Source organism: Mustela erminea, chromosome 6, assembly GCF_009829155.1.
Source record: "Mustela erminea isolate mMusErm1 chromosome 6, mMusErm1.Pri, whole genome shotgun sequence".
NCBI classification, from domain to species: Eukaryota; Metazoa; Chordata; class Mammalia; order Carnivora; family Mustelidae; genus Mustela; species Mustela erminea.
The window spans coordinates 13188903-14330699 of record NC_045619.1 but is presented as its reverse complement, the minus strand read 5'-3'; the positions used below and the strand labels follow the sequence as shown (position 1 = coordinate 14330699).

Genomic DNA, 1141797 nt, shown 5'->3' with positions numbered 1-1141797 from the left:
TCTTAAAACTGAAAAATGCTGTAAAATTTTATTCATTGGTATGTGGCCTTATCAATGGTGACACAAGCCTGAGGACACTTTCCTCATTGAATCATTCAGTGTCAGTCATTACAGATTCCCCTCATTCAGTCCACAAATATTGGGCAAGGACCTCTTCAGTAAAAAAAGACAGATTCCCTGTCCATGTGGAGTTGATTAGATGAGGCTAGAAACAAACAAGCAAACAGCAAAATGAATAAAAAGGTAGAGATCGCGTCATACGCTATGAAGGAAACAAGGGGCAGTGCTGGTGTGTGGTCTTGTAATGGACAGGGTGCTGTCACTGGGGGAGGCATGCTCCCTTTGTGGGATGGCCCAGGAAGGCTTCTCTGAGGCGGTATACTGGAGCGGAGACCCGAGCTCTGAAGGGAATAAGGGTACAGACCCCCGTACTGTATGAAGGAGAGACATACAGGCATTCGGCATCTGAACAGCAGGGTCTGGTGGGGAGCTGGAGTTCTGGGGAAACCTTGGCTGGAAATGTGAATTTCTAAATCATCATGTGGTCCAAAAATGCAATGGAATATTACTCAGCCATCAGAAAGGATGAATACCCAACTTTTGTATCACCGTGGACGGGGGCTGGAGGAGATTATGCTGAGGGAAATAAGTCAAGCAGAGAAAGTAAATTATCACATGGTTTCACTTACTTAAGGAATAAGTAAATACTTACTTAGTATTTATATTTATTTAGTATTTATATACTTATTTAGTATCTGTATACTTATATAAGTATAGTACTTATATAAGTAAATAAGTAAAGACTTAAGGAGCACAAGGAATAACATAGAGGACATTAGGAGAAGGAAAGGAGAAGCGAAGGGAAGGGAATCGGAGTGGGAGGTGAACCATGAGAGACTGTGGACTCTGGGAAACAAACTGGGGGATGTGGAGGGGCGGAGGGTGGGGGTGGGGGAGCCCGGTGGTGGGTGTTAAGGGCGGTACATATTGCATGGAGCACTGGGTGTGGTGCGTAAGCAACGAATCTTGGAACACTGCATCAAAAATTAATGATGTACTGTATGGTGACTAACGTAACACAATAAAAAGATTCTATTAAAAAGAAAAATAAATAAATCACCATGCTGGCGGCGAAATGAAAGCCCAGAAGTTGGCAGGTGCACATGGGGCGGTGTCTCATGGTGGAAGGGCTACCGAGGGCTGCGGGATGATTTTAGGTGCTTGACGGAGAAACACCCGATTGTCGTTGTTTTAGTGCTTTTGGTGTACGAGGGAAAAGAATACACAACGAGACATGGAAGCAGAGGAATGACATCACAGATCACGTGGACAAAATTGATAAGTACCCCAAAGATTTCTGTCCTTTCCTCAGAATCCTCCCTGGGTGGCAGTACCAGTTTCGCACCCTGCCCCCCACCTCTCCTGCCCAGAGCAGCGGCTTGGCCCTAACTTCCTCCCCTGCTGGCCCACCCTCCCCTACCGCCATCAGTAGGATCCCCATCCTCTCAGCCCCCTTGGCCTCTCCCATCCATTAACCAGATGCATAGGATCTGCTAGACTTCCAGAGAAGCTGATCGTTAAAACAGCAGTATTTTTCCTGAAGCAGTTACTAATTTTCCCTTTTGTCCTGGAAAACCTGAAAGTCTTGGTGGAAACCTGAATCACTGTTGTCTATCCTGGGGTGTCTGGCATGGGATTTGAGGGGAGTTCTCAGGAAAGGTGGCCTGGAGAAAGTGAACTCGACTCTGTCCTGCAGTGCTGGACCTGTCCTGCCCGCCCCACCTGGGACGCTGGGCAGTTTGCTCCGTTTGTGGGTCTCTGCCATCCAGAGTCACTGAGAGAATGAAGCTGAATGAGCTAACACATAGTTTTTCATACAGTATTAATAAGATGCACCATTATGTTTCTCTATTTTTATCTTAAACATTCAGAGTTTCCGTGGCGTTTATTTTTTACATTTACCCTCTATTTGGAAATTAATAAGTTTTCTCTTAACATAGCTTCCCCCTTCAAACAAATGTACATACAGCTTTTAAAAAATTATCGTTATTTTTTTAGAGAGGGAGAGAGAGAAGTGAGAGAGGGGGCAGAGGGAGGGGGGTAGAGAATCTTAAGCAGCCTCTGTGCTGAGCGTGGAACCTGACGCAGGGCTCAATCTCATGACCCTGAGATCACGACCTGAGCCGAAATCAAGAGTCAGACACAACCAACTGAGCCACCCAGGCGCCCCTAAACCAATGTACATACAATTTAAGAAGTGGACTGGTTTATGGGGAAAAGTAAATAACGGTGCAGCTCTGGTGGGACATGGAATAATTCTAGGGAAAAAAAGGCCCAAATAGTTTGAGTTTAGGAGACAAAGGTGGAAGAGGAGAGGGCAGCTACTCTGTTTTTATTTCATTTAGGAAGGGCCTGAGATTTCAGCTCCTTAGCATCCTTTTTGCTCAACAAGTGGTTTTAAGACAAATTTGCAGAATGCTTCATCACATCACAAGCCAGTAGTACTATGTCCAGGGTCACTATTTATTTTAGTTTTTCAGATTTAACTGAGAGAATGTGCTGGGAATTCCTGCTTATCCAGCCTACCCACGGTGGCAATTTAGAAGGCAAGATTAATTATTTTACTTACTAATGTCTGACAGCATGTTAGTCTCTACAGATCAAGGGACACCTTTAATTAAAACTCCAAAGAAACATCATAATTAACTAGGTAGAATAATTGCTCACTAAAGAAAAATTTCAAGATCCAGTGTTAAGGAACTGAGCACCCTACTTCTTGGTTTCTAGAATGTCTGAGCTCTTCCCATATAGAACAAAAGCTATCTGAATACCAGAGTTTTTTTTGCACTTGGAAGACAAATTATATTATTCTTTGCAGGAGAATAAGAGGGGACAGGGATCATCTGTACGTTGGTGGGGGGGAACAACAATATTTTGTGTTGGTGAAAACTGGTTAAATGGACACCCCGAAGAGGGAATAAGAGGTAGGGAAAAAGAAGAGTTAACATTTTTGTTATATTCTGGGCACCAGCCATATATTATCTTATTAATTCCCCACCAAGACAGTATGAGGTACTAATATTATCTCAATTTTATAGGTAAGAAAACAAAGGGGGTTTGGTATATGCCGAAGCTTAGGTGTCACAGCTAAAGTTGTAGAGCCAGGACTCAGGACCCAGATGTCCCAGTTCCCAGAGTCTGTGCCCTTAACCTCTATGCCATCCTGCCTCTTCAGGAAGGTCGCTAATGGGCAACGCACAACCCAGGGGATGCGGAAGTTGAGGAGAGAGAAAGATGCTATTGACAGGCACAGATAGATGTGTTTTTTTTGAAGCTGCAAGCTTAGTCCACCAGAGGAAGCTGTCTGGAATTTGTGTGGCTCTTGAGAGAGATCAGTGGTTCACTCTGGACGGGCTGAGGAGACATCTGGCAGAACTGCCCTGTCCCCTGGCAGCATCTCCCCGTCTCTCCCCAGTTCTGTCCCAGGCCACCCTCTCCTGATGCCTGTGGTGACTGACCTAGACCGTGGATCTCCTGCTAGTCACTCTCTGCAACAGTTTACAGCATGGATTTCCTCCTGGTTTTGAAAAATAAACAAACCCACTTACTTACCTCACTTATTATCAGTTGTCTAAAAGGGAGTTACATTTTCTTATTTGCAGTTCAAACCAAATTTAAATTCATGTTAAATCTGAAATGAACATACATATGTCTTTTATAAGACATGAGAGATACTGTGGAACCAAGCAAACAAGATAATGTGATACAATTCTGAAATGTCTGAGAACCACCAGGGTGAGCCCAGTTCAGACAAGAATTTCTCTACCTCAACGCTCTGACACTTTGGGCAGCGTAATTCTTTGATGTGGGGGCTGTCCTATGCCTTGTAGGACACTTAGCAGCACCTCTTGCCTCTACTGTGATGTTAGCAGCACCACTTTCTCCTACTCTCGTTGTGACAAAAATGTCTCCAGACTAGGACTAATGTCCTTGGACAGGCCTTGGTTGAGAAGCAAGAAAATAAAATATATTCAAGTATTCTATCTACCTTGCTGTAGAAGCTGGCACGCCTCTGGAGGGTCAGATTCTACTATCCTAAAATATTTTTCTTACTTATTCAATACATATTTGAATACACTCTCTTGGTGACAGATTCAAACAACACTGAAGTTTACATATTGAGCCGTGAAAATCCCTGATGCTCCTTCCACCCCTTATCCCTGTCTTCTGCACGCCTGCTTCTAGTTTGCTTTCCATGAATATTTTTCTTTCTTTCAATAGATTTCAGACATCTTCATTTGGACCCTGGATAGGGTTTTAATCATTTAAACAACTTCTGAAGATTCTTTTCCTAATTTGCACGGCTTGAATTTCCTTTCACAACACTTTTTTAAGGTCCATTTCGATTTCTTACCAATCATAGCAGATACCTCAAAGTACTTTATAAGTGTTAAGAAAACCAAAACAACCACAGCAAGACCACATGGTATAGACCAGTGGTTCCCAAAGTGTGGTTTCATAGTGGCATTACCTGGAAATCATTAGAAATGCAAATTCTCAAGCCCTTCTCAAGACCTGCTAAATTAGAAAACTGTGTACATTAAAGCTCGAGATTCAGGAAAATGGATTGGATTTAAGTAAATACTCAAATGAACGCCAACCTGGCTTTCTTTGGTAGAGACAGAATGAAAATCTTAATTCCAAACGGATATAAGAAAAACTTAGAGATAACAATGGATATCTTTTTTTTTTGTAAAGATTTTATTTATTTATTTGACAGAGAGAGATCACAAGTAGGCAGAGAGGCAGGCAGAGAGAGAGAGAGGAGGAAGCAGGCTCCCTGCTGAGCAGAGAGCCCGACGCGGGACTCGATCCCAGGACCCTGAGATCATGACCTGAGCCGAAGGCAGCGGCTTAACCCACTGAGCCACCCAGGTGCCCCAACAATGGATATCTTTATACCACTTTAAATTTTGATTAATTAGTCCTAATAAGGAGGCGGGGACTGAATGTTGTGAAGATGGATTAAGACCTGTCTTTTCCCCTTGAAAAACTCATAACCTAAGACTGGAGAAAGCCTGATATGCAAATAATTGTACTATGATATGATGGATACCATTGAAAAGCATGTTCCAAGTGCTCTTGGAACAAAAGGCGGGAGCAACATACTTCCCTTGAAAGAAGGAAAAGGAAAGTATTCCAGGCAGAAGGATCAGCATGTGCAAAAGCACAAGAGCACACAAACTTACTTGGTGGGAGAGGATGTAAAGCAGGGGGAGAGGCATTCTGGAGGAGGGGCAGTCTGCGTAGTCTATAGGGGTCATTGGGAAAACTGAAGAAAGTGATTTCCAGCTGGACTAGTAAGGGTTTTTATCATGCACAGAAATCTGATTTATATTCAGAAAACTATAGGAAACTCAACAATAAGGAAAAAAAGAGTTAAAAAGCGGGCAAGAGATTTGAAGACATCTCACGGAGAAGATCTATAGATGGCAAATAAACATACAGAAAGATGCTCGACATCATTATTAAGAGTTGCAAATTAAAGCAATGAGATACATCTATTAGAAGGACTAGAATCAAAACCAACCTGAGTGATATACCTATACCTATATCTATATCTATCTATCTATCTATCTATCAGTGGTGAGGATGTAGAGAAACAGAAACTCTTGTTCATTGCTAAAGAGAATGCAAAACGGTACAGCCATATTGGAAAACAGTTCGGCAGATTCCTACAAAATTAATCCTGGTCTTGCCATACAATCCAGCAATGGTGTTTCTGGGTGCTTATCCAGTTGATTTGAAAAATTAGGTCCATGTAAAAACCTGCTCCAACTCAAATGTTTATAGTAGTTCTATTCATAATTGCCCCTTCAATGGAAGCATCCAAGATGTCCTTCAATAGGTAAATGGATAAACTGTAGTACTTGCATACAATGGGATGTTACTCAGCATTACAAAGAAATGAACCAGGAGCCGCAAGAAGGCATGGATTAATCTCAACTGCATATTGCTAAGAAGTTAGTCACGAAGCCAGAAAATGTTACACAATGATTCCAGACATATGACATTCTGGAAGAGGCAAAACTAAAGAGATGGTAAAGAGATTGGTAATTGCCTGAGACTCGGGGCAGGTGGTGGTGGAGAAGGTTGAAGGGCAGGGGACTTTTTAGGTAGTGAAATGAGACATTATGCGTTTGTCAAAACTGATAGAACTTTATAGGTCAGAATAAATCTTAACATACGTAGTTTTAAAAAAAATCACATAGGAGATTGAGGGGATCCAAGACAGAATGCAGAATGTGAGAAAAGAATCTAAATGCTTTACAAGTGTATGAAACAACCTTGGTGAAGGGGATTGGAGAACAAGGTGCTGACCTGTGTCGCTCTGCGAGCGAGTGGAAGCTGTGCTATGGAGGCCAGCAGGAGCTATTGTTGAAGCACTGTACTCCAGCTGACAATATTGTTTTTGACAATGGTATGGGTTAAGAATCCTGAAACCACGACACATAGCTGCTGGAAATGAATGACTAAGTAAATGGATGGTGGATGGGGAGCTAGATTTGTCACATTTGGATTGGGAAGTTACAGATAAGCAAGGGAGGAGAACAGAATGATGATGTGGTAATGGATTAGAGCTGGAAACATCAGAATGAACTCATGCTCAGCTTAATATAGAAACAGATGGTTATGTATGGAAATAGTGTGTACATACATGTATCTCCCTGCTCTGTCAGCTTAGAATGCTTAGAATTAATAACACCTCAATAGCAATGAGCACCTCTAGCACCCAGATCGTGGCTCTCCTGTAAAAAGCACTAGGGTACCTAGGAAAAATGGTTGATTCTAGGGTTGGGGCAGGGTATATACAAAATGATCCTAGAGCATCTTACAGTGCCAGAAAATAAGAAAGTGCTAAAGAACAGAACGAATGAACAAAAGTCCACAATAATGTAAAATGGATACAGTAGCCAGTGGAAAGATTTCCCAGTGGTCAAAGCTGGAACAATGTGAGCAACAAAATAAATGAAGCAGTATTGATTATAAGCAGAAGTATAAAATAAATATAAGTCCACGCTGATATAAGGGATTGAGTAGACAAATCTCCTGTACAGAAGATATTCAAATAATTTATATAGATACTCCACCCTTAAAATCTAAAACTCTAAGTGTGGGCTGCACATAGTGACTTTCTTCCAAAGGCTACAACATGAAAAGGAGAAAGAAGGAGTACTCTTACTGTGGAGAAACCAAGTGATTAGGATTATCAACAGCAGTGAGAAGTCATACTGACAGTTTACACTGTTGATGTGCTGAGCATGGCACCTTGACTTCAGTGATCTTCTTCCCAGGAGCATGTTACCTTGGTCTAATCATGAGAAAGCATCAGACAAATCCCAGTTGAGGGACGTTCTACAAAATCCTTGACCAGTAATCATTAAAACTGTCAAGGTCATTAAAAAAGGGAAAGTCTAAGAAACTGTCGTAGCCCAGAAGAGCCTCGGGAGACATGATGACTAAATGTAATGTGGTGTCCTGGATGGGATCTTGGAACAGGAAAAGGACATAAAGAAAAAACTGAGGGAATCTGAATAAAGTATGGACTTGGGTTAATACAAATATATCAACATTAATTCATTCATTTTGATAAATGTTCTACACTCACCTAAGATGTTACTTGATAGGGTTACTTGGGTGTGTGGTATATTCTTTAAATTATTCCATAAATCTAAAACCATTTTAAAATAAAATATTTAAAAAAAAAAAGTCTACAGGGAGGGTGTGTATTCCCATAGAAGAGTGATATCGTCCCTTTTCATATTCTATAGAATGGTCCATTAAAAAAATAAATTTAACTTTCAGAATTCTTTGAGAGTTGCAGTAACTGTTACTTGCAGACATTAAAGTGACATCCTTCAAGAAATTAAAAAAAAATTTCAAGGAGAGAAATAGTTGAGAGAAGAGGTATATAACCTTTTCATGTATCTTTGAAGTTTAGGAGGATTATCCTCCAGAGTACCTTAAATCTTGGTGGTGCCTTGTGGATGTCTGGTTCTCTTCCAGGAACCTTCTAAACCCCTGTGTTTGGATGACTTCTTCCATGCCGATGGTTATATCTAATGGGGCAAAGGATTGAGACAAGAATCCCAGTTAGATAGGTTTTCTAATCTATTAGAAATCTATTGCTTTAACAAATTATCACAAATTTAGTGGTTTAGAACAAAAACACAAGAAAGGTATTATCTCACTTAATCTTTACAACACAGCTGTCTGATACATTGTTACTCTTTTCATTTTTTTATAGTTTGCATTTTTTTTAAAGATTTTATTTATTTATTTGACAGAGAGAAATCACAAGTAGATGGAGAGGCAGGCAGAGAGAGAGAGAGAGAGAGAGAGAGAGAGAGAGAAGCAGGCTCCCTGCTGAGCAGAGAGCCCGATGCGGGACTCGATCCCAGGACCCTGAGATCATGACCTGAGCCGAAGGCAGCGGCTTAACCCACTGAGCCACCCAGGCGCCCTCTTTTCATTTTTTTTTAAAAGTATTTTTTTAAAAGATTTTATTCATTTCTTAGATATCACAAGTAGGCAGAGAGGCAGGCAGTAGGGGTTGGGAAGCAGACTCCCCTCTGAGCAGAGAGCCCAATGTGGGGCTTGATCCAAGGACCCTGGAATCATGACCCAAGCCAAAGGCAGAGGCTTTAACCCACTGAGCCACCCAGGCACCCCACTCTGCATTTTTATAGGTAGTCACTTATCCAGGTGTACGTCGTACAGAGAGTTAGACTGTGGTAGGTGGTCTCTAAAGATGGCCATCATTATTAGCCTTGCACTGATATACCAAGAGTGGTATCTCAGAGAGAAATAAATGTATCTTGTCTTGGTCACTATTATTTCATATTTCTTAAGGCAGCTGAAGCTACATTCTAACTAATAAGACCTCCAAATAGAGCCATTTTCCAATTTCTGTTATTTCTACTTGTGACGTCATCTCTGCCCACCCATCATTTCCACTTTTACTGCCATTCCACGAATTCCTTTCTTCTCTCAGTTACCAAAAAGAGCCGCCAAACTAAGCTGGTCCCTAATCCAGTGCTTTTCAAGGCAATTTCACCCTCTAGGGAGTATGTGGCAAAGTTTGAGGACATTCTTGCTTTTTACAACTGGGGGAGAGGTTTCTCGTAGCATTTGGTAGATTTAGATGCTGCCAAATATCCTGCAAGGCCTAGCATAGTCCTCCACAACCAAGACTCAAGAAGCACCACCTGTCAACAGTGCCAAGGCTGAGGAACCCTGATCTAACATATCCGCTACACTCAACAGGTGATAGATTCAAAGTTCAGATCTGACCTATGTCCCTTGTGGTGTACACCTGTCAGACTCGTGGTTTCCTATCATCTTTTGAATGACCTTTCCACATCTGGGGACATTAGCCTTCCCAAGGAAGGAGTTCAGACCCCACAATCTCAGTCTCCTTTGCTGCCAGCACTCAGGCATGGAACTCCCGTCTCCCTCAATCAGATGCCTTCCTATGAGCTTTTGATTTAGAAGTGAGCAAGGTGAAGAAAAAGGCTCTTTCGGAAGCTCGGCGTCTTGTTGGTGGGGGAGACTGCAAAGCAGTGCAGCCTTTGAAGGTGGTAGCCATTCCACAGTGGCTCCTGTCAGGGTGACAGCAGTTTCCTCCAGGGCGGGGTGGGGCGGCAGCAGCAACCCCAGTCAGGCCGGATAGTGTCCTCATCAGGCCAGTTCTTCAGCGTGGTTCTGAGTTTCATTCCTTGAATTAGCCTGGAACCACTTCTTTAGTCCTTCCCAGAATTCCCTGAGCTATCCAGTATCCTTTTTAACATATTCCAATTCTTCTTAGTCAGCCAGAGTTAGTCTCTATTGCTCAGCACTAAGAAACCTGATAAAGAATTCCCTGCTTGGGAATAGAGTTGGTTAATAGAGTTCTCTGCTCAGCAGGGAGCCTGTCCCCCACCCACACCCCCCTCTCTGCCTACTTGTGATCACTGTCAAATAAATTAAAAAAGAAAAAAAAAGAATTCCCTGCTTAAAACTCTCCCTTGCCTTCCCATGCATTCTAGAATATAGTCTCGAATCCTTTGCCCAGCTCAAGTCTCTTCTTTATCTCAGATGTACCTACTCTGTCCTTCCCTCTGGCCATACTGAGCCACTCTGGTCCTGCCACCCTTCCTCAATCCCAGATTGCTTGCCACTAAAGAATCCTATTGGCACAACCACCCTTCTCTGTGTACACCAGTCCCCAGGACTGCTCTTACCTCTGTCATAAACAAACAAAAAAACTCACTATGCTCTACTACAAGAGTTGATTCACTCAACTGTGAAATCACTCATTCTTTGTGTCCCCAGCACCTGGAATAATACCTAGCACACAGCAGGTGTTTAATACGCGTTTATTTACACAACGAAGATCAGAAAGTGGACCAGTACTGCCATCTACTGGGAGGAAACTCCATTGGGCTTTTTCATAATGATTTGGACAGTGGCTCTCAAACAAGCATGATATTTGACGATGCCCTCTCTCTCATCTAAGTGATAATCGTTATCATCATTGTCAGACTCTCCATCGTAGCCGGCCTCCCGGGTGGCTCCCACCGCTCCCTGTCTATTGGAATTCCTACCTCTGTGTTGATCCTTCCACACTGAAGTGTTGTCTGCAATGGCAGTAGTGATGGTATGTGACTTCTGAGGCTTGATCACAAAAGACACTGTGGCTTCTGCTTTGCTCTCTTGGGGACCACGTGTTGTGAGAGAAGCCAGATGCAAAGTCATGGGGACACTCAAGTCACCCTGTAGGGAGGTCCGTGCTGTGAGAAACAGGCCTCCCGCCAACACTCAGGTGAGTGAGCTATCCAGCAAGCAGGCTGTCCGGCCTGCTGCAGCCTTGGCCTACATCTTGACTGGAATCTCAGGAGAGACCAAGACAGAACCACCCAGCAACGCCATGCCCCAATCCCTGACGCCCGGAACCTGGGGGATACTTCACCTTTGTTGTTCCAAGCTGCCAAATTTTGGGGTAATTGCTATGTAACAGATTACTACTATACTCAGCGACACAGATCAGGGACTACAAGCTGTTTCATACTTTGCTGTAACAAGAGGAAACTAGGGGAGCCTGGGTTCAACTAAGGCTTCCAGAGCAGATGCCTACGGCTGGAGCTGAGCGCCGCGGAGAAAATGAATAAAGAACCAGGCACTGGGGCTTGCGGAAGAGTCCCGTATTCTGCAGCCCCTCTCTCGGCGTTAACTTTCTCCGAGCACGCCTGGAAGGACTCGGCACAGCCGCCGCAGAAGAACCCCCACGGCCGCCAGAGCCGCAACACCCCGCAGCCGGCGGCAGTCTCGGCACCTGCGCACTGTGCGCCTCTTACTCCCAGGCGGAGCCGTTGCGCGCCGAGTCATCGATCACAAGCTGCCCAGCGGCCTGGCCGGGCAGCTGCCCGCCCGAGGGGTGGGCTCTAGGGGGCGCCCTCAAGAGAGGGGCGGGGCGCTCATGTTCCAAAGACCGGCCGGAAGGGGCCGTGGTAGGTCCTTGTCGCCGCTCGGAAGTCCTCAATAACCCCCGCGGCTCCCGTAGTCGCCGCTCGGGGCCCGTCGTCCCGCGGTCGTCGCCGTCGCCGCCTCCGGGTCCGGGCCCCCGGGCCCTCCCGCTGCCACCATGAAGCTGCGGGTGCGGCTACAGAAGCGGACGTGGCCGCTCGAGATGCCAGACGCGGAGCCGACGCTGGGCCAGCTGCGCGCGCACCTGAGCCAGGCCCTGCTCCCCACTTGGGGCTTCAGGTAGGCGGCCGCGGCGGCCGCGCGTCGCGGGCCCGGGAGCAGTGCGCGGGAGCGCGCGCCCGCCGCGGGCGGTCACGTGAGGTCGGGCCCCCGCGGGGCGTCGCGGGGCGGGCGTGCCGGGGACTGCGACGGGCGCAGGTCGGGCGCGGCGCGGGCGCTGGGGCTGCAGCTCCCGGCCCGGGTCGCGGAGGACATGGCCCGGCGTCCGGGGGACCCCCTTCCCTTGCAGGGTGAGCCATCGCTTCCGTTTCCGCCTCGGAGGAAACCGGGGACGGGGCGGGACGCAGGGGTTCGGCTGAGGGCAGACCTTTCCAGGCTCTGTGGGATTCAGGTTCACCATCACCAGCTATCGCAGTGTCCCAGGGAAAAAGTCAGGAAAGTTCTAGAAGTTAGAAACCGGCCCTCCATCCGAGGCCACCTGTGAGCGGGCCGCTGCTGGGGCCGCCGGAATGTGGAGGCTGCGCTGAGTGTGCGGGGTCCCGGCCCGCGGGGAGCACATTGACTTCCCCGCCGCAGAGTTTTACACAGTACGGGGTGTCGGCGTGGGTCAGATCCTTTTATTTTCCTGGCGAGCTGGAAAACTAAGATAAACGTTGGCCACGGGATGACCCTGGTGGGCTTACAGTTTGGGGGCAGTGAGGTTGACAAGCGACGGACCAGATTCCGCTATTAATTTATGGGACTGCAAACGAGACTGCTTTGTTTCCAGAGAGTATTTTCTGGGGACAGTAATCTGGGGGTAGAGGGACAGGACAGAGGGCGGACCTCTTCACATACTGAGGTAGCGAATTTGGAATTTGAGGGTACTAAGAACAGAAAAAGGCGGTCTCTGGGGCTTTTTGGGTGAATTCGTCAAAAGAAAATCTGTTAATTAAGTGGACCGTTTTTATGAGACTTTTATATACTTCGACTTTATTTTAGGGAATAGAGTATTATGAACTTCTCACTTTTCGTTTTTCAGGTAAAGGCACGATATTAAAAGTAAGCCTGTTTGTTTCCAAATTAAAAATGAGATACTGACATAACTGTTAAGCGCTGTATTAAGTGACATTAAGTGCCTCTTGTTATTTTTGATGTTAAACCTAAGTATTTTGTATGCTGATGCCATTACCCCACCATAAATCTTCAAAAGCAACTTTTTAAAAAAGATTTTTTTCGTATATCTGTATTTATATTTTATTGATATTATTTTTTAAATTAGAGGCAGTCTTGAAAGGACTTTACAAGAGCCCAGGTCAGTTTCTAATTTGAGTTTTTTTTTTTTTTTAAGATTTTATTTATTTATTTGACAGACCTAGATCACAAGTAGGCAGAGGGACAGGGGTAGGGGAAGTAGACTCCCCACTGAGCAGAGAGCCCCATCCCATGACCCTGAGATCATGACCTGAGTTGAAGGCAGAGGCTTTAACCCACTGAGCCACCCAGGTGCCCCTGAGTTTGTTTTTATAGTTGAGCTGGTTAACTGGAAGAAATGTAAGCTTCAGCTTCTGATAGTAAATTCATTCTTCTGAAAGTACCTGCACTTGATAAAAATGGGCCTTTTTAAAATTTAAAATGTTATTTTTAAAGTATCTTCGCTGAGAAGTGCATCTGGGATTGACATAAAATATTTTTAAAAGGCCTGGTATTTCTAAAATGGCATTTTCTTCTTTTTTTTAATTTAAAGAATTTATTTATGTATTTGACAGACAGAGATCACAAGTAGGCAGAAAGGCGGTGGCGGTGGCGCGGGTCGGGGGGCGGGGAGCAGGCTCCCCGCTGAGCAGAGAGCCCAATGCTATGGGGGGGGTCAATCCTGGGACCCTGAATCATGACCTGAGCTGAAGTCAGAGACTTAACCCACTGAGCCACCCAGGTGCATTTTCTGATAAATTAAATTTTTTTTTTTTAGTTTCAGAAAACCAGTTTTAATGCCTCTGCAGAAAAGGTGTATGTTACTTTATTTTTAAATTTTTATTTATTTATTTAAAGATTGTATTTATTTATTTGACAGAGAGAGATAGCAAGAGAGGGAATACAAGCAGGGGGAGTGGGAGTAAGCAGGCTTCCCACCAAGCAGGGAGCCCAATGTAGGACTCCATCCCAGGACCCTGGGATCATGACCTGAGCTGAAGGCAGACGCCTAATGACTGAGCCACCCAGGTGACCTTGTATGTTACTTTAGAAGTAGTTTTTCCCTTTTTCTAAATGGGGACAGTAGGCCAACACTTTCATTCGTCATATAATCCTTTAGCTTTTCTACAGATAGATGTTTGAATGAATATTTTGTTAGGTACTGTTAAAAAAACAAACCTTTTGCTATGACAGATGATCCATAAACACATAGTACATTTGAGGTATTTTTCTCTTTATCTGTTGGGATGGTGTTTTTTGGTGCATCTGGCAGATTTTCAATGTTTTTCAAAGGGTTTGAAAACCCTTGATAACAGAAGCATAGCAACTTATTTCCTAATAAGCAAAACTTTGGCAGTTTCTCCAACAAAGACACTGTAATTGGTAAGAAAAAATGTCTTAACATGTGAAAGAAAACAAATGAATTACTTTGAGCATTTTTGAAAATGCAGCATTGCAAGAATCCTGTTTATTCATGATTTTCAGTAGACTTCATCCTTGGTTGACCTCTCAAAAAGTTAATGTTAAGTCAGCATTGTTGAGTGTAAACGCCTTATAAAATGTGCACTGGTTTGTTAGTTACTCTTCACCACTATGTGATGAAATGATGGTTATTCTCTCAGATCAGAGGAGCTATGATATGGAAGGGAGAGTTCGTTGCTTCCGGCTGATTTGAGCTCTAACCTTGTTTAGCGGTAGGTTTTTGGATTTGTGCTATTTTCATTATAAAAGGCATTATCCATGGGGTACCTGGGTGGCTCAGTGGGTTAAGCCTCTGCCTTCAGCTCAGGTCATGATCTCAGGGTCCTGGATTGAGCCCCGCATTGGGCTCTCTGCTTAGTGGGGAGCCTGCTCCCCCCCCCCCCCCGCCCCGCCTGCCTCTCTGCCTACTTGTGATCTCTGTCAGTCAAATAAATAAATAAAATCTTAAAAAAAAAAAAGACCTCATACGTAACTGGTCATCAGTAAGAAAGGTGATCATGTATTTAACAGTGGTAGGGGAGAATTTATACTCGGTCCTCTACATACTCATCTTCTTGTGATTGTGAATATTCATCTAGGACATGGGTCTAGTATTTGGGACAGACATAAGCTGACTGTTCTGTTGAGACAATGACTGGGGAGCCCTGATTTCACTTTCATCACCTTCCCAACTCATGTTTGTTGGTTGCATTTATTCCACAAATACTTTTGTTTGCCAAGTGCTGGAGAGAAATAGTTTTGAAATAGACAAGATGACTGACCTTATGAAACTTAAATTGTAGTGGGGGTGGAGAAGAGATGATAAATATGGAATTTTCAAATAGTGATGTAGTAATAAAAATAAAACATGGCAGTGGAATAGAGTGATGGAGGCTAGGCAGAAGGCATCTCGGAAGAGGTGGCACGGGAATTGAGACCCAGATGATGAGAGTCAGTCCCCGGAAGATCTGGAAGAGCAAATGCAGAGGCCCAGAGGCGGCAGTGAGGTTGATCTGTTTTGAGGAAGGGATAGAAAGCTTGCATTGAGGGAGAACAGCGATTGAGGGGATGAGGTAGATGAGGTGGGAGAAGGGGGGAGGGTTCAAATGGTGGGTGTCGGAGGCCACGTTAGAGGTTCTGTTCCGAGTTCGAATAGAAGCCATTGGAGGATTTTCAGCAGAGCAATGATATGACGTAGTTTGTATTTTAAAAAGACTATATTTCATTGACTGAATTTTAAGTTAAGATCTTATCAATCTTCAGATGCATACTGTTTTATGTAACACTAGAGGAAAAGTTGCCGGCAATTACCCTTTGATGTGTCGTCAATTTTAAGAAGCATCCCTGTTTCAGAGATACCGGAATTACAAAAGATGTGAAGTGTGTGCCTTAGAATTGGTGGGAACATGGGTTAATGATAGAGAATTACTATATCCTGCTCCCTGGGCTGGAATTGTAGCCATTAGAAATCTGTAACCTAGGCATCTGGTGATAAGAACAAGTAATTCGGATAGTTTTTACAGAACTTTGGCTTCCTTTTTATTTTTGTTTTGATTTCATCACTCATTCTTCCAGGATCATACCGTGTACCTTATATATGTTCTAAGTGTATTATTGAGGGTAATGGTAGCAGGTCATGGTAGGTAGCTCTTACTGTCCTTATCCATCTTTCTTGGCAGTTCCGATACCCGGTTTGCAATCACATTGAACAACAAGGATGCCCTCACTGGAGATGAAGAGACCTTGGCTTCATATGGGATTGTTTCTGGGGACTTGATATGTTTGATTCTTGAAGATGCCATTCCAGCACCTAACTTACCTTCATCCACAGATTCAGAGCATTCCTCACTGCAGAATAATGACCAACCCTCTTTGGCCGCCAGCTCCAATCAGTCCAGCACACAGGATGAACAGCCCAGTGCTTCAGTCCAAGGACAGGCAGCCCAGACTGGCGTCTGGAGTGATGACAGTACGGTAGGTAGTAATACCAAGATGAGAAATGGGGTAGTTGAGAAAGCACACTGAACACCTCAGTTGAATTCTGTGTCCATTAGAATAATTATGATTAGTAGACCGTAGATAACATTCTTGTAGAAAATCTTAAACTGCTGAATGCCTGGACCAGTATTTGACTGGGATTCTGAAGAACCCAGATTTTACATATTTGTTTTGTTCAGACATTTACTCCTCCAGCCAAATTGTCCCTTGGCTCCTGTTGTTGCCTCCAGGCTTGCGGTTCCGAGCGGAGCTTCTCTAGTCTGCTCCGCTCACTAAGGCTGTACAGAGTCTTACTTCCAGAGAACTTGCAGGACGCTTACACCTGGATTCTGAGTGTATCTCACACTCTGTGCTGACATGAATTTGCAAATAGGAATGTTGTCTTCTTCCCAAACCAGCTGCCCTTTCTGTTGGTGGCATTGCTGTCTTCTTGAGCTTGAGACCCTGCAGTGATCTTTTGACTCCTTCGACAAGCCCTGTCCGTTCCTCTCTCCATTCCAGGCTTCTGGTGTCTGTCCTACAGTCTGCTTTCTGGGTTCATCTTTTTCCTGCACGTTTTTGATTATGTTGTTCCCTTGCTCTCTAGTAACTCTGTGTCATTAACACACCTGTGCTTACAATTTTTGAGCTGAAAAAGACCCAACTGTCTCTAGTTTAATTCTTGTCATATTACAGAGAGGGAAAATATTGTCTCTCTTCCTATACCTAGTTTTTAAGGCTTTTTAGGGCTGCTTTCTGTTCTTCCCGCCAGTAAGCTATCATCTCCAGTCAGACCAGACTCCTTATCATGTCTCCTATACCAGCTGGCACATTCACACGTTCCCGTGTGCGCGCGTGCACACACCGTACCTGCTTCATGCCTTTGCTCTTGCTGTTTGCCGAGCCTGGAATGCACCACCTTCCCTCCCTCTCCCGGCTGTGCCCGTCTTCCAAGGCCCCGCCAGCCACAGTCCGTGATCGTCTTTAATTTCTTAGTATTGATTATCTTTACTGCCTTGTAAACACCTCATTATTTATTATCCTGTCTTTTGATTTCTTGTATGGCACAAATGATCACATACATCACTTAATTTTTTAATACTACATAGATGCCATCATGTTCACAGTTTTTTGTGTGTATACATGTTACTTCAGCTTAGTTCCCCCCCCCCACCCCCAGGGCTTAAACATTTGTGAGTGTTAAGTATGCATTGTGCTTGTCATATATAGACAGATATTAAGAAATGCTTTTTAAAAGATGGGTAATGGGACGCCTGGGTGGCTCAGTTGGTTAAGCAGCTGCCTTCGGCTCAGGTCATGATCCCAGCGTCCTGGGATCGAGTCCCACATCGGGCTCCTTGCTCGGCAGGGAGCCTGCTTCTCCCTCTGCCTCTGCCTTCCACTCTGTCTGCCTGTGCTCGCTCTCGCTCGCTCTCTCTCTGACAAATAAATAAATAAAATCTTTAAAAAAATAAAAAAAATAAAAAAAATAAAAGATGGGTAAAATATGAAAATCATCTATGTCGAGGTTTTTTTGTTTGTTAGTTTTTGAGAGAGTGCACTTGAGCAGAGGGATGGGGAGAAGGGCAGAGGGAGAGAGAATCTTGAGCAGGCGCCACACCTAGTGAGGAGGTTGACTTGGGGCTTGATCTCACGACCCTGAGATCATGGCCTGAGCCAAGATCAAGAGTCGGATGCTTACCAGACTCAGGCGCCCCAGAGATTTTTTAATAATAGTATTGAAAGAGATTAAGCAGTTTAAAAAAGGCTTTGTAAAGCTCAAAGTATTTTTATGATTTTTTTAGAAATTATCTCTCTGTTTATGTTTCATGGAGGTTATTTAGGGAGTAATTAATAGATTATTTAGTCACATATTTAAATTACGTTTTTGAATCTTCTTTGTTGATAAACTCAGATTCTGGTAGAAGGGTCCATTCCTTTTACTTGTGTACTTGTAAAATACCCAGCAAGAACGTTTCATAGTGTATCTGACACTTACTTTACTAGTTTCCTTTTGGAAAATTTTGACAAATTAGTATTGCTTCAGGTTAATTTCCGTTCTAAAAGCACGTTGTTTCGTATTCTAAGACTTGTACAGGGTGACTGTAGAGTCTTAGGTGGAAGGTGAGCTTGAAATCAATCTCCTGTACGTATGCTGTAAGTGCTTGCAGCAGCGTGCTCTCACTCACTGTAGAAGTCTTAGTAAGGGAAACAGCTGGGTACAACAGGAAGCAATGGGAAGATTTTACTCTTGTAATTAAGTGTGAATTAATTTTCTTATTTCATATAGTTGGGAATTCTAGTGCCTGTTGAATCTTTGATGGAAAATGGGGATAACTGGGTATCGACCCTAATGTTAGCCCTAAGCTGAGTTTTAATTACTTGTTCCTATAATTTGTAAATGACATGACAAGTGATCATGACAAATGGAGAGGTGGTGCTGAACGTTTTTTCCCATTTCTGCAATGCATGAAGAGTGTGATAAGAATTCACAGTCATATCAGAATGACGCAGAATGTCAGTGGTTCTCATGGAGTGGGAGGAAGGTTGCATAAGCTCACCGGGGATTCTGCTATCTTTCTCCACGGCGTTATAAGTTTAGGGGAACTTCTAATATTGTATTATTTACTGTTAGTAAGTAGTAAATAGCTAAAGTTGGATAGATCAGTAAGAAGTGAAGAGCTTACTTCATATTTTAGGTGTTAAATGGTTTTAATAAGTAGTTCTATTCAGAAATGTGATGGCGCCTCCTTTTTAGGTAGTGCAAATTGTCACTGGCCTCTAGGTTTTAACAAATGAATTTGGATCTTTCCCAGAAGTTAGTAAGGGCTAGGTCCTCAGGGATTTTGGAAGAACAGCCTCTTGCTCCCTTATATATTTCTACCCTTTCATCTGTCCTACATAATTTTTAATTTCCTCTGTCCCTTCTTTCATGGAAATTCGAACTTAAAGAGAAGAACCATGTGTTTTGCATCAAGAGTTGAGCACATGTGTAGGAAACAAACCTGATCAAAATTAATATAGGTCACATAGTCTTCCTGAAGCAGCATATTGTGTCTGAAAGCCTGAACTGCGAGTCTGGAGATTTTGGTTCAGTTCAGGTTTTTATTAGCTGTTAACCTTAATTATGTTATTTAATCTGAATCACAATGAAAGCATGTATAAAAGGGCAACATCATCTGACTTGCCTGTTTTATAGAATTTTTGTATGGTGCGAATGAGAAGACCCTGAGAACAAAGCAATCAGTAGGAGATTGTAAGATACAGTCCTTAACACTGGCTCAGCAAGCGTTTGTCGAGCACCTACTAAGCGCCAGGCATGGTCCTGGGATTACAAAAGTAGCTGACGTGGAGTCTGTTCCTCTCTGAGCTGCGGTCCCGGTGGGATGTAGATGCGTAATCAGGAGGGTGCAGTGCAGTGCCATTGGGTGCAGTAGTCAAGGCCTCTGCCGGGCAGGGGGGCAGTCACTGCTGCCTGTTTGGCACAGGGGAGGAGCGCCGGTGTGGGGAGGGAGGGCCTGGCAGGGAGTGGGCTTGACAGAGTCCGGGACCGATGAAGTGATGAAGGGCCTTGTATGCTAAGGAGGTTTAGCAGTTTGGACTTCATTTTCTAGGCCTGTGTTTCTCAGCATTTTGTCTACGAATCACTTCTTTCCTGCGATTGTGAGTAGGTGTTACAGAGCGTTGGGGAAGAAGGGTGGTATTTCTTGGCCAAGTGTCATACACGTTATTACTGGAATTGTCAGCGCTCTGTAATGCCACAGCGGATTGTGTGAACGTGGAGGGTGAGGGTCGGGGGCTGGAGCTTCCAGTAGCATTTTCCAAACTTCATTGATCGTGGAACTCATTTTCTGAGGACATCTAGGGTTACGTTCCAAGGCACAATTTAGGGAAATGCTGCTGCCTGCATCGGGGGATCGCTGGGAAGTTTTAAGCTTGGACACGGGCCACTCTTGGATTGTTAATCATCAGAAGCTCTGGCAGCCGTGGGTGAAATGTCTTAGTAGAGAGTGGAGTCGCGGATACTTGGATACAACGGATACAGCCGTTGTCGGAGCCGGGCGGTAAATGGGTCTGAAGTAGCATTGGGGAGCGGTAGGGGCAGAGTTCGGGGTTAGTCGGGAGGTAGACTCGGTGGAACTTGGGAGCCCGGGCACGGGCAGTCGAGGACAGTGGAGCGAGAAGGCCGGGGCGGTGTCCGGGTTTGGGGCGCACTGACCGGAACTCGCGGGGGCGAGCGGCTCAGGCTGGGGGAGGAGGTGGCCGCTCGTTTATTTAGGAGAGCTCGCTTAAAACGTGTCCCGTTTCTGAAACGAAAGTGCTGTGGCTTTGAGCACAGATCTGAGTTCGCTTTAGGGTACAAAGTAAACTGCAGAAATAAAAGCCTGCTTAATGAATTCATGCTTTTTGTTTTCTTTTTCAGTCGGGGCCCGGTCAGACTTTCGAAGCTGGGTCGGTTCAAGATGTTGTGGACATGGAAGAGGGCACAGGTGTCTTTCCCTCGGAACCCATGCTCTGCAGCGAGTCGGTGGAAGGGCAGGTGCCACATTCGCTAGAGATCCTGCATCAGTCAGCGGACTGTTCTAATGCCAACGATGCCTTGATAGTATCGGTGCATCTGCTCATGTTGGAGTCAGGTTACATACCTCAGGTAAGACGACAGGCAGAAATCAAACCTGTTAGGGCTTCAGTTTCCCATTGGGAGTGGGGCGTATTGATAAACATCACTAGGGTATTGTGGTTTTCTAGATTTCTGTATTAAAGACAGAAGATTATGTCTGGTGATATGTAATAAACTATGGCCAAGAATGTGGGATGGGTATGTCTAGATGGTTGACTCGCTGGGTTTTTATGTTAATGGCTCTGAATTGCCAGTAATCTAGTAAGATTCAGTTAGGAAGAGGGACACGGCTTGCTTGATTGCTTCCTTCATTCTCCGTTTGGTAAGCATGTGCCCGTGACAGTGCAGTGCTTTGTCCCCACTGTCAGGTTGCTCCTAGTCCAGGGAAGAGAGACAGTTTATAGTCCATCCTACTGTATTGGTGACATCCTAGGAGAGATGTCTACGTATGTGGGATGCCAGGGAGTCACAGAGGAGAACAGTTAGAGCTTCTCCAGCCTCGGTGTGCCTAAGAATACTTAGGGATCTTACTAATGCAGATTTTGATTTATTTACTTTGTTTTTAAATTTTATTTGAGAGAGATAGAGAGCATGAGCAGAGAGAGGGAGGAGCAGGCTCTCCACTGAGCCAGGAGCCCGATGTGAGGCTCGATCCCAGGACCTGGGGATCATGACCTAAGCTGAAGGCAGATGCTTAACCGACTGAGCCCCCCAAGCGCCCCTGCAGATTTGGAATTAATAAGTCTAGGGTGAAGCCAGAGACCCTGCATCCATGTTATGAGTGACAGAGATGTAGAGCAGTCCAGTGACTGTTGTGCCATGTCATTGTGTAGCATGCCATGCCTGGGGCCAGGAGTTAGGATGTAAAGATCCTGGGATAAGTGCTTGTCTGCAAGGAGTCCATAACTTGGGGAGAGAAACAAAAAGAAAATTATGATGTATTATGATAGAAGTGTGTAACGATAGAAATATGAATAGAAGGTTGGGATAGAAGAGAATGACAAATGATTTTTATTTTTTTTAAATAAAAGGCCTCACAAACAAAATGGTAATTGAGCTATGGGTCTCGAATGATATGGCTTTACTGGGCAAAAAAGTGAGTCTTTGACGAGAGAAACCAAACCCTGTCTCTGATGTTATTATATCTACTCGAACAAACGTTTTGATGGAGGATAATATATTGTAACTTTTTCTGTCAAAATTTTATTAATGATGATAGTCATGATTTGGCAAATTTTATTAAGGGGTCTGTATGGAGTGTGTATTTCCAGACAAGTTAGGAGCCTCTTGGATTTTTGGTCTTTTTTTTTTTTTTTTAATATTTTATTTTTTATTTGTTTGACAGAGATCACAAGTAGGCAGAGAAGCAGGCAGAGAGAGGAAGGGAAGCAGGTTCCCTGCTGAGCAGAGAGCCTGATGCGGGGCTCGATCCCAGGACCCTGGGATCATGACCTGAGCCGAAGGCAGAGGCCTTAACCCACTGAGCCACTTAGGTGCCCCGGATTTTTAATCTTTTGAGAGTAACGCTTTTCTTCCTTACTCGTTTCTCTTTGCTTTCACTCCCCAGGGGACCGAGGCTAAAGCCCTGGCCATGCCGGAGCAGTGGAAGTCGGGCGGCGTGTATAAGCTGTGGTACACACATCCTTTGTGCGAGGGCGGCTCCGCTGCTCTCACGGGTGTGCCTCTGGGAGCCCTGCTTGTCATAAACGGTAACTGGCTGACCCCCTCACCGCTGTCACTTCACCAGAGCTGACCTGTTCTTCTCCAGATGTCTAGCTGCTTTGGTGATTGGCGCTCACGGTCTAGTCGAGGCTTTCCCAGCTCCGCGTAGTCCCTAGGCCGCTGATCACACAAGTCGGCAAGGTGCTGGACGACGTGGGTCGCCGTTGTGGCGGCTGGCTTCCGGGCCAGGGCAGGCGCCGGCCGGCTGTCCTCACCTCGTGGTGTTCTTGCTCCGGGGGTGTTGTGATCATCGGAATGAGAGGATCTCTTATGTAAGAGCTCTTTGTGCTGCGGGGGACTTTTTTATGTTTATTTTCTTGACCGAGGTCAGGAAGTGAGCGATGGGAAGAGGTGAGATTGAGCGGGGGTCGCTTTTTATCCCGTTTGGTGTCTCTGAAGAGTAATGCGTAGACATGCGGCTGAGCTCGGCCTGTGTGTGTGTGTGTGTGTGTGTGTGTTTGCTCCCCGACCGGAGCCACAGGAACGTCACTGAGTAGTTGCTTTTTCTGCTTCTCTTTCCTGTGGGCAGTTTCCCAAGGATGGCAGTCCGTTCCATTTTTGTATTTCATTTGAACTCAGGTGCCACCCACAAGTCCATACGTCTACAGTGGTCTGTGGAATCGTCCCATAGTCTCACGTTCCGGAGAGCCAGTGGAGTGACTAGAATCTTTCTTTTCTGCTCTCTTGATTGTTGAGATTTATTCCTTTAGCTAGAAAAGATAGTTTGATGGGATTGGGGTGACGGCATTTTTGATTCTTCAGGACAGCCTGCCTTTTGTGTAGCAAAGACAGTTGCCTCGATGCGCCTTTGCCCCGAGGTCTCAGCGGCCGCTGTTCTGCAGAGACTGGGGGGAGGCCTAGTGGGGCCCGAGGGAGCACTCAGACCTCCAGCCGCACCACGTTCGCCTGTTGCGTTTATTGAGGTCCCTTGTAGGACTTTGTTTGAAAAATTGATTTTGAAAACCACCGTCCTACCCTGTCTTGATCTTGGAAATGAAAGATCATCTGTGGTCCCCTGTGATGTGATTTCTGCTACTTCCCTTTAATCACTGGATTCTTTGAAATGCTCCTTTCAAGGCTCAGATTTCAACAGCTTTAATGGCTCCGGTGGCATTCCACGTTTGTCAGGATGTGGCTGTCTGATGCGGGACTAGCCGTGCCTCCTCGGCGTTCCTCCCAAGAGCCCAAGAGACGTCCAGCTGAGCGTTCTTGCACACGTAGGGGCGACCCTTTCTGCCTCTCCCAGGGGCTCTGCTCCATCACGTCGTGACTTGCAAGGCTGAAGCTACCCGGTCGTGACCGCGAGGTGGTTTCTTACAAAAGCACTTTAACAACACGCATAATGGCTTCTGTTCACTGGTTTTGGGCTACGTAGCATACAGAGAATGGCTGCGAGGTCTCGCGATGGTTTCTTCGTTTCTCTTATATTGTTGTTTTACTGTTCTTGGCACATCGGCTGCTCACAGACTTGCGTGGCAACTGGCCATTCCAGGCTTCATTCTCTGAAAAGGAGCAGTGTGTCCTTAAGTCGTTCCTTCACCGAGGACCTCCTGCTCAGGGCACATGTGCCTAAGCACAGCCCGGGCTCTTTCATGGAATGAGATAAAGTGCGCCTTTGTATACACGGCTAAAACTGAACCCTCTGGTGATGTCAAGAATAGTGGTTCTTTGCATCTAGAAAGAGATGATGTTGTGAAAACTAACAGGGTTCTTTTAATAAACAAGGGAAGACTCCTTGCCAACGGTTAAATAAAAAAATAATTGGAATTTTTAGTGACTTTATTAGAAATAACGATTTTATTATGTTTAACAGTCTCCTGTTAACCTTGTTGCATATCTTTCAATTACTAATAAGCCTTCAATTACTAATAACCTTTCAATTACTAATAATCCACTAATACGTAGTGGATTTTTTTTTAAAGATTTTATTTATTTATTTGACAGAGTGAGAGAACACAAGCAGGTAGAGCAGCAGAGGGAGAGGGAGAAGCAGGCTCCCCACTGAGCAGGGAGCCTCATGTGGGGCCCGATCCCAGGACCCTGGGACCACGACCTGAGCCAAAGGCAGTCATTTAACCAACCGAGTCACACAGGCGCCCCTACCTAGTGGATTTTATATAAAGGGTGCATACTTCAGTTTTTAAGGGTGTTGCAGAATAATTAATTTGCTGTGGTGGCAGGTTTACACTTTGCTGTGAGGGAAGGAAATAAGCGTAGAGCGGTTTGTTTTCTTTTGTGTCCTTTGTATGCTGGGGCAGGGAGATGCTAGCCCGTGCTAAGACATGAAGGCCATTGGTGAACTGACGAGTTATTTGTCTCTTTTGCTTATTTACAGCCACACTAAAGATCAACAGTGAGCTCAGAAGTGTGAAAAGGTTGCAGCTGCTGCCGGGATCATTTATTCGCGAAGCTGAACCAGGTAGGAAAAGTATGATCGAACTTTGGGGATGAAGCTTTGACAGGGTCACTTTAGAAGAACTGAAAGGTAGTGTCTGAGAGACTGAAAATTCCTGAATGAGATTAAAGCAAATTTAAGACCTGTTGCAGAGTATCTGTTTCTTTCCTGCCTTTCTTAGGGTCTTGCAGTGCTGGATTTTATGTGTGCCGCCATCACGGAATGACCCTAGTATGTAGTTCATCCCGTGCTCTACCGACGCATCCTACTTTCTGAACTAATCTTTGGATTTTTCGAGCATCATATTTAACCAGTATGGAGAGGATCTGTGTTTTGTGGAAACCGTACAGTGCACCTTCCTTGTTGAAGATTGCTGGAGGAAAAACTATTCAGAATCATTAGCTTTAGCCAACCTAGACTGGGTGGCCGTTGGATCAGATTGGAGCTTCCCCAGAAGTTTACATTCTAGGCATGGTTTTGCTTGTATTTTGTAAAATTATAAGTAGATGCAGAGACAAATTTTCCCTTTTATTTTTTCAATTCAATCCAAAGTATGAGAAGCAGGAGGCAGTTGAAGGAGAGGAGATGGCTGGAGAAGGGAGCTCACCTCTCTCAGGGCTGGCTTTGTGCTGAATGGGCGCCTCGACACACGTCATTCCATTCTTTCCTCGTAGGAAACTCAGGAGGGTTTTACAGTCCTCCTGTGGCTTGGAGTGGTGCCGTGGGGTAGTGGCATTGACAGCAGGGTCTTTGAGGGAAGGCTCCCTAGATCTAGGTCTTTGCTTGAAGGCCTAGATACTTACTCTTGTTAGTTCCCTGGAGACTCTATCCCTGAGGTCCATGAACTCCCACAGACCAAAACTGATGAGAGAAGGTGATGTCAGGAAGCTTATTTATAATGGTCTCTGAACACTTATCGTCACGCCAGACCAGTGTTGTTACTGCTTTTTCTCATCTTAATTTTATTTTTTTTCAGTGTTCATAGATTCATTGTTTATGCACCACACCCAGTGCTCCCTGCAATACGTGCGCTCTTTAGTACCCACCACCAGGCTCATCCATCCCGCCACCCCCTTCCCCTCCAGAACCCTCATTATGTTTCTCAGAGTCCACAGTCTCGTGGTTCATCTCTGCCTCTGATTTCCCCCAATTCACTTTTCCTCTCCTTTTCCTAATGTCTTCCATGTTATTCCTTATGCTCCAAAAGTAAGTGAAACCATATGATAATTGACTGTCTTTGCTTGACTTATTTCACTCAGCATAATCTCCTCCAGTCCCGTCCATGTTGCTACAAAAGTTGGGTATTCATCCTTTCTGATGGCTGAGTAATACTCCATAGTGTATATGGACCACATCTTCCTTAGCCATTCGTCCATTGAAGGGCATCTTGGCTTTTCCCACAGTTTGGCGACTGTGGCCATTGCTGCTAAGAACATTGTGGGTACAGATGGCCCTTCTTTTCACTACATCATTTGGGGTAAATATAGTGAAATTGCAGGGTCATAGGGAAGCTCTATTTTTAATTTCTTAAGGAATCTCCACACTGTTTTCCAAAGAGGCTGTACCAACTTGCATTCCCACCAACAGTGTAAGAGGGTTCCCCTTTCTCCACATCCTCTCCAACACTTGTTGTTTACTGTCTTGTTAATTTTGGCCGTTCTGACTGGTGTAAGATGGTATCTCAGTGCGGTTTTGATTTGAATTTCCCTGACGACTAACGATGATGGACATTTTTTCATGTTAGACCAGAGACCAGTGTTTTCTTAGTCCTCTTTGCATTATCAATCCCCTGAGGAGCCTTTGTACAGAATTTGTCCCCCGCTCATTCTCTTCCCATGGAATTTTAATACCATAGATACAGGTATTTTCATTTGTGTATTCTGACTCTTTGGACAGTCACAAAGCAATGGTATAGCTAGGGTTTTGTTTTGTTTGCCAAGAACCAGTTTTGGTCCTGTTGTGGACACTGCGCCTGGTAGTGGACACTGCACAGGTAGATGAACTAGACTGATAAATCTGTAAAGACGGTCTTACCACTGGGACCAGAAAAACTTGAAATTCCTTGGCCACAACACTTTAGTCATCTTGACACTAGGGAGGACCTGCTGTGGGGAGCAGAAATACTCTCTACTCCACAGTAGTAGAGGTACCATTTTACAGATTAGGAGATAGGTCTAGAGAAGGTTAAATTACTTTTAAGATCACAGAGCTAATAAATGGTGGAATTTAGGACTGGAATAGATTTGATTCCTGAGCCTATTTGTTTTTGAGAGATTTTACTTATTTGAGAGAAAGAGAGAGAGCACAAGAGGGGACAGTCAGAGGGAGAAGCAGACTCGTTGCTGAGCAGGGAGCCCTACATGGGACTTGGGACCTTGGGATCATGACCTGAGCTGACGGCAGACGTTTAACCGACTGAGCTACCCAGGTGCCCTTCCTAAGCCTATTTTTAAAAGACAACTTCTATAGGAATATAGCTCAGATTCATATTCCTCATCTGTTTTCTGTTAAAGAGGAAGTAGGGGGTGCCTGGATGGCTCAGTTGTTAGGGGTCTGCCTTCGGCATAGGCCATGATCGCAGGGTCCTGGGATCGAGGCCCACATCGGCCTCTTTGCTCCGCTGGAAGCTTCTCCCTCTCTCACTTCCCCTACTTGTGTTCCCACTCTGGCTGTCTCTCTCTGCCAAATAAATAAATAAAATCTTTATTTAAAAAAAGAGGAAGTAAAAGGGGAGGAAGAAAATTAATACTGTTCTATTATGCTAAGTTTATGGACTATATTAACTAAATATTTTTAATATAGTACTTTTATGTTGGGTAGGGTTATTTAACACTGCCCATCTGACAAGTCATTTTGATTACTTTTTACTGTGACTTATAGTACAGTACCTAATCTATACTTATGAATAAGTTCCTGATTACTTTTATAGTAGGTAACTGAAGGAAAAAGCTTGTTTAAAAAAGTCAGTTTTCACATTTCAAAAAAGGCCGTGAACCAAACTGATTTTTAAAATATCTTGACATTTAAGTTCAAGTCCATGGTAGTTCCTGCAACGAAGATAGCAAACAAATGACGAAGAGCGTTCTATTTCTTATAGATAGCCAAGTGTGCCTAGTTCCAGGATGGGGGGAGCACACGTGTACTGACGATCTGTAATGCGCCTGGCCCCGTGCACGGACCTTTACATTTTAACCACTCTTAGGTGCACGGGTGGTGTCACCTTTAAGTAGGTGAGCAAACAGGTGTTGGATCAGGGGGGTCGGAGCCCGGTAGAGCTACACCGGAACTGCGGTGGGAGCGAGCGTGGGTGGCATCTGGCCGGGCTTCCCATGCTACAGTGTATCTATAGGTGAATCATCCAGGGATCTTAGGAAAATGCAGGCTCCAGTGTGAAAATGTGGGTCTGTGGTAGGGCCCAAGATTCAGTTGTGCTCCTGAACAGTGTCCAGGTGATGGCCGTCCTGGTGGTCCGGACCCACACTGCGGAGTGGCAGTGGAGTGACCTAAATGCGTTGGAGCCAGACTTAGGTGTGGCTAAGACTTACTGTGAGGCCTTGGGTGTCTTTCAGTATCTGTCCTGTTTTTAACATGGGGGTCAGGGTATTTGTCTCCTACTTCGGGGGAACTACTGATGTGAAAGAGCTTGAAGAATGCTTGACACGGTTCCCAGCAGCTGGTCGTCAGGAGACGGGGACAGCGCTCCTCCTGCTGGGACCTGAGGAGCGGTCCCCCGCTGGGCCCTCCCGGTGCCTGGACAGTGGGGCAGGCGCTCAGGAAATCATGTTGCGTTTACAATTCTCAGCCCACAGTTGGTCCTACTATAATTGTAACCTGTGAGCTTGTACGTTGCCTGCAGCTCTGTTCGAAATGGTGAGATTTGTAGCGTTACATCTGAGAGTTAGTTTCCAGAGCGCCAAACAATACATTTCTTCATCTGCTAGAGACTGTGCTTCGTGTCTCTCCAGGCAGGAATTACTTGTGAAAATATACCACTTTGATCTGGCAGAAGTAGAGGATAGCATTTCAGGTTTTGCCATTTCAGGTTGTGCCATTTGATTTTGTGTTTCAATTTTTCATTAAAAAATATATTTTAGGGGCAAGTGTAGCCAAGATATACAAAGATCTTCAGAAGCTCTCTCGTCTCTTCAAAGACCAGCTGGTGTATCCTCTTCTGGCTTTTACCCGACAAGGTGAGAGATGATAAATGATCCCAGGTCAGACGGCTAGAAAGAACAGTAGTTTACATGCTAAGCCTGTGACTCTGATATAAGACTTTGCCTCTTTTCTCCTCTTAGTGAAGTTCTGTTCTTCAACTAAGCATTAATGTTAATTCCTTAACGTTATATACTTCCTTTTTGTATTTCCTCAGCATTTTGTGTATCTCTGTTGTAGCCCATCTTCCATTGTATCATAATTGTTGACATGAGTTCTTTCTGCCTGAGGTTTATATATCTTGAAAGTAGGGAATAGGCCCTGGGTCTGGTCCATAATAGGTTTTCAATAAATAATAATGGAGAGTCTGTAAATTGGGTTTTAAGTTTTTTTAAACATGATTTATTGGGGTTCTATGCTAGGTATTGTGGATATTTCACATGCATTCTTTATTTTTTTCAAGATTTTATTTACTTATTTGACAGAAGGAGAGAGATCACAAGTAGGCAGAGAGGTAGGCAGAGAGGGGGAAGCAGGCTCCCTGTTGAGCAGAGAGGCTGATGCCGGGCTCGATCCTAGGACCTTGAGATCATGACCTGAGCTGAAGGCAGTGGCTTAACCCACTGAGCCACCCAGGGACCCCCACATGCGTTCCTTTTTAATGCTAACAAGTTTGAAAGAGATTTTAGTCTCATTGTATAGGTGATGAAACTATTTTTGTGAGGTTTTGTAATTCATTCAGAGTTCTCATATTAGCAAGCTCTTACTTATGTTGTAGTAAAAAAACACTTTAAAATCTCAGTGACTCAAAGCAAACAGTGTACTGTTCTCACTCACTTATGTGTTGTGTAGGGGTTAGCTGTGGCTGAAGGAGTAGTCCTTCTCTAGGACATGCTCTTGTAGCAGAGGGAAAAGAAGGCCAGTGGCCCAGCCGCGTGTTGGTTCTTTAAGCTTTTGCTTGGAGGTGATGTGCCACTTCCACTCATATTTCACTGCACAAAACCAATCAAAATGGCCAAGCCTGATGGCAGTGCAGTGGGGAAGTGCAATTAGAGGCTAGAAAATGAGAATCCTGATCTACTGTAGTCCTTTAGCTGGAATGTATACAGATTTGTATACTCAGATGTATACAAATACGTATGTAGCTTTCATTAACTCTGTATATTGAGATATTTTAGGTCTCCAGTTGCATGGGCCCAGGCTGCTGTTGCCATAGTTTTCTTCTTTAGATGGTGATAATAGAAGAGAAAACTATGAATTTTAAAACCTTTTATTGGATTTCGATTATCTTTGCTAGTGGAGAACAATATCACATCTATTTCAAGGTGCTAATACTAAACCATTTTCATTTGACTTTGGAAGATGATGTTCTTTTCCCTTCTTGACTTGCCTCTGAAATTGATCTTACTTCCTTTTTTGCCTAGCCTGCTAGACTGCAGATAATATTGCTGCCTAACACTTGAGTGTTTGTTCTGACCACTCTGTGTGTATCCAGACATTGAATTCTCCTCAGGGAGGTGAGCAGTACTAGTCCCCCATCTTACAGATTAGGAAGTTGAATTATAGTTTAAGTAATTTGTCCCAAGGCACACAGCTGATAAGTGGCAGCATTAGGAACCAGTTACAAAAGCCAACATCCGTCTTTCGTAGTTGAGTAGAGAAGTCTTTGTTGCATTGACTATTGCTCGGAACAAGGGAGGCCATTGGCTAACATTTAGAAGTTGTCAAAGTTACTCATTTGGTCTGTATTAAAAAGTATTCATCTTTTCAGTAAATGGCTGAGGGAATAATGGACTTAGTAGTAGCCATCTGGTTGACCTGGGGTTAAAAGTTTATTGGAGGTGTTACATACTTGGGTTGTGGAGATAACCCTCTAATTTGTCACTTAGAAACAAGTTGGTAACTGTTAAATACGTGGGGAAAGCTTGATGTTCTTTACTTAGTGATACTTCTTCTTTTTTCTTTGCAGCACTGAACCTACCAGACGTGTTTGGGTTGGTAGTCCTTCCTCTGGAGCTGAAGCTGCGGATCTTCCGACTTCTAGATGTTCGTTCTGTTCTTTCTTTGTCTGCAGTTTGTCGTGACCTCCTTATTGCTTCAAATGACCAGCTGCTATGGAGATGTTTGTATCTGCGGGATTTTAGAGGTGATTGTTACGATAACATGTGAATCTCTTTCTTACTAAGGTCTTAATTATTTAGCTCACCAAGTTTTTAGTTGTAGGCTCTTTTTTTTTTGAGCGTTGCAAATAATCATAATTATAGCCTTATATATAAGCCTTATATATATATAGCCATATATGTATATACATATATATATATATATATATATATATATATATATATATATATATATATATATCCTTATCGGAAGGAGATTCTAAGCCTCATATACTTTTGCCTATATCCTGAAAACTCTTCCCAGTCTTATTTGTGTTCTCCATAACACAAGTAGACTAGTAGATGTAGAATATTTCAGGAATTTTGAAAATTTTGGAAATTAGAAAAATTTCAAGTTTATTCTTTCTTTTTAGAACATCCTCCATTTGTGACTTAGTCTGGTACATTTCCAAGCTCCCATGGCTGTGACCTTGTGCACAAGTTAAGAGAGCCCTGCTTGCTTCTGTGTGGCCTTATTCCATATAGTCTGATTTATGGTGACCTGGTGATCACTGTAGCAGTGATGATGGTGGAACTCGGGGGTGGGGAGAGGTTACCCCAAATGTAAAAGCCCTTTGCCTGGTGTATCAAGATTTCCAGGTACTAGCCTGGAATCCTGATAATGGAATTTCTTTTCTGTGTGTCAGTGTTTTGTTTTTTTTTTGTTTTTTTTTTTTAAACTGATGTGACCCTGAGGTGGATCATGAAATCAATGCAATAAAAAAAAAAAAAAACCATATAAAAACAACCATTATAAAATAGTTGTAAACTTCTTTTTCAGTATATGTATATATAGGTGTATACTGCATTGTGATGTAAAAAATATTTGTGGTTCCCATCAAGAGAGTGTGAGTGATGGTGCTATGTATAACATACTCTCTTGGCAACTGTAAAAATCTAGTGGGTAGAACCCCTTCCTTTTTCGTACTGAGAATATTATGTAGAGTCATTTGGATTGATAAAAAACTTTTTTTTTTTTTTCTTTAAAACTTCAAAATCTAAGACGTGAACGACCTGGATTTTCTTCGTCCTCCTCCTTGATTGCTGAGGCCCTACATTATTCCTGCCTCTGAATCTAGAGTTCAGAATATCATTTTGTGCCAGGAGACAGCAAGTATTACCGCAAATTTTAAAAAAATTAGTTATAGTCAAAAAGAAAAGATAAAATGACCAAAGTATATAGAAGAACCAACTGAAAAACAGGCTGTGATAAAAAGGGGCAAAAAGCCCTTTTACATACATCCTCAAATTCAGATATAAAATACAGTCAGTCTTGATCTCATTTCCAGATTGTAGTCCATAAGCTGAGGGTTCAGATTTCATAATAAATTTCTCTATGGGCATAATGCGAGTTGTCCTGGTCATACTATTACGAGTTGGGAGAAGAAAACCCAGATATGGAAGAAAACTTGAAGTCAGCTTTCCCTCCAGTAATGATGGGCTGCGATGCACACCCGGAGTTCGTCACCCAGACAGTGTCACAGAGACTCGGGTTAGAAGAAGCGGCCACACCCAGATGAGGCCGGGGTGGGGGGCGGGGGGGCGCAGCAAGGGACAACAGGGGCCTCCGTGGGCCTCCATGTTCCTCAGGGCGTCCATGCACGGACTTCCCAGGAGCAGCGACAGTTGCCTTCAGCCAGCGAGAGTGGTTTGAGTCCGGTGCAAGGACGGGCCCTACGGTGTGTGGTAAACAAATGATTTGTGTTCCTTTTTGTGCTTTGTGTGTAAGCTTCAGTTTCCTTAGGACAAAAGCAGAAGTGCTGTTTAGTGCTGGATGAATGAAGCATTTTAAATCCTTATTTCTATTTTATTTTATTCTTTTTCGTAGATGGGACTGTTAGAGCTCGAGACACAGATTGGAAAGAAGTAGGTATTACTATGGAGGCTAATGTTAATATAAGCACAGAAATAACTAGTGAGTTAATACGTTAAAGGCATATTATCACTTTTGTTGTGTGATGAAATCTGTTTTCAGTACGTTTGTTGCTAATTTTCAGTAATTGAAAGCATTCTTTATTACCTTAGACTCAGTCTTTTTCTTAATTACATAGGAAAAGAAACATTACCTCAATGATTGTTTTTCACCTTTACTTAATATAAAATATTCTCTCTTCCTCTGTTGCAAAAAATGTTGAGTTTCTGTGCTGGAGTGGTCCAGCTGTTCAGCTCATTAGACATGTGTGCTGGGACAAGAGTACGTGTTGTTTGACATGCAGACGCCTACTGTACAAGACGGGGGCAGGGCTTCCGAGAAATGGGGAGGCGGCTAGAGAGGGGTCCTCAGCTGTGTCCGCTCACAGCCCCGCCTCTGAAGCTGGCGAACCTTTTGTTGCGCTCCATTAGCAACGTGGTTTAGGTGAAAAAGTGTATTTCAGTGCTGTCCTCCCGCCCCCCAGGACCTTAACTTTATATTTGGGGGTATGATATTCTCAGCGGATATTTAAATTTTCCACTTTCAAGAAAACCTGACCTAAAATTATATATGAGTCCGAGCGCTCTGCACTGCCATCTGGAAGTGCGTGTCCCTCAGTGATCCTGCCTTGGGAGTGAGTGTTTCTCCAGGGAGACACAGTTGCTCAGTTGCGGTGCGGTTAGAGGATACTTTGTTCGGCCTTGTCTTCACAGCTACTGCCTTATTCGCGCAGACGGAAACTGGTCGAAGTTCTCTGTGCGCACCGGTTCCTTTTTCTGCCCCAGAGTGTGGGCAAAGGAAAAGTATAGAGAGAGCAGTGGAAGCAAACTGGGACTTTGGAGAAGCCTCCAGATCACTTACCGCGTGTCGTTCTTGTGTTTCTGCAGCTCTACAGGAAGAGGTACAGACAAAGGAGAGAAGCTCAGAGAGGTCGCCGCGTGGTGTTCCCACCGCCGTCGCCTCACCCCATGCCGCTCGGCCCCAGCCCCTGGCACCCCAGGCCTTTCCCTCCCAGCTCTCTCCTCCCTCCAGGAATTATTGGTGGAGAATACGACGAGAGAGTAACACTTCCCTTTGTTGGGGACCCCATCAGTTCACTCATCCCGGGGCCCGGGCAGACACCAGGCCAGGTCCCTCCATTCAGACCCCGTTTTGATCCCATTGGCCCGCTTCCAGGACCGAGCCCCACCTTGCCAGGGCGAGGTGGCCCGAGTGACAGATTTCCCCTAAGGCCCAGCAGGGGTTGGCCACCCGACAGCCGGCCACCATTCATGTGATTGATTGTAATCTTACTTCTGGAGCTTGTTTGGTTTTTTGTTTTGAAAACTGCAGATGCCATCTTGTCAGGGTGCTGATCCCCAGCGTTTCCTGACTGTGACGCTGAGGAACGCGCTCCCCGTGGCCTTTCCGTAGGTACTTAAAGCTCCAGGGGCGGTGGGGCCCACAGGGTCCTGTAGGACCGGGTTGGCCTTGGAAATAGTTGGCTCCTGACCTCCCCCCTCTGAGTTCTCTTCTTGAGTGAAGGTTGTTCCCTGATACGTGTTCTGCACCAGATTAAAAAAAAATTAAGTATAAATCACACGGCAGTCTTAATTTTTATTACAGAAAGAGAATAAATACTCAGAACAGCTTCACAACATTACTTGGAGGTTTCAGAGTGATTAGAGAACCCATTCAGTGCCATCAGATTGTGGCGGGCGATTTTGTAAAAATTCTTTTTCAGGGGCACCTCTTCAAACAGAATCATTCGCAGAAGCCTGATTTATAAAATGAATAAAAGCCAAGCTAGCTCGGTTGAACTGGACTTGGGGTGGGTGCTTTGGACACCCGCCTGCTCCGTCCACCTCCTCTCTCTGCAGCGCTTTCTCAGCTTCTCTGGTGGGACTTCTGGGCTCTGCAGCAGCATTGCTTGACAACTGTTGGGTTATAGGGACTCTTTGTTTCTGGCTTCTCCTGGAGTGGAGTTACGATTTTTTTTCCTTGTGTTTGGAACACTTGGTGCCTGATTTGTAATCTGAACAGGTGACAGCTTTTAACATCCGTTTCACTGCTTTGAGTGCTGGTCAAATACTTGTTTTCAAAGACAGCGTCTTATTCTTGGAAGAACATTTTGCTTTTAAGATTTAAAATGCACAAAATTCAGGATTTATTCATCTTACAAGAAAAAGGCCAAACACACATGTCTTATCGTACAACTATACAAACATGCTATAGTGACAAATGAAAACCTGAATCGCAACACAGAAATAAAACCCCATTAGTATTTGCAGACAATATTTAGGAATATTGTCAATGTCTTCCTGCTTTTTAAAAAATCTGTTTTGCATATAAGGAAATGGCTTGGAATGTTCTATGCCGCAAGAATATTTTGAGTCCTACATACATGTGAAAATATTTTTTTTTGCTACACATATAGTCTTTTATTCCCATCACAGTGAAGAAAATTCAGTCAATAGGATTTTCTGGAGGCCATGCCGCCTGTAGTAGCTTAATGTACCTAGGCAAAGGATTGGGGCTTTAACATTTCTTTCTGTGGTATTTTGTGACGGCTGAGCTATAGGACAGCTTTTCAAAAAAACAAGGGTCCACTAGATGCAGTGTGGCTCTAATTGGGTCTGGGCTGAAGAATTACCTGAAGCTTTGGTGGGTCCAAGTACACCCTCCTCTAGCTCTACACTTCTCCGTGGGCGTCTGTGGTGGTAGGCTGCAGTGTGTGTGTGTGCGCGCGTGCGCGCATGCACGCGCGTGTGTAGTGGGAGAACAGTGATGACCAGAAGCACCAAATACTATAAAACAATAAGTTTGCAAAATGCAGTCGTATTTGAAGGGCCCTCGAGAGGTCCACGAATGGTGCTGGTGTCCCGTGGCTGCAGGGGCTCCTCCCTTCGACACACTTCCGGCTTCCGGGCCAGCGTGACACATGTCTTGGGGGAGCATATTGGCGGTGTGCCCTATGCCTGGATTTGCAGTCCTCGAACAGCAGTTTGTTCTAAATCCTTAAACCAGCCTCAAAGCTTTTCCTCTTGAATAGCTAAATTTATAGTTTAGAAGCTTGTAAACTACATTCTTTTCATTCGGCTGAAACTGTAGAGCCCTGTGTATTGCTGGTGGGTCATGAGGGTCAGATCACAGTCTGGCGGCGGCATGTGCGCTGTGTGACCTGACATCACTTCGATCCTACTGGGCTGGAGGCGGGAAAGCATCGAGCGCCACGGGAAGCGTTGCGGTAAGACGGATCTTCGGTGGCTTGGAGCCTTAACGACTTTCTGTGGCCCCGTATTTTCCTCCTACAGTTAATTTTACTAACAGGAGCGCTCTCTCTCTCTCTCTTTCTCTCTCTCTCCTGCTTCTCTCTCTCTCTTTTAAACTTAGTTTTATTCTTTTTTAAGTATCAATTTGAGAGAGAGAGCACAGGCAGGGGGAGGGACAGAGGGGAGGGAGAAGCAGGCTGTCCGCTGAGCAGGGAGCCCAACATGGGACTCGATCCCAGGACTCCAGGATCATGACCTGAGCCAAAGGCAGACACTTAACTGACTGAGCCACCCAGGAGCGCCCCCTCCCCTTCTCTTTATAAATGGAAGATTCGGTTTGGCATGGCTGGACAGCAAATCATGGGAGGTATCCTCTCCCTCCGATGGAAGGTTTTGTGATTCCCTCTGTAAAAATGGTTAATTTTGTCCTCTCACTCTTGGCACTCCAGGTTCTGAGATCACTGCTTAGCCTCAGATCTCAGTAATTCTTACTTTGACGGAGCCCGACCCTCCACCCTTTGCTCCCTGGGCTCGGGGCAGGCGCCAGGCCTTCCCGTTCTCCTTCCCCAGGTGGTGGCTGCCAAGCGCTAACTTGCTTCTGCCCGAGATGCAGCGGAAGACCGCAGGTAGCAGATGCCGACACGGTGAGAGTTTGGAAATGGGAACCACAAGTGGGAAGACCGAGTAATCGGAACACAAACCATGGAAGGCAAGGGGGGAATTTAAAGGATTCACACACGTGCATTGTACAAGGAACATTGCATTTTTGATTGGTTTTCCCTTAAAGGAATGCTGCCCTGATTTCAGAAATCACGTCCTGGCCATTCTCCTCTTCCTCTCGGCTGGCCGGTCGAGAGAGCTCTCAGCCCAGCATCTAAGAGTCCTGATCTCATCCATTTTGTCTATTTTGTCATCTATTTTGTGTGGACACACAAGGGAGCCTCTGCGCCCTTTGTGCATTCTGTTTGGTTAATGGACCGATCTGACTTGCTTGTTGCCCAAACTTCCAATTCATCTCCAACCAAACCCCAAATGCTTTCTCTTAGAGTCCAATTTAGACTGAACCTCGGAATTTTATCACTGACTGCATGGGAGTCGGGGACAGCTTCTGACTTGTCAGTAGGGTTAGTAACCAGCTGGTGTGCTCTCCAGCATGAAGAAAGCGCATGATACAAGGAAAGTGCACTTAGGCTCTGAGCTAGTCCTCCAGCTGATTCCACGACTGCTGCCTCCGCCTGCCTGACTTAACCGGCTTCAGCTCTGACTCTGACCCGTGTCCTCTCACCCGTGCTAAACACGTAAAGCAGAATGAGCCCCTGACCTGTCCCATGACGCCGAGTGAAGCATGAGCTGTCTGCTCCCTGGTGCTGGGAGGGGCGGGCTCCAAAGGGACCCAGTATGCCTGTGAAAGGTGGGGGGCGGCTGTCTGCGAGGCTTTGCTGGACTCTGGTGTGATGCGTGGTCTGCACGGGGCCTCAGTCTTGGTCTCTGCTGTATGAGCCATCGTATTGTCCTGGTCCACTCGCCACGGCCTCTTCTGACTGTGCCGATGCACAGTCGGCTGCCTGCCGGCTCCTGGCCCTAGTACCCCTGTGGCCGCCCCTGCCCCCCTGGCCACGTGCCCCATAGGGGCGGCCTCCTGGCCTCCTGATTCTGCCCCCATTCCTTTTCAGACTCTGATTCTTTTCCTGGGCAAGTGACTTCCTCGCATGGAGGCTCTTCTGAAGACAGCCATTTTCTCCAATCTTCACACTTTGTGTACATTTTACTAGTACCTAAAACATGTCCTGGATACCTGTGCGCCAAGCAGTGTGCCGCGTGCTTGACTCCCGTAGCTGCTCCTCAGGCTGCCTTCGCCAGCTTGATTTCCCCAGGGCTCCTTCCACCGCAGACTCCAAGGGAATGTCAGGAGGCGGCCCCCCGGGCCTTGCTACGGTGTTTGCGGCCGTGAGAGTGAGGGCCCGTCCTCCCTGCCTCCTCCGCAGGCATGACCGTTCGGAGGGAGAGCAGTGATGGTGAGGAGAACCCCGGGGGGTAATGGAAGAGAGACGGTGTGTATACTCAGTGTCCCTGGAAAGCCAACTTTACACCTAAGCCACAGAACCATCTCACCAAGGCCACAGGAGGAAGACCACGGTATTCTCTCGTGCTGGTGACAGTGTCCCCTGAGGCTACCTCCTTCAAACCCTTTTGTGCGTCACTTTAGCACAAACCAAAGGGCTCTTCCTCAAGTTTCAGCCTCACTAAGTCAACCTGGAGGGACAATGCTAGGCTTCCCTTGGGTCGAAAGCAAAACCACATACAACCTTTCAGAACCTCCACAGAGTGACGCCCTTCCTCACTTCCTTTTGTCCTTTCCCATTCCAAAATGTCACAGCTATGAAAGGTGAAATTTTGGAAGGGGCACGTGCCAGCCTATGTGAGCAAACAGCCCGTTTTGGGGCTCCGCGCTCTTGCCAAGACCACACTTGGTCTCAATGCTCAAATTTTCCAGTGGAAGATTGCTTCCGATGTGCTGGCTGTGGTGTTATTGTCACGGATCATGTGTGCACGGTTCTAGAAATTGGGATGCCTGGCCGGATGAGAAAAGTGTGCGATACTGTAGCTGGAGTATCTGGGAGCTCGAGCTTGAAAGTGGAGATGTTTTTAGGGAGGGGACAGATTATAGGGAAATGGGAACATTTCAGCCAGGCAATCCTGTTCATGGAACCACGGGTTCTGCTCACCAAGGGCTGAGGGCTGGGTCCCTGGGTGTACAGCATTGGGTTGTCCAATCTGGCTGTCCAATCTGGATCCCTGGGTGTACAGCATCCCTACCAGTGCTGCTCTCACCGCGTGGCCTTCCCACGCCGCTCAGCAGGGGCTGCTGGGCTGACCTCAGTATGCGCTTCCATGTGCACGTGAACTACGCGGGGAGACTGACCAGCACAGGGTCTGGGCCTTACGACCAGAAATCCGGACTCCTTTGGTCTGAAATGAAGCTAGCTGCGCCCACACTTCAAGAAACTTTGTCGGGCCTATGACCCCTCTGTTGTGTGTTTTGGGTTGCATTTGATTAATTACTAAGTGAGAATCAAGTGAGGTTGACTTTTTCAGATCTGAATCTCCCGTGCATGTGAGTGATGATTGCCTCGGGTGGTTTCTGTGTTCCTGATCTTCCAATCACGTGGGCTTGGTGGTGGTGGTACACCCTGTCCTGCAAGCTTCCTCTCCTCTAGAATGTAGCTCCAGGCCAAGGACAAGTTCAGTGTCACCTCCCTCTCTCTTTCTGTCAACAGGGAGGGGAAGACGTGTCTCAAGTCGCAAGGTAGGCTGTAAGGGGAGAGCGGTGGCTATGTTCTAACGTCCTGGGCTCTTTTCAAGCCCAGGAGGCTGGTTCTGGCACCTGCAATGTTTATAGCACCGGGTACGTGGGAACTGGGGGCAGCCCTGCACCCCGTCTGATCACGGGAGGCAGTCTGATGTAGGGACAGAGCTTTGGGAAAGGAGTCGGGACCTCTGCCAGCTCTGCAGGGAACTGGTATTGTCAGATAAGTTTGGGTTAAGCAAGGTGAAAGCTCATTTCTTTACTGCAGGAGGCCGGAGGGCCTTTGACATGTAATGGGTACTACCAACTTCAAAGCAAGAAATAGAAACAGTGTTTCCTAAACATATTTGAGCATGGGACTCTTTTATAACTGAGTAACCTACCGTGCCTTGCTGACAACAGTCCCTGACATGCCAGCCTCGAAGTTGCTGTCACAGCCCTTTCTCAGCCTGAGCCATTGATCCGCGGACTCTCTCTGGCTCGTCCTCTATCTTGGAGGAGGGGACAGCGTTCCTGGAGGGAATTCAGAGTTACTCGTGGTGTAACACAGAATGGCTGGAGGAGCCCCAAGCTGACTCCCACCTTGGGAAGTGGAAGGCATTTTCCTCCTCTTGGAACTAGAGATGATTCATCGAAGAACCTGTGGTCTGCTCTTGGCTGTCCAATCTGGGCGTGAGCAGCTCTTCAAGACTTCCCCTCCATTTCCGTTGTGTTCCGGAAGGCCCCACTTGTCACACAGGATCTGATTCCTTTCCACGGTTCTCTAGATCCCACCGGTGGCCACGTGGGATGGGGTTCAGCCTGGCTGGTCTGAGGGGTGATCTTGAGCCTGGATGGAGTTAGCATGGGTAGGTAGGTACCCCGGCTGGGCTTTTCTCCTTCTGTTTGCAAAGCACTGTCAGAGGATTATTGCCTCCAATGTCACTGAGGTCCCAGTGCCTGCACCTGATGGAAGGCAGGCCAGGCCTAGAGGGGGCCTTTGCCGGAAGGCAAGCAAAACACTAACAAGAAATGTGAAAACTAGCCACACACAGACATTTCACTTGGTTATCTAAGGCAGGGGAGCAAGCATGTGGGCGGGCAGGGTGATGTGATGCCTTTAGGGCCTGATCTGAGGAACCTGGAGGCTCTCAAAGGCCCACCACTGAGTTGGCTGACGCTGGAATGTCATGGTAAAGGGGTGGGGGGGGACACGTATACATACTCGGTTCCTGGGTCAAAGGCATTTAGAGAGTATATTCTCAGGCCCTCCATTCTGTTCCCATCGGGAACCAAGGCTGAGAAGGAAGGTGAGACAGGAGAAGGGCGAGCGGAACGGAGCACTCCCCTGTCCCAGCCCCGGCTGGCTTAGTCCGAGAACAGGCTGGCAAAGGACTTCCTCAGGTTGCGGATGGTTTCGGCCTTGGCCTCGTCTTCACTTGGGGTCCCGCGCTGGGAAGCATCAGATGTGCTGAGGCTGTTCGTCAGGGACTGGGATTTGCTGAAACAGAAAGGTGAGGGGGGATTGGGGGGCGACCAGGCCTGGGACACCAGTCGCTGCGGCTTGCCTGGAAGCCGGCTGGGTGAACCCAGTCATCACAAGGATGCGATGACCAGAAACGAGGCATCCCAATGCTTACATGATGCTAAATGCATGACACACAGCCTTTCACCTGTACAGTGGTGATTGGTGCAGAAATCGGGGCTCACACCAGGTAACCGGGGAGCGCCCAAGGCTGATGTTCTGCCCTCTAAGCCAGGCTGCTCAGAGGGCAGGTGTTCCCAGCCGGCACCTCCGTGCACAGACCCGTGTGGCCAACTGTGAATTTTCTGGATCGGCATCAGGCTGTGGTGGCTCCTCCTGTCCTTCCTCACACTAGTTGGGGAATCAGGAGCCCGTGTCCTGGACCCCGCTCTGCCATCTGCCCCCTCAGCCTCGCCAAGTGACCTGCAGCTCAGGGCCTCCTTCGATGAAAAGGATATGGATGTAAGGAGAGCCAGTCGAGCTCACCCCAGGCAGCTTCTCTCCCACTCGGGCCTTCAATTCCCACCGTTGCCCTGAAGCCTCTACTACTGATTTCCGCCCGCCTCGGGATTCTCAGGGTGCCCCTGTTTGAGCCTTGGTGCCAGCCTAAGTCTTGCTGATGGGGCCGTGGAGATGGATGTAACTGGGGCCTTGCTCTCAGGAGGCCCACCCTCTGGTGGGGGTGACACACAGAAGAGCTGCTGTAAAAAGGCCAAAGTGCAAGGAAGTTCCGCACAGTCTTGTCATCACCATAAAACCCCAATCCTCTCCTAAATGGGGACCATCCTGTACCCCTTGCTTATCCCGCAAGGGCCTTGTCCAGAACTAGGTGCAGACTGGGGATCTGGAAAATACTTGCCGACTTGAACTGGAACAAATAAGCAGTTAATCAGGAGTTTCAGTGTTTTTAGCTGGATTGCTATAGGGTTGGTACTTACTATCCCCAATTCCAAAGCCCCCGCCTGTCCTGGGATGGGCTGAGTAGAGAAAGGCTGTCTTAGATACATCTATTAATTGCCAGATGCATTCTAAGCACTAACTGTGTATAAACCCATTTTAATCTTCGTAATAACCCTGTGGGGTAAGTACTATTGTCTCCATCGTGCGTGTGAGGAAGTAGAAGCACAGAGGGGTTGAGCCATGTTTCTGAGGTCACACAGCTTTCGCAGGGGGAGAGCTGGCATTCGAAACTAGGTGGTCTGATTCTGGAGTCTGAGCTTTCAACCACGGGCCATAATTCCCAAGGTACCTCTTGCTAATACCTATCAAGTTCAGAATGCCTTTCTCCTTGGATCCAGCAACAGCCTCGCTGGCATCTTCTGTACGGCTGATCCTGCATATGTGAGAAGCAGTGCATATGCAAGGTTAGTCCCTGTAGCCTCCGCAAGAGCAAACCAAATTTCTGTTTGCGGTGGAAGGGTTAGACTGTAATTCAGCTCTACAGAGGAATACGTACGACACAGCTGTGAAAAGGAAGCATTTTCAGTGAACTGATGGATGAACTTTAGGGTTTATTGTTAAACGTGAAAAGCAAGGAGGCTGGGGTGGATAGGAAGCACTACCATTTGGAAAAAGTGGGGCTGGGAACCAACATGTATTTTTGTGTGTGTGTGAGGAAACACGGGAGGGGCGCCCAGGGAGCTAACAAGAGCGGTCACCTCTGGGGAGCAGGGGGCAGAAGGTTCTGGATGGGAATGAGGTGGGAGGAAGATGTTTCATTGTGTACCTTTGCTATTGTTGATATCTTTTAGATCTCTGGGCCACGTGAATGGATGACTCATCAAACACATTACGGTTAGCCCGATCCGTGGACTGGCCCTGTGCTCAATCCTGGCTCCTCCGCTCACCAACAGTGGGAACTCTCGCAAGTTATTAATCTCCTCCTCATACATAAAATGTGGATAATAACAGTTACTAACTACTAAGCTGTGAGAATTGACGAATAACCCCAATTAGGTGAAGTACTTGGCATGTGGTAAGTAAGCAAGGGCTGCTGGGAGTGAGGCTATGCTTATCGACATCAGTGCTTGGCACTGAAGGAAGGGAGGGGCTTTCCCAAGAAAAACACATCTGGGACCTCTCTGACCTCAAACTGAGGGAGAGGCTTGAGAGGAAAGGGGACACGTATGTGTGTCATGATGTGTTGTTTACAAACATGGCATGACAGTTCCCCCCATGCCTGGGGTCTAGCCTTTCCCAGCGTGGCTTGGCAGGCCATCCTACCAAGGGTCTCTTTGGCCATGTGAGTTGCTTTGACCGAAAGCATGTAGTGGGATGAAATGACCTTGTGTGCATTCAAAGCTGGGCCTCAAGAGGCCTTGAAGCTTCTACTTGTGCTCTGTGGGGATGGAATTCTACCATGTGAGGAGGGGGGACCCAGTCTTCTGGAGGTTGTGGCCCATGAAAGAGAGAGAGGCCCAGCTGACAGCAGATGTGTGTGTAAAGCCCTCTTGGACCATACAGCCCCAGTGAAGATGCCAGATAACCACAGCCATATGAATGATCCCAGGAGAGTAGGGTTGCTAGATTTAGTAAATAAAAACACAGGATACCCAGTTAAATCTGAATTTCAGATGAAGAACATACTTTTTAAAGTATAAGTATAGCCCATTCAATTTTGAGAATATACTTATACTCAAAATTATTCATCACTTGTCTGAAATGCAACTCTAACTGGGCATCCTGTATTTTATCTGGCAACTCTGTAGGAGAGACGAGGAGAAGAACCTCCCAGCTGAGTCAAACTCAGCATAGACCGCTGAACCAAAAAACTACGAATACAGAAAGTGGCTGTTTTCTTAAGCTACTCTTTCAGGGAGGTTTGTTATGCAGCAAGAGATAACTGTGTGTGTGTGTGTGTGTGTGTGTGTGTGTATCTGGAGGACGGCAGTGGGAGCTATGTTGTACTCTGACCTCCTGAGCCCCGCCGGCCATCCAAGTTCCATCTTCTAGGCTTCGGACCATTTAAAATCTGGGTGAGGCCCTCTGCCTTCGAGTCCCGGTCCTGAGTCAGCCCAGCTCTGCCCCCAGCCCAGCTCCACCCTACCCAATCCCAGAGCACTTACTTGAGATGAGGATGAGGTGGTGCTGGCTTCTTGGACTCTTCACCCTGTTGGGAGACGCTTCGGCCTTGAACGGGGGGCCGGGCCTGGGAGGTGAGGGGGGCGCCTGGCTTGGAGGCCTGGTTTGGAGACGTGCCACTGGATGCCCGGGACAGCTGCGGAGAGCCTGGTGATCTCTGCTGCGGAGATCCGGACTGTGGGCTCAGGGGCTGCTGGCCTTGCGGGGAGAGCCGCTGCTGGGACGGGCTTCCGGATCGCACGGGCGCCTGGGTCGGAGTTTGGCGAGGGCCCCCTACAGGGGGAAAGATGATGATGGTCAAGTTTTTAAGATAAACCTTGTTGCTTCAAGGAGGTCCATTATAGTTTTTTATAACAGTGAAAAGCTGAAAACAATATAAATGCCCAATTGCACAACTGATCGACATTAAGATACAGCTATATAATGGAATATGCTGTGGCCATTATATATTATGGCAGAATCATAGTAAATGACAGAACATTGTTGATAATATGTGCTGAATATATATCGCGGAACAAAAAGGCAGCTTACAAAATAGCAGGTACAGACTTATTCCATTTTTAGCGCACATGTATGGATATAGCTCCATAAAACATATGAGACTGGAAAGTTGTCCCCTGGAACCAGCGTGTCTCTAATTTTAATGTGCACAGGAATCACTGGGGGATCTTGTCAAAATGAAGATTCTGATACAGTAGGTACGGGAGGGAGAGTGTTGTGGACTGAACTGTGCCTCACCCCCCCACCATTCATACTTTGAAGTCCTCACCCTCAAGGTGAGTGTATTTGGAGATAGGGCTTTAAAAGAACAAATTATTGTTAAATGATGTCATAAGGGTGGGGCCCTAATCCAATAGGACTGGCATCCTTAGAAGAGAGAGACACACACACACACAGGTGGAGGGCCACACGTGGAAAGGCCATGTGAAGGCACAGTAAGAAGGTGCTGTGCACAAGCCATGGAGAGAACTTTCAGCCCCGTTGGCACCTTGACCTTGGACTTCAGCCTCCAGAATGGAGAGAGGATAAATGTCTTTTGTTGAAGCCACTCCGTCTATGGCATTTTGTTACGGAGGCCCACGCAGACCGCTACCGGCGGGCTCTGGGGTTCTGCGTCTCCGACAAGCTCCCAGGTGATCCTTCTGCTCTCCACGCTTTGAGTAAGAGGCATGGCTCAATGATTATGAAAGCGGTGGGGTTAATTCTCTTCCTATTGCTCACTGATGTTTTCCACACTGAAGATGTATTGTTTTTGAGACAATGGATTATCCCTTACTTTCCAATAGCTCTTTAAGCTTTTTTAAGAACTTTCAAAGACATGTATATCATTTGATCTAGGGAGGGGCTGGTAGGGAAGACGCCATCCTTCTCAAGGAGAAATGCACACTGAGCGTGCCCAGGGTCTCCCAGCTAGTAGGGGTAGCCGCAGGAAGCTCATGGGGTCTTGGCTTCTCCCTCTCGCTGCACAGAGCCTTCACGGACAAGCAAAGGGGCACCGTAAGCTTGGGGACATTTTAGCCACCCAGAAATGACTTCAAGTGGAACTCCAAGGCCCCAGGCATGCAAGGTGCTCTCTCCTCACTCTGGAAGCCTGAGAGTATCGGGGATCCTGACTGTGAATTGCATCTTGCCCAAGCAGACGATACCCTGCTCCTGGGAGAGGGGGCAGCACCATGGTTGTCCTCGTCTGGCTTTGTTGAGATAACTTCAGACAGGGGAAGAGACTGGGAGTTCAAAGGGATTGGTTCCTGTCTCTGGGGCCCTTTCATAATGCGACTTCCGCTCATCTGCCTTCCCCAGGTCTTACTGAACACAGTATACCCCGAACCTAGGGCTGGGCAGCCGGGCAGCAGGCATGGTCCCCATTTTTCAAAGAGGCTGAGCCCCAGATATACTGTGACTTGCTCAAGCTGTCACTTGTATTCAGAGAGCCAAGATTCAAGCTTAGCTCTCTTTGACCCCAAAGCCCTGTTTCCTTTTTTTCCTTAAAAACAACAATAACAAAAAACCCCCAAACCCCACAATATGCTATGCAGGGCTGCCCTCAGTCCTCACATCTTTGTGCAAATGAAGAAAAGGTGCTATCCTCCAGGGGTGGACGCTCTGAGCCAGGTGCAGGAGGAGCTGCCCCCCTCCCCACTCCCCACCCCCCACCCCCTCAACTCAGGCCATGTCATCCCAGCCGGCACCTTTGCAGATGGCACGCCCTGCATGTCTGGTGGCTGCTGCACCACACTCGTGGCACCAGGAGCCTGGGGGCTTAACTCCATTGTGGCTTTAACTTGCTATGGGGCCATGAGTAAGTCCCTTTTCTCTGGATTTCTGGGCCCTCGTCTATAAAATGAGGCCCTCAGAGCAGCCACTCCACAGCCCCCACCCCTGCCCCACCCCCGCCTACGGTCGTTCTTGGGAGCCCGGGCAGCACCTCCGCCACTGGACTGAACGGCAGCAAAGAAGAAGCAACTGGCGGCACATGGCCTTGATTTGCTGTGCACCCACCTTCGTCACTATCTGTCCCAGGGGCTCGGAGGGCCCAGAAATCTCAAACCCAAACAGCTCAATAAATGAAGCAGGCAAGTATCCAAAAACCTCAGGGCAGCCCGAGCAGACTGCTACTTTAAATTTTTAAAAACATTTTCCCCTTGAGATACAAACCTAGGTCGGAAGAGGCAAGCTAAAGGAGATAAGATTGACACTACAGACGTGGCCGTGAAGGTGACAATAGGGAGGAGCAGGGGCCCGAGGCAAACGGGGAGTCCTGCTGTCCCAGGGAGCCCGTGGGATCCACGGTGGGGACACTGGCTGAGGAGGAACCCAGGCCCCTGGCTTCCAGAGCTTCTGCTCTATCCAGAGAACCTGAAATCCAGAGATTTGTGCCAGAGTTCCTGATTTCTAAATGCTGGCTTACTCTCGTGTGTTTTAAACCTACTTCTGGTCAAAGGAAACCTCTGTTTTCTACTTTTATCTCAAGTTGTCCCGTCCTCACCCCCATCCCAAGGCCAATAATATCTTGGAAAAACCTGAATCCTCATTCATTCATTTATTTATTAACTATTTGTCGAATCCCACTTAGACACCTGGGCTTCCTCAAGAGACACTCATTTCTTTCAGCATCTTGGCAAAGCAAACAATTTAGTATTTTTAATTTCAGCACATACAAAAACCCGTTAACTTATATATAGAAAGTATTTGCCCAAGCTCAGGACTGGTGCTAAAAAATTATGAGGTTCTTTAAAAGAAAACTTCACTTTTTACGATGAGTTCAAACAAACAAGTTAATAATGTGATCCTGTTATTTTGGGAACTCAGTGAACGCATTGTTTTTTAATTAGCCTTGTTATTTTTAATCTGAATGTTAATTCAATGAGCATTTGCTTTAATTATCTTAATTGGTTTTCAATTGATTGTTTTTCAACTCACTAAAAGTGTGTTTAGCCCCATGTCCCTTAAAATAATATCTCTTTATCAAGCATGTCTGTACTCTGGGCGGGAGAGGAAACCAGAATACAGTAGCCCTCTGTTTTAAAAGTGCTCTGTTCAAATGTGTTTTAAAAAGTAAGTCCTGGGGCAGAGAGGGGAAGAAGAGGGCAGGGCGGAGGCACAGCCAGGAGCCTGGCAGGGGGATGAATAAATTATTTTTGAACATTTATAACGATGGAATTACCGCTAGGCAGGAGGGTAGTGGGGCTACTTTCCTTCTAAGGGTGGTTAACAGTAATGATCATTAAGAACAACACGGATAGTTTAATTGTTAATAAGACACACATTGTTGATAGTAAGTGTTTAACGGTGAGAGTTAGATAGCTAGTTATTCCTAGTAAACTAACCTAACACCTGCTGGGCCCTACCCCCCGCCCCCCCCCCCCCCCGACACCTTGCTAGCTGCTTCGGCTACACTGCCCATGGACAACTTGCCATAACCCCCCAGGGCAGCGGTTATACCGCTGGGGAGACGAAGGCTCAGAGAAACGACGTGACTTTCCTAAGGCTTAAGGGTACTGAGATGCGGAGGAGGATTCAAAACCACATCTATCTGCCTCAAGAAGAATCCCCACATCCAAGTGCATGGTGATAGAAGTTATGCAATTTCCCTTTTCTTAATTACTTTCTGCTTTTCTGAGAAGAGACACAGACACAGGAAACATGGACGGGGCACTTTATCTGAGACCTGTGGGAGGCGAAGCTATTTAATGTCCAAGGCTGATTTTTTTCCAAGAAGCAATGAGTATGTTACTTTAATCAAAGCGACTGGAAAGGCCACAATGTGAGAGTAAAGCTTTTTCTTTCTGATAGGTTCTAAGCTGGCCCTGGAGCAGTGAGTGTGCCTGGAAGGTTCTGTCTGTGAGGGAGGCGGCGGGGCATGGGTGTCCCCCCAGGCCTGTGCAGGGGAACACCCAGGCGGTGACATTCTGTGAGAAAGTTATTTATTGCCTCAGCTCCATCCTGTCATCACTACCGGATCGTTCTCTACTAAGTGGTGGCATTTACACAGTAATGCTGGCAGAGTTTTTGAGGAAGAATTTCCATCAACAAAGTCATATATAATGTTCCGTGTTTCTTTCTCTCCCACTCTGGCTGCTTGGCTCGTAAATCTACAATCAGGCACCACCAGTGGGTAAGAAACGGACACTTCCTCAAAGATCTGAAAAGCCAGATGTATAAACCTGCATTTTCTCACTGTGCTTCTTTGGGCAGAGCCTCCACGTCCACCTCTGGGATAAAGAGGATACTGATGTTTTCACTGGGGAGTGCTTGGGAGACAAAGGAGAAAAAAAAAGGTGGGGGGGGGATAGATGAGAAAGTCCCTCACTGGGGGCCTAGCACAGCCGAGGTACTCAGCAAATTCCCCTGTCTCCCCGTCCTTCCTGTCTGAGTTGAAGGGGGTGACAGACATCACAGGCTCGTTCGTCCCGCACGCAGAGGGAGTGCCCATATTCTGTGGACACAGTATTAAGATGGATTTTTCCAGAGTGCCTTCTGGAGACCATCATACATGGACCCCTGAGGGCGTTTCAACATCCTTGTATAATCTCCCTTGGTGACTTGTTGTGGCTCTTACCTTGTGTAGGTGGCCGTGGCTGGGGCTGTCCAAGTAGAGGTCCCATGTGGGCTGGCCCAGGGGATTTTGCTGGTTTGGACTGCGGAGCCTAGAGCAGGAGAAGAAAGAAGCCTGCTGCGATTGCCACAGCCCTCTGCTTCCTGGGTGGGAGGGCAGGGCTTACAAAGATCCTGTTATCACTGAGGTAAAACTTCCGTAAGGCACACGATTCTTAAGAGTGCACCATCATGACCCTTTACGTGTGCATACATCTGTGTGGCCACCACCGGGATCCGGACAGAACATTCCAGTGGAGAAGGCTGCCCCCCACACCTTCCCAGCCAGCAACCTCCTCAAGTATAACCACCATTCCGACAGCTATCATCATAGATCTGTTTTTGTGGGGGGCAAGGGGGTAGCAGGTTTTGAGACTTGCTTTTCCAGAAAGCGGAGAGCTAGCAGATTCTTTGGAGAACGATCTGGTATTCTTCGGTGAGGACCGTGGAAGGGAGCTGTGTGGGAGCTTTTGAGGTTGGGGGATGGAGAGACAGAAGACACAGTAATCTCTATTGACTGTTGTCTTGGGAACACACAAAGGGCATGTGTGTACACAGACCCACGCGTGCATGCACACAACAACACACACCCACACGCACCCGCCGCTCCCTGCTCAGGCCCCGGATGGAAGGCACAGAAGGGACAACAGACTTCTTACATTAATAATCTCTGCCTGCAGGTGCCGTCAAGGCAAGGTTTCTCTACCTGTGACGGTGGAAGGAGGAAGGTCTCAGAGCCTCTGAAACTCCCCTGCGGGTGCTGGGGTGCGAGCTCGCATGCCCAGCCTCCATCCACACCCCACTCCTTTCTCTCCAGGCTGGTTCCATTCTAGAACTATCTCCTTTGGATCCAGGGACTCCCCAGTCCCAGACAGCCCAGCATTTCTCACAGGTACAAAGTCTCCTATGCTCCTGAGAACCTTACCCAAGGCCTCAGGGGCGAGGGCACTGTGCCACCTGGCATCAGGAGCTGGCTCATTTTGGAGATGACGAGGTCAGCCATCAGCTGTCTGTCCTCTTCCACGTGCTCCCCAATCAAGGGCATTGAGCTATCCATCACCTGTGGGAGAGAAAGGAGGCCTGAGGGAACCCTATGCCAGAGTAGCCGGGCAGCCCGGAGGGCAGTGCGTGTCCCTGGAGGGCTGGCTCAGGGCTCGGGACAGAAGCGACCGCTAGATGGTGATGTTCTCCCGGCAAACACCTCACCCAGCGCCTCCAGCCGGGAATGGTTCCCACGGAGACACCCAGATCCCCGCAGTTCCGTGGAATCAGCTCTCGGGATTTAGTTCAATTCAGCCTACATTTGTTGGGCTACAGAAATGTGACCAAGGGCCAGGAAGCCTTTGCTGACCTTTTCTGCTCTTTTCTTTGGGGGAGTCAGTCTCTGCCCCCTCCTTTCCCACCTTGGCTCCTGCCCAGGCTGCGGGCCCACCTCCTAAACTTTGGCCCAAGGTCAAGGCTTTCCACAAAGCTGGAAGCAGTGAAGGTGGGGGCTCACTTATGACCAAAAATGACCTGGGCCAGAGCTGACACTGTGTTCGGAGAGAAGAGGGATGAGGAAAGGCCTGCTCTCAGGGGCTCTGGCAGACCATGTGCCTGGAGAGAAACACATTCCACAGGAAATGGCCTGCTTCTTGAGGAGACGAAGTGCTTATGTTGGAAGGGGTCCTGACATATTACATTTGCTCATCCGCTCTTTTTGCAGATGGGGAAACTGAGGCCTAGGGATGGGAAGCGACTTGGCCAAAGTCACACAAGGCCAACCACGGGTGCTCTTCCCAGGCACGGGCATCTGTGGACGGTCTGGAAGGGCAGTGAGGCCCAGGCAGGCATTCTCTCCCCTCCTCCACTGTGGGAATCCGGGCCTGTTCACCCACCCCACGGCCATCAAATGCACAGCCTTGTTTCCCCTTTTCCCAAGCTCTGAACTCACCAGGTTCTCTCCTCCCACCAGGTCTTTATCTATGCCCATTCTCTCTGGTCGCTCTTCACTGAATTCCTTTTCATCCTTCCTGGAACATGCAGCTAAGCCCTTCTTCTCTATCTGGGCGACTTCTAACCAGCTGCTCACCTATACTCCTCTTTGGAGAGCTAACACACGGTGCTGACATCTCCTGCTTACCTGGGTCTCTCCAACAGGACTGTGAGTCCCTGAGGGCAGGGACCGGCCCTGGGTCAGGACTAACAGACAGGTCCTCAATAGTTCCTACGACCGGAGAGATGGAAGGTCCCTGCGCTAAGTCCTGCTCATAGTGATCAGGATACCAGTGCGTGCTGTGTTTTATTGAGCACTCATTACGTGCCAGGCACTGTTCGAAGACTGAGTGTGGATGATCTCGGACCAATCTCAGAATAGCTCCTGGAGGCAGGTACTGTTACCATCTTCATCATCATGATGAGGAAACTGAGCGTCAAACAAGTAGTAAGTTCCAGGACACATGACTAGCAAGCCAGGGTCCTTCTGTTTCTCCCTGAGCACTGCAACAGCCCTCTGTGGTGAAAATCATGAAAGGGAACCTGGAATCCAAGCCAGTGTTCTGCTCTAGACTTGCTGTGTGATCTTGAGCAGGTCATTTCCCCTGGGGGCCCATGTTTCCTCAAGTAAACTGGGGGGTTTGGGGGGCATTTAGGGGCCTGTGTGTCTAAAGCAGCCATGTGGTCGGGAGGCTGAGAAGCCAGTTCAAGGATGTGAATGTGGATTCTAGCACAGTCCTCGAACTGTCCTCAGTTGAGCTCCTTGAGGGTTGGGCCTGAGTCCTGAGTCCTCTCAGTGCCCAGCACACGGAGATCCTCTTGGTCTGTGTGGGCTGAACTGAGTTATAACTGTGGAATCTGTCTGGATGGACACAGGCCTGTCCTTCCTCCCCCTGACCCTACCCATCTTTTTCTGTTCTGGTTTCTGTTTCCTACACTTCCTGCAGTAGAAAACAGCCACCACAACAAACCTGAGGTCAGAGCATTTTGGAATCCCCATGGTGGACAAAGCCAAAGGAAGTGGATACTCTGGTCTCCCCAAGGAAACATTTTTCCAGTGAGCAACATCGTTCCCTGGACAGGCCATGGAGGACAAGGTCAAGGGTGTTTCCCCTGAGAATTCTACTGTGAGGATTTTCACAAAACATGTCATACAATTTTTATGTTCTCACCACAGAGGTGGCTGAAGAAAACAATATTTTTGGATCTCTTCTGTCTTTTTTACCTGACTGGGAAAAAATACCTTTTATCTTCCTGGTAGCAAGCTCCCCATCTCTTTACATCTTAACCCCACTGTAAACCCAAAAGCAAGGGGAACAACTCTGCAATGTTTCTGAGAGAAAAAACAATTTGAAAAGTCATCTTTTTTTCCCCCTGGAACATTTTGAGAAGTTGTTTACTTGTTTTTTAAAGTCCAAACCCACTAATTTTGCTTAAAAAAAAAAAATGTAAGAGGTCTTTCATCCCTGACCCTCTGAATGTCTGGAGGCAGGGCGTCTGGGCCCACGAGTACAGTCTTTTGTTTCCTCAGAACAAATGTTGAGAAAACTCAAATAGGCAGGAGCTCTCAGGGCAGAGAGAATGCTAAACTCATGGGCGGGAGGGGAAGGGGAGTCAAGGAGCCCTTCCTCCATGACTGTTGTCCCCTCTCTGGATGGAAGCTCTAGATGGAGGCATCCCTGCCGCCATAGCCACTGCTGGATTCCCATCAGCCGGCTGGGAGCCTGGTGCCCTGTGCAGGGGCTCAGTAGCGAAGGACGGATAACTCCGTGTGTGCCACAGCTGAGCTCGAGTCTGCTGGTCCCTGTGAGGAGATGCCGACGCAGGAGGGCCGCGAGGGGTCTCAGGAGATGGAACGCCTCAGGCAGAGCGCCCTTGGTCCAACCCGGTCCAAAACCCCCAGGGCTTGCTCAGGAGGGCCAGAACTCGTGCTTCCAGGAGGCAGCCTGGCTTTGGCTCAGAAGCAAGCATGCGTGCCAGTAGTGCTCCTGGCCCCTCCGATACCACCTCCGAGAAGGGGTTCCTGAGGGGGGTGGTGGTTTCAGCTATGGTGGCTGCCAGAGGCAAAGTGGTTCCCAGACTCGAGAGGAGAGCTGTTTTCCAGAGCAGGACAGAACCTGCAAATACAGGACAGCTCATCCTGGGAGTTTTCTGGCCTCTCTGGGGAGGGCAGGGGGACCGTGTCCATCCAAGGGTGGCCCTTGCCCGGGGAGGGTGCCGATCCCTTCCTGGTGTGGCTGGCAGAAAGCATCAGGGCTCCTGCCCATGGAATCACCTGGCTCTGCCGTGCTGTGGGTCCCAGGGAGCCGTGCAGGCACGCGGGCCTGCAGGACGGGCTGGCTCCTGTGGTCGCCCAGCCATGTGCTTGCCATTAGCCGCCCACAAACCGGGGCGGGGCCTGGGGGAGGCCGCAGGACTCTCCCTCACGTGTCCTGGCCTTGTGTCAGCACCACCCATCCCCTGCGGTTTGAGAAGGCCATGGAAGGGGACCCCTGCAAGGGGTCATGGGGGTGTGGCCTCGGAGATGTGCAGCTGGGGAGAGAGGGGAGAACTCTGAGGCCAGAGGGGCATTTTCAGGGAAAAGCAGTGTGTGTGTGTGTGTGTGTGTGTGTGTGTGTGTGTGTGCTGGGGGGGGGGGTAGAGCAGGGGAGAGAGGTCGGGGTGCAGAGGAGGACGGTGGGGCGGGGAAGGATGGTGGGGGGGCAGTCCTGGAGGAGAGAGGGGGATGGTGGGATTAGGAAAAGCACAGAGGGGCGCTGTGAGGGGAGGGGAGACTGTAGGACCAGGAAAGGACATGGGGAGTCCTAGAGGAGACAGGGGGACTGTGGGATGGGCTGGGGGAAGCACAGACAGGAAGTCAGCAGGGGAAGGAGAGTGTGGGATTAGAGGCACACGGGTAGGTGACCCTCCTGGAGGACGCAGGCGGCAGTGGGCCCGGGCGTGGCATGGGCCGCAGGAGCGGTGTGGAGAGAGTCTCTCTTCCCCTTCATCCTCGCTTCCTTTCACACCCCAGCAGTGCTCTGTCCCGCGTGCTCAGTGCCCTCCATGACTTGTTCGTCATCCTCCTTCCTCACCAGCCTGCACGCGCCATGCCTGTCTGGGTCACAGCTCTGTCCCCAGAGCCACACCCATGCCTAGCCCTGGGGAGCCCCTAAGCACCAGTGTGCCGAGGGGACAGAGGACGGAATTTCTGCGTGGGTAGGGAAACGTGCCCTCTTTACACACTTGGACGCAGGAAATTTCAGAGGCCCAATGGCCCACAGTCTTGCTGCCTCGTGGCCTGTTGCGCACCCCCTTCCCTTAGGCCCAGGGGTCATCAAACGTCGTGTCTGGAGCTCAGAGGCTTGAGATGCGGCGGAGAGTGGGGATGGGGAGATGTGTGAGGCCGGTGGGTGAGAAGCCTCTGCGAGTCAGCCGCATGTGCCCAGACCCCCAGGGCTAAGGACAGAGCCGACCACGCTGGACACCGCACGTGGATTCTGTCCCTCCGGCATGCCTGTCCTCACCTCAATGATGTAATCTCTGCCATCCTTGCTGTGGACGGCCTTGACGGCGCAGATGTCCAGGCCGCCAAACATTTCTGAGCAGCTGTCCACCCACAGCCTGTACCTGCAGGACGGATAGACAGACAGTGAACATCGGCGGCGGGGGGGGGGGGGGAGCAGGAAGGGGGAGCAGAGGGAGAGAGACAGGTAGAGACAGAGAGAGAGACACACGGACGCATGGATAAACAGGCCACAGGACAGAGAGAGACGGGCGCAGGCGTTCAGAGACGGACAGGTAAAATAACAAGAGACAGAGATGCAGCAAGAAAGACAGAAGGGAAACGGAGAGGCAGCGGGAGGGACAGAAGGGCGTACAAACAAAGCAGAGACGCAGATGGATAGAGAGAGAGAGACAGAGAAAGGAGAGGGACTAGAAAGGGAGCCAGGAAGCAAGAGAGAAAGAGGAAAGATGAGGGGGAGAAGGAATGAGAGGTGGCAGAGGTCTCAAGACCCAGCCCCTGTCCCCTCCGGACCCGGCTGGCTCGGTAGTAGTGGGGAGCTTGTCCCCACCCGGAGACATCTTGGACACCCGGCCACTCCCTCGATCTTTTTCCCTTGGGAAAGCTGCTTGAAGGGCTCAGAAATCCCTCCCAGGCCGCCCTCCGAGCCCCAGCGACCGTGCTCCATGAGAGCCGGCAGGGGACAAAGGGTGCATTCTGCCCTGAGCCTGGGGCGGGCAGGCAGGGGAGCCTGGCAGGCTGCTCTCCCGGCCGGGGCCTGGCCCTCTGGACCCAGTGCTTTTGTTCCCTTTCCAGCCACTCGAGGGCTGCAAGGTCAGTTTGTTTTGCAGGGAAAGATCTCAGTGCTGGACTCTGACCCTGCAACAAGGGGACGGTTGTATCTGGAGAAGTCTTCCCGGGCCTACACTTGGCTTCCCTTGTGGTGGCTGGATTTGGAAGTCACAGGGGACTTTGTGTCAATATTCTTGCTTTTCTCCTCGCTCTCCAGGGTCACATGGGGCACGCCTGCTCTGAGATCTATTTGTGTCTCTGAGCCATACAGCCTGGAATGAGGAGAGATCATGGCCGGAGGGTTCTTAGAACCAACTCTCTCATCCTTATGGCCAAGTCCGATTGAGGGCCAGAGAGGCAGAGAGGCAGAGCAGCTTGGCCAGGTCACACAGCAGGATGGTCATAGAGCCAGGATTACACAGATCTCCGGGCTCTTTGCTCAGTTCTTTCATTCAGCTGTAGCAAAGAGCACGTGAGATTACAGAAAGAAAAGGAAGGATGAAAACCCACACCTTTTCACCTCCTGATAGGTACCAGGCAGGCTGTCTGTGCGGGCTGACCATTCTCTAACCCCCACCACAACTCTGTCAGGAAGGTTGAACCCATCTTTCTGAGGGGACACTGAGGCTCAGAGAGCTTAGTCAGTCACATGCTGGCTTCCAAACCTAGATTCTGTCTGATTCCACAATCCAAGCAAGACACCCTTCCTCCCAGTCGGGACACAATGCAGCCTGTTCTCTCTCAGCAGGGCAGACCAGTGACCTGGAGGCTTGCTAGTCATTTCCTCAATAATTTTGGGTAAGCGTCTTCTTCTTGAAGCCTCAGTTTCCTTATCTGAGAAATGAGAAGGCCTAGGTATTATTTTCATTGTGCATCAGCATCACCAGGAGAGTCAAGCAAATACACGCAGAGTAAACATTTAGCTCTGGGGGCCCTGCCCTATGTTAGAACACTCTCTCCATGCTTTTAAAGCTTCTCATTGGATTCCTTTGGCAGCCACCATTGAGGATGACCTTTGGTCCTCAGAACTCTAAGAGCCCCGGGGCTCTCTGACCAGGGTCCCCATATTTGGCTGTAGTGGCTGACAGGTGAGGCACCTTCAGTTTAAGGAGACTTGTGCCCTGAGACACCTTCCTAAATCAGGTTTCTTCTCCATGAAAGATGGAAGTCTGGACCAAGACCCAGAGAAAACTGGTTTCTAAGAGGCTGTTTTCCAACGATGAATTCCTAGAATACCTACCAGTTGCACCCCATGGGGCACAGACCCCCCCTTCCCTGGGCCAAGGAAGGGGCTTTATGGGTGGTGCAGTGTGGAAGAGACTGGAGACCATGGGTCCACGCTCCCCTCCAGCTGGGTGGGACCAGCACCGACCAAGCCACATTGCTGGTTTTGCTGAGGAGTCAGGCTACTCGGCAAACAGGCCAGGTGGAGAGAGGAGCCAGAGCCTGTTGATGGGCCCCCAGAGATTTCCCCCATGGAGGTGGGATTGGGGAGCTCTGACCCAGCCTTTGGTAGTACTGCCCATGATCTACAGAAGGGAAAGTGAGTCCTAGGCCCAAGTGGACCCGGGCTTGATGTAGGCTCTTGCAGGCCCACATGGCCGGGAACTGGGCAGAGCTGGGGATATGGTGGTCTGTTGGGGCCATTTGTGAGCATCTCATCAGGCATCTCAGAAGGCTGGGCTCACATTCTGGAAAGGCCATGGGGAAAAAGACCATGATGTCCTGTGGATGCTTAGTGGGAGAAGGAAGTGACTGCCGCCAACCAGATGATTTGGGCCATGAGCACACCCCGCCCCGAGGCCAGAGGGCATAGGTGGGCCCCCAGAGTGAGGGCCTCAGCTGCCCCTGGGGGCTGATGGGAAGGAAAGGCAGCCCCTCCCTGCGATGACTGCTACTGGGTGAGCTCCTGAACCTTCTTCTCCCGATCAGGCACTCTGGCTGATCACCTCCAATTAACAGCTGCAGCAGTGCACAGAGATTAGTTAACTTGCTCCAGGTAACCCGGCCTGGAAGGGACAGGACCACTCGCTTTCACTCGCCTTCAGCTTCTTTGAGCCCGTGAGCCATGAGTTCCAGGAAGGGAGACAACGTGTCTGTCTTGTTTGCCACCGTTTCCCTGGTGCTTCCCTCAACACCTGGCTCCCAGCTCATGCTCCACAAATGACGGACAAGGAAATGAAGGAAAGCCTCCCAGCTCCTCCTCATTCTTTACAAGGCGACTGCGGCACCGCTTCCTTCAGGAAGACTTCCTTGACCTCATCCCTCCCTAGTCTGCGTTGGGTATCCCTTTCCTGCGTGCCCTCTGCAAGCACCCACAGCCCACTCTCACCCCCACATACCACACTCCATCTGCTATGTTGGCCGAGGAGCCCGGAGTAGACCTCTGTAGTTTTAGTCTGCACAATATTGATGTCACGTGGTGTCAAAGCACCCCCCCCCACCCCCCGCCCCGGTCATGGCCGGCCCAGTGACTGGTCCCACAGCAGTCTCCAGGGGTGGAGACGTGATGTGGGACCGGGCAGCTGTGCAGGTGCCACTTCCGGGCCATAGTGATTGGCTCAGGGATGGTCATGTGACCCAGGGCAGGCCAATCCATAAAGAAGGCTCACTTCCAGGCTTTGGTTGAGGTGGCTGGGAAAGAGTTTTGTCCTGCTGGGCTTGACAGCGTCAGGATGGAAACCTGAGCTACTGTGAGCCACCAGATGAACACAGTGGCGGGAATGAAGCCGACGCAGAAGAAAGCTGAACTCGAGTGTGCGGATGAGCCCTAAGCTCTTACCTAGAGCTGTACCTCTGGCATTTTCATTGCTACAAGCCAACCAACCCCCCTCTTGTCTCTGACCAATGAGATTTGTGTTCTGACACCTGCAGTGGACACAGAATCTCTGAAGGGAAGGGCTGGATCTTTTCATCTTGACCCCTTTGGTACATGGCACAACATGGCATGCAGTAGGCACTCAACGAATGTTCACTCAACAGATCTTTCTGCCCCCAAAGCCCACACTCTATCCATTCTCATTGCATGCCTGCACACAGAGGTCATGGGGCCCGCAGGAAAGAACGTGTGTGCGCTGCTGGCCCCGGAAGCAGGTGACTGGCCCTCTTTCAGGTAAGGAGAGTTCCCAGCAGTGCTTAAAGACAGAAAGACCTAAGGGACCTTCAGACAAAGTGCACATATTACATTCATGATTCAGTGGAAATAACCTCTTCCTCCTGACACTGAGCTGAAAAAAGAAATCTGAGAGAGGAATGGACATTCCAGGGCCCTGGTGCCCTAATAAGGATGGTTTTTGTGTACCTGTCAGAGCACAGAGGGGACTGGGGAGAACTCCCTGCTCTGTCTGCAGTAGCTGTGCAGGGCTGGAAAAGACCCCAGGACCTGGAGTTAAGACATCAAGGATCTACTCTCAGCTCTGTCATTGCTCAGTTCTGTGACCCCAGGCAAGTCACTTTCCCTCTCTGAATTTGCTTCTGCCACCTGTAAGGTGGGATTATAATACCATCTACACTGTAGGGGGTGGTGCAATAAATGGCTGCCGTGTCTAGGAAAGTGCTCTGTGGGTAGTGAGGCCCTGGTCAAAGAGTGAGGTGGCATTCCTTATGGGTCTCTTGTATCCCTCCCCCACCTCCTGCTGGGGCTGCTGCTGTGCCCTATTACACCTCCTCTGTCTCTTACCTCTCTGTCATGGCCACCTGCTCCAGCATGGCAGAGCCTGTGTTGGCCTTCCAGTTTCCAGAGATGGAGGTTCTCCTGTATCAGAAAAATTAACACCAAGGGCATTAGGACCTCTGTCACTGCTCTGCTTTTCTTCTTTGCTTTGGCTGTTAGGAGGCTCCAATTCAAATATCTGGCTCACATTCTGGCATGTGTTGGTAGGAACACATCTTGCCCCCAGCTTTATTTGCCTGTTTTTATTTTCCTTTAGGCTGATTGTCATATTGACTTGTTGGATCTTATATATCTTTTTCTAGGCCACCTTTGAAGTCCAAAGATTATTACTTTTTCATTTAAATTCAATTAGCCAACATTAGTTTCAGATGTAGAATTCAATGATTCATCAGTTGCATATAATACCCAGTTCTCATCACATCATGTGCCCTCCTTAATGCTTGTCAAGCAGTTACCCATACCCCCATCCACCTCCCTTCCAGCAGCCCTCAGTTTGTTTCCTAGAGCTAGGAGTCTCTCATGGTTTGTTTCCCCTCTCTGATTTCTTTCCATTCTATTTTCCCTCCCTTTCCCTGTGGTCCTCTGTGCTGTTTCTTACATTCCACATATGAGTGAAACCATATGATAATTGTCTTTCTCTGATTGACTTATTTTGCTCAGCATAATACCCTCCAGTCCCATCCATGTCGATGTAAATGGTAGGTATTCATCCTTTCTGATGGCTGAGTAGTATTCCATTGTGTACATATACCACATCTTCCTTATGCATTCATCTGTCAATGGACATCCCGGCTCCTTCCATAATTTGGCTATTATGGACATTGCTGCTATAAACATTCAGGTGCACGTGCTTCTAAAGATTAAATTTAAAAATGTCTGTGCCATCAGATGAAATCCTCCAAACCTTGGCCTCTTATTTTTGAAAAGGAAACCTAGGGCAGTAGAGCCATTAGTGATTCTGGAATTTCTTGAGGACTCCAAAATGTAGGAAAAATGATCCATGGAGAGAAGAGATCACTTTTTCATGGTGAAAGGAAGGAAGGCCTTCTGGCCTCAACACCCCTTCTGGTCCTATGTCTTTTCTGCTCCAGCAACACCAACCTCCTTTGCGGTGCTCCAATGCCAGGGCTTTTTCCTAGGTCAAGACTTCCCTTTGCCCGATCCAGTCTTTGTCTCCATCTTTGCCTGCCCATCCTTCGCATTTCATATGAGATGTGACTTCCCAACAGCCCATTCCCCCAACAAGAGTAGATGCCTCTAAACCAATGTTTCGTCTCGCTAATCTCACTTGGAATGACCGCTTTAGTGTCCAGTCTTCTCCAAGGGCAGGCAACGTGTCTGACTCATCCCTTGTCCCCCCAGTGTCCAGAGGGACCTGGCATGTAGAAGGTACCCAGTAAATAACTCCTGGGTAAGGGACTGTGTATACTGGGGAAAATCAAGACAAATGATCTCCGGTGGTATATTTGGACTCAGCTAAGACTGAATGAGTATAAGCAGAGTGGTGCAGGTAAAGCTTTTTGTTTCATGGCCAAGGGAAGGCATGTGCTTGAGATTAAAGGGTAAAGTGGGAGGAGGAATTGCCACACAAATATATCCTTCTAAAACAGAAAAGAAGGTATATCTGAAGACAAAAGATGCTGAGAATTGCTGATGGCCAGCAAGGGCTAGAATTGTCAAGGGGTGCAGTGACATTGATAAGAGCTATGTCCTTTCAGTTCAGCCCAACTCAATTCAATTCAATTCAGCAAACACTCACTGGGCCACTTTGTGTCCTGGGTACTAGGTTTGTCTTGGTAACCCATCCTAAGGCTGCTCACTACCTGGAATTGTGGACTGGAGTAGAGGCACAGTAAGGTTAGCAGCATACCCGAGTAGTGAAGATCTTGGGAAAAGCAAAGGAGAAACCAGAGTCAATCAACATGACCCCCAGAAAGTAACCACTGAATGTGCCTGGAAGGGTGGTAACATTGATATAGTGGGATCTGCGTGGCGCCAAGAGAAGGGAAGAACTGACTTGAGTCAGACAGATGCAAGGTTGAATCTTGGCTCCAACATTTTCTGGCTGTATAACTATGGACACCATCTGTGAGTCCTTATTTTTTCCATTGGTAAAATGGGAATGATCTCCATCCTTATATATAATGTGGACTAAAAGAAATAGTCCTACAAATGTCTTAGTCCAATTATTTATCAGTCAGTGGAGACAAGAAAAGAAGGCATCGCAATGCCAGAAGCAGCAGGAACACAAGCCAGATTGCTCTCCTGCCAAGAAAACAGTAATAGCGAGAGTTGCTATTCGATGGGTGTGTTCTCTCTCTGAGACATGGGTCTAAGGGTTCCATGAACACTGGCACATTCAGTCTCATAGAAACTAATGAGACAGATATTACCATTATTACCATTTCTACTGAGTGGCAGAAACCACCAATTTGTATCTGAGAAACTCCATGCTCTTAACCATGACTCTTTATGGCAGAGCCCATCACAGGCTGGGGAAAAAGACTCACTTGGCTGAAATGTGATGCAGCTGCTAGAATGTAGGACAGTATGTAGACTGTGCCAGAAGAGTCGACCTATATTGCAAATGCATGATGTCGACCTCCTTGCTGAAGAGGGTGGGCGTGGGTGCTAAGGTGTGTACCCAAGTAATCTTGGAAGAGAGTGGAGGGGAGCTGTACCTGAGCACCGCCCTGGAGTGGGTAAAGCTCTTTTCCACGGGGCTCCACATTCATGGTTCTGTACTTGGACTGGGACTGAACTGAAGTAAATGGATGGCGGCTGGTAGGAGCCAGGATTTTCCCTGTTAGAGTGGGAAGTTATAGATAAGCAATCTGGGAAGGCCGAAATGAATCATGTGGTACTAGAGGAAAGTCGGAGACATCAATATGAACCCTCTTTAGCTCTAGATAGAGCTGGAAATATATAGAAATAATTACAGATATGTGTGCATGCATGGGTTAAGGTACATCTATGAATTTCCGAGCTCCATCCGCTGAGGCCTGAGTCACAATGACCTCCCAGTAGCAACAGCACAGAGGCCTGAGTGCAGGGCAGGAAGTGGGCCAGAAAGGAGTTTGAATGGGCAGAGAGGATGCTCTACACTGAGGTCTGACATGAACCTTCCCTCCCTCGGACAGGGGCCAACCCAGGGTCCAGGAAAAGCCATAACTAATGACAAGCTGGAGCTGCCAGGGCACAAAGGCTTAGCATAAAGAATGCAGCAATGAGCTAATCTTCAAGAAGAGAAACTGGGACAAGGTGTCGTCAATGTCAAGTGGAAACGTGAACAATGAGGAGAGGAGGGAAATGATATCATGACGGATGGTGGAGATCTCAGGAATGCACTGGACTGCTGCATTGGAATGTTCCCCAACCCAGAGGGGGCAGGGAAGAGCCGACCTTATCATCCCGAGGGCATCTGAGATCAGTGACAGGTCTGGCTTTGTTCATGGGTGGCAGCGAGTAACTGGCAAGACAGGGCAGAAGTCTTACTTGAGAACTGGCTCTGTCCCTTTCCTGGGAATCTTTCCTTAGAGGTAAGTCTAAAGAATCTGCCTTTCAACTTCAAGGAAAGGGTCTGCCTCTTCTCCGGCTCCCCAGGCAATGGCAGAGTGGAGTAGCTGCAGTGAAGATTGTGGGACCCACTAAGCCTAAAAGGGCCATGTGGCCCTTTATGGAAAAAGTCTGCTGAGGCCCAATCTAGGCAATCCAGGTAGTGCAGAAGCAACCTGAGATAATGCACAAATAGATGTGTCTGGCTGTGGTCAATACAACTTTATTTACAGAAACAGGTAGGAGCTGGATTTTAGCTGGTGGGTAGTGGTTTGCTGACCCCGACCTAGAGCGAAAGCTCCAGAATGCAAAAGCCTGCAGAGATTTCCAAAGGTCCCCAGCCTGCCCTGGCAGACCTCGGATGGGGAGCTGTGCACACGGCCAGGGCTCCAGGAACGCTTGGCAACTAGGCACTGATTAGCTCTCTGAGGTCTTGTCATTTCAAGGAGAACCAACAATAACATTCCAAAATGAGACACAGAGAGGACTTAAAGCAGATAAGACCTCCCACCTTTTCAAGAAGTCTCATTCTCATGACCGCAGCAACTTGAGCATGAGTCATCCTCTGCCAGAACCACCTCTGGGCTGAATGTGTGTTGAATTTCTGGCATTCATTCCCCTTCCCTTTGTCACAGCACCTCAACTCCCACTGGGGACTGACCCCGCCCAGATTGTGTATCATCTTGGTGGGACTCTCCATACTGGTCTTCTGCCCTTCTCTAATCGGTAAGCCCGTGATCCAAGTTGGATTAATCAGCACTGTTTCCACGGAATCACAACCTTGAGTTAAGCACTGAAAATGACTCAGGCAGATGCACTTTCCAATGGGGGTGCCATGAAAATTGTCTGTTGCTCAGGCCACGCAGATTCCTGCAGCTGCCTTGAATTGTAATACTTCTGAAATTGACAGTTGAGTGGTTTTGTTTGTTTTTAGGGTTTCTGATCATTCGTGGCTTTCTAATAAATTCCCTTTCCAAACTCCATCAAAGTAGTCAGGTGTGGTTTCTGTTGCTTACAGCCAGAGAAATCTGATGTCCTCTCCTGATTGGTCTTACTAGTCCCAGGGAAACTTCTCTGCAGCCCATGGCCCCAGAGCCAGCTTTTTATAAATGCAGGTCAGATCATACCACTTCTCTGCTCAGAAGAAAATGGAACAGAACCTAAAACCCTCAGCAAGGCATTCAAGGCCCTCCTTGACTTGTCCCCAAGTTTCTCTTTCAGTCTGCTCTCTTATGATATACATCTCATAGATACTTGAAGTCCCCCTCAAACATGCCAAGTAGCTTTCTTCTTCTGGGAGAAGCAGCTCTCTTTGTGTAGACAGATTTCTACCCCATGATAAGGTTGAGAAAGCATCAGGACTTAGCCATACTGACCAGAAAAGAAGGGCAGTAAGTGGACATAAAGGGAGAATAATGAGGTGCTGAAGGGTCTCTATCCTGCGGTGGAGGAGATAGGGCTGGACCAGCATCTGTAATCTCTGTTCCTCCTATGTCCTCCTCCCTCCCTCCCAGCAACCCAGCCCCTGCCCAAAGACTCACATGTAAGCTTTGTAGTTGGATCCGATTTTCTGGATGCGGATGTCATACTTGGAGTCAATGAAGGCCTCAGTGGTGGCGTAGGTTTTGGCCATAGCCACCATGCTGGTGATGTCCTGGTAGTCATGCTGGTTTTCTACTTTGATCTGTTTGGGAGGATCATGGGGTGAGTGCCAGCCTGCCAGCATTCATGGAGCACCTACCCAATGCCAGGACCCAGTGTTTTGTGTGTTTAGTGACTTTGAGAAAGTCACCTGCCTAGCAGGAGAGACATACATAAGAAACAAGTTATTCCACTACATACCGGTAGATGAGGAAGGGAACATTCCACTGGAGTTGTCAAAAGAATCTTTACAGAACAGGTGAGCTCTGAACTGGGGTTGAAAGAATACGTATAATTTTCAGCCAGGGCGTTTCTATGGAGGGTAGAGGGGACCGGCAAAGCAGAGGGCAGAGGAGCCACACAGGGATGGGGAATACACAAGTGGTTCAGACTGGCCGATGGGGCTGGAGGATGATGGATGGCTGAGGTGGGTTGTCAGGGAACATACCTTGGGGGACCTCAATTGCTTTAGTAAGGGACTAGAATTTCAGCCTGCGGGCTCTGGAAAACCACTGGAGGAAGTGGAGGAGTTTAAACAAGAAAGGAGCCTAATTTGTGTTTTAGAAAAATCCCTCATCACTGAGGGTTATACGCAACTAATGAATCATTGAACACTACATCGAAAACTAATGATGTACTATATGTTGGCTAGCTGAATTAAAAAAAAAAATCCTACAAGTATTTGCATGGTGGGCTGTAAGGTAGGTTGAATGTGACACGGGCCTGGGGACAGTTGGAAAAAAAGGAGTATATATAAATGTGTGTGTAGTGTGTACGTGTTGGGTATGTGGATGTAGGTTATATGTATGTGCAGTTTGTGGGGGGACATGTGTGTGATAGGGAGTCCATGTGTGTGGCATAGGTGTATTATATGTTATATATGTGGTGTGTTGTATGTGGTGCTTGTGTGTGCAAGCAGTGTGTGTGTGCATGTGCACCTATGCATATGTGATGGGCAAGGCTGGTTGTATTCAACCCAAGGCCTGGGGGAGAAACTCACACTGTTTACTGGGTTGAGGCCAAGAACATGAAGTGGCGCTTTGGGGTCAAGGAGAGGTCCCAGGAGAAGTTCCAAGGCCAAATAAATGCAGGGGATGAGGCCAAAGTTCTGTGACCATGACCTCAAGACAGAAAAGTTGACTGCCAGCTGCTGTGGCCCACTGGGAGTTCTGCCCCCTCCCCTTTACCCTCACCTGGATAGCAGAGGAGTCTGATGCTGGACCAGAGGTGGGCAGAGCCCAGATCCCCTGTGTGTGTGTGTGGGGGGGGGGTTGGCCGGTGCCGAGGAGCTTGTGTGGGAGGCTGTCTGGTCCTTAAAGTCCCTCCTCATCCTCTCCTGTCTCTCTTAGAGCCTCACCAGTGCCCTGACCACTCCATCCCCGCAGGAAGTTGCACACACCCAACCTCACAACTTCCAAAGAAGCTTCACAGCTCTCTCATGGGACGCAAAATAGGATTGTGAGGTGGGCAGTGTGGGCATTATTATGGTCATTTAACTGATGCAGAAACATATTTCTTGCCTCGTCCAAGGCCATAGGGCAGCTAAGCACAGAGCTGGGAAGGAAGCTCAGGACTCCAAGAGCACAGCTGTTCTCCAAACCATCTTCAGGGTATCTTACAAGTGCACGCCTGCTGTTCCACCCTAACACATGGGAAACAATGATGGGGAGTGAGGCTTAGCACACCTTATCTCTTCTTGGCTCTCTCAGAGTCCCAGCCTCTCAGCGATGATGCCGAGTCCTACTTTGCGGAACAAATAAAAGCGACCAAGCAAGAGTTCCCTATTTGCCATCCCTTTCTAAGCTCACCAGCTTTCCCGCTCCTTCTTCTAGATGGCGGTGTGCCTCCTCCCACTCATGGCTGAACCTGCCCTTTGTTCTAGGTCTTCTAAGACTGACTGCTCACTGCCCCCTCCTCCTTCAGGAATAGGACCCTTAAGTTTTATCTGGGCATCTAGTCTCTCAGCTAAAGATGGATTTTTCCAGTCTCCCTCCTAGATAGACGTAGCCAAGTCTTGGAATCTGGTCAGTGAACACGAGAGTGGATGCGCTATGAGCAACCTCAGGGTGGTGCCTTTACCGCAAAGGGAATCTTCCCAGTCAGTCTCTTTTCCCTCTTCCTTGGCTGGGATCTCAGACCACAGGATGGAAGCCACATGCTGAGGATGGCTGAATAATAAGGTCAATGGAACCTGGATTCCCAACACCATGGAGTCCCCAATCTACCCTTGACTGTGCATGTTCAGACTCTTACATGAGAAAGAAATGGACTTTAATCTTGTTTAAGTCACTGTTATTTGGTTCTCGTTAAACCATTCAAACTATATTTCAGCCTTGTATTTTTTGTCTTTTGCTCTCTGTTGATCCTTTATATTTTGGGTCAATATGATTATGGGTCCTCCATTCTCCTCAAATTGTTCCTGCTTTTCAGTACCCCAGGTACTCCATGCTCTCTCTATCTCCTCATTTCCCACTCATCCCCAAACCCACCATCTTCAAATGTCGCTCCCCACTACTCCACTGAAACTGATTTGGCAAATGTCACCTGTCACCTCCTCACTGGCAAATATGATAGCGTTCCTTTGCTCGGCATTCTGTTTGGCATTCCATGACAACTGAAATTGCTGAGCTTTTTGAAACTTGGTTTCTACACTATCACTCTCGTCTGGTTCTCTTTTTTCCTGCCAACTTCTTCACTTTATCACCTGCCCTTCCTCCAACTTTCCCTCTAATGATCAGAGCATTCCATCTTCAGCCAACATTTGGGGTCTTGTGGAGAGAGAGAGTCACCACAATGAAAGAAAGGGTGGTCGTGTGGGGGAAGCTTGCAAGGACAGCTTGTCTAATTCAGTTTTGTCCCTGGGTGGCTCTGGAAAGGACCAGAACTTCTTCCTAGACAGCATAGCATACATGGCCAGATGTCTTGGACACTTTGAGCTGCCCACAACGTCCATTCTCTTCTATGGTCATGAAGCACCCTGATCTGGGGGCACACGACCTCCCACAGAGTAAATGTCACACTTCCCTATCTCCCAGGCCCCTGTGTGTGACCATGTGATCATGTTTTCGGCTTCTGCGAGCAGAAATGGAGTCCGAACTTCCAGGCTTACTATTAAAGGGAAGGGGAGGGTTTTTGCTCTTCCTGCTAGTTGGAGTTGACATTGTGGCTGAGGAGCAACACGCCAGGTATGCATGATCAACAAGATGGAAGGAGGCTGGGCCCTTAAAACCAAGGAAGTTCCATGTGAGCCCTGGACTGCTTTCACCCAGACCATTGTGTGTGAGAGAAAGTCCGGGCTTATTTAAGCCACCTTAGGTCTTTTGTTACACAGCTGAACTTTGTCCCAATTATTATAGGAGCCCTAAGTTATTTGTTGAATGCATCACGCATGCATTCATCTCTTCACAGGAAAGACAAAAGAGAGCAAAGAGAGACAGTGTAAACACAGGGGTTTAATGAAATAATTAGTTAACTAATTAGTGGTCAGCCCAGCCTCTCCTTGTGCACCTTTTCTGGGTGGTTTGGGACTGCGGTGCTCACCTTGCCCTCTCCTCTAGTGAGGATATAATCCTGGTTTCTTGTATACGGACTCTTCTAAAACCCCAGGACAAGCCCTGGCTTATGTCCCTGGCAATTTTAAGTTCTTTTCCTTCCAGAGGGCCTTCAAACTGTGCATCTCTGGGCCCCGTAAAGCGTAGCTCCGCTGATGTCTTCCTCCCATTAGATGGTCAGCTTCTCAAGCACAGACAGTGAGTCTCCCCCACAAGTCATAACACAGGTGTCTGTCACAGATGCATCCAATGTGTTTGCTGGATTGAATTTAAGAAGACTGGATAAAGATACACTCATAACATGGGAGGGGGCAGGGAAGTGGGAGGAAGAATATGGGAGTTTGGGGAAAGGCAAAGAAAATATGTGTCCCCAAAACTGGTCTTTTCACAAGGTGAATTTTTCTGTAACTGCTTGGACTGGATTCTATGCTCTTGGAGGTTTCTTTCCATTGTGAGAACCCGATCAAATAAGAAACTGTGGGGAAGTGGGCAGGGGGCCTGGGGCAGGGTGTAGTGGGTCCTGGAGGGGACTCTGGCATGGTCCTCAGGCAAAAGGATAGGCCGGGGTCAGGGGGCACTGAGGCCGGGCAGCCACAGGGAAGTAGCTGCTGGCCTGGAGAGGGAGTCTTGGCACTCTGCTTTATTTACTAGCTGGAAAACCCTCCAAATGTTCACAGAGACAAGCTGAAAACAGGAAGCCTTAAATGAACTGTGATTTAAGATTACCCATTTGCTGCTCTGGGGACCTGCAGTGGGGTCACCACAGACTCCCTGACTCTGAATTCTCCCTCCCATGTCTCTGCCTCCCTCTCCTCTCCCTTCCCTGTCTCTTCTTTCCCTCTTTCTCTGCCATGCTTGTCTTCTCTCCCTGTACCCTACACTGTTCTATCTGCTCTTGTGTGCTTGTGTGCATGGGTGTGGTTCGTCCTGAGGGGGAGCCGGGGGGGGGGGCATGGAGACAGAGAGGGCAGAAAGGGAGAGAAGCAGGAGAGAGGGGTCAGGGTACAGTTCTGAATCTCCTTGATGGGATTCACCTCAGAGGTCTCCTATCCCAGCCTGTGATGGGGGAGTCCTCTTCTTCTTTGGTAGATTGTCTGCATTTGCTTAAACACCACTGAGAACAGGGGGCTCACTACTAGGCAAGAAAGTTAATTTCCCCTTGGGGAGCTTCTGTTGTACATTACACCCAGAATGAATGAATGGTCCCAGTTATTGATCATAAAAGGGAATTCTCAGCCCTCAGCCTTGTGTCTACTCTTCACACCCTTGAGGAGAGACAGCCAGGTATGCCTAAGTCATTCTCTTCTTTAACCTACCCTAACACGAGCAGGTTCCAGACCCTCTACTACCTTGAAATGCTCTCATTTGACAATCTCCTAAACTATGTGGTCCGGAATCACACCCAACTACAGATGTGGTTTCACCAGCTGAGACTGGAGAAGACTGTCACCTCCCTCTACATGCAATACATCTGGCAGATGTACATCAGTCAGACTCCTGCCCCCGAGCCTTTGCACTTGCCATTTGTTGCCTGCGTGGCCTGCACCTTCCCTTCATTCAGGTCTCTGCTCAGAGCAGTCTTCCCTGACCCGTAGCTGTGCCACAACACCTCCCACCCAGCACTCCTTATCCACTGTACCCCGCTTAATTTTTCTTCACAGCACTCCCCCCATCCCACTTCACACCATTATCTATTTATTTGTTTGTCATCTCTCTTCCTTACCATTCTATTAGAATGGAGGCTCTGCAAGACCGCTGTGGGATTTCAAGCACTGAAAATAGCATTCAAGGAGCAACAAGCAACCGACAGATTTGGCTAATGATTGAATAAATATAGCTAAGTGTTGCCAGGTATGTACTGAGTGTCCATTATATTCAGGTAATTACTGACTGTTTTTCCAGAGACTATGCTGGAGCCTGGGGATGCAATAGGGAAAAAGAGATTTATGATTTTAATCCAAATGGAGCTTTGAGCCGCTTCATTACTTGCCCCTATTAACTTGGCTTAATACAATGGTAGTTTTTCTAAGATCCATATAGAGCTCGCTTGAAGCTAATATCTTCAGGTCATTTGGAAACATAAGATCCTGATAATTCACGTCTCTTCTGTGCGTGGACCTGAGTGTGTCCAGTCCCAGAGCAGGACTTTACATTTCCCCCTGTAAATATTAAAACTCTCATGTTTTCATCTGTCCCTTCACCTTCCAATATTGACTCTGTCATCTAACCCGTTAACTACCCCACTCAGCTCTATGTCAATCATGATATTGGTGCCCCCGTGCTATATCTAATTCTAGCTGTTTGACCTGATTTAAGGCACTTCTCTAAGTTCTAGTTTTCTTATCTGTTACATGAGATAACAACTGCCTTGTAGGGTTATTATGATCTTTAAAGAAGATTTTATGTATATACATATGTATGTATGTATTTTAGAGGGAGAGAGAGCATGCGCACAAGTGAGTGAGGGGGAGGGGCAGAGGGGGAGGAAGAGAGAGAATCTCAATCAGACTGCCTGCTGAGCATGGAGCCCGACCGCGGGGCTCAGTCTCACCACCCGGATCATGACCTGAGCCAAAATCAAGAGTTGGATGCTTAACTGACTGAGCCACAGGCACCCCAGATTATTATGATTTTTGAATGAAATTATAGTGAATGTCAAAGTATCTACTTAGCATGGTGTTTGGCACCCAGTAGGTACTCAGTAAAAGCTGGTTCTCTTAAATAAGCGTTGTGATTCTTTGTTGACACTGAACCAGCAATAAACACTTCTTACACAGTTATTTACACAATTATTTATCCTGTAGCTACAATATCTATCTCCTGTATAATCACCCAAATTGATGAAGAGTTCTTTTTAGATCAACTGCAGCTCATTAATGCAGAAGGAGTAAGAGAACAAGGACATCATCCTTCTGCAACTACCTCCTTAATGCAATAATGGGTCTAGGCAACAGTGATCCATGTAAGACCTCTGGGAAAGGCTGATGGAGAACTTCCAAATGTGCGGACCAGGCAGACAGTACCTGAATTCACAGGTCTGTCTTTTTTTTTTTTTTTTTTTTTAAGATTTTGTTTATTTGAAAGAGAGCATGAGAGAAGAGAAGGTCAGGGCGAGAAGCAGATTCCCCATGGAGCTGGGAACCTGATGCGGGACTCGATCCTGGGACTCTGGGATCATGACCTGAGCTGAAGGCAGTTGCTTAACCAACTGAGCCACCCAGGCGCCCATCACAGGTCAGTCTTAAATCCCAAAAGACAGGAAGACATGACTATGTCTACAGAGGTGCAAGGAAAACATCCACTACCAACTGGAAAGTATTGCCAAAACCCAGAACCTGAGTCACAGCAAGTCTCTATATTCAACCACCAGTTTATACGATGTATAGGCAGTAAGAGAACACCATTCATCTGTAATCAGCTATATTCAGACTGTAGATAATTCTACAGGGCAATGACCTTTTCCCCCTTCTAACAAATAAGTGACCAACCAACCACAGGAAAAGGAACTGTTGTAGATCAAAAGAGACTCACATTATACCAACCATGTTAGGTGTGAAGGCCTTGTTTGGATACAATGAGAATGAACCAATTAACAGGAAACTATGGAACACTGAATATGTATTAGATGATATTAAAGACTTACTATTAATTTTTTTGTATCCTACTGGTATTTGTCTGTGTTAAAGGAAAGAAAAGGAGACCTTATGTATTGTAAATACATACTGAAATATTTATAGGTGAAATTATGTGATATCTGAGATTTGCTTTAAAATAATCTGGTGATCCATAGAGACAGAAAGGAGATGAGGGGTTGCCAGGAGCTGAGGTGAACGGAGAATGGGGGATGACTTCTGCTGGGTGTGGGATGATAAACATATCTTGGAATTATGTAATGGTGTTGGCTTCACCTTGCGAATATGCTTCAAAGTTACTGAACTGTACACTTTAGAAGGATCAATTTTATAAAATGAGAATAATATTTTAACTTAAAAAAATGAAAAAGTATCCAATGGCTTTTGAGAGGAAGTGTGGAGGAGTATGTAGAACAAAACTGACCATCAGGGAATAATGGTTGAAGTTGGGTGATTGGTAGTTGGTGATACACTTTACTGTTCTTTTCTTCTCTTGTGTATATTTGAAAATTTCCATAATAAAGTGTTAAAAAAAAAGGCAGGGCTAAAAAAGAAAGACAAATAAGAGTGAGAATGTAAAACTGTTCTTCAAATTAGGGGTGTGACCCCATTTGGTTGTGTTCATTGCAGGAGTCAGTAACATAATTCAGTCTCCCTAAGAGGAAATGCAACCAGGTGCCTAAGAGAATTACAGTCATCCATCCATTCATTCATTCTTTTTTTTTTTTAAGAGAGAGAGAGAGAAAGAGAGAGAGAGAGATTACACGGGCATGATGAAGAAGAGGGGCAGAGGGAGGGGAAGAGAGAGAGAATCTTGAGTAAACTCCCTGATGAGCATGGAGCCTGATGCAGGGCTCAATCTCACAACACTGAAATCATGACTAGAGCTAAAATCAAGAGTCAGACACTTAACCAACTGAGACACTCAGGTGCTCCACAACCATTCTTGGAGTTAAAATCCATGTGACATCTCCTGGGCTCCTCTTATAGAGGACACTGATGTGTAACAAATGCCAACAAATGCCAATGATGGTTTGATGTTACTTATAATACCACTTAGTGTAAGCTCATGTGCTTGTGTCATCTCTTTTTTTCTTTTTAAGATTTTATTTATTCATTTGACAGAGAGAGAGCACAAGCAGGAGGAGCAGCAGGCAGAGGGAGAGGGAGAAGCAGACTCCCCACTGAGCAGGGAGCCTGACAGGGGACTTGATCCCAGGACCCTGGCATCACGACCTGAACCAAAGGCAGACGCTTAACTGACTGAGCTACCCAGGCTCCCCTCGTGTCATCTCATTAAGATTAAGCAGGTGATTTTGCAGATGACCAATAAATGCAATCCAGTGATCACTTTGATGTATTTGTTATAGTTTACTTTTTATTTGAGCAATGAATGTATATACACACAGCAAAAAAAAAGGTCAAAAATACAAAAATAAAATCTGGGAAAAAAATAAGTGTGTTTTTTACTTTAAACCCCAAGTCCCCTGGTGAAAAGATTTCTTTGTACTCTTCTGGAAATAGTCTATGACTATATTGTAAGAAGATGGAAAATGAATCTTTTCTTGTCTGTGATGGTTAATTCTATGTATCAAGTTGGCTGGACCATGGTGCTCAGGTGTTTGGTCAAGTAGTGTTCTGGATGTTTCTGTGAGAGGTTTTGGTTAAGATTTACATTTAAATCACTGGACTTTTGAGTTAAGCAGATTGCCCTCCATAATCTGAGTGGGCCTCACTTAATCAGTGGAAGGACTGAATAGATCAAAATTCAGTGTCTTCAGCCTACCAGCCTACTTTGCAGATTTTGGACTCACCTGACCCCCAATTAATGAATAATAAATCTCTTTATCTCATTTTATACACTTCCTATCGCTCCTGTTTCTTTGGACAACTGTGACAAGTGCACTGTTTTGGTGACAGCTGATGCAAGAAGACAAAGGTATCACCTTCCAAAATAAGTTGTGATAGAGACTACTGTGGCCAAGAACAGTTAGACTCACCCACACTGATATAAATAACAAGGTTGGCTGGCTGGAGATTCGAGATTCTGAGGGGATGATTTCTTTGGAAAAAGCTGTACCAGTCACTAGTCCTCTTGCTACATCTGGTAAGAGCATCAGTGGGACAAGACTGATGGGTGTTTGAGCAGCAAGGGAGAGCTGGTGTGCTGGGGCTGATGCGTTCCCAGGATACTAAGCTCAGCACCCCAGACTTTGGTCTCTCCAGGCTAAGAATGTGAGTTCTTCCTATAAATTGCAGTGGTCTATGTAGGAGAGACACCAGCCTTGAGCCATTTAAAATCCCGGAGAGAGGGAGTCATGGCTGAAGGGCTACCCACCTGGTCCAAGCCACCACCATACCTCTTTCTTTGGATCACTGCAACCATCTTCTTTTAAAATTTCTCATGCCCAAGCCAAACCTCAGACTGATTTTCTTAGCATCTCTGGGGGTGTGGGCCAAGGCATCAGTATCTTTAGAAGCTCCCCCAGGCAGCTGTGTACAACCCAGGTCACAAAGCAGGACCTTGTGTGATCTGGGTTCTTCTTACTTCTTTTTCGCAGTAAGCCAAATGTGTCCCTCCCTCACTGCCTCTAGACTTATTTCCTCTGCTTGGAACAATTTTCCTGAATGCCTTCCCATGCCCCACTTCTTCAAGTCTCAGCCCAGATGACCCCTTAGTAGAGGCTTTTCCAACTACCTGATATAAAGTAGCTAACTTGGGGCGCCTGGGTGGCTCAGTGGGTTAAAGCCTCTGCCTTTGGCTCAGGTCATGATCCCAGGGTCCTGGGATCGAGCCCCCCATCAGGCTCTCTGCTTAGCAGGGAGCCTGCTTCCTCCTCTCTCTCTCTCTCTGCCTGCCTCTCTGCCTACTTGTGATCTCTGTCTGTCAAATAAATAAATAAAATCTTTAAGGAAAAAAAAAAAAAAAGTAGCTAACTTTCCTTGACCACTCTGGGAAGTCTCTACTGAATTGCCTTAGTTTATTATTATTACTTCTTTTCCCACCATCTTTGACCATCTGAAATTACTTATTGGCTAATGTACTTACTGTCTCCTCCACAAAAATGTAAGCCATCAAGACTAGGGGCCTTCTGCATCTTGCTGGAGAGACAACATAATAGTGTTACAGAATGTAAGCTCAAATCCCAGCTTTGTCACCTATGAGCTGTGTGACCTTGGGGGAAGTTAACTTAGCCTCTCTGTGTCTCACTTTCCCTATCAAAAAAATGTTGGGTTCTTGGTAATGTGAAGTAGCCACTCCACATCAGATGCGGATAACTTGCTGGATTACTATTGCACATCACTGGTTTGTTGTCGAGTATTAAATAAGATACTACGTGTAAAGAGTCAGGAAGGAGGCTTGGCTCATCACAAGCATTCAGTAAATGTTAACTGTTATGATTATTGTTATCATAACAATAATAGATCCTGAACACCCTGAATTTTGCTTTGCACACAGGAGGGACTCAATAAATATTCGTTGGAAGAGTGAACAAAGGACCCAGTTGTGGTAACAGCTGAGTGCAGAGAGTCTAGGCAGGAGGGAAAAAGCAGGTGCAATGGCCCTGAGGCTCAGGGTACCTACAGAAAAGAGACTCACGAAAACAGACAATTGAGCTTAACACCTTTTCATGGAAGCTGAGGGCCAATACGTTTTCATGCTTGAATAGGGGCAACCCGATCTCCTTATACAAATGCACACAGAGAATGGGGCCAAGATCCTTCCCAGAAAATGGCCTGGAATCCACCCGATACAGAGATCCATGAGTGATGGAAGTCCACTGCCCTATTTCAATAGCCTAGGAAACATTTCAGGCGAGTGTGACCAGCGGCTCACCCTGGCCGCATCTATCTCCGTCAAGTTCCCACAGAAAGCCCAGTGTGGAGCACACTCCCTCCTGGCGCGATGGCCCAGACAAACTTGTTTTTTCCAAACAAAGATAACGAATTGCATGAGGCAATTTACTGAACCAGGTTATTTACGAATAAGCTAAAATAAGGACAGCTACCAACAATAATAACTGTAGCTTCAGAGCACTTGCTCTGTGGTCTTTCTGGCAGGGATCAGCTTGAAGGGCCAGCTGGAGGGTCAGGCCACTCCTCGCCTGAGACATTAAGCCGTTACCCCAGCCCACAAATGGAGGCTTGTTTCTCTGTTTTTATAACAGGAAGGCACGTATCCAGCTCATTCCAGAGTCGTATTCATTCATTAAGAAACTAGTTAGATGGGGTGAAGAGCGATGGGCTACATCTCTATTTTCTCTCCCAGTAATTTTTTTACCAGTCTTTCAGCTCCAAGACTCTCAAGGCAGGACTAAGTCTAGGTTCTGTGGGTATGTCGTTAATGTCAAGCCGTGCTTACAGCGTAGCTCGGCATTCATTCCGGAGGTCGGTATCAAAATTCTGTAAGAGGTAAGTGGGAGTTGCTCTAACTGAGTGGAGAAGTTCCCAGACTTTCTTGGGGTCATGGCTTCCATCTTGGGAATTATTTCACAGCATTTCTAGGCCAAAAGAAATATCGAGCAGTTTCATCTACAGAGCACTTAGAGCGAAACAGCTTACCAAGTACTTATGTCCTAACAACTTGGTAACTGGAAAAAAAAAAATACGCATCATGTTTTTATTTCCTTTCAAATAAATACAATTACTTACTAATGTGATATTTGTGCAGAATCAGATTGGACACCATCACCCTCATTTCCTGTTCCACACTGATTTTCATGGGGTACTTGCTTAATTTTTAGCTCACCAGCACCAAAACCCCAGCTTTGCAAAGATGTGACGTCATTGAAAGGAACATGTCGTAATGTGATGTTGAAACTGTGAACTACCTCGTTTAGCATTTGCATGGTGTCTAACAGACGCCTAGAATTGCCGTTCCCTTGAAAATTCAAAATATACCATGCCGCTCCCAGGGCAGCCCAACGCAGGGGTTGGGAACCGAGGGCCTAATGTTATTACTTCTGGCATTCTCCCCGGCAGAAAAGAACACACGTCCCTCGTGCAATCACCCTGGCATAAAGCCTGCCTGCTCTCATGGAAAACCGAGGTCTGAGAAAGCCACGGGAGCGGAGATCTCCAATGAACCAATCTACACTTCAAACCAGGCCACGCTTTAGGAAAATTAAAAGGATATTACACTTTTTTTTTTTAAAGGTTTTATTTACTTACTTGACAGAGATCACAAGTAGGCAGAGAGGCAGAGGGGGAAGCAGGCTCCCTGATGAGCAGAGAGCCCAGTGCGGGGCTTCATCCCAGGATGCTGGGATCATGACCTGAGCCAAATGCAGAGCCTTAACCCACTGAGCCACCCAGGCACCCTGGATATTATACTTTTAAAGATAGGGTAGTGGTTCGAAAGGACCATGTTATTAGTGCAAAGGTGGTTTAGAGTTAGCTTGGTATTTTAGACTCCTTAGGAGCCCCTGGGTGGGTCAGTTGGTTAAGCGTCTGCCTTCAGCTTGGGTCGTGATCCCAGAGTCCTGGGATCAAGTCCTGCTTCAGGCTCCTTGTTCAGGAGGGAGTCTGCTTCTCCCTCTCCTTCTGCCTGCTGCTCCCGCCTCTTGTACTCTTTCTCTGACATATATATATATATATATATATATTTTTTTTTAAGGAGAATCCTTAAACATACCTGAAATAAAATAAAATATCATCCAAGGGCTGCATTAAACAGATGGTTAAGGCCCAGTTGCCATCATGGAGGAGCTCATAGCCCATGGAATAGACAGATTTGGGGATAGACTGTTCAAGAGGGGCTGCCCTCTGCAGGCAGCAGAGGGACCCTGAGGCCTGTGGGGTAAGTGGGGCAGAGAAGGGTTCCCAGATAAGGGGATAGGGTCCACCCAACTCCCATTGTAATGATCTTGGGGGAAAGGATGAGTTTAAAAATTCAAAGTTCTACCTTCTTTCTGAAATGGCGCAATGACAATTCACAGATTGTTACCGACCCTCACTGATCTCAATATTTTCACACATTTTTTTTCAAGAGTTCTGATCTGTTTTTTAATGAGCACAAACTCTGCCAGGAACGGTACTACACAGGTTATATGTATCTCATTTAAGCAGGGAAAACAACCCTACAGGCTTCTGGCCATGGCATAGCCACGTTGGCCCTGTCTCTGTAAACAACTAGAAGACCAGAAAGGCTTTATAAGGCAAGTGTCCGAGGCAGTGGGAGCAGGCCCTGCAGGGCCGCGAGCCATCAGGGAAGGGAAATTCAGAAGGTGTGCCCCGTGTTCACCTGGACCCTCTCCGGGCCCCGTCTGTCACTCTGTGCTGGCCTGTGACCTCCGACAGGGTCTCCTGCACTTTGTAAACGTTTCCTGCCTTGGGGCTTTTGCATAAGCTCTTCTCTGTCCCTGGACGGTTCTTCCCTCCTCTGGCTCCCATGGCTGGCTCACTGCCATTCTTCTCGTGCTTGTCTTAATGGCACTGCCTCAGTTTCTCTAATAGTTCCACCATGTGGTTTTCTTTCTTTCCTTTTTATAATTGGGTATTATCTGCTCATTTATATACTATCTGCCTCTCCTATTAGCTCGTGACTTCTATACTGAGTGCCTAACACAGCACCTGGAAGGCAGTAGGTGCTCAGTAAGGAGCTCTTGAATGAAAGAAGGAAGGGGATGCCTTCCCCTCGTGGCTCAGCCAGTTAAGCAGTTAAGAGTCTGACTCTTGATTTTGGCTCAGGTCGTGATGTCAGGGTCCTGGGATCAAGCCCTGCATGGGGCTCCACACTCAGTCCAGAGTTTGCTTGTCCCTCTCCCTCTGCCCCTCCCCACCCACCCATGAGAACCCTCTCTTTTTCTCTCTCTCAAATAAATAAATAAAAATAAAATCTTAAAAAAAAAAAGAAGGAAGGAAGGACACATCGGATTGTCCCCTCCCCTTCCTGGGGGGCAGTGGGGGAATGGGGAGTTAAGAGGAAAATGGAGAGCTAGAGGAGTCCCCCTCTTCTTTTACAAAAGTTACTGAAACATGTTTCTGAAGACTTTGGGACTTGAGGACAACACAAGTCCACTGTGTATCTTCCCAGTAACCTTGAGAGGGAGATGCTGTCCCCCTCTTTTCACAGATGAGGTTCAGAGAAGTGAACACTTTGACCACGATCCCCCAGCCAGTCAGGGGAGGGATGGAGAGTCACATCCAGGCCTGGTGAGTTCAGAGCGCTGTGATCTGTTGATGACACTGCCCTGCCCTGTTTGATGGCAAAGGATCCAAGTGACTTTTCTCTTTTCCTACTTTTTCCTTTCCCTCCTTATCCTCAACTGGCTCTTTTTCAAGCTCTACTGACAGATGGACTTGGGCTGGCCAACTGCAATTGCTGAGAGCACAATGGGGCAGGTGCCCAGGCTCTTCCTGGAAGGACCCAGGGAGGCAAGCTCTACCAGCCAAACTCCGCAGCCAAGGTATCCCCCAGCTGGAATCACGGTCCTGATGATTCAACCCAAAGGCCCCTTGGCCAAGGCAGCCCATGCCAGGGGACCCCGATGTGGCTGAGGCTCAGGACTGAGTCACAGGGCAGACTGCCAGCACCTGAATCACCCATTCCACCTCTGGCTGGAAAGAAGCGGCTGGGGGGCTGGGGTGGGGCACTGGGCTGGGACTGTGTGTCTCACCCTATGAATACATAATAACAATGATTGTAGTAACAATGATGGGCAATGACAGCTCCCTTTAATGAGCGCTTTTTATGTGCCAGGTGCTATTCTAACAGCCATAGATTAATTCACTTAGTCTTCATGACAATCCTATGCAGTAAGTACAGTTGTTTTCCCATTTCACACATGATAAAACTGTAGCCCAGCAAAGTTGTGTAATTGGCTGCAGGGCCCAGGGCTGGCACATGCAACAGCCGAGATCTACTCAAGGTCTGTCTGATTCCAGAGCCCAGCCATTCATTTGACAAGTGTTTATGGAGCCCTTACCATAAGCCAGGCGCTGTTGCGGGCACCAGGGATACAATGGTGGGGTTGGGTGAGAAATTAATAGACAAATCCATGACATCTTAGGTGGAGACAAGTGTTACGGGGAAAATAAACTACGCTAAGGTGGGTAGGGCTTACGGGAGGTTAGGGTGGGGATGTTATTTCATACACAGCTTTTTTGAGTCCTCTCTAATAAGGTGGCATTGAGCAGAGACCAGAAAGAGGTGAAGGAACGAGACCCACCCAGGCTTTCCCTGGATGCAGAAGAGCAAATGCCGAGACTGTGTGTACTTGACGAGTCCGAGGGAAGCAGGTGTGCTTGTGGCCAAGTGAGCTGAGGCCAGAGTCGTGGGTGGAGGTCAGGGCATTGGGGCAGGGACGCAAGTCACATAGGTGTCAAAGCTAACAGGAAGACTTCTGTTTTCACATTGAATGACATGGGGAGCCAGGGAGGTTTCTAGGGTAGGGAAATGACTTGATGGGACTTATGGTTTAAAAGAATCACTTTGCTATGAGAAAACCAAAGCAAGGGCTAAAAAGGCAAGAGACCTGTTGAAAAGCTGGTTTAATAATATAGGTGAGTGATGACAGTGGCTTGAACTAGGATGGTAGATTCTAGAATGAGTATGAAGGCAGAGTGGAAAGGATTTGCTGATGGGTAGGATGCCAGAAAAATGCAGGACTGAAGAATGGCTTCAAGGGTTTTGGTTGGAGCAGCTGGAAACATGGATCCTCCCGCTCCCCCTTTGCTCCCTTCTCAAATGGGAAAGGCTGTGGAAAACCCAAGTGCCCAGTTGTGTCCACTGTTAGACGTCCTGGTGGCCGTTTCTACAAACAATTCTGGAATTCAGAAGGGAAGACCTGCCTGGGGATTTAATATCAAGGGTCACAGATGTGCATGTAGTATGGGAAGCCATGGAAGGGAGGGAAACAGCCTATGGAGGGGGACCCAGAGGTTAGAGGTCAGGGACATCAGAGGGAACTAGCAGAGGGGACTGAGGGAGGCATGGCCAGGGGGTAGGAGGAGAACCAGGGGAGCCTGAGTGTTCTCTGCAACGGCATCCTGTTTGGAAAGCCAAACAGAACTCGTAACTCCTCTCCAGAAGGACGCATCTGGGTTGTTACCGAGGGGCCACCTGATGGCTTATCAGCTCTGTCCTTATCCTTAAGGTGACTCTGGGCCTTTCTTTCCCTTCCATTCTCTCCCCCTCTCTCCTCCTACCTTGCTTCTCACCTGACTTCACCAAACACAGACTTACACCTTCTCTCTTGCCCGCTTGTGCCTCCTCCATGCCAGGTTCCATGTCTGGCATGGGCATGAACCTAGCCGAAGAAAGGGACAGACCAAAACAACAAACTGAAATCAAATAGGATAAGAATCCTAAGAAAGCGTTCCGGAAACTCAGAATTTCTTGTGCTTCTGTGGTTTACAAAATACATTCATGTTCAATTCTCTCCTGTGGCTCCTGAGGGGAAGCCCAGGGTGTTCAGGGCAAGGGTATCAGGGAGGGTCTGCCATGACCACCCGGGACTCCATCTTGGGTTCCCAGGAGGGATAGAGGCAAGGCCAAGACAGGTGCGCCGAGATGGTTGCTGCCTTCTGCAGTGGAGGCTGTGCTGTGCCGCCTGGACCCCCTCGCCCCCAGCAGAACAGAAATACTCATTCTCTCAGCTGTCTGGTATGGCTGCAGCTGATGACTCATGGTTGAGAGTGGCTCTCCAGGAACTGCCCTCAGCTAAGGGGGCAAGGCCTTGCCCCAGTTTATATCACATTCCTAGGGCAGCCCACGTGCAATGACCAATTAGTGCAGGAGTTCAAAAGGCCCAGCTTTCTTGCCATGATGTATGACCATTCGGAAGGGCCTTCTCAGCTCTAGGGTTCCCCGTGGGATCAACTGAGGTCCCTCTTGTAACCACTTTGGAGTTCACCTCACCCTCCCCCCCCCAACATCCTTTCCTCACTTCTCAAGTGGGTGTTCCCAGGTGCAGAACGTTCCCAGAGCAGACCCCCAAAACATGCTGGATCAAATCTCCACTTCAGATTCTACTCGCCATCCATTTCCCTATTTCCTCCATCCTGATAGAACTCTAATTTTCGTTAGGTTTCTCCCCCCTCCACCCAGCCACGGGCTTCAGCAGAACTGACCCAACTCCCAACACAAAATGTAGCTACTGATTACCTTAAGTCCCTCAGAACACAGCACTCCTCTGTCTGGGGCCCTGGGGCCGGACGTGGGAGTAAATGCTCCCAATCAGATGCCAGAGAACATCTTACTCTGCGATGGATGTGAGCAGGGAAGCTTGAAACACGTAACCCAGAGCGCCATAGGCAGCCGGCCCAGCACAGGGGGAATGTCTTGGAATGAAGCTGAGCCCGAGGCCAGGCTCAGAAGGGCTCAGAGACAGAAGGAGCCTAGGACCTTGAGGACTTTGCCGAGATGCTAATCCCCAGGTCTTCAGAGTGTTTCAGCCAGATCGAGGTGGAACTTTCTGTTACTCACAGCCAAAATAATCCTGATACAGGGTGGCTGGCTACAGGCCCCCCAGACCTGTTTTGCTGGCCCGTGGGTGTGTCGGCTGGAAGGTATTCTTCCCGAGGCTCTTGTCTGAGGCAGAAGTTTTTACTCTGAAGGGTGCTGGGGTCCCTGAGTCTTTTTCTTCAGAGCAGAACAACTTTAGGTTGGGGGAAAGCTATTGGGGGAAAATTCTGATTTCCAAACTTATTCTTATTCTTATTTCCAAATGGACAAGCGTAGTAAGTAGCCCAGCCCATTCTCCTTTCCTTTCTCTTTGAGAGCTGTCTTTCCTACAAACCGCATGTGATCTGCACTGCTTCCCAGAGTATGTGTTTTTTAAATTTTTTAAGTTTCTTTTCAGCGTAACAATATTCATTGTTTTTGCACCATACCCAGTGCTCCATGCAATCCGTGCCCTCTCTAATACCCACCACCTGGTTCCCCCAACCTCCCACCCCCCGCCCCTGTTGAGATCAGGAACACGACAAGGATGCCTACTCTCACCACTCTTGTTCAACATAGTATTAGAAGTCCTAGCAACAGCAATCAGACAACAAAGAGAAATAAAAGGTATCCAAATTGGCAATGAAGAAGTCAAACTCTCTCTCTTGGCAGATGGCATGATTCTTTATATGGAAAACCCAAAAGACTCCACCCCCAAACTACTAGAACTCATACAGCAATTCAGCAACGTGGCAGGATACAAAGTCAATGTACAGAAATCAGTGGCTTTCTTATACACTAACAATGAAAATACAGAAAGGGAAATTAGAGAATCGATTCCATTTATTATAGCACCAAGAAACATAAGATACCTGGGAATAAACCTAACCAAAGAGGTAAAGGAACTGTACTCAAGGGACTACAGAACACTCATGAAAGAAATTGAAGAAGAAGACACAAAAAGATGGAAGACCATTCCATGCTCTTGGATCAGAAGAATAAACATTGTTAAAATGTCTATACTGCCCAGAGTATGTGTTTTTCAGGTCAGGTCCCGATGTGGGGAAGACTGAGGCAGCCCCACACTGTCTGTATTTAATGGGTAAGTCTCATTCTGGGGTTCAGTAATGAGAAACCCATTTGCCTGCACACCTAAGCCATATTCTTTGGTATCTTTATTTGTACTAAGGTGTTATATTTTATTTTTCCAGTTTCCTACTTTTTATGCCAACAACTCACAGAGAGCCTGCAACATGGCTGACTGGTTTTAGGAGCAAATCAAGCATGAGTCAGGTCAATGAACTTTAAGGTTTCATCGGTCTGAGACCCGAAGATTCTATTACCCGACAAAGGGAAGTGCGCCAGTTCTGCCAAAGAGACGACTTTCTTTTTTTTTTTTTTTGGTTCCCTAACACTTAGTTCTGAAAGGCATTTATTCAATAGTTTCTCATAAGCGAACTTGTGCAATGAATAACCAATAGCACCATTACCAATGGTTTTATAAAAGTTGCTGGAACCTCCCCTGGCCTGACTGGAACCTGCTGCCCTTTCTCACTTTCCTTGCTGGCCTGGCTTTGTGGGCGGAGGAGAGGCGAGCAGGGCCCTCTCTCTCACAGAGCTCTTCAAGGTCTGATTTTTTTCTTGTCCAATGTGATCCTTAGTAAATCTTCCTTTTGGGGCCAAGGACTTGACCTTCAGACAAGGCCCCATCTCAGCTGGCTTGGAGGGGTATTACTCACCGTGAAATGATCGTCCCTCTGAGTGACAGGCTCTGACAGAGAGCCCATCCCCCCTCCCTCCCCCAGCGTCTCCAGCCAGCACCCTCTCTGTCTGGGCTTCCACAGGGAGTGCCCCAACCCTGGCCTTGACCGGTTCTGCCTCCCTGTCAGCACTTCTCAGCTAAGCCGTTCCACCCTACTCTCTGTTCTGCCCTACCGGAGAAGAGAGGAAGCCTCTGTGCCTCCCAGGAGGGATCAGATTCCAGATTGTTTGTAATGAAAACACACCAAGCCAAGCAAACAAAGATGCTCCCTTGGCTGTGCTTATTCTCCTGTCTCACTGTGGACATTTCATTGGTTCTGGCCAGGTCTGCAGGTGAGTGCCCAGGGACCTTCCTGCCTGTTGTTGGGGTACATCAGCCTGGGCTTTTGTGGCAAGGACACAGGACCAAAGAAAAAAAGAGAAAAAGAACACTGAGCGCCACAAGGCTCAGACTCCACTTTTGGATGGGAAGAGAACTCCTGGGTGACCTTGGGCAAGTAACTTTCCTTCTCTGAACTCCTGGCTTCAAAAATTAACCATGCTAGTTTAGGTTATAAAAGCAAATCATCCTGGCCACCACCACTATATCTTATGAAAGAAAATAAAAGTAAATTGAGGGCAGCATTACTCACCATAGCCAAGATACGGAAGCAACCTAGTCTCAGTCCTCGGATGAATAGATAGAGATGTTTTATGCGTGTGTCTGCACACACACACAGCTCAAAGAAAGAAGGACATCCTGCCCTCTGTGACAACATGGTTGGACCTTGAGGGCATTATGCTAAGTGAGATAAGTCAGAGAAAGACAAATATAAGATGATCTCACTTATACATATGATTTTAAAAAGCTGAACTCATTTGAGGAAATAGAGTATAGAATGTGATTACCAGGGTCTGGGGATGGTGTGGGGGAACTGGAGAGATGTTGCTCAAAGATGTACATATGCAACTAGAAGATGAATAATTTCTGGAGATTTAATGCGCGGCAGAGTGATTATAGTCAACAATACTATATTAGGTACTTCAAAGTTGGGAAGAGTAGATCTTAAATGTTCTCACCACAAAAGAGAAATGATAATTATGTGATGTGCTGGAGGTTTTAGCTATCCTGCGATGGCAATTACTTTGCAATACATAAATGTATCAAATCAACATGTTATATGCCTTAACCTTACACAATGTTATATATCAGTTATAATCTAAAAAAAAAAAAAATACACTGAAGTGAAGAGAGTGTGGTCTCTGAAGCCAGATCACCCCGCTTTGAACTCTGGCTCCCCAGATACTTGGGCAGGTTATTCCATGTCTTTGGCTTCTAGTTCCCTGAACTATAAGATGATCATTAATGCCCAACTCAGAGGTGCTCTAGGTAAGAGGAGTAAGTTAGCTGTGTTTAGTCCTCAGGCAGGGCTGGCACAGAGCATGCGTTCAAGAAATTCATGATTATCACCATTATTCCCAAGACTCTCATGGTCTATAAAGGAAGTCAGGCAAAGCACTGAAAGTACATTAGAGGGCTGTAAATGAGGCAACAGAATATTTTTTTAAAGATTTATTTCAGAGAAAGAGAGATTGCTTGGGAGTGTGAGCGGGCGTTGCTTGGGTGGGTGGGGAGGGGCAGAGGGAGAAGGAGAGAGAATCTTAAGCAGACCCCATGCTGAGCTCAGTGCCCGATGCAGGGCTGGATGTCACGAATCTAAAATTACGACCTTAGCCGACACCAAGAGTCAGATAAACAACTGTGCCACCCAGGTGTCCCATGGGACAGCAGAATTCTGTATGAGCCCAGCATGGGCACAAAGTCTGAGGGGGATGTCACATTCACTGAGGGGTTGGGGAGAATTTCAGGAAACTCTTGAATTTGAGCTGGGTGTGGTGTGGGTCCGACACAGGTGTGGGACACTCATTGATGATAAAAGAAGGAGGGAAAGGCAGAGAGGCCCGGAACGGCCTGAAATGTTTGGGATTTGGAGAGGGGCTGGTTGGGGCCAGACCCTTGGGTGTGTGTGTGGCGGGGACAGTCTGTGCTGAGAGAGGACCTGGAGGATCTAGTAGACCCTGGTGGATCTTGCAGGCTTTACCTGGGGACAACATGGAGCCACAGTTGGGTTTCAAGCAAGGAGTGATGTGGCCAGTTCTAGGATTTAGGACAGGCTCTTTGGCAGCCGTGGTGGAAAATGAATGGGAGGGACCAGCCAGGAGGCTGGAGATGACTTAGACAGTGACTGTTGCAGATGAGACCAGGAGAGAGGCAGCAGGAAGAGAGAGGAGGGGGAGGGGTAGGAGATGCATATGGCGGAAGTGAGGGGCTATGAGGTTGCTGAACCATAGTATTGACTGCAGAATGCTGACCACCCAGCACCCAAGGCTGGGCATCCTTCACACTGGGATTCCAGCCGTGTTGCAGATGGGGAACCTGAGGCCCAGGGAGGGTTGAGTCATTGCAAGCCTACATGGCTAGTGAGCAAAAGAGGACGCAAGTCCAGCATTCAGGTATTAGAGCTCTCAGCTGTAAATACTGCAAAGGCCTGCCTCTCTGTGAGAAGAAATAACTTCTATCAAGTGCCTTCCATATGTAGGCATTGTTCTAAGGAACTAGCCCAAGGTGATTTAACTAGTAAATGGCAGAATGATTCAAACTCAGTGTGGAACTCTTGGACTGCACTCCTTACCACTATGCTGAATGGCTCCGGGTGGCCACTACCAGGTGGGACCACGGGAGTGGACGTGACTATCCAAGGCATCGCTGTCCCCAGAACCACATGAGTAATTCTAGATTTTTCTAGTAGTCCCATTCAAAGGGGGAAAAAAAGATGATGAAATTAATTATAAGAAAATATTTTATTTAACATAATGTATAAAATTTTTAAGAAAGATTTTATTTATTTATTTGACAGACAGAGATCACAAGTAGACAGAGAGGGAGGCAGAGAGAGAGGAAGGGAAGCAGACTCCCCGCTGAGCAGAGAGCTTGACGTGGGGCTCGATCCCAGGACCCCGAGATCACGACCCGAGCCGAAGGCAGAGGCTTTAACCCTCTGAGCCACCCAGGTGCCCCAATGTATAAATTTTTAAAGATAATTTCCAAGTGTCATTTTCATAAAAAATTAGGAATGAGATATATTGTGCTCTCATTTTCTGTAACTAAGTCTTTGGAATTAGATATGTGTGATGGGAATGGTTCTCCCCACACTCTCAGTTGGTTCTTAACACAGAAGAGAAAGAGAAAGTGTTACAGGTTATGACTCAGTGTGATTGACCTCAAATTGGGATGTACTGAAGTTGAACATTTCACATGTGGCGTTGACGTGGCCCACTCTGCTCTGGACAGTGGATACTGATCCTAAAGTCATGGAGGCAGGGATTACCATCTCCAGATCCTCCAGATGGGACTGAAGAGCTACAGAGAGGGCAGGTGAGCAGACTGAGGTCACACAGCCAACAAGTGAGAAGACTGTCTGGGCCCAGAGCCTACTGCTTTTACTTCTCCATGTTTCCAAATTGATGAAGCCCCAGGAAGAACAAGTTTGTTGAACCCCTTGCTGACATGGGTTCCCTGTTCCCTCCTTCCTCCTTTGCCAACCCTGGTCTGGGCCAGAGCCATGACCATTTAATACACAGATGGAGCTGGAGGGGGTAAGCTCATGAATGAGGGTGATCTCCAGTTGCAGAGGGTAAATGAAGTCCTCTGCATGATCCATGCTCCTCATTGAGGGCAAAGCTGTGGGGGTCTTACTGGGGCTCCCAGGGCAGAAGCGTCGTCAGACTTTGCTTCTAGCTGCTCTGATGCCCTTCTACCACAGGGTCCTAGATGATGCCAACCTGCTCTCTCTGAGCTTCTGCTCTGGTTTCTTCCCTTCCTGGAATGGTCTCCTTGCTCCTCTACCTGATACCTACTCACCCATCAAAGCCCTAAAATCCACCACCTCCTCCAGGAAGCCTTTCTGGTCCACTCCAATTCACAGGGGTTTCTCCTTCCTCCTCTGAACTCCCACAGGGCTCTATGCCACTTGGGGTGTTTAATAGCCTTTATTTCTGAGCATGTGCTCATTCACTTAGTCCACAAATACATTGTGCTGGGTACTGGAATACAGTCATACATAAGACAGATGCGAGGGACTATTTTAGTTGGGGAGGTAAAGAATAAGTAAGTGGATAAAGAGGTGGTTTGATAGATTGATAAAGAGGTAACAAACAGATAGGAAGCAGCTAGTGTGCAAGTGCTTTGGAAGACACAAGCCAGAAAGTGATACAAGTTGTACATATGACTGTGCATTAGGCTGAATATTTAGCGACCTCCTAAAGGTGATCAGTCAGGCCAGGTTTGCAGAAATTCATTTAATAGGATCTAGGCTCTACTACACCACACATTTTTCCTTTTCTTACAGAAGTCACAACATTAGAAAAATCAGATGAAATTCTGCAGGCAGCATTGTGAAAGCCTAAATGGGGTCAGCCTGATCTAGGTTCAAATCCTGGCTTAAGCACTTATAAATGCCATGACCTGGAACGAGTTCTTAAATCTTTCTGGGGCTCATTTTCCTCATATGTAAATGGAGGTGATAATATCTATACCTACCCTCACAAGATTGGGAGGATTAGAAATTATATTGCTGTCTGTCTATTCTATTAACCTATAATCTATCCATTTCTCTAATTGTTATTATGACATGCATAGGATACTAAAAAAATGCAAAATGACCCACACGTGGAAGGTATTGCTTCAAGCCTGGGTCTGGGTATCAGGTTTTACCATTTACTAGCTGTGTGACCTTGGGCAATTTCTTATATTCCCTAAACTCTCATTTGCTCTTCTGTGAGCAAATGGAGTTTATAATAATATGGAGTTTATAATAATACACGCCTCTCAGAGTTACTACAAAAATTTTGTGAAATCAGCAATGTACACAATTTCAGCAGTGCCTGGCACAAAGCAATGGGTATAGGCTGCCTGGCATTAACTCTAAGTGCTGTTCTGGGTAACAATGTATCTGGAGATTTCATAAAATCTGAGACACACAAATAGAATTCAAGCTATTTCCTTTACTTTTCTGGACCTGGTGGCTCCTGTTTTCTGAGTGTGGAGGTCTCTCTGACAAACTTCTAGAAAGAGGCTTTACCAGGGGCTGTGCCAAAGGCCTGTTAGGTATAGTGATGCCACAGGCAATCTTGATCACATGCAGATTCTGCGTTCAACTGCCCACAGTAATTAATTCTCCCCCTCCACATACTGCCCTTTGAGGGAGGGTTTGAAACCTGCTGACTGTCCTGAAGGGCTTGGGCGTGTCTCTCTACAACCAGACAGTGGAGGAGGATGCTGAGTGGGGAAGTCCTGCCTGGGAACCGTTAGACTCCTTGTCTGTCTGGCTCCCTTGTGAAAGACTGAGATATGAAAGGTCATCGTAAACATTTTTCAAAAACAAGAAAGAGATTTCTTTTGTGTGGGTTGGGATGTGCCTCCCAAAGGATATCATTCAATTCACCAAATTTAAAGGGTATCGGAGGATTGTGCTGAGGTTTGGCAAAACTTGAGTGTTTTTCTTCTAATTTAACAACTTTATTTAATTTGGGGGTTGGATCTGTGCAGGCTTGTCTCCTATGCAGATGGGCCTTGCATTGGGAAAGGGGGTGTAACAGGGCGAAGGGGAGAATCTTCAGAAGGTGGGAAGGGGGTCAGGGTGCTGAGAACTCTGTCCTGAATGTGCCACCTTCAGTGACTCTACCCTCCGAACGAACAACGCAGAGCCTCAGAGTATGGAGGGATTGGAGGAGGCATCTGGTCAACTCTTTATTTTTTTAAGTCTTAAATTTTTTTTTTAAGGATTGTATTTATTTATATTAGAGAGAGAGAGAGAGAGAGAGAACATGAGTAGCAAGAGGGGCAGAGGTAGAGGCACCTGGGTGGCTCAGTGGGTTAAAGCCTCTGCCTTCGGCTCAGGTCATGACCCCAGGGTCCTGGGATGGAGCCCTGGGATAGAGCCCCAAATCGAATGGGGCTCTTTGCTCAGCAGGGAGCCTGCTTCCTTCTTTCTCTCTCTGCCTGCCTCTCTGCCTACTTGTGATCTCTGTCTGTCCAAAAAAAAAAAAAAAAAGAGAGAGAGAGAGAGAGAGAGAGAGGGGTAGAGGGAAAAGATGGAGCAGACTTTCCACTGAGCAGGTAGCCTGACACAGGACTTTGAGATCCTGACCTGAGCTGAAGGCAGACACTTACCTGACTGAACCACCCAGGCGCTCCCGGTCAACTCTTTGATTTTACAGATGAATAGTGGGCACCTAGGGAGGAACATGTGACTTGCCCGTAAATTGCTCATAAATCGAAGACCAAGACTGGCTCCAAGTCTGTTCAGGGCCAGGAGTGCTGACTTCTCTCTACTAGTCATGTCACAGGTCCGTGTGTGTGATGCTGGTGGTCCTCAGGATGACTTAGAGGGTACACAGATGAACACTGAATTATAACAGCTATTTATTTCAATGTGTATTAGGAAAAATGATCTGGCCCATAAAACTCGAAACTGTGATAGTCATATAAAATGTCATTTAAAAATACATTTATTTGAGTAAAGAGAGAGAGAGTATGTGTGTGGAGAGATTGTTTTTAAAATGTTGGATAAAGAACAGAACTGGTTACCTGTAGGTTTGTTATAAATCATGACCACAGTCCCCTATCTTTAGGGCTTGGTGCTGCAGGAGAAGACCGGGAGGTCCTTTCAGTTCTCTTAGAATTTGTTATTCGTAGTCTGTGCAGGAGCAAACCTCTGCTCCTGCCCCTACCTGTATATTACCTTCTCCACCACCTCATCCTACCGTTATATTTTCCTCTCTCTTAACCTTTGTCTTCTTTCTTCTGAAACCCAGAATAACCAGTGAGCGGTGAGAACGGCCAGCTCTAGGCTACTCAGTGAGCTTTCCCCGTCCCAGGAGCTAGGATTCCTACAAGGCCCTGGAGGCTGGGGGGCAGAGCCTTTGGGCCTTCTTCTCATCCTGTCTCCAGGAATTTCAAGTTCACCCCACCTATTCATTTTATTTCCAGAGCTGCCTAACCTGTGAAACAACTCAGCCTAAAATATTATGAGGTTCCAGTAGATAAATATGGAACCAGTATATGTAATGTACCACAACAATGGTACATTAATAGGCCTTTAGATATCCCAAAGTCATCATAAAAAATAAAACCAAAAGACTATAAAGCCACAATGACATATCATTACCACCCAGAATCCACAGTTTATATTAGAGCTCACTAATTGGTTGGTTCACGCTATGGGTTTTGACAAATGAATAATCATATGTATCCATCATTATAGAATCATAAAGAAAACTTCACTACCTTAAAAATGTTCTGTGCTCTGCCTATTCATCCCTTCCTCACCCTAGTCCCTGATGCCACAATCTTTTTACTGTCTCTGTTGTTCTGCCTTTTACAGAATGTCAGCTAGTTGGAATCATATAATATGTAGTCTTACCAGACTGACTTCTTTCACTTAGTAATATGCACTGACGCTTCTTCCATGTCTTTTCATAGCTTGATAGCTCATTTCTTTTTAGCACTGAATAAAATTCACCAATTGTAACAAATGTACCACTCGGTGGGGGACGTTGATAGTGGGGGAAACTATGCATGTGTGGGGGAAGAAGGTATATAGGAAATCTGTAACTTCTGCTCTTTTTTGCTGTCAATTTAAAACTGTTCTAAAAAATAAAGTCTATTAAAAAAAAAGACTATGAAGGGTGACCCTATTTATATACCAGTTCTGTGCTGGGATTGGAAGAAAATAAACGAAATCCCTCCTCTCCTAGTGTTTCTAAGAGCAGTGGTCATAGGGGAATACAAGACAATAATTCAGGGTATATTGAGTGTTCCCACACATAGAGGCAGGGACTTTGATTTTTCTCTACTGAGAGAGCACTGAAAATGGCCAGAACACTGCTTGGCACATGGAAGGGGCTCAATTAATTACTGATTGATTACTGAATCAATTAATGAAAATAGCAGGCCCCGAGATTGGGGCTCCAATCATGGTTTCTGCCTTCAAGGTCTAGCCTAGAACACTGACAAGATCTAGCCTAGAACATGGACTGTAAGAGAGCAAGATGGTGCAATGAGAGAGAGCGGTGTCAGGTTCAGAGCTAGCTCAAAGGAGGGCAGAAGGATAGAAGTCATCATGCTTGAATAAGACAGAGAATGCTTCAAAGAGAAGTTGCTTTAGCCAAGTATAGAGGGATGAGTCCCAAGGGGGCGATATCTCAATGTATGATTTCAAATGTACTAGGTGCAAGTGAGTTTGGGAGGACTTGGCTTAAGGAGGTGTCACCCTGCCTCTTCTTGGGGACACACTCGGATCATTTCTGACAATAAACTAGGACTTAACTACTCCAACTCCCTTTGCTCTCTACCTTACTCTAGCCGCCCTTCCCTGGCTCCAGCCCAAGGCCTCAGGGTCTTGTGTGTCACTGTAGGTGTCTACTTTGGTGTCTATTTTGGGATGATGGCATTCAAGGGGGCTCTACCTGGAAACCCCAACTATGTGTGAGCGTTGGGAGCAGTGGTGTCCTGGAGCTGACTCCTACTGGTTATTTTCTAACGTCCATGGAAGGATCTGGAGTGTTGCAATAAACGTTGGATTACTGTTTTGTTAAAATAAAATATTTAACAGCTTGGTTTTAAAGCATGCAAAAAGCACATTCGAATGTTTAATATGCATTTACTTGGGCTGCCTGGGCAAGTGTGTTTTGTGGAGCCCTCCAAGTAAGACTTCTTCCGTGTCTTGGCTTATTTGGAAAGCCACCTGAGATTGCAGAGCCAGCTGGTAAAATACTGGTGATTTTTTTCAAAACTGTGCTCTGCAAGGACACAAAACATAGAGGTAATTTGGGCGCGAGGCTGATACAGACCAAGTTCATCGGAAGACCTTCAGTGTTTTCCTAATAGATGTGGTGATAAAAGTTTTAAATTAAAAGTTACAGAATAAAATTATAGCTAATGCAATACTACTCTCGTGTCTGTCATAATTTCAAGCTCCATGTAGGATTTCACTGGAAGAGGAGGGTTCTGATGTCTCCCAGTCAACTCATGTTACGGAAGAGAAAATTGAAGGTCCCTAGAGGGACGAGGTTGGTTCGAGTGGTGTAGCTTCTGGAAAGGAAAAAGAAGAGAGGAAAGCCTGGAAGGGAGGAAAGGGATTTTCCAAGTTAGGACTCTTGGGCCTCCATCCAGCATCTTTGCAGTAGGACAAAGGAATGTGTCCAAATCTCATTATTTCAGTGGGAAACCACATCACCATCATGGTGGGTGCCAGAAACATTTGAAGTAAACCCATGCCTGCGCCTATAAAAGCCAACATGCTTTGGCCCTGCTGACCTCTCTGACCTCATCTCCTGTCACCTGACACCTGACTCTTTCAGTTCCTAGAACTTGCAGAACACAGGGCTGCCTCGGGGTCTTTGTACTTGTTATTCCCTCTGTCAGCAAAGCCCTTTCTGCAGATCGTCACATAGCTGGCTCCTTCTCATCTTGTCTGTTCTGTTGTCACCTCCTCATAGAGGCCTCTTTTGATCATCTGATCTAAAACAGCTCTTCCACTCCCCGGTCATACTCAATTACATCATCCTGGCTTGGTTCATGCATTTATCATGGTCTCAAATTATCTTGTATTTGCCTATGCCCCCTACAAAAATATAAAGCTCTGAAAGAGTTGGTACTTGTCTCTTAGTTTCACTACCATATCCTTGGCTCCTTGCACATAGTAGGTATTTGGAAGCTATTTTCTGAATGGATAAATGAACGAATGGATGGTCACTGGGGACTCTTTTGACCTTAAGGGAGTGGTTTTCAAATTGGACACCATGGAGAAGCTTTGAGGGGCCCATTTTTGGGAGATGGGCCCATGTAAGGAGACCAGTTGGGTGGGGCTCTAGATCTTTTCCCTTCATCTTACTGGCTGCAGGGATATGATTTATATATTGAGTGTTTTCATCATCCATTGGAAAGAAGGCTCGGGGACCAAAGAACAAGGACAGGTCACTAGGGAGGAAGCCCTGGATGGAAGTTTGGGCTCTAGGCCTTCAACTTGATACTGGGGGGGGGGGGGGGGTTGTGAATGAGACACGGGGACAATATGGAGGGGTGATAGCTGGAAGAGCAGGGCATGGCGGACATATCATCTGGGGGTCCCAGGCATGAGGATAGGGTCTTGGGGAGAGGGGTGACCTGATTCTAAGTTATCCTTCCAGCTGTCTCAGATCTTTGCCCCTGAGTCACAAACTAGTGATAGGCTTTTTGCTGAGGCCACAGCATTTTCCAGCCACAACTATAAACATAATGTTTGCCCTTGCCCTTACCAAGAAAGCAACAGCCTTGCTCTCCGTGGCCTCATTAAACGGGATTCTATTTTCAAAGCACATTTTGAGAACATTCTTATTTGCTGTTCCAGGTTCTCAGAGAGACAGCCCAAGAGACTCCGCTGATAAAATGACTCTGGGCACGACAGAGATGGGGAGATGCTGAAATGAATAGCAGCTTTGTTTATTTGGCATTGGAACAGGCGAGAGGAGCTATATTAAAAAAGTAAATAAAGTTCCCCTTCTCTCCACAGAAAAAAACCCTTCTCTGGCCGCCCGGCCAGCCACACGATTTCCCTCACAGAGCAGAACAAATGTGAGTAGATGGAGTTTAACTTCGGGAGAAATGTAAAAAAAAAAATAATTATGGGGTGGGCGTGGGATACAGCTTGAGAATGAGTAAGATTAAGAAGCAACTCAGATGCCTAATTAAAGAGCCAAAAATAAAAAGCAGTAGCAGACTGGGTATGGCTCTGGCGATATATATACACATTTATATATACACAGGGCTCCGAAATACTACTGGCTTCCCTTCTCAGCAGACTTGACCTGCATTTCCTTCCCGTGTTGGAGAGAAGATAATAAGGACTGGCTAGAGTGACGTTTTCCAAGCATGCCCCATGCGCCCAGCTCAGTGCAAAGTGGCATGTGTCCCCAAGCACAGATACCATCCTTTTCCCACTGGCCTAGCTTCTCTGAGCTTCAGTGTTCCCTCCTGCGAAATGAAGATCATCACACTGCCCGCCTCTGAGCGCTTTTGTGACAATTGCGCAGGACGAGCACAAAACCAGGGCCTGGCACCTCGCGGGGCCTGGGTGAATGGATCGTGATTATTCTTACGGTTGTTTGTTTCCATGGTTAACTCACATTCAAAATGTTGAAAACTGAGCTTATTATCTTTCTCATTAGGCCTGTCCTTGCTGATTTCACAAGGAATCATCATGTTCTCAATTTTTTTCTGCCCCAGCACCCAGTTGCTCACTGAGTTCTTCTAATTCTGCTTTTCCCATATCCCTTGATGACATCCTTATCTCATGGCTCACTGCCTTGGTTCCACCTGGTTCAAACCCTAATTTCTTCTCTGCACTCCTATGGTTTCTTCCTAACAGGTTCCAGGGGGCGCTAATTTCCCCCTCTTGGCCCCCAACTCCTCTCCGTTCTCACACTACTGCCTTATGAATCCTGCCTTACGAACATGCCCATTCTTTGCTTCCAGGCCACCGGTGGCTCTCTCTCTCTCTTAGCTAGAAGATTAAGAGCAAATTGTAAAATGCAACGTAAAGTTGGCCTTGTCCCCTCCCCAGCCTCACCTACCCTTCCAGGGCTCACTCTGGTCCAGAGCTCTGGGATACTTGCTTTGCATTAACATCACCTGGGACCAAACAATGCCAGTGCCTGGGCCCTCTGACAGCCAATCATGACAGAATCTCTGGGGGTGGACCCCAGGCAGGGGTATAATTTCAGAGCTTTTTGGGTGATTCTAAGGTGCTGCTAAGCCTGACAACCACTGTCCCCACAACACCCGATACTCTCTTGGGCCTTTACCCCGTGTGTGTGTGTGTGTGTGTGTGTGTGTGTGTGTGTGTGTGTGTGTCTCCTGATGCCTGGAAAGCTTTTCTCAGCCGTATCCACCTGCAATATTTGTCCCTATTGTTTGAGATGTAGCTAAAGCTCCTACTTCCAGGAAGTCTCCCTGGTTTCCCATGAAGATGCTCCCACTCCCCCTGACATTGCCCTCTATCATGATTTAATTAATTTTCCCCCTCTGCCTTCATTCAGTTTTATCCGGATTCCCTTCTTAGTACTTGGCTGGTATTTCTGCTGTAAGGTTTGCTTCATTTGGCTTGGATTGCAGTCAGCTGTCTACATGATCTTCTATCACCTCTCTCCAGCATTCTGGCCTTATTTCCTGCCACTTGTCACCTCAAGCACTCACTGTAGCCCCGCAGGCCCTCTGCCCATTCCTGGACCACAAAGAGGCCCTGCCTCAGGGCCTTAGTATATGCTCTTCCCTCACAGTCATGTTCTTCCTCCATATGTACATAAGCTCATTCATTCCTTCCTCCACATGTCAACTCACAGAAAGCCTTCCTTACTCATATTTCCACCATGCTGTGTCTCTCATCCTGTTTCTTTTGTCCTCAGAGTCCTTCTCATCACTGACATATCACTGTTGTTTTTTGTTTATTCTTTTTTCGTCTGCCTCCCACCATTGGATGTAAGCTCCATGAGGACAGGGACTCTGTGGTGTTCATTACTGTATCTCCAGTGTCCAGAATAGTCCTTGGCAGTAGAAAGCACTCCATAAATATTTCTCAAATAAATGAATGAGTAAACATGCTGTGCTTTCCAGTGGACCAGGACTTTTTTTAAACCATGGGTTTGAAATGGGTCATGAAATAAATTTAATTGATCACAACCAAGATTTTATAAATGACAGACTGGAACAATACATATCAGAATGACTTGCACAAAGAAAAGGCAAGTTTTATTCTTTGAAACTTATAACAATATATAATTATATGGGAATCAGCTGGCAAGACAAAAATCTAGTACTTACAGTGGTTTATTATACGAATTTTTGGAAAAGTTTTGTACTAGACCAGGAGTCGGCAAACATTTTCTGTGAAAAGTACAATGATAAATATTTCAGGCTTTGCAGACCATAAAAACTATTCAACTCTGATGTTGTTTTGTGAAAGCAGCCAGAGACAGTAACACACACAAATGGACAGGGCTATGTTACAATAAAACTTTATTAACAAGACCAGGTCAGGGGTTGGATTTGGCTTGTGGGTGGTAGTTTGCTAAGCCTTGCTGCGGACTGTAGTCTAGTGTGAGCCCATGTGTTTTGTGTATAAATTCCCTGCATTCAGAAACCACGTCCTTTTCCACCTCGGGATCTTTTAAAAAATTTATTTATTTATTTTAAAAATTTTATTTACTTTATTTTTTTTAAATAAAATTTTAATTCCGGTGTAGTTAACATACAGGGTTATTTTAATTTCACCTCTGGATCTTAACCAAGAGTCCTCTATTCCAGAGTCTAGCCCACTCTTTGCACATAACAAATGTTCATAAATATTTGCCAAAATATTCAATAAACATTTACTGAGTCACCAACTCGGAACAGCTGGGCTCCAAATCTACTAGCATTTGTTGAATGACTACAAGAGCCCTTGGCCTTAAATTTTCAAAAGCCTCTGCCCCTCCTCCAATCCTTCCAAAGGCTGAGACCCAGAGCCCAAAGGGTGTCCTCTCCCCAGCTGGCTTGGGTCATGTGTCGCCAGGGGTCAGAAGGAGTGATGGGAAGTGATGGAAACGGGGAGTCTTTGATGGACTGCTTAGGAACTGCCCAATTATCGTGCTTATCAGTTCACTGGTTCCTTTCCTTTGCTCTTCCCCGTAATAAATCAAAGCTCCTTCTGTTGTTCTTGAGTTCCCAGGTCACTGATTCTTTTGCCTGCATGTTTATAGAGTTACAGTGTGACCATGAGATTGAATGGAAGGGAAGGGAGGACCCTGACAAATGTCAGCTCTGCAAGGCAACACCTCAGCTCCCCAAGCCCTCATGCATTGTGTAAGGTGAAGGAAGGGGCTTGCCAGGGCCTGGCGTGCTGTCCAGGGCCTGGCCTCAACCAGGAAGAGAGGGGGAGTCAGTGGGTCCAGCTCCCACACCCAGCAAGTTTATAACCCAGCAGAGGAGGTTGATTTGGTTCAGATTTGAAGATGCCCCAGAACAGGGGTCTGCAAATTACAGCCTGAGGGCTGTTGCCAGTTTTTGTGTAGCCCATGAGTTAAGAATAGTTTTTAAATGGTTGGGAGAAAAAAAAAAATCAAACGATGAGTGATATTCCATGAAAATGATATGAAATTGAAATTTCAGTGTCCATAAATTAAGTTGTATTGGAACAGGGCCATACTCATTCATGTACATATTGTCTAGGGTTGCTTTCATCCTACAAAGCAGAATGGAGTAGATACCATAGACCATATGGCCTGAAAGCCTAAAATATTTACCATCTGGCTCTGTACGGAAAAAGCTTGCAGAACCCTGACTAGCATGACTAGTTGACATGGACTAGCAGCACGGATATCACCTGGGAGTTTGTTAGCCTCGCATGTGGGCCCTCCCCCCACCCGGCCAAGGCCTAGTGAATCAGAATCTTCATTTTAGTAAGGTCTGCAAGTGATCTGTAAAAAGCTGAAAATGTAGGAGGCACTTTGGTTCTAGAGGGACTGAATCAATATCTTTTACGTATCTACAAATTTTTAAAAGTGGTTTATCTCAATTAGTCAGGATGAAAACCCCACACTCACTAGGGAGATCTACTGGGGCCATTGGACAGGTAAGAAAACAAAGACTCCGAGTTAAGCGTTCAACCAAAGTAACATACATGAGTGGCTGAAGTGGGATTAGAACTTCTGGTCTATTGCATACCCCATCGCCTTAACCATGAAACTTCATAGCCCTCCGGAAAGAGAGGGCACGCCCACACTCATGGTCTGAAGTTGGAGGCCCCCAATTGGTGTCCCAAGGGTGTTCAGTGGCCAACAGATATGTTTTATTTGGCCTACATGGTGTTTTGAATATTTAAAAATTGGTTGCCAATATTTTAAAAATCAGGGGAGTTCATAAGAGACCCAGAGAATTGGCTTCATATGAAAGAATCAGATGATCAAGCTGTGTAGTGTCTCGGGGCTTTGTCCCGTTGGGGCTGAGTTGCGGTTGCCTGTGCAGGTTGGCCTGGCCTCTCTGGGTCCCTACAGTCTCCACCTGGCCTCCGACTCGTTCTGGAGACTACCCGGATGCAGTGGGCATCTGAGTTGGCACCCTCTGGCTGTGCAGACCAGCTGGGGATCACTGAGCATCTTCTTGCAACGCTGAACCTGACACAGCAGGTCTGGGGACAGACCCAAGGGCCGCTGAGGCTGCCAGTCCTTCCGCAGAGCCTGCTTTGAGAAGCAAGGCTGTCAAGGAGCTCAGCCCTGTGTGATTTCCGGGCTATACACACTTGGTTCATCCCCTGGAGCATCTCAATAGGTGCTCTTGCTTCTGTTCCTCTATCCCTCGGGGTGGCTGGGGGCCCTTTTCAGTAGCTTCCAGCAGCCTCCTCCATCGACCCCGCTGAATCCTCTAAATACAGCCATTTGCTATGAGTGTCATGACATGAGAAGGCCTGAACAGCACTCACTGCCCCACCACACGGCCTCCTCAGCACCTTCTGGCCTCGATCCTCGAGGATGGGGCATTGGTGTGGAGGTTTCTGGGAACCGGAGGCCAGGAGTGGAGGCAAGAGAACGAGCGTCTCATTTCTCCGGAGGCTTAGTAGAGACTGCTGAGAACCATGTTTAAGACATCCGCTCACCATGCCCCAAACACACACACACACACACACACACACACACACACACACACACACACACACACACGAGCAACATGCACACGCTCCAAAATGTAGCAAGCTCCCTGCTTACCTCCTTCCCCGGCTTTCCCTCACAAACAACCCTGCTGCTGCCCCCCCATAAGCAGTGGAGCCCACTGACCCTAAATGGACCGACTTCCAAGAAGGCAGAGATGTGGCTTGTTTCCCTTCCAGGAAGATCGGAGGGAGGCTGCCCGGGGCCTGAGCCTCAGTGAGCTTCAGTGAGCTTCAGTGAGGCAGGCAGCCTCTGCTTGCTTCCAGACATTTCTTCTTTTGCCTGCCAACAGTAAGAAAGGGCTGCACCTGCACATTTTGGCTGAGGATGGCCTCCATGGACATGCAGGCTGTGCTCCCCATGGACCAGTCTGGAGGCCATGGGTGCCAGCACCGGTAGAAAGAGCATGCAGCCTTCCCGGCATGCTGTGTGCAACCTTGGGCAAATCATTGTGCCTCCTTGATCTCTGTTTGCCTCATCTGAGAAATGGACACCATGGTAGCACTATCCACCTTAAAGGACGGCCAGAGTTTGACTAGGCCTCTGTTGTGGATGGGACTGTCTAAGGCTGGGAGAAAAGCAAGGAGGCAGTACTCAGATTGTGGTAAACTACTTGCGGCATTTCCCACCTCAACAGGTGACACGCGCACCTTCCTTTCTCTGAGGGACTTCAAAGGGGATGATGGCCCAGGCCTTTGTTAGATACAATACCAAGATGGGCCAATAGACATCACCAGGGAAACAGAGAAGAGAGAGAGAAAAAAGGAAATCTTACTGTTTTTCAATGTCCATCCGTTCAAAAATATTCTGCTTTTCATGGAAGAATTGTGTGGTGAGTGCACAAAAGCAGGTAATTGATTCTTTCCAGATCAGTCTGTTCCTGGGCTTCTGTCCCTTTTGACAAAATGGGTCTTGTGGGGCGTGGGGGTGCACACGGTCCTTGAAACCCTGTGCCAGGAGGAAGAGTTTTCTTTTTCTCCTTCTCATTGTCTTGCATCAGTGTCCTCGGTCTTGGCTTCCGGCCCAGGGTGAGATCAGTCCACCAGCCAAGAGCAGTTCATATGAAAAGGTCAGTGCTGGTCTCCAAGGTACTGACATGTTTTTTTGGGTGGGCCCTGTGAAATTCTTTACAAATCAACTCTCCGATGAAGTTGGCGGGTCGCCTTATCAAGGGAAGAGATGATTCCACCAGCGCGTTCCCAAGTGTCCCACACAGCCTGAAGCAAAGGGCGGAAGGACCTGCTGACCTTGATTCGAATCCTACTTCCAGCACTTACCCATGACCTTGGGCAAAGAATCTCTTGGAACCTCTGCAAAGCTGGGATCAGAGATGTTGAAGGCATGTGTATCCTGGCTCAGGTGCTTAGAATTGCTAATACCCTCTCTCTCTTCCTTATTCATCCTCCTGACTCCTCTGCTTTGAGTGACCTCAGAGTAGTCGAGTAATTTGCTCAAGGTTATAACGCTGGCAAACGGAAGTCAAGATGAGAATGCAAGGAGGTCTAAGTTCAAAGCCCATATTCTCCCTCACTTACCTCCCCATCTCACATTTACTTTTAACACTTTTACTCACTATTCTTCTGAGCGATCAGGTGAGGAAAATCATGACACATAGCACTTATGTGTTTAAATGACTTGCTCAGGTGGATATTGCTGGCTTCCGAGGTGCGGGGCGGACAAGGAGAATCCAGGTCTCCCGAACCCAGGCCAACCAAGAGCAATGCACGGGTGTGGGAATCGGCAGAGGAAGTGCCGCCATTAGAGGTCTAAGCCTGAAGCCATCCTAAGAAAAATGAGTCGACGGTCCAGGTGACTTTACCTTAAATATGACATCAGGGTAGATAGATCATAAAATGACTGTTTTAGTTTGCTTCTGTTTATGCTTAGAATTTTGGCATTTTGGCATCCAAAGGAAGAAAGAGACCTTTAGGACTCTACAGAACATGTAGTGTGTATGTGTGCATGTGTGTGTGATGTACACACATATGTACAAATAACACACACACACACACACATACACGTACACACAGGTGCACAGAGTTGAACCTTGTTATCTGCAGTAGTTATGTTCTATAACACTGCAGCCAATACCGATTTAGTGAATACCGAACTATTGCTCCTAAGGGAAATACAGGGATTCTGGAAGCCTCTGGTCACAGACATTTCCATCAACTGATCAATACATAACCTTGTTCTATGTGTGATTCCGTTTCAAGCCATCTTATTGAATATATATTGTTGATTGATTAACATCGAACTAGTAGCCAACAGCACTATTACTCATGCCTGAACAAAGCTTATCTCACACTTTTTTTTTTTCCTATAAGAAACATCACAGCCTTCTTGCACTTAGGATTTCTTGCACTAACAGCACTTCAGCTTCACACTTTTATGTGGGGCGGCATTTTAAACAATAAAATCAACACGAGAAATGCAAGAATGTGTAGTGTGGCTCTACATACAAGCCACACGGGAGAAAAGGACACTTGTTTATAGTACGAGAGCTGAAACAGGCGGAACATTGCCTTGCTGGACCTCAGCCAGGAACGTGCCCATTATTGGCTGCTTTGCGTATGTCTCAGAATGAGCATGAAAGTGCTGTGAGTCAATGTGGGGATTACAAAAAACAAATAAATTTTAGTGAATAGTTGAATTTGTATGGAATCCATGAATAATGAGAATGGGTGGTTTATATTGTGCTTGTAGAACAGACAACCTCAGGCAAGAGGTTCTGAAAAGGAGAGCACAGTGCTCAAAATTTTCACTAACATGTAAAGGACAGATAGATCCTCCACTAAGGGTCCATTTTGCTCAAGAGAAGCAGAGAATACATGAGGCCAGTGGTCATCCCAAGGGAGTGGTGGGTAGGTGAGAGAGGACGTGGGGGGAGGGAGAAGTTAAGAGGGAGGGTGGTGGGGTGGGTGAGGGTCCCTCCCTGTCCTACTTCATGGTCTGGCAGGGACCTTGAAAGCTGCTCCCCTGGGACACCTTGCTGGCTCACACCCCTCCCCTGCTCTCACCCAACTTGGCTTCTGCTGAACTCTCTGGCGGTCTCCCAGGTGCTGGGGAACCTTCTGGTTTCTTCATGGCTCCCCTGGGTTCCATTTGTCCATTTGCTCATTCCTCATCCTCCCTCCTCCACTGCTGTGTTCTTGGGCCATGACTCCCACTTAAAGAGCGGATGATGCTGGGAAAAGCTCGCTGAATGAGTCAGTCCAAGAGATGATACTTGAGTCCAGGTTGCTCAGAGCTCATGACAGAAGCAGCCCTGACCCAGTGGGGTGTGCAAGATGCCTGGGCTGCTGGAAACATGGAGTTGAGGAGCATGCCACCTTGATGCTCCAGCGCAGATGCAGGGACACCTGAACCCTGTCACTCACTACTCCAGGCTTAGAAGGACAGCAGCCCCTGTGCATGCAGGGGAAAAGTTAGGATTTCCAGATCTGGGCTTATCAGCCTGTGACCACGTCAGTGTCCTTCACCTCTGTGAGCTCAGGCACTGGAACTAGACTGTCTGGGGTCGGACACCAACTCCACCACCTACTCCCTCTGCCTCAGTTTCCTCATCTGTAAAGGGGGGGTTACCAACTCTACCTACCTCATGGGGTAGTTATAAAGATTGCACTCAATGAATGAATGTATTTCAAGCACTTAGAATAGTGCCCACACAGAGTAAACTCTATTTAAAAAAAAACTTTATTATTATTTTGTTAAAATATTTATTTATTTATTTACAGAAACAGAGAGAGAGAGAGAGAAAGAGAGACAGCGAGAGAGGGAACACAGCAGGGGGAGTGGAAGAGGGAGAAGCAGGCTTCGTGCTGAGCAGGGAGCCTCATACGGGGCTCGATCCCAGGACCCTAAGATCATGACCTGACCGAAGCAGGCGCTCAACTGGCTGAGCCATCAGACACCCCCAGAGTAAACTCTATTAAGCATTAGGTTTTATTATTATTGTAGTTATTATGTTTTGTTATTATTACTGCTCTTATCTCTAAAGTATGGGTTGGAGTCAGATAATCTCAAAGGTCTTTTCTTTCCCTTTCTGCTCTGTTATTGGGGATGCTCTCTCAATGTGTGGCCTCGGGCAAAACCTTCTCCTCTCTGGGGCCTCACGTTCTTATCTTCTAGATGAGGTGCCAGGACTCAAGCCCTGATAGTCTGTGAATCTATGAAATAAGGCTAAGGCACCTCCCAGGGTGGAGTTAACTTGTTATTTTGGCCTCTCCTGGGGATGTTGCCCAGACAAGCAGTTAAGTAATCAGAATAACAGTTTATATTTGTAGTGGGTTTTTAAAGTTCCCATTCAGTGAATGTTTACCAGGCACTCTCCCAAGGCTCGAGTGATTTATTCTCTCTTCATTACAACCCCAGAAGGGCGATATTGTCCCCATTTGGAGATGAGGAAATTGAGGCACAGAGATATTAAATAACATCCCCAAGGACACATGGCCAGGAAATGGTCAACCTGGACCCCAACCCCAAAACCTTTAATCCAGACACCATAAACGTTAACGACCCCCCACCCCAACTGGCAACTGGCCTTGAACTTGACTTCTAATCCTCTGATAGTAACATGATATTGTGCCATTCCTTTTAATGGACTGCTCATACTATTGAAAATAACCACAGACTCTCATCATTGAAAGATACATAGAAGTCACCAGGGTTTCTTAACCTTTGGAAGGGTTACAGACCCCTATGAGAAGCTGAAAGAAGCTATGGACCCTTTCCCACCCAGAAAGTTCATATCATACCTGCACATAAACACACACACACACCTCCCAAAAACATATACAGAGATTTGTCCCAATTTCAGGGGTTTCAAACATCTCAGGCTAAGAGCTCATGCAATGCTTAAATGGTCCTGAAACTTTCCAGTAAGTATGCATCTTTGCTCCAAATCTGCGTTGATGAGAACTTCTTCCCTAAATGACCATCTATTCCATTAATGTTCCCCTCCAACTGTTAGAAATTTGCTCCATTGACATATTGACATTTGTTCATTTCCTCCTAACTTTGGTCCCAGCTCTGCCTGCTGGATTTATTTCAAGTCCCACCACATCTGCCCATGACGATTCTCTACGTTTCTGCAGAGGCTGCCGACACCATCCCTAGCAGATGCCTCTTTCCATCTTTGCTCATTTAACCTTCCCTGGGACACACTGATTTGTCAATGGCTGTCTCAAACACCCAGAATGGATGTAGAACCCAGAACCCAAAACAATCTCCTGGCCACAGACTGACCAGGGCAGCACAGGAGTGTCACTGTATTCTGGACATCAGATCTCCATGAATATATCCTAAGAGCAGATTCCATTTTTTAAGCCTTATTTTACTTTGAACTATAACACATATAGAGAGGATTGCATAGTCCAAAAAGAACAGTCCAACGAGGTATCTATCACAAAGTAAACATCCACATCCAGAACTAGAACTGCTCACTCCTGCCTCCTCCCCACAATCACTCCTTCGTCCTCTACAAAGGCAACTTCTACTCTTTTTGGTAATAACATTTTTGTTTTCCTTAAACATTGTATCATCTAAATGCCTATCCCATTTCAAGCTATGGTTTTGTTTCCCTGGTTTTTGAGTTTCATATAAATGGAATCATTAAAATAGGGATTCTTTTGTATGTGACTTATTTCACTCAATGAAATACATGTATGGAAGGTGTGAACATTGTTACTTATAACTGTAGTTCCTTCATTCTCATTGCTGGAAGTTTCCCACTTGTCTGAATATACTGTACTTTATTTATTCTATTTTTAATGGATATGTGGGTAGTGCCTGGGTTCTGGCGATTATGAATGACCTGCTATAAAAACACTGGTGAGCACACATGCATTTAGGCTAGCTAGCCCTAACAGAACTTTTGTGCAACCTTTCTGCGGATAATATCAACCCATCTTCCAAAGCAGTTTTATCGTTGTGTGTTTTAGCAGTTTTAGTAGCTGTGTGTGTGAGTTCCAGTTCTTCCATGTCCTTGCCAACGCTTAGCGTTATTCATCTTTTTAATTTTAGCTCTTTTGGTGGTTACAAAGTGGCATCTTGTTGTGGTTTTAATTTGCATTTCCCTAATGACTAATGTGGGTGAGCCCATTTTCATCTATTTATTGTGTATTTATGGATGAGAGGTTTTGGCAACTCCTTACTCACCTGACTCATCCTGAAGTTACAGCCAAATGGAATATAGTCTTTGACAGATGATGCTGTTTAGTCATATCTCCTTTATTGACTTCAAGTTTGGATTTTAGGTCCCCAGAGCATGTCTGAGCATTCTTCAAGTAATCTCTACATGCGTTGTGGAGCTCAAACTCATGACCCCGAGATCAAGTGTTGTGTGCTCCATCGTCTGAGCCAGCTGAGTGCCCCTGAACATTCTTAATACTCATGACTGCTAGTATTTATTGAGAGCCCACCATGTTCCAGGCACTGGATGCTTGACATGCATCATGTTTCCTAATCCTCACAACCGGCTTATGAGGTTGCTACTGTGATTATCTGCTTGTACATATGAAGAAACCAAAGGCGGGGGAGGCTACATAACTTAACTTGTTAGATTCAAATCAACACTCTGAGCCACTATAACACGCTGGCTCCCAAAGATGGAAACATTTGACTACATTAAAAAAAAAAAAACCTTTAAAAATGCTTAAAAACTAAATAATAAAATGGACATTTAACTGTCAAATGGAGAAAAAGAGTTGCAAAGTAAGACAAGTGCTTAATATGGAAAGAGTTCTTACAAACTAATAAGAGGACACAATAAAAAAATGGACAAAGGTTCCTGTGGTCAGCTAAGTCTGGGGAATTCAGCACATCTTTCACATTCTTTTCCCCCAACAGTGTATCTAAGCAAATTCATGACTCTTAAGTTCCACACTAAAAACTTACTTTAGAAAGGGGAATCCTCTTACACTGTTGGTGGGAATGCAAGTTGGTACAGCTACTCTGGAAAACAGTATGGAGGTTCCTAAAAAGTTGAAAATAGAGCTATCCTATGACCCAGGAACTGCACTACAAGGTATTTAATCCAAAGATATAAATGTAGTGATTTGAAGGGGCACTTGTCTCCTAATGTTTGTAGCAGCAATGTCCACAATAGCCAAACTATGGAAAGAGCCCAAATGTCCATTGACAGATGAATGGATAAAGAAGATGTGGTATATATATACAATGGAATACAGGAAAAAAAAAATCTTGCCATTTCAAAGCATGGATGGAACTAGAGGGTATTATGCTAAGTGAAATAAGTCAATCAGAGAAAGACAATTACCATATGATCTTATTCCTTTGTGGAATTTAAAAAACAAAACAGAAGATCATAGGAGAAGGGAGGGGAAAATAAAACAAGATGAAATCAGAGAGAGAGACAAACTATAGGAGACTCTAAATCATAGGAAACAAACTGAGGGTTGCTGTGGGGGGGGGATGGGGTAACAGGGGGATGGGGATTAAGGAGGGCATGTGATATAATGAGCACTTGGTGTTATATAAGACTGATGAATCACTGATCTCGATCTCAGAAACTAATAATACCCTAAATATTAATTACATGAATGTAAATAAAAAATAAAAAAGATATTAAAAAGAATAAAATAAAAACTTACACAGCATTTTCCAAACCTATTTGAACAACATAGGCTTTAGCATCTGAATAATTACAATGCTTTAAACAGACTTTGAAGCCTGTTGAACTCTATAATAACCACTGCTTCCTCTGGTTTCTGGACTGGTAAGAGTTTCAACAAAGGAAATGAAATTAGTTTTGTCCCTGGTTTCTCAACCTAGACACTATTGACATTTTGGGCTGTGTAATTCTTTGTTGTGGGATTGGCTCAGGCACTGTGGGCTGTTCCCAGCAGCATCCCTGGTCTCCACTCAGTAGATACCAGATGCCAGTAGGACCAACCCCACCCCCAGTTGTGATAACCAAAATTGCCCCGTGGAGGCAGAATTCTCCTCCCTCCATGAGAACCATTGCTCTAGCCTGACTGATTTCTAAGCAACCCATGATCCTTCACATGATCACCTCTTACCTAAGTGCCCCCAAACTACATAGCGTCTCACTATATTTTGATTTCTGTGTCTTGTGACAGCCTCTATTCTTTGTTAAGAGAGTATCAGCCCATCTCTTTGGCTCTTTGGATCTTTCTTGTTTGCTAGAACTCCTTCTACCTCAAGGCACAGCAAACCATGCACAGTTCCCCAGACATGGAACTTCTTTCCACTCTCCTATCCCCTAGGTGGAATTAAGCTCTTTTCTTCAATCCCCATACTCACTGCACACCCTCCTATTAGACCTGTGACACACATTATACCTATTTATGTGCCTGTCTCCTCAATTCCTTGACAGCAGAAACTGGGTCCTATTTATCTTCTGGTTCTCAGCACCACGTAGGCACTATTCAATATATACAAACACAGGAACAAAATATAATTGATGATGGCAGCGGGGACCTAGGTAGATTTCTACCAACACTGAGTCCATTGGCAACCTCTTTACCAGTTTCCTCCTAGGAATGTTTTCTTTGCTGGTCTCCAGGAAGACCATCTTCCCTCTTGAGAGAAGTAGAAGTACCATGGAAGGTACCAATTTTGTTTTTCTCCCTCTCAGACATGAATATGACATCACCTGCTCAGTTGGCATGCCCAGGCCATTCCTGATAGTTTTCTCATCGCATACTGAAGGAGAAGAGCCTTTTTCCCTTGATGTCAGTATTTCTGCAAACCTCAGTTTATTCTAGCCAGTGACACTTTTTATCTTTGGATATGTGTCCTCCTTTCCATGGAGGAGTCCCTGTTGGGCCAGAGTTTCTCAGAGCACCCCCTCCTCTGAGCATTGCTTCAGTCTCTCTAAGTATCTCCTGTCTGGGATCATTTGAAGCTTGAGATACAGAATTTAATTCTTGGGAACACTTTACCAGAGTTGTCCAAGATGGTGGCAGGGGGCGGAAAGGAAAGGATGGGTTTGAGCAACGTTAACAAAGGCAAGTGAAAAGACCTGACAACCTATTAGACATAGAGTGGGGAGCCGACTTCCAGATTTTTGCTTTGAGACAATGGAGGGACTGGAGGTTCCTGCTGCAGAGACAGCCACAGGAGGAGGCAGAGGAGGAGGAAGGCAAGGAGGGGGAGAAGGCTCTCTGGGACTGTTAGAGTCTGAGGTTTCCATGGAAGACCAGCGGGACATGTAGAGGAGGGAACTGGATTTAAGAGCTGAGGCTCTGGATGAGAAATCCAACCTGGGGACTATTGGCACGCAGGTGACCTTAGGAGCTGAGAGTGCAGATAAGTGCACGTTAAAGATGGTGCAGCAAGAAAACAACACGAAGGAGACTGAAGAACTGGTGGAGACAGGAAAGCCAGGAGAGGAGCATGAGTTAAAGGCCACTGGAGAAGGAGTTTTGGGCGGAAGGGAAGACCAGCAGCTTTAAGAGATACAGGAAGGTCAGCCCCCATGAGGACAGTAAAGTGCCTGCTGATTCAGCAGCAGAGGGTCACTGAGGACTAAGGCAAGGGCAGTGTCAGAGCCCAGGGGCAGAGGTGCAGGAGGGCTTGTGGGGAGGGGCCGCAGGGACACAGACACAGCAATATGTCTAAAGAGGGAGTCCCTCATCCATCCGTTCACCCAACAAGCCGAGGGGCTACTGGCCCCCAGGGATATGGCAGTAAGCAAATAGGCAAGACCCCTGCCCTCACGGTGTGCCCTTTCAGGAAGATGAAGTATTTTAGAGGGAGGATTTCTTTTAAAGACGGTTTTTAGAATCATCACCCTTTGACAGAGAAGGCCAAGAGAGGTCAGATGGCAACTTGTTCAAGTTCACATGAATGTCAGAGCTGTGGGTCGTGCCCTGACCCGTCTAGCCCTTTGCTGCCTGAAGGGGATGAAGTTTAGGTGGGAACAGATGACACAGAAGGTATTAGAGGGTGGGAAGAATAAAGGTGCCAGGTGCAGGCTTATTTATCAGGGGGCTGGGCCTACTCAGATCAAGGTTTCTATTTATTTGAGCCAGAGGTTTGAGAGGAGGCCTGTGGTGCCCCCCACGTTTCCCCACACTCCCACCCCTCTTATTTAGGAGTAAATCTCCCTTTCCTGTGGACATCCTGGTTCACACGGTTCGACTGGCTGTACTCATCTTCACATGCGCTGGTTAGGGGATGGGCCCAGGAACCCGAGCAAGGCTGACCAGCCTTCCACTGTGGGGTTAATATAGAGATGCTGAAAAGAGCCATGGTCTTTCTTCCTCTGTGACAGTGAGCTTGGGGACCAGGGTAGGTCCCCAAGCCATCTTGACTATCTGAAGAAAACACCAGGCAGAGATAAACAAGGTCAAGAAATACAGGAAAATCTTTAAAAAAAAAAAAAAAAAAAAAAAAAAAAAAAAAAAAAAAGAAATACAGGAGACCGAGCTCTGATAGCATTGCTTGGCCTCCTGAAGCCAGCTCTGCGCAGACCTATCAAGAACTCTCCTAGACTTCTTGGTGGCTGGAACCAATGGATTCTCTTTCGCTTCCTGATTTGAGTTGCGTTTCCACACTTGAGGCTGAAAGGACCTGACCAATTATGACAAATATGTCAGCTGTGACTGTGTAACATATATGATTTACTCTTGCAGAAGCTAACTGACTCCAGGGCCTTCCTCCGCAGAGCCTTATGTGTTCACCTTCTAGGTCCTGGCCCCGCAGGTGTGGCGGGAACGTGAGTAAGACTGGAGTTTAGAGAGCCACCATGGAAATGAGGATGGGAACAAAAGAATCAGCATCTAGAAAATGATTTACATTCGTTGCTCTGAATCCACAATCATAGGAAACAATTAGCTAGCAACTCCAGGCAGGGTTCAGTGGGTACAGACTGAGCTAGAGAGACACTCATGGTACAGGAGCTTGGCGGGGGGTTGGCAAGGGGTGGGGAGGACAGGGTGTATCCTGCATCCTGGGCTCCTCCAACACTGTTCTGGGCCGTGGAGCCAAGGTGGGGCTGGCGGGGGACAGAGGGAGAGGGGAACAAGCAGGCTGGGGAGGCTGCATGGGTATGAATGTGGGTCTAAAAGCTGCTTCTCATACCTTTCCCATTCCGGCATGGGCGTGTCCCAGCTTGACCACCACAGGGAAGTGGGGCGCTGTGAGCTGTAAGAGACAAGAGGAAATCACTCATTAGCATCCCAGAGTATTGCCACGGAGAGACACTGGGCTCCGCCTGTTCTGTAGAAGATTCAGTCATCTGCTATTACCCGGAATCCCCACAAGAACGCTTTGACAGATGGTCATCCTGCTGCAGCTCCAATGCGCGAAATGCCAGCGATCTGGGCTTCCAAAAGCCCTGAGCACTTAAAAGCAGCCTGCCTGGGGCACCCACCGAGAGACGGCAGGGAGGAACAAAGCGACTGGTTTCGGATCCTGGCTTCACCACTTGTGCAACCTTAGGCGAGTTTTACATGATCTGTGGCTCAATTTGCTCACCTGTAACATGGGGACACTGAGTGTCCATCCCACAGGGTTGCTGCGAGGATCAAATAAATTATTACATGTGAAGCCTTTACGTTTTAAGTACCCAATGAACCACAGCTTCGTGGCTCCCACCATGGTTCTGCCTTACATTATCCCTCAAAAACCTTCATGTATCTTGAAACACACTCCCTCCCCCAAGCCCTCTCCAGGCCACCCTATGAGGTTTCTTAATAGTGGTCATGCCACCATGGGCGCAGGCATGTATTGGCTGCACCCTTTTGGGCACTGTTCTGGGCAATCGCCGTGTATGATCTCCCTTCGAGAGCCATGCTACTTGTCTCGCTGTTCCCTGTAGTGTCCTTAGCTCCAGGAACATCGCCTGGCCCAGAGAAGGTGCTTGGTAATGAAGTCTGTGCTTCATTCAAACCAGTCCTCTCAGCAAGACCTAGGAGGCATGCATGCTTCTCTTTAGAGGAGGAGAGGGGCTCAAAAGATTAGGTGCTTACTCAGGACCATGGTCACTTAGCTGGGAAGTGAGGGCACCAGGTTCAAACTTAGGCTATGCATTTCCTCCCTTAACTGTTCATATGTTGTTTGAGATGAGTTTGCTTGGTGTCTACAAGTCTACTTGGAGATGCTTGAGGGTAAAAGTTTTCCCTTCTAATTATTTAGTAGTAACTTCAGTCCCCTTACTTGGATCTACCTGACCATGGGTAATCATGTTCCACTCTCTGGGCCATCTGTCCTTGATCCTGGGTTGTCCCTGACAGTGCTGTCTGTACTGACTCTCTGGCTGCCTTGAGAGGAAGAAACTGGCTCTTCTCTCTTGGTGCCCAGAGTCTAGTCTGACATGGAGGTGCTGCTGTAGGTGCTTTGAAGGGTCTGCTGTGGGTCACAGAGTCATTCAATGGGCCTCATCTCATTGTAACCATGCAATGGCTCCATGAGGTAAGCAGGGAAGGTTTTTAATCACCATTTCACAAAAAGGAACTCTGAGACTCAAGGTAGGTGCTGGGAAGGGGTGGAACTGGGGCTTAAAGGTGGGCCTGTCAGACTCTAAGCCTGATGTGAAAGGTTTTCACTAAGATCTAGCTCAGGGCTTCCTGTAGTAGATGTTGAATAAAAAAATTTTCCCCTTTTTGATGCTGATTTTTAAAAAAAGATTTATTTATCTGAGAGAAACAGAGAGAGAGAGAGAGAGAGAGCGAGAGAGCATGAGCACACAAGTGGGGGAGAGTAACAGAGGGAGAGACTCTTCAAACAGAGGCTCTGCTGAGTGCAGAGACTGACATGGGGCTCGATCCCATGACCCATGAGCTCATGACCAGAGCTGAAACCCAGAGTCAGATGCTCAAATGACTGAGCCACCCAGGCAACCCCAGGCTATAATTTATCATGTCTTCGTGCTTAGAGAGAACAAATGCATCTTTTAAAAAAGGCCAATATTTGATTTTGATTTCAAAAGCAGTATGTACTCACTATGTAAAAAGTTTGGAAAATGTAATAAAGTATTATGTTGTTATTATACAGAAGACAATAAAGATCATCCTCAGACTTTCAACAGAAGTATTATCTGTTGGGTTTTTTTTTTTTTGACATTTTATTTTACCTTTTTGGTAAATTTTATTTTTTCAGTGTTCTAAGATTTATTGCTTATGCAACACACCCAGTGCTCCATGCAATACGTGCCTTCCTTAATACTCACCACCAGACTTAACCTATTCCCCCTACTCCCCTCCCTTCCAAAATGGTCTTCTTTTTTTAAAATCCACATTTTTTTTCTTCCCATTTGTTCTACCTTGGGAGTATACTGAATATCCACTTCTGCTTCCTGCTCTTTCCACTTACTGTTCTGTGCTAAGCATATTCCTGGTAGTGATTACTTGTCCATTTAATAGTTATTACAAAATATTTCACATATGAAAAAGACTTAAAGAGCATTATCAGGGTCATCACCCCACTTAAGAAATAAGCCACTGCCCACATAGATGAGGTCCCTGATAGACTTTCTTACTGCACTCCCTTCTCTCCCACCCAGAGGTAATCATCATGATATGATTTTATTTATGATATGTTTATTATTGCCTCACACTTATTCATATTTTAAGTATTATTAACATATTTTAACTATATGATTCTCAAACAATATACAGTACACATGTTTAAACTTTATGTAGTGGTATCAAAACAAACTATTTTTGATGATCTTTTTAAGCACATTATGTTTGTGAGATTCATGCATGCTCCTCTATACGGCTCCTCTATGTGGATTAGATTTTTACAGCTACGTAGTATTTTAGTATATGAACACATTACCATTTGTCTACTTCCTGCTAATACACATTTAGGTGATTTCTATTTTTCCAATAAATGATACTAGTGCATCCCCCCTGCATGTGCAGGGGAGTTTCTCCAGGGCACATGCACAGGAGCGGAATTGCTAGGGCTAAGCAACGCTCTTCTCAGTTTTGCCAGGTATTGCCAAATTTGCTCTCCAAAGTAGTTATACTGACTTACGCTCTCATAGGCAGGGAAAGAGCCCCCAGCACCTGAGGTTTAAAGAATTAAATTTTACCAACCCAAGGGATGTGAAGTGGAATGAATGGGTGCACTTTCACCAAGTGGCTTTCGTTCCCCAGAAGAGTTGTCATACCCAGCCATTCACTAACAGACTCCGGACACCTCCAGCCGTCCAAGAACTGCCCAGGTCACTTATGGGGCTTTATCTCTATCTCATTTCAAGCTGGAGCATGTGGGATGGGGGAATGGGTGTGCTCTGTCTTCCCCTCCACTTCTTCTGGCCTCATTATCTTCCCACATGCTGATGGGTACTGGAAAGAATGTGGGTGTTGGAGTTAAACTTATTCTCTAATCTGGGACTAGATATCTAACCTTTTTAAAACTTAGTTATTGGATCTGCAAAATGGGAATGATATTGCCTAGCTTACTTGATGCTTGTGGGAAGAAGAAATGAAATAAGGAATGTCATACTGCTTAGCACCCAGGGGAGGTTCAAACTCAAAGTGTAAAGTAGGACTGAGGGGAGGAAGTTGCTGACACTAGTTCATGGTAGTAAGGACAGAGGTGAAGAAAGGCTGGATGAAGGAGGAAGGAGAGCAGAGGTTGCTGCTTGGCAGTATGTGATAGTATGGCAGGGGGTGAAATGAAGTCCAACAAGGGAAATCTAAAGGAACTTAGCAATCATCTTGCCTAGCCCCCATGTTTCCATGTGGTGGGAAGTAGAATTTCTAGGAATGCTCCCCAAGGTGTCCCACTCTAATCTCTGGAGGCCGCAAATGTGATTAGATTGTTATACAAAGCCATATAAGGATTGTTTTATGTTAAATGGCCCATGTGACCCTAAAATATGGAGATATCTGGGAGGATCTAATCAAATCACATGAGACCCTAGGAGTGGAGTACCGTCTCAGGCTGGTTTCAAAAGGGGGAAGCAGAGAGTCAAAGCAGGAGAGGGATTCAGCACACTATTCCTGCTTTGAGATGGGGGTACTTGAGAAGGAATGGGGGTAGCCTCCCGGAACCAAAGGTGGACCCTGTCTGATAGCCAGCAAGGAAATGGGGGCCCTAGGTGTACCTCATTGCAAAGAACTGAATTCTGTACTGACAGGAATGAGCTTGGAAGGGGATCTTGAGCTCCTGAGGAAACGCAATGTGCTGGCACTTTGATTTCAGCTTATGAGACCCTAAGCAGAGCACCTTGACATGCCAGCTTGGACTTCTAATCTACAGATTTGTGGGATAATAAAGAGATGTTCTTTTTGACAGCTTAGTTTGTTAGAGCAGCAATAGGAAACTAATACATGTGTGTGTCCTCCTAGAAACTGAAGCCCAAAGAGTAAAAGTGATTGTTTTCATGCCCCACAATAGCAGAACGAGAAGTCAAGCCCATAAGTTTTAGGACACCTGGTTGACTCAGTCAGTTAAGTGTTTGACTCTTGATTTCAGTCCAGGTCATGGTCTCAGGGTTATGAGATTGGGCCCTGCACTGGGTTCTGTACTTGGCGAGTTTTCTGCTTGAGATTCTCTCTTCCTTTCCTCAGCCCCTACCATCTCTAAAATAAATAAATAAATAAATAAATAAATAAAATCTTAAAATAAAAAAGAAGTCAAGGCCATGAGTTTTGACTCTCAATCAAGCACTCTGTCTACCAAGGCACACTTCCCTGGGGACCACACGTGTATCTAGGGCACAATAAATTCTTCTAATTATAATGATTCATACAATAATATTGAATCAAATGAATTCACTGATTGGAGTGAGAAGTACGTGGCTGACACTGTGTTTTATGCTATGCAGGACACAGGAGATAGAGCCAAAATTTCTTGTTTTAGAGAGGTAGACTTCATGCCCAGTGTGGTCTAGAGCAGGGCAACTCACAATTCTAAGATCAAGACTTGAGCTGATAGCAAAGGTTGGACACATCACCTGACACATGGACTGAGACACATAGGCACCCTGGGAATAGCATTCTTTTTAGAACTGGATGGGGAGGCTCTAGGTGTTGGAGAGAAGAAAGAGGCAATTTGGGGCCAGGTTGCTGGGGGCTTTCAAAGCTGAAGGCAAGAGTCTAGATCTCTTGGATAGGCAGTGGGGAAATAGTTCAGATCTGGAAAAGGAGAGTGACCTGCTTGCTGTAGGAGAGATAGATTGTATTTGTAGACACTAACAAGCCATAGACCAATTTGGAATTGATTACAACTAAACCAAGTACCACTGGTTGGGCCGGGGCTGGCCTGGGGATGGTGGAGAAAGAGGTGATACTCCCGAGTTTTTCTTTTTTCTCTTTTTTTAAAGTGATGCTTTAAAAAATTGAAATAATAGTGTTCAAATGAGCATAGAAATCCAAGATGAGGAATCTCCACAACCTCATCATCTAATCAAGTCAGTGTTTGTATTGGTCCATATTACTTTATAATCCTCATTTATATATCCAGTTAAAAAATGGAATGTTCTGCAATAATCTTAGAGGTAGAATTTGACATCTATCTTCTCACTTAACATTATACCCTAAGTTTTTCCCTCCTATTTTGCCATGGTATTTTTAATTTTTCTTAGATTCCCTCCCCCATTCCATTGGGCTGGGGATCTCACCTGCCTGGCATGTCTAGTGCATACTCCTGCCCATTGCTTTTTATCCTTAAACTTTGCAAATATATATATGGTTGAGGTTGTTCTTTGTTTTTTATAAAATGGTTCTTCTCACTGAATATCAGGCCATGTACACTTCTTCTCCCACCTCAGTAGGTATATCCCTAACCCAATAGTTTTAAAGTTTCACAATATTCCACAGGACACGGGTGCTGTAATTCTTTGGTCGTTTCCCTATTAATAGACATTTGTGTAACATTCTGTCTGTCTGTCTCTCTTTCTCTCTGCTACTACAAACAAGACTACCAAATATCTTTGTACAGGTATCCTTACAAACAAGTGTCCTAATTGCAAGGACCTATTTAGCCAGAGGCTTCCATCAAGGTTAAAACAATAACTTTGTTTAACCCTTAAACTGTCCCTGCTCCCCTTCCCCCAGGGGCCTTACTTAAAAACAAGTCCCAGAAACCAGCCCCAGGTAACAAAGCTCAAATACAAGGGTGGGTCAGGCCAGGTGGAGACATCCGATCAGTGGGGGGATGCATACTGTCTTCCTAATCACCAAGGAGTATGGGCCCTGCCCTCTGGGCACCTTTTGGGCGCCAATCCTAACCAAGGTGTGATAGGCTAGTTCAAATGTCTACTAGGGTAAATTGTAATTCAATTGGTCACCTAGCATCACTGTGGGGTTTCCTCTGTGTGTTACAGTTTCATTGGCCACCTGTGCGTGGCCAGGCCCAACCGCATGGCCTTTGCCCTTAAAAGCTAGTCTGTGAAACAGAAAAGGATCTCCCTCTCTGTAAGAGGTGCCGCCCTGGCCGGTCAGTTTAATTCTTGATGCTTGGCGTGAAATAAAGCTTTGCTTGACCTTCGCTTTATATCAGTCTTGCTCCTTTAATCACGGACCCATTTTGGGGGGCATAACGCTAATTCCTAGAAGGCAGGCCAAGAACTTTTCAAGGGGAAAAGTGCCAGAATTTGAAGACATTCTGGTAGGTTTCTCAAGGGGTTTCTAAGGGCTCAGGAAATGAAAGTGGGTGCAGCCCACCATACAATCTCCCAGGCTAATGACAATGGCATTTCTGGAGTGTCTTATAATAGCCAGGAATGGTACTGGGCACTCTACATATGATAGCACCTTCCTTTCCCCATGAGACAGGTAAGAGATCAGAGACAAGCCATTTTCCCAAGGTCAGGCAGGTGAGGAATGGTGGAGCTTCTCTCCCCTTTCAAGCTCTTTCCCTTCCCTAGCTGTTCAGCTGTGTTCCAAGGGCCAGTCCCATTTCCACTCATTTGCAACAGGCCAGCCCCTCCCCTAACACAGGTCACGGAGGACAAAAAACATCTTGTCGGCTATTTTCTCTCTTCTCTTCCCAACAATAGCTTTATTTAGTCCCCTTGGGGATGGGAGGCCGCACCAGCCTCTGGCAGGCTCCTCGTCCATGCTCACATGCCCCGGGGGCCCCAGAGTTCAACACTGCCCAATGGCGTGAGAGGCCTGACATCCTGTTAGAAGAGGCAGATCAATTTTTGAAACCAGAGATCCCCACCCTGATAAGGGCTCTATTCAGCAGTCTCCCAAGAAGCCAAAATAAGTAGGGGTGGCCCAGCCATCATGCTGGCTGTTCTCTTGGTGGTGGTGGGGGGGGGGGTGGAGTCAGAGCAGCGGGAGCCCAGATTAGTACTATAGCACTCTCTTTAAGCCATGGAATTAGAAAGCTGGGCTCTGAGGGGCCTTCTGCAGCTTCCCCCAGAAGGAGGCAGTTCTCTCTGCATTCATGAGTCTCTGGAGATTTAAACACTTTCAGTGTCCAGTCCTGGCTAAGTATGGAGAAAACAAGGCCAGAAAGAGTCTGGAGGAGGAAAAAAGTCAAGGACTAAAGAAGCTTGGGAAGATTTCAGTGAGGAGCTAGGTGTCCATTTCATGCCTATGAGCCTCCACCTGATCTAGTTCTTGCTTCTTCTGTTTTGTTTTCTGTGTTTCCCTCCTACCCACCCCAACCTCTGCCTACTAGTTATGTATTAACCCACAGGACTTTCAGTTCTTTACTCAATGGGCCACACTCCCTCTAGCCACAGGGCCTTTGCACATGTTGATCTCTTTCTCTGAAAGACTCTGCCTAATGATCAATAATATAATATTAATTCAAATCAATTCAGTGGACACTAGTTGAGTGAGAACCATGTGGCTGGCAAGTACTGTGCAGGGCACGTATTAGATTGAGACAAGGCCAATCCCTTCTCATATTTGGTGTCTCAGTTGAAATGCTCTTTCTCCAGAGAGTTTTCCCCTGGCCACTGGTCTAAAGTGGGTGTTTCTTATTGTCTTCTCTATTACATTCTGAACTTGCCCTCCATAGTGCTAGGTACCAAGTGCAATTATATGTTCATTTCCTTTGTGTCCATCTCTCCACTCCCCTATAGGAGTTCGCACAAAAGAAGGGGCTTAGTTTGTTTGTTTGTTTAATATTAGTTTCAGAGGTAGAATTTTATGACTCATCAATTACATATAACACTCTGTGCTCAACACAAAACATGCCCTCTTTAATGCCCGTCACCCTGTTACCCCATCCCCCACTCACCTCCCCTTCAACAACTCTCAGTTTGTTTCCTAGAGTTAAGAGTCTCTTTTGGTTTATTTACCACTGTATCTCCAGGCTCCACATGAGGACTGGATATAGTAGACGCTGTGTATGGTAGCATATTGTTGGATAGGTGTTAGAGAAAGCCTCCCCTGGCAGGGAAAGGTATCATGTGCTAACAAGCAGAATCAGAAAGGATTTGGGGACAAGCTGTTGATAAGGCTGGTTTGCGCAGATGCTTGCTGGGGAAGCAGTGTGAACTAGGGTAGGAATATGGGGAGTGGCAAGCTTGGGGGTTGCTTGCATCAGAGGTAGGAGTTCGGGATGCAGTCTGTGGGCACTGGGCAGCCATTGAGGGTTTGTGTGCAGAGGATAGACATATACAAACCAGGTTTAGGAAGACCCTTCTGAAGGCTGCGGTAACAGCAGCTCCCCTTTCTGGAACACTTACAGTGTGGCTGGCATGGTGCTAAGCCCTTTAACTATATCACCTCACCTAAGTCTCTTGATACTTCTATGAGATAGCTCCTATTTTTACCCGTGTTTTACAAACAAGGAAATGAAGGCCAACAGAAGTGAAGTTTCTTGCCTCAGTAAGAAAGTGGGAGAGCTAGGATTTGGCCAGAGCTCAGTGCCCTGCTTCCTACACGGTACTACTTCTAGATAATCATTCATTGCACCATCAGGTGCTTCCCCTGTGCCCAGAAACAGGGTCCACTCATTTGATTTGCTTGGGCAGGTGGGTGGAGACCAGCAGACTCATTAGGACAAGGCCAGCTACTCTAATAATCATGCAGTTCAGGGAATGGTAGGAGTAGCACGAGCTTTGGAGCCGGAGGGACCCCCAAGTTTCACATCTAGTTCCAATACCTATGGTTATGAACCCTTGGGCAAATCATTGACTGCTCTGTGACTCAGTTTCCTCATCTGCCAAACAGGAAGATCCTTGAAGAATCAATGTTATCATAGATGTGAGTCACTAAATTATCACTGCCAGTGAAGAGGCTAACACTGAGGTAGGAGATGTATAAACTGGCATGTAGTAGGGCAGCAATCCACACTAGTTCCCATTCTATTCCCTTCACAGCTGGGATCCTGGGGACTCGGGTAGGGGGAACGTTAAATGCGGATAGACAGGACGCATTCAATTCTCAGACACAGGAAGGGGAGAAGAGAGGAGAAGGAAGCCTGATGTCCGTGTTGTGAGCAGGGAGCCTGATGAAGCCTTTGACAGAAATGGGGCAGCCCAGAAGCAGGGTTTGTTTTGGGCATTTAAAAAAGACTCATTCAGAAGAGAGAACAGAAATATCCCGGCAGCTGCTTGATAAACCTTAGCCTCGTTATGCAGTATCTGACAGAATCTCCTTGGAACGCAAGCTGCACACAAAGACACTCCTGTCTGGAGGGAGGAGAATGGATACAATGACCTTTGATAGCCCTTTCCAATTCTCTACTGCTGTGACAAATCCATAAATTCCCACCTAGATGACTGAAACAAGTTGAGACAACAGCTTATAGGGCTCTGTGTGACCAGGTCCCTGCCTTCTTTCCTACCCCCATCTCACCCATGTTCCCCCAGTAGCCTCTCTATCCCAGACTCACTGGATTTCTTTCTGGCCCTGATACTCGCTTTGCTCCCTCCAGCTGCAGGGCCTTTGCACATGCTGTTTTCATTGTCCTGGAACACTGTCCCAGCTCCTCCCAGCCATGCTTCAGATCTCAGCTCTAAGGCTGCTTCTTCAAAAAGCTGGCTCTCAGCTCCCTGCTTAGGTCATGGCCGGCTCACCTCTGTCTCTCTCCTAGCACTTCTGCCGTTTTTAATTTGTCTTTGTGATTGCTGGATAAATGTCTAACTCCCTCACTGGACTGTAAGCCTATAAAAAGCTGTGGATCTGTGTCTGTTGTTGCTTATCATTGAACCCTTGGGGCCTCTCCTGAATTATAAACCTGCCTCCTACACCCAGCCCTGAGGTAGTCTCACAGGCACCTCCAACTCAACATTTCCAAGAAACCTTATGAACCCCTCCAAAATGCTCTCTCTTCCTCCAATATCCTAACCTCAGTCACTGGGCCCTCCATCCACCCAGGTGCCCAAGATAGAGACCCTGACTGCCTTCTTCATTCTCGAAACTGCCCTAGACCCAAGGAGGGGCCCAGGAAATGTTTGCTGAGTGAGTTCCGTGGTTTCACCCCCCCACCAGCTTAACGCTCTCTGCCCTTGGAATCCCACCTCTGAACCCTCTGCATCGCCTCCTCCTACATTTAGTGTGTCTTGGAAAAATACTGGTGGCATATTTAGAAAAATTAAACCAAACCTGCCCTACAAAAATACAAACATTCCTTTCTCTTACATTTCCTGTTTCCCTGAGAAACGGAATAGTCAAAAATAAACAAAGCGATAGGATGGCAATATTTGTCCGCAGATATGCTTTGCTGGTTCTCACCGTGAGGTTTATGGCACAGAACAGGCTTGGGCCGCCAGCCTGTCTCCCATGAGGATTCTCCTGAGTGCTGCTCACGGTTCAGACAACATCTCCCGTGAAACTGTGGATCTGGGACCATCTGAATTGACTCGAAGCGTCTAAGACTACTCTGAATCCCGTGGAGACTCTCCGCCATGGCATTTCCAACTGCCGGGGGTTTCCATGTCACTTTCTTCTGCTCACAGGCTGCTCAGTTCCATTTCCCGGTGGGAAAAACCCCTGTGACAAGTCCGATGAGCCCTGACATCGTTCCTCTTCTTAGCGACTTCAGAAGATAGTTCCAGAATAATCACACCACAGGAGTGTCTGCATTTCTTTGTTTCAGTTTATATCCACACTGTGATGTCTTAAGGTTAAAGATACATCTAAAGCTTTGCTTAAAGGTACACCTGTTGGGGTTGTATAGAACAAGCACTGCTTACTTGGGGCTAGGAGCGAAGGGAGATACCATTTTCTCTGGGTTGGGGAAGCTGATTCGTGGAACGCCACAGCATGAGAAAGAAGAGCAATGCAGGCTTTGAAGTCTGTTGCTGTCCCTTCCTACAGGTGCACTCCAGGGACAAGTCTCCTAGCCTCTCAAGTCTTGGTTGCTTTTTCTGTAAATGGGCAGAGGCACACCAGCAATTCAAGGGATTGTGAAGATTTGCGTTTGTATGTCAAATACATGCTCTGGAGAGCTGGATCCCAAGCTGAAATTCTTCGGGGATAATTTGAACCAGCGGATTCACATCCTAGGGCAAAACCCCCTGATTACCACCGGATGTAGTTACGAACATTTCTTTCAAAGTGTTCATCTCTGTACTATTTAATGTAAAAATTGCTTTGAAATGACTTAAAAATTATCATTAAGTTGATTAATGGATTGATCAGATATTCCTTACATAAAAAATGACTCTATGCATTATTTTCTAGTACAGAAATATACTTAGCCTCTGATGATGGCATACTGTCTGGTTTTTATCCTGTAAATCTTGCATAGCATTTCATTTAATACAGAGAGCTCTGACCCATTACAGCTGCAATGATAGTACCCAACTTTAAAAAATATTTTATTTATTTATTTCGGAAAGGGAGAGAGCTCAAGTGCACAAGTTGGTGGCAGTGGGGGGTGGGGGCAGTGGGAGAGGGAGAAGCAGACCCCCTGCTGAGCAGGGAGCCTGCCATGGGGCTCAATCCCAGGAAGCTGAGTTCATGACCTGACCGAAGACAGATGCTTAGCCCATTGAACCACTCAGGCTTCCCGACTTTTTTTTTTTTTTTTTTTAAAGGTTTTATTTATTTATTTGACAGACAGAGATCACAAGTAGGCAGAGAGGCAGGCAGAGAGGGAGGAGGAAGCAGGCTCCCTGCTGAGCAGAGAGCCCGATGCGGGGCTTGATCCCAGGACCCTGGGATCATGACCTGAGCCGAAGGCAGAGGCTTAACCCACTGAGCCACCCAGGTGCCCCTTCCCGACTTTTTTTTAATAACAGCTTTATTGAGGTATAATTTCTATACCATAAAATTCACCTTTTTTTAAAGATTTTTTTTTTTTTAATTTGACAGAGAGAGAGATCACAAGTAGGCAGAGAGGCAGGCAGAGAGAGAGGAAGGGAAGCAGGCCCCCTGCTGAGCAGAGAGCCCGATGTGGGACTCGATCCCAGGACACTGAGATCGTGACCTGAGCCGAAGGCAGTGGCTTAACCCACTGAGCCACCCAGGCGCCCTAAAAGTCACCTTTTTATAGTAGAAATTCAGTGTAGGATAGTCATGGAGCTGTGCAAATATTATCACTATCATCTGATTCCAGAACATTCTCATCACTCAGGAAGAAATCCCATGTCCATTAGCAGTCACTCCCCAGTCACCCCTCCCTCTAGCCCCTGGCAACCAATGCTCTACTTTCTGTCTCTATGAATTTGCATATCCTGGAAATGTCGTATAAATGGAATCATTTAGCCCATGACCTTTTGCAACTGACTTCTTTCACTGAGCATAATGTTTTCCAGGTTCGTGCATGCTGTAGCAGGTGTCAGGACTTCATTCCTTTTTATTGCCAAATAATATTCCACTGTGTGGATGGTGCCTGATTTTTAAATACACCTTGGAATGGTCTGGTTGTGTATTTCCAGTGACTGCAAACCATGAAGGCAAATGAATGTCTTAGCAAGTTTCAGTGAACAAGGATAATACTTTGGATCAGAAAGAATTATATTAGCCAGCTGGGCATCTCACGAATGTATACTATTTGGGAGGGAAGCGGATTTTTTTTTACTGGTAAACCAACACTGGCTGGCAGGTATCTGCATCCTGCCTTGTCTGCTCTACTCCCCATTGTTTCTTCAGCCCTTGCAAACAGAGAGCCTGAGCCAGATCATTGGGCCAATTACTGAAGCAAGCAAGACCTCAGCTTCTAACACATTCTTACTGACTTTGTCATCCCATAAACAAGCTGATAAAGGGAAGGGCTAAGAAAGATGTTTAGGAGCCAAAGAAGGAAGTTTCAAGAAATGCTGGTATGGGGTATCCATGAGTAGAATAAGAGAAAGAAAGTTACCCCTGGTTTTCCCTTTTCCTTACAAACCCGTTATCCCTTCCCTTCTGAAAATGACCTAAGTCATCCAAACACTTATGGGTACCTTTGAAACCATTCAGAGAGGAAGCTTTGAGGGGTGGATTTTATAATCCTACCACCAAAGCTAAAATTGTGATTGGCCTTATATGTTTATTTTCATGTTTATTGTTGAGCTCCATGAGGGCAAGGCCAGTATTCATTTTGTTCATTGTTTGCCCAACACACAGCAGGTGTCCAGTATATGTTGATAGAACTCAGCAAATGAATGTAGGAACAGAGTGCTGAGAGCTGTATAAATATAAATATTCTCATTACTGCCACCACTATCATTATCAGTACTGACCAACTGCGCTACTTTTAGAGATGCTCTCTCCCTGGCATCGAACTTCCCGTCGTTCCAGGAGCTCAGTATACTTTTGGTATCTCTATCTTTATTTGGGCCCCACCAGGGCACCACCCTTCCTTTGGCCTCTCCTTCCCGCTTCCTTCCATCTATGGAGGAGAATACAAAGCATAGTGAGCACTTGGGTGCAGCTGTCTGGGCTGAGCACGGGGCTCTACCATTGCCGAGCTGTGTGTCCTTGGGCAAGTTATTTCACTTTTCTGTGCAAAGCACTTAGCTGTGCATGTCAGGGAGGGCTAGAACCATGCTAGCTGTCGGTATTATTGTTAACCTCCTGCTGTTCTCCAACTGCTTCTGTGTCTCCCCATCTCACTGCTCCAGGCTTTCCAAGGTGACACCTGCCAAGAGCAACCTGGTCTTCCAAGTTAAAGGCTGGCAAGGGTTTAAGGGGTGACCCATGTGGCCAAAGGTCTGCATTCGATGGATGTGTGTTGGCAATGGGGAAGGCTGTCCCGAGGTGATGAATCTGAGCCTGAAGACAGAAGTGGATGAGCGTCTTTCTGGCTCTTTCCTGGCCTAGAATCAAGAGCTCTGTTTGGACACCATGGAGGGATCTGATAGCCCTCGAAGGTCACCCCTGCCTACTCTTCCTCATGGCACTATACACTGGTGTTTCCTGCCCGATCTGATAGTAAGATAAGCATTGTCCTACCCGAGGCGGTCAGACGTGGGTTGGGACCAATCCGCACAACAGAACGTCTTCCCTATACGAGGATATAGGTCAGAGAGACAGAGATCCTGTGCAGGGTCATGTCTCCAACTAGCACCCTCCAGCCCCCACTTTGCTCTGCCTCCGTGGTTATTTATTTCTTTTAAAGATTGTATTTATTTATTTATTCATTCATCCATCCACCCATCCATCCATTCATTTATTTATTTAAGAGAGCATAAGCAGGGGGAGCAGCAGGCAGGGGGAGAGGGAGAAGCAGGCTCCCTATTGGGCTCTATTCCAGGACCCCGGGATCATGACCTGAGCTGAAGGCAGACACTTAACTGACTGAGCCACAGGCACCCTGCCTCTCTGGTTATGCGAAAGATGTAAGAGAGGGAAAGCATTGCCTTTGCTTCATCAATAAGGAAACTGAGATGCAGGGAGAAGGTACTTGCCCAATGCTCCAGAATGAAGCTTCAAAACCAAGCCTTAAACTCTGGGGTGAGGCCCTCTTGCCAATTCAGAAGTATTTCTGCCCCAGCCCCTGTCTTCTCCACTTTAAAAAAAAAAAAAAAAAGTTTTCTATGGAACACACGCTGTGCCTGTCCCATGGGAGCAGCGCCTTGCCTCCAAGGAGGCTTTTATTCTGCAAGTTTCAGACAAACGTTGAAAAAAAAAAAATACTGTTCCCTGAGGAAGAATGGTGGGAAGCTTTAAAACTGTGCCCGTTTTTTATTGGGGCTTGCCCGAGACAGACGCTCTGCTCAGTGCTGTTCCGCATTTTCCGCTGGAGCCAAACAAAAACCCTGGACACGTGCAAATGGACAGGGAAGAGTGGTGGGGGGAGAAGGCCGACAACAGTCACAGCCACAGTGGTCAAGGCCACGGTGCCATCCCAGTTCTGCCTGTTCTAGTGGAAGTGAGAACAGCCACCAGGTGGAAACGCTGCTCTCCGTTTGGGAGTGTGCTGTACGGGAGTGCTCACTTGGATAAAGGAAGGAACTTGGTCTCAAAATCTTGCGGTGAGGCTGTTTTAAAGCCAGATAATGTCACCGCAGCGTTCAGAGAAGATAGCAGGCAGATTCTTCACCTCCACTTGCCTGCAGGAGCAGAGATGTGGGGAGAGGAGGGTCGGTTTGAGGATTGTTCTCAGCTTCCCTTCCACACCTCTGCAACCGGATCAGGCGCCCCCGGGGAGAAGGGTGGGTGCCCAAGCAGGATGGGGACAGCATCTCCACAACAGTCGGGGGAGGGCAATGGGGCTGAGTCTCCGTAAGTTCTCCACTGAAGGTGTGCAAGTGGATGCAGCCGAAGGAAAAGCCGTGAGACCCACCCAGGGTCACGACTGGCCTGGAAGATGGCCATTCCCAGTTCCTGAAGTTTCCAGGGAATGCTGGATGACTCGGGTTCTGGGCGAGTGGCAGAAGAGGGGAGCGCTCCTTTGTACGCAGCTGGGAGGTGCAGGGAGAACAACACTGTCCAGGTCTATGGAGGAGACCCTGAGGGACAGGGGCATGGTTCCCAGGACTGGCTCTCCTGCATGGAGAGAGAGAAAGTGAGGGCTGAGCAGGAGCCCAGGGCAGTGTTGCAGAGAGCTACTATGAAGCCCCTCACCGCAGGGAATGGGCAGGGAAATTTCCACCATCTCTCCCAGAGGGTAAAACTATCAGGACCCGAGCAGACACTGGGACCTTGTGCCGAAGACTAAGACATGTCTCTGGATGTAGGACTTCCTTCCTTTAAGGAAGGAGTCATGCTGGCCACCGATGATAGAGGCCAAAAATTATTCGGTGTCTACACGAGGCAGATTCCACAACAGCTGAATGGGCCCCTCTTACTTTATCCTCCTGAGCATTCCATCCTAACTCTGCTGTTATCATCCTTAATTCGCAAGTGAAAAATTGCAGACTGAATTAAATAAACATCTTGCCCACGTTGGCGGAGGCCAGAGTCCATGATTTGGGAACACTGCCTCTCATAGAGAGGACCCTACCCTTAGGGGCTCACAGGTTATTTTAAGATCTATAAACGAATGATTTCAACTCAATAATGTAAGCATTCAAGAAAATTATGAAGAAAATGCTATAGAAGCAAAGAAGAGTGAGTATCATCTGTGAGGGAGAGGGATTGCTGGAAGAAGTCTTATGGACAAGGAGACACTTGCACCGGGCTTTGCTGGTTAAATAAGAGTTTGCCAAGTGGAGAAAAAGGCTTTTCAGGCAGAGAGTGTCCCCAAAGAAAAAGCATAAGGGTGTGAAAATTCTTGAAGGACTTAGGAAACATCAGGGCAACTGCAGGAGTAGAAGGTCAGTGGAGGGTGATCTTGGGACAGCAGGGCTGGCCAGGGTTTCATATTTAAGAAGACCCTCAAATTTGGGCTGGGCTCATTAATGTTTTTTTCCAAATGAGGATATACACACAGTCGTGTGTGTGTGTGTGTGTGTGTGTGTTAACAACAATGGTTTGTTAGATGTACAAATTAAAACTGTACCACAACTGTGGTTATCCTGTTCTGGAATTTCAAAAAAATAAACCTGGTGTCTCAAAAAACTGAAGGGCTGTCTTTGTCTTTCAGAAACACACCCTGAAGTATATTCAGATAAAAGGATTGGGTTTGCTTTAAAATAATCCAGTGTGGGCTGGGGGTGTAGAGGTGACAAGATTGGGCATGCGCTGCTGTGATGGGGACATGGATGGTCATCATCTTTCTCTACTTTCTTTGAAAATTTCCATAATAAAACAACATGTTTTAGAGAGGCCTCCCTTATTCTGAGTGGCTTTGAGGGGCCCTAGGATGTCCCTCATTGTGAGAGAGGATGAATGAAGAGGAAGGGGGATCATGGGCTGAAAAGTAGATTGGAGCCAAATTGTGAAAAGCCATGTACACTATTCTGAGAGGTTTGGACCGAATCCCACAAATGACAGGGAGTCCAGGGAGAAATCTGTAGTAGGAGACTGACACCGTTAGATTCACATTTGGGAAAGCTCACATCTGGAAGATGGAAGGGGTGTGGGTGTGCTTGGGGAGAAGGGATGGGGGCAGGTGGAGGACCCAAGCTAAGTCAGTGGCCACGGGGACAGAAGGGAGGGATGGATGTCAACAAGATCTCCTTCATCTTTGTTTTCCCAGCATCAGGCTCAATTACAGCTCCTTGTCACGACAAGTAATTCCTTATTGTGATAGGTCAATAAGAATTACTTACTGCCTCTCCGGCTAGACGAGGTATGGCCAGACCATGCCCATCTTCCTCCCTCCCTATCCCTGGAGCCGGCCCAATTCCTGGTAATAGCCGATGGTTGAGTGAATGGGTGAATGTACAGCACAGGGCCGTCTCTGATCATGAAATCTTTGAGGAAGGAATGACTCAGTCCTGCACAACACCTGATCCATCACATAGCCCTTTCATAAATGTCTGCGGGTTGGTCTAAACTGATGTGAAATTGCAGGACACCAGTGCCGGAGGTGGGTGAGGGGGGGTTGGTTCTCCCCTTCGGAAAAAGCAATTTCCTCTTAGCACAAGAGCTTCCAAAAAGGCAGTGGTTTCTGAGCTGAAAGGGGATGGGAAAAAACAGGCCAGGCACAGGGTTTGTCCATTAATATGCCAGCCCTTGAAACTTATGTCTCCATCTCTCTCTTGGTTCCTTGATGAGATGCTTCCTCCATTTCAGATGGATGATGTTTTTCCCCCTTCTAAAAAAAGCTTCTTGATGCTTTTAGATTAGGCAAATGAGCAAGGGCAATGTTCATTTTTTCCTCCTTTCATTTTGAAAATGCGTGGCGTGCCAACAGGCCGTTGGACGGAATGTTCAGAGGCCACATAATAGAACAACAGAGGCTGCCAAGCTCCTAAATCACTAACCAGACAGGACAATCCCAGCTCTTGGGACTTAAAGACCCCTGGGCCAGCACTATGAGTCCCCAACAAGTGAAAAGATGGCCCACAGCCTGAGGTCGCAGCCGGGAAGAACACCCCTATGTCGAGGAACCGGAAATTCAAAGTGGTCCACGGCTTCTTGAGCTCACCTCCCTGACAGCTGCTTACTGATGGAGGAAAGCGGGTCCTTGTCTGCAAAATTTCAGGGAGTTGGTCCAAAGCCAATACTTCCTTTCTGAACGGTAGTTTACTCATTGGTAAAATGGGTCGAAGTGAAGGAATGCAAAAGAATAAAGAGGATCTAAACGCAGGTGTCTACCTACCATCTCCTCTCTCCAGGATCTGTTGAGCTCTGATACCCAAAGTGGGGTTCTTGGACCAGCGGTATCAGGGCTCTTGTCAGAAATGCAAAACCCCAGCCCAACCCCAGACCTACTGGTCAGATGCTACCTTTGGCAAGATGCTCAGGGGATTTGTGTACAATGTTAAGTTTTGAGAAACATTGGTTTCTCTGACCATGTGATCTTGGCTAAGTTACCTTACCTCTTAAATTTATTCATTTATAAAATAAAATATATTACTTTAAATGGCTTCTAGATCTGAAGTCCTATAAGGTACAGGGACTGCTAATGAAAACCAGCCTTTGATCCCAAAATGTACACAGGAGTTTCATCCTTGTTTAAAATGTCGGGTTTTTTAAAGTGGCCAGATCATCAGGGAACATGTGTGGAGGTGAGGCTGCTGGGCTGGGTTGTGTTAGGGTGGTGTGGAGCTGCAAGTATGACTGTGCCTCCTAGACAGCCCCATTTGAAAATATTGTGTCACATGATCGGCTCTTAAATCCCAAATTTTGGTTTCGAAAACACAGGCTCCAGTAACATTAGACACAGTCCCAACTCATGGTAGATTGCTTGCACCGATGTTCCCAGTTATTGGCTTCCCTATATCCACGTCTTTGCAATGTGACTTTACAGGTCCTTTCCAACAAAAGATGGAGTCTATTTCCCCCCACCCTTTGAATGTGGGATGGCCTTGTGACTTTCTTTGGCCAAGATAGTGCAACGAAAGTGATGCTGGGAGTGCCTAGGTGGCTTAGTCGGTTAAGCGTCTGTCTTGAGCTCAGGTCAAGATCCTGGAGTCCCAGGATCGAGTCCTGCATCAGTCTCCCTCTCTCGGTAGGGAGTCTGCTTCTCCCTCTAAACCTTCCCTTTCTCGTGCTTCTTCTCTCTCAAATAAATAAAAAAATCTAAAAAAAAAAAGTGATGCTGGGTTCTGAGCCTGGTGCGCTCGGGGCTAGCATGAGAGCAGCAGGAGAGTTCCCGAGAGTTAAAGGGCAGGGGCTGCCCCTTTAGAACAGTGAGGCAGCACAGCACTGTCTTGAGGGCGAGGTAAGGCTGGGTCCTGGCTACCTTTGCCTCCTTCTGCCTCCTTCTTAGGGCGGGAATGAACCAGGAACCCAGGTGAAAACGCCTTTCTCCAATTTTAACACTTGCTAGGCATCTTAAAAGGGGATCAGTTGGGCACCTGGGTGGCTCAGTGGGTTAAGCCGCTGCCTTCGGCTCAGGTCATGATCTCAGGGTCCTGGGATCGAGTCCCGCATCGGGCTCTCTGCTCAGCAGGGAGCCTGCTTCCCTCTCTCACTCTCTGCCTGCCTCTCTGCCTACTTGTGATCTCTCTCTGTCAAATAAATAAATAAAATCTTTAAAAAAAAAAAGGGGGATCAGTGACGTTGCTAAAAGACTGGAGCTCTATCAGAAAAAATTCTCAGCCCAAGGGCTAGCAGGGCAGCTGGGTTTTGCGATTGCTGCTTGCTCACAGCTGTGTGGGTGGTGGTCTGCACCAGGGTGCCTGGCTGGTGAGGGGAGGCAGAATGGGCACTCATTTACTGAGCCACGTGTGCATCTGGCACTGGAGACTGCTTTTTCAGCTTGAAGGAAAGCAGCCTTTTCCAAGTCACCCCCCTCAGAGGGGTTGTCTCTTTCCTAATTCACTCAAGGTCTCCACATATGTTAGTCTCTCCTCCAGAGAGAAGGATAAAGGAGCTATGGGTGTAGCCAAGTGAGGCCAGTTCTGGGTTGAACACTGCCTGCAGGACTTTCACTTTTATTTCTCATTTATACTGCCCTGTAACTCTACCAGATAGGAACTACTGTGGCCATTTTGCAGATGGGAACACTGAGGCTCAGAAAGATGAAGAAGCACACCTAAGTTTACCCAGCTAACAGAAAGGGGGGCAGGCATCTTTACTCAGATCTGTGTGAGCATCCTGATGCCCAGGTGACACCAGCCAGGTTTGAGAGTGGTGACAGGTAGGGCTGCACCCGGACTCAGATTCAACTTTACCTGCCTGACCTTGACACCTCATTGCCTTCCCTGCAGAAAGGATGGAGTGAGCTCTGGAAGTACAAGCTAAGAAGGGGTGTTCTGGATCTCCACAAAGGCCCTGTTTACTTATCATCTCACAGCTGGGCTGGATTAGTCCAGCTTCGGAAACAGCTTTCAAAAATCAGCGGGCTGGAAAAGTCCAATTTGTCCTGGAGAATGCACTGAGGCCCCACCCATGTTCGTCAGTGTCCCCTGCCCTGTGTCCCCATGCCTGACCTCTCTATTTTTGTGGTACCTTTCCACCTCTTTCTCTGGACCTCGATCAAAAAAAGTCTCAGCTCTTTTTTCCCCTCCTCTGTTTCCACCTTTGTCAAAATCTTGAAAGACCAAATAGGAAGGAGAAGCAGAGGAGAGGAAATTCCTTTTAGGGCTGAGCTGCCTGGAGCTCCTTTCACTTCCTGCCTCATTTCCGTGAGGCCTACCTTTATTGAGTTGAGGTGTGAATCTTGAGAAGCTGGGGGCTGTGTTTGGGGCCATTAGTGAAGCCCAAGTTCCTTCACCCATGAGGGGCAGCTCAGAGGGGGGCTTGAGGTGACCTGGGAGAAGGGCAGCTGGAATGTATTTTCTCACAGCCACACTTGGGTTAACATTCCAGAAAGTCAGGGCCAAGAAGGACTTACAACTCAGCAAGTCCAAAAGGCTCTGACCCTGGGCTCCTTCACCAGCTGCAAGGGGCTGCGGACTTCTGGAAACTAGGTGCAAAAATGTTCCTCTCTACGTTTAAGGAATTGTATTTCTCAAGGAGAGGCTCAGTGGGCTTCTTGTGTTTCTAAAAGGGGGTGGTGACACTGCCCTCTAAAAGTTAAGTACACAGAACACTTCTACTTTATATGTACTTTTTGTAGAAGGGGAAACTGAGGCCCAGAAGGGTGAAGTATCATGCTCAAGGTCATTGAAGTGACTGAGCTCAGATTACATACAGCCCAGCAGAAGTATGATTTAGAATGGGTGGTGGGGGAGACTTGCTCTTCTCAAACATATTTGCCAGAAGTGGAGCCTTATCAGTGCTGTTTAAACTTCGAAAGGTTGACCAGATAGCTCTAAGGGTAAGCATAAAGACTTTAGCAGAAGTGCAAAGACAAGATCTATGATCCAGGGGAAGAAAGGAGTCAGAGGTTGTCAAAGGATAGATCCTTGAAGATATGTAACGCACACCTGTACCAATCAATGGCAACACCTCTCCTCCCCCCACCTGCCTGCTCAAGCCCAGGTGGTGAACCTGGATACACTTCCCACCCCACCCCGATGCCTAGAATCCAGGAACACTTTTCCCAATTCATTGATCTTTCCTTTTGCCATTCATTCAGCCAATACTGATTGGTTTCTTAACTCCATACAAAATGCCAGGATACAGTAGTGAACAAGGTCTCTGGCCTTCATGGAACTTGTTCAAATTGAGAAAACTGGTGACATCTTTATAATAATAAGAGGGGACTCCGGCCCAGGGTGGGGTGGCATAACTCTGTCGTGCCAAGAGGCTCCTCCTTGAGCTTTGAGGTGCCCCCTCCTTCCCCTAGAGAGGGTTCTGACGGGAAGAGATGACACTAATGGTCATTTGTTTAAGATTCGACATCCTCCATCTCAGTAGGGTCCCCGAGGTTTTCCTGACTCCAAGGACACTGCGGATTCCCAGCTCATAATAAATGATGCACATGAGCATGCCAACCCTTTCTTTCTATGAGGCAATCCTTGGAGGCCTTTGCCAAGATAAACTGTTTGGCCTTCTGCCTTGAAAGTTGATCCTCTTCCGAGTCTGATTATTGCTTTTCTGAAACACAGGGACAATGACATCATTGCTCCCTCCCTGGCTTGGGGATTTGATGGTCAGCATGAAGTCAGGGTTTGGAATGGTGCCTGCTCTTTGCCAATGCCCAGGGAGGCCTGGGGTGGGGGCCCTGGAGTGAAGCAAGCTTGTGAGGGAGGAGTGGGCTCCGTGAGGTCCCCAGAGGCTGGGAGGAGGGTTCACTTTCCAATCTGTTGTTGGCATCTGGGTCGGCCTTGCTGTACACAGGAAGGGCAGCATTCTGACAAGGGCTGAGTACCTATCAGTTCATATGCACCTGCCTGGCTATACCAGTTGTTAAAATATTGGAATACTTTCATTTCCATTGGAAATCATTTGCTGGGGTGCCATCCTGTCATTCTAGCTGCCTTGGCTTCTCCCCTGGGCCAACTCCTCACAATTCCTCCCAACAAGCCCCTCTAGGCCCTGTCCAGCAGCCTTCTGATGGTTGATGCCTACTCCATACTTCTGATAAAGTGTGGCTACTACTCTTTGCAAAGGGATGTAAGGACTGTGGCTGGCCCGTTGGTGGCCAGATGCCTGCAGGAAGCTGTGATGGTGTGAGGTTGGGGCAAGGCCTGGGCACTGCTGGTAGGAATTCCCTCTTGCCACAGCGTGGGGTCCAGTCCTCATGTGATCAAGGGTTAACACTTCCTTGGCCAGGGGCTGGAAGGCACCACAAAGGTGCTCTAGTCTAGTCTACTCAATGTGCAGAGGAGAACATGCAGCTCAGAAAGGGGAAGTCATTTGTTCAAGTCATAGCAAGGTAGTGACTGATCCAAGCCTTCTGTCTGTCCTTTCGGTTATGATACCCAAGGTAACATCTCCTATACCCAAAAGGGCCTGAACTTGGGAAGAAAGATCACAGGTACTAAGGTGGTCTACATATTCCCCCTAGAACACAACTTTCCCCCAAACAGAAAGAAAGGTGGCACCATGTAATGAGAAAACTTGGGGCCAGAGGAGAGCAAACCCGCATGCTCTGAGGAGCTGGACAGTGACTGATCCCCTGGGAGGGGGTAGCATCATCATGGCACCCAAGGGAAGCAAAGATCTTGGCTTCAAGGAGCATGAAGACATTCCAGACATTCTTCTACCCCTCATCAGCTCCCTTTCTGCACCCATGATTGGTTTAGCAGAACAGGAGACATTTTCTCTAGTTTGAGTGGGTGTCAGACTGCCTCAGCGGGGAGTCAGTCACAATCACATTACTCAGTAAACTTGGCACGGACCTTAGTAGTGGTCTTGATTTGGCAGTACATGGGCTGAATGTGGCCTGCAGATCTCTTTCTTTGGGCCTACCCGGTGTTATTGATTTTTTTTTCATTAAATAACTTGCCAACACTTATAAAGTGGATTTTATATGAAAACTTGGATATAAGGCTTTTCTTAAATAATCTTTGGGGATCTAGCCACTGACGTGCCAATGTTTCTGGAGGCATGGCCAGCTTCTTTTGGTTGGGACATGTAATTCTATTTGCCACCACCCACTCCCATCTCTCCAGCTGGCTCCAGGCAATTGTTGGCCCAGAGGTGCTCAAGGTTGCCACCCTTGGCCCACCACTACTGGCCCACAGTCTTCCTGACACATGACACTCCCTTTCTTTTTGTTTTGGGAAAAGTTGTGATCTGGATGGAATACATAGGCCACTTCAGCATTCATGAACTTTCTCCCTAGTTTCAGGCCCTTTTGGGTATGGGAGGTGTTGAAGGTCTCAGTCCCATCACAGGGACAGTAATGAGTCGAATACTGGGCTGTGATTTCTGAGGTCCCTCTTTTCCTCTTTGCCCACTTCCTTCCCCAGCAATGCCATTCTTTCCACCCGGGATACCCAGATCTTGACATTCCGTGACTAGTGCCACACCTAGACCACTGGACTGTGCAGACACTTGCAGGACACCTGCGATAGGCCCTGCATGGTGATTTAAGCGCAAGAAAGACACCTTTCCCAACCATCAGTTTCAAGGATCTCAGTCATGTTTAGGGTAATAGACAAAGACACAGATGACCAAAGGAAAGGCCAACTATGCTGCATCATAGAAAAGGTTTCAAAAAGGATGACTCCCATCTCCCGGGGAAGGGACAGGAGGGATCAAGAAAGGCCTGATGAAAAACAAGGTGTTTGAGATGGCCCTTGAAGTTTGACTAGGATCTCCAAAGATAGGAATTGGTTGGGGTGGGGAAGAAAGAGTGTTCCAGGCAGTTAGAGGGAATGGTTTGTGAAGAAGCCGGGGCAGGGAGGAGGGCGTGCATGTAGCAGAGTGTGGCGGGGCACAGGGGCAGGGGGGAGATGATGTGGGGCCCAAGATGGGAAAGTTGGGTGGAGCCAGGCCTGGGAGGGCTTTGACTGCCCTGGCAGGAGATGGGATGAGATGAAGCCTGGGAACCCCATGAAAGTGTAGACAAGGGAGAGGAGAGATTTATACTTCCGAGTGAAGGACTGACAGCTTGTTTTTCAGAGGGAAGGAGGGGAGGGAGGAATGTCGATGAACATCTGCAGAGGTGGGAGGGAAGGGGACACTTGACCTGCTCTAATCAGGGAACGGTGAAGGGAGAAGCAGCACAGGAGCGCAGAGTCACCAAGCTGCCATTCTAAGAATCACAGACTTTCCCAGCTGGAAGAGGCTTTGGAGGAGTCCAGCTCAACTTCCTCATGTTACATTGGAGGACCCCGAGGGGCCCCCGGGGAAGGGGCAGCAGGGGAAATAAATCCTGGGAGGGCAAAGCTGAGTAGTCTTACTTTCACAGTGCCTGACACATAGTAGGTATTTAGTAAATGTGTGTTCCAATGACTAAAACGTTGATTTCTGCATGGAACTGACATGGTAAAGCTGGAAATTTAGTTCCCTGGATACCTGGTTAGTAATAATTTCCATGTGTGTCCCCTGCCACCACTCCCAGGAGCCCTCCTCTTTGAAGGAAGACCCCAGGGATACCTGTACCCCGCGTGGGCTGTCAGGTCTCTGGTGGGACCCAGTAATGGCTCAGGAGCTGGGGTGCTGTGAGCTATGGGCCCCTCCCTCTTGCCCACGCTCCTCCCAAAGGCTTATGTAAGTGGGTGGTGGTGGCCCAGCAGGCTGGTGGCTTCCTGCGGCAGTGGCAGGGCTGGGCATCCAAGCTGGCACCGCGTGAGCTCACCGCAGCATTCTGAACATTTGGGAACACAGGAAGGGCTGCGCTTTTTAAGCTCCCTTTGTTTTCAAGTGGGGTCTGGAGCCCACGGGGAGGAGAAAAACAAAACCAGGAAAACAGATGGCTTGCTCTGCGGAGACAGCATGTATACTCGCTGTGGCTTCTGTAAGTACTCATGCACCCTTGGCCCTGTACACACACGTGCATCTGCACATCCACACACACACACACACATCCGTCAGGCACACAGAGACACAGACATCTCAGAAGCCGAGACTTCTGTGGAGACAGCACCCAAACCTCACAACAGAGGGACAGTCCCACATGCAGATGGCAGATGAAAACATACACACATCTATCTAGAAACATGGAGGTCCCCATGCCCCGAGACACACACCAGATACACATCATCATACTAAGACATCCAGACACATGGACACACAGAAACAGTCTTGGAAACTCTGGGATGTTCTCACAGAAAGATTCACACACTGAACACACACACGTACTCATCTCTTCTTACCACCAGGGTCCCCCTGTACAAACACAGAGGAGTATTTTCCCAAAAAGTCAGGAAGCCCACTGGTCCCTTGGGAACCTCTGTATCTTTAAAGAAGACCCACAGCTCCTGCCTCAGCACACTCGTTGCCCCCTCAGCCTTGGGACTCAGCCTTCTGGAGAGAGTGGACAGGCAAGATCAAGTTTTAAAAGGCTCCATGATGCAGGGAGCAAGTCCTTTTGCCTTTCCCCCTTTCCCTGTGGTGTTTATGTTTCTAGAATGTTCCATGTAGTGTCCTCATATAATTTAAAGTTTAAATTCTTCTTTCACAAAGTAAATTCTTTATGAATAAAGAGAAGTGAGGGGAGCTGGGCTGGGAGAGATGACTCATGGGAAGGCATCTGGGGTTGGTTGGAGCAGCAGGGTCACCTGGCCTGCCCTGGGGGACTTAGGCACTTTTCTCATTGTGCTGATCAAGTGTAGCCCAAAAGGGGCTGGAGAAAAGAAGGTTGAAGAGAAGGCCTGGGGGTGGGCTCCACAATTCCTCTGATAACAAAATGAGAGAAGAAAATGAAAAGTCACTGGAATTTCTGTCTACCACTGGGGAGACACCTAATTCTCCCTTCTACAACCTGTGTTGTCCCTGGAATGCTTGCTTTGAGTTCCCCTATTGAAATGGAAAAGTGAGGGCCTTTCTCTGGAGGCAGAGTCTCCTCTCTCCCTGAGAAGAGGTCCAGGGGAACAGTGAGGCCCTCTGGAGGGAATGGGACAGCAGATGGCTCCCCACACCTGGGGACTCTGGCATCACTGCCCATTAGAAAGGGAATCTGGAGCTTGCCAGGAAATTGGGAGGGAAAAGGGGTTTGGAGCCTGAGAGATGGAAGCTCAAGTCCCCAGGTGCGAGCCTTTCCATTTTGCCCCCCAAATTGTTGGTAAAATTCAGTATCCTCAGAAATTGCTCTGGGTTCCAGTGAGAGCCCGGGCTCAGTGACAGCAGAATGGCACCCCTGGTCTTCCAGGAATTGGTGTAAATCTCCTAGGAAGTGGTGAGGATGAAGGTTCAAGAAAATGAGATTGAGAGCTCAGAGAGGTAAGGAGAGAGGCCCCGCTGACCTCTGGGCAGCATGTATAGAAGCATCTTCAAACCCTAAAGCACCAGGCAACACATTAACTTAGACAAGAACTATCCTCGAAAGGTTTGGGTTGAGTGGGTGATGATTACAAACATAACTAGGAAAGAGGCTGAAAAGGCAGACTCCCTGGGTTGGATCCTGGGGACGGCCAGCTCTGGCTTTTTTTTTTTTTTTTTTATTTGTCAGAGGGAGAGAGAGCGAACACAGGCAGACAGAATGGCAGGCAGAGGCAGAGGGAGAAGCAGACTCCCCGCCGAGCAAGGAGCCCGATGAGGGACTTGATCCCAGGACGCCGGGACCATGACCCGAGCCGAAGGCAGCCGCTTAACCAACTGAGCCACCCAGGTGTCCCCAGCTCCGGCTTTCTTGAGCAAGAAGTATGGGGTGAGTCGGGGGGGATACTGGCCAGTGGGAGTTCGCTTCCTCCCTGAGCAGCTAACCACCCCCCTCCAGCCTGGCCCCAAACAGCACCCCCTTCTCTCACGATCTTTTCTATTCATCCACAGATTTATTTTAACACTTTCTAAATGTTTCTCAGTCTATTTCGCTAGAGTCACTCTCTGGGAATTTCTGTTGCATTCTTCCTTTTTGACCAGCTCTTCAATCTAAGTATCTCTTGGCAGTTTCTTCTTCAAAGCTCCTCAAACCTCCGGGAAGAGGAGGCTGGCTGGTCCAGGGAACCATAGGGGATGTCCCCAACTCAGGAATCAAAATGAGTATGTAGTGTAATTGTTTTAAAAATAAAATTCAGTACAAGTTAATGCCTGATGAACAAAATATTGATAATTTAAATAAAGGCAGAATCCAGCCCTGTATTTGTGTACTCCTCCCTCACTCGCCTCCCCCTAATCCCGGCCCTTTGTGGATTTGAGTCTTGGCTTTGCCTCTTACTAGCTGAGCATACTTTTTTTTTTTTTTTTCCTTTCAAAGTTGATGACAAACCATGAGAGACTTTTAACTCTAGGAAACAAACGAGGGTTACTAGAGGGGAGGCGGGACGGGGGAATGGGTGGCTGGGTGACGGACATTAAAGAGGGCACACGATGGAATGAGCACTGGGTGTTATATGCAACTGATAAATCACTAAATTCTACCTCTGAAACTAAGAATTCTCTATGTTAATTAATTGAATTAAATTAAAATAAAATTTAAAGTTACTGTATAGTTTACATATAGTAAAATGAATATATCTAAAGAGTACAGCTCCATAAATATTTACATATGTGCACAGCTCTATGACCACCACTTGATCACAATATGGGGGCATTCCCATCACTCCAGAAAGTTCCCTCTTAGAACAAACACCCCTTCTTGCTTCAAACCCTTCAAAAGGTTTTTACTGCTGCCGGGTAAAGATCAGATCCCTCTGTACTGGCTCCTTCCTGGGCTGCAGGTGTGTCCCCTCCCTTTCCGTCTGAATCCAGATACAGGTGTGTTTCACCTAAACACTCCAGTCTGTCTAGCATACCACACTGCTGAGACTCTCAAGGCCAAACTTGACCCTGAATTCACTGATCCCAGCCCTAACTCTAACCCTAGCTGGAGAGGCATTTTAAGGCCTTCAAAGGCCAGATGGTGTCTGAGGTGTCATTGTGGCCACCTGTTTTGAAATCCTCAGCTTTCTGGGCCCTGAAGTCACCTGAGCACATCTCCTGCACAGCTCTGTCTGCTTCAGGCTTAAGATGGGGGGATGTCCCTTAAGTTTCCCCAGGGTAAAGAGAATTAAAATCTACCTAGAGTCAAATAATTCACAGATTCTTAGAGCAGGGAGGACCATTGGCAACCACCTGACACAACTCCAGGCTTTCAGAGATGGGCAATCTTAGAGGTGCTGTGTCTTTCTTAAGGTTCAGGAGTAATTACACTTTTTACTGAACAGCTACTATGTGCCGGGCATCAAAGTGCTTTATATTCATTATCTCATTTGATCTTCCCACCACCCTATGAGGTGGGCACTGTTAAGATTTTTGTTTTATGTATGAAGATGCTGAGGCCCAGAAAGGGTAAGTGACTTGCCTAAGGTCACACAGCAACAAAAGATGATGTAATGTTTGAACCCAGAGCAATCAGACTCCCAGCACCTCCACTCTAAAGTCTGCTTTGCCCAAGTCAGAGACCTTTTTGTGACACCAAAGGCAGGGAAATGAATAGTCCAAAAAATGAGGAATTTGTTTTTGGCTTTTATTTTTACTTCTTACAAAAACAAGTCACATAGCAAAGGCCCAGGATCATATCCCCCTTTCAGCTTGTTCACCGGGTACCAGAGAGATGTTACAGATTGGCAGATGGGGGCTGCTCTGGGCAGATAAGGGTATGACAGCATCACTGGATGGGGGGTGTGGGTTCATTGCACAATGCAGGAGCATTGGGGTATGGGAGTGGGAGTGCTCCCATATCATGAGGCACATCGTGAAGCCTGGATATTCCAGCACTGGCTTCTAGCACGTGGTAGGAGTAAGGAGTGGTGATCTCTTAGGACACTGGAGGCAGCAGATTGGTGTTAAGAGGAGACTGGAAATCACAACCTGGACATGAGGTTCTACCCCTCCTCTCCCCCCAGCCCTGAGTAGTGAGGGTGCCAGGATGCCTGGGGATCTGGAATGTCTGCTGACATTTTGCAGCCATGTGACCTCAGGCAAACGACTTCCTCTTTCAGTCTTAGGGTCTCATCCGTAAATGTGACTATATTTGTGAGCGTGCAGTATTTGGTAAGTCCTAAATTAGTAGGAAATAAACACTGTGACCTTGGGCAAGATACCTTCCCTTCGAGGCCTTAGCTTTTTTATCTGAGATCAGGGAAGGGTCACATGATCTCCAAAGTTCCTTCCTGCCCTAGGATTTTATGACTGTGAACGTGTAGTCCTCTGCTCAGGGGCTTGGGGGCAGGAAGCTCAGTGCTGGGGCAGAAGCCTTCTCAAGCCCTTCCCCTTCAACAGCTGTCTGGCAAAACCTCTCCTTAGCCTTCTTCCTATTTATTTCTGAGTTTGGCTCAAGGGTTGATTATATTACTGATAGAGAAATAAACGAAAAGGCCAAGGCAATCACTGCTTCACTGTGTTTCCTTGATCTTATTTTCTATTTATGGAATGCAGAAGAGTAAGGGACTGCCTTGGATGTCTTTGGCACTGGCTTCCATTAGTTCATGGGATTGTTATGGATGATAATATTAAGCCCGTCACCTGGCCCGCACTTGACAGTTTATACAGTGGTCAAGAGTGTTGGCTGTGAAGCTACAACCCTCTGGTTCTATTCCAGCTCCTTCACGTACAAGTGTATGACTTCAGGCAAATTACATCCTTCCGCTCCATACCTCTGTTGCTTTGTCTGTGAAATGGAGCAAAAACAGTGCATAGGCCTGCTGAGGCTTAAGGGATGTGATGTTGTGAAGCATTTAGCATCAGGCCCATGGTAATCTGTAACATATTGTCTATTATTTGTACAAAGCCCTTCATATTCATTTTCTCTCTTTTTTTAAAAAAAAGATTTTATTTTTAAGTATCTCTACAACCAATGTGGGGCTTGAACTTACAACCCTGAGATCAAGAGTCACACAGTCTACCGACTGAGCCTGCCAGGCACCCCTTCATATTCGTTTTCTGATTCGACACACCTATTGGCTTCATCAAGCTGGTATGATTTAATTACCCTTGTTTCTGGCTCAGACGGTTAGTAAGTGGCAAGAGCCTATCCCTTCTATCCCACAGTTTCTGAAACAAGGCCAGGCCATTTTCACTGTTACCCAAGGCCCTGACCTCTCTGTGGAAAAATAAGGCAATACTAGAGGAAGTGTCCTTCAAAGCAAGTTTGGTCCCAAGTGCTTAGGCACTAAGAAAAGAGGAGGGATCCTGGTGGCTGGGTAAGGCCTTTGGTGCGATCCTGAGGACAGCAGGTTTGGAGACCTGTGGCGGAAGGACAGGAAAAGAGAGCGTAGGAGGGAAATGACATTGGTCAATGTCAGTTCAAGAATGATTGAGTCTATTTAGAGGACGGTCCAGGCGCTGCCCCCTGGGGCAGAGCATTCTGGGAGGAGAGTTGTAGGAGATAAAAATGGAAGTAATACTTGCTAATTTATTGAATGCTTATAATGCGCTGTTCCTGAGCACTCCATAGGTAATTACTTACAAAATTCTCACAATCACCGTATCAAGTAGGGACCAACATTATCCCTGTCTCACAGATCAGGGAATCACCGCACAGAGAGCTTAGGTAACTTGCCTGAGGTCACAAAACTGATAAATGGCAGGGCCCAGATTCAAATCTGGATGGACAGGCTAGCACGAGAACCTATGTTCTTAATTGCTATGCTACACAGCTGAACTCAACAGGAGCGTGGTTAACCAAATAAATTCATGATTCTCAGCATTTCCTTCTACACTATATGGAACTGCGTAAAAATACTGGCTCCTTTGTTCACAGAGGAGATGCAGACAGTCATCATGGACCAGGGCGTAGAGGCATCCCTGACAAGGAATTTTAGCTAGGCTCTGGAATACAGATCTGACCACTTCACTCCCTTGTTAAATTCACTCTCTTGTTAAATTCGCTTCACTTCTTTGTTAAATTCAGGCAGCCTCCAACAATTCAAGTGCTGGTGATTTCTTTACCTCAAAGGCTTTCATGGCTCTTCCTGTTGTTGGTTGCCTGTTCTCCTTTTACCCTTTCCTCATTGAACTTCTACGCATCATTCAGGACTGCCCCCAGGCATTGCTTCCTCCCTAGAAAGCCCTTTGTGATTTCCCCTTGTTGGGTTCCATGGCTCCTCTGGGTTGCCCTTGAACCCTCTGCCCATTTTTACTCTCCACATTGGGCAGAAATGATGTGGAGAGGGAGTACTCAAATGTCCTCAACTCTGTCCTCCTTATATATCATCCCTCGATCCATCCATCCATCCATCACCTGTCCACCTATCTATTTTCTATCTTCCATCTTCTTTATCTTTATCCTCAGAATCTTGTACTGTATTTGGCATATGTTTGGGGGCTCCACAGATGTTGGCTGAATCAAATGAATCAGAATTCCCAGTGACTCTGATAAGAGGGAAATATTTATTCATAACTGATACTGCATTGCCCCACTGGCTCATTTTCTCAACTCAAATCAGAACATATCTGTAGAGAGTGAGACCAAATATTTGAAATAAGGACATCCGGGAAATTGGAACACTCTTCTTCATGGTGAAGGACCCTTATGTTTTCAAGTTTCATTTCAGGCCTCACCTCTTCTAGGAAGCCTTCCTTCTTATCCCCAGGCCAACATTAGCTGCCTCCTCTGCCCATACTCCCAGGTATGAACTACTGATATCACAAGTTTATCACTTACATTGTTTCTTGGTCCCCTGCTACACTATAAGCCCCCTGGGAACATTTTTTGGGTGGGATGTTCCCAGAATCTACTACAGACTCTGGCATAAGACAGCTGTTTAGAAATGTTTGGTGAATTAATTAAATGGAATTAATGAAATGGTAATCAAGGAGATTAAAACCTCCTTGAAGGATGACTTAGAATTCCTAGACCACTGGTTTTCAAACTATGTTCCTCAGAGCACTAGGTGTTCTATCAAGGGACTGTGGGGGGGCCTCTGTTGGTATAGGGAAGGGGTTGAGCAGGTAGGACTCCAGATCCTAGCCACTCAGTTGTCCATAAATATACTCAATACTTGCCTGAGCACATGGGTCTACCCTTGACTGAGAAAACAGAGTCAGAAGAGGTATTATAAATAAGCACAGGGTTTCCAGTCTGGAACCCCTGGTTTGCCCTGTAGCTTACAGCTGGGTGCACCTGGGTGTCGGCTCCTCTGTCTCTTTACAGCAATATGGGGGCAATGACACCAGTCTCTCAGATCGGCTGTGAGGATTCAGTGTGGTTTCATGGCATCATCACATAAGAGAAAAGCGGAAATAAATCATGCACACATGTTAGTGAGTGGTGGTTAAAATATGGGCCATCAGGTGGGGCGAGTGTTTTTCTGCCTTGGGATCTGAGTGGTGGGGCTCATGTGTTTACTGGTTCTGAAGCTCTTGGGCCCTTTGGGATTCCTGGGGAACATGTGAAACTATGCACTCCAGACCTCTTCCCAGGGTCTGATACAGAGGTTCTGGAGGCCCAAGAATGTGCATTTTAAACAAGCGTGCTTAACCCAACAATTCCCCTCCTAGGTATCTGAAGAAAGAAGAATAAGAAATAAGAAATAAAAATATATATCCATACAAAAAAGCATATTAAGTGTTCGTAGCTCCATTATTCATATTAGCCCAAAGATGGACAGCGCCTAAATGTCCATTAATTGACTAATGGACAAACATAATGTTGTATGTCCACACAATATTAATTTCACCCTGAAAAGGAATGACATTCTGACACCTGCTACAACACGGATGAACCTTGAGAAGATTATAAGTGGGAAAAAAAAAAGGCCAAACATACAGAAAAGGAATTGTCCAGAATTGGCAAATCTAGGAGACAGCAGACTAGCAGTTGCTTAGGGCTGGGCGGTAGGGGAGAGGAGGGAGTGTGCAGTGACCCTTTCATGGCTACAAGGTCTCTTTTCATGGGGAGGAAACCCTTCTAAGGTGAAGGTGGTGATGGTTGCACAGATCTGTAAATATCCTGCACACTTTAAACAGGTGAAGTGTATGATATGCGGATGATATCTCAGTAATGTTAGAAGAAGAGCCAAACAAATGGCCTCTGAGGGAGATGAGGGGTACCCCACCGTTTGAGGAACCCTTTTCTGGTTTCTCAAATTAAGCACTGCTGGATTCACAGGGGTGCAGACTGATCCCCCTTGGCCTCCAAAGGTGGGAGCCCCCACTTCCAGTACATTTCCTCTGGAAAGCGTCTCACTGTGTTTCTAGTTAAGCATGCCCTCCCTCTTGCAGAAGGGGGCTGTGAGGCACCTGGAACGTGGTCAGTGTCCCATCCTGAGCTTTTCTGATCAATGCCCAATGAAAACAATTTGCAGATGCATCTCAATGTATGACGTTATTTGTGCTTAACCATTTAAAATTTATACTTGTATTACTATGCAGATTCATTATGAGCATGATCAAATATGCATGCACTTTACATTTTATAAGATGAGCTTAAAAAAAAGAAACAGGGAAATCTTTGAGGGGTGATATTTGGGTAGAAATCTGCATGAAACTCATGCTCACACTTTCTTTGTGGCACCTAATCTCTCTCCAGAACTCAGAAGCCCAGTGTGTCTTTGAAATCAACAGTCAAGGTATGTAAGAATATTTAGGAGGGGAATCAGAGATATGTGGAGGCAGAGCAGGCTCTTAGAGGGAGGACAACTGGAGAAGAGAGGAGGGACTGCGGGGGAAGCTCTAGATGAAGAAATCAGAAGGACCCACGTTCAAATCCCAGTGTTTTAAAGCTACAATAGTTTTCAACTGGGTGCAGCTGACCTTGAGTTTAGCCTTCTCATTTGTAAAATGGGGATAATAGTACTGACCTTATAGGATTGTTCAGAGCATTGACTGAGAGAATGTGATTAAGGAAAGAGGTAAGACAGATGGTGGAAGGAAAGAAAAGGAGGGAGGTGGGAGGAAGAGTTCAGTTCCACAAACATTTACTGAGCACCTACTGTAGGCAAGAACCTACTCTCTGCCCAAACTGGATATGGAAGGGAATTTGACTGAATTGCTACCCTTCAGGGAGCCCACAGTTTATTGGGGAGACAAGAGGCATAAAGAGAGAGTCATGTGAGGCCATATATACAGGGCCCGATGCTGACAGAGGAGGGAGAAGGAGGGGAGAGAGGCACCTTCTCCACTCCTAGAAGCTATAACTAAGAAAAAGATCCTCCTTCTGGGTGCCAGGTGGCAGCTGTCCTGCCAGGTGAGTGTCAGGTGCTCTGGGGGTGCATCTGCAGCAGGCCCTGGCTCCATTTAACGCTCCCAAATGAATCCTTTCCAGCCCAAACAAGCAGGGAACTGGCTAGGCCCACAAACAGACACACAGACACATGCACAGGAAGCAGAGTGAACTGCTGGGCAGATTATTTTTGTTTTCCCCTTACCGCCACCACGGAGCAATCAATGACATTCCTTTCTCGCCTAAACAAACACGTTTGTGTCCTGCAGCCTGCTAGGAAGTGAAGAAATCCCCTTAGGAGTAGCCTCTCTCCACCTCTGGCCTCCTCCCTCCTTCCATTCTTGGGGAGGCTGTGAGGGGGTTTGAAGTCTTTAGGACTTCTCTTTCTTGCTGTTCTCCAAAAGCTGAGGCAGTAGGGGAGAACCTGGTTCGAGTCTCTGGAATCACGGAGCCTCTACTGGACCTCTGAGCCTCACAACTCAGACTCTGGCTTAATTCTTCTTTTTTTTCTTTAAGATTTTTATTTATTTGAGAAATAGAGAGCATGAGTAGGGGAAGGGGTAGAGGGAGAAGCAGACTCTCCACTGAGCTTGCAGGGTCGATCCCAGGACCCCGAGATCATGACCTGAGCTGAAGGCAGATCCTTAATTTACTGAGCCACCCAGGTGTCTCCCCAGCTTGACTCTTGAGAATGATTTCCAATGTCAGGGTGTGAAACCATTAAAGGGTAGGAGGATGGCAAGGTAGGGTGGGGAAGAAGAGGTCTTCAGTTCTAAGAAAATACAGATGGAGCAGAACTGGGAGAGGCCTCAGAGGTAAAAAGGGGTGTTTTAACAGACTTTCCTTCCTCTGCAACATTTTTCTTAGAAATTAAAAAGTCATGTACAAGGGACTCAATATCCTTCCTTAAGCCGAAGAATAGTTAGAAGAGAGCAAAGAAGGGTGCCTGGGTGGCTCAGTCAATTCAGCGTCTGACTTCAACTCAGGTCATGATCTCAGGGTCCTGGGAGGAAGCTTGGGTTTGGGCTTCCTGCTCAGCAGAGGGTCTACTTCTCCCTCTGCCCCTCCCCCACTCATGCGTTCGCTCATACGCACACACGCGCACTCTCTCTCCCTCTCTCTCTAATAAATAAATAAAATCTTTTTAAAAAAGAAAGAGCAAAGGATGTAGGAACAGCAGAAAAATACCTCCTTGTATCTTAAATTTGGCTGCTGTATTTGTTCTAAAAGTAGCATGTGCTTTCATGTTTGTTTAATGTTTGTGAGGCTGGATAATGTTTCTGAAAAATTAACTGGTGATTTTTTTTTTTTTGCTCTGGTTTGTCTTTTGCCCTTGAGATCCTTTCTGATTTGAGACATTTGGCTGTTCTGTGGTCACTGCCTCAGGAAAGGGATGTGACAGTAAAAAACCAAGAAAAAAGGAAATACCTCCCAGCTTTTGAGTTTCAAAGCCTAAGTCCTTAGGAAAACCCAAACCCTTCATGGCATAGCAGGCTATAGATTTGGGAGAGCAAAGTCTCTCATCTCTAAGAGGAGAAAAAGAATTCCCTTGTCTGGGAGAAAGGGGAGATGAGGAGGTAAAACCATAAACGTGGATACTTTTGTGGGGGGGGGAATAGGGAGTTCTATCCTCCTTCCACAACGTGGGTAATGGGGGGCAGGAGGCAAATCCCAAGGAGGTTTTGTGGGATTCAGGTGCAGAGGGGACTTATATACTCTTTTCTAGGAGAACTACATCACTGGGGAGGCAGCAGGGCTCTAGAGAAAAAATGGTAGGTGGATGGAGCCTCCAGCAGAACTTTCTGTGCCTAATGAGAGGTCTAAGAAGAGCAGAAAGATTCCTGTGCATCCCAGAGGGACAAAGAAGCAGCAGAGGGACCAGAAAGGAACCAAAGGAATGGAAATTGATTGGATTCAACCTGGGGAGACCATCCACTCAGGACCATAGGTGACAGACATCCCAGTGATACGAGTTGGACCAATGACACTGACACTGACTGTTCCCTCCCAATACCTTGGAACTAAATAGAGCTCCCAAACTTGGGCACAACTCTAGGAGAAAGCGAGGGAACCCCAAATTGACTGGATGTTGTCCATGTCAGTGCTTGAAATAGAAAATCAGTTGAACCATAGAAAAATCCAGTTCCATTTCTTACATCTGACTCATTTGGGATGGTGGTGGGCTGAGATTCCTACTCACATGCTTGCTTGATGTTGGCAGTTGTCATAAAGGTTTATGTCTGAGTGTTAAACAATTCTTGAGTACTTCTCTGCACTAGATGTTTTTGATAGATGATACATGATAGATATATAAAGACAGAGCAGAATGTATTATAAGAGGTGCTCCAGGAGGATATCAAAGCAGTGTTACAGATGCAGGGATACCCTCTCAAGGTGTCCTCAGGCTCTGCAAACTCTGGGTGAGGTTTTCCCAGGTTGGAGTGAAGGGTGGAGGCACTTGATGGGGATGCCTTTGTGGGAAGTCTGAAAAACAAAGATATGGTGGGAAAGACAGAGATGGATGTTGCAGGAATACAGGGACAGCACGTATGTGTCCCTTTCCTTTGTGGTTCGATTTCAGAGGAGACAGGCTAATGGTGTGTATTTCAGGTGGGGCAGGTGGTGTGAGTGGAGACATGCTGGGCTTCTGGTGGGGGGATTTTTGGTGAGCAGTTCTGCACAGACAGTAAGAAGCCATCAGGGTAAAAGACAAGGCTAATTCCCCAGAAGCCCCTGCCTGGTGTGGCTGGACAACCAAGTGTACCTCTCTGGGACTTGAATCAGCCCGGGTGTGTATATCCCTGGGACTGCTACAGCTCGCAGCTGGTCTGGTTATTTGTTTTACCTGTCTGGATTTTCTCTCTTCCCCTTATTCTCTATGTCATGAGGAAACTGGCCTTTGCCTGTGGAAGACACCATCAAGAATGTCCCTTCTCTAGGTCTATGGAGACCAAACCCAAGGTCAGCAGGAGTGGGATCAAAGGATCTCTAAGAAAGTCTCTTGGGGTCTTTTGCTGAGGGCTCTTCCTCTTAGGTGGTAGTCCTAGGAGGCTGGGCTGGAGTTCCTGGTGGTCCCTGCAAGGATATTGGTGATGCTTAGATGTAGTGCCTAATAGACTGGAGTACATCATTAGAAGGTTACTCTCTTCCAAAGTGACTGTCCAGCCTTTGGATTCCATCAAGGAGAGTCTTGGCTTGGTGTACTTTATCCCCACACCTGCCAACTTTCAACTTGCTCTTGGAGCTCACAGATGACAAGGGTCTCTAGCATGAATTTCATAATGTTTCTTTGTTTTTGTAAACCTTTTTGTGGTTCCCTTCTTTTGTTTATGGAAGGAGACATTGGTTTTCCATTTATGGGCATCATAGAGTTTCTTTTAAAATACGTTTAAGGGACACCTGGGTGGCTCAGTGGGTTAAGTCTCTGCCTTCGGCTCAGGTTGTGATCTCAGGGTCCTGGAATTGAGTCCCACACTGGGCATTCTGCTCGGCGGGGAGCCTGCTTCCCCCCTCTCTGCCTGCTTGTGATCTCTCTCTCTCTGTCAAACAAACAACCAAATAAATAAATAAATAAATAAAATCTTTAAAAAATACTTTTAAGTTAAAATGGACCAAATTTAAAGAATAGTTAATGATTCTATGAATTAAAATTATGGATAGTTCATGAATATGGTTAAAATTGTAGTTCGTGACTGATGATTGAAGTCTGGGACACTCAGTTTTGTCTCCAGTCAGAACTTTGCCCTCAAGGGCATAATGGGAAGCACACAGCATTGGTGCAATACATATGCACTTGAGACTTGACTTTGAGGCTATGACCTTCGGAAGGTTGATTAACTTCTCAAAGCTTTGGTTTCTTTAGCTATAAAATGAGAATGGGGCAACTGGGTGATGGGCACTAAGGAGCACACTTGATGGAATGAACATTGGGTGTTAAATGTAACTGATGAATCACTAAGGTCTACCTCTGAAACTAGTAATACACTATGTGTTAATTAATTGATTTTAAACAAATAAGAAAAGAAAAGAACAAAAGATGAAAAGATACTACTTCATGGGGTTGTTGTACGGATTAAATGACATAATGCACATAGAGTAGAAACTGAATACAGAGATTGCTGCACAGTAAATACCAAGGTGAACAATTACAGTTCTTGTTGTTAGAAAAGTACCCTTGGAATACTGAGGTATTACTGGTTGCTTATTTGATGAGCTTGGGAATTTTATATTCTTTCTTCACAGTGCGTGTTTTTTTAAAATCTTTTTTTTTTTTTAATTTAAGTGTAGTTGACATACAATGTTATATTAGTTTCGGGTGTGCAACCAGATGATTCAACAATTCTGTATGTTACACAAGAGCTACCACAATAAGTTTAGTCACCACATAGCATTACTACAGTCTTATTGACTGTCCTGCCCATGCTGCACTTTTTAGCTCCATGACTTACTTACTTTATAACTACATGTCTGTACCGCTTAGTCCCCTTCACCTATTTCACATTCTCACAGTGAGTTTGAATGAGGACTGAAGTGAAACCAAGAGACCTTGGGTGTGGGGGAAGAGTTGGAAGTAAGGAAACAAGTATGTCCTGACCGTATACTGTCAGTGCGTGCCTCATTGTTACTAATTCTTCCCCCTCTCTGTATCCCACTTCTTGCCAGGTGCCTTGGAGTTTCCTCCAAGGAGGAATATACATCCCTGCTCTTAATTGCGGATATCACCATGTGACTTGCTTTGACCAACAGAATACTAGCAGGCAGGAGGCAAACAGTGGGGTAGCATGTGCTTGGACAAGGCCCTCCTGAGGATTTCCTGGCCAGCTGGCTAGTCCATGCAGAGCCAAGCCCTGCAAGGCCCAGTCTGCATCAGCTAATTCCCTCACAATGGCTGTTTTTCCAGCCACTGAGCTTTGGGGTGCCCTTTAATGCACGATAATTGTGTTGATAGTTGTTGATGACCCCTACTATGCACCTGCTCAGGTGCTTTTACTTAGCTTTTGAATTTGGTCCTCAAACATCCCTGTTTACTAAGACTTGGAGAAACCTAAGGAAATGGACGTGGAGAAAGCTCTTCCAGTCCATGGTCATGCAGGGGAAAGAACAGAGCTTGGAGGTGACCAAGAGTCCCAGAACATGATCTTTCCACTACATCATGGAAGAATGGGGTGGTAGGAGGCAGAACACCATATGACTGGTTTCACAGCTGGGCCTAATGCTGGTCCTGTCTATAGTCATCCCTGAGACCACATTGGCCAACATCATAAATCTAGGACTATGACATCACAGGATGACTCAGACAGGAGGGGGCAGGACAGGGAAGCCCTGGCAAAGGGCTGGGTGGTTATAAAACCTCAGTCTAAATAGGGACAGGGTGGTAACATTAGTAGACAGGGCTGGGTCACAGAGTCGGATGGTTTGGGTCAAATGATGACTGAAATTTATTTTGGAAAATATTTTCCCAAGTGTCTCACTGAGCCTTGTGGGAATGAGAAATTGATGGGGGAAAACCAAGAGGGAAAGCTGACAACGTTGAGAAAGCATGACCAGCAGGGGTTCATTTCATAAAATTCAGGGCATCAGATGTTCTTGCTCATCCTTTAGAACACTTCCTCCATTCTCCTGCCATGAGATCTGTCCCTGTCATAAGCAGACTCAATCCCAAATCCCTCTTTTAATCCTTCAGTGATAAGTAACAGCCAACATTTACTGAGTGAGTACTAAGTGCCAGACACTGTTCTTAGCACTTTACACCTTTGTTTACCCTTCCAATCTCTGCCACAACCCTAATAGGAATAGGGAATATTCCTATTAACCAATTTTACAAATTTTTACAAAAAAAAAAAAAAAGAAAAAGGAATAGGCACAGGGCAGTGAAGTGAAAAACCCAAGCTCATACAGCTATTAAGAGACTGAGATTTGAACACTAGAGAGTATGGTCTGAATTACTCTGCTGATGTTTACTGCACAGTGTTGTAATGATCCCATTCTATTATTAAATGAAATAATGCCCATTAGGCACTTAGCTCATTGCCTAACATTAGGTAGAGTGCCCCAAATATTATTATTAATACCAAGTCCTACTATATTGGTATGAATCTATTTATTAACTTCTAACAGCTGCTTCCACAATTCTCTTTAGGGAGGGAAGATTTTGTGGGGAAAATAGTTTGGTGAGTGGTTGGGATGGAAGGCAAACTTCCTTAAGGGTCTGGCATAAGCTAGAGCCAAGGCCTCATGGGTGTCAGGGAATGCCCTGCACAGGAAAATGAGATTTTGGAGATTTGGTGAACTGGGAGAGTATTGAGGATAAAGATGAGAGGGCAAGGAAGACTCTGTGTCATGAGATGAGACCCCTTCCTTGGACCTGATTATGGTCAACAGTGCATTTACTAAATACACCATTCCTAGTGGGAGAGGTTGTTGTTTGTGGTGGGAATGGGAGAAGCAGCTGTACTTGATGTTATGGTTGATATGCTGTGGGATGATGGCCTGGGGGATAATGGTGCCCTAAAGACTGTGTGTACTGGAGAGAATGAGCCCACCAGGGACAAGCAAAAATCCAAGGGAGGCCAAGGAATTTCCCTTAGATGCTGAAGGATCAGGAGATCTCCATCTGACATCTGGTTAAGGTTGTTATTACCAATGCCATTATTAACATTCCTTTCTCTACAGAATGCATGCTTCTGGAAGGCACTGCTCATTCATCTTGGCTTCCCAGGGCCAGCTCAGTGTTTGGAACTGAGCAGGCCTTTGACACATGGTTCTTGAGTGAATGAATGAAAAGACTTTGAACTAAGTTCAACAATGCCTTTTCAGATGTATGCCAACTCAGCCATTCTGTGTGTATGCGTGTGTGTGCATGTGTGTGTGTGTTTAAGTAGGATCTATGCCTAATGTAGGGCTTGAACTCAGGACCCCAAGATCAAGAGCCACATACTCTACTGGCTGGGCCAGCCATGTGCCCCATCAACTCAGCCATTCTTAACATCTGTTCACAAAGAGGTGCTCTGAATATCATAGTTTGTTCCTATCTGAAATCACGGACCTGCTTGCCATGTATCTGATCTGCTCCATGATTTCCTAATTGCTACTGATGCCACACCCAACTGTATCTCTGGATTCATTCCTTGGACTTGAATTTGAGTATGGTGTTTTATAGGCCTTGTGGCTGCCATTTCCTCCTCCTACTGTGGGTTGACATTAGAACAGTGGTTCTCACCTAGAGCCAAGTTTCCCCTTAAGCAGACATTTAGTAATATCCAGATATATTTTTAGTGGTCACAACTAGAGAGATTGATATTGGCATTTAATGGGTAGAGGCCAGGGATGTTTCTAAACATTCTACAATGTTCCCTGTCTTGGTCAGCTGGAGCTGCTATAACAAAATAACATAGACTGGGTGGTTTAAGTGACAGACAATTATTTCTCACAGTTATGCAGTCTGGAAGTCCAAGATCAAGGTGTTGGTAGATTCAGTTCCTGGTGAGAGCCTTCTTCCCTGGTTTGTAGATAGCTACCTTCTTTCTGTGTACTCATGTGGTCTTTTCCAGGCGTGTGAATGTGAACAGAAAGAGAAATCCCTCTTTCCTCTTATAAAGGGCACTAATCCCATCTCAAAGGTCCTAGCCCCCTCACCTAACTAAACCTAATTCTCTCATAAAGCCAAATGCCATGTCCAAATACCATCACATTGGAGGTCAGGGTTTCAACATAAGAATTTTGTGGAGACACAAATGTTGAGTCCATAACATGCCCACAACCAGGAGTTACTTAGTCTATAATATTAATGGTGCTGAGGTTGAGAGACCCTGCATTAGAGTATTACGGTTAAGAGTCTACACCTATTGGAATGTAGAAGAACTGGTTTGGGTCCAACCTCTGCCAGTTACTTGAAGACAGAGATGAAAATGGTATCTACCTTGAGGGTCAAGAGGATCAAATTGGGTCTGACCAAGAGCTAGCTTCTGCTCTTTTCTTCCTGAAGTTCCCACCCCAACACACACATTTAAAGTAGCAATGACAGCCAGATTTCTCCATGGCCCAGGGACAGACCTCAAGTGGGTCGAGGTGGGTTCAGGTGCCTCCCAGTCCATGTGTTACTAATTCAGAGGCCAAGCCTGGAGAAGCTAGTTCTTTGTCCCAGAAACCATGACGTGCTTCTGTCCTTCTGTGCATCCAGGTCTGGGGAGTGAGCACCTTTGCTGGAAGTAAATAATTGTTTATCTTTCATTGTCTTATACCTAGGGAGTTAGTTTTGGGGCATAACGTAATTGTGAATGTTAACAGATACATGCAACTAGGCAAATGAGATTTATATAAAAATCTGGTTTTACTAGAGGAAACCCTTTTTTGGGTGGGGGTGGGGGGGACAGATAGCTCTTTCTAAGAGCAGTAGCTCAGTCTCAGAATTTATGCTATAAGGATGCACTGCACACTGACAGACTGTCAGAGCAGGAAGTGATGTCAGAGACCATCCCGTCAAACCCTCTCACTTTATATTTGAGGAACTGAGACCCAAAAGAGGACAGAAATTTCCTCAGGATCACATTCTAGTTACAAAGAAGTCACAACAGAGGGCTCCTCACACCCTGTCCAGGCAGATGCTACCCCACCATGCTACCTCTTGCTAAAGGGAGCCCATCTCCGATTAGATGTCAAGGAAGAAATGATTTCCTCTTAAGTTTGAAGCTCAAGCTTCATGTTAAACAAGAATTTGATTTTCAGAGTCATCTCCTGCAATGGGGCTTTATTTGAATTTCTCTTTTCTTCTCTTGGACTGGAGGCAGCATTGAGGCAATTCCCTCTGTGGGTGCCTCGCTCCATACGTAAACACATGTCTACCATATATACACAGGCGCACACATTTGTCATTCCTTCCCAGAATGACTTAATGATTTCCATGTAACCAATATGTTGCAGCTGTTGGCTTCCTTCAGGCTGAAGCACTCAGAAAATCATCAGTTATCAAGTTGCCTTCCCGCCACTGCTTTTTCCCAGCCCCGTACATTTTCTCCCTCTTTCCTTTGAAAAACAAGGCAAGACAAAAAAAAAAAAAAAAAAAAGGAAGAAAAAGAAGGTAAGAAAACAAGTTGAAACAAAAATACTGGGACCCTACTTCGAACCAAATCCTGGCCCGGGGTCTGCAGGTACTGGGCTGACACTATGTTTTAGTGGGAGGTCTCCCAGTAGGAGACAATTTTAGTTCGCTCCTCCATGGCAGACAACTTCCAATCAGGAGATGCAGAGGGGGGGAAAGGCTGGGGGTCAGGAGGAGAGAAGCGTGTTTCGGAGAAGACAGTGTATTGAGTGGATCTGGTCAGGAAGCCTAGGTGCATATTCTTACTCTGCCATTTGCCAGCTTTGTGACCTTGAGAAAATTGCTCAACGTCCCTGAGGCTCAATTTCTTTAATCTGCAAATACCACCTGAAGATTAGAGTGAATGTTCAGGAAATGCATCCATCTCCACCTGCCAGCTTCTTTTCCCACCCTTGCTCTCTGGCCCATGGAATGTAAGAGAGAGGTATTTTCTGTGAACAAGTAACACTGACCTTTATTACCTGCCTGGCTTCACCCATGACTTCTTCCAAAAACTGTTTACCTGGACAGAGGCAGCTCCTGGGATCCATGTGTGGGACTACAGTGCCCAGATGTCTCCTGTTGGCCCCATGCCTTAGAGAAGAGACTGGTCACAGCCAATAGGTAAGTCCCTTAGGAGCAGTCTGGACTGGCCAGACTGCTTAAAGCTTATTGTCTGTTTCATATCCTTCATGTACCTTACCATTCTACTCCCCTTCATCCTGACTTTTTTTGTCTGAACTCTACTCCCAGCCTCAACTCCATCCTGCTCATTCTGCTACCTTTTCACCTTCTCAGAGCCTGGTTCCAGTCTTACCTGATTTTAAAAATGAATCTGTCCTTGGTGACCTCCTCAAACGACCCCTGATCAAGTCCCTTGACTCCATATTCAATGCCTCCTGTGGTCTGGCCCCAGCCTTATCTTCCCCTGGTCCCTTTCATGTTCCCCCTTCATATGCCATCCGAACAGGACAACTTGCCTCATGACTTCCTGTCTTTTCTTTTTTTTTTTTTAGATTTTATTTATTTATTTGACGGAGAGAGAGAGATCACAAGTAGGCAGAGAGGCAGGAAGAGCGCGAGGGGGAAGCAGGCTCCTTGCTGGGCAGAGAGCTGGATGTGGGGCTCGATCCCAGGACCCTAAGATCATGACCTGAGCCGAAGGCAGAGGCTTAACCTACTGAGCCACCCAGGTGCCCCATGACTTCCTGTCTTTGAGCCTTTGCCTTGCTGTGTCACTCTTGGAATGGTCTCTCTCTCTCTCCCGGCCGAAGGTCAATATCCAGCTTAAAGCCTGCACTCCCAAGATGCCACGCCTGGCCCTCTCCTACCTGTTCAGCTTTTTGCTTCTCTGTGCTGGGGTTGGGGTCCATGCCTTGGAATGTCTCAGCACCCGTCCCTTATCTCTTGGCGTTGACCACTTTCTACTTCATATTGTAGTTAGTTGTATATAAGTTGTTCTTTAAGCAGAACCATAAGGGCAAATGCCCGTGGGAGGAAGACATGATATAGGGAAGTCCAGAGAGAAGGGAAAATAAAGTCAGCCTTCTCCACCCCAAGGGTCTATGGGAGGAGGACAGGGAGAGAGAGAAAAGCAGAGGGAGGGGCTGGTGAGAAGCGGGGTGCCTGCAACTCCTGAGTTAAAATGCCATTTCTGAGGACCTCTCTGGTTTGAGGAGAAAGCTGATGAGGAAGGTGAGAGGGAGAGGGGACTTCTGCCTGATTCTCGTTTGGACTTCTGGGAAGAGACCTCCTCACAGGCATCCTCCCTGCCCCCGCCTCCCTGTGCTCTATCGGCCTCAGCCCAGAGAGCCTGATTCTGCACTCTGGAGACGCCTTCTGTTTTCCTGTGACAGTTATTTTATAACAAGCGCTCATAGATTACATGTTTTACATTAACCCATTCTATTCTGATGATGACCCTATGAGGTAGATACTATAATTCCCACTCAATGAGGAAGCTGGGGCACAGAGGGGTAATAACGCTCAGGTCATGTAGCTAGGAAGTGACTGAATCAGGAATCAAAGCTAAGTAGCACGTTGCACTAGGTTAACCATCTCTCCATATTATCTCATTTAATCCTTCCCAGAGTGATGCCCTGAGGTGTAGATACTGACAGTATAGAGGCACAGAGATGTTTACTAACATGTCCAAGACCATACCCCCGGGAAGTGGAGGAAAAGAGATTCCAACTCAGGCAGAATCTGGAGCCCACTCATAACCTTGTATCTGTTGACCTCCAGGCCACTGACCGAACTATTGAAATTGCCGGCTTATAGCTAGCTGATTCCCCCTTGAGAGGCTGGGCTACATGAGGGCAGGGACCATGCATAATTGCTTGCCATTGTATCCCTACATCTGGCTTGCTATCCAGCACGCGAGTGCCCCATCTGTAGAGTATTTGTATTTTAAACCATTAAGAGGCAGCACAGTGAACTCCTTAGAGCCCAAACTCCAAAGCCAGCTTCTCCGGGCTCACATCCCAGCTCAGCCACTTCTAGCGGTGTAATCTTAGGCCAGTTTCTTCACTCTCTGTACCTGTGTCTTTATTACGAAAATGATGATAATAATAGCACTAGCTTTATCAGGTTGTTGTACTGAGTCAGCGCACAGAAAGCATCTAGGTGAAATTCTCATGTGTAATGCATTCTTCCTAAGTTTTTGCTAGCATTCTTGGTGCCACCCAGTTGCCCAGTGTCTGTTTTAGGGAACAGGGAGACATCATCATATAACTCAAATGATAGATCGGTAGCTCTCGCCAGCAAGTTTGGAGCTAAAGTTGGGTCTAAAGAAAAGGGAAGAAATACAGCGGTTTTGGGTGTTTGTGATGACAGTTGACAAAGATGATATCTGACCCAACACTGCCTTCAGAATGCTTATCCCTGGGCTCTGGACGTCCCTTCGCCATATATTGCATGCATCTCTCTTACTGTGCCATGTGCTATAGGAAGGCATGGTTTAGGGAAATGATGCAGGTTTTAAATTTTATCTCTGCCAGTGAGTAGTGGTGTCACTTCAGGTAAATTCCCTAATCTCAGCTGTGTCTGCAGTGAAGTGGGGATTATGTAAAAAAAACCTACCCCAAGGGGTGCAAATTCAGGGGAGTGACCTAAGTATCTGACATGGCGCTGGCATTGAGCAGACCCTCAACACACATTTGCCACCCCTTCCTTCCTTCCAGCCCATTGTTTGCCTCTTCTTCATTGCTGAAATCTCCCACAATGCCTTGCAGAGAGTAAGTGCTTCACACAACTCTTGATGAGTGCATGAAGGAAGGGTTGTTAAAGGCCCTGAGATGGCTTTGAAGATGTTAAAACAAGCTATGGGGGAGGAGGGAGGAACAAGGGAGAATGAGTGGGGGGCCACGAGGGGACCTTTCCGTTTTATGGTAAACACAGTGAAATTTACTTTTAGAAGTTAAGGCAGAGCCTTACTGGGGAGATGAGGGCAGCCAAGGTGGCTCCCAGAGTCTGGGGGGGTGGGTGGGGAGGATCTGGAAGAAGGAGGTGGATGAGAAGCTGTCTTCCTGTGCTAACAGCCAGTCCCAGCCTTCCCTGGATGGGTAGGCCAGGAGCTGCCAGTGCCTGGGAAGCAAGCGTGGGTGACCTGGGCTGCAGATGGAGCTAGTGTGTATGAGAGGGAGAGGACAATGCTGAAGGCTGGGTCTTGGGTCACTATAGCAAGGGACAGGCTGATCCAGCCCTGGTAGGTCAGAAGCAGGGCGGCTGACATTCTTTCTCAAATTATAAAAATACACATCTCTCATGCTTGTCAAGGGCTTTGTAATTTGCACAGTCTGTAGGATGACAATGGAGTTACCCATCTGATCCATGAGGCATCATGATCCATAGATGCCATTACCTCATGTGACTGATTGGGAGTTTCAGGGTGTCAGTGGGATTTCTGATGAACCTGCAGTAGGTTGTATACAAAGATGAGGGTGCAATTAATTTCCTATGTGGTTAAAAAGGGCACATTAAGCTAGTTCTTGAAGGATGAGCTATTGTCCATCAGAAGGAGAAGGCAGGGCAGGACTTTTCTGGCATAGGGAATAGAATTTGCAAAGGGATGGGAGCATGAGGAAGCATGGTAGACTTAGTGATAGTAATAGTAACTATCCCTAACATATTTTGACAACATACATGTGCTAGGCACTGTTTAGAAGCTTCACATTCGGTTAAATCAATTCTCACAATGGCGCGGTCTAGTAGATGCACTTGGATCTCCATTTCACCGATGAGGAAATGGAGGCATGGAGAGGTAAGTGATTTCCTTAAGGTCCCAGTGGTAACAAGTGGTGAGTTCCTAGGCCTGGAACCTACTCAAGACAGGCAAGCAGGGTGATCAAGGTGTGAAGGGATAGGTGATAAGGGATGAAACATATGGTTAAAGAGGTGTAGTGGGCCAGATGAAAAAGGAAGCCAAAGGTATTTGGATTCTATCCTGTTGGCAATGGGGGGCCATGGATAGTCTAAGCAGGTGATTGTTAGAAAAATCAGTGTGGCACAGGGCAGAGGGTGAACTGGAGAGAATGAGGTCATTATGGATGTACTGGGGGGACAGCCAGACCCTTTGTTTTTGTATGTGGGCCAGGCTTCTCCTTCATCTGGATATCCAATGCCCACTCTGAAGCTCAAGTCCATACACCAACAAGACATGGGCTATATCATGAGCTCTCCTGGGAGACAAGGGTCCCATGTGGACCCTATGATATAGCTGTGGCACTTTCTGCATCACATTCTCTGTGTCCAGTGACTGCATTTCAGCTATTTCTATATTTCTTGGATTGCCAGACATCCTTTACCTCTATATTCAGCACACTAGCTAGATTCCTTATTTCCCCAGGAGTACAGGCCAGTATTAGAGTCCTTATGAAGACACTTCAGAAATTCTCACTGGAAAGCTCTTCCACCAAGAATAACTATAGACAAGAATAACTATAGACAAGTGTCTGCTCTAGACAGATATGCTGCTTTGCTTTGTTCTTCACGTAAGCATGGGCTGACCTGGCCAGGCACCCATAGTGGCAAGTCAGGTGACAAGTGATACCCACTAGTCCCACTAGTCCCAGCTCTGAAACTAGCTCTGTGACCTTGGGCAAATCATTGTACCTTTCTGTGTTGTAACCAAGAAAGAGGAGGTTCTACTAGACAATAAAGGCAATGTCTCTATTCTCCTCCAGCAAACAACATTTGTTGTTTCTAGAACTTTACTTTCAAGTGTCTGATTTCACTGATTCATGTAACATGTTTTTGTAACTCCAGGCACTGTGCTAGGTGCTAGGAACACAGTGGTACAAGGCAGAGAGAGCCCTTGCTATTATTCTGGCTCATTGTTTACAGTGACTGATTCCATCTAACAACCATGAGCTGAGCACTTATTACTTTCCCGATCTTTTGGAAGAAGTTGTGGCAGACACAGAGAAGATGAAGACATGGTGCATGCTCTAAAGAAGCTTTTTGTCCAAAGCTACCACCGTAAGGGGAGACCAGCCAGCTACATGTGGACAGAGCCAACTTCTTAAAAGGTATTGTTTTTACCCTTCACCTGTAAGTACAATCAGATAAGTAGCCATGCCAGACCGTTTCTTTTGGGCATTCCTTCCAGGTCAACCCATCTCTGATAAGGTCCCCAGGAGCATAGAGTTGTAAAATGAACATGGCTCAGCGTGCCCACAAGATGGCGGCATTCTAGTATTTTCCCAAACAGCCAAGGTCATTGGGAAACCGTGCCCTCTGTTGGTGTGGAGGAGACCCTTCATCTCCTACAAGGGCTGAGAGGAGGTCTCATCACCAGTGTTCAGTGAACATACTGATCTTCTGGAAAAACCTGGGGGAATGGGGAGCAATGGTGGCCAGACAAAGGAAAAAGGTACTAAATGTCACTTACTCAATCAAACAAATCTTTCTGGATGCCTTCCTTGAGCTTCCCCATCCCTAAGTTTGTGTTTGATGATCTCCTCTGTGCTCCTCCACCAGAGAGCACCTACCATATTGAAATTCCATTGTTCATTTATTAGTCTTCCTCTTCGATCCAGCTAGGACCATGTTCATTTCCTCTCAGAATCCCTGATGTCTATGCAAAATCTAGCTCGAATGAGCACAAAGCTCTTTGTTGAATGAATGAAGTTTATCCTAAGAAAGAACTTAAAATAGACTCTCGCTTGAATATCATCACCCAGATTAAGGGCATCTTGGGCCATTAATATCCTTGTCCTCAAAAATGGAAGTTGGAAAGATGGGAGATCAAGAGATGCACTCCAAAACACACTAATGTGAGTTGTTGGAGGAATGGCCAGGATCACCTTTACATCTACCTCTGCTCAAAAGAGATCAGCTTGTCCACCTAGCCAGAGAATCAAGGTCAAGAAGATGGAAAACTTGGTGAGTCTGGTGCCCACTGGAGAAAACTGCGGCCTTTAATCTGGGTTTTTACTTCACTCCCATCTCTAACCAGGGAGGGAGGCATGAGTTTTAGCACTGACATAGGGTCCATTAGCTGGAACAAGCGAGTTCAACCTGCTCCTTTGCCACCTTCCATTGAGGCCCCCTGTCCTGGTGTCTGGCACCTCCACCTCTGCTGCTGGAGCTCCAGTAAAGAGGAAAGCAGTCAGAGGCACTCTGAAGGGCCCAACCTCCTTGCATTCCAGCCCTGGCCAAAACCAGCTTGGGGAACAAGTGGAGAGCCCCTCTTGGAGGAAGTGATTCAGAAACCGCGATGGCCTGGCGGCCCGCCGTGACTCACAGCACATCAATGGGGGAATTGTCTGTGGAGGCTGAGAATACCAAAGCTCTTTTCTTTCCTTCCTTTCTCTTTTTTTTCCTTTTCTTTTTTGCCCTCCCTTGGCGGCACTGCGGAACACCAGGGCTGCCCAGAAACATGTGTTTCTCATCATTGGCTCCAACAGCCGCCTTGGAGGACCGGGGAGCAAACAAGACCGAGAGGGAACAAGCCCCATGGGGCAGCTGTAGCAGTTAAAGGGGGCCCTTCTCTTTCCCTGTGCCTGAGTCCTATTTCACCTTCCTCATCAACACTGACATCCCCAAAGAGCATCTGGAATGGAGGAGAAAAGAATTTTGGATCCGGGAGAAAACTTAGGAGTATGTCTCTTCCAGTACCTTTGTCTACAGATGAGGAAGCTGATGCCCCAAGAAGGGAAGTAAGTTGCTTGCCAAATACCCTTATAGCCAAGTTACAGCTGACGTCTTGATGCAGTGACTGCATTTTCCTGTACCTCAATTCAGGAAATGTGGTTGACAAAGGATGAATTTTTTTTTTCATGAATAGCAAAAACTGAGAAGTTGCACTAAGTCTCATTATAAATCTATCAATTGTCCTTTTCCCCTTATCTACCAGTCTCCGGAAACTGGTCTGCACAAGGTCACTTGTGAGGTCATTTGCAAAACCTACAGGCCGTTTTGCAGTCTTCATCTGACTGGCTATCTCGGTAGCATGTGGGTTTTCATGCTCACTTTTGCCTCCCTACCTCTCTAATTTCTCCTTCTCGGCATCCTTTGCTCTCCACCTGGCTCGCAAATGTCCAAGCTGCAGAGAGTTCTGTCCTAAGCCCACATCCATGTTCATGGTTTCAGTGCCTAAAAATTAGCTGATGACTCCCCGATCTTCACTACAGTTGTTCATCTTTTCTGGGCTACAAACATGTATGTATAGCTGCCTTCTCAGCATCTTCTCTGGATGCCCCAAACTGAACTCACCCTTTTCCTCCAAACCTCTCTGATTGCTTTGACTCAATTGCCAAACAATGATGGGAAGAGGATGCCTAATATTTCAAAGCATGTGCTTTGGAATCTCATAGACCTGGGCTCGACTCCCAGATATGCCACTTAACTAGCTATGGGGCCTTGACTAAGTTACTTAACCTTTCAGTTTCACCATCTGTAAAATGGGGATAATAGAAATACCTCCTTCATAAGATTGTCGTTAAGAGGAAATGGGCTGGGCTCCCTGGGTGGCTCAGTGGATTAAGCCTCTGCCTTCTGTTCAGGTCATGATCCCAGGGTCCTGGGATCGAGCCCCAATCGGGCTCTCTGCTCAGTGGGGAGCCTGCTTCCTCCCTCCCCTCTCTGCCTGCCTCTCTGTCTACTTATGATCTCTCTCTCTCTCTCTGTGTCAAATAAATAAATAAAATCTTAAAAAAAAAGAGGAAATGGGTTAATTCAATAACAACAACACAATACCTGGCACATAGTAAATGCTCAATACATGTGAGCTATTATTTTTATTATGCATCTCAGTACCTTCCCCATTTGAGCCACACTGAATTCTTACCGTTACTTAAATACAAAAGGCTGTTTTATTACTTCAGGCCATTCTCCTCATTTAGGATGCTATTCATACTTTTCTCTGAGGTAAACTCCTACTCACCCATCAGACTGAGTCCAACTGTCACTGCCCTTATAAGAAACGAGCAGCTCATTCTTTTGTTCTTATAGAGCACTTTGGTCCACTGCCATAGCATTTATTTTACAGAGTTCTAAGTCCTAAGAAAGCTCATTCTCAGGCCTCATCTCACACTGCCTCTCCCATCACACTCAGCTCAACAGTATACAAGTACCCAAGAGAGCCACACTGTTGCATATCTTGGGGCCTTCCTATCGGCTGCTTGCTCTGCTTGGAAAGCCCTTCCATTCAGGAGACATTCTCCTCTAGAGATACTTCTTCCGAGCAACTGTCCTGGAAGCCTGAGGTTGGGTTAGCTGCCCTTTCTTTGTGTCTCCATAGGGCCTACTCACAGTTGTGTTACAGTGAGTAACACAACTCACTGGACTCCATTTTCAGTGCTGAATTATTTGCCTTCTCCATTGGACTTTACTGTGTCTTCCTCATGACAAATACTCATTGAACATGTGATATGTCCCAGGAGCTGTGCTTGGTCCCACACAGCATGAATGGATGAATGCATTTTCTATTTCAATGTCTATTCTCCCTTCAAACTGTGAGCTTCTGAAGATGGTGAATGGACAAAATGAGAGGAGATGGGAACTGTCAAGGAAAAAACCCACTCACGGCCATGGGCTAGGTATTAGAGAATGACTTGTTCTTACAATAATACTCATCCCACAAACATCTGATACATACCTAGTATGCATCATGACCTGTACTAGAACTGATCCAAATGCCTTACAGTCTGAAGGCAGAAGACAGCCAAGGCAATGCAAGCTTTATGGGCAGTGTGATCTGTTCCATAATGGTGTTTGCAGAGGGAGACTTACAGTAGGGTGAGCATCCTGGATATGTGTCCTGGGCAGGTGCACAGAGCCCCATGCTCAGAAGGGCTCCATGCTTGGTTTAAGTCTCTACTGTGTCCACTCCGAAGTTCTTAATAATCTCACCTTTGAGTTTGTGTAGAGTAGGTGGTGACAATGGAGCAAATATAGGAGCAAAGGGGCCTATGTGCAAGCACATGTCCACTGCTGTTCCTTGCCATCTGCTTCACAGACAGCCTCCTGATGCCACATGAGAACAGAATCCCAGTGGACCTGTGATACATGGGAGTTCAGTGAGACTCAAAGTGAGTGCAAGCTATGTGTGTGATATCTACAGCTGAATAAGTAGGGAGTGCTGACAGCCCTGAGAGGCCATGCTTGCTGTGTGAACTGGCACTTGCTTCCAATGCAGAAAGAAGACAATTGGTGTTCTAAGAAAAACAACCAAGAAATCCTCCCATAGTCTTTCCTACTGGCCCGCAACTTCTGCTGAAAATGATAACACAGAAGGAAAGGAAAAGATAAGGAAATCCAGAGTTCCTTTTTCTAGTCCTTCCTTACTCATCAGTCAGCCAAAAGTAGAGACTGCTCATAGAATGCATGCATATTGAGAAGTGGAATAAAACAGTGGAGTTAGGGACGCCTGGGTGGCTCAGTTGGTTAAGCAGCTGCCTTCGGCTCAGGTCATGATCCCAGCGTCCTGGGATCGAGTCCCACATCGGGCTCCTTGCTTGACAGGGAGCCTGCTTCTCCCTCTGCCTCTGCCTGCCACTCTGTCTGCCTGTACTCACTCTTGCTCCTCTCTCTCTGACAAATAAATAAATAAAATCTTAAAAAAAAAAAAAACAGTGGAGTTAGCTTTTTGTTGCATTTCCACTATTCATCCACGTATACACATACGTGTGTGTAAGCTATGAAATATGAATTGTGTCATTTCATTGATTCTACATATGAGCTAAATGCTCTTGTATTTACATATAAAGTTGGCATTGCACAATCTAAAAACAAGTGGTTAATATTCATGTTAATAATTTAAAAATTAACATCTGTAGTTAGAATGATACTGAATAGCAGATTTTAAAAAACCTAGGACAAGTTAGGGAGGCCATGGAAGAAAGGAAAATTTTTATGTTTTAGTACCTTCAATGGTATAGTTTTCCTGCATTTTGAACAAGTGACCCTGCAAATTATGTGGCCAGCCTGGACTAAGAGAGAGGAAAGTGTCTTTGAATTATAGCTTTGAGTAGTGCATATGAGGAGCACCTCAGTGGTCCCCTGGTCAGGCCTCCTCTGCTCATTACCCGCCATACTGCATTTGAAGAAGCTGAGAGGTAGAGGTGGTCTCAAGGTCACCCAAGATGCAAATGGTAAGCCAGGACTAGAACTCAGGTCACTTGACCCCATTCTTAAATCTAGTGTCCTGCACATGATATGTGCTTTTCCTTCTGTCAGGAATCCTACCTTAGGACTTAGAAATAAGATATTCCTATGGAAGTGAAACCATCTACGCAGTACATGGGGGCTGATATGCAAAGTACTATTGGTTTCTATCCATGGCCAGGAAGGCTTGACCAACACTTGGTTAAAAGTAATACATTGTGTTCCAGGGAAAATCAAGTGGACAGTGTTTTTGTCCTCATCTTTCTTGACTTAGCAGCAATAGTCAACCCAACACTTGATTTGCTTGGCCTCCCACATTCTACCTCCCTTAGGCTCTACTTTCCTGACTTTGTAACATTAAAGTGTCTTGGGGTCAGTTCTCTGACCTCTTCTCTTTTTCTGTCCATGCTCATTCCTTAAGTGATCTCATCTAGTCTAATGGGTCTTAAAACAACCTACATGCTAATGACTCATCTATTTATATTTCTAGCCCTGACCTCTCCCTGAATTCCTTCTAACATATCTGATGGCCTATTGGACATCTCTACTTCAGTGTTTAATAGGAATCACACATTTGAGATCCAAAATTCTGCCCTGAAAGTGCTCCCCACCTTAGTTAATGGCAGCTTAATCACACTCGTTGCTCAGGTCAAAACCTTGTGGTTGTCCTGATTCCTTATCTTTCACATTTCATGTCTAACCTAAAAGGTCTCCCTTCAAAATATACCCAGAATCTGACCATTTTCTACTACCCCACTGCCTTGCTTTGGTCCAAGCCACCATCATCACTCACCTGGATTATTCCCACAACTTCTGGACTGCTCTCCCCATTTTTGGCCCTCATTTCTCTTTTAGCTGGAATGATCTCTGTTTAAACCATGTGTCAGACCATGTCACCCCTCTGCTCAAAGCCTCCCAATCATTTCTCAGTTAACTCTGAAAAGCAGCCCAACCCTTATAATGGCTGCAGAGCCTGCCAGCATCCAGTCCTGAGGCCTCTAAGACCTTAGCCCTCAGTTGCCTCCCCCCGCCTCCCCATTTGCTGGCTCTGCTCCAGTCATGTGCCCTCCTTGCTCTTTACCAGCATCTCTCCCACCTTTGGGCCCTTCTCCTTCTGTTCCCTCTGTGGAATGCTCCTTCTCCAGAAATCTGCAAAGCTCATTCCCTCACTCCCTACAGGTCATTACTAAATGTCACCTTCTCGTGAGGGCTTTCCTGATCACCTATGGAAGACTGTAACCTGCTCCTTCCCCAGGCACATTATCTGTTCCTTTTTTTCTCTGATCTTAATTTCCTATCATACTTATCACCATTTATTATATCATGTAGCTGGCTTTGTGTTCTGTTGATTGTCTGTTTTCTCCCATTAGAATGTAATTGCTTGGGTGCCTGGGTGGCTCAGTTGGTTAAGGGTCTGCCTTTAGCTCACGTTATGATCCCTAGGTCCTGGGGTGGAGCCCTGCATTGGGTTCCCTGCTCAGTGGGGTGTCTTCTTGTCCCTCTCCTTCTGCTCTGCCCCACATTGTGCTCTCTCTTAAAAAAAAAAAAAAAAAAGAATGTATCTGCTTATCTATATATTTTTGTGCATTTTACTCAAGTGTCTGAGCCTGTCATGAGAGCTAAGGTATAGACCACCTACAGCCAATGATTTGCCCAGATATAATGGACTCCTCAGCCATGCTCCATGAGCCTCTTTGACTTCATATTCCAGCTTCTGCCTGAAATGTGCTTTGCCATGGGTTGAAAAGTCAGGCCATCTTTCAAGGCTTGGTTTAACAGTCATATCCTCTTAGAAGCTTCCCGTGACCTTCACCTTCCTTCACCTTGATTGACCTACTCTCTTCCAGAAAACTAAATAAAATAAAATAAAATAAAATAAAAACAAGTTAGAGCCTTTATATGACTGCTCATGGGGAAGAAAATGAATACACACTGGAATACAAATATAAATATATAGAATATTTATCATATATATATATAGAATATGTATATTCTATATATATAGAAGGCACTGGTCATTTAGCAAATTAAAATGTGCACACACTTTGACCCAACAATGAACTTTAAGGAACTTACTCTACAAAAATCCTGAGCCAGTATACAAAGATATGTGTGCCAAGACTTTGTACACTTTGTAGCACTGCCAGCAGGGGCTGGTTTAGTAAACTTTAGTTCTATAGAATACTCCATGCTGATGGAAAATATGTCAAGATATTTGTTAGGTGAAAACTGCCAAATAGTATGCAAGATGTTATCTCATTTATATTAAAGAAAGAATGATGGAAGAAAGAAGAGAAGGGAGGGTGCATGACAGAAGAAAGGAAAGAAGGGAGGGCCTAAGGAGGGAAGGAAGGAAGGAAGAAAGGAAAGAAGAAAGGAAGGAAGGAAGGAAAGGCAAAATGAAGAAATGAAGTAGTTGTATATTGTATGAATTTGGTTCTAAAGTATGAGAATAAGACCAAGATGATGCATGTGGTAAAAATTATTCTGAAAAATCCTAATATAACCTATAAGAGGCAATATATCACAGACCTGTACCCTTGGGGCTAATAATACATTATATGTTAATTTAAAAAAGAGACAATATAAAATTCCATCACCTCTCAATGTTTTCCTCCAACATTGGAACAGATTTTTTTTTTTGTCTTTCCATTGACCACCAGATAAAATAATTATTAGACTGTATTTAGGGCCTATGCTGTGTGATAACTACCCGCTTCGTTGTAAAATGCTAAATGTCCCTTAATTGTTATCAGTTCCCATGGGAGCAGAAGGGGATGCATCTCTCTTCTTGGGCCTCCTCTCAAGTGTCTGTTCTTTGAGGAGAAAGTAGGAACTTCCTGCACTATTTAAATTGCTTATCTGTCTCTATTCATTTTTCTTTCCTCTGAGCATATTTAATATGTTTGGTGTGACTCTACTATATGTATGTGCCATTTACTTTTTACTTTTATTCCTTTTTAGTGTTTGAATTCTATATGAGCACATATTATTTTAATAATGAGTAATGAGATAAAAGTTTGAAAATCAACTCAAAGATGCAGAAAATAAAGTATATGTCAAGATTCTAAATTAGATTTTTTAAAAAAGTAATCAGTTGTGTACTGTGGGAAAAAAGGGATGCCGTGGAAGTGGAATTGTTAATTGTTATTGTCTTTTCAATGAAAATGACAATTGGTTTTGTCTCTTCTCCCTCCCTCCTTCCTTTTTTCCCTTCTGTGGCTTTTGGTGTTGCTGGAAGCTGCTGGTATTTCAAGGAGGCAGCAAGACCCTTGCAGAACTGATATAAAGGGACTCCCTGGGCATGGAATTAAGACCTTCCCAACACAATGCACGGTTCACAAAAACGCTCTAGGTGATCTATTTAGGAGGAGGGCAAGGATGAGGAAAAGGTAATAGGGTGTTTGTTTCCCATGACCCCTCTGTCTTCCAGGATCTTGCTCTCTGCTCCATAGAAGGCCTCAGTGCTCAGATGCTGCTGCCAATTGCCCCCACTGAATCCAGAGTGGGTCCAAGCTTGTGGTGCCTATGTCTCTAGGAGCCACATAACTGCAAGGACTCACTCTTGTGTTTCCCACACTCTTAGCACAGTCCTGACATCTGGGAGGCACTTGATGAAAAAGCTGGCACTTTAAAAAAAAATTTTTTTTAAAATTTACTTATTTAACAGAGAGAGAGTGAGAGCGCACAAGCAGGGGGATTGGCCGGCAGAGGGAGAGGGAGAAGCAGGCTCCCTGCTCAGCAGGGAGCCTGCTGAGCAGGGAGCCTGATATGGGGCTCCATTCCAGGACTGTGGGACCATGACCTGAGCCAAGGGCAGACGCTTAACTGACTGAGCCACCCAGGTGCCCCTAGCTGATATTTACTTAGCTCTTACTATTACATGCCTGACTTAGGTTAACTGTTATAATTTCTCAAAAGTCCTATGAGGCAGGTACAGAAATCTGTATTTTTCAGATAAGGATACCAAGTCATTGAAAGGTTAAATAATTTCCTCAGGCTTGTAGATCTGGGACTTGAAACCAAGCAGTTAGACTCTAGGGCTAGTCCTTTTAACTACCATCCTACCTCCAAAAGCTATGTGTTGAATAAATAAACATGATGAGTGGATCAGATCTGCCCTTATAAAGGTCCTGTCAGAAGATATTTCTCTAATAAAATGTGGGGTTGGAGTAGCATGTGTAGGAACTGAGTCATTCACACTTTCTAGCTTGTCATCTCTTGTGAGCCAGCAGGCTGGCTAGGGTTAGGGCCAAAATTCTTTGGGAAAGAGACAAAGTGAACCATAGGTTCTGTTCCAGAATTCTCTAACAGACCCATTTAGCCCCAACCTCCAAATGAGGTTCATTCACTCCAAACCACTAGTTTGGGGTCATAAACATTAAATGCAAAGAAGACAGTGGGGAAAGGAGAACAGGTTCTGAGAAAACCAGCCTTTCCACTTGCAACAGTTCGAGTAATCAACTAGAAAAATGGCAGAACTATTAAAAGTAAAAATGATAACAATATGGTGGATACATTGTTTTCTAATATCCAGTCTCCTCTTCTTCTATTGTTAAATACTATTAATTTATAGCTATATATATTGCTTCCCAGACTCAAGGATGTATTTCCCAGGCTCCTTTCAAATCAGATGTGGTCAGATGACTATATTCTGGCAAGTGAGATTTAAGTGGAAGTGTCATATGACAGCTTCTGAGAAACTTCCTTAAGGGGAGATGACACAAATATTTTTTCCCTCTTCAGCTTTTTCTCCTTCCTGCTGGCTGAAATGCAGATGTGATGGCAGTGACAGAAGCAGCCATCTTGGGCCATAATACATCAATATCAACAATTCACAGATAAAGAAACTAAGAAGGGAGTGAAGGCAATAAGCCAGAAGGAAATGAGTCCTCGGGTTTTCATGGAGCAAAGCAATCAAGATGTGGATTACCTACTTTTGGACTTGAATGCACAAGAAAATTAAGCCTTCGTCATATTTTAAGGCATAATGTTTTGGCTCTCTGTTACTCCTACCAATTAATAGACATCATCATGCTTTCTTTGAAAAAGTCTAAATTGGTAGTCAGAAGACTTGTTTTATTTCTACTTTCGCCTATTTTATTATGTGATTCTAAATTCTCCTGTTCCTAACCTAGACGTTAGAACTAAATACAGCTCTTCTACATGTGTTGTCTGTTTTTATAGTAAAATACATTTAATTAAAAGGAGAACAGAGATTTGTGAAGTGAATGCCAAAAAGGTTGAAGGGATATGGTTACACTGTTGTCTTTGGCTTTGGGTTACCAGGGGGAGAGACCTCACCTTAATCAATTAATTTAAGTGCAAAGGAGAGTGTTCTGGTTCACAAAATCCAAGGGAAGTTAAAACACTCAAGTTACAGAATGCCCAGAAATGAAACTGGGTCTTAGAAAAGCTGGAAATTGTGTTTCTCCATGTCTCTTAACCCTACTTCTCTATATTTCAGATTCCTTTTTTTTTTTTTTAAGAGTTTATTTATTCATTTGACAGAAAGAAGGCAGGCACAAGCAGGGGAAGCAGCATGCAGAGGGAAAAGGAGAAGTAGGCTCCCCGCTGAGCAGGAAGCCCAACACTGGGCTTGATCCCAGGACTCTGGGATCATGACCTAAGACAAAGGCAGATGACCAATCATCTGAGCCACTAGGAGCCTTTGTATCTAATATTCAATCTATTGCTGTAGACTGACACTTAACACAAGTTTCACAGCATAGAGCAGAAAGTGATGACTCTCTTTCTCTATTCTGTTGTCAGGACTCTCAGGGAAGAACCCTGACTGGCCCATCTTGGTTCAGCTGCTTTCCCTGGAGACCAATCAGTCTTGCCAGAAAGCATGCTGTGCAAGAGAACTGCTCCTGCAGAATGTGTGTGTGTGTGTGTTTGTGTGTACTTCATACAATGTGGAGACTGAATTTTATACAACTGAGTATGTGTTAATTCCATAATGAATGATGAGCTAAATATTTGGAGCAATGAGATATGTAGGGAGTGGGGAGTAGGAGGGCATAAGTGAGTGGGCACACTTTCTAAAAAGATGAACCTGGAAAGCATACCCCCTATATGAACACTATAGATGTTCAAGAATAATGAGAGTAATTCTGGTGGTAATGGAGCAAAGCATGATAGACCAGGTGGAAGCCAGGAGACCTGGTTTCTAGCCCTGAAAACTTAAAACTATTTAGCACATCCCTTTCTTTAGTATGTCACAGTTTCCACATTTGCAGAGTGATGAGGTTAAATTAGCCTGAATTTGCTCCATTGTTTTTGAAAGGGTTGTTTTTTGTTTTTTTTTTTTTTAAATTTACAGAGGTTCTTGGGGTGTTGGTGATGATGCTGGAGATCCTCACTAGGTCTTCTTTCCACGCCCTACAAAAACAAACATCCTCTTTCCCATATACACATTGACACATTCACTCACACATACTTACTCTCACACACCTTGCACCCCCACTCCCACACATACATTCAAACACATATGGTGGACCATGAATCATCAGTTTGCTGGACTGGATGATCTTGTGTGTTCCTTACAAGTTCTAAATGTCCATGAGTCTTTACAAATTGGGAACTGCCTGAGGCTTTGAGCCTAAAATTCTAGAGAGCAGCAGTTTATACAGAGAAAAGTAATGATGATGAAGGTCCAAACAAATGTCTAGGATTTTCTACTCTCCTTTGCCTTTATTCTCCCATTTGCCATAGCCTGTGTCTTCTAGTGGCTGAAGGCAAAGTGCAATCTGTAGACCCTTGAGGAGCTGCACTTATGAAAAAAGGTCTTCATAAACCCTATTATACACAGTATCTTGCCCATCTATGAAGATCTCTACCTCTATCTTTAAATATATGTAGATTAGGGATAAAATTAAGATGTATGGCATTTTTTAGTTTGAGGCTATTTTCTAAATGAACAGTTACCAAAGTAGAGAAACTCTGGTGTGTGGGGTTTGAGAGAAATTTTGGTTGTCTTGGAGAAGGCAGGGAAGAGCCTTTCTCAGAGTTATGTTTTGGGTCAGGAGTCTTCTCCCCTTAAAAGCAGGTACGTTTCCAGTTTGTTGCTTAGGGCAGGGATGGTCCCATCATCCTCACAGGGCCTTCTGATGCCTTCACAGGACATGATTTCCCTCTGCCTGGTAAGAAGACAGATCCTGGCAAGCACAAAGCCATGCTGTCTCGAGCTGGCACCTTCCTGCGTGGGAACTCAAAGCCACTTTCAAGAGCCCTTTTCTTTCTGCAGCTTGTGAGCCAGGGAGGCGGCCAGCTGGGTGGTTCCCACATTGAGAAACTGGGTGGGGCCTGGGGAACCCTTTGGCCTTGGTTGAAGAGCCAGACCAAGGCCCCTCCCTGGGAATTCTATATAATGCAGAAATGGCCAGAGAAAGAGAGCTTTGTGGAGAGGGTCCCCTCCCATCAGGTCAAGACTGGTTGGCCCCTAATACTACTGTGGGCATAGAAAAGTGGCTGGCTGTTTTATCACTTGGCTAGGCTGGGTCCCAGCCCCTTTTGTGGGCCTGTATGGTGTGCAAGTAGGAGGTGGAAAATGGACCTCCATGGAAAGTCTGATGTGGATCTCCTATTGGGTGACATAAAAAAACAAAAACAAAAACAAAAACAAAAAAACCACTCCTTTTTCCTCCAGGGAAGTCGAGGAGGTTTAGCAAAACAAACAAAATCTCAAGATTGAGGGTAGGTGGGATGTTCTTTGGCAAAGTGGGAGTCATGTTTCTGAAAGGGGGTGCTCTATGGAGTGCTGTGTGCTGATAAAGGAGAGAGAAGAGAGGAGAGATCTCTATACATAGGACACTGTGTTAGAAAAGGAGAGGGATGAGCCAGGTGGTTTTTCCTTCATCATTGTCCTCTCCTCCTGAAAGGGACCAAGTAGCATGAGTCAAGGACTGCTCACCCAATATGGCCAAACAGGACCCTTACCACCATGGGTTTTGATGCAAAGCAATGGGTGATTTGTCATTGCACATGGATGAAATGACTGAATCTGAATGCCACGTTCCAGACACAATGTAGGAAAGAAAGATTTCCCCTGAATTAAGGAGTTCCCCATCTAGTAGGGAAAGAAGATGAGTCAACAGGCAAATATGATATAGCACCATGATAGAGGGGCACAAGGTGCTGTGCAGATCCTGGCAGGTGAACCTCTTCAGGATTTGGGGAGCCAGGGAAGCTTTCTGGAGGAAGCAATGTTTAAGCTGAGAGTTCAAGGATGAGGTGGGATTAGTCAAATGAACAAGGGGTGAGGGTGTTCTAGAAAGAAGGAATTGCACATGCAAAATCTTGGTGGTGAGAGAAAGAAGTTGAGCTGCAGGAGTTCAATATGGTTGAATATTTTACTCTGAGTAAGTCGAGGAGAGATGATATGATGCTAGAGAAATGAGCTTGGGCCTAATCAGACAAGATGGTGCCAACGAGTTTGGACAGCATTCTGGGTTATGGAGGAGTCCCTGATGAATACTGAGCTGAGGTGGCATGATCAGTGGTGAGCTTTGGAAGGATTGCTGTCGCTACCTATGGACATTGGGTTTGAAAAGGATAAGACCAAAGGCTGGAAGGTTATTGCTGAAACCCAGGAAAGAGATGGTGAGGACATGTGGGCCAATCTCGGTCTGGCATCTGGTCCTGATCATTTTATCACTGCCCTCTCTCTTGGTTGATGCTAGGTAATGTGACAGCTCCATCAGAACTTACAGAAGCTGTCAGGAACCATATCATCACATCCTTACCATCTCTTTTCTGGGTTTCAGCAATGGCCTTTAGTCTTATCCCTTTTGAATGCAATGTCCATAGGCAGCCACAGCAAGCCTGCCACAGCTCATGTCTGACCATGCCACTTGAGCGCAGGACACATTCCAGGCTTAAATAAACTGTCAGTGGCATGGGATTTGGATGCTGGGAGAGGGGAGAGGCTGGCTCCAGGGATGATGGGGAAGGAGAAAGGGGAGGCAAAAAGGATACCAGCTTTCTGGTTCAGTAGTGATTGAGCTCTCCAAGCTGTGAAAAGTAACCTAGAGCTCTGATGAAGTCAGCTCTGCAGCCCATCTGTCCCTGAGGAATGGTTCTGCAGCTGGGTTTGGGGTGGGGAGGATGTTCCTGTAAAGAGAGTGGTCCTAAGAGAAAGACTAGACTGTGGTTTGCATATTTATCGACTGTCTTCCCCATCAGAATGTTCTCACTACGACTGCAGACTTTGTTTGTATTGCTCTCTGTTCTGTTCCAGTTGATAGAATAATGCCTGGCACACAGGAGACTCAAAAAAAAATATTTGTTCAATGGAAAAATGATGGAGACTACAGATACAGGGTCAGGGACTTTGCCATTCCAATGAGTGGAATGAAATTACTGGACCCCTTTGAGACGTCACAGCAATGTCATAAAATGATTCTGGTTTTATCATTCTCTTTTATCCAAGGGTGGCTAGGATGGTGGAAATGAGCTGCATGAAGAGAAGGATGGTGGCATTTGTATGAGTATATGAGTATATGCAGTATGTAACCTAGGTAATCAATAAGTAAATACACAAACAGTGATAGCTCAGTAAGAGTTTCACTCTCATCAGCAGCAGCAACACCATCCCCAGCTTGGACAGAGACCTCCCTGGGCGCCAGGAACCCAACTCATAGGTGCTTCATATATATTATCTCAACTGTCACAAAAGCTTTAAGGAGTAGATCCTACTATGAACACAGGTCTCTCTGACTCCTAAGGCTACCTTTCCTCTATTCTGACCTCCCATTTCAGGTAAGAAATTTAAAAAATATGGTTGCACCAAAGACTGTGGGCAGAGGAAAACAAACAAACAAACAAGCAAACAAAACCCTGCAATGTCCCAAGAGAACTCCAGGTTTGCTGGAGTCCAAATGGGCTGGAGAAATCTGCTTAGGGCCTGGCCTAGCTGGGTACTTAGTGGAAAAGAGTATCTTGCTGGTTGGTTTCTTTATCAAGAAATTATATGCAGGCCTGGTCATAGAGTTTCCAGACCTGACAAAACACCAAGAAACCTTCGCCTAGCACAACGTTTAGTTTTTCTCTGAAAGCACCCTATCGCTGAGTGCCCCACTGGGGAGAGCCAGGAACAGGTGCCTACGATGTTCTCTCCAGGGATCACAGGGTGGCCACTTGGAATTGTCCAGCAGCTGAGGCTGGGGTGATTCTTGGGCCAGATGATGGCTGGTGTCTGGTATGCTGGGTAGACACTGGATATGTTATAAACATTGTGCTTCATGCAATTCTGCACCCTCGCCCTGGCTCCAGAACATCAAATTTCTTCTCTTGCACCCAAGGACACCCTCTGCAGAGATGAGTCACAGCTTTGAGGGAAGGAGGTTGCTATGGAATCCAAGATCAAAGTGCCATATTTATGAGTATTAAGCTAAAAGATGGCTAAGTTAAGTGAAGTCTGACATATTCACTTGCCTGCTTGTATTCTTTTTATTCTTACTGCAGACTTGATGAAAACCTCTCTGTGATGGGGTTCTCATCAAGTGATGAGGGCAGAAGCAAGACCACAGTCAAGGATCAAGTGAGGGGTGGCAGAAATTTCCTCTGCCCTAGAAGTCCCATGAAGGACCAGAAACTGAATCAGTGCCCAGGTAACCTGATCTTGCTGTACTGTGAGGACCCAGGTGGATTGTCCAGCAGAAGGAAATATTTGTCCCCAAGCAGATCTTCAGCTTTAATCCAAAGTGCCATTATGTGATCAATCCTTATTAGTGATCCAGGACATTCTTATGCCCCCAGACTAGATTCTGAGGAAAATATGGAATGAAATAGGGAAAGAAAAAGGGAAAGAGCCTCACCTGGATCAATACCTGCAGGTGTCTTAGATGACACCAGAAAAATTTACACTGAGGATCCCTTCCCAGATCTTGCTCCAGTTGCATCTTGATGGTATCAAAAGCAATACTGATTGCCTCTCATCAAGGCTTCCACCTTCATAGCACAGTGTGTTGGCTTAGAGAGAAGTTTTGGAGAATGTCCACAATGCTTGTCGATCAAGATATGTAACGGGGATTGGAAACCAGTCATCTCCACCTGGAGACTTAGTGATTTGGTACTTAGAGAATGGGTAGAGGCAACAGGTCCCAGACAGCTTGGCACCTGCAAGATTTATCTGGGCATTTGTCTGGGAAATGTCAGCTTGTTTTAGGGAGTTTCCCTATCTGCAAAGCCTGAAGGTGTGTGGAAAGGGCCCAGTGCCAACTCAGTCTCAATCTGTCCTTCTTCAAGGACAATCATAGCATCCATTTTTTGACACCACCCATATGCCAGGCTGAGTGTTACATGATCTCATTTTATCCTTCCATCAACTATACACAGTAAAGGATTATTTTTCCCCTTTATACAGACAAGAAAACAAGCTCAGAGGCTAAGTGACACAGTTAGTAAATGATAGAACCATGGTGATTCAAACTTCAGCCAGTCTGATTTCAAAAGCCCAAATTCCTTGCAATTTAATTCAATAAGATATTTATCAGACACATATCTTGTAGTAGGCATTGTACTAGTCTCAGGGGATTCAGAGATAAATAGCACTGTCCCAGTGCTCAAGTAGCTTCCTGTCAAATACACTTACTAGAAATTTCGACACACTCCTGAAAATGCTATGGCAGAGTGGTAAGCATTTAGGACTAGAGGATACAGGAGCAGGGGTTCACTCTTTCTGGGTCATCAATGATGCTTTTTTCAGAGGCAGAGATCTTTTAAGTGACTTTTGAACAATGGGTAGAAGTGTGCCAGGAGAATAAGAAACTTCCAAATGTACTGGTATGTAAGATATATGTTCTAGGATGTACCCTTGTTCACAGAAGATTTGGGAGGCTTCTTGGTAGCAGAATGGTTGAATAAACTGTGGTCCAAACACACCAAAGAATATTTTGAAACCATTAGAAGGAGGGGTTCACAGTTGTATCAAAATGACATAAGATCCTGGTAGGTATTGAGGAGGGCACGTATTGCATGGAGCACTGAGGGTGGTACATAAACTATGAATCTTAGAACACTGAAAAAATAAAATAAAATTTTTTAAAATGACATAAAATCTGTTGAGTGAAGAGAAAGTTGCAGAAGTGTTTTGCATGTGTATGCATCTATGAACACGCACATATCCATACACATAACTTGCAGAAGACACAGTATGGTCAAGGTCAAGGAGATGTAAACCATGGTTAGGGGAATGACTAAGAGCTCAATTCCGCTCTAGTGTCATAAAGAAGGCGAGTCCTCAGAGGAAAGCAGGAGGTTCCCAGGAGTTGAAAAGCAGGTGTGGTTGGAGTGAGGATTTACTTTGGCAATTGGACAGGCATCTTCGGACATCGGCCTGAGCTGAGGAGACTCAAGGCTGTGTTCCAACAGGAATTTGCACCTAGAATGGAAGGTAGGGTAGTGTTGAAGTAGGGGAAATGTCTGGGTGTCCAGGCCTTTGTGGCTCATCCAGTCTAGCACAGACTCACTGGGGACGTTCAGAGTTCCTTCCCCTATCTAGACATTTCCTGTCTATTCCCAAATCTCTCAAAGTGTGGGGTGTCAGGTCCCATATGATACCCATGCCATGCCCAGAAGAGATCCTTTAACAATTATCCCAGGCAAGACAGTGAGCTCTAAGACATCTCTGTCCCTACTGCTTCACTGAAAGAGCTATTCTAAGATCATCAATGTCTCCCAAATACCTTCTCTTTCTTCTTCCTTCTTCCCTCTAAAGCATTTTTGACTCAGGGGCCATGTCCTCCTCCATGAAAATGCTTTGAACTCTTGACTTGCATGATAGAATACTCTCCTGGATTTTCTTCTCCCACACTGGCCTTGATCTTTGCTGGTTTGTCTTTCTTTATCTGGAATCTTAATGCTGGCAGCTTTAGATGTGATCACAAGTCCTCTACACTCTCAACAGGCAATCCTATCTTCCTACCTAGTCTTTTGTGAGATAGGCCAAAGAATGTTTTCTTTTTATTCGTGTCTCCAGGAGGAGGAAAATTTTTGGAATATTCAGAGCTTCTTGCCCCACTCCTACCAAAATTCTACTTGGAGAGCTTGGGAGAGGAATTAAGCCTCCACAGTAGTCTTCTTGAAGCTTATTCTCTCTGAAATTATCTCATTCATTTGTCCACATGTTTCTCTTCTGTCTCCTCTGTTAGAATATAAGCTCCATGAGGGAAGGGCCCTCATCTGTTTCATTCACCACCATATCCTTAGTACCTCAATGCTTACACATAAGAGAGGTTCAGTAAATATTCTGTAATTGAATGAATGAAAACATGACTCTTGAGCTCTATATTTGAAGGGAGGTGTTACGATAACTTACTTCTAAACCACAGCTTCCTGTGGTTCCTTGGACAAATCTCTCATCCTAGTCAAGTCCTCATATATTTCTCTTGCTTTTCTGTGGCTCCAACTCAAATGCAACCTTGTTCATACAGTCTTCTTTAATACTTCACAGCAAAATTGTTCACTCCCTCCCCATGTTCCTGTAGCAATTTGCCTCTGCCGGAATTCTTGCACTTATTTTTAATTCTATGTGATAGTAGAATGTGTTGTTTTCTTATTTGTCTTCCCCACCAGATTGTAAACTTCATGAGGACAGAGGACATGTTTTACTTTTTTCTTTTTCCTCCCAGCGTCCAGCTCATTGTGTGTTTCAATTCAATACATCTTGTTGAATGGGATGGAATCTGGCTGATGGCACTCTTACAGCAATGGTTGGATAGACTGGTCAATTCATTTACCTGTTTTGCCCAATAAAGCCTCGTTAGGTCACGGTTGGCTCCTCTGTTTCAGAAGGCTGTCCTTTCTACTCAACTTGCTAGATGGCTTTCACCCTTTTGGATTCAGATTTCCCTACTTATTCAGATTTGTGCATTTCAATGTCCAAACTACAAATCCAACTCCATTCATTGCTCTCTTTTGACTCATGGTATAGTTCAAAACCAACTGAAAAATTGAAGGGTTTCCATACTTAATTTTCCTCTCTTCAGATTCCTTCCATATATCCAGGCTATCACTAACATGCATAATGAACACTAGGTGTTATATGCAACTGATGAATTATTGAAGTCTACATCTGAAACTAATGTACACTATATTTTAACTAATTGAGTTTAAATAAAATAAATGAAAAAAAATCCCAGTTGCAGACACATAAGCTGCATAAAATAACTCCTTCCATTTCTAGAAGAAAGTTGTGAACCTCAGCAAATATGGTTCCAGCCCTTCTCCACACATCTTGCTTCACTCACTAAATTCTACTCACCCGGTAGGGCTCAGCACAACGCAGTCTTTTCCATCTTTCACTTACCGTTTTTGTCATAATAATCTTAACAGTAATTAAGAATCTACTATGTGCCTGGCCTTGTCCTAAAGGCTTTCAACTGTACAACCTCTGATCTTCCCAGTAGCCATGGGATTTAAATATCATCCCATTTTTCGTATGAGAAAATCAAGACTCACAGAATCTAAGGTGCTCGACCGTGGTTATCCAACTAGTAGGTGGCCAGGGCAAGACTGAAGTTCATCTCTGCCTGACTGGGTAGACTACCCTTTTCCTACCACAGCTGCTACTCAGTTCACCTTTCTCAGTGGCACATTGCTTTATTCAACAAATATTTATTGAACACCTCCTATGTGCCAGGAACTGTTCTAAGGGGTCAAGACAGGTGAATGTAGCAAAAGCCCCTACCTTCATGGAAGTTATATTCTACTGGAGGGAGTTACACAAAAATGATAAACAGAATAAAAAAATATGAAGTACTAGAAAGTAGTAAGTAGTATGGAAAAAACAGCGGGTGAGGGGGATAGAGAGTCCTGAGATCATGTGGTAGTAAATACAACACAGTTGTTGAGAAGTCACATTGAGACAGTGATGTTTAAGCAAATATTTGAAAGAAGTAAGAGAATTAGTCATGTGAAATTGGGGAAAGAGTCTGGGGAAATCAGTCTGGGGTAAGAGCATCCCATAGACAGTTGATACGAAGGTTCTGGAGTGGGAGCCTGTCAGATGGATCAAAGAATAGCAAGAAGGCCAATGTAGCTTGGTGGAGTAGGAAGGAGAAGGTGTAAGAGACAATGTCAGAGGGGTTACAGATGTGTGGAATGGTGGTTCTCAATCAGGGATGATACTGAGCCTGGGGGGTCTGTGAACATTTGGAAACATTTTTGATTGTCATATGTTTGGAAACATTTTTGATTGTCATAATTTTGGAGGGATAGAACTACTGGCATCTAGTGAATAAAGGCCAACATACTGCTAAATACCCTACAATGCATGAGAAAGCTCCCCTCTCCCCTAAAAAAAGAATTATACTGCGCCAAATACCAATAGTGTTGAGACTGAGAAACTCTGGTGCAGAGACTTATAGGACTTCCAGGGTTTTGCTCTGAGTCAGATGAGGCATCTTTCGAGGAACTTGAACAGAGGAGTGACATCTGCTTTATACTTTGAAAGGAGGTGCTGTATTGAGAATAAATAGAATGTGGGGAAGAGGCAAGGGAGGAAGCAGGGAGATCAACCTGGAGGTGACCACCATACCCCAGGCATGAGATATACGGTGACTCATCCCCCTCTAGGGTGGCAGGTCTTGGAAGCCAGGTAAGAAGGGAAGTAACATTACTGAGCACCTAGAGGGTGCCAGGCTTTCATGTTTATTATCTCTTTAGACTGTGTCTGATCTTTATTAACCCCAACACTTAGACTGGAGTTAAGTAGCTTGACATCCCTGAATACAAACAAGGGTTTCAGTAGAAAAGAAAAGAAAATAATGTTTTTATTTTACACTTGCTGACCATTCAGAAGACATGTTCTGGATGATGCTATTTCTCTATCAATAGAGTAGAAGCCTGTTTGCAAGTCAGGCACATGCCCTTCCAGATGCACAGGAGGAAACCTGTTGGAGACGGCCAGGTAGAACTCTCCTGTTGTCCTCTTATGTTATCATTCAGCAAACATGCCCTTGGGAGGTGTCTTGATGAGGCTATTACACATTCTGCTAAGAATAGACACTTGCACCAGGGACCTGAAGGAGTTGGTGCCATTTTTCCTAGCAGAGCCAAGCTCTTGAAAAATGTCTATATTAGGGTCTTTCCTCCAGATACTGGAAGGTCATGCATACAAGACCAGACAAGCAGATATAAGGGGGCAGGCTATTACGGGAGAGCAAGAAGCTGAGTCAATAAAATTCCAGAATGGTGACTCATACAAAGTGGTGATGAAAAGTGAACTTGTCTCAGTCATGCCAATGGAATAATTCATGGTCACACCAATAATACTATGGTCCTGCTCTGCCTCTATTGGAGAGAGAACTAGTGCAGTGGGTGTTGCTGATTCACCTTTTCTTCATCTTTATCACCTTCCACATCCTAGGGTTGGTGATCATGCTGACCAAGCCCCTACTTCTTGGAATGTTCTCCTTTCAAGCCTTCTATGGCCCTACTTTTATCCCTTCAGCCATTACTGAAGTCATTTCTTATGCTTAGAATTACTATATTCCATTCCTAGTGCTGCTATAATAGATTGGGTGGCTTAAAAGAGCAAAAACTTATGGTCTCATAGTTCTGGAGCCTAGAATTCTGAAATCAAGGTATTGTCAGGGTCATGTTCCCTCTGAAAGCTGTAGGGGAATCCTTTCCTCCTCCTCCTAGCTTCTGGTGGTTTGTCAGCAATCTTGGGTGTTCTTAGCTTGCAGCTACATTACTCCAAGCTCTTTGCCTTTGTCATCAGATGGTGACATTTCTCTGTGTTCACATGGGCATCTTATAATAACACCAGTCGTATTGGATTAGGGGTCCACCCCACTCCAGTATGACCTCATCTTAATTAATTACATCTGCAATGACCCTATTTCTAAATAAAGTCACATTCTGAGGTACTGGGGGTTAGAACTTCAACATATCTTTTTGGGAGGACACAATTAAATTCATAACAATGTCCTTCTCCATAGTGGCTTTTGGGTAGCTATTATTCGTTTTTAAGGAGAACAACCCCTTTCCCACCCCATATGATCCTAATGGAGCATCAAGCATGAAGGTAGATTTCCTGACAGCAGTGGGTTAATTAGAATGTTGCATGTACCTGGGCATAATAAGTGAACCAGTGGTGGACACATGACTCAAGAAAAGACCATCAGAGTCCTTCTATGAAATTTTGAAATATGGTGTCAAAATAGTATCTCCGCCATCTTTTTTTTTTTTTTTTTTTGAACACATTTAGGCCTGGCAGAGGACTCCTTGTTTTCCCTGATGCAGGGATAAGTAGAGCAGAGAGAAGAGAAAGTGACAGGATCCTTGTGACATCATTTCTAGCTGGATCCAGCTGTACCTGAAGCCATTACTCCTGGGCCTCTGAGATACAAGGACCAATGGAGGTGAATATTCTGTTAGTTTCTATTGAAAGAGTTTATTGGGCACCAGGTGGCTCAGTTGGTTAGGGCTCGGGTCATGATTTCAGGGTCCTGGGAACGAGCCCCGCATCAGGCTCCCTGCCCAGCAGGGAGTCTGCTTCTCCCACTCTCTGCTCATGCTTTCTCCCTCTCTGCTCATGCTCTTTCTCCCTATCTTTCTTAAATAAATAAATAAATAGATAGATAGATAAATAAATAAACTCTTAAAAAAGAGTTTATTAATGTTGCTGCCTTCCATCATCATCAAGCATTTTTCAAAAAGAAGCACATCATCTTTAAATATAGCCATTAAGACTCACTCTTCATAGCATATTGCACTTTACAAACAACTTTCCTACACTTTGATTCACTAAATAATGATCCCTGCACTCTGTGAGTCCTCAAGCAGACTATGTATTTGAGTGAGTGCGATGGGACTTTTGGGCACTGGATGAGAGGCAGAGCCCATTCTCTCCGAAGTGGTAGCTACCAGTCAACTCTGGCTCACTGTCACCACATGGGGATCTGATTCAGACCCAGTGTTGTGGAGCTTTATCTTTTCTTTCTTTCTTTCTTCTTCTTTTTTTTTTTTTTTCTTTTCAAGAAAAGCCAGAAATCTGGATTGTGGTGGGTGTTTAACAATGATTAAACTCTTTGTGGGCCCCCCAAAAAACACTCCTGTGACCTGAATCTAGCCCCTAAGCTACTCACTTGGAACGCCTGCTGTAAAACCACGAAATGTTAGCGCTGGAAAAGACAGATACAGGTAATCTAGTCCAATTGCTACATCTGACTTTGATATTGTGAACTGACTTACTCAGAATCACCTAAGTAAATACCGGCAGAGGCAGAACTAGAGCAAAGGGATTCTGATTCTCAGACCACGCTGTTACCAAACTGGGATTTTTCCCCCATCATCCCTGGCCTCCTCCAGCTTTCCCCAACTCAGGAACTGGTGCTCGTATCCCATCAGGTACCCAGGCCAGAAGGCTGGGTGTTATCCTTGGCACAGGTCAAGCATGAAGACCTATTAAGTCTACCTTAGGAATATATCTTGTATCCATCCTATTTCTCTTCCTTTCTGTTGCCACCACCAGTCCCAGCCCCCTTTGTCTCTTGACTGGCCCACTGTAATAGCTTCCTAACTACTCTCTAATCTCATCGCTCCCCTGCCTTCCAGGTTTTATAAGACCTTGCAAGGTCTCTCCTCTCTGATCTCATCCTGTATATCTCTCCTCCAGCCCTTCAGCGCTCTAACCCACTATTTTCCTCTTCTCTGAGACCTTCTGCCCATGCCATTCCCCATGCCTGGAATTCTCTCTCCATGTTAGCTGGTGTTAATCCTAACTAACCTTCTAGGTCTCTAACAGTGCCAGCCCATCCTAAGTAATATATAAGTAACAGCTATTGTGATTTTCATTATTATCATCTCAGGCAAATGGCATCTTTCAAGGATTCCTTGAATCAGTCAGTCCATCCTGTGATTCACCTTCACAGCACTCAGAACAATCATAGTTCCATAACTGCTTTTGCTCCTTTCTTATCGACCCACTCCATGAGGCTTTAGGGCACCCCCAGGATAAAAATAATGTGTCTTGTTCACCTCTTTATATCCCAGTGACTGTCAGAGGGCATGATATAGCACTCAATAAATATTTACTCACTGAAACCGAGTAAATACTTGCATATATTTGTACACCTCTAGCCATCAGAACATCTGGTGGAGCCTTCAATACTTCAGTACAAAACTTCCATGTTGGCCATTTTACAGATGAAGAAACTGAGGATCAGTGGAGCCAGTAAGTAACTCTGTGGTCTGTGGCACATGTGAACATAAAACCCCGATCCTTAATTTCTCAGCCTAGTATCTTGTCCTTGTCCTATGCCTCAGGGTCTGATGGGTCTGATGGCTAGATGGATATTTGATTTCAGCTGTGTCCTGATTCAGAATTGGTATATATGTGTGTGTGTGTGTGTGTGTGTGTGTGTGTGTGTGTGTATAGTTTTCAGTGGCAGGAAGTCTTGTTCTGGGGAAATGTTACTTGGTTAGCATTTGGGGAAAGAGAAATATTTTTCTCTTTGTTAGCTAGCTCTGGGCAGCCTAAAAACTCTTGATCCCCACTGTCTGCTGCTTTGAATGTAATGACCTGCTTTCAATCCTGTTTAATTATGGGATTTCTGATAGGAATTTGGAAAACAACTTCTAAATCCTGAAGCTTGGATGGTAGCCCATGTTCTATCTACAAGTCTCAGTACCCAGTTTTTCAGAGAATTTTTATACCTGGCCCTCAGGCAGAGGCCTATCCCTCATTGCCCCCATTCCTCCCCAGCTCACCACTGGGGGACTGTATAACCATGCTTGCTTCCCAATTTACTCACTGGATGGAAACCTCCCTTTGCTTTCATGCTGGGCTTTGCCTCTATATTTTCAGTCCTGTATGTATCCTGAGGCAGTCCTCAGCAGACAAAGCACCTGGGCTCATGTCCCACTAAAGGAAGCCTCAGATAATGGTCTGGGAGTGAGCAAAGCCAGCTTCCAGTCTTTGTTTTTCCTTGTGTTAGAGCTGGACCTTGGGCAAGCCTCAATTCCCTTAACTGTAAAGTGACAATAATAATATCTCATTTAGGGTTAGTGGTAGAAAAACCTGGCAAATAATGGGCATTAAAAAATGGTTTTCTTTCCTTCTCTAGCTTTTGGTAGGGCTAAGGTTGGTGGAGCTGGAAACAGAAGATCAGAGATGTGGGTTAGGGAAGGGAGGGTATCTGCTAAGATTGGGCGGCTGAAAGGTCTAGTCTGGGGAAGTGACAAAGGCACCCTTGTTGGGTGTTAGGATGAGGGACAGCAAGGGGTAGAAAGTGAAAGACCTCTGGGTCACCTGGTTCAAATCCCCGCTCTGCCAGCTGGTCTGAGTCTCAGTTGATGCATCTATAAAATAGGTACAATGATTTCCAGGTCAAGGGGCATCATGAGGACTGGAGCAAATTTACAGTTAATATACAGGAAGCCATTCACCCTGCCCAGTGACTCTTGCTCTGGTGTCTTCTCCCACCTAAGGGCCTGGGGGCCACCTGGTTCTGAGCTTGTTTCAGGGTATCTTGCTGGCAAGGCACAAATAGGAATTGGGATCCATACCTGCATTCTCTGTTTCCTAAATGACAAACATAGCAGCTACCTTTTATTGAGTTCCAACTGTTCTTAGCTCTTTTTTGTAGTGGAGAACTTGAACTTGAACTTGGAGGCCGTCACTTGCCCAAGGTCACTGAGCAGGTTGATGAGGGAGCTGACTGTCTGGCTTTCCCCCATAGCAACCTCCTGTCTGACCCCCTTCTCACTGCTCTGGGCTTCCTGGATTCCTGGGGCTCAGATGGGTTCAGGCCAGCTGTTATGCCCTTGTTTGGATTCCAGCCACTCACAAAGGGAGCAGCAGTTTCACCATGTTCCTGCACTCGCAAGCCCCTTCCTGTTCCCAGTGTCCTAGATTCACTCTCTGCACTGTCCCCAGCATGTCAAACAGGAATTGAGAGGGGAGGATCCGTTACCTGTCCCACATCCCTTCATCAGGTGGGAGCTTTGGCAAGCAGAAGAGGATCAGGTGCTCCCAGGAAGGCAGGGAGTGAAAAGGTTCTAACTTTAAGACAGAGGACATTTCCTCTGTCCATGTGGGTGGATTCATGTGGCTGCTCCCTCCAAAGGAGAAAGAGAAGCTCCTGTGTACAACATTACAGAGATAGAAGGCTGGACTAGCAGCAAAGGGGAGGTGGCAGAATGGGGAAGATATGTGCTCAGATTGCAGGAAAAGGTAAAATGGTGATGGAGTGCGAGCTTGGGGTTGATGCACTACTGGGATAAGCCCCTCCTTAATATTTGGTTTCACATGGACATGGCTGTGTCCTTTTCTGTCTCCTCCAGAACTTCTCCTCTTCTTCCTGAAGTCTCACTGAGTCTGACCTAGGGTTGGGGGGTGGTCCTTGCTGGGGGCTTCAGTCCCCAAGTCCATATTCTGGACTCTGTGGAGCATGCACATGGCTTGATTTGAAATCAGGAAAAAAAATACATCACCTCTTCTTGCCTTCCCTTCAGAAACTGCTGTGTCCCCCTATGTGCTCCTGGGGGTGGCAGGGTGGTACAGCTAGGGGTGCAGGGAAGCCTTGGGAACCTACCTCTGCATGCTGGCCCTCCTGCCCGAGCTCAATGGATGGCCAGCCTCCACCTCTCCACAGCAGTGGCCTCTTCTTTCTAAGGCTTTCCTTTGAGACCTTTCAGGGCTTGTTAATTAGCATGCATTCAGGCCCAGGAAGAAGCATACCCCAGCTCTGACCCACATGTGCTATGCTCCTACCACCCCAGGAAAATTACTCATTTGTGAAAAATATGCATATTTTTCTGTCTCTGCAGCCTCTGCCTTGTCTGCTTGATCTGTACTCAAAAAATGATGGTCATTCTTTAAGGCTCAGCTCACAGGTCCTCTATTTTCTGAAGCCTTTTCCAGCAGGTATAATTAGTTCCTCCTCCTGTCACCTCCCAAAGCCCTTTGTATCTTCTGCCATGATGACATTTCTTATACTGCATTCTACTTACTTGATTTTAAGTTACATTTTAAAACACAGACCTAACACATTTTTTTCTGTATAAAGCCAAGAATAAAATCCTCCCCTACTCCTACCACACATCCTTCAAGCACAGTACCCCAAAGCTAATCCCTATTAGCAATTTCTTTGGGGGGTTTCCAGAAATTTCTATTAAGCAAGCATATATGTGAATGTGGTTATGTATTGTCAGTTATTTGATCCAAAATGGGTCATATAAAGTTATTGCTCTGCAACTTGCCCTTTTCCCTTATTGGACATCTTCATTTTTGCAGAAAAACTGTTTACATTAATGCTCTATTGGATATATTTGACCTAAAATCCATCATCTGATTTTTTAAAATAAAATGTTTACTGTGTTTTCTATTGTTTTGCTATGTAATCTCCTCCTTTTTCTTCTTCCCTCCCTTCTTTGTTCTTCTACCTCTTCTCTTTCTTCTGACTCTCTCTTTTATTTGTGAGGTTTCTTTTTTTACCCCTTCCTTTCTTCTAATGGCTTGGAAGGTTTATAGTCTGTTTTTAATCCTTGAAGTTATCACCCTTATAACTTTAAACAGTATCCATAAACATCTGGGTTTATTAATTTTATTCCATATTCAATCCACAGACCCTCCACAACCAAAGACACACAAATTGGGGCATATATACATTCCTACATCCTTCCTCCGATGTTGCTGTTGGTTAAGCCTTTGTATACTGCTGTGATTGGAACACTTACATTCTGTGTTGCGACCATAATCTCCACAGCTGTTCAGCCTTCGTTCTATATTTAAATGAGTATAATGTTCACCACCAATTAATGCATTTCATTGCCTCTCCATTCTTAAGCTGGTAATTTTGATATATTGGGGGGGCTAGGTTTTATTATCAAGTCCCCCATTGCCTTGAACTTGAATGCTATGTGCCATTTTCTAAGTCTGCTGGTGAATGTCCTTCAGCTACTTTTTTTCCTTTTTTAAAATTTAAATTCAGTTTAATTAACATATAGTGTACTATTAGTTTCAGAGGTAGAGTTCAGTGATTCATCAGTTGCATAAAACACATATTCATTCACCCATGCTCATCACATCACATGCCCTCCTTAATGCCGGTCACCAAGTTACCCTAACATCCCTCTACCCTCCACCCCTCCAGTAACCCTCAGTTTGTTCCCTATATTTAAGAGTCTCTTATGGTTTGCTTCCCTTTCTGTTTTTGTCTTATTTTTCCTTCCCTTCTCCTATGTTCAGCTGTTTTGTTTCTTAAATTCCACATATGAATGAAGTCATATATTTGTTTTTCTCTGATTGACTTATTTTGCTTAGCATAATATATCATCTCGTTCCATCCATATTGGTGCAAATGGCAAGATTCCATTCTTTCTGCTGGCTGAGTAATATTCCAAGGTATGACTATATGCCACATCTTCTTTATTCATTCAGCTACTTTTATACATGAAGGACAACTGACTGGCTACTAAATTTGAGAACATATTCATTACCTTCAGAATTTTGTGCCCATTACTACCATGTCTTTTGGCACTAAAGGGTAAAGTCACAGGCCAGCCTGATTATTCTTCTACAATATCTTTGAAAATGTTTGTGGCCCATTGTTCTATTCTTTTCTTCAGAAATACCCAGTATGCATGTTTGAATATCTGTTGTATTTCATAAGAATTGCTTTCTATTTTATTTCATTGTCTTCATTATTTTCCCATTTCTTCCATTTTTAATCCCTATTTATATTATTGGCTCTTCTCTCAACTAAATGAATTCCACATCTTACTGATGCTATTTTTTTCCCTACATAGAGTTTTGTTATTTAAATTTTTTTCACATTAGATCCTGTCTGCTTATTTGTAGTTTTACTTTGGAAATGTTTTATTCCAGTCTGTTATTTTCTTAGGGATATAATGTAGTGGAATGAGGGGATGAGCTGCGTTTGATAGCAGATTACCTTCGAGATTCTTGTCTCAGACTCTGTTACCAAGTATGCTCTGCCCTCGGAGTGCATCTATCTGGGTTTTCAAGCATCCGTCCATGGATGAGGTCAGTATGGATCACAAGAAAGATGCAAAGCTGAAGGGTCCTCTGGTCATTTAATGTTTATATATCTCTTCTGGTGATTAGCTGCAAGTCTCTTGTTTCCCTCTCTCTCTCTTCTACTTCATCCCTAAGATATTTAAGAAATGGGAATCAGGGATGAAGGAATAATAGTACCTACATAGTGCCTCCTGTTGCCGTCTTCCTTGCCAACCAACCTCACTCTTCCATGGCCCACCCACACCTCTGCTCCTTTGTTCTCCAGCAAATGATCATTTATTTGGCTTTTAGGGTTCCTCTTTCTTACTTTCAAGGAAATCTGGCTACATATGTGACTCCTTTCATTGTCTTCCTTTGATGAAGTCCAAGCTTTGCTGAATGTGGCAGATACTGGTTTTAGCCTGTTTTATTTAGAATAATATTAGCTTCCCTAGCAACAATTTTACCACCAATTTTTAATGATTAAGCATGATATAAGTTCACTTCTCATTTACACAGAGTCTGATGCAGATGTTTCTGGTCAATGGGCAGCCTGCCACATGGTGATTCAGGGGTCTGCACTTCTATTTTGTGGGGTCTTAGAGGCCCCTCTATCCAGCAAGAGGAAGGGGAGAGAGAGGGAGAAGAGAAGGAATCTTAACCATCCCTTATCCCCCCGGCCCAGAAATGACATAGATCACTTTTATTCACACTCCAACTATGAGAACTAGTCACATGGCTCAATGAAACACAATGGAAAGCCTGGGAAATGTGGTCTTGCTTGGGCGGCTGTTCCCTACCCACTCCTCGCTATTATGGAAAGACAAGAATGAACTCTGGCAAGCAGTTAACCATCTCAGCCCCATAGTGATTTCCTAATTGAAGATGGAATTTTCTTTACTACTTTAATTCTTCATTCTTTGTGTTTCAGAAAAGGGAGTACAGTAAACATCTCATAACCTATTTACACATCTGTCTCTCCTATACTAATCTGTGGTCTCCTCTAAATGAGAGCCATGACTTAACCTTTTGATATTTTCCAGCTCCCAGCACGATGGCTGACATGGAATAGATGCTCAATAAATTCTTCGTGGAAGAAAGAATGAATTCCTGTCTGGGTAAAAAATGCTTTCCCCACCTTCCTCATTCTCAACTTAATCTTCAATCCCCTCTTTGTTTTCAGGGCTGCCCCATTTTCTCTTCTCCACTTTCTCTTCCTTTCATGGTTTGGCTCAAGACTTGTCTCTTCTGTCTCCTTGCACTGATTCAACCCTCCCCTGGGTGAGGTCTGGTTAGAGCTTGGTCTGTGGCTCAGCAGGCTTCTTGCTGCCAAGGCAACATTTACCAATGTGTCTCCTTGCAGCTTGGCTGTAAGATTTGACACTGGAGAAAGAAAATCTCTCTGTCTGGGGAAACAGAACTCACTGGAGAGGATGTCAGGTGTGCTACCACTCCAGCTGGTGCTAAAAGTCACGGACATTAAGTGGGACTGGGGTGTGGATCAAACACATGTGAGGGAGGAAAAGACTGACAAAGGAAATGACTCTTCCCTGCTTTAAATGCCTTGACCAGGCACTATATTCAAATCTACTTCTTATAGCTGGTTCCTTTTTCAAAGTGGATAGTTCCCAGAAAGGGGCATCAATAGAAAAATAGTAGACTAGACAGCTAAGAGCTTGTCGTTAGAATCCAATACACCTATGTTTAAGTCCTGCCCTGCCATTTACTGACTGTATGAACTTGGACAAATTATTTAAGCAATTTGAGATTCAGTTTCTTCATCAATAACATTGATAAAATAATATCTATCCTGCAGGGTTGTTACGAAGATGAATTAAGTTCAATCTTAGACATGAAAGAGATATTCAATATGTATTGAATAAATAAACACCAAATATATATAAAGTTCTTAACATTGTACCTGGCACATTATAAACAATGATAGGCTAGATTTGCTTGGTTTACTACAATAACAAAACCCCTAACACCTCATATCTGAAAAAAAAAAAAAAAAACCTCAAGACTTATTTCTTGCTTATGCTACATGTCCACAGAAGGTCAGGTGGAGATTCTGCCCCAAGTAATCCTCAGTGGAACAGCCACCGTGTAAAATTTTTGTCACTCACTATTCTTTAACAGGCAAAGAATATTTCTCATTCCTTTATTCTGAGTTTGGTCATCTAGCTTACTTTAGTCAATGGGATGTTAAGGACCTCAAAGGAAGTAGAAACTTGAACAAGCACTTGTATATTTCTGCTTGAGCTCTTATAACTCTGCAGTCAACACAAGAACATGCCTGAATTAGCTGACGAAGCAAGAGAGATATGTGTAGTGGAGCCAAGATATCCCAGTTACTCAGTCAAGGCTACCCTAAATCAGCCCATACCTAGCTGACCCAAGACATCTGAGCAAGACCAGACAAGATCAAAAAGGCCTTTTAGCCAAACCCATCTGATGCCAGATGGATAAGCAATAACCAATTGCTCTTGTATACTGAGGTTTAGGAGTTTTTTTTTTTACACACCATTATTGTAGTAATGGATAACTGTTACACACTGTCTTGGGCTCAAACTCTCCAGTGCATAGGGCATTCCTCAGGAAAAAAAAATAATATGGTAGATTTTATTGAGGACTTCAAGGGAAAGTCTAAAGGGAGTTTAACATCACACAACATGATGAGTTGGCTTTTCTCTTGTTTCTTTGGCTGGAATGCTAACCAAAGTTTCTCCTTTACTCTAAATTCACACAGGACACTATTCTGCCAGCTTATATCTATTCTTTTTCCCATCTGATCATCCCCTCTGTAAAATCTCATTCTTTCTTCCATAGAACAATTAGGACTTGTCCCAGATATTCAGGACCCAAGTACTTGGCAAGGTACTATTTGTGGGAACTACCCTCCTTAGAAGCTAGTGGTTTATAAATAATAATAATCTCTATTTTTCTTCATGACTCAAGGGAAGTCCTTTGAGGACAGTGATGGTGCATTATTAGTTCTGTTATCCTTAGTAAAGTTAAGGTAAGCTTAGTAAAGTTTAACAAAGTTCCTGGATCATTTTAGGCAGTTAGTAAATGGGTTTGGAAATATTCAATGTTATTTGAGTAATTTTAGAGCATCCATACCCTCAGTACTTCTCTTTAATGGGTAACTGAGAGCTAACTATTAAGAGTAAGCATTATTTATCCTCTGTGTACATGAGAAAGATATGAGAAATAGACTTATGTAAATACTCAGTGACATGAGATGGGAGAATGTGGATAATATGCTCCAAGATGGCAAGGTGACATTGTATCCATTTTATCCGTACATGGTCATGAGGCCCCAACAGGTCATTAAAGGTCCAAGGTCAGAAAGCCAAGAAGAGGTCAACTGAAGAAAATCATCTGGACCTCTTACTTTCTCCACTGAACCAGACATTGAGCCTTGGCACTGGACACTCTGAAACTTGGCCTGCCTTCACACAAAGCTTGGCCCAGGGTCTCCAATGGCTCCACTTAGCTTGGCGGGGCACACTGACAGAGTTGGCTCAGAAAGGCTCCAGCACAACACCCAAACTCAGCAGTGGCCCCACCACAGAACACTTGTTTTGGAGGCTTTACCTGACAGAGAGCAGTGCATGGACAACCCCCGGCATGTGCACTGAAGTTGGTTCTGACAACCCAGGGCTGCACATGGGTTGGTGGCTTCTCCTGAGCTAAGACCCACTGGGCTCAGTTCAGGAGAGAAGCTACTGCCAATGGGCAGGGAGATTTAGCATTCCACCCCTGCTCTTTTAATCCCCTGTGTGCAGGAATGTTCCACTGCAGAGACAGCAGAACTAGCAGAGACAGGAGGTGGTGCCAAAAGGGAGGGAGTGATGGAGAAACAGATTTGTGGGGTTTAGGGGAGGGGAAGGGTAGTGGGTTAGGTTCTATCATGGACTGATTGTGTGACCTTGGATAGACAAGTCACATCCCCTCTTGGGACCCCATTTCTTCATTTTCCAAAGATGAGTATAGACATATATTCATATACATATATATGCATATGAATGATTCATCTCAGGATCAAGTTCTAAAATTATTTTTTTTTAATTTAATTTATTTATTTATTTATTTATTTATTTATTTATTTATTTGACAGAGAGAGAGATCACAGTAGACAGAGAGGCAGGCAGAGAGAGAGAGAGAGGGAAATAGGCTCCCTGCCGAGCAGGGAGCCCGATGCGGGACTCGATCCCAGGACCCTGAGATCATGACCTGAGCCGAAGGCAGCGGCTTAACCCACTGAGCCACCCAGGTGCCCCAAGTTCTAAAATTCTAAGAGCTGTTTTGGTTGTGTAGTCTAAGGTGAGAATTTTGTTTTTAACATACAAGACCTCTCCAGATTTTTATATATGCACATTTGCAGGAAATAGTATCTCTTATTCAGATATCAGAGGGAGAGCCCACCCCTCAATTCAATTCTAGAATTTTAAGCACCTTGAAGCAAGGCCTATGACTCACACTGCCAAGCACATAGAATTCTTATAATGTCAGAAATAGAGGGGCACTTAGAGGTCATCCAGTCCAATCTTCCCAGTTTTAGATGAGGACACTGACCAGAGATAGGAAGTTATTTTCTCAACGTCATACAACAAGTCTCAGACCCACAATTCAGAATCTATCATTCCCAAATAAAACTGTTTTTTAATATTTAAAATTTTCTGCAATTCCAAGGCTAAAATCCAAGACTTTCAGATCTTTTAAAACAGGTTTGCTCTTTCCTCCTTTGAACAATTTTCAGGGTTAACTCAGATTGACCAAGGAGACTCTGAGAGTCTTAGGCTTATGTGAAATCTGTGTAATCCAAAGGCATAAGTGTCCCTTGGGGCTTCTGAAGATTTCCCCCAAGCAGCCCAAGTCTTGGAAAGAAGCCACCCTGGAAGGAATGTTGCCTCCTGCATAGTTGGTCCCAACTCCAGCCCCAGGATAGGACATAAGACCCAAGTTGACATGACACAAGCCCTATTATGAACAAGAGGGTCACGACCCTCTCCTGATGACTAACATGCTAATTTGAAAAGTCTGCCTGCAACTAGAAAAACAAACAAGAACAATGAAGCTTAAGGCAACCTTTTAGACAACCAGGAGGCAATGCAAATCTCAAAGCATGCAAGGAGTCCCTGACCATCATTGTCCCTTTCACAAACACCAGCTAAGGCCTGCTATGTGCAACAAATGTGCCAGGTACTTTGGGGAGATACAAAAGAGAAAACAAACCAAGCCTGATGCCCCAAACCTCAGAACTTGAGGAGATTAGACAAACACTTATACGGCTAACGCTTCCAGGCACTAAGTGAAAAACATCTCATCCATCCTCTGTAGCTTTAAATACTATAGAATTATTAAGCAACTCCAGCTTAGATCCTTCTTTTGAGTTCCAGACCAGAATCCTACACAGCATCACTGCTTGAATGTCTCACACACAACATAACTTTTCAAACAGAACTCATGGTCTTTCACCTCAAATTTTCATTGTTCTATTTGATACATAACACTATAACTTACTCAGTTGCTTATTCCAGAAATGAGAGTCATCCTTGATAATTACTTGTCCCTCATCAACCCCTCACATTTAATCAATCACTGAGTCCTATACATTCAAAACATTTTAAATATGACTCCACTTGTCCCATCTTAACTGCTGCTTCCCTGAATGTTAGTTAACAGAATCTCTTGTCTCAACAGACTCAGAATTGGCCGTTTGCAACCCACTATCACTTCCATTCACCACAGAGCAGTGAGACTAATTTTTTTCAAATATAAATTTGATTTGGTCACAAACCTGCTTAAAACGTCTCAGTGGAGACTTGTGATTCCACCTCTGAAAGGTTTAACTGTTATAGAAATTGCCTTAGCACCATAAACAAATAGAAAACTGGACAAAACATATAAAACAATGGTTTTCAGACATTGGACAATAGGCAGGATTGTGATAGGTAGGTAGTGACAATAGGTAGGACTGTGATCCCTGAGAAAAAAGCAGCAAATAGGGTGAGCCCTATCATTCTCCGAGTTTTTTGGAGCCAGTTCCCAAGCTGCAGCACAGGGAGGGGAACTGAAACAGAACCTGACTGAGTTAAGGAGACAGAGACTGAAGTTAGAGGATGCTGAGGCTAGAACTTATGGGCAGAACACTTGAAGAAGAAGGCACTGTACACACACACACACACACACACACACACACACACACAGAAAGAGAGAGAATCCCCACATCTTCAAAGGAATTCCTTGAGTCTTTGATTGAATACTGACCTGAGCACACATGAGAGGAAGCTACCAGATACTGGGGGGAAAAACACTGGAGAGCAGCAGGCCAAACAATTCCTAGAGCTCACAAAAGTATGGGAATAATTTATATTCTGGACAGCCCAAAGCAGAGAAAACTTGTAATTCAGAGGCAATGAATAGAGGCCTTAAAGGTATAATACCTTAATAACGGAGACTAAATTAGTCCCAAAATAAATGCTGATATGTCATAAGAAACTCCCTGAAAGATAAAACTGATCTTAAGTTATTTAATTGTTCACTAGCACAAAATCCAATGCTCTTGAAATACATACAACAAAATCCAGCACCCAATAACAAAAAAATCACAAAATCTGTTATCCAATAAAAAATGATCAGTTAACCAAAGAAGCAGGAATATATAAGTGGTACCCAGGAGAAAAACCAATCAATACTATCAGATCTAGAAATGATAGAGATGTTTGAATTAGTAGACACGGAATGCTAAAATGTTATTATAAATCATATATATATATGTGTATATATATAAAATAAGTCATATATATAAAAGTCATATATCATATATCTCCAAAGATACAAAGAAAAATATGAATGTGATGAAGAAATAGATGGACTATGTAAATAGGATGTACTTGGAACTTACAGCATGAAAAACACAGTATCTTAAATGAAAAAATACATTAAATAGGATTAAGAGCAGATTATAACTGCAGAAGAAAAGATTGGTGAACTTGAAGATGTAGCAACAGAATCTATGTAGTTTAAAGCACAGAAAGAAAAGAAGACAGCAGTGCCCCAGTAAGCCATGAGACAGTATCATGCAGTCCAATATATGTGTAACTGGAATCCCTGAAGAGATGAGTACAAGAAAATATTTAAAAATTAGTAGTGAGGGAAATTGGAAGGGGAGGTAAATCATGAGAGACTATGGGCTCTGAAAAACAATCTGAGGGTTTTGAAGGGGCGGTCGGGGGGAGGTTGGGGGAACCAGGTAGTGGGTATTAGGGAGGGCATGAATTGCATGGAGCACTGGGTGTGGTACAAAAACAATGAATACTGTTACGCTGAAAAGAAATAAAAAATTAAAAAAAAATTAGTAGACAAACTTTCCAAATTTGACAGAAATTTTAAGCACAAGAAGCTCAATGAACTTCAAATAGAAAAAACAAACAAACCATAAAGGCAACCAACCGTACTGAGGAACTTAAAATTAAATTGCAGAAAACCAGGGAAAAAGAGGAAATTTAAGAAGCAGAGAAGAAAACCAATGCTGTACTATACCTTGGCTAATTAGATTTAAAGTTAAAAAGAGAGAGAGAGAGAAGCAGAGAAGAAAGAGACCTTCAGTACAGAGGGACAAAAAAGCAGAATAACAGCAGAAGCCCTGCGGGCTGGAAGTAGTGTGGGACAATTCAGCACCCAAGATGCGTAATGAACTCATGGGATAATTAATGAGGATTCTCAGTTCCAGAGTCCCTCAAATGATGCAAGTTCAGGATCCATGAGCGGATACAGATATGTCTTTCCACCTCCTCAGGAACTGGGGGCACTTGCCACACAACTGGTCAGGGACTCGTGGTAGTGTAAATCAGGAAAAACCCAGGACCTATGAAGAAAACCTGAGTCATCGCTTTTGCCTCTAGACCTCAACTCAGAACCACTGTGATTCCGAGAAGCATGGGACTCTACATTCCTTTTTCCAAATACTTCTTGCTTAGACACTCAGAATCTTCTCTCTTCCTAGTCAACCATGCTGTGAGGCGTTCCCTTTGCTCAAGGCCACTGGGATCAAAAAGAGATGTAGGGTGTTAGTCTCACACTGACCAGGGTTCACTTTTGGGCTTTCTTATTTGTCCGTTTGCCTCCAGGTAAGTAAACCTTATCTTCCAGAAACTTGGTATAATTTCCTGTGAACTGGGGAGAACAGACCTGCCTTGGAGGCTTCTGTGATGCCCAAACAAGATAAATGGGAGGGCCCCACAGGAAATAAGAGCATTTTCCCTTTCTCTTCTCTTTAGCAAGTAGCTCCAAGTGCTATCGTTGTGTTGCTATCTCCCTATTAATAATCTTGGGGGACAGTGCTTTAAGTCCTGGGCTCCACACTGGGCTGGTGGGGAAGAAGCCTGGAGGCACTGTGTCTAATTTTCATAAATGCCCCTGGGCCAGTCTCATTATCTATAAAATGGGCACAACTGCACCTACCTCAAAGGGCCATGTGAGCTTTAGGAGGGGTTATGCCTGTGAAAACACTGTACATTGACAGTGCTCTGCAAGACAGGTGAGAAACTAACATTTAGAACCATTAAATGATCTTTTCAGGATCTCCCCATCTGTTGTATGATACCTTATGACTCATATCTGAAAAAAAGGATTGTTATTATATATGAATGAGAGCCAATTACATATAGTTGCTGCTAATGTCTCATAATACAAGAGAAATATCTGCCATTCATGGAGCGTGTCATCTGTGGCAGGCAGTGGCGTGCCCAGCTCTGGAGTGACTGATACCATCAACAGATGCAGAGTATTTGTCACTGACATTGTTGAGAAATGTTGATGGGTGGGGATCATAAGAAGCAGACCCAGATTTTAGCTGGCTTTATAATGGCTTGTAAGTTATCTAGAGGCAGTGCGGCCCATTTTGGCCTGCACTCCAGGTGGACCATTCCCACTGTTCTTAGAGCTCTACTGGTAGTAGGCTGTGTGGCAGTGATGCCAGAAAGATGATTTCATTTAATATTCATGCCAACCCTGGGAGAGAGGTATGCTTCTCCTTTGCTTATTTACAACTATGAAAACTGAGGTGCAGCAAAAGACCCTTTCCCAAGGTCACCCACTTACTAATTCCAGGCAACACAACTTTAAAACTATCCCAGCTGACGCTTTGATGGTCTCAGGGAAGCACAAAGGAGTGGTGTCCTACCAAGGCTCTTTGCAGACCTTGTGCAGAGGCTGGGTGAGTGTGCTGCTGAGCCTATCTCATAGAAGCAGCTTGTGTGAGGCAGGAATTGACCTTCGCCATGCTTGTCTCCCTCTGCTTCTAAGAGTCCTCCCTCCACAGAGCCAGGGTGCCCACACTTTAAAAAGCATTAAAAAGGAGCAGGGTGCAGGTTTCATTGTGAGGAGCTCTGGTCAACACTTGTGCCCTCCTCAAGGAAGCCATGCCCTTGCCTGAGCAGCTCTGGCTAAAGGGTGACCTCATGCTGCAGGAATTTCACCGCGGGTTGTATAGCCCAGATGGAGCTGCTTTGGGTGACCATGCGTGGGTCCGTCCTGGAAGAGGGAAGCCCCCAGGCTCTGCTGGGCAGTAGGGGCCAGCTCCTGCCTTGTGGGAGCAAGCAGAGGGTAAGAGATGTGGTGACGCCAAGGTCAGGGGGCAGCATGGCTCTGGTCACACTGTGGTCAGGGCAAATAGGCCTCCTGGAAATGTCCCAGCTGTGGCTTTGTTCTATGCTCTTGGGAAATGGCTGCTTGCAGGCCCTTCCAGACCGAGAGACACGGCAATTTTCTAGATAATTCAGGCTTCCAAACCTCTCTCTCTCTCTGCCTTTATTCCAATTATTCAAGGTTCTTGTGGGAATTCTGAGGAACGACTTGCACTGCATAAACTGTGAACCAAGAATAGGAACCAACCACTTGACTGGTCGAATCCTTAACCAAACCCCAATATTAATTTCCTATAAACGCAATTCAGATGGAATCAACTTTGTTTTTGTTTTTAGACAAAAACCAAACCCAACTGGATCAGTTGGAACCTGAATCAACCCACTATGTGTTCTAAAATTAATGGACCAAAACAAAATTGGAAAATGAAAACATCTTTGAGTGAAAACACCATTTCATCAGCCTTGTTGGACTAGGATATTTTATGTTTTTAAAAAATGGGAAAAAATCCAAATACAGAAATAATAATTATGCATCGAAAAACATTCAGAGAAAGTGAAACAGTATAAAGATGAGTATCATCTGCAATTTCACCACTGGGATTTTGCATAACTTTTTTCAATGTGCTTTTTGCCCTTTTTTACATAAATGTGATTATTTATGGAATAATAAATATTCGATCATCTCCCTTTTGTTAAGAATATCTCATAGAAAAATTCCACATCAACATTTAGAAAGCCACATCATTATTTTTAATGGTAGCAAAGTATTCATTAGCTATATCCTGGTTTATTTCCCTGATTCTCTCTTGGTAGTTAACTTAGGCTACTTCCATTATTTTACTTTTACAAATAATGATTCAATGAATGGCTTTGCTCATAAATCTTTGCATTCTGGGCTGAGAAATCACTGAAGGGTTTCTAAGTCAAAGAATATACATATTTTTTACTTTTCACATATATCCAGATTTTCCCCCAGGAAGGTCATAACAATTTTCACTCCCACCATCAGTGGGTAAAAAATGCTGGTTTCCTCATATCCTGCCTACCACTGACATGCTGAAGATGTCTGTTACTCTATCTGTCCTTCCAGGACTCTAGAGGGAATGGTTTCACCCACACCATAGGGTGACTAACTGTCCCAGTTTGTTCAGAATTGAGGAGGGTCTTGAGACATAATTCAGTTTTAAAACCTGGAAAGTCCCAAGCAAACTGAGATGAGTAGGTCACTGTACCCTGGCCAGCTGTGTAGCCAGGACTTTTACGAGAGCCCGAAATGCTCCAGTGCTGAGTTTAGCTATAGGTGATTGGACCGGGAATGGATATCTGGGCCCAGGGTGTCTAATCACATTGCATGAAGGAATCATCTGAAGTCAATCAGACTTCTTTTAGGAATTTGCTTTGGGAACAGGGAAGGAATGTATCAATGAGCAGTGGGAAATAGGTCTGAAAGTTCATTAACGAAAGAGTGGACGACAGAGATCAGTTAGTGAAGTATTGGCTGAAGTAACAAGGGAGGGAAAATTAGGAATAAGGAACTGGTCATAAGAAGCTGAGAGAGGAGCAGAGAAACAAGATTCTTCAATGTTCTTGCACTTCCAAGGACTTTCTTGTTCGTTCATCTCTAGATTCCTGTGCAAGTATTCTCAAAAATAATAGCTTATGCCCTCTTAGAAACTCCCCTGAAGGAATATCAGTTCTTTGCAAGTGAAGAGACTTGTTCAATACTCCTGGTTATTACCCATCATTTTCATCTTCAATCAACCTGATTGGCCAAAGAGGACTTCTCATTTAATCTCATTAAAAGTTGCATATCTTGCATAAGACCAAGTTTGAACATCTTCTTGGAAATTCATGCTTCCAGGATTTAGTCTGTGGACCAGGCACAAGTGAAGAATAAGGTACAGGGCAAGAATTGCTAGATCCTCTGATGGGGTATCCCATGTCAGCTCTTCATTTTGGCAAACTGCCTCTCCTTTCCAGCATAGAATCTGGCCTGGTAACTTGCCTGTGGTCATGTAGACTCCCACCCTACCTCCTGGTCCTTCTGGCTTTTTTTTTTTTCAGCATAACAGTATTCATTGTTTTTGCACCACACCCAGTGCTCCATGCAATCCGTGCCCTCTCTAATACCCACCACCAGGTTCCCCCAACCTCCCACCCCCGCCCCTTCAAACCCCTCAGATTGTTTTTCAGAGTCCATAGTCTCTCATGGTTCACCTCCCCTTCTAATTTCTCCCAACTCCCTTCTCCTCTCTAACTCCCCTTGTCCTCCATGCTATTTGTTATGCTCCACAAATAAGTGAAACCATATGATAATTGACTCTCTCTGCTTGACTTATTTCACTCAGCATAATCTCTTCCAGTCCCGTCCATGTTGATACAAAAGTTGGGTATTCATCCTTTCTGATGGAGAGACATAATACTCCATGGTGTATATGGACCACATCTTCCTTATCCATTCGTCCATGGAAGGGCATCTTGGTTCTTTCCACAGTTTGGCAACTGTGGCCATCCTTCTGGCTTTTTAACCCCAGTCAGATAATCTCACCCACTGTAGCCCTTTCTTTTCTTTCTGCCCTGACTGGCTCACTTGATGTGACTTTCTCCTCCCCGTACACTCTTCATAGAATTACTATTTTATTTTCCACATAGAACATACCACAATTTCATATGACATGATTGATTTTTATTGTTTTTCTCCCCCAACAAGATGTAAGCTCCTTGGAACTTGTCTACTAAGTTTTGCTCACTGTAGTCTCACTGTCAAGGACAATACCTTCCATGTGAGCAGGTACTGAGTGACTGAGTTAATTCATGATGGGAAGAAAAGTCACTGCTGCAAAGGTGGGTTGGTCTTATCAGGGTCAGCCTGAAGGGGGCAGGTATGAGCTCCTTAGCTAATAAGACTGTGATTTGAGGTTCTGATGTATTTCCTAGGACATCTGGTGTGGTTCGTCAGTTCAAAACCCTTCAGGGTCTTCCCACTGCACTTGGAATACCCTTAGCTAATAAAGTTAGCTCTTCTTTGGTGGAAAAGTAATCAGCCCTCAGTTATCCAAAATAAGTTTGGGTTTCAGTTCAAAGGCAGTGAGTTGTGAAGACCCTTTATGCTAAGGGAAGGGAATCACCTAGGGACCAAGCAGCTCAGGCACTGGTCTAACATTCTGCAACTGACTGCTGTGTGACTCTGGACAGGCCACTTTCCCTTTGTAGGCCTCAGTTTCCTCATCCTTAAAGTGAACGTGGGCCTCAGTCTCTTCATCCTTAAAGTAAATCTGGCTGGTCTGACTGGAACAGGGGTTTGGAGAGGATCAGGGAGATAAGCTACTCCAAGCAGGGCCTTTCCATATCATTTTCAGTGGTTTTCAATCCTGGCTTCAGGTTAGAATTGCCCCAGGGAGAGGACTGAGCTCAGGTACCAGCATTTTTAATTAAGTACCCTGGAGATTCTGAAATCTATGATTTTCTGCAGTGTCAACCCATGGCAGATGACAAGTAGGAAGAAGACAAGATGTGTGGGCCAGCTGAAATTTTCTAACTTTTCTACTATTTTCTAGAAGTAACCTTTCTACCTTTCTATTATTTTCTAGAAGTGTTATTGGCAATTCTGGATGACTAGATTCTAAGTATAAAGCTCATGACCTGTGCACTAGTCATTTAACAAACCTTTCTACAATTACTTAAATCTTATTGCAAATATTCCCCCATTAGACATTGTAATCCCTGATTGAGACGGGCTTTGTGCTGCCACTTCCTGACCATGTGAAGTTGGGAAAATTCTTTGATCTTTTGTTTCCTCATTTGCAAAATGTGGGCAGTATTTATAGCTTTTCCAGTGTTGTAAGAATTAAATGTACACAAAGCACCAACATCTTGCTGAGCACACAGCAGAGGCTCAATTAATATAAGTTCCTCTGAATCATGTCCCTTGGCATTAGGGTTAAGTATCTTCGCACAGGACAAGTAACCCCATAAAATGTTCTGTAGAACATTGCTTCCCCATGATACTTCCCACCAGAGGACAAAGGAATGCTATGTTCAATTACATTAGGAAAACCTGCATGCCATACTCTCTTCTTGAAGTGGTATTTAGTGATGTGCTAGTAAGACAGCTCTCTGAAAGAAAAACAAAACCCCAGATTTGTAATGTTTGCTGATTTCTGTGGTGTAAATACTCCCACCACGGTCAATTTAAGTTACCAATGTTGCATCATTAAATTTATTGAGAGGAGATGTGCAGAATTGGCTTCCTTGAGCTGGAAGGTGCTGGCTCCAACACACTACTAAAATAATTGTTAGCATGTTATAGTCTCTGATATGTCCTATAATAAAGCCTGTTTAACCTTACTTAGCTCAGCATTTTCCAAATATATTAGACTATGGAACCCTCTTCTCTCATAATACCTCTTGATATCCCAGGGAACCGGTGTTACTGGGAACACACTTTGGGAACTACTGGTGTGTGTATGTTCAAAAAATTCATCAATATGCCATCATTTAAAAAAGTATAAGTGAGGTCTACCTAATTAGGGGTAGTGTACAAGGAGAGGAGTGCAGAGAAGAAAAGCCACAGCTCCCATCTTTATAGAGGAGACATACATAAAGTAATTGGTGAACAACAGCTGAGCCAGAGCTGAGGAATACATTGAGGCTTTGATGCTCAGTGTGAAGAATGGGCTCTCGGGAGGGTGGAGAATAGGGAGGGCCCTCTGCTGGAGGTAGCCTTCAGCTAAGGCTGACAGCAAGGGGGGCTTGCGGCAGGAGGGAACAGGGGTTTGGAGAGGATCAGGGAGAGAGGCTACTCCAAGCAGGCAGAGCTTGAATGGAGGCCTGGACAATGTAATGAGCATGTGGTTGGTCACCCTGCCCCCATCTCATCTAATTTCCTTCAGGGTCTTAACTGGAGCACCCATGGTCTAAGAAAGAACTTTGGTCTTTCTTAGATGATCTCAACCCTTTGCAGCCCTTCCTTGTCTGCCTCCTTGGGCATGTTTCTGTGTGTCTATCTCTTTGATATGTCTGTGTGTATGTGTGTCTAAATGTCTGCAATTCAGAGGGCTCCCTAGGTAACAAGTTTCTCGGTGGAACCCCTAGAGGTCTTGAGAGTTTAGTTCTCTTTGGTGTGAGAATGTGTCGGAGCCCAACCAGGAACCAAACTCCATACTGAAGGAGAAGGCTCTTCCTCCTTCCCAGGGGCAAAGATACTATGTTCACCTTGGAGCACCATGTGGAGCTGAAGTTAGTCCCATCAAGTAATAATAACAGTTGTTATTTTATTTTAAAAAATGTGGTAACATATACATATATAAAATTTACCATTTTACTCATTTTTAAGTGTACAGTTCAGCGGCCTTAAGTTCATTCACCTTGTTGTGTAACCATCACCGTTGTCCAACTTTGGGGCTTTTTCATTTCCCCAAGCTGAAATTCTGTCCCTATTAACTACTTGCTCTCCCTTTGCCTCTCCTGATATTACTTATTGACAACTCCATAGCACCTACGTACTAAGAAGTTTACATAAATCAATTCATTTAATCCTAATATAATCTTACAAAGTAACCATCTCCACTTTAAATAATGAATGAAAAGATGAAGAAATGGTTTAGCAATTTGCCCCAAGGTCATAGAGCTAGGAACAGCAAAGCCAGTATGTGAAGTCAGTAAGATCCAACCCCTGAGCCCATGATGTGCTACCTCCTATTTATCTCAGGCCTAAGGCTGCACTCATTCCAGACTCATTAAGAAAAAAGACCCCTGTAAGGGTCTTTCAGTCTTCTGAGTGCATGAGGGCTAGAACCCTTCAGCCTTTGGGGATCAGCTCTTGACACCATCCCTCCCTCCCATATCAGATGATCAAGCCCCCAGCAGAGTGGATCTGGGCTATTCCGACCACCCCAAGAAGTGAGGGCTGTGCATACGGCTGGGAAGGATTCTGCCTCTGTGAGAATTGTCAGCTAGAAATGTCTGGGACAGAGTGGGACTAGGTCTGGCAGTCACAGCCTCTGAGGTGGCTCTTATTCTGGGGGTGGTGGTGGTGGTGGGTTAAGGGTGATGTCAGACTTGGAAGAGCTGAGGGCCAGGGCCAAGGAAGTGATTGGCAAGACAAGCTCTTGGCAGAGATGGCTCACTCTGCTCTTGAAAACAGCCACCTCTGAGCCGCCTGCAATATACAAGAATAGTCAAAATGGAGAGTGCGGACAGAGATGAAGGATTCTTGGCTGTGGAGACAGATTTTTGGAATCTGAGTGACAAGGCCTGTCAAACACCTTCCACTGGGGATCTGACTTGAAATTGAAGCCTTGGTCTCAGTTCCTGTGTGGAGGCCTGTATGGCTTTACCCCTTTGGTGGCCTCATTTTAAACCTTCCTGTTTGTGCATGCAAACGTGTGTGTATCATTGTGGGTTCAAAATGTCTAATAATGAGGCTCTCTGTAGCTATTTCAGACCCAATCACGTCAAGCCCAGACAGAGATCTAAGACGACTAGCTTGTGTTGTTTCCTGTCAAATTCCTTGGCCTTCTTGGAAATAGACTCATAAGGTTAGTTTACACAGCCAGGATGTCTTTCCCAGCTGGAGCAGGGTGGAGGGGAAAGTGACTGATGCTATACTACTCCCAGTCTGGCTGGTAGGCAGTGAGTGTGGAGGGGTCTTGAGCTGGAGAGTCCACACCCTTGTCACCCACATTCTTCTGCATCCCCTTCTGAAAGCCTCCTTGCTATCCTACTCTCTCCATCAGAATCTCCCCAGATTCTGCCCCACCAAACACATCAATCATGTCCACCATGACCTTTGGAAGAACACTGCTCTGGCCTCAAAGTTCTGCCAAGGAAAAGACTTTAGGATGTTTCTTTGAGCAAGAGGTGATCACTGACAGACACGTGACCCAAAGGCAGCCAAACATTCTAGGAGACAAGACAAAAAAGATTGAAAAAACAAAAGGGAGGCAATATAAGCAGAGCCATAGGAAATCCACATATTGGTGTTACAGCCACAGACTGGGAAATAACTGAGTCATACATTAAGAAAATAGAGGAAAAGGGGGCGCCTGGATGGGTCAGTCGGTTAAACATCTGACTCTTGATCTCAGCTCAGGTCTTGATCTCAGGGTCATGACTTCATGCCCTGTGTTGGGCTCCATGCGGGTTGTGGAGACTACTTAAAAAAAAAAAAAAAAAAAAAAAAAAAAGAAAGAAAGAAAACAGAAGAAAAGGTGAGAATTTTTTTTACTGAGAAATAAAACTGACAAAAAAGCATCTGGAAATTCTAGAACTGAAAGACGAAATAACACATTTTAAGAACTCAAAAGATAGGTTTAGCATCAGTTTAGACACAGCTGAAGAAAAGATTAGTGATGATGAAGACAGGTAACTAAAATCAATGTGTTACTGGGTCCCACACTCTTACTTAGAGAATCTCCTATAGTTCTTCACTAGGTACCTGCCGGCTCCCAGAGTTTCTTTAATTGACTCTAGTCTCATTTCTCCCCTGTGTTCATCCTGTTCTTTACCTACATAGGAATGTATACTCTGTGTTCCCAAACATGCTGTGTATATTTTTGCTATTTCTCCTTCTCCTTCTTCTTCTTCTGGCATATTTATGCTTCTATTACTATTCTTAGTCCAGGAAGTAACTCCCTACATTTCTGTCTGGTGAATTCATACTTATCTTTCAAGGATGAGCTCAGGTGTTATCTTCTCTGTGAAACCTTCCTCAGGCTTCTCCTGGGTCTTCCCTCATCCCTTCTTTGAGATACGGGGGACATTCCTCCAAAACAGTTCTTAGTACCATGTGTTACAATTATTTAATATTTCTATTTCTCCTTCTAGCATAGAATTCCACCAGAGGCAAGGCACATGTGTTATTCAACTTTTTAAAAAAATATTTTATTTATTTATTTGAGAGAGAGAGAGAACAAGAGAGAGAGCGCATGACAGGGGAGAGCTCAGAGGGAGAAGCAGACTCCCCACCAAGCAGGCAGTCTGATGTGGGGCTTGAATCTGGGACTCCAGGGTCAACACCTGAGCTGAAGGCAGTTACTTAACCAACTGAGCCATCTAAGTGTCCTGTGTTATTCAGCTTTTTGATCTTAGTTCCTAGCATAATGCCTGGTATATAGTTGTTTTAAATATTTTAATGGATAATACAAGAACTAAATTATTTCAGGACACAAATAAGTATCTTACTAATTTTTAATAAACTAATGCCAGCAAAACTGTGACTTAATGTTTAATACTTTTATTTGTCCATTTGTTCATTTTATCTATCCCCCCCTTACAGAATATAACCTCCATGAGAACAGAGATTTTTCTTTTTTCTCATTCACTGTGTGTCTCAAATGCCCAGCATAAAGTACTCAGGAAACATTTGTTGAATGAGTGAAATACTCTTTCTAATACCCTGAAGATTAAGGCAGGCACAAGGGACGAGCTAGCAGTCTGGACTGGGAACTTTGTGCCCACCGAAGACTGGACACAGGTTGGGGTCCCAGAGGCAGGCAGTCACCTAGAGGTGAGGGAAGAAGGCTACAAGAGAGAAGCTTTGAAGAAGAGGTGAGTGCATTAGCATATATTTTGGGGTCCAACCTTCTCTCTTTAAGTCATGTTTTTAGCTATTTGGGGAAAACAGTAGTATCTGCCTCAATGTTGCCTCAATGTCTGCCTCAAAGACTAAGATTCTGAGCATACAGCATGGGATACTGCACTCTACTATTGTTAGTTTTATTGTATTGTTTGGCCATGTGTCCAGCCTGGATTTGTCTTCTGATTTGGCCACAGAGATTTCCCAGTTCCTTCTAAGGTCTTTGAATAAACAAGTTTCCATCCTTATCCTTAAGCACCTACTTAGTATAGTAGCTTATGTGTCTCTTCTCCTTTAATCCTCACCCCACGCCCATGAAGTTGATATTATTGGTGTTGGTTACAGATAATAAGACAGGTTCAGAGACACCAAGTGACTTGTCCTAACACTGCTAGCAAAACAAGAGAAAGAACTAGAATTTGAGAGTAGCCCCCCCTTTTTTTAATCATCCAAGACTTACTGTCCCATCCTGCATTGCCCAAAGTCATACACCCAACAGAACGAAGGCTAGAACCCAGGTCTTTGGCCCTCAAACTGTTATTTTCACTGCATGATGGATAACAATTTGGGGATTCTCAGTGATCACCACCAATGTGGTCACTGGACAGCTGAGAAGACTAAGGCCCAGAGTCTATTAATCAGGTCTTGTGGCCTTGAAACTGCAAGTGGCCTTCCCACTGGGGTACCCTGTAGCTGGCACCTTGGCAGCCCCCAGAACAAGGAAGCTATTGTTTTTGTTAGGTGTTGCCCAACTTGGCTTCCAGACCAAAATAACTGAATGAATGAATGAATGAATGACCCAAAAAACCTCAGAATGGTTGGAAGACCCATAGTTCAGAAGCCCTCCTTCTGAAGGTCCCTCTTAACCATTTACATGTGGACTCTGCTCCTGCACCGATCCCCATCTCTCAACAACCTATTTCCTCTGTTGCTGAGACAGTTGAATGTCCCTAGAGAGAGTGAGAGCAAAAGGCCTTATGGTGCAAACGTTCAAATCCAGGTTCTTGGGGGCTTTCCTTTGCCTCCTGGTTTCTTAGGGCTGTGGCCAGAGCCAGAAAATCTGGTTCTCATTAGCTGTACTTTTGCTGTGAAATGAAGTGCTCTTTGAACCTGTGGGAGCAGGAAAGCCATTTACACCCCTGAGAGGACAGGGACGCCCGCTTTGCCAGCACATTCCTTTGGTTCTTTTTATCTCCTGGGTGGAGCTCTGGGAAGGCAGCTGCTGTTGCTGCCATCTTCCCAGTGCAGCCATGAGGGAAGGTGGTCTGCAGGGTGAGTAAGAAAGGATGGAGGGGATCATACTCCTCTCTCAAATGGTGTAGGAGAAACAAACTCTCAGTGGAGGTACCTGCCCTCTTTCTCTGTCCCCGTTCTCTTCTTGATACTTCCTTTGTCCTGGGTGGCTTCAATAGAACCCCAGAAATCATTCACCTGTCCATCCACACAATCATCCATCCATCCATCCATCCACCTACCACCCACCATCCAAGCATCCCAGTGGGAATTTGAGAGTCCAGAATTGGAACCAAGAGAGTCCTTTCAAAAGTCCTGTCTCCTTCTCCTTCATTTTACTGATGGAGAGACTGAAGAGAGTTAACTTGTTCCAGGTCACATGGCAAGTTCTTGGATTCATTCAACAAATATTTATTGGTCTTTTTCATGTGCCATATCCCCACTCCCATTCCCACTGGAGGTAAACTGTGGATACAACGGCAAAAAAAAAAAAAAAAAAAGCACATGTCTTAGCCTTCCTGATTATTCTAGCAATGGGGGCAGATGGTAAATGATTGAACAAACACACACAATAATGTCAGATGATGGTAAATGCTCTAACAAAATCAACAGAGGTATCTCTTTGAAAGGAATGGTTGGGGAGTAGGAAACACATTTAAACAAGGTAGTTGGGGAAGTTTCTCTGAGAAGGTAGAATTGGAATTGAAATCTAGTGATAGCAAAGGGCTAGCCACAGAAATATGTGAGGGCACAGCATTAAAGGCAGAGGAATTGCTGATGCAAATGTCCTGAGATGGGAATAAGTTCGGCTGATTTGAGAAACAGAAAGAAGGACAGTGCAGCAGGAGCAAATGAACAAGAAGAGGAAGAGTGGTATAAGATGAAGCCAGACAGTTAAGTACTTCCCAAAGGGCCTAGAAATCATGTAAGAAGTTTAATTTCTAGCTATGTAAGCCATGGGGGAGTTCTAAGCATAGGGCTGACAGGAACTGTGTCGTGTTTTGAGAAAGATTCCTCTCTGGCTGTGTCAAGAAAGAGACAGGGGGCAAGGTGCACATGGGGAGGCTTGTTGGAGGCTACTGGGGTAGACCAAGTACAAGATGGAGAGAGACCACCATCTTTCCCCTGGCTCATGGTGATGGCAGCACGATGGACAGGAGAGGACAGAGTCAGGAAACATTGGGGAAGAGAGTTGAAGAGTAAAAATAAGTTGCCGATGGACTGGGTATGGGCTATAAAAGAGGAAGAAGGCTGGAAGGTGTTAGTCTGAGCAGTCTGTGAGGATGGTTGTAGCACTTATCGAGATGGAGATCAGGAAGAGCAAGTTTCAAGAAGGAAATCAAGAGTTCTATTTGGGTAGATTAAATTGGAGATACCTCTTAGACAGAAGGCAGATGGGTAGACATCTGGAGTCAGTGGCCAAGGCTGGTCATACAGACACCCACACACAGATGCCTGCACGGGTGGGGGAAGATGCTTGACCCTCAAAGGGCTGTAGACTCTGACTCAGGGCTGCTAAGAAGGCACTGCCCCTCTCCCACATCCAGGCCACGGAGGGGGCTTTGGAACTGCCAGGAAGTCAAATGGGCCTTCCTCCTGGAATCCCTCCCAAGTGAAAGCATCCCTACATGAGGGCGGGGGTGGAGGGAGGGGTTGGTAGAAACTTCTTTGGTTATAATAACAACAGTAAAAGTCTCGGCTGGGAGACGGCTTATCTTGTTCTTGAGCTTTTTTTTTTTTTTTTTTTTTTAAAGATTTTATTTATTTGACAGAGAGATCACAAGTAGGCAGAGCAGTAGGCAGAGAGAGGGGGAAGCAGACTCCCTGCTGAACAGAGAGCCCGATGAGGGGCTCCATCCCAGGACCCTGATATCATGACCTGAGCCGAAGGCAGAGGCTTAACCCACTGAGCCACTGAGTCGCCCCTGTTTTTGAGCTTTTTGATGAATAAACATCACTTCAAATTCCTCACAGACTTGGGAGATTAGCCTGGGGCTAATGTCCCCATTTTATTGATGAGGAAATTGAAGCTCCAAAGAATTCAGTGACACCTCCAAGGACACCTAGATTTGAGTGCTAGGTCCAGGGCTTGAACTTAAGCCCTCTGAGACTGATATGACTGGATTCTTCCCTGCTATCTACCTCCAGAAAGGTCTTATTTTGAGAGATCTAGCAGAGTGGACTTTGGGCTAAACTGCCAGGGTTCAAATCCTGACTTGTCAACCCTACTTCTGTTTCCTATGTGTAAAATGAGGACAGTAAGAGTGCCAACTTAGGAGGGTTATTATGAGTGTGAAGAGAAACTGTATTTATAAAGTGCTTAGAACAACACAGAAAATTCTATAGAAGTATTGGCTACTACTGTTAAAATTACCTTAATCTATACTAGACAGTCTCATTGATATACCTGGGAGTGCCTAGAACCTAGAGGGAGGACCCAAGCCCCTCATGTAACAGATAGGAGAACTGAGGACAAGAGAAGGGAAGAGAGCAGCCACCTAAGCAAATTGGGCCCATGAGCCTGGCTAGTGGAAAAACTCTCTTTTCTCTCTGAAAGTCACCACCCACCAGGCTCTTTTCTTTTTCTCCAGGAGACAGACTTCCAAGCTTTCTATACCCTTAATTCATGTGGAATTTCTGCTCTGGGCTTGGCTCCCAGGAGGAGCCCCTCCGCCCCTTTATGAAAATAGAGTAGAGTCATTCGGCAAAACCTCAGCCTAATGCTTTTAAGGAACTGGCAGGTTGAAGTAGGAAACTGTTCTAAGTAGAAACCACAGAAACAGCACATGCTTGTGGCTGCTGGCTGTTGCCTGCATCCTTGCCCAAGGCCCACGGGATGGGGGAGCTATTGGCCATACCACGTGAAGGGGCCTCAGGGGCCTAGCCCTGGTGCTGCTGGCCATATGTGGCCATGTGACAGCAAATGTCACGTCTTGTGGGCATGATATTTTCAGGTCAAATCAAAGTGAGGTGGTCAGATAGGCTACCAATGTTAGAAACACGGAAGGCTAATTTTAGAGCAAACTCTTTTCTGTGCAAGACCCTCATGTTGTATCTATTGAAACAGAGGCCCAGAGAGGGGGAGCAATTTTCCTAAGTCACCCAGCAAGGCAAGGTGAAACAGGAAAAGAGCCTATATCTTCTAGTACCTAATTCACTGTTCTTGAGCAATACTCATTCACATCTTCTGAGAAGAGTGAATGGGCCAACATTTGCCAAACACCCATTATGTGTATAGATCAGAACCCAGGTCCAGGGGCTTCATTCCACCGCAACAAATTTTTTTTTTTTGTTGCTTTTGTGTATGATGCCAGTAGAAAAATGCCTTGGTTTCCCAGGAGTGGGGACACATTGCACAGACCTGTCCCTATTCTTTTGCCTGCCACTTTGACTGTCTGGCTTGTGCTGGGATGCCAACTGAGGCCAAAAACAGAAACTATTTCTTATGAAACTCACCATAAAATTTAGGTTCCAATTCTACATCTAAAATCATGCTTACTTAGTGTGGTAGACGGAACAATGCCCCCACCTCCCCACCAAGATGTCCACATACGAATCCCTAGAACCTGTGAATACATTCTTATGTTCCCAAATTGACTTTGCAGGTTGATCAAGTTTAAAGATTTTGAGATGGAGGGATAACTATGGATTATTGGCCCAATGCAATAAGGATCCTCATAATAGGGAGTAGGGGGATCAGAGTCAGAAGCAGACAGAAAGATGTCAGAAGCAGAGAGGTTGGAGTAATGTGATGAAGGGGTGATAAACCAAGGAATCCAGGCAGCCTCTAGTAGCTGGAAAAGATAAGGAAAGGGATCTTCCCTTAAAGTCTTCAGGGAGAAACCAGCCCTGCAGACTTATTTTAGAATTCTGGCTTCCCAAACTGCAGGACAATAAACTTTGTTGGCTTGAGCCACTAAATTGGTGGTAATTTGTTACAGCAGCCACAAGAAACTCATACGCATAGTCAACATTTGCCCTGCTCTGCTTTAATCTGACCTTGGCCATCTTAGCCCTGTGCTTTGTTATGTGTGGTTTGGGTCTAATTTTAGCATAACCTCCCCAAAACAAGTGCTCCTGGGCATGACATAAAAGGCACTGCTTGAATTACAATTCAAAATCACAAAGAGTTACCATCACAAACTAGTCAGAATGGCTAAAATCAACAAGCCAGGAAATAACAAATGTTGGTGAGGATGTGGAGAATGGGGAACCCTCTTATACTATTGGTGGGAATACAAGCTGGTTCAGCCACTCTGGAAAGCAGAATGGAGATTCCTCAAGAAGTTAAAAATGGAGCTACCCTATGACCCACTAGAGGCACAATTAGTTATTTACCCCAAAGATACAAATGTACTGATCTAAAGGGGCACCTGCACCCCAATGTTTATAGCAGCAATGCCCACAACAGCCAAACTATGGGAAGAGCCCAGATGTCCATCAAAAGATGAATGAATAAAAAAGATGTGGTATATACACCTAATAGAACATTACTTAGCCACCATTTACATCAATGTGGATGGAACTGAAGGGTATTATGCTAAGTGAAATAAGTCAATCAGAGAAAGACAATTATCATACGGTTTCACTCATATGTGAAATATAAGAAATAGCACAAGAAGATCATAGGGGAAAGGAGGGAACACTGAATGGGAAGATATCAGAGAGAGAGACAAACTATGAGAGACTCTTAACTCTAGGAAACAAACTGAGGGTTGCTGGAGGGGAGGTTGGTGGGGGGATGGGGTAACTGAATGATACATATTAAGGAGGGCATATGATATGATGTGTTATATGAAACTGATGAATTGCTGAACTATACATCTGGAACTACTGATGTGCTATATGTTGGCTAATTGAATTTAAATAAAAAGGAAGAAGAAGAAAAAAGGACCAGCTTGGCTGGCTCCTCCCTGACACTCACCTCCTTTTCACCTCTCTCTTATCCCAGGAGATGATCTTGGGGATAACAGGAATACATAGGGATGCAATGTGAGCTTTTTTCTCCACCTTTCCTATGAGATACTCAATAAACTCCGGATTTCTCACTAACAACCCCATGATTCTTTGGGGATATTCAGAGAAGGTCTGAATTCTGTATCCATGTTGACCTTAGTAGCATGTGGCATTTGCTGTCATGGGACCATTTATGGCAGCCATGATAGCAGAATGTGTGACACAGGACTTGGAGGAAAGGTAGGCGACAACTGGGTTAGCAATACACAAGGCATTGTGGTTTGACTATTGTTAATACAGCTCACGTTTCCCTCCCCCACCTTATATGACTCTGTCAGTCTGTGTTTTCATATATGGGAGCTTGTGTTTTGCAAGTTGGAGGGTGCTGGGAAGATGCCTTGTTTAGGAAAACAGAAGATCAAAAGGCATCTTGTCTGGTCTCTGTCTTGCAGTCTTAAAGGAGAGGGGGGCATTAGAGGCAAAATCCAATGGAACCATTTTTTTTTTTTTAAGTTGTTATACTTTTTTCTTTTTTTTTAAAATTTATTTATTTTCAGAAAAACAGTATTCATTATTTTTTCACCATACCCAGTGCTCCATGCAATCCGTGCCCTCTATAATACCCACCACCTGGTACCCCAACCTCCCACTCCCCCACCAATGGAACCATTTAAGGGCAATTCTGTGACTCTGGTCACAGCAGAACTAGCCTCTAAAGTAGCTGTGGCTTCCATTCATACCATCCCACAATCTCTTCTTAATAAAGCACCAAGAAAACTCTTCTAAAAATACAAATCAGGTGGGCTTTCTTCCCTGCTTACTACCTTCCATGCTTCCATTAAACTTGGAAAGAAATCCAAGGTCCTTGTCATGGCCTGTCCTTGCCTACCTCTCCAACTTCATTTCCTACCAACTCTTATCTGACCCTGTGCTCAGGCCACACAAGTGCTCTCTGTAACCTGAGTTCACCAGCTCCTTCATACCTTGGGGCACTGGCTCCTGCTCCTCCCTTTCCCTAGAAAATTCTCTCCTCCAGATCTTGACATCTTGAGTACTTCACATAGTTTGGGTCTCAGCTCAAACATCACTTTCTCAGTGGCATCGTTCTTGAATGTATAGCTCAGTCTGGGTTCCCTACAACCAGACACTAAAAGAGACTTGGTATAGGTGGCTTATTTGTGAAGTGATCTCAGAAAGCACAAGTGAGGGAGTTGGGACAGTGCAACAGAGATGGGTGTGTTAGGATGTGTTACTCAGTTGGTTACATCTGCAGGAAACCTAGGATCAGTCCCACAGGGGACCTCCAAGATATCATACAGAACATGTCTCAGAATTGCCCCGCCAAGAGATGGAGAAGTTGGAGTATTCATCCACTGGCTATTGCCCTCCTTGGTTAAAGGATGGCCTGGGGGGTAGTCAATCTCCGTGTTTGGCTGGAACACAACACTGTGGCACCAGAAAATGCTGTCAGAAGGAGAAATGGAGAGAGGCAAGTAGGATGATGTCTGTGCACCTGGGAACTGACCACTGCAGTTGCCAGTCAAGTCAAAGGTGGGCTAAAGAGATGTGGGGTGGGGCGTCAATGGTGTCTTCTATACCATCCTATCCAGTGCTTCTCTACCCTGGCAATCTTATTCTCATTATATTTTCTTATTTCTAAAATTTCTTATTTATTAAGCTACCCATTTCTTAATTGTTTATTCTTCATATCCCCCAACTTGAATATCAGCTACACAAGAGCAGGGACGTATCAGTCTTATTCACTATTCTCTCTCCAGGCTTGAGAACAGTGCCTGGCACAAAATAGGCCATCAATAAATATTAGCTGAATAATGAATGAATGAATGAATGAACAAACGAATGAGTAAATGAATGTGCTTCTTCCTGACCTGGGTACAACAACATGGCCCCTATTTAGTTGGAAGCTGGTTCGAGACGACCATGTGGATGATGGACATAAACAAGTGGAAGGCAGGGATAGTGAGAGAGAAAAAGGTGACTGATACCTTTGGCTATTTTATGGGTAGACGTGAGGCATCTTTGGGGGACCATCTTTGGGGGACCTTCTAGAATAATTGGGGACTACACTGATGGGAACTTCCAGGTGTCTGTGAACTTCCAAGCCAGCAGTCATCATACTAATAACATTACCAAAGTTTGTATAAACACTTCCTCTTTCAATAAATTAAAGTAGGTTCAAGGTTACCCCTATAATGACATCATTCTCACTGACTTGCAATCCAATTTACTTTCTTGAGTGGGAGAGAAGAGACTGAATTTACAGTATGCACTTGCTCACCAGGCATGCAAAGCATGATCCATTTTATCTGTGTGACAGAGTGGCAGTGTGCTGAATGCAATTGGAATTCCTTCCCTTCCATTCACTTGGTGGCCTTGCCAAACTACACCACTTATCTGAGCCTCAGTTTCTTCTTTCTTCATCTGCTTGTGGAGAGTGAGAACAACTACGCAGTAAGGCTGTTGTGAAGATTTAATCAGTAGTGCTTAACAGCATGATCCTAAACGTAGGCAGCAGTCCCTAGATAATGATGCTTTCCAAACTACTACTAAAGATGATGATGTTGATGGTGATGGCAAAGGCTTCTATTGTTCAGGAAGGGAATGTGCTCAGGATCTCTACTATACCCTGTGCTTTTGGAACCACAACACATCAGCACCATAAGAGAACTCGGATGTTACTTAAATGTCCTTAGACAGTGACATTAAGACAAAGAATAGTCATTGTCATAGTGGCTGACATTTGCTGAGGGTGTATACCTCAAAAATGTTCCATCCCATTGGCCCAACTGAACCTACTATAAAGTGGCTGGAACAGGTTGTCTTAGTCTGGTTCTGTTGAATTAATTCCCATTACTCTGATGCTTCTAAGACACTCACTAAACAGCCATCTGAAAATGTTGTGGCTTTCCACGTGTTTTGGCTTTCAGAAAATGGCCTAGATATGAAGATTCCAGGATTTGCTTATTTCAGCAGACTTCATCATTGTGAATTAATAGGTTGGCATTCTGATTGCAGTTAGATTTTTACATATCTTTGTGGAAGACGAACTGATTACGTACTCAAGGGTATTCTGATCTACGTGTTAACTATATGGTTCTCATTTCACTTTTATACAATAATGTTGTGAGTTCAGTTAACATATATCCACCCCCGAATAGTGTTTTTGCTCAGGATTTGCTGATAAATTTGGGTTCTGGTGCCTCCTAACCCACAGAAATCGATGTAATAAATGGGTGTCATCTTAAACTGATAAATGAGTGGTAATTTGTTATTCAGTCTAGAAGACTAATATAGACATCAAAGGCCTTCTCATCTTGCCTGTACCTACCCACCAGGCACATCTCTTGCCGTGGACCCTTTTACCATATTTCAGTTTCTTCAATGAACTTATCTCTGGTTGTACATGCAGTGTCTCTGACTAGAGTACCTCTCTCTCCTCTTCACCCGAAACAATCTCCCTCATCCTATTTGTCACCATAAACATCACTTTCGATGATGGTCTCTTCTGATCCCCTGTACAAGGTATGTCACCTGATGTGTGGTCCCTGAACCCTCTGCTATTCTCTTCATAGCATTCATCACAGTTATAATTACTTGTAAACCAGGTCTCTTCCTTGTTGGCCTTTGAGCTCTGTAATGGCAGGAATTACATGTGCTTTATCCACCTTGCGATCCTGAGTGCCTGCTGAGGCACATAGTAGGTGATCAATAAATATCTCTTCAGTAAAAGAATGAATGCAGCTCCATGAAGGGAAAGCGTCTTGGAATAAGTCAGGAACACAGACTTCCTGTCTGAACTCTGCTGCCCCTAGTGGTGCAATTTGAGGTCTCTGGCCATTAATGCTACAGATGCCATTTTGGGGTTGGGATTCACATCTCTGTACCCACCTGTATTGGGACATCTTGAAAAAGTCATTTTTTCTTTCTGGAGGCTTCAGCTCCACAATCTATAAATCTAGGATTAAGCTGCCAGCCACAGTTTCTGGGGAAGTTGATAGAGGACAAGTGAGGTAATGCCCAGGAAGTTCTCAGCAAGATACAGCTTCATAAAAGCCTAGGGTGAGCTTTTAGATTCAGGACACAACCCAGGCTCTTGGCTTGGCCAGCAATGATGTAAAGACCAGTGGTGAGGTAACTGCCAAGGCTGGGAGGCGTCACCAGTGAATGCCATCGCACTCTGCTCCCTAGCCCTTCAGCTGAGCATCTGTCTTTATGTCTAAAGTAGGTACAGGATCAAGGCCAGGCTTGACTAGACGATGGAGGCTTGTGAGCTAAATTCCCCACACTCAATGATAAAACTCTTTACAAGACTTCCAGATGTTTCTAAATATATTCCTGAGATACAAGTAACCAGAAGCAGCAGTAAGATGAAGAAGCCATATGGTGTGATAGTTAGGACTGGAGGCTCTGAAGGCAGACCACCTATGTTTGAAAACCAGCTCCACCATTCAACGGGTTAATTAACAAACTTTCTGGGGTGCCTGGGTGGTTCAGTGGGTTAACCCTCTGCCTTCGGCTCAGATCATGATCTCAGGGTCCTGGGATCAAGGCCCGCATCGGGCTCTCTGCTTAGTGGGGAGCCTGCTTCCCACCTCCCTGCCCTCTGCCTGCTTGTGACCTACTTGTGACTGCTCTCTCTCTGTAAAATAAATAAGTGAAATCTTAAAAAAAAAAATTAACAAACTTTCTGGGCCTCAGTTTTTCCTGCGTAAAATGGGAACCAATTATGATGCCCTTATGCAATGTTCTGAGGAGATTGCTATAAAAAATCCACATGAAGAGCTTAACACAGTGCTGGCACAGAGAAAGTGCTTAATACACGGTACCTACTATTATTATTGCTGTTGTTTTGCTTTAATCAAATCCCTATAGAGCTGCAAGTCCTTTCACTTGCTTACTTTTCCAATGACAAGCTTCTGTTCGGGAAGTACTTCTAAGCATAGATCTTATTCTCTCATTGGAAAATAGGGCAGGGACCCAATCCAAAACCAGCTTATGTCTCTTGTTCAAAGCTTCATCCCCAGCACCTACGACAGTGCCTGGCACACTACAGGCTTCCAACAACCACTTTTTGAACCAATGTGTCTAGTGAGATCTATATAGGAACTCTCAGGCAGAGGTTGTTACTGGTACCATTTTGCCAATAAGGAAACAGAGTGATCTGTACCCAACCACCAACATTGTGAAGTCAGATTCCAACCTTCCTGATTCCAAACTTGACCCTCTTTCCACTACCTTCTACTTTCTAGTGACTCCTCACATTCACTTAGCTCAGCATGATGATACAGGTAGCTGAGTAGAGTGGTAAGAACATGGGCTCTGGGGCCAAAGGCTGGTTTGAATCCCAGCTCTACTTCCCAGTTCTGTGACCACAGAGGAGTTACTCAATCTCTCTGTACCTCATCTTTTTTTTTTGTACCTCATCATCTTATCAGTAAAGTGGGGGTTAACAGTGCCTACATATCCCGTGGGGGTAGATCTCATTGCCCAATTTACAGATTACAATTACACAGGTAGGCTTACTCACCCATATTTATGATAAAGAAGCACCTATCTTTATGATAAAGATCCTAGGTTTCTTGAAGGTGGGGACCATGTGCATTTATCTCACCAAACCCTGCCTAGAGCCTATAAATGGGAACTATATTTATTGAGCACCTGCTAGGTGTCAGGTAAAGCTCTAGGGACTTTACATATGCTGTTTCATTGAATCTGGACATCACCTCTATGAAGCCATTCCGTAAGTCTTATGTTACACATTGATAAAACCAAAACAAAATGAACAAAATCCTGAGGTTCTGAGGTTAAGAAAATTGTCCAAGTCTTCATGGCTGGTAAGTGATTCAGACTCAGGGCAGTTAAACTTCAGAGGCTATACCTTCCTCTTACATCACAATGCTTTTAAATGGAATCAATCCCTTTACGTGGTCACAGAAAATAGGGGGTAAGATCAGTGGAAGGAAGTGATCCCCAGATTTCCAGCTCTTTGGAAGGCCAAATCAAAGGCCACTGAAGGGAGCTTGATTGATGGTGGCCACAGCAGCCAGCGCATCAAGAGAACTTTATCTCGCCTGACCAGGATATGTCAAGGGGTGGGGCGGAAAGAGGGCAGCCATATTACACAATTATGATGACGCACAGACCTTTCTTGGGCCTAAAAGACTTCCCAAGTCCCGAGGGGAATAGCATGAATACCTCATTGTACCCATGGAGGAGGAACTAACAAAGACTTCTTATCTTCCAACTTTTTATGCCAGGATCAGAATTATCTCTGACATTCTGGGCTGTCATGAGTTCTCCTTTGGCTGTCTGGGTCTAGGAGAGCTGTTCCTTGTAGATGGCTCTTGGTTGCTATCCAATGTTTAACATGGCCAGTGCCTACTGGAGCTCCAACTTTGCCATATCTGTGGTCTGCTTGAAGGCAACCAGCTTTATATTCTTCATCTCTGTGTCCCGTTGTCTGGCACAAGGTTTGGTGTAGATTTCAAACTCACAGATTGTTGGACCAAAGCCCAAGAATTTGGCCAAATACAAAGGCACAAAGCCCATGGCATGTTCTTGAAGTCTTCAACCTGGGGACCTCATATTGGCATAGCCAGGTTGCTGGACAACAAGAGCTGCAGGTTAGTTTTAAGAGAGTGACTAATGGCTTTCCTGAGGATACTTTGGATATGGAGGAACACTATAGGATCACAAGGCCAAGCCTAGTCAAAACCTGGTTGAAAGAACAGAGATGTACAGTGTGAAACCCAAGAACTGAAAATTAGTCTAAAAGGCCAGAAGCCAGGATTGAGCTAAGTAGAGCCAGCACTCTAGAGGAGATATCATCTGAGTGAGAAAAGGTCTAAAAATAAATGTAAATTGTCTAGGGCTATTGCTGCCATGGTCTGTGGGTGTATATAGAGTAGATGAATCTAATGCCTTAAAGGGCCTGAGCCAGGCACATATGTAATCTCTTGTCTCATGTCTGAATGTCAACAGCTTGGAGGCATCTTTTCACATAGGAGCAATCTGAAAAATCCCTGAGCCTTGTTTAGGCCAGTGAATGGTATATAGTGGATATATGTATATAAGATATATTTTGGGGAGTGTTCTTAGTCTATGGATCAACACTCTCCCGTCCCACCATCTTAACTGCCCATTTTTATCTCCAGTGGTAGGGAATGGGTGGGGAGAGAAGATAGATACCTGTTGCTTTGTATAGTATATTCCCAGCTATCCCAGCCTTCATATATATGACCAGGGGCAGGCACTGACCCAAGCCTAACAAAATCAAAACCTAAGGCTCTTGGAATTGGTGGAAAGAGATAGAAGGAGATTGCCGGCAATTATTCTGTGAGGCTGGCCTTGCAAGGGCAGCCATTCTTCAAGGATCTGAAGAGCGGATGAATCCTATCTTCAATGTAGGAAAAGGATAAGGCAGATGCACAGAGCATGGCTGAAACTAGAGGTGATAGTATTTCCTGGTTCCAGACCATTTCTGGACTTATTGATGCCTTTGGGTGCCATGAGATATTCCCTATAGGTCTCAGGTTAAATCTCTGTTTGAGCATGCTTCCTAACATTGGTTTCTGCTATTTCTTATCCTAGGGTCCCACCTAATACTCCATGCAACCTCTCCATGGCCTTAACTCTCAAAGTTGACTCTCAGGGTAAATATGGTCTTTAGTATCCATCCCACTTTCTTTCTAATGTGTCTGCCTGTTATGAAAGAATCAGGAAAAGCTAAAACTACATCCCTAGACCTCTTTAGAGCTAGGGCTTAAATGTGGTTTGGGTCTTCCTGATTATATGCATCTGTACAAGATTTGGGAGGCAGAAGAGGGGAAAGGCCACATTCCTGCAGTCTTTGCTCTGTCATTGGTTTCTTCTGTGGAATTGTACACAGAGAAGTCTGATTCTGGTAACTCATTTTATGTATGTTGAGGGGCAGGACACCAAGGCATCTGCTTTCTGCAGACTTTGCTATCAGATGAACTGGGTTCAAATCCCAAATGTGCCCCTTACAGCTGTGAGACCTTGAGCAAGCTACTTAACTTCTCTGTGCCTTGACCCAAAACCCAACTCAATTTCCTAATCAGCAAAATGAGGATAATGATTGTATCTATGTCACATAACTGTTATATAAGTTAGGTGAGATGAAGAACATAAAGTTCTTTAGGAAATGCCTGGCACATAGTAAATCCTCAATTAATGCTAGCTGTTATTACTATTATTACAATTAGCAGTTCAAGCCCATAATGTCACAGAGGGAAGGAAAAGAATTTGTGTGGTACAGGCTCAAATATTCCTATCCCCTTTCCAGCTTCCTTCTATATCTAGCCCTGGAATTGGTGGCTCTGGAAGTTCTGATTAGCTAAAGGGAGCTCTGTCTTATTCTTGGCAGTTGCTAATGATCAGAAAAAGAAGATCAGACCCTGAAGTGTCACCATCAGCTGACTCCCTTGCCGCCTCCCACATTGTCTCGTGAATCATAGTCAGTAGACTGTAGCAGCCAGAAGGGTCACTGGGTCCCCCAGCCCAGTGGTGAGTTGGGCACTGCCAACATTTTCATCCCCATTATGAGCTAATAACTGGGGCTCCCACTCAAGTCTAGGGCCTTATACCCCTCCAGCCTGCATCCTTATCATGGTTTGCTGAAATAGCAGAGTCGCAGCTGGCTGGCTTGAGGGCAAAAAATAGGACCAGAATGTGCAGAGAGGGGGCAGATACCTAGATGAAGGGAAGACAGCAAAAGGACTCCTGGTCTGCCAGTCCTATTTGGTGGGTGGAGCAGGGGCCATACCTGTCAGGCTCTCTTAGAAGTGGACTTAGAACTTAGAACTTAGAGGTTAGAATTTTTTTTTGTTATTTTAATTTTTAAATCTACTCTGCCAAAGTGTAATTTACATTCAATAAAAGCATTGGTTTTAAGTAATCAGGTCCCCGAGTGTTGACACATGGATACCCCCATGTAACTACTCTCACAGTCAAGATATAGAACATTTCCATTACTCTTGGGGCACCTGGGTAGCTCAGTTGGTTGTGCATCTAACTTGATTTAGGCTCAGGTCATGATCTCAGGGTTGTGAGATTAAGCCATATGTCAGACTCCATGCTGGAGCCTGCTTAAGTTCCTCTCTCTGCCCCTCCCTCCCTCTCTCTAATAAAATAAATAAACAAATAAATAAAATAGAACATTTACATTACCCTCAAATTCCATTGTGCCCCTTTCACAATGCAGCCCCCTATTAGTCAGGGTTCTCCAGAGAAACAGAACCAATAGGATATATACAGATAGACATAAGAAAAGGTTCATTGTAGGAACTGGATCATGCAGTTATGGAGGCAAGAACTCTTATAAACTTCCATCTGCAAGCTGGATGCGTAGGATAGTCAGGGGTGTTATTTACCCCAAGTCCAAAGGCCTGAGAGCATGGGGAGCTGATGGTTTGGGAGTCTCAATCTGAGTCTGGAAGTCCCAGAACCAAGAGTGGTAAAGAAGGAGGGCAGGAGAAGATGGATGTCCCAGCTCAAGAAAGAGAACAAATTCATCCTTTCTCTGTCTTTTTGTGCTATCTTCTCTACTCAGTCTACTGATTCAAATGTTAATCTCTTCTAGAAAGATCCTCCCAGACACACACCCTGAAAGAGTGTTTTACCAGCTATCTGGGCATCCCTTGGCCCATCTGAGTTGACATGTAACATTAGACACAGACCCCATACTCCAGGCCTTAAGCACTTAGCTGGTTTCTCTGCCACTATGGATTAGTTTTGTCTTTTCTAGAGTTTCATAAAAATAGAATTAGTTTGTACTTTTGCATCTTCTTTTGCTCAGCATAGCTTTTGAAACTCATTTATACCGTTGCTTCCTACCTAGTTCACTCTCTTTTGTTACTGAGTAGTATTCTGTAGTATAGAATACCTACTCCTTCATTTTAATAATATTTCTCAACAATATTGGACATATGTGAAACATAGTCCTAATGATTTGTACAAATTTCCTCCCCAAGTCACCACAACAATATTATAAGGTAAGTATTTGTATTATGCTCTTTTCATGGGCAGGAAATCTGATGCTCAAGAGAGATAACATAATTGTCCCCAAATACACGGTGTGTACAAGTTAGAACAAATATCTGAACAAGGTCTGATTCTAGAATCTGTGTCCTAAGAATCATGCTCTACTATCTCCCATTTTACAGACAGAGAAAGAGGCAGGATGGAAGCAGTTTGATTAGGATAACACTGCACGTCAGAAGCAGAATATTTAATATTTGAGGAATCCAAGGACCTAGATTTCTAGCATATCATGTAGCCTCCTTTGAAGGAGGCTCAAAAACCCAGGTGGCCCCTTTCTTACTGGCTTGAAACCTGTACATTCTTCCGTGCCAAACTCAAACATGTAAGGATTACCAGATGAGGACCAGGCAACGTACTAGGCCCTGGTCACATCATTAAGCAAGCAGGAACATATCTCTGAAAATAAGTCAATGGATCAAAAAAAAAAAAAACCAGCTATAGAAGCATAGAAAGAGAATTGCAAACAGTGTGGGGTTTTTTGTGTACACTAAGTCTGATAGGTGAGGGGGATTCAATGATGTCATAGAACCAAAAGCCAGAGTTCCAGACCCAACTAATATGTTTATAGAACAGCCATAATAGGTCAGCCTATACAGTATATAGGTCCTATATACTGTCCTATCCATCATCCAAAACAACCTCATGAATTAGGTACTCTTAGTATTTTCCATTCTGCTAAAGAGGAAACTAAAGATTAGTGGGGCTAAGTAATATGACTGAGTAAAGTCCTCTGAATCTTTGCTATGGATGGCCTCATTGTTCCCAAATTCTTTTTGAAATGAGGTGAGAAAGCAAACCTATTCCCACCCACCTAAATAATATGGCAGAGATGGTATTAATTATCAAATTATCAAATATCCCATCCTTCCCTAAAATCAGGCTTGGGCGTTTTCACCAGTTCTGGCCAATGGACTATGTGCAAAGGGATTAGGGTATCACTTCCCGGTGGAGGCAGTTAAGAGCTGATGTACCTCCTCCATCTTACCCTTCTTTCCTGTTGTGGTGACTGTGGAGGCCACCTCTTCCAGATGGTGTAGCTACCAGATGGGGTGAACTGCTTGACCCACATCAGATATCACATGAGGAAGAAATTAGTCTTTATTGTGGTAAACCACTGAGATGTCAAGGGTTTGCCTGTTGTAGCATTTGAACACTAATTATCCTGACTAATACAGTAATGATAACCACAACTACTGACATTTATTTAATGTTTACTCTGTTCCAGGCACTGTGCGCTAAGCACTCTACATCTGACAATTCCTCAAATTTCTTACCTTTCTAGCTTACCTACAGACGTAAGAGATATATGGGCTACAGTGAGCTCTGGATTTGTTAAGGACATACAAGAAATAAGACTTTCCCTTGGAAGCAGAATTCTCAGGCCTAAGCTAAATTCCTTTACCAAAGATAATACAAACATTTGAAAGAGCCTGGAAAAAAATGCCTGCTCTCATGAGTGTGGACATTATGTCACTAAGAAGAATCCACACTTCCTTCATCCAGGAGCAAGAAACATAGGGCTCAAATGGGAAACAGAAATTGAAAGGTCTTTAAATGTACTGGATGGGGAAGAAAAGCGCCCCATAGGAGACTTCCTCTCCCCTTCCCATTGGTAAATTCAGTGTGTCAAGATGAAGCTCTTGCTGCATGATGATGAATATGATGAAAGTTCTTTCTGAAATCTGATTCCCTATAAAAATGAATCCCATTAGGTTATTCTGAATAGCTTGCTCTCAATTGCCCTCAGGATTAATCATGACATCCAGAACCCCCAATTTAAGATTATAGGTAGGGTTAGGCTTTGGAAGAGGAGACATGTAAGCTAGTATTAGTAGTAAATGAATAAGAGTTTGTCAGCCAGTGAAGCAAAGACAGAGCGTTCCATGAAGAAGAGCAGGTAAGGCATGGGGTAGTGGGGGGGGGGGTGCTTGGCATATTTAGAGACTGTCGGAGAGCTCAGTGTGGCTGGAATATGAGGTACGATAGAGTAAGGATGGAGTCTTGGGGGGCAACTGCACTGTGGGGGAGGCTGAAACTGGGCCAGTGTAGCCTGTAACCTTGAAGGGAGTGGGTTTAATTCTGGGGTCAGTGAGGAGCCTTGTCACTTGCAGATAGAAGCCCAACCTTCCAAACTTTCTCAGGTAGTAATGGTGATAGTTTCATTCCCATCTGCTCATTCTTTTTCCTTATTCTTTCATTACTTCTGAATTTTGTCAGGAAAGAAGTGTGTTACTTTTTGTATCCCTTTAGAGACCCCAACAATAGGTACTACTTCCAACTCTCTATCACAGACGAAGAAACCAAGGCTCAGAGCATTGAAGTCCCTTGAATCTGGTTATAGCCAGGACTCCTAGGCACCTAGTACACACAGGTGTGGCTGAACTGGCTGTTAAATTATTCAGATGTTTCTATAGTGGTTGTTAGTTAGCTACCACTCTGACCACCTCCTCTCCACTCCCATCTCATGGTCCAAACACTAAAGGGAAACACCAGGCACAGTAGAGCTTGCTAACTTTTCTATAAAGCTATAGTTGACTAGTGAATTCCTGGGCCATGGCAGTTGTTAAAATATTTTGAGCATCATCCCTGGTTACATGGCTGGTGGATGTCAAAGTTAGAGATTGAACCCATGTCCAGCTGGTTCTAATGCCTGCAAGTTTTCACACTATGAGCCACTTCATACACAGAGCATGTGGGGACAATCCTACGCCCTGTTGCACATGCCAGGCCACCATAGGGCCTAGGGTTCAGCTCTGGAAGGCATACATTGGGAGAGAAATGAAAGACCTGGAATTTGTCCAGGAGAGAGTGAAAGGGCTGAAGTGGGACATGAAACCACACCATATAAAGAAAGGCTAGCAGAACTGGGGAGATCAGCTGAGGGGAGAGAAAATTTCCAGGGACCTGGAGGACTGTCTTCATATATTTGAAGGGCAGCTGGTTCAAAGAAGGATGGGATTTGCAGCAATGGCTGGAATTACCAGCCAATCCAGTCCTTATGTGTTCACTGGGTAAACAGTTTCCAGGTACCTATTCTTTGCTGGTGTTAAATTAGGTTGGAGGGAAGGTACAATGGGGAAAATAATTAAGAGGTTGCAACTAGTAGGGGAGTCAGATATGTAAACAGAGGTGGTGGAGAAATTGGGAGAATGGAGTCCTGAAACCCTGACGCCCTTTGCGGAGCTGGCAAGGGTCTTGGAAGAGATGGGTTTTGATCAGAGTCAGAGAATGTATAAGAAGTTGTCAGTCAGAGGGAATAGCACACGCAGAGTAATGGGACTGGAAAACAGTGCAACATTTACAAATGATACCTGGATTTTGACTGCAATCTAAGGCTTGTGGGAGAGGGGTGCAACTGGAGAAAATATGAAGGGGTCTTAGGAATTTGGACACAGTCGCAATGGCAACGAGGGAAAAGCAGGATGTGACAAATTCTTGTCATTGAAAGCACTCGAGAACTGATGGTTGGGGGGCTTTGAAGGGAGGTTAGCAAACAGAACCCAGTAACCAAAGTGGTCAGATGAGATGACCTTGATAATCCACAGCAACCTTCGGCTTTTCTGAGAAGATAACAGTCTTGTGGAGAGGCAGCAAAGGATGGAAGGAGAAGGTTTGGGACCCACTCGGGTGGGTGCTGTAAATAAAGGTTCCATTTAGGCTTCAGCTAATTTATTTCCAGGTGGTTAAGAACAAAGGAGATTCTGGCTCTCTATTCTGGGCATCAAGGATAGGTTTCAAATATCTTTCACCAAAACACGGGGGAGGAGGGGTGTGGGGAAGAGATGACAATGATGGGCTGGAACACACATGAGAACAGTTCTTAGCATCTTATATTGGTCAACTCATTCAGCCTCCACACTGAAATTTTACCTACTTTACACATGAGGAAACTGAGGCAGGGGGAGGTTATGCAACTTGCAGAAAGTATCAGAGCTTGGATTCAAACCCAAGGACTCTAACTCTAGAGCTCAGTTCTTAACCATCATACCAGTAGAGCTGTGACCTTCCCTTGTGGGACAGACTTCTATTTTTTATTATTAAAGAGAATTCTCAGCATTAGTACAGACCTTTATTTGCCAACAGATAAATTAGGAGGAGACATTATTCACTTTATGGGTGGATTTCTCCCAGGATCCCTTTATGGAACATCTTCCCCAAGGTCTGCTATTGACTAGATTATAGCAGTGTCCCTATCCAGCGGGCTCCAGAATCTTCCTTGATAAGTAAGATAAAGCAAATATGAAGTTAGTTTTTTAACCTATATAATTATATTGCTAGTTTAAAACTTCCCATCTTACCAGACAGAAATTAAATCTCCAGGTGATTGCCATACATCCCACAATGGTTCCCAGGCCTCTGCTTGGGCTCTCATAGGGTCTTAAAGAAGTTTCCAGAAAAGCCATGCACAGAAGGGCAGAAGACCTGACTCAAGTCAAACTGCCTGGCTAGCTCAGCATTGAAGGCAAAGGAAGGTCAGAAGGACTGAGAAGGGATGTGATAATCGTCACCATGGAAGCTGTTGTTTGAATGCTACTCCTGAGCCAAGCAGAGACGTGTTCTATGAGGGCACAGAGACTCATAGAAGAAAGGCAAGCCAACCATGGTCACCCAGTAAGGAAGCAGGTGAGCTGCGACTAGAGTATAACTCTATCTGAGTCCAAAGGCCATTGCACCTCCTTGGGCTGGTTTTCTCATCTGCAAAATGAGCAGTCTACATTATTGACAACTCTCCTGGAATGCACGGTGTTCTTAAAGATATTCCATCTACTCATGACATTAATTGGAACACTAATCACAAAAACAGCTAACAGTGAAAAGTTACAAGTTCCCTGGAAGTGCATTTAATCCTCACAAGGACTCTGTGAAGTATGATAACTTCCATTTATAGAGGAGGAATCAGAGACATTAAATAACTTAACCCAAAGTAACATAGCTATTTGCCTATTAAATAATAATGAATAACTGCAAGTCAATAGAATGCTCTAGGTTAATCAAAGACCTCTACAATTATCCATCAGTGGATCAACATGAGATAATCAGTATTTTTAATAATGCTAGCTATTTCCATAACCCCCTGCATGAGTATAACAGAATGACTCCCATGTGGCTTTGGGAAACAGGAAATTACTGATGGATTCCTATGGTACTGGTCGAGGGTGTGGTGAGGCTGGGGCCCATGCTGGAAGTAACAGTGGTCTAATGCTTAATACTCCATCTCTGATTCTGAATAATCTCATCAGCAGGACAGGACTTAATGAATAAATCTTTTGCTGGCCTCTGTAGATAATCCTGAGCTATCCTGGTACCCCAAGTCAGGCAGTAATATGGATCCCCTTCTAACACAGAGCAGTGTACACAGGGAAGAAAGGTTGAAGGCAGAATAGAGGAAGGGAGAATTAGGGGAAGAAAAGGACAGAGGAGAGAGGCTGATGTCTGAGTCAGCTATTGATGCTGGCTGGGCCAACATGTTTGGGAAGATGTAAATCTCATGGGTTCCATGAATTTTGCCAAAGGGCTTATATGTTTTAAAATGGGAACTGCAGAGATAAACCACTTTCTCACCTCAGGCAAAGAGAGGGCTGTCAGCATCTCTGGGTCTCGGGTGACATGAGTCTTCTGCTACCCCTCATCACGGCTTCCAAGGAGCACAGGGGAACTTGAAGGCTCACCTGGGCTGTCAACATTTTCCACCCCTTCCCTGTTCCTTCCCTCTAGGAGACTGAGCAACCTGATGCACCCTGTGTTGGGGGGACAGTGAGTTGGTCTTCCAGGGGTCCAAACCTTCCTTTTGGGGCCTTTTCTCCTGGGTGGCATCCAGAGGGAGCAGGTTTCATGAAAAACCCAGCTCTGAGGTCAGACATACCCAGTTTGGAGTCCTTACTCACTAACTGGGACTTTGAATTGTGTGATCTTGAGCAAGTGAACTTCTCAGAGAGAATAGGATATACTTTGCCAGTTTGGTAAAAGGGATTACTATTGAGGTCGCCCATTTGTGTCCTCCCAGGCCCTCCTTGCACTCACTCTCTCTCCTCTGTGCAAAGCTGCTGTCAGAGAGTGGCTTGTACATTACCTACCCTCAGAAGTTAGGGGACAACAAAGCCCAGATACTACCTCCTCTCATTTTAATAGGGAACAAGCAACTCTGTGAAAAGTTAAAGAAAACTACATTATGACCCAGCAATTGCATTACTGAGTATTTACCCCAAAGATACAGATGTAGTGAAAGGAAGGGACACATGCATCCCAGTGTCCATAGCAGCAATAAACAGCAATAATTAGGCAAACTGTGAAAGTAACAGAGACATCCTTTAACAGATGAATGGATAAAGAAGACATGGTTCATATATACAGTGGAATATTACTCAGTCACCAGAAAGGATGAATACCTACTATTTGCATTGACATGGATGGAACTGGAGGGGATTATGCTAAGTGAAATAAGTCAGGCAGAGAAAGATAATTATCATATGGTTTCACTCATATGTGGAACATAAGGAATAACATGGAGGACCCCAGGGGAAGGGAGGGAAAACTGAATGGGAAGAAATCAGAAAGGGAGACAAACCATGACTGACTCTTGACTCTGGGAAACAATCTGAGGTTTTCAGAGGGGAGGGAGTTAGGTGGATGGGTTAGCCTGGTGATGAATATTAAGGAGGGCACGTGTTGTAATGTGTAATGGGTGTTATACGCAAATAAAGAATCATGGAACACTACATCAAAAAACTAATGAGGTACTGCATGGTGACAAACATAACATGATTTAAAAAAAAAAAAAAAAGAAGTTAAGTATATCTCCTTCGCTCCTCAGGATCTCATCATTCCCTTCTAAATGTGGAAATGGGTACCAGACCTAGCTGCCTCCTGAAATTGTTCTGAGTTTGAGAGTATAAGCATTCCCAGCAGCCCCCACCAGAATTTAGCAGCCCCTAAACAGAAATGGCCTGTGGTGGGCTGGCTACTGCCCAGGCTGCAGTGAGGAGGTCTGGGGGAGGACGAACGGTCGTATAGGTCAATAGAGAGCTGGAGAGAGCAGAGAGCAGGAGTGCAGTGGGACTTGGGCTTGTCCAGGAAAACTTCCTGGAAGGTGGAGGAAGGAACCAGTGTGCACCGAGTACCCAGCACCTGCCACACTCTGCACTAGCTATTTTATTTTATTTTTTAAAAGATTTTATTTATTTATTTGAGAGAGAGAAACAGAGAAAGATTGAGAGAACGAGTGGGAAGAGAAGCCGAGGGAGAAGCAGACACCATGTGGAGCAGGGAGCCTGACACGGGACTGGATCCCAGGACCCTGGGATCATGACCTGAGATGAAGGCAGACGCTTAACTGACTGCGTCACCCAGGTGCCCTGCACTAGGTATTTTAGAGAAGTGACTGCTATAGTCACTCTAGGAGGGAAGAGGGACAAGGGAGGATCCAGGATTAGAACTGGCTGGCAGGGATGAGAGGCACCTTGTATTCTATTCTTCTTCCTCTAAACTCTGAGCTCCCAGTGGCCAGATGGACTGCAGGGAGTTTGCTTTTTACTAATATTGACTTCCATTCCCCTTGCTTAGGCCAGCTGTGAAGACACTGCCTTTTCCTGCAAAACGCTGCCCATTTGTAGAGGTGGGACTCCACCCTTCCTCAAACCAGAAGTTGGGGGAGGGGACCGGAAGGGGGCTGTTGAGGACTGATGCCTCCTGTTTGTCTCTTCTCCGGAGCTCTTCTTTCCTTTCTTGTCAGGAGAATGTGCAGCCTTGGGCAGGGGCTTTGTCAGATTTTTTGGCAGCTTCCCCTCCCACTGGCCCAGGAGCTAAAGGCTGGGAACCCAGAGGGGTCTGCAAAAGGCAGCCACTTTGCAGCCCTGGGCTAGTCAGAGTAAAGCTATGTGGTGTGTCGGAGTACCTGGAAAGCTTTCCTGTGGAGGGGAAGGTACAGGGAGGAGATGAAAGAGAGACAGAGAGAGACAGACATACTCACATACATCAGAGAAGGAGAGACAGAGATAGAGCAGAGAGAGATGGGGAAAAAAAGACAGAAAGAGAGACACACAGCGAGAAAGAGATAGAGAAGGGATGGATAGAGGATAGAGAAAAAAAAAGAGTAGAGGATGAGACAGAGAGGGATAGACAAAGGTCAGAGAGATGGAAAAAGACACAGAAGGGAAGGAGGAGAAAAAAGAGAGAGAGAGGGAAGTATTAGAGAGAGAGAGACTGAGACACACACACACACACACACACACACACACACACACAGAGGGACAGTGAGCTATGGAGAAGGGGACAAGAACAATAGGCAGGACCAAAAGGCAGAAAGAACAGAACCCATCCAGAAACCACACTCAGCCACATGCCAACCAGTGATTTATGCCTCCTAGAAGGTAATGTTATAAAAGAATAAAAAAGGAGAAAAGAGGAGAGTGCAAGGAAATAGTTACAAACTTCTTAGTAATAAAATAGACCTAGCAATTTGAAGTCAAATAATGTGATTGATTAAGGGTTCCCTGACTTCTCAAGTCAATTTCCCAGTCCCACAATCACATCTTAGGGATTTTTGTCCAGCCTCATTTTCCTTATCTGTAAAAAATGTTCAATGATAGTGGCTACAGCTGGAGGACTCAGGCATATGATAGGCTATATAAGCTATAAAGTGCTGAGCAAGGATAATGGGCAGAAGAAAAAAGAGCTCTAAGAATCCCCCTCTGGATTTATTTTTAAGACCAGTTAGTATCCTTTTCCAGGGAGCTGGTCTGATTGCAAATGGAAGCTCAAGAAGAGATACTGATGGTCACATAAAAGCTGCCCAATGTGTCCTAAAACCTGAGAAAGCTGGGTGGGTGACCTGAGAAAGCCACATCAGCTCTCTGCACCTCTTTTATAATGACAGCTGAACGAAATATTTTAAAGCCTCCTTTAGCGTACAGTGTTGACGCATCTGTGACCACCAAGGTGAGGAGGTGCTAGTGTGGTGAAGGTTTCACTCATGACTGAGTGGGGGTCTGGCTCCTGTCACTTGCCTCCCTCCTCCAGGAAGCCTTCTCTGGTTTTCCCACATCATGTACAGTGCCTTCCTCTGGGCTCCTGGTCACAGAGTTACCCTATTCTATTGTCTTAGTCTGTGGTGTGACTATTTCCCCACCAGACTATGAGCTTCTGAAGGCACAGGCCATCCTGCTCAGTCCCTGGATCCTCAGTGCCCAGAGCCTGGCACAGAGCAGACACTCAATGGATGTTTGTGGATATGAATGAGACTCAAATGCCAGCCCACATTCCTTCCCATTAGGCCAGACATTTTCAAGGAGGAAGGGCTGGGGCCGGGCTTAGCTGCCGGAGGCTTTGGAAGCAACCTTTGGACAATTTGTGCTGTGCTCTGAATCCTTTCTGGGAGCCAACCGAAATTCCAGGGCAGCTGAGAGCCAAAAAGGGTGGGAGGTAGACTTGCTGGCTGGGGAAAGCCTGGGTGGGGTGGGGGACAAAGAAGAAAAACCATCTTAACACAGTAACTAACATTTCTCCAGCATTTTACACTTCACATAATATTTCCACATCCACTATTTTGTTTAAACCTCATGGGAATCCTATGGCTAAGGAGTGCAGGTTCTAATATCACCAATTCTCTTTTCCAGCTGAGTAGAAAAGGCTGAGAGGGGAGGTGGCCACAGAGTCAGATCTAAAGTTGGATCTTTGGACTCTGGATCCAGTGTAAGATCAACATAAAGGTGGGAGATGATATCTGAGAGAGCTCTCGATTATTTTCCTGTTCACTTGGCTTAATGAATTGTTCAGTTTTTCTTAACCCCTGAGTACTAAGAAGTGCTTGTAAGTGGAACTATTACTGATTAAACATAGCTAAAGTGCTTTGTTGGAAGCATGTTATCAACATTATCTCATTTAATCTGATCTGTAACCCTATGAGATAGGTTCTACTATTAACCTCATTCTACAGATGAGGAAAGTGTTGCTAAGAAGGAATGAGGAAACAAATGAAGATCATACAGCCAGTGAGTAGCCTAAATTTGAACCCAAGAACTCAGATTCTAGAGCTTGAGCTCTTAATCACCTACTATACTGCTAAGATTTAATCCTTAGCACCTAAGCAGGAATCAGCAGTAAGTAGCCCCAAGAGCCCGGGAGCCACTATTAGAGGAGAGGCATGTTACTGGCCCTGTTTCCCCAGACATGGAGACTGACCTGCTCTGGATTTGCCTGGTTATTGATTCCTGTGATTCCTCCTGGGGCCCTGGGAAGGGTAAGGGGTACAGTGACATCAGTTTGCAAAGCTGGAAAAGCACAAAGATAACAGGTGCAAGGAAGAAGCAACAGCCTGTGCCCATCACCAGGAGTCAACTAGCCTGGCCACTGCCTTGCATCATGGGCATTGTGGTGCAGTGGAAAGAGCTTAATGTTGAAGTCAAAGCCAGGTTCCAATCCAGCTCTTAAACTTAGCAGCTGGATGAACTTGGGCAAAATGGGTAAATTTACTGACCTCTACTTTCCCATTTGTAAAAAGGGATAATATGGGCCTCATAATACGGAGATTAAATAGATCAAACCTTATTTGACAAATAAGGTGACAAAGGAGAAAGAGCATGGGGCTTGGGGTTAGACAGCTCTGATTTCAAATGCCAGTGATAAGATGTGTAACCTTGGGCAGATGACATCATCTCTGAGCTTCAGTCTTCTCATTGAAAAAACAAGGCTGACAGTAACTACCTTCAGATGGTCTGTTGTGAAAAGAGGAACTAATGGGTTCCTCTTTTGGAGTGAATTAATGTTCATTCACTCATTGATTCATACATTCAACATTTAGGAATGCTGTCAATACTATAGCCCCTGGGCTTATTCCTGGGAATACCAAAATGAGTCCCGGGGCTCACTAACTTTCTGGGGGAGACTGACTGCCATTTAGATACAATCATGATACTACTTGGAAGGTGTTTAAACTGTCTAAAGGTATTTAGACTGTTTGAACTGTGTGCAAAGTACTGTTTACAGGTGAGGAACAGAACATCTGTGGGCAAGAAGATCCATGCTGTATCCTCTACCAGCACAGAGGTGACCCCTAGATGGCATGGGACCACCTCAAATGGAACATTAGCAGCCTCTGCTCTTTGGCTCTGATGCTCCCCAGGAACATTTCTAGCCCCTGTCTCCCTTGGCCCTCCTGAGCCATCCCATGGCATTGTTCTGGCTTAGAGGACGATCAGAATTCTATTATGGTGATACTCTTGGGTTCCCTTTCCTGGACTTCCTTGCACTATGATTTATTGAAACTTCTGGGAAATTTTGCCCTCTTCCTCTAATTCCCTCTCCAAAAAGCTGTTCCTGTTTATCTCTCTTGGATTATGTCACTTTAGCTTTATCTAAAGATCCCTGCTTTGCAATACTAGGCCTAACCCCCAAATTAGCCTCTCTGTCAAGCTTTAATTTGGTAGGGTTTGAAACTTGTTTGGAGACAGGAGCAAAGTGACTGGTCTCAGGTCAAACTTGGGATGTCAAGCTTTTCTGGAGAGTAACTAGTCATGGCCAAATAAGCATCTGTTTCAAACAGATTAGACTTCACTAAGCGCAGTGAAAATCAATACACACAAGTGAGTTCAAGGCAATGAATAAGGATCAGAGGAGCTGGGAATGGAGTCAGTAGGCTGAATGGTATTTTTCACAAACTCATTAAACACCTACTATGTGCTGGCTTTATTCTAGGTGCTGGGGATACAGTGATGAAGAAGGTAGATGAGGTAGGAGAGAACAATAAACACATAAATATGTCATTATATAGTGTATCAGTGGGGATAAAAACTACAGAGAAAACTAAAGCAGAGAAAGGTGATAGAAAATGCCATGGGTTGGGATGATAGCAAGTTAAAATAGTGTGGCCAGGGAAGGTCTTGAGAAAGTGACATTTGAATCAAAATCTGAACTAGGTGAGGGACAGAGACACATGCATATCTGGGAGAAGATCATTCCAGGTAAGGGAGAACAGGGCCATGGCCCTGAAATTAGCACATTTCTTGTGTTTAAACTAGAGCTGGTGTCTGGACTCCTATTGCTCTAAAACCTGTTCACATAGTGGGGACGAGGTCAGAGAAATAACAGAGTGATGCAGAAATAACAGGAGGCGTAGGTGGTAGAGCCTGGCTCTATGTGAGATGGGAGCCTCTGGGGGTTTGGAGCAGTGTATGGATGAACCCGCATTTGTCAGGGCCATTTAGCTCTGCTGAGAATATACTAAAAGTCAGCTAGGGCAGAAGCAGAAAAACCCGTTAGAAGGGGACCACAATAGCCAGGTGAGAGATGGTAGGATTCTGGATTCTGGATAGATTTTGACAGGAAGGATTACAGATTTTCTGATGGATTCTGTTATGAGGGAGAAGGGGTAGTGAGAGAAGGAGCACTCGAAGACTCTAAGGTTTCAGGTCAAAGACAGAGTTACCTAAGTTAAGTGGGGGAATGTTGAGGGGCAGCAGATTTGGGGAAGAAGATCAGGAGTTCAGTTTTGGTCATGTGAACTTGAATGCCTTGTGGATGTCCTGAGGAGACATCGAATGCATAGCCGTGTTGGATACATGAGTTTGGAGTTCCAGCTTTTAGAACCATTATACTAGGTGAGGTTGACAAAGGAGTAAAGGTGTGGGTACAGGTAGAGGAGAAAGGAAGATAGCACTGAGTCCTGACCCCAGACCCCAAATAGTGTGAAGGAATGAGTAGAGGAGACCAAGAAGGAAGAGCCAGGGAGGCAAGGGGTAAACATGCTGAGTGTCCAAAAAATGCAACCGATGAAGGACTGTTATCGTGATTATGAAGAACTCTGAAAACTCAACACTTAGCATACAAACAACTTAATCAAAAAATGGACCAAGACCTTAACAGACACTTTATGAAAAAAGATAGGCAGCAAGTAAACATATGGAAAGATGTTCCACATTAAATGTCATCAAGGAAATGCACTTAGAACAACAATGAAATACCACTACACACTTACTAGAATGGTGGAAATCTGAACACTGACACCGCCAAATGCTGATGAGGATGTGGAGCAGCAGGAACACTCATTCATGGCTGGTGGGAATGCAGAAAGGTATGGCCACTTTGGAAGACACTTTGGTGGTTTCTTACAAAAGTAAACATAGTCTCACCATGTGATCCAGTATTCATGTTCCATGGTATTTACCCAAAGGAGTTGAAAACTTAGGCCTACCCCCAAACCTGCACACATAGCAGCTTTATTTATACTGGCTGTTAACTTAAGTGCTAGGCCTGACCCTCAGCCACGCTGGGGCTGCTGTGTCTAAGTCACTGACTCAGTTTAGAACATTCCTTCCCCTTTCCTCACCAAGAAGTGGTCCTCTTCACTTCCAGAATGTTGCTCATTTATGAGCCCTCCTCCATGGTGCCACTTCTGACTGGTCTCCTGTATCTTTGGATCCAGTCTCCCCCTAGTTTCCTCAGGACAAGGGTGTAGGCCTGAACTTCCTAAGCACAGTTCCTTAGGATTCTTTGTGTGGCTACCATTTTCTTTCTTTACTGCCTCTAACTCTACCTCAGAAAATGATAAAAACCACTACTAATACTGCTGTTGCTACCACCATTACTACTACTATGACTGCTACCACCACTACTGCTGCTGCTACTATCACCACCACCATCATTACTACTATTACTTCTACTACCACCACCATCACTGCTACTACTATTACTACTACCATTACTGCTGCTGCTACTTATATTTCTACTATTACTACTACTGCTATTATTACTACCTGTCTTTTGGCTGAGTGCTTGCCATATGCCCCTCTGCTATCCCTTTCCAGGTCTCCTCTCAATCCTCACAGCAACCTTCAGAAGGGCCTTATTATTCCTTTTTTTTTTTTTAAGAGATTTTATTAATTTTTTTGACAGAGACACAGCAAGAGAGGGAACACAAGCAGGGGAAGTGGAAGAGAGAGAGCAGGCTTCCGGTGGAGCAGGGAGTCCAGTGTGGGGCTTGATCCTAGGACTCTGAAATCATGACCTGAGTCAAAGGCAGATGCTTAACAACTGAGCCACCCAGGTACCCCAAAAGGGCCCTGTTATTCCTATCTTACTGACAACCAAGCAATCTGTACCTCTGCCCAATAAATTATATTCCATCCAGAGTCCTGCTTCCTTTGTCAGTCTCTTCTGCATCTAGGACAGGCTCTGAGACAGACATGGGCATGGCTGAAATGCTGGGGGTGGTGGAGGCCATGTTTTGCTGTAGGGAGTGCACGATACTGGCTTTCTTGACAAAGGAGTAGAGTGGGGAGCAGACAAATGAAGGGAGGTGAGTCAAAGGCCCAGGAGTCATCAAAGGAGAAGGTGAGAACTCTGGGGAGTCATGGCCTCCCCTAGAACCAGGGCCATTTAAGCCATGAGAAGGGTGAGGTGTTAGCCCTGAACAACATGGATTTCCTTATGGTGGTAAGCCTAGTCCCAGAACCTCCAGCTGAGGCCAGAAGGAGCTTCTGGGACCCTGACTAAGACATGCTACAGAGGGCAGCACTGAGCCCTCCCCTCTTCACAGCAAAGGTTAAAGATAATGGGTCCTGTGGGTCTGTGACATTCAAGTCAGGCAGGCACGTGCTTCTTCTGAGTCCCAGGAATAACCCCAGGGGTCGGTATTTGATCACATCCAGAAATTCCCAATTCCTGACTCAGCCTGTCTCTAGAGGAGCGTCTGGAAGACCCTGACGCCCTGTGACAGTGACTCATGGAAAGCTTCCTGGGGGAAGGGTCATGGAGAGAATTGGCTCCACCTCAGGAAGGGGCTTAGGCACAGTCAGACTCCCCAGCCCAGGGTTATACCTGGTGACCTTGGGGCCACCAAACACTTCATTGCCGCTACTGCTTACTGAAAAAGTCTGAATCATTGGCATCCAAGGTCCTCACCACCTTACCATTCTCACCTATAACCTTATGCTCTGTGACCCCAATTTCAAGGACATATGTATTCTTGAGTATCTACTTTTTGTTGAACACTTCATAGGTGTTGTGTTCTTTATCCATTCAGCAAACACAGACCGAGGGATCACCTGGGCCAGGCATTGGTCTAGGTCTTGGGCAAACGAGAGAGACAGGGCATCTGTCCTCATAGAGCTTTACGCTCTGATGAGGGATCACCCCCATTTTATAGATGAGAAACTGAGATTCAGAGAGGTGATGGGCTACAGAGCAGTGACTCAAACACAGATACGTCTAGCTCCAACACAGTTCTTTCCATCCCTATACTTTCCTGCAATCACTTGAAGCCCCCAGACTGTGGTGCCTCCAGGCCTTTTCAGGATCTGCTCCCTCTGCTTGGAATGGCCTCCTCACCTCTTCTCTAACCAACTGATCCGCTATTATTCCTGTAGGATCTTCTCAGCCTCATCTCCTCTAGGAAGCCTTTTCCATCCTCATGCCCTTCTTTTACTGTTGGGTCTCCTTTGGAAGGTGGGTTCCTGTGCTCGCTTCAGCAGCACATATACTAAAATTGGAAGGTGGGTTCCTGTGGGCAGCAGTGTGTTCTTTCAGCTCTGAGTCTCCAATGTCCAATGTGATATAGGGTCAGAGACCCAGGACCTCTTGGTTCAACCTCCCCTTTCTCCTAAGATGCTTCCCCAGGGCATGGCATATTTACCATACCACTCCCCTGGAAGAAATTACTGATCCCCGTTGAGATAAAGTGGCTTCTGGAAGAGCAGGCTTGAATCTTTCATCCTTCCATGGGAAAAAGTCTTCCAGAGCTGACTTGGGAAAGGAGGAGCTCCCATCTGAAGGTCTTACTGCCAAGGATGCCCTAAGGGGAGCACTGTGGGAAAGGGGCTGTTCATGGCAGGTGCCTATATTTCATCCCCCTGCCTACACCTTAGTTGTCCTCCCAGTCCTGGACTAGTGAACACTCCCAAAGCCATTGGGCCATCTTCTGCTGCCACAGACCTCCTGCCATCTGAAGACTCTAGCCCTCTCTTAGTGCTTCCACATGGATCCCACTTCCCTTACTTGAATCTACATTATGAATTCCAGCAAGTTCTCAAAGATTCTCTGAGCATACCACAGTTTTATTCCTTGATGCTTTTGCACCCTGAGCACTGGCTGAAAAGGAGGTGAGAATCTCCATTTCCCATCAGTCAAGACTTTGTCCAGAATCTTCAGGCTGAGAAATTACTTTCCTCTGCTTTTCCCAGTGGGTGGGGTCTTGGGCCAAGGCCAGAGGGACTCCAGAAATTCTCCCTGTCTTAGTCATTTTTCTTCCCACTGACCCCTACAGCTGGACAGAGAGGGAAGTGGAAACTCCCTAGTGTGGGGGGACTTCTAACCTTTGCTTCCCATGAGAGGACAAGGTGGAGACTCAGTACAAATCCACTTCCTTCCTTCCCCAGCCCTGTCCTGGGATAGAAGGGACAGGAGAGCAGGGCAGGGGGCAGAGGTTGGGAAATGATCTGGGAGTTTGAGGAAGGTATGGAGGTTGGAGGTAGGGAACTGACATGTCACATTTACAGAGAACTACTGAGTTCCAACACCCTTTGCATACTTTATTTGTTACACCCCAAAATGCCATCACAACCCCCAAAAGTTAAGACCATTCTTTCTTCTTTATTTTTTTAAAAGATTTTATTTATTTATTTGACAGAGAGAGACCCAGAGAGAGAGGGAACACAAGCAGGAGGAGTGGGAAAAGGAGAAGCAGGCTACCCACTAAGCAGGGAGACCAATTCAGGGCTCGATGCAGGGCTCGATCCCAAGACCTTAGGATCATGACCTGAGCTGAAGGCAGATGCTTAACGACTGAGCCATCCAGGTGCCCCAGGTAAAGCCATTCTAATTCCCATTTTACTGAGGCTAAAACTAAAAGTAAGAGAAATAAAATGCCATATGTCATTTCAGCATTTCCCAAAGGTGGCATAGCCAGGTTAAACCAGAAAGATGCTCTTATCACTTTCCTATTGCCCTGCCTCCAGACCCACTGCACTGACCTACTGTTCCAGAAGCATAAGAAATCTTGAGAGCCCTCAACGACTGATCCTGGAGCCATGGAATATTACACCACAAGGATCACCTCATTCTGGTTCAAGATGCTCCCTCTACCATGTAGGAACAAAGGGAGGTTTTGCCAGCTTTCAGGAACTAGTAGAATCAAGATTCAAATACATGTCTTTTGACACCGATCTCTGCCCTTTCCATTCAATTATTTAATTTAATGACAAACAGCTTTCGTGGCCAAGTAATCATGCCCAAATCTATTCCAAGTCCTGGAAGCATAGCTTCCACTGTCTTCAGTGGAGTGATGGAAGAATGAGGAAGAGCTCATCGCCCCATGTGACCCCTCCTTTACTGCAGCGCCCCACCCCCACTTTCTTACACCCAGGCTCTTTTCTTTCACAAATTTTGTGTGATGCCCTTAAACCATGTTGAAATGAAATTCCTGGTTAACCTATAAGCACAATTTAAAAAAATTAATAGGGTGCCCTAAATGTAGTATAAAAGAGAGATCAAATAGAAATAGTTTCTAATAAAAACTAGATAAAAATAATTTGTAATAAAATAGAGTGTTTCCACTTATAAGCACATGCCCGTGACTACACTAGAAGATATAATGAAACAGTCCGATGTCTGCATTTATGCATAAAAAGTCATGAACTTAACATCTACAAATGTGGACTGATTTGGATTTTTTTATTAGCAACTCAAAGGCCTGGAGTAGGGCTGGCACTGGTGATAAGATTTGTTGAAACAACTCTTGTTAAAGTTCCAAAAACACAATGGGGAACCTGCCCTGAATTTACATGGTGGTTGCATTTGGTGGGGAGTGGATATATATTAAAATTGGTCCCTGCTTGAATGCTCTGTGTGCAAAATAATGTGGAGTTAGGTCCTAGGTTTGCATATTATAAATGGGTTTCCTCTGTGTGGTGTCTGGTGGGATGGTCAACTGCCCTGTGGGCTGCAGGATTGTCCCATGCACATCCCTGCCCCTTCCACTAAGTGCCCATTGCTTGTGACAACAGCCAAAGTCTTTCCACCAGTTTCCAAACTGCACCTGAGGGACAGTACTGCCCCGATAGAGAACTAGTGATCACATTTTTAAAGTTTTACTCAAAGATTATATACCAAGCTCTTAATATCTCTCTAAGTTATTCAAGCCCTGGATTTAGTGGCATCTGGATGGAAAAGGCAACAAGCAAGATAATGGTGGAAAGATCCAGAATCTAGAAAGATCCAGGTTACACTGTTTTCCGCTGTATTTCCAGGTCTACTGGCACATACTAGGTGCTTAACAAATATCTGTGCAACGAAATTATCAGCTGTGTGGCTTTGAGAAAATTACTTAACTTTCTGGAGTCTCAATTCCCTCACAGTGAAATGATGGTCATACTACAGGGCTGTGATTACAGATGATTAAGTGACCAGATACGGGAAAGCCTGGAGATGTGTAGAAGGAGCTCAACAACAATGAGTTGACAATGAAAATCAAGATCCTGCTATGATCTAGCTGGGATGAATTCTGGATCATGGAAAAGCTAACAGAAGCGTGTTTTCAAAACAGCCTCTGACTAGACTACTTGACCTTTCAGGAAGGTGGTTCCTTTCAACCTTGAGACTCAGCAATTCTGAGGCCCTTGTCTAGACAGAGGTGGAGATGAGGAGCCATGTTCCCACCCACACTTGCCCACCATGGGCCAGTGCCTAGCACATCCCTGAGCCCTCCAAACATTCCAGGAAAGTGAACTCCCTCCATGCCACTCCACCCTGTCATTCAGGTGAAGGACAGAAGCAAATATTGATTGAGCACATCCTACATACCAGGAGCTTTATTTTTCCCTAATCCAAGCTGTTAAATCTCCTCAAGATGGGAGGAGATGGGAAGCAATATCCCATACATGAGGGAACAGGACTCAGAGACTGCCAGTGATTTGCTTTAGGTCTCAGAGTGAGCTTGGGGCAGTGTCTCCTAGGGCTGGCCTTCCTTCTGCCACAATGGGGCAGCTTGTCAGAGTCACCTGCAGAGCACCACAGCCCACGCCCCACTACCCAGCTCCTAGGATTCACCGAACACAGACGGAGTGGAGGTCCTTTGCTTCCACCACTGGTTCAGAAAAGCAGGGTTAAGTGTATACAGGCTGGGAAAGAAGATGGAGAACAGGTTGGAAGGTGTTGAACACCAGTAATACTGGGGATGGACTGGGACTGAGGCAATGGAAGGATTTCAAGCAGGATAAGAGATGCTCAGTAAGGTGCTTTAAGAAGATTCTACCCATAGTGGACTAGGAGACTTCAAAACTGGTCAGGCGGCTGCGGGGATTCTTCTTGAAAGTTTCCCTCAATCTCTCATTTCCCTGCCCCTTCTTTCTAGCAGGGGAGCTCCCAGAGCTCAGGGAGGCCCAGGCAGCTCTCCCATCCAGAGTACGGCAGTTCTGGCAGCTTCTGGTGTTGGGATCCACTGACTCTCTGTCTTCTATTTCTTCTTTGATTTTGCACAAAGGTGCTATGGGTCCGAGGGTTAGATGCTGCTGCTTTTCTGGCCCCAGTCTCCAAGTCAGCAAGATGATAGGGTTGGACTAAGAGCTCTCCTTTTATCTTTATGGGAGTGGGAGGAGCCTAGAAAAGTAATAGGACATGAGCGAGAGATAAGGGGTGGACGGTGGAAGCCTTGTGCACAAGTCACCAGAAAAGGTGGTGACCCCCAAAGGAAGAATAGCACATTCACAGGTTATCAGGTCCCAGAGGCAGGTCATTCCCGGTTCTTCTCCTACCTTGTTGGGGAGGAGGCACACTAGCAAGGTCGGGCCACCCAGAGGCCCTGGGACATAGCCAGCTTGCCCTTGAGGGTTGGCATCCCAGTTTTGAACAGGCTGAGAGGGACTGGGCAAGATCTTCTCTGGTGGGGATGCCTCTGAATCCCTAGGATGAAGTATAGTCCCAGAGAGGCCAGATTCCTTTGATGATAACAGATGCTTTTTTTTTTTTAAATTTTTTTTGTTTTTTTGAGAAGCAACAGAATTCCTTTTGAGCAAGATTTCCTTCCTTCATTATTTATTTACTTTTTGTCCAGTGATTCAGCGAAACAACCTCAAAACCAGTCTCCAATGAGAGGCAGGAAGAACCAAACCCTCAAACATCAGTGATCCTGTGAGGTTTGGAACCTTGTGGAACTTTCCTTAAAATAACTGCATCAGGAGATTGTCCAGTTGGGGGTAGAAGAAGAGGAAGACCTGAAAGCAGAGTCTTGGGGCTCCTGAAGGATTCAGGTAACTGGAGGGAGGACTCTCCACAGTGAGGACTTGGATGCGGGTCTTAGCATTTGTTCCCCCAACCTCGCAGATTCCAGAGGGTGCCATCTTCCTGAAGAAGGCACGGGTCGGGGTCTGAACTCCATTGTGCAAGACAAGTGACTTGCATGACAGGTACTATGGTTATAGCAGTGGAATATGAATTGGAACCTTCTTGCCGCATGTCCATATGTTCTTCACCCATGCTATAATATATCCCAATTCTTGATGCAATGTTTTGGTTCCTTTAATTCAGTGGGAAAAACAAAAAAGTCTTTAATGCATCTAAATTGGAATCAGGCCAACAAGATTAAAAGGTTGTGGCGGAAATAGTGCCAGACTGGAAATTCAGGAGACGTGGGTCCTATTTCAGCTTTGGTTTATTAAGCCATGGGACCTTGTGTAGGTTGCTTCCCGAAGGACACAGAGATGTCCAGGGTCAGAGGAACCTGGTATTTGTAAGCAGGAAGTCAGGACAGATCTGAGAATAGAGCTGCTGATGGGCAGAGCGAGGTGGGGTGGAAGTCCTTGCCCAAGAGTCACGCAGACTTGGGGGTACGTCCTAGTTTTCCACTATGGGCTGCATGATCTAGAGCAAGTGTCTATGTCTCTGAGCCTCAGCTTTCCTATCTTTAAAATGGACAAAAATAGTAAGCCATCTCGAAGGGCTGCTGTGATAAACGAAAGTGAGAGGATGCATGAGGAAGTGCTTAGTAAATGTGAAAGCATGGCACAAATAAGAGATGTCATTATTCTAAATATTAGGGGAATGAATATTAGTCCTCAGAGGGCCTGGGGCTAAGTAATAGCAGCTACTATAACAACTATCATTATTTTTTTTTTTTTTAAAGATTTTATTTATTTATTTGACAGAGAAATCACAAGTAGGCAGAGAGGCAGGCAGAGAGAGAGAGAGAGAGGAGGAAGCAGGCTCCCTGCTGAGCAGAGAGCCCGATGCGGGACTCGATCCCAGGACCCTGAGATCATGACCTGAGCCGAAGGCAGCGGCTCAACCACTGAGCCACCCAGGCGCCCAACAACTATCATTATTGAGTGTTTACTATTTGTCACACTGAGTCAAATGTATAAACTAAGTGTATAAACTCATTTAATCTTTATTTATGTATAACTTATACATAGGAAGTTAACAGAGAGCTCTAATCTTAAGAGTACTGCTTGATGAATCTTTACATTTGAATATATCACAGAACTCACTGAATCTTCATCAAGAACCCTACACTGCTTATTCCCCTTTTACAGATGTGGAAACCGAGGCATGGCCGGGTTGCAAACCCAGTCTGTCTGCATACTGTTAGTCATGTGCTACTGCCTCAGGGATCTAGTTCCTCAAGAGGATAGCTGGAGTCACCAGTGGCTGGGAGACTGAGAGGTCCCCAAGAGGCTACTGGAAGATTCTGTCCCAGGTGGAACCTGTTACTTGCCCAGGTGAGGAAAGCCCAGGGTCTGAAACAGAGGGGAAGGAAGCAAATGCACCTGAAAGTGGGAAAAAGAACAAGGCATAGGAAAGGAGGTTCAAGCAGTAGGAGCAGAATCTGAAGGAAGGAGACAGTCACTGCTGAGGGTCTGATTATTGATGCCTCTAAAATTTGGTGTATAAGAGCCGGTTCTTGATCAGCTTTCCTGGTGCATTGACAGAGACAAAGATCAAGTTCGGAAATGGAATCTGTCCTTAAGCACTCACAGCTCCCCAGGTGGGACCCACAGCAGATGATGCTCATTTCCCAGGGGGTTAGCACTACTTCCCAGAGCTTCCATTACACCCTCAGTTAAGAGCCAGGCCAAGGCAGTGCTGAGAAAGCAAGTCTGGGAGAGAAGTACCTCATCGCCCCACCGTTGCTGGAGACAGAGGAATGGGCAACCTGCTCTCAAATGATAGGAAATGAACAGAACCACAGCTGAAGGCAGCTTGGTGCCTGAAAGAACTTTGAGCTGGAGTGCAGGAGGACCTGGTTCAAGCCCTGGTCCCAGTTCTGGCTTCACATGACCTTGTACTCACTCCTGACCTTGAGGAAGTCATGTCTTATCTCTGGGCCCTGGTTTACCCCACTGTGGAATTAGAGGCATGACAAAGATAACATCTGTTTCTTCTGTTTCTTTCACTTAAAAACTCAATGAAATGTTTACATCACGATTGGAGAGTCCAGTGAGACTGAAGGTGGCCACCCCGGAAGGCCCAGGTTCACCTGCTGCGTAAACACTGAATGGAGATCGGTCATGGTAGAGCAATGGCAGGTGTCCATCTGTCTGTCCAAGTCTGTGTTCCTGTTCCTTGGTCCTCTCTCTTAAAGGCTTTACGAAGGTCCTGTGCTCAGGACCAGGGCGATAAACATCATCTCCTTATTTGGGAGGCAGGAAGTTGCTCCCCACCCCCACCCTCTTTTGTTCTTCCAGAACTCCCACTCCACGCCCCCTCTCTTCAGTTTCCTGCTTCCTGAGGGTCTTCGAGCTGGTGGGGGACCTGGATTACAATTGCTACTCACTGATTTGAGATCCAGCAAGAGAGTGCGGCTTGTGTGAGCCAGCGGGCGGGAATGAATATGTCGGGTAAAGGGGAAAGGCGGGGGCCAGGGTCACGTAGAACAAGCCAGTCCCAAGAACCTAAAATTAGCTCTGGGAACTGGAATGTTAGGGCTCCAGGGAACCACAGCTGTGAAAAGAAAGCACGAGACAAGGAAGGAAAATGCACCCCGCCCACACCCACCACAAATGACTCGCTCACTCTCTCTGCCCCGGGGTCTCCACAGCTTTTAACCCACCCCCATAATATCTCTGGCTGAGCTCACCAGGCTGGTCAGTGGGAATCCCTCCTCTACGAGCACGCTTTCATTATCGCTGGAGACTGCGGGACAGTGTGGTCTAGGATTCCTGATAGGAAAAGGTTTAATTGGAAACAGGAAAGAAGAAGACAAGTTCGGGTCTGGGGTAGTGACCACAATGAGAAAATGACAGGCCCACTAAAGTGAGAGGGTGACAGTGCAAAAGGGACACAAGGCAAGGGGGGGATGTCACACGCTGGAAGGCCCCCTGGGAGAGCTGGGCACATGGGAGACAGAGAGCAGGCATGCTGAGCAGGGGAAGCAGAGTGGAAAAGGACTTGAGGAAGGGGAGCTGGGGGGAAGCTGGGGGCTGTGCACCCCTTTGCACACATACAATGATTGGCTGTGTTGTGTTTTTGTTTTGTTTTGTTTTGTTTTTTTAAAGACCACACATTACTGAGTGTGAAAGTCTGTGTTTTCAAGTGTCTAGAGCTCATGCATCAAACACAGGCCATGGAGAAGAATGTCAGGGAGAGGCGAGAGGCCAAACCTGAGATGGAACCTGTAGAGAGCCATCCTTTACAAGCTGGGCTTGAAATTCAGGTCCTGGAAACCGATGGAGGGGAAGTAGGGGGTGAAGGGGATAAAGGGATGGATGCAAGCACTAGGTTTCTTCCTCCAACTCCTTGTCCGAGTGGGAGAGCTTGGTATTCAAGGATTTTTGCTAAAAATCAGCTAAGGTTCATCTTTGTGGAATAGCAACTGGGTATCTAGAGCTATGCAGTTCTGCCCACCCTGGGGAGGTTGGAGGCTAGGGCTGTGGGTGGGCGATAGAACCTTTGTGAAAACCACTTTGGAAAGGGATAGGATGGAAGTGATATCTTTTGAGCACCTTTTGCTCTTTTCATGCCAAAGGCTCTATGACTGCTCTCCTTCTCACAGTTACCTAGAATGGAAACTCCAGGAAGGTGAAATATGGATTTTTTTTTTCTTTTTACCAAGGAATTCCAGCCTTGGGAACAACTCCTGGCACATAGTGGACCCTCAGCAATAACCTGCTGAATGGATGTGATATTCCAAAAACTCTGCAAAGTCCTTATTATCCTCTTCTTTTATGGATAAGGAAGCTGATGCTCCAAGAAGTGGAATCACTCTCAAGCTCCCACAGTGAATGAGAGCCAAGATTTTAATCTTTGCTGCTCATAAGGTCATGCAGAGTATGTCATATAGCCAGCCTCATCCTTATGCAATGCTGTTTTATAAAGTTATCTGGTTTTGTCCTGGGTTCCCTTCTCAGCCTCCCTGGGGCTCTCCACACTTTTGTCCTGCCACTGAGAATCAAATGTCTTGATCTTTTTCCCCAAGTGCCCAGTCCATGTCTTTCAGATATGCTTTAATTAATCCTTCCTCAAACAATGATCAGTCCTTTGTACCCTTCATTCAGAGGTCACTCTAGCTATGTGTCTATGAGTAATAATAGATACCAGCTGAATGATGCATCAACTGGGTTATGCTCCTAGATTACAGAATTAAATACACTTATACTAAGATATAAGCTTTATGAATGCAATTCTTTTTAAAGATTTTTTATTTTTAAGTAACCTCTGCACCAAACACCGGGCTTGAACTCACAACCTCAAGATCAAGAGTTGCATGCTCTTCTGACTGAGCCAGCCAGGTTCCCCTATGCATGTAATTCTGAGAGATCCTTGGGTATTTGTAGAAAATGGTTTCCTGAACTTCTCTCCCCTCCCCCACCCTTTCTTCCCTCTCTCCTTCTTCTGACCATTCCAGTATTTCTCCCTCCTTCCTAAAGCCAAGCTACTGAAAGGCTTGGATTTATAATATGAAGGGATCCTATTCTCAAATTATCAGCAATGACTTAGTCCCTTCCATGTCTCAGGACTCATGTGTTAGTACACCTTCTCCCTCTGCCTGCTCAAACTCCTTTTCCTCTACCTACAAACATGCCTGAGCTTTGCTTTCATAAATAAAGTCAAGTATTCTTTTGATCCCTTAAGTAATCGTCTCTTATCATTTTATCTCCACACTTCTTCAACAAGTAGTCTCCCTATTGCTTTTACAATGCCCTGCAACCCAGTTTCTGCTCCCACTACTTTCCAAGGATCATTCCCTTGAATTGCTGGTGACTTTTAAAACATACACATACACACACACTTGTATGCTTTGTCTTCCCTCATTTTGAGATCTTTGTTCTGATTGAATTTTTTCACTTCACTGGAGTACATTCCCTCTGAAAGAGTCATTCCCTCTGAAAGAGTATATGGATGGTATACTTTGAGTATACCATAATTTGCATATTAAAGTCCCTCTAATACGAATGGCATTGTGGCTGGGTAAGGGAATCCTATATAACATACATTTCTCTCAGTCTGAGAAAATTGTTCTACTGTCCCTTGAGATTCTAGCTTTGCAGATAAATGTTGCCAGTCTCCTTTTCCTTTTGTAAGTAGCTTCCTCTGAAACTTTTCAGGTTTTTCTTTTTACTCTGGAGCTCAGAATTATCATCTGATTTTATCTTTGTATTTATTTTATCGTTAATATTTCTAGGACTCAGAGAACCCCTTTGATCAGATGACTCAAGTCTTTCTTTAGTTCAGGAACATTTTCTTCTATTTTACCTTTAAAGTATCTCTTCTCTTCCAGTAACTCCTTTTGCTCTTCCCAAAGCTCCTATTATTTGTACATAGCTCTCTTGGGTCTTTTCTTTCATTCCCCTTGTATTTTGCTCATGATTCCTTTTCTTTGCATTTCTACTAAGTGCTCTGATATAGTCTACTACCAACTTTCTTCTGAGCGAAGCTGGGAGCCTTTCTCCTCCCCCCACATCCCTCTGCCACCCTAGCCTCTCTGAATGATTTTCCCTCCTTTTCATTGAACCGTCTCATTTCTAGGCTTCAGGAAAAAATGCTTCATTTAATTTTTAAGTTCCCTTCTCTATCTTTTTTGATGAATCCTTTCTTCTATCCATCCTCTAAAATGGAAGTGTTTCCAAAGTTTATGCTCTTCTCTTTATACTTCCTTTCTTGGACATCACACTTACTTTCTCTGTTGCAACGACTCTCTCTTTTCTGATGACTCTGCCTTTACCCCAGACCTCCTGAGTTCCAGATCATACATATAATCTACTGCCTCCTGGCCATCCAATCCAAAGGCACTCAACCATGTGTTCAAAACTAATCTTTCTTTCCTACTACACATATCATTCTGTTTCATCTTATTTTGCCCTCAGCTGCAAAAGTAATCAAAATATACCACATCTAAATATGTCTGGGAAGGGACATTACCGTTAGCTTGAGGACTCAGGACTGCTCTATCATCCTAGTGCACTCCCCAGCACACTCACTCTCCTGTTCTGTTAGGCAACTATTTAACATTATATTCTTTCTTCTCACATTTTCAGTATACCCTCCCCCTCTAGATTCTCAGTGATGAAGACCTTGCTTCACTTGAGAAGCAACAAGAAGAAAGCTGCCAAAGCTCTCACTACATCTACTCTTCCATCATCTGTCACAATACACTGTGTCTTCCCTCACGTTCCTCTGGATGAATTCTGCTCCTACCGATGGGGACCCTTCACTTGTGCTCCAGATATCACTCTTTCAATAATTTTAGGACATTGCTCTACAAGTTTATCCTCTCTCTCTCATATCAACTTTTCTTTTATGGTTGGAACATTCCCATTGTCATTCAAACATGCTATTGTAATATCTCCCTAAAAGTAAAGCTCTTCTCTTGACCCTATATTCTCCTCCAATTACCATATAATTTTTCTATTCACCCTCACAGCAAAAAGTCTATACTTCTGCTTCCTCTTTTCCATTAATGCTGAATATAATGACCAAATTTCAATTCTCATTTTACTTTACCAAGCACTTGGATTTGACATAGCTGATCACTCCACCTCTCTGAAACACTTTCCTCACTAGGCTTCTGAGACCCTGCCTTGATTCTTACCCAGTGCTTGATCTCAGTCATCTTTGCTGATTCCTTCTCATTTTCTTAACCTCTAACTTTTAAAAAAGATTTACTTTATTTTTTAAAAAAAAATTTATTTATTTTGAGAGAGAGAGAGCACAAGCGGGGGGGTGGGGACAGAGGAGAAGTGGACTCCCCACTGGGCAGGGAGCCCAAGGCAGGGCTCCATCCCAGGACTCTGGAATTATGACCTGAGCCAAAGGCAGATGTTTAACTGAGTCACACAGGTGTACCTTAATTTATTTATTTGAGTGTGCATGTGTGCACGTGTGTGCATGTATTGGAGGAGGGGCAGAAAGAGAGTATCTTTAAGCCGACTCCCCACTGAGAGGAGTCTGATGTAAGGCTAGATCTCATGACCCGTGAGATCATAACCTGAGCTGAAACCGAGACAACATTCAACCGACTGAGCCGCCAGGAGCCCCCGACCTCTAAATTTTGAAGCACTGTTGTCTATACTTTTTTCTATTGACACTGTCTCCCATAGTGATCTCAGTCAGTCTTATGACTTCAAATATCATCTCCGTACTGATGATTCCCAAATTTATATCCCCAGATAATCTTCTTCCTCTACTCTAGATTCAATTTCTCCTTCAACATCTCCACTTGATGCCTAATAGGCACTGCTAATGAAATATGTCAGCAGCCAGCCCCTCTGCCCGTTGCCATGCAGACTTCCTCATCTCAGTGAATGGCAGCTCCTTTTATTCTATCAGCCCCAAAGCCTTGGTGTCACCTTTAGCTTTTATTTTTCTCTTATATCCCACATCTAATCCATATGCAAATTCTGTAAGCCACATGTTTAAAATAAAATCAGAATTGACTACATTCTACCATGTCTGTTACAACCTCCCTGGACCAAGTGTCACTACCATTTTTCTCCTGCATTACTGCGATCACCTCCATCTTCTCTCTCTGTTTCTGCCCTTGCCCCCCCCATTTTTCTCATCGCAAGCAGTGATGCTTTCTTCCTTCTTCCCTCACCCCGCCTTTCTCCCTTTCCTTTCCCAGAGGTTAAATACACATTAATAGGGCTGAATACCAATTAGATACTGGAATTGGATGGAATTGGAAAGAATATCAATTGGACTCTTTACATTTTTTGCTCAAATTCCTGTGCAAATACACAGCATTCAAATAAGTATTTACAAATAGGCTTGAAAGAATGAAAATCTGTATTTCATAATCTTTTCAGAATATTCTCATTTCTGGCTTCCCACTTCCCCTCAAACTGGCATTCTCCAACAAAAGGGATTTGGATTATGTCCTTTTCATCCAGTGAGGGAAAATGGAAAGGGAAAACATAAACCTAGCTCACCTCACATAAAAAAGCAAGGCCAAACCAACCCACTCCTGCCCTATCATCCTGTGCCACCAGGTGGAGAAGGTTGATGTTCTTATGCGATGACGGCCTTGTCCAGGGATTGACGTTCCAGAGTGCCCTGAAATATAAAGATGCCCTTCTACCTAAGACTCACATTCAGAGCTAGCCCCCAGCCCTCTAACACTCGTGAACACCAGATGCTCCAGGCCTGCCTTCTGAGGTTGGGCCTGCCATGGCTGACTCATACTCTATCTGGACCCATCCTTACAGTATCAGAAAAGACTCACACTGGTGAGAAACAACCCCAGATGCCCTCACAGTAATGTGGCTCTCCATCTTTCCCAATAGGTTACTTGCTAGCATTCCTATTCAATAAGCTGGCATTTGCTTACAAGAGATGAACACCATGACCAATCTTGTTTGTTTGGCAAGAGGGAGTGTGGGGGAAGGGATGGGGGCCTAGGGCCCATGTGGAGTCAGACAGGCCAGAAGAAGAGAACACCTGCTCAACAAGGAGAAGGCTGCCTTGTGACCATCAAAGTTGTGAACTAAGGCAATTGAAAGAAAAATATTTTGTTTGTAGGCTATTTATTTTAAAGTAATTTAGAAGCACCCTGGAGCTTTCAAATGTTAATGTGAATGCCATTCTTCTGTTTAAAGCCCTGTAAAGCCCTGCAATGACTTCCCAGCTCACTCTGATCAAAAGAGAAATTCTTTACGATGAGCTATGAGGTTCTACACCATCTGCCCTTCCCCACCCCTATCCTATCTCTGATCCTACCTCCTGCCCCTCCCTCTTACTCCCTTTGCTCACTTGTTGCTACTTGAACACACCAAGGACATCATCTCAGGGCCTTTCCACCTGATATTCCCTTAGTCTAAAAACTCTTCTAGATACTCACATGGCTCTCTCTTTCTGCCTTTATTCATGTGTCAGCCTCATCAGAGAGACCTTCCCTCACCCACCTATATAATATAACAACCAGCTTATTCTTAACACTCCATATTCCCCAATTAATACGTGTGTGGCCCAGATCAAGGTTCTTAAGTGTTCTGTATCTCTGTTTTCTCCTCTACAAGGTGGCTATAAGAAGTGCACCCATAAGAATGCAGTGAGGATTAAATGAGTTAATCCATGTAAGGTATATAGAATAGTGCCTGGCACATAGTGAGTGCTCAATTAAATGAAGGCTATTATTATTATTAATGTTATTGTTATTTTGTGCAACTAGTTCTGGCCTCCTGAGGCTGTTCCCCACATAGATGTTAAAATTCCGAAAACTGAGTACCAGGAAGAAAAAGTTCACCCACACAAAGATGGAGAAGACACCAGAAGCAGCCTTTTAACTCCCGAGTCAGGCAAACCCCTGGCACATCCTTCATAATGCCTGTTATACAGTGACTCTTCCCTGGACAGCAGAAACAACAATACTAAGTGTGAAATGGGCTCCAGAACCAAGTCTGCCACCCACAGATGTTACACCAGTTACCTGACCTTTCTGAACTTCAGTTTCCCTTCTGTGAACTGAAGATAACATCTGTCTAACCCTCCTCACAGGGGAGGGTCACATGACATACTGATCCCCAGAACTCTGATGCCCCTACTTGGTGTACTTGATTAGCCATTTCAAATACTCCACGAAAAGATGAACGATATCCTTTGTTCATTTTCAAGCCTATGGAGTGTGCAAAAGGATGCAGAGTCCACATGGAGCAGAACCCATGGGCTTGTGTGGGGTTTATTCATTTCCCAAGGCAAATAGTCATTGATCACTATGTTTGTGCTTGTCTTACCAACCAAGGAGGACACCTGGAAATGAACATATCTCTGTTTCCACGATCAAACTTTGAAAGGGGAGACAGAGTACAATTTTTAGCAAGCTGCTGCTTGGGGCAGTGTGTCTTGGAAAGAGTGGCTGTTTGCTAGGAAGGATGGAATAGGATGCCTGGACAGCAGTTTCAGCCCAGAGAGGATGGGGCAAAATTCTCCTAGGGCATCTGGAAAGGCCATTGAGCCTGCAAAATAAGGTAAAGAAAGGGTCCTACACTAAAAAACAGAATTTGTCCACTGAGAACCTCTCTCATTCTTTCTATCCCTGAAGACAATGCAGGGCATAAAAGTAGGATCAGAGGGTCAAAAAATGTTGCAAATGTTGGTGTTGTTTTATTATTATCTTTTTGCAAGAGGCAGGGGGAGGGGTAAAGAAGACATAGGCTGTCCTACGAAGTGTATAACAAAATGGAGAACCCTGGAGTGGGCCAGATGCCGATGAAGAATGAGACACGGGGCCTCCAGAAGGCACATCAGAGGGTGGGAGCTAACCAGTCTGGGAGTGGCTTCCTTATCCTTCTAGAACAGGGTCAGCCTACTTTGAAAAGGGCCATGTGATAGGCTGAAAAATGGTCTTCTAAAGATACCTACTTCCTAGTCCCTAAAATTTGTGTTTTCTTATTGAGAAAAACGGTTTTTGTAGATGTGATTAAGTTAAGGATCCCAAGACAGAGAGATTATCCTAGATTATCTGGGTGGGCCCTAAATGCCATTACACATATCTTTATTAGAGGAAGGCAGAGGGAGAATTAACACTCACATGCAAGCATGTGTATGTATGGTTGCTCCCCCACACCACCCCGAAGGCCATATGAAGATGGAAACAGGTTGGGGAGATGCAGCCCCAAGCCAAGAAATGCTGGCAACAACCAGGAACTGGAAGAGACAAAAAAGGAATTCTCCCCTGGAGTCTCCAGAGGGGGCTCAGCCTTGAAGACACCTTGGTTCTAGCCCACTGATACTGATTTTGGACTTCTGGCTCTTGGAAATGTGAGAAGACTAATTTTTGTGAGAGGACTAATTTCTGTGTTTGAAGACACCAGTCTGTGATATTTTGTTATGGCAGCTCTAGGAAATGAACATACTCATTACCTTAATAAATCCTCAAAGTAACCATGGGGTAATAAAATCTGATCATTTACTATGTGCCGGATGGTTTTCATTCATATTCACAACAGCTCAAGGAGGCAGATATTGTTATATTTCCATTTTACAGATGAGAAAACTGCAGCCCAGAGAAGACATCTAACTCTCCTAAGGTAACACAGCTTGCGCCTGGTTGAGCTGGCCTTTGAACACAGGGGTCTAGTTCCAAGTTCCATGTCCTGGGCCACTTTGTGGTGAGCTCCATGCCCACAGTGGTGCTCCTTCTACTGAGCCACATGGCCATGAGTCTTTGGTTCCCACCTTTCCTCTGTATTACCCTAAGTGGCCTCCTCTGGGATCCTGTGAGGATCAGATGGGACAGAGGACATGGAAAGTGGCTGTAAAGGGCAGTCGAGGTGGAGGCATAAGAACTCAAAGGGGAGCCCTGGCAGTAGAAGTCATCCCATGACCCCCCAGCACATGCACAGGAAAGTTTCTAGACCCATAAATGGCCATGGGTGACCTCACAGATGTTACCACCCAGAGCCACTCAAGATGCCGACCACGTAGGTGATCACTGGACATCAGGATATCAGCTCTTCAAGCCTGAGTCTGGCCTTGCCCCGGCTCATCAGCACCTCCTCCCACCTGCCTTCTCTGTACTTTTCAAATTCAGACCAAACCTTCCCAGAATCGTAGAGTTTCTTTTGCTGTAATGACTCCTTTAGTCCACAGAGAAGTAGATATTAAGTGATGGACCTGAGGCCACACAGCTAGTATGTTCTGTCCAAAGTGCCTGTGGATTTCGGTATTCTAGCTCCTCCTAGGCAGCTGGGAATTCCATCCAGTGGAGAGAATCCCAGAGGGAAAAGCAGGCATTGGGGCACATTAGCTTTCGTTTCATGGCCTGGAGCCAGCCCAACCCTCCTTTTCTGATTATCATTACACAGAAATACTGTTGCTCCCAACGCTCTGGGAAGACCCCAACCTCCATGAATTTGTTGGCGCCCAAGATGCCCACCATTCAGTCACCCAGGCATCCAACATCCTCTAGATTTGTTGAGTTCCTTTGTGCCAGGGACTGTGCTAATGCTTGAGATAAAAAGAATAAAAGAGTCTCTCTCCCAAAAAAACTGGCAAATTAATGGGAAAAGAGACAAGAAAATAAATAATTGCAGCATTCTGAAACTCATGTATTAGCAATTCATACTCATTTTTGCCATTTTCTTGTAACAGTTTACTATTAATATTTATTTAGTATTTTCTTTGCATTGACTTTTCTTTTCTTGTAAGTGCCAGCTTTGGGTTTATCTCAGCAATAACATCCATGAATTTGTGGATTTAATTTGCTAGTTAAATTTTTTATACTACATAATGTACGGAAAAATTAACGTAGATAAAAAAGTTCATGGGGACACTGCCCGCAACCTGTGGGAACTACTAAATTACTGCAAAGGGTGCTATCTGCTCCAGTACAGCACATATCTAGTCTGCAGGCTGCCAGATCAAGAGGAAAATGCTTTTCTCCTATCAAGTTCTGACTGGTCAAGACACATTAGGGTTAATGGTTTGATAAACAGCATCTCAAGGCAGGAAGTTTTATGGCAGGAAGCAGATAATTCTTTGCTTTCAGCCTAGGATCTTAGAAGCATTAACTTCTCAATGTTCATGCCATCTGAGGGAAAGACAGGCCATTCTTGTCTCCAATTTTCTAGAGACTACAAGCAAAGGGGATCTGTGATGTAAGACCACATATTTCAAACTTCTGCTTCCAACAGACCCAATGACAAATGACATTCCTGCAGGAGACATTCTCATGGGTTTACACTGGGTGGAATGTAATCCCCAGGGCTTCCATTTAACTGTAGCCCCACCCAAGAAAGCATGTCAAAAAAATGTAAGAGGATGACACCACTATAAAGATAATCTTGAGCACGCATGTATCTTAAAAAGGAAGTAAAAAACAAAGTCTAGGACTGCAACTCTGAATAACAAAATTTTACTTGTAACACTCCCTTGCAAACAAATGGAATATACCAGTGTATTGGGGTGCTAATTTCCTTCATTAATTTACTCCACAAATGTTTGCTGGGCACCTATTATGTGCCAAGCCTGTGTTAAACAGTGGGATTACAGTGATGGCCCAAGATAGACATCTCTATCTCCATGTGGCTAGTGAAGGAAGTCGATGTTAATCAAATAATCAAGCAGATAAATGGACAATGTGATGTGTACTACACAAAGAACTGCTATACAATGCTGGCTTGTAACCGTGGATTCTGATCTGGTCCTCGAGGTCCCAGGAGGGAGGCTGCCCTAAGAGAATGACAATGGCAGAGAACTAAGGATGTGAGGCAAGGAATCACTAGTTGCTCCTCATTAAGTTTCTTCCACCAGCTGGATGCTGCCCTAGTTAGTCTTTGCATTGACTCTCCAAAGTGGGCATTATTATTCCCATTTAGCAAGAGAGGGAACCTGGACACAGAGAAGGGCAATGACTTACCCAAGGACACATAGCTGGGGGTGGCAGAGCTAGGAATCAAACCGAGGTCTGTGAGACACTCACACTGTGCTTCCCTCCCACCCCCATCCCAGGCCCCTAAGACATACTGCCTCTCCAGGAAATACATTAAATAGGAAAAACTATACCAGCTGTATTGCCAGCGATAATTTTGCAGATTACAGCTATGATGTCATCTATATCAACCCCTTCAATCCTCAGTCCTGGCCATGATACAAGTTGGCAGGTAGTGGTAGCTCCATTTTGCAAGCAGAGTACCAGGGCAGAGGAGGGAAGCAAGGCAGAGGAAGCTGGAACCAAGAGCTCCCTCTTAAGGTTAAGGCTGTGCAAACCTCTGCCTTCTCTTAACAGCTTGGTCAAGTCCAGCCCCAGAGTGGGGTGCCCTGACCAAACTCCTGAAGGTTTCTGCCTTGAATTCTGTTTTCCTTTGCCTACCTGCCTGGGTTCAGATTAAGCAGCTGCCGGCTCACTGGTATGGGACACTGCAACTGGTTTGTGCTTTGCTGAGCTGGGCTGAAATTGCAGGGACTGCAGCCGGCCCCGGGGGGATGAGGAAGCAAGAGAGCTGGGAGTGTCAGGAGTGTGTCCTGGGGAGTAAAAGCCACAGATGACCAGGCTATGGCTGTACAAGAGGGACCCGTGCCTGACCAGGCCACTAAAGGGTCTCCGAGCAGTGCACCACCAGCCACTCCGGTTTCTGTTTCCCATCTCTGCATGCCTTGCATTTTGCACCTAAATGTTAGGTAAGAATCACTGGCTAAGTCTCATCAGAAATCACCGGAAATTTCTGTCCCCATCTCCACCCTTGGAAACCTCACCACAAAGAGTTTTGTAATCCACCAAATACCCTGCAAATGGGAGGAATTACAACTTGACCTCAAATATTTACTGTTTTCATTACTGGCTAAGAGGCTGGGCACTACAATTACACTTCCTGTTCAGAATCCTGGATCTCCAATTTACCGGCATCATGACCTTGGACAAGCTATTGAGCTTCCCGTGCCTCAGTTTCTTTATCCTTCAAATGGAAGTAATAATATTAACCACACCATAGGGGCATTATTATGAGGATTAAATGTTATAATGTGTGTTAAGCACTTTATAGTATTTGGTCTAATAAACACTTGATGAGAACTAATTATTAGTTATTGCTTCTATTTCTTTTCTTCCCCCCTCCCTACCTCCTTTCATAAACTGTCTTTTATTTGTATAAGGCACTGGAACTACCAAGATGTGTAAGACCCAGTTGCTCACAGTCTTGCCTGTGGTCCCATAGACAGAAAGTGGACTAGGTTGGAAGACCCAGCTAGGGTCTTGTTCTTTCCTCAAGCCTCCCTCCTCCTCCCTATCACTCTTCTGGTACCTAGCATGATGCCTTTCCCATGCACCTGCTCAGTCAGTCCTTGAGGGTCCAAACAGGTCATGGTTCAGAGCACAAGTCTTACAGTAAGACTACAAGTGTTGGCATCCTGGCTCTGCCACTGATGGGTTGTGTGGCTTTGGGCAAGTTACCCTACCTCTCTGGGTTTTAGTATCCCTACTTATCAAGGGAGATTATGATACTGTGTTTGCCCCACATGGCTGGTGATGGGTTGAGGTGGGGCTAAGTCACAACTGCTATTTGAAGGTTTCCTGGGTCCTTTTCTGATGCATTTTCTTTTCTCCAGGGGCTGTCTTGGGATTCTTAGGCAGAGATTTAAAGGTCCTGAAAGACCTGCAGCAGAATACATTTCCCTCCCTCCTTTTCCTTTTCATTCTCTTGAAGAATAGCTTTCTTTTTTTAAACAGAACAAAAAAGCATCAGTGAAAAACTCTATTCCACAGCAAAGCTTTCCCACCATGAGCTCTCCCCTTCCTATTTTCACAAAGGTTGGGTTTTTCCCCCCCTTTAAAACTATTTCTGAAGGCCAATTCCCCGATAAGAAAGAAAACAAATGGATTTTCAGGTCTTGTAGTTCTAACACAAAAAATCTGGCTTCCCTTAGTCTATGGATCTGGGCTCCAAAAGATGTTTAGGAGTTAGTTGTTCCTATTCTCCAGGATCTCACTAGATCCTCCAAAAGGACCAGTGGGACCAGAATTGGTCTCTTCCAGTAAGGTGAGGAGCTTCGTGTAAGTTCACAGCAGAGGTTGAGCCCCTGATACTTTTGTCCTCTGCTCGCTTCCTACGCTGGCTGAACTCACATTGTCCCTAAGACCTAATTCCTCCTTTACTTCCTCCTGTGAGCATGGTCTATATAACCTGAATGCTTGGCCTAGGAGTTTATGGCGGGGTCTGGGGCCTTGAAACAGGCCAGTATGGGAAATAACAGACCTATAGCCTCTGTTGAAGGGACAACAGGGAGTGCTGAGGATTGTGGTGTGTGGAAGCACATTTGCCTAGCTTACCCAGCACAAGTGCTCCTCAGCACATGTTTAGTATGCACTGGCAAAGTGGACTCAGAGCTTCTGGTTTTTCAGGAGAAGTTGGAAATCTGAATTTTTCTGAAAATTTGTCAATTACATAAAAGAAAAGAAAAGTGTGCATAAACCAAAGAAAATCCATCAGTGGACCAAATCTGGCCTTCAAGTTGCAGTTTAAAAATCTTCTTTAATCCTCTTCTTTAAAGACAGTTTAAAGGATACCTTGCCCAGCGTTCTTTACTATTCAGGAATCCCCTCTACACTATCTTTGAGATATGGTTGGGCAGCCTTCAGTAGAAACACCTCTCACTCCCCCATGACTTGGAGATCAAACTTCATCAGAACTCACAGCTTTACTTGCTTTTTATCATCATAAGCTCCAAACCTACCACTTAGTAACTTCTAGCCTTTGGTCCTAAAGTCTTTTGGGTAGAACTCAATCTCATCTTCCAATGACTGACTGTTCTTCCTAGGCATGAACCGTGGAAGCAGATTGCTCTGGTTCAATTCTCAGCAATACTATTTAATAGCTGTGTCACCTTGGCATGTTGCTTGAACTATCAGTGCCTCAGTTTTCTTACCTGTAAAATGAGGATAACAGTACCTACCTTATAGAGTCATATGAGGGTTAAGTGAACTGATCTACACAAAGTCCTCAGTGTTTGTCAATATTATTTTCTTCTTCCCCAGGTTAAACATTTCAAGTGCTTTCCACTGTTCCCTGTACCCATGTTTTCCAGGGCTTCCAACACTCTGTCTGATCACTCTGTTTGGAGGGTAAACCAGTGTGGCTCCTGTGATCTCCTCCTCCTGGTATTCCCATTCTTACATAACTTCTCCCCACCCTTGAGTATGGGCAGGGTCTATGAAAAGCAAAGAAGAAAGGATGTATGTGATTATGCCTGCATGACCACACTGTATAAGACAGCAATGCCTGTTTTAGGAGGAGATGCATTCCTGTTGGCTTTGAAGAATCAAGTTGCCATATAATAAGCTGCCTATGGGGTCACATGGCAAGGACCCAAGGGTGAATTCCAGCCCATAGCCAGAGAGAAACTGGGAACTGAATGTTGCCAATAGTCATGTGAGCAAAGGAGTACATTCGACCTCCCTGGGCTAACATCTTGACTGTGGCCTTGCAGAGGACACAGGAAAACAAGGCCTAGACTCCTGACCCGCGAAATCCATGAGATAACAAATGTGTGTTGTTTGACAAAAGCCACTAAAGGTGGGATAATATCATTGTGCAGCAAAAGGTAACTAAAACAGTCAACCATAGTAACTTTCCCACATTCACCCTACTTTGGAAATTCAAATATGTCAGCGGCCTACTGGAAACAGGAGTTCCTGAAATTGAACAGCAGATCACAGTAGGCATTATTTGCATGCTGTATGAGTGTGGCTGTGAAATAATGACAGATCTCTTCCAACTGGCGTTAGAGAACAAAGGCACCTGTTCCTATGAGAGCAGGGTGGGAGCCCCTACTGCTGGGCACAAAGTACCGGGCTAGATGTTGGGAGGCAGAGGACTCATGTCCCCCTTCTGTGCTGTCTCTGAACCAGACCTGCTCTTCAGCTCCGGAAATGATTATCTGGGGTGGGTGATACCTGCAGCTCATCTCTTTTCCTCCTATTTCTATTTTCTTTTTGTGCTAATTTTCTCCATGAAAAGGGGAGTCAGAGGAAGAAAAAAAAAAACAAAACCAACAGGTGACCTCACCTGTTAAAACTGGAGGGGATGCAAGGGAGCAGCCAGTACCACTCCATGTAATGGATGGTTCTACCAGGCCCCAAGGCTCATACGTGGCAGAGCCAGGGCTGGAACCATGCCTTCCAACACCAGCTCTCTTTTGTCAAATTAAAACCTGCCATCTTCATACGTGGGAGCAGTAAGAGGTTGCCATTGTGGAGTTTCGGAGACATGCGCTGTCAGAGGGTTCCCTCCTTACATTCTCTTTGCTTTTGGGAAAATGAACTTGTTTCTCTGAACCTCAGTCTCTTCATCTATTACATGAGGCCAATGACACCTGCTTCACAAGTTCAGGAAGGCTGATGGGATAACATATGGCAAGTGCATGGCTCCAAACACATGGCAGAGAAGGGCGTGCTCCCATCACTGTGTTCTTATGGGAGGATTTAAAACTCTCACTCATTCTAGCTTGCACTCACTCATAAGGAGAACATCTACTGAGCAATGAAATTGTGTCTGATATTTTCCCAGAAGGCATTTTCTTAGATTAAAAGTATCTAGTCGAGTTTTTTTTTTTTTAACCTCATCCAAGAAGTCTTCTCTTGTTACCCCAACTAAAGGAGTTCCCCGCATGCTCCCTAGCTCCCAGTCACTCGGCTTTACCTTCTTCATGGCACTTATGACTGAAATGGTTCATCTATTCGTTCCCATGTCCAGTGTCTGTCTCCATCATGCAAATACGGGCTCAAAGGCCAGGGACTGCACCTGTCTTGTCTGCTGCTGTATCTCAGTACCCAGAGCATGGTCAGACCCAGCATGGGTGCTCAGTAAACAAGGGCTGAATCAATGACAGAACCTGTCTTGCTATTTTTATAAGAATTGGCCTGAACGGGAAGGAGAAATCCAAGGAATCCAAACAACTTCAAAGAAGAAAAGAACCAAAGCATTCTAGCAAAACACTGCCTCATTTACATACTCTGCACTTTGACTTTCCATGTTCTGAGCACAGTGCTGAGCAGTCAAAATGGGGTGTCTCATGAATTCTCCCATTGGTCTTATGAGTTAGGTGCTCTTAGTGTCCCCCATTTATAGATCAGAAAGCTGAGAAGTGCTGAGAAGTGAAATCTTCTGCATAAATGCATACAGTTAGTGACAGGTAGAGTTGAGGTTTGGAATGCAAGCTCCAGGGGCTGATTTCCAGAGGCTGACTTTCTCTGGACTTCAAAGCTGATAGCACCCTTGCGTGTAGAGAATGAACACTGAAATATTTAGAGGTAAAGAGGCATCATCTCCGCAGCTTACTCTTAAATTGTATATGGGTGTGTGTGTGTGTGTGTGTGTGTGTGTGTGTGTATCCAAATGTGTGTGAGAGAGAGGGGAGGAAGAAGTGAAGGAGGGAAAGAGGAAATATGTAGTATATGCAGTAATATGCAGTATATGTTAACACCTGGGGAATCTGGGTGAAAGGTCTCTGGTAATTCCTTGAACAATTCTTGCAACCTTTCTGTGAGTTGGAATTATATCAAAATAGAACACCTCTGAAAGAGCCAATGGTGGGAAGAAGATACAACTCGCATCACGATAAGGAAGGTGCAGATCCTGTTTAGTGAGAATGAAGTCGAGTGGGAGGGAGACTGGGGCAGACCCCGAGGCTTAAAAGGCCAGGCTGGGTGGTCAGGTTTTCTCAGGGACCTCAAGGTCCCTGAGATGACCCTCAGGGACGCAATGTTGGGACAGTGATAGGAGCAGTGGTGACATTCTCAGTTAGCCATGTTTTGCCCATCCTCCAACACCCCTGAAGTCTTTAAAAGCCAGCTTCTTAATCCAGCTGCTTATTCCTGAAGTTACCCACAGGCAGGCACAGGTCCATGGTCAGGGACAGAGAGCATCCTTCCCCCAAGGTATGACTTCCACTCCAGTGATCCATGGGGACAACAGCCTTGCTTGCCATCCCAGGGTGTGAAAAAGATGCTGGAGTGCTGGGCTTTCACACAGTCATGTAATTGTCCCCTACAGAAGCAAAAGCAGAAACTCTGCATATTCCAGATAGTACCCAGAGAGGATAATGAATGCATCCAAGGTCACACAGGTCGCAAGACTTAGATTAGAACACCAGTATCATGGGTCCCCTTCAAGAACTTACATTCTTATTTTTTGGTGCCACCATCATTATATGACAAAAGGGCTAATAGTTAGCCTTGAGTCCTGGTTCCTTCTCTTGAAATACAGACACCATCTTTCCACTATTTTCTAAAGTAGATGTCCACAGGGGAAGACTGTGCATACTTATCCCAAAACATGGATTCTGCCATTAGGCAGAACTTGGTGATATCAGTTCCTAGGGGATGACCTTGGACAAATGACTTAATCTCCTTGAGCTTGAGTTTTTGCTTCTGGAAGATGGGGACAATGACATCTATCTTACTGAGTTGTTGCGAAGATCCATTATCCTAATAGATATTGATGAAACACTGATCTAGGTGTTATAGATATATCAGTGGACAAGACTGATGAGGGCCCCACTCCCAAGTAACTTCCATTCTAGTTGGAAAAGACAATGAATAAACATATAAACAAATAAGGTTTTTCCAGATAGTGATAAATACTGAAAAAAAAAATCTGAAAAATGGCATGATGGGAGCCATGAGTGACTGGGGATGGTTGTGCTACTTCAGCCATGGCAGATATCTCCGAGAAGGTGACAAACGTCTGAGCTGGAAGCTGAATAAGAAAGAGCTGGTGTTGGCAAGACATGGGGAAGGCCTAGGGAGGAGGCAGGAGAGCCCTGGAGCAAGGACGGAGCTCAGCTTGGTGAAAGGATGCTCCCAGCAAGGCAGGAACACAGTAAACTTGTGGGAGGGTGGGGGATATAAAGGCAATGAGAGCAGGGACAACAGCACACTGGGTTTGAAAGGGTGAAGCATTTGGAATTCATCTTAAATGCACTAGGATCTATAAAGTGTTTAAAGCAGAAGAATAACATCTGATTTTTCATGTGTATGAAGGCAGATAATATATGCGATGTTATGAGTATGGAACCTGGCACAGCATAGATAATTAATAAAGGATAGCTTTATCATTGTTTATCATTCCTAGGCAGCACCACTAATCATTATAGACTTCTAGAAGGTGGGTGGTCTGTGCATATCTTCATTTAAGGCCGTGCATCTGGATGCACCTGCCCAGAGGAGGGGGAGAGTAGCAGGAGCTACTCCTAGCTGCACTGACTTCCTCCCTCCCCCCTGCCACACTCTCCACCCCACGGCAGATGTCAGCCACCCCTGCCAGGCCAAGGGGCAGCCAGGGTAGGATCACTGGGCCCCCTCCATCTGGCTCTAGCTCCAGGCCTCCAAGCCGCCTTCACGTTGCTGTAAAAATGCAAAGCATTCCAGCCATTTTAATTACTGGGCGTTGCATAAGCCAGCAACCAGTTCATACAAAGGAACAACAGACAAAAAATGATTTTTCAACATGCCTTCAGCCTCTCCCATCTTTTCCCCCCGAAATTGCCTCCAATCACTGGCTCCCAGGCCTTGAAAAGCACTCCAGGTATGTGCAATCTCTTTCAGAGTTTGTTGATGTGACATCAAGATCTTTTTTTCTCTAAATACTTGAGGCAGAGGCAGTTCCAGCTACCTTCAAGCAGTTTGGAAAGTTACTGGTCATATCCCTACTTGACATGTTAAGACTATTATAGGGGAACCATACCATATACACTGAGGCTTCGTTATAAAGCAAAGTTCAGCATGTGGTGGGTCTGTCTAGGGACCAATCAGGAGGCTTTTAGTTTTTAAATTCTAAAAGGACCTCATTATAAGGTACTCCCAACACATGAACCCTAAACAGAATATCCCAGTAATGCTAGGATGTGAAGAATTTCTTAAAAATTTGTAATAGGATTAGAGAAGTTTCCAAGTTTCCTAATTCTGACTTTCAGTGATTTTCTCAGTACTTCTAAAACTCTTCCTTCACTAATAATTTAATCTACCAGTTTTATGGAGGACCTACTGAGTGTCAGGCATTGGGCTAAGTGCTCAGAAGAGAAAACTCAATTCACCTCTGTCATTAGCTCACTTTCTAAAGAGGGAAAATGCCACTGAAACGAACAGTCCCGAAGTACTGTAGTGAATATCAAGTCAGAGTTCATCCTTTATGGGTGGCACTGAGCTTGGGTAGAAGGAAAGGCCACTTGTAGGAGATGATGCCTAATAATAATATTGTCTTAATATTAATACTGACAGTGGTCATTCATTGAGAGCTGACACTGTGTCAGGCATTCTGCTAAAGCCTTTCCACCTACCTTCTTGATTATTCCTCACAATTCTGTGAGATAGACACTTAATGCTGTCCTTACTTTATTAGATGGGAAAATTGAGGCACAAGAAGATTACTTGTCCAAGAATATACAGCTAAGAAATGACAGCGGTGTACAGGTGAATATTTACCAACCAGCTCTCCAGGACAAAAAGCCTGACTTGTGGCATCTGCCAATTGCTGTGGCATAAATGCTCCCATCATGGCCAATTTTAAGTCACCAGCGGATGTCACTGGGAGCAGCTCACCATGATACGATAGTTCCACTGCAGACACAGTAGGTGGACATAGCCTCAAGACCATAGATGAGAGTATAAAATGAAATAATTAGGAAGTGATGAGTTTTAAGTATTCATTACCACATTTCTAATATAACTTGTTTGATTATAAGTCGATATAATTAAATTTTTAATAATGGCTGTGTTTAACAACTGACTCGAAAAATTCCAGGAAATCTAAGAACTGGGCTCTTAGGAGCCAAGGTGAGCTGGTTTCATCACGCCTTTCGATGTTTCAAAGCCCACTCTTCAGCCCTGGACAAGTAAGAGACAGCCAGGGGAGAGGAAGAGAGGCACTCCACGGCAAGGAAACAGCAGAACAAAGACCTAAGACATGGATATGAGAACAGAGCAACAATACCATTTAGTGTTTATAAAATGTTTTCGACTGTTCATCAGAGAGGTGATGAGATGTTCAGCATTGGACTCTGAACTTCAAATTCTGGTTCCACCACTTATTAATTGTGTGGTCTTGGCTAAGTTGCTGAACCTCTCTCTGCCTCAGCTTTCCTTTCTGTAAAATGGGCATGATAACAGCCCCTACCTCATAAAGTTGTGGAAGTTAAGTATATTTGTATCTATCAAGTACATAGAACAGGGCCTGCAAATAGGAAGTGCTCAGGTTTTAATTACTTAGCCCTTGAAAAATACCTATGTGAATTAGATGTTTGTCTTCCCTTTATAGAGTATAAATATAAGCTAGAGAGAAACTTGGTAGATGGACAAGATGGGACTTGAACAAGTGTTCTGATTCACCAGCTTTAGTGCTCATCCTAAGGGCTGGAAATCACACTGAACCCACTGAGTATTATTCTCCAGGAGGGTCTACAGAGGTGCTCACTGCCCTACTACGTGTCTCTTCCAATAGAGGCTACATCTGATTCATGTTCTCACACCCTTTGATCTTGGGTACAAGGTGTTCTGAGAAAGAAGACACTCTGACGACAGGCACTGGTTGTCTGCTATTTTGTATACTTGTTACTTTCTGCATGCTCACCTCTGGGAAAAAGGAAGCTAGTGGGGTGGTTAAGAGCATAAATTCTTGAGCCAGGCTGCTCTGGCTTCGAATCCCAGCACTGCAGCATCCTGACCATGTCACCTTGAGCAAGTTACATAAACTCTCCGTACCTTTGTATCCATATCTGAAAACAGGGATGGTGAGGATAATTCCATCTACCTCACAGTTTTTGCTACGAATTAACATACGCAAACTGCTTAGAAGAACTCTTTAAGAACTCACCATTATTACCATTTTTTTTGTTATTGTTTTCTTTTCCTCTTCCTTTTACCTCATCCCTTCTTTGGGTATTACTTACATGGTCAAAGGGGATATGGGAACATGCTCAAACTTAATCAACCCAGATCATTAGACTGCAGGTTGCTTGAAGGCAGAGGCCTCATTCACCCCTACACCTATAGGGTCACACTCTGGTGCATATAGGTTCTCAGTGAGAATTTATCATGTGCCTTACTCACCACACCTCATTGATACTCATGAAAATCCTAGGAGGTATGAATCTCCCTTCCATTTTACCACTAGACATCTGAGGCTCCAAGACGCTAAGGAATTTGTTCAAGGTCATGGTGAAAAAGTGAAGGATGAAAACCCAGTTTTACTGATGTCACAGGCCTTGGTCCTTGACCCCTTTGTCAGTCTCCTCCCAAAGTACTTCCCTGAGAAGTTTCGAGAGATCATAAAGTCTAACGTCCTTGGTTTTACTTTTGAAGAAAGGGGGTTCATGGATTTACTTATAGTCACCCAGATATTGTACGATGCAGAACTGGAAGAAAAACCTGGCACATGCCTCAATCTCATGCTTGAAATTTCAAGAGGATATGAAGCCATAGGCAATGGCTGTTAAAAACGTACCGAGCAATATTCTATCAGCTTGCTTCTAGATTTGGGGCCCTTTCTCTGTAATACGAATGTAATGTTCCTATGGAATCCATCCAAATTCTGAGTAAGAAAGGGCACACCTACACCAGCAGAAATTGCCTGCTCTGTGATTGCTCCTGCCTTCTCTCCACTGCTAACCAGGCAAAACAAGAGAAGCATCTCACCTGCCAGGTGATAAAAGTCCCTCTCCAGCCTTCAGTAGGAGGTACTGTGACTCCTTCTGCTTGGTTCTAACAATGATCATGAGCTCTGAGCCCTCAGAGAGAACCCAGAAGACAAAGAGGAAATTATTAGCACTTCCAAAGTCCTGATGACCCTGAGGGTATAGCGATTTTCAGGCTCCAGAAATAGCATTGGTTTGGAAAGAGACCCCTGGGTCTGATTCACAGCTTTGCCTCTATCATGCTTGTAAGAAACTGAACATGCACTTAACTTCTTTGTGCCTCAGTTTTCTCTTTTTTCTTTTACCTTTTGACCCCCTCCCCTATTTCTCCCTACCCCAATATGTGTCCCATCCCTGCTATCAATTAGTTGATATTTTGTTTTGTTTGCTTTTAAATTTCACAGATAAGAGAGATCATATGGTATGTGACTTTCTCTGACTTGTTTCACTCAGCACAATACCCTTGGGATCCATCCATGTTATTGTGTATGGGAAGATTTCTTTCTTTTTTATGGCTGAATAATATTCCAGTGTGTGTGGGGTGGTGTATGCTACAATTAATTTATCCATTCATCCATCAGTGGACACTTAGGTTGTTTCCATGTCTTAGCTGTTGTAAAAATATGGCAGTGAACACAGGAGTGCATATATTTTTTTTTGAGTTATTGTTTTTGCCTCAGTTTCCATAACCGTAAAACAGACATAAAACAATACCTATTATCAAGGGTTGTGAAGATTGAAGAAAATACTGTATTGGAAATGACTCATTCATAGTCGGTACTCAACTAATGTGAGTCCCCTTCCCTTTTTCTTGTCTTAGAAATCCTTTTCAGCTTACCATATTACAGATGAATTACATAGTTCAGCTTACCATATTACATATTACAAGGCAGGGAAATAATTGTTTACACTCGATTAGAGAAGACTGGATGATGGGAAGGTGATGAAGTACTAAAGGGTCTGATTTCTTGTCTTGCCTTTGTCAATAATCCAGTGTGAGTATATAAATGCCCACCTCTCTGGGCCTTTTTCCATATCTGAAAATCAGAGGGTTGGATTTGGTGACCTACAGTTCTCTCCTAGCTCTTACCATAATATGGGTTCCCAAGCATCTTCCCACTCCCTTGTTGGGTGATCCAGTGCTGTGATCTCACAGCACACTTGATTCTCCTGTTGTAGTCTGTACGACCCACTCTTGTTTTCATGTCTTTCTCTCCCATGAGACTGGGAACTCCTTGAGGGCAGGACTGTGCCTTGTTCACTGTTGGATCTCCAGCACCTAGTGTGGAGCAGTGGACACTTAATTAGCATCTGGGGGAATATCTGCAGGAAGAAAGGATGAAAGGAGAGAATCCTGTCCCTTTCCTCCAAAGACCTGATAATCACACCATGACAAACAAGTTGTGAGGCAAATAAAGATGGTCGGTGGAGCAATGTTAATGAAGAGTCCGCCCACATCTTGGAAAGAAGGCTATTTATCTTCTGAGCTCTGAAGTCATAAATTCACACAGCACACATGTGCTTGGCCATCTGTAGTAGCAGACTGAGACACAGTAAGGGGAACATTCAAAATCTAGAACCCGAACTATTTGGCTGGAAAGAATCATTGAATGGTGACTATAATCTAAAACACAGAAACCAAATGGATTGTCAGATTCCCAGAGCAGAAAAAGTCTGGGTGGAAGAAGGGAAGAGTGGCAAGTTTGGAGCAGAGAAATAGGAAGACCAAAGATTCCAAAGTTGGCAATGTGTGTCTGGCATTGTTAACTTCTAGCAAGAGGGGCTCTTGCCAGTGGGTGTGAACATTATCACTCCCATGCCAAAGCCTTCACCTCAGTTCAGTGAGGAGAATTCTATAGTATCTCAGCTGAAAAGCCCTCCTTACAATGACTTCATTTCCTTTGCTCTGACTCCATACACAACAAAGCAACCTTCTGATGAGAAATTAGCCTCACACAAAGTCTTCTGATCCTAAGGAGGAAAATATGGGGGTCACATATGAGTGCCCTAACCTATGTGACAATTAAATACTTCATTAGAAGCAAAGACAATGGAATTGTGGTTGGCTTGCTGGTCTCTTATGAATCATAGTATCCCTGGGACTGATCAAGTCCGGGAACTGAACCCAGAGGAGTTTCTTGACTTAAAAAGCTGGATTCTAGAATCCCTGTGATGGTGAATTTGTGAAGGTAATACTCTGATCACCTCCCTCTTTATTTTCCCTGCTATTTGTTGGTTAATTTATTCTTTCAATATTTGGCAAGTGCCTACGATGCGCAGATTCTGTGTTAGGCTCCCCAGATGCTGTCTAGAGGAGAGAAAGACCTATCAACCACTGGTGGCAACAGATTGTGAGAAGCACTGGGTGGAAACCTAGAGTGTATGGTGTGTGTGGGAAAGGAATGAGGGACAAGAAGCCAAGGAGTGGAGGTCAATTTTATTGAGGAAGATAGAGGCTCAGAAAAACATCCATGAGGTGGTAACTCTAGCTGAATCCTAAAAGATAAGAATCCTTACAGATGAGATGGAGGAGGGTGGAGGGTGGATTCCAGGCAAAGAGCATAGTGTGAATAAGCCCTAGAGACAGGAAACTGACAGCTAGAACTTCAGGTTGGGTTAGGAGGAGGGAATGAGGACATAGGTTTGAAGAGATAAGCTAGCACAGGGCTTTCTGTTGCGTAACTACAGGGGTAGCGATCACATTGGATTCTACACCAATGGCCTGTCAAAGTGGGACCCTGGGAAGAGCCAGATCACAGCACAGGGCCTCATATGGCTTTCTTTGGAGTTTAAGACTCCATTCAGAAAGCCATGGAGGACAAATGAATCATTTTAAGCAAAGGACAGCATGATTTCACATTTATATTTGAAAAACTTCACATGAGCAACAGTGCAAAAGTTGCATTTGACAGAGAAAGACTCTGGACAGGGTGACGAATTATTTGACTATTGAAACTGTCAGCCAAGACTCTACATGGGCCTGATCCAAGGCAGAAATGGTGAGAATGGGGAGAAAGGGAGGGTAAGAAGAGATTTGTGGAGTGAGAATCTGTAGGACTTGGTGAAAGGTGGTGCCCTTGGTGCAGATGGGTAACATCATATCAGGGGAAAGACAGTGGAATCTTAAGAGGTGATAAAGGACCTCCAGGTGGAATTATCCAAGGGGAAGCTGACTATAGACTGTAGCTCAGAGGAGACTGCTGCTTACAGTGACCATTCCTGTGCACACAGCAGAGCAGTAGCTAGAACCAGGGCACAGAATTAGCCAGAGAGAGTGTGGAGGCTAAAAGGGAAGGGAAGGCAGCCAGGGACAGAAAATTGGGAAACACCTACATTTCAGTGACAAGAGGAGTCCAAAGAGTCTGCCAAGAAGACTGAGAAGGTACAGTTGGAGAGGTGGAAATTGAAAACCCAGAGGGACTAGAGTCTCAGCAGCCAAGTTCGAAGAAGGATGTGGTCAACCGTGTCAAATGCTCTTGGACCATCCCCATCACACAGGACCGGTCAACTTCAGTTTCAGCCAGTTCTGTTGAAGAGAGTTCAAGTGCCTTGCCAGAAACAGAATCTCCAACCCCATCGGACAGGAGACTGGTCATGCTGTCCATCCCATTCCCTCCCAAGCCATGAGAGCACCCAGCAGAGACACTCACATGCACCTTTTCTGCAAAGCTGCACGTGCAAATCTTCAAAGAAACCACAAGGCAGCTACTCAATTTTAAAGAAAAAACACGTGAACTCCACCAGCATAAGGAAGACATTAAGACAGGGTCGAGGAAGAGAAGGTCTCCCTCCACTTATATTACCATTCACAGAAATAATTGAGCACATAGTCAAAAATAAATAAATAATTTAAAAATTTTTTAAGGCAAAAGCTGAATGAAATATTAACTCTGTTTCCTACCTCTCACCACCAGAAAACATGGGGTACAACATGTCTCTATAGCACACATGTGTTTTCTGGCTTAAGAATCCCTGGGAGTAGCTGGGTTTGGAAGGAAATATGAAAAGCCCAGGTTTCAGGTAAATGCAGCCAGAGACTCTTACTGAAGGGTCTTCACTCCATGGCAAGACTAGTGGGGAGCTAGGGCAAGAGACATTTTGCAATTTTACTGCCACGAAATTGGCTCCAGATGGAAATGAGAAAAGGTGTTTACTCCCCGCTGGTGCCAGACACACAGAGAACCAGAAGTGCTTACCATCTCAGGTTCATAATACCCAGGGCTGGGCAGCAGCCCCACTGAGGGTCTGGCCAGGGCTCATGGTGATGGGTGGACCAGGGCTGTCTGCTGCTTGGAAAAGGCTATTTTGAATGTAATGACTTTCAGATGAGGACTGTGGGTTTGGGGGAAGGCATCGTGACTAGGGTCTAGAGGGGAAAAGGAGAAGAAAAGAGGTGTTTCCCGATGAGGCAACAGAACTGACAAATGTCTTGTCAGCACCTTCTTCTCATTTAATTTCCAGAGGCCAGCTCTGCCCCAAAAGAGTGGGATCGCAGCATTGTCTGCTGTGTTCCCAGATCTCCCAGTTCCCCCCCAAACCCATGATTCACGAGTATGTAGCTTCCTGAGAACATGTCTCCCCTTGGGTTGACATGGGGCCAGCTTGGGGGTGGAGGAGCTGGGCAGCTGCGGACCCAGACGGGATACTGACTGACAGCTTTGTGGCCATTGTAGACGGGAGGGGTTAGTTTCACCCACTCAAAGTGGGTGACTAGTGTGGAATTGCCTCTCCCTTCCTCTCCGTGAGACTGGCAGAGACACGGGCTGAGGGAATGGGTGTTCGCTGGCTTATAGCGCCCCCTAGCACTGGTCAGAGGGATAGGGCTCTGTGAGCTCTCCAAGGCCTATCTGAATAGTGGGAAGGGGTTGGTTGGACCAATTAATTAGACTCTTTCAACCAATACTTGCTGACTCTTTGTTACCAACACTGTCTGAAGGGATTTCCTCTATCTAGGAAGGGAAACCGATGGATAAACAATCACATTCTTGTCGGCTAAGTAGTACGAAAGAAAGGAGCACAGGGTGCTGTGGGAACACACTGCAGGTGATTGATGAAGACTGGGGAGGGGGATTCGAGGAGGCTTTCTGGGGCAGACGATATTTAAACTGCAACAGTAGTTCAATGCCTTTTGAAAATAAAATATAGAGAAAATAAAAGACGTATTTCCTGACCTTTTAGTGCTTATGACCCAAGAAGTAAATAGACAGATAAACAAGTAATTAAAACAAGGTTCTCTCAGAAACAAGAGCTTCAGTCTCTCCTAACACTTCACCAGCACCATCTTTGTTTTCAAGAGGGGAACAGAGAGAACCGAATAGGAACTCACTAAATGTTGACTGAGAGACTGATGGATGTGCTTCGGTTTTGGACACATTTGATTTGTCTCAAACCTGTTTAAATGGCAAGATCTATCTTCCCTACTTTGTCCTTGAGACTTTCCCATGGAACCCTAAGACTTTTTGAGCTGAGGGGAATCTTGGAGACCATTAAATTACAGCTTTCATCCAATAAACACAAACTGAAGTCTGGACAGATGAGGTGACTAGTCCACACACGCAACTGTTCTTCTGCAACATTTGGAACCAATCTCAGTTCTTTTGCTTCCCCCCACCCCAGCCCAGCCTCTCTCTGTCCCCCAGAAATAAAGTTTCATGGGTTTCTTTGCAGTAATGTGTTTGGAATGTTTTCAAAGTACTAAGTAATAATTTAGAAAGGGAAACAATAAATACACAGGAGATAAACCTCTGAGGAGAATAGAGTGGCATTTGTCCTGATTGGCTCAGAGGTGGTTATTGTTATGATGGAGAACCTTTTAGTGAGGGCAGGTGGCATGCTTTACAGACTGAACAAAGAGACTCTGAAACAAACTCATCTGCAGATCTGTCATGCAAATTCCAGAGCACGAGTGGCTGGAGTTTCCACAACTAGGGTGCAAACATTGGGTCATGCACTGCGGCTGGGGAAACTGAGGTCCACAAGTGCATGAGAGCCAGCTAAGGAATCACGCAGCTACAAAGCACTCCTGGCTTACCCACGAGCTGACCATGAGAGACAATTTTCTCACCTGTCTGAACCTTATCTTTCCCACCTATAAAATTAGGATGGGTAGTCTCTGAGGTCCTTTTAAAGGACGTCTATGAGAGGCTTCTCAAAGATTCCAGCATCCTGTAACTTGATATGAAGGAGGTGGACATGAACTCACCTACCCTAGAAAAGTTTCAGGAAAGGGGAAATCAGGGCAGCCTGGTAGGTTGAGGATAACCTGGAGAGATTTGGAATTTCTGTAGTTCTTCTGAGGTTTACAAATCTATCCTTGTTCTTAGCTGTCAAGAGAAGGTGGGAGAGCCGGTACAGTACAAAATTAACCTTAGCCACAGGTCTACTCCATCAGCTTATAAAATAGTCTTGAAATAGTTATTCTTGGGGTGCCTGGGTGGCTCAGTGGGTTAAACCTCTGCCTTCGGCTCAGATCACGATCTCAAGGTCCTGGGATGGAACCCCGCATCGAGCTCTCTTCTCAGTTGGGAGCCTGCTTCCCCATCTCTCTCTGTCTGCCTACTTGTGATCTCTCTCTCTCTCTGTCTCTCTCTCTTTCTCTCTCTGTGTGTCAAATAAAATCTTAAAAAAAAAAACAAAAAGGAATTTTTATATATTATTAAGTCTAAGGACACCTTGGCATCCAGACTGATGCCTGTGAGGTCTGCTTGCTGCACGGGCTGACCCTGGCAGTCAGGCTCTTCTTCAAAAGGATTCATGGAGCTTGTTCTTTCTCTTCCTCAGGGTGAGGACTGAACTGAATTCTCATGGGTGGGAAGAGAGAAATCGCTTGAGTTAGATATTAGGAAGAACTTCCCAACTGAAAGGGAAACTAAACTCCAAAGATGCTGCATGGATCAGCTTTGGATGGGGAGCAAGAAGAAATAAACCCAAAGGCAATTTCATTACCTTTCAGCTGGAAAAACAATCAGATTACTCTTGGTGCTTACATAATTAAGTAGTTGCCAGAATCAAATGCTTCAGATGCTTTCTATAAGGAACCTGCTGCTTGAAGTTCAGCAAAAGTTACCTGCCTGATACTCATGTTCTAGGTAGACTTCCCTTGAACAAAATATTGGCATTTTGGACAAAACTGTAAAGTGAGAAGAAAAAAAGAGAAGAGAGGGCCTTTATCACGTAAGACGCTTATCCCAAGTGGACTTGGTCTGGAAAGGCTTATAAAACCTTCCACATGACTGGCACCATGCAAGGATAAGCAAAACTCTCAAATCCCACAAAGTATGCCCTCATTCAACCCGGACCCTTGGAGTGGCCTTTGGAGTGTCCATTGTTCCAGACTCTATGGGCTGCTGGCCATACCCACACCCAAGTCTCCTGGGACCCTATTTTGTATTCAGAGAGCTAAAAAAGGAGGGTGGCCACGTATCTCAGGTCTCAAAGTATTTCTAATGTGATTGGGGGAAATGATACAATTATATTCCATGAAATAGTGAGCTAAGTGCAGAAGTAAACATTTAAAAAGGGAAAGATCTATCTGGGGCAGGCTACTGTTAGAGTTAAGGTGGAAAGGGGCTTAAAAGTTGGGAAGGGGATAGGGCAGAAAAATGTGGAAACTTGATTCCTTCCTTATAGCTACAATTATTAAGGGCGGCATGGTGGCAAAGGAGGTTAACAAATGTTTTTGGAAATACCATTTTCAATCAATTTTTCTGCTTCTGCCATCCCACTGTCACTTCTCGGAGGTGTAAATAGAGTCTGAGAAAGAAGTTGAAATTGCATTTCTGAGGATTATTTTGTTCCAAACTTTCTGCGTATCTATAGCCAAAACATTCAAGTCTCTTTCTAAACAGAATGAGTTAGGAGAGAAAGAGAGAGAGAGACACACACAAAGATAGAAAGACAGAAGACTCCAGCTGCAAAAGGGCATCTGCACCGCGACAGCTAATTACTGCTAAAGTCCAGGGAAATAAAGTCTCTCTTCGGGTGCAAATGAGTGAATGGAGTTCCTGGCTGCTTGTCAAGTCATGTCACCTTTCTGTGCCAGTTTCCTCATCTGGAAAGTGTGAATAGTATTTTGTGTTTTTCCTATTGAAAAATCTTTTTTGTGAGATATAATGAGGTGTGGCATGGAAACTATAAGGTAGAATCAAGATATTACTTAATAATAAGGAGAGTCATAGTATTAGTTATTAGCAATTATCCATTATAGCTAGTAGTCTAAGATCCTGGATAGTTCTCTAGAATCTGGTGTAAGTTACCCCAGTTTTGGATCAATTCACCCCCAAATTCTTTGCTGAAGAATGGAGACTTGTCTGGCCTTGGTGGGATTACCATTTCCTCCTGCCCTTTCTACCCACTGCTTTTCAAATAAGCTCAGGGTCTTTACACTTGCTGTTCTCCCTGATTGGTGTTCTCTCTTCCCAGATTTCCTCCTGCTCCTTCTACTTGCTCAACTTTCAGGTAGAATGTCACCCCCTTAGAGAGACCTTCTCTCACTACCCCATAGAAAACAGTGACCGCTCCCTCCCCTCAGTGATTTCTAAACCATTCTCTATGTTTTTCCGTCTTCATGATACCATCACCGCAGGAAATTATTTGGTGTACTGGTGAATTCACTGATGCACTGCCTGAAACTTTCGTGGAAGCAAGGATTTTGTTTTGCTCATCCAACATCCAGAACAGCGTTTGTTGAATGACTTCACAATTTACTCTGGGTGAGCTCCCAGGGAAACAGCAGTCCGTTATAGCCAGCTCCAAAGGGCAGATTGCGTCCTCACCTCCAGAAAGGTCGGGGGTGGGTGTGTAGTTGATCCTTTCCCCTCTGAGCCTGCACCAAGGCCCCTGTGACCCTGTGACCCGAGGATGGCCGAGTGCTGTGGTGGGTGGCAGTTGATTTGGTTTGGGTCAGAAGTACTCAGAAGGGTGGATGTGTGGTCAGGGTACTGGCGAGGTGGGGCACGGGAGCGCCGCTCCGGGGGTCACTCGGCAAGCGTAGGTTCAAGACACGTTCCATTTCACCCACTCGGGTGCCCACAGCCGCATTATTCCCTATAAGGATCTGAACGGTCCGGCCGGGCCCCGCCCCGTCGGCCCGCGCCCCCGGCCCCGCCTCTTTCGGAGGGCCGATGAGGTAATGCGGCTCTGCCATTGGTCGCAGGGGGCGGACGCCGAGTGCCCGAGAGGGGGTGCCCGGGGGACCCGCACTATATCACTCAGCCGCCCGGCAGCGGCGCAGAGCGGGCAGCGGGCGGGCGCTCAGACAGCTTCTCCTCCTGCTCCTCCTGCTCCGCCCCAGCTCCCGCTCCTGCACCCGGAGAGACCTCCGGCCCGCAGAGTCGTGCGCCAGCGCTGAGGCAGCCTCGCCTTGTCCCGTCCCGTCCGGCTGGGCACTCCCGGGGCAGCGCGCCCGAGGCCAAAGTTGCCTCGCACGGCGGAGCAGGAGAGCTCGGGCTGCAGCGGCCCCTCCAGCGGCGCGCACAACTTTGGAGAGGCGAGCAGCAGCCTCAGCAGCGGCAGCGGCAATGACTCCCTGGCTCGGGCTAGTCGTGCTCCTGGGCAGCTGGAGCCTGGGAGACTGGGGCGCCGAGGCGTGCACATGCTCGCCCAGCCACCCCCAGGACGCCTTCTGCAATTCTGACATCGGTAAGCGCTCCGGGTGTCCCCGCCAGAGCCTCCGCGGTGCCCGCTCTTGCGCTGCAGCCGGGAATGGGGCGCAGCTCCGGGTGGCATGGCAAGCCCCGCTCCTTTTCTCTGCCTGAGCCTGGGGTGGGGTGGCGAAACTCCGTTGCTTTGGTCGGAGGATATGGCATAGCTGAAGGGGCAGATGCCCTGCAGAGAAAACCTGCAGTGGCTGAGTGAACCCCGTGCAGCTTTTGCTCTCCTTTTAGGGCGTGAGGTCCCTTTTGGTCCTTTTGACATCTGGGAAATTTCCCCTTTTCACTATCACGTAGGAAGGGCTGGGGGAGAAGGGTGGAAAAGGATTCCTAAAACTTGGAATGCCAACTAACTAAAGTACTGGGATGTTCAGTAGTTTTTAAAAAGTTGCCAGCCATGTGCACAAAGTTGCAGGGGAATCTTGAAGTTTTCTGAGTTTGCATTTTCTCCTGCACCCATGAAGTTCATTCTTTTCACTGAGACCCAACCCAGCCTCCCACTTCCCAGGCAAGGGCTAAGGGAGCTTCTTGAACTGCCAAGTTTGAGTGGATTTAAGGGGGGAAATGAGAAGAAGCTGTGGGGTTGACCCTTTCCCGGAGGAACCGTATTTGAGAGTGTTGATAGCAAGCAGGAGGTGGCGTGTGTGAGGGATCACTTATCACATAGCTGTGAGAATTCACAGGAAGGCTATTTTTTTTCCTTGAATGTGTGTGGGGAGGGGGAGAATGAGCAGTGGAAAACAGATTTGTCACCAAAAGAACAAAAATGCCAAGGGTCCCATCATGGTGACAATTCCAAACTGGACTTGGTGTCTTGATTAGAGACTCAGCAAGAGGTAGAACCAGTTTTTCTCCAGGGCCTTGCAAGTGTCCTGGGAGAACTTGTTTGGGAGTGTTCGGGACACTTGTGTTTGGATGGCCAGAGGTGGAGTAGCAGCTGGAAAACATCTCTCCTCTCCTTTCCAGCTCATAAAGCATGCAAGTCCAGTGGCCCCTGTTGTGTGTGTGTATGTGTGTATGTGTGTGTATGTACTCGGGTTGGGGTGGGGTGGGGCACAGTCTAGCTGCCCTCTGCCTGTGTCGATTCAGAGGTGAAGAATGGAGCGTGTGTGTTTTAAGTCATAAAGAAGAAGGAAAATTTTCCACTGGGTCCTGGGTGAGGGCCTCCACAAGTGTGCAGCGGGAGAGGAGGGGGAGGAGACAGGAGCCTGGCAGACGAGGCAGCCGAGGTTGGGAGGGGCACTGCTGGGGGGCCCTGCTGAGCCTAGGAGAAGTCAGGGAGGTTGGTGACCAGAAGGTCAGTCCAGTTGGCAGGAGTGGGTGTTTATGTGACCTGGGGTCACCCTTGTTAGAGGCTTCCTGGGGACCATGCTGTGCACCCTTCCCTTTCCCCGGGGGAATCCGGCTGGCCCCTCCGTTTGTGGATTGCCTGAAGGATTCTTTTGGGCTGCCTGAGGCCTGGAAGGTTTTCTTCCTTCTCCTCTGACTGCTCCCACCCCAGTTCCAGTTGGCCTGTCCTCCTCCCCCCACTGGTAACATTCCCACCTGAGTAGTGCTGGGAGCTGCTGCTGCTGCAGGTGAGCTCTGGTTTTGCTCCGTGAAGAGGCCACGAGGCTGACAGGTGGAGTCAGGGCACCCTGTTCTGCTGGGCAATGGCTTGGGTGTATTCGCTTGGATTTTTTGGTGTGTGGGGAGAGGGAGACCTCATGACTCCCCCTTGCCCTTGGCTTTTGGGTTTTCACCTTGGAAGTTCACCAGAGAGCAGTGGAAACAGCAACAAGGAGACCCGGCTTTTAATGGTTGCTCTGACTGACTCTTAGGTTCCCTGCTGTGGGTCTGAGCTGATGCAGAAAGTTTCTTGTAATTTCTCTGGACTGATTTAACAATCCCCACCCTCGATAAACTGCCCAGAGAAAAGCTAAGTTACTAGGAAGTACCCGAAGACCAGAACATTGTGGTAGTGAAAATAAAAAGGAATCAAAAAAATTTTTTTTCGATATGCTGGCACCAATCCAAAACTGTTCTGCCTGGGTTTGGTGCACTGCACTAGTGGTAGGGATGAGATAATGCTTTTCAAAATGGGAGGTGTAGATGTGGACTGCTTGCTTGTTGACCTCCGCTGCCTTACAGTACCCTGCTGGTGTCCAGTAGGTGGCTCCCAGTTTTCCTAGCTGAAGAGCCTTTCTGTTTCCAGTCTGGTTTGAAGCTCTGCCCGTCCTCTCCCTGAAGGAAATGTGTAGGAGCTCCCCATTCTCCTTGGCCCTTACGACCCCACCAATCAACGCTGTAGCCCATTAAAGATGCTCAGGCCAGACCACCAGCTTCTTCTTCCAGAACCTTCTTGGCTGTTTTCTCTTTGTGTCTGAGTGCCATGTTCCTGGGCAAAGGGAAACGTATGCCTGACTTGGCCCTGTCTAACGAACCCCATGGTCTTCCCTCTCCTTTCTCCTCATCCACAGGTGTCTCTTTTTGCCTTTCTCCCCTCAAACCCTGGGGATTGGCACTGCTTTCTGGATGGGGAGGAGTTAAAAGGTGTTTCTATGGCAACTCCAGGCCCTGCACCCTAGTGAAGTGTTTAGGAGAAGAATAAACTACATGCCGGCTTATAAAACATACTGTGGGGGAAAGAAAAGGACTTGGCAGCAGCCAGGATGTCTGTGGCCCCCTCCCCACCAGTCAGTGCCCCTGAAACTCCTGACAAAACCTTGACTCTGGAGGAGGGAAGGGAGGGGGCTGGGAATGAAGGAGGCAGCCTTGACTGGGTAGATCCTGCTCCAGCAGCTCTGTCCAGCTCAGGAAGGTGTAGGCAGTGCCAAGAGCCTTCTGAAAATTGGTGTGTGTGTGTGTGTGTGTGTGTGTGTGTGTGTGTGTGTGGTTTCTGCAGGAGGCAGGCAGCAGAGAGAGAGAATTTTGCTTCAAATGCCAAGCCCTTCTCTCCAGCCTCCTTTGCATAGAGGAATGGGGCTGTGCCATGGAGTGTTGGGGGCCTGCCTCCTGAGCCTGTTGGGAATTCAAGAGTGAGGCTGAGCTTGGGGGCCCGCTGCCAGCCCTGGAGGACAGTCTCTGGATATCTCTGAATTGTTTTGACAGGGACCAGTGCCAGCAGATTCTTTTGGTATCAGATCTGAGGTTGTGGTTTTAGCAAAGAAGCCATTTTCAAAGAAGCCAGACCCATTCCCTCTCTCTCTCTCACATACACACATACACACACACACACACACACACACACACACACACACAATTACACTCCACACTAGGCTTTGTGACCAAAGGAAAATAAAAAGGATCAGACTTCAGAGAGGAGCCAGCCACTTGGGGAGGGGACCCAGGCTGCCCAAATCTTGGGAACCCTGGAAAGAGGAGAGCTGCTCTATGTAGGAGGGAAGGGCCAGCTCTCAGACTCCTACTCAGTACAAGCATTTCACAGATCCCGTGTCCTTCATCCACCCAGCAACCTTAAGAGTAGGTATCAAATCCATTTTTCAGGTGGAAAACATCAAGTCTAGGAAAGGTTGTGCTTTCCCAAGGTCACCCAGCTACTAAATGGTACAATGAATTCATTCTTAGTTATGCCATTCTTCAAAACCTTTTCAACTTTCATTTACCCTTGATAGTCTAAGGAAAACGACCCTTCCTCTGACTGAAGGGGGATGGAAGGTTAACTTTTGAAGGATGCTTTACTTATTGATTTGGGAAGTTTTCATTAACAGTATGAAGAGAGCCAAAATGACCTGAGGTTTTAAGTAAATATCATCTTATGAGAAGGAGAAATAATAACAATAATAATTACTATTATTATTATTATTAGTTTAGGGTATAAAGGGAGGAAAATTTCTAAAGTTTTTTGGCTGTTAGAATTGAAAGAGACCCTCAACACCACCAAGTCACAGTAAAATAATGACTCAGTTTATCACACTGAGACCCAGGGAGAAGTAAAGCTAATGGAGACAAAACACCTTGGACTTCAAGATTCTTCCCCTTCTAGATTGGGATGAGTTGGGGCTGCCGAGGGTGAGATGCCCAGTCTATGTAGATGGCTAGTGTGGTGGCAGGAAGACCAGAGATTGGGTCCCTGCTGGTGGGAGAAGGTCCTTCTGCCAACAGTTCTGTGTCCCTTTCACAATCCCTGGATAGATAAGGCTAGAAAAGTGGCCACAGAAGTGGCTTGGGTGGAGGGACTTTTGTTTGTTTTGCAGGAACAGCAGGAACCATTCAGCTCCACTGCTGAATGGCACATTCCAACAGGTTCATTAATTAAAAACAAAAACAACAACACAATTCTCCACTGCATTTGACTTTTACCATTCCAGCCGGTGTGGACAAGGAGGCCCCTTCTTCTAGCTTTTGTCATCATCAACTACTGGGTGGCCTTGAGAGGCAGCATGGGGTGGTAGAAAGGCTGTGGGGCAGGCAGAGCTGGGCTTAAATCCTTCCTCTGGGGCCTGTTGGTGGTGTGCTCTTAGGCACATTAATGGATGTCTTTAAGCTTTGGTTTCCTCATTTATAAAAGAGGAATAATAATTTGCAACACCTTGGCCCTTTACGTTTTCTCCACACTTTAAAAGTCACAAGTGTTCTATGAATACATTCTATGCCCATGTATGTAACTGTGTATATGCACATGTGTATCTATTTATCTATCATCTATCTAAAATTAGATAGAGCGGATGTCCTTTTGGACCACTTCCTCTAATTCTAGCTTCTTCTCCAGGTCCTTTCTTCTCTATGCATTTACATTTATAGGTACCCAAGGGAAATTTATAGTAGTTTTTCTCTTAGACACATGAATGATAGGATACAATAAATAATGGAATACCACATAGAGCATTTGCTTTTTGTAACTGAACAATGTGTATTAGGGATTGTTCTCAGTTAGTACACATACATATCCACATCATTCTATATATAGTATTCCATGGGATTATAACTGTAAAGAGCTAACAGGTATAGGGTGGTTATTAAGTGCCGGGCACCATTCTAAATAGTTAACATGCATTAACTCATTTAATTCTTTCAATAGTCCTATGAGGCAAGTATGCTACTGTCATTCCCATTTTACAGATGAGGAGACTGAGGCTTAGAAAAATTAGATAGCTTGTTCGAGATTATAGCAGAGACTGTTTAAAACCCAGCGGGCTGGTTCTAAAATATAATCAACTGCTATACTAGATGTTAATTGCCTTATATTATATAATATTCTATATTACTCTATGCTGTTTTATTATAATATGTATCCCTGTAAGTACAGAATGTATTTATTTAGCCATTTCTCTATTTATAGGTGTATAGGTTTTAATAGCTTTTCCTGTTTGCAAAGAGCACTGCAATAAAGAGTTGTCTAATCCTCTTGTTCACATGTGCAAATATTTCTTCACAGCAAATATACAACTTGAATTACTGGACATAAGTAACTGTATTTTATATTTTAACAGCACCTGCCAGTTTTCTCTCCAGAGTGGCTCTGTTCACACTGCACTTTTCGGATGTGCAACATGAAGGAGTGGAGGGACTATGACAGCCCTGTGCTGCAGGGACTTCCATGCTTCTCTCAAATGGAGAACAGTTTTTAATTTTTATTTATTTTCTGAAGTTTTTTTTTTTCTTATTGCTTGTCCTTTTGTCCCTCTGAAAGGGAGCAAAATTAGGGCCACTTAGATTAAGTTGATGGGAGTATTTTTATAATACTTAAGTGCTCGGAAAGCCATGTCTCTTGACATGATGCAGTTTGGGAGTCTTCCAGTTGAGGATGGTTTCATTTTTTGCTTTCATAGTAAGCAAGAGGCTTTCATTACCTTAAGTTGTTGACTTTGGGGTTTTCTATGAGCTCAGTTTTAGGCACATGTGGCTGTACGTTGAAGATGTGTGCACGGTTTTATTTGCCGACTCAAAAATGTCCCCTTGTTGACTGACCTTATCCAGACTTATGGTGACAGTGAGGGGACTCATTCCTTTGTTTCCCTACTGCCCTTGCTGTTGTATTTGGATGGTGCTTGGATGGGAATGGTGGGAGGCCATGGGGAATGGAGATGGACTGAAGAGAGGAAAGCATGGTGGGTTCTAGCCAAGAAAGATGCCGGGGTCATTATGGAAGCTAGAAGGACTGGTTTAAGAGAGAATGTCACTGTCCTGATTAAAACCCTTCATTGAACTCTTGGGACGAAGTGTCATAAAATGACTCTAATGAGGACCAGTTTGACCCCTGCCTCCTTCTTCATCATTCTTTCATCACTGGCCTTTCCAGCTCCTGCTGCTCAGCTTCTCTGTCTGGGTCTTGGCCCATGCTATCCTCTAGTTTTTGAACACCCTCATCAACTTCCCATTCAGGTTTCATTTCCCTTCCCACCTCCCTGGCATTAGTGTAGAAGAATAGTCACACCTTGCCCAAAATTTTGAGCATGTTGAAAAACACTATGTTTAGTAAAAACCAAATTCTCCAAAGCAGCATGGGAAATTCCCAGAGTGGGTCATTTTTGGGCTGAGAGAGACCTAAGGGCTGTATTCTACCCAGAGGGATGCATCTGACCCCTCTGAGAGGAAAGCACCTGCTCTGCTGTCCGCATTACTTGATCAGTCCAGTCCCATCTTTGGGCCATAATACTCCATTCATACTCCCAGAGAAAAAAGCTTGGAGATTTCTAAATGCCATTCCATCAGGGGTCACCAAAAATGCCTCAGGTGTATTTACTGTGTTCCAGGCACTGTATCAAAATCCTTGCTTGCTTATCTGTCACACTGTGAGGTAGACATGACCCATCCCAGCTGCCTGCTGAGTGACCTGAGGTGAGAGGGGTAAAACTGCTTGTCCAAGACCACACCTCTAAGAAGTAGAATCTACAGTTACTTGGTCTATCCCGAAGTTATATTTCAAATAAGGATAGACCAAGGGTAGGACTCTCTAGCCCTAAAATGTGCTACCCCTTAGTAACTTCCTCCATCTTGTTTTTTTTTTTTTTTTTTTACTCCCTACTGCCAGGGTCCCCCTCTTTGATATTCTTCCATAGCCAGCCTCTCCAGCTCTGGCCTTCCCTGCTGGCCCCAATTTTATTGCTGTGTAGTTCTAAGGAAACCAAGCCTTGAACCTTATTTCTAATCCCTATTGTGGTGCTCCTTCCACTGAACCAGCCTTTTCAATGCTGAGGACTGTTTTTTTTTATTAATTTTCTCTCTGTTCTGGGAAAAACCACCCACCACATTTCGTGTGTCAATGATTTTTCCAAGAAAACCAGTTAAACTATACTTATAATGGCTGAAAATAGCCATTTTTTTCCGGACATAATCAGCTAATACACAAACTATTTGCAGCAAGAAGCAATGATACTTGGAGTCTTCTTAAGCCTGAGAAGCTTTCTCATGGGTTATTGGATGGTTTATTATATGATTTGAGTTGGCTTACTGAAGTGCTAAAGATAGCACATGGACCCTTGGTAGACCACTATTCTTCACTCTGAACAACTCTGAGAGTCGTTCTTTAGTTTTACAGTGATTTACCATCCCTCCTCCACGTGGGCAGGCCCGCACACTTAAGACTCTTGTCATCCTTCTGTTTAGCCACAGCGCTAAGAACGGGCTGGTAGAGCTAGCAGGTTACCAACATGTCCTACATAATCTTCCAGAGGAGGTGACATGGGTTTGGGTGTTTGTTTTCCCGTGTTCATCTCTGACGGGCTGAAGTAAATAAGTACACATTGATTCTAGCTAAAGGAACTCACTAAATAGCATTTGACATGAGGTCACAAGGTGTCTGTCCCAGCCATAGTGGAACTAAGAGAAGTTTTTGCTTGGTTGCTTAAAAAATTAGTGTCTAGAGAAGGGAAGGGGACCTAGAGAAAATGTCCTGATTCATTTGTAGGCGTCTCTGAGCCTGGATGGTTTGGCTGCCACAGAAGGAATGATCCATGCTGCCCAACACCCAGTTCTGATTTATGTTCATGTAAACTGTATCACCTAACAGTGGCATTCATGGCAGAGAGAGGAGAGATGCTAAGTAACCCCAGACCTATGGCCACCTGGCTTGTTTGTGGGAGTGGGGAAGAGAAGGAGAGCTGTGATATTTGGCCTCAGAGAACCCAAGGTAAAGTTCAGCCAGTGTCAGGGGGGTGGAATGTAGGACAGGGATTGGGGAGTCTTGCACAGATCAGAGAGATCAGAGCCAGTCTAGAACCAGAGACCTTAAATATCACGTGGCAGTTATCCCCTCACCTCCTCTCATCTTTCATTTTTCTCAGAATGAGGGCACCGGGCATCTGAGAGCTCAGTAGCCTGTAGAGAAGGGCTGTTTCATTCAGAAATTCAGGGCTCCTGCAATCCCCTAGATCTATGCATGGGAAGGCCAACATTGTTGCAACCTGGGTCAGAGCTCATAAGGACATAGTTTCAACACTTAAAGGATCACCAGTGTTTGGTTGAAGTGCTTGTGGTTTATGTGTTAGGAGGGATTTCTTTTTGACTTGGACTTGATCATCATGAATAGGCTCATAGTCTTTGAGATTTGGAAACACAGTAGCTCTTATGAGCTCTGCTGTTCATGAGCTTGGGTAAGTTCTCTGTCCTCAATTTGCTCATCTTCAAAATAAGGGGGAATGATAGTACCACATTGAGTTGGTGAGTAAGTGAAATAACTCAAGAAAAATGTTTAGCATAGAGTATACCACATACTAAAAGCTCAAGCAAGAGTAGCTTTTAGTTGTGGTGGTGGTGTATTATATGGCAGAATGCGTATTCTCACTTATTTTTGATTAGGAAAATGGGGCTCTGAGAGATGTGATATCTTCCAGGGCCACACACAGAGGGCTGAGTCTCAAAATCATGGTTGTTTGACCCCTATCCCTCAGTCTAATGTTCTCCCACTTAACCACACTGCCTCCCACAAAACAGTGAAACCAATAACCAAGTTCCCTACTTGAGAGTCTTAAGTCCACTTGATCTTATTTGATGATCACAACATTCCACCAAGGAAAACAGGATGAGGAGGGTCACTGCTCCCATTACACAGATGTGGATAGTGAGAACTAGTATGATTCTAGAGCTTGGTCACACAGCCCTCACGTGAAATTGGGAGGCCAAATCCCATATTCCTAGACTCTGACAGGCACAGGTAGAATATGCTGGGGTAGCCAATGGGAGGGCCTGGGAAATCGATCAGTGACAATGAACTTGGATGTCGAGTTCATATTCCCATCTACCCCCATTTATCCTGGGGTTAGGAGAGGTGCAATGTATAGGACTGAGCACCAGCCTGGAGTCAGGACACTTGAGTTCTAGATCTGAGTCACCACCTGATTTTGGAAGTACCTTGGTGATATAAACTTCTCTGGATTTCAAGCTTTTATCTATAAAATAGCAGGATTGGCTCTATGTGGTATGTATGTACCTTTTTCACATATACTTCTGGTAATAGTATTTTCCTGAACACTTACTATGTGTCAAGTTCTCTTCAAAGGGGCTCTCTAGTCGAATAACTGAGCACCTACATCTATCAACAACACATTTTAGGAGGTAATTTCTTTAGAAATATGGTCTATTATGAAAAGAGCCAGGATTGTGGTTGTAAAGTGGATGAGGGCTTCAACTGAACAAAACCGCTAATGAGCCGACATACTTTATTGGATGACATATTAGACCACCAAACTTCCTGTTGGAGGAGAGCTGATTTGCCAGACAGATAGCAACCCTGCAGACCTAGCTGATGACTAGAATTTAAAATCAAGATCACTTTGGTGTCTGTCATTGATGACTGGAGAGCCTGGTAAAAATTCTTCTGATCCCCATTAACACCATCACTGAAGCTGATGGATAAGAAGTGGGATTTAGACTCCTTATTCATCAAAACAAGGTCTTCCCGATCCAGTCTATCTGAGGAGTCCCTTATTCCAGAAAATGTGGCTAATGGCTTGGCTGAAACCTCTGTAGCTGAGAAGACCTTTCTTGTGTAAGGCAGGCTCAGATGAAGGCCTGTGATTAAAATGTATGTGATCTGATGGAACATGGTTCACATGAATGAGGACAGAGTTTAGAAGACAAAGAGCAAACCTGTGTCCTATTGGGCAATCACAATCCACTCCTCTCCCCAACAGTAGGACAGAAACCCCCCAGTTCCCTTGACTGTAGCTTCTTGATAAAAATGTTTACCAGAAGGACAGCCAGATATAAGAGAATCCCAACATCCATACTGTTCTCAGGGTACATTTCTGAGCAAATGAGTACAATGCAAAGAAGCTGCACCTGAGCCAGGCAAGTGTAGGTGTGAGTATGTTTGTTCTTTGATTGATTCTCTCTTGGCCTGGGTTTTCTTACCTCTTACCTAGGTCAGATCACAAACCCTAATGCCTAAAGAGGCCAGTCACAGAAGCCAGATGCTTGCCTATGAAATAAATGGAAACATTACTCATTTCCTCCAAGAAAATATGTATGTGGTTACCTAGTCTCTTGTTTTCCCACTGTGGAAGGGATAAATGGGTACTAAAAATATTTCTTTATTCTAAGGTGAACAGCAAAACAATGGGCAGGTGTGATGTTAAGTAGCAGCTCATCTTTGGCCTTGGAGTGAGGGAGGCAACAGAGCAGAACAGCAACCATGTGATCTGAAGCATCCCTGTGCCTTCTCCAGCGGATCAGGAGGAATCAGCTCTGGCCTCTCAGAAGGGGAGCCCGGGAGGATTACCAGATTTCCAGTCTCTTAGTAGAAGCTAGATACCCAGAATTTTACATGAAATCTTCTAATTTTTAAATGTTGTCACAATTAAAGAAAAACACACACATATTTGTGGGGGCCAAACAAAACATGTCCTTGGGCCAGATTCAGCCTTGTGACTTAAGAGTTTTGTGACTCTGAGTCTAGATGATAGTCTGAATCTCTTCAAGCTGTAGGATTTCTAGGTGAGTAAGATCAACTGCATTTTCAGGCAAAATGATGTACCTTGTTCTCTGTTTTACCAGAGAATACTGCTTATATGTTTGTTATCACACTTCTCCACAGTTCCTGAGGTGGGTCAGAGCACAGGTTCTTGAGTTAGACTGCCTGACTTGTTCAAACCTTGGCTCCATCAACAGCTAGCTATATATCCCAGGCAAGTCAATCTTTCTCAGCCTCATTTTTCTTATCTCTAAAATGGACTACACCAGAACAGTCCTCTTAATCTTATAGGGTTGTAGGAGAATTCATTGAGATAATGGAAGTTGCAGGCTTGGCCCACTGCCTGCCTGTAGTGAGGGTTTGATTAATGTCAGCTATCAGATTTTTACTACTCAGTGCCTCCCCATAGATGGTGAGCCATCTGGAGAATGGAGTCACACCATACCAGCTCACTGCCCGATGCATAGTAGGCATGAGATAAAAGTAACTTGAATGAAGGAGGACCTTTGAGAAAGATATTTTTCCAGGATATGAAAGAACTTCCCAGGCAATAGTTCACTAGCTCTGTGTGTGTATCAGAGAGAGAGAGAGAGAGAGACATGAGAAATCAGTTTTCACATGTTAAGCAATGAGCAGCTCCACAAGAAAAAGCTGTCCTAAGCTGCTTGGATAGCATGCTACACAGTGGCAACTGTCCTGGAAAATGAGACCAAAGCCCTTGGCCATCCTTTTCCAGCTGAGAAGACAAGAGCTGGCTGAGGCAAGCAGAGTGCAGATGTCAAAGCTCAGGTGCTCACGAGTGCTAACATCATGGATGCTTTGGCAGCCTGACAGATTTTTATTTACTCAGGGTCCCTTTAAGCCAGAGTAGATTCCTGGAGGCTCTTAAAATTTAATGCCCCACCTGGATAGTCAACATCTGTGTTTTATTTTGTTTAAAAAAGTTAACCCCAAATAGTTCAAATTCCTTCTCTATTCCTTGGAGAGGAGTTTCTTATCGGGAGACTCACAAGCAGGGAGACAAAAAGGCCAAGGGTAGACCAGCACGGACCAGGAGAAATAATATGGAGAGCCACAAACACAGGCCATGTATGTAATTTTAAATTTGCTCACAGCTGCCTTAAAGTAACCAACAAAAAATAAGTGAAATGAATTTTGATACTATCTTAACCCAAGATTATCCAAAATATCATTTCAACATGTAATCAATTCTAAAATTATTAGTAAGGTTTTAAAATCTTTAAGTTTTTGAAATTCAGTATTTATTTTATGCTCATAGCGTGTCTAAGTTTGGACTAGTCCCATTTCAAAAGCTCAACAGACACCACGGTTAATGGCCACCACATGAACAGGACAATGTGGGTCGATAGAATGTGTGCAAATACAAGGCATCTTTTTTTCTCCTTTCAGTTGTTTAATGAGCTGTGCACAGAAATGTGGGGAAAATGGAGGTGCACTGGGCCAATCAAGGCTCTGAGCCTCCTGACTCAGCTTTGTGGCAAATGACTTTTATGCCATGTGGGTCCCAGTGCAGGGAGCCCCTTTGCTCTGATACTGTAAGAGGCATGTGACTTAGTGCTGTCACTTGACAGATGGGGAAACTGAGATCCAGAGAGTTGGAGTAGCTTGGCCTAAGACACAGAGATGGAAAGAGAATAAAAATGATATTTGGTAACATCTCACATTTATGGAATCGTTTTCATGTTACGTGAACTTTCCATGCATTATCTCCTTAAACGCTCATAACCACCCGATGAGAAAGCACTCTGATTTCTATTTTGCTGATGAAGAAACCTAGCCTCAGAGGAATGAAACATTAAGGCAGCTAATATTTATTGACAGTGACTCTAGGAACTTCATATGCATATATATAAATTCTATGATTTTCTGTAAGCTTACACATTAGGAATTATTACCATTGTTGTCACCACCATTCCACTTTAAAGATGGGAAAAAAGGCCAAGAAAGGCTACGTCACTTGCCTAAAATGCAGGTAGGACGTGATGGAGCCAGGCTTTGAGCCCAGGCTGCTAGATTTGAGTCCAAGCTCTTCATTACAAATTATGCCCAAAGTCAGCCAGCCGTGCAATGGCAAAGCTGGTGTTAATGCTGGTACATCTGTTCCGTGGTCCAGGGTCTTCCTTCACCGTCCCGCTTTGCTGCCTGTATCATACTTCTCCTGACTTCCTAGCACTTTTTGCCTCACCCTGCTGCCAGTAAGAACCAGACCAGGGAGGCTCTGGACTCCAGCACTGATGAAAGGTCCAGGCAAGTAGGCACATCTCCTCTGGCTTGGCTGGTTCCCAGGCTGCCCGAGCCCCTGAAGGCCAAATTCCTGGCCCAGTGCAAGAGGGTGGGAAGAACACTTGTCCAATTCTGCCTTCCCAGTTGGGCGAGGTCAGTGTACCAGGTTGGAAATGGTATGAGTCTAATTGCAGGGGGTAGAGGCTGAGAGGATTAGCACTCTTTAAATAGAGACCAGAAAGCTAAGAATAGCCTTGCTGCCTGGAAATTGATGGGTATTCCTGACCACAGGCCATCCCACTTAGTAGGTGCTCAATAAATGTGGGTACACTACAGGAATAAACAAATACTGAAAATGGGTCATTAGGGGGCCCTCAGCCAGTGAGACTGTGCTCTATATAAAAAGAACTTCAGACTTAGGTTATTTGGGTCTCCCTGCCGGCTGGAGACCCGTGTTACTTTTATTTGTCTACTCTTGCTGTGTTGAGGCCAATGTCTTTTATTTTGGGGCCAGCTGAACAACAAGCAATTAGAATGTCAGAGAAAGACAAATTGTGTTTTCCTGCTATTCCACCTGGCTAGAAAGATGGGAATTACTTCCTTTTGTTCTATTATCCTGACTTCGGTGTTCTCTACAACACTTTGCAGATTCTAGTTCCTTGGAGCCTTAAGATAGGAACCTCCAAATCTGTCTTGAGACTTTTATCCATTCTCCAATACCAAGTTCCTGGGTCCTTCCTGAAGGCTACCTCATGGTCTGGCTTGGAAGAATCGAGGTTGCCTTCCTGGCAGAAATTTAGCACGGCCACCTCGTGTAATTTATCAGGTGAGTTGTGAGGATAGGGGCAAGGAAGATTTCCAGGTACTGTGGGAAAGCCTAGAGCAGTGTTTCCCAGAGTGTGATCTTCCAAACACGAGTCCTAAGAAATGTTCCTTCAGCCAACATGTTTAGGAAAGCTGTTTATTGTAGTTCCCTCTTGGAGATGCACAATGACCATTAGCATAGTAAAAGCTCTGAAAAGTCCTGCTGTGTGGTAACCTGTTCAGTTCTGTTTCATCTAGTGTTTCCCTGATCAAGGAACCAGTTTTTAAGTGGTAAGACTGCCCACCTGAGGATTCTGAAAACCTTTTGCCTTCTTGCAGAAGTGTGTTTGTTGAAGAGGGAAGGAAAAAATAAGAGCTACTATCTGCATTGCTTAGGAAAGGTGCTCATCTGGGGCTGCCAAAGAGAGGGCTGCATCAGTGAGGGGGCAATTTATGGGGCTGGAACAAAATGGAGGAAGGAAAGAGTGACCTTCAAGGCCAAGCACTGGCCAGATTTAATGATCCAGCCTTTGTCCATGACTTGTGTTACAATCTTATTTGGTCCGTTCTGGGCACACATCAGATTTTTAAAATCCTGGTATCCTTTGATACTATTAGAGACCCGATGGAAGGGAACTGTGGCTGGCATGAATGGGACATATTTAAGACTTGAAAGACCAGAGGTAAGTATTGTGGAGAAGGTAGCAAAGGGGATATACCTACCTCTGGTCCCCCACTGGTCTTAGCTTGAGCTCTCAGTCTATGCTTCTTTAAGATGAGCATCTTAATCAGTTCATAGATGGGAGTGTCTCTGAGAATCTGATTAGAGCTATACATACAAACTTCTAGAGTTTCTGACATCTTCCTGAAAGCCATCTGTAATCAACCCATCCACCCAATTCAGAACAGTTGTTTTAAAGAATCACTGAGTTGATGATGATGTGTCAAAACAAAGCAAGAAACAAAGGAGACAAAACAAAACAAGAATACCTAACTTAATCCAAAACTGAAAGTTAGTGGCACTGCGGATTCGGCAGTTGCTTGGAATGTTTTGGTACATGAACTCATTGCTGAATATTTTGCCTCAGTTTATATAGAATCTGCCCAACTGGGATGCCATCTCCTAGTTCATGGCTCTGGACTAACCAAGTATGGACACTCCTACCCTCTACAGAGTATCAGCTATGTTCATGTTTTACCAGAAGTCTTGGCTAGCTGGGATCCCAGGGAGGACAGCATGGGGCTATAGAATAGGGGTTGATGCCCCCAAGAGATAGAGCACCAGGCCTAGCTCTGCTCCTTCTGGCTGTGTAATTCTAGGAGAGTCTCCTCCATTTTGAGGCCCCATGATGCAGGTAATGATAAGTCTTTGGTCTGAAGCCTTGATAATCAGACTCCAGCTTCCAAGTTCTTTAAACAAGAGGGGGAAGAAAAGAGAGAAGGGTGTTATTTGGGCTGCTGGTGGTGAAAGGCTGGGTGGTGGTGCACTTGGGTGGCTCAGCCCTTTAGCCTCTGCCTTCAGCTTAGGTCATGGTCCCAGGTTCCTGGGATTGAGCCCCACATTGGGCTCCCTGCTCAGCTGGAAGTCTGCTTCTCCTTCTTTCTGCCTGCCACTCCCTCCGCTTATGCTCTCTCCCTCTCTCTCTCTCTTTCTCTGTGTCAAATAAATAAATATAATCTTTTTTTTTTTTTTTAAGATTTTTTTTTTTTTTTAATTAATTTGACAGAGAGAAATCACAAGTAGACGGAGAGGCAGCCAGAGAGAGAGAGAGAGGGAAGCAGGCTCTCTGCTCAGCAGAGAGCCTGATGCGGGACTCGATCCCAGGACTCTGAGATCATGACCTGAGCCGAAGGCAGCGGCTTAACCCACTGAGCCACCCAGGCGCCCAATATAATCTTAAAAAAAAAAAAAAAGTAAAAAGAAAGAAGAAAGGCTGGGTGTTTGCCTATCCCACTCCCAGGGCTGAGCCTCCTGCCTGAACCCCAGCTCCTGTACCCTTAACTCCAAGTGGAAAAGTCCATATAGTCAGATTGAAGAGAAGCCTCTGCATGAAACTGCTCCCACCTGGGCCTGGGGAAACGGAAGTGGTTGGCCTGAGAGAAGCAGGTAGGGCTCTGGGGCCGGGAGGAGTGTGGGCTGGGGAAGAATCCCTGTCATGGGGCTCTGACGCCACAGGCCAGGCAGGCGGAGGATCCAAGCCAGCGGGGTCACTTGGCCCTGCTACTCCTCCTCGCCCCCTCCTTCATAATTTCCTATTTCCTGCCTCCTTCTCCTCTGACACAGTTATAAATAACCTCCGAGGCTGGCCTCTGGGCTTAAGCATAGGTGAGCCAGAGCAAAGTGGAAGGGACTAAGGTGGAGCTGCGTCTGCCACTTAGCTAGAGGGTCACAAGGTTTCAGGTTGCTCAGGGGAATTTTTTTTCTTGTTGTTTCCACTAGGGAATGAGGTAGTGAAAGAGGAAATAATCTGTGTTGGCTTGAAGAGGCTTAACCTCCCCCTTGGGCAGGTGCTGGGTTAAGCCTGCAAGGAGCTGCCTCTCTGCTAGCTGTAGATCCTAGGGCTACAGGGCAGCAAGGGCTTAAAGAGAAGGCATCTCAGGATACTCAGAGGGCTGGGTGCCATGTTGGCAGGACCTGTGGCCTCCTTCCCAAGCCCGGCCAGGCCCCATGTGAGAGGCCAAACACGCAGAAATCTGTGGCCCAATTTCTATCTTCTTCCTCAGCTACCAGCCATGTGTTCATTGAGACCACCAAGCACAGGCCTTGATCACCATCATCTCCCAATCTGGCTGCCTCCTGCCCAGCTGGGCATATGGCTTCCCTCCCTCTGTAAGGGTCCCATGAGTACCTTTGCTCTGGGTCCATCCACTCCTTGAACAAAGATTTATTGAACATGTTATGTTCTGCTATGTTCCAGGCACTGGGAGAGGTGCTGGGGACACAAAGGTGAATAGGCCATGGCCCCTACTCTTGAAGCTGTTGCTCAGCCTGTCTCCTCTTTGCTATGGCTCTGCCCTCTCTTCTCTACAGTTCCAGCTTGGACAATTGAGGATATGCAGGAAGCACGCTAAAGGGCCCCCATTTTCCACCACATCTTTGGTTTTCAAAGATTCAGAAAACAAAAAAGGGATTCTGCAGAAGCCAATGTACTAACTGTCTTGTAGCCCACTCATTGCCTGACTTCCTCTTCTGCCCAGGGGTCCATGGAAATTTTCTCTGGTGCCCATCCTACCTCATGGCTTCCTTGGAAACCCATTAACTTGTTTTTTTCCTGGAGCCCAAGAGCACTGGACCTTAGAGGTATTCTTCGGTGCAGTGGGTGATGCAGCCTGCTAACACCTAGCAGGGGTTGCCTTTTTCTGATTCACATGAGGTGCCGGATAGGTGTTGCTCCTGGCTTAGCAAGGGCAGTGAATCAGACCTCTCTCCTGGACCAGCCCTCTGTGAGGCTCTAGGCTCAAAGCCATTTTCATTCCTGAGCATGACCACAAGTCATTCCCTAGTCTTCCCTTCTTTCACCAGTGGGGTGTGTGTGTGTGTGTGTGTGTGTGTACACGCGTGAGTGCATGCGCACGCGCAGGCACTCTGCCTGTCAACCTGCTCTATGGCAGCTCCTGGTACTACCTGGGGACCTAAAAAGCTGAGCCTGGGGACAAGGCCTGGCATCAGGAACCAATGGGCACCCCACTCATTGGCTTTTTGTTTTAATCCCACTTATTTTAGGATGAGAGATAGTCTTCAGAGACAGTCAGAGATTTTTCCTGACTCATATTTCATTGGAACATCTTGAGTCTGCAACATGCTTATTTAGGGATGGGCACAGGCCTCAGAGAATTCAAGTCCTGGGGTCACCAGGACCTGGCTACCACTAGGTGCCAGGAAACACCTGGGACCAGGGTACGAGTGGATTTTGGGGTTTGCGTTATATTCCGGGGGCAGAAATCACAGAAGCTTGCTCATACCTATTTGTAATCTAGGGCTGCTGATGCTGGTTCTTTCTTAGAAGGAGGAATGGACACTTACTGCTTACTTACTGGTTGGGAAGTACTGTATGAATGTTTAAGAGGCTGAGCAGGTTTTGCCAGATACTGCTAATTAATTCTCTTCCTGCTTATTTTATAGATGATAAAAGTTAGGCAGAGAGACATGTTAATTGGCTTCAAGGTCCTGAGCCAAGCATGACCAATCTGAGAAATTCAGGTGACTTCATGCTTTTCCAACTCTCAGCCCTGGACGACAGTATTTCATGTTTCTGAGCATGAAGAATGCTTCCATTGGGCTGGTTAGACAGACAGTGGAAGGCTTAGAAAGAGATGGAGCTTGATGTCAAATAGACTTGAGATTGAATCTCAACTCTGCCTTTTTACTCATGGGGTAAGTCTGACTAAAATGTAAATTCTGAGTCTTGGTTTTCCCAACTGCAAATGGGAAGAGACCCAGTGATAATGTAGGGCTGATGGGAAGGTGGGTGAGCCCTATCAGCAGGGTCGGGGCTCCTGCAAAAGTTGAGCTAAAGCTGAATTTGAAAAATATATTCTTTACTTTCCAGTGAAGAGCTGCTCTCTCTCTCTTGCAAACCACTAAGGTATCATCAGTGCCATGCTAATAAAAACAGAAGCCAAAAAATGTTGGTGTGTTTTTTCATGGAGGTAGTTAATATAAATGAATATGATGGAGAGATCAAAGGCAAATGACTCAGTGAATGGAGAGAAGATGGGGTGGAGACCTCTACTCTAGTCTTCAAGCTGATTCTGAGATCAAAGAATTATGAATGTCTGACAGATCAGATGGAGAAACAGAGGCCCAGAGAGGTGAGGCCCTTCCCCAGGGTCGCACAGCTGGTTGATAAAGGCAGCTTCCGGTGACCCTATTTCTGGGCTGGGTATCATCACTGCCCCATGGAGACCGTCTTGTCGTCTTATGCCTCACTCAGTGGAGGGACAATTTGGGGAGACAAAGGGAACCTCACGTGGGCCCTCCAGAACTTATTGGAGCCCCTCTCACCTGTCCTTTCCATAACTGCCAGCATCTAGCTTGTTTCCCACGCTAATGCTTTTGGGGATTTCCAGATAGTGTCCCTGGACTGGGTGGAGTGGTGCAGGGAAGGCAGACACCGGCATTTTCCATCCTCACAGAGTTTGGTCTCTTGCCTACACAGATGGCTGAGGGGAAAAACAATTGGTATGGCCTTTCTGGTGGACAGTGTGGCCCTAAGAATCGAGAGTCCCAAAGTTGTGCATACCCTTTAGATTATAATCTCATTTCTAGAGATTTAGTCCAAAGGAATAATAAAGCAATGGGATCCATGGCTGCATTGTTCATAATTACACACACACAGAGGATTAACCTCAATGTCTGTCACAAATCAATTGCATAAATTATGGTGCATTCATGCAGTGGACAACTAGGAAGCCATAAAATAGCTTGAACAGTCTCTAAATATTGATGTGGGAATATTCCCACGTTGCACTTTTGGGTAACCGAAGATAGTTTGTTAAAAAAAAAAGTATGAATATGTATATAGATGCTTAGAGGAAAATCTGAAAGTCTCAATACCAAATATTATACTAGTTACCTCTGGGTTGCAGAATTTGGGTGATTTTAATTTTGATTAATTTTTTCAGGCGTGACACATTATTTTTAGAATCAGATAAAAGAACAATGGTGGGAAAGTAAGGACCCAGCCGATCCCCTCGATTGAGTCTAGAGTACTACTGTGGGAAGCAAATAGCAGCCTGGCCCTTTCCTGGGTGCTCACTTTTGGCTCCTGGGGATGAGGGGTTACTACATCCTCCGGTGGGTTCTCTGGGAACCCCTACTGTCCATCTGTCCTGCTCTCGAGGACCTGTGCAGATTTCCCCTCATCTCTGGGGTACCTGCAGTGTGTGTGTGGACGGGGGAGCTGCTGGTATTTGCCATAGGGGATGCAGGAAGGGGGTGTTCCCATTGTGGGCTGTGGGCGGGGTGGGTTTCCTTTGCTTCTCTTCTAAATAGATGCACCAGATTTGCACCTGGGGGTTTGCCAGAGAGTTAACATCTGAGAAACCAGGATGCAGATGGCTCTCTCTGTCCCAGACTAGAAATAGCCAGGGTGCCAAGGATGGCCAAGGGTGGAGGGGTGTGGTCTGGACTGGCTGAGCAACAACCAGCAGAAAGAATAGTTGGAGGGAAGGAGAAGAGAAGCATCACCAAGAGGAACTTGGACCATGAGGACTAGGCTCTGGACATGCAGCCTGGTGACCAGCTGAGGCCAGAAGAGACTTCACAGGCTTTCAGGGGCAGGGAGGGAATGGTGTGCTCAGTGTGAAAAGACCTGGGTTGCAGTTATCATGAAACCTCCCACCATCCATGAGATCTTAGGCAAGACACTCTACTTCAGAGCCCCCATCTCCATACCCAGAAAATTGGTGTTCCTACATCCTGTGAGCAAGGTGATTGTAGGGGAAGGTCTTTTGGCACCTATGGCTGTAAAGGCAATGGAGGGACACCTTAGAAAGTCACCACATAGAAAGGCGAAGAGCCACATTTAGCCACATTTCAGAGCTCTGAAATCCCTCTAAAACAGTGCCATCTCTCTATAATTCTATCTGAGTCTTCCTTGGGCATTGACACAAATCACTCTTCAGCCTCAGAGGAACTGGGTTGTTTCTGAGGGGATGGGAAGGAAGAGCACAACGTTAAGACAATCACATGTTGTATCTTTGAACCCTTTAGCCATACAGGGACTGATGCCGCTGAGACTGCAGAACCCTGGCCAAGCTCACTCAGAAGTCAGGGGTGGGAGGAACTGGAATTTTCAAAATTGAGAAAAAAATATATATATAGGGACGCCTGGGTGGCTCAGTGGGTTAAGCCTCTGCCTTCAGCTCAGGTCGTGGTCTCCGGGTCCTGGGATCGAGCATAGCATCAGGCTCTCTGCTTGCCTCTCTGCTTACTTGGGATCTCTCAGTCAAATAAACAAATAAAATCTTTAAAAAAAATATACACACATGCATATATGTACACACATATGTGTATATAAATAATGGATATGTGTATATATATATAATTTTATTATATATTTAAATGTATTTTGTATGTATATGTTTTATTTTATATATACATATATGTGCATATATGTGTGTGTACATATATATATATATATATATATATATTTTTTTTTTTTTTACAATAAGATATACTTAAGTTATACCTAACAGAATCATTGAGTTCAGATTGGTTAGAGGTATACATGTATGGTGTAAATTCCCCGTACACATTTAGAAGGAAGTTACTTTTATTAGTTGAATGTGTTATTTTTATAGTTCTTTTCATGAAAAACATTCTGATCTGTTTTCTCTCCTTTCAATGTCATTCTTTTGCTTCAGGACCCATATTGGAGGCAAATGCCTTTGATACTAAGCAAAGAGAGGGGAAGGCAGTTTGCATTCACTCTTTGATGCAAAGGGATGCTCCCTACCCGTGCAGCATACTAAAACTGCCCATTACAAACGAGAGCTTTTATAAGTAGAGAGGGGCACACAGAGGCAGGAAGAGACCTTGTTTGGGGAGGTGGCTTTCACTAGTGACTTTATGACATAAAAAATTGGGCTCTTCTGGACCCTGCCTGTCCTGGGATGTTTACTCAGACCCTGTAAAAAACTTGAAATAGCATCCTGGGTCCAGCGAGGCAGAAAAGGGATGGAACTCAGCAGAATTTCTTTCAGCCCTGATCACCAGCTGGCCATGGTAGGGTAGGGACAGAAGCTGGGAGTCGGGGGATGAGGGGGGAGTAGGTTGTAGTGAATTGTAGGAAACTGTGCCTAATGCTTCTTTAGTTATGTTCAGTGCAAAACTAAGGTGTTTGCAGAGTAGCTGCCTCATAAATGGGAAAGGTCTGCTGACTTGGATTCCATTAATATGAAAATGATAGGTTTAAAAAGTATTGATAATTCTAGACCCATAGGAAATCATCAGGCAAGTATGCTAAGATGTATGTGTGGATATATATACATGTTTTAGTATATGTATGTCCACGAACATTTGTATACGTGTACATATACATAAACAGACATACAAGGATGTTTATCATGGAGTTGTTTATAAAAATGCCTAATAAACTGTTGTATAATATGCAATTAAAAACAACACAGCTATTTCAAAGAAATGAAGCAGAATTATATAGACTGATATATCAGGATTGAAAAAACCCAGGATCACCAAAAAGTATGTTCTATATGATCCTATTATAGATTATGGAAAGACGCATAACAGGTTTATATGAGCATAGGAAAAGGTCATGTGATGTGATAAGCACTGGGTGTTGTACGTAACTAATTAATTATTGAACACCACATTTGAAACTAATGACGTACTATAAGTTGGCTAATTGAATTTAGATAAAGAAGAAAGAAAGGAAAAGTTCTTGAAGTTAACAAATGAGTTTGAAGCATAGTTATAACTGGATAGTGGGAATATAGGTAATTTAAACAAATTTTTAAAATACAGTTTTCTTTTTCTGTACCACTTTTTTTTCCTCCCAACTTTCAAGTTGTATTACTTGTGTAAAAAAGAAGTAACACAAGAAAATAGAAAGCATACAGAAAGTCCCAGAAAACAAACAGGTAGAGCGTGGACCAGAAATTGCAGTAAAAAAAGACATTTTGATCTCATTTTGTCAAGTTCCAGCTATGAGACCTTAGGAGATTTCAGTGTCCCTGCTGTTGAGGTGACAGGGGATTGAGGTTCTGAGAAGTTAATTTTATTTTTAAACATGATACTCAGTGCATGTTAATTAGTCTCTTCTGCAAACTTCCTGGCATTTTAGATAGTATTCCATTTTAGATGAAATACAACTTACTGTGCATCTTCAGATTCCCTAAACCCTGACTAAGCACCAGGCTATCCACTCTTCAGCCCAAAGCCTGTCACCTGGAGGAAGTCCGTGAGTGAGTGAATGGTGAATGAATGAAGCCAGGCACTCAGCCAGGCGTTTTCGCATTCGCTTTCCCACCCGATCCCCGCAACAGCTTTGAGAGGTTGCTGCTGTTGTCCATCTCTTAACTACAGCTGAGGAAACCTAGAGGCAGAGATGGGATTTGAACCCACGATTCTGGCTTCCCAGCTGGTGCCCCTAACCCCAGCAGAAGGAAAAGGGCTGGAACCCTTGGTGCTTTCCAGCTCTGAGGCTCTGAGCACTGGGACGCGTTCTCTTGGGGGCTTGGCTGATCATGATCCTTGCAAGGGACGCCTCTGAAATGAAAAATGCCTAAGTGAACAAATCTCCATTTCTTTTGCTCTTTCCCTCCCAGCCTTGAAAAGTGAGGCCAGGAGAGATGAGCTTTTGCCAGGAATTCAGCAAGTGAGTTTGTGTGGAGTGTCAGCTTCTCCACATTGCTGGGTATTAGCTTACTGCTGTCCGGCACCAGCCCCAAGAGCAGAGCCAGGCGTGGCTCCTGGTTTAAATATGTGAATTCATCTGGGCCTGGACAGCTGCATAGCTCAGGCAGGGCAGAATCTGCCACCCTACCCTGTTTCCTTGAAATCCATACAGGAACACAGTTTCAAATAGCTGGTGCCAGGCCCTGCAAGCTCCTACTTGTAGAAATGGATTTAAAAACTTGTGAGAATACATACCTCTGCCTGTGCCTCTAGACTTTTCCAGGCGTCAGCATGAATCTTATGGGAACCTTACAGTAACCCTGGGTGGTGGGCAGGAAAGTGGTGGTTATGACTATTATGAATTCCCTTGCTTTTACTCCAGTCACCCCTCTTCAATCAAGTCCCCCAAATGTAGCCAGAATGACCATTTAAATATGTCATTCAGATCTCAACCATGCCCTTCTCAAAGCCTTCCAGTGGCGTTCCAACTCTTTAAACAAGTTCTAGAAGGCTCTAGGGGATCTGGCTTCTGTCTTCCCTTGTCCTCCTGTGGCCACATTGGCCTTCTAGCTGTTGCTCGAATGCTCTAGGCTCCAAAATTGTCCCCATCTCACAGTCTTTGAAACTGCTGCCCCCTCTCCCTGGAACACATTGTCTCCAGATTTTCATTGGCTGGCTCCTTGTCATCATGAAGGTGTCAACTTGACTGTCACCCTCCCACAGGGGCTTTCCCTGGCTACCCTATCTTATTATCACTGCCCACCACCACCATTCTCTATCTTCTTTTTTCCCTAGCCCCAGATGTCAGATTGTTTTGTCTGTTTTCTACATCATTATTTAAGCACTCAAGAGAGTAGAGACCTCATTTGCTCATTCACTGCTTAGAACATATTGAAACATTAATTTGTTTAAATGCATGAACAAATGCCCTTTGACAAAGACATTGAGGCTTAGACCACTGAAGTGTCTTATCACAGTTTACCCAGCTAGTGACTAGCAATACTGGACTCCAACTTAGCTCCAATACTCCAGCCTAGAGTGGGTGAAACTCAAGAAGGAAAGTTCTTACAGGGCCACTTAGGAACAGACAGCTTCTCAGGGCAACATTCTTTTATGTTGATGGAAGCAGCAAATCTTTCAGGGATACAAGCCTCTGGGAGATTCTGCCATCTGTCGGCTGATGTGTTAGAGAGCCTCAGAAGGAGGTCAGCAATCTAGACTCTTGCTGAATGGTGCCCACCCAGGAAGGAAGGACCAGAATTTAAAGAAGCTTTTTCTGCCTATCTAGATGAGCTTTCTTGACCACGGGTCATATGGACTCATAGACTTTTAAGGACTTTTATTCAAGCTCTTTGCTTCCCAGTGATTGGGAAGTAACTTGCTCCCAAGGCTACCTCATGATTTAGTGGTCATGGTTCCCAACTCAGCCAGAGTTCTTATCTACCCACTGTAGATTTGCTGGGCCCAGCTCTGGGAGAAAGTACATCACCCTTCCATACATTTTGCCTCCATGTGTTTGGCTCATCAGCACACTGGTTTGAGCCTTCTCAGATTCAGCACTGGGGCCAGCAGAGGGGAGTGGCGTTGGGGTGAAACAGTCCAGTGGCCAAGCTGGGGGAGAGAGTCACATAAGGAAATGCACACTCTTTCTATCTTATTAGGGGTCCCCATGATGGGGAAGCAGAGAAAAAACAGAAACAAAAACAAAACAAGGATCTCTGAGGCTTCTTACCTGCTCACTGCCCCAGATATAGCCTTGAGGGTGAGAGGAGACCACAAGCTTGCTCCCTATAGTGGACCTGAACTTGGCACAAGGGACTAGCTGAAACTGGCACTGTTTCTACCTGCCAGAGTATAATGCTGAAGAAGAGGGGGCAGGGATTAAAAAAAGGAACTGCTAAATTCAGCTCAGCACTTCTTAGCAGGCCCTACCACCAATGCTGACCCCAATCCCAAGCCAGAGAGGCATGAGTTGTGTTGAACATTCAGACCAGTACCCTCTTTGATCTGAACCTTCCTTTCTTGATCACCCCTGGAGGTTCAAAGAATGCCCCCAGCTTACTGTTCCTGGTGGTGCTGAAAGAATACCCATAATTGTTACTAAACAGCGGACAGAGCAAGGAAACATGCCCTCTTTGCCCAGCTGGCTCCCAGTTGGCACTTCATTATAGCAGAGATGGAGGGGTAGGCGGGTGACCTTGGCACTTCATTTGTACCCACATGGAGGTTTGCTGCTTGACCTGGGGATTGATGGGTGCTAGATGTTCCATCTAGCCAGCATGTCTACCACTGCAGGGCTGCCCACCTCCTGTTTTGTAAAAATCAGCCCTGGTTTCCATCAAATCCTAATTGCTCTGCAGCTGGCCTTCACTCTACCATGGCCTCCCCACAGAATGCTGGCTTCTGGCTGTTCCCTCCTCCGGCCAGAACAATGCTGGGCTCTGGCCGCTGACCCGGGCCCGAGCAGGCCTGCCAATTCCATGGCTCTCAGTCCTCACTTTGCACATCAGGGCTGGCTTCCCATACCCATGGCTTCTCTGCAAGGAAGGTTAGGGAGGGTTACCCACACATTCTGACAGACCACTTTGGGCCTAACTGGCCTTGTTCTTGGGTAGAAAGAGGACCAAGATGTGACTCTAAAAGGCTTAATTATTCATAAACATTTCTAGCAATGCCTCCTCTCCCTGTCTCTTGCACTGCTCTGGGGTGTTCATTCGACTTGGACTGATGCCAGTTAATGTCCTTCACTTCAACCTGACCTGAAACTGCAATGTCCTGAACAAGAGTAAGTGGGGCAGCCGACATTTCACGAGGGGAAGGTTGGCAGCCAGGCTGTGAGCTTACAATGTCCCATATGGGTCCCAGCTAATGCTTCCCACTTTCTTTTCTCTCTTTTTGGAACTGCTTCTTTCTTTCTCCGACTGCCCTCTAGCCCCTTCACTGCCTTGGGAAAGGGGAGCTATCGTGAAATCTTCATCATCTCCACTGTTTATTGAGAGGTTACTGTGTGTCCAGTACTGGGCTAAATTCCATAGACTGGGTGTCTCATTTCAATCTCACAACCTTCTGAGGCAGGCTTGATGGCATCTCCACTCTCAAGCCTAAAAGGGATTAAATGATTTGCCCAAGCGTCCACAGCTTATAATAGTTGGAGCTGGGATTCAACTCCAGCTTCTTTGGTGCCCAAATCCTCATGCTTGTGACCCCTGCATTGCACGTCTCTCTTTCAAGAAAACATAGCTTGGTTGTACCCTGGAACAGAAGACCCCTGGGAAGCTGCCTTTGACCCTTATTGGGTCCCCTCAGCACAGATCATGCACATGCAGATGGGAACAGATATGTAAGTTGAAGTAATTCCCAATGGAAAACACCAGAAGGATCTGTAAGGCCCCCCACCGCTGTGTTTGCCCTCCCAAGGCCTGGAATCCCACAGCCATTTCCTGTACCCTGGGCCTGGAAAGCCAGTTACACAGACCAAGAGTGTATCTGCCCTCCACTTCTTGGTGGCCTCTGCTTTTCCCAGTGGATTCTGCAAGGTGTTTCCTGTAGATCTTGCTGACAGTCTTTGCTGGCACGTAGCGAAATCCATCCAGAACATCACGATGTGCTGGCCTAAGCCTGGGCTGAGTTTTGTTTTTGTTTGGCCTTAAAAAAAAAATCTTTTTTTTCCCCAACCAGGGGCATGGGGACAGGATGGAGGAGGAGGGAGATGAAGGTAAAAATATTGACAGAGTGAAAAATATTGAATATTACTTCTGTTTCAAAGATAGAAATGTCTGGGGGTGGGATGCAGCTTGGTGAGTTCAGGTTGGACTGTGGTTGAAGTCTGGGATCAAGGTGGCAGCTTGGTCTTTATAAAGTCTCAAAGTACACCCTTCATGGGGCCATGGGGGCTGAGCCTGGGTATAAAAGAGAGCTCCCTCCTGTTTTAAAAACAGCTTTTTCTGAGGAGTTCAAGGAGCATTTTAAATAAGCCATCCAGGGATGATGGAAGCAGACGGTATCCTGTCCCACACTACAGGAAACTGCAGGGGAATTATTCCAAGTTACTCAGAGCACTGGATGGGCTAGAGAATCAACAGATCTCTTCCAACACTGTCTTAGCTCCTGTCAACCTAAGTATTTTATCTTCAAGCATATAGCCTATCCCCTCTCAGTATGAGTGAGGCTATTAGAGCATAGTCCCCATAGAGATGTCATCCTGGAAGCATCTTTATTACTGCAGATTAATATACAGTTGGGGGGATTAAAGACAAAAGTCCTCTCCTCAGCAGTCTTTAGAATCTTTCTGTCGGTAGATATGGGGACATTCAGAACAACAGACCCTACCTGGCATTAATGTTTAATGCTCCCCTAATATACTTTAACCACTGAGACCATCCCAGGTTTGTTTAAATTTGGGGAAATAAACTCTCTGTTGTACCGTCAGCCTAGATAATAGGATGACTGCTGCAGAAACCACAGCAACAAGAACAGACAGTGGTATAAAGAGAACAGGTTGGTGAGGGCCACTCAAACCGTGGAGTTGATGGACTAGGTGGGGTGACTTAGGGGCCAGTTTCGTACTTGGTGGCTGTTGCCAGTTTTGGCCACAGCAAATTGTCCAGACAGATATCAGGTGAAGGAAGACCATGAGACAAGGCCAGAAGAGGTGCCTAAAGTATCTTAATTACTTATTTAGGTTTGATTAACTTTTCATAGATGCGATTCTAGACCCAGAACACAGGGAGGACACAGCATCCGGGATCATTACTAATGAAGAGAAAGTCGAACTCAGAGGATGTGTGTATATTAGAAGAGGATGGTAATAACCTGAGACCACTAGGTTGTAAGGAACCCTAGACTACATCCATTCCAACTTCTCTCTCTCCTGCAGAATAAAGAACTAGGGCTCTAAGAGGGAAGGGATTTGTCAGACTCATAGCAAATGGAGAGAACCAGACAGACAACCTAGCTCCCAACTCCTGGCCCAGAATTCTTCCTACTACTCAATACTTTCTATATAATAAGACCCTTTTCCCAAAACAAACAAACAAACAAAAACAATCATTTTACTTCCAAACCCAAATAAATACAGTTATTTAGTGGAATAGGTGATTTATTAAATCATGTCAAAACTGGGAGACAGAATCTGTTTTGAAAATAGGAGTTTTTCATGGATGGTGGTAGAATCTTAACCTGCATTGCCAGCACTGAAAGTATCCAGGGTGAGGAAGGTGAATCTCTCAACTTTGTACACTGGGCAGCAACTCCTAGGAAATGTGCATTTCCCCTCTACCAACAGATTAGAGAGGTAAAGGCCCCAAGTGAGACAGAGATGGAAGGAGACTTGGAACCACATCACAGGTGGGGAAGAGCCATCAAAACTTATGAAAATATTTATTCTGGAGATGATTTAGGGAATATGACCATGCTGTTCAATTATCTTCTTTTGTGTAAGCTTAAGATGTCAACCAGTTGGGAGAAGGCCACAGAGAGGCAGTAGAAAGAATTTTGGTATAGTCAAAATATGGCTTAACATGGAACAGGCTGACCTAGCTCAGAGATGTTTGCATAGTTGCCAGATTAATCCTGGGATGAGACTGAAGAGAAATTCAGAGGAGGTTCCACTCAACCTCGAGTCTTGGGCCTGTGAAATGTTTTTGAGATTATCTATGTTCCTAATTCAGTGGCCCCACTGGGCTCATGGGAAACTCTGTTGGGAGGGAATGAGCCTGCACATTGGGGAGTAACTTGGGGGAAAGGGAGAAGAGGGAGTTTGGGTTTATTTTGGAAAATTTGTGCCAGCTGATTTCCATCTTCATTATTTTTCATCCTCATAAATATAACAGTCACCTTTCTTCAGAACAAGGAAAATGAAGCCCGAGGAGTTTATGTATCCTGCCCAGCTGGAATGAGTCAGTGGGCTGGGTTCAAAAGTCCATTCTCCAAGACATTCATAAGCCTGAGCATGGCCAGTGAAATGTTATCAGAACTGCATCAGGCAGAGTCTTGGGGGGCTGATGATCCCAGGAACAGAGAAGTAGTAGCATCATTGTCTACAGACCCAGATTGTGGGACAGTCCTGAAAAGTCCCCCATTCAAGCTTCTATCACCCAGGGAAGTTGGCATTTACTTAAGGTCTTCCCATTGTCTAGAATATCCTCCTTCTTTTCTTTCCATGTTCAAAGCTCAACACATTTTTTCTTGGCCAGCTCATGGCAGTGGAACTGGCCATGGACAGTTACAGCCAGATACAGTGAGTGAAGCAGCTGTATCATAGAGGAAGATGGAGTGGGAGGTTTTCAGGAAGTAATCAATATATGCCAGGTTGGAAAAGGTATCTTCCTTTACCCAGTACCTATTTACTGAGCACCTACTATGTTCTAGGCACTGTGTGAGATATGGGTGATATAGTGATAAGCAAAACAAGTCATGATCTCAATTTAGTGTGTAATGCTAGGAAATGAGACATTATTCAAGTGAATTCCCAAACAAACTTACAAACTGAGCAATATGAGAGTACTATCAGGACTACTATTTTAATCTGGTGCTGAGGGAGGGGTCAGGGAAATCCTCCTCTGAGGAAGTATCTCTGAGTTGAAATATGAAGGATGAATAGGAGTTGCTAGATAAAAAGGTCTTATGCAGAGGGAATGACATGTACAAAGGCCCTGAGGCCCTTGCACCTGAGCAGAGTTAGACCAGTGTTGACAATCAAGTGTCCAGTAGAGTTCACTTGTCTCCTCCCTTGCCACCCTTCTTGGTCCTAAGCCCTGTGCTCCCCTCCCCAAACCATGAGGCTTTAGGCTGATTACTGGACTTCTCTGTTTTAGAGAGTTAACCCCACCTCAAGGTTCTCATCTATGGCTTATGTGAATTCTCTGATAATTAAGCCTTAAGAATTTTCCTTTACTCTGCACGTCTGATGCATCTGAATTGGCTGATTGTTTCAGATTTGTGAAATGTCAAGCAGTTAAGATAAGCTTTGTTAGCAGACATATGTTGATTTAATTTCTGGCTGTGTAACCTCTGACATGTTTCTTATCTATTCTGAGTCTTGTTTTCTTGATCTACCCAATGGAAAAAATGCTCTTGCAAGTTAGTTTTAAGGATTAGCTGTAACACTGGTAAGGTGTGTCTGTTTTGTTCACTGTGTATTTCCACCACCTGAAAGAGTGCCTGACACATAGTAGCCACTCAGGAAATTTTTACTGAATGCACAAGAGGCTCAGGCACTATGGATTGCATTCAGGTTTGACGGGTGAGTAGTTCATTCATTCATTCTTTCTTTCTTCTTTCTTTTTTAACCATTGTCACAATTTCCTATCACACTGCAAGGGCAGGTTGTGTGCAAAGATGCCAGGGACAGGTTTATCATTCTGCTGTTACCCACTTTGACCAAAGAGGGCAGCCTTAAGCATTCTTTACTTCTGTATTTTCTTTAAAACAAGGCTGGCTTCCTTAAACGGCTCTTGTATCTAATCTCCAGCCATTCTTCCACACTTTCAACGTTAGCTACTTTTGATAACTGTCTTGGGGATTGAAGATCTATAGTCTTGCCTTCTTTTTCTTCATACCTGTTTCTGCCTGAGTGCCCACTACCTGGGTCCTGAGCCGGTGGGAATGTTCTGAGTAAGCCAGGCAGGGGAGCACCTGCTTTAAATGGGAACCCCTGCACTGGGTCCACCTGGTGTCCAGAGTCTTCCTGGATGAAGTTCTTGACTGTTTTAAAAGCTACCCAAAGGGTTATTATAAATGTACCACATTCTTTTTGGCATCTGTGCTACATAATCCCCCGAGACAGAGAGGGGAGCAGACATTGCTTCTTACTGAAACCACAACAAAGTCTCTTATCCATCCTCACTGCATTTTGGGAACAGATTCACTCCCTGTCTGCAAAGACACATCTGCAGGTCTGCTGTACAAACGAGGGAGGTCCCTTTGCTTTACAGTTCCTTGGCTTTCCTACTCCTGGACCTCTCCTGGAGTCCCTCTGCTCTCCTAGCAAACAAAATCCCAATTAGCAGAAAAATAAAATACTATAGACACCTTCTGAGATGTTGCCAACCATTCTGGTCTCACAGAAATGACTTGACCTGAAAGCTCTAAGTTCCGAGAACCATTCGTCGGCACGGTATTTTTCTGGGCACTGCTTCAAAGGGGCCATGGTTGAAGACCAGGCTGCTATTCTGGTGGCCTCTTGTTTGGGATAAAGTTTCCCATGGGCCCCAGGGGAGGGCTGGAGCACTCGGCAGGGTGTATTCTGGGCACCCCTGACCTGTGTGCCTGCACAACAGTGAGCAGGTCAGTGCCTCTGAACCAAGTAGGGTAGAGCTTTCTAGAGATCAGCAGGCTTCCTAGGCTCTGGCACACACTGAGCTGAGCCAGCCAAAGCAAAGACGACTGGGAGAGATTAAGGGGCTTGGAGGAAGGTGTTGGGGGAGACATGGATTCCTTAAATCTTAACTTTGGAGATCAGAAACAGGATGTGAACTGGAATGGGACCATTAATGGGTCTAATGCAAAGTGGGGCAAACAAGTCCTGAACATGTTTCTAGGGGTTTCTTGAGGCTTTGGGGCCCTCCTATCAGCTGACCATTCAGGCACACATTGGGCACATATTAACATAAGGGTCGCTGGCCAGGATGAAGTGATTTCTCTATTACTGCCCACCTGAGAAATGACATGTGTTGGAGCAAGACCCAGCCTATACAGAGTTGGGCATTCCTGCCTACCTCTTGGCTTCCACCATTCCCTGCCCCTTGTCACATACACTGCTTTCTATTACTCTGATAGGCTAGGCTCTCCAGCCTCTGGGCCTTCACCTCTGCTCCCTCCTCCACCTGAAGGCCTTTTAATCCTCTTCGCTTGAGCTGACCCCTGCTGATTTCTCAGATCTCAGCAAGGCAGAATGTCTCCCACCTACACACATCCATAGCACCACCAGGTCTTACCTAGGGAATAAGGACCATCTTAGAAGGGAGATGGTGTTACTGTGCTCTAGGTTTCTAAATGGCTAATAAGGCAACTACCCCAAAGTGTTCACCAAGCATGATCAGAATGACTGAGACTTTTGCTCTGCAGAGGGTGACCAGGAGGAGAATGCCAATACCCCAAAGTACAGAAATTGCCTAGCTTGGCTAAGTGTGTCTGATACATGCTCCTGTGGCTTCCTGGGCTATAATCACTTGTCTTTTTGTCTCAGGATATAAATAACCTTCGTGAAGGTAGGACCTTGTCTACCTGCTGACTGCTGAATCCCCAAGGCATAGCAGAAGATCCAAGGCATGTAGTCGAACACTTCTGAAGTAATAGTGAATAAGTGATTTAATTCCAACTCATGCTAGAAGGAGAAGGATGAGGAGGAGAAGGGAAGGGAGGAGGAAGGAAGAGAAGGAGGAGGAGGAAAGTGGGGAGGGAGGAGGAGAAAGGAGGCATAAGAGGGAGGGGGAGGGGGGAGGAGGAGGGAGCAGGAGGAGGAGAAAAGGGAGGAAGAGAGAAGGGAGGAGGAGAAAAGGGGAGGGAGGGAGGGGGGAGGACTCAGGTGGAGGAGGGTGGAGGAGAACAGAGAAGGAGGAGGAGGAGGAGAATAAGGAGGTGGCACCACTGACCTTTCTGATGCTAAACCTTGGGTTTCTTAACTGAAGTTTGGGTGTTGCCCCCCCCCACAGGCATTTGTTAACTTAGGCCTCTTGTAAATGGACCCCATGACTCCCCTCTTTTTAGATATGAATCTTCAGCATTTGGATATTAGAGTCCCATTCTAGCTTCTCAGATCACACTTCTACCTGCCTCCCTCTCTTCTTTTCTGGGTGACATTTAGGAGCTCAGACTCCTGACCCGCACTCCAAAAGCTTGAACCCAAATCCATCTCTGTCTCCTTTTATTGTATTACCTTTGATTCCCTCCTGTAGCCTCATTCTTCATTCAACAAACACTTGGAGAAACCTTGCCATATTCTAGGCACCTTGTCAGGTGCTAGAGTCAGATGCAGGCCTATTATCTAACAATTCAGGCTAATGAGTGCCAAGCAACTGACCATTAAGGTAGAACATCTTTGGGAAAAAAGGAAGCCAAGAAGACTGGAGGGATTTAGTGTGGTCTAAGGTGGGCAGAAGTCTTACTGGAGGAGGTGGCATTTCAGGTAGGTAGGTCTTATAGGGAAACAGACGTGTAGGCAAATGACTGGTGAGAAAGTCATTCTCACTGAGACAATGGGCATCACAGGGCAGGTCAGTGTAGTGGGGCAGGGAGCAGGGAAGCTATAAGGGGTGCTGGAGGCTTTGCAGTGGCAGGACTTGGGATGAGGTCCAAACCCCAGAGACCCATTTATACATCACTGTGCTATTCAAAATAATCCTGTTACGTTGCAAAACCAAGGGAGGCTTGGGGGGCTGTGGGTAGGGTTGTCGCTCCCATTTGTTACTGAGAGAATGTGGGGGGGCTCTGGGGAAGGATCTCCCTTCCTACTTTCTGTACTTTGGGGTACTGACATCCCCCTCTGGCCACCCTTTGCAGGACAAAAGCTTCAGCAATTCTAAGGCTTTGGTAAACCCTTTGGGGCAGTCACCTTACCAGCCTTTTAGAAACCCAGATCATAGGAACAGCATCTCCCTTCTCAGATGGTCCTCACCACCACCCCTCAAGTAAGTCAGCCCTGTATCCTAGGACTTTAACCCTGTTCTGGGTCAAATGCTCTGTACCTTTCTCCTAAACTGGCTGTGGCTACAGGAAGAAATTGAGGGTGGCTGACTTTGAAAGTGGTTACACTGTAAATGAAATGTATTAATGCCAAGTCCAGACATGTACCTAGGTGGTGACTCTTAAATTTTGTCTTTTAATAGTTTAAAATCAAGATTGCCACTTAAAACATGAAAGCTGGAGTAAGACACAGAGTTTGCTTGTGTTCCTTTTGGATAATCTCAAAGTACCAGGCAACTTGACCTTTCTGGACCTGTGTTCCCTTTGCTTGCCTCTCTGGGCCCCTTCATTTGATATACATACAACTGACATCAGCTGAGGCCCCAACATGTTTCCCGGACTGCTCAGGCAGAAACCCACACTGCTTCCAAGGTGAGGAGAGCTAGGAGCCCACAAGTGCCTCCTCCCCCCGCAGACCCCTGTTTGCCGGGAGGCCCTCCCGAGGACAGCCTTGCCTCGAGGACCCTAGAACACAAGGCAGGCACTGAGAAAAGAGGCTCTGTGCAGAGAGGTTTTAATATCCTCCTGCTTTTAATAGCTTTCCCTGAGATGGAAACTTGGGTTGAAATGATTTGCAGCTCTCCAGATTTTTCTGAGAGTGTGTGTGTATTTGAGTTTATTTTTAGCCACAGGGGTTCATTCCGTGCCAAAAAAACCTGCTTAAATAAAACCAAGATTAATATTTTTACTTAACGGAAAGAGTTAGTCAGGACAGGCTTTGAACTAGAGACTCCCTATCTTGATTTGGGAGTGCATCTTAACTGTCTGGTCCTGGCTTTGACACCAACGAAAAAAGGCCTTTGAAACTGACAGAGAGAAGTGCCCTCAGGGGACTAGGATAGGATGCCCGGAAGAGCCTACTGTGAGACTTCTCCAAGGGGCACTCTTCCTCACAGGGGTGCCCCTCCCTGCTCCCCTCCTGTTCTCCAGGGCCATCTTCCTGGAAAGGTGGGTAAGTGGGTCCTGGCTCCGCTCAGAGCCTGGCTGGGATTCTGCCTCACTCCCAACTCCTTCCTTGGGTCCTCCCCATCAGATCTGGTCCAGGCTTCTGCTTCCTCTGGATTCAGATAAAGCAAACGGAGTCTTTGCTTGGGGATGGGCTAAGGCCTAGATCCGCTGTCTAGGGAGCTCTAGCTGCCCCTCCCCTTGAACAGACCTCACCCCTCTTTGTGCGATGCCAGCTCTTTGTTCTTGCTCATACTGCTGTGTTTGCTCTCCTTGAATACCATTTACCTGTTTCCTTGCCTCTGAATTCCCCAGGGCCTCATTTATCTCTTTGTCCCTGTGAGCCTAGCACAGTACTCCACAATGATTGTTGAACAGATGTTTATCTGGCCCTATAACCTGAGAACTGCTATTAACCCCTTCTGATGGAAGAAGGTTCAGAAAGACTTGGTCATAGGCCAAAGCTTACCCAGAGGAGTCATTTCTCTCTCTCTCTCTTTTTTTTTTTTTTAAATCACCCTTCATGTATGTGGCCCTTTAACTTCATACATTCAGCAGATATATAGTAGGGACTTCTTACATGCCGGGCTCTCCCTTGTTGCTCAGGTTATAGTAGTTAGTAAAGCAAAGAACCCGCCCTCTCGTGAGGCTTGCATTCTAGTGAACAGCACATGGATACAGATTATGTCAGCTGGTGGCCAGTGCTATGGAGCACAGAGAGGCTGGCCAAGGGTGACAGGGAATGCATGAGGGAAGATTATGGGGGATCATGGAGGCCCCCTGACCAGCTGACAATCAAAGTAGGTGAGGGAGTGAGCCATGTGGCTTTGGAAGGAAGAGTGTTCCAGTAGGGGGAACTGCAAGGGCAGAGGCCCTGAGGTGGTGTTTGGGGAGGTGCACAAGGAGTAGGGGGCTGGGGCTAGAGTGGAGCAGGTTGCCATTTCCAAAGATAAGGAAGGTAACAGGACCACGGGTGAGTGAGGGGCATTTTCAGGAACTCAGTTTTGGATGGATTGAGTTGGAAATGTCCTCTTAGACCTCCACATATAAGGGGATACTAAATGTAGACTCATGTTGTGGGGGCTCTGGGGTTGGATGATGCATAAATGGGAGCTGCTAGTGTACAGAGGTACAAAGCCACGAGCTGGGTGGAAGTGAGAGGAGTATGAGGAACCCACAACTGCCCAGACTGAATACGTGGAGGTCACCAGTGACCTCGACGAGAGCTGCTTTGATGAAGAGAAAGAGGGAGCTTAGGTCATGGCAAGAACCTTTCCAGGTTGGTAATCATCACCCTGACCTAGAAACCAGGATGGAAAGTGACTTGCCCAGTGTTACAGAGTGACAGAGCCCTGACTGTATCCAAGTCCACACGTTCCAGGCCTGTTCATTCCAGGTTTTGTTGATCTGAACTTTCAGCCTCCAGGTCTTTGGAGAGAGGCTTTTGGGGTTTGGGTGTGGTGACACATGGGCTGGAAACCGGAAGGACCTGAGTAGGGTAGGCCTTCAGGTGTCTGCCATCCACCCTTCATTCCAAAGGCCCTTTCCTCAAACCTGGACATCAACAAAGTATCCCCAAAGAGGCAGCAGATAATTGTGAAGAACTCTGGCAAGGGTCATTGGAGGAAGATACCAAAGATCATCAGGGGGATGAGGAAATGCTGGATCAGGGCTCTTGCTGTCTTCCTCTGATCAGTACATTTCAGAACCTTCAAGTAATCACCATCAGCAGCATAATAGTATATCATCTGTTTGGCTTCAGGGTTACAAAGTGCCTTTTTACATATACATTGTCTCATCTAATTAATCAGTCTAATTAACTTCAGACCCATAGTGTTGTGAGAAATCTCAGGGATCCTCAGGATTTGTGGTTTCTAAGTTATTTTATTTTCTTCCTTAAAAGCCTTGCTGGAAAGCACATGATGATATTCTGTTCTACTACTGATGGTGATTACTTGTAGATTCTTATTACCAATCTGAGGGCACATGTGTGAGTAATTGGGAGAGAGTGTGGGGTGATCAAAGGGATGGGGGTCACTGGGGGCTTAACAGGGGGGCCTTCCTCCTAGGGACAAATCCATCTCTCTGATCCTTACCAGAGCAGACAGTGGGGGTGGGGAGGTGCAGAAAATTATGAAATGTTTTGCAATCAGTACAAATCCCGTGAAAAGGCTTTAGGCAGTCCACTTTCTTAGGGGACCCACCAATTTTTGTTCTGCTGGGATGCAAAACCACCCTCAGGGTACCTGATCTTATTCTTCATAGTTGGAAAACGGGGACAATAATAGCCATCTTATAGAGTTATCTTAAGAATAGAGCAAGATAGCATGCGTGCATGCTTGGCACATGGGAGGGGCTTAATGAATAGCAGTTATTGTTATGAGTGTGTTCTAGTCCCTCCCTCTCCCCTAGACTTACAGACATGATGTAATGAAATGCAGAGAGCTGATGGTTAATGAATGGCTGGGCAGCTGCTGGAGCAAGGAAGCCTGGCTCTGCCTTCTTTGGATAGGCTAAAATGCAGGATCTCCATGGGGCACAAGACCAGAGAATTGCCTAATGGGCTGAGCCAGATGGGCTGTGGGCCTGCCTTGCTGTGGGTTTCTTGCTTATTGTCTTTGTCATGAGCTCTTGGCCTCAGAAAGGCCCGTGTGGATGGCAACCAGGAAATGAACATCAAGTGACTATCAGACACTTCCAGACCCCTCTTTTCTTCCAAGTCCAAGTCAAAAGCCTGGTAAGCCCATAGTCTAGGCCTTTATGCTTACCTAGATCCTGCCTGGTAGGGTCCTATCAGAAGAACATTCCCCTTCCTAGGGTTAACTCTAACAGTGACTTCTGCTTTTGGAGAAATTCATCCTACCTGCTGGGCAGGTGTGCCTTACCTACATTGCTGTCCTCCTAAAAACCATACCTCAAGTCAGCAAAGTCATTCTATAGGGCCTTCAGAGAGACAGGAATGGGAGCAGAGTGTGTGTGTGTGTGTGGGTGAGGGGCACTTGTGTGTGTGTGTGTGTGTGTGTGTGTGGTAGTGAAAGTATCTCACTTATTTGATGGCTAAATCAACTCCTTTACCATGGGGAGGATCTATAGTGCTGTCAACAGGATCCCAAGATCTAAGACGGGCAGAATCCATGGTCTTAAGTTGGTATACATTAATTCATTTAAGGGATCCTTGATCTAAAATCCAGCCAAACTTTGCCTTCCAACCTGCTGGCAGAAAAGTCCAACCATCAGATCAGGGTAAAAAGGTCTGGACTTGATTGAAGGTAGTTGTATGGGAGGTGGAAGGAGAGGGTAAGAGGCAGGGGCTTTCTCGTGGGCATCTTGTCCCCTCTGAATATGCTGACAAAGAGGAGATGTACAACTTCTGGACATAGCAGTAAGCTACACTGGAAGCTGAATCTTGTTTGCCACTGGAATTGTTTTTTGTTCAAAACTTGTGCTGCTTGTGGTCTACATTACTATGGATGGAGGTGGGGGCAGGCAGCACCCAATATATTTCTGGAAGGGATAAATGTGCCTTGTTTCTCTTGTTTTTGCAAGCTCTTACTAGCCCTCCTCACAAAAATTATTTGAAGAAAGAGAATTATATAGAAATATACCTTTACATCTGGATCCTCAGGTGTATGATATATTTCAGAGGGCCCTACATATATTTACAGGTCTATGTGCCAATTATATAAGCACACATAGCCCGGTCAGTTTCTTCTTACAGACTTTTAAGTGAAAATACTGTTTACTCTGTTTTCATTTGACCTCCATATCCCTGGAAGCCCAGCTTCCTTTCCCGGGGCATAAGAGGCTCCAAAACTGAGATTCAGGCTGTTCGTCATTGCCCCTTTCTCTGACTGGTGCTTTCAGACACCTTGGAGGTTAGCCCTCTAGCCATGAACTTTTAAACTTTGTTTTCCCACTAGACTGTCTCTGTGGAGGTAGGAAATGGGACTTCTATTTCTCGTCATCATGCCCACCAGCACACCAACCCAGCTCATTCCTATGTTGGCTTAGCTGCCGGAGGACACTGGGAAGACAGTGTGGGGCCACATTCCAGCGGGAAGGAAAATAAAGAAAACCTTTGTCTAGCCCAGGCCATCTGTAAAGCTGGCTTCTGGCCACTACACCAAGGTGGCGGGAACAGCCCACAAGCTGCCAGCTCTAAGTTTGGAAACTGTCTTCTGTTGTTGTTGGAGAACCATGACCTTCCATACCTCCGCTGTCTACTGTGGCCCTGAGGCCAGAGAATGCTCAGGAGCACCCTTACTGCCAGACAAGAAAGTACAAAATAGCACACATTTGCATTGCAGAGGAGAAACCGAAGCAAATAAAGACATATTAATTCAGACCTAATGGGCAGATTTGAGGTTGGCTGGTGTTTTTACTCTGGAAGAACTTTGTGAATCTCTCTGGGAGAGCAGAATATTACTTAGTTTTAGTTCAGTGTAGTACAGTTCTGTTTTTATAAAGAAAAAACTGGTGTGGCCTCCATGCTGGGCCTTCCCTGCCAGCCTTTCTGGACCATAACCGTGTGATCGAGTTTGGTTCTGGTAGGCTGCTCTTGGGTTACATGTGGGTGATGAGATAGGGCAGGTCCTTGTGATGAGGTGGGTGCTCCAGACTTAAAAACACCTGGTATGTTTGTTTTGACCAGTTTATGTGTGTTCCCCTACCTCTCCCCGAAATTCTACACGGCCAGATATTTTGAGGAGTTTGCCTTTCTTCCCATCCCAGAGAGCACCCCAAGGCCTTAGCTTATGGTGTATGTTAGAAGATAATGAAACTCAGACAAGTAACAATAGAGGTCACTGGTAGGGGTGTTGTTCTAAAAGCAGTGACAGCAAACACACCATTGTCAGTGTCTACATAACCCTCACAGCATGAGGTTTATGAGGAATTGCTGTAGATTAGGAAATGAAGACAAAGAAGGGTTTAATGACCTCCCTAAGGTCATGCGACACCACTGCTGGGATTCAAACCCAGGTGTCAGGCTCCAGAGCCTTGGTCTTCCATGCTCTGCCATGCTGCTGCTCCACTAGAATTAGGACATCGCTTGTAAGCCACGTGATGGGCATTGGGCCAAGACAATCAGAAAGATTTAGGAGAAAGGAGGTTGGGGACACACGGGTTTGCCTGAGGCCGCATGGTAGTGATGGAACGAAACACAAATGTGGCTTCCTGACTACAGAAACTGACTCCCTTTTCACTGAACAATTCTCAGATGAAAAGGTTCCAAGCTCAGGCCATTTCAGGGTAAGGAAGGAATTGGCTAGCTGTGCAGAAGCTTCCAGAAGTACCTAGCTTTATGGGACAGGTCTGCTTATGACATGTTATGTCTAAATGAAGTCAAGTCATTTTTGAGCCAGGGAAGGGGAGAAGTTGCTATTTAAAGAAATCCGTTTTGCAATTTCTTCCCCCCTAAGGCAAAGACTCACTTGGTAGTTTACCTTCTGTGTTAATGAAGCGGCAGAGGATGGAGCCAAACCAATTCAGGAAGAATCAATAGTAAAGTCCTGGCAGATATGCTCTCTGCCCAACAGTTAAGCTGTTACAACCTGACTGTGGGAGTTGCTGTAGAGGAAATAGTCCCTGGGCCTCTGGGAGGCTGGCTCCCTGCCAAGGATGCTGCTACAAAGTTAGACAAAGAGGTGGAGGCAGAATCTTGAGGGAGATTTGCCTGGAATCTTGCCAACCTCTCGTTTTTTGCAGTGGACTTGGAAACAGCCACTCGCCTCCTCCCAAACTGAGCTGTGTCTGCTAAATTGCTAACTTCGCCAATGGGCTGTGTTTTACCCTCCCTGGCAAGAAGTTCTGGAGGGGCTGTTGGTTCATCTGGGTCTTGACTTCATGTCTGATAGGAAGAGTAGGGTCCCAACTCGTTTGGAGAGGAACGGGACAGAATCCAGTTGGGATGGCAGAGATTGTTTCCTAATAAAGGTTGTTTTGTTTTGTTTTTAGAGATTAGAGTCAATGAACTGGGAAATGTGGTGGAACATCCAAAATGGGGAAGGATACCAGGGATAACAGGGATAACAGAGCCACCAGAATGGGCAGGGGTGTGTGTGTGTGTGTGTGTGTGTGTGTGTAGGGTATTCTGTTCAACAGACATTTATTCAGGACCTACTCTTTTTAGGAGCTAAGTATAACTGGAGGTTAAAAAAAAAAAAAAGTGACAGGATCTTAGAACTGGAAGAGTTCAATGTGTGACTCAAAGCATGGCCGCTATACATGCAAAATCCATTCCATTTTGGGGAAGGTCCTAGCCTGAGAGCTTCCAGAACCCCTTGATGGAGACTCTCTCTATCCCTATGGCAGCCCCTCCCTGTTTCTTGCCAGTTTTTGTTATTAGATGCCTTGGGGGGGGGGGGCGGTGAGCGAATGAACACAACTTATCTGCAGTTTCTGAATTGTCTTTAAGATCTGTTCATTACTCTTCCCTGTGCGAGCTCCATAAATATCTGAAGGCAGTTACTGGGTGCTTCCTTTTCATGTAAAATACAAAAAGAATGCACAGTCTCTTATAATCTCTAAGAAATGCCTCCCTTCTCTGTGTTTTTACTGCATGTAGTAAATGCCTATCTTCCAGCCTTCCTCAAGTTGGGTCTGTCTAATACTTTTCCTGTTCATAGTTCATTGGTATTTACTGAGCAACTCCTTTCTGCCAAACGTTGTACTAAGAAATTTCAGAAGATCTTTTCTTTAATATTAATTCCAATTTTTTGATATAGGTAGTTATACCCTCTTTCCAGAGGAGAAAACTGAGGTTCAGAAGAGCAAGTGGCTTCACTTCTCTGTCAGTTTCCTTGTCTGTATTATGTGGATGGTGATACTGCCCGTGTAAGCTGTCTTGAGGAGTAAATACATGAGATGTACTTCCTCATAGAGTTGGCATGTGATAGATGGGAGTGAATTTTAATGGCAGCAACCCTTCTATCATCAGCACATGCAATTTTTGGTGATGATGATGATGATATGATGAAATCAATAATGTTTATGTAACATATACCGTGTGGAAGACACGGCGCTGAGTTTCACATGTGTTATCTTACCTAATGCTTTCAGTTCAGGAGATTGGTGCCATTATTATTCTGGCTTTACATAGGAGGAAATGGGAGGCCAGAAGCAAAATTCCTTGCCCACAGTCATAATAGCCATACAGAGCAGAGCTCTGTTGATTCTTGAGCTCCTACTCCCAACAGCTCCCTCCTCCACCACATCCTAACTGAGCTACGCTTTACTGCATACTTTGCCATCTAAGTGCTGGGAACCAAGGGTCCCATCAGAATGCCGACCAGCTACAGAGAGCGGCTGGGATGCTTTGCAGTCCTGCGGGCCCATCAGGACTCAGTGAATGTATGCATGCAAAGGAGAGCCCCACATGAGATAGCATTCAGGAAAAGGTCCTGGTGGAAAGACAATAGTTCTGGGAGACCAGGCAATTGCCAGATGGACAATGGAGGATGGCAAGAGGCTCTAACAAAAGCAGTAGATTTTGGTTTATGGTAAACCCACAGGGTCAAGAAACTCCTCCAGGGGTGAATGCAGCCTAGGAATTTCCAGAGTTGGCAACTGTGAACATTTGGGATAATTAAGTTGAATGATGACTGCCTACCTTCATTCTTCCATTCCTCTCCCCACCCCCGCCCCCAACCAGTGTCTCTCATCTGAATTCTTACTTTTATAAACACAGTCATCTATTCAAGTTGGCCCAGAGATAAGAAAGCAATTCCAGGCACTCAACCTGAGATGTGATCCCTGATGTGGTTCAAGTCTTCCTAACCTCTTTCCTGTCTGTATCTTGCCTTTTTCTGCAGTGATCCGGGCCAAGGTGGTAGGGAAGAAGCTGGTGAAGGAGGGGCCTTTTGGCACGCTGGTCTACACCATCAAGCAGATGAAGGTGAGTGACAGAATCCAGCTCCAGGAGAGCTCTTTGGTTTTTTGGCAGCAGAGTCCTAGCTAGGGGAGGCTAGGTGGGTGTGCATAACCCTCCCCACTGCTGGAGAGGGCATTGCTAAGGCAGAAGAGATGATGGCAGGAAGTCGGGGTGGGAAGGTGGCTGCTTCACCCTAGAGCCAGTGCAAGTGGAGTCCCTCAGAGACCATTGTTAAGAGGCTCAATTCTGGAACCAGATGGCAGACAGCCTTGTTCCCTGGCAACTGCAAGACCCTGGCCAAGTCAGTGCCCCTCTCTGGGTGTCAGTCTTCCCATCTGTAAAATGAGGGGACGTAGGACTAGTTTGTCTTACAGGCTCTTCTTCGGAGCTCTCAGTTTTGATTTTCAAGAGTGCCTACTGGTCTTACGCAGTTGCCGGGATACCATTTACGTTTAACTCCTCGAATCTCTACGCTGAACTTTGGCTGATCACAGGAAACGTATCCTGGAGTAGGAACTGCATCCTCTTTCCCTGTTTTCCCAGAGCTTGCCTCCCAGATGCTTAGCACCGTTTACTAAGCATATTCATATTACTGAACATATTCCTGAGCACATTAATATTATGAAGCGCACTAAGGAAGTCCACCTTACCAAAAAGAACATCAGATTTGAAACCTGCAGAACCTGCTTCCGTATCTCAGCTCCACTCCCAAATAGCCTGCTTACCTTGGAATCCCCCCTTTCCTGGACCTCTGTTTTGCCACCTGTTAACAGTGCAGGGTTGGGTGTAGTGCCCCTAAGAGCCCTTCCAGCTCAGGCATTTCAGGATTCTAAGTGCCCTGGGACATGTGTGGTGTTACTTCTAAGAAAAAGCTGCTCTGGGCGCTGGAAAGAGGTACTTGTGTTTGTCTTAGCACAGAGGACTCACTCTGGTACTCACTCACCCTGAGTGGCTCAGCAGCTGCTCCATCACCCCACATTTGTAAGCACCCCCCCTATGTTTAGTACCCTGTGTCAGAAGCATGGAGGCCACGAGGAAGATAGGGTTCCTATGTTCAGGAAGTATAGTCAGGTCAGGAGAGAAGACCCAAGACACATGGGCATGACTACTCAGAAGTTCAATATGGGGTATGCTCAGGTCCAAGTGGACTGCCAGTCCTTTTACTCACTGCCCATATTTGCATCTCCAGAAACTAGAGCAGGACATGGCTCACAACAGGGACTTGGTGGATGTTTATCCATCTAATGGAGAAATGATATTGAGACCCTACTGGCCTGAAAACTCCCCAGAGGAGACAAGGCTTGACACCCAGGTACCGCCCACAGCCCATGGGTGGTACCCAACCATCCTGGAGGCAGACTTCCAGGCCTCATTATTCCTGCATCCTGAGGCCTGAGGTTTGATGTACTACATTTGTGGAACCTGTTGCTTTGGATTCAACTTTGGAAACGCCCACAGCCTTCTGGTTATGTAATGTCCAGAGTCAGCCCTGGCTAGGTGCCCTTGGCTGCCCAAGTCTGGTCATGGGACCAGCGCTTATGTCTTCAGACAGCCGTGGGGAGAGAAGAGTTGGAGGGAAGAACCAAGAAGATCAACAACAACCAAAGAAACGCCCACTGTATGCCCCCCACCCCCACAGCCAGCAAGCAAAAATGCCGAAGCATGTTAGACAAAGCAGGGGTTCAGGCAACACTCCCTTCCCACTCTGGGACAACTCATCACATTATAGACACTCTGGCCAGCAGATCTGAGGAAACAGCTGGGAGACAGTGGTTCCTAAACTTGCCTAGCTTCCCTCTTCCTTCCAGGCGTGGAGACCAGGGTGATCAGAATGTCCCATTCCTCCCCTCACTGGTGTCAGGCCAGCCTCTGGTAGGGAGGTGTTTGGAGGCCAAATTACATTTCTTCACCCATCAGCTTCAGAGCACACACACACACACACACTCCCAGGCTGGTGGCATCACACTATCCATTCACTGTCCTTTACCCGGACTCATGCAACCAGGGTGCTGGGCACTGGGAAGTAAAATTCCTTGTTCTACTTCTGACACAGGTTCAAAGGGCAAATGACTTGCCCAGTCATGCATTTAATTAAAGACAGATCTCATTCCCAAGCTAAGGTGCTGGGATTCCTTCCCAATCCTGTGTGTTCTTTACATGGCTCCCCAAATTTCCCCACCATCTCGCTTTGATCATCAAACACTATGTAATGCCATTTATTAACTCTGCCCCTCCTACCAGCCCAATATTAGATAACTCATAGAAGGGTCGTTGCCCTTCTGTCCTGAGAGGCTACTGAATTCTGCTGTTCTCACGGAGCGCTTTGCTAATCAGGTACGGGGTATAAGGATTGGAGTAGTTTGTCTAAGCATCCCCCTCCCTTCCTTCTCTCTCTCTATGCTGTGAGAGAGCTCTCTTCTCTCACAGAAGCACTCTTCTCGCTCAGCACTGTGCTTCAGGCTACCAGGATAAAATTTCAGGATAGCAGGTTAATATTTGTTATATTTGTTATAACAAATATGAGACTCTATTCAAGTGACATGTACTGAGCATTTACTGTGTATCAGGCATTCTGCTAACCCTTTGCATGGAACAGTCCTCATAACAACCCTATGAAGTAGATCTACATTATCCTCTATTTTACAGGTGAGGCAGCCCCAGACTTGGAAAGGTCATGTAACAGTCAAGTTCATAGGACTAGAAAGTGGCAGACGCCAGGGAAGCTATAGAGCCTTTGCCAACAGAGAGATTACAGAGCAGTGGAGCTGCAGGCTGATTCATCATTCCTGCCCCCTTGGGGGCCCACCCCACCCCATCTGTATGTAGTTTCCCCAGGGAACAAAAAGAGGTTAGTTTGCATTTGTCCATTTGTCATCCAGCAGTGTAGCTCTTGACTTGCAACATCCTGCAAAGGGTGCACTGAAAACTCTTTGTAGGAGGGAAGAAGGAGAGGCCAGAGAGGGGAGCCTGCGTGAGTTTTGGCACTGGTCCCTGTGTGGCTTTGTTCTGGTAGATTAGAGAGTCTACCCCAGAGAGTCAAATGGGTGAGCAAGGGCTCCCTTAGAGCAGAACTAAAGGAGCTTGGAGAACGTGAGAATTGGAGCCGCCCTGTCTCACCTCTCTTCTGTCTCAGAGTTCCCACCTCCTCCCTTTGAACTTCTCACCCAGATGAAAGGCAGGCAGACCCTCTCCCATATGCTAATTCCAGAATGTCTGGTACACATTACAGGCCTATCTCGAGTGTGCAGAGACCCACAGGTGTGTGTGGGGGTATACAAATGTTAAGGGAGCTTATTGCAAAATCAAACTTGGAGATAGTTGGAGCGGCTGCCAGAATTGGTCCGTCTAATCTATCGGGACCTTATCTCCGGTCAGGACCATGAGAAAGCCGTGGGCTCTGCCAGGAGCTGCATTTTATGCTGTGGAGACATGCTCCCAGGCTAACGTGGCAGGGGACAACACGTGGGGAACATTATGTCCCAGCTGGCCCTGGGCTGGGCTGGGTGGAGCGGCGCAGGGGGTGGGGGGAGATCCATGGGAAGGCGCCCTGGTCATGTGCTTTGCATGTCCTGACTCTGGGCAGGACAGATTCGCTGGGCAATTGGAATGCTTGGCCCCTGGGGACTTCCTTCCTTCAGTGGTTTGTCTAATCAAATGAGCACTACTGCAAGGTCTCGCCTTTGAAGCTCCAGCTGGAAGCCTCTCTGCCCTCCAGCTCACAGGGAGCCATTCTCCTCCTTCTCAATGCCTGTAACTCTTTCTGGTCTGCGTATCTCAGCTAGCCCTCAACAGAGATGGCCTGCATTCTCACATGCACTGCTTCCCCTACTAGACAGCCCATTCTATAATAAGAGAAAGACTTTTCTCTCATAGAGAAAGAAAGACTTTGGTTGCCCTTGGTATCTCAGTCAAGTATCTAATGTCTCTGAAACTCAGTTGCTCGGTCTGTAAATGAGAATAAAGTTGCGGGTTTAAAGGAGTTCATGGTGTAAAGCAGCATCCAGCACAGCGCTCAAATCCAGGCACGCTGGACATATTTGCTATGATGGTGACATTTCCTGTTGTCAATGCAGAGCGAAACCCAGGCACTCCACAAGAAATATTCAAAGGCCCAGATTCAGAAATTTCTTTCTTATATTATTTTGTTTTTCACGCCAGGGAAACTAACTTCTTCAAACTTTTGTGTACATACTACCAAGATGGGATGTCCAGAGGCTTATAGAGTCCAATGTGCTGTGTGTCTACACATGACAGAACTTTATTCAGCCTTAATAAAGAAGGACATCCTGTCATTTGTGACAACATGGATGAACCTAGAGGATATTATGCTCAGTGAAATAAGACAGACACAAAAAGACAAATATAGCATAAGCTCACTTTTATGTGGAATCTTTAAAAAAAGTTGAACTTCTTACAGAAGCAGAGTAGAATGATGGTCACTAGAGGCTGGAAGGTGGTGGAAATAGGGAGATGTTGGTCAGAGGGTAAAAATTCTCAGTTCTACAGAACTAGAATGAGTAAAGTCTGGAGACTTAATGCATGGCATAGTGACTATAATTAATAACACCATACTGAAGACAAGAAATTTGCTAAGGAGAATCCCACACACACAAGGTAACTCTGGGAGAGATGGTTGTGTGAATTCTCTTGATTGTGGTGACCATTTCACAACGTATACAGATATCAAAACATCATGTTGTTACACTCTAAACATACACATTTTTATTTGTCAGTCTCACTTCAATATGCTGGGGAGAGAGAGAGAGAGACAGAGAGAGAGAGAGAACACAACCCACTAAGTTTGAAGTTCAAAGTCAGCTTTAAATCCCTGCATTAAGAGATAAGGTTGGGCAAAGAGATGGAGAAAGAAGAGGACTAAACCTTTCCCTCTGCTGATATGAATTCCAGTAGAACTAGTTTTAAGATAACTTTTACTGAATGTTGCACACCATGTGCTACTCTAAGTCACTTAATTCTCAAAAACATCTTATGAAGTAAACACTTTGCCCCATTTTATGGATGAAGAAACTGAGGCCCAAGGAGCTTAAGTGGCTGATAAGTGGCAGAGACAAGGTTCAGACTGGCTGGTTGTTTCCAGAACCTGAGCTGACCATTAATCCTCCAATGCTTTGACTGGATTAGGTCACCTTTAATGTCTTTTCCAATTCTGAAAGTCTATGATTCTCTGACGTCAGGGCATTACAAACCTATCATGACCCTCCTAAATTTGTCAAACCATTTCTCAGTCTCTATGAATATAGACCTAATGATATTTATAGGGTCGGTATTTAGGTCAACATGGGATTAATATAAAGAAAAGATAACAGAATGAGTACAATCTGCCTTTACCATATGGTTAAATTCAGAAGTGACCCTAAAAAAGGCAACACTGTACTTGTCAGACCTTATTGTTCACAATGCACAATGCACGTCTTGATTCTGCATGCAAGTGCTACAAGCCATGCTGAAATCAAGATGCCTTCAAATTCAAAAGGAATGAGAATTCAACTGGGCTGCTTAAGTCACTGGACCCTAGACCTTGATCCTCACTCATGAAGCAGAGAGGACATGAAAGGGAAAGACCGACAAGGTTGTACTGAGGCTCTAATGGTCTGGGTCTGAAAGACCCGGAGTGAGGATCAAGTTGAAACATTTGCCAGGAACTCAAGGAACAGCCACACAGAGGAGAAGCTGCTGGACACAGGAGGGAGTGTGGAGAATGATTTTTGAAGGCCACACTTGATGGCGCACACGGAGCAGAGCTCTTAGGCATGGTTCCTGTTAAAGCCGGAGAGGAACCATCCATCACTGAGGAAGTGGGGGGTACGATGTGATCCGCCCCTGCTCCCCCATGGCATAATTGAAAACCGAGTGTGGACAGCAATTCTCACAGTGCTTGGCTGTGTTTCCTCATTCAGCTGTTGAGCCTCTCGGGAGAAAAGGGTTAAAAGAGAGGCCAGGTAAATTAAAACCATCTGCACTGATGGTTGCACACAATTAGAACAGCATTTCCCTTAAAAAGACAGAGGCTCCTGAATTCTGTGGGTCCAACAGACCCTTTATAATGGTGGAGGTCCTTGTGGACTATCTACCCCCACCAGCCAGTGCCCTCTTAAAACAAAATAAGGAGAAAACCCAGATCTTAGTGCAAATGGGAGGCACTTAGATGGGACAACAATGAGGTGATGTCTGGCTTTTTATTAATTACTGTAAGTAAATTAATAACGCATGCCAGGAACTAAGGGAGAGACATTGCCCTGTTGTAAACCCTTGGAGACCACCAGCCATCCTGGGCCCATGTGTTCTGAGAACCAGGGGGATAATGGGATTGGGCCACAACTTGGAGCCCCCTCCTACCCTTGCCAGCTCACACAGTTAATAGAGTTTTCTCAACAGATCTGAACCCATGTGAGACTCATGGTTTTCACCTGGAATCCACCAAGTGGGGTCAGCCTCGTTATGGTCACACCAGTGGTTCTGATGACATGCAGATAAAGGAGGCACAATAGCCATAAGTAGCATTTGGCTGTACCAGAGGCCCTTGGGCATGAACTTGTGAAGCCACAGTGAGAGACAGCACAGGCTGGACTCTGGAGAAGATTCTCCTGCCTGGAATCCTACCTCTCCCATTTGCCAACAATAGATAAGCCACTTTACCTGTCTGGGGCTCAGGCTCCTCATCTATTAAATGGGCATAAATTGTTCCTGTCTCACGGGGCTATCATGGGAATGAGGTGGGTGAATATTAGAAGAGGATTTCTCAACTTTGGTACTGCTGGTATTTGGGGCCAGATAATTCCTTGCTTTGGGGGCTGTCCCGTGCATCAGAGAGTATTTAAGAGCATCTCTAGCCTCTTCCCATAGATGTAAGTAGCAACCACCACTCCCTCCCACCTGTTATGATCAAAAATGTCTCCAGATATGGCCAAATGTCTCCGGGGGTCGGGGTAAATCTGCCTCCAGTTGAGAACCACTATGTTAGATTAAGTTATAGATAAAAATGGCCAAGTATCGGCATTTTCATACAGTGCAACTTAGTAATTATAAAGTGTTTAGTTAAAAATCTAGAATTTTTGTGTATGTGTTTATATGCCTTATCTGGGGTAAAGGAACCCAGTGCTTTCAACAGATGCTCAGAAAAATAAAAGCATGGAGAATCCTGACCTGCGTTCTAACGTCCATCAACCAAACAGAATTTATGAGTCTTGTCTGTAAGATGGGTACAATAATACCTACATCCTTGGGTTCTTGGGAGGATATAGTGAGGGGAATGTAAGTGGAATGCTTTTACATACTGAGAAATGTCCCAGAGTTGTCATTAGAATGCTGGTCAGCTGCCTCCTTGGAACTTGGGGGCTGAGGTTGGTGAGGGAGGCAGGACCCCTTTCAAGCAAATTCTTTGGATTTCTGAAAAGGTGTTGGGATATGACAGGAGTATATATCTGGTGCAGTGTTGTGAAGATGTTGGAATGAGCGATGTGACTGGCTGGATGGGAAGGTTTTTCTGGAAAGGCACAAACGGTGGCTCAGACAAAAGGTGAATAGGTGGCTTTACCTGGAGTGAAGGCCCTGGGGTGGTTAGGTCAGTGACTGTGACTGGATCAGATCCCCACAGAACAAATGCCAGCAAGCTTTTGGAGCCCTGGTCCTCTCTCATGACATTCCTTTTCCCACAGATGTACCGAGGCTTCACCAAGATGCCCCACGTGCAGTATATCCACACAGAAGCTTCGGAAAGTCTCTGTGGCTTGAAGCTAGAAGTCAACAAGTACCAGTACCTGCTGACAGGTAATGGCCAACTCTAGCAGCTAGGCCAGGCTTTGGCCAAGGTCCACCAGTCCTTTGCTTCAGAAGGATAGAGAAGTAGCAGTTGACGCCCACGTATCCTTAGGACCTTGGCCACCCACCCAATGAATTGTAAGGAGTATTGTGTAGAGTGCATCTCACTTGGCTTGTGGTGGGAACTCGAGGCTCTGCATGGAGACTAGGTTTTAGTCTTAGCTCCACCACCGGCCCCACTGAAGAAATGTAATTTTGCCTAATTTTGCAGTTTCTTAGCTTTACTATATTATATAAATAAAAAAGGATTGCTAGTACCCATTCCTCTATAACTCACAATCAATCTATTTATTGGGTCTATCTTTGAAAGTTGCCCACCTTTAGGCAGTCAATGTGGTAAAGGGAAAAAAAGGTCAAAACCAAGCAACCACTGATGAGGGAAGGGGCAAGCTGACCTTAGTCCTAGCTCCAGCACTTTACGGGTTTAAGACTTTTGCAAATCACTTAACCTCTCTGAGCTTTGTTTTCGCCACCTCGAAAATAAGGACACAGTTTGGTGTTGGGCAGGGTGAAACAAAATCTTAGGATTAGAAAGTACTTAGCACAGTACCTGGTCTAAGGTGGGTACTCAGGGGGTGAGAATTCTTTCGTGGCTGAGCTCTGGAAAAAACAACTCTCCTCTTGTCCTCTTTCCTCCTCTAGGCCGTGTCTATGACGGTAAGATGTACACAGGACTGTGCAACTTTGTGGAGAGGTGGGACCAGCTCACCCTTTCCCAGCGCAAGGGGCTCAACTACCGGTATCACCTGGGCTGTAACTGCAAGGTAAGCCCTGGAGAGGGCAGGCAGGGGCAGTGCTGGCTCACAGCCCCAGAAACATCAGTTCCTGCGGTACTGGGCACTGGGCCCTTGTGCTGAGAAGGGCATGAATGTTGGGTCAGGGCAGAAGGGCAAGTCTGAACCGCGGTGGTAAGGAATGTTGCCCCCAGGCTGAGCAATGAAGAAAGCGGAGGAAGAATGCCTTTCTGCTGTCATCGCTGCCACCATGCAGCCCACTTGGCAGCTGCTGGGTCACAAGGACTCTTTAGCATCCCTGGCCCCTCCTGTGGTTCAAGGTTGTGCCAGGTGCAAGACCTTCACGCTGACAGGTCCTGTTGAGCAGTCTCAAGTGGACTCACCAGGGAAGTTGCCTCACTGGTGGCCCCTGCCACAGGTGGGCGAGCTGGCACAGGACTGCTGATACCAAATACCGCAGGACATCACTCCTCAATCAGGCCTAATTCCTTGACTCAATCACAAGGCCATGGCACACAGCCTTCCTGCTGTGGGAGGAGCTGCCAGTACTGTTCTCTCACTAATTTTCACAACTCTGTGTCGTTTTAATTACTACTATGCTCATTTTGCAGATGAGAAAATAGAGGCTCAGAGAGCTCAAGTAACTAACCCCAGGTCACACAGCTCACTGAGTCTGGTTTCTCTCCCAGGGCAGCTGGATGCCCAAAGTTTTAATCTTTTTAATTCCTTAATTGCCACAACAGCTGAGATTGTTCATCCTTGCCTATAGAGGAAGCTCTCTCAAATGTCTAATTCCACCACTTTCGGGCTCTGTAACCTGGAGCAAGTTACTTAACCTCTCTGAGCCTCTATTTTCTTATCTGTCAAGGGAACTAAATCTGTGTTAAGAGCTAAAGAGAATAACATAGAAGCACTGAGCAGAATATCTGGTACGCAGTGGTACTTAGAAAGTGTTAGTGAGTGTTACTTCTATTATTTTCACTAAGGGACTGATGTGGCTGGGCTCCACCTACAGTGGTATGCATCTAGACTTGAGGAAGCATCAGGACTGGGTCCCCCATGAGAGAGCCCACCAACCTTTGGATATTCTCTAATTGCAGATCAAATCCTGCTACTACCTGCCTTGCTTTGTGACCTCCAAGAACGAGTGCCTCTGGACCGACATGCTCTCCAATTTCGGCTACCCTGGCTACCAGTCCAAACACTATGCCTGCATCCGGCAGAAGGGTGGCTACTGCAGCTGGTACCGAGGATGGGCGCCCCCGGACAAAAGCATCATCAATGCCACAGACCCCTGAGCACCAGACCCTGCCCCACCTCACCTCCCTCCCTTCCCGCTGAGCTTCCCTCGGACACTAACTCTTCCCAGATGATGACAATGACATTAGTGCCTGTTTTCTTGCAAATTTAGCACTTCGAACACTTAAGGAAAAGTCTATGCTGTCATATGGAGTTTATTTGGAACCATCCTCCTGGCCCCACACTACCCCTTCTTTTTGGCCTTGACATCACCCATTTCCACGTGGGAACTTTTGGTGCCATGCCAGAAAGAATGAGGAATGTACACTCCTCTTCTTCATGATAATATAATCTATTTTTTTAGGAAAACAAAAATCGAAAAACTACCCCATTTGGGCATTGTAACACCTACCCCTCTCTCTTCTTTCCCACCTCACCAACTCCCAGACCCTTCTCCCTTGGACCTTCTCCTCCACCCCAGTACATAAAAGACACAGACAAGGAAGTTTCTGAGAGGTCAACCGTTTCAGGATCAGTCCAGGGCAGCAAGCAGATAGACTCAAGGTACGCAGAAGATCTTATACACCAAGGAGATGCTACTGCATGTCCCAGCCAGACTGTGTCTGTCTGTGTCTGCATGTAAGAGTGAGGGAGGGAAGGCAGCGACGGCAGGAGGGGGTCTGAGAGGAGGCAGCACACACAGTTCCCCCAGGCCAATGCTGCTGGGGTTGACCAGATGTTTCTGAGTCTGGAGCAAGCAGCCAGGCCAGAATAACAGAACTTTCTTAGTTGTTGAAGACTTAAACATCTGCCTGAGGTCAGGAGGCAATTTGCCTGCCTTGTACAAAAGCTCAGGTGAAAGACTGAGATGAATGTCTTTCCTCTCTCTATCTCCCACAAGACTTCCTCCTGGAAAACTCTTTGGTAGATTTGGCCAGGAGCTTGCCTTTATGTAAATTGGAGGAATACACACACCGTACACTATCCACAGATATAGCCAAGTAGATTTGGGTAGAGAATACTATTTCCAAAGTAGGGTTTAGATCACCTAGGGGGATGTGTTTGTATACACATTTGCATATACCCACACGGGGACATAAGCTAATTTTTTACAGGACACAGAATTCTGTTCAATGCTGTTAAATATGCCAGTAGTATAATCTCTTCTATTTTGTTGTCGTTGCTTGTTTGAAGAAAATCATGACATTCCAAGTTGACTTTTTTTTTTTTTTCATTTTAATTAAAATTTGAAATTCTGAACACCCTTGACATCCCTCTAACTGGGGTCAGCTGACCTCTGTCCCTCTCCTGTTCTCCTGCTTCATGTTTTGGGCCTTCATTTAACTGCCTTACTGGCTTGGCTCAGGTGGGAGATGAGAGTTAGTGTGGGTCAGAGGCCCCAGGCACAAGAGTGAAAGCTGCGAAGTGTCCTGCCTCAGCTAGATGGCCACTTTCCTGGGTTACGAGACAACCTGCTCTTCTTCCCACAGCTCACTGGTGGGCAAACACCATCTCCTGAGGTCCTTACCTCATGGGATTAAAATCAGTGGTCACTGGAGAAGCCTGACTCTGCAATCAGCTGTAGGGATTTTGTTGTGTTTTTTTTTTTTAAATAAAACTATAATATAAGTTCTCTGATTAAATAAAATTATTTTAAGTTTAAGTATTGAAAGTGAGATGCCAAGTGTAGGTGATAAAGTATACTTTACAGAGTTGGGGGTGGTAGGTTGGTAACATTTAACATGATTGCTCTGTCTCTTTTTTCAGATTATGGGTATTTATCCTCCTAGTATTTGTGTCTTCAGTTCATTCCACTTTAGGAAACAGAGCTGCCAATTGAAACAGGAGAAAAAAGAAAAAAAGAAGCAGACAACACAGTGTAATGTCTTGCACGCACAAACACACACACACATGCACAAATACCCAGGCAAGGTATTTGGCAGAACCCCTCAGTGGGAAGGCAGTACAGGCATCTGGCTTCCGTAGGACTCATTTTATTATCTTATATCTTTCACCTATGGTCATGCCATCTGGCAGGTGGAAAATGGGAGGCTTTGCCTTCTCAATGCAGCCGTATAAGCAAAAGGAGCTGAGGTCAGCAGGCTAGAGGTTCTTAAGAAGTAAGCCCCAGCCTTGGTGTTCTGAGAATTTCTTGATTTCAACTTCAAAGTCTTCTAAGGTGGAACCCCTGGTCCAACTCACACAAGTGCCCTCCCACAAATGGACAACAGCATCCCCTCTATGAAGCATCAGTGATTCTTGGTCCCTGGTGGGGCCACCTCCACTCACACAAGGCGGGACCTGGGGTGAGGCCTGAACATGAGTCATCTGAAGTTTCCCTGCAGAAATGTTGTGGAACCACAGTTCCATCTGTCAGGCCCTGGCAAAGAGACAGCAGGTCCTGGGCAAAGAAAGGTCCTTTGCAAAGCGATGTTGGCAGAGGGCGGTTTTTGAGCTTTCTATAAGCTATAGCTTTGTTTATTTCACCTGTTCACTTACTGTATAATTTAAAGTCATTTATGTAGTTGAGACACTTCCGTATTTCAATCATATCGTGAACGTTTTATTTTGCTAAATCTTGTGTCATGTGTAGGCTTTAATATGTGTACATTGTGTTTAAGAGAAAAAAAAAATGGAACCCACATGCCGCCATTTTCCTGAATCAAATTCTACAGTGGAAATGAGGGTGAAATACTTCTACTGTGCAGGCAGCTCGACTGGCAAACTGGAGAAATGAGAAGGAACTAGCACTTGAGATTCATCTGTCTCCCTCCCTTTATCGGCATCCCAGTGCTTTCTGGAGTAGCAAGAAGTACTTGCTATTTTCAAAAGAAAATGTCCTTGCTCTGTATCAACTGGCACTGGGCAGTCTGCTAGTCAGTCCTATTCTTCTTCCCCTTGATCTTTGACCACTCAATTGGGAAGCCATGATTTCTCCTAAAAATCCAGAGCAATGGGAGCTGTAATTCCAAACCTCTTGGTCTCATCTGGCCATCTCTTCTGCCTCCCTATCCACCTATCTAGAAAGCACTACACCCAGCCTCTCTCCTCTCAGACCTGTGCTCCATGTGCCTGGGTAGATAATACTGGAGACTTGTCCAGCTCCAGACCTGTCACCCAGCTCCAGACCTACATCATGGCGGTTTAGGTATAGCCCATGAGCACCAATTTTAATATGATGGTTCTTGAACAATTTAAGAAACAATTGGAACAACTCTGTCTCAGAGACACTGTGGCCCCCTGGGAGACAGTACCCTCCCCTGCCCTGGCCTTTCATTTTGTGTTCGATGGTCGCCAACATGGATTACCCCAAGATGGCACCTGAGTGTTTGGCTCCTGGTTACCGAAAGTAAAAATATCACTACAAAAGTTTCACACAAGGAAAACACTTTAAAAATCTGATGACAGATGCAAAACAAAATGTGGGAGTATAGGGGAGATGGATATCAACAGCCTCCAAATTGGCTCTTGGGAGGTGTGAGGAGAGGAAGAACTTAAAGACCAGTTCCTGCTTTGAGGGGAGGGCTTCATAGATTCTCCCAGGCCCACACCTTTCCCTTTAGCCAGTCTGCTGTCCTGAGACCCAGAAGTGATGGAGAGAAACCAACCAGAGAAAACCCTGTCTGGAAGGAATGTATTTGTTGCTAAATTTTGTAGCACTGTTTACAGTTTTCCTCCATGTTATTTATGAATTTTATATTCCGTGAATGTATATTGTCTGTAATGTTGCATAATGTTCACTTTTTATAGTGTGTCCTTTATTCTAAACAGTAAAATGGTTTTATTTCTATCACACACCTGCAGTCTCTTGCCTCCTTATATCCTGACCACCACTGGGAGTAATATAGACAGTAGAGGGCCTTGGAAGCTGGTCCTGCCTGTCCTGGCTGCAGGTCCATGTATGTTCCCCTCCATTCATTCACTTCAACAGCCTGGGCCCATCATGCTCTAGTCCTTTCCCAAGGCTGGAACAATTTCAAGAGTGGCATTGTAGATTTCCCTCTGACTGCTAATCCTGGCCTGAGCTTGCTCCCTGATTCCACAGTCAAGGTTCTCCATAGCTCTACAGAATCTGGGTCTCCATCTAATTAACTATTAGTAACCAGTACAGGTATTCCCAGACCAGACATGGCTTTCCCCATTTTCTTCCTAAGAATCTCACACCATGGAAGTGAGAGGGGAAGGCTGAAAACATCAGTGTCCGATGCCAAATGCTTGCCTGAAATTCCAAGTGTGGCTCAGTCTAGTGGGGAATGCCAGGAAATCAAGAGGTCCCACTAATTGGTGAGCTCCTCCCAGAGCTTACAGCTGGATCTATTATCCTCAATGGGCTGGGTTGGCTCCAGACCCCTCACCCAACTTTCATTACATTGTTGACAATGTTCCAGGGTATAATGCCCCTATTTTAAACTATTCAACTTATATCACCTATCATATGTCAGGCATAGCACTCTATACACATGAATACATTAAACTTCAAAAACCCAATGAGGTTGCCCCACTATCCTCCATAGTTTCCAGCTGAGGAACCCAAGTCTCAAGTTAATTCATTGCTCAAGACTTAGTACACTGGCAGTCTAGGATTCAAACTCATTCTGGCTTGATGATAAACCTTGACTTTTCTCTACTGTGTTCATGCTTTGTTGGAATATGCCAGGTTCCACAAATCTTCATATTCTAAGCAGCACATCCTGGATTCTAAGACTCTTACCAGATCAGATATAAGGGAAAGATAATCAATGGAAACCTTTTTACTTGTTTTGACTGCTCCTCCTTGGAGCTTGCATTCCTACTCATCAGTGCCTCCAAACAGAATCGTCCAGGTCAGCAGTCTGAGCTTGGGATTCTACATCCAGGCCGCAGTCCCCATCTAGGACATTTGGATACCGTGTTAACTACCTTGTTCCCCAAGATTCACATTCCTCATGAGGCAAGCATGGGTCCATGGCCCAGCATTCCTTTAACCAGTTTAAGAAGACCACCAACCACACAAGCACACTCATCACAGGCTATTTCCAGCTGCACAAAACTCTCATGCCCAACTTCTTCTGGCTGTGGGATGGAGAACTTTCTACCCTGTTCAGAAAGATGTTAACCTTCCCACCCAGCTGTCCTCCAAATAAGAGGCTTTACCATGTGCTCCAAGCTAAGCTCCAACCATTTCCCAGAGACAACCTCAGGTACATCCAAAAGTCAAAATGCAGAGAGCATACAAGGAAACTGCCCTTCGATGATCAACACCAATAAAATATTACTGTTTTTATTGAGATGAGAGTTGAAACCAGGTTCTGCCCAGGGCTCAAGGGAAACAACTTCCAACTTTTTAAACATCTTTTATCTTTATTATCAAACTTTGTCTCCAAAATGCCAGCTCAAGTTGTCCCCAGACTTGCTGAAAATTCCCAATATCCCAAGGAATGCCATCCACCTTTGTCATTTACCCTGCTACCTGAAACTTCACCTAAAGTGTTGATTCTTTCCCTAGGAAAACCAGGCATTCCCACAGGACACCACAACCTCCTTAGAACCCAGGTAGTCAGGGAGTGACCCCTTAGCTCACTCCTCCATCCAAAGGGATGGAAAACATGGACATCTGTGTTCATTCCGTATCACGAAGTTAATCAGAGTAAAAAAGGGCACTCACCATTGGCTTATGGTTGGGAAAGAATGTTTGTTCCACAAGTGGGAACTTCTCAGGACCCAAGGAATGGAAGATCTTAATGAGTTGAGAGAACTAGGAGAGAAGAAAAGAGAGCACTGGTCAATCATTGTTATCCAGTATGGTGGAACCTCCCACTTGATCCCAGGCCTCAAGTAACTGACTGTTCTGAGCTGAGCTGTAGTAGCTAGTCCCTGTTTACAAGATAAAAACCAGATTCTTTGGCCAGAAGTTCATCCTCTCAATCATCTGGTTGCATCAACCCTTCATTTCCTCCAGACCATTGAGTTTAGCTCAATTACATTTAATGAGCATTTACTACACATTCAACATTTCACACAAGCACAATCTGCTGACATTCATGCCACAATCCCAGCCTGCAAAGCCTTTTTTTCTAGAGGTAGGACTATGTAACAGTTTATGGTGTAGACTATGGATTCAAATTCTCCACCACTTCCTAAATGTGTAGCCTAGAAAGCAAATCCATTTGTAAATGGAAAAAATAGGAGATCCAGTAACACACAATGTATGAATAGCTGCCCTTGGTCCCTGGGAGCACTCAAATGTTAGATCCCAGCTAACACGTTGAACAACGTGGATTTGAACTACACAGGAACACTTACATGTGGATCCTTTTCAGTGAACTATATTTAGTTCAGTGCTATAAATGTATTTTCTTTTCCTTATGGTTTTCTTAACATTTTCCCCTAGATTACTTTACTGTAAGAAAACAACATATAATACATGTATTATATGAAATTGTGTTAATTATTTATGTTATTAGTAGAGCTTCCAATCAACAATAGGCTATCAGTAGTTAGGTCCTGGGGGAGTAAATTGTTATACACAGATTTTCAACTGCACAGGGTGTTGGCACCCCAACTCATGCACTATTCAAGGGTCAACTCTATTTTTTCTGCTTTTACAACCACACTCATTTCCAACTGCTTGAGCTGTATCCCTTCCACACTTGGCTCCTCTTGCTTCAGCACAGCCTTGTTTTGCCATAGAGGTAGCTACCATCTCTAGAGCTGGAGGGTAAGCTCCTGGAAGGCAGGTCTTGGACTTCACTTTCCTCAATTATGCCACCCCACTCAGCACCCTTGGGAGCTCATTTTGTGCTCAGTACTGTGCTTTAATATTTCCATAAGAAGATTAGCACAGGAGACCAGGCCTTGAGGGAAGATTGTGGGCAGGTGGCTGAGATAATAATGTCTTGCTGGAAGAAAGCAAGAGGATTGAGGGGCCTGGAAGAGGGACAGAGTAGGGCTCAGGATGATTCCCTGGAACCGATGACACAAGAGAAGATGGAAGGGTACTCTAGGTGTGCAGTGAGAGTAGTGCCCTGGAGACACGCAGTGGCTATCAGAGCTTTGATCTTGGGTATAGGGGACAGTGAGAGAGGATGACAGAGGGTGATCCATGACAGACCATTGGGAGTCTTAAAGGCTGGAACAAGGAGCTTGGAACCTACCCAGAAAGCAAAAGGGAAATCCTAGTGGTCATAAGTGGAAAGGGCATGGTAAATTCTGATCAGGAAGGAGTAAGCTACGATTTGGGGTCCAATGGCTAGAATGGGCACTAAGTCTTACATCAGACTGACACGGAGTAACTCAACACTAATGGCTCAGACAGAGAGAATGCTTAACTTAAGAACTTTTTGCATCACACTAGAACTGGCCTGCAAACTCTTGGGGTACAGTCTGCAGGTATGATGCTACATTGAGTCCACCTAGAGGGTTTGAGGGAACTCAGAAATATGGTAAATAATGGGGGATCCCTCAGTTTAGAGAGAAGGATACTGAAGTCCAGAGAGAGAGGAAGTCTACGATCAAGCACATGAGTTTTGGAGATGCCCACCTCCAGTTTCCTCATACATACAATGGAGATATTAGAAATACGTATTTATCAGGGTATTTCTGAAGATCAAATACAGTATATACATTAAGGGCTCAGCACAGGACACAGGGCTGATGAGTGGTAGCTGCTGCCATCACGATATCCATGTGGAAAAACAAGGGGGTGTGGGCTAATACTATCTAAGACCCTTCCAGACAGTGGCATCAAATCTGGGATGCTATAAGCCAAAAATCTCAGGGTAGAATGAGAAGGAGACCAGAACCATGAAAATAGTGGTTAAAAACTCTCCACATCTACTAAATTAATCTATATATTCATTCAATAAATACTGAGTGCCAACTCTGCAGAGACCTTGATGGCACCCAATATTTATTGAATGAATATAATAACTGTCCCCATGTATTGAGTGTATGCTTTGTGTCAGCCAAATGTATTCACTCATAACCCTACCAGAATGACCTTATTATTATCAACATTTACAAATATGGAAAATAATCTTAGAAGGGTTAAGCAAATTGCTCAAGATGACATAGCTCATAAACCGAGGCTCCTGAAACTAGCCAGTCTGGCTCCATAACCCATGTCCTCAACCACTGTCCTACCACCAAGAGATCAAGCAGAGGGAAACAAGAGACAAGATGGCTAGAGATCCACAGAGCACATTGTACATATCCCCAGCCTCCACCTTCCCTTTCTCCCTTCCCTGCTTTATTTTCTCTCTTGGCACTTATATTATGTATTTGGCAATTTATTAATATACTTACTGTATGTGCCTCTGATCACTAGAATATAAGATGCATGGGTCAGGGACTTTGGTCTGATCTACTCACTGCCATGTTCCTAGGACTAAGAACAGTGCCTGGAACATAGCAGGTGCTGAATAAATATTTGTTGAGTGCATGAATTACTTCTGGTAGGAAGACAAACAATACACAAAAGAATGGATAAATATATCCTTCTAGATAGAGATAAGTATTAGGGGGAAAATTAAGCAGGGTAAGGGAATTGAAAGTATTGGGGGGAATAGAGGGGTAGTATCCTAGGAAAAGCCTCTTTTCCATGTAACATTTGAATGGAGACTCAAATAAATAAAAGGATGAATGAAATTTACGAATACAAAGGAGAGAAAATAAAGTCTTGGGATTTGGGGAGATATGGCTTCAGGTTCTGGTTTCATCCCTCATAGTTTACATGACCCTGGGTGAGTTCCTTAGCTGCTCTGAAGCTGAGCTTGTTTTTCTTTCAAATGGAGTAATGATGTCCACTTCACATGATAGCAATAGTTTGAGCACCAAGCAGCATAATTTTCTGGTACATAGTAAGTGCTCAATAAATAGTGCCCAGTGTTAACAAAAATGATATAATTTAATATTAGTAAGAATAATATCCCTGTTACCACTAATGTTATTATAATATAACACTATATCATACTATGTTCATACTATGTTGTTATATGATACTTGTTAGGCAATAATTACCAGGAGGGGCCTGGGGTCCAGTCTGCTTATTCAGTTCCTTAAAAAAGACCCACTGTTGAGGCCTCCATGCTGGAGGATGGGCCTATTCCAGGGCTGGGAGACCACCCACTGCCAACCCCCTACCCCACTCTAGGTCAGCCTGGACCATCACCTACCACCCAGGGCTTGCTGCAGAAGTTGTAGACGGAGTAGAGAGAGTTGACAGCAGGCAACCCTCCATACTGGAGGCCAATGACCAGGCTTCGGTAGTCTTCACCCAGGGCCATGCTGTAGGCATGCTGACGGACCAGGATGAAGTCTGGTTTGAAGGATCTGCAAAGAGAAGTGCCCGCAGCAGTGTTACTACATGAGGCATTGCTGAAACACCAGGGCATCGGATCACAGCCTACAGGGGATAGCAATGACCTGGCATGGGTGCTGCCAGCCCAGGAACCTCAGTTCAGAATGTGGATGGAGTGGGGGAGTGTGGATGGGGACAGTCAGATGCAAACGCACAGCAACTACAAAATGGAAGGGCTGAAAAGAACTCATATTTTATTCATTTTCTCTTTTAGGTGGTTTTTTAGATTTTCTAAATTGAACAAATATTCATTTGTTATCAGAGGACAATGTGAATGCACCTCCATTTTATTAGGCAGCACCTATTACCTTACTGAACTCTCATAACTGCCCAAGAACGTGGGCAATGCTGCCAGAAATTCCATTTTACAGAGGAGCACTGATAAAGGAAATTTTCAACTTTCAATGTTCGTGGGCCCTGCTCCTCAGCTCCCAGGGAAGCTATACTCCAACATTTACCAAGGTCAAAATGACTCGGCAAAACCTCCAAGCACAGGCTCTATGTCTGCCCCAAGCGCGCATAGTGTATATCTGCTTTGTTAAAGAAAATAACCAAAAAGGAACATTCTGAACACAAAGATAAGAAAAAGTAAGAAACTTCCCTGGTTCTAGTAAGATTCAAGTCACACAGCCTTGCAAATATTAGAAACTTAAGGCCTGCAACTTTCTGAAATGTTCTTTGTCTAATAATTTGCAACTTTTTATGCAAAATATATATAAACCTACATCAAATGTTCCCTTACCAGAACACTCTCTTTTTTGGAAGATTGTGTAAACTCTTGGGCTTGAATAACTCTTTTTTTTAATTCCAAAATTTGTTCATTTTGTGTCAACAGCACCCAGAGGCTCATAAAGATTAAGTCACTTGCTCAAAAAAGACATGCTGCAGGTTCACGACAGGTTCAGATATGTGTAGCCTCATGGCCCTAATTCTCAACTACCATGCATCATGGTATGTATATATACATATATGTGTGTATATATACATAATATGTGTACATCCATATATAATCTGTTTATTTCAAACATGTTTTGTCTCTTTTAAGTAGCAGCCTCAGGAAAGCAGCAAGAATATTCATGTGCCAAGAACATGGTAGTCTCTTTGCTGGGCCCCTTTGGAGACCTGATACTGATTAGTATTCACAAGCAGACAAAGGTAAGGTTGGGACTATGTCCCCATTTTGTAGATGGGAACACACAGCCCAGAGAAGTTACAAACTTCCCCAAGTCACAAAGCTGGGAAGCAGGAGAGCCATGTGTGAACTCGGGTGATCATTCCAAGTCCATATAGTCTTCCCTCCATCACATGGCTCCAGGAGAATGAATTCATACACTCTTTTACTTGCACTGCCAAGGATCCATCTATTTCTAGATTCCTCCCTTCTAGGTCACACAAGAAAATCAGCTTCACAGTGCATAGGTGGTTTACCCTTAAAATGGTATGATATACTTGGCTCATCCTGAGTTAGACACTTAGCTTCAAATAAACTATTTTTCTTGAAATAATTCAAATTCAAGTTAAAATAACTGTCAAACAGAAAGGACTTGCCCCATTGGAGACAGAAGGAAAGAATGAGCTGCAGATGCAGATACTTCTCAAATTGGTATGAGCTTGGGTCTCCTTGTACACCTCAAGGTCTGGTGCCAGGGGAGCAGTGGTGAAATAAGTACATGTTGAAGGAATGAATGATGTACATGAACATCATCCTCTTGTCCCTAAAGGAAATGGTTAAGTTCTCCCCCATGGAGCTGTAACTCATTCCAGGGAACAAGGTGGATGGAAACATGTTGGGTATGGCTGACACTGTGGTCACGGAGATGGTCAATCATGTCACTCTGCAGTTAGGGTCAGAGTTGGGTTAGAAGCTTGTAATTATTATGTCTATATCCTTATTGCACTCTTAGAGCTGAACCAGTCCAACTAATGTGTTTTACAGACAGAGAAACTGAAGCCCATAGCAAGGCAGTGATGTGTCCCAGGCAAAACCATGCCAGAGCACGTCACACCCAGGTCTCTCCTCTGGCTTTCCTGCTCTTTGTGTTCCAATTTGCTGGCTCTTACAGCAATAGAGAAAGAAGAGAGGAAGAGGCAAGTGGTGTTTCTAATTGGGAACTGATGACGACAGCACTCACAAAATATAACTATTTTCTGCTATTACCTGATTTTAAAAGCAATGTATGTTTGCCGTGTAAAAGGAAAAAAAGCTTCGAAAACACAAAAAAGTAAACAAAATTACCTGTAATTCTCAACCGGAGAAAATCCCTAATAACCTATTATATGTCTCCTTATATGTACACTACAATCCAATTATCTATTTTTAATGTATATAATGTACATTCATATTCATAATTGATTTCATGCTTTCTATTTTCCAAATAATATTTTAGTGTGAGCATTTCTCTACAAAATATCTTCAAATCTTCAAAATATCTTCAAAAATATTGTTTCTTACAGCCACCCAACAGTCTACTGAATGGATATACCATAATGAAGTCAACTTGTCATCCACTATTATCAAGTAGGCTGTTTCCAACACTTCACACATATACATGTTTGCACACAAATCAATGAATTCCTTTTTAACTATTTCCTTAAGATAGATTTTTAAGAAGTGAGATTACTGGCTTAAGGGGTATGAATTTTTTTTTTTAATACCCAAACATATCCCCCTTTCTAAAGACCTAAGCCGCCAATTGCACATGACAGTATCCACATCACTATGGCTTCCCCAGCATAGCAGACACTTTTTTAATTTGATAAGTAACTTCCCACAAGATACCCTATATCCCCACTGCTATTTTAGTTCACATTTCTGTGACTTTAGTGAGCTTGAGTACTTTCATTAACGATGTGCATTTTCTTTTCTGTAAAAGTCTGCTCACAGAGCTCTGTGTATAGGGTGCTGTCCTTTATCACACTGTCCTGTGTGGCAATATTTTTACTAGTTGTTTGCTTCCCCCTTTTTTTTTATGGCTATGCATCTTCAAAAAACCATATAAACACATTTTCCATTCCCTCCTAGTCAAATCTATCAGTCTTTCCCTTTCGATTTCTCTCTCTGCTTTGATGATCAGAGGGTCCTCCATGAGACACCCCTTACTCCCAGCAGTGTAGCTTCCCCCACAGAAAACAGTGGTGGCAAACCTGGTGTCTCACTGGGGGTAACTCCATTCTGCCCCAGGAGGAAATAATTAAAGTTTTCACACTCGCTAGACTGCTAGGTTTTCAGTGTTTGGGGAGAACTCATAAGAAAGACACAGCCTAGGGGGAAAATCTGGCTCTCTAGAAAAAGAGGGAGCCCTTCCAAGATCTCGTCCAAGAGAAGTATCTGAGGGCCTGTGCTGGGATGGCCCTATTCCAGTCCCAGATATTAAGATGTGCTTTCTCTCCAGGACTTCAAGAACTCACCTCTAAATTGGAATCTTTCTAATTCTTTGAAATAAAAGTAGTAGTCACCCCCTCTTTGTCTTTAAGGATTTGGCAATCTACCTCAAGATGCTATGTTCAAAGTGCTCTTTTTCAAAATCTACAGCCCTTCCCTGCTTAAAAACCCCTTCTAGGCTTCCTCTTTCTGACAGCATATCCTAGGCTCCTTACCATGGCAACAAGACCCCTGCCCACCTCTCTATCCTCATTTTTTACTTTTCTCCCCCCCTTACCTCCACTGAGCCACACTGACACCTTCTCTTCCTCTAACTCTCTCCTGCCGCTCTTCCCCAAAAGATGCCCAGGGGGCCTCATCCTTATCACTTACTCATTAGCTTGGGTTCATTTCCACAAAGATACTGATCTTGGTCTCTCTATTGAAATTTGCGTCAAACCCCATATTGTCCTACTTTCCTTTCTTCACAGCACTTGTGGCAATTTTGTTTCTCCGGTTTATCTACTTAGTTTTTTCTTATCTGTCTCTTCCCACTAAAGATGACAGCCCAATGAGAACAGAAGATCTGCCTGTCTTGAACAAAATAGAGCATACCAATGGTGTTAAATGGACGACCAAGTTAATGAATGTATGTGTAAATGAGGAAATAAATGAATGGGCAAGAAGTGAAATGACCAATGGAAAAATGAAGGACCTCTCTACCTGTACTCCTAGAGAAGAGAACTGGTGCTGACAAGAGTTGTCAGGATGTATCATGTGGCTAGGGGCTACCTTACAAGGGAAGATGCTCTGTATTCTTAGAGATATATTAACATTATCAAGAAAGTTTTAACCCTAGGGAATTCAAGATGGACCCCATGACCTCTTCAGATTCTCAAGTATAATATGTGAAAAATAAACACTTTCTATGAGTGATAAACCTGCGCAAACCAGGCACATATTGCAGTTCAAATGCTACCACTCACTGCTGTAAAAAATGCACAGGGTCCTTCCTGACAGTCTGTGATAGGAGGGATTTGCAAGGAATGCAGAAAAATTAGTACCTTGAACCAAGTGACCTGTGGCAGGAAGTCCCTCCCTCCATACCCAGCACCCCAGCTTCTCTATTCAGTCGGGGAATGGCCAAGTCCTAATATTATTCCAACATCCAAGGATGTGGCCACCAGCAATTCTTAGGCCCTGGCAGTGGTCCAAGCACCCTGGTAGAGGCTGGAGACTTTGAGATGACAGGGACATGATCCCTGTTTTTAGGACACTCACAATCCAAAAGGAGTTGGGTGCAGTTCCAAAGACTTTCAAAGTGCCACAGTAAGTAAGTGAAATAATAGGGGCATGTAGAAAATTCGAAGATTTGGTGGACCAAAGATGAGTTCATCTCTGTCTGGGAATGAGTGGTGGGTCAGCGTATGCTGGAAGGCTTGGGTCTTGAAGAAAGAGTTGGGGTTTGTCATTTGGGCAAGGTTTTGGAGGTGTTCCAGGTAGAGGGAATGGTCCCTGTCTCCATCTTTTTCTTCTGAGTTATATGACCTATTAAGTTCCCTTTGTTGTCTACACTGGTGAATAGGGTCAGTTGCTTGCCATTACTTTTGCTCTGACTGATAATGGGAAGAAGTGGCAAAGTTTGCAGTTGGTTAGAGGAGTATAAGGCTATTGGAGTATAAGGTCTGAAGTGGTGGCAAAAGATGAGGCTGGGTAAGAAATCCCAACAGCTCTCATGAGCCTCTTCCTGCGTCCTTGTCTCCACAGTCCCACTTGGTCCAAGCCCTGTGTCTTTCATGCCTGGGCAAGAAGGCTGCCTTCAATATCGCACATCCTGGCTGGAGCCTATACCTGGGTTTTCTTGTACTTTCAGCTTTAAATATGAGCTATGTTATTTGCATTCCTGATTCCAGATCTGACTGGCTGTCAGCATTGAAGAGGAAATCAAGGACAACATATAATTAAATGGTAGAGATGGGATAGGTGATGCAGTGCTGGAGATTACGGGGTGCATCAGGGAGTGTCAAGAGACAGGCAGCTGAGGGCTGAGTGATTTTTAAGCATCAGAGAAGTGTAATGACTCCCTCAAATATGCAGAAGCCTGTGGTAGCAAGAACAGATCTTGGCTGGGCTTCGCCTAGGACATAAGTTAATAAGCAGAAGCCTCATTATTCTCAGCCACTTGACTGCAATTTTGTAATGGTCCCTTGTTCCCCCCAAGAGTCAGAATGACAACGGGTGGGGATGCTGCTGTTTTGGATCACATGTTGACCCATCACACCAGATCTGACCCCAGCCGTGCCTGGGGAGGCTCCAGGCTTTCTGACATTGGTGTCTACCAGCAGAGAGGCTTCTGGTTTCTTCTGAAGCATCTCCACACTTCTTGAACCTTCTCCATCTCCCTCCATGTCTGAAAATTCAACCCTGGGTACAGAATCCAGAGAAAGGAGACCAAGAGAAAAGAGCACGGATGTGCTGAGAAGGGAGGAGATCAAAACACTGCAATGGTCTCCATGCTCCTGAGGCTTATGGATGACTGTCCTGTGACAAGGATAAAACAGAGGAGATTGTGTACACTTTGCAGACGGAGGGCCATATGGAAGGGCTTTGGGAATTAGGGATGCTTCCCGCCAGCCTGAGGACTGCAAGAAATTAGTCCAGGCTGAAAAGAAATTAGGTGGCAGCCAACCAAGAGTCTGGCAAGGAGCGGACAACAGGATGCTGCAGTGAGGCCTGTGGGGCCTGCATAGCGGCTGCCAGCTGCACGGCATGATGACGGTGGGGAAGGGGGCCCATGGGGTGTATGGATGGCTGGGCTCTCTGAAGAATCCGGGGCCCCCTTTGTGAACCATCAGGAGGTTAATAAAACACAGACATGACTTGCTGGAGGAAGGAGGCTTCCTCGTCTCCCTTCTCAAGTCTCAAGAATCTTCCATCTCTCTGTCCTAGTCTCTTCCTTCCCTTTCATTTTGGAGAAGGAGTCCTCACTGCTCTATCCTTGCTCTATCCTCTTCTTCCATCACTCTGGAGATCCCACATGTTATGAATTACACTGTGTCCCCCAAAAAGATACACCAAAGTCTTACTCCCTGCTAGGGGTGAAAGTGACTTATTTGGGAATAGGTCTTTGCAGATTTAATCAAGTCAAGGTGAGGTCATACTGGAGTAGACTGAGTCCTCATCCCATGACTGGTGTCTTTAGAGGAAAAGGGAAATTTGGATACTGACACACAGAAGAGTAGAATGCCATGTGCCAAAGGAACCAAAGATTGGAGTGATAGGTCTCCACCCCAAGGAATGCCAAGAACTGCTGGCAACCACAAGAAGCTGGCAAGAGGCAAGGAAGGAGTCACCTGCATCACTGAGAAAGGGGTGTGGCTCTTACGACACCTTGATCACAGACTCACAGCCTCCAGAACTGTGCAAGACTACATTTCTCTTGCTTGTCACCCAGCCTGTGGTGCTCGGCCACAGCAGCCTGTGGTCACGAGTACACTGCACACCTAGGCAGCATTTCCTCCTCCTAGCCACCTTCAGAGCTTCCTGGCTTTCTTTGCTCTTGTATGTGGCTCCCTACAGCTGCCTCCCCACTTCCCAAGACACAACCCCCACCCCAACAATAAAGAAACTTCTGCTTTAAGGCTGAGAATGAATTGCTGCTTAAGGAATGTTCGTATGTACATGGAAGAATTAACAAATCAACACACTGATAAATGCAAGGAAATGTATTTGGAAGGATGTTTACCAAAATGCTAACTTGGTTATTATCTCTGAAGGGTGGGATGGAAAACGGGGGTTATTGTATTCTTCTTCAGACTTTTTGGTACTATCTGCATTAAAAAAAAGGAGGGGGGAGCACAGAGCATTTCTATAACCAGGAAAAAACAATGAGGTTATCTTCATTTTGGAAAAAAATGACACATATAACAATGATGTAATATCATGGAAAATGCTTATGGGACAATTTCAGGTGACATAAAACAATGGAAAAGGGAACACAGTAAAAATGATGGTCCTGGAAGAAGAGATGGAAAATTCCTAATTTGTTAAGGTGGTGAGACTGCTGGTGATTTCTTTTGTTTTGAAAATTTCCATTGACCAAGTTGACCCTTGAACAGCATGGGTTTGAACTGCTCAGGCCCACTTATACTCAGATTTTTTTTTTATAAACATAGTACAGTAATAAAAATGTATTTTCTCTTCCTTAGGATTTCTTTAATAATATTTTCTCTAATTTACTTTATTGTGAGAATATAGATAAACATAGTACACAAAGTAGGTGTTAACTGACTGTTTATATTATTGATAAGGCTTCTCATCAACTGGAGAGTATTAGTATTTAAGTTCTGGGGGAGTTGGAGGTTATATATATGAATTTTTGGCTGTGCAAGGGATCAGTGCCCCTAATAACTTCTATGTTCAAGGGTCAACTATAATACAGTTCGGGCATTAACCAAAAATTTAGGTTGGCATTGATAAATGAATGTGAAGCAAGCTCTTCTACTTGGCCTGGTGGCCATATACTTAGCCTCTTGTTCCTTCCATTGCTACAACTGTTGGACAGGGCAGTCTATGCCTAATGTCCCAATTCCCATGTACTTATCTCCACAAGCCTCTGCATCTGGCTCAGCCTCCTCTCCACCTCTCTGAAATCACACTGAGGTCACTCCAAAATACCAAACCGAGATGCAATGACCTCTTCTATGTCCTCACTTTCCCTGATTTCTAATAATAGCTAACATACCAAGAGCCTCTATTCCAAGCCCTCTATATTATCGTCATTGATTTAAGTCTGACAGCAGGTGTTATCATCCCCATTTTCCAGAGAAGGAAACATGAGGCACAGAGTGGTTGAGAAACTTGCCCAAGTCACACATCTGTTGGTGGTGTAACCATGAGTCAAATCTGATAGCCTCCTGGCTCTAGAGAAGGGTTTCCCAATCTCTGCATTATTGATTATTTAGAGCTGGATAATTCTTTGTTGTGGGGGGGGGGGGATGTTCTGTGCATTGCACAGTATCAGGAACATCCCTGGCTGCTACCCACTAAATGTAATAGCACCCCATCTCGGGTTGTGAGAACCCAAAATGTCTGGAGACATTGTCAAGAGTCCTCTGGGCACCAAATCTTTCCCAGTGGTGAACCCCTGCTATTAAGCTCCTCCGTGGCCTCTGCAGCATGATCTTTGTCTTCCCCTCCCAAACACTTGCTCTCTGCCTCAAAGACACCCTCTCTCCTTGTTTCCCAGATACTTCTTCCTGGCTCTTCACTTCACCATTTTCTCCCTTCCTGCGGCTTTTCTGCAAGCCTCCATGTTGGTTCTTTGCCTATGGAATCATCTCTGTTCAGGAGGTTTGCCAATAGTGAAAGGCAATAGTGAAAATGACTCAGGTTTCAAGAGTACTCTCTCTGTGCCAGGAGTCATTTTTTTTTTTTTTTAGTATTTTTATTCCTTTATTTGACAGAGATCACAAGTAGGCAGAGCAGCAGGCACAGAGAGAGAGAGAGAGAGAGAGAGAGAGGAGGAAGCAGGCTCCCTGCTGAGCAGAGAGCCCGATGCGGGACTCGATCCCAGGACCCTGAGATCATGACCTGAGCCGAAGGCAGCGGCTTTAACCCACTGAGCCACCCAGGCGCCCCTGCCAGGAATCATTTTTAAGCTTTAATTAAGCTATCTTTAATCCCCACCATGATCCTGCATGGAAAGGAGTATTTTCAAGGAACTAAGGCATGGAGAGATTAAGCAAAGCAAGAACAAGGTCCACATGAGACTTGAGGGATTCAAAGCCAATGTGCATAACCATGATGCAACCAGCACTGTCCACCCACCTGAACACTCAGCACTTCACAATCCCTGTGCCGGGGCCCAAGTTGTCAGCCTCGCTCAAAGTGGATCGCTTGACTTCTCTTACCCATCATGCTCCAAGGATCTCAGGATCTGTCACCCTGAAGCCATCTCCAATTCTTCTCTCTGACACCAACTGTGTAAGGAGCCACCAATGTTGCCGATTCTCCCTTCCAGAAGTATCCCCCTCTTGCTCTCATTTCCCTCCCATTGCCTCATTCCCAGGACACCTCAATAGACCCTCAGCTCCTAGTCCCTGGGGTCATACTCTCTTACCTTATTCCTCTCTGTACCACAGGGCCTGACTCAGAATCCAGACTGTTGAGTGTTATTTAATTTCCCTGCCTCCACACCAGGGATTCCAAAGCTAAATGCCACAGGGCCCAAGTAGGTGACCTCAGGGCTGGATGAAGTGTGCTAGCCTTGTCCAGTAGCTTTTTCAGTGGTATCCTTCTAACACACACTCTGTTTTCATAGTAAACACATAGAAATATTCTTAATTTCCACAATGTACTCTCTGGCCTTTCTGGCACACATCTTGCACCATCTTTCATTTTCCCACTTTTGGTAATGACTCAAGTACAAGAAACATTTCCTACTTCTATAGGCAAGCATAATCTCTTTGATAAATGGCAGCTAACACAGTCCTCTGCCAGGAGCAAGGCAGGGTAGAGGGGGCTGGTGAATGAGAGAACAGCCTGAACTCCAGCCATTACGGCCACATAGGAATGAGGTCCCAGATGGCCCTAATGACTTTTTGTTGAAGCCCAAATCTGGATATTTATATGAAATCCTCAAAAACTTAAATGTTGATGACTCATTCAAAAGAAGTTTTAAAAATCACCATGCAGACTGGCACCAAAAATAAATAAAGCAGGATTTCTATGGGAAAACTCTCATGAAACTCAAGGCTGCGCTTAAAGAAGACCATGGCGACCCAACTCCAGCAGACAATGTCCACGTGGAAATACTTGCGTCTGGTTTTACCAAATCCTCTGTTTTTAAAATGAAGCCAGAAATCTGTCTTGTAGGAGATCTTTTGCATGAAATCTGCCTTTTGTAAAAGTGCTGGACCACACTGGGTGGACAAATCCAACTTTCCTGGACAGGGCATGTGGCCTGGAAGTGGTCAGTGCATGATCTGTAACTTGGGGAGGTAACACTCCTACTGCCAACCACTTCTGCATTCCATTCTTGGACTGATCTTCAAATCCTGCTTTCTTCATGCTACTTGGCTGCTGCTCAAAGCCCTCCAGGAGCCTTTCCTGCCAACAGATGGGAGTTCCTACTTCTTTACCTGGTACTCAGTGCTCCTCAGAAAGTGGTCTGGTTCTCCTCTTAGCTGCATCTCCTCTGCCTGGCCCCTGGCTCTGCTGCCCTTCACAGTCATCTTCTATCTGCTCACAAATGCGCTCTGTCCTTGCCACTCCCCATGCTTAGGAATCTGCCCCTCAAAAACTTGCTCAACTCAAACCCCACTTCCTCAGTGAATTCTCCTTATCTTCCATTCCTGTCACCCTCAGTTGTGTCTTAGTCACATGGAAATTATCCATATGATGTCTTCTGACAGCTCACAATTTGTGGCCATCTACTTAACTCTTCACCTGTTCAAGGGTATCTCCTGGGGACAGAGGTCTTGCCTTGCCCCTAAAGTCTCTTCTTCACAGTGCCCAGACAGATCTTTGTAGGACCCACGTCTGACCATGTCAGCATCCTGGACAGAGGGCTCTGAATGCTGCCCATTGTTTGTAGATCAAACACTTTTGAATGATACCAATGTCTTACATTCAGTACGGTTTCGGTCGACTTCTTGAGTTCCACTGAGGCCACCCCCTAGGATATGCAGTATACTCTAACCACATGGGACCACAGCTATCCCCCAAAAGACTTGACTTGTCTTGTGTTTGAAACTCTGTACACCCTTGGGGAAAATGAAAGGGATATCAAAGGACCATTCAGACAGAGCATTGTGGAAATTAAGAATATTTCTTAGTGTTTAATATGGAAACACAGTGAGTCCAGAAATACCCTTGCCCACCTGCCTGCTTTTAAAGATCTTTAAAAGATTGCTTTTAACAATACCTGTCCTGTAGAATGGGCTGGATTATTCACTTCTTGGGAAAGCTAGTGTTAACTAACCAACACCCACAGACACCCCCACACACACTATGAAAATGGTGAAGCTCTCTGTAACAACCAGAGGGTGGTATTTATGTTTGTGGATCCTTCCCTGAGTGCCTAGCAGGTGTCCCATATGCAGTAGGTACCCTAGAGATCCACATGAAAAAGGAGTGCTCTCTGGCTTTACTTCTCAGGGTCTTAGACCATTTAAAGACAACAACACTTCAACAACTACCAGGAAAAAAGAGGATCTGAAGATGCCCAAATGGCAGGCAGAGTGAGGGGAAAAGAGCAAGACATGAGCTAGTCCAGCTCTGTCCCTGACTTGTCATGGGTCTCTGAGACTGCTGCTTCTCTCTGGGTCCCGTTTCCTTACTGGGACAAAGAGAGTGGGCTAAGTGACCTCCAGGGGCCTTTCCTAGCATGACTGCCCTCCAATCCAGACTCAGAACCAAGGCTTTCAACACCCACCTCTCTGTTGTGTCTGTCCAAGTTCCCTTGTGACATTCTGTCACATAGCAGTAGTTCATAAGAATCAAGATTACCAGCTACTGAGTACTTGCCGAGTGCCAGGCACCAAGGGGCTTTTCAAACCTTATCTCTTCAAATCCTCACATAAAGCCCCTGTGAAGTAGGTGCTTATCTAGGGCTGGGTCTCCTAGAAGTCAAGCCCCAAACAAGCTTCCAAAAAGCTGTGATTCCAGGAGGGAGGGTGTACTCTTGAAGCAAAGCCGGGAAGTGGGTGAGGGAAGCAGAACAGGAAGGGGTGTAGTTGTGAGTAAAGCCCACTTTTAGTCTGATCTACAGGGCTGGCTCTGAAGCTCTCACCCTGAGGAAAGAGGCTTCAGTTTTTACATTCCCAGTATCATTCAGTTACCAACTCCCCGACCAAAAGGGGATGGATGACAGAGGGAGGTTAGCCTTTAGATTATGTCAGGGATGCAGTGGCCATCAGCCCATCAGCCAAAGGCTCTTCAGAAGCTAGAGGTACAACTGTTACTGGGGCACTCACAGTGCTGGAGGATAGGTGTGCTGGCTGGCAAAGGGGATAAGAGCAGAGAAACACAGCCATCTCAACAACACTACAATTAGCCCATTCTACAGATGTGGAAAACCGAGACCTGGAGTGATTCAACATGCAGTATGGAGGTTTGTACTAGTAGGTAAAGACCGAATCTCCCACAAACAGGCCCCATCCCTGAAGGTCCCATGTGCCTGTGTTTCCCCCAGCACCCAGCATGGTGAATGGGGACTGAGATGTGCTTGGAACGGCTGAGTCTGTGAGCTGCTGCTTGCAAGGGCTGGCGGGCTCAGGGCCTCAGGGTGGCATGTCTCTGTGAGGCAGGAGTGTCAGTCCTCACTCCATGTGGGGGCTGGGGGACTGCCCCATTCTCCAACAGCTGCCTGGGCTCCAAGGGCTGTCAGCGGCCTGCTCCATGCCTGCTCCACTCGGGGCAGGCCTCCTGCCAGGCTGCTGCTCAGGAAAGGGGAACATTATTCATCAGGGAGATAAGGCAGCTGATGAGAGACGGACCTCAGAGCAGCTGTTCCTCAGCAGCGGCTGGAACGGATGCTGGAGAAGTGGAGGGGAGGGAAGGATGGGGAACAGCCCATTTTGAGATAAAAGATGATGGTCCTGCTGGGAAGTGACGGGAGAACACATTTCCAACCCAGACTGGGCGGTAGCGTATACTTGTACCCAAGGCTTCCCCACAAATATCCATGCCTGACAAGCCACATATGTACTTCTATCAGGTTAACTATGGAACAAGTCAGGGGGCCTTCTTATCAGCTCACTCGGCATGAATATCCACCTGGTGGTGTATACAGTTCCCAGGAAGACTCCTTCCTCAAGCTAATTGTTCAGTGCAAGTGTCTTGGGGCCCAGGGGAGCTAAATGGTCCTGGCTGGGCTACAGCCTTAAATCACCCGTTTCCTGCTTCTGGGGCAATCAAGTGGCAGTGACTTCAGGGAGGCTAAGCCCCCTTCCTGATGCCCCTGTGGGTCTCCCCTCTTTTCTCAATGTTGGCCCATACATGGTGGAATCCTCCAGATTGGGGAGCAAGTATGGGAGAAGTTTCTTTATTTTTGGTTTTTTTTTTCGTTGTTGTTAATGTTTTGAGGGGAGCCATTAAAAGAGACTCTGAGGATTTCCTGGCAGGGGAGAGTTGGATGTGAGGTCTGTGAAGGGAAATGGGCTCCTAGGTAGGACTCATGGACGGTGTATGAGCTCTTGGTGGTTTTCCCTGATGTGCCCCGGCCATCTCTCCAGTATCCGCCCCTGCCCATAGGTCAACTTCCTTTCTGACCATACTGAAGGGTTTCCTCAGAAGCCTGGGGGCTCCCCTGCTCTGTGCTCTGCAGTGGACTTTTCCATGTTGACCTCTGGCTAACGTTATTCTATCTTAGCAGTCAGAAGGTGGGGGGGGGGCGCTGTACGGAGGGTTCTTAAAAAGTTTATGTCATAGGATACTCTTTATTAGAAAATATCTAAAACAAATGCAGCAGAATGTTAAGATTCAACAATCAGGGTCATGAACATACAGGTAACATTGTTTATGAATCATGGAGTACGTGTGAGGACATTTTTCTTTTTAAAAGATTTATCTTAATTAATTCTGACAATTACCTATTTGAGGTAGTGCTTGGTTTAAAAAAAAAAGACAGAGGCACAGAGAGGTTAAGTAACTTCTCTAATGTCACACCGCAGAGGAAGGCAGCCTGGCTCAGAATGGCAGCTCAACGACCTCAGTATATGGGTGTTTGTTATAGTATTCTCTGTACTTTTTCTATGCATGAAATAGTTTAGAATCTTTTTTTTTTTAAGGCTCTGAAGTATATTACACAGCCATCAAAAACCATGAAATCTTGCCATTTGCAACCACATGGATAGAACTAGAAGGTACTATGCTAAGTGAAATAAGTCAAAGAAAGACAATTATCATATCATCTCACTGACATGTGGAATTTAAGAAACAAGGCAGAGGATCATAGGGGAAGAGAGGAAAAAATGAAAGAAGACGAAACCAGAGAGGAATCTTAGGAAACAAACAGGATTGCTGGAGAGTAGGGAGGTAGGGGATGGGGTGGCTGGATGATGGACATTGGGGAGGGTATGTGTTGTAATGAGCACTGGGTATTATATAAGACTGATGAGTCACAGACCCATACCCCTGAAACAAATAATACATTATATGCTAATTAAAAAAAATAAAGCACAGCAAAATGTGAATATTCAATAAATTGATGTGTTCAACTATACATCTTTAAAATTATTTTTAAAAGTTGTATGAGTATTTCAAAAGGGAAAGAAAAAAATCATCAGTGTTGTTGCCACTTCTTCTCAGAAGCCTTCTGGAACCTCCTCAAGCCCCCTCCTCACCCGCCTCCTCTAAGATCTCTATCCTCTGTAGTATTCTCGTGGCCCTTATCATACCACATCCTAGCTGTAGATTTATTTCCTGTTTCTCTCTCTGGGCTGTGAATTCCACCAGGGAAGGGGTGATGTTGGATTTATATCTGTATTTCTAGGGCCTGGCCTATTGTAAGAAATCTAGATGCTCCATAAAATTCTTAAACTAAATGGAGCCACTCCAGGGGCCCCCATGGGTGAAGACTGAGCAGCGGATGGAGGCAAGGCTGTGGAGGATGGAGGGAACAAATGTGGGCCCTCCCTACTGGAGACAGATGGGAATAATTTTTAGGACTATCACCCAGTCAGGGTTTCCAGCATAAATGCTTCCAGCTGCACCTTTCACTGTGCTCAGGAACTTCTTAAGACAGGATCTTGGCTGCTCCCAGCTCCACTCATATACCCATCAACGACATAGAGGGTAGAAGCAGCTTTCGAGGAAGCCATCTGTGCTTTACCCATTGCATCTCAAACTGTGACTCTGCTGGTTTGGCAGTTGCCAAGTCAACCCTCTGCAATTTGGCTTCTAGCGTAGGGGCCCTCCATCTTGGCAGCACACTGGAATCACCTGGGGAGCTCTCAGAACTATTCACACCTTGTCCTTCCCTCTCCTCCCCCGCCTTCAAATATTCTGATGTGATGGCTTGAGGCTGGGGATTTTTAGAAGCTTTCCAGATGATTATAATGGACAGCCAAGGCTGAGAGCTTCTGTTAGGTGTTCTCTGCATAAAAGACAGCTACCACCAGGTGAGCTTGTGATGGCATCCTCATTCAATGCACTGTTATTAACCATCTATTATATGACAGGCCCTGGGAAAGGAAGGAGTTTGAGATCTCTGTCCCATGGAGCGCCTAAAGTGAGCAGAAGAATTATTCATCTGGTTTTGATGTGCATAGATTACATAGCCAGACTGGGAATGGTTTGGTCTCAGTACCTCCTAAGACCATGTCAGAGACCTCTGATTGGCCTAGTGCGGTGATTGTCAATGAATAGCTATGGAACAAGAAAGCAAGGTATGTTTCCCCAAGGCTCAGCCAGGGTATGGGTTTATTCTTTCCTCTGCTGGGTGGGACTCCATATACTCAATTCTGTCTAAGATACATGTCAGCATGCGGTGATCACATAAAGTCAAGTATGGCTGAACCTGGGCAATGTATCTAAGGATTTTAATAGACTTCTAACAAAATTTTAACACTGCTGGTGCACAGACTCCTCTTTGAGCATGACTGGCTAAGGCAAGCACTGACTAAGCATACATGAGTTCATTTAATCTTTCCAATAACCCTAGAGGTTGATTAGTGGAGTGTTCTGGGCATGGACTTTGGGCTCAATTCCTGTTTCTTTTTTTTTTTTTAATTTTTTATAAACATATATTTTTATCCCCAGAGGTACAGGTCTGTGAATCGCCAGGTTTACACACTTCACAGCACTCACCAAAGCACATACCCTCCCCAAAGTCCATAACCCCAAACCCCTTCTCCCAACCCCCCTCTCCCCAGCAACCCTCATCAATTCCTGTCTCTATACCACTTGCCAACTATGTGATCCTAAAACAGTAGTTAACATGTTGATGCCTCAGTTTACCCAGCTGTAAAAATTAGGATGGTAACAATAAAATGCAGCTCATAGTGTGGCTACAGGGATCAAATGAGCCAATCCAGATAGAGTTGAGGCTGGCATCTGGCACACAAAGAGCCCTTGATTAATGTTATGTTAGCTCATAACATAACATAATATTGATGCTGACAGGTAAGTAGCATTCATTGGTGACACCAGAGTTTCTATAAATATGATTTTTTAAAATGTCTTTATAGCTTAAAAATAGGGAATTCATGTACATGAGAGCACATATAGCAGCCCTGCTATATGACCTCCTGATCCCTGCTGCTTTCCCTCAAGAAGCAGATCTTGCCGGATGTTTCCATGTTGTAGCTCCACCAGTGGGTCCCATAGATTTCCTGCCGTTGATAGCAACAAGCTTCTCACAGTGCTATTATCACTTTATGTCCTCAGTGGTCCCATCCCTGGCGAAAATTCTGTTTAGGGTCTTGTGTCCACCTTCCCAGTTCCTTGCCTGTACCACCACAGTCCTGGCAAGGAACTTCAGATGCTTTTCCATGACCATGGATTTCAAAGGCTTCCATATAGTATTCTGACTTTTATTTTTCTACATAGCAGCATATCTAGAAAATCTTTACATATCAGTACAAATGCAGATACTTCTTTATTTTTAATTGTGTCTCATTATATGGATTTTTGCTAATTTACTTACCCAATATCAGATGGACAGTTGAGGTTGTTTCTAATCGGTAGCTATCAATAAACACTTCTGAGAATGAAACTAATCTTGGCGTATATAACATCAATTGCCTGCCATACAGCTTTGAATGTAATATAGTGCCAGTAAGTATTTATAAGAATGTCATGTGCCATGGAGTTGGGCACAAAAAAAGATGTTTGACAGTATTGGCTTTTATCTTCTGTATGCAAGATGATTTGAGCTACAAATAACAGTGATGATTAAGTCAATAAAGTGTATTACTTCTATCACTGAGATGGGGGAGTCACAGGGGTGAGTACATTGGGGGCTCAACCTCATCCTCAAGGACCTAAGTGCTTTGTATCCTTTTAACTCTTATTCTCAGGGATAGACTTTTGTCCTCATATTGTCCCTTTGTGTCATCAGTGATCCCCCAAGCTCCCTGAGTCATACTCTCATGCCTGCCAGAAAGGACCCTCTTCTTGTATTACTTTAAAGAAGCTTGGTAGACTTCCCAGAATCCCCCCAGCAGATGCCTCTCAGACCTCCCTGGTCAGAACTGCATCTCTCAGTGGGAAAAGAAAGACTAAAACTAGCTGAAAGGAACCAAGATTCATCCCTGGTACCAGAGAAGGACCTGTGTTTCCCTGAAGCATATGGCCACCAAACATCTGAATAGACTCAGGATTTGGTAGGGAAGAAAGAAGGTAAGCAACCAATAGCATACAGCATACCTTCTGAACCCTTATTTTCATGGATGGCCATATGAGAACTGGCTCATAGGATTGATTATGTGTTTTAAGAGAACAATACTGTTAAGTGAATTTATAATGAGACATATGGATAAATTTAAAAATGCATTTATAACTCTTAAAATCTGCTGCAAGTCTTTAACGGAGTCTGGCAGACCTAGCAGTTCAAAGAACTCTTGACTCAGAATCAGAAAACACAATCTTGGACTCTCTGCCACTCTAAGCAGGGCCTGGGGGATCTTTCTTTATCCTTACAGGCCTCTGCAGCTTGCAAGAAAATAAGAAGTTATGGATAGAGGAAAAGGGAATTGATTTTGCAGTTAGAACTGCCTTAGAATTCCAGCTCCATCAGCTGTGTGACTATGCAAAAATTTTGGACCTCAGTTTCTTCATAGGCAAATGGTGATAAAAATATGAATTCATAAAGCCATTAAAAATAATACTTGACAGAGGTAAAATGTGCATAAAATAAAATGTATCAATTTAAAATGCATAGTCCGACGAGCTTTGACCAACGCATATGCCCAACTAATTATCACACGAGTCAAGAGAATTACTTTTTATCACCCGAAAACTTGCCTTGTGCCCTCTGCAGTCAACCCCCTCAATTCCCTCGTTCCCTAGGCAAACATTGATCCCTGAATGACCAGGGATCTGGTCCTGTGGCTTTTTCTAGAATGTCATACAAATGGAATTATAAATTATGTACACTTTTGTGTTTAGCTTCCTTTGATCAATATAGTATTTTTGAGACTCTGTGTGGTATGTTACGGAGGATGGACTGGAAGGTAGCCCAACATGACTCCTGTTATCCGTGTTCGTGCACTTATATGAGCCCCTCCTCTAAATATGGGCAGGATCTGTGACTTGTTCCTAGAATACTCAAAGGTAATGGGCTATCACTCTCCTGATCACATTACTTTATATAAGTCTCTGTCTTGCCAGCAGACTTGTTCTCTTTTTCCCTTGCTTTGAAGAAGCGAGCTGGATGTTGTGCAAGGGCTTATGCAAAGGGCCATGTGACAAGAAACAGTGGGAAGCCTCCAGGATATGAGGGTGGCTTCAGTTGATGACCAGTGAAAAGCCTTGGTTTTAAAGCTATGAGGGAAAGAATTCTGCTAAAAACCTGCATGAACTTGGAAGTGGTTCCACTGCCAGTCAAGCCTCCAGATAAGAACCAAGGCCTGTATGACATCTTGACTGCAGTCTTAGAGAAGAAATGGTTAAACTGTGCCCAGACTTCTGGCCCACAGAAACTGTGAGATGATAAATATGTGTTATCTTAAGTCAATATATGTGTGGGGATTTGTTACTCAGGATAGAAAAGTAATATATATCTCTCAATGGTTTGTTCCTTTTTGTTACTGAGAAGCATTCCATTATGTGGATGTATCATATTTTGTTTCTCTATCTACCAGCTGATGGACATTGGGTTGTTTCCAGTTTGGGGTTACTATGAATACAGTTGCTACGAAAATTCTTGTGTGAGTCATTTAGTAGACTTGTTTCATTTCTCTCTGGGGAAAAATATAGTAGGAGAATGGATGGATTATAATGAAATATATAGTTAACTTTGTAAGAAACTGCTAAACTGTTTTTGCAAAGAGGCAGTACCATTTCACACTTCTACTAGCTGTGTATGAGAGTTCCAGTTGCTCCACATCCTTGCCAACAGTTTGCATGGTCAGTCTTTATGATTTGATATCTCATTATGGATTTTTATCTGCATTTTCCTGGTAGTTAATGAAATTTGGAGACATTGAACGGGCTTATTGGCATTTTTTATATATCTTCTTTTGTCAAATACTTATTTAAATCTCAAGGTGTTGTCATCCCAATATCTTATTTTAAGAAAGCACTACATATATAATGTGATTGTTTTTTAAGAAATGCCAAATAAAAGAAAGCCATTATGCCTTATACTATTTTTTAGGTCCCTTAAGAGATAAAGTTCTATGATTCTATAAAGGGCCCACAAAGTATGCTTTTTATGCTAAGCTTGAATTCACGACCCTGAGATCAAGACCTGAGCTGAAATCAAGTCAGACACTTAACTGACTGAGCCACCCAGGTGCCCCCACAATGTACACTTTTAATAATATGTTCTAAATCCTTGTCTTGAGGAAGGGGAAGAGGAGAAAAAGTGAGAGAAGTTAAGTAATAGTCGGGGTGGAGCAGGAATGCCAGAGTCCCCAGGATTTGACCTGGATGACTTCATGGGCAGACAGTACTACCCAGTGTACAGATAATGGGGAGTTTTTTCTTAGAGATGTTGGAGATGAAGGGAAAGCTCAAATCCCACAGATTTCATTGTAGCACCTCAAACTAGGGTGAGTGCTGAGAATCCCAGCTCGCCAGATCTGCCATCCAAAGGGTGCCAAACACCTCTATTTAAAGCAGCGGAGATTTTGATCATTTTGTTACAGTCTAAAGTCTATTACTGCCTGGGTTAGTCTTGCAGTCACTGGGGAGGGAGGCTGGAGGACAGAGCTAAGCATGTAGAAGGGGACATTACAGGAATCTTGGAACAACTTCCTAGCTGAGATTCTAATTAGCACATCTCCCTCCTGACCACTCCTCCTGCCCCAACTCTAATTACTCCCATGGCCCCAAACTCCACGTCTCAGATCTAAACACCCTTGCTTCAAGGGGTCTGAGAAGGTTGGTTTTCTAAAGCATCTGGAGAAGGATAAAGGCAGTCACTGTGCCTAATAAGCTTCTCAAGGCCCAAATTTTCTCTCAAAAGGGGAAAAGAAGTTTTATAGGGATTTTTCTATTAATAAATGTGACATATGCTTAAACAACAACAACAACAACAATTAAAAAAAAAAAAAACCAGCACAGCAACATATAAGAGAGTAAATGTAGTCCCAAGATTCAGAGGCAATGTTGACATTCCAAAGTATTTCCCCCCATATTTTCAATATGTAAACATACATATAAATGCACACATTTCTAGATAAGATGGAATGATACAAACATGCCATCTCCTAGTCTTCTTTTGCACTTATTTCACAGAGATCTTTGCATGTCAAAATGTAAACATCTAAACCTTTTTGTTGGCTACATAGTATACGTGGTGTCCATTTAGATTTTTTCTAAAAATTATTACAACAAAAGTTCTGGGAAGAATGCCTCTACTAATCTGGACTTTTCTAACTTTCCCCTTACCAAAGATCTTTAGTAGGGAACTTACAGGGTCAAAGAACACTTAAATTTATACTGCCCCCTGGAAAACTTCATTTATATAAATAGTTACTTGGAAGGTCAGTTCCCTCTACTCTCAGCAACATGAAATCAATCTTTTTAATCTTTCTGAACCTAAAAAAATGTCTCCTGGTTACCTTCATGTTTTCTTTGATAATTACTGAGATTTAGCATTTTTAGCATTATTTATATATTTAGCATGATTTTAGCATTATTTGTTCACAGGCTGTTCTTTTTAATGAATTAGGTTTATACCTACTTTTTCTTTTTATGCTGTGATATTCATCTTTATTAAGTTATAAGGACTATTTAAATACGGGGGTAGTGATCCTTTGTTGCCGTTTGCAGTATTTTCTCTGAATCTGTTATTTCTCTGAATAGGCTTTTTGCTCCTGAGAGACTATGGGGATGAGTTACAGAGGGGTCCATGGTAGCAAGCCAGGAGGCATTCTAACTTTCCTTGCTCTTACTATCCCACTAGTGTGAGATGTATCAAAGCTTCTCTGTGCCTCATGGAGTGGATGCTCACACAGCTTGCAATCCAGCCTCCTGCTAGTGTATCTTCTTGTTCTGCAGAGGATGAAATTTTGGGAACTTCATTCCCAGACTCTCTTGTGGCTAAGATTCTGAATTTGGCTGACTGGAAGCACTTGCTGAACTTCAGAGAGCAGAAGTGAAGTGGTGATCATCTCTCTGCCCCCTCTGTCTGTTCCCAGGGCAGCCAAGTTTCCAGAGGCATGAGAATGGTTTCTCTGGAACCCTGCTCCAGCTTCTTGGGTGCTGAGAGGCCATCGAGATGGTGGAAGCTTCCAGATTCTAGCTTTCTGAATCCCAGTGATGTTAGAAAACTCTTGAACTGAAACATGTGGTGGGTCACTTCTGCGGTACTCCAGGAGCTTCCTGGAAGCCTAGCCTGGAGCCTACTTCTCCAGTTCTTTCCATGGCAGTCTAGGTACCTAAATTCATACAGTACATTCCTATCTGCTTAAAAATTCCTACAATATATTCTGTTGCCAGCACTGAATTCCAATGGATTTTTCTAGTATCTCCCATGAATTCTAAGTCCTGCCACTTCTTTGTACTTGCTCAGATTTTTTCTCACCCCTCCTCTCTGCAGGTGTTCACTGCAATGTCTCTAGCATCCTCTAGGTCTTGATGTCATTCTTTATATGCAGGTTTCCTTGCAAAAGATATAATAGAAATGGTTGAGTTTGCTATCCTGCTTGGGTTCGTATCCTAGCTTAGCCATACCTGCTTGAGCAAGTTGTCTAGATTCTCTGTGCCTCAGGTGGCTTATCTCTAAAAATCATACCATTGAGAAGACAATGCCTGATACAGGGGACTGTTCTCAGAGCTATGCAGGCTCAGACAAGCAACAGATGCTCAATATTTACCTCCATATAATGCACTGAGCTGCCTTTCCTTGTATTAGCACAATTCTGGGCGGGTTACTAAGCTCTGTGAGACTTACTTTTCTTCTATACAAACTAGGCACCCTAATTACCAGCTCATAGAATTACTATGAAGATCAGAGGAGGTGGTAAAATTGGAAGTAAATTCTAGGTCTACCTAAAAAGTACTACATGAAAACCAGGCATTGCTAGGACTACTTTTTACTAAGAACAAAAGCCATTATATATATATTTTTTTCATGAAATATATATGAAATATAAATATATATATATGAAATTATTTATATATATATATATATATATATATATATATATATATATATATATTTCAACAAAGATTTGCTGTGCACCTATTATGTGCCAGGAACTGTGCTGAGAGCTGAGGATATGGAAGTGAACAGGATAAATGTGGCTCCTGCTTTTTTTTTTTTTCTTTTTAATTTGACAGACAGAGAGCACAAGCAGGCAGAGAGGCAGGCAGAGAGAGAGGGAAGCAGACTCCCTGCTGAGCAGAGAGCCTAATGCGGGGCTCGATCCCAGGACCCCGAGATCATGACCTGAGCCGAAGGCAGACGCTTTAACCCACTGAGCCACCCAGGCGCCCCGTGGTTCCTGCTTTTATGCACTAGTGCATGGACAAACGAAACTCAGGGAAACACACACAGACAGTTATAAATTGTGCTGAGTGCTATGAAGGAAATAGTCGGGGGTCTATAAGAAGTAAAAACTAGATACACAGGGGTCTGGGAACTTTCAGTTATAAGACAAGCTCTGGAGATGTCGTGGACAGCATGGCAACTAGTTAACAATATTGTACTGTATACTTGAAAGTTGCTATGAGAGTAGATCTTTAGTGTTCTCACCACACACACACACACACACACACACACAAAATAGTAACTACATAAGGTAATAGAGGTGTTAACTGACCTTACAGTGGTGATCACTTCTCAATATACATGGATATCAAATAATCACACTGTATACCTAAAAACTTGCAAGATACTGTCAATTTTATCTCAGTAAATCTGGAAGGAATGAAAAAAGAAAGTGGTCTAGCAATTCATTTCTGAGAACTGGATATTTAGGCTCATTTGTCACAGCCACCCTAAGACCTCAGAATCATCTCCTGCCCCATCTCCCATATCCATCCATTCTTCTGATTAGAGTTTCAGAAAGCAGAAATGCAGGTCTTGGCCAGGAAGATGATGAAGAGTTTTTTGCCCTTGAGTTATCCATATGCTTCGGGAATGCCAGCTTGTTACACACTGGAGAATATCTGGGAAGAGCTGCCCACTTGTGAGGTGAAGGGGGGATGGCTGAGTAGCCAGAATTCAGAGAGGTGCATTTCAGGAAAAAGGAGAGGAGAAGGTTGGTTAATAGGAGAAATGGGAACTTAGAAGTGTTGGAGAAGGTTCAGCTGCTTGGGATACTGTGAAATGGCCAGGAATTCTGATAATCTGGAATCTATTCCTGGTCTTTCCAAAATGAAAAATGGGCTCCACTTCCTTCTGGAGGCAGCATGGTGAAATAGAATAAAACTGGATGAGCTGACCTAGGTTCTAGATCCACTGGGTCACTTACTGTCTGTGAGACCATGGGCCTAAAGCTCTGAACCTCAGCTCCTTTTTCTGTATGTGGGAATAAACACATCTGCTATGCCCACCTCCAGGGCTTGCCCATTCTCCTCATTTCTCAGCTACTTACTGGCTCATGACTGGTATCAGGCATAGCCCTGGGCACTGGGCTATAGAGATGAACAAGGCAGTCTTTGCTCTTGGGGCACTTGGAACACTGGAAGAGACTCACATACACACAGATACTGCTAAAATGATAAAGAAATGGCAGAGATAACACAGGAGTATAGAGAAGGGAAGCCTACATCAGCCAGGAACAGTTTCCTGGAGGAACTGATCTTTGAGTAAGTAGAGTCTTAAAAACTGGGTGAATTGGGTCTCAAGTGCCAGAGACTGGAAATTAAGGCACTGAAGGGAGAGAATGCTTGTGTAAGCACTCTGTAGCTTCACAATTATACATATGTGTGTGGGGAAGGAGCATTTTCACTCCATAGTCAGGAAAACCTAAGAGGTTCATACCACACTGCATAATCTTCTCCATTGGCCTGGGATGGCCTCCTCTACCTTGTGTGCTTGACAAATACCTACTCATCCTTTCAGACTTGGCTCAGATATTACCTTCTAGGTAATGAAAGCCTTTCCTGAGCCCCGCAGGGGAGCTGGCCTCTCTCTGCTGTGCACCACTATACCTTATACACTTCTTTCTCATGGCCCTCAGCTCCCCAGTGGTGTACATTTGTTTTGCAACTTGGTTTTCCGCCAGTTTGGGAACACATCCAGAGCACAGACAGTGCTTTCTCTTTTGCAACATTATCACAGCCTATCACTATGACAGTCAGATAGTAGGCGCTCAGTAAGTGTTTGTTCAACTGGATAGTTTTGTTCTAGAGAGGGGTTAGATCCTGGGCCCCTGTCCTTGGCCTGCTTGTGTATATTTTATCCTCTGACTGCTCCATCTTATAATGAACACTTACAGGCTGGGAGCTAGGGGCTGATGAATCACTGATGAGAAACCAAAATTGAAAGATTTGTGGAGTGAAGGCTTCAAATACAACTTGTAGTCTAGAGAATAAAAAGCTATTCTCCTTTAGATATTATAGAAAGGAGAAAATGGTCCAGAATCCTACTTCGAATTTTCTATTATTGATCCTATGCCCTTATACAGGTTGCCATGATACGTGCTAGTGGCTGGCTAACCCAGCAACTCCTTCTCTTTTGGCCTTCTATTGTTGAGGCTGAAAAGTCAGATACTCAATTTTTCCAACCCCCCTTATATCTAGTTCTAGCCATGTGACCCAGTTCTAAGCAACGAGGCAAAAGTGGAAATCTAGGAAGGACTTTTGGGGATATTTCTACTTTCCTTAAATAGAAGTGACATAAGAGGAGAAGAGCCACCTTGGACCTCTTCTTCCAGACCCAAACATTGACACAACTCCTTTAACTATGGCAGCCAAGTTATGACAAGTTGTGACAATTACTTTTATGTGTCAATTTGACTGGGTAATGGGGTGCCCAGATATCTGGTTAAATAGGATTTAGGGTGTGTCTGTGAAGGTGTTTCTGGATGAGATTAACTTTTCAATCCATAAACTAAGTGAAGTAGATTGTCTTCCCCAGTGTGGGTGGGCTTCATCCAATCAGTTGAAGGCCTGGACAGAAGAAAAGGCTGAGTAAGAAACAATGCTTTCTCTCTGCCTGACCTTGAGCTGGGACACCAATCTCCTTTTGCCTTTGGACTTGAACTTGGAACTGGAATTTTCACCATCAGCTCTCCTGTTACTCAAGCTTCTGGACACAGATTGGAACTACATCATCAGGTCTCCTGGGTCTCTAGCTTGACGACCACAGAACTTAGACTTCTTGGATTCTATAATCATGTGAATTAATTCCTTGTAATCTATACATATAAATACATAATATAAAACATATGCAACATATATTATACATATTTATATATTGCTCCTGTTGTTTCTGTTTCTCTGGAGAACCTACACCAACATTGACATTGAGGTGTTCAGCAGGTTAATAAAATGCCAACATGCTAAAGATGGCAGGGTAGAAAGAAAAGAAACACTTGGATCCTTGACAGCAAATTCTCACTGCACCCAATCTGGAAACACCTCCATCTAGAGTCCTACTATGTGAGAAAAAGCAATGTCTTCATTGCCTGCATTGCTACACATCAGGTCTTCTCTTACATGCGGTGAGAGCATTCCTGACCCACCCAATCATCTCACATCTATGAACCTCATTTCCTCAGCTACACACTCAGAGTAAGACAGGGGAAGGGAATGGCCTTAAATGAAACCCATGGCATTTTTCAGTGCCTTGCAGTGCTGGATTCCAAGTAAGGGGTTTCAAGGAGGTGGTGGAATTAATGTCAGAGTGGGGATTTTAGGGCCAGATCTCCTGGCTCCTGGCTTGGAAGCCTAGCTCCACTGCCCACTTACACACATTACTTAGTCTCTATGTGTACCAGTTTCCTTGCTAGTAGAGTAGGGATCATAATAGAATAGTTCAATGGGGCTGGTGGGAGGATTCAATGAATTCATGGAAGGCACCCAGAACAGTGCCTGGCACATAAAAGAGGGCTCAATAAAAGCTAATTGTAGGGGCGCCTGGGTGGCTCAGTGGGTTAAAGCCTCTGCCTTCGGCTCAGGTCATGATCTCAGGGTCTTGGGATCGAGCCCTGCATCGGGCTCTCTGCTCAGTGGGGAGCCTGCTTCCCTCTTTCTCTCTCTGCCTGCCTCTCTGCCTTCTTGTGATCTCTGTCAAATAAATAAATAAATAAAATCTTTTCAAAAAAAAAAAAAAGCTAATTGTAGCTAAGAATTAAACATGGGTCAGACCCTTGGGGGTTTAGAGTCTAGCTGGGAAGTCAAAAAACACTTGCACATACAAATACGGCCCTGAAACTTTAAAGATGAACGTCCACAATTGAAAAAAAGGAGAATCCCTTTACTTTTTCCATTCTAAAATAAACCTAGCAGTTCATTATTCTAAGAGAGACAAGGCTAAAAACTTAACTCAGCCTTTAAGGAATATTCTGATAAACTGGTGGATGACAGAACCATTACTATGTGTTAACAAAAGAAGTAAGGCATTTGGAGATAACCTCAGGATTTGATATGAATTGTGATCATGTAAAATAGCAAAAGATACTTATGGCATTTTTTTATAGTTTTTAAAGCACTGTCATGAATTTGAATTGTATGAGGAAAAGGCAGATATTATGTGCAATTCTTTCCAAACCTGGTCTCATTTTGATCTTCACTGCATTATATAATAAACATAATTCTCATTTCACAGATGAGAGACCATGCACGTATCATGAGGCTCACATGGGATGTGGCAAGAGTAAAAATACTCTCTAACTTTTCTAAAACAGTTTTCAAAAAATGTGTGAGGTTACATTATGTGGTGGCTCAGAAATCATGTATTCTCTGGTGATGTTTGGCAGCCTGTACTCCCACCCCCAGTGCAATCCCCTGGAAGGGGTCCATACCCTCCTGAGAGCCCTGTTTCACACAATTCTCTCTCAGAGAACTCTCTCTGGCTCTCTTTGGGTCTTCAAACTCTCTGTCCTTGGGGCCAGGCAGGCTGTGAAGGAACTGCCCTGACGCCCCCTCAGACGAACTGCCTGCCAAGTGCTGAGCACCTGTGCACCTCAGGAATGAGAGTGCCCGGGCCTGGCGCCTGCCAGTGTAAGGGAAAGGTGCACTGGCAGCAGGAATGTTGCTTTCCTTTCAGCTGAGGTCTCAGATTCCTAAAGCGTGAATCTTCCTCTAATCACCTGAGATCTGAGGCTCACTCTTGGGGAGCACCACTCGTTCAAGGAGGTGCTTCACGGACCAAGCTGAGCTGCAGGATGCTGTTTTTGGAGCCATCTCTGCCTGGCAAGGGCATCTTTGCTTTCCAGGAGCAGGGCTCTCAGTCATGACAATGACACGCTGACACTCAGAAGGGTCCCAGGATGCCCAGAAGGGCAGGGACTCTGAACCTGCTTCTAGCTCTCTCCCTCTGCAGAAATGCAGCATTGGAGTCCATCACATCTGGATTTAAAGGGTTGAGAATGTAGGCTCTGGAACCAGACTGCCTGGGTTCAAATCCCGACTCAGCGACTTCTGAGCCCTGCAATCTAAGGCAAATTACTTTCAAGCTCTGTAACTTGGGTCCCTTTAGAAAATAAAGCAAAGAACAGTACTTTATAGAGTTGTAAAGAGGATTTAAGTGAGTTCACGAAAAATGCCTGGCATGAGCAGGTCTTTAACTGGCCTCAGTTGCCTCATCTGTATAATGGGGAGTGATAACACAGGCTGAAATCATTCTCTTTTCTCCCTTTGGTAATACTCATCACACTTGTAGTTACTCATGTGCTTGCCTGCCCCCATCTCTGCTGCCTATGCCTGCAGCAGGCTTACTAAAGTGCCCAGCACATAGTAGGTGCTCAATATTCATTCAGTGGCGGAATGGTTCCATTGTCAGGACTGAATGAAAATGAAAGGCAGTTTGCTCTGACAAAGAATGCTGAATTATCCTGTGTGTGTGAGTGAGTGTGTGTGTGTGTGTGTGTGTGTGTGTGTCTTGAAGTGGGATTTGGGCTGTTAAGAAACTTGGACTGGTGTCCTAGGCTAGTCCTTCCTTGCCTGTGTGACCACAGGCAAGTAGCTGACCTGTCCGAATTCCAGTGTCCTCCGCTGTTAAGACAGTGGTACTGATCTAGTTAGGAAGATCAACTAAGATAGATGTGGTAAATATCCAGTCCTGTACCCCCTTCATAGCTGGTGGCCCATAAGCAGCAGGTCCCGTCTCCACTTGTCTCATTTGTATGGACTGAGCCAAATCTGCAATAAAAATTGTAACAGTGAACATGTATTGAGCACTTACTCTGTGCCAGGTGTTATGTTAAGAGCTTTACTTGTACTACTTACAGTGCACTGGTTTTAAAGTGAGATTTAGAAGAAATCTTTGTGTAAGCAGGAACAGGCTTAGGGCATTGAGGCAGCATTCACATGCACCCTCAGAAGATAGAGAAAATGTTAGCTGTCTCTATCAAAGAAGGAGTGTGCAGGTAGGGAGGGGAAAGCCAGTCCGTGATAGAGATTATGAGGATACCACTGGCCCTCCATGTGGCTTTGTCCAGGGCAGCTCTGCATTTATCCACATAAAGTTTTACTTAGAAAAAAAAAAAAAAGTTCTGTTGCTTAAAATAAAAATAAATAAATAAATTTAAAAGGCTTGGAAACTCCTCACATAATGGAAAGAATATAGGCCTGGAGTTAAAAACCTGCTTCCTGTCCCGGCCCTGTCACTAACCAGCCAAGACTTTGAACAAGGCAGTTCCCCTCTTGAGTCTCAGTCCCTTTATGAGTAAAATGAGGAAGTTAGATAGAAAAACTTCTGTGGCCTTTTCCAGCTCAAACAGACTGAGAGAGTGTGACCTTCTGGCTCTGTCTCTGATGGAACTTTCCAATTGAAACGGAGACCAATGCATAAAGATGGACTTGAGTCAAGAGAGTGTTGAAATACGATAGATCTCAAGATGCCACTCACCCTGGGACCATCTTCTATATCCTTGTTCATAGATTCTTCCATCCTTTAGCCCTGATGGAATCCCTTATATCTAGGTCATGGCCAAGTTCCAGGCAAATTTCCTGACAAATTTCTATTTATCCTTCAAAATCCAGTGTTTATATCAGGATCATTTATACATTCATTGATTATTTATTGAATATCTACTATGTACCAGGCACTCTTCTAAAGGATACACAGTGAACAAAATAAAATATATGCCCTATCATTTTAATGAGGAAAGTATTTTCTATGCAGCCCTTTACACAGACTTCTGTAATTGTATTAATAGGCTTTATATTACATATCACCCTTCCTATTAGACTGTACACTCTGTCAGGAAAACTTTTTCTCTCACCCTAATTCTCCACTGGAATGCCTGGCAGATAGTATATATTCAATACATTTTTTAAAAATATTTTATTTATTTTAGAGAGAGAGAGAGTTTGGGAGATGTGGGGGAGGGGCAGAGGGCAAGGGAGAGAGAGAAATTCCATGCAGACTCCAAGCTGAGCACAGAGCCTGACATGCGCTAAGTGTGGAGCTGACATGGGGCTCGATCCCAAGATCCTGAGATTATGACCTAAGCTGAAATCAAGAGTCAGATGCTTAACTGACTGAGACACTCAAGTGTCCACAATACATTTTTTTTCCTGATACAAAGACCCATTATTATTACCCCATCCCAAACAATGAGCTGACATTTATTAAGTACTGAGAATCTTTTCTGGACAAGACTCAGGGCCCAATACTTTCCTACTTAGATTCTAAGATGGCACATTTGATTATTTGATTAATATCTTTCCCTTGCCCATCACGCTCTAAGCTTCCTGAAGGCAAGAAATATGTCTGTCTAGTTTGCTGAGGTAGCAATAGCATCTGATAAGTATTTAGCACACAGCACTAAAAAATGTTGAATGAATGAGTACTAGAGAATGGAGAGGCAATTGCAAGTGGTACAAAATGATGCAAGCTGCAGTCTGTAGTGCTAACCAGCCTAGGCGGGTGGTGGAGGCACAGCAGATGCCAGGTGCTTAGTAGAAGGCACTTAGGAATGGGAGTTGGGCTTCTAGCACAGTAACAAGTACCTTGACAGTCAACTAAAACAGCGCTGTGAATGACAAAGGGCTGTATTCCTGCTATAGGTTAGGTGTTAGAAAATGGGCTTCGGAGCCCCAATAAGATCTGGGTTCAAGTCCCAGTTCTGTGATTTACTAGCTGAGTCTTTGGGTGATGCTTAACCCACCTGCACACTTGTTTCCTCACTGGGAATATGAACCCTGAATGAGCAAATGCACGGTAAGCACAGAGTCCAGTATCTGGCTTTGAGTTGAGCTGCACAATTGTTAGCTCTTACTGTTTCCTGCCATGAAAGCAGACTCTCTCCATCCTCCAGCCCTGAGTCAAGTTCCTTAGTCTCCGTGAACACCCCCTCCCTTTTTTTTCTTTTTATCATCACATGGCTCCATGCATCTGTCCCTACCTTTTGCTTCTCTCACAGGGACTGATCATGTACCCTACTTTTCCTGCTTAGACTTGTATTTAACAAGTAAATATTTTTATTATACTCATTATGTACCATATCCTATTACAAATGCTTGAGAGATTTTTTCCAGTTTTATTGAGATATAGCTGATGTCTAGCACTGTGTAAGTTTAAGATGTACAGCATAATGCCTTGACTTACATGTATCATGAAATGATAACTTTAATAAGTTTAGTTAACATCCATCATCTCATATAAATACAAAAAATTTTTTTCCTTGTGATGAGAATTCTTAGGATCTACTCTCTTAACTTGCATACACAGGACACAGCAGTGGTAACAGTAGTCCTCAGTCTGTACATTACATCCTTAGTCCTTATTTATCTTATCACTGGAAGTTCACATATTTTAATTCCTTAGTCCCCGGGACAACCCTCTGAACTCAGTTACCATTTTTCAGATGAGAAAATTGAGGCCAGTAGATTTCAGTAACTTGCTGAGGGCACTCAGCTGGGAAGTGGCCCCGCTAAGATTCAAACCCAGGCATGTCTGTTTCTGAATGCTATGTCTGGAGCCCAAGGACCACACTGACTTTCTGCCTCACAAGGACCATCAATCATTTTCTGAGCCAGGCAAAGCCTTGCCAGCTAGAGCTGAAATTGCCTGAGGGAGGAACAACCAGGCTCCTGCCTCCCAACATCTTTGTTTTTCTGAAGAGAGCAGCACCATGTTTAATAGTGCAGCCTGCCTCTTAGGAGAGGCCCAGAGATCCCCGTAAAAACTGAGAGGTTGCACAGCTTAGTCAAGGAGGATATTCCAACTCTGCTCCAAATTCCCCACCAGTGGGAAGGGAATGGAGGCACATCCCATGCCACCGCCTGGGTTGTCACTGTTCTCAACACACATTTCTTTTGCATGAACATAGGGCATGGTGCTAGACATAAATTCTTGAGCAAGACATCTGCAGCCCTTGAGTCTGGGATGGTGTTGGGAGACAAGCAAGAATATAGGCCATTTTAAAACAATGTTGTGAGGGTATCCCATGCAGCCCCAAATCCCAGGTTGGGCTGAGGGACAACCTAGCTAGTGAAGACTTCCAAATGCAATTAATTATTTAAAAGGAATGAGTAAGATAGGTGGACATTGGCCATGTCAAGGATATTCTCTGAAGGTAAGATGGCAAAACAGGTTTTTCAGGCAAGATGGGCCAACACTTCCAGACCACAGACTTATGGAAAATAGTTTTTATTAGCCCATTTTTCAGATGAGAAAATGAAGACTCAGGAAGTACCTTGCTTAAAGTCGCCCTGCAAGTAAGTGGTTGTTCCAACACATCCACCCCAGGTTCTGGGAAGAGGCTTTTATAAAACATGCACATCAAAGAATGATGCAGCTGGTGGGCAGATTTATAGACCCAACTTCTCACGGATGGTCTGGTACTGTCTCTGACCATGGGAAAAGTTACTTGAACTTTCTGAGCTCCAATTTCCACATCTGTTTTCATCTGCCAGAGGGTCATTTTCACTCCTACTGGCAAATGGAGCAGATCTGAATATCCCTCAAGTTAGAAATTGCACATCAGTAGCTTGGATTAAATACAGCCCATGGAGGGCACACAGAACCAGTGATTTTAGACAGACTTTACAGATGAAGTTTGGAGCAGTTTATTACTTGCCCAAGTTTGCAAAGCTGAAATGTGGCAGAGCCAGGATTTAAACTATGATGGTCTGGACTCAGCATCCACGATCTTAAATAGCACACTCTCGACTACTTTTTTTGTACAGAGAAATGGCAACAGGCACTCTGCCTTTGTTTGGAAGACATTATGGAGTAGTGGGGACTACAGTGAACTACAGAGTCCATGCCCTGATTAAAGGAATGCTTCTGTGATTGATCTTGGGTAAGGCCAGTGAATGTTTTATACCTCAATTTTCTTTTCTGTACTATTGGCATAATAATTATGCCTATTTCATAGGGTTATCTTGGAGACTAAGTTAACATGCCCAGCACCCAGTAAACATTACATAAGTATAAGCTGTTACTGTTGTTGCTATTTGAGAGGTGACTTTTGTCTTAAACATTCATAAGGTCCACTTAAATATGGTATGGTGAGCTAGGTACACGCTGATGATCAAGTTCTGAAAGCATCTCTGGGGCCTTTTCCTCCTCCTTCTGAGCAATGGTGGAGTTCATGGAGGGATCAGGGAAAAGAACCAAGGTCTCCAGGCCACAAGCCACGAGCTCCATGCTTCAGCAGCTGCCTTCATAGCTCACTGCGGAAGCCCCTCAGTGAGCTCATGGTTACCATCGGCCGCTAGGCTGAAAAGAATGTGAGGTGCCACGGGCAGCCTTCCAGGGACCCAAGAAGGGAGGCCTAATCCTTTCAGGATGTCTCAGGCTTCAGATAAAACCCTTCCTGTGTTCCAGCTCATAGCTGGCAGGAGCAGTCGGCAATGACTGATTGCAATGGGTGAGTTGTCGAAAAGATGTGTGTGTGAATCAGATGCCAGCTAGTGGAGGCAAAGCATGCATTCAGGAGGCTGGTGGGAAGACCACCAAGTGTACAATGGTTTGTTTTGCACCTACTGTATACTTGGCTCTGGGCCAGGCATTCAGGAGGTAATGAAGTTCACCTATATGCACTGTTTCTGAGCACCCAGACAGTCATTATCTCTCTTGATCCTTGGCACAATCCTATATTGCAAGCATGCCTTATCTCCTGGGTTTAAAGATGGGTAATAGCAGAAAGTTTGTTTGAAATTACAAAGAGTAGCAGGAACTAGATACCTGTTGGCCAAATTCATTTCCTTTTTCACCTGGGTACCCAGCTGGACCACATTTCCCAGCAGCCCTTGTGGTTGGGGGCAACCATGGGACTGAGTTCTGATCACTGAAAGGAATGAAATGCTGGTGAGAATGATGAATGGGCCTGGCCCATAACAATCTTTCCACATAGTCCTCTTCCCTCTTTCTCATCAGCTAGCAGATGCAGACAGCCTATGGAGGATTCTGAGGACCTAGGGATGATGGAGCCACAAGATGCAAGGGGTCCACCTGGGCACCCGAATAACTGATGAAGTTCTGCCATATTAAACTCTTGAGAAGTGGACTTCTTTTGCAGTAGGTCACCTAGTTTGTTTTCCCCCAACAACTGGCCTACCCTAATATATACAGTAAGACCAGAACATGGGTTTTAGAGGCATTTTTCTACCCTTTTCCAAACACACAGACAAATCCCTTTATGTTTGTGGGGTCTTTGGATTTTACAAAGCATTTGAAAAAGCAATGGGACAGTCTCTTCCTTCTACACCACTAACCACTGGACTGTGACTCTCATCCACTGTGGGAAGCTCTCAGATAGGGTAAAGTGTCTGGGCTAGCCATAGCTCTGGTACCTATTACACACATAGCAGGTACCCTTCTCAACCAGTTCTGCCGAGAAAATTAAGCCCCCAATCCAAAGGTATCCCTTGCACCTGATAAAAGAAACCGAAAGAAAGTTTAAGAAGAAACATAACATGAGTTATGTACCACGTCTGGGAGAACTGTGAAAATAGAAACTCACGTAGTTTTCTATGTTCTGTGGTTCACAGGAGCATCTCCCAACTGCAAGCCACTTTCCTTCTCTGAGTTTTGGTTTTCTCATCTGTAACCCCACAGGGTGGAACGAGATGAACTTGAGAGTTTCTTGCCAGCTATAATCTCACTCAAGAAAGAAATATTTTGATTCCAGGACGGGTCAGACATTCTTCCACATTATTTCATTTAGTCACAAAATGAAGAGGAATAAGATTTTTGGGGGGAGAAATGAAAGAGCAATTGGAATTCCTCACTGTTTGTTGCTTTTCACAAAGAGTTGCTATTCAGTATACTTAACGTGGGTGGCAAACTGATGTAGAATACTGTGTTCGCTTATGCCTTCAACCTACAGCCTAGCTGGGAAGACGAGAAGCACACATACAAAATCAAGAAACATCCTAGAGAAAGGGGCACAGAGTCTAGATGGTCGGTTAGCAGAGTGAAAAGTTCTACCTTAATTCCCCCCACCCACCTCCAATTACTGCTTCTCTACAGACACAGTTACACTCTGAGCATTTGCTGCACGCCAGACACTAAGTGGGTGGTTTGCCTTCATATTTCATGCTCACAGGAGCTCTTCCAGGAGGGCATGAATGTCCTTCTTCAAGGAAGAGGGATACAAGAGGCATATGGATATTAAGTTCTTGATCAAAGCCCCCACACAGGTCACCTGAAGCAGGTCTGCGTGGTTGCAGAGCCTACATCCCTTCCTTTGCCTCTGCTCTACTCTAGGCACAGCTCTGCCCCAACCTTCTAGTTGTTCCCACTTCCCCTGCTCTTGAAGAAGAGATTCTGGCATCCTGCCCTTTGACAGTCAAGAATGACAGAATCAGATCGCTGCGGACACCTCAGCCTGCAGGTCCCCCCTGGCGGAGAGGTCCCACATTGAGTTGGGGGGGGGTGCAGCACGGTAGGCATCATCAGCAGAGCCTTCCACACGCTAGCCGACAAGTCCCCAAGACAAGACAGCTAGAGGTTTGCACAGCTGGAGGCCTTGGGGAAAAGCCTGGAAGCAGCTGAAATGAACTGACCCCATCTGGAAGCAGAGCCCCCTCCAGGGACAAGGAGGGAGGAAAGGAGACAGGAAGTGGCTGATCTGCCAGTTCTCAGGAAGCCGCAAGGCCTGAGAGAAGCCATTCCCTGGAAACTGAAGATCTGGCGTTTCTCAACGAGTGCTCCTGGGACCCCCCTGCATCACACGCACCTGGCATGTTAGAAAAGGGGATTCTAAGGCCACAAACATAATGAATCCAAATCTTCAGGAGGGGAGAACAGAAATCTGCATGTTAGAAGAGTTCATTAGACATTTCTGATGCTCACCAAGTTTTAACAATAGAAAACCCCACTTCTCTGAAATAATTACACCAAGTTCTTCCTTAGATGTACCATTCATGTCAGCCATTCTGCCCATCAGTGATCCTTAACCTCAGGAGAAAAATAATAAAAAGGTTACTATCTCTTGAGTATTCACCATCTGTCCCATAATCTAAGCACTAAATGGATCAACTCATTTAAAATCCTCACAGCATCCTTATAAGATAGGTACTACCACTAGCTTCATAGTATATGTAAAGAAACTGAGGCATAGAGAGGCTAAGAAACTTTAAAAAGTCACACAGTAAGCGGCTCATCCACATACAGACCCAGGCCATCTGACTCCCAAACTCGAGCTCTTAATCCCTATGACACACAGACACTGTCGGAGGTTCCATTTCTGGAAGACCCATTGACTGCCAGACCCCCTGTCCAGGCACTTCAGGCATCAAGCAGACATTAACTGAGTGTCTTCTATGTGCCAGGAACTGTTCTAAGTAAGCTCCAGCCAGGCCAGAACTATGATGAGATAAGTAAAGCATTCAACTGGGGCACAAATTTTGAGGGAGAGGTACCCCTCTCCCTCTTTAAATAATATTAAAAAAAAAAACAAATCGTCAAGCCATGGTCTATGGGCTGGGCACCGTTTCTGTAAAAATTTTATTAGTGGACAATAATATAAGAACAAAACACTCAAAAATGCATGCTCTAATGGAGCTCAGAAGAACATCTAATTCTTAGCACAATGACCCCCAAGGGCAGGTATTAATACCTTTACTGTTTCATATACACTAATCTCTCAATGGATAGCTAATGATTCTGAAGGTTGACAACATGCCAGGTGCTGTTTTATACATACCTTACAAATATTATTTTATTTCTCACAACCTCCTTATAAGGAAAGGATCATCATCATCCCCATTTTACATATGATAAAACTAAAGCACAAATTAGTTTTACAATTTGTCCAAGGTCAACACAACCAGTAAAAGGCAGAGCTAAAATCTGAACCCAGGCAACCATACTCCAAAGGCCATACACTTACAATCAGAAGAGTATACATGTATGTAAACTATATCCCTATGTCAAATCTGGTCAAATCCAGACCACTACCTATTTTTGTAAATAAAATCTAACTGGCACAGAGCTATACTCATCCACTTATGTATTATGTAGGTCTACTTTCACACCACAATGACAAAGTGGAGCAGTGGTGACAGAGACCATATGGGCTGCAAAGCTGAAAATATTTGCTATCTGGCCCTTAACAAAGTTGGATAACCCCAGCCCTTAACCACTATGGAATACCCTGTGATCAGCACAGAAGCTCACACTCAGAAGGGAACAGAGATGGGGTAGGAACCCAGGTATGTCTCTGAAGATGATTACTTTTCAGCTCTACCTGGCTATGGACTTCCTGATGAATGCCAATGCCTCCTTGTTTCCCAGAGTTTAGCACAATGCTTGGCCCAGAGAAGGTGTTCCATAAATGTTCTTTGAATAAATGAACGGTCAAGCCTTAGCATATCATATTGTGATCAAGCCTAGAGGAACAATTACCTGGGAATGTCCAGACTTTCTGTTATATCCGTTACAAGCCAAGACTCACGGCATCTTGTTGCTAAGGTAACCTACCCTAATAGCCTAAATTGACTGACAGACTTAAAATGTTCTGAGGATGTCTTAATTATCCGTACCTAGTATGCTGCCCCTCTCAGATTAGGGAATCTCAGTGATCTCCATCTAAATCCGATGATGAATCTAAACACTCAACCTAATTTGCTTTGCCCTTGACACTAGAGGTCAGGGTCCTAGTCTTAGGCCCCAGTCTCAATCAAGAATGGGGATTTGTGAGTTGGAGAAACCTGCTTAAATCCTGGCTCCTTCGCACCCACAAGCTGTGTGACCTTGAATGAGTTCCTTCACCTCTCTGAATCTCAACCTCCTAACCTGTGCCATACAATCTACTGCAGGGAGAGGATCTATGCATAGCCAGCAGCACAGGCCACTAAGCAGGCCTCAGGGGATGGCTGCAATTCTTTGTTATGATGGAGACAGTTTAGGAGAGCTGTCTGGTGAAAGACCCCAAATCCATTATGCATGTTTTATCTTTGTGCTCCCAGGGTCTTGAATAAACAATGTCTTCATCCAGTTTTTTAAAAGACACTAATTCCGCCTCAGAATAACCACCCCTCCTACCCCAGCTGAAATTTGGCCGGCTCTGTGCCTGGCTGCTGGCCTGAATTTCCAAACACTGTTGGTTTAGCATTTCTCAAATGTATCCTATTAACACTATGAACCTGTCAGCCCTCCCTTCTCTCTGAGCTCAGGTCTGACCTGCACAGCGAGAGATGGAGCCAGCATCGTGAAGTCAACCTCCTGGACTTTCCTCTGAGAAGCAGGGTGGTGCCAGGGTCAGTCTGCCTGGGATTGGGGGCACCTGTCACCATTTGCAAGGGGGGGGGGTGCACCCAGTTCAGATGCAGACATAGGCAGTGTGCTCGGAGACTGTGAGGAAGCGTGTTGGAATGAGGGGCTCTGGGAAATGTGAGCAAAATACATTCTCCAGGTTGCCACTTGAGGGGAAAAAACAAGACCCTGAAAGGAGCTTAGCAAAAAACAAGACCCTGAAAGAGGTTTAGCAAAAAGCCTCTGCTCTGGGAATCAAGAAACAGCCCTGCTCTGGCATGGTCTTCAACTCACTCACTGTGCAACTTTGAGCAAGGTACTTGCCCTCTCTATGGCACATTTACTTAAAAATGAATGGGTTAAGGTGGGCCATGTGTTTTTAAACTTTTGCTTGGCAGCAGAGATCTTTCCCAAACAAATTTTTCCTTGAAATTTTAATATATAAATAGATGAAAGTGGAACAGATTGTTTGGGTGAAATGGGGGTAAGAAGGGGAAAGAAGGAATCCTGCCCACTCAGCCCCCAAGACCACCAACAATCTGAAAGAAACCAGGAGGTACCTCTGTGGAACGGGGCTCAAGAACCGCATGACATGATAGCCAATCTATAGACTCTCGTGCCCCGGCAGCCTCAGATCCTGGCATCTGTAGCTGCCGTTGCTGATAAAAGTAATGGCTTTTATTTATTGAGAACTTTCTTTGTGCCAGAGGCTGGAATTTGCTTCTATATACTTTACTTTGAGAATCAGTAGAGTGCCATGATTTAAATCCCAGATTCACCAGTTTAGCAGCTGTGTGACCCTGGGCAAGTTAATTAATCTCTATGCCTCAGATTCTTCATCTGGAAAAGAAGTTGTTCAGGGGATTAAAGAAATTAATCTCTATAAAAGTGCCTATAACAGCGGCAGGCACGTAGTAAGCAATTTGATGTCAGTCATTTTTGCCATGGCTGCATAAATTAGACATCTAATATTTATAAGCACAACTCTGCTTCACAGGTGAAGGAACTGAGGCATGGAGAAGCGAAGTGTGTTCCCCGATGTCACACAGAAAGTTAATGATGGAAAGAGGACCTGAATCCAAGTCTGCTCAACTACACAGACTGTGGTCTTAACACAGCCGGAACTGCTTTGCTCTTGACCCTAAAGGTCAGGGTCTTGGTCATAGTAATTGCTTAAGGGGTTCCAAGCGTAGGTGGAGGGGAAGTTAATGATGACTACAGTAATTTATGCCTACATGAATTTTGATATTACAGGCTCCAGAGTTTGGGCAACTTAGTGAATGTAGGTCCCAAGCAGAGACTGGGAGATGTGTGGTTGCCAAGCCCAAGTCTATCTGCATTTCTTTTTTCTACAAGCCAATTCTCCAGTCTTTCCTACTGACCCATAAGACATCTTTGTGTAAATGAGAAAAAAGGCAGAGGCACAGGTGAACAAAGAATGGACAGAGTCTCAGCTCCCACTTGGAGGGTAGCATTATGCTTTAGAGCAGTGCACAAGTTGCACAGCCTTACACAACAACCCTTACTTTCTCCTGCCTTAGTGTTCGGTAGAGAGAAGCACAAAAAGAGCATAAATTTGGCTGCATGAAAGACAAAGAATGGACTCATCCTTGCCCTGATGCATGTGGTGGCTGTGGATAAGAGGAGGGAGCATGGACGCTGTGCAGTCAGGAAGCTCTGCATGATCCCCATCGCCCAAAGCAAAGGCAAGCCACACAGTTACTTTATCTCTTTATGTTTCTTTCTCTCAGCACTGAGGGTGGTAATAAAAGATGGCTGTATGGCTCTCTCTGGGGAGCTGAATGGGAGCCAAACCGTCATATGGTGAACAAATGCTCCAATTGCCCAACTGCAGAGCTGCTATTGCATGTTATTAAAATGGCAACAACCTCTCTCCTGACCCCTGACCCATGGAAATGGGTAGTCACTAGCCCACCCACCCAGAAAGTCCCCGTGCCCTGCCACCAACAGAGGTCCAAACACTGGCTCTAACATTTAGAAAAAGCAGGGGGCGTGGTTTATGGTTGTGAGAACGTAGTTTTTACATTCAGCCAGAGCTGAATTCAAACACCAACTCCACCCCTTGTGATTTGCTAGACACTGGGTAAGATAGCAAACCTTTCTGAGCCTCAATTTCCCAAGTACAAAATACAACTTATCATACTGACTATGCAGGGAGGATGTAAGAATTACAAATAACAGATGTAAAGTGCCCAGCAAAGTGCCTGAGACATAGTAAGTGCTTCAAATAGCCCCACAGATAGGTCCTGTCACACCATCAGTGAAGACTGACTGCAAGCCGACTGAGGACCAGGTGCGGTGAATATCATATAGGAGGGTTTAAGTGGTTTCTCTAGGGGAGTGACATTTGAGCAGAGATCTCAAAGATGAGCAGGAATTTTCTAGGTAAAATAGGGAGGAAATAACTTTCCAGCAGAGGCAACAGAACATGTGAAGAGAATGGATCGAAGCCCTGAGTAACAGCGGATGTGGCTGATGGAGAGACCACGAGGAGGCGGCCAGGGAGGTGGGCAGGGACTAGAAAAAGCAAGTGCTCATGAAAGGGTTTTAACTGATGGCATGACATGATCAAATCAGAGTACTCAAAAGCTCATTCTAAAAAGGATACACATTGCATGATTCTAACTATACAGTATTCTGCAAAAGGCAAAACTATAGAGACAGTATAAAGATCAGTGGCTGGTAGGTAGGGTATTGGGGGAAGAAATGAATAGGCAGAGCACATGGAATTTTTAGGGCAGTGAAACTGTTCTGAAAGATACATGGTAGATACACGCTGTGATACATTTATCAAAACCCATCCAATATGCAACATGGAGAGTAAACTCTAACGTAAACTATGGACTTTGGATGATTATGATGTATAAATGTAGGGTCATGGACTGTAACAAATGTACCACTCTGGTGGGGGATGTTGATAGTGGCAGAGGTTGTGCACATGTGGGTATTGGGAAATCTCTGTACCTTTTGCTCAATTCTCCTGTGAGCCTAAAACCTCTCTAAAAAAGTAAAGTCTATTAATAAGAAAGGAAGGAATGAAGGAATGAAGGAAAAAAGGGGGGAAGGAGGGAGAAAAGAAGGAAGGAAAAGGAAAAACCCTGGCTGCTGTGTAGAGAATAGATTGGAGGTGGGCTGGGGGATTGGGGAGGACCAGTTAGGTTCTGAGCTCCTTGGGGCAAGTTACCTAAGCTCTGAGAGCTTCAATTTCTTCATCTGTTATATGGGGACAAACATATAAAGTGACACAGTGCATAGGAAATGCCTGGCACCAGACAGGCTGAATGTGAAATAATGAGCAAGACAATGTGAAGAATGGCAAAGCGCCTCAGGATACAAAAGCTCTTTGTGTGGTGACAGTGGACATCCTGTGATGATAGAACACAGGTAGCTTCATAACAGATAAAAAAATCTCACTGTTTACTAAGAGAGGCAAAAATATTTATCAGAATAAGTGCCCCAGGGCTAAAGCTGTGTTTCCTGCTTTGGGGGAAATTAGTAGCAATCATTGCTAAGATTCTATTGAGTGCTAACTATGTGGCACATACTGTTGTAAGTGCTTTATGTGAAAAAACCCATTTCATTTCCTCAACCAGTCCTTCCACTGAGTACTGTAATTACCTCTGTTTTGTATCTGGGGAAACCAAGGCACAAAAAAATTCATCAGCCTGCCCAGCATAAGTGACAGAACTGGCTTAAAAGAGGATGGAAAATACAAACCTGAGTTAACTGGGGAAACCGACTTTGCTGGCACAGAACAGTTTTAAGATCGCACAAAGCAGACCAGCCATGATCAAGGATAATATCACTCGGGAAACAGTATGGTATAGCTGTTAAGATCAGGCATTAGTATTAGCCTGCCTAGGTTTAAATCCTGGCTCTTCAACTTTCTGTGTTACCTCAGGCCAGCTATATAGTTACCCTTTGACTCAGTTTTCCCATCTGTAATAGGGGGATCATAACAGACCATATCTTATGGAGTTGTATTGAGGATTAAATGGTAAGATGCTTGTAATTCACTAGCTTATCACATTATATGGAAAATAGTAAGAGCTCAATGTATGTTTCAGAGCCAAGGAGGACAATAGGAATTTCTGGAAACGTAAGCCTGTGGCTTCAAGCAAAGGTTGGGGCTCAAACTCAACGAACACCCAGCTAATGGTTATCAAGTATGATGCTAGGAGCCTGCTGGTTGCAGTGATGAATGCAACATGTGTGCCCTCGAGGACCTCTCAGCCTGGTGGCAGGGAGGCAGGCTCAAATACAGAAAATAAAACAAGAGACAGGATATAAAAATCAGTCACTCATGCAACCAAAATAGTGCCAGCCACCAATCTAAGCACTAGGGACATAGTGAATTGCAAAACAGATGAGATCCCTGGACTCAAAGAGTTTATATTTCATGCTGGAGACAGGCAAGGAACATTTTGTATATGGGCCTTGCAGACCATGGTTAAGACTGTGAATTTCACTCTAAGAGGGTGGATGGTCCTTGCCAGATTTTAAACATGAGCTTGGTATCTGGTTATATTTTAGAAGAATCACTCTGGTTGCTGTTTAGAGAATGGACTGAAGGGGGATTAACATGTCCTCTCTGCTGCTCCTTTCAAGAGGTGGGGTCTCCTTAAATCCAGTTTTCCTCTGTGCCCATCTCCAGCCACTAGAACATGGCAGAAGTCATGCTATGTACCTTCTAAACTCTGGCCTTTAAGACACAGACACCTTCCACCCCTCTTGTAATCTGTCCTGTTATAAACCAGCTGCTATATGAGAAGTTCAGCTCCCCTGAGACTGCACTGCTCTAAAGAAGTGTAATAGTTACATGGAGAAGGGATCATGTGGAGGGGCACTAAGACACCAGGCATGAGCGCGAAGCCCACTTGGGCCTTCCAGTCCAGCCAAGCCAACAGCTGCATGTTAGCTTAGCCAACACCAAATGAAGCTGAAGTACTGCATAACCAAGTTCTGCCCAGATTCTTGACCCACAGATTGAAAGCAAGTAAAACCGTTGTGGTTTTAAGCCACTACGTTTTAGGGAAGTTTGTTGCATAGCAATTGAGATGTGGGTGATGGCAAGAAGACCACTGAGGAGGGTACTACAGAAATCCAGGAGAGAGAGAAAGGTGACTTGGCTTCTCTTAACAAGAGAAAGTTAAACACACACCACTATCATCATCACTGGGAGAACCTCAGGGGTCTGGAGACCCTACAAATCCCACAGCGTTGGCACTGGTTCCCTCTCTGAAGCTATCTCTTTCAATGAAGGACTGGCTGTCCGAGGGTTGACTTTGCTGTTAGACACTTCACTGCCATCAGGATAAACATTACAGAAGACACATTCCAGACTGCCAGGAAATAGGTTTAAGGCACATAAATATTACTTATTAGCAAAATGAAAAAATGTCCCAGAAAAAACCTGTTCATCTGGATATAACATCGAATGTGTATATGCAACTTCACAGTTTATCAACTATGCTCAGACCTATGACCTCCTCTGATTCTACCAATTGTCCATCCTCGTTTACAAATGAGGAAGCAAGCTCAGAGAGGAAATGGTTACTGTTCTAAAGTCCCACAGGCATTACGTGCTAGAGCTAGACTTGAACCTATAACTTCTCTCAGTACAAATTTTTTTTTTTAGTATATGTCACTAAAATTTCCACATTTGTTCTAAAACTACATAAAACAATGTAGTTAAACAAATTTCCACATTTGTTTAAAACTACAAAGAATAAAATCATGTAGCATCCATCCTGTGTTATAGTTGTCTGCCTCCTGCTCCTTTCCATAAGCTAGTTGTGCAATGGTTTCTAAAGTGGGGGTCCAAGGAATTGGCATTGAAATCTTGTGGAAAGTGCTTGGCCCCCAGCCAGGAATTGGGCTTTCTGGTTTGGGGGCTAACCATCTGCATTTTAGTAAGCAGGGGAGGAGGTTCCTAAATTCTTCACCTTCATGGGAAATTCTGAAAGTCACTGAATTGGTGGATCCACATGCCCTCAGGAAGCAGATGGATTTACTTAAATACAGTTTAGTGAAGTAAATGGATCACTGCATCCCTATTCTGGAGCTCTTCTCACTCTACAGTGTTGTCTTGGAAAGGGGTCTCCCCCTCTCCCTCCCACCAGGTAGGGAAGAGTATGCAAAACAAGTGGTGAAGAAGGGGTAGAAGGCACATTTGAAGTGCAGACACTGGCAGACTTTCCATGTTTTAGTCTAAGTAGGCATTATTTCCATTTTCCAATGGAAAAACCTGGGAATCAGGAGGTTGGGTTACCCGGGCTATTGCACAAACAGCAAGTGGGGAGTCAAGATTGGAACCCAGGGCTGCCTGACTCCAACCCTAGTGTTTTTCCAGTATCAAGCTGGGAATCAGGTGGCAATTAGGTGGAAGGACACTGTGATATAAAATCACAGTAGTTTGAACCCTACTCCTCTACTCATTAGCTGCATGGCCTCAGACTAGGTATTACCTTTCTTGGGAAGTACCCATTTCTTTCAAAAGGGCATAAAATTACTTGTCACTGAGAAGTACCATAGCTTTTTAGTAAAAAGTAATTGCTTAGAAATAAGAAAAGGCGAGAACGTCAAAGTCAAAAGGTCGAAGTGACCATAATGGCAATTTCTCCTTCCCCTTCCCTTTCTTTCTTTCCTTCTAAGAGAAAGAAAAAGAGTGAATGAGAGCTAGTATGGGCAAGGGGCAGAGGGAGAGAAAGAAACCCAAGCAGGCTCTGCCCCAGCACAGAGCCCGATGTGTAGCTCAATCTCATGACCTTGAGATCATGACCTGAGCCAAAATCAAGAGTTGGACACTTAACAGACTGAACCACTCAGGTGTCCATGGGCAATTTCTTCCACAGTGGACTGAGTCAGGTTGGGAGCTAAGGGAACGTGAAATGGGACCCAGCATCCGAGCCATTTCCAGGAGCGGTGACAGCATGTGGGAAGAAGGTGCAGAAGGCTGCGGGGGCTGGCTGGTGGTCTTGCAGGTCTCTCCCAGCCCCAATTTCTATGATTCTGGGAATCAGGAGCCAGCCACACTGTTTTTCTCTGTCAGAGTGCTGCTCCTTCTCCTGGGGGAGTTGGCAGATCCGCTGCTGGCCCGTTGGCTGGAGACGCATGGGCAGCAGAGCCTGGCATTTCTTTACAGACTCTCACTGTCTCTTTCTTGTGCAGCTTTCTTCCCGTTCCCACGCCCCACCTCTGCGAGTCCCCAGGGATCCTGCTTTCTCCTGCAGTTGTGAGGGCAAAGGCCCTGGGGGAAGAGATAGATCGGGGCCTTCCCCCTCCAAGGCTGCTCTGCTGGGACCCTCAATGATTCATTGTCCCTGGCCTCCCAGACCCCATCCCCTCCCTGGGAGAGGAGGTGGTGTGCCGGTCAGCAAGTCCGTGCCTGGTGCAAGCTACGGCTTTACTTTGCAAAGTTGTGAGATTCTTATTCATTCGAAGAGTCGGCTGGTCCTGAATGCTTTCAGCAAAGATTTAGGCACTGTGCCAGGTACTGGCGGTACGATTCGGAAAAAAAGTCCTTAACCTGATCCTCAAGGAAGGTCCAGTCCGGTGGGAGGCATGAGAAGTAACAATAATGATCATTTGAAAGCTGGTTCATTCCTTCACTCACTGAACAAATAGTTATTGAGAACTTCATATGTGACAGGGCCTGAGAATACGGTGGTAACAAAACAAAGTCCCTGCTTACACAGTCTTCTGTTCTAGAAAATAGTACAATAAAACCAATTACATCTTTATCTATATATTACATTAGTGATCTATTAGCTAGCTAGCTTGTTATCCACCTGCCAAGCATCTATAATTTCAAAGAGTGCTAAATGCTAAAGAAAAAAGTGCTAGGTTGGGCCTTGAGAGCAGAGATAGTATGTTCTGGCAAGTCTCTCTGAGGAGGCAGGATTTGATCAGAAATTTGAAAGGAAGTGAGAGGGTGAGGCACGGTGTTTTAGGATGAAGGAAGTGATTGCAAAGATTATGCACCAAACACTGCTTTACCTACTTTATACAAATCACTCTAGAAGTAAGGACCACTTCTTCCCTCTTTACAGATGGGGAAACCAAGAGCTAGAGCAAGGTGGAGAGACTAATCCAGGACCTTGTGGCTTGTGGAATGTGGGGTTTGGACCCACCCCAGGCAGCTGTCCCTCACCTGTGTGTATGTTTGCCAAGAGAAAGAGAGGAAAGCTTTTCCCCCAAACCTACAGGGCTCACTCTGCTCAGTTTATTTAGATTTCTTCTTAAGTCACCTCCCTTGCTCATACTTCCTCAAAAACCAATCCCTAGGTCTTCTTTTGGTTCAACCATTGCTTATGACCTGCCATTAGAATGCTTATTTATTTGTTTTCTACTTTCTGTCATTTAGATAGATCTCAGCTCCACAAGGGCTATTGTCTATTTTGTTCACTGCTGTTATCCTGTGTTCCTGGCACATCTTTAGTGAGTAAATGAAAAGAAAGCAGGCAAAGCTCAGTAGGTATGTAACGATTTAGGAGAGTTAAAGGGAGCACTTTTCCAAACAGACACAGGCACTGAGAGCAGAAACTGCACTCCACGTAATACTTGCTGGAGTGAGCCTGGCACTCTGAATTTGCTCAATAAATATGTGTTGAATAAATATCTGGAATTTTATTTTATTTATTTTAATTTTTTTTATTTTTTCAGTGTTCCAAGATTCATTGTTTGTACACCACACCCAGTGCTCCATGCAATATGTGCCCTCCTTAATACTCACCATCACGCGCACCCATCCCTCCACCCGGCTCCCTTCCAAAACCCTGTTTGTTTCTCAGCGTCCACAGTCTCTCGTGGTTCGTCTCCCTCTCCAATTTCCCCCAATTCACTTTTCCTTTCCTTCACCTAATGTCCTCCATGTTATTCCTTATGCTCCGCAAGTAAGTGAAACCATATAATTGACTTTCTCTGTTTGACTTATTTCACTCAGCATAATCTCCTCCAGTCCGGTCCATGTTGATACAAAAGTTGGGTATTCATCCTTTCTGATGGAGGCATAATACTCCATTGTATATATGGATCATATATTCTTTATCCATTTCTCTGTTGAAGGGCATCTTGGCTCTTTCCCCAGTTTGGTGACTGTGGCCATTGCTGCTATGAACTTTAGGGTGGCCCTTGTTCATATGGCCCTTCTTTTCACTACATCTGTATCTCTGGGGTAAATACCCAGTAGTGCAAATGCAGGGTCATAGGGAAGCTCTATTTTTAATTTCTTGAGGAATCTCCACTCTGTTTCCCAAAGTGGCTGCTCCAACTTGCATTCACACCAACAGTGTAAGAGGGTTCCCCTTTCTCCACATTCTCTCCAACACTTGTTTCTTGTCTTGTTAATTTTGGCCATTTTAACTGGTATAAGATGGTATCTCAGTGTGGTTTTGAATTCTAGGTTCTTGAAGCTCAGAAGACTTGAGGTAATTTTGTGTGAAATAAAGAGTCAAGGAACATTATTTTATAATGTGCTCTAATGGGATGTTTGAGAATTCCTAGGAGAGACAGGGAAGTTGAGAGCTGATCGTGGCTCAGGAGCTAATGTGTGAGGAGGTTTGAACAAATCACCCTCTTCCCTCCCTCCCTGGCTACCGATAGCCCATCTGTAAAATGGGGACACACAGAAAAGGGAAGAGAGATTCTTCTAACTCTGGACGTCTAAGATTTTATAAAATATCCTCTTCTCTGGGACAGGTCCACACATCTGTCTTGTCCCAAACATCCCAAACACCTGGAAACAGTACGACTGGATGGGTACCAGGAGGAATATCTGAGTCTTTGATCCCTTTCCTCAAGGTCTTGTGTTACTTAGGATTCTGGCTCCCTCTCTTCAACCCTCTCTGAGGTCTGACCTTCTAATGAGCGGATGCACATTATCAGCCACTGTGGTTTGAACGGGTGCCTGTAATTTAGTGTTGCCTAATGCTGGAAACTGAGAGCAGGGCTTGTGTAATTAGCCTGGGGCCTCATTAACATCTGCCTCCTTGAGTATTTTTCATTCCTGATTTCTCCTGTCCTGTATTTTGAATCCCATCTGTCTGTATAGGCATGGCTGCCCCCCGCCTTTTCTTTTTTTTTTTTTTATCACTCCATTGTGGAGCTAGTCTTGAATTTGGGCCCAGAACGGCCACAGCCATCACAAAGCATGAATCTTAGCATGCCCTGGGATGGCCCCTGCTCCGCTTTCCAAATAGAATTTTGCAACTCTACTGAGAACCTGGATGTCTGGGTTGCTCTTAAGCACCTCAGGCTGCCTGGCAGCACACCCTTAGTTTGGGAATTTGACAGAAACCAGAGTAAGGGACTCTATCATTTTAATTGCTATAATTACTGATGATTTAACCAACTTGTGTGCAATACTCTGCTATTTATAAAACACTACAAAAATTGACCTTGAACAGAGACTTGCTCTGATTTGTTCACTGGTGATTTCCTAAGAGAGTTATTCTCTTTTTGTGCCTCCTGCCCCCATTCTGTGGGGTCTTTGTGGAAGGCATCAACCCAGCTCTCTTACTCACAGGTCTCTGCTTAACTTTGGAGCCTAGAGGGCAAGGGAGGGAAGGAGAGTAGTGCGTCTTTCTCAAGCCCACCGTGCTTCAGTCCCATGAGTCTGGAGGTAGCTGAGTTCCTCTGCCACTGCTGGTTCAAGTGGGGGACTCTCCCATTCAAGTCTAGGTGAAACCTACTAGATTAAAACTACGAATTCTATTTCCTCTCCTGCCCCTTTGTCCCTGGGGATGATAATTGCTTCCTGCTGTTGTTAGATTCTGGATGCATCATGTTTCCTTAGCCTGACACACACCCCTGTATGTGGTTCCTTCATTATCATCTTTATATAACCCATTTGGGGGTGAATTCTGCTTTCTGCCTAGTTCCTGTCTGATACAATGACCAATATCTGGAATACAGCCTGCAACCTAGCAGGTCGTTAATAAATATTTATGGAACAAATGAGCAAGCTTTTCACCGAACTATGTAAAATAATATGATTACCTTTTACAGATAAAGAAATGAAGGCTCAGAGAGGTAACTCCTCAGATCTGAGCAACACATTTCTTTTTTAAAATTATTTTTTTTATTGTGTTGTTGTTAGTCACCATACAGTACATCATTAATTTTTGATGTAGTGTTCTGTGATTCATTGCTTGTGTAAAACACCCAATGCTTGACACACACATCCTATACCCTGGATGAGCTTTGCACCACACTCAATGTCCTGGAGAAATCTCTTGAGTCCTGATGCTTTCTGTATAGGGACAGAGTTCACAGATGCCAGCCTGGAGTAGGCTCAACAGGGCTAGATGCCATGGAGTGGGCAGGGGTAAAGTGAGGAAGAGAATAACAAAATCCCGGATTTTAAAGACACTTGGAAATTCACTTGGCATAAAACCAAAAACCAGGGTTCAAATCCAAGTGCTGCCAATTCCTTTTTCCCCAGCCTTATTGGGGTGACTGACCAATAAAAACTGCATATATTTAAGGTATACAACATGTTTTGATATATGCTTATGTTATGAAATGATTACAACAGCCAAGTTAATTAACATATCCACCACCAAACTAGTTAACCATTTTCCTTCCTGCTAAGAGCACTTGAAATCTCTCTCAGCAAATTTCAAGTATATAATACATTATCATCGACTACAGTCACTATACTGTACATTCCCCAGAATTTACTCATCTTATAAGTGTGTACCCTCTGACTAATGTCTTCCCATTCCCCCAAATCTGCCAGCCCCTAATAATTACCATTCTATTCTTTGTTGCTATGAGTTCAGCTTTTTCAGATTCCACATACAAGAAAGATCATATGTATTTTGCCTTGTGTGTCTGGCTTAATTCACTTAGCATAATGTCTTCCAGTTTTATCCATGATATTGCTAATGGCAGGTTTCTTGCTTTTTATAAGGCTGAATAATATTCCATTATATATATATAAAATATATATAAAGTAAAAAATATATATATATAAAATATAAAATATATATATATATATATATATATATATATACACCACATTTTCTTTACCCATTCTCCCACTGACAAATAAGCAGGTGTTTCCACATCTTGGCAACTGTGAATAATGCTGCAATATGGGAGTATAGATATCTCTTCAAAATAGTGATTTTATTTTCTTTGGAGATATACCCAGAAGTGGGATTACTGAATCATATGATAGCTCTATTTTTAACTTTTTTTATTAAAAATTTAACCTTCATACTGTTTTCCACAGTGATTGCACCAATTTGCATTCCCTTGTTCCCACATCCTCACCAACACTTGCTATCTTTTGCCTTTTTGTTAATAGCCATCCTAACAGGTGAAAAGGATATATCACACTAGTTTTGATTTTTTTATTAAGTTTAATTAGCCAACATATTAGCTTTTGATGTAGTGCTCAATGATTTATTAGTTGCATAGTAGTTGCATTATAGTTTTGATTTGCAATTCCCTGATTAGTGATGTTGAGCATCTTTTCATGTGCTGGTTGAATATTTGTATGTTTTCTTTGGAAAAATGTCTACTCAGGTCCTTTGCCCATTAAAAAAATCTGATACGTGGTCTTTTGCTCTTGAGTTATAGGGGTTCCTTATATATTTGGATATTAATCCCTTATCAGATAGGTGGTTCACAAATATTTCCCCCATTCTCAACATTGTATTTTCATTTTGACTGTTTCCTTTGCTGTGCAGAAATTCTTTAGTTTTACTCCTGTTAATTTTTTTCTAGTTTCATACAACTGTGGTCCAAAAAGATACTTGTTATTACTTCAATCTTCTTAAAATTGCTAAATTTATTTTATAACTTATCATATAATCTATCCTGGAGAATATTTCTTGTGCACTTGTATTTTGTTGCAATTGGATGCGGTGTTCTGTGTATGTGTGTCTCTGTTAGGTCCATCTGACCTAAAGTGCATCTGAAGTCCAATGTTAGTTTACTGATTTTCTGTCTCAATGATGTAACCATTGTTAAAAGTGGATACTCAAGTTCTCTACTATTAATCTATTGCTGTTTATTTCTTCCTTCAGACTTGTTAATACTTGCTTTATATATTTAGGTGCTCTGATGTTGGAATTACAATCACCATATCCTCTTGATGAACTGACCCCTTTGTCATTATACAATGCCCTTTGTTGTTTCTTGTTACAGTTTTTGACTTAAAGTCTATTCTGTCTGATGTAAGTATAGTGACCTTGCTCTCTGTCGGTTTCCATTAGCATGGAATAGCCTTTTCCATTCCTTCATTTTTAGCCTATGTGCCTCTTTAAAATAACTGTTTATTTAAAGTCTCCTGCAGGTGGCATATTGCTGGATCTTGTTTTTTTTGTTGTTTGTTTGTTTGCTTTTTGTTTTTTTTTTTTTTTTAAATCAGTCAGCCACTCTGTGTCTTTTGATTAGGGAATTTAATCCATTTATTTTATTTCTTATTTTTTAAAGATTTTATTTATTTATTTGACAGAGAGATAGCAAGAGAGAAAGCACAGGCAGGGGCAGAAGCACAGGGAGAGGGAGAAGCAGGCTCCCTGCTGAGCAGGGGAATGATCTTGGGGTCCTGGGATCAAGCAGGCTCCCTGCTGAGCAGGGGAATGATCTTGGGGTCCTGGGATCAAGCACTACATCAGGCTCCCTGATCAGCAGGGAGCCTGATGTAGTGCTTGATCCCAGGACCCCAAGATCATGATCTGAGCTGAAGGCAGTCACTTAACCAACTGAGCCACCCAGGCGCCACCCCATTTACTTTTAAAGTAGTGATTAATAGGTAAGGACTTATTATTGCTATTTTGTTAGCTGTTTTCTGGCTGGTTTGTAGTTCTTTTTTTCTCTTGCTGTGTCCCTTTGTGATCTGATAATATTCTGTAGTGGTATGCTTTGAATCCTTTCTTTTTCTGTTTTGTGCATCTACTATAGGTTTTTACTTTATGATTACCTTGAGGCTTATATAAAACATCTTATAGTAATAACAGTCTATTTTAAGCTGATAACTACTTAACTTTGATCACATATTCTCTTTTACTTCCCCCTTCCAACATTTTATGTTTTTGATGTCGCAATTCATATCTTTTTATATTATGTATTCATTAACAAATGATTATAGCTATAGTTACTTTATAGTTCTATAGCTATTTAAAAGACACAATACTTTTGTTTAAAAAGATACTTTTGTCTTTTAACCTTTTACTAGAGTTAAAAATGATTTACACACTACCATTACATTATTAGAGTATTCTGCATCTGAACAAATACTTAAACTTTATTGATGAACTTTATATTTTCATATGTTTTCATGTTACCAATTCATGTCCTTTCACTTTAGTAAATTCCCATTGCCTGAAAGTCAGGTGCTTGGATCCCCACAATATTTTCCTACCAAATGGCTGTGGTACTTTAGCATATTGCTCACAAGGAGAAACTTTCCACTTCTTTAAGCAGCTCTGTGAAACAGTCTCCCCCTTTTTGAACAGCTGGTCCAGGGCAGTGGTGCCCCACACAAGCTCTGTCATCAGACTGCTTAGGTTTAAACATCAGATTTGCCACTTAGCAGCTGGAGGCCTTGATTCTACTACCCAACTCATTGGTGCTTCAGACTTCTTATCTAGAAAATCTGGATTATAATAGTACATACCTTATAGAGTTGCTGAAAGGATGAAATGAGTCAATACATGCTAAACGCCTGGAATAGTGCCTAGCACGTAGGAAGTGCTATAAAGTGTTTGCTAAATAAATAAAAATTCATGAATTTTGTATGTGTAATTCAAGCTGGCTTAATCAAAAAGGAATTTTTTTGGCTAAGGTTTGGAGATGAATCTGGATCCAGGGCCTTGAATAACATCATTGGGTCATTCACTCTCTGTCTCTCCCTTGGCTGTATTTTCCTTTGCTTGGCTTCAACCTCAGCAAAGCCTTCCCTCAAGGGAAAAAAGAGATGGCCACCAGCAGCTCCACATATCCATCCCGGCAGCTCAGCAGCCCCAGCAAAATACACACGTGTCTCCCACCCAAGGGTTCCAGTAAAAGTGTCACAATGGTTTCCTCACTGCTTGGCTTGGATCCCACTGCAATATTCTAATTCAGTCTGACACGAGCTGACATCAGCTCTAGACACCATACAGACTGTAAGTTGGGGAGGGGTCACCCAGATGGAAAATCTAAGTGCTGTTCCCCTAAGAAGAAAGAACGGATGCTGGAGAAAACCAGCTGTGGTCTGCTCTACCACCCATCCTGGCCAACTTTTCTGAAGGTACTTCCTATGAACATTACTTCAGAAGATGTAGGCCTTGCTCATACTGCACACTTGGAAGTGATTAAAGGCATTTTCAATGCAACACCTAATTCTCTTTGAAGGCATATATTGCAGGGCAAGGGCACTGTTCAACATTCTACTTTGGGAGACCACAGTTAGGGCTTGAAACTGCACTACATGGCCGAGGAAGATTCTTACGGACTCCCTAACTGCAAGACACACCATGAGTTGGGCTGGGGCTACCCGGTTTGTGTGCACATTCTCCCAGGTCTGTAACTGTGGTTGCCGAAGCAAGCTATCTAGCTGAGACGGTAAGCACCATCCTAGGCATGGACAGAATAAACCTCAACAGCTCCACGGAGCCCTGAACCCAGGGCTTTGGCCATATTGGCAACTGCCCTCACAGCTCTGGCTACTCAAGGTATGGTCTTCTACCAGCAGCAGCAGCATCTGGAAACTAGTCCAAACCCATGCTGCTCAAACTGAGGCTGCAGGTCTGGCAGTATTGGCTTCATCTGGGAGACTGTAGGTAATTTAGAATCTGAGGTCCTACCTAAAGACCTAATGAATGAGAATCAGCATTTTGTCAAGATCTTTAGGGGGTGGATATGCATTTAAAATGTGAAAATCACTACTAAATTAGTTTTCTAGAGCTGCCTAAAGACAGTACCACAAACTGGATGGCTTAAAATGACAGAAAAGTATTCTTTCACAGTTCTGGAGGCTAAAAATCTGAAATCAAAGCGTTGGCAGGATTGGTTTCTTCTGAGGGCTGAAAGAGAATCTGTTCCATTTTGTTCCATGTCTCTCTCCTCACTTACAGTGATTGACAGCAATCACTGGCATTCCTTGGCTTATAGACACATTGCTTTAATCTGCTTTCATCATCACATGGCATTTTTCCCTGTTTCTCTGTGTCAGGAAACACACCCGGCCCCAGCTGACTCAGCCAGGGTGCAGGGCCAATGTGAGAGCTGTTTGGGGAGGTTCTCCATCAGGCTGCCCATTGGAATTACCTAGGGAGCATTAAAACTACACAGAGGTCCAAATCCTACCTTCAGAGATTCTAGTGAAGTTGGTCTGGCATATTCCTTGGCCATCAGGATTTTAAAACATTTCCCAGGTGATTCTAATCTATAGCCAAATTTGAGAACTAATAGGATGCATGTTCCCATTTCTATGTATTACAAAATAAGACAATTCAGTTCCTTTTCCAGATAAGGAAGCAGGGTATAAATAAGCACAAATAAATCTGATAGTTTCTGAAGTATAGTTTGAGGCATTTTTGTTTGATGCTCATAAATTTAAAATTAGTGTCTCTTTCTTATCTTAATGATAATAAATTACTTCCTTTGCCCTAGTAGCACTTTTCACCTGATATTAGTACAGCTACATAAGCTAGCTTTCTTTTGACCAGTTAAATGTGTATGTGTATGTGTGTGTGTGTGTGTGTGTGTGTATTTCCATCCTTTAACTTCCAAACTTCCTATACTCTTATGTTTTAGATGAGTACCGTGAATGGAATATAGCTGGATTTTAAAAAACCTACTTTAAAAGTTTTTAATGTAGATGCTCTATAAGCTAGAGCATTCAGTCCTTTTACATTTAATGCAATTAATGATATATATTGGTGATAATATTTAACAACTTAGAGGGTACTTTGTGGAGGTTGTAGTTCTCACAAGTGACCATGAGAGGGCGACTCCAGTGGACTCACAGGCATTTACAGCCTTTACAGAGGAAATCAGGAATTTTCTTTCTGGGGTTCCACCACTGCTTCCAAGCGTGTGCCTTCCCTATAATGTTTGGGCATCCTCTGACCATGGGAAGAACAAGGATATGAGCTGGGGGACAGCAATGTGGTGAACTGGGGGACAAAAGAGCAGTCCAATTGTCTGCCCATCCATGGGGTAAGTGTAGCTGAAGATACTCAGGTTGAGGGCAGAAGCTATTTACCAACTTGTATAGCAAATTTTAAATACTTTAATTCTAAATGGCCTGTATAGCACTGCTATACAGGCCATTTAGAATAATAATCAGTCTGCTTATATATTTTGATTTAAATCCACCATCTTATTTTAGTTGTAATACACATTCCATGTTGGTTTTTTCTCTTTCATGTCTTCTTTTACTATTTCTTCTATTCTCTCTCGTAGCTTTAAAAATATATATATATTTTATTTGTTAGTTTGAGAGAGAGCAGGGGGTGGGGTGAGAGAGGAATAAAGGGAGAGGGACAATCTGACTCCATGCTGAGCCAGAGCCCAGTGCAGGGCCCAATCCCACCACCCTGAGATCATGACCTGAGCTGAAATCAAGAGTCAGACACAACCGACTGAGCCACCCAGGTGCTCCTCCCTCTCTTATAGCTTTTAAGTTTTACTACATTCTTTTCTTTATTTTAAGTAATCACTTAAATTACTGGCAATTACATCATGCATCTATGACTTTTTTTTTTTTTTAAGATTTTATTTACTTATTTGACAGAGAGAGACACACACACACACACAGAGGGAATACAAGCAGTGGGAGTGGGAGAGGGAGAAGCAGACTTCCTGCTGAACAGAGAACCCAATGCAGGGCTCGATCCCAGGACACTGACATGACAAAGGCAGACACTTAACGATTAGAAAGCCACCCAGGTGCCCTCATCTATGACTTTTCACAGCCTGTTGTTAATTGATACATTTACTTACCTCCCTAACAATACAAGGGCCTCAGAACACCTTAATTCCATTTCCTCTCAGCCCATACTATCTTCCTGTCATGTATTTTAATTCTTTGTGTATTTTCTAAATCTGTAAGACATTATTATTATTATTATTTATAGACAATATTTATTTACATTTACTACCTTCTTTGTTGTATACATCTACTTGTAGCTCTGTTATTCTGGGATCATTTTCTTTTTGCTGAAAGCAGGTTCTTTACAATCTTCCTTAGTGAGAGTATTCTCTTTGTAAATGTTTTTATTTTGCCTTTATTCATAAAAAATATTCCTCTGAAGATGGAAGAGCTTGGCGATCATTTTCTTTTGGCCACCTGAAGCTGTTGTTCTACTGCTGCTGCCTGGGAGCTGTCAGTTACTCTAATAAAGTAATCTGCCTTTTCCTCTCTGGCTGTTTTTAATGCTTTTCTTCATCCTTCTGCACTTACACTATTGTGTGTCAGTATATAATTCCTTTTATTGATCCCTGAAAAGTAGTAAGCTTCTGGTTTTGGTGGTTTGGTATCCCTCTGAAAGGTTCTCAACCATCATTTCTTAAAAGACTGCCTCTGCTCCATTCTTTTTTTGGGATTCTGTTTACTTTATTTATTTATTTATTTATTTATTTAATTAATTAAAGATTTTTATTTATTTATTTGACAGATCACAAGTAGGCAGAGAGAGAGAGGAGGAAGCAGGCTCCCCGCTGAGCAGAGAGCCTGACATGAGCAGGACCCTGAGATTATCCCAGGACCCTGACTGAGATCATGACCTGAGCCAAAGGCAGAGGATTTAACCCACTGAGCCATCCAGGCGCCTCTGGGATTCTGATTAAATGAGAGACTTTCTCACAAAATCTAATCAACTCTTTTGCATTTCTTCTTTTCCTCTCTGTGCTTCATTAGGATAATTTCTTCAGCTCTATTTTCACTTATTAGTGCCTTTTCAATGGTGTGTCATATATTGCTAAACACAACACATCCAATAATTAGTGATTGATTAGTGTAGTTTTCATTTCTAGAAGTTGTATTTGATTTTTTTTTTTTTTTAATTGGCTGTGTCAGGTGTCTCAGTTGGTTGGACAACTGCCTCCGGCTCAGCTCAAGATTCTGGATCCCGGAATTGAGTCCCACATTGGGCTCCCTGCTCGGTGGAGAGCCTGCTTCTCCCTCTGACCTCTCCCCTTTCACGCTCTCTCTCTCTCTCAAATAAATAAATAAAATCTTAAAAAAATTGGCTGTGTTACTTTTTATTGTTATTGTTTTCTATTTCTGGAAGATATCTTCAAACCTGATTTTTTTCAACTTAATAACCTTTTTTTTTAAGAATTGCTGTTTGATGGGGAGAGTATGTGCTATGGTGAGTGCTGTGAATTGTGTAAGACTCATGAACCACAAACCTGTACCCCAGAAATAAATAATACATTATGTGTTAATTTAAAAAAAATTTTTAATAAAGAAAAATACCAACTCCCCCCCCCCAAACAATGATATCCGGGGGGGGATAAAAAAAAGAATTGCTGTTTGATTAGTCCAGTATCTGATGTCCTTCAGGTCTCTTTCTGTTGTCTATTGTTTCTGTTTCTTCTCATTCATGGTGTCTATGCCTGGTTATCTCAGACTCTGTGCTAGCTATTGTACAAAAAAATTATTTGAAGCTTAAGATGAAAGTGCCTTCCTCTGCATATGATTTGTTTTTTACTTCTGGCATGTTTGGGATCACTGTAAACCAAATTTAAGTTTCCCTGGATGACAAATCAAACTGCAGTTTAAGCTGCAATTACTTGTAAGGGCTCATGTACTTATAATTCACATTTACCTTGAAGATGTGGTCCTTCTGGGTCTCAGCTTATCGTGAGGAGGGCCTATCATTACGCTCTCCACCTTGAGTGGACATTGATTTCTACTGCCATTGTTCCTGCTAAGCTATCAAAACCAGTTTTCAAATTTGCCAGACTTAGCAAATTTCATAGAAAAATATAACTTTTGTACACATTCATCTCTCTGAGTTTCCTTTTCCCCATCATTCTCTTCTTGGTAATACCTTAATGACTTGCCAATTCTTTGAAGGCTTTAGAGATGATACTATTTAAAACCAGTTTTTTAAATTGTTTTCCATGGAAATGTTGGTCCAGATAATCTAGCCCAAGATTATTAGAAATGGAAAGCCACATAATGTCTTTCTTGGCACATGGTAGGCTCTCAGTTAATGATGACTGAATTGGTTGAATTATCATAAATACCCAAGCAGGGTCTCTTTTTTTGCCTGTCTGCATTTACAAAGACTGCTTCCTCCCCTTATGATGCATAGAATACCCATATTCCACCACTGATAAGGGTTAGAAGCAGTGCCACCTCTTCCTCAAAATTCTTCCTGTTTTACTTCCCCAAATCTGAATCCTATTTCTTCCCCAGCTAAACCCTCATGAGACCTGGTCTGTATTATTCTGGTTGCTTAATATATTAATATTAGAAATACAGGTAGAAATATATTAATATAACTCTTTATCTCTTCTGTGGATTTGTGCTTTCTTGACTTTTCTGGGCTTCTGAAGAATTTTCTCACTCCACCTCAAGCTCAACGTACATTATAAACTGACTCTCTGGAAAATGGCATATCCAGTACTTTAAGGTTTGATGTCCTGGGAGGGGATTCTTTGAACATTTAGTCTGCCATATGCTGGAAACAGGCCATAGCTCATTCTAATAAACCCTTACATTTGTACAGCTCTTTAGAATGAACAGGGCGATCTCACATCCATGTCTGTTACTTGTGGTGCTGCAATCATGCTGCAGATGGGAATCAGAGGGTAAAAGAGACCAAATAATACACCTGAATAGAGTCACAAAGCCAGAAATGGAATCCAGTCTCTTCTCTGCAAGCCCAGCGCTCATTCCAGCCCACCACCACTGTTTCCCTCAATTATTTGTGTTGCTAGTCATTCCTATAGCAGTAGCACCTAGAACTCTTTGGAAGTAATACTCGGTACATGAGAGTACATGTAGTGCAGAAGTCAGGTCAGAGGCAGCTGACAGAGGGGTTAGCTCTGTGAGGTAACCCACACGTGCCTCTTGAATGAAGGCTTTCTGATTCTCAGTCCTCCTTACCTCACAACCTTGGTCCCATTTCTCATGACTTGCATGTCCACCATACAGCCCCCAGTAACATAGGCAGCTAGGTTCAACTCTGAGAATTCAGCCTGAAGGAGAAAGCAAAACACAAAAGGATTCATCAAAAACTAACGACGCTAAAAACGACTAACATTTATTGGGTTCTTTATGTGCCAAGTACACATTTATGCCTCTCCTGAAACGTAGGAAGTTGGTAATATTATTTACTTTCCTTTCTGAAACCTGAGAAATCTGAGGTGCAGAGGCATGTTGTCATGTCCAAGGCCACATAATTAATAAAAGGCAAAGTTAGATCGAAACCCACCTGTCTCTGATTCAAGGACCTATGCTTTTAACCACTACTAATTTCTAGTTCCTTGAAAGCAGAAGAAGACACTCCAGCTTCAGGACTACACGAGGCCAAAAGCTGTTCAATATAACATTTTCCCTACATTTCTTCAGCTTCAGGTTATGCAGTGGTAAAACATCACAGCTAGTAATCATGTAACCCAATTAATGGAGTCCTCCTCATCATCTGCCCATTGCTTCCTCTTTTGGTCACGGCCCCTCCCCTTTATCCACCTACATGGTTACAGTATAGGAACCATGTCTATGCACTGAAATACTGCTCTCACCGTCACAGCTGATGGGGTTGGCACCTGACCCAGGGTGTGGAAATAAGGTGCCCTTGTATTAGAATTTGAAACTGCTGAGTGATTCATGTAATTTCTTTCTGGGCTGGATTTAATACATAAAACCTAAGTATAATTAAAGACCATGTTTCCTGCCATCTGGATTGGGAAAGTACAGAAAATAAGGGGGTGGAGGGAGAAATATCACAGTCACTAAGAGAGGAGGAGTAGAGGCAAGAGATGAGGAGTACTCTTGATGTTTATGTGCCAGCTACAATCCTACCCTTGGGTTTTAGGCAATACCTCTGTATCTTTGTAAGTCATCTTTTTGCCTTTTTACTTGTTTAAGCAAGATCTGCTGAATTTCTGTTGCTTTTGACCAAAGCCCTATGGAATACATCCCTCCTACCAGACTATACACTCCTTGGGGACAGTGATTCCATGCTATTATAACCATCTAAGTTTCCTAAGGTAACAAATATACCACTAGGTGGCTTAAACAGCAACAATTTCTTTTCCCATAGTTCTGGAGGTTAGAATTCCAAAAATAAGGTGCTGGTAGGGTTGGTTCCTTTTGAGGGCTGTGAGGAAAATATCTGTTTCAGGTTTCTCCCCTCGACTCGTAGATGGCCACCTTCTCCCTCTCATCACACCATCTTCCTTCTGTACATGACTCTGTATCCAAAGACACCCTTTTTATAAGGACAGCACTCACACTGCATTAGGGTCCATCCTAATGACCTCACTTTAACTCTAGAAAGATCCTATCTCCAAATAAGATCACACTGAGGTACTGGGCTTAGGACTTCAACATGTGAATTTTGTGAGACAGTTGAACCTATAACCCTATCCTAGAAAATGCATAGTACCAAACTGTGCCTTACACACAGAAGATGCCAAAAGCTATTTCTCAAGATTAAATGAATAAAAATAGCTTCTCATACATATGAAAAACTCACTATGTGCCAGAATACTGTCCTAAGCATTTTACATGTACGAATTAATTTAATCCTCACACTTATCCAGATGAAAAAACCAAGGCAAAGAAAGATTAAATAACTTGCAAAATGTACACAGTAAGTAGCAGAGCCAGAATTTAAACCCAGGCAGTCTGACTCCAGCCTATGCTTTTAACTGGTATAGCTCCCTACCCCCACTGCTTAGCTGAATCAGGCACTGGGTGGATTACAACTAGGAATTTTGGGGACCTAAAAATAACCCAGTTGAAGAGAAAACCAAGTTCATGTTGAAAGGAAATATCATTTCACAGTGATTTAAATGTATCCCCTTGGAAACATTTAACAGAATTATGACCAAAGACCTAGTCATCTCCCCAGATGACATTAAAGGAAACCCAGAGCACTTATGTCTCTTGCTTTAATTAATAGCCTCATTATGTTGTGGCAAGGTGAAAAGCAAAGAGCTCCGTTAATGAGTCCAGGTTAGTAAATAGTGGTAATGACCTGTTTATTAAGTCTAATGCCCTAAAAATTCAGTCCCATCATGTTTAAGATACTTCATTGGCGAGATTACAAAGAAGAACTGGCAATAAAAGTTGTTGCGTGAGTGTGCAGAGAAAAAGAAGTCAGAATAAAGTTGCAACACAGAACATTTGGTTACCAAAAAATGTGAAGAAAGGGAGTAAATCAGTGTTTTGAATGATAGAATCTCCAACTCCAAGGTGGCAAAGCCCCAGAGGCTTTCTTGCTGCCCAAATGGAAAGAGATATCTATATAAAAGACACACTCAGGCTTGGATATACGAGTTAGAAGTTCATCGTGTTCAGCTCAAGGTTTCTAGAACTATCTCCCAGTTATGGTTTATGAATGATTATAGGAGGTGAATGCTTGGGTTCATAGTGTAGCAAGTCTCTGTTGGATCAAGCATAGAGTTGGGGTAGCGAAGAGAGGGCACTCTTCTGTATTTTATTTTTAAAAACTTCAACAAACAAAACTTGGAAATGAACACAGAAGTATCCAAGCACTTTTCCTTCAAGATAGTATGATGGCCCTCTTGGTAGAATCTCAAAGAGCACCTATTTTTGAAGAGCCTCAGAGTTCACATAGAAACTGTAGTGGGGAGGTGGGTGGGGGAACGGGTAAGACTGGTGGTGGATACTAAGGAGGGCATGTATTGCATGGAGATCTGGGTGTTACGTGTAAACAATGAATCTTGGAACACTACCTCAAAAACTAATGATGTATTGTATGGTGGCTAACATAACACAATAAAAAAATTGTAAAAAATAAATGAATAACCATTTAAGCAAAAAAAAGAAAGAAAGAAAAAGAAACTGTAATGGCTTGAACTGTCTCCCCCCAAAGATATCTCCACACCCTAACCCCTGATACATAGAAACGTGACTTTTTTTAGAAACAAGGTCTTTGTACATTTACATCTTTAGTCCACCTAGAATTAAACTTTTATATAAGATCTAATGTAAGACTCAAGTTTCAATTTTTCTATATGGTTTTTCAAATACTTTACATTGCTTATTAAATATGCTTTCACCGAATTGCATCAGTGCTTTGTCAAACCTCAAGTCACTTCATATGCGACCTATTTGTCTATCCTGGAGTCTAGTCCAAGTTGTCTCAATTACTGCAGCTTTACAGTAAGTCTTGATATCAAGTAGTACAATATTCCAAAAGGGAAGTAGCCCAAAGAGGACCCAGTGATAACAGGTCCAAAGACAAAGTAGGATAACCACCCTTCTGATCAGATAAAGTCGTCCTCCTCAACCACTCCAAAATAAGGTTACTGGGCAACCAGATGTCCTCAAAGGCTCTATCCTGAATAAACCAGCTGAATGTTTCCCCAGTGATATGATTGGCTGAAGGGAATGTGTTCTATTCTGATTCACACTGCAATCCACCATTGTGGCCTGACCTTTCAAAGAGCTCCTCAGGGGATCCCCACCTCACTAAAGGTTAAAAAGGGATAGCACCTACCCTCCCCAATGTCCATAAAAGGAATTTAAAAAAAAAAAAAATCAAGAGCTCAGCCCCTCCCTTTTTGTTAAGTATGGTAGGCGGGCTGAGAGGTTCATGAAGTCAAGCACCACCATGACTTCGAGTCTTGCCCATACTGAGGAATGGTGCCTATGGCACTCCACTGCTGTCATGCTCATCTGCACCTACAAATTTCTCTTTGCTTTATAAAGGAACTTTTGGGTTTCAGCACTGGGCTAAACATCCTCTATTATTTGAGCTTCTTTACACCTTACTGAAAGCTTGAGCCCACTATCTCGACTGCATTACATTTTCCCCCATCTGCTATGAGGAGCATTTTAAAGAATTTATTTCCCTTATTTTTAACAGAAAAAGTAACACCATGATGTATGGCTTTGGAAGATGAAGGAGGCTGTGTATAATTTTGATTGTCAAGATTTTGTTTTGAAAGGGAAAATAATTATGTTATACATTTGTGGGAGATTATCTCTAGACATCATTAAAGACAGGCAGATTTTTGCAGTATTAAGCACATACGGGGATTTTGTATTTTGTTACTCTTGTTAAAACCTGGTGGATTTGCACAGTGGCAGTATCGTAGCCAATGAGATTTATCCAAGGTGCAGTTATTGCTACCTGAAAACTGGTGTGGGAGTTTTTCAACACTGATCTCAATTATACCTGAAAGTTCTGGATTATTTGAGTTTTCCTGTTTGTGACTTTTAAAAACATGTACTTGGAGGAATCAAAGAATAGTGGGAAAGGAATTGGACTTGAAGTCTGAGGACCAGGGATCTAAATGTTGGATTTGACAATGACCCAATAACCATGACCACAGGCAAATCCCTTACTCTCCACTCTAATTATTTTCATTTTTAAAATAAAAGAGTTATAATCAACTGAGTCAATTATATCTATAATGCTTTTCATTTTTATAGCTCTTTCTTTCTCAACTAGTGTTCCCCCAATTATCACTGAAGGAAAAATTATCACGTCACATCTTATGAAAAAGGAATGCCAAGCAATAATATTTTTAGTAGAAAGCTGTTCACTGCCTTATACTCAGCTTCAGGCACACAGTAGGTATCCAAAAGTGCTTGTTGAATAAGGAGTTATTTTTATTTGTGATGACCAGATACGTATGCATGCTGTATAGCTTGCCTTGTGAAACTCTGTCCATTGCCAGATCCATTAGACACCATAACACTGTGGAAAGTGTTTCTAAGCAGAAAGGAGGGGAAAGGCCCAATCTAAGCTTCTAGTAACAAAAGCACAGGAGTACTGGGTGTTATACATAAACAACGAATCTTGGAACACTACATCAAAAACTAACAATGTATTGTATGGTGACTAACATAACACAATAAAAAAAAAAGCACAGGTAAGAACATAGGGCCATCAGGTCAATGGAAGGTGGGATGTCTTTTGTAGCTGGGGCATGGAGTTTATGCAAGAACATAATAGGAAACAGAACTAGAAAGGTGGGTCAGAGACCAGTCCAGAAGGATCTTGAACTCCTTGTGAGGGGACACAAATATCATTATATAGTGCGTTCATCTTCCCTTACTAGTATTTCTGTTACTTCATAACAAATGACCACAAAGTAAACAACTTCAAACAACACAAGTTTATTATCTCACTGCTCTGTAGGTCAGAAGCCCATATTAGTTTGGCGGGTTTCTCTGTTCTGGGCTTCACAAGGCCCAAATCAAGGTGTCAATCATCTGGGCTTTTTTTATTGGAAGACTCTGGTAAGAAAAGTGCTTCCAAGCTCCTTCAGGTAGTTGGCAGAATTCAGCCCTTTGTGGTTGGAGGACTGAGGTCCACTTCCTTGGTGGTGTCAGCTGGGAGCCTGCCCCAGCCAGTTAAGGCCGTCTGCACTGTGTGCCTCATAGCACTCTACGTCCTCAAACTAGTAATGGCACATCAAGTCCTTCTTATCCTTAGACATTTAACTTCCACATCTACCACATTTCTGTCCCCAGCCAGAGGTAATTCTGGCTGGGGACAGGTAATTTTTAAAGACTTGTGTGTGCTCGCCCAGATAATCAGAGTCACTTTCTCTATCCAAAGGTCCATAATATAATCATATCTGCAAAGTCCCTTTTGAATATCATTTTCACTGGTCCAGGGGTAGGGCATTAACATTTTGGGGGGGGAGCACTGGGAAACATGGGAGGCTGCCGAGGAGGGGGGTGGTTACATATATACATACACACATACATACATAATATACATACATACATACATAACAAATACAGGCAAAGAATTTTCTAGTCTCCAAGCTCTGTTACAGGTACAAGATATGGTTGGAAACCTATCCACCAACAAAATCTTTTCTACAGCTCCTTAGATCAGAAGGTGATATAAGCACCTCTTTACAACTAAACTCACGTTCAGTTCCGAAACACACATGCACGTGGACGCATGCACACACACACACACAAGCACACGTACACATGTGCTCCCCCCACCCCATGCAGGGGAATAACATGGAATGCATTCAGTTTTCTACAGGGTCTTTGGCTGCATTCTCACTGGAACTGACACCTGGCAAGCATGTGATGCCAAGTAGATAATATTTCTGAAAGCATGGGGGTATTCAAAGCTGGTTACCAATAATTGCATTTGTGATGATAATGACTTTGGTGACAGAATGGAAGTGGTGATTGCAATCATTATGGTGAGTTGAAGGATGCAATTAGGCCAACAGATCAATGGGACAGAAACTGAAAGTGGGACTTGGAAATGGATGACTGATGGGAATGTGAATAAAACCAAGAATGTGTGGGAATGTGAAGGTGGCAGCTATGGGCCTTGACCACAAAGCCTGACTGAAGGAGGATTTTGACACAAAAAGATGTTGTCCAGAGATCCCAAGGGCAAGAAACTGGCAGACAGACTGTTCTGGAATCCAAGGGTGGCTGATAAGATACTAGAAATTCCTGTCAGTTAGTGAAGACCTATCTGGTCCAGACTGTACCCTTAAACCCTTAGAGTATGCCCCTTTTCACAGCCTTAGGCATTCCATAGATTTTTCAGAAGGAGAGAGAAAGAGATAGACAGACAGACAGAGTTGATAGGAAAAGGTGGGCAGCCTCCAGTACCTTTCCTACTGTGAGGTGGTCAACCTCTGACCCTGGGCTCTATTCTCCAACCTTTCCCATTACACCCCATACAGAGGACTGTTAGTCTGTGGGTCAGGACATCATCATGCTATAGCTGACAGCAGGCAAGGTCATTGCTAGGTTGAAAAGTCAGGCAACCACGTGTGATTCTCGCTGTTCTGCAGTTGAGTGCCTGTTGATCTGGGTAGTCATCATGTCGATTCTTCCCTCCTCCTTGTAGCTCCTCAAACGTGCTCACCTCACCTCAGTATCCATCTTTCCCTCTGCTGCTCTCCCTTCCATGAGTTGACGGATTCCCAGAAGTCCCAGAGGTCCTGCTCTCTCTTTTCATAATTGTGTTTGTTGTACCTTGGGCATATTTTGTAATAACAGCCACATGCTTGATAAGTAACATCCACAAATGATCTGGAGCCTAACTTCAGGATTCACGCCAGCTTTAGCAGAGACCCCTGCACTGGGATTGGAGGAGTCTCGGCTGCCTAACACTTAGTGGTATTTCAACTCTTTTTTGCTATTCCTCCCTGTGTATTTGGCTATCTTAGGAACCTAGAACAGAGTGGTGGTGGTGATTTTCAAGGTAGGATTAGGGCATTCCTACATCCTCTAGCAAGTTATCATCAAAATTCCACTGTAATCCCTAATAGATTGTTATGTTTACTCTTGGGAACAAAACTGTGTCATTAACAAATTCCTTTTTAAAAAATCAGCATTCTGTGTGTACTGTGATCTTCAGGTCTTAAGTTCTTTCACAGAATCTCACGAGGTCTAAGAGACTCATTAGAAGGACACACAACAATAATAAAGTAGCACTAAATACAGAATGCCCAAGCCCTACCTGGTCTCTAATGTCCCACATAATTTAGACACTAACAACCAATGACCTCCTTGACATTGCCTCCCATCACTCCTTGTTCCCCACTTCCAGCTCACTCTGCCTTTGCCACACTGGTCCCTTCTCCATTGCCAGCATGCTGAGCAAATCCCAGGCTCCAGCCCTCCAATACTTAGAGCTTCCTAGAGATGGCAGCCAAGGCCCCCTTCCTCACTCCACTCTTAACCTCTGCTCAGTGGTGCCCCCCCACCCCCAGGTAACCCCCTGCAAAGCACCTGCTGTGCACCATGCCCCCTTTCCTCGCTAGAACTCACCCTATTACACTCATCCCCTACTGACATAATTGTACACTTATCCCCATCTGACATGATTTACATCCATCCCAATTTAATATTCAATTGTCCATCTCTCTCAACCAGAGAAGTTCCAGGGGGCAGCGAGGTCTGTTTCATTCATGGCTCTATCCCCATCCCCAAACCAGTAACTGGCATACATCACAATGATCAAATAATTATCACTGAACAAATGAATGTCTATTTTGTGGTGTCAAAGGTGAGGCCCAGGGAGGCAAAGGGACTTTTTCCAAAGTGACAATCCGATAGTCACATCAGCTGGGACCCAAACCCAGGCCAACACCTTTCACACTGCACCAAGTGGTTTAGTGGAGGTGACTTGTGTTGTACTGCAGAGCTGGGTCAACTAAAGGGCTGCTTGGCTGGTTTTGGGCTTTGCTTATGCATGTGGCTGCCTTCATTTTCATACCTTCCCATGTCCTCAAAAGCCAAGGGCCCCTGTGCCTTCTTCATCACTCTGCCTCTTCGAAGTGCCCGCTCCAGCAAACACTTGGCAGGTGGCCCATGGCTTGCTGTTGGCAAGAACTGCTTCCTGTAGGTTTCCCGGCACAGGCTGTGTGTTTAGTTCTGAGGGCCCAGTGAGTTCAGTGACTTTCTTGACTGGTATCTGAAGTCTTTTGCACCATTTCAGATTCATCTTGTAGACAAAAGAGGCTTTGAGAGTCTGCAGACTCTCTCAGTGGCCCATTCCAGTTGAGGAAATCTCACTCAGGAGAAGCACCTGGCATCTCAATGAAGGGCCTGGGCCACCGGGTCAGTGTGCTGATGGTGGGGAGATGTAAAGGCATCTTCTGCTCAACATAACATCATAATGCTCCTGTGTGTGTGTGTTTGTGTAGAAGGGAGGGCAGGGAGCAATAAATACATAAAAACATGTCCAAATAAGTATAAAAATACAGAAAAAATAAAAATGATAAAACCTACATTCTTAAATGTTTAAGTAATGGAAAATCTAAAATTAGGTAGGACTGGCCACATTTTAGAAACAGAGCAAAAAATCAACAACAGTGATTTGCAGTTTACAAAGTGTTTGGTATTGAGTGGTTTTCAGACTCAGACCACAAGTCTGAGTGTGAGCTCCATGCCTTAACTTGCTGTACAACTAGAAGCACGCTAGTCTTTCTCTGCCTTGGTCCCTCATCTGTAAAATGAGTCTTCCTATGGTGGTTGTGAGCATTAAATGAATTGATAAAAAGCCCTTAGCAAGGTGCCTAAGTGAAAATAAGTGCATAATGAATGTGAGCTATCACAGTTGTGTTATTTGATTGGATCATTACAACAACCTCTTGATATGAGGGTAGATATTAGCATTTCCACTAAAAACAGAGAAAACTGAAGAGCAGACAGAACAAATGACTTCAGCCAAGATCACAAGGTTATGGAGTAAGAGAGCGACAACTCTGACTCCATTCATCCATTCATTCGGGCACTTAACAGCTACTACGCCAAGGATAGGGTCTGATGACATAGAAGTAAAAGGAACAACATTCCCTATTCTTGTGGAATTTGAATTTAGTCGGGGAGATAGGCCATTAACAATAAACTGTATGTCAGGAAAAGAAACACCAATTCGGGTAGGAGGACAAAGCACCGGGAGGTGAGTGTTATGTCAAATAAGGGGGGACAGGGGAAGGTGGCGCTTGATCAGTGAGACAAGCAAGATGAGGGAGTTTTGCTAAACATACAGTAAGAGGGGGAAGGGCTTTGTAGGCAGAGAGAACAGCAAGGAGGAAGGCCCCGAGGCTGGAGCATATGTGCAGGGCTCAAGGAACAGCAAGGAAGGCAGTGTGGCTGGAATGGAGGGAGTGAGGGAATGAGTGGAAGGAGAAGAGATCGGAGGGGCCAGTGGATCGAGCCCATCAGGAGTTTATTCTGATGACAGGGTTAAGGTGTTGCCACCATCACTATCCTCATGAGAAACATCATCCCCTTCACATAGTCGATGAAGAAAACGAGGAAGATTCAACATCACCATCACCACCATCACCACCACATTTGGCAATGCAAGAACCCCAGAAGTCCAGTTTGAAAAAAAATTACTAATAAATGTGGCACCCCTCTGGTTTTTAATGATTTTTTTAAATGGCCCAGTTTTGTTCTCCAGAGCTTGGATGTGCGTTTAGTAAAGATTAAGGTGGGGATCTGGTGGATGGCAGCCAGGGCACCTGGGAATGCTCGAGTTCTGCTCTGCCACTCACCCCTTCCTGTCTCCTTCCCCGAAAACTGTACCCACAAGAAAGAGCAGCAGCTGAGAATCAAAGAAAAATACCCATTGGACACATCATCCTTTGCCTTTGCCAGGTCAGCTTCAAGGATGAAGAGAGCTTTTGATAATGTCTTCAGGGAAGGAAAGGAGGGGAAGGGGGATGGGAGAGAGGTAAGAGGGAGGAAGGGGAGAGGAAGTCTTTAGGGAGACAGAATGGTGGGACCACCTCAGGCTCCTGAGCTTTTAAGGTTGAGAGACCTAGAAAAGAGCATTGCCACCTACCACAGACTTTTGTTACCTACAACAGGTAAGGCAAATGTTCAGAAATGTTAAGGCCACAGCTTAAGTACACCGAGAAAATGATGGTTAATGTCGCCTCGACATCTACTTTTCCTCGTTGCCGAGCTGGCTCCACATGTTCAAACACTACTCTGCTGAATGTTCAGGAAAGTATATTTATAGGATTAAGCAAACCAGGTGTGAAAGTTTCCCTACATTTCCCCAGAGGGACAATGGAAGATTTGGGGGCTTGGAGACTGGGATTCGGAAGTAAAGGCCACTGCTGGACAGCTGCATGCAGTCATATCATAGGTGTGTGCGAAACTGGGAGGCTGGAGCTCTGGGAGGAACTGTCTGGGGTGAGAAGAGCTGAGATGTAGTTGTGCACATGACCTTGCCATCTATGCTAAGGGGAGACACTGAGGGAACTTGAACAGGCTAATGACATTTAATTTCTACAGAGTTTCTTTCTCCCAACTTAAACTTGAAATGTGATGGTAGGAATATCTTCTCCGTCAAAACTCTGAGAAACTCAAATGCTCTACCTTACCTTAATGTACTTTTTTATTTTTTCATTTTGAAGGTCCAAACTCCTTTTCAGGGTTGTAGAAATGAAAAGACCTTTCTTTCAACCCTTCTTTCCTACCCACTGCGACCCATAGCATGGACTTCCTCTTCTCTTCCCAGAGCTGCGTCCCACCCGTCTCTTTGTGTTTCACCTACTCTCTGTTTAATCCCATCTGCACCCTGCTCTGAGGACCTGCCACTTCCTCCCACTGGGGCTTCTGGGAACATGGTGGAGATTTGAACCCCAGACACTGAGGCCCTGCTGTTCTATAGCAGCTCCAGCTTGGCACCAGATACTTTGGAAAGGCTAGTATTTTAGGACTCAGGGCACTAAATCCTGTGAAGGAAAATGAAGGAGGTGAAATGATAAAGAGTGACTGAGAAATGTGCATGGGAGGAGTGTCATTTCAGAGAGAATGGCCAAGCATCTCTGAGGAGGGGATACTGGTACAAAGAACCTCAGTGAGGATACCCTGGGTAAGAGGGTTCTAGGCAAAAGCAACAGCAAGAGCAAAGGCCCTGAGGCAGAGTGTGCTCACTTGTTTTTGAAAGTTTTTTTTCATTGTGTTAAAATACACTCAACATAAAATGCCCCATTGTAACTGTTTTTTAAGTATATAATTCAGTGGCATTAAGTATATTCACATTGTCATGCGACTGTCACCACCATCCATCCCCAGAACTTTTTCATCATTCCCAACAAAAACTGTGTACCCATGAAACCCTAACTCCCCATTCTCCCCAGGTCACAGTAACTACTATTCTACTTTCTGTCTCTATGAATCTGAGTCCTCTAGGGACCTCACATAAGTGGGATGATACAGCAGTTGTCCTTTTATGTCTGGCTTATTTCACTTAGTATGTTTTTAAGGTTTGCCCATGTTGTAGCATTTGTCAGAATTTCCTTTCTTTTTAAGGTTGAATAATATCCCGTTGTAAGGATAGACCCCATTTTGTTCACACATTCATCTGTCAGTGAACACTTAGGGTACTTCTACTTGTTGGCTATTGTGAATAATGCTGCTATGACCATGGAGTTAAAAAACATCTGGTTGAGTCCCTGCTTATAGTTCTTTGGGGTCTATACCCAGAAATGAAATTGCTCAGTCATTTGGTAATTCTATGTTTAAGGAATAGCCATACTATTCTCCACGGTAGCTGTGCCATTTTACATTCCTTCCAGCAATGCACAAGGGTTCTGATTTCTCCACATCCTCACCAACTCTTGTTTTCTGTCACTTGATTTTTAAAGAAAAGTGAGAAGCCCACCATGCCTGGATCAGAGTAAGCAAGAAAGACAAGGCAGGAAAGGGCAGGAAGAATGCCAGGAACTCTAGCCCTGAAGGGCCTATAGCTGTGGGAAGGACTCTGGCTAATACTTGGAGTGAGACTGGGAGCCTCTGGAGAGATGTGAACCATGAAGGATCATAATCCCATTGATAATAAGGAAGGTAAACCTAATGCTTCCAGCTCCAGAAGCCTGGGGCCTCCAAGGACAGCACAATCCTCTTTTCTTCCAAGCTGCCAAAGGGTTAAGTAAATGCAAACACGGATAAAGGCAGTGAAAGGAGATACTTCCTTCCCCTGGCTGACACACCTGATGCAGGAAGCAGACTCCTGCTCTCTGGGAATGAGAGGCCTGGCAGACTGGTGCTTCAAGGAGAAAATGAACTTCGCCTGGACACAAGATGGCTTAGCACTTCCCATGTTCGTTTCTGAGAGCTACTGAACAGCCTGAGGCCCCATCTGTTTTCAATCTTGTTAAAAGGGCCTCGTGTACTGGCGCCTATTTAAAATAATGCACACATGGAGTTTCTAAAATGAAGAAGAAAAAGGGCCCATGCTTTCCCAGCCGGCACGGCTTATGTGTTTATTTTGGAGCAGGCTTTGGGAGTTCTGAGACAAGACATAGCTAATTTCTCTTCCCGAGGTTGATTTGCAAGTCCCCATAGGTTTCTGCTTCAAGCATTTAAGGCAGCTTGGTATGAACCAGTCACCCTTCAAAAGCCCACTGTGAAATATCTCCAAATTAAGGCTGGGCTCAGGAAAGGGGGAGACCAAGGGCCACTTTCTTCCTTGCAAAGGAGCTGTTCCTCAATTCTTTTTCCTCAATAGGGATTCTTCTTTCTAAAAAGCCACGTTCTTCTTCTCAGATGCTCATTTACTTCCCATAGGGCCAGGGTAGTTCCAAGATCGCATGATCCAGGTAGGGCTCAGAGCCAACCTGAACCGAATCCCCACATGGGGACTGCAAGGGGCAGGACAGGGAAAAAGAGCCACTTGCGATCAGTGCACTCCCATGACAAAAAGCCAAGGCAAGGTTGGGGAAGGGTCCTCTGTCCACTTCTGGGGAGCAGGGTGACCCTCTTACTGCTGATTCACAATGGCACGTGCACATCCAGTGCCACAAGAGTTGAAATGGGTCCTTCCTGACCTTGCAAGCTCAGAGAAAACACCTCATCAGTTTAGATTACATACACAGCCTCATCAATGATGGCCCCATGTGTCTAGGGACTTCATAAATAATTCCCCCACCCAGAGAAAGGGGGATGCAAAGAGGGTATAAGAGATGTAGGATGAGTATGTCAGTGGTGGCTTGGCAGTGATGTCTTCTGCACCTTCACAGCTGCTTTCACTCTAAGGACCTGGCTGATATTACTTTCACTTGGTGATAGTGATGTCCAGTGGTGATCCCAGTAGGAACAATAGTAAGAGAAGCAGCAGCAACAGAGGCATAAGTAGGAGAAGCAGTGGTTGTAGTCTTTGGAGAAGCAGAACAAAACATAGTGATACTACTGACTAGCTGTAATAGGACGAGATGAGGTAGCTATATGGATACCATGGGTATTTCCAGTGGCAGTGTATTCATAATTTCATATCATACATGATATTTATATTAGGATTAAAATGTAGTAGTTTTTAAGCATTTGCTATGTGCCATGCACTGTTCTAAGGACAATACCCACCTGAGGCAGGTCCTCTTATTACTATGTCCACTTTATAGCTGGGAGCACTATGGCATAATGAGATTACATTTATTTCTCAAGGGAAGTTACAGACCAAGTGAACACAAGCAGTCTGGCCCCAGGGTCTCTGCTCTTAGCTACTCTACCAGGCTTCTGGCACCCTAAGGCAAGAGGAGCAGCAGGCCTAGAGGTGGTGGTAGGATTGCAGGGAGAATTACCTCTGAAGAGACCTTAGTCAATTTCTGGAGGATCAAAGGATTCGGGGTTCTCCAACTATGAATCAAACAGAGCAGTAATTTTTATTCTCTAATTTATTTAAATGTGGGGTTTTTATATAATATTTAAATGGAAATAAAAGAGTTCTGTTTTAAAAGACTTAAAAAACTGTAGTGTGGTGAGGCTTTGGATTTTAGACAGGTGTATAAACCAAGTCTTATTTTCTGTATTCTGATGTTTTGACATCCTGAGGCCTTGCTGACCCTGGAAAGACTGCCTCTCACAGAGTTTTAGTGAATTCCTAGAGATGGTAAATAACTCATCATAGAGAGTGCCTTTCAAATGCCAGCCAAAACCAATCCAGAGCCTATGTACCAACCACCTTCTCTGTGGGGCTCTCACACTCCAGGCCACCATCCCCCTGCCCTAAGACTCCAGGGCCAGGTACCAGACAACCAGGGACAGCCCCCTACACCCCAGAGCCTGCTGAAATTATTCCAGCTAGCCCGTCCTAAGGCTGCTTACCCTGCTTGCCTTTTCCTTCCTGCAAAGCCATAATAAAGGCTCCACCCACATTTCCCCCTAGCACCTTCTGCCTCCTAATGGGCCATGGTATTCATGTGGTCCCCCAATGTGGGGGACCTACATTTAGGGGACTATGAATACAATGAACTTATCTTTCATGTCAGTCACTTCCGTGCACCTCACCATACTTAACTAAAACAAATCCTGGGTACTTTTTAAAAAATTCTTTATTAACATATAATGTATGATTAGCCCCAGGGGTACAGGTCTGTGAATTGCCAGGTTTACACACTTCACAGCACTCAGCATAGCACAAACCTTTCCCAACGTCCATAACCCAACTACCCTCTCCCTAAAATCCTGGGTACTTTTACAACAGGTCTGATCCAGCCTGCAGGATTTCAACAGACTCTAGGCCTCTGCTGAGCTACTGGGTGCAAGCCAGTGGACACATTTCTTAATGTGGGATTGCATTGCAAAATCACCCAGCATGGGCTAAGACAGATCCAGGTTTCAGTGCCATTCTTGGAACTTCCTAGCTGTGTGCTCTTGGGGAAACATGGGAATTTCTGCCTCACTGCCTTTGTCGGGTAAGAATGTGGGAGAAGGTCCCTGTCCTGTCCTTGTCCCTAAAGTTTCTTTGGAGAGGTCTAATCTGGGAAGCCCTCACCACCATAAACTATACTACTATTACCTATCTTTATGGAACCACAGGACTCCTGGCACAAAAGGTGTCATCTTTGGGTTTTTCTGTCTAGAACAGGGTTTCTCGACCTCGGCACATTGACATTTCAAGCTAGATAATTCTTTGCTGTGGGAGGCTAGCTTGTGTATTTTAAGATGCTTAGCAGCATCTCTGGCCTTTACCCATAGATGTCAGTAGCATTTCCCTTCTGTGACAACCAAAACTGTTTCCAGCCATTGCTAAACATCCCGTAGAGACCAAAATCTCCCCTGGTTTGTGAATTATTGATATAGAAGTAGAAATGAGTTAAGTTCTCTCCCTTTTCCCTCCCCCCCTCCCCATTTCCTTCCTTCTTTCTTTCCTTCCTCTCTCCCTCTCCCTTATCTCCCTCCCCTCAAGCCTTTCCAAAGACTCTCAGTAGTCTGCAACCCCAGGTACCCCTGTGGAATACCATGGCTCTAAGAGGTACAACTGGAAACCAGTTGCTCTAGCAGATAACTCCAAGTTACAGATCGCCAGAACAGAATCAGAGGTCTGCTGTTCAGAGTTCTTGGTTTTGTTCCCTTCATATATTTATTAACCGAGCTCATCTTTCAGGATCCAACCACCTTATCCATAATTTGTCATCCCTTTTAAGCAGGCTTGGATTAAACCCACAGAATGTGAGAACTGAAAGTTCCTTTGGGGTCATCCTATGGGTTTCATTTTGCTGCCAGCTCTGGCTGCTGTGTACAGAATAATGAAGCTGCCTGCCCTAAGCTCAGCTGGGAAGCGTGCCTTCTTTGAGCAGTGGTATCTGTTGTGGTTGGGGGAGGGCTGGCAGGTAGAAAATTCTCCATGCACTTGACAGTTCCTTCTTTTACAAAATGATGAGCCTGGATCAAGGATCCCCTCTGATTTAATGAAAATAGGCCAAATTCTTACAACGTGTCGAACACAGTAGTATTGCTATTACCCTCTCCATTTTATGGATAAAGAAACTGAAGTTTAGACTATAGAGTACATGCCCAAAATCCCACAGGTAATAAGAGGCAGGACCAGGATTCAATCCCTTGCTCTTCTGATCCAAGGCATAGCTTCATCCATCATGCCAAACTGTCTCAAAATATCTCTTCTTTCTTCTGAGGCAACAAATAATTTTCCTCCACACAAGTAAAATATAGAGTAGTAATAAGAATTAGTAAAAATTAGCCTGTTTATTTCGAGAATCTTAATGTCATTTCCCAATAAATATATGCAAAGTGCACTGAAGGCAAGGGTTAGAAGAAACCAGAACAGGTAGTAGATGCATATCCCCAGGAATGAAGGGGGAGTTAGCAGTGGGAGTTAGGAGAATACAGTGCTTTATAGAATATGGGCTGCTGCGGAGCCAGGGGTTCAAATCACGACTCTGCCAACTGAAAGTTGCTTTCCTGGACCTATGATAGTAATACGAAACTTACATGGCCACTGTGAGGATAAAGTAAGGGTATGTATAGTAAATTCTTAGCAGAGTATCAGGTATCTCTGTGTGTGTGTAAAGCAAGTACTTAACATATGGGAGTCCTTATATTATCACTGTTACTGGTACTATGAAATACTAAATTTCATGATGGTGTTTAGAGGAAAGAAGTCTGGTTCTAAACTGCTTAGAGACTACAAAAAAGACGAGGGAAAAGACCTAGGTTTTAGAGAGAAGGTGAATACATAAACAAATAGGTATACAGATGGACGAAAAGGCAGATGGAGATATATATATTTGGAAACCGAGATGCAGAACCTAAGGGAAAGCTGTTATAAACAAGAGACCTTATAAATTAGATACTGGCTCCAAAGACTCTCAGGGGCACCACTGGGCAGAAAGAGGAAAAGAGAGGTGGTGAGAAAGGCATGCTTATGCCTGGTTGGGGAGTGCATTGGTGCTGCTTAAGGACTTTGGCCTTCATCCCACAGACATGGAGGAGCCTGGACCATGGAGAGCAAAGGGAGCCAGAGAAAGACCAAAGCGGCTATACAAGAATAAGCAAATGAAGACAAATGATCAAAACCTGGTTCTGTCTAATGAATATAAAGTTGGGGGTCCCTGGTATATGGCTGGCCCAGCCAGGGGAGGATCACCCCTCTGTTTTCCTTGCTTTCCTGGAAGCCAGAGGGGGTGGGCTGCCAGTCTCCTCCCTGTCTGGACAGAATGGAGGCCCTGAGGTGGGGTGGGTGGGAAGTCATCTGGTTCGATTCCATCTTAAACAGGCTGAGAACCCACCCATAAGCTTATGAAGGGAACTTCAGGGTTGTTGCTCAGGGAGCAGAGAAAGGTTCCAGCAACACAGAGGGAGGTCAGAAAACCAGAGGGGCTGTCTGTGGTCTCTGAGAAAATCAATCTGAGAAACTGTGTCAGGCCATACAACCCTTTTTTCCAGATCTGGATGGGCAACAGTTGAGTTAAGGGGGAAAATCATGGGCTTTCAGAGTAGGCAGATATAGGTTCCAGTCACAATTCTGCCACTAACTCCACAAACACCCACTTTGCCTCTCCTGGCCTATTTCCTCATCTGGACAATCACGAGACTCCTGCTCCTGGCATTGCTGAAGGACTGAGCACAGCAACATGAGAGAATTAGTAGGGTGATGAGCACACAGCTGACCTGCAGTAGCTAATCTTCCTTCTTTCCTTTAACACACTCTCAGAACCCCCAAAGCATAACCCCGGATGCCCCAAGATGAGGCTCAGTTCTGCCGTCTGGTGCTACCTTCTTATCACTGCCAAGGTCATCCCCTGGGAACTCCAATGCCAGACTTGGCCAAGAGGAGACAGGAGACAGGAGTCCAGCACCATGACCTTGGGTGAGGAAGTACGCAGTGATGAGCCCCAGTTCTAAAGAGGGGGCGATGCAGTGAGATGTAGGGTCGGCAGTGTGGGCTCCCAGGCATCTTTGGAGCCTCCACATCTCCACTCTCCCACCTACCAGCTGTGGGGCTGAGGGCAGGACACTTACCCCGTCAAGACTTACTTCCAACTATTTCTTTGCTGGGGTTGTGGTGAAAGTAAATGAATTTATAGAGATAATGTCTTAATGGCTGGCTTGTTGTGCTCATGTAATGTCAATCACTGCCTTCCCTGTATGTATCATTGCTTTACCTGTATCGCTGGTGTCAGACTAGTGCTTAACCTGTGTCATTTACTGGGCAAAAGGATATTTGGGTGAGTCTATCTCCTAGGAAGTTCTTATGGTGGATCCAATATTTTCTCTGTTGCTTTTTCATTTTTCCCTACCCCAGATAAGTTAGAGCAATACTAAGTGAGCACAGATTATGTATCTGGGTACTCGGAGCACCTGCTAAGTACGTGAATAAGTGCCCAGTGGAAGCCTATCCACCACAGGCTACTATAACACTGTGTATCTTTCTTTCACAGCTCTTAATCAGCTTGTAATTATGGTGTGTATATGTGTGTGTGTGTGTGTGAAAGAGAGAGAGACTGATTATGCAATTAATATCTGTCTCTTCCATTAGATTTTAAGCTCTATCCAGCAGAGACAATATCTGTTTTTAATCCTCACTATAGCCCTAGCACATAGTAGGCACTCAGTAAATATTCATAGGATGAATAAAGATACCATCAAAGTTCTCTATAAGCCCAGAGTCTAAACGGAGTGACAGGCAAATGGACCAGTCATTTCAAAGCCATCTGCTAAGTGTAATGGCAGAAATATGCATGAGGTGTGTAAGAGCATGGATCAGGGGGACCTGGCCCTGGCTCCCCTGGGTGGTCAGGGGAAGCAGAATAAAAATAATGCCAGGGCTAAATCTTGAAGATATGGCAAAACTTGGGAAACAATGTCCCAGGAGAAGAGATTTCCGTGAGCACAGGCATAGGTGGGTATGCAAACACAAGACGGGATTAGGACAGGAGAGGAGCCACAAGGTGTTTGTGAGGACTGCAATCTAAACTAGATAACGGAGGGGATAGAGAAGGAAAGCCAGGCAGGGGGTAGGTCACAGAAGACTTTGGAGGCCAAGTTTGCATCCCGTGGAAGAAGCTTCATGCACAAGCCAGCTTTTACACATGAGAAGAAATTCACCAAGTTGTGCCTAGATTTTACTTCCCTGTATTACACGTTGGCCCCTCAAACAGCATCTGGAGCTAGACTGTAAATTCTGGCTCTGCCACCCGTAAGCGGTGCAGCCTTACAGCCTCTCTCAGTCTTCACTTCCTCATCTGGAGAATGGGGAACCACAGACTAACTGCTCTTCACAGGATCAAGAGGAGGATGAAATGAACTAATCCACATGAAGTACTCAGTGGGTGCACAGCATGAAACCATGTGATTAGAAGTGACTATTATCATCAGTCCCTTCCAAGCCCAGGACAACACCATCCACGGATGTGGATGTCACTCACGTCACTCTCTAAACTTCCCTAGACAAGTGGTCCCAGCCAGGTTCAGCGGAGGCTGAATTCTAAAGTAAGTGGTGCCTTAGAAAAGATGTGAGGGGCGCCTGGACGGCTCAGTAGATTAAGCCGCTGCCTTCGGCTCAGGTCGTGATCTTGGGGTCCTGGGATCGAGTCCCACATCAGGTTCTCTGCTCAGCGGGGAGCCTGCTTCCCTCTCTCTTTCTCTGCCTGCCTCTCTGCCTACTTGTGATCTCTACCTGTCAAATAAATAAATAAATAAAATCTTTAAAAAAAAGACAAAGAAATCTCATGTGATCTTAAAGGTAGACACTGTAAGACATACAAACTTACTCTCAGATAACAGCTTCCCCTCTCTTTCCCAGGAACTGGAAAATGCAGCAGCCAATCTGGGTAGAATCCAAAAGAATCCATTTCAAAGCATAAGCCCTATTTATGTGCAGGCCTGACTCTCCTCCTCAGGAGATTCTGGTCAGGGTGGGCTGGAAGATTCCTTAGACAATCTAATAGATTAGTTTCCAGTTTAGCATAACAGCTAGACAGATTTTTGTGGTGAAGTCATCCTAGTCAATTAAAAGGCATTTTTCCCTGCTGTGAGTTCAGAAGTCCCTTTGGTTTGTTCCAGCTTTCTGGGATGTTTCATAATAGGCTCCACCCTGGGTTAATTAATAACCCTTGATTCCTACTGAAATGCAAAGGCTGAAATCCCGTGTGTAAGCACATCCGGGCAGGGGCTGTTGGCAGAGTGGGGTGAAGCCAGTGGGAGCTCCTCTCATCAGGGAGTGAGCCAGACCCCAAATGGTAGAGATGACAGTAGAGCTGGCAGTAAACGCAAAGTGTGGCCAAGCAAAAGCTGAAAAGGTCAAAGCCAGAGAGGCTGTAAGAAGGGGGAGAAGTAGGGAGGAGAGGGCAGAGGAGGGATATAATAAGCAGTGGAAGGCAACCACAAGGCCAGAGATTAGGTAGGTTGGGAGTAAACTGGAATGTGGAGGGAGAAATGGGTGAGGGCAAGTGGCCGGGACAAAGGTGGTGAACAAGAGGTAGTTGACAGCGCCTGCTTTATGGGATGCCAGCTCAAACACATGTGGCTCGGGTTCCATCCTCTCTGCTTTTAAGAAAAAAACAGGTCATCTCTTTTCCTTTTCAAATGCAAGCTGCAGGTACAGAATGAACCTAAAGACCATGTAGCAGGGATTTACATATTTTCGCTGGAGAGTGACCAAGCCCTTTCTCTGAACCCAACCCCAAGCAGAGTACTCAAGGGTAAGATGCATTTTTCACTCAATTCAGGATGGAGTTCCTCTGTTTCAAGTCTCCTGCCACCACTCCCACCCAGCCAGACTTCTAAAGCCCTATTAGCCTGTGCAACCTAAAATGAAAACTAAAATGAAAATGATCATATCATTCCACAGCTTAAAAATCTAGCAGGTATGTCCCCACAGCCTCTTTGACATGATTTCCAGCTGCCTGCCTTGCCACACAAAGCCCACTCGAAGAGGCTGTTCTCTGCCTTCTTTTCCAGCTTTATCTCCCAACCCACCCCCCGTCATGCACCCTATACTCTGGTCATTTTCCCCATAGGGGACAAGCTGAGATTAAATCATGCTCTTTAGCTGGGAGGCCTGATATGCATATCTGCCTGCTTCATAGCCTGATGCAAAGCTAATTCTTTTCCCCAAATCCCCACCAGCATTAACCTCTCTGTGAAACCTTTTCTAAGAATGTCCCAAGTCAAGGGGGGTGATCTCTCTTCTGTATTCACTAGGGTTTGCACAGGTCCCTAATGCATTACAGTCACTGTCCCCAAATGTCTACCTTCCAGCAGGGGGAGAACACTGTGCAAGTGGAAGGTTCTGTCATTAAGGCCAAGTACAGAGCAGGTGCTCAGTAAGCATTTCTTGAAATAAGGAGTGGGTTGAGGTAAGTCAAGTTCTTCTTCTTCTTTTTTTTTTTTTAATACACATCCTTCAAGAAATTAAAGAGCTTATTAAGTTCTCCTTTAGAACTGCTGCTTAATTTCCAGTGGAGTCTCATTTAGCTCTGATACTATCAGGGGGCAGAGCAGATATTGATGGAGGGATGTGGCAGTGAGGATGGGGAAAATTACCAAACATACTAGGTAGAGGCAATGGCACTATGAGCTGAATTTCCCAGTACAAGAAGATGGACTTGCCCTCATTCTTATGGTTCCTTTCCTCTTGTCTTTGATTAAGGGGCTAATGAGTAGTACAGCCAAACCAGGGAGGTAGGCCATGAAGAAATGTCCACCTGACAAAGCAGTCCCTGTCACATTTAGAATCAGCAGGGTTCATCCAACCACGGTCTCAATATTCCCCCAGTCTTCAATATGTGGAGCTTGCCTCTGGCCATCAGCTGTGGCTCAGAATCCATCCTAGACACCCTCCAACCCCCAAAAGAAGGCCTCTTGCAGGTAAATGTGGAAAACATGGACTTCCTGACTATAGAATTAGATTAACTTGCTTGCTACCAAAACCATCAGAAGGGACTAATGGCTTCTTCTTCTTCTTCTTCTTCTTTTTTTAGATTTTATTTATTCATTTGACAGACAGAGATTACAAGTAGGTGGAGAGGCAGGCAGACAGGGGAGGAAGCAGGCTCCCTGCTGAACAGAGAGCCCAATGCGGGGCTCGATCCCAGGACCCTGGGATCACGACCTGAGCCAAAGGCAGAGGCTTTAACCCACTGAGCCACCCAGGTACCCCGACTAATGGCTTCTTAAATAGGGAAGATAAAAGATAACATTGGCAGGTGGAGAGATACAGTAGGAAAATTGGTGACACAGGAGATGGGAGTCTGGAGTCTCTACATTGGTGTGTTACGTGCTCTGAACCTCAGCAGTTAAATAAGCAGGTTGGATTAGATGATCTCTAAGTTCCCTTTCTAGCCCCACCGTGCTATGATTGTACCAAACATTCACTCAACAGACACTTATTGAACACCTTGACCAGGACCTGCGCTATCAGCTGTCAAGGAAGAAGTTTGCACAAGATGCCAGCTGAATGCCATATGTATGGGGAGATATGACTGGATATATATGTAAATGATAAAAACACACACATAAGCAGGAATGTTTTATATTTCTTATCCTCCCCCCAACTATAATACAGCATAAGCATGGATTATATCCTTTCCATTTCTGAATAATCCCTGAGACTGACACCCAGAAATTACTCACATGACATGTGTTTAGCAATGTAAAGGGGACTGTAAAACGAGTTAGTAACACTTAATGAGCACTTTCTATATGCTAGGCTCTGCTTTGAGTACCTCGCACGCAGTGATTTACTGCATTTGTGCAACTCTGTAGGTACATCTTGTGATTACTATTATCACTATTATTAATTTCATCTTATATTTGAAGACACTGAAGTACAGAGAAGTCAAGTTACTTGCTCAAGGTCACTTAGGGAGTGGCAGAGCTGGGACTCAGACCCAGGTAGTCTGGCTCCAGAGTTAGAGCTCTTATAGTCTTCATGTCGTATGAAGTGTATAACTACACTTAGAAACAAATAGTAAACATTTACTCCTGGAGGAAAACAAAGAACAAACAGAATTATTAATAGAAGGACTATCTGGCAATAAGCCAGAAACATCAAATGATGAGTTAGAGCCACCAGGATTAGTAAATAAAGGAGTCTTTTGCTAGAAGGACATCTCATAAAAAATTATAATTTATCCAGTAGATCAAAAGAGTAAGGTGAATAGGAAGGGACGGTGGTATTATGTGCTTGAGGAACCTAAGCCAAGAAGGGAAATGCAAAAAAGCCCGATGAAGACAAATTCAAGACCCAACATATACTCTGAGAGATCTACTTTGGTTAAGCAGGCCCCTGGCATCGGCTGGACCTAGGTTCAGATCCCAGCGGCATCACATTCTTACCAGCTGTGTGACCCTGGCTGGGCAATTTATTTAAGATCTCTGAGCCTCAGCTTCCTCAGCAACAGGCATTTTCGGGATGAGTCAAGGCACAGGAAGCACTTAACATGGCACCCAGCATACAGAAAATGTTCAAAGTTAATCACCATCACCATTACTATTGTTTCTCCATTTCTCTGTTTTCTTAAATTGGTGAGCCTAAAGACAGAGCTAGGATGGTGCTAAACTCACTCACATTAAAAATGCCATGGTTAAGAAGAGACACACTTGCTCCTCTAATGAGTTATGTTTCAGTTAATACGCCCTAGTGTCCCACCTGCTTTTTTCATTCCCCCAGCTGGCTCTTAGATTTGAAAAGAAAAAGGCCTCCTTGGAGACCTGCACGCTTTTAAAAATAATACAAAACAGAACGTCTGAGGTCAGGGTAAGCCAAGCCAAACAAATAAATCTTGCAGGATTTTGTTAACAAAACAAGGCTTAGTGGATCAGAGCGGGTAGAGTTCTGCCGGACTCAGCCCTGCAGAGAAACGCCAAGCTCTGGTGAATTTCAAACACAAGGAGGTCAAATAGGAAGAGCAAATTATGGAGCACTTCAGAATTCAGCATCAGTGCTTGAGCCGAAACCAGGAGAACGTTATGTGCATGATAGATACCAGAACCCATGGGTCAACTACAGCCCTAGAAATCCACACCAGAAGAGTCTTATAGATCATCTATACAACCTCTGTGGAGGGTGATCTGGCAATATCTATCAGAATTATAAGTGTATATTTATAATGGGAGGTGTACTCTGAGATAGACATCAGTCTGTGGGAGGTTCATCAGGGAGCAGTCCGGGAATCACCACTGCCGGATATGAAGAAAAAGGAAGGATGCAGCATTGGGTAGAAGGAGAAGTTGGGCTTCACTGCCATCTCAGCAAAGGCCTCTGTCAACTCCACAAAGAGCTCTGGAGCTGGGATGGCCCTTCAGAGTTGTCCCAAATTAAGGTAAATGAGCAAGGTCTTTGTACCACCAGTAACTGAATGTAGCTGCAACCAGGTAACTCAGATGCTGGTTCATGCAAGGCAGCTGTCCTCACCAGAGGCACTTTCAGAAGAGGGCTGACAGCTGAGGGCTGGCTTCTGGTAGCAATGCCAGCAGCTAGGGGAAGTCCTTTATTCCTCCAGGTGTATTATAATACTCAAGGCATGTAAAGCTCTTGGAACCAGTGGTTCTTTTTCTAGGAAGGAATCCTATGGATATGCTAACAAACATTTGCAATGACATAGCTTTGGCATTATTTGTAATAATAAAATTATGGAATATAAATTACTGGATATCCATATGACGGCATTCCAAGCAACCACTAACAAGAATGAGGCAGCTCTGCATGTATTCTCATGGTATAAACAACCAGTACGTTAAGTGAGAAGTCAGGGTGCAGAACAGTACAGATAAGTAGAAGGGTATGAAGCTAAAGGGTCGGACTGTGCTACACAATGTCTATGGCCCCGCAGACCCACATCCATTCTTCTCTCTTGTACTATGGGGGCTGAAAGCCTAAATCTAATGTTTCCCAGATTCTTTTGCCACATGCATACCCACTTAATTTCTACAAATGGGAGCCACTTATGCAAGAGCTGAAGTCAGGAAGGAGGTAGCAATTGTTCTGCTTCCGGAGGCAGCTACTGACAGCCTCAGCGGCTACAGTGAATTGGTGGCAATTCCCACAGATCAGTGGGAGTGCGGACTTGTGGTTCTCCATTGGCCATGGTAGTAGTGACAACAGCAGCAGGAAACATAGGGCTGCTGTGGTCTGGGTAGTTGCATTTTCCCTTTTGAACCATTGTAATCAATCCTCCTATTAAATCTTCTGAAATACCTACTGGTTTGTTTTTTGAAGCAACTACCATTTATGAAAAACAAAGGAAAACATACATACATGTATATTTGATCATTGCATTTAAAATCTCTCTGTAAAGTTGCCGAAGGAATTAGTGATAATTGTTAAATGAATTGGTTAATGGATGGCTAAAGAAAATTGGTAAGTTGGGGAAAGGTTGGAGGTAGACTTTTCATCAGATATCATTTTTTACCTTTTCAATTTTTGGCTATTTGTGTAGATTACCTTTACCCCAAAAATACATAAAAGAGAAAAATAATAAAGGTTATCTCCGATAAGGTACCTAAATTTTCTGTGAAATATTCACCACATTCGCCACCCAGTTTGTGCTGGAACTCCCCATCTACCTAAGGGGCATGGGCCATTCATCATTACTCAGTAGTGCTTCACAGTATGTTCATACCAAGTTGAAATCCATGTTCTTACAGGATAGTACTATTAGCCTGAACTGAACTCTAACTCCAATGAGGCAATCTGGGGTGGTTTTTCAGCACACCTGCACATGAATCCTTTATCACTCATTTCAGAGAAGGTATGGAACCTTTCTCAGCTTCATTTTCTTTTTCTGCCAAATGGCGAGCATCGTAACGTCCATCTCAAAGGTTGTGGGAAGGCTGAAATAAGATTATGCACATGAAGGGACTTAACCAACACATCTGGTTATTGCTCTTGATATCTGCACCACTGGAAGAAAAATGCACTAGATATAATAGGAGGGATCTGAAATCAGATTGCCTGCGTTCAAAGACAAGTTCCTGCCAATTATAAATTGGGCAACCTTGGGAAAGCCACTTACTACCCGTGAGTCTCAGATTCTATAAAATGGAGGCAATGCTGGTGCTCATCCCAACAATGAAAAACAGTCAGCCTGAACTTGTAAGTACTCAACATGTGGTAACTGTTACCATTTTCACCCAAGCATTCAGGTGGTAGACACTCTGCAGTGAGTAGATGCGATCTTAGGAAAGACCTCTGTCTCTGGACTAAATATCTCCATTTCCTTATCCTGATCCCCTTGGCTCACAGATGTCAGATTCCACTGACTCCTATCACTCTCCTCACAGGGCATTTCATGGAATACCCCTTGTGGTGTGACACCAAAACTGGATCTGTCACTAGAGTCTGACCGGCATAAGTACGTGTGTGTAAGATATGTGTGTGCATGTGCATGTGTGTGTGTACACACATGTGTTTATGCAGCATCACCTTCCTGGATTCTAAATGCTGTTCTTTAATAATGTAGCCTGAAGAGGCATCAGGTTTTGGGGGAGTAGCAACCATAACTGTAGTTTATTGAGCACCTGATATATGTGCCAGAAACCTTGGTAAGCATATAATTACACTGACTCATATAATTCATACAATAACTCTAGGAGGTAGAAATTATTATCTTCATTTTTCATGAGGAAAATGCATAGAAATGTTATAAGTAGAAGGTTAAGACTAAAAAACGTGGTAGAGCTGAGATCCATCTCCAGTCCCTCCTACTCTGAAGCGACAATCTTAATCTCCACACTAGCCTTCCTCCACAAAAATTAAGAATTTGTTCAAATCTTAGATCTTTTCTTTCCCCATGTGATTTTAATTAGCTAAGGCTCCCTAATCTTGCTGCTCTTCAGCTCAGTTTTTCCATAGGGCCTTATATTATATTCCATTTGATTGTTTCAGATTTAATGTAGCATACTGTATCTCTCATTCAGCTTCAAGTCATCAGCAAACATAATTTGACAAGTCTCTATTAAGGAAAAGAATAAAGTCAAGGGCTCTGCCATTACATGTATTTCTCTCAAGGTATATTTCTATCAAATAATCATTTCCTAGGGGGTAATGTTCCACCTGTTACCGATCTATCGATCTGAATTAACATCCAACTTTCATTTCTCTATCTTCTTAGCAACTATTTCTTGAAATACCACATGGTCTTTATGGTTAATAGACTATCTATACAGCAAAGATCCATTCCAAGAAATGCTGACATATAAAGAACTGTGAATGGAAGGCTGAAGTGGGTATGCAAAATGTATACATCATGGTCTTGAGTGTTTAAACTATTTTATATTTAAATTGAATTAGTGAACATATATGACATCATTAGTTTCAGATGTAGAGTTCAGTAATTCATCAGTTCATCAGTTACACCTAACACCCAGTGCTTATCACATCATGTTCCCTCCTTAATGCTTGTCACCCAGTTAATCGACCCCCCCTCAAATCCCTTCCAGCAACCCTCAGTTTGTTTCCTACGGTGAAGAGTCTCTCATGGTTTGTCTCCCTCTCTGATCTCTTCCCATTCAATTGTACTATTAGGTATTTACCCCGATGTACCCCAATGTTTATAGCAGCAGTGTCCATAACATGGAAAGAGTGTTTAAACTATTATAAGAGAAAAATCCCACCTTTGCTTCCCTAAGACATGTGAGTTGAAGAAACAAATAAAGAGCAGAAGATGAATAGCATTTGAATCACGAAAGCCTTTCCTGGGATCCACATGTCTACCTAACCCCATCCCAACTCCAGTGTCACAGGAAGGCAGGACTCAAAGGGAGCCACTGGCATTCATATGTGAACCTGTGACTTGTCCAGCTTCCTTCATTGGTGTCAAGAGCAGATTCTTTACCTTCTCTTGTCTTTCTCTCCATCTGCTAGAGCAAGACACTGTCATTGCTTATGCCTTGGTACCTCTATTATCACTGAGGAAAGATTGACCATTGTAATTGCAGCCTTTTTTATGAGAGAGGAAAGAAGCCCAAGGCTCTGTCCCACCAAGTCCTAGTCTGCTCCTCTTTCAGAACTGAGTCTATTTGAGATTAATCCATTCATCAAACTCATTGTTTAGTCCCACAGAGGGGTGACTTGTACCTGTGGAGAAAAAGAACTTTTGCTCTAAATATAAATAGAGGAGAGTTTGTCACGCCAACCACCCTGGCCAGAACGTCTCAGACCCTTTAAGGACACTGCTGTGAGGCCCCACAGAGCCAACAGGGCATTCTGGGTAATGGAATGCAACATGATGCAGTCCCTACCCCCCTCACCTCCCTAGTCTCCCCCAGGGTTTCAGGATTCCTGGCTCTACAACAGCTGAGGCAAGCAGTTTTTGAACTTGGGGGGAAGAGGGTGGAGAGAAGGGTGAGGCTTCCTCTAGGCCAACCACAACTAATTCATTTGCTCTGTCCAGCAAAACCCAGACAGTGCAATTATCTGGTTAATTTGGCCCTTAGTTGGGAGACAAACTTCCAAAATGTGAGACCAGCTCAGACTAAACAGTGGCTTCCATCCTAAGACTTTTCCTAAGTGTGAGAGAATACATATGAGATTCCTGGGGGGCTGCTTATGTGACCCGCCCATTCATCCAGATGGGAAAAGGCAAACAATTCAGGCTCTAAGATAGGTTTAGGAAGGCATGTCTTTCAGGGAAAAAGGCCCAAATAACCTGCTATTTGGTCTCCTGGCTAATTTGCCTTCTGGCTTCTATGGAGGGGGATGGCTGGAAATCAGGATGACTCTAAATTAGCCAATGTTTTCCAGCATGATTGCAGGCTTCATAGATTGGCTGAGTGTCCCCAGAGCCTCTGCATGAGTTACTCTTAGGGCAATTACCAATGATGCTCCTACTCATGGATTTTATATCCATAAGTTGGACAAGGGGCATCATTGAGATAAACGGGTAAAATTAAAACATGGCTCTGGAGTTTTCACAAATGGGATGAGATAGGGCTAGCTAAATTGGTAACTGAGCATTTGCCAGATGGCTTATGGAAAAACCAGATTTTTGAGGGGGATTAAGAGGCAGTGATTTATCTCCCTTGGAAACTGACAAGCAGTCTGGAATCTGTGGAAACTATCAGTTATTCATTCTGCAAGTATTTCTTTAGTTCTAGTATGTGCCAGGCCCTGCGCTACTTAACAAAGTGAGATCCAAATAGCCATGGTCCCCATGCTCATGCAAATAATCCCACACCTATATATATGGGTGAGGGCTAAGAAGGAAAAGTTCAGTGTTATGATAGGGAACAACCAGGTTAGCTGATTTGATTTAGATCAAGGTGTGAGAGGAGGAGTCTTTGAGGAAGGGATTTAAAAGCTAACAATTTGGGGCGCACCTGGGTAGCTCAGTGGGTTAAGCCTCTGCCTTCGGCTCAGGTCATTGTCTCAGGGTCCTGGGATCGAGCCCCGCATGGGGCTCTCTGCTCTGCAGGGAGCCTGCTTTCCCCCAGTCTCTCTCTGCGTGCCTCTCTGCCTATTTGTGATCTCTGTCTGTCAAATAAACAAATAAACTCTTTACCAAAAAAAAAAAAAAAAAAAGAAAGATCATTCCAGCTCTAGTAGTAAAAATAAATTGGAAGATTGGAAGTGGGTAAAAAGGATAGAGTTAGAGGGCTATTGATAAGAAAGACTGGGTGAGAGCTGATGCTGGTTCAGCCAAGGATCTAGGCAATAAGGATGGAGAGAAGTGGATGGACTGGAGACATGGGATGTGGAGTCAACAGGTTCTGGTAGTTGAATGGGTATAGTGGTGGAGGGAGGAGAGTCACCGGGGAGCCTGTGCAGGTTTCTCGCTAACATGGAAGATTAAGGGGGTGGCGCTCTTTATTGAGAGAGAGAACATGGGAGGACAAGCAGATTGGGGCTAGAGGAAGATGATGTGTCCTATTTTGGACTCAACCAAATTGGATTCCCACCATTCCCTACCCTATACTTCCAGCCTTCTTAACTTTGCCTACAATGCTTCCATCTCTACTCTTCACGCTGCCACATTCACTTGTTGAAATCCTATCCATCTGTCAAGATGCCCTTCAAATACTACCTCCTCCTTGGAGCCATTCTCACTCTCTCAATTAGTGGTGGCCTCTGCTGCCCTTAGCACTAAGTCTGGAGCTCTCTTTCCTGGACTCCACCTGTACTGAGGTTCTATGAAGACTTATCTTGCCTCCCTTCCTAGACCACAAACTTTTTGGGACAGAGCCTCTACTTCTATATCCTCCTTCCCCACATGTTAGTGAGCTAGCATAGTAGACATTTGACAAATATTTATTAAGTGAACAAAAATAACCTACTCTTTGCCATGGAAGGAAAACCAGTAGACATTGGACTGACTTGAAAGCCACAGATCAAACTGAAATTCAAGCTTAAGGTGTTTTAATACTACGCCAACTCAAATTGGATGCTCAGAAAGGCTTTCTGTTCCTCCAACACACCAAATTCAAAGAATGCTGAGAAAGTCACACCCTCTATTTTCTTACTGAACTTTTTTGAGTTCATCTTATAGTAGGGACCTCGTCTATCTTAACTCTTTGTCTTTGATGATGATGATGATGATAAATGAGTAACATTTCCTAAGTGCCTGGTATGTACCAGGTGCTGTTTCAAGTACTTGGAGACTAACTCATTTGATCCTCATAATCACCACATGAAATTCATGCTATTAATACCTAGTTGTATAGATGAAGAAACCGAGCTGCAAAGGGCTTAGTACTGCTCAAAGTCACACAGTTAGTAAGGAGTGGCTCTGGGATTCCGACCTAAAGTCTGGCTCCAGAGCCCAAGATTTGATGTGCTCTCCTAAGGCTGAGCTCCATGCTTGGTATTTAGTAGGCCCCAACAAGTATTCACTGAATGAATGGGAGGAGCCCTAGATCTGGAGATCACAAGTTCTAGCCCTCATTCTGCCACTGACTTCCTATGTAGCATTTAGCAAGTTCATGTTTCTTTCCCCATAAATTGAGGTGCCTAGCTGTTGATATTAGCAGTAACAACAAGAGCCAGTATTTGTAATTCTAGTCTCATTTGGTGTTTTAAATAATTTAATCCCAAGCACAATACACGGGAATTGAAGCACAGAGTAATTGACTCACCTGCCCCATACCTATTAAATGAGAGAGCCAGGATTCAAACCCACTGTGGTGCCTAGCCCAAGCAGTTCCAAGGAGATGCCTTGGGGGCCATAAGGGGAATGGGGAGAAGGTAGAACAGGATGGAACAGATAGATTTTTGAGCTCCCCTTGCCCATTTCATCAGTTCTCTTTTCTCTACTTGTCTCTTTTTTTGTAAAATGGGTTCCTACTTGAGATTTCCTTTGAAGAAAGGTTCTGCTGCTAAAACAAAAACATTATGCTAAATAATTCTGGAATTTAGTAAAACTCCCAGGCATAAGCCAGGATTTTCTGGTAATCTCAGCTCACAGCAGCCACATAAGATGAGGACCAAGGTTGCTCCAGCTGTGGAAAATATCAGGGTGATAGCATCAAAGACCCAGCTCCAACCTACCTGCTCTACTCGGATCTCAATCTCTCCATTCACCTTCTTTCCATGAAAATACTTGGTCCTGTGAAAGAAAGGAAGAGAGCTACTGAGTAAGGGTGCAGACTGCTTTATTTTTTTCTTTCTTCTCCCAAAGGTCTTACCCCCAGAGGTGCATGTCAGACACATTTGTAACTTCATGCTCTCTCCTCCCACCTTGACTTCTGATTCTCTCATTATTTTATGCATTGTGGGCAAGAGGTGAAAGAATACTGGATGGGAAGATTGGAGACTCAGGTTCTGGTTCTGCCAAGCGGCTTGACCTCCCTGTCTCAATTTTATTATCTGTAAGGAAGATATTAATACCTCATGACATATTTCTAAGGGTTATTTTAAGGACCAAATGACATAAAGAATCTTACGTATATAAATAATGCAGAATTGCCTATTTTTAGTATTTATAGTTATACTCTATATACTTAATAAATTATCTATCCATCCACTCGTTCCTCCATTTGTCCATCTGTCCAAGGAAGCAGCCCTCATCTATCCCTTTATCCATCCATCCATCCTTCCATCATCTTTCCTCTATACCCTTATTTCTGTCTTCTCAGTAATGACATCTCATCTACCCATTGCTCAAGGCAGAAACATAGACCTCATTCTTGTCATCTCTTTCTCTCTTCCTGTCCCCACTGATTCTACATTCTAATTATTTCCCAAACCCATCCAGTAGCCAGTTCTTCTGTATAAGCACTCTAATCTTGACCCCCTTACCTCTCTTCACATATTCTTTTTTTACTCTTCTTCCATAGTACTTATTACATATAATTAGTTATAATCAGTAACTGTGTTTAATGCCTGTGTCTCACTAAACTATAACACAGCTCCTTGAAGTAAGGAACAAATACTCCTAACACCTACCAGAGCGCTTAACACACAGTAGGAGCTCAATTAACACTTGTTGAATGAATAAATGAGTGAAGATAGAGATGGGAAAAAACCCACTTGTTGAGTATTTACTCTGTGCCAGAAACTGCTGTAGGCTTTAACCCATACAGCCTTTCTCATTTAATGCTTCCAACCACCACCATGAAGAAGGCATTATTATTTCCATCCTATTAAAAAAAAAAAAAAAAAAGACAAAACTGAAACCCAGAGAGACGAAATATTTTCCCTAAGGGACTTAAATCCTGGCCTTCTAATTCCACGTCTATGTTTTTGCTCAACCCTGAAAAATAGCAGCAAATGTTGGGGTACTCTAGGTTTAGATGTCCTCCCACATACAAGACAAAAGTAACAAAAGCTTCCATTTGCCCTTTTGGATTTGGGTATGAAGAAACAGTTCTCAGTCACTTGCTATAAACTGAGCACTGTGTTAAGCATTTACATAAACCTTCCTGGGTTAGAGATGGCTCTTTGTTCCAATACCCATTCTCCTCTTTGCCACAGTTAAGAGAGCTTACAGATTGGTACACACACACACACACACACACACACACACACACACACAAACACACACACACACACATAGGAAGATCCCAACTCTCCATTCAGTTAGGTGTGGCTACTTGATTGAGTTCTAATCAATAATTTGTAAGTAGTACATCCAAGAATACTCTTAGTTTCTTCTTCCATTCTTCTTCCTGGAATATCCATGTTGTTACCTGTTTTCTCAACCTGCCATTTATGAAAGAAGGAGTATTTTTTACAAATTCTCTGACTAAGCTTCAGTCTGTCTGCTTTCAAAAAGTCTCTATGTACACTTCTCTGATGCCAGTGGAGTTCGTCTCTTTCCAAGACTGTCCAAATCACTGACTGGTAGCTCTAACATTAACTCTACTTTTTCTTACAACGTCGACAGGCTTAGCTGTCAACTAAACAAAACTTTAGTGGGATAGGAGATGTTATTGTGACTTGAAAGTTCTGCTTCTTCTTCCAGGCATGGTGTTTGACAAAATGTGTGTGCAGTGAGGCTCATGCAAAGGGGACCTTTCCACAGTGTGAATTTTACCACAAACCTTTAAATGTAGTGTCAGCAAACTACAGATACTGGGATAAGTCCACTTCTAATATTTGTGGGGCTTGGGGAAAAAGAGCAAATGGAGGCCTATTTACATATCTAATATTTATAATATTTATATCACATATCTAATATTTATAATTGATAAATAAATCCAGCAAACATTAAAATAAAACACGTTTGTCTTCCTTCCTCAACAAGTACAACTTCATAATGGCCTGGAAGGATCAGAATGTAGACTTCTTGGAATTTTTAGAGTTCTACCCAGAATAAGGCAACATGGGGATTGCCATGTCTTGGTCCCTACAGTCTTCCCTAATTCTCCTTCTACCCTTCTCTCTTTCCTGCACTTCCCAGGATTCTTGTGCAGGCTCATGGATTGCCTAGCCCATGAGCCATGCTTCATTTCTTCACTCATGCCCCCACCAACAGTTCTGCCTTGGCAATGACTTAGGAGGATGGACGGGGAACCGGCATACACAGGGCATGAACTGGGCCAGGGTCCCTTTGGGCAGGGAATTCTAGGGTTCTGTGTATCCATTGCATGGTCTAAGGGTACAGTTTGCAAGGTCATGGTGCAGGGACATCCTTTGCTATGAGAAGGGGTACAGCTAGTAAGGGCTGGAGTCAGATTTAGGGCAAGGTTCCCTCTAGTTTAGGTTTAAAAGAAGTACTAGATGGGCCTGGGACTTCAGAAGGGTAACTAATGAGAACAATCACTGGTACACTGGAAAAAGTGTGGCTTGGGCAAAATTGGAGCTCTACAACTCACTCACCACATGTTCTAAGCCAACATGCTTCTAGGTCATGGTTTTCTCATTTGTCAAGGGTGATAACATCTACAGCCAAGGCTATAGGGATAAATTCACCTGATCCTCTATGCAACAAGATAGCAGAGTGTAGTAGACTCAGGGCAACCACAGAGATGCAATCCCAGCGCTACCACTCACTGTAACCTTGGTTAACTTACTCAACCTCCATGTGTTTCAGTTTCCATATTTGGGAAGTTGGTTTGATACTAGTAACTAACTCACAGGATTTTGTAAAGATTAACCAAGATAAGATGTATAAAGTATTCAGAAAAGTTCCTGCACATAGTTAGCTCCAAAGTACATAACCCAGGGCCTAAAACAGAATCAACAACAGAGAACTACTGACTGTTTTCTCTGTGCCTGTGGGTATCATGTGGTTGGGATCCACAAATAAAACATAATCTTGCCCTCATGGAGGTTACAAAACAGAAATGTGATTCACTTCACTTTGATCTGTTCCACCAGTTCAATGAGTGATGGGTGTTGATAATAATAATAAACAGACGCTGCTGGTATATAAGGCCTGCATGTATCTTCACATCCCTCCTCCTATTTGACCCTAATGTCAACCCTGAGAGTAGGTAGGGTGGGGATCAGTCCCTACATATTCCAGATGGAGAAGTCCTTGTTCAAAGACACATTAAATCTCTAAGGGGCACCGGTGATTTAGATCTTGAACTTAAAGATTTTGGGGATTCAGTTCAGACCCTCCTTGTCTTTCATGATTTGGATCCAGCTAACCTTGACCCATTTCTCCTCTGGTTTTCTGCCCACGTCACAGAAACAGGCAACTTCCTGCGATTCTCTAGCCTGGTGGTACACTTCATGCCTCTGAGCCTTTGCACAGGCTGTTCTCTCTGCTTAGGATGGCTTCTTGCTCTTCTCTGCCTGGCTGGCGCCTCCAAGATCTTCATTCACGTCCTCTATCAAGTTTTCCTTGAAAGTGCTCACCCCCACCCCACCAGTGAGGCCAGGTTAGGTGTTCCTCCTTGGGGTTCTCACAGCATCCTATACTAACAACTATTAAAACACCTATCACTCCCTGTTGTAACCACACGGTATTTGTCTCTACCTTGACCGCATACACCCAGTCTGAGAGCTCCTGGAAACCTGAAACTGTGTTTCAGTGCTCACGGAGTCCAGTATCTGGCACCAAGTGCCAGGGAACAAGGCACGTTTAATAAGTGTTTGGTCACTGGATAAATGAGTAACTTCTAGGGATAAGCCCTGCGTATCCTGTCCTCAAGACACTTTACTGTCATCTACTGGTACACCGTTGTAGTACACTTACAAATCTCCACTGATTACAATGTGGGGTCCTGGTACAGTGTCCAACCTGAATGACGGGTAGCCCTCAACTCGATTCTAACCAGAACGCAGAACACATTACACTACACCAATACCACCCAAGCAGCTCTGGCCTTCACAAGGCCTCACCTTCCCAGGAGAAACACTTGTTTTGCCCATCTCTGGAATGTTTACTGCAAAGCCTGGCAGACGGACTCCGGCTGAAGCTGAGGGTCAGGCAGTCCATCCCCCTGCCTGGCTGGGAGTCAGAAGTCTGTCTCCTGACAGGCCACACAGACTGCTGCCTCCTTGCCGGGGGCTCATTCAGGCTTGAGCTGCCTCTGAACAGTCCTGTCTGGCAGAGGGAAGGGTAGGGATGGTCTGGAATTTTAGATGCCTTGGGGGCTGGGGTTGCCGCCTTTGTAATTGCCTGGCTGTTTGACCTCAGGCAAAATGGAGGGCCTCACTGTGCTTGAAGGCTGTCTCCCTAATGCAGACTTCTTCCCAATGCCCTAATATGTTTATTCCTATAATGAGCTCCCTGAATATCCCAGCCAATCACTCAAGGCCTTGGCCTTGGGAAGGGGGTGGGGAAAACTCTTGATTCCAGGAAGCTTCCTTCTCTGTGGGTGGTCTCATATTTTACTGCCACATCAGAGGCACCAGGAAGGAGAATATTATAAAACCAGCAGTGCCTGGGGTGGGAAATCCCAAGTTTGGGGAGGCGGGATGTGGTGTGTGAGAGAGATTTATGAGGAGCGGGTACTGAGTTCTTTCATGGCGACAGCAGGGGCAGAAGTTAGAGGAGAATTAGCGCAAACAGGATCCACCTGTGTCCAAGCGGCACCCTCCTAATAAATGTGTCTGGGATGTAGAGTCAATGTGGCTGGGCTTTGGCTATGCCTTTCCCAGGCAGGAGAGGTCAGGAAGGTTCTGTCTCAGGCATAGCCCTCTTCCCACAGGTGGCCCCTGTAGGGGGAAGGAGGGCAGGGATGCAGGAATCTGGCCCCTGGGGAAGGGAGGCTTGTGTTTCTGATGCAACATATCCGTTGCTTATTTGTGGCCTGGACTTTAGCAGGGTGAGATGGAGTATGGACCATGCAGGAAACCATCGAAGGTAGACATGCTCAAGGCTTCCCCAGTCAGTAAGATGAGGAGAGTCAAATGGCACCTTGGCTAGAGGGAGGTGTGACAAAAGCAGGACCTTTGAACACAAAGGTCCAATTCGGAGATCTGTTCTAGCTCCATTATTTACTCAAAAATACAGCTAACCTGCCTGGCCCCTTCCCAATGCCAGAGGGGATCCTCCAAGGAAGGTGCAGCGTCTCCATCCCACCTTGCAATTAGGGAACTCCAGTGAGTCAGGCAGGGGAGGGACCCTTTGAGGGTGGCCAGGCCCCTTGCACCCATATGGGGATCTGTGGAGGTAAGGAACTAGAGCCCCAAGCCACAGGATGTGACAAATGTCCCTTCCTTGGCTTCTGACGGCAACAGCAAAGATTTTCATGGGTAGGTCTGGTCACCATTCACAACTATCTACTGAGCCTCCCAGGGACCAGGGACCCCACCAGCCGTAAGGGGAAAACGCTGACATGCTGCCTGTTTTGGGGAAGCTCGTGCTCCCAGAAAAGTCAGAAAACTAACCAGGTGAAAAAGAACTGGTCAGTACTGAGAATAAAATGCACAAAAGGATAGGGGATAAGATGTGAGGAGCAGGGGAGATCTCACTCAGGTTGTCACGGAAGGCTTCTTCAGAAGAAGCCGAATACATATTTACTGATCATCCACTTTGTGCCAGGGCCTGCAGCCTCTAAGTAGTTCTTGGCTTCTGGAGGGCTTACCACCTAACGGGAAGGAGAGACTCTATGTATGACCATGTATAGGCCATGACTACACAGGGCATTAGCCCAAAGATCCAGCTCAGCCCATCTCTGGGGCAAGGGTCACTCCCTGGGGAGTGGTCCAGTTCATCCATCCATGTATCCGATATCTGGGGCCTCTTCTTTGCCAGGGTCAAGGGCTACCAAGATGAATGTGAGAGGGTCTGGATGTGTATGTGTGAAAGGCACAGACAAGGGCAAATGAGTTGGGCAGGTACTGGGGGTGCTCAGGGAGGGGATGAATTCTCCTGGGGCATATTCTAATTGTGCGGGGAAAATGAGCAATAGGCATAGAGCAGAAGACCCAGATTTGAGCTGGCAGCTGGGGCACCTGCTACATGATTCTGGACAAACCCTTGCCTCATCATCTGTAGAACAGGGACAGGAAGACTACCCACAGGGTTAGTATGAGGCTTAAGTGAGGATGCAGATTTGGAGGACTCCGGGAACCTGCCAAAAACGTGCTAGTAAGTGTGCTGCTCACTGGTGGGCTGCAAAGGTGGAACTTCTCCTCTCCAGGTAAAGTGGTCGATGGGCATTGCCAGCATCAGAGACAGACTCGGGTTCTGTCCAGCTCTGCTATTTATTTCCTAGTGCTGCTTCAGGCACACATCAACCTTCCCACGCCCATTTCATTTGTAAGTGCTCAGGAATGCCATCTCTGACACATTCTGACATATGGCAGGTGTTTAATGCTCATCTCTTTCCCTCCTGATCTTCACCAGGATGGCGAGAGGGCTGAGGTCTGTTGGGTGTGTCCCTGGGGAACTGACCTGTCATTTCCTCTCTCTAAGAGGAGGAAGGGGCAACATCTTCCTTGCTCTAAAAGGAACTCCTGCTTCATGAAGTCTAGCATAATGGAAACCTGCCTGGACAACTCTCTGGGATCTCCCCTTCCTCCCCAGTACAGGTCTTTAGGGCAAACAAAGTCATCAGCCACCCACTCACCATTAACAGCAGAAATCAGGTTAGAATGTCATCTCAGTCCTTATCCCTCTCATTGCCAAAGACACTACACTGTGTCACCCTCATTCCTAAGGATATCTGAAAGTCCACAATCTTTATTACACAAAGAGAGTTTGTTAACATTTAGAAGGCTAAGCCATCCCCTCACCAAACATACATTTACTGAGCATCCTCTAAGAGCCCATCTGGGGAAATGCCCATGGGAAAGGCAATACACTGAAAAGGTAATTCATACCAAGCTGCAAATGACTAATATCTATCATTCCAGAAAAGGGATTTAAATGGTATAAGGAGGATGAGAAGGGCACATGAGAATATTAAGTGTTTGATTTAGAAAGGGGGTGTGGGGCCTCTCAAGGTATAAAGAACGGGAAACAGACGGAAAAGGCTGAGAAGAGTTATTTTCTATCCATCCTTCCCTCCTCTTCCTCCCTCCATCCATCCATCCACCCACCTATCCAAGGTTCACTATGGGCCCAGGACTGTGCTAGACCCTAGGTATTGCACTAACCAAAACAACCCTCCTGCCATCATGCTGCATACAATCTAGCTGGAGACAGACTCAGAAGAATATTTATCTTGCATATTTATCCTGACTCATGTCTTCTTTAAATCAGAAGTTACTGACTGGTAAACTTCATGAAGTCCACAGTCTTATTTTGGACTTAAATTGTATGCTTACAATTTTAAAATAGAAAATTCATATAAAAATTCAGATTTCTGACTGCCCTTGAAAAATCAATGACTTGGCAACACCAGCCCCTTTTTCTTGCATGGTAACAACTGGGTGAGTGAACTGCAGCAGCTGCCTTTGGAGGGGACGCCAGTTCTCACGCCCAACACAGTCCCCAATTTTCTGTCTCGCTGAAGCTGAAACCAAGTGGCAGATAACCATTTGCCATAAAGCATGTGTTGTTGTTTTCCTTGCAGCAGGGAAATATTTCTCTATGGTTGTGCCTTTTCCTACCACCTGCCCCTTCACTCACCGACCTTCTTGTCTCCTATAAGCAGCTGTACATGCAACCCCTAATTTAACTAAGTCCATTCTGAAGATGGCAATTAGCTCAATGAAAATCTTCAAGAAACCTGTACTCTTACCCTTCCTGCAGATCAAGGGTGGGAGGTCAGGAAAATGGACACAAAGCACCATCCTCTCTCTTGCCATCACAGACAGCCTCCCTCCTGCCAAGGGAACACATCCTAGGCAGGCTTCCACAGGCCCCAGGAGAGGAGACGTTCTGTAATGAGGCTGGCATCTTCCCAGTGACCTGCCTCCCCCAGGGCAAGGCTGTAACCAGGCTGGATGAAGTCTGTAGACTGCAGTGCTGAAACGGCTATTGCTAAGAAAGCCATGGCATCTGAGGGACTCCACTGAAAAGGTCATTCAGAGAACCAGGGCAAGAAAACCATGCTTTGGAGGAAGAGGGGACACTCACAAGGTGAACAGTTGAGATCTTTGGAGAAAAGTAAGACAAGGTCAGAGAAGTGACTGAGACATAAAGTCACAGAGGAAAGAAAACAAAGCTTTAGGCTCAAGACTCCTATAAGGGCTTATAGGCCAACCCCTTTACAGTCAGGCCTCTTCTGTAACTTTCTTCCTAAATGGCCAGCCCAGTTATGCCTGAACGCCTGCAAATGATGGGGAGCTCACACTGTCACTAAGCAGCCCACCTGATCTCTGGATGGATCTTCGCCATTCCATATATTGAGCTGAAATAGATCTCTAGTGTAGGTGGCCCTACTGTTCCCAGCTCCACCAGTTGGAAGCCACATGAAAGAAGTCCTCTAACTCAATGGTTTCTAAACTTGGCTCATCATCATTTAAAAAAAAATACAGTTTCCCAGCTCCATTGATTTAGCAGTTCTAAGGGTACATTGCACTGTGGCCTGTCTTGCACCCATCTGAACATCCAGCAACACCACCTCCATCTGCATTTGTACTGAAGGAACCAAGCAGCTCTGTGGTACACAGCCTTGGGAGTGTCCCAGAACACACTGGAACCAGCCAGATTTGTTCTTCCCCAGGAATTTGATTTGAGAGCGGAGAGGCACATGGCTGGGGGAAACAGGAGCCGACTTCTCTAGAGAAGGCTGACCATAAGTCCCAGCCTCCTAGAGCCCAGAATAGCCCTGGGTCTTGGTCTTTCTAAGACCTGGGTTTTCATATCTCCTTTTGATTCTGTGAGCCTCCCACATTCCAATACACCCCCATTTTGACTAAGTCAGCCAAAGTCTATTTCTTTTTCTTTCAAACAAAGAACTCTAACTATTACAGAAGGTGTAGAGTGGTGCCTGGGAATCTGAATGTCATTCTGATAGAAACCGTATTTTGGGGAATGTGATCTTAGTCCCATCATCATTTGACTTAAGAAGAAACTGAGGCCCAGAGAGAACAGTGGCTCCACTATGATCGCATAGCATCAATAGAGAAGGGAGTAATCTGGAAGAAACAGCATCTATCAGATTTCTCCCCACATTCCCTTCAGCTCAAAGACATTTCCCCCAGATTTTCTAGCCAGTTTCAGAGGGTGAAGACTCTACCAGGCAAGAGACAGCTCTTCACTGTTTTCCCCCTCCCTCTCTCTCTCCCTGAAAGAGCTGGGTAGGAAACAGCAGGAGCACCAGGCCTCAGGATTGGACAGCAGGAAGACCTCACGGAGAGAGGTCAGCACTTGAAAAATTCCTCAAGTCAAAGGGCTTGGGGCTTGGGTGCCACACAAGGCCCTCACTGTGTGCGCACATTGTCTCCCTGATAAAAGGGGCCGGGCCTGGGAAAACGGAGCCTGTCTCCAGGCGACTAGGCAGGCTGCTGGGGAATGCCCAAGGCCCTTCCCCCTCCCCCAGGGCCAGGGCCAGGGCGGCAAGGGGGAGGGGCAGGATTGCAGGGCAGGTGCCCAGAGTGGGAGGGATGAGTCCAGAAGTCCAGAGCCACTCTAGGTGGTGCTGGATGGCCTGTGTGAACTGATGAATAAAGTGAGGAGGAAGGTGACATTAGACCTTTCCTTTCTTCCTCTCCCTTCCATCCCTGCATGTCCCCACTAGCAAGAGCCAGGGCCTGCCTTGTTCAAGGAGACGTTTAGTGATAGAGGAAGTGGTGGGGAGAGATGTAAGGATTCTGTTTCCCAGAGCCACCTGTCTTCAACAGAGAGGTACGTGTCTCTGCTGTGAGCTCCACAAGCAAGTCTAGGAGGAGGGGACCAACCCAGGCCTCCATCTTCTCATCCTCACAGTAGAGTGCCTGCCAGCTTACCAGCATCCAGACACCCCTCCTCCAGGGCTCCTGGAAGACAGCCCTTGAGCCTATCCAGCTGAACTGAGAAGTATGCCAAGTGGCTTCCTTCCCCCTGGCTTCCAGCACCATTATATTCATAAGCAATTAGTAATTGCAATTAATTGTTAATACAGTTACCATTTCAGTGCCTGTTATGACAAGCTAAGCCCTGTATCAGCCCCACCTGTGCCATCATCTCTAATCTTTGCAATGACCTTTCACAAAAGATATACTATAGCCCTGCTTCATAGCTAAAGAATGTGAAGTTCAGAGGTCAGACTTCCCAAGGTCATGTAAGTGAGAGGGAGAAGAGATCTAGGCAGTCTGCCTTGGGACTGTCTACTAGTTTTGCTCCCTCCCTGCTGCTGACTGACAATCCTCAGTCATTGTTATAGGTGGGGAAAGCTGCTCTCTGAGAATGGGGTTAGTTGGGGGGCCTGCTTTGGTTCTCCAACCAGAAAGCAAGGAAGTGCAAAGGGTAGCCTCTCACTGGGCCCATATTAGCAGGACTGAGATGTTGGCAACTGTTTCTCATTGTCATCCCCCATAAGCAGGTTATCTAGATAAAATACAGGTTATCCAGTTAAATTTGAATTTTGGGTAAATAACCAAAAATTCTATACATATAAGTGTCTATTTATGGTATAAGTCTATACCAAATGTTGCAAGAGATAAATAGATTCATTATTTATCTAAGTATTAACTGAGGGTCTTGTATTTTTATTTGTTGAATATAGTCATCCTACCCCAAAGCCACTGCTGGTGATGCCAGCTCTGAGTTCAAATACCCCCCCTGTAGGTGGCACAGTGGGAAGCAGAATGTCCTGGTCCCCATGGGGCCAATTAGGCCCACTGCAAGGCTTGAAGGAGCCTGCCAAGATGCCCTGCAGTCCTCATGTCTTCAGTCAAAGCAGCCTGAAGCAGTTCAGCCCAAGTGGAGCCTGAAGCCTTTGAGCTACCAGCTGAACAACAAGGGGGAGCCTTGGGCAAAGCCTGGACATCAGGTACTCTTGAATTCCAGGGCAGCTGAGTGTTTTCTGAGAAAGACTCTCCCTAGGGCATCCTTGATCCTGAACTCTCCCATAATAGTAGTATCAGCCTCTGGCAAGAGCATCTATTTGTTTGTTGATTAAAGCATCTGTGTAGCCTATCCTACCTTGTGCCAGGTACTGTGCTAGCCTCAGACAATATGGTATTCAAACAAGGGAGGCTTGTTTAAGCCTTACCCTCCTGGAGCTTATGCTCTAGCACAGACCATAGCACAGGCGGGGCGCCTGGGTGGCTCAGTGGGGGACCATAGCACAGGCAAACAAACTGGACACACAGGACAACAGGAGGGAGAGGAACAACAGGCTTTTAACTGGAGCCTTTAACATTCCTGTGAGCTCAGTGGTATGGTGACAGTGGTGGCATTATGGTCCCCACTTTACAGACAAGGAAACTGAGGCTCAGAAATGTAAAGCGGCTTGGCCAAGACCACAGAGCTGGTGACTGGCAGAGTTGGGACTTCAGTTCCGACCTGCCACCTGCTAGCCCTGAGTTCTCTGCATTTTATCTCCCTTCCCATTTTAACACTCTTGGGAAACATGTCTGACATGTGTTAGGAAATCACATATTTAATATCAGAACACCAGGAGAAAGAGCAGAAAAGATCCTGCTAGAGCCTTAAAAAGAGGAAAATAGCCCAAAGGCAATTTCTAGGAAGGTTCCAATTCCCAAACCTGAGATCACAAGTGTCTGGATGGCTACAGGAACCTCTTTTCCTCCTGGCACCTTATCGTTCCAGCTGCCCACACGACTCCAAAAGGGTGGAGCTGCCTGGCTTGAGGTGGGGCACTTTCCTCCGAGGGTGAGGTCACCGGGATCCTGTGCTTGGCTGCAGTGCTGTTACATGGAGTCCTGCCACTCTGCCTCCTCCCACTGCTCTCAGACACTGGGCGTGTGTGGGTGTGTACATGTGAGCCTCCCAAGCAGGCTCTGCAGGCCAGTGCCCTCACACACAGCACAGGAGGGCTTGTGCTCTGGCAGGAGTAGGAAAAAAGACAAGGAACAGGGGTGTCCAGAACGGTCCGAGATGAATCCCAGATGCCACTGACATCCATTTTGATTTTGGGCTCAGAGCCTCAGTTTTCCTTAGTTATAAAATGAGAATAGTAAAAGTATTCCATACAGTTGTTGGGAGGATAGAATTAGAAAACTATTTAGCACAATGTCTGGAGGTGGAAAGTACACAAATGTTTGCCACATGACAATGATGAAGACATGACCCCATCCCCAAAGAGCTCATGATTTGTTCATCTGTGTGTTTGTTCATTTTTTGACCAAGAATTTTCAGCATCTACCTCGTGCCAAACGCTGAAGTCCTGTGCAGGGGTCAGCAGGAACTGTGGTGCCATTAGAAATGCCTTTTAAGAAGTTAGACCTGTTCAAGTCCCACCCTAGCCACTCCCACCTGTTCTTTCTTGAGCAGGTGCATGGTCTCTGTGTTCTGCTTCCTCACCTGTATAACACCCCCTGGGCAACTCAGGAAGTGACTATGACAAGCGCTCTCTTGGCAAAAGATTAATGACCAGCTCTGTGAAGAGAACTGAAAGCCCTGTTTTGTAGCATTTGCCAGTTTCTGGGGTATAAATGCTCTCATGTGACTACTGTGACTTTCTGTTGGATTGAGTATGAGATGAGAGGGGAAAAAGGAGATTTCAGAATGTCACCAAAGTCACTCTTTAGTTTCACTGTCACCATCTCCACCTGTCATTATCAAATAACTTATCACCTCCAAAGTCACTCATTCAGTCATCAGACATTTCCTAATTAACTGCCTGCCCTGTTGTAGGCACTGAGATGCAAATAGACCATCTGGGAGTGGGTGGGGGAGGGTGGGGACACAAATTATCACACAGCATCTCTTGGTGAATCTAAAAATGCACAAGGTACCTTAGTGGGTATCACCGATCATTATTTAGGAGGACAGTGTAGCCTGATACACTCTGGGCTGGAAGGACAGTAGCAGAGGGGTGTTTCAAACCAAGAATACTTTCTTCATTTCCTACCCAACAAATAAGAGAAAAAAGAGACATAGGGAAGGGTGGAGAATTGAAGGGAAGGTAACAATAGATCATTGTTGAAATGGAATAGCAGACATTCTGGGAACAAGGCCATGGGTGAGGTAAGAGGAGAGGAGAGCCAGAGTTCCACAAGCTACTGGAGGGAGGGGGTGGGGGCAAAGGCTTAGCTGCTTCTATCCCCTCACCTCAACACCCTGTTAACTCAGCTTCCTCCAGGCTCTGGAGAGCTTATAGGCAAAACCATGAGCAGGGAGGTACATCCGACCCAAGCCTGAATATGAGCAATCTCTTTTTTTGTCGCGTTCAATGTTCTGATTTCAAAATCAAACCTGGGGTTCTGGTATATTCAGTGGGCAATAAAAAAAAGCTTTGTGCCAACTTTCTTTTAACAATCTCAAATAGCAGTCTTACAGTTACTCCCACACTGGAAAATAAAGAGCCAAGATTTTATACATAGGTGAGTAAAAACTGAAACCCCTCAACTCTATGTATTATATTGCTGACTTTCAAGGTAAGGTGAGTTTCAGGCCTCATTATGCCCATTAAAAGTTATCCTCATTGGGACGCCTGGGTGGCTCAGTTGGTTGGACGACTGCCTCCGGCTCGGGTCATCATCCTGGAGTCCCGGGATCGAGTCCCGCATCGGACTCCCAGCTCCATGGGGAGTCTGCTTCTCTCTCTGACCTTCTCCTCGTTCATGCTCTCTCTCACTATCTCTCTCTCAAGTAAATAAATAAAATCTTAAAAAAAAAAAAAGAAGTTATCCTCATTGGACTGGAGGGGGGCAATGACAACGCTAATTGAACACCGACTGTTGAGCACCAGGAATATAAGGAAGAACAAGACACGGGCCTTGTTTTGGCAGAAAAGACAGCCACCTAACAGCCAATGATAACACAGTGTGAAATTACTGCAGCACAATGCAAAATGCTCTAAGTTAAATAAAGGAGGTGGCTGTCAGCACTGTTGGCAGGTTGCAGTGTGTCAGGGAAGACTTCACAAAAGAGGTGACACCTGAGCAGTCTTTTAAGGATGAATGGAAATTAGACAAGTGAACAAGATAGGGAAGGGTATTCCAGGTAGCAGGGAACAGAAGGTGCTAAGGCAAATGTGTTTGAGAACTACAGGCTGTTTGTTAATTCTGTAGAATAAAGAGTACAGCAGGAAGTGGAGCTAGAGACAGAATTAGAGGGAGGCAAGCAAGCTGATGACTTGATTTAAATTTGAGGGCAATGATGCAGCAACACAGGATTATAATAGGGGATGCGTGGTGGGAGCAAACTGATCAAGTCTGTGTTTCAAAAAAAATTACTCTTTGGTTACCACCAAAGGTAACATGGAAGTTAACCAGGAAGTCAAGACTGGAGACCCGGAACCATTGAGGCTGCTGAAAATTCTAGGCAAGAGAATGAGTGGACAGGCAGTAGGGCTGAAGAATACTGAGTTTAACATCCATTTATTTTATTTCTCCTTTCCCTTGTGGTTCTCAAGATTGACTGATTTCCCCTCATCCCAAAGGACAGCACCAACTTGAGTTCAGACCTACTACTGAGCTGGCCCAAAGTTCCCCAAACACCACTGTCCTAGCTGGGCTCTTCCAGGTCCAACTCCAAAAGGTGGTGGGATCTTACAAAGCTCAGCATGAACTGTGTTTCTCAGCAAAGTATCCCTCTGTTTCTCCTCCAAGGATGAAAGGTCCTTCCCCCCAGGTCACTGGGCAGGTATCAGATAGCCCTTGGGGGGCCCACGCTGGTCCAGAGTATCAAGCTGGCCTCCACCAGGAGGGGGAGAGAGGGAGTTTCTTGCAAATTCTCTAGCTACAGGGAAACCTGATTCTGCAGGAAAGCCCAGAACCCAGAATGGGAAGACAGAGGATCTGGGGCTGAGAAGGGAGAAAAGGGAGCAGCATTGTTCCTGGTGGGTTCACTCTCAGTCTAGACAGTGGCTATCTCCCCCTTCATTATCATCTCAAAGGGGGAGGGGAAAGGGGCCTGTGAACTGGCTTCCCTTTAACAACTTCTTCCTCTCAGGAGACAGTTTGCACAAAGGAAGAGGGGTTGGGCAGGGGCTGACTCAGGCAGCCCAGGCTCTGCCAAAGCCACCCCAGGACAGCGGGGCTGGCTCGCCACCTGCTGGCCACTCCTGGTGGCCGGGGACAGGCAATCCTCAGGAACTCGGCAGAAGAGGACTCGGATTCCTAGGCAGCCTGCATCAATCTGGGGAAAGCTGGAAATGAATTAAGATTCAGAGATGATAGGAAGTTGAAGAATCTAAGGTGAAGTTCTGCAGGAAAAGCTGGTGTGTCTGCAGGCAGGAAGTCTCTATCACAAATGTCCAATGGATGCAGAACGAGGTTCCAGGTAAGTTAATGAGTGTCAGTTTCCCCCTTCTCCCCTTTATTAGCTACTGAGGGGCAAGAAAAGGATTGTTGCTTTTGAGGCCCAATTAAAGTGTGAGTATAACAGGCGTGATTGAAAGAGACTAGGAAACATTCCTCTAAGCCAAAATTGTGTCCCCCCTCAGTATGCACAGTTTAAAATTCACCCATTAGTCATACCTGTGGATTAGAGAGATGGAAGGCTAAAGTAAAATGTGAATGCTACTTGGATAGGAGAAAGAGATGATGGGGATTAAGGAGTGTACTGGTCGTGATGAGCACAGAATGATGTATGGAAGTGCTGAGTCACTATACTGTACACCTGAAACTAATATAACACTGTATGTTAACTAACTGGAATTTAAATAAAAACTTCAAATAATAATAAATAAATGTTACTTGGGTGAGGCCATTCATTGCATTTCAACCTCATTCACTGTGCCCCTACACTATACTACTTACCCCATGGACACCAGGAGGACAGAGATTCGTTAAGAAGCAACTTTATCATTCAGGAACTAATAGGCATGAGTGATTAATAGAAAACTCTGGATGGAATACTATGCAGCCATCAAAAGAAATGAAATCTTGCCATTTGCGACAACATGGATGGAACTAGAGCGTATCATGCTTAGCGAAATAAGTCAAGCAGAGAAAGACAACTATCATATGATCTCCCTGATATGAGGAAGTGGTGATGCAACATGGGGGCTTAAGTGGGTAGGAGAAGAATAAATGAAACAAGATGGGATTGGGAGGGAGACAAACCATAAGTGACTCTTAATCTCACAAAACAAACTGAGGGTTGCTGGGGGGAGGGGGTTTGGGAGAAGGGGGTGGGATTATGGACACTGGGGAGGGTATGTGCTTTGGTGAGTGCTGTGAAGTGTGTAAACCTGGTGATTCACAGACCTGTACCCCTGGGGATAAAAACATATGTTTATAAAAAATTTAAAAAAAAAATAGAAAACTCTGGCACTGAGATCAATCGTAATCCACTCTGCCCATTATTGGGGATGAAGAGATTAAATAAACATGCCTATAAGGGGCTGCCGTCAGGATGACTAATGTTGCATAGAAGGTCACAAATAGTCTCCAACAGTGACATACATCTACTGTCTATAAGACACATCCTAAGCACTTTTACAGTAACTGAGATTTTAACCCAATTACATACATTAACTCTACAAGGTAGATACTGTCTTATTGACATTCAGGTGCAGTAACTTGCAAAGGTCCTTCAGCTACTATGGGGTAGAGATGGGATCTGAATCCAGACGGCTTAACTCTGAAGTCTGTGTTCCTCACCATTGTACTGTGCTGTCATTTATCAGCTCAACCTCCATACAGAGAGTTAAGTTCCCTGACAAACAGGTTTTTAAAATAACCCCTGACCACTGCCATATCATGGCAAACCCTGACTGAGCTAGAGATAACATGGCAGAGAATGCTCCAAATCAAGGTCAAGCACTGGGTTAAAAAGAAACAAGAGGACTGCAAAGGCCGTGTAGGCATTTTGATTACTGGGTGGACAGGCAGCAGAATTGTACAGGCAAGAGTGCCTGGAAGCAATATCTCTGCAGAAATCAACCGCTATGCTCAGGACATAAAGATGGTGCTTTTACATAAGCGCACGAACAAATAAACAAGGCGTCATGATGACAAGTTCAAGCAAGCAGCAACACCAAAGATAATGCACACTGGATCAGAACAAAGGCCGTGCACATAACCATCTTGCTTAAGATGAACTGATTTCTTAGCAAGAAAGTAAAGACTGCTATCTACACCTGCTGAACATGCTCCCATATTGACTGTACTGAATATGTATTACATGCTATAAATATCCCACTCCAAAGCACAGGCTCAATCGTTCCCAGCCTGAGTTAACTTCTGAAGGAATGAATGTGAGTACACACATGCATGTGAGAACAGCAGAGCTTCCGGCATGCTCAGTGAACAATACACATTAATTTATTCACCAAGATGTATTTACTGAGAGCCTACGATGTGGCAGCCTTTGGAGACATATGCATGCAACCTTGCCCTCCAGCCCCATGACCTTGTATGGGTCTGTCAGAAACACCCTGGATGGACTGCCTCCATGTCTCTACATTTGGACTTAATTCCTGGACTGCAAATTCTATGCCTCAAATTAGGACTGATACTATTTATCACTCCCCTCTACCAAAAATTTGGTATAGAGCCCTATTCTCCAACTGTCCAGATCCATGTGAACAGGGTCTGTTCACCACTCACCTGAGCACCTACGACTGTGACTTACACTTGACTGGTACTAGTAACTGCTTGTGGAACAACTGCTGCAATGACCTTGACACATGTGCCTAGTCTCTGCATCTGGAGAGCTTATCATCTGTTGACATGCCCAACATCGCCTCTGCGCATGCTTGGTGTTAAGAGAAGAGGTTCTGGAGCCAGACTGCCAGTACCTGGAAGACCTGGGATACAAACCCAGGGACTCTGGTCCCAAGGGTGTTAGATAAGGACCATGGGCCTTGTGTTCGTTTCTTTTACCCTCATAGAAACCTAACTGAATGGACAGAGGATGGCTGAGGCTGAAAGATAGTAAGCAACTTGCCAGAGTTATTCTAGATTTTTAAAGTTTTCCATTTTTAGGAAGGTAATATGGCACACATACCATATATTATGCAATACTCCCGATGAGCTCTAGACAGCACCCCCACAGCAAACGTATTAAGATGTAAACTAAGCTTGCAGTAGATCATATGATCAAGCACAGTGAGTAGTATAATGAAGACTATTATAATCTCACTTTCCCTCAGACCAAGCTTTGTTGCCAAATGGATTATAAAATATTTTTCAGTTTTCAGAGCTTTTTGGTTTTAGATTTACAGGTAAGGGATTGGGACCTATAAATGTACAGCAAAAAGCAGATGCCATGGTGCTTGGCATGGAGCAACCACATGATAAACATAGTTTTTTTTCCCCCTCGGGCTAGTCTCTGATACCACAAAGCCTCTCAGCTCCCCTCGCCTCCCGCCACCCCAGGACTGAGAGAAACCCATTTCCTCTCTTGCCCATAGGTGGAAGCTCCTACAGATTCTGGCTTACCAATCTGTGTGGGCATCATCGATCACCAATAGGATCCTGGGCCTTTGAACAATGGGAGCAGAGGGACCTGGAGGCTCCATCAGCCCTGAGGGGGCTTGTGAGGTCTGCTTCATGGCACTGGAGAAGGAACTAAAGAGGCTGGATCCTGGAGAGGAGAAGGAGGCTGCCAGGGGCTGGGGGTGCCTCCTCTCCATAGCTGGGGAAGCAGGAGAGCTGGTGGAGCTGTCTGGGCGCTGCAGGTCTGTCATGTAGCCATTGGGCAGGTTGGCCACAAAACTGCTGTCGGAGAGGCGCCGCCGGAGGAAATTCATGGCTATGGATGGAAGAGATGGCTTGTTCCTACTCAGACTTGTTTAGGTGAGGCCCAGAACACAGGCTACCAGGGAGAGGAGGTCACAGAAGAGCCAGGGGAATCCTGCACAAGTCGACTTCAGCTGTCTTTGCTAACCTGTGGAAACAAGCCAACACACACATTAGTGGAAATGACCTCCACCCCTTAAGAGCAAATAGATATGGCACCTTCCTGCCCCACTGTTGGGGGCAATATAAAGTGGGACATCCTTTTGGAAAGGACTTTGGCAACATGTAATTAGAGCATAACCTTTTAACCTATAATTTCGATTTTCTGGAATTCTATCCCAAGAAATGAATCTCAGTTACTGGAAAAGCCTCCTGCACAGATATATTTTCCATGGCATTATTTACACTAGCAAGATACTGGAAAGAATTCCAACCTTCAGTCACAAAATAATGAATAAATAAAGTACAGCACAGTCACTCAGTTGAAAACCTTTGACTATTAAAAGAGGGTACATATAAAGAGATTTTAGTACCATAGAAAATAATTCATTTGTAATTAAGAAGGTCATGCTACAAGTTTATTGGGACAGAATGACTACAACCACATAAAGGACAAGATAATATAACTTTGGAAAGCAAATACACTGGAATGTTAACCATAATTACATTTGGGTAATGCAATTATGTGGTTTATTTTTCTTTTTCTTTCCACTTACCTATATTTTCAAGATTTTCTAGAATATATATTGCTGCGGACTGAGCTGTGTCCCCCAAATCCATGTGTTGAAGACCTAACCCTTAATGCGTTGGTAACTGGAGATGGTGCCTTCGGGAGGTAATGGAAGTTACATGAGGTCATGAGGGTGAGGCCCTCAGGATGGGATTCATGGCTTTATAAAATGAGACACTAGCTTGCTTTCCCTCCATCCAGTGAGGACACGGGGAGAAGGAAGCTGTCTACAGGCAAGGAAGAGGCCCTCACCAGAAACCAATCACGGTGGGACCCTGATCTCAGACATCGAGCCTCCAGAACTGTGAGAAAATAAATTTCTGTTCTTTAAGACACAAAGTCTGTGGTATTTTGTGATGGCAACCCAGACTGACTAATAAAACATATGTATTGCTTTTCTGAACAGAAGAAAAAAAGTTAATTAAAAAAAACCAGATTATTCACTTGAGATCTAGATAACCCATTGAGAAAAATAATTATTTAAATGATATGATTATCTAATTATGCAATTAATTATATAAATGATGCAAAAAACTCATAGAGTTTTGATTATTTTATATTTTTATAGAAGTAAAATTTACTTCCACTGAGATGCACAGTTCTCAAGTGTACAATTCTTTGAGTTTTGATATATGAATACACTGATGAAAGATTTATTATATTTATGCCGCCTCAGGAAGTTCTCTTGTGCCCATTTCTGGTCAGCCTACACATCCTCGTAGACAAAACTCTTTTGATGTCTGTCACTGTATGTTAATTTTACCTCTTCTTAAACTTCCTATAAATGTAATCATATGTATTAATCTTTCTGAAGGGCTTCCTGCCCTCAACAGAGTGGTTTTGAGACTGATCTGGGCTACATGTATCAATAGACATTCTGTTTTTCAATCTCCGAGTAGCACTCCACCAGATGATTCAAACCACAAATTTTTATATCCTCTCCTGTTGATGGGCATTTGAAATGGTTACAGCTAGAGGGTATTATGACTAGGATTGTTATAAGGATCTTTTACTTAAGCACTTTTGTGGAAAAAGAAAGAATGGGGGAAAAAAAGAGTGAAGGGGAGACTTTTCTTCAGGAAAATATCTAGAAGAAAATTTATTGGATCACAGGGTAGAAGTATGTTTACCTTTATAAGAAACCATCAGAAAGTTTCCCATAGTCGTTGTGCTAGTTTGCACATTTCTCCTAAGGGTTCCAGTTGCTTTACATCCTTCATAACATTTGGTTGTTGTCAGTCTTTAATCTTAGCCATTCCAGTGGGTGTAAAATAGTGTCTAATTGTATTTTTAATGAATTTTCTCTAATATTTAAGGAGGTTGAGTAATTTCCATGGGTTTACTGGCCATTAATATATCTTCTTTGGTGAAGTATCTGTTCAAGACTTTGGCCCATTTTTAAAATGTGGGTTGTTAATATTTTTATTATTGATTTGTATTATTTGACTAGGAGTTCTTTGTATGTTCTGGATATAAGTCCTTTATCAGATATGCACATTGTGAACATTTTCTCTGTCTTTGGTTTGCCATTTCATGTCCTTCGTGAATAGAAGTTGATAGAATAAAATAACCCTTACAAAAAGTTGTTTCCTTGAAATAAAAACGTTCCAACAAGAAAAAAATTTATATTATCAGATTACACTTCTGTATTTTGGCTATTAGGAATATTTTATATGTACATACAAAATGTATATATACATACATAAGTATATATATTTATATGTACATATATGAAATCTGTTACATAAATCTGTAGATGTTTTGATAAACAAAAGTTTAAAATTTTATGAAGTTCAAGTTACCAGATTCTTCTTATTAGATCTTTCTGTATCCACTTAAAAACCTTTGCTAACTCCAAGATCATGATGATATTGTCTTCTAAACTCTTACAGAAACTGAATAGATTTAACTTTTCTATTTAGGTCTATAATCCATCCAAACTTGAATTTTTGAGTGGTGTGAGGTGGGGTTCATTCACCTCGTTTTCCAGCATCATTTATGAAAATATTTTTTCTCAATGAATTGCTTTGTTTTTTAAAAATTTTTATTTATTTTTAATTGCTTTTCAGTGTTCCAGAATTCATTGTTTATGCACCAATGCCCAGTGCTCCATGTAATATGTGCCCTCCACAATACCCACCACCAGCCTCACCCAACCTCCCACCATCCCCCTCCAAAACCCTCAGTTAATTCCTCAGAGTCCACAGTCTCTCATGGTTCATCTCCCCCTCCAATTTACCCCAACTCCATCTCCGCATGTCCTCTGTGTTATTCCTTATGCTCCACAAGTAAGCGAAATCATATGATAATTGACTCTCTCTATTTCACTCAGCATAATCTCTTTCAGTCCCATCCATGTTGATACAAAAGTTGGGTGTTCATCCTTTCTGATGGAGGCATAATACTCCATAGTATATAAAGACCACATCTTCTTTATCCATTCGTCCACTGAAGGGCATCTTGGTTCTTTCCACGGTTTGGTGACTGTGGCCATTGCTGCTATGAACACTGGGGTACGGATGGCCCTTCTTTTCACTACATCTGTATCTTTGGGGTAAATACCCAGTAGTGCAATTGCAGGGTCATAGGGAGGCTCTATTTTTAATTTCTTAAGGAATCTCCACACTGTTTTCCAAAGTGGCTGCACCAACTTGCATTTCCACCAACAGTGTAGGAGGGTTCCCCTTTCTCCATATCCTCTCCAACACACGTTGTTTACTGTCTTGTTAATTTTGGCCATTCTAAATGGTGTAAGGTGGTATCTCAATGCAGTTTTGATTTGAATCTCCCTGATGGCTAGTGATGATGAACATTTTTTCATGAGTCTATTAGCCATTTGTATGTCTTCATTGGAGAAGTGTCTGTTCATGTCTTCTGTCTATTTTTTGACATGATTATCTGTTTTGTGTGTGTTGAGTTTGAGGAGTTCTTTGTAGATCTTGGATATCAGCCCTTTGCCTGCACAGTCATTTGGGAATATCTTCTCCCATTCCGTGGGTTGCCTCTTTGGTTTGTTGCCTGTTTCTTTTGCTGTGCAGAAGCTTTTGATCTTGATGAAGTCCCAAAAGTTCATTTTCGCTTTTGTTTCCTTTGCCTTTGGAGACGTATCTTGAAAGAAGTTGCTGTGGCGGATGTCAAAGATGTTACTGCCTATGTTCTCCTCTAGGATTCTGATGGATTTCTGCCTCACATTGAGATCTTTTATCAATCTCGAGTTTATCTTTGTGTATGGTGTAAGAGAATGGTCAATGAATTGCTTTGGTGGCTTTCTTGTTGCCAACGAATTGTATATGTATGGGTCTATCTCTGGACTCTTTATTATGCTCCATTGATCTGTTTGTCCTTAAACAGTCTTAATTACTGTGGGTTTACAGAAAGGCCTAAAATCAGACAAAATGAGTCCTCCAACTTAGATTTTGATTCTCAATATTGTTTAGCGTATTCTAGGTCCTGTTTTCATATGCATTTTAAAATCAACTTGTATGAAAGAGTCTGTTGGTTTAGGATGATATGGTTTAGGATTATATAGAGTCCACAGCTCAATTTGGGTAGAAATAACATCTCAACACTACTGAATGCTTTGTTTTATGAACAGGGTAGAGCACTCTACTTACTAAATATTCTTTAGTTTCTCTCAGAAACGTTTTATGTTTTTCAACACAGAAGTGTTGCACATATTTTGTTAAACTGATTCCAAATTATTTCTTCTGTGTTTTTTTTGGGTGAGGGGCAGGATGGTATTTTAAAAGACTCTGTTCTCTAAGTTTCGTTTTCCATTTGTTTGCTGCTAGTATCATGTATTTGCCAATTATTGTCAGTACGTTGATGTGATAAAGTCAATTGTTTCTAGTGGTTGTTTATAGAGTTCCTAAGATTTTCTATTGATGCAATCATGTTATCTACAAATAGAGACATCTTTATTTCTCTTTTTCCAAACTTAATGACTTTCCTTTTTTTTACCTCTTTTATTACAGTGGCTAGGACCTCCACCATTGAACAGAAATGATGAAAGTAGACACCTACCTTTTCCCAACCTTAGGGGGAAAATGTTCACAATTTCACCTTACTAAGATGTTAGTTGTAGGTTTTTGTACATGCACTTTATCAGACTGAGACAGTCCCCTAGTAGCCTTAGTTGCCTGAGATTTTTATCATGAATGGATGTTGAATTTGCCAAGTGATTTTCAGTTGAGAAGAACTATAGTTTTAAATTTACTTATTTGTTTAATGTGGTAAATGGACTGATTTTCCAAGGTTAAACCAAACCTACATTCCTGAGATAAATCCCACTTAGTTATAGTAAATTGCCAGTTTTACATATTTATATATTCAATCTGATAATATTTTGTGGAAAATTTTTACATCCATGTTGATGAAAAATATTGGTTTATAATTATCTTTTCTGATAATTTCTTTGCTAGATTTTGGCACTAGGGTAATGGTGAGCTCACAAAATATGCTGGGAAATGTTCCTGCCCTTTCTTTTTTCTGAAAGAGTTTATGTAATATTGGTATTATTTTTTTCTTAAATTATTGGAAGAATTCAATAGTGAAGCCATCTGGGGCTGACGTTTTCTTCATGGAAGTTTTAAATAATGAACTCAATCTGTTTTATAAATCTATTCATATTCTCTGTTTCTTATTTCAGTATTTGCAATATGTGATTTCAAGCAATTTTGTCCATTCTTGGTTGTGAAATCTACTGGCATAAAGTTATTATAAATTTTTTAAATTATCCTTTTACCTTATGTAGGCTCATCAGTGATTTTCCCTGATATTCTTGACACTGGTGATTTTCTGTCCTCACTTTTGGATTAATCTGCGTTTCTAGGAATTTACAAAATTTACTAATCTTTTAAAGAACCAATTTGCAGCTTTTCCAATATTCTCCATTGTTTGTTTTCTATTTCACTTGTATCTGCTCTTTATTCTCTTTATACTTCCTCTCTTCTCCTTACTTTGGGTTTAAGCATTTGATTTTTTTTCCTACATTCTTAAAATAGAAATGTAAATCATTAATTTTAAACCTTTCATCTCTTCTAATATAAGCATTTTTTTAAGTTTTTATTTATTTGACAGAGCACAAGTAGGCAGAGCGGTAGGCAAAGGAAGAGGGAGAAGCAGGCTCTCTACTGAGCAGGGAGCCCTACCTGGGGCTTGATCCCAGGATCCTGGGATCATGACCGGAGCCAAAGGCAGCCACTTAACTGAATGAGCCGCCCAAGTGTCCCTAATATAAGCATTTAAAGTAATGTATTTCCCTTTACACACTGCTTTTAAGCTACATCTCAGAAACTAGGCATTTCATTATTTCATTTTTGTTTAATTCAAATGATTCTTAATTTATTATTCTTTTTTGACTCGTGTATTATATAAACGCCTTTAATTTTCAAATTCCACTATTTCAGACAATTTATTATTGTTGCTTTTAATATTCATTTGTGAGCAATGAAAATAGTCTATAAGGCTTTAATCCTTTGAAATCTCTGACATTAATTGAAATTAATGTTATGGCTCAGTAGTCTCTATCTTGATGAATGTTCCATTTACACTTGAAAAGAATGGGTATTCTGCAGTTGTTTAGGGTAATTTTATAAATATCAATTAGATGGTTGCTGGTCAGTTTCCTTAGCCAGTAAGATGACTCTGCTATGGTGATTTGTAAGCAGGAAGTTTATAGGAGAGTGCTCCCAAGATTAACAGCTGCAGGCAAGTATGAAAAGCAGAAATGAATTGAATTGCAATGCAGTTTTAACAGAGGCATCAGTCAATCTTATTGAGGATGGAGCCGGGCATCTCTTTAGCTTTCCTCATTTTCCAGCCACTCTCTTAACCTATACTCCGTCTGAGACTTGTCAAAGCAATATAACTGCCACTTCCTGCTTTGGTTTAGCTGTTCCATGCCATGTGGACTGGGGAATGCTTTCAGGGCAAAAGTCACATAAATGTAGATCTCACTTAGTGGGTTTGAGTCTTTTCTTTCAAGGGTAAAATCCCCTCCAGATTCTACCTACTTTTTGTTTCTCTCCAGGAACCTCAAATAGTTTCTTTTGAATATTTTACCCAAAGTTTATAATTATCATCTATGAGAGGATTAGTCCAACATGAGCTACTGAGTTACTAATCAGGCTGAACCTTTTCCATTTTTATACTACTGGACAGAAGTTAATAAAATACTAGAGTTGATGGGACTTCAGAGATTATTTAACAACCCCTTTGTTAGGAACTCTGGTCAATCTTACATCGGTGGGAATTCCACACCTGGAAGACAAATCACCTCATTATCCTTTGACCAACTCCAATGTTAGTCAAAGGCTCATCCTGTAACTTCTCCCTACTGCAGGTCCCAGTGGAGCTCACAGTGATAGAGGAAAGCAGATAATAAACAAGTAAACAAATATTCATGGATCAGGGCAAGTGCTAGTAAGGATTAGAGTGATTTTATAAAGATTAACATGTGGTTGGGCCAGAGGAGGCCTCTCTGAGGTGAACTTTAAGCTGAGACATGGAAGACGAGGGGAAAGAGAAGTATACTTCTCTTGCAAAGGCCCTAAAGTAGGAAAGACCTAGATACATTTGAAGAATAGAAGGAAGGCCAGCCCAACCAGAAAAAAGATGGAGATTTTTATAAGAAAATGTTTAGAGAAATAGAGAGACAAGATCATGAAGGACCAAACTGATGATTATTTGGATTTTAATTCATGTGTGAAAGTAAGAAAGAGAGAGACATAATTTAGTCTGCCTGGCCACTGAGTAGAAAACAGACTGTAGAGGATATGGGTAGAAGCAGTCAGACCAGTTAGGAGGCTGTTGCAGGCATTTGGATCCTTAGGTGTGAAAGACAAAAGTTGGATGATGTGATTTGCAAGGTATCTTCCTGTTCTGTGGGTGACTCACTTCTTGTGCCATTGGACACTGGATATCCCTTCTGTGCTAAATGTAATCTGATAGTGAAACAAAGTGGGGATGAGAGGGATTCTGGGAGGGAAAAAGGGCAGGAATTCTCTCTGGGACAGAATGGAGGAGGCCAGGGTAGTACTCAGCCCTATGCTGCCTCACAAATGGCCACCAGAGGGCAGGAGTGGCCACACCAGAAAGGAAACATAAAATAAAATAAAATAAAATAAAATAAAATACAACTTTGCAAGCTTACTTCTTAGAGGCTGTGGCAGGAATGAAGACTTTACTGGGAAAGGTAAAAAAAGGCTGAAGACTTCTCAGAGTTGTTGGTTAAGCCACAAGACAGAAATAGGTGTAAATCATAGGGGCACAAATTTTTCATAAAAGTGGGAAAGACGGAGCATGTGGGTGGCTAAAGGGAGCCAGGGTGGCTCAGTCAGAATCCAACTCTTGATTTTGACTTGGGTCATGAGACTGAGCCCTGTTTTGAGCTCCCCACTCAACAGGTAGTCTGCTTGAGATTCTCTCTCTCCACCTCCCTTTGACCCTGACCTGCTAGCACTCTCTAAGTAAACAAATAAATAAATAAATAAATGAAATCTTAAAAAAAAAAAAAAAAAAAAGTGGGAAAGACTCCATAAGAATGAGAGCTGCCCCATAACAGTAACACTGGCTTCTTTGGAAAAAGATAAGCAACTGATCAGCCTAGACAGGAGAGTGAACATCTCTGCTCAGATGTCTCACAGATTCACTTCCAAATCCACTTCCAGATTCACTTCCTTGCTCATTCTCAAATGAATTTATGCACTTGGGCCCCCCACTTCCTGCCAGAAGTACCACTACCTGTCCATTCGCTCAGACCAGAACCTGGACTCATATTTCACTTCTTCTTGACCTTCACCATTTCAGCACTTAGTCACCAGGCCATCAGTGCTGTCTCTCCCAACATCTTCAGTATCATCCACTCTCCTCCATCATTCCTACCATATATTTGGTTCACATGCTGATAAATTTAAAAATGAGACAGAGACCTTAACAGACATCTCACCAAGAAAGATAAGACAGATGGCAAATAAATATATGAAAAGATGTTCCACACTGAATGTCATCAGGAAAATGCAAATTAAAACAACAAAATACTACTACACACCTATTAGAATGGAACACTGACAGCACCAAATGTGGGCGAGGATATGGAGCAACAGACGGCTGATGGGAATGCAAAATGGTAAAGCCACTTTGGAGGACAATATGGTGGTTTCTTATAAAACTAAACATGCCCTTACCATACTATTCAGCAATCACGTTCTTTGGTATTTACTCAATGGAGCTGAAAACTTATGACCATGCAAATACCCGCCAGTCTTGTTTACATTAGCATGTTTACTCATATTTGCCAAAAATTAGAAGCAACCAAGATGTCCTTGAATAAATAAACTGTGGTAATCCAGACAATGGAGTATTACTCAGTAGAAAAAAGAAATGAGCTATCAAGCCATGCAAAGACATGGAAAACCTTACATGTGCATTACTAAGTAAAAGAAGCAAGTCAAAAATGCTACATACAGTATAATTATAATTCCAACTATATCACATTCCAGAAAAGGCGAAATTATGAAGACAGTAAAATGATCAGTAGTTGCCAGGAGCTACTGGGACTAAGGGGTGGGTACTGAATAGGCAGAGCACAGAGAATTTTTGAACAACGTAAATATTCTGTATGATACTATATTAATGAAAACATGTTAGTATACATTTGTCCAAACCCCCAGAATATACAATACCAAGAGTGAACCATAAAGTAAACTACAGAATTTGAATGATTATGATGTGTCAATTTAGATTCATCAATTGTAACAAACATATATACCACTCAGGTGGGGAAGTTGATAGTGGGGCAAGCTATATGTGTATACAAGTAGGGGCCATATGGAAATCTCTGTACCTTTCCCTTAATTTGTTGTGAACCTTAAACTAAAACAAAACAAAACAAAACAAAAATGCCCTTCTGGGAAAAAAACAGGACTTTCTAAGTGCAAAGCCTCTACCAAACCCAGCGAAAGACTCTTATGGTCTCAGCATTCTGGTGCTGGACACAGCCAGACAGAGGAAGTAAGCCTGAAGGTTAAGCTCACAGACCCTGGAGCCAGGCAGCCTGTGCTCTAATCACAGCTCTGCTACTTACTAACTACATGGCCTCAGGTAAATTTCTCGACCTCTCTGTGCATCAAGTTTTCTCATCTGTAAGGTGGGGATAGTCTAATAGTATCTAAAATATATCTAGAATAGTGCCAGCATATGATAAGCAATCTGTTTTAGCTGCTATTATTATTCTGTTTTTTAGACAGTGTGCATGTCCCATTCCTGAAGGTCTAAACAGTGTGGTCAGCATTAGTTTGAGAGACAATGTGCCAGGGACTGCAGTATTTACATGAGAACTGGCTTTAGAAAGGATCTGCCTTTGAGACCCAGCACTGCCCCTAGCAGCTGAGTAACCTCTGCCCGCAGGTTCTTGATTTGCAAAGCAGGATGCTAATCCCTGCCCTTCCTACTTCACAGGGCTTGGAGCCTACCAAAAGAAAATGCATTAAGTTGTTTTTCAAAATATTTACTTTTTAAGTTAACATAAAGTAAAACAGACTTTTTGGTGTAGAATTCTATGAATTGTAATGCATTTAGGTAAACAACGCCACAACCAGGGTATGCGTAACAGTTCCATAACCCCACACGGAATTGCTTTTTAATCTTTCAAGTGCTTTGCAAATGTCAATGGCATAATGTTTCATGGGCTATTACCTGGATCTCCTACAATGGGACATTAGTTAAGGAACACTGAAGGCCCCGCACATGTCTTAGAAAATAAAGAAAGATGAATTCCAACGATTGAACTTCCTGCTCACCAGCTGCCTTTGCCCTGGCTGTTCCTCCACCTGGAACACTTTCTCTGGAAACCCCCATGGCTCACTCTCTCATGTCATTCAGATCTTTGCTCAAAGGTCACCTTCTCAGCGGGGCCTCCTCCTAGCCACCCAATGTTAAACTGTACAGTACTTTGGGTCTCTCCTTCCCCAATCCACTTGTTTTTTCCATAGCATGCACCGTCTTCCATAAAACTATATACTTATTGGGGCACCTGGGTGGCTTAGCCAGTTAAGCACCCCACTCTTGATTTCAGCTCAGGTCATGATCTCATGGTTGTGAGATCTAGCCCTGTGTCAGGCTCCTCACTTGGCGGTGAGTCTGCTTGAGATTCTCTCCCTCTGCCCTCCCCACCCTCCACAGGCACTTTCTCTCAAATAAATAAATCTTTAAAAAAACAAAAACAAAAACAAAAACACTACATACTTATTTTTTTTTTGCTTATTGCTGATTCTCCGTTCCATCTGATAGAAAGTCCCCCAAGAATAGAGATTATTCTCTGATTGGTTCACTGCTGTATCCCAAGTGCTTAGAAAAGTAGCTAGCATGTAGTAGAGGGTCAATAAATATTTGCTGAGTGAATATGTTTAAAATAACCTGAAGGAAATTAAACCACACTCACCTTTTGCTTGTGAAGACTAGAAGTGTGATTATATACAAGAAAAGCAGCTATATGACACATAACCCTAAGCTGAACCACAACTGGAATAATGCAAAAGAATATCTGATCTAATTTTTAGTGAGCTCCTCCCTCATGTAAATACAGCAAGTCTCATAAATTCTCTCTCCATCTTCTGTTCAGCGAATGCTGACAGATTTTCTTCTTCCTTCCCCATTAGGAACCAGCATTTGAGTAATTAACAGCTGCTAAAATCTTTTCTGCATGAGCAGAAAGTTTAAAAATTCATGGAGACAACATGGGCTTGGCTTCATCAATATACTGATGAGCAAAGGTGGTGTGGGTGCTAGTGTGAGCCTGAGAATCCAGAGGCTGTGCCACTCAAGTTGCAAAGCTAAGAGATACTTAATTTCCTGAAGAAAGGTCAAACCTGCATCTGCCAAGGGAGCAGCTCCATCTCCACATACAGACAGACCTGCAGAGTCTTTCATCTGCAGAGCTCTGTTTCAGCCACATCAACATGAAAGTGTGTGCCATCTTTGATGAGTTCCAATCCACTCACACAGGCCTTGATCTCCTGTGAGTGGCAACACTCTTGTTCCCACAGATGGGACACCGCAGGTCCCCAGCCAAGTAGGACTCGGGCTTTAGAGCTAGGATTTATGGGTGAGAGAGGCTTCTGCATCAGTAACTCCCTCCCCTTGCTGAAGAGCACCCCGGGGTATCAGAAAATGTTATGGGAGAGAGTGTCCCGGAGTTCAAGAGAAGTGAAAGTCTTCCATTTATTTGAGACCACCCATACTAATCCAATAGAGAAATGCCAAAACAGGCTCACAAAAAAATATGCATGTACATGAGCATTTACATAAAACAAGTTCAAGTTTTTAACCTAAAATTATAAAGGAGGTATAACTGTTATCTACAAAATAACCACAGGATTCATTTACAAACAGAATTTATAAAGCTTTTCAGGCAGCATCAGGTAGAATTGGGACATGAGCTTAGTGTTACCTGACAATCACACTGGCTTGTCTCTGATTGATCCAGACCTTCATCTGAACGTCATGTCAAAAATCCAAAAAGGGGCTCTTGATCACCTGAGGTCTAGAGCTAAATGGCCATTTTGGGCCCCCTCTGTGATTGCTGACCATGATGGGCCCTTAAAATAAATAAAGGTGACTTTTAGCAATGTTACCTTAATGTAAAATAAACTATATGCAATTTGGGGGGTATGTTTATATTTCTTCCAGGGATTTTCATTCTAAACTCTTGGGCCAGAGAGCTACGCACTTTGGTGATCAATTAGAATGCAGACCCCCCTGGGCAAGCCCCGCTCCCAAGGGTTCTGCTTCTGTCATGGCTTCAGGTTCACTTCATATCCACTAAGGCTAAATGCCCAAAGATAGCTCCGTAGTTCTCCTTCTGCTGCTTCTTCATTGCTCCATGGATTATGGCATCCAATCTCATCTCTCTCCTCCCTGCAGTGCCAGGCCATCCTCACCTCTCTCGGGTGCAAGAGTGACAGCCTGCACCCCTTCTTCTACTTCCAGTCCCTTGCCTACATGGAAGCCAGCTGACCTCTTGGGCACTTAGACTAGACGTGATCATGTCACTTTCTGCAGAAAATTTTTCTGTGGCTGCAACAGCTTCCAAGATAAGGTCATTTACATTCATGCTGCAAACTACAACCCCTCTCACCTCCAGCTTGGATCAGATCACTCCTGCCCTCACTTCACCCTCCTTTCATTTCTCCTGCTCGGTCTTATCTGTTAACTGACTCTTCAGGGTTGCATTCCCTGATCCCCTCGTCCACATATGCTAACCACGGGCTCCCTAAACATGGCAGGTCCATTCTCAAGGACAGCTCTTCTACACGGAATGACCTCTCGGTACAGTCTTCTCCACACACTATGGTTAAGTGTCCCCTTCCTTCAGCACTCACCTCCTGCACCACTCATTTGGGATGGCCTTCCTGACCACACCTAGCGCGCCCCAGGCCGGGTAAAGGGGGTATTCCAATGTTCTTGGAAACCACACTTGGGTTTCTTTCCATTAGAGGCTGATTGCTCTGTTGGTTTACAAGTCTCAAACTCCATTTTGCACCCATAATACCTGGGGCTCCCAACAATACAAATTCCCAGGCTTCACCCTCAGAAGCTTTTATTTTTTTTTTTAAGATTTTTTTTTATTTATTTGACAGACAGAGATCACAGTAGACAGAGAGGCAGGCAGAGAGAGGGGGAAGCAGGCTCCCCGCTGAGCAGAGATTCCTGATGCAGGGCTTGAACCTTGGGATCATGACCTGAGCTGAAGGGAGAGGTTTTAACCCACTGAGCCATCCAGGCGCCCCAGAAGCTTTTATTTTGCAGGCTAGGAAAGTAGCCCAGAATATGCATTTAACAAGCTCTCCAAGTGGTCCAAATGATTTACTGCAGTTGGTATATGTGCTACATTCTGAGAATTAGTTCTCTGGACAAGAATCACCAAAATGGGAAATACATCCCCTAGGGCTTCTCAAAATGATGCACTGGTACAGGGAAAAAATTGTTTGAACTTTTATTTCCAAATTTTCAATCTAAATTCTTTTTGGTGTATGTTTTATGGTTACAGTATACCAGTAAAATATTCATGATTTAAACTTAGATGAACATACCTACATTGGGGTGGGCAATTTTATAGTTTGAATTAGTAGCTACAATTCTGCATTCCTCCCAGAATCTACACAATTTGTCAAGTGACTTTGAAGTTCTTTCCACTAGAAGCTGAGTGACTCCCTTGCCCACTAACTTTGGATTTGGCCATGTGACTAGTTTTAGCTGATAAGACAGTACACCAGTTCTGAGCCACAGATCTAAGAGACACCATGTATTTCCACTTGCCCTCTGGTACCTCTGCCAGTGCCATGAGAACATGTCCCATGGAACAGAGACACTTGGAGAAGACTTAGACTCAAGTAGGACCTTACAGCCACCCAGACAAGCCCAGGCAAGATCAGTCAGCGACCAGTCAACTGGCAGATGCATGAGCAAAACAAATGCTTATCATCTACACCATCAGGTTTGTGATTGTTATACTACTGGCTCCTAATACAGCAATGACTAGCTGAGATTTCAGGATCACTGAAGGCATGGTCTGTATTTCAGCTCTGTATCTGTAGCACTTTGAATAACCTTAGTAAATAATAGCATTAATTAATTGATTAATTCTTTCTCTATTTCCTGAGAAAACTCTAATCAATATTCTCTGCGGCCCTGTTTGAAAGCATTTAGGATTAACTCACTTTTCCAAAACTAACTATGGAGGCTAGGGTTTCTCAGGTCCCCAGATGATCTTTTCTGCCGTCACATGCAGAGCTTGTCCAAGGGTACCCCAGGCTCCTGTTTAATCCTGAGGTCAACATACCACTGCCTATTACCTCCAACATCAAATCTCTGAGTAGCCCAAGGGCTGACCTTGCTAAGTTGTTTTCTTTTCTGTGGTCAGTTGGGCTCTCCAGTTTACCAGCCACCAGTAATCCAACAAGACTGCAGTATCCACTCTCTGCGTTGACTCCATGACTGGGGTCCTAGAGCCTTTCTTCAGGGATTGGCCCACTGGAGTGGTGTTCCCCTAAGGGAATCCACTTCCCAACTCTCAGGAGAACATCTGCATCTCCTAGAGCTATGGCTCCCATACCCATCTTCCTGGCTGGAAACCCAAGTGCTGGCCACTTCCAGGTTCAGAGCTGTGAATGCTCTGCTTCCTCAATCCCTGCCAGGGAAAACCCAGAAAGCCCCATGTCCTGATTTTGTTGAGAAAACCTTGCTATTGTATACAATGGGAAAGCTTAGTATCCAAGGCAACATCCAGGTCTCTGGACACATCACTATGGGTCTGTGTTCGCCAATGCCCTTGCCCTTGGAGTGGCACCTACATGAAGGTTCTCTTGCCAACACCTTGCTCTGCAGCAACAGGCCAGGAAACAGGATACTTGGATTATCTCTATATGAAGTCAGGAAGTTTTGAGGTTTGGGTATGCCACTGAGGTGCAGAGTATGGCGGGAGCAGGGGAATGCAGTGGGGGACCTCTGATGATTCCCTCAGTAGGGCTCCTGGTGCCTCATCTCCATGTGGGCCTGCTCAGAAAATGCAAGTTAGGCAGCATCAGCTCCATCTTTTTTGTCTTTGTTCTCTTTACAAAGAACATTTCCAAAGAGGCTACTTCTTAGAAACTGGGCTTTCTTTCCTTTCATCTTCCCTCTATCTCTTCTTCCTTCCTTCCTTCTTTTTTTCCTTCCTAATTCTTTACCTTCTATTTCTCCATTAAATCAGAGCTGCTTTTTCAGGAACTAATTTTGAATTTAAAAGAGACTTGGAGTTGATACTATTTCTTAGTCCATACAGAACTTCCTTCTATAGAGTTTACAATGTAAAACTAACTGCTATCATTTATTGAGAATCTATGAAATCCCAAACACTGTGCAGGATACACACCCATGTGTATGCATGCACACACACGCACACACACACACACACACACACACACACATTTTATATGTGTATCTCCATCCTGCTCAGGAAGAGCCATCACCACCACTTACACAGGAAGAAACTGAGGACCAGAGACAATAAGTAATTTACATGGTCAACTTGTAAATCATCATTACAGCACCAGATACAAATTAACTCACGCCATCCTTCCTCCAGTCTTACAAGGCAGATCACCTACATGTTATAGTTGTGGACACTGAGGCCCAAAGTCACCCTGCTAAGTGGCAGAGCTTCAGTTCAAACCCAGGCAACCTGGCTCCAGTGGGCATGAACCTAATCACTAGGCAGCACTGCCCCTCCATGGTATTTGGGTTCAAATGCAGGGCTTTCTGGGTCTAGGGCCTAATGATTTTCTCTTACATCACGGTACCCTGGGCCTCTGGGAGCCCTGAATCTGGCTTGTTGGGTGCCATAAACATGGCTGAGCTCTACAGAGCTGCTCAGAGTTCCCAGTCATCTACACCCTGGCCCCCACACAATGTTTTCACATCTCTGTTCCCTCTGCCTGGCATGACCTTCCCTTTGCTCTCCTATGTTCCGTAGCTGGTTACTTCTGACATAGCTCATTCCCCTCTCCCTTAGGGAGGCTTCCCTGACTACTCTCACTGACCAACTGAGATTAACAGAGCTGCTCTGTGTCCCTGCAAAGCCCTGTGCTCACTTGTCTCTGGTTTTGGGGGAGGGACTAAGAGTGGCTGTGGCCTCACTGAGTTAGAGACAGTAGCAGGCACAGCTGGGAAGCCAGAGTCAAGGAGAGATGCAAGCATTTCCTAGGTGCAGGAACCAGACATGGTGTTTCCTTCTGCCAGATCAGAAAACACAAAGAGCCAAGTAAGTAACCTTCTTCCTAGAGACACATGAGACCTCTGAGAGGCTCACTTCGGCAAAGGACAAGGACTTAAATGAAGGGAAACACCAGCTTTACCTGGAACATCTGAATGATGTTATTGATAGGTGACAGAGAAAGAGACAGAGAGAGACACAGAGAAACACAAACACACACAGACACATACAGAGACAGAGAGAGATACAGAGATACACATACAGGGAAACAGAGACACAAAGTGAGGCAGGGAGAGATAGACAAAGAAGCACACAGGGAGAGACGGGGGACAGAGAAAGAAATAGAAAGAGACATACAGAGGGAGAAATAGGGAGACCCAGAGACAGGGAGAGATAGAGACAGAAAAAGAGAGACAGGAAACACTGAGACAGAAGAGAACATAGAGAGGGGCAGAGAGAGATAGAGACAGAGAAAGTGAGAGAAAGACAGAAGCAGAGAAAGAGAGAGAGAGAGAGAGATGAGGAGAGAACACACCCCTGCAGAGACCAGGCTGAGTGCTGCACATCCAATCCTATCACCTTCAGGTGTCCGCAGCCTCCTGCCCAAGCTTGGGAGGGCAGATGGCCAGCCTGGCGGTGCTTCTGGCAGGCAGGTGCTGCCCTAATGAGTAATTTAGCAAGTTTACTCTGGAGAACAGCAAAAGCACACTAATAGGCATCTTAAATTTATCACGTCCCAAACAGAACTCTGTTTCCTGCCATCTCCCCCACTCCAAACTGTGCTCTTTTCATCTTCCCATCTCAGTAAAACTACACTTGGTTGTTTAAGATAGAAATGTGGGGAGATCCCATGATTCTTCCCTCTCCAGCCATCCCCCACACACCATAATCAACCCTCCTCCTTAACACAGCCTCTGAGTGCATCTACTTTGTCCAACTCCACAGCCACCACCCGGGTCCAAGCCACTGTCATCTTCACCTGGACCAGCGAGGAAGCTCCCATCTGCCGTCCCTGTTCCCTGCACCTGCTCCCCCGCCATGATTCTCACCCTTCAGAGGATGGCACTCGAGCTTCTTTCACAGCCTGCAGGGCAGCGTGGGGAGGGGCACATACATCATCTGGATTCCCTTCCCTTCATTCATTTTCTACACCCAAACTAAACTAGCCCTTCTATTTCTCAATCAAGCTGACCTCACTCTCCAACGTCCCTGCCCCACTGCCTTGAGGCCTTAGCACTTGCTCTTCCCTCTGCCCAGAATGTTTTCCTCTGTCTTCCTCTTGCTGCCTCCTTGTCATTCAGGTCCCACCTCTAATGTCATTCCTCAGCATCCATTCCTGACCACTCCATTTAAATGTTGACCCTAGTGTACTTCACCAACTATAGTAGGCTCCCCTTATACATGGTTGGGGCGGGTATGTTCCCAGATACCCCACGGATGCCTGAAACTGTGGATGGTACCAAACCCGCTCTGTGCTGTTGTCTTCCTATGAGAAAGCTTAATTTCTATTTTTGGGCACTGTAAGAGATTAGCAACAATAGCTCATAATAAAATAGAACAATTTATTGCCACATACTGTAATGACAGTTATATTAATGTGATCTCTCCCTCAGAATATCTCGTTGTGCTGTACTCACCCTTCTTGTAATGATGTGAGATAGTAAAATGCCTACGTGATGACATGAAATGAGGTGGAAGACATGGGGATGGGGATGCAGTGTATAGGCTACTGTGATCTTCTGACGCTACCTCAGGAGACCATCTGCTTCAAGATGGAGGTGGACCACTGATAGCTGAACCTACAGGAAGTGAAACCATGGATAAGGGAGCCCACTGTGCATCTTCTTCTATTATCCTGCAGCATTTTCCTTATATTAAGAGTGGGTTCACTTCCTGCCAGATTCCCCCATGACCCTGCTTTCTCCATCCTCATCCAGGCACCAAGCACAGCACTTGGACATGGGACTGGCACAATGGGCCCTTGGGAAGCATCTGGTGAAGAACTCTGGGATTCGGGGGCGGGGGGCACAGGCTGAGCCCTGACAGAGACAGTTACCTGGTGGGGCTGGACTGGGAGGGGGCCCCTGTGGAACACACAGAACTGCAGGGTGACAGTCCTGCTCCCACGACTTTGTTGCCTGATAGAGAGACAATGCACACAAGGAAGTACCTTGTCCAGGGTCACTCAGTGAAATAGAGGCCAGGCCAGGCCCAGAACAGAACCAGAACTAGCTGAGTTTTCAGCTAGTGTCTTTTTCTGACTACAAAATTACCACAATTAAAATATAAGATTCTCTGGATGTCAATGCACAGTTGCTAGTCATTTGCTTCACTCTCCCCAGACATGGAGCACTTTTCTCTTCAAGAGCAGAAAGTAGTAGCCACCATGTGGCCCACGGCTTACTAGCACTGAACTCAAGACAACTGTCATCTCATTAATCCTCACAGAACCCTGTGAAGCAAATGCTACCATTAACTCTACTTCACAGGTGAGAAACTGAGGCTGAAGAGGGTAAAGCGACCTGCAAGAGCATCATGTACCAGGTATGAGGCAAAATTCAATCTTGCCTCTACATCAGTCTAGTCCATCTCCAGAGGCAGACCTTCAATCACTGTGCCACCCTGGCTTGCTGGCCCACCCTTCCCCCAACTCTCCTGGTGCTAAACATCAGTGGGGTACTCCCTGTAACCTGACACCTATTGGGCAGCCTGTGACAGGCTGCAGTGCCCTTCACCTCAGAGCGCCTAAATCCAGGCACTGGTTCAGAAGGCTCAGGGAACAGCTTAAATACGCAGGCTCTGCTGCAATTACGGGGACACAGCTCCCTCTCGTAGGCTAGGAAAGCTGGCAGCCTCACCACTTGTGCAAAGGGGCAGGTGTGGGCAAGGCTAGCATACATATTTCCAATAAAGGAAGGGGGTGGCAACCACCACCGCTGGCCCACTGTGTGGCCCGAACAATAGTGATCAGATGATGATGACAGTAATGCTAATATCAGTAATAATAGCACCTGATATTTATACACTGTTTTCTATGTGCTAGGTAGTGTTTTAAGCCCTGTTCCTATATTAAACCAATTAGTCCCAACGGTAATCCCTTGTTATTATCCACTTACATACAGAGGAAACTAAGGCCCAGAAAGCTAGAGTAACTTGCACAGTTGTCACCAAGATTCTATGCGGGATAAGGATTCAGCTCAGGTGGTTTGGACTCCATTCTATCCCTAGGCATCCCCAAGGCAAGTCACCCCTCTACCCATGGGCTTCTTTGCTTATCTATAAAATGAGGGGTTCAGCCCTGAGGAACTCGGTGGCATATCTTTGATTCTTACTTTCGGGACAAGAACCAGACATAGAAAAGTGATTTTCTCTCTCTCACTTCCTTTATCCTGATGCCTAATAATATTTGTCAGACTATATTAATAAAAACATCGCCTGCATTCTTGCTATATGCCAGGCACTCCGTTAAGCATGTCACCTGCACTCCTTCCTGTACTCCTAGCGATCCTAGGAAGAAGGTTCTAGTACTCTGAGAGCTGAAGGTTCAGTAACTTGCCCAAGGTAACACATGGAGGACGTGGCTAACTCTAACCAGTTTTGTCTGACTGGAGTCTAGGCCACTGACTGCAGGCTTTGCCTGTTTATTTCCACTCCTCCCTCTTCCTGCAGCAGCTGAGCTCCTGAGTACAGGGAAGGTGTTATCAGTGCCCTGGGCTAGCACTGCACAGAGAACAGGCTTGATGGACTGATGATGAATTAACAGAGTGAGTAGATGAAAAGAAGGAAAGAAAGGGGAAGAAAAAGAATGATCTAAGAAGAAAATGAAAATGGAAGGAAGAAGAAGAAAAAGAATGGGGGTGGTGGTGAATGAATAAAATAATGAAACAAAATAAAGAAAAACATGTAAGAAAACAGAAGACTCAGACAATGAAAAAAGGAAAAAGGAACAGATTAGAGGAATCCCAACCAATGCTGTGCCCTCACTCACTGCCTGCTCAGCAGTGGCTTACTGTCCCCCAAAAGCAGCCTTGGGAAGTGGCTAGCCTAGCCAAGCGGCAGTAATGCCCCCTCAGGCAGGAACCATGATACCAATGGTTGATGACATGAGAGAGGCAGAAGGAAGCGCCCACGGGAAGCAGAGCTTTCATATCCTAGATTTCCACCCAAAGATCCCCAGCAGCTGCTGCTGACTCCTTCCGGAGAGCAGCCCTCTCCTCTGTCACTCGCAGGCAAGGAAGGGCTTTTTCACAGCCGGATGGGAATGGCGGCTTTGGCAGCTGCCTCCTCTAGCCCACGCAGAAAACATCCATTTCTGTTGTACTCACCGGTAAAACTGCTAAAGAAAAGCCAGACTTGCCTTCACACCCACCAATTTTCACCTCCATTATTTCTTTAAAGCATGAAAAGCTTCTCTCACATCCTTTCCCAGGGGGTTGGGACTTGCCTAGGGACAGAATCCTCCCCAAGATGCAGAACATGGCACGACACTGGGTCTCATGGCTCTCCTGTCTTTTTTACTGAAGAAGCTGTTCTGGGACTTTTGCCTCTCTGCCCCCAAGGGCCCATGACTCAGTTTTGCAGAGCCTGCAACAGCAGAGCAGAGAGCCCTAGTCAGGAAATCCTGTTTCAAAACCCCCTGGTGCTCCTGCCAGGGCTCTTTTCCTTGGTGATGCCCCACCAGAATCACCCCCAACATTATGAATATGTACCAGATAATGAGCATTTTCAATATGCCAGGCTCAGCATCAAGCAAGAAGTATCACTTTCCATCCTCACAGCCATCCTGGGAGATGAATGTCACCAATTCCATTCTAGGGTTAAGGAAATCCATGTTCAAGGAGGTGAAATAATATGTCTAAGGTCACCCAGCCAGTATAGCAAGGAGTCAGGATTCAAATTTAAGTCTGTCTTTCCTCAAAGGTCATGTTCAAAGTTGCTATACCATGATGTCTCCAGATAGGTATTTTAGTTTCTACATTTATGGATATTACTCCCTTTCCCCCTTTAGATCTTTATTCAAATGTCACCTTTTAAAAAATTGTAGCCCCTCCTCTAACACCAATTCCCCTTCTTTTATCTGTAATATCCGCTACCATGTAACATATTATATATCTTAACCTTTGTAGTGTCTGCTTTCTGTGCTCTCTCCAACTTGAACGTGACCCCCATGAAGACAGGAATTTTGTTGGGTTTTTTTTCACTGTCACATCATAACCCCCAGAAAGGGTTGGCACATAGGAGGCATTCAAAAGATATTTGTGAATCGAAGAAACTTGGTAAATCCATCTCTTGCATTGCCAATGGTTTCTTAGATATCTCTATATTATAAACTTTTTGAGCACAGGGATCATATCAAATTCACCTTCAGACAGCCCCATAACAGAGAAAAGGGGGTTATTTTGGGTATGGGGTTCAATAAAAGGGAAGCTTTGATACTGTCTTCATCTCTCAACTTCTAGCTCAGACATGCATAATCTCTTGTGTGGACCACTGCAGAATCATCCTTTCTGGTCTCCCTGCGTAGAATTAGGTCTCTTTCAAATGCATTTCCATAGCACAAACTTCGGAGACATTTTTTAAAAATAAAAATCTGACCACATCACTTAAATATGGCAGCTGCTCCTTGATGTCAGTCCAAGCCCTTCCATGCAGCACTGAGACCCTTTCTAATCTATGCCAGTTTTATTTCCAGCTTCATCTGGCAACATAGTATTCACTAACACTTACCTGCTTACCTGCCATGTGGTCTTGTGCCTTTGCAAATGCTGTTCCTGCCTCTTGGAATGGCATCCGATTTTACTCTTCTTTAAGCTCCTCCTCACCCCACTGGATTAGTGAACTACATTCATCTTTCAATACTCAGCTCTAGGCTCAGGAAGCCTTCCTAAAACTCCTGCTCTCTCTCTGGCAAGGAAACTTCAAAATTCTCTCAGATCACACTGTACTCCTTCTGCACTGTGGGGACATCTCTTGCATAGCAAATTCAACCACCCAACTGCTATGGACTGTTTGTGTCACCCGCAAATTCCTATGTTAAACCCCTAATCCTCAGCATGATGGTGTTTGGAGATGAGGCTTTTGGGAGATAATCAGGTCATGAAGAGACACACAGAGAGCTTATGCCCTCTTTCCCTGCTCTCCACAATGTTAGTAAAAAGATGGCCATCTGTGAACCAGGAAGAAGGCCCTCACCAGAACCCCTGATTATGAACTTTGCAGCCTCTGGAACATGAGAAATAAATGTCTATTGTTTAACCACCCAGTCTACAGAAATTTGTTACAGCAGCACAGTTGAGAACCTTAAAATAAGGCCGGAAAGGCCTCTAGATCCATGAGTCTACAAAACCTCTCTCCGAACGTAACAAAAAAAGGAAAAGTCCCGTTAGTCAGAGCCTGTTGATTCTTCCTTAGAGAACAATGCACGTATATTTGGTCATTTGCCTTCCCTGACTTCATCTAAACAGACGTGGTAAATTAGAAAGAATTCTACTGGAGGAAAATATACCAGCTACTTGAAAACAATTTTAGAAGAACTCTAAAACATAATAACCTAGGGCCATTTAGTATACAGGCAAACAGTTCCACATATAACAACAACTTTTAGGAGCATCATGATACTACAACACCTTATGTTGCTATTTTGAGCCTCACAATGGATTTAGCATATTGTTACTAACTAGACAAAATTTAAAAAGAATAAAAATAGTAATGTTTAACCCAAAAGCTAAAATCAAAAAAAGAAAAATCTTTTAACATTAAAGTGTATTACTGAGATAGTCCCTGCAGGGAATAATAACCCTGTGAATGCCGCACAACAGGGCCTGGGCTGCAGTAACTACAGTGCCAGTGTTACTGCAGCCACTCTGGCTTCTTGATCCCTCTCATCCTCTACAGATGCCCCTAGAGGGCATATGTGGCATAACAGTTAAAAGCATGGGCTCCGAAGTCAAAATTCCCTGGCTTAATATGCCAGCTCTTCTACTTTGTAGCACTGTGCCCTTGAGCCAGTCATTCATCTTTCAGTGCCTCGGTTGCTCATCATAAAACAGAAATAACTGTTCCATCTCATCCATAGGCTTGTTGGGAGAATTTGATGGTTTAATCCATATAAAGTGCTTTGAACTATGCTTGGAATATAGTGATTAGTAGTTGTGCCACAGGAAGCTATGGCTCAGCATCCTTGGGAAGTAGGCAAGTTCATGTGTGAAAAGGAAATGCAGAGTCTGTAAGCTTCAAGAAAGGCCCAAAGTGGTCCTGGGGACAGGGCATCCTGCAAACCCCCCTGCCGGCTCATTCTCTCCTCAAAGATACTTGGTCACATGAGACTTTGAAAGCACAACAGCCACCCTGAACAACCAGCATTGGACTGCCTGGTACATTTCACCACGTGGGCCCCTTGTTAGTACCTGGGGAGCCTCTGGGTGGTGGCAACCACTTTAGACTCATTGAGCACAGGAAGTCCCATGACCCATCACTAACTCCCAGACAGGTTCTCTCTGGTCAACAGTCATCATTATCACCCCACCTACACTGTTCTAGGATCCAGCCAGTCTCTATAGTTCTTCCAAGTTTTACTTTTGCTCTTCCCTCACAAAAGCTATGCCATGCCTGGCTGCCCTTTCCACAGGTTTTTTCAAGTCACAATTTCCACCAAACACTCAAAATTGACATCACCTCTTCTCTGAAGTGCCCACAGTTTTCCCAAGAGTTTCTCGTAATAGTCAGTCAATCACCTGCACAGAATGATTTGTGGAGTTGATAACCATAGGTCTCTTACTTTTGGGGCAGGAGCCTAGCCAGCTGCATTTTTAATAACCTTTTCCCCTGATTCTTACAGACATTGAAGTTTGAGAGTGGCGGTCCAGAAAGCTGGCCTCACAGATCTTACACTTAGTAAATTTTCCATCATCTGTGCTCCCCTAGTTCATTTCACATAACCTCTGTGAGCACAGAGGTTGTATGTATTCCAGGTGAACTGTTTATAATACGTACCTGAATTATATTTAAATTCTCAGTCCCTCCAGCACTATAGTCATCCTTGATGTCTCTTTTCTCTCACATTCCACATTCTACCCATTGTCAAGTTCAGATGGCTCTACTTTCAAAAGATTCCTTGATTCTGACCACTTTTCACCTCTTCCACCCAAATGACTTTAGTCCAAACTGCCATCATCTCTCACCATGAATTACTGCAATGGTCTTCTGCTGATTCTTCTGCTTCCACCCCTCCCACACTACAGAATTCAGAATAATTCCTTAAAAACAAGTTAAATATTTATAGATCACATATTTAAGAAAACACTGATATCTAGAAGATATAAAGAGTACTCAAAACTTAGCAGCAAGAAACACAAAAGCAATTTAAAAAGTGGGGAAGAGATTTGAACAGACACCTCACTAAAGAGAATATAAGGATGGCAAATAAGCAGGTGAAAAGATATTCAATCACTGGCTACTAGGTAAATGTAAATTAAAACCATGGAAAGATACAATTAAACTATTAGAATGGCTAAAATAAAAAAATACTGACAATGACAAGTACTGGCAAGAATGCATAGTAAGTAGAATTTTTACATATCGGTGATAGGAATGCAAAATGGTAAAACCAGACTGGAAATTGTTTGGCAGTTTCTTATAAAGTTAAGTGTAAATTTATTGTTATATCCCAGCAATCCAACAGTTGGGTATTTACCCTAGAGACCCAAAATGTGTGTTCATAAAAAAAATCTGAGAACAAATGTTTATAGCAGCTCTATATGTAACTGCCAAAACCTAAAACAACCCAATTGTCCTTCAAGGGTAAATGAATGGACAAACTGTGGTACATCCACACAATGGAATTCTAGCCAGCAATAAAAATGAACAAACTATTGACATCTGCAATAACACGGATGAATCTCAAAGGCATTGTGTTCAGGGAAAGAAGCCAGCCTCAGAAGGTTACATACTGTATGATTCCACTGATGTCACCTCAGAAAGACAAAATGGCCGTGATGGAAAGTAGAGTTCTTGTACCAAATGTTAGAGATGAGGAGTTTGTGACTACAAAGGGACATTAGGAAGAAGCTTTCTGGGTGATGAAACTGTCCTCATTGTGATGTTGGTACTTCCATGAATCTACACATGTGGCTACACATGTGGTAAAAGTCATAGAACTAAACACCAAAACAATATCAAATTTACCATATGGCAATTTAAAAAACAAAACCAATTAAAAGAATAAGTCAAACCATGTAACATCCTTACTTGAAACCACTAACTAAGAATAGAGTCCAAACCTCTCTCTATAGCCCATGAGTCCCCATCAGACCTGGTTCTGGGTATTCCTCTAGTTATACCTTCTCAAACTCTCCCCCTGCTGAAATAGCAACTCCTCAAAGACCTTTAATGGACTTTTCTATAAGGCCCCTTCCTATGCCCTTACACTGTTTTATTTTTTCCTCAAGGGCCTTGTCACTGACTGACATACCATAATGTAACTATTTTGTGGTTATTTTCCATTCCTCATCAGAATATAAGATCTACAAAGGTAGCGATCTTGTCTGCATTGTTCATTGATCTATTCCCAGCACCTAGGATGCTGCCTATCACAGTATAAGAACTCGATAAATATTTGTTAAATGGATGAATACATAAGCCCAAGGAATGAAAATTCAGTGAAGAAATCCACAATGCTTTGAATCTGGAGCCATTCTTTGGCTTCTGTAGCACCCCTCAAATTACATGCCCACTTGGCCCCTGAGTAAGTATCCCAGCCCAGAATATTTAAATCAGCCCCTGGGGTTTTAAAAATATAGGGGCACCTGGGTGGCTCAGTGGTTTAAAGCCTCTGCCTTTGGCTCAGGTCATGATCCCAGGGTCTTGGGATCTAGCCCCGCATTGGGCTCTCTGCTCAGCAGGGAGCCTGCTTCTTCCTCTCTCTGCCTGATTCTCTGCCTGCTTGTTACCTCCGTCTGTCAAATAAATAAATAAAATCTTAAAATAAAATAAAATAAAATAAAAATGTATTAGGCGCAACATATCCCTTCTGAGTGCAGCTTTCTGATGCTTGGTTAGGTGACTGCCATGAAGATGAGCTAGGAGGGGACAAGGCTGCAAGCAAATGCATTCTTAGAATAATGTCACATAGGGTTTCCTGAAAGTTTGTACAAAGTTATATAGAAATGCTACTCATGTGGGCAAAGAAGTTTGAGATGAGAGTGAAGGGGGAAAAAAAACCCAACACCTCTCTGTAACATCTTTGGTGGAGAATAAATAAAGCAGCCATTTATAGAACACCTACTCTATATATGTTCAGACACTCTCTAAAGGTTCTCATTTAAGTCCCCATCCACTCTTCAAGGTGGGCTTGACTGATCACATTTTCACAAGTGAAAAAACAAACATGGATTGGTTAAGTAACATGGGCAATGACACATAATGATAGGTAATGGCTAGTGTTTTGAATTTAGGTCTGTGAAGCTTCCAACCTCATTCTTTTTCCACTTTGGATTTTAGAAACAGTATTCAAAGGCAAGAGGGTGAACACTGTGGAGAGAAGCCAAACAAGACTGGCTTCAGATAGGAAATGGCAGCCTGGACACAGGTGGCCAGGTTCTTCTCTAAAACTTTTCAGAGACCTGCATAGACAAGTATGCTAAACCAAGATGCTTATTTCCCTTCAGTAAAATTATACTGAGCATCTATTCTGTAACAGTTCCTGGGTTTGAGGTTTCCATTACATTATCTCATTTAATTTTCACTATCATTAAAAACAAACTGTTAAACACATTTAATGGTATTAAAGACTGGTTAACCACAGAGAACAGCATTATACTTATAAGCAAGCAGGACAGTTGAGAATTCTCCACCCCCTACCCCATGGAGGTGAGAAATTTAGAGTTACTTTAAACACAGAACAGTAGGAAGACCCAAACAACTCTCTTAGTCTAAATCAGTGTTTTACACACTAGTTAGCATATGAATTACCATTTAGGGTTGCATACATAAAACTACATTAATGCAATTTTTTGGCAATTAAAATACTGTCAACAGTTATTTTGGCTATGAATGATTTCCACCCCATACTCTATGGCTTTGGACCCTAAAGACTAAAATGCAGCTCTGTTCTAGTCTAGGCCTCTTTTCATTTACTCCTGCTTACAAATAATCAAGAAATCTTAAGTCTACAAGGGGCATTAAAAGCTACCAAGTGCTACTCTTAGCTGGGGGCAGTAATCCCTGAGGGTCCACCCTCTTCTGATGACAAGGGTGGGGAAGATAGGACAGACCCATTGAATAGCTCCTACCATCAGTACACTTTTCTTCTCTAAGTCCTTCCCATCTACTTCCCTTCAACTTCCTCCCATTGCTGCTAGTTTTGCTCTTCAGCCCAGCAGAATAATTATAACCCCTCTTTCCTATGATAATCATTAGGATGTTTGAAGCCTGTGTTAAGATTGTTAAGAGGATTCTTTCTTAACGTTACAGTGATGAAGGAAGGAGTCAAGTATCTGCATATACTGTAATAACAATAATAATAATAACTGTAATAATTACAATTTTTAATAAAAAATTGGATGGTTTTTATTTCTGGGTGTACATCTCAGCAGTCCAAGATACTGACACCTACCTCTCCATTAGGCAGCTCCGTTGATTAATTAAGTTCCACATTTTGGGAAACATGCAGCTTAGTTGGAAAGACAAAGAAGAGAGACCACATATCATACAGCAAGTATTCTTATAATGGTATAAATTAGGTGCCAGCCACACACACAGTAATAGGGGCAGGGTCCCACCCACTCTTGCTCATCCTGCAAGAGAGATCGCTGACCTGTGAGTTAGACTCTCATGAAACACAGTTTGCATCATGAGGCTCCTGAAAGAAACTGACCAGGTCTCATACTTAGCTTGTTTACCACCCTCCTTTCATGGTTCAGGCACCTGCCACAATGCCAAGTGGAGGTTAAGTGTTCAGTGATTCTTACTTCAACCCATTGGCACTTCAAATAGGACTGGCAAGAATAGACAAAGTTAAGAATAGCTAAATTCAAATGATCCCAAATTTCTCAGATGAAGGTATTTTTTTAAAACTTATTAATAACAATATACCTTCAAACACCTAAGTCAAGGAGTCTTGGTCTCCATCCCGGCTATCTACCGACTCACTGAGTAACAGGGAACAAGTCACCTAATTTCTCTGGACCTCCATTTTCTCAGCTATAAATCGAGGGACCTGGTCCAAAAGATTGTAAGGTCCTTTTCAGACCCAGGGTCCCCTAATTTTCTGCTGTCCCAGATATTAAACTGGATAGTCCACATTCAGCCATTAATCTGGCTGAAATAGTCCATCTTAAAATCAGTTCTTGATCTGAAGTAGAAAGAAGAACATGCATGGAAGCAAAGGAGGGAGGGTAAGGATTCCAGCTCCAGCCCTTCCATTACCCTGACATGCACCACCATCCCAGTATGGTCACAGGCACAAATACCAGTCTCAGCATTTACTGTATGATGATCTTGGGTAATTTCGTATCTGTAGAGTGGGGTTAATTCCATGTATTCTAAGGCTACTGAGGGAGTTAAATGAGTTAAAACATAGATACAGCCCCACACTTAGAGGACTCATGCTGCATATTCCTTTATTCAAAGATTCTTTACCTATCCAACCCATTTAATCAATAGCCTTAGATTACAAAGGCTTTTTGCAATCCAAAGCACAAACAGCCAGAGCTATGAGGGCTCTAAAAGTCAGCTAGTTCAACTCTCTCCAGCCCCTGTGATTGACAAATGCAGAACACAAGGCTCAGAGGGACACAGTGACTTGTCCAAGGGCTCATATGTTCCTCAGCAGCAAAGTCTAACCCAGAACACAGGGCGGCAGAGGCCAACGGTCATATAAGACACAAAGAGAACACTCTGCAGGCTCTACTTTCCCTAAAGAAATTGAAAACTCCCCACACATAATCAAATTCTGAAAAATAAAAATAATAGAACTTTTTACTTATGTATTTTTTGGAGAGGAAGTAAACAGAGAAGTAGCATCATAGCTTGTCTGTAAAATGCAAACTTTGTTGAATTACCTATGAAATGAAGGCCAGAGTTTCTTATCATCAGCCTTTTCCAGTTACTCTGCTCCCCTCTCCCCACCCCACCCTATTTCTACTTTTTTCAATTTATACCATGAGGCTACATGCTTACATTAAGACCTCTGGGCAAGGTGAGAAGTTTCAGGCTGGGGCAATAATGCATGGCCCACTAAAAACACAGAAGAAAACTGTCACAGCTAAGCTATCCAATAATGCAAAAATAGTTTTTCTCCCACCTTAGGAGCTCTAGCATGGGACAACTAGGAAAGCCAAATTCATTAAGGCACACTGATAACTCAAGTGTCAGGACCCAAAGGTCCCCTCAAAGGACATGATTAAACCCTGAGACCAATCAGGTGTTTCTGGAGAAACCTCAGCCTAGAGTCTACCGAGGGCTACTCAGCCAAGTGGGAGCACTGAAGACAGAGTCCAGACAATATGAGGAAGAGCCTGGATTTTAGCTGGCTCCTAGGAGACAGCCCTCGCTTGAAACTCCCCTGCTGCCCAAGGTTCCCAGAGCAAAGCATTTATCTGCAGAGATCATTTGACAGAAAGCTATACCAAGAGTATGCTTGTTTATCGCTCTGGTCGGCACAATCCCTGGCCGGTGTCTCCCAGAATTCAGAGGGCGCTAATCCAAGCCACATACTGTGAACTTGAGTATACAGACCCAAAGCGGGAAACCATCCTGCCCAAGCCTACACCGCATGCCAGGGCTATGGGATGGACCTATGTTTGACCTTCAGTCTAGAGCTGTTTCCTTTCTCTAGACCTCCAGTCTAGAGCTCCTTTCTGCTAGGCCCACTCCCTCTTCCAAAACCCTGGGCTCACCTCCCGGTTCTGAGGATCCCGCCAGGTTGAACAATGCTCAGTAGCAGGTGACAGTTTAGCAATTCATCCAGTGGGACATTTGTAGGCCAGAGCAGCAGGGGCTGTGCCTGTCCCCAGTGGCAAGGAGAGACTGCCGCGTGGAACTTTGAAAGGGTTCTCTCTTCCCTAAAGGATCCTGATCCTCCTCCTCCTCCTCCTCCTCCCCTTCTCCCTCCTCCTCCTCCTCCTCTGTAGTACTACGGAGACATGTGCTCTGCTTGGAAAGAGGTAAGGAGGAAGATGCTGCTGTTTATTGGAAGGAGAAGGGCAACAATCTGCTGAGCTGGGCTTTATACTCACACCTAACAGAAGAGGAATGGAAAAAAAAAAAAAATAGCTCTGTCTGCTGCCACAGAATTATTAACCCTTGGGCTCCAGCTTAGCTCCTCACACAGCTGAAGCAGCGAGAGAAACAATACACTTAACCAATGGAGTGCCAGCCAAAGACATTACATCATCGGTCAGCACTGTCATTGGCTAATAATTCCTAGAAGGCAAAATTCTGCTTTTAGGTGCTTAACCCTTTCATGTTCATCATAGCAATGACTCAAGTATTTGGTCAAGCCAAGGTTCCTGGACTTGCTTTTACCAGGATCATGTGGGCTATTTCTAAACATACAGAACACTGTGCTCCATCCTGAACCATCAGAGCCTTCAGAGGAAAGATGGATATCTGTATTTCAAATAGTGCAGAGTGCGAGGACTTAACTAACTAGTCTTTTCAGAAACTCTTCCTCTCCAAAAGATAAAAGAGATATTGTTTTTATGAGCATTTATTATGTACTTAATGCTTCACAGTGTCATTTCATTTATTTCTTACATTAAGCAATGCACACTACTGGCTCCATTTCGTAGGTATAAAAAGTAAGGCTCAGAGAGAATAAGTCACTTGCTCAAGAGATGAAGCCTGGCTTTGAAAACCAGGCTGTTTGCACTCTACCTGGCTACTCCTCTGAAGCTTGAAATCAAACTAGGCCAGTTGTCTGCTTACTACTTCCAGAGTTATAGAAAATATAGGAAACCCTCTCAATAAGTTGGAAAATGCCAGTAACCTATGAAGAACTGGGGAATGAAAAGAATGGTGAATTCCCACAGCAGGTGTTCAGATATCATGAACCCTCCAGAGAATCATCTCTTTCTGCTTCTGCTGCAAATATTAGCTTGCGGTCATTTTCTCTAGGAAGCCTCCTGCTACTCCCAAACTGGGGCAAATGCTTCTGCTCCAGGTTCCTAAGGTGCCCTGTATCAGTGGACTGCAGTTGCTTGTTTACTGGGTAAACTCCACAAAATTAGAGCCATTTCTACTTTCTCCACCAACATATGCCCAGCACAGTGCCTGCCACATGTGAGTATTCAGTCAGGGTGGGGAGAGGAGGAGGGGAGGGAAGGCCCTTGCTAAAGTTCTAAATGGCATCATGCTGAGATGGGAATGGCAAAGCACTGGAAGCCAGGAGATGCTCAAGAACAAAGTGTCTGGCCTTGGGCAAGTTCATGTGGGGGCCAGGGGAGAAGGGTTAGTTTTCTCATCTGAAAATGAAGACAACAGCACCTCTTTCATTGGTAGGTATGAAGATCAAATTAAAGAATGATCCAGGCTGTGATGTGCTCCTTTACACTGCCTCTCCCTAGATTTCATCCATTTTTGTTGGCTGACATCTAAGTGCTGACAACTCCCATATTTATATCTCCAGCCCAGACCTCCCCCTAGGCTCCATGTGGATGTCTCACGGGTATCTCTAAGACAGCACGTGAATTCTACAACCTGCTCCCCTCCCAGTCTCCTCCACTCTGTTATTGGTTCTCCCATCCACCCAATTTTTCCTTTTTTCTTTTTTTTTGGGGGGAAATTGAGATGAAATTCACATAACACAAAATTAACCATCTTAAAGTGTACAATTCAGTGACATTTAGTACATTCATAATGTTGTGCAACCACCATCTCTTTCTAGTTCCAAAACATTTTCATCAACCCAAAAGGAAACTGTTTACCCTTTAAGCAATTATGCCTCATTTACCCTTTTCCCCCAAGTCTCTGACAAACAGCAATCTGCTTTCTGTCTCTACAGATTTGTCTACTCTAGACATTTTATATAAATGAAATCATACAACATGTGACCTTTTTTGTCTTTCTTTCACTTAGCATCTTTTTTGAGGTTCATTCACATTATAGCATATAGGAGCACTTCATTCCTTTTTACGGCTGAGTAATATTCTACTGTCAGTATATACTACATTTTATTTATCCATTCACCTGTTGATGGGCATCTGGCATCTACCCAATCTTAAACCATAAACCCACAGGTCACCCTTGATTCTTCCTTTTCCTCTATTCCCAACATCTAATGTGTTAACAAGTCCTTGTCCACTTTACAACCAAATATAACTCTATTCTTTCTACCTTTCTCCAACACCACTGCTGTTCCGTACCTAAGACACTAACATCTCTCACCTAACTCTGAGTCTGTGACAAAATCCTATTGCTCTCCCTCCTCCATTTTTCACTTGGTAGCTACATAAACCAGATCATCCATTAACTCTAGCAATATTTACTGAACACTTTTCTTCATGGGGCTTGCCTCCTAGAGGCATGACAGGCAACAAACAAATATATGTTACAACCTTAAGTCATCATCAGGCTTAAAATCCCTCAGTGACCTTTACTGCATTTTGAATAAAATCCAAGCTCAGCATGGCATTTCAAGGATGTGTCTACTTCTCCAAATTCATCTCAGGCTGTTCCCCAGTCACACTGGGCTCCTTTCCTCCACCTCATGATCCTTGAACAAGCTGCTCTCTCTGACTCTTGATCTTGGCATTGCTTGGTACTGCTGGGTCCTTCTCATCCCTCAGATCTCAATATAAATATCACTCCTCAATATGACCTTCCCTAACCATTCTGTTAAGCAAATCTACCCCTTATTCATTTCACTCATTCAAGAAATCTGTATTAATCACTGTGCTGGGATCTTGGGATAAAGTAACAGGCGACCTCCTGAAGCTTCAGTCTACTGAGGAGGACCACCAACAAGGAAATTAATAAAATGAATGATCAAGTTCTATGACGGGAGAGTAAAAGGGAGGAGACCTGCCTTACACAGAAAGGTCCAAGAAACCTTTCCGAGGAGGTTATACTAAAACTGAAGAATGAGAAAGTAAATTGGGAAAAGGGACTATTTTTTATGTAACAGGATGTTCTATCCTTCAACATTTGCTCCTGAAAAAATCAAAGCATTTAATGTCTGTCTCTCCCCTGATAGACTCCACTGCATTCCCAGCACCTAGGACAGCACCCTGCCATTTAGGAAGCACTCACTGCACATTGTTGGAATTAATAACTGATAAATAAATTAATTAATTAACCACCAGTGAAATCACTTCATGGCATGTAACAAATCACACTGTTTTGATTTCTGCTGTTGTTATTGCTATTATTTTATGGCAAAGGATGCATACTCTTGTGTTTTGGAAAAGACCAGGTTGACTATAAAACAAAAGTACCCGACTCCAAATATTACTAGACAACTAGGAGAGAACACATATAGGTAATAGGCACTCAGTAATGGGAAGTGGTAGTCACTGTGGCTATTATAATTAAAAGTCCTTTCTTCTAAAAATCCTATTTACCCAATTCTAACTTCCCAATTCACTTTCAGACACAGTCAAGAAGTTTAAAGGCAAGAGAAATGAACTCTTTTTAAATGACTGTTCTGCAGTGGATGCAGTGCCAGCCAGTTTCTGTCAAGTTACTACATTTACTTCCCAAGGCCATCCTGTAGAGGTGCCTGCTGTGGCACAGCTCTCAATCCCCCCAATTCCCCGGCCTCTGTTGACCCCCTGAAGTATGAGAGCCAAGCCTTTGAAGCCCCATGTTGACCATAACCAAAGTTATGACCCCCTGCATCTACTGGCTGGTCAACATGGGGCTTCAAAGGCTTGGCCCCCGTACTTCAGGGGATCAACTGAGGCTTCTTTTGCACTGCATCACAGGTCCACTTCTCCCTCTGCCCAATCTTGTTTTCCTTACCCCTCACCCCCTTGGACAGTGAGACCACTCCCCCAAAGTCCCACAAACCTCTGAATCTCTGAGTCTTTCTCGAGGGAACCTGACCTAATAAAGGTAGTTATGATATTTCCTTTTGAGTCACAAAACTGAAACTCAGAAAGGTTGATTACACCCTCCAGGCACACAGCTAAATGACCTTCTGATCTGACTCCCCAGTGACACCTTGCTTTTAACTACAGCCTCTAACAGTTGAGACACTGCCTCTGTAAGACAGAAAGAGAAGGGGAGAGGTACCCTTCCATTCTCCAGAGTCCATCCCTGATGACAAGGTTGAGCTCAAAGCCTCCAGAAACAATATAAAAATGGCCCGCAAGTTGTAGAATCAAATGTAATGTGGGCTACATCTCCTGGCCCCAGTCCATGCCTGGAGGCCAGGGAGCAAGGCTCCTGGGCAGCTGGGGCTCCCTTCTGGAACCAGAGTATTCACAGACAAGTCGGAACAGCAACTACAACTTAACCAGCTCTCTCTGCTGCTCTGGTCTCCATCCATTTTCCACAGAGCTGCCAGAGTGACCTGGTCACTGGTCAGAATTCCTCCACTGCACTCCATCCCAGGACAAAATTCAGATAGTCTAAGGCTGCATTTTTAAGGCCGGAGCGTGTTTTAGCCTCTTGCCCTGCCCACAGCTCTTTTCCTACCCACAGTAAGCCTTAGTCCGATGTGATTATCTGATGGAATACTGGACTTTTTCAGCTTCCTTAGCCTCGCACAAGAAAATCTATCTGGAATTCCCGCTGTCCCACCAGCCCTCCCCCTGCACCCCCTTCCCCACAGCTCTCAGCGGGGCTAACCCTCCAAGTCCTCACTCAGTGGTCACCTCCGCCCCGAAGCCCTCCAGGCTCCTCACTCCTGCTCTCCACCTCAAGTCCCCCGTACTGCAGTGTTCGGTAACTGTTCCTCCTACTGTCCCTCTTGGCCCCAAGAGGCCCTCCAAAGCCCGTCTTCGTACACCAAGGCTCAGTATAGTGCCTGGCACACAGCAGGGAGAGCCGGGTAAAGGCTGAATAAATACACGGGGCGCGGCAACCAGGGCCAGTCTTCGCTCCGAGCTCGGCCGAGGAGCCGATCGGAGATCTCCTCCTGCGCCTCAGGACGGGTGGAAATGGGAAACAGGGTGATAAATCTGACCCCCAGCCCCAGGCCAACAGGTCCTGAGGGGTCTGAAGACCTGGGCCGGGCGGAGGTCCGGCCGGGGGCCACCGTCCCGCGCCCCGGGCATTTCCCGCGCGCCGACCCGTCCGTCGCAGGGTCGGGCCCGGGCCGGGCTGCGGCAGCCTGTGGAGGCAGCGTGGCGCGGCGGCTCGTCGCCTCCCTCCCGGGCCCTCCGCGCGCCCGCATCCCGCGGGCACAGGGCCGGCGCGCCGGGGACGCGGCCGGGCGCGAGGACGCCACCGGCAGCCCCTTTCTGAGGGGCCGAGGGCGGGAGGGTTAGCTCTCAGTTTCCGAAAACCCCACAAAGTCCACTTCGCGGCGGCGCTCCGCTTACCGTGCGAGCTGCCAGGAAACCGGCGCCCGGGGCGTAGCGGGGCGGTTGCCTCCAACGCGCCGCCCGCCTGAGGAAGCGCTCAGGGTCCGCGAGCTCAGCCTCCGCACCGACCGCGCTGGAGCGTCTCTCCTCTGCCGCCTGGCCTCCCCGCCGCGCCGAGACGCCCCATTGGCTGGGGCAGCGAGGCCCCGCCCCCGGAGACTCCGCCCCCTCCGCCTCTCCCCTCCCCTCCCCCCTGCTTGCGCTTCACCTCTCTAACGCGGGAAAGTTGCTCCCAGACTCTGATCCCTCCCCGGGCTCAGGCAGCAGAGTGCGGTGATTAAGCTCGATCCCAGGAGCGTCTCGACGCCCCTTGGGGAGTGCGAAGAGTGCAGCGTCCTTGGAAGCCAGCTTTGAAAAGGGCACCTGACTTCCCAGGACCTCAGGGGGCGCCTCAGAGAGACCCCGCCGCACCGTCCGCGCGTGTCTCAGGTAGTGTGATGGGCACTCAGGGCCGGGGAACAAGACGAAGTCTGTCGCCCTCCCGTAGTTTGCATGGGGCCGGGGGATGGGGGGCAGATTAAATGCAGAGAAACAGACAAAGAAGATAATGTAAGATTGTTATGAAAGGAAAAGGTGATTTAAAATAAGGAACGGGGTCAGGGACGCTCTGAATCGGGTGGTTTCCTGTGGCCACTTGGGGAGGTGATAATTGATGTGAGAGTTGAAAGAGAAAAGGGATTCAACGGCTGGAGGAAGAGCGTGGCCGGCAGGGGGCACCAGATGCACCTTGGTTCTGAGGACAGAACCGGAGACTAGGCTGGCCCAGAGCGCTGAGCAAGGGCAGGGGGCGCTAGGTTGGAAAGGTAGCGGGGGCGGATTTTCCCAGAACCCGGTGGGCCACCCTGAAGGCCTTCCTTTTATTATAAGGACAAAAATAAGCCACTGAAGAATTGGAGGGAGGGGGTGCCTACGACGTGTTTAAAACAGCTTGCGGTTGTGGGGGGGACAGATTTTGGAAGAGAAAGAATGACAAATCAGGGAGATCATTTAGGAGGTGTCTTAGTCTGCTCACTCTCTACCGTAGACTGGTTGGTTTAAACAACAGAAATTTATTTCCTTATAGTTGTAGAGGTAAAGATCAAGGTGCGGGTGGGGTCTGTTTCTAATGAGAGCTCTCTTCCTGGCTTGTGAATGAATGGCTGCCTTCTCCCTGTATCCTTGCATGGCAGGGAGAAAGCAAGCAAGCAAGTTCTCTTGTGTCTCTTATAAGGACACTAACCCCTGATGAGCTCCCACCTTCATGACGTCATCCAAATCTAGTAACCCTCCAAAGGCCAAATCTAGTTACATCTCCAAATACCATCCCATTGTGAATTACAGCTTCAACATATGATTGGGGGGGGTGGGGATCATAGTTCAGTGTATAACAGGAGGATACTGTAGAAGCCCAGGCAAGAGATGATGGTGACTTAGACCAAGGTGGGGACAGCAGAGATGGGGAGGGTAGACCAATTGAAATACATTTATAGAGTATTATGGAAAAGCTTGATGATGAATTGGATTTAAGGAATGAGGAAAACATATGAACAAACAGTGACTCTCAGGTGTTCAGCTTGAGCCATCCATGGGATAATGGTGCTATTACCAACATGAGGAAGCCTGGGAAGGAACAGATTGGAGGCAGAAGGAAATAAAAGCTCCATCATGAACATTCTAGAGACCCATAAGGCAACTTACAACAACCGTAGTGCCAGATTCTCTTCAAATTGTTTTGCATATATTAACCAATTGTATATATAATTCTCATAACTGTATGGTGGAAAAGTAATCTCATCGTCACCATATCACAGATGAGAAAATGAAGGCACCGAAAGGTTTTATCAACTTGTTCAAAGAGACGGCTGGATACCCAAGCGTAGAGCAAGATGTGAGTCTGGGGCTGGAAATGTGCCTGGGGGAGTCTTCTGACCTGGAGCAGTATGAGACCTCCTAGTGTGAGACCAGAGGAGAGCCAAGGACTGAGCCCTTGGAAGTTTGTCTTCCATCATCTGTGCTTACTGCATGACCCTTAGTAAGCGACCTCAATCAATAGGAGGGAGTGACGCAACTTCAGTATCTAAGGGAGTAAGACTAGCTTAGGAATCACAAATTTTGGAGACAGGCAGTAATGTAGCAAGTGAAGTTGGCAGGATGTGATAGAACAGGGAGGGGTGGAGACTGTGGCATATTGGGGTGTGCACAGCTGCCTAAGGGGGCAGCTTGTTACTCGGCAACAACTCATTTTTGCCATATGGCAGTAGGGACCTTGAGTTGCCCGATGATCTGACTTTTACTAAAGAGTCAGAAATTCAGATTATGTTAAATCTCCAGGTTTTTACATGTTGGCAATTAATTTAAAATAATTTTAAAGAACTCTGTGAGCCAAGAATGTTGAGCAAAATCAAACCCGTGTACAGGCAGGATTTGCCCCTTTGACTACTACTTTCTACTTCTGGATTAAGCAATACCTCAGATCCTTCCTGAGTTTCTGTTCAGAAGCAAATAATGGCAGTAGTGGACATAAGAGGATCAAGGAAATCTCAATTCAGAAACCCAGCATAGTTTTTGATGGCATTTGGCCCGTCTCTGCCTCTACCTACCAGGCACATTCTTTCTAAGCTTCCGTTTCCTTACCTGTGAAATGAGGTCAGAGCAGAGCTCCCCTAAGATGCCTCCCAACTCTAAGATTTGGACTTTTATGTAGTTTTCAAAAAAAAAACTATTGGCTTTCAAATATACACAGGAGAGTTGCTTGGAGAAAAATGGAAAGGGTGTTCTTGTTTGGGTTTATAAATTCAAAAAGCTCCACTAGTATCAGTTTTGTTTTTATTTTTTTTTAAAGATTTTATTTATTTATTTGACAGACAGAGATCACAAATAGGCAGAGAGACAGGCAGAGAGAGAGGAGGACGCAGGCTCTCCACTGAGCAGAGAGCCCGATGCGGGGCTCGATCCCAGGACTCTAGGATTACGACCTGAGCTGAAGGCAGAGGCTTTAACCCACTGAGCCACCCAGGCGCCCCAGTTTTGTTTTTATTTTTGTTTTTGTTTTGTTTAAGAGGAAACTGAGTGGGATAGAAGTGTAGATCAAATACCAGGCAAATTATGGCATGGAAAATTATTTTTTTATTGCACCATGAATAAGAAAAGAAAAGGCGGTTAGATGCAGAAGTGCTTAATGGTTACAGCTGAAAATTCAATGTATCATAGCCAGTTCTCTATATTTATCACCAAGGATTTTGCAGTAATGAGATTCTCCCATCATGTATTAGAGGTCAGCTGCATTCCAGCATTATTTATTCTTATGTGCTGAGCTTATGTAATAAAAAGGGTCTGAAAACAGATAATGACTCTCCATAGTAAGTCCCTTTATCCCCACCTGAGATATTGTTTAAAGCTGGAGAAACAACTTATAACTTTATAAATTGCTAGGTTTTGTGTAAGAGAGTAAATATGGGGTTGGAAAACAGAAGACTTGACACACAGTCATTGAACAACCTCTTTGAACCTTCTTCATCAATGAAATGAGAGCTGGACCAAAGGTGGTTGCCTGGAAGATACTAGGGGAGTTTTTCATTTTGTGGGGACCTGGAAATTCCCAGGGCCAGACCCTTCCAAAATTTGCTTTCTCCTGGTCCCCAAAAATATTTGAGGTAGAGGTGTCACCTAAGTTGGGCCAAGTTGCTCACTCTTGGGACTTTGTCTTTCTGGAATGTGACAATCATGGGAAGAGATTGGCTGTGAGATTAACCAGACCGGATGATGGCAGCAGCATCTGCATCCTAAAGAGGCTGGACCATTGGTTGCTGCTTGGTCATGAATCTTGTTGGCCAACCTCGAGATTCCTTTAATTTCTGCCTGTTTCCCAAGCTTGATCCTTCATGCCATCCTGTCCCCCATCCAATTTTATTTTATGAATGTTCCATCTCTTCTAAATCCCCTCCTTGTGTTAACAGCCTACATTATTTCTCTCGCTTTTAACCAAGAATCCTGATGGGTCCAGGAAGGAGAGAAACATAATGCATCATAGGATCCTTTCTCTGGGGAACAATTCAGCTCAGGAATTTGCATACATATGGATGCACCCACAGTGACAGGTGTACACATTGTCTCACCCCTCAGTAAGAAATCCAACCCGCCAGGATGGTGGTGGTGGTGGTTTAAAAAGATATTTATATTTGATAAGAACCCAGATCTGCTATTCTTATCTGATCCAAAAAAAGCAAGCAAGTCCTATAATAACAAATCAACTGTAGAAATAAGCCCTCTTATATGTAAATTTTCTAGCTTGCTAAGTCCCTTATTTCATATGCCCTCCTATGAGGTAGGCAGATTAGATAGTATTCATTAGAGTAATAATACTTTCATTTATTGAGCACAGTTTTGTGTTATCAGACACTGTGCTAAGTGCTTTATATATCCATGGGCCAACAACCCTCTTAAGGAGATATTATCTCCATTTCATAGGGGAAGAAACAGACTTGCACAAAGTCGCTTAGCACATAGTTGAGGTGAGAACTCAAAATGCTGTCTTAACAATGAAGGCTGTTGTGTGTGTGTGCCTTAACACACACAGCTTGGAATGATGTAACGCAGCTAGTGAGTGACAGAGCTGCAGCTGGAACCCAGGTCCCAAGCAAGGAAAGTTCTACTCTATTCATCTATGGTTTGTTTATACTTGCCAACAAGGGCAGAGTTAATTTTGTTATCCATCCATGGAAAGATTTTTTTTTTTAAAGATTTTATTTATTTATTTGACAGAGATCACAAGTAGGCAGAGAGGCAGGCAGGGGGGTGGGGAGGAGGCTCCCTGCTGAGCAGAAAGCCTGATGCAGGGCTCTATCCCAGGACCCTGAGATCATGACCTGAGCTGAAGGCAGAGGCTTTAACCCACTGAGCTACCCAGGCACCCCCATGGAAAGATTTTTTATTTAAGATTTTATTTGTTTATGATAGAGAACATGTACCCAACGCACATGTACATGCCTGAGCAGGGTTAGGGGCAGAGGAGAAGCAGAGAGAGAATTCCAAGCCGACTCCAGCACTGAGTGGGAGCCCAAGGCAGGTTTGGATCTCATGACCTTGAGATCATGACCTGAACCAAAACCAAGAGCTGGACACTTAACCAACTGTGCCACCCAGGGGCCCCATGGAGAGATTTTTAAGATGACAACAATGATCTTTCAGTATTTCCTCCCCACTACCTATCATGGTGCCTAAAATCTGCAGAAAGATGAATTGCTATAATTAAAGATTGATTGGGGGTACAAAACACAAATAAGTCTGTGAGAGTTAAAACACATGCAGTAGTAAGAGGGCTCTGGAGTCTATCCAAAGAGGGTTGAGGTAGTAATTATTTCCCTATATATATATGCAAATAATCATGTTGTATGCCTTAAATAGATAAAATTTTTATTTTAAAATAAATTAATTAAAAAGCATAAAAAATAAATTTGACTTATAAAAATAAGAACAGTAAAAATGAGAGAACTTTTCAATTTCAGCTATTTTCTCTTTGGATTAAAAAATGTCTTAGGAAGATGGGGAAATGAGGTATAGAATAAAAGAAAATCTGAAAATATTAATTTACTCCCTGACATGAGGCAATTTATCTTATCTCTGAGCCCTAGTAAAATGAGGGGAATGTTTAGAGGGTCCTGACATCTATAGTTCTTTTCTAGAATCCCTAGGTAATGGCTCAGAGGGGGCATGGCATGGTCTGGAGCTGAGATGAATTCTGAGCTAAAGATTTTGATGGTTTTATGGTTGCATGTTTGTAACACAGAGCATTTTTGCTGATGTTGCAAAAGATTGTCATGGCAACCAGAAAAATAAGTTTCCATATCCTTGGAGTTACCCTTAAGGGGAGGCAGATGTCAGTGGGTGTTCCTTTGTAATTAAGGGTGCTTGAAGGTTTTAGCTGATCAGTCACTTTCAAAGGTAATGTTGTAATACATCTGCCTTCACAACTCACTGGCAAGCAGATGTATTGAGGCAGAAAAAAGACCAGCTCCAGTGGGATGGGCCATGAAAACACCTAGGCAGGAGTCCATACCACTGGTGTATATTTTCTCACCAGTAGGTATGTATTTTGTCAGCACCCCAGGTGACATCATTGTATAGTCAAGGTTGAGCACGGCTGAGCTGATTTTGAGTCCCTGGCCCATAGCTTCCTCTCTGGCTGTGAAGTCCTGGACTGGCCTCTACACTTCTTCAAGCTTTGAATGCTTCCACTGTAGAATAAGGTAATATAACTAGCTTTGCAGGACTGTTGTGAAGTTTAATCACGAAAGTGCCTGGCCATTACCATAACACCAATAGTAGTTGCATGTGACTTACTACCAGCATGGGGTTAGGAAACCCACTTTTGGGGGAGGATTAAAATCTCCTTGCTCTCCATTTCCACCACTTTGAGTGTCTGAAGTCTGTCCATACAGGCACAACAAAGAAGCTACCCCTTCTGTGTAATTTTCCTTCCTTCCTAAACCCCACATAATAATGACTCTGCCTAGATTGGCCTCTATATAGACCCCCCATCATTTCAGCCAAGTTCAATGGCCAGAGGAATAGCCAGGCAAGATGGAGAGTGGATTTTTTTTTCCCTCAGCAACATGGAGAAGCAATAACTATATGTGTTGAGTACATGAAAGTTGGAACTAGACTGTATTTGAGTCTTTGCTCTGCTACTTCTTAGACTTTGACTCTAGGCAAACTGTTTGCCTAGACTCCTTATCTACATAAAGCGGGAGATAAATTTACCTTCAGGAGTTGCACGAGGGTAAAATCTATTAAAACATATAAACTTAAGGGAGTACCTGGTACATAATAAGTGCTCTTCAAGTGTTCCCCATTTTATTTGCATTGAAATTATCAAATCCAAGATTTCCCCAGAAAGAACCTCATAAATCTCATCATTTAGAGCTCAGGCAATGAGCAGACCCCTTGACCCCTGGGTTATGAGGGAGTATGACCCAGAGGTGTGGAGCCTAACCTTATGCACCACTAGCTTCTATCTTATTTGTCCCAGACTTCAAGTATTTTATTGGACCATGGGTTTTACAACAGCATCAACCAAGTCTGGCATCCAGCTGTCCTTACCCTCTTGGGGCTAGCTACAAAGACAATAACTTTTGTCCCTTTTGCCCTTCCTCTTTCACTTTCTTCTCTTTCCTCTGACGCCTAGAGATTATGGGCTGACTGTGGTATTTCACCTAGGCCCACCTTCCCTGGAAGGTACCCATACTGCAGGCAATCCTCTGGAAGAATAATAAGGATCATGGTGATTGTCATAATCATTGTGGCAGCTGCCAAGGAGGCACTGTGCTAAGCATTCTGCAGTCATATGCTTATTGAATTATCCTATCCCAACAACTCTCAGAGATAAGCATATACATGACTCCCATTTTACAGATTATGAAAACAGGCCTATCGTGGTAAATGAACTTGCTGAGATCACATATCTCTTGCATAAGGGGTCAGGGACGTAAGCACATAATTCAGTGCCCTTTGCTAGCATGCCCTTTGGGTGGCTCCCCTGCACTGGGGGATGGGGCTCCTTCTCCTGACTTTCAAGCTCCTGGGAGAAGAGTGGAGTTTTATTTCCAGAGGTAGACAATTGCTTTCTCCCGAAGGATCTCTATCCAGATGTCAGAGAAGTGACCATCATATTAAGTGAGAGGATGCATCCAAAAGCACTGCTTGGTCTCAAAACTGCTATGTAAGAGTTAGTATCATTTTCAACACCATTATGTAGTGTCTCATAAGTCTTTGTTGAAGGAACACATGCTTATGACTTTTTCTTTCCAAGAAGGAATGACATGATGACAAAAGTTGGCTTTGTGATTACTAGAGACCCATATTCAAATCCCAGTTTTATCATTTAAATGGCATATGACCCTAAACAATAACAATAATAATGATAAAAATTGTTCACATAGGCACCAGCATCTGGGTTAGTGCCTCAGCTTCTATTATCTTACTTAGTTCTTTTCAGTGATACTGTGAGATAGATATTAATATTCCCAATTTACAGATGGAGAAACTAAGGCTCTAAAGTCAAGAAACTAACCCCAAAGTTGCAAAGGTAGGAATTGAACCTAGGTCTACATTCTTTCAAAAACATTGCTCTTAGCTGTTTTAAAGGTTTCCCCTCTCTGTTGAACTTCAGTTCTGCCTGCCTTTCAGAGTGATCACAGAGATCAGTTCCAATTTATACGACCCGGCCAGTAATTCAGAACCTGGATTTAAAGGCAGGATAGAACACAGGAACAGTAGTCTTTTACATGGAAGAGAACAGCAGGAGGAACTTTTATTATCAATACTAAAACACACTACTGTGCTTGTGATTTTTGTGATAGAGTCACCTTCTTATGGGCAGATAGGATTGTACAGAAGGATTTCTGCCACCTCCAGACTCCCCATTAGGCTGCTGTATCAACATTAGATGAAAAGCACATTTCAGACAGGTGGAGTTAATGAAATCTGCAATGTGCTACTCTGGCTGTGGCCACGGCTCCTACTGTGAATATCTCTGCTCATTCATTCATTTCTCCTCTGGGAACTGGCAGTCTCCATCACTGTGTTACCAGGCAACCACAACAGCACCTGCATCAGGAGGTGAGCAAACCAATCAGGACAGTCAGGGGAGGAGCTTTACCTGGTTGGCCCCGGTGACAGAAAGAGGGCTATCTGGGTTCACTCAGAACTGGCTGCTAGAATCAGCATCAGAGCTGAAGGGAACTCAGGAAATTGGAAAACTCCCATTTTAGAGAGCTAGATGGGGACCTGGTTGTTTGGGAGTGAAGTCTTCAAGGTCACACAGCAACTCAAAGGCAAAATCAGGAGGAGAAGTCAGACCTGATCCCTAACTGAGAGTCACATTCCTTGTACTTGACTGCCATCATTTTAAAAAATCATGTATGGAGCACCATCTTTGTATAGGCACTGTGCTTAGTGATGGGGGGGGGGTTGTTTCAGAAAGTACGTAGACCATTCCTCATTCAGTCATCTAGTGGTTATTTATTATGCTTCCATATTTGGGGAGTATAACATGGTAATTAACAGCACAGGTCCCCACAGTCAGACGGGGCATAGAAGTCAGCTCAGGCAATTACCACTTATGCGAGAATTCAGGTTACTTAACCATCCTGTGCTTTAAGTTTCCTCAAATAAAATGGTGCTAAGGACAAGGTAAAAGAAATCACTTATTGTGTTGTTATGCCACTGGTGGAAAGTTCCACCAGTGTTGGCCATCCTTGGTAACAATATGTGAGTCACTTGGGCTTGGACTCTGGAACCAGGCTGCCTGAGTTTAAGTCTTGACTCTGCCTTGCACTCATTACATGATCATTGCCAGGTTACTTAAAATTTCTATGCTTTAGTTTGCGTATCTGTAGATGAGTATAATAATAGAACCTCATAAGTTCTTTATGGAGCTCAATTATTTTAATATACATAAAGTATTTAGAAGAGTTTTTGGCACATTAGAAGTGCTCTGTAAATTTTAGTTGGTATGATTCCTCAACGTATATTTATTGAGCTCTTAGGATGTCCCAGATACAGTCTTACTTGCTGGGAGATACAGAAATGAACAAAATACCACAAGTCTCTCTCAGCCTTCATAGAACTATGATTATTATTATATTCATAATCATGTCTGTTTGCTTCTTGATTCCTGCTGCTTAAAGGCAGGGGCAAGTGTTTTGTCCACAGTTGTATTCCCTGTGCATGGCTCAGGGCCTGACAAGTAGTACATGTTCAATAAATACTTGTTTAATGAATACCAGGCACTGATATAGGATGGTGGTTCTCAGCTAGGGATGGTTTTGTTCCCCCAGGAAGTATCAGACAATGTCTGGGAACATCTTTGGTTCCTGCATCTTGGGGGAAGCTGGTGGGTAAGATGATGGTAGCATCCAGTGGGATGCTGTTCAACATCCTACCGTGCACAGGACAGCCTCTCACAGCAAAGACTTTTCCAGCCCCAGTGCCAAGTGTGCCAAGAGAACTCTGGTGTAGCAGAGCAGAGATAAACCCTCACAAAGACTCCTTCCCTCCAAAAGCTTATGGTCTAGCAGGATCAAGATAATATGGCACAGTGAGTGCTGTGTGGCAATGGTGAGAGCACTCTGAACCCACACAGAAGAAGCACCTGAACAGCAGAAGCTTCTGCTGGAGGTGATGTCTGAGCTGACTCTACAAAGACATGTATCATCTTCAGGAGAATTCTGTGTGTGTTGGAGGATGTTCCAGGGCTTGAAGAATGTGTGTGTGTGTTGGGGGACAGGCAGCGTGAGTCAAGGCTTGGAAGTAAGAACAAGTTTGGTTTTGTTAAAGTGCAAGAACCAGAGTGGGAAGCAGAGCTTTGGCAGGAGATCATGAGGGATGTGTATATGAACATTGCGCCCGTTGTGGTCAGACAGAATTTTCCAAAGTCTGTTTTCTAAGCAGTAGTTATTTAAGACGTGCCCCCAAAGTGCCACAGTCAAATAAGAACGAAAAGGTACTGAATACTACTCCTTCCCCTCCCTTTTTATTACTTACCTCCCCCTACCCATCGTTTGGAGATTTACAAGTCTTGTTGGTATCATATAGTTTCTGACAAATCCTGCATCAAAGAAACCTGATTCATTTCATTTAACTTATCCCAGAGTCTTCCACAGTTACTTGACCATGGAAGCTTCTTTTCTAGACACCTATCTACATGGAGGCTATAGACCCTCTTTGGGAAGAGGAGTCATAGGAGAACTATTGACTGTCTTTAAGCAATATCATGGCTGAATTTGTGTTTTAGGATAATCTCCCTGGGTCCTGTGTGGGGTGGATTCAGAAAGCAAGAAATGTCTATGTATATTGTTTGAATACTTGTCGTGTTGATGTGACTTATTGACCCCTTGGCTGTATCCTCCACTAGACTTACTATAGAGAACATACTTATTAGTCATTGTGTCCTAGTGCCTAGCTTAGTGCAGAAAGTAAGCACTTATTGCATTTTTCTGAATGAACAGATATTGTTTTTAGGCACTGAACTAAACCCTGGGACTGAGCAAGTCGGATGTCATTCCTATTCTCATGCAGTTAGCAGACTAGTGAGCGTGAATGAGTGCCATAAATAAGATGGAGAGCGGCAAGGATCACAAATGCGGTGGGGCCTGGGAGTCTGTGTTTCAAACTAGTTCCTTGGCTACTTCTGATGTCCAGGGTCTGGTATTTGGGAAGTACTACGCTGTCAGTCATAGATGATGTGTCTCTGATCTGCCAACTGACATCAAGGCCCCAACCTTCATACTTTGGCTGTTCCTGACTCTTGCCATCTGGGGCCTTGAAGTCCCTGGTCTCACTGTGTGTGAGCCATCACCTGACCTTTCTTAATCCTGCTAAAGTCCTCTGAATTGAGTTTGGAGTACTATGAATCCTTTATCCACAAATCCTAATGGGAACCTCTCTGCTTGATGCTGAGTGAGATGTTTGCTTCTTGTTCTCACCTCTTAGCACTCCTTCCCAAACACTCATGTTTCCCTCATGCATTCCTGGGTCTACAGGATTGTCTCTCAAGAGCTGGTGAAGACAACTACGTTTCAGAGCCCATTTATGTCTTGATGTGGGTTGTGTATACATTAAAGCTATTTTGTGTTTGGTGTAAAATTAAAAAGAAGGAGGAGGATGAGGGTAGGAGAGGAAGAAGGGGGAAGAAGAGGATGGGGGAGAAAGGGAAGGAGGAGGAGGAGTAGAAGATTGCATGGTCGTTTTGTCATGAAGAGAGTTTACTATGGAAATGGAAAAAAAAAGAAGTCCCTAATTGATAGTTTTGTGACAAGTGGAATCATTGTTTTAATGGTCTGGTTAGGAAGGGAATAGTAGTGATTGCCTCAACTGGCAGTTCTGAAATTCTGGCTTGCGAATAAGCTTCACGAGAGTTAAGCAAGAAACTTATGAAAGAGTCATGGCCAGGCTTCATCTGAAATCTGAATCAGGGTCTCCACAGGTAAGGTGCAGGAATGTATATTTCTAAAGATAGTCCCTGGAGATTCTGACATGTAGACCAACTGGCAAGTGCTGGGCTAACATTTAGTGGGTGATGGACCAGTTCCCAGCCTGGCATAGCCTCACCCTCTCAGTAAGCCAGCTCTGACTCTCTCTGTCCCAGCTCTAAGTCCCAGCCCAGTGCCACCTGCCCCAGACCACAGTTCATAGCCCCAGATCCTTTTTCATCAATTCTTGGGCCCTGCTCATATTAGTGAAGGCTGTTTACAGTCCTGGCTGTCAAACACTGGTCTAGGAAACCCCAGGGCTCATTCCCGTTCCAGCTGCACTCCCTGTGAGTCCCCAGCACAGACATTTCTGAGCAATTTTTCCTTGCAGCTGTCTCAAGGGATAAGCGTTTCCTATTCTTGGAATTGTTAATTTCCCTGATGATGTGAGCATTATGTCAGCTCCCATCCAATTTAAACAGGTCATCTATTGACTGGCTTTTCTTCTCCAGAGAGGTTAGAGGTGGTAGTTAAATGCCTTCTACTTCAGCTCAAGAAAAGACTGAGGATTTTGTTTTATTCCCTTTAAACTTTATTCCCAAAGTTTAAATAAAACTTGTTGATATTTTCTCATTTTCCTTCTCCAACAATTCTTCAGAAGAGCAAAGTCGTTTTCCTTGGATAGAATAAAGGGGCTTGCATGTCCCAATCCATGTCTTTAGTGAATGGGAGTGAATTTCTAGACATCAATATGCACATGCCTAATCCTGATTACTGGGGACCCTGGGCTAGTCTCTAAAGTCCTATCCGTAAAAGTCAATCTAGCAGTCAAACGGAATTTTAAAGTAATTTTGACCTATACTTGGCCCTCTTGAAGACCAATAAAAGGAGTCTATTTTACAACCTAGAACAACTCTCTTAAGTCTCATTTAATCCTTTCTGTTCTGCCCCACCCCCAGGGGTCCTCCAGAACCCATCCTCATGAAATCCCTCAGACACTAACACCCCAACCCTGCAGCTTTTATTGTTTTGTTTTCTCTTCTCCTTTCTTTTGAATCTCCAGACTTGTCTCTTCATTCACATTCTTCCTGTTCTCAACTTGTGTCATAAAACTCTAATAACTGGAATAGCAGGCCAGAACTCTACCAATTGCTGAATAAATAAGAAAAAAAAATGCCTTAATGGGGGTGACATAGAGGATATGGAGACTGGGAATATAGACACACTAATAAATCTTGTGTCCTTCATCTGTGTGTTTCGGGTTATCATCTGTGCTACAGATAACAGTCCTGTAGAGAGCCACTGTAATAATATTTGTCTGATATTCCTAGAATCCTCCCATAGTAGGATGGAGGCATTCAGACCTCCTGTCTCTCCTAACTAGAGGCTTCCTTCATGAATCTCTCTTCTTTTCTCATCTCAAGTGCCTCCAAGTCCATTATCTCTTCGTTCTAGTGATTTCTCTTATGTTTCTATGCTCTGGAATCAACGTCAACAGGGAGGCATGACAATCTGGCTGAATCAACAGACATCTAGATTAGCATTTGTAAATATTAGAACAAGAGCACAAAGCTTTGTTTCAAGCCTTATTCACTTTTCTTTATAACCTAGGTCTCCTGCTCCTTCACTCAGACCCCTCTCCACTTCTCCTTTGTTTCCATAGAATGAACTCCATACATCGTGATGTAGAGTAAAATAACCACCCCCATAATCATGATCACAATTATCATTAGCCAAGCAAAGAATGGCCTTAGAAAAATAAATAAGTGAAAATAAGATATAGTTTCATAATAAACAGATCTACAGAGGAAGAAAGATCCCCTCTCTGTCTTTAGTCTTCTGTCTGCGAAGTAAATAAAGGGGGTACCCACCCGAAGCGCCTGGACTACTTTATGTCTGGTTGGTATGTTCCCTATATTGTGACATTTGTTGAGTCCTTCTTATGTGTCAGATACTGTCCTAAATGCTTTATACCTATGAGCAATTTTATGTTCATAACATCCTCATGAGATGGTTGTTGATATTATCCCCATTTTACAGATACGTAAATCCACGCCAGACAGATCAAGAAACTTGCACAAAGTCACTCAGTTTATGAATGGTAGAATCAGAATTTAGGCCTAATCACTTCTAGAACCTGCACTATTATCAACCTTTTAATCCAAGCAACTAGCTGGATTCTTTTTTTTTTTAATTATTATTATTTAAAGATTTTATCTTTAAGTAATCTCTGTACCGAATGTGGGACTCAAACTCATAACCCTGAGATCAAAAATTGCATGCTTTACTGCCTGAGCCAGCCAGGTGCCCCCTGGCTGGATCTTTTACCAATATATAATGATAACTATATTTCAGTGAAATAATTATATTTTTCGTAGCCTACAGAAGTAAAAGTTGGCGAAGAAGGAAGGTATAGTAGCTATTCTATGCTAGAGATGAGGTTTGAGGCCAGTTCTCACTTCAAATCACATGGCTTTTTTTTTAAAAAAAGATTTTATTTAATTATTTGACAGACAGAGATCACAAGTAGGTAGAGCAGCAGGCAGAGAGAGAGAGGGGGGAAGCAGGCTCCCCGCTGAGCAGAGAGCCCAATGTGGGGCTCGATCCTAGGACCCTGGGATCATGACCTGAGCTGAAGGCAGAGGCTTAACCCACTGAGTCACCCAGGCGCCCAAATCACATGGCTTTTTAACATTTGGTTAGTTGAAGAAATTTGTTGATAGTAAAAATGAAAGTCCTTATGCCAGTCCTTAGGGGGATTCCCTTCATTTTTAAAAATCTGTATGTCAGCCCTCTTAGGTGAGTCAGTCACCTGTGCCCTATTTGCTCTGGTTCTGCTTGCCACTGTTTTATACCATGCGGTAGCAAATTATCTCATTATTCCTCACAGGGCCGCAGTGAGGAATCCCAAGTCAAAGAGTCCTCATTATACAGAAGAGGTGACCGAGACTCAGAGGACTTCAGTAACTTTCCATGATTACGTGCTAGTACTTGATTAATTGTTGAAAGGAGCTCAGAGAAGAAAGATTTAGGGAGATCCTTATTTATATCAATGGAGACTCCTTGAAGAGCTTTGCACTATTATAATAAATGTAGTCTTGGGTGATTAAATCTATAATTTTATATTCCTTCACAGAATCACATTCTTTTCCCTTTCAGCCTCTCATAGCCACTTTAATGGAATGGGATTAGTGAAGCACAGCAAATGGAAAGTTTTTCTTTCATGAGCTCTGGGAACTATCTGCCTAAAATGTATCTTCCAGACAAGATGATGTCATCCAGATTAGACATGTCCTTAGAAACTGATAACACACTTACTTGGAGTGAGTCACCTTCCTTTGGGACGTCAGAATTAGGCAACATCAAATCTAATAAACATTGATAGGCCGGAAAGAATTCTAATGTACTTAATGATGTCAAAGAAATGCAGTGTCTGAGGCAGGGTCAGTAGTAACTTGGATCTGTTTCTCCTCTAATGAACCTTGAAACTTTTATTCATCCATGCTTTCAAATATATTAGCAAGTATACAGGGAATAGGAAATAATAGATAATAATATTAGGAAATGAATCTTCCTAACTGACTGAATAATGTTTCCTCGGAGCTTAAGCCAGAGTACTTGACTTCTTCCTCGATTCCTACTTTAGGGATTGTCACCATATGGCACATCCATGTCACTGAATATATACACAGTTCTGCTTGGTGATGACAGGACACTTGAGATTAATTGTAACTAGACTAGTTCTGGGAACTTAGTTCTTGGCTTCCCGTGTATGGCCTTGTGTATGCACATTTCCCTTTCTGTTCCACAGATGTGCTTGGTAAATCTAGGATACTTGTTCAGATCTCTCTGTCTCTCTGTCTCTCTGTGTGTGTGTGTGTGTGCTGAGGTATCAAGTCTTAATGAAGTCTGAGAGAAAACTTCATATATCTTCCTAATGCTTTTTGTCGTTTTTGTCTACTGTCCCTGGTGCTGAATTATGCAAGACATTAGGCTTCTAAAGGTGGATCTTTCCAGCTAGTAGGGGAAAGGTAAAAGAAACAAAACCAAATGTTTAGGCTTCATAAAGAGCTATAGACCTGGAAAATAATATTTATCCCTATGAACAAAATGAACATGGACAAGCTTAAAAGAATCTATATCTATAGAAATATATATTAAATATATTAAATATTAATGAGAGAAAGATCCTGTGTTTCTCATTATTTCGTAATGTATCCCAAAGTGGGTTGGTACTTAGCCCAGAGCAGATTCTCAGTGAATATTTTTTGAGTGAATGGTGAATACATTCAGGCAGGTGCTCAAAAGAAGTGACTATAGAGTTAATGCTCAGAAGTGAGAGCTCTAAAATCAGTCTGTCAGGGTTCATACCCTGGTGTACTACTTACCAGCTGTATGACCCTGGACAAGTCACTTCACCTCCATCTGATAAGACTTCCTCAAAGGGGGATGCCGGGTGGCTCAGTCAGTTAAGTGTCTGCCTTCGGCTCAGGTCATGATCCCAGGGTCCTGGGATCAAGTCCTGCATCAGGCTCCTTGCTCAGTGTGGAGTCTGCTTCTCCCTCTGCCTGCTGCTCCCCCTGCTTGAGCTCTCTCTCTGACAAATAAATAAATAAAATCTTAAGAAGAAAAAAGACTACCTCAAAGGGTTTTTATGAAGATCAAAAGGGTTAACATAAAAAACTGCTGAAAACTTAACCTGCAATATTAAAATCCTATCCATTATTGTTATTATACTTTTTCTTTCCATGCCTTTTGTTAAGGATATTTATGAATAATATATTGAAGATGCATAATAATGATTAAAATTTATTGGGAGATTATTATGCAAGAGACATTAATTTACTAATTCCTCGCAACAGTATCACAATCTAAGTATACTATTATCTCCATTATAAAGGGAGGAAACTCATACACAGAGAGCCTAGGTAACTTCTCAGGGCCACATAGCAGTTTTAAAACTAAGATTTGGAGGTGCCTGTGTGGCTCAGTCTGTTAAGCATCTGACTTTTGGTTTTGGCTCAGTTTATGGTCTCAGGGTCCTGAGATTGAGCCCCTCGTTAGGCTCCAGGCTCAACACAGTCTGCTTGAGTTTCTCTCCCTTTGCCCCCCATCACTGCCTACTCTCTTTCTCTAAAATAAATAAATAAATCTTAAAAAAAAAAAAAGAACTAAGATTTGAACCTAGGCTATCTAGATCCAAAATCTGGACCCTTAAATACAACACTTTACTACTCCTAAATATTTTTGATTTCCCAAGTTGGTGATAAGGAGATCAGTCTGGTCCTGGAAGCATCATTTTTTGTAGAAGAGAAGGTGGTGGCTCAAAGAGACTTTGCAGGCTCAAACGGGACTTTGACATTGAACATCTTCCTTCAGTATTGAGCCATAATAACTGCACAGAAGACATGATGAATTTCCAATATTTCTGTCTTTTTTCCTTGAGTGGGTGGGAAGGGGTACTTTTTCCATTCCTTTTCCAGTTAAGCACAGTTAGTGTGTAGATCCTAAAGACATGCTGTGTATATTTTATCTGTGAATATTGATACAGAGATTAGGACATGTTATGCTTTTAAGTTTATTGTCCTCACGTCTAATCCCGTTATTAAAATAATTTTGATGATCTGTTTTGAGTTTTTGGTGTTAATAGTCTAAACTAGAATTCTGAACATTCTTCACCTGAAATTCCACATACATAGTGAATATAATAAATTGTTGTTCATGTCCAGTCAGGATGGATGTGCTTATACATCATTGTTTTGTTTCCATTTCTTTTCAAAACTAGGCTTCTTTTCAGAGATATCTGAATTGCATGTACTATTTTCAATTTGCAGTAAGAGACTGGCATATAAAAGAAATAATGAAAGCTACATTATTATGGTCCCAGAAGATAACTGGTAATGGTATAATCAATTTTCTTAGGGTTATTTCTTTTTTCCCCATTTTTGACTGCTCAACCTCTATCCATCTGAATGGGGAAATGTTAAGCATGTGCTGATTGCTGTTGGGCATGCATTAAATTACTAGAGTACAGCAGCTTTACTGATAGATTAGCTTACACCTCTCAGTCTGCCAAGTTGTCATCATTTAGCCTTATTCGTCTGAGCTATTTTCTCATTAGTCCGTGATAGGCATATCTATAATGCACCTTCAGTGTGAAATGTACCAGGATGCTCAAGCAGAAGGAACTAACATTTATTGAACATACATTCATTAACATAATATGTTCCAGGACCCAGCTTAAGTTCTTTACTACATCATTTCATTTAATCCATGCAGTGGTCCATGGTGGTTTGTACTATTATTCTCCCCATTGTATAGATGCACAAACTGAGGCACAAACAAAAATAAAAAATCCCTTGTTCATACCTATGAGTTACGAAAATTAATGTTTGATATTTGAAAGTAAGCAATCTGACTCCAGAGGTTATACTCGGTGTTGGTATGTCTACTGTCTTTTATGTACTCATATCTTTGAACATCAATTCAGTAACAATAAATTAACCTTTATTTTGTGCCAGGCATTGTGTCAGATGTAGTCTCTGCCCCTAAGGCACTCATGGCTTAGTGTGAAATTTGTTTGTTTGGTTTTTTAAGTTTGTATGTATGTATGTATGTATGTATTTAAGATTTTATTTATTTATTTAAGATTTTATTTATTTTATTTATTTATTTGACAGAGAGCGAGAAAGGGAACACAAGCAGGGGGAGTGGGAGTGGAAGAAGCAGACTTCCCACTGAGCAGGGAGCCAGACATGGTGCTTGATCCCAGGACCTTGGGATCATGACCTGAACCAAAGGCAGATGCTTAACCAACTGAGCCACCCAGGCGCCCCTGAAATTCTTTATAATAAAGGCAGAGAGGGTCACAGAAGAGCAAGTGACAGCCTCAACGGGGAGGATGTGAGAAGTCAGGGCAAGCTCTGGATATAACTTTCAAAAATTCAGAAGAAACAGCGCAGGCAAAGGCAGGGAAGTGTGAGACAGATGAGAGTACCCCATGGTGATTAGAAGCACAGATCCTGGAGCCTGACTGCCTGGATTTGAATCCTGGCTCTACTTCGTGACTTGTGGCAAGCTCCTTAGCTTCTTTGTGCCTCAGTTTCTCATTTATACCATGAGGGAGGTAAAAGTAATAACTTCCTGGTAGTGCAGTGAGGATTAAATGGGTTAAGGTCCATGAATCATTTGGAGCAGGCCTGGCATATTTACTAAAAGCACACCACAGTAGCTAGTTATCACGCTTATTACCTACAACCTTTATTACATATATGAATATATGTAATAAATCCTATATTATTATATTTTGATGCCTATTAATTCCTCATTGTTGTATTAGAGATCATACAGATGACTGGATAACGCACTATCATTTTCTTTCGAGCGTGTCCCAGCTTTCCGTAAGCATCAACACAGTTACCAAACCCAGTTGCCTCACAAAACGGATGCCCTTATCCCTTTTTCAAACCTTGAACTGTCTCTTCTGCTGAGAATATCCCAGCCAACTAGTCCTGCCCGGAAATTTTCCCTCAAGGCACAATTTCACTCTGGGCCCTGAGAAAAGAAGGAAGGGAAAGGATAGGAAGGATGTTCTGCTGAGGGAGAAACCCATGACAATAGGTCCCTGCCCTTCTCCCCAAGCTGAAATCATTGGCCAGGGTGACCCTGTTCTTCATGTGCTCAGGAACTTGTCTTCAGGAATAGTCATCCTCCCAGTGTTGGGTTTCTTAGAACCAGAGGCACATGGCATGTGTGGGCAAGACTTCTGCTTATCCTTTCCCTCTCCTTCTCTACTGTTCTTTTGTAGATTGTGGAATAACAAAATGTGGTGAAAACCACATCATAATCCTAGTCAGAAAACCGGAATTCTAGTCCTAGGTTCAACCTTAACTGAGTAATCATAATAATAAGCACTTATGTAGCACTTACCATGTGCCAAACACTGTTCTACACATGATACTTTCATCAACTCATCTAATCCTCACAAGAGCTCAGTGATTTGGTATATATATTAGTCAGACTAAGCTAGGTTATGCAGTGATAACAAAAAAAACTCAGTGGTTTGTTTCTAATGCACACCATATTTTCATTATATGTCCATGGGAATTCTGTTCCACACTGTGTTTACCCCAGGATCAGGGCTAATAAAGAAATCTCCATCTGGAACATTTCACATTTCATATCAGGGAAAGCAAAAGGATGGATCACACATTGGCTCTTAAAAACTTTCATGTAGAAATGATACAGTTACTCAAATCACAATTCTTGGCCATACCTAACTTCGAGTGGGCCTGAAAGAAGAGAACCAGAATGTTGTTGAACAGCTCTAAGGCTACCATAATATATTATTATTATCAGCATTTTACAGATGAGAAAACTGAAGAACAGAGAGGTTAAGTGCATTGCTCAAAGTTAACCTAGTTTTTAAGTGGCAGAGCTGGGATTTCAACTCTACTGGTCAAGTCCAAAGATTGCTCTTATTAACTGTGTACAGACCTTTTCCAAGACACTGAATCTGTCTAAATTTGTTTCTTCATCTGTAAAAGTGGAGATTTCTTCCATATCTCAGAAAGATAGACTCAGAAGTCATCCATCCTTCCATCCATCCATCCCGACATCCATCCATCCCGACTTCCATTCTTACAGTAACTGGCATGCCCACTATGTGACAATTATTGTTCTAATTGCTGTGAATCCATGGTGAATAAGACTAATTTCCTGTGTTTATGGAGGGTACATTTCTCTACACCCTATGAAGCATTGGGTAAGGAATAAAATAAATAAGGGAATGAACAAGGTAAGGATAAAGGCTCTGAAGCCATTTAAATGTAATGATATTGATATGGTCTGGATTGTGTCCCCCTAAAATTCATATAGTGAAGCCCTAACCCACAATGTGATAGTATTTGGTGATGGAGCCTTTGGGAAATAATTAGGTTTACATGAGGTCACGAGGGTGGGTCCTTCATGATGGGATAGTGGCTTATAAGAAGAGGAAAAGAGAAATTACTCTTTCTTCACCATGTAAAGACACAGTGAGAAGGCAGCCATCAGCAAACCATGGGTTCTTTCCAGAAACTGAATCAGGCAGCACCTTGATCTTGGACTTCCCAACCTCCAGAACTGTGAGAAATGTATGTCTGTTGTTTAAGCCCGCCAATCTATGCAGCAGTCTATATCCTTCCTGAATAGACTAATTATACATGTGATAGGAAGAGACAGGGTGAGGGGCTTTTTAGATTGGGAAATCAGGGAAGGACCATCTCAATAAGTCATATTTGAGCTGAGTTTATCATGTGAACCTCTAGGGAGCAGAGGGATTTACAAGCAAAAGGCTCTGAGGTCACAATGAGCATGGCATGTTTGAAGAACAGAGAGAGGGTTAGAATAGCTTGAGTATAATGAATGGGAAGAAAAATGGTAGGTAATGAAGGTGCAGAGGGAGGCAGGAACAAGACCATAAAAGAAAGATATGGACTACTGATGTTTATTTTTTTTTAAGATTTTATTAATTTGTTAGAGAGAGAGAACACACAAGCAGGGGGAGAAGCGGGGAGAGGAAGAGGGAGAAGCAGACTCCCCACTGAGCCACAAGCCCCACATGGGGCTCGATCCCAGGACTCCGGGATCATGACCTGAGCTGAAGGCAGATGCCTAACTGACTGGGCTACCAGATGCCCCAGGCCAGTGATTTTTAAACTTTGTTTTTGGGTGAAAACCCCCCTTGGGAATCTGCTGAAAACCGTAGACATGCTCACCAGAAAAGTTAACACTCATAGAACATTTTACCTATACTATAGGAGCTTCACAGCTCCCAACTGTCATGTCCATTCAGGCCACAAGTTGGGAACTTGTGGAAAATATAAAGACGTTTGAACAATACATAGGGAAAGAGAAGGGAGAAAGCTTTCTCTGTGCCAGAAACTTTGCCAGTTGTGGTAACTTATTTAACATATTTCTCAAAGTCTTATTTGGTAAATGATGAAACCAAGTATCAGAGAGACTAAGCAACCTGTTGTAGGCTAAACAGGTAGTAAAGAACAAAGAATTTGAATCAAGGTTGGCTTCACTACGGAGGTTATTACTATTATTAGATGGAGGGTCCTGTTTCATTCTACCATGGGTATTTTTACTACTAGGTGAAGGGTCTGTATTTTCAACCAGCTGAGGCAGTATCCATTTCCTTTTCAGCTGGCTCTAGTTGAATAACAGAACAGCTCAGATTCTGTTTCCATTTCTTTACTGCCACACTGATTATAATGTCAGTCTTTATTACTCCCAGCAGAACAGTGAAATATAAGCCCTACACCACTACCAATTAAGGCAGCACCAACTCTATCTGCATATGCTGTCTCTGTGTGGATGCCAGAAGACCTGCTCCAAGACTTTTCCAGTGGTTTAGTATTCTGCTCAAAAAAGTCATTTGCTGAGCATCATCTTTCTTAATTAGGAACCTAATGTATTACAGCCAATCCTTTGAACAAGAGTAGGATGGTGACCTAAAAAGGAGGCATGACCATTCATTTCAAGATAATCAGCTTTGAAGCTGCTTGACAATAGATATTGATTTCTAGTGCCTGAAAAACCTCCTGAGAGATGTTTCTGGTCTCGGCAGCCTGAGCAATCTTTGCATCTCCTTATTCACTCACCATCATACAGGGCCAGGAAATGGCCTATAATGCAATGAGCAAAGAAACTACCTTCTCTGAAAACCAAGTGCATGAGAATGATTGGAAGGATCCTCCTAGACTAAAATGAAGACAGAATAGTTGGAAACAGACAAGCAAACCATTCACTCCATTTTCTTCCCTCTCTCATCTTCTATTGAAGCTAATACTAGCTATCCTTTATAGAACACACTCGAAATATGTTATTTCCAATGTCAAACACCATTGGTTTTATTGCCCATTTTTCAGGATGAAGAAATGAGCTCAGCGGTGTGAGATATTTTGCACAGTGTCACATAGTGTCACAAAACAAGTAAAAAAGCCTGAGCTGAAGTTGAAACCTGTGTCAGTCTGAAGTCTTTTTTCTTCCACTACACTAGGCTGCCTCATTTTTCTAGATATACATTTTCCTCCCTTTACTTTCCACTTCCTGTAGTTAAGTTTTTGAGCCAGTTAAGTCAGCATCATTCAGAAATAATGACACCCTGTTGGTGGAATTGGGCTTCTTTAGCATCTTATACAAGACTACAGATGGGAGGCGTCTGGGTGGCTCAGTGGGTTAAGCCTCTGCCTTTGGCTCAGGTCATAATCTCAGTCCTGGGATCAGGTCCCGCATCAGGCTCTTTGCTCATCAGGGAGCCTGCTTCCCCTCTCTCTCTCTCTCTGCCTACTTCTCTGCCTACTTGTGATCTCAGTCTGTCAAATAAATAAAATAAAATCTTAAAAAAAAAAAAAACTACAGATGGCAATTGAGCTGGGTTGCAATACTACATGTTACCAGTAGATGCCACTATCTCATCTATATATTCAAACCTGTTTCCTGAATACCAACTATATGAAAGACTGTCTTATAGGTGCTAGGTGTACAGTCATGAACAAGACAGTCTCTGTCTCATGAAACTTACATTCCAGTGGGGAAATCTGAAACACAAATATATAACATTATATCAGAAAGTTATCTGTGAAATAAGTAAATGCTGAAATGTAAGGCTTCAGGCCCAGAAATACATCAGCTGTGCAGCTTAGAAATATGTTATATGAGGAAAGCCTGAATCTAATGACATGAAACCAGCTACCTTATAATATAAGTGTTCATCTCTCAGGCAAGGTCGCAGCTGACATTGTTCAACCAACCAGTGAAAATGAACAGTGTGCTCACTCCTCCTCTGCGAAAGAGATTAGGAAAGAAAAACCTAGAACTAGAGTTTACAGAATTTACTGGTGGATTGTACCTTCACCTACAAAAGAAGCCCCAACCAAAGTCTGCTCTACTATACCCATGATGATCCAACTGACCTCTCTAACCTGATCTCTGGCCTTTACCCTTTACCTTTACCCTTCTCACATTTTATACCCTCAGAAGCCATCTTGCTTTTCATTCCCCACATGAGTATACTATTTTACCCCTTCAGGCCTTTGCCAATAATAACTACCCCAATGGAAATCCATTTTTATTTTTTATTTTTATTTATTTATTTTTAAGATTTTATTTATTTATTTGACAGAGAGAGAAATCACAAATAAGCAGAGAAGCAGGCAGAGAGAGGAGGAAGCAGGCACCCTGCTAAGCAGAGAGCCTTATGTGGAACTGGATCCCAGGACCCTGAGATCAGGACCTGAGCCGAAGGCAGAGGCTTTAACCCTCTGAGCCACCCAGGCGCCCTTTTTATTTTTCTTGTTATTATATAATCCCTAGTCCTCTTTTAAAGGTCATATCCCATTATCACCTTGTTTTCCTCAAGAAGTCTTCCTTGTTTTCTTCAATCTGCTCTTCCTATTACTTCTTCCACATCTTTTGGATGCTATCCCTTGATAGCATCTTCTATCTACTATCTATACTACTGCTTGATAACATCACTGTTTCACCATGAGATGTCTCTGTGCTTCCTTTTCTTTTTGAGGGAAGGAGCTAGGTCTTAGTCACCTCTGTATTCTCTTTGCCTAACTCAGAACTGTCCAATCGAAATATAATGCAAGCCACATATGTAATTTAAAATTTACAAGTAGCCACATTAAAATGTAGAAAGAAACAGATGAAATTCATTTTCATAATGTGTTTTACTTTACCCAATATATTCAAAACATTACCATCTCAACACATAATTGGTGTAGAAAATAATCATCGAGCTATTTCACATTCTGTTTATCACATTAAGTCTTCAAAATCTGGTGAGTATTTTGTGCTTACAGCCATGTCAATGCAGAAACTAAATTCTCATCAGAATTACTTGATCTATGTTTAGATTTTACAAAATTTATTCTCAGAAAAGTAAAACCACATGCTCAAACTGTTCTAAACATACTTAAAAAGTTTTCTAAAAACTGAAATAAATACAAAAATATCACTTTTCAGTGGCTAAGGGTCTGGCTCTTGATTTCAGCTCAGGTCATGATCTCAGGGTCCTGGGATCAAGCCCCACATAGAGCTCCATGCTCAGTGGGGAGCTGCTGGAGGATTGTCTCTCCCTTTCCCTCTGCCCTCGCTTGCTTGCATTCTCTCTCTCTCTCTCTCTCAAATAAATAAATAAATCTTTTTAAAAAATATATCATTTTCCCTTAATATTCAAATCCACATTGACAAAAGTGCTCATCATTTTTAGAGCAATTAATTTGACTTTCAAGTTAAAACATGTCCATTTCAAAACTATGTCCACAATACATCCACCAACTCTTCTGTCAACTCAGTGTTAGCACTGGGTTCAAAAGATATTGTGTAAATTGAAAAGGAGTTCTAAATTTACCAGCAACAACAACAACAACAACCAGAAAACCCTTCAAATTTCTCTTGTCATTTTTGCAGCCAAAGTACATGATTTTTGTTAATTGCACTGATAATTTTCTGGGTATTGGTTCTCATTAGGAAAAGGCTTAAATTATTATTATTGTTCTGTGTAATGGAATTTTTAATTTCAACAAATTCTCACTCTGGTTTTGCTGAGTCACAAATGAGCTTTTCTTTTCCACAATACTTCAAATTTAGCCTGTTCTTTTGTAGTGTGATGTATCACCCTGACTTTTTTTTTGTCTTTGATTTACTCAGTTTTGTTTCAAGAAAATCTTGAATTAGAGTTAATAATACAGGGACACCTGGGTGGCTCAGTCATTTGAGCATCTTCCTTGGCTCAGGTCATGATCCAGCCAGGGTCCTGGGATTGAGTCCTGCATTGGGCCAGGGAGCCTACTTTTCCCTCTGCCTGTCACTCCCCCTGCTTGTGTGCTCTCTCTTACTCACTCTGACAAATAAAAAATAATATCTCTCTCTCTGAGAAATTTAAAAAATATGAAAATTTTTTAAAAATGTAGAAAGAAACAGATGAAAAAATGAAGTTGACAATACAGTAAATTTTCACAAAACAGCTCAAGTGACAAGTACAGGCAAAAAAAAATCCCAGCAGATCATTGACTTCATTGCTCTTCAACAGATCTGTAAACTGGCAATCATTCACAACATTTACATATATGTACTAAAGAATTTTAACAACTGCAAAATGATAGTTTTCACAGAGTATGCTTCAGAAGCCTAATCCAAATATTTTCAATATATATCATAGACTGAAAAAAAGTCTCAGTCTGTTGTTCAAAATTCCAAAAAATCAAAATTATTTTTTAAATCTAACTTAGAGCATTATCCATCATGATAGGAACTTTCTTTTTACATCTAAGTAAAATTTTTCTTTGACAGATACAATGATTTAAAATTACCTATGCCACAAGTTCCATATTTTAAGTTATGTAGTGACATTTATTGTAAATGTTTATTTACATTTATTGTAAATTTGAGACAATATGTACCCAAAGTATTTATTAGGCAGTACCTCTTATATTTACCAACTCATGGAAGGCTGAAAAAAATACTTGAAAATTTTCAAATTTAGATTAATGTTGATCTTTGATATTGTTAGAGAGGTCTTATAGTCTGTGGGCAATTGTTTGATGTGTTAACTGAAGATCTTCCACTTCTGTGAAGTCTCATTTTTGGTATTTTCCTCATAATTTTCTAAAAATTTTTTATTTATTAAGTGCAATAATAATTTATTTTACTATCTATCAAAAAATGATTCTGTGTATGTATGTGTAAGTTTGTCTTGTATATCAGGCACCTGGGTGGCTTGGTTAAGTGTCCAACTCTTGGTTTCAGTCTGGGTCATGGTCTCAGGGTCTTGAGATTGAGTCCTGTGCTCAGTGAGAGTCTGCTTGAGATCATCTTCCTCTCCCTCTGCCCTTACCCTCCCCCACTCACTTTCTTTTTCTCTCAAATAAATAAATAAATATAAAAAAAATTTTTTTTGTCGTGTATACCTGGCCAGAATTATAAGTTCAGATTCTGTCAAAAATCTTTAAAATTTTTTGATTAATGCTGATTCTGATATTAGATGACTAATTTAGTCAATTATATTTTGACTATTGAGAAGAAACATTTTATTAAATTAACCATATTGCTGTAAATGTTCCTAATATTGTCTGCTATTTTTTTTATTAACGAAACAGAGAGCTTTTTCATTTTATTCTGCTAAATATACTACAACTACCATTCATTGTAAAATTTTCTTCCAATCTCTTATTTTCTTTTCTATTCTGATCATAGTATTAGCTTCTGCATTTCCACTTAATTCTGTATAAGTGTTCTGTTTTTGTTTTGAAAATTTAAAATTTGTTCATGCTTATTCTGTATATTTAAAAAAATCTAATGGTATTATAATTAAAATAATAGCAAGTATTTCAATTTAATTAGCAATTAAAATTCACATAGTTATCACAGTAGTTGGAGCTGCCAGCATAAAATATTCTAAGAAACACGTTATAATATTACATGTATAGGAAAAAACTTTTTTTTTTCCCTAGAAACATCAACTTTAAGTTGATCAGCAATGTGTTTATCTGTATTGGTGGAAACAATCCATGTACCCCATGAATACATTACTATACAACAGAATTGTCTTTTGCAGTGCAAAAGCTAAAGTGAAGTATTCTTTTACTGAAACAAAGCTGTGTTTAATGGAAAATATTTTATGTTGTTTCCATTTTAGAATTAAAATTTAAAGTAATACAAATTAAATAATATTAAAAATTTAGTTCATCAGTGATATTAGCCCATTAGTATCAAATGCTCAAAAATCACATGTGACCAGGGCTCCTGCACTGGATAGCACAGACCTAACAGATTGTATGCAATCAACAACCCTCTTTAGGATCAGCCAATTCAGGTATACATCTTTCCCCAATTTTACATTTGAACCCTGGAAATTAAGACCTAAACATAGTGGCATCATTCTCAACTTCTCTCTAATCTAAGATCAGTGGTACAGAGACAATGTCCAAGTTTTAATAGACTGCTGGGGATTCTAGAAGTTGGAGTAGTATAGAGACCCGTATAGTTGAAGGCAGCATGGTGTGATGGAGAAAATCATAAGACCTTAGGCCAGATGACCAGGGTTGTAGTCTTCACTCTGTAGGTCCTTAGCTGGATGTATTAGATTTCTCCTCATTAAAAAAGACTGTTTTGGGGGACACCTGGGTGGCGCAATCATTTAAAAGTATCTGGCTCTTGATCTCAGGGTCATGAGTTCAAGCCCCATGCTGGGCTCCATGCTGGGCATGAAACCTACTTAAAAAAAAATAGACTGCTTCCAATACTTCACATATTTGCTGTGAGGATCAAATAAAAATATTTCTATTTATAAGTTTTAAAACACTCTCCAAATGTTAGTGTTTTTTGTCTTGTCAATGCCAGTGGGAAATCTGTCTCAGGCTGAATGCCACACCAATCAGAAAGTATCCATGTCATATGTAGAAAGCAGGACAGCTTTGTGAAGCAGCTAGGGAAACCCATGTTGCTGATGGAATATGTATAGGCATAGTTGATATGTCTTACAATTAACTAAATCACAGTGACACGTAAAATTCAGAGACTAGTACTTAAATTGTTTATTTTATTTTTTCAAGCTGTGAAAAATAGTTGAGTCCATGCTCCTGAACCAGAGTATCCTGCTGTTAGGGTATTTAAGATTTAAGATTTAGGATTTAGCAGCTATATGACTTTGGGACATTAATTAACTTGCTATGCCTCATTTTTGTCATCTACAAAATGGGGATGATGTATAATAGGGCCTATCTCCTAGGATTTATTAAAGAGTGAGATAAGCGTTATATATTGTTTCAAAGACTGCCTGGCACATATTAAGTTCTCAGTAAATGGTTAATGATGGTTATCTTCCATGCTGAGTGTACGTACCATGGATGAACATCTAGGAATTTCCTTCTTTTTCTTTTTTTAAGATTTTATTTATGTATTTATTTATTTATTTAGAGTGCAAATATATATATATATTTAGTTTTTTATATGTAATAACCAGATTTTTATCCACTTGTCTGTTGATGGACACTTGGGCTGCTCCCATAACTTGCCTATTATAAATAATGCTGCAATAAACATAAGGGTTCATATATCTTTTCAAATTAGTATTTTTTGTTTGCTTTGTATAAATATCCAGTAGTGGGATTACGGGATCATAGGTTATTTCTATTTTTAATTTTATGAGGAAACTCCATCCTGTTTTCCAAATTTACATTCCCAGCAACAGTGCACAAAGGTTCCTTTTTCTCTGCATCTGCACCAACACTTGATGTTTCTTGTCCTTTTGATTCGAGTCATTTTGACAGGTGGGAGGTGATGTCTCATTGTGATTTTGATTTGCATTTCCCTGATGAGAAGTGATGTCAGGCACCTTTTTGTGTTTCTGTTGGGCACCTGAGTATCTGCTTTAGAGAAATGTCTATTCATGTTCCCTGACCATTTTAATCAGATTATCTGTTTTTTGGTTGTTGAGTTGTATAAGTTCTTTATATATATTGGATATTAACACCTTATTGGATATGTCATTTGCAAATATCTTCTTCCCTTTAGAAAGTTATGTTTTTGTTTTGTTGATGGTTTCATTTGCTGTGCAAAAGCTTTTTATTTTGATGTAGTCCCAATAGTTTAATTTTGCTTTTATTTCCCTTGCCGGAGGAGACATATCTAGAAAAACGTTCCTAAGGCTGATGTCAAAGAGATTGCTCTCTATGTTTTCTACTAGAAGTTTTTGGTTTTCGGTCTCACATTTAGGTATTTAATCCATTTTGAGTTTATTTTTGTATATAGTGTAAGAAAGTGATCCAGTTTCATTCTTTGAAGGTAGTTGTCCAGTTTTTGTCCATTTATTGAAGAGACTGTCTTTTCCAGGAATTTTCTTCTTTTTGTGATTTCTTCCATCTACCTTCTCCCTGATATCTCTGTCCTCCACACAGCGTACTCATTCTAACTTAAGAAATCACAAGACTTGGGGCACCTAGGTGGCTCAGTTGTTTGGGTGACTGCCTTTGGCTTCGGTCATGATCCTAGAGTCCTGAGACCAATCCCACATTGGGCTTCAGGCTCAGTGGGGAGTCTGCTTCTCCCTCTGACCCTCTCCCCTCTCATGCTCTCTCTGTCTCTCTAGCTCTCAAATAAATAAATAAGAAATCACAAGTCTTTAAGATCCAGCTTATCACCAAGAGACAATAAGTCTTTCATTTTTCTGCAGGATAGAATATCTGTTAAATCTTCCTGCTGACTTTGACCATATTTCATAGCTGAATTTAGCTGTGTTATCTCATTAGGCAATTTCTGCCTCTTCACTTAGGCTTACCAACAAATGTCCTCCCAAGAATGAAAAATGAGAATGGAAGGAAAATCTCATTCGTCCATTCATTCTAAAAACATTTATTAAGTACTTTGGTTTAGACAGTTTATATGCTTGGGGTTCCACTGTAAACAAAATGGTAAAAACCAAAACAACAACAACAACAAACAAACAAACTTCCTGCCTCCCTGGAGCTTGCATCCTAGTGGTGAAGGGAGATCAGTGATAAATAATAGCATAATAAGCAAAATATTCAGTGTGTTAGAAAATTATGGACACCATGACAAAAATAGAACAGACTAGGGGAAATTGGAACTGTAAGATGTGGAGATGGGAAATAATTTTAACCAAAATTTTTAGGTTGGGTCTCATTGAGAATCAGGGTGTGGGGCAAATTATTTGAATGAAGCCAGGGAAATAAGCACAGATATCATTGAGAAAAGGCTATGCCAGGAAATGGAACAGCCTCTGGAAAGGTCCTGAGGTGGGCGTCCACTTGATATATTCAGAACACAGTAAAGAGACCAGTGTGTCAGGAGTGGAGTGACAGAGGTGGGGCCATAGCATATAGGGCCTTGTAGGACACTATGAAGACTGTGGCCTGGTATTACTAATTGCCTAGTGATTTCAAGTCAGTTTGGGTGCTGAGAGTATAAGTAGACTACAAAATCAGATTCTCTGAGCTATTAGAGACACTGAAGGGAACTGAGTTTTCTTGTTTGTCAATCTGTGAATTCCTTCCACAACATTGCCACCATAGAGTTATTTTGCCTTTTCTTGGACACCCTAGTGACAGAGTGCTCTCATCTTCCCAAGGTAAACCATCTTTCTGGTTTTTCCAGTGTAAGAGTCTCTCTTTCACCGAGCTGACACCTGACTGATTGTCACTGCCATCCATCACCTTTATTTCTACCCCCTGAAGGCCTTTCAGACTATAAGTCTCATTTTTCTTCCTCATGACAGCCCTTCAAATACTTGAAGACAGCTGCCACATCCCGAGAGTTTTCTCTTCCCCAAGCCAATACCTAGTTCCTGATGTCATTTCTCATCTGACAAATACATGTGATTTATGCTCTTTGTCCTCAGACTCTGCTCCAGCTCTGTTTACTTTATGGCCAGAAGGGAGCCCAGATGTGCCTGGTTGGAGAGGCACAGGCCATGCTCTGGCCAGGCCAGAGCCATCCCATCCTTGGCTTGGGCCTTGGCCTACATCCTGGTGGTCGTGTAGTGAAGGAGAAGAAGGACTTCGAAATCAATAGGCAAGGGTTCAGATCCTGGCACTGCCCCTTTAATGTTGTGAGTCTCTGGGGAGTGGTTTAGTCTCTCTAAACCTTTGTTTCTCCATCTGTGAAGTGAAGATGGTAATTCCAACCTTGGAAATGTATTGCAAAAATTTAGTGGTTTGATGAGTTTATAGTTGTCTGGAACCTTGTGATGGTTTGAAGTTGGTTTTTAGAAAATCTCTTCTGTACCTTTGACAAAATTTTCCTCCCCACATCCTCTGTAACATTTTATTCGCAGAGCCAGATCTCACAAAATACAGCCTCCTAAGTCCCTAGCTAAAATACTAGAGAGTATTTTTTAAAAAATACTCCTTTTTAAAAAAATTCTTTTATTTATTTTAAAGATTTTATTTATTTATTTGAGAGAAAGAGTGAGCAAGAGAGAGAGAGCACAAGCAGGGGGAGAGGGAGAGGGAGAAGCAGGCTCCCTACTGAGTGGGGAGCCTGATGCAGAACTCGATCTCAGGAACTTGACCTGATCTCAGGATCATGACCTGAGCTGAAGGCAGACACTTAACCGACTGAGCCACCCAAGCACCCCTAGAAACACACTTCATGCTTTTCTTTTAATTCCTTAAGAGGAGATATGTGGACTCTGTAGGATTTTTTCCTTCCTTATTTCCTTTGACAAATTAATAAATACAGTGAAGTAGCTTCATTGTTCCATGTCCAGCTCCTCAGAGGCTATAGAGGTAATTTGGGGAGTCATTCTAGTGGGTCACAGGCAAGTATTATGGGTAGGTGGAGTGATCCACCTACATTCTGGCTGCCTAACCTTGTAACAAAGTATGCTTTTATTCTAAATCCAGGAAAGCGGGTTCTTTCCTTGTAATACTATATAATGAACATAATTAGAACTCTCCTTCTCATCATGGACACAGCTCGGCAATGAGTTCACTGTGCATCTGAGGCCAAGGGATAAGGGCAGACACTGTCTCTGAAGGGTTGTAGCCATTCTGGTATGGGAGATGGGAAGTTAGGGAAAAGGCTGCAGCGTATCTGGATCAATATGCGGACTGGTTATTTAGCCAAATCGAGCCCTTCTTTCTGCCATCCTGGTTGAGAAGCTCCTTGTCTCTTGCTTGGACTGTTGTACTTAACAATCTCCTAACCAGGGCCCTGCCTCCAGTCTCAACTCCAGTTCTCCCTGTGATCTGATTATACATCACTTTCAAAGGCTGTCCTGGCAATCAGAAGGCTCCTGTATACTTCACTCTTGTGTTTCAGTGGAACTTCCCAACCTCACATCCAGCTCACTCTTAGCTACGGTCTTTTTTTTTTCTTCCTTCCTTCTTTTTTTTTTTTTTTAGAGAGAGAGAGAGAGCATGCACATATGCCCGTGAAGAGCGGGAAGAGATAGAGGGAGAGAAGAGAGAAGGAATCCTAAGCAGACTCCATGCTCAGCTTGGAGCCCAGAGCAGGGCTCAATCTCATGACCCTGAGATCATGACCTGAACCAAAACCAAGAGTTGGACACTTAACCGATTGAGCTACCTGGGTGCCCTATTAGCTGTGGTCTTTCAAAATTATTTGCCATCCCTTAAAATTACCTTTCAAATCCAGCCTCCAATATCCTCTGTGTGTGCTGTCTACTCTGCCTGAAATAGCCTTCTCCAGTTTTTTTTTTTTCTTAATGAATTCTCATCCATTTTTCAAGATCCTATTCAAATATCACTTTATTTATGAGGACTTCCTGGGTCCTCTAGGAAGAGTTTATTACTCCCTCCCGATGCTCTTAAAACACTTTGCACATAGCTCCATTACTTTATAATTGGTATATTGTATTACAATGACCTCTTCATGCCTCCTCGACTAGAATATGAATGGGCTCAGTGTATTATTTTCCTAGGGCTACCATAACAAAGTACCACATACAGGTTTAAAACAACAGAAATGTGTTCTGCCACAGTTCTGAAGGCTCGAAGTCTGAAATCAAGGAGTCTGTAGAGCCATGCTCCCTCTGAAGGCTATAGAGAAGGACCCTTCCTTGACTGTTCTTAGCTCCCGATGATGGCAGGTGATCCTTGGCACTCCTTGGTCTGCATGTACATCCCACCAGTCTCTGCCTCTGTTGTCACATCCCCTTCTTCTGTGTGACTCTGTCGAAGTCTTCCTCTCTTTCTCTTATAAAGATAGTAGTCACGGGATTAGGGTCCACCCTATGCAATATGGCCTCATTTTAACTTCATTACATCTGCAAAGACCCTGTTTTCAAATAAGGTCACATTTGCACGTTGGGGAGGGTTAGGACTTAAAAATATCTTATTTCAGGGACACAACTCAACCTACAACACTACTTTTTTATATATTTGTGTATTGACATTGCCTGGTGTATAGGATGTACATAAAAATGCTCATTAAATGGTGAGGGCATAAATGACAAGTGAAAGGAAAAATAAGTTATCTCAGTACACACTTATTCACTGTGCCTTCACCTATACTAGTTCTATACTAGTATAGGTGCTGAGGTTACAGAGGAGAATAAGATGAGGCTTCAGCTCTCATTTCCTCCCTATGAAGTGCCTGGGCTTCCCAGCCCTGTGTTTTTTACAATCCTGAGCTCACCCTGAGTAATAGCTTTAAATAGACCTACCGATGCTTCTGATGCCAGAGTGCCAGGACCTCCCTGTCAGTAAGTTCACGGGCATGGATGTCCAGCTGGGACCCCCATTACCCAAAGATCACTGGGTCTTGCTCCCATTCAGCAGTGATGAGGGTTTTACCCTCTGCATCTACTTGGAGAATAGACCTGTAGGATCTTTTGAAGCAAGTCCCCACTTCCCACCCCTATTCTGTTCTGAGTTTTATTTCTTCACTTGGGATAATTCACTAGGGATAATACCTAGTCTTGAGGTTGCTGAGCTAGGGGATGCAGAAGTAATTCATTAGTTATTTAGTATTTAGTTATTTAGTATTAGTATTTAGAATGTATTTTGACACACATTCTTCCTATCCCAGTTTTCTCACTCCTTTGCAAGAAGACCTTTCAGTTCCTCCCATCGAAAAGGTAGAGACCGTTTGTCCTTGAACATAGCCTTGACCATGTGATTCACATTGACTGAGACAGTAGCAAGTAGGATGCAAGCACTTTGTTGAAAAACATTTGAATATTGGTACTTGTTCTTGGGGTTCTTGATGGTCTTTAAAATATTTCCTTGGGACTCTGAAAGATGGCACCACTTTCCTGCTGGATAGTTCTCAGGGTTCAGATATCTTTGGAGTCCAGTAACTTCAGATATCCTGAATCTCATAATTAGTGCCATACTCACATATTAATGAGTCTCTTTCTTCACACTATGTACACTACTGAGCAAATAAAAAACTGGCCTTGGCTTCTGGGAACACTTGGTCTAAGACCAGGTACACTTTGCATAGTCTGTAAAGAGAGATTGAAGCAGTGCCAAATATGTATATTAATTAAATATCTCAAAATAAGTGCCATACTTATAAATTGATCCTCACTTAGAAAGGGATTTTACAGTCATTTCAGCTGACCTTTATAACACTCCTGTGAGCCAGGATGGTGATGCTATCCCCTTTTAATTATAAAGAATCTCAGGCTTAGGGGCTCCTGGGTGGCTCAGTGGGTTAAAGCCTCTGCCTTTGGCTCAGGTCATGATCCCAGGGTTCTGGGATGGAGCCTCGCATCAGGCTCTCTGCTCGGTAGGGAGCCTGCTTCCTCCTCTCTCTCTCTCTCTCTGCCTGCCTCTCTGCCTACTTGCGATCTCTGTCTGTCAAATAAATAAATAAAATCTTAAAAAAAAAAAAGAATCTCAGGCTTAGAGAGTACATGTCTTCCTCAAGTCACATAGATAGTGTATCAGCTAGTGTTTGCTGCATAACAGCCATTGCAATAATTAGTGGTTTAAGCCATCACTCATTTATTAGCTGATGTTCCTGTGGGTTGGCAATCTAACTTGAGATCCCTTGGGCAGTTCTTCTACTGGTCAGGCTTGGGCTCATTTCTACAGCTGAGAACTGGTTGTTTTAGGATAGTCTTATTCAAGTGCTGGATAGTTGGTGCTGGTTGTCAGCTGGGGTGATGGAGATGATTGGGTCATGTTCTCTAGTAGACTATCCCGGGTTTATTCATACAGCAGCTGTCACAGAATTTCCAAGAACAACAAGGGAAGAACTAATGTTCATGTGTTTTACGATCTATTCTTGTATCATATTGTTCAATGCAAACCATATAGTCAAAGTTACGTTCAAGGAGTCAGGAAATAGCATCCACCTTTTTGGGGGGAGGATCTTCAAGGTCACTTTACAAAGGTGCAAGAATATAACGATAAGAAGATTCATGTTTATCTTTACAATTTACTACAGCTAGTAAGTTGTAGATATAGGATAGGAACTAAATATTACTCAGTATTCCTCCTGTTCTGGCAGGGACCAAAGAATATGACCAAATAATGTTCATCTGATCAATGTCCTTTTTTGTTCATTTTGCTTAGTAAGTTAAGATTATGTTTCTGTCCTATATGTATAACATATATGTATAACATTACAATTTATAACATTATAATTTTTAGAATAGGTGTATATCCTAATACAAAGACCAGCAAATAAATGTGGGCTGGGAACATGAGAAACGCAAGCTGAGAGAAGGGTCAATCGCATCTTTAATTTCAACTTAAATCAGTATTTTTTATTCAGCATCTATTATGTCTGACACTTCATTAAGTTCATGAATATAAAAGTAGCTAAACCCTGGTCCAGTTGCTCAAGGAACTCTCAGAAGTCTAGTGAATAAGATAAACATAGGACAGAAATTAATTATAATGCAGTTCCATTAAAAGAAGCTTTATATATAGTGCTTTGGGGAGCACACAAGAAACAATTAATTCTTTCTTAGAGATTCTGAGGTGTGGTCAGAGGCAGCTGCAGAGAGAAGGGTACAGGTGACAGGTGCAGTTTTACCAATGTAAAGGCACAGAGATGTCAGCTTGCACGGAATAGTCTGGAAACAGCAAAACCACAAAACCACATGGAGGGTAGGGGTGAGCTCAGTGGCCAGAGATGGAGACTGGGAAGGTTATAAGTGACTTTGAATGCCATGTTATAGGATTTGAAATTCATCCTAGGAGTTACAGGGTGACACGGAAAACTTTTAAAGTGGTAGGGTGAGGGCATAGTGATAGTTTTATATCTGTAGAATAGGATGATTGTAAGCTACACTTAGAAAAGAAAAACAAGGGGCGCCTGGGTGGCTCAGTGGGTTAAAGCCTCTGCCTTCAGCTCAGGTCATGATCCCAGGGTCCTGGGATCGAGCCCCATGTCGGGCTCTCTGCTCAGTGGGGAGCCTGCTTCCTCCTCTCTCTGCCTGCCTCTCTGCCTACTTGTGATCTCTGCCTGTCAAATAAATAAATAAAATCTTTAAAAAAAAAAAAAGACAAGAAAAGAAAAACAAACCTGGGACACCTGAGTGGTTCAGTCAGTTAAAAGTCCAACTCTTGATTTCAGCTCAGGTCATGAACTCAGTTGTGAGATCAATCCCTATATTGAGGTCTACATTGAGCGTGGAGCCAATTAAGAGGTGGTAATAGACTGACTCAAGGAACTACAAGTAGGATTGAAGAGGAGAAGATGAGCTCTAAAAACTATTTTGGAGGAAAGCTAAATGAATGCTTTTGTGGGGGAGATGGAAAGGAGCAACTAGGTGAGTAGGAGCTGGGACAGAAGGAGGTCATGGAGACTGAGGGACAGAATGGCAAAAGGGCAGAGGAGAAGGGATGGCAGGTTCAGCTGGTGCCATGTTTAGCTGAGGGACCTGTAAGGATCTCTAGAGAAGTATCCAGATAAGTTGGTCACTGAATACCCAGGTCTGAAGCTCCAGAAAGAGACATAGGTAGGGGATGTCCAGTTGGAGGTCATCTCCATATGGATGGAAAATTTTTGTTAGAATTCGTTTGATGGTAATGGATAGTAAGTTCAATTCAAGCCACCTTAAAACAAAAGAGTAAAAATGATGGAGGTTTGAATTCTATTAAGAATATCCAGGATATGGGACGCCTGGGTGGCTCAGTTGGTTGAGCAGCTGCCTTCGGCTCGGGTCGTGATCCCAGGGTCCTGGGATCGAGTCCCACATCGGGCTCCTTGCTCAGCAGGGAGCCTGCTTCTCCCTCTGCCTCTGCCTGCCTCTCTGTCTGCCTGTGCTCGCTCATGCTCTCTCCCCGTCTCTGAAAAATAAATAAAATCTTTAAAAAAAAAAAAAAAAAAAAAGAATATCCAGGATAGTCCTAGGATAGTCTTGCTTCAAGCATGGCTGGATCAAGAATCCCAGTGACACTATATTATCTCGCCTCTTTTTTTTGCTCTGCTTTCTTCTGTATGTTGGCCTTATTCCAGGCCTTATTCCATGTTGTCTTTTTTTTTTTTTTTCTAGATGGTAGCAGCATGCTGTCAATCAGTCACTTATTTGTGATATTTTATCAGTCCATCCAGACTGAGAGGACACAGTTTTAGAACCTGTGTTGGGCAAGGCCAGGGCATCCCCAAAGAACTCTCCAGAGGCTTTTGGATTCATTTGGTTTGCAACCTTCTGAAAGTTATGCAGGGTTTTGAAAGTCTCGGAGTCCATTCAGTGGAGTGACTTGTCATATTCACACCACAGTGTGATGTGGTGTGAATATCTGGATACTTCTTTTTCTGGAGCCAATTGATTCTGGCTCTGTTCTGGGCAAGGCTGGGTTACCTCAGGAACATCCACATTTAAGGGGTCAGCAAGGAGGAGACCATGAAAAAGCTGCTTCATTTATCGTCCTTCCAGAGGAACACCAGAATTATCAGACATCTTGTCTGTCTCTTGCTCTTCTGTCTCTGGAGTCCTCTTCACCAGACAGCTAATTTCCTTAAAATGTTAAGCACTTCACCAGTTGCTGTTAACAGCCCCACAGTACACATCCAACACTTATCAGGAAGATTAAACTATTAGTATGGAGGAAGGGGACAGCAAAAGAGATAATCAAATAAATCGATTTTTTTTCCCAAGAAAAACATAAGTCAGGACAGAGTACTGTATCTTTTTTTTTTTTTAAAGATTTTATTTATTCATTTGACACAGAGAGATCACAAGTAGGCAGAGAGGCAGGCAGAGAGAGAGAGAGGAGGAAGCAGGCTCCCCACGGAGCAGAGAACCCGATGCGGGACTCGATCCCAGGACCCTGAGATCATGACCTGAGCCGAAGGCAGCGGCTTAACCCACTGAGCCACCCAGGCGCCCCAGAGTACTGTATCTTAATAGCCTCTAAAGACACCTCTATCCAAGAGAATTAGCTCATTTTCTTTGAATCTTAGGATTAGAAGCTCCAGTACCCCTACAAGAAGATCTTTTGGTGTCTTTTGAATAGCTAACTCAAACATTAAGAATTTAGGTCAAGTGAGAGGAAGGTGGGTACACTTATTCTATCAATCTCATCATCTGAAATAACATCACTGCTCTGTTAGAGTTACTGTAAAAATTACATGACATAATGTTTGTCAAGTGCTTCAAATGATCATGGCGTATAGTGGCAAACTTAATCATATGGTATCTATTAATAAATAACTAGTTACCTGAAACACTTCAAAAGTACTTTTTTGTTTTGCTATCCTAACTAGTGTTAGGGAACACTAGTATTTGCCTTCATAAAGCTTTTGTTGAAGTGAGACCATACACAAATAAGCAATTAAAGTACAAAGCAAGTGTAGGGGATCAAAATAGGCCACCCCAAATAGGCTACTTTCACATAAGGATTATTTTGAACGAGGCGAATGAGAACCAACAGACTCAGAAAGACGCCTTCCAGGAGCTTCCCTTATCAAGACCAAAGCAAAACTATTGAGAAGTGAGGGCTACCGTAAATCCTCCCTCCCAGGGAAGTTTCATGGTCATGAGAAAGACAGAAGGTCAGCAATGAGATGGATGTGGAAAAAACCATCCTCCATTAGTTTCCGCACATACTTACTTTCCCTAACTTGCCACCCTTGGAAATCTAAAGCCTTCTTTGTCTTATCACTTCTGCACACTTATTGTTCTTTGTTAAGATGCACTATAAGCCCAAGTTCTAATCACCCCTTTGAGTTACTCAACACGGGTTTTCTCCTGTGTGTATGCATGCTGCATATGTGAATAAAATCTGTTTTACTCTTGCCAGTCTGTTGTTTGTCAGCTTAATATGCAAGCCTTCAGCAGGGCCTCCTAGAAAACATAGAGTAGAGGAGAAAGGTTTTCTTCTCCCTCCCCCCGACATGTGTCAAATGGGAATAAATGGTGCAGAGAAAAATAAAGCATGAAAGTTGACAGGAGTGTGAAGGAGGGGTGTGGTGATTTAAAATTGGAAGGTATGCAAGGGGTGTTTCTGAGAACATTTTTTTTTCCTGTCACTTAGAGCTGAGGGCATCCTGAGGGCTATAGCAATTTCCTAATAAATCTTGGCTCTTGTCTTTGGAGATCGTGTGTTTGGTAGCTAATACAGGTGAGTAACCAGAAGATGACACTACGTATGGGACCATAGAATGCACAGACAGCCGAAGAAACACATAGGGCAGACAGCAAGGTTAGTCAGCTCATGGAATGCCTTCTGTGCTACGATTCCTGGTCTCCTTGAATGCTCTGACCCAAGCCAGGTGGAGACACAACGTGCTCCACCTTAGTCCCTGACCTGGCTATTTCAAGATAAGGCTCTTTTAATGAGACTTCACAAAAGGTGATTAGATCATAGGGAGATAGACCTAGGGGAACAGTAAGCCTAGAATCTGTGCTGCTCAGTAAGATAGTCACTAGCCATGTGTGGCTTTTTATAGCTAAGTTTATCAGAATTACATAAAATGAAAAATTCATCTGTTTAGTCATGCTAGCCACATGTGGTTATAGGGCTTATAGTACTGAACAGTGCCGATCTAGGGCTTTCCCATCACTGCACGAAGTTTAATCTGCTGCACTGGCCTAGCTAATAATGTGGCTCGAGCCATATGCTGCTCAGACTTGAATGTGCATAGAGATCACCTAGGGATCTTTTTAAAACGCAGATTTTGATTCATTAGGTCTGGAGGTGGCACCTAAGAATATGCATTTCTGCTAAGCTCCCTGGTGATGCTGATGCTGATGGTTCATCAGACACCCTTTAGTAGCAGGGACTTAGAAGCCACAGCGTGTTCCCCAGTACTCATAGGAAAGAGGTGGTGCCCAGGGGGCTTCTGCATTAACTCCTCCCACACACACCCTGGGTCTTATTTCTCCCTTCAAGGTAAAAAATCTTAGAGTATATTAGTCCCACTGTCCTTTACTAGAAGCTCATGGCTTATGGACAAGTGCATGGATTAAAGAATCAGAATGGCTATGTTAAATTCCTGGCTTTAGAAATCTACTAGCTGTGTGAACTCGAGCAAGTTACTTAACCTTTCTGTGCCTCACTTTCTATCATCAAAATAAAACAATATCTTCTAATGTTTGAAACTTTGGAAGTGTCTGATAGATGCTAGCAATTTTATTTATTAATCAAATAGATTTTGTTGCAAGGCATATTTTTTCGTGTATCTACTCTGTGCTAGGAACTAAGAAACACAGTGATGATCGTTACCTAGAAAGGTTCCCAGGTAGAACTGCAGATGTCTGGCATCAGTATAGGTCTTTGGGAATGAAATATCATGTACTTTGTGGAATAAGAAAAAGATGTCTCATCATGGTACATTTCTACAAAAATCTATGCTTTTATTCTGCTGCTTAGTATTTTTGTTGACATTATAGGGCAGCCATGCTTGCAGCTTGACCAGTAAGATAAGGTTCCTACATGTGCAATTGGAAGATATGTCATCAGGCCCAGTCTTTGCACAGAGTCCTATTTAAGGAAAGGCAGTCCAATATGAACATTATTAAGAGCAAATTTATGTTTTCCTGGATTCTCTTTAAAAAAAAATTTATTTGAGAGACAGAGAGAACATGAGTGGGAAGAAGGGGTAGAGGGAGAGAGAGCAGGCAGCCCAGCAAAGGCTCCATCCCAGGTCCCTGGAACCATGACCCAGGCCAAAGGCAGACGCTTAACCAACTGAGCCTCCCAAGCGTCCCTGTACTGGCTTCTTTAAAGAGCGTCTCAGAAGATACAATTTATAACGGAGAGCAATGTTTAATTTTTTTTTTTTCTGTTCATCCCAAGTCCCTTTCTCATTCTTGCCTTCTCACCAAATCTTTACCTGGAACCAAGCCCATGATTCTCTCCTGCCTCTTTCTTCCTGTTTCCCACTCATGTAGTGGGCCCAGACATTGCCTCTCCCACCTGCCCATCCCTCACTCCTCAGCTGTTTCCTATGACATCCTCCAGTCTTGAAGTTCACTGGCCCACTTCCTTCCTTTTCAGCAAGCCTATGCTCCTGGCCTTCTCTACATCTTGCAACCTGCTGGGAGAGGAAGTGTAGCTGTAGCTCTCACTGCTTTTGGGTGGAAATCTGCCCAGTTCTTCACTTCCAAGGGAGAGCAGAAACTGAGCCTGAAAGCAAAACTCCTTCCTCTGTAGAAAAGAGTATGGAGAGCACGGTGGAGAGAATTCTAAGATGTCCCTAAGAACCCTGTCCAGGGCTACGAACATGCTAGATTTTCCTATAGTTAGGTTGTGCTACATGCTATGGACTTTAAGAAAAGGGGATCACTCAGGGGGAGCTTGAACTAATGAAGTGAGCACTTTAAAAGCAGAGGGTTTTCACAGATATGACATTGACATAACTATGGACTAACTTATCAGTCAGTGGAACAGAATGTAGAATCCTAAAGTAGGTCCTAACATATATGATAATTTAATATTTGACTGAAGCTGCAGGTAATTTAATACATGGTGCTGACAACTAGCTATCTAAATGGAAGATAATAAAATTGGATCCTTCCCTTAAACCATTAAAAGAAACCTTTTAGATATATTATACACATAAGTATAAATAAATAAAGTAATAATAAAATTGTTTTACTGTATAATTTAAGAGATTATGTGTATAATCTCAAGCAGGGGAGATCTTAACCAAGATTGGAAACCCAGAAGTTATTAACAACATGTAAACATATTTGATGTCAATAAAACCAAAGATAAGTTGAAAAAAATGGTCACATAATGATACTTTGGTGATTAATATCTACAGTATAAAAAAAAATGAGCTCTATACAAGAAAAGATTACCTAAAAGAAAAATTAGTAAAAAAGATAAACGGGCCATTTAAATAAGTGCAAATAACCATGTGAAAATAATAAATTTCACAATAAAATGAAAATGCATATTTAAATAATAAAACAGTTACCTTTCTCCACACAAAACATTTAAAATCTTTATCTTCAGTTGTTAGTATGGATGTCGGGAGTTGCATATACTCTTAAACATTGCTAATGGCAATAGGAATTGTTATAACCTGTTTAGAAACAAATCACTGAGTAACTGTAATAATTAGTATACATATATATAATTTGTAATTTTCAAATTATAATCTATATACATGTATAATGTGTGTTTGTTTATAATTATACTGTGCATTACTAAAAAAAAATAGTAAACTGCATGGCAAAGCAAATAAAACAAATAGACAATAGCAGAGATTTTTCTCCACTTGGTCACTAAGGAGTCTGCTCCAGGATCTGCCTACCCAGATCCCCTTCCTGCACAGGTCATGTAGTTTCCCAACCCCAAGAATTTGCGTGTGCTCCTCCCTTGGCCCTAACCCCCTCTCCTCTTCCCTACTTGTCTTTTAGGACCCAACCCAGGACTCCTCCCACGTGCCCGTCTCAGAAAAGCTAATCCCAAGCTCAAGGTTTTGTAGCTCTTTAATGGAAACAGGGCCTCCCAACAGCCTTGCTCATTCTACTGCTCCCCATTCAGGGAAGAAGGGAAAGAAACTCTTTGCTAGGTCAATAATCAACCTCAAATTTGTCCTTTTTGCCTAATTCTCGTTTCCAGATGGCAGGTTTTCCTAAAGCAGGCACACTGAAACCTGGCCAGGCTGGCAGCCCTAATTCTATAGGAGCCTCTGGCTGTGGATTTCTAACAAAGCTGGAGCTGCGAGGTGCTGCCGGAGGCCCCCAGTGAGAACTGGAGGGCCCCGGGCTCTTCCCACGGGATCCTTGATCGTGTTCTCATTTCCTCCTCCAGAAAGTGGGGCTAAAATAAGCCCAGGGGCTGAGGAAGGGGTGAGTCAGAGCTCTCAGAGTGAACAATCACTGCATTGCAGCTCCTTGTAAGAAACATCTCCCGTGGGCCTGGGTTGTTTATGCCAAGACCTGATAAGTCTGAAAAATGAGCTCTCCAAAGACAGGGTGGCAGCAAGCTCCCCTTCTTGGAGATGGCAGGGTACTTCACAGCATGGAAACTTCCTGTACTTCGGATAAAGCAAGGGCACACATCCCTCTGAGCTGCGGAAGGTGGTGACAGGGAGGAGGATCCTGGGCTGGAAACCAGGTGACATGAGGTTTAGTCCCAACTAAGGCAAAACCCTTTACCTCTCTGGGTCCCCTTTTGCTCAGTTGCAAGATAAAAACTTAAGTCCGGATGATTTTCAAGTTTCCCTTTGGCTCCGGAATTCTTTACAGTTTATCTGAGCAGCTTCCCAAGTGCCAAGTCTCCTGGTTCACTCCTGGTCCTAGACTGGCATGGGATGTTAACTGCAGAGAAAGGAATGCCGACATGACCCATGGCACACTCCCATGAACCAGGCTCAATCAGCCCCCACTGATTGGGTGCCTCTCCTGTGCCAGGCATCTGGAAGACAGCTGGGGAGATAGGCTCCTTCTCTAGCTTCCTGTCCAGCAGACAAGAGTGTGCACAAAGATATGGACAATAAGATATGGACAACAAGAGTGTGCACAGTGATATGGACAACAAGTAGCACCAATGGCTTCACTAAGCCCTGACAAAGATACACACAAGGAACTCAAACCGAAGAACAGTCCACAGGAGTCCAAGTAACAGAGGGCTTCAGTCAGTTAATAGATTTTCCTCACCTCAACCAAAAGTTTTGATGAGAGAGAGGTCAGTATGGAAGGACCAGAGAGGTCAAAATTCATTTTCCTCAGATGATCCAGCATTTTAATATCCATATAGTTTTCTCCAGATAGCAAAAGTAGTTCAAGATGGTTTTCATCCCTGAGTATCACCATGAGAGAAAATTTGTTCTCATGCCATGATAGGGGCTACTCAATTGAGAATGGTTTTTGTTTGTTGTTATTTGAGAGAGAGAGGGAGAGAAGGAAGAGCGTGTGCACACGCGCACATGCACACACAAGGTTGGAGGTGGGAGATGGGGAGGGAGAGAGAAAATCCCAAGCAGTCTTCCATGCCCAGCACAGGTAGCCAGACACAGAACTGGATTTCATGATCCTGAGATCACGACCTGAGCTGATATCAAGAGTCTGATGCTCAATCGATTGAGCCACTCAGGCACCCCTCAACTAAGAAAGCTTTTAATCCCAAGAGTAAGAGATTGAATAATGCCTACTGAAGATTCTAGTAAAGATTCTAGCCCTATTATGCTCATCATCCAATATATTTACCGCAGCTAGCACTTCCAATATGCCTTTCAGTCATTTTAAAACATTTATTTAGGACATTGCATCTTAAACCACATTAAAAACAAATATTAAAAATTAATTACAGATTTTAATATTCCAAATACCATGAGGCTTCATTTAATTTTGTGATTTTTCTCACTAATGAGGTTTTTTTTTTTTTGCCTTCAAGTTTTTGTTTGGATGCTTTAAAAATTAAGTAAGTAAAAAAAAAAAAAAATTAAGTAAGTAAAATTTGAGACATACACATGGAAAATGAATAAAATATACATACAGAAGATGAATAAAACATGTATGCATACATATATATTAAATAAATAAATAACCACCAGATTTTATCGTCTTATAGATTTCCCTCCTTTTCCTGAGCTTATCTAAATCATGTGTTTCTCATTTGTAACCACAGCTGTAATGCAGCAAGGGAAGCACGCTGGGTGCTACCTCGTACACAGTCAGTGTTCATTGGTGTTCATCCTAATTGTGATTTAGGTATTTATTCCACAAATATCCATGAGTCTGTACATGTGCCAGCTCTGTATCGAGCACGGAAAGAAGGTGGTTGGCATGTGGTGTCCTATCCCAGGACCAAGAGGGAGACAGACATGTAAACCGATGAAACAGATCAATTACAGTCTCTGCTAATGGACAGCTCTGCCCACTGGTTCCAGGACACAGAGGAAGGAGGGATTCATCTGAAGAAGAAGGATTTTCTCAGTCAACGTGGTGGGAGAGGAGGTGACTGTTCTACCATAGGAAACAACGTGAGTGGAACATAGCAGGCTCTGGTGAGCACCCTTTTGCTGTGCTCTCTGGCGAGGGCAGAATCCGGGAAACAACTGGACTTTTTCCTTGGATGACAGGAGAACCATCAGAGTCCTGTAAGCTCAACAAATGTAGGGAGACAGTTGACTGAACCATCAATAAATATATTCTAAAGTAATGAATCAAAAAAATTTAGAGGGATTATTGTTACAGTGGAGTACAAGTCTTGGGTTTACATAGAAATATTTCATAACCACATGTGACAAATAATAATAATAATTCACAATATTTATAGCCTTCTGAGCACTGTACGTTCATTTATCATTTATCACCACAAAAATCCCCTGAGATAGATACTATGACTACTGAGAGGGAGTAGAATTTAATTACGATGAAGCCATGCTTTGAAGCTAAACTGTTAAAATCGTGACTCCACACTTATTAAATGTGTCCTTTCAGGCAAGTAACTTTCTATACCTCAATTTTCTTCCTTTTATAATGGGTTTATAAAAGTGCCGTGGGGTTGTGGAAAGGATTAAATGAGATTCTACCTGTACTTGGTTAGAACAATGCCCGTCCAAAGCACGATGTTTAATGGGTATTGACTATTGACCCATTTCACCTAGGAGGAAACCGAGGTTTGGGGATAGAGAGTCATGTTTCCAAGTAACATAGTCAAGAAGTTGCAGATCTTGAGCTCAATTGGGAATGTTAATCTACTTGATCATTATTACCTTTAAGACTGATTAATTAGTTAATAGAGTCATCAAACACTTATTCACTTATTAAGCCTCTACTAAGGGTCAATCATGGTATTTTGTCATTTTACATGAACTATCTCGGGTGCTGTCCACCACACAATGTATCACTAGTCCAGGTTTATAAGTGAGAGTGTCCCTGCTCAGGGGAGTTGAGTCTCTTGTCCAAGACTATAGCATTGCTGTTGACTTCCCAACGTCCAGTCCACACCATCTGCAGGGGCAGGACTTGATTAGTCTCAGCTAATCATGGAAATCATATCCCAGTCTCCAGCAGGAGAACCCAGGCCTAAGCCAATTAGTGCAAAGCATTCTGTTGGCCACAGGATTAGCTCAGTACATTTGGATCAAAAAGGTACAACGGAAAATTTTCTACAGCTTCTGCAAATATTGTCCAGTCTTTAGAGAAATCCTTAGCGGGAGACTGTCCTGTCCTCTGATGTTGTGTATGGGTCTGAGGTGCTGTAGACTTCTTGCTATCATCCTGGGGATGCCCATAGTGCAGGGCATGGGTATGGCCAGGAGAATCACAGAGACCACTGGATTAAGCTAACCCTGAAGCTTCCATCCGTGTGGGCCAATAGATGTACTTATTCCAAATACATGAAAGATTTCTGCACAGCCAGCAAAACAGAGAGGTGGGCTCCAAGTCCAAGTCTGAACCAGGGCGACTCCCCGATCCATGCCTTCCTACAGTGCTTGGCTGCAGACATGGCTCTTCTACCCAAGTTGTTTACCATCTGGCAGAAGGCTTTTGGCATTCTGCTACAGTGGCAGATTTGATCATCAGTCACAATGCCAAAGTAATGTGGTTTGAGTCACTGTTTATCTGTTGGTCTAATTCTTCCATAATAAATATGCATTGCTTAGATAATAAAAACAACAAAGGGGAAAATTCCATGTGAGGCAGAGATAAAAAAGCTCTGCTAAAAAAGAAGGCTTATATAAAGATAAAGCTGTATGATGTGCGTCTGGCATGTTTTTAAAAAATGCTAAACTGAATTGGGCCAAAGACAGAGCAAGGCGCCGAGCCTTTTATCACACACTAGGCACTAGTTCCCTTGGAGACCTGATTATTAATTAGGAGGAGCTGGTGGTAGCTATTATCAAACTTCCCTGATTTCCCACTATCAATAGAGGAGCTTACAGAGAAATGCCCTAATCAAGACAGCTTCTGAAGACAATGGGTCCAGCCAAGAGAGATTTTAGTACTTTAGAGAGGTCCTACAAGTTCAAGTAATTCTTAGATAGAGAAAGCCAAAGAGGATATCTGCCATCCATTAGAAGTTCGGTTTAATGCTGTTTTTTGTGTGGATTTGTCTACTTGAGGAAGGAAGTCCCTTATGCCATGGGTAGGCTCGTGTTCGTGAGGTTGTGCTGTATTAACAGACAGTAATAGGGGATGTTGAAGCCAAGAGAGGACAGCCTTCTGAGGAGGTAGAGGGCCCTGCCCAGTGCCAATCAGCAGAAGCTACAAAGTGGGGAGGAGTCATTTCTGCAAAGAAATACCGAACTAATGAAGGTTTATTGGGAAGCAGATGGAGTCTGTTTATTGTAGGGTCCTGGTACAGTTCTAGGGCCTTCTTTAACTTTAGGTCTTCTGACTTTGGTTCCTCACCTCAAACATATTAAATTGCCCCTGCATCCCACATTAAATGGAATTTATATATGATAAGTTATAAAATTACATTATAAAAGTTTAAAAATTATAAAATTATTATCAATTTTAAAAATTGATGTGATGCATTTTGTAGTCACACTAACCACAACATGTATTAATTTAAATTCTACCACTTTCATATTTCAGAACCAATAATTGTGTATTTGAGATCTCAAGGATTTCCCTAGGCCCTTGGAAAGATTATAGGCCCCAGCTCCTGTTACCATGGAACAGGATGATAACAGATGAAACAGCCCTAGTGGATGACAAGGACAATTGTCCATCTAGTGGGCCAGTAGGCAATGAGTGGTAACATACATCTCTGTTTTCCTTAGTCCATGGCAAATAGTGCGCACTCAGTGGTTGCGAGCAGATTGATGATGAAATAGGAGAGGAAGTGACTCAGATCAAGGTTGTTCAGGCAAGTTAGGTGCAAGTGTAGACCAAAAGTTCTGGGCATTTCATCCCACTAGGAATCTCATGCATTTTCTCAATTACATTTCTGCAGGTGTAGGAGAGTGGCAGCATCCAGATAAGCTAAAGAAAAACCAAAAACCTGTCTATGTGCCAGGCACTGTGCTAGTCTCTCTTATATACAATGATTTCAAGGAAATCACAACAACCCTGTGCAGTAGTAGCACTGCTATTATATTTTACAAAAGAAGAAACTGAAGCTGGATGGGACATGACGAAGTCCCACAGCAGAGCAAGAACACAAAGTTGTGAGACACTCAGGGCCCAACCTTCCCTGGAGAGTTTTCAAATGAGCAAGTGAGTGCAGTATCAGGGAAGGGTGAGGGAGAGGTGGCCAGAACCCTCTGGAGCAAATTTCTAGAACCTTGGTTTCTCAGGATCCCTGCCTCTCTGGCAAATTTTCTTTCTGCTGTCCTCTGAGTGCCCTGTTGAGTCTGTGGCTCCCTAGAATTGACCTCATCTTACCCCTTCATCACTAAGGACAGATCATCTTGCTGGGCTTTGCCAAGGGCATTAATAAAATAGCTCCTGTCATTGTAGCCACACAAAGGTAGACAAGGAAATTACTCTCAGTCAAAAAGTAGAAACCCACTGTCCAGCTGGAGCTCAATTCCCGACCCTCCCATCCCCAGGGGCATAGGTTAAGATGCCTTTTCTCTCCTTTTATTAGATGAGTTTCAGCCTCAAAGACAATCCCTCCTTTGAGCCATACCCATGTTTACCTGCTATTGTTTCTAACATTGGACAAATGACAACACGTCATGGCAACAAAGCTCAGAGGAAAGATCAGTGTCCAGAGGCAGACAGGCGGGAGCAGGCACCCCTACCCTGCTGCTTGCTTGCTAGAACTCTGATTTGGAGCAGGTCGCTTGAGGTCAGCTTCCTCATCTGTAGAGGATTGAGGATGAATTAAATGATGCAGTAAAAATCTGGAAAATGCATTAAATTACCTGGGAATTCTTGTGGTTTTGGAGGAAGTATAAAGCAGAGAAGCAAGAGAGATGCCTTTATTTACTCCCAGGGATGAGGGTGGAAGGCAAGAGACAGACACTTTGAGCTGAGAGCACAGACCGTGCAAAGCCTAGGGACAAATGAAGTCTAATAGAGCTGGGTCGTAGGCTATGGGGAAGGGACGAGGGGAAGTAAATCAAGACTAGAGAGCTCAAGCTAATCCAGATAGTTCAAAGCCATACAAGGACTTTTCATAAGAAAAATGAGGAGTCACTGAAGGGTTTTAAACAAGGGAGCGAAAGGGCTTATTTATATTTTTATAACTTCACCTTGCTGGAGACGAAAATAGATTGCAGAAGGTCAAGGCTGTAGATAGGCAACCATGTTAGGAGGCTGACCAACCAGTCAGATGATGGAGTGGCAGGTTGGACCTGGGAGGTGGAGGCGGGTATAGAGGAAAGTGTCCCCATTGTCTGTCACTTGCTCATTCTTCTGTTTTCAACCATTTATGGAGGGTAGTAATGGTACCCTCATCCCAGAGCTGTTAGGGGATTCAGTGAGATCGTGCACGCAGAGTACGTAGCACAGTGTCTGCCACATAGTGAGTGAAAGCAGTTGTCACCATCGGTGGTAGCAGCCGTGGTCATGGGATGCACTCAGAAAATGTAACACATGCAACCAGTGAATAAGTACAAGGAAAAGCCCTTTGGAAAATGAAATCCTGGTTAATAGATACAAATGGTCTGATGAGAAGGAAGTGGAGAGGTGGGGAGAGGTGTTGTTTAAGAAAGTCAATGTGCCTGCATGGTGAGCTCTCCTGATAAGTAGGCCATGGAGAGGAGGTGTCCAAAATGTGGCAGGTGGGCTGGGCGGGCTGGAGCCCCTTTGAAGAGGGTCTGGAAACAGAAACAGCCAGGTTGGTAGGAAGCCTATTTTTAGTTCGATAAAAGAAATCTACAGAAGAAGTATAACCTGTGACCAGAGTCGTCTTTGTCTCTGTCCTCCCCGCCGGGAGAATTAATCACTGGGTCAGGAGAGTGGGAGCTAACACTGGTTGAAGGAAATAAAAACTATTGAGAGTGTCTTGTTCTGTTTCAATGCATTCAAATCTTATTGTTTAGACATTCATTTCAAACTGGGAATGTCTTTATTGTTTTTGCTGATTTCGAAGGAGTGTATGTTCTTTGTAAAACTCTCAAGCTATCAATAGGAACTATTTTGAGCACTAACTTTGTGGCAGGAAGTTGGCATAGAGCCTTATTCGTATTTATGTCATTTAATTATCTCCGCAGGGGCACCTGGGTGGCTTGGTTGGTCGGTTGAGCCTCTGACTCTTGATTTCCGCTCAGGCCTTGATGTTGGAATCATTACATCAAGCCCCCATAGGCCGTCTGCTTAGGATTTCCTCTCTCCCTCCCCGACCTCATGGGTGTGCACTCACACACACTCTCTTAAAAAAATATACAAATACATAAACAAACAAACAAACAAAATGATCTCTCTAAACTTATTGTGCAGGTAGTGTTTACGCATTTTACAGCTAATGAAGCTGAGGCCAAGAGAAGATAAGCAACTTATGCACAGTTGCCCAGCTATGTTCATGACTTGCTAGTTTAGGAAGGTTACTTAACCTCCTCCCTGAGCCTTGGTTGTTTTCACTTGTTTAGGAAAGATGATAACCAGATGGTGGACTCAATCGCTGGAGCCATGCTCTGGTTTGAAACCTGATTCTCCCACTTAATAACTTCATGTCTTGGGGACAGTCACATAACCCTGTGCCTCAGTGCCTCCTCTGTAAAATGGGGATATGAATAATACCGACAGTTGTTGTGAGGATCCAATTAGCTAATAATACATGTTAAAGGCATAGAACAGTACCCAGTATGTGGTGACTCTTAACTGATATTAGCATTATTGGTCGTCATCACGTTCTTATGCTCTTTTGCTAAAAGAATGTCAGTTATCCGGGCAAGATTCACTAGAGGGAAAAGAATGGGATTTTAAGGGCAGGCAGATCTAGTTTGAAGAATAAAGGAGCTAACAACTGTGAAACACTCAGCACAGTGTGTGGAAAAGAGTAAGTGCAGATGTCCATTATTTATTATCTATGAATTCCAGAGCATGTGCTCTTAACTGCTATTTGCAGCTTCTTCACCCTGCATTATGGCTGCTAACATCTTATTATCCAGGGGCGGACACTGTTAATAGCTTCTCTCCCATCCTTTCAGACTTTTGAGACAACCACATAAAAGTGATTTTTCACTTTTAACTGTCGGTTAGATGTAATGGATGTGTATTCTGGCTTGGTCTGTAGTACTGCACGACCTTAGGGAGGCTACTTGCCTCAGTTTCTTCATCTGCAAAACGGGGATAACAGCATCCATCCCTTGAGTGGTAGTAAGGACAAATTCAATAATTTAGGACACTTACAGCTGAACCTGGTCACATGGGCTTAAAAAAGACTTAAAACAGATATCCCACACAATAGCGAGATTAATCCTCATAAATCGGATTGTGTTGTTTTCCTGTTTAAACTCTGAAATGTTCCCAGTGCATGGAATGTTCCCATTCTTATGGCCTACCTTGGTCAATGTGAGAGTTTTCGGTGGCCTGGAAAATGTTATTTTCATTCTTCACCCGAGTTCCAAACTGAGGAAGCCATAAATGAATATTTTTCACACCTTTGTTTGGAGTATATGGCATAAGCCTGTGGAGAAATAGGTTGAAGGGGGCGACTGGGTGTCTCAGTCTATTAAGTGTCTGCCTTTGGCTCAGGTCCAAGCGTCCTGGGTTGGAGGCTCTTGTGGACTCCCTGCTCATCGAGAAACTTGCTTCTCCCTCCTGCCAGCTTATGCTCTCTCTCTCACTATTTCTTTCTCTCTCAGATAAATAAATAAAACCTTAAAAAAAATAGAAATAGGTTGACATCTGAAGGAGTTATAGACTGCATTGTGTTCCTCCAAATTCATAGGTTGAAGCCCTTTCAGTGTGGCTGTATTTGGAGATAGTGTTGTTGAAAGATAATTAAGGTTAAATGCGTTCATAAGGATGGGGTCCTAATACGATAGGACTAATGTCCTCATAAAGAAGAAGGGGAGTTGCGCCTGGGTGGCTCAGTTGGTTAAGCCACTGCCTTGGGCTCAGGTCATGATCCCAGAGTCCTGAGATGGAGTCCCGTATCAGGCTTCCCCTCCTCTGCGGAGAGCCTGCTTCTCCCTCTCCCTCTGCGTCTTCCCCTGCTTGTGCTCTCTCTCTCTGTCAAATAAATAAAATTCTTTCAAAAAAATAAATAAATTTTTAAAAGGGGAGAGAAGGGGACATGAACATGCACAGAGGAAAGACTGTGTAAAGACACTCAAACAGCATGGCTTCTGGCTATCTGCAAACCAAGCATTCACTAGAACCCCACCATACTGATCTGGAATTTCCAGCTTCCAGAACTATGAGAAAATAAACTTCTGTCGTTTATCTGGCATCCAGTCTGTGATACTGCTATGGTGGTCCAAGCCCACTAATACAAGAGGCTTGCTAAGACAGCACCCAAGAAATTGTCTGATTTACAGGTTCATAGGCAGATGTGGACAACCTCAGGCTTCCTCCTGTAGGGCTTGACCATGTGAAATTTATGGCAAGGAGGGACAGAGAATACCTGCCTCCTTTAGGTACTTTGGATGCTAAAGAAGAGAGAGGTAGACAAGGGTTCATTTTCTAAAAGTCACAAATTGGATAAATTGTTCCTTCTTCTAAGGAGAGTGGGTGAAGGATGAAGACTCCAGAACTACTACTTCAGTTGCATCCTTTGGAGACATGAGGAATGGAGGATTGAATATCCCTACGAAGAACTTATAAGACCTGGCATGATTGGCCTCTTGAGTCTTTCTCTTATTTGGTCTTAACCTTCTTCTTGCTGGCCATATTCCAGGCACACGATCTCCTTTCCATTACTGAGTTCCCTCAAGCCCTTTGCCCATTCCGGGGTTCTTTTCACTTGCTGTTTCCTCTGCCTGAAACATCTCTCTCATTCTCATGCTTCATGCCTCTGTCCGTATGTCACCTTCCCAATGAGTCTTTCCCTAACCACCTTACTGAAAATGTCTACCGGGAGTTACTTGCTCATTGAAGATCATACCATTTATTTCCTTCCTGTATAAAGCTTAACGAAATCTGTAATTACCTATTAATTTTATTTGTGTACGTTATATGTCTCTCTCAAAAATGTCAGTATCTCAGAGTTCCTAGAACATCGCTGGTGTTTAATAAACAATAGTTGAGTGCATGTTAAGAAAAAGAAAAGCAATTCCTGATATTGAGGAGTTGGCCTGGTGCTGGTAGAGAAGTCCTGGTGTTCTAGGAGCCAGCTTGGAACTCACAGTTAGGTCTGTTGAACTCAGACAATATCATGGAAATAGTAGTGATTTCACTCTATTTTTTTACTACTCTAGTAGTGAATTCACTCTATCACGGAACAATTAAATGCATGACCACAAAAATAAGCAAATATCCTGAGTCATATTCTGCTTCTTTTCCAATTACTCCTTCAGCCTTGCTCCTGTCTTCCCTCCCTATAGATAAGATTTATTAAAATATCCAAGGAGAAAATACCCCCCCCCTTCTTGACAATCTCTAATCCAGAGCAAAGCTCACTTCCTTTTATCCTTCCCCACATTACAATACTAAAGCCAAATCCTTAAACCTTTCTAAAACCCTTTTACTGAAATGGTCGACTGTTCCCCTGACCCTCTTTTCCCACCACAGTAATCAGTAACCCCAACTTATTCAACTACAGATGTGTCACTGAGGATCTTTGGCCAGAGGGCATCGACAATATAAACTGAAGTCCCAAGACACATCTGGCTTCAGAATCTTCTGGATTTAGGGGCTTCCACAAAGTCAGGGCACTTTCTCCCATATCTTAAACCCACCTTCCTCTTGTGTTGGCTTCATCTTCTGGTAGGATCTTTCTGTGAGGCAGGTCAGATAGCCACTGGTACTCCCAACCCTATATCCTTACCATCCATTGTGCAGAGGAGGGGAAATCTGTTGTCCAGTGATCTAACAGCAAAACTTAAAATACTCTTGATTTTCTCTGCTTGGTTTAAATACTTATCCCTCTCTGGATCAATCACTGTACTAGAGGATGGGGTACATTGGCCAGTCTGAGGCACATTCTGTAAAGGCCTATTCAGCCAGAGCGGCCCCACCCAGGTTGAACTGCCATTTTGTTGTAAAACTTAAATGGACTCTGCCCCCACCCCCCAGGGGAACTTACTTAAAAACAAGTCTGGGAAACCAGTCCCAGGTAACAAAGCCCAAATACAAGGGTGGGTCAGGCCAGGTGGAGACATCCAATGCAGGGCAGGGAGGGGGGGCAAATAGTGTCTCCCTAGTTACCAAGGAGTATGGGCCCCACCCTTTGGGCACCTTTTGGGCACCAATTCTGACCAAGGTGATAGGCTAGTTCAAATATCTACTAGGGTAAACTAATTCAATTGGCCGCCTAGCATGACTACGCAAGTTTCTCCGTGTGTTATAATTTCATTGGCCACCTGTGTGTGGCCAGGCCCAACCACATGGCCTTTGCTCTATAAAAGTTAGTCTGTGAGGGAGAGAGAAGTCGCCCTCTCTGTAAGGAAAAGCCCTGACCAGTCTGTTTGATGGTCGGTTTGATTCTTGATGCTTGGCGTAAAATAAAGCTTTGCTTGACCTTCGCTTTGTATCAGTCTCGCTCCTTTAATCACGGACCCATTATTGGGGGACCCAACATTGGGGACCCAACAATACCTGTTCTTGGGGTTCAAAACAAAACAAAAAAAGATGACCTTGATTGTCAGTCCGATAAGGTTCACATAGAGTGGAGGTGGACTGCTTTCCTTATCGGCATTTTGTTAGAACAGAAAACACTCCCTATTTTGTTAGCAGTAAGAGATTCTATATAGAAAATTAGATACTTATAAAACTACAGTAAGAGCCAAAGGGGAAAAAAGCCAAGGAAAGTGGCAGCTAGTTTTCAGTTATGATGCTAGTTTTCAAGCAATCAGGAAGGCAAAGGACCTCAGCAGGAAGCTGCTGGCAGTAACTACAAACATCTTCAGTGCTGAGGTGGGTGAGTTGCAAGAAAATGCCTGGAGGCTACTCAGAATCTCACATCTGCTGCAGCCCACAGATCTTCTATTTCCAAAGAAGCAGAGACTATGATCCATCTATCCATCCATCCATCCATTCATCCATCCATCCTGGTCTTCCAAAATTTGTGAAAATTCTAGTTGGCAAACTAGTTGTCAGGAACTCTGGGATACGTGGTCAGCCTTCACACTTTTCTGGCTCCTGTGACACAGAGATGAGCACATAGGGGACATGGCGGGGAATGGCATTGAGTTGTCAGCAGAAGAGTCTGGGGTAGATTCTCGGAGAAGAGGATGTCAGATAAATGACACAAACAGTGCCCTTGGTCATCGTATTGTAAACACTTTCCTCAGATTATACTCCTGCCCTTTTTTAAATTAATATGTAAGTGTTCAAAAGAAGTATAACTTGTTTGGACAGCTTTAGGGATCCTAGAAGTATTGGGACTGATTTCCCGAAGATATAAGAAAATGTGTCTGTTTTCAAATATAGGAGGAAAATGGAAGCCATGAACTATAGTTTGTGAGCTTGATGGAAAATTCTAGGAGAGTTTCTAGCTAAGAATACCAAGAAGATTGTACATGAAGACACAGAAAAGTAAAGTGATTATAAAGAAACATCAGAGGTTTACTAAGAACAAATCATACCAAACAAGCCTTATTTGTTGTTTGTTTGCTCATAAATGAATTACTGAGGGGATTCCTAGGGTCACAGGGCATGTGGGTTTTAGTGTGTCATTTACCGAAATCTCATTATGCTTCTGTGAACAAATGATAAAATGTTGATGGCACTAGCAGTGAGTGGAATGGTAGCTGAATGGCTGTGCCCTGGAAATGCTCACTAATGGATCAGTGTCAGCCTAGGAAAACGGACTCCGTGAAGGAGCTCCGGGTTTGTTTGGTCTTGTCCGGTTCCACATTTTTATCAGTGTTTCATATGACAGAATTGATGGCCCTCTAATCAAATCTCAGGATGCTCTGAGGCTGAGGGGAAGAACAAATGGATTGTGTCATAGAATCGGGATTCACAAACCTATCAGGAGCCTGGCATGAAGGGAAGAAAAGAGCAAATTGAACTGCACTGGAAATAAATCTACGACGCTGCCTCTAGACCCCCAAACACTGCTGTGAGAGTAAGTGAGAGGGATGGCTTCATCAAGGACTCTTGGAAAAAAAGACTCGCGTCTTGTCTTTACTGGAAACAACCTAGAGTGCTAGATCATATTAAACAGTCAAAATAATGAAGTGACACGTTGGGTTGCATTTATAGACTTATTTTGAGTTGAATAATGCCCCATACATAGTATAACTTGGCAGATTACCATTTAAAATAATTCATGATTTAATGGTTTTTTTTTTTTTTTCTGGAACACTATGTTGAGTTATTCGCGCATTCATTCAGCAGATATTTCTTGAGAACTAGAGCCAGGCTCTGGGTGGGTGCTGAGAACACATCAGTGAACAAAATAGACAAAATCTCTGCCATGAGAGAACAGAAACATTTATTGAGCATCCAGTATGTTCCAGACACTGTGTGAAGGCCGTCAAGATGAATATAGTTCCTGCCTTCAAATTCTTGCTCAAGAAACAGATGTGGAGCTAGAATTACAACCCAGAAATGCTATGTGCAGGTCTAGCTCTAGAAAGAGGAATGGCTCTGAGAAGGGAAACAGTCTGGGAAATGGTTGCAGTGGATGGGACAGAGGTGAGTTAGTTCACGTGTGTGTAATGATTAGATATTTGCTCGTTCTTGGTACCACATTTATGAATGTGTCTGAATAAGGCGACAAGAATAGTGGGTAAACCTCAAACCCATACCATATAGGGAATAGAGATGGAACTTGGATTTTGTTTATTAACCTGGAGATGAGAGATCCTAGGGGTAGGGCCAGCTACATGGGCATGCAACATGCGAAATGTTGCTGTTTAAAATGAAGAATGGTCTTGTACTGTGTGGCTGAAAAGGATGGCTTTAGCAGCTGGCTGGACTTTTCAGAGCAGCAGAGCTGGGGTGACACGAGGAAAATTTTTCTGACAGTAGTTTATCAGTGGAAGGATATATCTGTGAAGTAGCAGATTCCTTTTCATTAGAGCCCTTAAAGCAGAAGCTGGGGAGCTCCCCTTTTAATACATGATGAAGACTGACTCACTGATTTGTGTTTTGAACTGAATGGCCTCTGAGGTCAGGTAGCCCTGAGATTCTCCTGCTCTTAGATCTTTAGTAAGCTGCATTTAAAATTTTGCATCATGCATTGCTAATTTGCACTGTGTGTGTAAATCATTGCTTACTTAACTCCATTATGGACTTCTTGAGATCTTGAGGAAAGGGCTGGATGGTGTACTGGAGAAGTTGTAGATTTGAAATTTGTTCCAGTATGAAAAGAGTAGTGCTCCTTTTGGGCAGGCTATTCACCTTGTCTGCAACTGAATTTCCATCTTTATAAGGTGAATGTAATAAAACTCATCCTGTCCTGTTGCTGTGAGGACAAGATATAGTGTGTGGGTAAAGCATCTTGAACAGAGTAACACACAAAATGGATGTACATTTAATGATAGTTACATTTATTCCATTCTTACATACTGCTATCCCTCTGGCGTCTGGCACTGAAGTATGTACAGATCAGTTCTGTCTCCAAAGATACTTGTTGGGTGAAGGCCAAGTGCTCATTGAAATGCTATGGACCAACAAACCAGAGAACCAATGGTCATTGATTCTTTCCCCAAAGGGAGGAGGATTTTGCTCTATTTTCTTTCTTTTCCTTTTTTTTTTTTTTTTTTTTTTTTTTTTTTTTTTTTTTTTTTTAAAGCTCTCCACTGCTGCTTTGTGTTATTCCTGCTCTGGCTCCTCAGTGCTCTTGTTTCAGAAGCTGCTGGTGTCTAGATCTGTGGATTCTCAGCACCCTCTAGAGACAGAAGAGGGATTTGTCTCACTTGAGAGAAGATAGATTTTCCTTCTTATGCAGCTGCTGGAGCAAATGAATGTGCCAAGAGGGAGATCTGGGAGAGGGAACAAGCAAGGGAAGATCCAGCTTTTCTTAACCCTCCCATTCCTATCAATGCACTTTTCTGATTACTTTCTCTTAGATGACCAATCCCCAGGTGGATCTGAAGATGGAGCCACACGGGATGCAGAAAAGTTTCCCTTGTATTTTTGAGCACAGGTAGTCCGTTGAGAGTATTTTATTGGGGCCATAACCGAATCTCTAGTGAATTCCGAACAGGCCAGTGACTCAGATCTAGAGTTACATATGTGCCTGAGTGACCTCCTCTGGCTGCCCCGGCAACATGTCCTGCTCAGTCTCCAGAAGAAGGGCGGGAAGAACTCATTCAAACACAGTGAACCACAGAAAGCAATTTTAATTATAAAATGTATCTCCAAGTATTTAATCTCCAGTTCTTTTTCATACCCAACTCTTAAAATTTCCACATCACTCCTATCCCTCAATAAACTTAAAGAATAACAACTTTCGGGTCATGAATATAGAGGCGCATAGAGGTGAGGTGGGAGAGGGGACTCTGGGGTGGTCATAACAGGGAGGGTATGATAAGACCCACTCTAGGATTGTTATGCCTTGGATAATGAGGGAAAGTTCTTGACTGATTAACTAAAAAATCAGAACATTTAAAGAGGCATACCTCAGAGATATTGCAGGTTTAGCTCCAGACAACCACAATAAAGCAAATACTGTAATAAAACGGATGTTGCAATAAGGCAAGTTGATGAGTTTTATGTTTTCCCAGTATATATAAAAGTTGTTTACCCTATACAGTAGTCTTTTAAGTATACAATGGCATTATCTTTAAAAATACAATATACATACCTTAATTGAAACATGCTTTATTGCTTAAAAAAAAAAAAAAGCTAACCATCATTTGAGTTTTCAGGAGTTGTAATATTTTTTGCTGGTGGGAGATTTTGCCTTGAAGTTGATGGCTGCTGACCAATCAGGGTGGTGGTTGTTAAAGGCTGAGGTGGTTGTGGCAATTGCTTAGAGTAAGACAACAATGAAGTTTCCTGCATTGGTTGACTCTTCCTTTCATGAACGATTTCTCTGTCGCATGCGATGCTATTTGATAGAATTCTAGAACTTTTCAAAATTGGAGTCAATTTTCTCAAACCCTGCTTCTGTTTTATCAACTCTGTTTGTGTAATACTTTAAATTCTTTGTTGTCATTTCAACAATCTTCACAAAATCTTCACCAGGAATAGATTCCATCTCAAGAAACCACTTTCTTTGCTCATCCTTAAGAAGCAACTCCCCATCCGTTCAAGTTTTATTATGAGATTGCAGCAATGCCATCCACCTTCAGGCTCCATTTCTAATTCTAGATCTCTAGCTTTACCACCACATCTCCAGATACTTCTTCCACTCAAGTCTTGAACCCCCCAAAGTCATCCATGAGGTTTGGAATCAGCTTCTTCTAAACTCCTATTTACGTTGATAATATTGACCTCTTCCCATGTGTCACAAGTGTTCTTAATGACATCAAGACTGGTGAAATCTTTCTGGAAGGCTCTCAGTTTACTTTGCTTAGATTCATCAAAAGAATCACTATGTATGGCAGCTATAGCCTTACAAAATGTATTTCTTGAATAATAAGACTTGAAAGTCAAAATTTCTCCTTGAACTATGAGTTGCAGAAAGGATGTTGTGTTGGCAGGCACGAAAACAAAATTAGTCTCATTGTGTATCTCCATTAGGGCTCTTGAGTGATGAGGTCCAATGTCAACAAGTGCTAATAATTTGAAAGGAATCTTTTTTTTTTTTTGGAGCAGTGTCAACAGTGGGCTTTAAAATAGTCAATAAACCATGCTGTAAACCTACATGCTGATATCTAGACTATGTTTTTCCCTTTGTAGAGCACAGGCAGAGCAGATTTAGCATATCCTGAAGGCTCTAGGGTTTTCAGAACGATCGATGAGCATTGGTTTCAACTTAAAGTCATCAGCTGCTTTGCCCCTAACAAGAGAGTCAAATGTGCCCTTTGAAGCTTTGAGGCCAAGCACTGACTCCTCTCCAGCTATCAAAGTCTTAGATGGCATCCTCTCCCCATAGAAAGCTGTTTTGTCTACACTGAAATCTCTTGCTTAGTGCAGCCACCTTAATGATCTTGGCTTGAGCTTCTGGGTCACTGCTGCAGCTTCTCCATCTTGTATGCTTGTATGCTATGGAGATGTGTCTCTCCTTGAACTTCATAAATGAACCCCTTCTAGCCTCAAACTTTCCTTCTGCAGCTTCCTTCCCTCTCTTAGCCTTTGCAGAATTGAAGAAACTTAAGGCCTTGCTCTGGCAAGATCTGGCAAGATCTGGGTTTGGCTTTGCCTTAAGGGAACGTTGTGGCTGGTTTGATCTTCAATCTAGACCACTCAAACGTTCTCCAGATCAGCAATAAGGCTGTTCCACTTTCTTATCCTTTGTGTGTTCACTAGCATCGCACTTTCACTTTCCTTCAAAAACTTTCCCTTCCCCTTCACAGCCTGGCTAACTCTTTGGCTCAAGAGGCCTGGCTTTCAGCCTATCTCAGCTTTTGACATGCTTCCTCACTAAGCTTCGTCATTTCTAGCTTTGGATTTAAAGCGAGAGAACGTGCAACTCAACCTTTCACTAGAACGCTTAGAGGTTATTAATTGGCCTAATTTCAACATTGTTGTGTCTCGGGGAATAAGGAGGCCCAAGGAGAGGGAGAGAGAAGGGGGAACAGCCAGCTGGTGGAGCAGTGAGAACACACACAACATTTATCGATTAAGTTCACTGTTGTATATGGGCATAGTTCATGGCCCCCTTGAACAATTACAATAGTAACATCAAAGATTGTTGATCACAGATCACCATAACAAATATGATAAGAAGAAGGAGGAGGAGGAGGAGGAGGAGGAGGAGGAGGAGGAGGAGGAGAAGTAGTTGTTGAAGTTGTTTGAAATACTGTGAGAATTACCAAAATGTGACACAGACACAAAGTGAGCAAATGCTGTTGGGAAAATGGTGCTGATAGACCTGCTTGATGTGGGGTTGTTACAGATCTTCAATAAGTATCTGCAAAGCACAATAAAATGAGATATGCTTGTACTTGGTGGGTTACAAGGGTAAATTACCTTTTGCCCTTCAGTTTTCAAACAAGTGCTGTTGGCTCTTCCTTTCTTGCTCCTTTGTGTCATATTGGGCAGATCTCACAGATTTCCAGACACCTGCTGATGTTAAAATGTTCAGCCCCGTTAGCACAGTTTAAAATCTTATTCTTATATCCAATTCAAAGCATCTCCCATTCCCACCAGCCCAGGCCTGCCTTGCACACTAGGGACTGGACACTTTTGCTTTTGCTTCTCCTTCATACATCTTCCCACTTTATTCTGATGCTTTGGACCTCTCCAAGATCAGGTTCTGAAGAAGGAATTAGAGGCAAGTGGTGAAATCATTTTTTTCTTGGGTATAGTTGATGGTTCTTCCCTGGCTGTGGTGGACTTCCACTGAGTTGCATATTTCAGAGGTTCTGCAAGAACCTAGGGCTCCCCATTGCATGATTCCTTGATGGGGGAGAACCTTTTGACTTGACCTCGTCCGAACAGCCACCTCCCTCCTGCCCCAGGGGATACACTCCAGAATACCTTATTTCTACGGTCACCTCACCTGTAGACTAGGATCCGTGCAGATGGGAAGGAGGGGTTGCTGGGAGGATAAGCTCAGCTCTGACCAACTCTTAATTTCCAGGTGACCCACACAGGAAGTGAGGGTAAAGCTGCTCTGCTACCAGCTCCTCTCTTCGCCCTGCCACTGGTCCATTTCTTTCTATTCCCCTTACTCAAATATACACAGAGGAGGGAAACAGGGAGATGCTGGTCAAGGGTACAAAGTTTCATTTCTGCAGAATGAATAACTTCTGGAGATCTAACGTACAGCATGGTGATGAGAGTTAATACTGTATTATACACTTGAAATTTGCTGAGAGGGTAGATCTTAAGGGGTCTCACTACACAGGCAACACACAAATGGACACACAAATGGAAGGAAGGAAAGAAGCAGGGAGAGGGAGGGAAGAAAATGGTAACCATGTAAGTGATGGATGTACTAATTAGCTTGCTTGTGCGCATCATTTCACAATGTATACATATATTGAAACATCAAGTTATGTGCAATTTCTGTCTGTCAGTTATACTTCAGTAAAGCTGGGGGGCGGGAATAGACATGGAGGGAAGATGAGAAAGCCACTCCTCCAGCAGATGTCCACAGGGCAAGGGGATACTAGGCTTCCACGTTGCAGGCATACACAGGATCTACAAGTGGTCCTTTCAGAGAACTCCCCAGTTTGACTTGGGTGGAGAAAGAACACCATAAAAGGAAGAGGGGAAAAAAAATACAGTTTTTCTCCCCTAAAAGCAATGGCTCCATATTCTAACAAATTTCAATTAATTGAGGCACTCATTGTCAAATTTTAGTCTTTTCTTTCTGTAAACGGGAGGGGGCATGGATGAGTTTTGGTCATCATCCTGGAGGGGTCTTGTCATGATAAGCATGGAGAGGAGCCCCGTGCTCACAATGTAGGTTGCTCAGTGCTCATTGCACTCAGATTTAGGACATTAGCTTGTGGCTTCTGTTATACCTGTTTAGATGCAGATGAGCTAGAAAAAAAGAAATTTAGGGTGAGGATCTTAGAAGGCCAAGAAAATAAGATCCAAGGAAATAGGGCAAAGCATGTAGAACGGGCTGGAAGATCTCCCTTGGTGTGTCAACCGAGGAAGATAAGGATATATCAGTTCCTTCCCCCTACATAAATATTTTAGGTTTCAAGCAATCCAGCACTTTGAAGTTGTGTGGGCTCCTTAGTTAACAGGTAACATGGTGACCACACCATCAGTATTCTTCCTACATATTCTTTGTAGTAGTTCTTTGTAGTGTCAGAAACATCGTTACTCTTTGTGCTGCATTCTAAGCTTTCCTGGTGTGTGGCCATTGGAAGTCTATGAGCATCCTTCTGGAAACCTAATGGCAAGAGAACATATGCCCAAAAGACCACTGTGTACCTAGTCACCTCTTTTTCTTTACAGTTTCCATTTTGTAACTGCCTTTCTATGATTCTTCTCGCAACCCCAGCTTTCCAGAGCCGACACTTACATGGGCAGCAGATGGAATCTATAGTAATTTGCCTCCCTCACTGGCACTCTTCCGAGCCCTAGAGTGTTATGTAACCCATACAGGATGTGACATAAAATGAGTGCTTAATAGATGTCTTTCAAATCGAATTCAAACATAGGAAAATGTGATGGTGTGGGGGTCAGTTCCACTGACTTTTCTCTATTCTGTTTTGCTCACGAAAGCAAGTGCCCACAGTACATTTCACTAATGATTCAATTGATGAATATTTGAATAATTGCTTTTTATGCAATATTGGGATTCACAATAAGAGCCTGCAACAGTAATTCTCAATCTTAACCTCGGCTCTACATTAAAAATACCTAGGACTTTCACACCCAACCTATTTACACAGAGGACCTTGAGAGTAAGACCCAGACTTCAGTTTTTTTGGGTTTTTTTGTGGGGTTTTTGGGGGGGTGGGAGTGTTGTTTTGTTTTTCTTTTAAGGTTTTTCAGAAGTTTCTGGTATGCAGCCAAAGTTGAGAAACGGTATTGTAAAGTACTACAGACTGTGTGCTCCAAATTCAGAAGTCTGTCAGTTTCCCTTTCCCATTAACTCTTTTTTTTTCTTTTATTTATTTTCAGCATAACAGTATTCATTATTTTTGCACCACACCCAGTGCTCCATGCAATCCATGCCCTCTCTAATACCCACCACCTGGTACCCCAACCTCCCATCCCCCGCCCCTTTAAACCCCTCAGATTGTTTTTCAGAGTCCATAGTCTCTCATGGTTCACTTCCCCTTCCAATTTCCCCCAACTCCCTTCTCCTCACTAACTCCCCATGTCCTCCAGGCTATTTGTTATGCTCCACCAATAAATGAAACCATATGATAATTGACTCTCTCTGCTTGAATTATTTCACTCAGCATTAACTCGTTCTCATCCTTGGTCCTTGACCCCACCTCAAACCTCCATATACCTCCACAGGACCAGCAGCCCTGCCCTGATACTTTTTTTTCCCTCTGCATAACATAGCCCTAGTGAAGATGGAGGGCTGGGTGGCACAAGGGTGACATCTAGTGGTGAAAATAAATCTGTCAATTATCCCATTTCCTGGAAAATTACAAGAGAAAGTCACCAATGGAACTGGGTCTGCGTGCATCCTTGCACCGGCTACATGGTGGTTTTCTGTCCCGTGGAATTAATGACGTTCCGGGAAGATCGCCAGGCTGAACTCCATTTTTGGAAACCACAGAGGGGAGGTTTTGGTCTTTGATGAACTCAGCCTTCACCACCTTCATGGTGCTTTGCCTGCCCTGCCAACAGACCCACTGTTCCCAGCCCTTAGATCACTCACAGGCATAGCCTGATCACGCCTTGCCTCAAGCTTGGCGTGCACACCACGTATACTTTCCCTGTTTCACCCTCATTCCCACTGAGCAACTCCAAGTGCTTTGTGTGAAAGTGGGCACACCTGACTAGGCCCCTCAAGTGGCCAGCAGATGGGAGGCATGTTCTCTGCTTTTCAGGCACTCACAGGCCCTCCCCATGCTCTGTACCTCCTTCCACTGATACCTCTGCTGCCTTCCCAAAGGTAAGGAAGGGGATGCCCATGGGCATTATATTGGGTTGCTAGGGCTGCCGTAACAAGGGACCACAGACGGGGTGGCTTAAGCAACATAAATTTATTTTCTCACACTTTTAGAGGCTGGAAGTCTTGATCAAGTTGTTGGGTGGCTGCTGCGGAGTCTTCTTTCCTTGCCTTGTAGATGGCTAACTTCTTCCTGTGTCTTTATATGGTCTTTGCTCTGAGTGTGTCTGTGTCTTAATCTCTTATCAGGATACCAGGGATACTAGATTAGGGCCCACCCTAATGACCTCATTTTAACACGATCACCTTTTAAAGGCCTTATCTCCAAATACAGTCTTTTTTTTTTTTTTAAAGATTTTATTTATTTATTTGACAGAGAGAAATTACAAGTACACTGAGAGGCAGGCAGAGAGAGAGAGAGAGAGAAGGAAGCAGGCTCCCTGCTGAGCAGAGAGCCCGATGCGGGACTCGATCCCAGGACCCTGAGATCATGACCTGAGCCGAAGGCAGCGGCTTAACCCACTGAGCCACCCAGGCGCCCCTAAATACAGTCATTTTTAGGTACTTGGGTTTAGGGCTACAAGAGATGAATTCAAGGTGGGGGGAACACAATTCAGCCGATAATGAGCGTTTGGCTAATATGCGAGATGGAATCCAGTAGAAAAATTCTCCTTCCTTTTCACCTTCTTTAGGAAGCCTCTCAGCATGACTTTGGAAACCAAGTAACCTCTTGGTCTCATAAAAAGCTGTAACCATCTCTGTTCTTCCTTGCCACACAACCCCATTTCCCTCACTCCCTTGAGATAGAGCTCCCTAGTGAAGTGTTTGCATATAAGATTTTTCTTCAGGGCTTATATTCTAGTGGTCCCCATCTTTCATATGAATTTCCCTGGGATCACCAAGCTTAGGCACAATGAGAAGTTTCTAAGCATTGATCTTGTGATTTTCTTCTGTTGCATAAGAATAATTCCATGCAGCCAACCTTAAGTACATAGTCTGTACAAGATAATACAGAGATACAAGAACAAATGAGACATGGTACTTGTGATAGATAATACAGGGGTTTTAGAAGAGGCATAGGTAAAAACGATTTTAACACAATGGGAAATTATTTTTAAATTCTTAAAGATAGATTCTTAAAAACTCAAAATCACGAGAGTTCTGAAAGGGGTAAATTCCAAGGTGTCTGAAACAGATGCAAGCTTAGGACCTCAATCAAATTTTTCTGAATTAAAATCTCTGGTATTTGTGACAAGAAATCTGCATCATTAACTATCTCCCCAGGAGAATTTCATGGGTGCTAAAGCAATGCTGTCCACACAGTTTGCATAGTGCTTTGCACAGAGTAGGGATCCAAAAGCATTGCGTAAGACAGTGAACAAAAGTATGAGCCAATAGGGCATTTATTGGCAAAGGGACCCCACACCTTCCGTAGTCTTCTGGATTCCAAATCCAGTGCTGTTTCCCTAAACCCCACTGCCCAGCACCATTTAGGATTCCTTAAGTTAGGGAGGCATTAAGCCATTGTCAGAAATGGCCCTCTGCTGTTCTTGATTCTGGAGGCTTTTTCTTAAAGCTGCCAGAACTCAGACCCCATGCCTGCTGATCTTACAGCTCAGCCTGTCCACGGAGCAGGTAGCTGGCCTGAAGCTTCGTGAGGCAGTTAAGATAAAACTCCCTAGTGTCACCAGGGGTGGTTGTTCCCAATAACATCTTTCATAAAAGATCTGAAATCCTCCCACTCAAATAGCCTTTGTCCGGAGAAGAGAAAAAAAACAACTTTATGATTACTTCCTAATAAAAGTCTGCAGTAAGCTTGGTTTCTGCAGAGCATCCTATGATGGCTGATAACCTCTAGAATCATCCAACTGATCATGGCTTTGATTCAACCCTGAATTCCACTACTATTGGCTCTGGGGAGAACTGCTAACTTCTCTTAATGGAAAGGGACCAAGAAAGGCCGTTTTTGGATTTGTGAGGTCACGCACAGCTCGGGCAGCATGGAATTTATTGAGTTTGCTGCCAGCTCAAGCTGTTTTCTCAAAATGACTGTCTCTCTAGGGAAAGATATTATGCTAATATTGTTAGAGACTCCGAGGTCAGGCTATAAAACAATATTTATCTGCTCTTTGGTTGGCTTTATTTTTTGTTTTGTTTTCATGGTTGTTTAAAATGTGGAAAAGTCCAGAGAGAAGAAAAATTGCACCAAATCAAAAGGGTCAAGAAAGAAAGTGAGGGGAGTGGAGAGTTAGCAAAGAGAAGGTGAACAGAGTAGATCGAGGGTGAAAAACGTGGTCCAGTGAGAGAGGAAGAAAATTTAGGTCCTGACTCCCAACTTTTTCATTTGAAGAGAACATGGGCATAAGATTCTCACTGTCCTGACACCCCCCACCATTGTCAGTGACCCCGTTTCTTTTTTCCTAGGGGAAATATCTGAAACAGATATTGAGGGATAATCTTAGAGAATTTTAAATTGCCCGAGCACAGCACTGAGGCTGTCCAGAGACCACTGGAAGTATAAGGCTATTTAACAGAGGGGGCAGCCCCAGAAAAAGAACGAATCTCTGGGTTGGCGCCTTTTCCAGGCCCGTGCTGGCTGCCCTCCTCTGTGTCTTCCCATTTCCCAGAAAAGCTTTCAGCTGAATCCTTCATGCTTCTCTTTTAGAAACACAGCTGCATGTAATCCCTTGCTTTTTAGGGGCCAGAGCTTCCTGGTCTTGCATGGGGAGTGCAAGGATTCTGGACTCTGATCAGCCCCATTCTCCTCTCTCGCACTCCCAAATGAGGGAGACTCTGAAAACCTGGAAGGTCAGGCAGGACCTCCCATGGGGCTCTAGGTTTCTTCTCCTCACTGCACACCCCTAGAAGTAGAAGAATGGGACATCCTCCCCCAATGGGAAATGTATTACAAGTGTGAGGGACACCTATCTCTCTTCTGCTCAGTACTTTGCCTTTGATAAAACAAGGAGAGGAAAGAGCAAAAAGGAATTAATTGAAAAGGTTATTTTGACATACGGTTCTGGTTACACATATTATGTTGTTCACATGGCTAGGAGGGTCAATTGTAAACATCCAGGGGAGGAGGCTGTGTCTTTTCTTCTCTTATATTCTCACTCTCTTTCCCCTGCCAGTCTTGATACTCTCCTGTGAGGAGCTACCTGCCAAATGAAGGTCAGGACATAATTTTGAAGTAAAAATTTTGCTTCTTGGGGCTGCCTGAGTGGCTCAGTGGGTTAAGCCTCTGCCTTCAGCTCGGGTCATGATCTCAGGGTCCTGGGATCAAATCCCGCATCGGGCTCTCTGCTAGGCAGGGAGCCTGCTTCCTCCTCCCTCTCTTTCTCTCTCTCTCTCTCTCTGCCTACCTGTGATCTCTCTCTGTCAAATAAATAAAATCTTAAAAAAAAATTTTTTTTGCTTCTTCTTTGTATTAAAAAATGAAAAAAAAGTTAGTTATAAAAGATAGTTCAATTTGGTCCTGCTTGGTTCTTTTTGCTTTTGTTGCCCTTTCTTTTGGTGTCAAGTTCAAAAAATTATATTGCCAAGACCAATGTCAAGGAGCTGACCCCTTACGTTTTTTTCTAGGACTTTTATGGTTTTGGGTCTTACATTCAAGACTTAAATCCATTTGGAGCGATCTTTGCGTATGGCATAATATAAGGATCCTGTTTCATTCTCTTGCATGTGGACATCCAGTTTCCCCAACACCATTTAGTGATGGGACTGTCCTTTCCCCATTGTGCATTCTTGGTGTCTTTATCATAAATTAATTCACCATATGTGTATGCATGGGCTTATTTCTGGGCTCTCAATCCTCTTCCATTGGTCGATGTATCTGTTTTTATCCCAATGTCATACTCTTTTGATTACTATGGCTTTGTAATATATTTTGAAATCAGGAAGTGTGAGGACTCCACTTTGCTCTTCTTTCTCAAGATGCTTTGGGTATTCAGGGCCTTTGGGGACTGTCTTTTCTATTTCTATGAAAAATGTAATTGAAATCTTGGCATGGATTGCATGAAATTTGCACATCACTCTGTATGGGGACCTTTGAGTACCATTCCTGGCCTTTTTCCCCACAGAAGGCAAAATGACTTATTAGGGAGTTTTCAGCTCTGCTCTTTGGGATCTGCCCATGCACATAGTTTCATCTGCTCTCTGCTGCCCCTATCCAGGGAGGTATGTGAGTGTGAAGAATCTGTGCCAGTGTCAGGATGAATAAGCATGTCTTACTCAGGGTTAATTAACAAGACCACTTTACATAAGGCTGGCCCATATTATTCCAGCTTCATCTGTAATAAAGGTGATATTTTTATTTCTATCTACTAGACATTTTTGCCCATCTCTCAGGTGGAGAAAGTAGACTGTCACTTAATCCCTTCCTAAGACCTTAAAGCAATCAATTCCAAAAGGGCAAGGCAGAGCCATGAGCAGAAAATGGACCCAGAATATTGACAGCAGACAAAATCCAGATCAAAAGGAACCAGATGCCCAGTGTGGGACTGCTCAGGCATTTGCCAGAGGCACTCTTCCTTAAGACACTTTACTCCCATCTACTGGAAAATGGTCATGATGTGCTGATTTGCATAGAAGGAGACAGTTTACTATCGTCTTCCGGAAACTGTCACAATCTGGGTACAAATGGACAATGTCTAAGAAGAGATTGGTGCCCTTTAGAGTTGTAAAATCTGTCCTGCAGGCAGAGACAGTCAGTACACCATGTTAGGGGGAAGGAGGACACCCATGCACCAAGTTCCCTCTTCCCTCGTGTAAATCGGTCTAGTCCCACAAAGGCTGCTTACTGGATGGGCTTGCCCTGTCTGTGACTCAGTTTGGGTTCCAGGAACCATCCTTGTGATATCTATCTGAAGATGTCCAAGTTCTGTACAGATCAGCCTCTAACATTATCTTTTTTTTTTTAAGATTTTATTTATTTATTTGACAGAGATCACAAGTGGGCAGAGAGAGAGAGGAGGAAGCAGGTTCCCCGCCCAGCAGAGAGCCCGACACGGGGCTCGATCCAGGTCCTGGGATCATGAGCTGAGCCGAAGGCAGAGGCCTTAATCCACTGAGCCACCCAGACGCCCCCAGCCTCTAACATTATCTTATTTTAGGTCTCAAATACCAGATCTTTCTCAGAACTACCAAGCACCTGACCCTACAGCTTGTTATCATAAATACCAGTCACCCAATCCCCAAACAGTCTACAAGTGCTTACACAGCCCAGCTATGATCCAGGATCCATGTGTAACCTCCACTCAGTTTTCCCCATCTCTGCAATAGCCTAGCATAGCGGGTACTCAAAAAGCTGGTGAATGAATGGATAAATAGATAAATTCCCCCACATGTGTACATAATGCAGCATCCTCCATGAGTCACATTTGTCCAAAATTTATTCATTCATATATCACCTTTGTACCTTTTCCCACACCCATATTGTTAATATCATTTAAATTAACTCACGTTTTTCCCTTAAATGTTTTGAGTAAAAATCCTAACTGAATGAAAAACTGTATCTTGATATCTTTGTATTATAGTAAAATGTTCAAATCTCACACCCCAGAACACCATGTCATGTATTAACTATTGTGCAAATATCACACTTCGGGAAGCATGGCCCTAGGTCCTGGGGTCCATCACGAGCTGAATCAAGAGCCCACAAACCCCCTGGTGCCAGGTGAATCAGGCTACCCACAGGCCTTGTCAAAGGCAGAACAGATTGTGACACTTGTTAGCAAGAGGACAGGGAGAGCTGGTGTCTGGAACAACTAGCAGAGGTAGGCCACAGGCTCACAGGCCCAGAAGCTCACAAGCTGTCAGCCCATCAAAAGAAGACAGAGCCCTGCCTGCCAGCCAGAGGAAATGAATCAGAACAATTATTCAGAGTCATTTGCCTGGAAGGGGGAGGAGACTTTTTTCTTCTTTTGCAGGAAATGCTTAGGTAAGCGTGACCCTCGCTGGGTGGGCTAGCACCTGCCAAGACATTGTCAGGAAACCCGGACAATTCCATGCTCTGCACTTCCTGATGAAGTCCCCTTGGCATCGGTTGTCAGGGCCGTCCAAGGCTCAGTGAGAAAGCTTCTGCTCAGCATCCCGACAGAAGACACTGCTTTCCGACATCTGCTGTGTTGTCAGGGAACAGGTGTCCCTGGGTGGTAGAGCCCTGGGTGTGAGAAAGACTAGCCAGGAGAGGCAGCGGAGACTGACTTGCTTAGCAAAGCTGTGGAGGCCACTCTGGGGTTGGGAGGAGGGCGAGAGGAACTGCCACCCTCCTGGTTCTCATTGTGGGGTGACTTGGGCTTACCTTAGTCCACAAAAAAAAATTTTTTTTAAATAAGGGGAAGAAGATGTGCGAGGCACTGCTGGCTGCTTTAGGAATAAATATTGGATATCCATCTTTTACAAAATTTCAGAGTAAGCCTTGCTTGGTAAATAACCAAATAATAAAAGCATCCGAGTTTACTGGGAGGCCAGGGCATTTTCCAGGTATTTCTGAGACTTCCCAAAGACTGCTTTACGTTCCAAAACCTGATTTGCCTTCCCCCTGGGCTTCTTTCTGAACTCGAGTTCCTTCATGTTTGCAGCCTCAAATTCATATCTCCATGGTTCAGTGTCTCAACCACTTTGCACATTGCCACATACACCTCACCCCCAGAGCAGACACAGGATCCTCCTTGAAGCCCCAAAACACAGCAGACACAAGATTGCTGTGTCAACTGTGTTTGACTGAAGTGTAAGAATAACATGAGGACACTACTCCATAACTGGACATCTGTTGTCACTGCTTCTAGGACACATCAGCCCTGCCTGTTCGCAGGTGCCAATTCCTGTCACTGTGGCCCCTTGCTGCTGACCTCAGGCCATGACATGGGGGCTTATTTATCTAGTCAGACAAAAATCCCCTCTTAAAAGTCCCGTATTTGCAATTCCAGGCCCCTTCTCTTTTTCCTCATCCTCAGGACCTCCCAAGAAGAAGCAGAAAATCTTTTTAAAATGTAAACGCACCTCACTGGAGATGCATCACCCACGATGAAGATAGCCTTGTGGTTATTAAACAGAAAGTTTGACCATCCTGTCTAAAGTGTATGCCTTTGAAACTTGTCATTTGCTTTTACCTCTGAATAACTAAATGATGTGTGTATTTATGTATTTAGCAGACCTGCATAACACTTACTGAGTCCCAGGCACCGTGCTGTGCAAATATTATCTCGTTTAATATTTGTAACAACCATAAAAGGTAGCATCTACTTTTACTCCCATTTGACAGATGAGACACAGAGAGACTGGTTGACTTGTCTGACGTCACACAGCCAGGAAGTAGCAGAGCAGGATTTAGCCCAGGTCAGTTGGCTCTGTAGTCAGTGCTCTTAACTACCCACCACACTTTGCTTCAGTGGTCCCCATCCACACAGAGGGTGACCTACTCCCAAAGACAAGCCCAAGCTTACATAATGGGATTTGAGAGAAGAAATGCTGTCCAGTGTGTCCCTTTTTCTCACCATCAAGGGCTCAGATATACTGTCTTAAAGCTCCTCCACCAGTTACATTATCCAAATGGGTCTTTTTAACAACCCTGATGGTTGTATGTCTTCTCAGTTTTACAACTGGGATAACTGAGGCACAGTAGATTTGACCCCCTACCTGTTTGACTCTTTAAAAATATGTCCTCTCTACTATACAGAGCACTGTGACTATGTGGTGTTACCAAAGATAGGTTTTTTTTTTTAATTTGCTTCATTTTAAACCCTTAATCTGCAATGCTAAGTAAGGTTTGAACAGTTCAGAAGGAGAAAAACTGGATTTCAAAGAAAAGCTTATGCAATGATCAATTGCCTAAGCAGTGTGTTTGAGCCATATGTGAAGGGAAAAAGCAACTTGCCACAGTTAGAATGTAAGTCATTGGGCCAGGCTTATTGCTACACAGCTTCCTTATGCTTTTGCCTCCATGTTCTCTTGCCCACTGATCTTCCATTCACTCACAGTCAGTGAGGATCTCTCTCCAATGCGTTCATCTTCTTCAAATATGGTGATGACAATAGTAAAAACAATGCCTTCAACATAGTCCTGTTCATCCAATGGATGTTTATTTAGGTGTTCACTCGAGATGCTCATCTATTAGGATGTCTGAATCTGAATTGGGGGCCCACCACTTACTAGCTGTGTGACCCTCAGCAAGTTATTTAACCTCTTTGTGCCTCAGTTCTTTGTTGTAAAGATAAAATGGAATATGAACTGTTAATAGCAGTACCTGACATGTAGGTCAGAGCTCAAAAAATGTTAATGGTTGTTATTATCATTTGCCAACCATAACAGTAGGTCCTGGTGATACAGATAAAAGATACATGTAGTGGGGCTGCCACTCAAATTAAATCATTATAACTGAGATGGAGTACATCTTTACCAAGACTGTACCTGGTTAAGCAAATATTATGTGGGAGTAAAAAATTACCCAACATAGTTTTTCTGTTTCTTGACCAGTGCCTTAACATCATAGGGATGCTATGGAAGCAATTCTGAAGTTATCCGCATATTTTTTCAATCTTGGCTCTATGTGAAAATTAAGAATCCATGATGTGGGGAGAGGGCAACTCGGCACAATATGTCAGACTGAGCTCATCTTGCAGGATTTTCATAGGGCCACAAATACTAACTAAACTAAAACTGGAAAGAAATGAATACATAGTCTTTTTTTTTTTTGAAGATTTTATTTATTTATTTGACAGACAGAGATCACAAGTAGGCAGAGAGGCAGACAGAGGGAGAGGAAGCAGGCTCCCCGCTGAGCAGAGAGCCTGACGTGGGGCTCTATCCCAGGACCCTGGGACCATGACCTGAGCCGAAGGCAGAGGCTTTAACCCACTGAGCCACCCAGGTGCCCCAATACATAGTCTTTTAAGTACATACAGTTTCTCTCTCATACCAGCCATATTCTTGGCCTTATGTTGCACTCTAAAGGAATCAAAGGAAACACCTGGGTGCTAGAAACCAAACAAGAACTTGAAGCAGAAGTGTTAAGTAAGGGATAATGCTGTACTGGTCCAAAGGATTACTGGTCTTATATATAGGTCATATGAACTAGTGACTGAGATTTTTACAACCGCACAAGGGTAAGATACTTGACTTTGGGGAGAGAGAAAGAGGGGGGAAGAGAGAGATTGATTGAGATGTAACTGAACCACATGCATAAGGCTGCAAGCTTTGAATACTATTCTATAAAAAGAAATATAAAACAACATGGAAAAGAGATAAAACTTCAGTCTCCAGCTCACAGAAGTTTCTGTATAACTCTGGGTGAGAAAACAAAGTCACCATAAGAAATATAAATGTTGAACCTGAGGGCACCTGGGCAGCTCAGTTGGTTATGTGTCCAGCTCTTGGTTTTGGCTCAAGTCGTGATCTCAGGTTTGTAGAATCGAGCCCTATGGGGGCTCCATGTTCAGTGGGAAATCTGCTTGAGATTCTCTCCTTCTGCCCCTCCCCCTGGTTGCACACACTTTGTTTCTAAAATAAATAAATAAATAGTTAAAAAAAAATAATTGTTGATCCCGAAGCATACATACTAATTGATCTGAATTCACATTATTATCAAAATTCAGAAAACCACCAAATAGGAAATAGAGGCAGTTTGTTTTGGAATTAATGTAACCACAAGGATCTTAGCAGCTAAAAATTCAAAACCACTCAGCAAGGATACTTCCAGGACACATGGACCTACCACAGGGGGAAGAAAATTTCTGAACATGAGTTCTCAATAAATTATAAATTAAAAATCAAAATTATCATAGGGAAATTCAGCAGGAAATAAAAAGAAAAATTAACACTCACAACATGGAGAAAAGAAAACAAGCTGACAAAAAATTAAAGATAATATGTAAAATAGAGACTAAAATGATAAAACAAAAATCATATTAAAAATAGGGAGTATGGGAATGCTTGGGTGGCTCAGTCTGTGAAGCATCTGCCTTTGCTGAGGTCATGAGCAAGGGACTCATGGGATTGAGACCCACATCAGTCTCCTGGCTCAGCAGGGAACCTGCTTCTCCCTCTGCCTGCTGTTCCTCCTGCTTGTGTGCATGCTCTCTCTCTCCCTCTGACAGATGAATAAAATCTTCTTTAAAAATAAAGAGTATGAACAAAATAATATGCATATTTGAAAAATAAGCAAGTAAAACTTTGAAGAATAAAAAGTATAGTCATTAAAATTGAAAACAGCATGCTGGATCTAATTAGAAGATTAGATACAGCTGCAAAGAGAATTAATAAACTGGAAGATAAACCTCAGGAAATAAAGTAGATTATGTCACAGAGAAATAAAATTATGAGCCATTTTTAAATGAGGACATAAGAATGTTTAAATGTACATGTAATAGACATTTCAGAAAGAGTAAATATAAAGATTTCAGAAGGAAAGAATAAAAAGATGAGAGAGAAGTAATATATAAGGAGAGAAATGTTAAGGATTTTCCTAAAGTATACATAGATAATTAAACACACACTGAGTCTTGAGAAGAGAAAATAAATACCATCCCATACCTTGACACATCACAGTAAAACTTTTTAATCCTAAAAGCAATGAAAGAGAAAAAACATTGCCCTACAAAAGAATTACAATTAGATTGACTGCAGAGTTCCTATAACAACAATAGAGACCAAAGATATGTAAAATGGTATCCTCAAAGTTCTTACTAAAATAACTGCCATCCTGGAATTCAATGCCAGCTCTCATATTCAAGAGCAGTGGTGAAACACTACATTGGTGAGCATGCTAGAGCAATTGGGTCTAACCATTGTCCCCGTAGAGCAGCAAATTAAAAGGACTCTGGAAATCACTGTATACCAGTATTTATGGAGTTAGAATTTCCCCAAAGAAAACAAAACTGTCTTTTTCTCTCTAGAGAAAGGAGGGAAACTCATGGCAGATATGTCAGGACTAATTTTAGGTTCTTAACCTACTCCAGCCTCTCAGAGCAAATCTCTTCTCGGAGACAGGCTGGGTTCATATTATAGGCAGGTAATTGAACTGGCCTGAGAATCCCTGATGGAAGACACACGTAGTTGTCTGGATTGGTCAGGAAAACTGTAATTACTTCAATTATCACAGTCTTGAAGAGCTTATGAGATATTGAATGAAACAGGTAAGTTTATAATCACTATAAAGAGAGGGCATGCTCTGTAAAGGAGGGAAGTGGTGTCCCATGGCCACTCAGAGAGGAGATGTCTAAATCCTCATTGTCTATAAGTTCAGACTTAACTTGACATTCTGTCTTTCAGCATCATGTCCCATCATAACTTCTCCAAGATAACCTTTTACTACTCCCTAAACTAACACTCTCCTCCAAATGGTTGGACCATTCACTAACCCATTTTAAAAAATACATATTGGGGCACCTGGGTGGCTCAGTGGGTTAAAGCCACTGCCTACGGCTCAGGTCATGATCCCAGGGTCCTGGGATTGAGCCCCACATCAGACTCTCTGCTCAGTGGGGAGCCTGCTTCCCTTCCTCTCTCTCTCTGCCTGCCTCTCTGCCTACTTGTGATCTCTGTCAAATAAATAAATAAAATCTTTTTTAAAAATAAATAAAAATAAAAATAAAAAATACATATTAAGTAAATATAGGTTGTTTGGCGGTTGATTAGTTGACTGAATAAGCAAAAGCAATTCATATCTCCTTATGTCTTAGCATCTTAGTTGTGCTAAATTGCTATAGATAGATTATAAATCAGCTTGTAAAGAAAGAGAAATCTCTATTATACAAGCCCTGTGACATAACATCCAGTTGTGACAACTTTCATTAAAGCATATATGGTACAGTACAGAAGTTTAGATGCAAGCTTTGGAGGCAGGTTTCCTGAGATCTAATTCTAATTCTACTGTTAGTTCTGTGACCTTAGGTAAGATATTTAATTTCTTTGTGTCTCAGTACCAAACCATAGGAATAAAATTAAGGCCTTACTCATATAATACTTGCAATAATTTAATGAAGTAATATATGTAATATTAAAATGTGCCTGATACATGGACATACTCAATATAAATTAGCATGCATTGCTATTATTTTTATTAACACTTAAACAACATAGAACATGGAAGGAATATCTGCTATTCCACTTACATATTATTGGAGGCAAGAGAAAGGCATCTAAATGAAGATTTGGAGAGGACCATACAATCTCCCAATTTTCTATAATTCTACACCAACTCACAAAATATAGAGAAACTGCCAAGACTAGATACCAGGTGTCTTGATTCTCAATCTCCCATTCATTCTGTCAGCTCTATCACTGGTATAATCCAAGTCTCCTGGCTCATAACCAAACCAACATTTTCACACTTTATTATTATTATTACAACAAGAGCCACTAGTAATACTTACCTGACAACCACTGCTATTACTGCCTCTATTACCGAAACCGTAACTAAATCCACTGTTGTGTTAACCTCACTACCTCCCCACTAGAACGATTTATGATGTACCAGCCTTGTGCTAGACACTTTAAAAAAAAAGTATTTTCTTTAAAAAAAAAAGTATTATCTCTAATCATTACAACAGCTCTACAAGAAATGTACTTATCTCCCCATTTTACAGATGAGAAAATTGTTAAGTAGTTTGCTCACCACTCACAGCCAGTGGGCAGAAGGGTCACGATTCATACCTAGATACTGCTAGCTCTCAAGACCATACCTTTTCTATTTCACCAATCGGCCTCTCTACCTAAGATGTATTTGAGTACAATAGAACAGATTTTTACCAGAATTTTACAGCTGTTTCTCTCAGCCAGCCAAACAGATTACTCCCAGTTGCTGAGCCTGATGATCGGTGCCAATTTGTCAAACTGCCAGTGGTGTTTTAATGATTTAGAAAAAGCACAGGCTGATGGCTTTTTCTACACCCAGCAGATGCTTCTGTTCCAAGAACTGTAACAGCATCAAAGTAGAGCGTTCCCACTGACTTGCAATGTTTCCTGCAAATGACAAGTCTGTGGACGTCATCTGGGGACCAAGGGCAAGGATGAGCTCTGTCATTCTCATCTGCCGGGAAGAGGGGAACAAAAAAACCAACCAAGATAAAACCACCATGGGCCTGGGAATCTGGCAGAAGATGGCCTGAAGATCGGTTTGAGATAAGTCCTGTCTTCCTCCTGGTATTTGGAAAGCCTTGAAACTTCAGCTTTCTCACTTTGGCTCCTCTGTTCCAACTCTTGACATAATTACTTGATGAAGTGCATCCTGATATGATGGCCTCACTGAAGTCTATTTGACAAGACACAAAGCAGTAATGGGGAGGAGAAAGCTGTGCAGCATGGAAGCTACAGATAAATGGGGCCTTTCGTCAAGGCAGTGTGAAAAATGGGAGAGTGATGGTAGCCATTTTGCAAGGTATGGGACTTATGGACTCATATGTCTTTTAGAACTTGGTGATTGTGCTTCAAAATGATAGAGAAAAATGAGCAAGTGACTGCACGCCAAATATAACCCACCTTTCTGAGAGCGGGAAGCAGGAGCCCATGCTCATGCCTCATGTGGCATTTCTGTGCACCATTTGTCATCTGGGCTGTGGAATTCATGTGTCTTGGAAACCTCTGCAGAGTTTCAAAGAATGTGCTTTGAATTCTGTGTTATTTTCAACTCATTCAAATTCTCATTTTCCAAAGGGTTGCTAAATCTTATCAGGAGCTGATTTTTTTTTCTTTTCTTTTTTTAAAGATTTTATTTATTTATTTGACAGACAGAGATCACAAGTAGGCAGAGAAGCAGGCAGAGAGAGAAAGGAGGAAGCAGGCTCCCTGCCAAGCAGAGAGCCCGATGCGGGACTCAATCTGGGACCCTGAGATCATGACCTGAGCTGAAGGCAGAGGCTTAACCCACTGAGCCACCCAGGCTGATTTTCTAAGGCAGGTCTAGCTTAGAATCAGTCAGGAGCTGATTTTCTAAGGCAGGTCTAGCATCTGAGCATCCAAGGGAGCATGGAGGAATTCTGAGAGGCTCTAGGAAAAGAGAGCACAATGAAGGTGTAGGAGTGGTCAACTTCCAGGTAGAGGGAGTTACCTATATCAGATTGTTAACAGCCTACGTGGTGATGGGTGCTGCTGCTGCTGCTGCTGCTGACAACGATGATATCATAGCAGCCCTTCCCGCTTGCAAAGCATTTAGTCTAGGTCAGATCTATGCTTAGAATTTCCATGTACAACAGGTGTCATATGTCTACAGAGGTCATAAGTTTTCTCCTCCTTCTGGCATCCCACATACTTTGCTTTTAGTTCCCTACCTTTCTTTCTTTCTTTCTTTCTTTCTTTCCTTCTTTCTTTCTTTTTTTTTTTTTAGGCCTCAAGATTGAGAAGTCTGGGTTGTGGGAGGCTCAGACCATGGAGAACACATGATCAAGTTTTCTGAGCTAGAGGTATAGTGGCAGATGAGAAAAGAGTTCCCAGACTAGGGTGAAAAGAGAGTATCAGGGGGGACAAAAAGCTCTGGTATTGAAGAGGGTCTCTAAGAAAAGAGTCTCCTAGCTGAGCACCCTGGGACCTGGCTCTATTCATTTTTTTGACTAAGGTTTTTGACTGTCATAACAAAATACCATGGAGGTGCTTGAACAATAGAAATTTATCTTCTCATGACTCTAGAGTCTAGAAGTCCAAGATCAAGATGTCTGTAGGGTTGGTTTCTTCTGAGTTCTCTCTTCTTCGTTTGCAGAGAGCTCTCTTCTCCCTTGGTGTATCTGTTGTCCTAATTTCCTCTTCTAATAAGGAGACCAGTCATTCTGGATTAGCTTCTACCCTAAGACCTCACTTAGACTTAAGTATCTCTTTCAAAACTCTATCTCCAAATACAGTCACCTTCTAATGTACTAGGGGTTAGTGCTTTTACATATAAACTTTGGTGGGCACATTTTTAGCTCGTAACAATGGCCTAAGGGACAAGGAGCACAATAAAACCATAGGTAGTTTAAGGAAAGAGGGAAAAGTACAGAGGATTTGCCGGATCCTCTTTCCCAAATAGTATAAGAAAGCAATAAGACCCCAATGGCTATGTGTTGTATCTATGCAGGAAAGCATGAGTTCATCTCACAAAATTTGTCAAATTATGAGTGGCCAAGCCCTTTGTACCTAAGAACAGGTCAGACATGGCACAGATAGGTGGAGGCTCTAAAAAACTGTGTCATCAGAAAAAAGAATGAAACAATGGCATTCTACCTAAGATATGAACAAGGACATCTCAGAGAATGTTGATGTGTATAGATATTGATAACCAATCTTGCCATTTATGTAACACTTACTATATGACAGGTGCTATTATAGATTATAACTTCGTTTGATCAGATCATTTAATTCTATCATCAGCCCTACAAAATAGCTACTATTATTACCCCCATTTCACAGATAAGAAAACTGAGTCATAGAGAGAACTTGCCCTAGGTTACAGGCAAGGAAGTGGCAGAACCAGATTTCAAGGCATAGGCCAATCTCTTAACCGGAGCTAACATTAATCACTACCCAACATCATGCCCACATGGGTGATAAAAATGTCAAATACTTCTATATCTGTTGGCATAAAACTTGTAGTCTTGGACTTAATACCCTCTGGGTGCACCCCTAGGAGCCTCAGCTCAAAATCTACACAGTAAGGGTTAGTTCCAGGGTCTTCCAGGCTCCTATTCCAGCTTTGCAGGTCCCACTATGCAGACTGATGAGAGCCTGTACCATAGTTAAATATCTTGGACATTATTCCTACCTTGTACTCCTGTATCATGTTGCCTCTCATGGGCCAGAATATCCCCACCATGCCTTGGTGCTAGGAAACACATTACATTTTTCAGGATCAGCTGTAGCCACAGCCCCCATAGACAGTGTGTTCATCTAAAAAGTCCTGCTCATGCTACATGTCCAACATGTGTCAGCAAAAAGTCTCTGATCATCATAGTCACTCAGGGGCCCAGCTGATGAAGCCTCCATCCTAAGGTGTGATACACAACTATTAAGGGAGAATAAGGCTGTGGCGTATCAAATGCTGACTCTTAATTCCTCTACCAGAAGTGACATATGCCATGTCCACATACATTTTATTGGACAATGTGAATCACAGGACCATGGCTATTTTTAAAAGGGCCAATCCTACCATGTGTCTAAGAGACAGAAAATAGAAATATTTGGCAAGGAGCACTGGAGAACTCACAGCACGATGGCGAGGTTCCAATAGGGGATGTCCAAGACCAAACATTCCAAGAGGCAGAAAACAAAAACCAGCTTAAAGTCAGCACAGAATCACATCCACAATATTCTGATAGTTGAAGCAATGAGACAAGGCCTGGCCAGACATAAGAGGGTTGAACTGGGTTCAATAGTGTTCCCTTAAAGTCATGTCCATGCAGAATATCAGGAATGTAACCTTAACTTGTAGGGTCCTTGCTGATGTACTAAGTGAAAATGAGGTCATACTGGATTGAGGTGGGCCCTAACCCTAATGACTGGCATCCCGGTATAAAAGGGGAGACATGGAGACAGAGATGCAGAAGAAAAACCCTTGTAGTAACAGAGGCAGAGTTGGGGGTGATATACGGGCAAGCCAAGGAACACCAAGGATTGCCAGCAACCACCAGAAGCTGTGAGAGGCAGGGAATCTCCTCCCTGAGTCCCCAGAAGGAACTGACTCTGCAGAATTAGGACTTCTGGCCTCCAGAATTAGGAGAAAATAAATTTCTATTGTTTTAAGCCTTTCAATTTATGGTAATTTGTTACAGCAGCTTAGAAGACTAATAAACAGGTGCAGAAATAAACTCCACCTCTTGATGAGTGTGAAGGTCACATTGCAGAAGAGAAAAACAACAATGACAGATATTGTCAGGGCTTCATTTGGAAAAGCAGAACTTGCTACTAGTGTTCATATCCCACACAGTAATAGGCTCAGGAGCTATCATCTGGTTTCCTCTTACTTTAATAATCCATATGTTCTATTTTTTTGATATGTTCTATTTTTATATATGTGCATGTGTGTGTGTGTTTCTGTATGTGTGTTCCTTGCTATCAAGCTCCCAGTATCTTCTTTGGAAAGTGTTGGGGTGTGAAGAAACCATCAATATTTTTTTCTCTGGGTTAGGGCTACAGCTTACACCTCAACCAGCAAGTTTCACTGTCTTTTCTACCAGACTGAATATCAAACTTTTTCTCAGTAGGATATAAAGATTGAGCAACAGTTTTGACAATTTCTGAGCTCCTGCTGTGGCTGAGATGAAGGAACCATAATTTATCACCAAGAGTTTGATGGATGCTGCTACCACTTCTCTGCACAAAGCACCAGGGCCAGTCCAGCCCAAAGCTAGAAGACCCCAGGAAATGGGCATATGCAACAGCTACTCAATAGGTCTGAAAAGATGGAGTGTGTTCCAAGCACTGAAGAGGCTTCTGTAAGTCTCCTTTGCCTTCTGAATATGCCTCAGGAACCTGTTCTCCACTGTTTACCAGGAATCTGAGATTTAAGGCTTGAAACTTAAAGACCATGGAATTACTGGCATCTCATCAACTGAGTCAATGGATGTAGATAAGCTTTGAAAGATGTAAGTAAAATGTAAGTAAGTAAGTAAGATGTAAGTAAAAGCAGAGATTATCATGGATGCTTAGTGTTGGATCTTGATGGACTTCAGCTCCTAACAAATCTTTGCACCATAACCCTCCACTCATAGGGAACCCCCAACCATATAAATGTGTTAGAGACCCAGCCGTCAGTGGTGAGGAAGTTTGCTATCTATCCAGGTAATTTAGTGGCAGGCAAAAGAAGTAGAGAGAAAGTCACCCATGAGATGACAAAAGTCCATGCCTTTGCTGTGCGTGGATGTAAGCATTAAACCTGCCTGATGAGAAGTCCTTTGTTGAAAATCCGAAAACAAAATTAGCCCAAGATGCTTGAACCACAGGACAGGTTTCAAACAGGATTAAATGTAAAACTATTCTGAGGGAACATCTTCACAATCAAGTGGTCATGAAAATAAATAAAAAATAAGATTAAAAAAATTACAAAATGCATGAGCAAATGAACCTTCATGAGAACGTGTGATGATAGGAAAATTATCTGCCCCTTCCTGTTAAACTGGAACTAATATAATAAATAATAATAATATAATAAATCTCAGAGCTGTAAGTATATTTAAAATGAACAAAGTAATATGAAATAAAAATACTGATAGATGGGAGACTGTGGGGGGAAAGCTATTTAGAATTTTTTAAAATAGCAACAAATAGAATTTCAAGAAATGAAAATAAAACCATTGAAATGAAAAACCCAGTGGTTACATTAAAATTAAATTAGATACAACTAAGGAGAGAACAAGTAGACTAGGAAGATTACCCAGAATGCAACAAACAGATATGGAGAAAAATATGTGAAATAGAAGTTAGATATTGAGGGTAGAATAAGGGTCCAAAATAGATCTTCAACCTTTAGTGGAAAAACCAAAGAACTTCAAAATATATTAAGCAAAACTGACATAATTACAAAGAACAAGTGACAGATCTACAATCACAAAAAGATTTTCCAAGATATCTCTCTTAGAAACTGATAGATTGTGACCAAATATTAGTAGTATTTAGAACAAAATTAGATTAAAAAATCTAATAAGCAAACTTGAGTTAATGGACACATAGAGATTTACTACCACAGAGAATACATTTGTTTTCTGGCTCATGGGAAACCAGGGCAAAAACTGACCACAAATAGCCCTTAAGTAAGATCTTGGCAGATACCAAAGAGTAAATATTTTGCAGTGCCATAAAATTAGAAATCAGTAACAAAAATACCATCTGCTAAAGCCACACTTGGTAACTGAAGATATACACCTTAATAACTAATGGTTTGAAGAAGAAATTACAATGGGAATTAGAAAATATTTAGAATATTTTTTATCGCTCAAAAATATTATTTTTCATTGTTTAACAATGAAACCAGTAAATACAGAAGACTTTATGACATTGCTAATACAGTACTTTGTGGGAAATTTATAATTTTAAATATATATATTGAAAACCAAGGAATTCTGAAAATAATTTAGGAAGCTGTTATAATAAAGAAGAGAAACAAAAGAATAATCCCAAAAGAAAATAGAATGGAAGAAATACTAAGAGGAAGAGTCAAAATTAATGAAGTGGAAAATGAGGAAACAATAAGACCAACTGAACCAAAGTTATCTTCAAAAGACTAAAAAATTAAACAAAAGATCAATTTTTAAAAAGAGAACAGAAAAATTAACCTGATTAGGAATGGAAAAAGAGGGGCAATGGACTGATTGCATGTTTTTTAAACCGTAAAATACCAACTAATGAATCGTTGAACACTACATCAAAAAACTAATGATATACTATACACTGGCTAATTGAACATAAAAAATAAAGAGAAAAAAGAAAAAAAAACAGAAAACACCATGCCGTACTGAACATTGTTGGTAATTTATTCATGCCAGAATTTGGGGGAAAAGGTATATACCTTTTCTAGGTTGAAGAGTACCTTCTACTTAAATACATATTGCCAGCCAGCTTTGAAAAAAGAGTAATTTACACTCCCACCAGCAGTGATTTATAGCACTCAGTTATCTGTAGGCTTGCCAACATTTAGTATCAACAGGTTGTTATTTATTATTTTGTTTTGTTTGCAGCTGGATAAGCATGAAGTGGTATATTATAGTGGTTTCAATTTGAATTTTCCTGGTTATAAGTATGTTGACAATATTTCCATATATTCTCTGCTGTGAGTTGCTCTCTCATATTTTTTGCACATTTTATTATTACATTGTTTACATTTTTCTTTTAGATTTGTAGAAGATCTTATAAACTCTAGACACTAATCTTATGACAGTTAAATGCATAACAAGTTTCTCCTGATACAGAAGAAAACATATTTGCAAGCCATGTGAATGGCTTTGTGCAGGTATGTTTTCATTTCTAGAAAATGGATGCCTGGGAGTGGAAAGGCTGGATCATAATGTAGAAAGGCATTGCCCAGCCAGTTTCCAAAATGGTAGTATTATTTTACGCTCCCATCAGCAGTGTTCGAGAGTTCCTGTTGCTCTACATCCTCATCAGCATTTGATTTTGTCTGTCCTTTTTACTTTAGTCTTTACAGAGGGTATGAAATATGTCATGTGGTTTTAGTTTAAAACTTCCTGAAGAGGGGCACCTGGGTGGCTCAGTGGGTTAAAGCCTCTGTCTTTGGCTCGGGTCATGATCCCAGTGTCCTGGGATCATGTGGTTTTAGTTTAAAATTTACTGAAGAGGGGCACCTGGGTGGCTCAGTGGGTTAAAGCCTCTGCCTTTGGCTCGGGTCATGATCTCAGGTCCTAGGATCATGTGGTTTTAGTTTAAAATTTCCTGAAGAGGGGCACCTGGGTGGTTCAGTGTGTTAAAGCCTCTGCCTTTGGCTCAGGTCATGATCCCAGGGTCCTGGGAGCCCCGCATCGAGCTCTCTGCTCGGCGGGGAGCCTGCTTCCTCCTCTCTCTGTCTCTGCCTACCTCTCTGCCTACTTGTCTGTCAAATAAGTAAATAAAATCTTTAAAAAAAAATTTAAAAATAAAATAAAATTTCCTGAAGATTAATATTTACATACTGCCATTTATATATCATATTTTAAGTGTCACTTCAAGTCTTTGCCCATTTTTATTGGGTGTTTGCTTTTTTATCATTGATTTGAAGGATTTTACATTCTTATATTTTGGGTATGAATCCTGTGCCACTTTTTTCCAAAATAATATTCAGACCATTTGTTATATATAATAATTATAATTAATAATAACCATTTATTATATTAATAATATAATTAATAATAAACTAATAATATTAGACCATTTGTTAAAAAGACCTCACATCCTTTTTTGGTTGATTTTGTGCCTTGGCCAAAAGTCAGTTGACCTTATATGAGTGGGTATATCTCTGGACCGTTTCCTTCTATTGATCTGTTTGTCTCTCCTCATTTCAGTAACATTCTGTCTTGACCTTGTAAGTCTCGAAATCAGGTTGTCCAAGTCCCCTTTTTCCTTAGTTTTCAAAATTGCTTTGGCTCTTCAAAATTCCTTGTATTTCCATAGAAATTCTACAAGACCAGTGCTCTAACTCCATAGAAATTTTAGAATAATCTTGTCAGTGGGTTTTGGGTTGGTATTGCATTGAACTTATGGATCAATTTGGGGAGAACAGGTGTTCTTATATATTGATCATAAAGCCATTGACTTTGATGAACTCTTTCTTGTCCATTGCTAACTCTAGGTCTAGGCACTACTTATTTTCTTCTTCTGAGTTCCCTATACTCTTCACTTTGCCATCCAGTTAAACTCCGTTTGTACCAGTACTGTCTCTTCCTTTGATGTCTCTATTCTCTTCTAATTACCAATCCATAACTTACCCAAGTTCATAGCTTGTCTCCTTCCTGGGTGAGTCCTGCTCAGGTTATGTCTCAGTATTATGAACTCTGTGTCTTGGCAACAAGGCACTCTCATTTGCAGCTTCCATAGGATGTGTTGTATCCTTGGGAGTTGAGCTTAATATGGCCCTCACATGGCCAAGCTCCTTCCTACCTCTTTAGCCTCATCACTTAAATTCAGCCTTGTGCTCTTCCTTCAGCCATAATAAGCCACTAGTTGTTCCTCAAACACACAAGCTCTCTCACATCTGGAATTTGCATATCCTATACCTATCTCCTGAAACAATTTTTCCCCTCCCCACACATACTCACTCCCATCCCATTAGCTTAGAAACCTTTCCTGCTTCTTTGAAGCAGGTTTAGATGTCCTTCTCTGAGCTCTCATAATGACAGTGGACAATTCTTCATTGCAGCCCTATTACACTGTGCCCCTTGAAGGCAGGAACTGGCTCTTTCTCACTATTGAATTTCCAAAATTTAGCACACTGCCTGGCACACACAAAGCTCTCCATCAATATTTGTTAAATGTATGGATAAATTTAAAAATTATTAAGTAGACACTGTCAGTATGTCACTATATTATATACTCCTAGGGGATGGGAACCCTGACTCACTAAAGACATCATGGAAGTTATGTACCTGTGGTGGAGAAAGATGACTCATTCTGCTCCCAGCACTTGTTAAAAATATCCCTTATCCATATTCAATGTATATGCACCAATCAGTCTTCTAATCTTAATGCACTTCCCAAGTAGATTTCTTAAACTGGGACGGAAATGGGTTGGCTAGTGAATACATTCTTAGTCTATTGGCAGATAGATCACACATTGTAAATTAGTATTTTGGCTCGCTGTTTTTTAAAGCAATCATATTATTTGGTTGACATGGATACAATCTTAGAACTCCTGCTGGAAACCGAAAGAACTGTTTCTCTTTCCCCCTTTTTTTTTTTATATATATGTTCCCGATAGAGGGCAGTTCTTATTTCCTGTGTTTTCCTACAGGGCCCAAGATAGTGTAGAATACCTTGATGTCATTCCATAAAGAAAAGCTGATTTTAACAATTAGCAAGACTGAATACTAAACTCTAGGGACCTGTATTAGTTTGCTAGGGCTTTCATAACCAAGTACCAGAAACTGGGCGGCATATCAACAAAAATATATTGTTTCACGTTTCTGGAAGCTAGAAGTCTGAGACATTGGCGGAATTGGTTTGTTCTGAGGGCTGGGAGGAAGAATCTGCTCTATGACTTTTGTTTAGCCTATGGTGGTTTGCTGGCATTCTAGGAATCTTTGGCATTCCTTGGTTTATACAAGCATCATGCCGATCTCTGTGTTTTCATCTTCACCTGGTGTTCTCTCTGTGTGTTCAAATTACCCTCCCCCTTTTGTTTATTTATTTGAGAGAATGTGCATGAGCAGGGGGAGGGGTAGTGGCAGAGGGGGAAGCAGACTCCCTACCCACACAGGGCCTCAATCCTCAATCCCAGGACTCTGAGATCATGACCTGAGCTGAAGGCAGACGCTTCACCAACTGAGACACCCAGGTGCCCCAACACATCACATTCTCAAGCCCATGTCTTCAGATAAGTCTCTAGGAGCAGGAAAGCCAAGTGGATCCCACACTCCAAGGATAGGGGAAGGGGTGAAAAGCCTCCAAATGCCAGGGTCCACTGGTCACAGGTCAGCTGCTGGTGACATCTTTTCAGTGACTTTCCCCAACAGTTCTGAGTAGTATCTAATTCTGTAACATACCAGAACTTCTTTATCCACTCATTCCTTGATGGACAGTCGGGTTGTGTCCAGTTTTAGGCTTTCCTTAATAAAACTGCTATGAGCATTCATATACTAGTCTTTTTTGTAGACACATGTTTTCATTTCTCTTAGGTGAATACTCTAGAATGGAATGTTGGGTCATTCAAAGTGAAGAAATGAATGAATGAATAAGTGAAAACTCCCTTTTCTTGACTGTGACTTACAAATTCAACTCTCACTTCCTATTATATTGATGCACTGGAACTTCAATTAGAAAAAGCTCAAGGAGCCCTGACATAACACATGGCCATCAAAGAATCCACTGTCATATACTCAGAATTGGGAAGGACACTGAAAGTAACTGGATCCTCTCTCAACCTCAGTAATCATTAAGGAAATGCAAATCAAACTATGGTGAAATATCACCCTAAATGTGTAACAATGACTATTACCAAAGAAACAGAAAATAAAGTGTTGATGTCATCGTGGAAAAATTGGAACTCTTGTGCACTGTTGGTGGAAAGGTAAATGGTAAAGCTGCCATGGAAAAAAATTAAAAATAGAATTATCATATGATCCAGCAACTCTACTTCTGGGTATATACCCAAAAGAATGGAAAGCAAGGCCTCAAAGTATATATCTTATATATGATATATATAAAAGATTTTATTTATTTATTTTAGAGGGAGAAAGCTCAGGGGGAGGAGCAAAAGGAGAGAATCTCAAGCAGACAACATACTGGGCATGGAGGCCATTTCGGGGCTTGATCTCATAACCCTGAGATCACAATCTGAACCAAAATCAAGAGCCAGATGCTCAACTGACTGAGCCACCCAGGCACCCCTATCTACCCATGTTCATAGCAACATTGTTCACAAAAGCCAAAAGGTAGAAACAACCCAAATATCCATTGATGGATGAGTGATGTACAGAACGTGGTATATACATACAATGGAATATCATTCAGTCTTAAAAAGGAAGGGAATGAGGACACAATCTACAACACGGATGAACGTTCAGGACGATATGCTATATGAAATAAACCAGTCACAGAAAGACAAGTACTCTGTGATTCCACTTATATGAGATACCTAGAGTAGTCAAACTCATAACAACAAGAAATGGAATGGTGGTTGCCAGGGGCTGGGTGGGGGGGACTGGTAAGTGGTTGTTTAATGAATATAGAGTTTCATTTCTGCAAGGTGACAAAGTTCTGGAGATCTGTTTCACAGCAATGTGAATGTACCTAACAGTACTGAATTATACACTTAAAATGGTTAAGATGGTAAATTTTATGTTATATGTATTTTACCACAATTAAAAATTTTTGAAGTGATTGGATTCCTACTCCCACCAACTTCAGGAATTCTTTTCTAGCATCTCTAATAGGTGATTATTCTATTTTGCTCTAAAATATCCAGGGACAAGAAACCCCAGAGGTACTAAATGCCATGATGGGGCAGTTCTACTTGATTTTTAAAAAGTTTTCCTGTTTGGAGCTGAAATGACATGTGCTATAGGTTATTGGATACAATTAGTTCACTGAAGTAACAGAGTAAGTTGACTCCTGGTATATGGCACACTTTTAAGGATGTGAAGAAATTTAGATCATTCCTAAAGTAAGTGTGCAAGACATAGTTTCCAAACCCTTTGGAGGAAGATAATTTGGGTATAGATACAGGAATTTACTGCTTGTAAATTATAAGATTTTTAGCATCTGTAACATTCTGAACCTCAATATTATTCATTCATTCATTCATTCATTCATTCATTTAACCAATCTTATTAAGCTCTATTTTTTTAACCACACACTGTCCAAGGTACTAGGAATATAACATTGAACAAAGCAGACATAGTCACTACCTTCATCAAGCAGGTAATCCAGTGAGGAGGAAAGATTATTAAGAAGTGTTAACAAGAAATTGAGACAAACACCAGGAGATGGAAATTACAGGAGTAAATGGGAGCATGGAACAGAATTATCAAACCTTGTTTCAGGACTAGGATAGACTTCCCCTGAGAAGTAACACTTAATGTAAGTCCTTAAGAATATACAGCAGTTTGCCTGGTGAGGAGCATCTAAAACCAAGCTTATGTGGTTATCAGGAAGATTAAACTGGGTAAAATAATTCAGAAAAATGTTATCCTCATGCTCTTGCATACCTTTATGGATTCAACTCTTTCAGACTCTACTATCATTTATGGAGCTGCTGTGTGGTCTGTGCTGGCTTCCCATATCTTATCTAATTTATTTATGACAACCTCATGAAGATGACTCAAAGCTCTGTCATCTTTTAAATAAAGTGACAAGAACTATCCCATTTTGGACAAAATTATGCAGAGTGCAATGGAAAAACACAAAGAGAATGAAATACTTTTGCTAATAGTATACTATGAAATGATAAGCCATTATGATTACCCTTACTAATGTACATATTTGTGTCTGGACACAACGATTAATGTAGCTTGCAGTTTCATTAATATTCTAGATGCTGCATTGGTGCTCTTGAATTTGTGATCCTACAAATATCTTCTTTTGTTCTTACAGTAATTCTGTCCATTTAGGTCTCCTTCCCATCTGCACTTATGCAACTGACTTTTGGAGATTAAAAGGACACATTTCACGTTACACTACAAATTTCTACTTAGTTGAATTGGACACTTCATTCTAGTCTGTCAGGATAATCTTCAGTTCCACTTTTGTCATTCATGTTAGCTCTTTTTCATTAGATTTGATCTCTTCTTTCTGAGTTGTGAGATCCAGCAACTAAAGTAATAGCCCTACTTTATTTCCTTTGCTTCTGCGGACTCCAGGTTGAGTGAACAGGAGCCACTGCTAACTCTCCCCTGTCTCAAGCTCCTACGAAGATGCAGGCTGAAGCAAGATCCAATAAGCTTCTCCCCTCCCTTCTCACTGGTGGGGTTGATTATCAAATCTTACTCTCACACTCTGGGATTTGATGACCCAGTCATGCCTTTTGGGGACTTCCTTCTGCTCCTAATTATATGGGCATCCTTAAGATGACAAACAGACATGCCCCTTTCATAGCACATCACATTCCATATCCTGACTTTCCTATTCCCCTCACCCTGTCACTTCCCTATCTGTGTGCTAAGAGTATACCCCCCACCCCAAATAGTTAATGCTTTGCAAGTGGTTTGACAGAGGGGGACATAAAAGCAAGGAAATAATTTTGTTCACATATTTGACATGAATTATAATTACTTGTGCTTTTGTAGAAATCTCATTGTTTCTTAAAATCATTGTATTCATTAAAAATTTTATGCATGCCACACATGGCCATGGTATAATACTTTACATCATTTACATCATCAGTGTGCTTGTTTTCATTTACTTAAAGCTTTGTTTTTCAGTATTACTCTACGTTACCTTATGTTTCAAAATGTTCTTTAAAAAGTGTATCATTGCCTCCAAGTAGTTCTTTGAAACACAAAATCATGAAAATAGTAGTGATGTAAAAAATGTAAACTGTAGAAAGATCTCCATACAATGCAGAGTGAAGAGAAATTTAAAATAATATTACAAATTATGAGAAGGTCTTCGTATAACCTAGAGTGCTGAGAAAATATCCAGCCAAAAAATAAATAAATAAATAAATAAACATAAAATGTAATAATACCTATCTGAAAATGTATTTTATTGGGCTTGCAATCCATTTGCTTCTGCTGCCCCAAGAACTGTCAGTTTTAAGTCCTTGCAAACACTGACAGATAGCCAAAGAAATGTACCATTTTCAAGTAAAATAGGAAACTCTTTGGTAATCCAGTCACCTTTCCCCTCCTCGTCCTCACACCAAATAGCATTTGCTAGTATGATTTAAGTGAATTTTATATCCAAATGTAGAAGAGACCCCAAAACTCCAGAGGCATTCTTCAAAATATGTACGGAGCACACCATTGCTGAAAACACTGTTAAAGTTGTCAAAAAGGTAATGAAAACTGCAAAATTCCTTAATCCAATAACATTTTTGGATACTGCTTACTATCAATGGTTAAAAAAAAAAAATGTGAAGAGAAAGTACCAGGGTGAATTTCTAGCACGTAGTTTGCTTTACATGTAGAACAAACCACTGGTTTGCAGAGTATAAATCAACTCCTTGGATACGTGCAGTGCATATATGACAGAGCTGTGTTCAGCAGCTCATTATCCCTGAAAGCCTGTGCCATAAGCAGACTTTTTTCATTTAAGAGAAAATGATTTTGCGAGCCAAGAAGAGGGCAGTACAAATACACTGGGACCCGTACCAACAGTGCACACATATTTCCTTGAATATTTTATTCACAGAGGCTAATCAGTAGCCAACAATATGCCTCTCAATTTTGATCCAAGGTTGAAAATACTGGGGCAATTTTTACTATGACTGAATCATAGCCAGGATATGTACATCTTTTCACTGCGACATGTTGAGAAATGGTTGGTGAATACAAAACTCTGTTTTTTTTTCTTTTCACACTGACACATAGTGGTTGATAAAAAACAAAAATGGATTTTTTTTCATTATTAAGTATGTGTTTTTTTAATTTTATTTTTTCAGTGTTCCGTGATTCGTTGTTTATGCACCACACCCAGTCCTCTAAAGTTAGGAATAAAAAAAATTTCTTTGTGACTTGATCATTTCGATTACTTTGAATGAACTAATATATTTCAAAACTGGAGTATCTGAATAAAGTGAATCTATCATTTCAAAGCTAAGGGATTATAATTTCAAATGTTTAGGATACAGTATTAGAATTTCTTAAGAAGAACAAACTGTACTTTCTTCTACTGTCAGAGAAAGAAACTGATGATATATTATTGATAGTGTTTGAAAAATCACATCCCAATGCTACCACAAACCACTTAGAAATATATTCCAGAGACACATTCAACCAAAGAATGAATTGGTATTCATCTTTCAAGTTGAAAGTTAAAACTTTGTTTATGATGTATTTATGTCTAATGGAACATGAAAAGCAATCTTCAGTGATAAATCTGTCCTTTCTGAGTCAATGTTTTATCTGAATATCCAGAATTATCTAAATATCCTTATAATCATGAATTGGAATCTTCCAATTTAGAAGGAATAAAGAGTAGGAAATATGGTTGTGGGACCTGGGATGCGTCTCAGGCTACTCATTGTCAAGCTGGATATAAGATTAAACATTGGTGTTCTGTTTGCAACAAATGAAGTGCTCTGCAAATGCTGAGAAACCGAGGCTCGTGCCAGCACTTCTGACCAGGTTCAGAAAGCCTCCCGCTGGGAATTACTCTGAATCACAGACTGTTGACTGAACATCAGTCCTCAGTTTTGCCATTTTGTCCCCCCAAGACTGGAACCTCACCATTGATTTTTGACCCATGACTCAATCTGACTCCTTACTGTTGCTCACTACCTGGACCCTTGAAAACCCTCCTTCCCTTACTGTGTTGAATATCCTGGAGCCAACTGCTTGAATTTTGGCAGTAAGATGGACTACTGTGTTCCTTTGAATATGAATCACTTGTGTGCTCCTTGTGGAGCTCATTAAAAAAGACACTCTTCTCTTTCACCGCTGATGGTCCTTCCGTGTGGAGGTAGCTCAGCTGGTAAACCACACCTGGCCTTAACTAGCCTACTTAGCAGATTTGTAAGTTTTGAAGGAGAAAGTGGGCATGGGTAACCTAGTGCCTTCTTCCCGTTTCCCCTTGGGATCATGCCAAACATGGAACAGGGGCTACTATCACTTGGCAACCTGGCCACCTGTTGACAAGGTGGGTGGACCTGTCTATCCTAGGTTTTAGTATCAGGGATCAGCTGGCCTGCAGATATATCATAGATACTAGCATCAACTTTTCTTGATAGGAAAAGTGGCACTTTGGCTCTCTTTGCCTTTATTTTCACAACTCTCACCCAACTCAAAGGGTTAGAAAAGGAGGTGCTATTATTTAGCTTTGTTCAAATTCTAATACCAGCCCCTATTACGGGATCAGTTTCCCCACTGTTGTCCCACCTTGGGGAGAGAAGGAACCTACACACTCTTTAAGCTTACTTCTCCCCACCTGCTGGGAAACAGAATGCCTGGGTCTCAGAGGAGCTCCGACTATGGAAGACTGACAGGTAGTCAAGAGCCTTTGCTTATGGTGATTTAGCCAGTTATGGAAATATTTAGCCAGTATCAACCAGTCCAAATATCCCCATCTCCTCTGTAAGCTACAGAGTCCATTTCAAAGGGCTTGCTGAAACCTCAGTGCATCCTTGTGTTCCACCAAACTGGTAGGTAAAGTATCAAGAAAGAAATGAAGCTAGTTTGTTCTGAATTTTTGTTAGTAAATGCTACTAACTTGGTGGTAAAGCTTAATCTCCTATATTTTTATGACCCTGTGTCTGGCATGTCTTGCATACTCAGCAGATGTTTTGACAAATGAGTAAATTAATCAATCATATAAACCATTGCTAATGCCTAATAATTATCTTTTTAAGTTGTAAGTGTTCACAAACCATCTTTTTAATGATAATTCTTAGTTTTTTCTTGTTCTAATTTCAAACTCCAGTGATAAAAGGAGGGACCTTCTTTTTACCTTGTTGATAGATCAGAACAATGTTTACCTTTTCCCAGGCTTCCAGTCTAGCTTAATTTCCCATTTTTTAGCAGAAATGTTGATCCATCAACATAGACACAACTTATTTATATATCCTGAGATAGAAGTATTCTGGTCCTGAGAATTTGAATTAATTTACAACACATTAAATGCTCTCTGATTATCATATTTTATCTTCTGGGAATTATCTGGTTGAAGATAGCTTTTCTACCATTTATTGTTAGAATTATTCCCATTGGCAGTGAAGGCAAGTAGGAACTGAGTCATTTGCTTTTCTCTTTCATGTGTTAACATTCTACTATCTGCCCTAAGAACTGAGTCTCTACCTTTGTCTCCTCCGTGGCATTATTTACAACTTTGCCAGCCTCGGCTCTTCCTAGCAATATCCTTTCAGGTCTCATAATTTGTTGTTGTTCAGCTAGGATTTCCTTCTTCTATATTTTGTACATATGCTTCTATACTAGGGGACACGTGTTGAGGTCACCACCTTTCTCTGAGAGCCCCTTACCAGATTCAAGTGTCCTGCAAGGCCACCATCTTCCTTGACCAAAGTTGATTGGACAAAGAGTGGACACCTGGGAAACCAGACTCTCTCTCCCAAGAATTCAGAGCTGAGACGGGATTGCTCTTTGAATCTAGGTTGGCCACTTGAGTGGAGAGATTAGGACCTCAGAAGTCATGAAATGGAGCCTTGTTGGATGGTACACCATCAATTAGTGAGAGAAGAATGGACATATGTATAGAATGAAGCAAAGACAGTGTGCCAAGGAGATGAGCTCCTGATGGCTTTCCAGGTCCTAGCAAAGCATGGCAGGATAATTTCTGGAAATTTCTATGTGTATTCTTGCTCGTCCCTGCTCCCATTATGAGGCAGGGGCTAGACTCTTGCTACTCCTTTGTTCATGTGAGAGGGCAGAAAGCAAACAGCTTGACAGCAATGCAGAGAAGTAGTGTAGGGGTAAGTGTAAGAGCAGGGGTCTCGAGCCAGGCCATATGGTTTAGAAGAATCTGTGTCACCTCCTGGCTGTGAGAACCTAGGCAAGTGACTTAGTCACCCTCATGTCCCATCTGGAAAATAAGGATAATGCTCCTACCTTGTAGGATTATCGTGACAATTAACTAAAAATGTAACAACCCCAGAACAATTACCATCACGTCACAAAAGAACTAATATGTGCAAGGGTTTTTTTTTTTAATGATCTTAGTTGTTTTTTCCCCCGAAGCCTGAAACTAGTTCAACGGCAGTGATAAGTGTCCCGGAGGGTGAAACCGAGCAAGGAGCATCTCTGAGGACCTGGGGTGTGTTGGGAGGAAGCTGCCCAGGTAGAGTGGAGATCAGAATGGCCTGGAAGAGCAGTGGTTCCTGCAACACACTGACACAGTGTCTGATGATGGGTCTGGACCTCAGACAGGAGGGCTGCCTCATGAGTCTGAGAAAGCAGGACCCCGCTTCCAGGTCTCACCAGAGGTCCCCATGTCCAGAGGCTGCCCTGGGGACAGACTGCTAGCTGCATCCCAATTTCTATTCTTTCCTTCTTCCTGCTAAATTTTAGCTAGCCACCCATGTCAAAGTGCCTGAATCATGTTTGTACAAGAGGGAAAGATACTTCTATCTTAAACAACTCTTTGCTACTTTATTTTTAATTTTTGTATACAGCCAGATCGAATCCTGTCTGATTCAGCAGGAAAGTGACAGATACTTCTGGACATGAACTACCAATTAAGACAATGGGAAAAAGGGAACAATGGGTAGAATCTCATGACTGCTGACCAAAAACTGGAGAAGACTCTTCTGTTCCTTGGTGCCCCCTCAGGCAAAGGCAGACAAGAATGTCCCCCAGATAACCAAGATTTTTTTCTCTCCAACCTAGCAAGATGGGAAAAGCAAAACCAGATGTAAGTTGATGTAATATTTGCTATCGGAGTTTATTGTTTGAAATTAAAGAGGCTTAGCTGCCCTTGGATTTTGTGATTTATCTTAGAACCGTTTAAATAGATTCCTCTTTATTTGATTTCTTAAACTTAATTCCAAGGGATTTTTTTATTCACATCAAAAGGACCCTATTTAAGACACAGGCCTTACCTGTGCAAATGCATTCATTTCTCAAGGTGTCTCTTCCATCTCTGGCTAGAAATACTTCAAATTATATTGTCAGATTTCATTTTTAGGCTTCTTCTAAAGTGTTTTGCTTTTGTGAAGAGTCTGTTCTGGGATCATGTGCTTTTTTTTTTGCCTCACATCTGACATCTGCATTATCAAAGTTCTGGGCCTGGAGAGGGCTGGAGGCCTCCCTCCCTTCACCCGTGCTGACCTGTTTCTCTTACTTCATTGTCATTTCCAGATAAGCAGTCAGTTGTTCCTTATGGATCTAAAACAAGTCCAGAATGGCAGTTCCTGATGCTTCCTCCCCTACCTGGGCAGGGAACAGTCAGCAAGGCAAGCCAAGAATTGATCATCAGTAATTCCCAGCTGAATTAATCTACCTAAAGAGAAGCCACAGCTCCTTGAATCTTCCCAATGTGGTTTTTACACATGTGGAGGACTACAGAAGAGATTCTTAGCCATAGTGTGGACAACACCTATGGGGAATGCCTTTGTTATTTAAACCATCCACAGGTGCCCCACGTTCTTTGAAATTGGTTGACCTTGGAAACACACTGAAGCCAGACCCTGGGGAGAAGTAGCTGAAAAGAACACAGAAGGAAACAAAAGCAAAACTCCTGGGTGAAAGGAAAATCCCCTGCTTTGCCTCTGATTCACTCTGTGGTCCTATTCACGCCACTCGAACTTAGGAACTCTTTTCATCTATAAAGTGGGAATAATAATCTCTCTTCCGGAGAACTCACAAAATTGTCCAGTACAGTGTTTAGAAACATAATTAAGTTCTGGTTAAATATATATACTATTGTGGGGGCACGTGGGTAGCATAATCGGTTGAGCACCTGGCTCTTGTTTTTGGCTCAGGTTGTGATCTCAGGGTCATGGGATTGAGCCCTGATTTGGCTCTGTGCTCAGCGGGGAATCTGCTTAAAGACACTCTCTCCCTCTGCCCTTTCCTCACTTGCCCCACCTCCTCACTCTTGAGCACGAGTGCTCTCTCTCTCAAATAAATAAATCTTTAAAAAAATTAAAAACAAGTATTGTTATTATCTTAATGTGCCTCAAATCCCAGCCCCCCACCCCCAGATTAATTACTGTTCCAACCAAGCAAAAAGAAAGAAAGGAAAGGAGACCAACATGGGCTGGGCACCAAGAAAACACTGAATGCTACAAAGCATATTACAGATGTGTTTTCTTTTAACCTTTGCGCCAGCCCAGTGTGGTGCATATTAACACATACTTCTGTGTTCACTTGGCAGATAAGGTTCTGGGAATTGAAGTGATTACTTGCTCAGAGCCTCAGAGTGATAATTTTTAGAGACAAAATTCAAATTTGGGGTTTTCTCTGAAGCTGGTGTATGTTTGTGTATACTGTTCACACAGAGGCCACTGGAAAGGCAGGAGGGAAGGAGAGGCTGGAATTCCAAAGCTGTCTTTTTCTAAGGTACGTTTTTGTGTTTGTTTTCTTCAGTAAGGACCTTTATGGAATGACATGGATTTATGGAAATGGAACTCCAGGGAATTCGCACCTAGAGGGAAGATAAGCTCCATTTACAATAGCCGATCTGTTCACTGTCATCTAGAAACCCAGTTAGGTCCTAAATTCACGTCTGCTCAAAGCCCTCCAGTGGTTTTTCATCTCATTCTGAGTAAAAGTCAGAGACTTACAATGGCCTACCAGACCCTGTGTGTTGTGTCTCCTCCTGCCCTGACTTCTGGGTCCTCATTCTTCTCATTCTTCCCCAGCTCACGCTGCTCCAGCCATCCTTGCATTCTTGCTAATCATCTATCCCAACAGAGATTCTCCTGCCTCAGGGCCTTTGCATCAGCTGTTTTGTTCTATCTGCCTACTCTTTCCCAGATACCCATCTGTCTCACTCTTACTGCCTTTAAGTATCTGATCTTACCAGTGAGGTTTTCTCTGGCCACCCATTAACATTGCAAGTCCCCCCTTCCTGCATCTTAAAGAAGTTTTTTTTTTTTCTCCTTGCCATGAGGAGAAAACAGACCTTGCTAGGAAATAACACATTTCCCCATAGGACCTAGAAAACCTTTGAACAGCCCTTAACAGCATAGAAACAGGAGAGTCTTTAGAAATACTTGTAGTCAGTTCCTCCATTTAACAGATGAAGAAAGGAAGGCTCAGAGAGGGAAAGTGACTTGCTCAGGAATGCAAAGCTGTGTAGAGATGGGTCTGGGAAGAGAATCCAAGTTCACTTACTTATTCATTCATTTAGCAAACATCTATTTAGGACCCACTACATGTTAGGGTCTTGAGCTCCCCCCGTGAATAAAACCAGTTTCAGTTCTTCCTACCTCTAGCGCCTCCAGCCTTGTCAGAGAGGGTGTCGCTGAACCAATCACTATATAAAGAACAGTGAGATTCAGCGGCGACAGGTGTTATGAGGAAAAGCCTGGTGCTATGACAGCATAGTTTGAGGTGTTGACTTGGATGGAGAGATCAGCACACGCTCCTCAGCTAGAGCTAACGATGGGCGAATGACTGACAGCCGCTGGATGAGGGAGCAAAGGGTATTTCAGGTAGCAAGGTAGAACGGGGCATGAATGGGTTAGAAATGGAGGTAGAGGTTAGAGTCTGTGGCTCCTTCTAAGCCATGATAAGAAATTTTATCCTCCTCCTAAGAAATGTTGAAAGGTTTATCTGATTCCTATTTCCATGCCTTACCTTTAAGCACACTGACAAATAATGTTAAGGAGAAGTAAGAGGAGGCAGAGTCGATTTCTATTTATATCCATGAACCATCCAAAGGGTGGAAACATAACTTGGAAAAACATTCCTTCAGGCCCTTGTCACATCACACTTTGTTAGCCACCCGGGCAGTCGAATGCTTTCTATTTCTCTGCAAGCCTGATTTGTGTGTGCACTGCACACACACACACACACACACACACACACACACACTTCACATGGACTTCTTCATTTTAACAATATTCTTGACATTCCTGATACAAGAATAACAGAGCTTATTCTGATTAATCTCAATTAATTCTAATTAGTTTATCCACTTGGGTCATTTGGTCTGTGATTACTTGCTGTCAGGGTGCTGAAAGTATTGCCCATCCTGATTTCTCCGAATGGTGGTAATTCAAGGGAGAGGTCTCTCCTGGTGTTATAGAGTTCCACTCTGGTTCAAGAACATAGAGAAGACCCCAGAGCACCATTATTATCCAGCAAGGGAGGTTTGTGATAGCTGTCTGCCTGGTTGAATGCTGCTTTTCTGCAAGCACCGTGACCGCGGAGGGACGGCCCCTCCCATGGCTGGCCTTCCATCTGCAAATCAACCAACACCCCTACTACCTCCTTCCTCTGGCTCTTACACTTTGGGCCACTCCCCTGCTGCAGTCCCCAGAGGGCGGGGTACCAGACAACTCCAGACAGCCCTAACCCCAGAGCCCGCTAAAGTTATTCAAACTAGCCAATCCTAAGCCCGCTTCCCCTGCCTCACCGGTTCCCTCCCTGGAAACCACAGTCAGGGCTCTTACCAATGTTTGTCTCCACCACCTCTGCCTCTGACTGATCCTGGTGTCTCCCCATGAGGCCCTGCACGATGTGGCCCACTGCCTCCTCTTGGGAGCTGTGAGTAACCAACTGCCTCGTCCATAAAAGTCACCTCCTGATCTGTTGGCCTCGTCATATCTAATAAAAATAAAGCCTGCCTTTTCAGCCTTGTCAGAGCCTCTTTCATTCCCTTCGGAGGAGGCCCATGTGAAAGCCCTCTGCCCCATCCCTCCCCCCCCCCCTCTGTGCTAGGGGGAAAGGCATGGATTTCAGAGCCTGGCAGATCTGAGGCCCTAGGCCTGCTGACCCAGGTGCCAGCTGCAAGGCTGTGGGCCTTTTGCTTCACCTCCTGGACCCTCACTCCCCCGCGCACAGAACTGAGGACCACAGCAGCCATCCCAAAAGGCTGCCCGAGCCTTAGATGAGAACGTGCAGACCCGGCATCTAGCCCCTAGGACGCCGGGGCTGCTGAGCGCATGCTGGCTCCCCCCTCCCCGCGGTGATCCGGGAGCCTCCTTCGCTGTTTTCTGCCTGCCAGTTTTACTGTTCAGTCAACCGAGAATCTTGAAGAAAATCCATGGATGATTTATTGTAAGCTTTTCAACCTTTGCTTCCTTTATCCGTTAACCTCCAGCCAACCGGAGCCTTTTATTTTCCCCTTCGTGAGCACCCGGCGGACTCTGACAGGTTCTGAGAGCGGGTTTTGGATGAGCTCCGCGTGGACCCCGCGCTCTCTCCCGCGGCTCTCTGGCCGAGCCTGTCAGCAGGGGGCTCCCGCGAGCACAGAACTGGGCGTCCGGCCTGAGCGCCGGCTCTGAGGTTGCTTCTCCTGCATGCCTAGGGGCACATTGGTTAACCGCTCCAAGCTTTCAAATTCTCATTTGTGAAAAAAAGAATAAAAATGGGCATGTTGCTTCTATCCTTAGGACTGTTTTGTGAAGCAGACGGAACACCTTGGATGAGGAGGGTAACATGAGAAGTGGTCTGACACCAGAGAGAACTATCATGAAAAACATGAGAGGCAGTCGGTGGACCCTCTGTTTTTCCTCTTCCGTGTGCCTTGACCTCCCCTCTCTCCTTCCTGGTATAGGAGGCATATCCTGTCCACCCCCCACCATCCAGGCCTCCCACAGACCATTGCCAGCCCCCTGTCGGCTGGGAATCCAGCCTGAAAGACCTTCCTTTCTCTTATCTCAAGGATTCTACAAGGAACGTCTGTGAAGGGGCAGAGAAAACCACAGGGAAGATAAAGGATGTGTGTGTGTACTTGTGTGTGTGAATGTGTGCACACAGACTTACTTTGTCCCAAGTGCTGTCCCACGTAAACCTCTTGGCCCTGGAAAGTGGGGATCCTTTGTGTCATCACCTTACACATGAGGAACTGGAGACACAGAAATGTGTAATGACTAGCTGGGAAGTGGCCCTTCTTGATTTTAAAATGAGGATTTTTCGAGTCTGAGCTCTTGGCTACTAGGATATCTTGGTCCCCAGGCACAATAGCAGGTTCCCGGGACATCATTTCTTTCTAAAGGACCACCCTGAGGTCACATAAAAAATGATCCCGCCCAGCCAATCGCAGGAAGGAAACACCTCCCTTGGAGTCATGGCTGCTCCTCGTGTTCACTTCTGTTCCCCTACCTGACTCTGGTGGTTTCTGTGTGTTCACCTCCTGCACTAAACAGTGAGTCTCTTCTCGGAGTCCTTTCAGTGCCCACGGGGATAAAGCCAGCACCCACAAAAGTTCTCACTGAATGTTTGCTGCGTTTACTTAAAGAAAAATCCCACCCTCAGAAAAGAATGAACGCAAGAGAATGAGAGAAAAATGATAAGGAAGGAGTCACTGGGGAGTAAAGCTATCTGTCACAGAATGGAGGGATTTCTCCTGGAAGTCAGTGTTTTCAAAATAAAATGTGAGTAGCCCATGCGTGGTGGTGCCACACCTGGCATCGCCCAGAGTAAGAGGAGTACAGTCTCTGTGGTATCTGGCAATTCACACTGAGCAAGGACCCAGCAACCCTGGAAGGACAAAGTACCAGTCACCGGACATAGCGGGACACACTTTCTCTCAAGGAGGGCACAGTCTGACCCGGACAGAGGACAGTGTTGCGATTGTTGGGTTGTGCCAACTAGAGGTTTCTCCACATGATGCTGTAATTGGTGCTCAGAGTTTTTCTTAGGATTTATCTTCTCTCACAGGTTTTGCAATGTTTTAACATCCAGAGAAAATGGCAAGTGGGATTTTAGGGGTTCCGTCTCAGGCTCTCAGCTCTTCTACCTGTGCTCGCTCCTGAGAGGACCTGAGATACAACCGTTGCCTGAAGGCATTGGGACCATTTTCCTGTGTCCCAAATTCAGATTGTGACTCAAAAGTCGCTCTCTGAAGGAGAATGTGTGAAAAGGTGGTTTCTTTTACAAAAAGCACAAAAAAGAAAAAACTGAACAAGGCCAAGATGTAATACAAAGCAAAACAAAAGAAGAAAAGCCCCACCAAACCCAGAGCCAGAGGCAGGCCCAGACAAACACTCAAACCTGTCCTTGATTCTAGAACTCCAGTGAGGTGTTTCTACCTCCAAGGTCCTGTCAGTGTGTTGAAGAGGGAAAGAAATGAGTCTGAAATCAGAAGACTGCATCTGTCCTACCATGAGCGTGGGAATCAGTTTGTTCTGTTTTAGCCTCAAGTTCCTCAACCCTAAAATGATTTATTCCCTCACTAGGGTAAAGAATCAAACTGGGTGACAACCAGAGGCCACAATGGTTGTGACCTTTCCTTCCAGCTCTTCAGACAAATGCCCCCCAAAGAATCTCTGTTTCAGGGATGTTCATGATGACACCCCTCTTAGTTCTCTTTCCCCACGCAAAGAAGCCCACATGCTGAACAGGAAATGCAGGAAGAGTTTTTGAGCAAACAGTACTTTATGTGGATGGGGTGCTTTAAATATAAAACATACCCACTCACGTTAACACCTTCGATCTTCTCAAAATCTTAAGAGACAGGCAGGATTTTTCACAGTTTTCTCTTCCCAGGTTTGCATGAACCTGGGGCAGAGATGCTAGCTGGTTTCACCATCACCTCACTGTTAAGTGGTCTAGGAGAAACAGGAGCTCCTGTGGGTCTGACCTCAAGTACAGAGCTCCTATGACCAGGACATTCTAAAAACTTCTGGAAATTCTCACTCCTCCTTTGCTTTTGGTCAAACCCTTTCTGGGACACAGGGGAATGGCCAGGAGAGTCACACTGTTTTCTGCTTAAGGCCTGTAGTCCCTCATTGCTGGTGTCACCTCTAATTCTTCTGCAGTGAGGAGACACATGCCATCCCGCCTCCCCACAGCTTGCTTCCTCTGGGGGAAGGCCTTTTTGGTCCTACCAGCCCCTCAAGGTTAAGCTCAGGTGAAACCTCTTTAGGAAGTCTGAACTGATGCCCAGCCTGGAGTGGGTGCCCTTTCATGCTCCCACAGAACTCTGTGCCTTTCAGTTAGGATGATAACCAATGGTTTCCTTTTCCCTCAAGGGCAATGGGCTCACTCTGCAGAAATCCTTTTGGCCAAAATTCATATCAGAATCCACTCCCCACCCCGACCATGGCAGGCAGAAGGAGGTCCTGGTGATTTTCATCTCCTGGTGTGCAAGTCCTATAGAATTCTACCCTGCCCCAAGTGCGGGCCAGACCTGGGGATGTGATAGCATATCAATCCCATGATTCCATTACCTTATAATAGACTCTGTCTTAGCAGGCTCGAGGGAAAGCTTCTCTTGCTGACTCTGAAGAAGGAAACTGGCAAGTCATGAAGAGGACCACTTGGCAGGGAATGATGGCTGAGAGTGGTCATGGCCAATAGTCAGCAAGATAGTCAAGATACAGAAGCAGACCAAGTGTCCATCAATGGATGAATAAAGAAGATGTGGTATATATACACGATGGAATATTACACAGCCTTAAGAAAGAACGAGATCTTGCCATTTGCAACAACATGACCGAGAGGGTATTATGCTAAGTGAAATCCATCAGAGAAAGACAAACACCATATGATTTCGCTTATATGTAGAACTTAAAAAACAAAACAAACCAACCAAAAAACAGACTCTTAAATACAGAGAACAAACTGGTGGTTGCCAGAGGGCAGCTGAGTGGGGGGATGGGTGAAACAGATCCAGGGGATTAAAAGCACAGTTAGTGCACAGTGCCCTGGGTAATAAATATACAGAAATGTCGAATCATTATTGTATACCTGAAACTAATATAACACTGTATGTTAGTTATACTTTGACTAAAAAAAATAAAAAATAATAAAAAAAGAAAGTGCAGATCTCAGTCTTACAACCACAAGAAACTGAATTCTTCCAACAAACAGGGAACTTAGAGGAGGACTCTTCTAACAAACAGTGAACTTGGAAGAGGACCCTGAACTCCAGATGAGAACCATACCATGGCGATGTCTCTGTCGCAGCCTGGTGAGACCCAGATCAGAGGACCCAGTCATCCCATATCTGGACTCCTGAACCTCAGGAACAATGAAATAATAAAGGTGTGTTGTTTTACATCAGCTAGGCTGTGGCACTTTTTTATACAGCAATAGAAAAATGATACACTCCACAAAGATACAAAGAGCACAAGGAAGGATATCAGTTATAATTGTGCGCTATTTCTTCCCCCATCGGGAGGCGGTAGTACATAGTGTTTAGGAATGTCAACTCTGGGGCCAGCCTGCCTTGGTTTGGATCCGGGCTCCACTACCTACTGTGTGACTTTGGGCAAACTACTTACCGCCTTTGTGCCTCAATTTGTCCCTTTGTAAGATAGGTCTAGTAATAGTACCTATCTGAGGTTACTACTTAAACTAATTTCCTACTGAATTTTCTAAAAGATGATTAGAACTGGGCCTGATACACAAGTACTACCCAAGAGTTTCCTAAAATCATGAGCAAATCAAAACCAAAACAGGGGGTGCCTGGGTGGCTCAGTGGGTTAAGCCGCTGCCTTCGGCTCAGGTCATGATCTCAGGGTCCTGGGATCGAGTCCCGCATCGGGCTCTCTGCTCAGCAGGGAGCCTGCTTCCCTTCCTCTCTCTCTGCCTGCCTCTCTGCCTACTTGTGATCTCTCTCTGTCAAATAAATAAATAAATAAATAATCTTTAAAAAAAAAAAAAAAAAAAAAAAAAAAAAAACCAAAACAGGAACACAATTTGTGTTCAAAAACACACACACCCAATGCTCTCATCTCATAGACATAGAAACTATGCTCCAGAGATGTCTTGTTCAAGGTCAGAGGGATGGTTTGAAATTCACAAACTGCATTTAATCCTGAAGGTAAGGCTCTTGGATTCCAGATGATAACATCATATCGTAATTCATTCAAGGGGAAATCAGACCTAAAGCGGGGGCGAAGAAAAACGAGGCAGTTTCCAGTCTCTCCCTGCTGGGTCAGCCACTTTAATCAGATTTGCCTCCTTGTTCTTCAGGCCCATGACTGTCCTCTGTCAGGTGTCACAAAAAAGACTGTCTCCTTAGCCAAACTCTGTACAGGTTCCTCTGAGCCCTGTTTGGGACATGGTCCCTTCCTTTTGTTTGGCGAGCCCAGCCCACTGCAGTAAAGAATCCTGCTAAGTCAATTTAGTAAGAATCGCCTACCTTTGATAGCTGGTCACCCTTGACATCTGAGCAAGTTCTTCACTCCCACCTTTTTTTTTTTTTTTTAAGATTTTATTTATTTATTTGACAGACAGAGAAAGATCACAAGTAGGCAGAGAGGCAGGCAGAGAGAGTGGGGAAGCAAGCTCCCTGCTGAGCAGAAAGCCAGACGTGGGCTTGATCCCAGGACCCTGAGATCATGACCTGAGCCGAAGGCAGAAGCTTAACTCACTGAGCCACCCAGGCGCCCCACTCCTACCTTTGACACATAAGTCCTTGACGTGCCTTCAGCAAGAATCCTGTTAACTCCGTTTAGCAAGAATCCCACTACCTTTGAGGTCTGCTCTTTGTGATTGTGCATCCACCAATCCCCCTAGCTGGCTTGTTGTTTATAAATCTCCCCTGTCTTCAGAGCCAAGTCCAATTTCTCTCTCCTACTGCAATAGTCTTGACACCTGAATAAAGTCATCCGTACCATTTTAACGAGTGTCAATCAGTAATTTTTCTTTAATAGGCATCATCTGTCTTGAGAGTCTTCCAGGAGCCCAGCCTGGAGTGAGCCCCATTCTGCCAAGATCCCACAGCACCCTCGGCCCCTCTCCTGCTACTTTCCCATATGTCACTCTTCATGCACCTGTCTTCTTCAGGGTTGAGGGAGGTGGATTCCATGAGCTCCAGGACTGTGTCTAATTCATCTTTGAATTTTCACCACCTGGCACCATTGGTAAACCCTAGTAACTGTTTTTTAAAAATGAACCAATCAATCTCTTGAACAACGATTTTCCAAGGTGTCTAGTGATGCCTGCTAAGCTGTCAGAGCTCCACAAAGATTTGGAGAGAAGCTGAGAGTCTTAAGGGTATGAAGAGACCATCTTACTTGTGTGGACCAGCAGCCTCAGCACCACATGGGATTTTGTTAGAAATGCCGAATTTCAGGCCATGAGTACTCAATCAGCTTTTAATGAGATCCTCACAAAGGATTCCCAAGCACATTATAGTTGGAGAAGCACTAGTTGTACGCCAAAGAAGAGATATACCCCGCTTTTGCCTAGGCTTATTCTCACTACTAGGGTCCTTTGAATAACAAAGATTCTATAATGTATTGGCTGAATCCCTAGGAAACAGTGCAGACATTTGGAAACATCATGAGCTTTGGAGCATATAGATCTAGGTTCGATTGTCATGGCTCTTATTTAACCTCTCTGAGCTTCTGTTTCCTTACCTTTAAAATAGAGATAGTACTGCATTATACCTTCTGTTGCTGAATAAATAATTCAAATTGTGTATTAATCAGCAAATGTCTGTTCATTCCCCTCCTTCCCAGCTCCGACTGATTCTTGCTTGCATCATTCAGAATGGTTCGTGACACCCGAGCAGCAGTATAAGAGGACCTAGACTCTTAGGGAGGGAGACTATGAAGTCTAGATTTTCTACAGTGGGTTTGGGAATGCTGCAGGAGACCAGCAGACAGACTTCTGTCCGCTGATTCGCCCCATGCTCCTTGTCCGTGTACTCCATATTCATTTCACCTCCATATACACAAACTGTGGAGTCAGAAAAATAGTGTTTGGTTGGTGGTCCCATCAAAGATTTCATCCCACTGAGCCTCAGTTTCCCTATTTATGAAAATAATAATCCCCCCTCCCGTGGGATTCCTGTAGACACCAGGAGCAAAGAATTAGCACGCCAGCACTTAGGTGCTGCACCAAGGTAGCTCTGAGCAATAGCGGAATGTTCAAAGTGGACCCATTGGAAGTCATGATTAACTAGGGAGTCTTCCATCAGTCTTTTCTGCTGGATGAGACATAGATTTTTCTATTCTAATAACTCGGAGTCGATGAAAAGCCCAAGCTCATAGTTGCCATTGTTGAGGCACATACACCAGGCATGCTGGACGGTTGGGAATCGGAGTGTGACTAGCTTGCTGTGATATAGTAACCAAGGACCAGCAGGAAAACAGGCATTTCTGCGTGGGGTTTTTTGTTTTGAGGCCAGATTACCAAGCCAGTGTACACAAAGAAGGCTCATTGTCTTTCCACATCATTTCCACTGTTGCTATCAGCGGGTGAGACCATTTTTCTCTCACTTACTTAGAAGACATTTCTGATCTTCTAAAGGTCTGAATATTAGATGCTGATTTTAATATTCATGGAGAAGAAAACCAAGTTGCTCAGTTCTACCTAAGTATTAAATAATCTTTGGGGAGGTTGGAAATATTAATGAGCTGGTTAATGTGGGTCCATACATAATGAAGGTTAGAATTCCTGCATTGTTGTTTTATCTTTTTCCCTTGTAGCTCTGAGAAACTGAACTAAAAATGTCCATGTTTATATCCACACATAATACACATTCATCCTAACACAAAGCAGCTCAGCTAATGCATGTATCTTAAAAGTCGCTACTAGAGGGGCGCCTGGGTGGCTCAGTAGGTTAAAGCCTCTGCCTTCAGCTCAGGTCATGATCCCAGGGTCCTGGGATCGAGCCCCGCATTGGGCTGTCTGCTTGGCGGGGAGCCTGCCTCCCCCTCTCTCTGTGCCTGCCTCTCTGCCTACTTGTGATTTCTGTCAAATAAGTAAATAAAGTCTTTTAAAAAAAAAGTTGCCACTAGACTTTCAAGTAAGTAGAAAGTCATCACTTTCATTGTCTGGTGTTAAGACAACTAAGTGGGGTTAGTGCTGTGCCCCATGATAGTAGGTGCTGCCTGTTGTAGGGTCCCACCTGTTGGATCATCCCACCAATGCACGTGCATCCACACTGATGGTGATCCTTCCGAGGACTGGTTTCTTGAACTCTGTCATAGGATTTTATGTTACATGATATGCTATTTAGAAAGTCACAATACATATATGCTTATTTTATGAATTGCCTTATGTGCGTATACCTATTTCTCACTCAAAACAACAAACTAGCAAAATGACTATCACTGCTTTTCAAAAATGTCATTGTCATAAAGTGTAAAGAACCAAGGCAGTGTTCCTCATTAGAGACTGTAGGCAACTCTGCAATGTGTCTTAGACTGGACTGGACCCTGGCATCAGGGGTGGGATGGCCCAACCAGGGGTGGTTCCTGTTATTTATAAATTAGTAGAGTAGTTGGCAAACTTTGAAGGTAGGCTGTGTATTAGATGATCGTATTGTAGCAAAAATTTCTTGAATTTTCACCACTGCATCGTGGTTATGCGAGAATGTCCTTTTAAAACAAAAAAATACACGCTTTTGTATTCAGACTTAAAGGGACATGGTATCTACAATCCACTCTTAAAGGTTCCAGAAAAAATATTATAGACAGAGAGATATAAGGCATAGATGGCTGAGTGTTAACTATCAGTGAATCTAAATGGAGAATGTATAGAACTTCATTGTATTACTCTCACAACTCTTCTGTATGCAAGTTTAAAAATAAAAATAAACCAGGGGTGCCTGGGTGGAGCAGTTGGTTGAGCATCCAATGGTTTCAGCTCAGGTTGTGATCTCAGGGTCGTGGGATCAAGCTCTGCGTCAGGATCCCCACTCAGTGTGGAGTCTGCTTGAGTCCCCTCTCCCCCTCCCACTCATGCTGTCTCTCAAATTAAAAAATCTTAAAAAAAAAAAAACTCAAAGTGTCTACATGAATGTAATAAAATGAAACCTCTCATAGCATTATGTGTACTTCTCAGCTCTCCAGGTAACTGGACATGAAAGCTGCCTGTGCCTGGTTCACTGCTGTTTGCACAGTGCCCATCACAGAGCAGATGCTCAATACGTGTTAGTGGAACGCAGAAAGAAGTAACAGGGAGTACGATGACATTATTCTGCCCCCACTGCAGCCCTTTCTTTCTTCCTTTAGAATCTCAGCAGCGTGACCTACCCAGGAATCTGCTGAAGAGTTTTGCTCTGGGCAAGTCCTGTCAATCATTCCTTGACATCGTCGCAGCCTCATTGGTTTCAAATCTCGGAAACACTTTCCCCAAACTGACCCCCCCTTTCATTCCAGAAAATACTGTCTCTCAAGATGATCTGAAGGTGTTGGAACAAACCAAGGACCAACTCTGTCAAATAGTCACGTTTGTGATTCCCCCATTATCTTTTGGGTATCATCAATCATTCCTTGACATTGGCTAAGAACATTTTTGTTAAATAAATGAAGACAGAAACCATGGTATCTCTGATGTTAGATTCTATGGGTCTGAAATTTCTTAGAACACATGTAGAAGATAACTCACGTTTCATTATGTTTAGGGGCATTAAAATGGAAAATAAACAGGATTAAAAAAGCAAGGGGAAAAAAATAAGTGTATTCCCACGAACTACATGACCATGTGGCCACATAAGCCTGCAGCCAAGCTGACTTCAGTGTCGTATGGGGAGACACCAGCACAGAGTGGAAAGACATGGGTTTTTGAAGTGAGCCAGATTTTGGCTTAAATTTCAGCACCTCCATGAACAACCTGTGTGATTTGGCAACTTACATAATTTCTCTGTGTGCCGGTTCCATTAGCTAAAGAACAGGGATAGTAATACCTTCCTTATATTATTATGCTCTGGTGAAGGCTCATCATTCCCAACTACCATAGACATCTTTGTTCAGTGAATGGGCAGCTCTTATTGTCTTCCCTAAGAGGGTGCAGGAGCCGTGTCTGAGGGGATTTTAATCACGTTTCTTCCACTAAATACAGAGCTCCCGAAAGGTCTGGTGACCACAAATGAAGCCTTAACTCAAAGACAGTAGAGTCTTTGAAAGGGACAGAATTAAAGTAGGATCTGTCCTTTCATGATGGGGTACAAAGAAGCTATTAGTCAACTCAGCAAATTTGTGCTCTGTAAATCAGCTCAACACATTCAGAGAGACCACTCTGAAGCAGCAAGCAGCTGAGTTCAGGTCTGAGGGGGAGCTTATAACCTAGTGTTCTCTACCTGTGCCATGTAGGCTGGGAGAAGCCTTCAGGGAGTCGATGACTGCTCCCTAGAGTTGATCTCAGCCATCCAAGTAGGATTATCGACTGCCAGGTCTATTTCAAATGAATTTTCAAGAAGTCCATGGGCGTAGCAAGATCTGGAGCATCTAGGAGAGGTTTCTGTCTGGGCGGTGTTACTGGATGAATGTGGAAGGAGGAAGACTAGAAATCTAATACTCTCCCTATATAGGTTCAAATCCTCTCCTCTGCCAGTATTTCGTATGTTTCTTTCTTATCAGGGGAGGGAGCAGCATTGCAGGTTACCTGGTTTGGCATCCATCCAAGTAGGCATGGGTTTGAACTCCGGGTCTGCCATAGAGTGATGATGTGAATTTCAGGGAGTTAATTTCCCAGAGCTCCCCGGGGTTCCTCATCTATAAGCAGTATAGCAAAAAAAACTTTGCAGTTTTGCTGCAAGGATTCAATGAGCTAATGCATGCAACAGGCCCTTTTACATAGTGGTTACTCAGTGAATCTTCGCTCTCCCAGACACTGAGTATTAGGGGGGCTACATGAGAGAAAGCTTTCTGTCCTCCCAGCTGAAAGCCAAGATTGTATTGGCTTATGGAAGCATGAAAACACCAGCATGATCCATTTATAAGCTTGGTTTGTCCTGGAACTCTGAGACTAAGGAATCACCAGGCATAGTAACTGCCTCTGCCCAGAGGGCTACAGCCCATGAACTGGGGCTGGCAGTGACCTGCTGCTCCCAGTGTAAGTTCTGGGAACTCATTCCATGGGCTGTGCAGACCTCAGCCTTCCCTGGGTTGGCAGCCTCTATGTTGAACTTGGGCATTAGCCAGCATCTGAGCTCTAGCCTTCAGTGACACCGGCTTGTCAGGCACCTGTCTTTGGGGGAAATAGGACTTTCTCCTGTTGGTGTGGAGAGTCAGCTTCTGGCTTTAATCAGTTCAGGGTAGGGATGCTTGGGTGGCTCAAGTCAGTTAAGCATCTGCCTTAGGCTCAGGTCATGGTCCCAGGGTCCTGGGATTGAGTCCCACATCTGGCTCCTTGCTCAGCAGGGAACCTGCTTCTCCCACTGCCTGCCACTCTCTCTGCTTATACTTTCACGCACACGGTTTCTCTCTCTCTCTAGCAAATAAACAAACACAATGTAAAAAAATAAAAATAATTAAAAAAATAAATTCAGGGTACATGAAGCTACATCGTCCTCCAATGTATACCTGTTGTCTCAAAGTACTTGGCACCTGCTCATATTCTCGGAGGAGACCCAATCTGTATGGTAAGTTATATGGTCACAACTCTACAAATAGGCAACTGAAAGCAAGGTGGCTGGACGGCATTCAGGGGCTGTAAAACATGTGAAAAATAAAAGGCTTTAGGGAATTAAAAATTGATTTTTAAACATCAAGGAACCAATATTTCTAGTACATTTCCACTCGGCTCAAGTAGCTGGTAGGGACTCATTACAAGTTACATCTAACAATGGTTTTCTCTAGAAAAGATGATTTTTGGAGTGAGTGAAAGTGTGTGTATCTCTGTGTGTGTACTATAGGGAAGAGAAAAAGGAATTGATATACTGATGTTTAACAACCAGCTCTTGGGGTAGTGAGGGTGCCCTGATTTGTGGTTTTCTGATGGCCACGGTGTAAATACTACCATCATGGCCAATTTCAACATACAATGTGAGGCACAGAACACAACAGTAGGAAGGAGATGCACATGGTAGGTTCCTGCAAACTGGCGGGAGCAGGCTCTCACACACCCATGGAGAAAGGGGACTTAACATATACTGTGAATACTTCTTGATGTTTTACTTTATACAGTATTTGTGTATTAATTTTGTGATGTGCACACCACACATATGCTATATGTATATGTAATATATGTAGGACATATATATGCATACATGCATACATATAGACACACACAGAAACTTATCTGCTTCTGTGTGAAGATTAGTCCAAGTAATTGTCTTCCTAAATTTTTTTTTTAAAATAAATCTAAGGGAATTCTCCACTTGAGCATGTAACACATGAGAGGGTCTCGGAAGTCAGAGCGCTGTGGGGTGTCACGTGATCACTGGGAAACGGGGTTGGGCGCTCGCTTTGCTACTGATTACCAGGATTTACCTTGCTAGCATCTGGGATAGAAGACATCTGGCTTCGGGGCTGAGACAGAAGCTGGACAGCGACTCTGAACGTGTTTTCAGGGTGAGAGTGTAAAGCGAGATCTAACCTCAGAAGAGGAAAAAACAACGTTAAGGTTCAAGGGATGGGAAAAATAAATGCGAGAAGCGTTAAGTGTGAGGTTGTCGTTTATGGGTCTTGCTGTCTACACTGGCATGTGTCTCGGCAGCTTCTTACAAGAGTGGGAGGGCACGGGGAAGAAACAGTCCGGACTTTCGTTTATTGAATGCAGCGTTCGTTCGCTGGTCACATTGCAACTCAATACAAACAGCCCAGCCAGGAGTAGGGCGTGGACTCTTGTTCTCATCAATGTAAACACAACATTAATATTGAAGATTCAAGAAAATGGGTAAAAAGTCCAGTGTCTCCTCAATCCGTGTAATGGTAAAGGTGCTTGCCTACCCTCTGGACAGGTCCCAGAGGGAGCCCCAGGCCATGACCTCGTCCCAGCCGCAGGGAATTAGCATGAACACAGAGGAACCCAGCACAGTCTTCCTGAGGGTCTCCAGATGGACATATGGATCTTCAGAACTGGGCTTGTGTGAACTACTGCAGTTCTAAAGGCCTGAGAGGTCTGTACCTGCCGTGTACTCTGGAACAATCCGTTCTGAGCCCTTTCCCCATGAACCAGTCACGGCCAATAGCAAATGTGACGGTCTTCGTATTTCCACAGTCTCCGTCTGAGCCCCTGGATTCTGGAGAGCAGGGGATTCAAGGTCATGGGGGCCTCAGTGATAATCCTGAAGAAGGCTGCCCATCTTAAATAGTGACTGAAGACTCTAGTACTCCTTGTGGGGCCACTGCTGACAGGGGTATGTTGGATGAAGCAGCCGATTCTCCTTCGGAGCCTTAAAAGATCAGGTTTTCTATTTTGGATTCCCAGACCAAAAACAAACAAACAACCCCCATCAAACAAAAACAAATCAAAGCAAAACAAGAGTGTCCTTGAGGATAAAGAACCAACCGACCACCCCCCCACCCGCCCCACCTCCAGGTCCCACCCAGTATAACGTCCCCATTGGGTTTTTCCAAATGGTTGGTTCAGATCATTGGTTTGCCTCCCACCTTGGGAATGTGGCTAGATTGCAGGACAAAAAAAGAAAGTTTCCTCTGAACGAAGAGACAGTTTTGCTTTTATTTCCCAGGATGGCTAACCCCCAGCACCCTGACTTTCCTTTCTTAAAAAGCAATGAAAACGTCCTAAAGACCTGCTTGGTTTTGTGGCTTTGTGGTCGGATAACATCCCTTTGCTCCTCTCACTCCTCTGTGTCCCATTCTTGAAGAGACTGTGTCAACGAGCTGTTCTTCCACGTTCTGGGAATGCCAGATTGTGGAGCAGAGAGGCGCTGGCTGGATCCTTGTCCCAGATCTCTGTAGTATGGGCAGCTTTGTTGGGCCAAAGAGACAAATAAAAACAAACCAAAAAAAGCACTGCTCAATTCTGAGTTTGAAGGCTGGGCCCCAAACAGCGAGTGGTGTTCCCCCTGCAGAATAGGTCTCTCTCCCTAGTGGTGGGCTTCCTGGTGCTAGCTGTTGTTCTCAGCCGTGAGATATTTGAGGGCGGCAAAGCCGTAGCGGCGAGACATGTCCTGCTGGAACTCCTCCTTCAGGGTTTTGAGACAGATGCGGTATTGCTTGTTGGACCGGAACTTGGTGATGTCGAAGCTGGGGGCGTGAGGCATGTGGATCATGTAGGCATTGGGCAGCACGATGAACTCATACTCCTAGAAGACGAGAGCAGCGTGAGCACTTGCGAGGACCCCCGGGAAGGCGTGCTGGATGTCCAGTTGCACGACCAAGTGACCAAGTGGATGAGTGAGGAGGGGAACGACATCAGCAGGGAGGGGGTCATGGAGACAGAGCCATGCTGGACAGGGACGGTGCAGGGCTCTTTGCATGGCTCTGGACAAGTTACCGAGCTTCTCAATACCTTAGTTTTCTCATCTATAAAGTAAACATCATAATACCTACCTTGAAAGATGACAGTCACGGATGGATAGTGCTGGGCAGAGCTCATGGCCCGTGAAAGGGTCTTGGTAAATGCAAGCAGGTGCCCATGCGGCTGCTCTAGAGTAACCTGAGCCATGAGAGAAGCTCTTGCTCAATGAAATGATGTCTGTTTCTGGGATTTCTCATAGGGCTTGATGAGATTGGACAGCCTCAACAGATTAGTACACAAGAAGGGACAAAAAAAGAATCAAGGAGAAAAAAAAAAAGATCCCAAGGGATGGAAGCTCATTAAGAACAAACCGTAAGAGACTCTTAATCATAGGAAACAAATAGGGTTGCTGGAAGGGAGGGGAGATGGGTGGGGGGATGGGGAAACTGGGGAATGGACATCAAGGAGGGCATGTGTTTGTAATGAGAACCGGGTGTTACATAAAAATGATGAATCCCTGACCTCTACCTCTGAAACCAGTAATACATTATATGTTCTTTGAATTTAAAGTTAAAAATATTTAAAAAAGAAATTAAAAAGGAAAAGAATTACTAGGGATGCCTGGGTGGCTCAGGTGGTTGAGAGTATGCCTTTTCAGCTCAGGTCATGATCCCAGGGTCCTGGGATCGGGTCCCACATGGGGCTCCTTGCTCGGCGGGGAGCCTGCTTCTCCTCTGCCTGCTGCTCCCCCTGCTTGTGTGCGCTCTCTCTGACAAATAAATAAATAAAATCTTAAAAAAAAAAAAAAGAATTACTAATGGGTATACTTGAGCAAAATAAAAACTAATTTAAGGAAAAAAAAAAAAGAACAAAGCTCTTGACTACTCATCCTTATTGTAAGCCACAGCATCACAGAGTAGCCTCCACTTGGCAGAATACAGAGAGAATCTCAGACCAAAAATAAAATGCCTCCAAATAGCCAAAATAGGTGACACAAATTTAGGACACGGAACTCCAAGGAGAACCCAGCACGCCTTCATTCAGACCCCATGTTCTCTGATTTTGGACCTAAGGTCTGATAAGCTTTGGTCGTCTTGTGCCCCAGCCCAAAGCAGATCAGAAGAAACTCTGAAAGGGAAAATCAGACTGGGGAAAGGTAGCTGGTCCAGATGGAGGGGCACTGACACAGCAAGAAAGGACCCTTGATGGTGAGGAGCCACACGAACAACCCTGAAAAGAAAATACAAGAGCCCCCAGAGCTGAGCTGTTTGGGACTTGCCTCTGGGGACAAAGAACCTGACTCATCCCATTAGCCCTACAGGTGTGGCCGGATGACCTGTCAGGTGTGTACTCATGATTTCTGGAAATCACTGGAAAGGGTCAAGTTATGTTTGGCTATGCCACCAGCAAAGAAAGAAAAATAATCAAGAAATTTGCAGGAGTTCTGTCAAAATTGCATAAAATAAATAAAGCCCGCATCTCGGGGCTGGAAAAATTCACTTTATTTGAACCAGTTCAACCTCAACACACTGCTGGACACAAGAATATGACATTTCTTTTCCTTCAAACAGAAGCTGGGGTAGACTGAATGTTTCTGTCTGTGAGCAGCACTGTACTCCCTCCAAGTATTATTGAAAAAATAAACATTAAAAGTCATGCTTCTGTTCTTAAAAATGGACACTATTCTATAACCTTTTGTCTACACTGGTGGTTTGCAACCCTAGATGCTTATTAAAATCACTTGGGACTGCGTGCTTGGGTGGCTCAGGCGGTTAAGTGTCTTGCTTTGGGTCAGGTCATGATTCCAGGGTCCTGGGTTCGAGTCCTGCATAGGGCTCCTTTTTGTTTTTTTTAATTTATTTTTATTTCTTTTCAGAGTAACAGTATTCATTGTTTTTAGGGCACCTTGCTCAGTGGGGGGTCTACTTCTCCTCTGCCCTTCACCCCCACTTGTGCTCTCTCTCTCAAAAATAAATACATAAAATCTTTAAAAAATATCACTTGGGACTGCTCTCAAACATACTGGAACTGTTAGAAAGTAATCCAGGTAATTCCTAGGGCAGCCAGCACTGAGCATCTGACCTTTTTTTTTTTTTTTTTTTTTTTTAATTTGAGGTGCTTCTGTTGAGAAATATTTACACTGTGCTCCATGAGGAGAAGCTTTATAGAACAGCACAAAAACAGAACAAAGGTGGGGTTGAGAGCCCCAGGCATCCTTCTCCTAATGTAACCAGAGTATCTTGTTTTGCTTTTGTTTATTTAACACTGGGGGTGATGAGCAGCAGCATGTCCAGCTTGCTGCATGTTTTTATAAATAAAGTTTTATTGGAACATGGTCACACCCATGTGTAGATACTGTCTATAGGTGAACTACAATTGCAGAGTTGAGTAGTTGAAAAAGGAGACCTGTCAGCCCCATGGAGACCCCAAACCTATCTGGTCCTTTGCAGAGAAAGCTTGCAGACACTTGGTATAACCTGTTAGAATTCTGCTGATTTTGTTTGAAGCAGGTGTTTAGTGAGTATTAGTTGAATGAATGAAAGTGTTTCACAATGAAATACAGCCTGAAAATCATCACTTTAGTTATAGGGTAGGATAATGAGCTATGTCCCAGCCACATGCCTTCTTGTGTCCCTTATATGGAACTCAGAGAAACTTTGTGCCAGCTATACGGCTCAAAGGTCAAATGATCAAGTGATGATTCTTTTTGTCCTCATTATCGAACTGGGTGAGGACAGGGAGTGAAATGTTTTGTCACAAGACCCTCACACTTGCCCGGGTCCTCGCCGGGAATCCAACTCTCACTCAACAGTAGAGAAAGAGGAATGGTTTGGGAATCCGTGGTCGTGAGACTTAGCACTGCCACGTTCCCACTTCCGGTCCCTGACCACATCTTGTTCCCTCTCAGCGCTCTGTTCTCTGACTTCCAAGGACCCCTTTTGGCCCTGAAGTCTACACTTTCTACCCCCGTAGCACCAGCTCCACGACATTCCATCCACTCACCTGTGCGTCCAGTTCCATGATATGAGCCACCTTGTTCCAGCCAAAGCCCACAAACCTCCGGTCATACTCAGGGCAGTCCCTTCTCACGACAACATACGGCTCGAAATCTGCCTCCCACTCAACACGGTAAGGCGTGGTGGCAGTCCGCCACTTGGCGAAGTTTGTGGGAGCGTGGCCTTTTGTCCAGACGTGGTACCTAGGTCACAGGGAGAAAAGCCATTGGGTGAAAGGAAGGAAACTCAGCCTCCCCAACTCTGCAGGTTGGGAGGAAGAAAAGGTATTTGCAGATATAGTCATTGTGGGTTGTACTGTGTCTCCCTGAAAGAGAGGTTCAAGTCCTAACCCCTAGGACTTATGAATGTGACCTATTTGGAAAGAGGGTCTTTGCAGATGTATCAAGATGAGGTCATAGTGGATTAGGGTGGGCTCTCATCCAACCACTGTTGTCTTTATAAGAAAAATGAAACGGGGGCGCCTGGGTGGCTCAGTGGGTTAAAGCCTCTGCCTTCGGCTCGGGTCATGGTCCCGGGGTCCTGGGATCGAGCCCCACATCAGGCTCTCTGCTCAGCAGGGGGTCTGCTTCCCCCTCACTCTCTGCCTACTTGTGATCTCTGTCTGTCAAATAAATAAACAAAATCTTAAAAAAAAAAAAAAAAAAAGAAAAAGAAGGAGGAAATGTGGATATTGAGACACACACCGGGATGTGATGCCATGGGAAGGTGGAGGCAGAGATTGAAGTGCCGTACCCACAAGCCAAGGAACGCCAGGGATGGTCAGCCTCCACCAGAAGCTGAGAGAGGCAAGGAAGGGTTCTCCCTGAGCCTCTGGAGGACGAATGAACCTGCCAACACCTTGATTTTGGATTTCTGGTTCCCCACCTACGAAATAATACATTTCCATTGTGCGGAGCGACCCAGTTTGTAGTAGCTTGTTTTGGCAGTCCTGGGAAACTAATCCCATCCGTTATCTACATCCTTCATAACAAGGAAACTCTCACAATGAAAGGGTAAGTGAACTCCTGGAGGGCTCTGTATCGTCTCTAGGGACCTCACTGCCTGTCAGTCTGTGCCAGAGAACACGGTGACCCAGCCCTTGAAGCACATTCTCCCCCTTGAGGCAAGACCTGTGGCTGCACCACTCCCATGGGTAGGTCACATCATGTGGCAAAAGGGACCCTTGTAGATGTAACTAAGGTTCCTAATCAGTTGACCTTGGGTTAAATAAAGGGGAATTATTGGGGGTGGGGAGTGGCTGGCCCTGGCCGAATCCTGAGAACTTTTAGATCTGGGTTTGCAAGAGAGCAAAGATCCACGTGTGAGCTGCCTGTGGGGCCACGTGGCAAGGAGCCATCAGGGAAATGGTGACCACAGTCCTCCACGTGCAAGGGAAGGAAATCAGGGAGCCTAGAGGAGCATAGCGCGCTCTGGAGGAGAATTGGAACTTTGCCCCCAACTTGATTTCAGTCCAGTGAGGCCCTGAGTGCAAATCCAACCATCCTGTGCCCAGATCTCTGACCCTTACGGACCGTGAGATAATAAATTTGTATTGTGTCAAGCTTCTAAATTTGTGGCAGTTCATTATAGAGCAACAGAAAATAAATACAGACGTATAACAACATTCATAGTAAGCTAACATTATGAAGCACTTGCTATAAGGATTATATTGTAAATATGGTATCTATAGCTTAAAATGCCTTTTTTTTTATTTGACAGACAGAGATCACAATTAGGCAGAGAGGGAGAGAGAGAGAGGAGGAAGCAGGCTCCCCGCTAAGCAGAGAGCCCGATGTGGGACTCGATCCCAGGACCCTGGGATCATGACCTGAGCGAAAGGCAGAGGCTTTAACCCACTGAGCCACCCAGGCACCCCTATAGCTTAAAATTCTTAAAACTTACTCAGTCAGTATCAAGTTACAAACAACAGGCTGGAGCTGGGATTCAAACCCAGATAGTCTTGCTCAAGAGCCAGGACCCTGGATCTCCATGCTGGGTGATCTCTCCTCTGTGTCCCCAGCACCCACACTCTCTGGCCTCTCCAGAGCAGAGAGTCAGTGATCGGAAACAAAGCTGAATAGATTAATGAACAAGTATTCTCAAAACCTGATGGGTACCTACAACCGAGGGCAGGGAGTGGGGCAGGAATCGGCCTCTGGAAGCTACAAAGGGGTGGGAGGAGCCTGGGAGCCACAAGAAACAGGAGACCTGGTCCAAGAGCAAGGGGTTGGGGGAATAGAACATTGTAGACAAAGGGAATAGGAAAGGTGGGACCCCAACAACATAGGGAGCTTCAGGGAGAAAGGAGCTCACAGTTCGGGGTGCCACCTCCACTCACGCAGGTTCTAAAGCACATGAGGGTTAAGTGAGAGCCCGTGGGCAGTATGACAGGTGGAATCTTCTGGTAGGTGACGTGGCCACTTGCTTACTCTGTGCCCTCACCCCCGAGGCTGGACCTTCCCGGGACCCTCGCGAACTGCCCACTGGCCAACCTGTGGCCCTTCAGTACAGTGTCACTGGGCGACACGGCCGGGCCAGCAGAGGGCAGGGACTGGAAACCCCAGCTCCACGGATTCGGCAAGTGCCACAAAACCACGATCCCACGATCGGAAAGAACATAAGAGGCTGAGTAATGCCACCTGCACGGAGTGTGGAAAGGAGGCATACCGCAGCAAGTCGGGATTAAGCCAAGAATCAGGCCGGGAAGGAGCTGATTTTCCGTTCGTGAACTAGCCCAACGGGCGGTCCCCACACCTGACCAGCAGCCGGGCACACGCACTGGCTCAAGCTCGCACAGCAGGGCCACCGCGCCGGGGTTCAAAACCCACCCCTGTCACTTAGAAGCGGAGGAGTGGGTCAGCAGAGCATTTAAATTAGGCTTTACTTCCCTCTTGTGTCCCTGGGGAAAAGAAGACCTATCTTGTTGAACGGCTGGGGAACTGAAATGAGGAAATGTTTATAAAGGGCTTGGCGCAGTGCTGGCATACAGGAGGCGCTCAATAAATGCTCCTTCCCTAACAGGCACTTTAACAAGGTGGCTAAAAACAATGGCTCTGGAGCCCACCGGTCGGTTGGAATTCTGTCTCTCAGCAGGTGTAGAAAATGTACCTAATTCCTCTGTTCCTTTGTTTCCTTTTCTAAGCAAAATTATTAATAAATAATAATAATCGTTCCTTTCTTTCTCTTGGTAAAACAGAATCATGCCTACGTCACGGATTTATGACGTGATGTGAATTCACAGGAGGCACCCAGAGCAGGAGCTGATATACAGTGATGCCTCTGAAAGGGAAGATATGCCCATTACTTCCTCTCGTTTGCCCTAGATACGATGTCAATTTGCAAGGGTCTTACTCTCCGTGATGTCAAGGTATCAACAGCCATTTTATTCAGAATGCAAACCTTTGGCCTTGTGTGAGACAGAGGAAGCAGAGAGGGGGAAGGGCAGCTCGGTCAGTCCCGGCCCCCTGGGTGTGGGGGGTGCAGCTTCCATGAGCTCGGTCTGAAGATGGACAGATGTGCTGCACAGCTGGTCAGCACAGAAGAGGGTGATGTTACAGTTCACCTGCCACGAGAGCACGCGGCCGCCTGACTCCGCCCCCCAAAACCCACCGTCAGTGCAGGGGATTCACTTGTTCTGACACCATCGACACCAGGTAGCCTCCAAACAACAGAGACAAAAGAGGTTTCCTGGATGTGGCATGTGAGGTGCCACTCTGGAGAGATCTGGGGCACCCTGCTTTGAGCAGTGGTTCTCAGACTTGAGCTGAATTTCAGAATCACCTCGGAGACTACTGTTTAACCCACCACTGGGCCCCACCCCCAGAGTTTCTGGTCCAGGCCATCAGGAACGGGGCTTGAGACTTGAGAATTCTATGTTCCCAGGGGACGCGGACGCTACTCATCCAGGGACCCCGCTCTTAGGACCTAGAGGACCAGCAGGGGTGGGTATGATTTCCCATTCCAGCCGCAGTGGGAGGGGGTCTCAGCTGCGAGGAGACATGGGAGCTCATCGTTTGGAGGGAAGGTGACAAAAGCAATTTCTCGGAGGGAAGGAAGGTCTGTAATTCAGCACTTGACCTTGTGAGTTGTGAGCTGTGGCCAGAGCAGGAATCCTGGAAACAGCAGGCCAAGCCCCAGCTCTCTTGCCCACACACATGGCCTTGAAATGAGTTCTCAAATCACCTGGGGAACGAGATGGAAGGAAAGAGGCCCTGGAAATCTGTCTGGTGTGAAGCCATCAGGCTATGGCGTCTGTGGGAGGCTCAGATGAAGATCTGGTCTCAGAGTCTTATTTTTCACCTGCATCTAACTCAGATTGGTAAGAACATTCAGGACTCAGTCCAATGGGATCTGAGATAAAAGCCTGGGCTCTGCAGCTCCTCAGACCTGGACTGAACGCAGGCTCTGCTGTGTACTGATGGTGTGACCTTGGGTGAGTCATTTGGCTTCTCAGAGCCTCAGTTTCTTTATCTGTAAAAGGGGGATGACAGTATCTGCCTCAGATCTGTTGTGAGGATTACATGAGCTGATGACAGTCCCTGGCACAAGTTATGTAGCCAACAAATGGTAGTTGTTATTTCTTTCCAAGAAGAAAGAAGTCTGAGTTGGGAGAGGTGATATAACCATCTCAGGTCACTTTCTAGAATTCTGGATACAGGAGGAAGGCTGGGTTTGGAGTCCTGGCTCCAGCAGGACCTTTCCACTCTTCAGTTTATCTGCTTAAAACGTGAAAAAGGATCATCTCTGAACTATTGAACAAATAACCTATCTCATAAGGTTACTTTCCCAAAATAGAGTTTGTTTGAGAAAACCTTCTAGAAACTTCTAGTAACTTAATAGTAGGGTGGAAACTGAAGTTATTATTACAACCTTTTCAGTAAAATTCGGATTGCCTGGAAATGTATGGTTTGTTTTTTTTTTTTTTACTCAAAGGCAGTGGTGGCCATTCTTTCCCTGTTCAAAGTGGTGGTTTCTCTTTAAAACAGGAGCAGAGGGGAGCACTGGCTCTCTCTTCAGACTGCTCTGTTAAGGGACTGGGAAGGACCCCCTACGTCCCGCAAGGGCACTAAATGCCACAGCCTGTTCCCGGGAGTCAGAACCCATTCACACCTGTACCGTTGTACACACTCCGTGGGCATTTTGGACAGACAGCTCCCCTGCGATGCTCCCATAGGACTGATTAGAGCATCAGGCAAATGAGGGGCTTGTTTAAAAAATCATCACTCAGGCAATGGGAAAGTCAGCTGCCCCATCTGCCGCGTCCACCCTGGAGTTGCCTTAATGCCATTCACTAGCTGGTGAAGCTGCAGGCACTCATCCTAGGCCTGAGGAGCGCGGAGTACAGACCACTCCCTCGCAGAGAGGAAAAAGGGCACAGCAACCACGGTGCTAATAGGTCGAACCCACTTCCCAGGTGAATGAAGGAGCAAGCGAACCAAAACCAGAATTCAGACAGGAGACAGGATCGGGAACCTATGCTGAGTCAAGTACAGAAAGGGTAAGGTGACTTCCCATCTGACATCTGGTCCTTCCATCTGGCTACAGGACGCCCCCCCCCCACCCATGTACGAAACAAAGCCACATGGCATGTGGGAAGAAAGAATATTCCAAACATGTAGTTGGGGACCAGTGGCACTTTTTCTGGCCTTAAGATGGTCTAAGGTAGCGAACTTCTGGGCCAGCAGCGCTGGTGTCTGATTTCCGGGGACAGGAAGGCCTCGGACGACCCCGGGGGACAGCACTGAGGTTACTCACCTGAATGTGAAAAGAGTGCCCATGTCCAGCATTGACAGCAACTCCGCTTTCGACTTGGGAAAAGACAGCCGGTAGCGCAGTGTCTCGAATGCAGGGACGATCATCGCCTTCTTGGTGTTGGCAAGGTCGAGCTGGATGACAGACTTCCTGAAAAAAGAGGACAGGCAGAGACAGGGTCCCCGTGAGGCCAGGCAGAGAGGCCTTTCCCACGTGAGGGCAGGGAGGGGGCACAGGGGGTGGAGGACAGAAAGCCCAAGTCCAACTCTCAGCTTAAAGATGGGGAAACCAAGGCTCAAGGAGGCCAAGCAGCTCGTCCAACTGAGTGGTAACTCCTGAGTAGTAACTCAGGAGTTCAGAGAAGAAAGCCTGTCTCTGAGCCAAAACGTGGAGTCTCCCTGGAGAGTGAACCAAGGACAGGCCAGATAGGAGGGGCTGGGAGACCCTCCGTCACTTTTGCAGTGTTGCTGTCAGAGCCAAGCACAGAACGGAGGTCTCCAGGGACTCACAGCCTGCAGGGTCCACTGGGCTGGCTATCCACTCCTTCTGCACCACTGGCCACACGGGAGCGTCGGACAGCAAGTTGATAACTGGATCACCAACCTGGATATTTCTAGGTCCCATTTCTTGGACTTCTCAACCCCTGAATCCCCCAGCCTGAGCCGTTAAAGTCACCAGACCTGCCCCATGCAGCCAGTACCCAACACAACAGAGCTCACACCCCACGCGAGGGAGATCTTTCTCCATGTGCTTCTTCACTCCCACCTTTGAACCTGGACTTCTGCTCTACTCCTCTGAGATCCGGCTCCTGCCCTTCTAGATTTGTCTGCCATTGTCCAGTTCTGCGGGCATCATTTTGAAAAGGAGAAAGGCTCAGGGAGGGACACAGAGCAGGAGGCTTGTAATGAACACGGACATTAAGCTTCTTACGACCTCAGGTCTCTCCTTCCTAAAATGGGGCCATGATATCCCCCCTCCTGGAGCTGTCGTGGGGGCCGACAAGGTAGCATAAATACAAATACCATTTGGCACACTTGGCACATGGCTGGCTTGCACCAACACGTGGTCACTCTTCGACCACAACATGATCCTTATTTCCTGGCTTGATTTCCCAATGATCCCTTTTGGACATGACTTTGGTACTCCATTCTGGCTTCCTGCTCAGACCACTGACTCTTGGGTCTCCGTGCCAGAGAGGGCTATTGGCTTATCATCTCCGACGGAGAGAAAGCAGTCTTCCTTAGGGTAATCAAGGCACTGGAAGGCATTTTGCAAAATACTGGAAGACTCAGCCTTCCACAGCAATATGACTTATCGCTATCGTATTACTAAAGCCACTTCACTCTGAACTTGTATGTAAGCAGGGACGAGTCCGTGAGGGCGGGGTCATGCTACCACGAAGGAAAACTGTGTCGGCCGAGGCCAGTGTGGGGCAAGAACAGAGCAGCAGTGTGAGAAGGACGAAGCAGGGTTTGGTATCCATGAATGATGAGGGCAGAGGAAGGACAGGTCTCAGAAGCCTGCCTTGGGGAAGGGGTGGCATCAGTGCCCCCTGGACAGGGCAGGGCTACGATGGACCAGAAAGTCATTTTAGAATCCTCTGACTAGCAGTTGTAATTCATTGTTTATAATTAGGCTTATGTTAACTATACACCAAACGACATATGACCCTGATGTCACTGTTTCTGGGGAGACTCAAAGGATGACACCGAGATAGAATCTGGGTGAGCTATATTTTGCCAGTTGGAGGACGAGTAGCCCGAGTCAGCCTGCTTTGGTCTGCATTCCTCTCCTGCTTCGTCTTTCTGAACAGTGACTTCCCAGTTTCCAAACCCCCAAGATTCCCTCACCCATGGCCAAGCACTCTTCTCACTCAATCCTGTATTAGACATAGGCAGAATGGGGGCTTGCCACCTTTCCTCCAGGAAAGTCGGATACCTTATCTCTTGGTTCTGGGTATCGGGGGCAGGCCACAGGGCTCTAGAGGATACCCTTGGACTCACCAGATGGCAAAGCCCCAGGAAGGAGGGAGTGGAGAAGCACCCCAAGTCCTTCCTGCCTGGTATTTACATTCTTGTCGCAAACATCTCAGGATGCTGAAAGCCCAAGATTGCATTTGCAGCTAATTATGTTAAGATAATTGGGAAAGTGTGGGAGGCTAGTGGCACTGAACCACAAAGGGATGGGCAAAGTGTGGACACACACCCACAACAGAGGTCTGTGGGTGCCCATGTGTCTTTCTCTGTCACTATTATCATCACGTTACAGTAGCCACTTCTCAGACTGCCCTGCTCAAAGGTGATTCTTTTTCTCATCATGGTCCTTGCATGTAGCAACAGCTTGGGGAACACGGCCAGGGCCATGGTCAGGGGCAGACACTTAACTCAAGCTGAGCAAATCAGTTCCTCACTCCTGGAAATCTGAACAGAGATGCCGAGACTGGAAACCAAAGGGCTGACATGCGTCAATGTCAGGCAGCACTCTAGAGGCTTCTGAACTTCGGCTGCAGAGGGGCCCAGAGCTGCCCGGGTTAATTACGGTCTCAAGTATCAGTTTCCCAAATTCTACTTTGGTGCCATAAGAAATCCCACTCAATTTCTTTTTTTTTCTTTTTTTTTTTTTTTTTTTTGCGTTGGTCCTTTGACTTCTTTTCATTTCAGTGAAGCTGCCTACTGCAGATCTCTGTTGCTTGCAACCAAACCACCCCGACTGGTATCTTGCAAGACCCACAGAACGTAGACCAAGCAAGCAGCATGCTTTAAAAAGTGCAGCCCAAGGAAGTCTTATTTCTGTCTGCAGAGAGAGCATCAGATCCTGGAGTGTCTTCTAAAATTCCCTTTAATCTCTCTAAAACACAGACTGCCACAAGGATGGATCTGTCACTAGATAGGTCCATTTCAGATTCAGTCCGAAGAGGTTTGGATATTGATATCCTGAGTGGATCTCATTATGAACTCGTTTCAGCAATAAAAATGGTTTCAGGATACTGACTTCGAGCACATCTGCTCATTGAGCTGGCAACGATATAGCTCAGGCCCTTCTGCACAGTTTCCTGTTGGTATGACCTTCCCTTGCTGGGGCTTTGCTGACCACCTAGGGATGCACAATGTACCTCCACCATTTATCTGGAAAGGGAGTCCTGCAGGAGACAGAGTGTTTCATATGCAGAATCTTCCCAGGAGACTGGCTAGACTAGGAGTCAAGAGATGTGAGTTTTCCAGCCAGCCTGGACAAGCTGAGTGACTTTGGGTCCCTTCATGCATCCTTTTAGAATGCTAAATCTAGATTAATAATGCTGAAGATTCTGGAAAGTAATCTGGTGCAGTAGCAATCAGACACATTTGGCTTCTAGTTCTGACTCTACGGCTCTTCCTAGAGAGTCACTTGAGCCATCCTGAGTCTCAGAGTCTATGATCTTGTTAAACATTTTGGTGAGTAAAAGCACATGAGCTCATGGAAGTTCTTGGTGCAATGCCCAGCACACATTAAGTACCATATATGTACGATGGTTCAGCCTGTGATGGTTGCTTTTATGGGTTAACTTGGCTAGGTCAGAGGGCCAGCTGTTTGGTCAAACACTCTTTTAAATATTGCCATGAAATATTTTGTGGCTATAATTAATGTTTACAGTTAACTCTAAATAAAGCCCTTGCCCTCAACAATTTGGGTGGGCCGCGTCTAATCAATGGAAGGATGTCAGAGCCAACTCTGAGCTTTCCTGAAAAAGAAGAGATTCTGCCTCTGGACTGTTACATCAAAATCCTGCCTGAGTTTCCAGCCTGCTAGCCTGTCTTATGGATTGTCAGTCCTCACAGTTCCTAAAAAGAACTTTCCACTTGCTGGTTCTGTTTCTCTGAAGAATCCTGGTTGCCCAAGACCCTTTCAAAAATATCCCCAACCTACTACTACATTGTGGACTGAGGAACTCTTAAGAAAAGATTTCACCTGAAGTACTTCAGACCCCCGCTGGTAAAACAGAGAGCACAACAAATACACATGACTTGGAGCCTGCTGGCCCCGGGTTAAAATCCTGCCTGCCACTCTCGTATGACCTTGGGCACAATATTCAACTTCTCTTGGTTACAGGTTCCCTGGCTATTAAAATGGAGATGATAACCCCTTATCAACCAGGGTTGCAGAAAGGATAAAGCAAAGCAGTCACTCTAGAAGAGCCTGATCCAGTGCCTGACTTAGCATAACTGATTAACAAATGACCCCTTCCCCTTTCTGGCTCAGCTTACAGGGATGGGGTGGGGGCAGCTACTGCTGGAGATGGGTGAGAGCAGAGGAGCCAAGAAAGGCAACAGACTCTTGCAACCAGAGCAGGATTTTGTTGCCAACCTGCTTATCTACGGAAACAGTGTATTAGATCTTAGTCTCCAGCCCAGCTCTCTGGATCCTTCTTCATGTCAGAAACTATTCAGACATGCTGGGCAGAGTAAGTTTGGCCCCTCCAATCTGGTGGAGGTGGAGCTGACGGGGGGTCAAATGGGGGGAGCGAGCACTGGGCAGCGTCTGTCTTCCAGCCCCCCAGGCCTCCTGCATGTCTCCCCTCCACTTACTCAAGTGCGCAAATAGTTCATAACATGTTTGGCTCCCACCTGGGAAAAGTGACAAGTAAGGGAGAGAACGTGAATGAGGATTCCGATACCAACCGAGGGGGTGGCCAGGGGCTGACTGGAGGCTCGCATGGGCTCGGCGTTATGTCAAAGACACAGCACAAAGACACAGCTGTGAGGAAGATGGGCTTCCCGGGGTTGAGAATGACCAATCCCCAAGACCAATCCTGACAGCGGGTCGTGAGGGCACACCCCACCCCCATATACACACAGTCACACCCCTCCCTCCATCTCTACCCTTTTCACCCCATCCTCTGCCCTCGAGACAGATCTCTGTCACCAAGGCAACAGCCCAGGTGCCAGACATGATGAGATTTCAGGAAAGCATCTCAGAGAAGTAAGGAACAATGGCGTGCGGCAGACCTCTTCTGACTTCAGGGGTGGGGACGAGGGCGCAGGCTGCCCTAGTTCGCCTTCTGGCGGATTACTTGTCCTCTCTCTTCTGCTTTCCGAGTCTGTGATGATGGAGGCTGGCGACAACAGCATTGATCTCACTGGGGGTCTGGGGCCAAGCAATCCCCAGGCCAGCAGAAGAGAAGCACTCCGTGCGCTCAGGCCGTGATCATGACTGCCCGTTCATCCTCTCTGGCGCCGGCTCGACCCGATCACCAAGTCCGGTGCCCACGCCGGCCAAGGTTCCACCTGTTTGTTTCCTCACTCGCTCCGCCACATGCCAGGCACTGCACGGGCACTCGGGAGACATCAGTCAATACAACAGGCAGAAATTCCTGTTCACGTGGGGCTGATATTTCCGGAAGGGAGCCAGAACAGTAAGTGAATTACAGAGTATGTCAGAAAGCCAGAATCTCTGGGACGGAGAACACAGCTGGGTCGGGGTGTGCGGAATGGCAAGGGTGGGGAACCGGTTGCAGTCCGAGATGGGGTGGTGCAGGTCGGCATCCCGGAGACGGGCAGGCAGTAGGGGAGGGGGCAATCATGCCGCGATCCGGGCCAAGAGCTTTCTCAGCTAAGGAACAGCCAGCGCGAGGGCCCTAAGGGAGGACAAGAGCACAATAAAGGACACGGAGAGCCCCTCACCAGGCCAGAGAGGCAGGCGGGGAGGGAGAGCTACAGGCCACAGAAAGTCTCGTAGATCCCTGAAGGTTGAGGGGAGCGAAAGAATGCCACTGTTCTCTCCTCCAAAGCTGTCCATGTCCTAATCCCGGAAACCTGGTGATAAGGAACCTCCCTTGGCAAGTAGGACTCTACAGGTGTGATGGAGGGTGCTGAGATGGCAAGATGATCCCGAGTTATTTGAGGGATCCTAAGGGTCTCGATAGGAGAGAGGCAGGAGGGTCCGAGTCAGGAAGGAGAAGGGACAATGGAAGCAGAGGTGGGGGTGATGTGGCCACGAGTCAAAGACGTGGATGAGCCAGAGGGCAAGAAACATTCTCCTGTAGAGCCTCCAGAAAGAACGCAGCCTGTGGGCCCCATGATTTCAGCCCTGTGAAACCAGTTTCCGATCCTGACCTCCAGAGCTGTGAGATAAAATGTTTCTGCTGTTTTCAACAGCCACATTTGTGGTAATTTGTTACAGCAGCCATAGGAGACCAATACAGAGGTCTTGGGATTTTACTCAGTGAGATGGGGAGTCACTGGGGATCCTGAGCTAGAGAGAGGAGCTGCTTTCTGTATTAAAGAATGCCTCTGGCTGCCGTGTTGGGAACAGGCTGCTGTGTTGCATGGGTAGAAGCAAAGAGATCAGTTGGGGGCTCCGAGGCTGCTATGGCTGAGCTAGCGTGGACCTTGATGGTCACAATGAAGGTGAAAAGAACTGGCCTGGTTCTAGAGCCAGCAGGATTTCCTTACCCTCTGGGCGTGGGGTGTGAGAGTGGACAGGAAATGACGCAAGGCTCTTGGCTTGCGTCAGGGGAAGACTGAAGTGGCCATCAAATGAGATGCCGGCATGAGCTTTTTGGGTAAGATGAGACTTAGGTTGCCTGAGAACAGTTTGCCTGAGATGCTTGAGAGAACGATGCAGAGACGGGAAGACCATCGGACAGACGAGTTTTGAGGTCAAGAGACAGGGCTGGGTGGGGATATTTTGAAGATCAGTGGCAGGTGCATTTAAAGCCACGAGACTACGACATCATCGAGCGAGAATAGGAGGAGAAGAGAGGCAGCCACCGATGAGAACTACAAGGAGGGACTCATAAAGTCGAAGAACCACCTGGAGACAGGCACACACTTCAGTAAGCCAAGAGGAAAGAAACAGAGGGGCCATCGGCAGATGCCACGGAGAAGTCAAGACGAGAAGTAGAGGCTGACCACTGGATTTTGGCAATGTGGCTTCTTCCTTGATCACAGACATGTGGAACAGGACCTGAAGCAGCAGCTGAGACCAGCTAGCGGGTAGGCATGAGGCTAAGGCCATGTGGAGAGGCATTCCCCTAGTTCTGCAGAAACGAATCAAGTCAGTGTAAGAGCAGGGTCAAATCGTTCATCAGGAGTGGGATCCTGTCACCACACTGGTCCCGCATCCCCCATCGGGAGTGCCACTGGCAGTCAGAGGTGGGGCTGGCTACAGTGGAAGCAGGAACGCCACAGGGGCCAAGGTCACTGACCAAGGAACGGGACCTTCTACTCGGCAAAAGCATACAACCTTGTCCCGAGTTATCTTGGCTGTAAAAAACATTTAGTTTCACCTTATGTGATTAGAGGTTGGACAGAATTGACCCACATGGTGCAGAGGAGATGAAATAAGTCAAACTTCCTAATTCCCAACCTCTCAGCAATAGGCTGGGAGCCCAGAGAGGGGGGCATGTTGCCCTGCTAGACCGCTCTGGGGTCCCACAAACAGTCATGCTTGCCTGAAAACGGGACTTGAGTTACGTGCCAGTTTCCCGCAAAGGCTTAACACACTCCTGCCTCTCTACTATTCAGAATTCCCTGAAATGAACACTTCCTCTCTCATGGGCATGGGCTTGGACACTGGCAACCCAACTTGATGTCACTCCCGGGAAACAAAATAAGAGAAATCATCTCCCTCTGATGTAAATAAAAATGAGAAAGCACAGTCAAGTCTAAAACAGAAAAAAAATGATTTTGCAATGATCTCCTCTTTCAGTCTGTCTATATTTCAGGTGTGGGACGGGGGGTTGGTGGCGGAGGGAGGGCAAACCCGGACAGTCACAGTGACAGGGCAGGCAGGCTGGCCAAGGACAGTGGACGCAAGGCTTCAGTGCCAGGCAGACTTGTGGGGGAAGGGCAGGGGGTGGGATGAACCAGGACCCACACCCATCACCGCGAAGCTCTTCAACTCTGGCCGTGTGGCAGCCACGTGCGATCACGGCATCCTCCATGTGGCCAGACGGTCTGATGGTCCAAGAAGAGCCAACTAAAACCACTTCCACAGATTTGAGCACCGAATCTTTCTCAGGGGAACGCCAATGTCAAGGGAGGCAAAAGAGCAAGAAACAGAGCGTGATCTTTTACACGACAGAGATCCTATCTTCACGGCCGCACTAATTGTGTGATCGTGGGCAAATTGCATAGCTCTCTGGGCTTTTGTTTTCTTATCTTGATAATAAATATTTCTTGGACTTGGTTAAGAGAACTACGATAATATGCTCATTAATGGCTATTTATGAGACCGGACATAGACACGGAGTGCAGAGCTGAATCCAGACAGAACCTGGGTCTGGACCGAGCTCAAAGTGCAGGGAGGGAGGAAGACAGGACGGTCTTCTCTGCTCTCTGGAGCGGAGATCCCCACCGTTTTCTAAGCAGCAGGAGTTCAGGGGTCTGTGGAAGGGGTTCTAAATATTCGGAAAGAAAGCACACAGGATTTAGGGGAACTACATTTCTTAGAAATGCCTGGGACACCATTGGTGGTCGATACATGGTAACAAAGGGTGCTTATGTCTACTCAGTACCAAGCCCCTTAAGCATGTCAGACGCTTTACTTCTTTAATCTTCTTTACTTCGTTCATCATTGCCACGTGTGACAGAAGCTCTAGTATTTCCGGGTTTACTGATAAAGTCATGAGACCCCTGAGAGGTTCAGCAATTTGCCTTTTAACCCAGCTGGCAGGGGCACCCACCATCATCCTACCGTCATCCTTAAGGGAAGAAGGCAATCGCTTTGTTCATCAAGGCTGCACCAGCTTAGAAATAACTGGGAGAGATCATCAATCACGGGCTCTGAGTCAAGTCTGTTAACGCAACTGAAGCAATGAGCCTCTTGGAGTCCACCTTGGGTCAACGCAGCTGATGGAAGAGTGGTTTGGGGCCAGAAAGGAGGGACAGGGCCAGCGGCTACAGATCACACACTTATCTCCACAGCAGGTCCTGCCTCACAGCAGCGAGGTGGTCAGAGGCCAGCACACAGATGGTGTCGGGAGAGGCAGAGACGTGCGCAGTGATCTACTGGCTGTCCTGGGCCTCGTTCATTGGTGATTTGCTTTTTTCAAATGAGTGGAATCTGCCACTGAACCCCTGGACCTGACCAAGGTCAGTAGTGTCCCCTCATTGTCAAATGTGGCACACTGGTCCGTGCTATCCTCCTCACCGCCTCTGTCCTTGGTGCTGAGACCACTCCCTCCACCCTTAGCCGGAGAACTCCATCCCAGAATTCTGGAGAGCGTCTTCCCACGTGCTACGGCTTGGATCAGGGAACTGCTTTCAGATCAGTCCTCGTGGTGCTGGTTACCATCTGGGCACTTCCTGTAGCCTCTATGCTTTTGGCAGGGGTGGGCGGATCCTCGGTCTCTGTCCATGAGAACTTCTGCTCCCATAACAGAATGGGCTGAACTGGTATTTGTAGAGATGCAATGAATGGCCAAGGCCAGGGCTGACAAGGGACACACTGCTGGGCACCACGGGCTGAAGGCCCTGAGGCTGCTGTCACAAAACCAGGAGAGGAGGCCCATCAGCTCTCAGAGCCCCGGACTGGCAGAGCCCAGTCCAAGGTCAGAGAGCACGCTGTTTAATCAAAGCCAAGCTCTAAGAAGTCCAAGTGGTTCTCATAAGTTCCTGGGAACAGAGGTGAGAGTTATATTAAAAGTGGATGGGAGGGGCGCCTGGAGGGCTTGGTCGTTAAGTGTCTGCCTTTGGCTCAGGTCATGATCCCAGGGTCCTGGGATGGAGCCCCATATTGGGCTCCCTGCTCCGCAGAAAGCCTGTTCTTCCTCTCCCACTTCCCCTGCTTGTGCTCCCTCTCTTGATGTCTCTCTTTCTGTCAAATAAATAAATAAAATCTTAAAAAAAAAAAAAAGTGGGTGGGAGGCAGAACAGCAGTTTGTGCTGGAGTGCACCTCTGTTTAAGAAACTCCAGAACAGACTCAATCTTTCTCTTAAGGCTCTGTGTGCAGCCTGCAGCAGGAGCTTGGCTCCTGGTTCCTCTCCTGCCCCCTCTGCTGGCTTTGATGCCATCCCCTGGATATCTGGCCAGGTCGCCTTTGGGACCAGTTCTTTTGGGACTGTTCCACGCATGGTGATGGCGGGACATGGCAGTGGTAGTAGCACGCAGACCGCCTATGTGTACCTGTAGGCTCCACCGGGCTTGAGGTCAGTGGTGAACCGTGTTTGGAGCTGGGTTTCCGGCTCCAGCCCACAGGAGTCACTCAACGAATGCACAGGGAAGGAAGGAGTCAGTGTGGGGTTGGCACCCGGAGACAAAGACGGTATGGTGAAGGTCGTCCTTTGGAAATGACCGAGTTTCCAAAACTGGGTTGAAATTATAGTCTGGCCACTTAATCCACAGGACTTTGGAGAAAACACACCTTCCACATTTCCATCGTCCCACTTGGATAATGGGAACTAAGGGCCTGGGCCCTGAGTGGGTTGCCATGAAAAAGGGACCACATGTCGAGCACCTGGCATGGCCCTGGTGCACAGAAGGCGCTTGTCAAGTCCTCCTCCCCTCCACAGACCGCTGCGCCCATGTATTCTCCTGGCATGTTATCCGAGGGGACATGGGCGGGGCTGGGGTGCCATGGGCGGGGTTGGGGTGACCCCTGCCAGGAGAGAAAGCTGAGGCCCACATCTGAGACCACCCTTTTCTGATTTCAGCTTCCTCCTGGAACGAGGGCGTGGGCAGGGTGCAAACGGAACCCGTGGGTGAGCCAGCTGGTGGTGAGGAGCAGTGGGTGAATGTGGCCACAGATGTAACCCACCCGGGAGGGGCAAGGGAGGCATCCGTGTGCACGTGTGTATGTGTGTGTGTCTCAGGGAGGCTAACAGAGGCCCCTGTCTCTGGCTGTCCCCCACACCCCTTAAACTACCTAGCTGCAACAGCACCAGAGAGAAGCAGGGCTTTCCAGCAGTATGCCTGGGCAGCATCTGAACACCACCTCCGAGGACTCAGCAACCTCCCTGGGGCAGGGGTGGGCAGGAGGCAAAGTTGCTGCACCTGTTACCAGAGCTGATCGCTGGGAGGCAGGTAATGGGGTGTGCTCAGATTCTATATGGTTGCCTAGGAAAGGAGCTCCTGGAGGACAGAGTTCCAGGAGGTGTGTGGGGACAATAGCAAAGACTTGCAAGTGAGGGGCCTAAGGCTGCCCATGGAGAGTGCAAGAATAAATTATACACATAACAGATGAGGTCAGGGATGGGCAGAATCCTCTGGAGAGCCAGGGCAGGGTGCCCGGGCCCCAGTAAGATCTGGGGGTTCCTAAATGGATGGCATTAACATATCCAGAGAGAGAACCTGTCCCTCAGAGAGGGCTACAGAAAAAAGAGAAGCTAAAAATGAGTTTGGGGGCAAAGTTTAAAAACATGAAACAGCTACTATTATGGGGCCATGCTCTGTGCCAGGGACTCTGTACGCCTCACCTCCCCTAACTCAGCATCCGGACTCACCTCTACTTAATGACTCTCAAGGGCTGCGCTTTCTGCAGGAGGACATCCCGCATGCTGGCACTGTGCTAGGTGCTGATGGTGGGTTATGGGAGGGCAGTCGGTCCCCCCAAAGTCAGGAGGACAGCTCTGGGCCAGGCAGCTCGGAATCAGGTCCCACCTGGACACCCCCCGCTTGTGCTTTCAACCAAGTGACAGCTTGGTGTGTGTGGCGGGGTGTAAGGGTTAAACAGGTCATCTCACGCAGATGCCAAGACAGTTCTCCAGTGCATGGAATGAACTTGACAAGTATGACCCACGGTGATGGCCATGGCCGTCACGGCGGTGGAGATGGGCCCATCAGGCAGTGGGATCAATAAATAGGTTAAGTGTAGAATATCTCAAATAAGCCCAGGAGAAGCGAGTTGCCCATGAGGCAAAGCCATGCCTGAGGGCAGGCTACTTCGTCTAAACCACCTTGTCTCTAATAAGAGGTTAAATGACAAGACACATGCAAAGTGCTGGTAAGAGTGCTCGGCACATAGTATGTGCTCAGTAAATGTGAAATATTATCGAGATAGCAGAACTCAAATGATGAATTAGCCCGAGGAAATGCTACCTAGTCAGGGCTCATGGAAGGCAGCCGGTTGGCTGGGCCTGGTGTTCTCTCTACCTGGTCTTGTTCAGATTTAGGGACTCATTCAACAAGTGTTTACAGAGCAGCTGGGTGTGCCAGGGGACATCTGATGGGGGAGGGTGGATGGCCACCACCCTGGAGGGAGCAGAATAAAACTGAAGTCTGTCATTCCTGTACACGGTCAGAATATAGTCTCCATGCAGGGTGGTATGTGTATCCCCCAGGAAGCAAAGGTGACATTTATGAAACAGAGCTGATGTTTTAAGCTTCAGGCATTGAACAAAGATGAAGATTCTGCAGGATGAGTGCAAGAGTTGGGAAGCCTGCTCAGTCTCACGGGTATGCAATGTCCCAGCTGAGAGAAGCTGTCCCTACCCTCCACCTTCAATTCCTCTGCCATTCTGGAACATTCTTCAAAAATGTCAAGATACCTCATGCCTTTACACTTGTTAGTCCTTCAAGCGCTCCACCAACTCTCCGCCTCTTTTCGAGGTCATCCCTGGCCACCCATGAGTCTGTGGCTCTGTATCTCTGCTCTCCATTTCTGTATTGGTAACAAGAACGGCAGCAACACGTACAGTTGAGAGGGGCCCCTAGAATGTAAACCCCATGAGCGCAGGGACCCGCCAGCTTGTCCTGCTCATGGGGAGTCCCAGCAGCGCAATGTCACAGAGATGAATGAGGCACGATTCATGGCAGGGTGCCTTTGCTGTCCAGATGTGATCACATTTCATTTTCTCAGGACCTTAAGAGGGAAGAAGTAACACAACCGCCAGCTCACGAATTTAAAAAAAGTCCCAGGAAGTTAACAAAATGCTGAGTAAGGAGTACTCAGCATTGAAAGGCAGGTCTGAATGACTCCGGTGACGGCCCCGTCCCAAGGCGGCACGCTGCCTGGCACGTAACAGGCGCTCACTACATACGGTTTTCAATCAATGAACGTAAGTCTACAGCTTCTCATTTTGTAGGAAAAAAGGCCTTGATGGTGGTCTGGAGTGACCTGGCTATCCTGAAGCTGGCAGTTTGCATGGGAGGGGGTTAGGGGGGCGGGGAGGCCAGGTGAAGAGGTCCAGTTTTGAGTGTTGTGAGCAGGACAGAGAATTAACTCCAGTTGAGTCCCTCCAATGCCCTTGCAGGAGGCTCTCAGGAGCCCCTTTATTAACTGAGAAGACAGAGGACCGGAGAGACTAAGTGAGTCGCCCCAAGTCACATGCTTGGTAGGCGCACCAGACCCAGGATGCAGGAGCAGCTCTGCCTCGCCCAGCCGAGTCCCACCTGACGTTTCTGGAATCGAGCGACAGCCGCACATCTACAAGCCAGTTCTTTAGAATAAACCGGCGAAGGGGTGGGGGAGAGATTTTACTGGAACTCTGCAGCTGGGTCCACACGAGTATCTGACTTTGTTATTTTCCGATTGATCCGTTTGTTTTTGCTGTAATATTAGCTGGTTGCTGAGCAACCGCCAAGGGAGCGCTGATGCTGAACTGTTCGGGGAAAGCAAGTGCCCCCTGCCCCGGAAGGGCAATATGATTGTTTGTGGGGGTGGGGGTCCAGGGAGAGGGCTGCCCGTCAGCCTGCTCCCATGTCCTGGGGTTTTGAGAGTGATCTGGCCCCTTCCAGAAGCGAGCAGGCTGTCCTGAGGGGCAGCCCACTTGCCCCCTCTGACACGAATATTTAACCTCGCCAGGGTCTTGGCTTGGCCACCTGTGCTAACAGTTACCTCACAGAGAGGTGTGGAACCACAGAGGTCATTTTTACAAAGCAGCTGGCACAAGTTAAGGGCTCAAAAAACTGTAAATACCGGCATTTGTGATATTATGTCCATTTTAACAGAATTTGGATATGGCATTTTGTTGGGCATCTTTGCTGGAGAAGTTGGTCTCTAGAGGGGTCTACAGGCCTTGTTGGGGTCCACGACACTCATGGCAAACCATACCCGTAACCTCATCCTAGACTAACAATATACTACTGGTCACGAAGCACATCCAATTTTAGTGTTTGGATCAGAGACATACTCATCCCACTCGCTGGAAGAGAATTTTCCATAAGCCAATGGCAAGCCAATATGGTTATCCTCATATGAAAAGAACAGTGCAAGCTTCTTTGGGGCTTCTGATAGAATCCTAGTCCTTACTTGTTCTCAGAATTCTGGTGCTTAGGAATTATCTAAGTCAGAGGTCACAAACTGTTGGCACAGGATGGGGCTGGGAGGTTCTCTTCAGCCTGAAGAAATATGGGTCTGGGATTGGAGAGTGTTTTGTTTTGTATTGTTTTTAAATTACTTGTTGACTTAAAAATCAAAACACAAAAATCCAAGTATCCAGCTCCTTTCGAAAAATACGGAGACTAGGTTACCTGGATGGCTCCATCAGTTAAGCATCCGACCCTTGGTTTCAGCTCGGGTCATGACCTGAGGCTCATGAGATCCAGGCCTGCTGTGGGCTCCGTGCTCAACAGAGTCTGCTCGTCCTTGTCCCTCTCCCCCGGCATCTCCTCCCTAGCATCCCTAGTCGCACACTCTCCCACCCTCTAAAATATATAAATAAAATCTTAAAAAAAAGAAAGAAAAATATGAAGACCTTAGCCCTGCCACCCACCGCCCACAAAGCTATCATGCCACATTTGGCGTGGAGAGAAGCTAAGAGCCTCAGATGGGAGCGATAGTCTCTCTAGAGACTCCTACTCAGCATTTTTTGTTGCTTTGGGCTAAGGTTCTGACCCCTCCGGGCACCTGCATTTATGACTCCTGATATAAGATCATTTCTTCACTTGATAATGAGGAAACGGGCTGAAAACAGAATTGCTGGAAGTCACACAGTTCACTACGGCACACAGCATGAGCGGGAACAGGAGTCCTGGGTCTCAGCAAGTGTCCTGTCCACTGTAACACTCAAAGTCAAAGCCATGAAAGCCTGCTCTGTCAAGGAAGGACATGGACACAGCAGAGCGGGAGGCGGCCGGCGTGAGAGGCGGGCCAAAGCAGGCCGCATTTCAGGGTGCGGACTTTGCCAAGAAGAGTCAGGTGGCAGCATTTGGGAGAGATTCCCACCTTCCCTTTCAAAGTCCAAACACCTCTGCAGACAGTTGCTGCCTTCAGCTGCCGAGTCTCCCACTGGTCCATCCACCTGCCACCCTTCTGCTTCCGACCTTGCATCAGACCCTCCCTGCCTCTTGCCTGGATCAGCACAACAGTCCCCTCGTTTCTCCCCCTTGCTCTGGCCCTGCTGAGATTCTGCTCCTTCGCAAAGCAACTACAATGATCTTCCCAAAAGGAACATCTGATCTGCCGATTCTCCTGGGGCTCCTCCACGGCTCTGCTGCCTCACGGAGCCGACACTCCTCTATATATTTATCAGGAGTCCTGCGGGACCCATGCCAGCTGACATTTCTGTCCACATCGTCTCTCGCGGCTCTCTCCATCAAGGCCCCGGCCACCCTGCACCTCTGGAATGGACAGCTGCTTCCGCCTGAAACATTGCCACCTCCACCGGCCGACTCCAACTCAGCCTCCGTTTGGATCTATCTTCTTCAGGGCATCCCTTCTTCCCACTCCCAACCCCACCCCCAGACTAAGTGGATCCCACTGGGAGGGGACACCCCCCGCCCCATTGCAGAACCTAAAGAATTTGCATCTTTACTGAACTGTCATTTACTGCTGGTCTGTAAGCACTGGAATTCGTCAGTCCTATCTCTGTGGTTCACAGATACGGCAACAAAGAGTAGCAGATGCCTTATAAAAGTTTACCCACTAGGGGCACCTGGGTGGCTCAGTGAGTTATGTCTCTGCCTTCGGCTCAGTTCATGATCCCAGGGTCCTGGGATCGAGCCCCGAATCAGGCTCTCTGCTCAGTAGGGAGCCTGCTTCCCTCTTTCTCCCTGCCTGCCTCTCTGCCTACTTGTGATCTCTGTCTGTCAAATAAATAAATAAAATCTTAAAAAAAAAAAAAGAAGAAGCCCTCCTATCTATAAAAAAAAAAAGAAAAGAAAGGAAAGTTTACCCACTAGATGAAAGAAAAGACGAATGGATACTAAGGATGGGACAGAAGAAGAATCAGGAAAGTTACAAGGTCTGTTCGTTCTAGATAAGCAAGTCAGGGCAAGTCAGGGCTTCTGGTCTGTTTCCACATGTGTACTTTACAAAGACTGGACAATACAACTTGACACCCCAAGACCAAATAACCACATTAAAAAATAGGCAAAACACACGAATAGACATTTCTCCGAAGAGACATCCAGAGGGCCAACAGACACATGAAACGATGCTCACCATTGGGGAAATGCAAATCAAAACCACAATGAGATGTCATCACACACCTGTCAGAATGGCTAAAATCAACAACACAAGAAGAAACAGGTGTTGGAGAGAATGCGGAAAAAGGGGAAACCTCGTGCCCTGTTAGGTGGGAATGCAAGCTGGTGCAGCCACTCTGGAAAACAGCATGGAGGTTCCTCCGAAAGTTAAAACAGAGCTACCCTACGACCCAGCAATCGCACTACTGGGTATTTACCCCCCAAATACAAAATCACTAGTTCAAAGGGATACAGGTCCCCTGATATTTACAGCCGCATTACTTACAACAACCAAGTGATGGAAGCAGCCCAAGTGTCCATCAAGAGATCAACAGATAAAGAAGTTATGGTGTGTATATACAGTGGAATACTACTCAGCCATAAAAAGAGTGAGATCTTGCCATTTGCAGCGGTGTGGACGGAGCTAGAGGGTACCATGCTAAGCAAAGTCAGTCAGTCAGTGAAAGACAGACCGTATGATTTCATTCATGTGCAATTCAAGAAACCAAACAAATGAGCAAAGTTAAAAACAAACAGAGAGAGAGATTTCAAGAAATCGACTCTGAACTGTAGAGAATGGACTGCTGGTTACCAGAGCGGGGCGGGGGGTGGGGATGGATGAAACAGGTGATGGGGATGAAGGAGGGCCCCTGCCGTGATGAGCGCCGGGTGACACAGGGAAGTGCTGAGTCACTATGTCATACACCTGAACTAATATGACACCGTAGGTTAATGATACAGGAATTATAATGAAAAACTTAAAAAAAAAAAAAAGACTGGACAAGATCTTTTCTTCCCAGGCAAGGTAGGGTCTCTGGACTTCTGTAGGGACTGTGAAGAGCAGTAGTGTTCTGGGAGCAACGTGCAACGTTTCAAACCCCCCGAGGGGAACCGCGCACCCTCCTGTAACAAGGGGCAAAGGCCGACCAAGCCCCCGGTGAGTCTGTGTTAAGAACATGTTAATTACCGGCACCGCTGGTTAGCTCCTCCTCAGTAAGGTCTTGATTAGAGATTAATAGCATCTTTGATCAATAAAACATAGGACTAGAACATAGAAACAATCTGTTCCTGTGTGATGTTTTTTTACAACATTAGACCCAGGAGGTAGAATAATAAAAGAGGGCTTGGACGTGGGGTTCAGACCACAGACTCTTAGGAGAGGGCTGGTTCACCGCCAACTCCTTGGAAGGAAGACCCCTCGGGGGCTCCTACAGAAGAGCCCCTTAGGCGGGGAGGCCTGGGCCTCGGTTTGATCCTCAAGCCTCTCTTTTTCTTGGTGGAGGGTGGCCCCCACCATTTGTTCCTTTGGGAACCCCCTCCCATCCTTGCACGGGGACTCCCAGAGCTTGTGATGCTGCAGGCTGTGGGGGCTTGGGAATCTCCAGGAATCAGGTGCCAAAAGCGCAGTCTGGCCACACGGGGGCACCCTCACCACACACACTGGCATTCCAAGGCCCCGCTACCGCGGGAGCAGGAGCTGGAGGACAGATCGCTGGCCAGAGCCCTGTGACTACACCAGGAGCTGGGGCAGCGCAGGCCATGCTCTTTGGGAAGACACTTCCCATCCTCCCTGACCAAGAAGCATGCTGCCCCAACATCATGGACGAGAGAGGCTGCAAGGGGCTCCTCCTGCTCACAGGGCAGGGACTGGAGTTAGGAAATCCCAAGATAACCCTGGAAAGAGGCCCGGTGCCAAAATGTGGACAGAGAGGCGCGCTGCTTTCCCTTGCTCCGAGGAGCAGGACTGGGAGGGGCTTAAATGGCACCTGTGCTGTAGCTTTGGGACAAAAGGTTTAAACTCTTTGGGAGGAGGATCTTTTTTAAGAGTGAGAGCAACAGAGACAGTAAGAGAAAGACTGAGAGACAGAGACACACAGACACACACACACAAAGGGAGGGCGGGCAAGAGAGCGGGAGAGAAAGAATGTTACTCCTGCCCTGTGGGGACAGTCCGTAACCCCAGAGCAGCCAGGCAAGTACGGAGCTGGGTGCCTGCGGGCCAGGACTCTGCTTCCACTCTTGGAGCAAAGCCGTGGGGACTGGAGTGGGGGGCTCTGCTGCTCCGGGCCTCACTGTTGCCCACAGTAAAAGGGGGAGCCCTGCCTGCCTTCTGGGACTGACGTGTGGCTCCGGCAGGATGATTAATAAGCACAAATCACCTCTCCCAGTACCGGGATCCAGGCGAGCACCACCGGCAACAGAGAGAATTCAGGCCGACAGATGCCAGCAATAAAGGATGGGGGTGGGGGAAGCCTGACCATTTACAGTTCGAGTTACAACTTGTGACTTTAGTTTAGCCACATGGGGACTTCCGGGCTGCATGAATTCAGCAGTCCCTCTCAGCCCAGACTGGTTGTTGTACCATAACAAATGCTACTCCCCACGCAGCCATCCGGCCTTCCACGTGCAGAGTGTCTTGTCCAGCCGCTGGACGCCGGCCCCGCCACGTCAGCAGAGCTGGGACCGGTCACTGGAGAGTCATGGAGGCCACCGGGATGGCGACTCAGCCCACGGCTCTGCAGTCAGACTGGCTGAGCCCGGCCCCTACGTTAGTCCGCGTGTAACTGTGGGCTCACAGCCCCACATACTCCCATCCGGGAAACGAGGACCATCATAGCGCATGACCCAGGGACCGCGGCGGGTGGGAACGAACTCCTGCTAGTCGGGCACTCAGAACCGTGCCTGGCACGCAGAAGGCACTTCAATATAAACGCTGGCCTTCACTGTCACATTGCTTTGTTTTACAGAATAGGCAGTGATCTTTCTAGAATGGTTAGATGCAGGTCATCTGATCCAAAACCGGGAGAGGGACGACATGTTTCCCTAGCAGCTAGAGAGCATTAGACCAGGAGCGGAAGAGACGTGTCTGAGGCCACACGCAGTTTCTAACTTTTCGGTATGCAAAGTGGGGCTCTGGCCTGTTAGTCAGGAAAACAAGGACACCAGATTGCCCAATGGCCCTGCCGAACCCGGCGGGCAGCGCTCTCTCTCTGGGTGGATGCAGACGGGTCCCCTCCCCGCCCTCCCCAACCGGGTCCCCGCTGCCCCATCTTTAAGAGGGAAGACAGGGACAGGAGGATGATCCCGGGGAACGTTCTGGTCCCAGCACTGCCCGAGCCGGCGTCCCCTGGGCCCTCACCTGAGGTACTCATAGAGCCCATACATGGGCAGGAAGTCGATGTCAGACAGGAACATGTAGGGCGTGCCCACGTGCTTCATGGCCACGTTGCGCAGCAGGTTCACGGGGTAGAACTGGCCCTCCTTGTACACGATGTGGTAGGCCACGTTGTGGCGGCTCATGAGCACCTCGGAGCCCTGCGCGTAGCGGAGGAACTGCTGGGCCTCGGCGTCGGACAGGTAGAGGGCCAGGCTGATGGGTCCCTCCCAGTGCTTGCAGATGGCCTCGAGCATCTGGAGCCTGCAGGAGACAGGAAAGCTGAGCCAGCCGTGGGGACCCGGGCCACGCGAGATGCACCCAGCCTCCCAGGGTGGACGCCACTGCCACACACACCTGGTCAGCCCCCTCCAAGTCCAAGTCCCTGCTCCAACATCCATCCATCACTGCGTGCCGGGGGCCAATCCCCAAAGCTCAGTTCCTTTATCTCTGAAATCGGCGTAAGCACTTACCTGGCTGGCTCTTGTTTTATCTGCTTCCAGATGAAGGTGGGGTACCGACAGAGTCGCATCCCACGGGAAGCCTTCTCTCAGACTCCTCTTTGCACCGGGGTGGGGATGATTACATTAACGGATGTGAGGGTCCCCTCCCGGGTCACAACACCTAATGCCTCTCCTCCTCTCTCAGCAAAGACATAAAGCCCCTGCAGGGCTCTGCTAAGGCAGCAACCAGCCACAGAAGATCTAACCCAACCGAGGCCCTAAGTTACAAGAAGCATTAAAACACGAGCGATGGTAACTATGATCATCAGCTCATTAACTGTGCACCAGACCCTTTCCAGGACTCCCCCAACAACCCGGTCCCTCATTTCCCTGGTGGAGAAACTGGGGAGCCAGATGTCCGGTCAGCTTGGATCCTTGGACGGGGACCAGACCTGTACAGATGAGCACAAGGAGCCTTGGAGACAGTGAGAAGAAACACACGCTGGGCGTTTGGCAAGGGAACGGAAAAGCACACGGTCGCTGGGGACAAAAGTGCGCCCGGCGTGATGCTATCTTCATTTGTCACAGCCCTTTCGGCCCCAGGGTCCCGGTCAATTTTGCGAGGCTCTAGGACAGGCATCGTGCCAAGGATTATGGGGGGGAGAAGAAGAAAGCCCAGAGGAAAAAAAAAAAAACCAAAGGTGCTTCCCATGGAGAGGATTCTACAAAAATGCTTCAACAGAAAATCTATGAAGATTTTTTTTTTTTTTCCTCCAAAGGCATTAGAAGTGCCTGACAGATCGGATCTATGGTTAAGAAACAGCAAAAGCCTATTTCAATTTTTCCCCTGCCCAGCAAGAGGTACATAATCAGCGGTCTCCTGGTAGGAATGCCCACTTTATTCGGACAATTACCAGGAAATAGATTCCATGCATTTCCCTGCTTCTAAACAAAAGAAAATGGGCACACCTATCTTCTGTCAATGGCTTTCTCGATGGACTTTCAGAGTTTCCTCTCAGTAATTCTGTGATTTGCTCTTGCCAGGAGTTGCTTCCTCTTTCATGAAGGAGGTTTAAGATGTTCATCAGGGGAAAATGCCCTCCATGTCTCCTACTTTACAACACGTACTAATCAAATTGACCGGAGCCAGTTCTCTAAGAGGCTGTCTGCCTTCTCCACAAGGCGTGCTTTCCCCAGAGTCCACGTACGGCTTCTGCCGCAGGCCCGGGTCTCTGCCGGGCTCAGCGGATCTGGGGTTCTGAGTGGTCCCATCTGCTCCTCACTGTCACGGTCTGTGAAATGGAGGGGACTGTGCGTTCGGAAGGGACAGCTGCTCGTACAAATCCTTTGAGAGCTGGGCAGTGAAAGGTAAGAATGACTTTGAACGCGTGGCTGTAAGAGCTCTCAGGTGGGAGGCATGCGTGTCCGGCGGGAAGAGAGGCCAGTTCCCACGGTGGGGCCCCCGCTGCCTGGGATTCCGAGTCTGTGTCTGAGTTTTCTGAGAGGGAAGCAAGGGTAACAAGCCCTTCCTCCAAGCTCTTCCAAGGGCATCGCGTGAGAACAGAGACACAGATACCGATGATTCTCAGGTGCCTCTGATGTGGCAAATGTCATGACCACGTGGGCTTTCCCAGAAATGGGGCCAGATGTCCCGTGGAACCTTCACAAACCACAAGTAAGGAGGACCCAGCCGCTCCTGCCGGGCTGCCACCAGCCCCAAGCTTTCTGACCTCTCTTTCCTCAAAACCAAGCTTCCCGCCGGGACCTGAACAACGGCGACAGACTGAGGTTTCTCGTAATGAGGACAACATACACAAATGGGAGGGCGACGGCGTGCATCCCTACCACCTCTCTGCTGCTTGGAGGCTGCCGTGCCGGCTGCATTTCCACTGTTACCGGTCAACATTCACGCTGACTCCATGAACTTGAGATTCTCGTCACCAGGTTCCGGGTAAGGAAGCTCGAGGAGGTGAAGGCACTTCTTTCAAGTCACGTAGCTACTCAGCGGGGCAGCTGGACTGACACCACGTCTGGCCGATCCCCATGCCCAGACCCCAGACCGGTATTCCCTATGAACTACAGGGCAGCCTGGGATAAGTGTCCCCAAGGATCTCGTCTCCGCTGCCCGTTTCCCCAGACATGAATGTGTTCTTCCCTTGGGTCAGCTTCTGTGCCTTCCTTCCTCCTCCTCCTCCTCAGTCTCTCTGGGGAACTGGCTCCAAGACCCGCCCTTCTCTTGACCCCTTTCCTGGCTGCGTCTCCCCACACCTGTGCCCTAAGGTCACCCTGTGTGGCTCCTTCCATGGGCAGTCCTGGGCTGAGTCACTCTCTGGTCTCTTACACCGGACAATAATGTATGCAGCACAGCAAGGACGGGGTACAAGGGGCAGGGTTTCAAGAGACAAAGGTTAAGCCTCAAAGGACGGAATTTTCAGTTTGGAAAGAACTGTAGAGGTTTTCTTGGTCGGATGATGCCATTGGGATGATGAAAAAGCTCAGCCTTGGAGCGGGGCACGGCTTGTTGAAGAGCACTGGGTGACTGAGTGCTAGTACCCACGGTCCCAACCCACAGGCCCATGCTCTTCTCTGAGTCCTCGGAGGGCCCACTATAGCTTCATGCTGCCCAGAGGAGGGCAAAGGCTCCAGAAGGGCCAAAGAGATGTCAGAAAGGTCTAGACAGGAGCCAGCGTTACCCCAGGGAGTTCTGCTGAGTCAGGAAGGCTCGGGCACTCTGTCTAGGGACAAGGGATCGGGCAGGGAGGCAGCCGAGTCAGAAACCTACAAGACCGGGTCGGAAGGAATTCCAGAAGGCCCGTCGGCCTCTGCTGGGATGGGGAGCTCCCTCCCTACAAGGCAGCTGATGAGAGCAAGGCGGGTTGCAGGGTATGGAGGTGCAACGGTGGGCTCTTGGGGCAGAGAGAACTGGGTTTGAACTCTGAGTTGTGTCTGCATCCCTGAGCAAGAGATGACGGTTCTTCGGGCTTCCATTTCTATGCATGCACAGCGTGGACAGTAATAGCTCCGTAGATGACAAAATGGCTACAAATCACTCCTCTCTCTCAGTCTACAGCCTCTGCGGATACCCCCCTGCTGGTTCTGGGATGGCCATGTGACCTGCTTCACACAGGACACAAACGGGTGTTAAACGGTACTCATGTTGGGGGAGGGGGGCTTGCCCCTGCTGACAAGCCCATTTAACTAAGCTTCTCTATAAAGTGTCGGGCACAAAGCGAGCTATGCAGCCGGTACTCAACATATGGCAGCTGTAACTCCTTCCCTAGGTTCTAGTTCTGCCTTTCAAACACGCACGCATTCCACAGATACTTGTTCCGTATCTACGATGTGCAGGTGTACGTGCTGGGTCCTGGGACGAACGAAAAAGACAAGGTTCCTGAACTTCTGGAACTTCCTTCTGGCGGAGGGAAAAGACACAGATCCACGCGTGACATGTTCCGAGGGGGCGGAGGGCTCAAAAGGCGGGCGGAACAGGAACGAGGGAGGAGGAACCCTGAGGGCTGGCTGGGGAAGGCCATGTCCCAAATTTGAGACTTGGATATAAGAAGAAGGACCCAGCCCAGAGGAAGTCTGGGCAAGACGCTTTCCAAGGAGACAGAGCAGCCCTTGGGGAAACTGAGTATAGCACGTTCAAGCAAGAACAGAGGGAAGACAAGGCGAGTGAGGAGGGGCAGAAGGACAGAAGATGTTGGGGAGCAGGAAGGCCATAGTGGACCGCTGCAGTACCAGTCTTTTTTTTTTTTTGACAGACAGAGATCACAAGTAGGCAGAGAGGCAGACAGAGAGGGTGGGGGTGGGGAGCAGGCTCCCTGCTGAGCAGAGAGCCCAATGTGAGACTTGATCCCAGGACCCGGGATCATGACCTGAGCTGAAGGCAGAGGCTTTAACCCACTGAGCCACCAAGGCGCCCTAGCTGTAGTACCATTCTAACTGCAATGAGAAATCACTGGAGAATTTTAAAGATGGTGACCTTAGATTCAGACGGTGCCCAGCTTACGATGGGCTGACTTAACAATTTTTCAGCTTTACGACGGTGCGAAAGTGATATGCATTCCGGGGACACCGCACTTTGTGTTTTGCAATTGCGTTTCTCCCCCAGGCCATCCGTATGCAGGTGGGACGCTCCCTCGTGATGCCGGTCAGTCCCGGGGTCACAGGGCTCAACAACAGATACACCAACCATCACGCTGCCCCCAGACAGCCGTTCTGTTTCTCACTTTCTGTAAAGCATTCCATAAATTGTGTGAGATGGTCAACATTTTGTTATAAAACAGGCTTTGTGTTGAGATGATTTTCCCAGCTGGAGGGCGATGTAAGTGTTCTGAGCACATTTGAGTTTGGCGAGGCTAAGCCAGGATGCTTGGTAGGTTAGGAGCATTAAGTGTATTTTTGACTTATGTATTTTCAGCCGATGATGGGTGTATTGGGCTATAACCCCACCCACTGTAAGTCAAGGAAAATCGAGTTTTAGAAGATCACTGGGCTGTTACATGGAGAATAAGTTCCCTGTCACTCTCTAGAATGGTGCTTTTCCAAACTGAAGCACGCCCAAGGTCACTCCAGCACTGATTCCCGAGGTCCCCGTTGTCTAGGGCTGGGTGGGACCAAGAATTTGAATTTCTAAGACGCTCCTGCGTGATCTGAAGCGTGGGCCCCATGACCCCAGCTAAGGTTCTCTTTCCTCCACTCACAGAAAACGGAGCCCATCAGCCACGTGAGTCTCTCGAGTTGCACTTTGTCAAAGGAATACAGGAGAGCAAGAGCCCCTCGGCCAGGTGGCAAGGACGCTGTGACCCAGAGCCCCCCTGGCCAGCCCCCCCAACCCCCGTCCCTATCAACCGTTCTCAGCAGCTGCTGGGATGGGAGCGCTGTCTCCTGCGTGCTGGGGGAGGAGCCAGCTCCGCGGTCCTTCTTTCTGAACAAAATTCTAGAGAGAGCCAGGCACGGGAGCCCGCTCGCTGGCTCCCCTAATTCTTTGTGGCATTCACGGAGGGCCTACTTCTGACTCAAAGGTTTACAAACACACCCGAAATGTTTCTTCAATTAAAAATCAATCCAACAGGCACCCGTCAGCCTGCCGCACTGTAATTGGACGTGTAGGATGGGGCGCAAGGAGGAATTCCTACCGTCTCCACCAGCTTGTGGTAGGGCTCGATGATTTTTTATTATGTCCCGCTAAGCCACTCTCGTTAGGGTGTGGAAGTCCCTGGGCTCTCTGGGGTATTGTCAGGATGGCGATACTTGTCACAGCGCGTTAGGTGGGGGAACTGTGTGCCTGCCACGCTGGGGACGTGTGCGGTTTGAAGCGAAGGCCTCTGTGCTTATCGTCCGTGGCAGATGCGAGAGCGGCCAGGGTTTTCTCTGAAGCGGGTTGGGACGGAAGGTCCTGCCGAGGGTCCTGCAGCCCTGGCCGGCTGGGAGGATGCTTCCAGTCGGCACCAGGAGGCGGGGCTCTGTTTTGCCCCAATAAAAGGATCTTTATTGATGGCAACTGTATACAGAAGGATGGATTTGGGATGTTAATAAGTTAAAAACCTTTCTAATTGCTGTGCATTCCAGATTGCAAATTCCATAGCTAGCACAGAGATTAAAAGCAGCAAGGGAAGGGAACCGAGAATGTGTTGAAGACTTACCACTCGCTGGCACTTTAGAACCTCTAATTTTATAAAAACCCAGACACTGATCTGTGACCCAGACGGTATCATTGCCACTTCACAGGTAAGTCAGATGAGGCTCAAGAGGTCTGAGTAACTAGCCCCAAATCCACACAGCGAGGAAGCGGTGCCGCCAGACTTTGAATCCAGATTTTTTTTTTTCTTTTTTTCCTATATCGCTTTCCCTCTCCTAAATACCGACCATGTGCGGTCAAGGTTTTCAGATCTGTACCTATTCGCTGAATGCAAATACGTACCAAGGGCTTTCCCAGACCGCTTCTCATTTGACCTGATCAGGACACTAGGGGGCAAATAGGTTTTAACTCTCTGTATGAGGAGAAAGATAACCAAAGGTGTTAGTGACTTGCCCAAGATCACCAGCCAAGGAGGAAGGGAGCCAGAGGAATTTGAACCCAGAGCTCTCTGTGATTCTAGTGGCCTTTTGTACCACAAATATGAAGATTTGGGCCAATGGTGTTATGACACGATAGGGTGCCTCGGACTGTATGTTGGGGCTCAGTCCCAGCTATGCGTGAACTTTTCTGGTCATGACAACAACCCTGGGGGGAGCCACTGTCATTGCCATTTCCGGATTATGAGATGAGGAAACCAAGGCTTGGAGAGCTGATCTGCCCAAAGGTCAAAGCCAAGAAGTGGCAGAGCCATCAAGACCCCACAGTGCCCGACTCCAGGGTCCAAGTTATTCAATGTCAGGGCACCTGATTCTGATTAGAAAGTATGTCGGATTTGTCTCTTTCACTTTCTCCTGAGTTTGGAGGTATCCACTGGCCACTAACCCTGATTCAGCGTATCTTGTTAATAAACAAAACATACAAACAAGAGGCGTGAACGGGACCAAGGAAAACCAGGGGTGCTCTAAGAGGTGAGAAGCTGGAATTATGTGGAACTCACTCATCTGGGCAGACTATAATCTCTGAGCTTCAGATAACCCATTTCGAGGGGTCTGAGGGGCACTTGCACTGCTGTCTGGAGAACAGAAGACTAATCTCAACCATGAGTCAGCATGAATCTCAAGGACCGGATTTTATTTTCATTTGAAATGGCATAGAGGGGAAGGGAAGAGAAATGGGAAGAGGGGTCTGATACGGCCAGGTCACTCGCTCAAGTGCTGCTCTGGGGTGGGGTGGGGGGGGGCGGTGTCTGCACCAGAACCGAAGCCTGGGTGAGAGGTCAAAGGGACACAGAAGTTTAGGGGTGACTCTGGGCTCTGGTCTAGCTCAGTCCTTTATGGAGCCTCACTGATGAGTCTGAACTCGTGGGGGGCTATCCGCCCTGGTTTCTCCACTGCACTCTGTAATCCCATCTGTCCCCCTTTTTCTCCCCCATGCCTTAAGCTGTAACCATACCAGAGCCTGTGTGTTCCCAGCAGGCCGGGGTCGGGGTGGGGGGGCTCTTTGTTCCCTGAATATGCTGCATGCTTCCTGTTCTCTCCCTGTGTGCTTCCTACCGACTGTCTACTGAGCCTCCAATACAATGCTGCAACATCTCCCCTTGGACCCACTCCCTGTCTCTCCCTTTCTCCACTGCCCAGCAGGGCTGGGGGCTCCTCCCACAGCATCTGTCTAGAGTAAGAACCTGTTACCTGTCTGTGGCAGGCTGCATTCCAAGGTAGCCCTCACAACGGCTGCCCTGTGGCATGCACACCCGTCCAACCCCACCCTTGAGTGTGAGCCGGACCCGGGAATGGGACGGAATGCGGCTCCCGTGGATCATGGGATAGAACAGACTGTAGAGAGTTTCCCGCTGGCTTTGAAGAAGGAAGCTGCTGTGCCGTCAGAGGACCACATGGCGAAGACCTAAGAATGGCCTCCTGTTGCTCAGAAAGACCCCAGACACCAGGCAGCGAGGAACCAGGGACCTCGGTCCTACAACTGAATTCTGCCAAAAGTCGAGTGAGCTTAGCGGAGGCCCCTGACTCCCGTGAGATCACAGCCCCCAGCCAACACCTTGATGGTAGTCCTGGGAGCTGAGCAGGAGACCCTGCTAGCACTCCTCCAGACTCTGGACACCCCCCAAACTGCAAGATACTGAAGTTATTGAACCTGCTAAATCTGTGGCAATCTGTTCTGCTCCAGCAGACAACTAATACACCGAGTCATGAAGATGCTCTCTACCCCTTGAAGGCAAAAGCAGGGTCTTCTTATAAATATCCCCAGCCTCACAAGAGCCCGGCACACCACAGTTACAGATGCTCACACAATAGTTCCAGAGTGGTTATGTGAATGCTGGAGATCCGGAACCCGAGGCCCCAAGAAGAGAAAGACTTTGCCTGAGGTCTCACGGCAGGTCAGGTCAGGGCTGGTGCGGGACAGCTCTGGGTTTTTCCCTTTCAACCCAGCTCATCTCTACCTGCTACCTGTTACGTTCTGCAAGTTCTCTGTGTTTCTGCACGGGAGTCCTGAGGCCTATGAACCTCCAGGAAGCCCCCAGCCCGTGGAGCCACTGAGTTCCACAAGCAAGCAACCGCCAACGCAAAGTGGGACTCTCAAGGCGCGGAGTCTGCTTCCGTCAGCCACGCTCTGTGTGACTCGTTCCTGGACGTCTCTGGATGCAAGGTTCCATGCGCTCCTCCCAGCTCCCAGACCCCTTTCTGCACGTGAACCTTTTCGTGTCCAACGGCTTGCTCCTGCACTGGTTTGTCCATGCCTTAATCACTCCCCGCAAATAACGAGCATTTGCTGAACACTTAACAAGCGTGCCAGGTACCGCTCTCAGCACGCCACAGGCACGGACCCATGCGGTCCCAGAAACAGGCCTCTGCAGGTGCAGCCAGAGGCTGGACAGGCATCTCTGAGATGACTCTAAGCGAGAATGAGCCCATCAGATTCCCTAATTGTGGGAGTGGACAGGGAATGGTAGGAAGGAAACTGAGGGTAGGGAGCCCCTGTGGGCCATGTGTCAAAGAGAAAGCCGGTGGGCCGAGGTGGTGGGGAGACACCCAGGACACCAGGTATGGAAAAGTACAGCCCGGAGTGAGTGACCTTGGGGCTTTGAATCCACGCACCCCTGGCAGTGAGAGAGATGGTTTCAAAAACATAAATTGGATCATATAAATTTGTGTAAATGTCTTCAATAACTTTTCACCACACTGAGAATAAAATTCAAATGTTTTGGTGGGTTTCAAATGTTCTATAATCTTCATCTCATGCCATGTCCCTGCTACTATGCCTCAGCATACTTCTACCATGTTTCTGAATGTGCGAGCCCCCTCCTACCACAGGGCCTTTACACTTGCTATTTTACCAACCCGGAATTGTTTTTGTTTTTCTCAGCAATTCATATTCCTGACTCCTTTTCTCCTCCTTTAGGTCTCTGCAGAAATGTCCCCTCCTTAGGTTTCCCCTGACCACATCTCCCAAGGAAGGTCCTTCTCTTGACATTGTTATTTTCAGTCTCAGTTCCTTCCAAAGTACTTATCACAGTTACTATCATTTTACTCAACTATCTATTTGCTGTTCATACCGCTATACTCATATTCTTAACTCTGGCTGCATATTCCAAGTGTGAAACAATGCAAGGTCTCCACCACACAAATGTTCTTACTTAACTGGTCTGCAATGGAGCTCGAAGGTGAATTTGTTTTAAGACCCCCCACGTGATTCAGTATGTCCCCAGCCAAGGTGGACAATCAATGCACTAGACTGTCGGCCCCATAAGGACAGGGATCTCATCAGTACTTCCAAATAAAGGTCTGGTGGATGTTTGTCGCATCAATACAGTAAGAAAAAGAAACTGATTGCTTTCCCGCAGTGATAGTGATTCCAGAATATGTGTCTCCCTATAATACCCCCCTTTTCCATGAGGTAGTCTGAGTAGAGCTCTATTCTTTAGAATCAATTCTTCTATTCTCAAAACCACCACCCTCACCAGAAGACAAGAGCCCTTGTTTTCAGGGCTGGAGAGGAGTGTGACCCAAGCCTACGGCTGTCAGGCCATCTCTCCTTTTTCCCTTTGACTGGGTGTAGAGCTGCAGGGTGGGACTGTGGGGAGGTTAGGACCCATCGGCCTACCTGTCCATGGAGAGCTGAGCGACCAGGGTGACATCCGTGTTGTCCGAAGCAGGCTCATACTCATAGTGCAGGAAGTACAGGTGGGTTCGGTGGACAGTGAACCGCTCTCGCCGGAACTCATAACACAGGTCGTCCTCATCAAGCTCAGAGAGCTGCTTCTGGAGCTGAAATGTAGGAGAAGGGGGTATGGGACCAAGAAGGGACGCCCCAAGGAGCCAGGAGCCTGCCCTTGTCTGAGTCAGTTATTCACTGGACGTTGTTGATGGGTCAAACGTGGGAGAACAGGATCACTGGTTTTAGTTTCTTCTGCATTTAATTTTAAAAAGGCAGGGGCAGTTGTCCTCTCTATCTGAGAAGCAAGCTTCCTCTGAGCTGAGAATGATGGTGGTCACCATTGACAAATATGTAAGCAACCACAAACTCCTTAAAAAAAAACAAGAAAACGCTTTGGTAGGTGACCCAGTACAGTTCCACATAACAGGGAACAGAGTACCAAAACCCAAATGGAGCCTTTGCATGAGTTCTCTCTCCCATCTAGAACTACAGACGTCAATCTCTGTACCAGGTATTGAAGAGAAAGACTAAACCAACCCGTAAACAAAATGTAAAGATCTGTTCCTTTCATTTCATCCGAGTTTTGGCATCCACTTTTCCTTCTTGTTTCTAACTCTTGAGAAGTCCTGCTCTCTTAATCTGCCTGAATAAGTTCTTTACATAGCTCTACCTGCCTTCCTACCCCAACCAGTGCAAGAGCTGGATAACCTGTCAGCAGGGAACTGAGGACTTAGCATCTGACACGGGCAGACGCAGATGCACAATATCCAGATCTGAGGATGTACAGCTGCCTGATACACAACCATGTCATGCCAACCCCACCATATCCTCCCAGGCAGGGGTGACTGGGCTGGTTTCATAGATGAAGATTTGCAGTGAAACAGTAAAAGAACTTCAATAGGAAAAGAAATGAGATCAGTGGATGTGTGGGGGCAGAGGGGATAGACTAGGGAGAAGCAAGAGAGAACTTTTTTGGGGGATGGAAATGTTCCAGGTCATGGTTCCAGTGATGGTTCCATGGGTATACATTTGTGAGAAGTCAACAAACTATACACTTAGAATGGGTGAATTTATTATATGCAAACTATATTTCAGCTGAATTTGCCAAAGGTCCTATGGCTCGTTCTAATATTTTTTCTATGACATCAGCCTAGTCCATTACACGACAGCAGATAGCTGGATGTAGATTACAGTTTTCATGGCTAGAGCTACTCACGTAACTGAGGGTAACAGAGCAGTTTTCCAAGAAGAAGGTGTATGCATATTTTAAATCCCCAAGCCAACAGTGTAGTAAACAAGAATTATATTAATTCACTTCTGTATGATCCTGTCTCAGCGAAAACCACTGTCTTTGTAGATAAAGCTAGATTAAGCTATGGCCTTATTTGTCAAGATGTGAGTGACAGCACGTTACTGTGTTAATCCCTTTGACTCCTGACCCCCTCCCACATCTCTACTCTGTTGTGAGACTTGCTTTGGCAAATAAAATGGTAGGGAAGCAACGCTGCCCTCATAGTGAGACTAGGCTTCAAGAAGAACCACATGTTTCTCGAACCTCCACCACTACCATGAGAAAATACCTGGGTGGCCTGCTGGAAGACGAGACACACCTGGAGGCGAGCAGAAGCTCTGCAATTGCCCGAGGTGCGGGAGCAAGCCGGGCGAAGCTCAGCACGCCTGCCTCCTCGATGAACACTTCTCATTGAATCCCACTGAGGTTTTACAGTATTGGAGCCATAGATAATCGATGGGGGGGGGGCGGGTCACTGGTATTTGTGCAGGGAGTTTTTCATAATGTGCCCTGTCCCACAGATTCCCCGAACAGTTAGCCTCCTGGGCCCCAGCCCACTAAATGCTGGTAACGTTCTCCAGAAAGCCTTGTACAACTCCAAATATACCCACCTACTTCCAAATGCTGCTGGGGTAGGGAGGGGGGACCCGTGGAGGTCCAGTGATCGAGGAGATGTTCTCGCCCATTATGAAGATTTTTAACATGGTTAACACCGTTGCAATCAGGGAGACTTTTCAGTTTTTGAAGTTCAAGTCCTGGCCTATTTGACGACTCCCATTATGCCAACGGTGTGACTCATGTAAGGCCAGGAAACTGCAGTTTTCATTCCATTTAACATTCTAGGAGCCAAACAACCCCTTCTGACCTGCGGGATTAAACCCAGATCGTTGCTGACAATCACAGCCTCTCTCTCTGGCCCAGCGCCCCCACTCCCCCGAGTCTTCCGGATTTGCAGCAGTGATCTCTCTGCTCCCCGAACCCGCCCTTCCCTCCTTTCCTCTGCCACTCTGTCCACTTCTTCCCTCTCGACGTCCCTCCCTCCCCTCACCCGCTCTTCTCCACCAGGACACTTTCTATTTACCTTTCAAGACTCAGCCTGGATGACACCGAGTCCGTCTCTGACACCTCTGCGAACCATGCCGGCTACAGCGGGTCCACTTCTCCTGACTCAAGAGCCCTCAATTCCTAACTCCGCTCAAGCACTTGTCAGTTCGAACTCAAATTATTTCAGGGCAACTTTCCTGGAGACACGGTGACACTTTACCATCGGCCCTAGCACCGTGCCCACGGCATGACAGATGCTTAATATTCATGTGTTGTGAAGAGAAGAAATACCTACGTGAAGACTGTGACCATTGGAAGGCCTGCCTGATTTTCCTTCCGTATCCTCTAATGTTATGCATGGAGGGTGATCATCCTTAAGCCTATTATCTGCTCCTGTATTTGCAGTTCAAGGGTCTGTGATGGCTGAAAACGTGCTGGACAGCAACCAAGCACGCGGCCGGCAAGGTGCAAGGTACGCGTGATCTCTTTCCTTGGAGCCCTCCAGTGGGGCAGGTGCAGCCACATTTGACAGCTGAAAAGCAGCCTCAAGATTTTGAGGTCACTCAGGGAGGTCGAACTTGGGTCTGTGCCTCTACTACCGAGCTACCTCTCCGGGAAAGATGCTCATTCAGTCTCGGGTCAAGAAGCACACGCAGCACCGTGGCTGAGGTCACAGGTTCTATCCCACTCTCCTCTGTACAGTCTTGGGCGAGCGGGTGAGGTGCTTAACCCTTCTGAGCTTCAGCTGCCTCAGGTGTAAAATGGGGATGATAACAGAACGACCCAGGGGGCTGTCGGAGGATGCCGAGAGATCCCGCACGGGCGGACTATGGTGTTTGGCTTAAAGACACAGCAGACGTCATCTATGACCACAGCGGTTATCAGAGTTAGGGAGGGGAGACACCTGGAAGGATGCTTTCCTTCTTTTCCTCCTTTCTTCCCTCCCTCCTTCCTCCTTCCTTTATTTTTTTTAAGATTTTATTTATTTATTTGAGAGAGAGAATGCACATAAGCAACATGAGAGGCAGGAAGAGGGAGGGGCAGAAACAGATTCCCCACTGAGCGGCAAGCCCGATGCCAGACTCGACCCCAGGACCCTGGGATCATGACCTGAGCTGAAGGCAGACGCTTAACGGTAGAGACACCCAGGGGTCCCCGGACAGCTGCTTTCTGACCTCAGCTGCCACCTGGAGGAGACAGTCGGGCGAGGGCAGGGAAGGCAGGAGCTCACTGAGCCTGGATCGCGTTTCTGTCTCACGAGTGTTGGACACACTCCCCACATCCTCCTCCTTGAGGAACCCAAATATACCTAGAAACCACAATGTCTCCCTGTAATGGGAAACTCAACCAACTCATACCCTCCTTCCCTTTCGCCCACACTGCAAAAGAACACTCGCAATTATTCCCTTTCAGAGCATACACATCTGCAAAGCTCTTTGCAAAAGCGGGGTTGTTTGAGCGGGGTGGGGGTGGTTTCATTTGTGTGCTGTTTTTAAGGTGACAGGAGTGCATGGCTTTGGTTCAGGGAAGACGGGGGTGGGGACATGTGAAGATGGGTATGGATGTGTGCGGGGGGGGGGGGGCTTTTCTTCAATGAGCCTTGAAAGAGTAGGTATCCTCCTCATGGGAGAGGGGGAATCAGTGGCCAGAACATGAGAAATGCATCTGTGTGTACAGGGGTTTCTCTCTATATATGCAGGCACATACCCTTGAGTCCGGAAAAAACAACGTTCCAAGGTAAAGAGCTCCGAGAGCCCTTTTCTGAAAGGCACCCGTATACAGTGGGCTCCTCATGGCAGGAGCTGTATCCTAGTCAATCTCAATTTCCTGTACCTAGAACATCTAGAGCACCCTGTGCCCTGGTGTGCCCACCAGGCCCCTACCAGATGTCCTCACAGCCATGTCCTCGTGTTTAAAAAGGAAGAGGGACCAGTGAAAGTGCTTCCACAATGCCCAGAGCATGGCCTGACCTGGTCAGGAGGGTCGATCAGCAGTCCTGGGGATAAGTAGCCTCTAGAAACTTCCAGGTACCAATGCTGTGGTTCAGTGCCATCCGCATCCCTAGGTCACCTGTGGCCATCACAGCGCTGAAGGGGAAGGGTCTGGGGAACACTGTGTCTAGCAACCACACCGGGTATCGTGGCAAACACATCAGCTATGATGTCCGACATAGGATGTCAAAATCCATGGCACCCTGGATCAGCCAGACGCCTTCCTTGAGTTTAGTGTTACAATCATTCTCAACGTGGCGGTTTGTCCCTTCGCTCAGCTGATTCGGATATAGCGCCTGCTCTGTGCCAGGTGCGGTGCTAAGTGCATTCAGGTGGGTTGCTTTATTAATTTAATCCCTCAGCACACACACCTCTGTTTTATAAAGGAGGAAACTGAGGCTCAGAGGGTTTGAGTAATCTGCCGGTTACACGGCTAGGGAGAAGCAGTTCCGGACTGAGAAGCCAGCCTTGGGACCTCACACCACGGGCATCTTTGCAGTGAGGGGCCTCCGCTCCTCGGGGATGGATGCAAGGATCAAGGAGACAGCGGAAGGCATAATGCTCCATGATAAAGCAGCCCATAAAAATGCATCTGCCGTAAGATCCCGATACAGCAAAGACACAAACAAACAAAAAGCCACATAGAAAAGAGACCAAAGGGAACACATTACAATGTTAACAAAGCTTTTCTCTGACTGGCGGGTTCACAGATGAATTTTGTTGGCTCCTTTCTACTTTTCTGTCCTTAACGAGTTCCCTGCAATTTGCTCAAAGGAGCTAATGTGTGTAGAAGTGCTTTGCAAACTGTAAAGTGCTAAGCAAAACCCAAGCGATGTTATGATTACATGATGTACCTTTTCAAATTCTAAATTAGGATTTCTTCGTGCTGGCTGCAAGGCTGATGTTATCTCAGGGGGAGGGCTGAAGCCGCCTTAAAAAACGAGCCCCCCTTCCCACCTAGAGTATGGGTGATTTCTCCGGGGAGATGCTGAGCAGGAGGGAGAGCTTTCATTAACAGGGCTGAACTCCACGGCACTCCAGACTGTGGCCACGCGGGGAGCGGTAGGCTCCTGAGAAGCAAGTCACAGAAACAAAAGACAGATTTCTCCTGAGATAAAATGCATTTGCTAAATTGCTTCTTTGGGCAGCCAGCTGAGGCACAGGGAGATCTGGACTCCCGGGAAAACGGCCCTTTAAGCAGTTCGCATTTATTTCTTCCCATCCTTAAGGACAGTGGCCTGGATTGACCTCTGAGCTGTCGGAGTTGATGGCTGGTCACGCCGGAGGATTCAGAGGGGTTGGAAGCACGTCCCTGGCTCCGGCCCAGTAAACTTCCGTTCAAAGTCAGGAAAAACTACGGAGAGAGGTTATGGGGAAAACCGGAAATGGAGACCGGATCCCTCCGACACCCACTCTCCATGTGACCTTAGCAAGTCATTTCTCCGATTGCTAAGACAAGGGGTTCGGGTTTCTGAAAAGATCTCTCAAGGATCAAGTGCCCCACTAGGGTCAGGGTACATGCTGGGAGGTCTGCAAGCATTTTCTCCTTGAATATTCACACTAAGGCTGCGGCTTAGGGACAGCAGTCTGCCTTGTTTACAGATGAAAGCATTCATCATCTGAAAGGTTTAGCCACTTGTTCAAGGTCACACGATGAGCGAACAGAGCTATTACCTCCACCTGTATCTCCCCTCATTCTTGTATGAGACCAAGTCACTACAATGCCTTCTTAATCAATCTCTGGGGCTCTTTCCAGGTCTAATGCTAGATGGTTCTATGTCCACAGGGGACTGAATGCATGTGTCCTCCCCAGTGATGGGGACCTTCTGCATGCACCAAGATTCATGGTCTCTTCTCTTCCTGGGAGCACAGCCAGGCTGCCTTCCCAACCTTCCTGCATGGCCAAGGCTGGTCAGTGGAATGTGGGCAGCTTCTCACTACTACAGGCCCCACTTTCAAGGCAGATTCACACACACTCCTCTCTGTTGGCCAGAACAAGGGCATCTGGGGGTGGAGTCCAAGGCTCCCTGGAGGGCAGAGCCACAAGATGGAAGGAGTCTGGGCCACTGAACCTGGAGAAAAGCCACCTGCCAATCAGAAACGCCCATTTGGACTTATGTGAGTAATAACCCTTCCAGCAGGCTGAGCCCATTTTAAATTGCTTGTGCTACTTTAACACACCTACTTGCCTCTTCTAGCTGGTGAATGATGATGACAGGGTACAACAGACCAAGCAAGGCGTCAACTCCTTCTTAAGATACCTCTCCTTCTGATGCCTCAGCAGCAGGGGTGGAAGTATCTGGTGGGTACAGCAACACTCCAGAATCCTGCTTGATACTTCCTACATTTACTTTCAGTTTTCTGTCACCTTGATACCAGGACTTCATCTGTTCCTCCCACTATCTGAATGAGACAGGCAGGGCTGCCCTAGTGCCCTCAGCTGATTTGCTCAGAGAAGCTGGGACTCGAACGCACCTCTCCTGAACCCACCTCAGTGGTTTTCCAGGGAGCAGGTGAGCTGCTTTATTAAACCACCTGGACAGGTATGTGCTAGGATTGGGGAATGAACCCCAGGTTCTACATTTAAACTGTTCATCTGGTCTGGGTGGGGAGACAAAGAAGCAAGTCAGCAAGGACAATACTGAAGCCTGCGCGGCACGGTCCCTGATACCAACATATTCGTAACACCAACAAGACTTAATGACGGCGGGGAGGGAGGCAGGTGCTGTGTGTCACACTGTCCCGCCTCATTTAGTCTTCACTGAGCCCACTCAGACAGGACTAGTTGTGGTTCCCACTTTACAGAGAGGAAAACTGAGGCACAAAGAGTCTAAGTAAATGGCCGGAATTCTGAACTCTCATATTCAGTAATGCTTAGATGTTCCGTGTGGCAGTCCTGCTCCCAGAGCCGTCGTCCTCTTCTTAGACACTGCGCAAGGTGCTGGCTCGTGGAGGACAAGTTTGCCAGAAGAAGAGGGCAGGGGGCTGCTGCAGGCAAAAGCACACGAAGGGAAAGCACCTGGCGTGTGTGGACGGATTACAACCCGAGCCTAGGGGTGTGAAGGAGGGATGTGTGCAAGCTGGAGCTGAACAAAGCAGACAGGCCACGCTGGCGTGCCTGTAGCCTGGACACATCCCCTGAGTGGCCTGACTGCATGGCTCCTCCCTTTATCCTCGCCCCTGGCCCCCCAAGCCAAGGCTGTGCTCCTTCAGGCTCTAGAACTTAACCATGCCCGTGCAGGGCCCCTGGAGGCTGGCCCTGTCTGGCACTGTCCACCCAGGGGCTCTGCTGCCCGCCGCGTGATTGAAGAACGGGTGACATGCAGCCCACACGTGAGAACAATAACGCATTCTGCTTTTTCTCTGAGGTTTCTCCGGGATACAGCTGTTTCCACAGGGCCATCTGGTCCCCATGCCGGAACGTGTTTCTAGAGTCTGCTTCTATATGTCTTATTTTTAACTTCTAATTGAGCCACAGGGACGCTGTGGTCTTTTTGTCTGGATAGTGCTGGTACCAGGGAACGTGCCGTGCAGGCTGCCCAAAACCCCTGTTGGATGAGGGAGTCTGAAACCCTCTTTCCAGAGGCAAGGGGGAACCACAGAGCAGCTGAAGGGAAGGGGGCAGGACAAGCTTACTGGCCAACTCTTGGAACCAGGCACCCTAGGAGGGGCGGCACTCCGCACACCTTAACCCCTCAACTCTCATGACAGTCTGGACTGGGCTTACTCACTGACCATTTGACAGATGACACTACTGAGGCCATGGGAAGGAGAGTTATGCCTGTAGTCCTAGATCTAGTCCTCGGGCCAGGTGTTCTGATGTCGTGGACCGGGATCTTTCCAGCACTCCACAGATGCTTCAAGGAAAGGACTCAGAATAGTTCATGTGTTCACCCAAATTCACTGAGCGCCTAGCAGGTGCCAGGCCATCTTTTATGGGCATGGAGATACACTGATGAATGAAGCAGATAAAATTCCCTGCAGTCACCGAGCTTCCTTTCTAGTAGCGAGAGACATGATCTACTGAGGAGTGGATGTTCTATGCAGAAACATAAAGTCAGGAGCCGCGGGAGACAGGGATGCTGGGGTACGGGGCAGGTACTGCAGGGCGAGATCAAGGAGCAAAGTAAATACTTGCAGAAAGAAAGACCACTCATACAGGTTCCAGCACTGCCGCCACCCAGGCCCATGATTTCATTTCTCTGAGCCTCCGTTTCCTCCTCTAGAAATGGAGGTAATAACTACCTTGCAGGGTTTGTGAAAGAGTAAGGAATGGTGACAACCACTAGAATGATCACTGAATAACCTCTAGTTCTCATTATATTCATTTTATATCCAGAGCTCCATCCACGTGGGAAGCACGGCCCTGGTTCATCACTTCTGAGTGACACAGACCTGCTTTCCAATCATGGCCCACCGCTCAGGGGCTGTTTGACTTTGAGCAAGTAACTCATCCCTTCTGAGCTTTGGTTTCCTTATCTGTGAAATGCGACTCATAAAGCCTACCTCCCTCGATTGGGGTGAAGATTAAAGTTGCACTTCCTCTTCTCTTTCCCTGCAGGAAACCCCCAATTGGCAGAGGCTCAAAAAAGCAGATGAAGGTCTTGAAGCAGCAAAGAGAGCTGTCTCCGTTCTAGGAGACACTGGAATGACAAACGCCTGGCACAGGGACACAGACTCAACAGGCTCCAGCGTCTCCTGTGTCATCACTCGGAGACTGGTTCTGGTTTCCTGGCAGGCTGTCTTGGCAAGGATACCGTGGATGGGGCGGAGCCCGAATGGAATGGGCAGGGCCAAGTGGAAGGGGCGGGGCCATTGATTAGTGATGTCTGCTGCGGACATGGGCCAAGGGAGTGCTACATCTGCAGACACCGTCCACTGACTTACAATTCCACAGATAGGTCAAAACTCACTGGAGTCCAGTCTTTTGTTGGTTCTTTTTTTCTTTTTTTGCACGTTTTTGGCTGTCTGCTATGTTTCATAATTTAACTTCTACCATGACAACGCATGATTCTTTTACTCGGGGTCTTTCTGACTTACATTCCATTGGTTTTTCTATCTTTAGCTGCCAGAGGAAGGATGAACGGGGAGGGGAGCCCAGAAAGGGTTGTTTCGAGGCTGAGGAACCTGAAAACGACAGCTGTCAGAAAAGAGATCTGCAGAAGCAGCAGGAGAGTCCGAGGCCATTTCCTGCTAGGACAACTAACATCCTCCTTCCTCTGGCCAATTCCTGCCCCCTCAGCCCAGCCAGCACAATCTGACTCACTGAAAACGGTAAACTGGGTTTTGTATACTTAGGTTACTGAAGGAAGCGTATGTCCTTTACCAAGATTCCCACCCAAATTGATTAAAACCTGCATGTTCCAGCAGCCCTGCATTTTAAAAGGTGAGCTTCCTTTATCTGGAAAGCTCCCTTAGGTGGAACAAGGCACTCTTGATACAGCATGGCTTAATCAAACAGTGCTTAGGGAGAGCGGCAGGTTTCTGAATAACCAATGTATGGAAACATGCCACCCTATCTGCAAGACTGTGTGGGGTGGGGGGTGGGCGTCCTTATTTTTCACCGCTCTAGAGGACAGGACTCAGAAATGGATTCCTTACGGAAGGGAAGACTACACTCAACATGAGGAAGAACGGGTGAGCATCTGGAGCTTCCCCCAACAGTGGAGTCAACTGTTAGAAGTGATGAGCTCCCTGTCTTTGGGAGGATTCCAGCAGAGGCCAGATGCAAGCCTGTTAGAGACGCTGTGGAAGGATTTTTGCATGGACTAGGGGTGGAAAAGATCCGTGATGATCCGCCTGTGTTCTGTGGAGCCCCGGGGTTCCCTGGAGACACCTGGGGCCGTGTTGCTGAGAAAAGGGAGGGGCGTTATGGGATCAGCTACTGCCAGTCTAAACCATGGTTTCCAAACCAAACCGTCTTGTCCTAGAGCAAGAACCCCGAACACAGAGTCTAGAACGGGGGCCTACTCTTCCCATCATAGCTTCACCCTGGCTTCCTGAATTCATTCATTTATTCTCTTTGGCAGCAAGGTCAGCCCCCTGGCCTCTCCTTCCTTCCCGGAGCCTCTAATTGGTGGGAAATCCACTTGGGATCGTGTCGTACAGAGCGAAGCTGCTGATCTCTGCAACGCTTTAGAGACCGAGCTCTAAGAAACGCTGCAGGCCGCCCCTCTGCCAAGCCTGCCTAGGAAAAATGTGAATCAAATCTGAAGATTGTTCATGGAACAACAGATCTGGACCCAGTATCAGATGGGTTCAGTACTGTGATCTGTGGAAAAAAGGCACCTCAGGGAACGCTGCGCTCCTGGTGCCGAGTCCTGTTTTTGGTGGTTTAACATAAAGCATCCACGGAACACTGTGACAAGGCATCACTGTCCCCCATTTATAAGACGGTGACCCAAGGCTCGGAGCACTCACATGACTTCTCTGAGTCACGCATCTCCGGAATGAGTGAGCTGTGATGACGAGGGAGCCCAACTGTCATCACCCATCACCACCGTCATCATCTCCCTGGTGAAGAAATAATCATAATGAGCTTGTGCAGCTATTTATGTTCTCACATTGCCTTCCTCTGAATGGTCCCTGTTCCTGTTTACCTCTGATCTCTGCTGTCCCTGCACTCCCTCCCTCTAGGCCCATGCTCTGTACGTCCTCATTCCTCCTTTCTCGGCCTTCAAATCCTACCTCCTCCAGGAAGTCCTCTGTGATGCACCTGCTCTCCCCTAGTGTGTGAAATGCCCTCCTCGTGTGCTATTGGAATGTTAGCTTGGTCTGGTGCTTCTCATGCTGGAGAACGTTCCCCGTCCCCCACTGCCTGCATCCCTCGCTAGAACAGGCTTCACTCGGCAACATTCCTCCTGGATCCCTAGCCCCATGGCCAGCGACTATTGGAACGACTATCTCTGGCTGGCAGATACCGCCTTTGGAGACCTTTCTCCTCTGGGACCAGCAGCCCCATGAAGAGGTTTCTGATTTCATTTCTTCGAGACTGTCGCCCTCTGTGCACTTGTCACAGCTCTAACCAACTTCTCCCACGGAGCGGGGAGCATCTAGCATTGGCCCAGATCCAAGACCTTACCTTTTCCCTCTGGATATGTTTGCTGCTACCATTTGATATGCTGCCAAGGGCCAGGGTGTGGAATTCCCCACAGGGACACAGTTCCAGAACCCAATGTTACAGCTACTCTCCTGGCTCTAACCCCTGCCCCATGGGGTGGGCTCAGCCCGAGGAACCTGGCTGCAGGCGGCATGGGGACCTGCCCTCGTGATTTCTGAGGGCTAGTTGCACCTGTCCCCCTGTTCTTAGCACTCACACAGCAACCCACCTGTTCTCTCCATGCCTGCTGCCACTGCCCTGGGTCAGAGCCCCAACACCAGCACCTTTTTGCCTGGGACGTGGCAATGGTCTAACCGACCTCCCTGCCTCTAACCTGTCCCTTTCAACGTGTGAGAGCCCACTCAGGGAGTCATTTCCCTCAAATGTCAACCTGACCATGATTAAAGCCCTTTGGCGGCTCCTCACTGCTGACAGGTCAAGTCTAAACTAAGCACAGCCAAGGCCCCTCCGGTCAGCTTCATTCTTTGTCACCCGACATGTCTGTGCTCTAGGACACCGACGACCAGCATGTTCTCCTTGGGCTCCCCGCTTTCCAGCTGCTCTGCCCTTTACGTGGTACTGCCTTCGTCTCTCCCACTCGTTCAATACGTATTTGTTAAGTGCTTAGGATGTGCTTGCTTTGCTGCTACAGGAAGGAGTCCCCAGGGGCGAACAGGACAGGCAAAGTCTCTCAGGGTCTTGTATTCTTTTCTTCTATTTGGAAAAAGAAATAGGAGCCAGCTGCACGGACCGACAAATTGTGAATAGTAGCAGGTGCTCTGACGAAAAGAAAACGGGGCATGTGGCAGTGACCTCCAGCTTTCCTGGAGGTGAGCGGTGGGGCAGGGCTAGTTTCTGAGGATGCCGCATCTAGACCTGTGGACCCCGGGGGCAGGATATGAGCCTGAAATGCACAGGAAGGACAGGCGGCAGGTGTGGCTAGCGCACAGTCAAGGGCAGAGCCTTTGGGACAACAGCTGTGGTGAGCGCTCAGAGAAGGCTGCCCTCTCATGCCTGGCCCTCTCTGCACCCGGAAAGATCAACCTCTTGGCACGTCTCACACTCGTTACGTGTCAAGCGACTTCCATATAGGGACGGGGTCGGTCTCTAAGTTCAACTCCAGTGCCCTGCAAGGTGGGCATTCACCTTGCTTGTTGAGCAAATAAATGCAGTCACGGAACCAGTGATGACGTCCCCACTACCAGGGGAAGCTGGCGGTAGGAGAAGTGGGTGGGTCACATCTAACGGGACTCCCGCTTCGTGAGACTCTGACCAGTGCACCTGGAGGACAGTTAACTGATGGCTTCATCCTGCCAAGGCTTTTCATGGGAGTCTCTTCCACGCAGGAAAAATTAAAGGCAGGAGAACAGTTTTCATTTAGCGTTTGGGGGAAAAGTGCCGAATGGGCACTTAGATATTGATGATGATGGCAAATACGGATTTGAGCAGGAAGGAAAAACCAGAAGAACACACCATTTGTCGAAACCTCTAAGTGGTTCCCAGAATCTGAGCCGGAGTTCAAGTGTTTAATGGTATTCTTTCCTCCACTGCCAGTGGGAGAGAAGGGCAGACACTACTGGCGAAGGCAAGGAGGGTGATGCGGGGAAGGGCCATAGCTCGAGGGGACTCCACTGGGGCCTGGGAGCTGAATACCGGGGGGCATGGTGGCCTTGAGGCCAGTCGTCCAGGTAAAGGGCCAGGTGAGTGCGTCCTCTAGACCTTCCGCAGACACCCTCCCTTGCCACTGGGAGCCAAAAAGAATTCTCATGATGTCCAACACAAGAACATAAACAATAATAGTAACAACAAAATTCTGACTCGCTCACTTGCTCGCAACATCCTTCCAACCTGCCTCCTGCCTTCCTGATGCTCGGCTTCTGCTGTTCTCTCCATCTAGCCCCCGGGGCACGCTGCTTGTCCTTCAGGTCCTCATACTGGGGCCCTGATCTGCCTCAGGGCCTTTGTACTAGCTACTCCCGCCTACCCTGAATGTACTTTTCCTGCTCTTCCACCTCCCTCCCCAGGTTTCCTGAGGCAGAATTGGCAATATAAAAGATTACACATCACGAAAACAATTCGGTGAGTTTGGACATATGTTACTTTCCTGTTACTTTCACCGCAATGAAGGTAATAAACATCCATCGTCCCCCGCTCCAAAGTTTCTTAGGCTCTTCCGTGTGTACAAAAAGTGTGGTCAGAACTCTTAACATGAGATCTACCCTCTTAAAACGTTTAAAGGCACCATACCCTGTTAACGACAAGTGCTACATTGTACAGCAGATCTTTGGGGCTTACGTTGTGTAACTTTGTACCCACTGGACATGGGCTCCTCATGACCCCACTCCCCATCCCCTGGTAACCAGCATTCTGTTGCTAGCTCTGTATGTTGATGATTTCAGATGCCTCTCACATGAGGCACTCGCGCGGTTCTTACCCTTCGGTGACGGGCCTCTTTCCTTAGTATCCCAACTTCCTGGCCCACCCAAGCTGTCACAAGGGTAAGGGTAAGAGTTCCTTAGCTCTTAGGCTGGACAACATTCCATCGGACACATGCAGCCCATTTTATCCGTTCATCTGTGGATGGGTGGGGGGTTGTCTCCCCTGCGGCCATCAAGGGTAACGCGGGCCTGACCGTGGCAAAGAACACACTGCCTTGGGGATCCCTATCTGAGTTCCTGGGGATACATCCCCAAAGTTGGGCTGTTGGGTCAGAGGACAGTTCTGTCTGTCATTTCTGGAGGAGCCTCCCTACTGTTCAGCACAGCGGCCCCAGCATCCTGCATTGAACCCGCAGTGCACAGTGTTCCGATTTCCCCACGTGCCGCCCACTCCCGTCCTCTTCTGTTCCTCGGTAACAGACACCCCAACAGGCGAGCGGAGGTAGCTCACTGTGGCTTTGATTTGTATTTCCCTCACCTCCTGCTCTACTACGGCTGGTTCTTTCTTGTCATTCAGGACTCAGAGGGCCATCACCTCCTCGGAGAAGCTCCCTCCCCACCCCGACCCTACAAACCCATGGAGCAGCCCAGCTGCTCATTAACATTCCGCCATGGAGCACCTGCCGCTGGCCGATCACTTCCCCTGAATGTTCATACAGTTACCAACTCTGTTTCCCCCATGAGCATATTAGCACCATGACCGCAAGGACCGGTGTCCTTTTGTACCTGTGAATGCTCAGTGCTCCGACAGGAAGGCCCTCAGTGAACGTTCGCCGAATGAACAGATTACTTCTGTGTCTAACACTGAGGGTCAAGGAAAGGGAGGAAATGCTTCTTGAGCACCTAACGCACGGCAGAGGCTGAGCCGGGTGCTTCAAATGTAATTTCATACTTAGTCTCAAGACACAACTTTAAGTTTTGCATCTCCATTCGGTGGTTGAGGAAGCAGAAGCACAGAGAGGTTGAGTGACGTGCCCAACGTCACATACTTGGTAACTGGACAAACCCAGGTCAGCCTGCCCTGCCCTGCCTTTTCCGTGACACGGAATGCTGTCTTCCCCATTTCCTGCTCCCCAGAGCTTGAGATCACTCTCTACTTGGCTCGTTGTTGGCTGTGAGCAGCCCGCTGAACCTCCCTGGGCTTCCATCTCTCCACTCCCATTGGGGAAAGAAAGAGGGTCTCTAAGAACATCTGATGAGATACAGCAGGCAAAAATTAAAAACAGCAAAGAGACAGGAAAACACAGGAGCTAGCTATGCCTGTGACCACGTACTGAACATTTCCTTCACCTAGGCAAACCCTCCCGGGGCCAGTTACTTGTGAGAATCTTTGCTGCCGCCCGCGCGCTGACCGCACCGAACTCTGGCTCTCCTGCGTGGGTGCCACGTCCACAAGGACCTCAGAGTTTCCGGGCTACGGAGAGACACACTATCTATTGCTTCATGGGAACTCTGGCTCCTTCTGCTTCCTCTGCTTGGAAACTCCAGGCTGAGCATCCCTGCTCTGCGCCCGCAGTGATGCTGATGCACCTGTGTCCCCCATCTGATGGGACGCCCAGGGCAAGGGCAGGGTCCTGTCCATCTCCGGGTATGTCCAGAGCCCAGTGTGTGGGGGCCGCCCCTGTGCCCCGCGAGCCACTTACATTTTCACTGTTGACATCAGCCTCACTGGGGCAGCCGAAGAGCTCTCTCCGCAGGAGGTTGCCGTCATACTCCAGGAAGGTCAGGTAGAGGTTGCGGAAAAACTCCACGTGCTTGTTCTTCACCCGTAGCTTCTTGGGGGAGTTCCAGTGGATGACCTGGTAGGGCGACAAGGAGGCAAGCAGGCAGGGAGGACCTCGCGCTTGTGCGCAGCCTCGGCTGGCCACCGGTCTAAGCACCGTTTGTGGGCTCGTGCACTCACTCACTCCCTCACTCATTCCCTCACCATTTACGGTAGGCAGGTGAAGAGGAAGGGTGCCGAGGCCAGACGGGGCGGGTTCAGATCCTGCCTCTGCTCTCGGTCAAGTGACTTACTCTCGTGCCTCAGTTTCCTTGTCTGTGAAATGCAGAGAGCAACAGCTCCCTTCTGTGCCAGCGTGCGAGCTTCCCTCTCTCCCAGCCTGCTTGGTGACAATAAGGTCAGGGCTCTGCAAACCCTACTTCTACTTTGCCAGCCACCTCCCCTAAGATGCGGCCAGCGGAGGCTGTGAGAGGGAGACTGCGGGTCCGGGGGAGGAGCAAGGAAGGCGGCCCCCTCGTGCTTCCTGTGCCTGCGTCACCCTACCGCCTTTCTTCCAGGCGGCAGCGGCCCTTCCTTCCTGTAGCAGCAGCTAGAATCATTTTGCAGCTTTTCCAACACTCAGGATGAGTTTCCTGGTCCGCCTCTGGAGCTGCCTGCTGCCCCTAGCCCAAGGCCTGGGTGCCAGCCCCGACTTGTAATGCTTCCCACCTCTCCCTCTGCTTCTTCGGCTCCAGGGATGGGAAATGTTGCCTGCCATTTTCTATTTTTGCTTTTTTTTCCATTACCAAATCAACACTTTATGTCTAGTTGCCATTTTTAAAGATTAAATTCTCTGTTCGAATAACTGGTATGGTCTCTGCCTCCAGCCAGGACTGACAGATGCACCGTGTCACAGAGCTGCCTCGAGAAAAAAAAAAAACATGTTCCTACACGGAAAGCATGTAAGTTGCGTCTGGCAGGAAGTAAGCCGTCCATGAAGGCTGGCGAGTCAGTGCATGGAGCGTATTAAGTTAGGAGAAAGGGCAGTGAGCTCTGCTGACAGTGCTCGTCCTTGATTGGCTGGCGGCTGGTCAGGGATGTGTCCACAAACAGCACAGAACGTGATGGTGGAGGGAAGCTCACGGGGAAAAGGGGGGCTCTAAAACAGGGGCTCTAGGGATGCACGTCCTGGGGCTTGAAGGATGAACCAGAGTTTCCTGGGAGGCAGGGGACCGGCCCAGGGGCAATGGTGGTGGCATGGTCCAGGGCAGGGAAGGCCCTCGGGAAAATGCGAGCTCACGTGCTGTAGCCGGAGCTCGGGGGCCAGGTGGGCTGGGTGGGAGAGGAGGCTGCGGGGGTGAGAGGGGCACAGGGAGACCTGGCCCTGAGCTCAGCTGTGGTGCAGAGGATCTAACGGAGGGGGAATGACCAACTCTGGCTTTGAGTAAGATGATCGGACTGTAATGGACAAGACAGGAGTGGTGGAGTGGGAGGGCCAAACGAGGAGCCAGCAGGGACAGCTCATGCCCTTGGTCGGGGAGCTGTCTGGGGATGGGGGGACCCTTCACCACGAGCATGATGTCAGGGTCTTTTAATCCTCACAGCGACCTGAACAAGGAGTACAATTGTAGAGATGAAGAAGCTGGAGCAATGACTGGCCCAAGGCCACAAAGTTCTTAAACGTGGCAACCGGGATTCAAGTCTAAGTTCGAATAGACCTGATTTGAAAGCCCACAGTCTTCTGCCTTCCCTGTTCATGCCCAGTTATGTTCCAGGAGAAATAAGCTAGCTCTCGCCTTTCCCCCACTTGCCTCCCATGGTCGGGAGGACGAGCATAGTTGACATTGAGACAGAGGAAGGAAACAGGGTGTCCAGAGCTCAGTCCCTTCCTGGCTTCCTCCTTTAGCCACATTCTGCCTGAACTGGGCCTCCACCATTTGGAAAGATCTGGAAGGCCCTCTCTCTTAATGTTCAAGGCCCTTGCAGCCGTTTGGGTAAATACTGTTCTGCGAGACCAAGTCCCTCTCTCACGGCACAGGGAACACAGGGTGATGGCAGAGCAAGAACTGGGGACGTCAGGCCGACGTGGCCGTGACTCTCAGTTGTGCGGGTCCCTGGGCAGCTGGTCTCACTCTCTGCGGCCTCGGTTTCTTCACGAGCAAGGTGGAAACCAGTAATCCCCACTCCATAAAGCAGTTAAGAGGCTTAAACAAATGCCCAGCCCAGTGCCTGCAGGTCAGGTGACCCCGAATTCTGGGGGTTCTCTTCTCCCCTCAGAGATGGCGGCAGAAGCCTGCCTACCAGTGTTCTGCCCTCGTGTCTCCTCCTTTCGGCAGATCCTCCCTGGGAGGAGGCCACTCGGCGGCGCTTGCATTCCAGGAAGGGAGGAGTGCGCAGGGTGCGTTCTCTTCCTCTGCCTCTGAAGGATGCGAGGGGTAAGGAGAGGAGAGACCCCCCCCCCCTCCAAGGATACACCAGCCTGGGCACGAGAAGGTCCTGGGCCACGCATTAAAATAATTGCATGCGAGCTGGTGTCACTCCCACCCTGTGGGGATCATGTCTTTGCTGCAAGAGATTTTGGTGCTTGCCAAGTGCTGAGCCAGCAGGGAGGCTGATGGATGTGTATCTGACTCAGGGAACTTGAACTTCCTCAACAGGGAGAAACTTACACTCAGTAAAAGTAAGGGCTGGCCTGTGGGTCCCCGGACAAACAAATATGCCAGGCACTTTGGAGGCACTGTGTCATTAAATCCCAATTAAGCCCATTTGGATCCCACTGTCCATTTTATGGAGACGGTTCCTGACTTATCTGAATCTCACAGCTGGTAAGCGGCAGAGTTGAGACACAAAGCCAGCTCTCAGCCCGAAACCCCAGGCTCCTTCCTGCCGCCATGCACGACATCAATGGGTAGGATGCTTTGCAGATGAGGGCAGTGCAGCTTACAGAGGAGGGGGCTTGTCCGAGATCACGTGGTGAGTTTGGATCGGGTGAAGGCTACCACGAGGACCCAGGTCTGCAGGTGCCCCCAACCCGCTCCAGTCCACCTCTTATCTCATCATATCTCATTCTGCTCTGTGCCCAGGTGGGAATCTGGGTCTGCCTATCGCCTCTGGGTAGACACTGGTGCCTGCTGTTCTAGAAAAAGCAGCACAGGGTAAAGGAAGGTAGGGGGAGAAGATGGTGGGATCACCGGCAGGCCAAGGGGATTTGAGAAAACCCTTTGCAACCTGGCTGCCCTGGGCCAGGGAAGCCCCCTCAAAGGCTCACTCAAAGATCCTGGTGCTTGCCAAGTGCTGAGCCAGCAGGAAGACTGAGGGACATGCGTCTGGCTCAAAAAACTGGAGGAGGGAGAAATTTAACGTGTATCCAGATTTACCGTTTTGTCCTGAGCAGGGCACAGCATACTGCATTCTACTGTGCTAAGCTCTGAAAAAGTAAATCAGAGCTGTGTTTATCTAATACCCACTATACACCAGACATCAGGCCAAGGCTGGTGTGTGAGTGCGTGTGATGTTTTCACATTCAATCCTCCAAACAAGTGACTGTGCGGCAGGCACCAAGCGGGGCCGTGAATGCAAAGATGGACACAAGGGATATGACTCTCTGGAACTTCAAACTGCGAGAGAGAGCAGCATATTCAGTAACTGTCCCTTTTAAATTACAGGTGTGATGTGCTCCCTTCAGGAGACGTTGTTAAAGGGAGGTTGTTAGTGCTGGTTTCTGGTCAGGGCCATCTCAAGTATAAAGCAACCAAGGCCCAGAGGGAGAAAGTAACTTGCCCAGAGTCACACAGCAGCGGGAGAAGTCATGCCCACGTTCTCTCTTCCGGGGCACTGATCCTTCCGCTAAACCATATGCCTGCTTTGGAAAATCTGACTCAGGGTTAGTCTTGCTGATAATTTTGATCAGCGCTTGCCTCACTACTGACAAATGTCATGTCCTGGTCCCTTGAGGGACAGCATCACCCATCACTGCTGGCTTGGGGGCAGCAAGCTGCTGGTGTAGATGACATCTGCTGACAAGCTTTCACAGGCGAGACGGAGTGACACTGGAGAAAAATGTCCCAAAATAGACTTCTGCGAGGAGCTGGTAAGTGCGTGTGAGTCTACCAAGGCTTGTGGAGAAAACCCATCATAACGTATCCCACTTGCTGAGGCACGTTAGCACGGCTCTGAAAACGTCACTGTCAGAGCTCATTTAACGCCGTCACTCAAGGGTACAGGTAATTAGTCTCCTTATCCCATCTTACAGGTGGGGGAAGTCCAGCAAATTGCCCCAAGTTACATGGCTAGGAAGTGGGGGGCAGTCAGGATTTGATTCAAAGAGACAGAGACACTAGGGGTCTCTAGCATTTCTCTCATGTCTGTATCACTAGGTAACTCTATTCCCAGCCATGAATGTGAGATTTATGTAAGAATTATGGGATCATAAAAGAAGCCTACTTTTCCTTTCCGAGTACAGGGATCTCGCCCATCCCTGGGATCCTGAGGCTGCAGGACGGTTTAGGACTTTTCAGACACAGGGGCTGAGCCTTCGGCTTGGCAGGAAGCAGGGAAGGAGGCATCCGGGTCACGTGCCAGGTGGACTGCAGAAGCTGGCAGGCACCAGGGGCCCCAAGGGTGGGATGTGATTGCATCTGGAATGTCTGTGAAGGCTGAGTAGATGTGCAGACTTGGGAGTCAGCCTGTAGTGAGCCAGAGAAACTGATAGAAATGGATCACTGTCCAGGAAACGTAAACCTCATCTGGGAAGACAGTAGATGTCCACTTGATTAAAGAAAAAAACACGAGACTCTATCGCCCATCAAGGAAAAAGCATTTCAAAGGTAGAAACGAGACCTCACTATGAGGACAAGGTTACGGAAAAAGCTTAAGTCAAAAATTCAGCTTATGAAGCACTCAGAATCCGGAGGGTTCTTAAAGTAACTTATGGCGCCCAAATGCTAAGACATGAGAGCCCGAGTGTAAGTGCCACGGGAACAAGAACATGGCCCTTATGTCTTCTACGTCACAGGGATCAAAGGTATCTGGAAAATGGGTCTGTCTCAAGATTGGCCCTGATTTTTCTATGACCCACAGAATTTTCTACAACCCTCCTTAGCCTGGTAGTTAAGCCCATTGAGAACTGGCTCCCGCTTACAATCCCTGTTCTCTCTCCAGGCTGTAAGAACTTCTTGGCATTTCTGGAACCTATCGTTCACGACTTGGTGCCTTTACATATGCTCTATCCCCTTCCCCAGAGTGTCCTTCTTTCTTCTCTACCATGTGAATGCGTGGAATGTATCAGCCTCCATGGCTGAGCTCAAATGTGTATCTCTTCAGTGAATCTTAGCCTGACTGCTTGCGGTAGAAGGTCCCCTCCTCGTAGCTCTGTCTCTCTACCTCATTCTTCATTCCCGGCAGAACACTAACTTTGCAGTTGCAATCCCCAGCTCCTGTGAATGGATCATGATCTGTTTAAGATCTAAGCTAATCAGGATGATCCTACATCCTGATTCCCCAGACCTCCTTGCAGTGAGGGTTGGCCGTAAGAATCAGGATTGGCCCATATGATTCAGGCTCAATGTGGACATTAGGGCGGATACATGGGGAGGCATGTATTTGACTCCTGAAAAGTAAGGTTCAGATAATGTGCCATTCTCCTCCCACCCACTCACCTTTTTGCTGTCAACAGAGAGGTGATGACTGGAACCATGACAGCCGTTCTGTGACTGTGAGGAAGAGGTGAAGACACTGCTATCTACACACCACTGTCCATAGCTATTCCAGAATTCTTAACCAAGAATTAAACCCCACTATTTTATTTGAAGCCTCTGTGTACTGGGTTTTCTGATTCTCACTATAAGCATTCCTAATGTAACACCTGGGCTGTTGCTCGGCCCTTCCTCAGTGCTCCATAACTCTTGCACTTAACTCTATGGAGAACTCACTGCACACTCTTGTAATTATTTATTTACATGCCTGCACCCGGCGGCACTAGAATGTGAATTTCTGGGCTGGCAGGGAGCATGACTTATTATTCTTCCTGAGTGCCAGAGGGCCTGGCAGGTAGTTCGTATTCAATAGCTGCCCTTTGCTTCAAGAATGGAAATCATGACGATGACATTCTCAATAATCCTCACATTCTGTCTGTCTACAGCAAATCATTTCTAAAAGCCCTATTAATGTGGACTTTAGGATGGAGAAATATATTCCCCTCTTCTTTGTCTAAGGGCCAAAACTGCTTGTCATTTTCTCTTGAAGGAGTTCAAGCTCCCTCTGTTCTGGGCTTGTTTGGTATTTCAAGGAGGAGGACTATAGTCTCACGAGTCCCTTCCCTTGTCATCCTCGGGATTACAATGCACGGTCGAAAGGGATGAGCAGCCGGACCTGCCTGCGAGTCGCAGCTCCAACTCCTATCGGCTGCTGGCCCGTGCTCAGTCGCCTAGGATCACGGAGACAGCCCCTCATCTGCAAAAGGACCACCTGGCAGTCTGTGGTCAAGCCCAGGATGGCCATATTGATGTACATAAAGGGACATCCCATGTGCTCATCGAATTACAAAAGAAATCTGGGATTTGAGTTCACAAAACAGCCACCTTACCAACGAGGGTGGCTGGAGGAAATCAGAGTCTTTACATGGGAAGGAGGAATGAGAAACAAGACTTAAAATGACGGATCGCAGTTGCTCACAGCCTGAGGCAGAAGGGTAGGACAGGTCGGACAGACAGCACAGCCCAGAGAAGAAGCCACGCCAGGGACAGTCTCCTCCCGGCAAGACTACAGAGAGAGGCCTAAAGAGGGGCTCTCCAGTGAGACCAACGCTTCTGGTCAGGTTTGCACACTGAGCAGATACAGAAGGGGCACAGGAGCAAAGCAAATTTCACCCCTGCTTCCTCTCGGCTCTGTCACCTAAATTACTCGTTGCATACGAACCTCTATTTTCCAGTCTGACACAAGGACACAACAGTGTCTGCTTCCGAGGATCAGTGAGACAAGACAGGGAAAGGCGTCCACTGCAGAGGCTGGAGCAGACTGCTGCTCGGCTCGCCTGTGTCTCTGGAGCTCGCACACTCTGTTCCCGCGGGATGCCCTTTAAAGTGACCCTATCCCTCAGTCTCTATTTAAAACCCGATTGAATGTAAGACCTGTGTTGGTCCCACTTTGCAGGCATCGTGATGGGCCGGGTCAACGTCTGTTGACTGCCAATGGAATCCACTTCTGTCACCACACCAGCTGCTGAAGATTCTAGCCCAGCTCTCGTCCTCCTTTCCCAGTCCTGACCATTACTGGGAGCGGCTATTAAATATCGGTGTGTCTGAAACTCAGGTCTCAAGCCATAAAGGCTGTGGTGACTCTGTCTCCTTTTACACAGGTTCTTGTTGCTTCTTGGTTTTTATAAGTCCCAGAAAGAAAAAAAAAATTCTTCCCAGACAAAAGTGCATCATTACCCAGGAAAGGGGCAGAGAATAGACCACACTTGGTGTCTGCTTAGTCTCTTCGTCTGGAAAAGGTAGACATGGAAGGCCGTCCATGAACCTGAGGTCCTGTCCTACATCCTACCATTTCCTGTCCAGTCATCTGAAACATTTCTTATTTTTCTCTGCCGGAGTGAGGAGAGTTTGGGGAGAGAAAAAGCGACAGCAGGACAGTGGCCGCCCGTGATAATACCCAGTGCTGCAAAGGTCATGCATCCATGAGGAGATCCTGCTATATCCTCTCATGTGCATTACGTTCCATGTTTTCTTTTTTTGCTCTAAAATGGGGTTAACGATCAATCTGAACTGGATTTTGGTATGTGTGGAGCATTCCTGATGGGCCCCTGATAGCCGGAAATGGCAAAGAAATGCAAACAGTATGTGAACCCTCAACGAGTACTGTCTTCATGTGGACAACCAACTGGTGAATGGTCACCGGCCCCATATTCTTCCTCTCTATGGAATTAATGATAAAGACTTTACTTGAATTTCACAGAATCCCCACAGCGTCCCTCTGGGGAGTGTCTCTATTGATCTTGGAACAGGGAGGATAGAGGGAAGCAGATTCTACCTCTAGGGATAGCAAGGAATCTTTAGTTGAGGGATTCTACCGAAGTAGAGGAGCAGTTGGGTTTGTAGTCCAGTGGGATTCGGCCAATATGGTGGAATGTCAGTAATGCCTTTAGAGGTGGGCACAGTATGAATCACTGCGCCGGGAAAGGCAGCTAGCTTCCTGATTCCCAGCAGACACCTTCAGTAGAGGCCCGCTATCGCTTTTCCATATGTCCTGCATCATCCCATCACAGACCTGCACCTGGCCTTCTTCCCATGATTCTCATGGGGCTACTGGCCACGCCCGATCTTCCAGAAGCAGCAGCATGTGACTCAGTCTGACCAATGAGTTATTCCTGACCATTCCTAAGAACACAGAGATGGGTTCAGGCGTGGGCATGTGACCCAAGAAGGGTCAACAGAGTCACTTGTGTGGATTATTGAGAGAAAGACTGGGATCATGAGTGTTCGTCGCTCTTCTGCTACTTGCTTTGACTTCTTCATAGCATGTCTGACCACCTGGAATGACCAATTTGACCATTTGTTTTCTTTGGTATATAGATTCTGCCCTAGAATATAAGTTCACGGAGAGCAGGGCCCATGTAATCACACTCACTACCATGAGTGGTCAGAGCAGTGCCCGGCCTACAGCACACACATCATACATATTTGTTGAATAACTAGGCTCTGCGTACTTATGAGCGGGGGGACTGCTAAAACTCACCCTGTTGTAACAGAGGCAGCACGAGAGGGACAGAGTGAGCTGCCCTGTCATCTGAGCACCCACAGGTCACTGTGTCAATGTGGAAGGCGGGATAGGGCACGCTCACGTTTTAGAGATGTACTAGGGTTTCAGTGTGCCTGGGTGATGGTCCCACCAATCATTAATATCTATTTTTAGTGCACTTAATAATATCTAATATCGATATTTTATTAAAATATTCCTCACAAAAAGAACAAATGTCTTTAAAATTGAGTCCTGCCTGATCACCCAAAGTATAGAATAAATATCGTCGTGGATATCAATAAATGACTTAGTAAATAAATAAATAAAAATGGGGGAGTGAAGCCGATCTCCTTACAGAAGAGCCCTTAGTAGTAGATCGCATCCCTCCGTGAAGTAGAACGTAACCTCCCCACTTTTAGTTTGTGCTGGGTGCGGTGACTTGCTTCTGAGAAATGAAGCAAGAAAGGGGAAAATAATCACTTTACGGTGGAGAAATCTGGCAAACACTGCCTTAGGACCGACAGTTAGGGTCCTTAGTGATGCCACATGTGAAAATCAGGTCCTTCCTGATATAATGTGATACCCTTAGGAGTGGACACCATTTACCTCTGTGATATCTTCTAAAAAAAACCCATAATCTCATTCTAATCTTGAGAGAAATACATTGGACAAAACAATGTTTATGGTGAATGAAATATTATGAGGGATATTTCATAGAGTGCCTGACCAGTACACCTTACAATGGTCAAGGTTAGTTATGAAAAACATGGAAAGACTGAGAAAGTGTCGGAGGCCAGAGGAGACTGAGGAAACAGATCACTAACGGAAACCCTGGTGCGTAAAGCCTGCAGATCAGTGAAGCTCGATCCACCAATGTGGGCTTGTCGCTTCATTGTTATCATGTAGGACATTAACATCTGGGGAACCGGACACTAAATGTGGGGGGAAGGGTGGGTACGGGACCCAGCACTACTTTTATAATGTTTTCTGTAAATCTAAAAATCCTTCCAAAGAAAAGTATTAAAAACAAAAAACAGTCCTATAAAGTAACAACCGATTGCGAGCACCAGACAGACGAGCTCAGGTGACCAGCAGGAAAACAGCTGAGCCAATGCTTCTCTTTCCAAGAGGAGCCCCCTCCTTAGCTACCTTCCACTACAGAAATGCCTACCTAATTAGCTCTGGCAGGAAGCTGGCAAAAAAAAAAAAAAAAAAAAAAAAAATCAAATATGGATTTACAACCACTATCGTTAAGAGTTTCACCCCAAGTCTGTTCAACGACTGAGGACGCTATGTAACGTTGGTACAGGGACATATGATGAGCAAGACGCTTAAAAAGAAAGCACAAAAGTGAAAAAACAATGAAATTTTTTAAAAAATAAAAAAGAAATAAAGCAAAATTGAGTTTTAATATAAAAAAAATAAAAAACAAAGCAACCAGGGACGCCTGGGTGGCTCAGTTGGTTAAGCGACTGCCTTCGGCTCAGGTCATGATCTCAGGATCCTGGGATCGAGTCCCTCACTGGGCTCCCTGCTCAGCAGGGAATCTGCTTCTCCCTCTCACTTTACCCCTCTAATGTTCTCTCTCTCAAATAATAAATAAATAAACAAATAAATAAATAAATAAAATCTTAAAAAAACAAACCAACAAACAAAAAAACACAAAGCAACCAGGGCATGAAGACAAGCCTCCATCATTTTTTGGTGACGTGTAAAAAGTCTTGTGAAAGTCCGTGTAGAACTTTACAATGTTCCACTAAACCCCCGTGAAAAGAGTTTAGCAGCCCCTTCGGGGATTTCATACGTAAAATGAAAGGCAATAAAATCCAGGAAGGGAAACACTTGTTTTTCCTGCCCTGGCAAAAATGGCCGAAAAATACACAAGGTAATACGGTAACAAATGAAGTAAAGTCCTTTGTCAGCAAATACAGTGAGAAGAGTTACAAAAATGAATGCCGCTCGCCGGAAGATCCTCATATGAGAAGAAATTACATGGGAGATTTGCTACAGTGTTGAATCAAGGCATCGAGGAGCCTGATGTGTGTCAGCTTCTGCTATCTGCAAGATTTTGTTTAGATAATTAAATACCCAAAGAACAACTATTCAGTGAGCACTCAAGGGAACATGTGCGGGACAAGTCGTAATCTGAACGGCAAATTCCTCCTTCAGGGACGACAGTGGTCTTATGGAAAGTGCAGGTGGGAAGGGTAGAAGCAGCTTTGATTGGAATAACGGAAGGATTCCAAGCAAGGTCACAAAGTGATACTGAATTCCTTTCCTGCATGACTGAAGGCAAGTTTGCCACAAAGTACTTGAAGCCAGCGTGCACAGGTATTACTGATTATAACTGATTTGGTCATATTTTTATAAAGGCGAGACAAACTATCACAGAACTTTCTATAACACTTTCAAATGGCACGAGGAATAACCATGGGAATCTTTTATACAAGATAGAGCTTATAAGAGATGGCACAGGTAAAGATGATTTATACATTTGTTTTTATGAAAAAAATGGGGATCAATGTTACACTATCTCATACTTTTGAAAAAAAAAAATGCACCTGTAATCTGACCCTTCAATATCGAGGTAATGAATGGGGTAGCCACTGCTTTTAGAAAGAACCTGTGATATGAAGAGAGCTTTTAGAAAATAGATGTTTGAAATTCTTTCCATTGTTATGGGATTTTGAGGTAAGAAAACGCTGTGCTACCGAAACCCTCATTTCTACCTATTTAGAAACTTCGGTGTTTGATGTCCACAGCCAGCAAATACTCCTTAGTTGGTCCTTCCCTCTCTCAAAATTCTTCTCATAATAAAACCCAAATTACCTAGGGAAGTGCGTCTTACAGTGGGCTTTTAAGGAACCATTCCCATAAGGTTTTCCAGGGTCAAAGTGGTCTGTTCTGTGTGCTGAAATGGAAATGCTGGGGATCAACCAAACCCATCAGGATTCCTGGGTACAGGATGTCCTAATACGCAATTTTGTATATACAGTACACGAACTCGCCCTCCGCACCCCTCCCCAGCTCCTCTGTTTGAAGATATCCCATTTACAGTTCTTAGAACTATTTGGGTATGTTCTCTAAAAAGTGCTACCGTAGGGTAGATTTTCCAGAGGCACCACCTTGCTTCTAGGAATTCGGCCAACACTTCCAGGAATATCATCTTCATCTCAACTTCACCAGCTACATACAGCACAGCCAGTGACGGGCATCTTAAAATCACTAACGCCCAATGGAGTTAAGTTCTGAACCTAATGAGCAAACAATGAGCGAGTGTCAAAGGGGAGCCAAAAGACCAAGAGCTTAACTTATCCAAAGTCCCCTGCACTGAGCATGCCAGTCTCCAGCACAATATTAGGGCACAAGGTGACATGTCACAAACCCGCACTTCACCTCTGGCAACACTTGCCCCCTTCAGGTCCCTACGTCCTGTCTGTGAAATGAGGGTGTCGGAATGGATGAGGAAGAAGAACCCTTGTTGACATGTTTTGCCCACAAGCTGACTGAAAATTACCGAGAGAGCAGGAACAATCCCTAATTATTAATTATGGGCAATAAGGACACGAGGCTTACGCTCCAGGTCTCCCAGCCCAGGATGAGCTGCGTTACGCATCCGCCCTTATCTTCACATCTCCGTAACTGTGCCCATGACCTCCTTAACTTTCTCCTGCCAGGACACTGGTGAACGGAGGTGAAGGAACCCAGAGACAGCGCCCCAGCCTGGTCCCCAGTGCGTGCTCTGCTGGCTCTGCTGGGTGCACGGCTGACTCCGAGGCAGGTGCCACCGAAGAGCCAAGCACCAGGCTACTTGAAAAGGGACCAGCCACCTCGTTTGTAATCCCAGGACCCCTCAACTGTACGATAGCCGCAGTGCTGCCCAGAGACAAGAAAGCACTTGGAGCCCTTGGACTTGAGTGCCGGGGTGAAATTAAATAGGCACTGGCCTGAAGAAAACATGAGGTCTGATTGGGAGGTAGTGGTTGTAGATTTTAGATCTTCTCCCCCAAAGCAACTGTTTTTTTCTTCCAGAGCCATCCTAATCCTCCCAAATCAACCTCGCCATTCATCATTCTTATTACCCTCTCTCTGGTTTCCCCAGCCTCATTTTTCACAGTAGTCTGCTTGGCTACAGCAGGCTCGATATGCTAATGCAAGGCAGCCCCCCATCTTCCTCAAAAGATGTGAAAACTGACACCTCTCTAAGCATTATAAAATGTTTTAAAACTTGAGTTAGTGTGACTCCTTTTATGCAAATGGTACAGATTGCCTCTAGGAACATACATCATTTCTCCATATGGATGGCACGTTTTTCTCTTGGTTTTTCTCTTCTTTAGGATTTTTTCTTTTAAGTGTACTCCCAATTTATGAATGGGTGGCAGTCAAAATTCCAGCCTCTGAGTCTGTCACTTAAAATGCAAATGTTCTTCAAGGAGACAATGTTAAGAGTCTCTGTTCTGGGGTTAGCTCTCCAAGAGCCATTTAATACAAAGAGGGATCAAAGAGAATAATCCTATAGAAGCATTATCTCATGTGAAATGTTTTCCTGGAAAAACATATTAAGGTGGGAACTCAGCCCTGTGTCAAAAGAAAGAGCTCCGGAGTTAGGGTCAGGCCGACATGAGTTCAAACCTCAGCACTGTCCTGGTTTTTTTTTTTTTTTTTTTAAGATTTTATTTATTTATTTGACAGGCAGAGATTACAAGTAGGCTGAGAAGCAGGCAGAGAGAGAGAAGGAGGAAGCAGGCTCCCTGCTGAGCAGAGAGCCCGATACGGGGCTCTATCTCAGGACCCTGGGATCATGACCTGAGCTGAAGGCAGAGGCTTTAACCCACTGAGCCACCCAGGTGCCCCTCAGCACTGTCCTGTTTTGCTGTGTGATTCTGGGCAAGCAGTAAGCGACTGAATCCATCTGATCCTTAATTTTCTAACATGTAGAACAGATTCATATTCACCCTGGGAGACTTCTGTAAGGACCGAATGCCACGCTTGGCACACACACCGTTCCCACCCAATCTGTCTGCTAAGGCCACGGCATCCTTTGCGGTCCTGGCCCCAGCTTGCTTCCTGTCAATCTCGGAAAGCCATCAGTGCATTCTGGGCAGATGTTTTTGGAGCACTGATGTGGTCCCTGCTGCCTGCCCCCCAGTTTGCTGTTCCTAACTTGCTCTTTCCCACTCTCCAGAGGCATATACAAGGAAGGAGGGGTGGTTTCAACAGGACCGGGGAGAAGGGCGGCAAGGGTGCTTGCGGGCTGAGGAATGACGTCAGGGCAGAAGATGAGGAAGGAAGAGACCTGATACTCGGACGTCCTACAGGATCCCTCAAGACAGACTGCATCACACCCTCCAGCTCTCTTAGGTCCCTACACTTCCTTCCATTGCAACACTTAGCGCGCTGTCCGGGAAGTCTCTGTTTAATGGTTGCTTCTTACTAGACTGTGACCTTCCTGAGGGCAGGAACCGCGGCTTAGCCCCAGGGCTCCAGGAGCTCACACAGACCCAAGGACTAGACCCTCTGCTTGCCACTTCCTGACCATCACCCACTGTTCCCAGCCAAGGCTTCCTTCTCTGAAAGCCTCCTGATGACTCAAGGATGAGAACACAGCTTCCTAGCTTCTCTCCCATTCTCCCTTCTCACACCGCCCTTTGCTTGTCTCCGAAGAGTTTGTGCTCCTGGTGAAAGAATAAAAAGATGTTCCTTTGGGTCCTTGTCTTTTTATTTAAGATTCAGCCAGCGAAGGCTGAGTCATCAAGCTTTAGGACTGAAAGATAAAAAATGAAGGGTCTTTGAAACACAAAGACGGAGGTAAAGTCAAGTGTGTTTCTATGGCGCACTCAAGGGGCCTCGTGGAGAACAGGGCCAGAAATGATGGCTTCCATTTTATCGAGAATGTAACAGACCGAGAGAAGGTAAGTGGTTTACACAAGTCCTTCAGCTGGTAAGAGCTAGAACTGTCGTTAGAATTTACGGGATTGCTTAGCTCCAAAAGCCTATATGCTTCTTCCCTGTCCGTGAAACCATTTTCCCCTTAGTTATTCTCTTAACCAATCTCCGCTTCGCCTAAAGTTCTTTGCTGACACCCAGGACAGGCTAGACGTCCAAGGCTAGTGAGCGCCTCTGTGGTGGGGTGTGGGAGGCTGTCTGCTCCTACAGATGGAACTTTATGCTCGCCAAGAATGAGCTGTGTGTTACCAGATGTGTTTCTTTGCCATTTGTATTTCTCATGTAACTGGAAATGTAATCAAATATTCTTTGAATTAGGTGAATGCAAAAAGAGAGTTCTATTTCTGTGGAAGGCCAGTCAAAGCTTTGGAACAACTCAATAAAAGGAAGTCCCTTTAAAAAATGGCTGTCAGGGGCGCCCGGGTGGCTCAGCGGATTAAGCATCTGCCTTCGGCTCGGGTCATAATCTCAGGGTCCTGGGATCAAGCCCCACATGGGGGGGGGGTGTCTCTGCTCAGCGGGGAGCCTGCTTCCCCACCTCTCTCTGCCTGCTGCTCTGCCTACTTGTGATTTCTCTGTCAAATAAATAAAATTGTTTAAAAAAATGGCTGTCAGATTAGGTATGGGTGAGAAGCTATACAGGAACGGGAAAATGCAAAATCCAGGACTGTCCTCTACCTGCTTTGTAAAAGTCCTTAACTTCTTGCTCAACCTTCAAAGAAATGGATTGGGAGAACCACAGAAGATGGATAAGGGGAGATGTCTATGCAGGATAATACAGCATGATCGGCAGACAGAAAAAACAACAACAAACTTGGCACCGGCTGAACAGACAAGCAAATGAAGGTTAACCTATTTTTAGGATTCTCCCCTCAACCGACATGTTCAAGCAGCTGACCCAGTGCAGATGCCCTGTGTGACCCACAGGCGGGCTTCTTAGCTTGGCTGCCCTTTGGAGCACATGTGTGAGCTGATGGAGAGCAGGGTTCAGAGAACATCTATATACTCCCCAGAGAGGAATAGAGGAACCAGCAAATAGGAGCTCCTCCCTAACTGTTGAATACAGTGGAGAACATAAAGGATGGGAGGAGGCAGAAAGAAATAAGCAAGAAAATGAGGAAGATGTGCTTTTGCCTGGAATGTGAGGCCCAGGTTGGCCCAGAAGGACCTACAGATACCCTGTATTGCTAAACCAGGCTCTCAGGCTTCATGGCAATGTCCAGAACCCAATATGATCCGAAGGGTGGAACTTGGTCCTGCCAGTCTCTCTCCTTCCTCCCTGAACCTTCTCCCCACCTTTCTATATTGGCTGTATTTCAGGGTTCTGTGTAAGATTTTGTTAGATATCCGTGGGTGAAATGACTTCCAGATTCTTTTTTAGGTTTATCTAGAAAGATAGGAGTTCACTTGATTTGACTCTGTCTTCCTGGTTTTGCTATTTTAAAGTCCTCTACTTAAGTACAGAAGAGACTGCCAAAAGGAGTTCCCAAGTTAGTTTGCTGGATAGGTTCAAATAACAGTGAGTAAGCGATCACTGAGCAATGTCAAGAGTGGCGTAGCCTCCTGCCACGTCAACATCTCAGCTCTATGGGACTGGTGACTTTGTCTGTTTCATTTCCCACAGCATTACTAGGGCCTGCAACCGTGCCTGGCATAGAGGAACTTCTCAGCAAATGCACGAATGCACTGGTATGTCTGGGATGGGCCAAGGTAACACACTTCCGCTTGCACGTTCTGGCGAACTTTGTTGGTGTTCACAAAATGTCTGAGTTGAAAGCTCACAGATGACATCTCCTCTGTTTTATGGTGTCTTGCCTTTTCCTTTTGCTGGCTGCAAATTTGGAGGCTCTCAGACACCAAGCCCAACGCACTGGCTTATGAATGCTTGTCTGGTGTCTTTAATGAAACTTCTACTGATCCTGCTAAGAACAAACAGGTGCCTAGGACACCTGCCAAGGTCCTCCGTACTCCTGAATTTATTTTTATTGCGGTAAGAGATCATAAAATTTACCATTTGAACCATTTTCAAGTGTAGAGTTCAAGGCCACTAAGTGCATTCACATTGCTAGGCAATCATCACCACCATCCATTTCCAGGCCTCTTTCAACATCTCGTATGGATATCTATACTCACAAACTCCATGTCTTCCCCTCAACCCAGCCCCTGGCAATCATTGTTCCACTTCTTTCATCTATGAATTCAACTACTCTAAGTGTCTCATGCAAGTGAGACCATCTTGTGCTTGGCTCGTATCACTTAGCGTATCCTCAAGGTTCATCCATGCTGTAGCACATGTGACAGTTTCCTTCCTTTTTAAGGACTCCCAAGGTCTTTAGTCGCACTTACTTTTACAGAATTTTTATGTTTTTTTTGTTTTGTTTTGTTTTTTGCATGAAAATAAGACTTGAGAGTTTGGAATTCTTCTGTGCTCTTGCATGTTCAAGAAATGTCACCTAACAAAAGTGAAAATGAATTTTCGGGACTTCATCAATATCAAAAGCTTCTGCACAGCAGAAGGAAACAGTCAACAAAACAAAGAGGCAACCCATGGAATGGGAGAAGATATTTGCAAATGACAGTACAGACAAAAGGTTGATATCCAGGATCTATAAAGAACTTCTCAAACTCAACACACACAAAACAGATAATCATATCAAAAAATGGGCAGAAGATATGAACAGACACTTCTCCAATGAAGACATACAAATGGCTATCAGACACATGAAAAAATGTTCATCATCACTAGCCATCAGGGAGATTCAAATTAAAAACCACATTGAAATACCACCTTACACCAGTTAGAATGGCCAAAATTAGCAAGACAGAAAACAACATGTGTTGGAGGGGATGCGGAGAAAGGGGAACCCTCTTACACTGTTGGTGGGAATGCAAGTTGGTGCAGCCACTTTGGAGAACAGTGTGGAGATTCCTCAAGAATCTAAAAATAGAGCTTCCCTATGACTCTGCAATTGCACTACTGGGTATTTACCCCAAAGATACAGATGTCGTGAAAAGAAGGGCCATCTGTACCCCAATATTTATAGCCGCAATGGCCACGGTCACCAAACTGTAGAAAGAACCAAGATGCCCTTCAACGGATGAATGGATAAGGAAGATGTGGTCCATATACACTATGGAGTATTATGCCTCTGTCAGTAAGGACGAATACCCAACTTTTTGTATGAACATGGACGGGACTGGAAGAGATTATGCTGAGTGAAATAAGTCAAGCAGAAAGAGTCAGTTATCAGATGGTTTCACTTATTGGTGGAGCATAACAAATAACATGGAGGATATGGGGAGATGGAGAGGAGAAGGGAGTTGAGGGAAATTGGAAGGGGTGGTCAACGATGAGAGACTATGGACTCTGAAAAACAACCTGAGGGTTTTGAAGGGGCGGGGAGTGGGAGTTTGGGGGAGTCAGGTGGTGGGTATTAGGGAAGGCACGTATTGCATAGAGCACTGGGTGTCGTGCAAAAACAATGAATACTGTCACGCTGAAAAGAAATAAAGAAAGAAGGAGGAGGAGGAGGAGGAGGGGAAGGGGAAGAAGAAGAAGAAGGGGAAGAAGGAAGAAGAAGGAAGAAGGAGGAAGGAGGAAGGAGGAGGAAGGAGGAGGAAGAAGAAGGAAGAAGAAGGAAGAAGAAGGAAGAAGAAGGAAGAAGAGGAAGAGGAAGAGGAAGAGGAAGAGGAAGAGGAAGAGGAAGAGGAAGAAGAAGAAGAAGAAGAAGAAGAAGAAGAAGAAGAAGAAGAAGAAGAAGAAGAAGAAGAAGAAATGTCACCTAGGGGGCGCCTGGGTGGCTCAGTGGGTTAAGCCTCTCTACCTTTGGCTCAGGTCAGGATCTCAGGGTCCTGGGACTGGGCACCATGTAAGGCTCTCTGCTCGGTGGGGAGCCTGCTTCCCCGCCTCTCTCTGCCTGCTGCTCAGTCTACTTTTGTCTCTTACTCTCTGTCAAATAAATAAATAAAACCTTTAAAAAAAAAAAAAGAAATGTCATCTGTTATGAGGACATGGGCATTGCCTGTGTGTTGTCATCTGCCCCCTGACAGCTGAATGTGGAGTGCTTTCTCCTGAAACTCACCCACTTCTCAATTTTTGACCAATGACTTCTAATCCCTAGTTCGCAAAATACATACTACTTCGAGTTTACAAGATAGCGCCCACGTGTTGCTCCAACTTGATTGAAACCACTGACACGTCTTTCAAGAGGATTGGAGATTTCCTATGGGTGGATTGGAGACTTCCTACGGATTGACTGGGACTTGATAGGGGACCACTCTTCCAGTTGGTGAGGGTGAAATTATTTGTGGTCTTAATTTTCACTTCCCAGATTAGCAAAGAGGTTGTATATCTTTTCAAGTGTTTACTGCCCGTTTCTTTACAATTTGGTAAAATGACTATATCTTTTATAAATTTTTCTTATTAATTAGTAAGAGTTATTTGTATATTTCATTTACTAGTCCTTTGTCAGTTATATATGCTGTAAATGTCTTTTTCTTTTCTCTTTTTGATGCTACTTTGATGGAAGTTATTAATTTCAATGTGGTTGAATTTACTGATCTTTTCATTTATGATCTATGCTTTTGTCATCTTACTGAATAATGCCTTCCTAATTCTGAAGTCACAGGCCCGTTATTTAATTTTTTTAAAATAAAAGTTTAATTTGGCTTGTCACATTTAAGTCTCTAATCCATCAGAATTAATTTTGTGCCTGGTATGAGATAGGGATTATTTTTCATTCTTCCTCATGGATAATCAGATGCCCTAGTAGCATTTGTGAACGATTACATCCTTTCTCCAATGGCCAGCAAGTCACCTCTTTATCTACCACATTTCCATATATGTGTGGGTGTTCTTGGACTCTTCGTTCTTTTTTACTAATTCATTAGCACATCCCTAAACAAATGCTCAGCAAAATTTTGCTGTAGGTTTTCAGTGGATACTATTTATGAGCTTTTGTCATAAATGAATATTTAATTTTATCAAAAAACTTTCTTGCATCTATTTACATGATTACACGGTGTTTCTCCTTTAATCTATTAACATGCTGAATGATACTTGTGGATTTTTCAATGTTAAATCACTCTTGTCTTTCCTGGAATAAACCCAAGTTGGCCATGATGTATTATCTATTTTATACATGGCTGAACTCAGTTTGCTAATATTTTGCTTAAGGTTTTTGGAAACCTCTCATGAGTGAGACAAGCCTGCAGTTTTCTTTTCTTGTGCTCCCTGTGTCTGATTTTGGTATTGAGGATATCCTGGCCTCACTGAAATGGTTTGAAAAGTGTTCCTCTTTTTCTATTCTCTGCAAATTTTCCTAAAATTTGAATTATTTTTTGATTAAAAAATTGGTAGAACTTATCTCAACTTCTCATTGAGGGATACTGTGTACTTTGTAAGAAGGTCTAATGGCTAGAAGATAGCCAGGGTTTACATTTTTTCCTTGGATCAGTTTTGGTAAATTATACATATTTAGGATTTTATTCATTTCATGCAAGCTCTCAAAATTTTGACATAATCTTATTTACAGCATCCTCTTACTGTTTCCTCTAATTGTGCTTTATCTACTAGATTAAAAACTCCATAACCTAAGAAACTTTTGTTTGCTTTAGTTTCTGCTATATTCCTCAAACTCAGAAAGATGACTGGCTCAAATGCTTTTAGGGAATGAGTCCATGAATCTGCATTTATGGTTCCATATTCATTTACTAGTGAGTTTTTCTGCTATTTTTCAGTGAGTCCTGCCACTGCTTTGCCTAGTCCATTGGCTCCTTTCTAAGAGCAAACTTCTGACTTTGTTGAATAATTTGTTGATCAGCTTCTCCTTCTTACCTTCTTTATGCCCTGTCTCTTTTTTTTTTTTTTTTAAAGATTTTATTTATTTATTTGAGAGAGAGAGACAGTGAGAGAGAGCATGAGCGAGGAGGTCAGAGGGAGAAGCAGACTCCCCATGGAGCTGGGAGGCCGATGAGGGACTCGATCCTGGGACTCCGGGATCGTGACCTGAGCCGAAGGCAGTCGTCCAACCAACTGAGCCACCCAGGCGTCCCTATGCCCTGTCTCTTAATTTTTGAATTTGCCCTAATGTTCTTTACATATCATCTTAAGTTATAGACTTGGCTTACTAATTTTCTGCCTTTCTTCTTTTTAATATGAAATTTAAGGCTACAAATTTCTTCATATATTTGTACCATCTCACTAATTTAGACATGTATTATTTTTATTTTCATTCAGTTCTAATTAGGTCTCAGTTTCAATGGTGATTTCCACTTAAACCATGAGTAATTTAGAAGTATGTTCTCAATGTTAATCAAATATATTTTTTAAAAATCTTATTACTACTAATTTAATTATACTGTATTCAGATACATATATTATATGAGCATGTAATATATATACTATAAGGCATATATATTATATGCTCATATAAGGCGCATATATATATACTATATATATATACTATATACTATAGGCATAGTTACTATACTGTACTATAAGGCATATATTTTATAAAATATATACTATAAGGCATATATTTTATAAAAATATAAAAAATAATATGTAAACATATATCAAAAATATTATATACATAATATGGAGAACATATATTTTACACATATATATGATAAATTTTATATATATCTCATATTCTTTGAAACATACTGAGATTTGCTTTATGGTCCAGAACATGGTTACTTATAAACAATGTCTCATATGAGCTTAAGAAGGATGTATATTCTCTGTTATGTACCAGGTTCCTTATTTGCCCTGTAAATCAAGATTTTTAACTGTGTAGCTCAAATATTCCATATTTTTAATCAACTTTCTTGGGTTGCTTGATCTCCTGATATTTGAAAAGGATTCACTAAAATATTCTACTATGATAGATAGTAGGTTGTTGATTTATCTCTGGAGTTCTTGTATCTCTCGGTGTATCTCTTATACCTCTCTTGTATCTCTTTTAATTTTTAAATTGTGACCATCTCAATACTAAATTAAATACATCTCCTACTAAATTATATATTTATTGCCTACTACTGCTTTGCCTGATACCAAAAGAGCTATCCCGGTTCTCTTTCTCCATCATCTGTCAAACTGCTCAGGCTGTCATGTGTTAGGTATGTCTTTCATAAAGAGCATATGCTGTATACTCACTCCTCTTCAGTCGGACAACGTGTCTGTTCCTCCCTCAACTTAGTCTGCTTATTTGATTGATATATTTAGACTTATTTCTATCATCTGATTTCTTGCTTTCTTTTTTTCCCCTCTTTTTCCTATGCTGCCATTTTCTTCTAGCATTCTTCTTCTCCACCCCCACCCCCAACAAATGATGAAGATATTTTGGTTGTTTTGGTTTTTCTTACTCCACTCACTATCTCTACCCACCCTGGATTTATAACTTCTGTGCTTTTTTTTTTCCCCCAATTCTTTTAGAGCTGAAGCTTGAAAGGTTAGACGTGCGTAACCATCTTAGCATTGAAATTATCTCACCAACAAAACAGATTCCAGAATACTTTAATTCCAATCACGTCCCTCCTGAGTTATGTTGATGTCATCATCTGATAGTTTAAGTTGAACTGTTTGAAGCCCACAGTTATATATTACTACTACTACTACTACTACTACTACTACTACTACTACTGTTCAGAGATTGTTAGGCATTCCTACATATTTCTAATTTGTTTGTTCTGCATTCCTTCTTGGAATCATGATTCTATGGAATCATATTCCTTATTCCTGAAAATAAATCCTTGAGCAGTTTCTTTGCAAAGGTATGTTTGTGGTAAATCCTCTTTGCTTTTGCTCCTCTGAATAATCTTTTCTCGTATTTTGCTAGGTATACTGTGTATTGTGTTGTCACCCAGCACAGTTTTTTTTTTTTTTAAAGATTTTATTTATTTATTTGACAGATAGAGATCACAGTAGACAGAGAGGCAGGTAGAGAGAGAGAGGGAAGCAGGCTCCCTGCTGAGCAGAGAGCCCAATGTGGGGCTCGATCCCAGGACCCTGAGATCATGACCTGAGCCAAAGGCAGCGGCTTAATCCACTGAGCCACCCTGGTGCCCCTCACCCAGCACAGTTTAAGGTGTTACTTGTACTCTTCTGGCTTCTGTTGCTGCTGCTAAGAACTCTCATCTGACACGTGGAATGTCTTCATAGGGAATCTGTTGTTTTTTTTCTCTCTCTGGTTGGTCATTTACTTATTTCCATAGAACAGGAATATTTTTTATTTTTTTAAATTAACATATAATGTATTATTTGTTTCAGGGGTACAGGTCTGTGATTCATCAGTTTTACACATTTCATTCTCTCTGGTTATTTAAAAAAATCACTTGAGGCTGCTGCAGTCTTACTCCTATAGGTCTAAGTATAGCCTTCTCTTTTTAAACTGCTTGTACGTATGGATACCTTTTATGAGACTGACGCGCTGCTACTAAGAAGGCACTTGGATACCTTTTAATAGTTCTGGAAAATTCCTATTCACTATAAAGATGCCTCACTTCCGGTGGCTCAGTGGGTTAAAGCCTCTGGCTTTGGCTTGGGTCATGATCCCAGGGTCCTAGGATCAAGCCCCGCATCAGGCTCTCTGCTCAGCAGGGATCCTGCTTCCCTTCCTCTCTCTCTCTGCCTGCCTCTCTGCCTACTTGTGATCTCTGTCTGTCAAATAAATAAATAAAATCTTTAAAAAAAAAAAAAGATGACTTACTTCCAATTTTCTCTATTATTTCCTTCTGGCAGTCTAATTAGACACATTCCCAATATCTCAACGTCTCTCTCAGTTTTTCTCTTTCTCCTTGTGCGCTGGATTCTAGATAATTTCTTCAGCTCTCTCTTCTAGTTCACTAATTCTCTCTTTAGCTGACTCTAATTTACTGCTTAACATATCCATTATATCTGCAATTTCAATAATTACATTTTTCACTTCTAAAAGTACTATTTGATCCAAATAGGTCTACTTGCCTTTGAGAATCTCTTGTTCCTCCATCCTTTTAATTCTCTTTTATTTGTTACACAGAATAAAAATATTTGTTTTCTACCTGATGAGTCTAATACCTGAAGTCTTTGAAATTTAATTCTACAGTTTCTGCCCTTTCTCATGGTGGCTTATTTCCCTGTGTGTTTAGGGATTACCGAATGAGAACTCATTTTTCTTGAAACTTGACCTAAATAATTCATTGAAGTCTTTCTTATTTTTGAGAGTATTCTTCTAGATCAGATTTCTGTTTATTTCTGCCAGGTGCCTGGCACATGTTCATTTTTCTTCTATTTCTTCCCATACATAGAACTTCAGCCCACCAAATAATATGAACACAGGCTTGAAATTAGAAGTTCTCAAGGGAATTTCTCTCTTATTTTACCTAAAGCCAAGGATAAGATGTATAACAGTCTCTATCATCTTCTCCTTTGGATATTTTTACACTTGTTATCTACTGAGGATATCACTTTTCCTGGATCCTAACTTTTGGTAAGTGTCTTCTAATTTGTCTCTCTTGGGGCTGAGACCCAAATTCCCATGCATCGCCTTTCAATAGAATGGCTATACATATGGTTTGCCTGACTTTAATTTAGGCCTAATGTCCCAGTGTCACTAATAATAGCATTCCTTTGTTTGAATTATATAGTAAATTATATAGTTACCTACTTTCAAGCCAGGCCTCTAGTTCCCAAGGGTCTGCAAATACCCAGCAAATGTCAGATCCAGTTGCTTTTTGCTTATCCTTCTGGATCCATACTTTGTCATTGTTTCTGGCCTCTGCTTACTTCATTGACTTTATAGACCGATCAACTATGTTTTCAAATCATTAAGAAAAAATTTTTATCCCATACTTTTTGGTGTTATACAGGGTTGATTTTTATTTTCCTCACTTTTAAGCTTCTAGTTCATGACAGTCTTGGAAATATTCCTGAGTATGTCATAGATTTTTCTTATGCCTAAGAAATACAGGACACAGCAAAGGAACTACATAAATGTTGATTGAAAGAATCAGTGATGGAGGTACTTCTGTTCTAAACACTTTCTAATAGTTTGTAATGACCTTCAAGTTCAGTAAAATAATAATAAAAAAAAAAACAGAAAAACAAAAACAAGTTCTTTCTTTTTGACTACGTTTCACTCCTGGGAAGGTGTGAACTTTAGACTGTTCATTACAACAGTTTATATTTGTGAAAATCTGAAAACAACTAAAGTAACAGGAATGCCTCGGTAACAGAAGAGTACAAAATTCTATGTGTATTAGGTCCATAAATATTTGGCAACACACACATGTGGACACGGCCAGAAGCTTCTTGGAAAAGACGGATTTATTAGGAAAGCAAGGTTTGGGTTCCTTTTTCCTCTTAAAAAACTTGAAACAATTGTTACTGCAGTGTCACATGGGCAATGGCTATACATTTGAAATGATGTCAGCTCCCTATGTTGCGTGTGCTGACTTCCTGTCTGACACAGCCAGAAAGGCAAACACACTTGCTGTCAGACAGGCCTGGGTTCAAGTCCTTGTTCTGTCACTTACCAGTGGAGGTCAGTTCCTCACTCCTCTCACTGTAGGCAGAAAATTCTGACACACACTTTAACTCGGGGCTCAGCCAACAGGATACTAGCATCAAGGACTCCAGCTTTCCTTGCAAGCACCAAGACTTCCTCTCCCTCTTGGCTTTGCCATGAGAATGAGCAGGCTGGCCTGCTCCTGGGACATGGCAGATACTGGAGGAGGGCCCAGGTGTCCCAGCCATCAACCACTGGATCTAAAGCTGACCGCAGACACTTGGTTAAGCCAGTGAAAATCAAATAGCCGGCCAGCCCACCTGCAGACTCCTCAGCTACATAAATGGTGGTTGACTGAAGCCACTCCTAGGGCAGCTTGTTCTGCAACATTAAACTAGGGCAGCAGAGAACTCGTACACACTGTCTTCTTCATTGTGGGGGGTGGGGCCCAAAGGCCATCAAATGTGGGTCATCCCGATCGGACAGGGGGGCCACCAAATGGGGGGCCACCTGATGGGGGGGGGTGGCTGGGGGCACGGGCGGTTAAAGGATTCACCAGAGGTGGAACAAAGGAGATAGAAGTTTCCTGAATACACTTTGGGGAGTGGCTGGCAGGTAGGATGCAGAGCAGAGGCTGTCTGCTGGGGGGCAGCAGTGGGGGCTGTAGTCAAGTGGGAAGATGAGGAGCTACGGGGACGTACGGAACTCTCCTTCTTTGGTACCTGTGTCCAGGTTTCAGTACCCATTGGTCAGCTAGGGCTTACGGATATTCTGAGGTGGGTCACCTAATGGCCTGTCTGTATTCAACCAGGGGGCTGCGGGGAGGCACTGTGGGCCCTTCTATCTTACTCAGGTTTCCATGGTTCGAGCCGGTTACTTCTGGGCCCTCCCACTATGGTACCTACAGACCGAAGATAAAGGCTTTTTGCCACTGTCACTGCTGCGTGAGGTGGACTGAGATGTCACTGCTGTATAAGGTGGACTGAGACATGCAGGCCGGTGCCTTCCCCTACTCGTGGCCACAGCACCCAGCAGGCGTGCTCACATGCCTTTCCTCATCGGTCTCTCTCCTCTGGCCACGAATGACTTAAACGTAGGAAGGATGTGATTCTATCTGTGACACCTGGCACAGAGGAGTCCCTCCAGAACTGTTTTCGTTTGAATTAAATGACTGAATTGGGGGAGCTGATAAGAACCCACACAGCCAGCGGCAGGTGGCAAGGGTAACCAGGCAGGTTGGTTCTTATGCAGGGAGGCCTCATGCTTTCTAGAAAGCCCACACAAGAGGGACAAAGAAAAAAAGGAGAGAGGCACATTCTTTCTGCTCTTCTACGCCCTTATCTCTCTCAGCACACAGCACACAAAACTCAGAACCATTCATTCTGCAGAAGCGTCCTCCCCAGCCGGCTCCGAGCCACAAGCACACGTGAGGGACCCCTCCTCCACCTCCTCCTCTGAGGAACTGCCCCGCCCCCACGGCAGCCTCGCCCCGCCCCCACGACAGCCTGGCCTTCCTCTACCTTCAGATCAGACACGTCCCTGTAGCACTGCTCAGAGCGGGTGTGGTCCGACAGCTGCACGTTCCAGAAGCAGGGGAGCTGATACACGAGGAAGGGGTTCTGTTTGATGACGGCGTTGAAAATATCCTGGGGGAGAAAAGTCAGACACAGTCAAGAGTCAGATGGGTCTCACTTACGATGCCAACTCTCGAGGTACAGAGCAGCTCCTGGGCAAGGGACTCTCCTGAACCTCCCGCTCGGGACCCACGCTGGCTTGCACTGTGGGCATTCTCCTGGCATCTCCCACCCCTAGACCCAAGCAGCTGTGTTTGGACAGAGACAGGGGAATGTCCCACACTGACTCGACACCCACGGGCTCCACTGGTCCCCAGAAGGCAAGTGGATGTGGGAGCAGACAGCGAGTGTCTTCTCCCCCACCCCGAGCTGGGAGATGTTAAATGAAGTCACTTTTCTGCCCCTCTTCCCACCTTATCGAGGAGCCCTGTGTCATCCATCCCAAGCCTCCAGGAGAGGAAACTGCATGATGACAAGTGGCTCTGCTCATTCAGGGGCTGAGACAAATTACAGATTCTGTTTTAGCAGCACTTCCTGGGGCTTCTGGCGGACTCAATGATGGATGCACCTTGTTTTCCTGTAGGCCACGGTGCCCGACTCCACACTCCCCACCTCCAGATCCAACTCCGACTTTTCTAGGGAGGCTTTCCTTCTTTTGGGCTTTTCTCCAAGCTCTCACTGCACCAGGCCGTACTTATTAACTAGCTGCTGACAGGTGGTGCCAGGAGGTGAATTATGTGCCTTCGCAGGAGGAGATACCTGGATAAACTATCCTCATTGGACAGGAACATGCAGTTGCTAGCTTTTGGGGACACACTTGAGTCACTGTGACCTGACTTAAAATACGATGACGGAGGACAGTTTTCCCCTCAGGTTAAAAACAGCTACCTGGGTAATTTTTAACTCATTCATTATACCGGATCTCATGTTTGAAAAAGGAAATTAGTTTCTGGCTGCTTCGGAAATACTGAATAACAATGCCAAAAAAAAACTTATAATAATAAAATAAATAAGAGCAAAGTAACCCTGTAGAGTTTCTTGCTTCCTCTGCATTAGAAAACTCGGCAAAAATACGGTGAATCAGACCATTGAACACGGAGGAAAAACATGGGAGTGGGCTTGCTTTTTGGGTGAACAGGAAAGGGTAAAAATGCAGAGGACCCGGAGAAGTGTTGTCTCCATTTCAACATGGCCTGCTACACCACAGGGAATGCCAAGTCTAAATGTGTGACCCTGGCAGGGCCAAGGTCAGAGGCTTGGGCACCCACACTTCCCAGCAAAAATGAGACATGGGACTTTGATGAATTTATGTTAATGGTCTGGTGGAGCGCATGGATTTTTCCGATTGCCTAGATTAGAAGCCAGTTATTTCAGCCAGGAATTTAGATTCGTCCCTTCCATTTAAATGCGCGGGTGATAGCACAGGTTCTCAAGAAAAGGTGTTGCTGTAGAAGTGAGAAAAGCAAAATGAAATCTTGTCTGGGAAATAAGCTGTGGTTTTCCGGGGTCATAAGTAGCAGGAGCTACTCACCCCGCACCCAGATGGAGAGAGAGACCTCCTCTTAGCATATCTGACTGCCATTTACTTACTGGTCTGCTTCAATAAACTGAGCTCTCTGAGGCCAAGGACTGTATCCTTCATCATCTCTGCAATCCTAGTTCTGAACATCGTCCCTCGCACTCAGAGCATGTAGTGAAAGGCTGCCGAATGGACAGATGACTTCACAGACAAACTTGGCTGTTGACTTAGGCAAGCACCAGGCAGATCGAACCCAGGGCACGGTCACATAATGGGTGGGAAAATCGTGCAGACCCAACAACTTTCAGGCTTCTTTGAGAAACAGTACAAGGCTGCTTAGGAATAACTCTACCTTCTAGGCTGGCCACTCACCTGGTCAGCTAAGGAGGTGGACAACATGCCCATGAGCTCCCTCTCTGCAGTCAGCCGCCACATCTGCTCCCACTTCATCTTCCGCAGCTTGTCCAGAAGTAGCAGGATCACTCCTGGGCAACAGCAGAGGATGGAAGAGGGAAAAGCGACGGTGAGACGCAGAGCCAGGCACACGCTGCCCACGGTCTGGACGTGAACACAGCTGGGTTCCATCCCAGGCTCTGGGAGGGACGCGTTCTCTCTGCAATATCCTCACTGGACAGAGAACGTTACGGCGGCCTCAAAGGCTGTTGCAAACACTAAGTGAGATGGACAAAACAGCCTAGCACTTTCTGGAGACGGGATGGTGGGGATAGTTGCGCAACCATGCGAATGTACTTAATGCTTCTGAACTGAACACATAAAGGTGGTTAAAAGGGTATAATTACAATTATGTCATGCTATTTGGCCACACTCATTTTAAAAAGAGCATAATATTGCACCTGCGATGTACTCCATTCCCTATAAGCATTAGGTTCCTTCCTACTTTTTTTTTTCCCCCAGAGAGAGGACAACCTTCCTAGGTTTAGTTGAAGGAAGATGTTTGTACAATCTGCGCCGTTTATCTTTATAGATAAAGAGCAGCTCTCCGGCAATTTTACTCTAGGTAAGTCTGGCCAACTGACTTTGCATTTATTGACAAGCCATACACGCTTGTTCCAGTGCTCCTGACTTCCAAAGTCTTCTCTGGTCCCCACAACCAACACAGGTGTAAGCTACGGTGAAGGCAGTGCTGACGCTGATGAGCTCCATTTTTGTTTTGTTTTGTTTTTTAGTTTTCATGGGGAGGGACCTGGGCGCTGTGTAGCGAAAGAAATTGTCATTGTATACCCTTCTGTTATTTTTTTTAAAATGTTAGAAAAAAAATCTGAAATTTATGACTCAGGCAAAAATTAACTAGTGACAGTCTAAAAAGGAAAGCAGATTTTGGCTTTGCTGGATGACTCAGAAGCATGGTCACTCCCAGGGCAGTCGGAACCTGCAGAGAGTGCCCAGAGCAGGGAACACGAGGAGCCAGGAGAATTTCCCTGCAGGCCAATGCAGTTAATTTGGTGGATGGAACTGTAGCACCCATGGGCCCCCGAATCAATCCTACCCAGGATGCTTAGCTCAGCAGAATGGCCGGTGAAGAAAACTCCAGGAGATGACGAATGATCTTAGTTGATACCTGGTACATATATCGCTAACATTTTTGGAAAGAATCTGAACCCCTAAATCCCACATAAATGTCAACTTTGAGGCTTTTTTAAAAAACCGATTCCAGTGGTACGTATGTGAAAAAAAAAAATAAAGTCACCATTTCATCCAAGCTGTTTGGTCTGGTAAAACTGAAATTAAAAAAACAAAACAGAGGCACCTAGGTGGCTCAGTGGGTTAAAGCCTCTGCCTTCGGCTCGGGTCATGATCCCAGGGTCCTGGGATCGAGCCCCGCATCGGGCTCTCTGCTCCGCAGGGAGCCTGCTTCCTCTTCTCTCTCTGTCTGCCTCTCTGCCTAGTTTCTCTCTGTCAAATAAAAAAAAATTATAAAAAAAAAAAATAAAAAAACAAAAAAAACAAAACAAACCAAAAAACGTACATGATAATGGTCAGCCTGGGGTAATACGCAGATCTAAACTCATAAGTCAAAAGCTCAAATTACCTTTTTTGCATATCTCCTTTGCGGTTTGCTAGGTTCTGCCCATGTCTTTTCATTCAACGCTCACAACATCACTACAGGCTGGATGTCATCATCCTTATTTTGTAGGTAGGGAAACTGAGGGGTTGATTCAGACACTTGAACAATTCACAGTATCAAAGAAGCTCTAGCAGATTCGAACTCAGAGTTGGCTGGCTCCAAAGCCACTGCTTCTTCATCTACACAAGAGATCCCAGAGCCCCAGCACTGGAGTCCTATGACTCAGGCCAAGACTTTTTCCTTTCGTGACTTTTGGTTTCTGTATGTGTAAAGCAAGGAAAATGCTACTTGCCCTGTGCAACTCAGAAAGCGGTTATGCCCCCTAGGGGTAGGCTAGCAAATATCTGATTACAGGCTCTCCAAGGGGAAAAAATTAAAACTTGATTGGTAGCATTTGCTGATTCCCATAGAATAAATACTCCCACCATGGCTGATTTCAAGCTACGTATGTCATGTCCCGAACACCCAGTTGGGAAGAAATGCACACAATTGACGTGCCTTCCCCCCACCCCCACCAACACCCCAAGTCAATGCAAGCTAGCTCTAGCACACCACTGACTTTGTTCACAGAAGCAGTTTTAGAAATAATGAAATTCACCATAAGCTCGCTACTTGCTTCTTTCTGGGACAAAGAAAAGAAAATAAAAATTTACGAAGTTACATACCAAGAGAACACAGTGAGGTATTCAAGAATATCTATCCCAGTCAAACACATAAGAGAATTTCCTTAAATCTCACTGCAGAAAATAAATCTAATTAGGTTGGGGAGATGCTCTCATACACAGAAAAAATGGGGAGAGGGTGGAAGCCATCCATACACAGTGATGGAAGGGATTAATGCACATTCTGGAGTCCCTAGAGATGTCGATAGATCTATCAGTCTCAGGGGACTGAACTGAGAATTGATGCCTTTAAATGGTGTTAAGGCTTGGCAAGTCCTCTGTGGCCGATGTGACCCCACCCTGCGTGCCAGACTCGTTGAACAGAGGTGGGTGTCTAGAACAGGAGCCTAAATGCAGAAACGCGGGCTTATTCTCCTGGTCCCCCAGCCTTTTCCGTTGTGTGATGTTAATTTTTTAAAATTTTATTTATTAGACAGAGATCACAAGTAGGCAGAGAGGCAGGCGGGGTGGGGGCGGGGAGCAGGCTCCCCGCTGAGCAGAGAGCCCGATGCGGGGCTCGATCCCAGAACCCTGGGATCATGACATGAGCCGAAGGCCGAGGCTTTAACCCACTCAACCACCCAGGCACCCCTGTGATGTTAATTTTTTAAAAGCATGAACTCTTCCAAAACAACAGAAAATTCTTGAAACTAAAATGACAAATACCCACCACTCCAGTCTAATAAATGAGAAATACACTGCCACATTTGCTGTGAATAATACAACATGACAGATAAATCAAAAGCTCCTTCATCTTACTCGGGCTCTCCCTTTCCCAAGGGTAACCACTACCCCGAGGTGGCTGGGTTTCCCTTCCACGCATGCGTTTAGTTTTATTCTCTACGCATGTATTAATCAACAAGCTATGGGGCTTTGTCTCAGAGTGTCTCCCTTCCATTCTAATTTCTCCTCTCACCCAATTTTATGTCCTTAAGACTTAAAAGCAGGTGAAAATTTCAATATCTAGTCTATTCGTTGCCATCACTTTACTCATTGTATGAAGAGACCACAGGTTATTTATGTATTTCCCGACCCAACGACATTTTGGTTGCTTTCTGGGTTTCTCCTATTATAAGCAATGCTGCAGTAGACATCCTAATCCTGACCTATGGGGCGCACGTCTGAGAAGTTAGCTGGGGTCCAGTCTCCAAAGCTGTAAGGATTGCCATGTTGGGGGTGCTGTTTGCCCTAAAACATCTCGAACTTCTCCGTCGTCCTCCTCTCTTACGTTGAGACCATCATGGTGTCCTACGGATTCCACATGTGAGCGGCTTCTGCGTCTCTTCCTCTACTGACCCATCCAGTAATTTAGTGAGCACCTACGCTGTGCCAACAACGGAAATAGACTTGTGTGTGTTACTCATCCCTACTTTTCCCGATTTCATGGGTTTCATTCAAAATATTAATTCAACTGGATGGAGAACATTCAGTGTTGGCCAGACCCAGCCACAAAAGACACGCAAGCCATCGCGATTCAGGTGCACACTGAGGACAGGCACTGTTCATTTAGGGAACGCGGAGGGAGGCCTCAGTAGCCAGGATCCAGGGCGAGGACCAGGTCAGGCAGACGAGGTAGGGACATCTGAAGACAAAGGCAGAGCAGCAGGACGGCGCATGCGGGAACTGGGATGTGTGATGGTGGGATGGCTGAACTAGAGCTCTTTGGGGCAAATGTCAGGAGGCGACCCCGAGCAAGTGAACAGGGGATGCATCAGGAAGGGCTCGTAGCTCTCCAAAAGAGATGCTTTCCAAGCATTTTCGTGTCACTTCTTACACAGAAAATGATATCCGTCCAACTTACTTGTGACTGGAAGGGCTCATTCAGAGGGTCTGGCTGCCCCGGGTCCCATTCAGGGGCCCCCACGGCTGAAGGGATCACCATTTTGGCACATCTGTCACCCACATATGCCACACAGGTTAGAAAGTCCTGCCCAGGGCACCTGGGAGCTACTGAAGGATTTTGAGCAAGAGAGGGACCACAGTGGAATCTGTTTCAGAAAAGCCAACCTAAAATGGTGCTCAGGTCGCTTCACAGGCTCAGAGGCCTCTCAGATCTCAGGCAGTCTAAAGAACAAGTGGTAATTCCTTAGCCGGGCACAGGAGGCCCATCTTGCCACGATTTACTGTTTTTCTTTCCAACAGACCATTCCTTCCAGCAAAACTGGCATGATGGCATCTTGCCATTTTACTAGGTCTTTCTCTGCAAACTTGACGAGCGAATACGCAGTTTGGTTTTCTCTTTAGAATCCCAGAAGGTTGGCTAAATATATTACTGTCCATTCCCTGAGTCAATTAGAATCCCAAACGAAACAAAAAACTCATGAGAAGCAGATTACAAAGCTTATGAACTCCACTGCCGGCTTCCGCATTCAAGAGCTTCCACATTTATCCTCTTCTGACTCCATAACATCTTAGAAAGGAGACAGGCTGCTCATTATCATCGCTTTTGGACAGCTGTGGGAAGTGAGGTGCTAAGAAGGTGACTCTTCAGGGTCACGGTTAGTGCCTTTTCCCAGACAGGGCGGGGAAAGGGTCTTCATCCTTCAATTTTAGAACATGAAGGCTGCATCCTCTCTGTGCCAGTAGGGTCTATGGGATATATGTCTCAATGCCTTTTTTTTTTTTTAAGATTTTATTTTTAAGTTATCTATATACCCAATGCGGGGCCTGAACATATAACCCCAAGACCAAGAGTTGCATGCTCTACTGATTGAGCCAACCAGGTGCCCTGTCTTGATGTTTTGAAGGGCTGCCTCGTGGTAAGCATGAGTGCCAAACGTGGACTTGGCCAACGCAGGCCAATAGGAACTGATAGGAAACAGGGCTCCCAGGACCTACCACCTGGTCAGATGTGGACTTCTCTTGACATATCCAATAAGCCAGTGGGGCCCCTGTCTGGTCTCTCATCAGGCATTCAGAAGTTATTTCTTCTAGAATTCATGTACAATTGTGTTTTGAGGACCTCCTATTACTCACTGGGTTAGCTGGTGACTTCACGGTTTGTAAAATACAGTCCTTGCTCTTACGGAGCAAGACCTAATGGGGAAGGGAGGGGGTAACCCAGAAAATACAAACACTGTGACAGGGTAAGAAGCACAGGAGCTGGGGCGCCTGGGTGGCTCAGTGGGTTAAGCCTCTGCCTTCGTCTCAGGTCATGGTCCCGGGGTCCTGGGATCGAGTCCCATATTGGGCTCTCTGCTGAGCAGGGAGCCTGCTTCCCCCTCTCTCTCTCTGCCTGCCTCTCTGCCTACCTGTGATCTCTGTCTGTTAAATAAATTAAAAAAAAAAAAAAAAAAGAAGCACAGGAGCTGGTATGGAATCAGGCTGTGATTGAGTGTGGTGGGAAGCATTAGGGAAAAGCTTCCTGAAATAAATGGTGTCCGACCTGAAAGCTAAAGGGTGCAGAGTATCACCTACGTGAAGGTCGGGTCAGACAGGCGCATCCCGCCAGGTCTGTGCACATCTATCAGGCAGAGAAGATTTGCCAACACGTCTGAACAGCACACCTTAAAAGGTAATGACCCATTTCCCCCTCTTCACCCAAAAGATGAAAATTAAAAAGTGGCCACATAAAATTGTCTAGCACAGGTGAAAATGTTTGTCTTTGCTCATAAATCTGTAATTAACCACAGGTTATTTGTACAATAAATGTCCCCACATCCTCGTGCTGAGGCTGTAGAACGGATTCTGGGAAAACAGGTGTTTCTGTAACCATCACGGAAGTGGAAGCTGTATTTAACGTGGATACCCCAAGTTTTTCCACGTGGACTTGAAAACAGAAGCTCTGAGCTTGAGTCTTGACATTTTCTCTCACCAGCAATATCTCTTGAGAAAAGTCATCGGGATTCTGAGCCCCAGTTCCTTCTCTGTAATTTGGGGACAATCCCACATTAACTTCAACATGATCATGAGGACTCTATTTTTATTATTTTTTAAATATTTTATTTTTCTATTTGACAGAGAGAGAGTGAGAGAGCTCAAGCAGCAGGGAGCGTCAGGCAGAGGGAGAAGCAGTCTCCCCGCTGAGCAGGGAGCACAGCGCGAGACTCGATCCCAGGACCCTAAGATCATGACCTGAGCCAGGAAGACGCCCAAACGACGGAGCCACCCAGATGTCCCAATTATGAGGACTTAAAAAAAAAAAAAGCATATCTTTAAAAGTATCTGGTATATGCCATGATTGTTCTTTTCTACCTCAAATTAAAAATCCAACAATATTAAGAAGTATCTAGAACAGCAGGCACAGTGCTCAATGTGGTTGAACTGAGAAATAATTAATCAATAATCAATATGCATACCCAGTAATTCACTTGCCAGCCTGAATTCACGCATCTTTCTAAAAGTCTTTAAAATCCCCTTGTGTGTGGAATGGCTTGGACACTTAAAAATTCAGAAATACTGGGGCAAGACCACATTCCTTCCCAGTCTTCTGTCAAAGAGGCAGCTTACGGTGTCACAGCCAGCATGATTAGGAGGTCCCTCAGGATTCTTAAGTGATAGGATCCACAAGAAGAAAAAAACATTAAATAAAGGAAAGAAAATCTACCCCAAGTGAAATTACAAGCATCAAGGTTGTTCCTAAGCCACTAAGGTGTCAGCACACGCCATTACATATAATCACACAGACAGGCACGAGTGAGAGACTCTGCCCATTTCCTCAAAGGTTAGGAGTTTGCATGCAGATTGTACAAAAGCCGAAAAACAACATTTTCGGGAGAAACAGAACTCTGGCTGTTTCTTGGCCTCCCTCCTATGGTGTTGGGGAGATAGCCTAATTAATGATTGTAAAGGCCTCTGAAAATATGAAGTGGTACATAAAAGCTTATAAATAACAGTTACAGAAACTATACATTTGCTCATTAAGGTGTCTAATTATCCCTCACTCCACTTGCGCAATTTCCCACCAGAACGAGTACAGAGTGTGTGCACGCAAGCCATGTGGGAGCCAGCTTTTTAAGTGCCTGCGGGTTAAAATGATGCAAACGGCCCCTTCTGAATTCGGGCCCTTTCGAGCTGAAATGACACGGATTTGGCTTTGCAATGCTTGCCCAGGAGTCAGACTCTGACACTAAGCCCTCCTGCTGTCAGTGGGACGGTGGTGCCAGGAAAAAAGGCTTGACTTTGGCCTTTGCATGGCCTTTGCTGCTGCGTGGTCCATTTCCCTACTTGCTGTGGGGGGTCTGGGAGCGTGGGGTGAGCCCTTGGCCCCGGCGGCCAGCGCTCTGCACACAGGCAGCATGCCTTTGCTGCTACAGGGACTCCCAACAGAGCTGGCTGGGAGGCACGGGGCTGGCAGGGCTTTACCTTCAGCTGTTGTGCTGCGAGCATAAGAGACCGGCACTAAATAAATCAATGAATAAATAAATTAAAAATCAAAGGCTTCTCCTGTGAACATCTGGTCCAGCGGTAGGGCATGTCATCTGTGGGATCAGACCGCAATGTTTCTGTTTTCCAAACGGAGTATGTAGCAATGGCTCGGGAGCCAAGATGGCAGGGAAAGAAAGGTGGGTGTCTACGGAGAGAGGAGGGAGGAAAAAATGCTTTTGAAGACGAGCCAGATGCTGGTTCTTACCGTTGGGAATGCAAGGAGAAGAAATGGAAGACGGTGACGGTGTTGGTAGCACTCGCCATTTCTCCAGCACGTCTTGCCCTCCTTAAAGGCCCTCCGAGTCTGAGGACAAACCTGCAGGGTGGACGGAGTGATCCCCATCTGACGGATGGAGAGACAAGGCTCACGCATAGCAGCGAGGGGCAAAATTAGTCTTGCTCTATGATCTGTGACCTTTCACCCATGCCATGCTGCCGCCTAGCAGGTCCTAGCAGCCTTTAGAAGGTCATGACCATGTCCCCCCTCTTCTCGAAAAACATGAAAATTAAACGGCGGTCACATTAAAATTGTCTAGCGAGGGTGAAAACTGGGTGTGTGCGTGTGTCTGCATACACGCTCGAACAACTCAGGTAGCTCTTGGAAAAACATGCTTGAAGGACTGCATGGAGACCACAGGCCATCACTGGTTTGCTTGCCTGAAAACTTATGGGGAGAACCAAGTGATACACGGAGCCAGGAATGGGAGGGCTTCTGCACAGGTGGGGCATGATCAGGTCCCCAGGGGCATGGGTGACTGGCTGCCAACCAAGAGTGACGGCGATCAGCACAGTGTTTCAGAGTGAACGTGTCATCTCTCTCCTGTGTGGCTCGGAGAGCCTCTTCTCTCTGCGTCTGTCTGAGCCCGCTCAGCGAGGTCCTGGGCACGTCATACCACCTCCTGGGGTGTTCTTCGGCGTCACAAAAGCCTTCTGTTTCAGAGGAAGTCTACCATTGTTTCTTTCCATGCAAAATGCTTCCATTCAAGCTAAAGAGAATGGCTCAAACCAGCCTGGTCAACCCAAACCCCGTGCTTCCTTAGTTCAGGAGGGGAAACGGAGGCTACGTGAGATCAGAGCAGGTTTCAGACTAATCCTCTGTTCCTAAACTCACAGTGGCCACACGCACGCTAAACCACAGTGCGTTACAACAGGTGTATGGGAAACAGCCTTAAGTCAGGATATTAAGTTTAGGACACGCTGGCTTTAAACAGAGTTGGCTGTACCGGTGTGCATGGTGAATCCCAAAGGGGGCTACTGGATCCAGTATTTCCCAGATTTATTTACCAGGACCTCTTCTCCCCTTGCCCCCAGGACTCTGTAGGATATTGCTTTTCCTTTGCTCTGAGTCCATGCTGGCTCCTGCCTGCATTTTCTTGGCTCTCTTCCTGCACTCCAAGGGCCCACACATGAAGATACAAATCTGTTTCCCTAGTCCTTCAGCGTGTCCTGTGGTTTTGCTGGTTGGAACCAGAGAAACAAAGGCTGAAGTGGGCACTGTGCGTACTTCCATCCCAGCGGCTCCAGGGACCGTGTGGGCTTTCATCCTGGAAACATTCACGAAAATGACCCTCGAAATCGCCACTCTCCTCTCTCCCGCTTTGAAGTGCTGGAGCTCTCTTCTTGTGTGTGACCCGACAGAAGGTGAGTTTATTAAAAACCACTTAATTTAAAATCCCCCGCTGATTTTACCTGGGACTCATTTTTGATCATATAAATTAAAAGCTTCGACTTTTTGTTTTTTTAAATCTTTTCCTTTCCAAAAGCTCTTGGGCAGACCGAGAGAAGAAACGGAAATCCTCCCCGCCGAAGCCTGAATTTACTGGGATTTTTGAAAGTGAGTGCGGATGGGGAACAAAGGGCTGCTGAGACCTTACAAAAGGCTGGTGGTCATTTGCTCACTCACTCATCCCCTCAATTAGTATTTAGCAAGGAACTTCCATGCACCAGGCACCAGACACATGGAGATGGGACAACCCGAGTGGTCCCTGCACACAGAGTCGGGAGGTGCCGTGGGCGCTCAGACAGAGGAGGGGTGTTCTGGGTGGGCAGGCTTGGCTCAAAGATCTATCTGCCCCTGGACAGAATATTTGGCCGAGACTGTGATATGGCTATGAACATGAAGGGTTTGGTGACTGGTGACCATATCTTAACCAAGACTCACAGAGCGTTTTCATGTTTGTGATTTTATAAGAAGCTTTTAATTGAAGTGTACTATACATGCCGAAAAGGGCAGAGACCCTAAGTACACCGCTTGATGAATTTTCAGAAAGTCAACTCACTGCTGTACCCAGAGCCCAGGTGAGGAAACAGAACACCACTAACAGACCAGCACGGCCCCTTACAACCACACACATGCCTGTCATCTTGCTATTTTGCCAAATTCTGAGATCCTGGTGTAGTTTAATCAGTTTCTGAATTGTATATAAATTGAATCATACACTTTTGATGACTGGCCTTTTTGCTCAGAACAATGCCTGAGAAATGCAGTCATGTCATCGCATGTAAGAGTTTGTTCCCTTAATGCTGTATAATTACCTATAATGTGAATGTTACCAATTATATATTTATCATATATATATCATTATATATGACACTGATGATGGGCATTTGGCCTTTTACAGTTGTGAAAGTTCTAACCATCTCTCTTGGCATTGTATGTGTCAATTTCTGGGTCTCAGGGAGTACGTATGTTCAGCCCAAGCACATCCTGTAAAGTGGTTCCTCCTCCTCTTTACGTTCTCAGTCCTTAGGCGTGAGAGTTCTCACGGATCCACACTCCCACAACTAACTCCCGCCAGATAAGGGCCCATCTCTTTGCGTTTTCAACCTTGCGGTAGATACACAGTGGTATTGTATTATGGACTGTAATTTGCATTTTTTAATGACTAATGAAGCTCAACACATTTTAGGGGTTCACTGCCCATGTGGGTACCCTCTTTGGGGAACTTCCTGTTCAAGTTTTCGTTCATTTCTTGTTGTTGTTGTTGGATCGCTTGTCTTCTTCTTGCGGCTCTATAGAAATTCTTGATCGATTTCTCTGCCCACTTATTTTGGAGATATACCTGACATACGACATTGCGTAAGTCTGAGGGGTACAATGAGTTGTCTGATATTGTTCTGTATCATGATATAATTCCTAGAGTAGTGTTAGCTAATTCTGCCTTCCTGTCATGTAAAATTATCTTTTTTTTTTTTTACTGCCCACTTTTATTTATTTTTTAAAGAATAATTATTTCTTTTGGATAGAGAGTAAGCACAAGCGGGAGGGGCAGCGGGAAAGGGAGCGAGAATCTCAAGCCGACTCCATGCTAAGTGTGGGGCCCGACCTCACAACCCTGAGCTCATGACCTGAGCTGAAACCAAGAGTCAGACGCTTAACCAACTGGGCCACCCAGCTGTCCTCTCTGCCCACTTTTGAAGCGAAGGACTGTGGGTCCTGAAGCTGGCTGCTTGTCCAGTTCTGCAGTGACAGACCCACTGCTCAGAGCTGGCTGGACTTCCCTGGGTGGGCCGTGCTCCCTGCCCGCGCTGCTAGTGTTGTGGAATCAAAGATTAAGCTAGAAGAAACCTCAGAAGGTTATCGAATCCAAGCCTCCACCCCATCCTCATCTTTCTGAGAAAACGGAGTCTCAGAAAGGCCTGGCTCAGAGAGAACTAGCACAAAATAAACAACACTCGAGGCTCCCCAGGACCCCCACCCTTCCCCTGGGCTTTCTCTTTGTCCTCTGCTCCCTACTTCTCTCCAACCACTCTCTTTAAACCCCTCTTATTTTCTAGAGTCCTGGGCCAATATGAGGGGGATAATTCCTGGTCAGATGCACAGACCCTAGGAGATTCTATAGGCAAGAAGGTCTTCTTAACCAGAGAGCACCTTGCAGTTAAGAAGCAGAGGAAAAGCACTGTTGTGGGTTGAACTGGGTTCCCCCAGAAAGGTATGTCTGAGTCCTACCCCCTTACCTGTAAACAGGACCTTGTTGGGAAATAGGGTCTCTGCAGATATAATCAAGTTAAGATGAGCGTCACTAAATAGGGATGAGCCCTAGACCAGTGATCAGAAGAGGCCCTGATGAGCCGACGGGGAAACAGAGGCAGAAGGGAGATCGGGGAAGACCAGGCAGATGCTGGCGTGACGCAGCCTCACTAAGGACTGCCTGGTGCTGACAGAGCAGGGAGAGGCAGGGATGGCTCTCGAGAATCTCAGGAGGGAGCATGGCCCCGCCAAGACCTGGGTTTGGACTCTGAGCATTCAGAACCATGAAGAATAAACCAGAAGCCACACAGTCTGGGGCACTTTGTTAGGGCAGCCTGAAGAAACGGACACAGCACCCAGACCCCAAATCCACTCGACCCTCGAGCGCCCTGAGATGCTGTCTCAGGCCAAACCTAAGATTGCCATTTTTCAGACAATCATTAAGTTGGAGAAGGTAAGTGATTCTGCCCATTTTAGACAACAAGTGATAAGAAAAGCCCAAGAGAGAAACCACGCTGGCTGGTCTGCAGTTTCACATCTCCCGCCATGCAGAAAACCCACCAGGAGAAGCGTGTGTTGTCGGACCAGCTCTGAGACGAGACAGGCTCTCGTGGCCAGGCCACCAGACAGCAGGAGATGACAGATACTGAACAGAGACATTCTGACCGTGCCTAGGCCACTGTCCTCCCGGTGGTCATTAAAGACTCTCCAGCCGAGCTCCGCCAGCAAAAAGAAAGTATTTTAAAGAGATGCCCATGGGAAGGCCTATAGAGAATCCAAGACGTGGGTCTTAAACTCACCAGTGAACAAAACTGAGCATATTATGAAGCTTAGAAAAGCCAGTGCAGGTACAAGAGCCGAGGACAGCACCACAGCCTGCCTGGGGGCTCTGGAGCCCCTGTGACATTTCAGCAGGTACAGAAAAAGAATGAATAGGAGTCAGACCTGCTGACCAGCCTGTTGGCATGGAGATTTTAATTTTTCTTTTTTTAACCAACAATGAGCCTGCCTCTCCCTACCAGTCCGGCTAGATGCTGCACTGCACCAGAGGCTATCTCATTTGCTTACCAAGAAGGGTGAGACAACGGGGCTGGCCCAGCGGTTCTGACCGGCCGAACGCCGTGGGCTAGAGCCTGGCTGAATGCGGAGCTAATGGGCCGCAGAGAGCGCGAGACGCTTTTTTGCGATTTCGAACGGAAACAAAGTGCGTCCACGTGGAAGAGTGCACTGTGCCTCTCTCTATGCTTCACCCGTTCATGTGCTCCAAGAAAAGGCGAGGACTGCACAAGAACCGGTGAGGTCGGGAGGGCCCAGAGCCCCCTTCCTCGCTCTCTTCCCTCCGCCTGGAAAGAAGGAGCAGTTCCGGAGTGTTTCTCACGTGCCAGGTGACCGTCCCCTCTGTCTGTCCGCTCCGGCTCCACTCTCTGCCCTTCTGTGTGCCCTGCGACATGCACACGGAATTACCTGGGATCCCGGGGGGCTGCTTCCTGGCTGGAAGCATCAGCCAGAGGCTGGAGGGTGGGAGGCAAGAGAGGGGGTCTCCTTCCCGGGCCCTCTCCGGTTTGGGCAGTGCTTCCCGCCGGGCCTGTGTCCCCTCCTGCTTCTGCCTCTGCTTGGTGGCCACGGCTCCAGCTCTCACTGCGCGCAAGCCGCATTCTCTCTTCCCTTTGCTTCCTGGGAGGGCTGAGATGTGTCCGTCCTCCCCCCACCCCAAATTCACATGAAGTCCAAGTGCCTTGGCGTGGGAACAGATTGGGGGAGAAGCTCTTCAAAGAGGTGTTAGGTGAAAATGAGATCATCAGGCTGGACCCTGACCCAGGATGACTGGTGCCTTTCCAAGAGGAGGAAATCTGGACAGGTACAGAGGAGAAGATGGTCACTGTGGGCCCAGGAGAAAGGCCTCAGAAGAAACCAACCCTGCGGACAGCTTGACCATAGACCTCCAGCCTCCAGAATTGTAAGAAACCGTGTGTCTGCTAAGCCAGCCAACCGTGGTACTTCGTGACGGCAGCCCCGAGAAACTGACACATGTTTCTTGGTCCAGAAATGGTACCAGCTTGCTGCTTCTGCGAGTGTCTGGTGCCCCAGCATCCCTGTTGATACTTCCGGTGTGGTCCACTCACCCCATAAATGGTCCCTTCCCTGGAACACCTTAAATCACCTGATGAGATTCTATTACCTGTATACTACAATTCTTTAATTCCCTGGACTGCTCCATGCAAATGGGATGATTCTGCTCAGCTTGCAAATTAGGAAACCGAGGCTCAGAGAGGCCATACAGCTAGCGAGTGGCAAAGCTGGGATCTCAACCAAGGTCCAACTCCAAGGGCACAGTGTGCTGACTCTGGAAGAGCTGCAGGGTGCCGAATGAAAGAGCCATTTCCCAGAATCAGAGGCTCCTGGAGTGGGAAGGAGCCTTGGACAACATCGAGAGCAATCCCTTTATTTTCTAGATGAGGAAAGCAAGATGCAGAGAGCTGAGCTCAGGGGCCCAAGGTCAGGAAGCTTGTGCGAGTCTCTTGACTCAGGCTTTGGTACTTTCTGGTGCTTTCCAGAGCAATGGCTCTCAAGCCTCCCACTTGGATTACTTCCAAGTGGGGACTCCATCATAAGGATGTAGAGTAAGGGTCCCAACATCAATCTACAGGTTAGCTCCATGGTTCTTGGCTCAGCTGTGTGACCTGGGACAAGTAGAGTAACTTCATTACTGCTCTGTGGCTCAGTCTACTCTTCTGTAAAATGGGTTTTCATAATGACTCATAGGATTATTGTCCTAAAACACTCAGTGCAGTGACTAACACACAGGGTAGTCTTCATTAAATAAAGAGCTATTGTTATTACCTGGGGGAGACCCAAACTAAGTCCTTCCTATTGACCTGTGGGCACTGGATTCACTGTCCAGAAGCTGAACGATAAGAAATGACAGAACTGGTAACTCACCAGGGTGGCTAAGCCTGCTACCAGACCCCTACCACACTCCAGGTGCTGTGCTAGGCATGTCCATTACCTCTACTCCTTGTAACATCCCAGAAAAGTTGGAACTCACTAAGAAGCTAGTAAGTAGGCATGCAGAGTCAAACCTAGTTCCGTCTGGCTCCCAAAACCATGTGTTTCCCAGGATGTTGTTGACACGAGATGATATTGGATATGCCTCGTAGGCAGAATGGCTGCCAAAAATCCCCCCACAACCCAGTCTATGCCTGTGACTTTAAGATCCACAGTCAACAGATACAGAAAAATCATCACACATGCTTTGTGCCACACACCATGAGCTCCTGAGGGCAGCCACGTGTCTGCCTGCCCCCCTCTGCCCCCCCGGCCCTGGGTTCCAACAGTCTGTGACACACAGCAGGTCTGCCCATCATAACGATCTGCCTGGGCATTGCGCTGAGCCCTGGAGCGTGGCATTTCAACCAGCACAGTGTCTAGGGCAGGGGAGGGGCCCTCTCTGGGTAGGGGAGGACCCAGAGAGGGCCCCTCCGTTAACGTGCATCCCTGTTACCCTGAAGCTGACTTCGAGGCAGCCTCTTAACGGCCTGGGCGGCAGTTCTGTCTTATTTCCTAGCACAACCACACTTCTAGAAGGAGCTGGGTTTGGCCAGGAGCTGGCAGTGCAGCACCGTAATGACTTGAGGGTCCGAGATGCAGGTTAATTCTGCTTTCCACATAAGCTGGGGCATGTTCGCTAATTTCTCTGAATTTCTCTTTACTAGTCTGTAAGATGGTTTACGGTGATATTACATCTATTTTTTCGTTCAACTACGGTCTGTTGAGAGTCTATGTCCCCGAACCCCTTCAGAAAACAGAAGCCACTATCCTCACAGAGCCGATATGCTGAGAGAAAAGGCAATACAAAGGCTGGGTGTACAGTGTGCCGCCTGATGATAACAATGAAGCAGGATAGGAGATCAGGGGTGCCCGGGAGGGGCATCTGTTGAAATTTTAAATGGATGGTCGGCAGAGGCGTCTCTTCAGAAGGTGATCTTTAAACAAAGACCTGCAGGAGGCCAGAGAGCAGGGCATGCCGATATGGGGGGAGCAATCAGGCAGAAGCAGCCACAAGTGCGGAGACCCCGAGCAGCTCATCTACTACGGAAACAGCAAGGAGTGCCTGCCTCCCGGGCTGCTGTGATAGTTAAACAAGATAATAATCCATTCGAAATACCACATTCATAACAAGTGCTCGATAAATGGGAGCCAGCACTATTAACATTATTCCCATGGGCACACAAAGGCCCGTATCTACGGCAAAGCGACACCAGCAGGCAGAAGGCCACAGTAACCCTTTGGGGTGTGAACCCACACTAATGAATGAGCCTATCTGTTCTCTGCCAGCCCGATGTGGGCAAACCGGCAGGCTGTCCTGTTCACCGGAGAGGATTTCCTATAAATTGGATTAGTGGGGTACGCACTGAATGCTGGGGAGAAAGAAGAGAGAACTTAATCCAGCTTTGTTGTGGTGTTGATCATTAAAAAAAAAAAAAAAGTGCAAAATTACCCCGGTCCAAGCTTTCGGGTGAGAGTGATGAATGTTCTTCCCTTGATAACGTTTCCAGCGTTCAATGAAACAGAAAGAAGGAAGGAGTGCATGATCCTTTTAAGGATCTGTTTAATGCGGACAGAAATTTCTCCCCAGAAATGCATTCCCGGCTTAAGTGGAGGGAGGGGACGTGCAGCAAAAGCTGTACCTGCGAGTGATTAGCCGAGGTGATCCTTAGTCATCAGAGATAACCAAGGAGGACCACAGGTGTATGAGCTTCGTGGCAGGAGGGCGGGGATCAGCGTGTGTGTGGCTTTTAAGGGCGGACAGTCATCCTAAGCTACGCTTTCAGAGACCCTGGAACTGGAACTCCATGTGATTTTTATATGCCACAAAATGTACTCATCTTTTTTCATTTTTTTCCCTCAGTTATTTAAAAATGTAAAAAAAAAAAACCCCAAAACAAAAAAACCACATTGCTAGTTAGAGACAAACCAAAACAGGTGGTGGCTCGACTGGGCAGCCTCTCTCGCCACTGTTCACGGTTAAACATAGGCAGACACCAAGTAGTCAGAATAAGACTGAGAAATAAACGTTTCCTCAGTATATTCGCCTGGCCACTCCAATTTAAGCCTAGGTTTGCTGAAGACAAGGGCCATGTTTTCTTCTCCTTTTGTTGCCTCCGTGGAGTATACTGGAAGATGAGCTTGTCTGTGCTGTGCAGGGCCCCCAGGGCCATGCTGGACTCATGGGAGCCCCATAAACTGAGCCTGCCGCAGGGCAGCAGCGACATCTGCCAAGAGATGGGGATTTCTCTGGGATAACTGTCCGAGTTGCGATGGCCTTCACTTGGAACAGTCCCCGAGGACCCTGCTACCCCATTCAGGATCTTCCGTGCCATTCTGATTAAAATACAACCGACCTGCTGGGTGGAAATGTCAAATATGGTCTACGCGGACATCTGGCAACTGAGGGCTCGGCAGCATGCGGGGGCACGTTTCAGCATAAAGGGGGATGACAGCAACGGCTTTCAAGGAAACGGGAAGACTGGGAGGCCAGTCTCTCTTTCTAATGTCACTGGCATCTTTGCTGGGATCTGTCAGTCCCGGGGAAGGAACAGGGTAATGGGTCATAAACCAGGCAATGACGGGGGTGCAAATAAACCACTGGGGGTGCATCTCCACGCCCCCCTCTTCCCTGTAGTCCAAGAACTTTCTCCATCGGGCACTTAGGCATTATAATCTTTGGTAACTGTTTCTAGGTTTTTAAATGTTTAACATTATTGAGAGAATGACACATACTTGTGTAGACAGAAGGCATTCGATGGGATGATTCGATACTCACAGACACTCAGAATGATCACCAAGATCTAGATAATTAGCACTTCCATCATCTCACACAGTTAACACAAGGAACTCTCCGACTCCCGCATCAGAGCTTCTAACTGGTTTGAGGTGAGCCCTGGACATCGGGGTGCTTAAGATCTCCCCCAGGGGATTCAATGTGCGGCTAGGACTCTGAAGTCCTCTTCTAAAGAGAGATTTTGAATAACCGTGCAAATTTATAAAGGATGTCGTGAGAAGGAAATGAGATAAAGCACGAAATGCACTGAGCAAGGGGCTGGGCACAGAGTAAATGCTCACTGATCGTTAGCGGGCGATACTAACCTGACACGTGGCCCGAGAGACACAGATGGCACAAGGGTATAAGATGGTCTCCGGCTGTCCTGTTGTGTTATTGGGGAAGGGGCTGGACCATCTCCCCCAGGAACTGCTCTATCAATCTCAAGCATTGAAGTCCAGAGAGAAGACTCGAAAGCAGGCTCAAGCACGGGGCTCTGCCGTTTACTGGCTCTGCTAATTCTGCAGTCAGTTATGCCTTTGGCACCTCCATCGGCTCCTCTTTGAAATGGGGATTATGTGAGCTAGAGCAGTGAAGCCTGAACTGACCTGAAGAGATGGGTACCGTGCACCTGAGAGGCCTCAAGGAAATCAGATGCCTCCCACCATAAGTATGTCTTCAAGGAAACCGTGCGCGGCGTGAATGCCAGATTATTTTCTTGATGGCAGGAAGATTTAGGGTCCTATCCTCCCTTCCTCCCTTCCTCTACAACTAAACAACACAGGTGTCTGGGTCACAGCTCCTGCTAGCTCTTGCTAAGACCTGAGTGCGGGACCGAGGAAGAGCTGAAGTTCCGTGGGCTTCCAGAGCAGGGCAGAAACTTTCAGAAAATGACCACCCCTCGTGTCCATGAATAGGTCCAGTCAATACACTTAGCCCCAGTGTGGAAATGCCAGAGCGAGGCAAAGTGACCCACAGTAAGGAAAGGGCTTTGCTCCTCTGGGCCACTGGTTTGCGATTCAGGGCTTTAAAGACTGAGCTGGGCCTCTTAGTTAGAGACCATCTACCTGAATTAAAGAAAGCTACAATTGGGTTTTGGATTAGAAGGCTACAGACCGGGTGGCTTAAGCCATGGGCATTTATTTTCTCACAGTTCTGGAGGCTAGAAGTCCAAGATCCAGGCAGAATGGCTGGCAAGACTGCTTCCTGGTGAGGGTTCTCCCCCTGGCTCCTAGAGGGCTTTTTCCGCCGTGTCCTCCCATGGAAGGTGGAGGAAAGGGGAGAGGGAGAGGGAACTGGAGCGAACCTTCTGGGGTCTCTTATTAGAGCACCAACCCTGCCATGAGGGCCCCGCCCTCTTGACTTCATCGGAACCTAATTATCACTCAAAAGCCCCATCTCCTCCGAATTCCATCACATGAGGTTAAGGCTTCAACAGCTGAATCTGGGGACAGGGCACATTCAGCCCACACCAAGTTCCTATTAAATAGCTACTCTGCCAGATACTGAGTCTCCTGCAAGATACAGACTGAGCTCCCAGCACAGAAAATAAAGCACACATATGTGGTCGATTTTTCACAACTTTACTTTTAAAAATTAGCTCTGATTTCACCTGACCAATACATTTAGCATTTTCTAATCTGTAAAAATTTAAAATATCTCTAAATGTTGGCGTAAAATTCATCGCGTACAACTACTTGCATAGGCAAATGAAATAAATATAAAGGATGTTTTATGGGAGGTGTTGTTGTTTGTAAATGATGGGGGAGAGCCCAGCATCTAAAAATACCCATTAATTAGGAAATGAGATAAATTATGGCATGTTCATCAAATGGAAAAACCATGCAGCTCTTCAAAAGAAAACACAACTTTATGTACCGACGCAGAAAGAGACCCAGCTTCGTATTTTCAAGTAGGTAGAGCACCTAACAATTAAAGAGGAGATGCGTGCATGACGAGAAGTAATTGAACAGGAGGAGGAAAGTCACAAATCCACTGCCAACTGCTAACGGTGTTCAACACCAGGGAATGTGATGGGGAGGGGGGTGGTTTCGTATGTTACTGTTTCTCAGTGGGGAACTGGTAAACGCTTGATCATGGCATCTCCGAAAGAAAAGCTCTGATTTTTAGTGTTTGCCCATTTGCAGGGTGTGAGTACCCCCACCGTGGCAGATCTCAACCGAGGACCACTGTGTCATGGGTGGGGTGAGGTCGGGGAAGAGACCAGGTGGTGGCACATCCCAATTCAGGGTCTCTACCATCTCAACATAGCAGATGTAAATAACCTTCCCAACACACGTAACAGTGAAATGATTAGGAAGTACTGACTTTTGAGTACTTATACCTTTTTAACCCACTGAGCCACCCAGGCGCCCTGAGTACTTACACCTTTTTAAGAAAATAACTTACATATTGGCAAGTTTATCCATCTTGATCTTTAACAGCAGGTGTGCCTAACAGCCAGACCTGGTTATTTCCTGAAAATTTAACCACAGGCTCTCCCAAGCCATGGCTCTGGTACATGACGGCATTCCTATGCCATCTGTCCTTTACAACAAATGCGGAGGTGGGTGGTTGTCTGAATGCTTTTTTACATGCAGTTTAAGATAAAAGCAGAGGGATCCGATTCTTTGGCAGTAATCTAGCACTCTTCTAGCACCTGGCAGAGGCTGTAATGGAATGTTCCAGCAACTGACCCACTCTTTCTGAAAGGACTACTGTGTGCCAGGTTTTGCAAAAAGGAATAGTTTATGAAGTCCCTATGTGCCCGAATATGGACTTTTTATACATACACGCTGTGCGTACACCTTACAGCAGTATCACCACTTCGCCCTGAAACACCCTGACGGGGTACCATGACTTGGGACTTTTGGATCCCGGACAGCCCTCTCAAACATCAAGGCGTAGGAAGCCCTGGTGATGAGGGAGGAGGTTTTCCAGCTGCAGGTCCAATGAGGAATGGCTACAAGGAAGCTGAGGACTACACATGGGCTCGGGCCGGAGAAGCAAGGGGCCGTATGTCATGAAGCAAGTGGCAGACGGCTGGTGATCGGCGTTAGGAAGCACCAGTAACTCTGTTCAGCTCTACAGATCTGCACCCTTCAACCTTCCCAGCAATGTGGTGACATTCCAGGGAAGGCACTTATGATGGACTGAAATGTGTGCTCCCCCAGACGGTATGAGAACGGGGGTGCTTCGGGAGGTGATCAGGTCGAAACAGCAGGGCCCTTATGAGTGGGATTAGGGCCCTTATAAGAGACGGACCACTGAGCTCCCTTGTCTTCTCTGCCACGGGGGTGGGGGATGGGGGTGGGGGGAGACACAGCCAGAAAGATGGCCATCTGTGAGCCAGGAAGTGGGGTCCACGCCAGACCCCCAATCTGCTGACACCCCCGACTTTGGACTTCCCAGCCTAGGGAACTGTGAGAAGTAAATCTGTGTTATTTATAAGCCACCCCGTCTCTGGGATTCTGTGACAGCAGCCTGAATGGGCTAGGACAGCATTATTACTCTCAGTTCACAGGAGAAGACCCCGGGGCACGGATAATTTTGCTTTTGGTTTCTCTTTGTGATTTACTCAGCAAAGAGAGGAGAAAAACCATGAGATTCCTGTCCAAGCTACCCAGGCAACAGAATCACGTATAAGGAAAATAGCTGGGGAGGGAGGGGAAGGTCTCAGAACGAGAGAGGTCGGGGGAGCAAGTCTGCTTGCACTGAAGGTCCGCTTCCGGAAGCCGTAAATTAAACACTCACTCTCCTGCGAGGCTGTGCCCTGGGGGCTGGGGCTGTGGGATGAAGAAAGGGATGCCAGAGGAACTCTTCCAGAACCCTGGCTTTTGCTCAGGAGGGCGGGGGATGAGGAATCTCGCCATGTTTTCAGGAAGCAGCTGGGAAAACGCTTTAGGGGCTCAGGGAAAGGAGAGCCCCCCACCCCATCAGGTCCGGTCGGCGGGGGTCCCTCTCCTGGCTGCCTTGCTAGTGTACTACAGAGAACCCAGAGCCCCCGAAGGCAACGTGGTGGGGTAAGTGCCCTCGGTCTGAAGATGGGCACTTCTGCAAAACATCTGAATAGGGTGCAGCCCCCAGCACCGAGATGAGAATTCGGCTCAGGGACAAGACATGGATGGGGACGCCGAAAAGGGAGAAGGTGCTGCGGGAGGGGGCTCGCTTTCTCCGTACAGTCCCAAGGGAAGCTGTGTCTTGTCTAAAAACCTCCCAGGCTGCTGATGCTGGATGGGCCCTGTAGCCTTCAGGCACCGGCCCCACCTAAGCTCCCAGCCTCCCTGCCGCCCCCGCGCTCTGCACCCCTCTGCCAGGAGTCTCAGCCACCATTTACCAAGTGCCTCTCCCCCGTTCACCAGGCATTCTCCATTCATTTCGTCTTTCCAGCCACCCTCGGAATGGGTACTGACACTCCCAACTTACCAGTAAAGAAAGTCAGGCAAAAAAAAAAAAAAAAGAAAAGAAAGGAAAAGAAAAGAAAAGAAAGGGATTTGCCTAAGTGATCGCCGTCTGGCCACTGATGGGGTCAGAACGTGGGCCCTTCACCACTCCCCGTATACTGGGCACATACTCTACAAGTCACACCTTCGACTAAACTAATGGCCCAAACGATGTGCTGTTCTCTGTGCCCGGGCTGGGGGGCTCCTGCTCCGTTGGCCTGGAAGGTCCACCCCCACGTCCCCACCTTCTGGTCCTCTTGGGGGATGCTCTTCTCACTGCATGCAAGCAGGCCTTCCCCGGGCTCCCGGGGCTGTGGGCACACCCATCCATCCCAGCACCCAATGACACTGCATTTTGCCCCAAGCTCCTACTTTAAGTCTGTGGTGACCACGTGGGGTAGGAGGAATGGTGGTGCAAGCAGAGACCACACCTGATTTTAGCTTCTGGTCCTAGTGTAGGGCCCGATGCCAGGCACCCGCCACTTGCCGAGTGTGTGCCTACGGAATGGGCAGACGCTGTAAGACCTGGGGACATGGGCTGTTTCCCACCAGAAACTTTCCGAGTTGTCTTCCAAGTCTGGAAAGGCGGGAGTGACAAAAGCTGGGATTCATTGATTCACTCAACAAATATTTGAGAGCTTTCCCTGTGCTTGCAGGACTAAGCGCCCGTCTTCCTCGCGCAGGCTAGCTCCTGAAGACCACCTGCTTTCCCTGTCACATTGTCCTCTCCGTCTGCAATGAAGACTCCTCCTCGAGCTCTGAATCCCTCCAACTCCCCATCCTGGAACAGGTGGAGAAGAGTCTGCTTTTAAGAACTCCTGTGATTAGATTTTGGGCCCATCGGATAAGCCAGGATAATCTCCTCCCTTTCAAGGTCTGTGATTATTGCTGCAAATTCTCTTTTGCTACTGTAACATCACAGAATCACAGGCTCCAAAGACTAGGGTATGGGCATCTTTCAGGGCCCTTCTGACTACCGCAACAGGCAGCAGTTGAATAATCAAAAATGTCTATTTTCTAACATTGATTAAAAGTGCGGGGGCACGGGGGTGGCTCAGTTGGTTAAGTGACTGCCTTTGGCTCAGGTCATGATCCTGAAGTCTCAGGATGGAGTCCCATATCGGGCTCTCTGCTCCACAGGGAGTCGTCTTCTCCCTCTGACCCTCCTTCCTCTTGTGTTCTCTTTCAGATAAATAAATAAAATCTTTAAAAAAAGAAAAGTGCAATGAAGAAAGGAAATCCTTTGGAGAAGATGGCCAAGTAAACCCATCGAGGGGGGAGGACAGCCGAGCTGAGCACGGGAGGCGGTAACAGGAAGAGCAGTCCAGGCAGGGGGCCCAGGCCCGGCGGTCAGAATGCATCTGGGCCACAGTCTGGAGGCCGGTGTGGCTGAAAGAGAGTGTGCAAGGAAGCCTAGGGGCCAGGGGCCTTGACGCGTAGCCATGAGCGGCCCAGGCCAACTCCCTTCCAGAGATGCCACACTTTGCCACGATTTCTCTCTGGGCTAGTGGAGCTCTACAAACCCTAGACCTCAGGCGGGAGAATGGGACCAGGTGAATGGCTCCAAAGCGTGTTAAAGTGAGGCACGGCTCCAAGGGCACGGAGGGAAGAATCCGACGGCATTCTGAAACAGCACACTCGAAGACTCTGATTTGAGCATCACTAGATTTTAGGGGCGGGGCCAGACGCCGCAGGGTCAGGAATGGCCCAGAGATGGGTTCATCAGCCGAAGCTTAGAGAATGTCTGCTTGATGTCTCTGCCCAGGGAGGGTGGGGCATGACCACGTGAGAGCAACATGAACATCCATCTCCAGTCCTGCTCGGGACCTTGGCTGTGTTTGCCGTTCTCTCTGGAATCCTGTTCTAGATCTCAGCATGGATGCTGATTTCCAGGTCTGCAGCTCAAACGCCGTCCTCTTGGAGAACCCTTCCCCAGACAAACGGCTCTTTCCAGAAGAATCCAATTCCCTCCTAGGCTTCCCAGCACATCACATTATGTCAGGACCTCTCAAACTCAGAGATGTCAATGTTTTAAGCTGGATGTTCTTTGTTACAGGGGACCTTCCTGTGCACTGTGGGGTGTTTGACTATACTCTTGGTTTTTACCCCAAAAGTGCCAGGAGTATCCCCCTGTGACCACCAGATAGGTCTCTGAACACTGCCGATGTACCCTTGGCAGCCAAATATCCCTGTTGATAGCTGCTGCTCTAGGTTACGGTTTCCAAAACACTTGCCATCCTCCCAAGTTATCCATTTCATTCAACAACAATACTTATGCAACGCCTAATATACGCCAGGCATGATTCTAGGGACGGGAGATAAAGCAAGCAAATTAATAGACAGAAATTACTACCCTTGAGGAACTTGAATCCTCATGGAAAGAGACAGAAAATTAAAAAGAAAATGAGGGAAATTATCGTAGGTCAGATGGCAATTACCACTACAGAGGAGCGTAAGGCAGGGAGAGGTGGCGGAGCTGGAGAGGCCCCCAGGTTGAAACAGGTGTTCTCAAGGAGCAGCAGAGAAGGCGGAATGGCTGGAGCTGGGCGGGTTCCGGGGCACTCCGGCATGTGAGATGCGGACTGCTTCTCCCCCACAATAAGAGCGGACCTCCCACAAACAGGGCTCCTTTCGGTCTTGGTCTGTGGCATCCCCCGGGCCTAGAACACTGCCTGGCAGGTCACAGCTGCTGGGTGCCTATGGACGGAATGTCCAGTAAATGAACAAATGGGACGGTTGGGGCTGGGGAGGGAGGGCACAGGCCCAGATCTCGTCAACAGACAAAAGACAGGGTTACTATCAAAAGATGCTCAAGGGCCACAAGTGTCTTTCCTCTTTGGGAACCTCAAATATCAAAGGAAAGCACTAATATTTGACATTTATTGTTCCAGAGATTGTCCCCAGGCACTTTATAAAATATAATCTCCTTTTGTCCTCAAAGCAATCCTGTGAGGTGGGAACTCTTCAAATTCCTGATATGACAAATAAAGATTATTAGCCACCAGATATCATGGAGCTAGAACCCGAGGGAGCTGGCACTCAAACCCATGACTGTTTATCTCCAGAACATATTGTCTTTTAAAAGGAAAAATGAAACAGGAGATCCAGGAGCATAGGCTGACCAATGTGGGAGGAGGCCGGACACCTGCAGTCCCTTAGTCCACCTTTTAAGTAGTGATGAAAGGCAGCTACTCCTACAGACTTAGCGCCGACTACATGCCAAACCTCGGCTTGTATTATGTTCTGTGCTTCTCCCCTCTCCCACCCCCGCGTCCTCTGTGAAGTAGACCTGGCCATCCCCATCTCATATATGAATGGAAGCTCAGAGAATCAGCGATGTGCAGGGAACTGAGCAGGGCAAGACCCCAGAAGAGAGTCTGGGACGTACTGCTCACTTTCTTTCACTTCGGTATCTCTGTGGTTATTGGGTAGAAGAGGGTGTGGCTTTCTGCTGGAAACTTAGAAGGCAGAAGAAAGGCCAGAAGAGATTCTGGTTCAGGATATGAAGTGGACAAGCTCTGGGTAACTCCACTGAACCTTAGGAGAAGGGTAGGTGGAGAGAAGCAGCTGGAGGCAGAATGACCACACAGACGTCCAGCTTGCCGAACTCCCTCCCAGCAGGGAGCATGGTCTTCTTCAATGACACGGACCTTGAGGGAGCTCTTGAGCAGGTCATGGCTTTGCACTGAGGTCCATCTGCTCAAAATCTGCAATGCCTTGAACTCATGGTTCTCTGGGAATGGGGGGGAGGACCTCTTCCTAGGACAGGCTACTCCTGTGAAGAATATTCCCACATCCCATGTGTCCCCCTGGACATCTGTATTATGGTTGCATATAGATGTTCTAATTATCTGAGACTGGAACAAATACTACTTATAGAAACAAAACTAAGTGTTGGTTTTGCATGGTTTTAGTGGTCACTGAGCCTAGAATACACATCAAGGCAAGAGGATACTTCTTACTCTTTGATCATCTGCCAAGCACCTCACAGACAGCACACAGCACTGGTAGAATCTAGGTCCCATTTTGCATTGGCAGCATCACACTGAAGACAATTCTACCCTGAAAATAGGCACAGAAGCCCCAGACCACTCCACTGGCCATCTACTGCCGCCAAGCCTCAACCATTACACATGAAGTTAGTATTATTTTATAGTAAATTAATTTCCTTTAATTTGTTCTTTAAATTATAGCCAGGGCACTATGTCGATATTTTTTGAAATTATATTTATATACAGTGCAATGCAGGTAACCCTTGAATTTTATTCCATGACTGTAAAAAAGGCATTCAAAACATCTGTTACAAAAACGAGGCAAGGGCTCCTGGCAGAATGAACAGAAGGCATTTTCATTATTTTTGTGGATGACCCGAAGTTGAGGACTCAAATGAAGTCAAATAAAATGGGACAGAGATTGGTCTAAATCAGATAAAACTTGACCAGAGATAAATATAAAGCCTGTGCTTTAGGGTCAATAAATCTACGGCAGAGGCACAGAATGGGCAACCTTTGGCTGAGCAGTCATTCAGGGCGCTTTTCAGCTGAACTCAAGTTCAATTTGAGCCTGATGAGCAAATGGCAATGAAAGTGTACCAGGAGGCTGCTTCTCAAACTTTAGCATGCATCAGAATCATGCAGGGAGCATGGCTCAAGATTTTACTTATTTGTCAGAGAGACAGAGCACAAGCACACAAGCAGGGGGAGCAGCAGAGAGAGGGAGAAGGAGGCTTTCCACTGAGCAGGGAGTCTGATGTGGGGCTCGGTCCCAGGACCCTGTGCTCATGACCTGAGCCAAAGGCAGACACACAACCAAATGAGCCACCCAGATGCCCCAAAGGAGCATGTTTAAAGTAACATTGAGCTGGCCTCATCTCCAGAGATGCAGATGCACTTTCTCTGGGTTAGGGCCTAAAGCTGATGTTCTAAGTAGACATTCTGAATGATTCAGAAGAGTGGACTGAGTGTACAGCTGGAGGCATGAACCTCTGACGGTCTGATAACATCCAGAGCGTATCATTCAGGTCAGAGCGTTGCCCGCACAGAGCAAAGCTGGAGCTAACCAGAAATGGACAACCAATCAGGATGGCGGAAGGTCATCCACACAATTCCCTCATTTGGGAAGAAGGTTTTGGAGGGCTGGTGACTGGCTTCGGACATGCAATGACACACAGGATGTTGACCTAGAAGATGCAGTAGAACAGGTCTCCATCCTTACATGAGTACTGTACAAAGCCGTGAGGAAACCATTCCTCGAATGCCAAGCATCTTTCTCTGGGCTTATTCTACAAACTCTATTTTAGCTCTTCTGTGACACGCTTGGGATACAGAGCTGAAAAAGTGATAATCCCTGTCCCCAGAATTAGTGCAGGAGGTTCCCCCCCCCCTTCAACTTATTTCCATAGCTCTAGGATTGAGTGAGAGTGGGAGGTGCTGCTGGGTTGGACAGCTTCCCTTACTCTCGGACGTTCCAGGATCCCCAATACACCAATATGCAACTTGAAGCTCTAAGGGAAGGATACAGGGTGCAGATTTCTCAACATTATCAGTCCACAGTTTCTAAAGACATAGCGACATCTCTTGCAATGCCTTATGGAATCAGTCTAGAAAATGCTGGTCTGGGTTTATTGCAAGGTTGGCACTCAACTCTGAATCTCGATCATTCCAGGGACTCAAGTCACACTAAATTCGTTTGTGGGCTATGTAAACTCTTCTTGACGAAACTACAGTCTTCTTAAAGGAAGGTTCTTGATAGCACTCATTTTTAAAAAATCTTTTTCTACCCAGGATGTAGGCATTCAGGAGCAGGTGCTGAATGAATGAACTACACCTAAAGCTAGTTTCTCTGGATGCAATTATTACAGACAGAAATCATCCAGGGACGATATTCCCTTAGAGCATAAACAGTTCTTGGTTCTTGGGCCAAGAGACAAGGAGGGTTCTGGGAAATGGACAGACTTGAAAACTGGATGTTGGGGGCACAGCAAAGGGTCAGCTTGCATCCCACACTTGTGGTCAGCTCACGAGAGCTGTGTGTTTAGCAGTGCTCTGGCGAATGGCCAGATGTAGGCTTTTTTTGAATCCCTGCCACGGAACCGCCATGGCGTCCGGCTTCTCCTTGTCTACTTTCCACCAGCCACAGAGGTGAGTCAGTCCTTGAATGTCCCCATTTTACTGTTCTGTGGATAAGGATTCCTAGAGAAATCCTTCCTCCCTCCCTGGAGAGCCAGGTCTCCATCTGTCAGTCTCTGGCCTAGTTTGGAGACTGAAAGGAATGGGATGCATTTTATTTTTAAACAGTTTCTTCAACCACATCCTCTGGTTAATATGATGTCCTTCAATTCAGGGAGGACGCACCTCGTCCTTGAGTAACCTTTGGGACTGTGCACCAACACACCTCTCTGTAAGGCAGCCATCTCCTCTCCTCTGGCTTGCCTTCCCTTACTTCATCATCTCCGGTCACCTGCTACCTGTAGCTTTCCTTCCCCTTCTCTTCTTGGCTGGTGTTTGTTTTTAAGATTTTCACCATCAATGCAGGAACTGAAGTGGGCTGAATTTTAATGAGGCCTGTCATAATCGTGTTTAAAAAAAAAAAAAAGTCTTGCAAACTGCTGAATGCTGGTGAATGACAGCTTCCTGCACCTAGATGATGGACGGACAGAGCAGTCAGGGATGATCCCATCTCCGAGCAAGGCTGGGGGAGGTGCCCTTTAATTCCACCTGAACGCTTATGGTGAGGGCCCTGAGCCGGGCTGTGGCTTTAGCAGCTCTGTGAAGATGGAATTAAGTGGTACACAGCTCAGGTAAGAAGGGAGGGGCGCGGGTAGAAGATGGTGAGCAGATCTTCTCTAATCTTTTTTTTTTTTTTTAATTGGATTGATTTTTTTTTTAAAGATTTTATTTATTTATTTGACAGACAGAAATCACAAGTAGACAGAGAGGCAGGCAGAGAGAGAGAGGGAGACGGCTCCCTGCTGAGCAGAGAGCCCGATGCGGGACTCGATCCCAGGACCCTGAGATCATGACCTGAGCCGAAGGCAGCAGCTTAACCCACTGAGCCACCCAGGCGCCCCAGATCTTCTCTAATCTTGAAGGCCCTGTGGGCTTTGTGCTAGCGGACCGGGAAGGAAAACCAGGAAGAGGAAGGAGGAAGCCGGCTGGCTGTTTCCAGGGGAATGTCTACAGTGCAAGACAATTCAAGGAATTAATGAAGATAATGCAGAGTCAAGCATCTGCTCTCCTGACTAGTGGGTGCAGTTGAACTTGATAAATGGGGACCAATCTAAATTACTTGCAAACAGTTGCCCAGCTAAGCTGTGGTCAGGAAGAGAAATAAATGCCACAACCACCTTCCTACTGCACTTTGGTCTATCAGGCTCTTGAAACTACATTACAACCGAGAAGCCTCCACCAAAGGGCTGGGGGTCAGGGCTGGGCTTATTATTCTCCATTCACAGAAAGAAACCCAAGGCTCAGAGAGCTGGAGTAGTTGTCCAAAAGGAACAAAGCCGAAAAGTGATCCAGTTGCCTCTTGAAGGCAGATTTTTCAACTCAAGCATTTTATGCCTTTTTTTTTCTGAAGATTTTTAAAGTAAAACACAGTCAGGAAGCTGATATATGAAGTAAAAATCATCACTTTTTCTAAAATAATATGAAAAGGCAACCTTTTCCAGATATGGGAAAAAGAGAAAAAGTGCTAAGTGGCTGCATTACATGTAAGGAAAAGCAAAGAAGCTTAGTGTTTTGTTCTGTTTTTTTTCTGACCTGAGGGCTTTGAAGACCTTAGCAAACTTCCTATAACGACCATTTTTAGAGCAGAGAATGGATTCCATTCCCTAAGAGGATAGGTGGCAGAAAAAACCCAAGAGGACAGAGACGGAGGTATACTGTGCCCTTGTTTTGTGGCTATAAAGCCTGGCCTGTTGACCTACTTACCTTGTTAATTCCCCCATCCCGGGCTCTGTTATCCTATCGTACAAGGCAGAGAACGAAGAGGTGAACTCAAGGAGGTAAACCACCTTGGCTAAACCTATGTGGACATTTAGTGGCTGAATGGTGATTCTAGCATGTGGATCTCCCAGCGTCTGCCCACCCCAAGCTGAAGGCTCAGTTCGGGGCTTTACTGGAGAGACCCCTTCTCAGAGGCCTGCTGCATGCTGGGATTTAGGGCAAGCAGGCACCCTCCCCGCAGAGTGCTCAATTTCCACAAGAATCTAAGTGTTGCATGACTCATGCGCCGACGTGTGGTACAATTCTGAGTCTTAAAATAACAAATCCCCATCACGAAAGCCAGTGCATTCTGATGTCGCATAAATCCCTTTATAATGATCACTTGGTGTCACTGGCTTATTTAAATGGACACATCATTTCTAGCAGGGCTTTCCTCATCGGCTCTGCACTTTAAGTACCAGTGGCCAAGGGAAGTAACTCACTGCCTTTGGCATCGCACGTGGGGACTGGAGGTGGTTTAGATCCTTGTCTGTCTCCTGACCTCGTGCTGAAGTCAAACGGGAGAGGCAGGAGGGGACGTGTGACATAATAAATTCCCCGTGTGCCCCATTTCTCTTCTGCCTGCAAACCCGGACTGATGACCAGTGTGTTTGGTTTACGCAGAAAACCATAACCCCGATGTCTCGACACAGCGTATCTGCGTGATGCTGTCTATTATTCTCGGAGGAAGACAGATGCAACACACACCAGGGTTTACCTGTGATTTCCCTTCTCTCACCCAACAAACATGGGGGTCCTCCAGCTTTGCAGGAGCCTGGAGGACATGTGTTGGGAATCCCGGCTTTGGCAAAAGATCAACATGGCCTGATAATTCGCTGCTCAAAGGAAAGTATGGGGTTGGGCAGTGGGGGGGGAGGACATCTTATTGGCCCCGCAGTGGGTTCCTAAAGGTCCAGCTCAAGTGCACCAAGAAAGCCCCCAGGAGGGTTGGCTGGGAGGTGAAACAGAGTGCCACCTTTCAGAGCAGACCCTCCTGTTCCAGAAACATCCTGGAGGCTTTCTTAGGGGGCCAAATCCTAGGCCCCTCTCCAGATGCTTCAAAGACAGAGTCCACGTTTGATGGTATTCTTGATCCTGAAACCACTGAAGTTCAAGGGAGGGAGGGTTAGTCATGAACAAGGCAGCCTCCTTACTGATCAGACTAGAGCCTCAACCTCTCTCAGTGTGAGTTTCCGGTGTTCAAAGTAGAGATAAGAATAGCACCTGCCTGGTGGGTTAGTGAGAGGATAAAATAAGATTAACACCCAGAAAGCTCCCAGTGCCTGCTCGGCGGGGACGCTGAGACACTGCCTTAGCCATTATTAAAATACGTCTAGACCAGCTAACGGAGAGCCGCTGCTCAGAGCGGCCTGGCTTCTCTCGGGGGCTGCTCAGACTTCCTCACTGTCCAGCAACTCAAGCGTTAGTGCCCAGCATAGCTGGTGGCCCTGGGGGGCGCCTCCAGGAGATGGGTGGAAGGTTGCTGGCTCAAATTCTTCCACCGCAACCCCTCTGGGCTGTTAAGTCTGGAAGGCGTCACAGGGAAAAATTCCATAGAGTGAGGATGCCTGGATGTTCTGGCAAATGTCAGCTAAGGTGTGTCCCCCATCTCAAAGGACGGCCTTCACGGGGCTCCCTGACTGGCATCTGTCTGGCTCCTCAGGACACTGACCCTGAACCTTTCTTTCCTTGTCCTCCTCCAGCTTTGACCCCACGATGACCCCATGTCTGAACTCTCACCTCTGGAAGCTTGATTGGCTTCCATTTTCCCTTTGGCCTCTGGGGCCCCTGTATTTGCACCTGACCTCTCTGGAGTCTTACCCTCCGCTCTCAGCGTTGACTTCAGGCTGGCCTTTGGCTCCAGAACCCTATGGGTGGCACCATCCCCAGACACCCACCCCACCCCAGGACAGCTGGTCTCAGACGCCAGGTCTCAGTCCTTCTGGGCCTGACCAAACCTACTGCTCCCTGAGCTCCAAGTATCAGTCCCGACACGGATCACACATCTGCATCCTTTGAGAACAGGCTGCCAAAGCAGTGGCAAAGAGGATGATGAAGGGGAAAGTGCAGAAGGATCCAGAAGCACAGTGAAAACCAAACACGAGCAGGCCAGAGCTTAAGGAGAGGGAGGCTGCTCTTGTTTCTTATCGATACGCTCTGTGAGGTCATGGGCCATATGTGGCCCATGTGGCACAGGGTCTAGGACACCCTAACTACTCCAGATACAGCTGCTGAGTACGGAATGAATGAATGAATGAATGATATCATTCACAGAGATGCTTTTGCCACTGAGATATTAGCAGAAGTTACGTCACTTCTGACCAGAGACTTTCAGAGTCAACAGGACATCTGCTACTTTCCCTCCTGTAAAAGAAGTTTGAATCCGGATGAATCCTGAATGCCTACGGCGAGCACAGAGCAGCGAGCCTAACACGGAATGTGAGGAAAATAAATTTCTGTGGTGCTGAGAAGTGGTAACATCTGACGAAGAACAGAGCGGTTCTTTGTCACGGCAGAACCATCTCTGTATCAGTAAGGCCAAGGAACCTACAGGTCATATTCCTAAAAAAGCCCAACGGGATCTAGGTCTGAAGGTTAAGTCAGGAGAAAGGCTTTTTTGTGAGACTGCCACCGCCAGCCAGGGTCTGACAGCTCAGTGCTTGTAGGTGAGGCTCTAAGAAAGAACTAGAAGGTCAGTCGCGTATGTACTGTCTGCTGCAGAATTCAGGCAGCCTCCTCCTGTGCTTTACCTGCCTCCTCCCTCAGAGGAAGGAGCACTGAGCCCTCCTGTCATCTTCCAAAACACCCGCCACGCCCGCGCCACGCTCACGATTTACCTGTATTGTAGCCCCTTCCGAGCGCAGGCCAAGGGCGGTGATTTTTCCACAGGTTTCCTAGGTACCAGTCACTCTGGTTCTCGACCAAGCCCAGGACCTGCTGACCTGGAAAGTACAGAGAAAGCAAAGATCTTAGAAGAAGCCAGCCTGCGTGTGCCAGTGTGCACCGAGCTGGAGATACAGTCACGGCGGGTCATCAGCACCGCGGCTTTCATTAGCAAGTGCCAGGCCCTGATCTCCGGGCTTCACTTGTAGGACCGTCTTTACTTCTCACACTTGGCCAGCCCCGCCACCTGGAGGCCTCCCAGGGTAGCTAATTACCTTGCCCAAGGTCACCCAGTTCCTCTCTGATCAAGCCAGAAGCCCCAACCGACCAGGCAACCATCGGTCCAACCATCCCTTCAGTCAAGCAACGCCTCTGTGCTGACTGGCACACTTCAAATTCCAGTTGCAAGTGTCCCCACCAAATGCTAGTTTGCTGGCTTTCTGGGCGTCTGCGGAGACCACCGGCTGCCAACAGAGGGAAGACGTGCCCTTGGTGCGGGAGATGGAGGCTCACAGACAGAAGCCCCCTTACGGCAGCAGCTCCCCGCCACAGCGTTCTTCCTCTCATACCCACTTGATCTTGAGTTGCGTGTCTGGTGCACCGGGGCCAACAGCACAGGTGAGCCAGGCCTCTTAGTAACTCAGCATCGTAGGTGAGTCAGTCCTCCCCTTCAGCTCTTAGAGCATCCCACTCCTGGGACCCCAGGCCTTCTACGTGGGGCCAGCAGGGCCTCAGCTCCCACTGCCTTCCACGAGACAACCCTACCACACCTCTTACAGAAGATATTCCCTTGGACCAACAATAAACTATTTTATAGACCAGGAAACCGAGGTTCCCCAGGACTGTGATCTGCACGATTATGGGGGAGCCCACACATAGTTCAGTATTTGTCTGATGCCCAGATTCCTTCCACTGTCTTGGTGCAGTCTTGCTTACCTTTACTACAAGTGTTGGAGGCAGGAATAAAAGAAAAAAAATTTCACATTGTATAGGGAAAGAAACTGAGGCGTGGACAGTCTAACTTGCAAAGTATCCCATGAATCATAACCACTGTCTTTTGCAGCTAACTGATGCCTTCTGGGGCCAAAATCTTTTTTTTTATTGGCCAATCTGAGAAATACAGACCTTTCTGACCCAATGAAAGCCCAGCAACATGTTAAGAAAAACAGAGCGGTTCTCCTGGTACCCCACGCTGCGTGATATAGAACCTCCCTGGTGTGATGACAGCTCCCTGAAATGATGCTGTGTGGGTCCGGTGTAATTTATTTGATCAATTTATCAAGCTCCTATCTAAATCATCACCCCAGCACAAATACATAAATTAGACGCATGGGAAAAATACTACCACCCACTTTGTCATTGTATACGATCACATCCACCTCATGTAGAATCCCTCAGAAAAACCCATCCCCAACTCAGGACGGACAAGAGTGGATCCATTCCACCGCAATAAGCTTGCGATGCTCACAGAACACGGTGAGATCTGAAAGGCAGGTGGTCCTCAGCTGAGAAAGCCGTGTGCCGGGACCTCATTCGAGAGCTCACGTGATGATCTTGCACGGAGGCTGGGGAGTGGAGCAGGGGATGGCATAGTCCTTGGGGGAGTTGGTTCACGATTACAAGGACCCCAGGTTCAATATAATGGATGGAGGGCACGACGTGCTCAGAAATGACAAGAGGGGAATGGTCTTTCACTGAATTTAGGGTGAGGTCCTCTTCAACCACCTGAAAGTCCAAATTCTGGGCTCTGGCGTTCCATGCATTATGTTTGACCCTGATCTACTTCCTCAGAAGCTTTCTCTACGTAGCCAAACTTCATTCCTGCCACAAGAAAATGTACAGTTCGGTTCTCCCTCCCTCGGCTCTTGCTCCTACGGCTCTCGCTTGGCAGGAAGTGCCCTTACCCTCGGCCAATTCCTGCCCGGAATCCCTTCTAGCGTGTCTCCAGCCCAAAGCCAGCTATGAACACCCCTGAGTGTGAACCCTGCCCTTGGCTCACCCCTGAGGCAGGAGACGGCTCTACCTAGCACTCCTGGCACTTTTGGCCATCAGCTGACTTACGCCCCATCAAGGACAGACAGGTGACACGCAGGCACACCCACACCACATGCGTAAAAATATCCCCCCCTCCACCAGTCCAAGGGCAAGGGCTGCGTATCAATGCTTAAATGTCTGCTAAGTCCATGACATCTCGTGGATAACCCTCTCCCGACTCGGAGCCCTGTAACACTAGTGTGTGTGTTAGTATCCCCGCATTTTCGAAGCTGCAGAGCATTTGCCCTCCCCTCATTCACCAAGATCCACACATTCTCCCAGAATTCTTATTTAGAAGTGTCAAGGCATGAGAGAATTAGCAGAGGATATGAACTCCCCATTCGCAGATACTGAACCAATTTGTTGGTAAAAACAAAACAAAAAAACAAAACAAAGCAAAACAAAAAAAATGAGGAAAATATCACCTATTATTGCAAGTTAGAGGACTCACTGTAGGTATTCATCATGCCAAAACCCTGACCATAGTTCAGTAAATTCTAGAAGGACCTAACTGTTGTCCTAGATGACGTCCAAAGAAACCCTTGTGGATGGGCCTGCTGTCTTTCCAAGGCTTCTAGATGAGCCCGGATGATGCTAGTTCACCAGGCACCACTTACACAGCACTCCATACATTCCAGCCCTGACGCACCAAATGGGGCAGGGGCTTCACAAGCCCACTTGCAAAACCCTGCTACCATTTTAATCATCGACAGAGCAGCTAATGGATCTGTCTAAAAAAGCAAAGCAAAGGCTTGGAAGCTGTTTACCAATTTGCATTTCCTCAACCCATGGGTACTAAAATTACCGCTATCCTGTTGCTAATGAAGGATTTTTTTTTTAAACCTTATGAGAGGGCTGGCGTGTGCAAAAGAGTTGTTTGCAGCCATCGTGAGCAAGGCAGCCCAGGTGCAGACTGGGAGCAGGGGAGTTTGGAGAACACGACTTGAAGTTCCCCATGCGTCTCACTCTTCCTCACTTTTCCTCTGGAGACCGAGACCTTGAGCTCAAACTTCAGCAGAGCAGGGGGCGTACCGGTGTATCCAGGGGCTGTCACTCCCGCTCCGCAGTTTCCCAGAAGGGTGAGGAAGATGCCAGACCCGCCAGACAGAGCTGGGAGGAGGTGTCGATCTTGGTGAAGGAGGGGAGAGCGAAACGCTCTTTCCGAAGCTTCCAGGTAAGCCCGGAGGATGCTGGTTAAAAGCGGCTATCAGTCATACAGCACTCCACACCTTTCAGCCCCTGGCAGAGGGAACAGAATTCGGGCCATTGGGTCTAGGTATCTGCATCACAAAAGAGCCAGGTAATTGGAGAGCACTTTGAAGTCAGAGAACTATTGATCCAGGTCTGGAAGCTCTGTCCCTGCTACAGTAGGGGGTGAGACTCATTGTGGGGTTCCCTAGCACACAATAAGCTATAATGGCATCTAAATCTTGCCCACAGATCAGCAGAACTCAGTGGCAGCCTCCTGTGTTACGCTTCTTGAGAGCAGAGAATTGATGAAGAAAAGGAATGCCAGAGCCAGACTGTCCAGCTTCAAATCCCGGCTCCTCAGCTTATTAGCTGTGTGACCTCAAACAAGTTACCTCACCTCTCAGTGCCTACGAGTTCATTCACTTATAAAGGGAACTTAAAACACAGGACATACCTTAGCATTAACTTTTTTCTCTTGAGGCACAAGTTAATTTTGTGTTTTGTGCGTATTCAAGTGTTACCACTAACAATGCCTGGAAAACCTGTACGATGTTGAGTAGGTATTTGCTCTTATCATTACAGCCAGGATCCCCCCCAACCCTGGCGCCCTTCTGTCCCATGGGCCTGGATTCAGGCATCTACGGCTTTACCCATCTCCCCGGCTCCTTCCTTAGCTGACCCGGTCCTTATTCTGCCTAGACGCTGCTTTAGTTTCGCATGGGCTGAGGGTCGGCTGTGTCAGAGACCACACAACAGACTACGGAATCAAAGACAAATAAAACACGGTTGTTGCCGCAGAGGCAGCTGGAAGAGGAGGAAGATAAACAATTAGGAAGCAGCATGGTCCTGGTGGTGGCAGAAATACTGACAAGTCGCAGGAACAGAGGACAAGGACTCATGGAGGCGGGGGATGGTGGAGGGTGCCGGCTGGGCGCCTCCCGGGTCGCTTACTGTCTCCTCTGGTGCACGATGGCGGCCTCCACCTGCCTCGTCCACAAAGCCCTGCACATGCCCAGGACTCCCTGAGAACAGTGCTGCCTCACCACACAACACCCTTCCAGGCAGAGGCCCCGCCACTCCCTGGTGACAATCACCCTTTCCAGCCCTGCCAACCCCAGCTCATAAACCAGGTGGCATCTGGTCTCCAGGGGTCCACGTCTAAAGCTTTAGCCTGGACGATGCGAGCCCAGGAGGCCTGCCACCCCATTAAGAGGTCAAGTCTCAGGGGACTCCTGTTTGCAGGAGGTGCCGGGGGAGGACCCGAGCTGCTGGCGTGCTGCCTCCCTCAGCACTCCGCACCGTCTCGTCTTCTTAGGCGTTATTACGATAAAACACCGTGACTAACAGAAAAGGCTTTGTCATTGTTTTCTGTGCGGCCCTGTGGTTATGATTAAGTGCGCTGTTCCCCGTCTTCTTTACTCCAGGCACAAGTTAACTTATGAAAATGAAGCTGTCTTCTTTGCTTATTCATACATCACCACTAACAGCCAGACAAGAGCGAACAAGCTTGCTATTCTGCTGGGGCCCCGGTGTCGGTGTCACCAGCCCGCAGACGGATGGCTCTAGGCTGGCGACTCCCCTCCTTCCCTCCCTCCGCGGCTTCGGGCTCGACGCAGAGCTCCGTTCGGGAGGTGAGGCCCCAGGAGCAGGGCATGGTGACGCCTCCACGGGGCACGAGGGGCACGGACAGGCCCGACCAGGCCACCAGGTGGGAGGCAAGGCCGGATGGCAAATTGGAAAGGCAAAGGGATTGCAACCCAGGCTGAGGAAGGGTCCAGCCCCAGTTCTGCAGGGCTTGGCCAGGGTCTGACTTTGTCTGAGCTTTTTTTTTTTTTTACTGTAAAAAGGCAAGAACAGAATCCATCTCCCATCTCCAAGAACGGATGTGCAGATCACCCAACACAGGTCGAGTGCATGAGTCCTGGTAGGTGCTCACCTGAGGCATTGCCCCGTCCCCACGTCCAATAGCGATGGTCACTTTGTGCGTGGTGTCTGAGACGTCCCAGCAAATGTGGTCTTACCACCCTGCCCTGTCCTGCTGGCCATAGCCCAACCCCCCGGGGGCCTTTCTGAAGTTATCAGCTTCTGTGGCACTAGTCTCTTGGCTGTTTGCCCCGCTCGGAGCATTCTTTCCTGCCTCCCCTTAATGCCGGTGCTCCCCACTCCCGTCCCCTCCCATCTCTCCCGGATGACACGATCTACTCCAGCGGCCTCAAACACCGCGGACAGGAAGTCAATCCCCCACCTCCAACCCAGCTCAGGCGACTTCCCAGAGCTTCTACTCTTAAACCCTCGCTCTCCACATCCTTGCCATAACCAAATCCCACCGATTCGATGCGCGGTTTCTCAAACCCGCCCTCTGCCTGGCTCTATCAGCCCCTCAATCCATCTCCTCCCCAGATGGCTTCGCAGATCACACTGGATCACCTTTCCCTCCAGGGAGCCTTGCCATTCCATTCTGCCTACGCAGAAATACTTCGAAAGTGCAAATCTGATCATTTTGCTTCCTTGATTAAAAAGCTTAGTGCTCCGGGGCCCAGCAGAGTGTGGATGGATGGATGGATGAAAAATAAGTACTATCTATCATCGGCCATCCCGGCCCATCTGGAGCCGGTAAACTCTTTCTGAACAGGATGAAAGTGGATGCTTACAGGTTAACCTCTCCAGGTAAACACCAGGCACAGGGAGTTATAGCTCTGATCGCAGATGCTCCGGGGCTGTCTCCTTATCTCCACCCCCAGGAAAGCCCCTCGATGCACAGAGAGAGTCTGCCAACCACTGCGGCATATCAAATCAGTTCTGCTCACACCAGCAGGGGAATATTAAAATGTTATAACCAGGGGCTGTCCGGAGTATCAGCAGAGAAAGCAACATGACTTCCCAACCTCATATTTATTCTAATAAGCTACTTTAAAATAGGAAAGCCTTTAATAGTACCATTCAGGGCATGTCTGGGTGCAGGATGGCTAATAATAAGGAAAACATACAGGATCACATTACCGTCTACTAAACATCCTTTAAGAACTGCTGCGTGCCCGCCCCGGGTGCCCCCAGCCAGTGGGTGCGGAAGGATAAAGCATCCGCTTAGAAGATGCCACACGAAAGGGTATTTAAGCAACCTGAACGGGTTGAAAAGGGCCGTTTCTGAACCTGCACATTTCACAGATCCTACAGCCTGAGTTCAGCTCGGCTAAATGCACTCGGGGATCACAGACACTCACAGGCGCAGCAACCGTCCGAGGATTCACTCTGGGACTGCCTGCTCTTACAGGTGGAGCCCAGGAAGGGGGAGCACGGGGTTTAGGGACACACCACCCAATGCTGGGGCTGCCCCTGATTCTATGCTGGCTATGTTCCCCATGCACAAGCTTCTCTAACTTGACTGCCTTGTCTTCCCTGGAACGTGAATGGTAATTCTCACCTGGTTCAAATTCTAGCTCTCCTGCACTGGAATGGTCATCTTGGGGAAATTCTTTGTCCCTCATTTCCCTCCCCTGGAAAATGGTAAAGGTTTTCTATTTCATGGGGCTCCACTGAGACCCTCGAGCAGGTTTCTGTGTCTCTCGTTCATACTGCATGGCCTTGAGTTGGAACCCATGTGCTCCAGTTAAAAAGGTTCTTCCGTCGACCATTTGGTTGCCTTGGGGGTGCATGATGAAGCTTGATTCATTGTTCAGGCAACCCCGATCTCATTTAGAGATAAAGACCCCATCTTTGCTGACCTCAATAGCTGAAGGATAATCCCTTCTAAGAGGAATTAGAATCTGTGTCACTCCAGAAGGTAGAATTAGGCTGAACGAGTGAAGATTGGAAGAAGATAGATTTTGCTTCTTAGAAGCAAGACTGTGAGAGTTCCATTAGAGTTCAGCAAGACGGAAACAAGCTGCCTTTCTAGCTTCTGAACACTGTCTGGTTCTGGAAGAAGCTGCACGATTCTGCCCTCACCCAGCAGGTATACACTGAGACCCCACCGTGCAGGGGGGTCTGTGCCAACTGCTGGAGACAAGGCACTGTAGGAAACAGACCCAGTCCCTGCAGTCTGGATTTTATGATCTCTACAAAAAGCTTCTCAAATGGGATAGCTATCATCTGCCCGGCCCTACCCCTCACCTCCCTGAAGCAGATTCTCCTGGGCAGGGGAGGCCTGGGGATTTCTTGGCAAAGACACACCCATTAATTCTCATGCATGACAGGTTTGGGGACCTTTGGAGAGGGAGGTCACTCAGCAGGCATGCTGGGGGAGGGGGATTTCTGCCTCAGACTGGATGGTCTTAAAGCTCCCTTCCGACCCGATTGTGAGCGGTCTTTACTGTACGCCTTTACTGTACACCTTTACTGTACGCCCCAACGAGCTTTCTCAGCATCCCCCTCCTGCTGTACTGTCCACGTGTCCATACTTCCTCCACCTGCACTGTATCTGTGTGAACCCAGCTGCCCACTGATGGGGGCCCCTGTTCCTCAGGGCAGCCCCCTTTTGGGGGGCACTTTGCCCAGGCACTGGGGTCTGAGCTCTCCATGCCCTGTCTCTGAGTACCTTACAAGCCCAAGAGGTGAGCACTGTGTTTATCTGTATCGTTCGGAAGGGAAACCGAGGTTTAAAGAAGTCACATCACTTGTCAAGGACCAGTGGCTGGGACCACAGAGCCTGGGCTGTGTTCACATCTCTCTGTGCGAAAGCCTGCATTTCCACACCTACACTCTGCGTTAGGAACAATCTGCAAGGCATCTCCCTCTCCAAGTGCCACCACTGTGGGCAAGGCTCCAAAACGAGAGAGTGGGTAGAAAGTCTGGCCAAGGCGTATTTGACCCGCACAGCTGTTCCTGCCCACACGGCCCAGAATCCTGCAGAATCTCTGATGTCCATCAGGTGCTCTGAGACTAATTTCCTTCAGCATCAATCCCAGGGCGCTGAGCTGAGAGCACTTCCTACCCAAGGGCATCTAGGGAGAACAGAAGGACAGCCCGAGGCTCAGAAAAGAGTCTACAATCCAATAAAGGTTCAGGTAACGATTGCATCTGCCAAGAAGTAAGAACAAGTCCCCCTCAGCTCCCGACCCTCTCAAATCAGTCCCATGTGGGCCCATATTAACTTAATTTACAGTTTAAAAAAACTCCTGCTCGATCTCAAAAAATGATTTCTCTCTTCTTCCTTCCCTGATCTTTGGTCTTTGGAAATGGGAAAAACTAAAAAGGAACACGGGGCCAGTCGTTGGGCTCTCTTCCAAGGCTGTTCTTATCACACTGATTCCTAGGACGCCTGGCTGTTGTCCCCTCTTAGACAAGGCCTCAGCCAGGGCAGCAGAGCTGGCCCAGATCCATCTACAACCTCCATCCATGGACTCCTTGGATCTTCTTTGGAGAACACGATTTGCTGGCATCTTTCAGATACTTCATTTAGGGACGCTCCTTTGGCTCACTAGTGACAGCACCTAGGAGAAATCATCTCACTCTTCCTACTGGGCCTGCAGGAAAAAGCACTTATCTGTATGATTCTAAGGCCACTACAAAAGCTCTGGGTTTTCCAATTATAGTTGACCCTTGAACAACATGGGTTTGAACATGCAAGTCCACTTACATGCCGATTCTTTTTTTATAAATACGTACAGTACAGTAAACGTATTTTCTCTTCTGATTTTAACATTTCCTTTTCTCTAGTTTGCTTGTTTGTAAGAATATGGGATAGAATACATGTAACATAAAAAAACACGTGCTAATCACTTATTCACATGATCAGTAATTCTTCCAGGCAATAAGTAGGTAAGTTTTGAGGGAGCCAAAGTTATATGTAGATTTTTCACCTGAGCAGGGTTGGGGAGGATGTTGGTGCCCCTAGCCCATCATTATTCAGTTCAACCCCATCAGAAGTCAACTGTATTAACTGTGCAACCTGGACCAAAACTACTTGATTTTTGAGCTTTAGTTTTTATTTCTTTAAAATAGTGATCCAAAGGGGGTACCGCAGTGTTTATAGCAACAATGTCCACAATAGCCAAACTATGGAAAGAGCCCAGATGTCTACTGAAAGACAAATGAATAAAGAAGATGGGTGTATACATATAATGGAATATTACTCAGTCATCAAAAAGAATGAAATCTCACCATTTGCAATGACATGGATGGAACTAGAGGGTATTATGTTGAGTGAAGTAAGTCTCAGAGAAAGACAAATACTATATGATTTCACTCATATGCGGAACATAGGGGAAGGCAAGGAAAAGTAAGATAAAAACACAAAGGGAGGCAAACCATAAGAGACTCTTGACTACAGGGAACAAACTGAGGGTTGCCGGAGGGGAGGTGGATAATGGAGACAGGCACTAAGGAAGGCCCCTGATGGACCATGAGCACTGGGTGTTATATGCAACTGGTGAATCATTAAATTCTGCTCCTGAAACTAATAATACAATATATGTTAAATAAATTGAATTTTAATAAATAAAAATAAGAAAATAAAGTGGATGATGGTAAAATTCATCCTGTTTCCATCTTGTGGGTTTTTTTTTATTGTACTTTTTTTTTTTCCAGTAACATATAATGTATTATTTGTTTCAGGGGTACAGGTCTGTGATTCATCAGTCTTACACAATTCACAGCACTCGCCATAGCACGTACCCTCCCCAATGTCCATCACTGGCCACCCCCTCCCTCCCACGCCCCTCCACTCCAGCAATCCTCAGTTTGTTTCTTGAGATTAAAAGTCTCTTATGGTTTGTCTCCCTCTCTGGTTTTGTCTTGTTTCATTTTTCTCTCCCTTCCCCTATGAGCCTCTGTCTTCCTTCTCAAATTCCTCATATCGATGAGATCATATGATAATTGTCTTTCTCTGATTGACTTATTTTGCTAAGCATACTACTCTCTAGTTCCACCCACATTGTTGCAAACAGCAAGATGTCCTCTTTACCCACTCATCTGTTGATGGGACATCTAGGCTCCTTCCATAGCTTGGCTATTGTGGACATTGCTGCTTTAAATGTTGGGGTACGCATGTCCCTTCAGATCACTACGTTTGTATCTTCAGGGTAAATACCCAGTAGTGCAATTGCTGGGTTGTAGGGTAGCTCTATTTTCAATTTTTTTTTTTTTTAAAGATTTTATTTATTTATTTGACAGAGAGAGATCACAAGTAGGCAGAGAGGCAGGCAGAGAGAGAGAGAGGAGGAAGCAGGCTCCCTGCTGAGCAGAGAGCCCGATGCGGGACTCGATCCCAGGACTCTGAGATCATGACCTGAGCCGAAGGCAGCGGCTTAACCCACTGAGCCACCCAGGCGCCCTCTATTTTCAATTTTTTGAGGAGCCTCCATACTATTTCCAGAGTTGCTGCACCAACTTGCATTCCCACCAACGGTGCAGGAGGGTTCCCCTTTCTCCGCATCCTTGCCAACACCTGTTGTTTCCTGACTGGTTAATTTTAGCCATTCTGACTGGTGTCAGGTGGTATCTCACTGGGGTTTTGATATGTATTTCCCCAATGCCGAGTGATGCTGAGTAATTTTTCATGTGTCTGTTGGCCATCAGGATATCTACTTTGCAGGAATGTCTGTTCATGTCTTCTGCCCATTTCTTGATTGGATTATTTGTTCTTTGGGAGGTGAGTTTGAGGATTTCTTTACAGATTTTGGATACTAGCCCTTTATCTGATATGTCATTTGCAAGTATCTTCTCCCATTCTGTCAGTAGTCTTTGGTTTTGTTGACTGCTTTCTTTGCTGTGCAAAAGGTTTTGATGTTGATGGAGTCCCAATAGTTCACTTTGCCCTTGCTTCCCTTGCCTTTGGTGATGTTTCCAGGAAGAAGTTGCTGCGGCTGAGGTCAAAAAGGTTGCTGCCTGTGTTCTCCTCAAGGATTTTGATGGATTCATGTCTCACATTTAGGTCTTTCATGTGGTTATTTTAAGAGTAAAATAAAAATGTTGTCAACTGTTAACTACTGTTCGACTTCAAGTGTTACCATTATGAGCAAATATTTCCTGGTCTTTGGTAGCTATTACTCAGTTTTTTTCCTCATATAATATTCCCAAGATTACAGCATTATTGCTTGCTGATACTCTATATGTGTGGACGCCAGACACTCAGCAAACTTTATTCTTGGGATATGGTCTGGAAGGTGAAAGTCGCCAAAAGAGGTTTTGGTATGTCTGAGCAGTAGTCAGGAAGCTTAAGGACCAAATCTATCTTCTTAAGGCTGGTCATTGGGCAGATTACAGAGGTGGAGGGATGCTCATTCAATCAGAGAGGACAGAGAAGAAGTTTGGAAGAGAGATACTAAGGTAATGAAGGATCACCAGTCTGGACTACTCAGTACCAGGTTAATGAAACTTCCTATTTCGAAGATCTCTGTCATTGCCATGAGGTCAATCACTCATCCACTTAGCAAATACTTATTGAATACATATCAGTTAAGCACCAGGTTGGGCTATGGGGATGCAATGGAGGGTTAATTGTGAGATGGTCCCCGTCCTCAGTGCAGCTTAGGACGTATGAGTTTGCTAGGGCGGCTGTAACAAGTACCATAGACGGGGTGGCTGAAAGGCCAGAATTTATTTGGAAGTCCTAGACTGAGATGTTGGCAGGGTTGTTTCTTCTGAGTCTTTGCTCCCTGGCTTGTAAATAACTGCCTTCTCCCTGTGTCTTCACATGGTTCCTCTGTGTGTCCTAATCTCTTCTTATATGGACACCAGTCCTAACACATGAGGGCCCATCCTACTGACCTCATTTCTTCACCCGTCTAAAAACCGTCTCTCCAAAGGCAATCACATTCTGAGATACTGGTGGTTAGGACTTCACCATATGAATTTTGGGAGACATAATTCAGCCCATGACACAGGGCAAGGTTGCTAAACAGTCACACCAACAAGTGTGGAACTTGACCCTGAAGGGCTGGGGAAGGTGAGGTCAGAGGTCAGAGTGCTGCCAGGAACTTTAAGAGGGGAAGTCAGTCAAGGAGTCATCTGAGGAAAGAAGGATCCGATCGTGATCTGAAGGAAGATGGGAAAAGTACCAAGGCAGGGTGACAGTGTATGTTAAGACCCTGCAATGGGAAGCTTGACAAGGATGAAGGATATGGTGTCATGGAAAGATACCTGGTCTCTGTCCCTTGGGATTTCCTGAGTGGTAAGGGTGACAGGAGCACCTTTTGTTGTAATGAGGTGACTCCTGGTGGGTCCCTAGAGAGCTACATGGAGGGCTAGTTGCCAGAAAGACAAAGTCTTGATTAGAAGCTCAGGACTTTCACCCCACTGCCCAGCCTCTAAGGTGGGGAGAGGGGCCGGAGACTGAGTTCATCACATATGGCCAATGATTTAATCAACCATGTTTAGCTAATGAAACCTTCGCAAAGACCCCATCATTTGGAGTTGGTGAACACATCTTTGTGTTCAAGGATGGTACCCTCGGAAAATGCATGGCACCTCCACAATCCTCCCCACAACCTTGCTGTAGGCATCTCTTGCATTTGGCTGTTCCTGAGTTGTAGTCTTTAAAATCAACCACTAACAGTAAGTAAAGTGAGTTCCTGGGTTCTGTGATCTAGCAAATAGCAAAGCTACGTGAGGATGGGGATTGATGGAGGTCCTGACTCAGTAGCCAAGTTGAATGGGAGTGTGGGTTACTCGGGGCCCGATACTCATGCCTGGTGTCTGACGGCACAGGCAGAGTCCAACGGAGGGACAGAGTCCGAGAGCCTGTGGGGTCCGACACCAACTCCAGGTAGTAGTGTCAGATCTGAGTTGTAGGCTGCCCACTTGGTGTCCTCCGAGAGTTGGTGTCAGGAGGAAAAACTACCACGCAAGGGACTAACGGCCAGCGTGGCTGAGACACAGACCCCACAGAGGAGGTGGGAAGAGACCTGTGGGGTCTTGAAGGCCAGGGCCAGAGTAAGGAGGCTTCTCCTTGAAGGACAAACTGGGGGCACAACTGAAGGGCCTGAGGCAAGGGAGGACTGTCTGGCCACAGGACACCGGGCACCATGTGCAAAGAAGACAATGCGGACGGTGCCCCGGGGGTGGTACAGCATGGGGGCGCTACACAGCCCCCGCTACAGTCAGCGAGGGCCAGTGTGATTGGAGTCTGGGTCTGGAAAGAACATTCTCGCTGCTGTGTGGGAGATGGGTCAGGGGATGCTCGGCGGGGTTAGAAATCAAGGGTCTTATTTTTCTTTCTTCCTTGCCCTTCCCTTTCTTCCTCTCCCCCTCCCTCCCTTCTTCTCTCGCTCTTTCTTTCAGAAGCAGCCCAGTGGAAATGGGCAAGCCTAGAGATGAGCAGAGGGGTAAGGGCTGCAGACACACAACACGATCAGCAAACACCTTCTGAGGGATCTGTGTGCCCGTGGGATGCCTGGGTTGACAGCCGTCCCCACCGAGAGGTGGAGGCGAGGGGCCTGCCATCTACTAAGGGCATAGGGCTTGTGGGAACGGGGGCAGACTCTGCTGCTCTCGTAGCCCCGGGTCCCCCAGGGCTCCACAGACCCTGGGGAGCACCGAAGTGCTCTCTTCCTGCTGGGAACAGTGCGGTGCAGACAAGTTAGCCTGCGTCTGGATCAGGCTCTGGGAAACAGATGGTAAAGGGAACTTGACGACATGACATTACGTATGTGTCTTGGGGGATGGGAAAGAGGTGCTGCTGGGTGTGGGGTAAGTCTCTGAGGAGGTGGGACTCGCCCCCGACACAAGTCAGATCAAGCACAGGGAGGAGGAAAGGACAACTAGGTGAAGAGGATGGAGGGAGAAAGTTCTCGGGCAAGAACTCCCGCACGTGCTCTGGCGTCAGCGTGGGGAGACGTGAAATAATAATAATAATAATAATAATAATAAAATAACATACTCAACTGTAGAAAGGAACAAAGCACCGATGCACATTACAACTCGGTTGAACCTTGGCCGTGTTATGCCTAGTGAAAGAAGCCAGACACAAAAGCTCACATACTGTAGGATTCCTTTCATATATCGAGAGTAGGCAAATTTATAAAGACAGAAAGTAGGTCAGTGGTGAACAGCGCACAGCGGGAGGGATGGTGCGGAGTGACAGTTTGCTGGGTACAGGGTGTTCCGGGGTGATGAGAATGTCTCAGAACCAGAGAGAGGTGACAGCTGCCTCACCCCATAAACAACTAAACACTCCTGAATCACACATTTAAAAATGGCTAATTGGTTGAAATGATGCGAATTTCACCAACATAAAAGCTGATGACGACGTAAGCTACTATGGAAGAATACTTGGTATAAGCCAACGATATTTTACACGGTTGATCCCACTGAGTCTTTCCCACGGACGCCAGAGCCCTGAGACCTCCCCTCAATCCCCAGAGCTCTGCCGCTCCCCGCTCACTGGTCTGTGGCCCTGGTGACCTCCGTCCAGACCGCTGCTTTAAATACTGCCCACATGTTGTCCCCAGTCTGATTTCCACACTGAGTTCCAGAAGTATAAATTCAACTGCCCAGCTCAGTTCTCTGGTTGGGACATCTAATAGGTGTCTCAGACTTGGGATGTCCCATCCTGAACTCTAGATTCTTCTCTTCCCCACCGGCTCTCCCACCCGTGGCCGGAAGGAGCAGCTTGTTCTCCCCATCTCTCTAGCTGCTTAGAGGAGAAATGATGGGAATCATTCTTTTTCCCTCAAGCTTTACCTAAGTACAGTAGAATTCTACAGACTCACTGACGTTTTTGTAACCATGTGCGGTCATGAAACCATCATCACCAACAACTACAAAACGGCTCCAACACCCTGAAGTCTCCCTGTGGCCCTTCTGCACGCGATCTACCTCCCTGAACCCCAGCTCCAGGCGACTGCTGCTGACTTTCTGTCACACTCTCGTTCAGCCTTTTCTAGGATTGCACATAAACAGAATCACAATCATAGAACATGGAGTTTTCTATGTTCAACTTCCTGTATTTAGCACAGTGTTTCTGAAATTTACCCAAGTTGTTATATGCATTAATACTGCATTCCTTCTTGTTGCTGAGCGGGAGCTTCTTATCCCAAAGCATGGGTATACCACCATTTGGGTGGAATCCTGAGTTCTTGTTTTGCCTAAATTCAGCCTGGGCTGAATCTAAGCTGTGGATCTGGATTATCACTGGGACACCAATGGTGTTTAAGAGCATGAGCTCGCAGAAAGGAGAGGCTGATGGAGAAGACGACCAAGGCAGAACCCTGGGCCCCATGATGCTTCACTGTTGAACAAAGGAGAGAGAAGCCAGAAAAGGGGTCTCCCCCATCACAGTAGAAAGCTACCATATGGTACAGGGTCAAGGAGAGCCGATGGGGGAGCTAAAGGTAGGGGTTCTAGACTGTCAATGTATCCGCTCTTTCTCTAACATTTGCTATTAAGCAGCCTCGACTCCAAAGCCCCCATTCCGCACCCTTCCGCCTGCCACCACCTTTCATTCACAAGATGTTCTACCTACTATGAGGTTTCTAACTGGCTTCCCTAGCACCGCCAGTGAAAAACCAAGGTCTTCCTACTTCTTTCACCAACTTCGGATTCAAGTGGCTGGTTGTGATGCACATCCTTTCAGGAGAGAAATCTGTGGCCAGTCTTACCCCCGAAACCATCTGCTGGCCACAGCAGCCCACAGCTGTAGGAGAGCTGAGCCCCAAACCACACTCCTGTCTGTCAGCGACCTCATAAGGCCAAGGGCTCATGTAAGAAAATTGTGTGTTTTCAGAAAAGTGTATGTCTTGTGTTTAGAAAAGTCCCTCTGGGTCTAAGGAAACTCCAGCATTGAGGATGAGACTTTGTGTACTCTAAAAAACCAAAACCAAAACCAAAACCATAAGACCCCATTGCGGTAGCATGGCCCAGGATCCCTAAGCTGCAGGGGCTTGGGGAGTATGCTGGCCCGGACTTGTCATCTGAATGATAAGGAAATGGAAGCAGAGAGAAGGTCTGCAACCAGGGCTGTGTGGTGCAGGTGCTCTGTCCTTCCTAGGTGTGCTCTCCTCTGGTTGCACGGAACACGAATTAAGCATCTATTATTTTCAGAACACTAGGCTAAAAAAAGGGCGGACACACTTTGGCAGGTGCTGTGACATTCCTGGACTTTTAGCCTCTTATTTACAGGTAAGAAACCTGAGGCTCAGAAATGAATGCAACCAGCCCAGGTTCCCACAGGCGAATGATGGAGCTGGGATCCAAGTGTGACCCCGAAGGCTAGCTGGTGTTTCCTGGGATGAAGATAAAAGGGGAAGGAGAGGAGATTAGAAGAAACTTTCTGTACTGGAGAAGTGTTAGGGACAGCATGCAAGAGTGACGAGATTCTCAGAGTTTATGCATGGATGATTTATGAACTTGGACCAAGCCCCCTGTCTTTTGGGGCCTTTCACTGCAGACTCGCAACTCAATCCACAGGTAGCCAAGGGCAGGAAAAGAGCTGAGCTGCCCTGTCCACAGAAGGTACAAGTCCTGGGCACTGGGTCTGACTCTGGGTGACAAGCCAATAGACAAGACAGAGTCCTCCCCCTCCAGAAGGCCACAGGTACATCAAGAAGACAAAGCACGTGATCGAATGCGTGGCCCGAGACATGTTATAACAGAGACATGCTAAATGGCTGACTTTGAAAGGACATTAGAACAGTTTATCAAAAGAGGTCCTAGTGGAGTTAAAAATACTACACTTGGAGCAACCTTAGTAATCATCTTGTCTAACCTTTTCACGGCACAGCGGATGGAACGGAGTTACACAAGAGGAAACAATACGCCCAAGATTACGCAGCTGCGAAGAGACCAGAACCCTTGCTTCTTAACAAAAACGGTCCTTCTCCGCTGCTCAGGACCACGGTGGGCAGGAAGGCTGCTGAAACCAACAGCTGGACCGGGCTGCGGGGATGGACCCCGGCTTCACTCATGTCCTTCCACTCATTCTTCTCACACGACCCTTGCAGAAGCTACATAGCAGACAAGCCACATAAACCACTGGGATTCTGGTAGCTGAGTCACTCTCTCTAAGCCTGTTCACTGCTGACCCCTTGGAGACAGTCCTCTCTTAGCAAGCCAAGGGCAACGGACCTATAATAGTCAGCTGATGGTCTTCTCTTGGCATGGTATTAGATCACCAGGAACAAAGCACAAGACCTTGCGTTTTAATAGTCTTGATAACCTTTCTGATGGAGACTAAATGGAGGCCTCCAATTCAAAAGAGAGAAAATAATTTTGTTTGGTAAAGTCCCAGAAGTGATTGGGCCGTGGTGGGAGAGAGCCAAAGAAGGGATGCGTGTGTGTGTGTAGATAAGCAAATAATTCTGAACAAGGAGCCAGCATTCTAATCTAGACTCACTCATCCATCCAGCCAGCCAGCCAGCCACCTAGCCATCTACCCATCCACTCCCTCATTCATCCAACATTCATTTCTTAAGCGCCGGTTATGTGCCAGGGACCGTACTGGGCTCTGAGTCGTAAACAGCAACAACAAAGCCAAAAACCTTAAGGCGCTATCTCACTGGCACATTCCTTCCGACGGAGGGGCCAGGCCACAGACAGATCCGTGGTAAAGCGCCAAGTCGTGCTGAGACCCCACAACGGTCAAGTAGATGAGGGGCTCGAGAGGGACGGGAGGAGGAAGCAGACCCTGCCAGAAAGGAACTTTCCCTCTGCCCAGAGGAATGCCAGGACAAGAAGAAAGAGTGGCCGATAAACGGGGAGCCCACGATGCTGAAGCCTCCGGGACACGAACGGTGGCCGCTCTGCCGTGTCTGTCTCAGGCGGACGGGCTGCATACAAAAGCTTTTGTTGAGGCTCAATCTGGAAAAGGTCACCGATTTAGTAGCAAGTGGCAGGTGAAAAATCTGCCTGGGATGACACGTGCTCCTTATTTAGGGCTGAAGGCTGCTTGAGAATGAATAGGTCAGAAGGCCCCGGGCTGCATGTGTCTGTCAGAAGCACATGTCAGAGCCATCGGAGGAGGGATATGACGCCCACCTCGGGGAGAAGGACAATGGGGTAAAAACGACAGACTCTCGAAGCCCGGAAGCTCAGAAGTGTGGGCTCTTCCATCCTCTTCTTTGTCAAAGAAGAAGAATTCATCCGGACTGTGACTAATGAAATGCCCATTTCCTTTGCCGTCAGAAATGAAGCCTGCACGATCTGCTACTGAGCTCCTGCCAAAGGCCTGGGAGCGCGGAGTCACCGTGGGGGGTGACGGGCTGAAGGCTGGGGAGGGGATCGCAGGGTGCTGCGTAACTGAGCCACGCTGCCTGGGTCTGTGCTGAACGCCTGCGTCTGGCCCGCCAGTTCTCCCCGATGGACACTGAAGAGCTTTACACAACTTCCCGTTGCGTTTAGTGCAAAGATCCTACTGAGGACCCTGTCCACCAGGCCACTCTTCCTCTTGGAAAGTCCCTGGTGAGAAATTCCTCTCAAACCAAACAACAGGATTAACCCGAGTCCATTGAAAATAAATGACATGTATTCTTTTGAAACAAGAATCCTCTGAGAAGACCTATTTTTAATTTTTTTAATGATTTATTTACTTATTCGAGAGAGAGGGAGAGAGTATAAGCTGGGGAAGGAGCACAGAGAGAACAGATTCCCCCGAGTGGGGAGCCTGAGGTGGGGCTTGATCCCAGGATGCTGAGATATAACCTGAGTCAAAATCAGGAGTTGGGTGTTTAACCAACTGAGCCACCCAGGTGGCCCCTGAGTAGACTTTTTTACTTTGGCTGCCAGGAAGCTCAGAGCTCAACTTTAAAAGCAGTGTAGGATACTGTGAACCTTGTCCATAAGGTATTGTATCTTTTCTTATAAGTGGCCTAAAACCCTTTGTAGGATACCGTAAGCTATAAATGAGTGATAAATAAAACAATGTTTGTGCACACAGGGCCTATTTGGTTTCTGTTTGTTCAAACTTCTTACGTGGTTCTCACTCTCATGGTTACACATGAGTTTTTGAAAACTGTTTCCCATTTTCCACTTTCTAGTGGTGGGGCAAGGACAGGCTGACTTAGTTGTCACCAAGTAAAGGTTCGGAATTCTCTTAGAGGCAAGGCTTTGAGATGTGGTCCTTTCGCTGACTTGCTAACTTGGACAGCGACATACATTCAGCTGGGTCTCCCAGAGAGCACCCCAAATTACCCCAGCACCAGAGGTTAGACTTCATAAAGCTACAGCTGATGTGCAGAGTCAAGAACAGTCAAGGACGAAAGAGTTCACCCATTTTTCCGAGGGTCGGGGTCCTTCACATTGAACTTGATCTGCAGCACAACCGACCAGCAGCCTGTGGCCAGTCCTTCCTCATTCCATTTGGTCTCTCTCTCTCTCCCCCCGGATGGCAGTTTCTGCATTAGTTCTGGCTGAACTCAGGCAGAAGGAACCTCATACTGACCTCCAATTCCTATCATCATTTCACTTCCTGTAGCTTCTACTATGTCTGGGTTTTCTCAGAAACCTGAGAAATGGGAAAACCACCCATGTTATCTGTTTCCTGCTGCGTTTTGAAAATGTATCAGAGGCTCTCGTTGTTGAACTACCTTTGATCAATGCACTGGGTCAAGCAAGCGGGAGGACATGAAGGCTCACCCGACTCCAGGAATCAGAGCACTTAAAGAGGGTCCGGCCATCAGGAGGCGCGGCAGGGCCAGAAGCCCAGGATTGCAGGGTCAGTCCCCTGCTCCTTGCCACAGTGGAAAGAGCTCTGGTCCAGATTTCACATACTAGGTTTGTGAGCTCTATATCATGTCACCACTACACTAAAGGGAGCGGTGTCAGTCAGGAAACACTGCTACTTTATAGGTTACATAGTTACCTGCTCCTGCCCAAGGAGCAACAGCCCCATAAACTCACTGGCTAGATTTGTTTACCAGATGCTGTTGGGTGAGTATTTGTGTCTGCCCCAAATTCTTATGTTAAAACCTAATTAACCTAATGGGATGATATTTGAAGATGGGGCTTTTGGGAGGTGATGTGCTCAGGAGGGTGGAGCCCTCATGAATGGGATTAGAGTTCTTCCAAAAGACACCTCAGAGAGATTTCCCACCCCTTCTGCCATATCAAGACACAGAAAGGAGATGGCCAGCTATGAACCAGGGAGCAGTCCCTCACCAGACACCAAATCTGTTGGGACCTTGACCCTGGACTTCCCAGTCTCCAAAACTGTGAGAAATAAATGGGGCGCGTAGTGCGTGATATTCGGTAAGAGCAGCCCAAATGGATGAAGCAATCCACAGAGAAGAACTCAGATACCATTAATGTGGTTGACAGAAGGTCTGCCATTAGGATGTTCATAAGACTTGACCAGGTCACCTTTCTTTCTTTCCAGGGTCTGTAAAGGGTGGGAATGGATTACAGTACATTAGGGCCTCCTGCCCATCCCCTGGTCTCCCCCCAGAGTTTGTTACATGGACCGGTGCACGGGGCATGTGGAACAAGGTCCACGAAGTTCTTTGGGATGTCTCCACTTCCCTGTTTCTGCCCACTGGGCCGTATGCTAACCAAGAGTGATTTATGGTTGTTCCCAAACCTGTTTATGCACGTTGTTATTGGTGCAATTAAGTATACGCTAAGTAAATATTATGTAAATTGATTAATTAGCAGTGTGAAGAGAGCTGTTTCTCTGAAAACTAAATTAAATTTGAGAAAAATCTCATGATAGTGGTTAAGTTGCTAAACAATGGTTACGGTATTAGACAACTCAGAAAGGTAGTAAGAATCAGGCTAGATTCTGTACTCCTGGACATGAAGAATATCTTTGGGGCTATCTCTACATGACTGAAGTTGGAAATAACACTATGTGTATAGGCTATATAAGAAAAACTCCATGTAAGAATGATCAGTGAACCCTAACTTGAGAACACGGTTGACTCTCAAACACCTGTATTGACAGCCATGATTCATCTGTATGGTTTTCTCCCCTTCCTACTGGCCATCTTTGTGAAACTTGAGCAATTACTACAGACATAAGCAACATGAGAGTTTCAGGTGAGGCGCAACTGTTCTGAGACCTGGACATTCACGTTTGTGAAGTATTTTCACAAAATAATCCCAAAGGTCCCTCTGAGTTTTGACAGTGATCCTATGGCTGTCAATTACCTCATAGCTGTTTAAGACCTAGGCACAACCACCAATTGACCTGTACCAAAAAGTCTCGCATATGATCTAATGACTCTGACCTACCTTATGATCATCGATGTTCCCTACCTTGGGTACTACTATTCTTTCTTCCAGACAGGAAGATTTGGGACATATTGTCTTCATACATCTCAAACATAAAGTTTTTATTTGCCTGTGACTTCTAAATGTATGCCTCATCAAAGGGTAGAGAAATCATAAACATCTTACAAAGTCCCTTTTGCTTTCTGCTTTTGTGCTTGATGTTTTCCACTTCAATTAACTCTGTATTAAGGTGTCATTGAATGAAAGGCATCAGAGAAATGGAAGAACCTGTTAAAAACGCAACCTTTTAGCCCTTGAGAGATCCAATTCCATTCCACTTAGGAAATTTTTGACTGCTGGTGACCCCGTCACCTAGGCACAAGCCTCCTCATTGGGCATCACTCTGTAGAGCTTGTATGTGGGTCTCCAAGCTAATAGAACTCAATGTGTGGTCCGCTCACCTTCTGTAGACTAGGGATAATGTGCCAGGTGAGAATGAGGAAGCCGAAGGGGGCCGGAGAGAAAGACCTAGCCAAGGAACAGGAGATGTGATCCAGTCAAATAAACTTCTGCGGCTTATACAACTCAGGCAGGCAAAAGCTGTCACTTGCAAACTTGCAACCTGGGAAGTTTAGTGGCTGTGAACAAAGCTAGGCACAAGTGAGGGCGAAGTGTGTCAACTGTATCTTCCACCAACAGTCACCTGTACGGCATCACGGAAGATTTAAGGACAAACATATCGGAGAACATGACCTAGTAACAACCTTTCTGGACAGAATTTTTATACTTTGATTCAATAAACACTTAGTGAACATCTAGGACATGTCATGGATGGTTATTACAAAATGGGAAAAAAAAAGAATGAGATAGAACTTCTGACTTTGAACACTCGGCAAATAAAAATAGGAGCCATTTATGTGCGTGAGAGACACAAGACAGTAGCGGATGTGCCCCAAATGGAACCCAAGTAAACTCCTGTGGAAATATGGTGACAGACTACTTCTCTCCAACCAAGAGAGCCAGAGGAAGACATCTGCGCTGGGTCTTAATGGATGTGTAAGATTTGGGTGGGCAGATTAAAAGGAGAAAGGTCATTCCAGGCTGAGGAAGGACCCTGAGGGTCACAATCATATAGAGCTGAGCACGGTAAAGGGAAGGCTGTTTACGTATTGAAACACTGCAGTCCTGGGTTCAAGTCCCACCTGAGCCACTGGCCCTCAGGTGTCCTTGCCAAGTCCTTCTGAGCTTTAGTGAGCTCTTTGCCAAAAGGGGCTGAAAAAATGTACTTCCAGGTTCTGCAAGGACCACAGATAACATATGTGGAGTACCTACATTGGTTCCTGGTACTTAGAGCTGCCTAGCACATGAGCTGTGGTTTTCATTGTTATTTCAGGAACTCAGTCTGGGAGGGTAGACTGGGGTCAGCGTGGACACAGAAATCTGCTCTTGATTTGTATGCTAAGGTGAGAGGGCATCCAATCTGCTAAGCAGGAAGAGAATATGAAAATAATCCTTGTCCTATTTATCCCTTAGGGATTTTAGGAACTGTAAGAGCAATAGTAAAAATAACAAACAGAAGTGTCCATGAGACACTGCACAGGAAATACGTGGTTTCATTTAAGTTTTCCAGCAACCTTTGAAGGCAGATCTTACCTTCCATTTAACAGAAATGCAAACTGAGGCTCAGAAAAACTGAAATCCCTTGCCTGGGGCTATGCTATTAATAAGCAGTACAGCAGGGATTCAAACCTAGGTCCTTCCTGGGTGCAGACCTGCATGCCTCATGAACTGTTTAGCATCTCTGTTCAGTGTGGATCCACGATGAAAAGGGGGACGTGGTCCACGATGAAAGCTTCTACAGGTTACAGAAGAGTAAATTCAAACAAACTCTCCTGACATCACAGGGTTTGGTATAGCTTGGGGTCATGCAAGAAATGGACCTTCTGAGGGTTGTCTCCTATCCAGAATCCTCCTTGCAGAAATTCCCTTTCACGCCTCATCTGTCAGCTCAGATAGCCCACTCCATCCCCTCAGGAGGACCAGAGAACCATGCAGGTGGGTTCTTTGCTCTACAAGCAGGAATGCTGGTGCCTCTGAGCCCACGGGATGGACAGATGTGGGGACGGGCATCAGTCAGTGCTGGGAACTTATCCCACAAGGTGGACCAACTCACATGAGCTTGTGCCCACAGAGAGAAGATGTTGCCGCTGGACATTCCCTGGGGGCCCTCAGCCACAGGGGGCGATGCTCGTATTGGATGCTTACACACTAACTGTGGCAACCAGAGGATGAGAGGGAATGTTTAAAAAGGATAAAAAGCAATCTCCTCCTCTATAAAGCCTCCCCCAACTTCATGGGCCAAATTTAGCTCTACTGCTGGGTTTCCATTGTTTCTGGACCATGTCTTCATTACAATAATTATCTCTTAGTAACAGCGGGCGTCAGGATCCTCTGGGGAGGTTTTTAAAAAGTACATGCACTTGGCCCCTATCTCAGGAGATTTTAATTTGCTAAGTTTAGGTTGAGCAAGGGTATGAGTAGTTTTAAAGAGCCCTCCCAGAGACATCAGTATCTGACAGTATGGGAGACAATATATCCTAGAAAACAAAACAAAATCTTGGTGGAAAACACCTAAAAAATGTTGGATACAATAATAATAATAATAATAATAATAATAGTAATAGTAATAATAATAGGGGCGCCTGGGTGGCTGGTGGGTTAAAGTCTCTGCCTTTGGCTCAGGTCATGATCCCAGGGTCCTGGGACTGAGCCCTGTGTTGGGCTCCCTGCTCAGCAGGCAGTCTGTTTTTCCCTCTCCTTCTGCCACTTTCCCTGCTTGTGATCCTTCTCTCTCCCTCTCTGTCCAATAAATAAGTAAATAAATTATATATATGCAAATAAATTATATATATGTAAATTTATTTATATATATATAACTTTTTTTTTTTAAGGAACATAAGGACAATTCTTAGTATTAATAAAGAAAACTGATTAGAACGAAAGCACAAATCCAGAGAGGTACGCAAGCTGAAGGCAGTACCTATGAGGCGGAACCTGTCTGTCGTGAACATCATTTAGCAATGGTTTTAATGAGCCAAACACAGAAAAAAATAGACTAGGACTACCCGACTCTGCAAAAGTGGCTGAGAAACAAAGCCCAAAGCCAGGATCTGCACTCCCCACCCCCCAAGAAGTCACACCCTTGGTGAGTGAAGCCAGCCCTGCAGAGGAAGAGAGCAGGGACACTTGCCTGTCCTGGCTCCACATCTGGGTGAAAGACAATGACAAAGAGGTCTCTACTGAGATTTCTTAACTTCAGACTTATCCTCAGGTATTCATGGGCCAGAATTCATAGCTGTCTTTTTGGTCTGAAACCATCGTGAATACAGATCCTCCCTGGAGGCACGTATTTTAAAACCTGGCATCAAAGAACTCTCATAGATAAATTCCCAATTCTCGCTGCTCTCTCATGCACGTGTACATGCACACACACAAAGTCACAAATTCTATCAGAAAACAAAGAAGTCAAAATGAATTCAACCCCAAGAGACTGATTATTGACATCATTACCTAAGAACACAAGAGAGACCCATCTATTAAGAAGTAACAACAAATAGGCAGTGGTTTAAAAGCATATCCCCAAATTCTTTCATGCTCTTTCCACGAAAAGGTAGAGTCGAATCCCCCAACCACTGAATGATTCATTTCGGCGCCCACCTGCCTCACATTGTTTGCTCACTTTGAGGGAGGCCAGTCTCCATGAGATGAGGACACTCGAGAGGCACTGTGGAGAGGTCCAAATGGAGGGAAATAAACCCCCTAGCCTATAGCAGGTACCAAGTGGTTAGCCACATGAGTATACCCTGAAAGTCAATTACCCAGTCTCTTCAACAAATGGTGCTGGCAAGACTGGATAACCACGTGCAGAAGAATGAAATTAGACCCCTCTCTTACACGACTCACAAAAATTTTCTTAAAATAGATGAAGTACTTACGCATAAAAACAGAAACCATAAAACTTCTAGAAGAAAATACAGAGAAGAAATCACCTTGTCAATGGCCTTGGCAAAGATTTTTTTGGAAAGGACACCAAAAACACAGCAACAGAAGCAAAAATTAATGAGCGGGATTATATCAAACTAAAAAAATCTGCACGGCAAAACAAACAACAAAATGAAAAAGCAGCCGATGTAATAGGAAAGACATTTGTAAGTCATGTATCTGATGAGGGATTAATATCCAAAATATATAAAGAACTCATACAACTCAACAGCAAAAAAAAAAAAAAAAAAATCTTATTAAAAAATGGGCAGAGGAACTGAAAAGACATTTTGTCCCAAACAAGACACACAAGTAGCCAACAGGTACATGAAAAGGTATGGCATCACTAGTCATCAGGGGAATGCCTATCAAACCACAGTGAGATATCACCTTACCCCTATCAGAATGGCTGTAATCAAAAGAAGTAACCAGTATTGGCAGGGATGTAGAGAAAAGGGAACCCTTGTGCACCGTTGGTGGGAATGTAAACTGGCATAGCTATTACGGAAAATGGTATGGCAAAAATTAAAAATAGAACGACCATATAACCTAGAAACTCTACTTGGTGTATGCTTGGGTCTATATCTAAAAGAAATGAAAAGAAAGAAATGAAATGAAATCTAAAAGAAATGAAAACAAGAGACAAGGGGTCTCAAAGAGACATCTATATCCCCATCAGCATCATTCACTGCAGCATTATTCAAAATAGCCAAGACACGGAAACAACCTAAGCGTCCACCAATGGATGAATACAAAAAGAACATGTGGTATATAGAACAGAATATTAGTCAGCCATAAAAAAAGAGGGAAATCCTGCCATTTGCAACAACATGGATGGACCTTGAGGACATTATACAAAATATATACGCTAAATGAAATAAGACAGAGAAGACAAATACTATATAGTATCACTTACATGGGGACTCTGAAAAAGCTCATAGAAAGTATAATGGTGAAGCCGGCGGTGGCAGAGCCAGGAGATGGAGAAATGTTGATCAAAGGGTACAAACTTCCAGTAATAAGATGAATTAGCTCGGGGGATCCAATACACGGCAGGGTGATTACAGTTAATAATACTGTATTACTATTTCAAAGTTGCTAATGTTGATCACAAAAAAGAAATGAGGAGAATGGAACACAATAGTAATCATTTTGCAATGTCTAATGCAGCAAATCAAATCAACATGTTGCACACCTTAAACTTACATAATGCTGTAAGTCAAGTCTATCTCAATAAAGCTAAAAAACGATAACCCCAAAATAACACAATAAAATATTTTGTATCTAAAAAAAAGGGGGAAAAGTCAATTAACCAACTAAAGCTGACATATGCCTAAAACTGCATGAGTTTCCAAATGAGAAGTGCCCAGCTAAGCCCTTCCTGAATTTCTAACAGAGATCATGAGACACAATAAGTGATTTGTTTTAAGTCACTAAATTTTACTATAATTTGTTATGCATGGATAGATAACTATACAGACTATAACAAGTAAGATGAAAGAATAAGAAAACTGTCAAAAATGACCAGGCATATTTGAAAATTTTCAGAAGTTTTCATATTTGGAAAGAAACCAAGTGAAGGATGTAGAAATGAGAAGTGACTGACAGCTGACTTAGCCACAGAAACAATGTAAGCCTTAAGAGAATGGAATAATGCCTGCAGAGTCCAGAGAGAAAATAACTCTCATCTAGACAGGTAGATCCAGTGAAAACACCCTTTCAGATGGCAAAATAAAGACATTTTTCAAAGAATCAAAACCAGATTTTACTAGTAGCACTCACTCACTAAAGGAAATTTGAAAAGATACATTACAGGAAGAAGGAAAATGATCCCCAGGAGGAAAGTCTGAAATGTGGGAAAGAATAGTGAGAAAAGAAAAAAAGCAGATTTATAAACTTTCTTAAATATACCAACTGAAAATCAGTAATGAAATCAGAACAAAAGCAAAATCAACAAGCATACTTCAAATAATAGGCATATAACTCAAGATGGTGAGCATTCTAGCTCCAAGCATTCGAACATTCTCAAATTTGGGGGGAGAGAGAAAATATTAATTTTAGACTTTTAAGTATTTATGTTAAGAAACTAAAACTTACAATCAATCCAAAGAAGGTAAGAAAGGAGAAATGAAGAAACTTGAAAAGCAGGACACATAGGAAGCATAAAATCAAATGGCAGAAGTAACAACAACCGTATGTAACAGCAATTTGGATAAATAAGACATAACTTCTGGGTGAAGGATTTTTTTTTTTAAAGATTTTATTTATTTATTTGACAGACAGATACCACAAGTAGGCAGAGAGGCAGGCAGAGAGAGAGGTGGGGGGAAGCAGGCTCCCCGCCGAGCAGAGAGCCCAACGCGGGGTTCGATCCCAGGACCCCGAGATCATGACCCGAGACGAAGGCAGAGGCCCCAACCCACTGAGCCACCCAGGTGTCCCTGGGTGAAGGATTTTTACACGAAAATTAAAAAAAAAAAAAAAATCCAGCCGTATGTCATTTAAAAGAAAAAAAAGTTTGAAAATAAAAACATGATGGAAGTTATGAAAGGCAAATATGAAATACGTTTATTAACAATAGGCAAAAAAAGACATTACTGGAGGTAGTCTTGGTAGTTTTTAGATTATAAAAATATTGAAGTCTATCAATAAATTATTAGAATCAATAAGAGTTTCGGAGACTTCCGTATATAGTGTCAATATACAAAAGTTAATTGAGTTTTCATATACCAGCAATAGGTTAAAAATACACTAAAATATCATTTGCAACAGCAACAAAACCTATCAGATACTCAGAAATGCATCTAACAGAAGATGTGGAAGACTTTTATGGGAAACATTGTAAAATGTTATTGGAAGATATTAAAGAACAACAAACCAAAAGAATAACAAATCATGTTTATAGATAGAAGAACTCATTATCGTAAAGATAACAATTCTTGTCAAACTGATTTATGGATATTGACTCAATAAAATTCTAATCGAAGTCCCAATGTGTATGAGTGTGTGTGCACATGCATGGAAATTGAGAAATTTATTCTTAGATATATTTAAGAATAGCCAAGACTGTGATAATTCAGTAAGGTATATACACCTATATGCACTGTATTCTTGTTACAGTTCAATTTTTAAAAAAAATTTTTAAAGGGAAAAGAACAGGTGAGGGACCACCACTACTTGCTACCAAGACTTATTATAATGGTATAATAGTATAATGTACTGACATTGGGATGCACAAACAGTAGAATGGAACACAGTCAACCATATGCAGGAACATGATCAATGACACGTAAGTGCAGGAAAGATGATTTGAAAATTATGTTGGAACAAATGGTTACAAAAAAATAGACAAAATTGGGGCACGTGGGTGTCTCAGTGGGTTAAGGCCTCTGCCTTCAGCTCAGGTCATGATCTCAGGGTCCTCGGATCGAGCCCCGCATCGGGTTCTCAGCTCAGCGGGGAGCCTGCTTCCTCCTCTCTCTCTGCCTGCCTCTCTGCCTACTTGCGATCTCTCTCTGTCAAATAAATAAAACCTTAAAAAAAAAAAAGACAAAACTTATCTATACTTTATATAAACCAGTCCCATATGAATAAAGTTAAATGTGAAAAACTCTTAAAAAACTCAAAAAAAGTAGAATAAAATGTGGAGGCTCTTTTTATGACTCCAGCATATGGGTTATTTTCTTAAACTGCAACAAAAACATGCAAACCATAAAGGAAAAGTCTGAAAAATTCAACTGCACTACGATTAAGAAGTCGGTGTATCAACTGACACCAGAAAAAAAATAGAAGGACATGCAGTAAGTTGAGAAATGATTTTGCAGCATATAAAATTTGCAAAGGCTTAGTATCAAGAACATATAAAGAGTGGTTACAAATCAATATGAAAAAGATGAGCAACTCACTGGAAAAATGGGCAAAGATACAAATAAGTATTTCTAGAACAGAAAATCCAAGCAGCCAATAAATAATTAGCAATGTGTACCTTCATTAGTAATAGAAAAATGCAAATTAATATGGCAGTGACATATCATTTTTCACCCACTAGACTGGCAAAGATTTTCAAAAGTAAAACAACAAAGAGTAATTACCAATGAAGACGAGTAGCCATGGGAATTGTTAATCACTAGAGTGGGAGTATAAATTGTAACAACTACTGTGGAAAACCACTGGCAATCAGTAATCAAGCTGAGTATATATATTCTATGACCCACTTCTATGCACCCTAAGAAATACATAAATACAAATATGCAAATAATATTCACACAAGCACTGTTAGGAATAGTCAAAAATGGTAAACCCAAGTGACCTGTGACAAAAGAAGAGATCTATTACGACTTATGCTTACAGAGCAGTGAAAATGAATGAACTCCGTTTACATGTTGCAATGTTGATGTAGCCCACTAACCACATATGAGCTGTGGAAGTATTTACGTAGAATGCTTCCATCTTTACAAAGTTAAAAGAGGAGGAATAAACAACATATTATTCAAGAACATGGGCGTTAAACTACAAAGACGAGCCAGGAAGTGATAAAGCATTAGACTGGGTTTTGGATTTAACTCTGGACAAAGAGTACATAGGGCTTCAAAGGGATTGAGGAAGGTTTATTTCTTTAGCTTGATGGTAGATACATGGTGATATTGAATTTATTATTCTTTAAGCAGAATGTAAATATCGCACGGGTTCCTTCCCGTGTAGAGCAGCCTTCATGTATTTTAAATGTATGTACGAAAGCAAAAATCACAACAGTTGCTATAAAGCAAATAAACAAAACTGGTGGGGGGCGGGGGGGTGAGAAGGAAATAAACTGCCCAGGGGATTCTGCCAAATACCTCAGTGTGTGCCAGTGGGTTCCACGGCCTGGAGTGTGTATTTGCACATCTGTCTTCCTGTTTCAACTGTGAACCCAGTGAGGGCAGCGACGGCTTTCCACCCCACTCCCCTGAAATTTCCCAATCCCGCAGAGCAGGGAACTGCTGACGTGCCAAAAATACCTGCTGAGAGAATGACTAGCGGCAGCCGCATCCTCCTAGTGTGGCTCGAGCCAGAAAGCTGGAACTCAACCCCGATACCTTCCTCTCCCTCAACAGCCATATCCTAGCATCCTAAATATATCTGAGATCTAGACACCAGCCCTACCTGGTCACCTGGCTTCAACGCCCGTCTTCCCCGATGTACCCTCCACACTGCACACCCACTATGTTCTTGGAATGCAAATAGGATTCCACCAGTCCCTAGCTATAAAACTATTGAAACGTAAAAAGCAAACTCATTACTGTGGCCTCCAGAGACCTACAGGAACAAGCCCGTGCCCATCTCCTTCTGCCCTCCCTAATGTGTGGGGCGATTACTCCAGCCACATGGGACTTCCTGTTCCTCCAACACCAGCACTTTAGACCGCACACGTGCTGGAGTGTTCTCTGCCAACCTCTCCCCTACTCTTCTCAGCCTCAGCTCCTCTGCCCTCTTTCAGCTTATGCTTCCCCTGCTCAGAGACGCCTTCCTTCTTGTCCCTCTGCCCAGAGCACCTCCCCACTCCTTATCCTCGAATTCTGTTTCCTTCACAGCACCCAGCACGTTTAGGTCTTTCTCTCGCCTCTCTCTTTCATACTCGAAAATGAACATTTCATACTTGAACATGAACATACGTGAACATTCTGTCTAGAATGCAGAAGTATCAGGAACACAGTAAGTGCTCAATACATATTTGTTGAAGGGGGTGGCGGTGGGGGATAGGAAGCCTGGATTAAAATGGAAGATAGCCCCTGGATGAGTCATGATCCTCAAGTGTGAATCCGTATGTTTCCCCTCCTTTCCTGGTCCCCTCACCCCCTTTCCCAAGGAAAGGACACTTTCTGCGGCAAAGGGCAGGAGCAGAGCCAGCCCTCCCCTCGTGCTCCCCCGATTTTTCTCTGTTCTCCCACTCGACCACACACACACCCGGTTTTCTTTTTGTTCATGATGTGTTTCAGTGTTCTCTGACATTCTCTAAGAGGCGGGTGGGCTCCAAGGAGAAGACTGGAGACCCCCTCCCCTCCCTTGGCTCCTCTTCCTTACTTGCCGGCCGCACAACTGTCTCTGAATCTCTACAAATGGGAACACTTGGCTCAGTGTGCTTAGTATTGAGATGACTCTCAAAATGCAAGAATCATTCACAGACAACGGTGTGGGCTCACAGGAGATGCGGGGACTATGAGAACAAGTCCTCTCTTGGCTTGAACTGTTTTCCCAATTAGCGAGTCCCATTTTCCCTTAAGTGATGTATATTCTAATCTCTTTTTATGATCGCTCGTTCATTAAGAGGCAGGATCCAGAAAGAAGGCCTTCTGAGTTTTGGTCAAAGGATTCAAGTTTAAAAGCAAATAGGTGAAGGGTTAACGGAAGGTCCAAGCTTCATTTAGTAGATGTGTCGATGTTACGGGAAAGTAAAGTACAGAGGGCCCAGCCCTTCCACCCTCGGGAATGCGTCGCCCATAACGAATTCTGTACAGCATTGCTTTCAACCCTGCGATATTTCATTCATTGATTTTATTGTCAAATGAAAAGGCTCTGGTTCCAAGTGGCATTTCGTGAGACAGACGGGACTGACCCAGACTTCATTACTCGTTGCTTGCTCTCTAGATAATCTTAATGCTACGTGGGCAGAAAGCAAAAGAAGAGAGGGTGGCACTGATTCCAACATCTGGCTGACGTCCATGCTACCGATAACCCCAACTCTTCAATGCCGTCAGCCTCTGGAAATTTGCATAGCTCAGCCTGTCGTGGATGCAAATGAAGGGCTTGGCCCCAGCTACCCTCCTGTGCCTATGAGGCTCAGAAGGGTGACTGTCACAGGTGAGTCAGTCTTGCTGGCTGTGGCAGATGAGGACGTGGAAAGAGCTGAGCACGTGTCAGGACACCTGGGAAGGATCCCAATGAATAGAATTAAACAGCGCATTCCCTGCATTCCCTGCCGTGTGGCAACGCTGGTGAGTGCACAAGGCACAAAGAGCCCTGTCTCTGCTGTGATCTTGTCACCTCTTCAGCAGGAAGTCTGGTTTTTTTGTTTATTTGTTTGGGTTTTTGTTGTTGTTGTTTTTTGTCTGTTTTCTGCGTTTTTGCTTTTGCTGGGCACTGTCCACACCAAGGTCTCTGGCAGCACGCCTGCCTACTGAACCTCATCCCAGTTTTGGTCCCAGATTACCAACTTTACACCAAATGTGTCAACGTGGCTGACCCTCAAATTCAACGTATGCCAACCCAGACTTCCAATCTTTCCAGCACAGTTGCCATTTTCAGGCAACACGGCCTTAAGTCCATCAGTTATAAAATTCCCATCAGTAATTCCTTTGGAAAAAGACGACACAAAGCCACAACTTTTGCTATGTCCTGGTAACAGGTGCTCTGCAAGTATTATCCATTTTATTCTTCCCAAGAGCGGAGGTACATGTCTCAATCCCAAGTGCTCAGAGGAGGGGATGGACAGCTGAAGCCACCTGACTCAGGGCACACAGCTGGGAAGTGGCAGAGCCCAACCACACGTGGCTTCTGGAAAGTCCAAAAACCACCCCCAACAGCATAAAAACATTACTATTTCTGTTACAACAATTACTACTAATAAATATTGTTATAACTGTTGCTTCTGATAATAATTTTCTCACTGGTCTTTCTTTCTTTCTTTTTTTTTTTTTTAAAGGTTTTATTTATTCATTTGACAGACAGAGATCACAAATAAGCAGAGAAGCAGGCAGAGAGAGAGGAGGAAGCAGGCTCCCTGCCGAGCAGAGAGCCCGATGTGGGGCTCGATCCCAGGACCTTGGGATCATGACCTCAGCTGAAGGCAGAGGCTTTAACCCACTGAGCCACCCAGGCGCCCCTGGTCTTTTCTTTCTCCAGTCGCTAATTTCTCAGGTCTTAACCATCTCATGTTTCACCATGGTGCTTCCCCAAGAAGAGAGGGTGCCGAATCCTAACCACTAGACCACCAGGGAGCATCTCTTCCCCAAGAAGAATACCAACGTGCACCACAGTGAGAAGCTGGTCAAGACCAAACACAGGACCGCTGGGGAAACTCTTCAACTCGGGGAGGTGTGGGTCTTAGCTCCTTCCCCCCTCCCACTGTCCGTCCATGGGACACCAAGAGGGAAAACACAGGGATGATTTTATGATCAATAAGAGTTAAGAAGTGAAATCTCAGGCCAGAGTCTGGAGAAATAACGGGAAGACCACCCAACCAAGTCCGCGACCGCTGGAACTGAGCAGACATTCCTGACCCAGGGCCCCTGTGCTCAGTTGAGATCTGATCCTTTGGGCTGGTTTGGAATGTCCAAGCATACGTTAAGCTGTTTGGTTATGAAGATGGGAGTTATCTGTAGACTGTCTCAGGCACTTTGTAGGATATTGTAGACATGGAAGATCTCTACCATTTGTAGCTGATGGAGAGAAAATAAGACAGTAAGGATAGCAGAGGGACCCAACTGTACCTTCTCTTTTCTTATTTATTTCTTCTCAAAGAGCTAGCATAGCGATTTTTAATGAGGGAAGTACTCCCTCCCAGTGTGTAGTCTAGAAGTCTGTGAACGAGGTTTTTGTTGCTAAGACTGGTGGAGCCACTGACTAAATTCACAAAAAGTCAAATTCACTGACTAAATTCACTAAATTCACTCGTCAAGGGACGAGTGATATTCGAAGTGTGAAGGACAGAACGGTCCAGCGCCTCTCATGACTTTCAAATATCTCACCAGATATTCATTTCAGTGGAAAAAACATCGATAATCACCTGTCTATAAAGTCAAAATTATATTTTACATTTAAACTCCAAATTCCTGGGGCACCTGGGTGGCTCAGTGGGCTAAGCTTCTGCCTTTGGCTCAGGTCACGATCTCAGGGTCCTGGGATGGAGCCCTGCATTGGGCTCTCTGCTCAGCGGGGAGCCTGCTTCCCTTCCTCTCTCTCTGCCTGTCTCTGCCTACTTGTGATCTCTCTCTCTGTCAAATAAATAAATAAAATCTTAAAAAAAAATAAACTCCAAATTATTCCGCACACATCGATGCATGCTGGATTTTCCAGTGATGCAATGACCACGTACACAGAGGGAATTTTTATCTGGAATTTTACCCAGAGTTCATCATTTTGTAACAATGACACCAACAGCAGTGTCACCTGGAGTACCTGAGTCACCACTACAACACACCAGTGTCCCCTCCATTTGTGTCTGTCATCTGCACAGGATGTCTACCTATCGACACTGGCACATCATGTCTTCCAGGGTAGGTATTTATGAGCACTGGGGTGACTTATTGTCCTGAAGGGGTTCCAGAATGTAGAACTCTCAGTGCTAACTGGGAAAACTCCCCGGTAAACTGGGAGGAGTTGGACAAGCCAACTGAACACATTATAATGCAGAGTCCTCTCAAAAATCATACTACCATACATGCAGAATGCCCAGCAGATGGAAAGTCCTGGAAATAATACTGCCAAATGAATCAGAAAAGGAGAAAAAAGAGACCATTTTCTCAGAATTATAAAAATTATTTCTCCTCCACATTCATGCTTGCTCCTTTCAAGAAATGAGTGCCTAATACACAGGTTCACCTTCCCACCACCCCATGATTTGACTGTTGTGCTATATTGTTACAGTTTTCTGCAAAGCATCTCTCCAGTACTTCTTTGGAGGGGAGAGTAAGCCAGCCCAGCTCGTACAAAGGAATCATAAAATCACAGGACAACAGATTTTCAAAGGAATTTCAGGGGAACTTCAAGGGCATTCAATCTGACTCATCATTTGTACCCAAAGAGTCCCAGGCTGTATGGCTGGCCATCGTGTTTGAGTTGCCTTTTTAAAAAGCAACATAACCTGGCAGATGACGCATCTCGTTACAGTTCCTGTGACATAAAGCCCATCGCGACATAAAGCCCATCTCTACCTCGGGAAAATGTTGTGTCCTGGCATTACACCTGCCTTCTGTGTGCACGAACATGAGTTTGAGACTTTATGCCTCTGAGACACAAACAGCTTCTGTATTTTTGATAAGCGATCCCAAAGGCTCACCTTCAGCATCTGCTTTGAGATAATAAGCAGTAACTGGAAAACAGTTCTCTGTTAAGATTAAGTTGTGGTCACTAGAGGAAACCAACTACAAAGTTCCCAGCAAAACAAGGAGTGCAGAGAAAGAGCCGGGGGCTGTGAGTTAGCTGGTGTCCCCAGAGAAAACTCAGCTGTCAGCAAGATGCCAAAGTTCCTGCACCCGAAACACCGGTGCTCATCTGTAATCTCCAAGCAATTCTGTTCAAGGGAAGACAGGTAGCGAGAGAAGACAGACACACAGAAGCGAGAAGCCAGGAACATCTGTTTCTGAAAGGAAGAGCAGGACACACGGAGTCCTCTGACCTTCTGCCAGACTGCACCTCCCTACCCACCTCTGCCTTCAGGAACCACAAGAAGTGGGATCAGGGAGGGACAGGAGACCTGAATTGGGGGTTAGCAAACGGCAGAGTCTACTTGCTGGAACAGAACTCTGGGGTATAAAACTGCATTTAGAAATTTTTTTCCTGCAAAGCTGTCTAATCCAGTATAGAAAGCGACTTCTGGGGCTGGACCACCAGGGCTCAAATCCCCGTTTCATCTCTTCCTACTTATATAACCCCATCGGTCAAGGCCAACTGGCATCTTTCTGAGTCCGCCTCCTCCTTTGTTAGGTAAGGATAACAACAGTTTACATTACAGAGAGTGTTACAAAAAAGCAGAGAGAGAATGCAGAGAAAATGTTTAGCCCTGTTCCTGGTTCATTTTGGATACTCAGTATCAGCCATTATTTATTACTTTTTTTTTACAGCTTGATTTAGATATAATTAACATAGTGAACAATTAGCTATTTTTAATTAGGCTTTTAATTTTAATTCCACTATAGTTAACATTGTTGTATTAGCTTCAGGTATACAATAGAATGATTCAACACTCTCTTACAACACTGGGTACTCATCCCAAGGGCCCTCCTTGATCGCCATCACCTGTTTCACCCATTCCCCCCCCCCCCCCCCCCCCGCCCCGGCCCAGGCAACCATCTTCTTGTTCTCTGTAGTTAAGAAGTGTCTGTTCTTGGTTCTTCTCTTTTTCCTTTTGTTTCTTAAGTTCCAAGTATGAGTGAAATCATATGGTGTGTCTTTCTCTGGCTGACTGACTTCACTTAGCATCATACACCCTGGCTCCAACCACATCGTTGAAAATGGCAAGACTTCATTCTTTCTTATGGCTGAGTAATATTCAATACTGTCTGTGCATGTGTGTCTGTATCTTTTTTTATCCATTCATCTATCCATGGCCACTTGGGCTACTTCCATAAGTTGACTATTGTAAATAATACTGCAATTAACATAGGGGTGCGCGTATCCTTTAGAATTAGCGGTTTTGCATTTCTGGGGTAAATACTCAGGAGTGCAGTTACTAGATTATAGGTAGTTCTATTTTTAATTTTTTGAGGAATCGTCATACTGTTCTCTAGGGTGGCTGCATCAGTTTATGTTCCCATCAACAGCGTAAGAGGACCAACACCTGTTGCTTGTGTTAATTTCAGCCATTCTGACAGATGTGAGGTGGTATCTCATTGTAGTTTGGATTTGCAGTTCCCTGATGATGAGGGAACTCTCCTCTGGAGAAATGTCTGTTCACGTCTTCTCCCCATTTTAATCAGATTATGTTTTTTGAATACTGAGTCGTATAACTTCTTCTTTATATACTTTAGACACTAACCCTTTACTGGACAGGTCATTTGCAAACATATTCTCCCATTCAGTATGTTGTCTTTTTTAGTTTTGTCAGTTTTTCCTTCACTGTGCAGAAGCTTTTTATTTTTATAAAGTTCCGAGATTTTATTTAAAAAAAAAAAAAAAAAAAGGAGGGCGCCTGGGTGGCTCAGTGGGTTAAAGCCTCTGCCTTCGGCTCGGGTCATGATCCCAGGGTCCTGGGATGGAGCCCCGCATCGGGTTCTCTGCTCAGCAGGGAGCCTGCTTTCTCCTCTCTCTCTGCCTGCCTCTCTGCCTACTTGTGATCGTTGTCTGTCAAATAAATAAAAAAAATTTAAAAAAAATCTTTAAAAAAAAAAAGAGAGAAAAAAAAAGGATTTTATTTGAGAGCCAGGGAGCATGCATGAGGCGGGGGCGGGGAGGGGGAGGGATAAGCAGACTCCCCACCGAGCAGGGAGCCTCCAAGAACCTTGAGATCATGACCTGAGACAAAGTCATACCTTTAACTGACTGAGCCATCTAAGCACCCATGCCAATAGGTTTTTCTTTAAATTTATTTTTTATTTATTTTCAGCATAACAGTATTCATTATTTTTGCACCACACCCAGTGCTCCATGCAATCTCTATACCCACCACCTGGTACCCCAACCTCCCACCCCCCGCCCCTTCAAACCCCTCAGATTGTTTTTCAAGGTCCATAGTCTCTCATGGTTCATCTCCCCTTCCAATTTCCCCCAACTCCCTTCTCCTCTCCATCTCTCCATGTCCTCCGTGTTATTCCTTATGCTCCAGAAATAAGTGAAACTCTATGATAATTGACTCTCTCTGCTTGACTTATTTCACTCAGCATAATCTCTTCTAGTCCCGTCCATGTTGCTACAAAAGTTGGGTATTCATCCTTTCTGATGGAGGCATAATACTCCATAGTGTATATGGACCATATCTTCCTTATCCATTCGTCCGTTGAAGGGCATCTTGGTTCTTTCCACAGTTTGGCGACCGTGGCCATTGCTGCTATAAACATTGGGATACAGATGGCCAATAGTTTTTTTTATGTTTTTGTTTGTTTGTTTGTATTTTGGGTTTTTTTGTTTGTTTGTTTTGTTTTTTTGCTTTTATTTCCTTTGCCTCAGGAGACACACCTAGAAAAATGTTGCTACGGGTGATGTCCAAGAATTTATTGCCTGTGTTCTCTTCCAGAATTTTTATCTCTTCCAGCAGGCTCTTATTTAGGTACTTAATCCATTTTGAGTTTGTTTTAGTGTGTGGTGTAAGAAAGCGGTCCAGTTTTCTCAGCACATTTGTTGAAGAGACTAGCTTTTCTCCATTGCATATTCTTGCCTCTTTTGTCAAAGATTAATTGACCATATTATTGTTGGTTTGTTTCTGGGCTTTCTATCCTCTTCCATTGATCTACGTATCTATTTTTGTGCCAGTACCATATTGTTTTGATTACCATGGCTCTGCAGTGTAATTCGAAATCTAAAATTGTGATAACTCCAGCTTTTTCTTTTTCAACATTGTTTTGATGATTCAGGATCTTTTTTGGTTCCATACAAATTTAAAGATTGTTTGTTCTAGCTCTGTGAAAAATGCTGTTGGTATTTGACAGGGATTACATCAAATGTGTAGCTTGGTTTGGGTAGCTTGGATATTTGAACAATAGTCTTCCAATTTATGAGCATGGACTGTCTTTCTATTTCTTTGCATCATCTTCAGTTTTTCATTAATGTTTTATTGTTTTCAGGGTACTGGTCTTTCAACTCCTTGGTTAAGTTTATTCCTAGATAGTTTATTATTTTTGATATAACTGAAAATGGGATTGTTTTCTTAATTTCTCTTTCTGTTACTTCACTACTGATGTACAGAAATGCAATGGATTTCTGTACACTGATTTTGTATCCTGTGACCTTACTAAATTCATTTATTAGCTCTGGTAGTTTTTTTTGGTAGAGTTTCAGGGTTTTGTACATCTTGTATCTTATCATCTGTAAACAATGGACCAGTTTCACTTCTCCCTTACTGCTCTGGGTATCTTTTATGCCCTTGTCTTATCTGACTACAGTGGCTAGGACTTCCAGTACTATGCTGGATATTGTCTTGTCCAGACCTTAGAGGAAAAGCTCTCAATTTTTTCCCCCCACCAAGTCTGATGTTTGCTGTGGGTTTTTCATAAATGCCCTTTAGTATATTCGAGGTATGTTCCCTCTAAACCTACTATGCTGAGGGTTTTTATCAGGAATGTTTACCAGTTTTTTTTTTTTTTTTTTTTTGCATCTATTGAAACGATGGTATGGTTTTTGTCCTTTCTTTTACTGATGTACATTAGCCATTCTTTTAAACCACATTTCTCCTGTCCCTAAACCATCTAGAAACCCTAATTTGAGTAGGTGCCATTAGAGCATGTTGCCATTTAAACAACCATTTAACTTTTCACTCCTATTCTGTTCCATACCTCTACCCCTAGGAAATAATCAGGTCCTAATTAAGCAGGCCCCAAGTTCATGGTAAGGTCATGAGTGAGGAGGGCAGACTCAGTGACTCAAACCACGGTGTCAGAATGTGGTTAACACAGGATTTTCTTCATTAGTGCTGACAGCAACCTTTAGTGCCATGACATGGAAATGCATTGTGATACACCAGCTGCTGTTAAGGACTGAATCTTCGCATCTTCCCCAAATTCTTATGTCAAAGTCCTAACCCCTAATGCGATGGTCTTTAGAGGTAGGGCCTTTGGGAGAGAAGTATCATTAGACAAGGTCACGAGGACAAGGTCAGACGGAATGAGTCCCTTATAATAACCTTAGAAGCGACAGCAGGGAGCTCACGGACTCCCAACTCCCCACATGCTTCCAAGGAGCAGGTGATGTGAGGACACAGCAAGACGGTGTAGCCTCCAAGCCCAGAGATTTCAGGAGGACACTTACCTGGCTGCCTTCTCAGCCTCCAGAGCTGTGAGAGGACAAATGCTGAAGCCGCCGCATTTATGACAGTGCGTTACGGCAGCCCAATACACCTCCTATTTCTCAGCTTAGCTTATTTGCAATGAAGGGCAACGGGGAGACTCAGGGCTGCCCAAGACACGAAGAAACAATTTCTTGTCCGGGCTGCCTTATGAGCCTGCCACAGATTCTCTTTTCTCAGGTCGTGGAGAAATAACTTTCCTGGAGAAAGTTTTCATAGAGCTCAAACAGAGGAGCCAAGAGATGTGCCGTGACTTAGTTTTCCAAGTGCGGCCGGTGCCGAGGGGATTCTGTAAGGAATGTGCTTCCAGAAGCCCCACCTGGGGTTTGAGAGATCCTGACACTGGTGCGTAGAGAATCCTCCTTCTTACACGAATCAGGAGGGGGTCGACGGACTATAATTATGATACTTAAGCAAGAGCAAGGCAAGGCCAATGGGTCCCTTCCGAGAAAGCATTTGCCTGTCAGTTGCAAGGAAAGGGGAATTTTGCAATCTTTAAAGGGCTCTTTGTTGAAAGTTTCTATTTGATAATTATGCTGTCTAAAGATTCTTTGACAAAATTCCTCCTTTGTTTAGAAACCATCAAGGGTTGCTCTTATGGGTTCAACAAAAAATAGGGGAAATTTTTGTCTATCAGTATTCTGAATAAGGCAAAATAAAGCTGTTTGTCCTCATAGGACCTTAATTTCATGTCCAAGGAAAGCCATAAAAAGAGTCAGAGGTACATAGAAGTAGAGTCAAAAGACCCCCGAAGCTTGTCCGTAGTTGTGCACAACTCCCCCGTCATGGCTGTAGAGCACAGTCCACAGGAGTGTCAGTAAATTCCTGCAGTCCTGGGGCTCAGCTGAATGGTCCCCCTTCAAGCAATGGGCTAGAAGCAGGATGGCCATGACCTAGGTAACACTAGGAATTGCAATGAATCACTAATAAATGGAGAACGAAAGCTTTTGACCACCATTTGCCTTTTGATGTCTTGCATGATCCATTTCATTGCAATAAAAATAGTCCAAACATCCAGCAAAAGGTCTCTTGACGGCCACAGAGCCCTCCGCCTCACCCAGACTCTTTCTACACTTCCCCAGCACGCAGCTCTCTCTCTGCTTGCCCACGTGAGTCAGGGGCCCTAAGACTTTTTCCTGGAAGCCTTCTTCTCAGTTCTTCAGGGTCAAGGTCAAGGTTCCTTTCACACACCCGCTCCGACACAGATTAAGCGGTCATTATGACAAGTTCAGCAGGCCCTGGGGAGAGGGGAAGGAATGGGACACAGTCCAGAGAAAGACGAGAGCCCAGACCCCAGGTGCCACTCTCAGAGTAGCTCATCCAATGCTCGTGATGCTCGTTAAACGAACGACATTCCTGGAACTGGCTTTCACAGGACGCAAACGCCACGATGTACTGTGTATTCTCGAATGCCTGCCACAATTCCTCTCTGAGCTTCACGGTACCTGGATGTATCCTGCAGGGATAGAGAAGCTCCCTACTTAAACCTGTTTAGCCCAGCATGTCTCCCAGTGTATTTAATTGTGGAAGCTTCTTCTGGTTAGAACATCTATTAACATTCTTGTGTTCTACAAAACAGTCTGGGAAACAGCACTGCAATACCAAGGAGGAAGAAATAATTACCAGAAAGGAACTTCAAATAAAGTGCCAAAAGGTAAACCCTCCTCCACGCTGTTTTCCTAATTGCAGAAGGATGAAGAGGGCAGACAGCTCTGTGTGGGGACTCAGTCATGCAGGTTGATACCTGTGACCTTGGCCAAGTCAATTAACCTCTCGGAACCACAATTTCTTCGTCTGTGAAAACATAATAAACTGCCACAGAATTTCTGTGAAAATTAAATGAGATAGCACGTGAGAGCATCTGGGAAAATGCCTGGAAGAAATCTAATAGGTGCTCAGTAAGAGCCTGTTTCTTCTCCCTCTCATTTTACGGAATTCCTGCATATATTTTTTTAAAGATTTTATTTATTTATTTGACAGGGGGAGAGAGGGATCAGAAATAGGCAGAGAGGCAGGCAGAGAGAGAGAGAGGGAAGCAGGCTTCCTGCTGAGCAGAGAGCCTGATGCGGGGCTTGATCCCAGGACCCTGAGATCATGACCTGAGCTGAAGGCAGAGGCTTAACCCACTGAGCCACCCAGGTGCCGCTTGGAATTCCTATGTATTAATACAGACAGCCCATGTCACTGAGCTGGCACTTAAAGGTGGTTAAATCCTGCTGGCTGTCTTCCCCAGGGCCTGCTCCTTATGGCTTAGCTCCTCAGCCTTCTGAGACTTACACCTTCCAATTAACCCCTAAGATGGAGCAGGTTGTTCAAAACATAGTTGACACCAAGGATTTTTTTTTTTTTTTTAAACCAAAAAAGCAGTCATTTCCTCAAGGAAACATTCCCTAGTGTGTGCCTGGTAGTAGGATCTCTTGATTCCTTTATGCCTAATTTCTGAGGCCGGCTTCCCTTCCAGAGTAGGTGGGCTGAAGAAGCAGGAACTAGATGACAACAGGTATCCCTGTAGCCGGGAAAGAGGTGATCTGCAGCTCGTGTCTGTGTGTGTGTGTGGGGGGGGGGGGCTGCTCCCACGTGCCTCCCCCTTGGCATGCTGGAGTTATGCCTAGCACAACACTTACGGGACAGTCCTGATCTTGTCTCATTTCCTCACTAGACTGTCTACTTTTTCAGGGTCTTGTTTGTTAGTATCCTCCAATGCCTATCGCGGTACTGGGCATCTGATGAGCTTTCAGTTCGGGATGGTGGAGAGATGGACCAAGGAACGGAAGGAGGAGGGATGGGGAAGAGGGAGAAGGAAAAGAAGAGAGAAACTGACTTCAGGTCTACTGAAATAGGAACTCCATAAAAACAGTGCCTTTGTCCCTTGAGAGCTACTGCTGTATCCGAAGGGACTAAAACAGTGCCTGGCACTCACAGAGCCGAAATAGATATTTGTTGAATGAACAGATGAATAATTGAGTAAACGAAGCTGAGTTACCATTTGGAAAATTAGCTATAAACGACTCCTGCTCATTGACAAATCAAACTGTCTCATATTATTTCCTAATCTGTTTATTCCCCCCAAATTATTAGCTCAAAATGAAAGGCGAGGGGCAGCAGCGAAGACGAATGTCTCCTATGGGTCAAGCAATGTGCGAAGTTAAGAGACTACAAGACCCTGCTTCCCGTCTGGGAGCTACAAAGACCTAGCCTACACAATGCCTCATGCGATCCCAGTGGGGTGACAGCAACAGGGGGACGAGGAAAAGGCACCCTCCGTGGCATCACACTTTGCAGAGCAGGGCTGTGTTGGGGCGGCAAGCGTGTGCGCTCTGGTAGGAAAGCAAAGTGACAGTATCAATTAATCCCTTCGTGATCCTAATGTCAGAAATGTAAGCCTTTTTATGATGCAGTAAAACTATTTTTATGGGTTTTTCCATCCGTCTCATGTCTTGATATATTTTTTAATCAAAAAGGATAAGAACAAGAAGTCAAGTGGGTATAAATCTCCGGCTCATTTTTCTGGTTCTCTGCCCATGGAGGAGAGATGAGCCCTCCGGTGCCCCACGGAGAGTCTACAGTGCTTCCCGTCCTCCCTGGGAGTGTTTTCCAGAAGGCAGCCTATTCCAGGTTTGGAGAGCCGGGCCTTGCTTTAAACAACAGATACATTCTCTAAAGACTATGTGCCAATGGAGTCTCACTAAAGCAAACCTCACATCTCCCGTCACTTTCACGCTTCTCATCTTGATTTCTGATGACAAGACCCAAAGCGTGTACTTGCATGAAATGCGCAAAACAGCAAAGGGCACAAACAAGGAAATAAAAATCACCTGCAGTCTGATCACCCAGAGGCCATTTTAAAATGCAGTCTTGGATTTTTCTTCCAAGTTGTGATACAGATACATATTTTGACAAAAAGAGTGTAACAGTGGAGCTATTACGTAACCTACTTTCATAGCTGATCTATCAAATGTCAAGCCACATTTACTCGTGTCGATAGCCTACATTTTATTTACTAGTTCCCTGAGTATCCTGGGGTTTGGACATACCAAATTGAACAAGTTCTGGATATTGGACATTGCCCTTGTTTTTGATATTTGTTTTAAAGGAAGATTTTATTTACTTGAAAGGGAAAGAGAAGGTGGGAACAGAAAGGAAGGGTAGAGAAAGAGGGAGAAGCAGACCCCCTGCTGAGCAGGGAGCCTGATGTGGGATTCGATTCCAGGACCCTGAGATCATGACCTGAGCCAAAGGCAGACGCTTAACCGACTGAGCCATCCAGGCACCCTGGACATTTTCTTATCATAAATAATGATAAAACCTCCCGGTCCTCATCTCCAATAATTTCTTTGAAATGAAACTGCTATGTCACATACATGCACATTTTTAAAATTAGATACATTTTCTCACATTGTGTTGCAAAAATGTTTTTGCCATTCATACGACCTGTAGCAAGAAGTGTCTACATGTTTATGTTTAGCATCACTGGTATATATATGCCAGTGTTGAATTCCTGTTTTACTGTCCATTTTTTGATTGCTTATGAAGACTTTTTTTTTCCCCTATGTGAACTGGCCTCTGTGTTTTCTTCTTCAGCAAAGAACATCCATGCTTTTTTCTTATTTATTTATCAGCAGCATTTTACATATTGAAATACTGGTCTATTATTTCTCATCTATGATACACATGTTCCCTAGAACAGTTTCTTTCAATATTTTTTTAATGGTGTTTTGTCTCCTCTCTTTATCTACCTTCCCAATTTTTCATTTGCAGTCCCTCCTTATCTCCTTACCTGTCAGATAGTTACCAGTAAAATGACACTTAGGAGAGAAAAATGCCACTGATCGCTGCAGCTTTATTGCTAATTTATCTACTGGATGGTCAAAGGAACTTTGTTCACGGTGGCAAAATCCATCCCTTAGAGCCAACCAGACACCCAAACAGAAGCTGGCATACAGACATTGGTCCTATAGAAACCACACCAGTTGTCTCAGCAAAGTCAGGCACCAACCTCATTTAGGACAAAACAACTTTGAGTGACACAAAGGTCACCGACAGGGTCAAGAATTCAGAGTCCCTCATGGGATTTAGAACTTCTTGGTCAGTTAGGCTACTTTCTACACATTCAAGGAGGGTCTCACCCAATAGGGAGATGTGACCCATGGGTCACCTCCCCTAAAGAAAACTTCTTCTTCTAGAAGAGAAATCAGAGCTAAAAGATCCTTGTCCCTATCCAGGGGCAGGGAAATGACATGGAAAGCCAGCTCCACTGCTCCCCGCAGTGACAACACTGACAGGTTGAGTGTTGGTGCAGCTCCCAGATGATGGGGACAGGTTCGGTGCCCTCTCCACGTCATACTGGGAAATCAGCAAAACAGAGACTGTATGTGAGACAGGACAGCTTCCAAAGACTTGCGGCAAACCAACCATCGCAACAAGAGAAGCTCACTGTTTATCTTCTGTTGACATACCTCTTGTGTTCCATTTATGAATTTCATTTCCCCACTCCTACTGCAACAGTTTAATCTTTTTGAAAGTCTTGGCCGGTCTACATTAGGTTTGGCTCACACTTGAGCTAGGGCATTAAAGGTGAACTGGTATCTTCCCAGGGGCCAGCAACATGGCGGCATGGAGCGTGGGGAGAAAGGTCCCAGTGGAAGGTCAACTTCAGGGGCCCTCTCCTCCTCCTCAGAAAAGGCATTTGTACTTCACAGCCACCCTGGAGATCCGAGATTCCATTTTATCAGCTGAGAATGCTTTCCTACACAGCCAAGTTTGGGGATACGCTGGTTTGGGGGGGATGGGAGGGCATGCAAAGCTGGCCACTGGGTTCCCATGTCCAGAGGGCTGAGCATGCCATAGGGCATGGATAGCAGAGGCAAGGACGGACAGAAGAAGAAGGCAGTGGAGAAGCAGGCTAGAAATCAAGAGACAGAAGCTGGGGGCTTAAAGCCAGAGGGGTCCAGGTGAGAGTGGGTGGGGCAGTAGCCACAGGAGCTGAGGGAGGGGACTGTTCCCAGATGGTGGATACTTCTAATGACCGCTGACACTCTTAATTATAACCACGAGGCACTAAAGCTCCCGCCTCGTTAAAAAACAATTAAATTATCTCCACTCTGTTAAACTGATGGAGGCAGATAGTGGGCCACTGGCTTTTAAAATCCTCTTCACCAGCAGGGAGGACGCACCAATGGGCTACACCGTTCTGGAGAGGGTGACACGCTGGGAGAGAGTTTCAGCCTGCGCCTGGGCACCCAGCCGGGCAGTGGGCAGTGACCCATCACGGGGGTTTGGCATAGTGAGACCTACAACCTGGAGGGCTGCAAGTTTAGATTCCCGATAGTCCTTGGGCTGTGGAAAGCCATGGTCGGGGTCGATCAGTACAAATACACGTATCTTCGGGCTGTAAATGGGACACCTTCCGAACGTGCTCCCCACCAAAACAGGAAACAAAACTGAGATAATGGACAACTTGGGGAGAGTCTGATAGCCTTGGTTTAAGAAAAAGTTAGCCGAATTTCCATTGTTCCTCTCACCTTATCAAACAATCTTTCTAATAAAATCAATAAATATTTATGGGGCTAGGTGCTACAGGGGATACAAAGAAAAATGAGGCATGGTCTCAGACCTTGAGGAGCTTCTACTTAATGACTCTTTCAGAGACTTTTTTTTTTGGGCTACAACCAATGTCATCATGATTTAAATGCAGTAACAGGAATCACTCAATAAATCTTCTGTGAATCATACTTGGAAAACGAATAATGTTTCTGGAAAACAAATGTTAAAGGATGATCAATTCCTCTTTTCCAGCATCTCAGACTTTCTGCGTCTCCTGGTGGGGGCACTCTTAAAGAGCCCAAGGACCCGCCATCTTGAACTGAGCTGGGGGAGGACACGCAGGAAGGCTCTGTGGGGCGCATACTGGAGAACACAAATGTAGGAGAGGGCCCAGGGCCTTGTTGGCTTTACCAGGCAAGCATCACGGTTGCCTTTACTTTCCTTCTCCCATATTTTTAATTAAACTTGCCAACAGGATGCTGAGTCAGGGGTAAGAGCCACATTCCCACGTGGTTACTCTTGTCCAATTCCGCTCTTTCCTACACACCCATTTTGGCTTATTGTCACTCCACTGTGGCAAAATCCCCTCACCCACAGAAACCAATGAATCTTCTCTTTATTATTATAAAAGTAATGCATATTTGTTATAGAAGCAAAAAACTGTAATAATCCCATGAGTTAGAGCTTGGTGCGGTCAACATTTTAGTGGGTATTCAGCAACTTTCTATAGCTTAGATGCTCAGTTGTTAGTGTTTTGAATCTTGTCCTGAATTCTATCAAATCATTACTCTGAAACTGGGTTTTCAGTTAGACCACCATCCAAACTCCACCATCAGCTCCAACACCAAACCACCCATCACTGAGCCTCCCAACCCTTACCTCCTAGTTACCATAGCAACACGTCCCTCGGTACCCCCTCCGCCCCCAACTGTGCTCTCGATCCCCCAACAGGGCTTTAGTTCCCACCCAGGCACCTACAACACTATTTGTTTATGTGTCTTCCTGGAGGGGTGGGGGTGGGGGGCGGATACAAGCTCCAGCAGAACAAGGATTTTCATTGATTTTGTTCACTGCTGAGTCCCTCACATCAGGACAAGGCGGTGCCGAAGGAGCCAACCCTAATGACCTCAACACCGGCAAATGCTCTTCTGCTCCAGCAGAGAACTGCTGATAACAAACACTGTCATTCCAGGTGATGGCTGCTGCAGGTCCGCGGCTTCCGTGGGCAGAACCCGGACGGGAGAGAGGACTGAGACCTGGCTGCCAGCACTGGCCCAGCCACTCCCCTTCTGGCTGAGCTGGAGCCTGTACCTTGGTCTTGTCACTGATGCGAAAGAGAGGGAGGAAGGCTGTGATGCCCGGCGGCTCCTCCCATCTCTCTGCGCTTTGACAGTCTACAGACCTGGCAGAGAAAAGAACACGGAAGCCAAAGAAAGCGGGGTGTAGGTCTGATGGCGACCCCACCGCCACCCCACCCCGTCCACCCTCTTCTGCTGGCGCAGCACTTGACAGGTTACTAAGTGCTTTCATTTAGATGCTCTCATTAATTTTATCTATTAGCTCATCAGCCCAAGAATCTCAAACAGAGCATCAGAATCAAGCACAGAGCGTTCCCAGGATGCCGTGACGAAGTCAGCAGGACTAAGCTGAACCGACGGGGAGAACCAGCCAGAGAAAGACAGAGAAACTCTGTCAATGAGATTAAATGTAACTTCAGGGGGAGGGAGAAAAAGAGCACCGACAGACAGAGGAGCTGATTTTTACGTAACTCATCCAAATCCTATTTAAATACTCCTCAGGCAACCATCACGCTCCACGAGTCCCATAGGGATTACAACCACCCCCTCCCCAAACGAGCTGTATTTATTTAATCCCGGCACTTCTTCCTCCGCCCCTCCGACAGAGAGGATGAAATTAGCTGGTATCCCAGGCTCCCACCTCCCTGAACCTGGCTTGAGCATTCCAGGATCCTCAGAAAACTGGGGCCGGAAGTTCTGTAACTCACTTAGGAGGATATATCTAAATTCCCATGTAATCTGTTTACTGGGTTATATAACTCTGCTCTTATTGTAATTGTGACTTTTATCAAAAGGCTAGATCTGAACGGCAGACACAGATATGCCTTTCTACCTTCTCTCCAAGTGAATGACTGCAGCCCGAGTTGATTCTCCAGTCCTTCTAGATTGCTAAAGCTTGCAGAAGCAAACGACTCATTTTCTTTCTTTCTTTTTAGAAGTGCTTTAGGGCAATAGTAAACTTACGCTCATCAAGTTGTTCATTTGCTCACCCTTCAGCCATCCAACAGATAGCCACTGACCATCTCCCATCAGCAAGACACTGATCCAGGCAGGTAAGAATCTCATTGAAACTGAAGAGAAAGATACAAATCGCTGCCTCCTGGCCTCGTCGTCCCAGGTGTGCTGAATTCCCTGGACCCCACTCCAGGTGCAAACCACCAATTCCTCTCTCTGAGCAGCCCATCAGGCTGCTCGGCGGCAGCCTCTTCCAGGTTCTCCTGCCAAGTATACACCCCTCTGGATGCTTTCCTGGCTCATGACCTACTCTGACCAGGACCTTTGAGGCGCACTTTGGTTTTACTTTTATTTTTATTATTTTTTAACATCTTAATTTATTTTTTCAGTGTTCCAAGATTCCTTGTTTATGCACCACACCCAGTGCTCCGTGCAATCCGTGCCCTCCTTAATACCCATCACCAGGCTCCCCCAACCCCAAACCCCTCCCCTCCATAACCCTCAGTTTGTTTCTCAGAGTCCACAGTTTCTCATCTTCCGTCTCCCCCTCCAATTTCCCCCAGCTCACTTCTCCTCTCCTTCTCCTCATGTCCTCCATGTTATTCCTTATGCTCCACAAGTAAGTGAAACCGTACGATCACTGACTTTGGTTTTACAGGACTTTTCCTCCAGCTGCCAAGCTGGGGACGCAGCAAACACGCCCATCCATCTCCCAGGGCCAATCTACCTATGGAAGAGGGGAGTTTTGAGAAGGTGTTGCCAAGGAAGCTGTCCTGGTACCAGTATTAAGAGGTTGCAGAGTAAAAGGAAAACACTCCCTGAAGTCTGGGGAAAAAGTCTGTTTCTGACCCAGTGCTTAAAGAAAGCACATTCAGAATCTCTGGTCTGCTACTGATGCTAAGACCATCACGGGTGCTTGATTTAAAATTCTGTGTTCTAGTTTCCCTATCCAGAAAATGGAGCTAAGGCTCCCCCCCAGGGTCCCTGCCAGGATTTAATGCTACCTTCGCTGAACATTTACCATGAGGGAGGCAGCCCGGGAAGCACTTTACAAACAGAATCTTGTTTAATCTAGTTGTTTGACCTCATGTCAGCCCTAGATCGCCATACCGGTGAGGGGTTTCTGTTTGCTAGAAAGTTTTTCTGGAGCAACTAGGATAGTTATGGGCTTAAATTCTTCAATAAATGCACAACAGTCGGTGAAATGTCCAACAGGGTTGGACCGCATATCTGGAGTTGTGCTGGCCACGTGGTTCCTTAATATAGTAGCCACCAGCCGCCACTAGCTACTTAAATCTACATCAATCAAAATCAGATTAGATTAAAATGCAGTTCCTAGGTTACACCAGCTGCATCTCAAGTGTTTAATGACTAGTGTGGCCAGTGCCCACCTTACTGAACGGCGCAAATGTAAAATATTTCCACCACTGCAGAAAACTCCATGAGAACCGGGGGAGGTAAAATGCATATAGAAGGAGAAATGAGAAAAGTCTGCCCAGGGGTCGGAGGGTTAATTCCACAGACGCTTTGTGCAATTTCAGCAGGTTTTCGGTAATTTGGCAGCGCTAACAGGGTGACGCTCTTCTCATCTGTGGGCTGTCTCAGCCAAGTGCTCTTGGGGCATCTGGGTGGCTTTACAGGACAGCTTGAGTAGCTGTGGTGATTTAAGAGTTTAGATCTTTTACTAAGTAGCACAGATCGAATTAAGACATTTATTAAAAAGGCTTACTTTTTAAGTAAGACAAACCCATTCGGATAAACCCAATGGCTCCTCTATCCTATGCCCTGATAATGTCAATTCTGATAGCCTAGCGCCAAGGAGACACACCTCAAAAATAAATCCCGCACTAACCATCATGACTGGGGAAATGCTGTTCAGTATTCTCAGATGCAAGGAGTCTTCCTCTAGGTATAACCTACTCTATGCTTTACAGGCTCTGGCCTGCTAGGGCCTCCCTCCTGGCCACAGCCAGTGCTCCTTGTAAAACGCAAATATGATCCCGTCTCCCGATTCAAAATGTTCACAAAACATTCCACTACTGAGATTACTTAACAAAAGCCCTTGGCTTAGGCTACGATCCCCTTCATAATCTGATTATGGTTTGCCAAACCCACCCTTAAACTCCTCTGCCCCAGACCTCTAACTCCCCCTGTTCCATTCAACCCCACAGAGGAAGCCTCATTCAGTCACTTATTCCTGGAAAAAGTATTAAGGACTCCTACGTGCCAAATATTCTGCTAGGTTCTAGAGATACGACAGCAAAGGAAAAAAAAAAAAACACACAAGATCAGACCTCTACCCTCATGGAGTTATGCTGTTGTAGGCCCAGATAGACAACAGGTAATAAATATAGTAAGATACACAATATGCCAAAGGGTGACAGGTGCCTACAGAAACCCAACAATGGGTGGGGTAGGGGTACTTTCGATATAGACGGACATTATTTTCTCGAATCCTTTGAAATTGTCATTGACCCATTCGTTCGTTCGATAGACTTTTACTGAACACTTACCATGTGCTGGGAGGCTTCCTGAGCACTGTGGCCATGGGAGCAAACCAGACAGATGCCCAGGCCTGACGGAGCTTACAATCTCGTGACAGAGAGGGATAACGAGCAAGAGGACACTGCAGTGGCTCAGCCAAAGGCAGGTGCTGAGGATAATGGAGGTGGAAACAGGTGGGAGTACACAGATGGTGCAGCGCTGGTGGTGTTCCCGTCTACACAGAAGGTCACTGCACCGGCACACGCAGAGACAGTAGGTGCATGTTTTGGTTTGGTGCATGTAGTGGGCTGGAATGCACTTTCCGCACCTTGCGCACATGGCCACTTCCTCCTCTGTTTCCTCCACCAAGCCCTGACTATGATGGTACTTTATGGAGCTTTACCAACTCTCCCCTAATTGAATTCTCTCTGTAGACTCTGAGTACCTTGACTCATCTAGTATTGTACAATAGGACATTATGCATTTAGGTATGTTGGTCCCAGAGGGTTCAAATTCCTGAAGAGCAGGGACTGTGTCCTAGCCATCTTCCTTTACTCATTCTAGAAGCTTTCATGGAACACCAGCTACAAAGCTTACCCAGCGTCCCTACCACAGAGAAGGACAGGACGCTTGTCATTTTGTCCTTATCTGAGAAACACCTGCTTTCCTGTCCTCGCTCATCAACTACAAAGCACTACTGTGCCATTTAAAAAAAAATCATGTGTGCAAAAGGGTCTTAAATAGCACCAAGAACATGAAAACTTCTCCGTAAATAGGAGTTGTGGCTATATGAATTATTACTAATCTCAATCAATTTGTCTGCCTGGTCCGGTCCTGCCTAGCACAGCTCTCCAGGACATTACGAGAATGCTCCCTTGTTTCGTCTCTATGTTAGGATCAAACCCTAGCACAGCCTGACTATTAAACCCGACCGCGGGCGCTACAGTCCCTGGGAATCCTGTACAGCTTATCCGCTCACTAACAAGCTCACATTCGAAGGCGCTGGGGTGACTCGAGGCAGTTACTGACCCCCTGCCTCATCTCCAGTGCTCTCAGTTTGGGCGGAGATCCTCTGTTTTCAAAGCCCCTAAGTGCTGACATTTTTGTGGCTTTTTGCTGCCCCCCCACCCCGCACGACTGCAGAGCTGCCCACCTCTCGATTCTTCTCTGCTGTTCCATTCTTCAAACCCCTGCCATCCACTCCCCACACACTCTTCCCTCAATCCAAGTTTCTTCCTTCGTGTGTCCCCTGTAGATCGACCATGAGAACATGAAAACCACCTCAACAGCTCAGTCAGACAAAACTGAGCCTGGCACCCCCACATCCCATTTAAAGGGCTGTGGGCCCCCGGGGCAGGGTGGGGGTGTGCAGATATGTCTCTGGTACTTGGAATGTTCTCTTATAAAAGCTGATAGCATCTGCTATCAACGGCTGCTGAGGGGATGGACCTATCTTAATAACACCGGGTCAGCACACAGTCTCCCAAAGCTTGAGGGCATGAGAACGCTCTTTTCTGCATAGTTGGCTGCTTACTACATGTGGTTACATAGATGCAGCTTCAGATTTATTAAGCAGGCACGAGCATGAGCATGAGCCTTTATACGCAGCCGCATGTGGGCAGGAAGACCGAGGTCAGCTGACTGGCCCCTGCAGAGGGTCAGACGGAACCTCTGCTGAAAACAGTTAAAAAGATGATTGCGGGGGCGCCTACGTGGCTCAGTGGGTTAAGCCTCTGTCTTCAGCTCAGGTCATGATCTCAGGGTCCTGGGATCAAGTCCTGCATGGGCTCTCTGCTCAGCAGGGAGCCTGCTTCCCCCTCTCTCTCTGCCTGCCTCTCTGCCTACTTGTGATCTCTGTCTGTCAAATAAATAAATAAAATCTTTAAAAAAAAAAAAAAAAGCTGAATGCATGTTCTCAGCTGAGCTCTGCCAGCCAGCCAGGGCTCAACAATTTAAAAGACAATTGCTGGAAGCTCATTTCAAGGTGAGAGAAAATTCTGAAGAGGAAAGAATCTTCTCAAAACTTACTTCTAATTAAAGTGTTGGTTGGCTGCCTTTCCTCTGAGCTCAGCTCTTTGTCCATGAGGGGGAAATCGCACGGGGCTTGGCCCAGACAGTAAGCCGCTTCGTCTACACTGAAACTCAATCACAGGTTTTCCAGCCCCATTCGTGTGCCCAGCATTGGGGGAGTCTGAAAAACTCCTGAAACATATGAATTCATCTTTTTGGCCAGCGCTGCCTGCGTACCTGAAACTAAGCAAAATTGTCCAACTGATGCAGAAAAGAAAGGAAATTCAGGACAGGGCTGAAATACTGTAAAATGCAGACAAGTTCAGGGTCCAAAAAACCAAACCCAACCCCAACAAACCATTTCAGAGTCCGCCGTAACGCAAACTTTGGCTGAGATGGGGGTGACCCACGGACGGGACCGCAGGGCTCCGTAGGCGATGGGAAGAGCTTTACGGAATATCTGAAAACTGAAAAGATGCAAAAGCTGCTGTGTTCTGCACGGAGTGGGAGCCAGAAAGGTGCTGACTTACCAAATGGACGATGACAGAGAAGAGAAAAAGTGGGCAGATGAGTAAACTCAAAGCAAGATAGATGACACCAGTCGACCACTGGCAGGTGACAGATGAGCCAATGCATCACCAAGGAAGATAGAGGAAAAGGCTGTGAATTACTCCCAGCTCGGAGATGAAGCCTCCGTAGCTGAGAGGTACAAAGAACCAGGAGCTCGCGGGGCAAACTCCATGGCCCAGGGAACAGAGTGGGCCACCCCGATTCGTGAAGCCAGAGGAGGACAGAATACGGGGTGGGGGGGTGGGGGGGAGCTTACAAGCCAGCTGCCAGATACTGCACGCTACTCCTACGTATGCTATGTCCTTTGATTCTCCCCCAAATCCACTGGAGTAGAAAGCAGTATCATCTTGATTTTATAGCTGAAGAACCGGAATCTCTAAGTTTTATACTCTGGTAACACAGAGAGTGGGGAGCAGAGCAAGGACTTACAGCAGGTCCGTCTGAAGGCACAGGCTGCGTGCTCCCAGTACCCTGCAAATCTTTTCACTAACATAAATCTTAGGACCTTGGAGGATGACTGGAGAGCCCAGATTAGCCTGCCGGTAAGCGAGCGATTTCTCTGAAGTCTCAATTTTATCGTCGTCACTGGTGTGCATTTTAAATTTTATCTTCTTTTGTGATTTAACCGACAAATAATGTTTTAAATTACTTACCCCACAGAAGGACATAGTGTCCTTGTCCTGGGGGCTTGGAACAGCGTCCGGAGTAATAGTGAGGACGAAGGGGAGGGCAACGAGTGGGCAGTGTGTACCCTTTCTCGAAAGGCAGCATATTCTACCATGCTGCGTCCTAACAGCCCATTTTCAGGCAAGATAGGAAATATCAGAGTATCCCATTAAAGTCAAAATTATGTTTAATGGCTGGATAAGTAAGGAATGTCACGGCGCTCTGGCAAATAACTTGCATGTACCCTCTCCAGCTGACAAGCCGATCTAGGTTACCTTCCCGGGAACAATTCATGTCTGTTCAAATGAATACCCCTGTGGGCATGATGTTTTCTTAGAGTCTGCCAGTGTCATCTGTGCAGGTGACATGCTCGATGGGCCCAGTGGTGAGGACAGGTGACTCTGAGGGTGGTCCAGGTACTGACCAAAGGGCTTACCATGGGTTATCCCCCCATTAATCCCTCTCAATAACTCTGTGAGAAAGGCAATACTACCATACCCATCTTGCAGATAAAGAAACTGAGGACAGAGAGGCTGAACTATTTGGTCCAAGGTGACCCAAGCTGGGGCATCATGAGCCTGGGATTCACATCCACGTAACTGGACTCAAAAAAAGCCTTCATTTAAACCAGTGGCTCCGGATAGCCTGGCTCCTTGTTCCACATTTGCTTAGTACAAAGCTAATCAATATCAGCGCGCTCTTTTCTCTTGATATAATTAAGAGGCTCTTCTAACGCACGTGTTGAGGAGGGTCCTCTATCTTCCGACTGGGTTGCAATCACAGGGCAAAGGGAGCAGCTGCTCCATCCGTGCCCAAGGTTCTCATCTAAAAGAGGTGAGCATGGCAATGCCCACCATCGGTTTACTGCAAGTACAAGGTAAACGCTCAAGGGAAATTTGCTTTTGTTAAGCTCCTCAGCCCAGAAATCAAGTCTGAGCTTTAGTTAACTTAGAGATACCAGCAATGCTTACAGCTGTATAAAACTGTCAAGAGAAGACAACGTCACCTCGTGGTAGATCAGCACTGGAGCCAAACAGTGCTGGGTGTGGACCTGGAACCTTCCCACTTACAGGTTGCCCGGTTCTGAGTGCTGAATCTGACATGCATCTCAGTGTCCCCCACTTGTAAAATGGAGATGGTAACACTCACCTCTTGGTGCTGCTGTGCTGATGAACTGAGACACCCCTCCCCAGGTCGAATGCCACCTGATGGCTTATCTGCACATCTACGGTGACCGAGCTACACTGAATGCAACACTGATGAATCAACGTACAATAAGGACTCCTGAACAACACTGGGTCAGGGGTGCTGCTCCCCCATCTCTGTGCAGTTGAAAATCTACATGTAGCTTTTATTTTTATTTTTTTTTAAATTTTATTTATTTATTTGACAGAGAGAGTGATCATAAGTGGGCAGAGAGGCAGGCAGAGAGGAGGAAGCAGGCTCCCTGCTGAGCAGAGAGCCCGATGTGGGGCTTAACCCACTGAGCCACCCAGGTGCCCCTCAAATAAATTACTTTGAAAAAGCTACATGCGGGGACACCTGGGTGGCTCAGTGCGTTAAGCCTCTGCCTTCGGCTCAGGTCATGATCTCAGGGTCCTGGGATCGAGTCCCGCATCGGGCTCTCTGCTCAGCAGGGAGCCTGCTTCCTCCTCTCTGTCTGCCTCTCTGCCTACTTGTGATCTCTGTCAAATAAATAAATAAAATCTTTTTAAAAAATAATTTATTTGAGAGAGCGAGTGAGCATGTGAGCAGGGGGAGGGGCAAAGGAAGAGGGAGGGAAAGAATCCTGAACAGATTCCCTGCCGTGCGCAGAGCCCCATGTGGGGCTCGATCTCACAACCCTGAGATCATGACCTGAGCGAAACCAGGAGTTGGACGCTTCACCAGCTGAACCACCCAGCCGCCTCACAAATCCGCATATAACTGTTGGTTTCCCAAAACTTAACTACCCACAGCCTACTGTCAACCAGGAGCATTACCGGTAACAAACGGCCAATGAACACGCACTTTGTGCTATATGTACTATGCACTATACTCTTACAATAAAGCTAGAGAAAAGAAAATGTTACTTAGAAAATCATGAAGGAAAATACACGTACGGTACTGTCTGGTATTTACTGGAACAAATCTGTGTGTAAGTAGAGCTGTGCCTTCAAATCGTTTGAGGGTCGGCTAGGTGTGGAAGTGTTCAGCACAGTGCTGAAGGCAGTGACTGTTCTGTAATTTGTACATGATAACTGCATCAAAAAAGGCAGAATCTGTGCTGCCGTATTATATTTTTGTTTTTAAAAGATCTTAATTTATTTATTTCACAGAGAAAGAGAGGGAGAGAGCACAAGCAGGGGGAGCAACAGAGGCAGAGGGAGAAGCAGACTCTCCACTGAGCAGGGAGCCCGATGTGGGGCTCGATCCCAGCACCCTGGGACCATGACCTGAGCTGAAGGCAGACGCTTAACCGACTGAGCCACCCAGGCGCCCCACCATATTATATTTGTATTGGTCAGACTGATACCATCAATACCTTGCAAACCCGTCTCTTTAAAACTGCCTCAAACTGCTTTTCCACCCGCTTCTCCAACTGCGGATCACAACCACCCTAGCGAGTAGGTAGCTCAACTAATACACTTTTTTGGCAGATGAGAGATGTGAGGTTTGGAGAGATTCAGGAACTTGCTTAAAGCCACGAGGTTAGCTGGTGTCACTGTTGCAGCTAAGACCAGAAATCGGATTCTCCTTTTTCTTCTGCCACCCAGCTTTGAACATACCCGCAGGTTGTGCAAGATCACAGGGAAGAAAGATAATCGGCTTCTCCGGGATCACACAGCAAGTCTGCAAGAAGGCAGGAAACCGTCCTCCAGCCGATCTTTTTGCCGCGCTGCCGTTAGGCAGATAACTGCGCCTCGCGGTTCAGACAGGGAGCCACACTCGGCTCAGGAATGCTATCCAAGCCCCGAGGCGAGCCGCTGCCGTTCCTCTGTCCTCCTTGCACTCCGCCTCCAGCCCAACAGGAAGCCCTCCGTGACTGCGCCCCCAAGCAGACCACCAAATCCTCTCCGCTACTTGCTATACGTCAGGGACAGGGACGGGGCTTCCTTTCCCTTCACTGGGCATCACACACTCGCTCCCACTCTTTGCATTTGCCATTGGCTTTGCTTAAAGCACTCCTGCTCTTGGAAGTGGCGGAAGTCCTCTCTTGGCTGAAACTTCCCCTCCACCCTTTGTGATTTCCTACGGAAGCAGCCTTGCACACGCCCCCCCCTCCCCCCATCTCTGTCATGTTGCTCTTTCCTATACCACCATCGCAAATCTCTTGCTCACCCGTGGTCTGTGTTCCTGCACCCAGGCATCGAAGCTCCACGGGGGTAAGCCCCTCGGCTGTCTCGCTCATCTCGTGTACTGTGTGTTACAAGGTGTAAAAAGAAAATATTCCATCCCCAGCAGCACCTGCCTAGGGGAGATCAAATCTAGAAGTTTGTATTTCAGTGTAACTGCATTCAAACAGCTGAAACTATTCGGGGATGGACTCAAGGCAGGCTCTAACCGGACCTAAAAAACCCCACTCTTCTGTCTTCGTTATTCCCCCAAACTTTGTACAAACCAATGAATGCCTTCCAACCCACAGAGAACACAGTTTTGAAATGCTTTCTCCTACCCTACCTCCCTCTTGGCCCTTAAAAACTCTGACTTCTTCCCTAAGTCACCTATTTGGTAAATTTTTTTCAATAGGGATGTGTTCCCTCGCCTGGCAAAGAAATAAAAAATGAATTCAACTTTGTTTTGTTTGTGTTTATTCTGTTTATATGTTTATTTATTTTGGGGTTTTTTTTTTGCTCCCGTTGGATAAACACTGGGCTCTTTCTGCAGTATTCTGAGATGCCTGGAGAGGCAGGGTATGGAGGGACCCAAATCGCAGACTCACGAGCAAGACTGTCAAGTTCAGACCCGAAGTTCTGCTCTTTTCTCAGGCAAGTCAAGCAACCACTCGATGCCTCGGTTTCCTCACTGCAAACCACAATAACAATGCCTGCCTCATGGTGACTGGCCCAGAGGAAGGGCTGCGTGAGTCCCAGCTCTCCTCATAATTCAGCAAGATGTCAAAGAAGAGTCTTTTACTTCGGCGGAGAAGACTCTTACAAGGTTGTTGCCAGAAGTTCAGGGTTGCCTTATCAGTTTTTCAATATGATAAAACATGGAAAGTGTCCAATACGTATGGAATAAATGAGAGCAACCCTTCTTCTAAAGCCAGCCATGGACAGCAAGCCAAAGTATTATTAATTACTTCCAACTTTTCACTCATTGAGCTAAGGCTTTGCTAAATAGCCAAAGACAGGTAATGCAGATGACGGCAATCTCAGGGTTTTAGAACAACTTTTATACACTTGATCCCAGTTCGCCTACACTGGGCAAAGCAAGGCTTACTGGGTGCTCATTTTACAGACAAGAAAGCTGAGGGTCAGAGATGGGACTGTGGCTTGTGGCCTCACAGTGCAGGGGAGTCAGACTTAACTCTTTCACTAATTGTATTTCCCAACACCTCAGGAGAGGGTAACAGTCAGTCCCTTGATTGGAATTGTTACAGAAAAATAATTACTAGAACTCTTTAGAATGATTTGGTAGGAAAAAACTAGGTGTGATTAGGAATATTTTTTCCTTCAGAACAGTCATCTTGGAGATGTGTATTAATGATGCCCTTGTTGTTAAAATGACCACTGGGGTAGTCAAGTGTCTTAGAACTCCCCTCAGATCCTAAAGGATATCCTGAACACCAAAGGACTGGCCTATCTTGCCCTTAGAGAGTTGATTTGATTTTCATAAAAGGCCAAGAATCCCCTGTGCCTCTAAATCTTGTAAATAAGCTGGGTGGTAAACAAAGGTAATAAAGGTTTGTACTTTTTCAAAAATAAAATGGACCATAAAACAGAGACTCATGTGGTTTATAAGGTAATGTTACATATGACTTTTGGAAAGATGGACATTTAGAGTGGCCTCTTTGACACGCCATTTTGCTGCTTGCTGTCTTTCATAGAATTAGGCCAGTGCTTTGTAGCAGGCTTGCCTCTGGGATCAGAGTGGACCCCAAGCCTAGGGCTTTCTGCCCTGAATGCAATGAGGGAACCCAAGAAAGGTGCTCGGTAGAAGACTAATAGTTGCGGCTTCCTCTTAGCTTCTTCCCTCCTCTATCCTGTGGCGGCCATTGAGTTTAGAGAGGACTGACCTCACTCCTCTTCAAAGTGTGGACGCACCCTGATTAAGGAAAGCAGCATACTTCACTCATTGAGCTAAAGTCTGGATAAGGAGTGAGGCTGTGGGCTGAGATGGTACAATTATGGAGTAAAGCATAGGACTCTTCTACTCTCAGATGGATGAGGAAGCTGGCAGCCCAAGGGATGGATAGAAATCCTGCGCTCCTAAAAGGGAAGTCAGCCTGAGGACAAAGACGAAGAATCTTTGAGAAACAAGCCAAAGCCCATTTGCCACCTGCAGGTACATAAAGCAGTGCATTCATTATTTATGCCAGACGGTATGGATTGCCTTTACATATAGCATGACTCCTCTCTCCATTCCCAGAGCACCTTACGGCATGCCTTACAACTGTTATTAGATATATAAGCAGGAATACATAATTTATATGATGTGCTACATACATATTAAAATATGCAATGTATACATCTACAATAATATGTAAATCCGCATATTTGTTTCTTTTCTTCTACACATAAGCTTTTCAAAATAGAAAGTGGGTCTAACTCAACCTCTGAATCCCCAGTGCTTAGCACACAGCTTCGCTAACAGTTAGGTGTGAAGTGGGAGAAGCTTCTCTCAAAAACCACTATATTAAGACTTTAGAACATCTTTAGGCAGCAAAGGGATCACAAGGCACTGACTTCATCTCAATCTCCCCAAACCCCTAACCTTACCTGTCCAATTACAGGTACAAACCCACATTGAGGACCATGATGGTAACAATTAAAGTGAGGCGGAAAACATCATAAAGCGCAGAATGTCCCACGGGAGATCATCTGGCTATAAAAATTTTAGTGTGTTTTTTTGTTAAGGAAAAAATAAGTCCCACAGCTTCCTGGTTTATAAGGTGGTTAAGTGCAGGTGTGTGTACCACTCCCTGATTCGAACTGGAGACTCTCTCCTTGCTGACTTTGGGCAAGTTACTTAAGGGTTTGTATCTTCATCCATAAAATGGGGATATTAAAAGCACCTTTCCTTAAGTGACTGTTGGAGATTAAATCAGGCAATCTGCACAAAGCATTAGTCTAACTACTGGCATTATTAATACACAGAACGTGTTATTATTACTAATGTTATTACTCTTACTATTACTTCAGCACCGGCTAACCCAGGAGCCAATCCAAGCAAGTGGCTTAATGGAAATTCACAGCTAAACTAACAGGAAGACTTGCCATCCCCAGAAGGGACGGAGGGGGAACGGCTGCTCCCAGCACAGGTGTAAGCTCAGGGCAGAGGGGCAGACGATCACTGCTGCACCAGTGACAAGATGGTTTCAGGGGAGCCCATGGAAGGCTTCCTGGCCCAGCCCTGGACCTTCCTAGAACCTAAAGAGGAACCCAGAGGATGGGGAGGGGGTGGGAGGGGGCTGCACTGAAGAGGTACAGGGTGGCAGATGATACATAAAAGAGCTGGACTCAGAGGCAAGGGGATTAGAGCTACTCTCCAAGTCAGGGACGAAGCTAATGAGGCTTTTCTTGTCACCATCTGTAGAAGTTTATTACTTATACTTCAAAGACAGCGAGCAGCAGAGGGGCTGGGGAGAGGGGCTGCTCCTCACAAGAACAGGAGCAGGAAACGGAAGATGCTGACTTTGGGAGAGGGGGGAGGGCGCCCCCTGCAACCCTGTTGCAAAAGGCGCCTAGCCCTGGGGTGGGGGTGGGGCACGCGCCTGTGAGGATCAGTTGCTGGTGGTGGTCACAGGGCGGGAGGAAGACGGACAGTAGAGAGGATTAATTAACTTGATCACAGAGAGGGAGGTGGGCTGGTGACTCTGAAATTACCGTCTGGCAGCCCTCAATTCTGATCTCATAGGTTCTGGGTTTCTGTCCTGGTAGGAAGTGCTCCAAGTCTTTGCTCGGCTCAACCTGCTTAACACCTCGCTGTCTATCAGCACATCTTCTGCTTGAACTTGGCGATCCAGATGGGGTGGCAGGCAGCTCGCATGATGAGTCTTCACTCACCCGTGATGGGGACGATGCCTTCCTACCAGCTCAAAGCAGTCACTTCTGATAGTTTTTAATTACAGAGGAAGGAACAGTCATTCCATCATTAGATACTTGCTGACTGCTTACTACTGCGTGTCGGATACTAGGGATACAGCGATGAACAGTGATAGCCCAGGCCTGGGCCTCCTGGAACTTGAGAGTCTAGTGGGGTAAATGGGGCATTAATTAATGAATCGTGCAAAAGCACATAAATACAAAATGACAGTTATTACGAAGGGGAAACACAGGATGCTTGGGTAGGTGTAAACTGGGAGGAATTGACCTGAATAGGCAAGGTTCTCTTGAAGCAGTGAATACAGGGCTGAGGTTGGCGGCACCTGTAGGATCAACCAAATAAAAGTGGGGACGCTGGCCAAGGAACACAGGGAATAAAGTTCTAGGGTGCAGGAAGAGCATGTGCAAAGGTCCGGTGGTGGCAGGGAGAGCAAAACACAGAATACCAATCTTATGGAGTGAGGCAGAGAGGAGGAGTATGTGGAGAGGTAAGGAGGCATGGATTTTGCCTGTATTTTTCACAACTCACCTTTTTGGTTCTCACTATGTGATTTCACAGCACGTAGCAGAGGTTCAAGTATAAATGTTGGAGTAAATGAGAGATTTCCTACAACGCTCTAGGCTCCATATCAGGATTTTACACACTATATCTCCCTGAATTCATTAATTCCTTGGTTCTCGCCGAATCAATTCATTTTACTCACAGAGAATGAACAGTTAATAAACCCAAGGTCATAGGAAGTGTAGGTTCCAAAGCTGAGATCCCAGTCAGGCAACCTTCAGAAACTTTACAGTTAGGCTATTCTGTGTGAAGCTATTTTAGTGAACTAAAATAATGAGGTGAGAATGGTTTGCTCACCTAAGACACAATTCGTGCACTCAAAAAAAAAAAAACCCAAAAAACAAAAAAAAACAGGGGCACCTGGGTGGCTCAGTGGGTTGAGTCTCTGCCTTCGGCTCAGGTCATGATCCCAGGGTCCTGGGATCGAGCCCTGAATCGGGCTCTCTGCTCTGCTGAGAGCCTGCTTCCTCCTCAATTTCTGCCTGCCTCTCTGACTACTTGTGATCTCTGTCTTTCAAATAAATAAATAAAATCTTTAAAAACAAACAAAAGGCTGTCCAGACTAAGGGGCTAAGAAATAGAGCAGCCACTTTGGAAAATGGCTCAGCAGTTCCTCAAAACACCGCGTGTGGAGTTCTCCATGACCCAGAAATCGCACTCCTAGGTATATACCAAGAGAAATGAAAACACGCTGATATAAAAACTTGTACCAGAATTTCATAGTAGCATTATTCATAAAGTCCAAAAGTGGTAACAGCCTCAGTGTCCATCAGCCATGAATGAAAAGGTAAAAGGTGTCATTTCCAGATGATGGAACGTTTCGAAGCCACAAAAAGCCACGGAGTGCACACACCTGCTACAACACGGACGAACCCTGAAACCTTAACGTCGAGCCAAGTGAGAGAAGCCAGGCACACAGGCTACGTCCTGCATGACTCCACTCACACGAAGGGTTCCAAAGGGGCCACGCCACGGACAGGGGAAGTAGATGAGCCATTACTCAGGCCGGGGAATGGAGGGATGGGGAGGTTGGTGGGTACAGGTCTCTCTTGGAGTGTCGAAGTTCTAAAACAGATCACGGCGATGGTCACACAACTCTGTGAATTTACTAAAAAGTATTCATCGGTAAGTACACATGGGTGATTTTTACAGTATGTGGAATACATCTCAAAAAAAAGAAAAAAGAAAAAAGAAACGGTGACGCAGAGATCAAATATCAGAATCCAACAGCGGGGGCTCTGAACCATCGCTCCGCCGATCTCTGAGCTACGTGAACTCGGGCAGGCAAATTCCTGCTGGCAAGTGTCAGCCTACACACCCGTGCAAGCTCCACACGACCACAGGGCTGCCGGGCTGCAGAATGAACTACTTCCTGCGAGGTGCCAGCAGCTCGTGGGCCCCAAGGTACCCACACCTGCAATACCTTCTGTGGACACAGGGATTTCTGAGACAACAACAAACGCCAGTTGAAAGCACACTCGGTTGTGGGTTCTGGCCAGCGCAGCAGGACTCCAGTGTCCGCCGTCTACCCTGGTTTGGCCGTGAGGACAGAGCTCAGGTGGCTACTGTGGGTGAGAAGGCAGCCAGTGGCCAGAGGGGTCAGGTGTGAGGAGGTGATAAGTGTGCGGGCCCCAGAACCAGATAGAAGCTGCTCTGTTTCTAAGAGCTCAGTATCTGACGCTGAAAATACTCTGAACACTGTTCCAGGACCTCTCTCGTCCTTCCTGCGTCCTGCCATGCCCAGCAGAGCTCTGGGCTGGGGCCGGGACTACAGCGAAGGCAGAAGCTGGCTGTCAGAGCCCCAGGTTTTTCTCCTTGTGGCCCACGCACCTGCTGGGGTGAGTTGAGGCTCTAAGCGGTCAGGTTCTCGGAGGCGTCCCTGGCTTCCATCTGGAGCAGTCGCTAATACCATTATCACCGTAGACAGGAGAAGATCCAAAGGGGCTTTGCTAATCTCCCGCCAGCTCCCATGTTAGCCCCAACCCTCAAGAAACTCCAGAAACAGAGAATGGTTTCCCTGGAAGAAGAAAAGGCTCCCTGGGTCCCTTATGCATGCTGGGAAAAGGAATTTATTCCATGTGGGGAGGGTGAGTCCTGGAAACAAAGAAAGAAATTACAGAATGAGATCTGGGACTGACTATGAAGAACTTTCAAAGGTCATTGTTCTCTGGAGGCACCATGTGCTGTCGTGATAGGCAGTGAGTTTCCCTGTCACTGGGGGTGGGCACAGCCCGAGTACATGGGTAAGAGAGTGGGCATTCTAGGCCTTCAGGATTCCCTGCCGTGCTGAGACTGTCGTTACAGGTATCAGCTCTTTGTTCCTGTGATGTGGAATCAATTTCCCTTTTTTCCTCGCTCCCTTGTACTTAATAATTGACGCACCTGACAACAGCTTTGCTCCCGGAGCAACCCGGCCTCTGTTCTACAAAGCACTGGTCATTCTGCACAGGTACAATCATCTCGCCGTCTTCCTCGCCGGGGACTGCTCTTATCAGCTCAGACACCCCAGGGTCCCGAGGCACAGCAGGTGCTGAACGGGCAGGTCAGGGGCAGCAGTGTAGTCCCTCTGCTTTACGGTCGCAGACTGGTCTCACTCACAAGACTCACTGCCATGCATCCTCCTGGACACTTGCCTGACTCCCCTCTGCCGGCTGGTCCTCCCTGAAGGGAGGAAGGGGGTCTCATTTCAAACCTCTTTACCTCACAGGATGCTGTGAGCACAGAATGTGCTACGTAATTGCTTTTTCCCCCCCAAATCAGAGAAAGACATCTCCTTACTTAGGGCTGGAGAGGCAGCTGCTGCTTCTGGAACAATTTTCCATTCAAACCCAGTAATAAATGACAATTGTGAAGCAGGCACAGAAAGCACGCAGCTCCTGGAGCCAGAGATCAAGCCCCCCAGGGCAGGGATTTGGCATCAGGGACACACAACGACTGATTTTCACCTAGGAGGCCTTCCGCTTCCCCTAGGCTGGACTCAACTTGCCAAATTCCACTCGGGGAGGAGCTGAGATAGTGTAATGGAATTTGGGAGGTCCCAAATGGATCCCCTGTGTTTGAAAAAAAAAAAAAAAATCTAGTAGAACTTCTGGGTTTTCTGGCCTCTATTTAGCAAGCTGCTCAATAAAGGTTACTGAGCACAGACCATACGCCAGGACTTTCTGCCACATATTTGGGAGACATCACAGTAAGGGGTCCTCACAGGCTGAAGGAAGAGAGAAGTTAAGAACAGATAAGGGAATTAATAATTATAATAGTGTCACACATCATATAAACACAGAGGGCAGTGAGTACCAAGCCCACAGGGACACCAGAGGGAAGCCCCTAAGAATGAGCAGGAATTTAGCAAGTGAGGAGATGAGCATCCAGGCACAGGGACTGGAATATGCAAACACACCTGAGAGCTTGTGAGCATTTTGGTTTAGTAAATTTGGGGTGCCAGGGGCTCGTGGGAGGGGAAATGGGGAGTTAGTGTTTAATGGGTACAGAGTTTCAGTTTGGGAAGATGGAAAGTTCTGGAGATGGGAGAGTGGTGATGGTTTATCAGTGTGAATGTCACTGAACTGGACACATGAAAATGGTTAAAATGCTGATTTGTTATATTTTACCATAATAAGTTAAAAAAAAGATTACGCCTAGGAAGCATGTTCAGAACCACCCTTCTCTATCGTCTGTAGATTCAGGAATCTCACCTTGTTTGGCACTGATGTGGTATAGGAACCAGACCCACGGGAACTGTCTCAGACTCACTCCGTACAGATACTCTAGCAGTTTTATTTTTCTATTTTTATTTTTTTAAAGATTTTATTTATTTGAAAGAGAGATTCAGTGACAGAGGGAACAGAAGCAGTGGAGAGAAGAAGAGGGAAAAGCAGGCTTCCTGCTGAGCGCAGAGCCCAGTGTGGGGCTCCATCCCAGGACCCTGGGATCATGACCTGAGCCGAAGGCAGACACCTAATGACTGAGCCACTCAGGTGCCCCAGAAATCTAGCAGCTTTAAAAAGCTGTCACCTCCTAAAAGAGGTGAACCTTGAGATCACAGTTTCCTCCTCCTCCTCCCCAAGTTTTTAACAAACTCCCCTTTCTACACCGCTGGGTTGAGGGAAAGAAAGGAGACAGGGCTGAAACTCGCAGGCTTCCCTTTGATAACATGCTCCCTCTCCTCATCAACATGAGCCCACACAACTAAACATTTGCCAACTTCAGAAACTTTCACAGCGAAGAGCTCTGATCACAGTGGAGCACACAGTATCTGTACCGAAAAGGGTATCTCCCTGAGCCGAAATCAGACACTTCCGATCCAACGTCACCCACCTCAACCCCCCCATCTACAGACTGCTGGGAGCCCCCCCCCACCCCCGCCACAGGCAAGGCATTTGGGGTTCTGCAGAGAACCAGGAATGAGCAAGACAAGATCCTTGCAAAACTGAAGGAGCTTCTCGGTTCCAAAGTAGCCGTTTGCCTCGCCCCACACGCCCCATGTTCCTTACATAAGCTAAGGGCAGGATCAGGTGAATTCTACCCTTTAACATTTCTTGGAAGTTTCCTAAAACCTATGCTCGTTAACTCGGCACTGAAGTTTTCAAAAGTTTACAAAGTTGCCTTTCTGTTTGAAAATTATCCTTTCTTGGTTTCTCTTCTCTTTGCTTCTATCCTCAAAAACCTCAGAACTGTCATTCGGTGAGCTCATCCAACAATTCCTGACATGCCTATAAATCACTTTACGCTTCCCGGAGAAAGTTACAATGTACATCCTGACATCACCATAGGGATTACCCAGGTGCATCCAAAAGGGTGATACACAACTTTCATACACACCCCAGTGGAATCAGCACACCCTGGCAAGCATTAAAAAACCACCACTTCATATTATTACTGTATGTGATCTTGTCTCAAGAGAAGCACCCAACCAACTGTGATGGTGTTTGAACGTAAAAGAGAAACATGGCAGGAAAATGTTGAGAAAACTCAGAGTGAATTCAAATGGTAGGGATGTCTTTGAACCACAACTGTTTTCCTCTCTAGAGTCATTAGTGCTAATTACTAACAACTACCCTGGTGACAAGTGCTGGCAGTTACTTAGCTGCTAATTGGCTTCAATTTACCGCTCTGATTGTGTGGTCACAGGTATATATTTGCTTGGGGAGTGAGGAAAAAGAGCAGGTATCTCAAGCCTGAGGCTGTCCTTAAACGACGACGGATCAACTGTCTGAACTGTTCGGCTTAACCCGGTGGGTCTCAAACTTTGCCATGCATCAGAGTCACCTGTAGGTTATCAGAATCACCTGTAGGTTATCCAGCAAGACTGCTGGGCCCCACCTCCAGAAATTCTGACTCAGCCCCACCCTAACAGACTTTGAACCTGAGGAAAGAGCTCATCTTTCCATTGAACAGACGGCCGTAAGCAGACAGTGCACGGGGAGTTAAGGACAGAACCATGGTGACACCAGCTACCACTTCTTGAGCCCCGCTGAGCATCCAGGCAGTGAGCAGGCATCTGTCCTAAACCCTGAAGCCTGCCTGGAAGGAAGTGCCCGTGTGGTGACATCAGCACACGCATGCACTGTGCCTGTCAGGTGCCAAGTTTCCTCTAGGCCCTAGACACATACTTATGGAATCAGTACAACACCCCTGGGAGTTAGAACCTTCAAGTCTCTGAGCCACAGGGAGTGAATATGGGGAAACGATGAGCCACAGGGAGGCTCAGAGACTTGGCCCATACCCCTCCACTCATAGAAGGTGACAGCAAACTTTGTGTCCTTGTCACCTGGCTCCAGAGGATGAAACGGTGACGATGCTGTGGCTCTGCTGGTGACTGCCCCCACCCACGGCTCGCAGATCAGACCCCAGAAGCCGGCAGAGCTTACGCACTGACCTAGCTTTTGATTCTCAAGTCTGTGCTCCGTGCCCTGGGCTCTCTGATGACTGGCACACTGCCCTCCTCTAGAGACGGGGACAGGCGCAGCAACCGGTAAACTCAGCTCAAGGTGCTGGACACCATGGCCGCGCCGTCACATCATGCAATCCATCACACACCAGGGGACTTTCTCCCCGGTATGCTGATGGGCTATTAAATGACTAATGAGACCAATCTGGGGCGGCCAGATTCTGTCCCATTTAGACAGATGTTTCCACATGTGGCAGCTGTCCCCAGGTAGCTTCTTCGCCTGCAGTTTTTATGGCGACTTCTTTGTAGCGCTGCCTCTGCTCTCCAGCAAGCTGGTACCTCTGTGGTTCCTTGTGACCTTATGTGGGGTATCAGGAAGCTTAACATCATACGTGATAATATTTGCTGAGTAGCCTCTACATTGTTAAGGACACTCGATGGCTTTGACACAGACAACATGGGTGGTATTTTCCTGGCATTTAAAGAGGTTTCTACCTGTCACCCGTGGTGCTACCACAGAGAGCAAAGTGGGAATCAGCTTCGCATCATAAACCCCAGAGCATTTTGGCTGTGCGAGCATCGTTCCCCCATATTCACAAGACGAAGGTGCACTAAGCAGTTTCACCCCTGCAATTAATCCCACAAAGACAGGAGGCCTCCAGTTTGGAGGATGAACTCCCCCACAGCCGGGAAGTTGGCAAGTCCCTGTGGCAGGGAGGGAACGCGTCCACCTGGAAAAGGACTTGGTAGAAGGACTGTGTATATGAGGAGCGTCTTCTCATCTCTAACCGCCGCCAATGCATCTCGTGAGACGGTTTCTGCACGCCCCAGCTTGCTTAAGACAGATCTGAGGGATGTCAAGTTTGCTCTTCCCCTATGAACGGGATGTCATTTTTCTACTTAATGGCCAGCCTCTCCTCCTTCAGCTCCACCACAAGAGGTGATCTTGTCAAACTGTCCAACCACAACGATTGCCCACCCACGTGGATGGGACCACAGTGCCTCATCTTGTCTGATCTCTTTATTTTACAGGTAGGAAAATGGAAGCCTAAGAAAGGGCACCATTTACTTGCTTGGCTGGTGGTCATGTCCCACCATGAAAATAAAAATAAAATTCTTTAAAGCCACTCTGTGTGTTTTTTTTTTTTTTTTAAATAAAAAATGTCCTGTGAAAGAAAAGTCGAAGTCAGAACATCATTGAGCTCAAACATTACCTTGACCTCTGCTGGGGCCCTCTCTGATAACCCTGCTTGCGCGCTAAGGTGGCAGGTGCCTTGTAAGAAGAACAAGGAGTAGGTAGATTAAGAACTTCAAGAAAAGTCAAACCTGTGGTGGACCCACAAATCACACTCTGCTAGTTTATATCGAAAGATGAATCTGAAAGAAGGAATGCCCTGGGCCACAGAAACTCAATAAAGTCTTAAGGAAATCTTCAAAGAATCAGAAACATCGTAACTGGTCAAAAATGGGGAGAATGTCTTAAAATAACAATGACACCCCATCACTAGGTAGAATACTCCCCCGGCGGTGAGCATGGTCGTTATGAAGTTAGTAACTATTAATAAGTTAATTCACAGTTAATGAATCGATAACATTGAGAGCAAATACAACGCAAGAATCAGAACTGCATAGAGAAGGCAACGGTCTTTAAAAATGTACCGAAAAATCGGAAGTAACTGATCAGTGGTGATCTCTAAGCAGTCGGACGCATATGATTTCTGTTACCTCTCCTCATCTCTTCTATTCTCAACGTACTCTGTGATGCACAGGCTTCTTTCTAGAATGAACATAGGCACTGTTATTTTCTAGGTTCTTTTTTAAATGTGCGAGCCAGATGTGTTACATCACCAAAAAAAAGGAAGAAGAAAGAAGGAGAGAAAAGGTGCCCCACACCCAAGGACCCCAGAAGATAAAGGCATCGCATCCAGATGGCTTTGCCGGGGAAACATGGCTGGATGTGTGGCTGTCAGGATGTGCTCTGGTGCGACTATTAATCAAACGCTCACAGGAAAGTAAGGAATGTAAAAGAAAGGCAGCGCAGGAGAACCTTTCTGCAGAAAGGGAATCATGTGCTGCTAGGGGGGGGAAAAAAAAGATTTGTAACAAATGCAGCCGGTTAGTAAGATTAATGAAAGGAGAACCCACTTAGCATGGCGGTCAATCTTCAATAAGTTAAGGGTAATCGAGACTAATTTCAAGGTAATAGGAAAAGCTCCCCATGTCTAAATTTTGGCTGAGATTCCTTTGTGTGCTCAATGGGCTAACCCTTGTGAAATCTGAGTGTTCCTGAGCATGGAGACACCAAGCACTCTTTGGTTCCTGTTCCACACCGTTATATGGCCAGGCTCCTGGATCTTAGGACTGGCCTGCAGAGGATGGAGACCAGCAGCCAGAAGATGCTTCTGCCCGAGGAGACTGGTAACCCAGAAGCAGCACGAGGACAGATCCAGGACGGAGGGAAGAAACGGGAACAAAATAAACGCATGTGAAAGAGGAGGTTGAATAAAATCTCGAAGGAATGTAACAGGGCTGATAGAATCCTTGCACTGGACATGGGCCAGAATTCCTTTTTCTGACCCAGGAGCACTCCCACATGCGGGATGCTGACTCAAGGCTACAAAGACAGACACAGAAAAGCCGTACAGACTGAGAAGCTGAGGTTCTTTCCACATCCACACAAAGGATGGTGCATATGCGTATAGACACATGCACACGTACAGATGGACTGACTCGTGTGCACACACAGAAAGCATCTCTGTCCAGGTACACAGACTTACAGCCCACAGAGCCATATTTCAGGTGGGCCAGTGTCCATGGGGAGGAGAGACAATCATCCCAGATCCAATCCTATGTAAACGGAATCTGAAACAGACTACGTAGAGCTGACACAGACACTTCATCTTACAGAAGGAGACAAAGTGCAAAGAAAGTGGCCTCCCTGAGTTCACGGAGGGTTCGAAGAACAGGGATGGACAGACGGCATCATACACAGCAGGAATCAGGCTCTGCGCTAAGTGCTTTGTGTGCACTTCCTCCTAGGCGGCAGGCGCTGTGCCTAGTCCTAGTCTGCAGATGAAAAAACAAGCTGATATTGAGAAGCTGTTTGCTCAAGGTCTTAGCAAACAGTAGAGCCGAGACTGAAGCCGGTGTGGTGTGACTTCAGAGCACAAACCCTTGATCTCAAAGCCACTCTTGGTGTTGGAGAGGCCTGGATGGTAATCCGGGTCTCCAGATTTGGGGCCCAAATGTTCCTTCTCTCATACCATGACCAGTGGCCTTCCGGGTGCTAATTGGTGCAGTAAGACCTCGACAGAGAGCAAATCCCTCCATGCCAGTTTCCTCATCCTGGACATCTATGACGAAGCAAGCCCCAGCCGGCAGAGGAGTGGTTTGTTTTCACTACTCTGGTTTAAGGGGTGTGAGGAGTCCCAAGCACACGACAGGCACTCAGCACGCATATGCTGGTGGAATGAATAAATGAATGGATTTTGACAGCGATCAGAGAACAGAAATCCAGGACTGTCTTGTGCAGAATGTTGGAGCCGGATAGGAATCCTGGCTTTGCCCAGCACACATTCAATAATACAGTGACTAGAAATGCTGCCCTGGTTTCATAGACGGAAGAACGCAGGGTGAGTGGGTGGGGTCCCTCCATCCATCTGTCTGGAAGACAGAGCTGGGTCCAGGAACGGGGCTCAGCCTCCTGGCCTATGGGCCAGTGCATTTGCCAAAATACCAGGGTGTCCCAAAGTGTGCCTCATGGAGGAACAGTGTCCTGAGACGCTTGGGGAACGGAGTGCGTATCAGCACACAAAGGGCCCTGAGAACCCTGACGTCAAGAGTCAGTTCACCTTGCCTCATCCCCACTCCCTTCAGCATTTCTGACCTCAGAACCCTCCCCCACAACAGCTGTAGCTCAGCGTAGAAAGGAGCGTGTGTTAGCATGTTCTTAAAACTCAGTGACGACCTTGGCCTCTGATGTACTGACACCTGTTTCACGGTCAGCGTTCCGAATCTTACAAAAGGTGCCCAGAATCACAGAGACCGAGAGGAAGAAATGCCTCTGAGAAGATCACTGATAAAAGCAGGCGGCATCAGGAGCAAACCCCCAGGCTTCTCTTGAACCCGCGCCTCTGGCTTGCCTTCGCCAGATGGCAAAGAGCATTCCCACTCATACACTCCACAAATACGGAGCAATACGGCCGTCCCGGCCGTCCAAGGGCTTACAATTCCCTGGGGTACGAAGAGCAGTAAATGATACAATACACGGATGGTGAGAGCCATGGTTTTGCTGCAGTGGGTGCACGGAGAGCACGAAGGAAGTGCTGTTTGGAAGAGGGTGGTCAGGGGAGGCCCTTCTGCGAAGGTGGTGTCTTAGCAGAAACCTAAAGGAAATGAGGGGGCTCTAGGGCGATCTGGGGGGCACAGAATGCCAGGCAGAGGAACAGCAAGTAAAAAGCCATGAGATAAGTGTGTGGCCGCTGTGACTGAGACACAGCAAGATGTCCAGGTAGTCAAAGTGTGGCAAGGATGGGGGAGAAGCCATCCAGGGCTGGCCTCATGGTCTTGTGTCCTATCTAGCCACAAAGGACCCCAGGCTGAGAAGACCCCTGCCTTTGCTTAACAATCTGCTGTCACCCTTCCGAGAGTCATGACAGGTTTGGAGAAATAGGTCTCACGTGTAATTTCACACGGGCTCCACAAATGGCACAGTCAGTCCTGCTACCAGCATATACCATTCACGGGAGATGGGCCAGCACGACCCTGGGGAACAACACCTGTACTCCTGGGGAGCTGCTCCCCACTTGCTCCTACATAAGCCCCTTTGTCCCCCGCTTAGAGGACAATAATGACAAGAATCCCACAGCAGTGTCCATGGGGAACAGCATCAACTTTCTTTAATGTTTATTGGAGCCTAGAAAAACACACACTCTCGTGTTCCTGCCTGGGTCTCCAAAATGCCTACTGGGTCTGCCAACTCTTTATTATCTATATTAATAAAGGGAACGGGGAAGGTGATTCCAAAGAGCTGATGAAAATCTCCAGTGCTAGAAGGTGGCTTACCATGGTCCCCTGAACATTCCCCTTAATTGTGAATAAGCACAGACTGGGAAATCGGAAGCTGCACTGCCTGAGCCGCAGAAAAGCGAGCTCTGCCGTTCTGAGCAAAGCCGCTGCAGGGAGAAGCACTGGGCAGCCAAGTCTCCTGCCTTCCCTGTCACCACCTGCCGAATATGAGGGACACGCTCTAACCTCCATGACAGCTTCCCTCTACGGAGATGACAACCCCTGTAAAACAGCGCCACTGAAAGGTGCCCCAACACACAAACAGTCATGCACACAACTTGTGAGGGGGCATGAGGACGGCCACCAGGTCTCTGGGGCTCCCAGGTGAGAGCCCCTGAGTCAGAGTGGTGTGTGCGTCCAGGAACTGGCCCAGCCCTCCGCTCCTGTACCATCAGACGCAGCACGCCCTGAGAAGGAAGGTGTAGATTTGGGTCAGTCACGGTATCGTCTTCTAGAAATATCAGGCCACAGAGCAGAACCTAGCAATCAGGTCCTGGAGGTTATATGTGGAATTAACTAGAAGTTCACGTTCCTTTCTATCTTTAGACAGCCGCACTCCCTGCAGACTTCTGTGTTATCTGGGGCTCCCTCTTACTCAAGGGATTCAGGAGAGGACTTGAGGGAACAGAGCCAAGAACACAGCCACAGGATAACTTGAGGCCTTCAGCAAAGGGGCTGGGACAATGGTGGACGTGCAGGGCCCACCGGATGCTAATCCCTGTGCAAAACACAACACACATATCAACTCACGGGATTGTCACGTTAACCCTGTGAGTTAAATTCTGTTACCATCGTCTCCATTTTGCCTAGGAGGAGACCAAGGCCCGAATACATTAAATCACCTGCCCAAAGTCCCACAGCCAGCAAGGGGCAGGCTCAGGACTTGAACTCTGGCCCGTGGGCTCCTCTCCACTGGCGCTGACCATAACAGTATCCCACATAAGTTCTACCCCGCCAAGCCCTCCCGGATCAGCAGGCCATGGACAGTTCACCGGGAGAGGGGCTGATGCATGAGAAATGAGGCCTACAGTCTACCATGAAGAGAGTGCGGGTACAGAGAAAGGCACAGGGCTGTGGGCACTGGACAAGAGCCACATTCTGATCACAGTCTGATACCCCTAGCAAGACACAGACACGCAAACAGAAATTCCATTTGGTAGCTGGTTGTAATGAATTTTAGGAATAGGAAAATAAAAGGTTTCACTTGCTGCCACGCGACACCACAAAAGAGACTTTGGTGTTCTGCAGGAATAATTAAATCCCATGGATACGCTTAAGTGGCTGAATGAAAATCTAACTCCTCCACACAGTGATCTCTGGAAAAACCTGCAGGCCCCTGAGCTGCCCGCATGTCAGGAGGACGCGTGGACCCCCAAAGGAACCAGGGGGCTCTGGAGGAGAATGGCACGGGCTCCACTCTAGACACAGAAGGAAAGCTCTCCACTTGGCCCAGGATTTGCAAGTGAGATGCTAAAAGCCAATCGCGCCAGAAGGGGGCACTGTTAGCCCTCAAACTCACCTTAGGCTCCAGGTCCTGAGGCAGGTTACCTGCGCTGAAGAGATGAAGGACCCACCAGACCTTGCAGGGGCTCTGGGCAGCTCTTCCAGGTTCCACACCAGACTCTGGGTTCCCCCATCCCCCACTCCTGAGGACCTGACTTCTTACATTAAAAAAAAAAAAAAAAAATTTGATGTTTCCTTCCCAGATTTCTCCTAAATCGTTGCTATTTTTACATCTTCTACTGCTCTACTGAAGTCTGTCATTTAACTAAAACGAGAGACAGTATTTAAGAAGTGAAGAACAAGGGGGTAAAGAAAAAAGGAAACAACTTATCCCCCTTCAGAGGCCTGATTGGGGTGACCGCCACTAGCCCACACTCTGTTCTTAATGTGGGACATAAAAGAGCATTTGCAAGTTGTGTTCTCAAGGAATGAGGGATTTGTTTCTTCTTGGTATTTATTCAAAGAGCATTTTCTCTTCCTTGGGTTACAAGGTCGCTCCGGCTGGCTTTCTCTTGGAGAGAGGCTCGTCTCTCTTGTAAGGGATCGCTTGTCTGTCAATCCCAGCGGTTCTTAAACTGCCTCGAGCCTGAGCTGCACACGTTGGGGGTGACACAGTGCAGTTTCCTGGGTCCCACCATCATGTAGGGAGCAGCCTGTGGGCTTGTGCATCTCTAACAAGCACACGAGTCGGTCGGACCCCTCTCTGCAGCACACAGCAGCTCTGAGCTGTGCTACCTCTGACTCACACCCCCAGGCCCGACCACCCAAGTACATCAGGCTGACGCACGGTCCACTCCCTGACGGCTTGCAGCCCACATCTGAACCCAAATCCTGCCTGTGCCCTGCTTGACTCTCAACGGTTTTCTCGATCTTTCTGTCCTGGTTTCTGTAATGCTCTGTGCAACATGGCCTGGCAGAAATTTACAGGATTACGGTTGCCAGACATAAGCTACCCCTTTGTGACTTGCTTCGCTCATTCGTGAGAGGCAAGCGCTGAGTGCTAAGTGTCCTATTTCCCTCCTTGTCAGCTCTCCCTCCGTGGACGACCTCTTCACTTGATGCTCATCATCGCACTCACCAGTGCCTAAAATAAACATCTCTATTTCTCTCTTGCTGGAGGGTAAGCTCCTTGAAGCCAGGGCATCTGACTTTGAGTCCCCGGCCCCTGGCAAGGGGAGCCTCGATGAGTATTTGCTGGTACCGTCCACCTGCCCAAAGAATGAGAGTGCACGGCGAGCTTTCTCAGGAACGGTTACGGGCTGGTGAAGAGAGAGCAAGGCAGGCAGAGGCACTTCTTAGAAACCTTGTCTCCAAAGTAGCTCACTGCTGGGATGCCTGGGTGGCTCAGTTGGTTGGGTGGCTGCCTTCGGCTTGGGTCACAATCCCAGGGTCCTGGGACTCAGCCCTGCAAGGAGCCCACTTCTCCCCCTTGTTTGTGTTGCTCCCTCGCTGACAAATAAATAAATAAAATTTAGAAAGAAGCAGCAGCAGCAGCAGCAGCTCACTGTTTCAACACTGCTGCATCACAAAAACCTCCAAAGGCAGCCCTTCAAAAGTGCAGGGAGACCCTTTGGCCTGACTCGGGCGGGCTGTCTGGGTCAGGTGTGGTGTGGACCATCTCTCCGCTGAGCTCACTCAGCCTCTGTAGTCAGCTGGTGGATGGGCTGGGGCTGCCTACCGTGCAGTGGGCTGGTCAGCCCTCCCAGGACAGCTCGGGCGCCAGGGGCTCCTCTCTGCACGGGTCCCTCCTCCTCCGGCGGGCTAGCCCCAGTGTGTTCACAACGCAGCAGAAGGCCTCCAATAGCAGCAGCCGGGGGAGCCCTAAAGCTAAGTCCTTTCAGGTCTGCTCCTGATGCATGGGCCAGAAGAGGGGCCAAGGGCAGCCCAGGTTCAGGAAGTGAAGACAGACTCCTCCCCTTGACCGGAGGGGCTGCAAAGTCATAGTGCAGGGCGTGCTCACGGGGAGGGAGAGAACTTGTTGCCACGTTTGGAAATGCGTGCACACACACATGCGCACGCGGGCACCGTTTTCCGACTCACATCCTGCTGGAGATGTCGTAGCCACGCGTCTGTGAGGGGAGCTGGGAAGCGTAGCCCTTAGCTGCTTCGCCATGTTCTAGCTATAACTGTACCACTGTGGAAGGGCAGAGTGGATTTTCTCTGTTTCAGGGATTTTGTCAGTTCTGCCGAGTCACCGTCTGTGCTCCCACCGGCAAAGCCGGAGAGGGCTGCTTTCCCAAAGCGTCACCCACAGAACGTGTTACCAAACTTACAGATCTTTGCGAATCTGAGATTTTAAAAATGGCATCGCAATACAGTCTTATTTTCATTGCTTTTTTTTTTTTTTTAAATTTGGAAGAGAGAAGTTGAGTCTTTTTTTACATTTAAGAACCACTTGTATTTCCTCCTCTGTGAAACATGGATTCATATTCTTTGATCATAGTTGTTGGTCTTTTTTCACTTTTCCTTCCAATTTCTGGGAGTTCTTAGCATATAATTTTGAGATTAGCCCATTGTGTGTGGCCTGAGTCACAAACATTTTCTTCTTAGGGAATCTTGATGATGGACACGACACTAGCCACCAGTGGCTGCCTTCCTGTTTGAAATGACACCATGTGTCAGAAGTCTAAGAGAGGGGACACCTACTTGGACACTAGGCCATTATTTGCCTTGTCCATCATGTCATTTCCGCTTTTCTCTGCATTACTATTTCCTTTTTCTCCTCCCAGGACTAAACAAACAAAAAAAAGAACTTTTAATTTTGAAATGATTATAGATGCACAGGAAGTTGCAAGATAGCACAGAGAGGTCCCACGTCCCGTTCACATAGTTTCCCCACGGTGACATCTTGGAGAAGGGGAGTACAGTATCCAAACCAGACACCGATGTCGGTACACTGTGTATAGCTCCATATTACTTTATGGTACATGGAGATTCATGAAATTACCCAGCAATAGGGCTCCAGAACTGTCCCAAACACCCCCAATGCCATCCCCTTTTAAAAACTGTGTCTACTCCCTTGTGCTCCCCCACCCCCAGGAAGGGCTCATACCATTTCCTTTCTAATCTACTTATTTTTTTGCATACTTTCATCATTGTATAAAATCTTCTCTGATGTGTCAAGCATGGGGTCAGATGTTAAGTTCGTTTACTGAATAGGGGGGTCTCCCCCACTCAATCTGGGGCCACATAACATCTTGCGGTCACGCCAACCTCTCATTCCAATATGGGTGTGACCACGCCCCCCCCAGCCCCGACCCCCCAGAGGCCTGAAAAAGCCCCTTCCTGCTCCCTGGCTGGCTGGAATCACTGGTCTACCAAAAATCATGAGGTAAAGCAAAACAAACAAACGAACCCCAAACCCTCAAACCAAAACAAAGCACGAGTCAAGTTCAGCCCGCTGTAAGAAGGTGCAGAGAGCGCTTTCTCTTCCAGTGAATTCCACGGGGAATTCATGTGTTTGGCAGAGGTCGTGGCAAAGAAACCTGGCAAGACGGACCCCAGAGAGTCTGGTCTGAAATGCAGCAAGGTTGCTACCACTGAGATGGTTCTGTATCCTTCGACTTCCGTACTGAGACCTTCCTGCTTAGGAAGGGTCTTAACGCTCGCTAACCCTTTGCTTGGAATCTTTCTGTTAGAGAATGGGTTGTTGTCCTAAAAATGAAAGTCCCACCTCTGTGGAGACAAGTCGTAACTAGCACAGGGAGGAAGGAGGACGTGAGTCAGAGCCGAACCCGTTCTGCAAAGGTCTTGCTCCCTGCTCTGCCGTCACAACAGAGGTACCGTCCACCTGCAGGAAGAACGGGCTCTGCCTGAGCCTTCAACACCGAGGCCCAGAGAACACACGCCTTCAACAAAGAAGTCTCCTGTGCGAACCACCCCATGGCCTCCTCGGGGCTTCGGTATCGGCACAGTTTGCAGCGTGGAAGGTTTGACCTTACGTATCTTGAACTACCGCACACAGTAGAGAGAGAGATGGAAACCGAGGCTGCAGGTCACAGCCTCTCGAGCAAATCCTGCCGTAAGTCACTGGAAAGGAAGGAAGACGAATGCCAGTGGTATGTGATGCCGGAGGAGGGTGCAGGTGCCAGACGTGGAAATTTACCTCTCAGACACCATCCTGCCTTTGCGTCCTGGTTAAACAACCCCATCTGTCCCTAGGTGACCCCTAAGCCCTGGATGCCCTGTGACTTTACTCAGCGCACTGGCTCCACTTGCTGGGTCCGAACCGGGGCCCCGAGTGGCGGCGGTGACAGGAAGACTCGAGGTTTTTTGCTCCTCACTCACCATCTAGGTCTCAGCTGTCTGATTAGCGGGCTCGCAGTGAAGATGCTGGGCTCTGGTATGCTTAGCACGTGAACGGCTAAGTCTAAGATACAGGCTTGCAAAGGGTATCGTCATTTTGGAAAACAGTCTGGCCGTGCCTCAAAATGTCAAACACGGACTCGTCATATGACCCAGCCCATTCCAGTTCACTCCGAAGTATAGTCCAGAGAGAACTGAAAATATACGTCCACGCAATAACTGGGCATGCAAATATCCAGAGCAGCATTACTCCCAATAGGAGAAAAGTGGAAGCAACCCCAATGTCCACCAGCTGATATATGCGGTATATCCATATGACAGAACGGGACTTGGGCAGTACAATGGAATGACGAACTGATACATATGACAATGTTGATGAACCCTGAAATACAGGCTGGGCGAAAGAAGCCACCAAAGGCCACATAATGTCTGAAGCTATACATATGAAACAAAGCAGCCACGTTTTGGAAGCATTAAGTGAGCTACTGGTTGCGGTGAGCTTGTGCGGCAGAGAATGATGGAGAGTTCGACCGCTAAAGCCTGAGAAGTATCTGTGTTGGTGTGATTAAAATGCTCTAGAATTAAAGAGTACTGGTAGTTGCACAACTCTTGGAATGTTTGACTCTACTAAAAATCACTGAACTGCATACTTTAAAAGGATAAATTCTATGGCATATGAATTACATCTTAATAAAACTGCTATAAAAAAAGAAAAAAGAAAAAGAAAAAGATACAGACTTACCCAATAAAATAAAGACCTGGTAAATGAATGTCTGCTAAAAAATTACTACTAGGGGGAAAAAAAGTCAAAGCAAAGTTAACGAATATCTTTCCAACTTTGGAGGATGAGCTGAAGTAATTGCTCTCTCTATTATATATTATAAATGATAAAGAGCCCCAAGTCCATTTTTTAGTGCCTCCTCCACTCACAGCACAATCCACTGCTTAATTATTCATTTTCTGATATTCAGGAAAATCAGATGCAGGGAGATGAAGTCAGACAGTTCCTAAGAAGCAGAGCTGGCACAAGAATCTGGTCACTTCATTAACCATTTATTCCAGAAAGATTTATGTGCCTACTATGTACACAGCACATGGAAGTCCTCCGTCTGCGAGAGCTTCTAATCTAATAAGGGAGATGTGAGCCATTTTAAATAACGATAAGCTCTTAAATAACGAAGCTCTTCAAGAGGCTGGTTCTAGAAACAGAAGGCAGAGTAAAGGAGAGACGGACCTGGCTGGGTCTGGAGAAAAAAAGGATGGACCTCGGGAGAAGGAAATGCCCAAACTGGGCTTAGGCTTAGGGTCTGGAAGCATTTGTCGGATGCCTAAGTCCAGGGCAAGCGTCTATTCGCATAACATTTAGGTTCTCCGACTAAGGGTCTGGCTTGACATTAAAATTCTGCAGAATACAAGATCCAGGGAGTGCAGTCACAACGGCGCCCTGGGAAGAGCTCACACAGACAACACCATGCAAGACCTTAAGTTGCAAAGGCCGCTGATTTATTCTGTTTTCCTTTACTCTTAGGAAACCAGAACTTTGTATTTCCTGAACTTCTCTTCTCGTTGTATACTAATTAATCAAATAGTCAATTAGCCCACTATTCAATTAACAAATAATCAGGCAAGGTGTTGGGACTACAAAGATAATAGCCACAGCCTTGCTCCCATGCAGCTCACGGTTGAATGGAGCATTTCTCAAAGCACGGCCCCAAGACTACATCCATCTGTCCAATGAAGATGGGTAAAAATGTGTATCTCAAGGTCACATCCTGGTGGGTGTGGGGAGCCAGACTTGGAAATCTGTTTTCCCAAGGAAGCCCATATGTGTCTAGGCTGGTGGTCCTCAGAACACTGACTGAAAAACACTGGCTTAATGACAATGACACTATTCTGTGGCAGGGGTTTCAAAGGCCCAACCAGGTGATGTAGTGGGAGCACAGAGCATGGGCAGAGGAGATCTGTCCTTGGGACATTAATCCTGAGATGACTGTTTCTTGCTGAGTGGTATTGGGATGGGCAGCAGATCAGAGACCCACTCACAGATGAGCACCAGCTCTCCTGAACCACTACTGCCCTTTTCCCCATCAAGATGACTGAACATGGCCCGTAATCTGCTGTGACACCTTCTGACCCCGATTCTCAGTACCACCAAGGCTGAGGTCCCCTGGCTCCTCTGGGGAAGGTACAACCATCTGCCCAGATGCTGACCCCATTAAAGGGAGCTGCCAACACAAAAGAGAAAGTGACTGGCCATGTGGCTGAAAGAAACTATAACTGCAAGAGGAAAAAAATGAGAGGAGAGAAAAAGCCCAGGAGAAAGAGGAGAAAGAATGAGCGGGTGTTCCTCAAAGACAAGTCATAGCCTACCCCAGAGCAGAGGCAGGCGGTCTAGGCAGAAATGGGTTTCCTGAAAGGAAGAGCAGAATAAACATCAGCCTTGGTGTCAAAATATTTCTGGACTTGAATAAACAGCTACACGGGAACAAGTCTGTGACTCTATCTCTGCATTCCCAGCACCATGTCTGCTGTATTTTTTTAATTGAATGGTGGGTTAATTGAGTATTTGATTAATTACCATACAAAGAAAACAGAAGGAAGTCCAGGAGATGGAAAGTTCTAGTTTTCTAAGAATAAAGGAAACAGAATAAATCAAACAGATTTCCAGACTTGAACAAATAGCTTGATCTTTCTGGGTCCCCCAAATCTTCTGTTCTGTAAAATCAGAATATTAATATTGATCTCCAGCTGTTGGAAGAATTAAAAAAAAAAAAGAGGTCAAGCAACAGATCTCCACACAGAGTATTTAATGTACACCCTTTCTTCTCCTTCAACCTGCGGGTTTTAGAGGGTCAAATCTCACATAATTTTCAATATTAATAATAGTAGCTAATTTAACGAGTGTCTACTAAGTGTGAGGTACTATTCTCAGCATTTGCATTTGTGAAGTTCTTTAGTCTTTAAAATCCCGAGACACCCATATTTTCAAGGCGGAGAAGCTCAACAACTACGAATGTTGTACACCCACCATGAAAAGTTGCACTTCGTTTCACCTCCCTTACCTCATGCCCTAATCACGGAGTAGTGAATTTCTTAATTACTCTGTCTTTTCCTTCTCTAGTACCTTTTCTACCAGCCATGCCTTACCAAAAAAGAACTCTCTGAAGAGTTGGAGAAAGATGAATTTCCAATGTTATCTTGCACGTTTCTCGGGAGAAGAAATGGCAATCCCTCTTTAATCCCTGGCTCATCGCCAAGAGCACCATGATGGCGTCTTGCTTTGGCAACCCAACCCTTTTCTCTCTACCCTTCCCTCTGCTTATGTGGTCCCTCAGGTTGAAGCTGCACCATGGGTATCACAAGTCCACCACTAAAGTCCATCAAAACACAGCAGCTAGAAATCTTCCTAATTTACCATGGATATTTCATTACCTACTGGAAATCCAGGTAAGAGCATTTACAAGTGGGCGCCTGATGCCAGAAATGATAGTCAGCAACAAAGTACGTAGAAGACAAAAAGCTGTTGGCAGGGCAGAGAGCAAGAAGTACCGCAAAGGAAGAAGGATGAGGGTCACCGGATGCTGTGGATGTTCTTACTCTGAGGCAGGGTTCCCAGAGAAGAAACAATCTGGGCCTTGCTGCTTCTTTCCTTTACTACACGGTAGTGAAGACAAGATGGTTGGGGCCATGGCAGCCATCTTGCAACCAAGAAGCAAGCAGTATGGAGACAAGAGGTCAATACGCTAAGAATGGAAAAAGATCGAAAGAATCTGGGGTCTTGAGGACCCTGCTGAACTGTTGCATGGACACTGGATTCCCTGGCTCTTTACAGCTGAAAGCACGGTCACTTGCAGCTAAAAGTATAAAGTGTACTTGGCCTAGAACTTAGCAAACCAGTGATCATTTCCTTTGGGAAAGAGTGTTTTGCAGAGGCATTTTTTTAAGCTATCAGATTAGCCCCCTAATGGCACTGTTTTTATATTTTCCCTCCAAACTAAAAATGAAGACGAAATAATCCAGGGGAAAAATGTCCTTCTTTCCCAGGTGTTACATGACCGCAGCTCATAGGTATCGACACGTTGGGTACGTCTGCCCTGTTGTGCCCCTTGAAGACAACTGCATCAGTTTCCCAAGCATACAGGCCTGATTCTAGTCCCTGCAGAGTCTGGATCTTCAAGCACAGGACCCATGTAGGGGACAGACTCTGAGGTACATCCAAAGTTGAGAAATACCAGCTTGCACGACAGACTGAGATTCAGACGAACCTTTGGCTATCTGGCCTTTTTCTCTTGACTGGAAGGACAACACCTTATTGTCTGGCCATCAGGTACCACCCTGTTCACACCAAGAATTCAGGCGTGCAGAGACTGGCCAGCATGACCATCCCCCCAGTCATTCCATGGGGCACCGATAGCCGGCCTCCTGCCTGATCTTCTCACAAACATATGTGTCATGCTGGGAGGCTCACGTGCCCGGGCTGTAATCGGCATCCTCACCCACAACCTGAGACCTGACCTATCAAGCTGGTGAATACCTCCCTTGTGACAAGGGGACACACGTAGGGTACCATCGTGCAAAACGACATCAATGAATCCTCCAACTATCCAGGGCTGGACGCCCTCGTGACCGACGCTTCCTTTGGAAGAACCTAGAGATGAACTCACTGGCTCAAGGTCACAAAGCTAGAAAACAGCGAGGTAGACCGTGAAGAAGGTCCTATGCTGCTTCTGTGATTGTGTGTTGCCGCCCCAGACAGACAGCCTGGTGAACATGGAACCTCGCTCCTGGGGGAACGCAGACCATTGGGCCTGACGGAGGGGAGCCTCGCCGGCAGCTGTGAAAGCAGCATTAGTGACCTGAAAGCCGGTCATCAGAGAGTCCATCAGCCTCCGCTCTAGGAGCTGGAGGACGCCACTCTGAGCGGGGAGAGGAAGACAGACGGTGGTTTAGGCTGATAAAGGGTTTGCTCAAGACCCAGAAACAGAGAAGACTGTCTTTTGAGGTGAGCTTCCTCCCAGTGGATGCACACCACGGAGGCCGAGCCCCTGCAAGGCCAGGATTATACAGAAGGGCCTGAAGCCTTAGGAGCACCAAGATGATCTGGAAAGCTGTTTTCGCATAATTTTGCAATGAACTTAGGTGCAGCAGTGGTATATAACTCTCAGATGCTTGGCACTTAATAGGCACCTAATTTTACTGAATGAATGAATGAAAGTAACGGAGATGAGGAGGACCACACATCCCTATTACTTTAACTCCAACCCGTGCAAACTGCGTGAACCTAAGTCTTCCTCCCACAGTGAGATCCAGGAGCTTGGTAATTAATCGGCGGCCCATTCCCCCCCCCCCCAACCTGTAACACCTGTTATACTTAGCTCTGCCCCTACAGGCTCTAGGAGGGTCTGTGCGTGCAACAGGTGAAATGCACACATGTACAGGTCCCGGAAAGGGGGAGACTAGGAAACACCTATTTACCGAGCGAGTCTCTACTCTCGTATAAGGCGCCAATCTGTGTGTGTCACATGAAGCATCTCCAGCGATCCAGATACTAACACTCTCAAGGCAGGGATTTTTCATCCCCAATTTACAGATAAAAACACTGAGGTGAAGAGAAGCGATCACTGACCCACGACTAGTAGGTGGCCTGGTCCTTGCTTGCAAAGGATTCGCATAGCCCTTATTAATACTTGCTTAATTTCTGGGCGTTTCAGCCCCTGCTGTTACTTCCAAGACATAACAATACAACTGTACTGATTTTCAGAATGAAAGCATTCAGCCCTAAGACCCTTTTCCTTTACACACACAACACGCACGTGCTCATTCCTCTGTGAGGGTCAAGCACAGCGTTCAAACACAGCGGGTCCGGAGATGGCGGCCAGATCATGCCTGGTTATTAATTCACTAGCAATGGAAACGGAGAGCATGAACTTGTATGCCAAAGGCCGGCACAGGTTAGAGCTCAAGACATGCTCGTTGGACTCCAATGCTTGATTTCAAGGTCTTTCAGTGGTGGGGGGAGGAGTTAAAAAAAAAATTTAGAACACAGAAACATCAAGCAGATGTATTTGGTGTAGGGACAGACCATTTTAGAGATAGAGGTTAAAAAAAAAAACCACACAAACCAAAAAACCAAAAACCCAATTCATAATTGAGCATCACAGGAGGAGAGAGGGACTGAGGTCCCGCCACTGAGCACGGACACCAGTCTTCCAGGAGCTAACAGATGTTCATTTTCTGAGCAAAGACGAGAGCTGTTTGGCCTTTTTAGGTAGCTATAAAAATCTGGATAATTTTAAGTTATTCTAATAGCTGCCTGACAATTTTATTAATGTCGGTCGTCAGCTGCCGGGTGGCCCTGTCCATGCCTGAAACAATGAATCCTCCCTTGGGATTATTCCTATCTGCTGGATTCTGTCCGGAACACCTTCCTGTTTTTAAATTAGCCAGACGACGAATAGGGTGTCCGCCCACATGGCCCCTCGGAAACCCAGCCGCAGGCTGCCCCCGAGGGCGCGCAGCTCTCTGGCTGGAGCTCTGAAATCGGGCAACACTTGCTGGACCTCGGTGTCCTAATACAGTGGGTGGAAAGCGCCCAGACTTCAAGGATTTTTACCAGTAATAGGCAGGATAAGGTAAAGTTCATCTGGCGACGGACACTTGGTACTCAATATATATTAGCTTGTGTTTCCTTCTCATGAGCCTACAGCCATTTGAAAGAGCCCGGATGGGGGATCCTGGGTGGCTCAGTAGGTTAAGCCTCTGCCTTCGGCTCAGGTCATGATTTCAGGGTCCTGGGATCGAGCCCCGCATCGGGCTCGATGCTCAGTAGGGAACCTGCTTCCTCCTCTCTCTGCCTGCCTCTCTGCCTTCATGTAATGTCTGTCTGTCAAATAAACAAACAAAATCTTTAAAAAAAAAAAAAAAAAAAAGAACCCGGATGGCAAGGCTCCCTGTGACAGGAAGCTAAAGGATCTTGAGAGTAACAATGCTATCTATTACGGTTACTAACAAAATGCTTATGTCCGACTGTGTCACGAACGATGCCAGATGCTGATATTCTAGGACTGAAGCTCCCAACAATTCCACGAGAGACCAAGTATCGCCATCCCCATTTTACTGACAGGAGAACAGAAGCCCAGAGCGATTTAGGAACTCAAGACCAGAAGTTAGCTGACTGCTCCTTTTCGGCCTCATTTCAGTTTCTTACGTATTCCTTTAATTTGTCAAAACTGATCTCTGACTTTTACATTAGAGACTCTTCTGCGGCGTGTGGGGACTTTTCTCACCATACGTGAACGAGGCGCTCAGCATGGCTTGGCAACTTTGAGTGTATGGACAAGCTGGTTTTGTTTTTGTTGTTGTTGTTTTTTTTAAAGTCCCCCCCCCACCGTTTTAGAGAGAGGTAATTGACATGTATGGAGTAAGTACAAGGTGCACACGACACGGTGACTGGACACTACAAAATGATCGCCCCCTCCCTCCTGTCGCAGAGCTGCGATTTGTTTGTGCTGAGAACACTCATGCTCCGCTCTTAGCAATATTCAAGTAGCAATCAGCATTGTGAGCTGTGACCACCATGCTGTACGCTAGATTCCCCCAATTTTTTAATCTTATGACCGGACATTTGTACCCTCTGACCAGTATCTCATGTGGGTGGACTTCCTGGCTGCTGGCCTTCCCTAAAGGAGGATAAAGCAAGTACTGGTCTCCTATGAGGTCCACTAGTCGGGGTGCAGTCAAGGAATGGGAATCCCACGCAGAGAAGCTGTAATAAAGGGTTGCTAGTCAACTATGAGGGACCATAAAAGCTGAAAGGAAATACTGAGATGTCACATAACTAGCACTTGTGACTGACAAAGGCCCTTCCAAGGGCTAGCACGACAATAGGAAGGGAGGAATTGGGATTATGAGACTTTAGGAGCTGGGAAGGGGGAGCCCCCTCCCAGACCTGGAGCCCAGGCCTCTGAGAATGGAACAGCACCATGTGGGTGTGGGGAAGGGATGGACCCAAACTGGGATGAACCGTGCACCCAGGGGATGGACCCAAACTGGGATGAACCGTGCACCCAGGGGATGGACCCAAACTGGGATGAACCGTGCACCCAGGGGAAGAAGTCCTGCCAGGATGGTTCTGCCAGATCGGAAAGCAGACAAGCAGGACCAAGTCCCTTCTTCTCCCCGGCCTCAGTTTCCCTCCAGTGCCCCTATCCACAGACCTTCACAGGAGCCCATGGCGAGACTGAGATGTTAGAAGAGTCACAGCCTCACTAAGCTCGCAGAGCTGGGTGCACAAGGCTCCGTTCGAAGCTGAAGGCAAGAACTGGAAACGGCCTTATGGGAGCACATGGGGCACGGCAAAGGTCAGTACCCGACCTCGGGGCTGGGCTCCTTCCCCAGAGACATCAAGCCATTGCTTGTCTAGAGGCTATGAAACCTGCCACAAGTCCTCGGAGCTCTGCGTCTAGGGGGGAGACGGAGGGGTCCTCTGTTTCAGGACACAGACTCGGAGCAGTCTCCCCATCTTCACTCCAGCCCCTGGCCCCGACGCCCTCTGTGCACGAGGAGGGGTGTCAGAGCCAGGTGGGTGCAGGGTCCCCCACGTGCTTTCTGGCTCCCACACTGACTGATGCCCCGGTCCCTTCTCCTCTTGTTAGCTCTGTTCTTGTGAACTTCAGTCGTTCTTTATGCCTCTCCTTCCATCTTAGCGGACCCTGGGAAAGGCACAGAAATAAACTCCTGTGTTCAATCTGCCATGTTTTGTAACTCACATTTAAGAGAAAAGTATGGGTGGGTCACTTAAAACACGTGTGCAAGCCAAATCTGTCCTCTGGGCTGTCATCTGCAGCATGTGGCAAGGCCTCCCAGCGCTGCGTGGGGAGGAAGGGGAAGCCAAACTCGTGGGTCATTCTGCTTGGAGAGTGAAGGCTGCGGAACAAATTAATGGTAGAGAAGAGACCATTTGAGGACAGTCTGCAGCTGTTCTCTTGCTCTGCGAACAGAACGAAAGGGCATGAGCATACAAGTGTGACATGAGGGACATTAACCAGGCAGGAAAAATCACCTGTTACCTGAATCACCATGGTGCCCATACTGGTCTCCCTACCCCGAACCTCTCCCGTCTCACAGACAGCCTTCTGTGCTGTGGGTTTCCCCTCCCTGATCTGCAACCTCTAAATACCAAAAGAGCATGTGTTCGATCATCTATCATTTAATTCCAGAAGGCTACACAAGCCAGGGCCATGCCATGCACGGGAGGGACGGGGATAAAGCCGACCGGTACGGTCCCTCTGCCTCAGTGCTTAGTGCTTAGCTAGAAGCAAAGACAAGCGAACAAGCATTTCAACAAAAAGTAAATCTGGGACACCTGGGTGGCTCAGTTAGTTGAGTATCTGCCTTTGACTTAGGTCATGATCCCAGGGTTCTGGGATCGAGCCCCACATCGGGCTCCCTGCTCAGCAAAAAAAGTTTGTCTGATGTGTGATCACCCCTCTTTTCTCTATGCACTTCCACAAATAAATCTTGCCTACATGCCAGGGAGCTGGCTAAGGCATGTTCAAGGACACACGTGCAACCCTCCCCGTAACCCTGTGGGCTGCCGCTGGCGTGATTATTCCATTTACTCCCACTTTCACACGGGAGGCTTAGAGAAGTGAAGTCAATTCCCGAAAACATCCAGGCACTGTATTAGTTTCCTAACCGCTGTAACAATCACCGCACATTCTGTAGCTTCAACCCACACAGATGTGTTCTCTCCCAGTTCTTGGGGGAAGGTATGAAATTTGACGAGGCTAACATCAAGGGGTCTGGCAGAGCTGCACTCTTCTAGAAGCTCTGAGGGGAGAACCTGATTCCTTGCCCCTCTCAGCTTTCCAAGGTGCCCGCGTCCCTTGGCAGATGGCCCCTTCCTCCACCTTCAGACTACGCATCACTCCAGCCCATATTTCTGTATCACACGGCTTCTCTCCATGGCCAAATGGCTCTCTGTCTCCTCAAATAAGGACCCTCTCGACGGTTTCTACTCCTGTCACCTCTGCCACCAGCAGCCAACTCTCCAAGTCTCCCTCCAGAGAACAGCTGCCCTCCAACCCAGTTCAGTTCTGACACTAACCACCCAGCGTGAGCCCAGACCCCCCAGGCTGAAGGGCTCAGTCCCTTAAGACGGCCCCAACTTTGGACACCAGCCACAAGCACTAGGTCCTTGGGTTACCCACTCTTCTGTCCAACATGGCGACGAAGTCAACAGTTCTCATGATGCTTGCCTTTCAGGTTCAATAACCTGCTAGAATGACTCAGGAAAGCACTTTACTACCACTGGTTTATTATAAATGTCCGTGCTATGTCTGGGTGTGTTTACCAACCTGGATGCACATCACATCCCAAGGTTTCAGGGAGGTTTTGTCACAGAGGCATGACCGACTCAATGATGGGCCGGTGATTCACTCGGTCTCCAGCCCCTGCCCTTCCTGGATGCGGGGGGCCTGCAGGGGAAGGAGGATGAAGGTTCCAACCCTCCCATCATGCCTTGGTTCTTTCCGGCCACGAGCCCCACCCTAAAGCTGTCCAGGGGCCCACCAAGAGTAGCCTCATTAGAATTAAAGACATTCCTATTACCCAGGAAATTCCAAGAACTTTAGGAGCTCTGTGTCAGGAACTGGGGACAAAAAACCAAATATATTTACTTTCTATTCTATCACAGACCCTCCTCACATTTTGAGCTCACCCATCTAGTCCAGGATAATCTCCCCCATCTCATGACCCTTAGCTTAACCACACTGGCAAAGTCTCTTTTGCCATACAGGTTAACTTCACAGGTTTCAGGAATTAGGATAAAGATATCTTTGTGGGCATTACTCAATCTACCACAGGTAGAAAGAAGGGCCTGGAATTCGGACCTGTTTTATGCCCCAAGGCCAAGTGTTTAACCCCCCACCGTGCACCCCTGCTGCTCCAGGAGCTGGGAGACCTAGCCACGCCCGCAGTTCCTCTGCCCCAAGTCTAAGCTGCAAGATCACTCCTCTTTGCTTTTCCAAGATGTTCCTTTTTCCTGGATTTCCCTTCTACGCAGTCCCCCTACAAACTTCTACTTAACCTTCAAAGCCCAGATCAGGTTTTTTCCTGTCTGTGTCTTCTCCCTGCCGCTCCGGACCAGAACTGGTTCTCCATATGCCAGCTCAGTGCTTTGGCTAAACTCGGCAGGAGCAACCACCACATCACGTGGCAGGTGCTTCTATGGCTTCCTTCCTCTTCTCTGTTTATACAGGAATCCCTTAAGAACAAGCATTCCTTTCTTGCGCACTGTGTGATATCTTCCATGTCCAACACTACTCGGCACATAGTAGTAAAGGTTAATGAGAAACGAGCACCGAGCCATAATTTTTCATTTTTCCCTCATCCATTTACAGAGCCCAGTGCTGAGCATTATACTAGGGCTAGGAATAGAGAGACGAATAAAACCCAATTCCTGCCTGGGTAGAAAGGTAAATGAGATGTACAGAGTCCCCTACCATGTGCCAGCGACTGTGCTTGACGCAACCACACGCGTTAGCTCATTTCAGTGGGAGTCTGCCAGATGAGAGGGAAACGGCCTCAGTGAGATCCCCATGGCCCCTTCCAGCACATGCAGGCTCTAGAAAATGAGTTTATGATCTCCTCTCTGATTACTGGCAGCTTTGCTGAATTTCAGAATGCTTAATCCAGAGTTAAAAGGCAACTTAAGAGAATTCCCAACCCCATGTTCTTAAAACACATGAGCGGGCCGCGAAAATAATTTAGTGGGTTTCAATGAGCATTTTAGAAACGAAAATACGCCAAGTCGATTAGGAGAGAAATATAAAAATTCACTGAACATGGTTAAAGTTAAGGATGGTTTTAGGAAGATATTGTTTGGTTACAAAGCTGTGTGTCTGTATTATATGTATGCATATATGTGTATAGATGTAAACACACACACTTCCTTTTGGACTGTAATGCAGAATTATTTCTTACTGTGTCCTATACCCAAAAAAGGTATGGAAAGTATTGATGACCCTCTATCTATACTTAGATACAAAGAGCAGGCAAGGCGTGGCCATGGCCTCCTGCCAGCTCTGTTAACAAAAGGCCTGGCAAGTAAACTCCCCAGCCCTGGACATCTGCCCTTGACACTCACTCCACTGCCGTCCCGTTAGGAACCCCACAGGCTCCTGTGTGAGGAAGTGGGGAAGTGACCCTGCCCACGTATATCTTGTTCTCTTACCGAGGCTGTCCGGGCAAACTTACATGGGAAACCTTTAAATAGTCTACAGTGGGATTTCCTTCTTATGGTCACTATCAAGATCTGATTATCCAGAAATGGTCTATTTAAAGCCCCCGACCTCCTACGACGTGGACTCCTGAGGACCAAATTACAGGCTCTCAAGTTCTGCTGACCTGGAATAAAATTCCCGCCTCTGCACGTGCTGGGCAGGCGGCCTCAGGCCGGTCAGCTGGACTGTGGCATGGGGTCTGCTGTGGGGGAGGGGAGAGGGGCGCATCCCAGGAGGAGGGCCTGCACGGAATGCAAGCTCAGTAAACCCGAACACCTCCCCCCTCCCACTCCCCTTCTCTTTCTACGAATATTTGCAGAGAAGTTAAAAAAATAACCCCATGCCAAGTACACTAATGAGTCAAGAAGAACAACTGCTGAGAAAACGGCATTTCTCCTCCTTCGGCAAAAGCAACAGAGAGAGATGCAAACCTCCGTTCTGAGGCCGGGGCACCGTCTGCCCGGGCCTTGCCAAGTCCCCCCACCCGCCTGCACTGGGTACCCGCTCGAAGTCTGGGGCTGACCACATGCCAAGTCCAGCTCTGCTGTGTGTGCTCGGTCCCCAAACCAGCCCAATCCTGACCTTTTCTGGTATTTATGATGTCGGATTGGCTTTTGATCACTGTTTGAGCTCTTGACACAAAATAAACAGGTTGGCACGTTTCCCTGGGAGGCATGCGTGCCAGGACTCTAAGCCTGTCTCCAAACACTACCCTGTCTCACCACGTCCACGACAAAACAGCCAAGACACGACGTCTCTTTTGTTGTGGTAGCCAGCAGACCTCAGGTCTCTAACTTTGAGGCGTCAGGTCTCCCTCCCGGTGGCAAGTTAGCCTTACACAAGGAGCTTGTAAAAATATACCGCCTGGGGGCGCTCAGTGGGTTAAAGCCTCTGCCTTTGGCTCAGGTCATGATCTCAGGGTCCTGGGATCGAGTCCCGCATTGGGCTCTCTGCTCAGCAGGGAGCCTGCTTCCTCCTCTCTCTCTCTGCCTGCCTCTCTGCCTTCTTGTGATCTCTGTCTGTCAAATAAATAAATAAAATCTTAAAAAAAGAAGTCAGGTGACTGACATAGAGTTCACAATTTAAAAAAATATATATATATACACACCACCTGGTGGCTAGACTGGAGATTCTGACTTGGGGGCTATGGGGCAGGGCTCAGCAACACTCTCCTTCAAGGGCTCCCCCAGGTGACTCCATCTTGAAGCAGGTGTTGAGGAAACTGCGTTTGGGAGACAGGAAAGGAACAGGGAGGTCACTGACCGGGTCGAGTCCTTTGGCCAGCGCCTGCGAACCCGTGGAGAAGGCACCCAATTTTCATATGAGGAACATACAGCAGAGAGAAGTTAACTGCCTCCCCCAAGAACACACAGCCAGGGCTGGGCCTGCAGCTGGGACGCTGCACGGTGAAGAAAGCTCACTGACAGACACCTATATGGGAACAGCCTTCCAACGCTCACAAGAGAGAGTGAGCATTTTGCTCGTCTTTAGGACACCAAAAAAACAGCTGGAAACGGCCCAAGAATCCAAAGCAGATTGCCCGCATTGCCAAATAATAATATAGACAAACCACAGGATACCAGGAAGCATTAAAGAAATGACACAGCCCACGACTTTGGAAAAACGGTTGCAATGTGTAGTTAAGAGGGAAAAAAAATAGTCTGCAAAGAGTATTACAAGATGATCCCAATTTTATTAAAAAAATAAACAATTTCACACGCACAGCAAAGTGTCTGAAAGGAAACAGAGTACGATGTTAACAAATGAAAACTCTAGGTAATGGAAACACAGGAGGAGTTTTATTCTCTTTGTGCTGCTACAGATGTGCATTTGTTTTATTCATGACGCAAACGTACAAACTGGGTCTAGTGAACCTTAATGATGCCCAGGGCACCGCAGCCTGTTCTTGAAAGGATCTAGTAAATTCTTGTTTTTGCTTCTGGAGATGAAGCTCTTTCATTATGACAATCATGCCCAGAGGGCGTCTTTATGCAGCCTGCCCCCTGTCCTGACTGGACTTCTCTTCTTCTTACTGTTCTACAAAGAAAACATATTTTCTTCCTCAAAATTAAAAAAAAAAAAAAGAGCTGAACTCACGGGCATCGGTGTGTCTCTAAAAACCCAAGTCAGAGAAACAAACGTGAGGAATGAGCGCGTCCTACGTGCGGCTACGGAAAAGTACCAACAGGTTTCCAGAAGGTTTCCCGGAGGCAGAGGTCGGAACCTAGCTTGGGTCTGGAAGCCCACGGTCAGGATTCTTGCTGGGCTGAGGCGGCAGGAAGTCACCGTTTACTCTGGAAGATCGAAATCCTCGTGGGAACCTACTTCGGGGCTGACATCACTCCCCTCATTCGGTCTGCACGCCTGTCTTAGCTCGTGTGTCAAGCCCACCTTGGACCTCGGTGCTTCGAGTCCCCTAGGAGACTCCAGGGCATCTGTGATTTCCTACTTTGTAGAAGCAGACAACAGAAACCCCTGGGGCCACAGATGCAGAAGACCTAATTCTGTTTATTCAAGAACTACTGTTTAAGCCTCTACTAAGCATGGATTGGGACAGACCTTAAAGGGACTTGCTGGCAGAGAAATGCAAGGTGTGAGGTCAAGAAAGGCATGAAAGGGACTCCTACTCTTCTGGCTCTGCTTCTGGCTGTGTGAATTTGCATAAAATTCACAGACCTGAAAAGCACTGAGATTATCCAGGCAAATCCATGCATTTTATGTATTCTTTTCTGTACCTGGCACTCAATTAATACTTACCAAACAGATATCCTTGAATCAGTAAGGTACAGTGACTTGCCTGGGGCTAGTAAGGACAGAACAGAGACCTGCATCCGAGTCAAGTTCTCTTACAAGTTCATCTCACAAACTAAACCTTCTGGACCTTTCTTTACTTTTGCAACAGAAAGCACTGAATCTGTTTACAGTCTCTTAACATCCTGCCAGTTCCCGTTTTCAGCATGTGTGCACGTGGGCGAAGCCACAGCAAAACGTCCTGTGTTTGCTACTGCTTCTGTACAAGACTGGAAAGAAAATTCATCTTTCAACATGTCACCTTTCCACTTTGACAAACACTGATTTATTTTTTAATTGATGTCCCAGGAAGGCACATACCTAATCTGCTTGAATGATGACACAGTTAATTAGGCCAAACAAGAAAGAATGCCCAGGACAGAGCCCAAGCTGGAGGTACTGCTTACTATAAGCTGGGGCCAATTTTTCAGGGAAGAATAATTTGTAAAAGATAAGATCAAGGAGATAGTCAGCTAGGTCAATCTTTTAATTTAGGTCACATTCAAGGATAAATGGGCTCCAAAAATCTACCTTTCCCATTTAGACAGAATAATCCTCTAAAATGCTAAAGAAAATCTGTTCATGTACCAAAAATTTACAATGTCTTATAGGTCCATCCTGGGCACCGAGGAAGACCCTTGTGTGAGACAAGAAAACAGTGATGCCGAACTTGTGGGAAAGGAGTTAAAAAAAAAAAAAATTCTTTATGTAGAATGGGTTTTATTGGTCAGTGTGCTTCTTAAGACCGTAAATGACCAATTTAAACTGACTTAAGTAATAAAAAAGGGGAAATCTGTTTCAGGCATGGCTGGAACTTGGGGCTATAATGCAGTGTAATCTGGAATCTTTGTTTTCAGGCTCTCAGATCTGCTTTCACTCTCAGAGAAGCTGTGCAGGAAAGAGGTACCACAGCTCTCGTGAAAAAGGTCTGCTTGCAAAGTTGGCCCTTAGCTGGCACGTGTGAACCTGAGTTGCAGGAAGGTTCCCACTCTTTCCTGGTAAGAATGGTCCACTGTATGTGCAAATATTATGGTTTATGATGACTCTGGGAGTCTGGAATTTTGCTATGGCTAGCAGAGGGTGCCTATGTGACAAGCCTCCAGTAAAGACCCTTGGTACTGAATTTCTAATGAGCTTTCCTGATGAGAGCATTTCATACCTGTTGCCCATGACTCACTGCTGCAGGAACAAAGCATGACCTGGACGACTGCACTCAGAGTGGACTCCGGAAGCCCAAGTCTAGTTACCTCTGGACTTCACCCATGTACTTTACCCTTTGCTGATTTAGCTTTAAGTTTTTTTTTTCTTTTCTTACCCTTTGCTGATTTAGCTTTATGTTTGTTTTTTTTTTTCTTCCTGAAGTTAGTCATAGCCATGAGTATGACTCATGCTGAGTCCTACAGAACATAGCAAATCATGGAATCTAGGGGTGGTCTCGAGGACCCCCTGACACAGTGGTAAAGTGACGGATGGAGGTTCCAGTCTCCTCTCAATGAGTTGAACTCATTTTCCTACCCAACACCCATGCTTCCTCTTATATTCCCACCCAGTCTACTAAAGTGAGAAACCAGAGACATCCACAAATCTCTCTCCTGTTCCATTCTGTATCTGGACATCCATTTCTACTTGATTCTGTTGTTGCTTCCCGCCCCTACTTTAGTTCAGGCAATGATCATTTACTTGGGTTACTGACATGGCCACCTAAGTGGATTTTGTTTTTGGTTTTGTACCAACCAACTCATACCCCAATGCAGCACACCACCTTTTTAATACTGGGGACAGACCTTGATCACTCTTCTTAGCGACTGTCAACAGATGTTCACAGTCTTCTGATAAAGCCCAAACTCCCTGGCATGGCATGCCAATGCCACACCCTTCACGACCCAGCTCCTGCCTACTTTTCAATCTCCCATCACGTTTCCAACCCACCTCCCACGCTCGATTCTTTGTACAAATATTCCAGCCACAGGGAACCCCCTTGAAGTTTAAACCACATGCCACGCTGTTTCATGTCTTCATGACTTTAACCATTCGGTTTTCCTGCCTGGAATGGCCTGTTCCCCTTTCCCCTTCATGGAGAGATCTCAGCCAATTCATAAACAAGTTCATCTTGTGTTGTAGGTGACGACTTTCCCAATCCCCAAAGGTAACTATCCTCTCCATGGTGGCACCACTGTGCTTGGTATGTGACCTCCTATCTCACCAGTCCTTTCTTACTAGCGGTTTGGCGAAGTCTCAAGTAGAGCGCCCTCTGCAGGAAGGCAGGTGTACCACCTCACCATCCTCATTTGGTATCCACAGGGAGCAGTGCTTAACAACTTGTGGGTGCTTATTGGCAGAGGATAGGGGCCGCGATTGTGGCCCTGCCAGGTACTAGTGAGATGATTCAGGTCTGTTATATAACCTCTGTAAGTGTTAGTTTTTGCTCTTATAAAACGGAGACTGGACTAGCTCTCTGTCAGGGCCGTTATGATGAATGGAGCAAAGGTATCCAGAGCATCTAGGCCACAGGCACAGTCTAGACTGTATCAGGCACCTTACAAAAAGGCAAGTTCCCCCCCAAAACGTACCATACTAATGTAAGATGGGAACAGTAAGGGAGAGAGGGTGCAGGGTATATAGGAACTCTGGACTATTTGCATCATTTTCCTGTAAATCAAAAACTGTTCCAAAATTTTAAAATTCACCTGAAAAAATAAAATAAAATTTCCATCCCTGACAACCAGCCCTCTTTTCTCTCCTCTCCGCTCCCTCCCAAGCCCTTCAAGGGTTGCCTCTTCCGTTTTTGAAAACTAGTATCACATCATTTCAAAAATGAAAAGGAATATTGGCTGGATTTGGGGAATCTTCTTAATCTCACAAGACATTTTGCCATCATGGAATATAACCTGGGCCCCTTCTGCTATCTGAGCAGTAAAAAAGAGAAGCCCCAAATTGTCACGACCTCTTTGTCCGAGACCAATCAAAAGGCAAACCAAAAAACCCAGAAACCTGACTTCCTTTTCTCATGGAGATGGTTGTTAATGAAAAAAAAATATCCTTTGCTTCTAGGGAAGCTGGTGATTTTACCTGGTCCTACACTGGCTGACAGTGTTGCCTTCAATGGCCCCTCCATCCATCTCAATAAGGCATCAGCACACACACCTCTGCCCACTGCACTCTTCCAGATGGGCAAGCCCAGCGCACCGTGCGGAGAGGAGAACAGCTATTTTTCTTCCTTGACAGGCCACGTCCGTCCTTGTCATCTATTAGATGCTGCTAATAATCTATGTATACGCATTTAGGAGGATAAAAAAAAAATCGTGTCCTTGCGGTAGTCACAGAATGACACGCGCCGATTTCCTCCCTTCGTGAGTATGTAGATGAGTAGTGAGCTGGTCCCTCCCATAATTTCAGGGACAGATCGTAAATTCCAGTGGGTCCTAACAGAATCGTGGCCTTCTAGGGATGTGAACGCATTTGGGTCTGGTTCATTCAATCATACTTCCCCCTGGCATCATGTATCCTTCCAGGTATGGAGGATGAATGCATTTATTTATTTTCTAAGAAAGGAAATTCACTACTGGCTGTTCAACTGTATCTCTGGCCCTAGAAAAAGAGAAAATGTAGTGTTCAAGCACTTTTGAGGCCAGTGTTGAGTACAAACAAGGGAAGAGACGTTGGAAGCACAAAGAACAGGCATTTAAACACAGGATTCAGAAAGTCATTCCAAGGGCATATGACTGGGGGTCTCCATGGTAGGAACTGGTAAACAAGCTATGGAAAGTTCAGATTTTACTTCTCCTTTTGAGCCATCGTTATCAACCACCGAAAACCATCACCACCTGACCCTGCACATTTTCATCGGTAACCGTGGGCCACTAAGGAAGTGGTTCTCAAAGGGAAAGGTTTTGCCACTCAGGGGCCTTGTGGTGACACTGGGAGATGCTTTCGGTTGTTAAAACTGGGAAGGATGGTGTTATGGGCATCTAGTGGGTAGAGACCAGGAAAGCTGCTCAACATGCTACAGTGTATAGAACCAGCCCCACACCCAGCAAAGAATGATCCAGCTCCAAATGTCAAGAGCGCCAAGCTGGAGAAACCCCGCATGAAGGCAATGAGTCCCAAGTCCGTGGTCACGTCCAGGCCACTGTGGTTGGTGGGGGCGGGGGGGGGGGGGCAGGGAGACAGGAGTCAGCCCTGAATATGTGCAATCTGGAAAGACCCTACAGGAAATTCTGATACCAGAAGCCGGCCTCCACCCCAGAGCTGTATCCTTCATGTCAGGTCCCTTTGGCCAAGATACTTGGAAAGAAGTCTAAAATGGTTCTGTCCCATGACTCTATGACCTTCCCCTTCCCCCATGCCCACAACACAAATAAAGATTTATTCCCAGGAAACGTGGTTGCTCTCCACAATGGAAGGGCCCACTAGAGGATGGTAACCATCCCAACGTGTGAGATACAAGCAAGTTGTTTATCAAAAACCGTCTTCCATTCTGAGCACATGATTCCAAAGATGGACTTTGTCTTTGTCTCCATAAATCCATTCCATGGGTATTTGCCTCTTGCTTCCTCCCACTACCTATTCTGTACTTGTCTCTCTCTATCACCCCTGTTAAGTCCCTCGTGCCTTTATTTGATCCCAACCTGCTCCTTCACCCTCCCTTCCCCTACAATGACCGAGGACAGTCTTATCCCTCAACGTATCCACCAGCTACATCAAAATCTCTTTGCCTCAAGACAGCTGATACCAGCGAAATGATAGAAAAGCCATCTAAATAACTCACATTAATGGCAGGTCACCCTAAAATATTCCCAGAAGTATCCGATTTTTATTTTTTTTCAAGGAAGGATGAGTTAGTCACATGAATTTCTAATGGACCGAGCACTAGAAAGCATACCTTGTATGTCTGGTACTGAGTAGGTGCTCAAATATTTACTAAATGTCTCAATGAGTAAGAAAAGATTTCTAGGCAAGAGCAGCTTCCTGTAACTCCGGGTTTAATGCCTAAGCTTTTCACTATCTCTTCCTGAAAATTTAAAAAAAGTCTAAAATGGTTCTGTTCCATGACTCTATGACCTTCCCCTTCCCCCATGCCCACAACACAAATAAAGATGTATTCCCAGGAAACGTGGTTGCTCTCCACAATGGAAGCGCCCACTAGAGGATGGTAACCATCCCAACGTGTGAGATCCAAGCAAGTTGTTTATCAAAACTAGCAATAGCACAAATGCCCCAGACCCTGAGGTCATACAATAACAGGTAATCAGAGAATGTGGCCTTCTAAGACCCCCAAATCCTTCTCTTTTACTGACTCTGATCAACCACCCAATTCAGCCCGCTCACCTCCAGTCTACAGCCTCCCCATCCACCTCCGTCCCTCCTCTACCACTCCGAGATAAAAGGAAAAGCGAGGAAAATAACACTAATAAAAATAATAACATCGCATTTTCTCAATTCTAAGAGGCCACGGATTGCAGGATGTATCACAATATTTTCCAGGAGGAAAAGACCATCAGGCAAACTACTTGTGTAAGTCACATCCTGATTTCAGAAACAGTAAAATGTGAAAAGGCCTGCATCATCGAAGAACGGAGTGACTGTCACAAATACCAGCAAAGCACTAGGTGAATGACATATTTTGCCTCCAAACTATGACTCCCATCGAGACCGAGCAAGAGAAGTGCAAACGGGATGGGAGAGCCAGCCTCAGACGCAGGTCTGGGGACCCTCAGGCTCCTGTACTCTCCCTGCCGAGACAGGCAGTTAGCATTCTCCGGGCGGGACAAGACCCTGACTCTTCCTCCGGGACTCTCTTCCCAGGCTGCCCTCCTCCAGGATCGGGCTGCGGGGCTTTACTCACGCAGAACTCACACTGCCGCCTCTCACATCAAGATGCTGCCATGCTGAATCTGTATGGGAATAGGTGGCTTCTTGTGATGGCAATGAAGTGACTCCAATGTCAGCCCCAGCAGCAGTTACACACCGTCATGCTTACTCTGGGCCACTAACCTCTATGTGGAACATCTCCCGTCACCGGCACAGCAATACCCTGGGTGCCTGGGTGTCCCCATTTTAAAGGCAGGAAATGTTTGAGATGGTACCACAGGTATAAGGAGCGTAGGAGGATGGGGAGCAGTTGGATAGGGGAGAAGGGAAGAAATACTTCCCAGCAAGTTCTAGAAATCTGTCTTTCTTCCCCTGCCTTGTGACCTCCAAATGTCCTCCTGCTCACTCGGCGGCGCGCCCGGACCCGAATGCATTCAGGAACGCCACATGCTGGACAGAGGTCGCGTCTGCCCAGTCAGGGGGCTCCTGGGGATGGAGCAGTGTGGTTCTTCTGCCCCAGCCACGCAGGTCCTGAGACTTCAGGGCCAGCCACAAGAGGCAGGAGGGGACCGCCATCACTGGGTGTGCTCCGCACCGTCGGGGCAAGGGAGGTCAAGGATCTTCCTCGGAGAAATCCTGCTCTGCACTTGCTCTGCTGGTCGTCCTCACTGACCCGGGCTTGCCAACTGCACCTCGCCTGCCCTCCGCCCCCGCCCCGGATGCTTGCTGACTGCTCATTAGTTTTCTAGCGGGGACAGCAAATCCTGCTACTCTCCCTTTAGGACAGGGCCACGGCAAGAGCATCTCCTGATTCTACGCCAGCAGAGCGCACGGGGAAGTTCAGAAAAGGAAACTGTAATAATAACCCAGTGAGAACACTACTTTACTTTCAAAAAGGAAACACCTTCAAATGCCTCCAGTCCAGTCCTTCGGGGTCAGATCCAGACCCGCTCACCCCTCTTTGAACGTTCACCCTTGAACTCCTCAGCCAGTGCTGCCCACTCAGCTTCCCCAGTTCATCTCTAATCCATGTCCGTGGCTTGTCCCGAGGGTACTATCGTGCTATAGGCCACAAGTGTCTTGCTAGGACTGGAGCAGTAGCCAACCCAAAACATACGGCCACAACTTACTTTCAAGGTCTTGGTTTCCTGCCTCACCTTTGGAATCACTCCCCGCACTGAGTCCAAGAGTTTTTTTTGTTTTCAAATCTGAGAATCTGAGATTAGTTCTCTACTTGAAACTCTAAGCCATCTTTTTTTATTTTTTGAGAGAGAGCACATAAGCCAACTGGTGGGGAGTGGGATGAGGGGGAGGAGAGAGAGAGAATCCCAAGCAGGCTTCATACTGAGCGTGGAGCCCGATGTGGGGCTCAATCTTATGACCCTGAGCAGAAACCAAGAGTTGGATGCTTAACTGACAGAGCCACCCAGGCGTCCCTCAAGGCCATCTTTTAATTGCCTGTGGATTCAACCCAGAGCTGTAATCTATGAGACCCTTCATACCTGTCTTGTCTTATTTGCACCTCCCCCATACATCACCTAGAATCCTATGCTTTATGTGTTCATTTATTTATCTGACAAATATTTACTGAGCACCTACTAAATGCCAGGCAACTGTTCTGATGCCGGAAACGTCTTAGGAACACGACAGACAAGGCAGTATTTACGCATCAGCAAGAACCACACACACACAAGGACCAGGTGAAGCCAGGCGTGTCGAGGCACCTGGGTCTTCACGGCTGGGTGGGTGGACTGGGCCAGCCATCTCGATAAATCCTTGTAAGCCAGAGTAGGAGGTGAAGGATCCTTAAGGAACATGGAAAGAGCAGCGTGGGAATGAAAGGCTGGCATCTCAGGAGACAGGGTGGAAGGGAACAATCAGGCAGACACTCACTGAGAAGCTGAGACCTGAACCAAGACCTGCAGGGAGCTGTGGCAGCAAGACAGCGATCTGGGAACCGGCACTCCCGGCGGAGGGACGTCAGAGCAAAGGACCCGAGGCAGGAGCCTGCCCAGTCTGTTTGAGGAGAGTCAGTGTTTCTTTCAGCGTCTGTCTGCACCGTCCTCTCTGGGGACCTCAGGCCTCTGCGTGTGGCATTCTCCCTGGGAGGGGACATAGAGGCTCATGTCACCATGCTTCTTCCCTTCAGAATCCTTCCTGACCCCTCAGCCCACCTGCCCAGGGCTGCTTTCCCTGGAATAGGATTCTCCCTTCCAAGGTACCTTCCACACTTTCATTAACCATGTGTCCCGCTGGACCTAGAATCCAGGGGTCAAGAGCGTGGCTCAGGGGCCACCGTGTCCGCAGTCCGGGCTCTGTCGTCATCTCAGCAAGATACTTAGAGACGTCTGTGAGGGCTACATCAGACAGCCTCGTGCTTGACACGTGACAGCTCAGAAGAGAAATCAGCCCCGGGAGGGCAGGACTGAGTCTGCCTTATCTATGATTTGTTCTCCCAGGCCTGGGGCCAGTCCAGGGGCTTCAGACATAATTAATCCATGAAAGAACAAGTGAATGAATGCATGTGGAAGGCAGAGCGATGGGGACATGGCGGGGGGGGGGGGGGGCAGGAGGCAGGCGGGCTTCTGTTCCCCGAACTCTCAGGAGCTGCGGGCTGAGGAACAGGGAGAAAACAAAGACCAACATGGTAAAGGGAGTGATCACTGACGAAGGAGTGTGCAAGGCAGAGCCATTTCCCAACTTAACTACCAAGATAAAACCTCTGTGGGGCCATGATGGTCGTATTATTCCCCCACTTTCAGAGAACAATAGAAAAGAGGCTCAAGGACATGGAAGGATTTTTCTAATATCGTGAGAGAAAGCAGATCCCCTTTAAAGTTAATGGGGGGAAAAGAAAATCATTAACACGTCTTCACCAATTTTGGCAGGAACAGAATCCTTGGTGTTGCCCCAATGGTGAGCATCTCGGCTTGTCCAACGGACAAAACATCTGTCTTGTCCGTGAACATCTACCTAAGGAGAGAAGCCAAGAGCCAGCTCCTGACTCCGAGTGGAAGGAGGCACGGACAAGAGACTCAAAGAAACAAGCGGACGAGGAGCATGCAGCGGAAGGGGCCGTCGAGCTTTCCCAGAGGGAAGTCAGGTAGGCGTGAGAGGCTGAAGGAAACGAGGAGCTCGGGTGGTGAGGCAGGAGCGTGATGGAGAGGAGGAGGACAGAGTATCTGACACCACCGCGGAGACGCAAAGAAACGCCCCAGCCTCTGAGTGGAGCCTAACACGAAACCCAAACCCCACAGAGGAGCCTCACCCCGTCCCAGCAGAACCCCGGGGCCTTCGGCGGGAACAGAGCATCACCCACACGACGCAAGCTGGCCCAGTCACCGAAAAGCGCCTCATTTGAAACGTTGTATCTTTTAAGATTTCTGCTTTTCTTCTCTCTAGGGGCAAAAACGGTCTCTCTAGGAAGATGGGAAGAGACGTGAGGTGAGGGCTACCTTCTCCAGAGCAGGCCTGGCCGAGGAGGGCCGGCTTTATCCAGGGAGACCCCATCGGCGCCAGCCTGTGTGGGGCGGTGGCCCTCAAAGCTCCTGTTCGATTCCCTGTAAGGGAGGGAGGTGTGGAGCCTCGCTTGGAGGTCGGCGAAGAGAGCGAGGGAGAAGGATCGAAAGTCAAAGGAAAAGGGGCAAATGGGCTAAGACAGCCCAGGAAGGAAAGGGAAAAAAATAAAAAGGAGACAAGGAAGGAGAAGCGTCCCCTGGGCACCAGGATCCCTTCCCCGAATCTACATCCTTGAGAGACGGCGTCGCTGTGTTCTCTCTACAGGTAGGGGAGCGCGGTGGACACGGTCCGGGGACACCCCAGGACCATCCCGCTGACAAGGAGACCAGCAGGCATTGGAAACCGGATGCCTTCCTTTGCCAGGCTTTTCCCTACTCCCGCAGCTTCCACTGACGGAGGGAGGGAAGGAGCAGCCGAGGCAAGGTCAGAAAGATGCGACCTGGAGAAGTGTTAAGAGTGCCTAAAAACTCCTCCGAGGCAAGTGATCATCATCACAAAAGCTCTACAAATGTCTTCCCCAAAGTAGGACTTTGAAGGTTTTGCACACTTGGAGTTTCCACATTATTTTACACTTAAAGCCACCCCAGCATGGATGGCTTCGTGGACAAAGCTGTGAGGTAATGGAGCAGACACGCTTCAAGGACGTCCGCCATGACCCCACACCCTTTAGTGGGCGTCCTTAGGGAAAAATGGCACAGGGGAAGACTAACTCATACTCTATCTCGGGGCCTCCTCATAAAGACCCTGTTGGCACTGCTCCAGGCTCAATGACGCCCAGAGAAGTCAGGTAACCTGCCCATGGTCACAGCGAGACCCCGATTAGGCCCCCCTCCTACTGACCATGACAAGTGCATGAGTAGAGCTCTTGGGCTCACACCTACTTGAAAGATGATGTGCTGGGATGTCACCAGCTGGGCCAGGGTTCCAGAAACCAAAATTTACTTCCTCAGCTCCTGGGAAAACCACATGTCTCTATGGCCCTGATTTTGCCCCGATTTAGCGCTGTTCTCTGAATGCCTCCCACAACCCGGTTCCTGCGGTCACCTAGCCTGCTCTCATCTACCTAACTTTGGTCTCTCCACAGAGACTCTAAGGTCCACCATCTGCTCTCCCAGGGAGCGCAGGTGCAGGGAAAAGGGTCCTGGATTTAGAGTTGGGTCATCGGAGTTCCAATCCCGGTCCGACAGCCCAAGACTGAGGCCCCGGGCATGCTCTGGAGGCCTCCCTAAGTGTGAGTTCCTGGATCTTGAAGATGGGAACATTCACAATGATGACTCCATGGGAGTGTTGTGAGGATTAAATGAGTTTCATCATTAAGTGCTTCGCAGACTGGTTGGCACAGAGTAAGTGCTTTAAAATGTGAGCTGTAATTAGTCCACGGTGAGTCTGTTCATTCTTAAAACATACCCCCTGGTGTAACCAAGCCGCCCACATGGTGGCACGAGGGGGACGAGCAAGAGGATGTCCCCCTGTGCTCGCTACTCCCACCAGGCCCGTTTGGGGCCCAGAGCTTTACCCTATGGCAACAGACTCTTCATAAAGGGAAGGCATTTCTTCTCAAGAATAAAAATACGACGTTGAACACGGCGTTCTTCTAAAAGCTTCAAATTATGGAGGTACATTTATTATTTATGCTTTCATAACAGCCCCTTCGTATTATAAAATCAGAGATTATTTCCAAAATTTTTGTGGAGTAAAACAACGGCACTCAGGATGGTGGAGAACTCATATCAGGGGTCACAGCTGAACTGGGAGGCGCCCCCCCACCCCCAGACCCAGCCCCCCACTCCAGCCCCCAACCCCAGGCCATCAGGAAGCAGGAGAGGCAGGAGACAGAGCCCAGACTGCACAGCCAGATGGGCCAGGGCTCGGCACTGCTGTGAATAGCTCTTTGAGCAGGAAAAGTGATTCCGCCTCTCTCGGGCCCAGTTGGTTCTGTTTTTCAAATGTACAAAGCTTCTAGCTCAGCCTGGAACAGGAGTCTTTGGGAAACAGTACTTTCCCCTGGCTTTCCAGATACTCGGTTCTCTGCCTCCTCCTCACCCTCTCCATGTGGCTGTCCAATTTAGGCATCTGAAATGTGAAGAGTCCCAACCAAACCAAGCTCCTCTGCGTGCATTCGTGGTGCGGTGTGGCGTGTCAGCTTACCCATCCTGCCCTCTGCTCGCTCTCGGCCCCACATCCAACCAGCAGAACGTCCTGACGCCTCCACCCCCCAAACATACCCCCACCTCTGGGACGACATCTTCACCTGTGCTCCTGCGCCCGGGTCCGGTGGCTGCCCCATCTCGGAAGTGGTTTCCTCGCTTCCTCTTAGGCTCAGATGGGCAGCCAGGATGATCCGTTAAAAACATCAAACAGGTCCCATCACTCCTGCTCAAAAGTGCACAATGGCTTTCCCTTAGCACTGAAGAGAGAGGCACAATCCTCCCTCCGTCTGACCAGGGAGGCCTCCCTGATCTGACCCATCAGCCCCCGTCCATCCCAGGCTCTCCCCAACCTACTGCTCAAACAAGGTTCCCGAAACTTCACATTTGCGGTTCCTTAAGCCTAGGACACTGTTCCACTTTCCTCCAGGCACGCTGGTGTGCCCATTCTCTCAACTTCAGCGTTCTACGTACACATCACCCTTTTCTTTTAGAGAGACAGAGGCAGAGAGAGAAAGTGTATGCAAGTGTGAACGGGGGTGAAGGGCAGAGGGAGAGGGAGAGAATCTTACGTGGACTCCGCACTGAGTGTAGAGTGTGACGCAGGGCTCCTTCTCGTGACCTGAGCTAAAATCAGGGGTCGGACACCCAACCCACTGAGCCACCCAGGCACCCCGAATGTCACCTTTTCTGTAAGACTTTCCATCACCACCATTTAATTCCATTACCATTTAATATTTGAAGAGTAAAACAATGTGTGTGCACCTGGACACACATTCCTCATCCGCTCTCACCAATTTCCTCCAGACCAAGCACGGATCACCATCGAATACGGATTCTGCCTTACTTGTTTATTGTCAGGCTTTTCCCCACTCAACTAGACACTTGCCAGGGTAGGGGCCGGGTGTCTCTTATTCTTGCAACATTCCCAACATTCAGGCAACAATCTGGCCGCCAGATTGTTCAGTTCCGTGGCGGAGCAGGTGGCTCCTCACTCTGGCCATCCATAGCTCATGTGGTCCTTTTAGCGGAGAATCAGTGGCCCTGAAACTCCTCCGGCGGCTGCAGCTGGGGGTAAGGGTGCAGGTATCTGACCTGGGGAGGGAGGCACCCTCCATGGAGGTGAAGTCAAGGCTCACAATGCTACTCACACAATGCTACTCACGGCAGAGGTGGACGGCGGGTCAAAGCCCTTGCTGAAAGGCTTCTTACTAGAGTCTCCAGGTACTGGATTTAGATGAGGGGACTCTCATATGGGATCTGAACACAAGAGCCCCAGATAACGAGCTGCTGTTAAACAGAGAAAAATGAACAAGGCCTAACTGCATCAGGGTCACTCACACCGTTTATGCTGAAGGATGCCAACTGTAATTGCCTTTATGAGAAAGGAAACTCTCCGTCTTGGATCAGAGCTTTCTAAACTCATGGGTCTGGTGCTCAGGGGCTTTCTTCCTGTTCCATGACCTGGCTCCTAATCATTCCAGTGTAGAACAAAATAATTACAAAACAACAACAACAAACGCCCCCCCCCAAGACCAAGCCTTCCCCAAAGCGTGCCAGCTGGAGAAGAGCAGAGCCTCCTTATTTTCCTTTCGCCCCCGTTATTTTTCCCGGGAGAGTTAAAGTGGGCATGGGAGAACCTCAGATGTTTTCATACTCCTTTGCTGGTGATAAGATAAAAACATACGGCAGCCTGCCTTGTGTGTGAGCTCCTTGAAGGCAGGTGCTGTGTTCTCGACAGTTTTGGATAACAGCCGCATCTAACATATTCTTCTGCCCAGCAGGGGCCTAACGAGTGCTAGAAACAAACCAACGAAAGAATGAACAAATAAAATGCAGCCCATTAACTCAGTTCCTTGCATTCAAGTGCCTCCATCCCAGTCCTGACCTTGGCCCATGTACTCTGCTCTGCCCCAGGATCCCAAGCCTTGGGCCAGCAAGCACCCTGGGAGCCCCCCCCCCCTTCCACAGATATTGGGGCTTTACCACCATGATTAGACTATTGCTGGTACTGGCTTCAGAACGCCGCCAGCACGATGGCAGGTCCTTGCTGGGACAGAATAAATGGGATTTCCCAGCTACAACGCTACGATGAGTGACCACCTGTTCCAGGGGGTTTGCTGGGTCACACTTCTCCAAGGGAGACTTGCAGCTTTAAATGCATCCCGCAGGTCTCCGTTCTGGGGAAACGGGCTCTGCTATGGAAGCCAGCATGCAAGAGGTTAATTTAGGGAGTGGTTTTGGGAAAGGCATCTGGAAAAGGGAGGGAAGAGGACTGGACAGAGGGAGCAATCCAGCTGTGACTGGCTTCTCACAGCTGGCCCTGCAAGATTTGACATCCCTCAGGAAGGGGGCATGGTCAGAGGCACCTGCCTCTTCACCTGTGGCCCTGTCCCAAGGGGCTGACAGCAGAGGGCCATCTGCGGGCTGCACCCCCAGCAGCTGGAGTCAAAGTCCTTCACTCCCGAAGGGGAATGTGGGCACCAACCACACACAACTGCTTCGCCTCTCCAGCAGGTCAGAGCGTGGTGACCACCTCCTCTGTGATGCCCTCCCAGCTGCCTTCTCCAATCCCCCCAAGGAGAGGTGGTAACTCTCATTCTCATTCAGCTCTTTATTTCCGGAGCCCAGCATACAAGCGACACCCAGTGAGGCGGCAATAAAGGTCTGCTGAATGAACACAACAGTGCGTACTGGACATGAGCGTGAAAACGGGAATATCACAGAATCACTTTTAAAAAACTGTCGCCCGGGGGCACTTGGGTGGTTCCGTCAGTTGAGCGTTTGATTTTTGACTTCAGCTCAGGTCATGATCTCAGGGTCATGGGGGCTCGACTGCCTGGGATCCTCTCTCTCCCTCTGCCCCCACCCCCAATTAAAAAAAGAAAAAACAAAAAACCTGTACCCGAGGAGTTCAATGTAGTCAGAAAAACAAACAGAAATGACGGGGGAACTTGATAAGAGATGCACACAGAAGCACATGATGTGCATTCCGGTCTCAGCTCTGGTTTCAACTCTGCATGCCTGCAAGCTTCAATGTCTTCGTGACTTGAAAAGACAGATCCTAGCATTCTAAGAAGAGACCTGAGCTGAGACACATTCAGCTTCAACAGTTTTGCCAAACGACATCTTTCTTAGTGTCATTACTGACATGAAGAAGGAAAATAAGTGTTGATCCTGACCAGGGGAAGAGTCTGAGGGTCAGAGTGTCTCCCCCATGATATGCTGAAGGCTTTTTCCAATTAGCCTAGAGCTAAGAGTCCCCACCCCCATGCACCCCCCACTGCCCCAAAGAAGCAGGCAAAGATGGGAGTAGGTGAGGAGTTTACTCTTCTGTCCATGAATGGAAACAGAAACCAACTGGAACATCTTGTGATTTATGAAAATGCTGTGATTTTAAATCACTGAGTAGTAGTCCACCTTCACAGGGTAAGGAGCTACAGAGAAGCCGGAGGAGAGGTTTTAAACATGTAGCCAGAATGCAATTTTAAAAAGAAAACTAAGAAATAAAGAAAAAAAAAAAAACTCACTCCCAAATTTCTCTCTCATTGCATTTGTCCAATATAGAGAAGAATGTGTAAGAATGTAATTTTAAGGAAGACATCTGGAGGAGGGATTAAAATAAAAGCCCGAGATTTGTGCTAACTTGGCACTTTTCCCACGCATTCAAGCCAGAGTCAAGTACTCCTACTGGGCTCCCAGTTCCCCACCACATAATCTCATACACCTTGAGGCAGTGACAAAAGCTACAGTAATGGCTAAGAAAAAACTAACCAGACAAGGAGGAACGTCTTATAAAGCCAAACGTATATACCTCCTTAAAGTGATAAACCGCAACATTAATGAAAGCAAAAGCCGTTAGAATATTTTCCAACACTATAATCAATACTCATCTCTACCAACTCAAAGGTCTTTCTCAGCAATCAAAGCATCATTTGATTAAAAAAACAACAACAACCCAGAACTGATAAATGCAGGTAAGTCAACACTTAATTATCTGTACACAAAATATACACATTTGACCTTTATCTCTTACAGAGCGACCTAAACTGGGTTCTTCCTATGAGCACTGACATGACCTCTTCATTTACTAAAAAAACGCAAACAAATTCCAGTTTGATTCGAAAATGCTTCAAAAGCCAGCAGAGTTGACACCTAACTAGATTTCTAACTCCTTGTCCATGTCATTAGCATGACCTCATTAAATGTGGGCTTCACATAAAAAAATAAAATAAAATAAAATCACTGTACTTGGCATGACGACACCTTCAAAGATACCAGGAAAAAATGGGCTACAATTACCTTTGAACTTGTGGAACACAGCCCACAGCTCTGCGATGTCAGTGGCAAAGGTGATATCCGTGTCAAGGACAATGACCCTCTCCAGGTTGGCAGGAAGAGTCTTGGTCAGGACGAGCTTCATCAGACCATAAATGCCTGAGTAGTGTTTGTTGGGGATCCAGGAGACTTCAGACTACATCAGGCAGGGAAGAGGAAAAAATAGAAAAAAAAAATCATTACATTCATTTTTTTTGCATAAATATTATAAATAGTGCCTGGTACATAAGAAGTATTCAATAAAAATTTGCTGAATAAATGAATATTTTCTTAAAGATTCGTTTATATAATTTATGGTTTGGCATGTGAAGTTTATTGGAAGAAAATGCATCTGAATCAAGGGAGAGGAAAAGCAATATTTATGATATAACTATTATTTGCAGATGCTATGCTCAAATTTTTTAAATAAAATTTTTATTATAGAAATTATATACGCTCTGCTTGACTTATTTCACTTAAGCAGAGGAAAGCACTTATCATATGATTTCACTTACACGTAGAACATAAGGAATAGCATGGAGGACATTCAGAGAAGAAAGGGAAAAATGAAAGGGGGAAACCAGAGGGGGAGATGAACCACGAGAGACTATGGACTCCGTGGGCTTTAGAAGGAAGCGGGTTGGGGGATGGACAAGCCTGGTGGTAGGTATTAAGGAGGGCACCGGTTACACGGAGCACTGGGTGTTTAACGCAGACATTGAATCATGGAACACTACATCAAAAACTAATGCTGTACTGTATGGTGACTACCTTTACATAATAAAAGAAAAAAATTATATAGGGTCACTGGAGAAAAGAAGACTATGTGACAAAAGAATGAAAGCATAAAAATGGGATCATACTCTATTGTTGTTTTGCAAATAGTGCCTAATGGTTCCAAGGTAGATCTATTTCTTTCAATCATATGTTGTCATTAAAGACTGCTACTTTAGCGGCATCATTCAAGTTTATGCTTATGTATGTTTTCGAGTTTTAATTGGACCAATTAGTGTTGCTCTGTCTTCTGGTTCTCACACATACAAGAAACACTTGATCATAAGCTACGCAACACTCTTCACTGGGGAGCGGGAGAAGACACACCCACAGACAGTAATGAACAGCCCACGGAGAGCCACCACTGAAATCCTCCCCTGATGCAACAGGACAATCAAGGTCCCACAGGTGGGTACATCTGTCAGCAAGTCACACAGCTCGGTACCACCTGGTACCTAAAAACAAGGCTGAAAATAATACCAGTGTGCTGAGAGCTCTCAAAGGAACAGGTCATATGACTCTACAGGCTCTATCCTAGCTGCCCTGGGGAGCCTTGATGCAAGCCAAAACACACTTAAATTCTTCCAGAAATTAACACTGATCATGGAACTGCTCTGCGGAAAATGTGGCCACCTTACTGAGATTCCAAAAAACATTTACCCCTTTTGTCCCTATAATTCCATTCTGAGGACACCGTTCTAAAAAAAAGGCACATTTAAAAATGGGAAACCAGTTTTATTCCCAAAAATGTTCATCACCATGTTATAAAATAGAAACAATCCAAATGTCCCAAAACTGGACAGTTAATTAAAACATGCTTTTTAAAAATCTGATAACATATTATTTTAATGGATATGAGCAATGTAGATTAAGATGTACTAAAAAAAAACCCCAAAAAACAAAAAAGAAACTTGCATGTGATGTTAAAAGAAAAAAAGGCAAGTTTTTAAAAATTTCTTTTGCTTAATAACCACTATGTATAATCAAACAACAGGAAAACACATCCACCCAAACTCACGCAGAGAAAGAAGAAACAGAAGCAAGGAATCAAATTACTAATAGTGGTCATTGGGGAATGATGGGTCCCTCCTCTAGATAAAGAGGTATGTGTTTTACCACACTTTTCAACTTTTTAAAACAAGCAGCTACTATCATTGTAAAGAAAAACTAAGCATTGCATTCTTTTTAAACACACCATCATCGGTGATGGTGGGGAAATAGGCGCGCAGACGCTGCCTTGGGAAAGCCAGGACAAAGGACCCCGTGGTAATTCACAGAATCCAGGCCACGCCTCACACCCACTCCGGGTTCTGCATGCCTCTTTAGTTTACTTGAAAATACCGTGTCGGGGCACCTGGGTGGCTCAGTGGGTTAAGCCTCTGCCTTCGGCTCAGGTCATGATCTCAGGGTCCTGGGATCGACCCCCTCATTGGGCTCTCTGCTCAGCAGGGAGCCAGCTTCCCTCTCTCTCTACCTGCCTCTCTGCCTACTTGTGATCTCTGTCTGTCAAATAAAATTTAAAAAAAAAAAAAAAGAAAAGAAAGAAAATACCATGTCAGCTACTCCTTATCCTCTCAATACACGTGCAATTTTGACCAGGGGAAAAAAAAGAAAAATATGAAGTGATGGACAAAACCATTCACCACGCATCAGTCTCAGGAAAAGAAACTTGAACTCTGTCTGTTGTCCCATCACCATGTTCCCGGGCAGCATGAAGGAGGGGAAGCAGAGACAAAAGCCAAAATCTGAATCCCAGCCCCATACATGGTGTTGGTCTCCCTAAGCCTCAGTTTCTTTCCCTGTAAAAAGAAGACGACACGTATATTACGTGGTTCGTGCAAGAATCAAAGGAGACGGAAGGGTTCTAGGGCTTTACACAAAAGCCCTGCAGAACACGGAAGCTCCCACCTTTCTCCTGGTCCCCCCCACCCCCAGCATATCAAGTGTTTGCTTCCTACTGAAGGGGGCACGGGGCTCCGGGGCATGGCACAGTGTTAAACCTGGTTCTGCAGCCAGGAACAGGTGGATCCTGATTCCGGCGTCCCTTAACGGCCACCTCACCTTGGACAAGTTTGTCCGGCCCGAGGTTCTGTCGTCTATAAAAGGAGTTACCTGTACCGTGTGCCCCCCTCTATCAGTCAGGGTGTGGGAGGAGACAGCACACTCCAGCTGGGTGGTCTGAGGAAAAGGGGTTAATAAAAGAACTCCTGAAGCAGATGTGTAATTTAGAGCCAGCAGCAAGGAACCATGCAGCACCTGGGAAGACCAAGAGTGGGGGCCGTTATCCTCCAAGGCCCAGAAGGCTGGTGCCGGCTGCCGCCGCCGGAATGTGGAAAGGGTGGCCACCCGAATAAGCCACGAGGCAGGAGCCGTGAACTTCGGTAGAGGGCCTCGGCCAGCGTTGGGAATCTCATGCGGCGGGACAGGGAAGGCCTCTCACTCAGCCCCTCTCCCCTCCTGCCCAGGCGCCCCCTATACAAACCCAAACGGACACAGAGCCATGGCCCGAGGCAGCAGGCTCATGGGGCACGGGGTAGGGTGGGGACGGGCCCGAGAGCGGCACCCGGAGGGGCAGACCTGTCACCGCACCGAGTGAATGGCACCAAGACCACAGCTGGAGGCCTCCTGCTGACTCCATCCGGCACGCTGTCTGTGAGGTGGGCGGGCGGGCACAGAAGGATGGACACAGAGAAGGACAGACGGACCGGCTGGGTGGGTGGGCGAACGGATGGATGGACAGGTGGGGAGGTGGGCAAACTACGCGTGGGAAGGTGAGCGACTTGTCTACCTCCCCTCAGTGAGTAAGATGCACAGTCATAGAACCTGCCACGGGAAGGCTTGCCTTCCCTCCCGCAGCCATGTTATCCTTCCTCTGGAGCCGGCATCCTGACGCGCCGGCGGCTTAGATCTCAGGGCCGCGGGCTCCTCCAGGAAGGGCCTCCAGTGGGCTTTAAAAAACTCCTCCTCGTGAAAGCTCCAGCCTTTGGAACTCAGCTCAGCCGCTTCTCTCTCCCCTGAGGACGGGCCCGAACCGAAGCTTGGCAATCACGGGTCCACGCGGCAGCGCGGTGCTATTTAATCAGACCTTTGATTAACTTATTCATCTATTTTGGTTACCATCAAAGCAGGAGAGCTGGGTGAGGACTGAACACCAGAGCGCTGGGCTGAGCCATCTAATTAGATCGCCCTGACTCTCGGCTTTATTTTTAACACACATGTGAGGCCCTCGGATGCATCACTGAACAGTAGGACGACAGGAATAAATTAATCTCAACATGAGCCCGGGCCGGAATGTCGCCCCAAGTCCCCAACTGATACATAATCAATTAAGGCAGAGCGTTCAATGAGAGGTAAAGGAAGCATTCGGAGGAGTTTGTATTCAGAGAGAAAACCCCAGAAAGAAAACCGAGGAATCTTTGGGGGGATAGAACGTGTGGTAAGAAGCAGATACGTTTATTACAAACGATCCTCTCTCTTCGAAGTAAGTATAGTGTGTCCCCCACCCGCGCCTTGTCGTCTAATCCTGCTCCCCTTTCAAGCCTCAGCTTAGAAGGTACCCCCGCCCCTCCCCGGCCCCCACCACGGGTCGCCGCCTCCCCAGGGCGCCAGGCTGGACCAGGGCTCCGCGAGCGAGCTGCCTCCCCTCCTCCAGCACAGCGCGCCCTCACGCTGGGTCTCACTGTCCACATCTCCCGCCTGCTCTGGGCTGGAACTCCCTGAAGCAGGGACGATGTCATCTGCTGTGGTAACGACACAGTCATTACTTAAAAAAACGGGGAACGTGCATGACTGCAGAGCTGGCCAGGCCTGGGTTTAAATCCTGCCTCTGACGTTGAATGCAAGCAGCAGCTAAAACACCTGTAACCGCTGCAGCCCAGGGTCAGTCGGTCCAGGCGACAGAAGACACGGGGCTTGCTGAGCCCCCAACGTCCGGCCGTTAGCCCCAGTTCCATCATTTTACCTCTGGGAGGCTTGGCTGTCTCATCTGCAAAATAGGGGCTTGGAACACTCGCTCTGCAATACGGCTGGGAGAATGGCAAAGCGTCTGGCCTGGTGCTGGATGCCCAGTCGGCCGCAGCAAAGGCCAATCGGCCTCTCCCGGTAGAGGTCTGTCCACACTGTAGAGGCTCAGACGATTCAGGATGTTGAGCGGGACAAAAACAGGACTTGATGCTGCCTTTGACAGCAAAGGGGAAGTCAAGAATGGAGACGGTTTTGTCAGAGGAAAATAAGTCACTCATTACCTTTCCCTATATTCCTAGATCATTTTTTTTAAAGGGTTTTTATTTATTTATTTGAGAGACAGACAGAGAGAGAGAAACAGAGATACAGGAAGGGCAGATGGAGAGGGAGAAGCAGACTCGGCACGGAGTGTAAACTCGATCCCATGACCCCGAGACTCTGACCTGAGCTGAAATCAAGGGTTGGATGCTCAAGTGACTGAGCCACCCAGATATCCTAGATTTTTTTTTTTTAAATTTATTTACTTATTTTAGAAAGAGAGGGGGAGGGAGAAAGAAAAAGCACAAGCAGGAGAGGGAGAGAGTCTTAAGCAGACTCCCTGCTGAACGCAAAGCTCAAGGTGACGATGGGACGTGGGGCTCGATCTCATGGCCCTGAGGTCACAACCTGAGTCGAAACCAGGAGTCGGTCACTAAACCAACTGCACCACCCACGTGTCCTTCCTACATAGATTATTAACAAAACCACCAAGTGAGATCTCGGAAACTCAAAGCCTCCCCTCGTAGACCTCCAAGCTGCACTCCATACCTTTGGTTTTGGGACGAAAAACCTACCTACATAAAATATACAAACAAACCAACAAAAACCTTCCATGAAAGTGGGTGGGAATGTTCACCCATGCAACCTTTGGGACAGTCTCTTGGGGCAACCCTTACTGGTAGCGAGTCTCATTTCTACCCTGCATTAAACTTTGGTCCAGTCAAAGACATTAAGTCATGTGGTCAACAGAGACAAGACAGCAGGTGGGTCTGACCCTCCCCCCGCCCCCCGGAGCAGCCTGTAAGATGACAAGACCTGCTGGAGCAGTAACCTGGCACGTTCTTCATCACTAGAAACACACCAAAGGGTTTATGTAATTAAAACAATAACAAAAATGAAAGTTAGGTTTCTTTTAATGGACAATTATCTTTGCAATGGCTGTTAATCATTCTAAGCGGCATGTTCTAAGATTTAATTAGCAAAAATGCAATCGTGCCCAGGAATACTACCTAACGCGCTTACACAAGGGAGCGTAAGCAGTGCCAGGTTTTAAGGGTTTCTTTGCAGAGTGGGGGGCAGGGGATGCTCTCAAGGGAAAGGGCACCTTTCCCAAGGGGAATTTCTGTTAAGTGCCGCAAATGATTTCAGGGTTCATCTGAGGCTGGGTGGTCCACAGAGAAGTTACTCAGGAAACCTGCTCAGGGTAGAAACATGAGCATGGAAGGGGGTGAAGGAAAGCAATGCCTCGGTGGGCCGCCAGGTTTCCGACCTTTGATAGACAAGCAAAGACAGGAAGAGGGGCTGGTTTTATCGAGGAATGGTGCAAGTTTCTTCTTGGAGATGTTGACCTTCAGGAGGCACCGGGATGCCCCAGGCGTGAGGACAACAGAAAATATCACCTAGCATGTCCTGAGTGCCAGGCGTTGCATTAAGAGCCTTCTGCAGAGTACTTTAGCGACCTCCCCCGTACCCTCCCAGCCCCGAGTCGACAGGTCAGGTATTACCATCCCGGTGCACGAAGTCTGGGGAATGGGGACCCGAGTCTTTCCTTAGCCCATCTTCCAATCCCCAGCCTGAGCCACTCCTCTCTGAAATGAGGACAGTGTCTCTCTCTCCCCCCTTCCCGCTGTCCGAGGTCCCGGGCGATGCTCCCACCCCTCTGGGTTCCTGCATCACCATAACTGAGCCTATCTCCATCCACACCTTAACTCACCAGGGAGCAGCTTTTCATGGCAATTAGGTACGAAGGCCTTGGAGTTGGGTATTCCTGGCTTCCACGTCTCTGCGGACCTAAATTTTCTCATCTGTATAATAGGAATATTAGTAGCATATCCTGCTCTCTTCCTAGGGAGTTATTTTATTTATAGTCTGTAAGCTTGCCTCTATCATCCTGGAAATATTTATTGCTCAAAATAGATTTCTCACCCATATCAACATTTTCCCATGGATTACAAATCACCTTGACACGTCTTTAAAAATTAAAAAAGAAGTCGTCCTCGCTGCAAAACGTTCGAAAAGTCATTTGCCTTTCGTGTTGTTTCCGAGTGGTCGTCTTGGCAACCAACCTGTATGTTCAGAACATAACTGTTGAGAAAGGAGGGTGAGGAGCTCGGGTGAGCCGGGGACTCGAGGAGACGCCCAGGAGGAGGACCATGAACAGGCTTGAGTTCGGGCGTCTGACTGGCCAGATTCCAAATCCAACCCCGCCGCCAGACTGGCAAACTCATTGCTCAAAGCCTCCACCTCGTCACTCATAAAATAGAGAAAATGACACATGTCACTCAAGGTCTGGGAACGTATCCAATGAGGCAGGAGAACTATGGGGCCCGGCACAGTGCCTGCCTCATGGTAAGGGCTCAATTTTTAAAAATGCAAACTTTTAAGCCAATTCGCAGTGTGCTCTCTGGAGCCTGACTGCCCGGGTTTGGATCCTGGCTCTGTCACTCACTAGCTGGGTCTCTGTGGGCAAGTCATGAAACCTCCACGTACCTCACTTTTCTTATCTGTGAAATGGGCATCCTTACAGTGCATACTCCATAGGATTTTGAGAATTCTGGTGCTACGTACTGGCTATTGTTGTTCATTGTTAATAGTACCAAAGATTTTAAAGCAACAGAAAAGATGAGATTCACAATCTACAAGATAGAGTCATATGCATTTGTATTTACCCTTGCCGGAGGGGGGGGGGAGGAATACACTTCAGCTCCATTGGGATCATTTAAACAAGCATTTGTAGATCGCTGAATGTGGGCCAGGTACCAAGTAGAGGCTAGAGACCAGAGTCCATGATGAATAAAATATACTTAGGGCTCTTATGGCCTATAGGATAGTCCTCATCCATTCCTGTGTAACAAGCTACCTCGAAACACAGCAGCCAGAAACAGTAGTAGTTGTTACCTCACAGTTTCAGCATCAGGGATTTAGGAACACCTAAGCTGGGTGGGTCTAGCTCAGGATTTCTTAAGAGGTTGTGGTCAAGCTGTCAGTTGAAGGTACAGACATCTAGACGCTTGAGACCTGCTTCTAAAATGGCGCCCTCACCCACACATGGCACGTGACATTGGCTCTTTGCCGCACAGACCACCTGGTAGGGCAGCTTGAATGTCTTTACAACATGGACGCTGGCTTCTCCCAGAGGGAGTGATCAAGAGAGAGCAAGAAGCTAGGGTGTCTTCTAGGGCTTGGCCTCAGAAATGACATGGCATCATTTCTCTAACGTCTTCTTGGTTCTACAGGTCAGCTGCACGCAGCACGGGAGGGACCAGACAAGGGTGTGAATACCACATCTGTAATTCTAGAATGGTATAAAACGGATTAAGATGAATTCCAAGTGTATGTGTAGCAGCAGTAGTGCAATTAAAAGGAGTGAGTCTGGAGAGGGAGAGCAACCACCTAGAGGGGTGTGGAAGAGATGAGCCTTAAATTTGGTCTTAAAAAATGAGTCGCAAATTGAGTTTCTCAAGACACCTAGAGAAAAGCAGGATAGGAGAGAGATTATCATCAGTGAAGGCACAGAGATATAAATAATCGTGTGTGCTGTTTGTGTGTGTTTGCAGTAGTCTGATACATGTAGGAAAAGCCTGCAGTTGGAAGTGATGGAGAAGGACCCGGAGAGGCAGGAAAGGGTCAAATTGCATGCTTGGAAGGAGCTCTAGCAACCTGAAGGGCTCCGATGGTTAAGCACTCGACTCTTGATTTCAGCTCAGGTCATGATCTCTGGTTCAAGAGATGGAGCCCTGTGTCGGGCTCCCCATTCAGCCCGAGATTCTCTCTCTCTCCCTCTGTCCCACACCCCACTCGCATTCTCTAAAATCAATTAATTAATTAATTAATTAATGGGGGTGAATATGCAGATTCCCAGGATCACATCCCCAAGGTGAGGATTTCATCAGGCCTAGGGCTGGGAAATCGCATTCTTTCTGTTTTTTTGTTTGTTTGTTTGCCATCCAAGAAACAGACTCGTAACTCTGGAGAACAAGCCGCTGGTTCCCAGAGGGGAGGTGGGCATCTGGACGGGTGGCACAGGAGATGGGGGATTCAGCAGTGCACTTGTGATAAGCACCGGATGTTGTACAGAAGTGTTGAGTCGGGGTGTTTGGGTGGCTCAGTGGGTTAAAGCCTCTGCCTTCCACTCAGGTCATGACCCCAGGGTCCTGAGATCGAGCCTCACATCAGGCTCTCTGCTCAGCGGGGAGCCTGCTTCCCTTCCTCTCTCTCTGCCTGCCTCTCTGCCTACTTGTGATTTCTGTCAAATAAATAAATAAAATCTTAAAAAAAAAAGTGTTGAATCACTATAGTGTACACCAGAAACTAATATTACACTGTATGTTAACTGGAATTTAAATAAAAATATTTTAAAAATTAAAAGAAAACTCAGCAGAGCCCCATGCAGTCCTAAAACAGTTGTCCCCAGACTACCTACGCCCTAGGACACACTCAGGACACCCAGGAAGCACCGTATTTCTCAAGGTCTTGTTGGTTGACTCATTAATGCTGGGTCACCCACCAGCTTACTACCATGCAGAAACAAGACACAAGAGAGCCCAAAGCTTAAGTGAACCCCCTGAACTTGAACGCAGCTGGATGTACAGGGAGAGGAGACCTTTCTCAAAGATTAATACGAGAAAGAGTGACAGAAGATCAGGCAGTTCTTTAGATAACCCTATACCTCATGGGCAGTTTAGTCTGTGAAGCCAGGAAGGTTTTCTGGCTGTCCTCTTTTAAACCTAGAAATCTCATTTCCATAAAAGCCACGCTAGGTCAGCGAGACTGAAATTTAAGGAACCCCGTATCAACAGGAGAGCCGAATTACATATTTCACATCTCCCCTCAATGGAAGCTTGGAAGGAAACATTTTAAGAGCCCCCAGGCTGGTCTTTTCAGGTGACAGCGTTCGACACTAAGCATCAATGAACATTATTCAGAGCTTGCAACTCTGGCCTAAAATAAGGTAGCTGGCTTCCAACTGAAAGGCTCGTTATTCACAAATCTACTGAGAAACCATCTTCCATAAACATAATTAATTCTGGAGTGATGACAAAGGTAGAATGAGCCAGGAGGAACGTGCTCGCGGATCTATAAACACCTGCCTCCTCCTCTCGGTGGCCACAAAACCCCTTCCTCTCACGCCTGGCAAGAGGTGTTCTCTATTTAGCTCCGTGAAGCTTGGGGGGATCCGTCACTGGAGCATTCACAGATTGCCTGAGCTCGGTACTTCACGTTATGAAACGAAGCATTTCAAAGCACCGGGAGTTCTGATTTGTGAACTGGACTGTTATAGTGGTTTAATTTCCTGAAATATAGCTGCCTTCTTAACTAATAGATTTTTCAATGCACTGAGGAGAAAATTGCATTAGCTCCTGCGTAGCCCGGACTTAATATTTTTAGAAGCTGCAATTCTTCTTATTACAGGGCACAGTATGTATTTGCGGATGTATACTTAGCACAGTTTCTGACACACAGAAGGCGCTCGATGAAGAGTTTTGCAGAAGTAAAACAACACAAGTACGCAGGCAAGGCTGACCGAGAACCCTTCCTGGGGACGGGGATGGAGGGGTGAACCTGGCCCGTTCACTGATCACTCACTCATTCAGCCTGGCAAACACCAGCAGACTGCTTAAAGAGACAAAAACAATTATTTCAAGAAGCGTGATGACAGCATTCCGGATGGCGGTTTATGTGAACGGGGGCTAGAGGTTGGGGGGGGGGGCGGTATGGAACAGGGAAGGAATGGTTCTATGGATACCATCCTCATTCGAAGTGACGAGCTGTGGTGTTTTTATCAATGCTGGTCATAACCTGTTTATCTGCAGACTCCCTACGTGTCTACGTGCCTGCGTATACAGAAAGTCGTCACCGGTGATCTAGGAGCAAGAGCGTGGCCTAGACAGAACACAGGACCTGGCAGTTCCAGAGACCCGGCTTAACCAGCTAAAACCCACCCCCAACCTCTCTCTCACTCCCAACTCCTGCTCAAAGTGCTAAAAATGGAGATAATCATTTCGCTAGCAAGTGCGGGGGGAGGGGGAAGCCTCTTATTTGTTTCCCTGTTACTATAAATTTATTCTTCAGCATGCATTCTTAACAAGGCAAAATTGCTCCTTGTGAGGTGAAAAAAAAAAATCTTGGATATTATCATGATTTGTTATTAAAATCTCGCAGGGGGAAGGGGTGCAATTAGGAAAAAAATGTACTGAAATAGGCTCGTAGGGAGCGGGTAATGATAAATATTTTTAATGCTTGAGAAATTTTGCAGTACAGGATTGTAGGACAGCATGCTAGGCACAAACACGAGACAGGTACAGAAACACACCGACAAACCAGATACCTGAATCCAGACATTAGCATCTGCTGAGTCTAGGGGCTCTGCCTGAATTTACTCCGAAGGCAGTTTAATCACAAAACATCACAGGGGCAGCTGGGTGGCTCAGTCGGTTAGGCACCTACCTTAGGCTCAGGTCATGATCAAGGGATCCTGGGATCGAGCCCCACGTGGGGCTCCCTGCTCAGCACGGAGTCTGTCTCTCCCTTTTCCTTTGCCCCTCCCCACTGCTCATGCACTCACTCTCTCTTCCCGCCCTCCAAATAAATACAATCTCTAAAAGGAATTACAGCTATCTGCTCTCAACTTCATCTAGAGATTTTACGGGGGCGTCTGCCTACACTCCCCTCTCCCCCGCATTCCTTCTCTCCCACTCCTCCCACTTCCTTCCCCAGGAACCTTCCAGAAGGCAGCCCCACAGACTGCAATCAATGAGGCCCCATGCTGCTCTGTATTAACGAGGTGTTTTGCATTTTCCTAGGGCTTTGTAATCCTTTGGAGGTGAAGCTCTTGCCTGTGACACTCTGCGGTCCCAGCTTCAGAGATCCACCCCACAGGTCAATTTAACTCTAAACACATGGAAGGGTAACCCCGAGCAGGTAAAGAGGGTTAAGGAGGGCAAAACAGAGGTGCCACTTAATTAATTAATTTCTGGTTGGTTTAGAAATTGTTTTCTTGCACAAAACATGGAAGGTGAAACTCTCCTGGCAAAGCAGAGATCCAAAGGGAGGCCTTGTCAATGACGGTCGGAATGTCTCCTGGCTAGCCACCGAAATGACCCCCATCCACTGGGCATCCTTGAAAAGATGGTGCCTTTACTCAGTGCTTGTAATACATCTAACAAACATTAGCCAAGAGTCTTGTAATTTTAAATATTTTTACCTTGACCTTGAAGCCTTCGACTGTGGTTATATTGACATTCACTCCCCTAACAGGCCCTTACTATTTATATGAAGAGTTGTCAAGGAAACCAGGTGTTGAGGATAGCTGTCTACCTTGTCTAGATTTAAAATTTATCATACGCGAGAGTGCAGAAGGGAAATGAATGTCACCCTTAGAAAGTACTACTGAAGATGGTATGTGGCACAAGATAATTCCATTAAGCCTGTACTTTCCACTTGGGGATTTGGTTACTGATCAAAGGAATTCCTAATGCTCTAAATCCCCCTTCAAAAAAAAAAAAAATCACCTAATTCTGAAAGTGACTCACTTATCTAAACATTCATTGTGTGTGCCAAACTGTCTACCAGATGCTAAGGAAAAAGCAGTGAACGTGGAATGCTTCTATTTCTTAGGCGATCACAGATAAAAAGGAAAGAGTATTATTATATTTATGATAGTAATAAGGCATTTGTTGAACGTTCACTATGTAACAGACGCTATAAGCAATTTATAAATATCTTTTAGCTCACACAATAACCCTAAAAGGTAGACATCAAGGAAATCACACAATCTTCAAGAATTACAGGAGCTGGGACTAAAACTCAGATTTGACTCATTCCAAGAAGCTTAATCATTTTGGAAACTGACTCAAATAAGATATTCAAATCATCATCAGGCAGGGAAAGCTATAAACGGAGTCTCACTAGAATTCCTGGGGATGGAGCGACTGATTGCCTCTGGAAATAGGAAGCACAGCCAGAAAAGGCAAAGGTGACTACGACATGGAGCTTGTACTTTTAGCACAAAAGAACATTCCAACACAGCCACCGCCGGTACCACCTGTGAGGAGTCGCACACCTTCCCAGCACAAACGTCTGCAAGGCTGCAAGTGAGCAGTAAGAAAACTGTCAACACCCAAACAGAGAAGAAAGGGAAGACTGAAAAGCAGAGCCGAAAAGAGTCTTACAGTGAATTCTTTTCTTTTCTTTTTTTTAAAGATTTTTATTTGAGGGGCGCCTGGGTGGCTCAGTGGGTTAAAGCCTCTGCCTTCAGCTCAGGTCATGATCTCTGGGTCCTGGGATCGAGCCCCGCATCAGGCTCTCTGTTCAGCAGGGAGCCTGCTTCCCCCTCTCTTTGTCTGCCTGCCTCTCTGCCTTCTTGTGATCTCTGTCTGCCAAATAAATAAAATCTTTAAAAAATTTTTTTTAAAAAAAGGGTTTTATTTGAGAGAGCGAGTGAGCAGAGAGAGAGATAGAGAGCAACAGAGGAGATGCTCAGGCAGAGGGAGAAACAGGCTCCCCACCAAGCAGGGAGCCCAGAGTTGGGGGTCGATCCCAAGACCCCAGGATCATGATCTGAGCTGAACGCAGACACTTAACAGACTGAGTCACCCAGGCTCTCCAGAAGTATTACAATAAATTCTTAATTTCTGTTCCTTAGCACCTACAGAGAGAACCAGAGAAAATCTCAGCCTCTCATGTTCAGCCTTCACAGGAACTGTGCCATCGAGGGCCCAGAGCAAAGGTCAGCTTCTCTAGGACACCGAGGAAGACCTGCTGGAGGCCGGGTCCAGCATGGGCTGCACAGGAGAATCACCGGATTCCACTCCTGGGCCTGCCCCAGCAAAGCCGGTGGTGGGGCCAGGCATCGCTGCCAGCTCTGCACTGATCAAGGTCACAAGCAATACCCAAGTGCAACCCAGGGCAGGACCTGGCCCAGGCTTTTGGGGTGCTATTTTGTGCTCATTAAGTCTAGCAAAAGACTCTTAGGTGCAATCAAGCCTGACGAACCCAACAGCGGGGGCAATGACCCAACCAATCAATTCTGAGTCCTAGCTGGGAAATCCGGACCCACATCAACCATGGTGCGAGCTCTGCTCACTCTGGTTGTGTGTTGTGGTCTTCAGAGACACTGTCACATTCCTCTACAGAGTACTTTTTGTCATGGTCTCTTTTCATTCCCTGGTGTGGGAACACTGAAGCCGCTCTTGGTCTGGAAGCAGCATGGCGTAAAGATGAGTCCTGGGCTTGGCGTCTGAACACACGGGCCGGGAGGTGGGTCAGTCCCCTTCTCTTTCAGTGTCTGCCCCTGGGAAACAGAGACAACACCGCTCCCTTGTTCTGGGAGACTGCGGACCGGAGGATGCACACGGAAGCACCAAGCTGAGCACCTGAAGGAACCCGCCCTCCTAGCTTCTAGTCAGTTCTGAATCTAGAAGCGGGGACTATCGCCTGACGTGACAAGTGGAACAAAGGCCCGAGCACAGTGAGCAAGCCTGAGACGCCGGTTCTTTACTGCAACTGCCCCGACTGGTGATTTCCTCCCGCTCCTTGATAATGGCTGGTTTTGGAGGGGAGGCCTTCTGTATTATGTATACGTAATGTAAAGGCAACGAGCACAGTCTGGGACACAATGTACGTGAGTAATAACACCATATTAATAATAACAGGGGATGAGAAAGGGGAGTTTCAGCCGCGCTATTATGCCTGTGAATAAGATGTTGATCACTGCTTGCTATTTTCTCTTCAAACATGTTATTTAGCAGGAGTGAGCAGATTTAAAACCCACCGGGGTTCTTGAGTTGAGCCTGGCTGAGTGGTTAAATCCAATGGAAATATCCTAGTTAGAGGAGGTTTTTTAGCCAAGGGAGTTGAGTATATAAAAGGATATTGAACAGGTCAGTTTGTGAAGATGTCCATCTTTCAAAAAGGATAATGGGAATGATGAGGCCAATATCTGCACAGCATCTTCGAGTTTACAATGCACTTTCAGATGAGTTCATTTGCTTCTGGAAATAACTCTGTGAATTAGGCAAGAATTCATATCCCCACTTTATATATAGGAGATGGAGACTTTAAAACACCATTGTCCAAAGTTACACAGCCAGTAATTGGTAGGGTGGAAATTCACCTCTTGACCTTCAGGAAGACCGCTTCTATGAGGCCCCCATGTCCTGCTTTGACCTCATCATGGTAAGCGATGGAACCGATAGATCCAAGTATTGTCCGTAGTTGCTTGGCATGAAAGCTCAAGGTGTGACACCTCTGGGCACCTTTTTCCCCACCCCCCAAATCAAATTGGTGACATGGTGCACACACCGAGGGATGAAAACTTAAAAAAATTTCCAAGTTCTCTCTGGGTGGAAATAACTCTGGCTTGGTTTGCCCATTTCAATTAGAGAAGAAAGAGAATCTGGCCTTTCAGTGTCCCAAATGAGGTAAGGAAGTGAGGTGTGGGCATCACCATGGGGTCCACAGGGAATGTGTCCAGAACAGACGACATCTAGGTGTCGCCTGTGTGTCACATGACTGAGAATAAAAAGATATGACTCCACTTGGCTGGTCTCTGAGCTGGTGGCTTGTAACTTTCTACCCTATCACTTCTAGAGCATCACAGTCAGGGAGTGTCTTAACAGCGGACTCACCCCCGGCTTTGTCTGATTGGGGTGCACTGGTCCTCAACTAGGGCCGATGTGGGCCACTGTGGGATCATGGGTGGTTACCACATCCTGAGGGGAAGAGAACTACTGCCATCCAGTGGGTAGAGGCCAGGACTGTTGCCCAACAGCCTCAGATAGGACAGCCCCAAAACATCAATGGTCCTAGGGGCTATGGTTGAGGCACCTTGTTCAAAAACACTTGTGAAAATCTGAGGCACCTAGGTGGCGCAGTCTGTTAAGCCTCAACTCTTGGTTTCTACGTGGGTCAGATCTCAGTCAGGGTTGTGAGATGGAGCTGTGTGTTGGGCACCCGTTCAGCGGGGAGTCTGAGGATTTTTCTCCTTCTCCCTCTGGCCCTTCCCCCATAAAATAAATAAATCTTTAAAAACCATACTGGTGAAAACTTGAAAAATGTGTACAGATGAGCAGGCAAAATCTTGGTTTGATCCTTGTACCGGAGTACGAGTTTGCCTCAGTTTTGACCTATGAGAAAACACGGCACTATCCAGAGTTAGTGAACCACTCCTGAGGAGGAGGAAGACCAGGGTCTGAGGTCCTCAGCTTCCCAAGCTAAGGGAAGAAGAGTAGCCACTCCAGAAAATAAGACAGGTATCACTCTCCAAGTAAGAGAGGAAACTAAACGAGGCTTATACAGAAAAGAATACAAGGGTTAGACAAAGAAGATAGCGCAGTGGCTGATTCAGGGAAGGCTCTTTTGGGTTGCAATGAGCTTGTTGGGAACGAGGCTGTCCCTCTCCTAGCAAGAGGGATTCCATGTTTCCACTATGCCCACGCACTCCCCCACCCCCACGCAAAGGATAAGCCTCATCCTAAATGCAACCTCACACAGAACCAGGGACTCCAAGCTCTAGGTGCCAGGCACCTGTCATTACTTAGCATCCGCCTAAACACCCAAGTTGAGGCTCTCCTGGACACACTCCCTAAGCTCAGGCTCTCTTGCACCAGAGCCCGGAATGCTAGCTTGACTCGAATGCTTGCCCACTACAAAGCAGGCCAGGTTCCTTCTGCTGAGTCACAGATCGACCCACCTGTGTCCCCAACAGGCTCACCTAAAGAAGGACACACTCGTGCACCTGAAGATCCAGCACTATGCATTATTTAGGGAGGAAAAAAACCCACAGTGTCAGCACTTCTCCATTTTGGACAGCTCCCAGTCACACACATCATCTGCCCTCCCCAGGATCTCTAAGTGGGTCATCTAGATGACAGACAGAACTCTTCCTCTTCCCACTAGTGCTCCTCTGTCAGCCTCCCCCATAAAGCCAGACCACCGTGCACCCACCAGCTTGTTCCAGAATTCTGGGAGGGGAACTTGAGTCCTCTCTCCCTCCACGGACACATTCAACAGGTCCCAAACCCTGTTACATCAGCTATAAAAAATTAATCTGCCTTTAATGGTAGTCACCTGAAGAGGAAGAAGGCCGAGGAGGAGACTTTTAATTAAAACGTGTGTATCCCTTCTTTTGGGGAATGGTCATGGAGTAAAGCAGCAAGTCTGGAGTAGATGAACCAATTCTATTCTTTATGTTTCACTCAACCACCATGACATCCTGCCCCTAGGACCCACACTGCTACCAGGTCACTGATCCTGAGAATCTTAAGATCAGGGCCTTGGACTTACTCATTTTAGCAAGGCCCCAGAGCACCCAGAGTCGGTGTTCTGTTGCAAGTGATCTAATAAATAAGAGAAACAGAACTTCAGGAAGGAACTTGACCATGCTCATCCCCTCTAGCTCCCCCTTTGCCCTCAAACCCACTGAACAGACCGGGGACATTGATTTTTAAATGGATTTTGCACACTGCGAAGTCAAAGTCCAATTTTCCAACTATAAGGCCAGTTAGGTCCACACTCACCCGCTTCTAAGCATACTTCTCTCTCTGCCTCGTGCCCCCTGCGTGTCACTCACTCGTACTGTGTATCTCTCCCACCTGAGCACTCCTTGTGGCCGAGTTCTACCTCCGAAGCTCCCCCTAGGGCTTTCTAACATACTTCGCATATAGCAGACATTCAATTTGTTTGCTTTTCATTCAAATGTGGACATACTGGCCTATGGATACTGAAGACTAGAAGAGAAAAGTAATCCACAACCGCCCCCCCCCCGCAATGGGCATCGTGAGGTGTCCTGGAGAGTCGCCTCAGTGAACTGGTTTACTAGTTTCCTTCAACAATCAAAAGGTCTGGCCTTGTACGTGGAAAAACAGAAGGCCAGGAAGATAAAAGAAATGCATTTCTCTCTTTCCAGACAGAAAAAGTACAATGATGAGGGTATTAAGTTTTATAGCTAAGCTCAGCAGATAATAAGCAGACAAAGGATTCCTGCTCTGGGAAAGGTATTCGCTTCCTTGGGCAGTGAAAGCCCCGTCATTAATTCACAGAGCCAGATAAAAAGCTCTTCCGCCTTCTCTCCACCCTCTTCCTCAAACCCTCCTTGCTCAGGATAATGATGTACCCAGCGTGGGCCTTCCCCTTCATTTCTGGAAATCACACTCGCCTCAAGGCCCAGCTCCAAACCCCGTGTCTCCCAGAAAGCCGGGCCTGACTACCCAGCTGGTCACAGATCGGTACTGCTCCTCTCCCGATTTCATTCACGGGCACTAAATTCCTGCAGAAGACATTAGCTTTTCTACGTCTGAACTCTGCTGCAATCCTATGCATCGGGCAAATCCTTGTCTACCGACTGGCTTGCACCAAGGTACAGACCTGAGTTACTTCTTCTTAATCGAGAAGTCAGCCACGTATTAATTAGAGTTAGCATCAGGTTTCCCAAGCCAGCCAGTTTCCCTGGGCCACTGAGAACATGGAAACCACCGGTGGTCCATCCACCTTCATCTTGGAGGGGCTGGGAACTTCCCCAGGGATAGACTAAGTGCCTTGGGAAATCCCAACAAAGTTACCCAAACCAAACTCCAAATGAGTTAACTCTGAAGTCACAGAATAAAGAAAGCAAGTTAGGAAAGAACACTACACACACACACACACACACACACACACGCACACGCACACGCACACGCACACGCATGCACGCACACATAGGTTTTCTCCCTTTCCACTCCTTCCCTACTCCCCAGAGTGGCTCTTCTGGCTCACTGTTGTAAAGGCTGCAAACACGCAGACCGTAGAAACCCTCACTTTCCCAGTCTCCCCTGCAGGTAGGATGTGAACACACGGTCATCTAGATCAATGCACCTGAGGGGGAGTCTGCTGCGAGACTATGGGGAGAAGGTTCCCTCCCCAAGACAGAGAGACAGAAGGTGACTCAGGCTTTCGTTTTCCTTCCCAATGTCCTGCGAGGAGAGGACTGCTGGGTTTGCGATGTTCACTGGACCATGAGGAGCCCAAGAACAGCCCCAAGAAAACTACCGTGTCTCATGGAACTGCCGATCATTTGTAAGAAAAATGAGTAGTTGTTTAAGCCATATTTACTTAAAGGGAAAGTTCTTCCTTTCTTCCTTTTTTTTTTTTTTAAGATTTTTTATATATTTATTTGACAGACAGAGATCACAAGTAGGCAGAGAGGCAGGCAGAGAGAGAGGAAGAGGCAGGCTCCCCGCGGAGCAGAGAGCCTGATGCGGGACTCGATCCCAGGACCCTGGGACCATGACCTGAGCCGAAGGCAGAGGCGTTAACCCACTGAGCCACCCAGGTGCCCCTCTTTCTTTTTTTAATTGTACCCAAAAGCAATCTAGTTATTCAGTCATCATGTGAGAGACCAGGATCCACAAGAGTTCTGCACCTTCTCTTTGGGAACTGTCATCGTATGAAACAGTGAGCCTAGACTAGATGAACCAGGTCTATTCTGACCACACAAATAATGCAAGCAGCAGTCCTCAGCGACCTGCTTCTCCACTGTACTCCTTGACCCATCCCACAAGGACATCTCAGACGCTATTCAAGCAAAAAAAAAAAAAAAAAAGAAAGAAAGTGGATTTACGAATATACAAAACCTCAAGAAGTTCCCATGTGTTCTCGCAACCACATTCTCATCTGTGAGACCCTCTTACAGAAATGGTAGCACCGTGACTGCCACAATTCACAGGCAGATGAACCGAACCCCACAGTGTGCATGCCCTCCCCTACCTCTGAACTTGCCATGCTGCCTACCACATGGAGAGAACAGGGGTTCTCTTCGGGTTACCTGTGTGACGTCACTATTTTCTCTTTGTTTTTCTCCTTCTCTTCCTCCCTTCCTCCAGAAGGAAAAACATATATTTTTTAAAACTGGGCTGGGGTCCCTGGGTGGCTCAGTGGGTTAAGCCGCTGCCTTCAGCTCAGGTCATGATCCCGGGGTCCTGGAATCGAGCCTCACGTCGGGCTTTCTGCTCAGCGGGAAGCCTGCTTCCCTTCCTCTCTCTCTGCCTGCCTGTCTACTTGTAATCTCTGTCTGTCATATAAATAAATAACATCTTTAAAAAAAAACTGGTCTAACTACACAAATTTTGTACAATACAGCAACAACAAAAAGAACTGGAACCCCTATACCCAGAAGAAAGCTAATAAATGTTGCCCTATGTGTTTCCTTTTTTCAGAAATTATGTAACTATTTGGATGACTTTAAACATGGGGTGGGGGAGGAGCTTTGTGTCTTTCTTTGAACTAAATACTACATCACAAGGTTTTTCCCTCTTCATTGATTCAAGCAATATTCAACTTCATTATTTTTTTAAAAGATTTTATTTATTTATTTGACACAGAGAGATGATCACAAGTAGACAAGAGAGGCAGGCAGAGAGAGAGGGGGAAGCAGGCTCCCTGCTAAGCGGAGAGCCAGATGTGGGGCTCAATCCCAGGACCCTGAGATCATGACCTGAGCCGAAGGCAGAGGCTTAACCCACTGAGCCACCCAGGCACCCCTCACCTTTGTTATTAAACCACTAAAAAGCTCATCAAGAAAAGAGATTTTGAAAAGCTGCAAATACCCCATTGTGAAAATGTACCACAATATCTCCATCCTTTTGCCACTACTGGATTTAAGTTGTGTCTAACTTTTAATGTTTGTAAACAAACAATACCATCTCGAAATCCTTTGACTCTACCTCTGCTTCCTCGGGGCAAAGAAAGTCTGCATCCTGTAACTTGCATATATTTTTGAAGACTCTTGAGACGTGCTGCCACACCATTAATAAGAAAAGCATTCTGACGTTCATTTAATAACAGGCATTTTCACAAGGGTCGGTCCCAGAGGATACCTGCTAATACTGGATAATACATTTTTTTTTAAAGCCTTTGCCATCTAGATATAAAAATCTTGTTTTCCTATTTCTTTGAATACATAGCAATGCTGTTATATTACTACATAAACTTTTTTTTTATCCTCTGCTTTTCTAATTTTATGAATTCCTTTATCCTGATCCTCACCCATTTTTCCATTGGTCTACTTTTCCTATTGATTTGTTAGATCTCTGTGTTCTCCTTCTGTCTATACCTGGTATCATTTCCCCCACTTATCACTTGTCATTTAATTTTGTTTCAGTTGCTGACTGACATTCAGAAAATGTCCCCTTTTCTCACCAATTAGTTTCAATTAATCAAATCACTAGAGTTTTCCTTTGACTATTTTTTTTTCCCATTTCTCTTTGCCATATACAAATTTTCCTCACCCTTGGATTTTTTTTCCCCCTAGTCTGAATGTTTCTCTTTTTAAACTTAAGTCTTTAAACTACCCACAATTTATTTTTATATCTGGCCATATCCTATTTGATCTTTTCCCAAATGCTCAGTCTTCACAATAATGCCTTCTGCAGCATAATCCATTCTTTCTCCAGGGGTTGGAAATTCTTCCTTGAGCAAAGGTTGATAATTACCCAGAACATAAGATATCACTCTTTCCTTTCATATTCACAGCTGATAGAAGTAACTGCTCCTGGGACTCTTCCCTGCTGAGTAGAGGAAAGCCTCGGCATTCTTATAAGACTCTTTCATTCAAACATTTACTTAGAGTCAATTAGGTGCAAGCACAATGCTAACGGTGGGGGATAGACAGGGTGGTTAAGAACAGAGGGGGTCCATCCCTGTGGACCTGACACTGCGGCAGAGTCGGGCTTATGAGCAATATTTGGGTCCATTAAAGGTCCTGAATAAGTAAGTATATAAGAGAAGTGTTTAACAAATAACTACACAATGACAGGTGTTATGAAAAAGGAAACAACGTGGCATGACAATCCTGAGGAGGGGAACCTAAACGTTAATAGAATGGGGGACCAAGAATAGCTTTCTCGAGATTTAGACTGAGCTCTAAACAAGAGATCCGGAAGGGAGGAGGGAAGACCTCTATCTCAGGCAACATGGTGAACTAGATATGCTAGAACATCGTATACAATGCTGTATATAATACACAGGTGTACATATTATATATATGTAATATATGTTGATATATATGCATATATATTAACATGCATAGATTTTCATACAAGGGCGAGTAAAATTTGTATATGGCAAAGAGAAATGGAAAAAAAATACTAACGGAAATGAAATATATTACAATCTGATTAATTAAAATGTGTATATATTATATACAACATTGTATATACAACATTGTATATAATATATACGTATATGTGCAATATATGTATATATATGTATATGGGATATTATGTAGTTATATATTATACACAACATAGGCATATTATAAATATACCACATTTGCATATTATATATACCTAAGATACACAGTACATACTAAAATGTATATTATACATACATGATTGAAATACACCTATGTGAGGGATGGCATTTTACAGAGTGTTATGTTCTAGGATCCAAAACCAGACCGACTACCAGGCTCAAGGGCCCTGATCTGTTTCCAGCCCCTTCTGGCCAAGATGTCTTGGCCACATGGCCTCTAGTTTCAGGGTCCTCATCTGCAACATGGGCTCATCACAGCAGTACGTTCAGAGAGGGCTGTGATGAGAGAACCCACATCAAATACTTAGTGCTGTACCTAGTACTTAGGTACCACATAAATGCTGGCTTTTACTGTTATTTTACTACATTTCCCATGTTTGTTGTCTTCCATCTTATTTAGTGTTCAGCGTCACAGTATCTTCCCCATTGCTCATTCCTAAATTGGCCAGAGGACTGCCATTTCCCCATACATACAACCAGCTTCCAAAAATTTAATTCTAGTTTGTGTTTTTTAAATTTTTCTTATTTCACAGCCTTCTGCTATTAACTTTATTTTCCTTCTGCTTTCCTTAGGTCCACATCATTATTCTTGTTTAAATTATCAAATGGAATGTGAGGTACATTAATCATCATTTTTGTGTTTGAATAATGAAGGCACTGAAGGCTATTAAAACATCTCCAATGACAGCTCTGAGCACATTCCATAAGCTTTACTGTGAAATATTCCTCTTTTGTGGTTTTCAAAATAGGCTATAATTTTTAGTTCTACTTCTTTTTGGATTAAATAAGCATTTAGAAAAATTCTTCACTTCCCCTAATTTCCAGGTACATTGAACGGACCATTAAAAAGTTTGTTTCTGATGTAGTATTACTTCATTGCAGCCAAGAATGGGGCCTGTGTAATTTTTATGGTTTGGAATTTAATGAGGTTTTCTTGTGCCCTCAATTTATGTAGTTTTTTCATAAACACATGAAAATCCAATTTTATTCCACTTTATGGATATGAGCTTTGAGATCTACTCATAATGATTATATTCTTAAAACTGTCTTTGTCATTAACAATATGATTTGCCTTTTTAGTGGCTGAAACTCTACCAATACATCCTATACTTCTATCGGGTTTTGCGTTATATATTTGAAGGCTTTCTACTTAGAAAACAGCTGGCTATTTCCTCTTACGGATATTGCACTTGTCAATTTGAAATTACTATTTTTAATTAAATATGCTTTATATTTGAGATAGTTGAAATTAACATCTGTACCTTCTTTTTCTTCATATGTCTCAGACAGCCTATACACACATTTCTTTCTTTTTTTTTTTTTTTAATATTTTATTTATTTATTTGTCAGAGAGAGAGGGAGAGAGAGTGAGCACAGGCAGACAGAATGGCAGACAGAGGCAGAGGGAAAAGCAGGCTCCCTGCCAAGCAAGGAGCCTGATGTGGGACTCGATCCCAGGACGCTGGGATCATGACCTGAGCCAAAGGCAGCGGCTTAACCCACTGAGCCACCCAGGCGTCCCAATTTCTTAAGTTTATAATTTATTCTAGGTCTACTTCTTGAAGATATTAAGCATACTATTAAGATACTGCTACTTAATCAAGCATCGGGGTTTTTCTCCAGTAACAGAAATTTAGATCATGTGTATTTGTTATAATAAGTGAGGTTGGTTTTGCTTCTGGAATAGTATTTTTATGTATTATTTTCTCAGCTTTGAGAAAAAATTATATGCATTACAATCACCCCCTCTTTTAAATTTTATTTATTTTTTTAGATTTTATTTATTTATTTGAGAGAGAGACAGACAGTGCCAGAGATAGTGAGAGAGAGCACATGCAGGGAGGAGAGGGGGAAGCAGGCTCCTGGTGAGCAGGAACCCAATGTGGGGCTCAATCCCAGGACCCTGGGATCATGACCTGAGCCGAAGGCAGACCCTTAACCAAATGAGCCACCCAGGCGCACCATAATCAGCCCTTTTAAATGAACAATGCAACAACTGTCTACGGTCTGCCACCAGCATGCAATCACTTTCTGCTACAATTCCATCTCCCTGCCCCCCACTTCCCTCACACCCCTTGGCAGGTGGATCCCATCCGCCCCACACTTTGGCTCTTCTGTCTCGCTTTCAAGAATTCTCTAAGTGTAGTCATACATAATATGCACTCTTTTGTGTCTGGCTTTTTTCATGTAGTACATTACTTTCGAGATTCACTGATACTGTTGTGTATGTCACATTCACTGCTAAGTATCAGCATTCCATTAAATGGATATACCAGAACGGTTTTCTCTGGTTGATGGCCAGTTGCGTTCTGTGAGTAAAGCCGCCATGAATATTCACATACCAATTTCTGTGTGTGCGTTTTTCTCTCTCTTGCGTGAGTACCCAGGAGTGGTACTGGTGGGCTGTAACGTGAGTCTGTTTAACTTCTTCAGAAACTGACAAACTGTTTTTACAAAATGGATGTACCATTGGGACATGTCTACTAATGTCCAACAGGGCTGGATGTTCTACATTCTCACCAAAGCCCTGGACAGTCAGTCTTTTTAAAATCTTGGCCACTGTAATGGGTGTGAAGGAGAAACTCCTGATGACCGTAATTTGCATTGCCCTGATGACTAATCATGTTGGGCATTTTTGCAGGGGTTCACTGGCTATCTTTGTCTTCTTTACTGATGTGTCTCTTAAAATCTGTTGCCCATTTTTAAAATGAGTCATTTGTCTTCTTGTTACTGTTCTAAGAGTTCTCTGCATATTCCAGATAGGGATCTTTTGTCAGACATACGCTATGGAAAATACTCTGAGTCTGTGGGTTGTCATCTTCTTATTAATGTCTCAGAACAAGAAAAACTATCAGTTTAGATGAAGTCCGATTTATTAAAATTTTTTTTCTCTTTTAGTTTGTGCTTTTCATACCCCGCTTGAGAAATCTTTGCCTAACCTACAGTCACTAAGATTTTCTCCTGTTTTTTTTTTCCTACCAGTTCTACTGTTTCAATTCTGACGTTAGGTGTAAGATTCATTTTAAGTTAATTTTTGCATATGGTGCAAGTAGGGTCAAGGGTCATTTCCCCCCCATATGCATATCTAATGTTCCAGCATCATTATTGTTTTTCTCTCTCATTTTGTTTTTGCTCCCTACCTACTACATACAGACATTGTTTCATTTGCAATATTCATCTCCAATAACTCCGTTTTAATTCTGTTTATAACTTTACCCTGGTCACCGTTGAGTTTTACAGAAACATCCTACTTTTTCTTTCCCCCGATGATCAGAGTGAAGAGATACAGAATTCCACCTGAGTTCTATAAAACACAAGAAACTTAGCACCTTTAAATGCAACACACACTTCCCAACCGGTTTTAAATGACTGATCAGCACTCCAATATTCAGTAAGTGCAACATCTTTTCTAACAGCCAAGAGATGGAGGCAACCTAAGTGCTCACCGATGGCAAATGAAAAAAGAATACTATTAGGTGATAAAAAAAATAAGGAGGTCTGACCATGTGGGATAATATGGATGGTCCTTGAGGACATTATAAGTAAAATAAGACCGAGAAAAAGAAATATATAAACTCTCACTTACATGGGAATCTTGGGGGGGGGGGGACAGAAAACAAAAACAAAACGAAGAAACAACCTCCCACCCCCACTGCCCCGCCAAGCTCACAGATACAGAGAGGGGCTAGATGATTGCCAGCAGTGGGAGGTGCAGGGTGGGCAAAATGGGTAGAAGCAGCAACAAAAACAAAAAAAACATTTGGGAGCGCCTGGGTGGTTCAGTGGGTTAAGCCTCTGCCTTTGGCTCAGGTCATGATCTCAGGGTCCTGGGATTGAGCCCCGCATCAGGCTCTCTGCTCAGCGGGGAGCCTGGTTCCTCCTCTCTCTGTCTGCCTGCCTCTCTGCCTACTTGTGAGCTCTGTCAAATAAATAAATAAAATCTTTACAAAAAAAAAAAAAAAGAACTACTTTTTGCATCTGCATTCATCTTCGGAACCGACTTAGAACAATTATTTACACATCACTCCATGTGTCACTTCTCTCAAGACATACCGCCTGCCCCTTTAGAACAAGACCTTTGCACCGTTCTTGAATATTCATGTTGATTATTTTCTTCGGTTGGCTGGCAAATTACTGATGCTTTCTTCAAGTCTACACTGGTGTGTATTTTGTGAGCTCTTGCGTGGAATGTCATCTTCTGTTCTCTTTATACATGAGAAAACATGGCTAGTGTTCTGAGGTCTCCGCTCAAAAGGGCTGTAGACATTTTCTAAGGACATCCATTATTACAGCAAAAAGGCTCAGGCAGAATTTTTATTTTTCAAGGACAGGTGTCTCTTTACTCTCTGGCCTTGCATCAGGGTGGAGCTTCCGAAATTAGGCTTCACTGCTCCCCCATCACCACCGACCAACCCCATGGGGCCACGGAGCCCTTGACATGCAGCCCATCTAAGCATTAGTGCCTGAAATATACACTGACTGGGGTGCCTGGGTGGCTCCGTGGGTTAAGCCTCGGCCTTCGGCTCAGGTCATGATCCCAGGGTCGTGGGATCGAGCCCTGCATCAGGCTCTCTGCTCAGCAGGGAGCCTGCTTCCCTCTCTCTCTTTGCCTGCCTCTCTGCCTACTTGTGATCCCTCTCTGTCAAATAAATAAATAAAATCTAAAAAAATATATATATATATACACTTACTGCTACTGAAGACAGTATGAAGAGAAGTCCATAAAATATCTCCTCAGTAATTTTTAAAACACTGATCCTGTTGAAATGATAAAATTTTGGATATATAGGTTTAAATAAAATGCTATTACTAAAATTCCCGCCACTTGTTTCATTGTGCCTTTGGAAATGTGACCAGTGGGAAACTCAAAATTATACCTGTGATTCGTCACTGCATTTCTAGCAGACGGTGCTGCTGAAGAGTGGGACGACTTACAGTCATATTCTGGTGCACAAAGCTGACTAATTTCAACAAGTCACTTTCCTGAGATTCCATTTCCTTACGTGGAAATGGGTGAGAATAATTATACTAACCTCAAGGCTTACTGTGGGGATAAAATAATATTATGCATGTAAAGCTATTATGTTGGCAGATAATCAATTCTTATTAATGAGAGTTATTATTATTCTTAAAGGAGGGATTTTTTTGTTTAATCCTCATAACTCAAATATGTTCCTAGGGTATCCCCTGATGTAGGCAACTTATTGCCCATGTAGCCTGGATTGTAGGGGTGCCTTTTGATCTGCACGTGGAGAATTCTCCTGGCCTCTTGAAAATTCTTCTCGGGTTTCACCATTCTGTGGATGAACCACCCAACATGCTCGCCTTCAAGTACCAGGAGCTCCAAATTTTCATTAAATTTTCATCCCACCACTTCAGCCATTCCATTCCAGGGTAACACATGTCAAAAAATGTACCTCCTCTAAAACACTAGAGCTCTAACACTTCACTCCCCAAACCCAGCGTTTTATTATCCTTTCAAAACATGTGGATGAAGTCTCTTATTCTCACTGGGAAAATATCCTAACCTTCAAATTCCCAGTTTACTCTGCTATCAAATACATCTGGGTCTTTTCTTTTCTTTCTTTCTTTTTTTTTATTTTGGTCCAGCTTAGATTTCAAAATCCATCCCTGTAACCACATTTTTGAATCACTGATGTTGGTTTTCAATTCACATCGTGGATAGGTATGGTTTTGGGTCCAAGGGAAGAGCACTGCATTAAAAGCTAAAAGAAGTAGACTCTGGAATCAGTCCTCCTTCCGATTAGAAGCCCTCTGCCCCATCCTTTGGTAATGCCTTATTCAGATAAGAAAACAGGTGCCGTTTAGACAGCATGGGATTCTTGAGGACACAGTCAAATAAGGTACACGAAAGCACTTCCTTCTTTATCAAGGGGAATGAAGTACAAACTAAGGGCCCACGGCCATGAAAATGGAAGAGATCAACGTTCAGGATGGGGAAAAGATACGTGGATCAAGGGACACTTCCTTGCCTTAAGTGTGTGTAAGTATCTGAGCCCAGGCCCATTATAGCTCCTGATGGGGCACATCAGGTACGGAGATCCGACACACCTGCTGTATTCTGGAGCCCACAGAGAAGAGTAGGCAGAGGAGACAGAGACAGACGGGAGCACATTCAAGGAAGGCAACAACGTGGAAACCATGTATTACACAGAAACGTCACAAGATCTATTTTAAGTGTCAGCTAGATTCCAAGCCCTGCCGTTTGGGATACGGTTGAAGGACCGGAGACGAGCGGAGGTTTAGTGGATCTGCTGGTCTGCAAACATCAGGTTGACTCACCCTGCAGCCCCAAGGCACAGAACCCATGCATTTCCAGGAGCCACTTTTGACTGGGTCTTGTTCTAAGAGCTGGGCATGGAGATAAAAGTTATAGGTCTTGCCCTCCTGCTCTCACAGTCTAGTGGGAAGGAACATAAGTGAATAGACAATGATATACACACTTGCATTTGGTCTTTATTAATACTCAGGACCAACGGGGGAATCAAAAAAGATAAAAGATTTCAGTACAGCACAAGGCGAATATTTCTAATAGAGTTTCTAAATATGGAACAAGGTCCTTTGGGAGGTAATGGTCTCTTATCTCTGAAAGTATTCAAAAGCGGAAGATTAATGACCATTTATATAGAATATTATAGAAGAAAGTGGAAGGTTATGCCAAATGAATGCCAAGTTCCTTCCTAATTAAGATTCTATGATTCTCAAAAGGAGACAGGGCCCATTCATTAGGACACACCATTATACAAAGAAAGACTTCCCCGTGTATAAAGTGAATTGTACAACTGACACAGGAAAGATCCTTTTCTAATGCAGATTACAATTTTCTGTTGGTTGCTTACAATTTTCCAAGTGTGATATTTAAAAGCCAATGGCCAGCCTTCGAGATACGTTTTCAGATGCATTCCACTCATCCATGCCCATTCTATGATCTCACCCTTGTTATCCAAGAGAGAAGGGCCCGTGGCAAAGGCCAGAGGTGCATTGCTGGTCTTAGAGAACCAGCCCTCAGAGTCACAAACCACATGCATAATCCAGGGCCCAAGAAAAACAATAAAGGGCAGGAGAATAGTAACTTTCCCAGACCTGGACATAGTATTTAACCCCAACCAGCCTTCCTATATAACCTGGGACCCCAAAAAAGAGAGAAGGAATAAGAGCGAAGATTTAAGAGCTTAATCATAGCCATTTTTACACCTAAGAAAAGAGAAAGAACAAACACAGAATTTGAGTGCCTACTGTATACCAACACTGTGTGCTTTCCATTAAGACACCTCATTTCCGTATTTAATCTTCACCAGTAAAGACGGGCTAGAGGTAACGATTTTAAAAAGACAACTGAGCAATGTGTGTTACTCTCACTACTACGTATTATTAGTGAAGCCGCACAAGACAATTCCAAAGGTCACACATACTTCACGTCGCTCCTCACTCTTCTGCCAGGCGTCTTAGAGCAGATCGTGTCCTCTGTGAGACACGTCTTGGGACTCCTCTCCTGCCTCTGCAGGCCACGCCTAACGAACCTGCTGCCCCTGCCCCATTGGGGGCATTTGGTGATTGCACGGGAAATTCACCAACTGTCAAGTGTGAGACCTTTGAACTAGAGCTCAGGCCCCACAATCAAAACACCCAGGCTCAGTTCCGGGAAGAGGACTGTGTTGGAAAGGATCATATATGAGATGATCCTGGAAAATTCTTAACTTCCCCTCGGCCTCCTCTGTGCAGGTATTTTTTATTTTGAAGATTTTGTTTACTTATTTGAGAGAAAGAGAGAATGAGAGAGAGCATGAGAGAGAAGGTCAGAGGGAGAAGCAGACTCCTCATGGAGCTGGGAGCCCAATGCGGGACTTGATCCCAGGACTCTGGGATCATAAACTGAGCAGAAGGCAGTTGTCCAATGAACTGAGCCACCCAGGCACCCTGTCCAAAGGTATTTTTATGGGGCTTCTTTCAGACCCTGAAACCCTATGATTTCCTGTTTGCATCAGTCTCTCCTAACTGAAAATGTCCACCATTTAGGAAGCACATCCCCCTGGGAAACAGGGCAGGCGGCAGTTTACCTAGCCCCCTCGTGAGAGGAACAATGGAAGTATGTCTCCCAAAGGACAGCAGGTGCAGAAGGGCGGTGGGCATCTAAAGAGAGCGTCTGCAATACTCCACAGAGAACGGCTCAAAGGCAACGGAGTAGGAGTGGGAAGCCAATGTTTAGAGTCAGCCATTAATGTTTTCTGCAGCCATTGCCCTGAATCTCACTTCATAACCTTTCTGATGCTGATAATGAACAGCATCAGGTCTGAGAGAAAAGCAGATAAATTAGGACACCCTAGCTGGACAGGGGAATCCTGAAACAGCCCCTGCCCTAGCCGCCTCCTGTTACAAGCTCGGAATCAGCCTCACCCCAGCGGATGGCACAGGGGTGACTTTCTGGGCCCACTGGGGCAACATCAAAAGCTGGCTGGGCTGCAGGGTCTAGTCTGAAAACGGACAGGGTGGGTATTGCTGATTCGAGGCAGACCGTCCAGAGAGTGCCTGTTTCGTTTGGAAGAAGACCTTGGGTGGAAGTGATGGGGCCACCCCAAACCTCAGCAACGTTGAGTCTAGCGTCCTTTTATCTACAGCAGGAAGCTCTGCCCCCAGTGGGCTTTGAATAAAGGGTCATGCTTAACCCATTTGTTCTTCAGCAACGACCGGGGAAGAAAACCACCACCGAGGGCTTAGAGGACCCTGGTCTAGATGCAATTACGGTGTCCCAGCCTAAAAGCAGGCCATAGGGGCACCTGGGTGGCTCAGTCAGTTGGACGTCTGACCCTTGGTTTTGGCTCAGGCCGTGATCTTGGGGTCCTGGGACCGAGCCCTGCATCAGGCTCCATGCTCAGTGGGGAGCCTGCTGGAGATTCTCTCTCTCCCTCTGCCCCTCTCCCTCTCATGGCCGCAGGCTATCTCCAATCAATAAATAAATCTTTAGAAAAAAAAAAATAGGAAAAGCAGGCCACAGTGAGGGAAATCTAATGTACGAGAGCCCGGATTATGAAGTCAGGTGGTTCTGAGTTTTCATTCTGGCTTTGCCACCTACGAGGTATATACATGACTTGGGATTAACTAACCTCCCCAAGCCTCAGGCTCTGTATCTGCAGAGTGGGGATAATAGCAGCACCTGCCCCACAGAGCTGCAAGCATTCTAGAAAAGCAGCAGGTAAAACCCAGGAAGCAAGGTGCCCCATAAATAACCCACGTTACGCAGCAGCTTAATGGGGTCCAGAGGCCTTGAAAGCAGGAATTCTGAGTTCAAGCCCGGCTGAACAGGGGCCGTCTGGTCCCACAGTGGCTGCAGCCCGGGCCTCTCTCCTTCCCTCCAGATCTGCTCCACCTCCCGGTGGCTCCTGAATTACGCAATCCCATATCTCACAGCCTTTCGTTGGGAGAGGGAAAAGTTAAATAGAAGCCTTCGTGTTTTGAGCTGCCTGATCTTGGGCAAATACTTTTTAACTCCATGCTTCAATTTATAAATTATCTGTGAGACGGAGGTAAGAGAACTTCTCAGCCCATCCCAGAGGGCTGTCGTCAGGGGGCAGGAACAGCATGCCGCCGTCCACAAGGCTCCCCATGAAAAGAAGGCTCCCCGCCCCCCTGCTGACGGCAGCTACACGTCTTCAGTAGAGTTCGGCACAAACACTCTCTCCATCCTGGTAGCCTGTTGATATGGGGACTTGGAGGCCAGAAACGAATGGGCCCTGCAAACATCAGGAAGACCAATGAGCCTTTCACAGGCTGCAGAGACCAGCTAGCTGAGGATCGCTATCTGCAAATCTACACTAATTGGTCATTACCGAGAGAGGCACACCAGTCCGCTGCGGACTTCCCATGGCTCATTTTTAATCACGCACCAATCCCTCGTAAACTTCCTCGCCCCTCTCAGCCCATTCTCCAACACTAACAGATACAACAGGGGGCCCCCAGGCATGTTTCTGAGAAATGCCATTTCCAACAGCCATACAAAAGTGATTTCTCGGTGCCCAATGGGGGAGGCCCTCATGTGTGTCTGCCGAGGGTACCATCGGACACGCTTCCTGAGCGCAACCACGGAACCCAGCACGAGCCCTTTCCTCTCCTGTTCTTCCTCCTTTGCTAACGTCAGCGAATGGATGGCGTTCTGATGTATTCATGGAAAGACACTCACCTGTCCCAGGGCTGCTCCTGGGACTTTCCACGGGGTAGCACAGATGGAGCTACCTTATTTATGCCCCTGCAGGGTCACTGGTAGACAGCTAGCTGGCTGTCTGCCTGTGCCCCAAGGCACAACGGGCCTCAGGAACGTGGTGAGGCCTGACAGTGATCAAGAAACCCCTTCCTAATGGCTTTATTATTACTCTTAGGGACCAGCTCAGAGTTTATCGTCAATCATCATTTTGCAAATATTTTCACAGGCCAGGCGTCACACTAGGCATTAAAGATACAACGGTGATAAAAAGCAGACCTCTCTCTGCCCTTCTGGAGCCGATGATCTAGGGGAGGGACGGACATGTACCAGCGTATTCCACAAAGGCATGAAAGATCACACCCGGCGTTGAGGTCACTGAGGAAAGGTGCGTGATCCTAGGAGAACACACAACAAAGGATCCCCTACGAGACAGCGAATGCACAGAAGGTTTCTCAGAGTAAATGTGGCTTAAGCAAAAGAACATGGAATTACCTAGCAATGGGGAAGAGGAGGCCAACTGGGGAACAGAGTTTAAGAGACCAGCAGCCCCCTGGCAGTTAGGGAGGAAGGGGCAGAGTGGGGGGGGTGGGGTGGGCAGAACGGAGGAGACATCTAGTGTGTGAGTAACGGCACATGCAGGCAAAAGATGAAGCCGAGGGAGGCAGGAGCCAGAAAGCGCAAGAAAATGCCACTCAGGGCCGTGGTCTCTAACGGGAGCAGGGGACACCACGGAGGGGTTTTATGCACGGGAAAGGGGGATGGCAGGGCGGGGCATGCTTTTGGGGAAGCCAGTGCAGGCTGCCGACAGGGAATCCATCTGGCGGATGAATGAGCAGAGAGGAAAAGACTCATCTGAACAAAAACTGTTGGGCAGAGGTCACAAACGCTTAGAGAGGGATGGTGACAGGGGGGCTGGAGGGCAGTTGGGACGGACAGACGTGGGGGGCGAAGTCTCGGTTCTGGAGTGCTGCTCAGTAGGAAGACGGCAGGGATACAACCAGGAGAGGCTCTGGCCGTGGCAGCTGGGCGGATCGTGGTTTGGGGTTTGCGCAGCTGGATTCTGTATCAGTCATCACTGCTGTGACCATCAAGTATGGCAACATCGTGTTTACAAAATGCTTTCCTACTCACTGTCCTTACAGGATTCTGATGAGAGTCTTAAGGGACACAAGATGGCACGATACGGGTGTTTCACTGATAGGGAAATGAGATGCAGGTATTCGGGACCCTGAAGGGGGTGGTCAGTAGCAAAGGTCACATTAGAGGATGGGACCCTGGAGACAATATCCTTTAGAACACATCTGACTGTATTTTTTCTTATTTTTTTAAAGCCATGAAATCTCCCATTTGAATGGATAAAAATCCAGGACATAAAATAACGAACAGCTGGTCTTCCTGGATGAAAGTGGGCATGTCAGAGTCTGAGCACCCATCCCTCTGCCTCCCCACCCAGTGCCCGGCAAGACCTCAAGGGAAGACCCAGGGTTCCACGGAGCAGATTATAGCCCTGGGTGCCTTACTCCTTCAGTCTCCCAACTGTCCGTGGATTTCAAGGGCGTTTTTTAAAAGACTGATGATGGACTGATTGATTGATTAGAGAGAGAGAGCAAGAGAAAGAGAGAGAGAAAGAATGCATGCACACAAGCAGGGGTAGAGGGAGAAGCAGGCTCCCCAATGAGCAGGGGGCCTAATTACAGGGCTCAATCCCAGGACCCCAAGATCACAACCTGAGCTGAAGGCAGACACTTCACCAACTGAGCCGCCCAAGGCGCCCTAAGAGCATTTTAATACTATGTTGCCTTGGTTACAAAGGGGAGTGGGGCATTTTCAAAGACCTGCTGCCTTTCAGATGCTGCTGGGCCTTCACGGGAGTTACTCAGTTTAGTCCCTGCCTTGGTGGCTGTCATCATGTCACCCACTGAACACATGTTGCAGTGAAGGCTCAGAGCCCAGATCAGATGGCTTCTCAATGGCAAGCCAGGAAGTGAACTTGGGGTTCTGCTGAACCACTTCTGTGTTTTCTTAAAAAAGTAGAGGCTGCAGGCATGCAAGGGGCAGGACACAGGATTGCCCAAAAAAGGAGAGTGAGGAAGGAGGCAGAAGGGTCCCACATGCCGGGTGCTGCGCCTCCCCTTCCCGTTGCTTTTCCCTACTGTGTTGGCGCTGAGACCCTGGGAGACAGAGAGGCTTGCTTTCACCTTAATTAGTGTAGCAATTTGCTAAATTTTGTTTTTCCCTTTTAAGAGTGTTAATCAATTTTAGCTCAGAATAGATTGGAATGGCACACAAATTACCACGACAATCCCCAAATGCTAAATTCTGAACATCTCGATCAACCTCAGAGTCTGAAATATGGGAAAATCAGAAACTCCGGCCGGCATCTCTGTGATCTATTTAAAATGTTATGGCTCTGAAATGAAAAGATAATGGCTTTATGAGATTTGGAACAAGCAATTTGCTAGAATCAGCCTCATGCCTAGGTGTTTAGTCCTTCCCAAGGTGATTGGAGATACACCATCAACATATTTCTGCAAAGTTACATGTTCCTCTAACAACAGCCATTTGTTAAATCCATAAGCATTACAGGGGACCAACTGTGCACCAGCAATCAGAAGAGCGAGATGTGCTCCCTCCCCCCTCTCCCATTAAAAAAGGTTCTAAACTAAAGCAGTAGACAGACAAAGATCTCCTCTTTCCTGGAAAGGTCAGGGAGGTTCTCAGAGGAAGTGCAATGCAGCAGAGTCCTTGAATAGGAGCGATGACAAAGTAGGTGGAAGGGTGTGTTCGCTAGAAGGAAAAGCATAAGCAAAGCCTCAAACGGAGGAGAGAGAGAGCAGAGACCGGAGGTGGTTTTCTAGGGCTCAGTAACAGAACGACTTTCCAGGAAGGACCCAGATGAGATGGGAAGAGTCAAGAACCAGAAGGAGGACTTCTTGAGACTGTGATCTCAACCCTGATCCAGGCAATGTGGCACTACAGATATATTTTAGGCGAGGAAATGGTATGATCAAATGAGTCTCATTCGGTGAAACCTTCTACTCCAAAACAACGTTTAGTATTTACTCAGTATAATCTTTTAAAGCACATTCACATATATCCTCTCACTTCTGCCTGCTCATTATCCCATGAGCTTGGTATTATAATCACCTGTTTACTGATGAGAAAAAAGATACAACAAAGGTGTAGATTAACTACTTTGTATCTTAAGATGAGTAAATGACAATACAACAAATTAAAACCCAGGCCCCTCTGACGCTGAATTCAGTACTGAGCTCCCTGGGTAGCAAAGCCACTGCAGACCTCTTTCAGATGCGTATCAGGCCAATGGCCTCCCCCTCTAAAGAAAGCCTTGGTGGCCAGAACCGCCCAGACCAGCATGCACTCTGTCCTGAGGAAGTGGCCCCTTGGATGCCTTCCAGAGTAACATCAGATCTGGGTGGCAAACAGCCTGGCCATTCCCAGCTGAAAGCTGAGATTGCTGCCACTTCCAGTCTACAGGACCAAAGCCAAGAAAAGCATCCAGCTCGAGGAGCTCGGGGAGGCAACCTCGCTGCCCATACCTTGAGCTCATCTGCATTGTAGAAGTCCACGCGCACGGCAGGCACCATCCAGGTCTGGAAGAGCGTCGCCAGGATCTGCTCCGCGATGGAATCGGCAATGAGGTGGAAATGCAGGGGGTTCCGCCTGTGAGAAGTGGGCGGAAGAGGAGTCAGGAGGGACAAGCGAGGGAGTTCCAGATGCAAACCCACATTCTTACCAATTTGTAACACGGGGTCAGTTTCTTTCTTTCTTTTTCTTTTTTTTTTTTTAAGATTTTATTTATTTATTTGACAGACAGAAATCACAAGTAGGCAGAGAGTCAGGCAGAGAGAGAGGAGGAAGCAGGCTCCCTGCTGAGCAGAGAACCCAACGTGGGGCTCGATCCCAGGACTCTGGGATCATGACCCGAGCCGAAGGCAGAGGCTTTAACCCACTGAGCCACCCAGGCGCCCCACGTGGTCAGTTTCGAAGAGCACCTGTGAAAGGATGTCATGCACGTTACCAACCCAATGCTTGCTGGTAACCAGGATGCCAGAGCCGAAAGGGAGAGCAGGCATCTTATCCCACCGGAGGATTTCAACAGGGTCAAATCGTTGGTAACACTCCATTTAAGCCAACCACCGAACCTGTTACTAGCATATTTGTGTCTCTAAAAACCTTCAACAGAGCCTATGAAACAACGTGGTCAACCCTTTATTTCTACCACCTACACGTTTGGGCATTAGTTTCAGGAGCACAAGGACAGAGAATTAAGTCTTCAGACCAGCTGAATGCAACAGACAAGATACTTCTCCTACAGCATGGTACAGAGTTCTGTTTTCTACTTATTCTTCCCCAAAGAAACCCAGGCACCCAAGATGGCATCACTGGGGACCCCCCATCACTGAGCACCAGCTTGCCCTCACTTTGAATATTCCTACAGCTTTTATTGGCTCACCTCAACCAGCCGTTACTGGGGGAGCACCCAAAGTACCAGGCAGCATTACACCAGGGCAAAGCTTCTGGAATCAAATGGAAATGGACCCAAATCCCAGTTGTGACATTTATTAGTGGGGATTTGGGACATGTTATTTCTCCCTCCCACTGTTGCTGCTTCATTCTGCAAAATGTTGAGAAAAATCTCTTTATCAGGCTACCGTGTCAATTAGATAAGTTTAATATATAATGCCTATCAAAAATGAACACAGGACCATAAACAGCAGATATGCCTTCTTCTATGATATATACTACCGAGCCAGCAGAAATAATAGCATCAACTATAATATCACAAATGAGTGTCTCTGGGAAATCTAGAGATGCAAATGACCTGGTTCTCATGACCTTAGGGAGCTCATGCTCGTTAGAGGGACAGAGGACCCACGGTGTGATATAAACACGTAATTTTATGTTATCAACATAATGTTGATAACAATCATAACACAACACAATGCTCTTTGGGAGTAAAGGGAAAAAAGGGGGTTAATTCTGACTGGGTCAGGAGGACGTGGAGGAGCTGGGGAAGCTGTGTCTTAAAAGATACAGGAATTTGACAGGAAGCAAAGGGAAAGCGGACACAATGCAAGGAGAGTAATGGGATTCTACAGCCTGAGCCCAGGGCGAGCCGGCAGCGGGTGGGGAGAAGTGGTTAGCTGGGACTCTAGGGTCAGAGCAGCGGAGGAGGAGAGGAGAGAGTGCAGAAAGCAGCAAACACCCAAGTAAACAGTCCTGACTTCATCAGCGAGGCGTGGGGAGCAACATGGCTCACCTCTTAGCTTTCAGCCTCCTGAGCCTCTCCCCAGCCCTGTTCTTGAGATACAGACCCTCTTTTGGCTTCCCACGCCCACTCTTCACCTGAGACTTCGCATCTTCAACTTGCTCTGTAAGTGACCTTGCATTTGCTCATTTGGTAAGGACTCACTGAGCACCTACTACTTGCTGGGAGATGAGCAGGATGCCGGGGACGAGGTAAGATAACCACTGCTGCCCTTACAGATCTCATGACCTGGCCCCCTCTCCTCCCACCCTTCACTCTCTGCAGCCGGCATCTATCTCTTACTCAGCTCCTAGTTCTGAGGTCTGCCATCATTTTCCCCTAGAGTCCTTCCCTGACTACCCATGCCTGGCTCAGGGGTCCTTCCTAATAGAGGGTCATCGCAGCACCATGGACCCACCCGTCGGTTTTGATCGCTTGTTGTCCTATCTAGATCCACACTTAACTGTGAGCTCGGGGAGGTCAAGGACCATGCCAGCCATGCTCCGGGGTGTCACCTCGTAATCTAGCTCTGTGCCGAGAATGCGGGAGGAGCTCTATAAAAGGACCGAACGGATGGGTGAGGGATGGACAGCGGACAGATCAGGCGAGCAGAGGCGCACACATCAGGTGGAAGATGAGACTCGCGGAATGTGAAATGAGGATCTGATCTAAGGCCATGTCGGAGGCAGAACCACCTAGCGGGATTTCAGGAAAAGAGATCTTAGATAAGGGGGAAAATGAAACAGAAGCAGCAGAAGGGGACACTGCGGCTCCTGCGGTGGTGGTGATGTCTCTAGGACAGGGGAGGCGAGAGGAAAAGCAGCACAATGGAGGAAGATGAGGGGTTTGGGATTGGAAGCACCAAGTTTAAGGTGAGGGTGGCAAAGCCAGGAGGAGCTGAGTGGATCAGTCTAAACCTGAAGGCAATCAACAACGAAGGCTAACCCACCATACACATGACAGGTGCTCAAGGCTGAGAAACAGGATAAATAAATAGAAGACACAGTCAGGACTGCAGAATTTCTCCGTGGGACCCAATGGCTGAACACTGCAAATTCCCCCATTAAGCTATCTCTATTCAAGGGAAGGGGCACAGGTTCCTTGGAAGCCCTATTAGAAGCCTCCCTGTAAGAAGCTACTGGTTGGCCTGAGTGACGATTAGTGGTTGTGTACTAATCAGCCAGTGACTTACCTGAAGGGTCAGAGTCACTGGCCTCTGGCCCGGAACTGACACCACCAAGCCTCCCCACCCCCCACAGGAGCCACAGTGGAGTCTTATGCATCGAGAATGGACCAAGGAAAGCCTTTATAACTGCCAATTTGCATACCCACAATGGAGGAATGCATAATTTTAGACACAGAGTGACAATACCAAACAGACCAAGCTACGTATATTCCAACATGATCACGCTGTGCGCCTGTCTCTGTCTTCCCGTGTGCGTGCTCTCCAGAGGTTACTCACTGCCCAGCATAGAGTTCGCATAGTTCCTATTCCTCTTCAGACTTCCCTTCTCAAGTTAGCTCCTCCCAGACACCTTCTTTGAGCTCATCCTGGCCCCTTTTTCCTGCTAACTTGGCATCTCCTATGAAAAACATGAATACCCTTTCTTTTCTTTCTTTTTCTTTCTTTCTTTCTCTCTCTCTCTTTTAAAGTAGGCTCCACACCCAGCCTGGAGCTCAGTGGGCCTTGAACTCACAACCTGAGCTGAGACCAAGAGTCCGACACTGAGCTACCCAGGTGCCCCCACACCTGCCCACCATTTGTAGCATGATACCATGACACGTTTTCAAACACGTGGCTCCTTGTCTCTACTGTGAGGTCTCTGAGGACAGAAACCATGTTCTCATCTCCATCCCTGGTGCCCAGAAGAGAGCCTGGCATGTAACAGGTGCTCAAGAAACACTTGTGCAACAGGAAAAGGAGACCAAAGCCCCTCCTTCTAGGCCCCCACTAACGTCACCGTTCTCTGCCTCAGTGGGGCAGAGCAGGCGGCTCGCTGCTTCAGAACGTCTGGGTCGGAGCCCTGGCTGCGTAACTGCTAACCGAGTGACCACAAGCAGCTCATTCGTCTTCTGAGGCCTCAATTTATTGATCTTCATATCAGGAACATTAACAGGAGGTAAACAGTACTGCGCGGTAAGGATTCCGTGATACAACATGAAGTGCCTGGTGTGTAGGATTTTAATGTATGGGAACCACCGGTGTGGTCTGAACGTCTGTGCCCTGCCCCCACTCAAACTCATAGGTCAAATCCTAACCCCTCAGGTGATGGTATCAGGAAGTGGGGCCTTTGGGAAGTGATTAGATCATGAGGGTGGAAGCCTCCTGAAAGGGATCGGTATCCTTAGAAAAAAGGCTCTTTTCTCTAGAAAGCTCCCACCCTCCCTCCATCATAGAAGGACACAGAGAGAAGCTGGCAGTCTGTCACCAGAAAGCAGTCCCTCCTCTCCCCCCACCATCAGACCATGCTGATGTCATGATCCCAGACTTCCCAATCTCCAGGTCTGTGAGGAATAAGTTTCTGTGGTCTATGAGGCCCCCCAGTTGAGGTATTTTGTTATAGCAGCCCGAGCAGATCAGGATAACCACTGTCAGTGCTAACTTAGGAAACTGTGATTTTCTTGACTGCTTTGCATTACGCTTCAAATGAAGTAATTTCAATTAGTTCCTCCATCCATAAAAAAAAAAAAAATGAGTTGAATGAAGAAATATGCAACAAAGAGCTATGAAGCAGTAAGTACATCAGAGGCATGAGGGGGGTTTAGGTGACGCAGGAGCTGGCACTTTCGGAGCTGGCACTTTCCTCTCTTGGTGCAGCTATCAATCTGGCAGAAACACGGAGAGAATGCAAATAACTACACAAACACTGGAACATGGGTGTGCCCTAACACTGGGCCACCTCACGTGACTGCAAAGTTTGGGAATGGCACACCTCCCGGAGAGCCATCTAAAACAGACTGAAATGGACAGTAAGTGAAGGGTACCCCTGAGTTGGATGGTGAACAACCTGCACAACTGTACAGGACGGCTCTGCAAGGACATGCACAAAGTCACAGGGGTGCAAGAGGTGGCTTCTCGACAGTGCAGAGTCTAGGATGTCTGCACATACTATGTGGCAATTAAACCAGACCCTTGGATGAGAGGAGATGGGAAGATGGAGGAAGGTATCGTGCAGGATGTGATGGAAGAAGGGAAGGAACAGAGGCAGGAAAGTACACAGCATGTCTAAGAAGAACAGCAGTGTTCTTTGGGTGGATCATACAGGTACATTTATTGGACACCTACTGCATGCCAGGAATCAGGAGAATAAAAAGAAAAAGTCAAAGTCCTAACAGCAGGCAAGGCCAGAGTGAGTGACTTCTTAAGATGCACGACTTTCATTAACTAAGAAAAAGAGAGCCAGATGAGATCTGGGTGCTGAGCAGGAAGGAGATCAAAGTTGTAATTTGGGACGTTCATCTAACTACAGAGCAGAAGATGGACCAGCATGGAAAGAGGAAAAGGCCCACGGAGGAGGATGCTGCCGGCATGTGTGTGAGGCTTTCCCCTTACAAGCCCTTGCTCTGGTCTATTTCAAGCATCTCCCCAGAATGGGGCATCCAGAGAAACGCTTAGCTCATCTCTAGGGAAAAACTAAGCTGTTTGCTTTGTCAAAGGAGTCCGTGTGCCTCATCAGAAGAATAGGAAAACGCTCGATCAGCTGACACACCAGACCCCCGGCACAGGGGACCACTAAGACCCTGCCACTTCATGGACAGTCTCAACGACTCACTGCAGCTTGATCTCACTGCTGTGAGGCAGAATATCCAGAACAGCTCTGCTAACCTCCACTTTGGGCATCACCATGAGAAGGTGGGTCCTGTCAATGGCCCCTCTCGGGCCCACAACAAAAACACTGGAAAACACTGCCCAGACTACTTTGCTTCAAGTTTCTGTGTAAGCCAGAATGTTCCCCTCAAGTTTTGATCTAGAAATCCAACCACCAATGGGATGGTCGTAGCCTCGTGCCCACGGGCCACTGAGAATCAAGAGGACCTACTTACAACTCTTCTAACCCCAGGTTGACTAAGAATGTGTGGGGCTGCTTAGTAACCTGTCTCTCCTCAAGAATGTAAACGCCATGGGGACAGACATTGGTCTGTCATCCGCTGGTGTAGCCCAGCCCCCAAAACCACCCCAGGCATGATAAATAGGGGCCCGAACACATGTCCGTCCTCCCGAATTCCCTGCCAAGGTTAAGGGCACACCGTTTGTCCAGCCTCACAAGCTAGAAACAGGAGCATGACCAGGGCTCCCTCCCCAGCTAATTAATCCCCTGCCCTGAGAGGCTGCTTAGTCTGGTGAGTACAAACAGGTCTCTGAAGCCAAATTGCCTGGCTGCTGCTTCTCTTGTTTGTCAATGAACTAACGATATGACATAGGGCAAGCATGGTAGTTCTGGAGTCTCAGTTTCAGAATCTGCAAAATGGGGTTGTTACAATCAGATTGAGTTAAAATGTATGAAGCACTTGGAACGGTGATCCACAAGGAATATGGACTTAATAAATGTTAGCACAATGAGTGTATCTGCTCTCTGGTGAGACCTCATGAATATATTTACCCCTTCTCCCCCTGTCTCTGAGCTGGCTTCCACCAACAGATCCTCTGTCCTGTGAGCCCTGAACTCCCTCCAAAATGATCACGCAATCCCCTGCTCAATGTATGATGGGTAAAGTCCAGCCTCCTTCATGGAGCTAACAGGATCTTTGATAATCTCACCCTGTCCACCTCTCCAAACTCATGTCTTCCTCCTCCCTCCTCCAGCCAACCTGCACTCCAACATTCTCTTCCCCAGACCTGCATGTGACCAAATTCCTCTCCTTCCTGAGGAATAAAGGGCCACTTCCTCAGGGAGGCCCTCCATGGCCGCTCCACGCAAAGTGCCCTCCCTATGGCTCCCCCACGGTGCTGCCCTGTTTGGTTCTTCTTAGCACTTCTTAGTATTGGTAATCTCTATAATTCATCTGAAGGTCTATCTCCTGCCCGCTCCTAGAATGTGACCTGTGTAGGGCAGAGAGTCTCTACTTTGACAATGCACCTGTCCTCTTGTTTTCTCTATCCACAACCCCAGTGCTTGGCCAGTGCCTAACCATGGGTGCAATGTCAGAGATTAATCAAATTTTCCCGCAGGCTTGTGTGTGTGCTGTCTCTCTCCGGAGCAGGACCACCTTCACATTGCCTTGCTAACTGTGTCCAGTCTTCCCTGGTCAATTTAGACACCATGGCGTTGAGGAAGCCATTGCACTGGGTCACATGCCCTTACCTGTGCCTCCCACAGATTTCCAGGCTCAAAACACAGGGGGATGCTATCGTCTACAGACAATTCACATCTCTGTTCCCTGCTAGAAGGAGTCTTAGCACTGGAATCGTGTTTTGTGAATAACCTTATCTCCAGATTTCACTAGTCCCTTGTAGATATAACCACCCAGTAATCATTTATTGAAAGAATAAATAAACAGACAAGTTAATAATTATATGACAAGTTAATAACCTGCCTAACACAGTTACCCGGTGTTACGAGTAAAGGCACTTTGGTAAAATGTGGGAGTAAAACTTTTAGCGTTGGGTTGGCGATGTCTCTTAGGCACAAAGCCCAAAGCACAAACCATAAAAGAAAATATAAACTGGTTTTCATCAAAATTAAAAACATTTATGTTTCAAAGGATACCATCAAGAAAACAGAAAAGATAACCTCAGAATCGGAGAAAATATTTGCAAAGGATTTATCTGATAAGGGGACTGTAACCTTAATACATAAAGATCTTTTACATCTCAAACAATAAAAAGACAAGTAAGCTAATTAAAAACTGGGCAAAGGCGGGGCGCCTAGGTGGCTCAGTCAGTTAAGCATCTGACTTTTGGCTTCAGCTTACGTCATGATCTCACAGATCGTGAAATCGAGCCCCACATTGGGCTCCATGCTCAACGGAGTCTACTCGATGGTTCTCTTCCCCCAGTCGCACAGTTCTTACTCTAAAATTAATAAATCTTAAAAAAAAAAAAAAAACTAAGCAAAGGATTTGAACAGCCATTTCTCAAAGAGGATATACAGACGGCCAGTAAGTACAAGAAAAGATGATCAGCAACATCAGGCATGAGGAAAGGCCAATCAGAACCAAAAAGGAGCACTTCACAGCCACTGAAGTGGCTAAACTAAGACGACAACAAGTGTTGGTGAGGATGTGGGGAGACTGGAGCCCTTGCTTGCTACTTGTGCAATTGAAAGATGATGTAGCCGCTTTTGGAAACTGGTCCTGGGGGTTTCTTCTAAAATTGAGTGTAAAAAAAGTCACCACTGTTGAGCTCCTCGGGAGTCCCATTCCTAGTCGGACAGCAAAGCTTGCTCCCAAACCTTCACAGGAGCATTATCCGTAACTGCCAAGAAATGGAAACAACCCCAGTGACCACCACGTGATGAGTGGATAAACAAAACGCAGTCAAGCCAGGCGCTGGAGTATTACCGGTGACACGAATAAATGAAACACCGCCACCTGCCACGAAGCGGACGGACCTTGAAAACATGGTGCCCGGCGAAAGAAGCCATCACGAAAGACTAAACTGTGTAAGACTCCATTATATGAAATGTCCTGAATAATCAAATCTACAGGATCAGAAAGATGAGGGAGGCTGCCAGAGGATGGAAGAAGGGGGAAATGGGGAGCGACTCCTCATGGATACAACGGGGTTCTTAGTGAGGTGATGAAAACGGTCTAACATCAGGGAGCAGTGAGGGTTGGGCAAGTCCGCAAATACTAAAAACCAACAGACTGCACACATGTGAAGAGTGATTGTTACAGAATGTGAATTAAATTCCAATGCTCACTCATTTGCCGGAGCTGGGAAGTGGCCTGTGCGTTTGGGGGACGGAAGAGACCCGGTCTGCTCAGGGGTTTCTGGGCTCCGTTGCCTGGGGAGCTGCGCTGTACAGCGAATGGTCCGCAATGTTGGGAAGGCCGGCCGCCGTCAAGGCTGGCTTCTACTGGAAGGGAAACCCCACTAATAAGGACAGAAAAGAGCCTGACTGTGCCCACATGTGAAAGGACATCCTACCAGGCCCGCGTTTGAGAAAACGTCCTCTAGCTCAGAACTCAGAGCTAACTGCGAGGCTATTTCATCCTCCATGTGTGACTTCTGAGTCTTCTTTTTAAAATCACTTCCTCGCTCGGGAAGGTAAGAAATAGTTTTAATGATTCCAAAATCAGCCAAAGGCCAAGAGCTTCCCACCTATTCTCTTCTGTTCACAGGGAGATTAGCAGGCGAGAGACAGATGTTACGGACATATTTACACCAACTGAACCGCACCAGGGGAGGGATAAAAACATCTTCAGAATTTCTTCTTGTTCACGGGAAGAAAAAAAAAAAAAAAGATAATTTTCTCGATACAGGATTTGATGTTATTTAATTTTATTTCTGTACAACACCTAAAATAGTCTTTTATACCAGTCACCAATTATATGCATTTTGGGAGCGCGGCTTTAAGCCCAAGAGAAAAGGCTTCTACGTGAGCGGGCCAGCACACCTTCATATACAACAGGTGCCCCGTAGCCTGCCGGGGTCTGAACAATACAGACATTAAGTCTGGTCTATATTCAGACCAGATCACACTTTGACAACAAAGAAAGAGGCAAGTGCATGTTTTATCTTCGGAAGAGCCTGCAGACTTTGCTCATAATGAGCGATGCTCCTGCTGCCTCTGGTTTCCTTAACTGCTCCCCTGTTCCAGGTTGGGATGCAATAAATATGGTAATACAGAGAGCAAAGATGATTAAACCCCAGCTTTCTCCCTGCTTTTCCTTTCTTATCTTGTCAGGAATGTGCCACAGCCCCTACAGGGCAATCCAGGGTCTGCTTTTATTAAAATATACAGGGACATCTGAGCTGAAATAATCCTTAATTATTAAGTTTACAATGGAACTGCAATTTTAGAAAAAGAAAGAGGCTGTGACAGCACCTCCAATGCTCAGTGAATCTGTTACACTTAGAGATTTAATAGAACTCACTGCAGAAAAACACAGCGGCCAGAAGGAGGGTTTTTTGGTGTGAGCTCTTGGTTTGAGGGAGGACAAGTGGCACCGATAATGTGGGAAGATTCAAGGACAAGTGAGTATCACAGCAGAAAAGCTTTCCATGGGGGAAGAACAGAGCAACTTTCAAAAATCAATCAATCAATCAAAAGGCCTCCAGGCTTTGAGAGAGCCAAGGTTAGAATCCCAGGAGTATCAAGGACTCCCCTGTGACCTTGAACAAGCTATTGAACCTCTGTGAGCCTCAGTTTCCTCATCCATTTGTGGGGATAAGGGCATGTACTGTACCAGACTGGCATGAAGATCAAACACGATGGCCTACGGGACGCTGGTATCTGAACTACACAGAACAGTTGTCTTTGGTCTTATGTACCTGCAGGACCAAATCGCATAGATGCCCTCCTTACCTGTTCAAAGACATCACATGCCCACGGCACCTTCGCTTTTCCCTAACTTTACTGAGGTGTAATTGCCAAAAACTGTATAAATTTAAGGTACACATTAAATATATTATAAACATTTAAGGGGATATATCTATATATGTTTTTACTGTGAATTAATCACCACAATCACACGAATGAACTTACCCACTTCACAGTCACAAATTCCTTTACTCCATACTTTTTTCCTAAGTCCTCCTAGAACATTAATGTCCAAGCCTTTATTTTATTTAAAGTAGACTCCACACCCTGTGTGGAGCCCAGTGAGGGTTTGAACTCATGACCCTGAGATCAAGATCAGAGCTAAGATCAAGACCAGAGGTGAGATCAAGAGTCGGAGGCTCAACCGACAGAGCCAACCAGGCGCCCCCCTCCCAAGCCTTTAAAACCACTATTTCCTTCATGCTCAGCACCTCAAAAATACATAGTTTGGAGGAGGGATGAAGAGATGACGACAGAAATCCCAGTAATGATACCAATTCTCTACTGGGTCACCCCGAACGATGACTCAAAATAGAAAAAATAATAATGATACTCAAAATAGTGACTTTTTTTTTTTAAAGATTTTATTTATTTATTTGACAGAGATCACAAGTAGGCGGGGGGGGGGGGGGGGGGGGAGGGAATAGAAAGCAGGCTCCCTGCTGAGCAGACAGCCTGAGTGGGGTTTGATCCCAGGACCCCGAGATCAAAACCTGAGCCGAAGGCAGAGGCTTAACCCACTGAACCACCCAGGTGCCCAAAATAGTAACTTTTTACAATGGAGAGCTCAGATTCTCAAGTTAGACTTGATACAAAGCCAGCTCTAACATCCTCTCTGCAACCCTGAGCTACAACTTAATCTATGGATTCTCAGCTTCATTGTCTGTAAAATGGGGATAATTATAGTTCTCACCTCATGGAGTCATGGAAGCATGAAATGCATTAATATCTGAAATGCATTAATATCTGAAAAACACTTAGAATAGACAGCTAGGTTCGTATTTGTTCAATACACAAAACAGAGAAATGTCTCACACAGATTATCTCTGATGACAGTCAGAGGTTAGGGGACAGAGAGGTTAGGGGACAAACCAAAGCTCTAGAAAGTACAGAGACGTCACTAGGGTCACCCAGCTCACAGATGGTAAGACCAGAATCAGAGCCTATCTCTGTTTGTCTGTTTTATTCAAATCCTAGGTTCTTCCCATCACAATCTAGAAACGGCTTCTTCAATAAGTTGAAGCCTGAATAAGCAATAACACAATTAGAGGCAGATGCTAGGCACAAATACGCTGTTTTATCCTCCGTGTTCTGCAGGGGCAAAAGTGAAGTTTAAAAAAACAAACAATCAAAAAACCCAGCTGCTTGATGTGCAAAGTAAGGCAAATCACCCAGCTTCTTCCTGCCAACAGGGCTGCGGAGTGTGAGAATAAGATGATCATCGTCGCAAACAAATATTAAATTTTTACAAGCTGGCCTACCTTCCTGCCCAGGAGGTAAACACCTAGCTGCTAAGTAATTTTATTTTTTCCTCTGTTCACTAAAAAGCTCCGTTTCCTTGAAGAGGAACTATGCTTCCCAGTTGATTTGCTATTGGCAGTTGGAGTTATGCCCCCCCCCAATTTTTCTTTAAACATCCTTCCATAGAGGGCACACAGGCATATACTGTGCTATTTTCTATGACGTAAACCCTCGTTCACATGTATTTTTGTATTTAGTTTTTCTCACCTACCCTTTTCCTTCATCGCAGAGCTTGTGTAATGAGATGACCAAAACCACACGTCAAGAGGAGACAGAAACAAGTTCACCTTTATTTCTCCTTCTCCCCACACAACACAAAGAACTCCATTTCTAAATACGGTCTCTGCCAGTTTTTCTGCCACTGGTATTTTGACCGTGTTCACACGGCCTGTGCTTACATAGTGGGATAATGCCATGCATGTGTTTTCAACTATGTTGTCCCTTACATCGTAAAATAGAAAATATAATTTGTCCGCATTCAGACATACAAACCAAGAACATGGCTTACTACAAAAGGCTGTTCCGGGGTGCCTGGGTGGCTCAGTGGGTTAAAGCCTCTGCCTTTGGCTCAGGTCATGATCCCAGGATGCTGGGGTCAAGCCCTGCATCGGGCTCTGCTCAGCCAGGGAGCCTGCTTCCTCCTCTCTCTCTGTCTCTCTCTGCCTGCCTCTCTGTCTGTTTGTGATCTCTGTCAAATAAATAAATAAAATCTTAAAAAAAAAAAAAAAAAGGCTGTTCCACTACTTAGCCTTACTGTTTTCTAAGTATTATTCAAATTTTTAGGATGATAAACAGTGTGTCATAAAAGCGTTTCTGATAGTCTGGATTATCCTTCAAGGACAGAGTCCCTGAAGTAGTCATATAGGGTCAAGGTCTTGGGCATTGACACCATTAAATCTCTTTCCCAAAAGATTATGGCAATTTCCAGTTCTGGTAGGAGTATGTTAAGAGCACCTGGGTATCATTCTTTTACAATCTTTTAAACTAGAGCATGCCCACTGTCACCAGGTATACTGCAGAAGTAAAAAGGATTGGATGTAACAAAGCAAGCCTTAAATGAAAAGTTGCTGAAAATCTTGTCTGGAAAATAAATCTAATTGCTGTAATTGACAGTGAAAGCCAAAAGAAGCACCCTACCACTATTATTCTATTATTATTAGCATTAGAAAGGTACTTCATTTGCCAAAGCATTTTATAATCACATATTGGTTAATCCCCGTAACGTGCTTCGGAACCATTGAAGCTATTTATAGCCAGACTTTCTGAGCGAAAAGTCTTTCAAAAGTCCTTTTGTCTTGATATCTCAAGTCAGGATCGCCAGCACATCAATTCACAGACATGGTCATCTGTCGAATTTCAAGGATGGGAGGGACTGAACTGGTCACATGGACCAAGATCAAGTAGTCCCTGAAGGGGCATGCAGAATTTTCCGAATGCATACTAAGAATCTGCTTTCTTCTCAACTCCCCAATGTCTCCATGAAAGTGTGGATATGCCATCAGTGGCCAATTATAAATCTACTGCTACTTTTTAAATGTAACATCTTTGTGCTACACAGTGACTGTAGGAGTAAAAGTTTATGCTCCATGGGATTCCTTAGGGTTTCAGCAACTACTGAAATTATTTGATTTGTAGCTAAAAGCAACAGTGATACTATTTATGCCCAACAACACCAAATGTTTTTATGGCTTTAAAATTTGCCATAATTGAAAATAGCACAAGTGACTATCTGTAATCATGCAAATACCTTTTCTAAAAAGGGGGCATTCCTCCACCCCCACCAAGTCAAGGAGGGACCAGAGTTCTTTAGTGGTGGCAAGAAATAAACACAAAAAGGTTGCGAACCACTCATCTAATTCAGTGTTCGCAGACAAAACGCCTGGTTTCAAGCATTACATGAAGGCTGCAAGAACCCGTACAAGGAGTCTTAAAAACAGCATAGGGGCGATGGCGGTAGAGAAAGAGCCTCTCACTTTAAATCAGAAGATGAGGTTGAGCCCCGCTTAGTCATTCTTCATTCGATGTTTCCATACCCTCCTGCGACGTGCAGCTGGAATCCCGATGCCGGCCACACAGAGCTAAGAGGAGGGAACGGACAGCCCCTACCACTAGCTGACACTGTTCTATGACCTGGTGATTACTCATTTCTCTCCTTTCCCCACTCTGGATTTGAGGGGTGGAGGCAGGGAATCCCCCCATTCCTGGGAGGGGAGCGGATCTGCTTGCTGACTATCAGCACAGCAGGGCACCCGGAAAAGACCGGCCCGGATAAGTTCAGTACAAACAACGGAGTGAATAAATCTTGTCCTCAACCTACTAAATTCTGGGGTGTACAGATTCACAGCAAAAGTTAAATAACCTAAGAACTAAAGTCTGAAGGGTTAAAAGGACCTGCTGAAAGTCACTCAGTATAGAGTGGCATGAGTGTGGCACCAGGTCTGACCCAGATCTATTAGTTAACTGGTGGAATAAATATATCTTCAGGATATTGATTAATGGTGCTTCCCAGATTCACTAGTTAAACAAGTAAACATTGACTGGGCATCGGACACTTGTGAAGTCCATCCCTAAGATATGGAGAATATAGAAACATAAGGCATGGTTTCTGTCCCCACAACTCCCATATTCTATTAAACAGACAAACGTGAATAAATAAAAGACAATGTACTAAGTGCCGTGATAGAAAGCTGCAGGGCATTATGGGCTGGGAGAAGGGGAGCCCTAGCCCAGACTTTCAGGTACAGGTGGGCCTTCTGATAAAAGGAGAAGAAGTTTGCGAAGTTGGGTAAGAGGAGGGAGGAGGGAGACAAGGGACAAACAGAGCAGCACCGGGGAAGCAGGCCGGGCACACCCAGGAGACGGTGGAAGCTAGAAGCAGGTCAGTGTTGCTGGAGAGCCAAGTCCCAGCAAGGGGAAGAGAGAGCAAGCATGCTGAGAACAACAGCAGGTCCCGATGGTCTGTGTCCCGTGGTCAAGAAGCTCGATTCTCTCCCCTCCACGACAAGAAGCCAGTGAAAAGTCTGAAGACATCAGATGAGCCTTTCTGAAATATCACCTGGCCCTAGAGGCCGGGTCTGTGGGGACTGGAAGGAAGAGGAGGAGAGAGAAGGCGCAGACCTCCCGTGCCAGGTACAGTAGGGGTAAAGACAAAGGGATGGAGTTAACAATATGAGAGGGAGAACCTGCAAGTGCATCACAGAGGGGCTGGGTGGGGGGGTCTGGGAGAGAAGGCAGAACCAACCGTCAATAACTGCACATTGATCTTTGTTTCGTTGAGCTCTAAGAGCTTTTCACCACTGTTCCTACTGCTCAGGACTTCCTGGGTCTTGGCTACAGCCATGGATAAGCTTCCTCTAAACCCTTGGTAAGAATGTTAGCAAAGAGCCAAAGACACTGGCTAGAACTACAAACCCAATTCTGGATACACCAACAGGTCTAGATATCAATCAAGCTGAACAGAGAAAACACAGAAGAAAGTTCCTGTCAAAAAGCAGAAGCAAATGACAGGAGTTTAACTTGGGGAAGAGATGACTTGGGAGAGGCAGAATCACTTCCAGGTGGAGGAGGAACCCATCCTGTGCAGGGCTGTCTCCATGGGGATCCACTAGGACCCACAGACATCAGCTACGGGTTGGAAAATCTCGGCTTCATCTAAGGCAGGACTTTCTGATGGTTAGAAATGCCCAGACGTGGGACAGGCTATGATGGACTAGAGTAAGCAACCTTTAAGAGTTTGCTACAGCTGTCCTAACAGACTACCATGAATGGCGGGGGAAGGGGGTGGTGCTTAAACTACAGAAACTTAGTTTCTATGGTTCTGGTGGCTGGAAGTCTGACATCAGGTGCCGGCAGGGATGGGGTCTGGTGACCGCCAGGCAAGGGAAGGCCAGCAAAGGAACGGAAGCCTCAAATCTGCAGCGTCCCTGAAGCTCCCGTTAGGTCTAAGACCTACAGTCCTCAACAACATGGAACAGCACCTCATTCTTGCTGTTAAGCATTATTAACACAAAATTCTCTGCCAGGTTTCAGACAAAAATCACACTTTCACAGCAGCTTTGATGACTGATGAGAAATGTTCTTCTGCACCCCACTATCCCTGAGGGGGCCTACAGGCCGCGGTCACATGCACGAGTCACACACACAGGAGACGTGCGCCCAAGCCTCGTGCATCAGCCCACGGAGCACCACTGCCGCGCTTACCTGTGGAACAGGACGGACTTGACCAAGGTGACGACGTCGCGGCTGGCATTATACCCGGCACAGACGATTGCAACGTGGATTGTCTGAAAAGCAAAGAACACAGGGCAGGCGGTCAGACAGATGGAAGAAGCCCTTCCTGGTGCTTCAGACCACGTGGAAAAGAAAAATCACCCCGATCTCTTGGGGGGGGGTCATTAGAAACCAAAGGACATAGTTTACAGCTACGGAAAATAACTTGAGACGGTTTTATTACGGCCTTTTTAATCGGTTTATGGGGCTTTCATCACTTGGAAACTGTTAAGGCTCTTTGCAATTACATTTTGGGGACGAGAGAAAGGGCGATCGGCTCAAACAGGCAAACAGTGAGTCCCCGACCCCCACTCTGGGAGACGGTGACAAATGGTGACAAGAGAGAGGAAAGAAATACATCCCGAAAGGAAAAACTGACAGTCAGGGATCTTAGACTGAGAAGCAATCGCTTGAAGCTGGAAAGGTTCTCACAAGACGTCTCAGGGTAGGGGCACCTGGCTGGGCTGAGACCAGGGAGCGTCTGTAACAAGGGCCCCAGCTGGGACACCATCCCAAGAAGTGAAGTCTGGCAGAATGGAAGGGAACCTTATGGCCCACCTCCTCTGAACAGTCAAGAGCACAGGCTCCGGACATGAACCCTGGCTCCGTCCTTCAGCCCCAGGCGACCTGGGAAAGTGGTGGCAGGAGGGGACGGAAAGTAACCCAAAGGCCAGAACACGTCCTGCAGGAGGTCATGGAGTACACAGCGGGTAACACCAAGAGCAGAATGCGGCGCTGGGCCCACTGCCTTCCAATCACAACAGAGACGGTCTCTAGAGCTGAGCTTCCCAAACAGGGTCCCTTGGCACCCCAGTGGGCTGCACCATGAATTACAGGACACGAAGTCACTTATCTCTTCAAGGGAGTGCTCAAGGCTACCAGGCAGGGCTGGCTCCCTCAGGCTGGGCTACCCTCCAAGCTTCAGCAATCTGACAAAGATTGAGAACCCCAGCTCTAGGCCGTCCCATACAGAAAGTCATCCAGCCTCCCAGAACAGTGCTGGGATGACGTCCATGAATGAGTTCATGAATGAAGGGTTCATGCCTCTGGGTGTATCTTTGACGGAAGCGCAGCCTTCCCTGAATTGAAGTCGGCCTCCTAACACCCACCCCAGCCTGCTCTGTCCTGGGAGGACCGCAGGACAAGCACGTTCCCTCCAGCAGCCTATACCTAATGAAACCACTCACAGCCCTTGCTCCCAGGACACAGCTTCTGGAACCTCCATCACTCTAATCAACTAGTTCCAAACTCAGTTCTGTTGACTGTGCACTGCTTTTGAAACTTCCTAGGAGTCTAGAATTACTTTAAAGTAAAAAGTGGAAAAAAAAAAAAAAAAAAAAAAGAGGCCAGGGGAGTCGGTGGAAGGGAAGAAAAATGAAGTTCTGGTATCCTTGTCCCTCCTCTGCAGGCTCTCAGGACAATGACCTCTGGTTCTCAGGCCTTCTTCCCCACCCCACCCACCACATCACCCAGGAGTTAACTCAGGCTCAGGCCGATGGGATTCGACCTCTGGAACAGAGATTCCTTACCCTTCTAGTACACCAGAAACACCTGAAAGATCTTTAAACTACACCTTATGCCCCAACCCCACCTCAGACCAATTAACTCTCCGTCTCTGATGACCAGGATCTAAGCTTCTCCATTCGAGACAAATGTGACCCCCCCCTGCCCTGCCCAGAACGTCCGACAAAGTCTGGAGTCCTTTTCGGTGGTCACTCCTGGGGAGAGGCAGAGGCAGGGCTGCTACCGACCCCCTACGAGGCACAAGGTGGCCACCACAACAGAGAATTATCCTGCCCCAAAGCTCACAGGGCTGTCATGAGGAAATTCTGCTTTCAGAGAGAAGCAAGAGGGGGTACGGGGGAAACTGAGACCCACAAGCTCCCAACCTGACCTCATGTCACATAAAATTAGACCATACTGTGCATATCTCAATTTCTCCACCTGCAAAACGAGGACACCACGGCTTATCTCTGGATATGCTCTCCCAAAGACTCAGGATGAAACACCGTAACGTGTAATGCAACTGTCACCGTTTCAGTCACGAACGAAATGAAAAGGAAGACGCCTGCACGAGGAGACACAGCCAGGAAGGGGACGAGAATGGATAAAAGCTGAATCAGGCTCTCTGGAAGCACAAATATTTAAACACGAGATATCAAATGCTGTCTTGGCTTCAGGGTTCAGGGGCTTTTGAAAATGGTCCCATTAAACATAAGCCCGAGCGCGCACATTCTTCAACCCTCTACATAATTTTCCAGTCTCTTTAGTTTCGTCCAACACACCTCGCCACCATGAATAAATCCATCATGGGGAGCCGTAGCGGCAAAGCCTGCTTCCTCAGGAAGGCAGAAAATCCGAGCGCCATGAACGTGCTCTTTGGGGAGTTCTGGAGGGTCTCAGCTTCTGTGGGGACGGGAGTGAATGACAAGAATGGGACGGGGGCTGGGTTCGGAGTGAAGAGGGGACAGGGGACAGGCATGGACGCTCCCTTGAAGGCAGAGTCACAAATTTGCTCTCACCACGATAACTTGGTTTGGAAGCTATGAAGTCCAGGTTTCAAGTGTTTCGATGTAGTGACTTAAAGATGACCGGCTGATGGTCCCAATGACTGGGACATTCCTCTCCTCAGAGTGAAGGGTCTGAGCGTCAGATTCAGCGACCACTGGCCACTCATCAAGAATTCCTCCTTATATCTTAGGTAGATGCCACACTTGCCTTTACTGGCTCCAAAGCTCGGACACGGGTGATGACCTTACCTGCTCGTCCCCCACTCACACTCGTCTCCCACTCGCTCCGTGCCCGAGCACCTGACCTTTACAGACCGAATAACCAGGCTGCCACTGCCTCCGGTTTCTGGCTGAGTTTGGTCACAGGGAGGCCGGAGGGCAGGTGCAAAGAGAGGTCGGATCCCCTGCGCCTTTCAGAAGCCCTCTCCCATTGTTTCGGCTCTCTGGGCTCCGTAAGGCCACCCACCTCCCACCCTACAGGCCTAGGGGTTGTAGTGACTCCCTCCAGGGAGCTCCATCACCCTCGCTGGCTCCCATGCCCGTGGCCCTGCCTTAATGGTCTTCCTCTCTTTTGAATGTGCCATTGGTCTCTTTCTAGGACCTGACCAATACCAGTGATCCTCTCTTAGCCTCGCATGGGTCCTGGGGGCTGGAAGGGAGGCACAGGTGGCCCTGAAGCTGCTCCCTAAGGTGAAACGAGGCGAGAGAGCACCAACAGAGCAAACTGGAGAACGTGTCAGCTGCGTTTATAAATGTTAAGCAGCCTGACGAAGCTCTCAGACACATGGACCATAGGTTCTTCCCAAGGAAGCCCACAGAGTTTCCCGCTCACTCCCTCAAGTCCTGACTCTGGTGCTCAGCACACACCCACGAGATGCACCTGAAGACATGATGTAGTCGAACTGGGGCCGAGTGAGTGACGTCCTAGATCCTTCTAGGACGTAGAAGAAGGATCCAGGCATGACATGGAATGGAATTCCTGGAATCCCTGATATGCCAGGCACTGTGTTGTGCTCAGAGCACAAAAAGGCGAGTCAGTCCCTCGGGGTCAGGTGAAGAGGGAGAAAGACCACTAACCGGACAATCCCATCAGGGACAGGGAAGGCTCCTGTGATGGCAACCTTAGTGCCCTTGTGTGCCAGGGTAGCCTGTGCCACCGGGACCAAAAGGATGCCGGAGAGCTTCTGGGAGGAGAGGGCATTCCAGTGACTCAGCCAGGGCCATCGTCACTCCTGACAGTCAGGGCCTGCTGGAATTCATAGCTCTCTGCTTGTCAGCCTTCAAAGGAACCAGGAAAAGAACATTCTCTGTGTTCTGCACCCCTTGCCCCCCCCCCCAAGACACAAGAAAAAAGTCTCCATGGGGTTGGTTTCTCAAACAGGGATGCAGGGGAAAAAATGTCCCAAAAGAAATCCAGAAGAAACTAAGGGGTGGCAGGCAAGGCGTGAGCCTGGCAGAAGGAATCAGTACCGTGCCCAGCTGCACTGCCCCCAGCAACACCAGAAGAAGCAGGACACAGAGGGCCCGGGATTCCCTGCAGGACACTGTCCAGGGCACCACTGAGTGCAAGCATCTCCTGTCGGGGAAACTGCCGGCAAGGAGAGAGAGGGGAGACCCATTTCAGCACCAGTATCTGCTGTAAAAAGTCAGCCCACACTGCGGGGACAGCAGGAGACCTCTGTGTGGGGGAGGCTGGCCTCCCAGAGGATGGGTAGCTGGGGAGAAGCAGACGGCCAGGGGACAGAGGTGGGGCAGGGGTGGCTTGGTGGGGAAAACCCCACTGGAGTAAAGAGATGTGGTTTGAGCTGCAACATCAAAGCTAAGCTACGACTGTGTGAACTTGGAGCATCACTCGTGTCCCTGGGCTTCCCAGCCGTATCTGTAAAATGGAGATAAAAATGGACACCGCACTGGGTCGCTGTGCACATCACACAAGTGAGAGCAAGGAGTCGCCCCTGATGGATGGATGCCACTTGCCAGATGCCTAAACAGCACACGGGGAAGTTGTTCAACACCACTGTGCTTGAACTCCCTCACCTACACAACAGGGACTTAACACCACTCGTCCTCAAGGGGGTGAGAAGTGGCTCTCAAACTCCACGTGCACCACGATCCCTGGACGGCTTGTTCAGACAGAGTGAGGGGTGGTGGTGTGGGCAGTGGGGACTCTTTCCCCAAGTTTCTGATCTTGGGGTTCGACATAGGGGCCTAAGGACTGCTGACGTCCAAGGGATGCTGATGCTGCTGTCCAGGGACCACCTTTTGAGAACAGATGCTCTAGCTAAGTGCTCTGAAGAATGTCAAACACAGACTCAACCAGACGTTAGCCGTGGTCACACTGAGAGTATGGGAGGTGTTCCAAGAATCTGTTTTCAGTGCCTCTCCAGTGGACTGCATGAAAGCTCATGCACTCGTATAAAAGAACAAGAGACAGCACCCATCACTATTCCCAGGTCCTGAAATTCATGATTCCCCCAGGGTGAGGACAAGGCAACGGAGGAGCACTCTCGATGTGGGCTTTTTCTGTGCAAAGAACAAAACCATGAAAATCAGGAGACCTGGGTGGTGGCTGCAATTCTGTCTCTGACTGGTTGAGTGACCTTTTGCAAGTAACTTAATCTCTCTGATCCTTGGTGAATCCTCTACACAAGGAGGAGGATAGAATTTCTACACACAGTAGTACACAGGGGACACTTTCCAAGACCCCCACGGAATGCTTGAAACCACGGACACTATTGAAACCTATATATATTTTTTTCCTACAGATGCACAACCATGATAAAGTTTAAGTAATAAAATTAGGCACTGTAAGAGATTAACAACAGTAACTCATAATAAAACAATTATAGCCGCATACTGTAACCGGTTACGTGAACGTGGTGGTCTCTCTCACAGTACCTTACGGTACCTCCCTCCGCCCTTCCTGTGATGACGGGAGGTGCTCACCAGGTGCGAGCTACAATGAGGGCAACGATGCGGGCGTTTGGACACAGCATCAGGCTACCCAGGGTCTGACGATTCATCAGGAGGAGGGTCAGCTGTTTCCAGAACAGGTGACCACGGGTTACTGTAACTGTGGAAAGTGAAACCACGGCTCAGGTGGGATTCTGGCATGGAATTCTAATAACCAGGGTTTTCCAAAACTCAAGATGAAGAGTGAGACAGTGTGGGACAGGTCTCGTCCAAGGTCCCGTGGCAGCCAGTCGATGGCAAATCGAGAAGCTGAATTCAGAGTCCTGCTGTTAAACCCGTACTACCTGGTCTCAATAAGACATACATGGAACTAGGGAAATGAAAGAAACGTACAGCTGATGAGCCACCTAGAATCATCCTGCAAACCTCCAGGGCATCTCCTGGGAAACCAGTGGTCGAGTTCCCTCTCCTCTAGAGCTAAACCATGGAGCCAAAAGACAAACTTATCTCAACCCCGTGGAAGACCAAAGTAGACACCTCCTATGATGTATCAATTATATTTCAATTAAAAAATTAAAAATGGGGCAGTTGCTTAAGCATCTGATTGTTGGTTTCAGCTCAGGTCATGATCTCAGGGTTGTGAGATCAAGTCCCACACCAGTGTCTGAGCTCAGCTCAGAGTCTGCTTGGGATCCTCTCCCTCTGCCCCTCGCCCCACTCATGCTCATTCTCACTCTGAGATAAATAAAAATAAATCTATAAAAAAAGTTTTAAATAATTTACAGGTAAGAGGAGACACCTCCTGACTGTAATGGCAGCCAAGCTGTCAGGGGCTCAGCAAGGAAGGGCAGGAAGAGCCACAGGGGCTCCAGGCCCAGTCCAAGGACATGAAGGGCCATGCAGCCATGGACTTTGAGCACCTTCTCCACAGTCAAGGCCTAGTAAATGCTAAACCCACGAATGAACCACCCGGCATTGTCCCCCTGCATACTTCCGGTCTGCTTTAGCGCTTCCCTGTGTGACAAAGAACAGAGTTCCCGCAGCAGGCAGACCGACGTTAGGGTGCATCAGGAGAAGCTGAACCCCTATTCGGGGCAGGTGGACTGTCTGCACACAGCCCCATACCAGCCCACCACAGACGGCACGTGCCATGCGCCCACCTACAGAATGACTGTAACCCAAAAAGCCCGCACATGTTGCCAAAACACACGGCCATTTGGCAAGTGTAGATGGCGTGCCTTCTCTGTGCCGGACTCCCCCGGAGGTGCTGGGGAAAAGCGGGGAGCAAAAGAGGCCGGACTGCGTAGCAACGAGTCGGCAAGGAGGAAGCTGGGGAGCAAGGCAGACCTTCTAGAGCTCAAGGCCCTTTGCAAGAACAGGGCTTCTCCTGTGTGTGAAGAGAGAAGCCACTTGAGGGCTCAGAGCTGAGAAATGGCATGATGCGACTTATATTTTAGAAGACCCTCTCGAGCCGTCCATTGAGAACAGATTATCCCTGCGTGCACGTGCAGGGGCAGTGGGGAGGGAGCAAGGAAGCTGGAAGCAGAGAGAACAGTCAGGAGGCCTGAGCACGGTGGATGCTGGGACAGGCTGCCCAGGTGCCCTTCAGTGAGGTACGTGCTGTGCTGGTGCCAGAATCATCCTGGCTGCAGACAGCCACCTCCCCTGGGGCAGCCACTGCCAAGAGACCACCAGCATCTCCAGGCACCGGCCTCAAGGACCCGCCTTCACAGACTGTCTGTGTGTGAAGCCTCACAGCACCCTTAAGCCAGAGGTGGTACGGGACAGGGAGGCAAAGGTGGAAGGTGCGACATGGCCTCGTGATGTTTTCTTTCCAAGTCCTTGGTGATCTGTCTGCAGTCGAGCTGCCTGGCAGAGGAAGCAGAGTAGTACGTGTGTTAGGATTTACAGCCTGTGGCGGGGATGTGGGGAAAGTGCACCCTTGTGCGCTGTTGCTGGGAGCGTAAAATGCTGCAGCTGCTGTGGAAAAGGATCTGGTGGTCCCCGGAATAATTAAAAAACAGGAATGCCATATAATCCAGCCATCTTAACTTCGACGAACATATCCAAAGGAACCGAAAGCAGATCTCCGTGAGAGGTGTGCACACCCATGCTTGTGACAGCATTATGCACAACACCAACAGGGGAGCAGCCCGGCTGTCCACCGTCAGATGAACGAATACACAAAATGTGGTCCAGACATATGGTGAAATAGTATCAGCCTTAAGAAGGAAGGAAATCCTGGGACACCCGGGTGGCTCAGTACGTACGTTAAGCACCTGCCTTTGGCTCAGGTCATGATCCCAGGATCCTGGGATCCAGTCCCACATCGGGCTCCTTGCTCAGCAGGAAGCCGGCTTCTCTCTCTGCCTGTCTCTCCCCCTGCTTGTGTGTTCTCTCTCTCTCTCTCTGGCAAATAAATAAAATCTTAAAAAAAAAAAAAAAAGAAGAAGAAGAAGGAGGAGGAGTAAGGAAATCCTGTGTCACGCCGCAGTGTGAACTGTGAGGGCATCATGCTAAGTGAAACAAACTAGTCACCAAAAGACAAGTACCATTGGATCCCACTTCTATGAAGTATCTAAAGGAGACGAATTTCCAGGAAGTAGAATGGTGGCAGCCAGGGTCTGGGCGAGGGGAGGGGAAAAATGGGAGTGCGTCGCTGTATCATAGGTACAGTTCATTTCTCAAGATGGAAACATTCTAGAGATCCGCCACATAGCAATGTGAACATACTGATCACTACTGAAACAAACACTGCATTTCTAAGAGAGTAAGTTTCATGATACATGGCTTTGCTATACCACAATTAAGCACAAGAGAGATTTCTAACCGTAGACCCGCATTTTTCAGCTATGTGGCCTCGCTCAGCTCAGGCTTCCCTAGTCAAAATTTCACGATGATTGAGTCCAGAAGCAACACATGGACAAGTGCAGTGTCTGGTACCAGATACTTGCACGAAAAGTGAAAGCAGACGTGATCACCAGCGCCCTGACCCCCTTTCATGGTGCTCATGCTCTGAACAGACTGGACAGCTCCCGAGGTTTCCTTACTTCCACAATATGCTCTCAGTTTCGGGTGCCCTGGTGTTCCCCCTCACGTATCAAACTCCCCATTTTTCAGGATATACCAGCACCTGTTGGGAACTCAGTTTCTTCATCTATTTAAAAAGGGTGGGGAGTGTAAAACTATGTCAAGGTCTGCTGGACAGATGACCTGAGATGATTAACGTGAAGGGATTAGAGCCTGGCGCTGTGAACTTAGAAGACAGGCATCAGCGATCAGTAGAATTGCTATTCATTTAAGAGTTTATAGTATGCTAAGGGCTCTATATTCAAGGTTTTCAGCCTTAAATATTCTTGAAAGTCAGATATCAGTCTCTTTCCTTCTGTCCTTACCCCAACTCTCCTTCAAGTAAGGATTGGGATAGTCTTTTCCCTCATGATTGAGAAGAGGACTTTCAGAGCTGCTGGACTCCCTCCTCTGTGTCAAACGCTGATGCTCCCTTTGTCCTCCCATAGAAGAGAGAAGACACAGTAAGGAGGAGATGAGCCACTTGGAATCCATCATTATTTGGGTCATGGGAGCAACTGTGCAAAATTAGGAAGGACCCTTTATTTTGTTCTGCTTTATTGTCATCGTCTTTCAATGAGAAGGTTGCATCTTTATTTACTGTTGTTATTGTTGTTGTTAATGGCACATTTTCCAAAAAAAATAACATGTAATAAGAGAGCATGACAGAGAAAGCAGATCAAGGCAGGACTCCTTTCGAGTAAGCACAGACAGGAGGCTGTGGGAGACAGGACCCTCTTCCAGGGCCATGGTATGGTAGCCACCTCCAAGATTGTCCCCACAGACCCCTGACTGCGTGTGCAGTCCTGGTGTAGCCTCTCCAACACTGTGTCGGGGTCGGCCTCTATGACCTACAGAGCTTGGCAGAATTCACAGTATATGATATCCCAGGTGAGGTCCTAGAGAAGACTGTGGCCTCTGCCTTGTTCTGCTGGATCCCTCTCTCGGGGACAGCGATCTGCGACAGTGTGAGAGGACACGAGCAATCCGAAGGACCTGAGGTCCCAGCCGTGCCAGCGTGCCATTCCGAAGCAGATCAAGCCTACCAATGACAGCCACCCGAGCAGACATCGAACCCTCAACTGCACGAGAGCCCTCCAGACATAATGTACAACGAAGCTGCTTCCAGATTCCTACTTCTCAAACTGGACAACCACATAAATGCTTGTTATTTGACTTCATTGGGTTTTGGGGATACCTTGGTATGAAGCAATCAGTAACTGCTACACTTGCGTAGGGAAGGTAGCCTAAGGAACCACTACAGGAGCTAGAGTTCCCAAAAATCACTGCATTGGAAAATCCTGCTAGGTTTCTTCGAGCTATAATGTTCCCAAACTCCAGGGTCTGACATTCAGGGAAGACACTTCAGCAGATTTATATCCTTGAAGGGGCCCAGAAGAAAACCTCTGAGGCTAATAAAATATGAATCCAAATGCTGCAACAGTATCTTCCAATAGCTGGGTGAATAGGAGAGGTGGCAGGCAAAGCCCTCCACTGCTGAGTTATTTCATAAAATTCTCTAAAATGAAGTAAACGCGATAGCTCGAAATACTGTGGTTTCCGGGGCCCAGAAAATGAAGGCGCAAGGTGTCAACTTTTATAAACGAAATGCCTCCAGCAAAACAGTGCACCTGTACTGAGTTAACAAATCTGAAAGGCAATTCTAAATATAAGTTCTTTTAAAAGAACAGATACATTCTTGCCTCGACCTACTGAGAAATGACTACTCCCCACATAGCTGTTGTAGCCTCCCAACGTGAAAGACGACCCCCCACTGTGCCCCGTAACCTTGAAGGCTTTGAGATGAGACACCTGCCAGGCACAAACCAGGACTGGGGCTCTAAGCTCACGGGAGTGTGGGTCACAGGTGCTCTAATTCGCAGAGTAGTAAGGCAATGGTTCCAAGTACAGGTTCTTTGTTTTTTCTTTTCGTTTCTTTTCTTTTTTTTTTTTTAATTTTACTTGAGAGAGTGAGAGAGAATGCACACCCAGAAGCAGAGGGTAGGGGTAGAGGGAGAAGAAGACTCCCTGCTGAGCAAAGAGCCTGATGTAGAACTCGATCTCAGGAGCCTGATGTAGAACTTGATCTCAGGATCAAGACCTGAGCTGAAGGCAGATGCTTAACCGACTGAGCCACCCAGGCACCACCAAGTATAGGTTCTAGAAGCTTAGGTTTAAATTCAAGCACCATTTCTTCACGGCAGTAAGACTTTGAAATGATTATTGAAACTTTCTTAGCAGCTTTCTAATGTGTCAAATGAAGAAAGTATGCCGTGTGGATTGAATGAGATATTTTATGCAAATTATTTTATGTAAATTTTAGCACGGAGTCTGATCTACTTTAAAGGCTGAGTAAATGTTAACTTTTATTACTATTACATTATGACCAAGAAATGAAGCTCAAAGCGTGGGGTAAGAGAGACAGACTGCCATAATGGTGGTCTCGCCTCAAAGAGTACCATTCACCTGACCTCCCACGGTAACAGTATCAATGGTTGTTGTAATTCAAGGATATCCACCAATTCCCTGACATTCCTCCCACTGAGAGATGGAGTATGTTTCCTGCGAAACTGGGTGAGTCTTTGAGCCTCTCCCAATGAAACGATTCCGCTATCAGAAGAAGTGACACTGTGTGACGCTGAGGCCAGGGCATAAAAACTGTTTCTGTTCTACCCTGGTCACTGGAACACTTGTCCTGAGTCTTCAGCTGCCAGGGAAGAGGCCAACTGCCTGGGGGGGGGCCATATTGGAAGGAAGTCCAAGCCAGCCGCAGAGACGGACATGGAGAGGCTCTGAGTCTATGACAGGCAACAAGGAAGTTGGGCAAGTCCCCATTGCTTCAGCCTTCACTGTTCAGCTCTAGCAGCAAACTAATGACACGTGTACAACGGACCCCAAACTAGAACTGCTCACGGAATCCCTTCCCAAGTTCTTGACACAAGGAAACCATGAGAGCTGATACAATGACTGGTGTTGCTTTAAGCCATGACCTTGTAGGTGTTTCTCAGGCAGCATTAGGGAGCTGGAATGCTCAGAATAAGGCTCTGTGATGCTCGTACAGAGTTAGCTTCCCACCTGCTATCCCGTTTCACTCCCACAGCTGCACTGGGAAGAACAGATTATAAATTCTCATTTTTGTAATGACGACACAGACTCTAAGAGAGTTGCTGAATTACTCCAGGTCATCCGACTAGTGACGGACAAGGCAAAGACTCCCGCTCAGGAATTCGCACCCCAGTTCCAGTAACTTCTCTGCTATAGCAGAGCCAACTGCCGGAATGGGCCAGAACCAGAAACGCAAAAAAAACACACCTATCCAGACACCCACAGGCCCAAGCGGAAATCCCAGATAATGATTCTGCTTCAAGTTCTGTGGCGCTCAGAAACCAGCCCTCAAGGACACAGCGCTGCCCTGACAACAGAGAAAAGCAGGAACAAACGGACAGCTCTTTGAAGGTCACATAATTAGGAATGATAAGAGGGCACCAGGACTGGCGAGGGCCCATTGTTTCCATCACCAGATATCTCGGCTGACAGCCTGGCCATCATTATAAAACACTTTTCAGAAATACTTGTCATAGCCCAGGGAAGTTTCAGTGCAACGAGGGAGAATGACAATGTCCTCGGTTATGAGGCACTGGGCTCTGACAGGGCGTCAGGACCGGCTTCGGCTCTTGTAATGGCCAAGTGTCGCGATGAAGGGAGGCTTCCATTCTGACTCCGCTGACTGACGCTGCTTGTTTGCCTCTATGGCTTCTTCACCAAAATCTTTAAAGACGCCAGGCGACAGAGACACAGAAAGCAGCTAACCTGGAATGGGTACGAAGTCAGCATCTCAAGGTCAAGATGCCCCCGGAGGAGACCACCTTGAAACAGGTCACCAGCAGATCAAGCCATTCAGGCTCATCTGTGGCGACTTTGAACAGAGCCAGGGTTTCAGCACAGACAATTCTTCCAGAAATAATGTCAAGGGTCTAAGAAGTAACATTTTCAAGACACGCAAAGAGGAGAAAAACAAAGGAAAGAAGCTTTAATTCAAAAACAAAAGATGAGAAACTAAGTTATGAGAAGAATCAACAATCGCCAGGTTTGAATCCCTTTATACTGGTCTCAACCCACGTGAAAAGGAATGTCCACTGTAACCATACCATCTGTTCTCTCTGGCAGCAGAGCTCCAAAATGCTAGCAGAGAATGTGGCTTCCTCGAGTAAAAACCCACCTTTTCCAGGCTCCCTTGCAGCTAGGTGGCCACTCCTGGTAGCCCCACAGCATAGTTTTTCCATCAGTGTGCTCCAAGAGAAGGGACTGTGACATGTCTAACACATGTTACGGGAGGAAGCGGCATGCCCCCAACTGACCACTGCAGCTTTCCTGCCAGCTGTGGAGACAGGACCAAAGCTCGGGCACTCATCATGGACGGGACGACCTTGGGAATGCCAGGCAAGCAAACAGAGCAAAACATCACTGAAACCCACATCCCCAAAACGGACATCCCTACTTAAGATGCCTCCAGATTTTTCTAGCACAAAGAGAAATAAGATGCAAGGTCATTGTTTAGGTGGGATTGTTTTGATACTTCACCCTGAAATCGAACGCCAACAAGTTCTTTAGAATTTGCCTCTGGCTCTAATATTTATTGTCACCACTGATGTAGTACGAACCAGGCAGGAGGTTCATTTTTCTTGGGGGTTTACAAACGAGGAAACCGAGAATGGAAAAAGAATGTAACTTGCTGAGTGCCACACAGCTATTAAGCGGGGCACGGGGCCAGGATTTAGGCTCAGGTCTCCCAGCTTTAGGAGCTGTTTTGTCTGCACTACTCTGGGGGGCGCTGTGGGCAGAAGTCCTCTTTAGAAACAGGATGTGTCTCTCAGGCAACAGCACAGGGGAGAGAGACTCTTAGGAAGAGAAAGCCCGCACCGTCTCCCTCTGCTCCACTTGCCCCTCCCCCCCCTTTTTTCCTTTCTTATTTCCATTTCTCACCTCCTTGATCCTCAGTCAGTGCTCTGAGTCAGCCTGAATCACAACATGGTAAAAACACTTCCTCCCTCTGGGCCTTCCCACCGAGTGGGCAGGGTTCCATCGCCCACTCTGAACGGACACCAGGGCTCTAACCAGAGAGCGGAGAACCTGCAAGAAAGCCAGCGGGCCTTCTCCCAGGTTAAGAAGACAAGTTCCCTGAATTAGGGTCCTCCCAAACCAGCCAGAAGCACGGGAGTCTGTTAGCCCAGCAGAGTTTTCATTTTCAAAGACGCCAAGAGATGTTCAGGACCACAGGCCACTGGCGACAGCTGTGGCGGAATAAACGGACGGGACCCAGCATGTGGGCAGAGCTGCACCAACGCGCGGCATTTAACACCTCCTGACATTTGAATTTCTGGAGCATCTCTTTTCTGTGTCCTATCTCAACAGGAGAACCAGAAGGGGAGCTTTGTCTCTTTTTTGTTCAGTGGTATTTCCCAGCACAGAGAACGGTGTGAGACACATGACAGAGGCTCAGGGAACGTTCACAGAACAAAAGAACGAAGGATAACCCAGAGTAACCATTCCCCAGCCCAGGCTCTCTGGGCTTCCTGAGCGATCAACTCCCCGTGTGCTGCATTCTTTCTCGCCGGGACTATGCTTTCCTTCACATCTTGTAAGCTCGCGTGTACATTCTCGCTGGACCTCCTCCACCCACCACCGTCCACCTTTCCACACCTCAGCCGGGCTTGAGAAGCCACGAGAAATCCGACTAGACCCAGGGGGCCCTCTTCCTTCACTGCCGCCCTTCCCCAGAATGGAGTCTAGTCGGCCCCACATTCCCCTGGGACAGACCGTATAGTACCAGTAACGTAACTAATAAGCACCCTCCCATGAACAACGTACTACAGTCCACCGGGTGTTTTCAGCGAGGTCTCAAGTCTCACATTCTGACCATGTGGCCAGGAAATGGAATCAAGCGGCAGCAGGTAAAGTAGCTAACTACAAATAAAAAGTAACCATAATTGATGGGATGCCTGGGTGGCTTAGTCGGTTGGGCGTTCAACTCTAATTTAGGCTTGGGTTATGGTCTCTGGGTTGTGGGATCGAGGCCCGCCTCGGGCTCCGTGCTGAGCATGGAGCCTGCCTGAGGATTCGCTCTCTCCTGCCCACCCCCTCACCTCCACCACTTGCACACATGCTGTCTCTCAAAAAAAAAAAAAAAAAAGAAAAGAAAAGAAAACAAACAAACAAACCATAATTGAGAACATACCATGTATCAGGCACCGTTTCTAGCTTTTTATGACCCATCCCATCCAGATCTCATAAATCCTCCGTGAAGCAGAAACTTTTTTTTCAGATTTATTGATAAGATACCTAAAGTTCAGAGAGGTTAGGTAACGTGCTCAAGCACCCACAGCAGAAATCACTGGAGCTGGGATATGAACTCGGGCTTTTCTGGGTCACAGAAGGCCTTGCTCTTAATTCCTGTCCTTGGGAATGGGAAGAAGCAGGACATGCGTGTGCGCATGTGCGTGTTCCGAGCAGACATAAGCACACAAGCACAAATGAGAAGGATGAGGATGGCAGGGAGAGGGGGTGCTAAGTTCTCCCGATATCCAGAGAGTTCCTAACACAGAAAGCATTCTCTAAGGTGGGGGGCAGGATATTAAGCTATAAAAGTTAAACCACCGCCTTAGTGAAGCAACAAGTGTCTGGTTCTAAACTCCAGAAGCTGATTCTAAAGTGAGAAGGAGGCCAAGGGAACTGCCCAACAGGGCCACTACTCCATGTGTACCACTCACACTATAGTCTAAGTAAGAAGCATCCCCAGGATGGATGACAAATCCTGAGTGCGTCAAAATGAAGAGCCAAGAAACAAGCAGTAGTTTCCTTCCCTTTGCTCTTCTTAACTTTATCTCTGTGGTGTAAGCCCTTTTGTGCCCATTTCTCAGATGGTAAGACCAAGGCCCAGAGAGGCTAAAGGACTGGCCAGCCCGCACAACAAGGTTATGCATGGTGCCAGATTCACACTGGGGCCAAGCCAGGGATGCCGGCGTTTTCAAGGCAACCTGGCTGGGTTGCCAAGTGACACCTGCGAGGGGTGAGGGCCAGGGGGCCTCTCGGGAAGCTCCTTACCTCACACTTCTCCACGACCGGCTGCTGCCCGCACTCAGAGCTGTTGCCAGCCACGATGCCGGCGCGAAGGTTCTCGCTGTCGCCCGTACCCTCTTCCATGGAGTAGGTCTTGGAGTGGTTGCCGTGGCGGTGGGCTGGGGCGCGGCCCTGCGCCAAGCTGAGCTGCCGCCGCAGAGCTCGGTTCTCCTCCTCCACCTCGCGCACGCGCACCTCCAGGCTCTCGCGCTCCCGCTGGCTGGCGGCCGCATACCTGGGGCTGTGCGGCTGTGACTCCAGCGGCGAAAGGGACACCGGCTTCCCATCTGGAGGAGGTGGTGGGGGAGGGGGCGGGGGGAAGGGGAGACCAGGTTAGTCCGGACCAAACAGCCCAGGAGCCCTGACCCACGCCCCACGCATCTGTCACGGCAGCTCCTGCAAATAATATATACATTATATTATAAATATATATATTATATTACAAATAAATCCATCCAGACTGACCTGGGGACAAAGCTGAGAACAGAAGGACTTAACTACGGTGATAAAAACAAGCATAATGTTTAAAGAAGACAATTATAATTCTTCCTAATGAAACACCCTGTCTTCCCTTCCCTGCCTGGCACATGTCCAGGTTGACATTCTTGTTCTCCAAAAAATACGAATATAAAGGACTAGCAGGTAAAGGAGAAAGAAGAAAAGGAGAAAGTGGAAGACAACAAAAAGGAGTAAAAAAGAACAAATATTAATAATGACAAGGTTTATTTCGTTCTTCCTATGTGAACTCCTGTTCATCCTTCAAAACCCTGTTTCAGAAGCCTCAGTCCCACGGGAAGCCTTCTTCGGTGTGCCAGCAAAATCTTTTTCAGGCTGTTCGAACACACTTTTTGTACATATCACTATGAAAAACGTGTACCCATCATACTGTACTTGGTCAATCACTTTAGCGAATGTTTCCTGCGAAGACTGTTCAATGAAAACAAAGAACAGGTCATACTTCTCTTTGTGGTAAGGTATCATACCATCTGATGCAAATGCCATAAGGGTGGATACATGCGTCCAAGCCGAGTCAAATAATCAAAGTGCAATAAAAAAGAAGAAAGGAGGAGTGCAATTAACAAGGTTTTCCCAGAAAAGCAGTGACCACTGCCAGCAACACAGCTTTTGACCATCATACACAGAGAGGATGGTAGGTCTCCCAAGTCCCACAACCAGAACATGGTGGTATCAGAATTCGTACCCAGGTCTCTCCTGAGCCTGAACCTGTTAAGGAGGTTCGATTAAACCTCCTTAATGCTCCGATTAAACACAGTTTCATAATCAGCCCTATAGAGTGCTATGGATTTTTAAAAAATTTTATTAATGTAAAATCCCCATTTCCCAAAGATACTCAGCACGCCACACCTTGTATACAGGGGCACTGGGGACAGGACACAGCCAAAGCTGTCACTCCCCTCTGCTCCTGTGCTGTCGAAATCCCGAGACCCTTCTAGACGACCAAGCAAAAATGACCTCTTTAGAAAATTATCCTCTCTTAGCTGCCTGCCAAAAAAAAACCCCCAAAAAACCAAAAACCCCACAGTTTCTCTTTTTCCACACTTGGGGTTTTTCTTCTTCCTGCCCAGACCCCACTGAGCTTCCAAACTGTCCCAGAGAGTCTCTGTGACTCACAAAACTTGAGGATCAAAGGAAGCAATGAATAACACCCCTCAGACTTCCCCTGTGCCCTAGGACTGCCTCAGCCTCTGCCTGGGGCTTTGTGATGTGTCTGTGCGCCTTCACAAACACATTCTTCTCCCTCTTAATCACCTCGGGGTTAAACGCCTGAGCTCCTGGCCCTCTCACATTAATGCGGCATCTCGGGCGCTGAATTCCACTGCCTGGGACCACAGATCAAAAGCCGATGCGGAGTGTGTGGGCGCACAAAATCACAGGTTGATTAGGGCTCTACGGACACTGTACAAGCTCTGACCCCAACTTTTGAAACCTGTTTCCCTGTTTGGTTAAAAAAAACCAAAAACACAAAAAACAAACAACAGCAAAACAGTTGCACGAAGGATGGAAACGAAGAGGTCACTGATGGCAACTGTGTTTCCTCAACTGCCATCAACCCTTCGAGCAGGGGTGTGGAGAGATGAGCATCTAGCTTCTGGCAGCAGAGAGAGGTACACTTCAGTGCAGGGCCTGCTACCGATCTGTGCAGCGCTGGGTAGTTCACGCTGATAATGTCTTAGGCGATAGCAGCCAAAGCAGGTGGCAATGGGTGTCCCCACTGGGGATAAGGAAACAGACTATATAAACATTTAAGCTTTTCCATTGTGCTGCAGGGGGACTGCAACTAAGGTCTCTGTGACTGTATGAGGCCCCATTTCTACCTTTATGCTGTTGCAGGTACAGATGCTCTGGGACCTGTGGGGTCTTCTTCCTTATGAAAAAAAAAAAAAAAACCTGGGGACATTTGGGGAGGAGCCCGGCAAGCTATGGAAATACTCTAGGGTCCCAGAAGCTCTGGAAAATTCATATCAAAGGGGAGCAAGAAATTTGTTCTTTTGGACGTACTGCTTAAATGTTGTGAGCTCCGAAACAGGAGCAGAAATGCTAACCTGTATGGTGACTAAGATAACATAAAAAAAAAAGAAAGAAAAGAAAAAGAAATGTTAACCTCACAAACACGATGGGAGGTTTAAGTAAGATACGGAAATACAAAGCTCTGAGCACTTTGCCTCTCACTGGCAATAGTTTCAGTAAGAGGAGGTAGTATTAGGGGTAAGATATGTTGATGACATAAATTAGGTTGTTACTTTCTCAACACAGGCTGTAAATTTTCTTAACACTGGGCTGTTCTCTAATACATGGGAGAAAAGGGCCGACAAACCTTGGCTTGTTTTGATCTGTGGCATCTCTGAACCTTCAGCCTCAGGCAGGTTCAAGTTCATCCAGAGGCAAAGTGGAAGAGTAGGCAGGCTTCCCACGGGGACCTCATCCATTCCTCTGGCTCCTCCCCTGAGAGCCCCCCATTTTGCACACCAATGATTCTTTGATTACGTGCTTATAAATAAAGGCATAATTATGTAATCCCCAAGCAATTACAATTCCAGGGGTGGCAAGGGGGGCAATGCTATATGAACAGTCTACCTTTCTTTAGACCCCAGATGGCTTTAACCACAGTTCACTCTTAAAGGCCTGCAGGTGTTTTCTGTCTTTAAAGCCCTATAGATTTGTCACCAAAGACAACACACAAAATAATAAATGCCAGGCCTTAAGGAGGGGAACCGATGTTTAGAAAGGCAACATGTCTGCTGTGCCCTGTACCTGACATATAGGAAGTACTCAATCAACAATTGGGATTTCTGGTTTGTTCTAAAGGTATAGGGTTATCCCAAGCTGGCCCCATTGTCGTCTTCCTTGGCCAGGTTCCACTTCGAGAAGGAAATCTCCCAGAGCTGTGCTGCAGGGCCCTCTCCACTCGGACTTTCCCTGGCTCCGTGTGCACGCAGACTGTGTCTCTACCCCAGGTGATGGACCCTACTGCTGCCCCATACACAAGCGGCCTGTTGCTCAGGCATGTTCATGGTTCTTTCTAATTTCACTCATCCTGACTCCTGCTTTTATTCCTGGACTACTTACTCCTCTCTCTGGCTCCTGACCTCTTTGTTCCGGCTTGTCCTGGCCCTTTGGGTGAAGAGAGGGGGAAGGGTTAGGACAGCGAAAGGCTGGCTTTTTAGAGATGGTCTGCACTTCCCAGTGATGTCCTGTGGGCTCTGGTCTCTCCTGGGGGCACTCTCCCTAGCTTTTAAAGGTCAATTTTTACCGTTCATACTTCCCCTGCTGCAGAACAATTTGGGGACTCTGATGGTTCATTTTATGTGTCAACTTGACTGAACCATGGCGTGTCCAGATAATTTGACCAAGCGTTATTCTGGATGTTTCTGGAGGAGCTTAACATTTGAATCACTACATTAAGCAGACTGCCCTCCCTCATGTGGGTGGGCCTCATCCAATCAGTTAAAGGCATTGGCAGAACAAAAGGGCCGACCTTCCCCTCAGTAAGAGATTTCCTCCCAGCCTTCAAACTGGGATTTTTTTTTTTCCTTCTGCTTTTGGATTTGAACTGAAACATTTGGCTCTTCCTAGGTCTGGAGCCTTCCAGCCTTTTGAATGGAACTATATCAGCGGCTTCCCTGGGTCTCTAGCTTGCCAACTAACCCTGCAGATCTTGGGACTTGCCCATCTCCATAACTGCATGAGCCAATTATTTATAATAACTCTTTACACACAAACACACATGCACGCATACCCTCTTCTTCTATTTCTCCGGAGAACCCTGACAAATGCAGGGACCAAGAACAGTCCACAGATCATACTTTGAGTGGCACTGCCCATACCTAGCCTCCAGACCCCAAGGCCTGGCACGCTGCCTGTACCTAACAAACATTTGAGGAAGGGAAGGGCTGGCATCTAGAACTACAAAAATGGCATAAAAATTGGCCTAGCAAATCTTAAACTACCAGATACTTAAAAAGTGGCCTCGGTATCAACATACACACAAGTAACTTTATTGTAATATTAAATGCTAGGGAATGAGGAAGAGATAATCAAGAAAGGCAAGCAAATCAAGTAGACTTGTCAGGAGTCTGGAATTCAGAGTAAGAAAGAACTAAATTTAAATTATGGTTCCACTTACTAATTAACCTAGGCAAAAGACTTAACCTGTGACTCCATGTTTCCATATATAAAATGGGGGATGTGTATGTGTGTATATGTACATTACCTAGCATCAGGCCTAATTAAGGTAGATACTTAAATTCTCCATTTCCTCCCAACCTACTCCATGAAACCAGAAAGCAGGACATGTAAAGAAAACAGCAGAAAGGACCCCTCATTTCTGAGCCCCTTTACCTTTGCTTCTCTGTTACTTTTCCCTCCAGGTTCTGTATTTCATATTCACACGGTCTGTCTGTACCCGTGTCACACCCTAGTCACAGAATGCCTCTACGTGCTGGCCCACGGTTCAGCCCACTTTGAGTTTAAAATGTCAAAGGAAAACATTATTCAAAGCTTAGTCGACAACGTCCTCCTCCTCCCTCCAAAATTCTCAACAAACATGAATATGAATTTATCAGCAGATTTGAATCTCTGAATCCACTTGAGATGAATGCTCTGAATTAAGAATCAAAACATCTAAGACGGAGAACAAAAAAGGTAAATTGAAAATCAACCTCCGTGCAGTGTGGTGACAGAGATTAGGGACTTGCCATCCGAAACGTTCTAAGTGATGATCCGAACAATTTGTGTGCACCGAGCCTCTCTGGATCTCTCCAGGGGGCCGGTGTCGGGCGCCGTGAAACCCACGGCTTACACGTGGACAGAACAGGACTGCAAGGCTCACTAACATTGGCACACCAGGACCTGGGTGGGCCTCCCAGGCCCGAAGCCCACCACAGAGGGGACTCCTACCAGCCCCCTCCAGTGGTGTCAGACCTAATCTCTCTAGCCAAGGACACCAAAATCCTGCACCATGCCCAGATTTCAGGATGTCTGTCCTGCATCATTCTAGCCATGAGGAAGACGCTGCATCCTTAACCTTTCTACAGCAAAATCCCCCTACGTACGTACAATCTGTCACCGGGGCCTGCAGATTCTTCCTCATGCTTGAAGCACTTGCTTCGCTCACTGTTATTTCAAATATCCCATCCCAAACCGAATCTTTTAATCTTATCCTAAGACACGGGTCAGACTTTTTCTGTAAATGCCCAGAAAATAAATATGTTTTACTCTGAAGGAAACGCAGCCTCTGATTCAAGTAGTCCACTCTGCCAGTTCAGCACAAAAGGAGCCAAAGAAATGTGTAACACATGGGCATGGCTGTGTTCCAATAAAACTTTATTTATAAAAACAAGCAGTGGGCCAGATTTGGCTCATAGGCTCTAGTTTGTGAACCCTTGTCCTAAGAACCCTGACCTCCGATCTCTCCCTGTCTATGCCATCCTCACTCACGGATGCCCACGATAATGTTCTTTAACTCTATTCCTACTGCATTCTGCAGTTTTTGACAGTGCACAGAAGAACTCCATCTACTTCAAGGTCATCAGTCGAATTCAACAAACACTCGGTCACGGTTCCTAGTGAGTACATGTCCAGTGTGTGGAAGCCATGTGTGCCATCTCATTTAATTTAGCAAGACTGTAATGAAGCAGGTATTTTTGCTATGCTGGCTTGACAATGAGAGCGGAAAACAAAACAAGAAATAAGACACACGAGTTAAGTTGTTCAACGTCATCCCAAAAGCAAATGGCAGAGGGAGCATCTTGGCTCCAGATCAATTGCCCCTTTTTGCTCCAAATCAGAATGTGTCCTGATCATCCCCTCTCTAAACAGCTCCAATCTAAGTGTGTGTTGCTTCTGCTTCATTTTCTGGTCCCTTGGGCCAGTGGTTCTCAGTCCTGGCTGCCATTACAATCCCCTGGGTAATTTTTTTCAAAATACTGATGTGCACGGCCCCATCCCCCAATGACTGAGCTCAGAATCTCTGGAGGTGGGAATCTGGTTAGCATTTTTAGCAGCAGCCACCCTCATGGGGGTCCCCCTGTAGAGCCAAGATTGAGAAACACTGGTTTAGGCATTTCCCTCCATCCTCTGTTAAGACACCATAAACCCCGTTTGCAACAACACCTGCTGGCTCCTGAAGGCAAATTTAAGAAACAGCTCAGACGCAAAGGAAGTCTTGCATTGCCACACTTAATTCCAGTTTTGCTCGGACCCTGGGTCCCAGTTTCCCAGCCCGTGTCTCTACTGTATTCTTAAAACCGCTCTATTGTGTATCCCAGGACCTTTCTGATTTCCTAGAAACTAGGCTGTCCAATGTTCTAGTTACTTCAAGCTTGGGGTTGTTTTGATTCTGTCAATGCCTCTCCTTCTGAGCTCCACTGGAACTCTTTACAAAGCAGCTCCCCCTGCCCCCCCCACCCACTCCAGCTGCCAGACCTTCCAGCTTCCCTGGGTCCAGACTCCCCTCTTGGGATCAACAGATCACTCTGTGCCAAATGAATTCTCCAATTTCTCACCTTCCAGATAGGGCTGTGTTCAGTTTAAAAAAAAATAAAAAATAGGGGCACCTGGGTGGCTCAGTGGGTTAAAGCCTCTGCCTTCAGCTCAGGTCATGATCTCAGGGTCCTGGGATGGAGCCCCGCATCAGGCTCTCTGCTCAGCGGGGAGCCTGCTTCTTCCCTCTCTCTCTGTCTGCCTCTGCCTACTTGTGATCTCTCTATCAAATAAATAAATAAAATATTTAAAAAAAAATAAATGCTTAAACACAATCCTCTCCTTTTTAATTAACATCAAAATTTCACATCTTCTTTTAATACATTTTGAAATCACAAAATAAATATTGCAGCCAGAGTCACTTTAGAAAAATTTAGAGAACTCCATTTCATCTTCAATGTCTCACTTTCTTTCTTTCATTTTTCTTTTTTTTTTTTTTTTTTAACATTTTGACCGCTGGATGCCTATGGGACAGCTGCATCTGAGATGGCACTAATTCTGGGCAGTTTACAAGCCAGAGTAAGACATGGGCCTCAGCCTGGACATCTTCCTAATTCCAGAACTGTGGAACCAGATCTGCGGTACGGAGGAAAATGGCAGTAGTCACAGGCAGAGAGGCTGCTCACTTGTTATGGGGTAAACAGGGAACATTTTACCCAAAAATTCCCCAAAGTGATTTTCTGGAAGTTGTCTTGGCAACCAAAGCAAACTTGAGTTCCAGCAAAGACCTTGGAGATCTTCTGGCAAAGACTGAACAACAGTTAAGAAAACTGTTCCCCACAAGCTTCTAAAAAGAATTTGCAACCACAAAGCCACAGAAAGAAGCCTGGCTCTGTTTTATCATAATAGGGTAGATGCAATTTGACTTCTCTCCTCCATGAAAGTATTTTCCAGAACCTTGTGTCTTAAAGAGCGTAAGTTTAGAAAATGACATTTTTAGGGGCACCTGGGTGGCCTCTGCCTTTAGCTCAGGTCATGATCCCAGGGTCCTGGGATCAAGTCCCACATCAGGCTCTCTGCTCAGCAGGGAGCCTGCTCCCCCCTCCCCGCCGCCTGCCTCTCTGCCTACTTGTGATCTCTGTCTGTCAAATAAATAAATAAAATCTTTAATTAAAAAAAAAAAAGAAAATGCCATTTTTAGCACCAATTTGCTGTACCCATAGCTGGGTTTTTGCTCTAGGTGCTTAAAGTATACCTTAATGAGCAATGATATCAGTGTTTTGCTCCTTGAAACTCTAGGTTCAAGGACCTCAAAGCTTCAAATGTTTTTTTTTTTTTTTGCCAAATATCTTAAGTTCTGAAAGTTTGAGGCAGCTGTTCTTTGAATTACTAGTCTCACAGCAGAGTACCCAAGTCTTTCCACTTCTAAACCTGGCCAATCCTAGCTCCCTTCGATGTCAAGGGAGTCTTAAGTACGGAGAGAAGGACTTTGTCGGTAGCATTCAAAGCATCACCAAACCAGGAAAGGATAAGGTATATAGTGCTTTTTTTTTTTTTTTTTTAAATATAATTGCGCAATTTGACATTAGGGTCCAGTTCTTTTAGATCACCAGGTGGTTTAGGAAACAACTACTGGACACAGCATGTCCTGGAAAATGTAAGTAGATATTCACTCCATATATGAAAAACCAATGAGTGTGTGAGAGCATAATTCACATTCCAAACATCTCTGATTAGCTTCTGTCCCCATTTAACTCACTGAATTCAATCCCTTTTTGCACGGCCTCAAAGACACCCTGCTTTAGTGGTGGTCTCCAGTGGCTGAATTTGGAAGACAGTGTTTCCCCTTGAACAGGATCTGGAGTCACACGTCATAGGCAAGCAACAGTTAAACACAGCCCCCTTTAATGGGAGCGTCATCAAAACTACAAGCAAAACTATCATGATTTTACCCTTTGCAAAGCATGAACTGGCCATCCTCACCAGAGTCATTAACACACTCCCTAACTCAGAAATATTTCAAAACTTCTTTGTTATTTTCTCTTTGGCAGTACTCAAGATGAGAGATTCCCTAAGTATTTTTCCACCAATCCATTTTTTTTCTCCAAATCCTAGCAATAAATGTGTTATTTTATATGAAATATTCATGGCCCTTATAAAACCCTACTAATACGTTCCAAAAGCAGCAAATCCTATGTGCTGGGGAGAACCATATTTTATAGTAAAAATTTTCAATGAGGTTTGATTTTTTCCAATGAAAATCTTGTTCAAATTAACAGAGCCACATGGGATGACTCTCTAGCAAGGTTTTAAAATTTTCACATGTGTCACACTAAGGATGTTGAAAACTATCCTTTCCAAAATATGTGAATCCCTACTCACCATAAAACTCAAGCTGTCATTTTTGGTAGCCATATTAATTTACCAAAAAGGATTTTTTTTTTTTTTAATGGGGAGTGTTGAGAGTAATATCCGGTTTGGATAGCAGAGGGATGATTTCCCTGGCAGACAATAGGTGTTTCAAGGATACCAGACAAATCAGCAAAAGACTGGCCCCCTCCCTTCCTGCCCAGTGCTTCTAGATCATTCTCCTTCAGGAGTGGAACATCTCCTCAGGAGCTGACTTCAGGAAAGTCAGCTCTATGGAAAAGAATTAGGGAGTCTTGTACAAAGGATCTGAAAGAATGACTGCTTTATACCCTGAGTGTGTCTTTAATCAAGGGACATCCAACATGAACGACGGGGCTTTGCTCTCCTGGGGAGGGAGAGGGGCTTACAGACAGCACACTCCGACTTCACCATGCTCTGTGTTTGCAGGACCGCACTCTCAGGAATGCCTTGGGTCTATAACAGGGAAACTCCATGTAAAACAGGACTCGAAGTCTCGAGTGCTCTTCATGCCCTATGTCAGGGATGGCACTCGGTCTGCCGCTCTGAAATGAGGCACATGCCAATTCGGAGCAAAAACCTCTCTTCCACTGTGGTGCATGGAAGTGAGGATTTACGTAAGAGAAACATCCTTGCTCCCATTTTTGGTGTTTCGGGAGATCTAGTGTGAGTGAGGACTGGCTTGAGCTGTATCATAGATCTTGGGGCCCTTCCACAAACCCATCTCCTCTACAGGCAACTGGTTTTGAGACAAAGTCACGGACGGCCCTCTGCACAAAAACCTCACCCAGCTGCCTGCGGATATCACGCTGTGTGTAAGGCGCAGTGGGCCAGGGGAACCCAACTCGGGCCTGCGGTGCTCCTGATGGAGTTGCATCTGGTAACACACTAGAAGGAAGGGGCTGGCGGGCAGGCCCACAGAGAGGGTGGCGAAAGACCAGTAGGGCTCTTGGCTGACACGGGTTAACGTGAGCAACGGCCACGGGGCCCACCGATGGCAGGAGCAGCTGCCACGCGGAATATTCTAACACATTTCCAAAAGAAGAGGAAGCGAGGATTTCTGTGACTGCGGCTGAGCCCCTCAATCGCATCCCTTTCCTGAAAACTGCCACATCCCCTAAATCAAGGCCATCGTCCTCAGCTCAACTGGAAATTAAAAACAAGAGCAAACAAGCAAAAGCCTGCCTGAACGTCCCCTTCCCTATAAATGACTGCTTCCCTTTCCTTCAGCTTCTTCCCGTCTTCAAACCCCTTTTATCAGTTTGACTTACATTCTAATTATCATGAATATCTATAGGGAAGGAAACAAAGGAACAACAACAAAAAAAGGAAAACCCTCATCATCCCCCCCCACCCCCCCACCCCCCCCAGCCCCTTTTTTTTTTTTTTCTCCAGTCATTCCTGGCAAATCCGAACCATCCCTCAGGAGGAAATCGGAAATGAAGTAGAAGGGTTTATCAGGATAGCCTATGGGGTGGGAGGGAGAGACGATTTTATCAGAAGCTCAGCTTGACAGAAATAACACTTTATCAGGATGGGCACTTGGCAAAGATAAGACATTACCAAGATCGAGATAGATGCTTGGGTAAAATATAGTGCTAATACCTATTAAGCAAAACCTGCCATCTCTACTTTTGATGGGCTGTTATTTATCTCCAAGTCCTACTCCTGGGAGGACGGAGACTTTTTATAAGGCGTTTCCAACAGGAGCAGAAAAGCAGGGAGAATAAAATCAAGACCCCTCAATTCAGCCCTGAACCAAAGGCAGGCAAGGCCTCGGCGAGTGGACAGGGACCTGGGCTTGGGTGTGGGCCAGCGCTAACAGGCACAGAGGCCCCAGGAGATGCCTCGATGGGAGCCTACAAGACAAGACCCCAATTCCAAAAAATGAGTCCTTTGAAGGACCCAGCGGAGGCTTTACTAATGGGAATGACCTCAGAGGCGGTGTCAGGATAGAGACTTTCTGGAATTGCTCTGAACCCCCCTACACTTTATGACTCCATCTTTGGCCCTGAAGGGTACCTCAGAGAACCAGCGGTCTGTGCCATTATTTCCAAAGCCCTCCAAGGGCCGACTCTGTTCTAAGTTCCTGAGCAACACGACTGGCAACGGGAAGGGGTATTAAGGGTTTGTGCTGTTTCCTTTGCAGGCCTTGTCACCTGGTGAGTTACCACGGATTCGCCCATTATCTGAGACATCCCTCCTCTGAACCCTTCTCCCATCTGCCCAGGGTGACTCAGCCATTCCATTCTTTTCCATGTCACTGGATTTCCTGCAACCTGTGACAAGAGGGACCTGAGGTAATGGCTCTCATGACATCTGTGATACCTGTTTCTGGAACCTGCCTCATGCTGTGACTACCCATTCCCTCAACATCTGTTCTGGGCAGACACCGTGCTGGTGAAGGCAGAGGCCAGGTGGACTCCCCTCTGCCCCCCGAGTGCCTCCCTGCCACAAACCTCCCTGCTCCCTGTCTTAGTGAAGGGCATCGCCAATTGTTCCCAGTGCATGGGTGCACGCACGTGTGCACACACACACACACAGAGGGAGGGCTCATTCTTGAACTTCTTCCCTCAGGTTGCACAAACACCACATTAGCACTGTATCTGAATGTGAGCTCCACCTTGAAAGTACGCCCCCAATACAAACTTCTGCTCCACCACTAGAGTCCCAGATTCCCACCTTTCCTGACCTCGACTCATACAAAGGCCACCTGCCCAGGCACCCCACTGCAACCTACTTGTCACTCAGAAGCCAGATGACGTGTAAAAATGATTCTCAGGTCCCATCACTACCTCGCTCGAACGGCTCCTCTTAACAGCTTCCCAGCAGACTTAAAAACCAAATCCCGTACAGCGGGTTACAAAACTCTTAACAGCCATCTTTCTGACAGTAACATACTCCTCCACTCCCTCGTGTCCACCATACTGGTCTTCTAGACGCTTCTCGAACGTACCAAGCGTTCTCCGACCTTGGGGCCACTCCACTTGCTGTTGGTTTTGACCCTCTTAATCGGGAAATCTGCTGAAATACCACTCCTCAGAGAAAACTCTTCAGAGGAAACTTCCACTCAGCTCTCTCTCTGATCCCTCCCCCTGTGATTCTTCCCCATTGCACACAGCTCCCCCACAGATAAATTTGTTTTTCTTTCTTGTTTGCCTGTCTCCACCCCTAGAATACAAGTTCAACGTTGGAGCGGTCTTGGTGGATCCGCTATACATCCAGAGCCTAGAACTAAGCACAAGGCAGGACACCCAAGAGGTGTCTGAAATGATGAAATCAACACAGTGTCACAGCAGTGATTAGAACAGTCCTATGAGGGGAACTGGTTTTCAAAAGAAAACAGTGATTATAACTCCCTCCTGACCACCCACTTGGTTCGAGTGGGTCTTACACATGATCTTACTTAAGTGCCCATTCTACAGGGCAGGTTTTATTGACCCCACTTTAAGCGGGAAGAGGTGGGTTCACTCTGCTTCGGTAACCTGTCGAGAGCCCAAGAAGGCTACTAGACATCCCAGAGGACAAGCACGTACACACAGAAGAAAAGGAGAAGCAGAAAGGGGAAAGTTTCTGATATCCTGAGCTAGATCTCCTGGGTACACTATCTCAGGGCCACCCTGTGTCCTTTGAAAAGGATGCTGTTGGTTGCCTAAGCATGAGTGTGATGGCAGGGAGGCCATTATTTCTAGCGCTGTAAGCGATCCCACCACGGGAAACAGAGATGGATCTATTCTGCCTTCTGTAGCCTATAAAACAGAAAGGCAGTGGGGGTAGGGGAAAGACACACACACGTTAATACAAGGGGTCAGGAAGACTCAGCTGCCAGACTCCGGCCAGATAGGAGGAGCGAAGAATGGGGGAAATCAGAACCTTTGTCTGCAATCACCGCAGTATTCAGAGGCTGGGGGAGGCAGCAGCATCCGGGGGGGGGTGGACTGGAAATGGTTAACTCACAGTTTCTCTCCTGATGAGTAGCTTCAGCTGCTCATCAATAGAATCTCCAGCTGATAATTATTAAGTGAAACTTGGGGCTTTCATTTGCATATGTAAAGCACACTTCCCTCCTAAGCCACAATGGGAGGGAGAATGCACTTCCTGATTGTGCTGTACTGGGAGGTTTGGGTGGGGTGGGGCTCCAGCCTGCTTTGCATGTGCTTCTCTACACTAATCAAGCCAGATATTCAGCAGAAATAAACCCCACATCCCAAAATACGCCATTTGTCAAAATCCAGAGCTCAAATAAGAGACCTCTTTTCTCCGGATCCGAGAAGGATGCAGTCTACCACAAAACATGTCTATAAGGAATGCTGATTACCCAGCCGGGCGCACATGGGCTCCCACACGCACACCTGGGCTGTTTTACTGGATGGAATGGTTATTAGTTTCTTCAAAAAGCAAGGCTTCGATCTTCCTCATGTATTCCCGACACTTTTCAATCTTTGCACCTGTCGACTAAGCAGCTTCGGCCCCGAAGACGCGAGAAGTAAAGTAAAGTCTCTGATGGCTTATCTCTGTTATGGCATTTGTCTTGGCGTCTTGGCTTGCGGAGGAGGACAGAAGTTACTGAACACGGCTCTCCTCCCAGAGGAAAGTATGCCATACGGAGAAAAGCCATCGGTCCCAGGAGCATAGTGAGGACACTGTCCTTAGCGTGGCTTGAAAAATCAGGGACTTCAAAATACCAATGCCATTTCTAGGCGCCACAACTTGATTGTAATAAGGATGCCGCTGGGGCTGTCTAAATTTATAGGGTGTCTAAAATTACACCCATGACATTCTAAAGGCAGAAATAGATAACAGGATTAAAAAAAATAAAAACAGTATAAATGATCAACTCTGGGTCTCTTTATCCTTGGTTAATTAAGCCTGTGACCCTCTTAGCACTTCAGTACCCCCATCTGTAAAATGGGTGTAAAGACTCTATAGGAACCCTCTTACCCAGCATCATCGGGGTATGTACCTACTATGAACATTCATTCATTTGACCATCTTTTTTTTTTTTTTTTTAAGAGATTTTACTTATTGAGAGAGAGAAAGCATGAGCAGGGGAAGAGGTAGAAGGAGAAGGAGACTCCCTGAGAGCCGGACATGGGGCTTGATCCCAGGACCCTGGGATCATGACCTGAGCCGAAGGCGGTTGCTTGACAGACTGAGCCACCCAGGTGCCCCACATTTTGACCATCTTTTGAGAGGACTAAGATCTGGAAGGACATGCCCACTGTCTGAAAAGGCACCAAACCTTTGTGGCTTAAATCACAGAGCAATTGTCAAAGGCTTCTGACTGGGATAGTTCGACGGGGGTATCCTTAAAATACAGGGGGGAACTTAAAAGACACTGGTGAAGTCACTGGAGCGCAGAATTCCTTTCATGTTTTCATCTTGCCCCTGTTGTCTTAGTGGTCTTGCTTCTATCTGACAGCGGCTTTCATGGCAATCTCAAATCCCTGACGTCATGTCCAAGATATACAACTTACCAGTCGTCTATTGACACACGTCCTCCTGCCCTCATATTTCCCTGCCTTCTGTAATAATTCAATTTTATCATTTAATTATATGATAAAGATACACCATAACAGACTTGGAACACAGACTACAATGATTTTTGCTAAGCACAATATCCAACTGGCGGAAGCAAATGCCGAACAGTTCTGGAAAGCAGGTGGAGAGCCAGGAGACCCAGCCTGCAGCGGGCAACAAACAGGACTCTTCCAGAGGGAACGGAGGCATGCTTGGATACTGGTGTGTTTTTCAGTGGAGGTGCATGAAGAAATCTTCCACTGAGCTCTTGCCTTGGGGTACTTGCTGGGAAAAATGAGAGATTTCCCAGGAGGCACTTTGCTTCCCAGGCCAGGCAGGACATAAGGGCTTGGTTCAAGTTCTTCTTACTATTTTTCTTAGAGGAGGTCAGGGTCACTGTTCTTCTTAACTATGGGGGCAGGCTTTGAAATAACCATGAGGTGCTTCTGGTAAAAATAATAATAATAATAATTATATATATATGTATATATGTATGTATGTATATATCTCCTTTATACTGACAGAGCCCCGTGAGACTGAGGTCCAAGCAGTGGGGATCTTTGGTCATGATCCCTTGGTCTTTCATGGGAACCGATGCAGGCAGAGAAGTGACTGGCCGTTCCCGCTCTCCAGGAGCCAAGTGAGGTCCAAAGGTTCAGAGGCCTGTGCCTGGAAATGTCAGGAGGAGCAGGACCAGAAAAGCTGGTTCGCATTCCCCGAAACTGCTTCTCCTGCATACTTGGCTGCTTCCTATCACCTTTACACCTTTGGGAAGTAGCAAGAGCATTTAACGGAATGAAAAGGTGCACCAAAAGTGATCTTTACTTGCAATAAAGAAAGGTCGCGAGAGAGTCGACTTGGAGCATCTATGCCGTCCCTTCAGCCGACCTTGTCCTTCCCCATGAAACATTTCAGCAGACCTTGAGTGCGGAAGCCTCAGGCTGCTTCCAAGATCTTCAAAGGCCTGCATGGTTACAGCAGAAGTGAAAAAAGTCTCCCCTTGCAGCAACTGAGCCATAACAGAGAAGGGAACAGAAAAGGGTTATCAGCCGTGCTGACCTTGGGCAAGTAATTTAACACCCCTAAGCCTCAAATGACAGGGAACAAACTTTTCTGTCCTCCTTCCGTGGCTAGTTCGAAAAAATGCCTACGGGAAAGGCCTAGGTGAGCAAGGACTCTGATGGTGTTCTTAAGGGGAGACACATAGGACCTCGTTGTGATTACTAGTACTGTGATTAGATATTGTTCACTTGTGTTATTTAATTCAGCAGTAAAAGCAGCCCTCTGGTAGATTACAGCATTCATGTCCTCATATTCTGAGGAGAAGACAGAACTGAAGACATAACATGCGTCCCCAGAGCTCTCGATAGCCCCCTGAATTATTTTCGCCTGGAACATCCTTCCTTGATATTCATCATGTTAGTTCCAGGAACAGACAGCAGAAATACACAGGGCCAGTGTGCATCTAGGTGACCACCATCTGCTAGCTGCGGCCTGCAGAGACCTTTCTGCCTGCTCTGGTGTAAAACCCATGCTGTGCTCCCTCCGATGGGAGCTGGGCCACCGTCCCCAAGCCCCCATCCCCTCTACATTCAGTGACTGCAGCACAACTCTATCTCCCATAATGCCGCACTCTGCCGGAGTTGGAGCCACAGGCGCTGTCATCCAGTTCCCTCCAAAGGACACAACACACACATCTGAAGCAAGTTATACCTCCAATTTCCAAACCAAAAAGATATGTACTGGGATCAACGTCTGGCAACGTGAATAAATGCAAAAGGGTCAAGCTGATCTCCACTGCGATTTGTATTTTAATTCACGAGGCCACATGCTTGTAGGGCTGCAGTCTGGGGCCAAGGAGCAGACGGGGTCACGCAGGGCAAGAGACACTGCATGTCACTATGGCCGGGCTTTTGTAGAAGGCGTCGTCATACAAATGACAGGAGCGCTGTCATTGTCAACCCTTGTCTGTCTGGAGCGGTGACTTCCTCCAGTCTACAAGCTCATTGGAACGAGAGCCAGAAAGTTACTCACTCATTTCACACATTTATAAAGCATCTGCACTAGGATAACCCCTCTCCAGGCCCTTTCCCTTGAGGAACTCAGAGCCCAGTGGGAAAGAGAAGGAAAGCTGAACTACAGATAGGATGCTTATCTCCGCAAAGAGAGAGGGGGTAGGATCAAGGGCACTGGGCTAAAACTGGTGCATACAGAAGCAACTTCCAGGTCTTAAACATGGAGGGTGAACTTACAGGAGGCATCGCACCCGTGCCGAGAGCTAGAGACGGGCCCACCGAGAAGCTGCAGTGAGAGGAGACGTGCTCAAGCAGAGGAAACAGCATACGGCAACGCTGAGAACCGCAGTTCCCAAACTGTGTGCCAAGATGCCCCCAGGGTGCCCCAGGAAACCCACAGGGACCCCCCCAGGATATTTTAAAATTTCTGGAGATGCCAAGCAATTCTCAGTATCTGCCGGGCACTGCCTGAATTGCTAGCTCAAGGTAGTTCACCATTTCAGCATTTGAGTGTACCGCATTCCAGAGTTTTGGCAAAGCTGGGTTGTCAGAATCTGCTACGATCAAAAGCACTGAGTGCACGGAAAGCAATGTGCAGTGGGTATCCAGTCTGTTTCCCAGGTTTGAGAAGTTAGCATCCCATCAGTGAGTAACTGTTTATTTAATAGTGAAATCTCCCTTCCCTTTAAGTGTGTCCTTTTTTTCACACAGCTACTCAATTGTTAGGCCATGACCAACCAACTGAACAGCTCAGTATTTCATTCAGCCTGTGGGCAAGGTGACACCAAGGGCCCCAGAAAAATGAGAAAATGTGGGAACCTGTGGTTGAGAGATTAAAGGGACCGAAGCTTATAATGGACAGAAAAGATTTTCATATGACTAAGGCACCGATGGCAAGGGGTGGGGGGCAGGGAAGGAAGATGCTGGAAAGGGCAGATCACAGAGGGCCTTGGAGGCAGGTGCTAGACCTTGGCTTTCATTCTGAGGCCAGTGGGACCCACAAGAGATTCAAACTTCCCCATTGCACAGTACATAATACCACCTGAGTTTTTGTGGATTCTCCCAGTTCTCAGAACACCTGCACTTCACAGCTCATCATGTGGGTTGCGTCCATACTGAGGAGTGAGGTCTGCTGAGGGCAAGACCGCTTCCAAGGAAAGCCATCATTAAAGTCTCTGCAGACAGGAATTTGCAATTTCACTTAATCAACTGAACCTAAGTAAAATCACACTATAAAATGTAAAATGTTTTTACACACAGAAGTTATTGTTACCTCGCATTTCTATATGGGTTTCATATTCTATAATTAGTCAACCTACAGGGAACCTCAGTTCTCTCTGAACCTCTCGCAGGGCAGGCTATGAATATCCCCTTCTCCGCGTCATTCTACACGGGTGCCAAGACTCCCGCTTGCTTATTCCTCTAATCCCTAAAACAACTTTTGGATTCAAAGAGAAAGAGCTACTGGGTGAACTCGGACCCGGTTCACCCGGTTCACCTGGTGTCTGATACATTCAGCATGCCGAAACGATGTGCGTTGTCATTTCTCTAAAGCCTCAGCTAAGATTTTAAAGAATGCTGACTGTGTCTATGTGCACGTGTGATATATTTCTCCAACAAACCAAAGAATATTGTAAACAAATTTACTAAAGCATTTCACATGAAGATACTTCCCCTTTAAAATGTCACGCTTCAGAAAAATTTCTTCCCCGGCAGAGAAACACTTGTGTCAACCTGGAGCTAAATGGGTCCCATCAACCCAACTTCCCTCACAGTTTCAAAAGTCAGAAAACAGCAGGGTATTAAGTAATTAAAAATCACCCTACCCTTTGGGTCTCAGAGAGAAGAACAATAAAGAAGAGAGATTTTGTAAAGGCTGTCCTAGAATGAGCACACAGCAGAGGAAACAAGACCACACTGGCATCTCATACACACTCTCTTATGCAGGACAGAAAATGGTCAGGTGGTCAGGGGGTCAGGGACTTTAGCCAATTCTAAGATCTTTCCCCAGGAAAACCTACTTGCTCTGAAAATGGCAGCAAGGACTGCTATCCTGTATTTATGAACCCATCCACCTCACTGTACAAGGTCCCTAAAGGACTGAGCTCAGCCAGGACAGCAATCCTGGTCTCTTGTGGCACCTGCCCCTTCCCCCTCTCTAAGGAAAAGGAGCCTACATTGTACCGCGCACCTGCTTGAAGGACCTGCGCATGCTCAGCCTGGACCGGCTTCCGAGTTCTTTCCCGGGCCGTCTGCCTGTGGAGAGCCTGTGCCACAGGTCCCTACAGGGAAAACCTCATGATTACTTTGCTGCTAAGACTGTCAAATTTGGGTGAGGAAGTAAGTCGACCTGGTTGAGACACACTCATTCTCCAAACGGTTTTAACAAAAAATGGTATTCTGATCTCCCTGTGCTTGGTCCCATGCCTCTCCATCTGGTCTCATCTCAGACATGGAAGAGAGGGGTATTACTTCTTGATCCCTAAAACCTTAAGGATAGAAATAAACCTAAGAACCAAATCATTTAATGGACAGGTAGAGCTGATAAACCCACGAATCGTTTACATTTCACAAATAAGACATGGAGCACCTGATGGGCAAGACCACATGCTAGGTGCTGGGGACACACCATGAAGGAAGCAAATATGGTCTCTATTTGGGTCCGAGTTCTAGTTCACCAGGAAGGCACTGGTAGCCCAATTAATTATTTCGTTGTAATTAGTATTAAGTGATTAGTCATTAGTGCTTTGTGATTAGTATCAAGTGCTGTGAGGGGCTGTACCAAGATTCCCTGGTCTTGGCAACTGCCACCATTGGATGGGCAAGCCTGAGCCCCAGGAGCCATGCTCAACACTGCCACACCCCCAGCACTGCCAAGCCACACCCTCGCTAACCAGCCACACCCCCACCACTGCCAAGCCACACCCTCGCTAACCAGCCACACCCCCACCACTGCCAAGCCACACCCTCGCCAACCAGCCACACCCCCACCACTGCCAAGCCACACCCACGCTAACCAGCCACACCCCACCACTGCCAAGCCACACCCTCACTAACCAGCCACAGCCCCAGCACTGCCAAGCCACACCCTCGCTAACCAGTCACACCCCCAGCACTGCCAAGCCACACCCTCCTAACCAGCCACACCCCACCACGGCCAAGCCACACCCCCGCTAACCAGCCACACCCCCACCACTGCCAAGCCACACCCTCACTAACCAGCCACACCCCCGCTAACCAGCCACCAGGTCCCAGCTGTTTCACCTCCTTGGGCACCTCTCCAGTCAATCCCATTCTCTCCATTCCTGCCAACAACCCTACATGCCAGATTCCCAGCTGGGTTTTCTCTCCTATGACTTCAGCAGCCTTCCAACTGATCCACTTGGATCCTTTTTTATTTTTTTTTTTTAAGATACTTCCAGTTGTGCTAAAACATCACACAGAAAGCATCATGTTCACCATCTCTAAGTGTACTTACTGTTCAGTGGCCTTAAGTACATCCAGACTGTTGTGCAGCCACGGCGCTACTCTTCGCTTCTTGCAAAACCACAACTCTGTCCCCACACACAAGTCCCCCATTCTCGCTACTTTCTGTCTCTATGAACGTGGCTCCTCTAGGGACCTCATACAACAGAATCAGACAAAATTTGTCTCTTTATGACTGGCTTATTTCACTTGGCAGAATGCACTCAACTTACATGGTTTTTATTCCCATTCTATCTAAAGCACTTAGCATACCTACCAGCACTGTAAGGTCTCAAAGAATGGTCACTTCCTTACTTGTTTAACAAACTCACACAACAGTAGAACCCGACTTGGACTGGTGCAGGAAAGTCACGCCTGACATGGTGTGATGTGATCCAAGAACTGAAAAATGAGACCAAACCAAGCAAAAATAGGAGCAGAATACCACCCAAACCAGAAGGAAAAGAAGTAGAAGCTGTTGTGTGAGAAAGAGGTTGGTGTACTTGGGAAACTGGACACACACACACACCAAAACAAGACAGAGGCCAGTATGTGTGCAGCAGTGTGGACAAAGCAGGGGGGCTCTAGGCATTGGGCTGCCTGATGCTACAGGACCCAAAGGCCTTGGCAAACATTCTCTTTGAAGACCTCTGATCCTAGGAAGTTCCAGAATCAACAGCACCATACTTGAAGGGACTTAACAGCAAGGTCTCTAAATAAGTCTCCAAGACCACCCCCTCTCCACCCCCCTCCACATACACAAGGATCATACGTAGGGCAATGACTCTGATGTCTTACACACATTATCTCCATTCATCCTCCTAACACCTTCCTGAAGCATATATTCTCTTGGATTTAAAGAGAACTGAGCTGGTGAATTCAGCCTGTGAAAGGGCTAGAGTTTAGACAAAGATCTGTCTCAAACATCCAGGAGATTTTCATCAAACCATTGGCTCTTAGGAAGCCTGGAGTCTTAGGGTTTTGTTTTTGTTTTTTAATGCTTATGTAAATTCTTATTCCAAAAGACCATTTTATGTTTTTATGTATTATAGACAGCAGCAGAAGAAGTTGTAGGGTGATACTTTGGTAACAAAGGGTATTTTTGCATAAAACATCAAAAAGTGGCTCATAGAGATTTCACTGCTCACTATACTGGCTGAGAAACACAGGTCACAGCTCCGAGGTTCCCCAAAAGAAACCAGATCCTGGAAGGGAAACCAGAGGTGCAAGGACCAGCCACTTACAGGGGGGAGAATCCTTGGAGAGAGGTCACTGCTCATATGTAGGTCTTTGCATATAAGAGAGTATGTCCAGTGGGTAAAATGTGCACACCATATAGTTGTAGATCAAAGGCAAGAAAACAATTGCTAAGTATCTAAAAGTGGTTTACAAAGACAGTGAAGGAAAAGGGAGAAAACTATAAAATGTACTAGACAAGTGAAAAGCCAAAATATATATCAAAGACCAGAGTGTATAATAAAATTAAAAAGCTAAAGTCTATGATATACAACATGAATATTAGAAAGCTATTTTATGAATTCCATGGAGACTGCAAGATCTCTGAACAAGGGTTGGAAAACTTTTCATAGGAAGGTCAAGACTAAATATTTTAGGCTTTCTGAGCCACAAGTCCCTGTTGTAACAACTCAACAGAACCCTTGTGGCTTAGAAGTGGCCACAGACAGTACATAAAGCTGTGTTCCAATAAAACTTTATTTACAGAAACACAGAGTGAACCAGATTTGACCAGGCCACCCCATGCCAACCCCTGCCCCCGAAGGACAGGTGTTCTCGCCCATCCTTCAGAGTAGGAACACAGAGCTTGGGTATCACACAACGAGAGAGATTAAAATTAGATGTTCCCCAGAGTCTTATTTAATTTTTCATAAAACTCTACTTCTGTGAATCAAATGTCATTTATCCTCCTTTTTCCAAAAAAGGAATGGAGGATCACAGACCTGAAACAATGTTTGCACAGGGCAGAGCCAGGGCCAGGGTCCAGGCGTGCAGGGCTCCTAGTGTCCAGGTGCTTGTCACCGGACCCTGTGGCTAACTTCTTATGGGTGGGGGAACAACCCGACTGGGAAGAGGACTGGAGAAGATACAGAAATGGGCCTCAAGATGTGACCACACAGTGGGATCCAATCTGCGGTCTTTCAGGGGCAAAGACAGAAACTCACTTATACTGGCCCGACTGGAAAAAGAGTTTACCAGAGGCACACGGAACTGTGTAGGAACAGAGTACTCGGAGTCTTGGGCGAACTGGAAACCTGTCAGAAATCAAGGCAGTTAGTTCTCCGCATCTCTCTGCGTCTCTAATCAGAAGCCTCAGGGTATCGCACCTGTGCTCTCCTCGGGGAGTGTGCACAGTCACGGATGCACCTGCCAGAGTGGAACCCCACCCCCACGCCAGCCCCTCCTGCTCCAGACCCACAGCTAATGCTCCGAGTCTGTCTGTCCGAATTCTGGGGATGAAGCGTCCAGCTGGGTCACCAGCCAGCACGGGGGTGAAGCAGGAGTGGTTCACAACCTCATTCACTTCTTCCAACTAGCCGTGGCCCGGCACAGAGCAGGCCTGCGGTCCCAAACACACATGGGACGCCAGAGCCACAGGTGGAAGCCAGTGGTCGGAGAGACAGGCAGAGCCCTCAACTGGCCTCAAGCCACAGCAAGGATGCCTGGGACCTGCGATCGGAGAGGACCAGCACCCAGAACGGGGCGGAGCCCAAAGCCAGGCTGGAATCAAAAATTTACTTCAAGGGAAGAGGGACGTGTTTACTCAGCTCAGGAAGAATCCGCAGGACTTGGACAGAGGCCAAATGAGAGCGGTAAAAATAATCCTATAGATGAGAAACCCAATATGCAAAACTCCAAAAACACAAAGGGGGTGGCTGTTCATATTTTATGTAAAGGGATAACTTATTAAACAATTGTGGGAAGCCGCTTTTTATCTCCACGAGGGGTGGCACTGAGGGGGCCACGAGAACGGAAGTAAGGGCCTCCTGTTTGATTCAGAGACGCCGGCAGGAGATTCCAAGAGGAGTTGCTAGTCGGAGCAAGGACTGTCTGAACGCACAAGAAAAGCTCAGCACAGACGATCCCATGGATGTGTGCACAAGGCCTCGGGGGAGGAGGGACAGCAGGCATTCCACGGAATTCGCCGCTTGATGGGAGATTTCAGTATGGAGACCCCGACCAGGCAAACTAATTTCCTTTGATTTCTCGGCCCAAACGGTCCCTTAAGGGACGAGAAAATAAAACTCCTGCTCAAGTTCTGTTTTTAGCACCAGCCCCAGAACTGGCTCATTATCCTTTCGGCTTCTTCGAGCCGACCCAGATCTCTCCACGTTTCTGAATGATGTGCTGAGATCTGAGGGGAGTGCGGTCATCCTGTGATGTGGCCTCGCAGCCCGGAGCGGAGTGCACCACGAGACCCAACCCTTCCAATCACGGCGAGGACGAGGCCTGCCGGAGACAGCCCTGCCTCATGATACCCGAGACACTGTAGTGGGAAGAGAGGGGGACATGCCCATTGATCCCTTTGCTTGATGTTGCTCTAATAAAAGAACTGACCACTGTGGGAATAGTATCAATGCTTCAGGGCAGTGATTCTTAAAAGTAGAATTCTCTTTAGAGCTTTGTAAAACATATATATATAATCTGTATTTGGCAGCCTCCTATCACAAAACTCCATTTGAGCAGAGATGGTTGGAATCCGAGAATCGGCCTTCTACAGAACTTTCCAGATGGTTCCATCATAGAGTCACGGCCTTCAGAACCTTGGATTTAGGGCACGAGACACTTAAGGAAGGATACATAGGCTGCTGGCAGAGAGAAAAAGCAGAGGAATAAAGGATCTCCGTGCACCAATGAGCTGGGTTCAGGAGTTGCTTGTCGAGCAACAGAGCAGGGGGTCTGAATAAATATAAAGAGATATATTCAAGGGGTGACTCAACAGAGGGCTGAATGTAGAGCACCCCCCCCCCCAGAGATATTGGAAGAAGAGGCTTGTTGCTGCAACAGATGTGAGGAAGGTCTGAAAAGACTCGGAGTTTGTTTGAAACCCCACGAAACTAAGATTCGAACAGGGAGAGGGGCCTGGGAAATGGCTTTCCAGGCAAACGTTCAGTTCAAAGGCAACAGAAGATCCTAAGGGTTCTATCAGGCGCTTAACCCAACTGCTCTTCCCTCGTGTTTCTCCTTCTTATGCAGCAGAATACACTCCCAAATACCCCCAGGGTGTTTCAAAAATAAGCCCCGTCCCCAAATACCTTTTAAATGAACCCCAACGACAGGTCCTATTTAACCTACAACCGAGCTCGTCACCTCTGTCCAGGACACAATTTCTCCAGATCTCCTCATAGCTCAGGGAGGTTTTGGCCCGAACACCACCAGCTCTGAGACACCTGCCTTGACCACCCCATCTCAAACAGCTGCCTGTGGCCCACATCACTGGTTATCTGTCTTCCCATTTTACCTCAAAGCACTTACCACTGCTTGACCTTTCTTTTAATTTAAGATCTATCTCCCCCAATTAACATAGGAGCTTCCTGAGATCAAGCAATCTGTTTTGCTGATATTCTTATCTCCAGGGTCTACAACAGTGCCTGACATAAGGTATGGAGCCAAATATTCAATAAATGGACAATGGATGGATCAACCGATCCATGTGCCAGCCCCTTTGCTGGTGTACAGGGTGGTATGGGTCGGACTGTGTCCCCACCCCCACCCAAATTTGAACGTCAAAGTACCAAGCCCTAGTTCCTCAGAAGATGACCTTATTTGAAAATAGGATAGCTGTGGATGTAATCAGTTAAGATGAGGTCATATAGGAAGAGAGAAGGCCCCTGATCCAATATGACTGGTGTCCTTATCCAATGAGAAATTTGGAAATACACAAAGAGAACGCCACATAAAGACTGGGGTCAGGCTGCCATAAGCCAAGAGGGAAAATGGCCCTGCCAACACCCTGACATTGCCCTTCTGGCCTCCTGAAACCTTAAGGGAATTCTGTTGTTTAAGCCAAATGCGGTGTGCTCTTTTCTTACGGCAGCCCTAGTGAACTAATATACGGGGACCCCAAAATCCGGAAATTACATTTCACTCTAAAGCTGTTCATTGTCCCCCTTTAGGCCACCCAAAACAATGTGCTGCAGGCCACACACCCACTTTCAGAAACTGGGATTTCCATGGAGTCTCTGAACCCTGATAAAGGATGGTGAGGACCTACTCTAGGGAAACAGGTGAATTCACAAGTTCAGGTATGTTTAGAACAAAGTAAATCCGCAGTGTCTTACCTGCACCCTTCTAACCCCAGAACGGAGGGTGAGGCCACCGGAGACCTTTAATAAACATGGGTTATTTGGTTCTACAGTAACTACTGGCTGACAGTAGTTCTTACCCCACCCATAGCCAGCCTTCGGGGGTGCGGAGCATGAAAAAAATCTGAACGGTTGTGCGATCCTCCTGGTTCCCAATGAACAGACTCCTGGCTTTTGGAAAGGGCGAAGCCCGCCCATGAGTGTGAAAGATACAGATTCTTCCTGTGTCTAGCTAAGAGAATCCTGACTTTCAGATGTCTCATTGAGACATTACCCAGAAGGCAAGTCATTATTTCAACTCAGATGTCTTCTCAGAATACCCTCTTGTCAACTGCTTTCAAAAAAAGACTGAAAAGATGATGTTGTTGGAAATGTCATCTGCCTGTTACGCAGAAGCGAAATCAAAGTGCTCTTTGTGTTAAATGTGACTATCATTGCACTTGAAATCCAGAGCATAAATGTTACTAATACCCTATGCAGTCACCCCTCCGCCCCAGTTAAATCAGCTGGCAGACGCTGCAAAGACAGATTCAGATTTCTTCATTTTGCCACTTATTTTTTTCTTGTTAATTTAAAAATATCCCAGTGTTTTAATTGCACTCAGTTTAATGTACTATACCTGCCAGTTGCAACACACTTCGTTATTTATTTTGCTGGAAAAGCACTTAAAAGTCAAATTGCATAATTTGTACTTGTACATCTTTAAGGTAGATTTATATCTGAAGTTGTCAAATAGCATTGCTATTTGGTGGCATTGCGCTGAATACTAAATTTTAGCAAGTTGTCAACCCCTAAACACACGCAGAAACTAGCAGGAAGGAGTCATTAGTCATAAGCTATTAAAAGAGGAGTCGAAAAGTCCATTCAAATGTGTACCTGTTTGGAGCAAAGGGTCCGGGGCCAGACTGCCCGGGTTCAAACCCCAGGTCTGCAATGTGTTACATGTGTAACCAACTTCCAGCCTGGGACTGAAACTTTCTATGCTGCATTTTCTTCCTGTCAAACAGGAATACTAATAATACCTACACCTCAAAGGAACTCGGTGGAGATTAAATCAGACCACATGAAGTTCTCAGGATGCTACCTGGCGTACAGGACAATTTAAGCATGTGCTATAATATGAATCTCCACTACTGGAGTGGTCTCTGGGCTAAGGAGAGGGGCAGAGAAAGACCAGAGAGGTACATGATACAGTTACACAACACAGAGGCCATGAGCCGGCTGCAGAGCAGATGAGGGGCTCTCTGGGTGGGAATGGAGGAAAGTAACCAGTAAAAATGACTGGCAAGTGGCACACAGGCCTTCCTAGGACCAGGCCACAGTGATGCGATCCATGACCATGCTGGGAAAAGGATGCCACATCCCCCAACATATTAAAATCAGAAATCAGGTTGATGATTTTTATTGATCATTTTTGTCCACATTGCAGTTGTGTTGGAAACATATGAATCGGTTGTGCTTTTTTACTCGAGTTCTTTAAAGCTACTTCTACACAGAGGTTGTAACCAAGTTGCACATGTAAATATTTTATTATTATTATTATTTAGAGAGAGAGCACAAGCAGGGGGAGCGGCAGGGAGAGAGAGAATCTTAAGCAGGCTTCGTGCTAAGCATGGCGCTGACTCAAGGCTTGATCTCATGGCTCTGAGGTCATGACCAGAGCCAAAATCAAGAGTAGGACGCTTAACTGAGTGAGCCACCCAGGTGCCCCGCACATGCAAATAATATTATAATGAAAATTATTTACGTCCGTATCGGTGAGGCTGTGCAAACAGTGTTCCTTGGGAAAGGGATGGTGAGATATTGAAGATGAAGAAACTCAACCCCAAGAGATTTACAGACCAAACCGGCCCTGGCTCCTCTCCCCGCGCCCACGCTCTGCCCTCATCCTATAGCAAAGCACCTGTACTATTCCCTACCACCCAGCCTCCACCGTCTCCCCACAGCGGCCAGCTCCACTTCCATCTCGAGTCCCCTTTAACACCCATCCATGGGGAGCGGGTGGTTCCCACAGGCAGAAGTTAGCTCGTCCTCAATACGTTCTGCCACTGCCCTTCACGCCAGCTTCCCACCTGAGCAATTATCTCTTTGTGCAAAATCCTCTCTGGTCACATCCGTGTTCTCAGGGAACAGTAGGCTGCTTCAAACCAGAGACCGTGTGTCTTTGAATCGCTGGATCCCCAGCCACGCACGCACAGTCTGGCGGACGGCAGAAGCTCGCAGAAAACACGCTGGTGAAGAGTGTCACCTACCGTGGGCCAGGCACTCTGCTGTGTGCCGGCTACCGGGTCAGTCGAGCCCAGAGGGAAACCAGAGACGCATGGTTTGATTTCCCCGGGACGCAGGAGGCCAGTCAGAAAGCCCAAAGTGACACTGGCAGCAGGAAGCAGAGCTGCAAGTTCAATGCCAGGTCTCCTGGCTTCAGCCCACTGTGTCCGAGTGTCCGTGACCACAGTGATGGAAGTAACAACAGGTAACACGTGATGACCTCCACTGTAACAACACTGTGCTAGGCTCTCTGCATTTTTAGTTTATTTTGGCCTCACAACACCGTAAGACCTATGCTGTTACTCATTATATCCAGAGGACGGGAAACTGAGGAACAGAGTGGTCAGGCAAGGCACCCAAGTCACAGAGCTCCTAAATGGTGAATATGGTATTTGAACCATCTGTGATGCCTGCCTCTCTTCCCAGCAGGTGGGCTGTACCCACTGGGACAGCAGCAGAGCCCCTCCCTGCAGCCCTCAAGGAAATACCCAAACATGGGTCCAGAAGTACCAGAATAGAACCAAGGGTTCACTACAGGTGAAGTCCCCCCTCCCCCCAGAGTCTAGGAAGTGGCAGTCACCTCCATGTCCCTAGCAGTGGTGGTAACAGCTGGTGACAGCAGCAAGAATGCTCTAGGCTGAAGGCTGTCCCCCTGCCATGGAGGCCAGGAGGGCGGGGAGGCGCGGAGAGCAAACCATTCCGAGCTAACATAACAGTTTTATGGTGAGCAGCTCTTTAATAAGACGCGAAGCAAGATTTAGTGCTGAGTATGCTGGCCCTCAAGTCAGCAGCGTCAGAAATCACCGCAGGCAGGGACACCCGGGGAATGTGGAATGTGTTTGGGGAAGGAGTGTTCTAGGGTACCTCTCCCCAGAATTCCTGCTCTCGGGCCTCTGATCCCTTCTCCACCTGAGCTCCCCACCATGGAGGCGGTAACGACAAATTCGCAGGGAACACGGGAACCACGAAGCGACCACCGAGGCCAACAAGAAAGCAAAGGCCGAGAGACTGGCCCCGGGCTCCCCATGGGTAACAAAATCCCTCACGTCCCTACCACCCACGGGGCGTGACCCTCCCTCAAGAAACAAGACTGATACAGGAAAAAAACCCATGGAGGACCCCTCAAGAAGCTTTCTCTTTGAAGACTCATCGGGTGTTCCACTCGTCTCCTGAGGGGCGCTGCCTGTGAGCAAGGGGGCGGCCCATTTGGGGACAGGCAATGGCTATATGGAACCCCCGGAGGAACCCGGAAATCTCCGGACCTAGATCACTGGGTACATAATACTCATTACTAGATGCTCGTTAGTACACCCAGGGGTGGAGACAATAGGCTGCCCGGTGCACTAAGCGGAGTTAAGCAGCAGAGACCTCCTCGTGTGACCTCCTTGTCCTCTTTTCCCTGCAAACTCTGCCCACCCAGGATGCCCTCCGACGGCGCCTGTCCTCCCGCAGCGACAGTCTTCCCATTCTTCCCCCGACCCTCCCGCTTTCTCAGCCCCAGCTTGGAGCTTTTTACTTTGCTCCTTCAAGGTGCTGGATGATAGCCTTCTGAGCCCCCACATCACCTCCGTTTCGAGGACTCCCAGGTGCCTGGGGCAGAACCCCCATACACTACCAAGCTCCTACCAGCAGAGATTGCCCTCGGGATAGTCAGTACATAGTCAATTCAAACCCTGCCCCAAAACGTGCACGGGGGTGGGGGGGGGGTGCGCGCACACTCGGCTCAGGAAAGCACAGGGGGCAGCTGGAGCAGGTCCTGGACCAAAGAAGGGTAAAAGCAGCCTGATGGGGTAGGGGAAGCGGAAACCCTTGGGAGTAGGGGAGGGGCTGAGCGCCTGAGAAGAGGCATCAACGTGCAAAAGAAACCAGAAGCCATTCTGCTGAAACTGAATGCAGGTCTTCCCTGAGGCGTCTGTTAAAAGCATGTGGAAATCTCTGAAAATATGAATCCAGTAACCCATGCTACCTTCAAAACTGCATCCCTAATACCGAAATGATGGAATCCAAGCACGCCCCGCTGGGGCATCTAGGGGAGCAGGGGGGTTTTCAGTTTGGCATTATTAAGGCAAAGTCACGAAGCATTTTTCGAAGCAAGTATAGGAATGATGACATTAGACTCAGCTGTGAGGTTAGTTCAAAAGCACCTTTCTGGGCCACAGCCCCAGTTCGACTGAACCAGAACCCCTAGGCATGCGTCTCAGGGATGTGCATTTTTAACCCCCCCCCCTGCCCCCCCCCACACGCGGTTTTTATTCCCGCTCAAGACTGAGAACGCATCTGTATAAAGTTGTGGAGCTGGGCTCGGATTCTGGCTCTGAGGCCTCAGACAGCTTCAGGAGACATCCCTCATCATAACGACGTCACTGCCGACGGGGCTGACTGGGGGTCTGGTCCTCACATGCCCACAACGTGGCAGAGGACACCAATAAAGCAAGTAGCATACTCGCCGCATTGTCTCGGACCCTCGATCTTCTGGGCTGTGGGTGATCCCAGCAGGACCTCACCTGGTTGTGGGGGAATCACGCAAGAGGGAGACAGTCGTGGGGAGCAACTGGCAAAGGGCCTGGCACAGGTTAAGTGCTCAAAAGATGCTGTACTCTTCTAGAAGGGTACCTATCAACCCACCTGTCCAGGCAGAGTGCATATAAATTTACCATGTGTAAAAACAAACACAGAAAAATGTGGCAAACTGCTCTGCTTCCTGGGTCCAGAGGTACCCCTGAAACTTTAGTTCCACAAGAGCTCAGGTGAACAGCAAGGAACTTGGTCTACAGCCGACCCTGTAGACTCTCATCAACTAGAGCTCAGGCCCAGCCCTGCTGGCGTCCCCTCTTCTTCTAGAACATCCGATCCATTACCAGGTCCCATAAACATCCAGTATATCCACACACTCCTCAGCACCTCTACTCGGGCCACCCTGGCCTGGACCAGCCCCACCTCCGTGCTGGGGATAACAGCCTCCTTTCTGGTCCCCCGACCACAAAATTCCTTCCAGCCAAGGCTCTCCACACTGCAGGCCCCTACTCGGGGCCCGCTGATGTCGCTTGCCAGATTGAGCAAATAAAAATACCCATCTGAGCTAAACAATTATCCAGGGTTTATCCACAATTCAAACTCAACTGGCCATCTTATACTTTATCTGGCAACAGGATACCAGCAGCTTCCTATTACGTTTGAAGTAGAAACCAATCTCCTTTCTACCATCTGTGAGCCCCGCACCATCGGCGCTGGCCTACCTCTGTTCCGATCTCTTCCTCCTAACGGTCGCTGGAGCCCATCAGACTTGTCCAGCCTCAAGACAGCCACGCCGGTCCGTCCCTCCATCCGGACACTCTTCCCTCGGATCTTTGTTGGCCCAACCCCTCGCTCCATCTGGGCCTTTGCGCCAAGACAGCCCTTGTATGAGGTCCTGTAAGAGGTCGCATCCGACCTCCCGTCTCCATTCTCGGGCTCCATCTCCTTCCCTTGCTCGTTTTTTCTTTCTAACATTCATTGCCACCTGAGAGAATTTCTTTCTTACCCACTGCCCTTACTGGAAAGTTCTAGGAGGTCATGAGGATACGCCCTGAGCTGAGAACAACAGGAGGCACGTATTCGGGGGAAAATAAACATTTGTTGAATGAACGGGTGTTCAAGGAGATGTCCCGTTCCGCTCTGCTCAAGAGAGCCACACGAGAAGCTTCAACAGCTCCAAACGCCCTAGCAGGTGTTGATGGCTCCCTTACAGCCTGTCCTGGGAAAGTGTGGTGGGAGGGGGAGAGGGGGGCCCATGGGGCCGTCGGGGAGGTGGGAGGTAGGAAGCAGATCTGTTGGTCAGGTGGGCACCATGCCAACACGGGTGCTGCCCACCTGAGAAGCAAAAATACCCCGATACTAATTCTCATCCTAATCTCTCTTGAATAAGCCTGCACTCAGCCCCTCTCCCGATGGTACTCAAACACCACGCCTGCAGAGAACTTCCATATGCTCCTTCTCTCCCCCAAGATTCAGCACAACCGCAGGCAGACAGGGTTACCGTCCTTATTTTACTGGGGAGGAAATCCAGGCCGGGAATGGCGATGGAACTTGCCCAAGATAACTCTGCTGATAAGGAGCCAAGTCAGGATTCAAATGCAGTGAAATGTAGCAAGCTCAAGGTAGAGCTTGCAGCCAGACTGCATGTGATGGAGTCCTAGCCTCATGCCCTCTCCACCACAATGTCCATCTATCTGGCGGAGATACAAAGAGTACAAAGACAATACGGACTAGCCCTCGCTTGCTAACACTGCCTGGCACGTAGGAAGCAGTATCCAAGCGTCCATTTCTCTAGGCTCACATGTCAAGAGTCTATATCCCCTTGCATGCTGCATAGACTTTTTTTTTTAAGATTTTATTGATTTGACAGACAAAGCACAAGTAGGCAGAGCAGCAGGCAGAGGGAGAGGTAGAAGCAGACTCCCCGTTGAGCGGAGAGCCCGATGTGGGGCTCGATCCCAGGACCCCGGGATCACGATCTGAGCTGAAGGCAGACGCTTAACCGACTGAGCCACCCAGGCTCCCCGCATGTTGCGTAGATTGGAAACCAGACCTCTGGCTCCAAAAGCTGTGCTCCCTTTCCAGCTCTTTCCCCAGCCCCATCACCGTTCCCTCTGGACCTTGCTCTCAGCGGAAGCAGATTAAAAGTGGCCTTGCTGGTCACGAAGCCTCCCATGCCGATGAGCTGGGCCCTCCAGGATTCTTCTGCCGCTGCCCTTCTGATTGTTATGGGCACATTAATGGGTTCCGTTCCACCTCCCTAAATTTTTCAAGCCCTCCCCCACCCCAACCTCCTGCAATGATCCCCACCCCCATACTGGCCCTAGCTTTGCAAGGTTTTATGACTTTCCTGAGCACATATCCAAATGTAAAAACACTACATTAAGCACCAAGCCCTAGTTTAGAGCTCCATGCCAGTAAATTAAAAATTATAGTTCCCACAGTAACCATCTCTCTTCCTACCATGCCCATATTTAGAACTTTGTGTTACTGTACAGGCTGACAAATTTACTGCCTTTAATGTGTGTGTGTGTGTGTGTGTGTGTGTGTGTGTGTGTGTGTGTGTGTCTGGCTAAGTTATGAGGAATGCAAAAATTCCATCGCAGAACTTTTCTGACTTTGGGGAGGCTGAATTCTCAGCCGGGTCGTGCACAGGGATCTCCCCCTGCCTGTGGCCCATCTCTCCCTGCAGGAATAAACACAGAGCAGACCCTGGCGAATGTTCGGGGAGCCACACTCCATCCCGTTCTGCGCATCCAGGAAGAGGAGGCCCCAGGCTAGCACGACTCCCGGTACTCCTGCCACGCTGGGAAACGGGGGCTGACTGCAATCCCTGCTGGATTTGGTTTGGCAAGTATCACGACGGATAAAAGCAGAGAGAGATGAGAAGGGGGAGGGGGACAGGCATGAAGCAGAGGGTGGGTGGAGAGATTTAGGGAGACAAAAGGGAAATGGGCAAGGGAATACACAGGGGAGTCCAAAAAGTAGAAAAGATCAAAGAAAGAGGAAAAGGAGGGGGCCACATCCCCAGGATTTGAGGAGGGCATGAGAAATGTAAAAATAAAAAAAATTTTAAAAATTAAATGGAGAGAAAAATGGTATGAATAAATCATCTTTTAAATATGTATACTGTGCATCTTTCACAATGCATGTTGAAGAACTTTCAGCCAGAAACTGGAGATGACACAAAGAAATGGAAGAACATTCCATGCTCACGGACTGGAAGAAGAAATACTGTTCAGACGTCCACACTACCCAAAGCAACCTACACATTCAATGCAGTCCCTATCAAATACCAACAGCATTTTTCACAGAGCTAGAAAAATCCTAAAATTTGTACAGAACCACAAAGACCCCCAAATACCCAAAGCCAATGGAAAAAAATAAGGGAAAGCTGGTGGCATCACAATTCCAGACTTTAAGTTACATTACAAAGCTGTAGCCATCAAAACAGTACAGTAATGACACCAGAACAGACACATGATGAATGGAACAGAACAGAAAACCCAGAAATAAACCCACAATTATGTGGTCCATTAATCTCCCACAAAGCAGGAAAGACTATGCAATGGTGGCATGGAGAGTGGGGGCTCCAGGCACAGAAGCTGTGGTGCTGTTGGCCCATAGGGGGCGCCGCCAGCGGGGCGAGGTGCATAACTTCCAGGCATCTGTGGAGTGGCTCTCAACCATGCAGCCCTGGAAGGTGGTCTGGGCACTCTCGGCGGCTGAGCTCTGCTGAGTCCTCCTCCTGGTGATCTACCATAGTTCCTGAAAGAAGGTCCCCACCTGTGGCCCCCAATGAGCCCCGAAGAGTCCAAACCCTGGGACCACTCCAAGCGAACCAAGAGTTCAGATCATGCGTTCTTCTCCTGCACCAACCTGAACGCCAAGAAACCAGATCCCCTTACACACCCTTGTCCAAGTGCTGTGATTAAGTCTATAGCTGGCACCATCCAGACCGCAGAGAAGCAAGAACAGTCACAGACCACTGCACTCCCTTTACTGATTAACTGTCCTGAATTCCTTTAAAAATCTTTGGGCCAGGCAGAAACCTTGGAGTTGGCTTTCAGACAAGAGTCCAGGAGCCTCCTGAATAAAGCTCATATTCCTCCCCCCCCCAAACACAAAAAATCTCCAATGGGAAAGGAACAGCGTCTTCACCAAATGGTGATGGGAAAACTGGGCTGCTATACTCAAAAGGAGGAAACTGGACCATGTTCTTACACCATACATAAAAATAAACTCAAAATGGATTAAAGACTTAAATGTGAGACCAGAAACCATAAAAATCCTGGAAGAGAACATAGGCAGTAACTTCGTCGACATCAGACATAGCAGATTTTTTCTAGAAAAGTCCCCTGAGGCAGGGGAACAAAAACAAAAACAAACTCCTGGGACTACATCAAAATAAAAAGTTGTACAGAGAAGGAGACCATCAACCAAACTAAAAGGCAACCTATGGAATGAGAGAAGGTATGTGGAAATAACATGTCTGATAAAGGGTCAGTATCCACTATATGTAAAGAACTCACAAAACTCAACACCTCCCAAAAATCCAATTAAAAAATGGGCAGAAGAGACGAACAGACATTTCCCCAAAGACAACCACCAGATGGCCAACAGATACAAGAAAAGATGCTCAACATCACTCATTACGGAAATGCTAATCAAAACTACAATGAGAAAAATCCCCTCACACCTGTCCGAATGGTTAAAATCAACAACACAAACAATAAGTGTTGGTGAAAAAGTGGAGAAAAGGGAACATTTTTCTTGCACTGTTGGTGGGAATGCAAACTGGTGCAGTCACGCTGGAAAACAGTATGGAAGCTTCTTAGAAGGTTAAAAATAGAACTACCCTATGATCAAGCAATTGCACTACTAGGTATCTACCCAAAGAACGCAAAAACACGAATTCAAAGGGATACATGCACTTACATGTTTATGGAAGCATTACTTACAATACGGAAGCAGTTCAAGTGTCCATCGATTGATAAATAGATAAAAGGAGATGTGTCACATATACACAATGGAATACTATTCAGCCATAAAACAGAACGAAATCTTGCCATTTGCAAGTCCCTCATTTCCCCATGTTCTAGAAGCTTCCATGGGTAACCTTGCCACAGTGTGAAGAGCAGAGTCAGGCAGGCTGGATGCAAACACTGGCTTCACCATGTAATAGCTGTGTGACTTTCAGGGAATTGGCTGATCTTTCCAGGTGTGGTTTCCTCACCTGTGAGTTGAAGACAGTGGTGCCATCTCGTTGGTGGTCCTGAGTAGAACCAGTAGGTGATATACAAGTGTAAGGGCTGTAAGATTTCTAGTGCGCACGGTCATCACCCAGACCTCCTGACAACCCCAGCTGTAGGGATCTGCATCCCCAGTTAATGCTTGAAGACGCTGGCATCTGAGCTCCCGCACACACTCATGAGGAGGCAGAATTCTAACACACTCCATGCTCCTTTTTCTGAAAACCAAGGGGAAGAGAAAGGAAGAAAGGACAGCAGGGAAAAGAGGAAGGTCAGGAGGAAGAGAAACACTCCTTCCCCCTCAGATCACAGGGGAGAGGGCTGAGAAGGCAGAGACCAGAGAGAAGCGAGCGGAATAAACTGAAAGGAAAAACATCCTGGAAACTTCCTGACAAAGACAACCAAGTAAGTTCGGGGCGCCTGGATGGCTCGGTGGGTTAAGCCTTTGCCTTCGGCTCAGGTCATGGTCCCAGGGTCCTGGGATCGAGCCCCGCATCGGGCTCTCTGCTGAGTGGGGAGCCTGCTTCCCCCTCTCTCTCTCTCTCTCTCTGCCTGCCTCTCTGCCTACTTGTGATCTCTGTCTGTTAAATAAATTAAAAAAAAAAAAAAAAAAGACAACCAAGTTCAAGGTCATTTTTTGGACCAGCTCCATCTGGCTTAGTGGGGTCCTCTAGCCAGCAAAGCCAGTGCCGGGAGGGAGGTCCCACAAGGCCACCTCCTGCAGTCCTGTCTGGTCTCTTGTCCCCCACAGCATCCGGCCATCCAAGACTCTCCTGGACTCTGCCGGTCCCATGAAGCCACAGCCACCGCACAGAACAGAGCTCAGGGGGCCCCTGCTTGGAATCCCCTCCACAGGCACAGACCCTGGGTCAAGGGCACAGCCCTGGCCGTTGATGCACTCATCCTTCAGCTAGAGAGCAGAGCAACTGTGCTCTGGACGATTCTGAAGGGAAACACAGAAACCCCCCAAAGGCTCCGTGGACTTGCTCACCACAGCCCAGCCGCGTACCGTAAGCAGGTGTGGAGGCACAGCCACAGCCCCAACACGTGAGTCCAGTTGGCACTGGGAGGGAGGGAGAAGAGGTTGCCGGTTGGGAAGACGGGCTTCCCCCTTTTCTAAAAGATGAGGGGAAGGAGGGAATGAGAAATAGATCTGTCACGGCCCTACCACCACAAGCCACACACGCGACACTGATCACAGACAACTGGTGTGGCTGAGCACTGGACGAGGCGATACTGGTGAACTTATTTCCCACCATCAAATACTGACCACACAGTAAGAAAGCTCGTGAGCCCCAAAGTGGAATACGGCTCTTGACGGCCAGGAGGACGCAAGTTAGCAAAGCCAGCGAAACATGGGCCTCTTTGCTCACAGCCACACATCTCCACACGGACTCGGACATACAAACTGCCCAAGCCCTGTTAATCTCTCCTAAGTTTCCCAGCGTGTCTGGTCCATCATGGCGGCCTTCTCACAAGCGCTTGCAAAGGCCACGGCTACCTCTACCCTCTGTGCCAGTTCCTTCAGTGGTTCGGACATGCCGACAATGGGAGACCCTGAAGGAACCAGGAAGAGCTGTGGCCTGGGAGGGTGAACCCACTCTTCTCTAGAGAACCCTAAGGACTCCCAGGGGACCAGGTCTCTTGCCCACTCTGTACCCCTAGTTCTCCCCCTCTTCAAAATGAACAGAGTTATGGTATCTGTAATACTCTTTAAAAGGCATGCCTTTCCCGTGTATTTCGATAATTTATTCCTGAAACTAAAACATTCTGTTCCCCCCCCAAAAAGCTAACATGGAACCAATTTCCCACAATTTTACATGGGAAATGTTATAATTAAAATTATAAATTAAAATTATAATTAAAACTTCTAATGCACTGCATGTTAACTCAACTCCCTCCTCCCACTCAATTCCCTAAAATGAAACAAAGACATCATAAACATAAAATACCTGTATAGAAGTGACATGTTCTCTCGTTAGGATGTGAAATACTTAAAAACCTTGCTTCCTGATCAGGAAACTACTCATGCAGCTGTCAGCAAACAGTTGTGGTGCATACAGCAGAATGACCTTCCTTCATACCCACATCTCCATCTTGTTGAGGCCTGGGGGCTTTTAAAAGCTCCCAAAGATGGGGTGCCTGGGTGGCTCAGTGGGTTAAAGCCTCTGCCTTCAGCTCAGGTCATGATTCCAGGGTCCTGGGATCGAGCCCCACATTGGGCTCTCTGCTCAGCAGGGAGCCTGCTTCCCTTCCTTTCTCCCCGCCTGCCTACCTGTGATCTCTGTCTGTCAAATAAATAAATAAAATCTTAAAAAAAAAAAAACCTCCCAAAGATACAGATGTAGTGAAAAGAAGGGCCATCTGTACCCCAATGTTCATAGCAGCAATGACCATAGTCACCAAACTGTGGAAAGAACCAAGATGCCCTTCAACAGACGAATGGATAAGGAAGATATGGTCCATATACACTATGGAGTATTATGCCTCCATCAGAAAGGATGAATACTCAACTTTTATATCAACATGGACGGGACTGGAGGAGATGATGCTGAGTGAAATAAGTCAAGCAGGGAGCATCAATTATCACATGCTTTCGCTTACTTGTGGAGCATAAGGAATAACATGGAGGACATTGGGAGATGGAGAGAAGTGAGTTGGGGTAAATCAGAGGGGGAGACAAACCATGAGAGACTGTGGACTCTGAGAAACAATCTGAGGGTTTTGGAGGGGCGGGTACTGGGAAATTGGGTGAGCCTGGTGGTGGGTATTAAGGAGGCCACGTATTGCATGGAGCACTGGGTGTGGTGCATAAACAATGAATTCTGGAACAGTGAAAAGAAATTAAAAAAAAAAAAAGCTCTACAGAGAATTCCGATTGTCTGTCTATTGCATCTGCTCTATAACTTAATGCTTATCACAATACATTATTTTGTTAAAAGTATTAGATGGAAAAAAATAAAAGTATTAGATGGGTTTTTGCAATGTAAATATGTTTTTCCTATGTAAATGTCACTCCAAAAGTGTAATGTGGAGATATGTACATTCTATGAAATTTAAGTATTAGGAAAAAAACAAGAGGCAACAGCCTTATCTACAATCACCCAAAGATGGAAAACCACCCATGTTCACCTACAGATGAAGGGATAAACAAAATGCACCACACATACATACAGTGGGATGTCATTCAGGTTTAAAAGGGAAATTCGAATCCATATTACAACACAGATGAACCTTAAAGATATTGTGCCAAGCAAAATATGCCAGCCACAAGAGGGCAAATGTTGCAGATTCCACATACATGAGGGACTTAGAAGAACAAAATTCATAGATACAAAGTAGAAAAGAGGCTGCCGGAGGTGGGGGAGCACGGAGAAGGGGGTGCTATTGGTTAACGAGCGCAGAGCTTCTATTTAAGATGATAAAGCACTATTGGAAATGGGTAGTTGTGATAGTTACCCAACATTACTAATGTACTTAATGCCATGGAAGTATACTCTAAGAAGGAAAGTGGTAAGTTTCATGTTTATTTCACTGTAATTACACAAACAAGTTGCAGTCTACTAGGAGCTCAACCCAGAAGCATGAAAGAGGGTGTGGATCTAGTCAATCTGGGAATGGCTCTGGATCTAGTCAATCTGGGAATGGGGTTTTCTTGGTGACACAGTGACTTGTTAAATGGCAGGTGGAATTTTAGAAAACAGCTCTCAATGGTGGGATGTTTTCAAGAAATGTGGACAGGCTAAAGCATTTTAGAGATTCTCTCCACCTTTCCATAAACAGACTGCAAATCTAGAGAGATTACCCGTTCTCTGTAATGGCATCTTAGGGGTGGAGCCCTAAGCAGTCTTGTCTCCAGCCACACTGCAAATCTAGAGAGATTACCCGTTCTCTGTAATGGCATCTTAGGGGTGGAGCCCTAAGCAGTCTTGTCTCCAGCCACTATCTGGAAAGATTTCTATCTGCCCGGACACTGACTACTACAACAGCAATGGTCCCTGTAACATGGCGATGCCTGCCTTTTGTGATCCTTCCTGTAAGACGGTTGCCAGAGCATCCAAAAGGACAGAGGGCAGAGATGTCATGGATATTTTTAAGGTTGTTTGAATCACTCAGTTCACATTGACTAATGCATGTGGGGAAGTTACAGTGGGAAGCTAACCCTTGCCCAACTTAGATTTTCCGGCCACTATTATTACCTACAAAATCAGCTAAAATTTTTAAATGACCAAATTGATGTTGGTGAACTCACAAAAAGATAACGTAGGATTAGGGAGTTCGCCCGGCCCCACCCCTGCCAGGATTTCTTCCAACTATACAAGTTTGCACTTAACCTTATCACATAAATGCCATCTTTGCATGGCTGGCACTGACTTTGGGACTATCACTACACAGTAGGAGAAACAGGTTAGATACTTACTGGCATCTTCTGTGGGTGGGCGGATCCACACTACATCCCCCAACCCATTACTTCAGTCACCTCAATTATGACTCCTTTGTGCTATCCTGTTCAGCAAACATCCCCTCATTGCATAAAGTAGTGCCAGGCAGCTGGAGTGACTTTCTCAAGAACCGACTGCTGCTTGAGGCAGGAAAGAAAGGGACCATACATCCCACAAATTTTTAAGAATTTTTTTTAACATTTCCTTATGAAATTTTCAAGCACACCATAAAGGTGAAAGAATTTTACAGTGAACTTGTATATCCCCATATCTACAATCTGCATTAATAACGTACCAGGCTGTATCACATCTACCCATCTATCCATCAACCCATCTTTTTTTTTTTTTTTGAAAAATGCATTTCAGGGGCACCTGGGTGGCTCAGTGGGTTAAAGCCTCTGTCTTCAGCTCAGGTCATGTTCCTAGGGTCCCGGGATCGAGCCCCAAATCGGGCTCTCTGCTCAGCGGGGAGCCTGCTTCCTCCTCTCTCTGCCTCTCTGCCTACCTGTGATCTCTGTATGTCAAATAAATAAATAAAATCTTTAAAAAAAAAATGCATTTCCAAACAGTAAGTTAGTCATGAGTAAATGATTCCCTAGGCGCTACGGTATGGAGAGCATCAACAAAGGTTCATAATGTATGTTTGCCTATTTATTTATTGAGGAAAAAGGCACCTTATTTTAAGATTTTACTTATTTGGGAAACCTGGGTGGCTCAGTTGGTTAAGCAGCTGCCTTTGGCTCAGGTCATGATCCCAGCATCCTGGAATCGAGTCCCACGTCAGGCTCCTTGCTCAGCGGGGAGCCTGCTTCTCCCTCTGCCTCTGCCTGCCTGTGCTCATTCTCTCTGACAAATAAATAAATAAAATCTTTAAAAAAAAAAAGATTTTATTTATTTGACAGAGCGAGATCACAAGTAGGCAGAGAAGCAGGTGGGGGTGGGGGGGAAGCAGGCTCCCCACTAAACAGAGAGCCCGATGCGGGGCTCGATCCCAGGACCCTGGGATCATGACCTGAGTCAAAAGCAGAGGCTTTAACCAAATGAGCCACACAGGCGCCCCATAAGAGACATTTTCTAAGCTCCTTTACCCCTACTAGCTCCTGTCCAGTTCCTGGACGCTCACTGTGAAACTGAGGTTCTACCATGCACACAGAACCCGGGGAGACTGGAAAGGCAGGACATTAGGAGAGGGGGCAGCTCTCCTACTGCTTCTACTCTTTTCTGGCAAGCCTCAGCAAGCTATGTTCGTTTCTTTTCAAGGCATCTGAAGTTCGATCCTGGATCCAGTCCTGACTGTCACGAATATCAAGAAAACACAGCACCTGGACTCCTGACCCGGATCCCAGCACACAGGGTGTGGTCTTCAAGGGGCAGTGGTCTCAGCGGCTGCTTAACCACAGTCTCCCTGGTGGTCTGCTTCTGTGTGTCGTGGAGAACTGCTACTCACGGCTCGGCTTAGAGCCTGTGCCTGCAGCTTCTTCTGGAATTCTGTGCACAATAATGGCCACACACACTTTTCTGTTTAAACTCGTGTATTCTTGCTTATAACCGAACTCTAATAGGTAGAGTCCCATGGCTAATTACTGGCAGAGCTGGGATCAAAACCCTGATCTCTGTCCTTTCTTCTAGAGTGTGCCACCAGAGTCTCTCTCTGGCGCTGTGTTCTTCAAAGAAGAAAGAGTTGAAAGTCCATATTCTATTTTGAGAACATGCCCTGGGAATGAGATGTTTGTATTGCTTTCCGATCGCCTCCTCTGCCCACCTTCCCACCCATGCAGCCACCTCCACCTGGGCCGGTCAGACCTCTGCTCAAGAACCAGAGGCCACGGGCACTTTCCCAGCCACACAACTGTGCCAATGAGGACCATGTTCTTCTGCTGCGGAACAGCCACTTGCCACTGGAGCTCAATCAATCAAGACGTTTGTTTCTTGAAGGATGAAATTCACTTCAGGAAACAGACAGAGGTGTAATCCACGATGGTCTCTCACATTCACCTGCACGTGGACAAACTCCAGACCTGGAGCCCAAAGATCTAGAAATTTCAGCTCAGCCACATCCCCACATGGCGTTTATCAAACCGTTTCGAGCTGCCACTGCTCCAACACAGAGGGCTTCCTTGCTGTGTTCAACATACATTTGGTCTCTGTCCCTAGTTCCTGGCACACAGTTCTAAAAATCCCTTGGACTTTCTTATTATCCCAGAGTGTCCTGTGTTTGCTAATGAGATGGCCGGTGGCCGGGGACCCTAGGTGGCTTCAGGATGGGTCCTGGTCACCAGAAAGAACAAGGCACAATGAGATGGCTAGCATTATCAGCCCCAGTCCATGCCCAAACTCCAGGGAAGGAAGAGGGGCTAGAGACTGAATGAAGCCCCAATGGTCAATGATTTCATCAATCAGGCCGATGTAATGAAGCCTCCATAAAACCCCCTCAGTGACGGGGTTCTGACACCTTCTGGATTGATGAACACACGCAGGTCCTGGGAAGGCAGCATGCCAGGGAAGGACGCACGCGAAACCTCCATCCCCTCCGTACCTTGCCTTATGCATTGCTTACATTTGGGCTCTTTCAAAATAAAACAGCTAAGTAAAGCACTCTCCTGAGTTCCAGAGTGGGCTGCGGGAACCTCTGAATTTACAGCTGGTTGGTTAAGTATAGGTAGCAACCTGGGTCTTAGGACTAGAGTATGAAGTAGGAACCGTCTTATGGGGTAAAGCCCTTAACCTGTGTGATCTGTACTAACTCTGGACCGTTAGTGTCAAAATGGAATTGTAAGATATCCGGTTGTTATCTGCAGATGGCCAACTGGTGGGGGAAAAACAAAAACAAAAACACAAAACTCCAAGCATCTGGGGTCAGAAGTGTTGTAGAAAAGTGTTGTAGAAGTTGTGACTTCCCATTCCCAAATAAGACAAACACATTCCTGCCACAGGAATTTGTACTTTGTAATTAATTCCCTTTGGGTCAAACCTTTATCCTTTCAATATCTGTATGGTGTGTACCTTCACCTCACTCTAGCAGCTACTCAAAAAGGCCTCCCTAACACCCAGCATACCCCGACTTACTTTTCTTACAGGACTTCAGTAATTCAACCCTACAGATATACTTCTTGACTATTCCCCTGGAAAATTTTCCACTTCAGGATCCCCGGTACCTATAATGGTGGCTAGCACATAGTAAGAGCTCAATAAATGGCTGGAGAATGAATGAATGTCTGTTTGCATGTTTAATGGGGACCCAAGGTCCTCATCTCTAAAACAGGTCACGGGGCTAATCTTGGACAACCGTCATAAATACTAACAGACCAGTTATGTGAAAAGCTGTGACTGTGAAAACATGTGCCTAGACTGTGGTGCTCATTTAAAAAAAAAAAACAAAAAAAAATTTTTTTTTAATTGAGTCTAAGACCAAGCAGTTTTCACATTCTAACATCTTTTTTTTTTTTAAGTTTATTTATTTATTTGACAGAGTTCAAAAGTAGGCAGAGAGGCAGGCAGAGAGAGAGGAAGGGAAGCAGGCTCCCTGCTGAGCAGAGAGCCTGATGTGGGGCTCAATCCCAGGACGCTGAGATCATGACCTGAGCCAAAGGCAGAGGCTTTAACCCACTGAGCCACCCAGGCACCCCAACATTGTAACATCTCTGACATCAAGAAGCTTCCAGCAGAAACAGGACCACAGGGAAGTAGTAACATGACTGCTCCTTTCAGCACATCTCAGAACTTGCAGAATGGGTGTCTTTGGCTTCAGTAAAAGTCCTGGAGGCGGAGGAAGAGGGCAGTCTTTCAACCCTATGAACCAAATGGTGGTGGGAAGGGGCAGGAGGAGGTGGAGAATCAGATGTGTGCTAGCAACATTCCCGAAAGAGAAGCCAGGAGGAGGCTAGCTCCACAGAGCTCCAAAGTGGGCTCGGGTGTCTTCTCTGGGGAATTCTTAGGGAAATGGGATGCTCACAGCGGATGAGGAAGAGGATACAATATAGCAAAACGGAGATGGCAAGGACAGGGAGGCGAGGAAGCCTTCTGAAGAGTGAGACTCCAGCGTAAAGAAGCTTTAGGAATACCAGAACCGACATATTTGCCAAGACTTTGCTTTATATGTAAGCATAGCAAGAAAATATGATAAAAACCCATCTAATGAGGCCTAAAAGGGCCCTTTCAATAAGCACAAAAGAATGATTCAGCAGGATAAGAAAGCATTGTGTCGCAGTTTAATTAAAAGCCCTTTTTAATTTCTTGGCTTTATATAAAGTAACAGTGCCTCTTACAGTTGGCAGCATCTAGGTATTTAGAGGAAACAGAATTTGCCTGGAAAAAAAACTGGGGAACAAGACTCCAAAGCACCCCTGGTCCCAAATATTTCTCTGTTGGTTTATCCCTTGACTTATTTTCTCTGTATTCCATCCCGAAGTCTGCTGTCAGGCCTGATTTATGGCACAGGTTACCCTGGGGGGAAGCAGCAGATCTGCGTGTTTGCCAAGGACAGTGGTTCTCGAAGGGCTGTCCCGGGCCCAGCAGTTTCAGTGTCCTCTGGGAACTTGGTAGAAATGCACGTTCTTAGCAGCCCCCTGCCACCGCCCCAAAGACCTATTAAATCAGAAGTGAGGTACGGGGTTGTTATAATACACCCTCCAGCTGATTCTGATTCATACTAGAGTTTGAAAAGCACTGCTCTCAGAAAAACACCCAGCGCCATCAGCTTGAACACTCAAGCTTAACTACTCATGCAAGTTGAACTAAAATGTCCTAGGAATTCATGGTGTACCAGGCTCTGTGCCGCGAGCTGAATGTGCCTCACATTCTAAAGAAGTACACATGCCAATGACTAAGTAAAACACAAAACGGAATGAAGAGGACAGCTGACGGAGGTGCTGATGCCATGCTCTGTTCAGGGGATGAGGAGAAATTCTGATTCAAGAGCCCTGATGGGCTTCTCGGAGGCGGCGGCAGTGGAACGGAATCTTGTAGGAGAAGGTGGTTTGGGACAGGTTTTCTATGACAGAGGAGAACGACCTGCATCCTGAGGAACCGGGACAAGAAGATTCAGAGTCTGTGAGCGTAAGGGGCCATCACTCACACACTCTCTAAGAGCCTGGTTACTTCAATTGTCCCCCTACTTCACTGCCGCCGCCTCCGAGAAGCCCACCAGGGCTCTTGAATCAGAATTTCTCCTCATCCCCTGAACAGAGCATGGCATCAGCACCTCCGTCAGCTGTCCTCTTCATTCCGTTTTATGTTTTACTTAGTCATTGGCATGTGTACTTCTTTAGAATGTGAGGCACATTCAGCTCGCGGCACAGAGCCTGGTACACCATGAATTCCTAGGACATTTTAGTTCAACTTGCATGAGTAGTTAAGCTTGAGTGTTCAAGCTGATGGCGCTGGGTGTTGTTCTGAGAGCAGTGCTTTTCAAACTCTAGTATGAATCAGAATCAGCTGGAGGGTGTATTATTGCTCTAGTCTTACCACGGATGCTCCTTGGGGCAAGGGCTGCCCTGTTGCCACCCCAGGTCCGTTCTTCCTTTCCTGCTTAGGAACAGAACCCTGCTCACATTCAGGGGAGCAAAGCAGCCAGAGACAACACGACATATCATGGCCTCTGCAACAGCCAAGCATGGCTATGGGACCTCAGGAAGGCCACTTGCAGGCAGTTTGCCGGTGGCGACCTGCGCCTATTCTGGCAGCCTCATCCCTGCTTCTTCTTGGCTGCTGGCCTGTGTTGAGGGCACTGACGCTCTAGCGCCATACTGGACGCTGAGATGGAAACTACTGCTGAGAACACCTGAAACAGAGTATTCTGAGAATGACACCACTCAACCACCACACCAACCTACCGCCAACATCCCAACTGCTTGGATGTGGGGGAGAAATCAACTTCCGTCTGGTTTAAGTCCCTGCTCCTGGGGACTGCTGTCACACACGGTGGCACCTCACTGTCCCTGACTCACCACTATTTCCATCAGCCTCCTCTTCATCTGCGACACTCCACAGTCCTTCTCCTTTACTGAACACCTTTGTCCCGAGCCCCCATGTTCCTCTCCATCTGCTGCCATTCTTCCGGAGAACACTATTACAGAGCCATCCGACCTTTCAGCCTAATGGCATGGGGCTGGGGGAGGGGGGACTCATTTCCAAGCATCTTCATCCACACACCCCACCCACCCACCGCAGACCCGCGGCCCCCTCCACACCATCCCCGCTCAGTACGGTCCAGGTACCCAGCATCGCTGGGGAGCCGGTCCGAGGAGCAGACTCTCCAGCGCCCCCCCAGGCCTGCAGACCAGGCCATGTGAAGGACCACGACAGCGGGGGAGACACTACTGTCAACATCCTCCCTCCTCTCCTCCGGACCACAGAGCGAGGAAATCCATCCTCCAGCTACTCCGGACCACAGAGCGAGGAAATCCATCCTCCAGCTACTCCGGACCACAGAGCGAGGAAATCCATCCTCCAGCTACACCTGTCTGTCCTTCCAGATTTCACCGAGTCATCCTTTCCGAACAACTTGAAGAGCGACCTATACTACCCTGAACTGCTTGCTTACTCACTCTTCCCTGAACAAAATAATTACTTTCACACGTCCCTGCGTTTGTTTTCGTTATTCCCTCCGCCTGGAATGCCCTTCCAAATCCCAGAAAACCCACCGATCTCCCCCTCGCCTTTGGGGGCACTGCCAACTTAAATGCGACCTCCAGACCACAAGCATTTTAGGGAGAAGGAACTGTTCTGGGCCTTCTCGGCCCGCTCTGGAGCCCACATCATTTATTAGAGCGTGACCTTGAATGTGGAAGGCAACCTCTCTGTGCCTCAGTTTCTTCACCTGTAAAGCTCAGTTCCAAGAAGCCAAGAAGGACATTAAAATTAATGTACCTGAAACAATGCTTGGCACACAGTAACCATTTAATAAGCACCAGACACTAATTCTTCACACCAAGACCTAGTGCAGGAGCAGACACACAGTGGGCACTCTGTATACATTTACAGACTCGAACGTGCAGTTTCTGGGTTGGCTTCTGTGCCTTAATTCTTCCTGGGCTCCTGAGTCCACCCCACCCACTCTTCTCCACAGCCCAGCGAAAAGCCGGAATCCAACCCCCAACAGGCACATTATTTAGATGAAAGAACATTTTCCGCAGCCATCCCAGTCCTCAGAGCCTCGCCAAGAAATAGAAAAGAAAAGCAATATAAATGTTAATAGGAAATTGTCTATTCGCTTTTACGGAGGCTAATCTACTGCAGCCCAACAAAGAGGGAATTAGACAGCTGAAGGGACAGGAAAACATGGGACCTTGACACACTGAAACCCAGGGGATTGCAGCTCCCAAGAGGAAATGCATTCCAGGCCCACGGACTGTAGAAATCAGGAGAGAGGGCTTCTGCTCTGGAGGTCTCCACAGTGGGTAGCCTGGTTCCTGCCCCAGACCCCCTTTCTGGGCATCCATCATCTTGTGCCTATGAAGTGCGGCTACTGGCCCACACAATACGGAGAGCAAGGCGATGATAGTGCTGTCCCTGTTCCCAAGGACTACCGGGACAGGTAGACAAATGAACCTACATGATCAGACAGTGTGGCGATGCTACTAAGGGCACAGGCTCAAGGTTTAGGCAAGCAGAGAGGCACATTACCAGATCAAGAGGGCAAGAGACAGCGGAGGTCAGCTCCCAGAGCAGACCTGACGACTGGGTTCTGAAGCAGGGATGGGGATTAGCCTCACAAAGGCAGCAGGAAAAGGTGTCCCAGGCAGCCAGAATACTGGGTACAGAGCGACCAAGGAACTGGACTGAGTTAAGCTAAAGAACGGTGCCCCAAAGATGCCTAGGGCTAATTCCGAGGCTGCCCATGAATGTTACATCATGAGTCCAAAGAGATTCTGCAGGTATGATTAAAGAATTTGGAGACAGGGAGATTATTCTGGATGATCTGTGTGGGCCCCACACAATCACAAGGTCTTTAGGAGACATGCAGGAGCTGTGGGCATCAGAGGACGAGTCTGTGCAACCTGGAGGTAGAGAATGGAGGGACACACTTTGCAGACGGAGGAACAGGTCACAAGCCAAGGAATGCAGGCAACCACTGGAAGCCGAGCAAAAGCAAAGCAACGACTGTCCCCCTCGGAGCCCCCGGAAGGAACCAGCCCTGTGACACCCTGACTTCAGCCCAGAGGGATGGATGTTTGACTTCTGACCTCCAGGAACAGGAAAGAACACCTCTGCATTGTTTGAAACCACAAAGTTCATGGTGATTCCTTGGAGGAGCAATGGGAAATGAACACACATATGCCGTCTGACGGGCATCTTCACAAATGCTAAAGGAAAGTGATGGAAAAAAAATGGAACTGAGGAAGGGGGCAGCCATGGGCCAAACCACGAAAGGATCTGTGCACCAGGCTGAGTTTCCATTTTATCCTCAATGTGGAGCTGCTGCTAAAGGATATTAAGCAGAGGGATGATATAATAAGATCGCCCGTGCGAAAGCACTGAATCGTCACATTTTCCGATCTTAAATCTCAGGAATTACCACATGTCTAATTCTCCATTTTATTGACTCATTTCTTTTATCATGGACTGTAATGACATTATGAAAAGGAGGAATAACCTACTGGAATATGTAACTCTATCGCTAACCCCCCCCTCCCCCGCCCATGCCACTCTAAGGTTCTGGAAGGCGCATCTGTACTGGGAGGGCAGCGATCGGGTAGGAGCATGTGGGTGCAGACAGCCGGACAGGACCGCGTTGAGGGTTTCCCCTCCCAAATCCTGGATGGAAGACTGCTGTGTGCCTTAAAAACTCCCGTTTGGATGCTCTCTCCCCACCAGGAAGGGGAAAGGCAACCAATGTGTATAGAATGCTCACTTAGGGCCAAAAGCTTTGTGAACATTTCCTTTGCTGAGATCCCTCCCCCACAATGATCATCTGAGAAAGGACTATTACTACCCTCCTGGGCCGCACTCTTAAGTTGGGGGCGGCGAGGGGGTGGGGGGTGGGGGGGTGGGGCAGTGCACTGATTCTCCAGTGACTGAGGGCCATTCCCTGGGCTCCGCTGTCACAAGGCACAGGGCCCATCAGGGAATGCCAGGCAGAGGAGACACCCCACCTCCCCATATGCTCCCCAAATCTCCACAAGTCTCTGTCTGCACACGGAAAGGCTTCGGATATAAAATTCTGGCTAGCCTCCAGGCTCCGTGCCCTGGCCCCCACCCCCCAGCGTGTAGCACAGCCTGGGCCCACGTTCAGCTCTTCAGGGCCTCTGCCAGCTGTGCCCCTTACTGAATGTCACTCGCCGCCAAAGGGATTGCTTAGGTGGCCTCTAAGCAGCCCCGGATCTGAACAAGCTGGGTTTGCTCTGGCACTGCCACCGCCCCCAGAGGCCATGGGCCAGGCCCTGCGGAGGTTCCAAGGCAGTGCCTTGGCTCCCCTGACTCTGCCTGAGAAGGGTGCTCAGCAGACTGTGGAACGGATTTCAAAAATCCCTACCCCTCCCGGGGCATCAGTTAAAATAGTGGTTCCTCACCTTCGCCATGGGGACCTCCCCTGAGTTGAAAGCCCAGCGCTCTCTCCATGCGTCCGACCTTCTCCAGGACTGTAGCGGGCGCTCTGTGTGTGGGGGGGGCATTGAAACCCTGCAAAGGGCGGACAACATCGGGCACAACATTGGGCACGTGCAGAGTTTGCAATCCCAAGCTATTTTGGCACGGCTGGGAACCGCTCTGACAGGCTCCACTCTTCCCTGCTCCCCCTTTTCTTTTAGGATCTATATTTGGGGACAGTACATTCCTAAGAATAGAATCCCTGAGTTAAAGGGTAAAAGCACAATTTATAGTTCCTATGGTGAACTCGCTGCTTACTCTCCAGAAAGAACGCTGCTGGCGTTGCCAACAATTCAATCCACCAGCCACGGATGGAGGCCTGACTGCAATCCGGCTCCCTGCCCGCCACCTCCCCTTCCCTGCCCGTTTCGATAGCACACCGTGCTCCGATCGCCCCATTTGGTTGACGACAAGAGTGAGGTCGTGTCAACTAAAGCAACCTGCCCCAACAGGCTATTACCATCTGGAGTTATTTTGAGACAGGGCAGGGAGAAGATTCTAAGTCCCCGAACTCCCCAGTTCCGCTGCATCTGATGAATTATTCAGATCTCCGAGTTATCCCACACAGCTACAACAGCTTTCACTTACTGAGATAACCACAGACCAGGGACTAGACTGCGTACTGCTTTGTTATGTAAACCAGCACATCCTCCCAAGCCCACCGTCAGTGAGCCAATCGAAATTTGAGCAAGGCGTGGGTCTGCCCAGTCCACAGATGAAAGCAATGGAGCTCGGGGAAGCAACTTCCCTCCACAGATGATAAACTTATCCATCAATAAACCGATCGGCACAGGGGCTGTCTCCGAAGCCGAAGCATGGCACTGGAAGGCTAGGCCACCGCGAACGGTTACCACCACCGGGTGGGTGGCGAGGAAGAAGGTTTCCAAAGATGGTGGTGAGAAAAATCAGCATTCCATTTCGGTTCATCTTTCCTGGCTGTGCTGCTGGCTGTGTAGTTTGATGAGTGCGCTGTTTATTCCAGTGCCATTCCGACTAGCTGCATACAAATACATGTCCTTCTCTTCTGAGGGCTGCTTCCCATTACACGAACAATGAGCACGAGGACCAGCCCATGTCCCTGCACAGGCCTCCAGTGGACCAACCCCCCCACGCCCCCGAACCTACCTCTCATTAGAGCCTGGGAGAGAACAGGAAGGACTTCTCCCAGGGGGAGCCTGTGCAGTGGGGATGGAGCAGAAACCAGTTCCTAGAAAGCAGAAGGAGCTCCCTTTTAAGGGCAAGAGCATCATAATGGGAAAGAAGCCGCAGGTTCGAGACCCAGCTCTGCCAGTAACTCAATGTGCAATCTAGGGCAAGTCAGTCTTGGCCTCGTAAAGACTAATTATAAGACAAATAACTTGATGTAATTTCAGACTCTCCTCTGGAGGCGGCAGCAAGATTCTAGTAAAAATGGACTGAATCGCTTTAAAGAGAGGAAAAGATGGAGCAAACCAAGACCAGATAGCTGGATCCCAGATCGCTTGCACAACTAACCTACTATCTTATACTCCCTTTGCCTCAAAACGCACAGACAGAAACCCATGGGTTGGCCCTTTTCTGCCCTAAGGCAGCAACCAACACAGACTCTTTCAGATCCCACACAGCTGACATCACGGTCGCAGGTCGGAGGCAGCCTGAAAAAAAAGAAATCATTACGTCCATCTTCAAGTGAGAATGCTATCATCGCGGGAGATCCGGAACTGACCCTGGAGACCAATTCCAGCTGAAGAACGTTACGACTGATAAAGAAATGGGAGGGAGAAAAGGAAAAACCCCACCCTGGTTTCCCTTTCTCACTGTCCTGCCATGAGAAGGATGGGTCTTTTTCCTTGTCATCTTGCCAGTTGCTAAAAGGAGACCTCCCAGGACTGCACCTCCCTTTGGCACAACCAGCCTGGCTGTGTTTACGAAGCGCCCATCACGGAAATACAGGAAATGCCCAGGTGAGTACACAAGGCATCCAAGCCACGTATAACAAAATTCATCAAGTTAAGTTTGGCTTTGCCAGAGAAGCTCTTTCCATTGTAGCTTAGAAAGTCTCCAGGTGTCAACAGCTGGAAATCGTTCTAGGGCTCCTCTTTGGGGGCTTTATGGCTACGTTTGCAGCACACAACCAAGATCATCCAAACAAGCAAGACTCTAGGTACGCTATGCATCATCCCCCCTCCCCTTTCTCCGATGGCTCTGGTTTCCCAGCCAGCCTTCCTCTTTGCTCCCCGTTCTTTGGAATCAAAGGAACTTTAAAAAAAAAAAAAAAAAGGAAGAAAAGGAAAAAAAAGGAAAAGAAAAAAAAAAAGAAAAATCAAGCTGCTGTGGGGGGTGGGGGAGTGTCAATTTGTAAATTCCCTTCTTGGCCCTGTCTACCTGCAAAGATACAGAAAAATCTAGAAGTAAAAGAAGAGGATTGTTGTTTCCCTTTTTAGTTTCCAGATGGAGCTGCCTCCCACAGGCTACCCACACACCCGAGTGGTTGATGTCACTATTGTGATTCTGGTAGTACCGTGCGGGCCCTGGGGCGGGCACCCCCCTAAAAAATCCACAAGAGTTAGCACATCTGAGGAAGCCAGAGACAGAAACGAGGGAGCTGGTGGGTACCTGGCTTTGAAGAGGTCCACAGAGCCACTGGGCGGAGGCCAGTGAGTGGACATGCACGCCCACACGCCTGCTGGACTGAACCTTAGGTGTCGAGAGGCAGAAGCACCAGAACAGGCAGAGGGCGGTACAGGCCCCATACCGCCCCATGGGACCCTCGCAAAAAACCCCTTTGGCCATCTCCTGGGATGAAAGGCTCAGAATTCATCAAAGTCCCCGGTGGTCTGGAGAAGCCCGGTGCTGCGGTGTGACAGGCCCCCACACATGGAGGAGAATGGCCGGGACCTGGCGGAGCTGCTTTCTGAATAAGAATGTCATCATCAGGACCTTGCCCCGGGCACTGGGTCTACCTACTGAGGTGGTGGTGGTGGTGGTGGTGGTGGTGGTGGTGGTGGTGGTGGGAAGATGTACCCGGAGACCTGGCTGGGGACTCCGACCGAACCACTTCCGCTCGGTCCACTCAGGATTCCTGCCATGGGCCGCACCCCGAAGCTAGACATTACACACCTTCTTGACTCCCAGTGCCTGCCTTCAGGCGACTGTCCCTGCACAAAGTTACTCGTGCTGCCGTAACAAAGCACTCCAGACCAGAGAGCTTAATTAAACACAGAAATGGAGGCCCTCACAGTTCTGGAAGCTGGGGTCCCAACCTAGGTGCCAATAGGGTTGGTTTCTTTTTGGTCGTCTCTCCTGGCCTTGCAGTGGGCCCCCATGTGTGTCTGAGTCCTCCTAATCTCCTCTGCTTATAAGGGCCCCGGGAATGCTGGATTAGGGCCTTGCAGGTGATCTCATTTTACCTCGTTTACCTCTATAAAGACCTCCTCTCCAAATACAGTCACAGTCTGAGGGACTGGGTACGGAGGCCTTAAGCCAATGCATTTCGAAAGGAACAAAATCGACCCATAACGGTCATTACCATCTTTACACCTCTGAGGAACAGGACACACACAAGACGGTGAAGTAGCTCACCAGAGGGCCACAGGGCCAAACAGAGTGAGCACGGGGACTTGTACCTAAGATCTAACTTTATCTCAAGTAGTCATTCGCATTGAGCATGCCAAGACAGCTCAAGGATTATAACGGTTTTGTTGTTGGTTGTTGAGCCAGTAACTGCCTATCATCATGACTCATTTTCCTTGATTTAGGGTTGTCTAGACACCAGAGTTGTGCAGAGCCATTCTCCATTGTAATGCACCAATTTTAAAAAAACCTTCATTACAAGCCATTCGACTGGGGGATCACAACTCTCAGGTGCCCCCGTGACTGATGCATATTCTCCAAATTGGATTTCTTGCTTCCGAAGAGCCTTTTGATGGTGCCTTGTGGAAAACCTTGCACATAGTGGTTTCCTGGTCAATATTTGCTGAATGCATGAAAGTATGTACGAATGGACAGAGTGCTCAAGGTAACATCGAAAGACCCTTCCTGGTTTTCATTTAGTTCCATGATTTTGTTCTAGGAAGTAACACCCCGGGACAGCTGCTTGACGGCTCAGGATTACATGAGACCCCAAACCATATCTTTCTTCTCTGAAGTGTATCTTCCTCCTCCTCCTCCCCAGCCAGCAGGTCAGGGCAGCAGCACCCATGGAAACAATGCAGTGATAAGCTGCCATTGCAGATAATGGCTTTGGTCCAGGCACAGAATGATGGAAAACCCCAAGATCAATTAAACTTTGCCCTTAGAATTAATCCCAGCACCACTCTGAATACTTTCTTCTCTTGCCAAACACTTGATAGGTGAGAAAAAGAAGGAAAACTTCACCATTAGCATCTGACACTACCATCCCTGTTTCCTATCTGGAGAAAGTCGTTGTCATTCAATCAATGTCTACTGGAGTAGCTCTATGAGCAAAGAACTACCATGAGCAGTTTTCCAAGAAGCAGGAGACAACAGCTCATGACAGAAGGTGTTGAAAAGAATTCAAGAAGGTAAAAAAAAAAAAAAAAAAAGAAAGAAAATTAGAAGAATATGGAAGAACACTGGGTGTTATACACAAACAATGAATCACGGAACAAACATCAAAAACTAATGATGTACTGTATGGTGGCTACCATAACAATAAAAAAAAGAATATGGAATAATGCAATACAAATTGTATTAAGATGTGTTAAGTCTTTGAGGAATACCCAGGGAACAAGTGTAAGGCTAGGATTTTAAAGAATAAAAGATTCTCAGAAGAAAAGAGACAGTAAATCAAAGCATCAATGGGAGACTAAAACGGTCTCCTTTTACCCCTACAGAATGGCTAGTTCTGGATCCAGTGAGGACCATGGACATGAACTGTCTGGGTATTGAGCAAGCTAGGAGGAACTATAGCAAAAATCGCAGGCCCAGGAACTGTATCATGTGCTGATTTGACTCTAGGGAGTTTTAATCATACCGATTACCCTAGTCAATAACCTTATGGGGTGAAGAACAAGAAGGCAGATAATGAGGGAGGCTTGAGTAGTTAGGTGTGCAACTCTTGATTTGGGGTCAGGTCATGATCTGAGGGTTGTGGGACTGAGCCCTGCATTGGGCTCTGTGCTCAGCGGGCTGCCTGCTTGCCCCTCTCCCTCTGCTCCTCTCCCTCCTCTCTAATAAATAAAAATAAAACCTTAGGGGGGAAAAAATGGCAGATGCTAACTTGGTTGGAAAGCCAAGAAACCTGGACGCCAAGCCAACCAGTGGACATGACTGGTGCTGCACCAGTAAGGATGCTTCCTCAGTTGGAGATCGGGCCCTTCCCTGAATGTCCAAGCAGTCTTGAGGCAGGCGGGGTCAGATGGGTCCTGGGACCAGAGGCCCTCAAGAGGTGAGCAACACAAGCGGGGACTGTTCACGGAGACCAGGGGCCCAGTGGCTATGAGCATCTTAGAATGACAGTCTAGCCACTGGACAGCTAGATGAGCCACACACTCCACTCCACTGTCAATGGGAAATTATCAGGAAATCTTAGCTCGGCTCCAAGTGTGGTCAAGACACAGAAAGGGACAAGTAGAGAACCAGAGGGACCCAAGAGTGATTAGAGCCACAGCAACTGCAGTTGTGAGAAAAGGATGGAGAGAGGGAGGGAGACGGACGGGGGACACACACACACACACACACACACACACACACACTCTCTCTCTCTCTCTCTGTAGGTATCATACATCCTACTGAGGCCAGTAAGAAAAGCTACGAACATACGCAGTCTTTAAAAAAAAAAAAGTAGAAGCAACAACAGGGGGAGAAAGAGCCAGTAACCTTGGCCCCTGCACTCCTCACCAGCCTCCACCAAAGTCAGGTTTAAATTATGTTCCTGTGGCACCAACTGTACCACTTCCAGGAATTTTCCCTGCATGGCAGGTGTGCCCACAGATGGTCCATCTTTAGTATCTACAGTGCCGATGACTGCTACTCGTTTGCAGCCACTGAAACTGCCTTATCCCTGTGGCTAATTTGTTTTGTTTGTCCTCAAAATCTCCCCTTTATGAACCTCTTCATCTGGAGAGCAAAATCACATCACTTGAGGGCTCAGATTTGCTAAGAAGCTCAAAGCTTCATTTCACATCTATTTTCTTATAATTAATCACTGTTATTTAAAAAGGAGGAGAGCGATAGATATATCTACAGACCAGGGAAAACGGATACAGCTTGGAGAACGATTATATATAATAGTCCCAGAAGGTTTAGCTGTTCAGATGATCATTAAAGAAATGGATGAACTTGGTTTTTAAAAAAAATTTCAGCTCCCGCTCCTTCCCCTGAATCAGATAAAGAGAAAGGAGAGGGCTAGGTCCACTTCCTTCTGGAACCACATTAAAACGTATCCCCAAACGGCCCTTCACGGAGAGTCGCCCCACCCCTGCCATGCCTCCAGTATATGAATGCAGGGCACCCCCCGCGCCCCGTTGTTGGAAGCACATCAGTTACCATTTGGGGTCCATTCCTAATGTGGTTTCTAATTATTTGCTTTTTTAAAAATCTATTTATTTGAGAGAGCGAGCAAGCATGTGCGTGAGGGAGGGGCAGAGGGAGAAGGAGGGAATCCTTTAAGCAGACGCCCTGCTGAACATGGAGCCAAGGACACGGGGCTTGGTCCCAGGACCCCGAGATCATGACTTGGACCGAAACCAAGACCCAGATGCTTAAACGATGGAGCCACCCAGGCAGCCCCTCACTGGTTTATTTTTAAACACACCAGCCAGCACACGGGGCTGGAGACAGCAAACCAGGCTGACTTTGTATTAATCTGATGGTCCTTCGTTATCTAGGTGATGATTTTGTTTTAGGGGGATTTTTTTCCCCCTCCATGTATAAATTCCTGAAGTCATGAACTAGTAAACCCATGAGTCTGTTTTCTCTTCCTTTGTGATATTCAGCCTTGAAAAACGAACCCCCGCCCCCGCCCCCGCTGGTGATGATGAACCCGATCTACTCGCACGATGGTCTAGGCAACTAGGGAACCGGCTCCTGTCTTTCCACGAAGTGGGCTATGACAGCTTAAAGTTCCTACTATCCGACCGCCATGGTGATGGACAGGCTGGAAATGAAGAATCGCCCTTGCCTGGAAACAATTCAAGTTGTCAGCTCCATGCACCCTTGGGCATACCCTTTACCTCGCCACACCCGGGGCCTCATCGGGAAACTGGGGAAAAGAATTATACCTACTTTATGAGATCGAATGAGCAAGAGCCAACGGAGACAGGAGACACCACAAAATAAGACAAGCAGCGATGGTTTTGATCATATAAATGCTAAATTAAGAACCATCATGTAAATCTACCAAACTGATCCAAAAAACAAAAACAAAAAACCGAGGCGGGGGTGGAGGGGTGTAAAGAAACTAGATGAATAATCTACAAAGTCCAGGTAAAACGGATCGTGACACCGTCTCCCGAGGCCGCCACCCATCCTGTGCTTACACGGGCCTGTCACTGCCCCCGGGAAATTCTCTAAGGACCAACCAACCACACACGGACCTCTGACCCATGCCGAGCGCACTCTGGCCCGGACGGCACCCTGAACTCCGACCTGAGCCGCTGCAGGTCACGGAAGGACATGGAGTGGAGACCTCAGGAGTACAGAGCACAGGCCGCTGAAGATGCACAGAGGCTGGGGTGGGGGGGGAGGCGGGCAGGAGGATTCAGTCTCTCAGAAGTTTGTTTCATCACCACCCCCTCTGACTGTGGGTTCAGCAGCCCTTTGCCCGGACTGAGCAAGTCCGCAGGGGACCTGCTCCTTCTGAGTCACTGTGTCTGCCCTCCACTTCCCCCCTCCCCGCTCCTCCCCACCCCCCCCATGCAGTTTAGAAATCGGAACTCTGACCTGACCGACCCCCAGGGCTCGTGGCCCCTCCAGGCTGTCCTCCGGAACCCGCGTCACCGACAGTCCCCTCTCCTCCTCAGAAGGCCTGCTGTCAGAAGGGCTTGTGTGCAAGTGTAGAGAGAAGGGGTGGGGTGGGGGGGCATAGGCAGTAAAACAGAGAGGAAACAGCCTGGGTGGGAAACAGGAGACCCTAACTCACACTGGGCTGGCTGGAGTCCTTGGGCTTCCGCCCTTCATTTTGTGCGTGAGAAGCCTGGGCAACAGAGAATCAGAAATAAGGCGATTCCTCTGAAATCCTCCCTTGGCACCGCCAGTCACTGAGGTCCAGACAAGAGCAAGCGGTTGGCTGCAGGAGGTTAACTGGGTCACTTACTGGCCAGGTCATGCTCCCCGGGCTTTTCCCACATCTTAGCATCAGGCATTTCACCACCAAAGGGCCCACTGAGCCCTCCCGCTGCTCCCTGGGGGGTACCACACCCCCTGCCATCCTGCTCTTTTAAGCCAAGGTTCCTACTGGGCAGGTCGGTAACGCTGTTAAGCCCAGCCTAGCGGGGCTCACAACAGTCCGTTTACCGAACTGCAAAGCGAACACTCTCGGAAAGCTCCTCCACACTTGACAACAGTGGCTCCCGAACTTCAGGCAGCAAAGTCACCTTGAGGGCTGGTTAAGAGCAAAGAATGCGGGGCCCCATTCCTCTGGGACATCTGCTGCAGCAGGTCTGGGTGGAACCCAGGAAATCGTATTTCGAACAAGTGCCCAGTTCAGAAATTCTCTTCCCCGAGCACCCCAGTCCAGGGACAGGACACGTAGCAAGGATCACAAATCCGAACACCCCACCCCACCCCGCCCCGGTCCACAACTCTGACGACATCAGACGGGGCAGCCTAAAGTGGCTACTTTTTCCAATAGCTCCAACCGCTCATGGGATCACAGACAGATGTCACAGAGAAAAAGACCTACACTGACAGGCTTTGAATCCCAGCTGGCAGCGGGCTTGCTTTCCACTGCTCGGAAAGCAACACGAAGAAATCTCTCTACAGAGTTACAGGCCATCCACAATTTAATTTTGAGTTAATTCTCCATCACTAACTACTAGTTCCAATTTCATGTTTCCCCCTAGATAAATTGTTCCAACTCCGTGCACAATCCACACTCTACTCTCCACCTCAGCCCAAATGCTTAAGTAGAATCACAACAGATAGCCCTCGCTTTGGGAGACAAAAGGCAAACCTTCAAATGCATCTCCATAAAGTCACTGTGATGTCCCAGGAGTTCCCAGATTTAGGACATAAAAATACAGCACACCCGGTTAGACTTGAACTTCAGATGAACTAATCATGTGTTAGTAGGAGTGCGCCCGTGCAATGCTTAAGCTGCACTTCTACTAAAAATTGTTTGATGTTTATCTGAAGTGTAAATTTAACCGAGTCTTGTATTTTATCTGGCACCTGTGCACTCATTCAGAAAGTATATATTGAGCCTCTACGACATGTTACTTGCTACAAATATAAGACATAGAGGCCGGGGTGTGTGGTAAATGTTTAAAAACGGGCTGTCGGGGAGGGGAGCATTTTTAGCGCTCGCTGGTGCCCGGAGCTCTTGCAACCACCTTGCTAGTATGAGACAATCCAGAGACCCGCAGAGATGCCCAACCAGAGGACCAAGATCACTGAGCATCAGAACTGACAGCAACCCCCTCCCACCTCAGAGTCTCGTATGGTAAGACAGATACACGCTTATCTGGTGGGCTGGCTCTTGCGTCAGGAGCCCCCCAATGATGCCCGGCGGACACCCAAGGTACTCCTCTCACGCTACGTACGTTACACTCCGCCTCCCCAAGCAAACCAAACGTTTCTGTTTGGGAGTCATGTGGGTAGGTTTCTTCCTTCCTCCCTTCCTTCCCTCCCCCGCCCCCCCACCCCCCCACACAATGCGACACTTCTGCCCTCCACCAAGACATCCGATGGGGCCATGCTCTAGATCTGCAGCGACAGATCCCAGTTAGTGCCTCCAACTAACGAGGAGTCAGTCACCAATATTTTCTCCCAAAGGAAGAGCATTCTGTAGACTTGCTCTTGACTGCTCCCCGGAGGAAGGCTTTCTTCCTGCTGGCCTTGGTAAAGCCTAGGCCCTTCTCAGGAACCAGTTCCTCCAACCTACTCAGTACTTCCCTGGGGTCCGAGGTACAATCCTGTAGAAATCCAAAAACACCACCAATGAGCCCTTGAGGGCCAATAAATCCATTCCGGGACCCTCTACTTCCACCCTGGGATACAAGCGCTGTTACCACCGGTTATGTGTGAAGGCTGGGGATGCAACAGATCCTTCTTTTGTGAACAATCCCAAAAGACTGCTTAGGAAACCAACTGGCAGTGACTTGTCTCACTGGCACAGCAAATGAAAAAGGGAAGTTAATGCACGAAGGGCGAAGATGACTAAAACCACAAATGGGATCCACCTGACGGACCACGTCTGGAAATTTCATTTCAAACACATTCCTGCAAAGTCAGGTGGCCCCCAAGAGCCAGGCTGTCCATCGTCATTCCCGCCCTCTGGTGCCATGCCTCCCGGCTCCATTCGTCATTAATTCCCACCTCGGGGAGATCTTTTTAACAGTCACCCTACTTCCACTGCCCATCTCAGCTCTAAACCTTTGCTCTTTCTAATCTCCAGGTTCCTGTAATACTTTGGGGAGATACGCCATGTAAGAGAGGCTCACAATTCTGTAGTGCAGACAACCTTCTCTGTTTCATTACTTGCCCTTCAACCACGCCGAATGTCCTATCTATTTGCCGTCGGCTCATGGTCCCTTATTAGCACACTGACTGTCCCCAGAGACCCAATGTCCGAGGTTGTCAATACCTTGAGGTATTGATCCAAGAGGCCGACCAAAGCAGAGAACCACTCCCCTGCTCTGAAGATTCTTGGCTAAGTGAGGTCCGTCAGAACCACAGCTGGCTCACGGGAAGAAAACACTATACAGAGGCAAGCCAGACGCTAGGGAGAAATCTAAGACAGTGACCAATTTATGAGGGGAATAGGGTTGGACAAATTGGAAGGCACAGAACGAGGCTAAGAAAATAAACAGACAGGAGGCTTTTTAGAGGAAATCTGTTCACACTGAGGATAATTAATTAATGTGTTGACTGGACTCCCAGAGGCAATCATTGAAGCTGAAACCATGATTATTTTTAATAGACCTGGGCTCTTATTGGGTGGAAACAACAGGAGCCAACAACTGGCTGGCCACGTGGCCACATGACTGAACTCGTTCCATCCAGATCCACAGTTATTTTAATGAGAGTGAAGTGGCTTTTCCACACCACACTCTAATTCACTATCATTTTTAGCTTCGACTCAGCCTGGGATGGCACCGTTCAGAGGGTACCATCTTTCTGAATGTCCTAGACACATCTGTCACTACCCGTGTCTCCCAGCCTGACTCTGTCCTCCCCCTGGACGGATTACACCGGCCAGAGATTCCTGACCCAAGATGGCTACTGGGGGCTTCAACCAGCAAAGCTGAGCCACTTGGTTATTCTCATGGAAACTTTAAATACGGTATAAAAGAGAAGTTAGCCTTGGTGGCGGATGCCTACGCTCACAGGTCACAAGGAGTTGGGACCAGAAGACCTCACTAGGTTGTACAAAAAAGAGAAGAGAATGAACGAGAGAAAGAGAAAAACACAGGGGATGACTAAGGAGAAGCAGAAAGGGAGAGGGTATGGGAGAGGGAGCACGAGAGAAAGACAACAAGAAAGTAGAGGTCAAAGAGAGACTGAGAAGAGACCAGAACTAGAAGGATCCTAGGGCTTCCTATATGCTGGAATAGGAGTCCTTGATTCCTAAATTTTTAGGTAAAAACTGAGCTGTAATTCCCACTCCTAGGTTTCTGGGCACACATCTACCTATGTCTCCTAGATAACACCATGTCGCCCTTTTCAAACTGGAGAGCTGCAGGTTTTGCAACTGAAATATGCAGGATTAGGACTTCCATCAACATGAAACAAAGGTCTTTTGTTTTTTCTTGAGCTAACTATAAAGGTCCTTTTAAGGTCAAAACATGCCTTCATCCAGCAAACCTTTGTTGGACATCTTCTCGGTCTCTGACCTTGTACTTAGTACGGGCTTGGAGAAATGAATCGAAACGCAGCTGGTACCCACCCACCGAGTACAGAAAACAGAAGGGAGATTTCCCAGCACACACAACTACGATCCCCTCTGATAAGTGTTATTTATAACCCATGTCAGCAAGGAGGCATGTGAAAACATGAGCCTCCATCAGGCAGGGGACAGGAGGGTGCCGGTCAAGAAAGTCATCCTAGGAGAAGCAGTATCTGAACTAAATCCCAACACCACCCTAGTATCAGCAAGGTGAAGAGAGAAGAGGAGGCTGCCTGACTCCCGGGATGTGCTGGCTGGCTCCTGGGAGAATTTATGCCCCAGAAATTGGTACATACTACGAATCAGGGCTTTTCTCATTCTTTTCCGAGAGCTGGTATACCGGTGCACACCTGGAGGTCCAAGGCCTAGAAGCTAGAGAAGGTGGTGTGTGGTTAAACAAGATGGAATTGTGTAGATGGTGAGAGAGGGAACTGGCTAGAGAGAAGGCTGCTAGGTCAACAGAGGTCACACCAAACATCCTTGTTGCTTGTGAGAAATTGAGACGACCCGAAGCCACCGGAGGGGCTGAAGTCAGAGATTTAAATGGTGAGCTGGAATGATGTGGTTGCACAGCGAAAGATGGTCGCTAATAAAAGCCGGGGGCCCCTGAAAGCAGAAGGACGATGGAAGAACAGCCTGGTCCCCTGGGAACACCATCCCCATGCAGGGCACTAGGGCCAGCCCAGGGAGGGCAAATCCTGGGTCCTTAGTGCCCACGGGATTCCTGGGGGATGGAGGCAAAGCAGAAAGCAAATCCTCACAAATCAAAAAAACAGAGGCAGAAGGGACTGGGATTCAGTGACAGTGTAACTGGGCTTTCCCATTTGCTAGCCTTGTGTGATGAAGCATGGCTATCTGCAAAAAAGGAATTCAGAAGCAGGTGGCGTGTAGGGGGAAAACTGAACTTGAAGTCAGGAGGTGTGAATCAAAATCTTGGCTCTCCAGCTGTGCGACCTTGGGCAAGTTACCTAACCGCAGCCAAGGGTTTATTCCTTCTGCACGGCAATGGTCTCGTTTGCAGAATGTGGACAAAAATACTCATTTTCTCGGGTTTATTGTGAAGACTCCCTGACCATGTGAGGAAGCCAATCTTTTAAGTACACTGTTTGACAATTATGGGTGTTGGTTACCGAGTCCTAGGACTCTGAAATTCCCCCCCCTTAACGTTCAAGTCCGGACGAACTGGGGCCAAGAACAGGAAAGGACCCCAAGCCGTGAGCATAAGAGGAAATGCAGCCATGACTGTTTCCACAAGGGGTGTTCAGGCAACATTTCTGAAGTCCAATCGAGGCTCGCAAACGAAGAAAGGTCTAGACATCGGACAGATGGGAGGACTGGAACAGGCTCAGGACAAACGTGTGCGGGGCTCCTCTGAAGGAGGAGTGGGGTCGTGGTGGTCAGTGTGGGGTACTGGTGTTAAGTAGGACACCCAGGAACAAAATTCTCTTCTCACAGAAGCTCTGAGCCCCGACTGACCGATCTGGTCTGAGCGAGATCTTCCCTGACACGCAGTGGGAACAGGAATGTCTCTGGTGCAGCCCAGACACAATGTTGCACTTTTTTAAATCTTTGTCTTTTTCAGCTTAGGGTTTTATACACAGCCTTAGAAGTACAACTGAGAGCCTGGATAAGAAGTTATGGGGTGCCTGGGTAGCTCAGTGGGTTAAAAAGCCTCTGCCTACAGCTCGGGTCATGATCCCCGGGTCCTGGGATCGAGCCCCGCATGGGGCTCTGCTCAGTGGGGAGCCTGCTTCCTCCTCTCTCTCTGCCTGCCTCTCTGTCTACTTGTGATCTCTGTCTGTCAAATAAATAAAATCTTAAAAAAAAAAAAAGAAGAAGAAGTTATATTTGCAATTCTAAGTCACAGGTGGCTCAGTGAATTAAGCCTCTGCCTTCGGCTCAGGTCATGATCTCAGGACCCTGGGATCGAGCCCCACATCAGGCTCTCTGCTCGGCGGGGAGCCTGCTTTCCCTTCTCTCTCTCTGCCTCTCTGCCTACTTGTGATCTCTCTCTGTCATAAATAAATAAAATCTTTAAAAAAAAAGATATTAATAACAACCATAGATGAGGAAAATAATGAAAACAACAAATGTGACACAGGCAACAGTGAAAGTGCTTTGACGAAATGAAAGTCTGTTCAGACCTACGATGTGTGTGGAATGAAGCCAGACGTTATGGGATTTGCTATTCAGTCCTGCCCCTGGGGCTGACTGGACAGACCACAGCCCACGAGAAGAGCCCGGGCAGAGGGCGCGCTGTCACGGAGGGAGGGAGGATGGCAGTAACAAGGGAAAAGACTTCTGACCAGAGCGAGCAGGGAACAGTAGTGGGAGAGGAAACTGCGGAGGGGGGGGGGTCTACAGAACGGATGGGAGGAGGCAGGGGAGGGAGGAGGCGGGCTCTGCGTGAGGACCAGCACGCAGACAAGGGACACACGCATCTAGGAATGATCTCTGTGGGCTCCTGCAGGGGTGTGCTGAAGGCTGGGGTCACGAGTGGGAGCTGAGGCTGATGGGTGCCCGGCAGCTGCTTCAGTAGAGCTGGAGAGGGAAACCAGAGTGAGATCCTGGAAGGCAGAGTCGGGCTCTGGCCTGACTCTCGTTCTGGCAATAAGGAGCTACAGAAGGCTTTCTTGGAGGAAGTGGTATAGCCTTTGAGGAGGAATCCTCTGGAATCTCTAGGAAGGACTAGGGGAACAGAGGAGCCAGAAGGTAAGGTAGGAGAGGTCAGATACGTGCTAAGGAAGGCTTTTCAAACAAGACAGCCACTAGAGGCAAAGACAAGAAAGAAAAGTTTCACATTTAAAAGAACTTGATGAAGCTCTGAAAAAGGGGAAGTGCGCTAATTTCCTGGCCAACTGCACAACAAGCCCAGAGCTGGGTTCATGGTCAAAGACACACGCCCTCCTAGGTCCAGGGAGAAAGGGAGATGTGCCATCTCGGGATGTCTCACGTGTAAGAAATTCCGAACGTGGGTAAGGTGCCAATAAATTCTGGAGACGACCACCCCCCATGCTACCTTTCTTCTATTACCAGCCAGTTCATTTCTGCAGACAGTCTTGGAAGTCCTTCTATGTGGGACACTCTTTAAGGTACGGAAGTGGAAATAAGAATGAAAAAGGCAGCTGCTTCTCAGGATCCTGGACACAGAAATAGCTACGAATCCGTGCAGATCTGGGTAAGGCTCTAGGAGGCTGAAACAAGCCATTGTGGTAAAAGGAGAAGGAGGTACAGAACCTGGAAACCACCACCACCAAAAACCACTGGAAGATGGTCTCTAGGCTGGACAGAAGAAAAAGTCCCACCTTCCAGGACCCCACCATCCATACAGCCATTGTGAGCCCCCTTTCCTCGCCCACTCCCCATGTGTGTCTCCGGGAACCCCACTCCCGCGCACAGCTCCCAGAGCCACCTTCTGCCGGAGCAGGACCTGGCCCCAGCCACCCGTGCCACCGGGATTCATCACGGAGCCCAGCCCTTGATGGCAGCCAACACAGGAAGAGAATGAGGGGTTCTGGAAGTCCCAAAAAGACAATGTGGGGTCAGTATGGGCCAGACCAGTTCCCTGCTTTGAAGATGAGAGGATGTGGACACGTCAGCAGGAGAGGGGAGTGTGGACCAGAACAGTGCACGGGTGGGGAGAGGGTGTGGGCAGAGACAGGCAGCAGGTGGAAGTGTGCAAGGAAACACATGCTGGGAGCAGGGAGTAGTACGTGGGCCACAGAGTGTGCCCGATTGCCGGGTGGACTGGCCACGACACTGTGTGGAAGACCAAAGATACAGGAGCGAGGGCGATGACACAGGTTAAAATTCTGCGTCCATTTAAGGGCGGGATGCAGGGGGACCTGTGGGGGTGGGGTGAGCACTGCAGAGGGAGCAGGGAGTCCCGGGACATAGAGGCTGACAACGCTGTGGGTCAGACGTGTGAACCAGAGCTGTCAGCCAGAGTTCTCCAAGGGTCACAGCCTGCACACCTCCTCCGTATGTCCGTGTGGGCTCATAACCCACAGAGAATCCTAAGATGCAGAGGGGAAGGGGTGACAGAAGGTAGACCAAACACCACGCACAGCTCTCAGCGGGTCCTGACGACCAGCACCCAGGTCAGGGTCCCGGAGGTACAAAGGTTCTGCACACTCTTGGCAACTTTGTAGTAACACGAGTCATCGTTAAAAATCTCCTTCCCAACAGGGAATCCACCCACCCACATATTACGGAGCGCCCAAGACCCTCTTCCAGACACCGAGTAAGACCTACAGACTGTCTGCCCTCAGGAGTTAGCACTCTAGTGGGAGAACACAGAGAACCAACAGCCTCACCAACAAAATACAGCGGACATGCTGGGTGGCGATCAGAGTCGTGAAGAAAATAAAATAAGGAGCTGCGCGGGGAGCAGGGTGGGGGGTGGCTGCTTCATAAACGGCCCCGAGGGAAGGCTTGTCTCACTCGATGAAGTGTGACCGGAGACCTGCTGGAAGCGAAGGAGGGAGCTATGACAGATGGGGAGGGAGAGCATTCCCAGAGGGGCCGGAGCCGTGGTCTCAGCAAAGAGAGCAGCTTGGGGTGGCGGTGGGCGGGGGGAGGCTGTAGGGAGTGGAATGAGCAGAAGGGGCAAGGAGGTGCGGCGGAGACAGGAATGGGGGTGGGGTCAGAAGGGGAGCAGAACGGGGCAGTTCAGGAAGACCCTGAAACGTCCATAGTCAGATATAACAGAGAGCTTTGAGCAGGGGCACCATGTAACGTGGCTGTGTGTGAGGGGACCGCTCTGCTGCCGTGTGGGCAAGCGCAGGGAGCAGGCGCAGTGATCTGCCCACCAGATTCTGGCGGGATTCGAACACACGGACTAGCAGCTACAACAACGCGACCGTGTCTCTCATCTCCGAGGGCCGGCTGCTCAAAGAGAGAGTGTCTCCTAGTCCTGGGTTCAGAGGAACCAGGGGACCAACCAACGACGTCACCCCTTCTCTCCACTGTCCTGCTTGCTGGGAATCCACGGGGAGGACTGTCAACCCAGGAGGAAGGCCGGATGGTGCTCTCCCATCCCCCTTGATATTATCCCTCTGCTGTATGGAGGTCAGAACAAAATGCTCATGGCAATCCTGGAAACTCATGCTCAGGTCGGGGCTTCTGGAAGCCTATCATGATCTCCTAGAATGTAGGAACAGGTCTGCCTTCCTCACTGGTCTCTCAGAACTCAGTACCTGTACCTCAGTACAGGTACACGGTAAAGGCTACATAAATGCTTGCTGGATAAATCCTACCACGGCGTGACCATCGAGAGTGATGAGGTTTTTAATAAAACTTCATGATGTCTTCTTACTTGGTGCCGCTAGTTCTCAGCTTGCGGTGGTCTAGTGGCAACGAATGGAGACATTTCTGAGGTCACAACTGTGTGTGCAAGGAACAGGGACAAATGCTCCTGGCATCTAGCAAGAAGGGGCCAGGAAAACCGTGAACCATCATATAATGCACAAGACGGCCTCCACCACCACCACCAGCTCGTGTCACCCCCACACACGCTCTTTACCAGCTGAGCAAATGGGCCCACTGGGAAGTCCACGTACCCAAGTACTAAACTACAAAATGGGAGTGGCAGAAGCCAACAGACAGGTTTTTACTCAGAACTTCTGACACCAAATGTATAGACTTCTCCCTTTACCTCAGTTCTGACACCACCTGGAGTTGGCAACCCCTCAGGCGAAAGACCATCCCAGGAGATGGGCCCCACTGCAGATACCAGTCACAAGGGTGTGCTTACTCCCCGCCCACCAGCTAGAAGGTTGGGACATTTCCAAGACCCCCTCCTTGGGCTCCACGGTTCGCTAGACTGGCTCACAGAACTCACTTTTTATGGGGGGCTTATTATAAAAGCTGTAATTCAGAAACAGCCAAATGGAAGAGATGCAGAAGACAAGGTAGGAAAGAGAAAGCACAGGAAGCTTCCATGCTTTCAAGGCGGGGCCACCCTCCCAGAATCGAGAGGCACACGCCAGTCAGGAAGCTCGTCAAACCCCTTCGTGGTTTAAGAGGCCATGACTGAGCTGGTCAATGATTTAACCAACGTCCAGCCCCTCCTTCCCTTTCCACTGTATTGCTCTAGTCACCAGGTCCCCACCCCAAAACTATTTGAGGGTCCACCAAGTATCACTCATTAGCATTAATTCAGGTAGGCTTAACAGGGGCTAATTATAATGACAAAAGAAGCTCCTTTCACCCCTTAGGAAACTTCAAAGGGTCTTACAAACTCTGTGTCAGGAACCAGGGCAAAGACCAAATAAGTATTTCTAATTATCTCAGAGGTAACTATAGATTGGTAGAGCATGATAGATATGCAGACAGACTGGAACAAAAATGGGAAAAGATCAAGAAATACAGACAAGATCAGCGAATGGACTGGAAGTATCTTTGAGCCAAGTTCTGCCAAGAACTGGCAAATGGCCCAGGGTCAACCCCCATCCTCATGCTACACCAGTGCCCACAGCTCCAAGATTTCAGGAGATGCAGAGATCACTCACTTCCGGCCTTCACGCTGTTAGGACCAGTCTTCTCTGGAGCAGAACCAGCAGCTTCGTAAAAACACTCACAACTTCATGGCAACACTGGCCATACAAATCCCAGATTCCTTCCCCTTTACCCAGAGGAGGCAGGAGGTGCCACGTGCCTTACTAGATACTCCTCCCTTCCGCCCTTCTTACTTCCAAAGCTAAGTATTGACAAGCGCCCTGTGTCGAGCACAGCACCAAGACTGGGAACATTTGAATACAAGACACGTGGGGTTCCTCTTCACCTGGTCCCTTTTTGTAAAGCGATCTTTACCTGACCGGGCCCGGCGTAGGCCATTCTCCTATTGCAATAGGACTGGAGGCCAAACTGGGACTCTGCCTGCCTATCTCCAAGCGGCAAAGCAGGATGGGGGAGTGGGGGAGGGGTGGGTAGGGAATTCCCACCTCCCTACCTGTTAATATTTACCTCTCCACTACATAAATCCTGATGTTCATCTTAATAGAAATCAATACCTACTTAATGGCAGAGGAACAAGAATTAAGGCAATAGAAGTAAGGGAAAGAGAGAAGGTTCGAGAGATGTGAGTGGGTTTGGAAAAGCAACACAGGGAGAGCCAGCTTGCTGTGGCACGGACGGCACCTGCTGGCAGCAAAACCAAGCCTTCCTGAAGGTCAAGGGGACTCAGCAGCCACGACAAGGTAGAAGACAATTAAGGATGGGAAGGAAGTGGCCTGCACAAACAAGACCGCCCCCAAAGTCGGACCCCCAAAGAGAGAGACATTTCTCCATTTGTAAGAATCAAGAGACTTCAGACGGTCCAAGGAATGACCTTGAATAGCGAGGCGTGGGCTGGTTTGATTAAGTCATTTGATTAGTACCCGTCCTGTGCTGGGGTTGGCGATCCATTCCCCATCCGATTCGATCTCCACATTAAAGAAGGTAGTAGATATTACCGCATGTATACCACAATGAGGAAACCAAGGGCTCCGAAGTATTTCGCTAAACCAAAGAGGAAAAGCGAGCGTTCAGATCTGGATGTGCAATGCCCACTCTTCCTCCCCTGCACTGAGAATGGGGCTGGTCAGGAGAACATGAAGAGAAGCGCAGTTAGAATCCTGCTGACCCAGCCCCCACCACGAATGCGGCTGTAATGGGCTCAAGCCCTGGTTCAAGGTGTGTCTATTTCTTTCATCTGGAAATTACAATCATATCCATATGACAAAGAAGGTAAAGATAAAGAAGGTAAGACCCAGAAAATCCCACCGGTGTGCCTAAAATCACTAATCCACCTGACTTAGGAGGCCAGGACCGCAATCCGGGCCTGTTCTCGAAATGACTAACCTAGAAAGCAAAAGCCAAGAAAGAAGCTCAGGAAAGGAGGAAAAGAAGGAATGCCTGGGGCTGGGGAAGTTCAGGGAAGGCTTCCTAGAGGAGGTGGGATTTGAGCTGGGCTTTGAAGTATGGGTAGGAGTGGGGATGGCACAGAATGTTCGTCAGCAGGGACGAGCAGCAGGAACAAGGACTGGGGACAGGTAAGAGCTGGGGCAAACTGGCCCAGTGCTCATAAGGCCTGACCGTAAACATCAGCCATCCCAGTAAGCAGACTCAAACTCCCAGGCTGCTTCAGAAATGCCCACTCAGAGCCCTGCCACTGGCTCTCCATCAACTCGGCTCCACAGCGCTGGGGATGGGCCCTCCCTCCCTTGTTAGCCCAACTCCCTTCTGTTTCCAGAATCCATCGGCTCTACTCTTGGGCACAGGTAGGCTGCTCTTCTAGTGCAGAGACGCTCTACCCCACCCCCCGAATAAAGACCAGACCTGCCTGCACCATCTGGCTTCCCCACCAGCTCCCCGAGTTTTAGTTGAAGGTCTGACAAAACCAAATCCGCATTAAGCGCAGGTCCGCGCCATTGAATTCCTCGTCTAGGACTCTTTGGTGTAAAGGGACTCTTCTATTTTTAACGCACCTCCCGGTCCAGAGGCTGCCGCTACAGCAGAATCACAGAAAGACCACGAGCAGTTTACAGCCCACACCACACTCCGCCGCTCAAACTGACAACATTAATTTAATGAACTTAAACACTGGTGAACTTTTTAACACGTCCCCAAGTTATTTACACTGGGAAAGGCGTGCCTGAAGGCTGGTGCCAAAGAGACTCAGGCAGAAGGGACCATGCATATCTTTCCAACGTTAATTTGCATTTTCAACTTTGAGCTCGGATGCGAAGCAGGTGGTTTTTCTCTGGATTTTCTGACTCAGGCATGCATCCATCCTTCCTACGGGACGCGCGCATCGGTATGCCGTAGGAACACACCAGGCTAAGCCCCGCCATCACGGTCTATTTAGAGAGACAAACAGAAGTAAATATAATGTACTATGACAAATATAATAAGCAAATGACAAAGTGCTAGGGGACACGAAGCAGTAAATGGTTTGGTGGAAAGAGCTGGAAGGCCACAGTCGTCATGGAGAGGCTGTGTATGAGTTTCCAATGGCTACCCCAAAGGAGTACCATAAACGAAGTGGCTTCAACAACAGAAACGCATTCTCCCAATTTGAGTGCAAGGTCATGGTGTCCGCATGGCTGGTTCCTTGCGAGGGCCATGAGTCCACGCCTGTCTCTTAGCTTCCAGCGGCCTCAGCAACCCGCAGCTTGCAGATGGTGTTCTCCCTGTGTTTTCATATCGTCTTCCCTCAGCGGGGCTCTCTGGGACCGAATGTCCTCTTAGTTGAAGGTCACCAGTCATACTGGATTAGGGCCCACTCAACGTTCCTCATCTTGATCATCTGCAAAGACCCTATTTCCAAATAAGGTCACACGCACAGGCACCAAGGATTAAGAAAGCAACATCTCTGGTGGGGGAAGGAAGGGGAGACATAATTCAACCCACAACCTGGTGAAAAGCCAGACCCTGGAAGACAGATACGCACTCCATGACGGGTCAGCAGGAAGGGAGCTGGCGTGCTCATGGGAATGGAGGTCTGGGAGACAAACGGTGGACTCAGAGCCCAGAGTGTGGAGCATCAGGTCCACCCCATTAACTATCAGAAATCACTAAAAGGGGCGCCTGGGTGGCTCAGTGGGTTGAGCCTCTGCCTTCGGCTCGGGTCGTGATCTCGGGGTCCTGGGATCGAGTCCCGCATCGGGCTCTCTGCTCGACAGGAAGCCTGCTTCCTCCTCTCTCTCTCTCTGCCTACTTGTGATCTCTCTCTGTGTCAAATAAATAAATAAAATTTAAAAAAAAATCACTAAAGGGTTTTAAGCAAAATACTAAAAGGTGGCAGCTTGTGAAACACTCTTTTGGCCATCTCCAAGCTCCTTTTTATCTGGTCCTTTGGTTTCCCTTTGTCCCAAGAACTGGCAGGAAAGTCCCATTCAACCTCCACGTTGTCACGGAGGGGGAGGGGTTCTGGGGGTCATGTCCCTCTCTCCTAACAATGCTTACTTCAACTCTGGCAGGGAACTTATCTGTAAATTAAGTGGCAAGTCATCTCAACACCCATTACCCACTCTATTTAGACTGGGAGGCTGGGGAGTCTGGGACAGACAGAAAAAGAAACACGTCCAACTTGCCCTTACTGCCATGTGACCCCTCACCTCAGTTTCCAAGAAAGGAGATATCCAACCTAGAAGGACCATACAGGTCCTCCAAACTGTGTTCCATGGAACCATGAGGGGATCTCAAGAGCGTCCTTCGAGTGGGGTCAAGACAAAGCACGAGAGGACCCGTGCCTCCTTGTCCTGCTTTACTGGAAACAGTAACAGCCACTTTTATCTTAAAAAAATTTTTTTGACAGCGCACACTTGAGGGGTGTGGGGGCAGAGGGAGAGACAGAGACAGACTCCCCATGGAGCAGGGAGCCAGAAGCAGGGCTGGATCCCAGGACCCCGGGATCAAGACCTGAGCCACAGGCAGATGCTTAACTGACTGAGCCACCCAGAAGCGCCCCCACTTTGGACTTCTAATAACACCTTTATTATGATATCATCCACATCCCATTAAAAAATGGCCCTTTTAAAGCATACAATTAAGCAGTTTTTCGGATATTCAGAGTTGTGCAATCATCCCCACTGTCTGATTCTAGAACTTCATAAACCGCCCCCAAATAAACCTTGTATACATTCCCAGCCATTCTCCCCCTAACCCTTAGAAACCACAAACCTACTTGTCCCACCTATGGACTGGCCCATGCTGACATTTCCCAGGAACGGAATCCCACATAGCCTTTCACATCTGCCTTCTCTCGCGCACAGTGTTCCAGGTTCATCTGTGCCGCAGCACATGTCAAGACTCCATTCCTTTTCACGTCTGAGTAATACTCCATTGTGTGGCTCTACCCCGTCTTGTTTATCCATTCATTGGTTCATAGACATTTGGGTAGTTTCCACTTTATGATGAATGAGCTGCTATGAATAATTGTGTACAAGTTTTTGAGTATCTGTTTTTGATTCTTCTGGGCATACACGTAGGCGTAGTGTGGCTGAGTTATATGCTAATTCTACGTTGGACTTTTTGAGAAACTGCCAAGCCTCTCCAAAGTGGCTGCGCCATTTTGCATTCCTCCCAGCATGGTAGAAGGGCTGCCATAGCCCCACATCCTCTCCAGCACTTGCTCTTTTCCAGCTCTTTGATAACAAGCCACCCTACTGGGTGTGAAGTGGTGTCCCGTTGTGGTTCTCTGACTTACAGTCCCCACTGAGGAAAGCCATGGAGCATCTTTTCATGTGCTTATGGGGCTAGAAATGCCTGTTTCCAAGTCCTTTGCCCACTTTTTAACTGGGTTGTCTTTTCACTGATCTAGAGGAGTTCTTTTTTAATAAATTTATTTCATTTTTTTAATTTAAATTCAATTAGCAAACTTATGGCATTCGTTTCAGATGTATAGAAGAGTTCTTGATGAAGGATACGAGTCCCTCACCGGATTACAAACATTTTTTCCTATATTTAGACAGTCTTCAAGGTCTTAAATAGCATCCTTTGATATGCAGAAGAGTTAAATCCTGATGAAGTCCAATCTTTTCTTTTCTTTTTTTTTTTTTTTTGGTTTTGCTTCTGGTGTCATATCTAAGAAACCAGTCTAATCCAAAGTCACAAAGTCACAGAGATTTATCCCTATGGTGGCTTCTGAGAGTCTTACAGCTTTAGCTCTTGTAAGTTTATTAGAACTCTACAATCCACAGAGTTGATTTTTGTTTTTATCCTTTTGAGAGAATAGTAATCATCATCAAGTTTAACTCTCCCAACAGCCAGCCCCTTGCTTACCGATTCTCGTGAGGAAGAGTGACTTGCCCACAGCCACACGAGGAGTTTCACGCATGGCTGGACTCCGGCTCAGGTGATGTTTCGGTGTCCGTGGCAGACTCTGGCCCCCTGTGGGCCCTGGAGAGGCCAACCTTCTCCAGATGCACCGTGTGGGTACAAAAGGATCCTGCTCCCCTCTTCACAGAAGGCTGAGGCACCCCAGGGGAAAAACTCAAGACTCAGCTCTGCAGTGACCTGGAACGACCCACCGGGCTTTGAACAGACTTCCTCGTTCCCGTGTGTCATCTGCTGCCTATGTGACCCAGAACCCTTGCAATGACTCTCAGGTCCTACTCCCTGGGTCCTCAAAATGGCCCTCGGGTATCAGGGGAGTAAAGGACCTTTCTCTGAAACCCCCTTCCCAGGTGGGCTTTTAGCTTATCCACCCAACTGAGTTCAGGGAACACTTACCACATACCTGGATTTGGGGATACAAAACAGAATAAGATTGATGTGGCCCCAACCCTAAGTAGCCCTCAAGTCAGTGGTGGAGACACACTGAATAGTGACACTCTTATCACCTTCCCAAAGTTTAACAACCAACATAAGTGCTCATCTCCATCAGACAGTGCCTGCTTCTGCTCTTGTTCTAAGTGTATCACTTAACCCCACGGCAACTTCATAAGCTAACAATGTTCCTGCCCCACGTATGGCATGTATCAAGGCCAATTCCGCACAGAGCACTCTAACAGAGGGACCCAGGAGAGCTGCAGAGACAGAGAGGAGCTGGGACAGCTTCAACTACAAGGGAATGGGGGGGGGGGGGGGGGGTTGAGCGTGGACCGTGGGACTTCTCAGGGAAAAAGCAGAGCGTGGGGCAAAAATAAAGACACTGAGGGTCTGTCAATCAGAGGAACAGAGGGACAGGGCCACGCAGAGGGAGAGGGAGAGGGAACAGCTGCCGGTGGGATTCACACTCCCAGACCACAGCCTGGAGAGCCAGCAAATTACGGGGGGGGGGGGGGGGGGGGGGGGGGGCGGGGCAGAGTCACGTACAAACTTGCCTGCACTGGTGTGTCCTACTATCACACACTCAGTGCCTTTCAGACAATCTGCAAAACAAAAACAAAAACCAACCTGCCAACGAAAAGGAAACCGTATGAATACAATTCAGTGGGAGGCCAGAATGGATCTAAGAGTGCGGGGTAGAAAGGAGGCAGCTTCATCCCTCGCTGTAATAAATACTCCTATTTCGAGTCATCGAGTTTGGTTCTTAGCGCTAATGTCATTTTCTGCTAATTTAACGTCGTGGGAATCCCTCGGAGGAAGAGGAATGCATCACTCGGGGAATGCAAAGAGGGTCCATTCGGGGAGGGAAAAAAAAAGAACCGTTCCTCCAACCCGCGTGTGCTCAGAGGCTGAAAAAAAGGCCAATCCCACTGAGTGGAGGGAGTTCAATAGAGCCTGCAGGGTGGTCTGGGAAGGAGGGCTGTGCGCTGAGCAGAAAAGACGGTGGTTATTCGGGATTCTTCACTGTGGAAGCGAACTAACCAGGCCTTCCTGCACCAGCCATGTGGCAAGCCTGCAGGGCTCTGTCCTGGTGGGGAGAGGCGGGAGGGAAGGCAGGCAGAGAGAATGAGGCTTGTCTTGCCGTCTCTGCTTACAAAACCAGCATGGAAACATCCCTGGCCCTCCAGCTGTACTACAGGCAAGAGCCCATGCTTCTCGGTTACCCTGGACCAGTCACCACGTATGCCCGTTGGCCCAGCCGGACCGTTCTGGCATCCTTCATTGCTTCAAGCCTTCCCAGTTTGGACAATAAATTGTACCGTCACCCCTGGTGGGCAGAGCCCAAAAGAAACCTACGATGGAATCAGGTTCCTCCCCCATTTGCCAGGCAACTTGGGCAAAGGCACTCAAGCTCCCGGTCCTCTTTCCTCGGCTAGAAAATGGACGAACACAGCACACATCTGGCAAGTTCGTTTGTGATTTACTGCGCCAACACGGCACTTGGCACATAAGAGAAGTCTGGTGCACGATGAGCTATTTTTGGCAGCTGGTTCCCAGAAGCAGGAACGGCACAGGATGGAGAAGAGCTCTGGGAGATAGCTCCTTTCCGTCCTAACTCTGGGCCTCAAGCTCTCTGTCTCCTGCCCCGGCCGCTGGCATCTAGGATCCTTAGCTCAGCGGGGATCACAGAAACAGAGCACGACCAAGGCACATGGGCGCCGGCGTACTTCTCCCAGGGCTGCATGGGATTTCATAAACCAAGCAGCCTGCAGCTTCCACCTCTGGCTCTGCCCTGTTCCCCTGTTCTAAGCTCCCCAGCAGCAGTGAGGACAGTGAAGCTGGGAGTCCCCACTGGAGGGAGCACTCTTCCCTTCCCTCCATCCCCTGAGTGGTCTTCAATTACCGCAGGCAAAGCTTCCATCCAGGGAGGCCAAGAGAGGGAAGCAGAGAAGTGACCCCTGAAATGCATCTGCGGAACCAGATTCTGAGCAGACCTGTAGCAGCCATTCCCCCCCACCCCCCGCCCCAGCCAAGCTCTACGGGAGGAGGGGGGAGGCGGAGAAGGGGAAGGGGAGGGAGGAACAGAAAAAGAAATCCAGCTCCTCCCTGGGCCTGATGAAGATTAATACCTCCTCCCTGACGAGATGAGGCAGCTTAATCGCTGCTATTAATACGGAATCACTGAGGGCCAAAGATGGGGGCGTGGAGGGAGGCAGGCGACGGGATGACAGCATCCCATGCAGAAGCGGAAAGGGACACCCTGACCGTCTGAAGACGCGATTTCCGCAAGGCTCAGAAGTTAATACAGAAACCTGCTAAAGGAGGCCACGCACGATACCAGTCTCCAGCGTAATTTCTGTTTGTCCACTCAAACCACATCGGTTTAGCGGACCGACCTGTTAAACACACCGCTCTCGGAGACCACACGTGCCATCGCTGGGTGATCTTGGCAGAGACCACGCGTCGTGTCACCATCTCATGACTCTGACTGACGACACCTGGTGTGCTGGGTGTGGGCCTCCAACTCCGCTCTCCTTGGCTTGCTCCTTGTCATCCCAAGAGGCACAGTCCTCGCAAACCTTTCCTTGATGTCCCCAGAGAGTCAGGCGTCCTTCCTCCTGGACTCTCAAAGTCAGGGGCACATACCTCTCACACAGTAGTTACTCTAGATTGTAACTGGGAGGCCATGGCCTCCAAAAGAGATGGCTGCTCTCCAAACATCAATTTTCCCTTCTGATCATTCTATCACCTCCTCCCCCACAGCAGCAATGGTCCCTTCACCTTGTCTGTTTTGTCCCAAGGATCCACTGTCCTCGGGGAATGACCGCCTTCAGAAAGGGCATTATCACCGGAGACTAACAACCGAACGAGTTTTCTTAAGGGCAGGGCCCATGCCTTAACCTGACCTGTGTCTTTCTCAAACCCCAGTCCGGGGTCAAACACAGACCCAGTACTTGATAATCACTTCCTCCATCCCCTAACAGGAACACAGGGGAGTAGAAAACGAAGACTCTAAAATCGGCTGGCCATCCAGAGGAGACCTCCACATGCACAAAGAAATGCACAAAGAAGCAGGAGTGATGCTGGTCTTCTCTGCTCAAAAATATCGGGATTTTCTCAAGGGAGGTGTTTGGAGGAGGGTTGGGGGGGTCATTAAAAAAGACAGTTACAAGAGGCATCTTCTCCCCCACTCCCCTACTAAACCTCACACACAAACTCTGGGTAAATTTTCCTCCTAGTCTCAGGAAAACCGACTCCCCAAATGCCACACCGCCTGACATCCGGGCTTCAGGGTTTGGGAACCGTGAAATCGTGGTGGACAATCTGGAAGGGGGGGTCTTGTGCAGACAATGTTTACGCCCACGTCTTACAGAAGGAACTGGAATCATTTCATGAACAAAAAAACCTTCAAATGGGAATGCCTGGGTGACTCAGTCAGTCAAGCGTCTGCTTTCAGCTCAGGTCATGATCCCAGGGTCCTGGGATGGAGCCGCTCATCGGACTCCCTGCTCAGTGGGGAAGTCTGCTTCTCCCCCTGCCCCTCCCCTGGCTTGTGCTCTCTCTCTCTTTCTCTCTAATAAAGAAAATCTTAAAAAAAAAAACTTGCAAGTTAAGGGAACTAGTTTGGAATTTACACAGGAAGTCAATGCATCATCAAAAGGTGTCTGTGGCCCATGTATGTTCTCCGTGTACAAAATCACCAGCACACAGGAACACAAGGCACACATGGGGATAGAACAAACGCTCCAGTACTGCAAAGTACTGAGATCGATTTGCCCCAGCTCTCAGATTTAAAAAAGAAAAACAAACAAAAAACAGTGATACACGCTTCCGTCAGGCAGGTTAAAAAAGACATATTTTTATAAGTGGCCAATCTAGGACCATCACTGCAACTAGAGATCAAAGCCCAAAGACGTGCGACACACAGAGGAATTTCAAGGGGCCTTAAGCCAGTTTGACTCTTCAAGGCTCTTGCAGGCTGATGGGGATGCAAAGACCCACAGAAAATCCAGCCACTGGCAGAGCCAATGTCAGGCCTGGGGCTGGCTGCCGGCACCTCTGGGGGAAAGGATGCTTTACTAAATGTACAACCATGCTGAAACCAAGTATAGAAACATGGACCCAGTGAGGACACCCAACCCAGACTGGGGTGAAGGGAGTGCTGGAGTCCTCAGAGCAGCACGATTCCAGCTGACGCACCCCCACATCCCCCACACCTCTGTGACGGTCACTTCTCACTAAGTCACAAGCAGGGGTAGGGGTGGAGCTGGCAGAAGGAGCTGCAGGGGAGCGGGGATACTGGGCAGCCCCACGGAGCACCTGGAACTACGGCCCGAAGGGAGAAGGAGCCCTACGGTTGGGTCCTGAGATAACCCTGGAAAAAGCCAACCTTTCCAAAGCCCCGAGCCAGGAGGTGTAAAGGAAAAGGACAGGAGCCTGGTTCCACACCACCCCCTCCACAGGAGGCTGTTTGGGACAGAAAAACTCCTCCTCCTGCTGCTGAGCGTCCCAGCAGAACCAGCTTCAGCTTTGAACCATCCGCAAGGGAGAAACATGCCAATGGCCGCCCCAAAGCTATTTCTGTAGGGTGTCTGATCTCCAGCTGCCTTGGTCTCCCCATCTGTCGGACAGGGACAACAGGGTTCCCCTCCATGTGCGAGAGCACACAGCCCCATAACTGAAAATGTGGCCCCTGGGGCCACCTCCCATAATGCCCAACAGAGTGACCCTGGGCAAGGAACTTAACCTCACTGTGCCTCCATTTCCTCACCTGAACGCAGGGATAATTATGAGACCAACTTCGGGGGGCAGGGGTGAGGACGGAAGGGGGCATCTGTGTCAGCCCGAGAGAACAGTGCCGAGCACATGTAAGGGTTCGACAAACACTACTTGCGTTCCTTCTGATCGCATTGCCCATCAAGGGGGCTGAGAGCTGCTGAGGGACCCCTGAAAGCCTGGCGCCACGTGTGCAAGGCTCCTGTCCCGTATTAGGTCACCTGGCAGACCATCCCCTAAAGGCTGAGGAGGAGCAGAGGGTCCAAGACAGCACGGGACCGCTCCTGGGCGATGCAGCTGGTGAGCGGCAGAATCCCACTTAGAACCAAGTCCGGGGATACAAGATCCATGCGCCTGTGAGCCTAGCTCCTGTGACAGCACCGCCTCCGGAAGCCCTTGGGGTGCCTCTGCCTTGCTCCAACCACACTTTGCTTCACGATGTGTATGAAAACGCAGGGTCTACTTCACACTGGAAATGAAATAAGCCATCCCAGCCTTACCATAAAACCACCTTTTTCCCAGCAGAGACAGCTGACATTGGCATCCTACCTCACCTCACTGCTGGGTGTCATGGGTTCCAGGGTCCCAACACCCGGGTGTGACCGGGTTGAGGGTGGTCATGGTCAGATCCTCATTCCGCCATCAAGAGGGTCCAACCCAGCCAGTGAGTCTGCCCGACACCACCCCCCTTCCCATCACCAGGGCCTGGAGGAACTCTCTGGAGAAAGCTCCAGTCAGCCACCTCTGCCACACCTCACCGCCACCACCCAAATCCTGCTCTGGGACAAAGCACGTCCACCTTCTAACCCTGCAGACCTCGGCTGTATCCAGAGGGAGGAGGCACTTTCATCCTCCTGACTACTATCCTAAGATCCTTGTGTGGACCACAAATAGTTTCCAAACACTTTCCTTATTCCTCGAAAATGGGAACGGACTTGGGGGGGGGCACCCCAGGAAATCAGAACTGGGAATGATATTTCGCCTGTCCTTTGTCAGGCCAGCTCCCGTCTATAGACTTAATTTTCTTGTCGGACTATTTCACCTGATCTCCATGACAACTTTGAGGTGGGCGGGGCAGATACGTATCACTTCCATCCTACAGATTAGGAAACAGTAGTCCCTGACCTGCCGTGTGGCTCCTTAGCGATAATCCACTCTAGGTGCCAAGGACCTGAATGACTGGACCAGAAATTCTGCTTCCCTGGATCTTAACTTTCTCTAAGAGAAAGAGTGTCAGCCCAGCCAGACTCTCAGAGGGGCTGTGGTGGCCGAAGGCGAAAGCGGGCTCTACCGCATCCTGGCCAGGGGACCCTCAGCGATCCACCTGACCATCCTCCATTCTCCTTTTGTGCTTTTTCCCACTTGGCCCTGCAGGCCCAGTCCCACTGCAGGCACAAGAAGCCTTTGCCTTCTATTTACTGGGGCAACAACATGTGCCAAAGAGATTTATTTATACTGTACTTGATTTGCAATTATAGATCTGAAGTTTATCAATAAATGATCTTGTCAAAAATAAAATGAGTAGGGGTGCCTGGGTGGCTCAGTGGGTTAAAGCCTCTGCCTTCGGCTCGGGTCATGATCTCAGGGTCCTGGGATTGAGCCCCGCATTGGGCTCTCTGCTCAGCAGGGAGCCTGCTTCCCCCCACCCCCGCCTGCCCCTCTGCCTACTTGTGATCTCTGTTAAATAAACAAATAAAATATTTAAAATAAAATAAATAAAACGAGTAGCTACAATTCACCAAGAGCCCAGTATGCATCAGGGGTCTACGTAAATCTTCACACTCAGCTCTGAGTAAATCTGGATGAAGGCAGTGCTGTCCCCATTTATGCAGGAGAAACAGGTGTAGACAAGGCATGAGGTGTGCCTGAGGTTACCCAGTCGCTGCATGGCAGACAGAGTTCATATCCAGCACTTTCTGTCTGCACAGTCCCATGCCCCTTCCATTCTGATGCGCTTGCTGTCCTCATGTTCAGGTGTACGCTCTTCTGATGGGCCATGACAATGTACGGGGCAGAGGAGACACCTTCCAAACCCTTCTTCTCCTGGTGGTTTCCCTCCTATGTCTTCCCAAAGGACAAAAGTGCTCTCACAAATCCCCAGAGCACACTTCCTGCCCTTTCAACACCCAGCTCCAGGATCACTTCTTGGTAAAGTCCTTTTCTGACCTGAGGCCCATGCACGGCCCACTGGGCTTTGTGCAGTATTCTCATCATACCGGACTTCTAAATTTCTATGCCAACCCCATGCCCTGGAAAACCATATTTCCCTGTTCCCCCATGGCTGGTACAGTGCCTGCACAGAGGAAGACCCAGAGGCATTCTGCTGACCATAACGGAAGACAGGGAAGCAAGAGGCCGTGTGTACGTATGCAGTTAAGAGCACAGGCTCTGGGCCAGACAAGCTGGGTCTGTGCTCAATGGCTCTCCGACCTAAGCCAAGCCTCCTAACATGCTGCACTCGATCTAAATGAGCATGAGGAGGGTCGGACCTGCCTGAGAGGGGCGCTGCAAAAAGAAACGAAGAGCTGGGAACAGCCCATGGAGCCAATGCTCACCAGCACACACTTCCATCGTCCTGTAGGCAGGGTGGACAGAAGCGGTGGTTTCAGCACCTGAAAAGGCTTCACCTGGGAACTGAACGAGTGATGCAGCTGAGAAAATAGGCAACCTGAGGGTCTCATTCTGACGACTGCCTGTCATGGAAGCATCTAGAAAGCAGAGACCGTTTGGGGCAGAGGAGTGGACCAAAGGGGAAAAGCAGACTCCCTTCCGCTCAGAGAGCCACCGGGCAGGACGCTCTATTAAAACCGAGAGAGGTGGTGAGGGGGAAACAAAGATCGCATAAATAGGCACTCTCTGGGATCCTTCCGTCTCCGCCCCTTCACACCACTCACTTCAGAGTGTTTATCCAAAGCATGAAATTAAGCCGTGGGTGAGATGCTGCTCTGCCCAGACCCGTCTCACTCTCTGCCACCTCAGCCCCGGCTCTCACGTGCGGCACGGAGGAGCACCTACATTCACTTCTGGACGGGTCTGAATAGTCCCAGACCCCGGCCTGCCCCCCACCCCCACCTCCCTGGACGGAGCCAGGCACTGCATGCTGTGGAGCATAAATCACAGGCACAGTTTCCGGGTGGCGGGAAGCACAGGCTGCTTAGCTCTACTGTTCTAGAACAGCCTGACCCTTATCTGTCCCTGAAGTATGGATCCAACCTTCAAAAAGGCAGAGGCAATGGGCAGAGAAGCCCAAGGGGCCAAGAAACAAACCCCAGGGCTTGAAAAGTAAGAAAGGTTAACACAAGTGGGCTCTCCGCCACCTTTGAAGTTTTGGTCCAGCAGACTTTCCTAGAACATGTGAAGAATTACGCACACAAGGGGGAATGATCGGCTTTTCCCAATCTCCGCGGACAAAGAAACAGGAAGAGAGGAACTTCCAAAGAAAAGGGAAAGATGTACAATCACGTCAAGTTAAGAGGAGAATGGAAGGGATCTTGGCAGGATCCTGGCAAACACCGACGTCCCTGGGGCTAGGCCTTAGCTCTACCACATGCTAGATCTGGAAGCTTGAGCGAATGGCTGAACTTTCCTGGGCCTCCATTTCCTCATCTGTAAAATGGGAAGATCAGGACTTACCTTATTTGTTCTGAGGAACAGAGGAGTTATTACAAGAATATAAACCCTCATTAGATAAAGAGCCGGCATTTCTATCTCGGGCACGTCAACCTGTGTTGAACAACTACTGTATTCCAGGTACCGTGCCAAACACGAAGGATTCGGAGAAGATGACAAAAGGGCGAGGGTGCAGAAATTAGGGTGAACACTAGTAAGAAAAACAATGTATCCGGCCCTCAGCACGTGCCAGGCACTCTTCCGAGCAACGCGCACCATTACTCCAGTCTACCCGGCAACTCTTCAAAAAAGGGAAGGGAAACTCTGCGTTAAAAATAAAAAAAATTTTTTTTAATTTAAAAAATTTAAAAAAAGGGGGACCTCTGCATAAGGGAGGGGTCATCCAACATCAGAAGCCAAACAGTATTGCTTAAAGGTAAGCTCTCCCTCGGAAACTGGGGGTGTGAAGATTTCAAGGTCAGGGATGGAGCGGAAAGCTGGGCGGCCGCAGAAGACAAAACAGCAGGTCCTCCATCCGCGCTGTCCTCACAACCTGATCCTTCTCAAATCCAAGTCCTGGAGCCCACAAGTCGAGGAGGGGAGCTGAGATCGGCCTCCCAGGGGAAGAAGGCAACGTACATAGAAAAGAGGAAGACCTAGACTCACGTCCAACTCGCCAGACTTGGCAGAAGAGAAGGCTCAACGAGTACACTTACTGAAAACACAGGTACCTCCACTGCCGAACCCCCGGGAACGGTATTCTTCCGGAGGGCCCAGAGGGGCTGAGAGTCTACACGTTCAACAAATACCCCAGGTGGTTCTGATCATCAGGCAACGCTGGAACCAGAGATCCTTCCAGGAAGGAGAAGGACATGTTCGCTCAGGTTCCCCTGAGCTTAGCAGCCAAAGGGAGGTCCCAAAGAATAGGCTTCCCGAGGAGACGAGGACAATGAAGGCATCAGAGCACAGAGCTCCAAGACCCACTCCCCAAGGCCAGTGTGGGGGCCCCGCAGGCCTCTCCAGACTTGGCCCACCACACGCCCTCTCCAGCCAACTGATTTCTCCTTGCCCTTCCGCAAAGGTGCCAAGCGTCCTCTGCTTCCCACTGTTCCCTCCGCCTGAAATGCTGCCCCTCTCCTCTCCACCCAGCTCTGCAGAAACGTCCCCCATCAGAGAGGCCTGTCCCGCTGCCCTATTCAAATAGCCCCTTCCCCTCCCCGGCTGCCCTCAGCACCGTCTCGCCACATTTTAGTTTTCTTTGTAGCATCTACCCCACTCAGCAGGGCAGGAAGCTATCCGTGAACCATCTCTCCCCCCACCACCAGGGAGGGAACTCCAGGACACAAGAGGAGGACAGGCTCGTGGGATAGAAAGCCTGATCCCCAGTGTCCCAGAGCAGTGCCTGTGTCTGTTGAATGAATGAATGACTCAAAGTTCTTGGATGACCCACCAATGGCTCTGAAGCTCGGTGGCCCATCTCGGGGAACACCGCCTTTCCTAACGGAGCCGTGGGAGGATCAGTTAAACGTGGGGAAGAAAGCTTCCACTCAGCAGTACCATGCTGGCTCCCTAGTGAGCCCTGGAGAGCCGTCGTGCCTCTGACCCCACTGCAAGCTTCAACTCTGCACCTGCTCCTGCAAGAGAATTCCCGGGAGGCAGGAGCCGGAACGCAGAGTGCCCTCTGCTGGAGCAAAAATGACAAATACCAATCGCTGAAGGGGCCCACCCTGGAAAGAGGAGGAGGATCCTGATGACTCGGGGTTCCGGAGCGGCACGGTCGCCAACATTCAACTCCGGTGAGTCCGTAAGTTTTTTTTTTTTTTTCTTTTTGCTTCAGAGAGCACAGTCGGCATATAAAAACATGCCAAACATGAAGGGACTCTGAATCGACTCTGCATTAGGCACAACGAACTCCTTCTCACCTGCACGAAAACCCTGTTCGACAGGGAGCCGCACCCCAATGTTAGAGGTGGCAATTTGGGCTCAGAGAGGTTAAGCTTCTTGGCTGAGGACACAGTGTTTAAAGGCAGGTCTGGAAATAAGCGGCGGGGTGCGGGCTCAGCTACAGCCCTGAAGACCCACCTTGTTCCACAGGGACTTTACCATGGCCTCAGAAGATGGTCCTTTCCTCCCTGCTCCTCGTCAAATGCTCTCACGACAGGCCATCCGCGTGCAGGAGCTTCCCTTCCCCAAACACGGTGCCGGGGTCCCCAAGCAGCTGCAGGTGCATGGACGACCACAGGTACAGGTCTCAGTGTCCTGCCCCCTCCCCCCGCTTTCCAGGACCCACAGGGAGTGCGGATGGACAGAACGTGACCTTCATCTGTGGTCTCTGCGAGAAGGGAAACAAAGAGGTGAGTAAGAAGGACTGAGTCACGTCGTGATACAGACGGTCTGAGCGGCTGATGGTTCCAACCGCACCATCCACAGAGGCTGGAAGTGTAGCACGGCCACTTCTCTAGACTTCAGTGGCCTCCGTGGGCCTTGTCTGGACCAGGTGGGTGATCTTTTGCATCTGTCGCAGGATGGCCTTCCAACACTCCAGGAAAACAGAAGAGGAAGAAAAGGGACACACCATCGCTGTAACAGGGACTTTGCTCAGCCTTCACGACAAACACTGGAGCTACAGTCATGCCCCCCTTGCCTTGGGGGGAGGAACCGACCTGCACTGGTGCAAAGCACCAGGTCCACTTGTCAGTCAGATTTTAATAGTGCCGCTCGACCCTCGGGGACACGTTCACCGCCTCCCTCATCAGCCCCTGCCCTGGAAACCTCAAGTGGTTTCCGAAGGTTTTACGGGCTTTGGTTGTGGGGCTGCCAAGAAGAATTCTAAAATTCATTCCCGCTCTTAATTGTAGGAGTCTAAGGCAGAGGCAAAATGCAAACGGCACCGAAGGACTAATCGTATTCTCTGCTTATATTGGCTTAGAATAATCCCGCCAGCCACGGAACATGGCCTGCCTTCTCGACCAAGATGGGGTTTTGTCTTGTCCAGGTCAAGAACCTGAGCGTGCGGACTTTAAAATCTCCTCTGCTAGATGTTTCTGTGTCTGCAAGTCGCGGAGAGTGAGCAGCACGTGGGGCCTTTTCAGGCCAGACCCGGGTTCGAATGTCGGCTCCCCGAGTTACCAGCCGGCTGACCCCGGCCAAGGAGCACAACACCCTGAGCCTCGGCCTCCTCGTCCAACGGGGGAGGCGGGTGAGCCTGCAGGTCCCATCCCCGACCCGGAACATGGCACAGAGGAAGCCAGAAGTCCAAACGCCAAGTCTAACAGAGCCAGCCAGGGTTAACGAGTGACAAGGAACGACCAGGAGCTCTTTCTTCTCAGTCCGGCTCGGAGTAAAGCGGCGCACAGAGTGACTCGGGGACCAACCAGGAAGGAGGTCACTGTGACACACTACAGCGTTCACGCACTGCGCAAAGGGACCGCTCGCTAGGACTCCGCTCCAGCCCACGGCCACCAGGATGGAAGGAGGGTCCGCGTTGCTAGAACTTTCTATGTTATTAAGGAGAGCCAGAAAGCTCGATTTTTACGTGCAACCTCCCAAGTGTTAATGCTCAATAATCGGGCTGAAAATGGTAAAAGCAAGGCACCGGCCAAGCCCAACACAACTGTGGGCCAGACGCAGCCAGTGTCCGACTAACCAGGAGCTAGCAACTGCTCTCCCTTCCACTGTGGCTATAGTTTAAATAGTACATAGCCCTTCCGTGTCTTCACGGAATAATATATAATATATTATATATAATAATATAATAATAAATATCATCTTTTTCAGGCAAAAGGGTTTTAAGGTGATGCAGGTTGGGTGACGAATGCAGATGGAAACTTTGATCCAACGTGGTATGGTATCCATATTAAGAAATACTATCACTTCCATATTAATTGGAACATGTCATTGCCAGCGTTCTGGTGGGAACACTACTCCTGTCTCAAAGTGATGAGCACACTCTTTCAGAATTAGGGTTTTATGAGCAAATTTCAGATCTCTCATCAGTGCTGTGATCCGACCCCCACCGGGGCCTTGTGTATCCAGATGTGAGGTCAATCAGGAGGGGAAAAAAGGAACTGTGGTTAAAGAGAATTGTCAAGTACAGATCCCCCAAGAAAAGTTTCATGCTTAGAAAGTATTTGAATTTCAAAGTTAAACAATGACATAGATTCATAAATCCCAAAGGCTAATAAAATTCTTCTCATCTAAAAAGAATGCAAACCCCACAAAAATCTCTTCCCATTCAGTTAACTATCAGGGGTTGTGCAGTTGTTTTTAAATAAAATAATATACGCGGAAAAGTGAATTACAAATGAAAAATTTGAGGAATGCTCACCTAGCAAGCCTACCTATAGAATCACAGGTTAAAAAGTTAATTGCTGGGCGCCTGGGTGGCTCAGTGGGTTAAAGCCTCTGCCTTCGGCTCAGGTCATGATCTCAGGGTCCTGGGATCAAACCCCGCATCGGGCTCTTGGCTCAGCGGGGAGCCTGCTTTCTCCTCTCTCTCTGCCTGCCTCTCTGCCTATGTGATCTCTGTCTGTCAAATAAATATATGAAATATTAAAAAAAAAAAAAAAAAGTTAATTGCAAGCGTCCCAAAGTCTTCCTTCGGTCCTGGTCCCAGTCTCTATCCCAAGATCAACGTTCGTCTGGTTTGTATTTGCGGAATTGGAATCCACCAGCACACGTGCTCCTCTGCGACTGTTTTTGCTCAATGCCATCTGTGAGAATATTCATTTTCACCGCTCCGTAGTACTTCGTTATAGAAACCTGCCACTATTTCCGTGCTTATTGTACTATGGCTGTACATTTCACTATTTCCCTCTTTAGCACTATTAGAAATAATGCTGATGTGAACACCCTTGTACATGCTTTTAATGCAAACGTACATAGATTCTCTCTCTGGTATATGGCTAGGGACAGAACTGATGGGTCATGGCGTATATTCCGGTTTCGGTGCTAACACCAAATCGTATTCCAGAGGAGTTATACAAATACTATACTTAACAGACCATCAACAGGTCTCTCTGAATGAAATACCCCTTTCGTTGGTTAAATTGCCATTTGAGATAAAAAGTAAAATCACTTGAGGCCCAGCACCCCCAAACAGCAGAAGTTCCTGTCCTTTTCAGAAAACCTTAACCAATCATTATTGATTAAACATCTGTGACAGACAAAATATTATGGTTTAAAATTGTTTGAACACGCGCATCTGAATTCAATGTCTTTTTCGTGCGCAGTAAGTCCTGCTGGATGTTTCTATGTATTAAAATTATGGAACCTGAAACTCCTAGAGCAGGATAAGACACCCACAGAAGAGATGATAGAACACCTCTTTGTTTTGTCTCTAAAGAATAACCCAAGGGAGGGGATGCGGAGAATAGGACCGGGCAATGTGGAGGACAGGCCAAATGACCCCCTAGTGGGTCACGTCCTAATCCCCACAGCCCGTGAACCTGTCACCTTCCGTGGCAGAAGGAACTTCGCATCGCATTCCATCCCAAGATGGAATGAGGAATGATGATGATTCTGGACCCTCCAACGGGGCCCAATGGACTCCCAGGGTTCCTTTTAAGAAGACTACAGTCACAGAAGGAGATGGGACAATTTCCAGCAGCAGAGCTCAGAGTCAGCAAGAGGAATCTGAAGGAACTCCACTTCCGCCCTTGAGAACGGCCAGGAGATGGATACCCGCCGGGGCCTCCAGGAGGAGCCAGCCCTGCCAGCATTTGGCTTTACCCTAATGAGACCTGACTGTCGATTTCTGACCTCCAGAACCGTGACAATAAATCTGTGGTCCTTTCAGCACTGAACGTGTGGGACTTTGTAACCGCAGCCACAGGAAAGGCATACAAGGTGGTCACAAGCAGACACCGGGTTTCCTAACACCTGGTACAAGGTTCTAGCCACGAGCTCCTCCAGGAGGCGCAGCCAAATGACCACGTGTTGTCGGGGCCGTTTGCTCTACTCCAGCAGGACCGCTGGTGATGCTACAGGATCAAAGCCTGGTGCAAAAGCCAAGGTCACCTTAGCAACCACCTCACACCTGGATACAACTGTGACAGGTTTCAACTACCCTCAGAGTCTGAAAGCTAAAAGAGACGCTTCCGAGCCCCAGGTAGGGAGCAGAGGTGCGCGCAGCCCCCTGCACCTGTGCCTCGGGTCTCTCCTCGCCGCTGCCTCGCCCCCACCCTGCTTTGCAGGCTTCCAATGGAGCTTACGAACAGCTCATTAGCATTGGCCAGGAAAGCCCTTCATTTCTGACACATTAAACACAACTTGTATAATACACTTCCCGTTTCATTTTGCATTCAGCACCCTTTGTTCTCAGACCCCGTAATACCCTTATTAAGGGATCTGGTAGGGCCATTGGCAGGAAGGCAGGATGGTTTGGCTGCCATCACGGCTGCCACAGAGCCTAGCCTCAGGGGATACGGAAACCTTGAGCAAATTATTCACTAGGTCCCTGCACACTCTGAGCTCACCGGCACCTGGCAGGCTCTGGGCCGAGGGACGCAGGCGTGAGGCCGGGGAATCAGTCGTGTCTGAACAAGCTCTGCTTGGAGAAAAGCCTCCCCAGCCCACCCCTCTCCTGATCCACGGTTCATGAGCCCCATGATCCCCCACAGCGATAAAGCAAAGAAAATGTTTAACTTAAAACTCCTTGGTTCTCACTGCAACTCTTCAAAACAGTCCAATGTCAGGACCCCATTTCTTTTTGTTCAAATTTATCAAGACGACTCTCAAACCATACATTTCAGGAAGACTCTGCGGCGATAAGGATGCGCTGAACAGTGAACTAGAATGTGGGTGTGGACTAAAATCCGACCAGAAATTAATATCCTGTGTCCATTCATGACATGGGTTTTAAATGTTCAGGACTTTGCATCCTCAGAAGAATGTTTCCTTTCAAATAACACCTACACATGGAGCACCTGGGTGGCTCAGTGGGTTAAAGCCTCTGCCTTCGGCTCAGATCATGATCCCAGGATCCTGGGATCGAGCCCTGCATCAGGCTCTCTGGTCAGCAGGGAGCCTGCTTCCCCCGTCCTCTGCCTGCCTCTCTGCTTACTTGTGCTCTTGGTCTGTCAGATAAATAAATAAAATCTTAAAAAAAAATAATAATAATAATAACACCTGCACCCTCCGCTGGCGGGCAACCCTGACCACAGAGAGCTTCTGGAAAGAATCTCTGCATGGGGCTGGCTATAAATCCTTGGAGGGCAGCATGTGAACCATCTTCTCAATGGTGGAAAAGCACGATTTCTCCACATGCTGGTAATCCAATAACAGCCAAACTCCACATCTGTGATGCCCCGAGGAGAAAGAACCACACCCAGCAAAAGAAAGTCACATACTCAGGAGAAAAGGGCACTCTGGTAGATAATAATCAGCACGATCTAAATTTAAACAGAGGTGTGTTTAAGCAGTAATTTCCTCAAGTCCAAGAATGAGTACCACATCCAGAAGGAAGGGGAGGCTCCTGGAACCAGACTCTGGGCTCTCGAAATCACAGATGCTCAGAGCCCCAGCAGTGACTCCTGTGTCCCTTCAATATCCAGACTCCCTCCCAGTCGACATTCACACTGAGGACCCACTGAGCGTGATGCCCGGACTCTGACAATGTGAAGATGGGCGAAACAGTCCCCAAACTCAAAAGCGAGCTGCTAGAAAGACACCAAACAAGCAAACTACCCCTTGATGAATGCGATCAGAGAAGCTCCCCACACAGGACCAGACATTAGGAGAAAATGACATTGAACACGGACATTGAAGACGCCAGCTGGCAGGAAGGGCGGTGGGAAAAAAAGAGAATTGCACACTCGGCAGCAGGAGCAAAGAGCCAACATTAAGAAGCAAGAAAACAAAAGTTTTCTCAGGGCGTTCGATGAGGCGCTCACCTGGGTGAAGACAAATTAGAAGCTAAGGGAAAATGCCTATGAAAGACCCCGAGCCAGGATCAGGAGTCTGGAGGGAATCGCGGAGGCGACGAGGAGAGTCGTCAGTCCTCTAAGCCAGAAGAGGGTCTTTTTCGCTCATTCACTCATTCAACAAACAGTTCTCCTGGCTCCTCTAGAGATGAAAGCCTGAACAGAAGAGCACCTCTCCCTTCTTTCCTGACACTGGTACTTACTTGTGAAGACATGTGATCAGAAACACACACACACACACACACACACACACACACACGAAAAGTAAAGTAAAGCAGGTGGGAAAAGACAGTACAAGGAGTTTGGACACATGTGGCCCAGGAAGCCAACATCTTTAAGGGTGAGGGGCTGGCGTGCTCAGCTGAGACCCAAGGGTTGAAGCAAAGACTCACCGCTTTGAGCACGAAGGATGGGCAGCCAGGAAGGGTCACCGAGATGCTACAGGAGGAAGGGTGGATTGGAGAAGAAATGAAGGAACCTGGGGGTTGAATACCAGCAGAAACACCCCCCTGTGCATTATCCATAACCAACAGTCACTTGGCCTCCAACAAACAGCTCTGAGCAGGGACATCTCCTCACTGTCCCAGAGTGTAACTCTAAGGCCTGGGAAGTCTACTTCTCGCAACAGGAGTTCCTTCTCATATTAAGACAATGCCTGCTTCCCCGTAACTTCTTTGCACTGACCCTGATTCCACACTCAGGAGAAAATCCCAGGAAGCCCATTCCCTCTTCTGGATATATTTCCCATTAACTGGGGAAGATTCTGGTCATTTCCAAATCATTCATATCACATGCTTAGCACAGAAAAGTTCTAGTTAGTGTCCTAACAGCCCCCACAGATGACCTTCAGTTTTATGTCATTTCATGCAGCAGGAGATGAAGGCCTAGCAAGAGTGGTGACCGTACCCCAAGTCACCCAGCTACTGTGGCTCAGCTGATCTGGAGGCCTGTGACCCTCCCCCACGCCACCCCCCAAATCTCAATGTCTCTTGCTGCTGCAGGTAATCTAACTTCCAAACATGATGCTGAGGGCATCCGCATCTCCGAGCGATCCCCTGAAATTAAACAGGGTTGAAAAATAAATAAACTCACATAAAGTATAAATAGCATCTCCACGAATGCAGGCAGCGACTCTGTCCCTGATTTATGGCTCCACCTGCCTTGAAACAGAAAACTCAAGGGTGTCAATAAACGGTTTGCGAAGTTGTTATGTTTAACTACAGAGAAAAGACTGTCTCCACGGGCTCTTTTGGAAATGCACGGATGTCTGCTGGCAACTGGCAGAGGCTGCGACGAGCTACCCTTTGTCTCCCAGTGACGACTCGGCCTTTTCTGGAGTCTCCGGACTCTGGGTCAGGCAGGTCATCCTGACGCTGAGCCACGGCCTGCACCACCACCCTGTATTTCTGCGTACACACCTCTCATGTTAGGTGTTTCCCTACCTCTCAGGGGGGCTCATTCCAGCCCTGGACAGAGTGATCCTTTACTATGATGACCTTGAGAGCTGGCTCCCTGCCATGTCCTCCCTAGATCCGGGGGCCATCTCTTTCAGGTGACAGCCCCGTGACCACGTGCTGAAGCTGACCATGTACAGTGGCAGCTTCTGCTTCTCCAAGGTAAACAGCCTCAATTCCTTCCACTATTTTGTACGTAACAAGGTTTGAATGGGCACTGCCCTTCACCTAGGTTCTCCTAAATGTGCTGACTTGTCTCAACTGTTCTCAAAGTGCGGCATCCAGAAGCAAATGCTGCGGTCTGGCTACGGACTAACGGATACCCTGTAAAAGACAACGGTCACCTTTGTCATTCTAGCCAGAACACCTGTTAATGTACTCACATCATCTAGCCCCTGTTTAATGTCTTTTGTGATTCGGTCCCAAGGGGAGGATTTATGATTAAGCATCATGTTGATAAATAGGGCACCTACACCCGGTCTGTGCAGGTCACCTTAGAGTATGATTGCCTCGATCCTGCCCATTTCCCGTCATCTATCTGCCTGTCTAATAAAATCATTCAAAGTCAAGGATCATGGTCACTCCATCCAGCAGAGCTGGCCCAGATAGCATGATGGTGGAAAGCAGACTTCTAGCTGGTATCAACCTATCGCAAAGCACAGTTGATTATGTATGAATTCTCCATGCCACAAATCAATTCCCAGTCTCTTTTTTTGGAAACTCTATCACTTACCTTTGGGGGCCACCCATCCCCCACTCTGATTCCACATGTTTTAGGGACCTTCTCTACCCTAGGACCAAAAATAGGCACAGGGCTCACAGCCTCCCCCAACGGCAGTGAATAGTCTCTAGACTACATGTGACCAGGTATAATCCAATCTGAGGAAATACTGCACAATTAGGGGGAGAAGGAACTCTTTCTACAGGCACTGGTGAGGGTTAGTTGTAACCTACAGCTTCCTCTGTGTAGATAAAACTGCCTGAAAGAAACCACGGCAGAGAAAAGTAGAGCAAAGGGAAGGAGGGAGATTGAGCTACAAAAATATCATTGGAGCCCCTAGATCCAACCCTTCCTGAAGCCTATCCTACCTTTGAACTTAGTGGTTTCATCAGTTCCCAGGTTCCCTTGTTGCCAAATTCATTTGGGGCTGGGTATCCATCAATGAGCGCAAATCAAAATTCTGCTCACAGCCTCCCAGAAAGGTCATGTGACACCTCGTCAAACCCTCGCCAAAGCCTGCTACCTCACTGAAGTCCCCATCTACAACATGGCATTGTAGTTAGAAACTCCAGATCTCGAGTCCAATAACCCAGATCCACCCTGACTGGGTCTGGGGCCTTGGACAGATCACTGCGGGACTTCTGCCTCCCCATCCTCTTCTGTGCCAACTACAAGGGATTACCATTGAGAAAGAGTCAATGCATGCAAAATCCTTGCAACTAAACCTGGCCTGCAGCAATGCCTGACACACGATCATCCTCGTTACTGTTGTTATTATTATACTATAAGGATCAGTACCTGTCCAGTTGTACTGGCAAAGTCAGTGTTTCCCGGTACCAGCCCTGGACCGGCACCGGGTGCCCTCAACCTTCTTTTCCAAGGCTCTTCCATCATTCCTGGCATAAGGCTTCCTTCGGCCCCTTCTAGGATCAAGAGCAACTCACCTTCTTCCCTCTGATCTCTTTGCCAAAACTTACTCACCCACTGCCACAGCATCATTTACCCCATTTAGTGGATCAGGTGGAAACTCCTCTACTCTGGGGAGGCATGGGACAGGGAAGTAATAGGCCCTTGCCTGCTCTGTAGGCACCCAGTGCCACCTCCATCCTATGCAGCTGAGCAAACCTCAGAAAGGGAAGTGGAACTCCTACTTAAAAGGTTGGCCTGAGCTGTCAATAAAAATGCTGAAAAATCCAGTAGTGACACTCTCTCTCCCTCTCTAAAAAATGAAAATGTTTGAAAACAAAGGGGATGGGGGGGGACGAGTGTCCGACTCTCGATTTCCACTCAGATCATGGTCTCGGGGCTGTGGGGCTGAGCCCCACGTGGGATTCTGTGCTCAGTACGGAGTCTGCCTGTCCCTCCCCTCCCCCTCTGCCTCTCTCCTCATTCTCTTTCTCTCTAAAAAGGAATCAGTAAAATCTTTGGAGAAAAATAAAACACAGCAGTGGCTTCCTTGAGATAGATCATCACTGGGGATTTTTTTTTTTTTTTTTTAACCTCACTTGTGGAGGCAGATAAAAAGACAGTGTCCTCCTCAACACTGTCAACCCTTCCCTCCCTGAAGCTCAGAAAACCATCTCCGATCCGTGGAACAGCACACGGCCCGGGAAACTGCTGGCTGGAAGAAGGGCTAGTCCGGTCTCCTCTGCTGGTTTCTGCACAGTGACGGGGACTGGCGTTCATTTCTTTTTGTTTGGGGAGGGCAGCTCTTCCAAAGCAGCCCGTCGGTGTAGCTGTGCATCTCTCGCACCTGCCCGGCTCCTGCAACCGTCTCCCGTGGTGCCCTACCTGTGGAGGCCCCGGGCTAACCCGTCTGCTGCCTCTAGGGCACCGTGCCCAACCAGATTTGGACCACTGCCTTCCCCACTCCTGGCCCAGCAGAGGGGTTCAACACGAGCCGTAGCAATGGTGACAACAAAAGGTTCAATGTGTGAATAAAGGCACAAACCTCAGAATGAACAAAACATCTGGTTTCCATCAACAGTGGAGTAATCCTTCTGGGGCCCCAACCTCCCGCCCCTCATCGGCACGAGGATCGACGTGCAAAGCCGGTCTCTGACCCGGGTGTCCCTCCCACCATGCCACTGGACACAGGTGCGCCTCATTTTGCTTTCGTTTGCATTCTGTTCTCCTCCCTACCGACAGCCCCCACCACCCATGCAAACCTAGCAGTCTCAGCCCGCACCCACGTGCAAGAGGGCACCCATCTCCTCCTGCCCTGAGGATGACAAGCTGAGATCACGTGACCCGGAGGGGCTTTCCGAGGCCTCCGGGACGGCCCGTATCCTCTGTCTTCCCTCCCCGTCCCACCCCGTGCGGAAGCCGCCTTCTTACCTTCCAAGCTCCCGGCGAACAGGTAAAGCCAGGTGATGGCTGGGATGCAGAGAACAGTCAGGGAGGCAGCCAGGAATTTCCGTCTCCCTCTGCAGATTCCCAGCATCCTCTCAGAAGTGGCAACCCCTAATCCCAGCGCCGCTTCTCTGCCCGGAGCACGGGGTCCTCGGCCTCCCGCATAATACTTTCTGAAAGGAAGAGCAAAGAGGAAGAGCTGAGCTCCGGGCACCGTAAAAGGACGAAAATTGCAAGGGAGAGGCATCCCGGAGATCCTGAAAGTATCTGGCTCCTTGGCGACTTCCTGCTGACCTTCTAGACTAAGAGACAATGCCGCAGTCTTACATCTACCCGAACCACGACAGCTCCTTAGTAAATAAAGGATGATGACCACTATGACATCTCTCCCTGCCCGCCTTCCCTCTCTCTCTTGCACGCGCGCACACACACACACACACACACACACAAGTATTTTGAGCCCAGATTCGTCTGAAGTCTGAACACACACACTTACTAAAAATGCATTTAGTTAGCGCCTTGTATGTACCAAGCGCTAACCGGGTGCTGTGTTTTCAAAAGCGACAGGAATGCCGGTTAGCGTCAAAGAACATAGTCTAACAAGAGAGACCAACGTAAAACATCCACGGGAACTCCAGAAATGCTGAGGACAGAGAACTGCACGGAACTCTGCGGGAAGGCAAAGGAAGTTGCTGGCCGATCCCCTGGCGGTCAAGAGGGCAGAAGGGTTCTGGAGTTTGAGACACGGAGAGGCAGTGGAAGGCACCTGGGGCTGCCTGCCCAGCGCACTCAGAGGAGAGGAGGCTGGAGGCTGGCTTGGCCGCAAGGTCACGTGCAGGAAACGACATCCTGATCCTAGCCGACAACCTAAAAACGCTCCTCGGGGGCTCTTAACAGCTTCCACCTTGAATGTGGAGGAAGATGTTCCGAAAAGCACAAGAATGATTAAAACACGCAGAAGACGGGAGAGGAACAGATAACCTGTCACCAGCCTGCAGAGAGCCAGTCCTCGGGCCATGCAGAAGACTCGCTGAGACATGTCCAAGGAAGAGGGAGAAGGTCAACGCACCTGCGGCAAAGGCCCAAAACCCTCCACCCAGGGATCTGACCGGCAGCCATGTGCCTTATAAAGGAATTTAAAAACCAACAGACCACGCAATTTCATTTCCACCTAGCTCCTCTCTTTGAAGTCACACTGGCTGCCGGAAGAGCTAGGAGTCCCCGTTAGCTTCCCAAAAGGAGCAGAACCCACCCCTGGGGCAGCTACACATGGCTTCCCACCCCCAGAGGACGGCTGTCTGTGAAATTGCTGGTTTGGGTGTCCCTCTGGGTGTTCCCATAGTATGTCCTTCCCTCTGCCATAACCCTTGAATCCCGTGGGACGATGGTCTGGTTGAACCGTCTGCCCTCCCCACCAGCCTGGGGGGTTTCCGGGAGACAGACCTTGTCTACTCACCGTGCACTCCCCAAGACTGGGATACGTCTGTCACCTGCAGGCTGGGTGGTAACTGCTCAACGAATCAGGGGGATCAGATCCTAACCTAAGGCTGCTCTTCCAAGCTTCAGGAGTCTGTGTTCAGCAAGTTGCGGGCAATGAACACCTAACAGAGCCATCTCAACTGTCAAGGCCAGACGGGATTCTGCACCCACTCTGAGACAATTTTCTGAATGGCCCTCCTTTGAAACAGATGAATGACCCCAGCGCTGGAGGGCGTGGACTCGCAAGGGAAACCAAACAAGCAAAATTGCTTTAAACAAAGCATGTTGATGGGAGAAAAGTCTCCCCACCCCCCGCCGTGACAAGTTTGTTATTCTGGAGCTTAGGCAGGGAACCCCTCACACAATCTATGAGTCACCAACGATGGCCGTGGGTGAGGATCGCCCCAACACGGGCCCATCTCGCAGGAGGAGTAGGGGACAGGAGGCCATGCAGTTGGATCTGGATTCAAATCCAGTCCCACGCGCCACTAGCTGTGACAGTGGCAAGCCCCCTGTAGCTGGGCAAGCCTCCTTTTGTTTCTCAAAAGCAACGCACTCTCTGTCGGAGGGTCTTAAGTGAGAGAGCCCTTGAGTAAGTGCCCAGCAAAGACGGATGGGACACGTGGCAGGGTGAGCCCCACCTCCTCCTGAGACGGAGGGTAGAGCAGCCCTGCTCAGGCTTTTCCAGAAAACAGATCACCATGCAATGGGTGATCTCAGCCTGAAGCATCCCTACGGGAATCTCCATTAGAAGACACCACCACGTTAAAATGGCCCTTTGTGCGTTTTGTTTTGTTTTGTTCTTTTTTTTTTTTTAAAGAATGTATTTATTTATTTGACAGAGAGAGATCACAAGCAGGCAGAGGGGCAGAGGAGGAAGCAGGTTCCCCACTGAGCAGAGAGCCCGATGCGGGACTCGATCCCAGGACCCTGAGATCATGACCTGAGTCGAAGGCAGAGGCTTAACCCACTAAGCCACCCAGGCACCCCGGCTTGTTCTGTTTTCCAAGTCACCTATAATAATAGTAGCAAAGACAACTAGCAGTAATAACCTACGAGGTAGGAACCAGTTTGCATCCCCATTTAATGGATGAGAAACCAAGGCCTCGAAAGACCCATTAGCCAAAGGTCTAACACACCTATGGCAGCGACACCTCAGGCTCTCCTCTCTCTAAGGAACTGAGTCTAACAACCTTTGCCAGGGGTCATTTTCCTTCTGGCCTAACCTAAATTCTTCATGTTGAGTCTTATGATTATTTTCTTCCCAGAGTCAAATATATTGCCACTGTTTGCTCTTATTAAAAAAAAAAAAAAAATTGTTCAATAGAACAAAAACTGGAAAGCTACTGGTGAATTTGGATTTCAGGGGAAAGCAGGAATATTATATGGAGCTGAACTCAAGTGGTGTTAATATTTAAAAGCATTTTAAAAAAAACTCTTTAAGACACTTGTTTTCCTCGCTCTATCTGCAAAAGTTAATTTCAACTGGCATAATTCGCCCAAAGTTTTAAAACAGAGTCTAGGGTGGCTTGCATTTTATGATAACACTGGCGTCTGAAATTAAACCCAGCAGGTAAAAAATATTCCTTCATGGATTTGACTTTTAAATGACACCTCTGTGCACTAAAAACACATTTTAAAGAAAAATCTCAATTTTTATCGGAAGTTACTCTAGGAAGTTAATACAGGAATCAACACAAGAAGGAAGGAAGGAAGAAACCAGAGGTGGGCTGGAAATTACCTCCCACACACGGGCAAATGTTGATGGGTGACCTGAGTAAATCAGTCTGGAACCTGCTTTTGCCTGGTCAGAAGGAGACGAGACCCCTGGGTGAACAGATGGGGCAAAGACTCATGGCTAAAATGCCCCTGCCTCAAACCCAACACCCAATTCCTATCCCAGGCTGGTCAATTTCTCCTACTAAGACATCTACTACTCCATCTGTCTTCTCCCATATGTCTCAACCAATGATATTCACATTTATGCAAAACATTGCATGAGCCAGAAAGATTATCATGATCAATTAAAGCCACAAAAACAACATTCACAGCTGAAAGTAAATTGTGATTACAAGTATCCTTCAGTCAGACGTAATACACTGTATATACATGAATAAATACCTAAATAAAACTGTACGTACAAATAAAAGGTATAAAAGTTACAGGTTGGGGCACCTGGGTGGCTCATTGGGTTAAGCCTTTGCCTTCGGCTCAGATCATGATCCCAGGGTCCTGGGATTGAGCCCCGCATCGGGCTCTCTGCTCAGCAGGGAGCCTGCTTCCTCCTCTCTCTCTCTGCCTGCCTCTCTGCCTACTTGTGGTCTCTCTCTGTCAAATAAATAAATAAAATCTTTAAAAAATATATTTAAAAACTTGAATTATCATGTCTTCTTGGTATGTTGCACATGATCCAAAATACTTCAGTGCGGACGGTGAAGAATACATTTGTTAGTTTCACTTTGCATGTAAGGTGCAGTGATTTAAAATCTGTAAGATCCTCACTGAGAAAACACCCTCCAGGGGTGGCCAGCTACCATTTGAGAGACTCTAGTCAGAAGCTCACATTCCAAATGTTGATCTGATCAACACTGGAGATTGTCCTTGGTTTTTTTGTTTTGTTTCTTAAACTTTTTTTAAAGTCAGCTCCACGGCCTGTGTGGGGCTTGAACTGGCAACCCCAAGGTCAAGAGTTGCATGCTTCACCAACTGAGCCAGTCAGGCGCCCCTGGAGATTGTCTTTTAATTAGCATCATTACAAACGAGTTTTCATGGGCGTTCAAGATGTATGAGTTGTCTAGAAATACTGCACACGAAGAGGAATAAAGATCTAAGTATCTCCAAAAGAAACAAACAAAAAGTCTAAGGAAACTAAAGGCCAAAACCCTTCAGAGCCAAACTCATCTTATGGGCAGGCAACAGAGTAGGGTCACCGACTGTAACGTTAAGATCGAGTGAATCCTATCAGTTCCACACTGCCATCCGAGTCTCTCAAGTGAACCTGAAAGCAAGATGCTGCCCCAGTTCCTAAGAGGGCACAGAGCTGGCCCTCCCTGAGCTTCCAGTACAGGTCCTACAGCAGACAGACCCTCTCTAGATGTTAGCTTTGTTTTTTCGTTATTTGCACTATTACACCTCCCGCCTTTCCCGAGCCTCTCAAGCACAGCCTGACTCTCCAGGCATGCCTTTCCTCCTCTGCGGGACCTCCTGAGGAATTTCAAGTCCTTGCTGCTTCCGCGGAACATCTCCCGACAAGTCCAGACCTGGAGGGGCTCCTCCCTTTGTTCTTAACTCCAAAGGCGGTCAGGAGCACATTCCTGATACATCATGGTCTTTGAATCATTTCCTGGCATTAATTTCTCTTCGCTATACCAAACCCCCTTGAGGACCAAGGATCCAGGTCCTCTCATGTTTGTTTTCAGCTTCTGCCTGAGACCAGCAGCTAAGCCCAAAGTTGACACTTAGCCATCTTCATCCAAAGTATGGTCCCTGAACCAACCAGCAGCAGCGGTAGCTCCTCTTGCCCGAAATGCAAGCCATCAGGTACCACCGCCACCCCCGCTACAAGCATCACAGATCAAAATCTGCACTTTAACAAGAAACGAGGGAATGCGAGGCCACATCACTGAGAGGCCTGTACTCTACTAAAGCATTGAGCAACTTACCAGTTACTGATAAATAAAGCTGGCCTCCCCCCACTGCTATTGGTCCCCTCCCTCGCCTCTCCCCTACAGGGACTGGCCAGGATGCTAGGGAGAACCAGCACATCCTGGACTTTGTTGACGGTCCCTTTTTCACAACAGCTCTCCGACAGATGGAAGGGAGATCCTAGAAGGAGAAGTGTCTTTTTCTACTTAAGCAGAAGCATCCTATGGACTCGAGTGGCTCCGATGACCCATCCTGACCTCCCATCAAAAACACCGCTGACACAAAGCTCCACCGCCACCCACGGAGGCATCGCTATACCCACCCTGCAGACCGAGAGAGGCTGAGGACACAGACTTAGTTGTTGGAAACCCTGGGGCTCAAATTCCAGTGCTTCCTGAGAAAACAGAAAATCAGTTCTAGGCTACAAGACACACCACTGATAACCAGTCTGTCTCTCCAGTCAGAGCACAACGCCTCGAGGGCAGGTGCTCTGTTTCGGCCACTGCTGTTTTCTTTGCTGCTAGCACACATCTAGCCTGTAGGACGAGATCAGAAGGATTTACTGAACGGACCGATGACTATCTCAGTCACAGCCACATCCCTGTTCTGCATTATCATACAAACTACAAGTGTGACACAAGTGCCAGCCCACACCTTCCTCCCAAGCCCAGCGATGGAATCCTGAGGAACTTCCGCTACGGGATCAGCGAATTCCTCTTTATCCTCCACTTCCCCTGGCTTCATTCCAGCTCTGCTCTTGTGGGAAAGGACAGCTGGGCCCTGGATCACTGCTTTCCCCAAAGGAGAACCCCGTCCCCTACTCTCTCTCATGCAGATACCTAAGGGCTAGGATGCGGGCCTCTGCCCTCCTAGCTTCCAGGCGTCTGCCCCCTCTTCTGAAGATGGTGTTCCTCTGTGGCTCCCCATTATTCTCTCTGTCCTTGTCACTGTCACCTGGCAGAAGACCTCAGTGTCCACCACACTCTCTCTCACCTCTCCTCCCCAATTCCATGACAGTCAGTTGAAAATGCCATTCCACCTGGACCAAATCTACATTCTAGAACTTGCCGTCACCCCAACCAAAAGCTCAAATGTCAATATCAACCCCCGTCAGTCTTCCCAGGCTGTCATTACACAAATTCGTCACTGCCACCGTGAACCCCAATCCATCACCAACTTTCTTCATGGCTACCCACACCCAGCTCTAGATTTTCTTTATGCTCATTCTCATTCGGCTGAGAGGCCACGATTCAGGATTGTAACCTCCCTCCTCGCGCACGCATGGCCCCCTAGGCCCTCCTTCTCTCCAGTTGTACTAACCTGGAAAAACCCACTCACACAGAGAAGCAAAACCATACGTGTTCACCATGGCTCTCCTTGGGAAGGCAAATGTTGGAGTAGGAAACCACTAATTTCCTTCCATTTAATCATGTCTGATCTCAAATGGGCAGTCAACTGCTAAGAGACACTATTACCTTTCTCTGGTAAACTCACTTTCTTATTACATGAAATATTTATTTCATACATTCCCTTTCTCCTCAAGTCTTCTCTTTTTTGAATGACAAATTCCGGGAGGGCTCCAGGATTCAGTGTGGGATCTATGGTGTTTTCTCTCCCCAGGTGAGATCCCTCATTCTAATGTCCCGTGAGACGGTCTCCAGGCTGGTGCCTCCCACATTTTTTATCTCCAGCTCTGGCCTCTCCTCTGGCCTCCAGACTCCCGTGTACAAAGACCTTCCCCTACCACGTGTGCCTCAGACATTATTCCCAATATCCCCCTTCCCCACCCACTCTTCTCCAGAGCTTTCCACCTGCTTAAAGGGCACCATCATCTCCATCAAAGCTCAAGCCAGACACCTGGGAGCCATTCCGCATTCCTTACTCACTCATCTCTTGTCCAATCTGGCCATCCTCAGATCCTGCCATTTTTACCTCTAAAACATGTATGCTCTCCAGTGAGACACCCACTTCTTTCCAGTTTTACTGCCACTATATAAATCCAAGCCACCATTGTCTCATGTGTGAACCCAGTGCAGTAGCCTAACTAGGATCACACCAGCAATTATTCACCATTTCCCCCACAGCTCTCAAAATAAATGCCAAGCTCTCTGGCATGTCTGTAAGGATCTATGTGGCTTGACCTCTAACCGCCTCTGGGTCCTCATCTCTGGCCACTCGCCCTTTAATGCTCCTTGCCTCCAGCCATCCCAGCCCTCTCACTTTTCTAGAATGCTCCTCAGGGCCTTTGCCAAGTGTGTTCCCTCTGTCTGGAATGCTTATTATTCTGCTTTTTGCTAGGCGAAGGGCCGTCGACTCAGAGAGGTCTTCTCGGACGGCCCTCTGCCCAAGGGCCCTTCCTGCGCTCCATCTGTCACTATGATCTGGCCGCTGCCTCCACTGTCCTCCTCAAACTCTGGCATGATACAATTACCTGAGGGATTACTTATTTAATGGCTGCCTCTCTCACTAGATTTTAGTCTCCCCTTGGGCAAACATGGCTGCTTGACATTCAGCGCATGCCCAGGCACACAGAAGGCATTCCTTAAAGGGAGGAAGGAGCAAGAGAAGGCAGACTGCCGGACAGCTTCAACCACCAGATACCTTGGAGCCCTGCTACTGTTGTTTTGACAAGCCCTTTCCACACGAAAGTTCGCCATCTTACTGCCTGACCCTCTAACGTCTATTAATAAGAGAAACAATCCACACAGCACCCTGGCTGGTCCCTAAAGCTGAGGCGAACCCTGCTAGGACCCTCTAGAACGTCTGAGGTCACTTGCCAAGTTCACTTTCGTAATTTTCTCTCCTTTCTCTGCTTCACAAGGAAGAACACACAAGGCGGCGGGCGGGGTGGGGGGTGGGCTGGCCTCTCCCTCAGAGTCTGGGGTTTCCCTCCTAGGTCTACCCCACAGATGCTTTCTTTCTCACTCTCTTCTCTGCACTTCAGGGCCCAATGTATCTCCCTCCTGGACATGATCTTAGGCTTATCAAAATGGCACTCCCGATTCCTTTTCTCCTTCAGAGTAGGCCACTTGGCCTTGGGGCACTGTTTGAAAATCATGTGAAGCATAAGAGTAAAAGCTACATGCAGTATGTTTTGGAACAAGCACTGAAATCTTGAATTCACCATGTTCTAAAGGACTCTAAGGGCCCATTTCTGTCAACTTGGTTTGTCTTGGTTCCACTGTGAAGTCCAATCCTCCTGCTGCAGGGAAACATGTCCTTTTGCTCTCAGAACCACCGTGATATCCTAGATCAAGGGCAGAGGTCTCACTAAGGTCTCCGAGCCAGTCACCATTGACCCATTTCACACAACTTTGCAGTCAGGACATGCCACGTGCGGCCTGAGAGCTTTACCACTTGTCTCCGTGATGTTCACAGCGAGCTCCAAGGCAAGGTCTGCATCTGATGTGAGCCTCACAGCATTACAGAGGACGGGGAGTCAGGACTTGGGTTCAAATATCAGCTCTGCACACTGGCTGTAGGATCTCGACAAGTCATTCGCTATCCCAGAGGCTCCCATCCTTGTTCGTGGAAGGCCACGGCAGCATCAAGCATTCATGACTGTTGCAAGGATTGAGGGAGATCAAAAGAATCTCCGAAATAAGATTACACTGCAATGAGATGCTAGAGTAGTATTTTTTAAAAAAGATTTTATATATTTGACAAAGAGAGAAATCACAAGTAGGCAGAGAAGCAGGCAGAGACGGGAGGGAAGCAGGCTCCCCGCTGAGCAAAGAGCCCGATTCGGGGCTCGATCCCAGGACCCTGAGATCATGACTTGAGCCAAAGGCAGAGGCTTGAGCCACCCAGGCGCCCCTAGAGTAGTATTAATAACATTAAATTAGTTGCATTTCGGCTTCTTGACCAATCAAATTCCAAGGCCTACCAAGTAGTTAGAAGGGCGTCTTAACCCATGTGGGCTACTTTGGAAAAATACCAGAGACTGGGCAGCTTAAACAACAAACATTTATTTCTGACAGTTCTGGAGGATAGGAAGGCCAAGACCCATGGGGTAGCATATTTGGTGTCTGGTGAGCGCCCACTTCCCGCGTCCGTGCATGTCAGGAAATGCAATGGGGTCCCTTTTATAAAGGCAGGGCCCCATTCACAAGGGCTCCACCTGTGTGACCCAATCACCTCCCACCCAAGACTTCACCTCCTAACAGCATCGCACTAAGGGGGTTGGGATTCAACATGTGGATTTTAGGGGGACACGAACATCCAGACCATAACTAAGGAGGGGAGGACTGTGACAAATATGGCTGTGTCCTGCTCCTGCCTCGAGATGGCATATACTGTAAAAGGGAAAAACACCCGAACATCTACGGGGGGGGGGGGGGGATGGAGGAGACATAAACTGTACAGAAAACATTATTCGAAGAGTATCGCCTTTTTTTGTTTTTTAAGGGGCCGTTTCTGTTCGTTAAAAAGGAATTTTGCCCCATGACGCCAATTATAACTCAGAACTCTGTGCCAGGAAATGATTCTCTCGCAAAGAACCGAACCAATAAGCTTCCTTGGACAAGACACAGCTACGCTGACAAAACTCGTCCTCTTTCCACAGCCACCTTCGAAAAAGGCAAAAAGAAGTAAGGGAAGTTCATCTCAATACCAGATTTTATTTAGCCTAGCGTGTCTAAAATATTGGCATTTTAACACGTCACCAGTATAAAATATAACTGAAGAGAGCTCACTCTTTTTCTCGTGCTAAGTCTTCAAGATCCAGAGTGCGCCTACTGGGAACAGCGCCGCTCAGTCGGAATGAGCCACGTGTCAAGCACTCCAGAGCCACGTGCGGAACCGTCCAGGTGAGCTGCTTGGGAGCCTGCGCGTCACTACTGTTTCGGGAGGCAACTGGGGCTGCGGGCCAGAGGCCAAGCTGGAGCAGAGGGTCCAGGGGGAACCCAGGCTGGGGAGAGGAGGGCAGCCTCAGTGGGTGACGGAGGAACGAGAGAGGACTAGATTTTACCGGACGTGAGCGCACGCAAGAAGGGAGACTACACGTGTGAGCCAATGAGGGTGCCAAGCTCCATATGGCCCTCTACGTGGTCTTAGCTCACTCAGTCTTTACAACCAAGCTGTGCAAGCCCAGTTTGCAGGTAAGGGCACTAAGGCTTGAAAGGGTGAGTGACTCTGGTTGCAGAGCTGGGGGAAGGGTAGGGTACGGGGGTGCCTGGGGTTAACCCCAAGACTCCTGACTTCAGATCCAATGTGGTTTTGCTCCGCATGGCATTAAAGGCCACAGCCGACCCATGTCACGCCTTTCGATACAGGACCAGCACCCGGATGAAGGATGCCGTGCCCTTCGCAGTGCCTTGCTGGGACGACTTCCTCCTCCTGGTCTAACTCCCTCTTATCTTCACAGTGAGCCTCGAAGACGATGGTTCTCAACTGGGGGTCATTTTGCCCCCTCTTCCACCCAGGGCCACTCAGCAAAGTCAAGAGACATTTTTGATAGTCAAGACTGGAGGAAATGGGGTGCTCCTAGCATCTAAGGGCCCAGGAAGTGCTGCACACTCGCTGCGGTCATCTTCCTCCAAAGCCACCCCCTTGGCCTGGACGGTTAGCGGCGGGGGGGGGGGGGGGGGGCGGGGAGGGGTGGTGAGCTGATCTGCATCCCAGGACCTTAATTTCCACACCTCCCATCACGCCGTACAACCCAGATTCTGCTTGTACGTGGCAGGAACTCAAGTTTCATAGAGACGTCAACAGGCGGGCGGTGCGAATATCACTTCTAGCACGGCGCTCTCTGCGCGGAGACAGGTGGAGGAGCAAAACGGAGGAAAAGACTCGAGAAACAATCAAAAATTTCCACTTACGATATTAACCTCTTTCAACAATGCACCGCCAAACAGATCTTTAATGCAAATTGATCTTTCCCAGGGATATGCGCTTTTCCTGGGGTCAGACTACAGCTCCTGGAAGGCTGATTTTTATGTTTTTTGTTCTGAATGTTAAATCAGCGCTTAATCACATCCATGAGGCTACCCATTGGAGTGTTTTGGTCTCCGTTCTTTTGATTTTCACTCTGGAAAGGGATGATTTAAGCAGGCATGCCTCTCATTTCCATTCTGCTTAAGCAAACACTCATGAACATTTATCAAGGGCGGAGACTGCGAAATGCACTCCAGTCTTCCCAACTGCTGAATGAGCACGTGTCTAACTTGCAGAGTCTATGTGCCTGGGTTTCAAGGCCTATGGACAGTTTATGTAAATCTCTCTTGTGGCAAATGGTAAGAAGGTAGCTTTTCTTTACCTTCTCTTGACTCCCCAACTTTCATCCCCATTCTACCGGCGCGTGTTTACTGGGCACACGCTCTGTCCCAGACACGGGCCTTGGGGCTGAGGGTAAGAGAAGGATACGACAGGGTCCTTGCCCTTGAGTAGACCTGTAAGAGTGTAGGGGGCAGGGACACAAGACAGGCCCAGGGAAACAGGACTCTCCGGGGGAAAACATCTGGGCTGAGCCAAGGGAGGATGGTCCAATTCAAAAGGCTGGCAAGGAAAGGGAACTCTCTCCTGGCAGAGGGAGCCGCCCAGGAAAGTGCGAGGGCATGTCTGGGATCGGGGAACAGTAGCCAACCCCTCTTTCCAGGCTCAGGAAGGAGGCTGATGGGTGGAGAGGAATGAGCCTGGAGGGCCTTGAAAGCCAAGGGAAGGAGAACTTGGACTTCATCCTACAGCCCCCTCAGGAGCTACTGAGCAACAATTACAGCATCTTGGTTAACTTGGTTAACAACTCTTGAGCGTGATGTGAATTCTGGGGCAGGCGAAGAAGAAAGGGGCTCCCAGAGGCCAACCTGAGGCCTCTGGTGGCAGACCCAGCTGGGGGCCACCCCAATAGCTGTGTCTTTATTTGGGCAACATTTCTGTTAACACAATGCTGAGTTGGCCCATAAGTGGGCACAACGGACTGAATGTTTGTGTTCCCCCAAAACGTGAATGCTGAGATCCTAATCCCCAGTATGACGGTCTCAGGAGGTAGGGCCTTTGGGAAGTAATTAGGTCACAAGGGTGGAGCCCATGAATGGGACTCAAATCCTCATTAAAGGGACGCTTTCCATCAGGTGGGGCTACAGGAAGTCAGCGATCTGAGATCTGGAAGAGTCCCTCACCAAGACCTGCCTGTGCCAACAGCCTGATCACAGACCTCCAGCTTCCAGAAGGGTGAGAAATAAATCTCTGTTGTCTGTACACAGCCACCCTGCCTGTGCACTGTCCCAGCCGCCCTCAGTAGGCTAAGACAGCCAGGCAGCACTACGCTGAGGGACAGGCCTCTGGCTACGGGTCATTAGTCACGACTGGTGTCAGAGTGCTTAGAAACGTCATTACTCTCCTCGGCCACAGACTGGTTTGAGGATGGCCTGGGACCCAGTCCTGTGTCACCAAAGCCACAGGAGGGAAAGTGTCATGAAGAAAATTCCTCCTTCAGACAGACAGAAACCTTATTTGTCTCAGATCATAGAGGCAACACTTGACGCCTCCTGATTTTAAGATGTCTGAGCTACACTGTGATGGCTCCCAAGGGTGACTTTTGGACCCTGTTCCATGGTTCCCTTTTTTGGGCCACAGAAATATCCTTGCGACTAAAGAAGAATGATTTTTTTTTTTCTTTTCACTGAGGTAGGATTCTCATAACATAAAATTAAACTTAAAAAAAAAAAAAAAGATTTTTTTCTTAGAGAGAGAAAGGGAGCATGAGACGGAAGGGCTGACGGAAAGGGAGAGACAATCTCAAGCAGACTCTGCACTGAGTCCAGAGCCTCACATGGGGTTCACTCTCACAACCGTTAGCTCATGACCTGAACTGAAGCCAAGAGTCAGACGCTTGACCGACTGCCCCACCCAGGTGCCCCTAAAATGAACCATTTTAACAACACGTAATTCAGCGGCATCTACTGCATTCACAGAGTTGTGCAATCCACACTTTGATCTAATTCCAAAAAACTGTCATTACTCCAAAAGAAAATCCCACACCACTAAGCAGTCACTCTCCATTTTCCCCTCCCCAGGTCCCCTAACAGCCACCACTTTGCTTTCTGTCCCTATGGGTTCAGCCATCTTGGATATTTCATATACGTGAAACCATGTTCAGCCTTCGGTATCTGGCTTCTCTCACCTAGCATAATGTATCTGTGGTTCATCTGTGTTCTAGTATCACCAGCACATCACTCCTTTGTATGGCTGCATAATATTCCATTGCATGGACTGACACATTGTCAATCCATTCACTGGCCGATGGACATCTGGATTGCTTCCATCTTTGGATAATTCTGAGTTGTGCCACTATAAATGCTCGTGTACAGTACTTTTTCGAGAAGAATGGCTTTTTTTTTTTAAGATTTTATTTATTTATTTGATAGAGATCACAAGTAGGCAGAGAAGCAGGCAGAGAGACAGGAGGAAGCAGGCTCCCCACTGAGCAGAGAGCCCGACGTGGGGCTCGATCCCAGGACCCTGAGATCATGACCTGAGCCGAAGGCAGAGGCTTAACCCTCTGAGCCACCCAGGCGCCCCGAGAAGAATGGCTTTTCTTAAGGATATTGAAATCCTTCTGTTCTATGCATTTAAGGAGATCTATTATTATGAATGATTTTAAATGTCTAGAACCTCAGACTTGGGGAGCTCAAGCAGTAACAGCAATTAATAAGCATTCACTATGCAGTTGGGTCTATACTGGATACTGGATATTTCCATCTCATTCAACCCTCAAGACTCATTTTTTTTTTTTTAAGAAAAGATTTATTTGAGAGAGAGTGTGTGCATATGTGCAAGCAGTGGGCAGGGCATAAGGATCGTAGAGAGAGGAAATCTCAAGCAGACGCCCCACTGAGCACAGAGCCCCACACAGCGCTTGATCTCATGACCCTGAGATCATGACCTGATCTGAAACCAAGGGTAGGACACTTGACCCACTGAGCCACCCAGGCAACCCAACCCTCAAGTCTCCTAACATGTGTGCCATTGGTCTACCACAGAGATGAGAAAACCACGGCTCAGGGTTAAATGCCACACCACACACACTACAGATGTGACACGGGGTAGAACCAGGATTAGACATGGTGTGAAAGTGCCCAGCGTGTTTTCTGGCACAATTATGATGAATGTCGATGAACAAATATGAATGGATGAATCAGTCTCCGGTTAATTCACCAAGTACCTAGTGGCAGTTTGATAATTATACAACAAAAGAAGTTGGAGGAATAGGAAGGAAGTCTAATATTTACTGTTTCCCCTCTCATAACTCAGTGCACTTTTATGGTATAAAATGCTCCGTGGGTGGCTGGATTTGTTTCCCAGAACTGCTGGAACAAGGTTCCATAAACTGGGTGGATTAGCAGAAATGTAGGCCCTCACAGTTCTGGAGGCTAGAAGTCCAAGCCTGTGGCCCGAGCACGGTATATGCCCTTTGAGGGTACTAAGGGAGGGCCTGCCTCAGGCCCCCCTCTGAGCCTCTGGGGGTCCCTTGGCTTATGGCAGCACAAGCCCTGGATTCACTTGGCATCCCCCTGTGTGAGTATCTGGGCCTAAATGTCCCCTTTTATAAGGACAACAGCCACACTTGATTAGGGCCCAACTAATCTAGGATGATCTCATTCTAACTAATTATATCTGCAATGACCCTATTTCCAAATAAGGACATATTCTGAGGTATTCAGGGTTAAGATTTTAGCATATGAATTGGGGGGAGGGTGAGGGAGATAAAATTCAGCCAGCAACAGTTAACCTCACCACTGCCCAAAAGTCAAGGGAAAAAACAACCATGAAAGCAGAGAGTCAGGAAGAGGCATTTCAGTCCTATGGGGTCAGGGATCCACTGTCCCCAGAGGCCACCTGTCAAGAGAGCAGCAAGACTGACTCTGTGCCACTGGAGGAAGGCCAGGATGGCCTGGACCTACCATGGGTCTCAACCTTCTGGATGATGTGAAAGACAAGAGCATGAAACCAAGCCACAGGAAACCCAGTCCTGCTCAACCAGCAACTTACACCGTGACTTGACCAGAAACTCACCTTCTCTGGGCCTCAGCATCCAATGACAATCAATGCCGCTTCCCTAACGGATCCCTCCCACCCAAAAGGCATCTGTTTGTCAGTTCCAAGGCCATCAGGAGCTATAAAGCCCTCCTCTGCGAGGGTGCAGAATTCTTCACAGCGTCTTACAACCTCTTACTGTTCTAGCTTCAGGAAGGGACCTCCAGCTAGCGGTCTGGCCACCTTTAAAGGTAGGGATGAAATCTCAGGCCTCCGGGATTCCATTAAAAAAAAAAAAAAAAATCTAAGTATTCCAATATATCTTACTGAAGCCGTCAGACCAATGTAGCTCATAGAGTGAGCTAGTGAGTGAGTTCATTAGTTGTGGGGCTGTCAGAAGAACCTAATCGTGGAGATAACACACAAAGCCGTCCCCGTCTTAGAAGTCAGGCTAAACGCTTTCCATTTTTATCACCCAATTCATAACCGTGCTGTCCGGTTTTAAGGATCAATAGCCTGGTGATTTTGGTTTCCACTAAATTCGTCTTAGTTCGGACATTTTTCATTTCCCCTGCCCCTCGAAGAGAGCAGAATAAGGTAAATGGCTCCTCTCGTGGCATTTGTTTTTCCAAATCTATAATTTTTGCACTGACATGTTCCAAACACCAGGGAGGGGCAAGGGGGAAAGGAAGGAGCTCTAGATCAAGATCTAAGATCATCCTGAGATAAGGAAGCGTCAAACTGGGATCACGTGGGACAACCAATTTAACAAGTTTCCTGTCGGCAAGGCCAAGTGGTCCACCAACACCGACCACTGAGCCCGTCACTCACCTAGAAAAGCACTGTCCTCTAACACCCAGTGCCAAATCCCGGGCTAATTTACAAGCATGACCTCATCAGTCCTCACAAGACAGCTGCCTGCAAAAACGCCTCTGTCTGATACACACGCACACAACACATATAACATATTTACATCCTTTTACACGGACCTAGCGCACTGAGGCTAAAAATGGAAAGCAACGCCAGCTTGGGAAAGAACAGAAAGCAGCAAGAAACTTAAGGAACAAGCACATCATGAAAGCCAATCAATAGAAACGTGCACAGACTCAATATCACTGAGGTTAAGCTAAATGAGAAGTTGGGAGAGGGTGTGGTTCTCAAATTCCATGCCAGTCATCTCAATGTGGAAATGGAGGCTCAAAGACATGCCCAAAAGGTATCCAGAAAGAAAAGGACAGGGTTGAGTCTGGAACCTGGGTCCTTTTCTTGTCCCACTGCTTTTATCTTCTTTGTCGTCTTCAAATCAACAGGTGTTTTAAGAAATACTGAAAGGATCTACTCAATATGGAAAGCTTCATGATTTGGGAAGCATTCAAGATGGGTGGTGGGGGAAGAAAAAGAGAGACCCTTCAAGAAACTCCCAGCCCGAATCCAGAGAAACACAGAGTGTGTAGCTGGGGCTCCTGAAATAGGGGAAAGGGGAGACTGCTAATGAGTTTGTGGTTTCTTTGGGGCCTGGAACTAAACAGGAATGACAGTCATGCAATCTCGTGAATTACACTAAAACCACTGAGTTGTACACTCTAACAGAGTAAAACTTATGGTATGTAAATTACGCCTACTTTGAAAAAATTATCAGTGACATCGGAACAGTTAGGGCTTAATAACACAGACTAGCCCCTACCAAGATAAAGAATCAAGATGTTAAAAAAAAAAAGAAGAAGAAGAAGAAGAAAAGAAAAAGAGATTCTACCAGTCACCCTTATGTATCCCGAGTACTTTCTAGAAATAAGTACGTCAGCCCACGACAGCTCTTCATCTCACTGGATCTACACAATCACCCTGTGACACATATGCTCTCATCCCCAGATTACAGATAAAAAGCAAAGCCTCCTAAAAGTCAAGAGATTTCTTCATGATCATATAAGGGGGAAAACACCTGTCTTCTCTATCTGCTGTCGTAACGCTTCACAAAATACACTTGAGTGAGTTGGTCTGGCTCTCTCTCACCGGAGAATGAGCCGCTGTAAGCAGGGACTATATTTTTGCAGGAAAAGAACAAGTCTGGAAGACTACTTCTGAGATTTACTGGAAGGCAGAACAGGGCCAGGGAATGGGAAACAGAGAAGGTTGAGAACTGAGTTTCCGTGAAAAGAAGAGGCGTCGGTCTATTAGAGGTAGTCCAGGCAGAAGGGCTTTAATTCCTGCTCGTTAAATCAAACAAATATACCCAGAGGCCTGCTTGTGCCTGAGAAACGGTGCTTACTGTCCGGCTGGGGAGAGGCCCATGGTCACACAAGAAGATGACAGCAGCCTTGGTGCCACGGCGTGATTCTGACAATTCGTGTTGAGAAGTGGCTCCAAGTCCCCTGGAGGGTATTGATCACCAGGCTCTGCGGGAAGTCATGGGCAAGAAAGGGCAGTTGTGAGGAGAACCGAGACTTCTTTCATCAGTGGATGGTAAAGACGATGTGTGGACTCAATAGGAACTTCAAAGTCGCTAAAACGAATCAATACTGAACCACTAAGACGATCTTCCACTTTCTTCTTCCTTTTCTCTCCTCTCGTGCGTGCCAACCATGACAACCTCCAATCCGTCCTGCAAGGGGCCACCTCTTGGGGGAAGCTTGACCCAGACTCCGCTGAGCCACCTTCCCCGCAAGACTCTGTTTCATTCGAATCTTTTTTTTTTTTTTTTTTCTGTTTTAACAACTGCAACAATGGTTCTACTCCTGAGAAGTGTGACGACTAGGAGTATTTTTTTTTTTTTAAATTTAAGATTTTTTTTAAATTTATTTTTTATTTTCAGCATAACAGTATTATTTTTGCACCACACTCAGTGCTCCATGCAATCCGTGCCCTCTATAATACCCACCACCTGGTAGCCCGACCTCCCATTCCAAGCAATAGATGTGCACCAAGCACTGTGTTTTATGTGCTTTGCATGCAGGGTCTTACTGAAATCCAACCCTATAAACTAGGAAATACTATCCCCATTTTCTAGAAAAGGAAACCGAGCAATCCACCCCACGTCACCCAGCCAGTAAGTCACAGAGCCAGAATGTCCACCCAGCCATCTGACCCCAGCACATTTGTTTTGTACCTCCTGTGTACACAGCAGGATCTCTGGCCATTACCGAAAGAAATTCTGAACTTTCTTCTAAATGTGAAGGAATGCAAATCAGTGGTAAAGATTTCCAGTGTCCTGATGTGCTCCCTGAACCACTTCAGAATTTAGGGATCCCAATGCACGATTAAATAATGGGTTGAAAACTCACAACGAAGGTGGCATTCACCTCTCTGAGAAGCCTGTCCTTCTGTTTTCAGGAGAGAGTTGCAGGTACTATGAAGCCAAAGGAACCTTTTTCTTATTTGTATGTGTATACATAGAAACGTACCTGTATATCCATGTACACACAATTACACTCACACAGACACACATCTATAGCTCATTCACACAATTAGCTCGTACAATTACACACAGACACATATCTATAGCTCATCATGTGAAAATAATACACATACTATCGATATATAATGTAGATACACGCAGTATAGAAACTAAGCATAGAGACAGGTATGCACACATCTGTGTACAAATGTGTACACAATTTTATTTTACTATTCACTTAATGAAGTAGTAAACTGGGGCACGTGGGTGTTAAACAACACGACCAAGCCCCCCGATGAGCAACCAACTGGTCAATCTACACTTCACACACACACCTGGCGCTCTTGTTCATACACCACACCTACAAATTCTAGAACAGCCGCTGCGTGTGAGGTCCACTGGGCTGATGACTAACGACATGCAAGTCGCAAAAGCACGAAGAAAGCTTCATTTCTACAAACCTCGGAGAAGCTGAAAACTGAAAACCTAGAAAACCCGTGCCAGGTGGGAGGGAAAAAAAAAAAAATACAAGCCCTGATCGGTTCTTGTTTACAAATACTTTTAAGCTGTCAAACCAAATGAGCTTGTCTGCCAGACGAGATCCCAATTTTCTAAGTTCATTAGCGGCGGGTGAACAGAAAGGGTCACCGTGGTGATTGCATCATTTGGCCCCGAGTCTTGTCAAAGCCACTTAAAAAATAAATAAATAGATAGATAGATAGATAAATAGATAAATAAATAAATAAAATGCAAGCTGTCAGGAGAGAAAGGAAATGCTGTTTGATTCAATTTGGGCACTATTTCTGTGCAAACACGTCGTTGATATTTACAGACACCGCTGCTGAGTCGCACAACCAGGGCAGGGCGGCATAGGAAACAAAAAGAAGGGACAAGGGCCCGGAATGTTCCAAGTACCCTGCGCTCCCAGCCACTGGCAACAATACACTGCCTGCAGGCCGACTCTGACTGGTCTCCCTCCCTCTTTTTTTTTTTTATTTTTATTTTTTCCAAATCCTGTAGGTATGCCAAAAACATGCCTTTAGATTCTAAAACTCAGAATCATTAGAAAATGAGGAATTTTTCAAGAAGGCTGTCATCTTGGGCTAAGTAGGGTGCACCGTTCAGAGGTCAGGAAGACGGGAAGGTGGCTTTCCAAGTCCTAGTAAGGTGCCTTGCTAGGAGAAAATTTTTTTACAGTTGCCTTCATTCTGTAATGTGGAGGGACACCAAGGTTCTTATTCAAGTGTATTCATCAGAATAGTAAAACATCCCCAGCATATCTCCCTCCAAACTGCCCCATCGTAAGCTCTTGGGGGAGGATTCAATATTGCTACTCCAGGGCGCCTGGGTGGCTCAGTGGGTTAAAGCTTCTGCCTTCAGCTCAGGTCATGATCCCAGGGTCCTGGGATCCAGCTCCACATTGGGTTCTCTGCTCAGCAGGGAGCCTGCTTCCCCTTCTCTCTCTGCCTGCCTCTCTGCCTGCTTGTGATCTCTGCCTGTCAAATAAATAAATAAAATTAAAAAATATATATTGCTGCTCCACAGTCAAAGGGCACTTTTCTTTGAGGAATGAGTCACATTCAGTTAGTTACAGTCCTTGGAATCCCACTCCCTATCAGGCCCTTACAGAGGCACCGCCGAGGGAGGGTGGAGGCCTAACTATTTCCCCGCTCCCTCCAGAGAGTCCTGGGGTATTCTCCTCCTTCTAGATCCTCTGTCGCCTTGACATTCCCCTCAGCTCTCAATTCCCTCATCCCCCAGGAATATCCTCCTTCCTTACATTTACCAGCTTTACCATCTATACTTACTTAGAAGGTTATTTTATTAATGTTCCCCTTACCTTCTAGAGTATATGCTCCATGAGCACAAGGCTTGCTTCTAAGTAAGTAATACACTACTTTCAACTCATGGCTGATACGACTTTTTATTCATCCAATTTTAAACAGGAACTAGAGAAGATCTTTGAAACCCCTGATTTACTTAAACCAAACCTCTGGAATGTGGGAGAGGCAAAGTTCCTGGGAATAAGGGGTCCTACGTAGACTCTTGACCTTAAACCAAGAGGTGATGTTGTTCATCCTCAGCAAGAACTGAGGGCAGGTGGAGACTGAAAGGGCATTTTGTTTCTATGATCTTCCTAAAAACAGGTTTTCACGGTGAAGTCTCAAGATTCTTCTGAAACGTCTTTTAATTTCTAGAATTTCAGACTTCCATATTTGACACCAGATATAAAATAATGTACATTTTATCAGTACAAACCAAATAAAAGCAAGTTTATAACCAGGCTTTTGGAACGCCCTTCCTCCCTACTATCTGCCAGCTTGACTGCTAGTTGTCCATCAGACTGCACTCACTGGCCACCTCCTCCAGGAAGCCTTCCTCAGCAGGCAGAGCTCAGCTCCATCAGAGTGACAAAATCAAATACTGAATTTTCTTGCAAATCTTCACATCTTTGTTCAAAAGAACTTTGTGAGAAAGTTATTCAGCACTCAACATAATGCCAGTTTATCCTCAGAGCCCTCCAACACATGACAAGGGGAAGTGAGAAGTCCCCTTTTGAGGGCTCTGGGTTGGCAGCAGCAGCTAGCTGCCTTTCAACACAGCATGGGCTCCTTCGGCAACCTGCTTAGGGAGAGTGATACAAATTTCTCATAACCATAAATGTATTTATGTAAATAATAAGGTCTTAAGAAATATGGACAAGGGCACCTGGGTGGCTCAGTCGGTTAAGTGTCTGCCTTCGGCTCAGGTCATTGATCCCAGGGTCCTGAGATCGAGCCCCGCATCCGGCTCCCTGCTCAACTCTCTCACTCTCTCTCAAATAAATAAATAAAATCTTTTAAAAAATAAATACATAAAAAGAAATGTGAAAAATCACTGAACAGGAAAATGGGAAGGCAGAGCTCACAAAGCCCCGGCCAACTGTACACTGCCTGAGGGTAGGGACTGCGTGTCCAGCTGGTTCTCAGCCGAGTCCACACACTTGGCACCTGGAACGAAGCAGCCGCTCTGCTTCGGAGAGAAACCGAGACTCGGGGAGCTTCAAGCTGAATGGTACAAGGCCACAGCAGGGATTTAAACCACATCATCCTGCTCTGAGTCCCAAACATTTTCAACTTGGGAACTCTGTACCAAATGGCTTCAAAAGCCGATAAACGCTTGTTACGTGAATAAAAAGAAAACTAAGATGGTTCTTTTCCTTGAGGTATTCATAATCCGACAGAAACACTTAACAACTCACACCATCCAGAGATTTCCACCCATCATCTTGCCTTCAAAAAAAAAAAAAACACATGAAAAGCCAAACTATGTTTCTGTGGAGGTTGACCAAAGTTTAAGTTTATCCTGCCCATCACAATGATTCAAAAAAACCCTCAGAACCTAGTTATCTAACATGCCAACCGCCTAAGTTCAGCAAAACAGGAGATAAAATTGACAGGTATTTCTAAAAGCTGTTTTGAATTTTTTTTTTCTATAGCAGTACATAGCCAGAATATTTATTTAGATGAATTCAGAAGTTTCAGTCCTCACATTTTTGCTTCAAAATGCCCTCAGGCGCGTGTCCTCTCAAGGTGAACATCAGGTAAAAATTCTGCCCAAAACAACCACAGTGACTTTTCTTTGTACGCTCCGCACACAAAATTTCCATGTAAGAGTATGCAAAGGAAAGAGCTGTTTTATAACTTGTGGTAGCGAGAAAGACTAGACTTTTAAATAAAGGAAGAACCACTTTCCTAGAAGCAAATGAGAAAAGCTCGTGAGTGACGAGATAACAGTTCGAACTGAAAACCTACGAGCAGGTGCAGGACACAGACCGACGGCCTGACAGCGCACCGCAAGCCTGAAGAAAACACTCGCAAGGGGCAGCCACAGCAACCAACAGACACCACTAAAGCACGACAGTTTGGGGCCACTGACTGTAGGGGGACTCCCCACGGGTGACAGGTGAAAGGCGTCACTTGGGTTGGAGAAGGGAGAGAAAGAGGAGTTTAGAACATTTTCTGTAATATCATCATGTGTTTTTGGTTTTCTTTGGTTTGGGAGATTCTGCTGCTTAAGGGGGAAGGTGTCCTTTCATTCGGAAATTCACCCATATAGGACATTTCATGGCTGACTATGCCTTATTATTAGGCCACTGGGTGGGGGGGGGTTATGAATGGATTTCTTTAGGAATCATATTGCTAGGTGGCATCGTTATTAGGATACTATTATGAGCATATATCTGAATAATATCCATAGCATGTTATTTTTATACATAATAACTGGACAGATGATTATGTGGAAATCATTTTGCACTTTCATATGGAAGCAAAGCCAAAGACCTATTACTCCTAGGACTACCACCACCACTAATAACAACTATCACCATTTTTCTAGTTAAAATACTTTTTAAGTCTTATATGTATCTAAGGGCCAAGGAAATCTTTGTGTGTCTTATTTGTTATACACCGGCTACCCGTGAGGATAGGCACTGGATAATGTTATCTCATTCCGTCTTCAGATTAAACTTTATTCTCACCTGTCCCCTTCTCCACCTGAGGACGTGATGCTAGAGAGGCCAAGTGGTGGGCATGGTGCCACCCAGCCCCCCGCTCTCAACACCCCCCCACCACTGACAGCCAGGGGCAGAGCCAACGTTCAGACTCAGACACGACAACTCCAAAGCCAATGTTATTTTCCCTCTCTGGAACAGAACATACTCTAACTGCAGATATTCTAGAATTCTATGACATGTCAGGAGGGCAAAGGTGTCACCAGGAAAATCTGCTCTCGGAGACCTCTCTAAAAGGGCAGGATGTTGGGAGGACATGAAGGAAGAAGAAACCTATTCTGTGCTCTAAGGGCAGCATTACAAACCAGACTAGTTGAGGCACGTGTTCCAAAACCAGACCAAACTTTAACCAAACAAAAAGCACAAGCTTCCAGACTTTTCCTCCATAGGAAATGCAGGCATTCTCAAGCCCCATGCCTGCAGCCCACAGAAGTATCTCTCTTCTCCTCCTTCATGACCCAGCACTTCCCGGTTTTCCAGGAGAACAGACTTCCCTACCCACTGTGTCCAGGGGTTTCCCCAAAACCCCATCCATGAGAAAAGGGAAGGAAAAGCTGAAGCCTGATAGATCAGAAGAGCATCTAGTCGGCACTGAGTATTATCTTATTTAACATCCATGAAAAGCTCTGCACACACAGAACAGAAAACACCTGGGATGCGTCCGAAGGAGGGAGCTCTGTGGCTGGCCGAGCTCCTGCAGGCAATGCCCAGAAGATGCATGAGGTGCACACCACACTCTCAAGGCATCTCGGAGACCGGTGTTCGAGAACGCCTTATTATTCACACTAGTGACCCAAGCAGGAGCCAACACACGTTCTCCCAAGTTTAAAATTCCCTTTTCTCTCTCACCACCCTGGGTGGTGTCTTTATTTATTTATTTATTTATTCATTTATTTATTCATTCATTCATTCATTTATTTATTTATTTATTTATTTATTTATAAATGCTACATGGGGCACCTGGGTGGCTCAGTGGGTTAGAGCCTCTGCCTTCGGCTCAGGTCATGATCTCAGGGTCCTGGGATCGAGCCCCACATCGGGCTGTCTGCTCAGCAGGGAGCCTGCTTCCTCCTCTCTCTCTGCCTGCCCCTCTGCCTACTTGTGATCCCTGTCTGTCAAATAAATAAATAAAAATCCTTAAAAAATTTTTTAAAAATTGAAAAAATAAATACTACAGCAGGGATAGAGAAGGTAACAGGCAACCACCGCACTTCTGAGAACGGATATTGGACTTACTTTTCCGCAAGTGCACATAAGGAAGGAAAAAGTCGGTCTGAGCCCCTGCCTGGCATCTGTAATGCCCACCACAAATGGGGTAGAAAAAACCCTCCCAGCCCAGGAGCTTCCACTAGCTCCAACCTATCTACCTCAGCCGGGACATAAATTCTCTTTTCTTACAGTGTCATGGATGGAAAGGAAAGGCTCACCTGCCCCATTTCCACTCAGAGACTCCGGCACGCGCGGCGAGAAGTGAAGAATGCTGCTTTCCCTTAGGACACATGGCTTGGACTCCAAAATGTGGATGCTGTCCGAGTCTCTACTGCCTCCCCCAAGAACATGGGAAAATCCTTCTCCCTAAATAGAACTTTTTCCAACTCCTCTCCCAATCATTGTGGTGTGTCTGCATTATCCGCTCCCCACGGCAGATGTCTGCTTATTTACATAAGGCAAAGCCCCCTTTTGTCCTTAATAAGCTGTCCTCTCCTCTTATGGCCTCTCCGTCACAATTATAAAAGGGGAGGTGTGAGAATCTCTTGAATTCACCAAAACAAAAGGTGGGGGAGGGGGAAGAAATACTAATATAGATGAAACTGAAAGAGGCAGCTTTTGTGGGTTTTTTTTTTTCCTTTGTTATTTTGCAAAAGAATATATTTTGGTTTCCGAGTTTTCTGTAGGGCCTCTCTCTCCTACAACTACAGGGAAAATAAGGAAGTTTATGGGACGCTGAGGGGAAAAACTGGCTCGGATATTGTGAGGCTGAAAGCATGAAGATGACAAGTTTATGCTTGATGCGACGCCCACCCAGCCTCCTAAACCCTCGGAATCCGCAAGCTTCCCAGCACCTACATTCTGGGCTGCAAAGCATGTGGCTGGGTCCCACGTGTCTGTGCATATAATTGGGGAATTATGTGCAAATGCTGACAAGACCGTGCGGCCATCTCTTCCCAGACACCGGACCATAGAAGATGGAGCCTCGGTTTGCTGCTTCGCTGCGGGGTGGGGAGGAAGGGGGAGGGAGGGACGGGCCCGCATCCCCGGTGCTGCTCGGGCACCTGCAGACCCAGCTGGAGCCTCTCTATGCACAGGCCGAGTGTCCTCTGCCGGAACCCCTCTCAGGGGCAGCACGGGGCCAGCACGGGGCCAGCAAATCTCGGAGGAGGCAGGTGGTAGTTGAGAGCCTTGGCTCTTCCAGCAGATAGATCCGGGGTCCAACCCAACCTGCCCCCTTACTGCTCTGGGGCTTTGGGGAAGACACACGCGCTCTCCGTTTCCTCATCTGATCTGCATCCACGGGTGCAACTGCCCAATGGGGGGACAATCTCCGGAGCAAAAGGGAGTAGTGTTCATACAAAACGAGGCCAAAACAACAGAAGACGGCTGCAATATGACACGTAAGGAATGTTCTCCTCCGTCTTTGGCAGCGAACAGGACTCCGTGAATGGTTAATGGTTGCTGGTCCTATTTTAAGAGAACTGATCTTTACAAAGGTTTAAATTCAGGTTCCATCTTTGTAACCGTGTCAGCTGGTAGAAATTAGTTTGTCAGCCTCATATGCATTCAACCTCAAAAACTGGGATAATAGTAGCAAGTTGTGGGGGCACCTGGGTGGCTCAGAGGGTTAAGCCTCTGCCTTCAGCTCAGGTCATGGTCCCAGGGTCCTGGGATCGAGGCCCGAATAGGGCTCCCTGCTCTACAGGGAGTCTGCTTCCTCCTCTCTCTCTCTCCCTCCCTCTCCACCTACTTGAGATCTCTGTCAAATAAATAAGTAAATAAAATCTAAAAGAAAAAAAGAAAAAAGAAACAGTAGCAAGTTGTAGGGCTGTTGAAAGCTCAGCATGGGATCACTGAAGTCAGCAATTAGCACAACACCCAGTATACAGTATATATTTGGTTAACTCTTAGCCATAATAATCATTGCTACTACTTACTTATATTTATGTTGACACAGGCACAACCTATTTGATTTCTCTGGCAAACACAACCACATATATATGTTAGTGGAGATGTGTATAGGGGATTTTATAAATGCATACACATGGCAGACATAATGATTTAGAGTGTAGACTCTGGAGCCAGACTGCCTAGGTTCAAATCCAGCCTCTGCCACCTACGGACTGTGGGACTTCGTGCGCATCAATGACCCTCTCTGGACCTCAGTTTCTTCATCTGAAAAATGTGATAAAAATTATACCTACCCCACTGGGGTTCTGTTAAATCGGTTAATGCATGTATAATGCTTAAACAAATTAAGTGCTCAGATATTACCTAAGTAATACCGGTATTAATGCCTGCCTTACGGAATTTAACTTAACATGCTACTGGCACCTTTCCTGCAAGTCCATTTCAATGGGAGTAAAGCATAAACAGCTAAGAATTTGAAACATTAGAAGGGAGGAACCTGGACAAAGCCGTGACCTCTAACACACTTGGTGGGAGAAGAGAAAAACACTGAAAAGAATCCAGAACCCTAATGGTGAGAGCAAAATAAACCTTTGGAATAATAAATCAAGGCAGACGAGGTGCCAGGAACAGGATCTTTCCTGTAAAGTTATCACGCCAGCGAGAACACAATGAAAGGAACTAAGAGAAAACAAGAAAATTCCTGTGACAGAAGACCCTGGGAAAATGCAAAGAGAAAGAGGCCGGGGGAAGAGGCGGGGAAATTTCCACCTTCAAGGTGATGTGGTAAGACTTCTGAAAGCATCTGGAAAGATGCTAGTTCCAGTGGGAACCTACAAGGAACATTAGCAACAGAGGGGCGTGGGTGGGTGGGTGGGTGGCTGGATTTCCAGTCCATCAGCAAGTGGGCAGATGAAAAGGGGGAGGAAGGAGACCCCTCCAGTCTCCTTCGCCTTCCCCAGCCTGTGCCTCCTGCCTTTTGAGTCCGTTTTGGACACTGAACCGCACTGAGCCCTTCAGACACTGTGGTCTGCATTTTCTCCTCTTCCCTCTTCCCAAAGGACGCAAAGGACCCTCTCTACCCAGGCAGCTGGGCTTGGAGAGGAGTCCCTCTGATGGAAAAAAGATGTTAGGGCTCAGAGCTGACGGCTCAGAAAGAATTCTTGAGACCTCTTTGGTTACAAAAAGGTGGTTTTATTAAAGCACAGGGAGAGGACCCAGAAAGAGCCACCCTGGGGTCGTGAGGAATGGCCCATTACACACTTTGAAGTTGCGAGGAGGTTAGGGAGGTTAGGGACAGCCTAAGTCTCTAAGCAATTTTAGATGCAAAGTTCCCAGAACCTTTTCCTTGTTAGGAAAATGTCATTTAGGTCCAATAATACCTTAGTCAGGAGACTCTGCAGATGTATACAGTGGGTCATACGCTTGGGGGATTGCCAACATGTATCTTGGGTGGGTAGAGATAAAGGAAGTTTCCAAAGGAAATTTTTATGCAAGTAAAGCAGACTTACAGGATCCTGGGGGGGCGGGTTAAGATTGCCTTTTGCCCTTAGCAAAGTGGTAACATCGAGCTAGCGGAGTTCCTGGAGGAAGGTCACTCTGCCTGTTTCAAGGACTTGTCAGGGGCTACAGGGAGGCAGGAAATTTCATTTTCGTCTTTGTTTCCCCACCACCACCACCTCCAGGGTTACAGTGAGTTCCAATCAACTACACAATCATTGTCATCAAAGCCCCGGTGCCCCAGTGATGAATCCAGGTGGCACGCACCTGAGTGACCAATGGCAGCTCTGGGAAAAGTAGCACAAAGAAGAGGACACGGTGTCCCCTTGCGTCAGCCCTACCCCTGGAACTCTCAACTACAGGGAACTTCCAGTCCAGTCCCTAAACTGCAGAAGCCAGTTTGTAGATGCTGCTGCTCAAAGTCATCCTAACGGATGCTCTGGGACCCTGGAGCTCTGGGACCCTGGAGATACGCTGTCAACTAAAAACATCGGTGTCAGAATGAACTGACCTGAGTCTTAGCTGATTTTGCCATTTACGATCATAACCCTGGAAGTTACTTAACCTCCCTTCCCACCCCGGCGCTCATTTTATTTTGCTCATCCATAAAATGGGGACTGTAATCCCCGTGGGCAGGGTGCTGCGATGAATTCCGTCAGGCGATAAATGCAAAGTACCAAGCAGTATCTGAGGTCATATGAGTACAGATGTGAAGACGCACACAAGCTGCATTTATCTTTAAAAATGAGCTTAGTATGTAATAAAAAAGGATCTGTGAAAACAGAATGCAGGAAAACTGTAGGAAACGAGTAAGCAGAACCTTGTGGGTATTCCTACTTCTGAAGTCTGAAAGCGAAACGGATAGGAGAGACGACCACCAGGGATGCTCCACGGACGACAGTCCCCATCCTCTTCCCCACTCTTTACCAAGACAGACAGACAGACACACACACACTCTTTACCAAGACACACACCCGTGGCAATTCTGCATCAGGAATGTTCCACACCGGTAACTGCTGCTCCACACATGGAAGGTAGGATCTTGACACATTTTTCAAAGATCTAATCTGGAGGGGATGATGTCATCATTCAGGTCCCCGCCACCCCCAGCTCTCTTAAATCCTGGAGGAATATGAACAAAGGAAAACGGGCACCGGCCCAGCCTCATTTGGCCCATGACGCAGGTGATGAGCGCGGATGCCACGACACACTTCCTAAGTCCTTCTGGAAACCGTCCTCCTCAAGAGTTTCCCATACAGCTCTCAAGTGGAGACCTAGGGACTCTGAGGCCGGAGGAACTTTCAAGGTCAGGCCCATCCGCATCCCACCCAACTCTACTGTACTGGGTTGAAAAAGTGACACGAGTCACCTACAGCAGTGAATCATGGCTTCTGGTCTGCAGGACCGGTTTGGACACCTTCAACTGTATTCTGCCTTCAACTGTACACCTTCAACTGTATCCCCAGATTCTGGAAGTCTTCTTTTTCTCCAAGAAATTGCTGATAACACCTTGATCCGTGTCAGGACAGAGAGCCAGGGACACGCCCAGTCCTTTGCAAAATACCGTCTCTAGTCCACTAAGACACTGGGGAATCCTGTGAGGAGGATGCAAGCCTAGCCCCTGGGAAGTCAGACTGGAGAAGGGCACACGGCGACCTGCTGTCTGTTCATCCGAGAAGCATTTCGAGAGCAGCACTGTGACCCGGCACCGCGGCTGTGAAAATAAAGGCATCCCCCGTGCAGCAGAAACAAATCAGGAGACAACCGACTCAAGCGAAAAGCGGTACCTGTCTTTGTAAAGATAGAGAGAACATTCCGGTAAACAAAAGCAGGAGTCACTGGTCTTAAGCGTGTTGGGGTCAGGAAAGACTTGGGGTGCAGGCAAGGAAAACAGAGAGGTCTCCATTGATGAGACCACAGGGCAGCAGGGATGTCAAAGATGGACAAGAGCTTGCTGTGTGTGTGTGCACGCGCTTATATACATGTGGAGCTGCCTTCAGACAGAGAGCAGGGAGAAGCGACATCCCAGCCGCCCCGGGTACTTTCTGCCTGTTTTCATTCTGAAGACGCTGGGTTCTATGCAGTTCAGCTTTCTCTTATGCCCTGACTCCTCTCTGAAAAATTTAGCTCGGTCATACCAAAACCCTGCACACCAGACTATAAGCCTCTTGCAGGCAAGGATTGTGTCAAATGCTCTGACTACTAAGGACTTAACCTCTCAGGGTTTTGTTTTTTTTTAATTATGCTTATTTTTATTTTGCAATAATTCTAGAGTCACAAAAAGTTGAACAGTACAAAAAGGTCCTACGTACCCTTCACCCAGGTTCCCCTAAGAGTGACATCTTACATAATTACATAGTCATTATCAAAACCAGGAAATGAACACCAGCACAGTGCAATCAATCAGACTACAGACCTCAGATATCACTAGTTTTTGCACGTACTAGTGTTTTGGGTTTTTTTGGACTTTGGGTATAGTTCAGGAAATTCCATCACATGGAAAAATCGGTGTGACCGCCACCACAATCAAGATGCAGAACTCCTGTGTTGTGCCCAAAGCAATTCCCTCAAGCTACCCCCATCATACTCACATACCCCCTGCTCCCTGCAAGCCCACGCAACCACTCGTCTGCTCGTATGTTCTGCAACTCTGTCTTGCAGAGAATGTTGTATAAATGGGATCACACAGTATGCAAGCCCTTGATGGTTCCCACTGCCCTTAAGACCACCTCACCTGTTCTACACATGGAGTTCCTTCTTGTTCTTTTACTGCTAAGTAGTATGCCCCTGTAAGGTGAGACCACATTTTAATAGATCACCTGTTGATAATGAAGATGTTTCATTACCCTGAATGTGGTGATGGGATCACAGGTGTCTGCGTACATCCAAATGCACCAAACTGCCTACATTTGATGTGTGCACTTTTTATCTATCAATGTATCTTAATATAGCTGTATTTTTTTTAAGATTTTTATTTATTTATTTCACAGACAGAGATCACAAGTAGGCAGAGAGGCAGGCAGAGAGAGAGAGAGGGGAAAGCAGGCTCTCCGCTGAATGGAGAGCCTGATGCAGGGCTCGATCCCAGGACCCTGAGATCATGATCCAAGCTGAAGGCAGAGGCTTAACCCACTGAGCCACCCAGGCACCCCATTATAGCTGTATTTAAAAAAATACACATATGCCAAAATTTAAAAAAAAATTCTGGCATCCAATAATAATTTCATTATTATTTACCTGTTTGAAGGACAAACTGGCCACATCTGGTTTGGAGCTATTGCAAACAAAGCCCCTATAAACGCCTGCGTCCAGGCGTTCACATACATGTGAACACAAGTTTTCATTTCTCTTGGATGAATGCCCAGGTGTGTTAACACCAGACCGCAGGGTGCCTATATATTTAACTGTTTAAGAAACTGTCCAACAGATGTAGAAAGGGGCCACCCCATCTCACAGGTCTGCAGAAGACATCTCACTGACATGGGGGACTGCCAGCCCTCGTCACGTCCGTCATTGTAACAGGTGTGTCGCGGTTGCGGATTGTGGCTTTATCCCGTATTTCCTGACGGTGTGGAGTGTCCTCTCCACTGGCTCACTGGCCATCTGTGCAGACCCCTTTCAATGAGGTGCCCGTGTATGTCTGCTGCCCATTTTCCGAGTGCACTGATCAGTTTCTTCCCGTCGGGTCTGGAAGGATTTCTATCAATCCCGGAGACAGTTCTGCTGTCAGATAGGTGATTTGCACAATTTTCTCCCAACCATTCACCCTCCTCTTAACAGACTCCCCCTCCGACGCAACATCCTCAATTGTGATGAAGAACCATAGATCCATTCTGCTGTGCACTGTTCGGTGAATTACACTCCAGGTGTCCCACCTTTCTTTAGTCTAAGACAAGCAGAGGCACTGGAGCAAATTCCTTCACCCTTCTGTGACTCAGTTTCCTCATCTGTAAAATGGGCAGGGCAAGCCTCCCATCTAAAGCTTGAGCCACCGTAAGAATTAAGAGCCGGACTATATTATATGAAGCACTTGAAAAAAACAGTGTTTGTGGATTTGACTATTTTTGCTCTCTCGTGGAATGCATGCTTGCACTCTGACCTCCTCAAGAAAGCCCAGAGAGGAAAGGCCTGGTAATTAACTCTAGAAAAAAAAAAAACGCAGGGCTAACAATCGTCCATGCAAAGGAGTGATTTCGTGGAGGCAGAGGCAAAAAGAATGTTCTAAACACCGAAACCAGGTCAAGTGGCTGAAACAAAAGGAATTCTGACCCCGAGGCAAAGCCAAAAATAAAAGCAATAATTTGGCTTGCTGACTCTCTAACACAACGTCTGAGAAGGACCGGGGAAGGGGCTCTGGCCCCATCATCATGGCAGGAAGAGCCTGTGGACCCTGCTGCAAGTTCCAGGCTACCCCATTCGGGAGTCTTCCTTTGATTACCACCGGCAGGTGAAGGAGGGTAATTGCCACTTTTCATCTGGGAATGGCCATGTCCCCAGCCTTGAGCTCAAGGCGGCTCCGACTCAAATGAAAAGAGTGTTTTAAATTAACCTTTGGGGAACTTCCACAGGAGGAGGGCTTTCCTCTGTCCTTTGCTTAAATGCCCATGAAGACAGGGACAGGGGACACCCCTCTCTGCACGGGTTCCCTTATTTTGATCATGTCATCTCCTTGAACATAGGGGAGGGTGACAGTGTTGGTTGTCACCCTCCCACTCTCCCTGGCAGGATGATTAGGCATGTGCTCCCTTGTGACTGATTCTAGAGACACTTGTGCCTATCACTTCCCACCTGGAAGTTCTTGTTCCCATGCCTGTCTCCTTCCCCCTAGACCACACTAGCGGCAGGGGATGGGGGGGGCTGAGACCCTACTCAACTCATGCCTGTACCCCATGCCTGGCACGTGGTGTGACATGTCATCGGTACTCAGGAAGGTAAGGTGCCTGGCACGGCTGGCTGGCTGGCTCGCTGGGTGAGTGCAGAGACAGATGGGTAACTGGATGTGTAAGAAGACGGGTGGGTGAACACACTGATGGAAACTCAAAGAGAACCAAGGGATACTGGGGAGGAGCAAAGCATTCTTTCCTCAAACCACTCAACCCTGCTAGCACCCTACAATCACTTCTAGAACTCCCTTAAGGCAAGAGGTATAAGCCTGTGCTTAATAGAAACTACTATCACATCACGAAAATGGCAGAGCACTTAATTTCCCCAAGTTCTAGGGGTTCTGCTTTTACAGAACTTACACTTGCGAGTCTGTCTCTCATTCAGTCATCTCCGTGCCTTGCATGGTGCCCTATCTATGGAAATGTCTCGGGGACAAGTCACCCATGATAGCAGGCTGCAGTGTGAATCTCTGCAAAGGCCAATGAGCCCGGAGATGTGGACATTTTAAGGACTTGATGTGTACACAAAGGGGACCCAGTAAATGGGACAGGCACTCAATGGTCTCTAAGGTGATAGGGCTAATTATTTAATAAAGCCAACCTCCAAAGGTGGAGGGGTGTCAGAGGTCCCCAAGACCCAGCCCAGGTTCCATGATCCTCTAAGAGGGCTCACAGGACTCAGCCTATGTTCACACACACGCATGGGTATGACTTAATACAGCAAACACACACCAGACGAAATCAGCAAAGGATAAAGGTGCATGGGTAAAGTCTAGAAGGAACCTCGCACTAGCTTCTGGAGTCCCCTCCTACTGGAGTCACCCAGGCAGGACGCACATTATCCGCCAACAGAGAGCTGTGGTGGTGACACATGTGCAATGTCTGGCCGGGGAAGTTCAGGCTCGGAGCTCAGGGTTTTTACTGGCGACTGGTCAGGTGGGCATCCTTGGCCTGGCACATACCAAAATTCTGGACTCCCACAAGGAGAAGGGGTGTCCGGCATAAGCTGTATCATTTGCAAAAACAGTTCCAGCTTGGTGAGCCACTCTAATCAGCTTCAGGCATGGTGGACCGCCTCCCCAAATGCAAGTTTTCAGACGTCAGCCAAGGGCCCAACCTTGCAAGCAGGCCTCTCTACAGAAACCGGTTGGGCCTGTTAGCTCTCGCCTGCACAGGGCGATACACCCAGAAGCATTTTGGCGGGAGTTGTCTTCTAGGAAAGTCATTCACTGATTCCAACAATGCTGCCTTTATCCACAGCTGTTTTGGATTTTTTTTTTTTTTTTTTTTAAGTACCTGCCTTCAAGAGCCCTACAAGCAAAACACGGCGAATTTTCGGGGTGCCTGGGTGGCTCAGTAGGTTAAAGCCTCTGCCTTCGGCTCAGGTCATGATCCCAGAGTCCTGGGATTGAGCCCCTCATCAGGCTTTCTGCTCAGCAGGGAGCCTGCTTCCCCCTCTCACTCTCTGCCTGCCTCTCTGCCTACTTGTGATCTCTGTCTGTCAAAACAAAAACAAAAATCAAAAAACAAAAAACCAGGGGCACCTGGATGGCTCAGTGGGTTAAAGCCTCTGCCTTCGGCTCAGGTCATGATCCCAGGGTCCTGGGATAGAGCCCTGCATGGGGCTCTCTGCTCGACGGGGAGCCTGCTTCCTCCTCTCTCTCTCTCTCTCTCTCTGCCTACTTGTGATCTCTGTCTGTCAAATACATAAATAAAATCTTTTAAAAAAAAAAACAAAACCATGGTGAATTTTCAACCCATGAGGTGGACTGTCTCTCCAATTACCAAGGCATATGCAAGCCCCTTTGGCTCAAAACATGAGTTAAACAGTAAAATAACAAAACTGAACCTTCCTACATTGGTCTTCAAGCACAGAGCTCATTCCTCAAACACGCATTTGGCACCTTGTGAGGACCAGAGAGAGAATTTCTCAGTTGCTGGCAACACACACAGGAGAAAAAGGCTGCAGGCGACCCACAGGCCCAGCTCACTGCTGTTTCAGCCCAGCAAACACTTACCGCGCACACACGGGGGATCGCTCACCACGGAGCGCTGCACTCAGCCAGCTGTGTATCTGTGTGCTTCTGATACCTTGAGCAACCTAGTTTTTATTTTCCCCAGGGAGATAGGCTGCAACTCTTTGCTTAAAAAATATAGATATATTTTATATTTTTATATATATTTATATTTATATATGTGTGTATATATATATATATATATATTTTTTTTTTTTTAAGTGATTCTTCCTGTCCTACAGTTCGTAACAGGGCCACCACGTGATACCCACACACTGTGCCTGAACACAGGGACACAGGGGCTGGACAGGGAAGGACAAAATCCAGCTGCCCCACTAGGGAAGCCTTGTGCTCATGGACTACATGTCCGAAGAGGGGGTGCCTTGTTCTGATCTGCACACATGGGCACCTGGGGGTGGCAGAAGGACCCTCTGGCTTTGATCCCCTGTTCCCCAAACACAACAGACACGCTCTCCCCCAGCCTTGCTGTGCCGTCGCCTCCCTCGGCCTCCCTCAACCCTCTGCGGACACGCCCCCATCGATCGTGACGACTGGTCATTCCCCCCCGCAGCCGCATCTCCCCTCCCTTCTTTCTCTTCCATTTCTACAACTGCCACCATCTCCACGAACTTCTTCATTTAGTGCTTACCTCCCCTCACTAGATTTTTTTTTTATTATTTTTCGACAAACTCGTTAAGGCGATACGCAGCACAACGTAAAACTAAATATATAAAGGGAATGATCTCCTATCACTGAGCGCGCTTGCCATGGTGTGCGACCACCTACCTTAGCCACTGCTGAAATATTTCCACCACTCCGAAATAACGCCCCCCCACAATCCACTGGGCAGCTTCTCCCCACGCGGGGCCTGGTCACGACCAAGCTGCACGCGGTTTCTACAGATTACCCCTTCTGGATGTTTCCCATAGGTGGAGCCCTATAGTATGTGACCTTCAGCATCTGCCCCTCGCCAGAACGACAGCTGCCGGCAGCCGTCTGTTTTAGTGACCACTGGACTTCCTGTGTCTCGGGACAGTCCCGACCGGAGAAAACCAGGAGGCAAAAGTAAGCGTTTGAGGAGTGAACGAATGCGCAGGTGGACGGGGGCATGGAAGAGTCAAACAGGCCGTATCGTCCAGAAGGAAGGAGGAAGGGAAGAGAACCAAAGCGAAAGGGGGCTCAGGCAAGATTCTCTGGAGAAGCAGAAGTGTCCGGCAGGGCTGCGATTCGAGAACCTGGCATGGCTGCAGCAACCCCGTTTTATGTCTCGGCTGGAGTCACACGCCGGGACCGGGCACTCCGCGAGGCTGGCCGCCAGGACAGCCTGAAGCCTTATAAATGAACCTGGCATATTTTCTAGACGCAGTGCTTACAGAACCTTCACAGAAACGCCCCTTTTACATAACCACATCCTGGAAGAGGACCCATCGCTCTTGAACGCTTTCCAGGAACATGGCTGTATCCTTACATTGAAATCATCTGCAATACGACATCTCCCCCAGGATAAACTCCTTGAGAACCGGAAGATGGCCTATTCATCCCTTAATTCCGGCCCCCAGAGCGGGGTTCAGGCCCTGCAAGGGTCTCGGGGAGGCCAGCTGCCCTGCTCAGAGGGAAACAAAGAGACACGGAACTGGTCTCGGGTCCTCTTCCTTGCACTTTCATACTCTGTGACTTCCAGAAACACAGCCTGATGGGCCGTGAGGTGCGGGTTGTTAGGAGCAAAGCCTTGGCGAGGGCTGGCCGGGAGCAGTGTGAGCCTGGGTAAATCGGCTCAGCTTCTCTGTCATCACCAGCAAAGTCAGGGTGACAGCCTCATCAGACTGCCGGGGAGTAAATGAGTCAATTCGTAGGAAGCACGTTAGGATAGGGACCGGCACAGTACGTGTGCAATAAGCATTCACTTTCCCAATGCAGATCTTCACTTTTCAAGTTCCTCCACGTCCGTATCTGTAAAGAGGAGGATGAAGCCCCGCCGGGGTGCTGAGAGGAGTCAGCAAGGGAGAATGCGCAGCCCTCCTCGTCCCCCACAGCAGCGACACAGAAGTAGGGAAATGTGGCGACAAGCCTGCTGCGGGAAGGCATGCATCTAATCAGTATTTATGGAGGTTTACAGGCTGCAAAGCCCTGGATCACAAGCCTGAGACTCAGAAGGGCCCCGTCCCGAGGATGCACAGTCAGACGTGGGACACAGACGGGCTCCCGGACTGAAGTGTTCGCGGGTCAGACCTCGTGGACGATATGCCCACAGGATCCAGGCTCTCTCACACTTTTCAGGCGACTGTCCTTTCTGTATTCTCCCGTGAACATGAATGATTTGTACTGCTTGGAAGGACGAGATGGGAGAGTGGTTTGGTGGGGGCTGCACCACTGTGTGCCCCGCAGCCTTGGGACCCTGATGCATACTTTTCACTCTGCCTGCAACACTCCTCTCCAAACCCCAGACCCACCTTCATCCGGCCCCCTACCCTTCTGAGTTTGGATCTCAGCAAATCCTTCCCTGACCACCCCCCATCTAATGTACTAAAAAGATCAGGTTCTATGTCATATGCTTTCCTAACGCCGTCTGCCCCATGTGCCATACAACAGCTTAGACTAATATATGTACATGACTGGATCACTGGCCCCCATCCCCCCACTAAGCCTGAGCTCTGGAAACACATCTGCTTTGATCCGTACTGATAACCAGGAGCTTAACACATAGGAGGTTATCTGTGAATCTCGACTGATTGGAGGGCTGGCTGGACGGATAGACGGATAGACGGAGAGATAATCAGGCAAATCCCAATAAGGCACGGACCTCACTCTGTTTCTCTAAACCACTGCCACCCAACAGAATGCTGGCCCCCTGTGTCATTTTAAATTTTCTAGTAACTAATTTTAACAATATATCTATTTAACCCCATAGATCCAAAAACATGTGGTCAATACGAAAAGGATGAACGCGGTAACGGACATGCTGTTTTCATAGTAAATATTCAGAACTGGGTGCATATTTTGCACTCACAGTACATTTCCATTTCGATGTTGTATTTTCAATAATTAAAGTGAAACTGAGTCCTTCCAAAACAATTATCCTCATGTGGCTAAAGGAAAAAATGTCTCCAAAACAACAAGCTTGCATTTAAAGGGAAAGTATTTCACACTGCTCGCTTTAAAAATTTAAATCATCAAGATTAAATAAAAGCTGAAGTGCAGTTTCTCTGTCGCGCTGGGCACGTTTCGGGAGCTCCAGGAGCGCAAGAGGGTGTGGCTGCCACCAGGGAGAGGACGGATACCAACTACGGTAGTGCACACACAAGCGTGGCAGCTTTTAGTCCCATGGCTCCCACGGGGAGAAGGCTAGGGGAGCTACCATTGACTATGATGAAATCCATTATCTCACATGACCCTTAACAGTCCTATAGGGCAGTCATTGCTATTTGCATGTGACAGGTGAGGACACTGAGCTTGAGAGAGGTGAAGCCGTTGAGCAACATCACAATGGTTAAGACATGGCAGTCAGGATTCGAACCATGGACCACTAACTCCCCAGTCTGTGTCCTTCACCAAATTATTTGCTGAGCCTTAGGTGGGGCCAACAGTATCTCTATACTGACTCCTTAGAACTGAACACAGTTCACAGGAATGCCCCACTCTGCCATGCTGTGACGGGGACCCAGGCTGTTCACAGATACAGTGTGGAGCCCATCAAGACAGAACTTCTCTGCCCACACATGGCCACATGACTTACTCTGCCCAATGAAATAAGCCCAGGAGCGACTGAGGAGAGGGAAGTGTTAAGAATCAGCGTGTGGGCCCTCCTCTCTCCACCATGGTGACTAGCAATGGTCCCGACAGGGGTTGTTACCACGTCGCCCTGGATCCCGGAGTGAAGACAGCATGGGCTAGAGTCACAGGTGACCTCTGATGAACACACATTATGGGGGCCGGGGCGGGGGGGGGATCTATTGGTGGGAGTCCCTGAGATTAGCTACTCAGATAACCCCGCCCCCTGAACAAGGGGCATACCGTTAACCTGCAGCCAAAGAGGGGTAACTTTGGTGTTCAAGGAAAAGTGGGTAACTCAGAGTTCTTCCTTATATTCCCTGCCAGAATCCTGCAGGCTGCTCCTCCCCAAAACCAATGAAAGGGCTATTACACCACCAGCTGTGGTGGGGTCTGGTTTCATCCCTACTGGTATTACTGTATTTCTTACAAATAGCTCATTAAGGCAATTATCAGTCATTAGCACAGTAGCCCGAGCATCAGCACAATCACACACATTAATAAAACACAATTTAGCAGAGCGAGTAGAGACATGAACAAACTGGGCTCCCTTGTGGGGCCCTCATGGCTTGAGCCGTAGAGAATTCCCACTGAACTAAAGCGAGGCACTGCTGAGAAGTCTGCCGGTTCTAGCAATTCTCAGTGCTCTTTTGCCTACCATTCAACTCAACCCGACCAAACCGAAATCACACCCAGAAAACCTGCGTCGTACAGGATGAGTAAGAGTCTGACAGACAGAAAAAGTTAGTAGGATTTCCAAGGGATTAAAAAAAAAAAAAAAAAAAAAAACCAGATCCACAAATCTTGGGAACATGGAGAATCTGTTAGATGCAGAGAATGGTCAAAGTGAGGTCTGGTACAGAGATGTAGGGCCCAAGGCTAGGGAAGCCCGGGCCCCACTGGGGACAACTGTATATAATGTGACCAGTTGTTGAACTTGAGACGCAATGAGGAGTAATCAAAGACTCTTAGCCATAGACTGGCCCTGAGCTGCTCTGAGCTTTAGAGCAATGCTGTGCAGCATGGGAACGTTGGGTTAGTAGACACAAGAAAGGGGGGAGCAGGCCAGCAGCTAGTGCCATCGTCCAGGCCCCGGGATGATGGGCACCTCGCCCAGGCCTGTGGCAGGTGGGATGAAAACCCCACTCAGCCGGGTGACCTAAATAAAGGAAGAACAGGGGCACCTGGGTGGCTCAGTGGGTTAAGCCTCTGCCTTTGGCTTGGGTCATGATCTCAGGGTCCTGGGATGGAGCCCCGCATCGGGCTCTCTGCTCATCGGGGAGCCTGCTTCCTCTTCTCTCTCTCTGCCTGCCTCTCTGCCTACTTGTGATCTCTCTCCGTCAAATAAATAACATCTTTAAAAAAATAAATAAATAAAAATAAAAAATAAAGGAGGAACAAGGATGTGGGGAAATCAGAGAGAAAGTTCCTATGGTGGACTCTGCAGTTTCAACCTTGGGGACACAATGGTGTCGTTAAAAGAGACATTTTGAAATTATTTTGATAGGTTTAATCTGGGTAGGCAAATGCCGGAGAGGATTAACACACGCAAATATAGATGTTAAAAATTCATTTCTGTTCCCACTCAAGGGCACTTAATATCTGAACAACTATAAGAGCAGAGGTCCCAGAGGGCTAAGACCACGAGGTCAAGTTTACACAAGGTGCCAACGTGCTCTGAAACATACTAAGAACCGTGCCTGCCCTACCCTGCCTTTCTGTGGTTCCGACAGAGCAGCCCACCTGCCTGTGATCTGTGGCATGGTAGTACCGTCTTCTCCCGGTCATTCCTTCCCCCAGATGTGCACAAGTAATGGCTCCCTCCCCTGCATACCAAGAAGCCACGTCTCCCCATTCAAGTCTCAAGGACCACTGGGATTCGAACCCATGGCCTCCCAGCATGTACGTGGCAGCCAGGGTGAGCTGTCACTGGTGAGACCTCACTCAATCACACGTTCACCTTCACTCCACTGGGTCGGAGGCACAGATGGCGCAGGCCTCGCCGGGCTGTCCTATCTATCTATCCGCCCCTCTGAGATGTCCCCTTGGGGGCTCTGGTCCACAACTGAGCTTCCCTTCGTGTGGAATGGCTCATTCCATAAGCACAAGCCTCAACAGCTGTCCGGGCCAACAGCACAACATGGGTCAAGAAGCTCCTTCACAGTTTGTCTGCTCAGCCGACAAACGTGGACACTGTGCCCTGACAACACGCCAGGCCCTGGGCTAAACAAGGAGGCTCGGAGACAAAAAGAAAACCATCTGTCCTTCAAGGAGTTCACAGCCTCCTCAAGGAGACAAAGAAAGAAAAGGACAAATAAAATACAGATCTATTTAATGCAACGGGTTCTGCGTGCTTCCTAGTCTCTTTCCCATTAGGAGGTACCAAGTTAGGATGTGAACTGAAACTAAGGGACTGGTCTGTATTAAAGTGGTTCCCTTGGTCAACCAGGTTGCTGTAGCAAAGTACCATGTGCTGGGGGCTTCAGGAACAACAGAAATCGATTTCTCATAGGTCTGGAGGCTGGGAGTCGGCTGGCATGGTTGGTTTCTGGCGAGAGCTCTGTTCTCTTACAGGCCTGCACACTCCACGCTTGGGAAGCCTTTTGGTGGTGACTCTTAATAGGGCACTAATCTCTCTCTGAAGGACTCTACCTTCAATGACCTTAAGGACCTCCCAAAGGCCCCACCTCCTAATACCATCACACTGCAGGTTAGGGATTTCAACATTTCAATGGGGAGTGGGGGGATAGGGAGGAGACATTAGGTCTCCTGCAGGGTCCTGATTAAACACATCCACTGCATTCACAAGTGCCATTCGTAAGCAGCAACAAGCTTTCCCAAGAGGATGCCAAGCTTGTAGAAGCATACCGGTGTCATAGATTTTTCTGTTCATCTTCTGACAGCCAAGGACCAAGGACCAGAAATAAAACAGGTGCCAACATTGTCCCATACAAACATGCTAGGGAAAGACCAGTGTGTCCAGGATCCTCTTAGAACAAGGCAGGGAATAAATGTAACAGGATTGGGAATGGTGATCACTCATCTTCAGAAATGGTGACATGCTGTCATTCCCACTTGGACACAACACGTCACTTCTGCCTCCGCTCAGCCCTCAGCTCGGATAACAAAGCACAACTTAAGGATGGTCCATCTTTTCTGCTTATCACAGATCTCCTGGTGAAATGCATTTTCACTGGGGAAACCCTGGCATCCTGAACATCACACTTGCCCCCATCTTCTTCTTTTTTTAATATTTTATTTATTTTATTTAAGAGAGAAAGAGAGGGAGAAGAGGGGGCAGAGGGAGAGGGAGAGAATGCCAGGCAGATTCCGTGGAGCTGAGGCTTGATCTCACAACCCTGAGGTCATGACAGAGCCAAAACCAAGAGTTGGACAGTTAATCGACTGAGCCACCCAGAAGCTTCATACTTGATAGGTACTTCATACTTGATCGGTCCCCATCTTGATAGGTACTTTCCTTAACTCATGCATTCTGCAATGTTCCCAACTTCAAAGCCCTTCTAGGAACATCTTTAGATGATAAAACAAATATCCAATGGTAACAACTAAATGAACACTTAACATATACACACAGAGGCAAACGATTATTTACTGAGTATTCAAATCACGCCAGATACACTCCATACTCTCATAATAAGCATAAAAGAAAAGTTTTATTTTTCTCATTTTAAAGGAAAAAAATGTTAAAAAGCATTACTGAGATTCAATTACTTATCACAACAAAGGATGGGAAGGAAGGTATATTGAGGTCAAGATTCTAAGTCAGGTCTGTCTGGCCTCCAATATTAATATCCTCTCCATGGATCCCCTCGCTTGGCCACTTCAAATTCCAGACTGTTCTCCTGGAAAGGCTGGTCTGATGGACTATCACTCTCCTGTAAGTGCCTCTGCCTCTCAAATCATTCTCCTCAACCTGACCTTACCCACCACCGTCTATCCCTAGAGCTAAGATGCTGGCTGTTGTGTCTGACCAGCAAATGACACTTTTCCAATAGTCCCCAACAGGGGCAAAGACAGTATTTGGTTCCTGACATCTCAATAATAATGACAATGACTGTGATGGGTAGGTTTGTGTGTCAATGTGGCTAGTCTACAGTCCCTGGTCATTTAGCCAAACACCAGCCTCCGTGTTGCGGTGAAGTCATTCTGTGGACGAGGTTCACATGTGTAATAGCTGACTTTGAGGAAAGGAGATGAGCCTCAAGACTGTGAGTGGGCCTCGTCCAATCAGTTGAAGACCTTAGGAGCAAAAACAGGCTTCCCAGAGAAGAATAATTTCTGCCTCAAGACTGTAGTCCTGACTCCTGCCAAACTTCCAGCCCACTGGCCTGCCCTACGGATGTCACAGTTCCCACAGTTCCATGAGACAAGTCCTGAAAATAAAGCCTATGGTATATGATCTCTCTCTCTATGTCCTCCTGGTTCTGTTTCTCCAACGGACCCTGCCTGAGACAATGACCAACACGTGCAGAATGTGACTCCGCGTGAACGAGACAAATGGAAATTCGATCCTCACAACAGGTCACTGATGTAAGCAAGAGCATCTCTTCCACACAGGAGGAAACCACAGCGAAACAAGGTGTCCAAGGAACACACAGAAATGACTGGGCCATTGCTTAGACCTCTGGATTCAAATGGCAGGTGATATTCTCCAAGACACACTGCCCCTGCCCAAAAGCCACCATCACGTAATCCCTAATCAGAATACCCGAGGAAAGGAGAGCTCGCAGGTGCCCACTGGCTACGTTCTGAGCACAGCCCAGGGAAGATGGGCGCCCACGGCCTGGGCAAACTGGTTCCTCGCCTCTCAGTGGGGGACCTCCAATATGGTGGCCCAGAGCCTACCATGGGCAACTTCTCCCAGGACACTAATGAGACCCAGGAGACATGAAGAAGGGACTAGCCGAGGGGAGCTTCCCTCCGTCCTTACCACGTTGGCTGAGCCCTGGGCCCTCCTAGTCCGCTCCCTTATCAAGCTGTCCAGCTGTTCAACGTGAATGCCAAAATCGCTGCTCTTCATTAATTCACTGGAAGCCTTCCTGTAAACCTCATTAACGGGCACAGTAATTGCTCTGTGAATATTGCCCATTTTCCAATTATGTTTCTTTCCTCACGCCGGGAGAATCGCCATTGGAGAGAAAGCACTGTGTTGCCTTCATCTGCTCTACCACAAGCGGGTGAGTGATTGGCTTTTGACCGTGGCTTCTATGACCCCCCAAAACAGAGAACTCTTTTCATCTGAGACCCATTCTTGGGAATTTAAGAGTGCCCAGCTCAGGGACCCAGGCATGGGGAGCAAGTTCAGGGAAGAGGCCGACCGTGAGAATGAAGTTTCGAGGCAGAGCTGCGCCAAGGGTGGGCCGCCCTCCTCTGCCCTTTCCCGCAAGGCTGGCCCCGGAGTGGCGCGTCCACAGGCACACGGATGGCCTGCGAGCTGCTCGGCCTCATGCGTCCACGGAGAGCAGGAGGCATCGCCGTGGGAGGAAGACCGTAAGGAGATGCACCTCGGAAGTAGGAATCCAGGCTGCTGGGCATTTGTGGGCCATCATAAGCGCTTCTTATAAGACGATCAACCGCTCATCACCTCCCAAAACCCGCAACCCTCCGGAGTCCAATTATCTCCACACATGCCCTCTTTTGCATTCGATGTTCTCATTACAAGAGCACACAGAGCGCGGCCTGGCGTTTGGATGCCTGTGCTGTTTCCGCAAACAGAAGGAGTCCTGGTGATGGAAACTCCAGGCCGACGGCGAGCACCCCCTGTGGCCTGTGTGGGGGAAGGAGCGGAAATCACGGGCCAATAGGGAACCTCGCGGGGCAGGGCCGGAGCAGCATGCGGAGTGTCCCCCTCAAGAGACTGCTTGGTGTGATGGACTGATAGATACAGACAGCCGACGGACACCAATATCAACAGATGGATGGCTGACAGAGACAGGCAGACAGACAGACAGATACAGCATTGAGGCCAAGATCCTAAGTCAGGGGTGTGTGACCTCCCAAATTAATATCCTCTCTGTGCCACACTTTACTCTCACTCCACCACCTCAAATTCCAGAATACTCTCCTGGAAAGGCTGGTCAGAGGGACGGAGACATTCTCCCGTGGGGGCCTCTGTCCCTCAAGTCACTCTCCTCCATCAATCTGTCCCTAGAGCTGAGACGTTGGCTGAAAGTCCTATGAGTGTTACAGACCCCAACACATTTCTGTATGTACACACAAATGCACATCCACACACAGTGTCAGAGACACACTGCCGAGCTGCTCAGTAGTTTCCACGTAGTCTCTCCTTCAGCGGGCACACACCAGTGCCTTCCCCACCCGGCACCTGTCTCCCCCCACCCACCCAGCCCTTTGCAGGTACACGCCCTCTACAGGCCTCTGCAGGTACTGTGCTGCTGCTCAGAATACACCGTGTGCCAAGTGTCAAGTCCTTGTGCATCCGATCCTGTCCTGAGTCCCGCATATACGTTAACTCACTGAATGCCCCCTGTGAGGCACAATTCTCACCATCCCCATGTTACAGCCAGAGAGGTCAAATACCTTGCCCAGGGTCGCCCGGCCAGAAAGTGGCAGGTGGGCTCCAGAGAGGACCAGCCTCTCAAGCCCCGCAGGTGTCCCTCCCTGGCCCCGTCCTCCCACGAGGCTCCACGTCTGGCCTTCCCACTGTCGCTGCACTGGGTCACGAACTCGCCCCTCTCCTCCCTCTAGACCAGGAGAACCTTGGGGCAGCCCCTCCAGCTTTCACGGCTGAATGTCCAGCACTGTGCCCACCGTTCCCGTGCCGCCAAACCCAATTCACGGAGCAAAAGAGCTTCTGAGTTGTTGCTGTGTCACTGAATCCACACGTGCAGAGTTCACAGAAGGGAAACGGAGCAAAAATACGGAGGACAGAGCTAGTGTGGCCGGCGTCGGCCACCACTTCTGCACTGAGCAGGGGGCAGGAGGAAGCCCGCTGGCTGAACAGCTATGTAATAAATGTGCCCTCACATCACAGACAGGCTCTGCTGTGGATTAACATGCGGCAGCACACCTTCTATTGGCAAAATGCTTCATTGTCATTTTTACTGGTTATGCCTTACAACTTCCCGCTAGGTCAATATTATCGAGGGGGTCAGCGGTAAGGGAGGACAAGATCTTTATCCACGTTTGACAGATTGGGAGGCTGAGGGGGGGCTGAAGGGGATGGGGGGGGACTGAAGGGGGGCAGGGACAGCGTGGTGCAGCGTGTGGAAAGGGGGTCTTTACAGGCAGAGGGCTCAGGATGAGACCCCCAACTCCTAAGTCACTTGACCTTGGACTGTCTGTGCCTTAGTGTCTCCCCGATAAACACAGGATATGACTATACTTACTCACACTAGCACAAATATTAGAGTCTCCCTGTGGCACAACGGCCGGTTTATAAGAGCGAAATCAAGGGTGTTTCCCTTCCTATTCAAGGTGGAGCACAAAGGCCTAAGGGGCTCAGGATTCCAACCAGGGGTATCCTGGGGCTCCGCCCATACAGCAGGCATGGTCAGAGTGCTGGTTTAGAAGATCTACTCATGTGTATGGATAATAGTCCTTATATAACTAGGACATTTTAATGCCAAAAGTGGGAGATCTTTTACTAAAAAGTTTTGCCTTGGGAGGTTGGAGGAACCAGATGGAGAGAAGGGCGTTCAAGGAGCTGTTGTGTATCTGTGTACTCGCCCTTTCACAAGTATTTTCTGCGTACCTACTAAGAGCCAGAGACTAGTAAATGATGGGGCCTAACATTTCTTACATGTGTCTCCATGCACACACTGTTCCCCCATCATCTTCCGAGACACCCGCCTCCGTGGTCCCTTCAGTTCCTGCTGTCCGTGGCTAAACCTCGACCCTCGTGTTAGATGCTGGTCCCCTAGTCAGGGGGCACCTCCTCTGCCTTCTTAGACTCGGCCTGACGCCGCCCCTGCACAGACCTTCCCATCCAGTGTGCTGACTCCCACCACGCTGCGGTCTCTGGTTTATCCAGGGCACGTAAGGAGGGTCTGGAACTGCCCTGCTGTCTTGTTGACAGTCTGTCACTCCAAAGACAATGTCTGCTCCATGGGGACAGGGACCCTGTCAACTCATTCACGGTTGTCTCTCCAGAGCCTGAAAAACTACAGGTGTTCAATGAGTACTTTCTGAATGATTAAGGAGAGGGAAGGGGGGATGCAGAGGAGGAGGCAGCGAGCTCAGGGTGGCCGCACGAGATCGTGAGGGGCAGGGAGTATGCTGGAAGGAGGCAGGCAGGCTACTGCGGCGGCCCTGGGAGCAGAGCCTTGTAAGGCAGAGGTTCTCATCAGTGTCTGCCCACAGCCTGTACAAGCCTGCCTTTTCCCTCTGCGTGGACTAATCTCACTCCTTCGCTTCTTGGGGCAGCAGCTCTGTGTCCTACCCTTCTGTGCCCCCACAGACCTGAACAGATGGTACACAGCAAATGCTAATTGAATAATGAAAACAAAGAAGTCTTGCCCATACTTTTTGGTTTATTTTTAAACAGACGAGACACCCAGGACCGGCAAGCCCAGGGACTTGGCAACAGCTCACAGAATTTAGGGGAGGAGAACCCAGGTGACGGTCACACCTCCCAGGGCTCTGGGTGCTATGACCGATCGCAGCTTCCCTCAGATGCTGAAAGGACCCTCAGGCCCTCGACCACTCCTCCAGGAGGGTGCCCTTGCTACAGGCAGGCTCCAGTTCAGGCGGCGGGTCAGACCTCACGCCCGCTACTCACTGCCATTCTAGGAACTGGTGCCGCAGATCTGGGGGCACATGGTGCGTGTTTGATAAACAGGAGCCGACAGGCTGACTGACCCTTGTGCTCAAAAGTGACGTCAAAAACCACCCATGTGAAGAGAACGGACTTCACTGACCCCTCTCCCTGGCAGCCTGATCCAGACGCTGAACGGCTTCCAAGTTCACACGGGCTCCCGCGACCTCTGGAATCCAAAAGTATGGGCGATGTGGCTAAGGTTCAGACCTTCCACTGTAACTCTGCATTCCTCTGCCACTCGGACAAATCTCAGGGTCTACTGCCACCTGGAACCCACCCCGCCCCAACCCTCCCGCAGGCCTATGGCTGTTCATACACACGCCGGGTTAGCTTGTCCTTACCGCCGGGTGACCACAGCCCTCACCACCGTGCCCCCTCAGCACCAGCTCACGGCCAGGGACACCACCCAGGAGTTGCCTCAACTACCTTGACTGCAAATCTCTTTCCTGTATTAATTATTTAATCCCACGAAATCCACTTCATTTCCCCCACATAACCCCCAGCCGTCCATCCGCACTTCCCGCGTGAATCTTGTCTTCTGTAAGTAATCCTTCAAGACATGGATCCGTTTCTCTGAAACTCAGCTCCTTCACCTCTACGTCGGAGCCTCTGCAGAGAGAGCTTAACTGTTCACCAAGCTCCGCACACAGGGGGAGATTGTTTTCAGCCCCCCTGCAGGAAGGCGTGACGCTGGGATTCAGTTTTAACCAGGGGGACGGGAGTGGCAAGAAGGCTCAGGCCCTTCCCCCGTGCTGGCTGGACATCAGTGTCCGCAGCTTTACGCCCACACGAGGGCCTGAGTCACTGCGTGGAGCAGACACCCCGCCCCCTCCTTTACTCTCCCCAACCGACTCCTTTGGAGAGTGAGAAATACATCTCTTGAGTCATTATACTTTCTCGAGTCTGTTCAGTCTGCTCTAATGGGATGGTTAAGATAGTTAATAAAATTCTGTAAAATACCTAAGATACGACCTGGTATAGAGCCTGACCATATAACAGATATTTGATTAAGTTTTTTCCCCTTTATCTGCCCTTATAGCATTTGGCCTCGACTCTTGAATATGAGAATACAGGTTACCAGATAGTCAATTCCCTACCGTACTCTCTTCCTCAGCACTGCCCGGGGAGGGGGCAGCCGTCTCCCACTCAGACCCCCGGTGAAGCCTGAGATTGCTAAAGAGAGGACTAAGACGTTCATCCGGCACCAGTCAGACCAATGCATCAAAATTAAGCCCAACCTTGGGCGCCTGGGTGGCTCGGTGGATTAAAGCCTCTGCCTTCGGCTCAGGTCATGGTCCCAGGGTCCTGGGATCGAGCGCCGCATCGGGCTCTCTGCTCCGCAGGGAGCCTGCTTCTCCTCTCTCTCTCTGCCTGCCTCTCTGCCTACTTGTGATCTCTGTCTGTCAAATAAATAAATAAATAATCTTTTTAAAAAAAAAAAAGCCCAACCGGCAGAAACCCAGAAGCACAGATGGCAGGGTGCACAGAAGACGCAAGGGCCAGATCCTGATGCCCAGCATCGGCTATGGGAGCAACAAGGAGACAAGGCACATGCTGCCCAGCGGCTCCCGCAAACTCTTAGTCCACAACGTCAAGGAGCTTGAAGGGCCACACATCTCAGTGCAGAGACGGCTCATGGTGGCTGTGCCAAACCCACGGTGCAAACAAAGAGCAGCCCCGCCGCCAATCCCGACGCCAGGCTGCACAGGATCTGGGCACACCGTATTGGTGTTCATAAAACCATAAAACTACAAAACAAATACACGAATTCCCCCACTGCGGTAAGCTTTATTTTATCCATCTTCTTTATCAGTTATTAACTACTGGTTATTAGTAATTATCCACAGCCAGCACCTGCCGGTCAAACTGGAAATGCGTGATGTGCATGACTTCGTTTCATCCTTATTAAATCCTTACAGGGGAGGTACAGTTTCGAGTCCCATATTCCAGGAATCTATGGCTCGGGGGTGTGTGTGTGTGTGAAGTATTCTGTCCAAGGTCAAAAAGCTAATAATAGAGAACTCGGAGGCTTGACTCCAAAGCCCACAGTCTTGTCCTGTCTGAAACAGGAGTGTCTTCTGCTCAATCAGGTCTCCCTCCTGGTCCACCCCCGACCCTGGCACCCGCATGCAGCCCCTCTTGCTATTACAGCATCTTGGCAGTCTTGCTACCTCACTCCCAAGGTTCTTGCTCCTTCCTGTCCTTCTCCTGCCGCGGGGTGAGACGTGCATGCTGGCTGAAACCCAGTCACGCAGGGTCACACCCCTGCTGAGCGTCCTCAGCCCTTCTCATGAACTACCTGGGAGGGAGGCACCCTCGTCGGGGTCGGTGGCCGGGGTTGCGGACTCCCGGTGCCAGTGCTGACTTGATGAACTTCTTGTCAGTTTCGCAGAGCGAGACTGCTCACTCCCTGAGAGCAGGAGCCTTTCTTACTCATCAGTCACCAAAGCCAGGCTCCCGTGTCCCCACCGGGAATGTAAGTGTTGAAGAGAACAAAACTCTGTGTCCTCCTGAGACCCCACTCTGCTTTAGGGATCTCTGAATGATCTGTGGTAGCTGGCAGATACCCTAGCAAGGGCAGACCGGTCTTTAAGATTTTATATATTTATTTGAGAGAGAGAGAGAGAGAGAGAACAAGAGAGGGGGAGAAGCAGAGAAAGAAGCAGACTCCCCACTGAGCATGGAACCCAAAGCGGGGCTTGATCCCAAGACCCTGGGATCATGACCTGAGCCAAAGGCATCACTGACTCAGCCCCAGGCACCCCAGGCAGAATGGACTTAAAGAGAACCCTGGCTTCACACGCAAATGCTGCCACGTACTACGGAAGCCTGACAGAGCTTCATCCTATGGTAGAAAACCTCGCAGATATGAGCCTGGAACAGTGTGTGGCACGTGGCGGGCAAATACTGATTTCTCTCCCCATCTCCACACTGTAAACTCCTAGAGTGTGGGGGCCAGACCTTACACTTCTCTTTCTTTTTCCACCACACCTTGGGGGATATAAACCATGCTTGGTAAATGTTTGTTTGACTGATTAGCTACGGCGGATCTCCAGGAAAGCGAGCCAAAGATAGTTAAGGAGCTTTTTTCCCAGCCACCTGTATAAAGGATGTCGAAGAGCGCGCTGTGAAAGAGAACAGAGTGGGGACACCGGTAGGGCCATTGCAAAATAACGTCCTGGTCCTCTCTGACCCCAACCAATGACCTGCCTGCTGAAGCCCGTATTTCTCCTAATAGAAAGGTGTGCGCCCATACATACTTACAGCACAGTAGCTCCACTGTCAGTACATTACTGTAAATTCTCAACAATCATAAGCATGATAAACAAGGGGGAAAAAAGAAAAAAGAACAAGGGAGATAGACTAGAGTCTGCCCGAACGATCATGCACTTACAAACTACCCATGAAGAAATGGGAAACTATAAACAGCAATGCCTCAATTTACCCAAGTTCCATTTAAGTGACTTTTTAAAAAAGATCCCGTTCATTCTGAAAGAGAGAGAAAGCGGGGTGGGGGGGGGCGGTAGGGAGCAGAGGGAAAGGGAGAGAATCTCAGGCAGATTCCATGCTGAGCATGAAGCCCCACAGGATTCTCAACCTCCTGACCCGGAGATCGTGACCTGAGCTGAAAGCAAGAGTCAGAACCACCCAGGGGCCCTTAAGTGTCTTTTGTGGGTCACAAAGGCTTACTGTTTTTGTTATATTTAGGTTAAACTAAGTTGAAAGATACTTGTCTGGTCTTATAACCAATATAATAAATATATTCTAAGTTTTTCTTAATGATCCCAGTTATTCACGTATCCCCAAGCGTGGCTGGATGCCTGGCCAAGGCACTGTGTGGCACTAAGTTGTACTACACACTGTGTGTGCCCGTGGGAGCCACAAAGGTGCCCAGGCCATCAGCTCTATGCTACGGATCTGCCTGACCTTACAGCTGTAGACATGACCTTCCTGTCCTTTTCCTAGAGGTCAGGCTGTCACTCCTTTTCATGCTTCCGGCCGCCTTCTCAAGCTCCCCTTTCAATGCACTGTTTTGTTCTATCCTCTAACTTAGGAATTCGAACGTGAAGTTGGTCAGAATTACCTAAGGCTGTCGGGAATCGTGGAGCTCGTCTCCTCCCAGTCCCAGGTAGACCCGATCTTCCCCATTTCCCGTAAGTGAACGGTGACCGTGTGTCTGCCTTTGCCCAACCGACTGTAAGCAAAAGCCTGGTAAGAGCCTGAACGTGATTCCCGGGGTACCAACTTCATCCAGGCTCGATGAGCTAGGACATTTCGGAGAATGGGACCTGCCTGGGTCCCAGAGTATGAGTCTCACAGAGCAGAAGCTCTCCACAGACACACATACCAACCGCAGAGGAACGCGTTATATGAGTAAGAAATAAATCCTTATTAGTTACACCCCGGAGACTGAGGGATTGTTCAAATAAACAGCATCGCCTAATCCATCCTGATGAATATAAATGATATATTTAAAAAGAAAACAAGATCATGAGTCATCTGCCAAGAGGCCTTCCAAGGAGAAACATTCGTGAGCTTATACTCAGACCATGACACGAGCCTTGGCCGCACATGTGTGTGTGTAAATACAGCCCTAGCCCCAGTGTGCGCCTGATGTCACCGCTTCCTTGCCTAGATCTCCTGGGAGTTAGAAACTGCCCAAGGGCAGAAACCGACTCCTTTCTGTCTTTCCAGAACCTACTACAGTGCCTGGTACAGAGCAGAGGTCACAATCCATACTCCTCTAAGCTGGAAAATATAATTAGTGAAGCTTGCCCAAGTTGACACGGAGCTTCCAATGGAAAAGAGAATTAGGCTCCACTATCCTTCTAAAACACAGTTCCACTTATCCCATCACATGCCGTTCCCTGTCCTTGCCCTCCACATCTGAGGACAGAGCCCATGACTCATGCCCACAGACAGCGTGACCGTGGACAGATGCAACTGCGCCCAGCCAACGGTTCCTTCTGTCCATTGTGCCTTCCCAGCAGACAGTGAGGAATTTTCTGGCTGGGGCCGATGGTGGAGAGAGCTCTTTCTGCTGCCCTCTGGGGTCAAGACAGCCTCGTTCAAACTGAGTCATCTGTACTTCACGCTGGCTGTCCTGTTCAAAGGGCAGATCTTGGAACAGGACTTAGCAGTCACCCCAGAGCACCCCACAACCGAATGACGATGCACACCTCGTTTGCCCTTCAAGTACCTCAAGAGCAAACAGAAACTGCTGCCACATGGCGGGGGCGGGGGCGTGTGTGAAAGGTGTCAGTCACTCACTTTGAGACATTGCTATCCTCATTTTCCAGATGGGAAAATGAATGAACCAAAAGGTTCATGTCATAGGCTCGATGAAACACACAGGCCCCTGGATTCTGTGAATATCTGACTGACTGATATCCCTTAATTACATGTATTTTTCTGAGTCCGTAATTTATCTGTTCCTCTGCTTGTTCCTTTCATCTGTAAGGCCGGAGGCACAACTACCCCCATTTTCTATATGAGGTTTACATTAAACTAGCAAATGATGGTCCAAGAATTTAAAGTTCTGACTAATTATAAAGCCTAGACACTCCCTACTAATAATAGCACCTACCCCTTGTTTTAATGATAACGAAATAGACAAATATAGGAAAAGTGCTAATAGCAGTGCCTTGTACCCAGTACGGCTTCAGTAAACGGCAGCTGTTTATAAAATTATATACAATGACAGCTACTGCCCACCAACGCACTTTAGCACAGTTTGTGGGTGGAGGTGGTGGGGAGGCTGGAGACAGGTGGGCAACACGGAGTAAGTCTCATGTTATTGGTATTATCACTCAGCCCAGAGGCAACACTTTGGGCCTGAGTTTTCTCATGTACAAGATGAAAAAGGGTTAGATCCTCTCCAGGAACTGGTCTTAAAATGCTCTGATTTGTGATTCTAGTAACTGGCCAATAAACGAGCGACTTCATGACCGACCACCCCAGACAATTCCCCAGGTCCCCTCTGCAGAGGACACTGGCCTTTCCTACAGAGAGCTGGGGAGGGGTCCCAAAGGCCCGTGCCACTCTAAAACAAAAACCTCAGAAAGGAACGTTCGAGAAGCCACTCATCATGTCAGCATCGGGATATTTATCAAATCCCCAAATATGGGACGGTGACAGAGACAGGGAAACAAAGCCCACCTGGCTGGCCCCTGCCACCCATCAAAGCCGACTCCAACCGCGACTGGAAGCCGCTCCGCTCCCCAGCTGCAATTAGTGAGAACAAAACAGCAGGTGTGGATGTGGGAGAGCATCGCGATGGGAGGCAGCAGCCAGGACGGCAAGACACAAACTGCCACTCAGGAGGAGGAGAGCAGAGCGGGAAGCTTAGGAGATCGTCAGAGCAGAGCTGGGGAGAGGCAGTGCTGAGGCCGCCCATGCCGCCAGTCCCACACCTAGAAACCTGAGTGCCAAGGACAGACAGATCTGCCACCAGAACACATTTCAACACAGCCACGTTCATTTCTTTTTTTTTTTTTTAAGTGGTTTTTTTAAATTGTGGTAAAATTCCGTGTGTCTCTCTAACACAAGCTTGGTGCCTTACAACAACAGAACTTGCTCCCTTGGAGCTCTGGAGGCCAGAAGCCCAAAAATTGAGGGGACCAGGGGCTGTGCTCCCTCCAGAGGACTCGAGAGTTCGCTCCTTGCCTCTCCCAGCTTCTGACTTGTGGTTTCATGACTCCAATCTCTCCCTTGGTGGTCACGTCGCCTTCCCCCTCCTGTGTGGGGACAATCTCCCTCTGTCTCCCTCTCAGAAGCATGCAAGTGACTGCATTTAGGGCACAGCCCGATGATCCAGGATTATCTCCTTATCCTGAGAGCCTTTTGCTTAATCACACCTGAAAAGGGTCTTTCCTGATTTTCAAACAGAGTAATATTTACAGGTTCCGGGGATTAAGACTTCATATCCCTGGAAGACATTTTTCAGCCTACCTCAGTTCTCTTCTTGCGTAATTTTAAAAAAAGCAAGAAATATTTTATCATAAGAGTCACAAACCTAGGATCTACCCAAGCTGGAGTAGCCCTGGAAATCAGCACCTCCCAGCCTCCTCCAACTGAACAGAGGCCAGGGGTGAAAGTTACTGACCTCGAATTACCCAGAAGATACAGCCAAGCAAACAAAAGCCACTTCAATCCACAGCTTCTCCCCGGGCATTTAAACGACTTCACTGAAAAGAATATTCTATTGCCCTCCTCTCGCTCCCCACAAAAAATCCTCCGTGCATACATTTTTAGCACATCTGCTGCAGAAAAGGAGCCACATCTCCACAAAAGGATATGATTTACCAAAAAAAGCAAATTCTGAGTTAACCCAGCAGACCAGAAATACAGAGTTCACGAGTTCTGGTGTGGGTTCATGCCTGGACAGTGTGACCTCAGGCCCGTCCCCCAGTGGCCGACATAGGAGGAGGGAGCTGGGTGACCACAGGGATCTGACTGGGCTGCTCTTGAGGAAGAGAAGGCAGGTACCGTGGTGCACGGCAACAGGAGCCGAGACAAGTGAGTCTGGGAGACGAGGAAGGAAGCTTATTCAGTTACCTACCTCCGGGGTTCTCCAGCTTCTGGAAGCATTAGAATCACCTGGACAGTGTTAAAACATGGATTTCTCAGCCTTACACACCAGAGGCTCAACTTCTGTACGTCTGGGGTAAGGCAGGCCCAAGGATGTGCACGTCTCTCACAAGTCCCCAGGTGCTGCTGAAGCTGCTGGTCTGGGGGCCACTGTTCTCCGGAGGACTCGGGTGGTGAGGGCTAGGAGAGGGGAGAGGAGGTGTAAGAAAGGAGCAAAAGGGGTGGGTCTCAGCGACAGGTTGAGAGGATTCCTAGGGTTCGGGCAGATGCGAAGAAGTCACGTGACAGACAAAGGCGCTACGGTCACAGAAGGTGGGAGCAGAAAGGGGGAGCCTTAAGGAGGAGCGAAGGTCAAGGATTCGGTATTTGACATAGTAAGCTCAAAGCTGCCACACACACCAGCCGCTAAGGGGGCGAGTTCATGAACACGAAGAAGCTGCAGAAGTCGGAGGTGACTGACGGCTCAAGTGCAGGAAGGGGGGTGTCGGCTGAGGCACCTGGATGGGAGTCCTCGTCCAGACAGTGCCCCGAGGGGGGCCTTCGGCAGCAGGAGGTGGTCGATGGGAGGAATGAGCATCCCAGTTCAGGAAGCGTGAGGACGGAAGCAGGGTGTGACCTAACCACCAGCTCCCTGATGGCACTGACGACAGCCTGGGGTCTGAAGCCAGATTCTGATGGCCCCGCTGAAGAGTGTGAAAGCCTTGCCCACGGCTCTTGGAGGCCTGGTGATGAAGGAGGGTGCAGAAGGAGGCTGGGCTGAGCAAGAAAGGGCTATCTAGCTCCTCGGTGAGGGACCACTCTCCAGAGTCAAAGAGCCATCCGCAGAAAGTGGGGGAAGAGGGAAGCAGGGGAGGCTGAGGAGGCAGCCATCAGCTGAAATAAATTAATGACAACTCTGGGGGTGACTTCAATGCCAGCACCCCCTATCCCAGGGGCTGCCCCCAAAGGATCACACTTGCCTCTGAATTCCCAGGCCCTAAAATAGCACCTGCCACCAACAGCGACCTTAGTAAAGGATCACTGAAGGAAACGAATTCACGAGAAAATGTAACCATGCTAGAATGAGAGAGAGAATTCCTTTATCCAGGATGAGGGTCAGCATTATATCCGAGCAATACGGAAAGAAAAAAGGGAGAACGCAGACCAAGGTAGGTTACAAATGTCTCTCGTCTTCAGACTTCTGCTTCCTAAACTGTGCTCTAGCATTTCTACTTGAAAACCATCTTTTTAAACTTGGTGCAGACAGAAGAGAACAATACATCTGCCACTTCACTCCCTTATACCAACGCTTTTCTTCCTCTCCCCACAGAAAGAGAAATGGCTCATCTGACTGACAGGGCTGCAAATACTCGTTTGGCCATACTGAAAGGTATGAAAGATTAAAAGGGGAAAAAAAGGAAGAAAGGAAAGAAGGGAAAAGGAAAGAAAAACCGGTGTGTACTTCCGGACACCCGCCCCTCAGCCACCAGAGTCTCCTTTCTAATCACTCCTTGCTCACAGCCCTTCTACTTGCCGTTCCCTCTCTCTGAAACACTCTTCCCTGGCTAACCTAGGTGGCCTGTTTCCTCACCTCACTCAGGACTATGATTATTTGCTACCTTCTTGAAGAGGCTCTTGAAAACCTCTTTGTCAAGAGAACATCCCTTCCCACGTCGTGGTCCTATCACCCTGACCCTCGGGGCTCTAGCTTGCTTTTGTCTTCCCTTCTCAGTACCTCCTGCACTAAACACAGACGATGCATGTGTGTTTACTAAAAGATCCAATGGACCAGGGGCTTGGCTTTGCTCATCCCTGTGTCCCCGGTGCCTACTGTAACTCCTGGCCCATAGCAGGTGCTCAGTAAATATATTTTTAAAAATTTCTACCCGCGTAGAGTTGACACCACTAACTATCTACGAGTCCACCGCCTGACCTCTCTGGAACATGCCCAGCCTTAATACTCCCTTTACGGGCCCCTGGAGGAATCGACTTGAGCCGTGGAAACCTGAAGAGTGCTGAGAAAATGCTCCTCCCTGCACCTGCACTGCAATCAGAGGAAAACTGATGACTGGCAGAAAAATCCAGCCACCATCTGGCTGTTTAAGGACCCCTCCTGGGTGCTGACAGCATTGTCATTCAAAGATAATGAAGATTAAAACCAACAGTGATCTGGGGGGACAGGTTCCCAAGAGGCAGCCTGGCTGGCCTTAACCCCTTCTGAGCCACAGAGCTTGCAGACGTCTTGAGAAGAAACCAACCTTCCTGGGGGGTGGAGGCAGAAGGCTGGCAAGGTCCCTGCTTGAGAGAGGATGGGTGACCTGTCCCAGGAAGGGACGAGATGGAGAAAGTGCAAGCAGAAGCGCCTGGGCGAGATCGGGGCAGTGGGGATGTGAGGAACGGCGCCCCATTGACAGGTGTAACATACCACCCAGCCATCAGTCAACCAGGCCCTTCGGGCTAGATGCCAACCATGCTTTCAGCTCACTGATTAGAATGACGGTGCGTGCTCCCACCCTCGAGGCCTGGGACCCACGGCCACTCTGTCTTCAACGGACGCTCCGTCTCTGAAGTTTACAGAAAGAGGTTGTGCTGCCTCATCCATTTCCACGAGCCAGTGCTGAGCACGCTTGATTAGAACATAAAACTTTGGGGAGCTCCGGAGGACAGAGGGAAGCAGCACCGTGCAGATGCCAACCCAGAGGGGGCCGGCGGCATTCCACCACACCTCCTCCCCGGCACACAAGGGGAAGAAACTACCGTGGACACGCTGCCTCCACGAGAGGCAGCCCAGGCTCACCCCGGGGCCAGACGGCCCGCTGGAAACCCACCTCTGCCATGTATCAGCCGCGTGGTCCTGGCCAACTTACTTATCATCCCCACGCCTTGGTGTCCTCGAAGGCAAAAATGAAGACTTCAACAAGTGACTAACCACTGGGGTCATTCTGAAAATTAGACGAATTCATTTATGTCAAGCATAAAGATCAAGTACAGGGTGTGCAAGGACTGCAGAGGCTAGAGAAGATGAGACGGGTGAAGGTGAGGATGAAGAGCGCTGGTGGTGACGGCGCTGGTGATGGTGGAGGTGCTGGTGCTGGTGGTGATGGTGTTGGTGATGATGCTGGTAGTGACGGTGGAGGTGCTGGTAGTGCTAGTGATGGTGCTGGTACTCATGATGGTGGAGGTACTGGTGATGATGGTGCTGGTGCTGGTGCTAAGGATGATAATGGGAACAGTGGTGGTAATGATGACAGTGGTAATGGTCATGGTGGTGGTAGTGGTAATGGTGGTGGTAGTAATGGTGGTAACGAAGGTCGTGGTAATGGTAATGGGGTTGGTGGTGGTAATGGTTATGGTGACACTGGTGGTAATGGTGGTGGTAATAATGGTGGTGATGTTAACGATGGTGCTAATGCTGGTGGTAGTGGGTGGTAATAGTGATCGTAATGGTGGTGGTGCCGGTGGTAAGGGTTGTCATAGAGATGGTGGTGGTTATGACAACAGTGTTGATGGTGATGGTGGTGGTGGTGGTAACAGGGATGCTGAAGGTAATGATCATTGTGGTAATGGCAGTGGTGCTAGTGTGGTGATCCTTCTGCCGTGTTAGCAGAGACTCCGGGGCTACACAAAGGAATGACAAGAAAGTCACTGGAAGAAGAGCTCCAGGCAATGCAGCCTTTTACAACCTGCTTGGGGTGTGTGTGAGCACTGCCTCCTCTGGTCCTCCTTTCCCACTCCTCCGGGAGCACACCTGCAGACGAGGAGACGGGGATCCGGAGAGATGAAAAGCTGCCGACAGCAGTGGTGGGTGTGGGGCAGGGGAAGGATTCTCAGTGGCAGCTGCATGAAGAGCGAATGGCAGCCCGGGGCCTAGGGTGGCCCACAGGAGGAGCACTCTCAGGGCTCACAAGAACTTACTGGAACCAGCTGTTGGAAAAGTACTTTCCGGTTTTTAAAAGATGACTGAATGAGAACTCACACGGGACGTTTGCCTGTCTCCTCAGTGGCTTCCCATCCAGCCCTTCCGGTCCAAGCCCTTCAAAGTCCAGTCCAGTGACCCCTTTCATGCGGGCACAGGCTCAGCACTGGGGAAAAGTTGGACCTAGAGGATGGAGTCCTCACAACACACACACACACACACACACACACACACACACACACACAGACCTGAGCCCCCGGAAGAAGAGAACATTCGAGCTGCTTGGCTTGCACACAAAGCCACTCCCCACCTGGCCGGGGAGTCAACCCCCAGCACTCACCTCACCTTCCCAAATCCCAGGCATCTGGGCAGCGTACGGACAGGTTTGAACAGCTCTCCCCTTTACGCATCTCTAAAGTCCCTCACCTTTCTGTCCCTGCAGCTCCCACTGACCAGAAGGCCCTCCCTCCTTTCTTTCTAGCTAACGCCAAACCTGTTTTCAAGATTCTAGAACCAAATGCCTCCCCCGAAAGCCTCTAGTTAATGGCCCTTTTTCCAGGTCCCCATAATACTGCACCTTCCCTGTTGAAGCACCGTGAGTCCCAACACCTACTATAACAACCAGACTCCCAGGGAGCCCCCACTGGGGATCTGGAGGGCACTGGAGACACCCAGCCATCTTCTGCCCTCGTGCATGGATCAGATCTAAGCACAGACAGCAAAGCCCAAGCCTGACAGGCTGCAAGAGCTCCCACCTAAGCATGAAATAGATCAGAACACACCCGAGATGGGGGTCCAGCAACCAAAAACAGCATCAGAGGGACCGAGACAAACTCAAGCCTTAACCAAAAATGGGGTCAGTGCCCGAGGGAGCCAGGACCCCAAGCCAGAGCCTCCAAGCTTCCCAGGAGCTGTGGCTTGGACCGTATTTTGGAATGCCACAGAATGAAAGTCAGGAAGGGTTTTTGGCTGTGGCAACTCCAGAGGGATGGGACCAGGCTGGGTCTACCCACAAGGCAGTGGGTAGATGACCTGCAGACGCAGATTGTACTTGGGGGTTCCAGCTGCTGCCAGGCTCAGCACCTAGTGACCTGTGTCCAGAGAACACCCTCACCGGCAATCTACAGCAGGTGAGAGCACGGAGCCCACCTGAAACTGTGCCCAGCAGACACTAAGTGCTCAGAAAGTGCTATTATTAGGCCACGGTTAGTGGCCTCAGCAGACTGGGCCTTGCAGGGACCATGGCACATCTGAGCCCCAGGTGGGTAACGTCAGGCCACAGGATTCAGTAAGTCCCAGGACACACCTGCACCCTCGATGGGAGGACACATGCTAGAAAACTCCCTATGTCCCACGGAGCAGTGAAATGAGATCTGCCCCCAGGACCCCCAAAACACCATGCTCGCCAAGGAGCTTAGACTATATCAGCCTGTATGGTGAACTGACGTTGACACTGTTAATTATATTAGAGCCCCAATTAGATTTGAAGCTCCTCATAACAGCTAAACATCTGAAAGGCACTTCACCAATTACAAAGTGCTATGATCAAGTCAGTGACCGCCCTGTTCAGGGCTGAACTGTCCCTGCACCCCCGCACCCTCCCCCCCACCCCGCTCAAATTCAAAGACCCACTCTACCTCCCGGGACCTCAGACTGTGACTATATTTAGAGACGGGGTCTTTAAAGAAGTAATTAAGGTGACATGACATCTCTAGGGTGGTCCAATGACTGGTGTCCTTAGAAGAAGAGGCGATTGGGACAGACGCACACTGAGGGCAAGACCGTGTGAGGACACAGGGAGAAGATGGCCAACTGTAAGCCCAGGGGGAGGCGCCTCTGGAGAAGCAACCCTCTAGAGACCCCTCGATCTCACTCCAGCTCTCAGGACCGGGAGGAAATGCCTTTCTATGGTTTAGGCCTCCCAGTCTCAGGTGCTTTGTTAACAACAGCCCTAACACACCTATGAGGTCAGTCTCCCCCCCCCTCACGTTTCTATTTATTTGAGAGACAGCAAAAGAGACCACAACTTGGGGGAGAGGCAGAGGGGACAGAGAAGACAGAGAAACAGACTCCCTGCTGAGCAGGGAGCCCAATATGGGGTTTGATCTCAGGACCCTGGAATCATGACCTGAGCAGATGCTTAACTGACTGAGCCACCCAGGCGCACCTGACCCCATGAGGTCAGTCTTGGTGTGTAGCTGCTGTCTTTGTACCATGAAAACACTGGACCTCTCAGATTTTGCCGCCAAGTGGGATTCAAGGGAATAAAGCCTAGTTCCTTCCAGCCCTTCCAACGGATCCGACGTTTACAGCAAAACATTTATGGAGGATCTACTACATGCCGAGATCTCTTTAAGATGCTAAGGGTACTACACTCACAAAAAGTCCCTTCTTTCATGAAGCATATGACCATAACCCAATAAATAGAAAATAATCTACCTTCAGAAACAATTGGAGAGCACTAGGAAAATGAGAATTTTTTTTTTCTTATTCCAGTCTCTCGTTTATGAACACTGATGAACATTGAAGCCAAACAATTAAAGTCTTCTTTTTAAAAAGCCGAACCATAACATGAATATTCACAGGAAAAGTGCTGGGGAAAAAAGAACATAGCTCATTCATTTCACTCTCCTTTAAGTAAATGGGAAAATCAGGCAGGGGCAAGTCAGAAGCCCTGAGTAAAAGTTTCTATGGTGTTCATGTGCCTCAGCAACAAAGCTACAGCTTTAGAAATGATACAGTTAGCATTTCCTACGCAGGATAATTTTTCCCTCTGAAGTCTGAAGCCAGAGCTATTTCAAAGAGTAACTCTGCTCAGGGAAATGGATTTTGTTTTTCTTCACCCAGATGAGAATTCACACAATGGCTAGCACTCTCCGCCAGGGAAAATTCTTGCAAAACTGGATCGAGCTGCATTTCACTTTATAGCTGGTGCTTATGCGTAAATTATTATTACATGTTTATAAGGGTTTTATGTGGGTATAATATTTTACCGCTGGAGAAGCATTTACACACTATGTGGCATCTTTAAGTGTTTTTTCATTTACAATTCTGCACTTTGGGGTCTGTAATGGCAGGCGAGTCTGTGCAAGCCCCCTATGATTGTCAGCCCCACCCCCACCCCTGCCGGACAGCTCGGAGCTGTCTCAGCGGAGATTAACCACACCGTTGTGTGCAACCCGGGCGGTGAGGACTCCGCCTCCCCGTGGCCCTCCAGGAGCATCAGGTGCTCTCCCTGCCACATTAATTAATGCATCGATGGCATTCAAGACGGAACCAGAAATTCAGCAGCATTCCCCAGGCTCGTGGATCTGAGCTGCCTAGCAGAGGCAGGTGAGAAATGACATTTGAGGACCTGGCAGGACCTACGAGCACTGTTTATTCATGCTAAGAACATGCTGGCACTCACTGCAGCCCGACTAGTCTGAAATTCAGGAAAACCAAGAGTGTAGCTGGAATCCCAGCTCTGCAGCTCACCCGGCGTGGATCAATCCCTCGAAGTCTAAGCTCTTTGCTATCATCTTAAAAATAGAGGAAATCAGGGTGCCTGCATGGCTCCGTCGGTTAAGCATCTGCTTTCCACTGACATCATGATCGTGGGTTCCTGGGATGGAGCCCTGCAGATAAGGCTCCCTGCTCCATGGGGAGCCTGCTTCTCCCTCTCCTTCTGCCCCTCCCCCCTGCTTGTGCGTGCTCTCTCTCAAATAAATAAATAAATAAAAGCTTTGATAAATAAATAAATTAGAGGAAATTACAAAAACCATTAACACGGGTTTTTAGAAATGCTGAAATGAAATGAAGCATGTAGGCTCTTGGTCCCAGAGCCGACACATAACTAGGCCCTTCAATGATGCTATTTAGCGAAGACAGGTAACAGCTTACTGGCTCCACTTAAGGCCAGCAGTCAGGAATCACTCGGTTCCTCTTTCCCCCCACCTCCCACCAACTGTGCTGCTATGTCAGGTCCAGCCTGACCTTGAGAGATGGGGAACAGGGCTCTGGACCCATTCAAGAGATGCAGCAAAGCCCTTCAATGGGCACGCAGAACTGTGTGTTTGTGCAAGTGTGCACAAATGAGCACTTCTGGAGAAGAGACCACATTTTAACAGCCTCCCCAAAGGGATCCACAGCCAGGAGGGGTTAACAATGACCTATGTAGAGTGCAGCTTGCTCCTCTGTCCAGCAGGAAACAGGTGAGACAGAGGAGGGGTGATGGAGTGGAGAGACGGTGGAGTCAGATAGTTCAAAAGGTCAAATCCTGGATTGGCGCCCTACTTGCTAGGTGACGATGGCAGAGATCTCTACCCCTCTGAACATGGTGCTTCAACAGCAAAACGGGATCAAGGCCAACTGCTTGCAGGGTCTTCTTTTGGGGGGGGTGGGCAGGGGTGTTAAAAACAGTAACAAATGTCTGGCATACAGTGGTGCCAACTAAGTGTTTATCTCCCCATTCCCAGTTCCCCTGGGAAAACGGAAGGGCTCCCCTGGCCAACAGGACCAAGGGCAAGCACTGTCTTATCATTCTTTCCATTTGCTGCTTCATGCATGTCATGAACCCCCTGCCACCTCAGCTCTTCCCGCCCCCCACCAGGCTGAATCTCGCCTGTCTACACCTACCCACAGTCCTCCGTTCCTTCTATTCCCACCCAGTTCCATCCAGGCCTGGCTCCAGTGCCAGGTACCTTGGCTGCACTCCTGGGTTTCAAGGCGCAGCGCAGGATGGGGAAGGAGAAGTCCGAGCTTCAGAGTCGACCCACCTGAGCTCAAACTTCAGCCCTCCCACTTTCTAGCTAGTGACTTCAGACGAGTAACCTAACCTCTCCATGACTCAGGTTCTCAATCTGTAAAATGGGGATGATCATGGTTATCTACCACACTAGGGGGAAAAAAAAGAGTTAATCCACGTATGGAGACAGGTCTGGCATACTGTTAAGTACCAGCTGTGATTCAGATCGGATTGCGAAAAACAGAGACTTAATGAGGCCAGCTCAGATAACGGCAATGCACTGTGAACACTTCAAGGACAAAAAGGGTGACAGCCCCTCCCACGAGCCCCAGAACAGCAGCCGTAGTACCACCAAGCAACACAGGACTGGCTTCCAGAACCCAGGCAGCACAAGGGACATCCGCTCGGGTAGCACTAGCTCTGTCAAGAGCTGATTCCCTGGCTCCATGTGTTTGTAAGGTCTGGCCCTGTCTCCTCCAACCTCGTATCCCACTGCTACATCTCAAACACAATGGCTTTTCTCTGTGCTTTGAACAAAGCCAAGTGTCTTGCACCTCAGGACCTTTGTACTTGCTGATCCCTCTGCCTAGAATGCCCTACTGTCCTATCTTGGCATAACCACTTAATCGCAGCCTTCAGCTGTCCCCTCCCTGAGGGTCCTTCCCTGACAGCTAACCCTTTCCTTTTGCCATCCACTCTCTAGCCCATCGATCGGGATTATTTCCTTTATAGCACTTACCTTTTTCTTAAGATTTATTATTTGAGAGAGAGAGAGAGAATGAGAGACAGAGAGAGAGAGAGAGAGAGAGAGAGATGGAGCACAAGTGGGGAGAGGGAGAAACAGGATCCCCACCGAGCAGGGAGCCCGATGTGGGGCTCAATCTCAGGACCCTGGGATCATGACCTGAGCCGAAGGCAGACAATTAACCAACGGGGCCACCCAGGCGCCTCTGTAAGCACTTACCTTTAAAAAGCATTTTTCTATATCCACTTACCCTGGAATATAATATCCAAGAAAGAAGGGACTTTGCTTCTCCATACGCCTAGAAGAGTACCTCATTCATAGCAGAAACACTGTAACTATTTGCCACTGGAATGAATTTCTCTGGATGCTTCTTTTCCTGCTACTCAGCAACTGCTTTGCTCTGTATTTCTAGTTAAGATTCTCTAAAAGATACACTTAGCTAATCACCATAGTCACACCAGGTTTCAGGTTCTTACGCTAACCACTACAAAAAATGCTGCCCAGACTCTGTGGAATGTCCAGTTCGCCAGCTGCCCACCCTTATAGCAACAAGCACAGACGCCTAGGCCAGTCCCATCAACAGCATGAGGCCATTTCTATCAGCAGGTGTTGGGGCTGTGGCAGATCCCAGGACAGTCACATTGAGGGCAGAGTCTCTGTAATATCCTCTGTTCCACATATGTAAGGGGAAGACCGTTTCTCCAACAGCATTATGAAATTCTTAACAACACTTTCATATCTGTCCTTAACAAACCTTCAAGAAGGGCTAATTCAACCAGATTACAAAAGGCAGAGCTAGGGCGTGAGGACAAAGAAAAAAAGACGAAAGCACAAGTGAAAAGCATCTGTAAATTGTACAGAGCTCTGCGAGACATGATGTAGAGGACTGCAGACATCTGAGTCCCCAGGCAACTTTAAGAAGATGGAGAAAAGCAAGCCCATGGGAGGGTGTCCGTATGAAACAGTCAGAGGTGGGGTCGAAGCCTCTGGCCAGAGCGGCCTTGGAACGAGGATGGCAGGTGCGCTGAGCCGCTGCCTCTCCCTCCCGCAGCCCACAGGGCCCCTCCCACGCATCACAGTCTGCTGAGCAAACATCATGATCTTCTACAAAGCTCCAGCATGAGAAGAGTCCAGAAGCTCTACTCGAGAGTATGGATCAGCACACTATTTACGTAAAAGGTCAGACAGTAAATCTTTTAGGCTCTCTGGCCATATGGCCTCTGTTGCAAACACTCCACTCTGGTCTTGAGGCAGCAAGCAGCCACAGACAACAGTGAAGGAACAGGTGTGGTTGTGTACCAACAACCACTTCTTTGTGGACGCTGACATTTATATTCCATGCCATTTTCACACGTCATGAAACAGTATTTTCTTTTTTCTTTTTTCTTTTTTTTTTTTTTTTTTGACCACTGAAAAATGTAATAAAAGCTCTTCTTATCTGAAGGGCTCAGGTGGTGGGCTGTACTTTGCTAATCTCTGCTCTAGACCACTCTCCATGGCTGTTCTCTTATCACACGGATTGAACGTCAAGGTTCTCCTGATATTCTAAGCTGGGGCTATGGACGCTGGAATCGCCTCTACTCAATCTTCAGTAACTCACAGAGGCACTAGATCTCAAAAAAAAAAAAAAAGTGTTTTTGAAAAATTGTCCTTTGGCCTCGAAGGAAACACCATCTTTGCTGGATCTTCACCTGCGTCCATGGGCTGGTGGACAGCTCCAGTGCTGAAAGTTCTACCGGTAGCTCTCCATCTCCTGGTTACTTTTCCCAGAGCCTGGGTCTCCCAATTTTGTCTGCAGAATTTATCCTGCACACTTTCCGCCGAGAGCTCTCCATATTTTCATTTGCATCAAGAGAGGGAAAAAAGTGAAAGAAATGGACTACGCCCATGACAGAAAAATCTGTCCTAAGAGAATGAGCAAACACGGAATTGTGGCAGAAAACTCTTTTATCCAAGTATCAGCTTCAGAAATAACCCCAAAGTCCACAGACCTACCAGAAAGATAAGAAATGACTTAGGACCGGTGAAAGATGTTTCCTCAACACCTGGCAGAGAAAGTTCCCATTATAATTTGAATGAGTAAGTGAATGGACAAATAAATATATTTTAGCATGCCTGAATGGAGAACATTCTCTCCTCTTTCTACTTAAATGTGCCCAGATCTCAAAAAACAGAACATCTGGCGAGAACAAGATTATTTAGTAGTCTAAAGAATTAAAAGATGAATGCTACTGGGACCAATTGATTCTTTAATAAAATTCCTAATTTCCCTAGAGCTAGACTCACTGCCTGAAAATATCTCATCTACATGAATAAGAAGATAAGAAAAGTGATTACTGACTACCTACCAGGTGGGAGGTGCTTTCACACACATCAGCCCCTGCAATCCTCACAACAAACCCACCACAGAGAAGGGTAAGCCTTCCTTTTTTCACACGAAGCCACCCAGACCCAGCAGTGGGGGCTCCAGATCTCACACCCACATCCACCCAACCATAAACCATGTCCTTTCTGCTGTTTAGGACTTAAAAATTCTGCTCATCCCAGTCCCTTGTGGAATATGAAATTATTACTACATGATCCATAGACTAGATCATTAGAGAACATGACTCTAAAAATGCCCAACTGCAGAAGGTAAGAGAGAATACAAACCAAAAGAGGAAAATGTGTAATGTGAAAACCACATCCATAGTGACTAGGTCTGGAATTCTACCCTATCCCATACTTAATATAAAAGTATCTGATTTAATGGGGTGCCTGAGTGGCACAGTCTGCTGAGCACCTGATTCTTGGTTTCAGCTCAGGTCTTGATCTCAGGGTGGTGAGATTGAGCCCTGTCGGGCTCCATGCTCAGCACAAAGTCTGCTTAAGACTCTTTCCCTCTTCCTCTGCCCCTTCCCCCCAAAATAAATATACTTTTTTTTTTAAGTCCTCGGTTCAATCACATGTAAAACAGCTATCCCAGCACTATACAGGTGCCTCTCAAAATGGATAGCCCCACTTAAAAATTTAGGAAAACTAATATACTAAAAAAGGACCTAGTTCAGAAAAACAAAAATGGTCCTCAAAATAAAGAATCCTTTTGCGGTCTTACTCCCAGTCCTTAAGAACTGCTTTTACATATATTCATTTAAAGTAATTTTGGGAGGCCAACTTAGTCTGGGAAAAACACTAAGACTATTACAATATGGTATAATCTCTTCTTTCAGCTTTGATCCATTAAAGTAATTGTTGCTCCCTGTCTAAAAAGAACAAAGTCAAAATTTGGCTTGAAAGATTCTAACACTTTTTTTTTTCTTGCCAATATCTAATATCTGAACATGATTTTACCCTTTGAAAATGCTTCTGGATATATCACCCTCCTTCACCTTTACAACAACCCTAGGGGATGGGCAAACATTTCAATATTTTTTCCTTTATGCACATGTAAAAGACTATAAGGGGGGTTTCCCAGTTGCAAGTGATAGAAGAACTATTCTAAACAAAATAGAGAATGTAGTGGCTTCTAAGTCTACCAAGGGTAGATCTGCCCTCAGGTAAGGTGTGATCTAGGTCTAAGGGATGACCTGGTCTGTCTCTGGTTCTCAGCTCTGCTCTTATCCACACTGGCCTCATTCTCAGACACCAGGCAGTGAAAAGAGAGCTGTGAGGTAGGATGTGGCTAGGATGTGTACAGCTACTGCCTTTAAGCATCAAGGCCAGTGGCAAGGCAAGAACACAGGCACCTGTCTCGACAGTCCCTACAGAAGTCCCATGGCACTTAATTGTGCCCACCAAATCACTGCAATGAGGGGGTGATTTGCATTACAGGTCACACCCTGAAGTTAGGCACAGTATCATCTCCTCCAAAGTTCATGGGCTAAAGTAGATTTCCAGAGGAACACGAAGCAGGGTGAATAAATACTGAGTTAGAAAACCAAGAGGTGCTCACTACAGACTGCCTGACTTACCCAAAGTCACACTGCTACTACTAGACACGATCAGGACTCAAGTACAAATCTTCTGGAAGCAAATACTCCAAAAATAGTGGCGAACTGTTTCAAAACACAGGGAGTAAATCACAAAAAGCCCTCAAAACAGAAATCTCTTGGTCGCAAGTAACATTCAAAACTATTGATCCACTGCTCAGAGAGCTTCAAAGAAAGCCAAGCCCCTTTAACAAAACATAAATTTTCTGAAATTAAGCAAGGTTACCATTATCTAAATCAAAATCCCTTTATAGCTCTAAATGGTTCCTCGCCATCTGGAAAGTCAGAACATTGTACTCAAAAGGAAAAAGGAAAAGCTTTTTGACCTATTTTTGTCCCTACACTAATGTAAAGCCCCGAATCCTATTTATTAAGCACTCTCGATGCACGCTATTTTGCTGGCTATTTGCAACTCTAAAATGACACCTATTATTCAGTTAGAGATTAGAATCTCAAGCAGTAGGGTGTTTTTTAATAAAAAATAAAATTAAAAATAGATTTGCCATTGCCTTTTTAATGAAACTAGTAGCTCTGCCGGCTTAGAGGGGAAATGACATATTTCTTGGGAGCTTTATGTACTGATCTGAGAGGGGCCTTAAAAACAAAGTCACCAACATTTGTATCTTCAGCAATTATTCGAGGCTTCTCCTCTAACTGCAACACCATCTCCCTACCCTCCACTGAGAGCCCAGGCGGCCCACACAGGCTCTTCCACCCAAATCAAAACAAAACAAACTCTTTGTCACCTGACACGTGCAGGTGACGCGCCAGGTGGGGCCTGACAGGTGTGTGCCAAATAAGAAAATGATTTAGCCCAGCACTCTCCCACAGAACCTTCTGCGATGACGGCACTATTCTACATCTGTGCTGGGCGGTATGGTAGCCACTAGCTGCGTGGGATTCTCAAGTCGAAGGAACTGGAATTTTTATTTAATTTGATTTTAATTAATTTAAAGTAGCTACATGTGGCTAGTGACTACTGAACTGGAGGGCAGTACAGACAGTGCCCTGGAGGATCTCTCCAGCAGGTCCCTCTACTGCTCTCTCTTCCACTTGCGTTTTCTATCCCTGCACAAGCCAACCTGCCAGTCTCCCAACAGGGCCTCAGTCTGTTGCTCTGGTTCCAGTACAGAATTCCACTCCTGGCCCACCGGGGTAGACTCCAACTCTTCCCCCAAACCCATCCCAGGTCTCACCTCTTCCCTGAAGCCTTCCCTGACTTACTTCTCTCCTCCCCAGTCATGAGAGTGGGTCACCTCTGCTTCTCCATCACCTCTGCACTTATGCGCCCTTCGGTGACTGTGTTCGGCACACTGCAGTGTCCCCTCCATGGCAGAAGGCAGGAGAGCACGCTGGTAAGAGTGAGTGCCCTGGAGACAGCTGCCTAGTGTCAAGTCCTGCTTCTAGCACTTACCCTGAGCTCTAGGACCTCAGGCAAGCCACAGGACCTCTCTGAACTCAGCGTCCCCTCTGTTAAATGGGGTTACTCATGTTAACTCTCCGTTATAGCTGTTGAAGGACTAAACGACCAAATGCAGGTAAACATTAACATGGTGCCTGGTAAGGAGCAAAGACTCAATAAAATTAAGCCCTTATGTGTTATTTTTCATTAGCTTATTAGACTATGCACTTTAGAGCATGTAGTAGGCAGAGCCTAGCCATCCCCCCACAGTCAGAGCATACAGTAGGCATGCCTTGAAGACTGCAATTATTAATGAAGCCTCCAGCAGACGGGTGGCAGACCCAAGCTCGGCTCTAAGTATACTCCATAACGCCAAACAGCCTTGAGACTAAACAGGAGAGCTCAAGGTAAGCAGGGGTAGTGGAGTGAGATCACAAGTAGATCAAAGAGTTTTACTGGGGGGGGGGGGGCTACTCCAATGCACCCAAAGTCACTACCACCACCCTCCCACATGTCCCATCACTACCCCAGGTCCTCTCCCCAACCCTAATCTGGCCAAATGTCTATCAAAATGTTCCTGATGGAAGTTAAGCCTTATCTTGCAGAGGGGTTTTTTTTGGGGGGGGGGGGCACTAACAAAGGTGTCAGGGCCACTGGCCTAACATTAAAGTCAGAGATACTATAAGCAACTCCAAACCCCAACAATCTGTTCCTAGAACTCTCCCCAATACTTCGAGTTTACCCATTCCCCCTTTTGCCTATATGGATAGCTGGATATGGGGGGGGGGGGGAGCTCACTTTACAGAAACTGTCCTCCAGGCCTGCATTCTAGCTGTGCTCCAGGTATGTACCTGGCCCTGAAGGATGGGGCATCTCCTGCGTCACTGTGAGGTTCCTAGGTTTTATGGAAGGCAAATAAAGATGAGCAGCAAATGAAACATGCATTAAAAATGATTAAGTGTTCAATATACAGGCTTTTCAGCCCATGTAGAGTCCCAACGAGACTGTTCATTTCCCAAATTCGATGTCTTGCTCCTGCTACAAGGCTCCCGGGCACAGACAGACAGCCTGGAGTTTAGGCAGAGAGCAAGTCCAGTAGCCTGGAGCCAGAGCCCGGAGCAAGCACTCAGCACACAGAGAATCACTTCAGCCCAGCTTCCACTGTGGGGGTTGGGGGGAGGCACCTGAACCCAGAATGCAGGTGACCTATCCTCCTGGGGGACCCAGCATAAGAAGCTTAAAGAATAACCAGCAACATGACTGAATAGTGCAAGGAACATCTAACAAGAGGTCTGGGGCTACGCCATCTGCCCTCGGTGTGAACCTGGGTACATCACCTTCCCTCCCAGGGCTTCAGTTTCCTAATTTAGAATGTTAGGGAGTGATTTCCAAACTCTGTTCTTTTTTTAAGCAGCAAAAATGTCTTTTTGTTCCAAATGAAATCTCATGGGGGAAACTCCGAGATATAAAATATACAAAGGGAAGAGCTTCGGTCAAAGGGCATTTGTGGGATCCGAGAAGCCGCACCCACTGAGTCTCTCCCTCCCCTCCCCCAGCACCCGGAAACCCAGGGGACAGTGCCAGCAAACTAGCTCATCTAAGGTCATACCAAGTTGGAACATTTCAGGATATTACTTACAGTGGATCTTACTATGCCTCTCCACGCGGAGTGGAGGAGAAAGAGACTACTTTGATGACTGACTACTTCACTGAAAACTTTTATGATCGAAAATGTCAAATATTCAAAACTAGAGAGAATCCTTGCACGCATGCGACCCAGGGATCAACAAGTACCAAGTCACGGCCAGTCTCGTTTTGCTTCTCCCCTACCCATTCCCACACCCCTGCGGGTTTTCTGAAAACTATCTCCAAATACATCACCATCTGCTCAAAAATATTTCAGCATTGTTTGTCTAAAAAACAGAGGTTTTGAGAATCTAGACCTCCGTTTCGTTACCACACTAAGAAAATAAAAACATTAGCTCCTTAATAGCATCTGACGTCCCAGTTGCTGCCCTGTTTTTGCCCCTTACAATTACCCTGCTGAAGGACTGGGCTGTTTTTCTAGAGGGTTTCACCCGAAACCACTGGTGTCCCTGTCCCACTCCCGCTGCCTGGGTTTTCATGACGGCCTCTGTCGTTCCACACGGGCCTGTGCCTCTCCTACTTCTGATCTCCGAGTTGGATCAAGAGTCCCAACCAGATTCCAGCTCCATCAGGAGACACAGGACATGTGGTTGTTGTCTTTCTGTGCTGTTGGCACTCATTAAGTATATGACTCTCTATACTGGATTGTTCTCTGGCTTCTTGTGGATCTTCCAAAACGTGTCACCCAAGGACAAACACACGAAGTGATTTTTTTTTTAACTTTAAATTTTTTTATTTCTATTTTTTATTATTATATTTTATATTATATAATATATATTAGATTATATATATAATATATATTTATATATTTATTTATATCTTATATTATTAATTTATTATTTATTGTTAATTTATTTTTTATTTTTACCCAGAGTGGATTACACCCTGTTGTTGATCTGAAACTTTCTGCTCAATGATGGGACATTATTCATTTTTTAAAAGTCAGACTTCAGTAAGGTACAGCTAACCTGGTGACACTACTGGGAATACTTTCCATTGTAACAACTTACAGTTTAAGTTCTGTCATTCGTCCAGATCCAGAACCGAGTTGACTGATAAACAGTCCCTCAATCACTAAGCAACACTCATGAATCCACTGGACTTTTTAAAAGTTTTTACTTAGTGCTTTTAGTACTTGCTATACCCAGCGTGGGGCTTGAGCTCAAGACCTGAAGATCATGGGTCACGTGCTCTTCCGACCGCACCAGCCAGGCACCCTGAAATCCACTGGTCTTCTCAGAGTATTGAATACCATCAGCTCACCTGTCCAAGGGCTCCCCCAGGTGTGCTGTGATTGACCCAAGCCTGCTAAAAATTCCCAATCACCTTAGATGATGATAAACCAGGCAAAGCCAAGCAAGGCCTGTTTCCTACCACGTCCCTTTTTCTTTTATAAACAACGGCTTACTAAACCCAGCACAACCCCATCTCTTGCTGCCTCAACTCACCCATCAGTTTTCCCTCCCCCCAAAGAGACTAAGTACAAGCCACAGCCCCTGACCCACGATCAAACCAGTAATTCCTGCCACCCCCACTAACGCCAGCTGGTGCTTACAAAATGAACAGCCTGTTCTGTGGGCACGATCTGAAGGACCCCGAAGCCATCGGTGTCCCTGTTCCACTCCCGATTAGGGATTTCACGGCGGCAAAGGGTAGCCACTCCCCATAGTCAATCAACAGTCCCCTGGAAAGAAGCCAGAGATCCAATCCACCAAAACTGAATTGGCAACATACACCGCGTGAAGCCCTCCGTGGGTCTTTGGTTTGTTGGTTTGTTTTCTAATGGCAGTGGTATTATTGTCTGCAACTGCTGTGCAAGTTCAGGGTGTAAACAAGGGGGTGCTTCTCAGGAAAAGACTGACCCAAAATCTCCTACCACGCCTGTGTCCGTCACCCCAACACTGCTCCCGGCAAACGTACTTATATCTGGTCATGGTGTGTGTGCGGTGTAGGAGGACACACACGGGGTGACGGCTCCGTGGTTTTTAAACCAGGCTCACAGGCCCAAGGAGGCAGCGGACTAAGAAAGAAGCAGGCATTCAGAGCTGTCGGCCAGTAGCTCCAGTCCCTACCTCCCAAGGGCCACTAAACAACTTGGAGTAATAACCATTGCCTCCAGAATTCATGAAGGAAAAGAAAAAAGAGGTGCCTGTTACCAGCTGCCCCCACGCCAGCAGCTCATCCCCAGTCTGACCGGGTTCCGCTTCAGCCACAGAGGAGCGGGAACCCCTCCGGAAGCTATATGGAGGGGAAGGGGCCCCCTCTCCCCGGCACCCTGCCAGGCACAGGGCCCTTAAATCCCAGCGCCTCACCAGAGGCTGGCCCACGTTCGGTGGCAGCGCTCTCGTTCTGCATGGACTGGCCTTCTCCTAGTGACTCGGGTCCGTCACAGAGGGACTGAGGCAGAGGCACCTGGGTTCACACCCCGGCTCCGTGCATCCCTCACTCCCTCGGACTCGGTCCCTCCGCCTCCCCTCCAGCAAACCCCTGCTGTGCCACGGGAGCCACACGAAGGGGAGCAGGATCCAAGTTCCACGTCCGGGTGCCACATCTGGCCTAGGGGCAGCGCCGCGGCGTCACTCCCAAACCTCAGGCCCCACCTTCATCTGAGCCACCCCAGGACGGGAGGCTGATCAAAATAACCCCTTGTCCTCGACACCAGGTCCAGGAGACACACGCGGGCGGGTCTGTGTCACGGAATACCCAACCACCTGGGTGCATGCGTAAGCAAATGTGTTTTGCGAACCAGCGACGTCCCCGTAACAGCATCCCTGCTTCAGGCAAGGACCGAACTCCAGCATCCTGGAATAGACTCATACAAGGACTACAGGCCATGGAACGGGTAGCACCTGCTGGTAACTTACGATGCCCCAGGCCCTGCCTTAAGTTTCAAATACATGAATTCCTTCCGTTTTGTTCACATCCCTCCGGTGTGAGAAGGGTTCGTTATCTCAGTTTTCCCCATGAGGAAACATAAGGCCCACAGAGACGACATAACACGTCCCGTGTCCTGTGGCTGACCTGGGCCAGACAGGCAGAATGGGAGCCCAGTCAGTCGGGCTCTGAGGCCTTAGGTCTTTTCCAATCGAAAAACAAAAGGGGACCCACGCTTCTGTCTAAGAAACCACACTAGGAGAAATCCATCGGGAGAGAAATCAGATTAACTCTCTGGATTGAGGAGGAGGAGCCTTAACCCAGGCCTTCATCCGGAGGACCAGCATCATGGCCTTCAAACAGGGGCCTCACCTTTTCCAAACTCTCCTTTCCCAGTCTAAAAGACAAGGCTCCCAGGTAACAGCTCTCCTATCCTAGGATTCTCTGGGAGGACACAGGGAGCGGAGTCTTAAGGCTTTGGAAGTTGAGGTCAGAAGAGCCTCATTCACATCTACGCTGAGCCCCGCTGGCCGGTAACTGAGCAGGGAATTCAGGTTCTCTTGTACCTGCTTCCTCATTTACGAAGGGGAATAACAAGGAACTTGCTGTAAGGGCTAAAGGAGGCAATGCACACAGATATACCAAATACGCTGTCTGGTATATTACACCCCGGAAATGCTAGACAGTAGCACGATTATAACCATCAACACCATCACCATCCTCATGATTTGAAATTCCAAAGAAGGAACTCTTCCCCACTGTAACACAGCGAGACGTTATAACCTTATTTGGAAGAATAATGTGGCTAACACATTTTCCAACTGAAATCCCTGAACAATGAAGGCTGACTCAGAGTGGAGGGGACAAGGCAGATGGTTCAAAGGTAGCAACGTCTTTCATCCGGGGGCCCCTCACCCGAGGGAAGGGGCCCTGTGGGCCTCCCTCCTTGTTTCAATCCACCCACCTCCAGCATGCCCCTCCTACCGCACTCCTGCTCCCAAGACCCTATAAGTAACCTAAAGGGCCTTTCAAAGAGACTCTACCCTTACAGGTCTACAGCTGCTGAATAATAATGGCAAGGTTCCTATGGCAACACTCCTTTCTGAAGTTTGGGTAGTGGAAGCCAGAGGGATCGCTTGGCACCTGGCTTATGTTCCGTGAAATGCCTTGAAACCACATGGGTGCTCCCACCATCCCACAATTAGAGAGGCCTTACTCCCGTACAGCATGTGACCTATTTCTAGAGTCCTTACACAGGTGTTACCTCCTCGGTGAGGCAAGAAGGGACTGACCCTATGTCTTTTTTTGACAAATGAAAAATCTAGCAATTAAAGTCGTCAAGAGCTCATATGCAGTAAACTCAGCCTAAGACGTGGGTCTCTCTGCTTCTGAACCCTGTGCTTTTCTCAAGACCCACAGTGTCTCTTGGAGTTGTAGCTTGGAGTCCTCTCAGCCCTGTCCACCAGGCTTTCCCTTTTCTCTCCACTTCCACGCCTTCAGGCATGCGTACCACGACCCCTGCATTAACGTTGTAGCCGTCAAAGTTGTGCAAGACTTAGCCCTCCACTTAAACTTTGCTCTGTTTATCGCAGTGTTCATATGATATCCCACGGGACCCCTCATCGGCAATCACGTTAGTTCACCGCGGTGTCATGATGAAGAAAATATGTGAGAGGAGTTCATCCCATTCTGATGCTGTTTAGCTGTGTGATCTTCGGAAAGTGACTTAACTTCTCTGTGACATCATATCCTCACGTGGTTAATGGAGTAACAGCGCTTCCCTCATTCGGTTATTGTGAGAACTCACGGGACTTTGGTTCAGATAACACGGAGTAAGTGTGGGGGAATTTTATGCTATTACTATAATGGACATTATTTATTAATATCATTATGAATCAACATCATCACAATTCTGCAGTTAATGAAACCAAAACTCAGGGTCCTGTATCTGGCACAGGGCCACACAACAAATGCTACACCACAGGAAGGAATTCCAAGACCTCCTACTCCTACCTCTCTCCTAGGGCCCCACAATGCCTAACACACACTGAGTGCTTAGTGGTCTCAGGAATCAAGAGAATGTGACGACTATAAGAAAACCCAGTGAGTCACGTGGTCAACCCTCTCACTTTGCCAATTAAAAACCTCAGGCCAAGCAGCTATCACATCTGTTCAACCCCATTTATCTATTAATGATAACCTACACGGTTGTAGAGCGATGCCTAGTGCCAAGGTTTCATTCTCCAGGCCACTGGATGCAAAACCCACCAAGAGCACACCTGAAGTCAAAAAAGGAAGTCATCCTAGCAAATCGTGGGCGTCCCAGCACAAGGATGTTAGGAGGTGACGGTTACACAGCTTGGGCTTGTTCACAGAAGCACGGGATTGCTCTGGTGGGTGCAGCCATAAAGCAGGAATTCTGTGACTCTGTGCCCTTGTAATCCTAACGCGAGAAGCAGGAGGAACGGAGAACTACAGCTGTAATCGGTGAAGTCACAGCAGTCGTTCTCACGACCTGGAGAAAAGGGGTTCGGCCAGTTTTGCGAGCTACACAGTGATCCTGTCTCATCACAGAGTAGTACTGCCCTTCTCTTGGGTTCTACCACTACCCAGTGACCTTGCCCCAGGCCGGTGTGCCGTGACCACCTTCTCCTCCAGCAGGAGAACACCAGGGCCTCGGCCTCGGCCTCGGAGCCAGGCCAGCCCCATGCAGACAGCAGACAGAAGCTTCACCTCTTCACAGCCCGTTTGTGTCAGGCAGTTTCAAGATGACGAAGGTACAAAATAAAGATCCTGACCCTTAATGAGGTTACATTCCAAAGGGATAAAGAGGTAATTAAAAATAAACATAATACATGAAAAGAAACAAATCCGACAGTATGTTAGAAGTGGTAAGTGCTTTGGGAAAAAAAGAGAAGGCAGGGCAAATGGGACTGGGCATGCCGGGCGGGGACCCATGAGAAGCAGGTGGCCAGAGGGGGCCTCCTTCATGTGAAAACTAAAGCGACACCGAAGGGAAGTGAAGGAGGTGACCACAGAAGTTAGCATCCTTGTCCCCGTCCAGAAAGGAGAAAAAAGTGACATTTGCACCAGTGGGAACACGTCTGAGACCGCCCTCCTACATGGTAGAACCAGGGAGCCCCGGGGTCCCCAGATCCTCTGCCACATGTGACCTTTCTCTTTTTTTTTTTTTTTTTTAAGATTTTTATTTATTTATTTGACAGACAGAGATCACAAGTAGGCAGAGAGGCAGGCAGAGAGAGAGGGGGAAGCAGGCTCCCCGCTGAGCAGAGAGCCCAATGTGGGGCTCGATGCCAGGACCCTGAGATCATGACCCGAGCTAAAGGCAGAGGCTTAACCCACTGAGCCACCCAGGCGCCCCCACATGTGATCTGACCATGAACTGGATTTTAGGTCATCCTGGTGCAGGCCTGGGTCCAGGAAGGACTCCAGACTTAGGGTGTAAGCACGTACTCTGACCAGGAGGAGCCTTGCTCTCTGTCCCGGCCAGGCCGACAATACGCTGGTGTGTCCACACTGCCAGGGTCAGAATATGCTACCCAAGATATGCCCCTGTGGCCTAAGGACTACCTGAGCAGATGGCATTGAGAAAAAGCAGACCTACTATGTGCTCTCTGCCTTTTCCCTACCCGCCTGGAAGCAGGACATAAATTCCCCTGCAAAGGTGCCCTTTCTCCCCACATCAGAAAGAGGGGAGGACACCTTTATCATCAAAGAGGAAGAGGGCACTGAGGAAAATCTATAGGCCCTGCTAGATAACCCTTTTCTGCCATCAGTGCCCCCCGTATTGCGACCTTCCTGCAATTCACCACCCCTAAAAGGTCCAAAAGACCCTTTGTTTCTTCCTTTGTCCCATTCTAGCTGCTTCTCTGAAGCCTCCTCCCCCTACCTCCATGCCGCATAACGTTTTCAACATCCAAAAAAAAAAAAAACGTGTACACTTTTCTCCCGTGGATCGGTCTTCTGTCGGCTTATTTCACAGCTCTGGCCACTGAACCTTAGAGGGTGGAGAAAAATTTGTCCTCCCCACCGCTGTCCCCGTGCAGTCCGGCCATCGGCAGTGCCCCTCCCATGTCATCTTGGTGACCCACAGAGCTACGTCCAACCATTAGCCTCATGCAACAGAGGAGGACACGAGGATCTGAGCGCTAAAGCCAGCGTCGTTCGATGCCACACAGCTGGTAAGAGGCAGGGTTTATTTTCAAACCCAGACGGCATAATTCCATAGCTTAACTGCTCTGCAAAATGCCACAGGCCAGAACCACGTTTACAGGGGTGTCTGTGTGTGATCCCTAAAAACATCTACTTTCAGAGTTGTTAGGCCTAAATAAATATGCCTATGTAGCAAGGACGCCTACCTTCCCACAGAAGTTGAGCTGGAAAGAGCACGTTCACGAGAAAAGGACTTTGTTTTGTCTTCCGTATCCTCAGAACCTGCCTGGAAGCAGGCGCTAAATATTCACTGGACAAATGGAGGAAATCAAACTTCTGCCTGGTCTGTGGCCACGACACTCCAGGAACCACCCCCACCCACCCCCCCTACGCACACTGCCCCCTCCCGCCCCCTGCCGAAGAATAGCTCTTGGCTCAGCTGTGGACAAGAGGAGGCAAGTGTGAAATGAAACTGCTCTCAGCATGTCCCCAGCTGAGTCCCCACTGGACAGGCAAGGACAGTGACCAGCTGCACACACAGCCCCGCCCCACTGGACAAGAAAATTAAGTTGCCTCTTAGGCATTAAGTAGTTTACCAAGGCACTGTGCAATGGACTCTGAAATCCATTTGTATCCCCAAAAAATGTAATAAAACAAACCTCACACTCAAACAGCTAACAGAAAGTCAGAGATGATGAACACAATTATTCATGTGCTTAAAAAAAAAAAAAGGAACTTGCCCTTGGCACAGATGACAGGCCGTGAGGATTGGTCAGGAAGCTTTGCCACATATAAAACAAATTCAAAAATAAAAGTGACCATTAATTACTTGAGCAGTTGTTGGGGGGAAAAAAAAAATCCTGTCCTCCCCTGGGGATAAAAATATATGTTTATAAAAAATAAAAAATTAATTAAAAAAAAAAAATCCTGTCCTGGGAGCATGGGCTTCTGTTTCTCAGCATGAAAATCCCTTTTTATCGCTGAAGGACCGCCCTTTCACCCACCAGCTCACATCAGCCTTCTCTGCCACGCTCCTCATTTTTTAAAAAACACAAAGTAAATCCCCCAGTGCTCTAATCAAGCTCCCTTGCTCCGTTGAAGGGTAACCTTCATGGAAAAGAGGCCACTTGATAAATTCCAGGAGAGTAAAAATAAAACATAATGGAAAAGATAGTCTAATCATCACAGCTAATTACAAAGGAAGAATATCGCTTTTTCCCCCTAAATGTCCCTGGTTTATTTAAAAAAAAGAAAAAAGGCCAAGCTAACAAAGATGTCCTTTGTTACTGGTCTGAGTAAGAACAGAAGGAATCTTGGGGGGAGATGGTTATAACTTATGCGTGTAAAACCGGAGAAATTCGCTTTTGAAAAATTCATATATGTATTGGTAACACATTTAAATATATATGATGTACCAACTCGATCCAAGAGGCTGGGGAAGGTGTTGGGGCCGGGGGGTGGCAGCATGTTGAATCAAGTAAGACTCTGCCCTCCATGAGCCTACAGCCTCATAAAGAAGACAGACCTCATTCCAGCAGGACCACGGGGCGCCGAACAGAGAGCGGTGCTTTCAATCCAAGGAGGATAGGGGAGTCTTTCTGGAGGTGACCCTGAAACTGGGTCTTGAAGGATCGGTGGGAGGTGGGGGGCTGAAGGGACCCCTAAAAGCCCCGGATAGCTTGTCCCTTACCTTTCCAATGCAGAAGCAGGTGAGAGACCCGAGTGGCCAGTGAGCCCCCTCCTTCCTAACCACGACTGCACGTGAGAGTCACCAGGAACGCTTGTTTGCAGAATGCACCTGCCAAGCTCCGGCCAAGACGTCATGAGTCAGAATTTCAGGAGCGGGGCTTATAGGAAAGGCCCCCGAGGAACTTCTGATAAGCAGCCTCCACTTGGGAACCACCATTATCAACACCACCATTTTTCAAGGTGGGGGAAATGAGTTTAGAGAGACACTCCTTACTCCTTCTGTCCTTCAATAGAAATGTACTGGGCACTCGCCCTGTAGAACAACAGTGACTAAACCACCACACCTGCTCTCAACAGCTTTGCTCACTGAGTCTTAGCAGCAATACCACAGGGTGCTACTCACCCCAAGATGAGGAAACTGAGGCAAGAAAGGCTAAGAGGACACAAGTAATAGGTGATGAGTGAGAGGGTTCAGCCTCAGCCCTCTGAGAAGCACCTTCTGCCTCCCGACAGCTCACTGGTGGCCTCCCAGGGACCCAGCCGTTGGGTGTGCACAAGGAATGACCTGGTTTGAGAAGCAAGGACAAAGCAGGGCTGGGAGAGGGGATGAGGGGGCTGTAAGGGGGAGCAAAAGAAGAGAACCCCATGCCAGACTTGAACTACAGGAATTCTAGAATGTTCCATATGCAGAGTGCAACCAGAGTTAGTGGAGATTCATGGCTGTGACAGCTCTTGGGGGGCCGTGTTCCTCTAGAAATGTTCCCCACCCAGCTACACGCCTCTCCACAGGGAAGGGGACCAAGAACTGCTCCTGAAGGAACTAACTGCGTCGGGGGTCTCAGCAGCTCCTCCTCTCTCAGGGCCTCACTGGAGATGAAATTACGAGGCTCAAACAAAGCCTCTGAGGTCTCTCAGCTCCTAGGAGTAAGAAAGCAATCTACTGACTGTCGGCAAAAGAGAGCAAGACACAGAGGCAGAATCCCTCCGGAGCTGGGGCTCAGAGTCATTTTGGGGTCACTGGGAGGAAGTCTTCTGCAGTGGGAAAACCAGAACAGAGCCCCCCAGAACTCAGAGGAGGCGTGGGCTGAGCTGCCAGCCCTTCCACTTACAGCCGTGTGACACAGTGGGCAAGTCACTTAAACACGGATCAGGCAGCTGCAAAACGGCAATTTGCAAAGGATTTAATCAAACTGCTTTGAAAATACTCCACGTCTTACCTGGCACACGACAGGTGCTCTACAAATGGCCACGGCTCTGATTTTGTTTCTGAATGTAGATTCTCAAAAACAGACAAGACCCCTTCCCCTAAGGTGAGCTGTGGGAATAGCCTGTCGTTATCTTTCTCTTTTTCTTCCTATTTGTTTTACCAAGAGCGAGCAGAAAAGGCTAAAACAGCATCTCAAGTCAAAGTTTGCAGGGCAGAGGGAGCCTGGCCACCTCTGGGAGCAGCTCTCATTGCCCACACGCCTTCTTGGCTCTACACTGAAAACAGAAACAGACTCTCCTCAGGGGCAGGAGAAAATCCACTATGAGCTTCTGATACTCAAACAGCCCCCGAAATGCTAGAGTTCAATAGATGTGTGCAATCAACATTCCCCGTGGACACACAACTGGTAGGAAACGATGTGGCCTGAGTAAAGCTAAGTTAAGAATCCAGCTGTGGTTCGTTTCCCAGGGAAGATGCTAAGAAAATACTTATTTAAACCTTTCTTCTGGCTGTTGATTCAGAAACAGGAACAGGTAGTGACTAGTGCTCTCCCAGTAAAATAAAACACTTATTTTATGTTTTCTTTAAGATTTTCTTTATTTATTTGACGGGGGGGCGGGGGGGGGACACAAGCAGGGGGAGTGGGAGAGGGAGAAGCAGGCCTCCTGCCAAGCAGGGAGCCCAATGTGGGGCTCGATCCCAGGACCCTGGGATCATGACCTGAGCCGAAGGCAGTGGCTTAACGACTGAGCCACCCAGGCGCCCCCAAAATGCTTATTTTAGGTTGAAACTGACGACAGAAGGGATAGGACAGCAATGGCGGCTTCCGCCACAGGAGAGCCTGCCTGCTTACTATAGAGCCCATGGCTGTGCTACCCATTTTCAGGCCCTGGGCTTGAGGGAAAAAACTCAGACTTTCAAGGGAGCTGCTCTGGCAGACCTCGGTCATGATAATCATATATTATATGATTATATTCCTGTCCTTAGTAATTTCAGAATGGCATCTCAAGATAGTCTTCACATAACCTGAAACTAGAGCTTCACAGGACCCAACAAACTGGAAGTCGGAACTACACTTTGGGGAGATGATGGACACAGAACAGAAAAAAAATCCTTCCTCTGGCTTCTGGGAATATAACTGGGTCCCCACGAGGCTTCTGAAAGAAGTGTTGTCTGAGTGGGGACTCAGAGAAAGGGCCCCAGGCCATCTCTATGGCCCAGGCTCCATCTGAGACTTACTAAAAGACACGTGAATGTGTTTTTTGAATAGTAGTGCAGACAGGGCCAGATGTCAACAGCACTTGAAACCTCCAGGTACTTGATATTTGAGGTCATCCAGAGCATCTTTCTAGAAATAACTAACTGAACCCAGGGCAGTGGAGGGACGATCCCAGGTGTGTCTGAGGAGGCAGGGCCAGAAACCACTCTCTTCTCTTCCGGCCCATGACCTCCCTTACACTTTTCCTGGGACTTCTCAGAACCACCTTCCTAAGCCCCGGCAGAAGCTCAAGTAGAAAAGAAGCCGTCAGTAGCAGCAGCAAGAGCCCAGGAGAAGCCTTGAAGAGCCTCGGCCAACATTTCTAGAACCTTCTTCACTGGCCCCTTTACAAAAAATGTCATTCCCTCGTGTATCAAAATTCTTTTTAACTCCTAGAGCTTAGAAGTAAAAAGAAGTCAGAAGTCCAGTACCAGAGAGAAACCTGGGTTTAAAGCCAGCAGTGTGACCTTGGTCTGATAGATTAAAAACAACAAAACGTAGTCAAAAGGTGAGAGCAATCCACCTATCCACTGGTGGACCAACAGAAAAACGGAATGTGACACAGACATGCAACAGACCATCACTCGGTCTAAAGGAACGCTACAACCCAGATGACCTCTGAGGACATCATGCCAAACAAAAGAAGCCAGACACAATAGGACAAGTGATATGGAATTCTACTCAGAAGAGGTACAGAGAACAGTCAGGTTTGTGGGGACAGCGGGTGGAACGGTGGCAGCTAGGACAGGCAGACAGGAGAAGGGGGACCTGCTGCTCGATGGGTACAGAGTTCCAGTTTCTGGAGGTGACAGTCCTGGGACCGGTCATACAACGATGCAGATGTATCCCCATGACTTAAACTGTACATTTTCAGTGGTTAAGAGGGTCCATTTTATGTTATGGGTACTGTATCATCATAAAAACTTAAAAGTAATTTTTAAAGCTGTGACCCGGACAAGTGAGGTGCCCGGAGCAGAAGTCACACCCGTCAGGAACCCCAGAGTCCGAATGTCCTGCCGTGGAACTGGTCCCTCTAGTCGCAGCATGTGTGGCCCGGGAAAAGTCACCAGACCTCTCTGATCCTCACCTATATAGGGTGGGCGGCAGCAGCACCAGAGCTCAGAGGGAACAGCTCCGGGAACAATGTGTGGGAAGTATTTAAGGAAGCACCCGGCACACACAGAGTGCTCGCACACGGAGCCTCGCCGGACCCACCAGCCGGCTGGCCAGTCCATCCCGCCAAATGCTGCAACAGCGGATATGGTACATCTACTTCCTTCGTCCTAGAATCCCGGGGGGTAGGGAGGCTAAGCCTGCTCAGCCTGAGTGTGCAAGGAGGAGGCACTGCCCACGCAGCCTCTACCTCAGCCTCCTGTCCTGTCTCCTCTGTTCTTCCCACCCTCCTAGTCCCATCTGGACGGCAAGAAAAAGGCCAGTAAGCACAGCCCCGCCCTGCTGGTCTCACCAAAGCCCCACGTTGAAGGGAAAGTACCTCCGTTCCCCTGGCGGGCAAAGGATGCCAGCCTTCACAACCACCCGCCCTGCAAAAGAAGCCAAGCCTTGCAGTTTTGCTCGATTCCCCCCCACAAGCACGGATACCCACCTGCACACACGCTCCCATTTGCCCCACAACACGACAACAAAAGAAACCAGGACCAGCTATTTGCAGCCATAAAACAAGCCAGACCTGGACGTGAATCCCAGCAGTGGGACCTCGGACACGTGATTAATGCGGCCGAGCCTGACTCCTCACCTGCGGAACGACACGTTGCCAGCCTGGCCGCGAGGAGTTCGCAGACACCTCCCCCCACACATGGCGGGACTCCCCCAGCCCCACAGGCTCCTGAACAAATCACTGCTGTAGCCAAGTAGGCACGTGACTTCAGCTCACCCCTCTTCCCCCAGAAGGAGCCCCAGAAGGTCCTGCCTAAGGGTGAGAGCAGGGAAGGACAGGTCTCTGTCCCCACAACACGGGCCGGGATCTGGATGACACGCAGAAGTTCCTAACACAGACACAGTCTCCCATCCTCGAGAGCTCCCAGCGCGAGTGGGAGCTCAGACACACAACCCCCCTAAGAACACAAAACAGAAATTGCTACAACAGATCACAGCTCACACAAACTGGCAAGGGAGCAGTGGAAGAGTCCGCTCACGCCACCTGGGAGGTGGACGGCCTGTGTTATCAGGGAAGGCTTCTCTGGAGTGGCGACATCTGAACCGTGCCATGAACAACACGGGATCTTCCCACGGAAAGGCTGACAGCCAGGACCTGAATCACACCGCACTCTTGTACTGACTCTGCACTTCCCCAGTGTGGAGTCTGGGACTCCCCTGCAACGAGATTACAAGCTCACTGACACCGGAGCTTCCAGAAGCACAGTCACCGGGACCGTGGGAGATGAAACTGAGTGCCAGGCAGACACAGGGGTCCCAGGAGAGCCCAGGAGAGCCGGCTCTGCCACGTGTCCCTGGGGGCTACCATGATGTCCCACATGGGCTCAAAGTTGTGAAATATAAGTTCTTAACAGAAGAGCCGAGTCTTCCCTCATTAAAAAAAAAAAAGGACAAGGACGACTCTACTAACAAAGGGGCAGTCCAGGAACACAATGGTCAAAACTGCTACTAGAAGAATTTTTTTTAAAGACTTAACTTATTTGAGAGAGAGAAAAAGAGAGAGTATGAGTGGGGTAGAAGGAGCAGAGGGAGAAGCAGGCTCCCCACTGAGCAGGGAGCCCGACACGGAACTCGATCCCAGGACACGGGGATCATGACCGGAGCCGAAGGCAGGCGCTTAACCGATGGAGCCCTCCAGGCACCCCTTGAAGTAAAAACTGTCAAAACTGGAACGATCACTAAAGTTGCTATTATAGCTACCTATCTGTTGGCACTCACGTGCACTGAGGTCTTACGACGTGCCAGGCTTCACCTGAATAATCTCATCTAATCCTTACTACTAGTATTAATAACCTATTTCGCAGATGAGAAATGCGAGGCACAGAAATCAACAGAGCTACCCCAGATTGTGTAACTGAGATCCAGAAAGTGTTCTCCCTCCCCACCGGGCCTCAGCAGGGAACGCAGTGTCCCCACCTCTCCGTGCTGCGCTGTGGAACACGGGGGAGCCAACAGATTGTGGTTCAAGTCCCAGATCTACCCCTTGGCAGCTGCTTGACCTTGGGCAGGTCATCGCTGGGAAACACCTGGGGTTGGGGCGCTTAAGACAAATGTATTAGCTTACAGGTCTGAAGCTTGTAAGTCCAAACCGGGCTTCCCTGGGCTTCCAGAGTCCCCTCATTTTTAAGTGGAAATTAATCCAGGCTCGCTAGATTCCTGAGACAATTCAAATAAAACAACATGAATTAAGTCCTTGATGCAAAGTTAACTCCCACGAGGGCAGCGGACAGCCTCCTGCCTCCTGATGGGAGGGCGGGCTGTGGCTTCCCTCACAAAGCCTGGACGATGCCGGCTCCATTTCTAGAATTCCAGGCCAGACCTCAGACTCTTTCTAGGCTCAAGTGAACTTTATTAGAAATAAACGGGAAGCAGGGGTCAGAGTGCTTTTTTCCCCAAAGTTTATAAACTGTGGTTCCTTCACTAAAGACACCAAAAGCAACCTGGAGTTCTGTCTGACCAGACACATGGTCTAACATGCCTACGTTCCTGTTTTACCTGAATGCAAAGTAAATATGGCACATCCCACACATGTTAATCCAGCAAAACTCATCCTTCCTGTGTTTCTAGGGAACAGAGATGTGTAAGGAGGTACGTACGGTGAGCTTCAGTGAACAAACACCCCTGTCCTCAGGGAGAGGTGGGGCTTCCCTTTTCGGACATGGCAACAGTTCATAACAGAACCCTGGAGGGCCTTACCCAAGAAAGGCAAAGAAAGAGAGAGCTGGGAATGGCCCTTCAAGTCACCAAGGGCCGTTAAGGTCCCTTCCAGTTGTAAGGGGCTTCCATAATCCTGGAGTCCCCAGCAGGGCCTACACTTGAGCTGGGTCCCAGGGAGGCCCCTATTTTCGGGGAGGTTACAATAAAGATGCAGTGAAGAGTGACACGGAGTACACATCAAACATCCCCAACGCCTAACACAGACAGTAAGTACGTGTATGACGAAGACAAGAGAAGTGGAGAAACCAGCACTGCTCGGTGTCCCTGGAGAAAACTATGTGGGCGAGGTGCACTTGGCCTCGGAACCCAGAGCTCCCAAAGCTTCCTTTAATTGCTTCAGGGGGCACCCGGGTGGCTCAGTCGTTTGAGCATCTGCCTTCGACTCAGGCCATGGTCCTGGGGTCCTGGGATCCAGCCCCTAGTCGGGCTCCCTGCTTGGTGGGGAGCCTGCTTCTCCCACTCCCTCTGCCTCCCGCTCTGCCTGTTTGCGCTCTGTCTCTGTCAAATATGTAAGTAAATAAAATCTTAAAACACACACACACACACAAAACTAAAGAAAGAAACACAGGCTCACGTATGTGTCTCCCAACAGGACTGCGACCTCCTCAAGGATACGGACGATGCCTTGTTCGCCACACTGTCCCCAGTCCCAGAGGGGAGACTCAGGTGTGTGTGAGTGGATGGACAGTTGAACGGACAGAGATGGGGATGGCCTGGGAGGCTGTGTGGCTGCCTCGAGGCAGCAGCAAGATGAATGCAGATTTAACTGCTCAAGACCAGGGGCACCTGCGTGGCTCAGTCGGTGAAGCCGCTGCCTTGGGCTCAGGTCATAATCTCAGGGTCCTGGGATCGAGCCCCGCATCAGATTCTCTGCTCAGCGGGGAGCCTGCTTCTCTCTCTACCTCCCCCTGCTTGTGCTCTCTTTCTATGACAAATGAATAAAATATTTTTAAAATAATAAAAGTAAATAACTGGTCAGTGGAAGCCCTCAGAACACTTTCCCCAGATGCCACCTTTCTCCTGATCCCACTTCTCAGAACCCAGAGCACTCACTGCCGGCCTGTGCCCTCGACTTCACAACCACTCGCTGTACTTGGACTGTGGTCCTGAGGCGGTCTCATCCTTCGGGCCTGTCTCTCACTCTCTTCCCATGTGTCTCTCCCCATCACCTCTACGCCAGTTCTGCCTTAGGGTTGGTTCACAGCTTCTGGACGGGCCACAGGCATAGAAGACTGCCCCAGCCCACCATCCACAACACACTCAGACGAATCTTCATCACCAGGGAAGATGACCTCTGGGGGCCACAATTCAGTGACGCCTGCCACCCCGCACTGGCACAGAGCCCTCTCTGACCCATCCTCAGGCAGAGAAGGAGCGGGCCACATCCCTTATCACACAGCCCACGGGCTGCACCAGCCTCCTGCACCCAGCAGGACTCCAGACTGCTACAGCTGGAGTTTTTTTTCTCTCCTTCCCAGCCCGACCTAGAAATATCATCAGGACACCAAGAAGTAGGTTTGGTTTGGTCTGTTTGTTTTCACTACAGAACATCCTGGCAAGGAATACTCCCATCTTGCTTTTCTTCTGAGTGACAAAGACACAACCGTACTTCAGGTAAATAAATGTTTTCGACCTAAATGAGTCATTTGGTGGGAACAGGGAGCTCGCCAGTCTGCATAGGGGCTGACCCCGTTCCCAAGCGGGGAGGAGGGTAGCGCGGTGTCTGGGGTTAAAAACCACAGAGAACAATGAGACATCGTTTGTTTTTGGTGGCGATCTCTCTTGCTATGTGTGTGGAAAATAGGAAGGCAAAGGGGAGATCATTTAAAACGCTGGGGTCAGCAGAGTTTTCCCTGGGGCAGAATCCAGCGACAGCACTTTCTTGCTGTAAAATCCTGCGGGGAAGAGAGGGGAGGAAGTACTTAACATCTGACCTTCGTGAGTTCATTTGTGGCGGCAAGGATTAACTTAAATCACTTGGAGTCGTAAAGCATCTGACAAATCGCAGCACATAACAGTTAAGGCGAACCGTTTTAACACGTACCGATCGCACAGGAAGGACCTGTGCTGTCTGATGTGGTCGTCGCTGGCTGCGCGGAATGAACTGAAATGAAGTCAGACCCAACATTCAGGCTCTCAGTCACACTAAACGCATTTCAGGTGCCTGGTAACTAACTACCTGTGGCTGGTGGCCACTGTCCTGGACAGCGTAGACACGGAGCATTTTGCCACCCTCAAAGTTCTACCGGATCACCCTGGTATGCAGGGAAGGAAAAAAGGCCTGAAGCGAAAGGGTGTGGGTGACCTTGGGCAAGTTACTTACCATCTTCGCGCCTCCCTTCCTCACCTGTGAAACGGGGCTAACAGCAGCACCATTATTCACTAATGATGATTCTCTGCTACGCAAGTCTTATAATAATGTTCACGAGAAAGGTAAGTACTTGCCAGCCAGTCCCCTATAAGAGGAGACAGACACAGGTGTGCTGCAAGGTGGGTTACTGGGAGAATTAAAAAAAAAAAAAAGAAAGAAAATTACATAAAGCATAATCTCCCATGGGGCTAAACACATTGCAAACATTCGGTCCACTCATTCTTTTTTTTTCAACAAATGTTCACAAAGCGCCTACTATGTGCCGGGCATTCTGATAGGCACTAGAGACATAGAAACGAGCAAAGGCCCTGCCCTCCTAGAGTGTAGGGTCTTGACAAACGGGGGATCTATTATCCTGATACAAACAGGAAGACCAAGATTTCCATTTTACCACGTTAACAATAGCTCCCAGCAATGAGGAGAGAATGCTGCCAGGTATAAAGCTACCCCCAAAGGGGTACCTAATAACAGTGCTCTTCCTATAGATGGATGGATGGATGGATGGACGGACGGATGGGGGGGATGAATGAGGGGGGGGGTGGGGGGACTGATGGATGGGTGGATGGGTGGAGGGGTTGGATGGGTGGCTCGCCCGGTGGTTGGATCAATGAGTTTGGAGAAGGCTCAATAATGCACAAATAATGGGTGCCTACAGGGTGCAGTCAGCTGCGCGTCTGACGCTTGGTTTCAGCTCAAGTCATGATCTCTGGGTCACAAGATCAAGCCCTGATTTGGGCTCCACGCTCAGCAGGAAGTCTGCTTGGGATTCTCTCTCTTCCTCTCCCTCTGCCCCTTCCCACCCAGCACGCCGTCTTTTTCTTCCTCTCTGTCTAAAATAAATCTTTTAAAGAACTGCATAAAGAGTAAGCTGGGCCCTGGGTGACCCACTTAATTACCCTGTGGTGGGTGTGGCCAACTTAGAGAGCGGTTGCCAGGCGACACTAATAAATGATCCCAAAGCAGTGTGCAAACTGTTATGCATAGAAGCTTAATCATCTTTAACAGGAATCTTAAAACCCAAATGACTGGGATAGAGACGGCCTTCACATGCGTGCCCTCTGGCTTCTATTCTGGGCTCTGCTCTGACTCACCCTGCCAGCTGGGCCTGCTTACTCCCCTCCGTCGTACCCAGGGGGGAAAGAACCAATCAGGGAGCCCACACCCACCTCTCCCACCCATCTCTCCCACCAGGCAAACAACCTTTCGCTGGTGCTCGACAAACAGCCACCCAAGAGGGAGGCCTCCCATTGCCCCGCCAACTCCTGTCCAGCCCTCGGACTCACCTGCAGACCTGAGCAGCTGGCATGCTGACCCCAGGTCTACTACTCCCCCGGCAGAGCTTTCCCAACGAAATGGGATATGGGCAAGTGGCACCGTATCTCTGCCTGTGCTTCTATCTGCAAAACCCAAAAGCTCATTTTGGTAGGTTTGCAGCTCCCTGACACTGCCAAACCGTCACGGAAGGGGGCTGTGTTGAGTCACTGGACCCACGTCCTACCCGAAGGGTGGGCCTCAGCAAGTTACTTCGAGTCCTGAGGTCTCAGCCTCCCCCGGGGTTGCACAGTGAGGAGAAATACCGTTTGCTACACGGTGTTGTTGGTGGGATTCAATGAGATAACTTAAATAAAGTGCACCAGGATTCAGGAGGAACTAGTTTACATTCTGCCTAGCATGTCAAGATTGGTGGACATTGGGAGATGTGGTCTAAGCCCCCCGTGCTGACTCTAGCAGGGTGAGTCGGTCAACCCATGCCTCGACCACCTCCTTCTCACTCCCAAGAGGAGGGTGAACTGGATCCGTGCTCTCTCTTGCCCGTGACCTTCCCTATTTCACCCCAATCACGCTGCTTTTCAGCCTAATGAAAAGAACACGAGGTATTTGGAAACGCAGCACAGGAGTTCACGTCGGCGACGCCTTCCACCTGTACCAGCCTTACTTCCAGATGTTGACAACAGGACATTTGCTTATGACGGGTCTCACATATCCACAGGCGTGCGGGAACACCACCCCGCCGTCCGTGTGTCCGCCAGAGAGAGCTGCAGTGACCAGCCTCACCCTGAGCAGGAACCCGAGAAACGGCAGGTGTGGGACGCTCGGTACACACGGCTGACGGATACATGAAAATGATCGACCAAGCATTCCTGTGGCAACGCCTGCCTTGACTGTCACACTTCAGAACACTCAGGACTGGATGATGTCTGTGGGTCTGGCTGTGTTTGATATTCTACAGTGATTTCTGCTAGGAGATGAGCTGGCCAGGAGGACGGGGCTGACACAGGGAAGCGATGTCCTCTACGTGGCCTGCAACGACCTCTGTCCTTTTCTGCCCTCACCCCATCACACCGAACACACAGCACCCCAAGCACGGCCCCATGACTGTGTGTTCCCCAGCATGTCCTTCATAGAATGACGGGACATTTCCAGTCCCATGCATGTGGATTCTTCCCATCAAAGGGCTCCCTGTATACTCTTTTATGCTCATTCACCCAGTGTCCTTTTCCAGGCTGCCCAGGCCCTGGTTTGGGCCACCAGAGACCATTAGTCACGTCTAATTCCACGCGTTTCACATTTTCTGCGTGTCAACCCCGTGGCGGGCTCAGCATACCGACATGACAGTGACCATGACTGAGCTCGAGGGGCTAAAAAACAAGCAGGGGCCCAAACCTCCGAATGAAATGGGTTCCAAGATGTGCTTCAGGAGAATTAAAGAAGATGGTGGGAATTCAGGGCAGCAGTGGCTGATTCCAGAGGTGGGAAGTGGAGTAAGGCTCTTGGACTTGCTGGAAATGAGAATTTGGACAGGGAAAGTGGGCGGGGGAGGGGAAGGAGATCCCTTGGTTCCAAATACTCATTCATGACACTTGTGCCTCTCTCAAAGTCCTTTCCCCAGATCCATTTTGCCCTTGGAGCCGTGCCCTCTCTGACCCCGAGACTTCGGCCAGCAGTCTCCCATTTTTCGCTTGTCAGTTGGCTATTTCGTGCTTGTCCTGACCCTTCCAGGCCTGCTCACCTTCCCCGTTCTCTGGGCGCTGACCCAAGACAGCACTCTCCGAGTTGGCATTAAGTGTGGCAAGGCTAAAATTAGGACTGTTTCCATAGATATCTAGACTTCTCTGTAGCAAATCTGTTCGGCTCCCAAGTGAAAAAAAAAAAAAAAAAATTTTTTTTTTTTCCATTCTATCTGCAAAAGGAACCGGGGTGGGGGGAGGTGGGGTTTGGAAAATCCAAGCTGGCTAATGTCTGGACATGCCTTTGAGCCTTCCTGAGCCCACAGGAAGGGAAAGAGGAGCCTTCCCTGGTCTGCGCAGTGGCACGCACTGGGGTTGGTCTTCAGTGGGTTATTAAGCCCCTACCACAAAGGAAAGACAGTAAGTATGGGCCACCCACACACTCGGCCTCATGTCATCAGAAGACGGGGTCCCCTCCAGGAAGTGGTCCTACTTTCTCCCATCTCAAAGACACAACGCAGGTCAGTGAGGTCAAGGAACTGGCTGGCCCTATATGATGGGCCACACCATTCACAGTTAATACACGGGAAGCCTCGTATTTCAACCAACAGTTAAAACATGAGGCTCAAAGATGTTCGGAGAACCCCCTCATGGCCACCCAGCAAAGGGCTGTCACAGTGTTAATGATGAAACGGTAACAGTAATAACAGGCACAGCTTACACCTGCCGGCATGGTTTTGTTCTAGGTTCTGTGCCCAACGCTTCTCTGAAGTCACTCATTCCATCCTTGTTAAGGGCTGAATGGATATGTGGAAGTCTAAGCCCCAGCAACTCAGAATGTAACCTTATTTGGAAACAGAGTCATGGCAGATATAATTAAATTAAGATGAGGTCATACGGGAATAGGGTGGGTCCTTGAATCCAGTAACGACCGGTGTCCTTATGAGAGGACCACATGAAGACAGATTGAAAAAACACCCATGATCCCAGGGGACAGGGGTGAGGTGTCCACAAGCCAGGGACCACCAGAGATGGCTGGTGACCACCAAAAGCCAGGAGGAGGAGAGAAGGGTCCTCTGACGGGTTTGGGAGGGGACGTGGCCCTGCTGATACACCTTGACTTCAGAATCCCAGCTTCCAGAGGTCTCTTCTTTCCAACTGTCCCATATGTGGCGTTTGGCACAGCAGCCATGGGTGACCCATACGATCCTCAGCACAATTCCATGAACATGTGGGTACGAAGACAGCCAAGCTTTACACATGAGGGCACCAAGGCTGCACTGATAGCAAATAATACTGGTAACAACGACCAACCTGGCACTAAGTGCTTCACACATAATAACCTGCGTGGTCCCTGCAAAGCCCACCACAACCCCATAAAGTCCTCCCATTTTAAAGAGAGGGAGGCACAGAAAGGTTAAGTAATTTGCCTGAGGTCACACAGCATGTAAGTGGTGGAGTTGGGATTCAGGCTCAAACCCGGAAATAGGGCTCTTATCCACTATAAACCCCTGATGCCAGGAGGGAGCCTCTAATCAGGACTTGGGACTTGGGTGGTCCGGTTTTAAAGCCCACATCCTTGGCTTCTGTCTCAACTTTGTATTCCACCTGCCAAAGAGAATGCACGGCACTTAGGGGCCCTCAAAACGCTTATTTGAGACACAAACAAATTAATTAAATGAGCAGGGGCTTGCCTACATCCCATTAATTCAAATTAAATTCAAATTAGTTCATTTTAGCAGTTAAAACTGACCCAGGTCCATATGGGCAACAGAAAACAGGAAAAAAAGCAATTAGGGCATCTCCAGTACTAAGCAGGGAAGGTGAAATAAAGCTCCACACTTACAAAGCCTCTATGTACTCCATCATTTCCATAAATGTTTACTGAGTGCCTACTATGTGCCAGCATGGTATGGTGTCAGGCCACAGGAGTGCAAAAGTCACAGCTCCAGCCTAGCAAGGACACGGCAGAGGTGTGGCAGGAGGACGGAGTGGAGGTACCTAAACTTGCCAGGTGCACAGCATGGGCTCCAGAACAGGGGACATCTGAATTGCATCTTCAATTTCAGCTTCTTGCTTATTTTAAGGCCCACCCAAACAGCTCCCATCCCCACGCACACAGATCTCTTTCCTCCCTCCCCCACTCCTTTTTTTCCTCTCAACTTTTCCCTGAAACAGATTTTTCTCACTGCACGAACCACATTGGCGCACATTTAGCAATGTTCAATTTTCATGATCACTCATCTCCAGCGGAGGAAACAGAATGAATTGTTCACCTTTGGAGAAAAAAAAAAAGGGTTTTTGGGGGAGTCAGAGCCTTGCAGAACTCAAGTTAACAGACAACTAGTGATGGTTACTAGGTTAACTCAGCTAAACTAGTCCTCATTTGTTCACAGAAAAACAGATTACTGTATTCTTTATCAACACATGAGGAAAAGACAGTACTAGGAACAGGGGAGGGGGAGCAACGTGGGGAGTGGGGCTCCGGGAGCCAAGGAAGAAGGATCCAGAAGAGAGATGTGTCCCGTCACCAGCATTTCAGCCAGCTACTTGGCCACTGCCGAGTCACTCCACACACAGCAGGTGGGCACGGTCACCATGCAGCGCGTGGCTTGGCAGTAAGGATGAAGGTTCCGACGTGCCCCTTTAAAGGAGCAAGCACAGTGATTCCAAGATCAGGTGCACTTCTTATATGAACTTGCCTAATCCCCTACTCTCACCCCAGCACAACCCCACGAAGCCATCCCTTTTAGAGAGGAAAGTGAGGCGAGAAACGGACACACAGTCCGTGCTCCCCATGCCTGTTACAAACAGTCTTCACCGCCAAAGAATGTGAACGCGGTGCCCAGGGCAAACGAGCAACTTTGCTTCTCCTTCCCTGTGGCCGTCACCACCACCGAGCTGTGCCCAAGCCCGGGCCGGGCCGCTTACGTCCACGTCTGGGGAACAAGTTCTCAGGGCCGGTGTGTAAGGAGCAGGCGTTAGGCCGGTGCTGGGAGCTGGTCTTCCTGGAGCACACGGGCGGGAAGGGCAGACCCGTGGGAGAGGCCCACGGAACGGACCTCGCCGGGCCAACAAACACTAAAATTGGATCCTTCCACCAGGAAACATGCCCACTCACCTCTGGCCTGGAGGAGAGAGGCCTGCCGCTACGGAGGGGATGCAGAACGGGCCGCCTGGGACAGCTCGGCTCTCCGGGGGCCCGACAGAAGCCAGCAGAATCAGACCCCGATCGGGCACCCACCTCACTCCTGAAAGAGCTCGCCTCTGTGTTTGGGTTTATTATTTCTGCACTGCCACAAAAAGCCCTTGGATCGGCGTGAGTATTTCTTTTTTTAACCCCCCTGGCATGAGCAGCGCACGGCAGAGGCACGCCTCGATTAGCTCAAGCTGTTCCTGGACTAATGAGACACACCGCGGAGTTTATCTGTGTAGACTCTGCTGAAAGATGCGGGGTGGGGCGCGGGGCCCTGCTCCCCTCCCCGCACGGAGGGCGGGGTCCCGGGCTGGGGTGGCTTCTCGGAAACTCTGCAGCAGGTGGGCAACCCACAGGGCCCAGCCCAAGAGCAGCCCCCCGCCCCCCCCTCCCTCCGCCCTGAGACGCAGCACAAGTCAGGAGGCACTGGGGTGGGCGTCAGGAGGCTGGGCCACTCACCACCTACATGCCCAACGGTGGGCCAGTCTGCCACCCAGCAGCACCCCATCGGGGGCCTGCAGTCTATCTGGGCACTAACATTGTGGGACCCTGCTCTGCAGCCCCCGCCCCCACCTCACATCCCTCCGCCCTGTCCGCCCCCACCAGGCTGGCATCTGCCTCCCACTCCGGGCTTGTCCTGCCCTCCTCCAGGCACAAAAACCCAAATACAGCTACTGATTTCACCTCCTCCTCCTGAGCCTCCACCCCCACCCCTGCTCGTCCCCTCCCCCCTCCCCGCACCCCTACTGCGTTTTCTCTCCTCCTCCCTCCCTCCTTTCTCGCCTCAGGGAACATCAATGAGAACGTGGTACCTTCTTTCCACAGACGGCCCCATGCCACCCCACCTCTGACAACCCAAAAAATCTCCTCTTTCCCGGCCGACTGGGTCCTTTCCTAGAGTCACTGCCCATCCCGAGCCCCACAAGGGACTGAAGGCCAGAAGGGTCCAGCCAGCCTGGGCAACACCCGCTCAGTCATGGGTGGGACGGCGGGCCTTCGTGTCTAAGACTACGCGGCAACCATCTTTTCCACGCCGAGGCGTCTCCTCTCTCGTGGGCACGTCCACCGAGGCGAGCAAAGGTAAGCCTCTAGTCCGATCAGACCTTAGAACTGATCCACAAAGGTCTCAAGACACAACGCAAACACCAAGGCAATGGAGCAGCTGACATGAGGCGATTCACTCAAAACTGATCATAAAATAAAGAGCATCTACCCTGTTGTTTCCTGGAGCAATGTGGTGGGGGGCGGGGGGGGGGCGGGTGAAATATATTTAAACCTTAGTGGATTCAATAACCCCATTCACTGGAAAGCCTGCAGGAGGCTCCTCCAGGTCCACATTCGACCCCAGCAGCTTACTGGCTGTGCAACCTGAGCCAGGAAATGGCCCTCTCTGTGCCTCAGTTTCTCTGTCTGTAAACCAGGAATACTGAACTATGTAGCACACCAGACCGCCCAGGGACTAGAAGTGATTCTCTGCTCTTCTCCTTCTTCCTCTCCTCCACCATCATCATCATCATCCATGAAAGTTCACTGAGCCTTTAACACGCCAGGCAATAATCTCAGTGCTTCACATGGATGGATTCATTCACACAACTGAGAGGTACAGACTGTTGAGATCTTCATTTCACAGATGACCAGAGAGGTCAAGGAACTTGCCCAAGGTCACACAGCTAAGCAGAGGGTGTGGAATTCAGCCCGAGACAATCTGGCTCCAGAGCCACGCCATTCAATCTCGGATGTCAGGCCCCATGGCCAGCAAAGAGTAAACCCTTCAGCAACGGACTTGCTAGGATTATTATAATAATATTGGCTTTATTTTTATAAGAACCATTGCCTCAGAGGGATGATTTTATTTTGCCGTTTTGAATTAAATTTCGGTCCCGGGGGCACCAGGCCTGGCGTAATAGCTTCTATTTCTGCCTGCTATCCACTCCCATCATAGCGGAGAGAAAGCCCGGCTGAGGGGACTGCCTGCTTGCAGTTTTATGGGTCACACTGCATTCTCTGGGCCAAAGAGGCTGGGGGGTAGCTGCATTCGGGAACTGTTGGCAAATCAATCTGTGGCCAGGGCCAAGTGCAGAATGACAGCTACCACCTGTCCCTCTTGACTGGAGAACGGCGGGGGCACGGGGCCGGGCTACAGAGAGAGCAAGGTTCCCCAGCCTGAAACACAGATGCCCACCTCCAACCATCCAAGGAGCCTCCCGGCCAGGCAGGCGCTGCCCTCCCCAGCTTGCCATGCCAGCGCTCTCCCCTGAGCAGCCCCAGCCATGCCCCCAGAGCGGGAGACCAGTGTACTTGGCAGCACAGAGTCCTTTGACTTTGGTGGGAGTGAGCCCTTGGACTCCGTTTAATTGAAAGCTTCCCCCAACAGAGCCCAAGTGTGCTTGTCAGCAGCAAGCGGGGGTGGGAAGCATGGGACAATGAGGAACACTCCTGCCCACCTGCAGAAGCCCCCTGCTACCCGCCCCACCTGGATGGGCTCTGCCAGCCAAGTCACTCTGGAGGGTGAGTGTGGCCTCTGGACGGATCCAGCACCCTGGGCTCTGAGCCGGGATGGCTGGTCCCTCCTCTGCAGCACCAGGGAAGCCACCCCAGATACTGCTCAGTCCAGAAGTCTCAACCTGGACGTCCAGATCTTAGGATTTTAGAAAAAGTCTCATGGAAGGAAACCTATGGACATGGGATGGTCAAGAACCCAGGTTTTGGAGCCCTCCAGGTCTGCATCAAATCGCTGATCTATGCTCAAGCCATGAGACATGGGCAAGCTGTACTTCCCTCTCGGGCCCTCAGTTTCTCATCTGTGCAATGGACACAAGAACCAGGTTAGAACTCTAACCCTGGAGAATATCAGCACTGCAAGATAGAAACAAACTGCCCCCCCCATCTCAGTCATCGGGATTTCTCAAAAGCATGGGCACATGAAGGCAGTCTCTAAAGTCAGAAGTTGGGGAGCAGATGTTCTCAGGAGGGCAAGGGTGAAGGGTGGAGAAAGGCTCTGGGGTACTGCTCATGTCCTATCTCTTGATTGGGGAACTGGTTATAAAGGTAGGCTCCCCTTGTAAAAATACATCAAGCTGCAGCACACTTTGTTTTCTGTACTTTGCTGCTTGTAGAATATGCTATATTTCAGTTTTTTTAATTTGCTAGAAAAACAAACAAAATAAACCTTTGGCATGAGATGTGCAAACTGGCCTCTGTCCTCCGTTCAAAGCAAGAACTCTAGATGTGAACACGCGTCTTTCCACAAGAGCCCCCTTCACCGGGGCCTGTATTTAGGAGGCCATCCCGTAACGGCAGAGCTGCCCCTGCAAGCCCGAGGTGGGGCTCAGGGATCATCATCCCCGCTGACTTCCACAAATATTTATCAAGAAGCTAGTATGTGCCAGGCATGGGTCTAGATGTGAGCCAAATGTAGAAGGCCCCTTCTTTAGACAGGCTTATTCTGTGGGCCCGAGGGAAGCAAGGAAGGAGCGGCATTTACGGAGGCCCTGCTGTGTATAGTCATGGTGCCCGGGGCAGCGCACTTGGCATACGGCGTAAACTGAACACTTCCGCAAAGTTCATCCTCATCCAGCGGATACTGGGGCCTTCCTGCCCCTAAATCTCTGGTGCAAACTACCCAGTCCATGCCAAACGCAAGCCCAAAGCCATCTGGAAGATTCAGTTCCTCCAAGATTTTATTTTTTGAGAGAGAGAGCAAGCAGGAGCAGGGGCAGACGGAGAAACAGTCTTAGACAGGCTCCCAGCCCAACACGGGGTTTGATCCCATGACCCTAAGATCATGACCTGAGCCACAATCAAGCAGCAGATACTTAACCGACTGAGCCACCTAGGGTCGCCCTCCAAGATTTTTTGAAGTCACGAGCAAAACAGGGCTTCAGAGACTGCTCATCTGAGTTCGACCCTCAGCTGTGCAACTCTGGGTAGGTTACTTAACATCTCTGTGTCGATTTTCCCATTCTCAACATAGGAGAAATGATGACCTGTTAGGGTTCCATGAGGACTGAATGAGAGGACCCAGCGGGAGCCTTAGAACGGTGCCAGACACAGAGAGGCTGCTGTGATTCATGTGATTTCTGCCTATTCCTAGTGCCCTAACCCCTTCCCCCATGGCCTTCCGTGAAACTGATCCCCGTCTGCATGTTCCACAGAAATCCACACACACAAAGCATCCACTGTGGTCTCCGTGGCTCATTTATCTTCTCGTCCCTCTCCGGGAGGGGAAGCACGGACAGGAGAGAGAGACACAGAGACACACAGATGGAGAGAGGGCGGAAGAGCCGCCACATAGTGGCTGTGGCTGGTCCCACGACCCGCACCGAGAGCCCCACTCGTCTTGCGCGGGTCTGCACCCAGCCGTGCTCCAACTCTAAGCCATGCCCCAGATTTCACAGAATTACTGTGAAATAAAGAAGGGAAAATTGTGTGGTAATTTTTATATGTATTTTGGTTACACTGACCTAAATACAACCGATTATTAGAATTCGTTTCACCTATTTCTTTTTACCTTTTTTTTTTCCAACCGTAGCCACTGGAAAGCTTTAAATCACCTATGCGGTCTCCATTTCTATCGGACCATCCAGCTGTAGCTGATCAAGGTTTTCTCCTACACAAGGCAGTTGCCTCCTACAAAGGCGTTTTCATCCTTGTCCTTAAAATCAATGTTTCACTCGATACGTAAATATATGTGAGATAAAATGCCACGGGGGGCAGAAACTCCATCCTTGAGGGAGGAAATGAGTCTGCCCAAGGTCATAGGTTTTCCAAAGGGGGTTGGGCAGAAAAGGCACTCCCCCATCCTCCCCCACCCCGCTGTGTCCCCACTGATCCAACCAGATGCTGAGCCGAGCTTTGCACCACCTCACCTATGTCTCCAAGTGCCCCACACCATCACCTCCAAGAGAGAGGGAAGAATGGAACAAGGCAAGTCCTGGCCACCACAATCACCACCAGGTCACTGTGCTTTACCCTGTGAGATCATTTGGTACCTCGAGGGGAGACGAGGCTCACACAAGGTGTGAATGAACGTCTGCAGGGATAAAACCAGGACATGCGATAGTCTGATCCCTTTCGCGGCAGGCCCTGTAAGACACTTCCAGTCTCGGGTCCTTCTCACACCAGGCACACTCAAGGGACCCGACAGACCTCAGGGCTCCCTGCCACAGCAGGGCTCACCGTGGGTCAAGCACGCTGCGTCTTAGGTGGCATCCTTAACGCCAGACGGGGAAACTGACTCACAGGAAGGTGCAGGATGTGCCCAGTCACCCAGCTAACCAGCGGCAGGGCACCAAATCAGCCCCTGGTCGTCAACTACAAATCCACCCCTCACTTCAGGCCTCCGCGAACCCTTGCTGCTGTGCGAAAATACCCTTTTACCCCATTTTTCGGTGACGTTAACACTGCTTGCTCTCTTTTCCTAAGACGAATCACTCCCTCCCTTCGTCCCCATGAACTTCAAACACCATCTATCCTGTGCCTCCTACAAAGGGTTAGAATTCACTGCTTATGTGTCTGTTACCACCATCAACAGTGTCGGGCTCTTTGCAGGAGAAGCTACTCTTTATCCATAAATGTACCTTCAGTTCCTGGCCCAGAATCAGGCACGCAGGAATTACTCAATAAGTATCTGCTGACTGAAAGAAATGATCAACCAAGCAACCCTTCTTGACACTGTTTTTGCTCTGAATACCTTTTCCAACCAGCTTCCTTCTCCTGCGTTCTGATGTTCCTCCCCACGGGTGGCTTCTCCACCAATCTGTCTGCGTGGAGAGAAGCCAAACGCATCGCTTTCCATTGTAGCTTGGTAACACCAATTGTCACCTCTCCGCTTTTATTAATTGCTGGGTTAATCAAGCACTCCAAATTGTGCCCACCCACGCTAACATATGAGAGCGTCTCTGGATGACCAAGGAAGCAGGTTTAAGCTGAAGCAAAAGGCAGGATCTCAGAGCCTTCCGGACCCAGTCTGGATGCCATATTTCTCAGACTACGTGGGCCCAAGTCACATCCGACGGAAGGACAGTCTTGACCAGAACCTCCGCCGTCCAGGGTTTCCGTGCAGCAGGTGGGTATTGGGGTGAACGCCGACGTACGTTCCCATCTGAGCGCCATCCCCCTCCCCAAGGAGCTTGCTGCTGTCATGCCAGCTTGCAGGTAAGGCCACGGAGGCTCAGCTGAGACATGGCCACAGACTCGCCCAGGGCCACTGTGCAGATCTGCACAAGGCCCACCCGGTCCCTGCGGTCCAGGACAGGAGAGCCACATTCCTGCCTCCCCCTGGGGCCCAGCCCCCTCTCCCCGACCCACCTGCCTCGCTCTGGTCCCCTTCCCGAAGCGGGGCTGCCCCATGTGCTCCAGGTTTTCTTTCCTCCGAGTGCGTTTCTCCATCCCTCCCCGACGTACACTACGCGGTGAAGCCATTTCCATCAGAGCCTCCAGCTGAATCTCGCTGTCAAATTCCAGGACAAGTTTTCCTACAGACGTTTTCGTTCCCTCTGCTTCTCTCGCTGAGGGTGACACGGGCGCCGACGGAGGTGCGGTCCCCCCTTCACACGCGCCTGTCTCCGCACCATTTTGGGAGCAGCAAACACAGGAGCGGAGGGAGGAACAAAGGAGAAGACTCAAGATGTGCGCTCATGTATTTTTCAGGCTTCTGATTGCAAAGAATTATGTCATCCTTCCAAACTGTCCCCTTCCACTTTAGAAAAAAAGCAGCTTTTTGCGTGCTCAATAAAGACGCCACGCAGGCCACGAGGCCGACCCGTGATGACATCCCCTGACGGGCTTCCATATGGAGAGTCTAACATTCCCGATGCCTTTGCCATGTACTCCCTTTGCAGAAGCACAGTTACGAGCACCCCTGGGACGGAGAATGGAGTTGTGCGCACAAGACATGTGGCCCAGCTTCCTGTCCAGCTCTGCGAGCAAACCGCTCAAAAGCCTGCAGCGGGCCTGAGAGCCCCCAGGGGTCCCCGTGCTAAGCCGCCAGGCGAAGTCACCTCTTGTTCCCCGAATGAGCAGAGCAGGTGGAGAACTCAAAGGGAAGGCATGCACCTGTGTGGGAAGGCTGATCTAAGCCTCTCCGCCCAGAGAGGAGTCTAGGAAAAGGAAGGTAGGTAATAAACCGACCCCTTTCAAAGGGGAGGGGGAGGCTGGTTCAGAAGCAAGGTCTTCTTTGATTAAACTACTTGTCAACCGCAAAAGATCACAGCAAAGACTCATGGCTGTTTTTGTTTGTTTGGTTTATCATCAAAATATAAACCCCCATTTGAAAAGTTGTGTTGAATTCGTAGCTCCCTCTTCCAGGATGCTATAGAATAAAGACTCAGCGCACCTCATTGTGACCAAGAACCACCTCGATTAAGGGTCAAGGGGACGGTTACGAGGAACAGTGCGGGGACGCCTCACCTGTGTATGAGGACATGGACACTGACATCTGGGACTCGTTCTCCAGGACAGAAGGTGGACTGCAAAAGTCCCCAAGGCAGCAACGACCAGGACCAACCCATGCCACAGAAGTCTCCCCCAACGTGCACAGAGTAGACGTTAACACCCTTCTCACGCCTGCCGACCGCCTCTGCCCTTCCTCCTCCTTGTCCTTCTGCTTGATGAAAAAGGCCAGTGACCCAGGGCCAAGGAAATCCTATGTTTAAAGCCGTCCAACTTCTACCCAGATCTCGCCAAGCAGCTCCCACTCTCGCCCCCGGCAGTCACAAGTAGCCAGGAGACACGCCAGCAAGAAACACTGGGAAAACAGCTCCACTGAAATTCAACTAGGAAAGCCAGGGCTATCTCATCAGGAGAAATGGAACAGGACTGCTGACCTTTGTCAAAGGAAGGAACTAATGACAGTAAATAATGCACTTTGCAAATGAAAGTTCCATACATCCCACAGAGCAATAAAATGCCCTTAATCAGCTCACTGTAGCAATTCCAGTCAATCCCAGAGCTCGGTCTCCTAACAACAGGTGTGGGTTACAAAAATGAGCCCCAACTTTTATTTCCTTCTGTTGTTCTTATACGCTCTCTGCTAGGATTACCTTGAACTCCAAGAACCCAATATTATGGGGATTTCAACAGACTGATGGAGCCCTCTTTTCGATTTATTGTTCCATACTCCAATCTTTCCCACGACGGGCCACAAATCACCCTGCCTCTCCACAAATCCAGGGAGGCCATGAGACACGACAGAGAGCTGGATGAATTATGTGGACAATGGGAAGACTCGTCACTTTGTGCCCCGGCTTCCCAATCAATAACCCAAGAAAGCTGGGTGAGAACATCCGCACAGACCTGCTAGGCCACCAACCCCGGGGGGAGACCATGCAGTGGAAGCCTGTTACAGCCTCGGCTCTTAAACCCGTTCCCGTGTGACACGACAGAAGAGAGAGCACACAGACTAGGGAAGATCCTCAACAGAGGAGGGTCCTGATTGACCCTGAGAAATGGGTGGGCTCAGGCCACTCCTCTAAGGGCCCCAGCCCATCACTGGAACCACTGAGCCTCCACTCCTCTCGGACCTCATCCTCCACTACTTTCCTCTATGCTCCCTGCGTCCCAGACACTGACCTCCTGTGGCCTCTCAATTAGCAACTGAAAAATGACATCAGGGCCTTTGCACTTATCCCAGCTCCTTCTCCCAGTAACTCCAGGACTCTCTCCTTTACCTTTTCTGATGGTTTGCTCAAATCACCTCCAAGAATCCCAATCTGAGCAACTGCAACTTGCTAACTCTACCCCCAACCCTCCCTCTTTGGCGTCAGCAATTTCATTTTCTCCCTGGGACTCTTACCACCCCAGAAGTCTCGATATATTCTGCTTCTTTTGTTAGTGCGTCTCCCTCAACTGGAACATAAGGTCCTGGGGGGCAGAAAGGCAGCTCACAGGATGGGTCTGGATCAACACTGGCTACCTTCACTGACAACCATTTACTAGTCATTCCTGAGCAGACGGACTGTCCCTCCAGGCTGCGAGGAACACATCAATTTAAAGCACTTGTGCTGTTGCAAAGAATGGTCCTGGATCCCAGGCTATGGAACCTCTTTCCTATGATGGTATGAAAGCATAGACTCTTACACACAGCAGTGGCTCGGGGTGAGTCGGCCCCGGAGCAGCTGCCCACTTACCCATATCTATTCTGAGGCCCCAACACCGAGCCATCCCACAGTCGCACGCCCAGGTGAAGCACGTGACATGAGGAGGACCGTGCCGCATCCAAGCGACTGTGAGTTTGGCTGGAATGTCACAAACCGAGCATGGAATCAATCAGTGGGAGACGCAGCCGGGCCAGATGGGGGTAGGCCCTGCAAGGCCAGATGCCACCGTCCTGCCGAGTTGCCAGATTCTTGAGGTCACTGCTTACACGGCTGAGGGCTGGCAACCCGGCCTTCAGTCCGCCTGCGCTGGGAAGGGAGGCCTCCCCTCTCCTGCAAATCACACACAAGCGGTGACACCAAAAGCCAATGCTTGCCTCCAGGGGACAATGACTAGGTTCCACCAGCTGCTCAAGGCAACCTCCTGCATGTTCTCTGAAGCCCAAGCTCCCTACAGGCTCTGAGAGGCCTGCCAAGTTTAAAGGCAGAGTCTCCCTGAGCCCGTGATGCTACCAAGAGCAGGTGCATTCCTGAGGCTTTGGGGGAGAGGGATGCAAGTGGGGGGGAAGAAAAAAACAAAACAAAAGAACCCACAATTTTGTAATAAAAGGCCAGGCAAGAACCATGGAGGATAGGAGTAACCACATGTGTGAGCGCTGAGCTAGGCAGTTTTCACATGATGACCCCTTTCGTTCTAACGCTGACGCCACATTAGCATTTCATTGTTACCAACCCAGAAACCAAGGATCGGACATAAGGAGTCATCCGGTCCAGCCAGAAAGTGACGGAGCTTGCTTTCACCCCTGGTCTGTACGGCACAAGGGTGTAAATCTCACTAGCAACACTGCCTTTCATAGAACCAAGAGATCTATCCCTTTTGCAGGTGCTGAGAAGATAATAAAGTTGCCACTGAGTCCCTTTGTCACAAGCTGGTGTGGCAGGTGACCCTCGGCGGGGGAGGTGGGGGGGGGGGCTCGGGGAGGGAGTAGCTGGAACTCCAGACTGGAATCCAGAAGCACACCTTCCTTTTGATGGCCGAATGACAGGTGGAGGTGACAGGACCTTGAAGTCCTAAGACCCAAGTGCAAATCAACCCTCTGAAGCCTCAGTCTGTTTATCTGCAAAACAGGAATGTCAATCCCATACCCGCCTCCCATGATTGCAGTAAGGACCTTATAATGTTTATTGACAAGGCAATAAAAGGCTTGTTTGTGTGCTCTGCGACCTGTAAAAGGCAGTTAGAACAAAGTTATAATTACGATGAAAGCCAGTGAGTGACACCCATGAAGAAGCTGAACATTAGGCATAAACAGCTCAGCCACCCTCCAGAGAAAAGCGTGGGTTCACCCGAATTACAATTTCCTACTTACCTCCCACTCAAGCCTGAGTCTCTCTAAACTTCATAAAGGACAAGAATGTAGACCTTATACCGACCTTCCAGGAGACGCCCAGTCTAGAAAGGGGGGCTTCAATGATAAACTCCCCTGGTCCGCGTCCCAGGGAAACAGTCAAGCTGAGCCGCAGGCTGCTGGTGTCCTCCTTTTTGAGCCCATCAGACAGGGACCCAGGGAAGTCCTCCCCCTGCTGCTCAGCAGGAACACGTGGACCGGATACACTCCTATGCCCCCCCTTCCTCCACCTGGAGCACGGCCTTTCTCCTTTGGGCCATCCCTCTTACACAGTGTTCCCCCAGCCTGAGCGACCAGGGACCACATGTATAGAAAAGAAGTTGACAGGGAACCCTTGTTTTGGATCAGGTTGTGTTTTTTTTTGTATTATTTAAGCATTAGAATGTAAAAAATTAAAATTTAAAAAATGATGTAAACACATATTTATCGAGGGCTAAGTGCCAGGCACTTGGGCTGGGCACTACAGATGGAGCAACAAAGAGGTACCCCCAGCCCTCACGAAGCTTCCACTCCAGCAAATCACCCAGGAAAGAAAGGAACCAAAACATCCCACAAAAACTGTAACAATCAACAGGGAAAATGGTCTCAAAGCTCTTTTAAAAAACACAGGTTAGGGCGCCTGGGTGGCTCAGACGGTTGAGTGTCTGCTCTTGACTGTGGCTTATGTCATGATCTCAGGGTCATGAGATCAAGCCCCGCATCAGGCTCCACGCTCAATGCAGTCTGCTTCCTGTTCTCTCTCCCTCTCCGTATGCCACTTGCACGTGTGTGCTCTCCTGCCCTCTCTCTCTAAAATAAATCAGTAACCAAAATCTTACACACACACACACACACACACACACACACACACACACACACACAGAGTCTGCAAGTTTGGACCTGAACAAGGCAGTGTGGGAGGACTGAGGGCTGGCAGGTAAACTGAGGCTGGGGAGTTCCATGGCCGTGGTGAGGGATGAGGGCAGACTGCCGGGTGAAGAGCAGGGGCCACCAACATCCAATGGGGGCCGCACGCCCAGGACCTGTGGTTCTAACACAACCAGCGTAAGTTTAAATTAACTCAAGGTCATCATCCATGCTGAACCTGTTGGGTCGGTGGCTCCAGGAATGCAGGAGGAGTAACAGAAGTGACCGCCGCCATCTTCCAGTCCCCTCCCCCCACCTTCCTTAACCTAGACTCTCCCGCCAAAAGGGTGTACGCCCAGGTCACATCTCCATAGGTGACCCGATACCTATGCAGGAAACAGGAGTATCAGGAGGCCTCACCCCATACCTTCCAATCACCACATATGGATGTGAGCCCATGCCCTACCTTGGCCCAATAAAAGACCCCCACCAACTCCCTCCCAGTGCGACTTCCTCGACTCGCCCTTTCTGAGTCCCAGAACCTCGCCCGAGGGTGCCCACCTCCTCCCAGCGCGACTTTCCTGGCTCCCCTTCTCCTGAGCCCTGAAACCTCACCGGAGAGTGCCTTTAATAAATCTTGCCTTGCACCCACCTTGCCTGGTGTCAAGTTTATCTCGCCTGCGAAACTTGACAGAACCTAAACCAGCACTCTCTCGAGGGAGCATGGTTGGCTCCCCTCAAGTCAACCAGATTCTTTTGAGGTTAGTGGACCCCCCGGCCTTGTGCCTCCTTGATGTTGGAAACACTGTGGAACGGCCCCAATGCCTCCATCATGGTAAGGAGCCCCATCCCTCACCGACGAGCTTCACGTAACTGAACGGGAACCACTTGGTCCCAATGCAATGGCTCAGTGGTGCAGATCCGGGGCCGGAATCTGGTTAGAGGTGGTCACACAGATGACCCAGAAGACACTTACATTGGTTTGAGATGACATCAAAGCATCAATTTAGAAAAATTTAAGTGGGGAAAAAATGCAGTAATGGTGCTTGTGAGAGCCAGTACTTCTAGCACACATGGGGATGAGACTGGGGCTAACGCTCGTGGCTGAAAAGCACCTCCAATATGTCCTCACACTATACTCAGTTTCATAAAATGCCTCACCCTCTGTGGAGACGAGAAAGCCAGGAGTGCTTTCAGTAGCTCACTCGAGGTCGGTCACCCACACTGCCTGGTCCTGGGGCTTGGGTTCATCAGGACAGCCCCTCACCTCACTCCCCCAAAGAAAAGCCTCTCCTTTGAATTGTAAACAGCAGGTGTCTCCAGAAGTCTTACCCAGTTCCCTTCAGGAGCACCACGGATTTTCCTTTTAATTCCTGGAGCTTCTCCTCCAGCCTCCTCATTCAATATAAATGAAAAACCTTCTGACTCAAATGTATCCCCTTCCCATTGTACTTGTCAGATTTGCAAGTGGAGCCGTCTGACAACTTTGTGGCAAAGGTCCCAGACTCCCCCTCCCCTCCTGGGCCAGGGGGACTTCTGTGTCCTGAACCTACATTCCTTGGCTCCATTTATGACATCTTTTTCACCAGGAGAAAAGAAAACGTCTCCTTTGGAGTCCACCCATTCATAACTTCGAACCGAAATAATACTATATTTGGAAGCTATGCAAAAGAGTTTCCGGAAATAAACTTTTTTTTTTTTCCCCTCTTAGTTGCCTCTGAAGTTCTAACAGAGGCAAAAGTCAAATAGGGCCTCTGTTCCATCAACTCAAGTCCATCGCGCTAAGAACATTTGATCTGGGAAGGTAGGCCCTGGGCCTGCTACTTGCTGGGGGTCCCACAGGTGCTCGCCAGCAGGGAGGAAAGGAGACCCCGCCAACGCTCACCGAGGCACCCACATGAAATGTCAGCACAACAGACACGGGCTCCAGCTGCTGGTTCCCCCATAAGTGGGTGAGATCATTGGAACTGGGTCTGAAATGGAGAGTCTAGAGAAATGGTCTCGAGTGATGGGAAGGCAGGAGAGACGAGACGTGAACAGAAATCGATTCATTCATTTGCTGTTTACGGAGTGCTCATGAAGTAGAAAAGGTCCTAAGCTCAAAGCCGGAAATACAGGGAAACAGACACGGTCCCTGCCTCTGGTGGGGTGCACCATCTCCCGGAACAGAAAATGAAAAACACGGAGGCAGACATAAAGGACCAGCCGTCTCCACACAGAAAAGGACGCAGCCCCCACTCAAGTATCTGCCTATAAATAGGGACACCCCAGCTGGTACCTCCTGAGCCTTCCCAGTCCGGCAGACAAACTGGTTCCTTGGGAGCAGCCAAGAACATTAATGGACAGGTCGGCAAAGAGAAGGGGATGGGAAACCAATGATCTGTGGACTCCTGCTGAGTTTTAGGGACAGAGTCAGTACTGCTGAGGGAGCAAGACTCTGGGGGTTCAAATCCTAGTTTCCCCACAGGAGCCCTGGAGCTCTCAGTGGAGTTATCAAACTTCATTTTAAGGTGGGGATCGTCATCCTCTTTATCCCATTATAGGGCTTTCTGTGAAGATTCAAAACGTCAAATGAATCCATTCATGCAGAGGTCCAAGAGCACCTGGCACACAGCTGATGCTAAAACCAGAAAAAGAAAGAAAAAAGAAGAAGAAAGCCTAGATTTTTTTTTTTTAATTATCCTGTAGAAATCTAGGATGTGGATTTTTAATCTCAATTCCACAGATGAAGAAACAGGCTCAGAAAGTTATTAAGGAACGTCACCAAATTCTCACAGGTAAATGCCAGTGCCAGGATTCAGGTCTGGGTCAAGCTGAGAGTCATCAGTAAATAGCTGCAAAACCCAAGAGTCATTGTGTCTAAGTCTACTGAGGTTTGAACTGGCATGAGCTATTCCAAATTTATTTAATATCTGCAGAATTCAGAATTCGCTCTCTTCGCAAGAATCACTATCTTGGTGATTAGCCAACCTGACCAGGTAACAATTCCTCTAGTTGTTTAAGACAAAAATGGATCCCAGTTCTTTTTGTTATGCTGCCTCAGTTTCCCTAAAGCGACAAGCATTAGGGAAGCTGGAAACAAAAAGGTTACGAGATTACAGAGACTCGAGTTCTCACAGCTGTGTTGGTCCCAAGTGCAGCATCTCCCTCACCCAACAGGCAAGAACAACAAACATTTGTAACACGCACCTCCCGTGTCCCAGAAGCCACGCTGGGCACTGGGGGATGTGTGTATCATTTCTGTAAACTCACAGCTCCTCTGCAGGTAAGGCCCCTTGCTTCCCCCTGGCCTAATTCAGACTCGTTTGAGATGCATCTGAGTCCACCACTTCCAGAAGGTGCCCCCTTTCTTTGTTTTTCCGTGCTCTCCCAAATACCTGTCATTATTTTCAGGATCTCTATCACTGAACTGGCCTCATTGTTTTATAAAGATCGGTCCAGAAACCCATTTCCTTACCAGCTACGATTTCCGTACAAACACTATTCCTTCTTAATAGATTTATTTGGTTCTTTTTTCCCCTGAACAGATGCCATTTGAGGACATACTGTGTGCGAAACGTCTTCCTATGTGCTGGTCATACAAAAATGAACGGAGAGGATACCAATCTGACAGGAGACGTGGGTACAGGGAGTAGAATGTTACCATGTGGCTTAGCAAGTTACCTCCCTCTCCGGCTTGGTTAATTTACCTGGAAAATGGAATGCACATTAGTAGCTGTTACCGCCTCCTAGGTGAGGATGAGGATTACACGAGACCATGTCTGCAAAGCGCTGAGCGATGACATCCCTGGCACCCAGTACGTAAGCCAAAGACACGCTGTGCAGCTCTCTGTGACACGCGTTGGAAATACCGGCAGTCATCAAAGGGGGAATTCTGCTCTCTGACACCAATGTAGCTTCAAATCATAAGAGTCTTCTTTGGTCCAGCGAAAGCGAAGTCGTAAGATATATTTCTTGGGAAATCGGCACCCATGCCATTAGCTTTGATGAGAAATCAATATTGAAACATCACATTTTCTAAAGTTGGAAACCCAGTCAATGGTCCTTGATTCTGAACTTTTATGACACAGTCAAAGAACACCTTTTCAAAAGGCCACCCCATCCTTGAGGCCTCCCCTGATCACTCACCCAGCACACTCTCCTTCCTTGAACTACCTTTACTGAGTCCCTTCTCAGGCCCCTGAAGCACCTTCTCTGCCGTGGGGGAGCTAATGATCTTGTCCCGGCACCCCCCAGCACTGTCCCCAAACTCTAAGACTTGAGGATCCAGGTCAGAGCCATATTAATATCCTTCAACTAGGCTGCCCGTCACATCCTAACACTGTGTGACAAACTGTTCCAGAAAGCAGTGTCTAGAGGCCACCATCATTTACCTTCACTCAAGCACCTGCAGGTCACCTGGGACTCGGCAGATCTAGGGTGGCCTCTGCTTCTCAAAGTAGGCTCTGCGCCAAGTGTCTCTCATCCCACTCCCCCTCGGAAGAGGAGGCTACCAGGACATGCTGCTCTCATGGCAAAGGCACAGAGACAGAAAGAAAAGCAGAAGCACCCACGGTCTTCTAAGGTCCGGGGTCAGAGCTAGCACATGGTCACCTCTGTCTCGTCCTTCGGGTCAGAGCAGATCACACGGTGGAGTCTCAACTCAAAAGCAGAGGAAAGATACCACAAGTTTTAGGTAGGAATTCCAAGAATTCAGAAACATCCAGCAGCCAGGAGCCTTTTGACATGCAAAAATAATCCTCAGGCACTGAATGAATGAATGAGTGAATGAATGAATGAATGAATGCATGAAAACGAAGGGGCTTTCAGAGTTTTGTCAAGACACATGACAATTCACCAGCAGACACTGTGAGTCCTAAACCTGGTACATCAGCAACTCTCATTAAATAGTAGTTTGCTCCAGGTCCCTAGTCTCAACTGGACTTTAACTGGAGAGGCCAAATCTTAAAACCTTGTATGTATACGTTGCTGCTTTTCTCATGGATCTCAGATTGTGAAATAAATCAATACATCCATTCACACACGGGAGCCCGCGTGCGCGCACACATCGCGCCCTCTCGCTAAGAGAAGAAAAACGTGACAGTGTTTTGCATACATGGGGTGAGGGAGGGGACGCAAAAGGAGAAGGTGAAGAGGTGACTTTGAATCAAACCTACGGTGGTTAATTTTCATTTAACTACCTACCTGAGACTAGAGGCTCAGCAGAAGCACATTAAAGTCCGTGAACTTATGAAATGATGCATTATTGAAGCCACAGCAGGGGAAAGGGCTCAGTTTGGAAGACATAAAAGACTAAAACCTGCAGAACTGTCATTTTCCATTACAAGGTAACTGCTAAAAGAAAAAAATAAATTTTAATTAAGAAAGAAGACAACCGCTCCAAGAAGGTAGTTGAAAAAAAAAACATCGCTCTCCATTCCTCCTGCCCTAGGAAAGCCTGCAGTTCCTTCCGGAGCTCAACCACGGGAAAAAGTCTTAGATGAGCCTGTTTCCCGTCCACGTCCCAAGGATACCAGCTACAAGCCACCATTTGCTCCTTCATGCAGCAAATATTTGAGAGCCTTCTGTGTGCAAGACATAAAGGGACAGAAATGCCTGCTGCCATCAGCTTACATACAAACAAATCACACAGTATATTAACAAACAGTGATGCCACATACAGGGAAAAGCAGAGCAGGGTACAGAAGGCGGTGGGTGCAGTTAACACCGAGTTACAAATTAAACAGGGCAAAAAAATCACCAAGTGTGTCCCTTTCCCAGGTGACCTCAGGCTCTCTGTTTCAACTCTCAAAGGCTTTTTGAACCAATCGCCTGCTGAGGCTGTACACGATACCCCTGACGGGTAAGTCACCACACCATCCGCTCCAGCAGATCAAACTTGGGTCCTACCCGGGAGATGACTGCCATCTACCACTGGTCACCAGGAGGCATTCCAACTACGCGGGAAAAAGGTGCATGTACGTGGATGCGCGTGTACACACACACACACACACACTCCCCCTGCCCACCGCCATGGCCCCACGATGTAACCACTAACTCTAGCCAGTAACAGAAAGCACTCCAGGAAGACATAAGCAGCTGACTCAGTAAGGCCTTTGGGGTGTGGATCCCCACCCCCCATCCCTTTCACAGTGTGTTGAGTTGGGCTGCATTGATGGCACTTAAGATGCAGAGTTCGACCGAATCCAGAGCAAACGATGAGCCTGCCTGACCGGGTCCCCACACTGGATTCCTAGAAGCCAGTCCTATGGGCTGGACCGTGCAACGCCAAAGCCATAAACACAAAGTCTGCTTCTCAATGGGGAGAGGGGAGTGTGGTGGTGTTTGGGACCATGCCCCCACACCTGGCCTCGGTCCTCTGGACCTCCTGCTCAACCTCCCGCCACAGGGAGGGCCTCCTTGCAGTGCCCTGAATCTTGGCTGCGTGTGCTCATCTCCGGGGGAGTGTGGGATTCCCCCCATACCCAAGTTGCACCCCAAACCAGTTGAATCAAAATTTCGGGAGGTGGGACCCAGGCATCAGTAGATGTTAAGAGCTCCCCAGATGATTCCAACATACAGCTACGGCTGAGAACCCCTTTGCACCCCTCATCCTGCCCACCAGGGCTGCCAAGCCCAAATGGACCTCCCTTCCTGACCACCTGGTCTCCCTATTTCAGCTTGAGGGTTCAGCTGTGCCCTCTACCCCACATTGTCCGGCTGTGGTCCACCAGGAAGAAATTATCAGAAACCTCCAGGTGGCCTGCACGCAACAACTCTCTTTTCCAAGCAAAACTGGGACACAGGACCTGGCAGGAATACCCCCATCCTCTTCCGAGGCAGCGAGCCCAGACAAGTTAGAGGATGGTTTCGGAGTTCTAATCCTGGTTTGGACACACACACTCTCCGTGTGACCTTGGACGGGAAAATAAACCTCACTGCATCTCAGCGTGCTCCTGTGTAAATCAGGCTTCATGATATCCCCCTCACCAGGGCTGATGGGAAGACACAAGGGGAATCATTAATCATGGGTCTGACATATAGCAGGTGCTCAAAAAATGGCAGCAGCTCTTATTAATTTACGACAAGGAAGCCAGTCCAAAAGGAGTTTAGATACCAAAACAGAGCATCTAGGACAGGTCCTATGGTTTACGGGAACAGCAAATGGGGCAGAATCTTCAAAATCAGAGCCACCCTAGAAAATCTGAAGACCTGTGGTTTGTAGAGCGAGCACTGTCACTGAGAGGCAAGAGATGGGGTTAAGCTACTGCCAATGGGTAAGCAGGGGAGGGATGGAGAGAGGCACTCACCTGCACAGGTGAGTGGAGTTGGTACCCAGAGCCTCTGGCCAAGTCCCTCATCGCCCTGAAAACTACTCTTCTTCCCACCAACAGGGGATGCGTTCCATCCCCTCCAAGCACAAAACAAAGGTGAGTCAGAAGGAACCTGAAGGGAAAAGTGGCTCTAACAACGAATGTGACAGGACCTAAAACACTCCCCGGGGGCAAGCAGGGAAGACAGAGGTCTGAAGGGATCAGGGTGGCTGGGGAAGTAGAGTGGAAGAAATCCAGACCAAGTGTCCTCGTGGGGCTCTGGGTTAGCTGTTGGTTGCTTGTACGAATCACCACCAAGCCGGTGGCTTGAAACAGCACACATGTACCATCTTACCGTTTCTGCAGCTCAGGAGTCTGGCCAAGGCTGAGCTGGGTCCTCTGCTCAGAAACACGCAAGGTCGCCATCAAGGAGTCCAGGGGGTGTCCTCCCGTGGAGGCTCTGGCGGGGAAGCCAGCTACGGGCATGCTCGAGTCCTTGTGCTGTCGGACTGAGGGGCTAGCCTCCTTGCTGGTGGTGGGCTGGGGGTGGGAGGTGGTCCCCACAACACCTGGCCACGTGGGTTCCCCAGCACACCAACTTCTTCATCAAGGAGAGCCTCGACAGCGAGTCAGCCGGCGACCGTAATCACAGAAGTAACACCCCATCATCCCTGCTGTATTCTATTGCTTTGAGCAAGCCCCAAGCCCCACTCGTGCCTCGTGCAAGGGATCACACGAGAGCATGAACATCGGCAGGTGGGGGCACAGACAGCCACTACTTTTTCCGCTGTGGCAAAATACACTTAACAAAATGGACCACTGCAAACATTTTTAAGTGTATAATTCAGTGAAATTAAATACACTCCCTTTCTGGTGCAACCGTCACCACCACCATCTCTAGAGCTTTCTCATCTTCCCAAACTGAAACTCTGTAACCATTAAGGGCTAACGACCCACCCTCCTCTCTCCCCAGGCCCCAGCAACCACCATGCTTTCTGTCTCTATGAATCGGACTCCTCTGGAGACTCATGTGAGTGGAATGACAGAGACCCCAGAGCAACAGAACATCGTCAGCACCACATCGCCCTCAATGATGCCGTCGCCTGGCTAGAATGTGCGAACAAGATGGTGTTTGCAGCACCCCATGTACAGGGGGTCACCCCACCTACAGGCATCCCAGATGCTGACCACCGGGCCCCCCCTACCCAGCTTTTGTGTGCTCCTGACTTTTGCTGATGATTCAAGACTTTAAAGAAGTTTTTCTTTTTTTCCTGTCTGAGCTTCCTGGAATTAGAGGCTTCTTCTCTCCCAGTGTTCAGAAAAGCTCACAGTGGGAGACAGTGTCTCCCAACACTGCCCCTCAAGGCCAAGTGTGGATGCCACACAGCACAGCGCTTTCCCCACTGGCCAGACCCGATGACAGAACACCAGGAGAGATCCTCAGAGACAGGAAACGTGGGATTAGAAAAGACCTGGGGCTCTTCTCTAGGCATTTCCCTCTATCTTTTGTTTCAGGAATTCTCTGCCCACACCTCACGGGGTTAGGGGCAGTGGCCGGAAGGAGGCCAGGCCTTTGAGGAGCTTCCTTCCCCCAGACCCCCGGAGGTAGCCAAAATGACACCTGAGGCGGACTCGCTCACCAGGAAATCAATTAGACACATCTACTTTGCAAAGCAGCTGGCCACCTCGATCAGAACACCTGCAGCCGTGAAGTCAAGCCTGTTCCTTTGGAAAACCTCCCACATCCACTCCTCTGCCTTCCTTTTTTGCTTACCCCAAAAGCTGTGGGCAGTCAACTCTCGTCGGGGATTCGTGAAGACCAAGTCCCCAGGATCTACTACTACGGGCGTAATAAGGAGCTCCTTCCTGCTGCCGCAGCGTCGCAGGAGAAGAGAGAGGGAGGCAGGCCAGGTCCACGCGGCCACCAAGTGGGCCTGGCTCTGGGGCAGGAGTTGGGCCTGACGGGAATACACAACAGTGGCAAAGAAGTCCTTATCTCACTCCAGCCCATCTCAGCCCGTGAAGGTGAAATCGGAGGGGGAATGCCAATGAAGCAGCAGATCTCCAGACAGCCAAAAATGTGGCGCTGTATTACGGAGTCTAAGTGACTGCAAACAGGCCATTATCAAATCTCTTCGGTGACAAAGCTCTGTGTTGAAGGGGACAAATAAAAACAAGTACATTAAGCACAATAAATCACAGGGACCTGTCGTTGAGACCCATTATCCCTGGGGGATGGAGGGGCCCTTCTCCTCCCTGCCTTCCAGCTCTCGGATCCTGGTTTTCTCATCATTGTTTTAATATTGCAGCCATTACTCTCCGTGCTGCGAAGAGCCTGCTGTTTTTCTGTAGTTCTGGGTGGCAAGGGCATAATTTGTTTTATGATTTGCTTGGGAGGGTAGCTGTTTTATATTCATCTTTAAAAGATGCATTCAATAATCGTAGCAATGAGACCCCGCTTAAGAAATGAGACCCAACCCTCCTATTCCTTCCAGCAGGGAAGAATGACTGGAACAACCTGAAAGACACCTAGCTGTCACCAGGAGGGCCAGGCTGCTTCTCCCGGCAGGGCGGGGGCGGAGGGGGGGAGGCACGTGCCTGATAACAGCCTTGGTCACCTCTAAAGAGCCACCAAATCATGTAGAAGGTAACCTGGGCTCAGGGGAGGCAGCCAGAGGCTGGAAGTCAGGGGATCCAGGTTTCACCATTAAGTTGGTGTGACCTTGGACCTCCCAGGCAGAAGTGTCCCCTTCTGCCGAATAAACCAATTGGCCCACACATCTCTTTGGAGCCCCAAAGAGCATCTCTATAACATACAGAGAGAGGGGGCGCCTGGGTGGCTCAGTGGGTTCAAGCCTCTGCCTTCAGCTCAGGTCATGATCCCAGACTCCTGGGATCGAGCCCCACATCGGGCTCTCTGCTTCGCTGGGAGCCTGCTTCCTCCTCTCTCTCTGCCTGCCTCTCTGCCTACTTGTGATCTCTGTCAAATAAATAAATAAAATCTTTTAAAAAAAAAAAAAGATACAGAGAGAGGGTGCAGAACTTTAAGCCAGATAATAGTCTTACATTAACTTCCCCTCGCTCTCAAGAAGATGGTTACAAGAGTCATCCTAAGATAAAATCCACCCAGTGCACAGCGGCCCGAGACACCTCCCACCCCTTCCTTCTCCCATCCGCGTAGAAGCCTTCCTCCCGGCCCCTTCCTCCCTGAGAAGTTATTTTCTGGGGCAGCTCACCGTAGATCCTGTAAACTCGTCCTCCCAATTTTACCCAGCAGGAAGTGGATGGGAGGTCCGGAAGGATCAAGCCGGCTGGGCCAGCTCCCCACGGCAGGACCCATATCTGCCCTTCCCCCATCAGAAGGGAACGATGGCAACACACGCTCTCCCCTCGTCTGCAAGATGGCTGCCAATGCCTGCACGCAGCGTGGCGACACCAACAGTCCTTTCCGGGATTCCCGTTTCAATGGCCACATCTAAATCTCACCATGAGAAGAATGCTTCTTGCCGTGCCATGCTTCCGAGGGTGGCACCACGCGAGACAGCCAGGTCACGGAACTGATCCCAGGACTCCGTCACCCATCCGAGAGGCGTGGACATAAGCTGCCTCACAGGGCCCAACTCTCAGAATGCTCTATAAAGGACTCAAATTCAGAAAAGGCAAAAAAAGTTACAAGCTCTCTTGTGCTCGAAACGGGGCTGGGTTTTATGGATCATCAAAGCCCGCTGGAAAGCCTCTTGGGAGGAAGAGAGAAGATTCCTTCTAACCAAGCAATGCCTCTCTGGCTTTGCAAACTGTGGTGTAACAACCCCATAAACAGCAAGTGGAATTGGATATATGGCAGCTTTTAGCCTCAAATGCAGATGGCAAGTGTCAAAGGAAGGAGCTTTGTGCGCGAACAGGACAGGGAGCAGGGAGACGACGTGTCCCAGGCGCCATGAACTGCAACGAACCACAGGCTGTGGAGGAAGGAGACCCCTGTGCAAGGAAGACCTGAAGTCTTATTCTCCTCGCCCCAGGGACCAGCACAGCGCCTGGCACACAGCGGTTGATGCACGCTCCCTAAATGAGGGAGCGAAGGAAGGACACGCAGCAAAGCCACATCGATGACCCACAGCCCCTGGAAACACTGATCTGGTTGATGGGAACGAGGTCAAGATGTACTAACAGAGAAGTGAGATCTCAGTGCAGCCTGAGCACCTCCGAGAAAATGTCTGGACGTACATGTATACTTACTTACACTATACTAAGTACATAAAAGGGAGCTAAAGACTCCAAAACCTTTCAGTGTCTGGGGTGAGGGTTTTCAGTTTGTTTGTTCCGTAGCTTTTTTATTTTTTTCTTGCCACTGCGAGTTACTAAGACAAAACAAAAAAGAGCCTCTAGAAACATTCTTGGCCTCTGCCCCTGTGAACCTTTTTTGAAATCAAAATACAACTCACGAAAGCAAACCCACAGAGCTACCACGGACTCCCACGCATGCCATGAAAGATGTAAGAGCTGGACGGAGGTCTGGGGGGTGTACGTCCACATCGCACGGCAGGGCAGCAGTGAGCTGCCGGCAGATCAGGACGAGCAGGCGACACAGGTCTCCAGCATGACCAGGACACAGCCCCATCCTGGGGGTGGCGCTCCCCCAGGCAACTCCGCTGTCAACCTGCTCCGAGTTTCCAGCGAACGCACAGCTCGGGTCAAACATTCACACTCCCTGGAGGACTTTTAATTGAAAAATCACACCGAACATGTCACGTGCCAGATCCAAATGGTCACCGGGTACCAGACACTAGGAATAAACCCCATCTAACATCCAATGAGGCATTCTGCCATCATCACTCCGGGGAGATCATTTCTAGAGTGCTGGCTCTGAGCGATGGTGTTTGATCCTTACGCAGGAGGTGGGAATAGATCGTGGACCTTGTGAGGAGGGAAAATAAAACTCAGGGAGCTGCATGGGCTGGGTTGTGTCCTCCCAAAAAGAGACGTTGAAGTCCTACGCTCCAGGACCTCAGGATGCGACTGTAATTGGAAAGAGGGTCTTTAAAGAAGAGTCCAGTTAAGATGAGGTCATTGGGGTAAGTCCTAATGGAATAGGACTGGTGTCCTCCCAAAACAGGGGAAATCCAGATACTGAGCTGCACACAGTGGGAAGACGATGTGCCGACACACGAGGAGCAATCAGCCACCTGAGCAGCGACACCCAAGGACCGTCAAGGATCCAGCAAACCCCACCCATAGAAGAGGCGAGGCAGGACCCTCCCCTAGAGTCATCCGAGCACAGCCCTGCAGACACCCTCAGGTGGCCTGACTCCAGACTCCACTTCCGGACCCGTGCAGACACTGCGCTCCTGTTGTTTCGGGCCCCCCCCCCGACTGCTGGTGCTCAGTCACGGCAGCCCCAGGAAGCCCATACAGAGGTGGGAAGCCCTCGCCCAAGGCTGCGCCGGCCAGAGCTTCAAGTTACAAGAAACCGTGCTCTGCCAACACTTCTCCCTGCTGGGTCCCAGTCTCCCAGGGGCTGTGACCGGCTTTCCATAAAGACGATCTCTAAATTCGTGCCCGCAGTGGCCCCCTGGCACACGAAGGGGCCCTACGATGTGGATGGAGGTTTCCGAACTTCACCCTCCTCCCAGGGAACGGACCACGTCCCGCTGCAGAGAAGTCTCTGGATGGGAGGTGAGCAGCATCTGCGCAGGGCATCTGGAGGGTTTTGAGAGGAAGAGATGATCTGACAAGCCGGCTGCCTACTACTCCGCCCATCTTTCAGCCGCGACGTTCCGCGACAAGCACCCGCAGACCGGACGACGAACCACCCCAGCCACATTAAAACAATGATTAACGCAGGAGTGAGAACAGTGACAGCCACTCGGCAAGAAGAATCATAGACAGGCTCGTCACCTGCGCAGTTTAAAGATGAGCCCTGCGTGTGAATGGGAAGTAGTTTCGGAAACAACAGTGGCCCTTGGGGGACTTGGGTCGAGCTGACTCCTAAAACCCCTCACCTGCAAACTCGGCTGCCTGAGACACAAAATACGGGGTGAGGAGATACTCTCATACACACACACCAGGCCGGGCACCGGCCAAGTTCCAAGCCACATGGTCCACCTGCTCCGAGGGACAGAGGACAGGAAACCGGCTCCGGCCACCGGCTGTTGGGCAAAGGGGAGACTCCTGGCCCAGGACAGCCTCCTCCCCTGCTCTCTAAAAAGTCCTGAAACTTGTTTCACAACTACAGTCCACCCTCCGGGAATTTCGGGGAAGTTGTCACTGGAACCAGAGCCGCAGTGGCAGCCACAGGTAAGGAAGGGAAAGGTCCAGATCCCACCAGCCCATCCCAAGCGTTGCTAGCAAACCCACAACCAGTTCTCACCAGTACACGGCCCTCCCTCGACTCCCATTAACAGTTAAAGTATACCCAAACAACAAACGGAGTCAAACTCACGGCCCTGCAACGGCTGGTCTGCATTTGCGCAGGTGAATCTATTACTAATTTGTGTTTTAAACAAGGTGTATACAGCAATGTTATTTTTCAAAACTAACCTATTCACAAAGCAGAAACAACCGATGCTGTTATGGGCTGAACTGTGCCCCCCACCCCCACCCCACCAAATTCATAGGGGGAAGGCTTAATCTCCGATTCCCCAGAGACTGGCTGTATTTGGGGACACAGCCTTTAAAGAGATGATAAGATTAAATGAGGTCACTAGGGTGGGCGGAGCCCTGATCTGATATGACTGGTGTCCTCACAGGAAGAGGAGATTGGGACAAGACAGACACAGAGGGAACATGTGAAGACACAGGGAAACCACCACCATCGACAACAAGCCAAGAGAAGCCTCCAAAAAAACAACCTTGCTGAGACCCTGAACTTGGACTTTTAGCCTCTAGACCTGCAGGGCAATAAACGTGTTGTGTAAGCAACCCCCTCCGCCCCACACCATCTGTGGTCCTTTGCTACGGCAGCCCCAGCAAAATGATGCACATGAAATTCTACATTTTCTCATTTCTTTTCTTTAATCACATAGCAATGCTCTTAAAAAAAAATCACAAAATATACTACATCAGGGATTTTTTCTTTTTTTGGCCATTTCCTTAAAAGTCTTGCAATTACCAAAGCAGGAAACAGAAGGTACCACTAATGTCTACCGGCAAGTGCTGGCCGGTAGGGAGTGTAAGGGAAGCCTACCCCGGAGAATAAAAGGGTTTAGAGAAGAGACTTGTGGTGGGTTTGACCGAACTTTTAAGATCTTCATGCTAATCTTCCCACAGAGCATCTGGAGGTTCCTGCTAGCCCAGCCTCCCCACTTTCCGAGCCATTCAAATAGGACTGATTGCTTCTCCCCTAACCCGTTCCAGGGCTGTGGTCTCAACCCCTCTAACCAGATCACGACGAAGACTTCCGCCACATCTACTGGGGAACAGCCGCTCTCCCTCGGCTGCAATGGGGCGGTGGTTAGAATGTATGGCTGAGGACCAGCCTGCCTTCCCATGGGGTTACTGCTGGAGAACGAAGCCAGCACCCAAGACAGCAGAGCTGAGAGAAGACAGAGCAATGACTTCCAGAGTGGATCCAACACAGCCCGATGCTTTCCTCTTTTTTCATTACCTGAGCAGATAAAGTCCTTCCTTTTTTTTTTTCACTAACATCAGTATGAACAGGGTTTCTATCATTTATGTCTCAAACAGTCCTCCCCGAGCCACTGAGGCACTCGGTATACATGGTCACGTCTCGCTTCATGCACAGAAGTTTCATTAGAATGTGAAGTGTGTTTACATTTGACTAACATCCATGCAATTTCAAGGGTGCTTAATCGGGAGTGCCATGTATGAGCTCTAGGAGACACTGATGTCCCTGAAATTCGCAGGGGGAAGAAATATTTAGGTGCATAAGGGTCCGTGGGAGAAACCAACTGAGAGACTGTCCACTCTAAACTTCAGTACCTTAGCACAAGGATCCAGCTTGTTTTGAATTCTGAAATTTGAAAAATTTGCACCACCTTGCCTATTTTTAGGCTGACATCTGAAGTTTTCATCATAAACTCACTTCTAAGGACAGAATTCCCGGCATATTATAAACAGTAACACTTTAAAATAAAACTTTCACATCACATTTTTAAAACAGAACCTAACCATCTGAGACCCATCATTCATTTTAAAAATTCAAGAGCAAGTTATGTTTTTGAGATCTGAAAAATGTATATCATTCCTTAGCACGAGGAAGGGGCCCAGATGTCCTGTTTCCAACCCCAAGTGGAAACAGGTGAGAGAGTGTGCAATGGGGTGCCTTGTGGCCGTGCCTGCATTAGCAGAAGGTTCCCACCCACCCATTTCCAACAGCTCCTCTCTTTGGGGCCCTCTGAAGGGTTTGGTACTCAAGAGCAGTGTCCCAGGGGAGACTGGTGCTGGGTAAGAGCTGCGCCTTCATAAGCAAGGTGGGGTCGGGGGGAATGACTGGGAAAATGGAAGGAGGATCCGTGGACCTGGGAGGGATGGTCTCTGTCCAATCAATTTCAGAGGATCCATATGTGAGACTGAAAATCTGAAAACCGATTCCCTTAAAACCAGCCACACCTGCATCCTCCGTGGAAAGGCTTCATTCCTGTATCCCCAGGGGTACGTACATACCAGTGTCAAGACACCTGGGCCGGTGGATTACGGGACAGAGATTAAGAGGGTATGTTCTACAGACTGAACTGGGTTCCAGTCTCTGGCTTTACACTTGGGTAAAACCCCCATCTCTGCACCTCAGTTTCCCCATGGGTCAAACGAACTGCACAGCTGAGCAGGGTTAAAAGTCATCACGCATGGAAAACGTGTGTCCTATTCACCAAAGAAGCACTCAATGGATATTTGCTACAATTGTTATCCTCATTATTGCTGCTACTATTATTTTAAATACTCTAGCACAGCTTGCTAAGGAAGAGTCCTCTACTATCCCACTGACCGGGTCGCATCTCCTTTTCCAGGCAGAGGGCCAATTCCAAAGAAGAGAAAAGAGCGAGGTGGACAGAAAGTTCCGGGGAAATGGCCCCAGGTGATGAGTGGGTTAGGGTTTGCCATGATGTTCAAGGTCTCTGCAAGCTTTCTGAGATCTCTCGACAGGGCTGGAAAGACAAAGCTTGTGGCCCCTTCCTCTGCTCCCCCGTCCCTGGGAGCCATCTGTCTCCTTATTCTGCCAAGCAGAAGCACCGTAAGTCCGAAAGTCCGGGCGAAGACCACATAGTGATGGAGAGAGGAGAAAGAGAAAGGGAAGCGTTAAATAATAACACAATTACAATAGCTCATACTTACCGAGGGCCTTCAGTGTACGGCTCTGTCCTAAGCATTACACACACATTAACAGATTTAATCAGCTCAAAAATGCTGTTTCAATAGGAGCCATGGATAAATCCAAGCAGAACAAAAAGGGAAATCTCAATCCGGAAGAGCCAGAGAAAGCATCCCTTGGTGTGTATTAAGTCAGACCACCCCTGGAAGAGCAGCAGGGCTTCATGAACCATGAAACCAACGTCATGCCAAGTGCAAGTCTATAAAGTGTGGCTGGTGCCTGGATCTCACACACCCTCTGATAAGCCCGGGGTTCATCCATCACTCTTCCGTGATTTGCTAAGCAAACCTATTCGTGCAGCACAGTGTCTGGCTTACAACGACAGTGTGATAAAAACCGAAACGGACCCCCAAGTACTAGAGGCAATCCTAAACATCCAAGAGAAACACGCCGGTTATCTGAAAGAGCGGCTCTGGGCGCTGGGGCTGAGTTTCTGTCCAAGGTCAGCCATCCTCCCAGACCTGCCCACCACGGATAATCTCGCAATCCACCCCAAACACCACTCTGCAATGGTACCACTCTGCAATGGTTCTCCCGAGGACGTCCGATGGGTGTGAAGCCCAGTTAAACAGAAACCACGGTCAACGACTCCATCAGCACCGAGGGACCAACAGCACAGCCAGGAAGAATCCCCTTGCGGGAAAGGGATGACCTTCTCCGTCAGGGTTGAAAACGCCGAAGGTGAGAAGAAAGATGAGGCTGAAGATCCAAGAAAATGGGGACAGCGGAGAAATGCGACGTTAAGGCGGCAGAGAGAAGAGGGTACGAGGAGACGAAGGCACCACAGCGGCATCCAAGAAGGACGAGACAAGGGAAGCCTCAGGGAGACAAAGGCTCTTCAAGCTCTGTCCCACCGAACTTCAACGCTGAGCCTGGAGGGTCTGGGGAAAGGCAGGTCTGGGTCTGGAGAGGTGGCAAGGGCCCCTTGCCCACTTTCATCTTCTCCACCTCTACCCGCACGTTGGTCACGCTGGTCACGGGCAAGGGGGCATGCACTCTTCAGGCGCGGGAATCCCTCAGAAGCTAATCCACGCCTATGCCCCAGCAGGACACTGGAATCTCCCCCCAGTTCAGCAAGAAAGGGCTTGTATTATGCCCGGACAGCAAATGAAATCCCAAATAACCACCACTGCCACGGTACAGGGAGCAGACAGGCTGGTCCAGCGTGCGGTAAAACACCAAAGATTCCCCGCACCCCCCCCCCCGGCCCCGTCCTAAGATGCTCTCTTCTGCGGAAGGGCTCGCGCGCTCTGGCCCGGCAGCCAGCCTGCAGCACCGAGGGTGCTACGCGAGGTGCAGGAGCAGAGGCCGGCACGGGGCCCAGGTGCAGTTCAGCGCCTATATCGGAAAAACCCGGCAGGAAGGGCTGCCGGAGCTGGGCCGTGCAGGAAAAACAGAGGCGTCCTAAGGCAGACAGAGGGAAAGAGCTTACCACGCAGAAGGCGAGGTATGTGCACAGCATGGCAGGTTTGGGGGAAAATGACCAGTAAGAAAAAGAAAAAACAAAACACTGGAGGGTCGGCACTGAGGATGCGGCTGCCGACAAAGCCAGGAGCCAGTTCCTAACAAGCTTTATGGGTCCTGATAAGAAAGCTGGAAGTTTTCCAGGGGCCAAGTGTGAGCCACTGAGCGTAAACACACAGAACATTCTAGAAAAGCCCTTGTTCTTTAAAGATTAAAAATAAAGGCTCTCCTATCTGCAAGGGATCAGGCTAGCCTACTCGAAAACCTCAGTTATCCAGAATGGCTTCTGTAGCAGTTCTGAAAGGGGGTACTGCCAGCTCCCAGCAAGGCCGTCCTCGGGCAGAGAAACACCACCAGCCCTGGCAAATTCAGCGCAGCTTCACTTTTACGGTATATCTGGAGCCCAGATGTCCAAGCTCTGGCCGTTTTGCTCTCAGCCCGCTGCAGGCACTCTGGGAACCACTCGTGAGGAAAAAACTGTCTCTATCATGACCCTTACTGGGTGTCATCCAAGGCTAGGAAGGAGATTGTTCTGTAACCCTGGGCTCGTTGAAACAACCCCCCTCCCCCCATAAAAGCCCAAGCCCCATCCTCACGCCCAGCCTCACCAAGGGAAAGAGTGCTCTTTCAAGAACTGCTGGTACTTTCACAAGCAAACTTTATTCCAATGAAGCCGCTTTCCAGTGGGCAATGAAGATCATCTCAGATTTCTGTACCGAGGATGGGGGTCAGAGAAAAGTTCAGAAGCTCCCCTCAGCTTCCATCCTCACAGTACCCATTCTCGCCCAGTGGTCTTCACAGCTTCATGCGTGAACTATAAGGCAAAAGCCTCTTCTACAGCCTCCCAGCTTCTACCTCTCCCCACTCCAGTCTGACCCCAATATTGCTATTAGGCTCATCTTCCTAAAACAGAGTTGTTGGGTTTTGTTTTTTTTTTTTTTAAGATTTTGTTTATTTGAGATAGAGAGAGAGAGCACAAGTGATGGGGAAAGGCAGAGGGAGAGGGAGAAGTAGGCTCTCCACTGAGCAGGGAGCCTGACTCGGGGCTTGATCCCAGAGTCCTGGGTCATGACCTGAGCTGAAGGCAGATGCTTCAGTGACAGAGCCACCCAGGCGTCCCTAAAACAGAACTTTGAATACACCATTCTCCTGCTCAGAAGCTGCCCTGCCTCCCAAGAGCCCGCAGCCCCTAACCGAGCTTGCCAAGTTCATCTCCAACTTCCTGCCAACAGAAACCCACGCTGGTTATTCCTGTAACCCAGAAATACCCATTTGTCAACCTAACCCGGCCCCTCGACCTCCCTGTAATTCTTCTGTTCCGATTTTAACCATCCTGCGTCCAAAGACCCAACTCAAATCCTACCTCCACCGAGTTCACGCAGCTAGACTCCGGCCTCGGACTTCCCATCCAGCCTCGATAATCCCCAGACATTCACGGCAGCGCAGCACGCCTTCTGCCCCTGCTCTGAACCGTTCGTTTGAGTCTTCTATTGTTGCTTAACTTAGAACACAATCTTTCAATCTCTCCAATGACGCTTCTTGAGGGCAAGGACAGCAGGCTTTCGAGTTAATCTAATGATTGATTACTTTAGGATTCCTAAGTGCTAGGAGTGTAGCAAGACATACCCACAGGTACACGGAAGGGCAGACCTAGCCACGGTGCTTAAGAAGCTGACCCACAAGTAAGGGAATAAGAAACATGTCGGGACACTAACAACGTCAAGCAGAAGAGGAAAAGCAGAGTCTTCAGGGTTTGGGGGCAATGCCTCCTCTCATGCTGTTCTTCCAGCTCCTGTTCACTAAGACCCAGAGGGAACATTCTCTTCTTGGACTCCCTCAAGCAGAATGCCACCCAACACTGTGCCCACTGTCCTTCATTCGTGCCTTTATTAGCATCTACTGCCCTCACCAAGACAAAGCTACCAATGGTGGCAGGTGATCTCACCTCTGGTTTCCAATGTCAAGAGGAGACCCGCACACCATGAAAGTTCAGTGAATGCTGCCTGAGTTGTGGTGGCTGAGTGGATGTTGAACGAGTGAAGGAAATGCCATCGAGGCTATCCGGAGTGCCCGGGGCCTGGAGGCAGGAGAGATGCTGAGCGGACAGAGAAAGGAGGGAGGATGGAGGAGTCTGATCCAGTAAACGGAGAAGCAGCATCAGGACCAAAGAGGAAAACAAGGGACATTTTTAGGCAGCAGCCCATAGGCCAGCACTAGAGAAGACCTGCAGAGTCCTAGGGCAGATGACGAGTGTAGACCGTGGGGAAGCTAAGCTGACGGCCAGTGTAGACAGGTGGGGAAGCCAGGGCAAGGCCAGTGCTGAGACAGCAGACTGAGCGGAGCCCTGGCCCCATGCTTCATGGCCGTGTGAGCCAGGCAAGCCTCAGCTTCCACACCCGGCAAGTGGGAGAGTAAGAGCACCCACTGCCCAGCGTGCGGCAAGGCTGGCACGACCCGAAAGGATCCAATGGAAGAGAGCCGGGCACGGAGGAGGGGCTGAGGAACACACTTCTGGGCATGGAACAGGCTGATGTAGAGCGACTGAGGGAAGGGACAGATAGTTAGAAATCACACGTGGGAGAGGGCACAGCCACGGGCCGCATGGGGAGGTCGGGAAGCTCGGGTTCTGGTCCTGCCTCCTCTCCAGATCATTCTGTGCCTTCCTGAACACAGCAGCCACAGGTGTGAAAGGAAGGTGCTGGGCCGATGGGGTCCAAGGTCTCCTCCAGCCCTGGAGGGGTCTCCACATGACAGCTCTGCCCCTGTGGCAGAGAACATCACATGTGTTAAAGCCCAGGGGGGAGGGATTCATGAAAACAGAGAAAGAACAGACACCAAGATGGTGGTGGAGAGGTCTCCCAGAGGAGACAGAGGGCGCCAGCCTTCCCTAGCTTTCCCAAGGCCTCCTCTTCCTCCTCCCAGGGAGCCACATGCCCCAACTCCCCGCAGGTCACTCCACAATCACCCTCCCCAGCGCTGGGAAGAGCATCAGCAACCATCCACGCTTTTCCAGGCCACCTGGCTTGTAGGTTTGACAGGCTGTAGGGCACGCCCATTCGTCTGGTGCCAGAAGAGTCCAAATCCCCACAAAGTGAGAACAAAGGAAAGGTGCCAGGCCTGCGGGGACTGTACTCCCCTCTGCCTTGTTACAAAGCCATCAGCATTTGAACCACAACAGTGACCCCGAAGAGAATTCAGTTTGCTGACCTGAAATGTCCTTCTCATTTCTAAAATAACACCTTCCTAGAGCGGCCTCCAGTCTGTACGTCCGTGGGTGTTCACGCACCCTCCCTCTCCCAGCACCTCCCCTTCCCTCAAGAGAAGCATTGCAAACACTTGCTCCGTGTGGCCACACTCCTTATTTCGCGCAGACCTACTAAGCACAGGGCGCCGTGCCTGCAGGCAGCGGAAAAGCCCTATCGGGCTGATCACTCTGCCTGCGCACCTCCCTTGGCTCTGGAGACAACCAGGAAATGCCATTCCTCTGATGAGTGCTGACATCCGTCAAGGAGGCTAGCATATTAAGAATCTAAGCAACTGTTCTAGAAACAAAAGGTGAGGGGAGTGTTTCCTAGGAGCCACGGAAATGTTAACCTTATTCAATAATAAAATAGGTGACCGATGTATTCAAGGCAATCCCTAACCACACACAATCACACTGGAGAGCCCATGATTCCCAGCTGGGTTTAAATTAACAAACAAACAAACAAACAAAACAACAATAACAACAAAAACCAGGAAAAAAGAAATGCTCACATGTCTATGTTCTGTTGTAAATCCCTCTAAATTCTACCGCTTCTTCCGTGGAAAGATCAGCAAGCCCTTTCTTCCCGACAGGCCTTGGTACTTCAAACAAGGGCCACGTGAAGAGCAAACCTCTCCCAGTAGCCAGAGCTCCGTCTCCATCTGCATTTGTTGCCCGTCCAAAGCGCAGCCCCCTAATGCGAGGAGAGAGGCTAAAATGACTGTGCTATGGGCACTTTCCATTCCTTCCCCAGCCTGTGATTATCTACAACTCCAGGTTGCCCCAAATTACGTCTGGAGCCTCAAACGCCTTACATTTTATGTCATTCCTCGAACAAATTCTTTTCTGGAAACTTTCGTAAGAGATAAAGGAACAAAACCCCAAAAAGCCCTAGATATCTCAGCTGCAGCGAAGGAAGAGCCGGCAGGCTAGCAAGATTCCGAACGTCTCCTACGTTTATCGCGTCTCCTGTATACCTACGCGCAGAAGCCGATTAATTCCATGTCTCCGCAATTATGAAAGCTCAGAATCCTAGAAACTCTTACCTAATTTTTAAAAAAAAAATGTTAAGGATTTTTAAACTGTATATGAGAAAGAAAGAGACAGAGAGCCAGAAAGCATGCAGGAGTGGTGGGGAAGGGCAGAGGGAGAGGGAGATGCGGACTCCCCGCTGAGCAGGGACCAGGAGAAGTGGGACCCAGATCCCAGGACACTGAGATCAGGACCTGAGCTCAAGGCAGACGCTTAACCGACTGAGACACCCAGGAGTCCCAATAACTAATTTCACTTTTTTTTTTTTAAAGATTTTATTTATTCATTTGACAGAGATCACAAGTAGGCAGAGAGTCAGGCAGAGAGAGAGAGAGAGAGAGAGAGAGAAAAGGAAGCAGGCCCCCCGCTGAGCAGAGCCCAATGTGGGGCTCGATCCCAGGACCCTGAGATCATGACCTGAGCCGAAGGCAGAGGATTTAACCCACTGCGCCACTCAGGTGCCCCCCCAATTTCACTTTTTAAACCACTTCTGTTCTTGATATATTCTTAGAGGTAGAAACTCAGTAGGGACAGTTTAGGAACTCAGGAAGGTGAGGGCTATCCCCAGAAAGAAAAGCAGTTAAACAAGTAAATCTCCCTCCCAGTAATGGGGAAGTAAGGGAACACTAGGTACTGGCTAGTGGTTATGGAAGTTGATATAACTACCAGACTTCTTTCAGTAACACAGTTCCATATTAGGGTCCCTGGCAGGTGAACATGGGGATTTATATGTTAAAACATTTAAAAAGTTTGTATTAAAAAATCCTAGGTTTCGGGTAATGGATAAGACTCCCAAAAGCATCCATCACGATTGTCTTAATCAAGTAATCTGAAATACAATAAAGGAACTAGCTATTAAATAGAGCCTTTTATGAATCCCTTCTGTAAAGTAAGAATCTTTTGTACCCCAATTACTTATCTTAAAGTGTTTGTCTTTAAAATCAGATTTGAGGGGCACCTGGGTGGCTCAGTGGTTAAAGCCTCTGCCTTCGGCTCGGGTCATGATCCCAGGGTCCTGGGATCGAGCCTCACATCGGGCTCTCCGCTCGGCAGGGAGCCTGCCTCCTCCTCCTCTCTCTCTCTCTCTCTCTCTCTCTCTGCCTGCCTCTCTGCCTACTTGTGATCTGTCAAATAAATAAAAATCTTAAAAAAATAAAAAATAAAATCAGATTCGAGAAGCCAAATTCTGCTAAAATAGGGCACTCCTATACTTAGCATCAGTATTGAAATACTAAAGTCAAAAACAACAACAACAACCCTCATGTCTACATTACACTCACTTTCACTCTCCTCTTTCCAATAAGCACTGCCCTCTATAGCCAGGAGATCAATACCTGAGTAGTGAGAACGCTTCTTTCTAGAACACAAATGTGGAGGCATAAAATTAAATTGGTTTTCATTTTTCCCAACTTATGCATCTACACGATTGCTTTTCTGCACCCATTTTTTCTTCCAAACATCCCTCCCTCACACTCAACCAAGAACTTGCTTCCCAGGTAAACCACACTCCACCTCCCCTTTCCACGACAGAGTCCAGAGTTTGCAAAATCCCCAAGGGTCAAATAGAAACAATCAAAATTTTCAGCATTGCTTTTTATCACGACGTACTTAATTCTCAAGTAGTTCTCAAAGAACAGGTAACATCAAAAACAACTTGTTCTCATATTATTTATGAAGTTAGCAGGCAAGTCTAAATGCTTATGTGTGAATGGCCTAATATATCAGAGAGAGAGATCAGAGAATCTATAAGCAACACAGCAAAGACTTGTGCTTCTTTTCTTCAGCATTGTCTACCCGTGGTATTTTGTATTTCAAAGCAGAGTATACCTGTGAACTGGTCAGGCCTCTTCCCATTTCAGAGCTAGAAATCCTAAACAGTGGGGGCTTTGCCACTAACTTAGGCAAACCCATTCCCTCTCTGGGCCCTAAATTCCTAGTTGCAAGGTACAGAGCTGACGTATAGACTCAATGCCTAAAGCCCAGAGAGATCAAGCAGTATTCTAATGTCACACAGCAAGTTAGCAGCAGATGATGCAATCTAGACCCAAATCTCCTGATTTTACTTAAACCACCCTGCCTCCCACTCAACGCAAGCAATGATACAGGCAAACAAACAAACAAACAAACAAATATATTTTGCCCTGGGGCTCAGTGCTACAGATGATATTCTCCTTTCTCCCTAACATCCTTCAGCAGTTACAGTGTCTCGTCTCTTCTCCACTATAGTTTTCTCACCCCACAACACACACACACACACATGCACACACACACACAGGCACGCACACACACTCATCCTCATCATTCAACTCTTCCTTTTCCAACAGCAAAGGAAGTTTAGACTAGAAGGGAACGGATTCAAGTATGAGAACCTCGTTCTAGTACTAAACGCGGCCATAACTCTGCCCAGAAGCCGATCTGACAAAATGGAATTTGTTCTCAGAGAGAAGGACTTTTCCCCCATACTGTATCATTTGTCAAGTAACATTGTCATTTCTCCTACTGCAGCATAATCACAGAATGAAAGCCCCAGATGGAATGCACGTACACACGAGGGCGGACTTACGGTTGATAAGGGACCCTTTCTTTATTTGCATTCTAACCGTTTTTTCAGAGAACTGGCAAAGTGCTCAATGTAGAAGGATAAAGGACAAAAAAGAAAATTCCTTTCCCTGTTTTTATTAACAATGTGGGATAAGCAACTAGTGCTCTTGGATCTTGTCCAGAAACCATTCTTGTCATGGAGCATGAAGCCAGTCCCCAGCATGGAACCCTATTAAATGATCTCCCTTGGAACACCAGGCTTCCCCTCTCCCAGAACACTTTCCAGCCACCTTAACTAACGACTGTTCTCCATAAACAGTACATATTTTAAGGTTTCCATACTGTTCTTTCTACCTGGGTCCCCCTTCCTCACTACTCCTCCAGCAAACTCGAACTCATCCTTTGCGCAGACCCATACAACAGCACTTAGCTCGTGATGATGGTTCGTTCCCCGGACTTCCGCCTCCCTGAACGAAATGTGAAACCCCTGTAGCCTCCATGCGGAGCGCGGCACCTGCCACGTAATAGATGTTCACTTATTATTGGTCGTGTTAAAAGGAGAAACGTCTTCTAAAATACATTTGCTTACGCTGTAACTTTACTGGCTGCTGCCTACTGCCCTCCAAGAGTCAAACGTGCTCAGAGAGGAAGGGAGGGGCCGGAGGACCTCTCAATGTCAAATATACGGGAGGAGAGCAGCAAAGCCTCAACACCAGTTGCTGCTCCTGTGAGCTGTCCGTGTTACTCAAGGGTGTCGGTGGCGGGGTGCCTGGAGCTCTCAGTCCCCTGGGACTTACTTAGCCCTCCCCAACCCCGACCTTGTGTGCTCCTTACTCTTCGAGAACTCTGGATCAAAGACGCCTTCCATTATCCACAGACCCTAAAGAAGACCGGAATTCTGCCTCAACTCCTTACTCGCCCTCTGGCACCTGGCTTCCCTGGAATTTACAAGACTTCATTCATGCCTTAGGACCACAGTGTATATCTTTTCCGGGACCGGTTTTCACTAGTTGATGCTCAATGGTAAATTTAATAGTATTTTCCTGCTCCAATCTCTTACCCCTTGGCTATACTGTGCCTATGAGAATCAATCTATAAAGCTTTAATAGCAGAAATAAAGCTTTATGCTGACCATTTTCCTTAGACCACAACAATAGTTCCCTTTAAACCACCTAAATATGCACTACGCATATGGGTAAAAGATCACCAATGTGTCTACCGGACCCCAGAGTTCAGGAAAATGTAATAACTCACGGAGGTTCAAACACTGAGTCTAATTCCATATGCTGAGTTGGGGCTTTTAGAAAACTGTGAGTCCTAAATCTGTGACATCTGCCTTTTCTGGTGCCAGTATTCTGAACAGGGCAATCTCTTCTTGGACTCTGGCTGCTCACCTCTGGAGTCAGCTCTGATAAGATTTGAACACGTGGGTAAAGCCTAGGCAATGGGGCTTTGTTCTTCAGCAAAATAGAATTATCTTCCAATTCTGCTGAAAGAAACCTAGACGCTAACGATTTAATGCTGTTAAAAGTGCAGAGAGCCATCTGAGACAGAAGTGCATACCTGACCGTCAGAGGTTATATGTGCAAAAATACAAGGTATGTATTTTTAAAGGATGACAGTGAGAAATTTCAAGTTGACAGAGTTGATTTTAGAGACCATTTAGAATGGATGATTTTATGTGATTTTTATGAAGACTCTAGGTGACATGCCATCCAACACCCCCCCCCCCCCCCCCCCCCCCCCGCCGAAAAAGGGCAGTTCTGATTACAAACCTTCAGGGAACACAAAGTTAGCACGGTCTTATGCCCAAAGGATGGACTCTGCAGGAGGTTCTGTCTCCCAAAAATGTGTAACCCTCATATGCTCAGAACTTTGCAGTTAACCAGTCCTGACTTGTCCAAAAGACAATTTAGATGTGATCAGGCTCATCATTCAAGCATTTGGAATCCATTCATTCATGCAAGCTTACATCAAGTACCAAAAAGTCAAGTTCATGAACCCTAAAGATAAACCACAGCCTTTTGTAACATGGGTCCTTGGTTTTCTTCCTTGGTGGTGGAATAGAAGACTAGTCCCCCTAGTGTCCTGCCACTGTAGGTGGCTGAAGGATGGAGACACTCCTGCATTCTGCATCCACGTTAAATGAAGCACAGCTCACGAACCCAGAACCCCAAGGAAACCTTCAGATCCCCCTCCCCCCCGCAATGAGATGGAAGCTTGCTGGGACCTAGGAGGACACCAGAAAATCTGACCTTTCATTTCCAAGGGCCCTTACAGTTTCTGGTTTAAAAGCCAATGTGATCTGCATTACCTCACACCAGAAAGTTAACCCACTAGCAAACACACTTCACTACATGAGGAAAAGGACCCACACCTGTCAGTGGACGACTGCCCACTCCAGAGTGATCCAACATTTGCTTTGAAAAATCTCCCTCTCCCACTGGGCCGATTTGTTTCCTGTCCTTGCTGCTACTTGAAAACCCACTAACGTCTAAATCTTGACGGACTTCTGCCTCTCTGTTTCATTAGTTTTCTTCCTGGTATAGAATTAACAGGGCCAGCCTCGATAAATGTGTGCTCTCCTCAAACAATTTTCACTGAAGTAAAACACTCTTGAAATATAAAGGTACACTAAGATGTGTGAAACCTTAAAGCCAGGTTTTGTTGTTGTTTTTTAATCCCCAGTTGAGGACGCATGCCTGTGAGTAATTCATCATGCCACCCATTTGTGAGAGATGCAAAAAGAAAACACCACTTATTCCTTTCCCAATTTAGAACCTTCCCTTAAGTCTACCAAAGCTGACTCTGGGGAGGGCAGACCAAGAGAGGTAAGAGAAAATGAGCCTGAAGTGATTGCATCCATAGAGTGAATAAGCACTTTGGGTGACCAACCTGCATTTAGGGGAGGTGACCACCCCACCTGCTGCCTCACATCATCCCCCACCCCACCCCCCACCAAGAAGGAAGCAGAAGCCTGAGTGCTCTCTTGGGGAACTTACATAAGACCCTGTAAAACTTCCTGTGACATTCACGGAAAATAGAAACTGCTATTTTGCTCCCTCAGGAGATCATTGTAATGGACTGAGTGACAAAATTCACGGATTCAGAGTTCAACAGAAACCTGCTCAACCGAGGTACATCAGCTCAGGGACAAGAAAAAATCCATCCCCATTAAACAGGGTCACCGGGGGGATGGATTCAATGTAGAAGAGACAATCTGTTCCCTCCTAAGTGACCCATTTAAAATCAGATTGTTCCAGGGATATCTCACAGGTTTAATAAATTTCAAACTGGCAAGGACAGCCTTGTAGGACTGAGGTTCCTTAAAAAGGGAAATGTTAAAGAAGGTAATAAAGCAATAAACAAAATAACTTAAAGATGCAGGAACTTAGCGGAGTCAGCCACTGCACCCTTCAGCGGCGAACGCCTGGATCGCTATACAGGGATCACTCATCTAAGCAGCTTCGTCTAACAGGACGGCCTCTCTGCTTAGGTTCCCTCTCTACAGACAGCGCTGCCACCCAAACACTCTGTCCTACAGAGTAAGTAGAAAGCTCTGACCGCTCACCCTAAATCGCCTTGACTCTCTACCACAAGGAGCAAAGAAAACTTCTTCACAGCATCACACCAGGAAAGGCAGGTGAGGATCACCCAAGAGGGACAGCGGAAAAAGACAGCAGGTCTCCCAAAACACAGGTGCCCATAACTAACAAACTGCGAGGACCGGGGGTGGGGGGGGGGGGGTCGGGGGGAGCGATGCGAGATGAGGGCACACCATCTCCCGCTGTTGACGGGAAACTCGTCCTTGTTTGCCCCGGGTTAACAGCCTCTGTGCCTAGGAGGGGGGCAGTCCCTGGGAAGGGTCCTGGGGACATCAGAGACTTCTGGACTTCCCTCCGGCCTGTCCAGGGCTCCTGACCCAGGAGCTGAGGCTGTGCCCTCACAGAGGGTACCAGCTACAGGTTCGGAGAACTTGTCCCGCGCCGCTCACCAGGGCGCCCCCCGCGGAGGCTCTCAAGCACCCCCGGGCTCTTACCTTGGCCGTGACTGCCGCCAAACACAGGGAGACCGCGGAAGAGCTGGGTGGCGCGGCGGCACCGCCGCCGCCTCCTACAAGGCGCAGGGGGTCCGGGTCGGGGTCGGGGTCCCAGCAGGCGCTGCCCTAGTTCAAACGGCGGTGCCAAGCGCAGACTTCGGGGCGGTCCCCGGCTCCAAACGCTGCGAGGAGGGTCCGGGCCGCCCAAGCTGAGCACTGTCCCTTCTTCCTCTCCCTCCGGCGCCGCTGCCTGGAACTGATCCCTGCCCCAAGGACTCTTCCGAGCCGGGGGCGCCCCGCATGGGCAGGGGCCTGCGTCCGCCACGGGCTAGGTCCGGGAAGGGGGCGCTGAGGAGAGACGCCGGGCGGCCGCCTGGGCCAGCTCCACCTCCCGCGCTCCCCGCCGCTTCGCCCCTTCAGGGCAGGGCCTGCCCGTTCCCGGCCCCGCGAGGCAAGAGCGGCCGCGCCCCCAGCTTCGGGCGCCCGGTCTCCGCTCGGCGGCGGGGCAGCAGCGGTCCGACCGGGCCGGACGCCCAGCGAGGCGGTAGAGAGGCTGCAGCCGGCCGCGGCGCCCCCTCCCCCCGGGCCTGCGCCGCCCGCCCGCCCGCGGCTCCGCGGGAAGGAGGCGCTGGAGAGGGCCTCGCCCCGGCCTGGGGCGCGGGGCCGGGGGCGCGGGGGCCGGGGGAGGCGCCCCGGGAAGGTCACCGGAGCGGAGGCGGGGCGCAGAGCGGTGGGTGCGGGGAGCCGAGGCGGGCGGCCCCGCTGCCGCCGGGAGCGCTCGCCGGCCTCGGCCGCCGCCGCCTCCGAGACGCGCCGGCTTCCCCGAGCGCCCGGCGCTCGGAGCTGGGCGGCTGCTGCAGCCGCCGCCGGCAGCCGGGCGCCGCTGGCCGGAGCCGGCGCGCGATCCCCGCCTCCCGCGCCCGGTCAGGCGGGGGCTGCCGCGCGGGGGCCGGCAAGGGGGGCAGCGGGCGGGCGGGCGGGCGCTGGGGTCCGGGCTCCGGGCTGGCCCCGCCGCCGCGTGCCCAGAGCGCCGGGCTCGCTCAGCAGCTGCAGTGACTGTGTGTCTGTGTCATGTCTGTGCAGCTGGGGGGGACCGCGAGCCCGGGTCGGGCTCCGGGCGGGGGCGGGGCCAGCGCGCGCCTCGGTGCCCGCCCCCACCCCGTGACGGCGCAGCCGGCCAATGGCAGACGCCGCAGCCGCACGGACTTAGAGGCCTCCCCCGCCTGGGCTCCGCCTCCTCGCGCGAGGCTCCTCCCTTCCACTTCTCTGTCTCGCTCGCACGCGGGTGGAAGCAACACCCGGAGCCGGGATCCCGGCCGGGGTCCGGATGAAAGCGTGCAAGCTGGGAGCTCCCCGCCCTGCTCCCCCCCCACCCCGGCCGCTCCCGGCCGCCTCGGGCTTGGCCAGCCTCGCGGAAAGAGGGGGAAGGGAAGAGGGACGGGTCCGCAGCTGCCGCTGTCGAGACGCCGGCAGGCTCGCAGGGCCGTGCAGCCTGTCCACTCCCCCATGTACAAAACCGCCGTCGTGGGAAGTAGGAAGTTTCCCCGCCTCCACTTCTACTCGGGTTCGCCGCTTCTTTCCGAGGTGGGCAGGGTATGGGGAAGCCTGAGGCTGCGAGGAGCCACGATGAAGGGCTTTGACAGCATTATTTGCGACTCTGTATCCAAGAATCCGGTCCAAGGCTCCCGGTTCTTTCGGGAAAACTGCATTTCTTTGCCTACCACCACCACCCCCCCACCCCGCCCCGCGCGCGCGCGCGCGCACACACACACACACACACACACACACAACCCTGCACGCACAACACGCCCCTCCCCGTTCTGATTTCATTCTTGCTCTTCTTCCTGGCAACACGAGCCCCCGCGCGCGACATCCCATTGAATGGACTTCCAGCCTCCCAAGCCCTAAAGCCGAGAGTGGGGCGCCGAGAGTCCTGTGAAGCTATAGAAGCTACGGAAGAGTGGGTGAAATCGGCTGGGCAAGGGGGGCGGGGGTGTGACAGTGGAATGGAAGGTGGAGGCCTGGAGAGAAAAACCCAAAGGAGGGGAGAACAGGCCGGGAGAGGAGGAGGACGCAGAAGGATGGGCAACTCTGACTGGGAGACCCGAGCTCCGGCGCGGGATCCAGCTCCCGTGTTTTTCCTCAGCTCGTCCCAGGGCTTCTGGGGTCCCCTTCCCCCCCACCACCCCGGGTCCCCACCCCTCCCCGGCCCGACGGGCACCGGGTCCCAGCCCTCGCCTCCGCGCGCTTCTCTCTCTCGGCCCTAGGGCTTAGATGAGGCAAAGGGAAGCCCACCTTACTCTTGGAAGGGGCCAGGGAAGCGATGCAACAGCCCAGAGAAAGTGCGAGGAGGGGATGTAGGGTGGTGCATAATGAAAGGGCGCCGAGCTAGGGCTGCGGTTCAGACCACACTCCCCAGAGGTCAGGCTGGGGGACCAAGGGTTTCGGAGGTTTGGTCCCCCACTCCGCTTGGGACCTGGCTCCCGCCAAGTAACCCCGCTCTCCGCCTTCAGTTCGACCCAACCGGGACCCTCCGCCATACCCCACTTCCCTCCAGCCTCTTTAGGCAACGACCCCCCGCCCAGTGCCCCACCCCACTCCTCGTGCACCACCGCCCGGTCTCCCCCAGCTCCGGAGCGCTGTTTACCTAATCGCAGCTACAGACTGAGCAGAGGAGAATGCAAAAAGAGTAGCAGTTACACAGCGGCGTCCCCGGCGAAGAAGTAAAAAACGTTTGCCTGGAGCTTCAGGATAATTCGCTGTGAAGCTGGGGTCTGCTGCCTTATCTCCGCGGGATGAGTCTCATCCTTCACGTTGCCAGGGATAGGAGATCGTATCTGGTTTTGATGTCACTACCCGTGTCGGAGAGAACGTTGTATGATAAAATATAATCTAATATCCTAGAGACCATTCAAAGTGTCAAAGTTTAATTGCCAATCCTTTGAGCTCGAACGCTGCTCCGTTCTCCCTCTTGACGTGCAGCTCTGTTCTAGAACGCACTGAAAACAAGGGGATCATTTTTTATTTTTTGCGGGTCGACTGTCCTTCCTACTCTTCCTCCTCCCCTACTCCAACCCCCGCCCTGGAACCGGGTAAAGTTAAAGCAAGAATTTGGGCTTGCTTTTTATTCATTGCTTTGCTTCAACTTCATTAGGGGTGTAAAATGCATTATTACAACGCATTAGCATATTAATAATGGTAACGTGACTGAGGAAGCGGAGGGAGACCTGAAATTTACAAGCAAAGGAGAAATAATGAAATCATATAAAAAAATAAACTAAAAGATAAGCCTTAGTAAAGAAACATCTCCATTATAATTACCCACGTGTAGTGCATTGTCTAGATTGGATTTTAGAAAGAAAAATATGACCATTGAGAGGGAGCAATATTCACTGTGGTCAATAAGATACATTGAAGACATATTTCATTATTAGAGGATCTCACAAAAATTACTTGCATCAGTCAAAAGTCACCTTAAATGCATAAAGCTTTGCATTTTCAGTTCAGTATTGCAGTGTTTTGAACTCAGTGGCATATCTAATGTTCTAAATGATAGGAATGTTGTTAGAGTGAACTCTTCCACAAACGAGCCCTTCTATTAGTTAATATCATATGAAGCCCCAAATAAAAAGTATCCCTTTGCCCCACCAATGGGATGGATAGGTGTGTGTGTGTGTGTGTGTGTGTGTGTGTGTAGCCTAAGGTAAGATGTACTTGCCTATGAATTATAGCCCTCTGACACAAACCAGGTTATAAATGTCTTAAAAGGATTTCAGCTATGACATAATATAGTATGAAGAATGCAGAATAAAATTATGTTAAGGGTGATATATCAGTTTATTTCTGAAGATTGTGCAATGCTTTTGTTAAAGACTGAAAAAATACTGAGCCCTCTAACCAACCTCTCCACACAGTTATTGCACGTGTCATAGGAGAAATTCAGAAAGGTCCTTTTTTTTTTTTTTTTCCAAAATCAGGGTCCAGGAGACCTAATCCTTAAAGAAAAAAAAAACAAAAACAAACAAAAAAAACCTCTCTTAAAATAGCCACTAGGGGGCCCTAAAGGCATCTCAAAGAGGAAAGTCGGGAAACCTGCTCTCACCACCGCTTTTCCCTGTCTCATTTTCTGTGAACCTCAAGGAACTGGAATGGAGTAAGAACATGATGCAAATTCCGGAGGCAGATTGGGTTCTACGTTTTAAATACCAAGAGTCCCCCCACCCCCCACCCATATAAATAAAGTAATAAAATAAAATATTTTAAAAATTAGAAAATAAAAGGCCGGAGTCCCCTTTTCCCAATTCTTGTCTTGCTCCAAAAAATCATAATAATAAAGAATATTACGCTTACCCAGAGGAGGTGGCCTGATACTCTTACAATCTTAAAGTCAACTCAATTACTTTTACTGTTCCAAATAGAACCTCCTTTCTAAGATTTCACAGCTGTTTTCTGAATGTTTTGAACGTTGTTCAGGTGCTACATAGGCAAAGCAAAGAATCCTCATGGGGGCGATAGGAAAACTACACAGCCTCTAACACAGGGCGCCTACCGGCCAAACTTAGGGGAAAGTCAAGTCAGCATGGGGAAATCGGCCCTAGAGCAGGGTTTGGGGGGCCTGGCAGGCCAAGTACTAATTCTTTGATGCTGGGTTCCGTGAAATGGTGGTGGGAGGAAGGAATGGTTTTGGGAAAGGGTTATAGCAGCTGAGGCAGAGGGCAGGTGTGGGAGAATTGGGGGACTTACTGTGGGGGACACTTAACAGCCAGTATGGAAGGAGTTCAATATTTTTATTTTATTTGTAAAGATTTTATTTATTTATTTGACAGACAGATCACAAGTAGGCCGGGGGTGGGGCAGGGGGGGGGGGGGCGGCAGGCTCCCTGCTGAGCAGAGAGCCCGGGCTCAGGGCTCAATCCCAGGACCCCGGGATCTTGACCTGAGCCAAGGCAGAGGCTTAACCACTGAGCCACCCAGGCGCCCCACGAGTTCAATATTTTAATAGCAATGTTATATTTGTAGAAACAACTGAACATCAGGTCTGATTGTACTTAAAGTTGCTCAGATTGTTTGCAGACTTCAGTATCTAGCAAACAAATTTTCAAGGTTTCAGAAGCCCTTAGCAGTCACATGATTTCCCACATCTTATCAGTAAATAAGGTTATGATGTCCTCTGAAGGGTCAAGAATCAACAGCATTCAGGTTGCACAGATAGAGAGCAGGCTAGTTACCCTTCAACCAATGCTGGAGAAATATCCACAAAAGATGTTCTATCCAGACGCATTTTCAAGTGAAAATGGAAGTGCGTGGTGTGAAACGTCCCTCTGTCATTCAGGCCAATCACCAAAGATATTTCTGAGCAAATAAAATGCCTCCATCAGATCTAAGCAGGAACAAGCCACTTGCTAGCTGAAGAATTAAAGAACATTATAAAAGCCACTGAATTAACACTTAATGAAAATTTGATTTGAACATAATTTAACTAAAGCAGAGCAAGTCTAGAATTGAGACGTGAGATGGGGACTAGGGATAAAGTCTTTCTTAGAGGAATGAAAAATAGTTTATGTTCCTATCATCATGTTCATTAAGAGGCAACATCCAGGTATTCTCAAAATAGCATTATTAACTTCTGGCAGACTTGCCACCGCAAACCTCAGAGCCAGCTAATTAGAATAAATTTGGCTGTAGATAGAGAATCCCATTGTTTTAGAAGAAAGGTTTTATTCACTTCCTGGATGTGAAAGCCCATCAGAGTAAAAACCTTGTCAGGTACATAGCTCCCTGATCACCTTATGATGAAGTGCTTAACTGGGAAGGCCTTGTGGAGACAGAAAGAGAAAATCAGTGCTGAAGAGGTCAATTTAAAGGTCAGAGTGAGCTTTTATCCTGAGGTCCTCTGCCGTCTAGGAAGAAAAAGAGACCTCAAGTTAGTGGGCCAGACGACCCAAGGCAAAAAAAAAGGAACAAAATTATATTATATATAACATATATATTTTTTTCAAGCATTGGTAAAGGGCATCAAAGTATTGAAATAAAAAATGATGAAATATACTTTTTTTGAATTTTTAGGACCAAACAACCCCCACAAAAACCCTGTCTAAATGGCAGTCACAGTTGTGTGGGTAAATTTTCTCAGTTCTGTTTTCCCAGCTCCCCACTCCCCCGCCCCCAATCTAAGAGACCCATAGAGCAGGACATCTCAAACCTCAGTGTGCATACCTACCACCTGGGAATCTTCTTAAAATGCAGATACAGATTCTGTAGGTCTGGGGCACAGTGTGGGATGCTGATTTTCTGACAAATTCCTGTCCAGGGACCACACTTTGAGTAGCCGGGATGTAAAAGACATTTGTCGGTAACAACAATATCCTATCCTCCCATTCCTATTCCCAAGACTATGATGCTAGTAGGGTTCCCTAGAAAGTAAACACTGAGACAAAGATTTGGAGCAAGACACTTTTTGGAAGTTGATTCCAAGAAACCCAGTGAAGATGTGAGGGAATGAAATGAGAAAGGGCAAGAGGCCAATAAGGGTAAATTAATAAGTGGTCATGGGTGCTTAGTTGTGATGACATTCAGAGAAGGTGTAGAATAGCACTGTCCAAAAGACCTGTATGATGGTAGAGCTATATGTTGAACTGTCCAATATTGTAGCCACTGGTGGCTATTGTTTACTTGAAATGAGGCTGGTCCGACTTAGGAAATGAATTTTTAATTTTATTTAATGTTAATTGATTTAAATGTAAATAGCCCCACGTGGTTTTTAGCTCCTGCGTTGGACAGCAGAGATTAGAACATAACTCAGGATTGTCCCAGTAAGGGTAAGAAAACCTAGAGAATTATCCATCAAATCCCTTCATCTGTTGAGCATTGCTCCTGGGAATCGGTCAGTCCTAGCCTTCTACCATGCTCCCATGACCAGAGAATATCCACAGCAAAGAAATGTAGGTGCTTAAGATAGGAAACCTTTAGCGTATGGAAACTGTCCATCAAAGATGGAGATGATCACCCAGGTGGGCCTAGGGGATATGAGCAAGGCCCTGACATTGGCTAAAAGAATTCAGATTTTATTTTGAACCTGACCTATCCCCAGTTCCAATAGTAGACATGAAGGGCCAAAGCTAATCAATGCATTCCATATCCTGATCACCATCATTGATTCAAGGCGGAGTACACAGCCTAGGCTGGTCCAATCAAGTCGACTCTCAGGACTTTCATCTGGGATGCTGGACTCCTAAGTGTTCTGTCACCTCTGGCCTGTGAGGTCTACTGATACAAACTTTAGGATGACTGCGACCTTTTGGCTGCCACAACACATAAAAGGACACTGAGAACAGCAACGCACAGAGAGAAAAAAAAATCAATCTGTATCAATTAGGATTGCTTTGGACAGCAAGTAACAAAATACCCAGGTAGTAAGACTTTAAGTAATAATATCTCATAATGAGAAATCTCAAAGCTAGCAGGTCCATGTTTGATACAGCAGCTCCATGATTTCATCAAGGCCCTAAGATCTTTTCTCTCTAGTCTGCTATTCTGCATCTTCCTTGTTGGCTTTACATGTTTCCTCGTGGTCACAGAATGGCTATAGTTGCCCTAAAGACCATGTTCTCAAACCAGCATCCAGAGTAATAAGAAAAAGGCAAAAAATATTTTGTCTTTTATTAGATTTCTCCCTTCGGATTGACTTGGGCTAGTCATGATTTCCCTTCTGGGGATGGAACACTGTTGGGTTTGTTAGCAAAGAAGGGAGGACGTGACTCTTAGGTACCAACTAATAGGGCCTTCTCTAGGAGCAACCCTGACATATCCATGAATTCCTCATTACATGAGCCAATAAGTTTCACCTATTTGCAAGTTTTTTGTTGTGGTTTCTCTTTCGTGCATCCAAAAAATCCTAACCAATATAGGTACAGGGCTTGCTGCTCAAACACTGACTTATCAATTCTCATCCTCCCTGTTCCTGGATGTGACAACAGCTGATCCTACAAGGATACAAGGAGCCCCCTCTCTTCCAGAGTGAAATTTCTTTTGGAAATCATTTGCTATTTGATGCTTGGTGTGAACTGACCTAGAACCTGCAGGTCTCACACTGTCTCCATCTGTCACATGTGGTTAATCTGCCCACCTACAATTTCCCTTTGCACAAGGATCTATTTATCATTCCAGCCTCCTGCAGGGTCTGGAGTGAAGACCCAGCCTGTTCGGCTAGCACTTTCACCATCTTCACCCCTACCCCAGAGTTTCTGCCAGTATTTTTATCATGGGAGCTAGAGCCTGCCTCTAGAACCTTCGCTTTGACCTTGACAGATCTGCATTTCGGCAAGAACCTGACTTGAGAATTGACCATGGCTGAAAGTTCCTATAACAGCCCCATTCTTTCCCATGGCAACTGGACCTTTGGCTTTTATCTCTGTAGGTTTGGGTTTGAATATGCTGGAGTCACAGAACTAGTGGGTTTGAATTGATGACCTCTGTGTGGACAGGGCAAATCATGGTGACCCAGTAAAACTCCCAAACCCAGGGCTCTAATGGGTCTCTCTCACGGCCAAATAGGGCATGTCTGGAAGCCAGACAAGAGCTGTTTTCTGTTAGTGTTTTGCCCAGTCCTGCTAGAAAGTCAAGGATTTCTCAACTTAAAACCATAGTTTTAAAAATTACTTGCTTAAGAAGATTAAAAATGTAATTAGTGTTTAGAAAGAATCATGTGCCCCATGGTTTATTGGGTAGCTACTATGCATACAGTACTACTCTGCTATGCACTCAATGGGGTGGGCATGGTGGGGAGAGCAAGCAGAAGGAACAATGGACGTGTTCCTGCCTTTGAGAATCTCCAAATCTAATTCAGGGGACAAAGCATTCACTGTGAAGGGCCAAATGACTCTGCAAAAATGAGATAAATCCAAAGAGATGTCCTTGAGTATTCTTGAAAGCTCCAGTGAGGACAAGCAGTGCTATGAATCTGGATGAGAGAGATCACCACACTCTCTCTGGCCTCTGGAAGACTTCTAAAAGCAAGAGGTTCTTATTGGACATTGAAGCCTTGGCAAGATTTGACCGTCTACAAAGGGAATGAGTTCCAAGCTGTGAGAAACAACAAAGATGTTAAATAGAAGGTGTGATGGGTTAAGCTGACACAATTATTTGAGAGATCAGAGCCTGGAAAGCTAATTTGGGTCTAGAATTTATTTAACAAATAGTGTCTGAATCCCTGCTGTGTGTCAGTTACCATGCTGACCACTGAGGATTTTAATACAAATAAAGACAGGTCTTAACTCTCTTAGCGGCTCACAGCCAAGTGGAAGGAGGAAAGAAAAATAATTAAAAGGTGATGAGTTAAATTCTTAACTTTGACTTACTTCATCCACGGTTTATCCTCAGTCACTAACTTGTTCATCGCCCCCTTGGAGCATCTTCAAATGCTTCATCTGAACTGTTCCTTATTACCTTAGCTCAGACCTTTAACTTTCACCTGGAATATTGCAAAACCCACACAACTATCTGCAACTTCCTTAAACTAGCCTTTCCCCATCCCTACATTTCCTACTTACATTTCTTACATGTAAGTAAGAAATCTGAGCATATTTCTTACTTACATTTACTATTGTCTTATTTATTCTAGTTCCTTACCCAAAATATTTGTAATTCTAGTTGGACTCCCCTCTGTGGGGATCTGGGATACCAACCACAGACTGGGGTTTACGGAGTATCCACAAAATTCCACGGACTCCAAGGGAAAACCCAAAGTCCAGAGCATCCCTTGAAATTGTCAAACGAAGTAGATCAATCCTGAAAGATCAATCCGTTTCAGTAGAGAGGAAGAAACCTGGGACAATGCAAAAGATTTGAATGATGCTTTGCCATGGATTTGCAATCCACTTAGCACTGTTCAAAACACTTCTGTGCATTAGCTCATTTAGTTCTACTAAGCCTTCTAAGGTAATTACAGTTATTATCATCCTTGTGGCCATGTTGCAGATGAGATCATGAGGACAAAAGAAATCAGATAACTTACAAGGTTCACACAGTAACAGTAAGACTGGATTCCAGACACAGGCAGCTTATTTCTAGAGCCTGAACTCTTAACCAGCATACCATATTGCATCTGCAAAGTGTGAGCACTAGGAAAAATTAAGGAGGTCATAGCACAGGCTAAGAGATGAACGTGGGGACACATTTCTGAGCCACTAGAACAAAGCTGCAGGGGCTTTTTAAAGGTTGCTCATAACCCTGGCTAAGGGCTGGGGAGGAAGTGGACAAAGGTGCATGTTAATTTCCTGTATCTGCCTGTATATGTCACTGAATAGCGATGCCATCCACCCTCTCCTGGTTTTTAACCCCTGATTATTTATATATGCCTTCTGAGAAGGCTACCCTGCTCCGTCCTCCCTGGCATTGACCCACATTTCCATATACTCAGTTCTGCTCTCTACTGCCTCATTGTAGACTTTAATTTTTCTATTTGTACTTCATTTTTTATTCTCCTTACAATTTTTATTTATATCACCTGTCTCCCTTTTAATTTCATTTTCTTTGTCTTGACATCTTGGCCTTCCTGCTCTAGTTTTATAGATGTTAAGCAGATTCTAAAGCACTACTTTATTTCCTATAGTAAATCATTTTCAGAGAATCCTTCTTTCCTTAGGTCTCCAGGATGTTCTTCCCTTTCTCTGATTCTGCAGTGTTTCTCACTGGCTTCCTATGGTGGTTGTTTCCTGCTCATTATCCTCAAGTAAGAACAAATCCATCGAGCCCGTTTTTACCAATACACTGGTGATGGATTCCCCTTAGCTCAATGCTCAGGGTGGTGGTTTTGAACTGTTTTCCAGATCCACAGCTGGACAGAGATTGATACGCACAAACAATTCCTGACCCAATGTCTCCCTGCCCCGTCCATCCCACAGCCAAGTTGCGCCTTATGTGGCTTGCTTATCTGGGGACGCATCTCCTCTCTCCCTGCCACCTGGCTCTCTGATACTCAAAACTAGCATTCCCGATTCTTTCCCTTGCCGCGCTTCCCTATCCTGCTTTGCCTGTGAGGCAAACCAGACTCTGGTTACTTGAGACCTAGTGCTTCTCATTCAAAAGGCAGGGGGTGGGAGTTGGGCTGAAGGGTCTCTCCCTGCCTTTCAAGTTCTTGCTGCTTCTGTGTTGGTCCAATGAAGGTGGCCATGACTGAGCTGCTTCATCCCCACCAGCAGCCATGTGGTTGGTACAAATAATAACTCAATTGACAGGCCCACTTTTCCATGTTCTTGTGTTGTAAAAAGTTGCAAAAGGCAATGTAAGATCGGCTAAAGCTTTTTCATGCTCGTGAGAGACGATCACAACTTACTGCTTTTTTGGGTCTGGTTATAGGGCCTTTGTGTACGAACATCACCTTCTGAAGGATTTCTCAAATGTTAGAATTTTAGTGAAAAATATATACTTTGGTTTTCCGGCCGGAGCCGGCTGTGTTAAGTGAGAGTGGGACATTCAGATACTGATTCTCCTGGGAACAACTGTCCACTTCAACTAAGCATAAGAAAATATAACTTGCTGGGCAGGTTGGCCAAACCAAAGCCAACCAGATTAACCTAAAGCAATTGTGGTTTTGGACTCAGGTTCCCACAGATACTAATGTGGTTATGAGTTAACTCTTTCCTGCCCAACATAAATGACATGCTGAAAGCTGGTGGAAAATGTCTCCAGACATTTTGGTTTATTGTAATACTCATGTATTCAACCGGGATTTTTTAAGGGCCTGCATTTCTAGCTTGATGGCAAAAGTGAGCAGAATAGATATATCCCTTCTCTTATGGAGCCTACGATCTAGTTGGAGAGACAGACATTAAGCAGACAAACACAAATACATACGAAATTGTTAACTGGGGGAAATTCTAGAGTCGACAGAGGAGGTACAGGGAAAAAAGACCAAAGCCGGAGTTCCAGTTGGCCTTTCCAAGGAAGGGGCATTTAGGGGGACCTGAAGTAGGAGTAATTTAGGCAATGAGTGAAGACAGAGAATATTCCAGGTTAAAAAGGGGGGAAAAAAAGTATTCCAGGTAGAGGGAACAGAATGTTCAAAGCAATGAGGTAGGAAGACTTGGTGTGCATAAGGGATCGAAAGAAGGCCAGCCAGTGTGCCTGCACCTTGGTGAGCAGGAAGGGCAGTCTTGAAGAGAAGACTAGGACATGAACAGCTGTTGAGGGCATTTGAGACAATCAACCGAGACAAACAAATGGAGAACATGAATGAGTGCTGATCCAACTCAACACGGTTCTGGGATTTTCTCCAACGCTATTCTATCACTGTGTCTTCCACTCTGGCCTGTGTTAAAGAGATGCAGGGTAACCCAGCTTTATGCTTTGTGATGGTCTGCCTGGTCCCTTCACCTCTGCATTTTCTAATCCATGCTGGAAGGCCTACTGAACCTTCGCATGTTGCCTGTTCTTCGACCATATTCTGGAAACATCTTGTCCTAAGCAGGGAGGTTCTTTGGAAACGGTCGATATTTCTTTGACTCTACACTGAGTAGGTTTGCAATATTCCATCTCAGCCTATCACTGCATTCCCCTTCCCCAGTAGTAATGGGATGGACTTACAATAATTGTGGCTTTGCTGGGATCACCTCCGATCATTTGAGTAGCTCCAGCTCCCATTTTTGGGGAACTCTTGTCCCTTCTACCTCATCTTTTGACTAAAAGCCGTGATCTTGTTGTATAAACCAATGGGCCTTTTTTTGTTCAGAGCATCCAACTGCCCTCCTCATTCTGGAAAACCTCAACCTCAACTGTTACCCTAATAGCATTTACATGAGACATCTTTAATCCTTCCAATACAATCTCTGGAAGTGTTCCTTAGAATCAAAACCTGATCTCTTCCAGTAGCACTTGAAACTAATTTCCTGTTATGTAGACCTTGGTAGGAACCAGATAATTTGGTCACAGCCCTTCTTGTGGAGACAATATTCAAGTTACAAAGAATAATTAAATCACCCTGTTCAGCTTTTCCTTTTCCCAGACTAATTTCAATCCCTTAAACTTTTTTTTTTTTTTGGTCACACACTTAGACCTTACATATTTAAAGGGCTTTCAAGGGCATATCTTATTACCCGGGGTAAAAGCTTTCCAAAAACACTAACAGCCACAAGGACAACAATACCTTGCAACTTTATGGCACTTAACTTTTTTTTCCAGTGCTTTTTTTATACATACATTATCTTATTTTGTCCGCTTAATGACTCTGTGAATTAGGGAGGGTGGATGTTATTATCTCCCTGGGGAAAAAATAAAACAACTCAGCCTTGATTCACTCTGGTAGACTCAGGTTGGACCAACGTGAGGCTCCAACCACATCACAGGCCTCCCTCCGAACCCTTAGCTGACCGGCTCCTCTGTGCAATGCCTCTGTCTTTAACAAAGGTCACCCAAGGATAACAGCCAACACTTGTTGAGTACTTAATGTATGTCAGACACTGCACTGCGTAAGTGCTTGAGATGCATTTTATCTGTCAATCCTCAGAACAAAGGGTTCTATTACCCCCACTGTTCAAATGACCAAAATGAAGCTGAGAGAGGTGAAGGGACTTGCCCAGGACACCAACATGTTGCTGCAACTCAAGACCAAGCCCAAAAAAGCCCACCCCTGTTTGCTATGAAACTTGGTGAAGACACAGTTTGGTCACCTTCTGGAATCTTCCTAGAGAACGCTCCTTTCTAGTAAATTCACACAATGTGCTATGAGGCATCATGTGCTTTCTCTGGAGGAACGGATTTGTTGACTTTTGTGTCGTGTTGTGTTTTTACTGTTAACAAAAAGGTGTGTCCCAGTTGAAAATAGGACTTAGAAAACTCTGGCTTGAAATGTTCCCTGGCCACCAGGGCCCGATGGGTTCAGAGGCAGCCTTGCACATAACTGCCTGTGTGGCCTGGCTTTACCCAAGCTGCTTACTCTGAGACTCCATTTATTTCATTTCTAAAATGGGGGTAGTAAGAGCAAATTTAGGGATTCTTGTGAGTGTTGGAACATTAATGTCTTTTTTTTTTTGTCTCTTTCGCTTCCCAGAGTCCGAATGCCACTTTTTTTAAAAAGTGAGCTCTATGCCCAATGTGGGACTCAAACTCACAACCCCAGGATCAAGAGTCCCATACTCTACTGACTGAGCCAGGCAGACTCCTCAAAATACCACTTAACTGGGAGGGAAAATCCTTGTTATTTTAATCTTGGTAAGAGTGAGGTCCTGACTTTAAATGTGGAAACTGAAGAGGGCTATATTACTAGCTAGGGATCCTGATTGTGATCAGTGTTAAGTGACCCTGAGTGACAAAGCAGAAGAGGGATAATTTACAGATTATTGGAGGGCTGAACAAAGGGGCTCGGGATAAAAATTGACTCCAAAACCTTGCTGGGGAGCTGGCGCCATGAAGAAATTGTTGTTCTGCCTCTGAGTTCTAGATGTGAGAGCTTGGATCCCATTACGGGCTCAACTTTTTGCCTTGACTTGAACGCCACTTCTGCATGGGGAGCTTGCCCTTGCAACCAGCAACCCTACAAAATGTGGACACTCCACACAAAACCTGTTTCCTCTATTGTCCCCTATTGATGTGGCGCTAAGGTCACATCTCTGGGCCAAGGCTGCAAAGGAACCTGAAGAAATAATTTTTCTGATTTCTGCCTTGGGACAATGAGACCTATGGGGGAAGAGGGGGATTACTTAGTGATCACAGGGTGATCAAAGGGTACTAGACAGCCATAAAACATAAGAAATATACAAATATCTATCAGAGGGTTGATATTCCCTTTCCATTCACTCTGGCAGCTAAGGCAAAAGCATGTGACCTAGGCTGAGCTAATTAAATGTTCCCATCAAGGACTTTGGAATCTCAGAGAGCAAAGCAGACACCCAGGTGAACTTGAGATTGCTCGTGGTGGCCATGGTAGAATTGGAAACTGGGGGCAACAACAGTGGCTTTCCAGGGATGACAGTACCCACAGGGGCATCCTATCCACCAGATTCTTTCCAAGACATGGCCTTGATTATGGTTTACCTTCATAGCTTCCTTTAATTTCCGCATTTATTCTGAGTCTGCTTTTCCTGTGAGCTGTGCAATAACCTTCCAATAAAATCATTTATCTAGGGGCTCCTGGGTAGCTCAGTGGGTTAAGCCTCTGCCCTGGGCTCAGGTCATGAGGGTCCTGGGATAGAGCCCCGCATCTGGCTCTCTGCTCAGCAGGGAGTCTGCTCCCCCCACCCCCCTGCCCGCCCAACACCACCTGCCTCTCTGCCTACTTGTGATCTCTGTCTGTCAAATAAATAAATAAAATCTTAAAAAAAAAAAAATCAGGGGCACCTGAGTGGCTCAGTGGGTTGAACCTCCGCCTTCAGCTTAGGTCATGATCTCAGCGTCCTGGGATCCAGCCCCATATTGGGTTCCCTGCTCGGCGGGAAGCCTGCTTCTCCCTCTCCCACTCCCCTGCTTGTATTCCCTCTCTGCTGTGTCTCTCTCTGTCAAATAAATAAAATCTTTAAATAAATAAATAAAAATAAATTTTAAAAAATTTTTAACTCTTTTATCTAATATTGACAATGCTCACTAGGACAGAAACTGGTCCTAGTGAGTAAGTCGTGGGCAAGAAGAGACCGATAGGGAAAAGGGAATAATCTGTGATTGGTTCTGGATTAACCCGCGCTGTGAGAATCTGGCAGATTAAGGCATATGGTAGTCTTTTACATTTCTGGATCTAACGTGAGGATGTTGGGGAGGAAAATTTTTCTTTCATCCTTCAAGGTCTTCTAGCTGATGCAAGAATTAAATCGACCCAAGTCAGATTAACAGGAGGGGGGGGAAGTTTAATTACATGTGCACAGAGATCCAATAATGAAATTATGACCTAAAAAAATGACCAAGGCAGGCAGTTTCTATGCTCTGTAGACAAGAGACAATAAATTTGTGAGGAATTGACAGGACAAAGGAAACTCACATTTGGGTGTTTCACTTACTAAGGAATTCTAAACAGCGTTTGGGCTGGGGTAGTAAATCAGTAAAAAGTAACAAGGCTTATTTATACAGCCTCTTGGCTCTAAATTCCCTCTCTGGTGATGGGGGTGTCTCTTTACCTCCTGGTACAAAGAGGGTACATTTCACTTAGGAGATTTACTTCCTGCTTTCAGGGAGACAAAGGAAGTTCAGGGTATTCTTCTTACATTGGCTGATTCTTAAATAATGTTTAATTTAAAATAATCAATAAGCTAGAGTGGCACATTGGCCCCTACACTTGACTCCCCCACAGTGTGGAGCAAGTATCTGACACCAAATGGGTATCCTGGGGTGCCGGAGTAGCTCTGCCGGTTAAGCTTTTTGCTCAGGTCATGATCCCAAGGGCCCTGTGTCCTCTGCTTCCTACTCAGTGGGGAGTCTGCTTCTCCCTCTCCCTCTGCCCTCCCCTCTGCTTGTGCTCTCTCGCTCGCTCTCTCATTTATTTATTTTTAAGTAAATAAAATAAATTTTAATAAATAAATAAATTTTTAAATAAATAAAATCTTTAAAAAAATAAAATAAAAATCTTAAAAAAAAAGGTGGGGGGGGGCGATATCCTACAATCCACCTCAATTCTGACACTAGATACCTGGAGACCCCACAGGTTAGGGCTCAGTCTCACAAGGCTGCCCCCCCCCCCCCCATTTCAAATGCCCATCGCAAGCTCTGGTTGTTACTTGTGCTTCTAACCAACTGGCTGGAAATTAGAGGTTCCCAGGACCTCCTCCTCAGGTTTGATTGATTGGCTAGAGTAGCTCATGGAACGCAGAGGCACCGCTCACCCACTGGTTTATTATAAAAGGATATAACTCAGTAACAGTAACCAAGGAAGAGATACAGAGGGTGAAGTCCAGGAAAAGAGCATGAAGCTTCCATGCCCTCTGCATGGGCACTGCTCTCCAGTCACCTCCAGGAGCTCTGTCACTATAAAGGCCTGATTGATTAAATCATTAGCCATTAGCAAATGATTGGCCCTCCAGCCTCTTTCCTCTTCCCTGAAAGTTTCAACCCCCAGAGATCAGGTGGGTTCTCTGGGCAACCAGTCCCATTTTTAGGTGCTGTCCAAAAGCCTCCTCTTAACATAACAAAACACGCCTTTATCTCTCTCCTCATTTAGTTAATTCCAGGAGTTGGAGGAGCTCCCTGCCAGAAATGGGTTGAAGACCAAATGTATATTTCTTTTCCTGTGTTACAATATCAGTCAGTCATGCAGTTAATTCAATCCACGCAGTGCCCACCGGAGGACTAGTGAGCGTTCACTGCTACAGGCCAATCAATAAACTATTTTATTGAAATTGTCTGGGATACTTTGTTTAAACA

General features: G+C 46.4%; 4 protein-coding genes, 4 long non-coding RNA genes and 1 other non-coding gene across 15 annotated transcripts; 5 read left to right on the top strand and 4 right to left on the bottom strand.

Annotated features, from left to right (window-relative positions):
• The first annotated feature begins 11538 nt into the window (after window positions 1-11538).
• On the top strand, window positions 11539-35116 carry FBXO7 (F-box protein 7). 2 transcript variants are annotated; one of them, XM_032346468.1, is made up of 9 exons: window positions 11539-11805; window positions 16059-16353; window positions 20780-21007; window positions 22545-22686; window positions 25035-25118; window positions 29189-29284; window positions 31216-31392; window positions 33234-33271; window positions 34205-35116. In XM_032346468.1, the coding sequence occupies exons 1-9, from the start codon at window positions 11684-11686 to the stop codon at window positions 34592-34594; spliced, it is 1572 nt and encodes a 523-aa protein (XP_032202359.1). In that variant the 5' UTR covers window positions 11539-11683; the 3' UTR covers window positions 34595-35116. The 2 variants fall into 2 exon arrangements, with proteins under 2 accessions (XP_032202359.1, XP_032202360.1); XM_032346469.1 differs by lacking the exon at window positions 11539-11805 and adding an exon at window positions 11920-12035 and having other exon boundaries at window positions 16211-16353.
• Window positions 35117-36822: 1706 nt separating this feature from the next.
• SYN3 (synapsin III) lies at window positions 36823-486207 on the bottom strand. 2 transcript variants are annotated; one of them, XM_032346464.1, is made up of 14 exons: window positions 486065-486207; window positions 449800-450247; window positions 431056-431113; window positions 399276-399367; window positions 339700-339856; window positions 336192-336281; window positions 110834-110896; window positions 64574-64716; window positions 59484-59558; window positions 55035-55137; window positions 50480-50614; window positions 49520-49607; window positions 44445-44733; window positions 36823-41355 (listed from the first exon to the last, which is right to left on the bottom strand). In XM_032346464.1, the coding sequence occupies exons 2-14, from the start codon at window positions 450108-450110 to the stop codon at window positions 41223-41225; spliced, it is 1737 nt and encodes a 578-aa protein (XP_032202355.1). In that variant the 5' UTR covers window positions 450111-450247; window positions 486065-486207; the 3' UTR covers window positions 36823-41222. The 2 variants fall into 2 exon arrangements, with proteins under 2 accessions (XP_032202355.1, XP_032202356.1); XM_032346465.1 differs by lacking the exon at window positions 486065-486207 and adding an exon at window positions 480476-480878.
• On the top strand, window positions 138106-170517 carry LOC116592868. Of its 3 annotated transcripts, none has more exons than XR_004286638.1 (5): window positions 138106-138193; window positions 155235-155327; window positions 160108-160231; window positions 160312-161863; window positions 170058-170517. It is a non-coding gene; the product is annotated as an uncharacterized LOC116592868 (long non-coding RNA). The 3 variants fall into 3 exon arrangements; XR_004286639.1 differs by lacking the exon at window positions 170058-170517 and having other exon boundaries at window positions 160312-160575; window positions 160886-162712; XR_004286637.1 differs by lacking the exon at window positions 170058-170517 and having other exon boundaries at window positions 160312-162712.
• LOC116592869 lies at window positions 243828-248420 on the top strand. Its single transcript, XR_004286640.1, has 3 exons — window positions 243828-244022; window positions 245304-246296; window positions 247823-248420. It is a non-coding gene; the product is annotated as an uncharacterized LOC116592869 (long non-coding RNA).
• TIMP3 (TIMP metallopeptidase inhibitor 3) lies at window positions 277525-334342 on the top strand. Its single transcript, XM_032346466.1, has 5 exons — window positions 277525-277965; window positions 320677-320759; window positions 328412-328523; window positions 329217-329338; window positions 330409-334342. The coding sequence occupies exons 1-5, from the start codon at window positions 277845-277847 to the stop codon at window positions 330604-330606; spliced, it is 636 nt and encodes a 211-aa protein (XP_032202357.1). The 5' UTR covers window positions 277525-277844; the 3' UTR covers window positions 330607-334342.
• LOC116592870 lies at window positions 446352-451159 on the top strand. The gene is made up of 3 exons (XR_004286641.1): window positions 446352-446692; window positions 450829-450934; window positions 451031-451159. It is a non-coding gene; the product is annotated as an uncharacterized LOC116592870 (long non-coding RNA).
• A 113617-nt stretch (window positions 486208-599824) lies between the features above and the next one.
• On the bottom strand, window positions 599825-1127273 carry LARGE1 (LARGE xylosyl- and glucuronyltransferase 1). Of its 3 annotated transcripts, none has more exons than XM_032346463.1 (15): window positions 1127108-1127273; window positions 989454-989641; window positions 894604-894905; window positions 878942-879024; window positions 863023-863146; window positions 826951-827122; window positions 716923-717027; window positions 684125-684237; window positions 682180-682305; window positions 655432-655587; window positions 639872-640035; window positions 629714-629992; window positions 610255-610401; window positions 604508-604703; window positions 599825-601349 (listed from the first exon to the last, which is right to left on the bottom strand). In XM_032346463.1, exons 2-15 carry the CDS (start codon window positions 989557-989559, stop codon window positions 601152-601154), a joined length of 2271 nt encoding a protein of 756 aa, XP_032202354.1. In that variant the 5' UTR covers window positions 989560-989641; window positions 1127108-1127273; the 3' UTR covers window positions 599825-601151. The 3 variants fall into 3 exon arrangements, with proteins under 3 accessions (XP_032202354.1, XP_032202352.1, XP_032202353.1); XM_032346461.1 differs by lacking the exon at window positions 1127108-1127273 and adding an exon at window positions 1124461-1125536; XM_032346462.1 differs by lacking the exon at window positions 1127108-1127273 and adding an exon at window positions 1084099-1084187 and having other exon boundaries at window positions 599827-601349.
• Window positions 678348-678735, bottom strand: LOC116592864. Its single transcript, XR_004286636.1, has 2 exons — window positions 678631-678735; window positions 678348-678585 (listed from the first exon to the last, which is right to left on the bottom strand). It is a non-coding gene; the product is annotated as an uncharacterized LOC116592864 (long non-coding RNA).
• Window positions 944012-944148, bottom strand: LOC116594639. Its single transcript, XR_004287348.1, has one exon. It is a non-coding gene; the product is annotated as a small nucleolar RNA SNORA76 (small nucleolar RNA).
• Window positions 1127274-1141797: the final 14524 nt, after the last annotated feature.

Bases quoted from the DNA above. Each gene is read 5' to 3' on its own strand.
- FBXO7 (XM_032346468.1), top strand. From the start codon at position 11,684: ATGAAGCTGCGGGTGCGGCTACAGAAGCGGACGTGGCCGCTCGAGATG. The intron at 16,354-20,779 runs GTAGGTAGTAAT...TTTCTTTTTCAG, and splicing joins TCTGGAGTGATGACAGTACG to TCGGGGCCCGGTCAGACTTT. The intron at 25,119-29,188 runs GTAGGAAAAGTA...AATATATTTTAG, and splicing joins TATTCGCGAAGCTGAACCAG to GGGCAAGTGTAGCCAAGATA.
- TIMP3 (XM_032346466.1), top strand. From the start codon at position 277,845: ATGACTCCCTGGCTCGGGCTAGTCGTGCTCCTGGGCAGCTGGAGCCTG. The intron at 277,966-320,676 runs GTAAGCGCTCCG...CTTTTTCTGCAG, and splicing joins CTTCTGCAATTCTGACATCG to TGATCCGGGCCAAGGTGGTA. The intron at 328,524-329,216 runs GTAATGGCCAAC...TTCCTCCTCTAG, and splicing joins GTACCAGTACCTGCTGACAG to GCCGTGTCTATGACGGTAAG.
- SYN3 (XM_032346464.1), bottom strand. From the start codon at position 450,110: ATGAATTTCCTCCGGCGGCGCCTCTCCGACAGCAGTTTTGTGGCCAAC. The intron at 399,368-431,055 runs GTAGGTTGGAGC...TTTCTCCTTCAG, and splicing joins TTGAGATCCGAGTAGAGCAG to GCTGAATTCTCAGAGTTGAA. The intron at 49,608-50,479 runs GTAAGGTTCTCA...CTCCTGCTCTAG, and splicing joins CCTCGCCCCTGAGGCCTTGG to GCTCCGCAGTCCAAACCAGC.
- LARGE1 (XM_032346463.1), bottom strand. From the start codon at position 989,559: ATGCTGGGAATCTGCAGAGGGAGACGGAAATTCCTGGCTGCCTCCCTG. The intron at 894,906-989,453 runs GTAAGAAGGCGG...CACCTCCTCCAG, and splicing joins GTTCGCCGGGAGCTTGGAAG to ATGGGAAGCCGGTGTCCCTT. The intron at 682,306-684,124 runs GTGAGTGGCCAG...TTTCTCCCCCAG, and splicing joins CCACCTCCTTAGCTGACCAG to GATATTTTCAACGCCGTCAT.